This window comes from Phyllobates terribilis, unplaced genomic scaffold (genome assembly GCF_046119375.1).
Source record: "Phyllobates terribilis strain yellow unplaced genomic scaffold, ASM4611937v1 Scaffold_46__1_contigs__length_10046794, whole genome shotgun sequence".
Lineage (NCBI taxonomy): Eukaryota > Metazoa > Chordata > Amphibia > Anura > Dendrobatidae > Phyllobates > Phyllobates terribilis.
The window spans coordinates 5,643,075-6,796,507 of NW_027362806.1; the positions used below are offsets into that span (position 1 = coordinate 5,643,075).

General features: G+C 47.2%; 7 protein-coding genes, 1 long non-coding RNA gene and 1 pseudogene across 17 annotated transcripts; 3 read left to right on the forward strand and 6 right to left on the reverse strand.

Annotated features, from left to right (window-relative positions):
- The first annotated feature begins 1,480 nt into the window (after window positions 1-1,480).
- Window positions 1,481-74,495, forward strand: LOC141191506 (uncharacterized; annotated as a pseudogene).
- Window positions 74,496-94,076: 19,581 nt separating this feature from the next.
- LOC141191485 (uncharacterized) lies at window positions 94,077-118,129 on the reverse strand. Its single transcript, XM_073661384.1, has 7 exons — window positions 118,067-118,129; window positions 107,278-107,427; window positions 107,047-107,148; window positions 106,840-106,963; window positions 106,668-106,756; window positions 106,385-106,475; window positions 94,077-95,943 (listed from the first exon to the last, which is right to left on the reverse strand). Exons 2-7 carry the CDS (start codon window positions 107,353-107,355, stop codon window positions 94,751-94,753), a joined length of 1,677 nt encoding a protein of 558 aa, XP_073517485.1. The 5' UTR covers window positions 107,356-107,427; window positions 118,067-118,129; the 3' UTR covers window positions 94,077-94,750.
- Window positions 118,130-126,584: 8,455 nt separating this feature from the next.
- Window positions 126,585-744,602, reverse strand: LOC141191468 (uncharacterized). 6 transcript variants are annotated; one of them, XM_073661367.1, is made up of 7 exons: window positions 744,550-744,602; window positions 218,131-218,280; window positions 131,917-132,018; window positions 131,711-131,834; window positions 131,530-131,627; window positions 131,243-131,333; window positions 126,585-128,624 (listed from the first exon to the last, which is right to left on the reverse strand). In XM_073661367.1, the coding sequence occupies exons 2-7, from the start codon at window positions 218,206-218,208 to the stop codon at window positions 127,351-127,353; spliced, it is 1,767 nt and encodes a 588-aa protein (XP_073517468.1). In that variant the 5' UTR covers window positions 218,209-218,280; window positions 744,550-744,602; the 3' UTR covers window positions 126,585-127,350. The 6 variants fall into 6 exon arrangements, with proteins under 6 accessions (XP_073517468.1, XP_073517467.1, XP_073517466.1 ...); XM_073661366.1 differs by lacking the exon at window positions 744,550-744,602 and adding an exon at window positions 234,022-234,092; XM_073661365.1 differs by lacking the exons at window positions 218,131-218,280; window positions 744,550-744,602 and adding exons at window positions 132,148-132,293; window positions 166,944-167,002.
- Window positions 243,480-279,007, reverse strand: LOC141191486 (uncharacterized). Its single transcript, XM_073661385.1, has 7 exons — window positions 278,919-279,007; window positions 254,877-255,026; window positions 254,568-254,747; window positions 254,360-254,483; window positions 254,180-254,277; window positions 253,899-253,983; window positions 243,480-244,923 (listed from the first exon to the last, which is right to left on the reverse strand). The coding sequence occupies exons 2-7, from the start codon at window positions 254,952-254,954 to the stop codon at window positions 244,154-244,156; spliced, it is 1,335 nt and encodes a 444-aa protein (XP_073517486.1). The 5' UTR covers window positions 254,955-255,026; window positions 278,919-279,007; the 3' UTR covers window positions 243,480-244,153.
- Window positions 357,880-418,256, reverse strand: LOC141191465 (uncharacterized). 3 transcript variants are annotated; one of them, XM_073661357.1, is made up of 7 exons: window positions 388,326-388,448; window positions 363,492-363,642; window positions 363,183-363,362; window positions 362,977-363,100; window positions 362,796-362,893; window positions 362,507-362,597; window positions 357,880-359,993 (listed from the first exon to the last, which is right to left on the reverse strand). In XM_073661357.1, exons 1-7 carry the CDS (start codon window positions 388,349-388,351, stop codon window positions 358,897-358,899), a joined length of 1,767 nt encoding a protein of 588 aa, XP_073517458.1. In that variant the 5' UTR covers window positions 388,352-388,448; the 3' UTR covers window positions 357,880-358,896. The 3 variants fall into 3 exon arrangements, with proteins under 3 accessions (XP_073517458.1, XP_073517460.1, XP_073517459.1); XM_073661359.1 differs by lacking the exon at window positions 388,326-388,448 and adding an exon at window positions 363,986-364,186; XM_073661358.1 differs by lacking the exon at window positions 388,326-388,448 and adding an exon at window positions 418,145-418,256 and having other exon boundaries at window positions 357,881-359,993.
- On the forward strand, window positions 385,191-400,727 carry LOC141191467 (uncharacterized). Its single transcript, XR_012265429.1, has 2 exons — window positions 385,191-386,454; window positions 400,425-400,727. It is a non-coding gene; the product is annotated as an uncharacterized lncRNA (long non-coding RNA).
- LOC141191464 (uncharacterized) lies at window positions 414,755-454,181 on the reverse strand. The gene is made up of 7 exons (XM_073661356.1): window positions 454,126-454,181; window positions 423,462-423,598; window positions 423,159-423,332; window positions 422,961-423,084; window positions 422,780-422,877; window positions 422,513-422,603; window positions 414,755-418,302 (listed from the first exon to the last, which is right to left on the reverse strand). Exons 1-7 carry the CDS (start codon window positions 454,145-454,147, stop codon window positions 417,113-417,115), a joined length of 1,836 nt encoding a protein of 611 aa, XP_073517457.1. The 5' UTR covers window positions 454,148-454,181; the 3' UTR covers window positions 414,755-417,112.
- LOC141191466 (uncharacterized) lies at window positions 447,076-497,516 on the forward strand. 3 transcript variants are annotated; one of them, XM_073661362.1, is made up of 7 exons: window positions 447,076-447,159; window positions 461,247-461,330; window positions 461,460-461,639; window positions 461,723-461,846; window positions 461,929-462,026; window positions 463,162-463,252; window positions 496,557-497,516. In XM_073661362.1, exons 1-7 carry the CDS (start codon window positions 447,079-447,081, stop codon window positions 496,760-496,762), a joined length of 864 nt encoding a protein of 287 aa, XP_073517463.1. In that variant the 5' UTR covers window positions 447,076-447,078; the 3' UTR covers window positions 496,763-497,516. The 3 variants fall into 3 exon arrangements, with proteins under 3 accessions (XP_073517463.1, XP_073517462.1, XP_073517464.1); XM_073661361.1 differs by lacking the exon at window positions 447,076-447,159 and adding an exon at window positions 447,289-447,462; XM_073661363.1 differs by lacking the exon at window positions 447,076-447,159 and adding an exon at window positions 454,166-454,292.
- On the reverse strand, window positions 509,483-528,704 carry LOC141191462 (uncharacterized). Its single transcript, XM_073661355.1, has 7 exons — window positions 528,642-528,704; window positions 519,718-519,867; window positions 519,409-519,588; window positions 519,202-519,325; window positions 519,046-519,122; window positions 518,757-518,847; window positions 509,483-515,641 (listed from the first exon to the last, which is right to left on the reverse strand). The coding sequence occupies exons 2-7, from the start codon at window positions 519,793-519,795 to the stop codon at window positions 514,251-514,253; spliced, it is 1,941 nt and encodes a 646-aa protein (XP_073517456.1). The 5' UTR covers window positions 519,796-519,867; window positions 528,642-528,704; the 3' UTR covers window positions 509,483-514,250.
- Window positions 744,603-1,153,433: the final 408,831 nt, after the last annotated feature.

A 1,153,433-nucleotide genomic window follows, 5' to 3' on the forward strand; every position in this document is an offset into this window, starting at 1 on the left:
CAATAATATATACCTGACAGGAGCCCATAGATTCTCCTGCCTCCAATAATATATACCTGACAGGAGCCCATAGATTCTCCTGCCTCCAATAATATATACCTGACAGGAGCCCATACATTCTCCTGCCTCCAATAATATATACCTGACAGGAGCCCATACATTCTCCTGCCTCCAATAATATATACCTGACAGGAGCCCATACATTCTGCTGCCTCCAATAATATATACCTGACAGGAGCCCATACATTCTGCTGCCTCCAATAATATATACCTGACAGGAGCCCATAGATTCTCCTGCCTCCAATAATATATACCTGACAGGAGCCCATACATTCTCCTGCCTCCAATAATATATACCTGACAGGAGCCCATACATTCTGCTGCCTCCAATAATATATACCTGACAGGAGCCCATACATTCTGCTGCCTCCAATAATATATACCTGACAGGAGCCCATACATTCTGCTGCCTCCAATAATATATACCTGACAGGAGCCCATAGATTCTCCTGCCTCCAATAATATATACCTGACAGGAGCCCATACATTCTGCTACCTGCAATAATATATACATGACAGGAGCCCATACATTCTCCTGCCTCCAATAATATATACCTGACAGGAGCCCATACATTCTGCTACCTGCAATAATATATACCTGACAGGAGCCCATAGATTCTCCTGCCTCCAATAATATATACCTGACAGGAGCCCATACATTCTGCTACCTGCAATAATATATACCTGACAGGAGCCCATAGATTCTCCTGCCTCCAATAATATATACCTGACAGGAGCCCATACATTCTGCTGCCTCCAATAATATATACCTGACAGGAGCCCATACATTCTGCTGCCTCCAATAATATATACCCGACAGGAGCCCATAGATTCTGCTGCCTCCAATAATATATACCTGACAGGAGCCCATAGATTCTCCTGCCTCCAATAATATATACCTGACAGGAGCCCATACATTCTGCTACCTGCAATAATATATACATGACAGGAGCCCATACATTCTCCTGCCTCCAATAATATATACCTGACAGGAGCCCATACATTCTGCTACCTGCAATAATATATACCTGACAGGAGCCCATAGATTCTCCTGCCTCCAATAATATATACCTGACAGGAGCCCATACATTCTGCTGCCTCCAATAATATATACCTGACAGGAGCCCATACATTCTGCAGCCTCCAATAATATATACCTGACAGGAGCCCATACATTCTGCTGCCTCCAATAATATATACATGACAGGAGCCCATAGATTCTGCTGCCTCCAATAATATATACCTGACAGGAGCCCATACATTCTAGGCTCAACCCTGAGCCCGCAGAATGCCCCCAGAGCCACCACAAGCCCGCAGCACTGACCTCCTCCTGCAGCTTCACCAGCAGCTTGTCTCGCAGACCATCTGCAGCAAGAGGCTATGGCGTCGGCTGCTAAACTAGAACACGCCGGTAATGCACAGTCAGGACACGCCCCCCGGAAATGATGTCATACCTGAAAGGAGCCCATACATTCTAGCGTTTACCATATATGTGGTGGCGGCTCTGCAGGTGGAGGTATGTGGAGACCCCATTACTGGGCGCAGGGGGCATTAACCCCTTCAGCACGGAGGCTCTTTTGGGGTCTTCTGTTGCCCCTTTATAAGAATCATAAGGTTTCTGTTCTGTTTCCTGTAATAGATACATACGACCCAACTATGGAGACAGGAAGGGAGGAAACGTATTGTTCTCAGAGTACAGGACCCCCACAGTGTAATGTCCCCATTATGCCCCTTATACAGTATGTATGATGCCCACCACAGTGTAATGCCCCCATTATGCCCCTTATACAGTATGTATGATGCCCACCACAGTGTAATGCCCCCATTATGCCCGTTATACAGTATGTATGATGCCCCCCACAGTGTAATGCCCCCATTATGCCCCTTATGCAGGATGTATGATGCCCCCACACAGTGTAATGCCCCCATTATGCCCCTTATACAGTATGTATGATGCCCCCACACAGTGTAATGCCCCCATTATGCCCCTTATACAATATGTATGATGCCCCCACACAGTGTAATGCCCCCATTATGCCCCTTATACAGTATTTATGATGCCCCCACACAGTGTAATGCCCCCATTATGCCCCTTATACAGTATGTATGATGCCCCCACACAGTGTAATGCCCCCATTATGCCCCTTATGCAGGATGTATGATGCCCCCCACAGTGTAATGCCCCCATTATGCCCCTTATGCAGGATGTATGATGCCCCCCACAGTGTAATGCCCCCATTATGCCCCTTATGCTGTATGTATGATGCACCCACACAGTGTAATGCCCCCATTATGCCCCTTATGCAGTATGTATGATGCCCCCCGCACAGTGTAATGCCCCCATTATGCCCCTTATGCAGTATGTATGATGCCCCACACAGTGTAATGCCCCCATTATGCCCCTTATGCAGTATGTATGATACCCCCACATGGCAATGCCCCCATTATGCCCCTTATGCAGTATGTATGATGCCCCCACACAGTGTAATGCCTCCATTATGCCCCTTATGCAGGATGTATGATGCCTCCACACAGTGTAATGCCCCCATTATGCCCCTTATACAGTATGTATGATGCCCCCACATTGCAATGCCCCCATTATGCCCCTTATGCAGTATGTATGATGCCCCCACACAGTGTTATGCCCCCATTATGCCCCTTGTGCAGGATATATGATGCCCCCACACAGTGTAATGCCCCTTATGCAGTATGTATGATGCCTCCACACAGTGTAATGCCCCCATTATGCCCCTTGTGCAGGATATATGATGCCCCCACACAGTGTAATGCCCCCATTATGCCCCTTATGCAGTATGTATGATGCCCTCACACAGTGTAATGCCCCCATTATGCCCCTTATGCAGTATGTATGATGCCCCCCCACACAGTGTAATGCCCCCATTATGCCCTTATGCAGGATGTATGATGCCCCACACAGTGTAATGCCCCCATTATGCCCCTTATGCAGTATGTATGATGCCCCCACACAGTGTAATGCCCCCATTATTCCCCTTATGCAGTATGTATGATGCACCCACACAGTGTAATGCCCCCATTATGCCCCTTATGCAGGATGTATGATGCCCCCACACAGTGTAATGCCCCCATTATGCCCCTTATGCAGGATGTATGATGCCCTCACACAGTGTAATGCCCCCATTATGCCCCTTATGCAGGATGTATGATGCCCCACACAGTGTAATGCCCCCATTATGCCCCTTATGCAGTATGTATGATGCCCCCACATTGCAATGCCCCCATTATGCCCCTTATGCACTATGTATGATGCCCCCACACAGTGTAATGCCTCCATTATGCCCCTTATGCAGGATGTATGATGCCCCCACACAGTGTAATGCCTCCATTATGCCCCTTATGCAGGATGTATGATGCCCCCACACAGTGTAATGCCCCCATTATGCCCCTTATGCAGGATGTATGATGCCCCCACACAGTGTAATGCCCCTTATGCAGGATGTATGATGCCCCCACACAGTGTAAAGTCCCCATTATTACCCCTATGCAGGATGTATGATGCCCCCCACAGTGTAATGCCCCCATTATGCCCCTTATGCAGTATGTATGATGGCCCCACACAGTGTAATGCTCCCATTATGCCCCTTATGCAGGATGTATGATGCCCCCACACAGTGTAATGCCTCCATTATGCCCCTTATGCAGTATGTATGATGCCCCCACACAGTGTAATGCCCCCATTATGCCCCTTATGCAGTATGTATGATGCCCCCACACGGTGTAATGCCCCCATTATGCCCCTTATGCAGTATGTATGATGCCCCACACAGTGTAATGCCCCCATTATGCCCCTTATGCAGTATGTATGATGCCCCCACACAGTGTAATGCCCCCATTATGCCCCTTATGCAGTATGTATGATGGCCCCACACAGTGTAATGCCCCCCTTATGCCCCTTATGCAGGATGTATGATGCCCCCACACAGTGTAATGCCCCCATTATGCCCCTTATGCAGGATGTATGATGCCCCACACAGTGTAATGCCCCCATTATGCCCCTTATGCAGTATGTATGATGCCCCACACAGTGTAATGCCCCCATTATGCCCCTTATGCAGTATGTATGATGCCCCACACAGTGTAATGCCCCCATTATGCCCCTTATGCAGTATGTATGATACCCCCACATGGCAATGCCCCCATTATGCCCCTTATGCAGTATGTATGATGCCCCCACACAGTGTAATGCCTCCATTATGCCCCTTATGCAGGATGTATGATGCCTCCACACAGTGTAATGCCCCCATTATGCCCCTTATACAGTATGTATGATGCCCCCACATTGCAATGCCCCCATTATGCCCCTTATGCAGTATGTATGATGCCCCCACACAGTGTTATGCCCCCATTATGCCCCTTGTGCAGGATATATGATGCCCCCACACAGTGTAATGCCCCTTATGCAGTATGTATGATGCCTCCACACAGTGTAATGCCCCCATTATGCCCCTTGTGCAGGATATATGATGCCCCCACACAGTGTAATGCCCCCATTATGCCCCTTATGCAGTATGTATGATGCCCCCACACAGTGTAATGCCCCCATTATGCCCCTTATGCAGTATGTATGATGCCCCCCCACACAGTGTAATGCCCCCATTATGCCCTTATGCAGGATGTATGATGCCCCACACAGTGTAATGCCCCCATTATGCCCCTTATGCAGTATGTATGATGCCCCCACACAGTGTAATGCCCCCATTATTCCCCTTATGCAGTATGTATGATGCACCCACACAGTGTAATGCCCCCATTATGCCCCTTATGCAGGATGTATGATGCCCCCACACAGTGTAATGCCCCCATTATGCCCCTTATGCAGGATGTATGATGCCCTCACACAGTGTAATGCCCCCATTATGCCCCTTATGCAGGATGTATGATGCCCCACACAGTGTAATGCCCCCATTATGCCCCTTATGCAGTATGTATGATGCCCCCACATTGCAATGCCCCCATTATGCCCCTTATGCACTATGTATGATGCCCCCACACAGTGTAATGCCTCCATTATGCCCCTTATGCAGGATGTATGATGCCCCCACACAGTGTAATGCCTCCATTATGCCCCTTATGCAGGATGTATGATGCCCCCACACAGTGTAATGCCCCCATTATGCCCCTTATGCAGGATGTATGATGCCCCCACACAGTGTAATGCCCCCATTATGCCCCTTATGCAGGATGTATGATGCCCCCACACAGTGTAAAGCCCCCATTATTACCCCTATGCAGGATGTATGATGCCCCCCACAGTGTAATGCCCCCATTATGCCCCTTATGCAGTATGTATGATGGCCCCACACAGTGTAATGCTCCCATTATGCCCCTTATGCAGGATGTATGATGCCCCCACACAGTGTAATGCCTCCATTATGCCCCTTATGCAGTATGTATGATGCCCCCACACAGTGTAATGCCCCCATTATGCCCCTTATGCAGTATGTATGATGCCCCCACACGGTGTAATGCCCCCATTATGCCCCTTATGCAGTATGTATGATGCCCCACACAGTGTAATGCCCCCATTATGCAGTATGTATGATGCCCCCACACAGTGTAATGCCCCCATTATGCCCCTTATGCAGGATGTATGATGCCCTCACACAGTGTAATGCCCCCATTATGCCCCTTATGCAGGATGTATGATGCCCCACACAGTGTATTTCCCCCATTATGCCCCTTATGCAGTATGTATGATGCCCCCACATTGCAATGCCCCCATTATGCCCCTTATGCACTATGTATGATGCCCCCACACAGTGTAATGCCTCCATTATGCCTCTTATGCAGGATGTATGATGCCCCCACACAGTGTAATGCCTCCATTATGCCCCTTATGCAGGATGTATGATGCCCCCACACAGTGTAATGCCCCCATTATGCCCCTTATGCAGGATGTATGATGCCCCCACACAGTGTAATGCCCCCATTATGCCCCTTATGCAGGATGTATGATGCCCCCACACAGTGTAAAGCCCCCATTATTACCCCTATGCAGGATGTATGATGCCCCCCACAGTGTAATGCCCCCATTATGCCCCTTATGCAGTATGTATGATGGCCCCACACAGTGTAATGCCCCCATTATGCCCCTTATGCAGTATGTATGATGGCCCCACACAGTGTAATGCTCCCATTATGCCCCTTATGCAGGATGTATGATGCCCCCACACAGTGTAATGCCTCCATTATGCCCCTTATGCAGTATGTATGATGCCCCCACACAGTGTAATGCCCCCATTATGCCCCTTATGCAGTATGTATGATGCCCCCACACGGTGTAATGCCCCCATTATGCCCCTTATGCAGTATGTATGATGCCCCACACAGTGTAATGCCCCCATTATGCCCCTTATGCAGTATGTATGATGCCCCCACACAGTGTAATGCCCCCATTATGCCCCTTATGCAGTATGTATGATGGCCCCACACAGTGTAATGCCCCCCTTATGCCCCTTATGCAGGATGTATGATGCCCCCACACAGTGTAATGCCCCCATTATGCCCCTTATGCAGTATGTATGATGCCCCACACAGTGTAATGCCCCCATTATGCCCCTTATGCAGTATGTATGATGCCCCACACAGTGTAATGCCCCCATTATTCCCCTTATGCAGTATGTATGATGCCCCACACAGTGTAATGCCCCCATTATGCCCCTTATGCAGTATGTATGATACCCCCACATGGCAATGCCCCCATTATGCCCCTTATGCAGTATGTATGATGCCCCCACACAGTGTAATGCCTCCATTATGCCCCTTATGCAGTATGTATGATGCCTCCACACAGTGTAATGCCCCCATTATGCCCCTTGTGCAGGATATATGATGCCCCCACACAGTGTAATGCCCCCATTATGCCCCTTATGCAGTATGTATGATGCCCCCACACAGTGTAATGCCCCCATTATGCCCCTTATGCAGTATGTATGATGCCCCCACACAGTGTAATGCCCCCATTATTCCCCTCATGCAGTATGTATGATGCCCCCACACAGTGTAATGCCCCCATTATGCCCCTTATGCAGGATGTATGATGCCCCCACACAGTGTAATGCCCCCATTATGCCCCTTATGCAGGATGTATGATGCCCTCACACAGTGTAATGCCCCCATTATGCCCCTTATGCAGGATGTATGATGCCCCACACAGTGTAATGCCCCCATTATGCCCCTTATACAGTATGTATGATGCCCCCACATTGCAAAGCCCCCATTATGCCCCTTATGCAGTATGTATGATGCCCCCACACAGTGTAATGCCTCCATTATGCCCCTTATGCAGGATCTATGATGCCTCCACACAGTGTAATGCCCCTATTATGCCCCTTATGCAGGACGTGTTATGCCCCTTATGCAGGATGTATGATGCCCCACACAGTGTAATGTTCCCATAGTACCGTCATCCCCCCACACAGTACAATCAGAGGCATAACTAGGGTCTGATGGGACCCGTTGCGAGATTTCGACCACCCCCCATCCTGATATATACAGTGGGTACGGAAAGTATTCAGACCCCTTTACATTTTTCACGCTTTGTTTCATTGCAGCCATTTGGTAAATTCTAAAAAATTCATTTTTTTCTCATTAAAGTACACTCTGCACCCCATCTTGACTAAAAAAAATACAGAAATGTAGAAATTTTTGCAAATTTATTAAAAAGAAAAACTGAAATATCACATGGTCATAAGTATTCAGACCCTTTGCTCAGACACTCATATTTAAGTCACATGCTGTCCATTTCCTTGTGATCCTCCTTGAGATGGTTCTACTCCTTTATTGGAGTCCAGCTGTTTTAATTAAACTGATAGGACTTGATTTGGCAAGGCACACACCTGTCTATATAAGACCTCACAGTGCATGTCAGACCAAATGAGGCTCATGAGCTCAAAGGAACTGCCCAAGGAGCTCAGAGACAGAATTGTGGCAAGGCACAGATCTGACCAAGGTTACAAAAGAATTTCTGCATTACTTAAGGTTCCTAAGAGCACAGTGGCCTCCATAATCCTTAAATGGAAGAAGTTTGAGACCACCAGAAATCTTCCAAGACCTGGCCATCCAGCCAAACTGAGCAATCGTGGGAGAAGAGCCTTTGTGAGAGAAGTAAAGAAGAACCTCAAGATCACTGTGGCTGAGCTCCAGAAATGCAGTAGGGAGATGGGAGAAAGTTCCACAAAGTCAACTATCACTGCAGCCCTCCACCAGTCGGGCTTTTATGGCAGAGTGGCCCGACAGAAGACTCTCCTCAGTGCAAGACATATGAAAGACTGCACAGAGTTTGCTCAAAAACACATGAAGGACTCCCAGACTGTGAGAAATAAGATTCTCTAGTCTGATGAGATGAAGATACAACTCTTTGGTGATAATTCTAAGCGGTATGTGTGGAGAAAACCAGGCACTGCTCATCACCTGCCCAATACAATCACAACAGTGAAACATGGTGGTGGCACTGGTTGCAATTGAAGGAAACGTGAATGCAGACAAGTACAGAGATATCCTGGATGAAAACCTCTTCCAGAGTGCTCTGGACCTCAGACTTGGCCGAAGGTTCACCTTCCAACAAGACAATGACCCTAAGCACACAGCTAAAATAACAAAGGAGTGGCTTCAGAACAACTCTGTGACCATTCTTGACTGGCCCAGCCAGAGCCCTGACCTAAACCCAATTGAGCATCTCTGAAGAGATCTGAAAATGGCTGTCCACCAACATTCACCATCCAACCTGACAGAACTGGAGAGGATCCCCAAATCCAGGTGTGAAAAACTTGTTGCATCATTCCCAAGAAGACTCATGGCTATACTAGCTCAAAAGGGGGCTTCTCCTCAATACTGAGCAAAGGGTCTGAATACTTATGACCATGTGATATTTCAGTTTTTCTTTTTAAAAAATTTGCAAAAATTTCTACATTTCAGGTCCACAATACTTCTGCCATAACTGAATTCTTCAACAGCTTTATACACTTTAGAAAAAGGCTTACCCAACCTAATATTACGTAAGCATGAAAGTTCATAGGTTGTTGTCCAACATTCCAATCCCGTGACAGTGGCAGCTATCACAGATAAGCAATGCCGGATGAGACCTGTTCACGGACCATTCTACTTCTGTCATAATGTTTACATATGATAAGAGTAAATCCTACACCGGGTTATAAATCAGAGCAAGGTTTTCTTCCCAGACAGTATATTGTGTTAAGAAGCTATGTATCAGTGAGATACAGTTACAAATAAAGTATACCTTAACACAGAATATATAATCAGAATATTAATGGTTGGATACATCATAATGGGCTTCAGATAGCCACTTATATTTTTTGTACTACAATAAGCTTCTCCATCTTAAGCCATATGCCTGTAGTCTTATTTACAATATTGTGCAATCGTCTGTCTCTGGTTCTACATCGGATCTCTCATGGCATATACAAAAGGCTAATTCCCTTCAGTAATAAAGATTAAACCTCAGACTGTTAGTAAACTTAAACTAATGCTATGTTTTAGTATGTCTGGACTAATGACCCCTAGTCTACTGAGGTAAGATACCTACAAATGCTGACATGTTTGGTTCCTATTTTATTTCAAATCTGAAATATAAAATAGCCATTTTTCATGTTCATACTACAGTTATGTATTTATGTTTTGAAAAATCAAATAAAAATGATGTAAAAAAAAAAAAAAGAGTGAAAAATTTAAAGGGAATACTTTCCGTACCCCCTGTATATGTATGTCCCTTATCCTGGGCCTCAACCTAGTATATGTCCCCCGTTCTGCCTCTGTTCTTTAGTGTATTGAAAAAGATAAACTATTACACTCACCAGGGGCGAACATAGAAGTGATGGGGCCCCATAACAGAAGTATAATGCACTCCCCTTAATCCTCCATACAGTATAATGCACAGCCCATAGTCATCCATGTAGTATAATGCACAGCCCATAGTCTGTACATGTAGTATAATGCACAGCCCTTAGTCCGTACATGTAGTACAACCCCTGGCAAAAATTATGGAATCACCGGGCTCGGAGGATGTTCATTCAGTTGTTGAAAAAAAGAAGATCACAGACATAGCACAAAACTAAAGTCATTTCAAATGGCAACTTTATGGTTCTAAGAAACACTAAAATTAATCAAGAAATAAAATGTGGTACTCAGTAAGGGTAATTTCTTTCCGACCAAGTAGAGGGAAAAAATTATGGAATCACTCAATTCTGAGGAAAAAATTATGGAATCATGAAAAACAAAACACAAAAGAACACTCCAATACATCATTAGTATTTTGTTGCACCACCTCTGGTTTTAATAACAGCTTGCAGTCTCTGAGGCATGGACTTAATGAGTGACAAACAGTACTCTTCATCAATCTGGCTCCCAATTTTCTCTGATTACTGTTGCCAGATCAGCTTTGCAGGTTGGAGCCTTGTCATGGACCATTTTCTTCAACTTCCACCAAAGATTTTCAATTGGATTGAGATCCGGACTATTTGCAGGCCCTGACATTGACCTTATGTGTCTTGTTTCAAGGAATGTTTTCACAGTTTTTGCTCTATGGCAGGATGTATTATCTTGAAAAATGATGTCATCATCCCCAAAAATCCTTTCAATTGATGGGATAAGAAAACTGTCCAAAATATCAATGTAAACTTGGGCATTTATTGAAGATGTAATGACAGCCATCTCCCCAGTGCTTTTACCTGACATGCAGCCCCATATCATCAATGACTGTGGAAATTTGCATGTTCTCTTCATGCAGTCATCTTTATAAATCTCATTGGAACGGCACCAAACAAAAGTTCCAGCATCATCACCTTGCCCAATGAAGATTCGCGATTCATCACTGAATATGACTTTCATCCAGTCATCCACAGTCCATGATTGCTTTTCCTTAGCCTATTGTAACCTTGTTTTTTCTGTTTAGGTGTTAATGATGGCTTTTGTTTAGCTTTTCTGTATGTAAATCCCATTTCCTTTAGGCGGTTTCTTACAGTTCGGTCACACACATTGACTCCAGTTTCCTCCCATTCGTTCCTCATTTGTTTTGTTGTGCATTTCCTGTTTTGGAGACATATTGTTTTAAGTTTCTGGTTTTAATGCTTTGATGTCTTCCTTGGTCTACCAGTATGTTTGCCTTTAATAACCTTCCCATGTTGTTTGTATTTGGTCCAGATTTTAGACACAGCTGACTGTGAACAACCAACATCTTTTGCAACATTGCGTGATGATTTACCTTCTTTTAAGAGTTTGATAATCCTCTCCTTTGTTTCTCCTCTCGTGTTGGAGCCATGATTCATGTCAGTCCACTTGGTGCAACAGCTCTCCAAGGTGTGGTCACTCCTTTTTAGATGCAAACTAAAGAGCAGATCTAATTTGATGCAGGTGTTAGTTTTGGAAATGAAAATTTACAGAGTGATTCCATAATTTTTTCCTCAGAATTGAGTGATTCCATAATTTTTTCCCTCTCCTTGGTCCGAAAAAAATTACCTTTACTGAGTACCACATTTTTTTTCTTGATTTCTTTTAGTGTTTCTTAAAGCCCTAAAGTTGCCATTTGAAATGACTTTAGTTTTGTGCCATGTCTGTGATCTGCTTTTTTTCAACAACATTAAACAACTGAATGAACATCCTCCGAGCCCGGTGATTCCATAATTTTTGCCAGGGGTTGTATAATGCACAACCCATAGTCCATACATGCAGTATAATGCACAGCCCATAGTCCGTACATGTAGTATAATGCACAGCTCATAGTCCATACATGTAGTATAATGCACAGGCTATAGTCATCCATGTAGTATAATGCACAGCCCATAGTCATACATGTAGTATAATGCACAGCCCATAGACCGTACATGTAGTATAATGCACAGCCCATAGTCATCCATGTAGTATAATGCACAGCCCATACTCATACATGTAGTATAATGCACAGCCCACACTCTTACATGTAGTAGTATGGCAAAGGGCACCGTGTACTCGCTGATTAAAAGAAAACAAAACATTATACTCACCTTCCCTCTGCTCCCTCGCAGCGCGGTGTCTTTTTCTGGAGCTGCCGCTGACTTCAGCTGCAAGCGACAGGAGAGCATGATGTTACTTCCATGCGCCCCCTAATGGCGTACATGCCGATGTCAGCTGCTGGCCTCTGATTGGTCAGCAGCGTGTATTGTGGCACTTCAGCTGAATGTCAGTCCGGGAACACACATCCAGCTGAAGTAGGGGTCGGTCGCAGGAGCCACTGCGGTCATTAAGCCTCTCAATATAATGCTCTCATAGTACCTCTATTTCCCCACACCGTATAATGTTCTCACAGTACCGCCATCCCCCCACATACAGTATAATGTTCCCACATTACCACCATCCCCCCACATACAGTATAATGTTCTCACAGTACCGCCATCCCCCCACATACAGTATAATGTTCCCACAGTACCGCCATCTTCCCACATACAGTATAATGTTCTCATAGTACCGCCATCCCCCCCACATACAGTATAATGTTCCCACAGTACCGCCATCCCTCCACATACAGTATAATGTTCTCACAGTACCGCCATCTTCCCACATACAGTATAATGTTCTCATAGTACCGCCATCCCCCCCACATACAGTATACTGTTCCCACAGTACTGCCATCCCTCCACATACAGTATAATGTTCTCACAGTACCGCCATCCCCCCCACATACAGTGTAATGTTGTCACAATACCGCCATCCCCCCACATACAGTATAATGTTCCCACTGTTGCGCCATCTTCCCACATACAATATAATTTTTCCACAGTTCCGCAATCTTCCCACATACAGTATAATATTACCACCATCCCCCCCACATACAGTATAATGTTCTCACAGTACCACCATCCCCCCACATACAGTATAATGTTCTCACAGTACCGCCATCCCCCCACATACAGTATAATGTTCCCACAGTACCACCATCCCCCCACATACAGTATAATGTTCCCACAGTGCCACCATCCCCCCACATACAGTATAATGTTCTCACAGTACCGCCATCTTCCCACATACAGTATAATGTTCTCACAGTACCGCCATCTTCCCACATACAGTATAATGTTCTCACAGTACCGCCATCCCCCCCACATACAGTATAATGTTCCCACATTACCACCATCCCCCCACATACAGTATAACACTTGGTTTTCTTTTTTTGGTGTTCTTCATGTAATATATGGAAGTCTACAGGAAAATGCTAAAAGAAACATAATATCCAGGAATAAAACCACTGTACATGGAGACATTAGCATCAAATAACTGTCTTGTTCTTACAAACACGCTGTTATAAATGAGATCTAACGTTATAAAAGATTACAACCTGGGGAAGACGGGAAACATTCATATAGACGGTCGCTGATGATGGAGTCAGTGACGGACTCTGGACATATCTGTTTCTAGAGCCGTATTAGAAGATGAAGATGTCGTCCTCATCATGAAGTTGTTATTTCTCATGCCATGTGTAATGTATATGACGAGAATTAGCGTTATGGAAGATGAGTCTATAAGAAACGTATTCAGCTGCAGACTCCTAGGAAGAAACTGCTTGTTGTCTGTGGCCTAAAATATATAGATTTTATTACTACGTCAGGGACAAAAGCAGAATGTTGTAAGATAATAAAAATACCATTGCTGCTTGGGTTTCTGGGTGATTCTTACTGAAGCAGTGGCCAACTTAGCCAGTGATTGGAAGTATGGAGGAGATGTCTAAATCAGCAATTCAACTTATGTTCCAGTCCATAAAAAACTAGAGAACACAACATCTACACATTCTCTCTCCTGATATATTTCCCTTATTGTCTCCAGTAATTGTATTATTACACAGAATTCTTTATGATGTTACATCGGCTCATCTTCTTCTCATTCAGGTCTCTACAATATCAGATCCTCTCAGTGAAGATCTTCTATATTAAGAGAATTTTTCTGAATCACCTATCAAGGATGGACATGGACAGAGACAAGATGGCGGAGCGGATATTACACCTCACCCTAGAGATCCTCTTCCGGCTTACTGGAGAGGTGAGAGATTCTGATGACGTCACATTACATCATTATCTATGGGAATAACAGATGGACAGAACTGGAGAGGTGAGGACTCTGGAAATGTCTGTAGTGAGATGTATTAATGTGTCTCTCCATAACCAGGATTACACAGTAGTGAAGAAGACTTCTAGTGAGCGCTGTCAGGACCCTGTGTCTGAGGGATGGGGAAGACCCCTGAGCCCAATCACAGGGCCTCCACTTCATCCACTGATACATGAGGACATCAATGACCAGAAAATCCTAGAACTCACCTACAAGATGATTGAGCTGCTGACTGGAGAGGTGACACTGCTGGGAATGCTGTGACATTATACAGTAACGCTATGGAGGGATCGGGGGGATGACGGTATCATTGTATGTGTCAGGTTCCTATAAGGTGTCAGGATGTCGCTGTCTATTTCTCCATGGAGGAGTGGGAGTATTTAGAAGGACGCAAAGATCTGTACAAGGACATCATGATGGAGGTTCCCCAGCCCCTCACATCACCAGGTAATAGGACTAAATACACCCGGCCTATAATTATCTGTATGTAAAGAATGAATTCAGTCCCTGTATGTGTTTCCTCCAGATCTATCCAGTAAGAGGACAACACCAGAGAGATGTCCCCTTCCTCTTCTTCCACAGGACTGTAAACAAGAAGATCCCAATGTTCCTCAGGATCATCAGGTAGATGGAGAGAAGGTGTGATGAGATCTCCTATTTGATGTGTAGACGGCTGTGAAGGTCTTGTGCTCAGTCTTGTTTTATCCACCAGTATTATATGTTTTATACTTATGTAATGAGAACGGTGGAGATGGCAGGATTAGAGCCGATCATAGATGGGACTTCTCCATCTGTCTGTGACTTTTACAATATTTGTTTCAGGGTGAAGATCTGACCCATATTAATACTACAGAGACATATGTGAGGGGTGATGATTGGTGTAAGGAGGAGATTCCTACATATGACTACCCAGGTGAGTAGTGACCACTAAATGCAGAGAAGTCACAGATTCTTCTCAGTCACCGGCTGTGGCTGCTTTATCGGTGGTGTAGTCCGGCCGTATCACAATCGCGTGATCACCATTTTCCCTCTAGACCACAACATTCTCCTCCATCCAAAAATGTTCACATAACTTTGTGTACTTGTAAAAGACCTTTTCTGTAGAACCTATAACCTGGAGGATCCACCTACCCCCTGGGATTAGTAGACGCTGACCGTTACCTGCCCAGATCTGTAAGCTACAAAGCCAAATGACAGCGTACGTAGAAAGTGCTGACAAGTGAGAAAATCACTTGAAGAAAAATATTCTGATGGGCCTGTAAGAGAAAGCGGAGGGTAATGATGCTGTTGGCTTCCTAGATCCCTGATATCTTATTGGATGAATCTACCTTCTCTCCCTTCTGTGCTGCTGAATGTTCTCATATGGTCCCTACAAGACCAGGTCCAGTCTATCTGACCAAACTTAACTTTTATAATCGACAACATTAAATGTGCAGTGAGGGCCAAGTGTGAATTTCTGTACAATAACAACAGAGTTTCCCTTTATCCTGACTTTTCAAACTATCTTCAAACAGGATTGCGATAAACTACATAAATAACATTACACCTGTGCCATGATATGTCTCTAAGCTGTGCGTGGCTGATGGCTGTAATATACATCTATTCACACCGGCAGGAGATGTGGTGGCATGGCTCGACCCCTGGTTTCATGGATTCACTCCACGTCATAAATTACATTATGTTTTTAATCCTAAGGAATTCAGGTTCCTGCACAATCTCTCCTGAAATGGGGGCACTAATACTTTCTCTACTCTTCTGGTCAGGAATTAATCTATAGGAGTAGTGACTATTTTGACTCCACGGCCACTTTCTGGACATTAGCTCGCAGTCGATGTTGGAGAGTAAAAATTGCACATTGGCCATTTTATTCCCCAACACGTAGTGCCCAGATTGTGCTCCAGGAGACACACACCGTAAATGAAGAGGGTTCTTCTCACTATAGTAATGCCACATACATGGATGATAAATGTGGTTTGGGCGCACTGCAAGGCTCAGAAGAGAGGGGGAGATCTGACTTTGGGAGAGTGGATATTGCTGGATTGGTTTATGGATGAGTAGAAGTTTTTATTGGTATCATTTTCATCTACATAACATTGTTTGGTGGCTTCTTATTCCATATTTTGGAGGCAGAATGAACAAACAGTTGAACATCACGATCCAATGGTTCATCCTATGAAGTTTTCTATTAGACTGTGAATTGTCATTCACTGTCATTCTGTCAATAAGTTGTCATTTCTACAGACATTTTAAGTAGAAATGTTCAAAAATATAAATTTCAAGGATGTTTTATTCAAAATTAATAATTGTTTTTTTTCTTGGCAGATGACTGTACCAGGAGATCAGAGGGACAGGACATTTTTATATCAGATGATCTTGAGACCCCACAGGATACAATTGAAGTGAATTCCATTACTCCAGATATACCATCATCCCTTCACAGCAAAGATCTGTCATCTGATCCTATGAAACAGGTCCTGTCTTCTGATTCATTACCGACTACTAAGGAAAGTCAAAATAAAAAAATAAGGATTGAAAAACGAACTGCTCCTAAAGCAAAGAAGACATTTTCACTGCCAGAAAATGGAAATAGTTTTACCCTCAAAAAGTCTGTAAGTCAAAAATTACACACAGTGGACAATAGATTTTCTTGTTCCAAATGTGGGAGATGTTTTAACTATAAATCAGCTTTGGTTATTCACCAGAGAACCCACACAGGGGAGAAGCCTTTTTCATGTTCAGAATGTGGGAAATGTTTTAACCGGAAATTCGATCTTGTTAGACATCAGATAATTCACACAGGGGAGAAGCCTTTTTCCTGTTCAGAATGTGGGAAATGTTTTAACCAGAAATCATATTTTGTTATACACCAGAGAACTCACACAGGGGAGAAGCCTTTTTCATGTTCAGAATGTGGGAAATGTTTTTACCATAAATCAGCTTTGGTTAAGCACCAGAGAAGTCACACAGGGGAGAAGCCTTTTTCATGTTCAGAATGTGGGAAATGTTTTAACCAGAAATCAGATCTTGTTAATCACCAGAGAATTCACACAGGGGAGAAGCCATTTTCATGTTCTGAATGTGGGAAATGTTTTAACCTTAAACCAGCTTTGGTTAACCACCAGAGAATTCACACAGGGGAGAAGCCTTTTTCATGTTCAGAATGTGGGAAATGTTTTAACAATAAACCAGCTTTGGTTCACCACCAGAGAACTCACACAGGGGAGAAGCCTTTTTTATGTTCAGAATGTGGGAAATGTTTTAACCGGAGATCAGCTTTAATTAAGCACGAGAGAATCCACACAAGGTAGAAGCCTTTTTCCTATTCTTTTTTTTTTTAATCCAATAAATTTTTTTCATTATTTTTTTTTTTACAAAACAAGAAACCAGTACATACAATAATAAAATAACATACATGCATCTCTCCGATATATCCTTTCAGCTTGCCCATTACCGTCTGATAACTTGCAGTTACTATATCTTACAATTAACATTCCACATTCTTGAAATCTCTTATATAAGCATAATACTGTAATAAACATTATAATCCTATACACATATAGGTGTGCTATATTACCCAGACCACATGTTAAGGAATTCCAATACACAATGAAACATTAGACCTTGTCAATGCCTCCCTTCCTCCATAAGTCAAATTGTCTCTCCAGCAATAACCCCCTTGATGGCATTCCAGGTGTATCCAACCATAAGTCTCATATTTTCTCAAATTTATTCACTGAGTTTCATTTTTTTATATACCTCTTTTTCTAATCTGATATTAGTTATCCTATTTTTGAGTTCACTAATTTCTGGGGGTGAGGGGTTAATCCATTTGGATGCAATATGTTTCCTAGTTTGAAGTAAAATACGTGAAATCCCTATTGAAATTGGATTAAAAAAAAGTGCAAAAATAATTCTGCTTATTATTCTGGCTATGCAGTTTGTTTTTAATGATAGAGTAGGGATTCGCAAAATCATGAGGACCCTTGACGATGGGTTGCGAGCTTACGTACAGTACAGACCAAAAGTTTGGAGACACCTTCTCATTTAAAGATTTTTCTGTATTTTCATGACTATGAAAATTGTACATTCACACTGAAGGCATCAAAACTATGAATTAACACATGTGGAATTATATACTTAACAAAAAAGTGTGAAACAACTGAAAATATGTCTTATATTCTAGGTTCTTCAAAGTAGCCACCTTTTGCTTTGATGACTGCTTTGCACATTCTTGGCATTCTCTTCATGAGCTTCAAGAGGTAGTCACCGGAAATGGTCTTCCAACAATCTTGAAGGAGTTCCCAGAGATGCTTAGCCCTTGTTGCCATAGTCATGAAAATACAGAAAAATCTTTAAATGAGAAGGTGTGTCCAAACTTTTGGTCTGTACTGTATTTTGGCCAAAATATTAACTAATACCTCATATGATATTATTGCACTTTTTTATCTGTCAGGGCGCAGCCAGGCCCATTAATGGTGACCTTGTGAGTTGGGGCTTTGCACCTCTGCGATGCACGGATAGGGTGCCGGGCATCCCGCCTAATCGAATAGTAGGGGCGTGTAATAGGATGCTGACTAAGCACGGTGCCGCGTGTGTGTGAATTGCACCCTACTGCAAGTTTCATCTGTGTGCAGTTTTAGTGCTAGGCAGTCGCTCCTCCAGTGAGAGTGGATGAGAGTGATTGTTCATCAGCATTCTGCACCAGTGTTACCTCCTTCCAACAAAAGGGGGCCGGCTGCGGCCTGGCGTGCATTTTTCTTGTAATCTTGGCTGGTGAGTACCATTGCCTTTTGCTATTTTCTCATTTTACTTTGGAATTTTTTCAAAAATTCTGTTTATTGTTCTGGCTATGCTGCTTGTTTTTAACTTTATGTAAAAGCTTCATTGATGACGTGTTCTTTATATGGGACAATTGTAACAATAACATGCATTCCTTTATTAGCGACACAAACTCTAATAATTGGGGTATTTCCTTCTCACCCCTCTATGATTTTGTAAATATAAATTTTTTGGATATAAATGTGTTTATTAAGGGATATTCCATATGTACGAAAACCTTTTTTTAAAAAGTTGACACAAATAGTTACCACCATTATAAGAGCGGACATTATGTGAAGTGGCTGGATAACATCCCACAAAATCAATTCAAAAGAATTCGGAAGAATTGTAGTCTTGACATTGATTTTATAACACAAGCCAAGATCTTGGAAGAGAGATGTGAAGCTCAGAGATACCCAAATGGATTAATCAAACGAGCGTATTCTAATTCAATGAAATATGATCAGAAAACACTACTAGGAAATAAAAAATCAGTCTGTAAATGGATATGAATTCAATTTTATCACCCAGTTTAATTCCTGCCATAAAGAAATAAGCCAAATTTTTCATAAATATTGGCACATATTACAAAGTGATCCTATTCTTGGAAAATCTCTACCTAGAAACCCCATAATCACTTTTCGTAGAGCTCCTACAATAAGGAATATTTTGGCCCCTCGCCGCCTCAAATCATACAGTATACCTAATCAGATAAATCAAATGGCATATACAAATGTGGATGAAGGAATTGTTTGTATTGTTTATCTATAGGTCACGGTGTCGATAGTTTTTCCTCCTCATCTACTGGAGAGAGCTTTTCAGTTAAGCAACATCTAACATGGACTTTGTGATTTATTATCCAATGTATATGTAATGAACAATATGTGGGTAGAACGACTCAGCCGCTCCACAACAGAATTAATTCACATAGATACAATATCCGTAGGGGGATTCCTTAAACATGGTTTATCTCGACACTGTAAAAATGTTAGGGTGAACACTTTGGTATGTTCACTAGTTGCCTGCTCCTGGCCTAATGGATATGATCAAGTGCATGCAAGAAAGAATAACATCAGACACACACAGTTGGATGTAAGCTCTCCTTGAACAGCTATGGCACAGCTCCAAGTGTCCTTTATTCAACTCCAACATAGACACTTATAACCTGTAAACAGGGGCTCGGTTAACCCTAGAATGAGAGTAACCAGATGTATTCATTGGTTATTCCATGGGCAGATCCATGAGGTCATCAGGGGGCGTAGTCCATGAGGTCATCAGGAGGCGTAGTCCATGAGGTCATCAGGGTGGGTTGTTCCATGAGGTCATCAGGGGGTGTGATCCATGAGGTCATCAGGGGGCATGGTCCATGAGGTCATCAGGGGGTGTGGTCCATGAGGTCATCAGGAGGCATGAACTATGCGATGTGTCGCTCTGTGGTTGGTTAGTCCTTCTATGGAATGCAGCTTCCTCCCAGAACAGAGCATGGTGTGATGAAACAGGAAATGGCAGCCATCTTTTGATCTAAACAAGCTTATGTAAGGTGAAATAATACACTTTGTGGGTCTCAACACAAAAGAGCACAATAAAGAGTATAAAAAATTGAAAATTTGTCTAATTGAATATATTCCTGGTAATAGGCCGAACCGCATTCAGAAACTGAACAAGAAGGAGATTTCCTGGATATAGAGACTGAACAGCTTGAAACCCCATGGATTAGATGGAATGTCTGAAGTGTTCCTTTAGATGTTAAGAAATCTACATATATGGTCATTTTGGAGATAGAAAGCCTGATGTGGAAGCTCCTTTAACATTAGTATTAATTGTAATAATTTAGATGATCTTTTATAAAATATTTTATTGTACTATCTATTAATATCTCCAACAATATTATCCATGATCTGTGACATGGTTTTATTAACCAATTGATGTAAATTAATTATTTTAGATAAAACCCTCGACCTTTCAGATTTTAATCTTTAGTTCTTATATATATATTTCCTATGATTTATTAAAATATATAACTATGGTAGAATGATAATCTTTTATTATCTTATGTATATTTTTTAGATGTCACCATTTTATCAACCTCCCGGAACATCAAGCATGTAGATCTCCCATTAAGTTGTTCTCCTTTTTTCTCAGTAGAGTGTAAAACTCCTCTCATTATAATTCGGGTCACTACCTTTTTACATTCCAAGAGAATCCATGTAGCAAGCACGGGATCCCCCCCGATGTCCTCCCCTCCCCCGTCCTCTATTTCCCTACAGCCCCTGATAAGGAAGGCTTGTAGTAAAAAGAATCTGCTCCCTGACCTGATTCCCAGGTGACCCCTGAGCAGATGAAATCCTTCCAGGTTACGCACATAGCCGTATATTTACTCCAGCGGTCGTATTCACACACAGAGGTAGACCACGCTCTCTCCCAATATTTTATCATCACATTGTATCAGAAACACATTAATTAAAGAAGCGTGGAAATAATTTATAATATTTATTTTCCCTCTAATAAAATTATACAGGAATTGATAAAACACCCTGATATCAGTAGAATGACACAAAATAATATTCTGACTTATGAAACACGACAAACGGACTGTAACAAATATAATAAACTAAAAGAACATTTAGAGGAATTCAGATAAAAGCATTTGAGCTCATCAAAAAGACATTAAATAAAATAAAACAAGAATTTTTTTACATACTTTTTTTACAGACTTTTCCCCAACTCTTGGATTTGCTTTTCTTTTGTTAATTCCTAAATCCACATAGCAGCTTATCGAGTAAAGAACACAGGACACGGTGGTTTTCCTTATAGAGACATAGGTTCTAGCCCATCTCCTGCTTTTAGAATAAGTGAATAAATACATTTATTTAGAGAACATTTGAACTTGTATATATACAATAATTAAATAATGTCAAATAACTTCATAGTATATGAATTGTGATACATTTTTTTAGGAGGAATTTCTTTGTATAATTGAAATGCACACAATTGTGTTATTTTCCGATGTAATCGTGTGCCAATCCAGTGAACTTTGACACCAGTCAGTCATGTGTTGATTTGGTGCCTTAATTCAAAACTCCGGCTTTTAAACTGTCTTGGACGATTTTGTCTGTATGTGGTTGTTTCCTGAAGAAGAAGTGCTTGTCACTTTCAAACTCCTCTAATAAAAACAGCAATTTAATAAACCTTTGTGAATTGACGTCTTCAATGAACCAGCAGCGTGGGAAGTATCCACAAATTTCTCCAGATCCTGACATTCAATGACATACCCTGCCACGTTAAGGGTGGTAGCCCGAGGTACTGTGCACTTTATTCAAGATTCATAAGCCCTTCACTGGCTGGATATGAATGAGAGGATCAAATATGAAATACACCGGGATCACATTCGGGATCTTACAAGTTGAAGATCCTGTGGTACAAACCCTAATTCTTCAAAAACACAGTGATCCGTGAGTGTATGGGAAGAAGTGTGTCCCTGCTTGTTGGACTGTTCTTTACAAATGTTGCTTTTTTCTTCAGGTTCTATTATGATTATATCACAGTCCTTATGTCTAATTGGGGTTGAATTATCCCCCAAGGAGACTTAAATTCTAGGCGAGATTCTCCCATATGTTCAACAGTGACTGAGCCGCCATTTTTTCTACTTTAAAGCGACAGCTATGGAAATACTCCACCCAGTCTCTCACCCGGAGAAAGGTGTTTTATATCTGCCTATTATGGTTGGGGTTTTATGGGTGGAGGTCTTTTTTATTTTTTGGGGGGTATGTTTTATATTGTCGACAATCTTGTAATATGCGCTTAACAAGCTATATAAAACGGAAATGTTCTGCTGATAGGATATTGGAAACGACATATCTAATACATTAAATATGATGGGGTCAGTGAAAATAATTAGCTGTAATGTGAGGGGTCTTTCTTCCAGTGTTAAAAGACAGGTGATCTTTCAGTATCTTCAAATGGAAAAACCTGCCTTGATTTGTCTGCAAGAAACACATCTTACCTCTGAGAAACTTTATCTACTAAACAAGAAGTGGTTACAGGCTGACTATCACTCCACACACTATATTAGTCCATCCTTTAAAGGGCAGGTGCCATCAAAAAATTTTTTTTCAACAATTGAAATAATGTAAAGTATTAATGGTTGAATTTTTTTCAAAAATATTAACATTTGTTTTTAATTAAGTAAAATATGAAAAATAATTTTAAAAGGTTTGGTATTTCCACCTTTAAACACTAGGGGGAGCATCTGCTGAGATTTGCCATGAAAACCTAGTGTACAACTAGCTCACATTACGGACTGCAGTAAATTGGGGCTGGATCAGATCTCCTGTGTGTGTGATGTCGCTCCTCTCCTCCCCTTCTGGGTGTTTGTAACAGGATAAGAGAAGATGAAGTTTAGGATCACAGTGTGGAGCCATTTTGTTGGTGACTGCCAGTGATATTGACGAGTACAGTGTCAATTCTGTTAGATGGTGCTGCTAGCTGTATCATAAGCTGAGGTTAGATACGCGGAGTGTATCGTGTGTGATTAGATACGCTTAGAGTAACACGCTGGGAATAGATACAGGTCTCAATGTAGTGTATCACATGCGGCTGATGTGGGGCCTGTGAGCCGGGTGAGGGGAGGGGCCCAGCTCCGGTTCCCCCGCCCGTCCTCACAAATTGAACTGTATCGACTTGTTGCCGATATAGTTGAAAGCAATGTTTAGTGAGGGGGCGTGACACTCCCATCAATCCCCCTCTGCGTCTTACGTCACTGATGTAGGCACTGACAGCGGGGGCGATGACGTCACTACATGGAGTCCACTGTGCTGAGATGTGCAGGCGCTCGCTCCAGAGACCTGTATAGAGGCCGATGGGGAGTGCATTCTACTCTGTGGAGGCCGATGGGGAGTGCATTCTACTCTGTGGAGGCCAATGGAGAGTGCATTCTACTCTGTGGAGGCCAATGGGGATTGCATTCTACTCTGTGGAGGTCAAAGGTGAGTGCATTCTACTATGGAGGCCGATGGGGAGTGCATTCTACTCTGTGGAGGCCAATAGGGAGAATCGCGCATGATGATGGAATTGGATACATCGGTCTGGGGAACAACGCATATGATGATGGGATGAGATACACCGGTTTGGGGAACATCGCACATGATGATGGGATTAGATACACCGGTCTGTGGAGTATCGTGCATGATGATGTGATTAGATACATGGGTCTGGGGAGTATCACACATGCAGGGATTAGATCGTTTTTCACTTTACTTGAAGTTGTGATAATCTGATCTCTACTATACATAGCAAAATACACATGGGCTCATACACACAGGAAAATAGAAAAATTCTCACACACAGGAAAATACGCACGCTCACACACACCGAAAAATGCACACGCACGCTCACATACAGAAAAATACACATGCACTCTCATACACACGGGGAAAAACACATGCACGCTCATACACACAGAAAAATACACATGTGGTGTAATACATGACCCTGCTGTCCACTTCTATGGGAGCAGGGATGTAATAAGATAGAATACATAAATGTCCTGCAAATATATCATTTCTCATGCCCCTAAATATAATAAACTTGCACTCTTTAGTGCCTTTCATGTGGCACTAAAAGGCGTTTACCCTAATAAATGGAAAAAAAAACGCCTATTTTTGGTAACCAGCCAAGGTAAAGCAGACAGCTGTGGGTTTATATTATGAGGCTGGAAAGGTACCTGGTTATTGGGCCCTACCCAACCTAAAAATAACAGCCCGCAGCCACACCAGAAGTGTTGCATCACATTAGATGCGAGAATTCTGGCGCTTTGTCCGCCTCTTCCTGATTGCCATGGTGTGGTGGCAATCAGGGTAATGGTAGTTGGGGTTGATGACAGCTGTGATTTGTCAAAAATCATAGCTGCCATCAACACCTGGGGTTAGTAACGGAGAGGCGTCTATCAGACACCCCCACTACTAACCCACTAATGGAAAAAATTAACAGAAAAATAAATGTTATTTGAATAAAGACTCCCCGATACTTTCCCTGGTTCACCAATTAATTTTTTTTTTTTAAAAATCCCAAGCAGGTCCGACATAGTCCATGGTGTTCCCATGATGATCCCTGAATCCGACGTCCAAAGGCTATGGAGCCTTTTTCAGAGAACGAGGCCTTATAGGCCGTAGCAGCAGCCACTCTGAGGCCCACTGCGCTCCACGAGACCCGGCGGCTGTGATGAGCAGTGAAGTCAGTAACTACACCGCTCATCAGAGTCGCAGACCCCTCTGTATAATGGCCCCATATAGTGCCCCACAGTATAATGGCCCCTTATAGTGCCCCACAGTCTAATGGCCCCATATAGTCCTCCATACAGTATAATGGCCCCAAATAGTCCTCCATACAGTATAATGGGTCCACATAGTCCTCCATACAGTACAATGGCGCCATATAGTGAACTACACTATAATGGCCCCATATAGTGCACTACAGTATAATGGCCCCATATAGTGCAACATAATATAATGTGCCTCACATATTGCTCCACAGTGTAATGGTGTCATATAGTGCCCCACAGTAGAATATGCCCCATAAAGTGCATCCTGGTGTATATTGCCCCCATCATCATTCTCCCAGCGTGTATGGCCCCCATCATCCATCTCCCAGCGTGTATGGCCCCCATCCTCCTCCTCCCTGCGTGTATGGCCTCCATTTTCCTCCTACCTGTGTGTATTGCCCCCATCCTCCTCCCATCATGTATGGCCACCATCCTCTTCCTCCCGGCGTGCATGGCCCCCATCATCCTCCTCTCGGCATGCATGGCCCCCATCATCCTCCTCATGGCGTGTATGGACCCCATCTCCCTGCGTGTAAGTGTCCTGCTCAGACACTTACACCCCCACCAAATTAAAATGGCAGCCCCCAGTGGCTGAAATAAAAATGTATAAATAAAAAAACTAATAAAGTGGTACATTTAATTTTTTATTAAAAATAATTGATTATATAATCAATAATTATTAATACAAAATTAAAAATCGTGGCTCCTTCCCTTTAAGACACTCCCAATGTGAGCATCTTAAAGTGATAATAGATGCAGAGGGTCAGTACGTGTATTTGTTCTGTAAGTTATTACTAAATCTCTATTAATAATAAATCTACATGTCACCCCCATATTCCAGGAGAATCATACATACAATTCTCACTATTATTTCCGGCTTCTCGCACACCCCCCTATATTATAATAGAGGACTTTAATAATATACCGGACTCTCACTGGGATAGAGGGAGACATGAAGCTAAGAGGGTAATAGGCAATTGTGCCCCTTTTGGTCAGTTAAGGAGACAGTCATAATTGCTCTTTGGAGAGTCCGTCATCCTAATGTATACCAATACTCCTGCTCCTCCTCCACAGTCTCCTCATTGTGGAGAATGGATTTGGCTCTTGGAAATGAATTGATGCAGGGTCTTATATCTGACTCCAGCTCCTGCCCAGAGCGCTATCCCATCATTCTCCTCTATGTCTTCCTAAACTGAATCCCCCAATGCAGTACAGACCCACAGGGAAATGAACCCCTTTTGGTTGCAAGTTATAGATCTTAAGGGGAAAATTGATGGGGAACTAAAGGAATATCTTGTGATTAATAAAATTACAACTTCTATTTCATATGTATGAAAAGCCATGAAGGCCGACCTTAAAGGAATATTTATAAAAGAAATCTCAGCAGCTAAATCCCGGACTAAGCAGCAGGGTCATTTGGTGTTTCAGGAATTGGGAGATGCAGAGAGTGCGATGATTACAGATCCAACGCCGGCTGCGCAAAACAGAAAGCAGCTCAGGACCTGCTGAATCAGGGAACATTGCAGCTGCAGGAAGGAAGAAGCTGCTTCACAAGGTGCAATAATGTGAAGAAGGGGAAAAGCAGGTTACTTATATCTGTGATCGCTGCCGCCCAGAGGGACTCGGCCTGTATATCCAGTCTGGAGACTAGGGAGGGTAATGTGTACAGTCCACAGTGGACATACTGAAAGTGTTGGAGGAATACTATGCAAAGCTGTATACTTCTCAGGTTCGACCCTCAGAAGAACAGACCAAGACCTTCCTAGATAAAGCTCAGTGTAGCATCGACGTCTCTGCCCCCTGATAGGCAGAGACGTCGTCCCCCTTACCGCCGCGCTCCTGGCCCGGGGTCTTCCGGCTCTCCTGCTGCTGCTGCCGGCGCGCGCAGCTTCCCGGGCATTGTGCTTAGGGCGCACGCGCTCCCTCCCTCTTAAAGGGGCCGCGCGCGCCGTCCTAAGGAGTCCCCGGCCAATGGCCGGAGGACTTCTCATATAAAAGGCACCTCCCCATGCAAGGCTGTTGCTCTGTGTACTAACTCTGCTTCAGCCCTCAGGTCCCGCTGCAAGTCTGACTACCAGTCCAGTCCGCTAGCCTGACTACCAGTCCAGTCCGCCAGCCTGACTACCAGTCCAGCCCGATAGTCTGCTTACAGCCCAGTCCGGCAGTCTGTCTATGGGCTTGGCCAGTCCGCTTATCCGGAGCCTTTACCTGCTACCTGTCTCCGCCAGCCAAGTACACTCTCCAGCCCGACGGTCTGCCTACAGTTCAACCCGCCAGTCTGTCTATGGGCCAGGCTAGCCTGCCTACCCAGAGAACGTACCAGTTACCTGCCGTGCCTACCAGCCATCCTACCTGGAGGCTCCTGCTTGTTACCTGCTGTGCCTACCAGCCTGCCTACCTTGAGGCTCCTGCCAGTTACCCGTGGTGTCTGCCAGTCCGTTTACCCGGATCACCCGTCAGCCTGCCTGCTGTGCTCATCTGCTGTACCGGTCAGTCCCTGCCTTCTGACCCGTGGGACTCACCTGCTCTCATACAAGGACTGGCCCAGAGTAGCACCTGGTCCCTCTGCTCGGTCCTTCCCTGGTTCACGGAGTCGATTAAGCCGCCGTGCGACCTTGGTCAGTCCGAGTTGATACCTAGTTACGCCCCTCTGGTCCCTCCTTGCACCGCAGCACAGAGGTTCCACCAACCGGATCTGTAACAGTTTACACGGGCCATGGAACCCGGTGGCCCCCAGGCCCCTGCGCTCTCTGACCTCCACCAGGAGGTCTCACTTCAGAGAGCCCAACAGGAGACTATCCTGTCTTTTCTACGGACTGTTAACTCACGCCTGGACACGCTGTCCACCCCGTCTGTGTCTGTCTCTAGCCGAGCAGCACCTGCTCCGGGGGCACCAAAATCCAGTGTCACTATGGCGTCCGGCTATGGATACCGGCTCTCGGCACACCCCCTTTTTGCTGGTGACCCTGCCCTAGCTCGGGGTTTCATCAATCAGTGCACCCTGCACTTTGAGCTCCTGGCACATCAGTTGAACTCTGACCGGGCCAAGGTGGTATTCATCATGTCTCACCTCACCGGAGAAGCACTGGCATGGCTAAACCCCCTGTGGGAGAAAGGGGACCCCCGGTGTCTAATCTACCGGCTTTCCTCGCTGCCTTCCAGAAGGTCTTTGATGAACCAGGACGAAAATCCTCTACTGCCTCCGCTCTTCTCCGTCTCCGTCAAGGGAGTCTCACCTTGGGTCAGTATGCCATACATTTCCGGACCCTGGCATCGGAACTTGCTTGGAACAAAGAGCCCCTGGTGTCCGTCTTCTGGGAAGGTCTTTCCGGACGGATTAAGGATGAACTAGCCGGTCAGGACATTCCTTCCGCCCTGGACGACCTAGTGTCGTTGGCTACCCGGATTGACATCTGTTTCCAGGAACGTGCCAAGGAGACAACCCGGGAGAGTAAATTTCCGCGTCTCGCACCAACCTTCCAAGAGCCAGTACCGCAACCAACAATTTCAAGGGCACGCTCGCCCGAACCCATGCAAGTTGACCAAACCAAGATGGCCAAATCTCGTCTGGAGACACGCCGAGTGGAGGGGAGTTGCTTCTATTGCGGCACTAAAGAGCATCAGATCAGTTCTTGCCCTGTGAAGTCAGAAAACTCCAGTGTCTTGTGTTATGATAGGCTACAAGCACTAAGGAAAGACAGGAGATCTGTCCCTACAATAGAACTAAGCTAGATCCCTACGATGTAACGGGGAACCTGATCCTGCGATCAGACCCGCTAAAGTCCTCAGCTAGTCTGAACGAAGACCTATAGATGTGAGGGAGGGATCCCTACAAGAACTAGGGACTGGGAGAAAGATGGACACCTCCTAGCAGAAATTGTAGCAGTAAAAAGACAAACAAACAACATAGAACATAGAGTAAGGTAACAAAGCACCTGGCTAGCTTAAGAGTAGAAATTACAATGAAGTCCAGCATGGCCAGAAGGGCGGAGCAGAATTAAATAGGCAAAAAGGTCATGTGACCAGCAAAATAGAAAAAACCTAACAGGAGAGTTCTAACAGTACCTTCTCTTCTAAGAGGATCCTCCGGATCCCCTAGGCCCAGGCTTATCAGGAAACCTCTTGTGAAACGCTCTGACAAGTCTGGACGCAGAAACATCATCCGCCCTCACCCATGAGTTATCCTTGGGACCGAAACCCTTCCAAGCGACGAGATATTGCAAACTCCCCCTATACCGTCTAGAATTAAGGATGCGGGAAATTTCATATTCCCCGTCCTCCACCACCAGAGGAACAGTGGCAGTGGCGTCTCTATCTGATACATCAGCTTTTTTCAATAGAGAAACATGAAACACCGGATTAATCTTCCTGGAGGTAGGAACCTCCAACCTAACAGCAGATAGGTTAACTACCTGAAGCACCTTAACGGGCCCTACAAACTTGGGACCCAATTTTTTAGAAGGAATCCTCAACCGTAGATTCTTAGAGGACAACCAAACCATGTCACCAACCGTAAACAAAACCTCTTGACGTTTCCTGTCAAAGTACCTCTTAGATTTTTTGTTAGCCTCCTGAAGATTACCACGCACATCTGTCCAAACTCTCTCCAAATCACCGGAAAAACTCTCCTCATCAGGCACAGCTGATACCAATTTGGAGAATGACCCAAAAGACGGATGTCTCCCAGAACAACAAAAAAAAGGCGAACACCCAGCAGAAGAGGATGTATGGTTGTTAAGAGCAAATTCAGCAAGCGGCAGAAACTCAGACCACCCCTCTTGATTGTCTGCCACAAAACAACGCAAGAACTGCTCAACATCCTGATTCTTCCTTTCTGTCTGGCCATTAGACTCAGGATGATATCCAGATGAAAACGACAAATGAACTCCCAACCTGTCACAAAAGGCACGCCAAAAAAGAGCCAAGAACTGAGGTCCCCTATCAGAAACAATGTCAGTAGGAACACCATGGAGTCTGACAATTTCCTTGACAAAGGCCTTAGCGAGTGTCTTAGCGCAGGGCAGTTTGATGAAGGGAACCAAGTGACACATCTTGCTAAAACGGTCCACGACCACCCAGATGACAGTGAAACCCTCAGAGGAGGGAAGGTCAGTAATAAAGTCCATAGCCAGATGTGTCCAAGGTGCACTAGGAACCTCCAGAGGGCAAAGCAACCCCGCAGCAGGAGCATGAGAAGACTTGGATCTAGCACACACAGTACATTGACGCACCCATTTAATGACTTCCTTCTGCCATCCAGGCCACCAAAAACTGCGACCCACAAGTCTCTTGGTCTCAGAAATTCCTGGATGACCTGCCAACCGAGACTCATGACATTCAACAAACAAATCTCTCCTAAAGGTCCTAGGCACAAGCAACCTCCCATGGGGAGTGTTAGATGGGGCATTCTCCTGTGCTTTAAGAATCTCATCTTCCAAAACGGAGTCCAATGCAGCAATCACAACACCTTCTTGTAAAATGCTCTCCTCCTCCTCAGCACCGACCATGGGAGAAAAGCTGCGAGACAACGCATCAGATTTAACATTCTTGGTACCTGGGATGTAAGTAACGGAAAAATTAAACCGCGAAAAAAAAGTGCCCACCTAGCCTGACGGGCTTTCAAGCGCTTGGCAGCATCAAGATAGATCAGATTTTTATGATCAGTGAAAACCTGAATGGGAAATTCAGCACCTTCCAAGAGATGACGCCAGTGTTCAAATGCGAGTTTAATAGCCAGCAATTCCCGATTACCAATATCGTAATTAAGTTCAGTCTCAGAAAATTTTTTTGAAAAAAAGGCACAGGGATGTACTCCATCCTTGTTTTCCTGAGACAACACCGCACCGACCCCCACAGAAGTAGCATCAACCTCAACCAAAAACGGCTTCGTCACATCAGGCTGCATAAGGATGGAGGCAGAGCTGAACCTCTCCTTTAGTAACACAAACGCTTCAATGGCCTCAGTAGTCCAATGAACCGTATTAGCACCTTTCCTGGTGAGATCGGTCAGTGGTTTAACAATAATAGAAATTTTTTTAATGAATTTTCTGTAATAATTGGCGAAACCCAAAAACCTCTGTATCGATTTCAAACCAATAGGCCTAGGCCATTCCTGCACAGCTTGAACTTTCACCGGATCCATCTCAAAGCCCTCGCTGGAGATAATGTAGCCCAAAAAACTAATTCTCTGTACAGCGAACTCACATTTCTCTAGCTTAGCAAAAAGCGAATTGTCAATTAGTAACTGTAATACCTCACGTACGGTCCGCCAATGAGACTCCAGATCAGGCGAATAAATCAAAATGTCATCCAAATACACAACCACATTTTTACCGATCAAAGGTCTAAGGATGTCATTAATAAGATTCTGAAAAAATGCTGGTGCATTGGTAAGACCAAAAGACATAACCAGATTCTCAAAATGACCCACAGGAGTGTTAAAAGCAGTCTTCCATTCATCACCCTCCTTCATGCGCAACAAATTGTATGCCCCCCGGAGATCAATTTTAGAGAACCACTTGGCCCCCACTAACTGGTTAAACAAATCAGGAATCAATGGCAGTGGGTAGAGATTACGTACAGTAATTTTATTAATCTCGCGAAACTCCAGACAAGGACGTAAACCGCCGTCCTTTTTTTTAACAAAAAAAAATCCAACAGCCACAGGTGACTTAGAGGGTCTGATATGACCGGCGGCCAAGCTCGTCTGTATGTATTCCTCCAACGCCTTTCTCTCCGGAATAGTAAGATTAAATAAACGACTTTTAGGAAGAGTCGCTCCAGGGACAAATTCAATTGTACAATCGTAGTCTCTATGAGGAGGCAAAATTTGCGACTCCTCCTCAGAAAAAACTTAGCAAAAATCCTGAATAGGTACAGGTAATTCCCCTTTATCCACAGCAGCAATGCGCCTGTTACAACACTTGTCATAACACTTAGGGCTCCAGGACTTAATTTCATTAGTAGACCAATCCAGTACAGGATTGTGCAATTTTAACCAGGGTAACCCCAAAATTACTGGAGAAGGCAAATTATTTAATACTACCAAATCCAAATTTTCTTGGTGAATACCATTAATAGTGAGGGGAAATTCATAAACCTTGTGAGTAACACATTTCAAGGGAGAGCCATCGACTGAAACCACGGCAATAGGGGATGACAAAGGTTTGGGTTTTAAATTAAGTTTTTCCAAGAATCCCCCATCAATCACATTCAGAGTAGAACCACAATCCACAAATACCCAAAATTCAATTAATTCTTCCTGAGCTGCAGTAGTAGCAGAAAGAAATACCCCCTTAGTGTTTAAACAGGCTATAAGGGCGTAACTGACCTTTTTTTTTTTTATTTGTTCATACGAAGCTCACAGTTCTTATTGAAATGGTCAGATTTTCCGCAATAAAAGCACAAACCTTCAGAAAACCTGCTGTCTTTTTCCTGAGAGCGGGGTGACATCGCCCCAATCTCCATCGGCTCTCCAATGTCAGTACAGACCCTCTCAAGACTAGGAGCTGACATGGCAAAGGATTTACTCTCATTAACCCTTGCACGCAGTCTCCTGTCCACCCGTATAGCTAATTGCATTGCCTCCTGCAAGTTTCCAGGTGTAGGATAAGCAAGAAAACAAACTTTTCAGAGCTGAATCGTTCCACCCCACCTGAGCAGACCACCGACGGAAGTGAGTACAATAATTTTCCACATTACCTGATCCCTGTCTCAAAAGTCTCAATTCCGTCTTAGCTGATGAGACACGATCAGGATCATCATACAACAACCCCAAAGCAGAAAAAAAACTATCCACTTATCTAAAGCACGGATCACTAGGTTGGAGAGAAAAGGCCCATCTCTGAGGTTCTTTGCGCAAAAGTGACATTATGAACCCTATGCGCTGCGATTCATCACCAGAGGATCTGGGTCTCAAATGAAAATACAATAAATAAGCATTTTTAAAGGAAAAAAAATCTTGTTGTTCACCAAAAAATAAATCAGGCAATCGTACCTTTGGCTCCACAAAATGCGCTCCAGAACAGCTACTCACGTGTAGTTGGAGCTCGGCCACCTCCAGAGAGAGTCCCTGCAGGCGTTGAGCCAAATCCTGAACCGACACCATGATGGAAACTGGAGGTCTTTCCTTAGAGATATTTTTGGGCTGGACTTACTGTTATGATAGGCTACAAGCACTAAGGAAAGACAGGAGATCTGTCCCTACAATAGAACTAAGCTAGATCCCTACGATGTAACGGGGAACCTGATCCTGCGATCAGACCCGCTAAAGTCCTCAGCTAGTCTGAACGAAGACATATAGATGTGAGGGAGGGATCCCTACAAGAACTAGGGACTGGGAGAAAGATGGACACCTCCTAGCAGAAATTGTAGCAGTAAAAAGACAAACACACAACACATAACATAAAGGTCAAAAGACCTAGCTAAACTGACTGAGAAATGTTACAAAGCACCTGGCTAGCTTAAGAGTAGAAATTACAATGAAGTCCAGCATGGCCAGAAGGGCGGAGCAGGATTAAATAGGCAAAAAGGTCATGTGACCAGCAAAATAGAAAAAACCTAACAGGAGAGTTCTAACATCTAGGACCGCTTGGAGAGGTCGTCCTAGACAAGAGTAAAACCTCTCTGTCATTGACTCTATCTGTTTGTATTTTCAGTGGCAAGACACGCTTCTTTGAGACAGCCTACCTGGATTCCGGATCCGCTGGGAATCTCATCTCACAGGCGGTAGTGGAGCGGTACCAGATTCCTACTATACGTCTGGCTGAACCATTGGCGGGTGCCTCTGTGGATGGGAGGCCTCTTCCAGTGAACATCCTGCTCGTCACAGAGCCTGTAACCCTTCAGGTGGGAATGCTGCACTCTGAGAAGATCTGCTTTCACGTGCTGTCCAGTCTCTCTCACGCTCTCCTGCTTGGTCTGCCCTGGCTTCAGAAACATGAGCCCATCCTGAATTGGAGCTCCAGTGAAGTGCTTCGTTGAGGTCAGGAATGCCATGAGTCCTGCATGGTTCCGGTCCGTCCAGCTCGACCTCTGTCTACTCCGGCTAATTTACCTGGTCTACCGGCACCTTACAGATGTCTTCGACAAGAAGGAAGCAGAGATACTGCCACCTCATAGGCCATATGATTGCCCTATCGACCTGGTACCCGGTGCCTCTCCACCCCGTGGGCGTATCTACCCCTTTTCGCTGGCCGAAACCCAGGTCAAGTCTGAGTATATCGAAGAAAATCTGGCTAGGGGATTCATCCAGAAATCTACCTCCCCGGCTGGAGCAGGATTCTTCTTCGTAAAAAAGAAAGATGGTTCACTATGCCCCTGTATCGATTATAGTGGACTCCACCGGATTACCATCAAAAACAAATACCCCCTGCCGCTCATCTCTGAGCTGTTTGATCGCCTTAAAGGCGCGAAGATCTTCACCAAGCTCGATCTTCGTGGGGCGTATAACTTGGTCCGGATCCGCCAAGGAGACGAGTGGAAGACGGCATTCAATACCCGGGACGGCCACTATGAATACCGTGTGATGCCCTTCGGCCTCTGTAATGCTCCAGCCGTGTTCCAAGAACTAGTTAACGACATCTTCAGTGACCTCTTATATTTATGCATGGTGGTGTACCTGGACGACATCTTAGTCTTCTCTCCGGATCTACACACACACCGAAGGGATGTTCGTCAGGTCAGGCAGAATCACCTATACGCAAAATTTGAGAAATGCCTCTTAGAGCAGACCTCTCTTCCGTTTCTGGGCTATATTATCTCGAAGACTGGTCTACAGATGGACCCCAAGAAGGTCTCTGCCGTCTTAAAGTGGCCCTGACCGGAGGGGTTGAAGGCGATTCAGCGATTCCTGGGCTTTTCTAACAATTACCGCCTCTTCATCCCACATTTCTCTTCCCGGACTGCACCCATCTCTGCGCTCACCCGTAAGGGAGCAAATCCTAAGGAATGGACGTCCGAAGCGGAGGAGGCCTTCCTCTCCTTAAAACAAGCCTTCTCTTCTGCCCCGGTGCTGCACCGTCCGGATTGCAACAAACAGTTCTTTCTTGAGGTTGATGCTTCCTCTTCCGGAGCCGCAGCGGTGCTCACCCAGAAATCTCCGTCCGGGAGAATGGTAACCTGCGGCTTCTTCTCCAAGCTCTTCTGCTCGTCCGAGCGCAACTCCATAGGAGACCGAGAACTCCTAGCCAGCAAATTGGCGCTGGAGGAGGGCGTTACCTGCTAGAGGGTGCGATGCAACCGGTGGTCATCTACACTGACCACAAAAACCTGGCATATCTACAAAATGCCCAAAGACTCAATCCGCGTCAGGCCCGATGGTCTTTGTTCTTCGCCCGTTTCAACTTTACCCTACATTACCGCCCTGCGGACAAGAACGTTAAAGCCGACGCTTTGTCCTGATCCTTCCTGTCCTCCGATCAAGAGGAGGAGCCTATGCATATTGTAGCATTGGCATCTCTGCCCCCTGCCAGGCAGACGCCGCCCCTCTCACCTCCTCGCTCCCCGCGCGGCGTCCTCCAACGCTCCTCTTCCTGCTGCTGCTGTCGGCGCGCGCTGCTTCCCGGGCACTGTGCTTAGGGCGCGCGCGCTCCCTCTCTCTTAAAGGGGCCGCGCACGCCGTCCTAAGGAGTCCCCGGCCAATAGCCGGAGGACCTCCCATATATAAGGCACCTCCTCCAAAATGGAGGTGCCCGAGCAATAGTTGCTTCAGCCCTCAGGTCCAGTTGCCAGCCTGACTACTGTTCCAGTCCGCCAGCCTGACTACTCTCCAGCCCGACACTCTGTCTTCCGTTCAACCCGCCAGTCTGTCTATGGGCTAGTCCGCCTGCTTACCAGGGAGCACCTGCCAGTTACCTGCCTGCTACCTGCCGTGCCTGCTAGCCCGCTCACCTGGGAGCACTCGCCTGTTACCTGCTTGTTACCTGCTAGCCTACCTGGAGGCTCGGCTGTCACTTCCCGTGACCACCTGTCTGCTAACCTAGAGACTTCTGCCTGCTCTGCCGTCACGTGCCGTGACCACCTGTCAGCTAACCCAGAGACTTCTGCCTGCTTGTTGTATCCATCCGCTATACTGGTCAGTCCCAGTCACCTGACCCGTGGGAGCCACCTGCTCTCTTACAAGGTCGTCCCCAGAGTAGCACCTGGTCCCTCTGCTCGGTCCCTCCCTGGTCACGGAGTTGTTAGCCGCCGTACGACCAGGGTCGGTCTAAGTTGATACTTAATTACGCCCCTCAGGGTCCCTCCTTGCACCGTGGCACAGAGGTTCCACCTCCCTGACCCGTAACAGTTTGCTCGGGCCATGGAACCCGGTGGCCCCCAGGCTCCTTCGCTTGCTGACCTGTACCAGGAGGTTTCTCGTCAGAGATCCCAACAGGAAACCATCCTGACCTACCTGCGGTCTGTCAACACTCGCCTGGACACGCTGTCCGTACCACCTATGTCCGCCCCTAGTCGAGCAACACCCACTCCGGCAGCGCCGCTGCCCTCCAATACCACGGCATCCAACCCAGGCCCCCGGCTTTCTGCACCTCCTCGTTTTGGAGGTGACCCCGCTTTAGCTGTGGGTTTCATAAACCAGTGCACCCTGCACTTTGAACTCTTGGCACATCAGTTCATCTCCGACCGGGCTAAGGTGGCATTCATCATGTCCCATGGCTAAATCCCCTGTGGGAGAGAGGGGACCCCCTGGTGTCCGACCTATCGTCTTTCCTCGCTGCTTTCCGGAAAGTCTTCGATGATCCAGGACGAAAATCCTCTTCAGCCTCCTCTCTGCTACATCTCCGCCAAGAGAGTCTCACCGTGGGCCAATATGCCATACGGTTCCATACCCTCGCCTCTGAGCTTGCCTGGGATAACGAGGCTCTGGTGTCCATCTTCTGGGAAGGTCTTTCCGGTTGGATTAAGGACGAGTTAGCCGGTCGGGACATTCCTACCACCCTGGATGACCTGGTGTCACTGGCTACCCGGATTGACATCCGGTTCCAAGAAAGTACCAAAGAGACTACTCGGGAGAGAAAGTTTCCTCGCCTTGCTCCTACTTTCCAGAGACCTGCCTCTCAACCAGTCACTCCCCGGGCGCACTCGCCCGAACCTATGCAGATCGATCAGACCAAGATGGTCAAATCTCGCCAAGAGTCACGCCGAGCCGAGGGGAGCTGTTTATATTGTGGCAGTAAGGAGCACCTCATCCGTTCCTGCCCGGAGAAGCCGGGAAACTCAAGTGTCTAGGACCGCTCGGAGAGGTCGTCCTAGGCAAAAGTAAGCCCTCTCCATCCCTGACTTTGTCCGTCTCTATCTCCCTGGGGTGAAAACCGTGACTTTGAAATTGCTCACCTGGATTCTGGAGCTGCTGGAAACCTCATTTCCCAGTCCCTGGTAGAGAGATACCGGATTCCCACCAAACCTCTGGCTGAACCATTGTCCGTCGCCTCCGTGGATGGAAGACTCCTTTCGGTGACCATCCTGCTCGTCACTGAACCCATAACCCTGCAGGTGGGAATGCTGCACTCTGAGAAAATCTCCTTCCATGTGCTACCCAGACTCTCCCACTCCCTATTCCTAGGTCTACCCTGGCTCCAGACACATGAACCCGTGCTGAACTGGCAATCCGGTGAAGTACTCCGGTGGGGTCAGGACTGCCACAGGACCTGCATGGTTCCGGTTCGCCCGGCTCGTCCACCGCCTACCCCAGCTAATTTACCCGGTCTTCCGGCTCCTTGCTGGTCCTATGCAGATTTCTTCGGTAAAAAGGAAGTAGAGACACTGCCACCCCATAGGCCATATGATTGCCCGATCGACCTGGTACCTGGCGTCACTCCACCTCGTGGGCGTATTTATCCGTTGTCGGTGGCCGAGACCCAGGCCATGTCCGAATACATTGAGGAGAATCAGGTTAGGGAATTCATCTGGAAATCTACCTCCCCGGCTGGAGCCGGATTCTTCTTTGTCAAGAAGAAGGATGGCTCGCTACGCCCCTGTATTGATTATAGAGGACTCAATCAGATCACGGTAAAAAACAAATACCCCCTGCCGCTCATCTCCGAGTTGTTTGATCACCTTAAGGGAGCCAGGATCTTTTCCTAGTTGGATCTACGTGGAGCATATAACCTGGTCTGTATCCGTCAAGGAGACGAGTGGAAGACGGCATTCAATACCCGGGACGGTCACTATGAATACCGTGTGATGCCCTTCGGCCTCTGCAATGCTCCCGCCGTCTTCCAAGAATTGGTCAATGACATCTTCCGTGATCTTCTCTACTCCTGCGTGGTGGTATACCTGGACGATATCTTGGTCTTCTCTCCGGATCTTCCCACACACCGGAGGGATGTTCGTCAGGTCCTGCTTAGGCAGAACCACCTCTATGCTAAATACGAGAAGTGACTCTTCGAGCAGACCTCTCTTCCATTTCTGGGCTATGTCATCTCCCAGACAGGCTTACGAATGGATCCTGAGAAGCTCTCTGCTGTCCTAAAGTGGCCCCGTCCGGAGGGGTTGAAGGCGATTCAGCGATTCCTGGGCTTCGCCAACTACTATCGTCTCTTCATTTCGCACTTCTCTTCCTGGACTGCTCCCATATCTGCGCTCACCTGTAAGGGAGCAAATCCCAAGGTATGGTCGCCCGAAGCTGAGGAGGCCTTCCTTTCCTTAAAGCAAGCCTTCTCCTCTGCCCCAGTACTGCACCGTCCAGACTGCAACAAACAGTTCTTCCTGGAGGTTGATGCTTCCTCCTCCGGAGCCGGAGCGGTGCTCACCCAAAAATCTTCATCCGTGAGAATGGTAACCTGCAGCTTCTTCTCCAAACTCTTCTCCTCGTCTGAGCACAACTACTCCATTGGAGACCGAGAATTGTTAGCCATCAAGTTGGCACTGGAGGAGTGGCGTTACCTGCTTGAAGGGGCTCTATACCCAGTGATCATCTATACAGATCACAAGAATCTGGCATATCTCCAAAATGCCCAAAGACTCAATCCGCGTCAGGCCGAGTGGTCTTTGTTCTTTGCCCGCTTCGACTTCGTCCTACATTTCCGCCCGGCGGACAAGAATGTCAAAGCCGACGCCTTGTCCCAATCCTTCCTGTCCTCCGACCAAGAGGAGGAGCCTATGCACATCATCGATCCCTCCAAGGTTATGAATGTGGCCCCCTTGGATCTGACTTGTCTTCCACCCGGCAAGACTTTTGTAGCAGTACCAGATCGGAAGAAGGTTCTTCACTGGGGTCATTCATCTAAACTAGCTGGCCATGCTGGCCAGAAAAAGACCTTCCTGCTCATTACCCGACATTACTGGTGGCCTACCCTGCGCAAGGATGTGGTAGACTTCGTCTCAGCCTGTTCGTCTTGTGCCCGCAACAACATTCCCAGACATCTACCAGCCGGTCATTTCCTACTTCTTCCCGTACCTTATGCCCCGTGGCAACACATTGCTATGGACTTTATTACTGATCTCCCTGTCTCTGCCAGTTGTACAGTCATTTGGGTGGTCGCCGACCGCTTTTCTAAGATGGCCTGTTATGATCTGCTACAAGCACTAAGGAAAGAAAGGAGATCTGTCCCTACAATAGAACTAAGCTAGATCCCTACGATGTAACGGGGAACCTGATCCTGCGATCTGACCCGCTAAAGTCCTCAGCTAGTCTGAACGAAGACCTATAGATGTGAGGGAGGGATCCCTACAAGAACTAGGGACTGGGAGAAAGATGGACACCTCCTAGCAGAAATTGTAGCAGTAAAAAGACAAACAAACAACATAGAACATAGAGTAAGGTAACAAAGCACCTGGCTAGCTTAAGAGTAGAAATTACAATGAAGTCCAGCAAGGCCAGAAGGGTGGAGCAGGATTAAATAGGCAAAAACGGTCATGTGACCAGCATAATAGAAAAAACCTAACAGGAGAGTTCTAACAGTACCCCCTCTTCTATGAGGATCCTCCGGATCCCCTAGGCCCAGGCTTATCAGGAAACCTCTTGTGAAACGCTCTGACAAGTCTGGAAGCAGAAACATCATCTGCCCTCACCCATGAGTTATCCTCGGGACCGAAACCCTTCCAAGCGACGAGATACTGCAAACTCCCTCTATACCGTCTAGAATTAATGATGCGGGAAATTTCATATTCCCCGTCCTCCACCACCGGAGGAACAGTGGCAGTGGCGTCTCTATCTGATACATAAGCTTTTTTCAATAGAGAAACATGAAACACCGGATTAATCTTCCAGGAGGTAGGAACCTCCAACCTAACAGCAGATTGGTTAACTACCTGAAGCACCTTAAAGGGCCCTACAAACTTGGGACCCAATTTTTTAGAAGGGATCCTCAACCGCAGATTCTTAGAGGACAACCAAACCATGTCACCAACCGTAAACAAAACCTCTTGACGTTTCCTGTCAAAGTACCTCTTAGATTTTTTGTTAGCCTCCTGAAGATTACCACGCACATCCGTCCAAACTCTTTCCAAATCACCGGAAAAACTCTCCTCCTCAGGCACAGCCGATACCAATTTGGAGAATGACCCAAAAGACGGATGTCTCCCAGAACAACAAAAGAAAGGCGAACACCCAGCAGAAGAGGATGTATGGTTGTTAAGAGCAAATTCAGCAAGCGGCAGAAACTCAGACCACCCCTCTTGATTGTCTGCCACAAAACAACGCAAGAACTGCTCAACATCCTGGTTCTTCCTTTCTGTCTGGCCATTAGATTCAGGATGATATCCAGATGAAAATGACAAATGAACTCCCAACCTGTCACAAAAGGCACGCCAAAAACGAGCCGCGAACTGAGGTCCCCTATCAGAAACAATGTCAGTAGGAACACCATGGAGTCTGACAATCTCCTTGACAAAGGCCTTAGCGAGTGTCTTAGCGCAGGGCAGTTTGATGAAGGGAACCAAGTGACACATCTTGCTAAAACGGTCCACGACAACCCAGATGACCGTGAAACCCTCAGAGGGGGGAAGGTCAGTAATAAAGTCCATAGCCAGATGTGTCCAAGGTGCACTAGGAACCTCCAGAGGGCAAAGCAACCCTGCAGCAGGAGTATGTGAAGACTTAGATCTAGCACACACAGTACATTGACGCACCCAGTTAATGACCTCCTTCTGCCATCCAGGCCACCAAAAACTGCGACCCACAAGTCTCTTGGTCTCAGAAATTCCAGAATGAACTGCCAACCGAGACTCATGACACTCAACAAATCTCTCCTAAAGGTCCTAGGCACAAACAACCTCCCATGGGGAGTGTTAGATGGGGCATTCTCCTGTGCTTTAAGAATCTCATCTTCCAAAACGGAGTCCAATGCAGCAATCACAACACCTTCTTGTAAAATGCTCTCCTCCCATGGGGAGTGTTAGATGGGGCATTCTCCTGTGCTTTAAGAATCTCATCTTCCAAAACGGAGTCCAATGCAGCAATCACAACACCTTCTTGTAAAATGCTCTCCTCCTCCTCAGCACCGACCATGGGAGAAAAGCTGCGAGACAAAGCATCAGTTTTAACATTCTTGGTACCCGGGATGTAAGTAACGGAAAAATTAAACCGCGAAAAAAAAGTGCCCACCTAGCCTGACGGGCATACAAGCGCTTGGCAGCATCAAGATAGATCAGATTTTTATGATCAGTGAAAACCTGGATGGGAAAATCAGCACCTTCCAAGAGATGACGCCAGTGTTCAAATGCGAGTTTAATAGCCAGCAATTCCCGATTACCAACATCGTAATTAAGTTCAGTCTCAGAAATTTTTTTTGAAAAAAAGGCACAGGGATGTACTCCATCCTTGTTTTCCTGAGACAACACCGCACCGATCCCCACAGAAGAAGCATCAACCTCAACCAAAAACGGCTTAGTCACATCAGGCTGCATAAGGATGGGGGCAGAGCTGAACCTCTCCTTTAGAAACACAAAAGCTTCAATGGCCTCAGTAGTCCACTGAACCGTATTAGCTCCTTTCCTGGTGAGATCAGTCAGTGGTTTCACAATAATAGAAAAAATTTTAATGAATTTTCTGTAATAATTGGCGAAACCCAAAAACCTCTGTATCGATTTCAAACCAATAGGCCTAGGCCATTCCTGCACAGCTTGAACTTTCACCGGGTCCATCTCAAAGCCCTCGATGGAGATAATGTAGCCCAAAAAACTAATTCTCTGTACAGCGAACTCACATTTCTCCAGGTTAGCAAAAAGCGAATTGTCAATCAATAACTGCAATACCTCACGTACGCTCCGCCAATGAGACTCCAGGTCAGGCGAATAAATCAAAATGTCATCCAAATACACAACCACATTTTTGCCGATCAATGGTCTAAGGATGTCATTAATAAGATTCTGAAAAAATGCTGGTGCATTGGTAAGACCAAAAGGCATAACGAAATTCTCAAAATGACCCACAGGAGTGTTAAAAGCAGTCTTCCATTCATCACCCTCCTTCATGCGCAACAAATTGTATGCCCCCCGGAGATCAATTTTAGAGAACCACTTGGCCCCCACTAACTGGTTAAACAAATCAGGAATCAATGGCAGTGGGTAGGGATTGCATGCAGTAATTTTATTAATCTCGCGAAAGTCCAAACAAGGACGTAAACCGCCTTCCTTTTTTTTAACAAAAAAAAAATCCAACAGCCACAGGTGACTTAGAGGGTCTGATATGACCGGCGGCCAAGCTCGTCTGTATGTATTCCTCCAAAGCCTTTCTCTCAGGAATAGTCAGATTAAATAAACGACTTTTAGGAAGAGTCGCTCCAGGGACAAATTCAATGGTACAATCATAGTCTCTATGGGGAGGCAAAATTTGCGACTCCTCCTCAGAAAAAACTTTGCAAAAATCCTGAATAGGTACAGGTAATTCCCCTTTATCCACAGCAGCAATGCGCCCGTTACAACACTTGTCATAACACTTAGGGCTCCAGGACTTAATTTCATTGGTAGACCAATCCAGTACAGGATTGTGCAATTTTAACCAGGGCAACCTCAAAATTACTGGAGAAGGCAAATTATTTAATACCACCAAATCCAAATTTTCTTGGTGAATACCATTAATAGTGAGGGGAAATTCATAAACCTTGTGAGTAACACATTTCAAGGGAGAGCCATCGATAGAAACCACGGCAATAGGGGATGACAAAGGTTTGGGTTTTAAATTAAGTTTTTCCAAGAATCCCCCATCAATCACATTCAGAGTAGAACCACAATCCACAAATACTCGAAATTCAATTAATTCTTCCTGAGCTGCGGTAGTAGCAGAAAGAAATACACCCTTAGTGTTTAAACAGGCTATACGGGCATAAGTGACCTTTTTTTTTTCTTTGTTCATACGAAGCACACAGTTCTTAATGAAATGGTCAGATTTTCCGCAATAGAAGCACAAACCTTCAGAAAACCTGCGGTCTTTTTTCTGAGAGCGGGGTGACATCGCCCCAATTTCCATCGGCTCTCCAGTGTCAGTACAGACCCTCTCAAGACTCGGAGCTGACATGGCAGAGGATTTACTCTCATTAACCCTTGCAGGCAGTCTCCTGTCCACCCGTATAGCTAATTGCATTGCCTCCTGCAAGTTTCCAGGTGTAGGATAAGCAATCAGCAGATCCTTAACCCTTTCACCTAGCCCAGCAATAAACAAACTTTTCAGAGCTGAATCGTTCCACCCCACCTGAGCAGACCACCGAAGAAAGTGGGTACAATAATTTTCCACATTACCTGATCCCTGCCTCAAATGTCTCAATTCCGTCTCAGCTGATGAGACACGATCCGGATCATCATACAACAACCCCAAAGCAAAAAAAAAACTATCCACTGATCTAAAGCACGGATCACTAGGTTGGAGAGAAAAGGCCCATCCCTGAGGTTCTTTGCGCAAAAGTGACATTATGAACCCTATGCGCTGTGATTCATCACCAGAGGATCTGGGTCACAAATGAAAATACAATAAACAAGCATTTTTTAGAGAAAAAAAAATCTTGTTCACCAAAAAATAAATCAGGCAATCGTACCTTTGGCTCCACAAAATGCGCTCCAGAACAGCTACTCACGTGTTGTTGGAGCTCGGCCACCTCCAGAGAGAGTCCCTGCAGGCGTTGAGCCAAATCCTGAACCGACACCATGATGGAAACTGGAGGTCTTTCCTTAGAGAAAATATTTTGGGCTGGACTTACTGTTATGATCTGCTACAAGCACTAAGGAAAGAAAGGAGATCTGTCCCTACAATAGAACTAAGCTAGATCCCTACGATGTAACGGGAAACCTGATCCTGCGATCTGACCCGCTAAAGTCCTCAGCTAGTCTGAACGAAGACCTATAGATGTGAGGGAAGGATCCCTACAAGAACTAGGGACTGGGAGAAAGATGGACACCTCCTAGCAGAAATTGTAGCAGTAAAAAAACAAACATACAACATAGAACATAGAGGTCAAAAGACCTAGCTAAACTGACTGAGTAAGGTAACAAAGCACCTGGCTAGCTTAAGAGTAGAAATTACAATGAAGTCCAGCAAGGCCAGAAGGGTGGAGCAGGATTAAATAGGCAAAAACGGTCATGTGACCAGCATAATAGAAAAAAACTAACAGGAGAGTTCTAACATGGCCCACTTCATCCCTCTGCCTGGTCTCCCGTCTGCATCAGAGCTAGCTAAGGACTTCTTCCTTCATATCTTCCGTCTCCATGGTCTACCCCTCCACATCGTGTCGAATCGAGGGGTTCAGTTCACCTCACGTTTCTGGAGAGCAACGTGTAAGCTGCTGGATGTCACCCTAGATTTCTCCTCTGCTTACCATCCACAGTCCAATGGTCAAGTGGAGCGGATCAACCAGATCCATACCGGCTACCTCCGGCACTTTGTTAATGCTCACCATACTGATTGGGTGGACCTCCTACCATGGGCCGAATTCTCCTACAACAACCATGAGAGTGAATAGACTTCGAAGTCCCCATTCTTTATAGTCTATGGTCAACATCCCCGGATTCCATTTCCCGTCTCCGCTTCTGTGGACAACCCTGCCGCGGAGTCGCTGGTCAGCAAATTTTCCACCATTTGGGAGAATACTAGGTCCGCACTTCTTCAGTCCTCCGAGCGGATAAAGAGATTTGCTGACAAAAGACGTCTGGATCCGCCTCAATTCCGTCCAGGAGACAAGGTTTGGCTCTCCTCCAAACATGTTCAGCTCAAAGTATCCTCCTACAAGTTGGGCCCTCGGTTCATCGGTCCATTTGACGTTCTTAAACAAATCAATCCAGTGGCCTACAAGTTAAAGCTTCCAGCTACCTTACGGATTCCCAACTCCTTCCACGTATCTCTCCTCAAACCAGTTGTCGTTAATTCTTTTTCCAACAATCCAGGTACTTCCCCTGCCCCGGTTTTCGCTGAGGACGTTTTTGAGGTAGAGAATATTCTGGCCACCAAAAGGGTAAGAGGAAAAACCTTTTTTCTGGTGGATTGGAAGGGGTTTGGCCCAGAGGAGAGAACTTGGGAACCCAAGGAGAACATCCACGCCCCGCTTCTCCTTGAAAGATTTCTTTCTGGCCTAGAAAAGAGGGGGCGTAAAGGGGGGGGGGTACTGTAGCATCAGCATCTCTGCCCCCTGCCAGGCAGAGACGCCACCCCTCTCACCTCCTCGCTCCCCGCTCGACGTTCTCCAGCGCTCCTCTTCCTGTTGCTGCTGTCGGTGCCCGCTGCTTCCCGGGCACTGTGCTTAGGGAGCGCGCGCGCTCCCTCTTAAAGGGGCAGCGCGCGCCGTCCTAAGGAGTCCCCGGCCAATAGCCGGAGGACCTGCCATATATAAGGCACCTCCTCCAAAATGGAGGTGCCCGAGCAATAGTTGTTGCACAGTATACTTATCTCTGCTTCGGCTCTCAGGTCCAGTTGCCAGCCTAACTACTGTTCCAGTCCGCCAGCCTGACTACTCTCCAGCCCGACAGTCTGTCTTCCGTTCAACCCGCCAGTCTGTCTATGGGCAAGTCCGCCTGCTTACCAGGGAGCACCTGTCAGTTACCTGCCTGCTACCTGCCGTGCCTGCTAGCCCGCTCACCTGGGAGCACTCGCCTGTTACCTGCTTGTTACCTGCTAGCCTACCTGGAGGCTCAGCCGTCACTTGCCGTGACCACTTGTCTGCTAACCTAGAGACTTCTGCCTGCTCTGCCGTCACATGCCGTGACCACCTGTCAGCTAACCCAGAGACTTCTGCCTGCTTGTTGTATCCATCCGCTATACCGGTCAGTCCCAGTCACCTGACCCATGGGAGCCACCTGCTCTCTTACAAGGTTGTCCCCAGAGTAGCACCTGGTCCCTTTGCTCGGTCCCTCCCTGGTCAAGGAGTCGTTAGCCGCCGTACGACCAGGGTCGGTCTGAATTGATACTTAGTTATGCCCCTCTGGGTCCCTCCTTGCACCGTGGCACAGAGGTTCCACCTCCCTGACCCGTAACACATATCATCGATCCCTCCAAAGTGATGAATGTGGCTCCCTTGGACCTGTCTCGTCTCCCACCCGGTAAGATGTTTGTAGCGGTTCCGGATTGTAAGAAGGTTCTTCACTGGGGTCATTCATCTAAACTAGCCGGCCATGCTGGCCAGAGGAAGACCTTCCTGCTCATTACCCGGCATTACTGGTGGCCACCCTGCGCAAGGATGTTGTAGACTTCGTCACGACCTGTTCATCCTGTGCCCGCAACAAGGTTCCCAGACATCTTCCAGCCGGCCGTCTCCTGCCTCTTCCCATACCTGCTGCCCCGTGGCAACACATTGCTTTATTACTGATCTCCCTGTTTCTGCCGGTTGTACTGTCATTTGGGTGGTCACTGAACGCTTTTCTAAAATGGCCCACTTCATCCCTCTGCCTGGTCTACCGTGTGCATCTGTGCTGGCTTAGTACTTCATCACATCTTTCGTCTCCACGGCCTACCCCTCCACATTGTGTCTGATCGAGGCGTCCAGTTCACTTCGTGCTTCTGGAGAGCTACCTGTAAGCTGCTGGATGTCTCCCTGGATTTCTCCTCTGCTTATCATCCTCAGTCCAATGGGCAAGTGGAACGTTACAACCAGCTCCTTACCAGCTTCCTCCGGCACTTCGTCAGCGCTCACCATACCGATTGGGTAGAGCTCCTACCATGGGCCGAGTTTTCCTATAACAACCATGAGAGCGAATCTTCTTCCAAGTCCCCGTTTTTTGTGGTCTACGGTCAACATCCCCGGATTCCGTTTCCCGTCTCCGCTTCAGTGGACAATCCTGCCACGGAGTCTCTGGTCAGCGAATTTTCCACCATTTGGGAGGACACTAGATCCGCACTTCTTCAATCCTCCGAGCGGATGAAGAGACATGCCGACAAGAGACGTCTGGACTCACCTCAATTCCATCCGGGAGACAAGGTTTGGCTCTCCTCCTAACATGTTCGTCTCAAAATACCTTCCTATAAGTTGGGTCCACGGTTCATCGGTCCATTTGAAGTCCTCAAGCAAATCAATCCAGTGGCCTACAAGTTAAAACTCCCGGCCACCTTACGGATTCCCAACTCCTTCCACGTATCTCTCCTCAAACTGGTTGTTCTTAACTCTTTTTCCGACGATCCAGTACCTCCCCAGCTCCGGTCTCCACTGAGGACGTCTATGAGGTAGAGAACATTCTGGCCACCAGGAAGGTAAGAGGAAAAAACTTTTTTTCTGGTGGATTGGAAGGGGTTTGGCCCAGAGGAGAGAACTTGGGAACCCAGGGAGAACATCCACGCCCCGCTTCTTCTGAAAAAAATTTTTTTCAAGCCTAAAAAAGAGGGGGAGTAAAGGGGGGGTACTGTAGCATCGGCGTCTTCTGGCTCTCCTGCTGCTGCTGCCAGAGGACGCAGCTTCCCGGGCACTGTGCTTAGGGCGCGTGCACTCCCTCCCTCTTAAAGGGGCCGCATGCGCCGTACTAAGGAGTCCCCGGCCAATGGCCGGAGGACTTCTCATATAAAAGGCACCTCCTCCAAAATGGAGGTGCCCGTGCAAGGCTGTTGCTCTGTGTACTAACTCTGCTTCAGCCCTCAGGTCCCACTGCCAGTCTGACTACCAGTCCAGTCCGCTAGCCTGACTACCAGTCCAGTCCGCCAGCCTACCAGTCCAGCCCGACAGTCTGCTTACGGCCCAGTCCGCCAGTCTGTCTATGGGTTTGGCCAGTCCGCTTATCCGGAGCCTTTACCTGCTACCTGTCTCCGCCAGCCAAGTACACTCTCCAGCCCGACGGTCTGCCTACGGTCCAACCCCCAGTCTGTCTTTGGGCCAGGCTAGCCTGCCTACCCGGAGAACGTACCAGTTACCTGCCGTGCCTACCAGCCAGCCTACCTGGAGGCTCCTGCTTGTTACCTGCTGTGCCAACCAGCCTGCCTACCTGGAGGCTCCTGCCAGTTACCCGTGGTGTCTGTCAGTCCGTCTACCCAGTTCACCCGTCAGCCTACCTGCCGTGCTCATCTGCTGTACCGGTCAGTCCCTGCCTTCTGACCCATGGGAGTCACCTGCTCTCATACAAGGACTGGCCCAGAGTAGCACCTGGTCCCTCTGCTCGTTCCTTCCCTGGTTCACGTAGTCAATTGAGCAGTCGTGCAACCTTGGTCAGTCCGAGTTGATACCTAGTTACACCCCTCTGGTCCCTCCTTGCACCGCAGAACAGAGGTTCCACCAACCGGATCCGTAACACTCAGCTCCCGGTCCTTTCCTTAGACTCTCAGAATTTATTAGATTAACTACTTGACATAGAAGAGTTAGAATGGGCACTGAGCTCAATGGCCAACGATAAAGCACCGGGAATGAACGGTCTTCCAGTGGAAGTATATAAGAGATATAAGGAAGTATTACTACCAGTATTATTGGAGGTATACAATTCGAAGAAGGATCATTGCCACATCCATGCATGAAGGCATAATTACAGTGTTACCTAAACAAGGCAAAGACCCCAGCTTGCTGGCATCCTATAGACTCATCTCTCTTTTAACAGTAGACGTCAAACTTCTTGCTAATAGACTCTCAAAAGTAACCTCAGTAATACACCCCGATCAGTCTGGGTTTATGCCTGATATGTCCACCACAATCAAATTCAGAAGGCTTTACATTAATATACAAAATGGGTGCAATTGCTTTTTTTCGGACTCAAAGGCCAAAATAACAGTGAATAGCTCTATGGCTAATCGATTTTTGTTGCACAGAAGTACAAGACAAGGGTGTCCCCTGTCTCTCATTGTTTTCAATAGCAACTGAACCTCTTGTGGCTGTAATTAGTAAAATGTCTGAGATAAATGGATTTAAATATGGGACCAAGAAAGAGAAGGTGGCATTGTTTGCAGATGATTTACGATTATTCCTTGGGGATGCTCGGGGGTCTCTGGAGAGCATGATGGTGATTATCTCTAGCTGACTTATTCCTTCCAAAGACCATACTAAGGACTAGGGAGCACTTAATACGGGTGGAGAAATAGCCATTTGGGCAAACAGGAAAGAGAAAGGAAAATTCAAAAACATGGGGATGATCACCATAATTACAATAAAATGGCGAGGTTCCAGCAGACTGACTGATACGACTGTTAGGCCACAACTCCACTGTCAGTATTTGGTCAGTATTTTTCCGCGGGAGCCAACACCAGGTGAAGAACCATCAGAGAAAAGGTATAATAGAAACAAGTCAAAAATTCTACATTTATCACCCACTCCTGGTTTTGGCTTCCACTACTGAGAAAAAATACTGGCCAAATACTAATAGTGGGGCAGTGGCCTTAAAGGCAAACTCAGCAAGAAGTAAGAATGAAGTCACAACAAAACACTGAGCTGCAACAAAACACCTTAAAATTTGTTATAGAGATTGATTAGTCCTTTCTGTCTGACCATTGGTTTCAGGGTAGGCACAGGAAAATAAATTAATTCCCAGTTTATTAAAAAAATCTCTGCCGAATTTGGAGACAAATTGCCCTCCCCTATCAAACACAGTGTTAAGAGGGATCCCATGTAGCCTTACTTTGCGGGAAATAAAAAACCTGGAGAATGTCTCTGCATTAGGTAATCCTCTGACAAAGGAAAAAAATGAGTCAGTTTAATGAATCAGTCAGCGACCACCCAAAGACAGTCTTCCCACCAGACAGAGGCAAATCTGTGATGAAATCCATGGACAGATGAGTTCACTGTCTTTCTGGAATTGCAATGGAGCCAATACTCCAACCGGACTGTTATGACAGACTTTAGCGTGTGCGCAAACTTCACAAGCAGATACAAAATCTTTAATATAATTATACATTGATGGCCACCAAAAAAGGCTAGTAATAGCTTTCTGCATAGCTGTGAACCGCGGATGACCACTCATGATTAAATCATGAAACTCCTGCAACAGACGCAATCTTAGTTACACAGCTACAAATAATTTGGACCTAGGCGTGGCGAAAAGAGCAAACGATAGTGTTCTGCCTTCCTCCACGTATGATGCTGTGGGGGATTTAGCATTCAGCTTAACCCTCATCCATACTCAATTAAATAGACTAGCGTTCTGTAATCTTGATTTAATGGTGATGGTATGAACTTGATAGTGTGGTAAAAACTATAACACAATACAAAATGATGACAGTCAGTACTGGGTACATTAAAGAAACTAGCACTAACATAGTGATAATACAGGTTACAGTAAACAGGAATAAATGAGGTAAAGATCACAGCCACAGGCTCTATTCTATACAGAATGCATCAACCTGAGTACAGTGCAAGAGGCATTAACTAAATGGTGTATCTCAGAGCACAATACACTTCACTTTACAGTATTTTACACAAAACATGAAACTGTATTTGCTCTTACCGGAATCATCTGACAAGGGAAAAGTTGTAGAGAGTGTAGAGCCAGTCACACATCTTATCTGCTTCCCTGAAAGCCTGGGAAAACTGATTACAGGAACTCTTTCTCCCTGAGGAAGGAGGGGGGCGGTCCCTCAGCACACATTCTTAAAGAGGACAGACTGTTGTGACTATAAGAGTATTACTAGATGATGTGCAGCTTCTAAACAACATAAACAGACAACTGGTGACCTCTACAGGTTGCAACTAGAATAACTATGAACATTCCCTTAGATGCTCATGAGTAGACAGAACACTCCCCGCTTGGCATCAATGGATGCCACCATTTGACTCTTTTGGGGAAAGCAGCAACACGAGTTCGGTAACTGGCCTGAGGAACAGTTTGTTCTCTCCAAGCTTACCCACTCTAACCTCCATTTTGCATACTTTCCCATCCTATCTGGGAAAGGATTTGGTGGCTAGGCCGAGTGGCCACTCGTTTTGATGCGATTGACTGTTTTTCACGAGTACAACATCGCCGGGTTTGATGTTAGGATGGTCTTTCTGCCACTTCGTCCTGGTTTGTAGAGTGAAAAGATACTGTTTTCTCCATCTGTCCCAAAAGGCATTAGACATGCTTTGTACTTGCCTCCATTGTCTTCTGTAGAGGCCTTTGTCGTTAAACTCTCCAAGTGGAGCACTTGGGACACAGGTTTTCTGTGTGAGCAATACTGCAGGAGTAAGGACTATCGGGTCTCCGGAATCACTGGAAAGTGCTGTCAGCGGTCTGGCATTTATGATAGCTGAGACCTCGGCCAAGAATGTAATCAAACTCTCATGTGTGAGTCTGGTGTTCGCTTGCAAGAAGATAGTCTAGTATTTTGCGTGCTATGCCTATCATCCTTTCCCAGGCACCTCCCATGTGCGAAGAATGTGGTAGGTTGAAAGTCCAAGTGCATCCTTGCTCACCTAAGTACCTTTCTACATTAGTAACGTCTAGATTGGAAGGGATTTGGAGTTCTCTGGCTGCTCCAACGAACTTCGTGCCTCTGTCAGAGCGAATATGTTTCACAGGGCCTCGGATCGCGATGAAGCGTCGAAGTACATTTATGAAGCTCGATGTGTCCATAGATTCGATTACTTCAATATGGACAGCTCTGATGGACAGACAAGTGAATAGAACTGCCCAACACTTTGCTTCAGCATGGACTTTTCTAGTGCATCGTGTAGCCACAGACCAAGGGCCGAACACGTCTAGTCTGACGTTGGTGAAGGGGGGGTTCAGTACTAAGTCTGTCGGGTGGAAGATTGGCCATCTTCTGCTTTTGAAACATGCCACGAAGTTTGCGGCATGCAACACAGTTAAAGATGAGTTTGCTTACTCTTCTCTTCGCTCCAATTATCCATAGTCCGGTACGTAGGTTCCCTTCGGTAAACAAACATCCGTGGTGTCTCACTAGGACATGATGATGTTGTATGAGAAGGGTTGTGACATGATGAGGTCCTGGAACTATTACCGGGTGTTTCTCTGAAACTTCTACCTTGGCTTCTTGAAGACGGCCACCTATTATCAACAGTCCGTTTTGGTCGACTATCGGGTCGAGCTTCTTCAGCACACTGTCTCTAAAAACAGGTTGTCCCTTGTTGAAGTTGTCTATTTCTTTGTCGTAGACTTCCCTTTGTACTACACGAAGTATCGTAATCTTGGCCTTTTCTAGGTTGGGGGCGGTGAACGAATGTTTGCAGTGATGCCAACCTTTACAAGGTCTCTGACTCGTAGGTATTGCAGACTTGTAAGACTGAGCCACTTGAAGTAGGCAAGCGATGGCTCGAACGAGTGACTTCCAGGTTGAGAACCTGCTGAACCAATGAGATTCGAGGCGATGACCTGAAATCACTGTATGTAGGGCAGACACTTGAGGACGAAGCTCTTTGTCGGCATCTGGATCCACTAGTTTGAATGTATCAGGCTTGCTGCTATGGGGCGTCGAATAGTACAAGGAGGAAGGGCCTGTGAACAACACAGTGTCCTTAAGATGACTGGGTGCGACAGATCTAGTCACATAGTCTGCAGGATTGTGGTGAGTAGACATGTAGTGCCACTGATTAAGGCAAGTGGATCTTCTTATCCTCAGTACCCAATTGCTAACATAGACGTAGAAGCGTCGTGTCTCGTTGCAGATGTATCCCAGTACCACCTTGCTATCCATGTAGAATTTGGCATTTTTGATCTGCAGATTCAACCCATCAGAGATAAGTTTGGCCAACTCAACTGCAAGGACGGCAGCACAGAATTCCAGTCTGGGTATCGTGTGTTCACTGAGTGGCGCCAGCTTTGTCCGACTCATGACGAACCCGATATGGCTTTGTTCGTTCATGTCTGTGGTCTTTATATACACTACTGCTGCGATCACTTTGACTGATGCGTCACAGAAGATACAAAGTATTTGAGTCTTGACTTCTGTGGATGGCACGAGAGCATAGGGCCGTTTCACACGAAGGTCGGTCAAGGCTTCAAGAGACTTCCTACACTCTGTCCACAAGTCTGCCTTTTCTGCTGGGAGTGGATTGTCCCAATCAAACTTCCCTTGGGTGGAGTCTCTCAGCATCATTTTGCCTTGGATAGTTACTGGAGTTACGAACCCCAAGGGGTCGTACAGGCTGTTCATGAAGGAAAGAACTCCTCTGCGCGTGAAGGGTTTCTCGTCTTTGTTGATCTGAAAGGCGAGGGCATCCGTCTTCAAATTCCAAAGCAATCCTAGGCTCCACTGCATGGGAAGGGAGTCGATGCTTAGGTCTAAGTCCTTCAGATCGCTGGAATAGTCTTGAGAAGGAAAGGTTTCCATCAATTCTTTGCTGCTGGAGGGGATGTTATGTAACCTCAGGTTAGAAAGAGCGAGCATTTCTTGAGCCCTCTTCAGGAGGCTGATTGCAACCTTGTTTGTTGGTGTGGACAACAGACAGGCGTCAACGTAGAAGTCCTTTTCTACGAAGGATCTGACATCTGATCCGTACCTTTCTTTGCCCTCTTTGGCAGAATTTCGGAGGCCGTAGATAGCGACTGCTCGGGAGGGACTGTTCCCGAAGATATGGACCCTCATCCGGTACTCTGTGATGTCCTCATTGGGGTCATTATCACGGTACCAGAAGAACCTCAAGCAGTTTCTGTGGTCCTCCTTGACGAGGAAACAGTGGAACATCTGTTGTATGTCAGTCATAAATGCCACCGTATCTCTGCGGAAACAGACTAGCACCTCTAGGAGCCTGTTGTTGAGGTCTGGGCCTGACAGTAGGACATCTTTCAATGAGACGTCTTCGCATTTTGCGCTTGAGTCGAATACCACTCTTATCTGACCTGGCTTCTTAGGATAGTTCACTCCGAAGAAGGGTAAGTACCAACACTTCTCTGAATGCCGAAGTGCAGGTGCAATCTCCGCGTGTTTGTTCTCGAATATCTTCCCCATGAAGGTAAAGAAATGTTCCTTCGTCTCAGGCGACTTCCGAAGCTTGTGTCCGAGGGCGATAATTCGACTATAGGCCAGTTCCCGGTTGTTGGGTAGATGTCTTCCCGGGGTCGGAATGGTAGAGGTGCGACCCAACTGTTTGACTTGTCTTTGACTATCTCTCGATCCATGACGTCCAAGAACATCCTGTCTTCTATGGACACCGCTGTCTTGCCGTCTTCCTTTGTCCTGCGGAAAACTGCACATCCTATGTGGTCTTGTTCACCTTCACAGGCATGGTCTTCGTTGGAAGGAGATGAGAAAGGGCAAGGCAGGTGAGTGCTGCTTGGTAACTCCTTTACCAGCAGACTATTTGGACATGGCTGGAAGAGAGATGGACTTCCATTTTCTAGCGCGCTGGTGAGCATACTGTTGACTGAGGTCGGCTTGGTTGCTCCTCCTAGACAGACGTCTCCTATTATGACCCAACCAAGGTCAAGCCTCTGTGCATACGAAGCGTTCTGGAAGCCATTGATAGACTCTCTAGGCTTGTGGACTCTTAGTATATCTCTTCCCAAGAGTAAAGCTATTTGAGCTTCTAGGTCCAACTCGGGTATCAGGTGAGCTATACACTTCAGATGGGGGTGTTGTATCGCCACCTCCGGTGAAGGTATCTCAGACCTGTTTTCGGGAATTTGGTTGCACTCCAGGATGGTCGGTAGCGATAGGCAGGTCTGGTCATCTATGCACTCCACTTTGTATCCGGTAGCTTTCCTCCCCGCCGTCTCAATGGTACCTAAAAACATGTTTTCAGGGAGTAGGGAGAACCGGTGCCTACAACGCTGAAGTTGTCAAAGAAGATGGACTCGGCTAAAGACCTGTTACTTTGGTCATCCAGGATCGCGTATATCTTGATCGCTTTGTCCCTGTGGCCTGCTGGGTAGATTCAGACAAGGCAGATTTTTGAACAAGATCTTCCTCCCCCGAGCCCTCCGCAGATCTCTGTACATTTAGAAGTGACCTCGGGGGTGCCTTCGTCAGTGTTGTTCTGTCTCCCATTGTACTCCTCTGTCTGCGAGAGCACTCGAGGGGGTGGTCTAGGATGCAAGGCTGTATTGTGGTTCGTGCTGCTGCATTCTGCACATTTCACGCTAGCTTCACAGTTCCTGGCAAGGTGAGAGGTTGTGGCACAACATTTGAAGCAGATGTTATTTTCCTTAAGGAACACTCTGCGCTCCTCTAAAGACTTATCCCTGAAGGCTCTGCATTTTGGGAGAGGATGTGGTTTCCTGTGTAGAGGACACTGCTTACTGACATCTTGAGGTTTATTCTCTTCTGGAGGGGACCTATTCGCCTTGTGAGGAGGACCTGTGGAAGTAATGTTAGTTTTGTTGACTGCCACTGGTGTTCTACTAGCTTTGACACCGGGGGCAGTGGGATGTTTCTGATTTTAGCTTGTTGGGCGACAAAATCGACAAACACTGTAAAAGTGGGGAACGGTACATTATAAGTCTGTTTATAACGCGAACCATATGTGACCCACTTATCTCGTAGATTGTCAGGAAGTTTTTGAACAATCGGATTGACACCCCTGGCGGTGTCCAGGAATGCCAATCCAGGTAAATCCAATCCAGCTTTTGGTAACCCTTAGACGCTATTTTGGGAAAATCATCAATTCTCTTATATAAAGCATTTTCTATTGCTTCTATTGACCCATAACACTCATCAAGTCTTTCCCACACCTTGCGTAGACCTGTGTGTGGATGCTTTATATTAATGTCTCTGATTCTTTTGGCGTGTTCAGCGGACTCGCTTCCATGCCACTTTACTAGTAGGTCTAACTCCTCGCTGTAAGAAAGTTCCAAACCTCTGATGGCAATCTGGAATGAGGCTCGCCATGACCTATAGTTCTCAGCTCGATCGGTAAACTTTACAAGTCCCTGTTTAATCAGCTCCCGGCGAGCAAGGAGCTTTACAAAGTCCATGGTGGCTTGGTTATCGCTGATACGAGCTGGTGTGTTATAGTCACGTCTAGTGTGTGGTGTATCACCATACCTGTCGGACGTTTCTGGCTTTAGATAGTCTGTATGATACCTCTCTGGAGAGGAAGGTGTCTATTTGAGGAGGGACGGGGATTGTACCTTCTGCTCGGTAAAACTGTGGCTGTGGCCAACATCGCCGTGCTGGATGTCTTCTTTTTTGTAGTAGCGAAGTTTGGGGTTGGATTGTTGGTAATCGGCGTAGGCTGGTCGATGTAATGCGTGAGGGCTGTCATCTCTTCCGTGATGTCGGTTGACGTACTCTGAGACGCGCTGTACTAGATCCTGCTTTTCTAGATCTGGTCCCAGAACATTGCTGTTTCTCATAATCAGGATACTCCATTGCTTCCAAGTACTCTGCCTTGGCTATTGCGGCCGCTGCCTCTCTGTCGGTGGCAAGTCTTTCCAGAGACACTTGCAGACGAGCACTCTCTGCTTGTAGAAGAGCCGTTTATGATTCTTGATCTACTTGTCTCAACTTTAATTGCATCTCTTGCGCGGCGAAGGATGATCTCGTTTTGGCCGCCTCGGCTTCGGCGCGAGCGACTACAGCAAGCTCTGCTATTTATGACTTGCTAGAGCCTGCTCGTGACCTCGTTTTGAGTGAGGTCTTCGAGACATTAGTGCTTCCAGACATTGCGCGCTTAGCTGTAGACTGCTGAATACTTTGGCGGGAAACTGAGTCTATATGCGGACGGGCTTCCGCGTGGTGGGAATGGCGTTGTGCTTGCTGGGGGGGGGGCTGGGCTCTTGTTCTCTGTGGCTGTATGACGGCTGCTGTAATGCCCGTATGCGGTGCAGCGTGGGCGCTAGCGGTCCCGTACAGTCTGTTCAACCACCGCCTGCGGCCAGGGTCCGTTTTTACTGTTCTGCCTTCCTCCACATATGATGCTGTGGGGGATTTAGCATACAGCTTAACCCTCATTCATACTCAATTAAATAGACTGTAGCGTTCTGTAATCTTGATTTAATGGTGATGGTATGAACTTGATAGTGTGGTAAAAACTATAACACAATACAAAATGATGACAGTCAGTACTGGGTACATTAAAGAAACTAGCACTAACATAGTGATAATACAGGTTACAGTAAACAGGAATAAATGAGGTAAAGATCACAGCCACAGGCTCTATTCTATACAGAATGCATCAACCTGAGTACAGTGCAAGAGGCATTAACTAAATGGTGTATCTCAGAGCACAATACACTTCACTTTACAGTATTTCACACAAAACATTAAACTGTATTTGCTCTTACCGGAATCATCTGACAAGGGAAAAGTTGTAGAGAGTGTAGAGCCAGTCACACGTCTTATCTGCTTCCCTGAAAGCCTGGGAAAACTGATTACAGGAACTCTTTCTCCCTGAGGAAGGAGGGGGTCGGTCCATCAGCACACATTATTCTTAAAGGGGACATACTCTTGTGACTATAGGGCTATGTGCCCAGATGCGTTTTTGGTGCGGATTTGCAGCGCAGAAACGCTCCAGAAACGCATTGCATATCTTATCCCATGACTTCCTATGACATTCTGCAAGTTCTGTGCACATGGTCAGGATTTTTTCTGCGCGGATTTTACTCGCAGAAAAAATCCTGACATGATCAATTCTTGTGCATTTCTGCATGCAGATTTGCCTATACAATGCATTGGAAAAACGCATGGCAAAAACGTGTCAAAAACGCATTTGAAAACTGCATGCATTTTTCTGCCAAGGAGATGCAGAAATGCTCAGGAAAATTTCTGCTTCATTTCTGCATCGTGGGCGCTAAGCCTAAGGCTGCGTGCCCACTATGCATTTTTCAAGCGTTTCTGCGGCGGAATTTCCGCAGCAAAAACACTTAAAAAACGCTAGATAATCCGTCCCCCATGACAAGCCGCAATGTCAATGCCCATGCTGCGGATTTTCCGCAGTGTTTGTGCTGCGCTCAAAAATCCGCAGCATGTCCATTAATCCGCCATTGACTTGCATTGGACCGCGTGACATCCGCATCACTGCATCTCCAGATGTGGATATCACATGGTTCAATGTGCGGATGGTACCCAGGTCTGGAGAAGAGGAGACTCTCCTCCAGACCCGGGTACCATAGAACCTGTAAAAAAAAGAGTTTAAAATAAAAAATAAAGATTATACTTACCTTCTGATGTCCTCCCGGTGTTTTCTCCCCTCCGTCTGGTCTGCTGTATGGGTTGCGGTGTTGTGAAGGACCTGCCATGACGTCATTGAGTCATGTGACCCGTCACATGACTCAATGACGTCATTGCAGGTCCTTCACAACACCGCGAAACGCCCAAGACACCGGAGGGAGCAGCGAAAACACCGGGAGGACATCAGAAGGTAAGTATAATCTTTTTTTTTTATTTTTTACCATTCTTATTCTTTTTTTTTTTTTAACTAACTTGGTCACACTATATAAATCCATGCCGGCTGCATGGATTTATATAGTGTGAACAAGTTGTCAAGCACTTTTCCAAGTGATGCTAAAATCGCTTGGAAAAGAGCTTGATAACCCGCATGCAAAAATGCATGCAAAAACGCTTGACAAATGTGTAGCACCCTGAGGATTCGGCTGCTACAGGAGTATTGCACCTCAACCCAGAGGTGTGATATTCCACTCCCGGGCAAGGATGGAGTGTGGAACTGAGCTCGGTAGGCTGCATGCACTACATACATCCCATTTCCGAGGAGCAGACCGACGGTACTCCCACTTAGAAATGTGCAGGTACGACCGAGTCTGTTCCTGGCTGGAGTGGGAGGGGGGTGGTACATCCCAAGTAGTGTAGGGGCAGATAGGGGGAGCAGCCTGGGTAAAGTTAGGAGCTCATTGGGTGCTGGTCACCTGAGCTCACACATAGAGGGTGTATATAAGGTGGGCACCAACTAAGATCAGGGTCAGATGCAGAGGATCAGATGCAGAGAGTCAGTCAGCTGCAGAGAACAAGTCAGGAGCAGAGGAGAGAAGAAAGACAAAGACCCAGAGTGAGAGAGGAGAAAAGAGAGAGACCCAGAGCACAGAAGAGAAGGACTCTGAGATCCCAACTAAAAGCACCGGGTGAAGAGTCGGCATCAGGGTACCGGAACCCAAGCTGGTGGGGGTAAAAACATTCCCCAGCCAGAGACCGGAGACCGTGGGCAGCGTCTGCCACGGTCACCCATCACATCCACCCCGAAGGCACACCACATGAAGGGTCAGGGAACCCAGGGCCAAGGGTGTCCCAACAGAAGGCCCGAGGGAGCTGGACCTAGGTGGATTACTGGTGGGGACGGCCAGAGAACGGGACAGAAAGAGAGCTCAGGGCCACGCTCCGGACTTGTTTGGGGGTTGGCTGGATCCAGGACCTGGTGGACGCAGCACGGCTCGGGTGGTCACTAGCAGCTGGAGTGACCAGTACAACATCTGCAGTAAGTAAACACCCTTAACTGCACAACCCGACTCTGTCTTCACTGCCGTCTGCACTACACCACCACAACCCCCATCCTCTGCGCCTGTCCCCTCTGAGGCTATACCCCTCCCGTTGGGGGTTATCCCACCAAGCTGCGCATCCACCATCAGCCTCAGCAGAACCTGCTGCAGCGGCGGCCCCAGTGACCGCATCACAACGGGTGGCGTAGTCGACACAAAAGAACTCTTAATAACATCTGTAGGACTGCCACTTAACACTGAGTTTGACGCCCTGGGCACGGGCCGGGTCACAGCCGCTCGGAGACTACAAACCCCCCCCCCATCTGATCCGGTGCCGGGTATTCCCCTCAAAAAGGAATATGTCCCAGGGGGCGCGTCAACTTTGGCGTAGTCGGCAGGATTACGTGCCCGCAACACCCGGGTACTGCGTGCCTGAAGAAAGGTGCAAGTTTACCTCAGAAAGAAGTCTCCCGCCGGTTCCGGAGGGTCCACGCCATCGGACTCCATCACCAGTCGTTTCCCGCCGATTGTCCGCCATTTCCAACTTGTTCCCGCCATCTGCAGAGTTTCCCGCCACTGGGCGACGCTTCCCGCCAAAACCGCAGATTTCCCGCCTTGGAAGAGCAGCGGACGCCATTATGGGCGTGCCAAAGGAGGGCAGGAGGCCGCCTCCCATCGTGGGCCAGGACAGAAAATGGCGCCAAAAGTGGAAACCGCCCCCACCAACAGAGACTGTGATGCTGGAGGTGTCTGTCAGCGTGAAAGAACTACCCCTGGAGCTGACAGTCACCGAGTTGCCCCGGGACCGCCCTCGAAGTGGGAGGAGACGAAAGAAAAGAGCGAAGATGGGTGCCGCCTGGAGCAGTCTGGAGCGAGTGCACCCGGAGGCAAGTAGCCTGGAGAAGAATATCGGAGGAGCTCACCCGGAGATGTCCAGAGAGCAGAGCAGCACCGGCCCGCTGGCCAGGAGCCTGCTGGAAGAAGAGCAGAGCAGCACCGACCCGTTGGTCAGGAGCCTGCTGGACACCACGACCCCACTAGGCCTAGTGGAGGTCCTTGCACAGCTCCCCCGAGACCGGGAGTGTGCGCAGACTGCCCTGGAGGGCCTCGCACGGAGGATGGCCCGGGTACAGCGCGAGATATTGGCGGAATGGAGCCGGGAGATGGCCCAGCAAGCTGAAACCAAGACGCAAGCTGAAACCAAGACCCGGAGCACGCCAGCCGAGATGAGGAAGGAGACCGCCTCTGAGGATGGCGCGGGAGGACCCAAGGCCGGAGACGGCGCCGAGGAGGGAGCCGAACGCATGGAGGCAGGTAAAGGGGACGCCTATACCCCAAGCCGTGACACCGCTTACCTGCCCCAGCTCCCCGTCGCAGAGCCCGAAAGTCCCCCTGCTGTGCCCGAAAACGCCATGTCACCGACGCAGACTAGGCCCCAACCGGAAGCCGCCGCCGCGACCCCTGTGACGTCACACGCCTCGACCCCGAGCGTGACCAAGCAGGAAGTACCACCAGCCTGGTCGCAGGGCCTAGAATTCCCGGGCGCCGCAACACCAACAGCGCCCCCTACCTCTGCGGAGCCTCCGGCCTGGTCGCAAGGCCAGGTAGCCCAGGGCGCCGCCGTATTAACGGTGCCCTTCACCTTCCAGGTGCCCCAGGCCTGGCCGCAAGGCCTGGGCAACCCGGGCGCCACCACCACCGCGCCCGCACCCGTAAAACCAAGGGTGCCGCGTCTGGGAGAGGACTTGTTTGCCCAGCACACGTGGCCGGACGGGCAGCCTTTCATCTGGCCCCAGAAGTATTACGAACTGGAGCACCAGAGGAGGGTTGGGGCCATGTGTGCACCCCTGATTCCGGCTCCGAAGCCCGTAATAAGGATCTCGCCCCCGCTAGCGGAAGCACAGTTTGAGTGGGACCCCACCGGAGAAGATCTAATGGGGTTCACTCAGGAAACTAGGGCAGCTGCAGCAGAGCGTGCGGAGTGCTGCCGCCAACAGCTCGAGGAGTTTGCGAGGGAGCGGAGAGAGAGGCGGGTCCGGGAACAACAGGCCCAAATAAGGAGCGCCGAGCAAAAGAGCCGGACCAGGAGGGACCCCCGTGCAGCGCACAGTCCCCGTACCACCGGGACTGTAATCAAGTTTAACCAGCAGCACGGGTGGGGCTTCATCAGAGACAACAACACCCCCGGCGACGTCTTTGTCACGCGCAGAGATGTGGAGTCCCATCTGCCGGAGGGGCACAGAGGTCGTGACCTCTACATCGGAGACGAGGTCACCTTCACCCGGCACAAGTGTGCCAAAGGACCTTACGCCCTCCACGTACACCGCCTGACGGAGGAGGAGTTGCGGTGCGAGGAGGAGGAGCAAGAGGACCCGGACGGGTCTGAAGTAACAACCAGCTGTAAGCAAAGAGCAGGAGGAAGACGCCGTTGAGTGCGGCAGAGAAGTGATGTAAATAGTTACCCGACCGGGTACCAAAGAAACTGTTGATACTTATATATAGTCCCCGTTGGGACCAGCTGAGTGAACTGTTTACCCGTTAACCCCTTAATCCCACAGGCTGAGGACTGTGAGCAGCCATTCCCTTCCCTCTACCTGGCCGAGGACTGAGAGCGGCCAACTTCCCCTGTATATAGTTGCGCGTCCTAAAGCGCCCCCTACCGGTTTTATGGAAAACCAGTTTTTCTAAGAGACTGTCGCACTTTTCCCGGACACACGTTGCACAGTGTCCGGAGAAGGAACCTGAAACAAGAGACGACGAGAATGTTTATATGAAAAGTTTTATATATATAATGTTTTATATGTTTTATTATGTTTATATGAAAAAAAAAAAAAAAAAAAAATTTGTATGTTTTGGTGATGTTTTATGTCTTACAGCCCGAGGACGTGCTGTGATTTACCAGGGGGGAATGTAGCACCCTGAGGATTCGGCTGCTACAGGAGTATTGCACCTCAACCCAGAGGTGTGATATTCCACTCCCGGGCAAGGATGGAGTGTGGAACTGAGCTCGGTAGGCTGCATGCACTACACACATCCCATTTCCGAGGAGCAGACCGACGGTACTCCCACTTAGAAATGTGCAGGTACGACCGAGTCTGTTCCTGGCTGGAGTGGGAGGGGGGTGGTACATCCCAAGTAGTGTAGGGGCAGATAGGGGGAGCAGCCTGGGTAAAGTTAGGAGCTCATTGGGTGCTGGTCACCTGAGCTCACACATAGAGGGTGTATATAAGGTGGGCACCAACTAAGATCAGGGTCAGATGCAGAGGATCAGATGCAGAGAGTCAGTCAGCTGCAGAGAACAAGTCAGGAGCAGAGGAGAGAAGAAAGACAAAGACCCAGAGTGAGAGAGGAGAAAAGAGAGAGACCCAGAGCACAGAAGAGAAGGACTCTGAGATCCCAACTAAAAGCACCGGGTGAAGAGTCGGCATCAGGGTACCGGAACCCAAGCTGGTGGGGGTAAAAACATTCCCCAGCCAGAGACCGGAGACCGTGGGCAGCGTCTGCCACGGTCACCCATCACATCCACCCCGAAGGCACACCACATGAAGGGTCAGGGAACCCAGGGCCAAGGGTGTCCCAACAGAAGGCCCGAGGGAGCTGGACCTAGGTGGATTACTGGTGGGGACGGCCAGAGAACGGGACAGAAAGAGAGCTCAGGGCCACGCTCCGGACTTGTTTGGGGGTTGGCTGGATCCAGGACCTGGTGGACGCAGCACGGCTCGGGTGGTCACTAGCAGCTGGAGTGACCAGTACAACATCTGCAGTAAGTAAACACCCTTAACTGCACAACCCGACTCTGTCTTCACTGCCGTCTGCACTACACCACCACAACCCCCATCCTCTGCGCCTGTCCCCTCTGAGGCTATACCCCTCCCGTTGGGGGTTATCCCACCAAGCTGCGCATCCACCATCAGCCTCAGCGGAACCTGCTGCAGCGGCGGCCCCAGTGACCGCATCACAACGGGTGGCGTAGTCGACACAAAAGAACTCTTAATAACATCTGTAGGACTGCCACTTAACACTGAGTTTGACGCCCTGGGCACGGGCCGGGTCACAGCCGCTCGGAGACTACAAACCCCCCCCCATCTGATCCGGTGCCGGGTATTCCCCTCAAAAAGGAATATGTCCCAGGGGGCGCGTCAAATGCTTCTACCTGGCGGGAAAAATACATGTAAAAACCGCAAGGGAGAAGGGAGAAGCAGAAAAAATATGCAGCATTTCTGCATCGTGGGCACATAGCCTTAGAGTATTACTAAATGATGTGCAGCTTCTAAACAACATAAACAGACAACTGGTGACCTCGACAGGTCGCAACTAGAATAACTCTATGAACATTCCCTTAGCTGCTCATGAGTAGACAGAACAGATAGGACTTTACGGATCTCAGCTTCAACCTCCAAGGATATCACAGAAACCACAATGCCCTCAGGGAGAATGGAGGTTTTGGAGGAGAAACAGAACTAAAACTGCTTGGATCCCGGCCTGAAAGTGATAGAGAAATTGAATCTAGAGAAAAATAGGGACCCTCTGGCCTGTCTAGGAGTTAGCCATTCAGCTGATTCAATATAAGCTAAATTCTGCTGGTCAGTGACCACAGTGATTTGATGAACTTCTCCCTCCAGAAAATTTCTTCAAACTTTAAAGGCTGATTTAACAGTGAGTAACTCACAATTCCCAACCACAAAATTTATTTCAGCAGATGAAAATTTTCTTGATAAAAAAGCACATGGCCGCAAATTGGTCAGAGTCTTGGAACATTGACATAAAACGGCCCCAACCCCGATCTCCGAAACATCCGCCTCCACAATGAATGAAACATCCACCTCCACAATGAATGGTTCTTGGGGATCGGGTTGGATTAGAACAGGAGCAGACATAAAACACTCCTTCAATTTTTCAAAAGCCCCAATAGCATCTGGTGACCAAACCTTGAGATCTGCCCCCTTATATGTGAGGTCAGTAATCTGAGAAAAAAAACCTAAATAATTTCCTATAACAGTTGGTGAATCCTACAAAATGTTGCAACACTTTCAGGTCACTAGGTTGGACCCAATCTATTATGGCTTTCACCTTCCCAGGATCCATCGTAAACCCATCAGCTGATAAAATTACCCCCAGGAATGAAACTTCCTGAACAGAAAAAAAAACATTTCTCAATTGTAACAAAGAAAGAATTCTCCCTCAACCTTTCTAATAGAAGACGGACATGTTCCTGGTGAGAATCCAAATCAGGAGAGAAAATTCTATCATCAAGATAAATCACAAGAAATCTCCCGATGTAATCAGAGAAATATCATTCAGAAAGTCGTGAAATCCTGTTGGTGCATTGGAGAATCCAAAGGGCAGGAGAAGATTATCGAATAAAACCTCAGCACCGTACACCTCGTACACACGCGGCTCTGCACACCTTATACACACACGGCTCCACTTCGTACACCTCGTACACACGCGGTTCCGCTCCGTACACCACGTACACACAGGGCTCCACTCAGTACACACGGCTCCGCTCCATACACCTCGTACACGTGCAACTCCGCTCCGTAAACCTCGTACATGTGCGGCTCTGCTCCGTACACCTCGTACATGCGTGGCTCCGCTCCGTACACCTCGTACACACGCGGCCCCGCTCCGTACACCTCGTACACACGCGGCCCCACTCCGTACACCTCGTACACGCGCGGCTCTGCTCAGTACACCTCGTACACGCGCGGCTCTGCTCCGTACACCTCGTACACAGGCGGCTCCGCTCCGTACACCTCGTACACAGGCGGCTCCACTCCGTACACACGCGGCTTCGCTCCGTACACCTCGTACACACGCGGCTTCGCTCCGTACGCCTCGTACACACGCGGCTTCGCTCCGTACGCCTCGTACACACGCGGCTTCGCTCCGTACGCCTCGTACACACGCGGCTTCGCTCCGTACGCCTCGTACACACGCGGCTTCGCTCCGTACGCCTCGTACACACGCGGCTTCGCTCCGTACGCCTCGTACACACGCGGCTTCGCTCCGTACGCCTCGTACACACGCGGCTTCGCTCCGTACGCCTCGTACACTCGCGGCTCCGCTCCGTACGCCTCGTACACACGCGGCTCCGCTCTGTACGCCTCGTACACACGGCTCCGCTCCGTACGCCTCGTACACACGCGGCTTCGCTCCGTACGCCTCGTACACACGCGGCTTCGCTCCGTACGCCTCGTACACACGCGGCTTCGCTGCGTACGCCTCGTACACACGCGGCTCCGCTCCGTACGCCTCGTACACACGCGGCTTCGCTCCGTACGCCTCGTACACACGCGGCTTCGCTCCGTACGCCTCTTACACACGCGGCTTCGCTCCGTACGCCTCGTACACACGCGGCTTCGCTCCGTACGCCTCGTACACTCGCGGCTCCGCTCCGTACGCCTCGTACACACGCGGCTCCGCTCCGTACGCCTCGTACACACGGCTCCGCTCCGTACGCCTCGTACACACGCGGCTTTGCTCCGTACGCCTCGTACACACGCGGCTTCGCTGCGTACGCCTCGTACACACGCGGCTTCGCTCCGTACGCCTCGTACACACGCGGCTCCGCTCCGTACGCCTCGTACACACGCGGCTCCGCTCCGTACGCCTCGTACACACGCGGCTTCGCTCCGTACGCCTCGTACACACGCGGCTTCGCTCCGTACGCCTCGTACACACGCGGCTTCGCTCCGTACGCCTCGTACACTCGCGGCTCCGCTCCGTACGCCTCGTACACTCGCGGCTCCGCTCCGTACGCCTCGTACACACGCGGCTCCGCTCCGTACGCCTCGTACTCACGCGGCTCCGCTCCGTACGCCTCGTACACACGGCTCCGCTCCGTACGCCTCGTACACACGCGGCTTCGCTCCGTACACCTCGTACACACGCGGCTCCGCTCCGTACACCTCGTACACACGCGGCTCCGCTCCGTACACCTCGTACACACGCGGCTTCGCTCCGTACACCTCGTACACTCGCGGCTCCGCTCCGTACACCTCGTACACGCGCGGCTTCGCTCCGTACACCTCGTACACGCGCGGCTTCGCTCCGCACACCTCGTACACGCGCGGCTCCGCTCCGTACACCTCGTACACGCGCGGCTCCGCTCCGTACACCTCGTACACGCGCGGCTCCGCTCCGTACACCTCGTACACGCGCGGCTCCGCTCCGTACACCTCGTACACGCGCGGCTCCGCTCCGTACACCTCGTACACGCGCGGCTCCGCTCCGTACACCTCGTACACGCGCGGCTCCGCTCCGTACACCTCGTACACAGGCGGCTTCGCTCCGTACACCTCGTACACAGGCGGCTCCGCTCCGTACACCTCGTACACAGGCGGCTCCGCTCCGTACACCTCGTACACAGGCGGCTCCGCTCCGTACACCTCGTACACAGGCGGCTCCACTCCGTACACACGCGGCTTCGCTCCGTACACCTCGTACACACGCGGCTTCGCTCCGTACACACGCGGCTTCGCTCCGTACGCCTCGTACACACGCGGCTTCGCTCCGTACGCCTCGTACACACGCGGCTTCGCTCCGTACGCCTCGTACACACGCGGCTTCGCTCCGTACGCCTCGTACACACGCGGCTTCGCTCCGTACGCCTCGTACACGTGCGGCTTCGCTCCGTACGCCTCGTACACGTGCGGCTTCGCTCCGTACACCTCGTACACGCGCGGCTCTGCTCCGTACACCTCGTACACGCGCGGCTCTGCTCCGTACACCTCGTACACGCGCGGCTCTGCTCCGTACACCTTGTACACACGCGGCTCTGCTACATCCACACTGTAAACCCCTCCTGACCCCACACATAACCTTCAGCTCATCCAGCACCATGACAACCAGCACAGCAGAGTCCTGCATCCACTGAGGCCCCTGATCATGTGACCCCTGACTCCTCCCCTCCTGTGACCTCATCACAGCTCCTGTGCGCACAGAGCAGCCATATATGTGGTGGCGGCTCTGCAGGTAGAGGTATGTGGAGACCCCATTACTGGGCGCAGGGGGCATTAACCCCTTCAGCACTGAGGGTCTCTGAGGGTCTTGTGTTGCCCCTTTATAAGAATCATAAGGTTTCTGTTCTGTTTCCTGTAATAGATACATACGACCCAACTATGGAGACAAGAAGGGAGGAAACGTATTGTTCTCAGGGTACAGGACATACAGGCATAACTAGGGTATGATGGGACCCGTTGCGAGCTTTCGACCACCCCCCATCCTGATATATACAGTGGGTACGGAAAGTATTCAGACCACTTTACATTTTTCACTCTTTGTTTCATTGCAGCCATTTGGTAAATTCTAAAAAGTTAATTTTTTTTCTCATTAATGTACACTCTGCACCCCATCTTGACTGAAAAAAAACAAGAAATGTAGACATTTTTGCAAATTTATTAAAAAAGAAAAACTGGGTGTTTTTTTGGTGTTTTTCATGTAATATATGGAAGCCTACAGGAAAATGCTAAAAGAAACATAATATCCAGGAAAAAACCACTGTACATGGAGACATTAGCATCAAATAACTGTCTTGTTCTTACAAACACGCTCTTATAAATGAGATCTAACGTGATAAAAGATTACAACCTGGGAAAGACGGGAAACATTCATATAGACGGTCGGTGATGATGGAGTCAGTGACGGACTCTGGCCATATCTGTTTCTAGAGCCGTATTAGAAGATGAAGATGTCGTCCTCATCATGAAGTTGTTATTTCTCATGCCATGTGTAATGTATATGACGAGAATTAGCGTTATGGAAGATGAGTCTATAAGAAACGTATTCAGCTGCCAACTCCGAGGAAGAAACTGCTTGTTGTCTGTGGCCTAAAATATATAGGTTTTATTAGTACGTCAGGGACAAAAGCAGAATGTTGTAAAATAATAAAAATACCATTGCTGCTTGGGTTTCTGGGTGATTCTTACTGAAGCAGTGGCCAACTTAGCCAGTGATTGGAAGTATGGAGGAGATGTCTAAGTCAGCAATTCAACTTATGTTCCAGTCCATAAAAAACTAGAGAACACAACATCTACACATTCTATCTCCTGATATATTTCCCTTATTGTCTCCAGTAATTGTATTATTACACAGAATTCTTTATGATGTTACATCGCCTCATCTTCTTCTCATTCAGGTTTCTACAATATCAGATCCTCTCAGTGAAGATCTTCTATATTAAGAGAATTTGTTGAATCACCTATCAAGGATGGATATGGACAGAGACAAGATGGTGGAGAGGATATTACACCTCACCCTAGAGATCCTCTTCCGGCTTACTGGAGAGGTGAGAGATTCTGATGACGTCACATTACATCATTCTTATCTATGGGAATAACAGATGGACAGAACTGGAGAGGTGAGGACTCTGGAAATGTCTGTAGTGAGATTTATTAATGTGTCTCTCCATAACCAGGATTACACAGTAATAAAGAAGACTTCTAGTGAGCGCTGTCAGGACCCTGTGTCTGAGGGATGGGGAAGACCCCTGAGCCCAATCACAGGACCTCCACCTCACCCCCTGATACACGAGGACATCAATGACCAGATCCTAGAACTCACCTACAAGATGATTGAGCTGCTGACTGGAGAGGTGACACTGCTGGGAATGCTGGGACATTATACAGTAACGCTATGGAGGGATCGGGGGGTGACGGTATCATTGTTGTGTCAGGTTCCTATAAGGTGTCAGGATGTCGCTGTCTATTTCTCCATGGAGGAGTGGGAGTATTTAGAAGGTCACAAAGATCTGTTCAAGATAATGATGGAGGTTCCCCAGCCCCTCACATCACCAGGTAATAGACAGGACTAAATACACACGGCCTATAATTATCTGTATGTAAAGAATGAATTCAGCCCCTGTATGTGTTTCCTCCAGATCTATCCAGTAAGAGGGCAACACCAGAGACATGTCCCCGACCTCTTCTTCCACAGGACTGTAAACAAGAAGATCCCAATGTTCCTCAGGATCATCAGGTAGATGGAGAGAAGGTGTCATGAGATCTCCCCTATGATGTGTACAGTCATGGCCAAAAGTTTTGAGAATGACACCAAAATTATATTTTCACATGGACTGCTGGCCTCTGGTTTTTATTAGTGTTTGTATGATGTTTATATCACATACAGAAATATAATTGAAATCATATTATGAGTACCAATAGGTTATATTGACAGTTAGAATGAGTTAATGCAGCAAGTCAATATTTGCAGTGTTGCCCCTTCTTCTTCAAGACCTCTGTAATTCTCCCTGGCATGCTCTCAATCAACTTTTGGACCAAATCCTGACTGATAGCAGTCCATTCTTGCATAATCAATGCTTGCATTTTGCCAGAATTTGTTGGTTTTTGTTTGTCCACCCGTCTCTTGATGATTGACCACAATTTCTCAATGGGATTAAGATCTGGGGAGTTTCCAGGCCATGGACCAAAAATCTCTATGTTTTGTTCCATGAGCCATTTAGTTAACACCTTTGCTTTATGGCAAGGTGCTCCATCATGCTGGAAAAGACATTGTTGGGCGCCAAACTGCTCTTGGACGGTTGGGAGAAGTTGCTCTTGGAGGACATTCTGGTACCATTCTTTATTCATGGCTGTGTTTTTAGGCAAGACTGTGAGTGAGCCGATTCCCTTGGCTGAGAAGCAACCCCACACATGAATGGTTTCAGGATGCTTTACAGTTGGCATGAGACAAGACTGGTGGTAGCGCTCACCTCTTCTTCTCCGAATAAGCTGTTTTCCAGATGTCCCAAACAATCGAAAAGGGGATTCATCAGAGAAAATGACTTTGCCCCAGTCCTCAGCAGTCCACTCCCTGTACCTTTTGCAGAATATCAGTCGGTCCCTGATGTTTTTTCTGGAGAGAAGTGGCTTCTTTGCTGCCCTCCTTGAAACCAGCCCTTGCTCAAAGAGTCTCCGCCTCACAGTGCGTGCAGAAGCACTCACACCAGCCTGCTGCCATTCCTGAGCAAGCTCGGCACTGCTGGTAGTCCGATCCCGCAGCTGAAACAGTTTTAAGATACGGTCCTGGCGCTTGCTGGTCTTTCTTGGGTGCCCTGGAGCCTTTTTGACAACAATGGAAGCTCTCTCCTTGAAGTTCTTGATGATGCGATAGATTGTTGACTGAGGTGCAATCTTTGTAGCTGCTATACTCTTCCCTGTTAGGCCATTTTTGTGTAGTGCAATGATGGCTGCACGTGTTTCTTTAGAGATAACCATGGTTAACTGATGAGAAACAATGATACCAAGAACCAGCCTCCTTTTAAAGTGTCCAGTGATGTCATTCTTACTTAATCATGACTGATTGATCGCCAGCCCTGTCCTCATCAACACCCAAACCTGTGTTAATGGATCAATCACTAAAACGATGTTAGCTGCTCCTTTTAAGCCAGGACTGCAATGATGTTGAAATGTGTTTTGGGGGTTAAAGTTCATTTTCTGGGCAAATATTGACTTTGCAAGTACAGTAATTGCTGTTAAGCTGATCACTCTTTGACATTCAGGAGTATATGCAAATTGCCATTACAAAAAATGAAGCAGTAAACTTTGGAAAAATTACTATTTGTCTCATTCTCAATACTTTTGGCCATGACTGTAGATGGCTGTGAAGGTCTTGTGCTCAGTCTTGTTTTATCCACCAGTATTATATGTTTTATACTTGTGTAATGAGAACGGTGGAGATGGCAGGATTAGAGCTGATCATAGATGTGACTTCTCCATCTGTCTGTGACTTATATATTTGTTTCAGGGTGAAGATCTGACCCATATTAATATTACAGAGACATATGTGAGGGGTGATGAGCGGTGTAAGGAGGAGATTCTTACATATGACTACCCAGGTGAGTAGTGACCACTAAATGCAGAGAAGTCACAGATTCTTCTCAGTCACCGGTTTAAGACCCCTCAGCTCTGCACTATTATAAAAAGTTCTACTTCAATATCTAATATTTCTTCTTGAATTTATCTGACATAAAATATTGTCCCTTACGATAGTTTAGATGATGAAGAGCCCCCGAGCCCCAGACTCTAATTACCCCAGAGAGGTTTCTCCACTAGTTACTCACTATTTACTGAGAAGACTGTTCAGTTCGATCATTTCAGTAGATGTTATTGTCTATACTCACAGTTTTTGACTACAGCAGTTCGTTCCCAAAATCCTCTGATTTAACCCCTTCCTGCAGACAGTTTTTTGTTCCTAATCAGGTTCCATTTTTCAAATCTGACGTGTGTCACTTTATGTGGTGATAACTTTTGGAATTCTTCACAAAGGATAATAGGAAACAAATGGACCTTACAAATTATTTCCAACTACTCTTGAATGTGACAATCCCCTATATATGGTTGTACACTACTGTCTGGGCACATGGCAGGATAAGAAGGGAAGGAGCGCCATTTAGCTATTTGAATGCAGATCTTGCAGATCCCAGAGGAGATGGGACACAACATTTGCAGAAACCTTAATATGACAAAATGGCAGAAAACCAGAGCAATAGAAATCCCCATAAAGTGACTTCATTTTGGAAATTATAACCCTCAGTGAATTAATCTATAGGAGTAGTGACTATTTTGACTCCACGGCCACTTTCTGGACATTAGCTTGCAGTCGATGTTGGAGAGTAAAAATTGCCCATTGGCCATTTTATTCCCCAACACATAGTGCCCAGATTGTGCTCCAGGAGACACACACTGTAAATGAAGAGGGTTCTTCTCATTATAGTAATGCCAAATACATGGATGATAAATGTGGTTTGGACGCACTGCAAGGCTCAGAAGAGAGGGGGAGATTTGACTTTGGGAGAGCGGATATTGCTGGATTGGTTTATGGATGAGTAGAAGTTTTTATTGGTATCATTTTCATCTACATAACATTGTTTGGTGGCTTCTTATTCCATATTTGGGAGGCAGAATGAACAGTTGAACACCACGATCCAATGGTTCATCCTATGAAGTTTTCTATTAGACTGTGAATTGTCATTCTGTCAATAAGTTGTCATTTCTACAGACATTTTAAGTAGAAATGTTCAAAAATATAAATTTCCAGGTTGTTTTATTCAAAATTAATAATTGGTTTTTTTTCTTGGCAGATGACTGTACCTGGAGATCAGAGGGACAGGAGATATTTATATCGGATGATCTTGAGATCCCACAGGATACAATTGAAGTGAATGCCATTTCTCCAGATTTACCATCATCCCTTCAAAGCAAAGATCTGTCATCTGATTCTATGAAACAGGTCCTGTCTTCTGATTCATTACTGACTACTAAGGAAAGTCAAAATAAAAAAATAAGGATTGAAAAACGAACTGCTCCTAAAGCAAAGAAGTCATTTTCACTGCCAGAAAATGGAAATAGTTTTACCCTCGAAAAGTCTGTAAGTCAAAAAATACACACAGTGGACAATAGATTTTCTTGTTCCAAATGTGGGAGATGTTTTAACCGTAAATCAGTTTTGGTTATTCACCAGAGAACCCACACAGGGGAGAAGCCTTTTTCATGTTCAGAATGTGGGAAATGTTTTAACCGGAAAACCGATCTTGTAAGACATCAGATAATTCACACCGGGGAGAAGCCTTTTTCCTGTTCAGAATGTGGGAAATGTTTTAACCAGAAATCATATTTTGTTATTCACCAGAGAACTCACACAGGGGAGAAGCCTTTTTCATGTTCAGAATGTGGGAAATGTTTTAACCGGAAATCCAAACTTGTTAGACATCAGAGAACTCACACAGGGGAGAAGCCTTTTTCATGTTCAGAATGTGGGAAATGCTTTTGCAATAAATCAGCTTTGGTTAAGCACCAGAGAAGTCACACAGGGGAGAAGCTTTTTTCCTGTTCTGAATGTGAGAAATGTTTTAACCGGAAATCCGAACTTGTTAGACATCAGAGATCTCACACAGGGGAGAGGCCTTTTTCCTGTCCAGAATGTGGGAAATGTTTTAACCATAAATCAGTTTTGGTTAATCACCAGTGATCTCACACAGGGGAGAAGCCTTTTTCATGTTCAGAATGTGGGAAATGTTTTTACAATAAATCGGCTTTGGCTAACCACCAGAGAACTCACACAGGGGAGAAGCCTTTTTCCTGTTCTGAATGTGAGAAACGTTTTAACCAGAAATCAGCTCTTGTTAGACACCACAGAACTCACACAGGGGAGAAGCCTTTTTCCTATTCTTTTTTTTTAATCCAATAAATTTTTGAGTTTTTTCATTAGTTTTTTTTTTACAAAACAAGAAACCGGTACATACAATAATAAAATAACATACATGCATCTCTCCGATATATCCTTTCAGCTTGCCCATTACCGTCTGATAACTTGCAGTTACTATATCTTACAATTAACATTCCACATTCTTGAAATCTCTTATATAAGCATAATATTGTAATAAACATTGTAAGCCTATACACATATAGGTGTGCTATATTACCCAGACCACATGTTAAGGAATTCCAATACACAATGAAACATTAGACCTCGTCAATGCCTCCCTTCCTCCATAAGTCAAATTGTCTCTCCAGCAATAACCCCCTTGATGGCATTCCAGGTGTATCCAACCATAAGCCTCATATTTTCTCAAATTTATTCATTGAGTTTCGTTTTTTATATACCCCTTTTTCTAATCTGATATTAGTTATCCTATTTTTGAGTTCACTAATTTCTGGGGGTGAGGGGTTAATCCATTTGGATGCAATATGTTTCCTAGTTTGAAATAAAATACGTAAAATCCCTATTGAAATTGGGTCAAATTCCATATAATCTTGTAATATACCTAATAGGCATTTTTTGGGTCTGGTTGAATATATATTTTATATTCCCTCTTTATAATAGACAGAACTCCTTTCCAGCATTTACCTGACTCCCGGCATTCCCATAGCGTATGTAATAGGCCCGCATCATCCATTTTACATCGTGGACATTCAGCATCAGTCCGGTATCCTATGTTACATAGGAATCTTAGTATTTCCCTTCTCTAATACCAACTGAACAAAAGTATTATTTTTTACCCAAAAGGGAGTCCATTTTGATTGTGCATTAAATGAATGCCGAAACTATAAATATCTATAGAATTGTTTGTCAACCCAAATCCCCCCTTTAATTGATCAAAGCACTTAAGTATCCCTTCAGACAATAGGTTTTATATCGTATATACCGTATTTTTCGGACTATAAGATGCACTTTTTTCCTTCAAAATTTTGGAGGAAAGTAGGGGGTGCGTCTTACAGTCTGAATGTGGCATATAAATAATACTCTGGCTGGTTGGGGAGCGGGGCACAGGAGGCAAGAGCCGCCTGCTGCAGCCTACACTGTGCTTGGTGCTAAAGAAAATGACTATTCACTGCTCCCCACGCCCATGGGGGTGAATATTCATGGTCTTTAGTAGCGGGCACACGCGATCGCTCAACAGCAGTATCCGCGCTGCAGCTACACTGTGTGCCGGCTATTAAGGAGAATGAAGTCACAGCTCCCCATGCACACAGTTCTGGTGTGGGGAGCAGTGACTATTCCCGCAGCTCATCTCACCTTGTGAGGGCGCATGGTAGTGAGATCAGTTGCTGGTAGACAAGATTCAGCGATGGAGCAGAGGGGAGGAAGGTGAGTAGAAGTGTTTTTTGTTTTCTTTTTGCAGCGTGATGGAGATAAGGGTTGCCATGCATACCAGGAAGAGGGACGAGGGGTGCCATGTATACCAGGAAGAGGGACAAGGGGAGCCATGCTTGCCAGGAAGAGGAATGAGGGGTGCCATGCATACCAAGAAGAGGGATGAGGGGGGCCATGCATACCAGGAAGAGGGATGAGGGGGGTCATGCATACCAGGAAGAGGGATGAGGGGGACCATATATACAAGGATAAGGATGAGGGGGGCCTTGCATTCCAGGATAGGGATGAGGGGTGCCATGCATACCAGGATAGCGATGAGGGGGCCATGCATACCAGGAAGAGGGATGAGTGGTGCCATGCATACCAGGAAGAGGAACGTGGGGGGCCTTGCATACCAGGATAGGGATGAGGGGTGCCATGCATACCAGGATAGGGATGAGGGGGCCATGCATACGAGGAAGGAGGATGAGGGTTGCCATGCATACCAGGAAGAGGGACAAGGGGTTCCATGCATACCTGGAAGAGGAACGAGGGGTGCCTTGCATACCAGGATAGGGATGAGGGGTGCCATGCATACCAGGATAGGGATGAGGGGGCCATGCATACCAGGAAGAGGGACAAGGGGTGCCATGCATACCAGGAAGAGGGATGAGGGCGCCATGCATACCAGGATAGGGATGAGGGGGGCCTTGCATACCAGGATAGGGATGAGGCGTGCCATGCATACGAGGATAGGGATGAGGGGTGCCATGCAAACGAGGATAGGGACGAGGCATCCCATGCATACCAGGATAGGGATGAGGGGGCCATTCATACCAGGAAGGGGGATGAGGGGTGCCATGTATACCAGAATAGGGTTAAGGGGGGGCCATGCATACCAGTATAGTGATGAGGGGCGCCATGCATACTAGGATGGAGATGAGGGGTGACATCCATGCATAACAGGATGCACGGGTGCCATGCATACCAGGAAGAGGGATGAGAGGGGCCTTGCATACCAACAGGGATTCGGAGTGCCATGCATACCAGGATAAGGATGAGGGGTGCCATGCATACCAGGATAGGGATGAGGGGGCCATGCATACCAGAAGGGGGATGAGGGGTGCAATGCATACCAGGAAGGGGATGAGTGGTGCCATGCATACCAGGAAGAGGGACTAGGGGTGCCATGCATACCAGGAAGAGGGACGAGGGGTGCCATGCATACCAGGAAGAGGGACGAGGGGTGCCATGCATACCAGGGGTGCCATGCATACCAGGAAGACGGACTAGGGGTGTCATGCTTACCAGGAAGAGGGATGAAGGGTGCCATGTATACCAGGATAAGGATGAGCGGTGCCATGCATACCAGGATAGGGATGAGGGGGCCATGCATACCAGAAGGGGGATGAGGGGTGCCATGCTTACCAGGAAGAGGGATGAGGGGTGCCATGCTTACCAGGAAGAGGGATGAGCGGGGCCATGCATACCAGGAAGAGGGATGAGAGGGGCCATGCATACAAGGATATGGATGAAGGGTGCCATGCATACCAGGATAGGGATGAGGGGTACCATGCATACCAGGATAGGGATGAGGGGGGCAATGCATACCAGGATGGGGATGAGGCGTGCCATGCATTCCAGGAAGAGGGATGCCATGCATACCAGGAAGAGGGATGCCATGCATACCAGGATAGGGATGATGGGGGCTATGCATACCAGGATAGGGATGAGGGGTGTCATGCATACGAGGATAGGGATGAGGGGGGGCATGCATGCCAGGATAGGGATGAGGCATGCCATGCATACCAGGATAGGGATGATGGGGGCCATGCATACCAGGATAGGGATGAGGGGTGCCATGCATACGAGGATAGGGATGAGGGGGGCCATGCATGCCAGGATAGGGATGAGGCATGCCATGCATACCAGGATAGGGATGAGGGGTGCCATGCATACGAGGATAGGGATACGGGGGGGCATGCATCCCAGGATAGGGTTGAGGGGTGCCATACATACCAGAAAGGGGGGTGAGCGGTGCCATGTATACCAGGAAGAGGGACGAGGGGTGCCATGCATACCAGGAAGAGGGACTAGGGGTGCCACGCTTACCAGGAAAAGGTATGAGGGGGGCCTTGCATACCAGGATAGGAATGAGGTGGGCCTTGCATACCAGGATAGGGATGATGGGTGCCATGCATACGATTTCCATGACCACGACTCCGACTCCCTCATACATGGCTCATGTTTAAGTGATGAATTTACTGTAGCACAGATTCATCTCAGCTAAAAGTCCAGACCTTTAGATCAGGAATAGGACAGACATTTATAGGACATTTCAGAACTTTCCCAAATTCTTATGAAAAAATATTCCACACAAACTGCATTTTACTACTGTACCCAATTTATTATATATTTTAGGAGTGGAGTCCATTTTATTCTGACTCCACTAAAATGGTCTCCGACTCCGACTCCACAGCCCTGATGCATACCAGGATGGAGGGGTGCCATGCATACCAGGATAGGGGATTGGGGTGTCACGCATAATAGGAAGGGGGGCATATACAGTATACCAGGATGGGTGATATTAACAGAATTGGGGGACATTACCCCTATAACAGTGTCAGCAGCAGACTCCCTTCCCCATAACAGTGCATCATGACCACATTTTTTGCTTACATTTTTTTTCTATTTTCCTCCTCGAAAACCTAGGTGCGTCTTATGGTCCGGTGCATCTTATAGTCCGAAAAATACAGTATACCTTTATCATCCAACTGCGAAATCCCTCTAATTTATAGGACTCAGCATATTTATTATTAAACCATATCTATAATATAAGGCGGGATGTGTGTCTCTGTCTGAAGCCTCGATAGACTGCGCATGCGTGACGCGCAGTCTGGCTCCAGAGAGAAGCACGCATCCAGCCGTTACAGGTAAGAGGAGTACAGTCATGGCCAAAAGTATTGAGAATGAGACAAATAGTAATTTTTCCAAAGTTTACTGCTTCATTTTTTGTAATGGCAATTTGCATATACTCCTGAATGTCAAAGAGTGATCAGCTTAACAGCAATTACTGTACTTGCAAAGTCAGTATTTGCCCAGAAAATGAACTTTAACCCCCAAAACACATTTCAACATCATTGCAGTCCTGCCTTAAAAGGAGCAGCTAACATCGTTTTAGTGATTGATCCATTAACACAGGTGTGGGTGTTGATGAGGACAGGGCTGGTGATCAATCAGTCATGATTAAGTAAGAATGACATCACTGGACACTTTAAAAGGAGGCTGGTTCTTGGTATCATTGTTTCTCTTCAGTTAACCATGGTTATCTCTAAAGAAACACGTGCAGCCATCATTGCACTGCACAAAAATGGCCTAACAGGGAAGAGTATCGCAGCTACAAAGATTGCACCTCAGTCAACAATCTATCGCATCATCAAGAACTTCAAGGAGAGAGCTTCCATAGTTGTCAAAAAGGCTCCAGGGCGCCCAAGAAAGACCAGCAAGCGCCAGGACCGTATCTTAAAACTGTTTCAGCTGCGGGATCGGACTACCAGCAGTGCCGAGCTTGCTCAGGAATGGCAGCAGGCTGGTGTGAGTGCTTCTGCACGCACTGTGAGGCGGAGACTCTTTGAGCAAGGGCTGGTTTCAAGGAGGGCAGCAAAGAAGCCACTTCTCTCCAGAAAAAACATCAGGGACCGACTGATATTCTGCAAAAGGTACAGTGGACGGCTGAGGACTGGGGCAAAGTCATTTTCTCTGATGAATCCCCTTTTCGATTGTTTGGGACATCTGGAAAAACAGCTTATTCGGAGAAGAGGTGAGCACTACCACCAGTCTTGTCTCATGCCAACTGTAAAGCATCCTGAAACCATTCATGTGTGGTGTTGCTTCTCAGCCAAGGGAATCGGCTCACTCACAGTCTTGCCTAAAAACACAGCCATGAATAAAGAATGGTACCAGAATGTCCTCCAAGAGCAACTTCTCCCAACCGTCCAAGAGCAGTTTGGCGCCCAACAATGCCTTTTCCAGCATGATGGAGCACCTTGCCATAAAGGTGATAACTAAATGGCTCATGGAACAAAACATAGAGATTTTGGGTCCATGGCCTGGAAACTCCCCAGATCTTAATCCCATTGAGAAGTTGTGGTCAATCATCAAGAGATGGGTGGACAAACAAAAACCAACAAATTCTGGCAAAATGCAAGCATTGATTATGCAAGAATGGACTGCTATCAGTCAGGATTTGGTCTAAAAGTTGATTGAGAGCATGCCAGGGAGAATTACAGAGGTCTTGAAGAAGAAGGGGCAACACTGCAAATATTGACTTGCTGCATTAACTCATTCTAACTGTCAATATAACCTATTGGTACTCATAATATGATTGCAATTATATTTCTGTATGTGATATAAACATCAGACAAACACTAATAAAAACCAGAGGCCAGCAGATCATGGGAAAATATAATTTTGGTGTCATTCTCAATACTTTTGGCCTTGACTGTATATGGTGCTGGAGATCACGGTATGCGCAGACACTGAACGCATACCGCGATCTCTGGCGCCATACTTACATACTTACCTGACCGGGAGGAGCGTTGCCGCGGCGCCTCTCTTCGCTGGAGACCGGGGGAGGAGTGAAGGCGTCGGACCAGCGCGTGCGCATTGCGCTATCCGGCGCCATTTTACTGAAGACACATTTACAGTGTGTCTTCAGCAAAATGGCGCCGGACAGCGCGGTGCTCCAGCGCCGCACTCCTTCCCCGGCCTCCGGCAAAAGAGGACGCAGCAGAACTGGAGTACAGAGAAGAAAAGTGAGTATAACTGTTTATTTTTTTTGTATGTGTGTACAGTGTGAAAGGGATGAGGGGGCCACACATAACAGGATCGTGGGGTGAGGGGACCATGCATATATCAGGATTGGGGGGTGAGGGGTACCACACATACCAGGATTGGGGGGTGAGGGGTACCACACATACCAGGATTGGGGGTGAGGGGTACCACACATACCAGGATTGGGGGTGAGGGGTACCACGTATACCAGGATTGGAGGGTGAGGGGTACCACGCATACCAGGATTGGGGGGTGAGGGGTGCCACACATACCAGGATTGGGGGGTAAGGGGTGCCACGCATACCAGGATTGGGGAGTGAGGGGTACCACGCATACCAGAATTGGGGGGTGAGGGGACCATGCATACCAGGATTGAGGGCGAGGGATGCCACGCATACCGGGATTGGGGATGAGGGGTGCCACGCATACCGGGATTGGGGATGAGGGGTGCCATGCATACCAGGATTGGAGATGAGGGGTGCCACGCATACCGGGATTGGGGATGAGGGGTGCCACGCATGCTGAGTTTGGGGATGAGGGGAGCCACCCATACAAGGATTGAGGATGAGGGGTGCCACGCATGCTGAGATTGGGGATGAGGGGTGCCACGCATGCCTGGATTGGGGATGAGGGGTGCCACGGATGCCGGAATTGGGGGTGAGGGGTGCCATGCATGCCGGGATTGGGGATGAGGGGTGCCACGCATACCGGGATTGGGGATGAGGGATGGAGTGCCATGCATACCAGGATGAGGGATACCATACATACCAGGATAGGGATGAGGGGTGCCACGCATACCAGGATTGGGGGTGAGGGGTGCCAAGCATAACGGGATTGGGGGTGAGGGGTGCCACGCACACCAGGATTGGGGGGTGAGAGGTGCCACACATACCAGGATTGGGGGGTAAGGGGTGCCACACATACCAGGATTGGGGGGTGAGGGGTACCACGCTTACCAGGATTGGGGGGGTGAGAGGTACCACGCATACTAGGATTGGGGGGTGAGGGGTGCCACACATACCAGGATTGGGGGGGTAAGGGGTGCCACACATACCAGGATTGGGGGGTGAGGGGTACCACGCATACCAGGATTGGGGGGTGAGGGCTACCACGCATACCAGGATTGGGGGGTGAGGGGTGCCACGCATACCAGGATTGGGGGGTGAGGGGTGCTACACATACCAGGATTGGGGTGTGAGGGGACCATGCATACCAGAATTGAGGGTGAGGGGTGCCACACATACCGGGATTGGGGATGAGGGGTGCCACGCATACTGGGATTGGGGATGAGGGGTGCCACGCATACAAGGATTGGGAATGAGGGGTGCCACGCATGCCGAGATTGGGGATGAGGGGAGCCACACATACAAGGATTGAGGATGAGGGGTGCCACGCATGCTGAGATTGGGGATGAGGGGTGCCACGCATGCCGGGATTGGGGATGAGTTGTGCCACGGATGCCGGAATTGGGGATGAGGGGTGCCACGCATGCCGGAATTGGGGATGAGGGGTGCCACGCATGCCGGAATTGGGGATGAGGGGTGCCACACATACCGGGATTGGGGATAAGGGGTGCCACGCATACCAGGATTGGGGGTGAGGGGTGCCAAGCATAACGGGATTGGGGGTGAGGGGTGCCACGCATATCGGGATTGGGGATGAGGGGTGCCACGCATACTGGGATTGGGGGTGAGGGTGCCACGCTTACCGGGATTGGGGGTGCCACGCATACCGGGATTGGGAATGAGGGATGGGTTGCCATGCATACCAGGATGAGGGATACCATACACACCAGGATAAGGATGAGGGGTGCCACGCATACCGGGATTGGGGGTGAGGGGTGCCACGCATACCGGGATGAGGGGTGCCACGCATACCAGGATTGGGGGTGAGGGGTGCCAGGCATACCGGGATTGGGAGTGAGGGATAGGGTGCCATGCATACCAGGATGAGGGATGCCACGTATACTAGGATTGGGGGTGAGAGGTGTCACGCATACCAGGATTGGGGGTGAGGGGTGCCACGCATACCAGGATTGGGGGTGAGGGTTGCCACGTATACCAGGATTGGGGGTGACGGGTGCCACGCATACCAGGATTGGATGGTGGGGACAGGATGGGGGCAGCACAAATACAAGGAGGGGGGCAGCACATACCAGCTTGGGAGACCATATACCAATAAAAATGCTCGCCACCCGGGCGTAGAACAGGTTCAATAGCTAGTAGGTGTATATTCACTGCAGTCTCCTATTTCCATTATATGGTTACCCCTATCCCAGACCTTGTAGAGTAGAGCAAGTGTAGGGTATATTGATTTCTTGTGCTCAAGGTCATCCAGTTCAACTATATGAATAGGAATATTCCACAGTGTTCCTGAGGTAATTAACCCCTTAATATTATTTGGGTTTGCAGCGCTATGCCACCCACCCAAATGTTGCAGTTGCGCTGCAATATAATATATTAGTGCATTAGGAATCGCCAATCCACCAGATTCCTTGTCACTTTGTAGATATTACATAGTTACATCGTTTATAAGGTCGAAAAAAGACAAGCGTCCATCCAGTTCAGCCTATTTCTTGCGCACTGCAGCTATTCCGCAGCGTTGGTCCAGGGGAAGGCAAAAAAAAAACATGCGGTATAGGCCAATTTACATCATTGAGGAAAAATTCACTTCCCGACTCCAATCTGGCAGTCAGATTAAAACCCTGGATTAATTAACTATCACTAAGCATAAGATGTAATTTTATTGTTCTCAAGAAAGGCGTCCAGGCCTCTCTTGAACTCATTAAGTGAGTTGGACATCACCACTTCCTCTCCCAGAGAGTTCCAGAGTCTCACGGCTCTGACCGTAAAGAATCCCCTTCTATGCTGGTGCAGGAACCTCCTTTCCTCCTGACGCATAGTGTGCCCCCTCGTCTTTGTCACCATCCTTGGTATAAACAGATCATGGGAGAGATCTCTGTACTGCCCCCTGATGTATTTATACATGTTTATGAGGTCTCCCCTAAGCCTTCTCTTTTCCAACGTAAATAGGCCTAATTTTGACAACCTCTCTGGGTATTCTAGTCCCTCCATTCCCTTTATTACCTTAGTCGCCCTCCTTTGTACCCTCTCTAGCTCCAATATGTCTTTCCTGAGCACCGGAGCCCAGAACTGTGCACAATATTCTAAGTGCGGCCTTACCAGCGCTTTATACAGAGGAAGAACAATGTTCTCATCATATGCCCCTATTCCTCTTCTGATGCATGCCATGACTCTATTTGCCTTCTCTGCTACTGCCTGACACTGGGCACTCCAATTTAATTTGCTGCTAACCCAGACGCCCAGGTCCTTCTCCATGTCCGATTTCCCCAACGGTTTCTCATTTAATATGTATGGGTGACTGCTGTTTTTCTTTCCCATATGCATGACCTTACATTTATCGGCATTGAACCCCATTTGCCATTTTTTGGCCCAACTCCCCAATTTATCTAAATCCTCCTGTAGCTGTGCCCTATGCTCATCTGTATTAACTACTTTACAAAGTTTAGTATCATCTGCAAATATTGCTATTTTACTATGCAACCCTTCCACTAGATCATTAACCGGTTCCCGACCGCCCACTGTACATAAACGTCGGCGCTGCCTGGGCTCTGTGCAGCGCCGACGTTTAAAAACGGTGGGTGGTCCCGCAGCGCTCAGGACCTCCAGGGTCCTGCAAGCGCTGCGGTACCGGTTCAGAGCAATAGCTCTGACATGTGGCATCATGGGGACCTGATTGGATCAGGTCCCCATGATGTTAACCTGTTCCTATCTTCTAGATGCCGCGATCCATAGCGATCGCGGCATTTAAAAGATAGTGACAGCTGGTGGTCGGCGATCGGGACCCCCACATACCTTAGCAGCTGAGGGGATCCCGGTGCTGTGACCTCTGACATCGTCGAGACCTGATTGGCTCAGGTCTCGATGATGTCAGCGTCACACCAGCCAATCAGAGAGATCACTAGGGAAGTTTGTTTTAGCAACAAACTTTCCCGGGCGATTTGACTGATAAATACACTGTTTCCCCTCCGATCTCAGTGAGAGAGCAGAGGAGAAACAGTGTGACAAGAGCTGTCAGCCTTGCCACTGTAAAAGTGAAACAAAAAAAATCAAAAAAGAAAGTAAGAGTTAGGTTAGGGTTAGTCAGTCCTGTCAGTCAGTCTGTCCTGTCAGTCAGTCAGTCCTGTCAGATCAGTCAGTCCTGTCAGATCAGTCAGTCCTGTCAGATCAGTCAGTCAGTCAGTCCTGTCAGATCAGTCAGTCCTGTCAGTCAGTCAGTCCTGTCAGATCAATCAGTCCTGTCAGCCCGGTCCGGTCAGTCCAGTCCGGTCCGTTCAGTCCAGTCAAAAAATATAAAAATAAAATGGCCCGTCAGACTTATACCGCAGAAGAGGTGTATGCCCTGCTATGTTCTGACAGTGATGACAGTGAAATGTCAGATGGAGATGTGGATTTTGAGGGCTTTAGTAGCGGCGACACTGAGAGCTCAGAAATGAGCAGTGATTCTGTTCCATCCTCAAGCCCAAGGACCAGTACAACAATAGGGGCAAATAGAGCCACTGGAGAAACGTCTCCAAATCAGGGAACACTGCCCAGTACAAGCGCTGTCCCTGCTACTAGTGAATTGGCGCACGCCAGTGTACAAGGGGCTTTGCCACATGGTCTAGCATTTCCCAGATGGGAGGCTTCGGATTCGGCTGCTCCATTCAGCCCTGATTTCAACGCCATTCCTGGTATAAATGTGGAGGTGGAAGGATTTTGACCAATTCTAGAGCATATTGTCGTGGAAACAAATTTATACGCATCCCAATTCATAAGCCATAATCCCTGATCTTACTATGCTAGGGCAAATTTATGGACACCAACTAATGTCCTGGAAATAAAAAAAATTTTAGGACTTACATTTGCCATGGGGCTTGTTAAAAAACCGAGCATTCGATCCTACTGGTCCAACCACCCAGTTCAAACCACCCCTATGTTTTCAGTCGTTCTTCCTAGGACCCATTATGAAATGCTCATGCGGTTTTGGCATTTTAACGACAATAGTCAATGCCTGCCCAGAAATGCCGCAGAACATGACAGGTTATATAAAATTAGACCCATCATTGAAAATTTGTCAGAAAAATTCTTAAGGCTCTACACCCCAACACAAAATATTTCTATAGATGAGTCCCTTGTAAAATTCAAAGGAAGACTGCACCTCAAGCAATTTATCCCATCTAAAAGGGTAAGGTTTGGAATAAAGCTCTATAAAATGTGCGAAAGTTCAACCGGATACACATCCGCTTTTCGCATATATGAGGGGAAAGATAGCCAACTAAACCCACCAGGATGCCGTACTTATCTGGGGACATCTGGAAAAATCATTTGGGAGTTGATAAGTCCATTTTTTCAAAAAGGCTACAATCTATATGTGGACAATTATTACACCAGCATACTCCTATTTAAAAGTCTGGTTGAACACAACACCGGAGCTTGTGGGACCATTCGTAAAAACCGTCAGGGGTTTCCACAACCATTGGTCAACCAAAAGTTCCAAAAGGGGCAGTCAGGGGCTGTACGCAACGGAGAGCTGCTTGCCCTGAAATATAGGGATAAGAGGGATATTTTTGTCCTCAGCTCGATCCACACAGATGCCACAAGGGCCACTGTAGAACTAGGATCCACCACTCCGAAGCAAAAAACTGTGTTAGTCATTGACTACAACAAACACATGGGGGGTGTGGACCTTGCAGACCAGGTTCTACAGCCATACCAGGTATCAAGAAAGTCCTATACCTGGTATAAAAAGTTGGTTATTTATTTGTTTCAGGTGGCCACATACAATTTTTTTGTGTTGTACAAAAAAGCAGGAAATTCAGATCCTTTTCTTGATTATCAAGAAAAGGTCATTGAAAATCTTGTTTTTGAAAGTGTTAGCCCCGCTCATCCATTAGAATCTGAGGATGTGAAAAGACTCACTGAGCGACATTTTATTGCACTTATTCCAGCAACGGAAACGAGAAGGAACCCCCAGAAAAGATGTTGTGTATGTAATAAGAGAGGAATGAGGCGTGATACCCGCTACTATTGCCCACAATGCCCATCATTGCCAGCCTTATGCGTCACTGACTGCTTTAAAATCTTCCACACAGAACCACATTTTTTAAACTGTAAAAATGTATCCCATTATGTCATTCAAACATTTGGTTCATTTAGTGAATGACACATTCGAGTAGAGCTCACTTAATTTCCAGGGGTGGGGGTGGGGGGGTTCTCCAGAATCTAAACCTTCCATTGCGTGCTTGTTTCTGGAAATCATCCATTGAGTTAAAATGGTCACTAAACCCATAGATGAATTCCCAGAGGGGTGTCATTTCCAAAATGGGGTCATTTCAGGGGGGATTCTTTAGTACTGGTACTTAGCCCCTCTGAAAAGTGGCAGAACAGCAGAATCCCCCCTGAAGTGACCCCATTTTGGAAATGACACCTCTCTGGGAATTCATCTATGGGTTTAGTGACCATTTACCTATCTACTTATTTTCCCACGACTAGATTAATTTATACAGAGGAGTAGATTGTAAAATTCGGTCACTTGTTGGGGGTTTCCTCTGTTTAGGCACCTCAGGGGCTCTCCAAATGCAACAAGGCGTCCGCTATCGATTCCAACCAAATTTCCATTCCAAAAGTCAAATGGCACTCCTTACATTCCGAGCCATGCCGTGCGCCCAAACAGTGGTTTTGCACCACATATGGGGTATCAGTGTGCTCAGGAGAAATTGCACAACACATTTTGGGGTCCATTTTTTCTGGCTGCCCTTGTGAAAATTAAAAATTTGAGGCTAAAGTAGCAGTTTTGTGTTAAAAATGTGTTTTTTTATTTTCACACTTCAACATTATAAAATTCTGTGAAGCCCCTGGGGGTTCAATGTGCTCACCACACATCTAGATAAGCTCCTTGAGGGGTCTAGTTTCCAAAATGGGGTCACTTGTTGGGGGTTTCCTCTGTTTAGGCACCTCAGGGGCTCTCCAAATGCAACATGGCGTCCGCTATCGATTCCAGTCAAATTTCCATTCCAAAAGTCAAATGGTGCTCCTTACCTTCCGAGCCATGCCGTGCGCCCAAACAGTGGTTTTGCACCACATATGGGGTATCAGTTTTGTGAAAAAAAGTTAAATGTTCATTGTTTTCTTCCACATTCCAAAAATTTCCGTGAAGCATCTGAAGAGTTAATAAAGTTCTTGAATGTGGTTTTGAGCACATTGAGGGGTACAGTTTTTAGAATCGTATCACTTTTGGGTATTTTCTGTCATAAAAGCCCCTCAAAGTCACTTCAAATAAGATGTGGTCCCTAAAAAAAATGTTTTTGTAAATTTTGTTGTAAAAATGAGAAATCGCTGGTCAACTTTTAACCCTTATAGCTCCCTAACAAAAAAAAATTTTGGTTCCAAAATTGTGCTGATGTGAAGTAGACATGTGGGAAATGTTATTTATTAACTATTTTGTGTGACATATCTCTCTGATTTAAGGGCATGAAAATTCAAAGTTTGAAAATTGCAAAATTTTCGCCAAATTTCCGATTTTTTTCACAAATAAACTCAAGTGATATCGAAGAAATTTTACCACTATCATGAAGTACAATATGTAATGAAAAAACAATCTCAGAATCAGGGGGATCCGTTGAAGCATTCCAGAGTAATTACCTCATAAAGTGACAGTGGTCAGAATTGAAAAAATTGGCCCGGTCACGAAGGCAAAAACAGGCTCTGGTGCAAAGTGGTTAAACCATGACCTTCACCAGACGGATTGCTAGTGAAGCAGGACACCAGTAGGAAGCAGCGCTAGGGAACAGAGGCATATAATGCCAAGTGGAAAGGCGTTACTTACTACTGGTGGATAAAACAAGACTGAGCACAAGACCTTCACAGACATCTACACATCATAGGGGAGATCTCATGACTAGAGATGAGTGAACTCTTCAGCATTGTGCGATTTGTCACCTAAGCATATTAGCTTCAGCACAGCCTGTTGCCGCTTGGCCAAGGCAGTGCTTCCAGCTTGTGACTGATGTGGTCATTTCGGAGATGGAGGCTGCAGAGGAGGAAGAGGCTGAGGTGCTGGAGCTATAGACTTTGGGGGCAACCCTGATTGACCTAGGGACCGCAATCCTCGGCATCGGGAGGATGTGTTCCGTCCCAAGATCCGACTGGGTCCCCACTTCCAGTATGTTAGCCCAGTGTTCCGTCAGCGAGATGTACCGTCCCTGCCCACAAGCACTTGTCCACGTGTCCGTGGTTAGGTGGACTTTCCCGGTAACTGCGTTGTTGAGGGCACGGCTAATGTTTTGGGACACGTGCTTGCGTAATGCGGGGACGGCACACTGGGAGAAATAGTGGCGGCTGGGGACCGAGTACCAAGGGACGGCCGCCGCCATCAGGTTGCGAAATGCTTGCGGAATGCTGGTTGCTAAAAGGCAACATTTCGAGCGCAAGCAGTCGTGAAATGTGGAAATTTAGTAGTGTGGCCTGTGGGACGTTGGCTGCGTATTTGCGCTTGCATTCCAAGGACTGGGGTATGGACAACTGAACGCTGCACTGGGACAAGGACGTGCTTCCTGATGCTGCTACTTGAGAGTGTGCAACGACAGGTGCCGGGCAGGAGGCATCTTCACATGCACCATGGACAGGGGATTGGCTTGCACGCACAACAGCAGAAGAAGCAGTGGTGTCACCCGCAGACACTGTTCCTGGACCCTGGGTTTCGGCCCACAAAGTCAGGTGCTTTGCTGCCATGTGCCTGATCATGCTGGTGGTGGTCAGGCTGGTAGTTTTGCTACCCTGCTGATGCTGGCCTGGCCGGTGGTGCAAATGGCCTTTTTGGGGTTATCGGTAGAGTCTTTAAAAAACAACCAGACTGGGGAAGATCTAACAGTTGTACTGGCCACTTCCGTCGTGTTGGTGTTATGGGGAACGGTTGCCCGCCTTCTGTCTGTGGCTTCAACACTGCTTCTTCCTGCCTTTTGGGTTGCTCTACCTCCCTACCCCTGTTTGCTGCCTCGCTCTGCATGTCCTCCTGCCAAGTTGGGTAAGTTACTATATCATGCACCACCTTGTCTTCCACTTCCGCACTCTGGTCCTCCTCCTTTCTGGCAATTGTGTCTCATCACTGTCCACCTCTTGTGACACTTTCCCACCGCCGCCTTCGTATGACCTTGGCTGCTCAAATATTTGAGCATAGCTATATGTGATCTCCTCTTGCCCTGCTTCAAGTGGACCAGGCAAGCGGCCCAAATTTATAAATGGAAAAGTGAACAGCTCTTCGGAATGTCCAAGTGTGGGATCAGTTGTCTCCGGACACTAGGCATAGTGGGAGGAAGGAGGATCAGGGTGAGGAATATGCGGTCCAGACTTACGGCTACTGAGACTCGACCGTGTAGAAGACAGGGTGGTGGTGGCTAAGTGACTGGAAGCATTATGTGCTATCCAACCAATAACCTTTTCACACTGCTCTGTGTTCAATAGTGGTGTACTGCGGTCCTCTATTAATTGGGACAGGAAGGTGAAGCGAGAAGATGTGGGTGTTTGTTGTGCCACAATTTCAGCTTGCCCACGGCCACGTCCTCTGCATGCACCATCACCATCATGTCCAGTTCCCCGTCCGTTGCCACATGCCTTGCCCATTTTAAATGGAGGACAATATCTTCCACGCTCACTACAAATGGCTGAATTTGGAGCGAAGTTATATGTGATCCGTGTGACGGACAAACCACAGTTTTAAATAGCTGGCCTGTAGGTAACTATTTTTAACAGTGCCGACCTTGTGTCAGTAAGTTCACTGACACACAAACAAAATTTCAATGGAGGCCAGAAATGGCAATATTTTTAGCGCAATCATATGTGATCCGTGTGATGGACAAACCACAGTTTTAAATAGCTGGATTTTTAGCGCTGTAATATGGAAAGGACCTGGCTGTATTCTGCAGTGCCAACAAGCAAATGGCGGAGAAAAACAGTGTTCTTTGGATTGACTTTTAAGCAAATAATCAGGATAAAGATAAAAAAAAATTATTCCTGGCTCCTGAGACCTGGTGCTACTTCTACAAATATCTGTAAAAGCACCAGCAGACAGAATTGGAATGGAGCCTCTTGCTATGTGCACTGCAGTCTGCTGTATACCCTGCCTGCCTGCCTAGCATGGTGGCGCTAGGTCTGATATAGACCTGATGACCCTGTGCGGCCAGCCAATCACTGTAATGCCACAACCAACATGGCTGCGGCTTTACAGTGTGGGGCAGACAATCCCTGCATGTTCATTGGGGCTCTAAAGAGCGCCAAACATGCAGGGAGGGGACCCGAGCTCCCACCGAGCAACCCCGGAAATACTCGGCGAGCGCCGAGCAGTTGCGAGCAGTGAGATGCTCGGGCGAGCAGTTGCGAGCATGCTGGCTCATCACTAGTTACGGTTCATTACAACATTCCACTCTAAAGCTACAGAATTACGTGACTGTCTTAACAAATTATGGCCCATCTTAATGACTGACCCCATGTTGGCAAAATATCTACCAGACAGACAGCAAATCACCTTCAGAAAGGCAAAAAATCTCTGTGATCATCTTATGAGAAGCCATCATTATCCTACCACTCCCCCTAATTTTTTGAAAAGACCACCTCCAGTAAATGGATGTGTACCATGTGGTTGATCTGTGGCATGTTCTAATGTCGAACATGCTAACTCTTTCACAGATTCTCAGGGCTCTAGGACCTATTAGATCACCAAACCGATAACTTGTACCTCTAAAGCGGTGGTCTATTATGCGACATGCCGCTGTCCTAAAATCTATGTAAGGCTATGTGCACACGATGCAGAAATGCTCAGGATTTTTTCCTGAGCGTTTCTGCATCTCCCTGGCAGAAAAAAACGCATGCGGATTGTACATGCGTTTTCCTGCCAGGGACATGCGGAAATGGAGCGTTATTCACTGACATTTCTGCATGCGGATTGACAAGCGCTTTCCAAGCGATTAGCATCACTTGGAAAGTGCTTGTGACAACTAGGTCACACTATATAAATCCATGCAAACTGCAAGGATTTATATAGTGTGACCCGAGAGAGTGGTTAAAAATAAAAAAATAAATATATACTTACCCTCCGATGGCCCGCGCTGGCTTGCTTCGCTCGGTGCCCGCAGCGGTGGATTGAAAGACCTGCCGACGTCAGCGTCGAGTGACCCGTCACATGACTCTGACTTCAGCGCAGGTCCTTCAATCCACTGCAAAGTGCCGGGAAGCAAGGAGGAGCGCAGCGCGGGCCGCCGGAAGGTAAATATACATTTATTTTTTATTTTATTCTTTTTTTACAGATTTTTTAATGGTACCTGGGTGTGGAGGAGACTCTTCTCTCATCTACACCCGGGTACCATCCGCACATTAGAACGCACCAATTACACAAGTACAGATGCAGTCTTGCGTAATTGGTGCGTTCCAATGCAAGTCAATGGCGGCGAAAACGCAGCATTTCCGCAAATTAATTGGTAGTGCTGCGTTTTTTTCCGCAATGATAATCCGCAGCGGAAATTTCCGCAGCATGTGCACAGCACATGCGGATTATCATTGGGGAACATGGCAGACCTTCTACCATGCGTTATTAATGCCTTTCCGCAGCTGCAAGAACGCTGCAGAAACGCATTAAAACGCATTAAAACGCATCGTGGGCACACAGCCTAAGGCTCACAACTAGATAACTTAAGACAAGAACATGTGAACACGTCCTAGGTATTGAAGCGGCGGTAAATGAAACGGATATTTCTACGTTAAAACTATTCCCAAGCATTTTAGAATACACCATAAGTGTGACGCATCTAAACTTAAAGTTCGGGGTATTGACATGATCACCACTAATATTAGGGAAGGTCGAGTGAGCCAACTATTAGCCCAGAAAGAGAGCCGATGGATTTGGACTTTGATCACCTATATCCACATTGTTTTAGCTATTTTATTTGTCTTACCTTTTTATCTAGCATGGTTGGGTAGTAGTTAATAATTTCTATCTGTCAATGACGTTGAGGACTTCCATTCTGCTATTGGATAACATGGACATAATTGCTGGCACTGTATTGTCTCTCAAGATCTGTAACTTTTTTTCTGTGTGCGCATTTTGTCCAGTTATTATTGTATATATTTCACATTTATAGATCGATATTTTGAGAGATATTTTCGTATATCTTATTATGCATTTATACTATGATCTCATATAATCGTGTTATACTTCATGCTTTTCTTAAATATATACTTTGTTTTGTCATGGCCAATTAACTTCTCTGACTTATATAGAACTGGCTATCGCCAATACCCCTTAGATACATATATACATTTGGGCTATGCTATTATTGACAGTTTACCCCATTATGCTTGTTTCTTTTTCTCTCCGGTTGTATTTGACTATATGTCTGTGGACTGGGCGGTACGCATGGCTTCACTGTTCTCTGTGGTGACCTCGCTGGCCGTATCAATCTGTGCTCCATGACGCATGATCACGTGGTTCCCCACGTACTTGCAGCGTGATGGATCATATGACGCGGTTGCCATGGATGCGGCGGTGTAGCGGTGATTGCCATGTGTCATGCCACGCCCTCCCCACACCCATTGGCGGAGAGACTACACACCTCCTTTTCTATTGGCTCAAGGGCCCTTTTTAAACCCTACCCACCTTCATTGACGCCACCTCCTGATGAAGGCAGCCGTGCCGAAACGCGCATCAGGGTGAGCGCAATTGAGGGGCGTGTTCACATCCACTGGCTGTAAGTATTCTATAGGGTTCATGCTACACTCTTTTTGCTGCCGTTCTTTAATCTTTTTTCCTACTTAGGAGCATTTTCTAGGCTTTAATATGTATTAGGATATACTTTTACCCTGTAGCCTAAGAGGTCAGGGCACTGATACCACTTATAAAGATCTGCTGTCCCCGGTATGAGCTATCTATATTAGTACCTATATATAGACAGCGGTGTGACTAACCTCTTATATAGCAACTACTTCTGACCTACCTCACAAGCACCTGCACTTTTATTGAATGCTTCACTGCATTTTAACAATATATTCTTATTTTTTGGCAGCCCAATTATGTATTTACATCAGAAAAGAATCATGGTAATTTGTCTCATGCTCATTAGTGCTCCTCCATTGTTTTACTATTAACTGTTTCTGTCTCTGTGATTCATATTTTTTTCCTGTATAAATTATAATTAATAACATTTTGTAATTTTTTCACTATTATATGGGACTCTGACTTGAAGTTTTTTCCTCTTGTTTCTTATGTATGGAGGAGGATGTGGGGCCCATTATACAGTATACTGGTTGGCCCACGACTTTGTCAAAGTTTTCATGTTTTGAGTTTTACATTCCTGATGTAGAATCAGTCTGGGTAAATGTACATGGACATGGCAATAATGGAAAGCTGCTAACTGGACTTTGCTACAAGTCTCCTAATATAGCTGAACACGTAGAGGATGAAATGCTCCAACAAATTAAAAAGGCAACAAAAACAAGTCATGGTGAAAAGTGTTGGATCCCTTGAAATTGTTCCAGAAAATGAAGTAATTCTCCCAGAAAATTATTGCAATTACATGTTTTGTTATACAAGTTTATTTCCTTTGCGTGTATTGGAACAACACAAGAAAACAGAGAAAAAAAGGCAAATTGAACATAATTTCACACAAAATAGGCCGGACAAAATTGTTGGCACCTTGCCAAAATTGTGGGTAAACAACTTTGTTTCAAGCATGTGAAGCTTGTTCAAACGCAACTGTGGCAAGTAACAGTTGTGGGCAATATGAAAATCACAACTAAAACTAGATAAAAAAGGGAGAAGTTGATTCAATCTTTGCATTGCGTGCATATGTGTGCCACATTAAGCATGGAGAAAACAGAAAGAAGAGAAGAGAACTGTCTGAGGACTTGAGAACCAAAATTGTTGAAAAATATCAACAATTTCAAGGATATAAGTCCATCTTTAGGGATCCGCATGTTCCTTTGTCCACGGTGCGCAGCATAATCAATAAATTTACAACCCATACAGTCAAATATGGTGGAGGTTCAAAGGTGTTTTGGGGTTGTTTTGCTGCCTCTGGCACTAGGTGCCTTGCCTGTGTGCAAGACATCATGAAATCTGAAGATTAGCAAAGGATTTTGGGTCACAATTTAGTGCCTAGTGTCAGAAAGCTGGGTTTGCGTCCTAGGTCATGGGTCTTCATACTTTACTTTCCCCTTGTTGACAGTGTGTTGCAGCCTCCCCTCTGGTTCCTCAGGAGGTATGAGAAACTCCTCAACGGCTTATTAGGGAGTTAGGTCTGTGGTGGCGTTTTTAGTTGTGCAGCTAGGGTCTTTCTTGTCTGTACAGAGACTAGTTGTGTGTAGTTGCTGCATTCTCCCCTGTATGGGTTCTCCGGTGGTTATCAAGATGCGCTTTCTGGTTAAAACATTTCCCACAATCTGAACATGAAAAAGGCTTCTCCCCTGTGTGAGTTCTCTGATGTTTGATAAGAGTTGAGTTCTGTGTAAAACATTTCCCACATTCTGAACATGAAAATGGCTTCTCCCCTGTGTGAGTTTTGTGATGTTTCATAAGAGTTGATTTGTTAGCAAAACATTTCCCACATTCTGAACATGGAAAAGGCTTCTCCACTGTGTGGGTTCTCTGATGTGCGATAAGATCTGATTTCCGTACAAAACATTTCCCACATTCTGAACATGGAAAAGGCTTCTCCCCTGTGTGAGTTCTCTGATGTGTAATAAGATTTGATTTCTGTACAAAACATTTCCCACATTCTGAACATGAAAATGGCTTGTCTCCTGTGTGAGTTTTGTGATGTTTGATAAGAGTTGAGTTCTGTGTAAAACATTTCCCACATTCTGAACATGAAAATGGCTTGTCTCCTGTGTGAGTTCTCTGATGGTTGATAAGAGTTGATTTCTCTGTAAAACATTTTCCACATTCTGAACATGGAAAAGGCTTGTCCCCTGTGTGAGTTCTCTGATGTTTGATAAGATATGATTTCTGTACAAAACATTTCCCACAATCTGAACATGAAAAAGGCTTCTCCTCTGTGTGCGTTCTCTGATGTTTGATAAGATATGATTTCTGTACAAAACATTTCCCACATTCTGAACAGGAAAATGGCTTCTTTCCTGTGTGAGTTATCTCATGCCTAACAAGATGTGATTTCTGATTAAAACATCTCCCACACTTGGAGCAAGAAAATCTATTCTTCGCTGTGTGAATTTTTTGATGTTTAAGAAAAGACTTTTTGAGAGGAAAACTATTTCTATATTCTGAATGTGAAAATGGCTTCTTTACATTAGGAGCAGTTTGTTTTTTAATGCTTATTTTGTGACTATGATTTTCCTTAGTAGTCGGTAATGAATCAGAAGACAGGACCTGTTTCATAGGATCAGATGACAGATCTTTGCTGTGAAGGGATGATGGTAAATCTGGAGTAATGGCATTCACTTCAATTGTATCCTGTGGGATCTGAAAATTATCTGATTTGAAAATTGAAGATGTCAGCTGTCCCTCTGATCTCCGGGTACAGATATCTGCCAAGAATAAAACCAATTATTATTTTTTAATAAAAAAGCCTTGAATTTTATACTTTTGAACATTTCTACTTAAACTGTCTGTAAAAAAAAGGCAGGTCATATAAAAAAAATTCACTTATTCACCAGGACAATGACCATCTAATAGAAAGGCTCATAGGATGGACCAGTGGAGCGTGGTGTACAACTGTTTGTTCATTCTGCCTCCCAAATATGGAGTAAAGCCCCCGTCTCACATAGCGAGATCGCTGCTGTGTCACGGTTTTGGTGACGCAACAGCGACCTTGCCAGCGATGTCGTTATATGTGACACTTTGCAGCGATCATGCCCCTGCTGTGAGGTCACTGATCGTTGCAAAGTGTCCTGGACCATTTTTTGGTCGTTGCCCTCCCGCTGGTCAGCACACATCGCTGTGTGTGACCAGCGGGAGCAGCGATCAGGCTGGTAACCATGGTAAACATCGGGTTACTAGGGGCACACGCGCACCTAGTAACCCGTTGTTTATCATGGTTACGAGCCTGCTAAAGTGAGCGGTAACCTCCCGCTCACTGTAGCAGGCTCATAACCATGATAAACAACGGGTTACTAGGTGCGCGTGTGCCCCTAGTAACCCGCTGTTTATCATGGTTACCAGCCTGCTCCTGCTTCAGCAGGCTGGTAACTAGGAGCAGGACATCGTGGAAAGATTCTTTCCACGATATCGCTGCTCCCCTGATCGTTGGTGAGCCTGCCTGTTTGACAGCTCACCAGCGACCACATAGCGACGCAGCAACGATCCCTGACAGGTCGTATTGTTGTCGGGATCGCTGCAGCGTCGCTAAGTGTGACGGGGCCTTAAAAGGCGCAGGCTCTGTCCAGCCACTAAGATTAGGGAGCCTGGGACCAGTAGTACCATCCAGTCTGGCAGTATGGGTGTGTGTGCGCTGTCCAGCTGGAGTAATCTGCTCCCTGCTTCAGCCATATGGAAAGCACCGCACCCTACTAAAGCTGGAAGCATATTGCCGGAAGCTGCCAGATCCAGCCGTGTTCTCCTCTGGTTCAGTCCTCTGTGATCAGCTCCCGGCTTGTGTATTTGGTTCCTGTTGTGACCTTGGCCCGTTTACTGACTACTCTCGTGTCTTCTGATTTTGTACTTTCTCTGCCCTCCTGGTTCTGATCCGGCTACCTGACTATTCTTCTTCCCATCTCACTCCACAGAATAGCAGGTAACACCATGGCCCAAGCTTAGGGGTCTCTGTGTAAGTCCAGATCCATGTAGAGGGGTTAAAGGGTGATGAGCAAAGTAATTTGTGAAATCTGTAAACAGGGTAGATAGTGACAAGCCTGTTTGTGGTGGCCATCTTTTGAGCTGCCAGGTGACCATGAACAGCGCCCCCAATACATTGTGTCTGCGAACTATTCCAGGAAAATCTGCATTCCTAATAGCTAAATGGCGCTCCTTCCCTTCTTACCCTGCGATGTGCCCAGACAGTAGTGTACAACCGTATATAGGGGATTGTCGGATTCAGGAGAAGTTGGAATATTATTTGTAAGGTCCATTTGTCTCCTATTATCCTTTGTGAAAAATTCTAAAATTATCACCACATAAAGTGACACAGATCAGATTTGAAAAATGGAACCTGATTAGGAACATAAAACTGTCTGCGGGAAGGGGTTAAATCAGATGATTACTGAAGTCAAAAACTGTGAGTATAGACAACAACACATCTACTGAAATGATCAAACTCAACAGTCTCCATCAGAGAAAAATGAGTAACTAGTGGAGAAACCTCTCTGGGGTAATTAGAGTCTGGGGCTCGGGGGCTCTTCATCATCTAAACTATCGTAAGGGACAATATTTTCTGTCACATGAGTGTCAAGAAGAAATATTAGACATTTAAAGTGAAGTTTTTTACAATACTGCAGAGCTGAGGGGTCTTAAATTTAGATCTCTGGCATTTGGAAGAGGCAATGGAGATCTTTTTGAAAGACTACCAGGGAGTTACAGAGTCACATAAGTGAGGCCGGCCGATCCCACCACAATCAGACTATCATACAGAATGAACTTGTAAAAAAAGAAAGAATATATAAACATGTTACATCCCCAACAACAACGTATGTATGAAGGGAGAAATCCAACACTAAACCGGAGTCGCACTCATTTATGGTGGACCATTGGAGGTATGATGAGTCCTGACCAGAAGAGTAGAGAAAGTATTAGTGCCCCCGTTTCAGGAGAGATTGTGCAGTAATCTGAATTCTTTAGGATTGAAAATATAATGGAATTTATGACGTGGAGTGAATCCATGAAACCAGGGCTCGAGCCATGCCACCACATCTCCTGGAGGCGTGAATAGATTGTGACAGTGTCACTGGTTTTATATGTGAGGGGAGGTATGTGTCACTCAGGATGCTCTCCTGTGTGAACTAAGACCTACTTTATTTTTCTGTCAGCGTGTTATATGCTGGTAGATTTACTCTGTTAAAGGGTGTGCGGTTTTATGGGAATGGCAAAGAGGGCGGGACGCCATTCCCCCTACCTCCCCTCAGGGTGTGGCTGAGCATTGTGTAAAAGCTCAGTCCTGTTTTTTTTCCTGTGGAGTGTGGTCTGGAGAGGAAAGTCTCCAGACAGTATTGTGGAAGCTGCAGAGCTTTGCACAAGGACTTAAGCAGTGCAGTTTATGCTACCGAGAGCGGGCGGAACCCGCTCATCTATGGACTGAGTTATACTTTGTTTTGGGTTTTTTTCCGTTTAACCCAGAGGGGTCATGTTTGTTTTTCCTGCGAAACTTGCATGAGTTTATGGCTGATAATTAACCAGCAGAAAGGAAACCTGGGAACGTGTGTCCTGAGTCTGCCTCCAGGAGAGCCGAGAGAGTCGTCTTGCCACAGTTGGTGTGAGAGTGCATGCAGGATTCCAGAAACACGTGTACCTGCCACAAAGACCGGTGGATGTCCTGGGTGAAGGCTGCCAGCCAGCCAGAGAAGTCCAGCAGCATGGAGGAGCTCATTAAGCACCTGGTCCAGGCCCAGCAGAGCATGCAGCAGCAACACCTACAGGCCCAGCAGAGTATGCAGCAGGCCCAGCAGAGCATGCAGCAGCAGCACCAGGAGACGACCAAACTGTTGCTTCAGCAGATCCAGTTGCAGCAAAGGTCGCAACAGCAGCACCAGCAGGAGGCGCAACAGCAGATACAGCTTTTGGCGGACGCCATCCAGAGCAGAGCGGCCGCCCCACCCTCAGAGACGACTGATGATTCTTACGTCAGGAAGGCGGTAAGGATGGCAATGCAGAAGATGACCCCTGGGGATGATGTAGAAGCATTTCTGACTGTTTTTGAGAGGGTGGCTGATCGGGAGAGACTTCCACCAGCACAGTGGGCAGAGGTTCTGGCGCCATATTTATCGGGTGAACCCCAGAGGGCGTATTTTGACTTGGCGCTGCAAGATGCTAAGGAGTATCCCAAACTAAAGACAGAGATCTTAGCACGTCTGGGAGTAAATATGGCGGTGAGAGCCCAGCGAGTTCATCACTGGGCGTATGCTAGCAACAAACCCCCTCGTTCGCAGATGTTTGACCTCCTGCATCTTGTTCAGAAGTGGCTACAACCGGAGTCCTCCACTCCGGCCCAGATGGTTGAGCGGGTGGTGATTGACAGGTTCATGCATTCCCTTCCCAAGCCAGTACAGACCTGGGTTGCCCAGGGTGATCCCCAGAACGCAGATGACTTCATCGGCCTGGTAGAGAGGTACCAGGTAGTCGAGAGATCTCTTGGGAAACCGGATGCAGTCACTTCTCCCTACTGGAATACCCAAAAGGGGGCGGGTTCACCACGGAAGGGGTCTAGAGCCACCACTGGGGGACGTCCCACTCCTACTGAAGGTGCCTTTAGAACAGTTGGTAAAGATATAGTTTGCTGGCGGTGTCACAACCCTGGACATGTAGCCGCCAGGTGTCAAATATCCCCTGAGCCCATGGACTGCAACCTAGGCAGACGGGTCTCCTATTATGCCTATCCAGCCTGTAGCGTGGACTGTCGACCCGGCGAGGGGCCGCAGGCGTGTGCAGTGTCCATTAATGGAATAAAAGTGCTTGGGCTGTTGGACTCCGGGAGTCTGGTGACCTTGATCAGAGCATCCCTTCCCCACCAGTTGATCCCTTCCAAAACCCTGGGCGTTCAGTGCATCCATGGTGACGCCAATGACTATCCCGTGGCCACAGAAACAGTGGGGACAGACTGTGGTGCCCAGTCCCATGAAGTCGGGGTAGTAAAGGACTGGATACATCCCGTCATATTGGGCCGTGATTTTTCCTTATTCTGGGACTTGTGGGGGAAGGGAACTGGACTAAGTAGCATGGGGAAAAGCCAGGTCCTTGAAGAAGAACCCCCGACGAAGTCTCAGATGGAGGAGTTCCCACTGTGTGTCCTTGTCAGTGATGAGGGTGAGACGGTGACCAAGGAGGCCGACCTCCCTGTGTTAGATATGTCCAGAGAGAACTTTGGGACTGCTCAAGTTCGAGACCTGACCTTAAAAGGGGCGTTTGACCAGGTTACTGTATGTAATGGGGTTGCCCAAGAGCCGGGGCCGACACCAGATTCCCCCAATTTGCAGTGCAGGGGGAGTTGCTATATCGGGTGGCCAAACTGAGGGGCAGTGAGATAGTGGAACAGCTGTTAGTGCCGGGGCCATACAGACGGCGGGTGCTAGATATGGCCCATTCACATGTTCTGGGGGGACACCTAGGGGTCGAGAAAACTCAGGAGAGGATATTGAGAAGGTTTTATTGGTCAGGGTGTTATCGAGAAGTTCAAAACTATTGTAGGTCCTGCCCCACCTGCCAAATAACCGCTCCCTCCTCCCACTTCCGTAGGCCCTTAGTCTCACTACCTGTGATAGAGGTTCCCTTTGAGAGGATTGCCATGGACCTCGTGGGCCCCTTAGTTAAATCAGCTCGGGGCCACCAATATATCCTGGTTGTCATGGACTATGTGACTCGGTATCCGGAAGCGGTTCCCCTAAGGAACATGTCCAGTAAAAGTATAGCCCGAGAGCTGGTCCATATTTTTGCTCGGACAGGTCTACTAAAAGAGATTCTGACAGACCAAGGAACCCCCTTCATGAGCAAGGTGATGAAGGAGCTTTGCAGAGTCCTTCAGATAACTCAGCTTCGGACCTCGGTTTATCATCCACAGACCGACGGCCTAGTGGAACGCTTCAACAAGACCTTAAAGGCGATGCTCAAGAAGGTCGTTGAAAAGGATGGGCGAGACTGGGACTACCTGCTCCCATTTCTGCTTTTCCCAGTCAGAGAAGTTCCTCAAGCCTCCACTGGCTTCTCTCCATTTGAGCTCCTATATGGGCGGCATCCAAGAGGTCTCCTAGACATCGCCAAGGAAACTTGGGAAGCTGAAGTCACGCCACACAGGAGTATCATCGAACATATCGCCCAGTTACAGGAGAGAATGTCAAAGGTAATGCCCATCGTGAGGGAACATCTCCTCCAGGCGCAGGAAGCCCAGGCGAGGGTCGGCGAGACTAAGACAGTTCCAGCCCGGGGACCGTGTTTTGGTGCTGATCCCTACTATCGAGAGCAAGTTCCTCGCCAAATGGCAAGGTCCATACGAGGTGGTGGAGAAAGTCAGCGAGGTTAATTATAAAGTCCACCAGCCTGGCCGAAGAAAGCCGCATCAAATATATCATATAAATTTGCTCAAGCCGTGGCGGGACCGTGAACCTGTGGAAACTCCTTGCCTGGGAGCCGCACCAGAAGGCAAGGTGGAGGAGGTCACTATTGCAGATACTCTATCACCGGCCCAAAAGCAACAGTGTCGAGAATTACTACAGCGGAATCGGGAGCGGTTCTCAGAGTTGCCGGGGCATACTCAAGTGGTAGAGCATGATGTGCTGACAGAGCCGCACGTACGAGTGAATCTGAAGCCGTATCGGATTCCGGAAGCACGCCAGGAGGTGATCTCGGCCGAGGTGAAGAGGATGTTAGACCTCGGAGTAATAGAGGAGTCAAAGAGTGGGTGGTCGAGCCCAACCGTCCTCGTGCCGAAACCCAATGGAGAGTGGAGGTTTTGTAATGACTACCGCCGGCTGAATGAGGTATCCAAGTGTGACGCGTACCCGATGTCCCGCGTCGACGAACTCATCGAGAGGCTTGGACCGGCGAGGTACATCACCACTCTCGACCTGACGAAGGGCTACTGGCAGATCCCCATGGCTAAGGAGAAGACGGCTTTCTCAACACCTGATGGGTGTTTGCAATACACGCGGATGCCGTTCGGACTACAGGGGGCCCCAGCTACTTCCAGAGGGCTATGGATCGGATCCTAGCCCCACATAAGAAGTATGCCGCAGCCTACCTCGACGACATTGGGGTCTTTAGCCCAGACTGGGCTAGTCACCTACCTAAACTACAGGCCGTTCTGGACGCGCTAAGGAAGGCAGGATTTACCGTAAATCCGAAAAAGTGTGCCATCGGGAAGGAGGAGGCCAAGCACCTGGGCTATGTTGTTGGGAGAGGCGAAATAAAGCCGCAAATCAAGAAAGTGGAGGCAATTCAAACCTGGCCGCAACCACTCTCGAAGAAGCAGGTGAGAGCGTTCCTAGGAATGGTGGGATACTACCGGCGGTTTATCCCGAATTTCGCCATGATTGCCGCGCCACTAACGGATCTTCTAAAAGGCACCAAATCAACCATGGTGAAATGGACAGAAGAAACGGAGACCGCGTTTCAACAGTTGAAGCTAACACTGTGCAAGCATCCGGTCCTGGTCACGCCAGACTTCGAAAAAGAATTTGTGGTCCAGACGGACGCTTCAGAGGTTGGTCTAGGGGCTGTACTCTCCCAAGAGATAAATGGGGAAGAACATCCCATTCTCTATCTAAGCCGAAAGCTGTCCTCCTGCGAGAAGAACTACGCCATAGTAGAGAAAGAGTGTTTAGCCATAAAATGGGCCGTGGATACACTGAAATATTACCTACTAGGCCGGAAGTTTACAGTCATGGCCAAAAGTTTTGAGAATGACACCAAAATTATATTTTCACATGATCTGCTGGCCTCTGGTTTTTATTAGTGCTTGTCTGATGTTTATATCACATACAGAAATATAATTGCAATCATATTATGAGTAGCAATAGGTTATATTGACAGTTAGAATGAGTTAATGCAGCAAGTCAATATTTGCAGTGTTGCCCCTTCTTCTTCAAGACCTCTGTAATTCTCCCTGGCATGCTCTCAATCAACTTTTGGACCAAATCCTGACTGATAGCAGTCCATTCTTGCATAATCAATGCTTGCATTTTGCCAGAATTTGTTGGTTTTTGTTTGTCCACCCGTCTCTTGATGATTGACCACAAGTTCTCAATGGGATTAAGATCTGGGGAGTTTCCAGGCCATGGACCCAAAATCTCTATGTTTTGTTCCATGAGCCATTTAGTTATCACCTTTGCTTTATGGCAAGGTGCTCCATCATGCTGGAAAAGGCATTGTTGGGCGCCAAACTGCTCTTGGACGGTTGGGAGAAGTTGCTCTTGGAGGACATTCTGGTACCATTCTTTATTCATGGCTGTGTTTTTAGGCAAGACTGTGAGTGAGCCGATTCCCTTGGCTGAGAAGCAGCCCCACACATGAATGGTTTCAGGATGCTTTACAGTTGGCATGAGACAAGACTGGTGGTAGTGCTCACCTCTTCTTCTCCGAATAAGCTGTTTTCCAGATGTCCCAAACAATCGAAAAGGGGATTCATCAGAGAAAATGACTTTGCCCTAGGCCTCAGCAGTCCATTCCTTGTACCTTTTGCAGAATATCAGTCGGTCCCTGATGTTTTTCTGGAGAGAAGTGGCTTCTTTGCTGCCCTCCTTGAAACCAGCCCTTGCTCAAAGAGTCTGCGCCTCGCAGTGCGTGCAGAAGCACTCACACCAGCCTGCTGCCATTCTTGAGCAAGCTCGGCACTGCTGGTAGTCCGATCCCGCAGCTGAAACAGTTTTAAGATACGGTCCTGGCGCTTGCTGGTCTTTCTTGGGCGCCCTGGAGCCTTTTTGACAACAATGGAAGCTCTCTCCTTGAAGTTTTTGATGATGCGATAGATTGTTGACTGAGGTGCAATCTTTGTAGCTGCGATACTCTTCCCTGTTAGGCCATTTTTGTGCAGTGCAATGATGGCTGCACGTGTTTCTTTAGAGATAACCATGGTTAACTGAAGAGAAACAATGATACCAAGAACCAGCCTCCTTTTAAAGTGTCCAGTGATGTCTTTCTTACTTAATCATGACTGAATGATCGCCAGCCCTGTCCTCATCAACACCCACACCTGTGTTAATGGATCAATCACTAAAACGATGTTAGCTGCTCCTTTTAAGGCAGGACTGCAATGATGTTGAAATGTGTTTTGGGGGTTAAAGTTCATTTTCTGGGCAAATATTGACTTTGCAAGTACAGTAATTGCTGTTAAGCTGATCACTCTTTGACATTCAGGAGTATATGCAAATTGCCATTACAAAAAATGAAGCAGTAAACTTTGGAAAAATTACTATTTGTCTCATTCTCAATACTTTTGGCCATGACTGTAGATTAGTATCAGACCATGCCCCGTTGAGATGGTTGAGGGAGAAGAGGGGTAAAAATGCCAGGGTAACTAGATGGTCCCTAGGGCTTCAAGAGTTTAACTTTCACGTGGAGAATAGGCCCGGGAAGTTACATGGGAATGCAGATGCCCTCTCTAGGATTCCCTGCCTGGTGTCAGAAGGTGCCCAAACCCCCGGCTTTGGGCAGAGGGGGGAATATGTGACAGTGTCACTGATTTTATATGTGAGGGGAGGTATGTGTCACTCAGGATGCTCTCCTGTGTGAACTAAGACCTACTTTATTTTTCTGCCAACGTGTTATTTGCAGGTAGATTTACTCTGTTAAAGGGTGTGCGGTTTTATGGGAATGGCAAAGAGGGCGGGACGCCATTCCCCCTACCTCCCGTCAGGGTGTGGCTGAGCAATGTGCTAGCTCAGTCCTGTTTTTTATCCTGTGGAGTGTGGTCTGGAGAGGGAAGTCTCCAGAGAGTATTGTGGAAGCTGCAGAGCTTTGCACAAGGACTTTAGCAGTGCAGTTTATGCTACCGAGAGCGGGCGGAACAAGCTCATCTATGGACTGAGTTATACTTTGTTTTGGGTTTTTTTCCGTTTAACCCAGAGGGGTCATGTTTGTTTTTCCTGCGAAACCAGCATGAGTTTATGGCTGATAATAAACCAGCAGAAAGGAAACCTGGGAACGTGGGTCCCGAGTCTGCCTCCAGGAGAGCCGAGCGAGTCGTCTTGCCACAAGATGTATATTACAGCCATCAGCCACGCACAGCTTAGAGATATATCATGGCACAGATGTAATGTTATTTATGTAGTTTATCAAGATCCTGTTTGAAGATAGTCAGTTTTAAAAGAAATTGAAAAGTATAAAGGGAAACTCTGTTGTTATTGTACAGAAATTCACACTTGTCCCTCAATGCACATTTAATGTTATCGATTAAAAAAGCAAACTTTGACCATAAAGACTGGACCTGGTCTTGTAGGGACCATATGAGAACATTCAGCGGCACAGAAAGGAGAGAAGGTAGATTCATCCAATAAGATATCAGGGATCTAGGAAGCCAACAGCATCATTACCCTCCGCTTTCTCTTACAGGCCCATCAGAATATTTTTCTTCAAGTGTTTTTCTCACTTGTCAGCACTTTCTACGTACGCTGTCATTTGGCTTTGTAGTTTACAGATCTGGGGAGGTAACGGTCAGCGTCTACTAATCCCAGGGGGTAGGTGGATCCTCCAGGTTGTAAGATCTATAGAAAAGGTCTTTCACAATTACACAAAGTAAATTGAATATTTTCGGATGGAGGAAAATGTTGTGGTCTAGAGGGAAAATGGTGATCACAAGATTGTGATACGGCCGGACTACACGACTGATAAAGCAGCCACAGCCGGTGACTGAGAAGAATCTGTGACTTCTCAGAATTTAGTAGTTACTACTCACCAGGGTAGAGGACGCAGTGTCTCAGGCACGTGATCCCTTAGCCCATTCTCCCTGTCTTCTGGTCGTATCAAAACCACGGCATCCACACCATACATCGGCGTGGATATCGCGGTTTTGATAGCCCATTCTCCCTGTCTTCTGGTCCTAAGGGATCACGTGCCTGAGACACTGCGTCCTCACCCTCCTTTCCTATTGTCATTCCCAACAAGTGGTACACTGATGAAGGTCTTATAGACCGAAACGTGTTTTTGTTTTTTTTCTGCTGTGGACTGCAATTAAAATTGCTTTTGCTAAAATTCATTACCTGAGTGCTGAGGTTTCTCTTATATTATATGCGGTTTGGACCATACTTGTACACCCTGGTCCAGTAGTGCTGCGTTCTCCACCACTATTACTGAGAAAAATCTAAGACTTCTCAACATTTCATAGTTACTACTCACCTGGGTAGTCATACGTAGGAATCTCCTCCTTACACCGCTCATCACCCCCCACATATGTCTCTGTAGTATTAATATGGGTCAGATCTTCACCCTGAAACAAATATTGTAAAAGTCACAGACAGAAGGAGAAGTCACATCTATGATCAGCTCTAATCCTGCCATCTCCACCGTTCTCATTACACAAGTATAAACCACAATAATGGTGGATAAAACAAGACTGAAGACATGACTTTTACAGCCGTCTACACATCATAGGGGAGATCTCATGACATCTTCTCTCTACCTGAGGAACATTGGGATCTTCTTGTTTACAGTCCTGTGGAAGAAGAGGACGAGGACATCTCTCTGGTGTTGTCCTCTTACTGGATAGATCTGGAGGAAACACATACAGGGACTGAATTCATTCTTTACATACAGATAATTATAGTCCGTGTGTATTTAGCCCTGTCTATTACCTGGTGATGTGAGGGGCTGGGGAACCTCCATCATGATGTCCTTGTACAGATCTTTGTGTCCTTCTATATACTCCCACTCCTCCATGGAGAAATAGATGGCGACATCCTGACACCTTATAGGAACCTGACACATACAATGATACCGTCATCCCCTCGATCCCTCCATAGCGTTACAGTATAATGTCCCAGCATTCCCAGCAATATCACCTCTCCAGTCAGAAGCTCAATCATCTTGTAGGCGAGTTCTAGGATCTGGTCATTGATGTCCTCATGTATCAGGGGGGGAGGTGGAGGCTCCGTGATTAATCTCTGGTTATGGAGAGACACATTTATAAATCTCACTACAGACATTTCCAGAGTCCTCACCTCTCCAGTTCTGTCCATCTGTTATTCCCATAGATAAGAATGATGTAATGTGACGTCATCAGAATCTCTCACCTCTCCAGTAAGCCGGAAGAGGATCTCTAGGGTGAGGTGTAATATCCTCTCCGCCATCTTGTCCCTGTCCATATCCATCTTTGATGGGTAAATCAGGAAAATTTTCTTATATAGACGATCTTCACTGAGAGGATCCGTTATTGTAGAGACCTGAACGAGAAGATTAGCCGATGTAAAATCATAAAAATCCTGTATAATAATACAATTACTGGACATAATAAGGGGAAACATATGAGGAGATTTATTATTTTAAATTTAGTTTTTTCTTTACATCTAGTAATAAAACCTGTATATTTAGGCCACAGACAACAAGCAGTTTCTTCCTCAAAGTCTGCAGCTGAATACGTTTCTCATAGACTCACCTTCCATAACGCTAATTCTCGTCTCATTTTCAGTCACTGGAATTGGCATTAGCAATACTGCAGGAGATATTCATTACACGTGACATGAGAAATAACTACTTCATGATGAGGAAACATCTACTACTACGGATCTAAAACCATATTTGTAGACAGTCCGTCACTGACGACATCACCACTGGCCGTCTGTATGAATGTTTCCCGTCTTCTCCGAACTGTAATCTTCTATCAAGTTAGATCTCATGTCTGATTCACACACAGAAGTTTGAGGCTTTTATAAAAGCTGTTTTGTTTGCACAAATGCCGTGGACAGAAATTATTTGATACTAAAGTCTACATGCACAGTGTATTATGGGTTTTATTTCTAGACTTAGGCTTTCCTATATTACAAGAAAAAACCCAGAAAAAAAGCAGATATTAAAAGGTTTCAAAAGAAAATTGGCACCAACAATTCTTGTAAAAAGAAAAAACATGCAAAAAGCAGAAGACACATTTTGTAATTTTTTAACATGTTATGAACTCTTTTGGGCACCAGAACATAGATGTACACCTCAGGGATGGCACAGGTGCGGCAGCAACAAAATCCCTGGCAGTTTAACCACTTGCTCCTGCAAAAAGTAAACATGGCATCTAAGAAAGTGTGACAGAGTTCAGCTGAATGCCCTCCTCCCCCAAGTACTGGGCCTGTAATGTACAAAAGTCTATTAGGCCGAGCCAGAGGCAGAGTTCCATAACTTACTTTTTAACGCCTCCATAAACATTAGACTAAAGTTACATGGAAGCACTGATTTTGGTTGACTATATAATGTATTTGGGGACCTCCCTACAGATGCAGTCAGTCATACAAACCACGGGAAAGCTGGAATATTTGTGTATGGGGGAGTCTGGAGAGATAGCCGTCTGCCAAATGATCCTTCAGCCAACACTTATCTCATGTGTATGGGGCAGTTAGTATTACACTGACAGGCAGTGATAATACACGGCACTACAGTAGTACAGTCCATCACCTGAGCAATCAAAGGCTTCTGTGTTGTATGATCGCACTAATGAGAGTTATTTTAAAAAGTTTATAAAAAAGGTTTAAAAAAGTTTTAAAGTGAAAATATCACAGTTTTAGCAAAAATAAATATTTGTCACTATAAGGAAAACATGCATATAATGAGAAAATGGAGAGGGAGGTCAGCTCACTGTTTATTTAATGCACCTTGTCTGAAGAATACAGCATGAGCCGCCCTGGTCAGGGACTGTGAAGACCCGGAGTCTTCTGTGGGCGTAACGCTACTCAAACAACACAGGGTGAGGGTAAAACAGCATGGTAATACTTTATTGAACCACAAAGCGGACATTAAACACACAGAACAGTCCCAGCAAATACCCAAGATGGTACAACATTACACAGTCTCACCCTTCCTTCTCCGCCCGCCTGGGATAGAACAGCTGCGACTTTGGAGACTTCCAGGGCCGACTACCTCAACCAGTGGCCCTCCCCTTCTGGCGGACCCCCACAGAGAGAAGGTAGCGGCAAGCTTAGGAAGTCAACAGTCCATTGAGGAACAAGACCAGGAGACCCGATGGTCCCATCCAGGCCTCTCCGAGAGTTTCCATGGGACCAGACGACCGGTGGGTCCCTCCTGGCAACTCCAAATGTCTCCATCGGTTCTAGTTGACCGGTGGGTCCCTCCTAGCAACACCTAAAGAGCATATCCATGGGGCCAAGTGACTTTTTCGTCCCCTCCTGGACTTCCCAAAAGTATCCATGGTCTCTCTGATGGTTAATGGAGCAGATCTGAAACTTTCCAGTGAGGGCTGATACCCTTAGACTAGAATCATGTAGAATACAAATCTGTGTCTGTTTAGATGCCATGCAATATATCTACTTTCCTGAAGGATGTCTCCCATTCTCCTTCCAAAGTCCTTCTGATGTTCCGTGATTCTCTGACCCAAATTTCATTCTGTCTACAGCACTACAGACATCCCTGTTTGTATTTACATCTGTGTGAGGTCATAAAGCCCAGGTAAAAGAGGTGAGGGTGCAGGGATCACCTATCATTGTTTGAGCTAATCTATTTACATAGTTGGTATCACAGGGGCTGTTGTAAATAAACTTTCAGCTGACTTAGTACAATTTGTCATTAGCACAGTAAACATGATTGCTTCCAAACGAATAGAATTCAGCATTCAAGGTTATACAAACACTATGACCTTTTTGATCAGCAAGAGAAATACAGCCCCTGACGAAGCTACTGTAGTAGCGATACGTGTAGGGCTTACCTCTCTACAGTGGACTCCAACCGTAGGTATCTATGCCCTACGTGTATCACTACTACAGTAGCTTCATCAGGGGTCGTATGTTTTTAACCACTTGTGTGTCCCTACATGAAATAAAGTTGCTATTGTATTTATTATTTGTAGTAATTCTTATTATTTTTGGATGTGCATTATCTCACTGTGCAAGCTTTTCTCTACCTACTTCTTTATATGCTTTGTTGCACAGTTACCATTGCCCCCCGTATCATATTTCAGTGATTTAGATTGTGTTGTGCCGACTGACAAATATCTTAATAGATTAATGTCTTCTAATACATTTTTTTAGCGGACCTGACGTGCATCCCACGTATTGTAGTTAACTCTCTATACACTCTATTAAATAAATGACCCCCTATAGTGTTACAATTGATGAAATTGTGTATTGAAAATTGCTGTACCGTTAGGTTTTCTTCAAATGTGTTGGTTTTATTAACATACTTGCATGCTTTACAGGGTGTATGGCCACATTTAAAAAAACCCTTATAGGATAACCAAGTTACATTGCGTTTGATACTTGTTTCTTGCTTATTCCGCCTGGTGTAGAAGCCTTTTTGGATCCAAAACTCAAACAAAATATGCAAAAGAATTTACAAAGTCTGGAGGATGCCATCTCAGACATCAAAAAAACTACGTTTGAGAGAGATATCAAAGACTACGAGTCAAATTCAATTTACACATGGAAACTAAACAAACCAGGAGCTACTGTTCTGAAATACAGGTCACACAATAAATTCAAAGGAAATAGAGGAGAGCGGATGTCAGCTTCACAAATCCTAATGTGTCCATGGGTTCCTCTAATTATAATTCTCTGAGGACTTATCTGATGCATCAGTGGGATCAGCTAAAGACAGATGGAACAAAAATAAATTCTCAAGAACGCCCGATAATCCAGCACAAAACAACGGGCGGGAAGAAAGCTCAAAAGTGCCCGGACACGTGCGTTCCATGCCGGAGGGCATCACGGTCTCCTATCGGCGCATGCGCATGTCCGGAAGCATGCGTTCCATGCCGGATCGCATATGGTATTGGATTGCATACCACCAACATAGAAAAATCCTATCTCTGAGATCAGCATCATGGGAGACTAAAAACAAGTACTGCACATCCTCCCATCATGTAATAGGCATGTAGATCTACTTTATCACTACAAAAATTATGGGATGGTGGCCCACAGTATATTCCTAAATGGTCAAACTTGACCTCTATTGCACAATTAGAGATACACAAGGATCACCACACTTGTTAATAACGAAATAGTATAAGTGGAATATAATTGATAAGTAATAATTCTGATATAGAAGCTCAGATATCTCGGTGAAGTACAACATATGTAAACCCCATTCACAGGGAACTGACTAGCAATGGGTAGAGCATAAAATCCAAAAATATAATCCAGAATGGGGATGTATTCACACAAAACAGGCATAGGAAATTTGCTCATTGAGTCCCTTAGGGGCTAGTGAATCCAGTCTCACAATCCACTCACTTTCCTTTCGGAGCATACATCTATTGTAAAAATTATTATTATTATTATTATTATGATCACCTCCTCTCACATTGGGTTTAACCACCACAATGATACAAAAGGAGAGGTCTCCGGTTTCACCTCGATGTGCACTGTTCATGTGTCTCACTAATGGGATCTCCCGAGCATGGCGTATATCGCCCAAATGCTCCCCTACTCTCCTCCTGGACACCCTCTTGATCTTGTCTACATATTCTAGGGGGCAGGTGCATGTGGCCATATATACTAGTCCTGAGGTTTTACAGATGGAATAATCCCACTGGAAAAAGATTTTAACCATGGAGGAACTTGAGAAAGATTTACATGGTCTCATCCAATTACATGTACAACATTCTCCAGAGCTAAAGAAACCACAGATTCTTCTATCTAGCCAAGTCCCCTTGGGAGCAGGTTTTTTATAGAAACTGCGCATGGTCCCTAATTGACCAAACCTTTCTGAAAGTTATTGTGGGAGTAGATTCCACGGCACCCTCAGGTCTGGGTCGACCACAAGTATATCCCAGTGTTTTCTGAGGATATTAAAGATACAGTCACTCTGATTGTCATAAGTTTTTCTTACTCGTGTAGTCCAATCTTCTTCTTGGTCTCTTGGATTGGTATGGAGGAGTGTCTGTCTCTCCCATTTTTCTGCAAACGATGATGCGGAATCGAAAATGTACCATGAGTACCCTTTATCCCTTAATCTGGTGTTCCGGTCTATTGCCTGTATATTAAAATCTGTGACATTCGAGCAGTACCATCTCAACCGTAAAAATTGGCCCTTGGGTTTTCCTCTTTGTATGGGGATGGGGGTGGTGGTTATCCCACTTCAATAGTTTATTAGTGCTTGAAGGTTTATGGTAGAGGAGTGTCCCTAGGGTCCCATTTCAATCTTTCTTGATCAGTACATACAGGAACGGCAACTGGTAATAATTGGTGTTGGTCTGCTCCTTTAAACAAAATGTACTTTTCAGGTTATCCCCCCCAGCACCCTCACTTATCTTCCCTTCTTTTGAGGCCCACAGAGTCAGACTCTACCAGCCATTCTCCCTGCGAGTGGCGGTTGTGTATCGCCCTCCGGGCCCCTCCCGTCAGTTTGTGGATCATTTTGCCACTTGGCTTCCAAACTTTCTATGCTATGACATCCCCACCCTCATCATGGGAGACTTTAACATCCCAATTGGCGATTCCGTCTCCAAATCTGCCGCTCATCTTTTATCGCTAACTTCCTCCTTCGGCCTTTCACAGCTTGCTAATTCTCCTACACATGATGGAAATACTCTTGACCGGATCTTCGCCCGGCTCTGTTCAATATAGGACTTTACTAACGCTCCTCTTCCGCTCTTTGATCACAACCTTCTTTCATTCTCTGTCAAGCACTGTCCCCCTGCTCAGGACACCCCCACTTTCCACACTTACAGAAATATACAATCCATTAACACCCAGAAATTTATGAAAACGTTGCAAACATCATTGGCCCCAATCTCCTCCCTCTCATGTCCCGACTCTGCACTGAAGCATTATAACGAAACATTGCAATGCTCCCTGGATGAAGCCGCACCTCCTACATAGAGAACAACTCGGCACAGATGAGGACAACCCTGACACACACTGTAAACACGTCTTCTCCAGCGGTGCTCCACGTGCGCTGAACGGCTGTGGAGAAAATCTAATCTGCCCGAAGATTTCCTCCATTATAAATGTATGCTTAAAACCTATAACTCCGCTCTTCACCTCTCCAAACAAACCTATTTAACAAACTCATCATCTCACAGTCCAATAATGCTAAACGCCTGTTTAACACGTTTCACTCTCTCCTCAATCAAACAGCACAAGGTCCGACCACCGACCTCAGCGCTGACGATCTGGACAATTATTTGAAAGAAAAATTTAACCCCATCAGACGCGAAATTTTCTCCCAATCCTCAAATGTAATGCATGCTCCTCCCTCCCACACTGCATCTTGCTCATTTTCTGACTTCGCACTAGTCACGGAAGAAGAAGAAAAAAACCATCCCTGGACGAGAACTGTGCTGCTAACTACAGACCTGTCTCCAATCTTCCCTTTATCTCTAAACTCCTGGAATGCCTCGTCCATTCCCGTCTGATCCGCTATCTCTCAGATACTGAAACTGCCCTCACTAAAGTCTCTAATGATCTACTAACAGCCAAATCAAATGGTCACTACTCCCTGCTGATTCTCCCAGACCTCTCTGCATCATTCGACACTGTGGATAACCAGCTCCTGCTCACTATGCTCTGCTCTCCCATGAGGGAGAGTGATGGGGTGCTACGCGAGATGACCTGTCCTCCACAGTCACCAGACCTGAACCCAATCGAGATGGTTTGGGGTGAGCTGGACCGCAGAGTGAAGGCAAAAGGGCCAACAACAAGTGCTAAGCATCTCTGGGAACTCCTTCAAGATTGTTGGAAGACCATTTCTGGTGACTACCTCTTGAAGCTCATCAACAGAATATCAAGAGTGTGCAAAGCAGTCATCAAAGCAAAAGGCTACTTTGAAGAACCTAGAATATAAGACATATTTTCAGTTGTTTCACACTTTTTTTTGTTAAGTATATAATTCCACATGTGTTAATTCATAGTTTGGATGCCTTCAGTGTGAATGTACAATTTTCATAGTCATGAAAATACAGAAAAATCTAAATGAGAAGGTGTGTCCAAACTTTTTGTCTGTACTGTACCTGTGCCCAATATTGCCACTTCAGTTTGTGGCTCCACCATTACTCCCCAGCAACCAGCAACAAGCCCACTGGTTTGTCTTGGGATCATACTCGGTTCAGATCTTGTCTTCACACCTCACATCAAATCACTAGCTCGCGTCATCTACACCTCAAAAACATCTCTAGAATCAGAAATTTTCTTACCTTTGACTCGGTAAAAACTCTCACTGTAGCTCTTATTCATTCTCCTCTGGACTACTGTAACTCTTTACTATTGGGTCTCCCTCTTTCTAAACTCTCCCCTCTCCAATCCATCTTGAATGCAGCAGCCACGATCATATTCCTCACCAACCGATACACCAATGCCTCTTCCCTGTGCCAGTCATTGCACTGGTTGACCATCCAATACAGAGTTCAATATAAACTTATCACTCTCACCCACAAAGCGCTCCATGCTTCAGCACCCCCATACATCTCTTCCCTAGTCTCAGTCTACCACCCTACAAGTGCCCTCCGTTCTGCTAAGAATTTTAAACTAAAATCCTCCGTAATAAGAACCTCCCACTCCTGTATCCAAGATTTTCCACGTGCTGCACCAATTCTTTGGAATGCAGTACCCAGGACAATTCGATTAATTCCCAATACCCACAGTTTTAGGCGTGCCGTAAAAACCCATTTCTTTAGACTGGCCTATCGCCTCAACACACTTATCTAACTGTCCCAGTTTGGCCCATATTAAAATTTTCTTCAAAATCATGTTCATACCATCCATGCACTGATTAGCCTCTGTCTGTACTGTACACATACTGGATGGCGACCAGTTCATGTAGTGCTACGTACTTACCCTATTTAGTATATTAAGGCTGTATTATAGAATATATGTACATTTTACCTTTTGTGTCTCCCTATTTGCTTATAGACTGTAAGCTTGCGACCCTCACCCCTTTTAATATCTGAGTTATGCTTATTCTGTAAAGTCTGTATTGTCTGTACAAGTCCCCCCTAAAATTGTAAAGTGATGTGAAATATGTTGGTGCTATAAAAATAAAAAATATTATTATTATTATAATTAAATTCAGATGTAAATCTAAAGCCCACTCTATTGATGAGGAGTTCCCCGACAAATCTTCCATGAAGTCATTATGTCTGCTACACTCGACTGATCTCGATTTCAAGAAACGTTTTACTCCTCTGATACCATCCTCAGGCCGTATATTACTGTACAAAGCCTCGATATCTAGTAAGGCCGGCTGCTCCCCTACATGCATGTATACATGCTCGAGGGTATACATGGAGGGGAGCAGGCAAAGGGAAAACCAACTCCAGAGGGATTATTCCAACTGTAAAACCGGTACTGTGGGGGCAACATACATCCTGCATAAGGGGCATAATGGGGGCATTACACTGTGTGGGGGCATCATACATCCTGCATAAGGGGCATAATGGGGGCATTACACTGTGTGGGGGCATCATACATCCTGCATAAGGGGCATAATGGGGGCATTACACTGTGTGGGGCATCATACATCCCGCATAAGGGGCATAATGGGGGCATCACACTGTGTGGGGGCATCATACATCCTGCATAAGGGGCATAATGGGGGCATTACACTGTGTGGGGGAATCATACATCCTGCATAAGGGGCATAATGGGGGCAGTACACTGTGTGGAGGCGTCATACATCCTGCACAAGGGGCATAATGGGGGCATTACACTGTGTGGAGGCATCATACATCCTGCACAAGGGGCATAATGGGGCATTACACTGTGTGGGGGCATCATACATACTGCATAAGGGGCATAATGGGGGCATTACACTGTGTGGGGGCATCATACATCCTGCACAAGGGGCATAATTGGGCATTACACTGTGTGGGGGCATCATACATACTGCATAAGGGGCATAATGGGGGCATTTCCCTGTGTGGGGGTATCATACATACGCATAAGGGGCATAATGGGGGCATTACACTGTGTGGGGGCATCATACATCCTGCACAAGGGGCATAATAGAGGCATTACACTGTGTGGGGGATTCATACATCCTGCATAAGGGGCATAATGGGGGCATTACACTGTGTGGGGCATCATACATACTGCATAAGGGGCATAATGGGGGCATTACACTGTGTGGGGATATCATACATACTGCATAAGGGGCATAATGGGGGCATTACACTGTGTGGGGGCATCATACATGCTGCATAAGGGGCATAATGGGGGCATTACACTGTGGTGGCATCATACATACTGCATAAGGGGCATAATGGGGGAATTACACTGTGTGGGGGCATCATACATCCTGCATAAGGGGCATAATGGGGGCATTACAGTGTGTGGAGCCATCATACATCCTGCATAAGGGGCATAATGGGGGCATTACACTGTGTGGGGGCATCATACATCCTGCATAAGGGGCATAATGGGGGCATTACACTGTGTGGGGGCATCATACATCCTGCATAAGGGGCATAATGGGGGCATTACACTGTGTGGGGGCATCATACATCCTGCATAAGGGGCAAAATGGGGGCATTACACTGTGTGGGGGGCATCATACATCCTGCATAAGGGGCATAATGGGGGCATTCCAGTGTGTGGAGCCATCATACATCCTGCATAAGGGGCATAATGGGGGCATTACAGTGTGTGGGGGCATCATACATCCTGCATAAGGGGCATAATGGGGGCATTACACTGTGTGGAGGCATCATACATCCTGCATAAGGGGCATAATGGGGGCATTACACTGTGTGGGGGCATCATACATACTACATAAGGGGCATAATGGGGGAATTACACTGTGTGGGGGCATCATACATTCTGCATAAGGGGCATAATGGGGGCATTCCAGTGTGTGGAGCCATCATACATCCTGCATAAGGGGCATAATGGGGGCATTACACTGTGGGGGGCACCATACATCCTGCATAAGGGGCATATTGGGGGCATTACACTGTATGGGGGCATCATACATCCTGCATAAGGGGCATAATGGGGGCATTACACTGTGTGGGGGCATCATACATCCTGCATAAGGGACATAATGGGGGCATTACACTGTGGGGGGCATCATACATCCTGCATAAGGGGCATATTGGGGGCATTACACTGTATGGGGGCATCATACATCCTGCATAAGGGGCATAATGGGGGCATTACACTGTGTGGGGGCATCATACATCCTGCATAAGGGGCATAATGGGGGCATTACACTGTGTGGGGGCATCATACATCCTGCATAAGGGGCATAATGGGGGCATCACACATTCTGCATAAGGGGCATAATGGGGGCATTACACTGTGGGGGGCATCATAAATCCTGCATAAGGGGCATAATGGGGGCATTACACTGTGTGGGGGCATCATACATCCTGCATAAGGGGCATAATTGGGGCATTACACTGTGTGGGGGCATCATACATCCTGCATAAGGGGCATAATGGGGGCATTCCAGTGTGTGGAGCCATCATACATCCTGCATAAGGGGCATAATGGGGGCATTACACTGTGGGGGGCATCATACATACTGCATAAGGGGCATAATGGGGGCATTACACTGTGTGGGGGCATCATACATCCTGCATAAGGGGCATTACACTGTGTGGGGGCATCATACATCCTGCATAAGGGGCATTACACTGTATGGGGGCATCATACATCCTGCATAAGGGGCATAATGGGGGCATTACACTGTGGGGGGGATCATACATCCTGCATAAGGGGCATAATGGGGGCATTACACTGTGGGCGTCCTGTACTCTGAGAACAATACGTTTCCTCCCTTCCTGTCTCCATAGTGGGGTCGTATGTATCTATTACAGGAAACAGAACAAAACCTTATGATTCTCATAAAGGGGCAACACAAGACCCCAAAAGAGCCTCCGTGCTGAAGGGGTTAATGCCCCCTGCGCCCAGTAATGGGGTCTCCACATACCTCCACCTGCAGAGCCGCCACCACATATATGGCTGTTGTGTGCGCACAGGACCTGTGATGAGGTCACAGGAGGGGAGGAGTCAGGGGTCACATGATCAGGGGCCTCAGTGGATGCAGGACTCTGCTGTGCTGGTTGTCATGGTGCTGGATGAGCTGAAGTTTATGTGTGGGGTCAGGAGGGGTTTACAGTGTGGATGTAGCAGAGCCGCGTGTGTACGAGGTGTACGGAGCAGAGCCGCGTGTGTACGAGGTGTACGGAGCGGAGCCGCACTTGTATGAGGTGTACGGAGCGGAGCCGCATGTGTACGAGGTGTACGGAGCGAAGCCGCGCGTGTACGAGGTGTACGGAGCAGAGTCGTGTGTGTACGAGGTGTAGGGAGCGGAGCCGCATTTGTACGAGGTGTACGGAGCAGAGTCGTGTGTGTACGAGGTGTAGGGAGCGGAGCCGCGTGTGTATGAGGTGAGCAAAGCCGCGCGTAAATGAGTTGTACGGAGCGGAGCCTCGCGTGTACGAGGTGTACGGAGCGGAGCCACGCGTGTGCGAGGTATACGGAGAGGAGCCACGCGTGTGCGAGGTATACGGAGAGGAGCCGCGCGTGTACGAGGTGTACGGAGCGGAGCCGCACTTGTATGAGGTGTACGGAGCGGAGCCGCATGTGTACGAGGTGTACGGAGCGGAGCCGCATTTGTACGAGGTGTACGGAGCAGAGTCGTGTGTGTACGAGGTGTAGGGAGCGGAGCCGCGTGTGTATGAGGTGAGCAAAGCCGCGCGTAAATGAGTTGTACGGAGCGGAGCCGCGCGTGTACGAGGTGTACGGAGCGGAGCCACGCGTGTGCGAGGTATACGGAGAGGAGCCACGCGTGTGCGAGGTATACGGAGAGGAGCCACGCGTGTGCGAGGTATACGGAGAGGAGCCGCGCGTGTACGAGGTGTACGGAGCGGAGCCGCGCGTGTACAAGGTGCACGGAGCGGAGCCGCGCATGTACGAGGTGTATGGAGCGGAGCCGCACGTGTACGAGGTGCACGGAGCGGAGCCGCGTGTGTATGAGGTGAGCGAAGCCGCGCGTAAACGAGTTGTACGGAGCGGAGCCGCGTGTGTACGAGGTGTACGGAGCGGAGCCACGCGTGTGCGAGGTGTACGGAGCGGAGCCGCGTGTGTATGAGGTGAGCGAAGCCGCGCGTAAACGAGTTGTACGGAGCGGAGCCGCGTGTGTACGAGGTGTACGGAGCGGAGCCACGTGTGTACGAGGTGTACGGAGCGGAGCCGCGTGTGTATGAGGTGAGCGAAGCCGCGCGTACACGAGTTGTACGGAGCGGAGCCGCGTGTGTATGAGGTTACGGAGCGGAGCCACGTGTGTACGAGTTGTAAGGAGCGGAGCCGCGCATGTACGAGGTGTACGGAGCGGAGCCGCGCGTGTGCGAGGTGTACGGAGAGGAGTCATGTGTGAACGGAGCGGAGCCGTATATAACAGAAGTAGTTAGTGTACGATGCCGTGTGTACGATGCTTTGGGTATATAGTCTGAAGTGCTGACATTGCTGAGTGTGAGGAGCGAGGGGAGTTGGATCCCAGTAATAGAGAATCTCAGCTGTTCCCTCCATTGATGCAGTAAACAGCGCGCAGCAATGATAAATGAGATTGTGATCCTTGGTTGTGAATATCGGGACGTTTCAGTGTAATAACCTTTCTCAAACACTCGCTGGATGGGGGCACTGTGGGCAGGAATAGCTTATAGGGGGCTACACAATTTTTAAAGCAGTTTCTCAACAATGAGGCAACACCAGAATGTGGCAAAAGATCTCGCTTCCACGGCTCGGAAGGGAAGAATCACTACAGTGGGTACGGAAAGTATTCAGACCCCTTTACATTTTTCACTCTTTGTTTCATTGCAGCCATTTGGTAAATTCTAAAAAGTTCATTTTTTTCTCATTAAAGTACACTCTGCACCCCATCTTGACTGAAAAAAACAGAAATGTAGAAATTTTTGCAAATTAAAAAAGAAAAACTGAAATATCACATGGTCATAAGCATTCAGACCCTTTGCTCCATATTGAGTAGAAGCCCCCTTTTGAGCTAGTATAGCCATGAGTCTTCTTGGGAATGATGCAACAAGTTTTTCACACCTGGATTTGCAGATCCTCTCCAGTTCCGTCAGGTTGGATGGTGAACGGTGGTGGACAGCCATTTTCGGGTCTCTCCAGAGATGCTCAATTGGGTTTAGGTCAGGGCTCTGAGTTGTTCTGAAGCCACTCCTTTGTTATTTTAGCTGTGTGCTTAGGGTCATTGTCTTGTTGTAAGGTGAACCTTCATCCAAGTCTAAGGTCCAGAGCACTCTGGAAGAGGTTTTCATCCAGGATATCTCTGTACTTGGCCGCATTCATGTTCCCTTCAATTGCAACCAGTAGTCCTGTCCCTGCAGCTGAAAAACACCCCCATAGCATGATGCTACCACCACCATGTTTCACTGTTGGGATTGTATTGGGCAGGTGATGAGCAGTGCCTGGTTTTCTCCACACATACCGCTTAGAATTATCACCAAAAAGTTCTATCTTCGTCTCATCAGACCAGAGAATCTTATTTCTCATAGTCTGGGAGTCTTTCATGTGTTTTTGAGCAAACTCTATGCAGGCTTTCATATGTCTTGCACTGAGAAGAGGCTTCCGTTGGGCCACGCTGCCATAAAGGCCCGATGCAGTGATAGTTGACTTTGTGGAACTTTCTCTCATCTCCCTACTGCATCTCTGGAGCTCAGCCACAGTGATCTTGGGGTTCTTCTTTACCTCTTTCACCAAGGCTCTTCTCCCACGATTGCTCAGTTTGGCTGGACGACCAGGTCTAGGAAGACTTCTGGTGGTCCCAAACTTCTTCCATTTAAGGATTATGGAGGCCACTGTGCTCTTAGGAACCTTAAGTTATGCAGACATTCTTTTGTAACCTTAGCCAGATCTGTGCCTTGCCACAATTCTGTCTCTGAGCTCCTTGGGCAGTTCCTTTGAGCTCATGATTCTCACTTGGTCTGACATGCACTGTGAGCTGTGAGATCTTATATAGACAGGTGTGTGCCTTTCCAAATCAAGTCCTATCAGTTTAATTAAACACAGCTGGACTCCAATGAAGGAGTAGAACCTTCTCAAGAAGGATCACAAGGAATGGACAGCATGTCATTTCAATATGAGTGCCTGAGCAAGGGGTCTGAAGACTTATGACCATGCGATATTTCAGTTTTTCTTTTTTAATAAATTTGCAAAAATTTCTACATTTCTGTTTTTTTCAGTCAAGATGGGGTGCAGAGTGTACTTTAATGAGAAAAAAAATGAACTTTTTAGAATTTACCAATTGGCTGCAATGAAATAAAGAGTGAAAAATTTAAAGGAGTCTGAATACTTTCCGTATCCACTCTATATGGTTTCTGGATTGCTGATTTGTCTGGAATATTGTGCAGCTGCCAAAACAGCAGATCCCCTCTCCCACTACAGTGACCCCACTTAGGATACGATATTCCTCTGGTATTAGAGGTTAAGAATACAAAGGGACATGATGAATTCTAAGTCTTTTCTTTAGACTATGGACTTCTTAGGGTGCCAACCTCCGCAGTCATTCAGTATTAGTAGTAATAAGGGTGAAATAGTAATTATCAATACACCCCATCCTATTTCCTCTCATCTCCCAATGTGCCCGTCCATCTTTGTTATCATTTTTATTCTATTTCATACAAAGACTTAGAATTCATCACGCCCCTATGTATTCTAAGCCTCTAATCCCACATTTGTTATTATTCCGCCCCCACGATGGGTGTAAAGGCTGCTGGAATAATTATGTCTAACATTCTGGGAGGGTGTCATGGGTGTATCAGGTTTGACAAACAGTCGTTCTGGATTGAGCTGTAGAAGGTTGCTGCGCTTGGCTTTGCAGACACCTTTTTGATTCTTTCATCCCTGTAGTGTAGTGCTATCCTTCTCTCGCTAGGACCCAGCAGTGATCTCCTCTTTCTGCTGCTAATTGACACACCCTTGCTTGATATTTAAAAACCCACAGTGTCTCCAGAGAGTCACCGGTGAACTATTTTCCTCTGTTCAGGCCTGGAGTTCCAGCATTCGGCTAGTTTCTTCTTGGAGTTTCTTGGTGATTAGGGACGATAGGGGAGTCAGGGTGTTGTAAGATCTGCCTAGGAGGTCTCCTCTCTCATTTTCCCTAGTTGTTGGGCTTCCCCCATTTTCCCATAGTCATACATTTGGTCCTTCCCTTCTACTTTGAAGAACCTAGAATATAAGACATATTTTCAGTTGTTTCACACTTTTTTGTTAAGTATATAATTCCACATGTGTTAATTCATAGTTTTGATGCCTTCAGTGTGAATGTACAATTTTCATAGTCAAGAAAATACAGAAAAATCTTGAAATGAGAAGGTGTGTCCAAACTTTTGGTCTGTAATATATATATATATATATATATATATATATATATATATATATATATATATAGGGTTAATGCAGGAGCACAGGGTAAGCAGGGCCTAGTAAGTAAGGGGTCACAGAGGATCAGTACATACTCAGCCAGATATGGTCGTCATTGTGTCCATGGAGTAAGAGAGAGAAGTCACATGTGTCTTGTGATTTTACATCCAGTCCAAGAGGGGCATCTCCAGCCCCCAATGTGGGGGACTGATATCACCAGCCTATTGTATTCTCCCATTTTCCCCATCACTGACTAAGAGCTATGATGAACCCTGGTAACCTCAGCTGATAGGACAGAAGGGAACTGGTGTTACGAGTTCTATACACCACCTTCACACAACTATTGTAAATCTGCTTCTGATTTGCCCAGACTGAGCTTCTGTTCAGAGAAAAGTCCTTCCCCCTCCAGCAAAGCACACTGTCTTATATACACACATTATATATATATATATATACACACACACATATACACAAACACGTGAGGAATTACATGAGTGGAGCAATATTCATGTGGGATAATATATGTATATATATTATATTATATGTATATTGACATCATAGGTCGACCTCAACTATCAGAGACAAAATGAGAAAACAAATCCTGAAAATCACATTGTCTGATTTGGAAAGAATTTTTTTAAATATATATAAATATGCATGTATTAAATTGATAACAAATATTAATTTCATATATAAAGAGATAAAACTCAAATAAAAGCTGCGACACCTTCCCATAATGGCTACAGCCAGAGGGATCAAAAGAGAAAACGTATTCAGAACATACCCCGGCCCCCTCACACCACCCCAACGCCGTATGGCTGATGCTTCATCAGGGGTACTGTGATTTTCTTGATTTTTTTGGGATATTCTCTCTCTCAATGTTAAAATTAATCTACCCTTAAACTTATAGACTCTTCATGTCTTTGTCAGTGGGCAAAGTTACAAAAACAGCAAGGGATCAAATACTTATTTCCTTCACTGTATATATAGATATATACACATACACTGCTCAGAAAAACAAAGGGAACACTGAAATAACACATCCTAGATCTGAATGAAATATTCTCATTGAATACTTTGTTCTGTACAAAGCTGAATGTGCTGACATCAAAATCACACAAAAATCATCAATGGAAATCACATTTATTAACCAATGGAGGCCTGGATTTGGAGTCATCCCCAAAATTAAAGTGGAAAAACACACTACAGACTGATCCAACTTTGATGTAATGTCCTTAAAACAAGTCAAAATAAGGCTCAGTATAGTGTGTGGCCTCCACGTGCCTGTATGACCTCCCTACAACGCCTGAGCATGCTCCTGATGAGGCTGAGCATTGTGTGTGGCCTCCACGTGCCTGTATGACCTCCCTACAATGCCTGGGCATGCTCCTGATGAGGCTCAGTATTGTGTGTGGCCTCCATGTGCCAGTATGACCTCCCTACAACGCCTGGGCATGCTCCTGATGAGGTTGCGGATGGTCTCCTGTGGGATCTCCTCCCAGACCTGGACTAAAGCATCCGCCAACTCCTGGACAGTCTGTGGTGCAACGTGACGTTGGTGGATGGAGCGAGACATGATGTCCCAGATGTGCTCAATCGGATTCAGGTCTGGGGAACGGGCGGGCCAGTCCATAGCTTCAATGCCTTCATCTTGCAGGAACTGCTGACACACTCCAGCCACATGAGGTCTGGCATTGTCTTGTATTAGGAGGAACCCAGGGCCAACCGCACCAGCATATGGTCTCACAAGGGGTCTGAGGATCTCATCTCGGTACCTAATGTCAGGCTACCTCTGGCGAGCACATGGAGAGCTGTGCGGCCCTCCAAAGAAATGCCACCCCACACCATTACTGACCCACTGCCAAACCGGTCATGCTGAAGGATGCTGCAGGCAGCAGATCGCTCTCCACGGCGTCTCCAGACTCTGTCACATCTGTCACATGTGCTCAGTGTGAACATGCTTTCATCCGTGAAGAGCACAGTGTCCTGCACGGTCTTGGGATGTGAGCACAACCCCAATCTGTGGACGTCGGGCCCTCATACCACCCTCATGGAGTCGGCTTCTAACTGTTTGTGCAGACACATGCACATTTGTGGCCTGCTGGAGGTCATTTTGCAGGGCTCTGGCAGTGCTCTTCCTGTTCCTCCTTGCACAAAGACGGAGGTAGGGGTCCTGCCGCTGGGTTGTTGCCTTTCTACGGCCCCCTCCACATCTCCTGGTGTACTGGCCTGTCTCCTGATAGCGCCTCCAGCCTCTGGACACTACGCTGACAGACACAGCAAACCTTCTTGTCACAGCTCGCATTGATGTGCCATCCTGGATGAGCTGCACTACCTGAGCAACTTTTGTGGGTTGCAGAGTCCGTCTCATGCTATCATGAGTGTGAAAGCACAACCAACATTCAAAAGTGACCAAAACATCAGCCAGAAAGCATTGGTACTGAGATGTGGTCTGTGGTCCCCACCTGCAGAACCACTCCTTTATTGAGGGTGTCTTGATAATCGCCAATTATTTCCATCTATTGTCTATTCCATTTGCACAACAGCATGTGAAATTGATTGTCAATCAGTGTTGCTTCCTAAGTGGACAGCTTGATTTCACAGAAGTTTGATTTACTTGGAGTTCTATTCTGTTAAGTGTTCCCTTTATTTTTTTGAGCAGTGTAGTATGGTTGGGTAGTAGTTAATAATTTCTATATATTTTATATATATAATATAATTTATATATATTTCGCATTTATAGATCGATATTTTGAGAGATATTTTCTTATATCTTATTATGCATTTATACTATGATCTCATATAATCGTGTTATACTTCATGCTTCACTGTTCTCTGTGGTGTCCTCGTTGGTCGTATCAATCTGTGCTCCATGACGCGTGATCACGTGGTTCCCCACATGCTTGCGGCGTGATGGATCATATGACGCGGTTGCCATGGATGCGGCGGTGTAGCGGTGATTGCCATGTGTCATGCCACGCCTTCCCCACACCCATTGGCCGAGAGACTACACACCCCCTTTTCTATTGGCTCAAGGGCCCTTTTTAAACCTTACCCACCTACACTGACGCCACCTCCTGATGAAGGCAGCCATGCCGAAACGCGCATCAGGGTGAGCACAATTGTGGAGCGTGTTCACATCCACTGTGGCTGTAAGTATTCTATAGGGTTCATGCTACACTCTTTTTGCTGCCGTTCTTTAATCTTTTTTCCTACTTAGGTGCATTTTCTAGGCTTTAATATATATTAGGATATACTTTTACCCTGTAGCCTAAGAGTCAGGGCACTGATACCACTTATAAAGATCTGCTGTCCCCGGTATGAGCTATCTATATTAGTACCTATATATAGACAGCGGTGTGACTAACCTCTTATATAGCAACTACTGTAGACCTACCTCATAAGCACCTGCACTTTTATTGAATGCTTCACTGCATTTTAACAATATATTCTTATTTTTTGGCAGCCCAATTATGTATTTACATCAGAAAAGAATCATGTTAATTTGTCTCATGCTCCTCATTAGTGCTCCTCCATTGTTTTACTATTAACTGTTTCTGTGATTCATATTTTTTTCCTGTATAAATTATAATTAATAACATTTTGTAATTTTTTCACTATTATATGGGACTCTGACTTGAAGTTTTTTCCTCTTGTTTCTTATGTATGGAGGAGGATGTGGGGCCCATTATACAGTATACTGGTTGGCCCACGACTTTGTCAAAGTTTTCATGTTTTGAGTTTTACATTCCTGATGTAGAATCAGTCTGGGTAAATGTACATGGACAAGGCAATAATGGAAAGCTGCTAACTGGAGTTTGCTACAAGTCTCCTAATATAGCTGAACACGTAGAGGATGAAATGCTCCAACAAATTAAAAAGGCAACAAAAACAAGTCATGGTGAAAAGTGTTGGATCCCTTGAAATTGTTTCAGAAAATGAAGTAATTCTCCCAGAAAATTATTGCAATTACATGTTTTGTTATACACGTTTATTTCCTTTACGTATATTGGAACAACACAAGAAAACAGAGAAAATAAGGCAAATTAAACATAATCTCACACAAAATAGGCCGGAAAAAATTGTTGGCACCTTGCCAAAATAGTGGGTAAACAACTTTGTTTCAAGCATGTGAAGCTTGTTCAAAAGCAATTGTGGCAAGTAACAGGTGTGGGCAATATGAAAATCACAACTAAAACTAGATAAAAAAGGGAGAAGTTGATTCAATCTTTGCATTGTGTGCATATGTATGCCACACTAAGCATGGAGAAGACAGAAAGAGGAGAAGAGAACTGTCTGAGGACTTGAGAACCAAAATTATCGAAAAATATCAACAATTTCAAGGTTATAACTCCATCTTTAGGGATCCACATGTTCCTTTGTCCAAGGTGCGCAGCATAATCAATAAATTTACAACCCATACAGTCAAATATGGTGGAGGTTCAAAGGTGTTTTGGGGTTGTTTTGCTGCCTCTGGCACTAGGTGCCTTGACTGTGTGTAAGACATCATGAAATCTGAAGATAAGCAAAGGATTTTGGGTCACAATTTAGTGCCAAGTGTCAGAAAGCTGGGTTTGCGTCCTAGGTCATGGGTCTTCATACTTTACTTTCCCCTTTGTTGACAGTGTGTTGCAGCCTCCCCTCTGGTTCCTCAGGAGGTATGAGAAACTCCTCAATGGCTTATTAGGGGGCTAGGTCTGTGGTGGCGTTATCAAGATGCGCTTTCTGGTTAAAACATTTCCCACAATCTGAACATGAAAAACACTTCGCCCCTGTGTGAGTTCTCTGGTGCTTATCAAAATCAGATTTCTGGTTAAAACATTTCCCACATTATGAACATGAAAATGGCTTCTCCCCTGTGCGAGTTCTCTGATGTATATCAAGATATGATTTCTGTACAAAACATTTCCCATAATCTGAACATGAAAAAGGCTTCTCCACTGTGTGGGTTCTCTGGTGCTTAAGAAAACTAGATTTCTGGTTAAAAGATTTTCCACATTCTGAACATGGAAAAGGCTTCTCCCCTGTGTGAGTTCTCTGATGTTTGATAAGAGTTGATTTGTCTGTAAAACATTTCCCACATTCTGAACATGGAAAAGGCTTCTCCCCTGTGTGAGTTCTCTGATGTTTGATAAGAGTTGATTTGTCTGTAAAACATTTCCCACATTCTGAACATGGAAAAGGCTTCTCCCCTGTGTGAGTTCTCTGATGTATGAGAAGAGTTGATTTGTCTGTAAAACATTTCCCACATTCTGAACATGAAAATGGCTTCTCCCCTGTGTGAGTTTTGTGATGTTTGATAAGAGTTGATTTCTCTGTAAAACATTTCCCACATTCTGAACATGAAAATGGCTTGTCCCCTGTGTGAGTTCTCTGATGTTTGATAAGATATGATTTCTGTACAAAACATTTTCCACAATCTGAACATGAAAAAGGCTTCTCCCCTGTGTGGGTTCTCTGATGTTTGATAAGATTTGATTTCTGTACAAAACATTTCCCACATTCTGAACAGGAAAATGGTTTCTCTCCTGTGTGAGTTCTCTGATGTTTGATGAGATTTGATTTCTGTACAAAACATTTCCCACATTCTGAACAGGAAAATGGCTTCTCCACTGTGTGAGTTCTCTGGTGTGCGATGAGATTTGATTTCTGTACAAAACATTTCCCACATTTTGAACAGGAAAATGGTTTCTCTCCTGTGTGAGTTCTCTCATGCCGAACAAGATTTGATTTCTGATTAAAACATCTCCCACACTTGGAGCAAGAAAATCTATTCTTCGCTGTGTGAATTTTTTGATGTTTAAGAAAAGACTTTTTGAGAGGAAAACTATTTCTATATTCTGAATGTGAAAATGGCTTCTTTGCATTAGGAGCAGTTTGTTTTTTAATGCTTATTTTGGGACTTTGATTTTCCTTAGTAGTAGGTAATGAATCAAAAGACAGGACCTGTTTCATAGGACCAGATGACAGATCTTTGCTGTGAAGGGATGATAGTATATCTATAGTAATGGCATTCCCTTCAATTGTATCCTGTGGGATCTGAAAACCGTCTGATTTGAAAATTGAAGATGTCAGCAGTCCCTCTGATCTCCGGGTACAAACATCTGCCAAGAATAAAACCAATTATTATTTTTTAATAAAAAAAGCCTTGAATTTTATATTTTTGAACATTTCTACTTATAACTGTCTGTAAATAAAGGCAAGTTATATAAAAAAAATTCACTTATTCACCAGGACAATGACCATCTAATAGAAAACCTCATAGGATGAACCAGTAGAGCGTGGTGTTCAACTGTTTGTTCATTCTGCCTCCCAAATATGGAGTAAAAGGCGCAGGCTATGTCCAGCCACTAAGATTAGGGTTCCTGGGACCAGTAGTACCATCCAGTCTGGCGGTATGAGTGTGTGTGCTGTCCAGCTGGAGTAATCTGCTCCCTGCTTCAGCCATTTAGAAAGCACCGCACCCTACTAAAGCTGGGAGCATATTGCCGGAAGCTGCCAGATCCAGCCTTGTTCTCCTCTGGTTCAGTCCTCTGTGATCAGCTCCCGGCTTGTGTATGTGTTTCCTGCTGTGACCTCGGCCCATTTACGGACTACTCTCGTGTCTTCTGATTTTTTACTTTCTCTGCCCTCCTGGTTGTGTCCTGGCTACCTGACTATTCTTCTTCCCATCTCACTCCACAGAATAGCAGGTAACACCGTGGCCCAAGCCTAGGGGTCTCTCTGTAAGTCCAGATCAATGTAGAGGGGTTAAAGGGTGATGAGCAAAGTAATTTGTGAAATCTTTAAATGGAGTAGATAATGACAAGCCTGTTTGTGGTGGCCATCTTTTGAGCTGCCAAGTGACCATGAACAGTGCCCCCAATACATTGCGTCTGCGAACTATTCCAGGAAAATCAGCATTCCTAATAGCTAAATGGCGCTCCTTCCCTTCTTACCCTGCCATGTGCCCAGACAGTAGTGTACAACCATATATAGGGGATTGTCAGATTCAGGAGAAGTTGGAATATTATTTGTAAGGTCCATTTGTCTCCTATCATCCTTTGTGAAAAATTCCAAAATTATCACCACATAAAGTGACAGAATGTCAGATTTGAAAAATGGGGCTGATTAGGAACATAAAACTGTCTGCGGGAAGGGGTTAAATCAGAGGATTACTGAAGTCAAAAACTGTGAGTATAGACAATAAAACATCTACTGAAATGATCAAACTCAACAGTCTCCATCAAAGAAAAATGAGTAACTAGTGGAGAAACCTCTCTGGGGTAATTAGAGTCTGGGGCTCGGTGGCTCTTCATCATCTAAACTATCGTAAGGGACAATATTTTCTGTCAGATGAGTGTCAAGAAGAAACATTAGACATTTACAGTGAAGTTTTTTACAATACTGCAGAGCTGAGGTGTCTTAAATTTAGATCTTGGGCATTTGGAAGAGGCAATGGAGATCTTTTTGAAAGACTACCAGGGAGTTACAGAGACACAAAAGTGAGGCCGGCCGATCCCACCACAATCAGACTATCATACAGAATGAACTTGTAAAAAAAGAAAGAATATATAAACATGTAACATCCCCAACAACAACGTATGTATGAAGGGAGAAATCCAACACTAAACTGGAGATGCACTCATTTATGGTGGACCATTGGAGGTATGATGAGTCCTGAGCAGAAGAGTAGAGAAAGTATTAGTGCCCTCATTTCAGGAGAGATTGTGCAGGAATCTGAATTTCTTAGGATTGAAAATATAATGGAATTTCTGATTAGTGTTGAGTGAATTTGTTCGGCATTTCAAATTCGGGTTTGTGTTCGGGGTTCTGGCTTGTTCGCGCCAAAAAAATCGGCTCCACCCACGAATATCCCTGATTTGCCACACTGTCACGCAGATGTGCGCAAACAAGCCGGAACCCCGAACACGAACCAGAATTTGAAATGCCGAACAAATTCACTCAACACTATTGATGACGTGGAGTGAATCCATGAAACCAGGGCTCGAGCCATGCCACCACATCTCCTGCAGGCGTGAACAGATGTATATTACAGCCATCAGCCACGCACAGCTTAGAGACATATCATGGCACAGGTGTAATGTTTTTTGTGTAGGTTATCGCAATCCTGCTTGAAGTTAGTTGGTTTTAAAAGAAATTGAAAAGTCGGGATAAAGGGAAACTCTGTTATTGTACAGAAATTCACACTTGTTCCTCACTGCACATTTAATGTTATCGATCAAAAAAGCAAACTTTGGCCAGAAAGACTGGACCTGGTCTTGTAGGGACCATATGAGAACATTCAGCAGCACAGAAGGGAGAGAAGGTAGATTCATCCAATAAGATATCAGGGATCTAGGAAGTCAACAGCATCATTACCCTCCGCTTTCTCTTACAGGCTCATTATAATATTTTCCTTCAAGTGATTTTCTCACTTGTCAGCACTTTCTACGTACGCTGTCATTTGGCTTTGTAGTTTACAGATCTGGGCAGGTGACGGTCAGCGCCTACTAATCCCAGGGGGTAGGTGGATCCTCCAGGTTGTAAGTTCTACAGAAAAGGGCTTTCACAATTACACAAAGTAAATTGAATATTTTCGGATGGAGGAGAATGTTTTGGTCTAGTGGCAAAATGGTGATCACATTTTGTGATACGGCCGGACTACACGACTGATAAAGCAGCCGCAGCCGGTGACTGAGAAGAATCTGTGACTTCTCTGCATTTAGTGGTCACTACTCACCTGGGTAGTCATATGTAAGAATCTCCTCCTTACACCGCTCATCACCCCTCACATATGTCTCTGTAGTATTAATATGGGTCAGATCTTCACCCTGAAACAAATATTATAAAAGTCAAAGACAGATGGAGAAGTCACATGTATGATCGGCTCTAATCCTGCCATCTCCAACGTTCTCATTACACAAATCTAAAACGTATTAATGGTGGATAATACTAGACTGAAGACATGACTTTTACAGCCGTCTACACATCATAGGGGAAATCTCATAACATCTTCTCTCCATGTACCTGATGATCCTGAGGAATATTGGGATCTTCTTGTTTACAGTCCTGTGGAAGAAGAGGACGGGGACATCTCTCAGGTGTTGTCCTCGTACTGAATAGATCTGGAGGAAACACATACAGGGACTGAATTCATTCTTTACATACAGATAATTATCGGCCGTGTGTATTTAGTCCTGTCTATTACCTGGTGATGTGAGGGGTTGGGGAACCTCCATCATGATGTCCTTGTACAGATCTTTGTGTCCTTCTAAAAACTCCCACTCCTCCATGGAGAAATAGACAGCGACATCCTGACACCTTATAGGAACCTGACACATACAATGATACCGTCATCCCCCGATCCCTCCATAGCGTTACAGTATAATGTCCCAGCATTCCCAGCAATATCACCTCTCCACTCAGAAGCTCAATCATCTTGTAGGTGAGTTCTAGGATCTGGTCATTGATGTCCTCATGTATCAGGGGGTGAGGTGGAGGCCCCGTGATTAATCTCTGGTTATGGAGAGAAACATTAATAAATCTCACTACAGACATTTCCAGAGTCCTCACCTCTCCAGTTCTGTCTATCTGTTATTCCCATAGATAAGAATGATGTAATGTGACGTCATCAGAATCTCTCACCTCTCCAGTAAGCCGGAAGAGGATTTCTAGGGTGAGGTGTAATATCCTCTCCACCATCTTTTCCCTGTCCATATCCATCTTTGAGGGGTAAATCAGGAAAATGTTCTTATATAGACGATCTTCACTGAAGGAGGTATTGTAGAGACCTGAATGAGAAGAAGATGAGCCAATGTAACATCATAAAAATCCTGTGTAATAATACAATTACTGGAGACAATAAGGGAAACATATGAGGAGATTTATTATTTTACAGTTTTTAGTTTTTTCTTTACATCTAGTAATACAACCTACATATTTTAGGCCACAGACAACAAGCAATTCCTTCCTGAAAGTCTGCAGCTGAATATGTTTCTCATAGACTCACCTTCCATAACGCTAATTTTCGTCTCATTTTCCATCACTGGAATTGGCATTAGCAATACTGCAGGAGATATTTATTTCACGTGACATGAGAAATAACTACTTCATGATGAGGAAACATCTACTACTACGGATCTAAAACCATATTTGGAGACAGTCCGTCACTGACTACATCACCACTGGCCGTCTGTATGAATGTTTCCCGTCTTCCCCGGACTGTAATCTTCTATCAAGATAGATCTGATGTCTGATTCACACACAGAAGTTTGACGCTTTTATAAAAGCTGTTTTGTTTGCACAAATGCCGCGGACAGAAATTATTTGATACTAAAGTCTACATGCACAGTGTATTATGGGTTTTATTTCTAGCCTTAGGCTTTCCTATATTACAAGAAAAAACCCAGAAAAAAAGCAGATATTAAAATGTTTCAAAAGAAAATTGGCACCAACAATTCTTGTAAAAAGAAAAAACATGCAAAAAGCAGAAGACACATTTTATAATTTTTTAACATGTTATGAACTCTTTTGGGCACCAGAACATAGATGTACACCTCAGGGATGGCACAGGTGCGGCTGCAATAACATCCCTGGCAGTTTAACCACTTGCTCCTGCAAAAAGCAAACATGGCATCTAAGAAGGTGTGACAGAGTTCGGCTGAATGCCCTCCTCCCCCAAGTACTGAGACTGTAATGTACAAAAGTCTATTAGGCCGAGCCAGAGGCCATAACTTACTTTTTAACGCCTCCATAAACATTAGACTAAAGTTACATGAAAGCACTGATTTTGGTCGAATATATAAAGTATTTGGGGACCGCCCTACAGATGCAGTCAGTCATACAAACCACAGGAAAGCTGGAATATTTGTGTATGGGGGAGTCTGGAGAGATAGCCATCTGCCAAATGATCGTACAGCCAACACTTATCTCATGTGTATGGGGCAGTTAGTATTACACTGACAGGCAGTGATAATACACGGCACTACAGTAGTACAGTGCATCACCTGAGCAATCAGAGGCTTCTGTGTTGTATGATCGCACTAATGAGAGGTATTTTAAAAAGTTTATAAAAAAGGTTTTAAAAAAGTTGTAAAGTGAAAATATCACAGTTTTAGCAAAAATAAATATTTGTTACTATAAGGAAAACATGCATATAATGAGAAAATGGAGAGGGAGGTCAGCTCACTGTTTATTTAATGCACCTTGTCTGAAGAACACCGCATGGAGTCACCCTGGTCAGGGACTGTGAAGACCCGCGGTCTTCTGTGGGTGTAACGCTACTCAAACAACACAGGGTGAGGGTAAAACAGCGTGGCAATACTTTATTGAACCACAAAGCGGATATTAAACATACAGAACAGTCCCAGCAAATACCCAAGATGGTACAACATTACACAGTCTCACCCTTCCTTCTCCGCCCGCCTGGGATAGAACAGCTGCGATTTTGGAGACTTCCAGGGCCGACTACCTCAACCAGTGGCCCTCCGATTCTGGCGGGCCCCCACAGAAAAAAGGTAGCGGCAAGCTTAGGAAGTCAACAGTCCATCAAGGTACAAGACCAGGAGACCCGATGGTCCCATCCTGGCCTCTTCAAGAGTTTCCATGGGACCAGACGACCGGTGAGTCCCTCCTGGCAACTCCAAATGTCTCCATGGGTTCTAGGTGACTGGTGGGTCCCTCCTAGCAACACCAAAACAGCATATCCATGAGGCCAAGTGACTTTTTCGTCCTCTCCTGGACTTCCCAAAAGTATCAATGGTCTCTCTGATGGTTAATGGAGCAGATCTGAAACTTTCCAGTGAGGGCTGATACCCTTAGGCTAGTCATGTAGAATACAAATCTGTGTCTCTTTAGATGCCATGCAATCCATCTACTTTCCTGAAGGATGTCTCCCATTTTCCTTCCAAAGTCCTTCTGATGTTCCGTAATTCTCTGTCCCAAATTTCATTCTGTCTACAGCACTACAGACATCCCTGTTTATATTTACATCTGTGTGAGGTCATAAAGCCCAGGTAAAAGAGGTAGAGGTGCAGGGATCACCTATCATTGTTTGAGCTAATCTATTTACATAGTTGGTATCACAGGGCCTGTTGTAAATAAACTTTCAGCTGACTTAGTACAATTTGTCATTAGCACAGTAAACATGATTGCTTCCAAATGAATAGAATTCAGCATTCAGGGTTATACAAATACTATGACCTTTTTGATCAGCAAGAGAAATACAGCCCCTGACGAAGCTACTGTAGTAGCGATACGTGTAGGGCTTACCTCTCTACAGTGTACTCCCTCTGTAGGCATCTATGCCCTACGTGTATCACTACTACAATAGCTTCGTCAGTGGTCGTATATTTTTTAACCACTTGTGTGTCCCTACATGAAATAAAGTTGCTATTGTATTTATTATTTGTAGTAATTCTTATTATTTTTGGATGTGCATTATCTCACTGTGCAAGCTTTTCTCTACCTACTTCTTTATGTGCTTTGTTGCACAGTTACCATTGCCCCCCGTATCATATTTCAGTGATTTAGATTGTGTTGTGCCGACTGACAAATATCTTAATAGATTAATGTCTTCTAATACATTTTTTTAGCGGACCTGAAGTGCATCCCACGTATTGTAGTTAACTCTCTATACACTCTATTAAATAAATGACCCCTATAGTGTTACAATTGATGAAATTGTGTATTGAAAATTGCTGTACCGTTAGGTTTTCTTCAAATGTGTCGGTTTTATTACCATAGTTGCATGCTTTACAGGGTGTATGGCCACATTTAAAAAAACCCTTATAGGATAACCAAGTTACATTGCGCTTGATATTTGTTTCTTGCTTATTCCGCCTGGTGTAGAAGCCTTTTTGGATCCAAAACTCAAACAAAATATGCAAAAGAATTTACAAAGTCTGGAGGATGCCATCTCACACATCAAAAAAACGAAGTTTGAGAGAGATATCAAAGACTACGAGTCAAATTCAATTTACACATGGAAATGAAACAAACCAGGAGCTACTGTTCTGAAATACAGGTCACACAATAAATTCAAAGGAAATAGAGGAGAGCGGAGGTCAGCTTCACAAATCCTAATGTGTCCATGGGTTCCTCTAATTATAATTCTCTGAGGACTTATCTGATGCATCAGTGGGATCAACTAAAGAAAGATGGAACAAAAATAAATTCTCAAGAACGCCCCACAATCCAGCACAAAACAACGGGCGGGCAGAAAGCTCAAACGTTCCCGGACATGTGCGTTCCATGCCGGAGTGCATCACGGTCTCCTATCTGCGCATGTGCATGTCCGGAAGCATGCGTACAACTCCGGATCGCATATGGTATTGGATTGCATACCACCAACATAGAAAAATCCTATCTCTGAGATCAGCATCATGGGAGACTAAAAACAAGTACTGCACATCCTCCCATCATGTAATAGGCATGTAGATCTACTTTATCACCACAAAAATATGGGATGGTGGCCCACAGTATATTCCTAAATGGTCAAAGTTGACCTCTATTGCACAATTGGAGGTACACAAGGATCACCACACTTGTTAATGACGAAATAGTATAAGTGGAATATAATTGATAAGTAATAATTCTGATATAGAAGCTCAGATATCTCGGTGAAGTACAACATATGTAAACCCCATTCACAGGGAACTGACTAGCAATGGGTAGAGCATAAAATCCAAAAATATAATCCAGAATGGGGATGTATTCACACAAAACAGGCATAGGAAATTTGCTCATTGAGTCCCTTAGGGGCTAGTGAATCCAGTCTCACAATCCACTCACTTTCCTTTCGGAGCATACATCTATTGTAAAAATTATTATTATTATTATTATGATCACCTCCTCTCACATTGGGTTTAACCACCACAATGATACAAAAGGAGAGGTCTCCGGTTTCACCTCGATGTGCACTGTTCATGTGTCTCACTAATGGGATATCCCGACCATGGCGTATATCGCCCAAATGCTCCCCTACTCTCCTCCTGGACACCCTCTTGATCTTGTCTACATATTCTAGGGGGCAGGTGCATGTGGCCATATATACTAGTCCTGAGGTTTTACAGATGGAATAATCCCACTGGAAAAAGATTTTAACCATGGAGGAACTTGAGAAAGATTTACATGGTCTCATCCAATTACATGTACAACATTCTCCAGAGCTAAAGAAACCACAGATTCTTCTATCTAGCCAAGTCCCCTTGGGTGCAGGTTTTTTATAGAAACTGCGCATGGTCCCTAATTGACCAAACCTTTCTGAAAGTTATTGTGGGAGTAGATTCCACAGCACCCTCAGGTCTGGGTCGACCACAAGTATATCCCAGTGTTTTCTGAGGATATGAAAGATACAGTCACTCTGATTGTCATAAGTTTTTCTTACTCGTGTAGTCCAATCTTCTTCTTGGTCTCTTGGATTGGTATGGAGGAGTGTCTCTCTCTCCCATTTTTCTGCAAACGATGATGCGGAATCGAAAATGTACCATGAGTACCCTTTATCCTTTAATCTGGTGTTCAGGTCTATTGCCTGTATATTAAAATCTGTGACATTCGAGCAGTACCTTCTCAACCGTAAAAATTGGCCCTTGGGTTTTCCTCTTTGTATGGGGATGGGGGTGGTGGTTATCCCACTTCAATAGTTTATTAGTGCTTGAAGGTTTATGGTAGAGGAGTGTCCCTAGGGTCCCATTTCAATCTTTCTTGATCAGTACATACAGGAACGGCAACTGGTAATAATTGGTGTTGGTCTGCTCCTTTAAACAAAATGTACTTTTCAGGTTATCCCCCCCCAGCACCCTCACTTATCTTCCCTTCTTTTGAGGCCCACAGAGTCAGACTCTACCAGCCATTCTCCCTGCGAGTGGCGGTTGTGTATCGCCCTCCGGGCCCCTCCCGTCAGTTTGTGGATCATTTTGCCACTTGGCTTCCAAACTTTCTATGCTATGACATCCCCACCCTCATCATGGGAGACTTTAACATCCCAATTGGCGATTCCATCTCCAAATCTGCCGCTCATCTTTTATCGCTAACGTCCTCCTTCGGCCTTTCACAGCTTGCTAATTCTCCTACACATGATGGAAATACTCTTGACCGGATCTTCGCCCGGCTCTGTTCAATATAGGACTTTACTAACGCTCCTCTTCCGCTCTTTGATCACAACCTTCTTTCATTCTCTGTCAAGCACTGTCCCCCTGCTCAGGACACCCCCACTTTCCACACTTACAGAAATATACAATCCATTAACACCCAGAAATTTATGAAAACGTTGCAAACATCATTGGCCCCAATCTCCTCCCTCTCATGTCCCGACTCTGCACTGAAGCATTATAACGAAACATTGCAATGCTCCCTGGATGAAGCCGCACCTCCTACATAGAGAACAACTCGGCACAGATGAGGACAACCCTGACACACACTGTAAACACGTCTTCTCCAGCGGTGCTCCACGTGCGCTGAACGGCTGTGGAGAAAATCTAATCTGCCCGAAGATTTCCTCCATTATAAATGTATGCTTAAAACCTATAACTCCGCTCTTCACCTCTCCAAACAAACCTATTTAACAAACTCATCATCTCACAGTCCAATAATGCTAAACGCCTGTTTGACACGTTTCACTCTCTCCTCAATCAAACAGCACAAGGTCCGACCACCGACCTCAGCGCTGACGATCTGGACAATTATTTGAAAGAAAAATTTAACCCCATCAGACGGGAAATTTTCTCCCAATCCTCAAATGTAATGCATGCTCCCCCCTCCCACACTGCATCTTGCTCATTTTCTGACTTCGAACCAGTCACGGAAGAAGAAAAAAAACATCACTGGGCGAGAACTGTGCTGCTAACTACAGACCTATCTCCAATCTTCCCTTTATCTCTAAACTCCTGGAACGCCTCGTCCATTCCAGTCTGATCCGCTATCTCTCAGATAACTCTCTTCCTGACCCTTTACAATCTGGTTTCCGCTCTTTACATTCTACTGAAACTGCCCTCACTAAAGTCTCTAATGATCTACTAACAGCCAAATCAAATGGTCACTACTCCCTGCTGATTCTCCCAGATCTCTCTGCATCATTCGACACTATGGATCACCAGCTCGTCCTCACTATGCTAAGCACTATCGGCCTCAAGGACACCCTTCTCTCTTGGTTCTCCTCCTATCTCTCTGACCTCTCCTTCACTGTGTCTTTTGCCGGCTCCTCCTCCTCTCTCCTTCCCCTTATTGTCGGGGTTCCTCAATGATCAGTCCAAGGCACCCTTCTTTTCTCCTTATACATCGCTCCTATGGGACAATCAGCAGATTTGGTTTTAAGTACCATCTCTATGCTGATGACCCAATCATACACCTCTTCTCCAAACATCACCCCTGACTTATTACAAAACACCAGTGATTGTCTTTCTGCTGTAACTAATACTATGTCTCCCTCTATCTAAATTTGAATCTGTCAAAAACTGAACTACTCGTATTTCCTCCCTCCACTAACCTACAGTACCTGTGCCCAATATTGCCACTTCAGTTTGTGGCTCCACCATTAATCCCCAGCAACCAGCAACAAGCCCACAGGTTTGTCTTGGGGTCATACTCGATTCAGATCTTGTCTTCACACCTCACATCAAATCACTCGCTCGCATCATCTACACCTCAAAAACATCTCTAGAATCAGAAATTTTCTTACCTTTGACTTGGTAAAAACTCTCACTGTAGCTCTTATTCATTCTCCTCTGGACTATTGTAACTCTTTACTAATCGGTCTCCCTCTATCTAAACTCTCCCCTCGCCAATCCATCCTGAATGCAGCAGCCAGGATCATATTCCTCACCAACCGATATACCAATGCCTCTTCCCTGTGCCAGTCATTGCACTGGTTGCCCATCCAATACAGAGTTCAATATAAACTTATCACTCTCACCCACAAAGCGCTCCATGCTTCAGCACCCCCCTACATCTCCTCCCTCATCTCAGTCTACCACCCTACACGTGCCCTCCGTTCTGCTAAGAACTTTAAACTAAAATCCTCCGTAATACGAACCTCCCACTCCCGTATCCAAGATTTCTCGCGTGCTGCACCAATTCTTTGGAATGCAGTACCCAGGACAATTTGATTAATTCCCAATACCCACAGTTTTAAGAGTGAAGTAAAAACCCATTTCTTTAGACTGGCCTATCACCTCAACACACTTATCTCACTGTCCCAGTTTGGCCCATATTAAAATTTTCTTCAAAATCATGTTCATACCATCCATGCACTGATTAGCCTCTGTACTGTACACATACTGGATGGAGACCAGTTCATGAAGTGCTACGTACTTACCCTATTTACTATATTAAGGCTGTATTATCTATAAAAAAAGGCGGTATGCGTGTTTCTGTCTGAAGCCTCGATAGACTGCGCGTGCCTGACGCGCAGTCTGGCTCCAGAGAGAAGCACGCATCCAGCCGTTACAGGTAAGAGGAGGTGTATGGCGCTGGAGATCGCGTGGTATGCGTACAAACTGAATGCATACTGCGGATCTCCGGCGCCATACTTACCTGACCGGGAGGAGCGTTGCCGCGACGCCTCTCTTCGCTGGAGACCGGGGGCGGAGTGAAGGCGTCGGACCGGCGCATGCGCATTGTGCTATCCGACGCCATTTTACTGAAGACACATTTACAGTGTGTCTTCAGCAAAATGGCACCGGACAGCGCGGTGCTCCGGCTCCGCACTCCTCCCCCGGCCTCCGGCAGAGAGGACACAGCAGCGCTGGAGTACAGAGAAGAAAGGTGAATATAACTGTTTATTTTTTTTAGTATGTGTGTACAGTGTGAAAGGGATGAGGAGAGCCACACATAACAGGATTGTGGGGTGAAGGGACCATGCATATATCAGGATTGGGGGGGTGAGGGGTACCACGCATGCCGGGATTGGGGGGTGAGGGGTGCCACGCATGCCGGGATTGGGGGGTGGGGGGTGCCACGCATGCCGGGATTGGGGGGTGAGGGGCGCCACGCATGCCGGGATTGGGGGGTGAGGGGAGCCACGCATGCCGGGATTGGGGGGTGAGGGGCGCCACGCATGCCGGGATTGGGGGGTGAGGGGCGCCACGCATGCCGGGATTGGGGGGTGAGGGGCGCCACGCATGCCGGCATTGGGGATGAGGGGCGCCACGCATGCCGGCATTGGGGATGAGGGGCGCCACGCATGCCGGCATTGGGGATGAGGGGCGCCACGCATGCCGGCATTGGGGATGAGGGGCGCCACGCATGCCGGCATTGGGGATGAGGGGCGCCAAGCATGCCGGCATTGGGGATGAGGGGCGCCACGCATGCCCGGATTTGTGGATGAGGGGCGCCACGCATGCCCGGATTTGTGGATGAGGGGCGCCACGCATGCCCGGATTGGGGATGAGGGGCGCCACGCATGCCCGGATTTGGGGATGAGGGGCGCCACGCATGCCCGGAATTGGGGATGTGGGGCGCCACGCATGCCCGGAATTGGGGATGTGGGGCGCCACGCATGCCCGGAATTGGGGATGTGGGGCGCCACGCATGCCCGGAATTGGGAATGAGGGGCGCCACGCATGCCCGGATAGGGGATGAGGGGCGCCACGCATGCCCGGATAGGGGATGAGGGGCGCCACGCATGCCCGGATAGGGGATGAGGGGCGCCACGCATGCCCGGATAGGGGATGAGGGGCGCCACGCATGCCCGGATAGGGGATGAGGGGCGCCACGCATGCCCGGATAGGGGATGAGGGGCGCCACGCATGCCCGGATAGGGGATGAGGGGCGCCACGCATGCCCGGATAGGGGATGAGGGGCGCCACGCATGCCCGGATAGGGGATGAGGGGCGCCACGCATGCCCGGATAGGGGATGAGGGGCGCCACGCATGCCCGGATAGGGGATGAGGGGCGCCACGCATGCCCGGATAGGGGATGAGGGGCGCCACGCATGCCCGGATAGGGGATGAGGGGCGCCACGCATGCCCGGATAGGGGATGAGGGGCGCCACGCATGCCCGGATAGGGGATGAGGGGCGCCACGCATGCCCGGATAGGGGATGAGGGGCGCCACGCATGCCCGGATAGGGGATGAGGGGCGCCACGCATGCCCGGATAGGGGATGAGGGGCGCCACGCATGCCCGGATAGGGGATGAGGGGCGCCACGCATGCCCGGATAGGGGATGAGGGGCGCCACGCATGCCCGGATAGGGGATGAGGGGCGCCACGCATGCCCGGATAGGGGATGAGGGGCGCCACGCATGCCCGGATTGGGGATGAGGGGCGCCACGCATGCCCGGATTGGGGATGAGGGGCGCCACGCATGGCCAGATTGGGGATGAGGGGCGCCACGCATGGCCAGATTGGGGATGAGGGGCGCCACGCATGGCCAGATTGGGGATGAGGGGCGCCACGCATGGCCAGATTGGGGATGAGGGGCGCCACGCATGCCCGGATTGGGGACGAGGGGCGCCACGCATGCCCGGATTGGGGACGAGGGGCGCCACGCATGCCGGGATTGGGGATGACGGGCATCACGCATGCCGGGATTGGGGATCAGGGGCGCCACGCATGCTGGGATTGGGGATGACGGGTGCCACGCATGCCGGGATTGGGGATGAGGGATGGAGTGCCATGCATACCGGGATGAGGGATGGGATACCATACACACCAGGATAGTGATGAGGGGTGCCATACATACCAGGATAAGGATGAGGGGTGCCACGTATACCAGGGTGAGAGGTGCCAAGCATAGAGGGGTGAGGGTTGCCACGCATACTGGGATTGGGGGTGAGGGGTGCCACGCTTATCGGGATTGGGGCTGAGGGGTGCCACGCATACCGGGATTGGGGGTGAGGGGTGCCACGCATACCGGGATTGGGGGTGAGGGGTGCCACGCATACCGAGATTGGGGGTGAGGGGTGCCACGCATGCCGAGATTGGGGGTGAGGGGTGCCACGCATGCCGGGATTGGGGATGAGGGGTGCCACGCATGCCGGGATTGGGGATGAGGGATGGAGTGCCATGCATACCGGGATGAGGGATGGGGTACCATACATACCAGGATGAGGGATACCATACACACCAGGATAGTGATGAGGGGAGCCATACATACCAGGATAAGGATGAGGGGTGCCACGTATACCGGGGTGAGGGGTGCCAAGCATAGAGGGGTGAGGGTTGCCACGCATACTGGGATTGGGGGTGAGGGGTGCCACGCTTATCGGGATTGGGGCTGAGGGGTGCCACGCATACCGGGATTGGGGCTGAGGGGTGCCACGCATACCGGGATTGGGGGTGAGGGGTGCTACGCATACCGGGATTGGGGGTGAGGGGTGCCACGCATACCGGGATTGGGGATGAGGGGTGCCACGCATACCGGGATTGGGGATGAGGGGTGCCACGCATGCCGGGATTGGGGATGAGGGGTGCCACGCATGCCGGGATTGGGGATGAGGGGTGCCACGCATGCCGGGATTGGGGATGAGGGGTGCCACGCATGCCGGGATTGGGGATGAGGGGTGCCACGCATGCCGGGATTGGGGATGAGGGGTACCACGCATGCCGGGATTGGGGATGAGGGGTACCACGCATGCCGGGATTGGGGATGACGGGTGCCACGCATGCCGGGATTGGGGATGACGGGTGCCACGCATGCCGGGATTGGGGATGAGGGATGGAGTGCCATGCATACCAGGATGAGGGATGGGGTACCATACATACCAGGATGAGGGATACCATACATACACACCAGGATAGTGATGAGGGGTGCCATACATACCAGGATAAGGATGAGGGGTGCCACGTATACCGGGGTGAGGGGTGCCAAGCATAGAGGGGTGAGGGTTGCCACGCATACTGGGATTGGGGGGTGAGGGGTGCCACGCTTATCGGGATTGGGGCTGAGGGGTGCCACGCATACCGGGATTGGGGCTGAGGGGTGCCATGCATACCGGGATTGGGGGTGAGGGGTGCCACGCATACCGGGATTGGGGGTGAGGGGTGCCACGCATACCGGGATTGGGGGTGAGGGGTGCCATGCATACCGGGATTGGGGGTGAGGGGTGCCACGCATACTGGGATTGGGGATGAGGAGTGCCATGCATACCGGGATTGGGGATGAGGGGTGCCACGCATACCAGGATTGGGGATGAGGGATGGGGTGCCATGCACACCATGATGAGGGATACCATACACACCAGAATAGGGATGGGGTACCATGCATACCAGGATGAGGGATACCATACACACCAGGATAAGGATGAGGGGTGTCACGCATACTGGGATTGGGGGTGAGGGGTGCCACGCATACCGGGATAGGGGGTGAGGGGTGCCACGCATACCGGGATAGGGGGTGAGGGATAGGGTGCCATGCATACCACGATGAGGGATACAATACACACCAGGATAGAGATGAGGGGTACCACGTATACCAGGATTGGGGGTGAGGGGTGCCACGCATACCAATATTGGGGGTGAGGGGTGCCACGCATACCAGGATTGGGGGTGAGGGGTACCACGCATACCAGGATTGGATGGTGGGGGCAGCACAAATACAAGGAGGGGGCAGCACATACCAGCATAGAAGACCATATACCAATAAAAATGCTCGCCACCCGGGCGTAGAAAGGGTTCAATAGCTAGAATATATCTACATTTTACCTTTGTGTCTCCCCTATTTCCTTATAGACTGTAAGCTTGCGACCCTCACCCCTTTTAACATCTGAGTTATGCTTATTCTGTAAAGTCTGTATTGTCTGTATAAGTCCCCCCTAAAATTGTAAAGTGCTGTGGAATATGTTGGTGCTATAAAAATAAAAATTATTATTATAATTAAATTCAGATGTAAATCTAAAGCCCACTCTATTGATGCGGAGTTCCCCGACAAATCTTCCATGAAGTCATTATGTCTGCTACACTCGATTGATCTCGATTTCAAGAAATGTCTTACTCCTCTGATACCATCCTCAGGCCGTATATTACTGTAAAAAGCCTCGATATCTAGTAAGGCCGGCTGCTCCCCTACATGCATGTATACATGCTCGAGGGTCTACATGGAGGGGAGCAGGCAAAGGGAAAACCAACTCCAGAGGGATTATTCCAACTGCAGGACCTCAGGCTGTACTGTAGGGGCATCATACATACTGCATAAGGGGCATAACGGGGGAATTACACTGTGTGGGGGCATCATACATACTGCATAAGGGGCATAATGGGGGCATTACACTGTGTGGGGGCATCATACATCCTGCATAAGGGGCATAATGGGGGCATTACACTGTGTGGGGGCACCATACATCCTGCATACGGGGCATAATGGGGGCATTACACTGTGGGGGCATCATATATACTGCATAAGGGGCATAATGGGGGCATTACACTGTGTGGGGGCATCATACATACTGCATAAGGGGCATAATGGGGGCATTACTCTGTGTGGGGGCATCATACATACTGCATAAGGGGCATAATGGGGGCATTACACTGTGTGGGGCATCATATATACTGCATAAGGGGCATAATGTGGGCATTACACTGTGTGGGGGCATCATACATACTGCATAAGGGGCATAATGGGGGCATTACTCTGTGTGGGGGCATCATACATACTGCATAAGAGACATAATGGAGGCATTACACTGTGTGGGGCATCATATATACTGCATAAGGGGCATAATGGGGGCATTACACTGTGTGGGGGCATCATACATACTGCATAAGGGGCATAATGGAGGCATTACACTGTGTGGGGCATCATATATACTGCATAAGGGGCATAATGGGGGCATTACACTGTGTGGGGGCATCATACATCCTGCATAAGAGGCATAATGGGGGCATTACACTGTGAGGGGGCATCATACATCCTGCATAAGGATCATAATGGGGGCATTACACTGTGTGGGGGCATCATACATCCTGCATAAGGGGCATAATGGGGGCATTACACTGTGTGGGGGCATCAGACAACTTGCATAAGTGGCATAATGGGGGCATTACACTGTGTGGGGGCATCATACATCCTGCATAAGGGGCATAATGGGGCATTACACTGTGTGGGTGCATCATACATCCTGCATAAGGGGCATAATGGGGGCATTACACTGTGAGGGGGCATCATACATCCTGCATAAGAGGCATAATGGGGGCATTACACTGTGTGGGGCATCATACATCCTACATAAGTGGCATAATGGGGGCATTACACTGTGTGGGGCATCATACATCCTACATAAGGGGCATAATGGGGGCATTACACTGTGTGGGGCATCATAAATCCTGCATAAGGGGCATAATGGGGGCATTACACTGTTTGGGGGCATCATACATCCTGCATAAGGGGCATAATGGGGGCATTACACTGTGTGGGGGCCATCATACATACTGCATAAGGGGCATAATGGAGGCATTACACTGTGTGGAGGCATCATACATCCTGCATAAGGGGCATGATGGGGGCAATACACTGTGTGTGGAGCATCATACAACTTGCATAAGTGGCATAATGGGGGCATTACACTGTGTGGGGGCATCATACATCCTGCATAAGGGGCATGATGGGGGCAATACACTGTGTGTGGAGCATCATACAACTTGCATAAGTGGCATAATGGGAGCATTACACTGTGTGGGGGCAACATACATCCTGCATAAGGGGCATAATGGGAGCATTACACTGTTTGGGGGCATCATACATCCTGCATAAGGGGCATAATGGGGGCATTACACTGTGTGGGGGCCATCATACATACTGCATAAGGGGCATAATGGAGGCATTACACTGTGTGGAGGCATCATACATCCTGCATAAGGGGCATGATGGGGGCATTACACTGTGTGTGGAGCATCATACAACTTGCATAAGTGGCATAATGGGGGCATTACACTGTGTGGGAGCATCATACATCCTGCATAAGGGGCATAATGGGTGCATTACACTGTGTGGGGGCATCATGCTTCCTGCATAAGGGGCATAATGGGGGCATTACACTGTGTGGGGGCATCAAACATCCTGCATAAGGGGCATAATGGGGGGCATTACACTGTGTGGGGGCAACATACAAACTACATAAGGGGCATAAGGGGGGCATTACACTGTGTGAAGACAACATACATCCAGCATAAGGGGCATAATGGGGGCATCATACATCCTGCATAAGGGACATAATGGGGGCATTACACTGTGTGGGGCATCATACATCCTGCATAAGGGGCATAATGGGGGCATTACACTGTGGGGGGCATCATACATCCTGCACAAGGGGCATAATGGAGGCATTACACTGTGTGGGGCATCATACATCCTGCATAAGGGGCATTACACTGTGTGGGGGCATCATACATCCTGCACAAGGGGCATAATGGGGGCATCATACATCCAGCATAAGGGGCATAATGGGGGTATTACACTGTGTGGGGGCATCATACAACTTGCATAAGGGGCATAATGGGGGTATTACACTGTGAGGGGGCATCATATATCCTGCAGAAGGGGCATTACATTGTGTGGGGGCATCATAAATCCTGCATAAGGGGCATTACACTGTGTGGGGGCATCATACAACTTGCATAAGTGGCATAATGGGGGCATTACACTGTGTGGGGGCATCATACATCCTGCATAAGGGGCATAATGGGGGCATTACACTGTGAGGGGGCATCAAACATCCTGCACAAGGGGCATAATGGGGGCATTACACTGTGTGGGGCATCATAAATCCTGCATAAGGGGCATAATGGGGGCATTACACTGTGTGGGGGCATCATACAACTTGCATAAGTGGCATAATGGGGGCATTACACTGTGTGGGGGCATCATACATCCTGCATAAGGGGCATTACACTGTGAGGGGGCATCATACATCCTGCATAAGGGGTATAATGGGGGCATTACACTGTGGGGGGCATCATACATCCTGCACAAGGGGCATAATGGAGGCATTACACTGTGTGGGGCATCATACATCCTGCATAAGGGGCATTACACTGTGTGGGGGCATCATACATCCAGCACAAGGGGCATAATGGGGGCATCATACATCCAGCATAAGGGGCATAATGGGGGTATTACACTGTATGGGGGCATCATACAACTTGCATAAGGGGCATAATGGGGGTATTACAAGGTGAGGGGGCATCATATATCCTGCAGAAGGGGCATTACATTGTGTGGGGGCATCATAAATCCTGCATAAGGGGCATAATGGGGGCATTACACTGTGTGGGGGCATTATACATCCTGCATAAGGGGCATAATGGGGGCATTACACTGTGAGGGGGCATCAAACATCCTGCATAAGGGGCATAATGGGGGCATTACACTGTGTGGGGGCATCATACATCCTGCATAAGGGGCATAATGGGGGCATTACACTGTGTGGGGGCATCATACATCCTGCATAAGGGGCATAATGAGGGCATTACACTGTGGGGGCATCATACATCCTGTATAAGGGGCATAATGAGGGCATTACACTGTGGGGGCATCATACATCCTGCATAAGGGGCATAATGGGGGCATTACACTGTGTGGGGGTATCATACATCCTGCATAAGGGGCATAATGGGGGCATTACACTGTGTGGGGGCATCACACAACTTGCATAAGTGGCATAATGGGGGCATTACACTATGTGGGGGCATCATACATCCTGCATAAGGGGCATAATGGGGGCATTACACTGTGAGGGGGCATCATACATCCTGCATAAGGGGTATAATGGGGGCATTACACTGTGGGGGGCATCATACATCCTGCACAAGGGGCATAATGGAGGCATTACACTGTGTGGGGCATCATACATCCTGCATAAGGGGCATTACACTGTATGGGGACATCATACATCCTGCACAAGGGGCATAATGGGGGCATCATACATCCAGCATAAGGGGCATAATGGGGGTACTACACTGTGTGGGGGCATCATACAACTTGCATAAGGGGTATAATGGGGGTATTACACTGTGAGGGGGCATCATATATCCTGCAGAAGGGGCATTACATTGTGTGGGGCATCATAAATCCTGCATAAGGGGCATAATGGGGGCATTACACTGTGTGGGGGCATCATACAACTTGCATAAGTGGCATAATGGGGGCATTACACTGTGTGGGGGCATCATACATCCTGCATAAGGGGCATAATGGAGGCATTACACTGTGAGGGGGCATCAAACATCCTGCATAAGGGGCTTAATGGGGGCATTACACTGTGTGGGGCATCATAAATCCTGCATAAGGGGCATAATGGGGGCATTACACTGTGTGGGGGCATCATACAACTTGCATAAGTGGCATAATGGGGGCATTACACTGTGTGGGGGCATCATAAATCCTGCATAAGGGGCATATTGGGGGCATTACACTGTGTGGGGGCATCATACATCCTGCATAAGGGGTATAATGGGGGCATTACACTGTGTGGGGGCATCATACAACTTGCATAAGTGGCATAATGGGGGCATTACACTGTGTGGGGGCATCATACATCCTGCATAAGGGGCATAATGGGGGCATTACACTGTGAAGGGGCATCATACATCCTGCATAAGGGGCATAATGGGGGCATTACACTGTGTGGGGCATCATACATCCTGCATAAGGGGCATAATGGGAGCATTACACTGTGTGGGGGCAACATACATCCTGCATAAGGGGCATAATGGGGGCATTACACTGTTTGGGGGCATCATACATCCTGCATAAGAGGCATAATGGGGGCATTACACTGTGTGGGGGCCATCATACATACTGCATAAGGGGCATAATGGGGGCATTACACTGTGTGGAGGCATCATACATCCTGCATAAGGGGCATGATGGGGGCATTACACTGTGTGTGGAGCATCATACAACTTGCATAAGTGGCATAATGGGGGCATTACACTGTGTGGGGGCATCATACATCCTGCATAAGGGGCATAATGGGTGCATTACACTGTGTGGGGGCATCATGCTTCCTGCATAAGGGGCATAATGGGGGCATTACACTGTGTGGGGCATCATACATCCTGCATAAGGGGTATAATGGGGGCATTACACTGTGTGAAGGCAACATACATCCAGCATAAGGGGCATAATGGGGGCATCATACATCCTGCATAAGGGACATAATGGGGGCATTACACTGTGTGGGGCATCATACATCCTGCATAAGGGCCATAATGGGGGCATTACACTGTGGGGGGCATCATACATCCTGCACAAGGGGCATAATGGAGGCATTACACTGTGTGGGGCATCATACATCCTGCATAAGGGGCATTACACTGTGTGGGGGCATCATACATCCTGCACAAGGGGCATAATGGGGGCATCATACATCCAGCATAAGGGGCATAATGGGGGTATTACACTGTGTGGGGGCATCATACAACTTGCATAAGGGGCATAATGGGGGTATTACACTGTGAGGGGGCATCATATATCCTGCAGAAGGGGCATTACATTGTGTGGGGGCATCATAAATTCTGCATAAGGGGCATAATGGGGGCATTACACTGTGTGGGGGCATCATACAACTTGCATAAGTGGCATAATGGGGGCATTACACTGTGTGGGGGCATCATACATCCTGCATAAGGGGCATAATGGGGGCATTACACTGTGAGAGGGCATCAAACATCCTGCACAAGGGGCATAATGGGGGCATTACACTGTGTGGGGCATCATAAATCCTGCATAAGGGGCATACTGGGGGCATTACACTGTGTGGGGGCATCATAGAACTTGCATAAGGGGCATAATGGGGGCATTACACTGTGTGGGGGCATCACACAACTTGCATAAGTTGCATAATGGGGGCATTACACTGTGTGGGGGCATCATACATCCTGCATAAGGGGCATAATGGGGGCATTACACTGTGGGGGGCATCATACATCCTGCACAAGGGGCATAATGGAGGCATTACACTGTGTGGGGCATCATACATCCTGCATAAGGGGCATTACACTGTGTGGGGACATCATACATCCTGCACAAGGGGCATAATGGGGGCATCATACATCCAGCATAAGGGGCATAATGGGGGTACTACACTGTGTGGGGGCATCATACAACTTGCATAAGGGGCATCATGGGGGTATTACACTGTGAGGGGGCATCATATATCCTGCAGAAGGGGCATTACATTGTGTGGGGGCATCATAAATCCTGCATAAGGGGCATAATGTGGGCATTACACTGTGTGGGGGCATCATACAACTTGCATAAGTGGCATAATGGGGGCATTACACTGTGTGGGGGCATCATACATCCTGCATAAGGGGCATAATGGAGGCATTACACTGTGAGGGGGCATCAAACATCCTGCATAAGGGGCATAATGGGGGCATTACACTGTGTGGGGCATCATAAATCCTGCATAAGGGGCATAATGGGGGCATTACACTGTGTGGGGGCATCATACAACTTGCATAAGTGGCATAATGGGGGCATTACACTGTGTTGGGGCATCATACATCCTGCATAAGGGGCATAATGGGGGCATTACACTGTGAGGGGGCATCATACATCCTGCATAAGGGGTATAATGGGGGCACTACACTGTGTGGGGGCATCATACATCCTGCATAAGGGGTATAATGGGGGCATTACACTGTGTGGGGGCATCATAAATCCTGCATAAGGGGCATATTGGGGGCATTACACTCTGTGGGGGCATCACACATCCTGCATAAGAGGTATAATGGGGGCATTACACTGTGTGGGGGCATCATACAACTTGCATAAGTGGCATAATGGGGGCATTACACTGTGTGGGGGCATCATACATCCTGCATAAGGGGCATAATGGGGGCATTACACTGTGTGGGGCATCATACATCCTGCATAAGGGGCATAATGGGAGCATTACACTGTGTGGGGGCAACATACATCCTGCATAAGGGGCATAATGGGGGCATTACACTGTGTGGGGTCATCATACATCCTGCATAAGGGGCATAATGGGGGCATCATACATCCTGCATAAGGGGCATAATGGGGGCATTACACTGTGTGGGATCATCATACATATTGCATAAGGGGCATAATGGGGGCATTACACTGTGTGGGGGCATCATACATCCTGCATAAGGGGCATAATGGGGGCATTACACTGTGTGGGGGCATCATCCATCCTGCATAAGGGGCATAATGGGGGCATTACACAGTGTGGGGGCATCATACATCCTGCATAAGGGGCATGATGGGGGCATTACACTGTGTGGGGCATCATACATCCTGCATTAGGGGCATAATGGGGGGCATTACACTGTGTGGGGGCAACATACATCAAGCATAAGGGGCATAATGGGGGCATTACACAGTGTGGGGGCATCATACATCCTGCATAAGTGGCATAATGGGGGCATTACACTGTGTGGGGGCATCATACATCCTGCATAAGGGGCATAATGGGTGCATTACATTGTGTGGGGGCATCATGCATCCTGCATAAGGGGCATAATGGGGGCATTACACTGTGTGGGGCATCATACATCCTGCATAAGGGGCATAATGGGGGGCATTATACTGTGTGGGGGCATCATACAACTTGCATAAGTGGCATAATGGGGGCATTACACTGTGTGGGGGCATCATACAACTTGCATAAGTGGCATAATGGGGGCATTACACTGTGTGGGGGCATCATACATCCTGCATAAGGGGCATAATGGGTGCATTACATTAGTATAGTATAGTTTGTAAAGCCGAATAAAGACTTGCGTCCATCAAGTTCGACCTGTTAGTTCTGTAATTGCTAAAGTTGATCCAGAGGAGGGCAAAAACCCCAAATGATTTGGCCAATCTTCACTTGAGGAAAAATTCCCTCCCGACTCTGAAACCAGCAGTCAGAATAAATCCCTGTATCAACCTACTATTTTATTTTATTTTTAAGTATATGCTGAAATCTGCCTGGTATCTAGAAATGCATCCAGTCCCCGCTTGAACTGGTGTAGTGAATCCGACATTACCGTCTCCTCACTCAGTGAATTCCATATTCTCACTGCTCTTACCGTAAAGAACCCCTTCCTATGCTGGTGCTGAAACCTTTTCTCTTCCAGTCTTAGTGAATGCCCTCTTGTTACCGTAATATCCCTCCTTTTGAACAAATCCTGGGCAAGATTTCTATACTGTCCCCTAACATATTTGTACACATTTATTATGTCCCCCCTCAACCTTCTCTTTTCCAGGCTGAATAGTCCTAGTTTTGCCAACCTCTCTGGGTATTGCAGTCCCTCCATTCCCTTTATTAATTTTGTTGCCCTCCTTTGTACCTTTTCAAGCTCGTTTATATCCTTTCTATATATTGGGGCCCATAACTGAGCACAGTATTCCAAGTGTGGTCTGACCAGTGCTTTGTACAGTGGAAGAACAATGTTCTCATCCTTTGCAGCTATACCTCTTCTGATACATCCCATTACCCTGTTTGCCCTTACAGCAGCGGCCTGACTTTGGGCACTCCAATTTAGTTTGCTATCAATCAAGATGCCCAAGTCCTTCTCCATCTCTGAATTCCCCAATGATTTCCCATTCAGTGAGTACTGGTGACTTCCATTTTTCCTTCCCATATGTATGACCTTACATTTCTCCTCGTTAAACCTCATTTGCCATTTAATGCTCCACCTACCCAGCTTATCCAAATCCCTCTGTAGGTCTGCACTGTCCTCTTTTGTATTAATTGTTTTACATAACTTTGTGTCATCTGCAAATATTGATATTTTACTATTTATCCCGTTGACTATGTCGTTAATAAAGATATTAAATAACATTGGGCCTAGTACAGACCCCTGTGGTACCCCACTAGTGATGCTTACCCAATCTGAGTATATTCCATTTATAACCACCCTCTGCCTTCTATCCTTTAGCCAGTTAGCTACCCACTTGCAGACATTTTCCCCCAGCCCCATCATTCTCATTTTGTATACCAACCTATTATGTGGCACGCTATCGAACGCTTTTGAGAAGTCGAGATACACGACATCCACTGGTTCCCCCTGATCTACTCGAGAGCTAACCTCCTCGTAGAAGTCAATCAGGTTTGTTTGGCAGGAGCGATTCCTCATGAATCCATGTTGGTTCGGGATTAAAAGATTATTAGCATCAAGATGCTGCGTAATTGCCTCTTTAATGAAGCTTTCAAAAATTTTGCCCACAACGGACGTCAGACTCACCGGCCGATAGTTTCCGGCGTCACTTTTCGCTCCCTTTTTGAATATTGGCACTACATTCGCCTGTCGCCAATCAAGTGGTACAGACCCAGTCTCAACAGAGTCCTTAAATATAAGATATAACGGTCTGTCTATCACATTACTTAGTTCCCTTAGTACCCGTGGGTGTATGCCATCAGGTCCTGGTGATTTGTTTATTTTAATGTTACTGAGGCGTTTCTGTACCCCAGCTTGGGTTAGATTTGTCATACTTAGTGGAGGATTAAGCTTGTCACTTCTCATTTCGCCTGTTAGTTCTTTTTCCTTTGTGAAAGTTGACGAAAAAAATTTATTTAATAGATTAGCTTTATTCTCATCTTTCTATATGATTTTGCCTTCCTCACTTTTTATCGGTCCAATATTATCCGATTTAATCCTTTTACTATTTATATACGTAAAGAACAGTTGGGGATTTGATCTACTTTCCCTAGCAATACGTTTCTCTGTTTCCTCCTATTTTTATTTGTTTTTTACAGGTTCTCGTTTTTTCCTTGTAACACATTAGTGCCTCCTTACTGTTTTAATCTCTTGAATGCCTCTTTTTTGCTATTTAACGCTCCTTTTACGTTCTTATTCAACCATATTGGTTTCCTCTTATTTCTGGCCCTTTTATTCCCATACGGTATATACCTCTCGCACTGAGTATTCAGAATTCTTTTGAAGGTTTCCCATTTACTATTCGTATTCCTTTGATTAAGAACTTTGTCCCAGTCAATAAGTTGAAGGCTTTCTTTCAGCTGATCAAACTTCGCCCTCCTAAAGTTTAATGTTTTTGTTGTTCCCTTATTGATAACCCTACTGAAGGGCATTTTGAAGTTGATAATATTATGGTCGCTATTACCTAGGTGCCCCCCTATCTGTACCTCAGTTATTCTATCAGGCCTATTAGTCAATATTAAGTCCAACACGGCCTTCCCTCTCGTTGGTTCCTGCACTAGTTGGGAGAGATAATTATCCTTAATATTTGTCAAGAACCTTTTTCCTTTCTGAGATCTACAGGTTTCTGTTTCCCAGTCAATATCCGGGTAGTTGAAATCCCCCATTACAATCAGTTCATTATGTTTTGCTACTTTGTCTATTTGTCCTAATAGCAGATTCTCATTCTCCTCTGTTATATTTGGTGGCTTAAAGCAGACCCCCAGTAATATTTTATTATTATTTTTAGTTCCCTCTATCTCTACCCACATGGACTCGACCCCCTCTTCTCCCTCTCCTATATCTTCCCTTAGTCTGGGTTTTAGACATGACTTTACATATAAGCAGACTCCTCCGCCTTTCCCCTGTTTCCGGTCCCTTCTAAATAAACTATAATATAATAAATTTACCGCCCAGTCGTAGCTATCGTCTAGCCAAGTCTCTGTTATACCTACGATGTCATACCTCTCCTCCGATATAAGCGCCGGCAGCTCATCCGCCTTATTGGTCAGGCTTCTTGCGTTGGTCAGCATGCAAGATAAAACTTTGGGGTTATTTAGCATCCTATTCTTCTCTAACGATCTAACTGTACTATCCCCACCCCCCTCTACACCCTCATTATATTCACTTCTCCCCTTCCCCCTTGCTTGCCTCACATCCCAACTATTTCCTTGGTTCCCCCCCCCCGTCTCTAGTTTAAAAACTCCTCCAACCTATTAGCCATCTTCTTCCCCAGCACCGCTGCACCCTCCCCATTGAGGTGCAGCCCGTCCCTACGGTAGAGCCTGTAGCCGACCGCGAAGTCGGCCCAGTTCTCCATGAACCCAAACCCTTCTGCCTTGCACCAACTCTTTAGCCACTTATTCACCTCCCTAACTTCCCGTTGGCGCTCCTGTGTGGCTCGCGGGATTGGTAGTATTTCTGAGAAAACTACCTTGGAGGTCCTTGCCCTAAGCTTCCTACCTAGGTCCCTGAAATCATTTTTAAGGACCCTCCATCTACCACTCACTTTGTCATTGGTGCCGATGTGGACCATGACCGCTGGGTCTTCGCCAGCCCCACCCAGTAACCTGTCAACCCGATCCGCGATGTGCCGGACTCGAGCGCCAGGGAGGCAGCACACCGTTCGGCGATCCCGGTCTTTGTGACAGATTGCCCTGTCTGTCCCCCTAATAATAGAGTCACCCACTACCAGAACCTGTCTTGCCTGCCCTACACTTCCCCCCTCCCCCTCATTACTGGAGCATACACTCCCCCGGCGGTCAGAGGATCTGTCGTGCTCCAATAATGCCGGTTCTGAACCAGCCTTCCTATACTTCTTCCCTCTATCCCTCCTAACTGTTATCCAGCTCCCTGCCTGTTCAGCCTGCGCTTCCCCACTAAGCTCCACCCCCAGTGTTGACCCATTGAGTGTCTGCTCGGTGAGCAGCAAACTCCGTTCCATGTTGTCGATGCTCCTCAGTACCGCTATCTGAGCACTTAGATCCAGAATTTGGGCTTCCAAGTGCACGATATGCTCACATCTCTCGCAGCAGTATGGATCCTCGAGCGGTTGCTCACGGAATTCATACATTGCGCAAGATGTACACTGCACGGCTCCGGCCAAAATGGACGTCATTCTAAATATGGGGATACAGTCAGTATATATATACAAGTACAAAACACAATTATTTATATATAGGTGTATGGACGGGGATCAATTAGGGATGTGCAAGTGTATCAATTAGATATCGGCGGGGGATCAGTTAAGTATCAAGTATGGACGGGGGAATCAGATAAGTAGGTCAGGTGGATTAATTAAGCAAAAAGTAAAGTAAAGAAAGAATGAAATACAGTCAGCAATTCAGTCCTAAGTCCTCCCTTCCAAACTCCCTGAATCCAAAGTCACTGAAAAACAAGTCACATACTTACTTTCGTTCGCACTTACGCTTCGGACACACGCAGCTCGTTCACACTCGCAAACTAAGAGATTTAAAGAGTTTTTTTTTTTTTCCCTTTTCCAGCAATGTACCCTTCACCTCAATGCACTTCCAATTGTGTGGGGGCATCATGCATCCTGCATAAGGGGCATAATGGGGGCATTATACTGTGTGGGGCATCATACATCCTGCATAAGGGGCATAATGGGGGGCATTACACTGTGTGGGGGCAACATACATCAAGCATAAGGGGCATAATGGGGGCATTACACTGTGTGGGGGCATCATACAACTTGCATAAGTGGCATAATGGGGGCATTACACTGTGTGGGGGCATCATACATCCTGCATAAGGGGCATAATGGGGGCATTACACTGTGAGGGGGCATCATACATCCTGCATAAGGGGCATAATGGGGGCACTACACTGTGTGGGGGCATCATACATCCTGCATAAGGGGTATAATGGGGGCATTACACTGTGTGGGGGCATCATAAATCCTGCATAAGGGGCATATTGGGGGCATTACACTGTGTGGGGGCATCATACATCCTGAATAAGGGGTATAATGGGGGCATTACACTGTGTGGGGGCATCATACAACTTGCATAAGTGGCATAATGGGGGCATTACACTGTGTGGGGGCATCATACATCCTGCATAAGGGGCATAATGGGGGCATTACACTGTGTGGGGGGCATCATGCATCCTGCATAAGGGGCATAATGGGGGCATTACACTGTGTGGGGCATCATACATCCTGCATAAGGGGCATAATGGGGGGCATTACACTGTGTGGGGGCATCATACAACTTGCATAAGTGGCATAATGGGGGCATTACACTGTGTGGGGGCATCATACATCCTGCATAAGGGGCATAATGGGTGCATTACATTGTGTGGGGGCATCATGCATCCTGCATAAGGGGCATAATGGGGGCATTACACTGTGTGGGGCATCATACATCCTGCATAAGGGGCATAATGGGGGGCATTACACTGTGTGGGGGCAACATACATCAAGCATAAGGGGCATAATGGGGGCATCATACATCCTGCATAAGGGACATAATGGGGGCATTACACTGTGTGGGGCATCATACATCCTGCATAAGGAGCATAATGGGGGCATTACACTGCGTAGGGGCATCATACATCCTGCACAAGGGGCATAATGGAGGCATTACACTGTGTAGGGGCATCATACATCCTGCACAAGGGGCATAATGGGGGCATCATACATCCTGCATAAGGGGCATAATGGGGGTATTACACTGTGAGGGGGCATCATATATCCTGCAGAAGGGGCATTACACTGTGTGAGGGCATCATACATCCTGCATAAGGGGCATAATGGGGGCATTACACTGTGAGGGGGCATCAAACATCCTGCATAAGGGGCATAATGGGGGCATTACACTGTGTGGGGCATCATAAATCCTGCATAAGGGGCATCACACTGTGTGGGGGCATCATAAATCCTGCATAAGGGGCATAATGGGGGCATTACACTGTGTGGGGGCATCATACATCCTGCATAAGGGGCATAATGGGGGCATTACACTGTGAGGTGGCATCAAACATCATGCATAAGGGGCATAATGGGGGCATTACACTGTGAGGGGGCATCATACATCCTGCATAAGGGGTATAATGGGGCATTACACTGTGTGGGGGCATCATACATCCTGCATAAGGGGCATAATGGGGGCATTACACTGTGTGGGGGCATTATACATACTGCATAAGGGGCACAATGGGGGCATTACACTGTGAGAGGGCATCATACATACTGCATAAGGGGCATTACACTGTGTGGGGGCATCATACATACTGCATAAGGGGCATAATGGGGGCATTACACTGTGTGAGGCATCATACGTCCTGCATAAGGGGCATAATGGGGGCATTACACTGTGTGCGGCATCATACATCCTGCATAAGGGGCATAATGGGGGCATTACACTGTGTGGGGGCATCATACATACTGCATAAGGGGCATTACACTGTGTGGGGGCATCATACATCCTGCATAAGGGGCATAATGGGGGCATCATATATCCTCCATAAGGGGCATAATGGGGGCATTACACTGTGCAGGGAATCATACATACTGCATAAGGGGCATAATGGGGGCATTACACTGTGTGGGGGCAACATACATACTGCATAAGGGGCATAATGGGGGCATTACACTGTGTGGGGGCATCATACATACTGCATAAGGGGCATAATGGGGGCATAACACTGTGTGAGGCATCATACATCCTGCATAAGGGGCATAATGGGGGCATTAACACTGTGTGGGGCATCATACATAATACATTAGGGGTATAATGGGGGCATTACACTGTGTGGGGGCAACATACATCCTGCATAAGGGGCATAACGGGGGCATTACACTGTGTGGGGCATCATACATCCTGCATAAGGGGCATAATGGGGGCATTACACTGTGTGGGGGGCATCATACATCCTGCATAAGGGGCATAATGGGGGCATTACACTATGTGGGGGCATCATACATCCTGCATAAGGGGCATAATGGAGGCATTACACTGTGTGGGGGCATCATACATCCTGCATAAGGGGCATAATGGGGGCATTACACTGTGAGGGGGCATCATACATCCTGCATAAGAGGCATTATGGGGGCATTACACTGTGTGTGGCATCATACATCCTGCATAAGGGGCATAATGGGGGCATTACACTGTGTGGGGGGCATCATACATCCTGCATAAGGGGCATAATGGGGGCATTACACTGTGTGGTGGCATCATACATCCTGCATAAGGGGCATAATGGGAGCATTACACTGTGTGGGGGCAACATACATACTGCATAAGTGGCATAATGGGGGCAATACACTGTGGGGGCATCATACATCCTGCATAAGGGGAATAATGGGGGCATTACACTGTGTGGGGGCATCATACATCCTGCATAAGGGGCATAATGGGGGCAATACACTGTGTGGGGGCCATCATACATACTGCATAAGGGGCATAATGGGGGCATTACACTGTGAAGCGGCATCATACATCCTGCATAAGGGGCATAATGGGGGCATTACACTGTGTGGGGCATCATACATCCTGCATAAGGGGCATACTGGAGGCATTACACAGTGTGGGGGCATCATACATCCTGCATTAGGGGCATAATGGGGGGCATTACACTGTGTGGGGGCAACATACATCAAGCATAAGGGGCATAATGGGGGCATTACACAGTGTGGGGGCATCATGCATCCTGCATAAGTGGCATAATGGGGGCATTACACTGTGTGGGGGCATCATACATCCTGCATAAGGGGCATAATGGGGGCATTACACTGTGTGGGGGGCATCATGCATCCTACATGAGGGGCATAATGGGGGGCATTACACTGTGTGGGGGCATCATACAACTTGCATAAGTGGCATAATGGGGGCATTACACTGTGTGGGGGCATCATACATCCTGCATAAGGGGCACAATGGGTGCATTACATTGTGTGGGGGCATCATGCATCCTGCATAAGGGGCATAATGGGGGCATTACACTGTGTGGGGCATCATACATCCTGCATAAGGGGCATAATGGGGGGCATTACACTGTGTGGGGGCAACATACATCAAGCATAAGGGGCATAATGGGGGCATCATACATCCTGCATAAGGGACATAATGGGGGCATTACACTGTGTGGGGGCATCATACATCCTGCATAAGGGGCATAATGGGGGCATTACACTGTGTGGGGGCATCATACATCCTGCATAAGGGGCATAATGGGGGCATTACACTGCGTGGGGGCATCATATATCCTGCACAAGGGGCATAATGGAGGCATTACACTGTGTAGAGGCATCATACATCCTGCACAAGGGGCATAATGGGCGCATCATACATCCTGCATAAGGGGCATAATGGGGGTATTACACTGTGAGGGGGCATCATATATCCTGCAGAAGGGGCATTAAACTGTGTGGGGGCATCATACATCCTGCATAAGGGGCATAATGGGGGCATTACACTGTGAGGGGGCATCAAACATCCTGCATAAGGGGCATAATGGGGGCATTACACTGTGTGGGGCATCATAAATCCTGCATAAGGGGCATAATGGGGGCATCACACTGTGTGGGGACATCATAAATCCTGCATAAGGGGCATAATGGGGGCATTACACTGTGTGGGGGCATCATACATCCTGCATAAGGGGCATAATGGGGGCATTACACTGTGAGGGGGCATCAAACATCATGGATAAGGGGCATAATGGGGGCATTACACTGTGAGGGGGCATCATACATCCTGCATAAGGGGTATAATGGGGCATTACACTGTGTGGGGGCATCATACATCCTGCATAAGGGGCATAATGGGGGCATTACACTGTGTGGGGGCTTATACATACTGCATAAGGGGCACAATGGGGGCATTACACTGTGAGAGGGCATCATACATACTGCATAAGGGGCATAATGGGGGCATTACACTGTGTGGGGGCATCATACATACTGCATAAGGGGCATAATGGGGGCATTACACTGTGTGGGGGCATCATACATACTGCATAAGGGGCATAATGGGGGCATTACACTGTGTGGGGGCATCATACATACTGCATAAGGGGCATTACACTGTGTGGGGGCATCATACATCCTGCATAAGGGGCATAATGGGGGCATCATATATCCTCCATAAGGGGCATAATGGGGGCATTACACTGTGAGGGGGCATCAAATATTCTGCATAAGGGGCATAATGGGGGCATTACACTGTGCAGGGAATCATACATACTGCATAAGGGGCATAATGGGGGCATTACACTGTGTGGGGGCAACATACATACTGCATAAGGGGCATAATGGGGGCATTACACTGTGTGGGGGCATCATACATCCTGCATAAGGGGCATAATGGGGGCATTACACTGTGTGAGGCATCATACATCCTGCATAAGGGGCATAATGGGGGCATTACACTGTGTGGGGCATCATACATAATACATTAGGGGCATTACACTGTGTGGCATCATACATACTGCATAAGGGGCATAATGGGGGCATTACACTGTGTGGGGGCATCATATATCCTGCATAAGGGGCATAATGGGGGCATTACAATGTGTGGGGGCATCATACATCCTGTATAAGGGGCATAATGGGGGCATTACACTGTGGGGGCATCATACATCCTGCATAAGGGGCATTATGGGGGCATTACACTGTGTGGGGGCATCAGACATCCTGCATAAGGGGCATTATGGGGGCATTACACTGTGTTGGGGCATCAGACATCCTGCATAAGGGGCATTATGGGGGCATTACACTGTGTGGGGGCATCATACATCCTGCATAAGGGGCATAATGATGTCATTACACTGTGTGGGGGCATCATAAGTCCTGCATAAGGGGCATAATGGGGGCATTACACTGTGGGGGGCATCATACATCCTGCATAAGGGGCATAATGGGGGCATTACACTGTGTGGGGGCATCATACATACTGCATAAGGGGTATAATGGGGGCATTACACTGTGTGGGGGCATCATACATCCTGCATAAGGGGTATAATGGGGGCATTACACTGTGTGGGGGCATCATACATCCTGCATAAGGGGCATAATGGGGTCATTACACTGTGTGGGGGCATCATACATACTGCATAAGGGGCATTACACTGTGTGGGGGCATCATACATCCTGCATAAGGGGCATAATGGGGGCATCATATATCCTCCATAAGGGGCATAATGGGGGCATTACACTGTGCAGGGAATCATACATACTGCATAAGGGGCATAATGGGGGCATTACACTGTGTGGGGGCAACATACATACTGCATAAGGGGCATAATGGGGGCATTACACTGTGTGGGGGCATCATACATACTGCATAAGGGGCATAATGGGGGCATAACACTGTGTGAGGCATCATACATCCTGCATAAGGGGCATAATGGGGGCATTAACACTGTGTGGGGCATCATACATAATACATTAGGGGTATAATGGGGGCATTACACTGTGTGGGGGCAACATACATCCTGCATAAGGGGCATAACGGGGGCATTACACTGTGTGGGGCATCATACATCCTGCATAAGGGGCATAATGGGGGCATTACACTGTGTGGGGGGCATCATACATCCTGCATAAGGGGCATAATGGGGGCATTACACTATGTGGGGGCATCATACATCCTGCATAAGGGGCATAATGGAGGCATTACACTGTGTGGGGGCATCATACATCCTGCATAAGGGGCATAATGGGGGCATTACACTGTGAGGGGGCATCATACATCCTGCATAAGAGGCATAATGGGGGCATTACACTGTGTGTGGCATCATACATCCTGCATAAGGGGCATAATGGGGGCATTACACTGTGTGGGGGGCATCATACATCCTGCATAAGGGGCATAATGGGGGCATTACACTGTGTGGTGGCATCATACATCCTGCATAAGGGGCATAATGGGAGCATTACACTGTGTGGGGGCAACATACATACTGCATAAGTGGCATAATGGGGGCAATACACTGTGGGGGCATCATACATCCTGCATAAGGGGAATAATGGGGGCATTACACTGTGTGGGGGCATCATACATCCTGCATAAGGGGCATAATGGGGGCATTACACTGTGTGGGGGCCATCATACATACTGCATAAGGGGCATAATGGGGGCATTACACTGTGAAGCGGCATCATACATCCTGCATAAGGGGCATAATGGGGGCATTACACTGTGTGGGGCATCATACATCCTGCATAAGGGGCATACTGGAGGCATTACACAGTGTGGGGGCATCATACATCCTGCATTAGGGGCATAATGGGGGGCATTACACTGTGTGGGGGCAACATACATCAAGCATAAGGGGCATAATGGGGGCATTACACAGTGTGGGGGCATCATGCATCCTGCATAAGTGGCATAATGGGGGCATTACACTGTGTGGGGGCATCATACATCCTGCATAAGGGGCATAATGGGGGCACTACACTGTGTGGGGGGCATCATGCATCCTACATAAGGGGCATAATGGGGGGCATTACACTGTGTCGGGGCATCATACAACTTGCTTAAGTGGCATAATGGGGGCATTACACTGTGTGGGGGCATCATACATCCTGCATAAGGGGCACAATGGGTGCATTACATTGTGTGGGGGCATCATGCATCCTGCATAAGGGGCATAATGGGGGCATTACACTGTGTGGGGCATCATACATCCTGCATAAGGGGCATAAAGGGGGGCATTACACTGTGTGGGGGCAACATACATCAAGCATAAGGGGCATAATGGGGGCATCATACATCCTGCATAAGGGACATAATGGGGGCATTACACTGTGTGGGGGCATCATACATCCTGCATAAGGGGCATAATGGGGGCATTACACTGTGTGGGGGCATCATACATCCTGCATAAGGGGCATAATGGGGGCATTACACTGCGTGGGGGCATCATATATCCTGCACAAGGGGCATAATGGAGGCATTACACTGTGTAGAGGCATCATACATCCTGCACAAGGGGCATAATGGGGGCATCATACATCCTGCATAAGGGGCATAATGGGGGTATTACACTGTGAGGGGGCATCATATATCCTGCAGAAGGGGCATTAAACTGTGTGGGGGCATCATACATCCTGCATAAGGGGCATAATGGGGGCATTACACTGTGAGGGGGCATCAAACATCCTGCATAAGGGGCATAATGGGGGCATTACACTGTGTGGGGCATCATAAATCCTGCATAAGGGGCATAATGGGGGCATCACACTGTGTGGGGGCATCATAAATCCTGCATAAGGGGCATAATGGGGGCATTACACTGTGTGGGGGCATCATACATCCTGCATAAGGGGCATAATGGGGGCATTACACTGTGAGGGGGCATCAAACATCATGCATAAGGGGCATAATGGGGGCATTACACTGTGAGGGGGCATCATACATCCTGCATAAGGGGTATAATGGGGCATTACACTGTGTGGGGGCATCATACATCCTGCATAAGGGGCATAATGGGGGCATTACACTGTGTGGGGGCATTATACATACTGCATAAGGGGCACAATGGGGGCATTACACTGTGAGAGGGCATCATACATACTGCATAAGGGGCATAATGGGGGCATTACACTGTGTGGGGGCATCATACATACTGCATAAGGGGCATAATGGGGGCATTACACTGTGTGAGGCATCATACGTTCTGCATAAGGGGCATAATGGGGGCATTACACTGTGTGGGGGCATCATACATACTGCATAAGGGGCATAATGGGGGCATTACACTGTGTGGGGGCATCATACATACTGCATAAGGGGCATTACACTGTGTGGGGGCATCATACATCCTGCATAAGGGGCATAATGGGGGCATCATATATCCTCCATAAGGGGCATAATGGGGGCATTACACTGTGAGGGGGCATCAAACATTCTGCATAAGGGGCATAATGGGGGCATTACACTGTGCAGGGAATCATACATACTGCATAAGGGGCATAATGGGGGCATTACACTGTGTGGGGGCAACATACATACTGCATAAGGGGCATAATGGGGGCATTACACTGTGTGGGGGCATCATACATCCTGCATAAGGGGCATAATGGGGGCATTACACTGTGTGAGGCATCATACATCCTGCATAAGGGGCATAATGGCGGCATTACACTGTGTGGGGCATCATACATAATACATTAGGGGCATTACACTGTGTGGCATCATACATACTGCATAAGGGGCATAATGGGGGCATTACACTGTGTGGGGGCATCATATATCCTGCATAAGGGGCATAATGGGGGCATTACAATGTGTGGGGGCATCATACATCCTGTATAAGGGGCATAATGGGGGCATTACACTGTGGGGGCATCATACATCCTGCATAAGGGGCATTATGGGGGCATTACACTGTGTGGGGCATCAGACATCCTGCATAAGGGGCATTATGGGGGCATTACACTGTGTTGGGGCATCAGACATCCTGCATAAGGGGCATTATGGGGGCATTACACTGTGTGGGGGCATCATACATCCTGCATAAGGGGCATAATGATGTCATTACACTGTGTGGGGGCATCATAAGTCCTGCATAAGGGGCATAATGGGGGCATTACACTGTGGGGGGCATCATACATCCTGCATAAGGGGCATAATGGGGGCATTACACTGTGTGGGGGCATCATACATACTGCATAAGGGGTATAATGGGGGCATTACACTGTGTGGGGGCATCATACATCCTGCATAAGGGGTATAATGGGGGCATTACACTGTGTGGGGGCATCATACATCCTGCATAAGGGGCATAATGGGGGCATTAAACTGTGTGGGGGCATCATGCATCCTGCATAAGGGGTATAATGGGGGCATTACACTGTGTGGGGGCATCATACATCCTGCATAAGGGGCATAATGGGGGTATTACACTGTGTGGGGGGCATCATACATCCTGCATAAGGGGTATAATGGGGGCATTACACTGTGTGGGGGCATCATACATCCTGCATAAGGGGCATAATGGGGGCATTACACTGTGTGGGGGCATCATACATCCTGCATAAGGGGTATAATGGGGGCATTACACTGTGTGGGGGCATCATACATCCTGCATAAGGGGCATAATGGGGGTATTACACTGTGTGGGGGGCATCATACATCCTGCATAAGGGGCATAATGGGGGCATTACACTGTGTGGGGGCATCATACATACTATATAAGGGGCATAATGGGGGCATTACACTGTGTGGGGGCATCATACATCCTGCATAAGGGGTATAATGGGGGCATTACACTGTGTGGGGCATCATACATCCTGCATAAGGGGCATAATGGGGGCATTACACTGTGTGGGGTATCATACATCCTGCATAATGGGGGCATAATGGGGGCATTACACTGTGTGGGGGCATCATACATCCTGCATAAGGGGCATAATGGGGGCATTACACTGTGTGGGGCATCATACATACTATATAAGGGGCATAATGGGGGCATTACACTGTGTGGGGGCATCATACATCCTGCATAATGGGGGCATAATGGGGCATTACACTGTGTGGGGGCATCATACATCCTGCATAAGGGGCATAATGGGGGCATTAAACTGTGTGGGGGCATCATACATCCTGCATAATGGGGGCATAATGGGGGCATTACACTGTGTGGGGGCATCATACATCCTGCATACGGGGCACAATGGGGGCATTACACTGTGGGGGTCCTGTACTCTGAGAACAATACGTTTCCTCCCTTCCTGTCTCCATAGTTGGGTCGTATGTATCTATTACAGGAAACAGAACAGAAACCTTATGATTCTTATAAAGGGGCAACACAAGAACCCAAAAGAGCCTCCGTGCTGAAGGGGTTAATGCCCCCTGCGCCCAGTAATGGGGTCTCCACATACCTGCACGGTAGAGTCTAGATTGGAGTTGATCTCTTGAGGGGGAGGAGTGATTTCATTCTGTCATGACGTCACCGGAAGGGGCGGGGCTTCTCAGTCCAGTGGACGCTCTTCCACCTGCGGCTGCAGCAGTGCACATTGTGCCGGGACCGGAGGATGGTGATGAGCAGCTGGTGTTCTGCGTTGTGCTGTGAGGACTGAGGTGGGAGAACTGACCATGTGAATAAATGCTGTGGAGGCATAAAGGGGGCTGTGTGGGTGGTGTGAGGAGACATGGGGTATGTAGAGGGGCATCCAGGGGGCTGTGTGGCTGGTGTGAGGAGGCATGGGGTATGTAGAGGGACATCTAGGGGGCTGCGTGGCTGGTGTGAGGAGGCATCCAGGGGGCTGTGTGGCTGGTGTGAGGGGCATGTGGTGTGTAGAGGGACATCCAGGGGGCTGTGTGGGTGGTGTGAGGAGGCATGTGGTGTGTAGAGGGACATCCAGGGGGCTGTGTGGCTGATGTGATGAGGCATGGGGTATGTAGAGGGGCATCCAGGGAGCTGTGTGGCTTGGTGTGAGGAGGCATGGGATATGTAGAGGGGCATCCAGGGGGCGGTGAAGCTGGTGTGAGGGGGCATGGGATATGTAGAGGGGCATCCAGGGAGCTGTGTGGCTTGGTGTGAGGAGGCATGGGATATGTAGAGGGGCATCCAGGGGGCGGTGAAGCTGGTGTGAGGGGGCATGGGATATGTAGAGGGGCATCCAGGGAGCTGTGTGGCTTGGTGTGAGGAGGCATGGGATATGTAGAGGGGCATCCAGGGGGCGGTGAAGCTGGTGTGAGGGGGCATGGGATATGTAGAGGGGCATCCAGAGGGCTGTGTGGATTGGTGTGAGGAGGCATGGGATATGTAGAGGGGCATCCAGGGTGGCTGTGTGGCTGATGTGAGGGGGCATGGGATATGTAGAGGGGCATCCAGAGGGCTGTGTGGATTGGTGTGAGGAGGCATGGGATATGTAGAGGGGCATCCAGGGGGCTGTGTGGGTGGTGTGGCTGATGTTAGGAGGCATGGGATTTGTAGAGGGGCATCCAGGGAGCGGTGAAGCTGGTGTGAGGGGGCATGGGATATGTAGAGGGACATCCAGGGGGCTGTGTGGGTGGTGTGAGGAGGCATGGGGTATGTAGAGGGGCATCCAGGGGGCTGTATGGCTGGTGTGAGGGGCATGGGGTATGTAGAGGGGCATGCAGGGGTCTGCGTGGCTGGTGTGAGGAGGCATGGGGTATGTAGAGGGGCATCCAGGGGGCGGCGTGGCTGGTGTGAGGGGCATGGGGTATGTAGAGGGGCATGCAGGGGTCCGGCGTGGCTGGTGTGAGGAAGCATGGGGTATGTAGAGGGGCATCCAGGGGGCTGCGTGGCTGGTGTGAGGAGGCATGGGGTATGTAGAGGGGCATCCAGGGGGCAGCGTGGCTCGTATGAGGAGGCATGGGGTATGTAGAGGGGCATCCAGGGGGCTGTCTGGCTGGTGTGAGGAGGCATGGGATATGTAGAGGGGCATCCAGGGGGGCTGCGTGGCTGGTGTGAGGAGGCATGGGGTATGTAGACGGGCATCCAGGGGGCTGTGTGGCTGGTGTGAGGGGGCATGGGATATGTAGAGGGGCATCCAGGGGGGCTGCGTGGCTGGTGTGAGGAGGCATGGGGTATGTAGAGGGGCATCCAGTGGGCGGTGTGGCTGGTGTGAGGGGCATGGGGTATGTAGAGAGGCATCCAGGGGGGCTGCGTGGCTGGTGTGATGAGGCATGGGGTATGTAGAGGGGCATCCAGGGGGCTGTGTGGCTGGTGTGAGGAAGCATGGGGTATGTAGAGGGGCATCCAGGGGGCTGTGTGGCTGGTGTGAGTGGGCATGGGGTATATAGAGGGGCATCCAGGGGGCTGGTGTGAGGGGGCATGGGGTATGTAGAGGAGCGTCCAGGGGGATGCGTGATTGGTGTGAGGGGCATGGGGTATGTAGTGGGCCATCCCGGGGGCTGCGTGGCTGGTGTGAGGAGACATGGGGTATGTAGAGGGGCATCCGGGGGGCTGCGTGGCTGGTGTGAGGAGGCATGGGGTATGTAGAGGGACATCCAGGGGGCTGCGTGGCTGGTGTGAGAGGGTATGTAGAAGGGTATCCAGGGGGCTGCGTGGCTGGTGTGAGAGGGTATGTAGAAGGTTATCCAGGGGGCCACGTGGCTGGTGTGAGAGGGCATGGGGTATGTAGCGGGGCTCCAGGGGGCTGCGTGGCTGGTGTGAGGGGGCATGGGGTATGAGGACGGTGGCCGACACAACCTCCTTAAAGACGATACTACGCCATTTTAAAATCTTTCATGGGATAAATCCTAAAACATTTATGGTACGTGGTATTGATGTCATCCATAGTGGCATTAGGGGTGGAAATGTAAAAAAACTTCTGGCTCAAAGGGAAACCAAATGGATAGTGGAACTGGGAACAATGACGCCAAATGGCCTTAATGAGGCCCTGAGCTTCACCCATTTCTTTAATAGATATAATCTTTGTGGTATTTTTATTCAATTGTATGTGTTGATTTTAATTCCTTTTCTTTGTCATTTGTAACTTTCTCCCTCCATAGTCTATATGCACCATCTATATGAATCACCTACATATGGTTAATCAATATGAGGATACTACGAGCAACAATTAAATTGGACCAAGAAAATAGATTTTCGTACTGACAGAATCGTGTTGCAATTATAGGAAAATGACACTTCTTACTCTAACACATTTTTGCATTATTAAGTAGTTGCGTTACTATACTTGTCTAAATGCGTTGCTGTGTTCTCTTTGGCGAGCGCGTGGGTGCTGTGCCTCCCCTTGCCTCTGCGTCATGCACGGCATCTGCATGGTGTCTGCGCATGTTCGGGGGTCATGGCAACGTGTCCTGGTTCCCTGTCATGCGTGGTTCACCTTGATGGCCAAGTGTGACGCATCTGGCTCGGGCGGTTCAGCGTGCATGCGCCGATGGTCCAGGAGATGATTGGTCCGTTGTGGTCACGTGACCGCAGGCCCTAAAGTATATTTAAACAGACATGGAAGGTCCTATTAAACAATCCCCCCGAGGAAGCCACAGGATATACCACGCGAAACACGCATTGGGGTCATTGTTTATTCTGGGTGCTGATCTAATATGGGTAAGAGTGAAATATAATTCTTTAGCATTTTTTCATAGGGCACTATAGGCCATATGGCACGTGGTACATATCCATAGTGATGAAATATCCCATAATTTTGTACCAGTGCATAAATGCCTTGAATACGAGCACTTCTTGCACTTTGTCCCAATAGATATTTAACATCTATTATTATGTTGTATATGTGTCACCCAGTTTGGTTGTCTGTGTGTCGTCCTTTTTAATCATGTGTGTCTTTTCTGTATATTGTTTACAATAAAGTTTTTTGATTCTTTGCCATATACTCTGTATTTGGTTCGTTTTTGCTATATAACAGCAGAAACCAGTCCGGGGGCGCCTCCCGCCAGGGAAAATATAGAAATAGTCCTTGGATGAGTTCAATGGATCCAGCAGATGAGGGACACAACACAATCCCACGTGGCAGCTTCTATCAATCCACACACGCCACGAGGGTCTGGTCGCAGCCTGAGACCCTCCAGCGTCAGGAGGCACCACGCAACTGACTGGGCCAAACATGAGTCTATTGTTCTGTCTACTGGGATCAGCCCCTGGATGGGGAAAGGGTTCACACCCTCTAGATGCAACAAGAGATGTTTACCTAGGCCGGATTACATTACAGTCCATGAACACAGGCTGGGGGAGGGACACGCTGTTAGGCTATGTGCCCACGATGCGTTTAAACGTTTCCGCACCGGCAAAAACGCTGCAGAAACGCTTAAACGCATGGTAGAAGGCCTGCCATGTTCCCCAATGATAATCCGTGCTGTGCACCTGCTGCGGAAATTTCCGCTGCGGATTATCATTCCGGAAAAATACACAGCATGTCCATTAATTTTGCGGACACGCAGCGTAATTGCCGCCATTGACTTGCATTGAAATGCATATTATCTGTGTCAGCACATTTGCACACACGGATAATATGCATTTCTATGTGCGGATGGTACCCGGGTGTGGAGGACAGGAGACTCCTCCAGACCCGGGTACCATAGTACCTGTAAAAAAAAAAAAGAATAAAATAAATATTATACTTGCCTTCTGATGGCCCCCGGTGTCCTTGTCTTCACTTGCCGGCAGCGCGCTGTGGACTGAAGGACCTGCGCTGATGTCATAGTCATGTGACTGCAGGTCCTTCAGTGTACCGCGAGCTGCCGGCAAGTCAGGACGGAGCGAAGCAAGACAGCGAGGGCCATCGGAAGGTAAGTATAGATTTATTTTTTACCGTTCTTTATGGTCACTGTGATGAACCTGTAGCCGCCATCTTGGTAATGATAAATCATATCCAGGGATGGCCACACTTCAGCAGCCCCCACCCTTGGGACCTTCTGTTAAAACGTCAACTAGATAGTTTCCCCCCATCCAGGCTCCTGTAAGATAAGAAGCCTACTTAACACTTGAATGCTAGGAGCTTCAAAGACTTCGAGAGGAAACACAGCCAGCAGGGGGGGGTGCTTCGTCTATCTGTACCTGACCATTTGTCCCATAGGACTAGTTTCTTTGTCTGTCACAAGCATGGAGGCATAAGATATAGAAACATGAATAGTACACGCATGTTGCGTGGGATGGGCCAATAAAAAAATATCACGGCGTCCCGGAGCCATTGCGCACACAAGCCTCCGCGGTAGACGTTTGTACGTGCTCTGGAAGCCAAGATATAGCGCGGAGCCATTCCTGAGGACCGTATGGTATCATAATTGATATCAAAAGGTCGGTTACGGCGGCCCGAATCCATGGGAACCCCTGGGGGTATCATGAGACCATCCCAGAAGAAGTTATTGGGTTCCATAGAATTTGGGCTTCTGATCGAAGTTAGACCTGAGGGTGGAGACTGAGCCAGCTGACCTCACCAGCAGTGGGCGGGACAGGGCAGGTAAGATAGCAGGACAGACAAGAGACAAGTCAGTCTTGACCCAAGAGTGGTGTGCTGAACATCTGAGCACCAGCTGAGGCCACCAAGGGGAGGAGCAGTTTGACCATGCGGTGGTAGGCCTCAGCCTGTAACAAAGAACCGTGCCTGCGACCGCAGAATCCTCTCCCTGCGTCACAAGAAAATCAAGAAACCGGTAACTGATATGCTGTGGTGATTCTGTGTGTTGTATTCCATTGTTGTATAGTTTAGCCTGACCTTATACCTGTGTATATTTAGTTGTATATCGTGTATCTAGTGTATTATTATAATCAATTACCTCAAGTAATTGTGGGCCCGCCTTTTATTCTGCATAACGAACGCACGTCCGTGTGAGCTCGGCTCAAGCCAAAAACGCTACCCAGGGTTGGTTCCTGACCCGATATAGGCCCATTCACGGACTGGGCGTATATCTAAAATAGGGACTGGTGGCAGCATACCAACTGGGGATTGGGGAAGGCTGGTAGTGACGGTCGGAGGTTCAGATATATATATTCCTGGCGCGGCCAAGGAAGATATATATACCGCCCTCACTACAGAGGGCCCCGATACCCAGTAGGTTACAGGACAGTCTCCCTGGCGACCGCTTATCCTAGGTGCAGTTCCTTGACTGACCTGAGGCTAAGAGGGCGCTAGCGAGTTGTGCTGTGTAGTGACGTTACGGTTTAGTGACGTTGAAGGGATAACACACTACCGTGTTCCCTGCGCTGGTTGCAGCTTCCTGGCACTACTTTCTCTAGGTGCAGTACCTTGACTGACCTGAGAGGTAAGGGGGCGCCAGAGAGCTGCACCCACCGGCCGGCTTTCATCACATTGGTGGCAGAGCGGTGGGATTGCAGAATAATAGTGTTGTGGGACCCCTACTCCCAGGCACTAAAGACTGCCAGTGGTAACTTCCACTGCTGGAGTCTTAAGGTCAGCCCAACGTTAGACGGTCAGGCTAAAAGTATAACAAGGTGTGTGCAAACTCAGGGTTGCAGCGGTGTCGGTTACCAAGATGGCAGACGGCACCAGGAGCAAGACCCTGCAGGAGGCTAATGCTACGGTCCGTGTGGCAGGAGGGGAGGACATTGTTACTCATGGCGAGGAGGAGTCCAGCCCGGGCACCTCAGGGAGCCAGTCCCCAGTATACGGTCCCGCAGTGGGCTGCCCACCACCTACCCAGCCCAGCCTGTCCAGATCACAAGCCCTTTTACAAGCGGCTATGGCAAGTCTCCAGTCTCATGGCGATGCCGTCTACAAAACCCTCCTGGCAGCATCAGAGAAGGCAGCGGAGGAGGAGCGCGAAGCTGCGGAGCGCCGGGAGGCTGCGGAGCGTGAAGCTGCAGAGCGCCGGGAGGCTGCGGAGCGTGCAGAGCGAGCTGCGGAGCGCCAGCACCAACTGGACCTGGCCCAGCGGGGGCTTCCGCTAGAGCAACCAACCCATCAGGAGACCAAGTCGTCCAAAGTCCGAGCTGAGGACTTCCCTCTACTGGAGAAGGATGGGGACCTGGACTCCTTTCTGGTGGCATTTGAACGGACCTGTCTTCAGCACCATCTGGCCCGGGATCAGTGGGCCAGATACCTGACCCCCCGTTTGAGGGGTAAGTCCCTGGATGCCTTGGGGGACTTACCTGCCGGGGAGGTACAGAACTACGACTGCATCAAGCGGGCCCTGATCCGGCAGTACAACCTCACTCCCGAGTCGTACCGCCAGAAGTTCCGGAGCCTGCTGCGTGGCCCCAAGGACACCTGGACCGATCATATGCGGGCGCTGTTGAGAGCCGCAGAGCACTGGACCTCGGGTCTAGCGCTTACTACCCGCCAGGAGGTCCAGGAACTGTTCGTCACGGAGCAGTTCTTGTGGAACTGCCCAGAGGACCTCCGACAGTTCCTCCGTGACCGAAAACCAACAGGGGCTTCTGCTACAGCCGCCCTGGCAGACGAGTATGCCAATAACAGGGCGCCTGAGCTGAAGAAGTCTGCCAGCAGCACCTGGAGAGGGGGTAAGCCCAGTCATGCCCCTGTTTCCCCGGCCCCTAGAACACAAGGGGTGTATCCCCCTGTTGCCCTCTCCAGGCAAGGACCAGACGTAAGACGTTGTCATCTATGCAACAAACCAGGACACTTTAGGGCTGAGTGTCCCCAGCGCCAAAAGACCCCATCCCAGTCCCAGAGAGCGCCCAATGTTTTGTGTGTGGGAGGGGGTGGTGGTAGGTCCCTGGACAACATCCAACCCGTCACCATAGGCCGTTCTGCGGTCATGGGACTGCGGGACACGGGCGCTGAACGAACACTGGTACGGCCTGAGGTGGTGTCCCCCCAGGACTTGGTACCAGGAAAGACTCTTTCCGTCTCCGGGGTTGGAGGCGTGGAGCCGGCACTTCCCGTTGCCATGGTGTATTTGGACTGGGGTGCCGGAAGGGGGATGCGGGAGGTGGGAGTAACGCCAAATATTCCCGCAAATGTTTTATTAGGGACCGACTTGGGGCGTCTAGTATCGCAGTATGTACCCTCTGAACCCCCAAGTTCGGCCCCCCAAGAGTGTATTGATTTGTCTGCTGCTAATGCCAACCATGTTGTATGTAGTGTGTGTCCTGCTGAGGAGGAGGGAGTGAAACCTGAGGGTAACACCTGCACAGACACAACACAAACAGGGTTAGTGAAAGCAGGTGGGGAGTGTGGGGATGCCCGCAGAGGTGCTCAGCCGGCGTGCCGTGACCTCTTGTCCTCCGGTGAGGGAGGGGGCGGGCAGGATTCTGTAGAGGGAAGCTCAGGGATGGAGAGGGGGGCAGCTACCGGCAGTGTAGGGCTCCCAGGGGTATCCAGGCTGCTGAGTATAGGCCCACTGCAGGGGGAGGAACAGGCCATGGGGGGTGGGGGTGTCCCAAGAGAGGAGCCGCCAGGTAAGACCCCAGGGCAGGAGTTCCCCACATCCGAGATGTCCAAAGGCCTAGGAAGCCTGCCTGTTCGGGCGGCTTGGTCAGAAACAGAGGGGAAGCAGGCACTACCCACGGTCACAGCGGTCATAGCCGCTGTCACCAGGAGTGGGAGCGCCGGAGCCCAAGGAGCCTTGCAGAGGTCCGACGGCTTCCCCACTTCTGACCAAGTGTCTGCCGGGTCAGACAGCGGCCAGGTGACATGCCCGGAGGGGCTGACAGAGGATGTGGCAGTTTCGTCGATTCTGGCCACATCAAGTCAGGAATTTCAGGCTGCGTTGGAAGCAGACGACAGCCTGAAAGCTCTCAAGGAACAGGCGGCACAGCCTCCCATGGAGTCAGACTGCGAGCGTGTGGTCTGGGACCAGGGACGGCTGTACCGGGTAACGGTCCAGCAGGGTTCACCGGAGGCGTGGCCCAGGGACCGACAGTTAGTGGTACCCTATCCGTTCAGGGCGGAATTGTTGCGGATCGCACACGAGATTCCGATGGCCGGACACCTAGGGATCGCTAAAACCAAGGCCAGGATAGCTCAGCATTTCTACTGGCCTGGGATGGGAGCCGCGGTGGGTGCCTACTGCCGTTCGTGTGACACCTGTCAGAGGGTGGGGAAGGCGGGGCCGCGCCCCAAAGCCCCACTGGTAACTCTGCCAATCATCGAAGAGCCTTTCTCGAGGGTCGCTGTGGATCTTATTGGACCTCTGTCCACTCCCAGCCACTCCGGGAAATGCTTCATACTCACGGTAGTGGACTATGCCACCCGGTACCCGGAAGCGGTAGCTTTGTCGTCCATTCGGGCCGACAAGGTGGCTACCGCCTTACTGGAGATCTTCTCCAGAGTGGGTTTCCCCCAAGAAATGCTCACCGACCGAGGGACCCAGTTCATGTCGCGGCTGATGGAGTCCCTCTGTAAGCAAATGCAGGTGCAACATCTGGTGGCCAGCCCGTATCACCCACAGACTAATGGCCTGTGTGAGCGGTTCAATGGCACCTTAAAGCAGATGCTTAAGATGTTGGTCGACTCCCACGGGAGAGACTGGGAGCGTTACCTCCCACACCTCCTATTTGCTTACCGGGAGGTTCCGCAGGCCTCAACGGGGTTCTCCCCCTTTGAGCTCCTGTACGGGCGACGGGTACGGGGCCCCCTGGCTCTGGTGAAGGAAGCATGGGAAGGGGATTTGGCCACCCCCGAGGTGTCGGTCATCGAGTATGTCGTGCGCCACCGGGACAGGATGATGGCCTTGGCAAAGCTGGTGCAGGACAATATGGCCCAGGCCCAGGCCGACCAGAAGCGGTGGTACGACCAGAATGCTTGTGAGAGGACCTACCAGGTGGGTCAAAAGGTGTGGGTACTGGTCCCCGTACCACAGAACAAGCTTCAGGCAGCCTGGGAAGGTCCCTACTTCGTGCACCAGAAACTCAATGCCGTCACCTATCTGGTCACCCTGGATCACGCCCGTGGAAGGAGGAAGGCCTTCCACGTGAACATGATGAAGGCTCATCATGAGCGGGAAGCGACTGCCCACCCAGTGTGCAACCTTCCCGAGGAAGGAGAGGTAGAAACCCTCCTGGATCTGCTCACCCAAGCCAAGGCGGGTGGGTCCATCGAGGATGTGGGGGTTGGCCACCAGCTCACGGAGGACCAACGGTCCCAGCTGGGGACCACCCTGCACCCCTTCCGGGGGCTGTTCAGCAGCCTGCCCGGAAGGACTGAGATGGCTGTCCACGACGTGGACACTGGCGATCACCCGCCGATCCGGCGTTCAGCATATCGGGTCTCTTTCGAGGTGCAGGGAAACATGCGCCAAGAGATAGACGAGATGCTGAAGCTGGGGGTGATCCAGGCATCCAGCAGCGCGTGGGCCTCGCCTGTAGTCCTCGTACCAAAGAAGGACCGAACTACACGGTTCTGCGTGGACTACCGGGGGCTCAACGCTGTAACGGTCACCGATGCGTTCCCCATACCACGCATCGATGACCTGCTCGATCGGATGGCCGGGGCTAAGTACCTGACCATCATGGATCTGAGCCGGGGGTACTGGCAGATTCCTCTGACCCCCGCGGCAAGGGAACGCTCTGCCTTTATCACCCCTTTTGGACTGTACGAGTCCACAGTGATGCCATTCGGCATGAAGAATGCCCCTGCCACTTTTCAGCGGATGGTCAATACGCTGCTTGAGGGACTTGAAGGGTACGCGGCTGCGTACTTGGACGATATTGCAGTCTTCAGTCCCACTTGGGAGGATCACCTAGAGCACCTGCGGCAGGTGCTCGGTCGGATCCACCGGGCAGGCTTGACCATCAAGCCGGAAAAGTGCCAGCTGGGCATGAGTGAGGTCCTCTACCTGGGTCACCGGGTAGGCGGGGGGGTTCTGAAGCCAGAACCGGGGAAAGTGGATGCCATCGCATCCTGGCCCACTCCTAGGACCAAAAAGCAGGTGATGTCCTTCTTGGGGACCGCCGGGTACTATAGGAGGTTCGTCCCACACTATAGCACCCTGGCCAAGCCCCTGACGGACCTCACCAAGAAGAAGCTGCCCGTCGCAGTCGACTGGACAGTCGCCTGCGAGACAGCTTTCGGGGCACTCAAGGCCGCCCTAAGTAGCTCCCCTGTACTGCAAGCTGCCGACTTCGACCGGCCGTTTGTGGTACAGACCGACGCCAGTGACTTTGGCCTCGGTGCTGTGCTAAGTCAGGTCAACACGACAGGCCAGGAACATCCTGTCTTGTACCTGAGCAGGAAGCTACTGCCCCGGGAGGTGGCTTACTCCACGGTGGAAAAAGAATGCCTGGCAATTGTATGGGCCCTGCAGCGTCTGCAGCCCTACTTGTACGGGAGCCATTTCACCGTGGAGACGGACCACAACCCCCTCAGCTGGTTACACACGGTCTCTGGGTCGAATGGCAGGTTGCTACGCTGGAGCCTCGCTCTCCAGCAGTACCACTTCTCCATTCGCCACAGAAGAGGCCGTGACCACGGTAACGCTGACGGGTTATCCCGGCAAGGGGAGGGTGCAGAAGGACGCACGGGGGAACACAGGAATGTGCTACCCCCTCGCGCCCTCGTATAGGGGGAGGTGTGATGAACCTGTAGCCGCCATCTTGGTAATGATAAATCATATCCAGGGATGGCCACACTTCAGCAGCCCCCACCCTTGGGACCTTCTGTTAAAACGTCAACTAGATAGTTTCCCCCCATCCAGGCTCCTGTAAGATAAGAAGCCTACTTAACACTTGAATGCTAGGAGCTTCAAAGACTTCGAGAGGAAACACAGCCAGCAGGGGGGGGTGCTTCGTCTATCTGTACCTGACCATTTGTCCCATAGGACTAGTTTCTTTGTCTGTCACAAGCATGGAGGCATAAGATATAGAAACATGAATAGTACACGCATGTTGCGTGGGATGGGCCAATAAAAAAATATCACGGCGTCCCGGAGCCATTGCGCACACAAGCCTCCGCGGTAGACGTTTGTACGTGCTCTGGAAGCCAAGATATAGCGCGGAGCCATTCCTGAGGACCGTATGGTATCATAATTGATATCAAAAGGTCGGTTACGGCGGCCCGAATCCATGGGAACCCCTGGGGGTATCATGAGACCATCCCAGAAGAAGTTATTGGGTTCCATAGAATTTGGGCTTCTGATCGAAGTTAGACCTGAGGGTGGAGACTGAGCCAGCTGACCTCACCAGCAGTGGGCGGGACAGGGCAGGTAAGATAGCAGGACAGACAAGAGACAAGTCAGTCTTGACCCAAGAGTGGTGTGCTGAACATCTGAGCACCAGCTGAGGCCACCAAGGGGAGGAGCAGTTTGACCATGCGGTGGTAGGCCTCAGCCTGTAACAAAGAACCGTGCCTGCGACCGCAGAATCCTCTCCCTGCGTCACAAGAAAATCAAGAAACCGGTAACTGATATGCTGTGGTGATTCTGTGTGTTGTATTCCATTGTTGTATAGTTTAGCCTGACCTTATACCTGTGTATATTTAGTTGTATATCGTGTATCTAGTGTATTATTATAATCAATTACCTCAAGTAATTGTGGGCCCGCCTTTTATTCTGCATAACGAACGCACGTCCGTGTGAGCTCGGCTCAAGCCAAAAACGCTACCCAGGGTTGGTTCCTGACCCGATATAGGCCCATTCACGGACTGGGCGTATATCTAAAATAGGGACTGGTGGCAGCATACCAACTGGGGATTGGGGAAGGCTGGTAGTGACGGTCGGAGGTTCAGATATATATATTCCTGGCGCGGCCAAGGAAGATATATATACCGCCCTCACTACAGAGGGCCCCGATACCCAGTAGGTTACAGGACAGTCTCCCTGGCGACCGCTTATCCTAGGTGCAGTTCCTTGACTGACCTGAGGCTAAGAGGGCGCTAGCGAGTTGTGCTGTGTAGTGACGTTACGGTTTAGTGACGTTGAAGGGATAACACACTACCGTGTTCCCTGCGCTGGTTGCAGCTTCCTGGCACTACTTTCTCTAGGTGCAGTACCTTGACTGACCTGAGAGGTAAGGGGGCGCCAGAGAGCTGCACCCACCGGCCGGCTTTCATCACAGTCACACTATATAAATCCATGCCGGTTGCATGGATTTATATAGTGTGACCAACTTGTCAAGCACTTTCCAAGTGATGCTAAAATCGCTTGGAAATCGCTTGTCAACCCGCATGCGAAAATACATGTGAAGAGCGCTTCACATCCGCATGTCCCTGGCAGGAAAAACGCATGTACAATCCGCATGTACAATCCGCATGTCCCTGGCAGGAGTCTGCGTGTACAGTCTGCATGTTTTTTCTGCCAGGGAGATGCAGAAACTGAGCATTTCTGCATCGTGGGCACATAGCCTTACACCCCTTACACTAAAGCAGGTTACATTACATAAAGTACATGAACACAGGCTGGGGAGGGACACACTGTTAGTGTCATATTGGATAAAACATAAGATGCTGAGGTTAGGACCACCAGGGACCCCAATGTTACTTAGGAAAGACTATGTCCATGTTTAATAAAGTAATTTTCACGTATGCTTAGCACAGGTCTGTCCGTCCATTCATGGATTCTGTATGGGGCTAATAATAATAGGCCATCACAGCACTCGGCTATGTCACTTAGGTACATAAATGCATAGAAAATATAAATTACTCCAGCTAAATTGCTGCATTTTCGCCGTAAAGAACTCTGCACCTGATTAATGTCTTGATGAGAGGGCGGGGGTGAAGGACGCAGCTCCTGATTCATTAAGAGACGTATTCATCAGAAGCGTCTGATGGCTGGGCAGCGCCTCCATGCTATGCCACTGACTGGAGTAGGATTTGTAGCGACCACCGCTGCTCATGATGAAGTTGCCAAACAGCAGTCATCACAACCCGGCCCACTTACCGATAAAAATGCCATTAGAAAGGAAAAAGTTGCAACGTTTTTACATGGTCTTCAGCTGCATCCAAATTATACGATTGAGCATTTTATAACAGAATTCTGGAGTAAACACTATGATGAATAGGGTCCTATGGGTTTGTTCTGTTTAAGCTGAGTTGATGCAGGTCTGTGCTATGACGTCAATTCAAGTTAAGAAACCCTTTTATCTACAGGTGCATCTCACTAAATTAGAATATCATCAAAAAGTTAATTTGTGTCAGTTCTTCAATACAAAAAGTGAAACTCCTATATAGAGTCATTACACACAGAGTGATCTATTATATAGTCATTACACACAGGGATCTATTATATAGAGTCATTACACACAGAGGGATCTATTATATAGAGTCATTACATGCAGAGGGATCTATTATAGAGACTCATTACACACAGAGGGATCTATTATAGAGACTCATTACACACAGAGGGATCTATTATAGAGACTCATTACACACAGAGGGATCTATTATATAGAGTCATTACACGCAGAGGGATCTATTATATAGAGTCATTACACACAGAGGGATCTATTATATAGAGTCATTACACACAGAGGGATCTATTATATAGAGTCATTACACACAGAGGGATCTATTATATAGAGATTACACACAGAGAGGTCTATTATAGTCATTACACACAGAGGGATCTATTATATAGAGTCATTACACACAGAGGGATCTATTATATAGAGTCATTACACGCAGAGGGATCTATTATATAGTCATTACACGCAGAGGGATCTATTATATAGAGTCATTACACGCAGAGGGGTCTATTATATAGAGTCATTACACGCAGAGGGATCTATTATATAGAGTCATTACACACAGAGGGATCTATTATATAGAGTCATTACACACAGAGGGATCTATTATATAGAGTCATTACACACAGAGGGATCTATTATATAGTCATTACACACAGAGGGATCTATTATATAGTCATTACACACAGAGTGATCTATTCCAAGTGTTTATTTCTGTTAATGTTGATGATTATGGCTTACAGCCAATGAAAACACAACAGTCATTATCTCAGTAAATTAGAATACTTTATAACAACAGCTTGAAAAATTATTTTAAAATCCGAAATGTCCTACTGAAATGTATATTCAGTAAATGCCTCAATACTTGGTCGGGCTCCTTCTGCATCAATTACTGCATCAATGCGGCAATGTGGCATGGAGGCGATCAGCATGTGGCTCTGCTGAGGGGTTATGGAAGCCCAGGGGGCTTTGATAGCAGCCTTCAGCTCATCTGCATTGTTGGGTCTGGTGTCGCTCATCTTCCTCTTGACAATACCCCATAGATTCTCTATAATAGATTCTCTATGGGGTTAAGGTCAGGCGAGTTTGCTGTCAATCAAGCACAGTGATACTGTTGTGTGTAAACCAGGTATTGGTACTTTTGGCCGTGTGGACAGGGGCCAAGTCCTGCTGGAGAATGACATTTCCATCTCCATAAAGCTTGTCGGCAGAGGGAAGCATGAAGTGCTGTAAAATGTCCTGGTAGACGGCTGCGCTGACTTTGGTCTTGATAAAACACAGTGGACCTTCACCAGCAGATGACATGGCTCACCAAACCATCACTGATTGTGGAGACTTCACACTAGACCTCCAGCAGCTTGGATTGTGGCCTCTCCACTCTTCCTCCAGATTCTGAGACCTTGTGGAGTGTGTCAATGACTGCCTTCTGGACATCTGTTAAGTCAGCAGTCTTCCCCATGATTGTGGAGCCTACTGAAACTGACTAAGGGACCTTGTTAAATGCTTAGGAAGCCTTTGCAGGTGTTTTTTTGTTAATTATTCTAATTTACTGAGATAATGACTTTTGTGTTTTTATTGGCTATAAGCCGTAATCATCAACATTAACAGAAATAAACACTTGAAATAGATCACTCCGTCTGTAATGACTCTATATAATATATGAGTTTCACTTTTTGTATTGAAGAACTGAAATAAATTAACTTTTTGATGATATTCTAATTTAGTGAGATGCACCTGTATTATTAGAATTATCACACCAGTACACCTGTTTTCTCATTTGTGAGATTTAAGTAAACCTTGTATGATATCTTTTTCATTTGTGAATGTCCTTATACTTTCAAGCAGAACCTAGACACCCCACAATGCAATAACCCATCGATCACTACAAGCCCTCCGTTTTCCATGGATATCCATATTATGGACTGTGTATACGTTTCTTATGCCTGAACTGCGCACCCCTCGGTGAAGACAGTGAGTTTTTTGGGGGCAGCTTATGGTCGTCTCAGGATATGAACACCCCCTGATCTGCTTGAAAATAGAACTGAAATAAAATGTTGAGAACAAATGTCAAATATCACGTTGACCCTTCAAGTCACTGTCTTGTAAATCTTTATCACTTCTCCACAGAATAGGTGATTGGTCTGAAATCACTCAGGGGGTAAAGAGACTCTGTCATCACAGAATAACTAATCAAACCAATCGCAGCCCCTCAGTATATCATGGCACCCTGTATTTTGATTGGCAGCTGTAGCTTTATAGATTCGAGCGGGGGTCTCAAACATTTGGCCACAGGGGCTGCTTCATGCAGGCCGCAGGCACCATACACCTTGAGGATTGTGGCACGTCAGCACTTTTTCAGTGGAACATATTGCAGGCGCCGTGCACAGACAAGCTCTTTGCTCAGCTATACCAATGCCAACTGTGGGTCAATCACAGGCCAGCAGCTAATGTCCGCAGGGGACCAGGATGGGAACAGGACTAGAAGATGAGGATCAGGATCCTGACATTACTGCAAAGAGACATTACTACAAAAAGGGGACCAGGAAGGGACACGTTACTATGAGATAGGGAGCCGAATGGTGAGATTGCTACAAGAAGGGGACCAGGTTGGAGGATATTTCTACAAGATGGCCATGATGGGGGACAATAAAACAAGATGAGGACCATGATGGGGGACATAAGCACAAGATAGGGACCATGATGGGGACATTACTACAAGATATTGGCCAAAATTACTATATGGCGCTAATAGTAAGATCGTATTACAAAAAGGGGCTAAAATGTAAAAGAAAACAAAAAAAAATCTAAATCCCCTTATGCACTTTGTACGATGCCCCCACACAGTGTAATGCCCCCATTATGCCGGATGTATGATGCCCCCACACAGTGTAATGCCCCCATTATGCCCCCATTATGCCGGATGTATGATGCCCCCACACAGTGTAATGCCCCCATTATGCCCCTTATGCAGGATGTATGATGCCCCCACACAGTGTAATGCCCCCATTATGCCGGATGTATGATGCCCCCACACAGTGTAATGCCCCCATTATGCCCTTTATGCAGTATGTATGATGCCCCCACACAGCGTAATGCCCCATTATGCCCCTTATGCAGTATGTATGATGCCCCACACAGCGTAATGCCCCATTATGCCCCTTATGCAGGATGTATGATGCCTCCCACACAGTGTAATACCCCATTATGCCCCTTATGCAGGATGCATGATGCCCCCACACAGTGTAATGCCCCCATTATGATTGGTGCTCTAAATAGCGCCAAACATGCAGGACGGGGACCCGAGCTCCCGCCCGAGCATCTCGAAAGTACTCGGCGAGCTCAGAGCATCTCGAGTACTGAGATGCTCGGGCGAGTACCGAGCAGTGGCGAGCATGCTCGCTCATCACTAGTAATAACACGTCATCCGCATATAGAGCGACACTTTCTTCTTTATTCCCATATCTAGACCCTTCCAGCCCAGGATGTGTCTGATTTTATAAGCTAAGGGCTTAATTGGCAAAGTAAAGAGTATAAGGCACAGCGGGCACCCCTGCCTTGTCCCCCTGAATAGCTCGAGATTGTCAGAAGTATCTCCATTCACTCTAATTTTGACCTATAGAGCTTTGTATGGTATCTTAACCCATTTCATGAAATTAGGGTCAAACCCCATTTTCTCCAACACTACCCAGATGTAACTCCACTCTACACTATCAAAATCTTTAGCGGTATCCAGGGATACTATTGCTTTTTGTTTAAGGTCCACCCCGTGCCACCTACAAATTCAAAAAAAGCTTGGGCAGATTTATAGCTATTGACTAAGATGGCATAAATCCTACCTGGTCCAGATGAATTACTGATAACTCACAGTGCTCAGCCTAGAGGCAAGAGTTTTGGCCAGGATTTTAACATCCAACATTAAAAGCGATATTGGCTTGTACTAATCAGGTAGCTCTTTATCTTTCCCTTTCTTAGACAGTACCGCAATTACCGCCTCATACAGTGAGCTTGGGAGTAGTGTTGAGCCACCCCCGTAGTGTTCGAGTTCGGTTTGGTTCGTCGAACACCCGTGTGTTCGCCGAACTGTTCGTCGAACTGTTCGTCGAACACCTTCGAACACCGTTAAAACCAATGGCAGGCAAACAAAAACACATAGAAACACATAGAAAACACCTTCAAAGGTGTCCAAAAGCTGACAAACTGCTCAGAAGACACAACTAACACATGGAAAAGTGACAAGTACATATAGTCATGCGAAAAGAAAAGAGGTGGAGGAGTAAAAGGAGGGGGAGACACAGATATAGGCATGTCATGCCCTTCTAAAATCCAAAAAGTGAGAAGCCGACACGTTCAGTCCGCTCCTGCCCATGCCACCTCCGTGTCGCTGGGTTTGTGCCAGAGCCGCGGTGAACCCTGATGGCCAGCCCCCCTCTCCCAATACTGGTGCCTGTCCGCTGGTGGGTCGAGCGAGCCCCCCTGTGGTGGAGGCAGCTCTAAGCTTTTTAATTTAAATTGTCTCTCTAATTTGAATGAATACACTTTAAATCCATTTACAAGGATCTATTGGAGGGCAAGTCTCATGCCAGCAGCCGCGTAATTCCAGCTCCAGTAGCGTCCACTAAAGCTGCTGCAGTTAAAAAGCTTTTATAAGGATCGAGCTCGGCTGTCCACCGCAAGGCATCCTACTGCCAGTCCCAGCCCCTATGCCTTGGGGTGCCTCCTGATGCTCTTCACTGAGTATCCCGTGGTCCCGAAGCATTTCCTTTGAAAAAATTAAGTGTCCAAACTACAGGTGGTGTAGCTTGCTTAACAGCCGGGATAATCCGCTGACTAGCAGACACTGCTACTAGGCACAAAGTATTTCCTGGGATAGATGCAGTAAAAATTTGTAATTAGATACTCTCGTTGGATGCTGAGAAAGCATTCCATAGAGTCTCCTGGCACGCCATATATGATTCTCTTAAAAAGCTTGGGGTAGGGGTCTAGGGGACCCTTTTATAGCCAAAATCACGGCCCTGTATCACAATACGTCACCTAGGCTGAAGATAAATGGAACTGTAGCACCCTGAGGGCTCGGTTGCTACAGAGGTATTGCACCTCACCCAGAGGTGTGATATCTCACTCTCAGGTAAGGATGGAGTGTGGATCAGGACCCGACACCTGCATGCATTACACCACATTGCCGTGGGGCAGGGCGACCAATATGCCTCTGAGATGGGCATGACAGTCCCTGTCCCTGGCTGGAGTGGGGGGAGGGAACACTGAGGAAGGGGAACCCTGTAGTGCAGGAGCAGGGAGGAAGCAGTTCCTGGGTGCATTGAGAAGGGAGTATAAAAGGTGGGCACCATCTTAGTTCAGTGCAGAGAAGTCTGAGCAGAAGTGGCAGGGAGCAGGGGCTCTGCATGAGCTCTGCTCCGGAGGCGGGCCTAGTAACAGAGGCCCAGGCCTGGAAGAGGGAGAAGGAAGGAAGAGGAGCGGAGAAGGCTCCAGGAACGAGGAGTGAAGGGATCCCAGGGGTGCGGACGGGCGAGTCGCCACCGCACGCCCGAATCCACCTGCGTGGAGGGGTCAGGCCAAAGGGGGAGACCGGTTCCCGAAACTAGTGGAGGCAGGAAACGACCCTCAGCTAGAAACCGGAGGCTGTGACATTTTATGTGGCGCAGCCCCTCGCTACACCCGCTAGGAAGGCACCACATAGGGTCAGGGAAACTGGCGCCAAGTTTACCAAGAGGAGGCCCGAGGCAGCCGGACAGAAGGGTTGGTAAGAAAGGCCAGACAAAGGACACACAAAGGGGGTCCTGTGAAGCGCTCCAAAGTTATCTGGGAGTTGTCTGAGCCCCTCACCTGGTGAGCACAGTACGACGTGGGCAGCCGTTACCTGCAGACGTGGTCTGGATAATAAGAACTGTGAGTAAAGGCCCTGGACTGCATCACTGACTCCGTGTCGTTACTGTTGCTGCCCTGCACCATCACCCCCATCCTCCGCATACACTGCCCTGAGGCTATACTCCTCCCGTGGGGAGTTATGCTACGCTCTGCTGCACCCACAACACCAGCCTCAGCGGTCTGCCCTGCAGCGGCGGTTCACTCTGACCGCAATCCACGGGTGGCGTAGTCGGACATTTAAACATCAAAACCACATAAATAGTTCCGTCACTGGTTTGACCACCCTGAGCCACGGAACCGGGTCACCGCCACGAAGACTACAACCACCAGCATCCACCAAAAAGGGTCCGGCTCCGGGTGTCCCAAGGCCCAGGGGGTGCATGAGAACATTTTCATCACCTTTCACAATCACCAATGGGACAAGGCAGGGATGTCCTCTGTCCCCTCTCTTATACATCCTAGTGACGGAGCACCTGCTCTCATCAATTCGCCATAACCCCAATATTAGGTGGATTGAGGTGGGAGGCACTGAGTACAAGTGCTCTCTATTTGCTGATGATGTCCTAGTATATATCACTCAATCACATATATCCATCCATGCTGTTATGGCTGAAATAGATCACTTTGTTACATGGTCAAATTTTAAAATCAATGCAGCGAAGTCTGAGGCCCTCGATGTCTCCCTCCCCAAATCCATATAGGATTCCATCCAGTCCAACTTTCCCTTTGCCTGGCCCTCACAGGGTATCAAATACTTAGGAATTCCTATTCATAGAGACCTCTCCCATCTATGTTATCTTAATTTTGGGCCCTTTATTGAACAACTCCATACAGACCACGGTTGGCAAGTTAGAACTGTAAGATTCACTACGTGAACCACTGGTGTTTTGTGGAAAAGCACATGTACACTGTGTTCCAAATTATTATGCAAAAAGTGTTTAGGAGTGATAAGGGAAGAATTTGTTTGTTTGTCAGTTAAACTCATTGATGGTGATGTGTGTCAGGGCTCTTTATATCACTGTAAGCAATTGCAGACACCTGTGCTAATTAGTTTGGCAGGTGTGTCCAATGAAAGGCAAGACTACTTAAGAAGGCTGTCTCACATTATTAAGCAGCCTACATTTTCTGCCAAAATGGGAAAGAAAAAGGATGTGTCGGCTGCTGAGAAGCAACAAATTGTGGAGTGTTTAGGTCAAGGCATGACTACAATCAACATTGTGCGATGATCAGGATGAAGTGTCTTGGCAATCAAGAAGTATGTAGCTGATTCACAGTACACACGTGTGCGTGCTGATAAGGGCAAATTGAGGACTCTTTCCTACAGGCAATTACGTCAGGTTAAAAGAGCAGCGGCAAAAAAGCCTTGTCATAGCAGCAGACAAGTTTTTGAAGCTGCTGGTGCCTCCAACGTCCCCCGAACAACAAGATGCAGGGTCCTTCAGAGGTTTGCAGCTGTGCATACGCCATCCTGTCGACCTCCTCTATCCACTTCACACAAGCAGAAACGGCTCCAGTGGGCTAAACATTACATGAAGACTGATTTCAAAACTATTTTGTTCACGGATGAGTGCCGTGCAGCGCTCGATGGTCCAGATGGATGGAGTGGAGGATGGCTGGTTGATGGACACCCCACGCAAACACAGCTACAGCGCCAACAAGGAGGTGGAGTAATGTTTTGGGCTGGAATCATGGGGAGAGAGATTGTCGGCCCCTTTAGGATCCCTGAAGGCGCTAAAGATGAACTCCATAATGTATGTGGATTTTCTCAAACAGCACTTCCTGCCATGGTTCAAGAAGAAGAACCGTGTATTTCACAGCAAGATCATTTTTTTCAATGATAATGCACCATCTCATGCTGCACATAAAACATCTGCATCTCTGGCTGATATGGGCATAAAAGGGGACAAACTTATGGTGTGACCCCCATGCTCCCCTGACCTCTACCCCATTCAGAACCTCTGGAGCATCATCAAAAGGAGTGTCTATGATGGCGGGAGGCAGTTCACATCTAAGCAACAGCTCTGGGAGGGTATTCTGTCCTCATGCAAAACAATTGAAGCAGAAACCATCCAAAACCTGACAAATTCAATGGACGAGAGAGTTCAGAAGCTCCTTTCGAACAAGGGGTCCTATGTGAAAATGTAACATCACCTAGAATAAAGTTTTGAGTTGAAAACTGTTTGATTTCAGTTTCTAATAACCTGCTAATGCTTATAATTTCAAAAATGACCATTTTTTTGGTCTTTATTAAAATGAAAAGGTTGATCGAAAAGTTTGGAGGATCTAAGAGTGTGGCAACCCAGTAGTCATGATTACTTTGAATTCTGACAATATGAGGGTCATGTTGCAGGTAGTGCAGCAAGAAGGCACTTATGTGTCTTGCGCATCTCGGAGCCCCAAAATTATTTTCCGGGCTAGATGCAGCTAAAAATTATTATTAATTTTAAATCTGGTGGAGCTTAGTATAGATGGCCTAATAGGATCAGTGCTGCACACTGCTACAAAGCCCAAATTATTTTCCAGCCAAGATACAGATAAGCATGATTAGTAATTTTAAATCTGGTGGAGCTTATTATAGATGGCCTAATAGAATCAGTGCTGCACACTGCTACAAAGCCCAAATTATTTTCCAGCCAAGATACAGATAAACATGATTAGTAATTTGAAAGCTTAAAACGGTTGGTAGGGTGATTTTAACCAATCATCAAGCTTTTACTCTCCCCAGGATGACACAGGGGTAGAAAAGTCGTTTCGGATCCATGATTTGTTCATCTTTATGAACGTGAGTCTGTCTACATTATCAGTGGAGAGCCGCGTGCGCTTATCTGTAAGCACACCACCAGCAGCGCTGAACACACGTTCAGACAGAACGCTGGCTGCGGGGCATGACAAGATCTCCAAGGCGTAAGTGGCTAGCTCCGGCCATTTATCCAGATTGGAAGCCCAAAAAGAGCAAGGGTCCAGTGACACAGTCATGGCTTCAATGTTTATTTGGAGATACTCCTGTACCATCGTCTCTAGGCGTTGACTATGTGTCAGACTTCTTGTCTCCTGTGGCCTTGCAAAGGATGGGCTAAAAAAGTGGTGAAATGATTCCGCAAAATTGATGTTACCAGCAGATACTGTGGTTCTGTTACAGTTTGAGTGCTGAACACTTGACGGTCCCACGGTTGGCAAGTTGGAACTGTGAGATTCACTACGTGCACCACTGATGTTTTGTGGAAAAGCACATGTAAGATTCTGCAACAGTCTCTGCTGATACTCCTGCATGCGTGCATCCCTTTCTATGGCAGGAATAATTTCGGCAAATTTACTTTTGTACCGGGGATCTAACAGTGTGGCAACCCAGTAGTCAGGATTATTTCTAATTCTCACAATTCGAGGGTCATGTTGCAGGTAGTGCAGCAAGAAGGCACTCATGTGTGTTGCGCATCCAGGAGCACCAAGTCCCTGTTGTGTTGGTGGCGAGGTAACAATCATGCTTCCTTCCTCTGTCCTCTCCCCCCAACCTCGCACAACAGAAATGTGATCAAGGTCTCCCTCATCTGATGAGTCTTCCATCAGTTCGTCCTCCACTTCTTCCTGGGCTCCTGCACCTTCCTCACTAGTTTGGCTGCTACCATGCGCCCTGGTAAAACCATCTCCCCCACCCTCACATGCCTGCCGCCTTGGTGCTGCCGACCGTCTGGACCTTGCAGATGTTAGCCCTTCCGCATACAACTCCTCCTCCTCTACTTCCTCCACCTCCTCTTGTGCCACCACCTGACTCCGAATTCTGTTTCACATGTGCTCCAGCATGTAAATCACCGGAATAGTCATGCTGATAATGGCATCGTCAGCACTAAACATCTTCGTCGCCATTTCAAAACTGTGCAGAAGGGTGCATAGGTCCCTGATCTGAGACCACTCCTCCAGCATGATTTGCCCCACCTCTGGATCTCGTTGGCCCAGGCTATATGTCAGAACGTATTGCACCAGGGCTTGTCGGTGCTGCCACAGTCGCTGCAACATGTGCAGAGTTGAATTCCACCGGGTAGGCACATCGCATTTTAGCCGGTGAAGTGGCAGGCCCAACGACTTCTGTAGAGATGTAAGTCGATGAGCTGCGGGATGCGAACGGCGGAAGTGAGCACACAGCGACCGTGCCCTCTGCAGAAGGCCATCTAGTCTAGGATAGTGGGCTAAAAATTGCTGGACAACCAGGTTCAACACGTGAGCCATACAAGGCACGTGTGTGACATTGCCCCGGCGAAGGGCCGCACCCAGGTTTGCAGCATTGTCGCACACGGCCTTCCCTGGTTTCAGGTCCAGTGGAGACAACCATTCATGAAATTGGTTCTCCAGAGCTGACCACAACTCCTCAGCTGTGTGACTCACATTTCCCAGACATTTCAATGTAAAAACCGCCTGATGACGTTGAGCCCTACTGCCAGCATAGTAAGGAGGTGTGCAGGATCCCTTCTGCGCAGTTAGAAAGCTTGTGGCATGACCAGACAGGCTTTGGGTGCAGGTGGAAGACCGAGAGGAGGTTGAGGAGGCAGAAGCAGTGGAGGAACTTTGACATAAAGAGGATTGACGCACAACTCGTGGGGACGGCAAGACTTGGACAGCAGCCCCTTGTCCTGCTGTCACCATAGTTACCCAGTGCCCAGTCAGCGACATGTAACGCCCCTGTCCATGCCTACTCGTCCAAGTGTCTGTGGTGAAATGCACCCTGTCACACACAGAGTTTCTCAAAGAAGCGGTGATGTTGTGTGCGACATGCTGGTGGAGCGCAGGCACACCTTTCTTTGAGAAGTAGTGCCGACTGGGCATCTGGTACTGGGGCACTGCGACGGACATAAGGTCTCGAAAATCTTCTGTGTCCACCAGGCGGAAAGGCAGCATTTCTGTAGCCAAGAGCTTGCAGATGGTGAAATTCAACCTCTTAGCTTTCTCATGGCTAGGAGGAAATGGTCTTTTACTTGTCCACATCTGAGGGACCGAGGGCTAGCTATTGTGCTTAGACGGGGTTGATAAGGGTGTCCCCGGCAAACTGCCGGTCTGTGAGGAAGATGCAGGCGGACATGTTAGGTTGCCTTGATCCAAAGGTGGTGCTATCGATGTCAGACAGCGCTCAACACCAGCTGGTGTTACCACCTCCAAAGAAAATGATGACCTGCCAATCACGCTGGCTGTTGCGGGTAAAGAGGTGGCAGGTCTGAGCCCCAAAACAGGTGTGACTGCTGTCCCCCCAGTCACAGAGGATGAAGAGGCCGCGGATGCACAAGATATGGCAGATGGTGGTTGGCCCGGCCGGCTAGGCCGCATTGTAGCACACTGAGCTTCCCACTGCAACTTATGCTTCATGTCCATGTGCCGGTTCATGCATGAAGTACTCAAACTATGTATTTTTTGGCCTCTACTTAGCTTTTGCTGACAAATGTTACAGATAACACGAGTTGGGTCATCTTTATCGATCTGAAAAAATGCCCAGGCTATGCAAGGCTTAGCACCCATGCGACCTGAAGAGCCACCACGACTTGTGGTGAGAGGCAGAGTTGTGTTTGAGGATGCAGTTGTTGACGTGCTTCCAGTACTACGTCTCTGTCCAGGAAGGCGCAACCTGACCTCGTCGTCACTAGCATCTTCCTCCACCTCCTCTGCTGACCTCATCTCTTGGCTGACTGTGGGTTGACAGTAAGTGGGATCTCCAACCTCATCATCATCACCCTGTGCGTTATCACACCCGTCGTCCTCAGAGCCAACCTGTTCCTGCCCTGACAAAAAACTAAAGTTGTCGCTCCAATCAGGTATTTGAGTCTCATCATCGTCTTCCTCATTGTCTCCACCAACAGGAGTTACAGTTTGGGAATGAGGGTCTACATTATGGTCAGAACCTTCTGCGTCTGGTCCTGGATCCGACTCATAAAGATTCTGGGCATCAGTGCAGATCATTTCCTTGTCTGGATTCACAGAAGCGCTGGAGTCGACCTCTGATTCCCAGGCTATAGTATGAGTAAACAGCTCTGCAGACTCAACCATCTGTTCTACCTCATACTCAGACGGGCAGCTGGAGATTTGGGAGCTGTGAGGAAGCAAGTGCGATTGGGGTGACACCTTTGAGGACTGGAGTATTTGTGATGTTGAAGTTGATGTGGAGGAGAGCCCACTTAAAGGAGCACTTGATATCCGTTGAAGCACCTGCTGTTTTTGTGCCTCATCTGGAATTTGTAGCGATTGGCGTGGCCGTAAGAAAGGGATCTTATCACATTGTCCGCTAAAAGAAGTAGACATTTTAGTTTGGCTGGAAGATGGTCTTTCTTCTGCAGATGTTACTGTTGCTTTAACACCTACCCCACGGACACAACCTTTTTTCCCCTTCCCAACACGCCTATTCCCTTTCCACCAGCAGCAGGCCTTTTTCCACTCATTTTGGTGGTTAACTAATTCACAACTCTGGAGTTGTTTGCACAAAAAAACAATGGATGGGAAACGAGCAGAGCTGAGTGGCCAAACTGTGGTATTAGGCCAAAACTATTGGCTGGGTTAGATGCAGAAAAAAATTATATTCGATTTGCAACCTGATGGAGGTCAGTATAGATGGACTAATAGAACAAGTCCCACACACAGCTAGAAGCCCAAATATTTTTTCAGAGGTAGATGCAGAAAAAAAATATATTCAGTTTGCAACCTGATGGAGGTCAGTATAGATGGACTAATAGAGAAAGTCCCACACACTGCTAGAAGGCCAAATATTTTTTCAGAGCTAGATGCAGACAAAAAATTATTTTGAATTTGCAACCTGATGGAGGTCAGTATAGGTGGACTAATAGAACAAGTCCCACACACTGCTAGAAGGCCAAATATTTTTTCAGAGCTAGATGCAGAAAAAAATTATATTCAGTTTGCAACCTGATGGAGGTCAGTATAGATGGACTAATAGAACAAGTCCCACACACAGCTAGAAGCCCAAATATTTTTTCAGAGGTAGATGCAGATAAAAATTATTTTTAATTTGCAACCTGATGGAGGTCAGTATAGATGGACTAATAGAGAAAGTCCCACACACTGCTAGAAGGCCAAATATTTTTTCAGAGCTAGATGCAGAAAAAAATTATATTCAGTTTGCAACCTGATGGAGGTCTGTATAGATGGATTAATAGAACAAGTCCCACACACAGCTAGAAGCCCAATATTTTTTCAGAGGTAGATGCAGAAAAAAAATTATTTTTAATTTGCAACCTGATGGAGGTCAGTATAGATGGACTAATGGAGAAAGTCCCACACACTGCTACAAGGCCAAATATTTTTTCAGAGCTAGATGCAGAAAAAAATTATATTCAGTTTGCAACCTGATGGAGGTCAGTATAGATGGACTAATAGAAGAAGTCACACACACAGCTAGAAGCCCAAATATTTTTTCAGAGGTAGATGCAGATAAAAATTATTTTTAATTTGCAACCTGATGGAGGTCAGTATAGATGGACTAATAGAGAAAGTCCCACACACTGCTAGAAGCCCAAATATTTTTTCAGAGGTAGATGCAGATAAAAATTATTTTTAATTTGCAACCTGATGGAGGTCAGTATAGATGGACTAATAGAGAAAGTCCCACACACTGCTAGAAGGCCAAATATTTTTTCAGAGCTAGATGCAGAAAAAAATTATATTCAGTTTGCAACCTGATGGAGGTCTGTATAGATGGATTAATAGAACAAGTCCCACACACAGCTAGAAGGCCAAATATTTTTTCAGAGCTAGATGCAGATAAAAATTATTTTTAATTTGCAACCTGATGGAGGTCAGTATAGATGGAGTAATAGAGAAAGTCCCACACACTGCTAGAAGGCCAAATATTTTTTCAGAGCTAGATGCAGAAAAAAATTATATTCAGTTTGCAACCTGATGGAGGTCAGTATAGATGGACTAATAGAACAAGTCCCACACACAGCTAGAAGCCCAAATATTTTTTCAGAGGTAGATGCAGATAAAAATTATTTTTAATTTGCAACCTGATGGAGGTCAGTATAGATGGACTAATAGAGAAAGTCCCACACACTGCTAGAAGGCCAAATATTTTTTCAGAGCTAGATGCAGATAAAAATTATTTTTAATTTGCAACCTGATGGAGGTCAGTATAGATGGACTAATAGAGAAAGTCCCACACACTGCTAGAAGGCCAAATATTTTTTCAGAGCTAAATGCAGAAAAAAATTATATTCAGTTTGCAACCTGATGGAGGTCAGTATAGATGGACTAATAGAACAAGTCCCACACACTGCTAGAAGCCCAAATATTTTTTCAGAGGTAGATGCAGAAAAAAATTATATTCAGTTTGCAACCTGATGGAGGTCTGTATAGATGGATTAATAGAACAAGTCCCACACACAGCTAGAAGCCCAATATTTTTTCAGAGGTAGATGCAGAAAAAAAATTATTTTTAATTTGCAACCTGATGGAGGTCAGTATAGATGGACTAATAGAGAAAGTCCCACACACTGCTAGAAGCCCAAATATTTTTTCAGAGGTAGATGCAGATAAAAATTATTTTTAATTTGCACCCTGATGGAGGTCAGTATAGATGGACTAATAGAGAAAGTCCCACACACTGCTAGAAGGCCAAATATTTTTTCAGAGCTAGATGCAGAAAAAAATTATATTCAGTTTGCAACCTGATGGAGGTCTGTATAGATGGATTAATAGAACAAGTCCCACACACAGCTAGAAGCCCAATATTTTTTCAGAGGTAGATGCAGAAAAAAAATATATTCAGTTTGCAACCTGATGGAGGTCTGTATAGATGGATTAATAGAACATGTCCCACACACAGCTAGAAGCCCAATATTTTTTCAGAGGTAGATGCAGAAAAAAAATATATTCAGTTTGCAACCTGATGGAGGTCAGTATAGATGGACTAATAGAGAAAGTCCCACACACTGCTAGAAGGCCAAATATTTTTTCAGAGCTAGATGCAGAAAAAAATTATATTCAGTTTGCAACCTGATGGAGGTCAGTATAGATGAACTAATAGAACAAGTCCCACACACTGCTAGAAGGCCAAATATTTTTTCAGAGCTAGATGCAGAAAAAAATTATATTCAGTTTGCAACCTGATGGAGGTCAGTATAGATGAACTAATAGAACAAGTCCCACACACAGCTAGAAGCCCAAATATTTTTTCAGAGGTAGATGCAGATAAAAATTATTTTTAATTTGCAACCTGATGGAGGTCAGTATAGATGGACTAATAGAGAAAGTCCCACACACTGCTAGAAGGCCAAATATTTTTTCAGAGCTAGATGCAGAAAAAAATTATATTCAGTTTGCAACCTGATGGAGGTCAGTATAGATGGACTAATAGAACAAGTCCCACACACTGCTAGAAGCCCAAATATTTTTTCAGAGGTAGATGCAGATAAAAATTATTTTTAATTTGCAACCTGATGGAGGTCAGTATAGATGGACTAATAGAGAAAGTCCCACACACTGCTAGAAGCCCAAATATTTTTTCAGAGCTAGATGCAGAAAAAAATTATATTCAATTTGCAACCTGATGGAGGTCAGTATAGATGGACTAATAGAATGATGCTATGCCCAAAAGATTTTACTTCACTAGGTGCAGTAAAAAAATTGGTATTCTATACACAGGTGGTGTAGCTTGCAACACAGATAGGCTACTCCACTGACTAACACACTCTGCAATAGGCCAAAAAGGATTAGCTTTGCTAGATTCAGCCAAATGATGGGAAAAAAACTTGCACAGCACTGGCACAGACCTGCCTGGCAAAAACTGATAGGAACTGATGTAACCTAGTCCTGAAAAGGACTGCAATCACAACTATTCCCTACTCCCAAGCTATCTGTAGATTTGTGCGAAAATTGGCTTGAAATTAACAAGGTATAGCGCACACAGCAACAGCGGTGCCGTCTAACACGCAGCTGCAGCAGTGAGAAAATGGTGGTCTTATAGGGCAAGGACATGTGACATACACTGCCAATGACACATGCCCTTGCTTGTGTGAAAAACAGCACTTCGCTCCGTGTGTGCGCTGCTGATAGGCTGACAGATTGCACCTCCCCACTGTAAATGCGGGAAAGAGAAAAAAAAATGGAGATCTTCATTATTCCTGCAGAGATCCATCCCCTGCCCCTCCCCCCGCCCCGCTGTACACTCAAACTGCGTATTAACATTAATTTTCATCATTACTGAGAAAAAATCCAGTTATGATTTTGGTGCACGAACAGTTATCGAACATAACCTCGAACAGCCGAATTTTTCTCAAATCGTTCGTGTTCGCCGAACGGCTCGAACACCGCCCAAAACAGCTCGAATTTGAGATTGGCGAACAGTTCGAGTAAAACAACGCTCATCTCTACTTGGGAGTGACCGCGTTCAAAAGGCATTATTAATCATTTCGAAATACCGTGGTAATTCTCCCTCAAAGCATTTAATTACTTCTATTGGAAGTCCATCTACCCCCGGAGCTTCATCATTGGCCATATTCCCTACAGCCTTCTGAACTTCTTCCAGGGAAATTGGCGGATCTAGGAATACTCTGTCCTTGTCCCCTAAGGAGCGAAGAGCTATCCCAGACAAATACCCCAACAAATCTTCCTGAGAATATTCAACCCTAGTTGAGTATAACTTAGAATAAAAACTGCCCATAACTTCCAATATGTCAGGTGTCTCAGAAACAACATTACCCTCTGCATCTCTCAGATGATATATGAAAGCATTTTATTTTGGGGGCGTGCGTCATCCTTCCAAGTAGCCGACCGGTGGTCTCCTCTTCCTCATAGAATTGTTGTTTTAAAAACCTCTATTTTATTAGCGACTTGTTCTATTTCAATAGATCTTAGTTTCCGCTGAGATTCCTTCCACTGTGTTACATTTTCAGGGCAGTTGTTCGAAATGAAAGATGCTCCCGTTTACCGGACTTTGTTCTCTAATTGTTCTCTAATACTGTTGTGTAGTATTTTTGACAATCTTTATCTCTCTACTCCATGCCCCCCTCAGAAAGGCTTTCATAGTATCCCATACCACATTGATTGACGCCGGCCCTATGTTAATAATAAACAATTCCTCCAGCCGCTCTTAACATTTTTACAGTCAATAATTTTTGACCAGAATGGACTGAGTTTCCAATCTTGTGAGACCCCGGCCCTTGTCGGTGCCGCTTGCATCTTGAACAGCAATGGTCTGATAAAGGTCTAGGGGAATATTGGACCTCAGTGAGTACCGGGATCATAAGAGAATTACATAACACTAGATAAATTCTAGAGAGGGACCGATATGTTGATGAAGCCCAGAAGTAAACCTTTGAGTTGGCAAACCTCTCCCTCCAAACGTCAATCCATCCCGCCTCTGCTGTAAGGCGACCAAATGGGGAGATTGGATCCTCGCCTCTGGGGAATATATCCCAAAACTGGTTACAAATATTAGTAAAGTCTCCCATTATTATTAACCTCATTCACCACCTTTGGATTTTTGCGTTTTTGTTTTTTGCTCCCTTTCTTCCCAGAGCCATGACTTTTTTTTTTTTTTCCGTCAATGTGGCCATGTGAGGGCTCGTTTGTTGAGGGACAAGTTGTACTTTTGAACAGAACCATTGATTTTACCATATAGTTTACTGGAAAACAGGCAAAAAATTCCAAGTGCAGTGAAATTACAAAAAAAAAGTGCAATTCCACAATTTTATTATTTTTTTTATCGTGTTCACTAAATGCTAAAACTGACCTGCCATTATGATTCTCCAAGTCATTAGGAGTTTTTAGATGATAAACATGTAGAGGTTCTTTATTATTTAAGTGGTGAAAAAATAGTACAAAATTTGTCAAAAAAAATAAAATGGCGCCATTTTCCCAGAACTATAGCGTCTCCATTTTTTGGGATCTGGGACCGGTTGAGGGGCTTAATTTTTGCGTGCTGAGCTTACATTTTTATTGATACCATTTTGGGATAGATATGATGTTTTCATCGCCCGTTATTATTGCTTATTGCAATGTTGCGGCGACCAAAAAAAATGTAATTCTGGTATTTCGATTTTTTTTCTCGTTACGCCGTTTACCGATCGGATTAATTCTTTTTTTATATTGATCGGGCGATTCTGATACATTCTGAACTCTCCATTTGGCTTTTTGAAGAGACACAATTTCTCTTTCCAAGGCAGCCTGATTATCCCTCCCTATAAGAATTTACCTGCACTGGGGCTCTTTCTGAGTAGCATCGGACCACCCTTACAGCGGCGGTAGGTCAGTACACTGTATTAATACACTCACTCCATTACATGCACACATTTACTGAATATAACACTTAATGGCCGAGCTTCTCCAATACAGGAGAAATGTGGCCCCTCAAATCCACTTATAAAATGACTTGGTTTCCAAAGAAGAAAGATCCATGTTGGATATTTGTTACTGAACCAATAAACCTTCTAATATCCTAAAACATAAAAGGACATTCAAAAATATAATGCCGCCATATAGTAGAGGTCCGGTAACTGGTGATAATCACCTCATGTGTCGTCCCACGTTACATCCTCACATAAAACTGCAGAAAAGGCGGCGCGGGGTAATTGTGCCAGAAGTGAGGGGCAAATAATGGCGGAAATGTCCCTGACTGCGGAGACGTTTCTCCCCCGGCTCTGCAGGAAGCGGTATGTGGAGATTCCCATTACGGGACGCAGGCCACATTAACCCCTTCAGCACAAAGACTATTTTAGTAATTTTATGTTACCACTTTCTAAGACTCAGAACTTTATTTGTTCCTTTTCCTCTGATAGATAAATACGACCCAACTATGAAAGACGACAACATGGAAAGACGTTCTGCTCTGAAAGTACGGTGTACCATTATTGGTCCCTCACATTGTGATGCCCCCACTGTGCCTCCCGTGTAATATGTATGATTCCCCCACTGTGCCTCCCGTGTAATATGTATGATTCCCCCACTGTGTCTCCCGTGTAATATGTATGATGCCCCCACTGTTCCTCCCGTGTAATATGTATGATTCCCCCACTGTGTCTCCCGTGTAATATGTATGATGCCCCCATTGTGCCTCCCGTGTAATATGTATGATGCCCCCACTGTGCCTCCCATGTAATATGTATGATGCCCCCACTGTGCCTCCATGTAATATGTATGATGCCCCCACTGTGCCTCCCGTGTAATATGTATGATGCCCCCACTGTGCCTCCCGTGCAATATGTATGATGCCCCCACTGTGCCTCCCGTGTGATATGTATGATGCCCCCACTGTGCCTCCCGTGTAATATCTATGATGCCCCCACTGTGCCTCCATGTAATATGTATGATGTCCCCACTGTGCCTCCCGTGTAATATGTATGATTCCCCCACTGTGTCTCCCGTGTAATATGTATGATGCCCCCACTGTGCCTCCCGTGTAATATGTATGATGCCCCCACTGTGCCTCCCGTGTAATATGTATGATGCCCCCACTGTGCCTCCCGTGTGATATGTATGATGCCCCCACTGTGCCTCCCATGTAATATGTATGATGCCCCCACTGTGCCTCCCGTGTAATATGTATGATTCCCCCACTGTGCCTCCCGTGTAATATGTATGATTCCCCCACTGTGTCTCCCATGTAATATGTATGATGCCCCCACTGTGCCTCCCGTGCAATATGTATGATGCCCCCACTGTGCCTCCCGTGTAATATGTATGATGCCCCCACTGTGCCTCCCGTGTAATATGTATGATGCCCCCACTGTGCCTCCCGTGTGATATGTATGATGCCCCCACTGTGCCTCCCGTGTGATATGTATGATGCCCCCACTGTGCCTCCCGTGTAATATGTATGATTCCCCCACTGTGTCTCCCGTGTAATATGTATGATGCCCCCACTGTGCCTCCCGTGTAATATGTATGATGCCCCCACTGTGCCTCCTGTGTAATATGTATGATGCCCCCACTGTGCCTCCATGTAATATGTATGATGCCCCCACTGTGCCTCCTGTGTAATATGTATGATGCCCCCACTGTGCCTCCTGTGTAATATGTATGATGCCCCCACTGTGCCTCCATGTAATATGTATGATGCCCCCACTGTGCCTCCTGTGTAATATGTATGATGCCCCCACTGTGCCTCCTGTGTAATATGTATGATGCCCCCACTGTGCCTCCATGTAATATGTATGATGTCCCACTGTGCCTCCCGTGTAATATGTATGATGCCCCACTGTGCCTCCCGTGTAATATGTATGATGCCCCCACTGTGCCTCCTGTGTAATATGTAGGATGCCCCCACTGTGCCTCCCGTGTAATATGTATGATGCCCCCACTGTGCCTCCTGTGTAATATGTATGATGCCTCCACTGTGCCTCCCGTGTAATATGTATGATGCCCCCACTGTGCCTCCCGTGTAATATGTATGATGCCTCCACTGTGCCTCCCGTGTAATATGTATGATGCCTCCACTGTGCCTCCCGTGTAATATGTATGATGCCCCATTGTGCCTCCCGTGTGATATGTATGATGCCCCCACTGTGCCTCCCGTGTAATATGTATGATGCCCCCACTGTGCCTCCCGTGTAATATGTATGATGCCCCCACTGTGCCTCCCGTGTAATATGTATGATGCCCCCACACAGTATAAAATGTTCCCACATTATCGAGTGCAGAGAAACTGGAGGCAGCTCTGTTCTCTTTCTCTCAGAGAACCTCGGATAAAATGGAGGAGGAGGGAGAAGAGTGCTAGCTCCTGAACCAAACCTTAGTGATGGCAGTTTTGGGTAATTATCATGAGTGGGAGATATACATTGGAAAATTGTAATCATTTTAGACGGAATAGGTGGTTTTGTAGTGGATGCCCCCCAGTCACACCAGGTAAGAGAAGGAGGTACTGACAACTTACTATTCTAACAAATACAGTAGCGTAATTACCAAGGGGAAGAGGGTGCGGTGGTCCCTGGCCCCAGGTTCAGAGGGGCCCACCCGGAGCTACCACTACTCTAAACTGTATCACTGTGCACAGATCGCCGACACAGATACAATTCTGCGGTGAAGAAGAGAGACATGGTCTCCCTGCACGTCCGCTTCACATTCTGTAGACCGCAGGTCGATTTAACGATTAAGCCTGTGGTCTACAGGAAAGCAGTGACACACGGGCAAGGCGGACTCTGCCCCAGAGCCATGATATCACCGCATTGGTCCTCCCATGCCTTGTCCTTTCTGTCAGCGGACTTCTCAGGATCCATATTGAGGTGAGTATAAGATGTTTCTTTTTATTTTAATAGTGCTCATGGGGGACTTCTGGGGGCCATCATACAGTGTGATGGGACTACTGGGGCCATCATACAGTGTGAGGGGACTACTTGGGCCATCATACAGTGTGTGGGGGGGAGACTGGGGGCCATCCACACAGTGTGAGGGGACTACTGGGGCCATCATACAGTGTGGGGGGGGAGACTGGGGGCTATCCACACAGTGTAGGGGCTACTGGACTGCTGGGGGCCATCCATGCAATGTGGGGGAAGACTGGGGGCCATCTATAGTGAAGGGAGGCTATTGGACTACTGGGTACTATCTATACAGTGTAGGGGAAACACTGGGGGCCATTTACAGTGTGGAGGAACTACTGGGGGCAATATACGGTGTGGGAGGACTATAGGGGACCTTCATACAGTGTGGGAGGGGCTACTGTGGGGCCATCATACAGTGTGGGAGCGGCTACTGTGGGGCCCATCATACTGTGTATAAGGAGTTGCAGGTATGTGAGAGGTGTGGTGTATCATGTTGTATACAGGAGAACTATATATGAGGGGACTCGGGACATTATTACATTTTAAGGGGGACCTTAAGATGCATAATTGTTATAAGGGCACTCAGGGTATTGTGATTGTCAGATGGGCTTAGTGGAGGAATTATTACTTTCTAGGGGAAAAGTGTGGGCAGTGATTTCTAGGGCACAATTTTACCATCTAAGGGCGGAAAGGAGGTGTCTTACTTTGTAAGTGGCACAGTGGTGTCATTATTATGTGGGGTATTAAGAGGATCAGAAATAGGGACACAGTGGCTTGGCATTGGGGTGACAGCAGGATGAGGAGTTTATGCAGGTTGGGAACAGATGGGGACAGGAAATGTAAGAAGTCATATGTGTCTTTGTTGTAACCTCTGCAGACGAGTCTTGGCTGGAGAAGTCGTGATATTGGCCTGGACCAGATGGAAAAGACAGGAAAAATGAACAACTTCATCAGAAAAAAAAAGTTAGCTGTAAGTTGATTATATATATACACATACCAAAAGTTTGGACACACCTTCTCATTTAAAGATTTTTCTGTATTTTTCTGCGTCGCACAAAGACACGGTGGTTGGAACCAAAGATCTCAAATTTGGACTCATCAGACCAAAGCACAGATTTCCACTGGTCTAATGTCCATTCCTTGTGTTCTTTAGCCCAAACAAGTCTCTTCTGCTTGTTGCCTGTCCTTAGCAGTGGTTTCCTAGCAGCTATTTTACCATGAAGGCCTGCTGCACAAAGTCTCCTCTTAACAGTTGTTGAAGAGATGTGTCTGCTGCTAGAACTCTGTGTGGCATTGACCTGGTCTCTAATCTGAGCTGCTGTTAACCTGCAATTTCTGAGGCTGGTGACTCGGATAAACTTCTCCTCAGAAGCAGAGGTGACCCTTGGTCTTCCTTTTCTGGGGCGGTCCTCATGTGAGCCAGTTTCTTTGTAGCACTTGATGGTTTTTGCAACTGCACTTCGGGACACTTTCAAAGTTTTCCCAATGTTTCGCACTGACTGACCTTCATTTCTTAAAGTAATGATGGCCACTCATTTTTCTTTACTTAGAATTTGTATTATGGCAAGAAAAAAAGCAGCTAACAGTCTATTCAGTGGGACTATCAGCTGTGTATCCACCTGACTTCTGCACAACACAACTGATGGTCCCAAACCCATTTATAAGGCAAGAAATCCCACTTATTAAACCTGACAGGGCACACCTGTGAAGTGAAAACCATTTCCGGTGACTACCTCTTGAAGCTCATCAAGAGAATGCCAAAAATGTGCAAAGCAGTCATCAAAGCAAAAGGTGGCTACTTTGAAGAACCTAGAATATAACATATATTTTCAGTTGTTTCACACTTTTTGTTAAGTATATAATTCCACATGTGGTAATTCATAGTTTTGATGCCTTCAGTGTGAATGTACAATTTTCATAGTCATGAAAATACAGAAAAATCTTTAAATGAGAAGGTGTGTCCAAACTTTTGGTCTGTACTGTATATATTGTGACAAAGTCACTGGTAAAGTGCTGGAGGGGAGATATGTTTCCCTGAGGATGTGAGCCTCAGTGAACTAAAACCATTAAGTTTCCTCCAGCATGTTATTTGTTGAGAGGGGTTAAGTCCATTTGTAAAAGCGAGTGGTTTTTATGAATGACCATTGTGAAGGGTGTGAGGTCATTCACCATATCTCTCCGCCTCAGGGTGTGGTCTGGGGGAGTTTAAATACTCAGCCAGCTGAGGCATTCAGAGTTCAATGTCTGGAGAAGTAAGCTCTGGAAGGGAGGTTGTGTTTGTTTCTGAACCATGTCGAGTTACTGAACTCTCAGCAGGTGGATGCCTGCTACTTCAAGGACTGTGTTCTTTGTGTGACCATTTTTGCTTTGTTTTCCTGGTTTTGCCCAGCGGGCTGTGTTTATTTTCACGGACTAAATGTTGGTTTATGCCACATTACAATAAACCAACCAAAGAGACAGCGTAACTGTGTCTACCTCCGTGCGCACCAAGGGAGCGATCTACCACAATATATATCCATATATCCAGGGGTGGATTAAGGATAGCCAGGGCCCCGGACAGTTCAGACTGTGTGGACCCCCGACGGGTCAAAATATGCCTGAAACAGATTATTTCTGAAAATCTATAACCTAAAAAAACCCCATTAAGCTACAATTTACCTTCAGTTAAAAAGACTTTAAGCTACAGTATTGAGCAGATCAATTTTAATATGTAAACAAGTCACTTTCCAATTTCCACAAGGTTTTCCTATCAATAGTGCAGCACAAACACAGAATACTGTAGAAAACATTTACAGTATCACATTTCCATTGCAATAGAAACATCAGTCATTATGTCAATAACAAAGTGTCAAAATGTAGAACTTAAAATAAACATATATATATTTCAAAAGCTGCCAGAACCATAAACTGTAGAAGCAAAGTGTCCTCTCTCTAAACCTAAACTCAAGCACACCAGATAGCTTTGGGTTTGTTACTTGTTACATTTTATTGGTTAATTTGACCTTCAAATTGTGGAATAATGTCCTGGGACCTGGGGTAAATGCTGATCGGACACTGCAGCTCTCATCCCAGTGCTGCCCTGCTGCTGTGAGACTAGAGCTGCAGTGTGCGATCAGCATTTATCCCAGGTACCGGGAAGTTATTCCCCAAAGCCTGGGACGGAAGCAGAGCAGTATATGGAATCACACATCTCTGCATAGTAATCCCTGGAAGTGAGACATAAGTATTATATCAGGTACAAAGAAAGACAGTTCTGATATTCTCTGGGGGTGTGCTCTTTATCCTCTGCCTGACACCTCCTGCATATTATTGGACAACGTCATACAGGGGAAAAGTAAACGCCCCCTTAGTTGAAGGGTAAATTGGCGTAAAAGTTTACAAGTTAATATCTCTGCAATGGAGATGAGAAATAAAAGAAACCGTGTTTTATTCATATCTTCAGCCACTTGAATGTAAAGTAACCAGTTCCTCTTTAAAGGGAATCGTTAAATAATATGAACCTGGCCCAAACCACATATATAGACATGCAGATCATTGAAAGCTAAATCCAATGACACCTTTATATCTTTTATCTGCTGCTGCATACCCAAGAAATCAGTTTTGTAACTGGGCTTGAAATATGATAACTAATGGGTGACTGGTCTGGTGGGCATTGTTTTCCTTAGAGTAATTGTTCTACAGTCCCACTAATCATGTTATCATGCCTTGTGGGTTTGAGTGACATTATTTGCAAGAGCGGTGCCACTAACAGCTCTTTGTAAATTTCAGCATCTCTGATAATGCACAGTAAGCCAGGTACACTGTGCATGGCCGGGTATGCAGTATGGACGCAGGAAACAGCCGGCTGCGGAATTTGCAGAGAACCGCCTGTGAAGGCGGACTGTGTCCTGTCATCACTGCCTCTAGTTAATACACAGTGCGCCGATAAACTTGGGGTGCGTACGCCGGACTTACTGCGCAATGTCAAAGAGCCAGTGGTAACAACGCTCTTGTAAATAACGTGACTCATGCTCACAGGGGTATAACGTCATTAGTGGGACAATTAGTCGGGGGAAAACAACGCCCCCACAACTAGTCCCCCACTACTTAGCAAATTGCAAGCCCTGTTATAAAACTGATTTTATGCATAGGCAGCAATTAATAAGTCAAAAAAAAGCCTTGTAAGAAGGGTATAAAGGGATCAATAAATAAGTGGTTACAAATAGGAGATCCTGACCGGTTCCCTTTAAAGTTAAAATTTCTTGGAAATTAATAGACATGAATATTAGTGATGGGTGAGCACTAAAATGCTCGGGTGCTCGATGCTCGGGTCGAGCACATTGGAATTGCCCAAATCGATGGGAACAGTGCTCAAATTACATGGGAACAGCATGGGGAAGACCCCTGGAAGCATTTCTGACTCCCAGGTCACTGCTGTCAACAACATTGTCAGAGGTATTACACCACTTTTACGGACTCACAATAAAACATACAAAAAACTAAACCAAAATGGATTTTCCTGGGAAATATGATAAGGAACATCCTTTCTAGGGTAATGACTTGTATATAAGGCAAAATAAATAACAAAAAACAAAAATACTCCTCCACACCATAGGCTATGTCCACACATAGCGTTTTTGATGCGTTTTTGCATTGCTTTCAACCGTGACAAATGCATTCACTGGGAAATGTAATTTTAACATTTTACAACATTATCTGGCCATGTGGTGTGTGAGACATGATCAGACACATCCTGTTTCATTTATGAAGGAGGGACTCTGAAAGTCACAAAGCCTATTTTTATAGGGCCATCAGGCGGCCTTTACTATTCTTAAAGGGCCAGCAGTCGGCCCTCACTATTCTTAGAGAGCCATCAGCCGGCTATGCTTTGTTGTTCCCATTACTAAAGAGTGGGTTTCCTATACTGTTATTGCGTATGCAGTGAGTGGCAAGGCTGCGCAAAAGATGGACGCACCCCAATACCCCTTTGAAAATTTGGACGCACCCCAATACCCCTTTGAAGAGACTTAGAGGAGGGCCTCCTGAAAACAATGTTCCCATTATTAGGAAGTGGGTCTCCCATACAGTTTGCCTATGCAGTGAATGCAAGGGCTGCCAAAAAGTGGGAGGCACTCCAATGCCCCTTGGAAGAGACGTAGAGGGTCTCATGAAAAAATGTTCCAATTATTAGGAAGTGGGTCTCCCATAGTGTTGACCTATGCAGTAAATGCAAGGGCTGCCAAAAATTGGGAGGCACTCCAATGCCCCTTGGAAGAGACAGAGGGCCTCATGAAAAAATGTTCCCATTATTAGGAAGTGGGTCTCCCATAGTGTTGACCTATGCAGTGAATGCAAGGGCTGCCAAAAATTGGGAGGCACTCCAATGCCCCTTGGAAGGGGCAGAGGGTCTCATGAAAAAATGTTCCCATTATTAGCAACTGGATCTCCCATAGTGTTGGCCTATGCAGTGAATGTAAGGGCTGCCAAAAATTGGGAGGCACTCCAATGCAGCTTGGAAAAGGCGTGGAGGAGGGCCTCACAAAAAATGTTCCCATTAGAAAGGAGCTGGTCTCGTATACTTGTAATGCCCATGCACTAAGTGTATGGGCTGACAAACATTTACCCCTGGGGGGTATACATGAACATACTGTATAAAAAAAAAATTTTTACTGCCATCATAAACACCCTTTAAAAAAATTATGTGGATGTTGCACCGGTCACCCTGGTGATATGGTGGTGGAGGATGAGGATCAGAAGACGGAGGAGGACAAGAGCAAATAGCCCAAATCAGGAAGTCTATACCCAACAACTGCCCTCTTCTGGTCACAAATCCTTCCCAACATCTGCAATGTAGAGTTCCAATGCGTTGGGACATCACACACCAGTCAGTGAGCCGGAAGCTGCAAACGCTGCTGAAGCACGGCAAGGGCGGTGGAAGCTGTAGCTGACTTTCTAAAATGGGCACACAGGTGGTGTACTTTGACAAGCAGATCCGACACCTCCGGGTAGCTTTTGAGAAACCGCTGAACCATGAGGTTAAACACATGGGCCAGGCATGGTACATGTGTGAGCTCGCCTCGCCTCAGTGCCACCACCAGGTTTCGGCCATTGTCACACATGACAATGCCTGGCTGTAAGTTCAGCGGTGTCAGCCACAGATCTGCCTGCTCTTCCAGAGCTGTCCACAACTCTTCAGCATTGTGCGGTTTGTCACCTAAGCATATTAGCTTCAGCACAACCTGTTGCCGCTTGGCCGAGGCAGTGCTTCCAGCTTGTGACTAATGTGGTCATTTCGGAGATGGAGGCTGAAGAGTAGAAGGAGGCTGAGGAGGATGAGGTGCAGGAGCTGTAGACTGTGGGGGCAACCCTGATTGACCTTTGGCCCGCAATCCTCGGCTTCCACTATGTTAACCCAGTGTGCGGTCAGCAAGATGTACCGTCCTTGCCCACAAGAAATAGTGGTGGCTGGGGACCGAGTACTGAGGGACGGCCACCGCCATCAGGTTGTGGAAAGCTCCCGTCTCCACGAGCCTAAAAGGCAACATTTTGAGTGAAACCAGTCGCGAAATGTGGGAATATAGTAGTGTGGCCTGTGGGGCGTTGGCTGCGTATTTGCGCTTGCGTTCCAAGGATTGGGGTATGGACAACTGAACGCTGCGCTGGGACAAGGACATGCTTGCTGATGGTGCTAGTTGAGTGTGCAATGACAGGTGTAGGGCAGGAGGCATCTTCACATGCACTATGGACAGGGGATTGGCTTGCACGCACAACAGCATAAGAAGCAATGGTGCCACCCGCAGACACTGTTCCTGGACCCTGGGGTTCGGCCCACAATGTCGGGTGCTTTGCTGCCATGTGCCTGATCATGCTGGTGGTGGTCAGGCTGGTAGTTTTGCTAACCCTGCTGATGCTGGCCTGGCAGGTGGTGCAAATGGCCTTTTTGGGGTTATCGGCAGAGTCTTTAAAAAACAACCAGACTCGGGAAGACCTAACAGTTGTACTGGCAACTTCCGTCGTGTTGGTGTTACGGGGAACGGTTGCCCTCCTTCTGTCTGTGGCCACCACACTGCTTCTTCCTGCCTGTTGGGGTGCTCTGCCCCCCCCCCCCACCCCCCCCTGTGTGCTGCTGTCCTCGCTCTGCATGTCCTCCTGCCAAGTTGGGTCAGTTACTATATCATACACCGCCTTGTCTTCCACTTCCACACCCTGGTCCTCCTCCTGACTTTCTGGCAATTGTGTCTCATCATTGTCCACCTCTTGGGACACTTTCCCACCATCGCCTTCGTGTGACCTTGGCTGCTCAAATATTTGGGCATCGCTACATGCGATCTCCTCTTGCCCCGCTTCAAGTGGACCAGGCAAGAGGCCCGAATTTATAAATGGAAAAGTGAACAGCTCTTCGGAGTGTCCAAGTGTGGGATCAGTTGTCTCTGGGCAATCGGCATGGTGGGAGGAAGGAGGATCAGGGTGAGGAATATGCGGTCCAGACTAACGGCTACTGAGACTTGACCGTGTGGAAGACAGGGTGGTGGTGGTGGCTAAGTGACTGTAAGCATTATCTGCTATCCAACCAATAACCTCTTCACACTGCTCTGTGTTCAATAGTGGTGTACTGCAGTCCTCTATTAATTGGGACAGGAAGGTTGAGCGAGAAGATGTGGGTGTTTGTTGTGGCACAATTTCAGCTTGCCCACGGTCTCGGCCTCTGCATGCACCATCATGTCCAGTTCCCCGTCCGTTGCCACATGCCTTGCCCATTTTAAATGGAGGACAGTATCTTCCACGCTCACTACAAATGGCTGAATTTGGAGTGAACTTATATGTGATCCGTGTGACGGAGAAAACAGAGTTTTAAATAGCTGGCCTGTAGGTAACTATTTTTAACAGCGCCGACCTTGTGTTAGTAAGTTCACTGACCCACTGAAACAAAATTTCAATGGAGGCCAATGGAGCGCAATTATATGTCATCCATGTGATGGACAAACCACCGTTTTAAATAGCAGGATTTTTAGCGCTATAATATGGAAAGGACCTGGCTGTATTCTGCAGTGCCAACAAGCAAATGGCGCAGAAAAACGGTGTTCTCTGGATTGACTTTTAAGCAAATAGTCAGGATAAAGATAAAAAAAAATGATTCCTGGCCCCTAATACCTGGGGCGATTTCTACAAATATCTGTAAAAGCACCAGCAGACAGAACTGGAGTGGACCCTCTTGCTATATGCACTGCAGTCTGCTATATACCCTGCCTGCCTAGCATGGGGGCGCTAGGTCTGATATAGACCTGATGACCCTGTGTGGCCAGCCAATCACTGTAATGCCACAACCAACATGGCTGCGGCTTTACAGTGTGTTGCAGACAATCCCTGCATGTTGATTGGCACTCTAAAGAGCGCCAAATATGCAGGGAGGGGACCCGAGCTCCCACCGAGCAACCCCGGAAATACTAGGCGAGCGCCGAGCAGTTGCGAGCAGTGAGATGCTAGGGCAAGCAGTTGCGAGCAGTGAGATACTCGGGCGAGCAGTTGCGAGCAGTGAGATGCTCGGGCGAGCAGTTGCGAGCATGCTGGCTCATCACTAGTTACGGTTCATTACAACATTCCACTCTAAAGCTACAGAATTATGTGACTGTCTTAACAAATCATGGCCCATCTTAATGGCTGACCCCATATTGGCAAAAAATCTACCAGAGAGACAGCAAATCACCTTCAGAAAGGCAAAAAATCTCTGTGATCATCTTATGAGAAGCCACTATTATTCTACCACTCCCCCTAATTTTTTGAAAAGACCACCTCCAGTAAATGGATGTGTACCATGTGGTTGATCTGTGGCATGTCCTAATGTCGAACATGCTAACTCTTTCAGAGATTCCCAGGGCTCTAGGACCTATTACATCACCAAACCGATAACTTGTACCTCTAAAGCGGTGGTCTATTATGCGACATGCCTCTGTCCTAAAATCTAAGGCTCACAACTAGCTAACTTAAGACAAGAATATGTGAACACGTCCTAGGTATTGAAGCGGCGGTAAATGAAACGGATATTTCTACGTTAAAACTATTCCCAAGCATTTGAGAATACACCATAAGTGTGACGCATCTAAACTTAAAGTTCGGGGTATTGACATGATCACCACTAATATTAGGGAAGGTCGAGTGAGCCAACTATTAGCCCAGAAAGAGAGCAGATGGATTTGGACTTTGATCACCTATATCCACATTGTTTTAGCTATTTTATTTGTGCTACCTTTTTATCTAGTATGGTTGGGTAGTAGTTAATAATTTCTATCTGTCAATGACGTTGAGGACTTCCATTCTGCTATTGGATAACATGGACATAATTGCTGGCACTGTGTTGTCTCTCAAGATCTGTAACTTTTTTTCTGTGTGGGCATTTTGTCCAGTTATTATTGTATATATTTTGCATTTATAGATCGATATATTGAGAGATATTTCCTTATATCTTATTATGCATTTATACTATGATCTCATATAATCGTGTTATACTTCATGCTTTTCTTAAATATATGCTATGTTTTGTCATGGCCAATTAACTTCTCTGACTTATATAGAACTGGCTATCGCCTATAACCCTTAGATACATATATACATTTGGGCTATGCTATTATTGACAGATTACCCCATTATGCTTGTTTCTTTTTCTCTCCGGTTGTATTTGACTATATGTCTGTGGACTGGGCGGTACGCATGGCTCCACTGTTCTCTGTGGTGTCCTCGCTGGCCGTATCAGTCTGTGCTCCATGACGCGTGATCACGTGGTTCCCCACGTACTTGCGGCGTGATGGATCATATGACGCGCTAGTCATGGATGCGGCGGTGTAGCAGTGATTGCCATGTGTCATGTCACGCCCTCCCCACACCCACTGGCCGAGAGACTACACACCCCCTTTTCTATTAGCTCAAGGGTTCTTTTTAAACCCTACCCACCTTCATTGACGCCACCTCCTGACGAAGGCAGCCGTGCCGAAACGCGCATCAGGGTGAGCGCAATTGAGGGGCGTGTTCACATCCACTGGCTGTAAGTATTCTATAGGGTTCATGCTACACTCTTTTTGCTGCCGTTCTTTAATCTTTTTTCCTACTTAGGTGCATTTTCTAGGCTTTAATATGTATTAGGATATACTTTTACCCTGTATCCTAAGAGTCAGGGCACTGATACCACTTATAAAGATCTGCTGTCCCCGGTATGAGCTATCTATATTAGTACCTATATATAGACAGCGGTGTCACTAACCTCTTATATAGCAACTACTTCTGACCTACCTCACAAGCACCTGCACTTTTATTGAATGCTTCTCTGCATTTTAACAATATATTCTTATTTTTGGGCAGCCCAATTATGTATTTACATCAGAAAAGAATCATGTTAATTTGTCTCATGCTCCTCATTAGTCTCCTCCATTGTTTTACTATTAACTGTTTCTGTTTCTGCGATTCATATTTTTTTCCTGTATAAATTATAATTAATAACATTTTGTAATTTTTTCACTATTATATGGGACTCTGACTTGAAGTTTTTTCCTCTTGTTTCTTATGTATGGAGGAGCATGTGGGGCCCATTATACTGTATACTGGTTGGCCCACGACTTTGTCAAAGTTTTCATGTTTTGAGTTTTACATTCCTGATGTAGAATCAGTCTGGGTAAATGTACATGGACAAGGCAATAATGGAAAGCTGCTAACTGGAGTTTGCTACAAGCATCCTAATATAGCTGAACACGTAGAGGATGAAATGCTGCAACAAATTAAAAAGGCAACAAAAACAAGTCATGGTGAAAAGTGTTGGATCTCTTGAAATTGTTCCAGAAAATGAAGTAATTCTCCCAGAAAATTATTGCAATTACATGTTTTGTTATACACGTTTATTTCCTTTGCGTGTATTGGAACAACACAAGAAAACAGAGAAAATAAGGCAAATTGAACAGAATTTCACACAAAATAGGCCGGAAAAAATTGTTGGCACCTTGCCAAAATAGTGGGTAAACGACTTTGTTTCAAGCATGTGAAGCTTGTTCAAACGCAATTGTGGCAAGTAACAGGTGTGGGCAATATGAAAATCACAACTAAAACTAGATAAAAAAGGGAGAAGTTGATTCAATCTTTGCATTGTGTGCATATGTATGCCACACTAAGCATGGAGAAGACAGAAAGAGGAGAAGAGAACTGCCTGAGGACTTGAGAACCAAAATTGTTGAAAAATATCAACAATTTCAAGGCTATAAGTCCATCTTTAGGGATCCGCATGTTCCTTTGTCCAAGGTGCGCAGCATAATCAATAAATTTACAACCCATACAGTCAAATATGGTGGAGGTTCAAAGGTGTTTTGGGGTTGTTTTGCTGCCTCTGGCACTAGGTGCCTTGACTGTGTGCAAGACATCATGAAATCTGAAGATTAGCAAAGGATTTTGGGTCACAATTTAGTGCCTAGTGTCAGAAAGCTGGGTTTGCGTCCTAGGTCATGGGTCTTCATACTTTACTTTCCCCTTGTTGACAGTGTGTTGCAGCCTCCCCTCTGGTTCCTCAGGAGGTATGAGAAACTCCTCAACGGCTTATTAGGGAGTTAGGTCTGTGGTGGCGTTTTTAGTTGTGCAGCTAGGGCCTTTCTTGTCTGTACAGAGACTAGTTGTGTGTAGTTGCAGCATTCTCCCCTGTGTGGGTTCTCCGGTGGTTATCAAGATGCGCTTTCTGGTTAAAACATTTCCCACAATCTGAACATGAAAAAGGCTTCGCCCCTGTGTGGGTTCTCTGGTGCTTATCAAAATCAGATTTCTGGTTAAAACATTTTCCATGTTCTGAACATGAAAAAGGCTTCTCCACTGTGTGGGTTCTCTGATGTGCGATAAGATTTGATTTCTGTACAAAACATTTCCCACATTCTGAACATGGAAAAGGCTTCTCCCCTGTGTGAGTTCTCTGATGTGTGATAAGAGTTGAGTTCTGTGTAAAATATTTCCCACATTCTGAACATGAAAATGGCTTCTCCCCTGTGTGAGTTCTCTGATGGTTGATAAGAGTTGATTTCTCTGTAAAACATTTCCCACATTCTGAACATGGAAAAGGCTTCTCCCCTGTGTGAGTTCTCTGATGTTTGATAAGATATGATTTCTGCACAAAACATTTCCCACAATCTGAACATGAAAAAGGCTTCTCCACTGTGTGGATTCTCTGATGTGTGATAAGGTTTGATTTATGTACAAAACATTTCCCACATTCTGAACAGGAAAATGGCTTCTCCACTGTGTGGGTTTTCTGATGTGAGATAAGATGTGATTTCTGTACAAAACATTTCCCACATTCTGAACAGGAAAATGACTTCTCTCCTGTGTGAGTTATCTCATGCCTAACAAGATTTGATTTCCGATTAAAACATCTCCCACACTTGGAGCAAGAAAATCTATTCTTCGCTGTGTGAATTTTTTGATGTTTAAGAAAAGACTTTTTGAGAGGAAAACTATTTCTATATTCTGAATGTGAAAATGGCTTCTTTGCATTAGTATCAGTTTGTTTTTTAATGCTTATTTTGTGACTATGATTTTCCTTAGTAGTCGGTAATGAATCAGAAGACAGGACCTGTTTCATAGGATCAGATGACAGATCTTTGCTGTGAAGGGATGATGGTAAATCTGGAGTAACGTCAGTCACTTCAATTGTATCCTGTGGGATCTGAAAAACGTCTGATTTCAAAATTGAAGATGTCAGCTGTCCCTCTGATCTCCTGGTACAGTCATCTGTCAAGAATAAAACCAATTATTATTTTTTAATAAAAAATCCTTGAATTTTATATTTTTGAACATTTCTACTTAAACTGTCTGTAAATAAAGGCAGGTCATATAAAAAAATTCACTTATTCACCAGGACAATGACCATCTAATAGAAAACCTCATAGGATGAACCAGTGGAGCGTGGTGTTCAACTGTATGATCATTCTGCCTCCCAAATATGGAGTAAAAGGCGCAGGCTCTGTCCAGCCACTAAGGTTAGGGAGCCTGGGACCAGTAGTACCATCCAGTCTGGCGGTATGGGTGTGTGTGCTGTCCAGCTGCAGTAATCTGCTCCCTGCTTCAGCCATTTGGAAAGCACCGCACCCTACTAAAGCTGGAAGCATATTGCCGGAAGCTGCCAGATCCAGCCTTGTTCTCCTCTGGTTCAGTCCTCTGTGATCAGCTCCCGGCTTGTGTATTTGTTTCCTGTTGTGACCTCGGCCCGTTTACTGACTACTCTTGTGTCTTCTGATTTTGTACTTTCTCTGCCCTCCTGGTTCTGATCCGGCTACCTGACTATTCTTCTTCCCATCTCACTCCACAGAATAGCAGGTAACACCGTGGCCCAAGCCTAGGGGTCTCTGTGTAAGTCCAGATCCATGTAGAGGGGTTAAAGGGTGATGAGCAAAGTAATTTGTGAAATCTGTAAACAGGGTAGATAGTGACAAATCTGTTTGTGGTGGCCATCTTTTGAGCTGCCAGGTGACCATGAACAGTGCCCCCAATACATTGTGTCTGCGAACTATTCCAGGAAAATCTGCATTCCTAATAGCTAAATGGCGCTCCTTCCCTTCTTACCCTGCCATGTGCCCAGACAGTAGTGTACAACCGTATATAGGGGATTGTCAGATTCAAGAGAAGTTGGAAAATAATTTGTAAGGTCCATTTGTTTCCTATTATCCTTTGTGAAGAATTCCAAAATTATCACCACATAAAGTGACACACGTCAAATATGAAAAATGGGGCCTGATTAGGAACATAAAACTATCTGCGGGAAGGGGTTAAATCAGAGGATTACTGAAGTCAAAAACTGTGACTATAGACAACAACACATCTACTGAAATGATCAAACTCAACAGTCTCCATCAGAGAAAAATGAGTAACTAGTGGAGAAACCTCTCTGGGGTAATTAGAGTCTGGGGCTCGGGGGCTCTTCATCATCTAAACTATCCTAAGGGACAATATTTTCTATCACATGAGTGTCAAGAAGAAATATTATAAATTTAAAGTGAAGTTTTTTACAATACTGCAGAGCTGAGGGGTCTTAAATTTAGATCTCTGGCATTTGGAAGAAGAAATGGAGATCTTTTAGAAAGACTACCAGGGAGTTACAGACTCACATAAGTGAGGCCGGCCGATCCCACCACAATCAAACTATCATACAGAATGAACTTGTAAAAAAAAGAAAGAATATATAAACATGTAACATCCCCAACAACAATGTATGTATGAAGGGAGAAATCCAACACTAAACCGGAGTTGCACTCATTTATGGTGGACCATTGGAGGTATGATGAGTCCTGACCAGAAGAGTAGAGAAAGTATTAGTGCCCCCATTTCAGGAGAGATTGTGCAGGAATCTGAATTCTTTAGGATTGAAAACATAATGGAATTTATGACGTGGAGTGAATCCATGAAACCAGGGCTCGAGCCATGCCACCACATCTCCTGCAGGCGTGAATAGATGTATATTACAGCCATCAGCCACGCACAGCTTAGAGATATGTCATGGCACAGGTGTAATGTTTTTATGTAGTTTATCAAGATCCTGTTTGAAGTTCGTTGGTTTTAAAAGAAATTGAAAAGTATAAAGGGAAACTCTGTTGTTATTGTACAGAAATTCACACTTGTCCCTCACTGCACATTTAATGTTATCGATCAAAAAAGCAAACTTTGGCCAGAAAGACTGGACCTGGTCTTGTAGGGACCATATGAGCACATTCAGCCGCACAGAAGGGAGAGAAGGTGGATTCATCCAATAAGATATCAGGGATCGAGGAAGCCAACAGCATCATTACGCTCCACTTTCTGTTACAGGTCCATCAGAATATTTTTCTTCAAGTGATTTTTTCACTTGTCAGCACATTCTACGTACGCTGTCATTTGGCTTTGTAGTTTACAGATCTGGGCAGGTAACAGTCAGCATCTACTAATCCCAGGGGGTAGGTGGATCCTCCAGGTTGTAAGATCTATAGAATTTCACAATTACACAAAGAAAATTGAATATTTTCGGACGGAGGAGAATGTTGTGGTCTAGAGGGAAAATGGTGATCACAAGATTGTGATACGGCCGGACTACACGACTGATAAAGCCGCCACAGCCGGTGACTGAGAAGAATCTGTGACTTCTCAGAATTTAGTGGTCACTACTCACCAGGGTAGAGGATGCAGTGTCTCAGGCACGTGATCCCTTAGCCCATTCTCCCTGTCTTCTGGTCCTAAGGGATTACGTGCCTGAGACACTGCGTCCTCACTCTCCTTTCCTATTGTCATTCCCAACAAGTGGTACACTGATGAAGGTCGTATAGACCGAAACGTGTTTTTGTTTTTTTTCTGCTGTGGACTGCAATTAAAATTGCTTTTGCTAAAATTCATTACCTGAGTGCCGACGTTCCTCTTATATTATATGTGGTTTGGACCCTACTCGTGCACCCTGGTCCACTAGTGCTGCGTTCTCCAGCACTATTACTGAGAAAAATCTGAGACTTCTCAACATTTCATGGTTACTACTCACCTGGGTAGTCATATGTAGGAATCTCCTCTTTACACCGCTCATCACCCCTCACATATGTCTCTGTAGTATTAATATGGGTCAGATCTTCACCCTGAAACAAATATTATAAAAGTCAAAGACAGATGGAGAAGTCACATGTATGATCGGCTCTAATCCTGCCATCTCCACCGTTCTCATTACACAAGTATAAAACATATAATACTGGTGGATAAAACAAGACTGAGCACAAGACCTTCACAGCCGTCTACAAATCATAGGGGAGATCTCATGACACCTTCTCTCCATCTACCTGATGATCCTGAGGAACATTGGGATCTTCTTGTTTACAGTCCTGAGGAAGAAGAGGACGGGGACATCTCTCTGGTGTTGTCCTCTTACTGGATAGATCTGGAGGAAACACATACAGGGACTGAATTCATTCTTTACATACAGATAATTATAGGCCGTGTGTATTTAGTCCTGTCTATTACCTGGTGATGTGAAGGGCTGGGGAACCTCCACCATGACGTCCTTGTACAGATCTTTGTGTCCTTCTAAATACTCCCACTCCTCCATGGAGAAATAGATGGCGACATCCTGACACCTTATAGGAACCTGACACATACAATGATACCGTCATCTCCCCGATCCCTTTATAGCGTTACAGTATAATGTCCCAGCAGTGTCACCTCTCCAGTCAGCAGCTCAATCGTCTTGTAGGCGAGTTCTAGGATCTGGTCATTGATGTCCTCATGTATCAGGGGGTGAGGTGGAGGCCCTGTCATTAATCTCTGGTTATGGAGAGACACATTAATAAATCTCACTACAGACATTTCCAGAGTCCTCACCTCTCCAGTTCTGTTCATTTGTTATTCCCATAGATAAGAATGATGTAATGTGACGTCATCAGAATCTCTCACCTCTCCAGTAAGCCGGAAGAGGATCTCTAGGGTGAGGTGTAATATCCTCTCCGCCATCTTGTCCCTGTCCATATCCATCTTTGATAGGTAAATCAGGAAAATTTTCTTATATAGACGATCTTCACTGAGAGGATCCGGTATTGTAGAGACCTGAATGAGAAGAAGATGAGCCGATGTAACATCATAAAAATCCTGTATAATAATTAGTGTTGAGCATTCCGATACTGAAATATCGGGTATCGGCCGATATTCGCAGTATCGGAATTCCGATACTTAATTCCGAGACTTTTGCAATATCGTATACTGGAATCGGAAGTTCCCATAATGCAATGAGCCAGTTTCATTTTATTCAGCCAATGAGGATCCTAAGAAGTGTGGGCACATCCTGTTAGGCATGTAGGCATCTTAACTAATGGCATGGCTGTGATTGGCTGCTGAAATGATGTCATGATGCACTATAAAAGCCGCCGCCGCCATTTTGAGCTCACTCTGCTGTGAATTCAGTTAGGAATAGGACGCTGTTGTTCTGAGGGACAGTTTTAGCTACCTATTTGGTCTATTCTGCTTTACCCAAGCTACTTTATAAATCGCTGTGCCTTGCAGCGCTAGTGCACAGTTCTCTGTGCTGTTCACCGCTGTCTGCAAGGTCTCTGTGTGTGAGTGCAGCTCACCCTGTAGTGTGTGCTTCAACCACGTCTGGTTGTAGTGCACTCAGTGTGAGTCACTGCCTCATACATTGTCCTTTTTTGCCAATTCATAATTTTTCCTGATTTCTCCTATTAGTGTGGTGGTTCCATCTGTATTCAGCTAAATTGGTTCCAAACACACTATATAGGAGTAGATAGAGAATTTTTTTGGTCTTGCAGCGCTAGTGCACAGTGCTCTGCATCTGCACTGTTCACCGCTGTCTGCAAGGTCTGGTGTGTGAGTGCAGCTCACTCTGCAGTGTGTGCTTCAACCACGTCTGGTTGTAGTGCACTCAGTGTGTGTCACTGCCTCATACATTGTCCTTTTTTGCCAATTCATAATTTTTCCTGATATCTCCTATTAGTGTGGTGGTTCCATCCGTATTCAGCTAAATTGGTTCCAAACACACTATATAGGAGTAGAAAGAAAATTTTTTTTTGTCTTGCAGCGCTAGTGCACAGTGCTCTGCATCTGCACTGTTCACCGCTGTCTGCAAGGTCTCTGTGTGTGAGTGCAGCTCACCCTGTAGTGTGTGCTTCAGCCACGTCTGGTTGTAGTGCACTCAGTGTGTGTCACTGCCTCATACATTGTCCTTTTTTGCCAATTCATAATTTTTCCTGATTTTTCCTATTAGTGTGGTGGTTCCAAACACACTATATAGGAGTAGTTAAAGGAGCCTTTCTGCAGCATTGTGCCCTGCAGCCCAAGCCAGATTAGTATTAGCCTATTTTTTGTAGCCTCATCTATTGCATTGTAGGTTACCTTCCAACATTGTAATAGCTACAAAAAGTTTGTGATACTATCGGTATTACATCTTTGGGCACATCCAGTGTCTTTTTGTGACAAAAAAAACCTAAATAAAGTTCACCAAACACTCAACTTTACAGTTGTGTAGGCCACATTAGCTCATATTAAAGTCTAGTCCACACTTTATAAAATTAGTGTTTCTTATACCTGTTAGCAGCTGTTCAGGAATAAGCACACTAAGCCCTTAGTACTTTTCTGCCTATCTTTATCAGTCTACCAAGATGAAGAAGGCAGGGAGTAAGGCATGTGGTCGTGGGCGTGGAGTTTCTGCAGGGAGAGGACGTGAGGATTCTGTGCCTGCAGGGAGAGGACGTGGGGATTCTGTGCCTGCTGCGGGCACCAGTGACTCAGCATCCCCCAGTTTTACCAGGGAACAGTCCTTTATGTGCAGCTTTGTAGGAGCTAGCCATACCCCACTGCTGCGGGAGGACCAAATTGAAGCCGTTGTCGGATGGATGGCAGCTAATGCATCGACTTCAATTAGTTTCAGATCCTTTCAGGTCCTGAGCACTGAAGAGCACCCATCTGTCTCTTCACCACATGCCAAATTGCCCAGGCAGTCAAGAGAGCCCTGGACAGGAGCCATCTCTACTTCTGTTCTCTGAATCTCTTGGCTTGGAAAGAGGGGGCCAGCCAAGCAGAATTTGAGAATTTGAAGAAGAGGTAGTATGCAGTGATGCGCAACCGTTTTGTCTCTCTGAATCTGAAGAGGCGGGTGGGCCAGTGCCTATGCTCAGCAGCACACCTCAGTACGCATCTGATGATGAGACTCAGGTGCCACTTTCTGGTGCATACTGTGCTGTCGAGACTACCCAGGAGAAGCAGTTGTTTGAAGAGGGTGGTGTAGATGATGAGGTCCTTGACCCATCATGGCGTGAGGGACAGGAAGGTGGTGGGAGCAGCTCTGAGGAAGAGATTCCCCGAACAGCCCAAAAAGGAGGGAGAGGGAGGGGGCAGACTTGGTTGCCTGTAGCCTCCACTTCGGCACCCATTAGGAGCATGGCTCTTCCAAAATCCAATCGGGCGCTCCCAAGACTTGCAGTGCCTGGTCCTTTTTTGACACAGTTGCAGATGACATTTGCTTTGTCAAATGCAAGCTGTGTAATCAGAAGGTGAAAAGAGGGAAAAGTGTCAGCAACCTCAATACCACAAATATGTGGAAACATGTGCGGACCAAGCACGTGGTGGAGTTACAAAAACACACTGAAGACCTAGGCCAACCTACAGCGCCACCTACCACCTCTTCAGCTCGTGTTGTAGCCTCTTCCTCCAGCTCACACACAGCTGGTTCGGCTTCCTCACAGGATCGCCATGGAAGAATCTCTGGCACTGTTGTACAGAGACACAGTGTAATTCCACCCACAGCACCACTTTCCCAGTCATCCTCACACTCCCAGGCCAGTCTACAGCCATCGTTAGCACAGGCATGGGAGAAAAGGCGCCCATACTCGGCAAACCACCCCCGAGTACAGGCTCTGAATGCTGGCATTGCTAAACTACTGGCCCTTGAAATGCTATCATTCAGGCTGGTGGAGACTGACACCTTCCGTAACTTTATGGCATTGGCAGTCCCACAATACAACGTGCCCAGCCGCTTTTATTTCAGCAGGCAAGCCGTCCCTGCCCTGCAACATCATGTGGAGGGAAAAATTAAACATGCGCTACAAAACGCCGTCAGTAGCAAGGTCCACCTGACCACCGATGCGTGGACCAGTAAGCATGGACAGGGACGATACCTTTCCCTCACTGCCCATTGGGTAAATGTTGTGGAGCCGGGTACAGATCTCGAGAGTGGTGCTGTACGTGTTCTGCCAACTCCAAGGATTGCAGGAATCCAGTCTGTACACATTGACTCCTCCTCATACTCCAGTTCCTCTGAATCAGCGCTGCAGGAGCCGTCACGGTCTACCTCCACATCGACCCGTGAACGGTTACCTGTTATGATGACCAATATGAGCACAGCCGTGGCCAAACTTAAACAGGCCGTATTAAAATTTATTTCTTTGGGGAATCGAAGCCACACAGCGCAGGAGCTCTGGAATGCCATCAAGCAGCAGAGCGACGTGTGGTTTGTGCCAGCGAATCTCCAGCCAGGCATGGTAGTGTGTGAGAATGGCCGAAATCTGGTGGCAACTCTGGGCCTAGGCAAACTCACTCACATCCCATGTCTGGCACATGTGCTCAACTTGGTCGTGCAGAGTATTTTGAGGGACAATCCAGATCTTGATGCACTGCTTCACAAGGTCCGCATAGAGTGCGCTCACTTGCGGTGTTCCAGCAACGCAAGATCACGCATTGCAGCTCTGCAGCGCCGATTACGTCTTCCGGAACATCGCATCATATGTGACCTACCCACCAGGTGGAATTCAACGTTACATATGTTGGAGAGGTTGTGTGCGCAGCAGGCAGCAGTAATGGAGTACCAGCTGCAGCAGGAGCAAACAAGTCGCAGTGCGCGCCGTTATCACTTCACCACCACTGAGTGGGCCTCTATGAACGACATTTGCCACGTTTTGCGTGCCTTCAATTATTCCACGTGGATGGCGAGTGCAGATGATGCACTAGTCAGCATGACTATCCCCCTTATCTGCCTGCTTGAAAAAACACTGCAAGCACTAAGGGACGAGGTTTTGGAAGAGGTGGAGGATGAGGAGTCACAAATGCCATCTGCTTCTCTACAGTCTGCGCAACGTGGTTCCTCACAAAGGCCTAGGCAGGGGACACTTTGTGAGGAGGATGAGGAGGAGTCAATGGATGAGGAAGACATCTGTCCAGAGGAGGGAGGTACACTATGCTCTAGTAGTCAGTATCTAGAGCGAGGGTGGGGTGATGCAGAGCAGGCAGAGATCAAGCCTCAAGCAGGGGACAGCGTTTCTTGGCCAGTTGGCAGTCTGCAGCACATGGTTGATTTCATGCTGCAGTGCCTGAGAAACGACCGCCGTATCGCCCACATTCTCAACACGGCTGATTATTGGGTGTCCACCCTCCTAGATCGTCGCTACCGGGACAACTTACAAAGCCTCATAACACCATTGAACCGGGAGCGTAAAATGCGGGAGTACCAAGACGCACTGGTGCATTCCATCATGTTCTCCATTCCAACCGAGAGCAGTGCTGCTAGTGCTTTACAAAGCAGCTCAGTGCGTTGAGGCAGTGGAGAAAGCTCTGCACAAAGAGGGAGCAGAAGCAGCGCCTCAGCACAAGGCAAGACCAGTATGGCCGAAATGTGGCAAAGTTTTGTGTCCCCGCCGCCACAAATATCTACAGCATCACAGACGGCTCCAGTCAGCAGGAGGCAACGTTTCCGTCAGATGGTGACAGACTACATGTCTTGCCCTCTCAGTGTACTCCCAGACGGCTCTTCTCCCTTCAAGTTTTGGGTCTGTAAGCTGGATACATGGCCAGAGCTTAGTCAGTATGCATTGGAGGTGCTAGCTTGCCCTGCTGCTAGTGTATTATCGGAACGCGTCTTTAGTGCCGCAGGTGGTGTACTAACAGACCGTCGCATGCGACTATCCTCCGATAACGTTGACCGGCTTACTTTTCTCAAAATGAACAAGGCCTGGATCTCTCATGAATTTGCCAGTCCTCTTACAGAATAAATAATTGGTTGGCAACAGTATCAAGGTCTCCTGTTGTGTTCATGTTTCTACCACCTGAACTGTAATCCCTGAGCTCCAACACCGCCAGTTGGCGCTCGGAAGTGCCGTCTGCACAGTCAACACTTGCTGCCGTGTTATTGGGGTTCAGTAACGTCAGCTGTTCCTCTGCTGTGCGGACGGCAATTTCTCCTGCTCTGTCCACATTCTCACTACTACAGATTTCAAAGTTGCTCCAATTACACCTCTGGCTCCTCTGTTTTCAGTATTATCCCTGAGCTCCAACACCGCCAGTTGGCACTCGGAAGTGCCGTCTGCACAGTCAACACTTGCTGCCGTGTTATTGGGGTTCAGTAACGTCAGCTGTTCCCCAGCTGTGTGTCCGGCAAATTCTCCTGCTTTGTCCACATCCACTGTACTACTGATTTAAAACTTGCTCCAATTACACCTCAGGCTCCTCTGTTTTTAGTATTTACCCTGGGCTCCAATACCGCTAGTTGCTGCTCAGAAGTGCCGTCTGCACAGTCAACGCTTGCTCCAGTGTTATTGGGGTTCAGTAACGTCAGCTGATTCCCAGCTCTGTGTCCGGCAAATTCTCCTGCTTTGTCCACATCCACTGTACTACTGATTTAAAACTTGCTCCAATTACACCTCTGGCTCCTCTGTTTTTAGTATTTACCCTGGGTTCCAGCACCGCCAGATTTTTCCCAGCAGTGTCTTTGGCACGGGTACTCCCTACTGCCCAGCCTGGTTCCAGCACGCCAGCTGTTTCCGGGTAGTGTCAACGTCACTTTGCCTCCAATGCGTTGTCCTGTCGTGTTGCGGTCGGGTTAGCCGACTCTAAGGTGCCTGCAGTTTAGGTGACTCCTATGTGGGCTGCGGGATCTGGCAATGAAGGCTGGTTCCATAGTGCCAATAGGACAAGCACCCCCTGTAGGACTGTGGGTTTTGGTAACTGCGGCCGGTTCGCGGCCTTGAAACTTTTTTTTACATGGGTACCTTCTGCTACCCATCCGGGTTCCAGTACCGTCAGCTGGTTCTCGGCAGTGCCTTTGGCTTAGGTGCCTCCTTCTCGGTATCCAAGTTCCACCAACGTCTGCTGGTCCTTGGTAGTGCTTTCTGGCACAGGTACCTCCTGCTTAGTAACTGAGTTCCAGTACCGTCAGCTGGTCTTCGGTAGTTCCATTGGCTCTTGTACCTTCTGCTACCCATCCGGGTTCCAGTACCGTCAGCTGGTCCTCGTTAGTTCCATTTGCTCTTGTACCTTCTACTACCCATCCGGGTTCCAGTACCGTCAGCTGGTTCTCGGCAGTGCCTTTGGCTTAGGTGCCTCCTTCTCGGTATCCAAGTTCCGCCAACGTCTGCTGGTCCTTGGTAGTGCTTTCTGGCACAGGTACCTCCTGCTTAGTAACCGAGTTCCAGTACCGTCAGCTGGTCTTCGGTAGTTCCATTGGCTCTTGTACCTTCTGCTACCCATCCGGGTTCCAGTACCGTCAGCTGGTCCTCGATAGTTCCTCAGCCTTCTTGTACCTTCTGCTACATTTCCAAGTTCAAGCTTTTTGAAATGGTTCTTGGTAATCACTCTGGATCACCCTGACGAGGACCCCGAAGACGAGGACCCTGAATACGAGGACCATGAAGGCCAACCCGATGAAGACGAGGACCCCGAAGACGAGGACCCCGAAGACCAACCCGAAGAAGACGAGGACCCTGAAGACCAACCCGAAGAAGACGAGGACCCTGAAGACGAGGACCCTGAAGACCACCTCGAAGAAGACGAGGACCCCGAAGACAACGACCCTGAAGACCACCCCGAAGAAGACCAAGAAGATGACCCTGAAGAAGTTGACCAAGAGGACAAAGAAGAGAAGACAACCACCAAGATACAGAAGAACAAGAGACAGAAAACCAAGAAGCAGAAGTACAAGAAGCTGCAGAACAAAAAGCGGAAGAACATTAAGCATAAGACTAAAAATCAGAGCAAAAGATAATATCTAAATTATAAGCAGAAGATGACTAAGCAGTGTATGGGGGTGAGTCCGTTCCTCCTCGTGGTGCCCCTGGAAAAGACCTGCTGCTGCAGGCCAAACTGAACGCGGACAAATCCTGTTGTAATTTTTTTGTGACGGGCAGAACGAAAGGTGTAATGTTCAAACTTTTATAGATAACAACTACAGGAATGCCTGTCACAAATAAGAATATGATGAAGAAGAAGAAGATGAAGAAGTATAATATGAAGAAGAATAATAGTTGAATAAGAAGAATATGAAGAATGTAAAAAAAAAGAATAATACGAAGAAGGTGAAGAAGAAGAAGATGAAGAAGGTGAAGAAGAAGTGGATGAAAAAGATGCTGATGCTGAGGATGATGAAGGAGAAAGTATGGGAGAAGTAAAAAAGAAGGTGAAGAGCATGGAAGTAGTGAAACATAAATATCTGACAAAATATAAAAATACTTAACATAGTCGATATTTCCGTAACTCAGAACGTCTAAAAAAAAATATTAATTCCTGCTATTCCATTTGATTGGGCTAAACCTCTATGCCTTTATTGTCTCCCCCACCTCCCCCAATACATTCTACATTATTCTTAGTTGTTTTCCTTCATGTAGAATTAACCTACAAGGAAAGAAAGGGTTTATTTTTATTCCGATATTTCTGTCCCATTGACTTGCATTGGTTTCCGGTATCGGAATCGGCGATACCAGATGCTTTTTGGGTATCGGTCCGATCCAATCCGATCCGATATTTCCCGATATCGGAAGGTATCGCTCAACACTAGTTATGAACTCTTTTGGGCACCAGAACATAGATGTACACCTCAGGGATGGCAGAGGTGCGGCTGCAATAAAATCCCTGGCAGTTTAACCACTTGCTCCTGCAAAAAGTAAACATGGCATCCAAGAAGTGTGACAGAGTTCGGCTGAATGCCCTCCTCCCCCAAGTACTGGGCATGTAATGTACAAAAGTCTATTAGGCCGGGCCAGAGGCAGCGTTCCATAACTTACTTTTTAACGCCTCCATAAACATTAGACTAAAGTTACATGGAAGCACTGATTTTGGTCGACTATATAATGTATTTGGGGACCTCCCTACAGATGCAGTCAGTCATACAAACCACAGGAAAGCTGGAATATTTGTGTATGGGGGAGTCTGGAGAGATAGCCATCTGCCAAATGATCATTCAGCCAATACTTATCTCATGTGTATGGGGCAGTTAGTATTACACTGACAGGCAGTGATAATACACGGCACTACAGTAGTACAGTGCATCACCTGAGCAATCAAAGGCTTCTGTGTTGTATGATCGCACTAATGAGAGTTATTTTAAAAAGTTTATAAAAAAAAGGTTTAAAAAATTTTTAAAGTGAAAATATCACAGTTTTAGCAAAAATAAATACTTGTCTCTATAAGGAAAACATGCATATAATGAGAAAATGGAGAGAGAGGTCAGCTCACTGTTTATTTAATGCACCTTGTCTGAAGAACACAGCATGAGCCGCCCTGGTCAGGGACTGTGAAGACCTGGGGTCTTCTGTGGGCGTAATGCTACTCAAACAACACAGGGTGAGGGTAAAACAGCGTGGTAATACTTTATTGAACCACAAAGCAGACATTAAACATACAGAACTATCCAGCAAATACCCAAGATGGTACAACATTACACAGTCTCACCCTTCCTTCTCCGCCCGCCTGGGATAGAACAGCTGCGACTTTGGAGACTTCCAGGGCCAACTACCTCAACCAGTGGCCCTCCGCTTCTGGTTGGCCCCCAAAGAGAGAAGGTAGCGGCAAGCTTAGGAAGTCAACAGTCCATCGAGGTACAAGACCAGGAGACCCGATGGTCCCATCCTGGCCTCTCCGAGAGTTTCCATGGGACCAGACGACCGGTGGGTCCCTCCTGGCAACTCCAAATGTCTCCATGGGTTCTAGGTGACCGGTGGGTCCCTCCTAGTAACACCAAAACAGCATATCCATGGGGCCAAGTGACTTTTTCGTCCTCTCCTGGACTTCCCAAAAGTATCCATGGTCTCTCTGATGGTTAATGGAGCAGATGTGAAACTTTCCAGTGAGGGCTGATACCCTTAGACTAGAATCATGTAGAATACAAATCTGTGTCTCTTTAGATGCCATGCAATCCATCTACTTTCCTGAAGGATGTCTCCCATTCTCCTTCCAAAGTCCTTCTGATGTTCCGTGATTCTCTGTCCCAAATTTCATTCTGTCTACAGCATTACAGACACCCCTGTTTATATTTACATCTGTGTGAGGTCATAAAGCCCAGGTAAAAGAGGTAAAGGTGCAGGGATCACCTATCATTGTTTGAGCTAATCTATTTACATAGTTGGTATCACAGGGGCTGTTGTAAATAAACTTTCAGCTGACTTAGTACAATTTGTCATTAGCACAGTAAACATGATTGTTTCCAAACGAATAGAATTCAGCATTCAGGATTATACAAATACTATGACCGTTTTGATCAGCAAGAGAAATACAGCCCCTGACGAAGATACTGTAGTAGCGATACGCGTAGGGCTTACCCCTCTACAGTGGAAACCCTCCGTAGGTATCTATGCCCTACCTGTATCGCTTCTACAGTAGCTTCGTCAGGGGTCGTATGTTTTTTAACCACTTGTGTGTCCCTACATGAAATAAAGTTGCTATTTTATTTATTATTTGTAGTAATTCTTATTATTTTTGGGTGTGCATTATCTCACTGTGCAAGCTTTTCTCTACCTACTTCTTTATGTGCTTTGGTGCAGAGTTACCATTGCACCCCGTATCATATTTCAGTGATTTAGATTGTGTGGTGCCGACTGACTAATCTATTAAGATATTTATGTCTTCTAATACATTTTTTTAGCGGACCTGATGTGCATCCCACGTATTGTAGTTAACTCTCTATACACTCTATTAAATAAATGACCCCCCTATAGTGTTACAATTGATGAAATTGTGTATTGAAAATTGCTGTACCGTTTGGTTTTCTTCAAATGTGTTGGTTTTATTAACATAGTTGCATGCTTTACAGGGTGTCCACGTTTAAAAAAACCCTTATAGGATAACCAAGTTACATTGCGTTTGATATTTGTTTCTTGCTTATTCCGCCTGGTGTAGAAGCCTTTTTGGATTCAAAACTCAAACAAAATATGCAAAAGAATTTACAAAGTCTGGAGGATGCCATCTCAGACATCAAAAAACTAAGATTGAGAGAGATATCAAAGACTACGAGTCAAATTCAATTTACACAAGGAAATGAAACAAACCAGGAGCTACTGTTCTGAAATACAGGTCACACAATAAATTCAAAGGAAATAGAGGAGAGCGGAGGTCAGCTTCACAAATCCTAATGTGTCCATGGGTTCCTCTAATTATAATTCTCTGAGGACTTATCTGATGCATCAGTGGGATCAACTAAAGAAAGATGGAACAAAAATAAATTCTCAAGAACGCCCCACAATCCAGCACAAAACAACGGGCGGGAAGAAAGCTCAAACGTGCCCGGACATGTGCATTCCATGCCGGAGGGCATCACGGTCTCCTATCTGCGCATGCGCATGTCCGGAAACATGCGTACCACTCCGGATCGCATATGGTATTGGATTACATACCACCAACATAGAAAAATCCTATCTCTGATATCAGCGTCATGGGAAACTAAAAACAAGTACTGCACATCCTCCCATCATGTAATAGGCATGTAGATCTACTTTATCACCACAAAAAATATGGAATGGTGGCCCACAGTATATTCCTAAATGGTCAAATTTGACCTCTATTGCACAATTAGAGATACACAAGGATCACCACACTTGTTAATGACGAAACAGTATAAGTGGAATATAATTGATAAGTAATAATTCTGATATAGAAGCTCAGATATCTCGATGAAGTACAACAATATGTGAACCCCATTCACAGGGAACTGACTAGCAATGGGTAGAGCATAAAATCCAAAAATATAATCCAGAATGGGGCTGTAGTCACACAAAACAGGCATAGGAAATTTGCTCATTGAGTCCCTTAGGGGCTCGAGAATCCAGTCTAACAATCCACTCACTTTCCTTTCAGAGGATACATCTATTGTGATCACCTCCTCTCACATTGGGTTTAACCACCACAATGATAGAAAAGGAGAGGTCTCCGGGTTCACCTTGATGTGCACTGTTTATGTGTCTCACTAATGAGATCTCCCGACCATGGCGTATATCGCCCAAATGCTCCCCTACTCTCCTCCTAGACTCCCTCTTGATCTTGTCTACATATTCTAGGGGGCAGGTGCATGTGGCCATATATACTAGTCCTGAGGTTTTACAGCTGGAATAATCCCACTGGAAAAAGATTTTAACCATGGAGGAACTTGAGAAAGATTTACATTGTCTCATCCAATTACATGTACAACATTCCCTAGATCTAAAGAAACCGCAGAGTCTTCTATCTAACCAAGTCCCCTTGGTTGCAGGTGTTTTATAGACACTGTGCACTAAATGGTCCCTAATTGACCAACCCTTTCTGAAAGTTATTGTGGGAGTAGATTCCACAGCACCCTCAGGTCCGGGTCGACCACAAGTATATCCCAGTGTTTTCTGAGGATATGAAAGATACAGTCACTCTGTTTGTCATAAGTTTTTCTTACTCGTGTAGTCCAATCTTCTTCTTGATCTCTTGGATTGGTATGAAGGAGTGTCTCTCTCTCCCATTTTTCTGCAAATGATGATGCGGAATCGAAAATGTACCATGAGTACCCATTATCCCTTAATCTGGTGTTCAGGTCTATTGCCTGTATATTAAAATCTGTGACATTCGAGCAGTACCTTCTCAACTGTAAAAATTGGCCCTTGGGTTTTCCTCTTAATATGGGGATGGGGGTGATGGTTATCCCACTTTAATAGTTTATTAGTGCTTGAAGGTTTATGGTAGATGAGTGTCCCTAGGGTCCCATTTCAATCTTTCTTGATCAGTACATACAGGAACGTCAACAGGTAATAATTAGTGTTGGTCTGCCCCTTTAAACAAAATGTACTTTTCAGGTTATCCCCCCAGCACCCTCACTTATCTTCCCTTCTTTTGAGGCCCACAGAGTCAGACTCTACTGGCCCTTCTCCCTGCGAGTGGCGGTTGTGTATCGCCCTCCGGGCCCCTCCCGTCAGTTTGTGGATCATTTTGCCACTTGGCTTCCAAATTTTCTATCCTATGACATCCCCACCCTCATCATGGGAGACTTTAACATCCCAATTGGCGATTCCGTCTCCCCATCTGCCGCTCATCTTTTATCTCTAACTTCCTCCTTCGGCCTTTCACAACATGCTAATTCTCCTACACATGAAAATGGAAATACTCTTGACTTGATCTTCGCCCGGCTCTGTTCAATACATGACTTTACTAACGCTCCTCTTGCACTCTCTGATCACAACCTTCATTCATTCTCTGTCAAGGACTGTCTCCCTGCTCAGGACACCCCCACTTTCCACACTTACAGAAATATACAATCCATTAACACCTAGAAATTTATGAAAACGTTGCAAACATCATTGGTCCAATCTCCTCCCTCTCATGTCCTGACTCTGCACTGAAGCATTATAACGAAACATTGCAATGCTCCCTGGATGAAGCTGCACCTCCTACATAGAGAACAACTCGGCGCAGATGAGGACAACCCTGGCACACGCTGTAAACACGTCTTCTCCAGCGGTGCTCCACGCGTGCTGAACGGCTGTGGAGAAAATCTAATTGAAGATTTCCTCAATTATAAATTTATGCTTAAAACCTATAACTCTGCGCTTCACCTCTCCAAACAAACCTACTTTAACAACCTCATCATCTCACGGCCCAATAAGCCAAAACGCCTGTTTGACACTTTTCACTCTCTCCTCAATCAAACAGCACAGGCCCCAACCACCGACCTCAGCGCTGACGATCTGGTCAATTATTTCAAAGAGAAAATTAACCATATCCGACACAAACTTTTCTCCCAATCCTCAAATGTAATGCATGCTCCTCCCTCCCACACTGCATCTTGCTCATTTTCTGACTTCGAACCAGTCACGGAAGAAGAAGAAAAAAACCATCCCTGGACCAGAACTGTGCTGCTAACTACAGACCTGTCTCCAATCTTCCCTTTATCTCTAAACTCCTGGAACGCCTGGTTCACTCCTAATCCGCTATCTCTCAGATAACTCTCTTCTTGACCTTTTACAATCTGGCTTCCGCTCTTTACATTCTACTGAAACTGCCCTCACTAAAGTCCCTAATGATCTACTAACAGCTAAATTTAATGGTCACTACTCCCTGCTGATTCTCTTGATCTCTCTGAATCATTCGACACTGTGGACCACCAGCTCCTCCTCACTACGCTCCGCTCTATCGGCCTCAAGGACAATGTCCTCTCCTGGTTCTCCTCCTAACTCTCTGACCGCTCCTTCACTGTATCTTTTGCTGGCTCCTCTTCTTCTCTCCTTCCCCTTATTGTCAGGGTTCCTCAAGGATCAGTTCTAGGCGCCCTTCTTTTCTCCTTATACATCGCTCCTATTGGACAATCAGCAGATTAGGTTTTCAGTACCATCTCTATGCTGATGATCCAATCATACACCTCTTCTCCAAACATCACCCCTGACTTATTACAAAACAACAGTGATTGTCTTTACGCTGTCTCTAACATTATGTTTTTCCTCTATCTAAAATTGAATCTGTCAAAAACTGAACTACTCATATTTCCTCCCTCCACTAACCTACTTGTGCCCGATATTGCCATTTCCGTTTGTGGCTCCACCTTTACTCACCAGCAACATGCCCGCTTGTCTTGCGGTCATACTTGATTCAGATCTTTCCTTCACTCCTCATATCAAATCACTCACTCGCTCGTGTCATCTACACCTCAAAAACATCTCTAGATTCAGAAATTTTCTTACCTTTGACTCTGCAAAAACTCTTACTGTAGCTCTTATTCATTCTCGTCTAGACTATTGCAACTCTCTACTAATCAGTCTCCCTCTTTCTAAACTCTCCCCTCTCAAATCCATCCTGAATGCAGAAGCCAGGATCATATTCCTCGCCAACCGCTACACCGATGCCTCTTCCCTGTGCCAGCCATTGCACTGGTTGCCCATCCAATACAGAGTTCAATATAAACGTATCACTCTCACCCACAAAGCGCTCCATGCTTCAGTACCCCCCTACATCTCCTCCCTCGTCTCAGTCTACCACCCTTCACGTGCCCTCCGCTCTGCTAATAACTTTAAACTAAAATCCTCTGTAATCCGAACCTCCCACTTCCATCTCCAAGATTTCTCACTACCCAGGATAATTCGATTAATGCCCAATAAGGAGAGTTTTAAGTGTGCCATAAAAACCCATTTCTTTAGACTGGCCTATCACCTCAACACACTATCTAACTGTCCCAGTTTGGGCCATATTAAAATTTTCTTCAAAATCATGCTCATACAATCCATGCACTGATTAGCCTCTGTCTGTACTGTACACATACTGGCTGGCGACCAGTTCATGTAGTGTTATGTACTTACCCTATTTAGTATATTAAGGCTGTATTATAGAATATATCTACATTTTACCTTTGTGTCTCCCCTATTTCCTTATAGACTGTAAGCTTGCGACCCTCACTCCTTTTAACATCTGAGTTATGCTTATTCTGTAAAGTCTGTATTGTCTGTATAAGTCCCCCCTAAAATTGTAAAGTGCTGTGGAATATGTTGGTGATATAAAAATAAAAATTATTATTATTATTATAATTAAATTCAGATGTAAATCTAAGGCCCACTCTATTGATGCAGAGTTCCCTGACAAATTAAAAAGATTGTTCACTCGTCCCTGACCAGATGATAAAAATGTAGTCAATATATTTGTACCATACCCCAGTATATGGATGCCACCACTTATAATCATCTTAGAATATTGTGGTTTCCTCCCACCAGTCCAGGGATAGGTTAGCATATGAGGGGACACAGCGGCTCCCCATCGCAGTACCCCTGAGCTGGAGGAAGTACTGCCTGTCAATAAGAAAGTAGTTACAAGTAAGAGTGAATTTTAGAAGATTCGCCATGAAGTCATTATGTCTGCTACACTGTACTGATCTCGATTTAAAGAAATGTCTTACTCCTCTGATACCATCCTCAGGCCGTATATTACTGTACAAAGCCTCGATATCTAGTAAGGCCGGCTGCTCCCCTACATGCATGTATACATGCTCGAGGGTATACATGGAGGGGAGCAGGCAAAGGGAAAACCAACTCCAGAGGGATTATTCCAACTGCAGGACCTCAGGCGGTACTGTGGGGACATCATACATACTGCATAAGGGGCATAATGGGGGCATTACACTGTGTGGGGGGCATCATACATACTGCATAAGGGGCATAATGGGGGCATTACACTGTGTGGGGGCATCATACATCCTGCATAAGGGGTATAATGGGGGCATCATACATCCTGCACAAGGGGCATAATTGGGGCATTACACTGTGTGGGGGCATCATACATCCTGCATAAGGGGCATAATGGGGGCATCATACATCCTGCACAAGGGGTATAATGGGGGCATTACAGTGTGTGGGGCATCATACATCCTGCATAAGGGGCATAATGGGGGCATTACACTGTGGGGGTCCTGTACTCTGAGAACAATACGTTTCCTCCCTTCCTGTCTCCATAGTGGGGTCGTATGTAGCTATTACAGGAAACAGAACAAAACGTTATGATTCTTATAAAGGGGCAACACAAGACCCCAAAAGTCTCCGTGCTGAAGGGGTTAATGCCCCCTGCCCCAGTAATGGGGTCTCCACATACCTCCACCTGCAGAGCCGCCACCACATATATGGCTGTTGTGTGCGCACAGGAGCTGTGATGAGGTCACAGGAGGGGAGGAGTCAGGGGTCACATGATCAGGGGCCTCAGTGGATGCAGGACTCTGCTGTGCTGGTTGTCATGGTGCTGGATGAGCTGAAGTTTATGTGTGGGGTCAGGAGGGGTTTACAGTGTGGATGTAGCAGAGCCGCGCGTGTACGAGGTGTACGGAGCGGAGCCGCGCGTGTACGAGGTGTACGGAGCGGAGCCGCGCATGTACGAGGTGTACGGAGCGGAGCTGCGTGTGTACGAGGCGTACGGAGCGGAGCCGCGCGTGTACGAGGTGTACGGAGCGGAGCCGCGCGTGTACGAGGTGTACGGAGCGGAGCCGCGCATGTACGAGGTGTACGGAGCGGAGCCGCGCGTGTACGAGGTGTACGGAGCGGAGCTGCGTGTGTACGAGGTGTACGGAGCGGAGCCGCGCGTGTACGAGGCGTGCGGAGCGGAGCCGCGCGTGTACGAGGTGTACGGAGCGGAGCCGCGCGTGTACGAGGTGTACGGAGCGGAGCCGCGCATGTACGAGGTGTACGGAGCGGAGCTGCGCGTGTACGAGGCGTACGGAGCGGAGCCGCGCGTGTACGAGGCGTACGGAGCGGAGCCGCGCGTGTACGAGGCGTACGGAGCGGAGCCGCGCGTGTACGAGGCGTACGGAGCGGAGCCGCGCGTGTACGAGGCGTACGGAGCGGAGCCGCGCGTGTACAAGGTGTACGGAGCGGAGCCGCGTGTGACGAGGCGTACGGAGCGGAGCCGCGTGTGTACGAGGCGTACGGAGCGGAGCCGCGGGTGTGCGAGGTGTACGGAGCGGAGCCGCGCGTGTACGAGTTGTACGGAGCCGCGCGTGTACGAGGCGTACGGAGCCGAGCCCCGTGTGCACGAGGCGTACGGAGCGGAGTCGCACGTGTATGAGGCGTACGGAGCGGAGCCGCGCGTGTACGAGGCGTGCGGAGCCGCACGTGTACGAGGCATACGGAGCGGAGCCGCACGTGTACGAGGCGTACGGAGCGGAGCCGCACGTGTACGAGGCGTACGGAGCGGAGCCGCGCGTGTACGAGGCGTACGGAGCGGAGCCGCGTGTGTACGAGGCGTATGGAGCGGAGCAGCGCGTGTACGAGGCGTACGGAGCTGAGCCGCGCGTGTACGAGGTGTACGGTGCGGAGCCGCACGTGTACGAGGTGTACGGAGCGGAGCCTTGTGTACGAGGTGTACGGAGAGGAGCCGCGTGTGTGTACGAGGTGTACGGAGCGGAGCCGTGTGTACGAGGCGTACGGAGCGGAGCCGTGTGTGTATGGAGCAGAACGTATGTAACAGAAGTAGTTAGTGTACGATGCCTCGGGAATATAGTCTGGAGTGCAGACATTGCTGAGTGTGAGGAGCGAGGGGAGTTGGATCCCAGTAATAGAGAATCTCAGCTGTTCCCTCCATTGATGCAGTAAACAGCGCGCAGCAATGATAAATGAGATTGTGATCCTTGGTTGTGAATATCGGGACGTTTCAGTGTAATAACCTTTCTCAAACACTCGCTGGATGGGGGCACTGTGGGCAGGAATAGCTTATAGGGGGCTACACAATTTTTAACGCAGTTTCTCAACAATAAGGCGACACCAGAATGTGGCAGAAGATCTCGCTTCCACGGCTCGGAAGGGAAGAATCACTACAGTGGTACGGAAAGTATTCAGACCCCTTTACATTTTTCACTCTTTGTTTCATTGCAGCCATTTGGTAAATTCTAAAAAGTTCATTTTTTTCCCATTAAAGTACACTCTGCAACCCATCTGATCTGAGAAAAAAACAGAAATGTAGAAATTTTTGCGAATTTATTAAAAAAGAAAAACTGAAACATCACATGGTCATAAGTATTCAGACCCTTTGCTCAGTATTGAGTAGAAGCCCCCTTTTGAGCTAATACAGCCATGAGTCTTCTTGGGAATGATGCAACAAGTTTTTCACACCTGGATTTGGGGATCCTCTGCCATTCTTCCTTGCAGATCCTCTCCAGTTCCGTCAGGTTGGACGGTGAACGTTGGTGGACAGCCGTTTTCAGGTCTCTCCAGAGATGTTCAATTGGGTTTAGGTCAGGGCTCTGTCTGGGCCAGTAAAGAATGGTCACAGCATTGTTCTGAAGCCACTCCTTTGTTATTTTAGCTGTGTGCTTAGGGTCATTGTCTTGTTGGAAGGTGAACCTTCGGACAAGTCTGAGGTCCAGAGCACTCTGGAAGAGGTTTTGATCCAGGGTATCTCTGTACTTGGCCGCATTCATGTTTCCTTCAATTGCAACCAGTTGTCCTGTCCCTGCAGCTGAAAAACACCCCAATAGCATGATGCTGCCACCACCATGTTTCACTGTGGGGATTGTATTGGGCAGGTGATGAGCAGTACCTGGCTTTCTCCACACATACCGCTTAGAATTATCACCAAAAAGTTCTATCTTCATCTCATCAGACCAGAGAATCTCATTTCTCATAGTCTGGGAGTCCTTCATGTGTTTTTGAGCAAACTCTATGCGGGATTTTGTTAGAACTCTCCTGTTAGTTTTTTTTTAGTTTGCTGGTCACATGACCATTTTTGCCTATTTAATCCGGCTCCGCCCTCCTGGTCTTGCTGGACTTCATTGTATTTACTACTCTTGAGCTAGCTTGGTGCTCTGTTGCCGTTCTCTGTTAGTTTTGCTAGGTCTTCTGACCTCTATGCTTTTTGTTGTGTGTTTGTCTTTGACTGCTACTATTTCTGCTAGGTGTCCAACTTATCCCAGTCCCTAGTTCTTGTAGGGATCCCTCCCTCACATCTATAGGTCTTCGTTCAGACTAGCCGAGGACTTTAGCGGGTCTGATCGCAGGATCAGGTTCCCCGTTACATCGTAGGGATCTAGTTTAGTTCTATTGTAGGGACAGTTCTCCTGTCTTTCCTTAGTCCCTGTAGCAGATCATAACAGATTTCATATGTCTTGCACTGAGAAGAGGCTTCCGTTGGGCCAGTCTGCCATAAAGGCCCGACTGGTGGAGGGCTGCAGTGATAGTTGACTTTGTGGAACTTTCTCCCATCTCCCTACTGCATCTCTGGAGCTCAGCCACAGTGATCTTGGGGTTCTTCTTTACCTCTTTCACCAAGGCTCTTCTCCCACGATTGCTCAGTTTGGCTGGACGACCAGGTCTAGGAAGACTTCTGGTGGTCTCAAACTTCTTCTATTTAAGGATTATGGAGGCCACTGTGCTCTTAGGAACCTTAAGTAATGCAGACATTCTTTTGTAACCGTGGCCAGATCTGTGCCTTGCCACAATTCTGTCTCTGAGCTCCTTGGGCAGTTCCTTTGAGCTCATGATTCTCATTTGGTCTGACATGCACTGTAAGCTGTGAGGTCTTATATAGACTGGTGTGTGCCTTTCCAAATCAAGTCCTATCAGTTTAATTAAACACAGCTGGACTCCAATGAAGGAGTAGAACCATCTCAAGGAGGATCACAAGGAATGGACAGCATGTCACTTAAATATGAGTGCCTGAGCAAAGGGTCTGAAGACTTATGACCATGTGATATTTCAGTTTTTCTTTATTAATAAATTTGCAAAAATTTCTACATTTCTGTTTTTTTCAGTCAGGATGGGGTGCAGAGTGTACTTTAATGAGAAAAAAATGAACTTTTTAGAATTTACCAAATGGCTGCAATGAAACAAAGAGTGAAAAATTTAAAGGAGTTTGAATACTTTCCGTATTCACTGTATATGGTTTCTGGATTGCTGATTTGTCTGGAATATTGTGTGTAGCTGCCAAAACAGCAGACCCCCTCTCCCACTACAGTGAATCCACTTAGGAAACGATATTCCTCTGGTATTAGAGGTTTAGAATACAAAGGGACATGATGAATTCTAAGTCTTTTCTTTAGACTATGGACTTCTTAGGGTGCCAACCTCCGCAGTCATTCAGTGTTAGTAGTAATAAGGATGAAATAGTAATTATCAATAAACCCCATCCTATTTCCTCTCATCTCCCAATGTGCCCGTCCATCTTTGTTATCATTTTTATTCTATTTCATACAAAGACTTAGAATCCATCACGCCCCTATGTATTCTAAGCCTCTAATCCCACATTTGTTATTATTCCGCCCCCACGATGGGCGTAAAGGCTGCTGGAATAATTATGTCTAACATTCTGGGAGGGTGTCATGGGTGTCTTGACAGAGTCATTCTGGATCCAGCTGTAGAAGGTCGCTGCGCTTGGCTTTGCAGACACCTTTTTGATTCTTTCATCCCTGTAGTGTAGTGCTATTCTTCTCTCGCTAGGACCCAGCAGTGATCTCCTCTTTCTGCTGCTAATTGACACACCCTTGCTTGATATTTAAAAACCCACAGTGTCTCCAGAGAGTCACCGGTGAACTATTTTCCTCTGTTCAGGCCTGGAGTTCTAGCAGTCAGCTAGTTTCTTCTTGGAGTTTCTTGGTGATTAGGGACGATAGGGGAGTCAGGGTGTTGTAAGATCTGGCTAGGGGGTCTCCTCTCTCATTTTCCCTAGTTGTTGGGTTCCCTCATTTTCCCATCGTCATACATTTGGTCCTTCCCTTCTACTTTGAAGAACCTAGAATATAAGACATATTTTCAGTTGTTTCACACTTTTTTGTTAAGTATATAATTCCACATGTGTTAATTCATAGTTTTGATGCCTTCAGTGTGAATGTACAATTTTCATAGTCATGAAAATACAGAAAAATCTTTAAATGAGAAGGTGTGTCCAAACTTTTGGTCTGTAATGTATCAACCAGATATGGTCGTCATTGTGTCCATGGAGTAAGAGAGAGACAGCACATGTGTCTTGTGATTTTACATCCAGTCCAAGAGGGGTATCTCCAGCCCCCGATGTGGGGGACTGATATCACCAGCCTATTGTATTCTCCCATTTTCCCCCCATCACTAAAGGCCCCGTCACACTTAGCGACGCTGCAGCGATCCCGACAACGATACGACCTGTCAGGGATCGTTGCTGCGTCGTTATGTGGTCGCTGGTGAGCTGTCAAACAGGCAGGCTCACCAACAATCAGGGGAGCAGCGACATCGTGGAAAGAATCTTTCCACGATGTCCTGCTCCTGGTTACCAGCCTGCTGGAGCAGGCTGGTAACCATGGTAAGCATCGGGTTACTAGGGGCACACGCGCACCTAGTAACCCGTTGTTTATCATGGTTACGAGCCTGCTAAAGTGAGCGGTAACCTAACCGATGTTTATCATGGTTACCAGCCTGATCGCTGCTCCCGCTGGTCACACACAGCGATGTGTGCTGACCAGCGGGAGGGCAACGACCAAAAAATGGTCCAGGACACTTTGCAGCGATCAGCGACCTCACAACAGGGGCCTGATCGCTGCAAAGTGTCACACATAGCGACATCGCTGGTGAGGTCGCTGTTGCGTCACCAAAACCGTGACACAGCAGCGATCTCGCTAGCGATCTCGCTATGTGAGACGGGGGCTTAAGATCTATGATGAACCCTGTAACCTCAGCTGATAGGACAGAAGGGAACTGGTGTTACGAGTTGTATACACCACCTTCACACAACTATTGTAAATCTGCTTCTGATTTGCCCAGACTGAGCTTCTGTTCAGAGAAAAGTCCTTCCCCCTCCAGCAAAGCACACAGTCTTATATGCACACATTTTATATATATATATATATATATATATATATATATATATATATATATAATAATAATAATATATACTCACACACATGAAAATATTTGTATATATATTATATGTATACTGTGGGGGAAAAAAGTATTTAGTCAGCCCCCAATTGTGCAAGTTCTCCCACTTACAGAGATGAGAGAGGCCTGTAATTGACATCATAGGTCGACCTCGACTATGAGAGACAAAATGAGAAAACAAATCCTGAAAATCACATTGTCTGATTTGGAAAGAATTTTTTTTAATATACATAAATATACATGTATTAAATTTATATATGAAATGAATATTTGTTATCAAGAGATAATACTCAAATAAAAGCTGCGACACCTTCCCATAATGGCTACAGCCAGAGGGATCAAAAGAGAAAACGTATTCAGAACATACCCCGGCCCCCTCACACCACCCCAACGCCGTATTGCTGATGCTTCGTCAGGGGCACTGTGATTTTCTTGATTTTTTTGGGATATTCTATATCTCAATGTTAAAATTAATCTACTCTTAAAATTATAGACTGTTCATGTCTTTGTCAGTGGGAAAACTTATAAAAACAGCAAGGGATCAAATACTTATTTCCTTCACTGTATATATATATATATATATATATATATATATATATATATATATATATATATACACACACACACACACACACACACACACACTGCTCAGAAAAACAAAGGGAGCACTCAAATAACACATCCTAGATCTGAATGAATGAAATATTCTCATTGAATACTTTGTTCTGTACAAAGTTGAATGTGCTGACAACAAAATCACACAAAATCAGCAATGGAAATCACATTTATTAATGATAATAATAATCTTTATTTTTATATAGCGCTAACATATTCCGCAGCGCTTTACATACATTATCGTCGCTGTCCCCATCGGGGCTCACAATCTAAATTCCCTATCAGTATGTCTTTATTAACCAATGGAGGCCTGGATTTGGAGTCACCCCCAAAATTAAAGTGGAAAAACACACTACAGGATGATCCAACTTTGATGTAATGTCCTTAAAACAAGTCACAATGAGGCTCAGTATTGTGTGTGGCCTCCACGTGCCTGTATGGCCTCCCTACAACGCCTGGGCATGCTCCTGATGAGGTTGCGGATGGTCTCCTGTGGGATCTCCTCCCAGACCTGGACTAAAGCATCCGCCAACTCCTGGACAGTCTGTGGTGCAACGTGACGTTGGTGGATGGAGCGAGACATGATGTCCCAGATGTGCTCAATCGGATTCAGGTCTGGGGAACGGGCGGGCCAGTCCATAGCTTCAATGCCTTCATCTTGCAGAAACTGCTGACACACTCCAGCCACATGAGGTCTGGCATAGTCTTGTATTAGGAGGAACGCAGAGCCAACCGCACTAGCATATGGTCTCACAAGGGGTCTGAGGATCTCATCTCGGTACCTAATGGCAGTCAGGCTACCTCTGGCGAGCACATGGAGGGCTGTGCGGCCCTCCAAAGAAATGCCACCCCACACCATTACTGACCCACTGCCAAGCCGGTCATGCTGAAGGATGCTGCAGGCAGCAGATCGCTCTCCACGGCGTCTCCAGACTTTGTCACGTCTGTCACATGTGCTCAGTTTGAACCTGCTTTCATCCGTGAAGAGCACAGTGTCCTGCACGGTCTTGGGCTGTGAGCACAACCCCCATCTGTGGACGTCGGGCCCTCATACCACCCTCATGGAGTCGGTTTCTAACCGTTTGTGCAGACACATGCACATTTGTGGCCTGCTGGAGGTCATTTTGCAGGGCTCTGGTAGTGCTCTTCCTGTTCCTCCTTGCACAAAGACGGAGGTAGCGGTTCTGCTGCTGGGTTGTTGCCTTTCTACGGCCCCCTCCACGTCTCCTGGTGTACTTGCCTGTCTCCTGATAGCGCCTCCAGCCTCTGGACACTACGCTGACAGACACAGCAAACCTTCTTGTCACAACTCGCATTGATGTGCCATCCTGGATGAGCTGCACTACCTGAGCAACTTCTGTGGGTTGCAGAGTCCGTCTCATGCTACTACGAGTGTAAAAGCACAGCCAACATTCAAAAGTGACAAAAATATCAGCCAGAAAGCATTGGTACTGAGATGTGGTCTGTGGTCCCCACCTGCAGAACCACTCCTTTATTGAGGGTGTCTTCATAATTGCCATTAATTTCCATCTATTGTCTATTCCATTTGCACAACAGCATGTGAAATTGATTGTCAATCAGTGTTGCTTCCTAAGTGGACAGTTTTATTTCACAGAAGTTTGATTTACTTGGAGTTATATTCTGTTAAGTGTTCCCTTTATTTTTTTGAGCAGTGTAGTATGGTTGGGTAGTAGTTAATAATTTCTATATATTTTATATATATAATAGAATATAATTTATATATAATTTATATATATTTCGCATTTATAGATCGATATTTTGAGAGATATTTTCTTATATCTTATTATGCATTTATACTATGATCTCATATAATCGTGTTATACTTCATGCTTCACTGTTCTCTGTGGTGTCCTCGCTGGCCGTATCAATCTATGCTCCATGATGCGGGGTCACGTGGTTCCCCATGTGCTTGCTGCATGATGGATCATATGACGCGTTTGCCATGGATGCGGCGGTGTAGCAGTGATTGCCATGTGTCATGCCACGCCCTCCCCACACCCATTGGCCGAGAGACTACACACCCCCTTTTCTATTGGCTCAAGGGTCCTTTTTAAACCCTACCCACCTTCATTGACCCCACCTCTTGATGAAGGCAGCCGTGCCGAAACGCGCATCAGGGTGAGCGCAATTGAGGGGCGTGTTCACATCCACTGTGGCTGTAAGTATTCTATAGGGTTCATGCTACACTCTTTTTGCTGCCGTTCTTTAATCTTTTTTCCTACTTAGGTGCATTTTCTAGGCTTTAATATGCATTAGGATATACTTTTACCCTTTAGCCTAAGAGGTCAGGGCAGTGATACCACTTATAAAGATCTGTTGTCCCCGGTATGAGCTATCTATATTAGTACCTATATATAGACAGCGGTGTCACTAACCTCTTATATAGCAACTACTTCTGACCTACCTCACAAGCACCTGCACTTTTATTGAATGCTTCTCTGCATTTTAACAATATATTCTTATTTTTTGGCAGCCCAATTATGTACTTACATCAGAAAAGAATCATGTTAATTTGTCTCATGCTCCTCATTAGTGCTCCTCCATTGTTTTACTATTAACTGTCTCTGTTTCTGCGATTCATATTTTTTTCCTGTATAAATTATAATTAATAACATTTTGTAATTTTTTCACTATTATATGGGACTCTGACTTGAAGTTTTTTCCTCTTGTTTCTTATGTATGGAGGAGGATGTGGGGCCCATTATACTGTATACTGGTTGGCCCACGACTTTGTCAAAGTTTTCATGTTGTGAGTTTTACATTCCTGATGTAGAATCAGTCTGGGTAAATGTACATGGACATGGCAATAATGGAAAGCTGCTAACTGGAGTTTGCTACAAGCCTCCTAATATAGCTGAACACGTAGAGGATGAAATGCTGCAACAAATTAAAAAGGCAACAAAAACAAGTCATGGTGAAAAGTGTTGGCTTGAAATTGTTCCAGAAAATGAAGTAATTCTCCCAGAAAATTATCGCAATTACATGTTTTGGTATACACGTTTATTTCCATTGCGTGTATTGGAATAACACAAGAAAACTGAGAAAATAAGGCAAATTGAACATAATTTCACAGAAAATAGGCCGGATAAAATTGTTGGCACCTTGCCAAAATTGTGGGTAAATAACTTTGTTTCAAGCATGTGAAGCTTGTTCAAACGCAATTGTGGCAAGTAACAGGTGTGGGCAATATGAAAATCACAACTAAAACTAGATAAAAAAGGGAGAAGTTGATTCAATCTTTGCATTGTGTGCATATGTGTGCCACACTAAGCATGGAGAAAACAGAAAAAGGAGAAGAGAACTGTCTGAGGACTTGAGAACCAAAATTGTTGAAAAATATCAACAATTTCAAGGTTATAAGTCCATCTTTAGGGATCCGCATGTTCCTTTGTCCAAGGTGCGCAGCATAATCAATAAATTTACAACCCATACAGTCAAATATGGTGGAGGTTCAAAGCTGTTTTGGGGTTGTTTTGCTGCCTCTGGCACTAGGTGCCTTGACTGTGTGCAAGACATCATGAAATCTGAAGATTAGCAAAGGATTTTGGGTCACAATTTAGTGCCTAGTGTCAGAAAGCTGGGTTTGCATCCTAGGTCATGGCTGTTCATACTTTACTTTCCCCTTGTTGACAGTGTGTTGCAGCCTCCCTTCTGGTTCCTCCGGAGGTATGAGAAACTCCTCAACGGCTTATTAGGGAGTTAGGTCTGTGGTGGCGTTTTTAGTTGTGCAGCTAGGGCCTTTCTTGTCTGTACAGAGACTAGTTGTGTGTAGTTGCAGCATTCTCCCCTGTGTGGGTTCTCCGGTGGTTATCAAGATGCGCGTTCTGGTTAAAACATTTTCCATATTCTGAACATGGAAAATGCTTCTCCCCTGTGTGAGTTCTCTGATGTTTGATAAGAGTTGATTTGTCTGTAAAACATTTCCCACATTCTGAACATGAAAATGGCTTCTCCCCTGTGTGGGTTCTTTCGTGCTTAAGAAAACTAGATTTCTGGTTAAAACATTTCCCACATTCTGAACATGGAAAAGGCTTCTCCCCTGTGTGAGTTCTCTGATGTTTGATAAGAGTTGATTTGTCTGTAAAACATTTCCCACAATCTGAACATGAAAATGGTTTCTCTCCTGTGTGAGTTATCTCATGCCTAACAAGATTTGATTTCCGATTAAAACATCTCTGACACTTGGAGCAAGAAAATCTATTCTTCACTGTGTGAATTTTTTGATGTTTAAGAAAAGACTTTTTCAGAGGAAAACTATTTCCATATTCTGAATGTGAAAATGGTTTCTTTGCATTAGTAGTTCGTTTTTTAATGCTTATTTTGTGACTTTGACTTTCCTTAGTAGTCGGTAATGAATCAGAAGACAGGACCTGTTTCATAGGATCAGATGACAGATCTTTGCTGTGAAGGGATGATGGTAAATCTGGAGTAATGGCATTCACTTCAATTGTATCCTGTGGGATCTCAAGATCATCTGATTTAGAAATTGAAGATGTCAGCTGTCCCTCTGATCTCCGGGTACAGATATCTGCCAAGAATAAAACCAATTCTTATTTTTTAATAAAAAATCCTTGAATTTTATATTTTTCAACATTTCTACTTAAACTGTCTGTAAATAAAGGCAAGTTATATAAAAAAAAAATCACTTATTCACCAGGACAATGACCATCTAATAGAAAACCTCATAGGATGAACCAGTGGAGCGTGGTGTTCAACTGTTTGTTCATTCTGCCTCCCCAATATAGAGTAAAAGGCGTAGGCTCTGTCCAGCCACTAAGATTAGGTAGCCTGGGACCAGTAGTACCATCCAGTCTGGCGGTATGGGTGTGTGTGCTGTCCAGCTGGAGTAATCTGCTCCCTACTTCAGCCATTTGGAAAGCACCGCACCCTACTAAAGCTGGAAGCATATTGCCGGAAGCTGCCAGATCCAGCCTTGTTCTCCTCTGGTTCAGTCCTCTGTGCTCAGCTCCCGGCTTGTGTATTTGGTTCCTGTTGTGACCCCGGCCCGTTTACTGACTACTCTTGTGTCTTCTGATTTTGTACTTTCTCTGCCCTCCTGGTTCTGATCCGGCTACCTGACTATTCTTCTTCCCATCTCACTCCACAGAATAGCAGGTAACACCGTGGCCCAAGCCTAGGGGTCTCTGTGTAAGTCCAGATCCATGTAGAGGGGTTAAAGGGTGATGAGCAAAGTAATTTGTGAAATCTGTAAACAGGGTAGATAGTGACAAGCCTGTTTGCGGTGGCCATCTTTTGAGCTGCCAGGTGACCATGAACAGCGCCCCCAATACATTGTGTCTGCAAACTACTCCAGCAAGATCTGCATTCAAATAGCTAAATTGCGCTCCTTCCCTTCTTACCCTGCCATGTGCCCAGACAGTAGTGTACAATCGTATACAGGGGATTGTCAGATTCAGGAGAAATTGAAAATAATTTGTAAGGTCCATTTGTTTCCTATTAATTTTGGAATACTTCACAAAAAATATCACAACATAAAGTGACACACGTCAAATTTGAAAAATGGGGCCAGATTAGGAACATAAAACTGTCTGCAGGAAGGGGTTAAATCAGAGGATTACTGAAGTCAAAAACTGACTATAGACAATAAAACATCTACTGAAATGATCAAACTGAACAGTCTCCATCAGAGAAAAAGACGTAGTTACTTACCGGTAACGGGATTTCTCAGAGCCCATGATGGACCACGGAGAGAGGGGATCCGCCCTTCAAGGACAGGAAACCTACAGATAAAAGGGCGGTGCCTCTCTCCCGCATCAGTTGTTTACAGACCATGAGAGGACCACCAGGTTAGTAACACAAAAATTTTACAATTTAAGAACTCGTCACACACCACGTGGCTACAACAAGTAACTAATAAGTGTGCGCACCCACAAGTGAAGGGAGGGAATGTACGGGTGCCGTCATGGGCTCTGAGAAATCCCGTTACCGGTAAGTAACTACGTCTTTCTCCTTCCCCCATGACGGCACCACGGAGAGAATTACAGAGAAGTGACTCATTAGGGGGGGACCAGGTTGAGGGGGAAGACCAGGTTGCCGCTCTACATATCTGCTCTATCGTAGCACTGGCCTTCTCCGCCCAGGAGGCTGCCACCGCTCTTGTTGAGTGGGCCTTCAGTTTCTGCGGGGCAGCTTCCCCACGTGAGGAGTACGATAGTGTGATGGCCTCCCTTATCCATCTGGCCAGCGTGCCCTTAGAAGCTTTCATCCCCTTACGAGGGCCCTGAAAGCAAGCAAAGAGAACTATCCTCCCTACACTCGTGTCACTTCTAAGTACCGGATTAGGCACCTTCTGACGTCTAGTGTATGCAAGACCCTCTCTTTCGTGTTCCTAGGGTTAGGGCAGAAAGAAGGGAGGGTGATTTCCTGGGACCTGTGAAATCTTGACGCCACTTTTGGTAGATAGGCAGGGTCGGTTTTCAGAGTAACCCTATCCTCCAAGATTTGTGTGAAGGGGGGGCCTGCCGATAGGGCCTGAACTAACCCTACGTGCGGATGTGAGAGCTACCAAGAGTGCTGTTTTGAGGGACAGAATTTTTAAGAATGCTTCCGACAGAGGTTCAAAAGGGGGCCCCCGTTAAAGCTGAAAGTACCAAGTTTAAATCCCAGGGTGTAGTATTTCGAGATGGGATGGGTCAGGATCTAGCTGATGCTTTAGTAAACCTAGATACCCATCTATCCCTAGCTAGATCAAAATTGTAGAGCGCTCCCAGGGCCGCAACTTGAACTTTTAAAGTACATGTGGCCAGGCCCTGCTCCAAACCCCTCTAAAAATTCCAGGATAGCTGTTAATGGAACCTCCCCACCCAACCGGGAACCTGAGACTGAAAGGAATTTCTTCCAGGTTTTCCTGTACAGTTTGGTGGCCACTGGTTTTCTACTTTGAAGTAGTGTGGTAAGATTTGGGGACAAACCTTTGTTCTTCAGAAGAGCCATCTCAAATTCCAGGCTGTCAAGTGTAAGCTTGAAGCCCGAGGATGGAGAACCGGACCCTGAGAAAGAAGGTCCGGAAGCTCCGGAAGAACCCATGGGTCGGAGATTGATAACCTCCTCAGCCACGAAAACCACACCCTTTTTGGCCAAAAGGGGCCTATAAAAATTACCCTAGCTTTCTCTTCCCTGATTTTCCTCAGAACAGCTGGAATCAGAGCGGTCGGAGGAAAAGCGTAAGCTAGCGGGTAACTTCACGGGATCATGAAGGCATCCATGGCTACGGGGTTCCCTTTGGGGTCTATGGAGCAAAAAGAGTGTGTTTTCTTGTTCCGATTGTTGGTGAACAGATCTATGGAGGGATGACCCCACATTTGTACAATCTGCCGAAAAACTGACTTTTAACTCCCACTCGCCCTGCTTTAGCTGTGTCCAACTCAGAAAGTCTGCGGTGCGATTTTCTATCCCTTTTACGTGTAGGGCTGATAGGGATTGCAAGTTCCTCTCGGCTTAGCGAAAGATGACCTCTGTCGCCTGCATTAGGGAATGGGACCGTGTACCCCCCTGGTGGTTCAGGTACGCCACTACTACTCAGTTGTCTGAAAAGACCCTCATGAGGTGTCCTTGTAGTGTGTGCATGAACTCCCAGAGTGCCAGCTCTACTGCTAGGAGCTCCTTCATGTTTGAGGACACCAGCTTTAGGCGTTCTGTTCAGACCCCCTGAGCTACAAGGTTGTTGAGGTGAGCCCCCAAGCCCCCGGGACTTGCATCTGTGGTCAGGACTTGTGGTGTCGGGATTGTCCAAGGAATCCCCCGGGATAGATTGTGTATGTTCCCCCACCACTCTAGGGAAAGTGTGGCTTCTGCAGATAGCGTTAACTGCCCTTCTAAAAGCCCTTTTAGGGCTTTTTCTGCCTCTAGGATTTCCCACTGAAGGGTATGTATTTGAGCCCATTGGAAGGCCGGGAAACATGCGGTCAGGGAGCCTAGAAGGGACATGGCTTTCCGAAGGGACATAGACGGGTGGGACTTTGCCCATGATATCTGGCCTATGATTTTGTGAATTTTCCCTGAGGGGAGACGACACTCCTGTCTTTTTGAATCCAGCACGATGCCTAGGTATTCCTGTATCTGGCATGGTTCTGTTTTGGACTTTTCCAGATTCAAAAGCCATCCTAAGCGAGTCAAGGAATCCATGACCTTTTCCAGATGGGATTTGCAGTCTAGGAAGGAGCTGCCTATTACCAGGAAGTCGTCTAGGTATGGGACGACTAGGGTGTTCTGTTCCCTTAGATGAGCCATCACCTCTGCAACAACTTTGGTGAAAACCCTTGGGGCTATGGCGATGCCGAATGGGAGGGCCGAATATTGATATTGTTTGACCACTCCACCCATAGGAACTGCTTCCCTGAGGAACTTCTGGTAGTCTTTGTGTATCGGGACGTGATAATAAGCGTCTTTTAAATCCAGGACGGCCAGGAAACAATCGGGAAACAGCGGGCCCAAATAGAAACTCGCCCTCACAGGGGATGGAGCACAATCTAGATTTAGTCTGTAGATCCCCTGGCCAACATTTGAGCCAGAGGGCTCGTCTAGCCGCGCTAGCGAGCCCCGTCACTCTAGCACCTAATCTGACGGAGTCCACCGAGGCGTCAGCTAGGAAGGCCGCTGCCCCTTTCATTATCGGGAGTGTTTCAAGAATTGTGCCTCTAGATGTTTTCTGCCTCAGTTGTGTTTAAAGCTGATCCAGCCAGACCATTAATGACCTGGCCATACATGTGGCAGCTACCGCGGGTTTTAACCCCCCCCCAGCGGCTTCCCAGGAGCCCTTTAGGAAGGTGTCTGCCTTTTTATCCATGGGGTCTTTTAAGACGCCCATGTCCTCAAATGGAAGGGAGTATTTCTTTGAGGCTTTGGCGACATCCAGTTTTGGCGCTTTCTCTCAAAAGGAACATGCAGGGTCCTCAAACGGGTACTTTCGTTTAGGAAAAAGGAAGCCCTTCCTCTCCGGTCTGTTCCACTCTCTCTTAATCAGAGAGTGAACATGTTAATTTAGTGGAAAAGATCTCCTCTTTTTTTGCTCTAGACCGCTGAACATTACGTCTTGGATAGATTTTTTGGGCCGGGGATCTGCTAACCCCATGGTAGACCTGACTGCCTTAATGAGGCTGTTTCCTCGATAGAGGAGGACGGAGCTGCTTCCCTATCTGTAGACGAGGAAGAGGAAGAGATGGAAATGTCCGAATCTCCGCCAAGCTCAGAACTGCTAGAGCCGGACTTGGGGGATATGTTTTTAGTTTTCCTTAACCTTTTCCCCCCTGAAAGGATTTAATGGTGTTTTCAACCTGCGATTTAATTAGGTCTCCAATTTCAGAGGCAAATCTTGGGGTTCCCTCGCATATAGTTTGCTCAATGCAGGAGCTGCAGAGTCTCTTATCCCAAGTAGTGGGCAAGGCTTCAGTGCATAGTGCACAGGTCCTATTTTTTGTTTTCCTTGTACTCTTTTTTCCCTATAAGAGACAAAAAGAGAGAGAGCGAGGGCCCCTAGTTACAACATGGACTTTCACAAAGCTCACTTACCAACCAGAAGGAAGAGCGGGTACCGGTTCAGGAGGTGGAGCAATCTTTGTAGACGGAGTCCTCCTGGAAGATGCTGAGGTGGAGTCCTTGCTGTGCTGCGATTTGCCGGAGCGCCCGCTTCCACTGTTACGGTCCTGGTGCCCCGTTTTTTCCGGCTTCTTCTTTCGTTGGGCTGGCGGTGGTGGTGGCGACTGAGGATGCAGCTCTTGCTCCTCAGGCAGCTCCTGGTCATTCTTTTTTTTTTTTTCCTATATAGCGTATATTATAAATGTATATAATTAAGTTTTCTTTTCCTTTTTTTTTTTTCCTGACAGCTTGCCAGAGCTACTGGCGTCCTCCGCTGTCTTTTAAGGCACTGGGAGTCCGTCCCATAGTGCCTGTGGTGACCCGGCACCCCCTCCTTTCCCGCACCTGCGGGAGGACGTCTGCGCAGACTAGCTACCCAGTCATGCATTGCGGCGCCACGCGATCCGGGGGCGCCCCGCGCATGCGCGGGGGACTCAGAAGTTGAAAAGAACGCCGCCAGGCAGCGCCGCGCTCCCACCTGCCGCAATCAGGGGGGTCCAGCACAGTCCTCGGCGGGCCCAGACAGGCCCTGTCCTCTTCGTCTGGACACCCCTCCGCACACCCTAAAGGCCCACTGACCCCAGCGGTGGCGCATCAGGACACCGCACCAGCCGAGGCAGGGGACCCCCGCTGCCGGGATCGGACTGGCCAGGCCTGGCATCCCACGACGTCCATCTTCTGGCACCCCGCAGGTATGCCTCCTCCGGAACTGTAGGATCCCGTCAAGGACAGGAAACCAACTGATGCGGGAGAGAGGTACCGCCCTTTTATCTGTAGGTTTCCTGTCCTTGAAGGGCGGATCCCCTCTCTCCGTGGAGCCGTCATGGGGGAAGGAGAAATGAGTAACTAGTGATGAAACCTGTCTGGGGTAACTAGACTATGGGGCTCGGTGCCTGTAGGATCCCGTCAAGGACAGGAAACCAACTGATGCGGGAGAGAGGTACCGCCCTTTTATCTGTAGGTTTCCTGTCCTTGAAGGGCGGATCCCCTCTCTCCGTGGAGCCGTCATGGGGGAAGGAGAAATGAGTAACTAGTGATGAAACCTGTCTGGGGTAACTAGACTATGGGGCTCGGTGCCTCTTGGCAATCTAAACTATCGTAAGGGACAATATTTTCTGTCAGATAAGTGTCAAGAAGAAATATTGGACATTTTAAGTGATGTTTTTTACAATACTGCAGAGCTGAAGTGTCTTAATTTTAGATCTCTGGCATTTGGAAGAAGCAATGGAGACCTTCATTCAAAGACTACCATGGAGTTACAGACTCACATAAGTGAGGCCGGCCGATCCCACCACAATCAGACTATCATACAGAATGAACTTGTAAAAAAAAGAAAGAATATATAAACATTTAACATCCCCAACAACAACGTATGTATGAAGGGAGAAATCCAACACTAAACAGGAGTCGCACTCATTTATGGTGGACCATTGGAGGTATGATGAGTCCTGACCAGAAGAGTAGAGAAAGTACAGTGCATTGTGAAAGTATTTGGCCCCCTTGAACTTTTCTACTTTTTGCCACATTTCTGGCTTCAAACATAAAGATATAAAATTCTATTTTTTTTGGGAAGAATCAACAACAAATTGGACACAATCGTGAAGTGGAATGAAATTTATTGAATATTTTAAACTTTAAAAAAAAAATAAAAAATGAAAAGTGGGGCGTGCAATATTATTCGGCCCCCTTGTGTTAATACTTTGTAGCGCCACCTCTGGCTGCAATTACAGCTGCAAGTTGCTTGGGGTATGTCTCTATCAGTTTTGCACATCGATAGGCTGAAATTCTTGCCCATTCTTCCTTGCAAAACAGCTGGAGCTCAGTGAGGTTGGACGGAGGGCGTTTGTGAACAGCAGTTTTCAGCTCTTTCCACAGATTCTCGATTGGATTCAGGTCTGGACTTTGACTTGGCCATTCTAACACCTGGATACGTTTATTTTTGAACCATTCCATTGTAGATTTTGCTTTATGTTTGGGATCATTGTCTTGTTGGAAGATAAATCTCCGTCCCAGTCTCAGGTCTTTTGCAGAGTCCAACAGGTTTTCTTCCAGAATAATCCTGTATTTGGCTCCGTCCATCTTCCCATCAATTTTAACCATCTTCCCTATCCCTGCTGAAGAAAAGCAGGACCAAACCATGATCCTGCCACCACCATGTTTGACAGTGGGGATGGTGTTTTGAGGGTGATGAGCTGTGTTGCCTTTACGCCAAACATATCGTTTTGCATTGTGGCCAAAAAGATCGATTTTGGTTTCATCTGACCAGAGCACCTTATTCCACATGTTTGGTGTGTCTCCCAGGTGGCTTGTGGCAAACTTCAAACGAGACTTTTTATGGATATCTTTGAGAAATGGCTTTCTTATTGCCACTCTTCCATAAAGGCCAGATTTGTGCAGTGTATGACTGATTGTTGTCCTATGGACAGACTCTCCCACCTCAGCTGTAGATGTCTGCAGTTCATCCAGAGTGATTATGGGCCTTTTGGCTGCATCACTGATCAGTCTTCTCCTTGTTCGAGATGAAAGTTTAGAGGGACGGCCGGGTCTTGGTAGATTTGCAGTGGTCTGATACTCCTTCCATTTCAATATGATCGCTTGCACAGTGCTCCTTGAGATATTTAAAGCTTGGAAAATCTTTTTGTATCCAAATCCGGCTTTAAACTTCGCCACAACAGTATCTCGGACCTGCCTGGTGTGTTCCTTGGTTTTCATAATGCTCTCTGCACTTGAAGCAGACCCCTGAGACTATCACAGAGCAGGTGCATTTATAAGGAGACCTGATTACACACAGGTGGATTCTAGTTATCATTACCAATCATTTAGGACAACATTGGATCCTTCAGAGATCCTCATTGAACTTCTGCACTGAAAGTAAAGGGGCCGAATAATATTGCATGCCCCTCTTTTCATTTTTTATTTTTTTTAAAAAGTTTAAAATATCCAATAAATTTCGTTCCACTTCACGATTGTGCCCCACTTGTTGTTGATTCTTCCCAAAAAATTAGAATTTTATATCTTTATGTTTGAAGCCAGAAATGTTGCAAAATGTAGAAAAGTTCAAGGGGGCCAAATACTTTCACAATGCACTGCATTAGTGCCCCCATTTCAGGAGAGATTGTGCAGGAATCTGAATTCTTTAGGATTGAATACATAATGGAATTTATGATGTGGAGTGAATCCATGAAACCAGGGCTCGAGCCATGCCACCACATCTCCTGCAGGCGTGAATAAATGTATATTACAGCCATCAGCCACGCACAGCTTAGAGAGATATCATGGCACAGGTGTAATGTTATTTATGTAGTTTATCAAGATCCTGTTTGAAGATAGTTTGAAAAGTCAGAATAAAGGGAAACTCCGTTGTTATTGTACAGAAATTCACACTTGGCCCTCACTGCACATTTAATATTGTGGATCATAAAAGTGAAGTTTGGCCAGAAAGACTGGACCTGGTCTTGTAGGGACCATATGAGCACATTCAGCCGCACAGAAGGGAGAGAAGGTAGATTCATCCAATAAGATATCAGGGATCTAGGAAGCCAACAGCATCATCACCCTCCGCTTTCTCTTACAGGCCCATCAGAATATTTTTCTTCAAGTGATTTTCTCACTTGTCAGCACTTTCTACGTACGCTGTCATTTGGCTTTGTAGTTTACAGATCTGGGCAGGTAACGGTCAGCGTCTACTAATACCAGGGGGTAGGTGGATCCTCCAGGTTGTAAGTTCTATAGAAAAGGGCTTTTACAATTACACAAAGTAAATTGAATATTTTCGGATGAAGGAGAATGTTGAGGCAAAATGGTGATCACACGATTGTGATAAGGCCGGACTACACGACCGATAAAGCATCCACAGCCGGTGACTGAGAAGAATCTGTGACTTCCCTACATTTAGTGGTTACTACTCACCTGGGTATGTAGGAATCTCCTCTTTACACCGCTCATCACCCCTCACATATGTCTCTGTAGTATTAATATGGGTCAGATCTTCACCCTGAAACAAATATTATAAAAGTCACAGACAGATGGAGAAGTCACATATATGATCAGCTCTAATCCTGCCATCTCCACCATTCTCATTACACAAGTATAAAACATAATAATGGTGGATAAAACAAGACTGAAGACATGACTTTTACAGCCGTCTACACATCATAGGGGAGATCTCATGACACCTTCTCTCCATCTACCTGATGATCCTGAGGAACATTGGGATCTTCTTGTTTACAGTCCTGTGGAAGAAGAGGACGGGGACATCTCTCTGGTGTTGTCCTCTTACTGGATAGAGCTGGAGGAAACACATACAGGACTGAATTCATTCTTTACATACAGATAATTATAGGCCGTGTGTATTTAGTTCTGTCTATTACCTGGTGATGTGAGGGGCTGGGGAACCTCCATCATGACGTCCTTGTACAGATCTTTGTGTTCTTCTAAATACTCCCACTCCTCCATGGAGAAATAGACGGCGACATCCTGACACCTTATAGGAACCTGACACATACAATGATACCGTCATCCCCCCCGATCCCTCCATAGCGTTACTGTATAATGTCCTAGCATTCCCAGCAGTGTCACCTCTCCAGTCAGCAGCTCAATCATCTTGTAGGCGAGTTCTACGATCTTCTGGTCATTGATGTACTCATGTATCAGGGGGTGAGGTGGAGGCCCCGTGACTGGGCTCAGAGGTCTTCCCCACCCCTCAGACGCAGGGTCCTGACAGCGCTCACTAGAGGTCTTCTTCACTACTGTGTAATCCTGGTTATGGAGAGACACATTAATAAATCTCACTACAGACATTTCCAGAGTCCTCACCTCTCCAGTTCTGTCCATCTGTTATTTCCATAGATAAGAATGATGTAATGTGACGTCATCAGAATCTCTCACCTCTCCAGTAAGCCGGAAGAGGATCTCTAGGGTGAGGTGTAATATCCTCTCCGCCATCTTGTCTCTGTCCATATCCATCTTTGATGGGTAAATCAGGAAAGTTTTCTTATATAGACGATCTTCACTGAGAGGATCCGATATTGTAGAGACCTGAATGAGCAGAAGATGAGCCGATGTAACATCATAAAAATCCTGTGTAATAATAATAATTACTGGAGATAATAAGGGAAACATATGAGGAGATTTATTATTTTACAGTATTTAGTTTTTTCTTTACATCTAGTAATAAAACCTTTATATTTTAGGCCACAGACAACAAGCAATTTCTTCCTCGAAGTCTGCAGCTGGATACGTTTCTCATAGACTCACCTTCCATAATGCTAATTCTCGTCTCATTTTCCATCACTGGAATTGGCATTAGCAATAATGCAGGAGAGATTTATTTCATGTGACATGAGAAATAACTACTTCATGATGACGCAACATCTTCTACTACCGATCTAAAACCATATTTGGAGAAAGTCCGTCACTGACTACTTCACCACTGGCCGTCTGTATGAATGTTTCCAGTCTTCCCCGAACTGTAATCTTCTATCAAGTTAGATCTCATGTCTGATTCACACACAGAAGTTTGAGGCTTTTATAAAAGCTGTTTTGTTTGCACAAATGCCGTGGACAGAAATGATTTGATACTAAAGTCTACATGTACAGTTTATTATGGGTTTTATTTCTAGCCTTAGGCTTTCCTATATTACAAGAAAAAAAACAGAAAAAAAGCAGATATTAAAATGTTTCAAAAGAAAATTGGCACCAACAATTCTTGTAAAAAGAAAAAACATGCAAAAAGCAGAAGACACATTTTGTAATTTTTTAACATGTTATGAACTCTTTTGGGCACCAGAACATAGATGTACACCTCAGGGATGGCACAGGTGCGGCTGCAATAAAATCCCTGGCAGTTTAACCACTTGCTCCAGCAAAAAGCAAACATGGCATCTAAGAAGGTGTGACAGTTCGGCTGAATGCCCTCCTCCCCCAAGTACTGGGCCTGTAATGTACAAAAGTCTATTAGACCGGGCCAGAGGCAGAGTTCCATAACTTACTTTTTAACGCCTCCATAAACTTTAGACTAAAGTTACATGAAAGCACTGATTTTGGTCAACTATATTTCCAACAACATCACTTCCGTTGGAAGGGGGTAAGAAATTCCACCCCAAGCGGACGTCAAATCCTCCAAAAGGTCCTACTAGCAAATATCATCAAGGGTGGAACGCAAATATGCGCTCCACCCAATGGCAGGTCCTAGAAGGTTGACTATACAACACAGAATATATAGAGTTATCGGTACAATGTTGGACACAATAAATCAAACCCGGGACTAGATTAGGTGAGGGAAAGGAGAGAAAAAGGTAAGTACAAAAAAGGCCCATATTTAGTATCTTGTTAATAATTATGCAATGTCCATACATAAACATCTGATTTGATATCACAGATGGTTAAAGAGAAACTCATAAACGGTCAAACATGACCTACATCAAGGCTTAAAAAGGATTCATGTCGTATGGACAACTACCGATTAGGCTCAATGAAGCTAGAAAAGTTCAATTGTTCGTTTAGACCCAGATTCCATCCCAAAAAAATATATGCACTCACGCTGTAGGATTTTCCTATCCCAGTCCCCCTGACGAGTAGAAACAGGGACTGTTTCAATAGACCAAAAAGAGAGGGACTTCAGGTCACCGTGATGGCCATCATTAATATGTTTAGCAAGCGGAGTAGCCCTACTATTTCTGATATCCCCAATGTGTTCCCCAATTTGGACTCGTAGTTACCTTTTTGTTTTACCAATGTAGTCCTTGGGGCATGTACACATGCACATGTAGATGACCCCAATGGTCTTACAATTGGCAAATGACGTATTCTTATAAGTCCTCTTAGTGGTGGCACTGGAAAACGTATCAGAAGGTATGACACACTGACAGTAACTACAGTGTCCGCATCTAAAAGTCCCTAGGGACCTCCTCTCAAGCCACGTTCCTTCCCAGGCAGGTGGAGTATAGTGACTGAGCACTAGGTGGTCCTTTATTGATTTCCCTCGTCTATAGGTGACAGATGGATATGGAGAAATCCACTTAAAAACTGACCCAGATGTTGCTAAGATACCCCAGTATCTCCTGAGAATCCCCATGGCCTTAGCCTGCTGGTTATCAAAGGTCCTATAAGTCTCGTACCTTGACTACTATCATCTTTGTGTTTTGGTATCAAGAGTATGGATCTTTCTTGTCCCAAAGCATTATTATATGATTGATTGATTATAGTCGTGAGATACCCCCGGTCATGGAATCTCCTTTTCTGAAATCAAGGGGAGAGGAACAATTTCTCTTTAATCTCAAAAATTGACCCTTAGAGATACCTCGTTTCAAGGGGGCGGGTTGATGGCTTTCCCATCTTAGTAGGCCATTCGCTGCAGTAGGTTTCCTATAAACTGATGTCTTCAGGAAGCCTTTTATATCAATACTGATCATGACATCCAAAAAAGCTATGCTGTCGCCCCCTATTTCATATGTCATTTTTAAGACCAAGGTTGTTGACATTAAGATGGTCAATAAATGTCAAAAAAGAAGTAGAATCACCAGACCAGAGGACGAGGATGTCGTCGATATACCGTCCCCAAAATTGAATATGGGGGACACTGACGACATCCCCGTCCCCAAACACTATCCTGTCCTCCCACCAGCCCAGGAGCAAATTAGCATATGTGGGGGCACAGGGGGTCCCCATCGCTGTGCCCCTGAGCTGGTGGTAAAACTTCCCGTTAAACAGGAAATAGTGGTGTTGTAGGATATAGTCAAGCAGCTGTAAAATAAACTTATTACATAAGATGTATTCCCATAGAGCTCAAGAAAAATTCAACAGCTGCCAAGCCCGCCTCGTGGTGTATGCCGGAATACAGTGTCTCGAAATCTATAGATACTAGAATAGTTTATAAGCAAGAGAAAAATGGAGTCTTCACTAGCTTAGAACGATTATTCAAATTTTATTGCTTATAAAGATTAAAATAAGTAACAAAAAACACCCATATAACATTTATGCACAAAAATGTGATCAACACAGACCTCAAGCTGTGAGTAGCCAGTGGCGCCAATTACAATGTGATATCATGAATAGTGACTATGCCACAAAGGCATTCCTATACATCGCACATACTGATAGTATCTAATGAGTCCATAAGTTAAACCTTGAGCCAAAGGGAAGGTATAGTACCTAGTATATCTTGGTAGTTATCAGTAGGCTCAAGGGAGAATACCTATTATATAATTGGACTCATGAACATACCCAGCAGTTGGAGATGGACGCCAATGGGACCGTCAGCTTGGTGAGAAGATTCCCCATGTCCCCTACACACGTTTCGCTTGTATAAATGACCGCTTCATCATGGGGGATTCCCCCATGATGAAGCGGTCATTTATAGAAGCGAAACGTGCGTAGGGGACAGTCCCATTGGCGTCCATCTCCAACTCCTGGGTATGTTCATGAGTCCAATTATTTAATATGTATTCTCCCTTGAGCCTATTGATAACTACCAAGATGTACTAGGTACTATACCTTCCCTTTGGCTCAGGGTTTAACTTATGGACTCATTAGATACTATCAGTATGTAGAATAGTACCTGGGTCCACCATGATACCATCCAATTTGGTTATAAGATCCGTGGTATCTCTAAGATATGAAGGTAAGGCGGTAACAAAAGGTGTCAATATTTGATCCAGATATACACTGCAGTTCTGGCTCAAAGCATCAACCCCCCACATGATCAGTCTACCGTTAAGGGAAGGGTATCCCTTATGCACTTTAGGGAGAGCATAGAAGGTGGAGATGACAGGACATTTAGGCAGCAAATAATTATGCTCACTTGTGGAAAGGAGTCCAGTTATTTTCGCCTGGCGTAAGATATTAGAAAGAGTTTTCATATACGCAGCAGTGGGATCTCATCTAAGCATTTGATAGGCAGAAGTGTCCGATAAGATGCTTCGACACATCTCAACATACTGTTCCCTATCAAGGAGTACTGTATTCCCCCACTTGTCTGATGGTTTAATGACAAGAGAAGTATCCTGACTTAGACTCCTTAAGGCCATGCGTTCTTCAAAGGAGAGGTTCGGTGATATAACATTGGTTTTGGGATTAATTTTCTTAATCTCCTCACTCACAAGTTTTGAGAAAATATCTACGCTGTTGATCTCACCAACTGGTGGCATTTTTACACTCTTAAGTTTGAGGTTTGAGAAGGGGCCATCCCCTGGTTCTCTTGCCCCCTCTTCAGCCAAACCGGCCAGCAACTGGACATCCGGAAGATCCTCCTGATTGATACCCAGTTGCTGACATTTTGTTCTATCATTGTGAGCAAAGAATTTCCTCCATCGCAATTTTCTGAGAAATAGATGGATGTCCTTAATCCAGTCCAGACAAAAGGATCAAAACGAGTAACAGGTACAAAGGAGAGACCATATCCAAGAACTCTACCTTCGATGCTTGTAAGACTATGTGATTAATAATCCGATTGGTTTGATCCTGTGTCCCACATGGACACCTCAGGCTAGACATACCTGTATGACCTCCCTTCAGTTGTTGTATGTTATTGTCCTGCCTCGTAGAGGATATCGAATATCCCTGTTCTCTAAAAAAGAGGAAGAAGACGGGGCAACTGAGGAGGCAGCTGAGGGCAAGGACAAGCTTGATTGTCCCTGATGTACATGTGGCCCACCCTGCCATCTTTTTGAATGGCCTCTTCTACCTCGACCCCTTGATCTCCCAAAAGATCTATATGAATCCCTCTGGTGATACTCGTTATCAGAGGAGTCAAGTTCTGACGATGAAATATCGGTTGGTAGGGGTGGTTTGTCAGTATAAACTGGATGAGCCTTTTTCTCTCTAAAATCAGTCAGAGCCCTAACAAATCGTTTGTGCTTCCGGTCTTTAAGAGTAGTTTGTTACTTGTCAATAACCACCTTTAGATTCTCTTCCCTCGATGATGATTCTCTTTCCCTCACCTAATCTAGTCTTACGATTCAGCACCATTCTACCACCCTACCCATGCACTCCGTTCTGCTAATAACTTTAAACTAAAATCCTCCGTAATCCGAGCCTCCCACTCCCGTCTCCAAGATTTCCCGCGTGCTGCACCAATTCTTTGGAATGCACTACCCAGGACAATTCTATTAATTCCCAATACCCACAGTTTTAAGCGTGCCGTAAAAACCCATTTCTTTAGACGGGCCTATCACCTCAACACACTCATCCAACTGTCCCAGTTTGGTCCATATTAAAATTTTCTTCAAAATCATGTTCATACCATCCATGCACTGATTAGCCTATGTCTGTACTGTACACATACTGGCTGGTGACCAGTTCATGTAGTGTTATGTACTTACCCTATTTAGTATATTATGGCTGTATTATACAATATATATACCGTATTTTTCAGACCATAAGACGCACCAAATTTGGGAGGAAAATGAGGGGAGCGTCTTATGGTCTGAAAGTAACTTACCAGTGGTGGTGGAGCGGGATCGGCGGCGGCAGCAGTGGCAGCAGGTGGCGGCGACAGTGGCAGCAGGTGGTGGCAGAAGAGGTATCTACCAGTTTCTTGCTGTGAGCTTCCGCTGCGCGCGGCCATCTTTCTGAAGCTGAGATCCACCGGAGCCAGCGCATGTGCTCAGCTACGCCAGAGGCAATTTTCCTGCAGATCTCAGCTTCAGAGAGATGGCTGTGCATGCCGGAAGCCGCTCATGCCCCTCTGCCACGCTACTCACAGCAAGACACCGGCCCCGGTACCAGGCCCCAGCCACCACTCAACCAGGCCCCAAGCCCCCAGCCACCACTAACCCAGGCCCCAAACCTCAGTGCCAGCCACCATTCACCCAGGCCCCAAGCCCCCAGAGCCAGCCACCACTCACCCAGGCCCCAAGCCCCCAGAGCCAGCCACCACTCACCCAGGCCCCAAGCCCCCAGAGCCAGACACCACTCACCCAGGCCCCAAGCCCCCAGAGCCAGCCACCACTCACCCAAGCCCCAAGCCCCCAGCGCCAGCCACCACTCACCCAGGCCCCAAGCCCCCAGCGCCAGCCACCACTCACCCAGGCACCCAAGCCCCCCAGCACCAGGTCAGTAGGCACCCAGCCCCAGGCCACCAGGCGCCCAGTGCAGGCCTATCAGCACCGGGCGCCCAGCCCCAGGCCACCAGGCGCCCAGTGCAGGCCTATCAGCACCGGGCGCCCAGCCCCAGGCCACCAGCGCCAGGCACCCAGGTGACCAGCGCAAGCCACCAGTGCCAGGCCCGGCTTCCTGAAAGACCTTGCCTCCTGCGTCCCCTGCTACACGGCCCTTCCAGGTAAGATACCTATTCAGACTATAAGAGGGACCCCCATCTTATCAAAAAAAAAGTTTTTCCCTATTTTCCACCCCAAAATTTGGGGTGCGTCTTGTGGTCCGGTGCGTCTTATAGTCCGAAAAATACAGTACATTTTACCTTTTGTGTCTCCCCTATTTCCTTATAGACTGGAAGCTTGCGACCCTCACCTCTTTTAATATCTGAGTTATGCTAATTCTGTAAAGTCTGTATAAGTCCCCCCTAAATTTGTAAAGTGCTGTGGAATATGTTGGCGCTATAAAAATAAAAAATATTATCATTATTATAATTAAATTCAGACGTAAATCTAAAGCCCACTCTATTGATGTTGAGTTCCCCAACAAATGAAAAAGATTGTTCACTCGTCCCCGACCAGATGATAAAAATGTAGTCAATATATTTGTACCATACCCCAGTATATGGATGCCACCACTTATAATCATCTCTGAATATTATGGATTCCTCCCAAAAGTACAGGGATAAGTTAGCATATGAGGGGGCACAGCGGCTCCCCATCGCAGTATCCCTGAGCTGGAGGAAGTACTGCCAGTCAAAAACAAGTAAGGCAATGTGCCCACGATGCAGAAATGGAAATGCTCCGGATTTTTTCCTGAGCGTTTCTGAATCTCCCTGGCAGAAAAAAAGCATGCGGATTGTACATGCGGATTGTACATGCAGATTGTACATGCAGATTGTACATGCAGATTGTACATGCAGATTGTACATGCAGATTGTACATGCGGATTGTACATGCGGATTGTGCATGCATTTTTCCTGCCAGGGACATGCGGATGTGAAGCGTTCTTCACATGCGTTTCCGCATGCGGGTTCACAAACGCTTTCCAAGAGATTTTAGCATCACTTGGAAAGTGCTTGACAACTTGGTCACACTATATAAATCCATACAAACGGCATGGATTTATATACTGTGACCTTAAAGAATGTTTAAAAATAAAAAAATAAATCTATAGTTACATTCCGATGGCCCCCGCTGTCTTGCTTCGCTCCGTCCTGGCTTGCCGGCAGCTCGCGGTATACAGAAGGACCTGCCGTCACATGACTATGACGTCAGCATAGGTCCTACAGTTCACCGCGATCTGCCGGCAAGCAAAGACAAGGACACCGGGGGCCATCAGAAGGTAAATATAATATTTATTTTTTATTTTATTCTTTTTTTTACAGGTTCTATGGTACCCGGGTCTGGAGGAGAGTCTCGTATCGTGGGCACACAGCCTAAGAGTGAATTTTAGAAGATCCTCCATGAAGTCATTATGTCTGCTACACTCTACTGATCTTGATTTCAAGAAATGATCCTCTGATACCATCATCATGCGGTATATTACTGTACAAAGCCGCGATATCTAGTAAGACTGGCTGCTCCCCTACATGCATGTATACATGCTCGAGGGTATACATGGAGGGGAGCAGGCAAAGGAAAACCATTTTCCAGAGAGATTATTCCAACTGTAAAACCTCACACAGTACTGTGGGGACATCATACATACTGCATAAGGGGCATAATGGGGGCACTACACTGTGTGGGGGCATCATACATACTGCATAATGGGCATAATGGGGGCATTACACTGTGTGGGGGCATTATACATACTGCATAAGGGGCATAATGGGGGCATTACATTGTGGGGGCATCATACATACTGCATAAGGGGCATAATGGGGGCATTACACTGTGTGGGGGCATCATACATACTGCATAAGGGGCATAATGGGGGCATTACAATGTGTGGGGGCATCATACATCCTGCATAAGGGGGGCATTACACTGTGTGGGGGCATCATACATACTGCATAAGGGGCATAATGGGGGCATTACATTGTGTGGAGGCATCATACATTCTGCATAAGGGGCATAATGGGGGCATTACACTGTGGGGGCATCATACATACTACATTACTACATAAGGGGCATAGTGGGGGCATTACACTGTGTGGGGGCATCATACATCCTGCATAAGGGGCATAATAGGGGCATTACACTGTGTGGGGGCATCATACATCCTGCATAAGGGGCATAATGGGGGCATTACACTGTGTGGGGGACATCATACATCCTGCATAAGGGGCATAATGGGGCATTACACTGTGTGGGGGCATCACATATGCTGCATAAGGGGCATAATGGGGGCATTACACTGTGTGGGGACATCATACATCCTGCATAAGGGGCATAATGGGGCATTACACTGTGTGGGGGCATCACATATGCTGCATAAGGGGCATAATGGGGGCATTACACTGTGTGGGGACATCATACATACTGTATAAGGGGCATAATGGAGGCATTACACTGTGTATTGCCAAGTTTTTAGCAATAAGGTTCGGATACGGCTTTAAAGAAGGCAACCACTTGTAATATAATGTGATTTTATTTATAATAGTTAATTTGAAAGATAAAATACAGAATCAAAGGAATAGTATGATATTATGATATTGCGTACACTTTTCTAGATTACAGGTTACAAAGGTTAAATACTTATAAAGGTTACAAACTTACTATTAGATAGAAGAAGAAAAAGATTTCCCTAGTAGCATGTACATCATCTGTCCGGAAACTTCAGCTGGAGAAGCATTCAGCGATGGGCAGAGAATGCGTCCTAGGTCCTACACTGTGAAGAGCGTCCTCTTCACAGGTCCACAATGCTTCTGCCATAACTGAATTCTTCAACAGCTTTTATATTTTAGAAAAATGCTTACCCAACCTAATATTACGTAAGCATGAAAGTACATAGGTTATTGCCCAGCATTCCAATCCTGTGACAGTGGCAGCTATCACAGATAAGCAATGCCGGACAAAACCTGTTCACGGACCATTCTACTTCTGTCATAATGTTTACATAAGATAAGAGTAAATCCTACACCGGGTTATAAATCAGAACAAGGTTTTCTTCCCAGACAGTATATTGTGTTAAGAAGCTATGTATCAGTGAGATACAGTCACAGATAAAGTATACCTTAACACAGAATATATAATTAGAATATTGATTAATGGTTGGATACATCATAATGGGTTTCAGATAGCCACTTATATGTTTGGTACTACAATAAGCTTCTCCATCTTAAGCCATATGCCTGTAGTCTTATTTACAATATTGTGCAATCGTCTGTCTCTGGTTCTAGCAAACACAGCGTATACAAAGACTAATTCCCTTCAGTAATAAAGATTAAACCTCAGACTGTAAAGGCCCCGTCACACATAATGAGATCGCTAGCGAGATCGTTGATACGTCACGGTTTTTGTGATGCAATAGCGATCTTGCTAGCGATCTCGTTATGTCTGACAGGTAGCAACGATCAGGCCCCTCCTGGACCATTCCTGGGTCGTTGCGCTCCCGCTGGGCAGTGTGCATCGCTGTATTTGACACCTTATCAATGACCTTGTTAGCGATTCAGAACTGAGACACGTAGGCGTGAATAAATTGGACTTTTCCGCGCCCCTCGTCCCCGATTGGTGGTCGCTACAGCGTTCTCATTTTCCGCCGTGCATAAAGAAAGCAACAGAATAGCGATTCCATCCTTTGTTTCTGACCTCATGCTGGATTGCAGATCCTAGCAGAATTCTCCGGGCTGTTGATATCCGTTCATTCGATTGAGTCCTGATTTTGCGTAATTTTATGCACGCCTTTGTGACACAGTACAGTCCCTATCAAGGTGTGGATCGTTGAAATAACTGCTGTGTGAAAGAGTCCCAACGACCGCCGAGATCGTTAGTTAGATCGCTGGGGCGGCCGAAATCGTTGGGAAGTTCTGCATGTTTGACAGCTTCCCAGCGATCACTAAACGACTCTCCAGCGATCCCAAAACCGTGACGTAATAACGATCTCGCTAGCGATCTCGTTATGTGTGACGGGGCCTTTAGCAAACTAAAGCTATGTTTTAGTATGTCTGGACTAATGACCCCTAGTCTACTGAGGTAAGATACCAACAAATGCTGACATGTCTGGTTCCTATATTATTTCAATATGGATTTGAAATATAAAATAGCCATTTTTCATGTTCATACTACAGGGGGGCATCATACATACTGCATAAGGGGCATAATGAGGGCATTACACTTTGTGGGGGGCATCATACATCCTGCATAAGGGGCATAATGGAGGCATTACACTGTGTGGGGGCATCATACATCCTGCATAAGGGGCATAATGGGGGCATTACACTGTGTGGGGGCATCATACATACTACATAAGGGGCATAATGGGGGCATTACACTGTGTGGGGCATCATACATCCTGCATAAGGGGTATAATGAGGGCATTACACTTTGTGGAGGGCATCATACATCCTGCATAAGGGGCATAATGGGGGCATTACACTGTGTGGGGGCATCATACATCCTGCATAAGGGGCATAATGGGGGCATTACACTGTGTGGGGGCATCATACATACTACATAAGGGGCATAATGGGGGCATTACACTGTGGGGCATCATACATCCTGCATAAGGGGTATAATGGGGGCATTACACTGTGTGAGGGGCATCATACATCCTGCATAAGGGGCATAATGGGGGCATTACACTGTGTGGGGGCATCATATACAGTTATATGAAAAAGTTTGGGCACCCCTATTAATCTTAAGCTTAATATTTTATAAAAATTGGTGTTTTTGCAACAGCTATTTCAGTTTGATATATGTAATAACTGTTGGACACAGTAATGTTTCTGCCTTGAAATGAGGTTTATTATACTAACAGAAAATGTGCAATCTGCATTCAAACAAAATTTGACAGGTGCATAAGTATGGGCACCTCACCAGAAAAGTGACATTAATATTTAGTAGATCTTCCTTTTGCAAAAATAACAGCCTCTAGTCGCTTCCTGTAGCTTTTAATGATTTCCTGGATCCTGGATGAAGGTATTTTTGACCATTCCTCTTTACAAAACAATCCCAGTTCAGTTAAGTTTGATGGTCGCCGAGCATCGACAGCCCTCTTCAAATGATCCCCCAGATGTTCAATGATATTCAGGTCTGGGGACTGGGATGGCCATTCCAGAACATTGTAATTGTTCCTCTGCATGAATGCCTGAGTAGATTTGGGGCGGTGTTTTGGATCATTGTCTTGCTGAAAGATACATCCCCTGCGTAACTTCAACTTTGTCACTGATTCTTGAACATTATTGTCAAGAATCTGCTGATACTGAGTGGAATCCATGCGTCCCTCAACTTTAAGAAGATTCCCGGTGCCGGCATTGGCCACACAGCCCCAAAGCATGATGGAACCTCCACCAAATTTTACTGTGGGTAGCAAGTGTTTTTCTTGGAATGCTGTGTTTGTAACGGGTCTGGGAGGTGGAACCTCTGAGCAACTATACAAGGGGGCGGTCCTTGTAAGGAAGCGGGTGGCTCCCAGGGAAGACGGGCAGGTAATCACGGCAAGTGACAGGGACAGTCTCTGGGTAGAAGGGCAGGTAGTCACGGCAAGTGACAGGGACCGTCTCTGGGTAGAAGGGCAGGTAGTCACGGCAAGTGACAGGGACAGTCTCTGGGTAGAAGGACGGGTACTCACGGCAAGTGACAGGGACAGTCTCTGGACAGGCAGGTGGTCACGGCTAGTGACGGCAGAGCCTCCAGGTAGGCTAGCAGGCAGGTAGCAGGTGAGCGCTCCTAGGTGAGCGGGCGAGAGTCTCTGGACAGGCAGGTGGTCACGGCAAGTGACGGCGGAGCCTCCAGGTAGGCTAGCAGGCAGGTAGCAGATGAGCGCTCCCAGGTGAGCGGGCAGGCTGGTCCATAGACAGACTGACAGGTGTCGGAAGGCAGACCGTCGGACCGCAGGCTTGCAAGCAGGTAAACGGATATCTGGCAGGTATCAAGCAGGAATCTGGCAGGTGACTGGCAGGTAACAGGCAGGAATCTGGCAGGTGACTGGCAGGTAACAGGCAGGAATCTGGCAGGTGACTGGCAGGTAACTGGAAACGGAACCTGAGGGCTGAAGCAGAGTGAAGGCTTTGCAACAACATTGCTCGGGCACCTCCATTTTGGAGGAGGTGCCTTATATATGGTGAAGTCCTCCGGCCATTGGCCGGGGACTCCTTAGGATGGCGCGCGCGGCCCCTTTAACCCCTTCAGGACCCAGCCTATTTTGACCCTAAAGACCTTGGCATTTTTGTCAATTCTGACCAGTGTCCCTTTACGAAGTAAAAACTCTGGAACACTTCAACGGATCCTAGCGATTCTGAGATTGTTTTTTCGTGACATATTGGGCTTCATGTTAGTATTAAATTTAGGTCGATAATATTTGCGTTTATTTGTGAAAAAATCAAAAATATGGGAAAAATTTTGAAAATTTAGCAATTTTCAAATTTTGAATTTTTATTCTGCTAAACTAGAGAGTGATGTGACACAAAATAGTTAATAAATAACATTTCCCACATGTCTACTTTACATCAGCACAATTTTTGAAAAAAAAAAAATTTTTGGTAGGAAGTTAGAAGGGTTCAAAGTTCATCAGCAAATTTTCTTTTTTCCAGCAAAATTTGCAAAGCCATTTTTTTTAGTGACCACATCACATTTGAAGTCCCTTTGAGGGGTGTACATGACAGAAAACACCCAAAAGTGACACCATTCCAAAAACTGCACCCCTCAAGCTACTCAAAACTACATTCAAGAAGATTATTAACCCTTCAGGTGCATCACAGGAACTAAAGCCACATGGAAGAAAAAAATGAACATTTTTATTTTTCTAACAAAAATTTTCTTTTAGCCTAAATTTTTTAATTTTCACATGGGTAACAGGATAAAATGCATCCTAAAATTTGTTGGTCAATTTCTCCTTAGTACACTGATACCTCATATGTGGTCATAAACCACTGTTTGGGCACACGGCAGGGCTCAGAAGGGAAGGAGCGCCATTTTACTTTTTGAATGGAAAATTAGCTCCAAAAGTCAAATTGCGCTCCTTCTCTTCTGAGCCCTGTCATGTGCCCAAACAGTGGTTTACGACCACATATGAGGTATCAGTGTACTCAGGAGAAATTGACCAATACATTTTAGGATGCATTTTATCCTGTTACCCATGTGAAAATTAAAAAATTTAGGCTAAAAGAAAATTTTTGTGAAAAAAAAAGTACTTTTTTGTTTTCACAGATCATTTTGTGAAGCACCTGGGGGTTCCAAGTGCTCACTATGCATCTAGATAGGTGCCTTGGGGGGTCTAGTTTCCAAAGTGGGGTCACTTGTGGGGGAGCTCCACTGTTTAGGCACATTAGGGGCTCTCCAAACGCAACATGGTGTCCGCTAACAATTTGAGCCGATTTTCCATTCAATTTGTTAGCGGACACCATGTCGCGTTTGGAGAGCCGCTGTGTGGCCAAACATTGGAGCTCCCCCACAAGTGACCCCATTTTGGAAACTAGACCCCCCAAGGCACCTATCTAGATGCACAGTGAGCACTTGGAACCCCCAGGTCATTCACAAATTAATCCGTAAAAATAAAAAAGTGTTTTTTTTTCCACTTTTTCATTTTTATGAATCAATTTGTGAAGCACCTGGGGCTTCCAAGTGCTCACTATGCATCTAGATAGGTGCCTTGGGGGGTCTAGTTTCCAAAATGGGGTCACTTGTGGGGGAGCTCCAATGTTTGGGCACACAGCGGCTCTCCAAAAGCAACATGGTGTCCGCTAACAAATTGTCGGCTCAAATTGTTAGAAGACACCATGTTGCGTTTGGAGAGCCGCTGTGTGGCCAAACATTGGAGCTCCCCCACAAGTGACCCCATTTTGGAAACTAGACCCCCCAAGGCACCTATCTAGATGCATAGTGAGCACTTGGAACCCCCAGGTCCTTCACAAATTAATCCGTAAAAATAAAAAAGTGTTTTTTTTTCCACTTTTTCATTTTTATGAATCAATTTGTGAAGCACCTGGGGGTTCCAAGTGCTCACTATGCATCTAGATAGGTGCCTTGGGGGGTCTAGTTTCCAAAATGGGGTCACTTGTTGGGGAGCTCCAATGTTTGGGCACACAGCGGCTCTCCAAAAGCAACATGGTGTCCGCTAACAAATTGTCGGCTCAAATTGTTAGAAGACACCATGTTGCGTTTGGAGAGCCGCTGTGTGGCCAAACATTGGAGCTCCCCCACAAGTGACCCCATTTTGGAAACTAGACCCCCCAAGGCACCTATCTAGATGCATAGTGAGCACTTGGAACCCCCAGGTCCTTCACAAATTAATCCGTAAAAATAAAAAAGTGTTTTTTTTTCCACTTTTTCATTTTTATGAATCAATTTGTGAAGCACCTGGGGGTTTCAAGTGCTCACTATGCATCTAGATAGGTGCCTTGGGGGGTCTAGTTTCCAAAATGGGGTCACTTGTTGGGGAGCTCCAATGTTTGGGCACACAGGGACTCTCCAAACGCAACATGGTTCCAATTTGTTAGTGGACACCATTGTGTAGTGTATGTCAGGTTGGTGTGCGGTGTGGTATATTGTAGTGTATACACCACACACACACACACACACTACAACACACACACCAACCTGACATAGCCTACTAAGCTGAGTACGCCCTAGACTGGGATGAGTGGGACGGGCGGGACATTTTGTGTGCTGTGTGCGTGTGTAAAAAAAAAAAAAAAAAAATCGAAACTTTATTATAGTGTGAGTGTACGTGTGTGTGTGTGTGTGCTTGGTGTAACCTTCTGCAGTCACGTGTGGGGGCTGTCAGGCGTAGGGGGCTGTCAGGCGTAGGGGGCTGTCAGGCGTAGGGGGGCTGTCAGGCGTAGGGGGGCTGTCAGGCGTAGGGGGGCTGTCAGGCGTACGGGGGCTGTCAGGTGTACGGGGGCTGTCAGGCGTACGGGGCTGTCAGGCGTAGGGGGGGGGCTGAAGAGATGGAGGAGCCAGCAGCTGCAGCAAGGGGGGTGATCACTGGGGCAGGAGCCGGCAGTAGCAAGGGGGGTGATCACTGGGGCAGGAGCCGGCAGCAGCAAGGGGGGTGATCACTGGGGCAGGAGCCGGCAGCAGCAAGGGGGGTGATCACTGGGTTTGCGGGGGGGGGGGATGATCACTGGGATGGGGGGGTGCACACTGGGGATGGGGAGTGAACACTGGAGACAGGGGGGGTGAACACTGGGGACAGGGGGGGTGAACACTGGGGGGGTGAACACTGGGGTCAGGGGGGGTGAACACTGGGGACAGGGGGGTGAACACTGGGGACAGGGGGGGTGAACACTGGGGACAGGGGGGGTGAACACTGGGGGAGGGGTGATTATTGGGAGGTGGGGGGTGATATCACTGGGACTGGGGGATGGTGGGTTTGATCACAGGAGCAGGGCATTTACACTGAGCCTGCTGCTGTGATCACAGTCCACCGGCTGTCAGAAGGAGAGCAGCAGCCGGTGGATGAAGACGTGGGAGAGGGAGCAGAGGGAGCGGAGGTCGGGGTGCAGGTATGAAAGTGGAGGGGGGGTCGGGGGTGGAGGGGGGGGCAGGGTGGAGTGGAGGGGGGGTCGGGGGGGAGCGGGGGCAATACTACCTGATGCAGATCAGCGGCGGCAGCAGGCGATCAGCGGCGGCAGCAGGCGATCCACGGGGGGGCAGCTGCAGAGGGTCCACGGGGGGGCAGCAGCAGAGGGTCCACAGGAGGCAGCAGCAGAGGGTCCACAACGGCCGGCACCCGATCCATGGACGGGCAGTTGCGGCCATCATTAAAAACTCCCTCCACATCTGATTGGGGCTAGTATCCATGTGACGCTAGCCCCCCAATCAGATCTGGGGGGAGGGGGGGACAGAGGTGACACTCCCCCCAGCCAATGGCTGATGCTGTAAGCATCAGGCCATGCCCAGATTTAAATATTACACCAATTTTCATTGGTGAAATATTTAATTCATACCGATTGGCAGTTTCATTAAAAGTGAAAATGAAACAGCCAATCGGAGGGGTCCCAGGCACGGGGGGGTTAATCCACCCCCCGGGGGGTCGACTTCAGGATGTCCAGTTGCAGTAGCAACTGTGACACCTGAGCGACCCCGCTCGCAGGCGCTGCAGGGGGTCTTTCCCTCCATGTCACAGACGCTGTGACATGGGTCGGGAACGAACTGTTTTCCATGTCACAAACGGTGTGACACGGGTCGGGAAGGGGTTAAGAGAGGGGGAGCGCGCGCGCGCCCTAAGCACCGTGGCCGGGAAGCAGCGCGTGCTGCCAGCAGAGCGGGAGGAAGACGCCGGGCACAGAGCGGAGAGGTGAGGGGAACAGCGTCCCTGCCTAGCAGGAGGCAGGGACGCCGACGCTACAGTACCCCCCCTTTAGGCCCCCCCTTTTTTAGGCCAGAGAGAAATTTATCAAGGATGAGAGGGGCATGGATGTTCTCCCTGGGCTCCCACGTTCTCTCCTCAGGACCAAACCCCTTCCAATCTACCAGAAAAAAGGTTTTTCCTCTTACCCTTTTGGTGGCCAGAATGTTCTCTACCTCAAACTCATTCTCAGCGGAAACCGGAGCAGGAGGCGTACCTGTAGACTTGGAAAAAGAGTTAAGTACCACGGGTTTGAGGAGAGATACATGGAAGGAGTTAGGGATCCGCAAGTTGGCCGGGAGTTTTAATTTATAGGCCACCGGGTTGATCTGTTTGATAACTTCCAGTTGGCCGATGAACCGAGGCCCTAACTTGTAGGAGGGAATCTTGAGCCGGACATATTTGGACGAGAGCCAGACTTTATCTCCAGGACGGAATTGTGGAGGATCCAGGCGTTTCTTGTCAGCGTGTTTTTTCATCCGTTCGGACGACTGAAGGAGTGCGGATCGGGTACTCTCCCAAATGGAGGAGAATTCGCGAACGAGAGATTCCGCAGCCGGATTGTCCACCGAGGTGGAGACGGGAAATGGGATCCGAGGATGCTGACCGAAGACTACAAAAAACGGGGATTTGGAGGAAGATTCGCTCTCGTGATTATTGTAAGAGAACTCGGCCCATGGTAGGAGATCCACCCAGTCCGAATGGTGGGCATTAACGAAGTGCCGGAGGTAACTGGTCAGGTTCTGATTGATCCGCTCCACTTGACCATTGGACTGTGGATGGTAAGCGGAGGAGAAGTCCAGAGTGACGTCAAGCAACTTACATGTGGCTCTCCAGAAGCGTGAGGTGAACTGAACCCCACGATCTGACACGATGTGGAGGGGCAGGCCATGGAGACGGAAGATGTGGCGGATAAAGTCTTTAGCCAGTTCGGGTGCAGACGGGAGACCGAGCAGGGGAATGAAGTGCGCCATCTTTGAGAAGCGATCAGCGACCACCCAAATGACCGTACAACCGGCAGAGACAGGAAGATCCGTTATAAAGTCCATAGCAATATGCTGCCACGGGGCAGCAGGTACTGGAAGAGGAAGAAGGCGACCGGCTGGCAGGTGTCTCGGAACTTTGTTGCGGGCGCAGGACACACGGGCAGAAACAAAGTCTATTACATCCTTGTGCAGGGTAGGCCACCAGTAATGCCGGGTAATGAGCTGGAGGGTCTTTTTCTGACCGGCGTGGCCAGCTAGCTTAGACGAATGACCCCAGTGTAGGACCTTCTTCCGATCAGGTACAGTTACAAACGTCTTACAGCGAGGGAGACGATTTAGATTCACGGGAGCCACTTGCATTACTCTGGCGGGATCAATGATGTGCTTATGTTCCTCCTCTAGATCAGACACCAGGAAGGATCGGGACAAGGCGTCAGCTTTGATGTTTTTGTCTGCCGGGCGAAAATGAAGAACAAAATCAAAGCGGGCAAAAAACAAGGACCACCGGGCTTGGCGCGGGTTAAGTATCTGGGCGCTCTGAAGGTAAGCCAAGTTCTTATGGTCCGTGTAAATTATTACCAGGTGAAGAGCCCCCTCGAGGAGGTAACGCCACTCCTCCAGTGCCAGCATGATGGCTAACAATTCACGATCTCCAATAGAATAGTTGCGCTCAGAAGAGGAGAAGAGTTTGGAGAAAAAAACGCAGGTTACCATTCTCCCGGAAGATAACTTTTAGGCAAGTACCGCCCCGGCTCCGGAGGAGGAAGCGTCAACTTCTAGGAAGAATTGTTTGTTGCCGTCCGGACGATGCAGCACCGGGGCGGAGGAGAAGGCCTGTTTTAAGGAAAGAAAGGCCTCCTCAGCTTCGGGCGGCCATCTTCTGGGATTAGTACCCTTACGGGTGAGCGCAGAGATGGGGGCAGTCCGGGAAGAGAAGTGCGGTATGAAGAGGCGGTAATAGTTGGCGAAGCCCAGGAACCGCTGAATAGTCTTCAACCCCTCTGGTCGGGGCCACTTCTGGATGGCAGACAGTTTCTCAGGATCCATTTGTAGGCCGGTCTGAGAGATTATGTAGCCCAGAAATGGAAGAGAGGTCTGCTCAAAGATGCACTTCTCATATTTAGCGTAGAGGTGGTTCTGCCTGAGCCTGAGCAGGACCTGACGAACATCCCTCCGGTGAGTAGGAAGGTCCGGAGAGAAGACCAAGATGTCGTCCAGGTACACCACCACGCAGGAGTAGAGAAGGTCTCGGAAGATGTCATTGACCAACTCTTGAAAGACGGCAGGAGCGTTACAGAGACCGAAGGGCATTACAAGGTACTCATAGTGGCCGTCCCGGGTGTTGAATGCCGTCTTCCACTCATCCCCCTGACGGATACGGACCAGGTTATACGCCCCACGGAGATCCAGTTTGGTGAAGATTCTAGCCCCCCTCAGGCGGTCAAATAATTCAGGAATGAGCAGGAGGGGGTATTTATTCTTCACTGTAATCTGGTTAAGGCCTCTATAATCTGTACATGGACGGAGTGAGCCGTCCTTCTTTTTGACGAAGAAGAAGCCTGCTCCCGCCGGGGAGGTAGATTTCCGGATAAATCCCCGGGCCAGATTCTCCTCAATATATTCTGACATGGACCAGGTCTCCGCTGCGGACAAAGGGTAGATACGCCCACGGGGAGGAGTAGAGCCGGGTATCAGGTCGATTGGACAATCGTATGGTCTATGAGGGGGTAATGTCTCTGCTTCTTTTTTATTGAAGACATCCGCATAAGACCAATAGGGAACCGGTAGACCGGGTAGACTGACTGGGGTAGGAGAAGGACGAGCAGGATGAACGGGAACTAGACAAGTCCTATGGCAGTCCTGTCCCCAGCGAAGGACTTCTCCGGTCTGCCAGTCAAGCACGGGTGCATTTTTCTGGAGCCAAGGTAGGCCTAACAAGAGTGCGTGAGAGAGTCCAGGCAGAACATGAAAGGAGATGCTCTCAGAATGCAGCATTCCCACCTGCAGAGTTATGGATTCGGTGATGAGTTGGATGGGATGTGGTAAGAGGCCCCCATCCACGGCGGCGACAGATAAGGGTACAGCCAGAGGTTTGGTGGGAATGCGGTATTTCTCTACCAGAGACTGAGAAATGAGATTTCCAGCAGCTCCTGAGTCAAGTTGATCCAGTTCGAATTAGCGGTTCTCTCCGCAGGTGATAGAGACTGACAGCAGCAGAGATGGAGAGGGTTTACTTTTGTCTAGGGCGACCTCTCTGAGCGATCCTAGACACAGGCGTTTCCCGACCTCTCTGGGCAGGAACGGATCCGGTGCTCCTTACTGCCACAGTAGAAGCAGCTCCCCTCGGCACGGCGTAAGTCTTGACGGGTTTTGACCATCTTGGTCTGGTCGACCTGCATAGGCTCAGGTGAGTGTGCCTGGGGAGTAACGGAGGGAGAGACGGGTTTCTGGAAGGTGGGGGCTAGACGTGGAAACCTCCTCTCACGGGTGACCTCTTTGGCGCGCTCCTGGAATCGGATGTCAATCCGGGTGGCAAGTGTTATTAAGTCGTCGAGAGTGGTAGGAATGTCCCGACCGGCGAGTTCATCTTTAATACGGCCGGACAGACCCTCCCAGAAGACAGACACCAGAGCGTCGTTATCCCAGGCCAGCTCCGAAGCAAGGGTACGGAACCGTATGGCATATTGGCCCACGGTGAGATCTTCCGTCCGGGTTCGTCGAAGACTTTCCGGAAAGCCGTGAGAAAGGCTGGCAGGTCGGACACTAGGGGATCTCCTCTCTCCCACAGAGGATTTAGCCAAGCCAGAGCCTCCCCCGTGAGGTGGGACATGATAAAGGCTACTTTGGACCGGTCGGAGATAAACTGGTGGGACAAGAGTTCAAAGTGCAGGGTGCACTGGTTTATGAAGCCCCGAGCTTGAGCGGAGTCACCTCCGAAACGAGGAGGTGCAGAAAACCGGGGTCCGGGACAGGATACCATGGTATTGGTGGGCAGCGGCGCTGCCGGGTTGCGAGTCATGACACTAGCGGTGGTTGCAGGTGGAGCAGACAGAGTGTCCAGGCGAGAGTTGACACTCCGCAGGTGACTCAGGATGGACTCCTGTTGGGACCTCTGACGGGACAGTTCATGACATAGGTCCGAGAGCGAGGGAGCTTGGGTGCCACCGGATTCCATGGCCCGAGCAAACTGTAACGGGTCTGGGAGGCGGAACCTCTGAGCAACTATACAAGGGGGCGGTCCTTGTAAGGAAGCGGGTGGCTCCCAGGGAAGACGGGCAGGTAGTCACGGCAAGTGACAGGGACAGTCTCTGGGTAGAAGGGCAGGTAGTCACGGCAAGTGACAGGGACAGTCTCTGGGTAGAAGGGCAGGTAGTCACGGCAAGTGACAGGGACCGTCTCTGGGTAGAAGGGCAGGTAGTCACGGCAAGTGACAGGGACAGTCTCTGGGTAGAAGGACGGGTACTCACGGCAAGTGAAGGGACAGTCTCTGGACAGGCAGGTGGTCACGGCTAGTGACGGCAGAGCCTCCAGGTAGGCTAGCAGGCAGGTAGCAGGTGAGCGCTCCTAGGTGAGCAGGCGAGAGTCTCTGGACAGGCAGGTGGTCACGGCAAGTGACGGCGGAGCCTCCAGGTAGGCTAGCAGGCAGGTAGCAGATGAGCGCTCCCAGGTGAGCAGACAAGAGTCTCTGGACAGGCAGGTGGTCACAGCAAGTGACGGCGGGACCTCCAGGTAGGCTAGCAGGCAGGTAGCAGATGAGCGCTCCTAGGTGAGCAGACAAGAGTCTCTGGACAGGCAGGTGGTCACGGCAAGTGACGGCGGAGCCTCCAGGTAGGCTAGCAGGCAGGTAGCAGATGAGCGCTCCCAGGTGAGCGGGCAGGCTGGTCCATAGACAGACTGACAGGTGTCGGAAGGCAGACCGTCGGACCGCAGGCTTGCAAGCAGGTAAACGGATATCTGGCAGGTATCAAGCAGGCATCTGGCAGGTGACTGGCAGGTAACAGGCAGGAATCTGGCAGGTGACTGGAAACGGGCTGAAGCAGAGTGAAGGCTTTGCAACAACATTGCTCGGGCACCTCCATTTTGGAGGAGGTGCCTTATATATGGTGAAGTCCTCCGGCCATTGGCCGGGGACTCCTTAGGACGGCGCGCGCGGCCCCTTTAAGAGAGGGGGAGCGCGCGCGCGCCCTAAGCACCGTGGCCGGGAAGCAGCGCGCGCTGCCAGCAGAGCGGGAGGAAGACGCCGGGCACAGAGCGGAGAGGTGAGGGGAACAGCGTCCCTGCCTAGCAGGAGGCAGGGACGCCGACGCTACAGTGCTTTTTTGCCGCCATGCATAACGCCTTTTTGTATGACCAAACAACTCAATCTTGGTTTCATCAGTCCACAGGACCTTCTTCCAAAAAGAAATTGGCTTCTCCAAATGTGCTTTTGCATACCTCAGCCGACTCTGTTTGTGGTGTGCTTGCAGAAACGGCTTCTTTTGCATCACTCTCCCATACAGCTTCTCCTTGTGCAAAGGGCGGTGTATAGTTGACCGATGCACAGTGACACCATCTCCAGCAAGTTGATGCTGCAGCTCTCTGGAGGTGGTCTGAGGATTGTCCTTGACTGATCTCACCATTCTTCTTCTCTGCCTTTCTGATGTTTTTCTTGGCCTGACACTTCTGGCCTTAACAAGAACTGTCCCTGTGTTCTTCCATTTCCTTACTATGTTCCTCACAGTGGAAACTTACAGGTTAAATCTCTGAGACAGCTTTTTGTACCCTTCCCCTGAACAACTATGTTGAATAATCTTTGTTTTAGATCATTTGACAGTTGTTTTGAGGAGCCCATGATGCCACTCTTCAGAGGAGATTCAAACAGGAGAACAACTTGCAAGTGGCCACTTTAAGTAGCTTTTCTCATGATTGCATACACCTGGCTATGAAGTTCAAATCTCAATGAGGTTACAAAACCAAAAAAAGTACTTTAGTACGTCAGTAAAAAGTAGGTAAGAGAATTTAAAACAAGAAAATGATAAGGGTGCCAATACTTATGCACCTGTCAAATTTTGTTTGAATGCAGATTGCACATTTTCTGTTAGTACAATAAACCTCATTTCAAGGCAGAAACATTACTGTGTCCAACAGTTATTACATATATCAAACTGAAATAGCTGTTGCAAAAACACCAATTTTTAAAAAACATTAAGCTTAAGATTAATAGGGGTGCCCAAACTTTTTCATATAACTGTATACTACATAAGGAGCATAATGGGGGCACTACACTGTCTAGGGGCATCATATATACTGCATAAGGGGTATAATGGGGGCATCATACATACTGCATAAGGGTCATAATGGGGGCATTACACTGTGTGGGCGGCATCATACATCCTGCATAAGGGGCATTACACTGTGTGGGGGAATCATACATACCGTATAAGGAGCATAATGGGGGCATTACACTGTGTGGGGGCATCATACATACTACATAAGGGGCATAATGGGGGCATGATACATTCTGCATAAGGGGCATAATACATACTACATAAGGGGCATTACACTGTGTGGGGGCATCATACATACTACATAAGGGGCATAATGGGGGCATTACACTGTGTGGGGGCATCATACATCCTGCATAAGGGGCATAATGGGGGCATTACACTGTGCGGGCGCATCATACATACTACATAAGGGGCATAATGGGGGCATTACACTGTGTGGGGGCATCATACATCCTGCATAAGGGGCATAATGGGGGCATTACACTGTGCGGGCGCATCATACATACTACATAAGGGGCATAATGGGGGCATTACACTGTGTGGGGGCATCATACATCCTGCATAATGGGGGCATTACACTGTGTGGGGGCATCATACATACTGCATGAGGGGCATAATGGGGGCATTACACTGTGGGGGGCATCATACATCCTGCATGAGGGGCATAATGGGGGCATTACACTGTGTGGGGGCATCATACATCCTGCATGAGGGGCATAATGGGGGCATTACACTGTGGGGGGCATCATACATCCTGCATGAGGGGCATAATGGGGGCATTACACTGTGTGGGGGCATCATACATCCTGCATGAGGGGCATAATGGGGGCATTACACTGTGTGGGGGCATCATACATCCTGCATGAGGGGCATAATGGGGGCATTACACTGTGGGGGGCATCATACATCCTGCATAAGGGGCATAATGGGGGCATTACACTGTGGGGGTCCTGTACTCTGAGAACAATACGTCTCCTCCCTTCCTGTCTCCATAGTTGGGTCGTATGTATCTATTACAGGAAACAGAACAGAAACCTTATGATTCTTATAAAGAGGCAACACAAGACCCCAAAGAGCCTCCGTGCTGAAGGGGTTAATGCCCCCTGAGCCCAGTAATGGGGGTCTCCACATACCTCCACCTGCAGAGCCCCCACAAGATATATAGCTGTTGTGTGCGCACAGGACCTGTGATGAGGTCACAGGAGGGGAGGAGTCAGGGGTCACATGATCAGGGGCCTCAGTGGATGCAGGACTCTGCTGTGCTGGTTGTCATGGTGCTGGATGAGCTGAAGTTTATGTGTGGGGTCAGGAGGGGTTTACAGTGTGGATGTAGCAGAGCCGTGTGTGTACGAGGTGTACGGAGCAGAGCCGCGTGTGTACGAGGTGTACGGAGCGGAGCCGCGCGTGTACGAGGTGTACGGAGCGGAGCCGCGTGTGTACGAGGTGTACGGAGCGGAGCCGCGCGTGTACGAGGTGTACGGAGCGGAGCCGCGCGTGTACGAGGCGTACGGAGCGGAGCCGCGCGTGTACGAGGCGTACGGAGCGGAGCCGCGCGTGTACGAGGCGTACGGAGTGGAGCCGCGCGTGTACGAGGCGTACGGAGCGGAGCCGCGCGTGTGCGAGGCGTACGGAGCGGAGCCGCGCGTGTGCGAGGCGTACGGAGCGGAGCCCCGGGTGTACGAGGCGTACGGAGCGGAGCCGTGCGTGTACGAGGTGTACGGAGCGGAGCCCCGGGTGTACGAGGTGTACGGAGCGGAGACCCGGGTGTACGAGGTGTACGGAGCGGAGCCGCGCGTGTACGAGGTGTTCGGAGCGGAGCCGCGCGTGTACGAGGTGTACGGAGCGGAGCCACTCGTGTACGGAGCGGAGCCACGCGTGTGCGAGGTGTTCGGAGTGGAGCCGCGTGTGTACGAGGTGTACGGAGCGGAGCCGCGTGTGTACGAGGTGTACGGAGCGGAGCTGCACATGTACGAGGTGTGGATGTAGCAGAGCCGTGTGTGTACACTGTATACAGCTGTATATTCCCCAGGTTCGGTTGGAGACACCGCGGTTCTTCATCAGAGAGTATGGAGCGGAGCCTTGTGTGTACGCTGTATACAGCTATATACTCCTCAGGTTCGCTCTGAGACACCGCGGTTCTTCATCAGAGTGTATGGAGCGGAGCCGTGTGTGTATACTGTATACAGCTGTATACTCCCCAGGTTCGCTCGGAGACACTGCGGCTCTTCATCAGAGTGTATGGAGTGGAGCCGTGTGTGTACGCTGTATACAGCTGTATACTCCCCAGGCTCGGTCGGAGACACCGCAGTTCTTCATCAGAGAGTATGGAGCGGAGCCGTGTGTGTGTACGCTGTATACAGCTGTATACTCCTCAGGTTCGCTCGGAGACACCGCGGTTCTTCATCAGAGAGTATGGAGCGGAGCTGTGTGTGTACGCTGTATACAGCTGTATACTCCTCAGGTTCGCTCGGAGACACCGCGGTTCTTCATCAGAGTGTATGGAGCGGAGCCGTGTGTTTACACTGTATACAGCTGTATACTCCCAGGTTCGCTCGGATACACCGCGGCTCTTCATCAGAGTGTATGGAGCGGAGCCGTGTGTGTACACTGTATACAGCTGTATACTCCTCAGGTTCGCTCGGAGACACCGCGGTTCTTCATCAGAGTGTATGGAGCGGAGCCGTGTGTTTTCACTGTATACAGCTGTATACTCCCAGGTTCGCTCGGAGACACCGCGGCTCTTCATCAGAGTGTATGGAGCGGAGCCGTGTGTGTACGCTGTATACAGCTGTATACTCCCCAGGTTCGGTCGGAGACACCGCGGTTATTCATCAGAGAGTATGGAGCGGAGCCATGTGTGTGCACTGTATACAGCTGTATACTCCCCAGGTTCGGTCGGAGACACCGCGGTTCTTCATCAGAGAGTATGGAGCGGAGCTGTGTGTGTACGCTGTATACAGCTGTATACTCCCCAGGTTTGGCTCTTTATCAGAGTGTATGGAGCGGAGCCATGTGTGTACACTGTATACAGCTGTATACTCCTCAGGTTCGCTCGGAGACACCGCGGTTCATCATCAGAGTGTATGGAGTGGAGCCGCGTGTGTATGGAGCTGTGTGTACGCAGCGGAGCCGTGTGTGTACACTGTATACAGCTGTATACTCCCAGGTTCTGTCGGAGACACCGCGGTTCTTCAGAGTGTATGGAGCGGAGCCGTGTGTGTACGCTGTATACTCCCCAAGTTCGGTCGGAGACACCGCGGTTCTTCATCAGAGTGTATGGAGCGGAGCCGTGTGTGTACACTGTATACAGCTGTATACTCCTCAGGTTCGCTCGGAGACACCGCGGTTCTTCATCAGAGTGTATGGAGCAGAGCAGTGTGTGTATGCTGTATACAGCTGTATACTCCCCAGGTTCGGTCGGAGACACCGCGGTTCTTCATCAGAGTGTATGGAGCAGAGCCGTGTGTGTACGCTGTATACAGCTGTATACTCCCCAGGTTCGCTCGGAGACACCGCGGTTCTTCATCAGAGAGTATGGAGCAGAGCCGTGTGTGTACGCTGTATACAGCTGTATACTCCTCAGGTTCTCTCGGAGACACCGTGGTTCTTCAGAGAGTATGGAGCGGAGCCGTGTGTGTACGCTGTATACAGCTGTATACTCCCCACGTTCGGTCGGAGACACCGTGGTTCTTCATCAGAGAGTATGGAGCGGAGCCATGTGTGTACACTGTATACAGCTGTATACTCCCAGGTTCGGTCGGAGACACCGCGGCTCTTCATCAGAGTGTATGGAGCGGAGCCGTGTGTGTACGCTGTATACAGCTGTATACTCCCCAGGTTCGCTCAGAGACACCGCGGTTCTTCATCAGAGTGTATGGAGCAGAGCCGTGTGTGTACGCTGTATACAGCTGTATACTCCCCAGGTTCGCTCGGAGACACCGTGGTTCTTCATCAGAGTGTATGGAGCGGAGCCGTGTGTGTACGCTGTATACAGCTGTATACTCCCCAGGTTCGCTCGGAGACACCGTGGTTCTTCATCAGAGTGTATGGAGCGGAGCCGTGTGTGTACGCTGTATACAGCTGTATACTCCTCAGGTTCGGCTCTTTATCAGACTGTAGAAGAACTGACACTGGACACTCGGTAAATCTGCGCTCGGCCGTCTCTTGTTTCTCGCACAGATATTGATGACATAAGATGGAGTCAGACGAACCCTCCTACAAAACCTGATAAAGTCGTTACTACAGGACTGGATGAGAAAGGGATTTATTCTACAAGAAACGCTGGGGCCACAAATGAGAGAATCGGGGCCCCGTGGCTGGATATTCCGGGCCCCCAGCGTGTTAGGAGCAGACGGGGTCTTTGTCCCTGGAGCTTCTCTGCTCGGTATAATGAGAGTCTGATCTGTTCTTATAAAGAGGGTTTGAGTAGAATAGAAGCTGAATATGAGGAGCTGGTCTGATCTCTATGTCCTTGTGTACAGAGCTATGGAGACAGCGCTATTCTCTGTATAATAGATGTCGCTGGAGACCTAATATTCCTGTACAGGGGTCTCTAGAGATAATCTTACCCCAGTATTATGGATTGGGAGAAGGGATTGGGGACATTTTATTGTAATTTCCCTTTAAAAAAACAAAACCTGTAATAAAAAATAACTGATTAAAAAAAGTGTTTCATTTTCCCCCCTTTTTGTTTGTAGGAGAAGTAAAGAGCCGAGGCTGAAGATGCTTTATCTCCAGAAGTCTACAAAAGAGGGAGGATGGGCAACTCCCAATGTCCTCGTCTATTTTGGGATTGGGAGTTAGGAAAAGGGGCAGGAGAACATTTTGAGTTTTGTTTTGGGGGCCAGAGATGTAATATTTGTGCATTAAGTGTAAATATATGAATACAGTTAGGTCCAGAAATATTTGGACTGTGATTGAATCTTTGTGATTTCAGCTCTGCAGGCCACGAATTTGGACTTAAAATGAAACAAGTGAGATGTAATTGAAGTGGCGACTTTCAGGTTTTTATTAAAAGAGTTGAACAAACATATCCTGTGAAACGTTTAGGAATTGCTACTATTTTTCTATGAAGTCTCCTCATTTCAGCGTCTCAGAAGTAATTGGACAAATTAGCTTTACCATAAATAAAATGTTCATGTTTAATACTTTAAAAGACCCAAGATAAAAAGTAACTACTCTCGCAGTAAATGAACAACAATAGTGAGTGCATGAAAATAATATAAGGTGCTTAGTAGTGATGAGCGAGCAATGCTCAGGTGCTCCAAGCAACGAGCCCAATGTAAGTCTATGGAAAAATCAAGCATTTTTCCGTCGCCCTCCTCCCCTTCCGGACATCTGCAGGGGGCCTAGAAATTGCCCAAATCAATAGGAACAGTGCTCAAATGGCATGGGAACAGCATGGGGAAGACACCCGGAAGCATTTATGACTCCCAGGTCACTGCTGTGAACAATGTTGTCAGAGTATTACGCCACTTTTACAGACTCACAATAAAGCATACAAAAACGAATCCAAAATGGATTTTCCTGGGAAATATGTTAAGGAACATCCTTTCCAGGGTAAAGACTTGTATATAAGGCAAAATAAGGAACCAAAAACAAAAATGATCCTCCACACCTTGGACTATGTTCACACATAGCGGTTCAGATGCGTTTTTTCACTTTTGCATTGCTTTAAAAGGTGAAAAGTACATTCACAGGTAAATGTAATTTTAACATTTTACTAGCTTATCTGGCCATGTGGTGTGTGAGACATGATCAGACACATCCATACAGTGCTGAAAAGATATGGAACAGTATGGGGAAGACCCCTGAAAGCATCTCTGACTCCAAAGTCAGTGCCTAAAACTGTGCTCATCAGACGTGATCCTTGGCGCATACGAAGATGCCTCCCGCCCTGCACCTGTCGTTGCAGACTTGCAACTATCACCCACAGGCTGCAATACTATACTGCTAGATTTCTAGACTGATTGCTTGAACTTGAAATTTGGACTTTTAGGCTCGTGCACGCAGAAGCTGTGGACTGGTTTATGTGGCCAGGAATGGTACATCTCACTGGAGTCAGGCTACAGTAACAAAGCTACCATAAAGTGTCCGGGAACCTTCCCACACACTTTTCTTAGCCAGGGCTGCTTCTCGGCGGGGTTGGACAGTCCCACCAGAGACTCCTCCGGTGGGTTCTGGCTTCTCTATCAGGAGAGTTCATAGTGCAAACCTGGCAGGTTGTGATGATGATGAGGCCATCCATCTCCTTAGTTTTCTGTTACTTGGAATGCAAGCGCAAGTATGCAGCCATCCATCCACCCACAGGCCGCAATACTAAACTGCCTTTTAGGCTTGTGGAGGTGGAAGCTGTTCACAACCTCATGGCGGGGGCCGGGTGTCCATACTCGGTCCCCAGCCGTCACTATTTCTCCTGGTGTCGGCTCCACCTTGCACAGGTCCCAGAACATTGCCCATGCCCTCTCCAGTGCACTTAAGTGGGAAGGACCACAGGGAACACCCAGGGTCTTCCGTGGGCGTAAACATTTCCCAGAAAATACCCAATATGGTACAACATTACACAGTCTCACCCTTTCTTCTCCGCCTGCCTGGGACAGACCAGCTGTGACTTTGGAGACTTCCAGAGCCGACTACCCCCAACCAGTGGCCCCCCACTTCTGGCGGACCCCTACAGACAGAAGGTAGCGGCAAGCTTAGAAAGCTAGCAGTCCATCGAGGTACAAGACCAGGAGACCCGAGGGTCCAAATCTGACCTCTCTGAGAGTTTCCAAGGGACCAGGCGACCGGTGGGTCCCTCCTGGCAACTCCAAATGTCTTCATGGGTTCTAGGAGACCGGTGGGTCCCTCCTAGCAACCCTAAAACAACATATCCATGGGGCCAGGTGACTTCTTCGTCCTCTCCTGGACTCCCCAAAATGTATCCATGTCTCTCTGATGGTTAATGGAGCAGATCTGAATCTTTCCAGTCAGAACCGGTACCCTTAGGCTAGAATGTAGAATCAAAATCCGTGTCTCTTTGGACGCCATGCAATCCATCTACTTTCTTGAAGGATGTCTCTCATTCTCCTGCTAACAGGTGGGAGCACACACCATCCAAAGGGCTCCACAACCAGGGAGGCATTTAGACAGACCCAGCAGACCATAGGTGAGGCATACACAGCAGGTTTACGACACCATTATGTCCAACCCCACCAGCCCGGCCTTGGGAATAGGATCAGAGTGGATGTATAGCCTCAACAAGAAATGGCAACTACAGGAGCTGTGCCAGCTTCCATAGATTTAATACCAGACTACCGACACTCATCGGATTTAATTCAGGAACCAAAGGATGCAGAGGACAGCATGTGTGGACACAATGGATACCAGTCTGTTTTCGTGAATTACGTTTGGAGTTTATTTGCAAGGAAGAAGTGGAATATGCTTTGAGCAAACTGGATGATACAGAGTTTTGTTCTAATGAAGGTGAGACCTCTTACATTCATGTCTGTGCTTAAAGACGTGCTGATGGACTGTCTCAAATAAGTGGAGAAGGATGATTGGGATCCTGCCATGTCAGGCTAATTAAGATTGGGGGAGCAATGTGACGATACAGCCTAAAATCTTAATAAGCCAGACAATTAGATTTGTTAAGTCAAGAGTAATACACTATTGTGTTGTGTTGACTTATAAATGTATTTGTATATCTCTTGCTGATCAAAAATGTCATAGTATTTGTATAACCCTGAATGCTGAATTCTATTCTATTTAACTATGCAGTGAATGCAAGGGTTGCCAAAAATTTGGAGGCACTCCAATGCCCCTTGGAAGAGACGTGGAGGTCAGAGGGCCTGCTGAAAACAATGTTCCCATTATTAGGAAGTGGGTCTCCCATAGTGTTGGTCTATGCAGTGAATGCAAGGGTTGCCAAAAATTGGGAGGCACTCCAATGCCCCTTGCAAGAGACATAGAGGGCCTCATGTAGAAATGTTTCCATTATTAGGAAGTGGGTCTCCCATAGTGTTGGTCTATGCAGTGAATGTAAGGGCTGCCAAAAATTGGCAGGCACTCCAATGCCCCTTGGAAGAGACGTGGAGGAGGTCCTCATAAAAAAATGTTCCCATTAGAAAGGAGCGGGTCTCCTATACTTGTAATGCCCATGCACTAAGTGTATGGGCTGACAAACATTTAACCCTGGGGGATATACATGAACATACTGTAGAAAAATTTTTTTTACGGGCATCTGTATTGCCAAGTTTTTAGCAATAAGGTTCGGATACGGCTTTAAAGAAGGCAACCACTTGTAATATAACGTGATTTTATTTATAATAGTTAATTTGAAAGATGAAATACAGAATCAAAGGAATAGGAATAGTATGATATTATGATATTGCGTACACTTTTGTAGATTAAAGGTTACCAAGGTTAAATACTTATAAAGGTTACAAACTTACTATTAGATTGCAGAAGAAAAAGATTTCACTAGTAGCATGTACATCATCTGTCTGGAAACTTCAGCTGGAGAAGCGTTCAGCGATGGGCAGAGAATGCGTCCTAGGTCCTACACTGTGAAGAGCGTCCTCTTCACAGGTCCACAATGCTTCTGCCATAACTGAATTCTTCAACAGCTTTTATATTTTAGAAAAAGGCTTACCCAACCTAATATTACGTAAGTATGAAAGTTCATAGGTTGTTGTCCAACATTCCAATCCTGATACTTGAATTGCAAAAATATAATATCTTATTAAACAAGGATTTGACAAAGACCAATAAATCACAAAAAAAAACACATTAAAAACATTTAAAAAAGAGGAGAACCCATGCAAGGGTATAGTGTCCCAAACATGCACAAACAGGTACTTAATAATTTGTGGTATCAACAATAATTTTATATGACTATAAAATGCAATAGTATATAAGATATGGGTAAAATGCAATATGCATAAGTATTATTGTTGAGCGAGCACTAAAATGCTCGGGTGCTCGAAGCTCGGGCCGAGCTCGCCGTGATACTCGGGTGCTCGACCCGAGCAACGTGCCCAATGTTAGTCTATGGGAGACTCGAGCATTTTTGCGGTGGCACCCCCGCAGTCTTTTAAAAGCCTAACAAGTGCCCAAAACGATAGTGACAGTGCTCAAATGACATGGGGACCGCATGGGGATCGCCCCAGGAAGCATTTCTGACCCCCAGGTCACTGCTGTCAACAACGTGGTCAGAGGTATTAAGCCACTTTTACGGGCTCACAATAAAACGTTCAAAAACGAAAGTGAAACTTTTTTCCTGTGAAATATGTTAAGGAAGTTCCTTTCCAGGGAAAAGACTTGTGTATAAGTTAAAATAAATCACCAAAAACAAAAATACTCCTCCACACCTTCGGCTATGTTCACAAGTAGCATTTTTTATGCGTTTTTGCACTTTTGTATTGCTTTCAACTATGACAAATGCATTCACCGGGAAATGTCATTTTAACATTTTACAACCTTATCTGGCCATGTGCTGTGTGACACATGCATAAAGTGCTGAAAAGACATGGGAACAGCATGGGGAAGACCCGTGGAAGCATATCTGACTCCCAGGTCACTGTCTAAAAGTGTGCCCATCATAAGTGATCCTTGCCGCATCAGAAGATGCAGACTTGCAACTATCCCCATGCAAGTTCTAGTCCCAGGGCAGTGTTCAATTGTACCTCCCCCATTCCTTGCAACACAAGCGCAAGTATGCAGCCTGCCACCCACCCACCCCCAGGCTGCAATACCTTACTGCTTGCTTGCTTGAACTTGAAATTGGGCCTTTTAGGCATGTGGAGGCGGAATCTGGCCACCACGTCATGGCTGTGTTGGCGGCCTGGAATCCATACTCAGTCCCCAGCCGCCCAGCGGCCGGGTGTCCATACTCGGTCCCCAGCCGCCCCGCGGCCGGGTGTCCACACACGGTCCCCAGCCGCCTTGGGGCAGCCGGGTGTCCATAAACGGTCCCCAGCCGCCCCTATTTCTCCTTGGAACATCCCCCCACATACTTTTCTTAGCCCGGCCTGCTTTAGGCAGCATTGGACGAGCCCACCAGAGAACCAGACTCCTCCGGTGGGCCCTGACTTCTCCATCGGTGGAGTTGAGAGTGCCAAGGTGAGGAGCATGATGATGATGACAGAAGTTAGCATCTGCTATGTTTTCTTTTAATGCAAGTGTAAGTGTGCAGCCTGCCACCCACCCACCCCCACACTGCAATTCCATACTGCTAGCTTGCACTTGAAATGGGGCCTTTTAGTTTGGAGGAGGCCGAAGCTGGCCACTACCTCATGGCTGCTTCGGCAGCGAGGTATCCATACTCAGTCCCCAGCCGCCCCTATTTGTCCTGGTGTGCCTTATACATAAGATTAAGCGCGTATACCAAAACATTACCTGTGCCCTCCCCAGTGCATTTAGTGGGAAGGAGAGCCTATTCCGCTGTAGTGTGTGTATGCCAAACCCCTGTTCATGGTACATGCGAAGATGCCTCCCACCTTGCACCTGTCGTTGCAGACTTGCAACTATCCCCATTCAAGTCCTTGTCCCACGGCAGTGTTCAATTGTACCTCTCCCATTCCTTGCAATGCAGGCTGCAATACCATACTGCTTGCTTGCACTTTAAATTGGGCCTTTTAGGCATGTGGAGGCGGAATCTGGCCACCACGCCATGGCTGTGTCGGCGGCCTGGTATCCATACTCAGTCCCCAGCCGCCTGGTGGCCGGGTGTCCCCGCTTGCTCCCCAGCCTCCAGGGGGTGGCCGGGTGTCTATACTCGGTCCCCAGCCACCCCTATTTGTCCCGGTAACCTTTCCCACACTTTTCTTAGCCTGGTCTGCTTTAGGGCAGCATTGGCCGAGCCCACCGGACTATCAGACTCCTCCGGTGGGCCCTGGCTTCTCCATCAGGGGAGTTGAGAGTACCAAGGTGAGGAGCATGATGAGGATGATAGAAGTTAGCATCTGCTTTGTTTTGTTGTAATGCAAGCGCATGTATGTAGTAGCGGCTAGGCCTGAGGTGGTCAGCGTTTTGGCGCATATCCTACCTCCTCCGAGGATTGCTGGATGTTTTCCTGCTACTATCCAAGTTCTATGACTCCCATTAAAACAAAGCTTCAGGTGATAAATGATGGATGAGGTAGTGGCAAAGGAGAAAGAGCAGGAGAAACAGGGACCATTCACATCAATATCAGGCCAGTCAACCAGATATGTCTTGTAGGATATGTTTCTGTAACAAAAGGAGCGGTTCGGCTACACAGTTATAGGGCATACAGTGAGTGCAATGCCTACCAAAAATTTCGATGCATTCCAATGCCCCTTGGAAATGACATGGAGGTCAGAGGGCGTTAACTAAACCTTTTTTTCCATTTATAGCAACTGGGTCTCCTGTGCACTGTTGGCCTAAGCAGTGAATGGAAGGCTTTCCAAAAATTATGAGGAACTGCAATGCCCCTTACAAAAGCCATGTGTGGCACCCCAGGGGTCTGGTCACCACAGTAATAGAGATATTAGGTCGGAGAGCAAGTGGGAGGTTTCCTAGTCAGGATCCCTTAAACATGCAACATCCTCCTGCCCCAGTCCTGGGAGGGGAGAATTCTGCCCTTATAAACTGGATCTGGGGAGGGGTTGAGTGAGTCAGAGAACAGAGAACAGTCAGAGTCAGAGTGAGAGCAAGGGAAAGTAACAGCAAGGAGCTCTGTAGGAGCTAGGAGCTAAAGACCAGGGGCTGGAAGCTGAGCAGAGCTCGCCCTGGCAGAAGACAATAGGAACCGGACACAGGAGTCCGAGGCTGTGAGGACTTATATATCCAGCAGCAGAAACCAGCCGGCAGGGGATTTCAGGTCCTCTGGCCATAGAAGCCCGGAGGCTCAGTCACAAGCAAGGGACCAGCACCGCCGTCGTGGAGCGGAGGCTAACAGAAGGCCCCAAGTCACCAGCCATACGGGTGAGCACTACACGGTACACTCACGGACGTGGGTTACTTCTACCCGCTTACAGCAAGGTAGCCAGGGAGAATGCAGACAGACTTGGAGGCCTACAACTCCACCTGGCCAGGGGAACTCCTGCTTGCTCACAGACTGACCAGGCCTCTTATGCTAGCCAGTACTCCCGGGAGGGTCTACCTTATAATCATCAGTAAAGACCCTGAACTGCACTGCAAAGACTCTGAGTCGTTCCTGCTGCGCTCGTGCACCATCACCCCCATCATCCACACTCACTGCCCTGAGGCTATACTCCTCCCGAGGGGAGTTATCCCATTCTCTGCTGCGCACACAACACCAGCCTCAGCGGTCTGCCTCGCAGCGGTGGTACTCCCTGACCGCAATCCACGGGTGGCGCAGTGGAACAATTAACCTCAAAACCTAAGAAAGACTGCCACTGGTTTGACCAGCCTGAGCCACGGGACCGGGTCACCGCCACGGAGACTACAGACCCCAGAGACCCGGCACCGGGTATCCCACACACGAGTACACACGGCCCAGGGGGCGCGTCACATGCAGTACAGCATATTACAAACTTAAGTCCCATTATTGGGGAGTGGGTCTCCCATAGTATTTGCTTATGCCTTGCAAGCAAAAGCTGCCAAAAATTAGGACGGAGCAACTTGCAATGCCCCTTACAAGAGCCATGCAGTACAGCATATTACAAACAAAAGTCCCATTATTGGGGAGTGTGTGTCCCATAGTATTTGCTTATGCCTTGCAAGCAAAAGCTGCCAAAAATAAGGACGGAGGAACTTGCAATGCTGGCACCCTGGTTGTATAGTGGTGGTGGAGGCTGAGGATAAGGAGAAGATAAAACAGCCGAAACGAGGAAGCATATACCCATGTGTGGGTGTGAAGCGGTGCATGTGAATACACCTCCCGAAATAACACAGTGGATTTGACTTTATGTTACTCTGCTGTCATTTGGTGGTGATGAGAAGTCTGGCCCAATCCAGCCCTTGTTCATTTTGATAAGGGTCAGCTTGTCAGCATTGTCAGTTGACAGGCGAGTGCGCTTATCAGGTATAATTCCCCCAGCGGCACTAAAAACACGCTCCGATAACACGCTAGCGGCAGGGCAGGCCAGGACCTCCAAGGCGTACAGAGCGAGTTCATTCCAAGTGTCCAGCTTGGATACCCAATAATTAAAAGGCACAGAGGAATCACGGAGGACGCTGGTACGGTCGGCAAGGTACTCCCTCACCATCTTTTGAAACTTTCCACTCCTTGTGAGAGTACCCCGCGCCTCAGGGCCTGTAAGCTGGGCGGGTGTCAGAAAACTGTCCCAGAACGTTGACAGTGTTCCCCTGCCTCTGCTGGATTGGAGTTGCATCTCTCTCGCCTGTACGCCTTGGTTGGGCAACGAACTGTGACCTCTGCCGCTAGCGTGTTCAGATGGGAATTTTTTTAAGAGTTCTGCAGCAAGGGCCTTCTGGTACTGCCCCATTTTTGTAGACCTCTCCACCTCAGGAATAAGAGAGTGAAAGTTCTCCTTGTAGCGGGGGTCTACAAGTGTCACCAACCAGTAATGACTGTCACCCAACATTTTGACAACGCGAGGGTCACGGTTAAGGCAGCGTAACATAAAGTCAGCCATGCGTGCCAGACTGGTAATGGGCAAGATTTCCGTGTCCTCACCAAGATGACGACTGACCATGCTCTCCTCCTCCTCCTCCTTCTCTTCCTCCTCCCCCCTGTCCTCAGGCCACCCACGCTGAACCGACGGTATGACACTTGTACAGGTACTACCGTCTACAACGCATGATAGCAGCTCCTGTTCTTCCTCCTCCTCCTCCTCCTCCTCTCCCTCATTGTCCCCCAATGCACGTTGGGATGAGATGAGGCTGGGCTGTGTGTAATCGCCCGCTACGGCTTCTTGATCCATCTCATCATACTCTGGCTGCAATGCCTCCTCTTTAATTCTCTGCAGAGAGCGTTGCAAAAGACAGACAAGTGGGATGCTGACACTAATGATGGCGTCATCGCCACTCACCATCTTGGTGGCCTCCTCAAAGTTTGTCAGGATGGTACATATGTCAGACATCCAGGTCCACTCCTGAGGTCTTATGTGTGGAGTCTGACCTGAATATCGACAGCCTTGTTGCAGCTGGTACTCCACAGCTGCTCTCTTCTGCTCACAAATCCTTTGCAACATGTGGAGGGTAGAGTTCCAACGTGTGGGGACATCACACACCAGTCGGTGTGCCGGAAGCTGCAAACGCTGCTGCAACACAGCAAGGGCGGCGGAAGCTGTAGCCGACTTGCGAAAATGAGCTGACAGGCGGCGTACTTTCACGAGCAGATCTGGCAACTCGGGGTACGATTTAAGAAACCGCTGAACCACGAGGTTAAGCACATGAGCCAGGCATGGTACGTGTGTGATCTCACCTCGCCTCAGAGCCGCCACCAGGTTACGGCCATTGTCACACGCGACCATGCCGGGATGTAGGTTCAGCGGTCTCAGCCCCAGATCTGCCTGCTCTTTCACAGCTGTCCACAACTCACAAGCAGTATGAGGTTTATCACCTAAGCTTATGAGTTTCAGCACAGCCTGCTGCCGCTTGGTGGAGGCAGTACTGCAATGCTTCCAGCTTGTAACTGATGTGGTGATATCTGAGATGGAGGCTGAACATGAGGAGGAGGAGGAGGAGGATGCGCAGGAGCTGTACACTGTGGGGGCAACTCTGACTGACATAGGGCCCGCAATCCTCGGTGTGGGGAGGATGTGTTCCGTCCCAAGGTCCGACTGGGTCCCGGCTTCCACTATGTTTACCCAGTGTGCCGTCAGAGAGATGTACCGTCCCTGGCCACAAGCACTTGTCCACGTGTCCGTTGTCAGGTGGACTCTCCCAGTAACTGCGTTATTGAGGGCACGGCAGATGCTTTGGGACACGTGCTTGTGTAGTGCGGGGATGGCACACCGGGCAAAATAGTGTCGGCTGGGGACCGAGTACCGAGGGACGGCCACCGCCATAAGATTGCGGAAGGATTCCGTCTCCACCAGCCTAAAAGGCAGCATTTCCAACGCAAGCAGTCGTGAAATGTGCGAATTTAGGACTGTGGCCTGTGGGGCGTTAGCTGCGAATTTCCGCTTTCGTTCAAAGGTCTGGGATATGGACAATTGAACGCTGCGGTGGGACGTGGACGTGGACGTTGATGCTGTTTCTTGAAAAACTGCCATAACAAGTGAAGACAGAGAGGAGGGGGCATCTTTACATGCAGTATGGACAGGGGATTGCCTTGCACACACAACAGGGGGTTCTATTGCACGCACAACAGTGGAAGAAGCAGTGGTGACACCCGCTGACACTGGTCGTGGACCCTGGGTTTCGCCCCACAAAGTCGGGTGCTTTGCTGCCATGTGCCTGATCATGCTGGTGGTGGTCAGGCTGGTAGTTTTGTCACCCCTGCTGATGCTGGCATGGCAGGTGGAACATATGGCCTTTTTGGGGTTATCAGCAGAGTCTTTAAAAAAATTCCAGACTCTGGAAGACCTACCGCTTGTACTGGCAACGTCCCTCGTGTTGGTGTTACGGGGAACGGTTGCCTGCCTTCTGTCTGCGGCCACCACACTGCTTCTTCCTGCCTGTTGGGGTACTCTGCCTCCCCTCCCCCTGTGTGCTGCTGGCCTCACTCTGCATGTCCTCCTTCCACGTTGGGTCAGTTACTAGATCATCCACCACCTCCTCCACTTCCACTTGCGCACCACGATCCTCCTCCTCACTTCCTGGCAAATGTGTCTCGTCATCGTCCACGTCTTGTGACAGATTGCCAACGTCGACTTCCTGTGGCCGTGGTTGTTCAAATATTTGGGCATCGCAACATGGGATCTCCTCTTCCACCACTTCAAGCGTATCAGGCGAGGGGCCCAAATATGGAAATGGACCAGTGAACAGCTCTTCAGAGTGTCCAAGTGTGGGATCACTTGCTGTCTGACGACACTCGGCATGGTGGGAGGAAGGAGCATCAGTGTCAGGAGGAGTATGCGGTCGAGACTCACGGCTACTAAGAGTTGACCGTGTGGAAGACAGACCGGAGGTGGTGGTGCCCAGGTAACTGGAAGTATTATCTGCTATCCAATTAGTAACCTGTTCACACTGATCAGTTCTCAATACTGGTGTTGTTCTGTGCTTCCCTAGTAATTCGGTCAAGAAGTGGGAGCGAAAAGATGTGGCTGTTGGTTGTGGCACATTTTCACCTTGGCCACGGCCCCGTCCTCTGCACGAACCATCACCAGAACGTCCACTTCCACGTCCCTTGCCACGCGCCTTGCCCATTGTAAATGAAGTAAAATAGCTTACACTTGCACTATCAATGGAAAAAGGGTAATAAAGAGTAGATTAGAACCGTGGAAGAGGAAAACCACAGTTATTGTTTACTGGGGTATACCACACTTTTTTAAATAGAGATATTTGCGGCTGAACAGTGAGCGACACACTCAAACAGTTTTTTTTTAGATACAAATGGCCCAAAAATGGATAGTGCAGCGATTTGAACCGTGGAAGTGCAAAACAACACTTCTGTTTCTGTGGCCTACACCAGACTATTTTCAACAGTTATATTTGTGTCTGAAAAATCAGAGACACGCTTTTTTTTGGGGGGGGGGGGGGGGGGGACACCAAAAGGTTAATAAGACGGGTATTTGTACAGTGTGAAGGAGGAAAAAAAAAGGAGGATTTAGATGAAAAAAAAGGATTTTTCCTGGCCCCCGACACCTGGTGCTAAGTCCAGCAATTTCAGCAACAGGAGCAGCACACAGGACTGTAATGCAGCGTTTGCTGGTATAACCACTGTGTCTCCTATACAGCCTGCCTGCCTGGTATCTGGGATGGATATTAGTCCTGAGAAGGACTGTTTGTTTGTTCTGGCAGCCTTTACAGACCCTACACTAACTATTTTGCAGTATAAATCTCTCCCTAGCTCAGCAGCGCTGTCCCTACACTGTCTAATCCGGAGCGACTGTGTCCAAGATGGCGGCGCCCGGTTTTAAATACTCGAGGTGACGCTGTGCGGCCAGCCCATCACTGTAATGCCCACAACCAACATGGCTGCAGCATTACAGTGACTGGCTGGCAATCCCTGCATGTTCATTGGCTCTGTAAAGAGCGCCAAACATGCAGGGCGGAGACCCGAGCTCCCGCCCGAGTAACCCGGAAATGCTCGGTGCTCGCCGAACATCCCGAGTAGCGTGATGCTCGGGCGAGTACCGAGCAGTGTCGAGCATGCTCTCTCAACACTAATAAGTATTATTGAGGAGTCAAAGTAAGGGATGCTTGCTAGAGTCACCTAATCATCCTGACATCCTGCATTTTATAGTCATATACTATTGTAGCACCCTGAGGACTCGGCTGCTACAGGGGTATTGCACCTCGACCCAGAGGTGTGGTATTCCACTCCCGGGTAAGGATGGAGTGTGGAACTGAGCTCAGCAAGCTGCATGCACTACACTCATCCCATTTCCGGGGGACAGAACTACGGTACTCCCACCAGTTAGATGTGCAGGTACGACAGCGTCTGTCCCTGGCTGGAGTGGGAGGGGGGGAGGAACATCCCAGTAGTGTAGGGGCAGATAGGGGAGGGGCTCTGGGCATAGAGGTAGGAGCCCATTGGGTGCTGGTCACCTGGGCTCACACATAGAGGGAGTATATATGGTGGGCACCATCTTAGGAACAGGGTCAGAGAGTCCAGGAGAAGCTGAGGGAGAGTTCAGCCAGAGAGGGCTGACAGGGAGCTGTGGCTCCGGCTGGGCCCAGCTCCAGGGCCAGGCCTGAAGCAGAGAGAAGGAGGAAGAAAGGCCCGGAGACATAAGACCAAGAGGGAACCCTGAGATCCCAGAATTAAGCCAGAAGGGTGAAGGGTTGGCAGAAGAGGGCACCGGATCCCAAGCTGGCGGAGGCAAAAGTAACCCTTAACCAGGAACCGGAGGTCGTGGTCAAACTTTGCCACGACCCTCACCACATCCACCAGGAAGGTACACCAAGAGTAGGGTCAGGAAAGCCAGAGAAGGTTTTACCATAGAAGGCCCAAGGGAACTGGACAAAGGTGGATCCCTGGTGGGGACGGCCAGCAGAGAGAGAAAGAGAAGGGAGCTCAGGACCACGCTCCAGAACTGCCTGGGGGTTAGCCGAGTCCCACACCTGGTGAATGCAACACGGCTCGGGTGGTCACTCAAGGCCAGAGTGACCGAGGGAACACCTGTGAGTAAAAACCCTGAAACTGCATCTCACGTCTCTGACTCTCCTTTCTGCACTATCACTACCTCCATCATCCGCACCAGCTGCCCTGAGGCCATACCCCTCCCGTTGGGGGTTATACCATCTATGCTGCACACATACTACCGGCCTCAGCGGACTGTTCTGCAGCGGCGGCCTTGTGACCGCAAATCAACGGGTGGCGTAGTCGACACTGAAACAACATCTACCAAGACTGCCAACCACTTAGTTTGACACCCTGGGCACGGACCGGGTCACCGCCACGAGGACTACTACCCCTGTCAGATCCGGCTCCGGGTAAGCCCCTGAACATGGCCCAGGGGGTGCGTCACTATTGTATTTTATAATCATGAATATTTGCACATTGGGCTATTAATGATTTACTTCATGGTCAGTAGCATATATATATCTTTTTTTAAATCTAAAATTCTAAATGATTATTGATACCACAAATTATTAAGTACCTGTATGTGCATGTTTGGGACACTATACCCTTGCATGGGTCCTCCTCTTTTTTAAATGTTTTTAATGTTTTTTTGTGTGATTTATTGGTCTTTGTCAAATCCTTGTTTAATAAAATATTATATTTTTGCAGTACAAGTATCTGGGTGTGCCCGGCTTTTTGTACCTGTGGCTTTCTCTCCCTCTTTATACTATATGCATTACACAGGCCGCCTGTAGCACCCCTCTTATATTTAGCTGCGCCTCCTATTGCTTTGTATAAAACATTCCAATCCTGTGACAGTGGCAGCGATCACAGATCAGCAATGCCGGACAAGACCTGTTCACGGACCATTCTACTTCTGTCATAATGTTTACATATGATAAGAGTAAATCCTACACCGTATTATAAATCAGAACAAGGTTTTCTTCCCAGACAGTATATTGTGTTAAGAAGCTATGTATCAGTGAGATACATTCACAGATAAAGTATACCTTAACACAGAATATATAATCAGAATATTAATTAAAGGTTGGATACATCATAATGGGTTTCAGATAGCCACTTATATGTTTGGTACTACAATAAGCTTCTCCATCTTGAGGCTGTGTGACCACTATGCGTTTTTCAAGTGTTTTTGCCGCGGAATTTCCGCAGCGAAAACGCTTAAAAAACACTTGGTAATACGTGCCCCGTGGTCCCCAATGATAATCCGTGCTGTACACATGCTGTGGAAATTTCCGCTGCGGATTATCATTGCGGAAAAATACGCAGCATGTCCATTAATTTTGCGGACACGCAGCGTAATCGCCACCATTGACTTGCATTGGACCGCGTGACATCCGCACCACTGCATCTGTACATGAGGATATGGCTGTGTGCCCACGTAGCATTTTTCAAGCGTATATGCTGCGGAATTTCCGCAGCGTAAACGCTTGAAAAACGCATGTATATCCGCACCCCATGGTCCCCAATGGCATTCCGCAATGTCAATGCCCATGCTGCGGATTTTTCCGCAGCGTATATGCTACGGTCAAAAATCCGCAGCATGTTCATTAATTTTGCGGAAGCGCAGCGGAATCAATGTGCGGATGGTACCCAAGTCTGAATGAGAGGAGACTCTCATCCAGACCTGGGTACCAAAGAACCTGTAAAAAAAAGAATAAAATAAAGTTTATACTTATCTTCTGATGTTTTCCCTCCGTCGCGCTGTTGTCTGAAGGACCTGCCACGTCATTGAGTCATGTGACCCACCACATGACTCAATGACGTCACCGCAGGTCCTGCACACAACAGCGTGAGCCGCTCAAGCCTCCGGACGGGGCAGAGAATGCATCAGAAGGTGAGTATAAAGTTTATTTTTTTATTTTTTACCATTCTGAACAAGTTGTCAAGCACTTTTCCAAGTGATGCTTGGAGAAGTGCTTGATAACCCGCATGCGGAAATGCATGCAAAGACGCCTCACAAACGCTTCTACCTGGCGGGAAAACCGCATGTAATATCCGCATGCGATTTTCCCGCCAGGGAGAAGCGTAAAAAATATGCTTCAGGTCCGCAACGTGGGCACATAGCCTATCACATGGTTCAATGTGCGGATAGTACCCAGGTCTGGAGAAGAGGAGACTCTCATCCAGACCTGGGTACCATGGTAAAAAAATAATTTAAAATAAAAAATAAAGATTATACTTACCTTCCGATGTCCTCCTGGTGTTTTCTCCCCTCCCTCTGGTTTGCTGTATGGGTCGCGGTGTTGTGAAGGACCTGCCATGACGTCATTGAGTCATGTGACCTGACACATGACTCAATGACGTCACCGCAGGTCCTTCACACCACCGCAAGCCGCCCAAGACACCAGACGTAGCGGAGAAAACACCGGGAGGACATCGGAAGGTAAGTATAATCTTTATTTTTAATTAAATATTGCTATTTCTGGCCTCCATTAAAATTTTGTTTCAGTGTGTCAGTGAAGTTATTGACACCGGTTTGCTGTTAAAAATAGTTACCTACAGGCCCGGTATTTAAAACTGTGGTTTATCGTCAAACGGATCACATATAAGTTCGCTCCAAATTCAGCCAATCGGTTCAAGATTTGGCTCAACGCTTGCAGGGACTCTCTCTGGAGGTGGTCAAGCTCCAACAACACGTGAGTAGCTGTTCTGGAGCACATTTTGTGGAACCAAAGGTACATCTGCCTGATTTATTTTTTGGCGAACAACAAGATTTTTTTTCTTTTAAAAATGCTTGTTTATTGTATTTTCGTTTGAGACCCGGATCCTCTGGTGATGAATCACAGCGCATAGGGTTCATAATGTCACTTTTGTGCAAAGATCCTCAGGGATGGGCCTTCTCTCTCCAACCTAGTGATCCGTGCTTTAGATCAGTGGATAGTTTTTTTTCTGCTTTGGGTTTGTTGTACGATGATCCTGATCGTGTCTCATCTGCTGAGTCTGAATTGAGACGTTTGAGGCAGGGATCAGGTAATGTGGAAAAATATTGTTCTCACTTCCGTCGGTGGTCTGCCCAGGTGGGGTGGAACGATTCAGCTTTGAAAAGCTTGTTTCTTGCAGGGCTAGGTGAAAGGGTTAAGGATTTACTGATTGCTTATCCCACACCTGGAAACTTGCAGGAGGCAATGTAATTAGCTATACGGGTGGACAGGAGACTGCGTGCAAGGGTTAATGAGAGCAAATCCTCTGCTATGTCAGCTCCGAGTCCTGAGAGGGTCTGTGCTGACAATGGAGAGCCGATGGAGATTGGGGCGATGGCACCCCGCTCTCAGGAAAAAGGCCGCAGGCTTTCTAAAGGCTTGTGCTTCTATTGCGGAAATTCTGGTCATTTTATTAAGAACTGTGTGCTTCGTATGAAGAAAGAAAAAAAAAAGGTCAGTCATGCACGTATTGCCTGTTTAATTTCTAAGGGAGTATTCCTATCTGCTACTACCGCTGCTCAGGATGAATTAATTGAATTTCGGGTATTTGTGGATTGTGGTTCTACTCTAAATGTGATTGATGGGGGATTCTTGGAAAAACTTAGATTAGAACCTAAAACTTTGTCATCCCCTATTGCTGTGGTTTCTGTTGATGGCTCTCCCTTGAAGAGTGTTACTCATAAGGTCTGTGAATTTCCCCTCACTATTAATGGTATTCATCAAGAGAATTTGGATTTGGTGGTATTGGATAATTTGCCTTCTCCAGTAATATTGGGGTTACCCTGGTTAAAATTGCACAATCCTGTACTGGATTGGTCTACCAATGAAATTAAGTCCTGGTGCCCTAAGTGTTATGACAAGTGTTGTAACGGACGTATTGCTGCGGTGGAAAAAGGGGAATTACCTGTACCTATTCAGGATTTTTGGAGAGTTTTTTCTGAGAAGGAGTCACAAATTTTGCCTCCCCATAGAGACTATGATTGTACCATTGAATTTGTCCCTGGAGCAACTCTTCCTAAAAGTCGTTTATTTAATCTTACTATTCCTGAGAGAAAGGCTTTGGAGGAATACATACAGACAAGCTTGGCCGCCGGTCACATTAGGCCTTCCAAGTCTCCTGTGGCTGTTGGATTTTTTTTTTGTTAAAAAAAAGGACGGTGGTTTACGTCCTTGTCTGGATTTTCGTGAGATTAATAAAATTACTGTACGCAATCCTTACCCAGTGCCATTGATTCCTGATTTGTTCAACCAGTTAGTGGGGGCCAAGTGGTTCTCTAAAATTGATCTCCGGGGGGCATACAATTTGTTGCGCATGAAGGAGGGTGATGAATGGAAGACTGCTTTTAACACTCCTGTGGGTCATTTTGAGAATCTGGTGATGCCTTTTGGTCTTACCAATGCTCCAGCATTTTTTCAGAATCTTATTAATGACATCCTTAGACCTTTGATCGGCAAAAATGTGGTTGTGTATTTGGATGACATTCTGATTTATTCGCCTGATCTGGAGTCTCATTGGCGGAGCGTACGTGAGGTATTACAGTTATTAATGGACAATTCGCTTTTTGCTAAGCTGGAGAAATGTGAGTTCGCTGTACAGAGAATTAGTTTTTTGGGCTACATTATCTCCAGCGAAGGCTTTGAGATGGACCCTGTGAAGGTTCAGGCGGTTCAGGAATGGCCTAGGCCTATTGGTTTGAAATCGATACAGAGGTTTTTGGGTTTCGCCAATTATTACAGAAAATTCATTAAAAATTTTTCTATTATTGTCAAACCACTGACCGATCTCACCAGGAAAGGTGCTAATGCGGTTCAGTGGACTACTGAGGCCATTGAAGCTTTTGTGTTTCTAAAGGAGAGGTTCAGCTCTGCTCCTATCCTTATGCAGCCTGATGTGACTAAGCCGTTTTTGGTTGAGGTTGATGCTTCTTCGGTGGGGGTCGGTGCGGTGTTGTCTCAGGAAATCAAGGATGGAGTACATCCCTGTGCTTTTTTTTCAAAAAAATTTTCTGAGACTGAACTTAATTACGATGTTGGTAATCGGGAATTGCTGGCTATTAAACTCGCATTTGAACACTGGCGTCATCTCTTGGAAGGTGCTGAATTTCCCATTCAGGTTTTCACTGATCATAAAAATCTGATCTATCTTGATGCTGCCAAGCGCTTGAATGCCCGTCAGGCTAGGTGGGCACTTTTTTTCTCGCGGTTTAATTTTTCAGTTACTTATATCCCGGGTACCAAGAATGTTAAAGCTGATGCTTTGTCTCGCAGCTTTTCTCCCATGGTCGGTGCTGAGGAGGAGGGGAGCATTTTACAAGAAGGTGTTGTGATTGCTGCATTGGACTCCGTTTTGGAAGATGAGATTCTTAAAGCACAGGAGAATGCCCCATCTAACACTCCCCATGGGAGGTTGTTTGTGCCTAGGACCTTTAGGAGAGATTTGTTTGTTGAGTGTCATGAGACTCAGTTGGCAGGTCATCCAGGAATTTCTGAGACCAAGAGACTTGTGGGTCGCAGTTTTTGGTGGCCTGGATGGCAGAAGGAAGTCATTAAGTGGGTGCGTCAATGTACGGTGTGTGCTAGATCTAAGTCTTCACATACTCCTGCAGCGGGGTTGCTTTGCCCTCTGGAGGTTCCTAGTGCACCTTGGACACATCTGGCTATGGACTTTATTACTGACTTTCCCCCCTCTGAGGGTTTCACAGTCATCTGGGTGGTCGTGGACCGTTTTAGCAAGATGTGTCACTTGGTTCCTTTCATCAAACTGCCCTGCGCTAAGACACTCGCTAAGGCCTTTGTCAAGGAAATTGTCAGACTACATGGCGTTCCTACTGACATTGTTTCGGATAGGGGACCTCAGTTCGTGGCTTGTTTTTGGCGTGCTTTTTGTGACAGGTTGGGAGTTCATTTGTCGTTTTCATCCGGATATCATCCTGAGTCTAATGGCCAGACAGAAAGGAAGAATCAGGATGTTGAGCAGTTCTTGCGTTGTTTTGTGGCAGACAATCAGGAGGGGTGGTCTGAGTTTCTGCCACTTGCTGAGTTTGCTCTTAACAACCATACATCCTCTTCTGCTGGTTGTTTGCCTTTTTTTTGTTCTGGGAGACATCCGTCTTTTGGGTCATTCTCCAAATTGGTATCGGCTGTGCCTGAGGAGGAGAGTTTTTCCGGTGACTTGGAGAGAGTTTGGACGGATGTGCGTGGTAATCTTCAGGAGGCTAACAAAAAATCTAAGAGGTACTTTGATAGGAAACGGCAAGAGGTTTTGTTTGCTATTGGTGACATGGTTTGGTTGTCCTCTATGAATCTGCGGTTGAGGATTCCTTCTAAAAAATTGGGTCCCAAGTTTGTAGGGCCCTTTAAGGTGCTTCAGGTAGTTAACCAATCTGCTGTTAGGTTGGAGGTTCCTACCTCCTGGAAGATTAATCCGGTGTTTCATGTTTCTCTGTTGAAAAGAGCTTGTGTGTCGGATGGAGACGTCTCTGCCACTGTTCCTCCGGTGGTGGAGGACAAGGAATACGAAATTTCCCGCATCCAAAATTCTAGACAGTATAGAGGGAGTTTGCAGTATCTCGTCGCTTGGAAGGGTTTCGGACCCGAGGATAACTCATGGGTGAGGGCGGATGATGTTTCTGCTTCCAGACTTGTCAGAGCGTTTCACAAGAGGTTTCCTGATAAGCCTGGGCCTAGGGGATCCGGAGGATCCTCATAGAAGAGGGGGTACTGTTAGAACTCTCCTGTTAGGTTTTTTCTATCTTGCTGGTCACATGACCTTGTTTGCCTATTTAATCCTGCTCCACCCTCCTGGCCTTGCTGGACTTCATTGTAATTTCTACTCTTAAGTTAGCCTGGTGCTTAGTTACCTTTCTCAGTCTGTTTAGCTTGGTCTTCGGACCTTTATGTTCTATGTTGTGTGTTTGTCTTTTACTGCTACAATTTCTGCTAGGAGGTGCCCAACTTTATCCCAGTCCCTAGTTCTTGTAGGGATCCCTCCCTTGCATCTATAGGTCTTCGTACAGACTAGCCGAGGACTTTAGCGGGTCTGATCGCAGGATCAGCTTCCCCGTTACATCGTAGGGATCTAGCTTAGTTGTATTGTAAGGACAGATCTCCTTTCTTTCCTTAGTGCTTGTAGCAGATCATAACAGTCATTTCATTGTTCACGGAGGTGGAAACATAAATGGGGGGTTCAATCACCTCCTCCCAGTCTTCCTCGCTGATAGTAGGAATGAGCAGCTCCCACTTGTCCTTCACCTTCAGAGAGGCAGAGCTCACGCCTAGTGATAGCAAGTATGTGTACAGGGCCGATGTGAGACCTTGCAGTCCTTGTGATTTAAGGATACCTATCAGCGTAAAGGTGGATATTATTAAGTGCATCTTGTGTATGCAATTGTGCATGTAGCGCAGATCTCAATTGAAGATACCTACAAAATTGAGATCTTGGCACCTCATGCTTATTGCACAATTGATCAAAATGATAACAATATATTCTGATCATACATGTCACCAAGTAAGAGGATTTTATGGGAGATCCAAAACTGAGAGGATGGTTGAGATACCAGAGGTGGAAAATAGGCATGTCGGCCAGAATATGGGTGAAGTTTGACATTCATCTCGCCTGTCTCTACACCAGGCGGGCTGTCTTTGAACATAGATAAACCCGATACCCCGAAAATGTTTCCTATCACCAGGTGACTCTGAGTTTGACAGTTGAGAGCCTGGCATCCAGCTACTTATTACTTTTAGCTGACCTGCTATGTAGTAGATCTGGTAGAGCTGTACCCCCTAACTTTTTGGGTCTTTGAAGAGTGGATAATATCAGTTTAGGATGAGAGTTTCCCCACAGAAACAAGGACATTAACCAGTTCAATGTTGTAAAAAAGGATTTGGGACCTGGCACCGCACTATGCTGTAGCAAATAACTGAATTTTGGCAGCAGTATCATCTTGATTAGATTTATGCAGCCTGGCACCAATAGAGGTAGCTTCCCCCATAGATTAAATTTTTGTTTAGCACAATATAATAGAGGCAGAATATTAGTGGGAAGACCCCTTTTACTATGTCAATGAATATTGATCCCTAAGTATTTAAAATGTATAACCACTGACAAATTTGACAAGGAATCTAGTTGGGCATTAAACTCCCTGGAGAAGGGCAACAGCGCCAACTTGTTACAGTTTATGGTGAGTCCAGAAAATCTCCCAAATTTTTATATAGTAGATATAACCTGGGGCAAAAGTATCCTGATAAGTGATGAGCGAACATGCTCGCTACTTCTCGGTACTCGACGGAGCATCACTGTGCTCAACGAGCTTGGCACTCAGCGAGTATTTCCGGGTTGCTTGGGCGGGAACTCGGGTCCCCTCCCTGCATGTTTGGCGCTCTTTAGAGAGCCAATGAACATGCAGGGATTGCCTGCAATGCACTGTAATGCCATACCATGTTGGTTGTGGGCATTACAGTGATTGGCTGGCTGCACAGCATCATCAGGTGTATATAAGACCGGGCGCCGCCATGCTCGTCACAGTCACTCCGGAACCAGACAGAGTAGGGAGAGGTGCTGCTGCGTCAGGGAGAGATTTATTTCTTCATAGTTAGTATAGGTATTCCACCACATACATATATATACAGTACAGACCAAAAGTTTGGACACACCTTCTCATTTAAAGATTTTTCTGTATTTTCATGACTATGAAAATTGTACATTCACACTGAAGGCATCAAAACTATGGATTAACAAACGTGGAATTATATACTTAGCAAAAAAGTGTGAAACAACTGAAAATATGTCTTATATTCTAGGTTCTTCAAAGTAGCCACCTTTTGCTTTGATGACTGCTTTGCACACTCTTGGCATTCTCTTGATGAGCTTCAAGAGGTAGTCACCGGAAATGGTTTTCACTTCACAGGTGTGCCCTGTCAGGTTTAATAAGTGGGATTTCTTGTCTTATAAATGGGGTTGGGACCATCAGTTGTGTTGTGCAGAAGTCTGGTGGATACACAGCTGATAGTCCTACTGAACAGACTGTTAGAATTTGTATTATGGCAAGAAAAAAGCAGCTAAGTAAAGAAAAACGAGTGGCCATCATTACTTTAAGAAATGAAGGTCAGTCAGTGTGAAAAATTGGGCAAACTTTGAAAGTGTCCCCAAGTGCAGTTGCAAAAACCATCAAGCGCTACAAAGAAACTGGCTCACATGAGGACCGCCCCAGGAAAAGAAGACCAAGAGTCACCTCTGTTTCTGAGGATAAGTTTATCTGAGTCACCAGCCTCAGAAATCGCAGGTTAACAGCAGCTCAGATTAGAGACCTGGTCAATGGCACACAGAGTTCTAGCAGCAGACACATCTCTACAACAACTGTTAAGAGGAGACTTTGTGCAGCAGGCCTTCATGGTAAAATAGCTGCTAGGAAACCACTGCTAAGGACAGGCAACAAGCAGAAGAGACTTGTTTGGGCTAAAGAACACAAGGAATAGACATTAGACCAGTGGAAATCTGTGCTTTGGTCTCATGAGTCCAAATTTGAGATCTTTGGTTCCAACCACCGCGTCTTTGTGCGACGCAGAAAAGGTGAACGGATGGACTCTACATGCCTGGTTCCCACCGTGAAGCATGGAGGAGGAGGTGTGATGGTGTGGGGGTGCTTTGCTGGTGACACTGTTGGGGATTTATTCAAAATTGAAGGCATACTGAACCAGCATGGCAACCACACATCTTGCAGCGGCATGCTATTCCATCCGGTTGGCGTTTAGTTGGACCATCATTTATTTTTCAACAGGACAATGACCCCAAACACACCTCCAGGCTGTGTAAGGGCTATTTGACCAAGAAGGAGAGTGATGGGGTGCTACGCCAGATGACCTGGCCTCCACAGTCACCAGACCTGAACCCAATCGAGATGGTTTGGGGTGAGCTGGACCGCAGAGTGAAGGCAAAAGGGCCAACAAGTGCTAAGCATCTCTGGGAACTCCTTCAAGATTGTTGGAAGACCATTTCCAGTGACTACCTCTTGAAGCTCATCAAGAGAATGCCAAGAGTGTGCAAAGCAGTCATCAAAGCAAAAGGTGGCTACTTTGAAGAACCTAGAATATAAGACATATTTTCAGTTGTTTCACACTTTTTTGTCAAGTATATAATTCCACATGTTTTGATGCCTTCAGTGTGAATATACAATTTTCACAGTCATGAAAATACAGAAAAATCTTTAAATGAGAAGATGTGTCCAAACTTTTGGTCTGTACTGTATATATATATATATATATATATATATATATATATATATATATATACATACATACAGTGCCTACAAGTAGTATTCAACCCCCTGCAGATTTAGCTGGTTTGATAAGATGCAAATAAGTTAGAGCCTTCAAACTGCAAATGAGAGTAGGTTTTATGAACAGAAGCATAAATCGTACAAACCAAAAAGTTATGTTGCTCAGTTGAATTTTATTAAATTTTAAACATAAAAGTGTGGGTCAATTATTATACAACCCCTATGTTTAATATTTTGTGGAATAACCCTTGCTTGCAATTACAGCTAATAATCGTCTTTTATAAGACCTGATCAGGCCGGCACAGGTCTGTGGAGTTATCTTGGCCCACTCCTCCATGCAGATCTTCTCCAAGTTATCTAGGTTCTTTGGGTGTCTCATGTGGACTTTATTCTTGAGCTCCTTCCACAAGTTTTCAATTGGGTTAAGGTCAGGAGACTGACTAGGCCACTCCAACACCTTGACTTTTTCCCTATTGAGCCAGGCCTTGGTTTTCTTGGCTGTGTGCTTTGGGTCGTTGTCTTGTTGGAAGATGAAATTACGACCCATCTTAAGATCCTTGATGGAGGAGCGGAGGTTCTTGGCCAAAATCTCCAGGTAGGCCATGCTATCCATCTTCCCATGGATGCGGACCAGATGGCCAGGCCCCTTGGCAGAGAAACAGCCCCACAGCATGATGCTGCCACCAACATGCTTGACTGTAGGGATGGTATTCTTGGGGTCGTATGCAGTGCCATCCAGTCTCCAAACGTCACGTGTGTGGTTGGCATCTCGATCTTGGTCTCATCAGACCATAGAACCTTGAACCAGTCTGTCTCAGAGTCCTCCAAGTGATCATGAGCAAACCGTAGACGAGCCTTGACATGACGCTTTGAAAGTAAAGGTACCTTACGGGCTCGTCTGGAACGGAGACCATTGCGGTGGAGTACGTTACTTATGGTATTGACTGAAACCAATGTCCCCACTGCCATGAGATCTTCCCGGAGCTCCTTCCTTGTTGTCCTTGGGTTAGCCTTGACTCTTCGGACAAGCCTGGCCTCGGCTCGGGAGGACACTTTCAAAGGCTGTCCTGGCCGTGGAAGGCTAACAGTAGTTCCATAAGCCTTTCACTTACGGATGATGCTCCCAACAGTGGAGACAGGTAGGCCCAACTCCTTGGAAAGGGTTTTGTACCCCTTGCCAGCCTTGTGACCCTCCATGATCTTGTCTCTGATGGCCTTGGAATGCTCCTTTGTCTTTCCCATGTTGACCATGTCTGAGTGCTGTTCACAAGTTTGGGGAGGGTCTTAAATAGTCAGAAAAGGCTGGCAAAAGAGATCTTTAATCCACACATGTGAAGCTCATTATTCTTGGTGCCTGAACTACTTCTTAATACTTTAGGGGGACCAAACAGAATTCTTGTGGTTTGAGGGGTTGAATAATAAATGACACTCTGAATTAACTTTTAATGTTTTAAAAAAAAAAAAAAAAAAAAAAAATTGCTGCAGTGCATTTCCCACTTCCAGGCTGATCTACAGTACAAATGTCACAATGCCAAGTTAATTCCGCATGTGTCAACCAGCTAAATCTGCAGGGGGTTGAATACTACTTGTAGGCACTGTACATACATACATATATACACACTGCTCAAAAAAATAAAGGGAACACTTAAACAGCAGAATATAACTCCAAGTAAATCAAACTTCTGTGAAATCAAACTGTCCACTTAGGAAGCAACACTGATTGACAATCAATTTCACATGCTGTTGTACAAATGGAATAGACAATAGATGGAATTTATTGGCAATTATCAAGACACACTCAATAAAGGAGTGGTTCTGCAGGTGGGGACCACAGACCACATCTCAGTACCAATGCTTTCTGGCTGATGTCTGGGTCACTTTTGAATGTTGGTTGTGCTTTCACACTCGTGGTAGCATGAGACAGACTCTACAACCCACAGAAGTTGCTCAAGTAGTGCAGCTCATCCAGGATGGCACATCAATGCGAGCTGTGGCAAGAAGGTTTGCTATGTCTATCAGCGTAGTGTCCAGAGGCTGGAGGCGCTACCAGAAGACAGGCCAGTACAACAGGAGACGTGGAGGGGGCCGTAGGAGGGCAACAACCCAGCAGCAGGACCGCTACCTCCGCCTTTGTGCAAGGAGGAACAGGAGGAGCACTGCCAGAGCCCTGCAAAATGACTTCCAGCAGGCAACAAATGTGCATGTGTCTGCACAAACGGTAAGAAATCTACTCCATGAGGGTGGTATGAGGGCCCAATGTCCACAGATGAGGGTTGTGCTCACAGCCCAACATCGTGCAGGATGATGGCATTTGCCACAGAACACCAGGATTGGCAAAGTCGCCACTGGCGCCCTGTGCTCTTCACAGATGAAAGCAGGTTCACACTGAACACATGTGACAGACGTGACAGTCTGGAAACGCCATGGAGAGCGATATGCTGCCTGCAACATCCTTCAGCATGACCGGTTTGGCAGTGGGTCAGTAATGGTGTGGGGTGGCATTTTTTTGGAGGGCCGCACAGCCCTCCATGTGCTCGCCAGAGGTAGCCTGACTGCCATTAGGTACCGAGATGAGATCCTCAGACCCCTTGTGAGACCATATGCTGATGCGGTTGGCCCTGGTTTCCTCCTAATGCAGGACAATGCCAGACCTCCATGTGGCTGGAGTGTGTCAGCAGTTCCTGCAAGATGAAGGCATTGACGCTATGGACTGGCCCGCCCGTTCCCCAGACCCGAGTCCGATTGAGCACATCTGGGACATCATGTCTCACTCCATCCACCAACCTCATCAGGAGCATGCTCAGGCATTGTAGGGAGGTCATACAGGCACGTGGAGGCCACACACAATATTGAGCCTCATTTTGACTTGTTTTAAGGACATTACATCAAAGTTGGATCAGCCTGTAGTGTGTTTTTCCTCTTTAATTTTGGGGGTGACTCCAAATCCAGGCCTCCATTGGTTAATAAATTAGATTTCCATTGATGATTTGTGTGTGATTTTGTTTTCTGCACATTCAACTTTGTACAGAACAAAGTATTCAATGAGAATATTTCATTCATTCAGATCTAGGATGTGTTATTTGAGTGTTCCCTTTATTTTTTTGAGCAGTGCATATATATATCCATCTGAACTAACAGTATTTCTGAGGACTAATCCAGCTGCATATATTCAGTGGTGATAGCAGGAATTAGGCAGGCAGGCAGTGTATGTGGCAGACTGCAGTGCATATAGTGCAAAAGGATAAATTGAACGTTCCTGCTGCTGCTGTTCTTACAGATATTTGTAGACATAGCCCCAGATATCAGGGGCCAAGGAAATTTTTTTTTTTTATCTTAATCCTGGTTATTTGCTTAAAAGCAATCCAGAGTATGCCATTTTTCTGCTCCCTTTGCTTGTTCTTACTGCAGAATAAAGCCAGATATGTTCCATATTTCAGTGATAAAAATCCAGAAATTTAAACTGAACGTGGAAAATATTGGCCTCCTTTTCCATTCTGTTGCAGTGTGTCGGTCAAGCTATTCACACTAGGTGTCTGTGAAGAATATTATTAGCAAAATTACAGGCCTACTATTTAAAACCGTGGTTCTCTGTCAGACATAACACCTATAACTGCGTTCCAAAATCAGCCATTTCTCGTGAACGTGAAAAATATTGTCCTCCATTAAAAATGGCCAAGGTGCGAGGTCAAGGGACAGGGAAGTGGACGTGATGGTGATGGTGCATGCAGAGGACGTGGCTGTGGGCAAGCTGAAATTGTGCCACAACAAACATCCACATCTTGTCACTCGACCTTCCTGTCCCAATTCCTAGGGGACCGCAGAACACCACTATTGAACACAAAGCAGTCTCAAAAGGTTATTGGTTGGATAGCCTATAATGCTTCCAGTCACTTAGCCACCACCACCACCCTGTCTTCCACACGGTCAAGTCTCACTAGCCGTGAGTCGGCACCGCATATTCCTCACCCTGATCCTCCTTCCTCCGACCATGCCGAGTGCCCGGAGACAACTGATCCCACACTTGGACACTCAGAAGAGCTGTCCACTTTTCCATTTGTAGATTCGGATTCTTGCCCGACCAGCTTCAAGCGAGTCAAAAGGAGAACGCGTGTAGCGATGCCCAAATATTGGAGCAGCCATGGTCACACGAAGGCGACGGTGGAAAAGTGCAATTACTGTCGCAAGAGGTGGATGATGATGAGACACAATTGCCAGAAAGTCAGGAGGATCAGGGTGCAGAAGTGGAAGACGAGGTTGTGGATGATATAGTAGCCGAACCAACCTGGCAGGGGGACATACAGAGCGAGGACCGCAGCACACAGGCGGAGGGAGGAATAGTACCACACCAGGCAGGAAGAAGCAATGTGGTGGCCGCAGACACAAGGCGAGAAAGCGTTCCTCGTAACGCCAATACGACGGAAGTTGCCAAGACGGAAGTTGCCTGTACAACTGTTAAGTGTTCCCGAGTCTAGTTATTTTTTAAAGACTCAGCAGATAACCGGGGAAAGGCCATTTGCACCACAGGCCAGGCCAGCATCCTCAAGGGTAGCAAAACTAGCAGCCTGACCACCACCAGCATGATCAGGCACATAATAGCAAAGCACCCGAATAAGTGGGCCAAACCCCAGGGTCCAGCAACAGTGTCTGTGGGTGACACCACTGCTTGTTCCGCTGTTGCGCGTGCATGCCAATCCATGGCGCATGCGAAGATGCCTCCCGCCCTGCACCTGTCTTTCAACACTCAACTAGCACCATCAGCAAGCACGTCCACGTCCTTGTCCCAGCGCAGCGTTCAGCTGTCCCTACCCCAGTCCTTGGAACGCAAGCGCAAATATGCACCCAACGCCCCACAGGCCACACTACTAAATATTCACACATTTTGCGAATGCTTGCGCTCGAAATGTTGCCTTTTAGGCTTGTGGAGACGGAAGCTTTCCGCAACCTGATGGTGGCGGCCGTCCCTCGATACTCAGTCCCGAGCCGCTACTATTTCTCCCGGTGTGCCGTCCCCGCATTACACAAGCACGTGTCCCACAACATTAAACGTGCCCTCAACAACATAGTTACTGGGAAAGTCAACTTAACCACCGACACGTGGACAAGTGCTTGTGGGCAGGGATGGTACATCTCACTGATGGCACACTGGGTAAATATAGTGGAATCTGGGACCCAGTTGGACCTTGGGAAGGAACACCTCCTCCCAACACCGTGGATTGCGGGCCCTGGGTCAATCAGAGTTGCTCCCACATTCTACAGCTCCTGCACCTCCTCCTCCTCCTCTTCAGCCTCCATCTCCAAAATGACCACATTAGTTGCAAGCTGGAAGCACTGCCTCAGCCAAGCGGCAACAGGCTGTGCTGAAGCTAATATGCTTAGGTGACAAACCACACAATGCTGAAGAGTTGTGGACAGCTCTGAAAGAGCAGGCAGATCTGTGGCTGACATCACTGACCCTACAGCCAGGCATGGTCCTGTGTGACAATGGCCGGAACCTAGTGGTGGCTCTGAGGCGAGGCGGGCTCACACACATACCATGCTGGCCCATGTGATTAGCATTGTGGTTCAGCTGCTTCTCAAAACCTACCAGATCTGTCGGATCTGCTTGTCAAAGTAGGCCGCCTGTGTGCCCATTTTAGAAAGTCAGCTACAGCTTCCCCCACTCTTGCCGTGCTTCAGCAGCGTTTGCAGCTTCCAGCTCACCGACTGATCTGCGATGTCTCCACGCATTGAAACTCTACATTGCAGACGTTGGGAAGGATTTGTAAGCAGAAAAGGGCAGATGCTGACTACCAGCATCAACAAGGCCATCAGTATTCAGGTCATACTTCGCACATAAAACCTCAGGAGTGGACATGGATGTCAGACATTTGTACCATCCTCCAAAACTTTGAAGACTCCACCAAGATGGTGAGCGGTGATGACGCCATAATTAGCGTCACCATACCACTTCTCTGTCTTCTGAAATGCTCTCTGCTCACAATTAAAGAGGATGTATTGTAGGCGGAGCACAATGAGATGGAGCAATGAACCATACAGGGTGGTTCCACATAGCCCAGCCTCATCCCAATGTGGATTGGGTGACAATGATGAAGAGGAGGAGGAGGAAGAACATGAGCTAGTTTCCTGTGCTATAGACGGTACTACCTGCACAACTGTCATACCGTCTGTTCAGCGTGGGTGGCCTGAGGAAAGGGAAGAGAAGGAAGAGGAGGAGAGCATGGTTAATCATCCTCTTTGTGAGGACACGGAAGTCTTGCCTCTTTGCAATCTGGCACACATGGCTGAGTTTATGTTATGCTGCCTTTCCCATGACCCTCGCATAGTCCAAATTTTGGGTGACAGTCATTACTGGTTGGTGACACTTCTAGACCCACGCTACAAGGAGAACTTTCTGTCTCTTATTCCCTTGCAGGACAGGTCTAATAAAATGGGATAGTACAAGAAGGCCCTTGTTGCGGAATTAATAAAAAAAATTCCCATCTGAAAACGCTGGCGGCAGAGGTCACAGTTCGCTGGACAACCAAGGAGTACAGGCGAGAGAGACACAAATGCAATCCAGCAGAGGCAGGGGAACACTGTCAAACTTCTGGGACAGTTTTCTGAGACCCTCCCATCGCACAGGCCCTGAGGCGCGGGGTATTCTCCCAAAGAAGGAAAAGTTTCGGAAGATGGTGAGGGAGTACCTTGCCGACCGTACCAACGTGATTCCTCTGTGCCTTATAATTATTGGGTATCCAAGCTGGACACGTGGCATGAACTGGCTCTTTACGCCTTGGAAGTCCTGGCCTACCCTGCCGTTAGCTTTTTGTCAGAGCGGGTTTTTAGCGCCGCTGGTGGAATCATAACTGATAGGCGCATCCGCCTGTCAACTGAAAATGCTGACGAGCTGACTCTTATAAAAATGAACAAGGGCTGGATTGGGCCAGACTTCTCAACACCACCGAATGATAGCAGTGTAACAAACTCAAATACAGTGTCTTTTTTTTGGGAGGTCTAACTCTATTCCCATGCACCTCCGTCTTCACACCCAGACATGGGTATAAGCTTCCTGGTTTTGTCTATTTGCTCTTGTCCTCCTCCTTCTCCGCATCCTCATCCTCTACCACCATATCACCACCATATGTACCATATCAACATATCTACGTCTCTTGCAAGGGGCATTGGAGTTCCTCCAAATTTTTGGTAGCCGTGGCTTCACTGCATAGGCAAACCGTATGGGGAACAACACTTCCTAATAATGGGAGCATTTTTTGCAGGAGGCCCTCTGACCTCTATGTCTCTTGCAAGAGGCATTGGAGTTCCTCCAAATTTTTGGCAGCCGTTGCTTCACTGCATAGGCAAACAATATGGGAGACACACTTCCTAATAATGGGAACATTGTTTTCAGGAGGCCCTCCGACCTCTACGTCTCTTGCAAGGGGCATTGGAGTTCCTCCAAATTTTTGGCAGCCGTTGCAGTCACTGCAATAACAGTATAGGAGACCCACTCGTTAATAATGGGAACAATAAAGCATAGCTGACTGCTGGCCCTTTAAGTATAGTAAGGGCAGCCTGATGGCCCTATAAAAATAGTCTTTGTGACTTTCAGAGTCCATCCTTCATAAAGGATGTGTCTGATGATGTGTCACACACCACATGGCCAGATAAGGTAGTAAAATGTTAAAATGACATTTACTGGTAAATGTTTTTTCATCGTTGAAAACAATGCAAAAGTGCAAAAATGCATCAAAAACGCCATGTGTGAACATAGCCCAAGGTGTGGAGGAGCATTTTTGTTTTTGGTTATTTATTTTGCCTTATATACAAGTCATTACCCTGGAAAGGATGTTCCTTAACATATTTCCTAGGAAAATCCATTTTGGCTTCATTTTTGTATGTTTTATTGTGAGTCTGTAAAAGTGGCGCAATACCTCTGACAACGTTGTTGACAGCAGTGACCTGGGAGTCAGAAATGCTTCCAGGGGTCTTCCCATGCTGTTCCCATGTAATTTGAGCACTGTTCCTATCGATTTGGGCAATTTTTAGTCCCTCTGCATACCGCCGGGGGGAGTCGCCGGAAAAACGCTCGAGTTTCCCATAGACTTACATTGGGCTCGTTACTCGGGCAGAGCACTCGAGCATTCGAATTTGCTCGACTCGAATAACGAGTACCCGAGCATTTTAGTGCTCGCTCATCACTAATCCTGATCCATAAAAATAACTATGTCTTGTATAGCCCAATGATATCTGTCTGGTTAGCTATCAATATGCCTTTAATTGGTGGTGCCGAGCGTATTCCGATAGCCAGTGGCTCAATGAACCAGGAAAGAGAGGACAGCCCTGGTGAGTCCCCGTTTCTAGTGAGATGGATGAAGATGGAAGGTCATTTACTACTAGTTTGGTGTCACGCCAGGTGTGGGAAAGACTTAGTGCAACACAGAGAAAAGAGGGAAAGTGAGCCCAGACACTAGGGAAAAGGGGGGGTGGGAACCTCATAGTCTAGTGTCACCCTGTCTCAACTACCATCCCTATATTGCCTCCTCAGCAATCGCCGCACGCGTGCCTCATCCTGTCTTTCCCTGGCGTATGGCTAACGCTAGGGATCGAAGTAGATGAGCACTAGTTGATTTCCTCTTAACTCTATAGGCAACAAGGGTAGACAAAAAGGGGAAGAAAGCTTAGCTTTAGACGACTCCAGACAAATGCGAACTCGGCCTCAAACTCCAGAGAGGATGAAGCACTGCTCTTGCTAAGCCTTCACAAGTAGAAATGAACATAGCCGGCACCTCCCTCTCAGACACACCAGGAATATATACACTCAGGCCAGGGAGCTGATTACCAGAGGGAGGTAGCCGCTAGGTCCTAGAGACAGCCTCTCATCTTAGGAAATGTCTGTACTGCGAAACGTAGAGATCGCCTGCAACCAACTGCAGGGCGACCGTCTGTCACCTCTGATACACCCGTGACATTTGGCTTTGGGGGTTACATATAGGATATGTATACAGTTACGGAACTTTGGGCCAAATCCAAACTTTTGAAGGCGTGTTGCCAGGAATGACCACTCTACTGAATCAAATGCCTTCATTGCGTCTAATGAAGCTAGTGCCCAGTTGTTATCAGCTTGTGTGGTACTATATTGAACTACAGGCTGTACCCTTCTAATATTAATAGAAGTTTTTCGCCAGGCATGAATCCAGTCTGGTCTGGATGTATTAAATCTAGAATCACTGTATTGAGTTTCATAGCTAAAATCTTGGTAAAAATGTTATAAATCAACATTAACTAAAGAAATAGATCTGTAAGATCCACAGTCTAAAGGATCTTTCCCTTCTTTTAACAAAACAATATTAGCTTCGTAAAAGGACATGAGTAATGAATGACTCACAGAGGGACATCTATGAAAAAACCTCTATGAAAGTGGAGAGTTAAAAGCTTTAGGTATCTGATATATAATTTCAATGGCAGCCGATCCGGGCCGGGTGCTTTACCGGAGGCCATATCGCTCATGGCTGTGCTGATTTCTTCTTAGGTGATATCAGCATCTGCTGATTCTCACTTAAATTGGGGAAGTCTAGATCTGCTAGTTATGAAAGGCAGTTGACTGTGTTTACGGGGCATTTGGACTTGTATAGAGATTCGTAGTAATCTTGAAAACAATGAGTGATTCCCTCTGCTGATGTAATTACCGAGCCATCCGTGACACGAACCTTAAGGATAGCATTAGATTGATTTCCCAATTCAAAGTAAGATTGCCGAGTAAAAAATAACTTACACTTAGACTTAGTGTCCATATGCTGTGTATATAAACGTTGGAGTTGTAACCATTTCCCTTTATTTGCCTCTGAGGGGTTTGGATATATTGGCACGTTCTGCCTCCCTCAAGTTGGATTCTATTTCCATGTCCTCTCTGGATGTCACTTTTTTATATAAGAAATGGTAGAGGACAAGTAACCACTAAGATATGGCTTCAATGTGTCCCAAAATAGATTAATATCGTGAGTAGGTTCATGTGCCGCCACAAAGCATTCTAGTTGGTCAGGAATTTTATCATTAGGGCCTATGAGGGACAGCCAAAAGGAGTTAAGTTTCCAAGGAGGCCTATGTTCTACTTGAACTGCTGCAAGTGTAAGTGTTACTGGGCTGTGATCTTATATCCCTCCCTGTCCGAGCTCCACCTTCTCCACCCGAGTATCTACTCTGACAGTGCCAAAGATATTATCTATTCGAGGCAGAATATGCCTCACCAAAGAATGGCATGTAAATTTCAGAGTATCTGGGTGAGAAGCACATCGTAAATCAACCCAGCCATTGCCTTCCATATATGACGATGAAGTGGTGGTATGGTGTCTAACCACTGGGGTTGTTCCTCCCATTCTGAATCACTCATACATATAACATGAGCATCTAGGTAGCTTAAGGAGAAACTCATCGCCTGCTTAATCATCTTTTTATTAGCTGGGAGAGGGGTATATAAACACATTATGACAAGTTCCTTGGAGTCTATTTAAGTAGCAGGATAGGAAGTGTTTCAGCACTCTCCGGAATACGACACAAATATTGAGAAATAAAATTGGAGGCTTATTGTCAACGCGTTTCAGAGTCCACTGACTCCTTCTTTAGGACAACCATAAGTACAGGTTTTATGTATGGTTGTCCTAAAGAAGGAGGCAGTGGACTCTGAAACACGTTGACAATAAACCTATTTTATTTCCCAATATTTGTGTTGTATTCCAGAGAGCACAGAAATACTTCCTATCCAGTTACTTAAATCTACTGTCTCATGGAAGCTGCTGCCTCTGGTTCTCAGGCTCCAGAAGTGTTGTGTCTCACACAACCACATAAGGTGAGCTGTTCTACTTATAATTATCAACCTCTTTAACGTGGATAAGACCCTATGGTGCTCTTGCATTACTTTGGAGTCTATTGATGCATATATAAAAACAAAATGGCCTTCCGGATCCCTACATGTTACCTTCGCTTCCCACCTGACCGATTTGTGTACCAGTAATGTAACCCCCCTAGAATAGCTGTGTCCATAATGGTAGTTCCCTTTGCACCACTCCACAGGCTCTGTGCTTCCTTGGAGCAATTTTCCACCAAGTTACCAGCAAATTCAGAGCCAAATCGTTTCCAAGTACTAGAGAGATTATTGTATTCCTTTATTCATACAAATGCATCATTAAAGCAATATTTCGACCAGCAAGTGTCCTTTTTCAAGCATAAACAAAATGGCAGATGAAGCTTCATGAAAGCGGTCTGAAACATTGCTTTCATGATGCATTTGGATGAATAAAGGAAAACAATCATCTCTCTAGTACTTGGAAACGATTTGCCCCTAGAATAGCTGGTATGGAAGGAGTGGACCGCCCATTGAACCCAGGGTTTTTTCAATCACCTTGCCGAATCCAGGGTGAGGTGTGTCTCTACCAGACTTATTATATGGGGTTAGTGTTTCTTAATTTGTGAAAAAACTTTCATCCTCTTACCAGGGTAACCGAGACCCCTTACGCTCCAAGACAGAAATCTTAGATGGGAAGCCATAGGACTGTGAAAAAAATCAAATAAAGCAAAAGCATAGGGCTGCATCACAATACATAACAACATTGTCATAAAATACATGAAATAGCCACCTTGGTCCCTGTCGGTTACTGTAGGACAATACTTTCCGTAAAGAGCTATTCGTTCATTCTGAATTAGTAGCGTAGCTACCAGGGGGCGGTGACCCCGGGCCCCACGCTCTCAGGGGCCCACCAGGAGCTACGCTATTGTAACTGTATAGGCAGAGCAGGGAGACTCCACTGCCCGGTGGCTGCTATGGGGCCCTTGAGCAGGAAGAGGGCCCCCGGTGCCAGCATCAGGCCGTTCCCGCCCATCACCGCAAGTTCAGTGATGAGAGAGGGAGTGCGACAACGCTCCAGCGCCCATCAGTCCCCTCTGCGTCTGACGTCACTGACGTCATCACTTGGCTCCCGGCCCATTGTTCTGAAGATGTGTGGGCGCTCGTAGTAGCGGGGGAACGAGGAGGAGAGGTGAATATTGTGTTTATTTTTTTCCTATGGGGGGATGCTACAGACTCTGCCTATGGGGGGATTATACTACAGACACGGCCAACGGGGGGATTATGCTACAGACTCTGCCTATGGAGGGATTATACTATAGACTCTGCCAATGGGGGGATTATACTATAGACTCTGCCTATGGGGGGAAATATCCTACAGACTCTGCCTATGGGGGGAATATCCTACAGAATCTGCCTATGGGGGGGATTATGCTACAGACTCTGCCTATGGGGGGATCATTATACTATATTGAGGACTATCTGGTGCATTATACTATATGTAAGCTATATATACAGTGTGGGGATTACAGTTAGGGTCATACAGTGTGGAAGATAATGTGGGGTCTTTGTATAGTGTAGGGGCCATCATACAGTGTGGGAGATAATGTGGGGTCTTTGCACAGTGTGAGGGCCATCATACAGTGTGGGAGATATTGTGGGGTGTTTGTATAGTGTGGGGGCCATCATACAGTGTGGGAGATAATGTGGGGTCTTTGTATAGTGTAGGGCCATCGTACAGTGTGGGAGATAATGTGGGGTCTTTGCACAGTGTGGGGGCCATCATACAGTGTGGGAGATATTGTGGGGTGTTTGTATAGTGTGGGGACCATCATACAGTGTGGGAGATAATGGGGCGTTTGTATGGTGTGGGGGCCATCATACAGTGAGAGAGATAATGTGGGGTCTTTGCACAGTGTTTAGATACAAATGAGAAGATTGTGCACAGGGGAGACACTTGATCCGTATATCCTTCATACTGAAATATGAAACATAATACTTATACTAGTATACATACCTTTGGTGTCCTAATGTGGTCATGAAAGCGGAGCGCTTCTCAGAGCATTCCTGTTATGCAAGATGCAAGACACGTTGGTCTCTGCCTTATGTGGACTAAGGCTGTTAGATAGCCCCACTTCTCTCCATTTGAGAGAAATGTCAAGATTGTTAAGTTGGTTGTTTATGGTTGTTTTTAACTTCTTCCACCATGTTTTTCTTTTCCACCCCTCCCCTTTGTTTTTTTTCTTATCTCTTTATTTGCCAATTTATTTATCTTACATCACATTCAAAAGTGCTTATAGACATATTGTTAAGGTACAACATCTTATTACACACACAAGAATATCACTATGACATTAATGTTAGATGTGATAGCGTGGAATGTCCGGCTGATGGGGGAAGCCACTAAGAGATGTGCGGTTTTTTACATATTTAAAACAGTTCCATCCAGCTATACTATGTATTTCTGAAACACATATGGTAAAAGATAGGGTGCACTTAATGCATAAGCGAGAAATTGCCTATGAATATCACTTTTATGTCTTTTCAGTGTCATGTTCCTCGTAAATACCTGAAGATTTAAAAACAGATCAAAGTCTTTGGGTTTGTTTGTGGCACAAAAGCAAAGTCCTTTTGATAATATTAATTTCTCATCATTTTATAAAAGGCAGTCTGACAGATTAAAAATATTTTGTGAGTATTATTGTTTGGGCCTTGGGGTAGGTTTATTTTCCCTTTTCTTCCACCTCGCGTTCCTCTTGTAGGTTTTTTCTTTTCCCTGGTTTGGGGAAGAAGTATTGGTTAATTGCCCTTTCTTAGGAGACACAGCCCAAGGAAAAAAAAGGTACCAGACCTTTAGTACCAGTTGTGGTATTGTCCACTGTCAGGGAAATATTAATATCAGGAAAATGTTCTCCCACATCTGCCTGACATAGATGTTCGCCCCCCTCCCTTATTCCCCTTCTGCTCAGCACAAAAGTCCCAATTAGAGCACGCCTGAGAAATAGCTTATGCAAACAAGCCAGCCAAGGAGTGTTATAACTTCGTTAGGAAGCAAGCATCTTGTCTCTGAAAGACGCAGGAGGTAATTAAAATGCTGACTTGCACTAATTTGCTTGTAACCATGAGGCTGCTTCCCGAGCTTCAAAGGGAAATTTGCAGACGATCTGACTCCGATATGAACTATGAAATATTGTGAGTTCCATACGTCCGACAGTAATGGGACCCATATGTGTACTGATCAAATCAGCCCAGGAATGTATATGTAGTTTTCCAGGGCTGTAAGCAAAATCAGGGAGCTGTAGCGCAAAAACACCAGAATAGCAGACTGCAGCTATGTGATGTGTGGTCTCTAAATGAAGATAAAATCATAAGGGAAAAAATGGCGTAGTTTGCAAGCTTCTGCGATCAACGAGCGATGAGCTATTGCAGAAGTTAGCGTTTTTAATAAAAATATACAGGCTGGAGATCGGCCCACATGATGTCACCACCAGGGGCATGTAGCCAGATCTCCCCTTAGGTATAAGAGAATCCATGGAGAAGACAGGAGCACTCATTGCCAGGAGGGAATAAGAATTATAAGCAACGGGTCCTGTTCAATTATAGCACAATCCAGCTGGGGAATCCCTCCTCCACCTATATTGAATCATCTCCGCGATCGTATAGTGTAAGTTAACTTCTTTCATCCTATTTATTTTATGGAACTGCGTATGTATTTTAATGTCTCCTTTGTAACATCCTTATGTATATATTTTTCCTAAACACTGCCTCCCTTTTGGATTAAACATAAAATTTAATAGTTCTGTTTCTTTTGTTCTGTAATCGTTCCCTTCCACCGAAGCCATATACGCTACCAAAACGCAGGCGTCAGGCCAGGCCTGTATTATATTTCAAACTCGGCCGGTGGTGGCAGAGAATAATAATTGGGCTATCGTGAAGCTGACAGTGACTGTACGGAGGGCGTTAAACACGGATTCCAGGCTTTGAAATCCCCGAGGTGTGACGCCATACGCTCATTGGTCGCTTACAGATACCTACGTAGAGTAGTCTGGATCGTGTGCTCGCAACTACAGACGAAATACGGACAGCGTGACGGCACAGTGAGATATTGCGTGATCTCCTCGGTGTCGTCCCTCTGTGTGTGTTGAAATTCCTGACATCCACTATTATAATATTGCTTGTTTTTTTAGTAGAGGAAACAAGGTCTGATGTAGTGTCATATATTGAGAGGTCCAGTAGTGGAGTAGAAATGGGATCTGAGAATTCGAGTAGAACAAGAGATTCAATTTCATTAGGTGAAATTAGACTTATATTTCATTTATTGACACTAGTTGTCTTTATTTTATTTTTACTTAGACGAGCTCTTTCCCTTTCTTCATTGAGTCTATTTATTTGTAGTCTAATGTTGTCAAGATGTTTTTTTGCATTAAGAACCAAAATGAAGGTAGAGGTTTTCCACTCAGAGGATGGAAGTAGTATATTTGAATTTTGTATAAGAGGAGTGTTTGTCAAATCTGTGCTCCTGCCCACAGTACTTTTTGTAGATTCAACTGTTGCAATTGATAAAGGTTCAATTCTATTTGGTAGGACTTTCTCAATTATTTTGTTATTTGTTATCTTCGGTTCGATCTTATTATTTGCAATATGTTTTTATTTGTATCAGTACATTCATTAGCCTTGTCCTTTAATTGTATAGGTAGAGAATTTTTAGATTTTGTTATGTCACTCGGGGCACACTTTGTGTTTCTTTCTTTTTTATAGTACGATAATCCCTGCCTCAATGCAGTTTTTTCGATTTTTTTCATTATTGCTCCATTTTTTAATTGTAATATGGATGTGATAGTGTTGTAATTAATTTTTTTATACTATGGATGAGATTCAAACCTTAATAGGTCCTTGTGACAAAACAGTTTTTTATCTTAATCAGCCAGAAGTCTAGATTTGTTCAGCCAAGAGAAATACACTATTGAGTTTGTGTTGACTTGTAAGTGTATTTCTGTGGCTGGTCAAGAAGGAGATAAGATTATGTGAATGTGACTTCTCTTGGTTTTTAAACAATGATGTTTGTTGATATGCTAATTGCATATTGTACTAAAGCCATCTAGATGTAGATTTACAAGAACCCACTGTTATACCAACTATATAAATTGATTAAATGCTCAAACAATGAGACATGAGCCCTGTGGAATAATACCCTCCCTAATCCTTGACCTGTGGATGCATACTTGAAAGGACAACTAACTATTTAAGTGACATATGCCTCTGTAGCAGTGAGAATTGAAAGAGAGAATCAAAAATCAGTCAGAATTTTCAGGGCAAAAGCTTGGTAGCATGGCTCGATCCAGAGTGACACAGATTTGGATTCTACATGATTCCTGCCTAAGGGTATACGGCCCTGACTGGAAGGATTCGGATTTGCTCCATTTACCATCAGAGAACCCATGGATACATTTTGGGAGACCAGGTTGGAATGATGAAGTCATCTGGCCCCATGTATATGTTGTTTGGGGCTGCCAGGTGGAACCCTCTAGTCGCCTGGAACCCACGGAACTCCCAGACAGGCCAGGGTGGGACCCTTGGGTCTCCTGGCCTTGCACCTCGATGGACTGTCAGCTTCTTAAGCTTGCTGCTATCTCCTCTCTGAGGGGGCCCGCCAAAAGCGGGGTCCACTGGTTGAGGTAGTCGGCCCTGGAAGTCCCAAAGTCGCAGTTGTTCTATCCCTGGCGGGTCAGCGGAAGGGTGAAACTGTGTAATGTTGTATCATCTTGGGTATTTGCTGGGATTGTTCTGTTTAATGTCAGTTTAGTTATTCAATAAAATATTGCCACACTGCTTTACCCTCGCCCTGTGTTATCTGAGTAGTATTATGCCCAAGGAAGACCCCAGGTCTTCACAGTCCTTAGCTAAAGATAGGACTTTTTCAGTTGCAGTTTCAAACAATTATGTTCTCTTTTTATGTAAACATGTTAACACATAATGTGCATACAATTATTTAAATTAGAGTCTCATTCAAGTGTAAATGTATTGTCCTTAGAAAATGGAGAGGTATGTACCAACCTGAGGCCCCTCAGACATATTTTTTTCATCCATATAGTTAAAAACCGGACATCCAGACTAAAATGAAGTTCCTCTTTTAATGCATCTTTGAAGTGCTAAAAGTTTTTTTTTCCTTTAAAACGTTTGTGTCCTCCTCACTGAATGAGTTTGTAGAACTGTCCACGTCCATAATGGATCCTCCTGTTTGTCCAATAGTTTGTAACATGAGCCGTTCCCTTGATGATAGTCGATTGTAAAAGTATTCAATGATGTAGATATATAGATAATTCCCTCTGCAGCCGGGCTCTCCTTTGACAATTGCCAGACCGGGTGACGGTTCCAAGGTATTGCTTCTGTATCCAAGATAAAACACTAGGGAGAAAGTAGCGCAAATAGGGTCTTATCCAACAAACATTTATGAGTATTTGTATCAGATTGTGCTAACCTGATCCGTATTCTTTGGCATTTTAAGTTTGATGTTCAGCTGCTGCGGATCCATGGATTTGTCAAAGCCGATGAATATCAGGATCTGGAGAAATTTGTGGATACTTCCCGCGCTGCTGGTTTATTGAAGACGTCAATTCAGAAAGGTTTATTAAATATAAAATAATTGAATATGAAACGTGCAGATCTGAGATGTTTTTTGACATCAATGAATCTGGTTCTTAGTTTCTGCACTTCTATAGAATAATCTGGAAAGATGGAGATTTTGGACCCATTGATTGTTACATCTGGGTGATCCCTTGCCTGTCGCAGGATAATATCTCTGTCCCGGTAGTGTAAAACTTTAGCCAGCACAGGTCTTTGTGGAAGCCCAGGAGGAAGAGGATGGGTAGGCATCCTGTGAGTTCGCTCTACAGCTTACAGGGGGTTAAGGTTTCAAGCCTGATTATTAATTTCAGCCAGTTTTCAAAGAATTCAGTAGGAAAGGAGCCTTTTATTTTTTCAGGCACGCCAATAAGTGGTATATCATTGAGCCTTGACCTATTTTCAAGATCATCTGTTTCTGCCACCAGTGCTGATATTTGCTGTGCGGCAAGCCTGTTTTCATTGCTTGTATCGGCTATCTGATCCTCAATGGCGCTGACTGACTTCCACTGCCCCTGCTCTATTTTCTGCAGTTGGTGTCATATACCTGCTATCTCATCTTTAAGACCACCAAAATGTACATTCAAAGCAGATAGAGCAAATGTACAATGTACCACTGCAATGAAAAAGTATTTTAAAGTAGGTTCCTCAGTGCTATTGGTGCAGATTAGGCCGTGGGGCAGTGAGTATTGTGCTAGATGCTCGGCAGGAGCTCCTACACCTGCTTGTTCACACATTTCATCAAGGTTGTTGCCCTCTTATTTGGTCTCCAGGGAGGATACACAAAAGTACTGCTGCTTGCTGTGTGCGTGGGATAGTCGTCCAAGAGAATATTGCTACAAAAAAAGTGACTGGCCTCTCCGACATTCACTTCAGCAAGGGAGTAAACTGTCCTGCATCCAGAAGTTGACGACCCACCTAGGCAATGGTGGTAACAAAATCTTATCAAGTTGGGCCTAATGAAGAACTTTGTAAAGGCAATGGATAAAAATGTAAAAGCATTCATGCATCTGATTGATAACTTTACAAGGTTAAGTGAAGCAAATATAAAACAAGGAGTCTCTATTGGACCTCAGATTCGTAAGCTTCTTCAAGATGAGGAGTTTCTTTGTTTGTTGCAGGGCAAGGAAAAGGCAGTATGGTCTACATTTGGATTTGTGGTAACTAACTTTTTGGGAAACTCATGAGCAGATACAATAACTTTGAAGAGTTGGTTTTATTTCTCCTCAAAACATATAAGGATCTTGGCTGTAACATGTCCTTAACGATTAATTTCTTACATTTTAGACTTTTATTCCACCAAGCTGCGGAGTAGTGAGAGACGAGGATGGTGAGAGATGTAACAAAGATATTGTAGCTATGGAGAAAAGATATCAAAGAAAATGGAATCCCTCAATGCTTGCAGATTACTGTTGCATAATTTTAAGAGATGATCTGATGCAGGAGTACAAGAAACAAGCAAAAAACAGTTGTTACTGAATGAGGACCAAGTTTTGTAGTGCAATTTCTGTAACTGATTATAATTCGCAATAGTGTTTAGACAGGTTTTAGTTATTTGAATAGTTGCTAAGTTTTCTCTAAATAAATTTCAGAAAATTGGAATAACAAGATATTCTGCATCTGTATATTTACAAAAATAATAATGTTTCAAAGTACTGAAACTTTTATCATTAATATATGTAGCAGTAAAAGGAAAACTCATTGTCCAATTTAAATTCAGGAGGTCAAACTCGTTAAGAAATGGCTCAGTTCATAGCGGAATCTGACAACTTTTAAAAATATGTAAAAACAGTGTTACATGATCTGAAAGATCCTTGAGCTAGTCAGGTGGAAGGTTCTTCAGCTGCTCAGTCAGTAAGTGCAGCCTCTGCACAGGTCCCGGTACCTTCCTGCTCTGCACCAATCAGTTAGATAAGTGTGGAATTGGAGAAGAGAGCAGTTGTCTCACTGATCAGGAAGGACACTGTCTCATTGTTCTCGGTCACAGAAAGCTACCTCCAGTCTATAGGACGCACTCACTTATAAGCAAGATTTTTTCTAGATAAAAGTGTGTCTTTTCAAGTGAAATTTACCACATTAAGGAGATACAAAATGCTTCTTCCCTATGTGACTTCTCTGATGTCTATCAAGATGCGCTTTCTGATTAAAACATTTCCCACATTCTGAACATGAAAAAGGCTTCTTCCCTGTGTGAATTCTCTGGTGCTTAACAAGATTTGTTTTCCATGTAAAACATTTCCCACATTCTGAACATGAAAAAGGCTTCTCTCCTGTGTGAGTTCTCTGGTGCCTAACAAGATTTGATTTCCCTGTAAAACATTTCCCACATTCTGAACATGAAAAAGGCTTTCCCCTGTGTGAGTTCTCTGATGTGTAACAAGAGCTAATTTCTGGTTAAAACATTTCCCACATTCTGAACACGAAAAAGGCTTCTCCCCTGTGTGAGTTCTCTGGTGATTAAGAAGATTTGATTTCTTGATAAAAGATTTCCCACATTCTGAACAGGAAAAAGGCTTCTCCCCTGTGTGAGTTATTTTATGTCCAACAAGATCTGATTTCTGGTTAAAATGTTTCCCACATTCTGAACATGAAAAAGACATCTTCCCTGTGTGAGTTCTTTGGTGTATAACAAGATTCCATTTCCGGTTAAAACATTTCCCACATTCTGAACAGGAAAAAGCCTTCTCCCCTGTGTGAGTTCTCTGGTGACTAAGAAGATCTAATTTCTTGTTAAAACATTTCCCACATTCTGAACAGGAAAAAGGCTTTTCCCCTGTGTGAGTTCTCTGGTGTGTAACAAGAGCTGATTTCTGGTTAAAACATTTACCACATTCTGAACAGGAAAAAGGCTTCTCCCCTGTGTGAATTCGAAGATGTGTAACAAGAGATGATCTCACTGTAAAACATTTCCCACATTCTGAACAGGAAAAAGGCTTCTCCCCTGTGTGAGTTCTCTGGTGACTAAGAAGATTTGATTTATCGTTAAAACATTTCCCACATTCTGAACATGAAAAAGGCTTCTCCCCTGTGTGAGTTCTCTGGTGAGTAACAAGATGTGATTTGTTGTTAAAACATTTCATACACTTGGAACAAGAAAATCTATTCTTTGCTGTGTGAATTTTTTGATGTTTAAGAAAAAGCATTTTGAGGGGAAAACTATTTCCATATTCTGACCGTGAAAATGGCTTCTTAGGTTTGAGAGCCATTAGTTTTTTAATGCTTATTTTGTGACTTTGATTTTCCTTAGTAGTCGGTAATGAATCACAAGACAGGACCTGTTTCAAAGGATCAGATGACAGATCTTTGCTGTGATAGGATGATGGTATATCTGGAGAAATGGCATTCCCATCAATTGTATCCTGTGGGATCTCAAGATCATCTGATTTGAAAACTGAAGATGTCAGCTGTCCCTCTGATCTTCTGGGACAGTCATCTAAGTAAAAAAAAATATTACATTTGTATAAAATACTGTTGAAATTTATATTTTTGTACATTTCTACTTAAAATGTTGGTACAAATGGCAAGTTATGTAAAAATATTGAATTATTCACCAAGACTATGACAGTTCACAGTCTAATAGAAAACTTCATAGCATGAACCAGTAGAGCGTGGTGTTCAACTGTTTGTTCATTCCGTCTCCCAAATATTACACGTGCAAAAATGATACCACTAAAAATTTCTACTCATCTCACAAAAAACAAGCCCCCACTCAGGTCCATCATCTGTCAATGGAAAAACAAAAAGTTTCCACATAATTAGTGGCTCAAAGGCTCTTGGAAAGCAACTTGGCTTCTGTCATGGAAATATTGAAAATTCTCTCTTCTCTCCTGTCATAGAAATTAAGAAAATATTTTCTCCGCCACCCCAAGCCGTTCTTTCCTCTTCCCTTATCCACCAACAATCCACTAATTAGCACGCTCAGGCAGAGTGGCTTGTAGGCAGATGCCAGTACCCAGAGAGGTGGCAAACCCAATTAACAGAGACCTGCGATAAATTTACATCTAGCTAAGGAAGATTTAGTTCCCGGGCTTCAAAAGAATTCAACGGAAATCTGCTGCCGGGCCGACACGGACACGAAATATGGAATATCTAAAGTTCCATATGTCCGATAATAAATGGGCCTCATATTTTTAGTGACAGGGTCAGCCAAGGAACAATATGCATAATTTTCCGTAGAACTACGCCCCTCCGGGGAGCGGTAATGCAAGAGTACAAAATAACAGACCGTAGCTAGGTCACGTGTGGTCTCTAAAGAGAGATAAATTCATAATGGAAAATATGGTATCACTTTAAGGCTTCTGCGATCAAGCAGTGATAATTTATCATCAGAGCCAGCTATTTTAATAAAAATGTGAAGGCTGGAGCCCAGCCCACATGATATCATCCCAGGGGGTGTGTGGGCAGGTCTCCCCCTTCAGCATAAAAGACCCCACTGAGGATGGGTTAGTGTTAATTTCCGGGTGGTATAGAGACCATAAGCAAAGGATCACGTTCGATAACGGTCAAATCAAAGTGGGGCGCCCCCCCTCCAGCTATACTGAATCATCTCTGAGATATTATAATAAGTTCTTTAATCCTTATTTTGTGTAACTGCATATGTATTGTCTCCTTTTGTTAAACCTTTTGTATATTTTTCCTAAACTCTGCCTCCCTTTTGGATTAAATATAAAATTTAATAGTCCTGTTTCTTTTGTTCTGCAATTGTTCCCTCCTCCGAAGCCATACGCTATCAGAACGCAGGCGTCCGACCAGGCTTGTATTATATTTCAAATTGGGTTGGTAGTGGCAGCAAATAATAATAAGCTATCTAGAGCAAGAATGTGAACGGACATTGAAAATGGTGAGATTGTTCCATTATTATGTGTAAAGTGTGAACTCTCATGTTAAACCACTGATTGTCTTATACGGTTCATGGTTGGTGATGCTCTTAGTAACAGCTCCATTATTATCTGCCATGATCTCGTTTGGTGTGCAGGTGGGCTGTACTTAGTTACTATCCCATATAATCCCTGGTATGAATGAGGATAGATTTGTCTTGGGTAGTGACACTTTTCTACCATGTGACTTTTTAGTACCCATTTAGATTTTTTTATCCATTTACTTATTAAAGGTTACGTTTTTAACCTCTAACACTATTTTGCTTCGCCTTGTGAAATGTAAAGCATCACACCCTACTAAAGCTCATGTATAATGCCGGATGCTGCCAGATACAGCCTAGCTCTCTGCTGGTTAAGTTCTCTGTGTTCAGCTCCCGTGTTCTGTTTTTCTTCTTAGTTTCTTCTTGTGACCTCGGCCCGTTTACTGTCTACTATTGTGTCTTCTGATTTTGTATTTTCTCTGCCCTCCTGGTTCTGATCCGGCCACCTGACTATTCTTCTTGTCATCTCACACCACAAAACAGCAGGAAACTCTGCTGTTATTGGACAGAAATTCACACCTGGCCCTCACTGCAGGTTTAATGTTGTCGATCTTAAAAGCGAGGTTTGGTCATAAAGACTGGACCTGGTCTTGTAGGGACCATATGACAACATTCAGCGACACAGAAGGGAGAGAAGATAGATTCATCTAATAAGATATAAGGGTTCTAAGAAGCCAACAGCATCATTACCCTCCGCTTTCTCTCACAGTCCCATCATATTATTTTTCTTCAAGTATTTTCTAACTTGTCAGCACTTTCTACATATGCTGTCATTTGGATTGGTAGTTTACAGATCAGGTCAGGTAAGAGTCAGGATCTTCTAATTTCAGTTGGGAGGTGGATCCTCCAGGTTGTAAGTTCTAAGGGGTTTCAATGCCCAAAGTCATTTGTACAGTTTTGGGTGGATGAGAATGTTTTGGTCTAGATGCAAAAATGGTGATCACATGATTGTGATAAAGCCGGACTACACCACCGATAAAGCAGCCACAGGATGTGACTGAGAAGAATCTGTGACTTCTCTGCATTTAGTGGTCACTACTCACCTGGGTAGTCATATGTAGGAATCTCCTCCTTACAGCGCTCATCACCCCTCACATATGTTTCTGTAGTATTAATATGGGTCAGATCTTCACCCTGAAACAAATATTATAAAAGTCACAGACAGATGGAGAAGTCACATCTATGATCAGCTCTAATCCTGCCATCTCCACCGTTCTCATTACACAAGTAAAAACCATATAATACTGGTGGATAAAACAAGACTGAGCACAAGACCTTCACAGCCGCCTACACATCATAGGGGAGATCTCATGACACCTTCTCTCCATCTACCTGATGATGCTGAGGAACATTGGGATCTTCTTGTTTACAGTCCTGTGGAAGAAGAGGACGTGGACATCTCTCTGGTGTTGTCCTCTTACTGTATAGATCTGGAGGAAACACATACAGGGACTGAATTCATTCTTTACATACAGATAATTATAGGCCGTGTGTATTTAGTCCTGTCTATTACCTGGTGATGTGAGGGGCTGGGGAACCTCCATCATGATGTCCTTGTACACATCTTTGTGTCCTTCTAAATACTCCCACTCCTCCATGGAGAAATAGACAGCGACATCCTGACACCTTATAGGAACCTGACACATACAATGATACCGTCATCCCCCCGATCCCTCCATAGCATTACTGTATAATGTCCCAGCATTCCCAGCAGTGTCACCTCTCCAGTCAGCAGCTCAATCATCTTGTAGGTGAAATCTAGGATCTTCTGGTCATTGATGTCCTCATGTACCAGGTGATGAGGTGGAAGCTCCGTGATTGGGCTCGGGGTTCTTCCCCATCCTTCAGACAAAGGGTCCTGACAGCGCTCACTAGAGGTCTTCTTCACTACTGTGTAATCCTGGTTATGGAGAGACACATTAATATATCTCACCACAGACATTTCCAGAGTCCTCACCTCTCCAGTTCTGTCCATCTGTTATTCCCATAGATAAGAATGATGTAATGTGACGTCATCAGAATCTCTCACCTCTCCAGTAATCCGGAAGAGGATCTCTAGGGTGAGGTGTAATATTTTCTCAGCCATCTTGCCTGTGTCCATATTCATCTTTGATGGGTACATCAGGAAAATTCTCTTATATAGAAGATATTCACCGAGAGGATCCGATATTGTAGAGACCTGAATGAGAAGAAGATGAGCCGATGTAACATCAAAAATTCTGTGTAATAATACAATTACTGGAGATAATATGGGAAACATTTGAGGAGATTTTTGTTTTGTTGTTACAGTATCTAGTTTTCTTCTTTATATCTACTAATAAAACCTATATATTTTAGGCCACAGACAACAAGCAATTTCTTCCTCGGAATCTGCAGGAGAATACCTTTCTCATAGACTCATCTTCCTTATTGCTAATTCTCATCTCATTTACCAACACTGGAATTAGCAATACTGCAGGAGATATTCATTACTCGTGACATGAGAAATAACTACTTCATGATGAGGACCAAATCTTCATCTTCTACTATGGCTGTATAAACATATATGGCCAGAGCCCGTCTATATGTTTCTCGTCTTCACCAGACTGTCATCTTCTATCACGTTAGATCTCAGGTCTGATTCACACACAGAAGTTTGAGGCATTTATAAAAGTTTGTTTGTAAGAACACCAAGACAGGGGTTACTTGATACCAATGTCTCTATGTACAGTGTTTTATGGGGTTTATTTCTGGCCTTAGGCTTTCCTATATATTACAAGAAAAATCCATAAAAATAGAATTAGACTTACCGGTAATTTGGTTTATAATAACCCACCATGACAGCACACCGGAGGATGTAACCCCACCCTAATAGGGACAGGAAACATGAAGAGGTGAAATAGCTCCTCAAACATCCTCCCTCCAGTGTTATTATAAAGGACCACAAGAGAATGAATGCTTCAAATTATATTTTATTCTCACTGATATGATCATGTAAGAAATAATAAGCAAAAGGGAGGGAATTACTCGTGCTGTCGTGGTGGGTTATTAGAAACCAAATTACAGGTAAGTCTAATTCTATTTTCTCTAATAACCCCCCACGACAGCACACTGGGGGTATACCCAAGATATATTTAGGGAGGGACAATAGCCTGGAGGACCTTCCTTCCAAAGGCTAAATCTCTTCTAATGGACACTAGGTCCAATCTGTAGTGTCTGGAGAAGGTATGGAGTGAGGACCAGGTAGCAGCTCTGCAAATCTGCTCGATGGAGGCGTTGGCTTTCTCAGCCCAGGAGACAGATACCACTTTTCTAGAGTGAGCTTTGAGCTTCTCTGGAGGTGAAAGGTTTTGGATCTGATAAGTTTCAATAACTGCTTTCTTAACCCAGTTGGCGATTGTAGATTTAGACGCTTTCTTCCCCTTATTTTGGCCTTGAGAATGGACAAATAGATTTTTGTCTCTTCTCCCTTCTTGTGTTTCCTGAAGATAATGCAGGACTATCCTTTGAACATCCAGAGTCTGGAACTCTTCTCTCTCGGATTGTCACAGAAGGATGGGAGAATTACATCCTGAGATCTGTGGAAGTATGAGACTACTTTAGATAGAAATGATCAGTCCAGACGAAAAATGAGACGATCTTCTAGGACCTTTAGAAGATCGCGAATCTTAGAAACTCCCGATAAGTTGGATGAATCGGGACGTGGTAATATGCATCTTGGAGATCGATCGTAGCCATGACATAATCTTGTCCTATCAGAGGAACTGTTGATTTGATCGATTCTATCTTGAACCTTATGTAAAGTATGTGTTGATTCAGAGGTTTCAGATTGATTGTGATCCGATGGGATCCCCCCATTTTTTTTTTATCAAGAAGAGTTTGGAGTAGTGTCCTCTGCATCTCTCCTTTGTTGGAACTAGAGAGATCACCTCTGAAGATAGTAGTTCTCCCATAAAAGATATTAAGGTGGCTTGTAGCTCCGGAGAGGAGAGCCGTGTTGTTTTCACTCTCCGTGGAGGATAGGAGGAGAGCTCTATTTTTACCCCAGAATCGACCGATCTTAGGATCCACAGGTCATAGTAACATAGTAACATAGTTTGTAAAGCCGAATAAAAACTTGCGTCCATCAAGTTCGACCTGTTAGTTCTGTAATTGCTAAAGTTGATCCAGAGGAGGGCAAAAACCCCAAATGATTTGGCCAATCTTCACCTGAGGAAAAATTCCCTCCCGACTCTGAAACCAGCAGTCAGAATAAATCCCTGTATCAACCTACTATTTTATTTTATTTTTAAGTATATGCTGAAATCTGCCTGGTATCTAGAAATGCATCCAGTCCCCGCTTGAACTGGTGTAGTGAATCTGACATTACCGTCTCTTCACTCAGTGAATTCCATATTCTCACTGCTCTTACCGTAAAGAACCCCTTCCTATGCTGGTGCTGAAACCTTTTCTCTTCCAGTCTTAGTGAATGCCCTCTTGTTACCGTAATATTCCTCCTTTTGAACAAATCCCTGGCAAGGTCTCTATACTGTCCCCTAACATATTTGTACACATTTATTATGTCCCCCCTCAACCTTCTCTTTTCCAGGCTGAATAGTCCTAGTTTTGCCAACCTCTCTGGGTATTGCAGTCCCTCCATTCCCTTTATTAATTTTGTTGCCCTCCTTTGTACCTTTTCAAGATCGTTTATATCCTTTCTATATATTGGGGCCCATAACTGAGCACAGTATTCCAAGTGTGGTCTGACCAGTGCTTTGTACAGTGGAAGAACAATGTTCTCATCATTTGCAGCTATACCTCTTCTGATACATCCCATTACCCTGTTTGCCCTTACAGCAGCGGCCTGACTTTGGGCACTCCAATTTAGTTTGCTATCAATCAAGATGCCCAAGTCCTTCTCCATCTCTGAATTCCCCAATGATTTCCCATTCAGTGAGTACTGGTGACTTCCATTTTTCCTTCCCATATGTATGACCTTACATTTCTCCTCGTTAAACCTCATTTGCCATTTAATGCTCCACCTACCCAGCTTATCCAAATCCCTCTGTAGGTCTGCACTGTCCTCTTTTGTATTAATTGTTTTACATAACTTTGTGTATCTGCAAATATTGATATTTTACTATTTATCCCGTTGACTATGTCGTTAATAAAGATATTAAATAACATTGGGCCTAGTACAGACCCCTGTGGTACCCCACTAGTGACTCTTACCCAATCTGAGTATATTCCATTTATAACCACCCTCTGCCTTCTATCCTTTAGCCAGTTAGCTACCCACTTGCAGACATTTTCCCCCAGCCCCATCATTCTCATTTTGTATACCAACCTATTATGTGGCACGCTATCGAACGCTTTTGAGAAGTCGAGATACACGACATCCACTGGTTCCCCCTGATCTACTCGAGAGCTAACCTCCTCGTAGAAGTCAATCAGGTTTGTTTGGCAGGAGCGATTCCTCATGAATCCATGTTGGTTCGGGATTAAAAGATTATTAGCATCAAGATGCTCCATGATTGCCTCTTTAATGAAGCTTTCAAAAATTTTGCCCACAACGGACGTCAGACTCACCGGCCGATAGTTTCCGGCGTCACTTTTCGCTCCCTTTTTGAATATTGGCACTACATTCGCCTGTCGCCAATCAAGTGGTACAGACCCAGTCTCAACAGAGTCCTTAAATATAAGATATAACGGTCTGTCTATCACATTACTTAGTTCCCTTAGTACCCGTGGGTGTATGCCATCAGGTCCTGGTGATTTGTTTATTTTAATGTTACTGAGGCGTTTCTGTACCCCAGCTTGGGTTAGATTTGTCATACTTAGTGGAGGATTAAGCTTGTCACTTCTCATTTCTCCTGTTAGTTCTATTTCCTTTGTGAAAGTTGTCGAAAAAAAATTATTTAATAGATTAGCTTTATCCTCATCTTTCTCTATGATTTTGCCTTCCTCACTTTTTATCGGTCCAATATTATCCGATTTAATCCTTTTACTATTTATATACGTAAAGAACAGTTTGGGATTTGATCTACTTTCTCTAGCAATACGTCTCTCTGTTTCCTCCTTCGCTATTTTTATTTGTTTTTTGCAGGTTCTCGTTTTTTCCTTGTAACACATTAGTGCCTCCTTACTGTTTTCCTGTTTTAATCTCTTGAATGCCTCTTTTTTGCTATTTAACGCCCCTTTTACGTTCTTGTTCAACCATATTGGTTTCCTCTTATTTCTGGCCCTTTTATTCCCATATGGTATATACCTCTCGCACTGAGTATTCAGAATTATTTTGAAGGTTTCCCATTTACTATTCGTATTCCTTTGATTAAGAACTTTGTCCCAGTCTATAAGTTGAAGGTTTTCTTTCAGCTGATCAAACTTCGCCCTCCTAAAGTTTAATGTTTTAGTTGTTCCCTTATTGATAACCCTACTGAAGGGTATTTTGAAATTGATAATATTATGATCGCTATTACCTAGGTGCCCCCCTATCTGTACCTCAGTTATTCTATCAGGCCTATTAGTCAATATTAAGTCCAACACGGCCTTCCCTCTCGTTGGTTCCTGCACTAGTTGGGAGAGATAATTATCCTTGATATTTGTCAAGAACCTTTTTCCTTTCTGCGATCTACAGGTTTCTGTTTCCCAGTCAATATCCGGGTAGTTGAAATCCCCCATTACAATCACCTCATTATGTTTTGCTACTTTGTCTATTTGTCCTAATAGCAGTTTCTCATTCTCCTCTGTTATATTGGGTGGCTTATAGCAGACCCCCAGTAATATTTTATTATTATTTTTTGCCCCCTCTATCTCTACCCACATGGACTCGACCCCCTCTTCTCCCTCTCCTATATCTTCCCTTAGTCTGGGCTTTAGACGTGACTTTACATATAAGCAGACTCCTCCGCCCTTCCCCTGTTTCCGGTCCCTTCTAAATAAACTATAATCTGTTAAATTTACCGCCCAGTCGTAGCTATCATCTAGCCAAGTCTCTGTTATACCTACGATGTCATACCTCTCCTCCGATATAAGCGCCCGCAGCTCATCCGCCTTATTGCTCAGGCTTCTTGCGTTGGTCAGCATGCAAGATAAAACTTTGGGGTTATTTAGCATCCTATTCTTCTCTAACGATCTAACTGTACTATCCCCACCCCCCTCTCCACCCTCATTATATTCACTTCTCCCCTTCCCCCTTGCTTGCCTCACATCCCACCTATTTCCTTGGTTCCCCCCCCCCGTCTCTAGTTTAAAAACTCCTCCAACCTATTAGCCATCTTCTTCCCCAGCACCGCTGCACCCTCCCCATTGAGGTGCAGCCCGTCCCTACGGTAGAGCCTGTAGCCGACAGCGAAGTCGGCCCAGTTCTCCATGAACCCAAACCCTTCTGCCTTGCACCAACTCTTTAGCCACTTATTCACCTCCCTAACTTCCCGTTGGCGCTCCTGTGTGGCTCGTGGGATTGGTAGTATTTCTGAGAAAACTACCTTGGAGGTCCTTGCCCTAAGCTTCCTACCTAGATCCCTGAAATCATTTTTAAGGACCCTCCATCTACCACTCACTTTGTCATTGGTGCCAATGTGGACCATGACCGCTGGGTCTTCGCCAGCCCCACCCAGTAACCTGTCAACCCGATCCGCGATGTGCCGGACTCGAGCGCCAGGGAGGCAGCACACCGTTCGGCGATCCCGGTCTTTGTGACAGATTGCCCTGTCTGTCCCCCTAATAATAGAGTCACCCACTACCAGGACCTGTCTAGCCTGCCCTACACTTCCCCCCTCCCCCTCATTACTGGAGCATACACTCCCCCGGCGGTCAGAGGATCTGTCGTGCTCCAATAATGCCGGTTCTGAACCAGCCTTCCTATACTTCTTCCCTCTATCCCTTCTAACTGTTACCCAGCTCCCTGCCTGTTCAGCCTGCGCTTCCCCACTAAGCTCCACCCCCATTGTTGACCCATTGAGTGTCTGCTCGGTTAGCAGCAAACTCCGTTCCATGTTGTCGATGCTCCTCAGTACCGCTATCTGAGCACTTAGATCCAGGATTTGGGCTTCCAAGTGCACGATATGCTCACATCTCTCGCAGCAGTATGGATCCCTGAGCGGTAGCTCAGGGAATGCATACATTGCGCAAGATGTACACTGCACGGCTCCGGCCAACATGGACGTCATTCTAAATATGGGGATACAGTCAGTATATATGTACAAGTACAAAACACAATTATTTATATATAGGTGTATGGACGGGGATCAATTAGGGATGTGCAAGTGTATCGATTAGATATCGACGCGGGATCCGTTAAGTATGGACGGGGGATCAATTAAGTATCAATTAAGTGTGGACGGGGGATCAGCTGAGTGGGTCAGGTGGATTAATTAAGTATGGACGGTGTGTCAATTAACTATGGACTGGGATCAATAAGTATGGACTGGGGAAATAATTAATTGTGGACTAGGGAATCAATCAATTAATTATGGACAGGGGGTTTAATTAAATAGGATGGGGGGTAAAGCAAATAAATAGGTATGGACGGTGGGTCAATTAACTAAGGACTGGGGATCAATAAGTATCAATAATATCAATAAATATGGACTGGGGAAATAATTAATTGTGGTCTGGGGAATCAATCAATTAATTATGGACAGGGGTTAATTAAATATGGTGGGGGATAAGGCAAATAGATAGGGACTGGGGATGAGTAAAAGTGGACAAGGGGAATCTATTAAATAGGACAAGGGGGATCAATCAATTATGGGCTGGGGGGGTCAATCATTTAAATGTGGTCAGGGGGATCACTTTAATATGGACGGGGGGTGGTCGGGGATCAATTAAATGAGGACGGGGGGGTCAATTTAATGTGGTCAGAGGGATCAGTTAAATATGGACGGGGGTGTTCAGGGGAATCAATTTAAATATGGACGGGGGTGATCAATTAAATATGGACGGGGGGGTAATCAATTAAATATGGACTAGGGAATACAATACAATTACAATACAGATACAAATACAATACAGTACAGTACACACTTGGGTTCAGTAGGGCCGCTTATCGCGGCCTCCTGCCCCTCACTCACCTCCTCTAGGGACGCTGCACGCTATCACAGCGCGCTCGACCCTCCGGTCGCCTCTTACCGGTCCTCCTGATCACCTCCTGGTCACCACCACCTGGCACCCTCCGCCGGCCGGCACTGCACGCTGCCACAGCGCTCTCTTGCGCTCGTCCCTCCGGTCGCCTCCTACTGGTCCTCCCGGTCCGCTCGGTCACCTCCGCCTGGCTCTCCTCCCTTCCCAGGAGCTCTCTCCACACACAGCACAACTCTTGTGGCCACATTCACTTGTCCACATGTTTGTGGTTAGGCTGTCCTTCCCACTAAATGCACTGGGGAGGGCACAGGTAATGTTTTGGTATGCGCGCTTGTGTATAAGGCGCACCGGGACAAATGAGGGCGGCTGGGGACCGTTTATGGACACCCAGCCGCCACCTGGCGGCTGGGGACCAAGCGTGGACACCCAGCCGCCGGGCGGTTGGGGAGTGAGTATGGATACCAGGTCGCCGACACAGCCATGACGTGGTGGCCAGATTCCGCCTCCACTTGCCTAAAAGGCCCAATTTCAAGTGCAAGCAGTATGGTATTGCAGCCTGGGGGTGGGTGGGTGGCAGGCTGCACACTTACGCTTGCATTCTAAGAAAACAAAGCAGATGCTAACTTCTATCATCATCATCATGCTCTCCACCTTGGCACTCTCAACTCCCCTGATGGAGAAGCCAGGACCCACCGGAGGAGTCTCGTTGTCTGGTTGGCTCGTCCAATGCGCCCTAAAGCAGGCCAGGCTAAGAAAAGTTTTAAATCTAAATAAATTCTCAGACAAAATATACTTTAATCATTAAGTAAAATCATTACATTTTATTAATCAATCAAAAAATCTACTGACATTGCGACTATACCGAGGGATTTGTCCTGAATCCTAAACGGTATAATATTCGACAGATGATTTTTGGACGGAGATTCAACAACAGGGATCAGGACTTGAAGCAGAATGACGATCTTAAGGTAATCAACTTATCTGACATAGAATTATCCCCTGAACAGATGTCTGTCTTGTCTTTAGGGCTATCTTTTTGCCCTACGGCAGCTTTTGATACCTTTTTGGCTATCAAGGGTGTATTTTTGTTTGCTCGCAAACTTCTAAAAAAATTTCATAAAAAATTCATAGACACTCCTTTCTCTACAGAGACAGAACTGGAAGCGCTCCGGGTACTAGAGGAATTATTACTTGAGCAAGTTGAATCATCAGGAAGTAAGTTTCCTGATTTTATTAAAAAGACGTCAATAAGCTTTCCTCCCTTGACACTTAATTCCTCATTGGAAATTTTTGTTAGAATGGTGGTAAATGAACTATATCAGCTCTCTGTTAGAAAACCATATGACAATCTTACTGGGCCACAACGACGAGTTTTATTTGAATTAGCTAATATGAAACAAGTGGTGATAAAACCCGCCGATAAAGGCGGTAACGTTGTTTTATGGGCTGTGGAAGATTATGAGAAGGAAGCCTTTAAACAATTAAATGATACGGTATGTTATCAGAGGTTAGGCTCTGATCCTACTACCACCTTCCAAAAACAACTTTTTTCTCTATTGGATGTGGCCTTGGATCATGGATGTATTACGAAATCTGTATGGGAAGGTTTACGTACTTTACATCCTGTTGTACCAACGATATATTTTTTGCCTAAGGTACACAAGAATTTAGATAAACCGCCTGGGAGGCCCATAGTCTCTGGCTGTGGTGGCTTATGTGAGGCAACCTGTAGATTTCTTGATTATTATTTGAAACCGTGTGTCTCTGGGGATGTTTTGCAGCGATTACAGGAAATTACATTTGAACGGGACATGTATCTGGTTAGTGGTGATGTGGAGTCTCTTTATTTATACCTGTATAAATCATCATCATGGTCTGGTTAAATTTTTTTAACTAATAAGGGCATGGATGCTAGACTCCAGAAACTAATTCTGGAATTATTGAAATTTGTATTGACTCATAATTATTTTACATTTAAGGATCGTTACTAACTACAACGTCGAGGGGTGGCGATGGGGGTGACTTGTTCCCCCTCGTATGCCAACCTCTTTATGGGTTTGTGGGAACGGAGCCACATGTTGCCTTATCTTTCTAGTGTATCTGGTCCGTCTGCAATCAGTTGGATGCGATTTATAGACGACGTCCTTTTCATCTGGCAAGGGGATAGGATTGAATTGGATCGGTTTTTGAAACATTTAAACACCAACGATTGGAATGTTAAGCTGAGTTTTAACGTCACTAGGGATAGGATTGATTTTCTGGATCTATTGATTACTATTGATCAGTTTGGAACTATCCACAGTGGCATTCATCGTAAGGACACTAGTACTAACTCAATATTGCATGCTAACTCGGCACATCCTTTGCACACCATTAGAGCTATCCCTAAGGGACAGTTTATTAGAGCTCGTCGTATTTGTGGTTCTAATAGTGAATTTGAAGCTCAAGCTAGGATTCTGACGTCTAGATTTTTGCGTCGGGATTATGATATACAGTACAGACCAAAAGTTTGGACACACCTTCTCATTTAAAGATTTTTCTATGTTTTCATGACTATGAAAATTGTACATTCACACTGAGGGCATCAAAACTATGAATTAACACATGTGGAATTATATACTTAACAAAAAAGTGTGAAACAACTGAAAATGCATCTTATATTCTAGGTTCTTCAAAGTAGCCACCTTTTGCTTTGATGACTGCTTTGCACACTCTTGGCATTCTCTTGATGAGCTTCAAGAGGTAGTCACTGGAAATGGTCTTCACTTCACAGGTGTGCCCTGTCAGGTTTAGTAAGTGGGATTTCTTGCCTTATAAATGGGGTTGGAACCATCAGTTGTGTTGTGCAGAAGTCTGGTGGATACCCAGCTGATAGTCCTACTGAATAGACTGTTAGAATTTGTATTATGGCAAGAAAAAAGCAGCTAAGTAAAGAAAAACGAGTGGCCATCGTTACTTTAAGAAATGAAGGTCAGTCAGTGCGAAAAATTGGGAAAACTTTGAAAGTGTCCCCAAGTGCAGGTTCAAAAACCATCAAGCACTACAAAGAAACTGGCTCACATGAGGACCGCCCCAGGAAAGGAATACCAAGAGTCACCTCTGCTTCTGAGGATAAGTTTATCTGAGTCACAAACCTCAGAAATCGCAGGTTAACAGCAGCTCAGATTAGAGACCAGGTCAATGCCACACAGAGTTCTAGCAGCAGACACATCTCTTCAACAACTGTTAAGAGGAGACTTTGTGCAGCAGGCCTTCATGGTAAAACAGCTGCTAGGAAACCACTGCTAAGGACAGGCAACAAACAGAAGAGACTTGTTTGGGCTAAAGAACACAAGGAATGGACATTAAACCAGTGGAAATCTGTGCTTTGGTCTGATGAGTCCAAATTTGAGATGTTTGGTTCCAACTACCGTGTCTTTGTGCGACGCAAAAAAGGTGAACGGATGGACTCTAAATGCCTGGTTCCCACCGTGAAGCATGGAGGAGGAGGTGTGATGGTGTGGGGGTGCTTTGCTGGTGACACTGTTGGGGATTTATTCAAAATTGAAGGTATACTGATCCAGCATGGCTACCACAGCATCTTGCTGCAGCATGCTATTCCATCCGGTTTGCGTTTAGTTGGACCATCATTTATTTTTCAACAGGACAATGACCCCAAACACACCTCCAGGCTGTGTAAGGGCTATTTGACCAAGGGCTAGAGTGATGGGTGCTCCACCTGATGACCTGGCCTCCACAGTCTCCAGACCTGAACCCAATCGAGATGGTTTGGGGTGACCTGGACCACAGAGTGAAGGAAAAAGGGCCAACAAGTGCTAAACATCTCTGGGAACTCCTTCAAGATTGTTGGAAGACCATTTCCAGTGACTACCTCTTGAAGCTCATCAAGAGAATGCCAAGAGTGTGCAAAGCAGTCATCAAAGCAAAAGGTGGCTACTTTGAAGAACCTAGAATATAAGACATATTTTCAGTTGTTTCACACTTTTTTGTTAAGTATATAATTCCACATGTGTTAATTCATAGTTTTGATGCCTTCAGTGTGAATGTACAATTTTCATAGTCAAGAAAATACAGAAAAATCTTTAAATGAGAAGGTGTGTCCAAACTTTTGGTCTGTACTGTAGGTGTTATTGATCATGGGTACCAACAGGCTAGGGATATGGATCGAAATGTTGTTATCCATAAAAAACCCCTACGCAAAGAGGATTCTAGACTAAGGATGATAACTAACTACCATAGTAGGTGGAGGGATATGACAGCTATAATCATGTAGCCTAGTTTATATTGGATTCACCTCAAGGCAATTACATGTTCGGATACAGGAACACATAAGGGACATTAAATCTACAAGGCTTTTGGACCAGGATGGCACCTATAAGGAGGACACTATGAAACTGAAGACATTACCAGCCCATTATCGTAGTCATCATCCACTGGGAATTATAGAAATACAAGTCTGTGATATTGACGTTGTCCATATGGGTATACATGGTGGACATCTTATGAATAGATTGGCACAGAGGGAGTGCCGTTGGATAACGACACTTAGAACCATGAAGCCACATGGCCTTAATGACCAGTGGGGTTTTTCTAGTTATTTATAATAAATTGGGTTGATCTCTGGTTGCTGCTTCCCTGCATCTTCTTTTATATACACTATTTATTTTATTCATTATGCCCCATATTTGTATACGGATATATATACGTATGTATGTATGCTCTCTGGTAAGCTTAGATGCATGCTTATATATTGTCCTTAGTCATAGGAATATACATATAGATTTTTAATTGGTTCGTTTAGAATTGTGAGTGTGTTTGTCCATGTTTGATTTAACGCATTTTTTTCTCTCCAGTAGTGTGGCTAGGATTTATGGTCATATTCCTTTAATGGCTCTCCAACTATATCCATATCCTCTTGTGATGAATTTCCTTTGATGATGATATGCTAAAGGAACCACCTATTAGATGTTCTATGTTTCCGGCAACATTGGGACAGCCTTGGCCATGTATTGCTTAATCGTGATTTACATCCTTTTTTATGGATTACAGTACTTTTTGATTTATATGGACCGGCTGTATTGTATACATATCATTGGATGAGGCATTGTTTTTATTATCTTTATGTGTGTAATTAAGATCTTTACTATTCATATATTTATTAGCAATGGACCTGGGATTCGGGTAATTTAGTGCTAATTATTTGTCTGCATTTGATTATTTACCTGCCTTGTCTTGGTTTAAGAGGGCTTGCCCTTTTGCTTGCCCTCTAGCAATATGGCTCCAGGATACATGCGCATGTCATCGTTCCGCTGTTCCCACGCGTGCCGGCGCGCGCTCGGCACGTGGCGTCACGTGCGGCGCGACCACATCGCGGCAGGATGCAATCATGCGCCCTGTAGGAAGCATCTGCTTTGATGGATCACATGATCCTCACAAGGTATTTAAGAACTACACATATCCTATTGAGTATCACTCCCTGAGGAAGCATATCTGTGAAACGCGCATTGGAGTGTGGGCTAGTATCGCACATGGTGCTTGCAGCATGAATCCAGGTATATCATTTAATGTCTAAGATGCAGTCTCTTTGAGTATGAGTCATCCTTATATTTTGTCACTTTATGTGCACTGCACTTTATATTTATGGATGGATTTATAGTCCTTCTTTGAGATTTGAATGCCTGGGTAAGCAGACATTTTTTTGTTTGGCCACAGCCCTTTTAGTTTATTGTTATCTAAGGTCTTTAGCTGGGTGAAAAGCATAGCACTGAGTCACTATTTGAATAGTCTTTTTATTTGTATTTTGCACCTTTTAGTGACTTCTAAATATGCTAATGTGCTCTTTGTAATTTATTGGAGTCAGTGCCTTGTGCTTACAATAGAATCTATTCATTTGATATCCTTTATTTGTGTCTTACTTACTTTTGATATCCAATGCTGCATACACCTGTTGCCTTTTTTTTAATTGTCCTTTGTCTATGAGTTCATATAGATATGTTTTGGTTTTTTGGTATCTTGATTGATTAATAAAATGTAATGATTTTACTTAATGATTGAAGTATATTTTGTCTGAGCATTTATTTAGATTTAAAGTTTGTTCTCTCTTGCTTGGATTTGGCCTTAAATGGCATTATAAAATATGAGATGATGATTTGGGTTTGCAATCCTTCTATATGTTTGGTAATAATCAGGCTAAGAAAAGTGTAGGGAAGGTTCCCGGGACAAATAGTGGCGGCTGGGGACTGAGTATGGAGACCTCGCCGCTGACGTAGCCATGAGGTAGTGGCCAGCTTCGGCCTCCTCCAAACTAAAAGGCCCCATTTCAAGTGAAAGCTAGCAGTATAGTATTGCAGCCTGCGGGTGGGTGGGTGGTTGGCTGTATATTTAAGCTTGCATTGCAAGGAATGGGGGAGATACAATTGAACACTGCCCTGGGACAAGGACTTGCACGGGGATAGTTGCAAGTCTGCATCTTCTGATGCGGAAAGGATCACTTCTGATGGGCACACTTTTAGGCAGTGACCTGGGTGTCAGAGATGCTTCCAGGGGTCTTCCCCATGCTGTTCCCATGTCTTTTCAGCACTGTATGCATGTATCACACAGCACATGGCCAGATAAGGTTGTAAAATGTTAAAATGACATTTCACGGTGAATGCATTTGTCACGGTTGAAAGCAATACAAAAGTGCAAAAACGCATTAAAAATGCTACTTGTGAACATAGCCCAAGGTGTGGAGGAGTATTTTTGTTTTTGGTTATTTATTTTACCTTATACACAAGTATTCACCCTGGAAAGGATGTTCCTTAACATATTTCACAGGAAAACAGTTTCAGTTTCGTTTTTGAACGTTTTATTGTAAGCCCGTAAAAGTGGCTTAATAGCTCTGACCACGTTGTTGACAGCAGTGACCTGGGGGTCAGAAATGCTTCCTGGGGCGATCCCCATGCTGTCCCCATGTCATTTGAGCACTGTCACTATCGTTTTGGGCACTTTTTAGGCTTTCTACAGACTGCCGGGGGTGCCGCCGCAAAAATGCTCAGGTCTCCCATAGACTAACATTGGGCTCGTTGCTCGGGTCGAGCACCCGAGTATCACGGTGAGCCCGGCCCGAGCTTCGTGCACCCGAGCATTTTAGTGCTCGCTCAACACTAGTAATTACGTGTTTATCGGTCATCCATGACAGCACCCCTACAAGAGAATTACAGAGAAGCGTAGAATTAGGGAGGGACCACAGCCTGTAGAATCCTACTTCCAAAGGTGATATCAGCACCAGAAAGATCCAGTCTTTAGTGTTTATAGAATGTAGAAGACTACATTGCCGCTCTACAGATTTGATTAATAGATACTCCTGACCTTTCTGCCCAGGTAGTAGCCACAGCCCTGGTGGAATGAGCTTTGATATTCTTCTCCACTTCTTTGCCGCTTGCAGAATAGGCCATACTGATAGCCTCCCTAACCCAACGCGCTAGTGTGGCTTTGGAGGCCCTACATCCCTTCATTTGTCCCTGAAAGCAGACAAAAAGGGACCTATCCTTTCTCCAGGAGCTAGCGGATTCTAGGTACCTTTCTAGACAGCGTTTAATATCTAAGGAATGTAATTTTTGTTCCTTATCGTTGGTGGGGCTACTACAAAAAGTGGGCAGGACAATCTCCTGTGACCGGTGAGATGTAGAGACTACCTTAGGGAGGTATGCCGGGTCAGATCTCAAGATTACCCTATCAGCTCGAATCAGGGTAAAGGGATGGTCTGCTGAGAGGGCCTGAATATCTCCTATCCGCCGAGTGGAGGTCAGGGCTACTAAGAGGACTGTCTTAAGGGAAAGGATTTTGATTTGAACATCCTGTAAGTGTTCAAAGAGGGATTCCATTAATGCTGAGAGTACCAGGTTAAGATCCTAAGAGGCTGAGCTAATGGACTGAACAGGTTTAGATCTTGCGCATGCTTTATGAAACGGGAAACCCAAGGGTCCCCTGCTAAGTTGAAGTTATAGAGAGCTCCAGGCTGAAACCTAGACTTTAAGAGTGCTTACTGAGATCCCCATCTCCACCATCTTCTGTAGGAATTCCAAAACTAAGTTAATTGGGACTTCCCCTTTCAGATCTGTGAAGTCCTGTGATAAATCCTGGAAGTTACATGCTTTCTAGATTTGAGGAGAGTCAAAGATACCTCAGCAGAGAACCCCCTACTCCTCAGAAGCTCCCTTTCAAATTCCAGGCAGTCAGGTGTAATCTGTTTGCCTGCGGGTGATGGACTGGCCCCTGGGAGAGGAGGTCTGGAAGATCCGGAAGGACCCAGGGAACGGAGACTGACATCTGCTGGAGCCATAAAAACCATGGCCTCCTTGGCCAGAAGGGGGCTATCAAGATTACCCATGCTCTGTCTTCCCGAATTTTGCGGAGGACTGTCGGTATCAGAATTAGTGGGGGAAAGGCATAAGCTAGCCTGAAATCCCAATTGATCAGTAGGGAATCTACTGCAAATGGACGATCCCTGGGATCCAGGGAGGAGAAGCGATCCACTTTTCGGTTGGATCTGGTTCCAAATAGACCTATGGTGGGGACATGTCTGTAATCTGGTGGAATACTGCTTGACTCAAGACCCACTCGCCCTGGTGAAGGTGTAATCGGCTGAGGAAATCTGCTTTGCTGTTGTCCTTCCCTCTTATACAGTGCACTGTGAAAGTATTTGGCCGCCTTGAACTTTTCTACCTTTTGCCACATTTCTGGCTTCAAACATAAAGATACAATATTCTAATCTTTTTGGGAAGAATCAACAACAAGTGGGACACAATCGTGAAGTGGAACGAAATTTATTGGATATTTTAAACTTTTTTAACAAATTAAAAACTGAAAAGTGGGACGTGCAATATTATTCAGCCCCCTTGAGTTAATACTTTGTAGCGCCACCTTTGCTGCGATTACAGCTGCAAGTCGCTTGGGGTATGTCTATCAGTTTTGCATATCGAGAGGCGGAAATTCTTGCCAATTCTTCCTTTCAAAATAGCTCAAGCTCATTGAGGTTGGATGGAGGGCGTTTGTGAACAGCAGTTTTCAGCTCTTTTCACAGATTCTCGATTGGATTCAGGTCTGGACTTTGACTTGGCCATTCTAACACCTGGATATGTTTATTTTTGAACCAATCCATTGTAAATTTTGCTTTATGGTTTGAATCATTGTCTTGTTGGAAGATAAATCTCCGTCCCAGTCTCAGGTCTTTTGCAGACTCCAACAGGTTTTCTTCCAGAATGGTCCTGTATTTGGCTCCGTCCATTTTACCATCAGTTTTAACCATCTTCCCTCTCCCTGCCAAAGAAAAGCAGGCCCAAACCATGATGCTGCCACCACCATGTTTGACAGTGGGGAGGGTGTTTTGAGGGTGATGAGCTGTGTTGCTTTTACGCCAAACATATCGTTTTGCATTGTAGCCAAAAAGTTCGATTTTGGTTTCATCTGACCAGAGCACCTTATTCCACATGTTTGGTGTGTCTCCCAGGTGGCTTGTGGCAAACTTCAGAAACTTTTTATGGATATCTTTGAGAAATGGCTTTCTTCTTGCCACTCTTCCATAAAGGCCAGATTTGTGCAGTGTACGACTGATTGTTGTCCTATGGACAGACTCTCCCACCTCAGCTGTAGATCTCTGCAGTTCATCCAGAGTGATCATGGGCCTTTTGGCTGCATCTCTGATCAGTCTTCTCCTTGTTCGAGATGAAAGTTTAGAGGGATGGCCGGGTCTTGGTAGATTTTCAGTGGTCTCCTTCCATTTTAATATGATCGCTTGCACAGTGCTCCTTGAGATATTTAAAACTTGGGAAATCTTTTTGTATCCAAATCCGGCTTTAAACTTCGCCACAACAGTATCTCAGACCTGCCTGGTGTGTTCCTTGGTCTTTATGATGTTCTCTGCACTTGAAACAGAACCCTGAGACTATCACAGAGCAGGTGCATTTATACGGAGACTTGATTACACACAGGTGGATTCTATTTATCATTACCAGTCATTTAGGACAACATTGGATCATTCACAGATCCTCACTGAACTTCTGGAGTGAGTTTGCTGAAAGTAAAGGGGCCGAATAATATTGCACGCCCCACTTTTCAGTTTTTAATTTGTTAAAAAAGTTTAAAATATCCAATAAATTTCATTCTACTTCACGATTGTGTCCCACTTGTTGTTGATTTTTTCCCCCAAAAATTAGAATTTTATATCGTTATGTTTGAAGCCAGAAATGTGGCAAAAGGTAGAAAAGTTCAACGGGGCCAAATACTTTCACAATGCACTGTATGTACTGCAGAGATGGAGGCTAAATGTGTCTCTGCTAGAAGAAGGATTCGTTCCGCTACATCCATTAGTGTTTTGGACCATGTCCCTCCCTGGTGGTTTATATATGCTACCGACACCTGATTGTCAGACAGGATCTTGACGTGTTGGCCCTGTAATGCTGGCAGAAACCCCTATATAGCTTTTTCCACGGCTACCAACTCCATGTTGAAGGAACTGGTTTTTAGAGAACTTGACCAACCCCCCTGAAGCATCTACTGATCTAAGTGGGCTCTCCATCCCGAAGGACTAGCAGCTGTTGTGACCACCTTTGTAGCTGGGGACCACCAGGGGACTCCTGTGGACAGTACTGAATCGTCCAACCACCAGCGGAGAGATTGCAGTGTAGCTGGTTGTAGAGTCAGTTTGCCCTTCAGATTCTGACATTGGGACATTCTGGAGAATCAGGAACCCCTTTGTAGAGTCCTGGTATGGGCTTGAGCCCAAGGTACTCCCGGTATGACATGGCCCGCCTCAGAGTCAGTCAGTGATTCTATGGCCTTCAATACAAGAGTCTGGATCATCTTCACTTTGTCTGGTGGAAGGCAACACTCTTGTATGTCCAATATAATTCCTAGAAAAATCTGAGACGTTGATGGAGTCAGTCTTGATTTGTCCAGGTTGATAAGCCAACCCAGATTCTGCAACATCTTGAGGACTTGTTGAACCTGGTCCGAACAATGCTGAGCCGGCTTTCCGATTATCAGGAAATTGTCCAGATATGGCACAATCAGAATTCTGTTTTCCCGAAGATGGGCCGATACCTCCGAAATCACCTTAGTGAAAATTCGAGGGGCGATTGCTATGCCAAACAGAAGGGCCTGATACTGAAAGTGCCTGATCTGAGAATCAACCTGTACTGCTACCAGGAGGAACTGCCGGGACTGGACGCATATGGGAATATGATAGTATGCGTCTTTTAAGTCCAGGACTGCCATGTGGCTGCCTGGAAAGAGCAATTTTATTGCTGACCCAATTGACTCCATTTTAAAAGTCAGGATTTCTAGATAATCGTTCAGGTTTTTTAAGTTCAGGATAGTTCTGAAAGAACTGTCTGTTTTTCTTTTACCACTCCAAAGACATACTGATAGGGAATCTAGATTGTGAGCCCCGATGGGGACAGCGACGATAATGTATGTAAAGCCCTGCGGAATATGTTAGCGCTATATAAAAATAAAGATTATTATTATTTATTTAAGAGCAATACCCTCCTTGGCCGGAACCCGAACTAGAACTGTTTTGTCCAGGAGACTTTGGATTTCGCTCTCCAGCGCCCGTTGTTCGTCTTGCGATGCTCTGGGAGGAGTGATGAGAAACCTGGTTGGAGGAAGATATGGAAACCACAGCTTCAGCCCTGATTTTATGAGGTCTAGAATCCAGCCGCTCGAGGAAATCCGTACCCAGGCTAGGAAGAAGTGGGAGAGCTGACCTCCCACAAGGGGAAAAGCGTCATTTGGAGACCTTCTTGGAGTCACGGGAGGACCCCTTAAACATGAAACCTCTTCCTCCCCTTTTTCGGTCAGACCAACTGGACTGGTCTTTCTTCGGGGAATACTTCCTTGGGTATCTTCTGGTCCGCAAGGGTTTCTTGAAGGAGAAATAAGAAAAATCCGGGATTTTTTTTTCTTATCCCCCATCTTCTCCAGGATGTCGTCGAGGGCTGCTCCGAATAAATATTGCCCTTCACAAGGAAGAAGGCTGTTTATTTTTTGTTTGTAGGTCACCTGGTCAATTCTTTAACCACAATGCCTTTTGGCTGCATTAGAAGAGGCTGCGGATCTTGCTGCCAAAACGGCGGAATCTACGCGGCGTCTGCTAGAAACTCTGCAGCCCCTTGTATGACAGGGACTGAGGCCAAGATTTCCTCCCTAGGAACCCCGTCTTTCAGCTGGCTAACGAGTTGGTCTATAGAAGGCTGCAATACCCGGTCTCAGTCCACCTGCCGATGACTCCCAGGTATTTTTGAGGAACTGGTCAGCTTTTTTGTCTAGGGGATCATTCAGCGTACCCATATCTTTGAATGGCAAAGAATATTTCCTTGAGGCTTTCAACACTGCTACATCTAGTTTGGGTGCTTTATCCCAAGAGGAGCAAGAAGCTTCCTCAAAGGGATACTTGGGTTTCATGAAAGCTGTAGGAGCACCTTTCCTATCCGTTTTTTTCCACTCTCTGGTTATCAGGGCCTGGATTATTTCATCCAGAAGGAAAGGTCGCCGGTTTTTCTGCCCCAACTTTCCGAACATCAAATTCATCTTAGATGGTTGCGCCTTCTCCTCCTCAATCCCCATTGTGGATCGGATGGCTTTGATTAGATTACCCACTTCCTCAACTGAGAAACAGTGGCATCTACTGGAGTCGTCATCTGAAGAGGATGCCCTCCTATATATCCTTTTCTTCTTCCTCTCCCCTACCTTCCTGTCCCTCCCTATCCTTCCCTCTCTGTTTCTCTTTTTCCTTGGTTTCCCTAGGTGTTTGGGGTATGGGTGTAATTTTTTTATACATTTTTGATTTTAATTAATCTTCTTTTAGTTTTAGATTAACCGATATTGAGCCTGTGTGTCTATTCAAGACTCAGTTTCCTTTGCACATCGAGAGGCGGAAATTCTTGCCAATTATTCCTTTCAAAATAGCTCAAGCTCATTGAGGTTTGATGGAGGGCGTTTGTGAACAGCAGTTTTCAGCTCTTTTCACAGATTCTCGATTGGATTCAGGTCTGGACTTTGACTTGGCCATTCTAACACCTGGATATGTTTATTTTTGAACCAATCCATTGTAGATTTTGCTTTATGGTTGGAATCTTTGTCTTGTTGGAAGATAAATCTCAGTCCCAGTCTCAGGTCTTTTGCAGACTCCAACAGGTTTTCTTCCAGAATGGTCCTGTATTTGGCTCCGTCCATCTTACCATCAGTTTTAACCATCTTCCCTCTCCCTGCTGAAGAAAAGCAGGCCCAAACCATGATGCTGCCACCACCATGTTTGACAGTGGGGAGGGTGTTTTGAGGGTGATGAGCTGTGTTGCTTTTACGCCAAACATATCGTTTTGCATTGTAGCCAAAAAGTTCGATTTTGGTTTCATCTGACCAGAGCACCTTATTCCACATGTTTGGTGTGTCTCCCAGGTGGCTTGTGGCAAACTTCAGAGACTTTTTATGGATATCTTTGAGAAATGGCTTTCTTCTTGCCACTCTTCCATAAAGGCCAGATTTGTGCAGTGTACGACTGATTGTTGTCCTATGGACAGACTGTCCTACCTCAGCTGTAGATCTCTGCAGTTCATCCAGAGTGATCATGGGCCTTTTGGCTGCATCTCTGATCAGTCTTCTCCTTGTTCGAGATGAAAGTTTAGAGGGATGGCCGGGTCTTGGTAGATTTCAGTGGTCTCCTTCCATTTTAATATGATCGCTTGCACAGTGCTCCTTGAGATATTTAAAACTTGGGAAATCTTTTTGTATCCAAATCCGGCTTTAAACTTCGCCACAACAGTATCTCAGACCTGCCTGGTGTGTTCCTTGGTCTTTATGATGTTCTCTGCACTTGAAACAGAACCCTGAGACTATCACAGAGCAGGTGCATTTATACGGAGACTTGATTACACACAGGTGGATTCTATTTATCATTACCAGTCATTTAGGACAACATTGGATCATTCACAGATCCTCACTGAACTTCTGGAGTGAGTTTGCTGAAAGTAAAGGGGCCGAATAATATTGCACGCCCCACTTTTCAGTTTTTAATTTGTTAAAAAAGTTTAAAATATCCAATAAATTTCATTCTACTTCACGATTGTGTCCCACTTGTTGTTGATTTTTTCCCCCAAAAATTAGAATTTTATATCGTTATGTTTGAAGCCAGAAATGTGGCAAAAGGTAGAAAAGTTCATCGGGGCCAAATACTTTCACAATGCACTGTATGTACTGCAGAGATGGAGGCTAAATGTGTCTCTGCTAGAAGAAGGATTCGTTCCGCTACATCCATTAGTGTTTTGGACCATGTCCCTCCCTGGTGGTTTATATATGCTACCGACACCTGATTGTCAGACAGGATCTTGACGTGTTGGCCCTGTAATGCTGGCAGAAACCCCTATATAGCTTTTTCCACGGCTACCAACTCCATGTTGAAGGAACTGGTTTTTAGAGAACTTGACCAACCCCCCTGAAGCATCTACTGATCTAAGTGGGCTCTCCATCCCGAAGGACTAGCAGCTGTTGTGACCACCTTTGTAGCTGGGGACCACCAGGGGACTCCTGTGGACAGTACTGAATCGTCCAACCACCAGCGGAGAGATTGCAGTGTAGCTGGTTGTAGAGTCAGTTTGCCCTTCAGATTCTGACATTGGGACATTCTGGAGAATCAGGAACCCCTTTGTAGAGTCCTGGTATGGGCTTGAGCCCAAGGTACTCCCGGTATGACATGGCCCGCCTCAGAGTCAGTCAGTGATTCTATGGCCTTCAATACAAGAGTCTGGATCATCTTCACTTTGTCTGGTGGAAGGCAACACTCTTGTATGTCCAATATAATTCCTAGAAAAATCTGAGACGTTGATGGAGTCAGTCTTGATTTGTCCAGGTTGATAAGCCAACCCAGATTCTGCAACATCTTGAGGACTTGTTGAACCTGGTCCGAACAATGCTGAGCCGGCTTTCCGATTATCAGGAAATTGTCCAGATATGGCACAATCAGAATTCTGTTTTCCCGAAGATGGGCCGATACCTCCGAAATCACCTTAGTGAAAATTCGAGGGGCGATTGCTATGCCAAACAGAAGGGCCTGATACTGAAAGTGCCTGATCTGAGAATCAACCTGTACTGCTACCAGGAGGAACTGCCGGGACTGGACGCATATGGGAATATGATAGTATGCGTCTTTTAAGTCCAGGACTGCCATGTGGCTGCCTGGAAAGAGCAATTTTATTGCTGACCCAATTGACTCCATTTTAAAAGTCAGGATTACTAGATAATCGTTCAGGTTTTTTAAGTTCAGGATAGTTCTGAAAGAACTGTCTGTTTTTCTTTTACCACTCCAAAGACATACTGATAGGGAATCTAGATTGTGAGCCCCGATGGGGACAGCGATGATAATGTATGTAAAGCCCTGCGGAATATGTTAGCGCTATATAAAAATAAAGATTATTATTATTTATTTAAGAGCAATACCCTCCTGGGCCGGAACCCGAACTAGAACTGTTTTGTCCAGGAGACTTTGGATTTCGCTCTCCAGCGCCCGTTGTTCGTCTTGCGATGCTCTGGGAGGAGTGATGAGAAACCTGGTTGGAGGAAGATATGGAAACCACAGCTTCAGCCCTGATTTTATGAGGTCTAGAATCCAGCCGCTCGAGGAAATCCGTACCCAGGCTAGGAAGAAGTGGGAGAGCTGACCTCCCACAAGGGGAAAAGCGTCATTTGGAGACCTTCTTGGAGTCACGGGAGGACCCCTTAAACATGAAACCTCTTCCTCCCCTTTTTCGGTCAGACCAACTGGACTGGTCTTTCTTCGGGGAATACTTCCTTGGGTATCTTCTGGTCCGCAAGAGTTTCTTGAAGGAGAAATAAGAAAAATCCGGGATTTTTTTTTTCTTATCCCCCATCTTCTCCAGGATGTCGTCGAGGGCTGCTCCGAATAAATATTGCCCTTCACAAGGAAGAAGGCTGTTTATTTTTTGTTTGTAGGTCACCTGGTCAATTCTTTAACCACAATGCCCTCTTGGTTGCATTGGAAGAGGCTGCGGATCTTGCTGCCAAAATGGCGGAATCTACGCGGCGTGTGCTAGAAACTCTGCAGCCCCTTGTATGACAGGGACTGAGGCCAAGATTTCCTCCCTAGGAACCCAGTCTTTCAGCTGGCTAACTAGTTGGTCTATAGACGGCCGCAATACCTGGTCTCAGTCCACCTGCCGATGACTCCCAGGTATTTTTGAGGAACTGGTCAGCTTTTTTGTCTAGGGGATCATTCAGCGTACCCATATCTTTGAATGGCAAAGAATATTTCCTTGAGGCTTTCAACACTGCTACATCTAGTTTGGGTGCTTTATCCCAAGAGGAGCAAGAAGCTTCCTCAAAGGGATACTTGGGTTTCATGAAAGCTGTAGGAGCACCTTTCCTATCCGTTTTTTTCCACTCTCTGGTTATCAGGGCCTGGATTATTTCATCCAGAAGGAAAAGGCGCCAGTTTTTCTGCCCCAACCTTCCGAACATCAAATTCATCTTAGATGGTTGCGCCTTCTCCTCCTCAATCCCCATTGTGGATCGGATGGCTTTGATTAGATTACCCACTTCCTCAACTGAGAAACAGTGGCATCTACTGGAGTCGTCATCTGAAGAGGATGCTGAAGAAGCCCCCAAGGACCCACACTCTCCTTCCGATCTATCTGAGTCTTCTAAGGGCTGGGGGGGACACATTAGAAGAAGTCGGCTGTTTTCCCTGAGAAAAGGTCTTAAAGGTATTTTGAACTTCCGACCTAATTAGGGACTGCAGGCTGGAAGAAAAACCTGGCGCCTCCTCCGTAATGGTCTGCTCTATACAGGCTCTATGAGAACTCTGGATTTAGCTCCTTTCTTTGAAACGATAAGGGATTCATCCCCTTTGTACCCCATGAGCCCTCCTCCCTCTTATCTCCCGCCTTTCCTTTGTCTGGTTTTCGGCCCTCCTATATATCCTTTTCTTCTTCCTCTCCCCTACCTTCCTGTCCCTCCCTATCCTTCCCTCTCTGTTTCTCCTTTTCCTTGGTTTCCCTAGGTGTTTGGGGTATGGGTGTAATTTTTTTATACATTTTTGATTTTAATTAATCTTCTTTTAGTTTTAGATTAACCGATATTGAGCCTGTGTGTCTATTCAAGACTCAGTTTCCTATGTGATCCGGAAAAGAAGTGGAGCCACGAGTGACTTGTCAGAACTCTATGAGACTTATCCGAAATGGACCCTATCTAAAGAAAATATATCCTCTTGATATGTAATACAATGGATAGGTCAATGCCTGATGGGTATAAGATCGGGGAAGCCACTGAATAAGTATTAATGTATATGGGGGATGTGGTTTTTTTTTTTTTCTCTCCCCCCTCTTCCACCGATGCCTTCCCCTCTTTAGATCATGCTTAGCCTATTACAGTCGGACCTTACAATCTTGGACATAGTTAACATGAGATTTATAGATGAATAAGGGGTCTTTAAAAGTAAATGGTAGCCTCGTATGCAATAAAATAGAATATACTGAATACACCCTTAAATCCCCTTTCCCATTATCAGGTAGAATGGGGAGATGGATGAGGGAAGCTAATTGGGCATAGGAATTCGTGCCCTCATCTCCGTCTGATTAATATGCACGGACCAAAGTATATTCGTTTAGCCACATTCACAAAATGCTAAATAGATTCTATACTCACTCGTGACTATTTTATCCCCGCTTTCCTCCCTGGTGCGCATGCGCGCCGCTGTCACTTCAGACCTTCCACTCGCTGACACCAGGTGTGCGGACGTGGGCACCGCTGCCTAGCCGACGGAAGCGTCAGGTGGGAAGTGACGTGGGGCGGCGCATGCGCCGTCATGAGGGAGCGTTACCCGGAAATAATCCTTCTCATCAGACCGGATCAGACCGGATACTAAAATGACGGAACAAGCCGCTATTTAAGGCAATATGGGCTCATCTCCAAAACATCCGCCCCCCGACGAAGCGAGGGCGAAACGCGCGTAGGGGCGTGAGGGCACGAGCGATACTCATTCACCTCCACAAGTAAGTACTTTTGATTAATATGTGGCGGTGTGGATACTATAGAGGCAGAACCTTATATCGGGTCTAATGCCAGGTACAGCCTCAATGTCAGAGTGACTTAATATCAGATTTATAGGCATACGAATGTGTTACTATAAATTGATTGGCTATATGGGAGTCCAATAAGATAGTGAAGTTTACATTACGCACTATGCACTGTTCACTTTAATTTGATATATTGAAATATCGATCGGACTCCATATTGCTGTTGAAGGATATATATCATCGATAGCTACTCATGTATTTTTGATGTATCTTTGGTATATTCTGTATACATTTCAATGACGTTGGATTAATATACCCGACATATTTTTATGTAATCCTTGAATAATGTGTGAGCTAGCTGTGCCCTCTTCTTGCAGCACCATAATATTTTAGTATGCAATGTTTAAATAAAGTATCAATTTTTTCTGAAAAACTCTGGTCGTATAAGCTCTCTTATTTCTGAGAGTCTTCTTCTTGTGAATTAAATTCTATACAGGCTCTGCATAATTTCTTAGCCCAGGTGACCGGGAGCTCACACTCAGAGCCTACACATCAAGTGTTTAGATGTAGCCGCGAACTTCCCAGATTTTTTCTGAGTCTAAGGACAAAAGAGAAAAAACAGGGAAAACCATTCAATAAATGACATTCTTGGAGTTCTCTCACCCATCAGATGTGAAGAAGTACTGAAGCCAGGGGAGGACCCTTGTCTTGTGACTATTCTCCTCTGGAGGTCTTGTGGGAAGAATGACTGCTGCTGCGGTGCGTCATCTTCTGAGACCCCGTTTCTGCTGGAGCCTCCGTCCCACTCATGGCTGCTGAAAGGAGCACTGCTTGCTGTCTGGAGCAATGGCACAGGCAGAAGTAGAGTGGAGTACTGAGGCACTGCTCCATCCCCTCCTCCTGCCTTTTATCAGGAAGTGCTTCGGCTCCCTGCAGCCCGCCTCCCGACCTGAATCCGGAAGTCCGGGTGCGTCACATGACCGGAGCACTCGTCATCGGGGACAGCCCCCTGACGTGTGCATACCCGAAAAACAGCGGCCGCCCATCAGAAAGCGCCGCCATGCGTGACGTAATAGGTCCACCTCCGGAAGTCCGGTGCACTCGTCACCTGGACCCGCCTCTTCCGGCCGGCCAGACGTGTGTGCATCCCCGGCAGACGCCAACCAAAGCATGGCATCGCCGGGCCATCATCATGAAAGACCACAAGCCTCCGCTGGGACAGGGGGCAGCAACCCTTGGTGTGTGGAGCCACGGGGCCCACACCCACAGCCAACCGTTTATCCTGTCGCCAGCTTCCAGCTGCCCTGGCCTGCAGGTATGTCCCCCTTTTTAGGGGAAAAGAGGCAAAAAAGCCCAAAACAAAAAAAAAATTCTATCTTCTGGAACCGCCGTTCCCGAGGCTCACCGTTCAAGGACAGGAAACCAACTGACATGGGGAAAGGAACCGTCCCCTTTTAAAGCCTGATGGTTCCCTGTCCTTGGAGGTTGGATCCCTCGTTGGGGTTCGGCCATGGACAACCAATAAAATTAGTTAAAAACCATGTGCCAAAAAAGATAAACGGCACATAACAAGGTGATACAAGGAAGGATTATCAAGTGAGACAATACAGGGAGCGGCGAATATGCTTAATACTTGTATGGTTTAAGGTGCATTCAATAGTGCCTATCTCTATGTCAATTGAACAGTGATCACCAACAGTCCGGCATAACCTGATCAGACCTGTGCAAGTAGTATTTGACAGCAAGAGATACAAGGCTAGTAAGAGGTATTATTCCTTACCCACAGTCACAAGGCACCGGACAGTTGCGATGGTGCCTTGTGACTATGGGTAATGAATGAGGGTAATACCTCTTACTAGCCTTGTATCTCTTGCTGTCAAATACTACTTGCACAGGTCTGATCAGGTATCTATATGCCGGACTGATGGTGATCACTGTTCAATTGACATAGAGATAGGCAGTATTGAATGCACCTTAAACCATACAAGTATTAAGCATATTCGCCGCTCCCTGTATTGTCTCACTTGATAATCCTTCCTTGTATCACCTTGTTAAGTGCCATTTTTCTGTTTTGGCACAGGGTTTTTAACTAATTTTTGTCTAAATAAAAGTATTATTCTTTATTATCTTGCTCTAAAGTGGTTTTCTTGGATAGTCTCTATCCAGATCTAGGTTGTATTAATTATATGAAGCAGTAAAAGGAAAACTCTTGATTTCATAGAAACAAAAGACAACTAAAAAATTTTATTATCAGCTTTGAATGCAGGAGGTCAAAATCATTAAGAAATGGCTCATTTCATTACTAAACCTGACAACTTTTGAAGATATGTAAAACAGTGTTACATGACCTGAAAATTAATTTAGCTAGTCGGGTGGAAGGTTCTTTAGCTGCTCACTCAGTAGATCATCCTCTGTGCCAGTCCCGGTACCTTCCTCTACTGCTCTGCACCAATCAGATAAGTGTGGGGCTGGAGAAACAATAGAAATTTTCTCAGTGATTTGGAAGGACAGCGTCTCATTGTTCTCCTCGGTCACAGGAAGCTGCCTAGCGTCTATAAAGGCCCCGTCACACTAAGCGATGCAGCAGCGATCCCGACAACGATACGACCTGTCATGGATCGTTGCTGCATCGCTAATACATCGCTGGTGAGCTGTCAAACAGGCAGGCTCACCAGCGATGAGGGGAGCAGCGATATCGTGGAAAGAATCGTTCCACGATGTCCTGCTCCCGTTCCCAGCCTGCTGCTTAAGCAGGAGCAGGCTGGTAACTATGGTAAACATCGGGTTACTAAGTGCGCGTGTGCCCCTAGTAACCAGCTGTTTACCATGGATACCACTCTGCTACCGTGCGCTGGAGCCTCCGCTCACCATAGCAGAGTGGTATCTATGGTAAACAGCGGGTTACTAAGTGCGCGCGTGCCCCTAGTAACCCGATATTTACCATGGTTACCAGCCAGATCGTTGGTCCCGCTGGTCACACACAGCGATGTGTGCTGGCCAGCGGGAGGCCAACGACCAAAAAATGGTCCAGGACACTTTGCAACGATCAGCGACCTCACAGCAGGGGCCTGATCGTTGCAAAGTGTCACACATAGCGACATCGCTGGTGAGTCACCAAAACCGTGACACAGCAGCGATCTCGCTAGCGATATCGCTTAGTGTGACGGGGCCTTAAGAAGCACTCACTTATTATCAAGATTTTTTCTTGCTAAAAATGTGGCTTTCCAAGTAAAACATTTCCCACATTAAGAATATAAAAAAGGCTTCTCCCCTGTGTGTCTGCGATGGCGACTAAGAAGAGATAATTTCTTCACAAACCATTTTACATTAAAATGGCTTCTCCCCTGTATGAGTTCTCTGATGTTTGATAAGACTCGACTTCTCTGTAAAACATTTTCCACATTCTGGACAGGAAAATGGCCTCTCCCCTATGTGAGTTCTCAGATGATTGCTAACACTTGATTTCTTTGTAAAACGTTTCCCACATTCTGAACATGAAAAAGCCTTCTCCCCTGTGTGAGTTCTCTGATGTGCAACAAAATCTGATTTCTGGTTAAAACATTTCCCACATTCTGAACATGAAAATGGCTTCTCCCCTGTGTGAGTTCTCTGATGTGTAACAAGAGATGATTTCTCTGTAAAACATTTCCCACATTCTGAACATGAAAAAGGCTTCTCCCCTGTGTGGGTTCTCTGGTGACTAACAAAATGTGATTTCTGTGTAAAACATTTCCTACATTCTGAACATGAAAAAGGCTTCTCCCCAGTGTGAATTCTCTGGTGACTAACAAAATGTGATTTCTGGTTAAATTTTTTTCCACATTCTGAACATGAAAAAGGCTTCTCCCCTGTGTGAATTCTCTGGTGCTTAACAACATCTGATTTCCGGTTAAAACATTTCCCACATTCTGAACATGAAAAACGCTTCTCTCCAGTGTGAGTTCTCTGATGTGTAACAAGAGATGATTTCTCTGTAAAACATTTCCCACATTCTGAACATAAAAATGGCTTCTTCCCTGTGTGAGTTCCCTGGTGAATAACAAGATCTGATTTCTGGTTAAAACATTTCCCACACTTGGAACAAAAAAATCTATTATCAGCTGAGTGAATGTCTCGATGTTTAAGAAAAGACTTTTCGACGGGAAAACTATTTTCATATTCTGAACATGAAAATGGCTTCTTTTCATTATGAGCAATTCGTTTTTTAATTCTTATTTTGTGACTTTGACTTTCCTTAGTAGTCGATAATGAATCAGAAGACAGGACCTGTTTCAAAGGATCAGATGATACATCTTTGCTGTGAAGGGATGATAGTAAATCTGGAGTAATGGCATTCACTTCAATTGTATCCTGTGAGATCTCAAGCTCATCTGATTTGAAAATTGAAGATGTCAGCTGTCCCTCTGATCTCCTGGTAGAGTCACCTGCCAAGAATAAAACCAATTATTTTGAGAAAAATATTCTTGAAATTAATATTTTTGAACATTTCTACTTAAATTGTCGTAAAAATGGCAAGTTATGTAAAAATATTTAATTATTCACTAGGACAATGACAGTTTACAGTCTAATTTAAGATCTCATAGCATGAACCAGTGGAACGTGGTGTTCAACTGTTTGTTCATTCAGCCTACCAAATATGGAATAAAAGTCTCAATGTTATGTAGGCGAAAAGAATACCAATAAAAACTTCTACTCATCTCACACTAAAACAAGTCCCCACTCAGGTCCATCATCTGTCAGTGGAAAAACAGAGGTTTTCACATTATTAATGGCTCAATGGTTCTTGAAATGCAACATGGCTTCCAGAAACCAATCCAGCAAAATCCACTCTCCCAAAGTCAAATCTCCCCCTCACTTCTGAGCCTTGCCGTGTGCCCAAACCACATTTATCATCCATGTATTTGGCATTAATATAGTGAGAAGTACCCACTTAATTCACGGTGTGTGTGACCTGGAGCACAATCTGGGCACTATGTGTTGGGCAATAAAATGACATATTTGTAATTTTTACTCTCCAACTCCACTGCGTGCTAATTTCCGGAAAGTGGCTGTGGAGTCAAAATAATCACTACTCCTATAGATTAATTCACGGAGGGTTAAAAATTCCAAAATGGAGTCACTTTATGGGGATTTCTACTGCTCTGGTTTACTGTTATTTTTTCATATTAGGGCTTCTACAAATGGTGTGTCTCATCTCCTCTGAGATCTGCTCCTGCGACGTCTGCTTCTGTCATCTGGAGCCGCGTTATTCATTCTGCAGGCGGCGCTGGTGATGGAGGAGACGTCAGAACCAGAAGCTCTGGGTTTCACAGACTCTATCCAGCCACTAAGATTAGGGTTCCTGGGACTAGTAGTACCATCGAGTCTGGCAGTATGGGTGTGTGTGCTGTCCAGCTGGAGTAATCTGCTCCCTGCTTCAGCCAACTGAAGAGCACCACGCCCTACTGGAAGCATATTGCCGGAAACTGCCAGATACAGCCTTGTTCTCCTCTGGTTCAGTCCTCTGTGCTCAGCTCCCGGCTTGTGTATTTGGTCCCTGTTGTGACCTCGGCCCGTTTACCGACTACTCTTGTGTCTTCTTATTTTGTATTTTCTCTGCCCTCCTGGTTCTGATCCGGCTATCTGACTATTCTCCTTGCCATCTCACACCATGGAACAGCATGTAACACCGTGGCACAAGCCTAGAGGTTTCGGTGTAAGTCCAGATCCATGTTGAGGGGTTATAAGGTGATGACCAAGGCAATCCCTCGGATCTTGACAATGGAGTAGATAGCGCCAAGCCTGTTCGTGGTGGCCATGTTTTGAGCTGCCAGGTGACCACAAACAGTAACCCCAATACATTGTATCTGCAAACTATTAGACCAAGATCAGCAGTCAAATAGCTAAATGGTGCTCCTTCCCTTCTTAACCTGCCATGTGCCCAGAAAGTAGCGTACAACCGTATATAGGGTATTGTCGGATTCAAGAGAAGTTAGAAAATAATTTATAAAGTCCATTTATTTCCTGTTATAATTTAAGAAGAATTCCAAAGTTATCACCACATAAAGTGACACACGTCAGATTTGCAAAAAAATGGGGCCTGATTAGGAACAAAAGACTGGCTGCGGGAAGTGGTTAAATCTGAGTATTTTGGGCACTAACTACTGTAGTCAAAAACTGTGAGTATAGATAATAACATATCTACTGAAATGATCGAACTGAACAGTCTTCATCAGTAAACAATGATTAACTAGTGGTGAAACCTCTCTGGGGTAATTAGAGTCTGGGGCTCGGTAGCTCTTGACAATCTAAACTATCGTAAGAGCCAATATTTTCTGTCAGATGAGTTTCAAGAAGAAATATTAGTTAGTCGATTTTAAAAGATATTGAAAAGTCAGGATAAAGGGAAACTCTGTTGTTATTGTACAGAAATTCACACTTGGCCCTCACTGCACATTTAATGTTGTCGATCATAAATGTGAAGTTTGGTCAGAAAGACTGGACCTGGTCTTGTAGGAACCATATGAGCACATTCAGCAGCACATAAGGGACAGAAGGAAGGTTCATCCAATTAGATATCAGGTTTATAGGAAGGCAACAGCATCATCACCCTCCACTTTGTCTTACAGGCCCATCATAATAGTGATTTTCTAACTTGTCAGCACATTCTGCGTACTCTGTCATTTGGATTTGTAGTTTACAGATCTGGGCAGGTAAGAGTGAAGATCTTCTAATCCCAGGGAATAGGTGGATCCTCCAGGTTGTAAGTTCTATAGAAAAGGGCTTTCATTACCCAAAGTCATTTGAACAATTTTTGATGGAGGAGAATGTTGTGGTCTAACGGCAAAATGGTGATCACAAGATTGTGATACCGCCAGACTACACGACTGATAAAGCATCCACAGCCGGTGACTGAGAAGAATCTGTGACTTCTCTGCATTTAGTGGTTCCTACTCACCTGGGTAGTCATATGAAGGAATCTCCTCTTTACACTGCGCATCACCCATTTCATATGTCTCTGTAGTATCAATATGGATCAGATCTTCAGCCTGAAACAAATATTGTAAAACTCACAGACAGATGGAGAAGTCACATCTATGATCAGGTCTAAACCTGACATCTCCACAGTTCTCATTACAGACGTATAAAACATATAATACTGGTGGATAAAACAAAACTGAGCACAAGACCTTCACAGCCATCTACACATCATAGGGGAGATCTCATGACACCTTCTCTCCATCTACCTGATGATCCTGAGGAACATTGGGATCTTCTTGTTTACAGTCCTGTGGAAGAAGAGGATGGGGACATCTCTCTGGTGTTGTCCCCTTACTGGATAGATCTGGAGGAAACACATACAGGGAATGAATTCATTGTTTATATACAGATAATTATAGCCCATGTGTGTTTAGTCCTGTCTATTACCTGGTGATGTGAGGGGCTGGGGAACCTCCATCATGACGTCCTTGTACAGATCTTTGGGTCCTTGTAAATACTCCCACTCCTCCATGGAGAAATAGATGGTGACGTCCTGACACCTTATAGGAACCTGACACATACAATGATACCGTCATCCCCCGATCCCTCCATAGCGTTACTGTATAATGTCCCAGCATTCCCAGCAGTGTCACCTCTCCAGTCAGCAGCTCAATCATCTTGAAGGTGAGTTCTATGATCTTCTGGTCATTAATGTCCTCATGTATCAGATGGTGAGGTGGAGGCCCTGTGATTGGGCTCAGGGGTCTTCCCCATCCCTCAGACACAGGGTCCTGACAGCACTCCCTAGAGGTCTTCTTCACTACTGTGTAATCCTGGTTATGGAGAGACACATTAATAAATCTCACTCCAGACATTTCCAGAGTCCTCACCTCTCCAGTTCTGTCCATCTGTTATTCCCATAGATAAGAATGATGTAATGTGACGTCATCAGAATCTCTCACCTCTCCAGTAAGCCGGAAGAGGATCTCTAGGGTGAGGTGTAATATCCGCTCCGCCATCTTGTCTCTGTCCATTTCCATCTTTGATGGGTAAATCAGAAAAATTCTCTTAATATAGAAGATCTTCACTGAGAGGATCTGATATTGTAGAGACCTGAATGAGAAGAAGATGAGCCGATGTAACATCATAAAAATTCTGTGTAATAATACTATTACTGCAGATAATAAGGGGAAACATATGAGAAGATTAAATTATTTTACAGTATTTATCTTTCTTCATTACATCTGGTAATAAAACCTACATATTTTAGGCCACAGACAACAAGCAGTTTCTTCCTCGGAGTCTGTAGCTAAATACATTTCTCATAGACTCATCTTCTATAACGCTAAGTCTCATCTCATTTACCGACACTGGGGTCGGCATTAGCAATACTGCAGGAGATATTCATTACACGTGACATGAGAAATATTCGTCACTATAGGGAAAGCAGACTCACAGCAGAATGTTAGGTAAATCATGTCCATAACAACTTTTATACTCTATTATCCCATACACAGTGGGATAAATAGAAATCACAGGTTCCTCAGCAACAGCTGAAAAGGAAAAAAGAAAATAATTTATTTATTTTACTCACTTATATAGCGCCATTAATTCCACAGCGCTTCACAGACAATATTGGCACGGTCTCATATATTCAGGTGCTTCTCACAAAATTAGAATATCATCAAAAAGTCAATTTATTTCAGTTCTTCAATACAAAAAGTGAAACTCATATATTATATTGAGTCATTACAAACAGAGTGATCTATTTCAAGTGTTTATTTCTGTTAATGTTGATGATTATGGCTTACAGCCAATGAGAACACAAAATTCATTATCTCAGTAAATTAGAATAATTAACAAAAACACCTGCAAAGGCTTCCTAAGCATTTAAAAAGGTCCCTTAGTCAGTTTCAGTAGACTCTACAATCATGGGGAAGACTGCTGACTTGACAGATGTTCAGAAGGCAGTCATTGACACACTCCACAAGGAGAGTAAGCCATAAAAGGTCATTGCTGAAGAAGCTGGCTGTTCACAGAGTGTTGTATCCAAGCATATTAATGGAAGGTTGAGTGGAAGGAAAAAGTGTCGTAGAAAAAGGTGCACAAGCAACCAGGATAACCGAAGCCTTCAAAGGATTGTTAAGAAAAGGCCATTCAAAAATTTGGGGGAGATTCACAAGGAGTGGACTGCTGCTGGAGTCATTGCTTCAAGAGCCACCACACACAGACGTATCCAGGACATGGGCTACAAGTGTCGCATTCCTTGTGTCAAGCCACTCATGACCAATAGAGAATGCCAGAAGCGTCTTACCTGGGCCAAGGAGAAAAAGACCTGGACTGTTACTCAGTGGTCCAAGGTGTTGTTTTCAGATGAAAGTAAATTCTGCATTTCATTTGGAAATCAAGGTCCCAGAGTCTGGAGGAAGAGTGGAGAGGCCACAATCCAAGCTGCTTGAGGTCTAGTGTGAAGTTTCCACAATCAGTGATGGTTTGGGCAGCCAGGTCATCTGCTGGTGTAGGTCCACTGTATTTTATCAAGACCAAAGTCAGCGCAGCCGTCTACCAGGACATTTTAGAGCACTTCATGCTTCCCTCTGCCAACAAGCTTTTTGGAGATGGAAATGTCATTCTCCAGCAGGACTTGGCACCTGTTCACACTGCCAAAAGTGCCAATACCTGGTTTAAAAACAACAGTATCACTGTGCTTGATTGACCAGCAAACTCACCTGACCTTAACCCCATAGAGAATCTATTATAGAGAATCTATGGGGTATTGTCAAGCGGAAGATGAGACCCCAGACCCAACAATGCAGACGAGCTGAAGGCGGCTATCAAAGCAACCTGGGCTTCCAAAACACCTCAGTATTGCCACAAGCTGATCCCCTCCATGCCACGCCACATTGATACAAAAGGAGCCCCGACCAAGTATTGAGTGATATAGATATAGATATATATAATGAGAGTCATATCTCCCGACTCTGCAGATCGCATGCTACCATTGTACTCCGCTGGCTCGGACCAGATGGCATGGAGATGAATGAGGGAGACCAAATTCCAAAAATAAACTTTTCTTTACTTAACAAGAACTTGATGAGAAGTATATACATCAGATAGTAGGCACAACACTTTATAAATGCTTCTTCTGCATTATGCAGAATTTTACGGATACATGTGGCAGTACATAACTTTTGTTACAAGCTACAAAATCCAGAAAACCATTATGGGAACGAGCATCATCCCCTATGGAGACCAGTAGGGGGCGAGATGTGTTGCTACGGCCCCTAGACCTACTTTCAGCTCCCAGTTGATTTGGGAGGACCTTACTGGCTGAGGTTCTTCGGTACAACTCCTCACTAGTGCTCTCAAAGTCCATTCGATGAGGGCCACACACTCCTTTCTATGGCACTGTCTCTTCAGCTCTCCGTAGGAGAACTCCTGTCCCCGTTTGGAGACACTGTAGCTTTCTCTCTAGTATAGACAATTGTTTGTTTAAATCCTGTTTGTCTAAGATAAGGAATCCTTCCTTCGGCTGTGTGCCCACGTTGCGTTTTTTAAGCGTTTCCGCAGCGGCAAAAACACTGCAGAAATGATTAAAAAACGCATGGTAGAAGGCCTGCCATGTTCCCCAATGATAATCCACATGTGCTGTGCACATGCTGCGGAAATTTCTGCTGCGGATTATCATAGCGGAAAAAAACGCAGCACTACCAATTATTTTGCGGAAGCGCTGCGTTTTCGCTGCCATTGACTTTCATTGGAACGCATGGATTACGCATCACTGCAACTGTACATGCGGAATAGAAGCGTTTCAATGTGCGAATGGTACCCGGATGTGGAGGACAGGAGACTCTCCTCTGGACCCAAGTACCACAGAACCTATAAAAAAAAGAATAAAATAAAAAATAAATATTATATTTACCTTCTGATGGCCCCCGGTCTCCTTGTCTTCACTTGCCGGCAGCTCGCGGTGGACTGAAGGACCAGCTCTGACGTCATAGTCATGTGACGGCAGGTCCTTCAGTGTAGTGTACCGCGAGCTGCCGGCAAGCCAGGACGGATCGAAGCAAGACTCCGGGGGCCATCAGAAGTTAAGTATAGATTTATTTTTTTTTAACATTCTTTAAGGTCACAGTATATAAATCCATGCCGTTTGCATGGATTTATATAGCGTGACCAAGTAGACAAGCAATTTCCAAGTGATGCTAAAAATCGCTTGGAAAGCGCTTGACAACCCGCATGCGGAAATGCATGTGAAGAACGCTTCACATCCGCATGTCCCTGGCAGGAAAAACGCATGTTCTGCCAGAGAGAAGCAGAAACGCTCAGGAAAAAATCCGAAGCATTTCTGCATCGTGGGCACAGCACATGCAGATTATCATTGGGGAACATGGCAGGCCTTCTACCATGCGTTTTTTAAGCATTTCTGCAGCGTTTTTGCCGCTGCGGAAATGCTTAGAAAACGCATCGTGGGCACACAGCCTTAACGTAATCCCCTTTAATTAGACCTTCTGACCCCAAGGGCAAAGTTCTGTACTTTTTAAGTTGGTCTCCTGGCCAGAGTCAAGTGCCTCATCATGCTGCTCACCTTAGCAAAGTTTTATCCCTGTAATTAAATCTCCAGACCTTCTGCTGCCTTTGGGCAAAGATTTGTACCGGCTAAGTAGGCCTACCAGCTGAGCTAAGGACCTCACCCTGCTCTTTATCTCCGCTATGCTCCCTGCCTAGAATCCGCATTCTCATTGCCATTATATCTTTGCTTTCATTCAGAATGGACTGATTTCTCCCCATTGGCACACAACACCATATCAATTCAAGTCTGTAATCAGATATACCAAAGGTCTGTATTTCTCGCTTGCTTACTGTGCCCCTGTAGCATTGAATAAGGGATCCCATATGATGCCCCCCTAGACACCACACAGTATGATGGCCCCCACAGCCTACACAAAATGAAGACCCCCACTCAGTATGGAGGCTCTTACAGTCCACCACAGTTCCCCACTTAGTACTCAGTATACTGGCCCCCCACCAACCATCCACTCAGTATGAGAGCCCCCACAGCCCTTCACTTAATATGATTCCCTCACAGTCCTTCAATTAAAAGTGCACCTGTGAGCAGGATTGTGCTCAGTAATCTACACACACTGTCAGGTTGGTGACATTACACTGATTAAAATGATACCTTGGTTGATGAAATCTGTCCTGTGGTTCTTGTGTAATCCTTACTTTCAGTTTGGAGATAATGATATGCTTGTGCTCCTGGAAGGGGGGGTGGTGGCTCTATCTGGTGCTCTGATTACTTATTCATCTGTATGCTCTTATGACAGCTAACTGTGCCTTCACTGACCAGACTCCTATTTTACATAATACATCTAGTAATAAAGGGCTAGGCAAAATAGTAGGTACATCAGTGAACGATAAGTGACCTGTCATAAGAGCATACAGATGAATAGCTAAGCAGAGCACCAGATAAAGCCCACCCCACAAGCTGCCCCAAAGCACGAGCATATCATTATCTCCAAACTGAAAGTAAAGATTACACAAGAACCATAGCACGGATTTAATCAACCTAGGCATCATTTTAATCAGTGTAATGTCACCCACCTGACAGGTGGGCTTTATTATGATGCCCCCACAATTCCTGATATTTAAAAAAATAACACACACACTACTCAACCAACCCTGTTCCCGAGGTCCTCTGCTCTGGTCTGTGCAGTTTGAGTACTGAGGCTCCATACTACAGGTGTGATGTTGTGACATCATTGTGCCAGCAGTGCATGGAGTCTCAGACTCACAGGAGAAGGCTGAATGGTGGGTCAGGGACCTATCAACTCCCTGATTTGCTAGTCTATTCAATGGTATTGTCATCATGGAAAGGTGGATATTGCTGAAATTGTGATGATGGGGAAGGAAAGGGTCCTGGTGCTGAGCCACATGAGCCCTTTCAATTCACAGGCACCATAGTGACAATGGATGATATGCCTCTGCCTATCTGTCAGGGATTAGATCCACCAATATCACAAATTCACAGGCTGGGAAGGTCACAAAAACCACCTGCTGTGATCTTAGGCGCGAACAGCTCTCAGCTGCCCCCTATCGTCCGGTCAATTACACAATTGGCTGAAGATCAAAGGAGAAGGCCGCAGGTTGTTCGCACTAACAGGCCACTTATCGGGAAACTAACAGTGAGCATATGGTATGTACACCTCCGGATTCCAACCCATGGAATATTTGTATATACCAGCGCACGATCACAACTAACTGCACGATAACCCAACAAAGAGGCAGGGTTACTAGCTGCCACCACCAATCATTTTCCGGCTGACTGGACGCCGTTTCAGGTAGCGTATGGCTTCGGGGCCGCAATTTACAGAACAAAAGGAACAGAACTATTAAATTTTATATTTAATTCAAAAGGGAGGCAGTGTTTATGAAAAATATACAAAGTATTTTACAAAGGGGACAAAACAATACAGCATATACAGTTACAGAAAATAAAAGGGATACAAGAACTTATTATACTGATCGCAGAGACGATTCAGTTTAGCCGAAGGAGAGCACTTCAATTGGCCGTTTCAGTGAACTGGGTCCCTGCATACACGATATGTATCTCTCTGCACGAACACAGATCAGAATTCGGCTTGATCTTTTATCAACCCCTGAGTCCCACCCACACACTCCCCCGTCATGACCTCACATGGGCCGTGTTGTGGGCTGGTCTCAGCCCTTCATGATTTTATGAAATATCCAACCTATGAGATAAATCCTCTCCAGTGTCTTAGAAGTTGGAGATTAACGCCATATTTTTTAATCAGGATTTTTTACTTAGAGACCAAGCATAGCATAGCTGTTGTCAGTTATCTTTTCACTGTTGATTAACGGCTCATCGGCAGGTGTCAGATATGAAAAAATATGCATATTGTTTCCCAATTAGCCCTGCTGCTAAAATATGTCTATCACAATCAAATTTATAGAAATTCCCATATTCTATATTTTCTTTTGGTGCCTTAGTGTCCAGCAATTATGTGTGGATGAAAGGAATGTGAAACTGTGAAGGACAATGCTATTTCTAAAGAGTGCAAGATATTCCCTTTGATCTTTAACAAGCCATTTCCTATCTATTCAATCAATACTCTTAATCTATAAGCAATACACATCCTCATTCAGTCATCTGGCCCACGTATTAAACTGTGTCTATGCGGAAACACATCTCTCTATGGTTTTCCAAAGCTGCTGCGACTTTTGGGCTTACAGGGCCAAATACCCCCACCAGTGGCATCCCGCTCTTGGCAGGCACCCACAGAGAGGAGGTAATGACAAGCTTAGGAAGCTTTGTAAATGTTTTTTCCCAGCAATATGCGCTCCTGAAGGATGATGATGGAACTTGATATTCGGATTCAAAGAATTTTTATTTCAAACTAAAATACAACCGGTTTCGACTTCTTTGAGTCTTCCTCAGGTATAACATCATGCATATAAACAGATCTATCTACACACTTTTTATAGCAGATATCCTTGCTTGTCATTTTGGGTGGAGACTGAAAGATCTGTTTTTCAGACACACCCAGATACTCAGATATGCAGGATTTTGCACTCTGAGGAATCTAACAAAACCCATATACTAAATGACTTTCATACAGTTTAAAAAAAAAAAAAAAAAATTTTTACACACAAATTTTTTTTTTTTTTTTTTTTTTTTTCTCCTTTCCTTCCTTCCTTCACACAGAAAGTATTTTCTTTTCTAAAAACACTATAAATATAATTATAATTTTACTATATATAAAATGTCTTCTAAAATGTTATGGAACATACTAAAAGTTTGATTTCATACAGAAATGTAAAATCCTGCAAAAATGTACATTATGACAAAATTTAAAACCTTTTCTTTCTTCATATTAAAACCATTATCAAATACAATTTAGTAGAAAAAAAAAAAATATATATATATATATATATATATATACACATACACATATATATATATACATACATACACACATATACACATACATGCACACATGCATACATACACACGAAAAAAAAAATATATATATGCATGCACATGCATACCTGTCGACATTTGCATGTCAAATACCCTCTATAATATCATTTAATCCATCTGGGTATAATGTACCCAGACGGAAGATCCAATATGATTCTTTCCGGTTTAAATTTTGTACCCTATTAGTACAATTCTCAGGTATTTGCTCCAACGGGGTCACGGAAATATTAAATATTTTATTATGCTTCAAACATAAGTGCCGAGATAAGCTCTGTTTTAAAAACCCATTTTTGGTATTGTGCCTGTGGCCATTCATACGGGATCGGAGGGACTGGATGGTCCGACCCACGTATTGCAGGCCACAGGTACAGGTAATGACATATATTACAAAATCACTATCACATGTTAATTTTTGTGTGATTGCTATAGTTTCACCCGTACTGTACGATGTAATGTACTGAGTCATATGATTGATGATTTTGCAGGTACAACATTTTCGGGAGCCACATCGATGGACCCCCGATTTGAAAGCATCCGTTTTATTTGTCCTAGTTTTTTCTTTTTTCTTAATACATTCCTGTTCCCCATCTTTGGTCATTCTGAGATTACTAGGGGCAATTATACCCTTCACTGTTTGGCCCCTACGAAAGGTAATATTGGGTCTATCTGGTAGAAGTTTTTTCAAAAATGTATCCTTTTTCAACAAGTACCAGTATTTATTTAAAATGTTTCTTATCTCCGTATTACTACGATTGAAAGCGGTAATAAAGTTATACTGCCACCCATCTTTTTTTCTTTCCTTATTCTTATTAATTATCTGCTTGGGCTTTTCTCCTCCTTCCTTCGTTATCCCCTCCTCCACATCCTTATTTTTGTTATTCTCTCTAGATAAGCACTCCTGCTGAGTTCTTGCTAGATTAGTTCTGTATGCTGCCATAATTAATCGTTTTGGATATTTCTTATCTGTAAACCTATTGATCAGAATTTTTGATTGTTCCACATAATCTTCCTTATTTGTATTATTTCTCCTAATTCGACGAAATTGGCTATAAGGAATGTTTTGCTTCCATTTTTGATGGTGTGCGCTCCGAAAATCAAGGAAGCCATTAGTATCAGTTTTCTTAAAGTACGTTTTAGTGCTGATTTTTTTATTTTTATGGGATATTTCTAAATCGAGGAAATTTATTTTTTCTTTATTGACCTGTGCAGAAAACGTGATCCCCCAGTCATTCCTATTTAATGTCGTGATGAATTCTCGAGCTTCAACCTCAGTACCTTTCCAAAAAATGATTAGATCGTCAATATAGCGACGATAATATAATATGTTGTTACAGTGGGGGTGCTGATACAAGGGCGATGAGGACTCGAAGCATCCCATGAAAAGATTTGCGAAACTTGGGGCTACCCGAGTCCCCATCGCTGTGCCAAGCCGCTGTATATACAATTGCCCCTGGAAAGTGAAAAGGTTATGTTCCAATATAAATTTTAGACCCATTATTAAAAATCGTCTCTGATTTTCTGGCATATCTACTATCCCATTCAAATAATGTGAAACTGAATTGATTCCCAATATGTGTTCAATATTGGAGCAGAGAGCATGTACGTCTAAGGTTATGAACATGTAATCTTCTTCCCATGCAAAATGTTCACATTCTTTTATTAATTGACTGGAGTCTCCTATCTCCTTGAATGGGATAGTAGATATGCCAGAAAATCAGAGACGATTTTTAATAATGGGTCTAAAATTTATATTGGAACATAACCTTTTCACTTTCCAGGGGCAATTGTATATACAGCGGCTTGGCACAGCGATGGGGACTCGGGTAGCCCCAAGTTTCGCAAATCTTTTCATGGGATGCTTCGAGTCCTCATCGCCCTTGTGTCAGCACCCCCACTGTAACAACATATTATATTATCGTCGCTATATTGACGATCTAATCATTTTTTGGAAAGGTACTGAGGTTGAAGCTCGAGAATTCATCACGACATTAAATAGGAATGACTGGGGGATCACGTTTTCTGCACAGGTCAATAAAGAAAAAATAAATTTCCTCGATTTAGAAATATCCCATAAAAATAAAAAAATCAGCACTAAAACGTACTTTAAGAAAACTGATACTAATGGCTTCCTTGATTTTCGGAGCGCACACCATCAAAAATGGAAGCAAAACATTCCTTATAGCCAATTTCGTCGAATTAGGAGAAATAATACAAATAAGGAAGATTATGTGGAACAATCAAAAATTCTGATCAATAGGTTTACAGATAAGAAATATCCAAAACGATTAATTATGGCAGCATACAGAACTAATCTAGCAAGAACTCAGCAGGAGTGTTTATCTAGAGAGAATAACAAAAATAAGGATGTGGAGGAGGGGATAACGAAGGAAGGAGGAGAAAAGCCCAAGCAGATAATTAATAAGAATAAGGAAAGAAAAAAAGATGGGTGGCAGTATAACTTTATTACCGCTTTCAATCGTAGTAATACGGAGATAAGAAACATTTTAAATAAATACTGGTACTTGTTGAAAAAGGATACATTTTTGAAAAAACTTCTACCAGATAGATCCAATATTACCTTTCGTAGGGGCCAAACAGTGAAGGGTATAATTGCCCCTAGTAATCTCAGAATGACCAAAGATGGGGAACAGGAATGTATTAAGAAAAAAGAAAAAACTAGGACAAATAAAACGGATGCTTTCAAATCGGGGGTCCATCGATGTGGCTCCCGAAAATGTTGTACCTGCAAAATCATCAATCATATGACTCAGTACATTACATCGTACAGTACGGGTGAAACTATAGCAATCACACAAAAATTAACATGTGATAGTGATTTTGTAATATATGTCATTACCTGTACCTGTGGCCTGCAATACGTGGGTCGGACCATCCAGTCCCTCCGATCCCGTATGAATGGCCACAGGCACAATACCAAAAATGGGTTTTTAAAACAGAGCTTATCTCGGCACTTATGTTTGAAGCATAATAAAATATTTAATATTTCCGTGACCCCGTTGGAGCAAATACCTGAGAATTGTACTAATAGGGTACAAAATTTAAACCGGAAAGAATCATATTGGATCTTCCGTCTGGGTACATTATACCCAGATGGATTAAATGATATTATAGAGGGTATTTGACATGCAAATGTCGACAGGTATGCATGTGCATGCATATATATATATATTTTTTCGTGTGTATGTATGCATGTGTGCATGTATGTGTATATGTGTGTATGTATGTATATATATATATATGTGTATGTGTATATATATATATATATATATTTTTTTTTTCTACTAAATTGTATTTGATAATGGTTTTAATATGAAGAAAGAAAAGGTTTTAAATTTTGTCATAATGTACATTTTTGCAGGATTTTACATTTCTGTATGAAATCAAACTTTTAGTATGTTCAATAACATTTTAGAAGACATTTTATATATAGTAAAATTATAATTATATTTATAGTGTTTTTAGAAAAGAAAATACTTTCTGTGTGAAGGAAGGAAGGAAAGGAGAAAAAAAAAATAAAATAAAATAAAAAAAAAAAAAAAAAAATTTGTGTGTAAAATTTTTTTTTTTTTTTTTTAAACTGTATGAAAGTCATTTAGTATATGGGTTTTGTTAGATTCCTCAGAGTGCAAAATCCTGCATATCTGAGTATCTGGGTGTGTCTGAAAAACAGATCTTTCAGTCTCCACCCAAAATGACAAGCAAGGATATCTGCTATAAAAAGTGTGTAGATAGATCTGTTTATATGCATGATGTTATACCTGAGGAAGACTCAAAGAAGTCGAAACCGGTTGTATTTTAGTTTGAAATAAAAATTCTTTGAATCCGAATATCAAGTTCCATCATCATCCTTCAGGAGCGCATATTGCTGGGAAAAAACATTTACAAAGTGGTATTGCCTATGAAAGCTCTGTCCAGTGCTCTCATCAGCTCCCAGATTTCTGCAGCAAACTGAATGGAAAGAGGAATGGAGTGATCCACTGATTGGATTTACATGCTTTACCTCAAGATACCAAATAGGTGAGTGGATTTATACTGAGTATATACCCTTGGAATCTAACTACTACACTTAGAAGCCTGCGCTTCCTATTTTCTCTCCCTACAATCCCCTCAAGCTTAGGAAGCTGACAGACCATTGAGATACGTGACCAGATGACCGGAGGGTCCCAAACTAGCTTCTCCGAACATATCCATGGGTTCCAGGTTACCGGAGGGTCCCAACCTGGCTACCCCAAACATCTCCATAGGAACAGTTGACAGGAGGGTCCCAACCTGGTTTCCCCAAATATATCCCTGGGGATCAGGTGACCAGAGCGGCACAATTCTTGCTTCCCCAAACGTATCCATGGGTTCAGTGATATTTAATGTAGCATATCTGTGTTCTTCCAGCTGGGGTCGTGGTCCCCTAAGCTAACATCCTGTAGAAAGTCAAATCTGTGTCCCTCTTGATGGAGCCATATTGTCCTAGCTGTTGCTCTGGTAGTTGTCTCTGATTCTTCTTGCAGAATGATAGAAATCCCATTTTATACTTACATCTGTGACTCGGGTCATCATCCACAGGTTAGGGGGAGGTAGGATGCGGTTAACTCTCATTGTTTGTGCATTTAATCAATCTGCATAGTTCGCCCTTCTCTGTTTTGCTGGTCAACAAGTCACAGGGCCCACACAATGGTCAATCCACATGTTTAGCAAACATTCATTGTTCACTGACCCTGCGTCATTGTCTTGAATAGCAGACAATAAGTTGCAGTAAATATCACCTCAAGTGTCAACATCCAGGCTCATACAAACAATAGTCTATGCTTCTTGACCAAAAAAAAAACATCAATTTGAAAGTCAACATAAAGATAATAGCTTATGTCTCCTGGCCTATTGAATTTACGTCTGGGTAATTAAGATTAAATGCTGTCGTCACATACCATATTGTGTGTTTAGGGGGCAGTACTGTGGGAAAAGCCCTCTAAAGTAAAATCTTAAACCTTTAATAAATATATGTATTAAAAACTGAACAACCTACATATATTCTTAAAGGGGTAATATTAAGTTCTGTTTTTCTATTGTATTAAATATTTATTTCATGCAATAAAATGCAAATTAATTATGTAAAAATCATACAATGTGATTTTCTGTTTTTCATTTTTAGATTCCGTCTCTCACAGGTGAAGTGACCTACGATAAAAATTACAGACCTCTCCATTCTTTGTAGGTGGGGAAGCATGCAAAATCATCAGTGTATCAAATACTAAGTTTCCCCACTGTATAAAGGAAAGGGTATGGTACTCAGAATGTTTCAATAATCCGCCTCAACGAGTTTCCCCACCAACTTCATCAGGAGGCTTGATACAGGGATAATGATACAGGATGTTCAGCATAGTGTGCCTAATAGCCAGGTGTCCATGTATAAAAATCCAACTTCATCCAAACCCCTCCCCAGACTAGGAGACCCATTCCCATTCCCATAGGTGAATTGTCATAGGACATATAGAATCGAGTCTGTCTACAATAATGTACTGCGCTACTTCTCATGAGCTAGAGGTCCAATAATGTCCATCCCCTAGTGTGCATGTCCTGAAGTGACGCGCTTTACACTGAAACGACAGGTAAACTGATTGCCGCCTCCCCACTCGTACCCGTGACTGCTCATGCCGGTAGTTATGTGTTCCACGCCGGAGAGCATAATGGCCTATATGTGTCGGGACCAGCACCCTTGTCAGTAGATAAAGTAACATACGTTTAGAGGTGGCTATTACAGATAGAGTGAGCAGGAGAATTCATTGTATATCTGATATTGTAGATTTCACCTTGTAATTTCCCTGCTCTGCATTATTCACTGTTCCTATAGTTATTACAATTCCCCCATATCAGGGACATAAATAATTATATTGGTTACATTGGCCTTGTGTTTGTCTGTGCTTTGTATCTGGTCACCTGATTATAGGGGCATAATGGGGGCATTACACTGTGTGGGGGCATCAAACATACTGCATAAGGGGCATAATGGGGGCATTACACTGTGTGGGGGGCATCATACATACTGCATAAGGGGCATAATGGGGGCATTACACTGCGTGGGGGTATCATACATCCTGCATAAGGGGCATAATGGGGGCATTACACTGTATGGGGGCATCATACATCCTGCATAAGGGGCATAATGGGGGCATTACACTGTGTGGGGGCATCATACATACTACATAAGGGGCATAATGGGGGCATTACACTGTATGGGGGCATCATACATCCTGCATAAGGGGCATAATGGGGGAATTACACTGTGTGGGGGCATTATACATACTACATAAGGGGCATAATGGGGGCATTACACTGTATGGGGGCATCATACATCCTGCATAAGGGGCATAATGGGGGCATTACACTGTGTGGGGGGCATCATACATCCTGCATAAGGGGCATAAAGGGGGAATTACACTGTGTGGGGGCATCATACATCCTGCATAAGGGGCATAATGGGGGCATTACACTGTGTGGGGGCATCATACATCCTGCATAAGGGGCATAATGGGGGCATTACACTGTGTGGGGGCATCATACATCCTGCATAAGGGGCATAATGGGGGCATTACACTGTGTGGGGGCATCATACATACTGTATATGGGGCATAATGGGGGCATTACACTGTGTGGGGGCATCATACATCCTGCATAAGGGGCATAATGGGGGCATTACACTGCGTGGGGGGTATCATACATCCTGCATAAGGGGCATAATGGGGGCATTACACTGTGTGGGGGCATCATACATACTGTATATGGGGCATAATGGGGGCATTACACTGTGTGGGGGCATCATACATACTGCATAAGGGGCATAATGGGGGCATTACACTGCGTGGGGGGTATCATACATACTGCATAAGGGGCATAATGGGGGCATTACACGGTGTGGGGGCATCATACATCCTGCATAAGGGGCATAATGGGGGCATTACACTGTGTGGGGGCATCATACATACTGCATAAGGGGCATTACACTGCGTGGGGGGTATCATACATACTGCATAAGGGGCATAATGGGGGCATTACACTGTGTGGGGGCATCATACATCCTGCATAAGGGGCATAATGGGGGCATTACACTGTGTGGGGGTATCATACATACTGCATAAGGGGCATAATGGGGGCATTACACTGTGTGGGGGGCATCATACATACTGCATAAGGGGCATAATGGGGGCATTACACTGTGTGGGGGGTATCATACATACTGTATAAGGGGCATAATGGGGGCATTACACTGTGTGGGGGGCATCATACATACTGCATAAGGGGCATAATGGGGGCATTACACTGTGTGGGGGGTATCATACATACTGCATAAGGGGCATAATGGGGGCATTACACTGTGTGGGGGGCATCATACATACTGCATAAGGGGCATAATGGGAGCATTACACTGTGTGGGGCCATCATACATACTGCATAAGGGGCATAATGGGGGCATTACACTGTGTGGGGCATCATACATCCTGCATAAGGGGCATAATGGGGGCATTACACTGTGTGGGGGCATCATACATACTGCATAAGGGGCATAATGGGGGCATTACACTGTGTGGGGGGTATCATACATACTGCATAAGGGGCATAATGGGGGCATTACACTGTGTGGGGGGTATCATACATACTGCATAAGGGGCATAATGGGGGCATTACACTGTGTGGGGGGCATCATACATACTGCATAAGGGGCATAATGGGAGCATTACACTGTGTGGGGCATCATACATACTGCATAAGGGGCATAATGTGGGCATTACACTGTGGGGGCATCATACATCCTGCATAAGGGGCATAATGGGGACATTACACTGTGTGGGGGGCATCATACATACTGCATAAGGGGCATAATGGGGGCATTACACTGTGTGGGGGCATCATATATACTGTATAAGGGGCATAATGGGGGCATTACACTGTGTGGGGGAATCATACATACTGCATAAGGGGCATAATGGGGGTATTACACTGTGTGGGGGCATCATAGATACTGCATAAGGGGCATCATACATTCTGCATAAGGGGCATAATGGGAGCATTACACTGTGTAGGGGCATCATACATCCTGCATAAGGGGCATAATGGGGGCATTACACTGTGTGGGGGCATCATACATCCTGCATAAGGGGCATAATGGGGGCATTACACTGTGTGGGGCCATCATACATACTGCATAAGGGGCATAATGGGGGCATTACACTGCGTGGGGGGCATCATACATACTGCATAAGGGGCATAATGGGGGTATTACACTGTGTGGGGGCATCATAGATACTACATAAGGGGCATTACACTGTGTGGGGGCAACATACATCCTGCATAAGGGGCATAATGGGAGCATTACACTGTGTGGGGGGCATCATACATCCTGCATAAGGGGTATAATGGGGGCATTACACTGTGTGGGGCCATCATACATACTGCATAAGGGGCATAATGGGAGCATTACACTGTGTGGGGGCATCATACATCCTGCATAAGGGGTATAATGGGGGCATTACACTGTGTGGGGGCATCATACATACTGTATAAGGGGCATAATGGGGGCATTACACATCCTGCATAAGGGGCATTACACTGCGTGGGGGGCATCATACATACTGCATAAGGGGCATAATGGGGGTATTACACTGTGTGGGGGCATCATAGATACTGCATAAGGGGCATAATGGGGGCATTACACTGTGTGGGGCCATCATACATACTGCATAAGGGGCATAATGGGAGCATTACACTGTGTGGGGCCATCATACATACTGCATAAGGGGCATAATGGGAGCATTACACTGTGTGGGGGCATCATACATCCTGCATAAGGGGCATAATGGGGGCATTACACTGTGTGGGGCCATCATACATACTGCATAAGGGGCATAATGGGGGCATTACACTGTGTGGGGCCATCATACATACTGCATAAGGGGCATAATGGGGGCATTACACTGTGTGGGGCCATCATACATACTGCATAAGGGGCATAATGGGAGCATTACACTGTGTGGGGCCATCATACATACTGCATAAGGGGCATAATGGGGGCATTACACTGTGGGGGCATCATACATCCTGCATAAGGGGCATAATGGGAGCATTACACTGTGTGGGGCCATCATACATACTGCATAAGGGGCATAATGGGGGTATTACACTGTGTGCGGCCATAATACATCCTGCATAAGGGGCATAATGGGGGTATTACACTGTGTGCGGCCATAATACATCCTGCATAAGGGGCATAATGGGGGCATTACACTGTGTGGGGGCATCATACATCCTGCATAAGGGGCATAATGGGGGCATTACACTGTGTGCGGCCATAATACATCCTGCATAAGGGGCATAATGGGGGTATTACACTGTGTGGGGGCATCATACATCCTGCATAAGGGGCATAATGGGGGCATTACACTGTGTGGGGCCATCATACATACTGCATAAGGGGCATAATGGGGGCATTACACTGTGTGGGGGCATCATACATGTGCTGTTAGCTAATTGTTTGCAGAGACTTCAGCCATTACAGGAACATTTTCCTAATGTTACATGGTTTTACAATATATTGTATTTGTTGTACTTTGCTGCCATCTACTGGCCATTGTTATAATACGTAGCTTATGTATCACCACTATTTTACCCATAAGACCTTTCTGTCTGCAATTCCTCCTATCTCCCTTCCTCCACTTTCTTCTTATCTCAGTGCCATCTTGGACAACACATGTTACAGGTCTGGAGAAAGGATTCTCTCATTACCTCTGACGCTTCTAACATCAATTCTAACTTCTACTGCATCTTCATCCATTCACCTTCCCTGGCCTCACCTCATCAAGGTACTGTGAATAAAACCTGTTGAAATTCATAACTGCATCATCCTTCTGGACTAACACAAGGAGTTCATAAAAAATAGAAGCACAGGTTAGTGAGTAACGCTATCTGCCATTGCTTATACAGAGATCCACGTTCATATCCCTCAGACACATCTCACCAACGTACATCGGTGGCAGAATAGTAATGAGAGACCTAAGTCTACAGTGTCTGTGTGCATGTGCATTGTCTGCTAGCAAGTCTATGACCATCCACCATCTTAGCTAAAGCATGTCCACAAAAGGCACCATGGATCCCTCTGTGGGAGAAGCACATCATGTTCCTGACATCACAGATGATCCAGGAGCAGAGTCCACATTTACTGCAGAGCAGGATGTACGACCCAAACGTGTAACCAAACTGACACAAAAGGTCAGAGAGAACCTGGAGACAACCAGGAATGAGTTCCATGATAACACAGTATGGGGTAGAGCTGATCATTATTTAGAAGCTCTTCCATGTACTAATAATGACACAGCAGATTTAACCGCCAAATTGAATAGTTTATCTGCCGCCTATGATCGCTACCAGAGACTGTCTGCAAAGTACATCACATTCCTGAGTAACTGTGACATGGAAGATGCCCCAGCAGAGCTGGCTGAAAGGGAGACTACTCCAAGAAAAGACTTCATTAGTGCGAGATGGCCAGGATAAGGCAGAACTCCGCATTGCACACCTCCAAGAGGTTAAGTCACATTGTACAACGTCGACCAAAATCACATCTCGGTCTTCCAGATCATCTCACTCCAGGAAGTCAACATTGTCTGACAAGATACTGGAAATCTGTGAGCCTGCAGAGGAAGCTAGAGTCAGAAGCTCCTTTGCTAGGAAGGAGGCTGAAGTAGAAGCCCAATTAAAAAAGCAGGAATCTGAGATGTAAACCCAATTAAAAATACTCCAAGCAGAAAGGGAAGAAGCAGCAGCCCTCGCTAAACTGAAAGTCTTTGAACAAGCACTAGGTCAAGATGCTGATACGGACTGCTTTATTCCAGAAGAAATGGAGGACCCAGCTGATCGCAGTACAGACTATGTGCTAAAGCATTTACCATCTGTACCAGCGCCACCTCCAATCTACCACACCGATGCATCCGCAACGCAAAAGATGTTACCACATACTGCCGACAAGGTAAGTTGCAGCACTAAACTACAATTTAGGCTGCAGCCAGCAGACCCTATAGAGACTAAACCACAACTTAACCCTCATGCCGCATCATTTCGTCCTGATCCGTCTCAGACATATAAGCCAGAGAATTTACATTCCCCAGGGATGCCACAAGTTAATCCTGCAACTATGACAGGGAGATCGGACATGTCTGAATTCGCCAGGTACATGATTCGCAGGGAGTTAATAAACATCAGTCTCTCAAAGTTTGATGATCGTGCTGAAAATTATAGAGCCTGGAAATCGACCTTTCAAGCAGTAATGCAAGACCTCAACCTCACCGGCAAGGAACAACTGGATTTGCTGTTAACTGGTTAGGCCCTGAATCAATGGAGCGTATCAAGACAATAAGGGCAGTTCATGTGGACTATTCAGATGCAGGTCTTATTGCAGCTTGGGAGAGACTGGAGCAAACCTACGGCAGCTCAGAAGCCATAGAGTCAACCTTATTTAAGAGAATGCAAACTTTCCCAAACATAACTAACAAGGACAATCAAAAATTTCAAGACCTGAGAGTGACCTGCTAAAGGAAATAGAATTGGCAAAATTAGACCCACGTCTTTCAGGACTGAGTTACCTTGATACTGCTCATGGCGTGAATCCAGTAGTGATAAAGTTGCCACACAGCATGCAGGGTAAATGGGCAGACCACGGCTTACGGTATAAAAGACTACATAATGTGTCTTTTCCTCCCTTTTCATATTTTTCCAGGTTTGTCAGTGATCAAGCTCAGAAGAAGAATGATCCCAGCTTCAACTTCACTGAACCTACTCCACCAGATTCATCGACAAGGTAAGATAGCATTACCACCAAACGTAGAGCGTTAAGGGGCACAGTATTTGTGAGAGACTGACGTTCCACTTACAGCATCCTCCTTCACTAAAACAAATACTGTTGCTCCTAAAGTTATGGACAGTAACCGTATGTGCCCTATCCGCAAACGACCTCACCCACTTAAGGAATGTAGTGGACTCAGGGCAAAGACTTTGCAGTAACACAGAGATACTCTCAAGGAGCTTGGGATATGTTATAAGTGTGGCACCTCCTCAGACTACCTTGCTAAACACTGTAAGGCCGTCATTAAGTGCACTGAATGCAGTAGTGACAAACACGTTACATCCATGCATCCCACACCAGCTGCACACAATTCTCAACCTTCTGCAGCATCCAACCCTGCTCAAAAGCATGGCGGAGAGCCACAAGTTCCAGCTGCAACTGCTGTTTCCTCCTCATGTATTGAAGTACAGTATGTGGAGAAGGGACTGGTCCTAAATGCTGTGCCAAAGTATGTCTGGTAAAATTATATCCAGAAGGACAACCTGACAAGGTCTCCAAAATATATGCCATAATAGATGAGCAAAGTAACAGGTCTCTAGCAAAGCCCAAACTGTTTGAGATCTTCAATATAAAGGGACACCTGGTTCCATACACCCTCAACACTTGTTTGGTCATATTGAGACTTCTGGTAGGAGTGCCTCTGGGTACATTATCTCTTCAATCAAGGGAAACGTGCACATACCCTTGCCAACTTTAATTGAATGTGACCAGATACCCGATAAAAGGGAAGAAATTCCCACTCCGGAAGCCACGCTTCATCACCTCCACTTGAGGCACCTAACGAAATTCCTCCTGTGGACATGAATGCTGATATTCTAATCCTACAAGGGAGGGACATTCCGAAGGTCCACAAGGTGCGCCAACAATGCAATGGCCCAGATGATGCTCCATACGCCCAAAGACTTGATCTAGACTGGGTAATCGTCGGCAATGTATGTCTGGATAAGAGTCACAAGGCATCCGAAGTCAACTCCTTTAAAACGTATGTACTCCAAAATGGTTGCACAACTCACTTTAAACCATGCTCTCATCACTACAAAGTGAAAGAAAGGTTCTCCACCTTCATTAAAGAGCCTGACATAATTCCTACTCCCTATGGTGATGACTTAGGGAAAACAGTGTTTCCCACAACACAAGTTGACAAAAGGGTCGCCGTATCCATAGAAGACAATTATTAAAATAATGGACAGTGGATTCTTCAAGAACGAATCTGACCGGTGGGTTGCTCCCTTACCCTTCAAAGTTACAATGGCCAAGCTTCTTAACAACCGAGAACAGGCCTTATCAGGTTCATCCCACTGCAGAGAACATAGAGAAACAAATGAAGGACCATTTCGTAGCCTTTATGGACAAGATATTTTGCAATGATCAAGCAGAGCCAGCTGCACTCTTGCAAGCCAATGAATAATGCTGGCATCTTCCTTCCTTTGGAGTATATCATCCAAGAAAACCTAAACAAATCAGAGTGGTGTTTGATTCAAGTGCCAAACATGATGGTGTATCTCTGAACGATGTTCTCCTCACTGGCCCCAACTTGACAAATAACCTGGTGGGAGTGCTCATGAGATTCAGAAAAGAGACAGTCGCCATTACTGCTGACATCGAACAAATGTTTCTATGTTTCATCGTGCGACAAGATCACGGAAATCTTCTCCATTTTCTATGGCACTGAGACAATGACTCCGACAAGCAAATGGTTGAAAACCATATGAAGATGCACGTGGTGGGAAACAGTGCTTCTCCTGCAGTTGCTACATACAGCCTACGTAGGACTGCCTCAGATTGCGAATCAGAGTTTGGGAAGGCGGCCCACAGTTCATTGAAAGGGATTTCTATGTGGACAGTGGTCTCAAATCCCTGCCCACAGCAGAAGAAGCCATGGATCTGCTCAAACGGACACAAGGTATGCTTTCAAAAGCTCATTTAAGATTGCATAAAATTGCCTCCAATAGTGCTGTTGTCATGAAGGCCTTTCACCCTAATGATCATGCTGCAGAATTCAGAGACTTGAATCTAGAATCTGATAATCCACCAGTACAGAGAAGCCTGGACTTGAGATAGAACTTGTTAAAGGACTCCTTCAGCTTTCAGGTTAGTGGTGCTGAAAAAACATATACTAAGCGTGGGGTTCTGTCAGTGGTGAACAGTCTATACAATCCACTAGGATTTGTTGCATCCCTGACTATACAAGGCAAGCTTCTGTTAAGACAACTCTCAGCGTCTATTAAGGACTGGGATGTACCACTCTCTGCTGACAAACAACTAAAGTGGAAGACATGGAGGGAATCTCTTTGTGCCTTGGATAAAATCCACATACCACGTTGTAACACTCCAGCATCCCGTTCTACGAGTCAAAGGAAAGAGATTCATATATTCTCTGATGCCTCTACTGAAGCTATTGCAGCTGTTGCCTATTTGAAGGTTATAGACTCTAACAATGAAGCCCATGTTGGATTTCTATTTGGAAAGGCTAAATTGGCTCCTAAACCAGAGCACACCATACCCAGACTTGAGCTCTGTGGGGTTGTACTAGCCGTTGAGATTGCAGACTCCATACAGAGTGAACTAGCTTTTCACATGGATGACAAGATTCTACACAGACAGCAAGGTTGTTCTGGGCTACATATACAACCAGACAAAACGCTTCTATGTCTATATCACTAACCACGTTGAAAGGATCAGGAAATCCTCCAAACCTAATCAATGGCAGTATGTTCCATCCCATCTTAACCCTGCTGACCTTGCTACTAGGCCAGGGTCTGTTGGTGCTTTTTCAAATTCTTCTTGGTTAACAGGACTGGAGTTCCTTCTCAGTCAGTGTGAAGAGACTGCCGTTGAAGACAGCTTCAGCCTTCAGGATCCAGACGTTGACCCAGAGATCCGTCCTGATGTCAACACCCTCATCACCACTTCCAAGGAGAAGGTTGGCTGGGACTGTCGGCGATTTGGTCGCTTCTCCAGATCGACAAGGATTGTTCGTGTCATTGCAAGAAACTTGGAACCGTTCCTAGCCCACCTGGAGACTCTGTGTCTGGCAACAAATATCAGAGACATTGGAAACACATACAACATCTGGCTGTTTCTGGAGTAGATGGAAGATGGAGTACCTTACTCTCCTACAAACACGAAGAAAATGGCAACAAGTAAAACCAAGCTTACAAGTAGGAGATCTTGTCCTCATGAAAGACCAGAAGGCGGAAAGAAGCGCATGGCCTATGGGACTTATATCAAAAACCAGTCAAAGCAAAGATGGCAAGGTACGCAAAGTGGAAGTGACAGTCATGAAGCAAGATGACCCCAAATCTTATCAGAGGTTATCTTACTTATGTCAGTTGAGAATTAACAACTATCCATTCAACCAGATGGAACTTTCAAGGAACTTTCGGACCACTTAAGACACTCATTTGATTGCAACCAGGAACTTAAACCATTGGATTACAATTGGGTTGGAGACAGTTTGGCCTAGTGTGGCTTCTCCAATCCGAAGATGGGTTATCTTTTGGATTACTTCAGGAACTGTTCTAGACATTTGTCTATCTCGTTTATAGGTTATTGTTGCATTGCATGCAATGTTTTTATCTTTCAGATTGAGGTATCCCTCGGGGTACTTCAGGAAAGCACCTCCACCTCAAAACTGTTAAAATAGTAAAATTCAGGGATTTCAGACGGGGAGTGTGCTGTTAGCTAATTGTTTGCAGAGACTTTCAGCCATTACAGGAACATTTTCCTAATGTTACATGGTTTTACCATATATTGCATTTGTTGTACTTTGCTGCCATCTACTGGCCGTTGTTATAATACTTTGCTTATGTATCACCACTATTTTACCCATAAGACCTTTCTGTCTGCAACTCCTATCTCCTTCCTCCACTTCCTTCTTCTCTCAGTGCCATCTTGGACAACACATGCTACAGGTCTGGATAAGGATTGTCTCATTACCTCTACCTGGCGCTTCTAATATCAATACTAACTTCTATGGCATCTTCATCCATTTACCTTCCCTGACCTCTCACCTCATCTCATCAAGGTACTGTGAATAAAACCTGTTGAAATTCATAATTGCATCATCCTTCTGGACTAACACAAGGAGTTCATAAAAATAGAAGCACAGGTTAGTGAGTAACGCTATCTGCCATTGCTTATACAGAGATCCACGTTCACATCCCTAAGACATATCTCACCCACGTACGTCGGTGGCAGAATAATACATACTGCATAAGGGGCATTACACTGTGTGGGGGCATCATACATCCTGCATAAGGGGCATAATGGCATTACACTGTGTGGGGGCATCATACATCCTGCATAAGGGGTATAATGGGGGCATTACACTGTGTGGGGGCATCATACATACTGGATAAGGGGCATAATGGGGACATCGAACATACTGCATAAGGGGCATAATGGGGGCATTACAATGTGTGGGGGCATTATACATACTGCATAAGGGGCATAATGGGGGCATTATACATACTACATAAGGGGCATAATGGGGGCATTATACATACTACATAAGGGGCATCATACATACTGCATAAGGGGCATAATGGGGGCATTACACTGTGTGTGGGCATCATACATACTGCATAAGGGGCATAATGGGGGCATTACACTGTGGGGGGGCATCATACATCCTGCATAAGGGGCATAATGGGGGCATTACACTGTGTGGGGGCATCATACATCCTGTATAAGGGGCATAATGGGGGCATTACAGTGTGTGGAGGCATCATACATCCTGCATAAGGGGCATAATGGGGGCATTAAACTGTGTGGGGGCATCATACATACTGGATAAGGGGCATAATGGGGACATCGAACATACTGCATAAGGGGCATAATGGGGGCATTACAATGTGTGGGGGCATTATACATACTGCATAAGGGGCATAATGGGGGCATTATACATACTACATAAGGGGCATAATGGGGGCATTATACATACTACATAAGGGGCATCATACATACTGCATAAGGGGCATAATGGGGGCATTACACTGTGTGGGGGCATCATACATACTGCATAAGGGGCATAATGGGGGCATTACACTGTGGGGGGGCATCATACATCCTTCATAAGGGGCATAATGGGGGCATTACACTGTGTGGGGGCATCATACATCCTGCATAAGGGGCATAATGGGGGCATTACAGTGTGTGGAGGCATCATACATCCTGCATAAGGGGCATAATGGGAGCATTACACTGTGTGGAGGCATCAAACATACTGCATAAGGGGCATAATGGGGGCATTACACTGTATGGGGGCATCATACATCCTGCATAAGGGGTATAATGGGGGCATTACACTGTGTGGGGGCATCATACATCCTGCATAAGGGGCATAATGGGGGCATTACACTGTATGGGGGCATCATACATCCTGCATAAGGGGTATAATGGGGGCATTACACTGTGTGGGGGCATCATACATCCTGCATAAGTGGCATAATGGGGACATTACACTGTGGGGGGCATCATACATCCTGCATAAGGGGCATAATGGGGGCATTACACTGTGTGAGGGCATCATACATCCTGCATAAGGGGCATTACACTGTGTGGGGGCATCATACATCCTGCATAAGGGGTGTAATGGGGGCATTACACTGTGTTGGGGGCATCATACATACGGCATAATGGGGGCATTACACTGTGTGGGGGCATCATACATACGGCATAAGGGGCATAATGGGGGCATTACACTGTGGGGGTCCTGTACTATGAGAACAATACGTTTCCTCCCTTCCTGTCTCCATAGTTGGGTCGTATGTATCTATTACAGGAAACAGAACAGAAACGTTATGATTCTTATAAAGGGGCAACACAAGACCCCCAAAGAGCCTCCGTGCTGAAGGGGTTAATGCCCCCTGCCCCAGTAATGGGGTCTCCACATACCTCCACCTGCAGAGCCGCCACCACATATATGGCTGTCGTGTGCGCACAGGAGCTGTGATGAGGTCACAGGAGGGGAGGAGTCAGGGGTCACATGATCAGGGGCCTCAGTGGATGCAGGACTCTGCTGTGCTGGTTGTCATGGTGCTGGATGAGCTGAAGTTTATGTGTGGGGTCAGGAGGGGTTTACAGTGTGGATGTAGCAGAGCCGCGCGTGTACGAGGCGTACGGAGCGGAGCCGCGCGTGTACGAGGCGTACGGAGCGGAGCCGCGCGTGTACGAGGCGTACGGAGCGGAGCCGCGCGTGTACGAGGCGTACGGAGCGGAGCCGCGCGTGTACGAGGCGTACGGAGCGGAGCCGCGCGTGTACGAGGCGTACGGAGCGGAGCCGCGCGTGTACGAGGCGTGCGGAGCCGCGCGTGTACGAGGCGTACGGAGCCGAGCCGCGCGTGTACGAGGCGTACGGAGCCGAGCCGCGCGTGTACGAGGCGTACGGAGCCGAGCCGCGCGTGTACGAGGCGTACGGAGCCGAGCCGCGCGTGTACGAGGCGTACGGAGCCGAGCCGCGCGTGTACGAGGCGTACGGAGCCGAGCCGCGCGTGTACGAGGCGTACGGAGCCGAGCCGCGCGTGTACGAGGCGTACGGAGCCGAGCCGCGCGTGTACGAGGCGTACGGAGCCGAGCCGCGCGTGTACGAGGCGTACGGAGCCGAGCCGCGCGTGTACGAGGCGTACGGAGCCGAGCCGCGCGTGTACGAGGCGTACGGAGCCGAGCCGCGCGTGTACGAGGCGTACGGAGCCGAGCCGCGCGTGTACGAGGCGTACGGAGCCGAGCCGCGCGTGTACGAGGCGTACGGAGCCGAGCCGCGCGTGTACGAGGCGTACGGAGCCGAGCCGCGCGTGTACGAGGCGTCCGGAGCCGAGCCGCGCGTGTACGAGGCGTCCGGAGCCGAGCCGCGCGTGTACGAGGCGTCCGGAGCCGAGCCGCGCGTGTACGAGGCGTCCGGAGCCGAGCCGCGCGTGTACGAGGCGTCCGGAGCCGAGCCGCGCGTGTACGAGGCGTCCGGAGCGGAGCCGCGCGTGTACGAGGCGTCCGGAGCGGAGCCGCGCGTGTACGAGGCGTCCGGAGCGGAGCCGCGCGTGTACGAGGCGTCCGGAGCCGCGCGTGTACGAGGCGTATGGAGCCGCGCGTGTACGAGGCGTCCGGAGCGGAGCCGCGCGTGTACGAGGCGTACGGAGCCGCGCGTGTACGGTGCGGAGCCGCGCGTGTACGAGGCGTACGGTGCGGAGCCGCGCGTGTACGAGGCGTACGGAGCGGAGCCGCGCGTGTACGAGGCGTACGGAGCGGAGCCGCGCGTGTACGAGGCGTACGGAGCGGAGCCGCGCGTGTACGAGGCGTACGGAGCGGAGCCGCGCGTGTACGAGGCGTACGGAGCGGAGCCGCGCGTGTACGAGGCGTCCGGAGCGGAGCCGCGCGTGTACGAGGCGTCCGGAGCGGAGCCGCGCGTGTACGAGGCGTCCGGAGCGGAGCCGCGCGTGTACGAGGCGTCCGGAGCGGAGCCGCGCGTGTACGAGGCGTCCGGAGCGGAGCCGCGCGTGTACGAGGCGTCCGGAGCGGAGCCGCGCGTGTACGAGGCGTCCGGAGCGGAGCCGCGCGTGTACGAGGCGTCCGGAGCGGAGCCGCGCGTGTACGAGGCGTCCGGAGCGGAGCCGCGCGTGTACGAGGCGTCCGGAGCGGAGCCGCGCGTGTACGAGGCGTCCGGAGCGGAGCCGCGCGTGTACGAGGCGTCCGGAGCGGAGCCGCGCGTGTACGAGGCGTGCGGAGCGGAGCCGCGCGTGTACGAGGCGTCCGGAGCGGAGCCGCGCGTGTACGGAGCGGAGCCGCGCGTGTACGAGGTGTACGGAGCGGAGCCGCGCGTGTACGAGGTGTACGGAGCGGAGCCGCGCGTGTACGAGGTGTACGGAGCGGAGCCGCGCGTGTACGAGGTGTACGGAGCGGAGCCGCGCGTGTACGAGGTGTACGGAGCGGAGCCGCGCGTGTACGAGGTGTACGGAGCGGAGCCGCGCGTGTACGAGGTGTACGGAGCGGAGCCGCGCGTGTACGAGGTGTACGGAGCGGAGCCGCGCGTGTACGGAGCGGAGCCGCGCGTGTACGAGGTGTACGGAGCGGAGCCGCGCGTGTACGGAGCGGAGCCGCGCGTGTACGAGGTGTACGGAGCGGAGCCGCGCGTGTACGAGGTGTACGGAGCGGAGCCGCGCGTGTACGAGGTGTACGGAGCGGAGCCGCGCGTGTACGAGGTGTACGGAGCGGAGCCGCGCGTGTACGAGGTGTACGGAGCGGAGCCGCGCGTGTACGAGGCGTACGGAGCGGAGCCGCGCGTGTACGAGGCGTACGGAGCGGAGCCGCGCGTGTACGAGGCGTCCGGAGCGGAGCCGCGCGTGTACGAGGCGTCCGGAGCGGAGCCGCGCGTGTACGAGGCGTCCGGAGCGGAGCCGCGCGTGTACGAGGCGTCCGGAGCGGAGCCGCGCGTGTACGAGGCGTCCGGAGCGGAGCCGCGCGTGTACGAGGCGTCCGGAGCGGAGCCGCGCGTGTACGAGGCGTCCGGAGCGGAGCCGCGCGTGTACGAGGCGTCCGGAGCGGAGCCGCGCGTGTACGAGGCGTCCGGAGCGGAGCCGCGCGTGTACGAGGCGTCCGGAGCGGAGCCGCGCGTGTACGAGGCGTCCGGAGCGGAGCCGCGCGTGTACGAGGCGTCCGGAGCGGAGCCGCGCGTGTACGAGGCGTCCGGAGCGGAGCCGCGCGTGTACGAGGCGTCCGGAGCGGAGCCGCGCGTGTACGAGGCGTCCGGAGCGGAGCCGCGCGTGTACGAGGCGTGCGGAGCGGAGCCGCGCGTGTACGGAGCGGAGCCGCGCGTGTACGGAGCGGAGCCGCGCGTGTACGAGGTGTACGGAGCGGAGCCGCGCGTGTACGAGGTGTACGGAGCGGAGCCGCGCGTGTACGAGGTGTACGGAGCGGAGCCGCGCGTGTACGAGGTGTACGGAGCGGAGCCGCGCGTGTACGAGGTGTACGGAGCGGAGCCGCGCGTGTACGAGGTGTACGGAGCGGAGCCGCGCGTGTACGGAGCGGAGCCGCGCGTGTACGAGGTGTACGGAGCGGAGCCGCGCGTGTACGGAGCGGAGCCGCGCGTGTACGAGGTGTACGGAGCGGAGCCGCGCGTGTACGGAGCGGAGCCGCGCGTGTACGAGGTGTACGGAGCGGAGCCGCGCGTGTACGGAGCGGAGCCGCGCGTGTACGAGGTGTACGGAGCGGAGCCGCGCGTGTACGAGGTGTACGGAGCGGAGCCGCGCGTGTACGAGGTGTACGGAGCGGAGCCGCGCGTGTACGAGGTGTACGGAGCGGAGCCGCGCGTGTACGAGGTGTACGGAGCGGAGCCGCGCGTGTACGAGGTGTACGGAGCGGAGCCGCGCGTGTACGAGGTGTACGGAGCGGAGCCGCGCGTGTACGAGGTGTACGGAGCGGAGCCGCGCGTGTACGAGGTGTCCGGAGCGGAGCCGCGCGTGTACGAGGTGTCCGGAGCGGAGCCGCGCGTGTACGAGGTGTCCGGAGCGGAGCCGCGCGTGTACGAGGTGTCCGGAGCGGAGCCGCGCGTGTACGAGGTGTCCGGAGCGGAGCCGCGCGTGTACGAGGTGTCCGGAGCGGAGCCGCGCGTGTACGAGGTGTCCGGAGCGGAGCCGCGCGTGTACGAGGTGTCCGGAGCGGAGCCGCGCGTGTACGAGGTGTCCGGAGCGGAGCCGCGCGTGTACGAGGTGTCCGGAGCGGAGCCGCGCGTGTACGAGGTGTGCGGAGCGGAGCCGCGCGTGTACGAGGTGTGCGGAGCGGAGCCGCGCGTGTACGAGGTGTGCGGAGCGGAGCCGCGCGTGTACGAGGTGTGCGGAGCGGAGCCGCGCGTGTACGAGGTGTGCGGAGCGGAGCCGCGCGTGTACGAGGTGTGCGGAGCGGAGCCGCGCGTGTACGAGGTGTGCGGAGCGGAGCCGCGCGTGTACGAGGTGTGCGGAGCGGAGCCGCGCGTGTACGAGGTGTGCGGAGCGGAGCCGCGCGTGTACGAGGTGTGCGGAGCGGAGCCGCGCGTGTACGAGGTGTGCGGAGCGGAGCCGCGCGTGTACGAGGTGTGCGGAGCGGAGCCGCGCGTGTACGAGGTGTACGGAGCCGCGCGTGTACGAGGTGTACGGAGCCGCGCGTGTACGAGGTGTACGGAGCCGCGCGTGTACGAGGTGTACGGAGCCGCGCGTGTACGAGGTGTACGGAGCCGCGCGTGTACGAGGTGTACGGAGCGGAGCCGCGCGTGTACGAGGTGAGCGGAGCGGAGCCGCGCGTGTACGAGGTGAGCGGAGCCGCGCGTGTACGAGGTGAGCGGAGCCGCGCGTGTACGAGGTGAGCGGAGCCGCGCGTGTACGAGGTGAGCGGAGCGGAGCCGCGCGTGTACGAGGTGAGGAGCGGAGACGCGCGTGTACGAGGCGTCCGGAGCGGAGACGCGCGTGTACGAGGCGTGCGGAGCGGAGACGCGCGTGTACGAGGCGTGCGGAGCGGAGACGCGCGTGTACGAGGCGTGCGGAGCGGAGACGCGCGTGTACGAGGCGTGCGGAGAGGAGACGCGCGTGTACGAGGCGTGCGGAGCGGAGACGCGCGTGTACGAGGCGTGCGGAGCGGAGACGCGCGTCTACGAGGCGTGCGGAGCGGAGACGCGCGTCTACGAGGCGTGCGGAGCGGAGCCGCGCGTCTACGAGGCGTGCGGAGCGGAGCCGCGCGTCTACGAGGCGTGCGGAGCGGAGCCGCGCGTCTACGAGGCGTGCGGAGCGGAGCCGCGCGTCTACGAGGCGTACGGAGCGGAGCCGCGCGTCTACGAGGCGTACGGAGCGGAGCCGCGCGTCTACGAGGCGTACGGAGCGGAGCCGCGCGTCTACGAGGCGTACGGAGCGGAGCCGCGCGTCTACGAGGCGTACGGAGCGGAGCCGCGCGTCTACGAGGCGTACGGAGCGGAGCCGCGCGTCTACGAGGCGTACGGAGCGGAGCCGCGCGTCTACGAGGCGTACGGAGCGGAGCCGCGCGTCTACGAGGCGTACGGAGCGGAGCCGCGCGTCTGCGAGGCGTACGGAGCGGAGCCGCGCGTGTGCGAGGCGTACGGAGCGGAGCCGTGTGTGCCCGGCCTGCACTGCTGCAACGGAGAAGTCAGAGCAGGCAGGAGGAATGGAGCTGGGGGATGGTGAGTCTGTGTGTGTGTGTGTGTGTGTGTATGTATGTATGTACAGTATGTGTGTGCAGGCAGATATCATTGTGTGATGTCTGTTTATATGTATTTTTGTGTTTCAAATATGTTTATGAATGTATGTATATGTCTGTGTGCTTGACTGCGTGCGGCCTCCTGCTGAGTATAGATGGCGCTGTGCGGCCTCCTGCTGTCTCCGGGGGGGGGGGTCGTGCGGCCTCCCACTGTGTATAGATGGTGCCGTGCGGCCCCCTGCTGTGTATAGATGGCACCGTGCGGCCCCCTGCTGTGTATAGATGGCAGCGTGCTGCCTCCCGCTGTGTATAGATGGCACCGTGCTGCCTCCCGCTGTATAGATGGCACCATGCGGCCTCCCGCTGTGTATAGATCGCTACGTGCTGCCTCCCGTTGTGTATAGATGGCTACGTGCGGCCTCCCGCTGTGTATAGATGGCGCCTTGCGGCCTCCCGCTGTGTATAGATGGCGCCGTGCGGCCTCCCGCTGTGAATAGATGGCGCCGTGCGGCCTCCCGCTGTGTATAGATGGCGCCGTGCGGCCTCCTGCTGTGTATAGATGGCGCCGTGCGGCCTCCTGCTGTGTATAGATGGCGCCGTGCGGCCTTCCGCTGTGTATAGATGGCGCAGTGCGGCCTCCCGCTGTGTATAGATGGCTACGTGTGCTCAATATTGAGTCATACAATTAATGTAAGGCTAGGTGCCCACGATACAGAAATGTTCCGGATTTTTTTTGAGCGTTTCTGCATCTCCCCGGCAGAAAAAACGCATGCGGATTGTACATGCGGATTGTACATTCGTTTTTCCTGCCAGGGACATGCGGAAGTGAAGCGTTCTTCACATGCATTTCCGCATGCGGGTTGTCAAGCGCTTTCCAAGCAATTTTAGCATCACTTGGAAAGTGCTTGACAACTTGGTCACACTATATAAATCCATGCAAACAGCATGGATTTATATAGTGAGACCGTAAAAGGAGCGGAGACGCGCGTGTACGAGGCGTGCGGAGCGGAGACGCGCGTGTACGAGGCGTGCGGAGCGGAGACGCGCGTGTACGAGGCGTGCGGAGCGGAGACGCGCGTGTACGAGGCGTGCGGAGCGGAGACGCGCGTGTACGAGGCGTGCGGAGCGGAGACGCGCGTGTACGAGGCGTGCGGAGCGGAGACGCGCGTGTACGAGGCGTGCGGAGCGGAGACGCGCGTGTACGAGGCGTGCGGAGCGGAGACGCGCGTGTACGAGGCGTGCGGAGCGGAGACGCGCGTGTACGAGGCGTGCGGAGCGGAGACGCGCGTGTACGAGGCGTGCGGAGCGGAGACGCGCGTGTACGAGGCGTGCGGAGCGGAGACGCGCGTGTACGAGGCGTGCGGAGCGGAGACGCGCGTGTACGAGGCGTGCGGAGCGGAGACGCGCGTGTACGAGGCGTCCGGAGCGGAGACGCGCGTGTACGAGGCGTCCGGAGCGGAGACGCGCGTGTACGAGGCGTCCGGAGCGGAGACGCGCGTGTACGAGGCGTCCGGAGCGGAGACGCGCGTGTACGAGGCGTCCGGAGCGGAGACGCGCGTGTACGAGGCGTCCGGAGCGGAGCCGCGCGTGTACGAGGCGTCCGGAGCGGAGCCGCGCGTGTACGAGGCGTCCGGAGCGGAGCCGCGCGTGTACGAGGCGTACGGAGCGGAGCCGCGCGTGTACGAGGCGTCCGGAGCGGAGCCGCGCGTGTACGAGGCGTCCGGAGCGGAGCCGCGCGTGTACGAGGCGTACGGAGCGGAGCCGCGCGTGTACGAGGCGTACGGAGCGGAGCCGCGCGTGTACGAGGCGTACGGAGCGGAGCCGCGCGTGTACGAGGCGTCCGGAGCGGAGCCGCGCGTGTACGAGGCGTCCGGAGCGGAGCCGCGCGTGTACGAGGCGTCCGGAGCGGAGCCGCGCGTGTACGAGGCGTCCGGAGCGGAGCCGCGCGTGTACGAGGCGTCCGGAGCGGAGCCGCGCGTGTACGAGGCGTCCGGAGCGGAGCCGCGCGTGTACGAGGCGTCCGGAGCGGAGCCGCGCGTGTACGAGGCGTCCGGAGCGGAGCCGCGCGTGTACGAGGCGTGCGGAGCGGAGCCGCGCGTGTACGAGGCGTGCGGAGCGGAGACGCGCGTGTACGAGGCGTGCGGAGACGCGCGTGTACGAGGCGTGCGGAGACGCGCGTGTACGAGGCGTGCGGAGCGGAGACGCGCGTGTACGAGGCGTGCGGAGCGGAGACGCGCGTGTACGAGGCGTGCGGAGCGGAGACGCGCGTGTACGAGGCGTGCGGAGCGGAGACGCGCGTGTACGAGGCGTGCGGAGCGGAGACGCGCGTGTACGAGGCGTGCGGAGCGGAGACGCGCGTGTACGAGGCGTCCGGAGCGGAGACGCGCGTGTACGAGGCGTCCGGAGCGGAGACGCGCGTGTACGAGGCGTGCGGAGCGGAGACGCGCGTGTACGAGGCGTGCGGAGCGGAGACGCGCGTGTACGAGGCGTGCGGAGCGGAGACGCGCGTGTACGAGGCGTGCGGAGCGGAGACGCGCGTGTACGAGGCGTGCGGAGCGGAGACGCGCGTGTACGAGGCGTGCGGAGAGGAGACGCGCGTGTACGAGGCGTGCGGAGCGGAGACGCGCGTGTACGAGGCGTGCGGAGCGGAGCCGCGCGTCTACGAGGCGTGCGGAGCGGAGCCGCGCGTCTACGAGGCGTGCGGAGCGGAGCCGCGCGTCTACGAGGCGTGCGGAGCGGAGCCGCGCGTCTACGAGGCGTACGGAGCGGAGCCGCGCGTCTACGAGGCGTACGGAGCGGAGCCGCGCGTCTACGAGGCGTACGGAGCGGAGCCGCGCGTCTACGAGGCGTACGGAGCGGAGCCGCGCGTCTACGAGGCGTACGGAGCGGAGCCGCGCGTCTACGAGGCGTACGGAGCGGAGCCGCGCGTCTACGAGGCGTACGGAGCGGAGCCGCGCGTCTACGAGGCGTACGGAGCGGAGCCGCGCGTCTACGAGGCGTACGGAGCGGAGCCGCGCGTCTGCGAGGCGTACGGAGCGGAGCCGCGCGTGTGCGAGGCGTACGGAGCGGAGCCGTGTGTGCCCGGCCTGCACTGCTGCAACGGAGAAGTCAGAGCAGGCAGGAGGAATGGAGCCGGGGGATGGTGAGTCTGTGTGTGTGTGTGTGTGTGTGTGTATGTATGTATGTACAGTATGTGTGTGCAGGCAGATATCATTGTGTGATGTCTGTTTATATGTATTTTTGTGTTTCAAATATGTTTATGAATGTATGTATATGTCTGTGTGCTTGACTGCGTGCGGCCTCCTGCTGAGTATAGATGGCGCTGTGCGGCCTCCTGCTGTCTCCGGGGGGGGGGGTCGTGCGGCCTCCCACTGTGTATAGATGGTGCCGTGCGGCCCCCTGCTGTGTATAGATGGTGCCGTGTGGCCCCCTGCTGTGTATAGATGGCGCCGTGCGGCCCCCTGCTGTGTATAGATGGCGCCGTGCTGCCCCCTGCTGTGTATAGATGGCGCCGTGCGGCCCCCTGCTGTGTATAGATGGCGCCGTGCGGCCCCCTGCTGTGTATAGATGGCGCCGTGCGGCCTCCCGCTGTGTATAGATGGCGCCGTGCGGCCTCCCGCTGTGTATAGATGGCGCCGTGCGGCCTCCCGCTGTGTATAGATGGCGCCGTGCGGCCTCCCGCTGTGTATAGATGGCGCCGTGCGGCCTCCCGCTGTGTATAGATGGCTACGTGCGGCCTCCCGTTGTGTATAGATGGCTACGTGCGGCCTCCCGTTGTGTATAGATGGCACCGTGCGGCCTCCCGCTGTGTATAGATGGCACCGTGCGGCCCCCTGCTGTGTATAGATGGCAGCGTGCTGCCTCCCGCTGTGTATAGATGGCACCGTGCTGCCTCCCGCTGTATAGATGGCACCATGCGGCCTCCCGCTGTGTATAGATCGCTACGTGCTGCCTCCCGTTGTGTATAGATGGCTACGTGCGGCCTCCCGCTGTGTATAGATGGCGCCTTGCGGCCTCCCGCTGTGTATAGATGGCGCCGTGCGGCCTCCCGCTGTGAATAGATGGCGCCGTGCGGCCTCCCGCTGTGTATAGATGGCGCCGTGCGGCCTCCTGCTGTGTATAGATGGCGCCGTGCGGCCTCCTGCTGTGTATAGATGGCGCCGTGCGGCCTTCCGCTGTGTATAGATGGCGCAGTGCGGCCTCCCGCTGTGTATAGATGGCTACGTGTGCTCAATATTGAGTCATACAATTAATGTAAGGCTAGGTGCCCACGATACAGAAATGTTCCGGATTTTTTTTGAGCGTTTCTGCATCTCCCCGGCAGAAAAAACGCATGCGGATTGTACATGCGGATTGTACATTCGTTTTTCCTGCCAGGGACATGCGGAAGTGAAGCGTTCTTCACATGCATTTCCGCATGCGGGTTGTCAAGCGCTTTCCAAGCAATTTTAGCATCACTTGGAAAGTGCTTGACAACTTGGTCACACTATATAAATCCATGCAAACAGCATGGATTTATATAGTGAGACCGTAAAAGAATGGTAAAAAATAAAAAATATATACTTACCTTCTGATGGCCTGCCGACGTCAACGGTCGCGTGACCCGTCACATGACTAAATTATGTCACGGCAGGTCCTTTTCAGACCATCGCGAGCAGCCGGCAAGCCAGGACGCATCGGATAAAGGCACCGGGGGCCATCAGAAGGTAAATATAATATTTATTTTTTATTTTATTCTTTTTTTTACAGGTACTATGGTACCCCGGTCCGGAGGAGAGTCTCCTGTCCTCCACACCCGGGTACCATCCGCACATTGAAACGCATGGATTCTGCATGTACAGATGCAGTGATGCGGATTCCATGCGTTCTAATGCAAGTCAATGGCGGCGAAAACGCAGCGCTTCCACAAAGTAATTGGTAGTGCTGCGGATTTTTCCGCAATGATAATACGCAGCGGAAATTTCCGCAGCATGTGCGGATTATCATTGGGGAACATGGCAGACCTTCTACCAAGCGTTTTTTTAAGCGTTTCTGCAGCGGAATTGCCGCTGCGGAAACGCTTAAAAAACGCATAGTGGGCACACAGCCTAAAAAAAATATTATAATTAATATTGTGCCAAATTAATTTCACGTGAACTATGACATGATCTATCACAGGGGATCATGTGACATGTCACGTGATAAATCAGGTGTGTGTGTGTGTGTGTGGGGGGGGGGGGGGCGCCTTCTAAACTGCCCGGTGCCCTTGCTACTCTTACTCCACCCCTGCGTGTGTGTACGAGGTGTACGGAGCGGAGCCGCGCGTGTACGAGGTGTACGAGGCGTACGGAGCAGAGCCGCGCGTGTACGAGGCGTACGGAGCAGAGCCGCGCGTGTACGAGGCGTACGGAGCAGAGCCGCGCGTGTACGAGGCGTACGGAGCAGAGCCGCGCGTGTACGAGGCGTACGGAGCAGAGCCGCGCGTGTACGAGGCGTACGGAGAGGAGCCGCGCGTGTACGAGGCGTACGGAGAGGAGCCGCGCGTGTACGAGGCGTACGGAGAGGAGCCGCGCGTGTACGAGGCGTACGGAGAGGAGCCGCGCGTGTACGAGGCGTACGGAGAGGAGCCGCGCGTGTACGAGGTGTACGGAGAGGAGCCGCGCGTGTACGAGATGTACGAAGCGGAGCCGCGTGTACGAGGTGTACGAAGCGGAGCCGCGCGTGTACGAGGTGTACGGGGCGGAGCTGCGCGTGTACGAGGTGTACGGAGCAGAGCCGTGTGTACTAGGTGTACGGAGCAGAGCCGTGTGTACGAGGTGTACGAAGCGGAGTCGTGTGTACGAGTTGGCCATGGAGTGGCCATGGAGTAAACGAATACAGTATAAAAGACCACATAACCTGTTCCAGTAAAGGTGTAGTGTATAGCCTCAAATGTCCATGCAACAAGTTATACACAGGACAAACTATTTGCCAGATGAGCACGAGGATAGGCGAACATTTTAGGAATATTAAGAATAAATTTGATGGTCATCAGCTATATTGAAAAATATGGAGGCTCCTCCGAAAATATCCAAGTTATGGGTATTGAAGTGGTACAGAAATACTGGCGAAAGGGTGACTTCATTAAACAGATGTCCTGAGCAGAAAGACACTGGATATTTACACTGGACACTGAGACCAAAGGGCCTCAATAGTGAAATCAAACTATTTGCCTGCAACTAAATCTAACGAGGAAAGGGGATTATCATGCGACTGATTGATACATGACATTTGTATCCAACTTACCAGCATGGATATAAAAATCCACAAACCCTGAAGGACCATCCCTGATGAAGGAAACCACTAGATTTCTGAAACGGGTAGAAACTGGTCCTCTGTGGCCTCCGTATGGATCCGAACCACGTGACCACGTGTCTCGCAGGTTCTCAAGCGTTGAAGCGCCAAGCGCGCCAACCTCCAGAGGCGACCCTCCCACTTAGTCACCAGCCGGGATTAAGTGTATCCAGTGTGCCGCCCGCCGTGCCTACTCCTAACCTCTGGATCCATCGCCCTCCACCTATCAGTAGTATAAAGGTCCTACCTCCAAACAGTCCACCAATGTCGGCATCTACGGGACACAAGCACCCAGCTGCGCTGCCATCGCAGAACTCCTGGTTTTCACATACTTCCTCTTCTAGATGGTTCAACCACATTGGCAAGCCTTTTACTAGCTATCACATACCAGTCACAGACTCCATAGACCAGATAAGGTCACCAGGTATTTTGCCAGATAGCATATTTCATCAAATCTATTACTTATTCTTTATACTTACTCAATAGCACTTATCTAATCCCATTGTCTATTTGCAGAATCTAATAGAAAGAAAAATCATCCACCATATCTATCCCTATCCGGCACGTCCAGATCTGCACCAAGGAACATCAGGTACTTCTCACCCAATTGTGTACCCAGTCAACAACACCCATACGAATTCTCTACCTCATCTCTAATCTATCTTCTTTGGATTCCCCCACCGGAGCCTCCTGCCTACTTATACATTCTTGCAGACAAAGCCTCGCGGAAGTGAACAAGAAGAACCTACATGATCTCTTTTTTTAACGGATTTTAATTCTCTACCTTCGTTTAAATAAACCATATATTTTTAATATCCACTTGGCATCTTAGTCCATTTTCTATTTTATCTTACTCCTGTACTCACTCGATCCAGCGCAGAGATATATATCTTTTATTTATAATTAATTACCCTTCCCAGCTTGTGGGAACATATTCCGCAGCACTTTACAATTTTAGGGGTAAGGGTATTATTCGGCCATCCACCTCCATCTACCTCTCCAGTCACAGTGGGGGGGGGGGTTTGTTAAAAAAAATATAGATATGGAGAGTTATGTCCGTACTTGGATTTTAGAGAGATTAATAAAATCACTGTTCACAATCCCTGTCCTTTAACCTGAGATGTTTAAACAATTATCTGGAGATAAATGATTTTCCAAACTTGACTTGAAAGGGGCATATAACCTTATACATGTACGTCAGGGTGATGAAGGGAAGACAGCGTTCAATTCACCTTAGGGTCATTTTGAAAATTTGATGATGCCATTTGGGTTAACCAATGCTCCAGCAGTCTTTAAAAAAATTTCATAAATTACATTTTTCAATCTGCTTTTTTTTAGTAGAGGTAGACGCTTCTGCTTTTGGGATGAGAGCTGTTCTTTCATAGAAAAAAAAGTGGGTATCTACATCCTTGATATAGAGTCTTTGAGAAATGGAGACATTGGTTGGAGGGGGCAAGATATAAGGTCTTTACCGATCATAAGAACCTGTTGGATATTGATGCTACTAAGTGCTTAAACACCAGATAGGCTTGGTGGACCCTGTATTTTTTGCCAGTTTGGTTTTGTCGCTGCTTATCTCCCTGGATCTAATAATGTCAACATGAAAATCGAGTCAAGATTGTTAGTGAGGGAGTGGGGGTAGTCCTCAGGCAGCACATTCAGGATGCTCAGGACAGTGCGCCGGAAGGGTTTCCTATTAACAAACTTTAGGTATCGCTCTCTTTATGCGTACATTTTATTAATAAAGTACATGATTCCGTTTTAGCTGGGCATGCGGGTTCGTTTGCCATTCGGAGATCTCCATCTAGGTCCTTTTGTTGGCAGAATGCTCTTAAGGATATTAAAGAGTATGTCTGTAAGGGCTCATACTCACTTGGGAGAAAAACGGATGAGAGCAATCCGATAAAAAAATCGGATTGCACTCGGACCAATGTCAATCTATGAGGTACATCTCATATGAAATTTTTTTCTCAGCTAAAATAGGACTGAGAAAAAAAATGGCAGCATGCTGCATATATCTGATGAGACTCGCCAATGCAAATCAATGGGTCCTAGAAAAAAAACGGACGTCATACGGACCATGCGAGTGCCATCCGATTTTCACGCACCCTTCTCTTTAAAAAAGCCGTTAATTCATCAGCCCCGTACAGTTGCAATACATTGATACCCGACAATTTAGAATAGAAAGAATAGAACAACACACATAGAATAGATACACACGTGGTCAAAATTTTTGGTACCCCTCGTTTAATGAAAGAAAAACTCACAATGGTCACAGAAATAACTTGAATCTGACAGAAGTAATAATAAATTAAAAATCTTTAAAAATTAACAAATGAAAGTCAGACATTGCTTCTCTGCTTCCACAGAATTTAAAAAAAAAATAAACTCATGAAATCGGCCTGGACAGAAATGATGGTTCTTCTTAATTTAATATTTTGTTGAAGAACCTTTTGAGGCAATCACTGCAATCAAACAATTCCTGTAACTGTCAATGAGACTTCTGCACCTCTCGACAGGTATTTTGGCCACTCCTCATGAGCAAACTGCTCCCGTTGTCTGGTGTTTGAAGGTTGTCTTCTCCAGACGGTATGTTTCAGCTCTTTCCAAAGATGCTCAGTAGGATTTAGGTCAGGACTCATAGAAGGCCACTTCAGAATAGTCCAATGTTTTCCTCTTAGCCATTCTTGGGTGTTTTTATACAGGCCCACTGACTAACTACAAGATTGTAGATACCTGTGATGCTAATTAGTGGACACAACGTGATTTAACATGTCCCTTTTGTCACATTATTTTCAGGGGACCATCATTTCTGTCCAGGCCTATTTCATGAGTTTTTCTTTTAAATTCTGTGGAAGCAGAAAAGCAATGTCTGAATTTCATTTATTAATTTTCATAGATTTTTAATGTATTATTACTTTTGTGAGATTCAAGTTATTTCTGTGACCATTGTGAGTTTTTCTTTCATTAAATGAGGGGTACCAACAATTTGGACCACATGTGTAGATAGAAAAATGTCAGTCACATACATAAGTAGTACAGTGACCCTGCTGGTTACTGTACTTGCCATTTGTTAAAATAAAGAATTTATATAAAAAAAAAAAAAAAAAAAGAAAATTGCTGTGGGGTCCCCCGTAATTTTATACTTTAGCAGAGGTTAAGCAGACGGCTGGGGCAGATGTTTGAAGCCTAGGAAAGGGGTAATACCCACGGAGCTTCTCAGTCATTATCCTGTTTTGGGTCATTATCCTGTTGCAAGACCCATGACCTGCGACTGAGACCAAGCTTTCTGACACTGGGCAGCACATTTCTCTCTAGAATCCCTTGATAGTCTTGAGATTTCATTGTACCCTGCACAGATTCAAGACTCCCTGTGCCAGATGCAGCAAAGCAGCCCCAGAACGTAACAGAGCCTCTTTCATGTTTCACAGTAGAGACAGTGTTTTTTTCTTCATATGCTTAATTTTTCCATCTGTGAACATAGAGCTGATGTGCCTTGCCAAAAACTTCCATTTTTGACTCATCTGTTCATAGGACATTCTCCCAGAAGCTTTATGGCTTGTCAACATGTAGTTTGGCAAGTTCCAGTCTGGCTTTTTTATGATTTTTTTTCAACAATGGTGTTCTCCTTGGTCATCTACCATGAAGTCCACTTTGGATCAAACAATGATGAATGGTTCAATCTGACATTGATGTTCCTTGAGCTTGAAGCTCACCTTTAATTTCTTTAGAAGTTTTCCTGACCTCTTTTGTTACCATTTGTATTATCTATTTGATTTGTCTTCAATTTTCCTCCTGCGGCCCGCGGCCACGTCCAGGTTGGCTACAGTCCCATGGATCTTAAATTTCTGAATAATATGTGCAACTGTAGTCACAGGAACATCAAGCTGCTTGGAGATGGTCTTATAACCTTTACCTTTAACATGCTTGTCTATAATTTTCTTTCTAATCTCCTGAGACAACTCTTTCCTTCGCTTCCTTTGGTCCATGTTGAGTGTGGTACACACCATGTCACCAAACTGCACAGTGAGTATCTGTAGCCCTATATACAGGCCCACTGACTAACTACAAGATTGTAGATACCTGTGAAGCTAATTAGTGGACACAACGTGATTTAACATGTCCCTTTTGTCACATTATTTTCAGGGGACCATCATTTCTGTCCAGGCCTATTTCATGAGTTTTTCTTTTAAATTCTGTGGAAGCAGAAAAGCAATGTCTGAATTTCATTTATTAATTTTCATAGATTTTTAATGTATTATTACTTTTGTGAGATTCAAGTTATTTCTGTGACCATTGTGAGTTTTTCTTTCATTAAATGAGGGGTACCAACAATTTGGACCACATGTGTAGATAGAAAAATGTCAGTCACATACATAAGTAGTACAGTGACCCTGCTGGTTACTGTACTTGCCATTTGTTAAAATAAAGAATTTATATAAAAAAAAAAAAAAAAAAAAAGAAAATTGCTGTGGGGTCCCCCGTAATTTTATACTTTAGCAGAGGTTAAGCAGACGGCTGGGGCAGATGTTTGAAGCCTAGGAAAGGGGTAATACCCACGGAGCTTCTCAGGCTACTAATATCAGCCCCCAGCTGAATACTTTGCCTTTACTGGCTATTAAAATGGGAGACCCCTATTTTAACAGCTAGCAAAGACTATGCAGACAGCTGGGGGCTGATATTAATAGCCTAGGAAGGGGCCATGAATATTGGCCCCCTCCGAGGCTAGAAACAGGAGCCCTCAGCTGCCCCAGAAATGGCACATCCATAGAATGCGCCAAATCTGGCACTTAGCCTCGATCTACCCACTGCCCTGTAGCGGTGGCAGTGGGGTTATACGGTTGGGGTTGATGTCAGCTTATGATGCCAGCTGGCATAAAGCCCAGGTTAGTAATGGAGAGGCGTCTATAAGACACCCCCATTACTAACCCCACAGTGATAATGATATGTGAAAAAAAGACAACCACACCATGAAGAAAATAATTTATTTGAAATAAAGACAGACTCCTTTAATAATCTAAATTAAACTCTACTTACCTTCACGCCCATTCCACCTGAAGCCAATGTCAGACTCTGTCACATGTGCTCAGTGTGAACCTGCTTTCATCTGTGAAGAGCACAGGGCGCCAGTGGCGACTTTGCCAATCCTGGTGTTCTGTGGCAAATGCCATCGTCCTGCACGGTGTTGGGCTGTGAGCACAACCCCCATCTGTGGATGTCGGGCCCTCATACCACCCTCATGGAGTCAGTTTCTAACCGTTTGTGCAGACACATGCACAATTGTGGCCTGCTGGAGGTCGCTTGGCAGAGCTCTGGCAGTGCTCCTCCTTGCACAAAGGCAGAGGTAGCAGTCCTGCTGCTGGGTTGTTGCCCTCCTATGGCCCCTCCACGTCTCCTGGTGTACTAGCCTGTCTCCTGGTAGCATCTCCAGCCTCTGGACACTACGCTGACAAGACATAGCAAACCTTCTTGCCACAGCTCGTATTGATGAGCCATCCTGGATGAGCTGCACTACCTGAGCAACTTCTGTGGGTTGTAGAGTCTGTCTCATGCTACCAGGAGTGTGAAAGCACAACCAACATTCAAAAGTGACCAAAACATCAGCCAGAAAACATTGGTACTGAGATGTGGACTGTGGTCCCCACCTGCAGAACCACTCCTTTATTGAGGGTGTCTTGATAATTGCCAATAATTTCCAACTATTGTCTATTTCATTTGCACAACAGCATGTGAAATTGATTGTCAATCAGTGTTGCTTCCTAAGTCGATAGTTTGATTTCACAGAAGTTTGATTTACTTGGAGTTATATTCTGCGGTTTAAGTGTTCCCTTTATTTTTTGAGCAGTGTGTATATATACAGTACAGACCAAAGGTTTGGACACACCTACACATTTAAAGATTTTTCTGTATTTTCATGACTAGGAAAAATGTACATTCACACTGAAGGCATCAAAACTATGAATTAACACATGTGGAATTATATACTTAACAAAAAAGTGTGAAACAACTGAAAATATGTGTTATATTCTAGGTTCTTCAAAGTAGCCACCTTTTGCTTTGATGACTGCTTTGCACACTCTTGGCATTCTCTTGATGAGCTTCAAGAGGTAGTCACCGGAAATGGTTTTCACTTCACAGGTGTGCCCTGTCAGGTTTAATAAGTGGAATTTCTTGCCTTATAAATGGGGTTGGGACCTTCAGTTGTGTTGTGCAGAAGTCTGGTGGATACACAGCTGATAGTCCTACTGAATAGACTGTTAGCTGCTTTTTTCTTGCCATAATACAAATTCTAAGTAAAGAGGGAGGGGAACACTGTCAACATTCTGGGACAGTTTTCTGAGACCCGCCCAGCTTACAGGCCCTGAGGCGCGGGGTACTCTCACAAGGAGTGGAAAGTTTCAAAAGATGGTGAAGGAGTACCTTGCCGACCGTACCAGCGTCCTCCGTGATTCCTCTGTGCCTTTTAATTATTGGGTATCCAACCTGGACACTTGGAATGAACTCGATCTGTACGCCTTGAAGGTCCTGGCCTGCCATGCCGCTAGCGTGTTATCGGAGAGTGTTTTTAGTGCCGCTGGGGGAATTATAACTGATAAGCGCACTCGCCTGTCAACTGACAATGCTGACAAGCTGACCCTTATCAAAATGAACAAGGGCTGAATTGGGCCAGACTTCTCATCACCACCAAATGACAGCAGAGTAACATAAAGTCAAATCCACTGTGTTATTTCGGGAGGTGTATTCCCATGCACCGCTTCACACCCACACATGGGTATACGCTTCCTCATTTCGGCTGTTTTTTGCTCTTCTCCTTATCCTCAGCCTCCACCAGCACTATACCAACAGAGTGACCATGGTCCATGTTGCAAGCATTGCAAGTTCCTCCATCCTAATTTTTGGCAGCTTTTGCTTGGATGGTATAAGCAAAGACTATGGGAGACCCACTCCCCAATAATGGGAATAATGTTTTTAATATGCTGTACTGCATGGCTCTTGTACGGGGCATTGCAAGTTCCTCCGTCCTAATTTTTGGCAGCTTTTGCTTGGAAAGCATAGGCAAAGACTATGGGAGACCCACTCCCCAATAATGTGAATAATGTTTTTAATATGCTGTACTGCATGGCTCTTGTAAGGGGCATTGCAAGTTCCTCCGTCCTAATTTTTGGCAGCTTTTGCTTGGAAGGCATAGGCAAAGACTATGGGAGACCCACTCCCCAATAATGAGAATAATGTTTGTAATATGCTGTACTGCATGGCTCTTGTAAGGTTCATTGCAAGTTGCTCCGTCCTAATTTTTGGCAGCTTTTGCTTGGAAAGCATAAGCAAATACTATGGGAGACCCACTCCCCAATAATGGGACTTATGTTTGTAATATGCTGTACTGCATGGCTCTTGTAAGGGACATTGCAAGTTCCTCCATCCTAATTTTTGGCAGCTTTTACTTGGAAGGCATAGGCAAAGACTATGGGAGACCCACTCCCCAATAATGGGAATAATGTTTTTAATATGCTGTATTGCATGGCTCTTGTACAGGGCATTGCAAGTTCCCCCATCCTAATTTTTGGCAGCTTTTGCTTGGAAGGCATAGGCAAAGACTATGGGAGACCCACTCCCCAATAATGGGAATAATGTGTTTAATATGCTGTACTGCATGGCTCTTGTAAGGGGCATTAAAACCGTCTTGTTAAGCTACTGTGATCTCCACGCCTCTTCCAAGGGGCATTGATATTGTCTTTTTTTTCCACTGCGACCTCCACCACTCTTCCAAGGGGCATTGATATTGTCTTTTTATTCCACTGCGACCTTCACCACTATTCCAAGGGGCATTAAAAGCGTCTTGTTAAGCTACTGTAAAGAGGAGAGAACAAGGCGCAATGGGTGACTCAGTATTGCAATTGTTAGAGGGGTGTGGGAATGGCTACTAACCTTATGAAGTTGTGCACCTCTGCACAACCCCAGTGTAAAGCTCCACAAGCTCCGCTCTGTTGGTGGCTGTCCTCTCATTTTTGCCCTGTTATAGGCGCTCTGGTACCGCTATTCATATTTACTGATTGTCCCTTTCCCCCTGTTGGGGTGCGGTAGAGCTGCCTTTAATTAATTGTTATTTCACCTGTGGGAGGATTTTAATCAGAATTACTACCCTGGTTTTCCAAGCTGCGCTGCCCTAACCCCTCCGGAATGCCGCCGGGGGTGTTGGTGAAGCTGGGCGTCCATCTCGGCGTTACATGCAACTAACCTGACCACGTGATCCACCACCGAGAGATCAGGATGTGTGAACGCCGCTGGAATTAGATGACAGCCACCAACAGAGCGGAGCTTGTGGGGCTTTACACTGGGGTTGTGCAGAGGTGCACAACTTCATAAGGTTAGTAGCCATTCCCACACCCCTCTAACAATTGCAATACTGAGTCACCCATTGCGCCTTGTTCTCTCCTCTCTTTACACGTTTATTGGGTAGGCACAGATTAAGGACTTCTGCACCCTTCTGAACAGTTTTGAAATGGCTACTAAAATAGCGCTGACTATGCCATCATCAGACTTTGAATAGCCTGCGGCAGGAGGTGGTTGTCCCAGAAGAAGAGGAGGATGCCGAAAGGATAAGAATGTCTCAAAGTTAAAGACTGTCGTCACACAGGCGGATGCCAAGTGACGGTGGATTACTATGATCAATGGGGGGTTGGTGATAAAACAGTTAATGAAGGTGCAAGAGTCGAGGAACAAATGGAGGAGTAAGAGGTGATGGGTGAGCAACAGTCAGAAGATGAAAAGGATAATCATCCCCTCTCTGTTGAACGAGGTGGTTGGCAGGAGGGAACGGAGGAAACAAGCATCAGTGTTACACAGCCATCAATACAGCCAGCCTTTGGACCTCCTGGAAGAGCCCGATATGATGCACTATCTGCAGCAGGATCCCCGTATAAATAGGATTCGAAATAATGCTGACGACTGGGTTGCCACTCTGTTAGATCCACGTTATAAGAGTAAATTTTGCCTGATGCTTCCCGCCCTGGAACGGGACCTGCTAATGCTGGAGTATCGAAACAAGCTTTTAAGCAACCTTAAGAGAGGTGTTCCCCAAGATAGCAGTGAGGCACACAGTGTGCATCACAGCTGTAGTCTTTCGTCAACACCAAAACATTAGCAGCAGCAGAGTAAATGGCAGAAGCAATTTCTGAGAGTCCTTTCACACATTTTTTAGACCAGATCGTGCACCAGCACAACAGAGTACAAGTCTGACACGTGGTGAACGACTGGATAGGGTGGTGCAGAAGTATCTAGAGCTCAATATGAATACCATCAGGGAGGATGTGGAACCTTTTACATTTTGGTCTTCAAAAATGGATGCATGGCCTGAGCTCGCCTGTCACGCCTTGGAGGTTTTATCATGCCCGGCAGCCAGCAGAACATGTCTTCAGTGCTGCTGGTGGTGTCCTGATGGATAAGCGCAGCCGGCTGTCCCATGAAAATGTAGACTGCCTAACTTTCATCAAGATAAACAAGTCATGGATCTCCAAGTACTTTTGCACCCCAATAGCAGACGGTACAGACTAGGCGATGTTCTAGTTTTTAGTGTGCGGCAGTCTGCGATATGGCTTTTGTGCCTGCTCTTGCTGCAGGTTTTAGGCCCTCATTTTTTTAAATGTGAACACTCCTGATTGTGTCTCCATCTGCTGGGTTGGCTGTAGTGGAAGAGGTGTCAGTCCTAATTGTACAATTTCTACTGTAGTGAAATTGATGCCACTTCGCTGGTGTCTGCCATTAATTTTTGGAAATGTGGAGAATCCTGATTGGGTCTCCATCTATTGGGTTGGCTGTAGTGGAAGAGATTTTGGTCTTCATTAAACTACTTCTACTCTGGTGAAATTGATGCCACTTTGGTGGTATTAGGCCTTAATTTCGGGCCTAGTGAACACTCCTGGTTAGGGTCTCGATCTCCTGGTGGGTTGGCTGTACTGGAAGAGGTTTTGGTCTCCTTTACAATTGTTATACTCTAGTGAAATTAATTTTTTGGTGCAGATATTGTTCTCCACACAAAGGTACACAGACATGATAAACTCAAAATTGTTTATCTTACTACCGTGGTATATAAAGCAGGCTACATCTCCGCTTAAAATACTTTGGTGCAAATATTGCTCTCCATACAGGGGGAAAAAAAAGTAGGGTCCGCGCAGCTTCCTGATCCTTGTCACCAGACATTAACCCCTGGAGGGGGAGGTGATCCTGATGAGACTCAGATATCTGACGGTCATACGGACTGTGCTGTGCTGTCAGGGCAAAAAGAGGAGGGTGACTGTGGGCGAGGAATGGGTTAACACATTGGATGATGATGAGGTTGTAGATCCCACTTGGTGTGAACCCAGAGGCACGCAGCTGAATAGCTCATCTGAAGAGGTGGAGAAGGGAGACGAGGAGGTTACTTTGCGTCCTATGGCACAGACACGGAGTGATGCAAGCACGAGGAGCACTGCATCCTTAGCCACAACTGTGGCCAGCAGCGGTCGCGGGTCTGCAGCTCGCAGGGGCGGCAAGGGTTGCCTTGAGACTGCAAAGGTTGAGCTAACTCCGGTTATCTGCAAACTTTGCGATAAAAAATGCAGTAGAGGGAAAAAGTGCAATAATTTGACTACTACATGCATGAACCTTCACATGTGCACACAACATGCGTTACACTGGGAATCTCACTGTGCTAAAATGCGGACCTCAACAACCACCAGCTGCCCCATCAACCATATCCGCTGCTTCTTCCTCCTTCTGTCACTCATGGTCCAGCAGTTTGTCCGGTTCACAGCACTCTACCCTCTCTCAGCACTGCAGCCAGCCCTCGGTCCCGCTGTTGTGGTCAGGTAAAAGATTGTTTCATCCTACACATGACTGATATAAGAGATTGAACTCCACCATCTCCAATCTGTTTGCCACAGAAATGGTGGTGTTAGGCCCTAATTTTTTTGAAATGTTAACACGCCTGATTGTGTTTGCATCTGCTGGGTTGGCTGTAGTGGAAGAGGTCTCGGTCCCCATTATAATACTCAATTTAAATTAATTGTTTGGTGCAGATATTGTTCTCACAGGAGAACACATGATGAAATAGAAATTGTTTTTCTTTCTGCTGTGGAATATAAAGCAGGCACCATCTCAGTTGAATTCTTTGGGGCAGATATTGTTCTCACACAGGGGTACACAGACCTGATAAACTCAAAATTGGTATAAAAAGCAGACTACATCTCAGCTTAAAATTCTTTTGGGCAGATATTGTTCTTCACACAGGGGGAAAAAAAAAAAGGTTGGGTCGGAGCAGCTTCCTGACCCTTGACTGTACTGTGCTGTCGGGGCAAGAAGAGGAGGAGGGTGACTCTCAGGGCGAGGAATGGCATAACACACTGGCTGATGATGAGTTTGTAGATCCCACTGGGTGTGAACCCAGAGGCACACAGCTGAGTAACTCATGTGAGGTGGAGGAGGAAGACAAGGAGGTTACGTTGTGTCCTATGGTACACACAGAGTGATGCAACCGCGACGAGCACTGCATCCTTAGCTACAACTGTGCCTGTGGCCAGCAGCGGTTGCGGGTCTTCAGCTCAGAGGAACAGCAAGGATTGCCAAGCCTGGGCCTTTTTTGAGACCGCAAAGGATAAGCCAACTCACGTTATCTGCAAACTTTGCGATAAAAAAACTCAGTAGAGGGAAAAAGTGCAATAATTTGACTATTACATGCATGAACCTTCACATGCGCAATCAACATGCGTTACTCTGGCAATCTCACTGCAATAAAATGCAGACCTCAACAAACATCAGCTGCCCCTTCAACCGCATCTGCTGCTTCTTCCTTTTCCTGTAACCGTACCAAGTATTGTCACGCAGGTCTCCCACCACAGAACCTCCGGTTCTTTACATGCTCCAGACAGGCTGAGTGAGAACCTGTGATCTGAAACAGGAGTGGACATGCCTGCTGTTTTTGACCGATCTCAGAAAATGAGTACACCACAACTTTATCAATCCATCGTAACATCTCCGCCAGCATCTCACTCATGGTCCAGCAGTTTGTCTGGTTCACCGTCCTCCGCCCACTCTCAGCACAGCAGCTAGCCCACGGTCCCGTAAAAGATGGTTTCCTACTACACAATGGCAGATTTGGAATGAGGGGTGCCATGCGTACCAGGATTGGGGATGAGGGGTACCATGTGTACCACGATGAGGGTTGGGGTGCCATGCATACCAGATTTGGAATGAGGGGTGCCATGCGTACCAGCATATTACTGAAGACACATTTGCCTGCGCAGTCTGGCTTCAGACAGAAGAACAGTTACAGGTAAGAAGAGTGTATAGCGCCAGAGATCGTGGTATGCGTAGACACTGATCTCCGGCGCCATACTTACCTAACTGGGAGGAGCGTTGCTGCGGCGCCTCTCTTTTGTCCGAAGACCGGAGCAGGAGTGAGGCATCGGAATCGGCACATGCTATCGGGCGACATTTTACTGGACACATTTGCAGCGTGTCTTCAGCAAAATGGCGCCGGACAGCGAGGTATGGGCATGCGTGTACTCTGGCGCCACACTCCTCCCCCGTCCTCCGGCAGAACAGGACGCAGCACTGGAGCACAGGGAAGAAAGGTCAGTGTGTTTATTTTTTTGTATGTGTCCAGCGTAATAGGGAAGAGGGGTGCCATACATACCACGATTGGGATGAGGGGGTACCATGCATACTGGGATAGGGATGAATGGGGTACCATGCATACCAGGAAAGGGATGAGGAGGTGCCATGCATACCAGGATAGGGAAAAGAGGTGCCATACATACCAGGATTGGGGGATGAGAGTATCATACATACCAGGATAGGGATGAGGGGTGCCATGCTTACCAGGATGAGGGATGGGGTGCCATGCATACCAGGATGAAGGGTACCATGCATACCAGAATAGGGATGCGGGGTGCCATGCATATCAGAAAAGGAATGAGGGGTACCATACATCCCAGGATAAGGGATGGGGTGCAATGCATACCAGGATTGGGGGATGAGGAGTGACTTGCATACCAGGATAGGGAAAAGAGGTGCCATACATACCAGGATTGGGGGATGAGAGTATCATACATACCAGGATAGGGATGAGGGGACCATACATACCAGGATTGGGGATGACGGAGCCATGCATAGCAGGATGAGGGATTGGGTGCCATGCATACCAGGATTGGGGGATGAGGGGTGCCATGTATACCAGATTTGGGATGAGGGGTGCCATGCATACCAGGATTGGGGATGAGGGGGCTATGCATACCAGCATGAGGAATACGGTGCCATGCATACCAGGATTCGGATGAGGTGTGCCATGCATACCAGATTTGGAATGAGGGGTGCCATACGTACCAGGATTGGGGATGAGGGGTGCTATGCATACCAGGATTGGGGATGAGAGGTGCCATGAAAACCAGGATTGGGGATGAGGGGTGCTATGTATACCAGGATTGGGATGTGGAGGGGCCATGTATACCAGGATTCGGATGGGGGGCCATGCATACCAGGATGAGGGGTACCATACATACCAGGATAGGGATGAGGTACCATTCATACCAGGATAGGGATGAGGAGTGCCATGCATACCAGGATAGGGATGAGGAGTGCCATGCATACCACGATGGGGGTGAGGGGCCCATGTATACCAGGATAAGGCTGAGGGGGTCATGCATACCAGGATAAGGCTGAGGGGGTCATGCATACCAGGATTGGGATAAAGGGTGCCATGCATACGAGGATAGTGATGAGGGGTACCATGCATACCAGGATACGGATGAGGGGTGCCATGCATACCAGGATAGGGATGAGGGGTACCATGCATACCAGGATATGGATGAGGGGTGCCATGCATACCAGGATAGGGATGAGTGGTGCTATGCATACCAGGATAGGGATGAGGGGTACCATGCATACCAGGATAGGGATGAGGAGTGCCATGCATACCAGGATAGGATGGGGGCAGCACATAACAGGATGGGGGAACAGGATTGGGGAGCACAAATACCAGGAGGGGGGCAGCACATAGCAGGAGGGGGGGCCATATACCAATAAAAATGCTCGCCACCCGGGTGTAGAACAGGTTCAATAGCTAGTTCTTAATAATGCCAGATGTATTTTTCAGTAGGATAATAGACATAAGCCACTCTTCATATTAGCCTTAATGTTGACTCTTGAATTGATGTTTGTTAAATGCTCGTTGACTACCTATTTTATCCGACCCTGCAGCTTATTGTTCTGCTATCCTTAGAGAACTAAAGGCGCAAGTTAATTGAACAATCAATGTTTATAAACATGTTGATTACCTATTATAATTTGATTCACGGCTCATTACTTAACCCATGGAGACGTTTGTAGAACCCAGGTTGGAACAATCAGGTCATCTAGCCACATACCTCAATAGACTATCAGCTTCCTAAGTTAGCCGCTACCTCCTCTGTGAGGTTGCCAGCCAAAAGCGGGGTGTTACTGGTTGGGGTAGTTGGCTCTGGAAGCACCGAAGTTGCAGATGTTCTAATTAACGACGAGCTACCGGAAGGGTGAGACTCTGCCACCTGCACCATCTTACGTACTTGCTGAAACTGTACTATATGCTGTTCGCTGTTGGTGATCCAATAAATTATTACCGTAGTGTGTTACCCTCATCCTGTGTTGTCTGAGTAGTGTCCTGCCCACGGGGAAGGAGTACGGGTGTTCAGTGGGATGAGCCCTGGTCCATGCCGTCTTTCTTAAGACAGCCAGGTCAGCGGACGAGAGCATCTACTGACCCTCGTGTCTCCCCAGTGGGGTCACAGAAGAGCATATCTAACAAATTAGCAGCACTAGGTTTTCTGTAAGTCTTTATTAAATGTTCTGGACTTCTATTTGTAGTCCCGTACAATATACCTTTATCTTTAATCCACAAAGTGTTTTTTTATGCATGGTGTAGACATTTTTTGTGGATTTTTAGTATTAACTATAAATGTAATTCTTGATATAATTGTTGACACTGCTATCTCTCTTTAACTACATGTTTAAAATCCTAATGGGTTAATGAATTTATGTCCTTAGTCATGATACCATTCTATATACTGCTATGTTAAGTGGGGATATGGCTGGAATAACTATGTAATTGTAGCGAAACTGAAATAATCAGTTTATCCATTAGGGTGAAGCAGAGTGCGCTTCTCTTCATGGCTGAGTCTCACGTCCATCACAACAATGTGTCAAAATGACGTTGCGTGTCATGAACTAAGGAAAAATGGCCACAGAAAAAAAAGCCCACAAGAAAATTAACCAGAAGGAAATTTGCCCACATAGAAGTTTGCTCATGAGGTAAGTTGCCCACACGGAAATTTGCCCACATCGTTTTTCACCATTGCAGCATCACACAGTTTCATATCTGTGATAGTGGAGGTGCAAGGTGAAGATGTTCACATATGTGATTAACTTGTGATTTTGGGTTGATCTAGCGCAAAAATTATGAAGATCTGTTGTTTTGAAAAATATTTGCACCAGTCTGTCATTATCAATAGATAGTTACTGTCTGGTCGAATCAATCACTGATTCTACCTAACTCCTGTTTACTCCCCCCCCAAAAGCCCAGCACACGCAGAGTTCAGGAAAAGCTAGCAAGCAGTGTGATCCAGAGGATTGCTATTTCTGCTATCTGTACTCACAAAGGTATCGCTGTGTTATCGTTTGTGTTACATAGGACTGCAGGTGACATCTACTACAGTATCTTTAATCAGAGATATCACTGTGTTTTCCGTGTGGGCAATTTTCTTTGAGGCCAATTTTCCATGTGGGCAACTTTCCTTGTGGGCAATTATGGCTGTGGGCTTTTTTCTGTGGGCATTTGCCTGGTCGCCGTCTGCTACATATGCACATTTACATACATACACAACTCTGCTACATACCCACATTTACATACACACATAGCTCTACTACATATGCACATTTACATATACACAGCTCTGCTACACACACAGCTCTGCTACATACGCATTTACATACATATACACATTTACATACATATACAGTTCTGCTACATATAAACATTTACATACACACAGCTCTGCTACATACGAACATTTACATACACAGCTCTGCTACACATGCACATTTACACAATTCTCCTACATATGCGCATACACTGTATTTGCAGTTCCTTCCAGGTTATGTGAATGATTAGATAATTGGAAAGATCCTTGAGCTAGTTGGGTGAAAAGTTCTTCAGAGGCTCACTCAGGATGTGCAGCCTCTGTGCAGGTCCCGGAACCTTCCTCTCCTGCTCTGCACTAATCAGTTAGATAAGTGTGGGGCTGGAGGTGAGCAGTTCTCTCAGTTATCAGGAACAACACTGTCTCAGCGTTCTCCTCTGTCACAGGAAGCTGGCTCCAATCTGTAACATGCAATCACTTATTAGCAAGATTTTTTCATACTAAAAGTGTATTTTATAGTCCAAAAATAAGGTAAGTTCTAAAGTAATTTCCCTTTCTCATTTAATTATATGATTGTCCATTATGTTTTTGAACAATTTGTCAATAATGTATATAGATTCTCCCCATCTGAATTATATTTCATGGCCAACAAAGTATGATTTTCCAGTACTTAATTTTTCACATTCTAGGTACGACAATAACTTCTGTGTAGTATTTTAGAAATTTAAAGGGGTTGTCCACTACATGTTTGGTTCTGTTAAAATAAAAACACTTATGCAGACCTCCAATACTGGTGCCGCTTCAGCGGTGTTGGCACTTGCGTCCCCAGGGCTCATGTGAGATTGCTATGTAATGTGAGCCCTGCGCTCAATCAGTGCTGGCATCACTGTCCCCACCTTTGGACAAATTGAACATTAAGATGAAGTCAGAGACTATCCGCACCCCTGGCTTCCTGTTGATGTTTAATACATCTGCAGATGAGGACAGTGAAGTCGGTGCTGATTGGGTACAAGGCTCGTGTGATGTTAACAACCTCACATTAGCCACGAGAACGCGAGTCCCGACACCGCTGGAATGGTGCCGGCACAGGAGCTCAGTTTTAATTTTAATTGTAGCCAAACATGGGGGATGTCAAGGGGTTGTCCTAGTGGTGGACAACACCTTTAGGATACAATTTTTGGTTAAAACATTTCCAACATTCTGAACATGAAAAAGGCTTCTCCCCTGTGTGACTTGATGTTTATCAAGAGTTGATTTCCATGTAAAACATTTCCCACATTAAGAACATGAAATAGCCTTCTCCTTTGTGTGACTTCTCTGATGGATATTAAAATTCACTTTCCGGGTAAAACATTTGCCACATTTTGAACATGAAAAAGGCTTCTTCCCTGTGTGAGCTCTCTGGTGGATATCAAGATGATCTTTCCGGTTAAAACATTTCCCACATTCTGAACATGAAAAAGGCTTCTCCCCTGTGTGAGTTTTTTGGTGCATGACAAGAATCGATTTCAGGATAAAACATTTCCCACATTCTGAACATGAAAAAGGCTTCTCCCCTGTGTGAGTTCTCTGGTGCTGAACTAAATATGATTTTTCTGTAAAACATTTCCCACATTCTGAACATGAAAAAGGCTTCTTCCCTGTGTGGGTTCTCTGGTGGATATTAAGATGATCTTTCCGGTTAAAACATTTCCCACATTCTGAACATGAAAATGGCTTCTCCCCTGTGTGAGTTCTTTGATGGTTAAAAAGAGTTGATTTATCTAAAAAACATTTCCCACATTCTGAACATGAAAAAGGCTTCTCCCCTGTGTGAGTTTTAGAATGTCTGATAAAACCTGATTTCTGTCTATAACATTTTCCACATTCTGAACAGGAAAATGGCTTCTCCCCTGTGTGCGTTCTCATGTGGCTATCAAGAAGTGATTTCTGGTTAAAACATTTGCAACATTCTGAACATGAAAATGGCTTCTCTCCTGTGTGAATTCTTTGATGTGTAAAAAGATTTGATTTATCTACAAAACATTTCCCACATTCTGAACATGAAAAAGGCTTCTCCCCTGTGTGAGTTCTCTGGTGCCTAACAAGATTTGATTTCTGGTTAAAACATCTCCCACACTTGGAGCAAGAAAATCTATTCTCCGCTGTGTGAATATTTTGATGTTTAAGAAAAGACTTTTCGAGGGGAAAATTATTTCCATATTCTGAATGTGAAAATGGCTTCTTTGCATTAGGAACAGTTTGTTTTTTAATGCCTCTTTTGTGACTATGATTTTCCTTAGTAGTCGGAAATGAATCAGAAGACAGGACCTGTTTCATAGGATCAGATGACAGATCTTTGCTGTGAAGGGATGATGGTAAATCTGGAGAAATGGCATTCACTTCAATTGTATCCTGTGAGATCTCAAGATCATCTGATTTAAAAATTGAAGATGTCAGCTGTCCCTCTGATCTCCTGGTACAGTCATCTGCCAAGAATAAAACCAATTATTATTTTTGAATAAAATATCCTTGAATTTGATATTTTTCAAGATTTCAACTTAAACTGTCCCTGTTTTGCCATACAAAACTTTCTTCAAAACCAGGACCCTCGTATCATCTCTTCACACACCCTACACGCACATAATAGCCTTCTGTGTACATACCCATGCTGGTTGGTGACCGGTTCATGCAGCCTTTACGTGAACTTGCACAAGCAAGTTAGTTAGATCGTGCGCAGTGCATGATCTAACTAAGTTGTGTCAGTGCAGCGCTGACAGCCCGCATAGTTATATAAACGATCAGCCTGCAAAAAATGAAAGTCCCATAGTGGGACAAAGTAAAAAAGTGAAAGAAAGTAAAAAAAAAAAAATATATAGTAAAAATATTTTTTTAAAAAAATGAAAAGAATAGTAATCCAAAAACAATAATATATATTATACCACAAATATATATTATGAAAAAATAAAAAATAAACAATAAAAGAACACATATTTGGTATCGCCGCATCCAGAACGACCTGATCAATTAAACTGTCACACTAGTTAAACTCTTTAGTGAACACGGTAAAAAAAATAAAAAACAAATCAAAAAACGCTGCTTTATCATCATACCGCCGAACAAAACGTGGAATAAAACTCGATCAAAATGACGAATGTAAATAAAAATGATACCGCCGCTGAAAACATCATCTTGTCCCGCAAAAAACAAGACACCAAACATCTCCATCAGCCGAAAAATAAAAAAGTTATAGCTCTCAGAATAGAGATGCAAAAAAAATCTTTTTTCAACAAAATAGTTTTGTGTAAAAGTGCCAAAACATAAAAAAAAGATATAAATGTGGTAACCGCTGTAAACATACTGATCCGAAGAATAACGCTGCCTTATCAATTTTACCACACGCGGAACGGCATAAAAAAATAACAAAAAAAACAATTCCTGAATTGTTGGTTTTTGTTTATTCTGCCTCCCAAAATTGGAATAGAAAGCGATAAAAAAAGGTCACATGCCCGAAAATGGTACCAATAAAAACGTCAGCTCATCCCGCAAAAAACAAGCCGCCACATGACTCTTTCAGCCAAAATATGGAAAAATTATAGCTCTCAAAATATGGCGATGCAAAAACTAGTCTTTGCAACAAAAAAAAGCGTCTTTTAGTGTGTGACAGCTGCCAATCATAAAAACCCGATATAAATCTGGTATCTTTGCAATCGCACCGACCTAAAGAATAAAGCTGTCTAATCACTTATACCATACGAGGAATGGCATAAAAAATAAAACCAATTCTTCACCTGCTGCTGAATTGTTCATTCTGCCTCCCAAAGATAGCAGTAAGGCTCTGCTCACATTTATCCTGCGCTCTACGCTGAGCACTTACACCGGGGTTTCCATGTAAATCTCTGAAATATGGAACCCCCGGCGGAAGATTCCCTGTAATGAGCCAGATGGAGGCACCGTAGACGCCGTCTGGCCTGTGATCTCACGGTGTCTGTCTTTTTATTAGGCGTGCATAAAAGTGCCGTTGGCCACAGTTTTGTGAACTTCGGAAAAAAGGACACCGTTAAACAGAGGCCAGAGGGAGTCCAGAGTAACTCTGCTGCCTCATTATAGTGAATGGATCCCTCGGGATAGGGTTGGGGCTGTGGCTGTGTTGGGGCTGTGTTGGGGCTGGGGATGTGTTGAGGCTGGGGCTGTGTTGAGGCTGGGGCTGTGTTGAGGCTGGGGCTGTGTTGAGGCTGGGGCTGTGTTGAGGCTGGGGCTGTGTTGAGGCTGGGGCTGTGTTGAGGCTGGGGCTGTGTTGAGGCTGGGGCTGTGTTGAGGCTGGGGCTGTGTTGAGGCTGGGGCTGTGTTAGGGCTGGGGCTGTGTTAGGGCTGGGGCTGTGTTGGGGCTGGGGCTGTGTTGGGGCTGGGGCTGTGTTGGGGCTGTGTTGGGGCTGTGTTGAGGCTGTGGTGAGGCTGGGGCTGTGTTGGGGCTGGGGCTGTGTTGGGGCTGGGGATATGTTGAGCCTGGGGCTGTGTTGAGGCTGTGTTGGGGCTGGGGCTCTGTTGGGGCTGGGGCTGTGTTGGGGCTGTGTTGAGGCTGTGGTGAGGCTGTGGTGAGGCTGTGGTGAGGCTGGGGCTGTGTTGGGGCTGGGGCTGTGGATATGTTGAGCCTGGGGCTGTGTTGAGGCTGTGTTGGGGCTGGGGCTGTGTTGGGGCTGTGGTGAGGCTGGGGCTGTGTTGAGGCTGGGGCTGTGTTGAGGCTGGGGCTGTGTTGAGGCTGGGGCTGTGTTGAGGCTGGGGCTGTGTTGAAGCTGGGGCTGTGTTGAGGCTGGGGCTGTGGTGAGGCTGGGGCTGTGTCTGTGATTTTTTCAAAAGTAAAGAAAAAAAACGATGATGATATGGCAACTAGTGTTGAGTGCAAGTGCTTACTACTTGAGTTTGCAAGAGTATCGCAGGTGCTCGGGTGACATGCTCAAGTCTCCGCCCCATATGTTTTGCGGTTATGAAACAGCCAAAAAAACACGCGGGGATTGCCTGCCATACAAGAGCAATCCCTGCATGTTTTTTTTGGGGTGTCTAACAACCGTGAAACATGCGGGCGGGGACTCAAGCATGTCACTCACTTCCCTTCTGAACCCTGCCGCGCGCCCAAACAGTGGTTTTCGCCCGCATATGGGGTATCTGCTTACTCAGGAGAAATTGCACAACAAATTTTGTGGTCCATTTTTTCCTGTTACCCTTGTAAAAATAAAGTAACATTTTTGTGAAAAAAAGTTAAATGTTCATTATTTTCTTCCACATTCCAAAAATTCCTGTGAAGCACCTGAAGGGTTAATAAACTTCTTGAATGTGGTTTCGAGGGGTGCAGCTTTTAGAATAGTGTCACTTTTGGGTATTTTCTGTCATAAAGGCCCCTAAAAATCACTTTAAATGTGATGTGGTCCCTAAAAAAATGGTTTTGTAAATTTTGTTGGAAAAATTAGAAATCGTTGGTCAACTTTTAACCCTTATAGCTTCCTAACAAAACAAAATTTTGGCTCCAAAATTGTGCTGATGTAAAGTAGACATGTGGGAAATGTTATTTATTAACTATTTTGTGTGATATATCTCTCAGATTTAAGGGCATGAAAATTCAAAGTTTAAAAATTGCAAAATTTTCAACATTTTCACCAAATTTCTGATTTTTTCACAAATAAACGCAAGTGATATCAAAGAAATTTTACCACTATCATGAAGTACAATAAGTCATGAAAAAACAAACATTCTCAGAATTAGTGGGATCCGTTGAAGCATCCAGAGTTATTACCACAAAGTGACACTGGTCAGATTTGTAAAATTTGGCCTGGTCATTAAGGACATAATTGGCTCCGTCCTTAAGGGGTTAAAGTGATCCCTATTTTTTGCATATCTTCTCTTTGGTATATTGTATTATATGCATATGTTGATCTCTGGATGGTGCCAGCCTTACTTAGGGCTCTTTCACATGTCAGTATCTCCGGTACGAGTGGTGACAGTTTCCACATGTACCAGAGACACTGACACACGCAGAATGGGTCTGTGCACATGTTAGTGTGTTTTCACAGACCGCTTGTCCGTGTGAGCCACACGGAGACAAGTCTGCTTTTTTGCGGACACACGGTCCGCAAAATGTACCACACGGATGACATCCATGTGTCATTCATGTGACACATAACGGCGCCTGGGAATCAGCGCTAGTTAGCGCTGTTCCCAAACGCCGGCGCTGAACACTTCCCTCATCATGGTTCCTGCCAGTGCTGTGATCAGCACCAGCAGGGACAATGCTGAGGGTAGTGGTAGTCTGTTCCCAGTGTCCACCTGTGTAAAAATAAGAATGAAATAATAAAATCCATGTACTCACCTCTCCTAGGTGTTCCCCGCTGTAATCCATCCAACTGCTGCTGCAGAGGAACCATGGACAATAAGCCGCTCCAAAGCTGCAGCTCAGGAGCGATGTTCTGTCACTCACTGAGCGCAGCTCCGGAGCGGCTCATTCTTCCTGGCTCCTCCAAGTTGAAAGTTCTATAGAAAAGGGCTTTTAATGCCCAAAGTCATTTGAACAGTTTTGGGTGGAGGAGAATATTGTGGTCTAGAGGCAAAATGGTGATCACACGATTGTGATACGGCCGGACTACACCACCGATAAAGAAGCCACAGCCGGTGACTGAGAAGAATCTGCATTTAGTGGTTACTACTCACCTGGGCAGTCATATGTAGGAATCTCCTCCTTACACCGCTCATCAGCCCTCACATATGTCTCTGTAGTATTAATATGGGTCAGATCTTCACCCTGAAACAAATATTATAAAAGTCACAGACAGATGGAGAAGTCCCATCTATGATCAGCTCTAATCCGGCCATCTCCACTGGTCTCATTACACAAGTATAGAACAAGACTGAACACAAGACCTTCACAGGTGCCTACACATCATAGGGGAGATCTCATGACACCTTCTCTCCATCTACCTGATGATCCTGAGGAACGTTGGGATCTTCTTGTTTACAGTCCTGTGGAAGAAGAGGACGGGGACATCTCTCTGGTGTTGTCCTCTTACTGGATAGATCTGGGGGAAACACATACAGAGACTGAATTCATTCTTTACATACAGATAATTATAGGCCGTGTGTATTTAGTCCTGTCTATTACCTGGTGATGTGAGGGGCTGGGGAACCTCCATCATGACGTCCTTGTACAGATCTTTGTGACCTTCTAAATACTCCCACTCCTCCATGGAGAAATAGACAGCGACATCCTGACACCTTATAGGAACCTGACACATACAATGATACCGTCACCCCCTCGATCCCTCCATAGCGTTACTGTATAATGTCCCAGCAGTGTCACCTCTCCAGTCAGCAGCTCAATCATCTTGTAGGTGAGTTCTAGTATCTTCTGGTCATTGATGTCCTCATGTATCAGGGGGTGAGATGGAGGCCCTGTGATTGGGCTCAGGGGTCTTCCCCATCCCTCAGACACAGGGTCCTGACACTGCTCACTCTTCTTCACTACTGTGTAATCCTGGTTATGGAGAGACACATTAATAAATCTCACTCCAGACATTTCCAGAGTCCTCACCTCTCCAGTTCTGTCCATCTGTTATTCCCATAGATAAGAATGATGTAATGTGACATCATCAGAATCTCTCACCTCTCCAGTAATCCGGAAGAGGATCTCTAGGGTGAGGTGTAATATCCTCTCCGCCATCTTGTCTCTGTCCATGTCCATCCTGGATGGTTCAATCATATATAGAGGATCTTCAGTAGAGTATCCAATACTGTAAAGACCTGAATGAGAAGATCATGAGCCGATGTAATATCATAAAAATCCAGTGCAATAAGGGAAACATATGAGATTTATTATTTTACTGTATTTAGTTTTCTTCTTTACATCTAGTAATAAAATCTATATATTTTAGGCCACAGACAACAAGCAGTTTCTTCCTCTGAATCTGCAGCTGAATACGTTTCTCATAGACTCATCGTACATAACGCTAATTCTCATCTCATTTACTGACACTGGAATCGGCATTAGCAATACTGCAGGAGATATTGTCACGCACAGTGTAGGAAAGACAAAGTGCAACACAAAGAGATCAGGGGAAGGGAGCCCAGACACTAAGGACAGAGAGGATGGAGACCTCCTAGGCTGATCTGATATCACCCTGTCCTTCCCTACCATCCCTATATTGGTTGCTCACCAATAGCCGAACAGGAACCTAAAACACTGTCTCTCTCTAGAGCTAGGGTCTGGCTAGGAAACGAAAAAGGGATGAGCGCTAGTCGCTCCCCACTAACACCAAAGACAGCAAGGAGAGACAGACACGGGGGAAGTAGCTTAGCTTGAGTCGACTTAAGAGAGATTGCACACATGTCCTCTTCCCACCAGAGAGGAAGTAAGAACTGCACTTGCTCCAAGCCTTCACAAAAGGTCATGTGAATATCACCGGCACCTCCCTACTGCAAAGTGAAAGTATTTATACACCCAGGCCAGGGTGTTAACTAGCAACAGGAAGGTAGCCGCTGGGTCCTAGAGTCAAAAAGATATAAGAAGGTGCCTGTAATGCCAAACAAAGATCTCCGGCAACCAACTGCAGGGCGGCTGTCTGTCACATCTGACACACCCGTGAAAGATATTCATTACACGTGACATGAGAACTAACTACCAGGGCTGTGGAGTTGGAAAGCCAAACCTCCAACTCCACAATTTCCATGATACCAACTCCACGACTCCCTCATACACGGCTCATGTTTAAGTGATAACTACTGTAGCACAGATTCATCTCAGCTAGAAGTCTAAACTCTTAGATCAGGAATAGGACAGACATTTATAGGACATTTCATAACTTTCCCAAATTCTTATGAAAAAATATTCCCCACAAACTGCATTGAACTACTATACCCAATTTATTATTTATTTTAGGAGTTGGAGTCGGTCCATGTTATACTGATTCCGACTCCACCAAAATGGACACGGACTCCACAGCCCTGCTAACTACTTCATGATGAGGACGACATCTTCATCTTCTACTACGGGTTTAGAAACCTATTTGGCCACAGTCAGTCACTGACTACATCACCACCGGCTGTCTATATGAATGTTTCCCGTCTTCCCCAGACTGTAATCTTCTATCACGTTAGATCTCATGTCTGATTTACACACAGAAGTTTGAGGCATTTAGAAATGCTTTTTTGTTCCACAAACACTGGGAATAGAAATTATTTGATACCAAAGTCTCCATGTACAGTGTTTTATGGGGCTTATTTCTGGTGTTAGGCTTTCCTATATTACAAGAAAAATACCAGGAAAAAGCAATGTTTCAAAAGAAAATTGGTGCCAACAATTCTTGTAAAAAGAAAAAAACATGCAAAAAGCAAGACACATTTTATTATTTCAAGTATCAAGGCTCCTGCACCACCTCGTTGATACTTGAACAGATCCACCTGTTATCATGAACATATACCAAAATTCAAGGGTACGTGGTGTTCTGCTCAAAATACAAAAAGTAATAATCCAGCAAAAAAGAAAATGAAGGCGGCACTCATCAGTCTCGTAAAAAAACGTCATGTCCCTTATTTCATTTCTAGTTTAAAAGTGGCAAGCATGGAGAGCGGGGAGGAAAAAGACGGACAACAGCCGTTTCGCGCTTGTAGCAGCGCTTCTGCGGGTCCAGGTAATCAGGTGACGTAGAGACAGGTGTAAACACATAAAACTATTTGTCACCTTTTTATTAGGATTAGAGAGTGCCTTCATTCTATAGAGACAAAAAAAGGATCACAGAGGTTTATCAAACATGTAACTGACTGTCATGGTGCCGACTCAAAAGTCTTGAAATTTGCCGGGTTAGAAATAGTTAAATCCCCTGATAGAGGGGGGGGATCACAAAAAAAATACTTCTGCAAAGAGAAGCTTAGTGGATTCTGTGATCCAACGCTAATGGCCCTTTAGGATTAAACAATTGATCCAATTTTTCTATGTTTTTATAACATTTTATATTTGTTTTTTTAACATGTTGCAGCCTGCAGTAACCCTCGCTCCACCATACCGCTGCACGACCAGCTCTACCCCCGCATACTGTATCCTTACCCATCCCCTGTAGACTGTGAGCCCTCGCGGGCAGGGTCCTCGCTCCTCCTGGACCACTCGCCGACTTGTATTGTTCAAAATTTATTGTAATTGTTTGTGCTGTGTACAGTACAGACCAAAAGTTTGGACACACCTTCTCATTTAAAGATTTTTCTGTATTTTCATGACTATGAAAATTGTACATTCACACTGAAGGCATCAAAACTATGAATTAACACATGTGGAATTATATACTTAACAAAAAAGTGTGAAACAACTGAAAATATGTCTTATATTCTAGGTTCTTCATAGTAGCCACCTTTTGCTTTGATGACTGCTTTGCACACTCTTGGCATTCCCTTGATGAGCTTCAAGAGGTAGTCACCGGAAATGGTTTTCACTTCACAGGTGTGCCCTGTCAAGTTTAATAAGTGGGATTTCTTGCCTTATGAATGGGGTTGGGACCATCAGTTGTGTTGTGCAGAAGTCTAGTGGATACACAGCTGATAGTCCTACTGAATAGACTGTTAGAATTTGTAATATGGCAAGAAAAAAGCAGCTAAGTAAAGAAAAACGAGTGGCCATCATTACTTCAAGAAATGAAAGTCAGTCAGTGCGAAAAATTGGGCAAACTTTGAACGTGTCCCCAAGTGCAGTTGCAAAAACCATCAAGCGCTACAAAGAAACTGGCTCACATGAGGACCGCCCCAGGAAAGGAAGACCAAGAGTCACCTCTGCTCCTAAGTTTATCCGAGTCACCAGCCTCAGAAATCGCAGGTTAACAGCAGCTCAGATTAGAGACCAGGTCAATGCCACACAGAGTTCTAGCAGCAGACACATCTCTACAACAACTGTTAAGAGGAGACTTTGTGCAGCAAGTCTTCATGGTAAAATAGCTGCTAGGAAACCACTGCAAAGGATAGGCAACAAGCAGAAGAGACATGCTTGTGCTAAATAACACAAGGAATGGACATTAGACCAGTGGAAATCTGTGCTTTGGTCTGATGAGTTCAAATTTGAGATCTTTGGTTCCAACCACCGTGTCTTTGTGCGACGCAGAAAAGGTGAACGGATGGACTCTACATGCCTGGTTCCCACCGCGAAGCATGGAGGAGGAGGTGTGATAGTGTGGGGGGGCTTTGCTGGTGACACTGTTGGGGATTTATTCAAAATTGAAGGCATACTGAACCAGCATGGCTACCACAGCATCTTGCAGCGGCATGCTATTCCATCCAGTTTGCGTTTAGTTGGACCATCATTTATTTTTCAACAGGACAATGACCCCAAACACACCTCCAGGCTGTGTAAGGGCTATTTGACCAAGAAGGAGAGTGATGGGGTGCTACGCCAGATGACCTGGCCTCCACAGTCACCAGACCTGAACCCAATCGAGATGGTTTGGGGTGAGCTGGACCGCAGAGTGAAGGCAAAAGGGCCAACAAGTGCTAAGCATCGCTGGGAACTCCTTCAAGATTGTTGGAAGACCATTTCCGGTGACTACCTCTTGAAGCTCATCAAGAGAATGCCTAGAATGTGCAAGGCTGTCATCAAAGCAAAAGGTAGCTACTTTGAAGAACCTAGAATAGAAGACATATTTTCAGTTGTTTCACACTTTTTTGTTAAGTATATAATTCCACATGTGTTAATTCATAGTTTTGATGCCTTCAGTGTGAATGTACAATTTTCATAGTCATGAAAATACAGAAAAATCTTTAAATGAGAAGGTGTGTCTGTACTGTATATCCCCTTCAAATGGATTGAATGGCGCTATAATAATAAATAATAATAACAATGTTGTTGACGTATTATGTGTTTACACCTGTGTCTCTACGTCACCTGATTACCAGGACCCGCAGAAGCGCTGCTACAAGCGCGAAACGGCGGTTGTCCGTCTATTTCCTCCCCACTCTCCATGCTTGCCACTTTTAAACTAGAAATGACATGAAAGGACATGACGTTTCTTCGAGACTGGTAAATGCCATCTTCATTTTTCTTTTTTGCTGGATTATTACTTTTTATTATTAACAAGTTAAACAGTTGATTTAAAAAAAATTAACTCTTTTAGGCACCATAACAGATGTACACCGCAGGGATGAACAGGTGCAGCCGCAACAAAAACCCTGACAGCTGAACCACTTGCTGCTGTCAAAAGCAAACATGGCATCTAAGAAGGTTTGACTCAACGGACCTCCTCCCCCAAGTAGCATGGGACTGCCTAGATACTACGGTACTTAAATGCCTAATAATGGTGCATGGCAGTGAAGTATCTAGAGTCTGATGGGCCCCATCATTCAAAATATATATATATATATATATTGTAAGGCGGCGGTGTTCACACCGTGCAGTAACTGAGGCAGTGACCCAAGCAAGTCCAACATAAACAGCTTTTATTTCAGCAACTCACGGGTTAAAAGAAAGTCCTCCGGTTAGCAGCCGGATTAACAGAAAGTCCATACACAATGGTTGCCGTGGGCAACGGCTGTGCCGGCCGCTCAGAGCCTGACAGGTGCAGAGGGTTCCCAGGCATGGGTTCAGCCACCCTTAATCCTGCTGAGGTTTCCTGCTGTGCTCCTAGCAGGTTCCAACATAGAACAACAATAATCCTTAGAGCATGGGTTTTAAAGGATCTGTGGCAAGAGCCACTGGAAAACCCGGGTTGGAGGGAGGAGGCCGCCCCACTGCCTCCTGTGACCTCCTCCCAGAAATGAAGGCCCTGTCAGGTTTTTACTAATCTGCCTTAGCCAGATAGCCTGACTAGGTCAATGCTCACTTTCATTCCTGCATTGTAGCCACAGGTGTGTCTGTGACTGCAATGCACTCCAATGGTTTTAATAGGTCTCTGTACACATTCTGGGGGAGATAGACCGTCCCTCGTACACGATCCGGGTCACTGCCTCACAATATATATTGTATAAGGATAGGCAAGAAACAATAAGTATATGTAAAAAAAAACAAAAATAACAAAAAAGAAGATAAGTATAGGTAGGGAAGGATAAGTATTGATAAAAAAGCATAACTATAGATAAATATAGGTAAGAAACAATAAGTATATTTAAAAAAAAAAAAATAAGTATAGGTAAAAAAAGATAAGAATACATAATAAAGGCTAAATATATTTCAATTCAATAAAAATAAGAAAAAAAGGGTAAGTGTAATTAAGGATAAGTATAGCTAGGTAAGGATAACTGTAGGTACGAGAGGATAAGTATGGGAAAAAAGAAGAAATATAGGTAAGTACACTGCTCAAAAAAATAAAGGGAACACTTAAACAACAGAATATAACTCCAAGTAAATCAAACTTCTGTGAAATCAAACTGTTCACTTAGGAAGCAACACTGATTGACAATCAATTTCACATGCTGTTGTGCAAATGGAATAGACAATAGATGGAAATTATTGGCAATTATCAAGTCGCCCTCAATAAAGGAGTGGTTGTGCAGGTGGGGACCACATACCACATCTCAGTACCAATGCTTTCTGGCTGATGTTTTGGTCACTTTTGAATGTTGGTTGTGCTTTCACACTCGTGATAGCATGAGACAGACCCTACAACCCACAGAAGTTGCTCAGGTAATGCAACTCATCCAGGATGGCACATCAATGGGAGCTGTGGCAAGAAGGTTTGCTGTGTCTGTCAGCGTAGTGTCCAGAGGCTGGAGGCGCTACCAGAAGACAGGCCAGTACACCAGGAGACGTGGAGAGGGCCATAGGAGGGCAACAACCCAGCAGCAGGACTGCTACCTCCGGCTTTGTGCAAGGAGGAACAGGAGGAGCACTGCCAGAGCCCTGCAAAATGACCTCCAGCAGGCCACAAATGTGCATGTGTCTGCACAAACGGTTAGAAACCGAATCCATGAGGGTGGTATGAGGGCCCGACGTCCACAGATGGGGGGTTGTGATCACAGCCCAACACCGTGCAGGACACTTAGCATTTGCCACAGAACACCAGGATTGGCAAAGTCGCCATTGGCGCCCTGGGCTCTTCACAGATGAAAGCAGGTTCACACTGAGCACATGTGGCAGACATGACAGAGTCTGGAGACGCCGTGGAGAGCTATCTGCTGCTTGCAACATCCTTCAGCATGACCGGTTTGGCAGTGGGTCTGTAATGGTGTGGGGTGGCATTTCTTTGGAGGGCCGCACAGCCCTCCACGTGCTCGCCAAAGGTAGCCTGACTGCCATTACGTACCGAGATGAGATCCTCAGACCCCTTGTGAGACCATATGCTGGAGCGGTTGGCCCTGGGTTCCTCCTAATGCAGGACAATGCCAGACCTCATATGGCTGGAGTGTGTCAGCAGTTCCTGCAAGATGAAGGCATTGAAGCTATGGACTGGCCGCCCATTCCCCAGACCTGAATCCGATTGAGCACATCTGGGACATCATGTCTCGCTCCATCCACCAACATCACGTTGCACCACAGACTGTCCAGGAGTTGGCGGATGCTTTACTCCAGGTCTGGGAGGAGATCCCACAGGAGACCATCCGCAACCTCATCAGGAGCATGCCCAGGCGTTGTAGGGAGGTCATACAGGCACGTGGAGGCCACACACAATACTGAGCCTCATTGTGACTTGTTTTAAGGACATTACATCAAAGTTGGATCAGCCTGTAGTGTGTTTTTCCACTTTAATTTTGGGGGTGACTCCAAATCCAGGCCTCCATTGGTTAATAAATTTGATTTCCATTGATGATTTTTGTGTGATTTTGTTGTCAACTTTGTACAGAACAAAGTATTCAATGAGAATGTTTCATTCATTCAGATCTAGGATGTGTTATTTCAGTGTTCCCTTTATTTTTTTGAGCAGTGTACATATTACGTTCTATCTAAATATCTTGATTATTGTATCAAAAAATGATTAAATGTCTGATGTTCACATTGTACTACAATAAATTGTCGGAGTCGGTGTAAGGGAAATTGAGGAGTCGGAGTCGCAGGTTTGGCTTACCGACTCCACAGCCCTGACTACAACCCCCCAACCGACTGTCTCCTCCCCAGTTCCTGTAGAACGTAAGCCCGCAGGGGCAGGGTCCTCCTCCCCCTGTACCCGTCTATCATTGTTAGTTTACTGTAAGCGATATCTGTATTTGGTATGTAACCCCTTCTTATGTACAGCACCATGGAATCAATGGCGCTATATAAATAATAATAATAATACAAATGGGGGCACATAGGCGACATTACTAATATATGGGGGCACACAGGGGGCATTACTGATATATGGGGGCACATAGGCGACATTACTAATATATGGGGGCACATATGCGACATTACTAATATATGGGGGCACATAGGCGACATTACTAATACATGGGGGCACACAGGGGGCATTACTGATATATGGGGGCACATAGGCGACATTACTAATATATGGGGGCACACAGGGGACATTACTGATATACTGGGGCACACAGGGGGCATTACTAATATATGGGAGCACATAGGCGACATTACTAATATATGGGGGCACATAGGCGACATTACTAATATATGGGGGCACACAGGGGGCATTACTGATATATGGGGGCACATAGGCGACATTAGTAATACATGGGGGCACACGGGGGCATTACTGATACATGGGGCACACAGGGGATATTACTGATACATGGGGCACACAGGGAGCATTACTAATACATGGGGCACACAGGGGGCATTGCTGATACATGGGGCACACAGGGGATATTACTGATACATGGGGCACACAGGGGGCATTACTGATACATGGGGGCACACAGGGGGCATTACTGATACATCGGGGCACACAGGGGGCATTACTGATACATGGGGGCATTACTGATATATGGGGGCACACAGGGGGCATTACTGATATATGGGGGCACACAGGGGCATTACTGATATATGGGGGTGCACAGGGGGCATTACTGATATATGGGGGCGCACAGGGGGCATTACTGATATATGGGGCGCACAGGGGATATTACTGATATATGGGGGCACACAGGGGATATTACTGATATATGGGGGCACACAGGGGATATTACTGATATATGGGGGCACACAGGGGATATTACTGATATATGGGGGCACACAGGGGATATTACTGATATATGGGGGCACACAGGGGATATTACTGATATATGGGGGCACACAGGGGATATTACTGATATATGGGGGCACACAGGGGGCATTACTGATATATGGGGGCACACAAGGGGCATTACTGATATATGGGGGCACACAAGGGGCATTACTGATATATGGGGGCACACAGAGGATATTACTGATATATGGGGGCACACAGGGGGCATTACTGATATATGGGGCACACAGGGGATATTACTGATATATGAGGGCACACAGGGGGCATTACTGATATATGGGGCACACAGGGGGCATTACTGATATATGGGGGCACACAGGGGGCATTACTAATATATGGGGGCACACAGGGGGCATTACTGATATATGGGGGCACATAGGCGACATTAGTAATACATGGGGGCACACGGGGGCATTACTAATACATGGGGCACACAGGGGGCATTGCTGATACATGGGGCACACAGGGGATATTACTGATACATGGGGCACACAGGGGGCATTACTGATACATGGGGGCACACAGGGGGCATTACTGATACATGGGGGCACACAGGGGGCATTACTGATACATGGGGGCACACAGGGGGCATTACTGATACATGGGGGCACACAGGGGGCATTACTGATATATGGGGGCACACAGGGGGCATTACTGATATATGGGGGCACACAGGGGGCATTACTGATATATGGGGGCACACAGGGGATATTACTGATATATGGGGGCACACAGGGGATATTACTGATATATGGGGGCACACAGAGGATATTACTGATATATGGGGGCACACAGGGGGCATTACTGATATATGGGGCACACAGGGGGCATTACTGATATATGGGGGCACACAGGGGACATTACTAATATATGGGGGCACACAGGGGGCATTACTGATATATGGGGGCACATAGGCGACATTAGTAATACATGGGGGCACACGGGGGCATTACTGATACATGGGGCACACAGGGGATATTACTGATACATGGGGCACACAGGGGGCATTACTAATACATGGGGCACACAGGGGGCATTGCTGATACATGGGGCACACAGGGGATATTACTGATACATGGGGCACACAGGGGGCATTACTGATACATGGGGGCACACAGGGGGCATTACTGATACATGGGGGCACACAGGGGGCATTACTGATACATGGGGGCACACAGGGGGCATTACTGATACATGGGGGCACACAGGGGGCATTACTGATACATGGGGGCACACAGGGGGCATTACTGATACATGGGGGCACACAGGGGGCATTACTGATATATAGGGGCACACAGGGGGCATTACTGATATATGGGGGCACACAGGGGGCATTACTGATATATGGGGGCACACAGGGGGCATTACTGATATATGGGGGCGCACAGGGGGCATTACTGATATATGGGGGCGCACAGGGGGCATTACTGATATATGGCGGCACACAGGGGTATTACTGATATATGGGGGCACACAGGGGGCATTACTGATATATGGGGGCACACAGGGGGCATTACTGATATATGGGGGCACACAGGGGATATTACTGATATATTGGGGCACACAGGGGGCATTACTGATATATGGGGGCACACAGGGGATATTACTGATATATGGGGGCACACAGGGGCATTACTGATATATGGGGGCACACAGGGGCATTACTGATATATGGGGGCACACAGGGGGCATTACTGATACATGGGGCACACAGGGGGCATTACTGATACATGGGGGCACACAGGGGGCATTACTGATACATGGGGGCACACAGGGGGCATTACTGATACATGGGGGCACACAGGGGGCATTACTGATATATGGGGGCACACAGGGGGCATTACTGATATATGGGGGCACACAGGGGATATTACTGATATATGGGGGCACACAGAGGATATTACTGATATATGGGGGCACACAGGGGGCATTACTGATATATGGCAAACACAGGGGATATTACTGATATATGGGGGCACACAGGGGGCATTACTGATATATGGGGCACACAGGGGGCATTACTGATATATGGGGGCACACAGGGGACATTACTAATATATGGGGGCACACAGGGGGCATTACTGATATATGGGGGCACATAGGCGACATTAGTAATACATGGGGGCACACGGGGGCATTACTGATACATGGGGCACACAGGGGATATTACTGATATATGGGGGCACACAGGGGATATTACTAATATATGGGGGCACACAGGGGATATTACTGATATATGGGGGCACACAGGGGGCATTACTGATATATGGGGGCACACAAGGGGCATTACTGATATATGGGGGCACACAAGGGGCATTACTGATATATGGGGGCACACAGAGGATATTACTGATATATGGGGGCACACAGGGGGCATTACTGATATATGGGGCACACAGGGGATATTACTGATATATGAGGGCACACAGGGGGCATTACTGATATATGGGGCACACAGGGGGCATTACTGATATATGGGGGCACACAGGGGGCATTACTAATATATGGGGGCACACAGGGGGCATTACTGATATATGGGGGCACATAGGCGACATTAGTAATACATGGGGGCACACGGGGGCATTACTGATACATGGGGCACACAGGGGATATTACTGATACATGGGGCACACAGGGGGCATTACTAATACATGGGGCACACAGGGGGCATTGCTGATACATGGGGCACACAGGGGATATTACTGATACATGGGGCACACAGGGGGCATTACTGATACATGGGGGCACACAGGGGGCATTACTGATACATGGGGGCACACAGGGGGCATTACTGATACATGGGGGCACACAGGGGGCATTACTGATATATGGGGGCACACAGGGGGCATTACTGATATATGGGGGCACACAGGGGGCATTACTGATATATGGGGGCACACAGGGGATATTACTGATATATGGGGGCACACAGGGGATATTACTGATATATGGGGGCACACAGAGGATATTACTGATATATGGGGGCACACAGGGGGCATTACTGATATATGGGGCACACAGGGGGCATTACTGATATATGGGGGCACACAGGGGACATTACTAATATATGGGGGCACACAGGGGGCATTACTGATATATGGGGGCACATAGGCGACATTAGTAATACATGGGGGCACACGGGGGCATTACTGATACATGGGGCACACAGGGGATATTACTGATACATGGGGCACACAGGGGGCATTACTAATACATGGGGCACACAGGGGGCATTGCTGATACATGGGGCACACAGGGGATATTACTGATACATGGGGCACACAGGGGGCATTACTGATACATGGGGGCACACAGGGGGCATTACTGATACATGGGGGCACACAGGGGGCATTACTGATACATGGGGGCACACAGGGGGCATTACTGATACATGGGGGCACACAGGGGGCATTACTGATACATGGGGGCACACAGGGGGCATTACTGATACATGGGGGCACACAGGGGGCATTACTGATATATAGGGGCACACAGGGGGCATTACTGATATATGGGGGCACACAGGGGGCATTACTGATATATGGGGGCACACAGGGGGCATTACTGATATATGGGGGCGCACAGGGGGCATTACTGATATATGGGGGCGCACAGGGGGCATTACTGATATATGGCGGCACACAGGGGTATTACTGATATATGGGGGCACACAGGGGGCATTACTGATATATGGGGGCACACAGGGGGCATTACTGATATATGGGGGCACACAGGGGATATTACTGATATATTGGGGCACACAGGGGGCATTACTGATATATGGGGGCACACAGGGGATATTACTGATATATGGGGGCACACAGGGGCATTACTGATATATGGGGGCACACAGGGGCATTACTGATATATGGGGGCACACAGGGGGCATTACTGATACATGGGGCACACAGGGGGCATTACTGATACATGGGGGCACACAGGGGGCATTACTGATACATGGGGGCACACAGGGGGCATTACTGATACATGGGGGCACACAGGGGGCATTACTGATATATGGGGGCACACAGGGGGCATTACTGATATATGGGGGCACACAGGGGATATTACTGATATATGGGGGCACACAGGGGATATTACTGATATATGGGGGCACACAGAGGATATTACTGATATATGGGGGCACACAGGGGGCATTACTGATATATGGGAAACACAGGGGATATTACTGATATATGGGGGCACACAGGGGGCATTACTGATATATGGGGCACACAGGGGGCATTACTGATATATGGGGGCACACAGGGGACATTACTAATATATGGGGGCACACAGGGGGCATTACTGATATATGGGGGCACATAGGCGACATTAGTAATACATGGGGGCACACGGGGGCATTACTGATACATGGGGCACACAGGGGATATTACTGATACATGGGGCACACAGGGGGCATTACTAATACATGGGGCACACAGGGGGCATTGCTGATACATGGGGCACACAGGGGATATTACTGATACATGGGGCACACAGGGGGCATTACTGATACATGGGGGCACACAGGGGGCATTACTGATACATGGGGGCACACAGGGGGCATTACTGATACATGGGGGCACACAGGGGGCATTACTGATACATGGTGGCACACAGGGGGCATTACTGATACATGGGGGCACACAGGGGGCATTACTGATATATAGGGGCACACAGGGGGCATTACTGATATATGGGGGCACACAGGGGGCATTACTGATATATGGGGGCACACAGGGGGCATTACTGATATATGGGGGCGCACAGGGGGCATTACTGATATATGGGGGCGCACAGGGGGCATTACTGATATATGGCGGCACACAGGGGTATTACTGATATATGGGGGCACACAGGGGGCATTACTGATATATGGGGGCACACAGGGGGCATTACTGATATATGGGGGCACACAGGGGGCATTACTGATATATGGGGGCACACAGGGGGCATTACTGATATATGGGGGCACACAGGGGATATTACTGATATATGGGGGCACACAGGGGCATTACTGATATATGGGGGCACACAGGGGCATTACTGATATATGGGGGCACACAGGGGGCATTACTGATATATGGGGGCACACAGGGGAAATTACTGATATATGGGGGCACACAGGGGGCATTACTGATATATGGGGCACAGAGGGGGCATTACTGATATATGGGGGCACACAGGGGGCATTACTGATATATGGGGGCACACAGGGGGCATTACTGATATATGGGGGCACACAGGGGACATTACTGATATATGGGGGCACACAGGGGACATTACTGATATATGGGGGCACACAGGGGACATTACTGATATATGGGGGCACACAGGGGACATTACTGATATATGGGGGCACACAGGGGACATTACTGATATATGGGGGCACACAGGGGACATTACTGATATATGGGGGCACACAGGGGACATTACTGATATATGGGGGCACACAGGGGACATTACTGATATATGGGGGCACACAGGGGACATTACTGATATATGGGGGCACACAGGGGACATTACTGATATATGGGGGCACACAGGGGACATTACTGATATATGGGGGCACACAGGGGGCATTACTGATATATGGGGGCACACAGGGGGCATTACTGATATATGGGGGCACACAAGGGATATTACTGATATATGGGGGCACACAGGGGGCATTACTGATATATGGGGGCACACAGGGGATATTACTGATATATGGGGGCACACAGGGGGCATTACTGATATATGGGGGCACACAGGGGGCATTACTGATACATCGGGGCACACAGGGGGCATTACTGATACATGGGGGCACACAGGGGGCATTACTGATATATGGGGGCACACAGGGGGCATTACTGATATATGGGGGCACACAGGGGCATTACTGATATATGGGGGTGCACAGGGGGCATTACTGATATATGGGGGCGCACAGGGGGCATTACTGATATATGGGGGCGCACAGGGGATATTACTGATATATGGGGGCACACAGGGGATATTACTGATATATGGGGGCACACAGGGGATATTACTGATATATGGGGGCACACAGGGGATATTACTGATATATGGGGGCACACAGGGGATATTACTGATATATGGGGGCACACAGGGGGCATTACTGATATATGGGGGCACACAAGGGGCATTACTGATATATGGGGGCACACAGAGGATATTACTGATATATGGGGGCACACAGGGGGCATTACTGATATATGGGGCACACAGGGGATATTACTGATATATGGGGGCACACAGGGGGCATTACTGATATATGGGGCACACAGGGGGCATTACTGATATATGGGGGCACACAGGGGGCATTACTAATATATGGGGGCACACAGGGGGCATTACTGATATATGGGGGCACATAGGCGACATTAGTAATACATGGGGGCACACGGGGGCATTACTGATACATGGGGCACACAGGGGATATTACTGATACATGGGGCACACAGGGGGCATTACTAATACATGGGGCACACAGGGGGCATTGCTGATACATGGGGCACACAGGGGATATTACTGATACATGGGGCACACAGGGGGCATTACTGATACATGGGGGCACACAGGGGGCATTACTGATACATGGGGGCACACAGGGGGCATTACTGATACATGGGGGCACACAGGGGGCATTACTGATATATGGGGGCACACAGGGGGCATTACTGATATATGGGGGCACACAGGGGGCATTACTGATATATGGGGGCACACAGGGGGCATTACTGATATATGGGGCACACAGGGGGCATTACTGATATATGGGGGCACACAGGGGACATTACTAATATATGGGGGCACACAGGGGGCATTACTGATATATGGGGGCACATAGGCGACATTAGTAATACATGGGGGCACACGGGGGCATTACTGATACATGGGGCACACAGGGGATATTACTGATACATGGGGCACACAGGGGGCATTACTAATACATGGGGCACACAGGGGGCATTGCTGATACATGGGGCACACAGGGGATATTACTGATACATGGGGCACACAGGGGGCATTACTGATACATGGGGGCACACAGGGGGCATTACTGATACATGGGGGCACACAGGGGGCATTACTGATACATGGGGGCACACAGGGGGCATTACTGATACATGGGGGCACACAGGGGGCATTACTGATACATGGGGGCACACAGGGGGCATTACTGATACATGGGGGCACACAGGGGGCATTACTGATATATAGGGGCACACAGGGGGCATTACTGATATATGGGGGCACACAGGGGGCATTACTGATATATGGGGGCACACAGGGGGCATTACTGATATATGGGGGCGCACAGGGGGCATTACTGATATATGGGGGCGCACAGGGGGCATTACTGATATATGGGGGCACACAGGGGCATTACTGATATATGGGGGCACACAGGGGGCATTACTGATACATGGGGCACACAGGGGGCATTACTGATACATAGGGGCACACAGGGGGCATTACTGATACATGGGGGCACACAGGGGGCATTACTGATACATGGGGGCACACAGGGGGCATTACTGATATATGGGGGCACACAGGGGGCATTACTGATATATGGGGGCACACAGGGGGCATTACTGATATATGGGGGCACACAGGGGATATTACTGATATATGGGGGCACACAGGGGATATTACTGATATATGGGGGCACACAGAGGATATTACTGATATATGGGGGCACACAGGGGGCATTACTGATATATGGGAAACACAGGGGATATTACTGATATATGGGGGCACACAGGGGGCATTACTGATATATGGGGCACACAGGGGGCATTACTGATATATGGGGGCACACAGGGGACATTACTAATATATGGGGGCACACAGGGGGCATTACTGATATATGGGGGCACATAGGCGACATTAGTAATACATGGGGGCACACGGGGGCATTACTGATACATGGGGCACACAGGGGATATTACTGATACATGGGGCACACAGGGGGCATTACTAATACATGGGGCACACAGGGGGCATTGCTGATACATGGGGCACACAGGGGATATTACTGATACATGGGGCACACAGGTGGCATTACTGATACATGGGGGCACACAGGGGGCATTACTGATACATGGGGGCACACAGGGGGCATTACTGATACATGGGGGCACACAGGGGGCATTACTGATACATGGTGGCACACAGGGGGCATTACTGATACATGGGGGCACACAGGGGGCATTACTGATATATAGGGGCACACAGGGGGCATTACTGATATATGGGGGCACACAGGGGGCATTACTGATATATGGGGGCACACAGGGGGCATTACTGATATATGGGGGCGCACAGGGGGCATTACTGATATATGGGGGCGCACAGGGGGCATTACTGATATATGGCGGCACACAGGGGTATTACTGATATATGGGGGCACACAGGGGGCATTACTGATATATGGGGGCACACAGGGGGCATTACTGATATATGGGGGCACACAGGGGGCATTACTGATATATGGGGGCACACAGGGGGCATTACTGATATATGGGGGCACACAGGGGATATTACTGATATATGGGGGCACACAGGGGCATTACTGATATATGGGGGCACACAGGGGCATTACTGATATATGGGGGCACACAGGGGGCATTACTGATATATGGGGGCACACAGGGGATATTACTGATATATGGGGGCACACAGGGGGCATTACTGATATATGGGGCACAGAGGGGGCATTACTGATATATGGGGGCACACAGGGGGCATTACTGATATATGGGGGCACACAGGGGGCATTACTGATATATGGGGGCACACAGGGGGCATTACTGATATATGGGGGCACACAGGGGACATTACTGATATATGGGGGCACACAGGGGACATTACTGATATATGGGGGCACACAGGGGACATTACTGATATATGGGGGCACACAGGGGACATTACTGATATATGGGGGCACACAGGGGACATTACTGATATATGGGGGCACACAGGGGACATTACTGATATATGGGGGCACACAGGGGACATTACTGATATATGGGGGCACACAGGGGGCATTACTGATATATGGGGGCACACAGGGGGCATTACTGATATATGGGGGCACACAAGGGATATTACTGATATATGGGGGCACACAGGGGGCATTACTGATATATGGGGGCACACAGGGGATATTACTGATATATGGGGGCACACAGGGGGCATTACTGATATATGGGGGCACACAGGGGGCATTACTGATATATGGGGGCACACAGGGGATATTACTGATATATGGGGGCACACAGGGGGCATTACTGATATATGGGGCACACAGGGGGCATTACTGATATATGGGGGCACACAGGGGGCATTACTGATATATGGGGGCACACAGGGGGCATTACTGATACATCGGGGCACACAGGGGGCATTACTGATACATGGGGGCACACAGGGGGCATTACTGATATATGGGGGCACACAGGGGGCATTACTGATATATGGGGGCACACAGGGGCATTACTGATATATGGGGGTGCACAGGGGGCATTACTGATATATGGGGGCGCACAGGGGGCATTACTGATATATGGGGGCGCACAGGGGATATTACTGATATATGGGGGCACACAGGGGATATTACTGATATATGGGGGCACACAGGGGATATTACTGATATATGGGGGCACACAGGGGATATTACTGATATATGGGGGCACACAGGGGATATTACTGATATATGGGGGCACACAGGGGGCATTACTGATATATGGGGGCACACAAGGGGCATTACTGATATATGGGGGCACACAGAGGATATTACTGATATATGGGGGCACACAGGGGGCATTACTGATATATGGGGCACACAGGGGATATTACTGATATATGGGGGCACACAGGGGGCATTACTGATATATGGGGCACACAGGGGGCATTACTGATATATGGGGGCACACAGGGGGCATTACTAATATATGGGGGCACACAGGGGGCATTACTGATATATGGGGGCACATAGGCGACATTAGTAATACATGGGGGCACACGGGGGCATTACTGATACATGGGGCACACAGGGGATATTACTGATACATGGGGCACACAGGGGGCATTACTAATACATGGGGCACACAGGGGGCATTGCTGATACATGGGGCACACAGGGGATATTACTGATACATGGGGCACACAGGGGGCATTACTGATACATGGGGGCACACAGGGGGCATTACTGATACATGGGGGCACACAGGGGGCATTACTGATACATGGGGGCACACAGGGGGCATTACTGATATATGGGGGCACACAGGGGGCATTACTGATATATGGGGGCACACAGGGGGCATTACTGATATATGGGGGCACACAGGGGGCATTACTGATATATGGGGGCACACAGGGGATATTACTGATATATGGGGGCACACAGGGGATATTACTGATATATGGGGGCACACAGGGGATATTACTGATATATGGGGGCACACAGAGGATATTACTGATATATGGGGGCACACAGGGGGCATTACTGATATATGGGAAACACAGGGGATATTACTGATATATGGGGGCACACAGGGGGCATTACTGATATATGGGGCACACAGGGGGCATTACTGATATATGGGGGCACACAGGGGACATTACTAATATATGGGGGCACACAGGGGGCATTACTGATATATGGGGGCACATAGGCGACATTAGTAATACATGGGGGCACACGGGGGCATTACTGATACATGGGGCACACAGGGGATATTACTGATACATGGGGCACACAGGGGGCATTACTAATACATGGGGCACACAGGGGGCATTGCTGATACATGGGGCACACAGGGGATATTACTGATACATGGGGCACACAGGGGGCATTACTGATACATGGGGGCACACAGGGGGCATTACTGATACATGGGGGCACACAGGGGGCATTACTGATACATGGGGGCACACAGGGGGCATTACTGATACATGGGGGCACACAGGGGGCATTACTGATACATGGGGGCACACAGGGGGCATTACTGATATATAGGGGCACACAGGGGGCATTACTGATATATGGGGGCACACAGGGGGCATTACTGATATATGGGGGCACACAGGGGGCATTACTGATATATGGGGGCGCACAGGGGGCATTACTGATATATGGGGGCGCACAGGGGGCATTACTGATATATGGCGGCACACAGGGGTATTACTGATATATGGGGGCACACAGGGGGCATTACTGATATATGGGGGCACACAGGGGGCATTACTGATATATGGGGGCACACAGGGGATATTACTGATATATTGGGGCACACAGGGGGCATTACTGATATATGGGGGCACACAGGGGATATTACTGATATATGGGGGCACACAGGGGCATTACTGATATATGGGGGCACACAGGGGCATTACTGATATATGGGGGCACACAGGGGGCATTACTGATACATGGGGCACACAGGGGGCATTACTGATACATGGGGGCACACAGGGGGCATTACTGATACATGGGGGCACACAGGGGGCATTACTGATACATGGGGGCACACAGGGGGCATTACTGATATATGGGGGCACACAGGGGGCATTACTGATATATGGGGGCACACAGGGGGCATTACTGATATATGGGGGCACACAGGGGATATTACTGATATATGGGGGCACACAGGGGATATTACTGATATATGGGGGCACACAGAGGATATTACTGATATATGGGGGCACACAGGGGGCATTACTGATATATGGGAAACACAGGGGATATTACTGATATATGGGGGCACACAGGGGGCATTACTGATATATGGGGCACACAGGGGGCATTACTGATATATGGGGGCACACAGGGGACATTACTAATATATGGGGGCACACAGGGGGCATTACTGATATATGGGGGCACATAGGCGACATTAGTAATACATGGGGGCACACGGGGGCATTACTGATACATGGGGCACACAGGGGATATTACTGATACATGGGGCACACAGGGGGCATTACTAATACATGGGGCACACAGGGGGCATTGCTGATACATGGGGCACACAGGGGATATTACTGATACATGGGGCACACAGGTGGCATTACTGATACATGGGGGCACACAGGGGGCATTACTGATACATGGGGGCACACAGGGGGCATTACTGATACATGGGGGCACACAGGGGGCATTACTGATACATGGTGGCACACAGGGGGCATTACTGATACATGGGGGCACACAGGGGGCATTACTGATATATAGGGGCACACAGGGGGCATTACTGATATATGGGGGCACACAGGGGGCATTACTGATATATGGGGGCACACAGGGGGCATTACTGATATATGGGGGCGCACAGGGGGCATTACTGATATATGGGGGCGCACAGGGGGCATTACTGATATATGGCGGCACACAGGGGTATTACTGATATATGGGGGCACACAGGGGGCATTACTGATATATGGGGGCACACAGGGGGCATTACTGATATATGGGGGCACACAGGGGGCATTACTGATATATGGGGGCACACAGGGGGCATTACTGATATATGGGGGCACACAGGGGATATTACTGATATATGGGGGCACACAGGGGCATTACTGATATATGGGGGCACACAGGGGCATTACTGATATATGGGGGCACACAGGGGGCATTACTGATATATGGGGGCACACAGGGGATATTACTGATATATGGGGGCACACAGGGGGCATTACTGATATATGGGGCACAGAGGGGGCATTACTGATATATGGGGGCACACAGGGGGCATTACTGATATATGGGGGCACACAGGGGGCATTACTGATATATGGGGGCACACAGGGGGCATTACTGATATATGGGGGCACACAGGGGACATTACTGATATATGGGGGCACACAGGGGACATTACTGATATATGGGGGCACACAGGGGACATTACTGATATATGGGGGCACACAGGGGACATTACTGATATATGGGGGCACACAGGGGACATTACTGATATATGGGGGCACACAGGGGACATTACTGATATATGGGGGCACACAGGGGACATTACTGATATATGGGGGCACACAGGGGACATTACTGATATATGGGGGCACACAGGGGGCATTACTGATATATGGGGGCACACAGGGGGCATTACTGATATATGGGGGCACACAAGGGATATTACTGATATATGGGGGCACACAGGGGGCATTACTGATATATGGGGGCACACAGGGGATATTACTGATATATGGGGGCACACAGGGGGCATTACTGATATATGGGGGCACACAGGGGGCATTAGTGATATATGGGGGCACACAGGGGATATTACTGATATATGGGGGCACACAGGGGGCATTACTGATATATGGGGCACACAGGGGGCATTACTGATATATGGGGGCACACAGGGGGCATTACTGATATATGGGGGCACACAGGGGACATTACTGATATATGGGGGCACACAGGGGACATTACTGATATATGGGGGCACACAGGGGACATTACTGATATATGGGGGCACACAGGGGACATTACTGATATATGGGGGCACACAGGGGATATTAGTGATATATGGGGGCACACAGGGGATATTAGTGATATATGGGGGCACACAGGGGATATTAGTGATATATGGGGGCACACAGGGGCATTACTGATATATGGGGGCACACAGGGGATATTACTGATATATGGGGGCACACAGGGGACATTACTGATATATGGGGGCACACAGGGGATATTAGTGATATATGGGGCACACAGGGGATATTAGTGATATATGGGGGCACACAGGGGATATTAGTGATATATGGGGGCACACAGGGGATATTAGTGATATATGGGGGCACACAGGGGATATTAGTGATATATGGGGGCACACAGGGGCATTACTGATATATGGGGGCACACAGGGGATATTAGTGAAATATGGGGGCACACAGGGGCATTACTGATATATGGGGGCACACAGGGGACATTACTGATATACGGGGGCACACAGGGGGCATTACTGATATATGGGGGCACACAGGGGGCATTACTGATATATGGGGGCACACAGGGGATATTACTGATATATGGGGGCACACAGGGGGCATTACTGATATATGGGGCACACAGGGGGCATTACTGATATATGGGGGCACACAGGGGGCATTACTGATATATGGGGGCACACAGGGGACATTACTGATATATGGGGGCACACAGGGGACATTACTGATATATGGGGGCACACAGGGGACATTACTGATATATGGGGGCACACAGGGGACATTACTGATATATGGGGGCACACAGGGGATATTAGTGATATATGGGGGCACACAGGGGATATTAGTGATATATGGGGGCACACAGGGGCATTACTGATATATGGGGGCACACAGGGGATATTACTGATATATGGGGGCACACAGGGGACATTACTGATATATGGGGGCACACAGGGGATATTAGTGATATATGGGGGCACACAGGGGATATTAGTGATATATGGGGGCACACAGGGGATATTAGTGATATATGGGGGCACACAGGGGCATTACTGATATATGGGGGCACACAGGGGATATTAGTGATATATGGGGGCACACAGGGGGCATTACTGATATATGGGGGCACACAGGGGGCATTACTGATATATGGGGGCACACGGGATATTACTGATATACGGGGGCACACAGGGGGCAGTAATACTATTTCGGGCACATAGGAGGAGTTCTGAGGGGAATATTATCTTGTGGGGTCACAGGGGAGAAGGGAGAGTTATTACAGCGGCCGGTACAGAGGGGAGGCCATTACTGTCTGGAGGAGAACAGGAAACCGCAATCACTGCAGACACAAATAGGAATCGCAGGTGTGAATAAGGACTATAGCGAGTGTGATAATTGAGTACAGCGCTGCAGAGTATGGCGGCGATATAGAAGGAAGAAATAATCCGCATAGAGTATAACGCGGAGTCTGTACAGAGCCGCACACCGGAACAGGAGGAGCCACGTGGGGAAAGGCAGAGTGAAGTATGGAAGCTGCTGATTGGTTGACGTCACCAGAAAGGGCGGGGCCTCTTCCAGTCCACTGCGTTCGAAGCTGAATCCTAGGACCTCTGCTGACGTCAGGTCATGTGACCATGCGGAGTGATGACGTCACCGGAAGGGGCGGTGCCTTCACACACCGCTGAGCCGATGGCAGGAAGCAGCGCTCAGTGCTGCTGTGCTGAGGTGTCTACATCTGAGCTGTTCTTCTGTGCTCCTCATTGTCTCCTGCGCTGTACACAGTCCCGCACTGCCACCACTAGATGGCGCTGCTCCCGGCTCCTCATTGTCTCTTGCGCTGTACACAGTCCCGCACTGCCACCACTAGATGGCGCTGCTCCCGGCTCCTCATTGTCTCCTGCGCTGTACACAGTCCCGCACTGCCACCACTAGATGGCGCTGCTCCCGGCTCCTCATACACTCTGCTGTGTAGTCGCCTCTTCTGCTTTTTCTGGACAGTCTGAGGCGTTTCCTGCAGCCGCATCACAGGTCAGACAGGGTTTATTACACTGTTAGGCTGTGTGCCCACTATGCGTTTAAGCAGCGGCAATTCCGCTTAAGAAACGCTTGGTCGAAGGTCTGCCATGTTCCCCAATGATAATCCGCACATGCTGTGAAAATTTCCACTGCGGATTATCATTGCACAAATTTCCGCAGCACTACCAATTATTTTGTGGAATTGCTGCGTTTTCGCCGCCATTGACTTGCATTGAATCGCATAGGCTGGGTGCCCACGTAGCGTTTTTCAAGCGTTTATGCTGCGGAATTTCCGCAGCGGAAACGCTTGTTAAACGCTAGGTTATCGGCCCCCCATGGTCCCCAAGGGGATTCCGCATGTTCTATGCACATGCTGCGGATTTTTCCGCAGCGTTTATGCTGCGTACAAAAATCTGCAGTATGTCATTTAATTTTGCGGAAGCGCAGCGGAACTCCCGCCATTGACTTGCATTGAGACGCATAGAAACCGCGACTGTACATTTGTACAAGCGGCTTCTATGCGTCTCTATGTGCGGATGGTACCCAGTTCTGGAGGAGAGGAGACTCTCCTCCAGACCTGGGTACCATTGTACCTGTAAAAAAAGAATAAAATAAATAAAGTTTATACTCACCTTTCCGAAGGCTTCTCTCTGAATGCCGGCATCGCTTGAGGACCTGCGGCGACGTCACAGTCATTTGACCGCAGGCCCTTCACCGCTCTGTCTCGCGATATGCCGGCATCCAGGAAGCAGAGAGGAACGAGCGCTGCAGCCACGCCGGGGCCTCAGGGGTGAGTATAGCTTTATTTGTTTTCATTTTTACGGTTCACACTGTATATGCTGTTTGCATGGATTTATACAGTGTGACCTAGTTGTCAAGCACTTTGCAAGTGATGCTATCGCCTGGAAAGCGCTTGTCAATCTGCATGCGGAAATGCATGTATTCTGCAGGAAAAACGCATGTACAATCTGCATGTACAATCCGCATGTACAATCTTCATGCGTTTTTTCTGCCAGGGAGATGCAGAATGCAGAAATTTTCTGCTTCATTTCTGCATCGTGGGCACATAGCCTAAGGCTGTGTGCCCACTATGCGTTTTTAAGCGTTTCTGCAGCAGCAGTTCCGCTGCAGAAATGCCTAGAAAACACTTGGTAGAAGGTCTGCTATGTTCCCCAATGATAATCTGCATGTGCTGTGCAAATTTCCATGTGATTCAATGTGTGGATGGTACCCAGGTTTGGAGAAGAGGAGACTCACATCCAGACCCGGGTACCATAGTACCTGTGTAAAAAAAAAAAAAAAAAAAAAAAAAAAAAAAATTAAAATAAGAAATAAACCTACTCACCTTCTGATGGCCTGCTGTCTTTTCTCTGGTGCATCCTGGCTCCCCTGCGGCTCGCGGTGGTGTAAAAGGACCTTCCATAAAAAAGAAAACCTGTATACTCACCTCTCCGGTCTGCTCCCGGCCACGTCCTCTCTCCTTGGCGTCCCGCGATGTACTGTCAGGACCTGCGGTGACGTCATTTAGTCATGTGACTGGTCACGCGACCATCACCTGACCGCTGACGTTAGCGGTCGCGTGACCGTCACATGACTAAATGACCTCACAGAAGGTCCTTCCAGACCATCGCCGGAAGCCAAGGAGACCGCAGCGCCGCTCAGGAGACTGGGGACACCGGAAAAGTGAGCATAAGGTTTTTTATTTATTTATTTTTTTAACTACAGGTTCTATAGTACCCAGAGAGTCTCCTCTTCTCCAGACCCGGGTACCATCCGCACATTGAATCGCATGATATCCGCATGCGTCCCAATTAAAGTCAATGGCGTCGAAAACGCTGCGATTCCGCAAAATAATTGGTAATGCTGCGTTTTTTTTCCGAAATGATAATCCGTAGCGGAAATTTCCGCAGCATGTGCACAGCACATGCGGATTGTCATTGGGGAACATGGCAGACCTTCTACCAAACATTTTTTAAAAGTTTTCGCAGTGGAAACACTTAAAAAACACATAGTGGGCACACAGCCTTATAGTTTATGGATTTGGTCAAAATTCCTTTTTTCCTGATTAATAAATCATATTATTATTGTGGCTTTTTGTAATATATAAAAGAGTGGGGGGAGCTCCGGGGAGAGGCGTAAAAGAGCGCCCCCGACAGTCACCATAATGTACAGCACCGACATTGTGCAGAGTGGACGGAGCTCCGGGGAGAGGCGTAAAAGAGCGCCCCCGACAGTCACCATAATGTACAGCATCGACATTGTGCAGAGTGGACGGAGCTCCGGGGAGAGGCGTAAAAGAGCGCCCCCGACAGTCACCATAATGTACAGCACCGACATTGTGCAGAGTGGGCGGAGCTCAGGGGAGAGGCGTAAAAGAAGAGCGCCCCCGACAGTCACCATAATGTACAGCACCGACATTGTGCAGAGTGGGGGGAGCTCCGGGGAGAGGCGTAAAAGAGCGCCCCCGACAGTCACCATAATGTACAGCACCGACATTATGCAGAGTGGGCGGAACTCCAGGAAAAGGCGTAAAAGAGCGCCCCCGACAGTCACCATAACGTACAGCGCCGACATTGTGCAGAGTGGATGGAGCTCTGGGGAGAGGTGTAAAAGAAGAGCGCCCCCGGCAGTCATAATAACGTCCAGCACCGACATTGTGCAGAGTGGACGGAGCTCCGGGGAAAGGCGTAAAAGAGCGCCCCCGACAGTCACCATAATGTACAGCACCGACATTGTGCAGAGTGGGCGGAGCTCCGGGGAAAGGCGTAAAAGAGCGCCCCCGACAGTCACCATAACGTACAGCACGGACTTTGTGCAGAGTGGACGGAGCTCTGGGGAGAGGCGTACTACATGAGGATATCCCCAGCATATGTTCCAGGGATCATAGAGACCATTAGATAAAACAGGGTAGAACAATGGAGGTAAGTACCAAGGGGGAATGTGTCTGATCAGATGAAATAAAAAGGTAAATATGTCATAAATGATCTATATGGCGGCAGACCACGCGACTGCTATGGATCCCGTGAGCTGGGGGGGCCCCATAGGAGTCACCCCTCCTCCTGCACCCCCTGCTCCGCAGCTTGATTGCTGCTGCCCGCCGGCACTGTCTTCAGGCATGGCCGCGTGCAGTGCGCTGTGCGGCTGTGTCTTGTAGTAATGACGGCAGAGGCGACACTGCGCCTATAATTGTGCTTGTGTCGCCCCTGCCGTCATTACTAGCAGACACAGCGCACTGTGCTGCGAATCATAGGTGTTTGATTCCTCGCATTCAGTCAGGGCTGGCACCGCCCGCGCATTTGAGTTCTCAGTGCTTCCAATTTGTGCTGACGTGAGTATGCAGGACTTTATGAAAAACAAAAAATGTGCCTAAGCACTAACAGGCAGGTAATTGCTACTCACCTGCCTGTTGTGCCGGCGCCATTTTTTCCCGTCACAGAGCAGTCACAGACCGCTCCTATCGAGGATTCAGCTGCCTCTGCTGACGTCATGTCGACAGAACGGAGGCTTCTTTTCTGCTCTGTTGACAGTGCGGGACTACCGACGTCATTCTGATTGACAACTGGATTGCCGGAGGTCAATTAGAATGACTTTGGAAGCCATACTCCGCCACGTCAGCAGAGACAACGGAATCCCTGGCAGCATCGGTCTGTGACCGCTCTGTGACGGGGAAGATTGGCGGCGGGCACAACAGGCATGTAAGAAGCAACAACCTGCCTGTTAATACTTAGGCACATTTTTTGGGGGCAATTTAGTTCCGGATATATCCCCCAGAAGACTGGCATACAAAATTCTGTTCTTTATGAATTGGGGCTGTAATCTTGTGTAATTGTGTGCCAAGAAATAGTTCCCTGCCGCTACTTCATTCTAGCTGTCTCACTACAGAGATGATGCGATCGGAGTTGCTGCACTGAGGTTCATGATTTCTGGGAACACTGTACTGTCTATAAGGATGTTCTCTGTACAGCAACTCCATTCTAGCTGTCTCACTACAGAGATGATGCGATCGGAGTTGCTGCACTGAGGTTCATGATTTCTGGGCACACTGTACTGTCTATAAGTATGTTCTCTGTACAGCAACTCCATTGTAGCTGTCTCACTACAGAGATAACTAGATCAGAGTTGCTGCACTGAGGCTCATCATTTCTGTGCACACCATACTGTCTATTGTACTGGTTACTCTAAGGCTTCCATGCACATAAGGCTAAAGTCTGCAGGTTCAGTCTGATGTATATTTAGCCACAACGAGTCACTTTAAAGCGATTTTTCAGTGAAAACAAGTTATCATTTAACTATGGGATAGGTGATAATTTGCTGATTAGTGAGTGTGAGACCGCTGGGACCAGCTCTGATTGACAAAACAGGGACTTTCTATCCCTGTTACAAAATGGAGCGGCTGGTTGGATGCCCAACCATTACTCCGTTCATTCTCAATGGGGCTGCTGGAAAAAGCAGAGCGCTTGGCCGCCCCATAAGGCAAGAATGGAGCTCAGACTAAGCATATGCACTGCTGCTCAATTCTAAAAGTGCCCTATTGTACCCCAAGTGCTTGTGGGCAGGGACGGTACATCTCGCTGACGGCATACTGGGTTAACATGGTGGAAGCCGGGACCCAGTCGGACCTTGGGACGGAACACATCCTCCCAACGCCGAAGATTGTGGGCCCTAGGTCAACCAGGGTTGCCCCCACAGTCTACAGCTCCTGCACCTCCTCCTCTTCAGCCTCCATCTTCGAAAAGACCTCATCAATCACAAGCTGGAAGCACTGCAGAACTGCCTTAGCCAAGCGGCAACAGGCTGTGCTGAAGCTAATATGCTTAGGTGACAAACCGCACAATGCTGAAGAGTTGTGGGCAGCTCTGAAAGAGCAGGCACATCTGTGGCTCACACCGCTGAACCTACAGCCAGGCATGGCCATGTGTGACAATGGCTCGAACCTGGTGGCGGCTCTGAGGTGAGGCGAGCTCACACAGGTATCATGCCTGTCCCATGTGCTTAACCTCATGGTTCAGCGGTTTCTCAAAACATACTCTTTGCTGCCGGATCTGCTTGTTAAAGTATGCCGCCTGTGTGGCCATTTTAGAAAGTCACCTACAGCTTCCGCCGCCCTTGCCGTGCTTCAGCAGCCTTTGCTGCTTTCTGGCTCACTGACTGGTATGTGATGTCCCCACGCGTTGGAACTCTACACTGCAAATGTTGGGAAGGATTTGTGAGCAGAAGAGGGCAGTTGTTGAGTACCAACATCAACAAAGCCGTCGGTATTCAGTTCAGACTCCACACATAAGACCTCAGGAGTGGACATGGATATCAGACATATGTACCATTCTCCAAAACTTTGAGGACTCCACCAAGATGGTGAGCGGCGATGACGCCATAATTAACGCCACCATCCCGCTTCTCTGTCTTCTGAAACGCTCTCTGCTTACAATTAAAGAGGATGCATTGCAGGCGGAGCACGATGAGATGGAGCAAGGAACCATATAGGGTGATTACACACAGCCCAGCCTCATCTCATCCCAACGTGGATTGAGTGACAATGAGGAAGAGGAGGAGGAGGGGGAAGGACAGGAACTAGTTTCATGCGCTATAGACGGTACTACCTAAACAGTTCAGTGTGGATGGCGTTAGGACGGAGGAGGAGGAGAGCATGGTCAGTCATCCTCTTGGTGAGGACACGGAAGTCTTGCCTGTTAGCAGTCCGGCACGCATGGCTGAATTTATGTTACACTGCCTTTCCTGTGACCCTCGCATTCTCAAATTTTGGGTGACAGTCACTACTGGTTGGTGACACTTCTAGACCCATGCTACAAGGAGAACTTTCTATCTCTTATTCCTGAGGCGGTCAGGTCTAGAAAAATGGGACAGTACCAGAAGGCCCTTGTTGCGGAACTATTAAAAAAAATTCAACTGGGGGGAGCCGCCTGAAAAATACTCAAGTTTCCCATAGACTTACATTGGGCTCGTTGCTCGGGTTGAGCACCCGAGTATTCCAATTTGCTCGACCCGAGCAACGAGTACCCGAGCATTTTAGTGCTCGCTCATCACTACAGTAGTCCTAGGTCAAGAGCCAGGAGGGTACGTTATAAACAGAGCGAAAAGACAAAGGCCTAGTCAGGTCACAGTCTAGAGTCAGAATTCCAAGCTCAGGGTGTGTCAAGGCAAAAGGGGTAATAAAAACGGGTAGTCAATAGGCAAATCCAGGGTCCGGCAACAAAAGATCAGAATATCTGAATTCTGCGCACAAAGCGCAGAGGAAACAAACCACAGAGAGCTGCAGCTACAACTGACTTGGTCATCACTTTGAACAGGGAACACCTGAAGGAAACTCAGCTCCTCCCAGTCTCAGATTGGACGGCTGAGCTGTCAATCAAAATACCAACCACTCAGCACACCACTGCAGTAGATTAGACGACTGAGCTGTCAGTCACTGCGTCCAAGACACACAGTGACATGACAGACATAATATCAAATACACCGCAGGACACAACAGTCCCCATGATAAAGGCGGAGGCAGCACAGGTGCAAAATGGATGGAACAACCACTCACACACCGACGGTTCACGGAGGGGCGGCTGCCTAGTATTATAAATGCACATGGATAAGGCTGGTATGAGGCGCCAGTCACACAGATAAGTGAGGAACATAGTGTCTGGCCTATGACCTAATAGAGACGCTCACCACACACTAAACACTTGTACATGCTCCATCCTGCAGGGTACAGCAGTGTCCTGTATCCACTGAGGCCCCTGATCATGTGACCCCTGACTCCTCCCCTCCTGTGACCTCATCACAGCTCCTGTGCGCACACAACAGCCATATATGTGGTGGCGGCTCTGCAGGTGGAGGTATGTGGAGATTCCCCCTTATTCTCTATTAGGATTATTTGTTGCACTTTCTTCCATATCGCCACCATAATCTGCAGCGCTGTACACACATTATTAACATTGTCCATATTGGGGCTCACACTCACTTTTTTACATCTGCCACGTCCTTAACCATACATCTAACCACACTCATGTACCATATAAGTCTACCCCGAACACAAAGTAAATGGACAACCCCTTTAAGGCTGTGTTTACTGCTAAATTCGTCAGTTCTGCTCCTTTATATTGAGCTCCATCCACTTTCTCTCAGGATTCCTGTTATATTTCACACCTAAGTTCTTTTTCTTCTAAATTCCACACTCAGCGCTTACTCTCAGGCCGTCTCCTCGGCATTTCTTGGCAATGTCCTCAGCGCTCCTCTCTGCTCTCAGGCCGTCTCCTCAGCGCTCCTCTCAGCCCTCAGGCCGTCCCCTCAGCGCTCCTTTCTACCCTCAGGCCATCTCCTCAGCGCTCCTTTCTGCCCTCAGGCCGTCTCCTCAGCGCTTCTCTCTGCCCTAAGGCCATCTCCTCAGCACTCCTTTCTACCCTCAGGCCGTCCCCTCAGTGCTCCTCTCTGCCCTCAGGCCATCTCCTCAGCGCTCCTTTCTACCCTCAGGCCGTCCCCTCAGTGCTCCTCTCTGCCCTCAGGCCATCTCCTCAGCACTCCTTTCTACCCTCAGGCCGTCCCCTCAGTGCTCCTCTCTGCCCTCAGGCCATCTCAGCGCTCCTTTCTACCCTCAGGCGATCTCAGTGCTCCTTTCTACCCTCAGGCCGTCCCCTCAGTGCTCCCCTCTGCCCTCAGGCCTTCTCCTCAGCGCTCCTTTCTACCCTCAGGCGATCTCAGCGCTCCTTTCTACCCTCAGGGGGTCTCCTCAGCGCTCCTTTCTGCCCTCAGGCGGTCTCCTCAGCACTCCTTTCTGCCCTCAGGCCGTCCCCTCAGTGCTCCTCTCTGCCCTCAGGCCATCTCCTCAGCGCTCCTTTCTGCCCTCAGGCCGTCCCCTCAGCGCTCCTCTCTGCCCTCAGGCCATCTCCTCAGCGCTCCTTTCTACCCTCAGGCCGTCCCCTCAGTGCTCCTCTCTGCCCTCAGGCCATCTCCTCAGCGCTCCTTTCTGCCCTCAGACCATCTCCTCAGCGCTCCTTTCTACTCTCAGGCAATCTCCTCAGCGCTCCTTTCTGCCCTCAGGCCATCTCCTCAGCGCTCCTTTCTACCCTCAGGCTGTCTCCTCAGTGCTCTTCTATGCTCAGGCGGTCTCCTTAGCGCTCTTTTCTACCCTCAGGCTGTCCCCTCAGCGCTCCTTTCTGCCCTCAGGCCATCTCCTCAGCGCTCCTTTCTGCCCTCAGACTGTCTCCTCAGTGCTCTTTTATACCCTTAGGCCATCTCCTCAGCGTTCCTTTCTACCCTCAGGCCGTCCCCTCAGCGCACCTTTCTGCCCTCAGGTGTCATGCCAGGTGTGGGAATACTAGTGCAACACAGAGGGAAAAGGGAAAGGGAGCCCAGACACTAGGGAAAAGGGGAAGTGGAGACCTCCTAGTCTGTTCTAGCATCACCCTGTCTCAACTACCGTCTCTATATTGCCTTTTCAGCAATCGCCGCACGTGTGCCTCGCCCTGCTCTCCCTGGAGTATGGCTACAGGTGGGGATGGGAGGAGATGAGCAGTAGTCAACCTCCGCTAAATGTATAGACAACATGGGTAGACATAAAAGGGGGAAAACGGCTTTGCTTTAGATGAACTCCAAATAAGCACACGGCCTCAAGCTCCAGAGAGGATGAAGTACTGTTCTTGCTAAGCTTGACAAGTAGAAATGAATATAACCGGTGACTCCCTCTCAGCCACCCCAGGTATATATACACCCAGACCAGAGAGCTAATTAGCAAGAGAGAGGTAGCCGCTTGGTCCTAAAGACAGCCTCTTATCTAAAAAGCTGTCTGGAATGCCAAACGTAGAGATCTCCTGCAACCCCCTGCAGGGCGACTGTCCGTCACCTCCAACACACCCGTGACATCAGGCCATCTCTTCGCGCTCCTTTCTGCCCTCAGGTCGTCTCCTCAGCGCTCCTTTCTGCCCTCAGGTCATCTGCTCAGCGCTCCTTTCTGCCCTCAGGCCATCTTCTCAGCATTCCTTTCTGCCCTCAGGCCGTCCCCTCAGCGCTCCTTTCTGCCCTCAGGCCGTCCCCTCAGCACTCCTTTCTGCCCTTAGGCTATCTCCTTAGCGCTCCTCTCTGGCCTCAGGCCATCTCCTCAGCGCTCCTTTCTGCCCTCAGGCCGTTTCCTCAGAGCTTCTTTATACCCTCAGGCCGTCTCCTCAGCGCTCCTCTCTGCCCTCAGGCCATCTCCTCAACGCTCCTTTATGACCTCAGGCCGTCTCCTCAGGGCTCCTTTCTGCCCTCAGGCCATCTCCTCAGCGCTCCTCTCTGCCCTCAGGCCGTCTCCTCAGCGCTCCTCTCTGCTCTCAGGCCGTGTCCTCAGCGCTTCTCTCTGCCCTCAGGCCATCCTCTCAGCATTCCCTTCTGCCCTCAGGCCGTCCCCTCAGCGCTCCTTTCTGCCCTCAGGCCGTCTCCTCAGCGCTCCTTTCTACCTTCAGGCCATCCCCTCAGCGCTCCTTTCTGCCCTTAGGCTATCTCCTTAGCGCTCCTCTCTGGCCTCAGGCCATCTCCTCAGCGCTCCTTTCTGCCCTCAGGCCATTTCTTCAGAGCTTCTTTATACCCTCAGGTTGTCTCCTCAGAGCTTCTCTCTGCCCTCAGGCCATCTCCTCAGCGCTTCTTTCTGCCCTCAGGCCATCTCCTCAGCACTTCTTTCTGCCCTCAGGCCGTCTCCTCAGCGCTCCTCTCTGCCCTCAGGCCATCTTCTCAGCATTCCTTTCTGCCCTCAGGCCGTCCCCTCAGCGCTCCTTTCTGCCCTCAGGCCGTCTCCTCAGCGCTCCTTTCTACCCTCAGGCCATCTCCTCAGCGCTCCTTTCTGCCCTTAGGCTATCTCCTTAGCGCTCTTCTCTGGCCTCAGGCCATCCCCTCAGCGCTCCTTTCTGCCCTTAGGCTATCTCCTTAGCGCTCTTCTCTGGCCTCAGGCCATCTCCTCAGCGCTCCTTTCTGCCCTCAGGCCGTTTCCTCAGAACTTCTTTATACCCTCAGGCCATCTCCTCAGCGCTCCTCTCTGCCCTCAGGCCGTCTCCTCAGCGCTCCTCTCTGCCCTCAGGCCATCCTCTCAGCATTCCCTTCTGCCCTCAGGCCGTCCCCTGAGCGCTCCTTTCTGCCCTCAGGCTGTCTCGTAAGCGCTCCTTTCTACCCTCAGGACGTCTCCTCAGCGCTCCTTTCTACCCTGAGGCCATCCCCTCAGCGCTCCTTTCTGCCCTCAGGCCGTTTCCTCAGCGCTACTTTCTACCCTCAGGTTGTCTCCTCAGCACTTCTCTCTGCTCTCAGGCCTTCTAGGCTTTCAGGGTAGCTCTTCTTCTCTTGCTGTAATCGACAGGACATGGTTATAATTATTTTTTTTGTTGCACCAGAAATTAACCCCTGAACATGCACTGCACCCTGCTGCATGCAACCATACCAGTGTTTCTAATGTGTTATCATCAAAAACAGTGCCCCCACCAAATACACATCTTGAAATAGCTGAGAGATTTAAACTTGCTTATAACATATCATAATCACAATGGAGACAAGCTTTAGATTATTGCCCAACTATTTTCACTTTTCTTGCTTTGTCAGGGGTCAGATGTGGAATCCACATTCTATGAATTGTGGGATGTTTCTTGAACATTGCACCCATAGCTGATAGCAGTTGACAATAAAAAATTTAGTTTTCTTGATCACTTTGAAACATACACCGTGTGCGCAATTATTAGGCAAGTGACTATGTTGACCATATCATTCTTATGCAGATTTTCCAAATGCAAGCTATATAAACTTTTATGTTTATCGGATGAAGTAGATCAGGTGATGTGTACTCGTGTGATGAGGGGTGTGTGGCCTATGGATATTGACACCCTTTATCGGGGAGGGGGGGGGGGTGGCAAAATTGTTAGGCAGCTTCTTTTCCTCAGGCAAAATGGGCCAAAAAGAGTTTCAACTGACTCTAAAAAGTCAAAAATGGTTAAAAATCTTACAGAGAGATGCAGCACTCCTTAAATTGTTCAGATATTGGGGAGTGACCACATAAACTTCAAAATTCTACAGGGTCCCAAAAGAAAAAAAGAATAGCATTAACTGCAAAAGATTTCAGAAGACTCAAATGTGAAGCGACCAGGAAGATATTATCCTCCAGTGCTGTTGTATTTCAGAACTGCAGCCTCCCTGGAGACCCAGAAGAACTAGGTGTTCAGTGCTCAGCGACAAGACTGAGGCTGAACCCCGACCATCACTGAACAAGACACAAGAAAAGACTTGTCCATGAAAAATCTGTTTTCAGATATTTCTAAGGTTTTATGAACTGATGAGAGTGACTCTTGATGGACCAGATGGATGGGCCTGTGGCTGGATCAGTAATGGGCAGGGACCTTGACTTTGACTCAGACACCAGCAGGATGGGCACTGTTATGGGCTAGTATTATTACAGGTGAGCTAGTTGGACCTTTTCGAGTTGAAGATGGACTCAAAATCAACTCCCTAACCTTCTGCCAGTTTTTAGAAGACGCTTTCTTTAAGCAGAGGTACAGGAAAATATCTGCATCTTTAAAAAAAACAGGATTGTTCTGCAGGACAATACTCAATCGCAGCATCAGTGCCAGGAAAGGTCTTAAAGATGAAAAAATGACATAATGACATGGCCTCTTCCTCACTGGACCTACACTGTGTGCAGAATTATTAGGCAAGTTGTATTTTAGAGGACTATTTTTATTATTGATCAACAACTATGTTCTCAATCAACCCAAAAGACTCATAAATATCCAAGCGTAATATTTTTGGAAGTTGGAGTGGGGTTTTTTTTAGATTTGGCTATCTTAGGAGGATATCTGTTTGTGCAGGTAACTATTACTGTGCAGAATTATTAGGCAACTTAATAAAAACCAAATATAATCCCATCTCACTTGTTTATTTTCACCAGGTAAATCAATATCAGTGCACAAAATTTAGAAATAAACATTTCTGACATGCAAAAACAAAAACCAAAAAAATTAGTGATCAATATAGCCACCTTTCTTTATGATGACACTCAACAGCCTTCCATCCATAGATTCTGTCAGTTGCTTGATCTGTTTTCGATCAACATTGCGTGCAGCAGCCACCACAGCCTCCCAGACACTGCTCCGAGAGGTGTACTGTTTTCCCTCCCTGTAGATCTCACATTTTATGATGGACCACAGGTTCTCTATGAGGTTCAGATCAGGTGAACAAGGGGGCCATGTCATTATTTTTTCTTCTTTTAGACCTTGACTGGCTAGCCATGCTGTGAAGTAGTTGGATGCATGTGATGGAGCATTGTCCTGCATGAAAATCATGTTTTTCCTGAACGATACCAACTTCTTCCTGTACCACTGCTTGAAGAAGTTGTCTTCCGGAAACTGGCAGTAGGTCTGGGAGTTGAGCTTCCCTCCATCCTCAACCCAAAAAGGTCCCACAAGTTCATCTTTGATGATACCAGCCCATACCAGTACCCCACCTCCACTTTGCTGGCGTCTGAGTCGGAGTGGAGCTCTCTGCCCTTTACTGATCCAGCTTCTGGCCCATCCATCTGGCCCATCAAGAGTCACGCTCATTTCATCAGTCCATAAAACCTTTGAAAAATCAGTCTTAAGATATTTCTTGTCTCATTCTTGACGTTTTATCTTATGTTTCTTGTTCAAAGGTGGTCGTTTTTCAGCCTTCCTTACCTTGGCCATGTCCCTGAGTATCGCACACCTTGTGCTTTTTGATACTCCAGTAACATTGCAGCTCTGAAATAAGGCAAAACTGGTGGCGAATAGCATCTTGGCAGCTTCACGCTTGATTTTCCTCAATTCATGGGCAGTTATTTTGCCTAATAATTAAGCACACCTTATATAGGGTGTTGATGTCATTAGTCAACACCCCTCCTCATTACAGAGATGCACATCACCAGATTTACTTAATTGGTAGTTGGCTCTCAAGCCTATGCAGCTTGGAGTAGGACAACATGTAGAAAAAGTATCATGTGATCAAAATACTCATTTGCCTAATAATTCTGCACACAGTGTAGACCTTACTGCGAATTGTTGGGCTTTTCTTAAACTCAACATTTATGGTGAAGGAAAACAGCCCCTCTCTGATCAGTGTCGGGGGCTGTGGCTGGTGCTGCCCAAAAAGATGATCATCGACAGATTAAGAAACTAATGGACTCCATGGATGGATGACTTATCACTGGTATTAAGAAGAATGTGTGGCTATGTTGGTCGCTGATATATTTTTTTAAAATGTCAGAAATGTATTTTTGGACATTGACTCGTTTGGTTCTTATTCTCACTAGAACAGATGAAAATAGACAATTGAGATGGAAAATTTAAATTTTTCATATATTTGCATAATAATTCTGCACATAGAGATATTCTCCTAAGACAACACCGCACTTTTACTTTCTTAAATATTCAGGTTTATTACCCTTTTAGATTGACCGACAGCACTGGTGATGTTAAATAATAAAAGTAATCATCAAAAATACAAATTGCCCAATAATCGTGCACACGGTGTAGAATAGCAGGTGGGGTTAAAAGACCATATTTTATTGGCTGTACAAAGACTGTTGCGTATATTGTTAATTCAGATAATTTATTTTATAACTTCTGCAATCCTAATTGATAGCACATAAATATCCCTGTCTGACCTCAAGATGTATGAAGTGCTCTACCACATTATTGCTTTATACCGGCATCATGCTATTAATTTTATTTATTATACAGTATTTTATATATCTTGCAATGACTCATCTTCTATCCACTCACATTCCCACAATACCGTATACTAATAATTTATCTATATCATTTTCCTAGAGAAGAATGGATAGAGACAGAAAGAAGATGGCGGAGAGGATATTACACCTCACCCTAGAGATCCTCTTCCAGCTTACTGGAGAGGTGAGAGATTCTGATGACGTCACATTACATCATTCTTATCTATAGGAATAACAGATGGACAGAACTGGAGAGGTGAGGACTCTGGAAATGTCTGTAGTGAGATTTATTAATGTGTCTCTCCATAACCAGGATTACACAGTAGTGAAGAAGACCTCTAGTGAGCGCTGTCAGGACCCTGTGTCTGAGGGATGGGGAAGACCCCTGAGCCCAATCACAGGACCTCAGTCTCACTTCCTGATACATGAGGACATCAATGACCAGAAGATCCTAGAACTCACCTACAAGATGATTGAGCTGCTGACTGGAGAGGTGACACTGCTGGGAATGCTGGGACATTATACAGTAACGCTATGGAGGGATCGGGGGGATGACGGTATCATTGTATGTGTCAGGTTCCTATAAGGTGTCAGGATGTCGCTGTCCATTTCTCCATGGAGGAGTGGAAGTATTTAGAAGGACGCAAAGATCTGTACAAGGACGTCATGATGGAGGTTCCCCAGCCCCTCACATCACCAGGTAATAGACAGAACTAACTACACACGGCCTATAATTATCTGTATGTAAAGAATGAATTCAGTCCTGTATGTGTTTCCTCCAGCTCTATCCAGTAAGAGGACAACACCAGAGAGATGTCCCCGTCCTCTTCTTCCACAGGACTGTAAACAAGAAGATCCCAATGTTCCTCAGGATCATCAGGTAGATGGAGAGAAGGTGTCATGAGATCTCCCCTATGATGTGTAGACGGCTGTGAAGGTCTTGTGCTCAGTCTTGTTTTATCCACCAGTATTATATGGTTTATACTTGTGTAGTGAGAACGGTGGAGATGGCAGGATTAGAGCTGATCATAGATGTGACTGTAACGGGTCTGGGAGGCGGAACCTCTGAGCTACTATACAAGGGGGCGGTCCTTGTAAGGGAGCGGGTGGCGACCAGGCAGGCAGTCACAGCAGGTGACCGGGACAGTCTCTGGAAGAACGGGCAGGAGATCACGGCAAGTGACTGGGGCAGTCTCTGGATGAACGGGCAGATGGTCACGGCAAGTGACCGGGGCAGTCTCTGGATGAACGGGCAGATGGTCACGGCAAGTGACCGGGGCAGTCTCTGGGTAAAGGGTTGGTACGACCTGTGGCGGCTGATGGTAGACGTGAGCTCCCAGGTGAGCAGGCGAGAGTCTCTGGATAAACGGGTGGTCACAGCATGTGACGGCGGAGTCTCCAGGTAGGCTAGCAGGCAGGTAGCAGATGTGCGCTCCCAGGTGAGCGGGCAAGCTGGTCCATAGACAGACTGACAGGAGTTGGAAGGCAGACCGTCGGACCTCAGGCAAGCAGGCAGGTAGCTGATGTGCGCTCCCAGGTGAGCGGGCAAGCTGGTCCTTAGACAGACTGACAGGAGTTGTAAGGCAGACCGTCGGACCTCAGGCTAGCAGGCAGGTAGCAGAATATCAGGCAGGAATAAGACAGCAAGCTGGCAGGAATCTGGCAGGTAACTGGCAAGGGGACCTGAGGGCTGAAGCAGACTAGTGAACAGTGCAACAACATTGCTCGGGCACCTCCATTTTGGAGGAGGTGCCTTATATATGGTGAAGTCCTCCGGCCATTGGCCGGGGACTCCTTAGGACGGCGCGCGCGGCCCCTTTAAGAGGGAGGGAGAGCGCGCGCGCCCTAAGCACAGTGGCCGGGAAGGAGCGCGCGCTGCCAGCAGAGCGGGAGGAGGACGCCGGGCACGGAGCAGAGAGGTGAGGGGAACAGCGTCCCTGCCTAGCAGAGGGCAGGGACGCCGGCGCTACAGTGACTTCTCCTTCTGTCTGTGACTTTTATAATATTTGTTTCAGGGTGAAGATCTGATCCATATTAATACTACAGAGACATATGTGAGGGGTGATGAGCGGTGTAAAGAGGAGATAAATACATATGACTACCCAGGTGAGTAGTGATCACTAAATGCAGAGAAGTCACAGATTCTTCTCATGGTAATATATATATACAGTGCTGGCCAAAAGTATTGGCACCCCTGCAATTCTGTCAGATAATACTCAGTTTCTTCCTGAAAATGATTACAATCACAAATTATTTGGTCTTATTATCTTCATTTAATTTGCTTGCAAGGAAAAAACACAAAAGAGAATGAAGCAAAAATCTAATCATTGATCATTTCACACAAAACTCCAAAAAAGGGCCGGACAAAAGTATTGGCACCCTCAGCCTAATACTTGGTTGCACAACCTTTAGCCAAAATAACTGCGAACAACCGCTTCCGGTAACCATGAATGAGTTTCTTACAATGCTCTGCTGGAATTGTAGACCATTCTTCTTTGGCAAACTGCTCCAGGTCCCTGATATTTGAAGGGTGCCTTCTCCAAACTGCCATTTTGAGATCTCTCCACAGGTGTTCTATGGAATTCGGGTCTGGACTCATTGCTGGCCACCTTAGAAGTCTCCAGTGCTTTCTCTCAAACCATTTTATAGTGCTTTTGGAAGTGTGTTTTGGGTCATTGTCCTACTGGAAGACCCATGACCTCTGAGGGAGACCCAGCTTTCTCACACTGGGCCCTACATTATGCTGCAAAATTTGTTGGTAGTCTTCAGACTTCATAATGCCATGCACACGGTCAAGCAGTCCAGTGCCAGAGGCAGCAAAGCAACCCCAAAACATCAGGGAACCTCCGCCATGTTTGACTGTAGGGACTGTGTTCTTTTCTTTGTATGCTTTTTTTTTCCTGTACACTCTATGTTGATGCTTTTTCCCAAAAAGCTCTAGTTTTGTCTCATCTGACCAGAGAACATTCTTCCAAAACATTTTAGGCTTTGTCAGGTAAGTTTTGGCAAACTCCAGCCTGGCTTTTTTATGTCTCGGAGTAAGAAGTGGGGTCTTCCTGGGTATCCTACCATACAGTCCCTTTTCATTCAGACGTCGACGGATAGTACGGGTTGACACTGTTGTACCCTCGGACTGCAGGGCAGCTTGAACTTGTTTGGATGTTAGTCGAGGTTCTTTATCCACCATCCGCACAATCTTGCGTTGAAATCTCTCGTCAATTTTTCTTTTCCGTCCACATCTAGGGAGGTTAGCCACAGTGCCATGGGCTTTACACTTCTTGATGACACTGCGCACGGAAGACACAGGAACATTCAGGTCTTTGGAGATGGACTTGTAGCCTTGAGATTGCTCATGCTTCCTCACAATTTGGTTTCTCAAGTCCTCAGACAGTTCTTTGGTCTTCTTTCTTTTCTCCATGCTCAATGTGGTACACACAAGGACACAGGACAGAGGTTGAGTCAACTTTAATCCATGTTAACTGACTGCAAGTGTGATTTAGTTATTGCCAACACCTGTTAGGTGCCACAGGTAAGTTACAGGTGCTGTTAATTACACGAATTAGAGAAGCATCACATGATTTTTCAAACAGTGCCAATACTTTTGTCCACCCCCTTTTTTGGGTTTGGTGTGGAATTATATCCAATTTGGCTTTAGGACAATTCTTTTTGTGTTTTATCATTGAAGACAAATTAAATGACGATAATAATACCAAAGAATTTGTGATTGCAATCATTTTCAGGAAGAAACTGAGTATTATCTGACAGAATTGCAGGGGTGCCAATACTTTTGGCCAGCACTGTGTATATATATATGCGCCACATCAAAAGTAATTCTTAACCAAGATAATATAAGCTGGGTGACAGCTCTTTGTAAAATAACGATAAAGGATAAGACAAAATTACTTTTCAGCTCTTGAACAGAACAAAACCATCGGTCTGGAGGGGTTTTTATACCTTTTTATACAATATAGATATTTTTTTCAGACTTAGATGCTTTTATTAAAAACAAATAGCATAAATAATTATGTAAATATGTAAGGTGCTTTCTTGAATGTCCAGTGGATTGGCAATTGAGATCAGAAGCAAATAATTAGGTTTTTTGGGGTCAGAACGGAACTTGCATTATGGTTGTACTTTTATTTTCTCCCATCCAATTAAAATCTTTGGACATTTCTCTGTTTTCAACCATATTAACTATGTAAATATGTTATATAAAATTTATGATATTGTTAATAAAAATTCATTTCTCTTTATTGAGTAAAATTTAAAAGATAATCCAGTGGATACAATCAAGAGCAACTACCATGCGCCCTCCATGGTGATCCAGATCGACGGGTTTCAACTCGTTAGTCATAATCATGACTAACACCTAACGAGTCAAAGCCCGTCGATCTGGATCGCCATGGAGGGTGCATGGTAGTTGCTCTTGATTGTATCCACTGGATTATCTTTTAAATTTTACTCAATAAAGAGAAATGAATTTTATTAACAATATCATCGCTGGATAAAGTTTCTTCTTTTCCTGCTACCTGTAAATGTTTTATATGCAGATTGCACTGCCTCTTTTACAGCATATTGGCACTTTATTTACCTTTCCATTAACCCCTTAAGCCCCGCGGGTGGTTTGCACGTTAATGACCGGGCCAATTTTTACAATTCTGACCACTGTCACTTTATGAGGTAATTACTCTGGAACGCTTCAACGGATCCCCCTGATTCTGAGATTGTTTTTTCGTGACATATTGTACTTCATGATTGTGGAAAAATTTCTTCGATATCACTTGCGTTTATTTGTGAAAAAAACGGAAATTTGGCGAAAATTTTGAAAATTTTGCGATTTTCAAAATTTGAATTTTTAAGCCCTGAAATCAGAGCGATATGTCACACAAAAGAGTTAATAAATAACATTTCCCACATGTCTACTTTACATCAGCACAATTTTGGAACCAAAATTTTTTTTTGTTAGGGAGCTATAAGGGTTAAAAGTTGACCAGCGATTTCTCATTTTTCCAACAAAATTTATAAAACCATTTTTTTAGGGACCACATCACATTTGAAGTCACTTTGAGAGGTCTTTATGACAGAAAATACCCAAAAGTGACACCATTCTAAAAACTGCACCCCTCAAGGTGCTCAAAACCACATTCAAGAACTTTATTAACCCTTCAGGTGCTTCACAGGAATTTTTTGAATGTGGAAGAAAAAAATGAACATTTAACTTTTTTCACAAAAATGTTACTTTAGACCCAATTTTTTTTATTTTAACAGGGGTAACAAGAAAAAATAGACCCCAAAATTTGTTGTGCAATTTCCCCTGGGCACGCAGATACCCAATATTTGGGGAAGAAACACTGTTTGGGCGCACAGCAGGGCTCGGAAGGGAAGGAGCGCCATTTGACTTTTTGATTGTAAAATTTGCTTGAATAATTAGCGGACACCATGTTCTGTTTGGAGAGCCCCTGTGTGCCAAAACTTTGGAGCTCCCCCACAAGTGACCCCATTTTGGAAACTAGACCCCCCAAGGCACCTATATAGATGCATAGTGAGCACTTGGAACCCCAGGTGCTTCACAAATTGATTCATAAAAATGAAAAAGTGTTTTTTTTTTCACTTTTTCATTATTACGAATCAATTTGTGAAGCACCTGGGGGTTCCAAGTGCTCACTATGCATCTAGAAAGGTGCCTTGGGGGGTCTAGTTTCCAAAATGGGGTCACTTGTGGGGGAGCTCCAATGTTTGGGCACACAGGGACTCTCTAAATGCAACATGGTATCCGCTAACAAATTGAATGGAAAATCGGCTCAAATTGTTAGCGGACACCACATTGCGTTTGGAGAGCCCCTCTGTGCCCAAACTTTGGAGCTCCCCCACAAGTGACCCCATTTTGGAAACTAGACCCCCCAAGGCACCTTTCTAGATGCATAGTGAGCACTTGGAACCCCCAGGTGCTTCACAAATTGATTCGTAATAATGAAAAAGTGAAAAAAAAAACACTTTTTCATTTTTATGAATCAATTTGTGAAGCACCTGGGGTTCCAAGTGCTCACTATGCATCTAGATAGGTGCCTTGGGGGGTCTAGTTTCCAAAATGGGGTCACTTGTGGGGGAGCTCCAATGTTTGGGCACACAGGGACTCTCCAACCCCAGCCCTAGCCCTAGCACAACCCTAGCCTTAGCACAACCCTAGCCCCAGCACAACCCTAGCCCCAGCACAACCCTAGCCCCAGCACAACCCTAGCCCCAGCACAACCCTAGCCCCAAACCCAGCCCTAACCCTAGCCCAATCCTAACCCAAGAGTTTATTTTTGACGCCGTTCCTTGTGCGGTATAAGTGATTAGACGACTTAATTCTTCGGGTCGGTGTGATTACAGCAATGCCAGAATCATATGGGGTTTTTATGACTGACAGCTGTCACACACTAAAAGACGCATTTTTTGTAAAATCTAGTTTTTGCATCGCCATATTTTGAGAGCTATAATTTTTCCAGATTTTGGCAGACAGTCATGTGACGGCTCGTTTTTTGCGGGATGACTTGACGTTGTTATTGGTGCCATTTTCAGGCACGTGACATTTTTTGATTGCTTTCTATTCCGATTTTTGGGAGGCAGAATAAACAAAAACCAACAATTCAGGAATTGTTTTTTTTTTTTTTATTCTGTTCTGCGTGTGGTAAAATTGATGAGGTAGCTTTATTCTTCGGGTCAGTACGTTTACAGCGGTACCACATTTGTATAATTTTTCTATGTTTTGGCGCTTATACACAATAAAAGCTATTTTATAGAAAAAAATATTTTTTAGCATCGCTTTATTCTGAGAGCTGAAACTTTTTTATTTTTCGGCTGATGGAGCTGTATGGCGGCTTGTTTTTTGTGGGACGAGATGACGTTTTCAGCGGTATCATTTTTATTTATATGCGTCTTTTTGATCGCGTGTTATTCCACTTTTTGTTTGGCGGTATGGTGATAAAGCATTGTTTTTTGCTGCGTTTTTTTTTTTTTTTTTACCGTGTTCACTGAAGGGGTTAACTAGTGGGACAGTTTTATAGGTCAGGCTGTTCCGGACGCGGCGATACCAAATATGTGTACTTTTATTGTTTTTTTTGTTTTTTTTATAATAATATTTATTGATGGGTACATTATATTTTTATTTTTGGTGTATTATTTTTTTTATTTTTTTATAATATTTTTGCACATTTTTTTTTTTTTCCACTTTCAGACAGTTTGTACACCTTATTACTTTGTCCCACTCTGGGACTTTCACTTTTTTTTTTCTGATCACCTACATGGCATAGGAATGGAGCACCATCCCTATGCCATGCAGGCTGTCAGAAGTGCACAGTGTTAAGATTGCTTGGAGATGCACTGCGCATGTCCAAGCAATCTTCCTGCTCTCTGGTGACCCGGATGTTGTCATGACGACATCGGGTCGTCATGGCAACACCCGGGAAGCCGCTGCAGTCTGCGCTGGAAGCCGGAAGAGGAGGTGAGTATCGCCGATCACCTCCCCTTGCCCCCGCAATGCCGCGATCGATTTCGATCGCAGCATAGCGGGGGTTAATGTGCTGGGAGCGGTGCAGGACCGCTCCCTGCACATAGTACCGGGTGTCAGCTGTGACAATCAGCTGACACCCGGCGGCGATCGCGCCCGCACAGCCTGTGTGCGCGCGCGATCGCCATGACGTACTAATACGGGTCTGGCTCTTAAGTCCCAGGGCACAGACGCGTATTAGTACGTCAAATGTTATTAAGGGGTTAATCACATTTGCAGTATAGCATATTGCTTTCTATTTAAGAGCTGTACCAACTATCCATTATTTATCATAGACTATACTTATAGCCAGCCACTGGTATTTTATATATTTTGCTTATACTAGGATTCCTAGGTACACATTACATTTCTTGACTAGCAGTCATACTTTTTTTTTTTTGGAGGCAATTTATATTCTTGAGTCTGTTTCAATATCGCTCTTCAACATGGATTTTACCTTACTTGATATATTTTGACTGCTAGCAGCACTATGGTATATTGAATATTTGTCCCCTGCCTTGATTTTTCCACCTATTGCCTATATTTCCTTGTTCGGATTTTAATAATATAATGAATAAACTATTATTTTATTGATTACAATGTTGTGTAGTCTCCTGTAGGTATTGATTGTATCCGTGATCACACAATAGTCTTCAAACCCTTTGTGTGCATTAATTTCAGGCATTGGACAAGAGCCTTGGGTCAGGGCCTTCATAGCCCTTATCCCTTTTGCTGTATGAGGAGAAATTACTGGAAACCTCAGAGTATGGACCACTACTTTTAGAATGAGTCCACCAAGCTCATTTAGACTGATTATAATTAGCGTTTGCCTCATCTCTTTGTGTTATCCAGCAAACAAATGCAGGACAATTGTGACCTCTCTGCGCACAGAAGGTGCTTAGCACAGTAGTTCAGTTTATTCAATAGCTCCATTATGAAAGGAAATATTCAGTTCTCACCGAATGTTGCAAATTATCCATTATTTTTTAAATTAAATTGCCAGGAGTCTATTATAAAGGAAGGAAACCTATAAAAAATTCCCCTTTTCCAGTACGTCCCCATGACGGCACCATAGGAGGAGTAATCTCATATCCTCTGTAGGGACAGGAAGCACAAGAGGTTAAAAGCCCTCCCACCCCCAACCTCCTCAGTGTTTTTCCTGTTCCTACACAGGACAGGGAGTACAGGAGGAGCGCTGGTGCAGGGAGCACTAGTGCAGAAGAACACTGATACTTACAGGGCCCTGGGGGATTGGGAGGGCCGCGGCTCTCTCCTTCCCGCCGTCAAGTGGGTCCTGGGCCGACACTCCCTGTCGGGAGTCCCTCAGCCCACCGGTATGCTGGAGCCTCCGGGTGCCGCTTCCCCATCGCTGGGGCTCTCGTCGTCCTGCTCAGGGCGGGCCCAGCTTCTCCCGGCTTCGGGGACCGCCCGGCGTCGAAACCGGAAGTTCAGGGATGACGACTTCCAGTCGGCGGCCGCACGGAATATTCAAGCGTGGATCGACTGTGGACGCTAGTGGAGCAGGAGAACATGACAGGACGACCAGGTAAGGTATAAAAAGGGAAGCTGGGGAGAATCAAAGGCAGGTTTACAGCTTTGGCACTCCTAGCAGTACGCTACAATGGCTGATGTGTCACACCCTGATACCCTCCCTGGATCGCCCCACAGTGATGATGTCTCTGTGCAGTTACCACCTCCTTCTGAAAAGGGAAAAAGGCCACAGTGAAAACCAGGAGGTGCCTGGATTGTAACATCAGACTTCCCGACTCATATGCAAAGTGTCTGTGTGCTGAATGTAGAGCCTCCATGCTAAAGGAGGAGCATAGAGCTTTATTAAACGAGATGCGTAGTATGATCAAAGAAGAAGTTCAGGCTTCTATTACGTCTCTGCAGTCCCCAGGTTCAGGGGTCCAGGATGTCCGGGGACGCAAAAGATCTAGAGAAGATACAGCACCATCTTCTGAAGGTGAAATCAACCCATCTGGCGACTCTGACAACGGTGATACCATTAGTCCACCTCAGGGCGGGGAACGTAAAAAGTACATGTTCCACTCAGATGGTATGGAGATTCTTCTACGAGCCGTCCGAAACACGATCCAGGTAAAGGGGCGGAGAAGAGCAGAAACATTCAAAATGAAATGTTTGGTGGACTTAGAACCCATAGATCCATGGTTTTCCCTGTTAATACTCATGTGAAAGACATGATCCTGGAGGAATGGGAGGATGCGGAGAAGAGACTCTATTCCACGAGACTTCTGCATCCGACTCTCCTTTGATCCAGAAAACACCAATGTTTGGGACACTATTCCTAAGATCAACGTCCCAGTAGCCAAGGTGGTCAAGAAAACCTCTCTCCCCTTTGAGGATTCATCAGAACTTAAATATCCTATGGATCGAAAGGTGGATGGACTTTTGAAAAAAGCCTGTTAAGCCTCGGTGGCAGTTATTAAGTCTAATGTCGCTGCTACATCTTTTGCCAGATCCATGAAAGTCTGGCTAGATGAGCTAGAGGGTCACCTACGGGATGGCACCCTGAGGGAATCTCTCAGTCAATCATTGCCCCTATTAAAAATGGCAACGAATTTTATGGCCGACGCTTTGGCAGAATCGGTCAGATTTGCTGCCAGGAATAATGAGCTTTCTAAATCAGCCAGAAGAGCTATTTGGTTAAAGGCATGGTATGGGGATACAGCTTCTAAGAACAAGCTGTGCTCCATTCTTTTTTCAGGGCTCAAAGTATTCGGACCAGTGTTAGATGACATACTAGAAAAAGCGTCCGATAAAAAGAAGGGCTTTTCTGAGGAGAAAGAGAAGGAGCAGCCCTTTCGCAAACCTTTCCCCTGCCGTAAACATAACACTCAGAAAAAAGGGGGATCCATGAGCTGGAGTTTTAATAAGGGGAACAAAGATAAAAAATACCAGCCCAGTACTATCTCCCGTTCAAAACGACAATGACTATGTCAGAATAGGGGAGTGGGTAAGGTTTTTCAAAAACAGTTGGCATCAGGTAACTCAAAATCCCTGGATATTATCAACTATAGCGCAGGGTTACAGGATAGAGTTTTCTCAAAATCTCCCTCAAAGATTCCACCTAACAAGCATTCCCCTACCTCACTTTCCCGTCTACGTGCAGATGTAGAGAAACTTCTACAACAGAAGGTTATTGTTCCAGTTCCAGAACACGACCAACATCGGGGCCAATACTCCTCTGTTTTCAGTAAAAAAAAACATCAGGGGAGTTCCGTACAATTATCAATCTGAAACCCCTAAACCGATGGGTCCACTACAAAAATTTCCGCTTAGAATCTGTGAGATCAGCCATTTCCCTGATAGAGACAGATGCGGTAATTTGCACCCTGGACCTCAGGGATGCATATTACCACCTGCCGATACATTCCTCAAGTCAGCAATATCTGAGGTTTGCGCTATCATCAGGCAGTCAGATTCTACACTACCAGTTCCGATGTCTTCCCTTCAGCCTGTCATCTGCTCCCAGAATCTTTACGAAGATCATGGCAGAGGTGGTAGCCTATATCCGACTCAGGGATATTACCATTATTCCGTACTTAGACGACTTCCTGATGGTGGCAGGATCCCCTCTAGATATGACTCAACATCTGGAATTTGTCCTACGGACATTAACCAGCCTGGGTTTGATTGTGAACAAAGAAAAATCCAATCTTGTCCCAGGTACTTCACACATCTTCTTGGGAGTCTATCTCGACTCCCGAACGCAAACGTCTTATCTCCCGGAAGACAAGATACTCTCAATCCCATAAAGGATTCGTTCTTTTGCAAGGGAGAAAAAAACATTGATTCGAAAGGCAATGAGTATTTTGGGAATCATGACATCGTGCATCACCTGCGTCAGATGGAGCCAATTCCATTACAGGCCTCTACAGAAATCCATCCTGGAAGTGACAGACAAACATCATAAAAAGTCCACTGTTTTATCGGAATCTTCAACAACTCCAGCCTTCAGCCTGGCTTCTGAAGGGGAGATACTGAAAACCAAAGGCTTATCCGCCAGAGTGATCAAGGCTAGTAGAAAACCTGTAACCCAAACCATATATAAAAAAGTCTGGAGGACCTTTTGTCAGTTCCACAGGAAGGTAGACACCTCTCAACAAGATATCCCTGTGATCCTTGATTTCTTGCAGGTGGGATTTGATACAGGTCTTAGACCAAGTACCTTGAAGGTGCAGATTGCGACACTAAGTGCTTTCTTTGACATATCATTGTCCTTGCATCCCTTGATAATCAGATTTGCCAAGGCAATCCAGAGACATAGGCCTGCCCAGAGAATTTCTTCCCCTCTGTGGGATCTGTCCTGAGAGTCCTTTGCAAACCTTCCTTCGGCCCAGTTCATGAATTAGAAATAAAGAACTTGACTCTCTAAACAGTCTTCTTGGTGGCAATTACCACGTCTAAACGGTTGGGTGAGATCCAGGCTCTCTCTGTTGTCGAGCCATGTATGCATATTTGGGATAATTGAATCATTCTCAAACTGGATCCAAGTTTCTACCCGAAGGTGGTGTCTTTAAACTAAGAAGTGTTTCTTCCATCGTTCGGTGAAAACCCTAGAAATCCGAGAGAGGAAGAGTTTCACCATCTTGATGTCCGCAGAGCAGTGTTGGCCTATTTGGAAGCCACTCGGAACTGGAGATTAGACTAATCTTTTCTTACAGTGTGGGGGGAAAAATATAGGCAGGAAGGCTTCAAAACCATCCTTAGCTAGATCAGTTAGATCCATGATTAATCTAGCGTACCTTTCAGAAGGACAGTCTCCCCCTGAAATTATCAAAGCCCATTTACCAGAGCAGTTTCCAACTCTTGGGCAACTAGAGCAGGGGCTACCATTGAACAGATTTGTACCGCAGTCACATGGTCAGGACATACTACATTTTGCAAACACTACAAACTAGATATTCTCTCACAGCAGAGATCTGTGTTTGGTAGGAAGGTGCTTCAGGCATTTATCCCACCCTAAGCTTTGAGTTCTTGGGTATACTCCTATGGTGCTGTCATGAGGATGTACTGGAAAAAAAAACAGAATGAGTTTTGACGGTAATGATGTTTCCAGGAGTCCACATGCGACAATCACCTGACTGCCTAAATGACGTCACCGCAGGTCCTGACAGTACATCGCGGGATGCCAAGGAGAGAGGACACGGCCGGGAGCAGACTGGAGGAGACCGGAGAGGTGAGTATACAGGTTTTGTTTATTTTTAACTTTTTTATTTCTTTTTTTCACCGCGTGGTAGCCGGGATGAAGAGGAGTTGTAGTCTCCTCTTCATCCCGGGTACCACACGCTCCGCGATTACGCTGCAAATTTGCGGCCATTGAATTTAATTGAAACGCAGCAAATCCACATATACTTGCGGGTTTGCTGCGTTTCAATGTTCCTCAATGGCCGTGAATTTGCAGCGTAATCACGGTAGAAATGGTTATGCTGCGTTTTGCAACGCAATGCGAATTCGGCGCGCAAATTAGCGCATCATATGCACAGCACATCCGAATTCACATTGCTTTGCATGGCAGACTGTTTTACAAGCATTTTCGCAGCCGTAAAAACGCCGCAAAATCGCTACGTGGGCACTTAACCTTACTCTTGGACAGATTCAAATCTCTAACAAGATCATTCATTTTACTTTATTATAAAGTGTGGTTCAGTTGAGGTTGCTGACTCTCGCCTACCGTGGAAACCTTCAAAAGGAACCTGAAGACCCACCTCTTCCGACAAGCCTACAACCTGCGAAATCGATCGCAGCATTCCGGTGGCAAGAGGAGGTAAGCGCTATACTTACCTTCTCTGCCGGCGTCCCGCGGCTTCTGAGTCCGGTGCCGGATGTTGCCATGATGACCCGATGTCATCATGACAACATCCGGGACACCAGAAGGCAGGAAGTTGCTTTGGTCATGCGCAGTGCACGACCAAAGTAACTTCTCCCTGTTCAGCGCTGACAAGCTGCATTGCACAGGGATGGCTCTGCATTCCTGTGCTATACAGTCGATCAGGCTGCAAAAAGTGAAAGTCCCATAGTGGGACAATGTGTAAAAGTCATAAAAATGTCAGAAAGTGAAAAAAAAAAAAATTATAAAAATATTTTAAAAAAATAAATATATCTATTGTACCCATAAATAAATAATCTTATGAAAAAAAATAAACCAATAAAAGTACACATATTTGGTATCGCCACTTCCAGAACGACCTGACCTATAAAACTGTCCCACTAGTTAACTCCTTTAGTGAACACGGTAAAAAAAAAAAAAACGAAACCTAAAATGATGTTTTATCATCATACCGCCAAACAAAAAATGGAATAAAACACGATCAAAAAGACGAATGTAAATAAAAATGGTACCGCTGAAAACGTCATCTTGTCCCGCAAAAAACAAGTCATCATACAGCTCCAACGGCTGAAAAATAAAAAAGTTATAGCTCTCAGAATAAAGCGATGCAAAAACAATTCTTTTTTCTATAAAATTGTTTTTATTGTGTAAAAGCGCCAAAATATAAAAAAAATAAATCCGTTACCGCTGTAAACATACTGACCTGAAGAATAAAGCTACCTTATTAATTTTACCACACGCAGAACGGCATAAAAAAAACAAAAAACACAATTCTTGAATTGAGTTTTTTGTTCATTCTGCCTTCTAAAAATCATAATAGAAAGTGATCTAAAAATGTCACATGCCCGAAAATGGTACCAATAAAAACGTCAACATGTCGTGCAAAAAACAAGCCGTCACATAACACTGTCGGCCGAAATATGGAAAAATTATAGCTCTCGAAATATGGCGATGCAAAAACTAGTCTTTGCAAAAAACTAGTCTTTGCGTCTTTTAGTGTGTGACTGCTGTCAATCATAAAAACCCGATATGAATCTGGCATCGCTGTAATTGCACCGACCCGAAGAATAAAGACGTCTAATCACTTATACCGCACGAGGAATGGCGTAAAAAATAAACTTTAGGGTTAGGGTTGTGCTAGGGTTAGGGTTAGGGTTGTGCTAGGGTTAGGGTTGTGCTAGGGTTTGGGTTGTGCTAGGGTTTGGGTTGTGCTAGGGTTAGGGTTGTGCTAGGGTTAGGGTTGTGCTATCGTTGGGGTTGTTCTAGGGTTAGGGTTGGGCTAGGGTTATGGTAGGGTTAGGATTGGGCTAGGGTTATGGTAGGGTTAGGGTTGGGCTAGGGTTAGGCTTGTACTAGGGTTAGGGTTGTGCTAGGGTTAGGGTTGTGCTAGGGTTAGAGTTGTGCTAGGGTTAGGCTAAGGTTATGATTAGGCTAGGGTTAGAGTTGGGCAAGAGTTGGGCTAGGGTTAGGGTTGGGCTAGGGTTATGGTAGGGTTAGGGTTGGGCTAGGGTTATGGTAGGGTTAGGGTTGGGCTAGGGTTGGGGTTTGGCTAGGGTTAGGGTTTGGCTAGGGTTAGGGTTTGGCTAGGGTTAGGGTTGTGCTAGGGTTAGGGGAGTGCTAGGGTTGGGCTAGGGTTAGGCTTGTACTAGGGTTAGGGTTGGGCTAAGGTTAGGGTTGGGGGTCGGGATTTTTTCAGAAGTAAGGAAAAAAAATGACGACGATATGGCGACTAATGTTGAGCGCAAGTGCTCGCTACTTGAGTTTGCATCGGGTGCTCGGGAATGCACTGAGTATAGCGGGTGCTCGAGTCTCCGCCCCAAATGTTTTGCAGCGGTTATCAACCAAAAAAAAACTCGCAGGGATTGCCTGCCATGCAAAATGTTTTCTTTGGGGTGTTTAATAACCGTGAAACATGCGGGACGGGAACTCGAGCATGTCACTTGAGCACCCGCGATACTTTGTGCATACCCGAGTACCCAATACAAACTCAAATAGCGAGCACTTGCACTCAAGACTAATGACAACTTATTCAATATGATGACCTAATGTTATCAAATTCTGTGTCGTACCTCTGGGTTCAAAATGTTCACTATACCCCTTGATAAAATCCTGGAGGGGTGTAGTTTCAAAAATGGAGTCACTGGGGGGAGGGGTGTGTGGTTTCCACTATTTAGGCACATCAGAACTCCCCAAACGCAACATGGCGTCAGCTAGTTATTCAAGCAAATTTTACATTCAAAAAGTCAAATGGCGCTCCTTCCCTTCCGAACCCTGCCGTGCACCCAAACAGTGGGTTTCCCCCACATATGGAGTATCGGCTTACTCAGGAGAAAGTGCACAACAAATTGCATGGTGCAATTTCTCCTGTTACCCTTATGAAAATGCAAAATTGGGGGCTGAAAAACATTTTTGTTGAAAAAATGTGAATTTTATTTTTACGGTTCAATGTTATAAACTTCTGTGAAGCACCTGGGGGTTCAAAGTGCTCACCACACATCTAGATAAGTTCCCCAGGGGGGCCTAGTTTCCAAAATGGTGTCACTTGTGTGGGGTTTCCACTGTTTAGGCACATCAGGGGCTCTCCAAATGCAACATGGCGTCCGCTAATTATTCAAGCAAATTTTACATTCAAAAAGTCAAATGGCGCTCCTTCCTTTCTGAGCCCTGCCGTGCACCCAAACAGTGGTTTTTCCTCACATATGGGGTATCTGCATGCTCAGGGGAAATTGCACAACAAATTTTGGAGTCCATTTTTCCTGTTACCCCTGCGAAAATAAAAAAAAATTGGGTCTAAAGTAACATTTTTGTGAAAAAAGTTAAAATGTTCATTTTTTTCTTCCACATTCCAAAAATTCCTGTGAAGCACCTGAAGGGTTAATAAACTTCTTTAATGTGATTTTGAGCACCTTGAGGGGTGCAGTTTTTAGAATGGTGTCACTTTTGGGTATTTTCTGTCATAAAGGCCCCTCAAAGTCACTTCAAATGGGATGTAGTCTCTAAAAAAATGTTTTTGTAAATTTTGTTGTAAAAATGAGAAATCGCTGGTCAACTTTTTACCCTTATAGCTCCCTACTAAAAAAAAAAAATTTGGTTCCAAAATTGTGCTGATGTAAAGTAGACATATGGGAAATGTTATTTATTTACTATTTTGTGTAACATAACTCTCTGATGTAAGGGCATAAAAAGTTATACTTTGAAAATTGCGACATTTTCAAAATTTTCACCAAATTTCCGATTTTTTTTCACAAATAAACGCAACTGATATCGAAGAAATTTTACCATTAGTACAATATGTCACGAAAAAAACATTCTCAGAATCAGCGGAATCCGTTGAAGCATTCCACAGTAATTACCTCATAAAGTGACAGTGGTCAGAATTGTAAAAATTGGCCTGGTCATTAACGTGCAAACCACCCTCGGAGTTAAAGGGGTTAAGCATCATATTTGTTTTCGGCCTCACAAAATTAGTTGAGTTCAACTGTTTTCGTCTCTGAACCAATTTGGGTGTAGAATAGTGATATTTGGGGTCTCTTTCTATTAAATCTTCCTGAACTTAGGCAGCAGAATGTAGCCAAATTGCTGTTAAAGCTTTCTGAAGCCTATCAGAACTGGGGACTTTGTTATTAGTGTCGTGGTTGCCCTTCCAAGAAGAGCTAATTTGGATTAAGATACAAATTATCTCCAAATCTGCCATTTTTGGTTAAATTAAATAAATAAAAAAAATAAATACGATACATCGGAGAAAAGAAAATAACACACAGCCAGTGTCTGAGTGTACAATTTTTGTCTGCCCTCAGATCCCAAGCAATAAGTATTTTATTACACCCCCAGAAGAAAGAGGGTGGCTAACATTACCTAACAGAGGAAGTATTTTAATTGGAAATAACAGAGTCGTCCTTGAAAGCTTGCTCTGTCCAATTAACTATACTTTAAAGAAAAAGAGGAAAGCGTAACAGACACACCTACACCCGTTATTGCTTTTATGAATAACACTTATAAATCTAATATTACATTATCAAAGATATATAGGTAGATTTAATTGTCTTAACCCCTTAACGACCAATGACAGGGATAACCCGTCATGGCTGGATGCACGTTTGCGCACCATGACGGGTTATCCCCGTCATGACTTTGAACTGTCACTGTGTGGATCCACGCAGTGACAGTTCAGTGCCAACAGCTGCCTGTGACAGCTGGGCGGCATGAGAAGGGGTGCAGGGACCCATGCCATCGGTCCCTGCACCCAGATCGCTGTGATCGGTCAGTCAGTCTGACTGACCGATCACAGCATGATCGCGCAGGAGAAGCTGAAATTTTAGTGTCTGCTGCTCTATCAGTGCCGGAGCTCAGCGCTGCCAGTGGCTGAGCTGCGGCACTAAACAGTCAGGAGCGGTGTCAGTGCCGCCCCTGGCTGTTAACCCCCTGAATGCTGCGATCGAGTGCGATTGCAATGTTCAGGAGGTAGGCAGAGGGCTGGGAGCTCCCTCTGCCTCCAGGTTGGCGCCCCCGTGATGTCATCGCGGGGGCCCGACCGTTGCCATGGTGACATGGGGTTGTCATGGCGACCCCCAGGTTACCAAGCTACAGAAAGCTCCTGAGACCAATGCACAGCATGGTCTCAGGAGCTTTCATTACAGGTATAATATATTGCAATGCTAGTGTATTGCAGTACATTATACATATGGAAAAGGTGAAAAAGTAAAAGTCCCTAAGTAAAAATTTAAAAAAAAAAAAGTAAAAAAAAATTGTAAAAATCTAAAAAAAAAATAAAAAAAATGTCAAAAAATAATAAAATATTACACTAATAAAGACAGATTCCTGTGTAAAAAATAAACAAAAAAAGTACACATATACACCGCGTGCAGAATTATTAGGCAAATGAGTATTTTGATCACATGATATTTTTTATACATGTTGTCCTACTCCAAACTGCATAGGCTTGAGAACCAACTACCAATTAAGTAAATCTGGTGATGTGCATCTCTGTCATGGGGAGGGGTGTTGACTAATGACATCAACACCCTATATAAGGTGTGCTTAATTATTAGGCAACTTCCTTCCCTTTGGCAAAATGGGTCAGAAGAGAGATTTGACAGGCTCTGAAAAGTCCAAAATTGTGAGATGTCTTGCAGAGGGATGCAGCAGTCTTGAAATTTCCAAACTTTTGAAGCGTGATCACCGAACAATCAAGCGTTTCATGGCAAATAGACAACAGGGTCGCAAGAAGAGTGTTGGCCAAAAAAGGCGCAAAATAACTGCCCATGAATTGAGGAAAATCAAGCGTGAAGCTGCCAAGATGCCATTCGCCACCAGTTTTGCCATATTTCAGAGCTGCAACGTTACTGGAGTATCAAAAAGCACAAGGTGTGCGATACTCAGGGACATGGCCAAGGTAAGGAAGGCTGAAAAACGACCACCTTTGAATAAGAAACATAAGATAAAACGTCAAGAATGGGCCAAGAAATATCTTAAGACTGATTTTTCAAAGGTTTTATGGACTGATGAAATGAGAGTGACTCTTGATGGGCCAGATGGATGGGCCAGAGGCTGGATCAGTAAAGGGCAGAGAGCTCCACTCCGACTCAGACGCCAGCAAGGTGGAGGTGGGGTACTGGTATGAGCTGGTATCATCAAAGATGAACTTGTGGGACCTTTTCGGGTTGAGGATGGAGTGAAGCTCAACTCCCAGACCTACTGCCAGTTTCTGGAAGACAACTTCTTCAAGAAGTGGTACAGGAAGAAGTCGGTATCGTTCAAGAAAAACATGATTTTCATGCAGGACAATGCTCCATCACATGCATCCAACTACTCCACAGCATGGCTGGCCAGTAAAGGTCTAAAAGAAGAAAAAATAATGACATGGCCCCCTTGTTCACCTGATCTGAACCCCATAGAGAACCTGTGGTCCATCATAAAATGTGAGATCTACAGGGAGGGAAAACAGTACACCTCTCGGAACAATGTCTGGGAGGCTGTGGTGAGATCTACAGGGAGGGAAAACAGTACACCTCTCGGAGCAGTGTCTGGGAGGCTGTGGTGGCTGCTGCACGCAATGTTGATGGAAAACATCAAGCAACTGACAGAATCTATGGATGGAGGCTGTTGAGTGTCATCATAAAGAAAGGTGGCTATATTCATCACTCATTTTTTTTTGTTTTTGCATGTCAGAAATGTTTATTTCTAAATTTTGTGCACTGATATTGGTTTACCTGGTGAAAATAAACAAGTGAGATGGGATTATATTTGGTTTTTATTAAGTTGCCTAATAATTTTGCACAGTAATAGTTACCTGCACAAACAGATATCCTCCTAAGATAGCCAAATCTAAAAAAAAAAAAAAATCCAACTTCCAAAAATATTAAGCTTGGATATTTATGAGTCTTTTGGGTTGATTGAGAACATAGTTGTTGATCAATAATAAAAATAATCCTCTAGAATACAACTTGCCTAATAATTCTGCACACAGTGTATGGTATTGCCACGTCCATAATGACCCGATCTATAAACATGTCACACTAGTTAACCCCTTCAGTGAACAGCGTAAAAAAAAAAAAAACACCACATGGGAAACTATGCCTTTTCATCATACCGCTGGAAAAAAGTGGGATAAAACACGATCAAAAAGACGGATGTAAATAAAAATGGTACCGCTGAAAACGTCATCTTGTCCCGCAAAAATCAAGCTGCCATACAGCTCCAACGGCCGAAAAATTAAAAAGTTACAGCTCTCAGCATACAACGATGCAAAGATAATTATTTTTTCAATAAAAGCTTTTGTGTAAAAGCGCAAAAACATAAAAAAATTACATAAATGTGGTACCGCTGTAAACGTAGTGACCCGAAGAATAAAGCTGCCTTATCAATTTTACCACACAAGTAACAAAAAAAAAAAAAAAAAAAATCCTGAATTGTTAGTTTTTGTTCATTCTGCCTCCCAAAAATCAGAATAAAAAGCGATCAAAAAATGTAATTTGCCCGAAAATGGTACTAATAAAAATGTCAACTTGTCCCGCAAAAAACAAGCCATCACATGACTCTGTCGGCCAAAATATGGAAAAATTATAGCTCTCTAAATATGGCGATGCAAACATTAGTTTTTGCAAAAAAAAGCGTTTTTTAGTGAGTGACAGCTGTCAATCATAAAAACCCGATATGAATCTGGTATCACTGTAATCGCACCGATCCAAATAATAAAGTCGCCTAATCACTTTTATACTGCACGAGGAATGGCGTAAAAAATAAATAAAACCAATTCTTCACCTGCTGCTGATTTGTTTATTCTGCCCCCCAAAGATCGCAGTAAGGCTCGGTTCACATTTATCCTGCGCTCTACGCTGAGCGCTTACACCGGGATTTCCGTGTAAATCTCTGAAATACGTGATTTAGACCAAACCCCTGATGGAAGATTCCCTGTAATGAGGCCGATGGAGGCACCGTGGACGCCGTCTGACCTATGATCCGGCGGTGTCCTTCTTTTTAGGAGCAGATAAAAACGTGGTCGGCCACAGCTTTGTGCACCTCTGAAAAGAAGGACAACGCTGAACAGAGGCCAGATGGAGTCCAGAGTAACTCTGCTGTCTCATCTCATTATAGTGAATGGATCCCTCAGGGGTTTCATCTGAATCACGTCATTCAGAGATTTAGATGGAAACCCCAAAGTAAGTGCTCAGCGCATAGCGCCGGATAAATGTGATCTAAAATGTTATGTAAAATATTCTCAATAAAAGCTTCACACTCAGGTCCGTCATGTGTTAATGGAAATATAGGGGCTTCCACGTTACTGGTAGTACAAAGGCTCTGGAAAAGCAAAATGGCTCCTCGCCCCCCAAAAGAAATTTAGCAAATTCTGCGCTCCCAAATCCAAATCCCCCTCCCTTCTGAGCACCGCAGTGTATCTAAACCACATTTAGTGTCCACATGTTTGGCAGGAGTATAATTTCCTAAATGGGGTCACTTGAGGGGGGGATTCTGCTCTTCTAGCATTTAGGGGCTCTGTATATGGAGTTCACGAAATATTCTAGGAAAATCTTCACTCCAAGAGGCAAATAGCGCTCCGTCCCTCCTGAGTGTCGCCTTGTGGCCAAGCAGTACTGTACAGCCACATATGAGGTATTGTCACATTCAGCAGAAAGTATAGGACAAATTTTTTTGCCATTTTTGTCCATTATCCACTGTGAAAATGTCAAATCTGGGGAGAAAACAAAAATTTTGCGGTAAAAATGTAATTATTTTTCCTCCCTGCCCAATGGAATAAAATTCTGTGACCCACCTGTGGTGTCAGTATGATCACTGCACCCCTAGATTACTTCATTGAGAGGCGTAGTTTGTAAAATGGGGTAATTTATGGGGAAATCTGCTGTTCTGGCACCTCAGGGGTTCTCCCAGTGGGTCATGTCACCTGCAAACCACAACAGTAAAATCTGCACTATAATATGGTGCTCCTTCCTTATTATGAAAATGAACAAATGAAAGTCAGACATTGCTTTTCTGCTACCACAGAATTTAAAAAAAAAATTAAACTCATGATATCGGCCTGGACAGAAGTGATGGTTCTCTTCTTAACTTAATATTTTGTTGAGCAACCTTTTGAGGCAATCACTGCAATCAAATGATTCCTGTAACTGTCAATGAGACTTCTGCACCTCTCAGCAGGTATTTTGGCCCACTCCTCATGAGCAAACTGCTCCAGTTGTCTCGTGTTTGAAGGCTGCCTTCTCCAGACGGCATGTTTCAGCTCTTTCCAAAGATGCTCAATAGGATTTAGGTCAGGGCTCATAGAAGGCCACTTCAGAATAGTCCAATGTTTTCCTCTTAGCAATTCTTGGGTGTTTTTAGCTGTGTTTTGGGTCATTATCCTGTTGCAAGACCCATGACCTGCGACTGAGACCAAGCTTTCTGACACTGGGCAGCACATTTCTCTCTAGAATCCCTCGATAGTCTTGAGATTTCATTGTACCCTGCACAGATTCAAGACACCCTGTGCCAGATGCAGCAAAGCATCCCCAGAACATAAGAGCCTTCACCATGTTTCACAGTAGGTACAGTGTTCTTTTCTTGATATGCTTCATTTTTCCATCTGTGAACATAGAGCTCATGTGCCTTGCCCAAAGCTTCCATTTTGTTTCATCTATCCATAGGACATTCTCCCAGAAGCTTTATGGCTTGTCAACATGTAGTTTGACAAATTCCAGCCTGGCTTTTTTATGATTTTTTTCAACAATGGTGTTCTCCTTGGTTGTCTCACATGAAGTCCACTTTGGATCATACAACAACGAATGGTGCGATCTGACACTGATGTTCCTTGTGCTTGAAGTTCACCTTTAATTTCTTTAGAAGTTTTCCTGGGCTCTTTTGTTACCATTTGTATTATTTGTCTCTTTGATTTGTGATCAATTTTCCTCCTGCAGCCACATCCAGGGAGGTTGGCTACAGTCCCATGGATCTTAAATTTCTGAATAATGTGTGCAACTGTAGTCACAGGAACATCAAGCTGCTTGGAGATGGTCTTGTAACCTTTACCTTTAACATGCTTGTCTATCATTTTCTTTCTAATTTCCTGAGACTACTCTTTCCTTTGCTTCCTCTGGTCCATGTTGAGTGTGGTACACACCATGTCACCAAACAGCACAGTGAGTATCTCTAGCCCTATATACAGGCCCACTGACTGATTACAAGATTGTAGACCCCTGTGATGCTAATTAGTGGACACAACTTGATTAAACATGTCCCTTTTGTCACATTATTTTCAGGAGTACCATCATTTCTGTCCAGGCCGATTTCATCAGTTTAATTTTTTTAAAATTCTATGTAAGCAGAAAAGCAATGTCTGACTTGCATTTGTTCATTTTAATAGATTTTTAATTTATTATTACTTTTGTCAGATTCAAGTTATTTCTGTGACCATTGTGGGTTTTTCTTTCATTAAACGAGGGGTACCAACAATTTTGACCACATGTATAAGTCTTCAAGCCGCTCTGCATAATGCAAAAAAGACCTTTAATCATACTCACATGCAATCCGGTCCGATGGGCATCTCTGGTTTTGATCCAGTGCCTCCTCTCTTCTTGCAATCACTGTCCTCCTTGTTTCTTGTGGATGATGCATCCTATGAGGTGGGGCTGTGCAAATTTTTAGGCACTCTCCTGATTTATTTTTTTTTGTATTTGACCAATTTTTTTATGTTATAAAGTTTTGCACTTTTATGAAAAAAAATTGTACTTATAAAAGGGATTGTGTTCTTAGCATTATTGTAAGAAGGTGAAGTTGTCATTTTTCAAATACATCAGAAATAACGAAAATAAAACCTACTAAAGTATAAAGTTTACAAGGCTAAAAAATCACTTTTAGAAAAAAGTACTTTTCTATATATAATGTTCAGATGTTATTACTAGAGATGAGCGTTGTTCGACTCGAACTGTTCGCCAATCTCAAATTCGAGCTGTTTTGGGCGGTGTTCGAGCCGTTCGGCGAACACGAACGATTTGAGAAAAATTCGGCTGTTCGAGGTTATGTTCGATAACTGTTCGTGCACCAAAATCATAACTGGATTTTTTCTCAGTAATGATGAAAATTAATGTTAATACGCAGTTTGAGTGTACAGCGGGGCGGGGGGAGGGGCAGGGGATGGATCTCTGCAGGAACAATGAAGATCTCCATTTTTTTTTCTCTTTCCCGCATTTGCAGTGGGGAGGTGCAATCTGTCAGCCTATCAGCAGCGCACACACGGAGCGAAGTGCTTTTTTTCACACAAGCAAGGGCATGTGTCATTGGCAGTGTATGTCACATGTCCTTGCCCTATAAGACCAAGCCATTTTCCCCGTCGCCACCATTTTCTCACTGCTGCAGCTGCGTGTTAGACGGCACCGCTGTTGCTGTGTGCGCTATACCTTGTTAATTTCAAGCCAATTTTCGCACAAATCTACAGATAGCTTGGGAGTAGGGAATAGTTGTGATTGCAGTCCTTTTAAGGACTAGGTTACAGCATTTCCTACGACTTTTATCAGGCAGGTCTGTGCTCTTAAATAGATAGATTGTGGGAGTAAAGACTAATTGTAATTGAAGTCCTTTTCAGGACTAGGTTACATCAGTTCCTTTCAGTTTTTGCCAGGCAGGTCTGTGCCAGTGCTGTGCAAGTTTTTTTCACAGCATTTGGCTGAATCTAGCAAAGCTAATCCTTTTTGGCCTATTGCAGAGTGTGTTAGTCAGTGGAGTAGCCTATCTGTGTTGCAAGATATACCACCTGTGTATAGAATACCAATTTTTTTACTGCACCTAGTGAAGTAAAATCTTTTGGGCATAGCATCATTCTATTAGTCCATCTATACTGACCTCCATCAGGTTGCAAATTGAATATAATTTTTTTCTGCATCTAGCTCTGAAAAAATATTTGGGCTTCTAGCTGTGTGTGGGACTTGTTCTATTAGTCCATCTATACTGACCTCCATCAGGTTGCAAACTGAATATAATTTTTTTCTGCATCTAGCTCTGAAAAAATATTTGGCCTTCTAGCAGTGTGTGGGACTTTCTCTATTAGTCCATCTATACTGACCTCCATCAGGTTGCAAATTAAAAATAATTTTTATCTGCATCTAGCTCTGAAAAAATATTTGGCCTTCTAGCAGTGTGTGGGACTTGTTCTATTAGTCCATCTATACTGACCTCCATCAGGTTGCAAATTAAAAATAATTTTTATCTGCATCTAGCTCTGAAAAAATATTTGTCCTTCTAGCAGTGTGTGGGACTTTCTTTATTAGTCCATCTATACTGACCTCCACCAGGTTGCAAATTAAAAATATTTTTTTGTCTGCATCTAGCTCTGAAAAAATATTTGGCCTTCTAGTAGTGTGTGGGACTTTCTCTATTAGTCCATCTATACTGACCTCCATCAGGTTGCAAACTGAATATATTTTTTTTCTGCATCTACCTCTGAAAAAATATTGGCCTTCTAGCAGTGTGTGGGACTTGTTCTATTAATCCATCTATACAGACCTCCATCAGGTTGCAAACTGAATATAATTTTTTTCTGCATCTACCTCTGAAAAAATATTTGGCCTTCTAGCAGTGTGTGGGACTTGTTCTATTAGTCCATCTATACTGACCTCCATCAGGTTGCAAACTGAATATAATTTTTTTTTTCATCTAGCTCTGAAAAAATATTTGGCCTTCTAGCAGTGTGTGGGACTTGTTCTATTAGTCCATCTATACTGACCTCCATCAGGTTGCAAACTGAATATAATTTTTTTTTTCATCTAGCTCTGAAAAAATATTTGGGCTTCTAGCAGTGTGTGGGACTTGTTCTATTAGTCCACCTATACTGACCTCCATCAGGTTGCAAATTCAAAATAATTTTTTGTCTGCATCTAGCTCTGAAAAAATATTTGGCCTTCTAGCAGTGTGTGGGACTTTCTCTATTAGTCCATCTATACTGACCTCCATCAGGTTGCAAACTGAATATATTTTTTTTCTGCATCTACCTCTGAAAAAATATTTGGGCTTCTAGCTGTGTGTGGGACTTGTTCTATTAGTCCATCTATACTGACCTCCATCAGGTTGCAAATTGAATATAATTTTTTTCTGCATCTAACCCAGCCAATAGTTTTGGCCTAATACCACAGTTTGGCCACTCAGCTCTGCTCGGTTCCCATCCATTGTTTTTTTGTGCAAACAACTCCAGAGTTGTGAATTAGTTAACCACCAAAATGAGTGGAAAAGGGCCTGCTGCTGGTGGAAAGGGGAATAGGCGTGTTGGGAAGGGGAAAAAAGGTTGTGTCCGTGGGGTAGGTGTTAAAGCAACAGTAACATCTGCAGAAGAAAGACCATCTTCCAGCCAAACTAAAATGTCTACTTCTTTTAGCGGACAATGTGATAAGATCCCTTTCTTACGGCCACGCCAATCGCTACAAATTCCAGATGAGGCACAAAAACAGCAGGTGCTTCAACGGATATCAAGTGCTCCTTTAAGTGGGCTCTCCTCCACATCAACTTCAACATCACAAATACTCCAGTCCTCAAAGGTGTCACCCCAATCGCACTTGCTTCCTCACAGCTCCCAAATCTCCAGCTGCCCGTCTGAGTATGAGGTAGAACAGATGGTTGAGTCTGCAGAGCTGTTTACTCATACTATAGCCTGGGAATCAGAGGTCGACTCCAGCGCTTCTGTGAATCCAGACGAGGAAATGATCTGCACTGATGCCCAGAATCTTTATGAGTCGGATCCAGGACCAGACGCAGAAGGTTCTGACCATAATGTAGACCCTCATTCCCAAACTGTAACTCCTGTTGGTGGAGACAATGAGGAAGACGATGATGAGACTCAAATACCTGATTGGAGCGACAACTTTAGTTTTTTGTCAGGGCAGGAACAGGTTGGCTCTGAGGACGACGGGTGTGATAACGCACAGGGTGATGATGATGAGGTTGGAGATCCCACTTACTGTCAACCCACAGTCAGCCAAGAGATGAGGTCAGCAGAGGAGGTGGAGGAAGATGCTAGTGACGACGAGGTCAGGTTGCGCCTTCCTGGACAGAGACGTAGTACTGGAAGCACGTCAACAACTGCATCCTCAAACACAACTCTGCCTCTCACCACAAGTCGTGGTGGCTCTTCAGGTCGCATGAGTGCTAAGCCTTGCATAGCCTGGGCATTTTTTCAGATCGATAAAGATGACCCAACTCGTGTTATCTGTAACATTTGTCAGCAAAAGCTAAGTAGAGGCCAAAAAATACATAGTTTGAGTACTTCATGCATGAACCGGCACATGGACATGAAGCATAAGTTGCAGTGGGAAGCTCAGTGTGCTACAATGCGGCCTAGCCGGCCGGGCCAACCACCGTCTGCCATATCTTGTGCATCCGCGGCCTCTTCATCCTCTGTGACTGGGGGGACAGCAGTCACACCTGTTTTGGGGCGCAGACCTGCCACCTCTTTACCCGCAACAGCCAGCGTGATTGGCAGGTCATCATTTTCTTTGGAGGTGGTAACACCAGCTGGTGTTGAGCGCTGTCCGACATCGATAGCACCACCTTTGGATCAAGGCAACCTAACATGTCCGCCTGCATCTTCCTCACAGACCGGCAGTTTGCCGGGGACACCCTTATCAACCCCGTCTAAGCACAATAGCCAGCCCTCGGTCCCTCAGATGTGGACAAGTAAAAGACCATTTCCTCCTAGCCATGAGAAAGCTAAAAGGTTGAATTTCACCATCTGCAAGCTCTTGGCTACAGAAATGCTGCCTTTCCGCCTGGTGGACACAGAGGATTTTCGAGACCTTATGTCCGTCGCAGTGCCCCAGTACCAGATGCCCAGTCGGCACTACTTCTCAAAGAAAGGTGTACCTGCGCTCCACCAGCATGTCGCACACAACATCACCACTTCTTTGAGAAACTCTGTGTGTGACAGGGTGCATTTCACCACAGACACTTGGACGAGTAGGCATGGACAGGGGCGTTACATGTCGCTGACTGGGCACTGGGTAACTATGGTGACAGCAGGACAAGGGGCTGCTGTCCAAGTCTTGCCGTCCCCACGAGTTGTGCGTCAATCCTCTTTATGTCAAAGTTCCTCCACTGCTTCTGCCTCCTCAACCTCCTCTCGGTCTTCCACCTGCACCCAAAGCCTGTCTGGTCATGCCACAAGCTTTCTAACTGCGCAGAAGGGATCCTGCACACCTCCTTACTATGCTGGCAGTAGGGCTCAACGTCATCAGGCGGTATTTACTTTGAAATGTCTGGGAAATGTGAGTCACACAGCTGAGGAGTTGTGGTCAGCTCTGGAGAGCCAATTTCATGAATGGTTGTCTCCACTGGACCTGAAACCAGGGAAGGCCGTGTGCGACAATGCTGCAAACCTGGGTGCGGCCCTTCGCCGGGGCAATGTCACACACGTGCCTTGTATGGCTCACGTGTTGAACCTGGTTGTCCAGCAATTTTTAGCCCACTATCCCAGACTAGATGGCCTTCTGCAGAGGGCACGGTCGCTGTGTGCTCACTTCCGCCGTTCGCATCCCGCAGCTCAGCGACTTACATCTCTACAGAAGTCGTTGGGCCTGCCACTTCACCGGCTAAAATGCGATGTGCCTACCCGGTGGAATTCAACTCTGCACATGTTGCAGTGACTGTGGCAGCACCGACAAGCCCTGGTGCAATACGTTCTGACGTATAGCCTGGGCCAACGAGATCCAGAGGTGGGGCAAATCACGCTGGAGGAGTGGTCTCAGATCAGGGACCTATGCACCCTTCTGCACAGTTTTGAAATGGCGACGAAGATGTTTAGTGCTGACGATGCCATTATCAGCATGACTATTCCGGTGATTTACATGCTGGAGCACATGTTAAACAGAATTCGGAGTCAGGTGGTGGCACAAGAGGAGGTGGAGGAAGTAGAGGAGGAGGAGTTGTATGCGGAAAGGCTAACATCTGCAAGGTCCAGACGGTCGGCCGCACCAAGGCGGCAGGCATGTGATGGTGGGGGAGATGGTTTTACCAGGGCGCATGGTAGCAGCCAAACTAGTGAGGAAGGTGCAGGAGCCCAGGAAGAAGTGGAGGACGAACTGATGGAAGACTCATCAGATGAGGGAGACCTTGATCACATTTCTGTTGTGCGAGGTTGGGGGGAGAGGACAGAGGAAGGAAGCATGATTGTTACCTCGCCTCCAACACAACAGGAACTTGGTGCTCCTGGATGCGCAACACACATGAGTGCCTTCTTGCTGCACTACCTGCAACATGACCCTCGAATTGTGAGAATTAGAAATAATCCTGACTACTGGGTTGCCACACTGTTAGATCCCCGGTACAAAAGTAAATTTGCAGAAATTATTCCTGCCATAGAAAGGGATGCACGCATGCAGGAGTATCAGCAGAGACTGTTGCAGAATCTTACATGTGCTTTTCCACAAAACACCAGTGGTGCACGTAGTGAATCTCACAGTTCCAACTTGCCAACCGTGGGACCGTCAAGTGTTCAGCACTCAAACCGTAACAGAACCACAGTATCTGCTGGTAACATCAATTTTGCGGAATCATTTCACCACTTTTTTAGCCCATCCTTTGCAAGGCCACAGGAGACAAGAAGTCTGACACATAGTCAACGCCTAGAGACGATGGTACAGGAGTATCTCCAAGTAAACATTGAAGCCATGACTGTGTCGCTGGACCCTTGCTCTTTTTGGGCTTCCAATCTGGATAAATGGCCGGAGCTAGCCACTTACGCCTTGGAGATCTTGTCATGCCCCGCAGCCAGCGTTCTGTCTGAACGTGTGTTCAGTGCTGCTGGTGGTGTGCTGACAGATAAGCGCACGCGGCTCTCCACTGATAATGTAGACAGACTCACGTTCATAAAGATGAACAAATCATGGATCCGAAACGACTTTTCTACCCCTGTGTCATCCTGGGGAGAGTAAAAGCTTGATTATTGGTTAAAATCACCCTACCAACCGTTTTAAGCTTTCAAATTACTAATCATGTTTATCTGTATCTTGGCTGGAAAATAATTTGGGCTTTGTAGCAGTGTGCAGCACTGATTCTATTAGGCCATCTATAATAAGCTCCCCCAGATTTAAAATTACTAATCATGTTTACCTGTATCTTGACTGGAAAATAATTTGGGCTTTGTAGCAGTGTGCAGCACTGATCCTATTAGGCCATCTATACTAAGCTCCACCAGATTTAAAATTAATAATAATTTTTAGCTGCATCTAGCCCGGAAAATAATTTTGGGGCTCCGAGATGCGCAAGACACATAAGTGCCTTCTTGCTGCACTACCTGCAACATGACCCTCATATTGTCAGAGTTCGAAGTAATCATGACTACTGGGTTGCCACACTCTTAGATCCCCCAAACTTTTCGATCAACCTTTTCATTTTAATAAAGACCAAAAAAATGGTCATTTTTGAAATTATAAGCATTAGCAGGTTATTAGAAACTGAAATCAAACAGTTTTCAACTCAAAACTTTATTCTAGGTGATGTTACATTTTCACATAGGACCCCTTGTTCGAAAGGAGCTTCTGAACTCTCTCGTCCATTGAATTTGTCAGGTTTTGGATGGTTTCTGCTTCAATTGTTTTGCATGAGGACAGAATACCCTCCCAGAGCTGTTGCTTAGATGTGAACTGCCTCCCGCCATCATAGACACTCCTTTTGATGATGCTCCAGAGGTTCTGAATGGGGTAGAGGTCAGGGGAGCATGGGGGTCACACCATAAGTTTGTCCCCTTTTATGCCCATATCAGCCAGAGATGCAGATGTTTTATGTGCAGCATGAGATGGTGCATTATCATTGAAAAAAATGATCTTGCTGTGAAATACACGGTTCTTCTTCTTGAACCATGGCAGGAAGTGCTGTTTGAGAAAATCCACATACATTATGGAGTTCATCTTTAGCGCCTTCAGGGATCCTAAAGGGGCCGACAATCTCTCTCCCCATGATTCCAGACCAAAACATTACTCCACCTCCTCCTTGTTGGCGCTGTAGCCGTGTTTGCGTGGGGTGTCCATCAACCAGACATCCTCCACTCCATCCATCTGGACCATCGAGCGCTGCACGGCACTCATCCGTGAACAAAACAGTTTTGAAATCAGTCTTCATGTAATGTTTGGCCCACTGGAGCCGTTTTTGCTTGTGTGAAGTGGATAGAGGAGGTCGACAGGATGGCGTATGCACAGCTGCAAACCTCTGAAGGACCCTGCATCTTGTTGTTCGGGGGACGTTGGAGGCACCAGCAGCTTCAAAAACTTGTCTGCTGCTATGACAAGGCTTTTTTGCCGCTGCTCTTTCAACCTGACGTAATTGCCTGTAGGAAAGAGTCCTCAATTTGCCCTTATCAGCACGCACACGTGTGTACTGTGAATCAGCTACATACTTCTTGATTGCCAAGACACTTCATCCTGATCATCGCACAATGTTGATTGTAGTCATGCCTTGACCTAAACACTCCACAATTTGTTGCTTCTCAGCAGCCGACACATCCTTTTTCTTTCACATTTTGGCAGAAAATGTAGGCTGCTTAATAATGTGAGACAGCCTTCTTAAGTAGTCTTGCCTTTCATTGGACACACCTGCCAAACTAATTAGCACAGGTGTCTGCAATTGCTTACAGTGATATAAAGAGCCCTGACACACATCACCATCAATGAGTTTAACTGACAAACAAACAAATTCTTCCCTTATCACTCCTAAACACTTTTTGCATAATAATTTGGAACACAGTGTACATGTGCTTTTCCACAAAACACCAGTGGTTCACGTAGTGAATCTTACAGTTCTAACTTGCCAACCGTGGTCTGTATGGAGTTGTTCAATAAAGGGCCCAAAATTAAGATAACATAGATGGGAGAGGTCTCTATGAATAGGAATTCCTAAGTATTTGATACCCTGTGAGGGCCAGGCAAAGGGAAAGTTGGACTGGATGGAATCCTATATGGATTTGGGGAGGGAGACATCGAGGGCCTCAGACTTCGCTGCATTGATTTTAAAATTTGACCATGTAACAAAGTGATCTATTTCAGCCATAACAGCATGGATGGATATATGTGATTGAGTGATATATACTAGGACATCATCAGCAAATAGAGAGCACTTGTACTCGGTGCCTCCCACCTCAATCCACCTAATATTGGGGTTATGGCGAATTGATGAGAGCAGGTGCTCCGTCACTAGGATGTATAAGAGAGGGGACAGAGAACATCCCTGCCTTGTCCCATTGGTGATTGTGAAAGGTGATGAAAATGTTCTGACGCGCCCCCTGGGCCTTGGGACGCCCGGAGCCGGACCCTTTTTGGTGGATGCTGGTGGTTGTAGTCTCCGTGGTGGCGACCCGGTTCCGTGGCTCAGGGCGGTCAAACCAGTGGCGGAACTATTTATGTGGTTTTCATGTTTAAATGTCCGACTACGCCACCCGTGGATTGCGGTCAGAGTGAACCGCCGCTCCAGGGCAGACCGCTGAGGCTGGTGTTGTGGGTGCAGCAGAGCATAGCATAACTCCCCACGGGAGGAGTATAGCCTCAGGGCAGTGTATGCGGAGGATGGGGGTGATGGTGCAGGGCAGCAGCAGTAACGACACGGAGTCAGTGATGCAGTCCAGGGCCTTTACTCACAGTTCTTATTATCCAGACCACGTCTGCAGGTAACGGCTGCTCACGTCGTACTGTGCTCACCAGGTGAGGGGCTCAGACAACTCCCAGATAACTTTGGAGCGCTTCACAGGACCCCCTTTGTGTGTCCTTTGTCTGGCCTTTCTTACCAACCCTTCTGTCCGGCTGCCTCGGGCCTCCTCTTGGTAAACTTGGCGCCAGTTTCCCTGACCCTATGTGGTGCCTTCCTAGCGGGTGTAGCGAGGGGCTGCGCCACATAAAATGTCACAGCCTCCTGTTTCTAGCTGAGGGTCGTTTCCTGCCTCCACTAGTTTCGGGGACCGGTCTCCCCCTTTGGCCTGACCCCTCCACGCAGGTGGATTCGGGCGTGCGGTGGCGACTCGCCCGTCCGCACCCCTGGGATCCCTTCGTTCCTCGTTCCTGGAGCCTTCTCCGCTCCTCTTCCTTCCTTCTCCCTCTTCCAGGCCTGGGCCTCTGTTACTAGGCCCGCCTCCGGAGCAGAGCTCATGCAGAGCCCCTGCTTCCTGCCACTTCTGCTCAGACTTCTCTGCACTGAACTAAGATGGTGCCCACCTTTTATACTCCCTTCTCAATGCACCCAGGAACTGCTTCCTCCCTGCTCCTGCACTACAGGGTTCCCCTTCCTCAGTGTTCCCTCCCCCCACTCCAGCCAGGGACAGGGACTGTCGTGCCCATCTCAGGGGCATATTGGTCGCCCTGCCCCACGGCAATGTGGTGTAATGCATGCAGGTGTCGGGTCCTGATCCACACTACATCTTTACCTGAGAGTGAGATATCACACCTCTGGGTGAGGTGCAATACCTCTGTAGCAACCGAGCCCTCAGGGTGCTACAGTTCCACTTATCTTCAGCCTAGGTGACGTATTGCGATACAGGGCCGTGATTTTGGCTATAAAAGGGTCCCCTAGACCCCTACCCCAAGCTTTTTAAGAGAATCATATATGGCGTGCCAGGAGACTCTATGGAATGCTTTCTCAGCATCCAGCGAGAGTATCTAATTACAAATTTTTAACTGCATCTAGCCCAGGAAATACTTTGTGCCTAGTAGCAGTGTCTGCTAGTCAGCAGATTATCCCGGCTGTTAAGCAAGCTACACCACCTGTAGTTTGGACACTTAATTTTTTCAAAGGAAATGCTTCGGGACCACGGGATACTCAGTGAAGAGCATCAGGAGGCACCCCAAGGCATAGGGGCTGGGACTGGCAGTAGGATGCCTTGCGGTGGACAGCCGAGCTCGATCCTTATAAAAGCTTTTTAACTGCAGCAGCTTTAGTGGACGCTACTGGAGCTGGAATTACGCGGCTGCTGGCATGAGACTTGCCCTCCAATAGATCCTTGTAGAAGGATTTAAAGTGTATTCATTCAAATTAGAGAGACAATTTAAATTAAAAAGCTTAGAGCTGCCTCCACCACAGGGGGGCTCGCTCGACCCACGGGCGGACAGGCACCAGTATTGGGAGAGGGGGGCTGGCCGTCAGGGTTCACTGCGGCTCTGGCACAAACCCGGCGACGCGGAGGTGGCACGGGCAGGAGCGGACTGAACGTGTCGGCTTCTCACTTTTTGGATTTTAGAAGGGCATGACATGCCTATATCTGTGTCTCCCCCTCCTTTTACTCCTCCACCTCTTTTCTTTTCGCATGACTATATGTACATGTCACTTTTCCATGTGTTAGTTGTGTCTTCTGAGCAGTTTGTCAGCTTTTGGACACCTTTGAAGGTGTTTTCTATGTGTTTCTATGTGTTTTTGTTTGCCTGCCATTGGTTTTAACGGTGTTCGAAGGTGTTCGACGAACAGTTCGGCGAACACACGGGTGTTCGACGAACCGAACCGAACTCGAACACTACGGGGGTGGCTCAACACTAGTGATGATCATTACTAAATAATCCAGAGACACATGCATTTCCCGTCTTGTCTCTATGTGTCTCCTAGTTGGGTTTTGGATGTTTTTTATACTCATTCCTATTTTTAAATTGCCTATTGTATATTTGTTTTTCACTTTTTGTATTTGCACTTTTTGTCTATGTGCCATTGTATAATTGTGTTTGCGTTTTCTTCTGGCAGCGATGTCGGTTCATACTTTGATAATATGAGCTAATTATTTCACCGGTCTGCAATTTCTGAGAGTATTCAGGATGCGCCGACACACCGTCACGAAATCCATGCTGATTATGGTCTGTGGACATGTGTGATTAAATCAGCACACCGGTCTGTAATTATCAATGGAATTTAAGATGCACTGACACACTGTTCCAGAAGCTGTGACAAAGGACGACAGATCATTCGAAACGCGTAGCACTGTCAACCTACCCCCCCACCCTTTCCTCATGGATGTCAGTTTCAACATGGACTAATTAAACGCATGTTTTTACTTGGAGCTGGATTACACGATTTCTTTGGCCATTCCTCATGTTTTGCTCAGAATGTTCTCCCGTTCTCCATTCATGAACCACACAGCTGATCGGCTTTACTTTTTTCTTGATTGTACATGTACGTCAGCACTACGTAATGACTTAATATTTGTACGGCCACACATGCACTTTTCTGGTGTATTTTGAACATTAAAGGTTGTATTTATATTTATGGAGGCTTCTTGTGTTCTCCTTATTGGAATGTCAAGATATTGGCTAATAATGGTAAAGGTATCATTTGTGTTCATTTCTGGTTCCTCTTATAACAGTGAATGATATCACCCGACGCTGGCACAGCTGTCAGGAAACGTATACAATGGAGCGTGCCAATAATGGGTCTGCGGCGTCCAGAAAGCATCCCTATATTTATATGGACTAGCTCAATGTCTTGGCCCCCATTATAGACCTATGTCCATACGTTTTGGCTTGTCTAATCATTGTTAATGATTAGAAACATATTAAGTTATCTAATTTTACCCAACATCACATCCTTTTTGTCACTTGCAGAACTGAATCCAACTTACAGGACAGGGAGATGGCCTCGGAGTCAGATGACGCCCTGTTGGATCCAGTGGCCGATTCTGCCGAGGTGCTGGACCAGCAGCAGGGCAGTCATCGGATTCCGCAGCAACATCTGCGTCAGCACCATCAACAGCACCAGCCTCAGAGGAAGTGGAAGGACGCCGGAGCAGCAGCCCAACCCTTCGACTTGACAACTCCCCTGTTGCTGCTCCCATCCCACGAAGAGTTAGACGTAGGAGGGAGCTCCCCATTATCACCACTAGGCACGAGGTAGATAGTGGGGTATTAGATTATCTTGCCCGCACGGCGAATTATGATGGGGAGGAGGCGTTTACGTGGAGCCTAGGCATGGTATCTGAGCGATATCGACACATGTGTGCAGCTGCCTGCCAGGAATGCCTTCCACATTATTTTGGATGCTTGCATGTGACCTAATAATCTTCATGAGGTGTTTGACTGTCTGTAAAACTGCCATCGGTCAGACAGAAACCGTCTGCACTCGGCAGATGAGGACTATGCGGGTTCATCACAAAACCCATCATGCCTCAGCTCCCTACTTCCCAACCAACATCCCCTGTGGATCGACAACCACCCATTCAGTGAGAGCACATGAGGGGGCAAAGGAAGGAGGAGTGGGCTGCTGCAGGAGCTCCAATGGCTGGATCCTTTGTTAGTGATAGGCCACTACAATGGTCCAGGCATGGGCCTACTGGAGGAGAATATTATTATGCTCATGGAGGGCAATATCATCACCCCCAAGAGCCACACACACACAGACGTCCTTTCCCTTCAGGGTCATATAGCCCTCAATTCATGGCCCAAACGATTTCCACAGCACCAGCATCTTTGTCTGGAAACGTTTCTGCCTCCCAACAGAAGGCCTTCACCTATCATAATTTGTAATGTTAGGATTACGATGTTAAAATTCTGAATGTTTTATTTCTTTATGCCAGATTGTTTGGATTCTAAAAATAAAAAAGGTGTACATATGACAAAATATGTATGCACTTATTTGTATATATATATTTTATTGAAGTTTTTGTTAACAAAAAAAGCCATGTTTTTCATTTTAAGAAAATAAAAAATACATGTTGCTAGTAAAGGGAGCAAAAATCACATATGTTGGATGTTTGACACATTATTGCACAAGGAAAGTTAAAAACAAAAAAACATAAACACATTATTAATTCAAGGAACAATAACTGGGGGATTCTGCCATGACGTCTCATCCTATTTAGTTAAGAAACAGGAGGCAAAAAGACCCCGAACCTTAATGACAGAAGACTGTCGTCATGTAGTCGGCACAAATGGATAAAGGAAGGGATTGGGCACATCCTGGACATCTTCAGGACCTGGACCATAACGACACTCATGCATGCGGGTAAAGTTGTGCAACAGCACACATGCCTTGATCCCGCCATTCACATTCGGTTCGCTAAGTTAGAGGACAGACTGGAGCACACGCCATTCAGCGCACAGGATGACAAAGGCACACTCAACCATTCTGCGAGCATGAGACAGCAAATAATTGACAACTTACCTCTGGTGATTGAGGCCTCGATGTGGGAACGACCGCATCACATCTCTTGTTAATTGGAAAGCCTCATCAGCAGTGAAGACATGGTGCTGCTTCAGACCTTGAACCTGGAAGAACACATGGAGGTGGGAGAGCAAGGTCATTATTTAGAAGGCATAGACCCATTACCGATGTTTTAAAGATGCGGGGATCACCTGTACTCCCATAGGCCCCAATATCAACAATTCTATACATGTATTTACTGTCAACTACCGCCAATAGTACAACAGAAAAATACTGCTTAGAATTGAAATATTGGGGCTGCTTATAATTGAGAGTTGGATGGCTTCTTGACCCTGATGTGTTTCCTATCCAAGGCCCGAGGCAGTTTGGAAATTGAGTTTTCAGCAAAAAGCCTCATGATATCCGCTCCCAGGCAAGTTGTGCCGGCTCCGGCACCACCACAGAATGGAGTCTGTCCCATATCTGGGCACATATGTTCCAGACAATTCCTGAAATTGTTGACTTGCCCAGGAGGAATTCCAAATGAAGGGCCACAAATGATACATCAGTAGATAGAAACCTATTGGATAGATGTAACAATGCATAATGAGATGGTGGAGGAGGATATTTTAACATAATCAATATCTAATAATAATGCTTAAAATATATCCATAATTAATAAATAGATAAAAAAAAACTCTTATTAATACTATATTAGACATTCTTAACCCCTTTACCCCCGAGGATGGTTTGCACGTTAATGACCAGGCCAATTTTTACAATTCTGACCACTGTCACTTTATGAGGTAATTACTCTGGAACGCTTCAACGGATCCCCCTGATTCTGAGATTGTTTCTTCGTGACATATTGTACTTCATGATTGTGGTAAAATTTCTTCGATATCACTTGCGTTTATTTGTGAAAAAAAAAGGAAATTTGGCGAAAATGTAGAAAATTTTGCAATTTTCAAAATTTAAATTTTTATGCCCTTAAATCAGAGAGATATGTCACACAAAATAGTTAATAAATAACATTTCCCACATGTCTACTTTACATCAGTACAATTTTGGAACAAAAATTTTTTTTTTGGTAGGGAGCTATAAGGGTTAAAGGTTGACCAGCGATTTCTCATTTTTACAACAAAATTTACAAAACCATTTTTTTTAAGGTACCATATCACACTTGAAGTCACTTTGAGAGGTCTTTATGACAGAAAATGCCCAAAAGTGACACCATTATAAAAACTTCACCCCTCAAGGTGCTCAAAACCACATTCAAGAAGTTTATTAACCCTTCACGTACTTCACACCAGTTAATTGAACATGAAGGGAAAAAATGAGCATTTAACTTTTTTTCACTAAAATTTTATTTTAGACCCCAATTTTTTATTTTCACAAGGGTACTAGAAAAAATTGGACCCCAAAAGTTGTTGTGCAATTTCTCCTGAGTACGCTGATACCTCATATGTGGGGGAAAGCCATTGTTTGGGCGCACGGCAGGGCTCGGAAGGGAAGGAGCGCCATTTGATGTTATCAATGCAAAACTTGCTGGAATTCACAGCGGACCCCATGTCGCGTTTGGAGAGCCCCACCGGCTATCAGCGGTGGATACCGCGCATCCAAGGCATTTACACCACTCCTATCGGCGCCTAAGGATTCCCTGCCAGGGACACTGCGCCTCCCACTCCTTCCTCCTCTCTTCCATTCTTTAGCAAGTGGTACACTGATGAAGGTCCAACTTGTGGACCGAAACGTATGATGTGGACTGCTAAAATAAATCAGAAAAAATTTCTAATTATTGGTGTGCCGAGGTTTTACTATTAATTCTACAGTTTTGGATCCTGCTCGTGCACCCTGGTCCAGTTGTGCTGCGTTTTTCACTTCAAACACTACACAACTGATGTATGACAACCTGACGAACACTACGTCAGCTGTGTAGTGTTCGTCAGGTTGTCATACGTCAGAAATTAATTTAATAGTCCATGAAAGTATGGTACCTTTTGAAGCAGTCTTTCATACACAGGCCAGGTTTGTCGGGGCAGGAGTCACATTCGTAAATGGTGTCCTTGCGTATTCCCCTTCGGTAACACACTCGGCACCTCTTTTGTGACTTACCTTTTTTTCCGCTGTGAGGGATCTGCCCTGGGAAACGCTGGCTCAGTACAATTCGAGATCCTTCAGTTCCAGAAGTAGTGGGGCCCGCTCCGTCACCACTGCCAAATATCAGGGCCTTGATAACTGTCTCCTGAAAGTGAAGATACGACGCAGAAGTCTGGCCTGCACATTGTGACCGAAGGAAAGCGTTGTGCATTGCCATCTGTACAAGGTGCACTGCCAGCTTTTTATACCATACCTTGGCCTTTCTCAAAGAACTGTATGGCTGGAGGACTTGATCAGAGAGATCAACTCCCCCCATGTACTTGTTGTACCCCACTACACAGTCTGGTTTGGTGACCTGTGTAGTGGAACCTCGTACAGTGCTGAGGGTGCTGCCATCACCATGTATGGTGGTCAAGAGAAGGACATCCCTCTTGTCCTTGTACTTGACCACCAACAGGTGGTCGCTACATTGGGCTCTGCTCTCACCCCTTCTGAGCAGCTGCCCAATTAGCGTCTTTGGGAGGCCTCTCTGATTTTTGCGGACAGTACCGCAAGCTGCGGTACGTCGCACAGAGAGGGACTTGAAGAGCGGGATACTTGTATAAAAGTTATCCACGTACAGGTGATAACCTTTATCCAGCAGTGGGTGCACCAAGTCCCACACAATTTTCCCACTCACTCCCAGAACAGGGGGGCATTCAGAGGGTTCAATCCGGGAGTCCTTCCCTTCATAAACTCTAAACTTGTGAGTGTACCCTGAGGTACTCTCACAAAGTTTATACAGCTTGATCCCGTACCTGACCCTCTTACTGGGCAGGTAATGCCGGAATACAAGCCCTTAAAATGAACTAGGGACTCATCAACGCAGATGTCCCTTTGGGGCACATACACTTCAGCAAACTTGTTGTTGAAGTGCTCGATGACCGGCCGAACTTTGAAAAGACGATCAAAGTTCGGGTCATCGCGTGCAGGACACCTTGCATTATCTTGGTAATGCAAGAATTTGTGGATGGCCTCAAAGCGTCTCTGGGTCATGGCCATTCGGAACACTGGAGTGTTATACAAAACGTCAATACTCCAGTATTGCCGAACCTCTGGTTTCTTCAGGATCCCCATATGAAGGACCAGGCCCCAAAACTTCATCATTTCTTCTGCGTCTACAGACCAGTTAGAAAATGATGAAGAGGGGTTTTGTTCCAAAAATTGATGAGCGTATAAATTAGTGTGGCCCACCATGACGTTTATAAAATCATCAGAGAAAAAGACTTTGAAAAAGTCTATTTCTGTGAGGCCGGTGGTGTCAAACTTGATTCCTGATAGCGCCACAAAATCAGGAATCAGCGGCTCATAATTATCGGGGGGCGAGGTCCACATGGGGTCAGCAGTGGGGGGCGCTGGATCATCTTCTCTCCTGCGACGACTGTGGGGCGGTCCAGCAGCACCTGAGGAGAAAGAGGAGGAGGAGGAAGAAGAGGAGGATGATGAGGCGTCGGAAAAGTAAAGAAGTGTGGGATCCTCGCCCTCGCTGTCAGTCTCAGTGTCGGAGGCAAGAATAGCGTATGCCTCCTCCGCTGAATAGCGAGTTTGGGATGAGCCGGCCATTTTTTTTTCTTGTGTATGTGGTGCGTGTGTGTCAGTACTTTATTTAGAGTGTATGTGTGTCAGTGTGCTTGTTGTGAACTTTTTTTTCTGAAAAAAAAGAGAAAAAAAGGAACTACTGTAGGTGGTGCAAACAGCGAGCACGAGTGCGGATCAGAGATCTGTGGTCACTGATCAGCGCTCGGCCGCTGCAGAAAGCAAAGAAAAAAAAATGGATAAAAGTCAAGCGATCAAGTACTGATCAAGTAATGATCAGCACTTGGTGGGAGAAAGGGGAATGGGAAGGGGGGAAGGAGGAGAGGGGAGAGAGGGGGATTGGGGTGGATGAGGACGGATCAAAAAATCCTACTTACAGTTGTCGTCTTTCAGATGTCTTCTGTAAGATGTCATCTTTCAAATGTCTTCTGTACGATGTCTTCTGGAGCAGGAGTGTCGATTGTGGTGTCACAGGCTTCTGTGGTACCGCAAGGCCCAGCACGATGCACAATCAGACAACGCGACCGCCCTCTAGAGAAGAAAAAAGGTTAGTTGAAAAAAAAAGGGTAAAGTAGCGAGCACGATTGCTGATCGGTGTTTTGTGTCACCGATCAACTCTCGGCGGCTGCTTGATGCACACACGGAGGTGGTCCAAAGTGGGGAGGGGGGAGAATTGACAGGGACAAAAAAAAGTCCTGGAAAGCAGCGAGCACGGACGTTGATCAGTGACGTCACTGGTCAGCGCTCGGCCGCTGCAGGACGCACGAAAAAAAACAAACTGGGGGGAGGAGGATTGGGGGTAAAAGGAGGGGGGGAGAGGAGGAGGGGGGAGAGGGGTGGATGAGGGGAGAACAGAGATGGACTTACCAAAGTCTTCTCTGTTCTTCTTTCAGCAGCAGGATCAGCAGCAGGTTCTGGAAGAGGCTCTGGAGCAGGATCCGCAGCAGCAGGATAAGGAGCTGGAGACCCAGGACCCTGGAGACAGCAGCAGGACGCCGGAGCAGGAGATCCAGGACCCTGGAGACCGCAGCAGGACGCCGGAGCAGCAGCAGCGACTGGAGCAGGTAGGAGAAAAGCCTTGTAGTGTCTCAGAAGATTCTGTGGCACTACAAGGCCCAGCACAGAGAGATCAGTAGTGTGACCGCTCTATAGAAATCCTCACCAAGTGTGAGGATCTGCAGGGCGGTCACAGGGGGGGTGATAGGGTGGTGACAGGCAGGTCACAGGCCGGTCACCACCCGGTCACCTCCCGGTCACCTCCCGGTCAGGTACTCTGATTGGTGCGATCGATGATGACATCGATCGCACCAATCAAAGATGGCTGGGGCCTGGGCACGCACCACAGGGGGTCACAGGCAGGTGACAGACAGATCACAAGCCGGTCACCGCCCTGTGACCGCCCTGTCACCTGTGTTCAGGTACTCTGATTGGAGCGATCGATGTCATCATCGATCGCTCCAATCAGAGCTGGCTGGGGGCTTCTATGACATCACAGGGGGTCATGGGGCGGTGACAGGCAGGTCACAAGCCGGTCACCGCCCCGTGACCGCCCTGTTACCGCGCGGTCCCGCAATGATCGGTGCGATCGATGTGATCGGCGATCGCACCGATCATAGCAGTTTGGGGAGAGGGCTGGGGTTACTAGGCAACAGCCTAGAATCGGTGCTCTTAGGAGCACCGATCCTAGGCTGCACATCACTGTTTCCAGAAATCTGATTGCCGTAAACAGTGAGAAATGCTGTGATTGGCTGTTCAGAATTGAACAGCCAATCACAGCGATCGTGGGTGCGGGGGGGGCAGCGACACCCCCCCGAGATGCGTATCAGGCCCATAAGGCCTAGGGCACAGATACGTACTAATACGCCCTGGGTCAGAAAGGAGTTAAACATTGACCATAATAAGGCAAACATTATATTTTTACAAAATAACACAAGCATACAATTAAGCTATAGTCTCTACACTTGGTAACACACACACAGACTTTTCCATCCACTATTGAAAAGCAAGGCCACATAGTGTCACGGGTGTATCAGATGTGACAGACAGTCGTCCTGCAGGTGGTTGCAGGAGATCCCTTCGTTTAGCATTACAGACACCTTCTTAACTGTTTCACTCTAGGACCCAGCTGCTACCTCCTTCCTGCTAATTGACACCCTGGTCTGGGTGTTTAAATAGTTTCACTTTCAGTAGGAAGTTGCCTGTGATATTCACATGACTCCTTGTGAATGCTTGGAGCTCTCAGACTGCTATCGTGTGCTGTGGTGCTAGGAGGACGCTTGGAGTTATTTCTCTGAAGTCAACTAACGCTAAGCTACTTTCCCCCGTGTTTGTCTACCTTGTTGTCTTTAGTCGCTAGTGGGGATTGACTAGTGGCCACCTCCCCCCTTCCCTATACAGGGTCAAGCGCTAGGTAAATACAGGGTTTAGGTTCACGTGTGGCAATTGGTGAGGAAGGAGGTCTCCACTCCCCCTTTCCCTAGTGTCAGGGCTCCCTTTCCCCATCCCTTCATGTTACACTAGTCTTTCCCACACCTTGCTTGACACATAGATATTCGGACCTGTAATAATGTTAATTAATAGTGAAACCAACAGACTAATTCATTTTTAAACCTTAAAAAATTGGTAGTGAACATGTTATAGGCCTGGAGATCAAATTCTTATTTAAAAAAAATTACAACAAAAATACCTTAGTGTCATAAGAATAAGTACTTCTCCGCATTGAGGTATTCTGGTATGATATTCCTGACCTCAGCACCTCCAAAAGATGGTCAAATGTGGATACGCTCATCCGACAATAGTCATTAAAACTTTTGAGGATGCAAGCGTAGCTCATAATACAGTCTACTAAACTTACCTTTTGTGGCCCTTTTTGTCAGAAGTGGATGGATCCAGTATGGACGCCGCCTCCTCGGATCAGCTACAGTTGGGTAGGGCTCGCCATAGCGTCAAGATAAGACCCAGTGGAAAAGGATGCGCTCTCTATCAGGTTGAATTATTATTATTATTATTAATTATTATAGCGCCATTTATTCCATGGCGCTTTACATGTGATAGGGATATACATAGCAAAAACATTTACATAATCTTAACAAAACGAGTCAGCGACTGGTACAGGAGGAGCGAGGACCCTGCCCGCGAGGGCTCACAGTCTACAAGGGATGGGTGAGGATACAGTAGGTGGGGGTAGAGGAGGTCATGCAGTAATGTGGTGGAGCGGTGGTTACTGCAGGTTGTATTCTTGTCGGAAGAGGTAGGTCTTCAGGTTTCTTTTGAAGGCTTCCATGGTAGGCGAGAGTCTGATGTGTTGGGGTAGAGAGTTCCAGAGTAGGGGGGAAGAACGGGAGAAATCTTGTATGTGATTGTGGGAGGAGGAGATAAGAGGGGAGTAGAGAAGGAGATCTTATGAGGATCGGAGGTTGCGTGCAGGTATGTATCGGGAGACTAGGTCACAGTTATATGGAGGAGACAGGTTCTGGATGGCTTTGTATGCCTTGGTTAGCGTTTTGAACTGGAGTCTCTGGGCAATGGGGAGCCAGTGAAGGGATTGACAGAGGGGAGAGGCCGGGGAATAGCGGGGGGATGTTGTTGCCAAAAAATACTTCAAAACCAGGCTACAGCGGTATTATGGGGGAATATCCCAACATGATATATGTGCTCACAGTATGGGACATGGAAACGAGGCTTTTTATAGGGTTCTACACAAGGATTTCTTAGGTATCTTAGTGAAAATACATGATGAAAATTACAAGGCAGACGGATGCCATTCGCATCGCATACGCTCATATGTGAAAAAGACCGCACAACACACTACACTCACAGAGCAATTGAAAGAAAAATAGCGTGACACTCATCCGACTCCTGCATTAAAATAAGACGCGAGTGTGACTGCGGCCTAAGAAGGGTTATGATAGGAATCGTTGGAGTCAGAGTCCTGGAAAGTATTGTCAGAGGAATCAAATTCAGAGGAGCTGGAACATGGGATTTGGAGGAAGATTTGTGGTATGAATGGGGTATTAATATTGATTTGGGGGGGTGTAGTGTTCCACTCCATCTACCCCATTCATACACCTGGTTAAGTGTATAGTCATTATTATCGTGCTGGAATTTATTTTTCTTCATAGACATAATGCTGTCTTCCAATTTGGTGATCGTTTGTTGTGTTTTACTTATAAATTCTCCATGTTCTGTGTTAGATTTATATGGCTCCAATGTTAGTTTAATATCATTAATTTATGATTGAACAGCAATTAATTTTTACTCCTCATTATTAACAATAAGACACATGAGATTTAGAGAACATGTAGTAAGTAAATGGTTCCATTGCTCCACAAATTGCTGGGAATAAATGGTTGTCAGAAGTTTTTTGATCCGCAGTCCTCTAGGGACCATATCTTGATCAATATACTTCCATAATGTTGTTTTGTCCCACCATGTTTTCATTTCATAAATCATGATTTTTTTTAAGTTTCCTTAAGTTGTCAAACATGGAATTAGGAGTCTGATCCGATTGTCTGCCATTATCGGCCATAACCGCCACACCATACGCCCTTATGAACCATGGCCTACACCATGGCTGTCTCCTCTCTAGTTTTCCCAATGACCTAAATAATCCTCCTATACTATAAGGCCTCCACACTGTCCGCCTTAATGAGCTATACCCACCACATTGTCGGCCATTATCAGCTATAACCGCTACACCATCCGCCCTTATCAACCATGGCCTATACCATGGCTGTCTCCTCTCTAGTTTTCCCTTACACTCTCTATATCTCCAGACTGCCCCCCACCATGCTAACCTCTCTCCATATTGTGCCATTTCACACTGCCCTCTCTCAATATCCATTCTGTGTCTCTTTTCACACTATGCCCTCATACTGCTCTCTCCAAACTGTATCCCACAGCACAGGTATAATGTCCCCCTACAGCTCCCAGTATAATGTCCCCCACAGCTCCCAGTATAATGTCCCCCACAGCTCCCAGTATAATGTCCTCCACAGTCCCTGATATAAAATGATGTCCTCTACAGCCAGCCATCCGTTATTATAGAGGAAAATGAGATCATTGGGTTTGAAACATAGAGCAACAGGTCATCTGAATATAGAGCTGGTTTATAGTGATGTGAGCCTATAGTAACTCCACTAATATCTGGATTTGTATGTAATGCTACCACTAAATGTTCCATCAGAGGAACATAAGGGACAACCTTGCCTCGTCCCATTTTTAATAGAAAATGTGTCCGATAGAAAGATAGAAGGCTGTTTACCCCAACTATCACTTTAGGGTCAGTGTATAAAAATAGAATTTTAGATAACAAGAAATAACCAAACCCAGTTTGTGGTAGGGCGCTCTTCAAGAAAGTCCAATGCACTGTGTCGAATGCTTTAATGGCGTCAACAGAAACATGGCACATTGGGATCCCCTGGCTTTTTGCATGGGAAATTAACAATGTTTTATTTGTATTATCATGAGCTTCTCTAGCCTTAACAAAGCCAACCTGATCGTTGCTAACAATTGAGGGTAGATAGTGGGAGAGCTGTGTTGCAATTATTTTAGAGAATATTTTGACGTGTACATTAATTTACATTAATTAATGATATTGGATAAATATAAGGGCAGGTATTTGGTTCTTTTCCAGGCTTTGATATAACCATTATATGAGCCTCAAGTGATTGGGGGGCAAAGGGGGAGTCTTCTGAGATATTATTGAACACTTTTGCTAAAAATGGTAATAACAGAGGTGCAAACATCTTATAAAATCTATTATTGAATCCACCTGGCCCAGGGCTCTTCCCAATAGGGAATGATTTAATGGCCTCTCATAGCTGTTGCTCAATGAAAGCTTTGTCTAGTACCTCCTGCTCGGGGGGCTGTAAGGAAAGTAGGGCAGTGTCCATAATATATTTGTCAATTTTTGCTTGCATGGTGCACCACCTCCCACCATGCAAGACTGCAATCTTACCCTTCAGTCCAGCCTGCAAGCCGTGTTCCAGTTCATGCTGTGTGCATTCCTCTTGACTGTCTGCTTAGGGCGGCGGCCCAGTTACTTCCTGATTCTTATAGCTGCTGTGGGCACACCCCTAATGCGTCTCCAGCCTATTGCTGTCAGTCACTGGATATTTAAACCCCCTCCACCCAGAAGGAGGTGCCTGTGCAACACCTTCACTCAGTTTGTTCTTGCAACTGTATTGCCAGGTCCTGTCCTCTTACCTGTGTCTTCTAGTCTGTGTCCGCCATCTCTGGGGGCTGCATTCCCAGACCTGTTACTTCTAGTCCATCTCCGCCATCTCTGGGGGCTGTATACCCAGACCCGTTCCTGTATCTCGTTGCAGTAGCAGTTCCTGTCTGAACTGTCTCTTAGCCTGTTACTTGTTTCATCTCTATGTTCGTACCCTCCCTTTTCCTGCAGTGTCTGAACCTGCACCTAACTCCTACTCGTTGTCTCTGTACTTCTGTTTGTGAGTTTAGAGTCCACTCGCTACTTCATTGCAAGTACCTTGTGTGCATCTGGTTTTGCTTGTCCCTTCCAGTCTGTTCAGTGTGAACAGAGCCCTGTCCTTCCTGCTCTGCCTTGCTCACTGCTCCGGTGGTTCCCTCCTGCTCTGCCTTGCTCACTGCTCCGGCGGTTCCTTCCTGCTCTGCCTTGCTCACTGCTCCGGCGGTCCCTTCCTGCTCTGCCTTGCTCACCGCTCCGGCGGTTCCTTCCTGCTCTGCCTTGCTCACCGCTCCGGCGGTTCCTTCCTGCTCTGCCTTGCTCACCGCTCCGGTGGTTCCTCTCTGCTCTGCCTTGCTCACTGCTCTGGCGGTTCCTCTCTGCTCTGCCTTGCTCACCGCTCCGGCGGTTCTTTCCTGCTCTGCCTTGCTCACCGCTCCGGCGGTTCCTTCCCGCTCTGCCTTGCTCACAACTCCAGCGGTTCCGCTCTGCTCTGCCTAGCTCACCGCTCCGGCGGTTCCTCTCTACTCTACTTGTCTACCACATCTGCAGCTCTGTTCCTGTCTCCCAGTCTGTACTGGACCCTATCCAGCCTGCGCTCCTATCTGCTAGTAACCACCTGTCTGCATACCAGCTGTGCTTGCCAGCAACACCTGTCTGCATACCAGCTGTGCTTGCCAGCACCCACCTGTCTGCATACCAGCTGTGCTTGCCAGCACCCACCTGTCTGCATACCAGCCGTGCCTGCCAATAACGACCTGTCTGTACGCCAGTCTTACCTGCCTGTTCCTGCATTCCGTGGTGTGGGTTAACAGCTGTGACCGGGGTCTGACCTGGAGTAGCCCCTGGTCCCTCTGCTTGGTTCCTCCCTGGTTCATGGAGGCGTTAGCCGCCGTGCGACCTTGGTCGGATCGGGTTGATACTTAGTTACACCCCTCCAGGCACTCCTCGGTTCATGGTACAGTGGGATCACTAATCATGCTCACGCCAGTCTGTCCGGGCGTGAGCGTAACAGTGGCATGTTGTGGTATTGTGCATAAATATTATATAGTGAGCTATAACAGCAATGAAATGCTTCCTCTATGTCAGTGGGGTTATGAATCTATAGCCGGGTGCCCCTTTTATTCTGGATACGTATGTCCTTTGCATGTCTGGATGTAACCTCCTTGTCAATGAGCGGCCACATTTATCTGTGAATTCATACGAGTATCTTCACATGCGATCTTGGTATTTTATACACGTTTCATCTATTAATGACCTTCGCTCCTTTCTTTTTCCAATCAGACCGTTTTTATTGAACAAAACAAAGAATTACCAACATTTTGTTTTTCTTATTCAAACATTGTGAGAAAAACAATAAAAAGAAAGAAAAACCAGTAACAATACAACAACCGGTTTACAATGATATAAATCCCAATATCGCTCTATAGTACAAGGTTTTGGAATAGTAATTTTACATTTGTACATAAATATCTGAAATATTCCTGACTGCTTATTTTTTTCCCTATTGGGACAACAAAAGAAAAAGAATATATCTAAGAAGGGACAATTATAAGGACTGAGACAATTATTATTCGCTGACACCTTGGGTAAAATGATATAAATTCCTGGGTTACTGTAAGGAAATGGACAAACGGTCCAGTATAGTATTTCTGAGAAGGTTTTCTGAAGCCATACCGGGGGTAATAAACCATTGTTCCATATGTGTATGGATTTCTTGACAGCGTTTCTTCATATATAAGCTCCCTTTCCAAGCATAGTGCTATGTATCCTGGATTTTAGTTCTGTTATCGTTGGGGGAGAATTGTCTATCCAATGTAGTGCCAACAACTATCTGGCTTGGAATAATATTCTGGAGCTAGCTATTGCCATATGGGAGTCTGGTCTACGTCCTCTCCCAGGAGTCCTAGGATACAGATTTTAGGTTCCAACTGAAGTTGTATCCCAGATACAGATAGTACAAGAGCGATCACCACATTACAGTAGTCGCCAATATTCCCACATCATATGTATCAGGTGGGCATCATTTTGACCACATCTAGGGCATGTGTCATCCGTTTGTATTAAAATTTTAAATAAAATACTTGGGGATCTATATACCCTATGAATGAGAAGAATTTGGGACAATCTTTGTGACTCTGACAATGAAAGATTCGGTGTCAAATCCAAGTTTCCTCAGATAAAGGACCCACATCCTCTTCCCATTTTGTCTTAACGATCAAAGGATATTTACCCAAATGTAGGGCAAGTAACTGCCTATAAATAAGGGATATTAGACATTTTGTATCCACCGCTGTAGCAATGGTATCTATCGGGTGATGTCTATCAATCAGTATGGCGTTTATTCTAGTTGTGTGTTATATGCATGACGTATTTGCAGATACTGATAAAGCACCCTATGTGAAAGGCTAAAATCTGCCTTTATTTGTTCAAAGCCCTTGAATAATCCATTCCTTAAGAGTTGTGATACCGAACATATACCCCTATCCACACACTCACTAACATTATTTAGTTTCTGTAGCTAAGGTAAGTTATAGTTGTGCCATAAAAGAGTATAGTTTGTGTACCTTTCAATCCCCAGAATATTTTTACCCCTATCCCACACCTTATATATTAACTTTAGCTTAAGACCTTTTAGGTCATTTTCTCCAGGAGGCCCCATATCTAGTATGGAGAATGGAAGCTTCCGCTTGGTTTCTTCCATAAGTAGGTGCCCTGAAATTCCACAATATTTGCGAGTACCCATCCCTGAAACCACCTTAGCTGCTTTCTAGCGTTAAGCAGGTCTGCGTATGTCTTGAGGGAAGCAGATCATTTATGTTGTTTGTCAAGGAGATCAATCCGCTCAAGCAAATGGTAGACTTTAGCGGCTTTCTCTTTTAAGCCTGGATCTGTTTTATTAGTATCCCTCTGAGGACGCATTTGAGAGCTTCCCATTGAAATGGTAAGGCAGTTTCATCATGCTCATATTTGTGAAGGAGTCTATAGTCTCAAGAAGGTCTGAGACACAGAGTGAGTCTTTCAGCAGATTATCATTTAAGTTTCCACATTTGAAGCCTTGGTGGAGTCAGGTATAGTCAGATAACAATATACAGGAGCATGATCTGACCATATAGCAGTCCCTATCAGAGATGTAGGTTGCCATGTAAGCAAGTGATGGCAATTTAATGAAAAGTCTCTACGGCTATGCATATTGTGTAAAGGAGAATAATGTGTATAATCCTTTACATCTGGATGTTGTATCTTCCATACATCGACCAGTTGGAAAGGCCGGAGCACGTTTAGCAAAGCTTTTGGGTGATTTAGATTGGTGACTCCAGCCCAGGAACGCCTCTAAAGAAGGATCCAAGACAAAATGAAAGTCACCTTCAATGATGATAAGGTCCTACAGAAAATGTTTTAGTTTGTTTAAGTATTGATATCATGTCTTAATTAAGTCACAATTAGGGAGATATAAGTTTGCCAAAGTCAAAATGTTGGAATAGATCGAAATCTTAAACACATACATCCTCTCCGTGTCAGACAGTGTTTCTACAATGGTATGCGGCAGTGATCTGTGGCGGCCTATACTCCGCACCTTAGACTTCAAAACAGCATTTGTACTGTGATGCCAAGATGAATAATATCTGTTAGTAATCTGAGGTACAGTATATGATCGCCTCTAAAGTGGGTCTCCTGAAGAAAGAGAAAATGAACGTGTTGTTTATTCATATGATAAAACACTTGAGCTCCTTTCTCTCGAACATTAAGTCCTCTGACATTCAATGAACGAGTTCTGCGTTGTGTCATATTATATGAAAAAAAAGGAGGAGGAGAGAAAGATCAAGAGCAAAGAGGAGGTATAGATGGTAGATAGTAATGTCTACCTCTCAGTGGCCAAGAGGTATAGATTATGAATATATCGAACACTAGGAAATTACGAAACAAGCAGATCCCAATGCAAGTCCTTAACTGGGGGTTGTCTTTACAGGCGTAAGTCAAACCTTTAGTCCTAGGGTTCCTATTAGGGGGAACCACAGAATATATAGCGAGCAAAGTAATACAGCCTGATATTACAGTAATATAATGTGAACTCAAATTAAATGCCGTTCTAAGATATGAACTGAGACATTCCGTATAGTGGAAGAGTGGCACCTAAAACTCTATTTAGATATATCTTATTATATTCTGAAAGAAATAAGTACGCATCTGCAAACTGTCTCTCTCATCAGGGAAAAGAAGATTCATTTCAGGAGCTCATATGATTGGCAGGTTCCTTTCCCGTCTGGGTGCATCACCATCAAATTCCTGATCCATTGAAAACCTTATGTGAGGTGCCGAAACTCTGTGGCAATGGTGGAGAAGGTGGCCAATCAGATATATGGATTCTGGGAATGTCCAGGACATCACAGAATGGTCTCATGTCGCTTTGATCTTTCAAAGTATACAATGTTCCTTTTTTTTCGGACTCGCAGGTGGAAAGGGTACCACAGGAGTACATCAGACCATTTTCCTAGAGAGTATCAAGTAGTGGTTTCAATACCCTTCTTTGAGCGAGTGCCATTCAGGATAGATCTGTATGCGTTTTCCATTGAAATCACCAGGACCCAACTCCCCTGCTTTCCTCAGAACGGCCTCTTTTATATTGGAAAAATGTATGTGACCGATAATGTCCCTTGGACGCTCAGGATCTGAGCCATGATTGCCTAATGTACGGTGCGCCCTGTCGATCTCCAGCTCCTTATCAATAGGGTCACCAAGGATGTAATTGAACAATGTCCACAGTGTTGGCCTGATCGCTTGTGCATTGATGATTTCAGGATATTATTGTGATTTTCTTGGTCATCAATGATATTAAACAGACTGTTTATTTGCTGGCTGTGAAGATCCAGTGTTTGTTTCTGAGCATTTTGATGGCCACAACTTGTACGACATCAGCCTCGAATATCTGTACCTTCTCGGTAAGCCGTGATAGGCTAGAAGTGAGGGGACATATGTCAGTTTTGTACGTGGTCTTCAGCCTTTGTATATATTGCTCTATCTCTTGTTTAGTAGGGATAGACACAATATGAAATATAAATCAATTATGGCGTTCCCTATATCAGAATCCTCTGTGGCTGCGGAGGGAGGGGAGTAAATTTCCCTGTGAAGCAAGCACTGCTCAGTATGTGGGCTTTGGTGAGAATACAGGGAGATTTGTGGTGCGGTTTTCTTGTGAGGCCTACATTAAGAGAGAAGATGGTGCAGGACTTACAGGCTTGAGCTGTCTGGCATCATGAGGGTTAATACTGCTTCTTTTTCCAAGCAGAGATGAGGCAGTAATGGCTCCGGAGCAGGATGATAAGACTTTCGATAAGAAACACTGCATACCAGACATGATGACCGAGGTGGAGGACCTCAGATTAACCTCAGATATCGTCTTTCTTTCCCATATCAGACGTCATATTTAAGGCCAGAAATTGCTTATAATTCCCCAGAAACACTGTCTGAAGAGAGTGCTTTCAGTTTGTGCATCCTCTCCGTGTTACGTCCAGGCCATGTCTTTCCTGTTGATATTAAATACGTCCGAAGGCGGCGTTGATTGGGACCAGGATTGTGTGATGTAACAACCTTATGTGAGCCCCAGAAATGCGAGTTGTGACACCAATGGAACGTCACCACAACGCAACGGGAGGTTTGTATGAGTGTTTTTATTTTAACAAGGCCAAACATGAGGAATGAGAAGGAGTTGTACCAATAGAAGTGGAAAACCCCTTTAAGAAGATACAATTTTCGGTTAGAATTTAAATAGGCTTCTCCCCTGTGTGACTTCTCTGAAGTTTATTAAGAGTTGATTTCTGTGTAAAACATTTCCCACATTAAGAACATGAAAATGGCTTCTCGCCTGTGTGAGTACTTTGGTGACTAAGAAGTGAGGATTTCTTCACAAAACATTTTCCACATTCTGAACACAAAAAAGGCTTCTCCCCTGTGTGGGTTCTCTGGTGTATAACAACATCTGATTTCTGGTTAAAACATTTCCCACATTCTGAACAGGAAAAAGGCTTCTCCCCTGTGTGAGTTCTCTGGTGCTTAATCAGATTTGATTTCTGGTTAAAACATTTTCCACATTCTGAACAGGAAAAAGGTTTCTCCCCTGTATGAGTTCTCTGGTGCTTACCCAAATCTGATTTCTGTTTAAAACATTTTCCACATTCTGAACAGGAAAAGGCTTCTCCACTGTGTGAGTTCTCTGGTGATTGACCAAATCTGATTTCTGGTTAAAACATTTCCCACATTCTGAACATGAAAAAGGCTTCTCCCCCATGTGGGCTCTCTGGTGGCTATGAAGAATCGCTTTACGGTTAAAACATTTCCCACATTCATAACAGGAAAAAGGTTTCTCCCCTGTGTGAGTTCTCTGGTGGCTATCAAGAATCTCTTTACGGTTAAAACATTTACCACGTTCTGAACAGGAAAAAGGTTTCTCCCCTGTGTGAGTTCTCTGGTGCTTAACCAAACCTGATTTCTGGTTAAAAATTTTTGCACATTCTGAACAAGAAAAAGGCTTCTCCCCTGTGTGAGTTCTCTGGTGGCTATCAAGAATTGCTTTACGGTTAAAACATTTCCCACATTCTGAACAGGAAAAAGGCTTCTCCCCTGTGTGAGTTCTCTGGTGCTTAAGCAAATCTGATTTATGGTTAAAACATTTTCCACATTCTGAACAGGAAAAAGGCTTCTCCCCTGTGTGAGTTCTCTGGTGATTGACCAAATCAAATTTCTGTTTAAAACATTTCCCACATTCTGAACATGAAAAAGGCTTCTCCCCTGTGTGGGTTCTCTGGTGGCTATCAAGAATCGCTTTACGGTTAAAACATTTCCCACATTCTGAACAGGAAAAAGGCTTCTCCCCTGTGTGAGTTCTCTGGTGATTGACCAAATCTGATTTCTGGTTAAAACATTTCTCACATTCAAAACAGGAAAAAGGCTTCTCCCCTGTGTGAGTTCTCTGATGTCTGATAAACCTTGACTTCTCTGTAAAACATTTTCCACATTCTGAACAAAAAAATGGCTTCTTCTTTGTGTGACTTCTCTGGTGATTAACAAGATTTGATTTCTGATTAAAACATTTCCCACACTTGAAACAAAAAAATCTTTTCTCCGCTGTGTGAATGTTTTGATGTTTAAGAAAAGACTTTTCGAGGGAAAAACTATTTTCATATTCTGAACGTGAAAATGGCTTCTTTGAATTAGTATCAGTTTGTTTTTTAATACTTATTTTGCGACTTTGATTTTCATTAGTAGTCGGTAATGAATCAGAAGACAGGACCTGTTTCACAGGATCAGATGACAGATCTTTGCTGTGAAGGGATGATGGGATATCTGGAGTAATGGTTTTCACTTCAATTGTATCCTGTGGGATCTCAAGATCATCTGATTTAAAAACTGAAGATGTCAGCTGTCCCTCTGATCTCCTGGTACAGTCATCTGCCAAGAATAAAACCAATTATTATTTATGAATAAAATATCCTTGAATTATATATTTTTTAACATTTCTACTTAAACTGTAAAATAGCAACTCATGTAAAAAATATTGAATTATTCACCAAGACAATGACAGTTCACAGTCTAATAGAAAACCTCATAGCATGAACCAGTGGAGCGGTGTTCAACTGTTTGTTCATTCAGTCTCCCAAATATGGAATAAAAAGCCACCAAACAATGTTATGTAGATGAAAATGATACCAATAAAAACTTCTACTCATCTCACAAAAAACAAGTCCCCACTCAGGTCCATCATTTGTCAGTGGAAAAACAGAGATTTTCACATTATCAGTGGCTCAAAGGGTCTTGAAAAGCAACTTTGTTTCTATAAACCAATCCAGCAACATCCGCTCTCCCACAGTCAGATCTCCCGCTCTCTTCTGAGCCTTGCAGTGCGTCCAAACCACATTTATCATCCATGTATTTGGCATTACTATAGTGAGAAGAACATACTTAATTCACGGTGTGTGTCTCCTGGAGCGCAATCTGGGCACTACGTGTTGGGCAATAATATTTGTAATTTTCACTTTGAAACATCTACTGTGTGCTAATTTTCGGAAAGTGACTGTGGAGTCAAAGTAGTGACAACTTCTAAAGATTAATTCATTGAGGGTCATAATTTTCAAAATGGAGTCAATATATGGGAATTTCTACTGCTCTGATTTTCTGACATTTTGTATGGTGTGGTGTGTCCCATATCCTCTGGGACCTGCTCCGGCGACGTCTGCTTCTGTCACCAGGTGCTGTCCTATTTATTCTGCAGGCGGCGCTGGTGACTGAGAAGACGTCGGGACCAAAAGTTCTGGGCGGCGCAGGCTCTGTCCAGCCATTTAGATTAGATTGCATGGGACCAGTAGTACCATCCAGTCTGGCAGTATGGGTGTGTGTGCTGTCCAGCTGAAGTAATCTGCTCCCTGCTTCAGCCAATTGGAAAGCACCGCACCCTACTAAAGCTGGAAGCATATTGCCGGAAGCTGCCAGATCCAGCCTTGTTCTCCTCTGGTTCAGTCCTCTGTGATCAGCTCCCGGCTTGTGTATTTGTTTTCCACTGTGACCCCGGCCCGTTTACTCTGCCCTCCTGGTTCTGGCTACCTGACTATTCTTCTTCCCATCTCACTCCACAGAACAGCAAGTAACACTATGGCCCAAGCCTAGGAGTATCTGCGTAAGTCCAGATCCATAAGGAAGGATTAAAGGGTAATGGGCAAAACTGTGACTACAGATAATAACACCGACTGAAACGATCAAGCTGAACAGTCTTCTTCAGTAAAAAAACCCTTCAGTCTGTAACTGTAACTAGTAGGTAGTTAAAGACTCACATAGGTGAGGCCGGCCGATCCAACCCCAAATAAACTATCATACAGAATGAACATGTAAAAAAAATATAACAATAAAAATATATGTTACATTCCCAACACCAATGTATGTATGAAGGGTGAGCTCCAACACTAAACCGGAGTCGCACTCATTTATGGTGGACCATTGGAGGTATGATGAGTCCTGACCAGAAGAGTAGAGAAAGTATTAGTGCCCCCATTTCAGGAGAGATTGTGCTGGAATCTGAATTCTTTAGGATTGAAAACATAATGTAATTTATGACGTGGAGTGAATCCATGAAACCAGGGCTCGAGCCATGCCACCACATCTCCTGCAGGCGGGAATAAGGCTATGTGCCCACGTTGCGGACCTGAAGCATATTTTTTACGCTTCTCCCTGGCGGGAAAATCGCATGCGGATATTACATGCGGTTTTCCCGCCAGGTAGAAGCGTTTGTGAGGCGTCTTTGCATGCATTTCCGCATGCGGGTTATCAAGCACTTCTCCAAGCATCACTTGGAAAAGTGCTTGACAACTTGTTCAGAATGGTAAAAAATAGAAAAATAAACTTTATACTCACCTTCCGATGCATTCTCTGCCCCGTCCGGAGTCTTGAGCGGCTCACGCTGTTGTGTGCAGGACCTGCGGTGACGTCATTGAGTCATGTGGTGGGTCACATGACTCAATGACGTGGCAGGTCCTTCAGACAACAGCGCGACGGAGGGAAAACATCAGAAGATAAGTATAAACTTTATTTTATTCTTTTTTTTACAGGTTCTTTGGTACCCAGGTCTGGATGAGAGTCTCCTCTCATCCAGACTTGGGTACCATCCGCACATTGATTCCGCTGCGCTTCCGCAAAATTAATGAACATGCTGCGGATTTTTGACCGCAGCATATACGCTGCGGAAAAATCCGCAGCATGGGCATTAACATTGCAGAATGCCATTGGGGACCATGGGGTGCGGATATACATGCGTTTTTCAAGCGTTTACGCTGCGGAAATTCCGCAGCATATACGCTTGAAAAACGCTACGTGGGCACACAGCCTAAATGTATATTACAGCCATCAGCCACGCACAGCTTAGATATATCATGGCACAGGTGTAATGTTATTTATGTAGTTTTATCCCAATCCTGCTTGAAGTTATTCAGTTTTAAAAGAAATTAAAAAGTCAGAATAAAGGGAAACTTTGTACAGAAATTCACACTTGGCCCTCACTGCGCATTTAATATTTGCGATCATAAAAGTGAAGTTTGGCCAGAAAGACTGGACCTGGTCTTGTAGGGACCATACGAGCACATTCAGCCGCAGAGAAGGGAGAGAAGGTAGATTCATCCAATAAGATATCAGGGATCTAGGAAGCCAACAGCATCATTACCCTCCGCTTTCTCTTACAGGTCCATCAGAATGTTTTGTCAAGTGATTTTCTCACTTGTCAGCATTTTCTACGTACGCTGTCATTTGGCTTTGTAGTTTACAGATCTGGGCAGGTAATGGCCAGCGTCTCCTAATCCCAGGGGGTAGGTGGATCCTCCAGGTTGTAAGTTCTACAGAAAAAGGCTTTCACAATTACACAAAGTAATGTGAACATATTTGGATGGAGAAGAATGTTGTGGTCTAGAGGGAAAATGGTGATCACACGATTGTGATACGGCCGGACTACACCACCGATAAAGCAGCCACAGCCGGTGACTGAGAAGAATCTGTGACTTCTCTGCATTTAGTGGTTACTACTCACCTGGGTAGTCATATGTAGGAATCTCCTCCTTACACCACTCATCACCCCTCACATATGTCTCTGTAGTATTAATATGGGTCAGATCTTCACCCTGAAACAAATATTATAAAAGTCACAGACAGATGGAGAAGTCCCATCTATGATCAGCTCTAATCCTGTCATCTCCAACGTTCTCTTTACACAAGTATAAAATATATAATACTGGTGGATGAAACAAGACTGAGCACAAGACCTTCACAGCCGTCTACACATCATAGGGGAAATCTCATGACACCTTCTCTCCATCTACCTGATGATCCTGAGGAACATTGGGATCTTCTTGTTTACAGTCCCATCTCTCTGGTGTTGTCCTCTTACTGGATAGATCTGGAGGAAACACATACAGGGACTGAATTAATTCTTTACATACAGAGAATTATAGGCCGTGGGTATTTAGTCCTATTACCTGGTGATGCGAGGGGCTGGGGAACCTCCATCATGATGTCCTTGTACAGATATTTGTGTCCTTCTAAATACTCCCACTCCTCCATGGAGAAATAGACTGTGACATCCTGACATCTTATAGGAACCTGACACATACAATGATACAGTCATCCCCCCAATCCCTCCATAGCATTACTGTATAATGTCCCAGCATTCCCAGCAGTGTCACCTCTCCAGTCAGCAGCTCAATCATCTTGTAGGTGAGTTCTAGGATCTTCTGGTCATTGATGTCCTCATGTATCAGGGGGTGAGATGGAGGCCCTGTGATTGGGCTCAGGGGTCTTCCCCATCCCTCAGACACAGAGTCCTGACAGCGCTCACTAGAGGTCTTCTTCACTACTGTGTAATCCTGGTTATGGAGAGACACATTAATAAATCTCACTCCAGACATTTCCAGAGTCCTCACCTCTCCAGTTCTGTCCATCTGTTATTCCCATAGATAAGAATGATGTAATGTGACGTCATCAGAATCTCTCACCTCTCCAGTAAACCGGAAGAGGATCTCTAGGGTGAGGTGTAATATCCTCTCCGCCATCTTGTCTCTGTCCATGTCCATCCTTGATAGGTCATTCAGAAAAATTCTCTTATATAGAAGATCTTCACTGAGAGGATCTGATATTGTAGAAACCTGAATGAGAAGAAGATGAGCCGATGTAACATCATAAAGAATCCTGTGTAATAATACAATTACTGGAGACAATAAGGGAAATATATCAGGAGATAGAATGTGTAGATGTTGTGTTCTCTAGTTTTTTATGGACTGGAACATAAGTTGAATTGCTGACTTAGACATCTCCTCCATACTTCCAATCACTGGCTAAGTTGGCCACTGCTTCAGTAAGAATCACCCAGAAACCCAAGCAGCAATGGTATTTTTATTATTTTACAACATTCTGCTTTTGTCCCTGACGTACTAATAAAACCTATATATTTTAGGCCACAGACAAGAAGCAGTTTCTTCCTCGGAGTTGGCAGCTGAATACGTTTCTTATAGACTCATCTTCCATAACGATAATTCTCGTCATATACATTACACATGGCATGAGAAATAATAACTTCATGATGAGGAAGACATCTTCATCTTCTAATACGGCTCTGGAAACAAATTTGGCCAGAGTCCGTCACTGACTACATCATCACCGACTGTCTATATGAATGTTTCCCATCTTTCCCAGGTTGTAATCTTTTATCATGTTAGATCTAGTGTTGAGCGAGTATGTTCTGTCCGAGTATGCTCGGGCCGAGCTCCGAGTATTTACAGCTGCTCGGTGATATGGTTGAATCGCTCCCCATGATTTGCAACTGTTTGACAGCTTTATTACATGTGAGGAATGTGTAAGAAATAGACATTCCTCCCATGTAATAAAACTGTCAAATAGTCGCAAATCATACACAAGGGAGTGATTCAAGCATATCACCGAGCAGCTGTAAATACTTGGAGCTCGGCCCGAGCATACTCGGACAGAACATACTCGCTCAACACTAGTTAGATCTCATTTATAAGAGCGTGTTTGTAAGAACAAGACAGTTATTTGATGCTAATGTCTCCATGTACAGTGGATTTTTCCTGGATATTATGTTTCTTTTAGCATTTTCCTGTAGGCTTCCATATATTACATGAAAAACACCAAAAAAAGAAAACCAAGTGTTCAAACATAAAATAAAATTGGGGATGGTGGCACTGTGGGAACATTATACTGTATGTGGGGGGATGGTGGTACTGTGGGAACATTATACTGTATGTGGGTGGATGGTGGTAATGTGGGAACATTATACTGTATGTGGGGGGATGGTGGAACTGTGAGAACATTATACTGTATGTGGGGGGATGGCGGGACTGTGACATTATACTGTATGTGGGAAGATTGCGGAACTGTGGGAACATTATACTGTATGTGGGAAGATGGCGGTACTATGAGAACATTATACTGTATGTGGGAAGATGGCGGTACTGTGGGAACATTATATTGTATGTGGGGGGATGGCGGTACTGTGAGAACATTATACTGTATGTGGGAAGATGGCGGTACTGTGAGAACATTATACTGTATGTGGGAAGATGGCGGTACTGTGAGAACATTATACTGTATGTGGGGGGATGGTGGTACTGTGGGAACATTATACTGTATGTGGGGGGATGGCGGTACTGTGAGAACATCATACTGTATGTGGGAAGATGGCGGTACTGTGGGAACATTATACTGTATGTGGGGGGATGGGGGTACTGTGAGAACATTATACGGTGCGGGGAAATAGAGGTACTATGAGAGCATTATAGTGAGAGGCTTAATAACCGCAGTGGCTCCTGCGACCGACCCCTACTTCAGCTGGATGTGTTCTCGGACTGACATTCAGCTGAAGTGCCACAATACACGCTGCTGACCAATCAGAGGCCAGCAGCTGACATCGGCATGTACGCCATTAGGGGGCGCATGGAAGTAACATCATGCTCTCCTGTCACTTGCAGCTGAAGTCAGCGGCAGCTCCAGAAAAAAGACACCGAGCGGCGAGGGAGCGGAGAGAAGGCGAGTATAATGTTCTGTTTTCTTTTAATCAGCGACTACACGGTGCCCTTTGCCATACTACTACATGTAAGAGTGTGGGCTGTGCATTATACTACATGTATGAGTATGGGCTGTGCATTATACTACATGTATGACTGTGGGCTGTGCATTATACTACATGTACGGACTATGGGCTGTGCATTATACTACATGTAAGAGTGTGGGCTGTGCATTATACTATATGTATGGACTATGGGCTGTGCATTATACTACATGAAAGGACTATGGGCTGTGCATTATACTACATGAACGGACTATGCGCTGTGCATTATACTATATGTATGGACTATGGGCTGTGCATTATACTACATGTATGGACTATGGTCTGTGCATTATACTACATGAACGGACTATGGGCTGTGCATTATACTACATGTATGAGTATGGGCTGTGCATTATACTACATGTACGGACCATGGGCTGTGCATTACACTACATGTACGAACCATGGGCTGTGTATTATGCTACTTGTACGGACCATGGGCTGTGCATTATACATGTACGGACTATGGGCTGTGCATTATACTGCATGTATGGACTATGGGCTGTGCATTATACTACATGTATGGACTATGGGTTGTGCATTATACAACCCCTGGCAAAAATTATGGAATCACCGGGCTCGGAGGATGTTCATTCAGTTGTTTAGATTTGTGACATGTCTGTGATCTGATTTTTTTCAACAACATTAAAGTCATTTCAAATGGCAACTTTATGGCTTTAAGAAATACTAAAAGAAATCAAGAAAAAAAATGTTGCACTCAGTAAGGGTAAATTTTTTTCCGACCAAGCAGAGGGAAAAAATTATGGAATCACTCTGTAAATTTTCCTTTCCAAAACTAACACCTGCATCAAATTAGATCTGCTCGTTAGTCTGCATCTAAAAAGGAGTGATCACACCTTGGAGAACTGTTGCACCAAGTGGACTGACATGAATCATGGCACCAACACGAGAGATGTCAATTGAAACAAAGGAGAGGATTATCAAACTCTTAAAAGAAGGTAAATCATCATGCAATGTTGCAAAAGATGTTGGTTGTTCACAGTCAGCTGTGTCTAAAATCTGGACCAAATGCAAACATGGGAAGGTTGTTAAAGGCAAACATACTGGTAGACCAAGGAAGACATCAAAGCATCAAGACCAGAAACTTAAAGCAATATGTCTCCAAAACAGGAAATGCACAACAAAACAAATGAGGAACGAATGGGAGGAAACTGGAGTCAATGTCTGTGACCGAACTGTAAGAAACAGCCTAAAGGAAAGGGGATTTACATACAGAAAAGCTACACAAAAGCCATCATTAACACCTAAACAGAAAAAACAAGGTTACAATGGGCTAAGGAAAAGCAATCGTGGACTGTGGATAACTGGATGAAAGTCATATTCAGTGATGAATCGCAAATCTGCATTGGGCAAAGTGATGATGCTGGAACTTTTGTTTGGTGCCGTTCCAATGAGATTTATAAAGATGACTGCATGAAGAGAACATGCAAATTTCCACAGTCATTGATGATATGGGGCTGCATGTCAGGTAAAAGCACTGGGGAGATGGCTGTCATTACATCTTCAATAAATGCCCAAGTTTACATTGATATTTTGGACAGTTTTCTTATCCCATCAATTGAAAGGATGTTTGGGGATGATGACATCATTTTTCAAGATGATAATACATCCTGCCATAGAGCAAAAACGGTGAAAACATTCCTTGAAACAAGACACATAAGGTCAATGTCATGGCCTGCAAATTGTCCGGATCTCAATCCAATTGAAAATCTTTGGTGGAAGTTGAAGAAAATAGTCCATGACAAGGCTCCAACCTGCAAAGCTGATCTGGCAACAGCAATCAGAGAAAGTTGGAGCCAGATCGATGAAGAGTACTGTTTGTCACTCATTAAGTCCATGCCTCAGAGACTGCAAGCTGTTATTAAAGCCAGAGGTGGTGCAACAAAATACTAGCGATGTATTGGAGTGTTCTTTTGTGTTTTGTTTTTCATGATTCCAGAATTTTTTCCTCAGAATTGAGTGATTCCATAATTTTTTCACTCTGCTTGGTCGGAAAGAAATTACCCTTACTGAGTACCACATTTTTTTTCTTGATTTCTTTTAGTGTTTCTTAAAGCCATAAAGTTGCCATTTGAAATGACTTTAGTTTTGTGCTATGTCTGTGATCTGCTTTTTTTCAACAACTGAATGAACATCCTGCGAGCCCGGTGATTCCATAATTTTTGCCAGGGGTTGTACTACATGTACGGACTAAGGGCTGTGCATTATACTACATGTACAGACTATGGGCTGTGCATTATACTAAATAGATGACTGTGGGCTGTGCATTATACTACATGTATGGACTATGGGCTGTGCATTATACTACATGTATGAACTGTGGTCTGTGCATTATACTACATGTACGGACTATGGTCTGTGAATTATACTACATGTACGGACTATGGTCTGTGAATTATACTACATGTACGGACTATGGTCTGTGCATTATACTACATGTACGGACTATGGGCTGTGCATTATACTACATGGATGACTATGGGCTGTGCATTATACTGTATGGAGGATTAAGGGGAGTGCATTATACTTCTGTTATGGGGCCCCAACACTTCTATGTTCGCCCCTGGTGAGTGTAATAGTTTATTTTTTTCAATGCACTAAAGAACAGAGGAAGAACGGGGGACATATAGTAGGTTGAGGCCCAGGATAAGGGACATACATATACAGGGGGTACGGAAAGTGTTCCCTTTAAATTTTTCACTCTTTTTTTTTTAACATCATTTTTATTCGATTTTTCAAAACATAAATACATAACTGTAGTATGAACATGAAAAATAGCTATTTTATATTTCAGATCCATATTGAAATAAAATAGGAGCCAAACATGTCAGCATTTGTCGGTATCCTACCTCAGTAGACTAGGGGTCATTAGTCCAGACATAGTAAACTTAAACTAATGCTATGTTTTAGTAACAGTCTGAGGTTTAATCTTTATTACTGAAGGGAATTAGCCTTTTGTATACGCCATGAGAGATCCGATGTAGAACCAGAGACAGACGATTGCACAATATTGTAAATAAGACTACAGGCATATGGCTTAAGATGGAGAAGCTTATTGTAGTACAAAAAATATAAGTGGCTATCTGAAACCCATTATGATGTATCCAACCATTAATTAATATTCTGATTATATATTCTGTGTTAAGGTATACTTTATCTGTGAATGTATCTCACTGATACGTAGCTTCTTAACACAATATACTGTCTGGGAAGAAAACCTTGTTCTGATTTATAACCCGGTGTAGGATTTACTCTTATCATATGTAAACATTATGACAGAAGTAGAATGGTCCGTGAACAGGTCTTGTCCGGCATTGCTTATCTGTGATAGCTGGCCACTGTCATGGGATTGGAATGTTGGACAACAACCTATGAACTTTCATGCTTACGTAATATTAGGTTGGGTAAGCCTTTTTCTAAAATGTATAAAGCTGTTGAAGAATTCAGTTATGGCAGAAGCATTGTGGACCTGTGAAGAGGACGCTCTTCACAGTGTAGGACCTAGGACGCATTCTCTGCCCATCGCTGAACGCTTCTCCAGCTGATGTTTCCAGACAGATGATGTACATGCTACTAGGGAAATCTTTTTCTTCTGCTATCTTATAGTAAGTATGTAACCTTTATAAGTATTTAACCTTTGTAACCTTTAATCTACAAAAGTGTACGCAATATCATAATATCATACTATTCCTTTGATTCTGTATTTTATCTTTCAAATTAACTATTATTTATAAAATTGTGTTATATTACAAGTGGTTGCCTTCTTTAAAGCCGTATCCGAACCTTATTGCTAAAAACTTGGCAATACACCCCCATATTAAAATATTCTTCAATTTCAGGTTCATAGCAACCATGTACTTAATAGCCTCAGTCAGGACTGTACGCATACTGGCTGGCGACCAGTCCATGTATTATTATTTATCCTACTTAGTATATCAAGGCTGCATTATACAATATATGTACATTCTACCTTTTGTGTCTCCCCCATTTCCTCATAGACTGTAAGCTTGCGAGCAGGGCCCTCACTCCTTTCGATATGAGATATGCTTATTTTGTATTGTCTGTATATGTCCCCCCTAAAATTTGTAAAGTGCTGCAGAATATGTTGGCGCTATAAAAATAAAAATTATTATTATTATGGGCTGTGCATTATACTACATGTACGGACTATGGGCTGTGCATTATACTACATGTACAGACTATGGGCTGTGCATTATACTACATGGAGGATTATGGGCTGTGCATTATACTTCTGTTATGGGGCCCCATCACTTCTATGTTCGCCCCTGGTGAGTGTAATAGTTTATTTTTTTTCTATACACTAAAGAACAGGGGCAGAACAGGGGACATATACTAGGTTGAGGCCCAGGATAAAGGACATACATATACAGTGGGTACGGAAAGTATTCAGACCCCTTTACATTTTTCACTCTTTTTTTTTTTCAACATCATTTTTATTTTATTTTTCAAAACATAAATACATAACATACATCTAATCTGGTACATAGAGAGGTCAGAGTGCCCGGACACAGACTGGGTCTATATCAACTCTATTCACATATTTAATTGGTATAAAAGTACATTTTTCACTCTTTGTTTCATTGCAGCCATGTGGTAAATTCTAAAAAGTTCATTTTTTCCCAATAAAGTACACTCTTCACCCCATCTTCACTGAAAAAAAAAACAGAAATGTAGAAATTTTTGCAAATTTATTAAAAAAGAAAAACTGAAATATCACATGGTCATAAGTATTCAGACCCTTTGATCAGTATTGAGTAGAAGCCCCCTTTTGAGCTAGTACAGCCATGAGTCTTTTTGGGAATGATGCAGCAAGTTATTCACACCTGGATTTGGGGATCCTCTGCCATTCTTCCTTGCAGATCCTCTCCAGTTCCGTCAGGTTGGATGGTGGACGTTGGTGGACAGCCATTTTCAGGTTTCTCCAGAGATGCTCAATTGGGTTTAGGTCAGGGCTCTGGCTGGGCCAATCAAGAATGGTCACAGAGTTGTTCTGAAGCCACTCCTTTGTTATTTTAGCTGTGTGCTTGGGGTCATTGTCTTGTTGGAAGGTGAACCTACGGCAAAGTCTGAGGTCCAGAGCACTCTGGAAGAGGTTTTCATCCAGGATATCTCTGTACTTGTCCGCATTCATGTTTCCTTCAATTGCAACCAGTCGTCCTGTCCCTGCAGCTGAAAAACACCCCCATAGCATGATGCTGCCACCACCATGTTTCACTGTTGGGATTGTATTGGGCAGGTGATGAGCAGTGCCTGGTTTTCTCCACACATACCACTTAGAATTATCACCAAAAAGTTGTATCTTCATCTCATCAGACTAGAGAATCTTATTTCTCACAGTCTGGGAGTCCTTCATGTGTTTTTCAGCAAACTCTATGCAGTCTTTCATATGTCTTGCACTGAGGAGAGTCTTCCGTCGGGCCACTCTGCCATAAAGGCCCGACTGGTGGAGGGCTGCAGTGATAGTTGACTTTGAGAACTTTCTCCTATCTCCCTACTGCATTTCTGGAGCTCAGCCACAGTGATCTTGAGGTTCTTCTTTACTTCTCTCACCAAGGCTCTTCTACCACGATTCCTCAGTTTGGCTGGACGGCCAGGTCTAGGAAGATTTCTGGTGGTCTCAAACTTCTTCCATTTAAGGATTATGGAGGCCACTGTGCTCTTAGGAACCTTGAGTAATGCAGAAATTCTTTTGTAACCTTGGCCAGATCTGTGCCTTGCCACAATTCTGTCTCTGAGCTCCTTGGGCAGTTCCTTTGAGCTCATGATTCTCACTGTGAGCTGTGAGGTCTTATATAGACAGGTGTGTGCCTTTCCAAATCAAGTCCTATCAGTTTAATTAAAACAGCTGGACTCCAATGAAGGAGTAGAACCATCTCAAGGAGGATCACAAGGAAATGTACAGCATGTGACTTAAATATGAGTGTCTGAGCAAAGGGTCTGAATACTTATGACCATGTGATATTTCAGTTTTTCGTTTTAATAAATTTGCAAACATTTCTACATTTCTGTTTCTTTTTAAGTGAAGATGGGGTGCAGAGTGTACTTTAATGAGAGAAAAAAATGAACTTTTTAGAATTTACCAAATGGCTGCAATGAAACAAAGAGTGAAAAATTTACAGGGGTCTGAATACTTTCTGTACCCACTGTACATATCAGGATGGGGGGTGGTCGAAATCTCGCAACGGGTCCTATCAGACCCTAGTTATGCCTCTGATTGTACTGTGCGGGGGGATGGCGGTACTATGGGAACATTACACTGTGTGGGGCAAAGAAAGGGACATAATGGGGGCATTACACTGTGTGGGGGCATCATACATCCTGCATAAGGGGTATAATGGGGGCATTACACTGTGTGGGGGGCATCATACATCCTGCATAAGGGGCATAATGGGGGCATTACACTGTGTCGGGGCATCATACATCCTGCATAAGGGGCATAATGGGGGCATTACACTGTGTGGGGGGCATCATACATACTGCATAAGGGACATAATGGGGGCATTACACTGTGTGGGGGGCATCATACATCCTGCATTAGGGGCATAATGGGGGCATTACACTGTGGGGGTCCTGTACTCTGAGAACAATACGTTTCCTCCCTTCCTGTCTCCATAGTTGGGTCGTATGTATCTATTACAGGAAACAGAACAGAAACCTTATGATTGTTATAAAGAGGCAACACAAGACCCCAAAAGAACCTCCGTGCTGAAGGGGTTAATGCCCCCTGCGCCCAGTAATGGGGTCTCCACATACCTCCACCTGCAGAGCCGCCACCACATATATGGCTGTTGTGTGCGCACAGGACCTGTGATGAGGTCACAGGAGGGGAGGAGTCAGGGGTCACATGATCAGGGGCCTCAGTGGATGCAGGACTCTGCTGTGCTGGTTGTCATGGTGCTGGATGAGCTGAAGTTTATGTGTGGGGTCAGGAGGGGTTTACAGTGTGGATGTAGCAGAGCCGCGTGTGTACGAGGTGTACGGAGCAGAGCCGCGCGTGTACGAGGTGTACGGAGCGGAGCCGCGCATGTACGAGGTGTACGGAGCGGAGCCGTGTGTGTACGAGGTGTACGGAGCGGAGCCGCGTGTGTACGAGGTGTACGGAGCGGAGCCGCGCGTGTACGAGGTGTACGGAGCGGAGCCGCGCATGTACGAGGTGTACGGAGCGGAGCCGCACGTGTACGAGGTGTACGGAGCGGAGCCGCGCGTGTGCGAGGTGTACGGAGCAGAGCCGCGCGTGTACGAGGTGTACGGAGCGGAGCTGCGCGTGTGCGAGGTGTACGGAGCAGAGCCGCGCGTGTACGAGGTGTACGGAGCAGAGCCGCGCGTGTACGAGGTGTACGGAGCAGAGCCGTGTGTACGAGGTGTACGGAGCAGAGCCGCGCGTGTACGAGGTGTACGGAGCAGAGCCGCGTGTGTACGAGGTGTACGGAGCGGAGCCGTGTGTACGAGGTGTACGGAGCAGAGCCGCGTGTGTACGAGGTGTATGGAGCAGAGCCGCATGTGTATGAGGTGTACGGAGCCGTGTGTGTACGGGGTGTACGGAGCGGAGCCGCGCGTGTACGAGATGTACGGAGCGGAGCCGTGTGTGTACGAGGTGTACGGAGCGGAGCCGCGTGTGTACGAGGTGTACGGTGCTGAGGTTTTATTCGATAATCTTGTTCTGCCCTTTGGATTCTCCAATGCACCAACAGGATTTCACGACTTTCTGAATGATATTTCTCTGATTACATCGGGAGATTTGTTGTGATTTATCTTGATGATAGAATTTTCTCTCCTGATTTGGATTCTCACCAGGATCATGTCCGTCTTGTATTAGAAAGGTTGAGGGAGAATTCTTTCTTTGTTACAATTGAGAAATGTTTTTTTTCTGTTCAGGAAGTTTCATTCCCGGGGATCATTTTATCGGCTGATGGGTTTACGATGGATCCTGGCAAGGTGAAAGCCATAATAGATTGGGTCCAACCTGGTGACCTGAAAGTGTTGCAACATTTTGTAGGATTCGCCAACTATTATAGGAAATTCTTTAGGGTTTTTTTCTCAGATTACTGACTTCACACGTAAGGGGGCAGATCTCAAGGTTTGGTCACCAGATGCTATTGGGGCTTTTGAAAAATTGAAGGAGTGTTTTATGTCTGCTCCTGTTCTAATCAAACCCGATCTCGAAGAACCATTCATTGTGGAGGTGGATGTTTCGGAGGTCGGGGTAGGGGCCGTTTTATGTCAATGTTCCAAGACTCTGACCAATTTGTGCTTTTTTATCAAGAAAATTTTCATCTGCTGAAATTATTATTTTAATTATATTAAAGATTTTGTATCTGTTCATGAAGTTTGCACACATGCTAAAGTCTGTCATAACAGTCCGGTTGGAGTATTGGCTCCATTGCAATTCCAGAAAGACAGTGAACTCATCTGTCCATGGATTTCATCACAGATTTGCCTCTGTCTGGTGGGAAGACTGTCTTTGGGTGGTCATTGACTGATTCATTAAACGGGCTCATTTTGTTCCTTTCTCAGAGGATTACCTGATGCAGAGACATTCTCCAGGTTTTTTATTTCTCATAAAGTAAGGCTACATGGGATCCCTCTTAACACTGTGTTTGATAGGGGAGTGCAATTTGTCCCCAAATTCTGCAGAGATTTTTGTAATAAACTGGGAATTCATTTATTTTCCTGCGCCTACCACCCTGAAACCAATGGTCAGACAGAAAGGACTAATCAATCTCTATAACAAATTTTAGGGTATGTGCCCACGATGCGTAATTCATGCGTATTTTGTGCGGAAATTTCCGCTGCATAAACGCATGAATTACGCATGTTAGCCTCCCCCCATGGTCCCCTATGGCATTCCGCAATTGTAATGCCCATACTGCGGAATTTTCCGCAGCATTTTTGATGTGCGGAAAATTCCGCAGCATGTCAATTCTTTGTGCATTTACGCATGCGGAATGGCCATATACAATGCAGTAGAATACGCAAGGCAATTCCGCATGTGCAAAACGCACGAATTCCGCTTGAAAAACGCATGTCAAATTCCGCATGCATTTTTCCAGGAAAAGGACATGCGGAAATGAAGCGCAAAATTCCGCTTCATTTGCGCATCGTGGGCACATACCCTTAAGGTGTTTTGTTACAGCTCAGTGTTTTGTTGTGACTTCATTCTTACTGCTTGCTGAGTTTGCCTTTAAGGCCACCGCCCCACTATTAGTATTTGGCCAGTAATTTTTTTCAGGAGTGGGAGCCAAAACCAGGAGTGGGTGATAATTGTAGAATTGGTGAGTTGTTTCTATTATATATTTTCTCTGATTGTTCTTCACCTGGTTTTGGCTCCCACTCCTGAGAAAAAATACTGACCGAATACTGAACCAAATACTGATAGTGGGGCCGTGGCCTAACAGTCGTATCATTCAGTCTGCTGGAACCTTGCCATTTTATTGTAATTATGGTGATCATCCCCATTTTTTTAAATTTTCCTTTCTCTTTCCTGTTTGCCCGAATGGCCATTTCTCCACCCGTATTAAGTGCTCCCTAGTCCTTAGTATGGTCTTTGGAAGGAATAAGTCAGCTAGAGATAGTCGCCATCATGCTCTCCAGAGACCCCCGAGCGTCCTCAAGGAATAATCGTAAATCATCGGCAAACAATGCCACCTTCTCTTCCTTGGTCCCATATTTAAATCCATTTATCTCCGACATTTTACTAATTCCTGCCGCAAGAGGTTCAGTTGCTCTTGAAAACAATGAGAGACAGGGGGCACCCTTGTCTTGTACCTCTGTGCAACAAAAATCGATTAGCCATAGAGTCATTCGCTCTTATTTTGGCCTTTGAGTCTGAATAAAGCAATTGCACCCATTATATAAATTTGTCCATCTGCCGCAATGTAGCTGAGAAATATTGCCATTCTACACTGTCAAAGGCCTTAGCAGCGTCCAAAGACAGGATCATCCTTTGACCAATATTATCAGCCCTTGCTTGTATATTAATATAAAGCCTTCTGAGATTGATCGTGGTGGACATATCAGGCATAAACCCAGACTGACCGGGGTGTATTATTGAGATTACTTTTGAGAGTTTGTTAGCAAGAAGTTTGACGTCTACTGTTAGGCTGTGTGCCCACGTAGCGTTTTTCAAGCGTTTATGCTGCGGAATTTCCGCAGCGGAAACGCTTGTAAAACGCTAGGTAATCCGCACCCCATGGTCCCCAAGGGGATTCCGCATGTTCTATGCACATGCTGCGGATTTTTCCGCAGCGTTTATGCTGCGTACAAAAAACCGCAGCATGTCATTTAATTTTGCGGAAGTGCAGCGGAACTCCCGCCATTGACTTGCATTGAGACGCACAGAAACCGCGACTGTACATTTTTACAAGCGGCTTCTATGCGTCTCTATGTGCGGATGGTACCCAGTTCTGGAGGAGAGGAGACTCTCATCCAGACCTGGGTACCATTGTACCTGTAAAAAAAGAATAAAATAACAAATAAAGTTTATACTCACCTGTCCGGCATCTTCTCTCTGAATGCCAGCAGCGCTGAAGGACCTTCGGTGACGTCACAGTCATGTGACCGCAGGCCCTTCACCGCTGTGTCTCGCGATATGCCGGCAGCCGGGAACCAGACAGGAACGAGCGCTGCAGCACACACCGGGGCCTCGGGGGTGAGTATAGCTTTATTTGTTTTAATTTTTACGGTTCACACTGTATAAATCCATGCTGTTTGCATGGATTTATACAGTGTGACCTAGTTGTCAAGCACTTTTCAAGTGATGCTATCGCCTGGAAAGTGCTTGTCAATCTGCATGCGGAAACGCATGTGAACCCGCATGTATTCTGCAGGAAAAACGCATGCACAATCTGCATGTACAATCTGCATGCGTTTTTTTCTGCCAGGGAGATGCACAAATGCTGCAGAAATTTTCTGCTTCATTTCTGCATCGTGGGCACATAGCGTCAAAAGAGAGATGAGTCTATAGGATGCCTGCATGCTAGGGTCTTTGCCTTATTTAGGTAATACTGTAATTATGGCTTCATGCATGGATGTGGCAATGATCCTCCTTCGAATTGTATACCTCCAATAATACTGGTAGTAATACTTCCTTATATCTGTTATATTCTTCCACTAGAAGACCGTCCATTCCCGATGCTTTATCGTTGGCCATTGAGCTCAGTGCCCATTCTAACTCTTCTATATCAAGTAGTTCATCTAATAAATTCTGAGAGTGTTCTTCTGAGGGTTGAACCTGAGAAGTACAGTGCTGGCCAAAAGTATTGGCACCCCTGCAATTCTGTCAGATAATACTCAGTTTCTTCCTGAAAATGATTGCAATCACAAATTCTTTGGTATTATTCTCTTCATTTAATTTGCTTGCAAGGAAAAAACGCAAAAGAGAATGAAGCAAAAATCAAATCATTGATCATTTCACACAAAACTCCAAAAAAGGGCTGGACAAAAGTATTGGCACCCTCAGCCTAATACTTGGTTGCACAACCTTTAGCCAAAATAACTGCAAACAACCGCTTCTGGTAACCATCAATGAGTTTCTTACAATGCTCTGCTGGAATTGTAGACCATTCTTCTTTGGCAAACTGCTCCAGGTCCCTGTTATTTGAAGGGTGCCTTCTCCAAACTGCCATTTTGAGATCTCTCCACAGGTGTTCTTTGGGATTTAGGTCTGGACTCATTGCTGGCCACCTTAGAAGTCTCCAGTGCTTTCTCTCAAACCATTTTATAGTGCTTTTGGAAGTGTATTTTGGGTCATTGTCCTGCTGGAAGACCCATGACCTCTGAGGGAGACCCAGCTTTCTCACACTGGGCCCTACATTATGCTGCAAAATTTGTTGGTAGTCTTCAGACTTCATAATGCCATGCACACGGTCAAGCAGTCCAGTGCCAGAAGCAGCAAAGCAACCCCAAAACATCAGGGAACCTCCACCATGTTTGACTGTAGGGACCGTGTTCTTTTCTTTGAATGCCTCTTTTTTTTTCCTATACACTCTATGTTGATGCTTTTTCCCAAAAAGCTCTACTTTTGTCTCATCTGACCAGAGAACATTCTTCCAAAACGTTTTAGGCTTTCTCAGGTAAGTTTTGGCAAACTCCAGCCTGACTTTTTTATGTCTCGGGGTAAGAAGTGGGGTCTTCCCGGGTATCCTACCATACAGTCGCTTTTCATTCAGACGTCGACGGATAGTACGGGTTGACACAGCTGTACCCTCGGACTGCAGGGCAGCTTGAACTTGTTTGGATGTTAGTCGAGGTTCTTTATCCACCATGCGCACAATCTTGCGTTGAAATCTCTCGTCAATTTTTCTTTTCCGTCCACATCTAGGGAGGTTAGCCACAGTGCCATGGGCTTTAAACTTCTTGATGACACTGCGCACGGAAGACACAGGAACATACAGGCCTTTGGAGATGGACTTGTAGCCTTGAGATTGCTCATGCTTCCTCACAATTTGGTTTCTCAAGTCCTCAGACAGTTCTTTGGTCTTCTTTCTTTTCTCCATGCTCAATGTGGTACACACAAGGACACAGGACAGAGGTGGAGTCAACTTTAATCCATGTTAACTGGCTGCAAGTGTGATTTAGTTATTGCCAACACCTGTTAGGTGCCACAGGTAAGTTACAGGTGCTGTTAATTACATGAATTAGAGAAGCATCATATGATTTTTCAAAGGGTGCCAATACTTTTGTCTACCCCTTTTTTTTGGGTTTGGTGTGGAGTTATATCCAGTTTGGCTTTAGGACAATTCTTTTTGTGTTTTTTCATCGAAGACAAATTAAATGAAGATAATAATACCAAAGAAATTGTGATTGCAATCATTTTCAGGAAGAAACTGAGTATTACCTGACAGAATTGCAGGGGTGCCAATACTTTTGGCCAGCACTGTATACAGATTTGCATAGTATTCCTCCAACACTTTCAGTATGTCCACTGTGGACTGTACCACGTTACCCTCCCTAGTCTCCAGACTGGATATAAAGGCGGAGTCCCTCTGGGTGGCAGCTATCACATTATAAGTGACCTGCTTTTTTCCCTCTTCACATTCTTGCATCTTGTGAATCAGCTTCTTCCTTCCTGCAGCTGCAATGTTCCCTGATTCAGCAGGTCCTGAACTGCTTTCTGTTTTGCACAGCCGGCGTTGGATCTGTAATCATGGCACTCTCAGGATTTGAGAGATACAGAAACACCAATTGATCCTGCTGCTTAGTCTGGGATTTAGCAGCTGAGATTTCTTTTATAAATATTCCTTTAAGGTCGGCCTTCATGGCTTCCCATACATATAAATAATAAGTTGTATTTTTATTAATCACAAGATATTCCTTTATATCCCCCTCAATTTTCCCCTTAAGATTTATAACTTGCAACCAAAAGGGGTTAATTTCCCTGTGGGTCTGTACTGCATTGGGAGATTAAGCTTAGGGAGACACACAGGAGAATGATGGGATAGCATTCTGGGCAGGAGCTGATGTCAGATACAAGACCCTGCATCAGTTCATTTCCAAGAGCCAAATCCATTCTTGACAAAGAGGAGAATGTGGACGAAGAGCAGGAGTATGGTAGACTCCATACTAAATAAGGAAGGAGTCACTGACTGTGGTGGCCCCTCCCCGGGCCGTGGCGATTGGTGATCCTCCTTCGCTGCCCCTTACTGACCAGTGATCCTGAAGTTCCCGGAAGGGTCCAATGGAACAGAAGGGATGGCTGCCACAAGCCGTCCCATGGATACATAAACACCGGGACATCCTACGTTCCTTCCTTTCTCTGTTGGTCCCGGAGTCAAACGTCGCTTTGGACAATTCAGGATCAGGTCAGATTGCTGAGGCCCTCCGGGCTGGGTTTGCACAGGGGGGGCGAGCGCTGGTTACATGCCCTCATGTGTGGGCTCAGCGCTCATCCCCCCGATCCCAGCTCTAAATCCCCAGATTACCCGGCCCCAGGCCCTCAACCCCTTATGGGAACATCATATTCCCCGGACCCAGTCCCATCACCCCTTTGGCCCACTCACCCTCTCCATCAGGATCAAGTTCCGCTGGTAACGCGGTTTCCCCCACTCCACGTGCTGCGGTCGGATCCTCTGGGACAGGGGACTGCGCATCTGCGGCTGCCTGGACCTCCATTCTTGCCCGGCCGTCGCAGCCGCACAGCTGCAGGAGATTCATAAGGCCACGCTCATAGCAGCAGGGGATTGGGCAGCTGAGGCGACTCGGCAGGCGCGCGCTGGCACAGAAGAGCGGGCTGCTGTGGCGGTTCGGCGGGCGCACACCAGAGCAGGGGAGCGGGCAGCTGCAGCGGTTCGCCGAGCGCGCCGGCGCAGGGGAGCGGACGCGCGACTCCTCGAGGTCGGAGTGGCATGCTGGTGGAGGCATGGCTGGAGAGCCGGCAGCGCTCAATGCGCATGTGCTGGGTCAGGGCCCGCCGCACGTGACCCTGCAGGCCACGCCCCCCAGTCCAGGATGCTGTGGGGCAGAGCAGGAGGCTGCGACTGATGCGGCGGCAGGCCCTGCGCCTCACTCACAGCGGGCGCAGGGCTCCGCTGCGCTAATAAATGAGTGGGGGCTTTCTTCGGCGGCGGGCGCAGAGTGGATTCAGGGCTCGTGCCCGCCGCCGGGGCTGGAGACAACACTGAGCCCGTTGTCCCACACCCCCCAGCACACACCCGTTCTGCATCCCGCCGAGGGGCGCCCTGGAAAGTGGAGGTCCAGTCGGCACTCCCGCCCTCCAGAGCGCTTTAGGCACAGTAAGCCACAGCCACATAGAAGAAGCTGCTGGCCACTTAGTAATCAGTCCCCGCCCCCTCAACATACAGCAGGGGCTGTGGCAGAGCAGAGCTCTGGACGGTAATCCTCTGCCAGGAGTGGTGCTCTGCAAACCCCCCAAACACTCCCCCGCAGAAAACCCTGTAATAAAAATAAAAGAAAAAGTGCCCAAAACAGAACACAAGACACTACACAACCAGGGGACATGGCGGCCCCTGTAATCACCGCAGCCCATCTGTTGCCCATTCACAGTAACAATAACCCCTTGATGGACACTACGCGGAGCTTAAACGCTTCAGCGCTCATCCTCGCCTCCTCCATATACCCCTATAATAGCGCAGCGACGCACGCGCTTGACACCGCTATAGCATCGCAGCACCAGATTGAAAATGTATTAGTTAATGTTCCCCTGACACCCACCCGCTGGCCACAAATAGCACCGACATGTCCAGGCAGGACGCTGGTAAATGGCGCAGAACCCCCCATACACCCTCACGGACAGAGAGACATCAGGCGTACTCGCTCCAGGCGAACTCGCCGTAGTTCCTCCGATGACAGGTCAACACCATTGCACACAAGTCACCGGCGAAGGAAGCGGTTGTCACAAACAAAGCGGAGATCGGCATCCCACAGGAGGGGTCACAGATCAAGGTCCTCAAGGTGGCGCTCACCATTCTCCACTTCAGAGATGTCGAGCACCAATAGCCGCTTACACCGATCCCGTCCTCCGGGGAACAGAAATGATACAATGGCACCCTCCAGAGCTTACAGCCTGCACGATGCAACGATTTCTTTCAAGTCTACGAGCAGAGGCACGCCACTCACCCCGAGCAAGACTGGTGCCGGAGTTCCTCTACACATTGGAGTCCCTCCTCCAGCCGTAGGAATGGGTGAGTGCAATATAAGTATAACTGAAATGGGAAATAATAACAACTTAATAGCGGCCCTTAAGGCCCTAGTCGAACAACTATCTGCCCCACCAGGCGCGGTACATAATTCTACGAAAACAGCTCCACCATTAGCCAGCGTACACAAGGACGCATTCTTTTGCGGGATTAGTTCATTAGGTTCACACATAGACGAGGAAACAAGAATTAAAATATGGAATAATGACTACATCGACATTTGGTCCCTAGTATCCACGGACCAACATACTATAGACAAAGAAAGAAGGGTAGCCAACAGACTATTCGACAGAAACAGACAAAAAGTTGAAAAGACAATGAGTAACTGGTTGCATTTTCTGTCCTGGGTTGCGTTATGGGCCAAAAGCATCCGAAATGCTGCTCGGAACTATTCATATACCAGGATACGGTGTATAACTCGTACAAAGCCCACGGCGGTTCAGCATTGTGGCGCTACGACGAAGAGTTCCGGAGGTGGTTGGCCCTGCAACCACAGCTAGGCTGGGGAGTAAAAGCTACAGACGTATGGTTGCGACTAATGCTGTCACAGAAAAACCATCCCTTTCCAACAACAGCTACTGGACAACCGGCAACAGCAGGCCAAAATTCAGTGGTCGTACATAGACCAGGGGCCTGCTGGCAGTTTAACGAGGGACACTGTCGTTTTTACGCCTTAAGCAGATACAAGCATGAATGCTCTGCCTGTGGTGGAGCCCACCCCGCGGCAAGATGTTCTCGTCCCGCAAGCAAATTATCAATTAAACTCCCTCAGTCAGAATCCAAGGACCCCGGTGAGCGTAAACGCGATGGGCCCCTGGCTAGACCAATATCCTAAGAAAGGCGCGGCGGGGCAGTTACGTTTTGGTTTCACATACGGTTTTTCATCCCTTTCAAACTTAATAAATCGCCTACCTTTGCAAATAACCTTAAATCTGCAAGAGATCACCCCCAAATACTTAGGCAAAAAATACAAAAAGAAGTAGCTCTAGGCAGAGTTGCGGGCCCTTTCCCAACACCACCATTCAGTAACCTAAGAGTTTCCCCTCTGGGAATAATACCCAAAAAAGAGCCAGGTTCATTCCGGCTTATCCATCATTTTTCTTACCTAAAAGGAGAGTCTGTGAATGACGGTATTTCGTCTGAAGATGCCTCGGTCTCCTACGCGTCCTTCGACAGAGCAGTAATGTTAGTACACGATGCAGGGCCCGGAGCGCAGCTCGCTAAATCCGACATAGAATCCGCCTTTCGCCTACTACCGGTGCACCCAGATTGCTACCACCTGTTGGGATGCCAAGTGGACAACGACTACTTCTACGACACTTGCCTCCCAATGGGTTGTTCAATATCTTGCTATTACTTCGAACTATTCAGTTCCTTCCTAGAATGGGTGCGAAACAGGCAATAGGTCCGTCACACATTAACTAGATGACTTCCTATTCGTCGGACCCAAAGATTCAAAGCAATGCCAATCATTACTTAACGAATTCACAAACATCTCCCGTTGGTTTAAAGTCCCATTATGCCCAACAAAAACCATAGGCCCCACAACAAAGCTGTTGTTCTTAGGCATCAAAATTGACACCACAGCAAGGTTGTTCCGCCTCCCAACGGAAAAAATACAAAAAACACCACACCAGGTCGAGGGATTTTGCGCAGTACGGAAAGTAACACTACAACAGATGCAAGTGTTACTAGGCCTCCTCGTGTTTGCGAGCCGGGTGATGCCAGTCGGAAGGGTTTTTTCTCGTCGTTTATCCCACGCAACAAAAGGGGCATCAAAGCCGAGTCATTGAATCAGAATTAACAGGCAGCTACGGGCGGACTTAGATGTGTGGAAAAACTTCTTACAATCATTCAACGGTCACACGTTATTTATGTCAGCTGAGCAGTCCAACATTGAACTAAGATTATTCATCGGGGTGGCAGAATCTGGCGGATATGCAGCGGATATACAATGGTGCACGGGCTTATGGCCTTCGTATTGGTCTGATCAAGGGCTGGCAAAAAAACAGACACTCCTGGAACTCTTCCCAATTGTGGTAGCAATAGAAATATGGGGCACGCACCTGGCGAACAAAAATATACGCTTCATAACAAGAAACACTAGCCTAGCGCACTGCATTAATAAGATGGCATCATCGTCTCTCCCAGTGCTAAGCCTACTACGCCGGCTAGCATTCCTGTGCCTAAAACACAATATATGGGTCCGCGCTAGCCACGGCACGGAGGGGTCAAACGCTGCTAACGCTTTATCGCAATTCAATTGGCAGATTTTCAGAGAACTCCTCCCCAACGCCCACCCGTCGGGCACCAGTTGCCCACCCTCCCTATGGGATATAGTGGCGAACAGCTGATGCCATTAATCAGAGCGTCAGTCACCCCGTCGACATGGCAAGCATACGGTAAGGCATGGGAAGACTGGACACGACTAGTAGCAGGTAGACGGGTTGACCAATGTGAACAAGCCAGATTACAAGTCACCATAGAATTTCTTCACCAGCCAATGATGAGAGGCATATCCGGGGCGTCAGCGCAGCGGTGGCTGACCAGAGTGGCATTTCACTTCCAACTACTGAATTGGGGAGATGTGACAAAAAGATTCATCATCAAACAAGCCTTAAAAGGGTGGAAAAGGGCTCAGCCAAGTCAGGAGTGTAGTCGTCCCATGTCACTAAAACTGCTTTCCCAAATCATATCCCTAACACCTTTAACATGCCAATCACAATTTGAAGCGACACTACTGTCTACTGCATTTGAGATCGCCTTCTTTGGGGCGCTACGCATAAGCGAATTAGTCCCTCAATCCAAAATTTGCACCAGAGGAGGCTTATTACACCAGGACGTAGTCATAGCCAATAATGCAATACACATACGCAAATCGAAAACGGATCCAACGGGCAGGGGCACTTGGGTGCTTTTACAACCCACAAACAATTCACTGTGTCTGGTAACAATAGTAAAAACATAAACAGCCATCAGGCCACAAAGTAATTTCTTCCTATCACACATTGACGGAACTCCATTATCAAGATACCAGTTCCAATCAATATTTAATAAATGCCTATCATCGGCAGGGAACCACCCCAAAAATTACGGGACACACTCATTCCGCATAGGCGCAGCCACGGAAGCAGCTAGAGCAGGACTGTCAGAAACAGAAGTGCAGAGGATAGGGAGATGGCGATCCTCGTGTTTTGCAAGATACAAAGGACCGGACTTGTTATCCTAACGTGGTTTGTTTCTTTTATAGGTGACGATAAGCCAACAGTGTGGGTGATAGGCCACTCGTACATATACTGGGCAGAAAAAAGGGTGAAACTCCGCCCGGGCGGGAGGAATATGGGGTTTCATAACACATATTTCAACTGGAGAGGTATTAGAGGCCTGCGATGGCCACAGGTACTAATGGAGGTAATCGAGATAGGGAGAGAAGCAACAGGTCCGGTCATATTAGTTATACATGCTGGGGGAAAACGACCTCGGTCATTAAAAGAGCGCAGAACTAATGGCAATAATGAAGTTAGACACTGAGCGCTTAAGAGCATTTTTTAGAAAACTAACTATAGTATGGTCAGAGATTGTGCCGAGAGCGGTATGGCGAGGTGTGCAAGACAGCGCGGCCATCGAATGGACAAGGCGGCTAATAAATATTCGGATGGCAAAATTTGTTAATGAAAGAGCCGGTGTAGTAATACTACACCGAGAACTGGAAGGAGATAAAGCAGGCCTCATATGGCCCGATGGGGTTCACTTAACGGATATTGGACTGGACATATTCCTATCAGGACTCCAAGACGGAGTGGAGCAAGCGTTAATGATGATGGGTGGGGGTCAGAGTCCTGCGTACGAGTACGCAGGATCCTCCGTGGCCTGGAAATAGAAAGGACATGTTGGAGAGTTACATTTGTTGGCCAACTTGCCGGTGTGGAGACACAGGGCATGCTGCAACAAGCTGAATAATTTTGGAAATAAAATGCCTTTCTAATGGAATGAGTATAAAGAGTTAATAAAGCTGTAACCGATTCTCCCCCATCCAGCTGTAAGAGTTACATTATTGTATTGTCAAGAAAAGGGGGGCGGTAGGGGGGCTGAGCGTCTGGGTGTGGTTGGGGGTCCCCACAGTCTAGTAGACTCCATTCTAAATAAGGAAGGAGTCACAGGAGGGGTCACAGATCAAGGTCCTCAAGGTGGCGCTCACCATTCTCCACTTCAGAGATGTCGAGCACCAATAGCCGCTTACACCGATCCCGTCCTCCGGGGAACAGAAATGATACAATGGCACCCTCCAGAGCTTACAGCCTGCACGATGCAACGATTTCTTTCAAGTCTACGAGCAGAGGCACGCCACTCACCCCGAGCAAGACTGGTGCCGGAGTTCCTCTACACATTGGAGTCCCTCCTCCAGCCGTAGGAATGGGTGAGTGCAATATAAGTATAACTGAAATGGGAAATAATAACAACTTAATAGCGGCCCTTAAGGCCCTAGTCGAACAACTATCTGCCCCACCAGGCGCGGTACATAATTCTACGAAAACAGCTCCACCATTAGCCAGCGTACACAAGGACGCATTCTTTTGCGGGATTAGTTCATTAGGTTCACACATAGACGAGGAAACAAGAATTAAAATATGGAATAATGACTACATCGACATTTGGTCCCTAGTATCCACGGACCAACATACTATAGACAAAGAAAGAAGGGTAGCCAACAGACTATTCGACAGAAACAGACAAAAAGTTGAAAAGACAATGAGTAACTGGTTGCATTTTCTGTCCTGGGTTGCGTTATGGGCCAAAAGCATCCGAAATGCTGCTCGGAACTATTCATATACCAGGATACGGTGTATAACTCGTACAAAGCCCACGGCGGTTCAGCATTGTGGCGCTACGACGAAGAGTTCCGGAGGTGGTTGGCCCTGCAACCACAGCTAGGCTGGGGAGTAAAAGCTACAGACGTATGGTTGCGACTAATGCTGTCACAGAAAAACCATCCCTTTCCAACAACAGCTACTGGACAACCGGCAACAGCAGGCCAAAATTCAGTGGTCGTACATAGACCAGGGGCCTGCTGGCAGTTTAACGAGGGACACTGTCGTTTTTACGCCTTAAGCAGATACAAGCATGAATGCTCTGCCTGTGGTGGAGCCCACCCCGCGGCAAGATGTTCTCGTCCCGCAAGCAAATTATCAATTAAACTCCCTCAGTCAGAATCCAAGGACCCCGGTGAGCGTAAACGCGATGGGCCCCTGGCTAGACCAATATCCTAAGAAAGGCGCGGCGGGGCAGTTACGTTTTGGTTTCACATACGGTTTTTCATCCCTTTCAAACTTAATAAATCGCCTACCTTTGCAAATAACCTTAAATCTGCAAGAGATCACCCCCAAATACTTAGGCAAAAAATACAAAAAGAAGTAGCTCTAGGCAGAGTTGCGGGCCCTTTCCCAACACCACCATTCAGTAACCTAAGAGTTTCCCCTCTGGGAATAATACCCAAAAAAGAGCCAGGTTCATTCCGGCTTATCCATCATTTTTCTTACCTAAAAGGAGAGTCTGTGAATGACGGTATTTCGTCTGAAGATGCCTCGGTCTCCTACGCGTCCTTCGACAGAGCAGTAATGTTAGTACACGATGCAGGGCCCGGAGCGCAGCTCGCTAAATCCGACATAGAATCCGCCTTTCGCCTACTACCGGTGCACCCAGATTGCTACCACCTGTTGGGATGCCAAGTGGACAACGACTACTTCTACGACACTTGCCTCCCAATGGGTTGTTCAATATCTTGCTATTACTTCGAACTATTCAGTTCCTTCCTAGAATGGGTGCGAAACAGGCAATAGGTCCGTCACACATTAACTAGATGACTTCCTATTCGTCGGACCCAAAGATTCAAAGCAATGCCAATCATTACTTAACGAATTCACAAACATCTCCCGTTGGTTTAAAGTCCCATTATGCCCAACAAAAACCATAGGCCCCACAACAAAGCTGTTGTTCTTAGGCATCAAAATTGACACCACAGCAAGGTTGTTCCGCCTCCCAACGGAAAAAATACAAAAAACACCACACCAGGTCGAGGGATTTTGCGCAGTACGGAAAGTAACACTACAACAGATGCAAGTGTTACTAGGCCTCCTCGTGTTTGCGAGCCGGGTGATGCCAGTCGGAAGGGTTTTTTCTCGTCGTTTATCCCACGCAACAAAAGGGGCATCAAAGCCGAGTCATTGAATCAGAATTAACAGGCAGCTACGGGCGGACTTAGATGTGTGGAAAAACTTCTTACAATCATTCAACGGTCACACGTTATTTATGTCAGCTGAGCAGTCCAACATTGAACTAAGATTATTCATCGGGGTGGCAGAATCTGGCGGATATGCAGCGGATATACAATGGTGCACGGGCTTATGGCCTTCGTATTGGTCTGATCAAGGGCTGGCAAAAAAACAGACACTCCTGGAACTCTTCCCAATTGTGGTAGCAATAGAAATATGGGGCACGCACCTGGCGAACAAAAATATACGCTTCATAACAAGAAACACTAGCCTAGCGCACTGCATTAATAAGATGGCATCATCGTCTCTCCCAGTGCTAAGCCTACTACGCCGGCTAGCATTCCTGTGCCTAAAACACAATATATGGGTCCGCGCTAGCCACGGCACGGAGGGGTCAAACGCTGCTAACGCTTTATCGCAATTCAATTGGCAGATTTTCAGAGAACTCCTCCCCAACGCCCACCCGTCGGGCACCAGTTGCCCACCCTCCCTATGGGATATAGTGGCGAACAGCTGATGCCATTAATCAGAGCGTCAGTCACCCCGTCGACATGGCAAGCATACGGTAAGGCATGGGAAGACTGGACACGACTAGTAGCAGGTAGACGGGTTGACCAATGTGAACAAGCCAGATTACAAGTCACCATAGAATTTCTTCACCAGCCAATGATGAGAGGCATATCCGGGGCGTCAGCGCAGCGGTGGCTGACCAGAGTGGCATTTCACTTCCAACTACTGAATTGGGGAGATGTGACAAAAAGATTCATCATCAAACAAGCCTTAAAAGGGTGGAAAAGGGCTCAGCCAAGTCAGGAGTGTAGTCGTCCCATGTCACTAAAACTGCTTTCCCAAATCATATCCCTAACACCTTTAACATGCCAATCACAATTTGAAGCGACACTACTGTCTACTGCATTTGAGATCGCCTTCTTTGGGGCGCTACGCATAAGCGAATTAGTCCCTCAATCCAAAATTTGCACCAGAGGAGGCTTATTACACCAGGACGTAGTCATAGCCAATAATGCAATACACATACGCAAATCGAAAACGGATCCAACGGGCAGGGGCACTTGGGTGCTTTTACAACCCACAAACAATTCACTGTGTCTGGTAACAATAGTAAAAACATAAACAGCCATCAGGCCACAAAGTAATTTCTTCCTATCACACATTGACGGAACTCCATTATCAAGATACCAGTTCCAATCAATATTTAATAAATGCCTATCATCGGCAGGGAACCACCCCAAAAATTACGGGACACACTCATTCCGCATAGGCGCAGCCACGGAAGCAGCTAGAGCAGGACTGTCAGAAACAGAAGTGCAGAGGATAGGGAGATGGCGATCCTCGTGTTTTGCAAGATACAAAGGACCGGACTTGTTATCCTAACGTGGTTTGTTTCTTTTATAGGTGACGATAAGCCAACAGTGTGGGTGATAGGCCACTCGTACATATACTGGGCAGAAAAAAGGGTGAAACTCCGCCCGGGCGGGAGGAATATGGGGTTTCATAACACATATTTCAACTGGAGAGGTATTAGAGGCCTGCGATGGCCACAGGTACTAATGGAGGTAATCGAGATAGGGAGAGAAGCAACAGGTCCGGTCATATTAGTTATACATGCTGGGGGAAAACGACCTCGGTCATTAAAAGAGCGCAGAACTAATGGCAATAATGAAGTTAGACACTGAGCGCTTAAGAGCATTTTTTAGAAAACTAACTATAGTATGGTCAGAGATTGTGCCGAGAGCGGTATGGCGAGGTGTGCAAGACAGCGCGGCCATCGAATGGACAAGGCGGCTAATAAATATTCGGATGGCAAAATTTGTTAATGAAAGAGCCGGTGTAGTAATACTACACCGAGAACTGGAAGGAGATAAAGCAGGCCTCATATGGCCCGATGGGGTTCACTTAACGGATATTGGACTGGACATATTCCTATCAGGACTCCAAGACGGAGTGGAGCAAGCGTTAATGATGATGGGTGGGGGTCAGAGTCCTGCGTACGAGTACGCAGGATCCTCCGTGGCCTGGAAATAGAAAGGACATGTTGGAGAGTTACATTTGTTGGCCAACTTGCCGGTGTGGAGACACAGGGCATGCTGCAACAAGCTGAATAATTTTGGAAATAAAATGCCTTTCTAATGGAATGAGTATAAAGAGTTAATAAAGCTGTAACCGATTCTCCCCCATCCAGCTGTAAGAGTTACATTATTGTATTGTCAAGAAAAGGGGGGCGGTAGGGGGGCTGAGCGTCTGGGTGTGGTTGGGGGTCCCCACAGTCTAGTAGACTCCATTCTAAATAAGGAAGGAGTCACTGACTGTGGTGGCCCCTCCCCGGGCCGTGGCGATTGGTGATCCCCCTTCACTGAACCTTATTGACCAGTGATCCTGAAGTCCCCGTAAGGCTCCAATGAAGCGGAAGGGATGGCTGCCACAAGCCGTCACATGGATGCATAAACACCGGGACATCCCACGTTCCTTCCTTTCTCTGTTGGTCCCGGAGTCAAACGTCCCACCCACCCTCCCAGGTGTGAAGACTGGAAAAAGGACAATCATAGACTTTTGAAGTCACAGCGGCCTGGAAATAGAAAGGACATGTTGGAGAGTTACACTTGTTGGTCAACTTGCTGCCGATGTGGAGAGACAGGGCATGCTGCAACAAGCTGAATAATTTTGGAAATAAAATGCCTTTTTAATGGAAAGTATAAAGAGTTAATAAAGCTGTGACCGATCCTCACCCATCCAGTTGTAAGAGTCACATTATTGTATTGTCAAGAAAAGGGGGGCGGTAGGGGGGCTGAGCGTCTGGGTGTGGTTGGGGGTCCCCACAGTCTTGGTATACATTAGGATGACGGGCTCTTCAAAGATTAATTATGACTGTCTCCTTAAGTGACCAAAAGGAGTACAATTGCCTTCTACCCTCTTAGCTTCATGTCTCCCTCTATCCCAGAGAGAGTCCGGTATATTATTGAAGTCCTCTATTATAATATAGGGGGGTGTGCGAGAAGCCCGAAATAATAGTGATAATTTTATGTATGATTCTCCTGGAATATGGGGGTGACATGTAGATAGATTATTAATAGAGATTTAGTAATAACTTAAAGAACAAATATACGTACTGACCCTCTGCATCTATTATCACTTTAAGATGCTCACATTGGGAGTGTCTTAAATAGAGATGAGCGTTGTTCTACTCGAACTGTTCGCCAATCTCAAATTCGAGCTGTTTTGGGCGGTGTTCGAGCCGTTCGGCGAACACGAACAATTTGAGAAAAATTCGGCTGTTCGAGGTTATGTTCGATAACTGTTCGTGCACCAAAATCATAACTGGATTTTTTCTCAGTAATGATGAAAATTAATGTTAATACGCAGTTTGAGTGTACAGCGGGGTGGGGGGAGGGGCAGGGGATGGATCTCTGCAGGAACAATGAAGATCTCCATTTTTTTTTCTCTTTCCCGCATTTGCAGTGGGGAGGTGCAATCTGTCAGCCTATCAGCAGCGCACACACGGAGCGAAGTGCTTTTTTTCACACAAGCAAGGGCATGTGTCATTGGCAGTGTATGTCACATGTCCTTGCCCTATAAGACCAAGCCATTTTCCCCGTCGCCACCATTTTCTCACTGCTGCAGCTGCGTGTTAGACGGCACCGCTGTTGCTGTGTGCGCTATACCTTGTTAATTTCAAGCCAATTTTCGCACAAATCTACAGATAGCTTGGGAGTAGGGAATAGTTGTGATTGCAGTCCTTTTAAGGACTAGGTTACAGCATTTCCTACGACTTTTATCAGGCAGGTCTGTGCTCTTAAATAGATAGATTGTGGGAGTAAAGACTAATTGTAATTGGAGTCTTTTTCAGGACTAGGTTACATCAGTTCCTATCAGTTTTTGCCAGGCAGGTCTGTGCCAGTGCTGTGCAAGTTTTTTCACAGCATTTGGCTGAATCTAGCAAAGCTAATCCTTTTTGGCCTATTGCAGAGTGTGTTAGTCAGTGGAGTAGCCTATCTGTGTTGCAAGATATAACACCTGTGTATAGAATACCAATTTTTTTACTGCACCTAGTGAAGTAAAATCTTTTGGGCATAGCATCATTCTATTAGACCATCTATACTGACCTCCATCAGGTTGCAAACAGAATATAATTTTTTTCTGCATCTAGCTCTGAAAAAATAGTTGGGCTTCTAGTAGTGTGTGGGACTTGGTCTATTAGTCCATCTATACTGACCTCCATCAGGTTGCAAATTAAAAATAATTTTTTTCTGCATCTAGCTCTGAAAAAATATTTGGGCTTCTAGCAGTGTGTGGGACTTGGTCTATTAGTCCATCTATACTGACCTCCATCAGGTTGCAAATTAAAAATAATTTTTTTCTGCATCTAGCTCTGAAAAAATATTTGGGCTTCTAGCAGTGTGTGGGACTTGGTCTATTAGTCCATCTATACTGACCTCCATCAGGTTGCAAATTAAAAATAATTTTTTTCTTCATTTAGCTCTGAAAAAATATTTGGGCTTCTAGCAGTGTGTGGGACTTGTTCTATTAGTCCTTCTATACTGACCTCCAGCAGGTTGCAAATTGAATATAATTTTTTTCTGCATCTAGCTCTGAAAAAATAGTTGGGCTTCTAGCGGTGTGTGGGACTTGGTCTATTAGTCCATCTATACTGACCTCCATCAGGTTGCAAATTAAAAATAATTTTTTTCTGCATCTAGCTCTGAAAAAATATTTGGGCTTCTAGCAGTGTGTGGGACTTGTTCTATTAGTCCATCTATACTGACCTCCATCAGGTTGCAAATTAAAAATAATTTTTTTCTGCATCTACCTCTGAAAAAATATTTGGGCTTCTAGCAGTGTGTGGGACTATTTGTATTAGTCCATCTATACTGACCTCCAACAGGTTGCAAATTCAAAATAATTTTTTTCTGCATCTAACCCAGCCAATAGTTTTGGCCTAATACCACAGTTTGGCCACTCAGCTCTGCTCGGTTACCATCCATTGTTTTTTTGTGCAAACAACTCCAGAGTTGTGAATTAGTTAACCACCAAAATGAGTGGAAAAAGGCCTGCTGCTGGTGGAAAGGGGAATAGGCGTGTTGGGAAGGGGAAAAAAGGTTGTGTCCGTGGGGTAGGTGTTAAAGCAACAGTAACATCTGCAGAAGAAAGACCATCTTCCAGCCAAACTAAAACGTCTACTTCTTTTAGCGGACAATGTGATAAGATCCCTTTCTTACAGCCACGCCAATCGCTACAAATTCCAGATGAGGCACAAAAACAGCAGGTGCTTCAACGGATATCAAGTGCTCCTTTAAGTGGGCTCTCCTCCACATCAACTTCAACATCACAAATACTCCAGTCCTCAAAGGTGTCACCCAAATCGCACTTGCTTCCTCACAGCTCCCAAATCTCCAGCTGCCCGTCTGAGTATGAGGTAGAACAGATGGTTGAGTCTGCAGAGCTGTTTACTCATACTATAGCCTGGGAATCAGAGGTCGACTCCAGCGCTTCTGTGAATCCAGACGAGGAAATGATCTGCACTGATGCCCAGAATCTTTATGAGTCGGATCCAGGACCAGACGCAGAAGGTTCTGACCATAATGTAGACCCTCATTCCCAAACTGTAACTCCTGTTGGTGGAGACAATGAGGAAGACGATGATAAGACTCAAATACCTGATTGGAGCGACAACTTTAGTTTTTTGTCAGGGCAGGAACAGGTTGGCTCTGAGGACGACGGGTGTGATAACGCACAGGGTGATGATGATGAGGTCGGAGATCCCACTTACTGTCAACCCACAGTCAGCCAAGAGATGAGGTCAGCAGAGGAGGTGGAGGAAGATGCTAGTGACGACGAGGTCAGGTTGCGCCTTCCTGGACAGAGACGTAGTACTGGAAGCACGTCAACAACTGCATCCTCAAACACAACTCTGCCTCTCACCACAAGTCGTGGTGGCTCTTCAGGTCGCATGGGTGCTAAGCCTTGCATAGCCTGGGCATTTTTTCAGATCGATAAAGATGACCCAACTCGTGTTATCTGTAACATTTGTCAGCAAAAGCTAAGTAGAGGCCAAAAAATACATAGTTTGAGTACTTCATGCATGAACCGGCACATGGACATGAAGCATAAGTTGCAGTGGGAAGCTCAGTGTGCTACAATGCGGCCTAGCCGGCCGGGCCAATCACCGTCTGCCATATCTTGTGCATCCGCGGCCTCTTCATCCTCTGTGACTGGGGGAACAGCAGTCACACCTGTTTTGGGGCGCAGACCTGCCACCTCTTTACCCGCAACAGCCAGCGTGATTGGCAGGTCATCATTTTCTTTGGAGGTGGTAACACCAGCTGGTGTTGAGCGCTGTCCGACATCGATAGCACCACCTTTGGATCAAGGCAACCTAACATGTCCGCCTGCATCTTCCTCACAGACCGGCAGTTTGCCGGGGACACCCTTATCAACCCCGTCTAAGCACAATAGCCAGCCCTCGGTCCCTCAGATGTGGACAAGTAAAAGACCATTTCCTCCTAGCCATGAGAAAGCTAAGAGGTTGAATTTCACCATCTGCAAGCTCTTGGCTACAGAAATGCTGCCTTTCCGCCTGGTGGACACAGAGGATTTTCGAGACCTTATGTCCGTCGCAGTGCCCCAGTACCAGATGCCCAGTCGGCACTACTTCTCAAAGAAAGGTGTGCCTGCGCTCCACCAGCATGTCGCACACAACATCACCGCTTCTTTGAGAAACTCTGTGTGTGACAGGGTGCATTTCACCACAGACACTTGGACGAGTAGGCATGGACAGGGGCGTTACATGTCGCTGACTGGGCACTGGGTAACTATGGTGACAGCAGGACAAGGGGCTGCTGTCCAAGTCTTGCCGTCCCGAGTTGTGCGTCAATCCTCTTTATGTCAAAGTTCCTCCACTGCTTCTGCCTCCTCAACCTCCTCTCGGTCTTCCACCTGCACCCAAAGCCTGTCTGGTCATGCCACAAGCTTTCTAACTGCGCAGAAGGGATCCTGCACACCTCCTTACTATGCTGGCAGTAGGGCTCAACGTCATCAGGCGGTTTTTACATTGAAATGTCTGGGAAATGTGAGTCACACAGCTGAGGAGTTGTGGTCAGCTCTGGAGAACCAATTTCATGAATGGTTGTCTCCACTGGACCTGAAACCAGGGAAGGCCGTGTGCGACAATGCTGCAAACCTGGGTGCGGCCCTTCGCCGGGGCAATGTCACACACGTGCCTTGTATGGCTCACGTGTTGAACCTGGTTGTCCAGCAATTTTTAGCCCACTATCCCAGACTAGATGGCCTTCTGCAGAGGGCACGGTCGCTGTGTGCTCACTTCCGCCGTTCGCATCCCGCAGCTCAGCGACTTACATCTCTACAGAAGTCGTTGGGCCTGCCACTTCACCGGCTAAAATGCGATGTGCCTACCCGGTGGAATTCAACTCTGCACATGTTGCAGCGACTGTGGCAGCACCGACAAGCCCTGGTGCAATACGTTCTGACGTATAGCCTGGGCCAACGAGATTCAGAGGTGGGGCAAATCACGCTGGAGGAGTGGTCTCAGATCAGGGACCTATGCACCCTTCTGCACAGTTTTGAAATGGCGACGAAGATGTTTAGTGCTGACGATGCCATTATCAGCATGACTATTCCGGTGATTTACATGCTGGAGCACATGTTAAACAGAATTCGGAGTCAGGTGGTGGCACAAGAGGAGGTGGAGGAAGTAGAGGAGGAGGAGTTGTATGCGGAAGGGCTAACATCTGCAAGGTCCAGACGGTCGGCAGCACCAAGGCGGCAGGCATGTGAGGGTGGGGGAGATGGTTTTACCAGGGCGCATGGTAGCAGCCAAACTAGTGAGGAAGGTGCAGGAGCCCAGGAAGAAGTGGAGGACGAACTGATGGAAGACTCATCAGATGAGGGAGACCTTGATCACATTTCTGTTGTGCGAGGTTGGGGGGAGAGGACAGAGGAAGGAAGCATGATTGTTACCTCGCCACCAACACAACAGGGACTTGGTGCTCCTGGATGCGCAACACACATGAGTGCCTTCTTGCTGCACTACCTGCAACATGACCCTCGAATTGTGAGAATTAGAAATAATCCTGACTACTGGGTTGCCACACTGTTAGATCCCCGGTACAAAAGTAAATTTGCAGAAATTATTCCTGCCATAGAAAGGGATGCACGCATGCAGGAGTATCAGCAGAGACTGTTGCAGAATCTTACATGTGCTTTTCCACAAAATACCAGTGGTGCACGTAGTGAATCTCACAGTTCCAACTTGCCAACCGTGGGACCGTCAAGTGTTCAGCACTCAAACCGTAACAGAACCACAGTATCTGCTGGTAACATCAATTTTGCGGAATCATTTCACCACTTTTTTAGCCCATCCTTTGCAAGGCCACAGGAGACAAGAAGTCTGACACATAGTCAACGCCTAGAGACGATGGTACAGGAGTATCTCCAAGTAAACATTGAAGCCACGACTGTGTCACTGGACCCTTGCTCTTTTTGGGCTTCCAATCTGGATAAATGGCCGGAGCTAGCCACTTACGCCTTGGAGATCTTGTCATGCCCCGCAGCCAGCGTTCTGTCTGAACGTGTGTTCAGCGCTGCTGGTGGTGTGCTGACAGATAAGCGCACGCGGCTCTCCACTGATAATGTAGACAGACTCACGTTCATAAAGATGAACAAATCATGGATCCGAAACGACTTTTCTACCCCTGTGTCATCCTGGGGAGAGTAAAAGCTTGATGATTGGTTAAAATCACCCTACCAACCGTTTTAAGCTTTCAAATTACTAATCATGTTTATCTGTATCTTGACTGGAAAATAATTTGGGCTTTGTAGCAGTGTGCAGCACTGATCCTATTAGGCCATCTATACTAAAGCTTCACCAGATTTAAAATTAAAAATAATTTTTAGCTGCATCTAGCCCGGAAAATAATTTTGGGGCTCCGAGATGCGCAAGGCACATAAGTGCCTTCTTGCTGCACTACCTGCAGCATGACCCTCATATTGTCAGAATTCGAAGTAATCATGACTACTGGGTTGCCACACTCTTAGATCCCCCAAACTTTTCGATCAACCTTTTCATTTTAATAAAGACCAAAAAAATGGTCATTTTTGAAATTATAAGCATTAGCAGGTTGTTAGAAACTGAAATCAAACTGTTTTCAACTCAAAACTTTATTCTAGGTGATGTTACATTTTCACATAGGACCCCTTGTTCGAAAGGAGCTTCTGAACTCTCTCGTCCATTGAATTTGTCAGGTTTTGGATGGTTTCTGCTTCAATTGTTTTGCATGAGGACAGAATACCCTCCCAGAGCTGTTGCTTAGATGTGAACTGCCTCCCGCCATCATAGACACTCCTTTTAATGATGCTCCAAAGGTTCTGAATGGGGTAGAGGTCAGAGGAGCATGGGGGTCACACCATAAGTTTGTCCCCTTTTATGCCCATATCAGCCAGAGATGCAGATGTTTTATGTGCAGCATGAGATGGTGCATTATCATGCAGAAAAATGATCTTGCTGTGAAATACACGGTTCTTCTTCTTGAACCATGGCAGGAAGTGCTGTTTGAGAAAATCCACATACATTATGGAGTTCATCTTTAGCGCCTTCAGGGATCCTAAAGGGGCCGACAATCTCTCTCCCCATGATTCCAGCCCAAAACATTACTCCACCTCCTCCTTGTTGGCGCTGTAGCCGTGTTTGCGTGGGGTGTCCATCAACCAGCCATCCTCCACTCCATCCATCTGGACCATCGAGCGCTGCACGGCACTCATCCGTGAACAAAACAGTTTTGAAATCAGTCTTCATGTAATGTTTGGCCCACTGGAGCCGTTTCTGCTTGTGTGAAGTGGATAGAGGAGGTCGACAGGATGGCGCATGCACAGCTGCAAACCTCTGAAGGACCCTGCATCTTGTTGTTCGGGGGACGTTGGAGGCACAAGCAGCTTCAAAAACTTGTCTGCTGCTATGACAAGGCTTTTTTGCCGCTGCTCTTTTAACCTGACGTAATTGCCTGAAGGAAAGAGTCCTCAATTTGCCCTTATCAGCACGCACACGTGTGTACTGTGAATCAGCTACATACTTCTTGATTGCCAAGACACTTCATCCTGATCATCGCACAATGTTGATTGTAGTCATGCCTTGACCTAAACACTCCACAATTTGTTGCTTCTCAGCAGCCGACACATCCTTTTTCTTTCCCATTTTGGCAGAAAATGTAGGCTGCTTAATAATGTGAGACAGCCTTCTTAAGTAGTCTTGCCTTTCATTGGACACACCTGCCAAACTAATTAGCACAGGTGTCTGCAATTGCTTACAGTGATATAAAGAGCCCTGACACACATCACCATCAATGAGTTTAACTGACAAACAAACAAATTCTTCCCTTATCACTCCTAAACACTTTTTGCATAATAATTTGGAACACAGTGTACATGTGCTTTTCCACAAAACACCAGTGGTTCACGTAGTGAATCTTACAGTTCTAACTTGCCAACCGTGGTCTGTATGGAGTTGTTCAATAAAGGGCCCAAAATTAAGATAACATAGATGGGAGAGGTCTCTATGAATAGGAATTCCTAAGTATTTGATACCCTGTGAGGGCCAGGCAAAGGGAAAGTTGGACTGGATGGAATCCTATATGGATTTGGGGAGGGAGACATCAAGGGCCTCAGACTTCGCTGCATTGATTTTAAAATTTGACCATGTAACAAAGTGATCTATTTCAGCCATAACAGCATGGATGGATATATGTGATTGAGTGATATATACTAGGACATCATCAGCAAATAGAGAGCACTTGTACTCGGTGCCTCCCACCTCAATCCACCTAATATTGGGGTTATGGCGAATTGATGAGAGCAGGTGCTCCGTCACTAGGATGTATAAGAGAGGGGACAGAGGACATCCCTGCCTTGTCCCATTGGTGATTGTGAAAGGTGATGAAAATGTTCTGATGCACCCCCTGGGCCTTTGGACACCCGGAGCCGGACGCTTTTTGGTGGATGCTGGTGGTCTTCGTGGCGGCGACCCGGTTCCGTGGCTCAGGGTGGTCAAACCAGTGGCGGAACTATTTATGTGGTTTTGATGTTTAAATGTCCGACTACGCCACCCGTGGATTGCGGTCAGAGTGAACCGCCGCTGCAGGGAAGACCGCTGAGGATGGTGTTGTGGGTGCAGCAGAGCGTAGCATAACTCCGCACGGGAGTATAGCCTCAGGGCAGTGTATGCAGAGGATGGGGGTGATGGTGCAGGGCAGCAGCAGTAACGACACGGAGTCAGTGATGCAGTCCAGGGCCTTTACTCACAGTTCTTATTATCCAGACCACGTCTGCAGGTAACGGCTGCCCACGTCGTACTGTGTTCACCAGGTGAGGGGCTCAGACAACTCCCAGATAACTTTGGAGCGCTTCACAGGACCCCCTTTGTGTGTCCTTTGTCTGGCCTTTCTTACCAACCCTTCTGTCCGGCTGCCTCGGGCCTCCTCTTGGTAAACTTGGTGCCAGTTTCCCTGACCCTATGTGGTGCCTTCCTAGCGGGTGTAGCGAGGGGCTGCGCCACATAAAATGTCACAGCCTCCGGTTTCTAGCTGAGGGTCGTTTCCTGCCTCCACTAGTTTCGGGGACCGGTCTCCCCCTTTGGCCTGACCCCTCCACGCAGGTGGATTCGGGAGTGCGGTGGCGACTCGCCCGTCCGCACCCCTGGGATCCCTTCGTTCCTCGTTCCTGGAGCCTTCTCCGCTCCTCTTCTTTCCTTCTCCCTCTTCCAGGCCTGGGCCTCTGTTACTAGGCCCGCCTCCGGAGCAGAGCTCATGCAGAGCCCCTGCTCCCTGCCACTTCTGCTCAGACTTCTCTGCACTGAACTAAGATGGTGCCCACCTTTTATACTCCCTTCTCAATGCACCCAGGAACTGCTTCCTCCCTGCTCCTGCACTACAGGGTTCCCCTTCCTCAGTGTTCCCTCCCCCCACTCCAGCCAGGGACAGGGACTGTCGTGCCCATCTCAGAGGCATATTGGTCGCCCTGCCCCACGGCAATGTGGTGTAATGCATGCAGGTGTCGGGTCCTGATCCACACTCCATCCTTACCTGAGAGTGAGATATCACACCTCTGGGTGAGGTGCAATACCTCTGTAGCAACCGAGCCCTCAGGGTGCTACAGTTCCATTTATCTTCAGCCTAGGTGACGTATTGTGATACAGGGCCGTGATTTTGGCTATAAAAGGGTCCCCTAGACCCCTACCCCAAGCTTTTTAAGAGAATCATATATGGCGTGCCAGGAGACTCTATGGAATGCTTTCTCAGCATCCAACGAGAGTATCTAATTACAAATTTTTAACTGCATCTAGCCCAGGAAATACTTTGTGCCTAGTAGCAGTGTCTGCTAGTCAGCGGATTATCCCGGCTGTTAAGCAAGCTACACCACCTGTAGTTTGGACACTTAATTTTTTCAAAGGAAATGCTTCGGGACCACGGGATACTCAGTGAAGAGCATCAGGAGGCACCCCAAGGCATAGGGACTGGGACTGGCAGTAGGATGCCTTGTGGTGGACAGCCGAGCTCGATCCTTATAAAAGCTTTTTAACTGCAGCAGCTTTAGTGGACGCTACTGGAGCTGGAATTACGCGGCTGTTGGCATGAGACTTGCCCTCCAATAGATCCTTGTAAATGGATTTAAAGTGTATTCATTCAAATTAGAGAGACAATTTAAATTAAAAAGCTTAGAGCTGCCTCCACCACAGGGGGGCTCGCTCGACCCACCAGCGGACAGGCACCAGTATTGGGAGAGGGGGGCTGGCCGTCAGGGTTCACCGCGGCTCTGGCACAAACCCGGCGACACGGAGGTGGCACGGGCAGGAGCGGACTGAACGTGTCGGCTTCTCACTTTTTGGATTTTAGAAGGGCATGACATGCCTATATCTGTGTCTCCCCCTCCTTTTACTCCTCCACCTTTTTTCTTTTCGCATGACTATATGTACTTGTCACTTTTCCATGTGTTAGTTGTGTCTTCTGAGCAGTTTGTCAGCTTTTGGACACCTTTGAAGGTGTTTTCTATGTGTTTCTATGTGTTTTTGTTTGCCTGCCATTGGTTTTAACGGTGTTCGAAGGTGTTCGACGAACAGTTCGACGAAAGTTCGGCGAACACACGGGTGTTCGACGAACCGAACCGAACTCGAACACTACGGGGGTGGCTCAACACTAGTATCAACCACTGAGGACTCTCAAATCTAATGAATAAATTACAATTTATACTGAATCTTCTCCCACAAACCTATATATCGTTCTGCTCAGTTTCTCATGGATAAAACCTGTACATCTGAATGGGGCTTTAATGTTGTTATTACAATCATGTAACCGCAGATCACAAAATCTTTCATATGATCATTTTTTTAACACCTAAAACCCCAATGGATATTTATGTTTACTAAAGGATTCCTTTCCCATTCTTTTGGCAGCTCTTCTTTAGGTATGGACACAGACCGGCATCCGGCATAAAGACATCTGGAGACTTTTCCTTTTTCTGTGATATTGGATAATCTTGTTCATTTCTAATGCTTTAAATCTTTCAAATTCTTTCCGAAAAATGTATCATAAAGGGACTTTCTCAGGTCAGTTTTGCTTGTGGTTGTGTTACCATTATTTGTGCCAAATGTATCAAAGTGTTGCACGATGTTTGATAAATGTTTATGTAGCACTTCCATCTATCTTTATTTATTATACTCACTTATATGGCGCCATTTATTTCACAGCACTTTACAGACATTATCATCACTGCCCCCATCGGGGCTCACAATCTACATTCCCTATCAGTATGTCTTTGGAGTGTGGGAGAAAACCGGAGAACCCGGAGGAAACCCACGCAAACACAGGGAGAACATACAAACTTCTTGCAGATGTCGTCCTTGGTGGGATTTGAACCCAGGATCCCAGCGCTGCAAAACAACAATGCTAACCACTGAGCCACCGTGTGTCTTTATCCACTTTTAACGTCACCCGTCGTTCTTAGACCTGTGTAGCTTACCAAGCCCAATTTCTAAAAGTTGCAAGAGTGCTGTAAAATAGGAAGCTGCACATTTTTGCGCAAAAATGACGCGTCACAAAAGTTTTTTTTTTTAACACCAAAAATTGATGTAAATTCCTCGCTACATTGCCCCTTTTCCAGCCACATTTTGTAGAAAAAAATAAAAGACAAGGTACAGACAGCGGAGTTAAATTTGCCTACAGGAATGATTTTGATGTGGAGCGCATCGTACCCGGATACAGTCACTAGCGGGAACGTCAAACATCTTCTCAATTTGTTTCTCCACCCTTTCCGGATCGGCATTCTTCAAGTCTATCTAAAAGCAAAAGTATAAATACTAATTATTTATCAAAGCTGGACAACATCTAGAAACCATAGAATAAAACTGCCTTAAAATATAGTGTGAACAAGAGTTTAGGGAGAGATGTACAACTGGCACTGGCCTATAAAAGGGATTGTGTAATCGTACAAAACTAGCAAAAATGTAAAGTGCCTGGAAAACAAGGAACGTGCAATTTACCTCTTAGTAAAATCCTATGCTTTCTCAAGAACAGAGGAATTTTAATTTCATTTTTTTTTTAATCAAATCATTTTTATTGAAAAACTCCAACTACAAATATTCCATCTTTCAAATAACATACATGACATAGTAATTCCATAGTAAAAATATGAACAAAGTATCTGAACTTCAATTCCCATAACCCACCCTAAACCCAAATCCCAACACTCCAGAGAGAACCATTTTCAGAGCAGTTCTAGAATAACGGACTATAGCATTCGTAGAAGGGGAAGAAGATAAAAAAGTGACTAACAAAGGGGTAGCAGCGTTTTAATGTTATCATTTACTGCTTGATGCCTGAGCCGGGGAGTGCACGCTGAAAACTGTTGCAGGCTGCTGTAATCACAGGACACAAGCAAACAGCATGGCATTTCCTATCAGCAGGGAGGAAGTAAAGGGCGACAGCAATGAAAGTCTCCTCCTACTCCGCTCCATATTGAAATGAATAGTGTGCATCCTACAAATGAGATGCATACAGCAAACAATTAATTTTCCATACACAGGTTTTGAGTTGACCACTGGATATACACATGTGTATCACTAATTACCAGAACTGGAAATCGAAAAAAAAGACAAGCAAGTTTGGGGTGAATCCAGCCTTCATTACTGCACAGCCGCTCAGAGGGATCGGTACTAGGAACAGCAGGAGTGCCGGCGATGGTCACAGATTTACCTGCTGCGGGACTGAAGGAGTCTGATCGCGCTCGGCTCGAAGCTTTTTACCTGGTTTACGACAGGAATAATTGAAAGCTGTGCTTCAAAGGCCAGGAAGAAGTTTGCCACCATCTATTAGAAAATAGACAAACTTAGGATAGAAACAATATGAACATATACCCTGCTATAAGTAAGTAAAAAGCAATAGGAAATATATATAATATAGGGTACTTAGTAAACATGGTTTTTGATTAAAAAAAAAAAAAGCCATCCCACCAGCACCAAGGTGTACCCAGTCAGTTATGTGAAGTATATAATAAAATACACTTTAGTATAATATTAGTATCTTGTCCCTTTAAATCTGCAGCTACTTCTGTCACCATGGTAACTGCATTCATACTCAGCCAATAGGATTGCTCGGTTTGAATTTGAAGAAAAAAAAAAAGTCCTATATGGTCAGTTTGTTCCATCTCATCTGAGTGTGAAGACAGACACCTGCGATCAGCGAGATTATAGGTATAAGACGTGATATAATATAACGGACGGAGCCGCATCCCATCACACGCACTCAGCGACCACAACTGACAGGAATCAGCACATTTATCAGAGGAGAAGTCATTATTCCCCAACACATGATAAGTGACAACTTCTAGATCTGCTGGGAACCCAACTAATCCCTGCTAGACCCTCCCCGGACCACCGCTCCATTCATTCTCTATGCAGGAGAAAGCTGAGTACAGCGCCCCCCATAGAGAATGAACGGACCGGCGGCTGAACATTTGCACTTCGCTCACTTCTATCTATAAGTGCTGTTCTGCTGATTGGGTCATAGCGGCCAAACCCACCGATCTAAGAGTCATCACCTATCCAGAGATCAGTGAGAACTTCTTCCAACTAGACATCCCCTTTAATTGAAGAGATCACATATCTAACAGCCAATCCTATTCATTCCCAATCTTCCCTGTGCCCAGTAATGCCCCTGGGTATATCGCCAATATGAGCCAATCACCAAACCCTCTGCTGACTGTTCCCCATGTTTTATAGATTTTGGATCCGTTTCTACAAGAGAAGATCTCAGCGGCCACCATGGGGATGGGTTACTCTGCCAGCGATGGAGCAGGTAGTATCCACCAGCCGGTGATATCTCACCTTCCTCCATATTCTGCTGTTACATGCGTTTCTTCAGCTTTGCCCCTTCCCAACAGAACCAATTGATGTTTTTTTTCTGTTTTTTCCTTCGCTTTTTCCAAGGGCTATAACTTTTTCATGTCTGTCCACATAGTGTGAGGTCTTGTTATTTTGCAGGATGAGCGGTACTTATAAATCCCACCATTCATTTACCACATAGTACTAGAAAACGGGAAAAAAAGTCCAAGTGCAGTAAAAGTGCGAGGAAAAAAAAAGCCTGACCCTGTTTTTCTGGGAACGGTTTTAACGGCGTACATAGTGTGGTGAAAATGACCTGGTAATAGGATCCTACTCCTCAGTGTGATTACAGCAAGACCAAACTTCTCCAATAGTTTTGGCAAAAGAAAAAAACTTTTTTTTATGGTGTCACCATTTTTTCTGAGACCCGTAACATTTTCATTTTTCGGGTTGATGGAGCTGTGTGGGGGCTTATTTTTTGAAGGGCAAGAGGACTTTATTGATAACATTTTGGGACACATATGTCATGGTCATCGCTTCTTACAGGGTTTTCTGTAGTATTGTGGCGAACGAAAAAAATGCAATTTTGGCTTTTTGAATTTTTTTCTGTGTTCACTGATCGTTTGTTTTTTATATTTGGATAGATTGTATTTCTCTGAAAGAGACCATACCACAAATGTGTATATTTTTATTATATTTGTTTTTAGTGGGAGGTGAGTTGAACGTGTGGGGTTTTAATATTTTACACTTTTTTTTTTTTAATTTTCACTGCATTTGTATACATTATCTGATTGCTTGTGCTATATACAGCGATACCACAGTAATGCTCCATATAGCAAAATCACGGTCTTCTTTACAGCCCAAATGAAGCTTTATGATGACAGGCACGGAGGCTTCAGCAGACCCCCGGATGTCATAGCAGTCCATCTGCGCCCTGTGATCGCGTCACAGGAGCGCCGGTGAGCGCATGGAACGATGCGTCCCAATGCCGGCGCGCTGTTAATGCTGCTGTTAGAGATTGACAGCAGCACTGAACAGGTTAACAGTGGTGGGCAGATCTTCGCTCCACTCGCAGCTCTTAGAGGCAGGTCCTGGTTGTTTGTCACAGCCATTATCTGCCATGTACGGGGCGAGCTGACCCTACTCCATACACCCGCTACTGACTTATACCAGACATGTACGGCAGATGTTGGTAAGGAGTTAAAGCGGTTGTCCAGATTTGGGGCCATTTGTTTTTTTTACTTTAATGCAAGTATTTGGGGCTAAAATTGATTTCTGTAATTGAGTTTCATTAAAAATGTTGCCTTCTGAAGCATCTGTGCTGCACTGTCTATTCCTGGCTGCAAAATTAGCTAACTGAGAATCTATCAGTGAGCTCCTTCTGACAGTCTTAAGGAGGATCATTTGTGGCCTGCTGGAGGTCATTTTGCAGGGCTCTGGCAGTGCTCCTCCTGTTCCTCCTTGCACATAGGCAGAGGTAGCGGTCCTGCTGCTGGGTTATTGCCCTCCTAAGGCCCCCTCCATGTCTCCTGGTGTACTGGCCTGTCTCCTGGTAGTGTCTCCAGCCTCTGGACACTACGCTGAGACACAGCAAACCTCGTTGCCACAGCTCTCACTGATGAGCCATCCTGGATGAGCTGCACTACCTGAGCAACTTCTGTGGGTTGTAGAGTCCGTCTCATGCTACCACGAGTGTGAAAGCACAACCAACATTCAAAAGTGACCAAAACATCAGCCAGAAAGCACTGGTACTGAGATGTGGTCTGTGGTCCCCACCTGCAGAACTACTCCTTTACTGAGGATGTCTTGATAATTGCCAATAATTTCCATCTATTGTCTATTCCATTTGCACAACAGCATGTGGAATTGATTGTCAATCAGTGTTGTTTCCTAAGTGGACAGTTTGATTTCACAGAAGTTTGATTTACTTGGAGTTATATTCTGTTGTTTAAGTGTTCCGTTTATTTTTTGAGCAGTCTACATAAAAAAATTACTGCAGCTTTAATGCTATTTATTACGTCTCAGGTAACTTTGTGACTAACTATACAGCATCAAAAATACCAAAAAGCTTAAATCTCCAATGGAAGCCAATAGCACCAGTGAGAACACGGCATAAGCGTAATCCAAAGGAAGAGGAGGACATTATTCACTCCAGTTTCCTGCGGCCCCTCGGGAGTATACGTTGCTGCACAGTAGTCTGCATTCTGTGTAAAACACTTTTACTTAGCGGGATGAGGTCAGTAATGGCGCTCTGTCAGTTGAGGATTGCTCCTAATGTCTGGTTACGTTTCCTGAGAAGAGGACAGAAGAGGACAGAAGAGGACAGAAGAGGACAGAAGAGGACAGAAGAGGACAGAAGAGGACAGAAGAGGACAGAAGAGGACAGAAGAGGACAGAAGAGGACAGAAGAGGACAGAAGAGGACAGAAGAGGACAGAAGAGGACAGAAGAGGACAGAAGAGGACAGAAGAGGACAGAAGAGGACAGAAGAGGACAGAAGAGGACAGAAGAGGACAGAAGAGGACAGAAGAGGACAGAAGAGGACAGAAGAGGACAGAAGAGGACAGAAGAGGACAGAAGAGGACAGAAGAGGACAGAAGAGGACAGAAGAGGACAGAAGAGGACAGAAGAGGACAGAAGAGGACAGAAGAGGACAGAAGAGGACAGAAGAGGACAGAAGAGGACAGAAGAGGACAGAAGAGGACAGAAGAGGACAGAAGAGGACAGAAGAGGACAGAAGAGGACAGAAGAGGACAGAAGAGGACAGAAGAGGACAGAAGAGGACAGAAGAGGACAGAAGAGGACAGAAGAGGACAGAAGAGGACAGAAGAGGACAGAAGAGGACAGAAGAGGACAGAAGAGGACAGAAGAGGACAGAAGAGGACAGAAGAGGACAGAAGAGGACAGAAGAGGACAGAAGAGGACAGAAGAGGACAGAAGAGGACAGAAGAGGACAGAAGAGGACAGAAGAGGACAGAAGAGGACAGAAGAGGACAGAAGAGGACAGAAGAGGACAGAAGAGGACAGAAGAGGACAGAAGAGGACAGAAGAGGACAGAAGAGGACAGAAGAGGACAGAAGAGGACAGAAGAGGACAGAAGAGGACAGAAGAGGACAGAAGAGGACAGAAGAGGACAGAAGAGGACAGAAGAGGACAGAAGAGGACAGAAGAGGACAGAAGAGGACAGAAGAGGACAGAAGAGGACAGAAGAGGACAGAAGAGGACAGAAGAGGACAGAAGAGGACAGAAGAGGACAGAAGAGGACAGAAGAGGACAGAAGAGGACAGAAGAGGACAGAAGAGGACAGAAGAGGACAGAAGAGGACAGAAGAGGACAGAAGAGGACAGAAGAGGACAGAAGAGGACAGAAGAGGACAGAAGAGGACAGAAGAGGACAGAAGAGGACAGAAGAGGACAGAAGAGGACAGAAGAGGACAGAAGAGGACAGAAGAGGACAGAAGAGGACAGAAGAGGACAGAAGAGGACAGAAGAGGACAGAAGAGGACAGAAGAGGACAGAAGAGGACAGAAGAGGACAGAAGAGGACAGAAGAGGACAGAAGAGGACAGAAGAGGACAGAAGAGGACAGAAGAGGACAGAAGAGGACAGAAGAGGACAGAAGAGGACAGAAGAGGACAGAAGAGGACAGAAGAGGACAGAAGAGGACAGAAGAGGACAGAAGAGGACAGAAGAGGACAGAAGAGGACAGAAGAGGACAGAAGAGGACAGAAGAGGACAGAAGAGGACAGAAGAGGACAGAAGAGGACAGAAGAGGACAGAAGAGGACAGAAGAGGACAGAAGAGGACAGAAGAGGACAGAAGAGGACAGAAGAGGACAGAAGAGGACAGAAGAGGACAGAAGAGGACAGAAGAGGACAGAAGAGGACAGAAGAGGACAGAAGAGGACAGAAGAGGACAGAAGAGGACAGAAGAGGACAGAAGAGGACAGAAGAGGACAGAAGAGGACAGAAGAGGACAGAAGAGGACAGAAGAGGACAGAAGAGGACAGAAGAGGACAGAAGAGGACAGAAGAGGACAGAAGAGGACAGAAGAGGACAGAAGAGGACAGAAGAGGACAGAAGAGGACAGAAGAGGACAGAAGAGGACAGAAGAGGACAGAAGAGGACAGAAGAGGACAGAAGAGGACAGAAGAGGACAGAAGAGGACAGAAGAGGACAGAAGAGGACAGAAGAGGACAGAAGAGGACAGAAGAGGACAGAAGAGGACAGAAGAGGACAGAAGAGGACAGAAGAGGACAGAAGAGGACAGAAGAGGACAGAAGAGGACAGAAGAGGACAGAAGAGGACAGAAGAGGACAGAAGAGGACAGAAGAGGACAGAAGAGGACAGAAGAGGACAGAAGAGGACAGAAGAGGACAGAAGAGGACAGAAGAGGACAGAAGAGGACAGAAGAGGACAGAAGAGGACAGAAGAGGACAGAAGAGGACAGAAGAGGACAGAAGAGGACAGAAGAGGACAGAAGAGGACAGAAGAGGACAGAAGAGGACAGAAGAGGACAGAAGAGGACAGAAGAGGACAGAAGAGGACAGAAGAGGACAGAAGAGGACAGAAGAGGACAGAAGAGGACAGAAGAGGACAGAAGAGGACAGAAGAGGACAGAAGAGGACAGAAGAGGACAGAAGAGGACAGAAGAGGACAGAAGAGGACAGAAGAGGACAGAAGAGGACAGAAGAGGACAGAAGAGGACAGAAGAGGACAGAAGAGGACAGAAGAGGACAGAAGAGGACAGAAGAGGACAGAAGAGGACAGAAGAGGACAGAAGAGGACAGAAGAGGACAGAAGAGGACAGAAGAGGACAGAAGAGGACAGAAGAGGACAGAAGAGGACAGAACAATCGATCCTACAACATAAAGGAAGAAGCAGAACAACATCCGCCATTACATCAACCGGTATTTGAGAGGAAAGAGGAACACCATGTGGACCATCCTACTGAGACCTCTCTGCCGATAACATCATACGGCAATATCGGCTGGTAAGTAGAAATCCACCAAAGTAATAATCGCAGGATAGTAGTAATCTAGTGGTAGTATATCATTATTAGTGTCATTTGAGTAATAATACTAGTGATAATAGTAAGAAAGTAATAAAATAACAGTAGTAATAGTAGTAGGTAGAATAACAGTGTGATCCAGGGTTCTAGGACTGATCGCCTTTTCTCGGGGTCAAGAAGGAATTTTTCCGCTGTGACACAAATTGGCTGAAGGTGTCCTGAGGTTTTTGCCTTCTTTTGGATCAACACTGTAGGTATAGGGTAGTATTAGTAGTAATAGGAAAGAAGAATAATACTGTAATAAGATAGCAGGATAATAATATAAACTACTTATATCTATAGAAAGAACAAAGAGTAAATAAAAATAGTTATAGACGTAGTTCAATCAATACTGTAATATTAAATAGTTATAGAAAAGTTAGAGTAGTATTTTAATAAGAAAGCAGGACATAAGACAAAATATATAAAAAAAAATTATATTAAAAACTGTAGTAGTACATTTAGTACAGTAATAGTAATTACATAACTAGTAACATAATTAGGTTTGATCCAGGGTTCTAGGACTGATCGTCTTTTCTCAGGGTCAAGAAGGAATTTTTCCCCTGTAACACAAATTGGCTGAAGGTGTCCTGGGGTTTTTGCCTTCTTCTGGATCCACACTGTAGGTATAGGGCAGTATTAGTAGTGATAGGAAAGAAGAATAATACTGTAATAAGATAGCACAATGTTAATAATAACCATATCAAATAGTTAGATTTATAAAAACAAATTAAAATAACTCCAGTAGTACAATAATTAGCGTAATATTATATAACTTGTAATAACATTATTAGGTTTGATCCAGGGTCCTAGGACTGTTCGCCTTTTCCAGGGGTCAAGAAGGAATTTTTTCCCCTATGAAATAAATTGGCGTTAGGTGTCCTGGGGTTTTTGCCTACTTCTGGATCAACAGCTTTAGGCATAGGGATTTTAGTAATACCATTATTAGAATCACAAGTATAATAAAAAAATTAGAATTATTTTTTTTTAATTAGTGTTATAACAGTTACAATTAATTGCATTATTGCAATAATAATAAATAGTAAAAATGGTGGTAATAATAATACAAAAAACTAGTCCCAGTTACTAAGTTAGTGTAGTGTTAGTGTAGGGACCCATCTGAAGAGGTCGCCTTGACGTTGGCAGATGGGCTCGCACAATTTGCTCAAAATGTGCGCTAAGAACCTCATATTTCTATGTACAGGAGATCTAGCAGTAATTCCATTCAGGAGATAGATATCTGTGTACACACACTTTGTTATATAATTTTGTGCAGTACACAGGGCAGGTATACAAGTACAAGGCGAGAGTGTTACAGTGATATTATAACTCGGCCTTAAGGATAAAATGCTGATAACTACGGATCTTGGAAACACATCCGAAACTAGACCTTGTAAGTAACTGGTTCCCAGCTAGTGGTGAATATGTACAGGGCAGTCCGGTACCAGGACCCGCTCTATAGGACACATTATCATCAGGCAGGTCCTGTCAGGGCTCTTACAAGATCTGCGGCAGAAGTGTGGCTGTATAACACAGTCCTGCTCCTGCCTCAGCCACCAACAGTGGAGCCAACCCTGATCCTGGCAGTTTAATCCACTGTATGACACAGTAGGGGGCTTCCACAGCATTTAGGCACTTTAGACAGGAGAGGGAGGCGCGATCATGGTGCTGATGAGTTTCTATGGCAGCTGAGATCTAACAATGGACCCCATGACGGCCATCTTACTGCTATTAGACCCCGGCTGAGGAAAGGTCTATGAGGACACCGGTCAGACTTATGTCGCCTGCTCTGCACATATTAGAAATGCCTAGGGCTGATTAGTTTGCCATTTGTAAATCTGATCCAGCAGCGCTGGGCTACCACTGACGTGATCAGGGCTATTGAGCTCCTAGATTGGGCAGAGGAGCTCAGTCTTCAGCATGAGCTGGCCGAGAAGAGCGGAGCAACTTGCATGGGGCTGCTGCACAAGAAGCAACTCACAAGGTGGAGATTTACCCGGAGACGCTTTGCCCGGGCTGTGATCTGCTGTGCAGGCTGCATAGTCGATGCCTCCTAGGACCCGAACTTCACCCCAAATAGGCACAGCAGAGCTCGGACCGACAAAAGTTCTTTTGCATTGGAGGAGAGACCCTTTTCGATATCTGACCAGGTCCTGTGAGCTCCCCACCCTCTGGGACTCGCATCTGTGGTAATTGTGCTTGTGACCCCAAGTACCCAGGGAACCCCTTGAGATTGGTGGCAGGATGAGCCTAACCTCTATAAAGATTTTACTGACCGGGGTGATAAGGACATCTTCCCTTCCAAGTGCCCCTTAAGAGAAACTTCATTATGTAGCAGATCCCACTGTAAAACGCTGGAATTGTATTGTGCTCACGATATCAGGGTACATTGCACCTCCAAGGGACATGACCGAATTTGCTATGGCTTTCTTCACCTGGCCCCTCATTTATCGTATTTTAGCTTCCGGGAGGTAGCATTCTTGACATTCGCAATCCACAAAAACTGCTGAACTGTCGAGTAATCTGAATCGTGTACTCGCGATTCCGGACGAAATCCGTGACACAGTGACGGCAGGGTGAGATATTGCGTGATCTCCCCGGTGTCGTCTCTGAGGAATCCCTGACGCTGCGCATTAAAAAGAATATTGCACAGTGACAAGATCCTGCTGAGCAACTGAGAGTTAGAATTGACAACCGACACATGCGCAGAGTAGCAGGGACTAGCCCAGCCCCTGAAACAGGCATCACTGATGACGCTTCATTCAGGGTGGGGAAAGAGGCAGCAGCAGGGACCGCAGCCTCTGCTCCTGATCACGTCCGTCTTCATATCCCAGGATGCACTGGGGATTTCAAACTAAATGTTATCAAACAGGAAGTTGGTAAAAAAACACAAATATATACACACATACAAACACACCCCAGTTAGATAAATTTAGATTAACTTTTAATTAAAGTATATTAGAAAAGCAATTACCGTATTTTTCGGACTATAAGACGCACCGGACCATAAGACGCACCTAGGTTTTAGAAGAGGAAAATAAAAAAAAAAATTAAGTAAAAAATTGTTCATGATGCACTTTTAAGGGGGAGGGGGGTCTTCTGCTGACACTGGTATAGGAGTAATACCCAATTCTGACAATATCCCCTATCCTGGTATATATGCCCAACCCCCTTCCTTTTATACGTGGCCATCATCCCCGTCCAGGTACGCACGGCGGCCATCATCCCTATCCTGGTATGTATGGCCCCCTCCTCTTTATCCTGTTTTGTATGGCCCCCTCATCCATACCCTAATATTCATGGTCCCCCTAATCCCCATCAGGCTGCACATAAAAAAAAATAAATAAACACTTATACTCACCTTTCTTCTCTCTCCTCCTGTCTGCCCGCACTGATCTCTCCATGTGAGCCGCACGTCACGGCCATGCGCGGTTCACATGGAGAGATCAGCTGCCGGAAGTCACTGCTCCCCACACCGGGTCTGTGTGCGCGGGGAGCAGGGACTTCACTCTCCTTCATAGCCGGCACACAGCTTAGCCGCGCTGCGGCTCCTGCTGCTGCCGGGCTATAGCGTGTGCCCGCTTGTTAAAAGGCATGAATATTCACCCCCTCCCCACACCCATGGGCGTGGAGAGAGTTTGAATATTCATGCCCTTTAACAGCGGGCACAGGCGATTCCGGCAGCAGCAGGAGCAGCAGCGCGGCTACACTGTGTGCTGCTATTAAGGAGCATGAATATTCAGTGCTCCCCATGCCCCATGGGCGTGAGGAGCAGTGAATATTCATTTTCTTTAGCAGCGGGGACAGTGTAGGCTGCAGCGGGCGGCCGCTGCCTCCTGTGCCCCGCTCCTCCCACATATATATACACACCCCCCCCCCCCAACATTTGGACTATAAGACGCACCCCCCATTTTCCGCCAAAATTTTGGAGGAAAAAAGTGCGTCTTATAGTCCGAAAAATACGGTAGATTATTAAATTAAATAGAGATTTAGGATTAAATCAGTGTTGGTTTCGGACAACCTCTTTAAATTGTTAATTGAAATCAAAACAGTTCCCCGTTGTATTAATAAGGCAGTGATTCCAACTGTATTACCACTGGGAGACCCCCAACTCACACTCCTATTTCCCGAGTGCCTTCCACGCCAAGCTTGGTTATGGAGGCTTTGGATTACCATCCATACTGTTCAGCACAGATCATGCTTCTTATGTCTTCATCGATCCCCCAGAACACAGCCCTGCATTACAGCGTCCTTCAGGCTTTGTCCAATTATTTTCTCCAAATTTGTTTGCCGATCAGTGGCAAGAGGCTGTTGAGCTACTCAATCTCCTTGTTCCTTTGGAAAATTGGCACACTCTTGCATATAACAGAAGAGAATGGCCAAATCTTACGGAGACACTGGTAGATCGCAACGAAACATGGAGAGAGCAGATGTTCAGCAGTGAACTTGGAGTCTCCCTCCTCTATGAAGCTTTGCCGTACACATCTGACTTACTCGTGAGGACTTCTCGTAATTCACATGTGCAAAAATAGTTCAATCCACAACTAAAACGCTTGAACCAACTCGTGGAAAACTGGATAAAGATAGATAAAAGGCACATTACCTGTGGGTAGCCCAAGTGTGAAGTAATTGTCAGGTCCAGGATTGAACTGGGCGATGCGATTACTTAGGTATTTTGCTGCCCATTCGCAGCCCGGGCATAGTCATCAAGAATCACCAGCCGCATGAGGCTAACAAACTGAAGAGAGAAGCGATACACAAGATAAGAGGTGACACAATAATATACATAAGAGGGAACACAATAATACACAGTCGTCAAGTTTGGAGACTGAAACACATTCTGGCTTTCATAAAGTTTGCTGCTTCAGTTTTTATAGTGTCAATTTGCATTAACTGTAGATTGTTATGAAGAATGATCAGATGAATTGTTAAAAAAAAAAAATGCATATTAATTTTTTCCCAAGGAAATTACTTAACCACAAAACCCTATCACTACACTATGTGTGCTGGAGCTTGCTTCTCCGGGTCCTACATCACCAAAGCTTGGCACTTCGGGGACACATACCTCCCGTCCACGACCTGTCCGGCAGCAACCTTACATACCTCCCCTCTGCCCAAAGCAGGGGGGGGGGGGCTTGGCACCTTCTGCCACCATATAATAGATACACAAAAGGTAGAACGCAGTGTTTCCCAAACCCCATCCTCACAGACCCCACAGGTCATGTTTTCAGGATCTCCTTAGTATTACACAGGTGATTGAAGAATCATCAAGGCATCAGGAATTCTCTCACCTGTGTAATACTAAGGAGATTCTGAAAACATGACCTATGGGGGTCCGTGAGGATAGGGTTTGGGAAACACTGCTATAACAGAACAAAACTAAAAATAACCAGTCCATACAGCACGGCATCAGCCGTTTAAATGTAGTGCTTTTAGAATCATAGAATCATAGAATGGTAGAGTTGGAAGGGACCTCCTGGGTCATCTGGTCCAACCCCCTGCTCAAAGCAGGATTCACTAGATCATCTCAGACAGATGTCTGTCCAGCCTCTGTTTGAAGACGTCCATTGAAGGGGAACTCACCACCTCTCGTGGCAGCCTGTTCCACTCATTAATCACCCTAACTGTCAAAAAGTTTTTTCTAATATCTAATCTGTGTCTCCTCCCATTTAGTTTCATCCCATTGCTTCTAGTCTTTCCTTGTGCAAATGAGAATAAAGATGATCCTTCTACAATGTGACAGCCCTTGACATATTTGTAGACAGCTATTAAGTCTCCTCTCAGTCTTCTTTTTTGCAAGCTAAACATTCCCAAATCCTGTAACCGTTCCTCATAGGACATGGTTTGCAGACCAGTCACCATTCTGGTCGCTCTTCTCTGAACTTGCTCCAGTTTGTCTATGTCTTTTTTAAAATGTGGTGCCCAAAACTGTACACAGTATTCCAGATGAGGTCTGACCAAAGAGGAGTAAAGACCGATAATGACTTCACGTGATCTAGACTGTATGCTTCTGTTAATACATCCCAGAATTGTATTTGCCTTTTTTGCTGCTGCATCACACTGTTGACTCATATTCAGTCTGTGATTTATTAGTATACCTAAGTCTTTTTCACATGTACTGTTGCTTAGCTCTATTCCTCCCATTCTGTATATGCTTTTTTCATTTTTATTGCCCAGATGTAGTACTTTGCATTTTTCCCTGTTAAAAACCATTTTTCTCGGCCTCCAGCAGACTGAGCAGCACATGCAAGGTTTGCTCACCTTGCACAACACACAGCACCACTGAGACATGCGCAGCTGTCTTAAATCAGCCTTCCAAGACCTGGACTGGAGGTAAGTGAGCAGCTGTTTCCCCCCAACTCTTTCAGCTGCTCTTGAAACCCGGCCCTTTAATCCAGGCCCATTAACTCCCTCCCAGCACTATGTGTTCTGGAGCCTGCTTCTCCATGTCCTACATCACCGAAGTTTGGTACTTCGGGGACACATACCTCCCGTCCACGACCTGTCTGGCAGCCACCTTACATTGTGTTGCACTGAGTTAGACCAGAATTGAACCAGAAGATAACTGAAGGTAACTGCACAGCCAGAGTAAAAAATGTTTCTCTTTGTTTTCACTCTCACCCCTATAGTCCTACACGTTCTACTAACCCTTCTCATCCCTACACCTAGTAATGAACTGGTCATCTTTCCCTCCATCTCACCTCCTCCTCAGATCTGTTCCTCAACATACAATCCTCTGTCTCCAAACACATACAGCCACCTCACGCTCTCTCCTGCTGCTCCTCACTGCTGGCGATATCTCTCCAAATCATGGCCCTCCTCACCACATCCCCACAGTCACTTCTACCTCTCATCCACAATCTATCAAATTTCCACAACCTTCCTAACCCTATACCCATTGCCCATCCCCCGCTTCCCCAATCCCACTAACAGGAGCTCTATGGAATGCTCTCTCCGTCTGCAACAAACTTTCCTACATCCATGACCTTTTCATTACTAACAAACTTTCCTTCCTTGGCATCAATGGTACCTGACTCACCCCCTCTGACATGGCCTCTCCAGCTGCACTTTCATATGTTGGATTCCACGTTTCCCACACCCCTCGCCCCATCGGCAAGCATGGCAAAGGAGTTTGTTTTCTCCTGTCAGATAACTGTACTCTGCTGCCCGACTAATCCAGCTGTCCCCGCCGCTATTCCCTGGCCTCTCCCCTCTGTCAATCCCTTCACTGGCTCCCCATTATCCAGAGACTCCAGTTGAAAACCCTAACCATGACATACCAAGCCATCCACAACCTGTCTCCTCCATATAACTGTGACTTAGTGTCCCGGTACTTACCTGCACTCAACCTCCAATCCTCACAAGATCTCCTTCTCTACTCCCCTCTTATCTCCTCTTCCCACAATCGCACGCAAGATTTCTCCCATGCATCCCCCTACTCTAGAACTCTCTACCCCAATATATCAGACTGTTGCCAACCATGGAAACCTTCAAAATGAAGCTGAAGATCCACCTCTTCTGACAATCTGCAGTAACCACCGCTCCATCATACCACTGCACGACCAGCTCTACCCTCACCTACTGTATCCTCACCCATTCATTGTAGACTGTAAGCCCTCGCGGGCAGGGTCCTCGCTCCTCCTGTACCAGTCGGTGATTCGTTTTTGTTCAAGGTTATTGTACTTGTTTTTTGCTATGTATATCCCTTTTCACATGTAAAGCTGCATGTAATAAATGGCACTATAATAAATAATAACTTAATAGGGGGAGGTTAATTTGCTGTGAAGACTTCATGACTCCGAAGAAAGTCCAGCAAGTCCCTGTATCACCTCCTACATAGGATTCAGCTAGGATTCCATAGGATTCAGCTATGGAATTGGTTCAACATCAGTGCAGAGCTTGCTCAAGAATGGCAGCAGGCAGGCGTCAGTGCATCTGTACACACCGTGAGGAGAAGGATTTTGGAGGCTGTGCTGGTGTCAAGTAGGGCAGCAAAGAAACCACTTTTCTCCATGAAAAAGATTAAGAACAGGATTATAAAATGCAGTAAACTACAGTGATTGGATTACAGAGGACTGGGGTAAAGTTATTTCCCTGATGAAGGCCCCCTTCAAACTGTTAGGGACATATGGAAGAATGAATGTCCGGAGAAGAAAAGCTGAGCGCTACTTTGAGTCCTGTGTTATGCCAACAGTAAAGCACCCGAGACGAGTCATGTGTGGAGTTATCCATCATCAAAAGGGAGTGGGCTCACTCACAATTTTGCCTAAGAACACTGCAGGAGCATTTTTGGTGATTAACAATGCATATACCAGCATGACGGAGAATATGTCACAAGGCAAAAGTGACAACTAAGTGTCTGGGTAACACTGACATTTTGGGTTCATGGCCAGTAAACTCTCCAGATGTCAATTCGATTGTGGTCACTCCTCAAAAAGCGGGTGGACAAACAGAAATGTATGTAGTGAGCTCCTAGCACTGATTAGACAAAAATTGTCCGTCGTCAGTCAGGATTTGGCCCAGCAGCCGATATCCAGCTGCCAAGGCGAAGGGAACGAGTCTTGAAAAATAAGGGTCAACACTGAATATTGAATCTTTCCATAAACTTGATGTATTTGTCAATAAAAGTGTAAAACTTATAAAATGCTGATAATTGTATTACAGTAACCACAGAAACATCTGACTAAAAGATCTAAAAACACTGAAGTGAACACCAAAATTTCTATCAGTCACAAGACTTTTGGCCAGAACTGTACATAAAGTGACACAAAACAAGATACAAGACATAGGTCAAAAAAAATTCTCCATCTTCTTCGTTACGTCAATCCGTGAAAAATGGACTGCACTCAGATGTCATCTGAGTGCAGTGCGATCTTTTCCAAGAACTCATTAACTTGTATGGCCGAGAATGATCCGAATATTAGATGAAACTCAAGCATAGTGATTTTTGTCCTCGGACAGACTGTCTATCGGGCCGTGCACAAGTCCGATTTTTCTCCTTGGACAAACACTGGTCACAGTGCGATTCAATGTTTTGTCAGGTCGCACTCCAGCCGAAAACACTGCTATCTGCACCTGCCTTAACATTGCAACACTAACAATAGTGATCTCAGCAAGGACTGCTGGGAGATTTCAGCTCAGAAGCCTGCAGATCTCTGAACGCAGCTCTAGATTATTACTGGCTGTAACTCAGGATTAGTAATCGATACGTTTTTCAAACGTTACACAATAAACTATAATAAATTACTCTCATGTGAACACAAATTCTAAAGGAGAACTCTAACACTAAGATATTAACTTAAGGAGGAATTCACACATCCGTGGTGGGATCGGAGGACCCGGCCCGGCTCTCCGGACCTGATCAGTGCCTCATCTATTCCTAGGAGGTAATCACAGATCAGCACTGGTGACCCAGCGGTTGTCAGATCTGAGCTCGCTCCGTGGAGCACAGATGTGTGAATTCAGCCTTGCAGAAGTTGTCCCAGAGTAGAAAGCCAGAGCTGTTGGATTACAGCGCCACCCCTGGGCACAGGCTGTGTGTGGCATTACAGCTCAGCACCTGTCACGTCACTAGACCGGAGCTGTAGTACCAGACACAACCTGTGGCCAGGACTGGCGCTCTGTGTTCCTTTTTCTCATGGACAAACCCTGTGCAGAAAAATACAGAATCCAGGAACCTCCAAACATGGCAGAAATCGCCAAGTTCTAACAGTGCATAATGGGCGCAGCTCCAGCCATACTGTCAGTGACTGGAAACCTGGTTTATAGTCCAACTGCTGACAGGTGAGAGGCTGCGGCTCCCTGTAATCCCCGGCTCTGACCCGTCACCGACCATTGCTGCTCTACAGCAGTCTATGAGCCGCTCTCTATAGTGCAGGGGACTAACCACATCCACAGGAAGCCAGGGTGCCCCCCCAGGACTGAGGCTGCCCCCCCCCAGGAGCTCAGTGTGGGGTGCGCAGTCATCCGCCATGTCTCCCCAATACTCAGCAGCCTCACCACCAACCACTCGCTCTGCAGCCTCCTCCCTGGTAAACGCTAGAATGTATGGGCTCCTTCCAGGTATGACGTCGTTTCCGGGGGCGTGTCCTGACAGCATTATGGGCGTGTTCTAGTTTAGCACCAGACGCCATAGATTCATGCAGAAAGTGATATGGTGAAGCTTCAGGAGGAGGTCAGTGCTGGGCTCTGGGGGGATGCTGCGGGCTTTGGGTGGTCTGTGGGGCTATGTTCTGGGTATTCTGGGGGGATTGTGTGTGTGTGTGTGTGTGTGTGTGTGTGTGTGTGTGTGTGTGTGTGTGTGTGTGTGTGTGTGTGTGTGTGTGTGTGTGTGTGTGTGTAGGGGGGGGGGGATTATGATGCACACGTGTGGGGGGGGAATGATGCACGCATGTGGGGGCTCTGGGAGCTCTGTGGGGATGCTGCGGGCTGTGGTGGCATGTCTATGGCTCTGGTGGGGGCTCCGTGGGCATGCTACGGGCTGGTGGTGGCTCTGGAGGAATGCTGCGGGCTTGTGGGGGCTCTGTGGGGATGCAAGAGGCATGCTGGTGGGGGCTCTGGAGGGATGCTGCGGGCTTGTGGTGGCTCTGGGGGGGATGCTGGGGGCATGCTGCGGGCTGTGGTGGCATGTCTATTGCTCAGGTGGGGGCTGTGTGGGCATGCTGCGGGCTGGTGGTGGCTCTGGAGGAATGCTGCGGGCTTGTGGGGGCTCTGTGGGGACGCTGGGGGCATGCGGGCTCGTGTGGGCTCTGGGGGGGGGTGATGATGCACGCTTGTGGGGGCTCTGGGAGCTCTGTGGGGATGCTGCGGTGGCATGTCTATGGCTCTGGTGGGGGCTCTGTGGGCATGCTAAGGGCTGGTGGTGGCTCTGGAGGGATGCTGCGGGCTTGTGGGTGGGGGCTCTGTGGGGACGCTGGGGGCATGCTGCGGGCTGGTGGGGATGCTGGGGGCATGCTGCGGGCTGGTGGGGGCTCTGGGGGGGCTGATGATGCACGCGTGTGGGGGCTCTGGGAGCTCTGTGGGGATGCTGCTGGCTGTGGTGGCATGTCTATGGCTCTGGTGGGGGCTCTGTGGGCATGCTGCGGGCTGGTGGTGGCTCTGGAGGGATGCTGCGGGCTTGTGGGGGCTCTGGAGGGATGATGCGGGCATGCTGCTGGCTGGTGGGGGCTCTGGAGGGATGCTGCGGGCTTGTGGTGGCTCTGGGGGGGATGCTGCGGGTCTGTGGGGGATGGTGGGGGCATGCTGTGGGCTCGTGGCTCTGGGGGCATGCTGCGGGCTCGTGGGTGCTCTATGGGGCTGGTGCGGGTTCTGTGGGAGCATGCTGCGGGCTCTGGAGGTAATCTGGGGGGGGGGTGATGCACCCGTGTGGGGGCTCTGGGGGGGGGGGGGGTGTCGGATGATGCACGCGTGTGGGGGCTCTGTGGGGATGCTGCGGGCTGTGGTGGCATGTCTATGGCTCTGGTGGGGGCATGCTGCGGGCTGGTGGTTGCTCTGGAGGGAAGCTGCAGGCTTGTGGGGGCTCTGGGTGCATGCTGCGGGTTCTGAGTGCTCTGTGGGGATGCTGAGGGCATGATGCGGGCTCTGGAGGTATTCTGGGGGGGATGCTGCGGGCTTGGTGATCCACGCTTGTGGGGGGGGCGGATGATGCACGCGGGGGGGGGGATGATGCACGCGTGTGGGGGCTCTGGGAGCTCTGTGGGGATGCTGCGGGCTGTGGTGGCATGTCTATGGCTCTGGTGTGGGCTCCGTGGGCATGCTACGGGCTGGTGGTGGCTCTGGAGGAATGCTGCGGGCTTGTGTGGGCATGCTGCGGACTGGTGGGGGCTATGGAGGGATGCTGCGGGCTTGTGGGGATGCTGGGGGCATGCTGCGGGCTGTGGTGGCTCTGGAGGAATGCTGCGGGCTTGTGGGGGCATGCTGCGGGCTGGTGGGGGCTCTGTGGGGAGGCTGATGATGCACGCGTGTGGGGGCTCTGGGAGCTCTGTGGGGATGCTGCGGGCTGTGGTGGCATGTCTATGGCTCTGGTGGGGGCTCTGTGGGCATGCTACGGGCTGGTGGTGGCTCTGGAGGGATGCTGCGGGCTCATGGTGGCTCTGGGGGGATGCTGCGGGCTGGTGGTGGCTCTGGGGGGGATGCTGTGGGCTGGTGGGGATGCTGGGAGCATGCTGCGGTGGCATGTCTATTGCTCTGGTGGGGGCTGTGTGGGCATGCTGCGGGCTGGTGGTGGCTCTGGAGGAATGCTGCGGGCTTGTGGGGACGCTGGGGGCATGCTGCGGGCTGGTGGGGGCTCTGGGGGGGGCTGATGATGCATGCGTGTGGGGGCTCTGTGGGGATGCTGCGGGCTGTGGTGGCATGTCTATGGCTCTGGTGGGGGCATGCTGCAGGCTGGTGGTTGCTCCGGAGGGATGCTGCAGGCTTGTGGGGGCTCTGGGTGCATGCTGCAGGCTCTGGGTGCTCTGTGGGGAAGAGAACAGGCATTGCTGGTCGGACGGAGAGCTGGGTGGTATCACGGGCTGCGGTCGTGATATCCATCATCCGAAAGAGCATATGCTGTGACTGCCAATATACCGGCGGGAGATACAAAAAGCTGTGGGCCAACCAAAAGTTGGGGGACAGTGGGTATCACCTGGTACGGGACAGTGGAACTACTGATCCCAGGTTGGAAACTCAAGGACTAAGAGAATTGCCTGTTGGACATTTACCTGGAATTGCTCTTCACCGAGGTCAGAAGGAATAAAACTAATTGCATCGATAACCTGCCTAGGTGATTATTAAAATCCACAACCGCACATCTTTACAGGGCGGGCAGATGATGCACGCTTGTGTGTGGAGGGGGGGTGATGCATGCTTGTGGGGGGGGGTGGATGATGCACGCTTGTGTGGGGGGGGGCGGATGATGCACGCTTGTGGGGGGGGGCGTCCCAGCAGATGGCCCCCTGCAAACATTATATCCCCCCAGAGACCCCATAAGGAGAGTGTGCCCACCCCCCTGCAGCCCCCTATTCAGCCCTGGTAGCCGGCAACATCACCATCCCCATGGCCTCATAGCTGAAATCATGGAACGTGGATTCAGCTTCCAAAAAGTCCACCAGCCTCACCTTCCAGGGCTCCCGCCTTTTCGAATAGCTAGATAAGATGATCTCTAATGCCATGGGGAGTAAGAGTATTTTGTTTCCGCAACAGAGGGCCAAATGCCCTCCTCCCAAGAGATGCACAGTCCAGTTATGGTCCTTTCGGAAATTTTCAGTGTGGAAAAGCAACCAAAAGGACAACACTCCGGCCCACCAGGAAAAGAAGAGACCTTCCTTTAGGCTAGCCCCCTCCTGGCATCAACGAACCCACCAGCGCTGGTCTGCCAGGCCCGGATCTAGAAGATTCCCACCTGGGATGTTTCTCAGGGTGGGCGGCCGTCTCCTTTGGTTCCAGGATGAGTGGCTCTCGGTAGTCAACAACGCTTGGGTCTGAGACGTTGTCGCCTACAGCCACAAAATAGATTTTTCCACGCTGCCTTGTTTTCGAGACCAATTTCCCTAAAGACCCCCTTCCCTTATTCCTGGGTTTTTCAAGGCTATTGATTTGCTATCCAAAGCAGCATCATGATCTCAGTTCCAGGACGCTGAGACATCAGACACCGGAGGCAGGCCGAGGGGTCGGGGCAAAGCCAAAGACCTTACCCACAATCCTCCCATAAATGCACTTTTATAAAATTAGAATTATTTCTATACATAATGGTAAAATGTTATTTCTATAATATTTCTACAATTAAACGTTTGAGATTTCTGTGGTAATGGTTATTTTGTTTCTTTTAAACCTGTTCTGAATGTAAATAAAACATTTCTCTGATTAAGTTTCCACATTGTATTTTAGCCTTTCATTTTACTCATAGGGCAGGGAAAGCCCATGATGCACCTGTGTAAACCATATAAAAGGTACTGTAATAACATGGCTTAGACAGGTAACCCACTTTTCAAACAATGAAGTTCACTTGTACAAGCTGCATAGATGAAAACCTGCTTTAGGCTGTGTGCCCACGATGCAGAAATGCTCAGGATTTTATCCTGAGATTTTCTGCAACTCCCTGGCAGAAAAAAACGCATGCGGATCGTGCATGCGGATCGTGCATGCGGATCGTGCATGCGGATTGTGCATGCAGAGCGTGCATGCAGATCGTGCATGCGGATTGTGCATGCTGTAAGGCAGCGCTAGTCATCATCCTGGGGAATACTCGCTGCAGCGCGTCAATTAATGCACACCAGCAATGTCTTTCCGGTTTTCACACTTCAGCAGTTTATTATACTTCATAAACCGCAGTTCACACATATAATGTCCACGAGTCCAAGTGGCAGACAGGCCCACTTGGCTTCAGATACAGCCTTCAGCAAGGTAATACTATAGCAATGTCCATATAACAAAGTGTATTACCTTTGTCAGGTTTTAGCTGCTTCAGTCCATTTGGTTCCACCACCACTGTGGCTCTAGAGCTTACCACACGTGGTCTTCAGCCCTTATCCCGTCCAAGGCCACTGGCATCTCTCACACACAGATCCAGGCTCTGCCCTCCAGGACGCTTATCCTCCAAAACCTCTGGCTCTCCAAGGCTTACTGGCATCACTTACACACACAAGGATCCAGGCTTCTCCCTCCAGGAGTCCACCAAGCTTCATCAGGCCTCACACGGTGCCACACACATGGGTAACAGGCCTCACGCCTATCTCACGCCTATCTCACGCCTATTGCACCCCTGCATACTTCTGTCTCAAATTACCAGGGTTTTTATATCCTATAGAAACAGCCACAGGACCTGTGCTTATCTCACAGTCACATGTCCAGACCTTCTGTTGTGCAAAAGGACCTGTGTGATGTCACAGTCATGTGACCAGTCAGCTGAGGGAGGTACGTGGTCCGTCAAAACACACACTGAACCATTAAAGGGATGCCTGCTGCATCACAATGCGGATTGTACATGCGGATTGTACATGCGGATTGTGCATGCGGATTATGCATGCGGATTGTGCATGCGGATTATGCATGCGGATTGTACATGCGGATTGTACATGCGGATTGTACATGCGGATTATGCATGCGGATTGTACATGCGTTTTGCTGCCAGGGACAAGCGGAAGTGAAGCGTTATTCACTTGCATTTCCGCATGCGGGTTGTCAAGCGCTTTCCAAGCGATTTTAGCATCACTTGGAAAGTGTTTGACAACTTGGTCACACTATAGAAATCCATGCAACCGGCATGGATTTATATAGTGTGACCGAAAGAATGTTAAAAAAATAAATATATACTTACCCTCTGATGGCCCCCGGTGTCCTGCTTTCCCTCCGTTCTCCCTTGCCAGCAGCGATACACTGAAGGACCTGCCGACGTCAGCGTCGCGTGACCTGTCACATGACTATAATGTCAGCGCAGGTCCTTCAGTACATCGCGAACTTCCGGCATGAGAGGAGGAGTGCAGCGGGGGCCGCCAGAAGGTAAGTATATATTTATTTTTTATTTTATTCTTTTTTTTTTCTTTACAGTTTTCTATGGTACCCAGGTCCGGAGGACGGTCTCCTCTCCTCTATACCTGGGTACCATCCGCACACTAGAACGCATGGAATGCGCATCTACATATACAGTGATGCGTAATCCATGCGATCTAATGCAAGTCAATGGCGGTGAAAATGCAGCACTTCCGCAAAATAATTGGTAGTGCTGTGTTTTTTTCCGCAATGATGATCCGCAGAGGAAATTTCCGCAGCATGTGCACAGCACATGTGGATTATCATTGGGGAACAAGGCAGGCCTTCTATCATGCGTTTTTTAAGCGTTTCTGCAGCGTTTTTGCTTAAAAAATGCATCGTGGGCACACAGCCTTAAGGGAACCTGTCACCTGTTTTTCCCCATATAAAGTACGACCACCACCTGTATGCCCTAGAGTGCTGTAAAGAAGTCGGACGGAACTAGATTGTGCCTGCCGTGCCTCAGACCGCACGGGAGGACGGTACTAGATAGTGCCTCAGACCACACGAGAGGACGGTACTAGATTGTGCCTCAGACCACACGAGAGGACGGTTCTAGATAGTGCCTGCCGTGCCTCAGAGCACACGGGAGGACGGTACTAGATAGTGCCTGCCGTGCTTCAGACCACACGGGAGGACGGTACTAGATAGTGCCTGCCGTGCTTCAGACCACACGGGAGGACGGTACTAGATAGTGCCTGCCGTTCTTCAGACCACACGGGAGGACGGTACTAGATTGTGCCTGCCGTGCTTCAGACCACACGGGAGGACGGTACTAGATAGTGCCTGCCGTGCTTCAGACCACACGGGAGGACGGTACTAGATAGTGCCTGCCGTGCTTCAGACCACACGGGAGGATGGTACTAGATAGTGCCTGCCGTGCTTCAGACCACATGGGAGGACGGTACTAGATAGTGCCTGCCGTGCTTCAGACCACACGGGAGGACGGTACTAGATAGTGCCTGCCGTGCCTCAGACCGCACGGGAGGACGGTACTAGATAGTGCCTGCCGTGCCTCAGACCACACGAGAGGACGGTACTAGATTGTGCCTGCCGTGCTTCAGACCGCACGGGAGGACGGTACTAGATTGTGCCTGCCGTGCCTCAGAGCACACGGGAGGACGGTACTAGATAGTGCCTGCCGCTCTTCAGACCACACGGGAGGACGGTACTAGATAGTGCCTGCCGTGCCTCAGACCACACGGGAGGACGGTACTAGATAGTGCCTGCCGTGCCTCAGACCACAAGAGAGGACGGTACTAGATTGTGCCTGCCGTGCCTCAGACCGCACGGGAGGATGGTACTAGATTGTGCCTGCCGTGCCTCAGACCGCACGGGAGGACGGTACTAGATAGTGCCTGCCGTGCCTCAGACCACACGGGAGGACGGTACTAGATAGTGCCTGCCGTGCCTCAGACCACACGAGAGGACGGTACTAGATTGTGCCTGCCGTGCCTCAGACCACACGGGAGGACGGTACTAGATTGTGCCTGCCGTGCCTCAGACCACACGGGAGGACGGTACTAGATTGTGCCTGCCGCTCTTCAGACCACACGGGAGGACAGTACTAGATAGTGCCTGCCGCTCTTCAGACCGCACGGGAGGATGGTACTAGATAGTGCCTGCCGTGCCTCAGACCACACGGGAGGACGGTACTAGATAGTGCCTGCCGTGCCTCAGACCACACGGGAGGACGGTACTAGATTGTGCCTGCCGCTCTTCAGACCACACGGGAGGACGGTACTAGATAGTGCCTGCCGCTCTTCAGACCACACGGGAGGACGGTACTAGATTGTGCCTGCCGTTCTTCAGACCACACGGGAGGACGGTACTAGATTGTGCCTGCCGCTCTTCAGACCACACGGGAGGACGGTACTAGATTGTGCCTGCCGTTCTTCAGACCACACGGGAGGACGGTACTAGATTGTGCCTGCCGCTCTTCAGACCACACGGGAGGACGGTACTAGATAGTGCCTGCCGCTCTTCAGACCACACGGGAGGACGGTACTAGATTGTGCCTGCCGCTCTTCAGACCACACGGGAGGACGGTACTAGATTGTGCCTGCCGTTCTTCAGACCACACGGGAGGACGGTACTAGATTGTGCCTGCCGTTCTTCAGACCACACGGGAGGACGGTACTAGATTGTGCCTGCCGTGACTCAGACCGCACGGGAGGACGGTACTAGATAGTGCCTGCCGCTCTTCAGACCACATGCTGCAGATAAAAAAATAAATCAAAATATGACTGAAAGAGCACCACAGCAACAAAATATAGTACATTGATAAACAGTGTTATAATTATATCTATAATATAATCAGCTAAGCGTCCCTCTGTCTGAAGCCTCGATAGACTGTGCATGTGCGACGCGCAGTCTGGCTCTAGACAGAAGAACGCATGGAGCCGTTACAGGTAAGAGGAGTGTATGGCGCCGGAGATCGCGGTATGCCTAGACACTAAATGCATACTTATATACTTACCTGACCGGGAGGAGCGTTGTCGCGGCGCCTCTCTCTTCGCCGGAGACCGGGGCAGGAGTGAGGCGTCGTATCGGCGCATGCGCATAGCGCTATCCAGCGCCATTTTACTGAAGACACATTTGCAGTGTCTCTTCAGCAAAGTGGCGCCAGACAGCGCGGTATGGGCACGCACGTACTCCGGCGCCGCACACGTACTCCGGCGCCGCACTCCTCCCCCGGCAGAGCAGGACACAGCAGCGCTGGAGCACAGGGAAGAAAGGTGAGTATAAGTGTTTATTTTTTTGTATGTGTGTGCAGCGTGAAAGAGATGAGGGGGCCACACATACCAGGATTGGGGGGTGAGGGATGCCATGCATACCAGGATTGGGGGGGTGAGGGACGCCATGCATACCAGGATTGGGGGATGAGGGACGCCATGCATACCAGGATTGGGGGATGAGGGACGCCATGCATACCAGGATTGGGGGATGAGGGACGCCATGCATACCAGGATTGGGGGATGAGGGACGCCATGCATACCAGGATTGGGAGATGAGGGATGCCATACATACCAGGATTGGGGGGTAAGGGGCCCATACATACCAGGATTGGGGGGTGAGGGGCCCCATCCATACCAGGATTGGGGGATGAGGGGCCCTATGCATACCAGGATTAGAGGATGAGGGATGCCATACATACCAGGATTGGGGGATGAGGGGTGCCATGCATACCAGAATTGGGGGATGAGGGGTGCCATGCATACCAGGATTGGGGATGAGGGGTGCCACGCATACCAGCATTGGGCAATGAGGGGGGCCACGCATACCAGGATTGGGGGATGAGGGGTACCATGCATACCAGGATTGGGGGATGAGGGGGCCACACATACCAGCATTGGGGGATGAGGGGGGCCACGCATACCAGGATTGGGGGGTGAGAGGTGCCATGCATCCCAGTATAGGATGATGGGGGCAGCACAAATACCAGGAGGGGGGCAGCACATACCAGCATGGGAGACCATATACCAATAAAGATGCTCGCCACCCGGGTGTAGAACGGATTCAGTAGTGTGAGAGAAAAGAATCCATCTTGTTTGTCTGTGGTATCCATTTTATTTTCACTCTTATGTAATGGTCATCAGGTAACACTGATGGGCATTGAGGTTTCACATTACTATTCACTCCCTTAAGGTTACTATTGGTTCATAGGTCAGAGGGAACTATTCCTTTGTCTCTGACCCTATTTAAAGTGCCACATGTGCTAATAAAGCAGAAGTCTTTTCTAGTCACCATACAAGGCTGTGCTGTATTGATTTCCCGAGCGCTCGTAAAACAAATCTTATTAATTTGGAGTTCGGAAGGCGTAGAAGAGAGCGTATTTCGCTCACAGTAGCTAGTTTATTTATACGGGGCTGTTCACCGTATCCGGGACAGTTGGAACTAGAGCTGAGAGGATCAATTCTTGGGACGCTGGACAGGAGGCCACGAATCTCTTACCTATAGTGTTGCACGAGCGTGCTCGGTTTACCCTTTCACCGTGCACGCTCGGTTGCTGCCCGAGTATTTTCGGCGTGCTCGGTATCTATGCTCGGGCCGCTGGGGCTGTTAGACAGCTGTGACACATGCAGGGATTGCCTAACAAACATGCAATCCCTGCATGTGACGCGCCCCTGGGCCTGTGTCGCGCTGCGTTGCGCACGCGGGAGCCTACCCGGAGCCGGATCAGTGGAGGGTTGTAGTCTCGTGGCGGTGACCCGGTCCGTGCCCAGGGAGTCAAACTAGACGGCAGTCTATTAGTAGTAAATAGTTGAGGACTACGCCACCCGTTGAGTGCAGCCAGGGAGCTGCTGCTGCAGGGCAGACCGCTGAGGCCGGTGGTAGGATTGTGCAGCGTGATAGTATAACCCCCAACGGGAGGGGTATGGCCTCAGGGCAGCCGACGTGGATGATGGGGGTAGCAGGAACCACTCAGAGACGGTACGGTGTAGTTCAGGGTCTTTACTGGTAACAACGACAGACCCTCCCGGAGTACTTGCTAGCAAACGGGGCCTGGTCAGTCTTTGAGCAGATGGGATCTCCCCTGGCCAGGCGTAGTTGTAGACCTCCCAAACTGACTGTACTCTTCTGGCTACCTTGCTAGAAGCTGATGTAAGTAGCCCACGTCCCTGAGTGTACCGTGTGGTGCTCACCCGTATGGCCGGTGACTCGGGGCCTTCTAATGGCTTCCGCTCCACGATGGCGGTGCTGGTCCCACGCGTGTGACCGTGCCTTCGGGCTTCTGGGCCAGAGGACCTGAAATCCCCTGCCTGACGGATTCTGCTGCTGGGTAGGAGTTAGTCCCCACAGCCTCGGACTCCGGGTCCGGTAAAGAATCTTCTTAGTCAGGGCGAACTCTGCAGCTGCCAGCCCCTGACTCCTTGTAACTCTGCTGTTTCCTATGCTGCTTCTTGTCTCCACTCTCCTTGTCTGACTCACCCTGCCTCAGCCCCGGGTTTATACAGGGGAAGTCCTTCCCCTCCCAAGACTGGGCAGGAGGTGTGGCATGCACAGGATCCCTGACCAAAGGACCTCCCACCTGCTCTCAGACATAACATTACATTACTGTGGAAAACCAGACCCCTGGGGTGCCACATTCCCCCCTAGTGAAATTTAGTACTCCGGGACTAAACACATTTAGAAAAACATAACAAAGTATAACAATAACAATACTATAAGAAAACACATAAGATGGTTACGGCGTGTCCGCAACCGGATGCAGTCTTTGAAGAAAAGCAAAGGTGTCCATTTCACCAACACAGGGAGACGTAACCAGGTAGGGGTCTGTTTTACATGATCCAAGGCTACCAGTTCCAACGGTTGCCGGGTGACGATGGACTGCAGGGGAGTCTTCTGGCTGGCCCGGTCCTTCCTTCTCAGATTGCACGGGCCACAGTCTCTGCACCACTTCTCGATGGTTCCCCTCATGCCTACCCAGTGGAACCGCTCGCGCAGCAGGAACTCCAGCTTTTTCCACCCGAAGTGTCCAGCTCCGTCGTGGTATGCCTCCATCACCATGGCTGCGTCTCTTCGTGGCACCACTACTTGCCAGAGTAGTTCATGCGTCCGGGAGTTGACCATTCTGCGGCACAACTTCCCCTTGTAAAGGAATAGTCGACTCTTCTCCGCCCATAGTTGTTTGGCTTCCTCCGGAGCGTCTGGTTCAAGGCGAGCCTCCGGCCGAGTCAGCATCTCCTTCACTAGTCGGACGGCAGGGTCGCTGTCTTGCGTTTCCGCCCAGTTGTAGTGGGGTAAGGGGTTCAACGTAGCAGCCTGCTTACCCCTTACCCGGTGGGAATACTGGATAGTCCCATGACGGTGGAACGCAGGGAGTTCAACTTCTTCCAGTCCCTCCGGATCTTCTCCTTCGTCCGGCAGGTTGGGCATCCTGGACAGGGCATCCGCGTTAGTATTGGAGCGTCCTGCCCGGTATTTGATTGTGAACTCGTAGTTGGACAGACGGGCCATCCACCTCTGCTCCAGGGCACCGAGTCTTGCCGTGTCCAGGTGTATCAACGGGTTGTTATCCGTGTATACGGTGAACCGGGAAGAAGCGAGGTAATGCCTAAAGCGCTCGGTGACTGCCCATACCACGGCCAGGAACTCTAGCTTAAATGAGCTGTAATTCTCGGGGTTCCTTTCGGTGGGTCGCAGTTTTCGGCTGGCATAGGAGATTACTCGTTCTCTCCCCTGCTGAATCTGGGACAGTACGGCTCCTAGCCCGATGTTACTGGCGTCGGTGTAGAGGATGAAGGGCTGGCTATAGTCCGGGTACGCCAAGATTTCATCCCCCGTGAGGGCCATCTTCAGCTGGCGGAAGGACTCTTCTTCTAGCTCTTCCCATTTGAAGGGCGGCTTCTGGTTCTTGGCCTTCCGGGACTGGCCTATCAGGAGGTCCTGCATAGGCGCTGCCTTTTTGGTGAAACCGGGAATAAACCTTCGGTAGTAGCCTACCAACCCTAGGAACTGCCGCACTTCTTTTACGCTGGAGGGGCTTGGCCATCCTTTAATTGCGGTGATCTTATCGGGGTCGGGAGCCACTCCGTCAGCGCTCACCACGTGTCCCAGGTATTGCACCTTTGGTTTCCGGAGGTGACACTTGGAGGGTTTCACCTTTAGGCCGTAACTCGCCAGAGCTTCGAACACCTCCGCCAGGTGTTTCAGGTGGTCCTCATAAGTTTTGGAGTATACGATGACATCGTCCAGGTACAACAGGACCGTCTCGAAGTTTCTGTGGCCCAGACAGCACTCCATTAATCGTTGGAAGGTTCCTGGGGCATTGCAGAGTCCGAACGGCATGCAGGTGAACTCGCTAAGTCCCATCGGGGTGGTGAATGCGGTCTTCTCCCGGTCCGCCTCTGCTACAGGAACCTGCCAGTACCCGCTAGTGAGATCCAAGGTAGAGAAGAAGTTAGCAGATCTTAAAGCAGCCAATGACTCCTCTATCCTTGGTAAGGGGTACGCATCCTTGTGTGTGATACGGTTGATTTTCCGGTAATCTACACACATCCTCATGGTGTTGTCTTTCTTTTTGACTAAAACTAGTGGGGCTGCCCAGGGGCTACAGCTATCCCGGATTACCCCAGCCTCCTTCATGTCTCGAAGCATCCCCTTGGCGTGTTGGTAGTGTGCAGGGGGTACGGGTCGATACCTCTCTTTTATGGGAGGATGATCTCCCGTGGGGATGCGGTGTTCTACCCCCTTGACCCGCCCAAAGTCTAACGGGTGTTTACTAAACACTCTCTCGTACTCTTGAACCACCCGATAGACTCCTTGTTTCTGATGTGAGGGAGTGGAATCAGTACCCAAATGTAGTTGCTGACACCAGTCCTCCATGTCTTTCTTAGAGCCGTTACCTTCCTCCGGGTGAGATGGAGGCAAGGGTTCCACAGATTGTATAGAATTTTGATTAGTGGTATATAATTTGGCTAGCGTGGCATACCGGGGCAGGTACACTTCCCTCTCCCCGATATTTATTATGCGAATGGGCACCCTCCCATGGCGTACATTGACCACCCCCCGTGCTGTCAAAATGGTGGGCCTACTGTCTGAGTAAACTGGTTCTACCATTGCCTGGTAATCTCTTCCTCTCAGACCAATAGCTGCCCGGCACCAAATCATCATTTCACTTTTTGGGGGCATGGCAATAGGAAAAGGGTCACACATTCTTACGCTACCAATCTCACCGCCGGAGAGTTCCACTTGTTGCCGTTGCATCAGTGCCCGGATCTCTTTCTGGAGCACCCGCTGCTCGCCGGAGCTGGCGTTCTTGGCAACCTGCTGTAAAAGGAAAATCACCTCTGCAAGACAATTTTCAATTACGTTAGTTCCTAGAGTTATTTTTGGGTGACTCTCATGTTTATCAATATCTACAATGATCAGTCCCTGTGCGGCCAGTTCGACTCTACCGATTTTGAGGGCCACCTCTTTAAATCCGATCTGTGGCACGGGCTGGCCATTGCTGGCGATGATACTCAAGTCGTCGTCAGGGTAGTGGGTAATATCCGAGTCATTCCAGTACTGCTTGAAGAGCACGTACGGGATGGTGGTGACCTGTGACCTGGTATCCAGTAGGGCACTCATGGGAATGCCATCCAGTACCACAGGCAAGACTGGACGTCCTCCCACATATCTGTCGCGCCAGTTCGATGGGCCTGGTGATCTTTTTCCTGGGGGTTGGCCCTCTACCCCAGGTTGTGCCCGTTTAAAGAACAGTACCTTTCCATATGTCCGGATTGATTGCAGCGGCGGCAGATGGGTCGTCCGTCCTCGCTGTATCGGTCACTGGGTCTTCCTCTGGCCGGTGGGGTCCTCCTTGGTCGACGCCACGGGATGTCCTCCGGTCCGGATGCCAGCTGGATCTTCCCTGGGGTGGAAACCTGTAAAGACTGCACAGTTCGGGTTAGCGCAGCAACGCTCTTAGCCAGCTCTTGGACCTGATGGTGTAGGTCTGGAGCCGGGTCATTGTCCAAAGCCTGCGCATCAGCTCCCACAGGCCCTGCTGACAAGGGCGCCGCCTCCTGGTAGTAAGTGGTAGTGGGGCGTCTGTGGGTCACAACGCCACCTGGTGCCGGTTCTCGGAGCACCCGGATGGCTCTGTCCTTGAACTGTGCAAAGTCCAGATGGGGATCCTGTAAGGCCATTGCCCGCAACTGGGTTCGGTGGGCATTGCAATATAAACCCTCTATAAATTGTTCAGTCAACAGCCTGTCCTCGTTTCCCACCCCATCAGGGTCGGTCTGCTTTATGGCCCTCAGGGCCTCTTGTAGGTTTAGTGCATAGTCCCTTATACTCTCATGCGCTCGCTGCTTGCACCCGTAGAATCTAAGCTTAATCTCGGCTGAGGTGCGGGTATCAAAGGTGTCCTTCAGCCGGGTTAGTATCCCTGCGACAGTCTTCCTCCCAGGTGGCCAGGATTTTACTTCCCTTTTGGCTGCCCCGGTTAGTTGGGCCACCAGGATGCTCACTTTTTGCTCTTCTGTGAGGGGGTACACCTGGAAGAGGCTATCCAGCTTTTCTCTAAAGTCATGCAGGGTATGTGACTCCCCTGAGTACTGGGGTAGCCAAGCTGCTCCCGGGATATAGGGCATGGTGAAGGGCATAACTGCAGCAGCGGTAGCGCTGGCGGGGGTTGGGGCAGTGAAGCTCTCCTCCCCCCTAGTGGACCGTGGCCTACCTTGCGATGATCCTCTTCCGTAGGCCGCGGCTCCGCAGTGGATCGTCAGGGTTGAGGACCTTCCGTCGCGCTCCTGTGACGTCGGCGTCTGCTGGGCTCCTTCCAGGACCTTACGCAACGTCCGGACGTGAGGCGGGACTTCAGTTCTCGCGCGCTTTCAGAGTCCACGCCCCTCTTCTTCCCGCGCGGCGTCCCCAAGATGGCGTCCAACGGCGGGAATACTCCACGGATGGCGGGAAGAAGGCCGAAGATGGCGCCGGATGGCGGGAAACTTCACCGATGGCGGGAAGAAGGTAGAAGATGGCGCCGGATGGCGGGAAACCTCCACGGATAGCGGGAATCTTCACCACTGGTAAGTTTGAACAGTCTTTGCTTTTCAGGCACGCAGTACCCGGTGGTTGCGGGCACGAGATCCTGCCGACTACGCCAAAGTTGACGCGCCCCTGGGCCTGTGTCGCGCTGCGTTGCGCACGCGGGAGCCTACCCGGAGCCGGATCAGTGGAGGGTTGTAGTCTCGTGGCGGTGACCCGGTCCGTGCCCAGGGAGTCAAACTAGACGGCAGTCTATTAGTAGTAAATAGTTGAGGACTACGCCACCCGTTGAGTGCAGCCAGGGAGCTGCTGCTGCAGGGCAGACCGCTGAGGCCGGTGGTAGGATTGTGCAGCGTGATAGTATAACCCCCAACGGGAGGGGTATGGCCTCAGGGCAGCCGACGTGGATGATGGGGGTAGCAGGAACCACTCAGAGACGGTACGGTGTAGTTCAGGGTCTTTACTGGTAACAACGACAGACCCTCCCGGAGTACTTGCTAGCAAACGGGGCCTGGTCAGTCTTTGAGCAGATGGGATCTCCCCTGGCCAGGCGTAGTTGTAGACCTCCCAAACTGACTGTACTCTTCTGGCTACCTTGCTAGAAGCTGATGTAAGTAGCCCACGTCCCTGAGTGTACCGTGTGGTGCTCACCCGTATGGCCGGTGACTCGGGGCCTTCTAATGGCTTCCGCTCCACGATGGCGGTGCTGGTCCCACGCGTGTGACCGTGCCTTCGGGCTTCTGGGCCAGAGGACCTGAAATCCCCTGCCTGACGGATTCTGCTGCTGGGTAGGAGTTAGTCCCCACAGCCTCGGACTCCGGGTCCGGTAAAGAATCTTCTTAGTCAGGGCGAACTCTGCAGCTGCCAGCCCCTGACTCCTTGTAACTCTGCTGTTTCCTATGCTGCTTCTTGTCTCCACTCTCCTTGTCTGACTCACCCTGCCTCAGCCCCGGGTTTATACAGGGGAAGTCCTTCCCCTCCCAAGACTGGGCAGGAGGTGTGGCATGCACAGGATCCCTGACCAAAGGACCTCCCACCTGCTCTCAGACATAACATTACATTACTGTGGAAAACCAGACCCCTGGGTTGCCACACATGTGTCACAGCTGTCTAACAGCCGCGACACATGCAGCCGCGGAGGCTCGAGCATAGATGCCGAAAATACTCAGGCAGCACCTGAGCGTGCTCTGTGAGAGGGTTAAGAGAACACGCTCATGCGTCACTACTAACCTTGCCTCATCCGGCGTGACTTTTGATGAGGCTGGCATGGTGTCATCTGTGCGTCGTGCTTCTTTCTCTTGGGATCTATGGATTTATTTTCTGTCCATTCCACTTTCTCATCTGTATGTAGCTTCACTATTTGACATTGGCTTTTTTGTGTCTGCAAGGCCGTGTTCACATGTTGAATAAATACTGTATTTTTTTTTTGTTTTCTGCAGATGTCCGCACCAAACTACACAATAACAATCTTCTCTGATTATTGCGTACTTGCTGCATTTTTTTATGCCTTTTCCCCCTTATTTGATGTTTTTTGGTGCAGATGTGAAGCCGCATTGTTCATTTTTTGTTATAATACAGAATGGCTTTGATTCTGCTCTTAAGGTAACTGCAGTCTTTTTACCTGCGTTTTCTCTCTTTTTCCACATAGAAGTCTCCAGACGTAAAATAAACCATAACCGTACAGATCAGCAGCGTCTTTAGACCACAGAGCCGTTTTCATGAAATCACATTCACTTTTCTTGGCCATTTAAATGCTGCAAAATGACTGTTCCAAAAAAGCAGCTGAAAAAACACAGCACTTATGCTACATCTGAACACGGCCTAAATGTGCAAGTGCAGTGGATGTGATTTAATGAAATCTACGCCTGCAGTGAGTCTAAAGACGCTGCTGAACTGTGCGGATTTCATGCATTTTTTTTATTTTTTATATATAAGCCTCTGTGGAGCCTGTAAAAAAAAAAACATTTTTAAGCTCAAAAATCTAAGTTTTTCTGTAGTATTAAAAATGTAGATTCACAGCTTCACCAAAACACATTTTAAGGGGGAAAACTCAAAAGAAACTCAGCAAACACACAATAATAAGATTGTTATTTTGTTGTATGGTGCGGACACCTGCATAAAAAAATGCAGTCTTCATGTTGTGTGAACTTGGCTTTAGTGTTACATTTTATTCAACTTTTTATTTAATTTTTATGGCTTTAATAAAGACTAGCATACCTTTTCATTTTGTGGGATTGAAATTCAGCTGTTATACAGAGCTGAGTGCAGAACACAAAAATATATTTTTATAATTTGCCAGTGTGATAGCGCAAGCTATAGTAGCCCACCTTATCAGTTTTTGGGGGTGAAATTGATTTGTATGCACAGTAAAAAAAATATAATTTTTTTTCTGTTGCTAGCCAGAGTCCACCTAGTCCTTTTGTGGTGGTAAAATTCAGCTGTATGCAGAGACACCTCGTACACGTGCGGCTCTGTTCCACACACCGCGTACACACGCGGCTCCTCTCTGCACACCTCGTACACGCACTGCTCCGCTCCATACACTTTGTATACGCGCAGCTCCACTCTGCACACCTCGTACACGCACTCCTCCACTCCGTACAGCTCGTACGCGCACGGCTCCGCTCCATACACTTTGTACACGCGCAGCTCCGCTCTGCACACCTCGTACAGCTCGTACACGCAGGCTCCGTTCCGTACAACTCGTACACGTGCGGCTCCGTTCCGTACAGCTCGTACACGCGCGGCTCCGCTCCGTACACCTTGTACACGCATGGATCCGCTCCGCTCCGCACACCTCATACACGCGTGTCTCTGCTCCATACAACTCATACACGCGCGGCTATGCTCCGTATATGAGCGGCTCCACTCCGCACACTCGTACACGTGCAGCTCTGCTCCGCACAGCTCGTACACGCGCAGCTCTGCTCCGCACACCTCGTACACGTATGGTTCCGCTCCATACACTTTGTACACGCGCAGCTCCGCTCTGCATACCTCGTACATGCACGGCTCTGCTCCGTACAGCTTGTACACTCTGTACTGCTCGTACACGCGCGGCTCCGCTCCGTACACTTTGTACACGCACGGATCCGCTCCGCTCCGCACACCTCGTACACGCGCAGCTCCGCTCCGTACAACTCGTAAATGCGTGTTTCCGCTCCACAAGCCTCGTAACGCACAGCTACGCTCTGCACACCTCGTATACGCGCGGCTCTGCTCCGCACACCTCGTACACTTTGTACACGCGCAGCTCCGCTCTGCATACCTCGTACATGCACGGCTCTGCTCCGTACAGCTTGTACACTCTGTACTGCTCGTACACGTGTGGCTCCGCTCCGTACACCTTGTACACGCGTGGATCCGCTCTGCTCCGTACACCTCGTACACGCGTGGCTCCGCTCCGCACACATCGTACACACGCGGCTCTGCTCCGTACACCTCGTCCACGCGTGGCTCCGCTCCACACACCTCATACACGCGCGGCTCCGCTCCGTACACCTTGTACACGCGTGGATCCGCTCCGCACACCTCGTACACGCATGGCTCCGTTCCATACACGTCGTACACGCGCGGCTTCGCTCCTTACACGTCGTACACGCGCGGCTCCGCTCCTCACACCTCGTACACACGCGGCTCTGCACACTCGTACTCGCGTGGCTCTGCTCCGTACACTTCGTACGCGCGTGGCTCCGCACACCTTGTACACGCGCGGTTCCCCTCCTTACACCTCGTACACATGCAACTCCGCTCTGCACACTCGTACACGCGCTGCTCTGCTCTGTACACCTCGTACACATGCGGCTCTCCTCCGCACACCTTGTACACGCGTGGCTCCGCTCCGTACATCTCGTACACGCGCGGCTCCGCTCCAGCTCCGCACACTCGTACACGCGCTGCTCTGCTCAGTACACTTCATACACCCGCGGCTCCGCTCTGCACATCTTGTACACGCGTGGCTCTGCTCTGCACACATCGTACACGCGTGGCTCTGCTCTGCACACATCGTACACGCGCGGCTCTGCTCCGCACACATCGTACACGCGCGACTCAGCTCCATACAACTCGTACATGTGCGGCTCCACTCTGTACACCTAGTACACATGCGGCTCCGCTCCGTACACCTCGTACATGCACTGCTCTGCTCTGTACACCTCGTACACGCGTGGCTCCGCACACCTCGTACACGCGCAGCTTCGCTCCGCAGACTCGTAATTGCGCGGCTCTGCTCCATACACCTCGTACACGCGCGACTCCGCTCCGCACACATCATTCAAGCGCGACTCCGCTCCGTACAACTCGTGCAAACTACTCTGTACACCTCATACACACGCGGCTCTGCTTCGCACACTCGTACACGCGCGACTCCGCTCCATACACCTCGTACACGCTCGGCTCCGCTCCGTACAGCTCGTACACGCGCGGCTCCTCTCCGTACAGCTCGTCCACGCGCGGCTCCGCTCCGTACACCTTGTACACGTGCGGATCCACTCCGCACACTCGTACACGCGCTGCTCTGCTCTGTACACCTCGTACACGCGCGGCTCCGCTCCGAACACCTCGTACACGCTCGGCTCTGCTCCGTACACCTCGTACACTTGTGGCTCCGCTCTGTACAACTCATACACGCGTGGCTTCGCTCCATACATCTTGTACACGCTCGGCTCCGCTCCAGCTCCGCACACATCGTACAAGCGCTGCTCTGCTCCGCACACATCGTACACGCGCGACGCCACTCCGTACACCTTGTACACATGATGATCCGCTCCGCACACTCGTACATTCGCGGCTCTGCTCCGTACACCTCGTACACATGTGGCACCACTCCGTACACCTCGTACATTCGCGGCTCTGCTCCGTACACCTTGTACACATGCGAATCCGCTTCGTACTCCTTGTACACAAGCGGATCCGCTCCGCACACTTGTACACCCGCGGCTCTGCTCCGTACACCTCGTACACATGTGGCTTCACTCTGTACATTTCGTACACGCCACGCTCCGCTCCAGCTCTGCACACTTGTACACGCTCTGCTCTGTACACCTCGAACACGGGCGGCTCCGCACACCTCATACTTGTGCGGTCTCACTCCGTACACCTTGTACACGTGCGGCTCCTCTCCAGCTCGGCACACTCGTACACGTGCTGCTCTGCTCTGTACACCTCGAACATGCGCGGCTCCGCTCTGCACATCTCGTACACGGGCGGCTCTGCTCCGCACACATCGTACACGTGCGACGCCGCTCCGTACGCCTTGTACACGCGCGGCTCAGCTCCGTACAATTCGTACATGTGCGGCTCCGCTCCACACACTCGTACACGCGCGGCTCTGCTTCTTACACCTCGTACACGTGCAGCTCTGCTTTGTACACACGTGACTCTGCTCCGCAAACTCGTACACGCACGGCTCTGCTCTTACATCTCGTACACACGCGGCTCTGCTCCGCACACTCGTACACGCGCGACTCCGCTCTGTACACCTCAAACACGCGCGGCTCTGCTTCGTACACTTCGTAAACGCGTGGCTCCGGTCCGTACTCCTCATATAAGCGTGGCTCCGCTCCGTACACCTCGTACATGCGCGGCTCCGCTCCACTCTGAACACTCGTACACACGCTGCTCTGCTCCGCACACCTTGTACACGCGCGTCTACGCTCCGTACACCTCGTACTTGTGCAGCTTTGCTCCGTACACCTCGTACTTGGCGGCGTCTCTCCGTACACCTTGTACACGTGCGGCTCCACTCCGCTCCGCACACATCGTACACGTGCGGTTCCGCTCCGTACACCTCGTACACGCGCTGCTCTGCTCTGCACACCTTGTAAATGCGCGACTCTGCTCCGCACACCTCATACACGTGCGGCTCCGCTCCATACACCTCGTACACGCGTGGCTCCGCTCCTTACACGTCGTACACTCGCTGCTCTGCTCTGTACACCGCGTACACGTGCGGCTCTGCTCTGCACACCTCGTACATGCGCGGCTCCGCTCTGCACACCTCATACACGTGCGGCTCCGCTCCATACACCTCGTACACGTGTGGCTCCGCTCCTTACACATCGTACACTCGCTGCTCTGCTCTGTACACCTCGTACACGTGCGGCTCTGCTCTGTACACCTCGTACACGCGCGGCTCCGCTCCGCACACTCGTACATGGGCGGCTCCGCTTCGCACACTCGTACACACGCGGCTCTGCTCCGTACACCTCGTACACGCGCGGCTCTGCACCGTACACCTCACACATGCGTGACTGCTCCGAACACCTCGTACACTCGCGGCTCCGCTCCGCACACTCATACACGCGCAGCTCTGCACCTTACATCTCGTACACACGCGGCTCCGCTCCGCACACTCGTACACGCGCGGCTCCACTCCGCACACTCGTATACGCGCGGCTCTGCTCCGTACACCTCGTACACGCGCGTCTCTGCTCCGTACATCTCGTACACTCGCAGCTCCGCTCCGCACACTCGTACACGCGTGGCTCCGCTCCGCACACTCGTACATGCGCGGCTCTGCTCCGTACACCTCGTACATGCGCAGCTCTGCTCCGTACCCCTCATACACGCGTGACTCTGCTCTGTACACCTCGTACACTCGCGGCTCCGCTCCGCACACTCGTACATGCGCGGCTCTGCTCCTTACATCTCGTACACACGCGGCTCCGCTCTGCACACACGTACACTGGAGACTCTGCTCCATACACCTCCTACACGCGTGGCTCCGCTTTGTACACCTCGTACACACGCGGCTCCGCTCCGCACACTCGTACACTGGAGACTCTGCTCCATACACCTCCTACACGCGTGGCTCCGCTTTGAACACCTCGAACACGCGCGGCTCCGCTCCGTACACCTCGTACAAGCGTGGCTCCGCTCCGTACACCTCGTACACGCGCGGCTCTGCTCCTTGCACGTTGTTCACGTGCGGCTCCGCTCCGCACACCTCGTAAACGCGTGGCTTTGCTCCGTACACCTTGTACACGCGCGGATCCGCTCCGCACACTGGTACTAGCGCGGCTCTTCTCCGTACACTTCATACACGCGTGGCTCCGCTCTGCACATATCGTACACGCCCGACTCTGCTTCGTACACCTCGTACACGCGCGGCTCCGCTCGGCACACCTCATACACGCGTGGCTCAGCTCCACACACATCGTACACGCTCGACTCCGCTCCACACACCACGTACACGTGCGGCTCCGCTCCGCACACCTCGTACACGCACGGTTCCGCTCCGTACAGCTCGTACACTTGCTGCTCCGCTCCGTACACCTCATACACGCGTGGCTCCGCTCCGTACACCTCGCACACGCACGGCTCCGCTCCGCACACCTCGTCCACGCGCGGCTCCGCTCCGCACACCTCGTACACATGTGTTTCTGCTCCACAACCTCATACACGCTGGGCTCCGCTCTGCACACCTCGTACACGCACGGCTCCTCTCCCTACAGCTCGTACACGCACGGCTCCACTCCTTAAATGTCGTACACGTGCGGCTCCGCACACCTTGTACACACGCGGCTCCGCTCTGTAAACCTCGTAAATGCGTGGCTCCGCTCCGTACACCTCGTAAACTCGCGGCTCCACTCCGTACACCTCATACACGTGCGGCTCCGCTCCGCACACTCGTACACGCGCTGCTCTGATCCGTACACCTCGTACACGCGCGGCTCCGATCCGTACGGCTCGTACACGCGTGGCTCCTCTCCGTACAGCTTGTACATGCGCGGCTCCGCTCCGTACACCTTGTACACGTGCGGATCCGCTCCGCAAACTCGTACACACGCTGCTCTGCTCTGTACACCTCGTACACGCGCGGCTCCGCTCTGCACACTCGTACACGTGCGGCTCTGCTCCGTACACCTCGTACATGCACAGCTATGCTCCGTACAGCTAGTACACGTGCGGCTCCGCGCCGTACACCTAGTACAAGCGCGGATCTGCTCCGCACACTCGTACACTCACTGCTCTGCTCTGTACACCTCGTACACATGCGGCTCCGCTCCGCACACCTTGTACATGCGCGGCTCTGCTCCGTACACCTAGTACACATGTGGCTCCGCTCCGTACACCTCGTACACACGTTGCTTCGCTGCGTACATCTAGTACACACGCGGCTCCGCTCCAGCTCTGCACACTCGCACACATGCTGCTCTGCTCTGTACACCTCGTACATGGGTGGCTCTGCTCCGCACACATCGTACACACGCGACGCTGCTCCGTACGCCTTGTACATGTGCGGCTCAACTCCGTACAACTCGTAGAAGCGCGGCTCCGCTCTATACACCTCGTACACGCGCGGCTCTGCTCCGTACACCTCATAGACGCGCAATACCCCTCCGTACACCGCGTACACGTGTGGCTCTGCTCCGTACACCTCGTACACGCGTGGCTCCGCTCCGCACACCTTGTACACGTGCGGATCTGCTCCGCACACCTCATACACGCGTGTCTCCGCTCTGCACACCTCGTACACGCACGGCTGTGCTCCACAACTCGTACACGCGTGGCTCCGCTCCGTACAGCTCGTACATGCGCGGCCCCGCTCCGTACACCTTGTACACGTGCGGATCTGCTCCGCACACCTCATACACGCGTGTCTCCGCTCTGCACACCTCGTACACGCACGGCTGTGCTCCACAACTCGTACACGTGCGGCTCCGCTCCGCACACCTCGTACACGCGCGGCTCAGCTCCACACACCTCGTACACGCGTGTCTCCGCTCCACACACCTCGTACATGCGCGGCTCCGCTCTGCACATTTCGTACACGCGCGGCTCTGCTGCGCACACTCGTACATGCGCGGATCCGCTCCGCACACTCGTACACGCGCTGCTCTGATCCGTACACCTCGTACACGTGCGGCTCCGATCCGTACGGCTCGTACACGCGTGGCTCCTCTCCGTACAGCTTGTACATGCGCAGCTCCACTCCGTACACCTCATACACGTGCGGCTCCGCTCCGCACACTCGTACACGCGCTGCTCTGATCCGTACACCTCGTACACGCGCGGCTCCGATCCGTACGGCTCGTACACGCGTGGCTCCTCTCCGTACAGCTTGTACATGCGCGGCTCCGCTCCGTACACCTTGTACACGTGCGGATCCGCTCCGCAAACTCGTACACACGCTGCTCTGCTCTGTACACCTCGTACACGCGCGGCTCCGCTCTGCACACTCGTACACGTGCGGCTCTGCTCCGTACACCTCGTACATGCACAGCTATGCTCCGTACAGCTAGTACACGTGCGGCTCCGCGCCGTACACCTAGTACAAGCGCGGATCTGCTCCGCACACTCGTACACTCACTGCTCTGCTCTGTACACCTCGTACACATGCGGCTCCGCTCCGCACACCTTGTACATGCGCGGCTCTGCTCCGTACACCTAGTACACATGTGGCTCCGCTCCGTACACCTCGTACACGCGTTGCTTCGCTGCGTACATCTAGTACACACGCGGCTCCGCTCCAGCTCTGCACACTCGCACACATGCTGCTCTGCTCTGTACACCTCGTACATGGGTGGCTCTGCTCCGCACACATCGTACACACGTGACGCTGCTCCGTACGCCTTGTACATGTGCGGCTCAACTCCGTACAACTCGTAGAAGCGCGGCTCCGCTCTATACACCTCGTACACGCGCGGCTCTGCTCCGTACACCTCATAGACGCGCAATACCCCTCCGTACACCGCGTACACGTGTGGCTCTGCTCCGTACACCTCGTACACGCGTGGCTCCGCTCCGCACACCTTGTACACGTGCGGATCTGCTCCGCACACCTCATACACGCGTGTCTCCGCTCTGCACACCTCGTACACGCACGGCTGTGCTCCACAACTCGTACACGCGTGGCTCCGCTCCGTACAGCTCGTACATGCGCGGCCCCGCTCCGTACACCTTGTACACGTGCGGATCTGCTCCGCACACCTCATACACGCGTGTCTCCGCTCTGCACACCTCGTACACGCACGGCTGTGCTCCACAACTCGTACACGTGCGGCTCCGCTCCGCACACCTCGTACACGCGCGGCTCAGCTCCACACACCTCGTACACGCGTGTCTCCGCTCCACACACCTCGTACATGCGCGGCTCCGCTCTGCACATTTCGTACACGCGCGGCTCTGCTGCGCACACTCGTACATGCGCGGATCCGCTCCACACACTCGTACACGCACTGCCATGCTGTGTACACCTCATACACACACGGCTCCGCTCCACACACCTCGTACATGCGCGGCTCCGCTCCGCACACCTTGTACATGCGCGGCTCCGCTCCGCACACCTTGTACACGCGCAACTCCGCTTTGCACACCTCGTACACGCGTGACTCCGCACACTCGTACATGCGCAGCTCTGCTCCGCACATCTCGTACACGCACGGCTCCGCTCCGTACAGCTCGTACACGCGCGGCTCCGCTCCGTACAGCTCGTACACGCGCAGCTCCACTCCGTACACCTTGTACACACACGGATCCGCTCCACACACCTAATACACGCGTGTCTCCGCTCTATACACCTCGTACACGCGCGGCTCCACTCCGTACACCTTGTACACGAGCGGCTAAGCTCCGCACACTCGTACACTTGCGGCTCTGCTCCGCACACCTCGTACACGCGTGGGTCCGCTCCGCACACCTCGTACACGCATGTCTGCGCTCTGCACACCTCGTACATGCACGGCTCCGCTCTGTACAGCTCGTACACATGCGGCTCCGCTCCGTACAGCTCATACACGCGCGGCTCCGCTCCGTACAGCTCGCACACGCGCGGCTCCGCTCCGTACACTTTGTACACTCTCGGATCCGCTCCGCACACCCCGTACATGCGCGGCTCCGCTCCATACACTTTGTACACGCGCAGCTCTGCTCTGCACACCTCGTACATGCACGGCTCCGCTCCATACAACTCATACACGCGCGGCTCCGCTCCATACACTTTGTACACGCGCGGATCCACTCCGCACACCTCGTACACGATTGGCTCCGCTCCACACACTCGTACATGTGCGGCTCTGCTCTGCACACCTCGTACACGCGCGACTCCGCTCCGCACACTTCGTACACGCGCGGCTGTACTCCACACACCTCGTACACGCGTGTCTCCTCTCCACACCTTGTACTTGTGCGGCTCTGCTCCACATACCCCGTACACGCACGGCTCCGCTCTGCACACCTCGTACACGCTAAGCTCCGCTCCGTACACCCTGTACATGCGTGGATCCGCTCCGCACACTCGTACACGCGCTGCTCTGCTCCGTACACCTCGTACACGTGCGGCCCGCTCCGTACAGCTCGTACACGCGCGGCTTTTCTCTGTACACTTTGTACACGCGCGGATCCGCTCCGCACACCTCGTACACATGCGGCTCCGCTCCATGCAACTCATACACGATTGGCTCTGCTCCGTACACCTTGAACACGCATGGTTTCTACACGTGCAGCTCCGCTCTGCACACCTCGTACATGCACGGCTCCGCTCTGTACAGCTCATACACGCGCGGCTCCGCTCTGTACACTTTGTACACGTGTGGATCCGCCCCACTCCGCACACCTTGTACACGATTGGCTCCGCTCCGCACACTCGTACATGTGCGGCTCTGCTCCGCACACCTTGTACACGCGCGGCTCCGCTCCGCACACCTCTTACACGCGCGGCTCTGCTCCACACACCTCGTACACGCGCGGCTCTGCTCCACACACCTCGTACACGTACGGCTCTGCTCTGCACACCTTGTACATGCCTGTCTCCACTCCATACACCTCGTACACGCGCGGCTCCGCTCCACACACCTCGTACACGCGCAGCTCCACTCCGCACACCTTGTACACGCGTGTCTCCGCTCCACACACCTCGTACACGCGCGGCTCCGCTCTGCACACCTCATACATGCCCGGCTCCGCACACTCTTACACGCGCGGCTCCGCTCCGCACACTCGTACACGCGCTGCTCTGCTCCGTACACCTCGTACACGTGCGGCCCGCTCCGTACAGCTCATACACGCGCGGCTTTTCTCTGTACACTTTGAACACGCGCGGATCCGCTCCGCACACTCGTAAATGCGCAGCTCTGCTCCATACACCTCGTACACACGCGGCTCCGTTTCGCACACATCATACACGCTCGGCTCCGCTCCGTACAACTCGTACACGCGCGTCTCCATTCCGTAAAACTCGTACACGCGCGGCCCCTCTCCGCACACCTCGTACACGCGCGGCTCTGCTCCGTACACGTCGTACACACGCGGCTCCGCTCCGTACACCTCGTACTTGCGCAGTTTCGCTCCGTACACCTCGTACTTGCGCGGCCTCGCTCCGTACACATTGTACACTTGCGGCTCCACTCCGCTCCGCACACCTCGGACACGTGCGGCTCTGCTCTGCACACCTCGTACACGTGCGTCTCCGCTCCTTACACGTCGTACATGCGCTGCTTTGCACACCTCGTAAACGCGCGACTCTGCTCCGCACACCTCGTACACGCGCGTCTCCGCTCCTTACACGTCGTACATGCGCTGCTCTGCTCTGCACACCTCGTACACGCGCGGCTCCACTCCGCACACCTCGTACACGTGTGACTCTGCTCCGCACACCTCGTACACGCGCGTCTCCGCTCCTTACACGTCGTACATGCGCTGCTCTGCTCTGCACACCTCGTACACGCGCGGCTCCACTCCGCACACCTCGTACACGTGTGACTCTGCTCCGCACACCTCGTACACGCGCGTCTCCGCTCCTTACACGTCGTACATGCGCTGCTCTGCTCTGCACACCTCGTACACGTGCGGCTCCGCTCCGCACACCTCGTACACGTGTGGCTCTGCTCCGCACACCTCGTATACGCGTGGTTCCGCACACCTCGTACACGCTCGACTCCACTCCGCACACCTCATACATGCGCGGCTCTGCTCTGTACACCTCGTACACCCGCGGCTCCGCTCCGCACACCTAGTACACGCGTGGCTCTGCTCTGCACACCTCGTACACGCGGGGCTCTGCTCCGCACACCTCGTACACGCGCGGCTCCGCTCCACACACCTCGTACACGCGCGGCTCCGCTCCGTACACCTCGTACACGCGCGGCTCCGCTCCACACACCTCGTACACGCGCGGCTCCGCTCCACACACCTCGTACACGCGCGGCTCCGCTCCACACACCTCGTACACGCGCGGCTCCGCTCCGCACACCTTGTCCACGCGCGGCTCCGCTTCATACACCTATTACATTGTTGAGTTGATCAAAAATGTTGTGACGTTTGGTGTTTTCACGTCAGTTTTGCCCAGCTTCACCAAAATGGGCAGAGTTGGGGCAGGATGGAAGTGTGGCACCACAGCTTGTCTAATTCATAGCGAACTGTGGCTTCCCTTACACCAGAAATCTTACTCCAGTCCGTGACTGGAGTAAGATTTGTGGCAAGGTGCACGCACCACTTGTCAGAAGCGCATAATTCATGCGCCACTTAATGAATCTGGACCGTCTGACTCCAGCACGCTCCCTCATCAAGAGCAGCTTGAATATGGCCAGTCTTAATGAATCCGTGTCCTAAGTGCTTTATTAGTTAAAGAATAACCGTTATTTTAATTTTTGTTTTGTAAATTAATATTACACATGAAAATAAGTAATTTTATCATCTTATCAGAGAAGTCTTCTTTTTCCTGCTGGATTGATCTTTCAGTCTCAATTCGCGGTAACATCTGTAAAATCTGTATTCAGTGAAGAGAAACTTTCCTATTAGTGAGATAGATGACAGTTAGTGCTATTAATACTCTTTACAGAAGGAAGGGGAGGAGCTAGCGGAAGGGGGAGGAGCTAGCGGAAGGCACAGACCTTCTGCTGCAAGTTCTCCTGAAACCACAGTTACTTCTCCATGGAAGATTGCAGCTGGTGTTTATACATAGAATCCTAGAACATTAGAATTGGAGGAACCTCCAGGGTCCTAGTGTCCAACCCCTGCTCAATGCAGGATTCACTAAACCATCTCAGACAAATGTCTGTCCAGCCTCTGTTTGAAGACTTCCATTGAAGGAGAATTCACCACCTCTCGTGGCAGCCTGTTCCATTGAAAAACGCACCAAATCTGCAGCGTGTGCACACAGCCTTGTTGTTCTTTTGGTCACAGGCAGGTCTTTGCACAGTCCTGAATGATAAGTACAGCACATACACGCTAAGGCTATGTGCACACGTAGCAGATTTACATGCATTTTTTCTGCCAGAGAGGTGTTTTTTCAGCATTTTTTCAAGCACTTTTCCAAGTGATTTTGAGCATCACTTGGAAAGTGCTTGACAAGTTGGTCACACAATATAAATCCATGCAACCGGCATAGACTTATATTGTGTGACCAACTTAGATGCTTTAAATGCTGCATCTATAGTAAAAAAAAAAAGAATTAAAAAGTTAAAAATAAAATAAACCCTGTATACTCACCTCTCCGGTCTCCTCCCGGCGGCGTCCTCTCTCTTCAGCGTCCCGCGGTATACTGGCAGGACCTGTGGTGACGTCATCTAGTCAGCTGATGGTCACGCGACCATCACCTGACCTCTGACGTCAGCGGTCGCGTGACCATCAGCTGACTAGATGACGTCACCGCAGGTCCTGCCAGTACACCGCTGGACGCCGAGGAGAGAGGATCGCCGCCGGGAGCAGACCGGAGAGGGGAGTATACAGGGTTTTTTATTTTTAACTTATTTATTTCTTTTTTTCACCGCTTGGTAGCCGGGATGAAGAGGAGTTGTAGTCTCTTCTTCATCCTGGGTACCACACGCACCCTGATTACGCTGCAAATTCTCGGCCATTGAATTTAATTGAAACGCAGTAAATCCACATATACCTGCGGGTTTGCTGCTTTTCAATGGCCGCGTAATCGCGGTAGAAATGGTCATGCTGCGTTTTGCAACGCAATGTGAATTTGGCGCGCTAATTAGCGCATCATGTGCACAGCACATCCCAATTCACATTGCTTTGCATGGCAGACGGTTTTACATGGGCACATAGCCTAAGAGCGGGGAGCGGCTCTAGTGTCACCGGCTGGGATGGCACAATCACTGTCAGCAGGATACAGGGGACATTATCAGAAAGGAGGAGATGACGTCTCTGCCCTCTCGCCTATCAGAGAATAGATTACTGTATACGGGGGGCCTTATCCTCCTCTATTACACAGCACTCAGCTCCTAAAGGGAATGATTTGACCATAATACAATATATTTGAGTGGGGCTAGTGCTCCAGTTTTACGTTCATAATGTTGAATGGAGATTGATCAGTTCCAGTGTGTCTGAACAGGGTCCGAGCCCACATCTCCTGAGCTCAGGCTTTACACTGAGCATCACTGTCACGGAGGTCAGATTAGAAGGGCATGGAGCACGATGTGGACGGTTGCCCCCGTATCCGCCATTACCTGGACTGCTAGCTTTACCTGTACGCTCTGGATCAGCTCCTCCGTCTTGTCGAGACCTCTAAGGGCCTGTTCACACAAGCAGATAAAATATCATTCAGAGTTTCATCCAGAAAAGTGGGAGAATTCTTTTCTCACTTGTCGTCCATGTGCAGTCCAGATCTAATCTGGCTTTTTAACCATTTACAGTTTCCAGGGCTACAGGATTGCAATGTATCTGTATAAAGCAGATTTTTTTCTGTACCCATAGACTTGAATGGGTGAATCTTGTCTGACGGATGAAACGAGGACATGCTGCCATTTTCTTTCTTTATTTTTTGCTCACACACAGATTCGATCAGTGACAAAAAAGAAAAATGACTCCTCTGCACTTTCCCATTGAATCCCATTGGTCTGAGTGCCGTCCATTTGTTCCACAGACAACTTTCCTACTGAAAATACATTCGTGTGAACGAGTCCTAAGAAAGACCTTGGAATTGGTTATTAGATGTTCACTGAAGTTTGGCTCTGAAAATGCAGGGCTCTTAAAGACGTTCTCTAATGCTTTAATGCTGATGATTTATGCATAAAATAGGTGGTCTATATCAGATCGTTGTAGGTCCGACTCTTGGCTCCCCACCAATAAGCTGTTTATAGCTCTGGCAACGGCCGGATGTAACTTGTGAACAGAGCGCACCCCAGTGGCCACTGCCTGGTGCTGCAGATCACCTCCGGTACTCCTCAATAGCTGGTCTGCACCCGGCAGCGGCCGCAGTGTACGGAGCGGTTTTGTTCCACTTTGAACATTGCCTGCATCTTGCCAGAGGTGATGACAGCTGATCATCGGGGGGCCGATGGTTGGACCCCCACCTATCTTATATTAATGACCTATCCAGTGGAGTATAAAAGTGTTTGATAACTCCTTTTAAAATCTTGTTTCCATCCCATTGTCTTATACAGCGTGTATCTGTGTTCTTTCTGTAACCAGATGGGCCTGACCTCTGATGGTTCTTCTAGGCTTCTATTACAGCTCTTACAGCCCCAGCATGCATCATTTGTGCTCGAGAGGAATATGAAGACGCAGGAGCAAATAGAAGAACAATTAGGAAAGCTTGGATTATTAGAAGAGCAAAATATGCTCATAGTGGAGGTGAGCCGATTATTTTGTTTTATTTTTATTTTTTAACTTTTTTTTATATTTTTTTATTTTTAGGACATTTGTTTCCTCTCTTCAGAAAATAACAGCAGATAAGATTGATTAAAGCTTCTGGAAAGGTGTTCAATAACATCTGATCAGGTGGCTGGTTTGTAATGGTTGTCCCATCTTACCAATCCCTCTCTTCTACCATGAATGGGACATTGTGGGATGAATATATATATATATGTATATGTGTATGTGTGAAAAGTTGTTTGCCCCTTCCTGATTTCTCATTCTTTTGCATGTTTGTCATACTTAAATATTTCAGATGTCAAAACAAATTTTAATATTAGACAAAGATAACACAAGTAAACACAAAATGCAGTTTTTAAATGAAGATCCTAATTATTAAGGGAAAAAGAAATCCAAACCTACAGGGCCCTGTGTGAAAAAGTGATTGCCCTCTAAACCTAATAACTGGTTGAAGCACCCTCAGCAACAACAACTACAATCAAGTGTTTGGGATAATTGGCAATGAGTCTTTTACAACACTCTGGAGGAATTTTTGCCCACTCATCTTTGCAAAATTGTTGTAATTTAGCCACATTGGAGGGTTTCCAAGCATGAACCGCTTTCTTAAGGTCAGGACTTTGACTAAGCCACTGCAAAGTCTTAATTTTGTTTTCCTTAAGCCATTCAGAGGTGGACTTAATAGTGTGTTTTGGATCATTGTCCTGCAGCATAACCCAAGTGCACTTCAGCTTGAGGTCATGAACAGATGGCCGGACATTCTCTTTCAGGATTTTTTGGTTAACCAGCAGAATTCATGGTTCCATTTACCACAGCAAGTCTTCCAGGTCCTGAAGCAGCATAACAGTCCCAGACCATCAAGCTACTGCCACCATATTTTACTGTTGGTATGATGTTCCTTTTTTGAAATGCAGTGTTACTTCTACACCAGATGTAATGGGACATACGCCTTGCAAAAAGTTCAACTTTTGTCTTGTCAGTCCACAGAGTATTCTCCCAAAAGTCTTGGCGATCATCAAGATGTTTTCTGCCAAAACTGAGATGAGCCTTTGTTCTTATTGCTCAGCAGTGGTTTTCGTCTTGGAACTCTGCTATGCGTGTCATTTTTGCCCAGTCTCTTTCTTATGGTGTAGTCATGAACACTGTCCTTAACTGAGGCAAGTGAGACCTGCAGTTCTCTGGATGTTGTTGTGGGGTCTTTTGTGACCTCTTGGATGAGTCGTTGCTGCGCTCTTGGGGTAATTTTGATCAGCCGGCCACACCTAGGAAAGTTCACCATTGTTCCATATTTTCGCCTATTGTGGATAATGACTCCCACTGTGGTTCGCTGGAGTCCCAAATCTTTAGAAATGGCTTTAGAACTTTTTCCAGACTGATAGATCTCAATTACTTTGTTTCTCATTTGGTCCTGAATTTCTTTGGATCGCAGCATGATGTCTAGCTTTAGAGGATCTTTTGTTCTACTTCACTTTGTCAGGCATGTCCTATTTAAGTGATTTCTTGATTGAGAACACGTGTGGGAGTAAACAGGGCTGTGTGGGGCTACGGAAATTGAACTCAGCTTCCCAAAGATGTGACAAATTACAGTTAATTTATGTTTTAAGGAGGGAGGTGCATCACTTTTTCACACAGGGCCCTGTAGGTTTGGATTTCCTTTTCACTTAATCATAAAAACCTTCCTTTTAAAAACTGCATTTTCTGTATACTTGTGCTATCTTTGTCTAATAGGAGTCTGCTGCTGACATTGGTATTGGGGTAATGTCCCCTAATTCTGTTAATATCCTCCATCCTGGTATGTATGGTCCCTCCTTCCTGGTTATATGTGGCTCCCATCCCATCTTGGTATACGTGGCCCTCATCCCCATCCTGGAATGCATGGCACCCCTTGATCCCCCATCCTGGTATTCATGGCACCCCTTTGATCTACCATCCTGGTATGCATGGCACCCCCTGATCCCCATCCTAGTTTTCATGGCACCCCTTGATCCCCCATCCTGCTATGCATGGCACCCCTTGATCCCCCATCCTGTTATGCATGGCACCCCTTGATCCCCCATTCTGGTATGTATGGCACCCCTTGATCACACATCCTGGATATATACAGTAACAGACCAAAAGTTTGGACACACCTTCTCATTTAAAGATTTTTCTGTATTTTCAATGACTATGAAAATTGTACATTCACATTGAAGGCATCAAAACTATGAATTAACACATGTGGAATTATATACTTAACAAAAAGTGTGAAACAACTGAACAACTGAAAATATGTTTTATATTCTAGGTTCTTCAAAGTAGCCACTTTTTGCTTTGATGACTGCTTTGCACACTCTTGGCATTCTCTTGATGAGCTTCAAGAGGTAGTCACCGGAAATGGTTTTCACTTCAGGTTTAATAAGTGAGATTTCTTGCCTTATTAATGGGGTTGGGACCATCAGTTTTGTTGTGCAGAAGTCTGGTGGATACACAGCTGATAGTCCTACTGAATAGAATTTGTAATATGGCAAGAAAAAAAGCAGAAAAACACGTCCCCAATATGAGACACCCATTCAGGGCCGATGTAAGGGCAGGCAGACTAGGCATCTGCCTGGGGCCTCCAGCCCGTGGCGTGCCGCTATAGGGCCCGTGAGTTCGTTCCCCCGCATTGGGCATTGAACTGAATCGGTAGCGGGGGAATGACTGTGCCTGCAGAGTGGAGCTGCTGAGACGCTCTGCAGAGCATGGAGCAGCTGGAGAACGAGGAGAGGTGAGTATTGTATGTATTTGTTTTTTATACGTGGTGACCATAATACTGCAGAACTGGGGGGCTGCATTATACTGTATGGAGTGGCTGAATTATACTCTATGGTTGGGGCCGAATTATACATTACGAGGACTATGGGTTTCATTATATTATATATACTATATGTTTGGCTGCATTATACTATAGGGAGGCTGCATTATACTCTATTAAGGACTGAGGAGAATGCATTATACTATATGAAGGACTATGGGGAGTGCATTATACACTATGAAGGACTATGGAGAGTGCATTATACTATAGGGAGGGCTATGGGGAGTGCATTATACTATAGGGAGGGCTATAGGGAGTGCATTATACTATATGGAGGGCTATAGGGATTGCATTATACTATATGGAGGACTATGAGGTGCATTCCATTATATGGAGGACTATGGGGAGTATATTATACTATATGGAGGGCTATGGGGAGTGTATTATACTATATGGAGGACTATGAGGTGCATTATACTATATGGAGGGCTATGGGGAGTGTATTATACTATATGGAGGGCTATGGGGAGTGTATTATACTATATGGAGGACTATGAGGTGCATTATACTATATGGAGGGCTATGGGGAGTGTATTATACTATATGGAGGGCTATGGGGAGTGTATTATACTATATGGAGGGCTATGGGGAGTGTATTATACTATATGGAGGACTATGAGGTGCATTATACTATATAGGGGGCTATGGGGAGTGTATTATACTATATGGAGGGCTATGGGGAGTGTATTATACTATATGGAGGGCTATGGGGAGTGCATTATACTATATGGAGGGCTATGGGGAGTGTATTATACTATATGGAGGGCTATGGGGAGTGTATTATACTATATGGAGGGCTATGGGAAGTGTATTATACTATATGGAGGACTATGGGGAATGTATTATACTATATTGAGGAATATGGGCCACATTATACAATATGGAGGGCTGTGGGGCACATTATACTATATTCAGGACTATTGGGAGTGCATTATACTATATGGAGGACTATGGGGAGTATATTATACTATATGGAGGACTATGGGGAGTATATTATACTATATGGAGGACTTTGGGGAGTGCATTATACTATTTAGAGGGCTATAGGGAGTGTATTATACTATATGGAGGACTATGAAGTGCATTATACTATATGGAGGGCTATGAGGAGTGCATTATACTATATGGAGGGCTATGGGGAGTGTATTATACTATATGGCGGACTATGAGGTTCATTATACTATATGGAGGACTATGAGGTGCATTATACTATGTGGATGGACTATGGGGAGTATATTATACTATATAGAGGGCTATGGGGAGTGCATTATACTATATGGAGGGCTATCGGGAGTGTATTATACTATATGGAGGACTATGGGGAGTGCATTATACAATAGGAGGGCTATGGGGAGTGCATTATACAATATGGAGGGCTGTGGGGCACATTATACAATATGGAGGACTATGGGGAGTATATTATACTACATAGAGGGTTATGGGGAGTGCATTATACTATATGGAGGGCTATCGGGAGTGTATTATACTATATGGAGGACTATGGGCCTCATTATACAATATGGGGGGCTGTGGGGCACATTATAAAATATGGAGGACTATGGCATGTATTATACTAAACAAGCAAAATGCTGCCTATTCATCGAGTAATTGGATTGTTTATGCCAGAACAAAAATCCTTGTTCTCAGCAGCACATCGGCCGGTGTAACCTGCAGATGTGCTGCTGATAGCATGATGCTGTATGGGGACAGATTGATCTATTAGTGATTGTTCTGTATCCATCATTCTTCCTCAGCTGGTGTAAAGAGGTCGGGAAACAAGCGTCGAACGGCTTCAGTATTGTGGATTGCGCTCGTTTAGCGGCCTGATCTCAGCGCATGTACATACAAGCTAAATGTTTGTGTGGTGCTGTATGTCAGCATTTGGGACCCCACTTTAAACTTTTCCCCAGGGCCCCACTTTATCTAAAATCGGCCCTGCACCCATTTAAATGGTTCCCGTCCGCTGCACAGACTGGGAGAGAGAGGGGAGACTATTTGGGGCTTATGTAGTGGCGCTCAGTTTTGTGGACATCGGAGGGAAAGTTTTCTTTTAATTTATGAAATTCAATTCATGCGCTAAATGTAAAAAAATATTAGGAACAATTCAACTTTATTTTAATCCTTAGGTTATGGGTGAGGATCTTTTGGCAGAAAGAACAGAGGAAGGACAAATGGACACAAAAACCACTCAGACATTGGCCTCTTACATAATGGCGTCTGACGCCGAGTTCAGAGTCAAATGGTTTCAGAAAGCGACCACTTTCCTAATGAGCAGCGAGTAAAGATGATCAGCTCTCCGCCATCACTGACTGTCTGCAGACTGGAGCTTGTCCATCTCTAATCATTCCTGCTCAATGGGGGCCACAATATTTTGACTTCACAGTAATCACTGACATCTTTTCGGAGTATATTGTATACATAGTGATCTTTATACGGCTGGAGCACTTACAGTAGCCAATCAGATGGCATGCAGGTAGCGTTGTGCGAGATCCAGTATGCCGTCCTGCTTCTATCATTAGAGGGTCCTGCTAGAGAACAGCTGCCACACTATTATACTGTGTCCAGAGTTACAGGAGTCGGTCAGATGTGGACTGCTACGTTGCAAAAAATGCTTAATAAGTTATTTTTTTTCAAACTGGATTGATATGCAAAATATTTTTAATAAAATCATTTTCTTATACTTGCAGGGTTTCTGTTTATTCAGTAATGTTGTAGCTGTTTTCTCTCACACTGTGGATGATTGTAAATGAATACAGTTTCCTACATAATCATTGCAGCGGATCAGTTAAAAACGGGTGTCGTATGTGTTGTACCCAGGGCCGGCATCACCACCCGGGCAAGTGCCTGGACCCTCAGCGAGCAGGGGGCCCACTCACCCTCTGGGACACCAGCGCGCTATGGGGCCCATGAGTCAGCGGAGCCTGATGCCAGCGAATGGGCACTTGCACTGGGCCTTCCCCAGTGCTTTAAACTGTTTGCAATACTTACCTCTCCCTGTTCCTCTGCTGCTCCTCTGTCTTCTGCGTCCTTACTCTGTGACATCTCAGGGCAGAGGGCACGATGACGTCACTACAGAGCGCCCTCTGCTGAGCAGTCCCAGTGCAGAGAGTCGGAAGACGCTGATGAGACAGGCCTGCTTCCAGCAAGGAGTGGTGAGTATTTGATTTTTTTTTTGTGTATGGAGTATTATATGGGGCTTATTATCTATTGAACAATATATGGGGCCCATTATGTATGGAGTATTATATAGGGCTCATTATCTATTGAACAATATATGGGGCCCATTATGTATGGAGTATTATATAGGGCTCATTATCTATGGAGCATTATATGGGGCCTATTCTTTATGGAGCAATATATTGGGCCCACTATTTATGGAGCAATATATAAGGCCCATACTGTATGGAGCAATATTTGGGCTCCATTATTCTGTATGGAGCATTATATCGTACCCATTATGTATGGAGCAATATATGGGGCTCATTTTACTTTATGGAGCAATATATGGGGTCCATTATACTGAATGGAGCAATATATGGGGATCATACTGTATGGAGCATTATATGCGGTCCATTATTCTGTATGGAGAAATATATGGTGCCCATAGTACTGGATGCAGGACCATGTGCTGCCCATAATACTGTATAGAGGACCATGTGGTGTCCATAATACTGTATGGAGGACCATGTGGTGCCCATAATACTGTATAGAGGACCATGTGGTGCCCATAATACTGTATGGAGGACCATGTGGTGCCCATAATACTGTGTGGAGGACCATGTGGTACCCATAATACTGTATATGGAGGACCATGTGGTGCCCATAATACTGTGTGGAGGACAATGTGGTGCCCATAATACTGTATATGGAGAACCATGTGGTGCCCATAATACTGTATATGGAGGACCATGTGGTGCCCATAATACTGTATATGGAGGACCACGTGGTGTCCATAATACTGTATATGGAGGACCATGTGGTGCCCATAATACTGTATATGGAGGATCACGTGGTGCCCATAATACTGTATGTGGAGGACCACGTGGTGCCCATAATATTGTATATGGAGGACCACGTGGGGCCCATAATACTGTATATGGAGGACTACATGGGGCCCATAATACTGTATAGAGGACTATATTGTCTGGTCTGAACTGTGCGCTGGGAGGATTCGCCGGTTTCTGAGCTGTTGTAGACTTTACAATAGATATCACTCATGTAATGTGAGAAGTCAGTGAAATCTTTAGCATTGTACTATACCTATATTTCTGTGCATCATGAATCGTGGTAGGTGTGAATGGGGCCCACTGAGACTTTTGCCCGGGGCCCATGAAATCCTGGAGCCGGCCCTGGTTGTGGCATCTATTTCTTTTTGTACTGTATGCATGAGTTTTAATGGCGATTTTCTATCAAAAAACAGTGGGATAAACAGTGATCTGAACTTGTCCCTTAACTTACATTGGTCTGTGAGGTGATCAGAAAGAAGAGAATCCAATGCTGACTTCTATAACATTTGGGGTAACTTTCCCTCATTGGTCTCTACATAATCTGTGAATTCAGGGAACTGCTCGATCTGCAGCAGATAAAAGAGGGATTATATCAAAATGCCATCATGCAGACCAGCAAGTGACACATTGCTGGGATAAGGTCCTCTGCCCCGACTTGTTGCTTTTAGATTACATAGCAAAAACCTGATGACAGTTTCCCTGTAATAAAATCCCAGAGCTTCTCCCATGGGAAATCCAGCGGGTGGCAGATACTGGCCTGGAATCCTGCAGATACACAGCACTGCCGTCGCCTATACACTGCATTGTGAAAGGATTTGGCCCCCTTGAACTTTTCTACCTTTTGCCACATTTCTGGCTTCAAACATAAAGATATAAAATTCTATTTTTTGGGGGAAGAATCAATAACAAGTGGGGCACAATCGTGAAGTGGAATGAAATTTATTTGCTATTTTAAACTTTTTTAACAAATTAAAAACTGAAAAGTGGGGCGTGCAATATTATTCAGCCCCCTTGAGTTAATACTTTGTAGCGCCACCTTTTGCTGCGATTACAGCTGCAAGTCGCTTGGGGTATGCCTCTATCAGTTTTGCACATCGAGAGGCTGAAATTCTTGCCCATTCTTCCTTGCAAAACAGCTCGAGCTCATTGAGGTTGGATGGAGGGCGTTTGTGAACAGCAGTTTTCAGCTCTTTCCAAGATTCTCGTTTGGATTCAGGTCTGGACATTGACTTGGCCATTCTAACACCTGGATATGTTTATTTTTGAACCATTCCATTGTAGATTTTGCTTTATGTTTGGGATCATTGTCTTGTTGGAAGATAAATCTCCGTCCCAGTCTCAGGTCTTTTGCAGACTCCAACAGGTTTTCTTCCAGAATGGTCCTGTATTTGGCTCCATCCATCCTCCCATCAATTTTAACCATCTTCTCTGTCCCTGCTGAAGAAAAGCAGGCCCAAACCATGATGCTGCCACCACCATGTTTGACAGTGGGGAGGGTCTTTTGAGGGTGATGAGCTGTGTTGCTTTTACGCCAAACATATCGTTTTGCATTGTGGCCAAAAAGTTCGATTTTGGTTTCATCTGACCAGAGCACCTTATTCCACATGTTTGGTGTGTCTCCCAGATGGCTTGTGGCAAACTTCAAACGAGACTTTTTATGAATATCTTTGAGAAATGGCTTTCTTCTTGCCATTCTTCCATAAAGCCCAGATTTGGGCAGTGTACAACTGATTGTTGTCCTATGGACCGACTAACCCACCTCAGCTCTAGATCTCTGCAGTTCATCCAGAGTGATCATGGGCCTTTTGGCTGCATCTCTGATCAGTCTTCTCCTTGTTCGAGATGAAAGTTTAGAGCAGTGTTTCCCATACTCCAGTCCTCACAGACCCCACAGGTCATGTTTTCAGGATTTCCATAGTATTGCACAGGTGAGAAAATTCCTGATGCCTTGATGATACTTCCATCACCTATGCAATACTAAGGAGATCCTGAAAACATGACCTGTGGTGGTCCGTGAGGACTGGAGTTTGGGAAACACTGGTTTAGAGGGACGGCCGGGTCTTGGTAGATTAGCATTGGTCTGATACTCCTTCCATTTCAATATGATCGCTTGCACAGTGCTCCTTGAGATGTTTAAAACTTGGGAAATCTTTTTGTATCCAAATCCGGCTTTGAACTTCGCCACAACAGTATCTCGGACCTGCCTGGTGTGTTCCTTGGTCTTCATGGTGCTCTCTGCACTTGAAACAGAACCCTGAGACTATCACAGAGCAGGTGCATTTATACAGAGACTTGATTACACACAGGTGGATTCTAGTTATCGTTACCAGTCATTTAGGACAACATTGGATCAGTGGATTCTATTTATCATTACCAGTCATTTAGGACAACATTGGATCATTCAGAGATCCTCACTGAACTTCTGGAGTGAGTTTGCTGCACTGAAAGTAAAGGGGCCGAATAATATTGCACGCCCCACTTTTCATTTTTTATTTTTAAGTTTAAAATATCCAATAAATTTCATTCCCACTTGTTGATTCTTCCCAAAAAAATTTGAATTTTATATCTTTATGTTTGAAGCCAGAAATGTGGCAAAAGGAGGAAAAGTTCAAGGGGGCCAAATCCTTTCACAATGCGCTGTATCTACCACTCGCAGACCTCCCTCTGTGAGAAGCTGATGGTTATTAATGATGGAATACAATGTTTTATTATAGCGGTGAGTGCTGCATTCACTTCTTACACTCATTCATGTGGATTTGTCTGATTAGTGACCTGCACCAGCTTATATCATGGGGCTGCTCAAAGTATAAACATTTACCAAAAAGGTGTGGTCTGTTTATTTTCTTTCGGTTTCCATTTTTTTTTTACTTTTTTTTTTTCTTTACGTGGATCTTTCTGTAAAAGAGAAATAAAAAATAAAATATAGTCAACCTCTGGTATTCTCTACTACCATGAGATCCCCATAATAAAGGCAGAATTTAATAAAGGGTTACACATTTATCCAAGACATTGAAAGTTATGGTTAAAAAGGTAAAAAGACTTTTCTTTTTTTGCAGCAAAATTGGCTACAATTGCCCAGACAGGTTATATTTGCCCACAGCGTGGGACTGGGGAGACTGGGGCCCACCCTACAGCTAGATGCAGATACCTGATAGCCGTTATCCCCGTTATAGTGGGACCTCGACTGTAAAACACAGGCGGCTCCTGCACATCTACTGTGCGCACAGCACAACTGGGATGGACAATTACGGTCGTTTGCATTAAAGGGCTTCTTTGGTGAAAACAAGTTATCACCGATCCATGGGCTCCTCAGGATTGGTGATAACTTAATGATCGTTTGGGTCCGACCATTGGAAACTGCACTGATCAGAATTGGGAAGTTTTATCCCTGACAGGACACTTATCCCCATTTTAAAATGCAGCGGCAGGTGGGATGTCTGACCGCAGATCCATTCATTCTCTTTGGGGCTTCCAGAAAAAAACAAGAGCAGCGCTCGCAGCCATTGAGGGAATGAATGGATCAGTGGTGAAGTCGCACATGCTGCTCCAGTCTAGTGGGGATAAAAGCTCCACATTCTACCAATCGGTGCGGGTCCCAGCAGTCAGACCCCCACCAATCAATACCTTATCACTTATCCTTTGGAAAGGTGATTACTTGTTTTCACAGTAGAATTCCTGTAAGTGCATCTTGTTCCAAGTATTTAATCACAAATCTAAATAAAGATTATTCTCCTAATATCAGAGAGAACAATTGACTGCTGTACACAACACACTCCACTTTTTCAAGACCAATAATACCACATTCAAGGGAGAACTAACATGACACTGTGACCAGACCACATATTACCAGCATAAAGCGACCAAATAATCCCACGTAGAAGGGAGAAATACAGCCACACCGTGACCAGACCACATATTACCACCACATAGTGACCGAATAATACCACATATTGTATAAGGGACAAATATTGCCACACCATGATCAGACCAGATTTTAGCAGCATATAGCGACCAAATTATTCCACATAGAAGGGAGAACTACCGTCACACCGTGAGCAGACCACATATGACCACCACATAGTGACCGAACAATACCACATATTGTATAAGGGACAAATATCGCCACACCATGACCAGACCAGATTTTAGCAGCATATAGCGACCAAATTATTCCACATAGAAGGGAGAACTACCGTCACACCGTGAGCAGACCACATATGACCACCACATAGTGACCGAACAATACCTCATACTGTAAAAGGGAGAAATATCGCCACACCATGACCAGACCAGATATTACCAACATATAGCGACCAAATAATTCCACATACAAGGGAGAAATACCACCACACCATGTCCACACCACATAGTGACCAAATAATAACACATACAGGGATAAATACCACACCATGACCGGACCAGATATTACAACATAGTGACCGAATATTACAATACTGATCATTAATGAAATGTCCTCGGACGCACATTCAGTTGAAACCAGTGGGCCCCCTCTACGTCCTGCTCAGGGTCCTGCCAAGGACCCTGGGCCACCGGATAATCGTCCAGTGTCCCGGTGCTCCAGTCAGACCCTGTTTGCCCACCAAACTGATCCATTTAAATGTCTGATTTTAGAGTTTGCATTGTGTTTCTTTTCTTAGCTTATAAAAACATAATAATTATAGTCTATGGACCTTTTCTGATGCTGATGGTTCACAAAAGAAATTTGAGACATGTTTGATTGTAATCTGATTTGCAGATAAAGCTGGCCCATTCAAATGATTGGATTGCCAAAAAAAGATCCATTTGCTTCCTTGTTCTGTATGTTTTTCACTGACTAATGTTAGAAGTTTGTAAATCTTCATCACTTTTTTTCTCTCATCAATAGGTGGCAGAAAATGTCATTTTTCAACATGAGGAGAGAAAACGTCATTCCATCACTTTATCTGATGGGCCCATGCAGGGTCGGACTGGCCTGGTGTGATAGCGCGAAAAATTCCCGGTGGGCCCCGATGAGAGAGTGAGAGAATTGGTAACGGGGGCTCTTAAAAAGTGCGGACCCTTTAAAAGCGCAGCCGAAGGAAATGTAGCGTCGCGTGCGGCGCTCATACTATTCAGTGGTGACAGCGGGTGACGCGCATAGTCACATGACAGGAGAACGTGTTCTTGGTGGGCGGTGACACGCACCGCGCTCTGCTTTCCCGCTGGTGGCTGGCAGTGGTGTGGTGTCAGGTGACACGCTGACGTCACGCTCTCCTCTCCCTGCTCCCCTGCCGGCTTTTGATACGCCGACGCCGCGCTCTGCTCTCCAGTCCCGGCTCCTGCTCCCTTGGAATTGGCCTTGTAACACCGGCTCCCGTCCGGGTATGTAACACCGCACCAGCACCGCGCACCACCCTCTTCTCTCCTGCTCTCTTGGCCTTTTAAGCCGGCTCCTGGGCTGAGTATGCGGTGACCTGCACTCTGCTCTCTCACTATCACCCTGGAAACAAGGCTGCAGGCCCCGGCTACAGCTCTCCCTGCTTCAACTTCAAGTCTAGTGCAATAGCCACGTTTTTCTGGGTGAGTGTTCCCAGCATTGGTCATCATCCATATATGGAGGGGTCGCAGGCTGGTCACATGGGGACATGGATGGAGACATGGGGCTGAAGGGGGGGCTGGCTGGACCCATGGGGACATGGAGGGGGACATGGGGCTAAAGCGGGGGCTGACTGGACCCATGGGGACAAGGAGGGGGACATGGGGCTGAAGGGGGGGACATGGAGGGGGACATGGGGCTGAAGGGGGGGCTGGCTGGACCCATGGGGACATGGAGGGGGACATGGGGCTGAAGGGGGGGCTGGCTGGACCCATGGGGACATGGAGGGGGACATGGGGCGGAAGGGGAGGCTGGCTGGACCCATGGGAACATGGAGGGGGACATGGGGCGGAAGGGGGGGCTGGATGGACCCATGGGGACATGGGGCTGAAGGGGGGGCTGGATGGACCCATGGGGACATGGATGGGGACATTGGGCTGAAGGGGGGGGGCTGGCTGGACGCATGGGGAGACATATGGATGGAGGCATGGGGCTGAAGGGGGGGCTGGGTGGACGCATGGGGGGACATATGGATGGAGGCAGGGGGCTGAAGGGGGGGCTGGCTGGATACATGGGGAGACATGGATTGAGGCATGGGGCTGAAGGGGGGGGCTGGATGGACGCATGATCGGACATATGGAGGTGAAGGTGGCCAAGTTGGAGACCTGGATGGACACATGGAGATGAAGGGCGGCAAGCTGGACACATGGGGACCTGGATAGATATATGGGGTGGGGTGGGATGCATATATGAGGGGGGCAGGCTGGACACATGGAGGCCCAGATGGATATATGGGAGGGCAGGCTGGACACATGGAGACCAGAATGGATATATGGGGGGGGGGGTCAGGTTGGATAGATGGGTGGCCACGCTGGACAAGGGACTTTATTACTGTTTAGGGGCCAGATTGAGGAACTTTATTAGTTTATGATGGCGAGTGGGGAACATTATTACTTTAGAGTCCAATTAGAGACATTATTACTTCTGTAATATAATTTACTTTTTAGGAAACTGTTTTCCATAAGAGGGGACAAAAGGGGGGTCCTGTTACTGTGCAGGGCGCCACTATGTCGCTTTATTTCTTCAACTGGTGTAGTGTAGAAGCCTGGGGAAAAGTGGGAATGTGCTCTAAAAGAGATCAGTTATTGATAACTGTGTGTTATTTTCTGCAGAGATGATTCCTGGCTGGAAGAAGTGATGGCGGACTGTGCCAGATGAAGAAAAGCGAAGATGAAGAACTTCACCTAGAGACATCACTAGTGAGTCAGTGTATTACTGTACACTTACACTATATAGTATATACAGAGCTCCTGTGTATGTCACTCGTGACCAGTGTATTACCTATACACTATATACAGAGCTCCTGTGTATAATGTCACTCGTGATAACTGTATTACCTGTACACTATATACAGAGCTCCTGTGTATAATGTAACCGGTGATTACTGTATTACCTGTACACTGACACTATATACAGAGATCCTGTTTATAATGTCACTGGGGATCACTGTATTGCATGTACACTGACACTATATACAGAGCTCATATGTATAGTGACAGTGTTGTTAGTATTGTGGTTTGTATTCCTGATCAGTATTGTATTATTTGGTCACTATGTGGTGGTAATATGTGGTCTGGTCATGGTGTGGCGATATTTCTCCCTTTTGTATGTGGTATTATTGGTGTTATTATAGTGGATTATGTTGTGTATGGCGGTCATTTGTTCTCGCTGAGATTAACTAGGAAAAGATTTTTTTCCATGAGGCCACGGCTTCACTATCAGTATTTGGTCAGTATTTTTTCTCAGTAGTGAGAGGCAAAAGCAGGAGTGGGTGATAAATCCAGAATTGGTGACTTGTTTCTATTCTACCTTTTCTCTGATTGTTCCTCACCTGGTTTTGGCTCCCTCTCCTGAGAATAATCCTGACTGAATACTGATAGTGGGGCTGTGGCCTTAGAGATGAAATACTTGGAGCAGAGCGTCAGAGATGCACTTACAGGGGTTCTCCGGTGAAAACAAGTAATCACCTCTCCACAGGATCAGTGATAACTTATTGGTTGGCGGGGGTCTGACTACTGGGACCTGCACCGATCGGCAGAATGTGGAGCTTTTCTCCCCATTAGACTGGAGCTCATGTGCGACTCGACCACTGATCCATTCATTCCCTCAGAGGCTGCGAGCGCTGCTCTTTTTTGGAAGCCCCCAAGAGAACGAATGAGGCTGTGGTCAGACGTCCCACCTGTCGCTGCATTTTAAAATGGGGATAAGTGTCCTGTCAGGGATAAAACTTCCCCATTCTTCCAATCAATAAGTGATCACCTATCCTGTGTAGCCCATGAATCTGTGATCACTTGTTTTAACCACAGAAGCTCTTTCATGCAAACTCCAGAAATTGTCCATCCCTGTTGTAGTCTGTGCACAGTAGATGTGAGGAGCCGCCGGTCACTGCTCCACTATAACAGGGAGAGCAGAGAAAAGAGATCTGCATATTGCTGGAGGTGGCCCCTAGAGTCACTGTCCCCTGTGGGCCCAGACACCCCAGTCCGACCCTGCTGACATCTGATTAAGGCCTAAGGCCCCGTTCACATGTCAGGTTTTAATCAGTGTTTTTTTCTCATTTTCATCTGATTTTGGTCAGGGTGTCAGTTTTTCTCCTCAGTGGGGCATATTTTTTTATATGTAAAGTAAAAAGCTAAAGGTTTCCTCGCCTCGCTTGCCCGGCCTATAGACACTGGAGAACAAGCAGTACAGGCAACATGGTTGGTTCTGCCCATTTTTCTGACCGACTCATTGACTTCAATAGATGATCTTTATCTACAAATCGGATGAAAATCGGACCGGTCTCAGTTCTGATTTGCAGATCAATCGTCCACAAAAAATAGAGCTGTAAACCTGTCCCCGGTCTATAACGGAGCATATTCTACCTGTTAGAGAAATAACCAGACGTGAAAAGAGCCATGTGCTATTCTTACAGGGAAGGGGCCACCATTTTATGTTTTGTATTAATAATTATGTAATCAATTATTTTTAATACAAAAATTAAATGTCCCACTTTATTAGTTTTTTATTTATTTATGTTGACATTGGCCACTAGGGGCTGCCATTTTTATTTGGGGGGGGGGTGTAAGAAGCGCTCTTACACACCTCATTTACGGCAGCCCTGGCCATAAGAGACAGTAGTCTGTCACCGACCCTATCTCTAACATTACAGGCCGCTCCTCCTGCCTCTAGCTGTGACCTGGGCACGCCCCCTTGGCTGTCCAGGTCGCAGCCGTGGGAGGAGATTGCAGCCATCTTTGTGGAGCCTGCAGTGTAAGCTGTACATTCCCCCTGTCGTCGCACGCACTGCTCAGTCAGAGCGTGCCATGAGAGGAGCTGCCGGGGAGGAAATGCCTGGGAGTGGACGTCCCGAGTGAGTATCTGCGGCGGCGCCGTGCGGTGATCTCAGCTTCTCTGCTGTTATCACTGCCGACATCTTCAGGCACCACAGACACAGCGCTGCGTGGGAACATGGAAGGTGAGTAGAAGCGTTTATTGTTTTATTTGTTTTTTTTCCTTTGCATTGAATATATGGGGGCATATACACACAAGGGTGTAGTTGGAGGCATATACCCACCAGGGTGAAGGGGGGGGGGCATATACCCACCAGGATGGATGGAAGGGGCATATACCCACCAGGATGTAGGGAGTGTGCATATACCCACCAATGAAGGGGGGCATTTACCCACCAGGATGGATGAAGGGGGCATATATCCACCAGGATGGATGGAGGGGGGGCATATATCCACAAGGATGAAGGTGGGGCTTATGCCGACAAGGATGGAGGGGGGCATATACCCATCAGGATGGATGGAGGGGGGCATATACCCATCAGGATGGATGGAGGGGGGCATATACCCATCAGGATGGATGGACGGGGCATATACCCACCAGGATGGATGGAGGGGGGGCATATACCCACCAGGATGGATGTAGGGGGGGCATATACCCACCAGGATGGATGGAGGGAGGCATATACCCACCAGGATGGATGGAGGGGGGGCATATACCCACCAGGATGGAGGGGGGCATATACCCACCAGGATGGAGAGGTGGCATATACCCACCAGGATGGAGAGGTGGCATATACTCACCAGAATAGAGGGAGTAGAGGGAGGGGGCATATACACCTACCCAGGATGGATGGATGGAGGGGCATATACACCTACCCAGGATAGATGGATGGAGGGGCATATACACCTACCCAAGATGGATGGATGGAAGGGCATATACACCTTCCCAGGATGGATGGATGGAGGGGCATATACACCTACCCAGGATAGATGGATGGAGGGGCATATACACCTACCTAAGATGGATGGATGGAAGGGCATATACACCTACCCAGGATGGATGGATGGAGGGGCATATACACCTCCCCAGGATGGATGGATGGAGGGGCATATACACCTACCCAGGATGGATGGATGGAGGGGCATATTCTCCTACCAAGGATGGATGGAGGGGCATATTCTCCTACCAAGGATGGAAGGAGGGGCATATACTCCTACCCAGGATGGCTGGATTGATAAAGGGGCATCTACACCTAACGAGGATGGATAGATGATGGAGCATATATACTTACCCTGGATGGAGGGAGGGGCATATACACCTACCCAGGATGGATGGAGGGGCATATACACCTACCCAGGATGGATGGAGGGGCATATACACCTACCCAGGATGGATGGAGGGGCATATACACCTACCCAGGATGGATGGAGGGGCATATACACCTACCTAGGATGGATGGAGGGGCATATACACCTACCTAGGATGGATGGAGGGGCATATACACCTACCCAGGATGGATGGAGGGGCATATACACCTACCCAGGATAGATGGAGGGGCCGATACACCTACCCAGGATGGATTTATGGATGGAGGGGCATCTACACCTACCCAGGATGGATGGATGGAGGGGCATATACACCTACCCAGGATGGATGGATGGAGATGCATATACACCTACCCAGGATGGATGGATGGAGGGGCATATACACCTACCCAGGATGGATGGTTGGAGGGGAATATACACCTACGCAGGATGGATGGATGGAGGGGAATATACACAGACCCAGGATGGATGGATGGAGGGGCATCTACACCTACCCAGGGTGGATGGATGGATGGATGGAGGGGCATATACAGCTACCAGAATAGACTACCCAGGATGGATGGATGAAGGGGCATATACACCTACCCATGATGGATGGATAGATGGAGGGGCATATACAGCTACCCAGGATGGATAGATGAAGGGGCATATACAGCTACCCAGGATGGATGGATGAAGGGGCATATACACCTACCCAGGATGGATGGATGGAGGGGCATATACACCTACCCAGGATGGATGGATGGAGGGGCATATACACCTACCCAGGATGGATGGATGGAGGGGCATATACACCTACCCAGGATGGATGGATGGAGGGGGATATACACCTACACTGGATGGATGGATGGAGGGGGATATACACCTACCCAGGATGGATGGATGGAAGGGTATATACACCTACCCAGGATGGATGGATGGAGGGGCATATACACCTGCCCATGATGGATGGATGGAGGGGGATATACACCTACCCAGAATGGATGGAAGGATGGATGGAGGGGTATCCACACCCACCATGGATGGATGGAGGGGCAACTACACCTACCAAGGATGGATTGATCGATGGAGGGACATCTACACCTACCCAGAATGGATGAATGGAGGGGTATCTACACCTACCCAGAATGGATGGATGGAGGGGCATATACACCTACCCAGGATGGATGGATGGAGGGGCATATACACCTACCCAGGATGGATGGATGGAGGGGCATATACACCTACCCAGGATGGATGGATGGAGGGGCATATACACCTACCCAGGATGGATGGATGGAGGGGCATATACACCTACCCAAGATGGATGGATGGAGGCGCATATACACCTACCCAGGATGGATGGATGGAGGGGCATATACACCTACCCAGGATGGATAGATGGAGGGGTATATACACCTACCCAGGATGGATGGATGGAGGGGCATATTCTCCTACCAAGGATGCATGGAGGGGCATATGCTCCTACCCAGCATGGATGGATGGAGGGTCATCTACACCTAACCAGGATGGATGGAGGGGCATAAACACATACTAGAATAGACTACCCAGGATGGATGGATGGAGGGTCATCTACGCCTACCCAGAATGGATGGATGGAGGGGCATATACACCTACCCATGATGGATGGATGGGCCGATACACCTACCCAGGATGGATTGATGGATGGAGGGGCATCTACAACTACCCAGAATTGATGGATGGAGAGGCATATACACCTACCCAGGATGGATGGATGGAGAGGCATATACACCTACCCAGGATGGATGGATGGAGAGGCATATACACCTACCCAGGATGGATGGAGGGGCATATACACCTACCCAGGATGGATGGAGGAAGGGACATATACTGCTACCCAGGATGGATGGATGGAGGGCCATATACACCTACCCAGGATGGATGGACGGGCAAATACACCTACCCAGGATGGATGGAGGGACCGAAACACCTACCCAGGATGGATTGATGGATGGAGGGGCATCTACAACTACCCAGAATTGATGGATGGAGAGGCATATACACCTACCCAGGATTGATGGATGGAGAGGCATATTTACCTACCCAGGATGGATGGATGGAGGGGCATATACACCTACCCAGGATGGATAGATGGAGGGAGGGACATATACTGCTACCCAGGATGGATGGATGGAGGGGCATTTACACCTACTGAGGAAGGATGGAAGGGTATATACACCTACCCAGGATGGATGGATGGAGGGGCATATACACCTACCCAGGATTGATGGATGGAGAGGCATATTCACCTACCCAGGATGGATGGATGGAGGGGCATATACACCTACCCAGGATGGATGGATGGAGGGGCATATACACCTACCCAGGATTGATGGATGGAGATGCATATTCACCTACCCAGGATGGATGGATGGATAGGCATATACACCTACCCAGGATTGATGGATGGAGATGCATATTCACCTACCCAGGATGGATGGATGGATAGGCATATACACCTACCCAGGATTGATGGTTGGAGAGGCATATTCACCTACCCAGGATGGATGGATGGAGGGTCATCTACGCCTACCCATGATGGATGGATGGAGGGTCATCTACGCCTACCCAGAATGGATGGATGGAGGGTCATCTACACCTACCCAGGATGGATGGATGGAGGGTCATCTACGCCTACCCAGAATGGATGGATGGAGGGTCATCTACACCTACCCATGATGGATGGATGGGCCGAAACACCTACCCAGGATGGATTGATGGATGGAGGGGCATCTACAACTACCCAGAATTGATGGATGGAGAGGCATATACACCTACCCAGGATGGATGGATGGAGAGGCATATACACCTACCCAGGATGGATGGATGGAGAGGCATATACACCTACCCAGATTGGATGGAGTGAGAAGCATATACACCTACCCAGGTTGGATGGATGGAGAGGCATATACACCTACCCAGGATGGATGGAGGGGCATATACACCTACCCAGGATGGATGGAGGAAGGGACATATACTGCTACCCAGGATGGATGGATGGAGAGGCATATACACCTACCCAGGATGGATGGACGGGCAAATACACCTACCCAGGATGGATGGAGGGGCCGAAACACCTACCCAGGATGGATTGATGGATGGAGGGGCATCTACAACTACCCAGAATTGATGGATGGAGAGGCATATACGCCTACCCAGGATTGATGGATGGAGAGGCATATTCACCTACCCAGGATGGATGGATGGAGGGGCATATACACCTACCCAGGATTGATGGATGGAGGGGCATATACACCTACCCAGGATTGATGGATGGAGAGGCATATTCACCTACCCAGGATGGATGGATGGAGAGGCATATTCACCTACCCAGGTTGGATGGAGTGAGAAGCATATACACCTACCCAGGATGGATGGATGGAGGGGCATATTCACCTACCCAGGATGGATGGATGGAGAGGCATATTCACCTACCCAGGATGGATGGATGGAGGGGCATATACACCTACCCAGGATGGATGGATGGAGGGGCATATACACTTACTCAGGATGGATGGATGGAGGGGCATATACACCTACCCAGGATGGGGACCATATTCCATATACCAGGATGGGGCATATAGAAGGATGAGGGGCATATACTGTAGGGCGTATATGGTGTCATTACGCTTAGGCTCTTTTGATACCTGTGATACGTCTGACCTCATAGTATGTCCCCCCTTTTTACTCTTTTGAAGGAGGCTGTTTTACACTTGAAGCATATATGTGTTACAATCCATAACTAAATCGTGTATATTTTTTCATTTTTCCTCTTTAGTGGTTAACTCTGGAATGAAGCACCGCTTTGTATTCATTTATATGAGATATTTTCATGTGCTGAGTGTCGGCTTATTTGTTACCCCCCCCCCCCCTCTTTTTCTCAGATATGATTGTAATTTGATTTATCATGAGACGATGGATTTTCGTTTTTTATACAGTTCTTCCCATTTTTGTATTGTTTTAGATAAACCTTGATAAAGGCTGAGGCCGAAATGTTGGTCAAACATCTGTATCATGAACAATTTATTGTCTGAATAAATACCTTGATTTGCATCAATATCCATTGTGCCTAAAGGTTTATATATATATAAAATAAGTATTTTTGCATGTGAGTTTTCTTATAATGGTTTTAAATAGAAGACCGTACTGCGATATCATTGAGATACAAATGTTTCTGTTGCGATCCTCAGCTCTACCTGAGAACACAATCTGCGTGGGGGGCATCTGGCCAACATATAGCGGCGGGCACTCTGCAGCAACTCAGCACTGTTGACTTTGGAGGTCCTCTTCATTCCCTGGTGATCAGCGGCTGCATGCATCCCCTAGAACTGGATATGCTAAGACTGTTTGCTGTGGAGCCCTCTAGTTTCGATCAGATAAATGTGGAGGACAGCTCAACATATCTGTCATCATAGACAATCTGTGCCGAATCCGCACCCCTCACTGCTGAGCAGCTACCCTGTCTAGGTGGCAGCACGCAGTGCTTTGTGTGTGTCCCATTGTGTTACTAGTGATATAGCAGTATACTAGGGATGCACCAACTCCACATTTTTATTAATATTACTCCAGATATGGACGAAACCCTCCAAGATGCAGGCTTTATTATACTACAGAATTTTGGTGCATCCATAATATATGCTCAAGCACTTTAATAGAAACCTGTTCCACCATGTCCATCCTTCACTGCGCTACTGGTATTTATTTGGAAACACAGGGATATTCCAGGAAAACGTGTTTTATGCTTAATAGAAATAAACTGATAACATTTTCAAAGAATTTCCATTGGTGTTTATCTCCTTTTTGTAATTTACCTGTCTGGTTAATTCACATTTTTCATGTTTTTTTGTACAACCAGTTAATGGGGTGGTCTCAGTTTCTTAAAGGGAGTCTGTCACCCCAATACTCAAATCATTTATGGATTTGTATAGGAATCTTGGCCCCTATAAAAAAATATATACTTTAGGTACAGATGATATTTTTATGCAAAAACAGCATTTACACCCCACGCTTAATTACCATCCTCTGTCCCTTACGATGATTGACAGCACAACCTATATTGAATCCTCAGCCCTGCACACACTGACACTGCAGGAGCTGAAAACTCAGTGTCACGAGCTTGTGGGCATCCTCTGATCCCCTTGTCCAGTCTACAGTTGTCTTGTTCAGTGGGCAGAAAAAAGCTTTTGCTTAAAAATTGTAAGTCTCGATTTGAGTTTGCCAAAAAACATGTGGGAGACTCCCAAAATATATGGAGGAATGTGCTGTGGTCAGATGAGACCAAAATTGAACTTTTTGGCCACCAAGGTAAACGCTATGTAAACGCTATGTCTGGCACCAAACCAACAGCTCATCACTCCAAGAACACCATCCCCACAGTGAAACATGGTGGTTGCAGTATCATGCTGTGGGTATGTTTTTCTGCAGCAGCCACCTCCATTATCTGAATGCAAGGAAGATTGTGAACTTGTGCTACTTGTGCAGTAACACTTTGTCATTTCTGCTCCATTCTGTCTTCAAGCACAGGGTTAACAATGCTCTGACTTCATATCCGGCTTCATGGCTTGATCATAGATGCTGGATCCTGATTCCCAAGAAAATCCCACCAACCCAAGATTGTGAAAGAAATGCACAAAACACTTTTAGTGAATGTTAAATAGACCAAATTTTATTACAAATCATATGATTTCATTCAGTGTCTGAAATTTAGAATCAGCCAATTGCTATGAAAAAGACACTGAAAATGGCAAACCTCCGACTCACGAAGAATCATCCGTCAGCACTCAGGAGAGGAAAACCCCCTGTGGAGGAAACCTCTAGGGAACCATGGCTGGAGGACTTGCCCATCCCTCGGGCTTAGAAGGATAGTGCCAACAAGTAACAGCAAATTGTACTAGAATTTGTACATTGTATCATATTTACAGTGAGACATGATATACATCCACTATAGATATGATAGCAGTGACATCACATAGTCACACAAGTTACACATTACATCATCAGAAAACAGACAGTAATGGAGAAGGTCAAAGTAGGTGCCCTGTGCGAGCACCATATGGAGAAGTCTAATGCGACATCTCCAGGCCGTACACATAAAGGTGAAGGCAACTAGTACCGGACGTGAGGGAGATCTGGCTGCAACATCTGTCACCCCATTGATCGCTAGGGTTAGTTTGATCTGGCTGGCTAGGCGATATGGCTGATCTGGCTGGCTAGGCGGTATAGCTGATCTGGCTGGCTAAGCGGTATGGCTGATCTGGCTGGCTAGGCGGTATGGCTGATCCGGCTGGCTAGGCCGTATCCCCTTCCTCCCTTACAGGTTGTGGAGTGATGAAGCTCCAGGTCTCCAGACACATCAAGTACGGCGCTTCATACGGCTGAATGACCTGTGGTTCCGGAATCATCTTCTATATCATAGATGTATGTGTTTATGACATCAGCACAGTTGCCGTAGTTACCACAGGTGTTTATTACTGGTGCTTCACTGGCTAGAAAGTCTCTCTCAGTGTTCCAAAGAATTAACCCTTGAATGACTGGCACTGTACATTTGTCCGGAATCCTGTAACATAATCTTGTCACTATGCAGGACCGTTATCAATATTATACTTTAAAATTGCCCTAAACAAAGTCTAATTAGTGAGCGCATCTACAGATTTGATGGGTAACATGCACAATAATCCCCTTAAGCCCTACTAAATGCATAAATGTCCAATATGAGTACAGAGCAGTCCATACAGAATGGATGATATAGAGGGCAATACAGTTAGATAAAGAAGTAGAAAGCCAAACCAAGTAAATGTCTCCTGAGATCTTGGCTACTGAGGTCTCAATTGCGCATCTGCTGCCTCAGGCGGCCATTTGTGTAACACAAGCGATCGGAAGATCACAGCTTCTAGTCTGCTAAGGAGACTATTGAAGCATGTAAAAAGGAAAAAAAAAATATTTAAAAGTTCAAATCACCCCCCTTTTACCCCATTCAAAATAAAACAATCAAAAATCCACGTTTGGTATCGCTGCATTTAGAATCGCCCGATCTATCAATATATAAAAAGAATGACTTTGATCAGTAAACTGTATAACGAGAAAAAAAACAAAACTCCAAAATTAAGTTGTTTTGGTCGCCGCAACATTGCATTAAAATGTAATAACAGGCGATGATAACATCATATCTACACCAAAACGGTATCAATAAAAATGTCAGCTCAGTGTGCAAAAAATAACCCCTGACCCGGCTCTAGATCACGAAAAATGGAGACGCTACGGGTCTCGGAAAAATTTTATTTTTTTTTTACAAGCTTTGAATTTTGATTTCACCCCTTAAATAAAATAGAAGCTCCACATGTTTGGTAACTACGAACTCGTAATGACCTGGAGAATCATAATGGCCGGTCAGTGTTAGCATTTAGTGAACATGGTAAAAAAAAACCTTTTGTGGAATTGCACTTTTTTTGCCATTTCACTGCACTTGGATATTTTTCCCATTTTCCAGTACACAATATGGTAAAATCAATGGTGGTGTTCAAAAGAATAACTCATCCCACAATAAAACAAGCCCTCACATGGCCATATTGACGGAAAAATAAAAAAGTTATGGCTCTGGGAAGAAGGGGAGCAAAAAATGAAAGCGCAAAAACGGAAAAACCTGAGGTGATAAAGGGGTTAACTGGAATTTTCTGCCATGGACTCATTGGCAAATCTGAAATAGATATTTCTCGCTCCCTTATCAGTGTGGAAACATATATCTTTGGCCTCATTCAGACGTCTGTTTTTCATGTTTGTGTCCTCTCCATATTTGTTACGGATAGATCACATACACAATATAATCTGTGGAGTCGTCCACATGTCATTTTTTTGTTGAAAACCATGTAGTGTCCGTTTTTTATCCTAGTGGTTGATGAAAATTCTCCAGTCAGATCTATGGGTCCATGACATCGCTGACAGCTGGCATTGCCATCCATGTGCTGTCTGGGATAACACTGTTACCATAGTAACATAGTTACATAGTTAGTAAAGCCGAATAAAGACTTGCGTCCATCAAGTTCGACCTGTTAGTTCTGTAATTGCTAAAGTTGATCCAGAGGAGGGCAAAAACCCCAAATGATTTGGCCAATCTTCACCTGAGGAAAAATTCCCTCCCGACTCTGAAACCAGCAGTCAGAATAAATCCCTGTATCAACCTACTATTTTATTTTATTTTTAAGTATATGCTGAAATCTCCCTGGTATCTAGAAATGCATCCAGTCCCCGCTTGAACTGGTGTAGTGAATCCGACATCACCGTCTCCTCACTCAGTGAATTCCATATTCTCACTGCTCTTACCGTAAAGAACCCCTTCCTATGCTGGTGCTGAAACCTTTTCTCTTCCAGTCTTAGTGAATGCCCTCTTGTTACCGTAATATCCCTCCTTTTGAACAAATCCCGGCCAAGGTCTCTATACTGTCCCCTAACATATTTGTACACATTTATTATGTCCCCCCTCAACCTTCTCTTTTCCAGGCTGAATAGTCCTAGTTTTGCCAACCTCTCTGGGTATTGCAGTCCCTCCATTCCCTTTATTAATTTTGTTGCCCTCCTTTGTACCTTTTCAAGCTCATTTATATCCTTTCTATATATTGGGGCCCATAACTGAGCACAGTATTCCAAGTGTGGTCTGACCAGTGCTTTGTACAGTGGAAGAACAATGTTCTCATCCTTTGCAGCTATACCTCTTCTGATACATCCCATTACCCTGTTTGCCCTTACAGCAGCGGCCTGACTTTGGGCACTCCAATTTAGTTTGCTATCAATCAAGATGCCCAAGTCCTTCTCCATCTCTGAATTCCCCAATGATTTCCCATTCAGTGAGTACTGGTGACTTCCATTTTTCCTTCCCATATGTATGACCTTACATTTCTCCTCGTTAAACCTCATTTGCCATTTAATGCTCCACCAACCCAGCTTATCCAAATCCCTCTGTAGGTCTGCACTGTCCTCTTTTGTATTAATTGTTTTACATAACTTTGTGTCATCTGCAAATATTGATATTTTACTATTTATCCCATTGACTATGTCGTTAATAAAGATATTAAATAACATTGGGCCTAGTACAGACCCCTGTGGTACCCCACTAGTGACGCTTACCCAATCTGAGTATATTCCATTTATAACCACCCTCTGCCTTCTATCCTTTAGCCAGTTAGCTACCCACTTGCAGACATTTTCCCCCAGCCCCATCATTCTCATTTTGTATACCAACCTATTATGTGGCACGCTATCGAACGCTTTTGAGAAGTCGAGATACACGACATCCACTGGTTCCCCCTGATCTACTCGAGAGCTAACCTCCTCGTAGAAGTCAATCAGGTTTGTTTGGCAGGAGCGATTCCTCATGAATCCATGTTGGTTCGGGATTAAAAGATTATTAGCATCAAGATGCTCCATAATTGCCTCTTTAATGAAGCTTTCAAAAATTTTGCCCACAACGGTCGTCAGACTCACCGGCCGATAGTTTCCGGCGTCACTTTTCGCTCCCTTTTTGAATATTGGCACTACATTCGCCTGTCGCCAATCAAGTGGCACAGACCCAGTCTCAACAGAGTCCTTAAATATAAGATATAACGGTCTGTCTATCACATTACTTAGTTCCCTTAGTACCCGTGGGTGTATGCCATCAGGTCCTGGTGATTTGTTTATTTTAATGTTACTGAGGCGTTTCTGTACCCCAGCTTGGGTTAGATTTGTCATACTTAGTGGAGGATTAAGTTTGTCACTTCTCATTTCTCCTGTTAGTTCGATTTCCTTTGTGAAAGTTGTCGAAAAAAAATTATTTAATAGATTAGCTTTATCCTCATCTTTCTCTATGATTTTGCCTTCCTCACTTTTTATCGGTCCAATATTATCCGATTTAATCCTTTTACTATTTATATACGTAAAGAACAGTTTGGGATTTGATCTACTTTCCCTAGCAATACGTCTCTCTGTTTCCTCCTTCGCTATTTTTATTTGTTTTTTGCAGGTTCTCGTTTTTTCCTTGTAACACATTAGTGCCTCCTTACTGTTTTCCTGTTTTAATCTCTTGAATGCCTCTTTTTTGCTATTTAACGCCCCTTTTACGTTCTTGTTCAACCATATTGGTTTCCTCTTATTTCTGGCCCTTTTATTCCCATACGGTATATACCTCTCGCACTGAGTATTCAGAATTCTTTTGAAGGTTTCCCATTTACTATTCGTATTCCTTTGATTAAGAACTTTGTCCCAGTCAATAAGTTGAAGGCTTTCTTTCAGCTGATCAAACTTCGCCCTCCTAAAGTTTAATGTTTTTGTTGTTCCCTTATTGATAACCCTACTGAAGGGCATTTTGAAGTCGATAATATTATGGTCGCTATTACCTAGGTGACCCCCTATCTGTACCTCAGTTATTCTATCAGGCCTATTAGTCAATATTAAGTCTAACACGGCCTTCCCTCTCGTTGGTTCCTGCACTAGTTGGGAGAGATAATTATCCTTAATATTTGTCAAGAACCTTTTTCCTTTCTGAGATCTACAGGTTTCTGTTTCCCAGTCAATATCCGGGTAGTTGAAATCCCCCATTACAATCACTTCATTATGTTTTGCTACTTTGTCTATTTGTCCTAATAGCAGTTTCTCATTCTCCTCTGTTATATTGGGTGGCTTATAGCAGACCCCCAGTAATATTTTATTATTATTTTTAGTTCCCTCTATCTCTACCCACATGGACTCGACCCCCTCTTCTCCCTCTCCTATATCTTCCCTTAGTCTGGGTTTTAGACATGACTTTACATATAAGCAGACTCCTCCGCCTTTCCCCTGTTTCCGGTCCCTTCTAAATAAACTATAATCTAATAAATTTACCGCCCAGTCGTAGCTATCGTCTAGCCAAGTCTCTGTTATACCTACGATGTCATACCTCTCCTCCCATATAAGCGCCCGCAGCTCATCCGCCTTATTGGTCAGGCTTCTTGCGTTGGTCAGCATGCAAGATAAAACTTTGTGGTTATTTAGCATCCTATTCTTCTCTAACGATCTAACTGTACTATCCCCACCCCCCTCTCCACCCTCATTATATTCACTTCTCCCCTTCCCCCTTGCTTGCCTCACATCCCACCTATTTCCTTGGTTTCCCCCCCCTCGTCTCTAGTTTAAAAACTCCTCCAACCTATCAGCCATCTTCTTCCCCAGCACCGCTGCACCCTCCCCATTGAGGTGCAGCCCGTCCCTACGGTAGAGCCTGTAGCCGACCGCGAAGTCGGCCCAGTTCTCCATGAACCCAAACCCTTCTGCCTTGCACCAACTCTTTAGCCACTTATTCACCTCCCTAACCTCCTGTTGGCGCTCCTGTGTGGCTCGCGGGATTGGTAGTATTTCTGAGAAAACTACCTTGGAGGTCCTTGCCCTAAGCTTCCTACCTAGGTCCCTGAAATAATTTTTAAGGACCCTCCATCTACCACTCACTTTGTCATTGGTGCCAATGTGGACCATGACCGCTGGGTCTTCGCCAGCCCCACCCAGTAACCTGTCAACCCGATCCGCGATGTGCCGGACTCGAGCGCCAGGGAGGCAGCACACCGTTCGGCGATCCCGGTCTTTGTGACAGATTGCCCTGTCTGTCCCCCTAATAATAGAGTCACCCACTACCAGAACCTGTCTTGCCTGCCCTACACTTCCCCCCTCCCCCTCATTACTGGAGCATACACTCCCCCGGCGGTCAGAGGATCTGTCGTGCTCCAATAATGCCGGTTCTGAACCAGCCTTCCTATACTTCTTCCCTCTATCCCTCCTTACTGTTATCCAGCTCCCTGCCTGTTCAGCCTGCACTTCCCCTCTATGCTCCACCCCCAGTATTGACCCATTGAGTGTCTGCTCGGTGAGCAGCAAACTCCGTTCTATGTTGTCGATGCTCCTCAGTACCGCTATCTGAGCACTTAGATCCAGAATTTGGGCTTCCAAGTGCACGATATGCTCACATCTCTCGCAGCAGTATGGATCCTCGAGCGGGTGCTCACGGAATGCATACATTGCGCAAGATGTACACTGCACGGCTCCGTCCAACATGGACGTCATTCTAAATATGGGGATACAGTCAGTATATATATACAAGTACAAAACACAATTATTTATATATAGGTGTATGGACGGGGATCAATTAGGGATGTGCAAGTGTATCAATTAGATATCGGCGGGGGATCAGTTAAGTATGGACGGGGGATCAATTAAGTATCAAGTATGGACGGGGGAATCAGCTAAGTAGGTCAGGTGGATTAATTAAGTAAAAAGTAAAGTAAAGAAAGAATGAAATACAGTCAGCAATTCAGTCCTAAGTCCTCCCTTCCAAACTCCCTGAATCCAAAGTCACTGAAAAACAAGTCACACACTTACTTTCGTTCGCACTTACGCTCCGGACACACGCAGCTCGTTCACACTCGCAAACTAAGAGATTTAAAGTGTTTTTTTTTTGTTTGTTTTTTTTTTCCTTTTCCAGCAATGTACCCTTCACCTCAATGCACTTCCAAAGGACTTGATGCCCAACCAGCTGCCCCTTATAAACCCTTAATTATGACCCCTTCCCCTTAATTAACCCCTTGTGAGTAAATCTACACCTCAGGATTTTAGTGCAATGTAGTTAACCCTTAAATACACAGGTAGTAAACTAAGAAACTAAAACTGTAGTGAGAAAATAGATTTTTAATAGCCCAATAAATCTAAACAGGTAGAAAAGCACTCAGCAGATCACAATGCAGCACTCACCGCAATTCACACAGGTATTTTCTGCAGGATTCCCAATACCTCTTCACTAGTGTTGAGCATTCCGATACTGTAATATCGGGTATCGGCCGATATTCGCGGTATCGGAATTCCGATACTTAATTCCGATACTTTTACAATATCGGATACCGGAATCGGAAGTTCCCATAATGCCTGCGCTCTGCAGTGTCTGTGAAGGATGACAAGTTGGATGGCAGCGCGATCCAGCCTGTCATCAGAATGCCATCCCAGCGGGGGAGAATTCTCCTGATTGTTTAAAAGCCGGCGGGCGGTATAAAGCCGCCGGCTTTTAAACAATCACACAGCCCCATACTGCTTCCCCGCAGCCTCCCACCCCGATCCTCCGCTCCCCTCGCCACCTCCCATCCCGATCGTAAGTTAGGACCGGGCGGGAAGCGCAGCTCCAAGGAGCGGGGAGTGAAGGACCCGGGCGGGGAAGCCGGCAGTGAAAAGACTTCACCGCCGGCTTTCCCGTTCTGTGCTGCGCTTTCCCGCCGGTTATTTCAAATGAACAGCTGAGGTATCAGCTGATGCCGATCAGCTGTTCATTTGAAGTCGCCGCGTTGCCCTCAGAGGGTTCATGTGAGTTCATGCTTGACTGCATGAACTCACATGAACTTTCCCACGGCCGCACAGGTCAGCCTCACCTCCCAGACCCGTCATGATTAGTGTGTGTGCGGGGTGTGTGTGCGGGGTGTGTGCGCGATGTTTGTGCGGGGTGTGTGCGGGTGTGTGTGCGGGGTGTGTGTGTGCGGGGTGTGTGTGTGCGGGGTGTGTGTGTGCGGGTGTGTGTGCGGGTGTGTGTGCGGGGTGTGTGTGCGGGTGTCTGCGATGTGTGCGGGTGTGTGTGCGGTGTGTGTGCGTGCAGGCAGACATAGGCCGATGTGACACTACTACTCCCATCGGCCTATGTCTGTCCCCCGTCCACTCCTGCCAGCAGGATCAGCTCGATGGGAGCAGTAGTTCCCATCAGCCTGATCCTGCTATTTAAATTGCCCTACTGTGTCCCCAATAAATGTTAAATACATGTCATTGGTGGCCAGTGGTTACCTAAAAGAAATTAGTTCATACATTACCTGTCCCCGCCGATCGCCACCTAAAATAAAGTAAAAAATAAAAAACTACACCTATACTCACCAAGACACCTAATTCCCCGAAGCCATCGATCTCCTGTAATAAAATATAAAATAATAAACCACAACCTTATCCTTACCCCTCCGTAGCAGTCCACGAGTGTCCCACGAAGATCTCCAGTTCAGAGCAGCCACATAGAATATGACCGCTCTGAACCGCTGCCGCCGCTAGAATGACGGGGCCGTAAGGGTTCACCGGAGTTCAGGCAGCGCTGCTCCGGTTAGCTCCTTTACGGCCCTGCTGTATCGTGAGAAATTCCCACGGTACAGCAGTGCCGTAAAGGAGGTCTCCGGAGCTGCGCTGCCTGAATGCACTCCGGTGACCTCAGTCAGTGGCTCCCGCTGCCGGGAGCGGACGTGTTCCCGGCAGCGTGAGCTTACAGCAGCCATGCACAGCTGTCACCATCTCCAGATGTGACAGCTGTGCATGGGAGATCAGCGCAGGAACGTGGACAGGTAACTATTATTTTTAGTAAACTAAGAATTAAATAAAATTGTGTGTTTTATTTCAAATAAATTATTTTTTTCTGGGTGTAGTGTGTGTTTTTTTTTTTTTAACACTTTGTAGGTTAGTAATGGGGGTGTCTTATAGACGCCCATCATTACTAACCTGGGCTTCATGGCAGCTGGCGCTGACATGAACCCCACCACTATTACCCCCTGCCACCGCACCAGGGCAGCGTGGAAGAGCGAGGCTAAGTGCCAGAGTTGGCGCATCCTATGGATGCGCCATTTCTGGGGCGGCTGACGACTGGTGTTTCTAGCCTGGGAGGGGGCCAATATTCATGGCACCCTTCCTGGGCTATTAATATCAGCCCCCAGCTGTCTGCCTAGCCTTTGCTAGCTATTAAAATAGGGGGGACCCCACGTCATTTTTTTTGGGGGGGTCCCCCATTTTAATAGCTAGTAAAGGCTAGGTATTCAGCTGGGGGCTGATATTAGTAGCCTGGGAAGCTCCGTGGGTTTTACCCCCTTCCCAGGCTTCAAACATCTGCCCCAGCCGTCTGCTTAACCTCCGCTAGAGACTAAAATTATGGGGGATCCCACGCTATTTTTTTTTTTAAATAAATCCATTATTTTAACACTAAATGACATTTGAGGAGTTAATAAAGATGCAGTCCCTAAATTATTATTTATTTTTTAATTAATTTTTCCCAAAACTTTTGACGTGGGCTTCGCCATATTTTTGTATGCCAGCCAGGTACAGCATCCAGCTTCTATGAACGCGCCATTTTCCGGGGCGGCTGCGGACTGCAATTTTCAGCGGGGGGCAGAAAGCTTGGGCCTCCCTGCGCTGCAGATTCCATCCCCCAGCTGCCTAGTTGTACCTGGCTGGACACAAAAATAGGGAGAAGCTCCACGTTTTTTTTTTTTTAATTATTTCATGAAATTCATGGAATAATTAAGATAAAAAGGGCTTCCCTATGTTGTTGTGTCCAACCAGGTACAAATAGGCAGCTGGTGGTTGGGGGCAGCCCGTTCCTGCCTGCTGTACCTGGCTGGACCCAAATATAGTGCAAAGCCCCACGTCAATTTTTTTTTAATTATTTCAGGAAATTCATGAAATAATTAAAAAAAAATTATGTGGGGCTTCGCCCTATATTTGTGTCCAGTCAGGTACAGCAGGCAGGAACGGGCTGCCCCCAACCACCAGCTGCCTATTTGTACCTAGCCGGACACAACAATATAGGGAAGCCCTTTTTTTCTTAATTATTCCATGAATTTCATGAAATAATTAAAAAAAAAAAAACGTGGGGCTTCGCCCTATTTTTGTGTCCAGCCAGGTACAACAAGGCAGCTGGGGGCTGGAATCCGCAGCGCAGGGAGGCCCAAGCTTTCTGGGCCCCACCCGCTGCAAATTGCAGTCCGTAGCCGCCCCGGAAAATGGCGCGTTCATAGAAGCGCCATCTTCTGGCGCTGTACCCAACTCATCCAGGGCCCTGGTGCGGTGGCTCACTGGGTAATAAAGGGGTTAAGGCCAGCTTGGCATTATCAGCTGGCCCTAAGCCCGAAATTCATGGGGTCACGCCAATATTAGACATGACCACCATGAATTTCTAGTAAAGTATTTAAAAAAAACACAAACACCCAGAAAAAAGTCCTTTAATTGAAATAAACACACAATTCTTTATTGTTCTAAATTAAACCATACTTACAGTCACGCCCATTCCAGCTGAAGCCAACGATCTCCTGCAATAAAAGTAAAATAATAAAGCAACCTCATCCTTACCTTTCCATGGTTCCCAGGACAGCTTCAGCTCTGCTACATCGAGATGACAGGCTGGACCGCAGCAGAACGCTGCCATCCAGCCTGTCATCCCGCAGACACTGAGAAGCGCAGGCTTGCTTGCGCTCCTCAGTGTCTCGCTGTGACGGCATCCAGATGAGCCGAGGTCATGTCCAATGAACTCAGCTCACCTCATGCACGTCACTGACAGCGTGGGAAAATTCTCCTGCACTCAGCGCTTCAGCGTGAGAATTTTCCCACGCTGTCAGTGACGTGCATGAGGTGCGCCGAGTTCATTGGACATGACCTCACCTCATGCACGTCACTGACAGCGTGGGAAAATTCTCACGCTGAAGCGCTGAGTGCAGGAGAATTCTCCCACGCTGTCAGTGACGTACATGAGGTGAGCCGAGTTCATTGTCGGCTCATCTGGATGCCGTCACAGCCAGACACTGAGGAGTGGAAGTATGCCTGCGCTTCTCAGTGTCTGCGGGATGACAGGCTGGATGGCAGCGTTCTGCTGCGGTCCAGCCTGTCATCTCGATGTAGCAGAGCTGGAGCCGTCTTGGGAGCCATGGAAAGGTAAGGATGAGGTTGTTTTATTATTTTTCTTTTATTGCAGGAGATCGTTGGCTTCAGCTGGAATGGGCGTGATGGTAAGTATGGTTTAATTTAGAACAATAAAGAATTGTGTGTTTATTTCAATTAAAGGACTTTTTTCTGGGTGTTTGTGTTTTTTTTAAATACTTTACTAGAAATTCATGGTGGTCATGTCTAATATTGGCGTGACCCCATGAATTTCGGGCTTAGGGCCAGCTGATAATGCCAAGCTGGCCTTAACCCCTTTATTACCCAGTGAGCCACCGCACCAGGGCCCTGGATGAGTTGGGTACAGCGCCAGAAGATGGCGCTTCTATGAACGCGCCATTTTCCGGGGCGGCTGCGGACTGCAATTTGCAGCGGGTGGGGCCCAGAAAGCTTGGGCCTCCCTGCGCTGCAGATTCCAGCCCCCAGCTGCCTAGTTGTACCTGGCTGGACACAAAAATAGGGCGAAGCTCCACGTTTTTTTTTTTTAAATTCATGAAATTCATGGAATAATTAAGAAAAAAAGGGCTTCCCTATATTGTTGTGTCCGGCTAGGTACAAATAGGCAGCTGGTGGTTGGGGGCAGCCCGTTCCTGCCTGCTGTACCTGACTGGACACAAATATAGGGCGAAGCCCCACATCAATTTTTTTTAATTATTTCATGAATTTCCTGAAATGATTTAAAAAAAATTGACGTGGGGCTTCGCACTATATTTGTGTCCAGTCAGGTACAGCAGGCAGGAACGGGCTGCCCCCAACCACCAGCTGCCTATTTGTACCTGGTTGGACACAACAATATAGGGAAGCCCTTTTTTTCTTAATTATTCCATGAATTTCATGAAATAATTTAAAAAAAAATGCGTGGGGCTTCGCCCTATTTTTGTGCCCAGCCAGATACAACTAGGCAACTGGGGGCTGGAATTCGCAGCGCAGGGAGACCCAAGCTTTCTGGGCCACCCCCGCTGCAAATTGCAGTCCGCAGCCGCCCCAGAAAATGGCGCGTTCATAGAAGCGCCATCTTCTGGCGCTGTACCCAACTCATCCAGGGCCCTGGTGCGGTGGCTCACTGGGTAATAAAGGGGTTAAGGCCAGCTTGGCATTATCAGCTGGCCCTAAGCCCGAAATTCATGGGGTCACGCCAATATTAGACATGACCACCATGAATTTCTAGTAAAGTATTTAAAAAAGCACAACACCCAGAAAAAAGTCCTTTAATTGAAATAAACACACAATTCTTTATTGTTCTAAATTAAACCATACTTACCATCACGCCCATTCCAGCTGAAGCCAACGATCTCCTGCAATAAAAGTAAAATAATAAAGCAACATCATCCTTACCTTTCCATGGCTCCCACGACAGCTTCAGCTCTGCTACATCGAGATGACAGGCTGGACCGCAGCAGAACGCTGCCATCCATCCTGTCATCCCGCAGACACTGAGAAGCGCAGGCATACTTCCACTCCTCAGTGTCTGGCTGTGACGGCATCCAGATGAGCCGAGGTCATGTCCAATGAACTCAGCTCACCTCATGTACGTCACTGACAGCGTGGGAAAATTCTCCTGCACTCAGCACTTCAGCGTGAGAATTTTCCCACGCTGTCAGTGACGTGCATGAGGTGAGCTGAGTTCATTGGACATGACCTCACCTCATGTATGTCACTGACACCGTGGGAGAATTCTCACGCTGAAGCGCTGAGTGCAGGAGAATTTTCCCACGCTGTCAGTGACGTGCATGAGGTGAGCTGAGTTCATTGGACATGAACTCGGCTCATCTGGATGACGTCACAGAGAGACACTGAGGAGCGCAAGCATGCCTGCGCTTCTCAGTGTCTGCGGGATGACAGGCTGGATGGCAGCTTTCTCCTGCGGTCCAGCCTGTCATCTCGATGTAGCAGAGCTGAAGCTGTCGTGGGAACCATGGAAAGGTAAGGATGAGGTTGCTTTATTATTTTACTTTTATTGCAGGAGATCGTTGGCTTCAGCTGGAATGGGCGTGATGGTAAGTATGGTTTAATTTAGAACAATAAAGAATTGTGTCTTTATTTCAATTAAAGGACTTTATTCTGGGTGTTTGTGTTTTCTTTTAACTTTGACTATGGGGTTAGTAATGGGGGTGTCTTATAGACGCCTCTCCATTACTAACCTGGGCTTGATGTCAGCTGGCATTATAAGCTGACATCAACCCCAACCCTATTACCCCCTGCCACCGCACCAGGGCAGCGTGGAAGAGCGAGGCTAAGTGCCAGAATTGGCGCATCCTATGGATGCGCCATTTCTGGGGCGGCTGACGGCTGGTGTTTCTAGCCTGGGAGGGGGCCAATATTCATGGCACCCTTCCTGGGCTATTAATATCAGCCCCCAGCTGTCTGCCTAGCCTTTGCTAGCTATTAAATTAGGGGGGACCCCACGTCATTTTTTTGGGGGTCCCCCATTTTAATAGCTAGTAAAGGCTAGGTATTCAGCTGGGGGCTGATATTAGTAGCCTGGGAAGCTCCGTGGGTATTACCCACTTCCCAGGCTTCAAACATTTGCCCCAGCTGTCTGCTTAACCTCCGCTAGAGACTAAAATTACTGGGAACCCCACGCCAATTTTTTTTTAAATAAATCCTTTATTTTAACACTAAATGACAAGTACAGTAAGCAACACTGTCACTGTACTTCATATATATGTGACTGACATGTTTCTATCTATCTAATCTATGTGTGATTCTCTATTCTTTCTATTCTAAATTGTCGGGTACAGATGCTGAATTGCCGGCCGGCTTTCTTAAAGAGACGGTGCATGAAAACACTATTATTTTTTTAAATAAATCCTTTACACTAAATGACAAGTACAGTAAGCAGCACTGTCACTGTACTTCATATATATGTGACTGACATGTTTCTATCTATCTAATCTATGTGTGAAGCTCTATTCTTTCTGTTGTAAATTGTCGGGTACCGGTGAATGCCGCTGATGAATTGCTGGCTTTTCATGTCATTCTACATTATTCTTAGTTGTTTTACTTCATGTAGAATTAACCTACAAGGAAAGAAAGGGTTTATTTTCATTCCGATATTTGTGTCCCATTGACTTGCATTGGTTTCCGGTATCGGAATCGGCGATATCCGATACTTTTTGGGTATCGGCCCGATCCAATCCGATACGATATTTCCTGATATCGGAAGGTATCGCTCAACACTACTCTTCACTGAAAAACAAGTCACACACTTACTTTCGTTCGCACTTACGCTCCGGACACACGCAGCTCGTTCACACTCGCAAACTAAGAGATTTAAAGTGTTTTTTTTTTTTTTTTTTTCCTTTTCCAGCAATGTACCCTTCACCTCAATGCACTTCCAAAGGACTTTATGCCCAACCAGCTGCCCCTTATAAACCCTTAATTATGACCCCTTCCCCTTAATTAACCCCTTGTGAGTAAATCTACACCTCAGGATTTTAGTGCAATGTAGTTAACCCTTAAATACACAGGTAGTAAACTAAGAAACTAAAACTGTAGTGAGAAAATAGATTTTAAAAAGCCCAATCAATCTAAACAGGTAGAAAAGCACTCAGCAGATCACAATGCAGCACTCACCGCAATTCACACAGGTATTTTCTGCAGGATTCCCAATACCTCTTCACGCAATTCACACAGGTATTTTCTGCAGGATTCCCAATACCTCTTCACGCAATTCACACAGGTATTTTCTGCAGGATTCCCAATACCTCTTCACCTTCACCTCAATGCACTTCCAGTTTTAGGCTTTATCAGGTAAGTTTTGGCAAACTCCAGCCTGGCTTTTTTATGTCTCGGGGTAAGAAGTGGGGTCTTCCTGGGTATCCTACCATACAGTCCCTTTTCATTCAGACGCCGACGGATAGTACGGGTTGACACTGTTGTAGCCTCGGACTGCAGGGCAGCTTGAACTTGTTTGGATGTTAGTCGAGGTTCTTTATCCACCATCCGCACAATCTTGCGTTGAAATCTCTCGTCAATTTTTCTTTTCCGTCCACATGTAGGGAGGTTAGCCACAGTGCCATGGGCTTTAAACTTCTTGATGACACTGCGTATGGAAGACACAGGAACATTCAGGTCTTTGGAGACGGACTTGTAGCCTTCAGATTGCTCATGCTTCCTCACAATTTGGTTTCACAAGTCCGCAAACAGTTCTTTGGTCTTCTTTCTTTTCTCCATGCTCAATGTGGTACACACAAGGACACAGGACAGAAGTTGAGTCAACTTTAATCCATGTTAACTGGCTGCAAGTGTGATTTAGTTATTGCCAACACCTGTTAGGTGCCACAGGTGCTCTTTCAGCTGCTCATAAAACCCGGCCCTGTAATCCGGACCCATTAAATTCCTCTCAGCACTATGTGTGCTGGAGCCTGCTTCTCCGGATCCTACATCACCGAAGCATGGCACTTCGAGGACACATACCTCCCGTCCACGATCTGTCCGGCAGCAACCTTACATACACCCCCCCTCTGTCCAAAGCCGTAGGGCTTGGCACCTTCTGTCACCATACAATAAACCCTTGACAAGGCAGCGGCATTCCCATGTTGTTTCCCAGGCCTATGCTCTACCCGGAAACTAAAATCTTGTAGAGCCAGGAACCACCTAGTCACTCTGGCATTGTTTCCCTTCTTTTCTCGCATCCACCTCAATGGGGCATGGTCTGACACTAACCTGAACCTTCTACCTAATAGGTAATACCTCAGAGTGTTTAACGCCCACTTAATGGCCAAACATTCTTTTTCTACAATGGAGTAGTCCTTCTCACAAGCGGAGAGCTTCAGACTGAGGTATTTTACAGGGTGTTCTTCTCCGTTAATCTCCTGGGACAAGACTGCTCCCAGCCCGACATCCGATGCATCCATCTGGACCACAAACTCCTTGGAGAAGCTGGGTGCCACCAAGACTGGTTGTTTACAGAGGACCAGTTTCAATTCCTGGCAGGTCGCTTCTGCTTCCGGGGACCACTTGGCCATAGCTGACTTCATCCCTTTCAGAAGATCCATCAGTGGGGCTGCTATCAGGGCAAAGTTAGGGACAAATCTTCGATAGTAGCCCACAATGCCTAGAAACGCCATGACCTGCTTCTTCGAGAGGGGCTGTGGCCAGTTCAAGATCGCCTCGACCTTATTTATTTGTGGTTTTATTTCCCCTCTACCAACCACGTACCCTAGGTACTTGGCTTCCTCCATCCCCATGGCACATTTCTTCGGGTTGATAGTAAAGCCCGCCTTCCTTAGGGCATCAAGTATGGCTTGAACTTTGTCCAGATGACTTTCCCAGTCCTGGCTAAATATGACGATGGCATCTAGGTAGGCCGCTGCATACTGTTTGTGGGGTGCTAAGATCCGGTCCATGGCTCTCTGGAAGGTGGCCGGAGCTCCCTTCAACCCAAACGGCATCCTGACGTATTGGCGTTGAGAAGGCTGTCTTCTCCTTAGCCTCTTTGGACAGGGGAATTTGCCAATATCCTTTGGTGAGGTCCAGAGTGGTGATGTACCGAGCGGGTCCTAGCCTTTCGATAAGCTCATCTACCCTAGGCATTGGGTAGGCGTCGTACTTTGAGACCTCGTTCAGCTTCCTATAGTCGTTGCAAAACCGCCATTCCCCATCTGGTTTCGGCACTAAGACTATAGGACTGGACCATCCACTTTTGGACTCTTCAATGACTCCCAGGTTTAGCATCCGCCTTACTTCTTTAGAGATCACCTCTCTGCGGGCTTCGGGGATCCGGTATGGTTTTAGATTGACGCGAACATGAGGCTCTGTGAGAACCTCATGCTCTATGACCTGAGTGAGTCCTGGCAACTCCGAAAACATGTCTTTATTTCGCTGTAACAACTCTTTGCACTGTTGCTTTTGGGCATGTGACAGTGACTCTGCCACCTTGACCTCTTTCACATCGGCCTCAGCCATTAAACAGGGAGCTTCCGCAGGCTCTCTATCTTGCCATGGCTTAATCAAGTTAACATGGTAAATTTGGTAGGGCTTCCTCTTCCCTGGTTGGTGGATCTTAAAGTTGACTTCCCCCACTTTCTCTACCACCTCATAGGGGCCCTGCCACTTGGCCATGAACTTGTCTCCACTGTGGGACTAGCACAAGCACTCGATCTCCTGGGTTGAACGATCTCACCCTGGCCGACCTATTATACACCCTGGACTGTGCCTTTTGTGCCTTAAGGAGGTGCTCCCTCACAATGGGCATCACATGGGCAATCCTCTCTTGCATCTGGGCAACGTGCTCCACCACTCTCCTATAGGGAGTGGTCTCAGCTTCCCAGGACTCTTTCTCCACCTCCAGGAGTCCTGAGGGTGTCGTCCATAGAGTGGTTCAAACGGGGAGAAACCTGTGGAAGCTTTGGGAACTTCCCTCATGGCGAACAACATATAGTCCCAGTCTCGGCCATCCTTTTCCACTGCTTTCCTCAACATTGCTTTCAAGGTTTTGTTAAACCTCTCTACCAGTCCGTCCGTCTGGGGAGAGTACACGGAGGTTCTCAGTTGTGCAATCTGCAGTGTCTTGCACAATTCCCTCATGACCTTCGACATAAATGGAGTTCCTTGGTCTGTTAGGATCTCGTTAGGCAACCCAGTTCTTGAAAACATGTGGACTAACTCCCGGGCTATACACCTGGTGGAGGAGTTTCGTAGTGGTACGGCCTCCAGATACCATGTAGCATAATCTAATACCACCAGGATATACTGATGCACTTGGGCGGACTTGACCAGAGGCCCCACTAGATCCATTGCTATGCGTTCGAATGGAACCTCGATGACTGGTAGTGGCACTAGGGGACTGCGGAAGTGGGCCACTGGGGAGGTTATCTGGCATGTGGGGCAGGAACGACAATAACTCTATATTTCTCTATAGCAACCTGGCCAGTAGAATCTTTGGAGGATCCGTTCTTGAATCTTGTCTGCACCCAGGTGACCACCCAACACATGAGAATGAGCCATGTCTAACACCCTGCGTCTATAGGGCCCTGGCACCAGCAACTGTTCTATTACCTCACCCCTTGGCTTGGTTATTCTGTACAGCAAATCCCCATTCACAGCAAAATGAGGGAACCGAGTGTCAGCCCCCGGTTCCTGAGGCACCCCATTTAACACAGTAACATTTTCAAAGGCCCCTTTCAGAGTTAAATCCCTGAGTTGGGCAGTTCCAAAGTTTCCCTCGGACACCTAAAGCTCAGGGATATTGGACTCAGGGGATGCTACTTCAGCCTCATTGCCCACCAGCACACACATGGGAAACTCATCTACTATGTTCTGCGGGTAAGTTTCCTTAGGGGCGATCTGGCTGTCGTCCAAGCAACCAGGTGTCCCCGCTTTCCCCCACATTTCCCAGAATAATGCAAAGTAACGTCCAATTATTATGGGATGCAATAGGTCCTTAACGACCGCCACTTCATGAGATGTGGTGCCACAGTCTGTGTTTACATCCACCTGGGCCACAGGATAGTTCTTAGCGTCCCCATTGATACACCGGACACCCACCACCTTCCCAGAAACCAGCCGATGAGGGAGTGTGGCCCTTATCAGGGTCACCAAACTTCCTGAGACCAATAGTCCAGAGACTTGTGCCCCGTTAACTGACACTGAGCATCCCTGAGGGCCCTCGCCATGTTGACGAACCGCGCTGCAGGCGGGGTAGGCAAAATAAGAGCAACGCCGGCCCATGTTACAGTCCATTGGTTCAGAGGTTATGGGACACCGGGAGGCAATATGGCCAGGGGTATGACATCTCCAACACACTATATTATGGGGTGGGACCTTGGGCAGCAACTCAGACCCCTCCTGAACTCTAGGATGCCCCCCAGGTGTGGCGCTAGCTCCCTTCTTTTGGGTGTCCGCCTCCTTTTGGGAACCCCAGTATTGAGAGGCTACGACCCCTTGTTTTCCCAACGGACTCTCAACCGCCTGGTATCTTTCCACCAACCCCACCAAGTCATCAGCATTATAGGGATCTCCCTGGGCAACCCAGGATTTTACCGACTTCGGGAGAGAGTGTATAAACCTGTCTATAACGACCTCTATCTCATATCATAGGACTATCTATCATCTATCTATTATCTATATGACGCGCCCCCTGGGCCATGGGGCACCCGGGACCGGACTTCAGGGCAATGCTGGGAGTAGTTGTGGCGACCTGGTCCCGTGGCTCAGGGTGGCCAGACCAATATTGTGGCAGTCTCTGTATCAGTATAATGCAATGTCCGACTACGCCACCCGTGGATTGCGGTCAATAAGAACGGCCGCTGCTGAGCAGACCTCTGAGGCTGATGTTGTGAGGGCAGCAGAGTGTAGTATAACTCCCCACGGGAGCAGTATAGCCTCAGGCTAGTGAGTGTGGATGATAGGAGTGATGGTACACGAGCGCAGCAGGAACGACTCAGAGGCTTTGCAGTGCAGTTCAGGGTCTTTACTGATGGTGATAAGGCAGACCCTCCCGGGAGTACTGGCTAGCATAAGAGGCCTGGTCAGTCTGTGAGCAAACTGGAGTTCCCCTGGCCAGGTGGAGTTGTAGGCCTCCCCGACTATCTGCACTCTTCCTGGCTACCTTGCTGTAAGCGAGTGGAAGTAGCCCACGTCCCTGAGTGTTCCGTGTGGTGCTCACCTGTATGGCTGGTGACTTGGGGCCTTCTGATAGCCCCCGCTCCTCGATTGCAGTGCTGGTCCCTTGCTCGTGACTGAGCCTCCGGGCTTCTATGGCCAGAGGACTTGAAATCCCCTGCCGGCGGGTTTCTGCTGCTGGGTATATATAAGTCCCCGCAACCTCGGACTCCTGTGTCCGGTTCTCAGAGTCTTCTGCCAGGACGAACTCCACTTAGCTCAAGTCCCTGGTCTTCAGCTCCTGCTCCTACAGAGCTCCTCGCTGTTACTTTCCCTGTGTCTGGAACTAACTCCAGGCTCTGACTTCACTAACCCCGCCCCAGATCCAGTTTATATAGGGCAGGTTCCTCCCCTATCTGGTCTGGGACAGGAGGTGTTGAATGTTTAAGGGCTCCGAACCAGGAAACCTCCCACTTGCTCTCAGACATAATATTTCTATTACAGTGGTAACCAGACCCCTGGGGTGCCACATATCCATCTATCTATCTCATATCTATCTATCTATCAATCTCATATCTATCTATCTTCTCCACTTTTTATCTGGTCTCAGGTATGACTTTCATATTACCCACGACTGTTACTTGCCACAGGTGAGTTTTAACGAGCATCACATGCTTGAAGCAAAGTTGTTTTTCCACAATTTTGGAAAAGTGCCAACAATTTTGTCCGGCCCATTTTTGGAGTTTTGTGTGAAATTATGTCCAATTTGCCTTTTTTTCCCATTTTTTTGTGCTGTTTCAATACACACAAAGGAAATTAATATTATAACAAATGTATAACAAAACATGTGTAATTGTAATAATTTTCTGGGAGAAATACTTCACTTTCTGGAACAATCTCAAGGTTGCTAAACACTTCCGGCCATGACTGTGTGTATATATGGGCCCTCAATAAACCATCCCTCTCAACGAAAAGGCCACAGCAAGGGTCAGGAATCGGTGGCCTTCCCTCTCCGAATCTTAGGGAGAGACGGTTGTGCTTCCAGCATCCACCTAGGCTGCCACCCCAGTGGAACTAATAGCAGGGTAGCCAACTGTCCAGAAATTCTTGGACAGTCCATAAAAATAGGGCACTTTTTTCCCTGTCCGTAAAAAAAAATGTGATGCGTCCATAATCTTTCTGAAGTTGGAGAGACTTGTTCAGATGGAGGGAGATGTAGGGGCATCATATTGTGTATAGGGAGATGTAGGGGCATCATATTGTGTATAGGTATCATATTGTGTATCTGCATGTGTGGGGACATCATACGGTGTATATGGAGCTGTGAGCACATCATACTGTATTTAGGGAACAATGAGGGAATCATACTGTATACAAGGAGCTGTGGAAACATAATGCTGTGTAAAGGGTCTGTGGGGTCATCATCTAATATACAGTACAGACCAAAAGTTTGGACACACCTTCTCATTTAAAGATTTTTCTGTATTTTCATGACTATGAAAATTGTACATTCACACTGAAGGCATCAAAACTATGAATTAACACATGTGAAATTATATACTTAACAAAAAAAGTGTGAAACAACTGAAAATATGTCTTATATTCTAGGTTCTTCAAAGTAGCCACCTTTTGCTTTGATGACTGCTTTGCACACTCTTGGCATTCTCTTGATGAGCTTCAAGAGGTAGTCACCGGAAATGGTTTTCACTTCACAGGTGTGCCCTGTCAGGTTTAATAAGTGGGAGTTCTTGCCTTATAAATGGGGTTCGGATCATCAGCTGTGTTGTGCAGAAGTCTGGTGGATACACAGCTGATAGTCCTACTAAATAGACTGTTAGAATTTGTATTATGGCAAGAAAAAAGCAGCTAAGTAAAGAAAAATGAGTGGCCATCATTACTTTAAGAAATGAAGGTCAGTCAATGCAAAAAATTGGTAAAACTTTGAAAGTGTCCCCAAGTGCAGATGCAAAAACCATCAAGCGCTGCAAGAAACTGGCTCACATGAGGACTGCCCCAGGAAAGGAAGACCAAGAGTCACCTCTGCTTCTGAGGATAAGTTTATCCGAGTCACCAGCCTCAGAAATCGCAGGTTAACAGCAGCTCAGATTAGAGACCAGGTCAATGCCACACAGAGTTCTAGCAGCAGACACATCTCTTCAACAACTGTTAAGAGGAGACTTTGTGCAGCAGGCCTTCATGGTAAAATAGCTGCTAGGAAACCACTGCTAAGGACAGGCAACAAGCAGAAGAGACTTATTTGGGCTAAAGAACACAAGGAATGGACATTAGACCAGTGGAAATCTGTGCTTTGGTCTGATGAGTCTAAATTTGAGATCTTTGGTTCCAACCACCGTGTCTTTGTGCGATGCAGAAAAGGTGAACGGATGGACTCTACATGTCTGGTTCCCACCGAGAAGCATGGAGGAGGAGGTGTGATGGTGTGGGGGTGCTTTGCTGGTGACACTGTTGGGGATTTATTCAAAATTGAAGGCATACTGAACCAGCATGGCTACAACAGCATCTTGCAGCGGCATGCTATTCCATCCGGTTTGCGTTTAGTTGGACCATCATTTATTTTTCAACAGGACAATGACCCCAAACACACCTCCAGGCTGTGTAAGGGCTATTTGACCAAGAAGGAGAATGATGGGGTGCTACGCCAGATGACCTGGCCTCCACAGTCACCAGACCTGAACCCAATCGAGATGATTTGGGGTGAGCTGGACCGCAGAGTGAAGGCAAAAGGGCCAACAAGTGCTAAGCATCTCTGGGAACTCCTTCAAGATTGTTGGAAGACCATTTCCATTGACTACCTCTTGAAGCTCATCAAGAGAATGCCAAGAGTGTGCAAAGCAGTCATCAAAGCAAAAGGTGGCTACTTTGAAGAACCTAGAATATAAGACATATTTTCAGTTGTTTCACACTTTTTTGTTAAGTATATAATTCCACATGTGTTAATTCATAGTTTTGATGCCTTCAGTGTGAATGTACAATTTTCATAGTCATGAAAATACAGAAAAATCTTGAAATGAGAAGGTGTGTCCAAACTTTTGGTCTGTACTGTATATAATCGTCTAATCCCGTCTGTCTGTCTGTCCTTCTGTCCAGGAAATCCTGCGTCGCTGATTGGTCCAGCCGCGGCCAATCAGCGACGCGGGATTTCAGAAAAAGATGGCGGCCGTTAGCAGCTCATCTGCCGCACGGAGGTCAGCGGCGATGCAGCCGGGAGATGACCGGCGCTAGCCGCTCATCTCCCGGCTGCTCGCAGCAGAAGTACCGCGACCGGCGGCGCTGCTGACCTCCATGCGGCTACCGTCGGGAGATCAATGGCTAGGGCCGCTGATCTCCCGACGGCAAGTGTGAAGCGAGGACCGGGGAGCGGCGCCGCCAGTCGGGATACTTCGGCTGTGAGCAGCCGGCCATCTCCCGGTTCCTCGCAGCGGAAGTACCCGCACAGGTAGCGTCGCTGCCCGGTCCTCAGTAATACAATTCGCTGATTGGTCGGAATCAGCGATATTGGCGCCGCGACCAATCAGCGATACTGGCGCCAAATTTAAACACCGCTCTGCTGATTGGTCGTGGACGGCGGCCGCGACCAATCAGCGATTTTGGCGCCACATTTAAACACCACTCCGCATATAGATTCTAGAATACCCGATGCGTTAGAATCGGGACACCATCTAGTACTGTATATAAAGAGCTGTGGGAGCCATCACACTATATATAGAGACCTGTGAAAAGCTAATGTGTTGATCCAGAGGAAGTCAAAAAACCCCATGAGGCAGATGCTGCTTGCCCAAAATTAGGGGAAAAATTCCTTCCCGACTCCACATATGGCAATCAGACTAGTTGCTTGGATCAACGTCCCATAACAAAATCTAGTATGAATAACCTGTAATATTATTCAAGAAAGTCACACAGGACCTCCTTGAACTTTTTTTTAGAGAATTAAGTATTACAAGGTCATGTGGTAGAGAGTTCCATACCTCACACAATAAAACATTGCCATCTAACTTCCTTTAGACAAAGCGAATTAGGAGCTTGATGCTAGAGTAGTTGAATTAAAACTGAAAAAAATTATTAACACAGCAAAAAAGAGGAACAGTATTTATTCACCTGCCCAGGTCTCAAAACGAATGCACTAATCAGGATGAAGCAAACCATATAATAAAGGCAGGGGCAGCACAGGTGCAAAATACTGATGAGACAACCAACTCATAACCTACCAATTCTTGGAGGGGGTCATTGCTTAGTATTAAAACTGCACACAAAAAATGGCTTGTATAGGTCACTGGTCACACACAGATTGTTAGGGGAATGGTTGCAAACAACTTTATTAAATAATGGAAAGCAAACGAACCCGGGGTCCGCGATGCAGCCTGGGGGACTGCGGACGAACACCTTCCGGGTAAGAAGGTAAAACAACCAACTGAAATAACAATCCCCCCTGTGTTACTGCACACCGGAACGGGAATAGGGATTCGCACTATCTCCGTTAACTGCACGAGAGATGTGCGACACATAATGTAGCTGTAGCCCTGTTAACTGCACAGAGGCTACGCAGCAGGCGCTAGGATGCATGTGTGATTCACGCCGGCTTATACGTGCTCCCAGCCGGCTTGCTACCGGACTGAGGAGTATCTCTCCACGTGGCTAACAGGCGGTGCCGGGAATACGGAGTCCGCAGTCTGCTCGGGGTGTATAGCGACCCCCTTGTTGGAGCCAGACTGTCAGACGAAGCTACCTGCCTCCCTCCATCTAAGGCTGTCTATCCCCCGCTAAACCTGCCTGTCAGAAGCTATAACAGCAAAAGTACACGTGGAGCCGAAACGACCAAGCGTCCACACAATAACACCAACTCAGCTCAATGATCAGAGCGCGCCGCCATGTTTGTGGGCGTGCTATTTAAATATTAAGCCCTGCCCACCGTCACATTATTGGTGACGTCACCCGCGACCAATCAGGCGGTGCCAGGTCACCGGATCAGCTGACTCCCAAACCACTAATCACGGTCCGCCATGTCACGGGCATGCTCAGTGCAGTGTATCCTGGACTTAGGCTGTAACAGCCCTGTTTCCCTCCGCAACCTATCCTTCATGTTGCTAGGAACAAAGACCCAAGAGACAGCTTGTACATCTCGTGCACCAGCTAGGCGTTGGGACCAATGACGATGCTGAGCAGCATCTGGACCGGAATGGGAGACCACAGAATCCACTGATGATTCTGAACCCATTTCAGATCCAGAAAACACCTGACGCCTAACACAGATAGTGCTCAATATAGGGCTTACAGCCTATTAGTGACCCTCATACTGTTAGATTAGGTGGGCTGCAAAGCACTATCTAAGTGCACCCCATGAGGACAGACCCCCTAGTTTACAAATCCAGCATTGATGGGCTTGTCTGAACCCTGAATAAAAATAACATGCAAAATCTATATATGAGGTTCTGGTAAATATTTTGGCGCTGGTCACGCACAGTGTCTGGTTTACAGCCTATTAGTGACGCCCATACTATTAGATTAGGCAGGCTATGCTCCCCTCATACACCTTACCACGGTGTGTAGTGTGACATGGAGCTAAACCCCCTGTCTTCTTAAGAAAAAGGCTGCGAAAACCCTTCTCTTTATTGATAGTAGAGAAACCTCCATACAGTAGATGCGGAAAACATACGATGAACCCAGTATTGTACCACATAGATAGGACTCTTACCGGCTAAGCTTGGAGCAGGCTGTGTGCACAGAGCCCAAGATACAAAACTGTAGGGATGTGGACTGTCTTACCCTGTTCCTGCCCCTGAAGACAACAAACACCTCATGTGAACACTCTCTTGCGGTTTTATATGTAAAAGTGATATGTGTCTTATGTAATGTATAATGGTGATGTAACAGCATGTGAAGTGTTAATGCATAATGTGAGTATAGCATAAGATAAGCTTAGGATACCATAAGACATAAGTATAACATAAACCCTAAAATACAAATTTTATTAAATCTCTTTAAAATCGGGACATGCGGCATAAAGATGATCCGCATCAGTATTGCACTTTATCAAGATAAGTTCCTTTTATTGTTTAGTCTTGTGATAATTTATGTCATTGATACCTCTATGGGTGATTAATTCCAGGGCTGGCTAGGGTTATCCAGGGATAGCCGCCGTGGAGCGGGGGCGCCACAGTGTCAACATTAACTAGGGTGTCACCCTCCACTATAAGGCAGGTAATCAGCATCTAGGGTGTTGAACAGGGCTGATTGTAGCCTTTGTTTGGATGCCCGAATGTATCCTTTGGCTTGGAGGTCCAAAGATATTAGGAACGTTCTTGGGTGTTTTTATAAATTTGCACATTGTCACTTTATTCACTGTTGTCACTTTAATCATTTAGTACACACTGAGGATTGATTGTTTGATGTGATATCTGTACCAGTTTCTGGTAGACTGTCAGATCTTTGGTCTATGTAAGTACGAATAAGGGACTTTTAGGGTCTAGGGGCAGCTGCCGTTCAGCAAGGGTGCCATTGTCATCTATATGTAGGATGCCCATCTCCGTTGACATGCAGGTTCAGGCTAGGGTATCTATAGGGTGAGTTTTATTGAAGTACAGTGGGTACGGAAAGCATTCAGACCCCTTTAAATTTTTCACTCTTTGTTTCATTGCAGCCATTTGGTAAATTCTAAAAAGTTCATTTTTTTCTCATTAAAGTCCACTCTGCACCCCATGTTGACTGAAAAAAACAGAAATGTAGAAATTGTTGCAAATTTATTTAAAAAGGAAAACTGAAATATCACATGGTCATAAGTATTCAGACCCTTTGCTCATATTTAAGTCACATGCTGTCCATTTCCTTGTGATCCTCCTTGAGATGGTTCTACTCTTTCATTGGAGTCCAGCTGTGTTTAATTAAACTGATAGGACTTGATTTGGAAAGGCACACACCTGTCTATATAAGATCTCACAGCTCACAGTGCATGTCAGACCAAATGACCAGTATTGAGTAGAAGTCCCCTTTTGAGCTAGTGCATCCATGAGTCTTCTTGGGAATGATGCAACAAGTTTTTCACACCTGGATTTGGGGTTCCTCTGCCATTCTTCCTTGCAGATCCTCTCCAGTTCTGTCAGGTTGGATGGTGAACGTTGGTGGACAGCCATTTTCAGGTCTCTCCAGAGATGTTCAATTGGGTTTAGGTCAGGGCTCTGGCTGGGCCAGTCTAGAATGGTCACAGAGTTGTTCTGAAGCCACTCCTTTGTTATTTTAACTGTGTGCATAGGGTCATTGTCTTGTTGAAAGGTGAACCTTCGGCCAAGTCTGAGGTCCAGAGCACTCTGGAAGAGGTTTTCATCCAGGATATCTGTGTACTTGGCCACATTCATGTTTCTTTCAATTCCAACCAGTCGTCCTGTCCCTGCAGCTGAAAAACACCCCCATGATGCTGCCACCACCATGTTTCACTGTTGGGATTGTATTGGGCAGGTGATGAGCAGTGCCTGGTTTTCTCCACACATACCCCTTAGAATTATCACCAAAAAGTTCTATCTTAGTCTCATCAGACCAAAGAATCTTATTTCTCATAGACTGGGAGTCCTTCATGTGTTTTTAAGCAAACTCTGTGCAGGCTTCCATATGTCTTGCACTGAGGAGAGGCTTCCGTTGGGCCACTCTGCCATAAAGGCTCGACTTGTGGAGGGCTGCAGTGATAGTTGACTTTATGCAACTTTCTCCCATCTCCCTACTGCATCTTTGGAGCTCAGCCACAGTGATCTTGGGGTTCATCTTTACCTCTCTCACCAAGGCTCTTCTCCCACGATTGCTCAGTTGAGCTGGACGGCCAGGTCTAGGAAGACTTCTGGTGGTCCCAAACTTTTTCCACTTAAGGATTATGGAGGCCACTGTGTTCTTAGGACCCTTGACTAATGCAGAAATTCTTTTGTAAACTTGGCCAGATCTGTGCCTTGCCACAATTCTGTCTCTAAGCTCCTTTGGCAGTGTCAGGATGCCAGGTTTAATTTTACTTTGCCAGTAGTTTTTCCCTTAGCCAAGATGGCTTCCATTGCCTCACTGGGGTCATGTGTTTCCTGCCTGTGGACCTACTTAAACTGCATGTGTTGCAATCATGCCTTGCCTGAGTATTGTGTGCTTGTAGCTTGCTACTCACCTGTGCTAGCCCTCTGAATAGAGTCTTGCTGACCTTGTGTTTACTCCTAGTCATCCGCTGAAAGGATTGCTGCCTGAATCCTCTGCTAAGGGGACTTCTGCTGAAAGGAACCACTGGCTGTTGTTCACTCACGCTGGGATCTCTGAACTTTTGTCTTCCTGAAGCAAACTTCTCCTGGATCTCTACACCTCTGGTATAGTCACCATCTTGCTCTGTGTTTAAATACCCGGCTCCAGCTCTGCTTAAGACATCGCTGTTTCCTCCGCTGCACCTCCTGCATTCTTCAATATCCAGATCCATATTCCAGTTTGTCTTCTCTTCAGCACTACGTGAGTCCACAATCAACTGAGGAATGCCTACGTCTGCTTACTATCCTTATTTCTGTTTGCATATTACTGTACCTAAGTAAACTTGAACTATGGTTAACTTTTGCATACCCTAATAGTAATGAAGGCCGTGCCTTACAGATTAGGCTCTAAGAAGTATTGTTTGGAATGAACTTACCTTCATAAACTGTTTGCTGTGATCTTTTGCACTTGAGTTTAAAATAGACTTTCACACTACTCTTGTCTCAGTCTCTGCTTTTGGCCCACGCCATTGGACTTCAGGGTATCTACTAACATCGTAACAGGCAGTTCCTTTGAGCTCATGATTCTCATTTGGTCTGACATGCACTGTGAGCTGTGAGGTCTTATATAGACAGGTGTGTGCCTTTCCAAATCAAGTCCTATCAGTTTAATTAAACACAGCTGGACTCCAATGAAAGAGTAGAACCATCTCAAGGAGGATCACAAGAAATGGACAGCATGTGACTTAAATATGAGCAAAGGGTCTGAATACTTATGACCATGTGATATTTCAGTTTTCCTTTTTAAATAAATTTGCAAAAATTTCTACATTTCTGTTTTTTTTCAGTCAAGATGGGGTGCAGAGTGTACTTTAATGAGAAAAAAAAAAGAACTTTTTAGAATTTACCAAATGGCTGCAATGAAACAAAGAGTGAAAGATGTAAAGGGGTCTGAATGCTTTCCGTACCCACTGTATATAGTACTCAATGTTCCAGGCAGTGGGAGGCATTACTGGGATCCAGAGCAGTCGCTCCAGTCACGTCCAGAGCCTAAGGTCTGGCATAGGAGCTGCCGGACACTTTGTGTGCTCTGAAGTACAAAGGAAGATGGACAGGGACCTGCATAGATGGAAGTTGAAGGCCAGTCCCGGGTGCACTGCAGAGGTGGACGAGAAATACAGGATGAGCTAGCAACAGGGCTGAAGAGGAGTTATGCTAAGAAGGAGGATAATGTGAATTGCTGTGCCTTATCCCATCTGTACCCACCTGATGAACTTGAACTGTCAAGTATATGTTTGACTGTTACAAAGAACTTCGTGTCCCCTAAATTGTGTGCGGCGGCTTCTGAGGACAGAAGCCTGAAGGCAGTGGAGGCCTGCGGCCTACAAGAGAGTGTGCTGCACCCCACACCCTAGAGCACACTGGGACTGGGACACCCATTGTCTGTAAAGTGCCAGAGCGAAATCAGACCGACGTTCAGTCACGACTACCGCTCTGTGCCACTTTACAAGATGAGTGATAAGGGAACTTCTCCATCAGAAGAGAAGAGGAAATAATGGTCGCTGCCCAAACTGTGACAAGAACAGGACCACAATGCAACAAGAACTGTCTCACAATGCTCTTGGAACTTTCCCATAATGCATTGCAAATTGAAACTAGAGCAAATACATTAAATCACTAGCAGACAGTGCAGTTATCAAACAATAAAAAAGAGACAGGATTCAAATGCAAGCAACATAATGTCAGAACTGATATACACATAAAGTGACTAGATTCCCTGGATAGCTAAATTCGCTGCTGAGGCAAGAACACGGGCTGCCCAGCACTATTTAAGTGCACCCCATGAAGATAGACACTCTAATTTACAAGGCCATAACATATAGGTGCATCTCACAAAATTAGAATATCATCAAAAAGTTAATTTATTTCAGTTCTTCAATGCAAAAAGTGAACCTCATATATTATATAGAGTCATTACAAACACAGTGATCTATTTCAAGTGTTTATTTCTGTTAATGTTGATGATTATGGCTTATAGCCAATGAAAACACAAAAGTCATTAACTCAGTAAATTAAAATAATTAACAAAAAACACCTGCAAAGACTTCCTAAGCATTTAAAAAGGTCCCTTAGTCTGTTTTAGTAGGCTCCACAATCATGACAATCATGGTGAAGACTGCTGACTTGACAGATGTCCAGAGTTCCAATTTTCATTTGAAATCAAGGTCCCAGAGTCTGGAAGAAGAGTGGAGAGGCCACAATCCAAGCTGCTTGAGGTCTAGTGTGAAGTTTCCACAATCAGTGATGGTTTGGGGAGCCGTGTCATCTGCTGGTGTAGGTCCACTGTGTTTTTTCAACACAAAAGTCAGCACAGCCGTCTACCAGGAAATTTTAGAGCACTTCATGCTTCCCTCTGCCACAGTATCAAGCTACCAGGGGGGCAAAGGGGGCGGTGGCCCCGGGCCCCTCGCTCTTAGGGGGCCCATCCAGGGCTACGCCAGTGTAACTGTATCTAGCATGCCCCTGGTGCCAGCATCGGGCCCCACTGCCCGCCACCGCCGCAAGTTTACTGATGAGAGAGGGAGCGCGGATCTCTCTCCCATTAGTCCCTTCTGTGACTGACGTCTCTGACATCATCACTTGGCGCCCAGCCCGCTGTGCTGAAGATGTGTGCGTGCTGGGTGCTCTGAGCAGCGAGGGAACCAGGAGGAGAGATGAGTACTGTTTATTTATTTTTTGCCGGGTGGGGGGCGGCATTATATTACAGACTCTGCCTATGGGAAGGGGGAGGTGCATTATACTACAGACTCTGCCTATGGGGGAGCATTATCCTAAAGACTCTGCCCACAGAGAGGGGGGGCATTATACTAAAGACTCTGCCTATGGGGAGGGGGGGCATTATACTACAGACTGTCTATGGGGAGGGGGGGAGCATTATACTAAAGCCTCTGTCTATGGGGGGGCATTCTACTACAGACTCTGCCTATGGGGGGCATTATACTACAGACTCTGTTTATGAGCAGGGGAGAGCAGTAGACTACAGACTCTGCCTATGGGGGGACATTGTACTACAGACTCTGCCTATAAGAGGGGGAGCATTATACTACAGACTCTGCCTATGGGGGGTGCATTTTACTACAGACTCTGCCTATAGGTGGGGCATTATACTACAGACGCTGCCTATGAGATGGGGGGGGCATTATATCACAGACTCTGCCTATGAGGAGGGGGGGCACATTATACTACAGACTCTGCCTATGGGGGCGCATTATACTATACGAAGGACTATGGGGAGTGCATTATACTATATTGAGGACTATCTGGTGCATTATACTATATGTACTCTATTTATACAGTGTGGGAGATAATGTGGGTTCTTTGAACAGTGTGGGGGCCATCATACAGTGTGGGAGATAATGTGGGATCTTTGTATGGTGTGGAGGCCATCATACAGTGTTGGAGCCATCAGCTTGTGGGCTACTAAGGGGTCAGTATACTGTGTGGGGGTACTATACAGTGAGGGGGAATTATATAGTGAATAGGAGAACATCATACTGGTTAGAGCGGAGCTCTACATGGGGGGAGACTCAGGACATTATTAAATCTTAGGTGGGCACTTATTGTTATAGGGGAACTCAGGTTATCGTGACTGTCGAAGGGGCACTATTACTTTCTAGGGGGCACAATGTGGGCACTGTTTTCTAGGACACTTGCACACGGCATTACTTTATTTTAGAGGTTTGTTTTACCATCTAGAGGGCACACAGTAGGTGCAGTAATAGGGACACATTTTGCAGCAGAGGCTCAGTATTGGGGTATCAGCAGGATGAGAAGTTTGTGCAGGTTGGGGATAGATGTGGTCAGTGCCTGAAATGTAAGGAGTCAAATGTGTCTTTGTTGTGATCTCTGCATACCTGAGACTCTGAGTCCTGGCTGGAGAAGTTGTCGTGTCGGTCTGGGCGAGATGGAAAAGACGGGAAAAGTGAACAATTTAATCAGAAAGAACGTCAGCTGTAAGGTACTATATATAACTGAGCTATGATCTCTTATATGTTCTGCAGGACTGGCATCTATCAATATATGTCACCATATGGCGGTAATATCAGTGCTGGTCTTTGTATAGAGATTATTTTTAGTAACAGCGCGGTCATCTGCTGAGGTTTTCCTACATCAACTATCTGGGTGCGCCGCTATAGTTGGAATCAGGGTTACCTGGTTAGAGGCCCACTCAGAAGTTTCGGCCCCCTGAACCAAAACCTTAGCTACGCCAAGCTTTTTGGAGATGGAAATTTCATTCTCCAGCAGGACTTGGCCCCTGTCCACACTGACAAAAGTACTAATACCTGGTTTAAAACAACAGTATCACTGTGCTTGATTGAAAGCAAACTCACCTGACCTTAACCCCATAAAGAATCTATGGGGTATTGTCAAGAGGAAAATGAGAGACACCAGACCCAACAATGCAGACGAGCTGAAGGCTTCTATCAAAGCCACCTGGGCTTCCATAACCCCTCAGCAGTGCCACAGGCTGATCCCTCCATGCCACATTGCCGCATTGATGCAGTAATTGATGTAAAAGGAGCCCCGACCAAGTATTGAGGGCATTTATTGAACATACATTTCAGTAGGATAACATTTTGGATTTTGAAAACATTTTTCAAGCTGTTGTTATAAGGTATTCTAATTAATTGAAATAATGACTTTTGAGTTTTCATTGGCTGTAAGCCATAATCATCAACATTAACAGAAATAAACACGTGAAATAGATCACTCTGTGTGTAATGGCTCTATATAATATATGAGTTTCACGTTTTGTATTGAAGAACTGAAATAAATTAACTTTTATGGTGATATTCTAATTTTGTGAGATGCACCTGTAGATGGGCTTGGCTGCACCCCAGGGGCGGAACTACCGCCCGTGCAGCCGGTTCATTGAACGGGGGCCCCGAGGGAGAGGGGGCCCCTCCAGCCTCCAGCAGGGCCGCCATCAGGGCATGACTGCCCTGACTCCAGTATGGGGCCCGGCCGGTAGGGGCCCCCTCGGGGGCCCCCCTCTTGTGCGTCTCTCTCCTCATGAGGCCCCCGGCCCCATGCTAAGCGCCGGGTCCGGGACGTCTCAGCGCTGCGCTGCGCTGTTGTAGCAGCGCCTTCATGATTCCCCTGACTTCCGGTCATGTGACGGCGCCGTCACATGGCCGGAAGTGAGGAGAACCTGCTGTCAGCGATTTGGACGAGCGCCAGGATTCTACAGGGATCGCATGGGGGTAAGTATAACAAGTTTTATTTTTTTTTAAAATACAATTAACTAGGAGTGGAGAGATGGGAGATGTATGTGTGTGTGTGTGTGTGTGTGTGTGGGGGAGATGGGAGATGCACATGTGTGGGGGGGAGATGCACATGTGTGGGGGGGGAGATGGGAGATGCACATGTGTGGGGGGGGAGATGGGAGATGCACATGTGTGGGGGGGATGCACATGTGGGGGGGGATGGGAGATGCACATGTGTGGGGGGATGCACATGTGGGGGGGGGGGGTGGGAGATGCACATGTGTGGGGGGGATGGGAGATGCACATGTGTGGGGGGGTGGGAGATGCACATGTGTGGGGGGGTGGGAGATGCACATGTGTGGGGGGGTGGGAGATGTAAATGTGTGGGGGGGGTGGGAGATGCACACGTGGGAGGGGGGAGATGGGAGATGCACATGTGGGGGGGGGATGAGAGATGTGCACATGGGGGGGTTTGAGAGCTGCATATGGGGGAATTGGGAGTAGGGGGATAATGAGCTGCACATAACGAATGTGGGGTGGGGGAGAGTAAATGATGATGGGGTGGGGAGAGCATGGACATGATATAATGAATTGGGGCAGGGGGTGCATGTAAATATTGAATGCGGGGAGCAGGAAGTATAGAGTAGGGGGCGTTGCGGATGCAGGAGTGTGACTGGTAACAAATTGGCGGAAAGAGTAGAGGTTCTAATTAAATTATATATTAAGTGCCTATTTACAGTTAATGGAGGGCACCGTGGTGGATTACAATTTATATTTGGAATGGTAGGTTGCATAATAACTAACCATATATTAATGGTGGGTGCACGTCTGTATTCAGCTGCGTAATGTAGAAGTTGGGGAATGTGCTCTAGATAACTGTGTTATTTTATGCAGAGACGAGTCCTGGCTGGAAGACGTGATGGCGGTCTGTGCAGGATGAAGGAGAAAAGCGAAGATGAAGGACTTCACCTAGAGACGTCACCGGTGAGTCAGTGTATTACATGTACACTGTGTATAATATCACTGGTGATCACTGTATTACCTGTACACTGACACTATATACAGAGCTCCTGTGTATAATGTCACTGGTGATCACTGTATTACCTGGACACTGACACTATATACAGAGCTCCTGTGTATAATTTCACTGGTGATCACTAGATTACCTGGACACTTACGTTATACATACCATGTATAGAGCTCCCGTGTATAATGACACTTATGGTAATATTAGTAATGTGGTGGTAATATGTGGTCTGGTCATGGTGTGGCAGTTTTTCTCCCTTCTGTGTGGTATTATTCAGTCACTATGTTGTGGTAATATGTGGTCTGGTCATGGTGTGGCGGTATTCCCTGTATGTGGTATTATTGGTCATTTTAAAAAAAAATGTATATGACACATGCCCTTAAAGAAAACTAAATAAAAATATATCTAAAAAGAGTATTGGATATTTTAAGAAAATTTTAATAGGTTAGAGTAGGGCCCGGCCAGAAGAGTCTACCTTATCGTGGTGGCTACCTTATCACATGGCCGAACGTCAGGAGAGCCTGGTGGCAGCGACGTGGACGAGCGCCAGGATTCTGCAGGGATCGCATGGGGGTAAGTATAGTTTTATTTTTTTTAAATACAATTAATTAACTAGGAGTGGGGGGGATGAGAGATGCACATGGGGAGGGGTGAGAGATGCACATGGGGGGGGGTGAGAGATGCGCATGGGGGGGGTGAGAGATGCACATGGGGGGGGATGAGAGATGCACATGGGGGGGTGAGAGATGCACATGGGGGGGTGAGAGATGCACATGGGGGGGTGAGATGCACATGGGGGGTTATGTTTACATAACTTTGTTGCCTTATGAAGGGCAGGGGGGGCCCCCCAAAATTTCTTGCACAGGGGCCCACTACAGTCTGTGTCCGCCCCTGCTGCACCCTGAATAAAAATAGCATGAAAAAAATATATATGATATATATGAGGTATTGGTCGATATTTTGGCCAAAATATACAAGCTCGCAACCTGCTCAAGGGTCCTCATACTTGCGAGTCCCTACACTAACATTAAAAGCAAAGTCACAAAAACAAGGAATTAAAGTTCCCACCAAAATTCAAGAATTAACACAGCAAATACAGCAACAATAATTACAAGGATGCAGCAAACCCATATAATGAAGAAGTCAGCAACACAGGTGCAAAATATTGATGAGACAACCACTCACAACCTACCAATTCATGGAGGGGGTGATAGCTTAGTATTAAAACTGCACACAAATAAGCCTTGTATAGGGCACTGGTCACACATAGGTAGTGCACAATGTCTGGCTTACAGCCTATTAGTGAAGCCCAAACTATTAGATTAGGCGGGCTGCCCAGCACTTTTTAAGTGCACCCCATGAAGACAGACACCCTAGTTTACAAGGCCAACATTGATGGGTCTGGCTGCACCCTGCATAAAAATAACGTGCAAAAAATATATATGATATATATGAGGTATTAGTAAATATTTTGGCCAAAATACACAAGCTCGCAACCCGCGTCAAGGGTCCTCATACTTGCGAGTCCCTACACTAACATTAAAAGCAAAGACTAATTTAAATTCCCACCAAAATTCAAGAATTAACACAGGAAAAAAGGGCAACAGTGTTTACCTGCCTAGGTCTCAGTACTAATCATACCATATAATAACGATGACAGCAACACAGGTGCAAAATACTGATGTGACAACCACTCACATATTACCAATTAATGGAGGGGGGTGATTACATAGTATTAAAACTGCACACAAAATTATATGGGATTGCTACATCCTAATAGTGCATTAGTTCTGAGATCTGGGCAGGTAAATGCTATATTAATAATTGATTTTTTGGGGAAAGTTAAATTCTCTTTTGTTGGCTTTACTTTTAATCTAACTGAAATACACATAAGCTTTTTTCCTAAACATTAGGATCTGTTTAGAGCCATCAGCTCAAAAAGGCTTCCTTTGACAGACTTGGCATAAGCAGGTCAAAAGGAACCCTGATCTTTACCATTACACCCCTTTACAGGAATGGAGACTTACCACATGCTCAGGGTTGCATCTACAGAGTAGCTGCTGGCCAGAGGAGCGAGCTTGAGGCTATAACTCTAACTAAAGCTTTTTTATTACTAAATGATGGGTTCTGTCTAAGGCCATTGGCTCAAAAAGACTTCCTCGGACAGACTTGGCGCAAGCTACTCCATTCTGCAGATCCCAAGGGAACCCTGGCCTTTACCATTACACCCCTGTACAGGGATAGATACTTACCATAGGCCCAGGGTTGCATCTACAGAGTAGCTGCTGGCCGGAGGAGCGAGCTTGAGGCTATAGTGGTTGATTCAACTCTAACTAAAGCTTTTTTTTCCTAAATACTGGGATCTGTTTAAGGCTGTTGGCTCAAACAGACTTCCTCGGACAGACTTGGCGCAAGCTACTCCATTCTGCAGATCCCAAGGGAACCCTGGTTTTTACCATTACACACCTGTACAGGGATAGATACTTACCATAGGCCCAGGGTTGCATCTACAGAGTAGCTGCTGACCGGAGGAGTGCGCTTGAGGCTTGAGTAGTTGAATCAATCCTAACTAAAGAAAAACCTATCTAATGACACTTTCTTGTTAGGACCTGTCAGAGGCCTATGGCTCAAAAAAGCTTCTTTGGAAAGACTTGGCAAAAGCCAGTCTATCCTACAGGTTCCAAAGGAACTCTGGCCTTCACTCTTACAGCCCTGTACAGTGATAAAGACTTATTACAGGGCCTTGATTGCATCTACATAGTAGATGCTGACTGGAGGGGCAAACTTAAAGTTAGAATGGTTCAGCCAACCCTAACTATTGCTACTTTCTTAAATGTTAGGATATTTCTGAGGCCATTGGCTCAAACAGGCTTCCTTGGACAGACTTGGCGCAAAACACACCATTTCTGATGTTTCCAAATGAACCCTGGGCTTCACCCCTGAACCTCTATACAGGGACCGTTTCATAGTTTTAAGGTTGAAAGACACAAGTCTGTCAAGTTCAACCTAAAAGCTAATGTGTTGATCCAGAGGAAGGCAAAAACCCCATGAGGCAGATGCTAATTGCCCCATATTAGGGGAAAAATTCCTTCCCGACTCCACATATGGCAATCAGACTAGTTCCCTGGATCAACGTCCCATAACAAAATCTAGTACGGATAACCTGCAATTTTATATTATTTAAGAAAGGCACACACATGCCCTCCTTGAATTTTTTTTAGAAAATTAAGTATTTCAATTTCATGTGGTAGAGAGTTTCATAACCTCATTGCTCACACAATAAAAATTTGCCAACTAACTTCCTTTAGACAAAGTGAATTAGGATCTTTATGCTAGAGTAATTGAATTAACTCTAACTGAAATAGATTAATGCTTTTTTCCTAAATGTTGAAATTTGTTTAAATCCATCAGCTCAAAAAGGCTTTCTCGGACAGACTTGGCGCAAGCTACTCCATTCTGCAGATCCCAAGGGAACCCTGGCCTTTACCATTACACCCCTGTACAGAGATAGATACTTACCATAGGCCCAGGGTTGCATCTACAGAGTAGCTGCTGGCCGGAGGAGCGAGCTTGAGGCTATAGTGGTTGATTCAACTCTAACTAAAGCTTTTTTTCCTAAATACTGGGATCTGTTTAAGGCTGTTGGCTCAAACAGACTTCCTCGGACAGACTTGGCGCAAGCTACTCCATTCTGCAGATCCCAAGGGAACCCTGGTTTTTACCATTACACACCTGTACAGGGATAGATACTTACCATAGGCCCAGGGTTGCATCTACAGAGTAGCTGCTGGCCGGAGGAGTGCGCTTGAGGCTTGAGTAGTTGAATCAATCCTAACTAAAGAAAAACCTATCTAATGCCACTTTCTTGTTAGGACCTGTCTGAGGCCTATGGCTCAAAAAAGCTTCTTTGGAAAGACTTGGCAAAAGCCAGTCTATCCTACAGGTTCCAAAGGAACTCTGGCCTTCACTCTTACAGCCCTGTACAGCGATAAAGACTTATTACAGGGCCTTGATTGCATCTACATAGTAGATGCTGACTGGAGGGGCAAACTTAAGGCTAGAATGGTTCAGCCAACACTAACTATTGCTACTTTCTTAAATGTTAAGATATTTCTGAGGCCGTTGGCTCAAACAGGCTTCCTTGGACAGACTGGGCGCAAAACACACCATTTCTGATGTTTCCAAATGAACCCTGGGCTTCACCCTTGAACCTCTATACAGGGACCGTTTCATAGTTTTAAGGTTGAAAGACACAAGTCCATCAAGTTCAACCTAAAAGCTAATGTGTTGATCCAGAGGAAGGCAAAAACCCCATGAGGCAGATGCTAATTGCCCCATATTAGGGGAAAAATTCCTTCCCGACTCCACATATGGCAATCAGACTAGTTCCCTGGATCAACGTCCCATAACAAAATCTAGTACGGATCACCTGCAATTTTATATTATTCAAGAAAGGCACACACATGCCCTCCTTGAATTTTTTTTAGAAAATTAAGTATTTCAATTTCATGTGGTAGAGAGTTTCATAACCTCATTGCTCACACAATAAAAATTTGCCAACTAACTTCCTTTAGACAAAGTGAATTAGGATCTTTATGCTAGAGTAATTGAATTAACTCTAACTGAAATAGATTAATGCTTTTTTCCTAAATGTTGAAATTTGTTTAAATCCATCAGCTCAAAAAGGCTTTCTCGGACAGACTTGGCGCAAGCTACTCCATTCTGCAGATCCCAAGGGAACCCTGGCCTTTACCATTACACCACTGTACAGGGATAGATACTTACCATAGGCCCAGGGCTGCATCTACAGAGTAGCTGCTGGCCGGAGGAGCGAGCTTGAGGCTATAGTGGTTGATTCAACTCTAACTAAAGCTTTTTTTTCCTAAATACTGGGATCTGTTTAAGGCTGTTGGCTCAAACAGACTTCCTCGGACAGACTTGGCACAAGCTACTCCATTCTGCAGATCCCAAGGGAACCCTGTTTTTTACCATTACACCCCTGTACTGGGATAGATACTTACCATAGGCCCAGGGTTGCATCTACAGAGTAGCTGCTGGCCGGAGGAGTGCGCTTGAGGCTTGAGTAGTTGAATCAATCCTAACTAAAGAAAAACCTATCTAATGCCACTTTCTTGTTAGGACCTGTCTGAGGCCTATGGCTCAAAAAAGCTTCTTTGGAAAGACTTGGCAAAAGCCAGTCTATCCTACAGGTTCCAAAGGAACTCTGGCCTTCACTCTTTCAGCTCTGTACAGCGAAAAAAACTTATTGCAGGGCCTTGATTGCATCTACATAGTAGATACTGACTGGAGGGGCAAACTTAAGGCTAGAATGGTTCAGCCAACCCTAACTATTGCTACTTTCTTAAATGTTAGGATATTTCTGAGGCCGTTGGCTCAAACAGGCTTCCTTGGACAGACTGGGCGCAAAACACACCATTTCTGATGTTTCCAAATGAACCCTGGGCTTCACCCTTGAACCTCAATACATGGACAGTTTCATAGTTTTAAGGTTGAAAGACACAAGTCCATCAAGTTCAACCTAAAAGCTAATGTGTTGATCCAGAGGAAGGCAAAAACCCCATGAGGCAGATGCTAATTGCCCCATATTAGAGGAAAAATTCCTTCCCGACTCCACATATGGCAATCAGACTAGTTCCCTGGATCAACGTCCCATAACAAAATCTAGTACGGATAACCTTAAATTTTATATTATTCAAGAAAGGCACACATATGCCCTCCTTGAATTTTTTTTAGAAAATTAAGTATTTCAAGTTCATGTGGTAGAGAGTTCCATAACCTCATTGCTCACACAATAAAAATTTGCCAACTAACTTCCTTTAGACAAAGTGAATTAGGATCTTTATGCTAGAGTAATTGAATTAACTCTAACTGAAATAGATTAATGCTTTTTTCCTAAATGTTGAAATTTGTTTAAATCCATCAGCTCAAAAAGGCTTTCTCGGACAGACTTGGCGCAAGCTACTCCATTCTGCAGATCCCAAGGGAACCCTGGCCTTTACCATTACACCCCTGTACAGAGATAGATACTTACCATAGGCCCAGGGTTGCATCTACAGAGTAGCTGCTGGCCGGAGGAGCGAGCTTGAGGCTATAGTGGTTGATTCAACTCTAACTAAAGCTTTTTTTTCCTAAATACTGGGATCTGTTTAAGGCTGTTGGCTCAAACAGACTTCCTCGGACAGACTTGGCGCAAGCTACTCCATTCTGCAGATCCCAAGGGAACCCTGGTTTTTACCATTACACCCCTGTACAGGGATAGATACTTACCATAGGCCCAGGGTTGCATCTACAGAGTAGCTGCTGGCCGGAGGAGTGCGCTTGAGGCTTGAGTAGTTGAGTCAATCCTAACTAAAGAAAAACCTATCTAATGCCACTTTCTTGTTAGGACCTGTCTGAGGCCTATGGCTCAAAAAAGCTTCTTTGGAAAAACTTGGCAAAAGCCAGTCTATCCTACAGGTTCCAAAGGAACTCTGACCTTCACTCTTACATCCCTGTACAGTGATAAAGACTTATTACAGGGCCTTGATTGCATCTACATAGTAGATGCTGACTGGAGGGGCAAACTTAAGGTTAGAATGGTTCAGCCAACCCTAACTATTGCTACTTTCTTAAATGTTAGGATATTTCTGAGGCCGTTGGCTCAAACAGGCTTCCTTGGACAGACTTGACGCAAAACACACCATTTCTGATGTTTCCAAATGAACCCTGGGCTTCACCCTTGAACCTCTATACAGGGACCGTTTCATAGTTTTAAGGTTGAAAGACACAAGTCCATCAAGTTCAACCTAAAAGCTAATGTGTTGATCCAGAGGAAGGCAAAAACCCCATGAGGCAGATGCTAATTGCCCCATATTAGGGGAAAAATTCCTTCCCGACTCCACATATGGCAATCAGACAAGTTCCCTGGATCAACGTCCCATAACAAAATCTAGTACGGATAACCTGCAATTTTATATTATTCAAGAAAGGCACACACATGCCCTCCTTGAATTTTTTTTAGAAAATTAAGTATTTCAATTTCATGTGGTAGAGAGTTTCATAACCTCATTGCTCACACAATAAAAATTTGCCAACTAACTTCCTTTAGACAAAGTGAATTAGGATCTTTATGCTAGAGTAATTGAATTAACTCTAACTGAAATAGATTAATGCTTTTTTCCTAAATGTTGAAATTTGTTTAAATCCATCAGCTCAAAAAGGCTTTCTCGGACAGACTTGGCGCAAGCTACTCCATTCTGCAGATCCCAAGGGAACCCTGGCCTTTACCATTACACCCCTGTACAGGGATAGATACTTACCATAGGCCCAGGGCTGCATCTACAGAGTAGCTGCTGGCCGGAGGAGCGAGCTTGAGGCTATAGTGGTTGATTCAACTCTAACTAAAGCTTTTTTTTCCTAAATACTGGGATCTGTTTAAGGCTGTTGGCTCAAACAGACTTCCTCGGACAGACTTGGCGCAAGCTACTCCATTCTGCAGATCCCAAGGGAACCCTGTTTTTTACCATTACACACCTGTACAGGGATAGATACTTACCATAGGCCCAGGGTTGCATCTACAGAGTAGCTGCTGACCGGAGGAGTGCGCTTGAGGCTTGAGTAGTTGAATCAATCCTAACTAAAGAAAAACCTATCTAATGACACTTTCTTGTTAGGACCTGTCAGAGGCCTATGGCTCAAAAAAGCTTCTTTGGAAAGACTTGGCAAAAGCCAGTCTATCCTACAGGTTCCAAAGGAACTCTGGCCTTCACTCTTACAGCCCTGTACAGTGATAAAGACTTATTACAGGGCCTTGATTGCATCTACATAGTAGATGCTGACTGGAGGGGCAAACTTAAAGTTAGAATGGTTCAGCCAACCCTAACTATTGCTACTTTCTTAAATGTTAGGATATTTCTGAGGCCATTGGCTCAAACAGGCTTCCTTGGACAGACTTGGCGCAAAACACACCATTTCTGATGTTTCCAAATGAACCCTGGGCTTCACCCCTGAACCTCTATACAGGGACCGTTTCATAGTTTTAAGGTTGAAAGACACAAGTCTGTCAAGTTCAACCTAAAAGCTAATGTGTTGATCCAGAGGAAGGCAAAAACCCCATGAGGCAGATGCTAATTGCCCCATATTAGGGGAAAAATTCCTTCCCGACTCCACATATGGCAATCAGACTAGTTCCCTGGATCAACGTCCCATAACAAAATCTAGTACGGATAACCTGCAATTTTATATTATTTAAGAAAGGCACACACATGCCCTCCTTGAATTTTTTTTAGAAAATTAAGTATTTCAATTTCATGTGGTAGAGAGTTTCATAACCTCATTGCTCACACAATAAAAATTTGCCAACTAACTTCCTTTAGACAAAGTGAATTAGGATCTTTATGCTAGAGTAATTGAATTAACTCTAACTGAAATAGATTAATGCTTTTTTCCTAAATGTTGAAATTTGTTTAAATCCATCAGCTCAAAAAGGCTTTCTCGGACAGACTTGGCGCAAGCTACTCCATTCTGCAGATCCCAAGGGAACCCTGGCCTTTACCATTACACCCCTGTACAGAGATAGATACTTACCATAGGCCCAGGGTTGCATCTACAGAGTAGCTGCTGGCCGGAGGAGCGAGCTTGAGGCTATAGTGGTTGATTCAACTCTAACTAAAGCTTTTTTTCCTAAATACTGGGATCTGTTTAAGGCTGTTGGCTCAAACAGACTTCCTCGGACAGACTTGGCGCAAGCTACTCCATTCTGCAGATCCCAAGGGAACCCTGGTTTTTACCATTACACCCCTGTACAGGGATAGATACTTACCATAGGCCCAGGGTTGCATCTACAGAGTAGCTGCTGGCCGGAGGAGTGCGCTTGAGGCTTGAGTAGTTGAGTCAATCCTAACTAAAGAAAAACCTATCTAATGACACTTTCTTGTTAGGACCTGTCTGAGGCCTATGGCTCAAAAAAGCTTCTTTGGAAAAACTTGGCAAAAGCCAGTCTATCCTACAGGTTCCAAAGGAACTCTGACCTTCACTCTTACATCCCTGTACAGTGATAAAGACTTATTACAGGGCCTTGATTGCATCTACATAGTAGATGCTGACTGGAGGGGCAAACTTAAGGTTAGAATGGTTCAGCCAACCCTAACTATTGCTACTTTCTTAAATGTTAGGATATTTCTGAGGCCGTTGGCTCAAACAGGCTTCCTTGGACAGACTTGGCGCAAAACACACCATTTCTGATGTTTCCAAATGAACCCTGGGCTTCACCCTTGAACCTCTATACAGGGACCGTTTCATAGTTTTAAGGTTGAAAGACACAAGTCCATCAAGTTAAACCTAAAAGCTAATGTGTTGATCCAGAGGAAGGCAAAAACCCCATGAGGCAGATGCTAATTGCCCCATATTAGGGGAAAAATTCCTTCCCGACTCCACATATGGCAATCAGACTAGTTCCCTGGATCAACGTCCCATAACAAAATCTAGTACGGATAACCTGCAATTTTATATTATTCTAGAAATGCACACACATGCCCTCCTTGAATTTTTTTTAGAAAATTAAGTATTTCAATTTCATGTGGTAGAGAGTTTCATAACCTCATTGCTCACACAATAAAAATTTGCCAACTAACTTCCTTTAGACAAAGTGAATTAGGATCTTTATGCTAGAGTAATTGAATTAACTCTAACTGAAATAGATTAATGCTTTTTTCCTAAATGTTGAAATTTGTTTAAATCCATCAGCTCAAAAAGGCTTTCTCGGACAGACTTGGCGCAAGCTACTCCATTCTGCAGATCCCAAGGGAACCCTGGCCTTTACCATTACACCCCTGTACAGGGATAGATACTTACCATAGGCCCAGGGCTGCATCTACAGAGTAGCTGCTGGCCGGAGGAGCGAGCTTGAGGCTATAGTGGTTGATTCAACTCTAACTAAAGCTTTTTTTTCCTAAATACTGGGATCTGTTTAAGGCTGTTGGCTCAAACAGACTTCCTCGGACAGACTTGGCGCAAGCTACTCCATTCTGCAGATCCCAAGGGAACCCTGGTTTTTACCATTACACACCTGTACAGGGATAGATACTTACCATAGGCCCAGGGTTGCATCTACAGAGTAGCTGCTGGCCGGAGGAGTGCGCTTGAGGCTTGAGTAGTTGAATCAATCCTAACTAAAGAAAAACCTATCTAATGCCACTTTCTTGTTAGGACCTGTCTGAGGCCTATGGCTCAAAAAAGCTTCTTTGGAAAGACTTGGCAAAAGCCAGTCTATCCTACAGGTTCCAAAGGAACTCTGGCCTTCACTCTTACAGCCCTGTACAGCGATAAAGACTTATTACAGGGCCTTGATTGCATCTACATAGTAGATGCTGACTGGAGGGGCAAACTTAAGGCTAGAATGGTTCAGCCAACACTAACTATTGCTACTTTCTTAAATGTTAAGATATTTCTGAGGCCGTTGGCTCAAACAGGCTTCCTTGGACAGACTGGGCGCAAAACACACCATTTCTGATGTTTCCAAATGAACCCTGGGCTTCACCCTTGAACCTCTATACAGGGACCGTTTCATAGTTTTAAGGTTGAAAGACACAAGTCCATCAAGTTCAACCTAAAAGCTAATGTGTTGATCCAGAGGAAGGCAAAAACCCCATGAGGCAGATGCTAATTGCCCCATATTAGGGGAAAAATTCCTTCCCGACTCCACATATGGCAATCAGACTAGTTCCCTGGATCAACGTCCCATAACAAAATCTAGTACGGATCACCTGCAATTTTATATTATTCAAGAAAGGCACACACATGCCCTCCTTGAATTTTTTTTAGAAAATTAAGTATTTCAATTTCATGTGGTAGAGAGTTTCATAACCTCATTGCTCACACAATAAAAATTTGCCAACTAACTTCCTTTAGACAAAGTGAATTAGGATCTTTATGCTAGAGTAATTGAATTAACTCTAACTGAAATAGATTAATGCTTTTTTCCTAAATGTTGAAATTTGTTTAAATCCATCAGCTCAAAAAGGCTTTCTCGGACAGACTTGGCGCAAGCTACTCCATTCTGCAGATCCCAAGGGAACCCTGGCCTTTACCATTACACCACTGTACAGGGATAGATACTTACCATAGGCCCAGGGCTGCATCTACAGAGTAGCTGCTGGCCGGAGGAGCGAGCTTGAGGCTATAGTGGTTGATTCAACTCTAACTAAAGCTTTTTTTTCCTAAATACTGGGATCTGTTTAAGGCTGTTGGCTCAAACAGACTTCCTCGGACAGACTTGGCGCAAGCTACTCCATTCTGCAGATCCCAAGGGAACCCTGTTTTTTACCATTACACCCCTGTACAGGGATAGATACTTACCATAGGCCCAGGGTTGCATCTACAGAGTAGCTGCTGGCCGGAGGAGTGCGCTTGAGGCTTGAGTAGTTGAATCAATCCTAACTAAAGAAAAACCTATCTAATGCCACTTTCTTGTTAGGACCTGTCTGAGGCCTATGGCTCAAAAAAGCTTCTTTGGAAAGACTTGGCAAAAGCCAGTCTATCCTACAGGTTCCAAAGGAACTCTGGCCTTCACTCTTTCAGCTCTGTACAGCGAAAAAAACTTATTGCAGGGCCTTGATTGCATCTACATAGTAGATACTGACTGGAGGGGCAAACTTAAGGCTAGAATGGTTCAGCCAACCCTAACTATTGCTACTTTCTTAAATGTTAGGATATTTCTGAGGCCGTTGGCTCAAACAGGCTTCCTTGGACAGACTGGGCGCAAAACACACCATTTCTGATGTTTCCAAATGAACCCTGGGCTTCACCCTTGAACCTCAATACATGGACAGTTTCATAGTTTTAAGGTTGAAAGACACAAGTCCATCAAGTTCAACCTAAAAGCTAATGTGTTGATCCAGAGGAAGGCAAAAACCCCATGAGTAAGATGCTAATTGCCCCATATTAGAGGAAAAATTCCTTCCCGACTCCACATATGGCAATCAGACTAGTTCCCTGGATCAACGTCCCATAACAAAATCTAGTACGGATAACCTTAAATTTTATATTATTCAAGAAAGGCACACATATGCCCTCCTTGAATTTTTTTTAGAAAATTAAGTATTTCAAGTTCATGTGGTAGAGAGTTCCATAACCTCATTGCTCACACAATAAAAATTTGCCAACTAACTTCCTTTAGACAAAGTGAATTAGGATCTTTATGCTAGAGTAATTGAATTAACTCTAACTGAAATAGATTAATGCTTTTTTCCTAAATGTTGAAATTTGTTTAAATCCATCAGCTCAAAAAGGCTTTCTCGGACAGACTTGGCGCAAGCTACTCCATTCTGCAGATCCCAAGGGAACCCTGGCCTTTACCATTACACCCCTGTACAGAGATAGATACTTACCATAGGCCCAGGGTTGCATCTACAGAGTAGCTGCTGGCCGGAGGAGCGAGCTTGAGGCTATAGTGGTTGATTCAACTCTAACTAAAGCTTTTTTTTCCTAAATACTGGGATCTGTTTAAGGCTGTTGGCTCAAACAGACTTCCTCGGACAGACTTGGCGCAAGCTACTCCATTCTGCAGATCCCAAGGGAACCCTGGTTTTTACCATTACACCCCTGTACAGGGATAGATACTTACCATAGGCCCAGGGTTGCATCTACAGAGTAGCTGCTGGCCGGAGGAGTGCGCTTGAGGCTTGAGTAGTTGAGTCAATCCTAACTAAAGAAAAACCTATCTAATGCCACTTTCTTGTTAGGACCTGTCTGAGGCCTATGGCTCAAAAAAGCTTCTTTGGAAAAACTTGGCAAAAGCCAGTCTATCCTACAGGTTCCAAAGGAACTCTGACCTTCACTCTTACATCCCTGTACAGTGATAAAGACTTATTACAGGGCCTTGATTGCATCTACATAGTAGATGCTGACTGGAGGGGCAAACTTAAGGTTAGAATGGTTCAGCCAACCCTAACTATTGCTACTTTCTTAAATGTTAGGATATTTCTGAGGCCGTTGGCTCAAACAGGCTTCCTTGGACAGACTTGGCGCAAAACACACCATTTCTGATGTTTCCAAATGAACCCTGGGCTTCACCCTTGAACCTCTATACAGGGACCGTTTCATAGTTTTAAGGTTGAAAGACACAAGTCTGTCAAGTTCAACCTAAAAGCTAATGTGTTGATCCAGAGGAAGGCAAAAACCCCATGAGGCAGATGCTAATTGCCCCATATTAGGGGAAAAATTCCTTCCCGACTCCACATATGGCAATCAGACTAGTTCCCTGGATCAACGTCCCATAACAAAATCTAGTATGGATAACCTGCAATTTTATATTATTTAAGAAAGGCACACACATGCCCTCCTTGAATTTTTTTTAGAAAATTAAGTATTTCAATTTCATGTGGTAGAGAGTTTCATAACCTCATTGCTCACACAATAAAAATTTGCCAACTAACTTCCTTTAGACAAAGTGAATTAGGATCTTTATGCTAGAGTAATTGAATTAACTCTAACTGAAATAGATTAATGCTTTTTTCCTAAATGTTGAAATTTGTTTAAATCCATCAGCTCAAAAAGGCTTTCTCGGACAGACTTGGCGCAAGCTACTCCATTCTGCAGATCCCAAGGGAACCCTGGCCTTTACCATTACACCCCTGTACAGGGATAGATACTTACCATAGGCCCAGGGCTGCATCTACAGAGTAGCTGCTGGCCGGAGGAGCGAGCTTGAGGCTATAGTGGTTGATTCAACTCTAACTAAAGCTTTTTTTTCCTAAATACTGGGATCTGTTTAAGGCTGTTGGCTCAAACAGACTTCCTCGGACAGACTTGGCGCAAGCTACTCCATTCTGCAGATCCCAAGGGAACCCTGGTTTTTACCATTACACCCCTGTACAGGGATAGATACTTACCATAGGCCCAGGGTTGCATCTACAGAGTAGCTGCTGGCCGGAGGAGTGCGCTTGAGGCTTGAGTAGTTGAATCAATCCTAACTAAAGAAAAACCTATCTAATGCCACTTTCTTGTTAGGACCTGTCTGAGGCCTATGGCTCAAAAAAGCTTCTTTGGAAAGACTTGGCAAAAGCCAGTCTATCCTACAGGTTCCAAAGGAACTCTGGCCTTCACTCTTACAGCCCTGTACAGCGATAAAGACTTATTACAGGGCCTTGATTGCATCTACATAGTAGATGCTGACTGGAGGGGCAAACTTAAGGCTAGAATGGTTCAGCCAACCCTAACTATTGCTACTTTCTTAAATGTTAAGATATTTCTGAGGCCATTGGCTCAAACAGGCTTCCTTGGACAGACTGGGCGCAAAACACACCATTTCTGATGTTTCCAAATGAACCCTGGGCTTCACCCTTGAACCTCAATACATGGACAGTTTCATAGTTTTAAGGTTGAAAGACACAAGTCCATCAAGTTCAACCTAAAAGCTAATGTGTTGATCCAGAGGAAGGCAAAAACCCCATGAGGCAGATGCTAATTGCCCCATATTAGAGGAAAAATTCCTTCCCGACTCCACATATGGCAATCAGACTAGTTCCCTGGATCAACGTCCCATAACAAAATCTAGTACGGATAACCTTAAATTTTATATTATTCAAGAAAGGCACACATATGCCCTCCTTGAATTTTTTTTAGAAAATTAAGTATTTCAAGTTCATGTGGTAGAGAGTTCCATAACCTCATTGCTCACACAATAAAAATTTGCCAACTAACTTCCTTTAGACAAAGTGAATTAGGATCTTTATGCTAGAGTAATTGAATTAACTCTAACTGAAATAGATTAATGCTTTTTTCCTAAATGTTGAAATTTGTTTAAATCCATCAGCTCAAAAAGGCTTTCTCGGACAGACTTGGCGCAAGCTACTCCATTCTGCAGATCCCAAGGGAACCCTGGCCTTTACCATTACACCCCTGTACAGAGATAGATACTTACCATAGGCCCAGGGTTGCATCTACAGAGTAGCTGCTGGCCGGAGGAGCGAGCTTGAGGCTATAGTGGTTGATTCAACTCTAACTAAAGCTTTTTTTTCCTAAATACTGGGATCTGTTTAAGGCTGTTGGCTCAAACAGACTTCCTCGGACAGACTTGGCGCAAGCTACTCCATTCTGCAGATCCCAAGGGAACCCTGGTTTTTACCATTACACCCCTGTACAGGGATAGATACTTACCATAGGCCCAGGGTTGCATCTACAGAGTAGCTGCTGGCCGGAGGAGTGCGCTTGAGGCTTGAGTAGTTGAGTCAATCCTAACTAAAGAAAAACCTATCTAATGCCACTTTCTTGTTAGGACCTGTCTGAGGCCTATGGCTCAAAAAAGCTTCTTTGGAAAAACTTGGCAAAAGCCAGTCTATCCTACAGGTTCCAAAGGAACTCTGACCTTCACTCTTACATCCCTGTACAGTGATAAAGACTTATTACAGGGCCTTGATTGCATCTACATAGTAGATGCTGACTGGAGGGGCAAACTTAAGGTTAGAATGGTTCAGCCAACCCTAACTATTGCTACTTTCTTAAATGTTAGGATATTTCTGAGGCCGTTGGCTCAAACAGGCTTCCTTGGACAGACTTGACGCAAAACACACCATTTCTGATGTTTCCAAATGAACCCTGGGCTTCACCCTTGAACCTCTATACAGGGACCGTTTCATAGTTTTAAGGTTGAAAGACACAAGTCCATCAAGTTCAACCTAAAAGCTAATGTGTTGATCCAGAGGAAGGCAAAAACCCCATGAGGCAGATGCTAATTGCCCCATATTAGGGGAAAAATTCCTTCCCGACTCCACATATGGCAATCAGACAAGTTCCCTGGATCAACGTCCCATAACAAAATCTAGTACGGATAACCTGCAATTTTATATTATTCAAGAAAGGCACACACATGCCCTCCTTGAATTTTTTTTAGAAAATTAAGTATTTCAATTTCATGTGGTAGAGAGTTTCATAACCTCATTGCTCACACAATAAAAATTTGCCAACTAACTTCCTTTAGACAAAGTGAATTAGGATCTTTATGCTAGAGTAATTGAATTAACTCTAACTGAAATAGATTAATGCTTTTTTCCTAAATGTTGAAATTTGTTTAAATCCATCAGCTCAAAAAGGCTTTCTCGGACAGACTTGGCGCAAGCTACTCCATTCTGCAGATCCCAAGGGAACCCTGGCCTTTACCATTACACCCCTGTACAGGGATAGATACTTACCATAGGCCCAGGGCTGCATCTACAGAGTAGCTGCTGGCCGGAGGAGCGAGCTTGAGGCTATAGTGGTTGATTCAACTCTAACTAAAGCTTTTTTTTCCTAAATACTGGGATCTGTTTAAGGCTGTTGGCTCAAACAGACTTCCTCGGACAGACTTGGCGCAAGCTACTCCATTCTGCAGATCCCAAGGGAACCCTGGTTTTTACCATTACACACCTGTACAGGGATAGATACTTACCATAGGCCCAGGGTTGCATCTACAGAGTAGCTGCTGCCCGGAGGAGTGCGCTTGAGGCTTGAGTAGTTGAATCAATCCTAACTAAAGAAAAACCTATCTAATGACACTTTCTTGTTAGGACCTGTCTGAGGCCTATGGCTCAAAAAAGTTTCTTTGGAAAGACTTGGCAAAAGCTAGTCTATCCTACAGGTTCCAAAGGAACTCTGGCCTTCACTCTTACAGCCCTGTACAGTGATAAAGACTTATTACAGGGCCTTGATTGCATCTACATAGTAGATGCTGACTGGAGGGGCAAACTTAAAGTTAGAATGGTTCAGCCAACCCTAACTATTGCTACTTTCTTAAATGTTAGGATATTTCTGAGGCCATTGGCTCAAACAGGCTTCCTTGAACAGACTTGGCGCAAAACACACCATTTCTGATGTTTCCAAATGAACCCTGGGCTTCACCCTTGAACCTCTATACAGGGACCGTTTCATAGTTTTAAGGTTGAAAGACACAAGTCTGTCAAGTTCAACCTAAAAGCTAATGTGTTGATCCAGAGGAAGGCAAAAACCCCATGAGGCAGATGCTAATTGCCCCATATTAGGGGAAAAATTCCTTCCCGACTCCACATATGGCAATCAGACTAGTTCCCTGGATCAACGTCCCATAACAAAATCTAGTATGGATAACCTGCAATTTTATATTATTTAAGAAAGGCACACACATGCCCTCCTTGAATTTTTTTTAGAAAATTAAGTATTTCAATTTCATGTGGTAGAGAGTTTCATAACCTCATTGCTCACACAATAAAAATTTGCCAACTAACTTCCTTTAGACAAAGTGAATTAGGATCTTTATGCTAGAGTAATTGAATTAACTCTAACTGAAATAGATTAATGCTTTTTTCCTAAATGTTGAAATTTGTTTAAATCCATCAGCTCAAAAAGGCTTTCTCGGACAGACTTGGCGCAAGCTACTCCATTCTGCAGATCCCAAGGGAACCCTGGCCTTTACCATTACACCCCTGTACAGGGATAGATACTTACCATAGGCCCAGGGCTGCATCTACAGAGTAGCTGCTGGCCGGAGGAGCGAGCTTGAGGCTATAGTGGTTGATTCAACTCTAACTAAAGCTTTTTTTTCCTAAATACTGGGATCTGTTTAAGGCTGTTGGCTCAAACAGACTTCCTCGGACAGACTTGGCGCAAGCTACTCCATTCTGCAGATCCCAAGGGAACCCTGGTTTTTACCATTACACCCCTGTACAGGGATAGATACTTACCATAGGCCCAGGGTTGCATCTACAGAGTAGCTGCTGGCCGGAGGAGTGCGCTTGAGGCTTGAGTAGTTGAGTCAATCCTAACTAAAGAAAAACCTATCTAATGCCACTTTCTTGTTAGGACCTGTCTGAGGCCTATGGCTCAAAAAAGCTTCTTTGGAAAAACTTGGCAAAAGCCAGTCTATCCTACAGGTTCCAAAGGAACTCTGACCTTCACTCTTACATCCCTGTACAGTGATAAAGACTTATTACAGGGCCTTGATTGCATCTACATAGTAGATGCTGACTGGAGGGGCAAACTTAAGGTTAGAATGGTTCAGCCAACCCTAACTATTGCTACTTTCTTAAATGTTAGGATATTTCTGAGGCCGTTGGCTCAAACAGGCTTCCTTGGACAGACTTGACGCAAAACACACCATTTCTGATGTTTCCAAATGAACCCTGGGCTTCACCCTTGAACCTCTATACAGGGACCGTTTCATAGTTTTAAGGTTGAAAGACACAAGTCCATCAAGTTCAACCTAAAAGCTAATGTGTTGATCCAGAGGAAGGCAAAAACCCCATGAGGCAGATGCTAATTGCCCCATATTAGGGGAAAAATTCCTTCCCGACTCCACATATGGCAATCAGACAAGTTCCCTGGATCAACGTCCCATAACAAAATCTAGTACGGATAACCTGCAATTTTATATTATTCAAGAAAGGCACACACATGCCCTCCTTGAATTTTTTTTAGAAAATTAAGTATTTCAATTTCATGTGGTAGAGAGTTTCATAACCTCATTGCTCACACAATAAAAATTTGCCAACTAACTTCCTTTAGACAAAGTGAATTAGGATCTTTATGCTAGAGTAATTGAATTAACTCTAACTGAAATAGATTAATGCTTTTTTCCTAAATGTTGAAATTTGTTTAAATCCATCAGCTCAAAAAGGCTTTCTCGGACAGACTTGGCGCAAGCTACTCCATTCTGCAGATCCCAAGGGAACCCTGGCCTTTACCATTACACCCCTGTACAGGGATAGATACTTACCATAGGCCCAGGGCTGCATCTACAGAGTAGCTGCTGGCCGGAGGAGCGAGCTTGAGGCTATAGTGGTTGATTCAACTCTAACTAAAGCTTTTTTTTCCTAAATACTGGGATCTGTTTAAGGCTGTTGGCTCAAACAGACTTCCTCGGACAGACTTGGCGCAAGCTACTCCATTCTGCAGATCCCAAGGGAACCCTGGTTTTTACCATTACACACCTGTACAGGGATAGATACTTACCATAGGCCCAGGGTTGCATCTACAGAGTAGCTGCTGCCCGGAGGAGTGCGCTTGAGGCTTGAGTAGTTGAATCAATCCTAACTAAAGAAAAACCTATCTAATGACACTTTCTTGTTAGGACCTGTCTGAGGCCTATGGCTCAAAAAAGTTTCTTTGGAAAGACTTGGCAAAAGCTAGTCTATCCTACAGGTTCCAAAGGAACTCTGGCCTTCACTCTTACAGCCCTGTACAGTGATAAAGACTTATTACAGGGCCTTGATTGCATCTACATAGTAGATGCTGACTGGAGGGGCAAACTTAAAGTTAGAATGGTTCAGCCAACCCTAACTATTGCTACTTTCTTAAATGTTAGGATATTTCTGAGGCCATTGGCTCAAACAGGCTTCCTTGAACAGACTTGGCGCAAAACACACCATTTCTGATGTTTCCAAATGAACCCTGGGCTTCACCCTTGAACCTCTATACAGGGACCGTTTCATAGTTTTAAGGTTGAAAGACACAAGTCTGTCAAGTTCAACCTAAAAGCTAATGTGTTGATCCAGAGGAAGGCAAAAACCCCATGAGGCAGATGCTAATTGCCCCATATTAGGGGAAAAATTCCTTCCCGACTCCACATATGGCAATCAGACTAGTTCCCTGGATCAACGTCCCATAACAAAATCTAGTATGGATAACCTGCAATTTTATATTATTTAAGAAAGGCACACACATGCCCTCCTTGAATTTTTTTTAGAAAATTAAGTATTTCAATTTCATGTGGTAGAGAGTTTCATAACCTCATTGCTCACACAATAAAAATTTGCCAACTAACTTCCTTTAGACAAAGTGAATTAGGATCTTTATGCTAGAGTAATTGAATTAACTCTAACTGAAATAGATTAATGCTTTTTTCCTAAATGTTGAAATTTGTTTAAATCCATCAGCTCAAAAAGGCTTTCTCGGACAGACTTGGCGCAAGCTACTCCATTCTGCAGATCCCAAGGGAACCCTGGCCTTTACCATTACACCCCTGTACAGGGATAGATACTTACCATAGGCCCAGGGCTGCATCTACAGAGTAGCTGCTGGCCGGAGGAGCGAGCTTGAGGCTATAGTGGTTGATTCAACTCTAACTAAAGCTTTTTTTTCCTAAATACTGGGATCTGTTTAAGGCTGTTGGCTCAAACAGACTTCCTCGGACAGACTTGGCGCAAGCTACTCCATTCTGCAGATCCCAAGGGAACCCTGGTTTTTACCATTACACCCCTGTACAGGGATAGATACTTACCATAGGCCCAGGGTTGCATCTACAGAGTAGCTGCTGGCCGGAGGAGTGCGCTTGAGGCTTGAGTAGTTGAATCAATCCTAACTAAAGAAAAACCTATCTAATGCCACTTTCTTGTTAGGACCTGTCTGAGGCCTATGGCTCAAAAAAGCTTCTTTGGAAAGACTTGGCAAAAGCCAGTCTATCCTACAGGTTCCAAAGGAACTCTGGCCTTCACTCTTACAGCCCTGTACAGCGATAAAGACTTATTACAGGGCCTTGATTGCATCTACATAGTAGATGCTGACTGGAGGGGCAAACTTAAGGCTAGAATGGTTCAGCCAACCCTAACTATTGCTACTTTCTTAAATGTTAAGATATTTCTGAGGCCATTGGCTCAAACAGGCTTCCTTGGACAGACTGGGCGCAAAACACACCATTTCTGATGTTTCCAAATGAACCCTGGGCTTCACCCTTGAACCTCTATACAGGGACCGTTTCATAGTTTTAAGGTTGAAAGACACAAGTCCATCAAGTTCAACCTAAAAGCTAATGTGTTGATCCAGAGGAAGGCAAAAACCCCATGAGGCAGATGCTAATTGCCCCATATTAGGGGAAAAATTCCTTCCCGACTCCACATATGGCAATCAGACTAGCTCCCTGGATCAACGTCCCATAACAAAATCTAGTACGGATAACCTGCAATTTTATATTATTCAAGAAAGGCACACACATGCCCTCCTTGAATTTTTTTTAGAAAATTAAGTATTTCAATTTCATGTGGTAGAGAGTTTCATAACCTCATTGCTCACACAATAAAAATTTGCCAACTAACTTCCTTTAGACAAAGTGAATTAGGATCTTTATGCTAGAGTAATTGAATTAACTCTAACTGAAATAGATTAATGCTTTTTTCCTAAATGTTGAAATTTGTTTAAATCCATCAGCTCAAAAAGGCTTTCTCGGACAGACTTGGCGCAAGCTACTCCATTCTGCAGATCCCAAGGGAACCCTGGCCTTTACCATTACACCACTGTACAGGGATAGATACTTACCATAGGCCCAGGGCTGCATCTACAGAGTAGCTGCTGGCCGGAGGAGCGAGCTTGAGGCTATAGTGGTTGATTCAACTCTAACTAAAGCTTTTTTTTCCTAAATACTGGGATCTGTTTAAGGCTGTTGGCTCAAACAGACTTCCTCGGACAGACTTGGCGCAAGCTACTCCATTCTGCAGATCCCAAGGGAACCCTGTTTTTTACCATTACACCCCTGTACAGGGATAGATACTTACCATAGGCCCAGGGTTGCATCTACAGAGTAGCTGCTGGCCGGAGGAGTGCGCTTGAGGCTTGAGTAGTTGAATCAATCCTAACTAAAGAAAAACCTATCTAATGCCACTTTCTTGTTAGGACCTGTCTGAGGCCTATGGCTCAAAAAAGCTTCTTTGGAAAGACTTGGCAAAAGCCAGTCTATCCTACAGGTTCCAAAGGAGCTCTGGCCTTCACTCTTTCAGCTCTGTACAGCGATAAAAACTTATTGCAGGGCCTTGATTGCATCTACATAGTAGATACTGACTGGAGGGGCAAACTTAAGGCTAGAATGGTTCAGCCAACCCTAACTATTGCTACTTTCTTAAATGTTAGGATATTTCTGAGGCCGTTGGCTCAAACAGGCTTCCTTGGACAGACTGGGCGCAAAACACACCATTTCTGATGTTTCCAAATGAACCCTGGGCTTCACCCTTGAACCTCAATACATGGACAGTTTCATAGTTTTAAGGTTGAAAGACACAAGTCCGTCAAGTTCAACCTAAAAGCTAATGTGTTGATCCAGAGGAAGGCAAAAACCCCATGAGGCAGATGCTAATTGCCCCATATTAGAGGAAAAATTCCTTCCCGACTCCACATATGGCAATCAGACTAGTTCCCTGGATCAACGTCCCATAACAAAATCTAGTACGGATAACCTTAAATTTTATATTATTCAAGAAAGGCACACATATGCCCTCCTTGAATTTTTTTTAGAAAATTAAGTATTTCAAGTTCATGTGGTAGAGAGTTCCATAACCTCATTGCTCACACAATAAAAATTTGCCAACTAACTTCCTTTAGACAAAGTGAATTAGGATCTTTATGCTAGAGTAATTGAATTAACTCTAACTGAAATAGATTAATGCTTTTTTCCTAAATGTTGAAATTTGTTTAAATCCATCAGCTCAAAAAGGCTTTCTCGGACAGACTTGGCACAAGCTACTCCATTCTGCAGATCCCAAGGGAACCCTGGCCTTTACCATTACACCCCTGTACAGAGATAGATACTTACCATAGGCCCAGGGTTGCATCTACAGAGTAGCTGCTGGCCGGAGGAGCGAGCTTGAGGCTATAGTGGTTGATTCAACTCTAACTAAAGCTTTTTTTTCCTAAATACTGGGATCTGTTTAAGGCTGTTGGCTCAAACAGACTTCCTCGGACAGACTTGGCGCAAGCTACTCCATTCTGCAGATCCCAAGGGAACCCTGGTTTTTACCATTACACCCCTGTACAGGGATAGATACTTACCATAGGCCCAGGGTTGCATCTACAGAGTAGCTGCTGGCCGGAGGAGTGCGCTTGAGGCTTGAGTAGTTGAGTCAATCCTAACTAAAGAAAAACCTATCTAATGCCACTTTCTTGTTAGGACCTGTCTGAGGCCTATGGCTCAAAAAAGCTTCTTTGGAAAAACTTGGCAAAAGCCAGTCTATCCTACAGGTTCCAAAGGAACTCTGACCTTCACTCTTACATCCCTGTACAGTGATAAAGACTTATTACAGGGCCTTGATTGCATCTACATAGTAGATGCTGACTGGAGGGGCAAACTTAAGGTTAGAATGGTTCAGCCAACCCTAACTATTGCTACTTTCTTAAATGTTAGGATATTTCTGAGGCCGTTGGCTCAAACAGGCTTCCTTGGACAGACTTGGCGCAAAACACACCATTTCTGATGTTTCCAAATGAACCCTGGGCTTCACCCTTGAACCTCTATACAGGGACCGTTTCATAGTTTTAAGGTTGAAAGACACAAGTCCATCAAGTTCAACCTAAAAGCTAATGTGTTGATCCAGAGGAAGGCAAAAACCCCATGAGGCAGATGCTAATTGCCCCATATTAGGGGAAAAATTCCTTCCCGACTCCACATATGGCAATCAGACTAGCTCCCTGGATCAACGTCCCATAACAAAATCTAGTACGGATAACCTGCAATTTTATATTATTCAAGAGAGGCACACACATGCCCTCCTTGAATTTTTTTTAGAAAATTAAGTATTTCAATTTCATGTGGTAGAGAGTTTCATAACCTCATTGCTCACACAATAAAAATTTGCCAACTAACTTCCTTTAGACAAAGTGAATTAGGATCTTTATGCTAGAGTAATTGAATTAACTCTAACTGAAATAGATTAATGCTTTTTTCCTAAATGTTGAAATTTGTTTAAATCCATCAGCTCAAAAAGGCTTTCTCGGACAGACTTGGCGCAAGCTACTCCATTCTGCAGATCCCAAGGGAACCCTGGCCTTTACCATTACACCACTGTACAGGGATAGATACTTACCATAGGCCCAGGGCTGCATCTACAGAGTAGCTGCTGGCCGGAGGAGCGAGCTTGAGGCTATAGTGGTTGATTCAACTCTAACTAAAGCTTTTTTTTCCTAAATACTGGGATCTGTTTAAGGCTGTTGGCTCAAACAGACTTCCTCGGACAGACTTGGCGCAAGCTACTCCATTCTGCAGATCCCAAGGGAACCCTGTTTTTTACCATTACACCCCTGTACAGGGATAGATACTTACCATAGGCCCAGGGTTGCATCTACAGAGTAGCTGCTGGCCGGAGGAGTGCGCTTGAGGCTTGAGTAGTTGAATCAATCCTAACTAAAGAAAAACCTATCTAATGCCACTTTCTTGTTAGGACCTGTCTGAGGCCTATGGCTCAAAAAAGCTTCTTTGGAAAGACTTGGCAAAAGCCAGTCTATCCTACAGGTTCCAAAGGAACTCTGGCCTTCACTCTTTCAGCTCTGTACAGCGATAAAAACTTATTGCAGGGCCTTGATTGCATCTACATAGTAGATACTGACTGGAGGGGCAAACTTAAGGCTAGAATGGTTCAGCCAACCCTAACTATTGCTACTTTCTTAAATGTTAGGATATTTCTGAGGCCGTTGGCTCAAACAGGCTTCCTTGGACAGACTGGGCGCAAAACACACCATTTCTGATGTTTCCAAATGAACCCTGGGCTTCACCCTTGAACCTCAATACATGGACAGTTTCATAGTTTTAAGGTTGAAAGACACAAGTCCATCAAGTTCAACCTAAAAGCTAATGTGTTGATCCAGAGGAAGGCAAAAACCCCATGAGGCAGATGCTAATTGCCCCATATTAGAGGAAAAATTCCTTCCCGACTCCACATATGGCAATCAGACTAGTTCCCTGGATCAACGTCCCATAACAAAATCTAGTACGGATAACCTTAAATTTTATATTATTCAAGAAAGGCACACATATGCCCTCCTTGAATTTTTTTTAGAAAATTAAGTATTTCAAGTTCATGTGGTAGAGAGTTCCATAACCTCATTGCTCACACAATAAAAATTTGCCAACTAACTTCCTTTAGACAAAGTGAATTAGGATCTTTATGCTAGAGTAATTGAATTAACTCTAACTGAAATAGATTAATGCTTTTTTCCTAAATGTTGAAATTTGTTTAAATCCATCAGCTCAAAAAGGCTTTCTCGGACAGACTTGGCGCAAGCTACTCCATTCTGCAGATCCCAAGGGAACCCTGGCCTTTACCATTACACGCCTGTACATGGATAGATACTTACCATAGGCCAAGGGCTGCATCTACAGAGTAGCTGCTGGCCGGAGGAGCGAGCTTGAGGCTATAGTGGTTGATTCAACTCTAACTGAAGCTTTTTTTTTCCCTAAATACTGGGATCTGTTTAAGGCTGTTGGCTCAAACAGACTTCCTCGGACAGACTTGGCGCAAGCTACTCCATTCTGCAGATCCCAAGGGAACCCAGGTTTTTACCATTACACCCCTGTACAGGGATAGATACTTACCATAGGCCCAGGGTTGCATCTACAGAGTAGCTGCTGGCCGGAGGAGTGCGCTTGAGGCTTGAGTAGTTGAATCAATCCTAACTAAAGAAAAACCTATCTAAAGCCACTTTCTTGTTAGGACCTGTCTGAGGCCTATGGCTCAAAAAAGCTTCTTTGGAAAGACTTGGCAAAAGCCAGTCTATCCTACAGGTTCCAAAGGAACTCTGGCCTTCACTCTTACAGCCCTGTACAGCGATAAAGACTTATTACATGGCCTTGATTGCATCTACATAGTAGATGCTGACTGGAGGGGCAAACTTAAGGCTAGAATGGTTCAGCCACCCTAACTATTGCTACTTTCTTAAATGTTAGGATATTTCTGAGGCCGTTGGCTCAAACAGGCTTCCTTGGACAGACTGGGCGCAAAACACACCATTTCTGATGGTTCCAAATGAACCCTGGGCTTCACCCTTGAACCTCAATACAGGGACAGTTTCATAGTTTTAAGGTTGAAAGACACAAGTCCATCAAGTTCAACCTAAAAGCTAATGTGTTGATCCAGAGGAAGGCAAAAACCCCATGAGGCAGATGCTAATTGCCCCATTTTAGGGGAAAAATTCCTTCCCGACTCCACATATGGCAATCAGACTAGTTCCCTGGATCAACGTCCCATAATAAAATCTATTACCACTAACCTGAAATGTTATATTATTCAAGGAACATTTTTCATCAAGCAGTTTTCACCGGAAATGTGTTGCACAACTGTTTGAATCTCAGTAAATTCCTGCACAACTTACATTTGAATACTCTGACCTTTTCACACCCACTCTTTTAACTTCTTAAATAGTGAACAGAGCTTATCTGGACCGCTTGTGGCTTAGCTTTACCTGAAAACTTATTACAAATTAGGCTGGAAAAGTGGTGTAAATTAGGACTGAAATTGACTCCATCTTTTGACTGGAGTACATTTCTTGAGGTCTAGTACGTCAGCTTTAAGGGGATATTTCAATAAATGAATGACCCTGGCTGCAGGTATAAAGAATCAAACTGTGCTGTCCTGACCCATTCCTGGGATTGTGTATGGCACTGACATCACCTCAATACTGCCGCAGCCAACAAATGTAATCAGACGGACTGCCCAGCTGAGCGCACTGAGCTGCTGCAGCTCTGAGATGGTGGAACCTCTTTTTTTTAATTAAATGACCTGCAGCTAGGGACATTCATTTATTGAAAGGGAACAACCCCTTTAAGGATGAGTCAAGTTCATTAAGAGGTTTAGTCTTTTTAATGAATTTGGTGCACGTTCCTCCAATAGGCGCTTCATGAATGCTGGTATAGAAATCCACCAGCCTTGATGAATCGGCCACCATAGGTTTACATGGCATGAGCATATACAGAACAGTTGTGTAGTATACGTTACCAGGCCCTCATGATGCTCTTGGTCCTGGATGGCCTTCCACAGTCTGCTTTCTTGCTTCATCATCTTGAAGGGCTCCACTTTCTTTTCTTCTGGCTGGCATGGTGCGGCTCTATCATCCTGCTCCTTTAACACGAAGGGACGACTGTAAAGCTGCCAGGAGCGTTTTTTTATCCCCTTAGATCATTGTGACACCACAAAGTGATGACATAGACAAGTGGGTGAGGCGCCTTTATTCAGTCATCGGGTGTGGTCAGAAGAAATTAGCATATTCCGTGATGTTACTACAATGAGAACAGACATGAACATTCTATTCGGAACCCGACCGCCATTATCAGCGGAACCTTCACTGCTGTCAGATTGGCACTAAAAACAAAAAGAGACCGCGGTGAACCTGGACAGTAACAATCTACAGGGACTGTGACTGCTAAGCGGACTTCATGTCAGATGTTATGCAGTTTTGTCAGAAAAAAAAACAATAAAATATATAAAAGACAGGCTCCAATAAACCTTAAACACTGGGCTGTAGTCACAGATTCTCCTTCCACCTGCAGCACATTGCTCCCCTGCCTAACCCTCCCCGTCCTGCAGCATATTTCTCACCGCTTAATTCTCCCACTCCTGCAGCACATCACTCCCCTGTCTAAACCTCCCCCTCTTGCGGCACATTGCTCCCGTCTAATCCTCCCCTCCTTGCAGCACATTGTGCCCTTTCTAAATCTCCCCCTTCCTGCACCACATCACCCACTGCCAAATCCCCTCTTGCACCACATCGCCCACTGCCAAATCCTGCACTTCCTGCAGCATATCGCTCCCTGCCTAATCCTCTCCTATTGCATTACATCACTCCCCTGCATAAGCCACCTCTTCCTGCAGCACATCGCTTCCCTGCCTAAGCCTCCCCCTCCTGCATTACATCACTCCCCTGCCTAATCCTCCTCTTCCTGCAGCACAGCGCTCCCTGCCTAATCCTCCTCTTCCTGCAGCACATCGCTCCCTGCATGATTCTCCCTATCCTGCATTACATCACTCCCCTGCATAATCCTCCTCTCCCTGCAGCACACCACTCCCCTGGCTAATCTTCCCGCTCCTGCAGCACATCGCTCCCCTGACCCCCTCTTACGTGACATCTTTTCTATCAGTTACATTTGTGAAGTAACTGCTGTCTCCTGTGAGCAGTGGAGAGCGAAGCTGAGAGCCAGGAGGCTCTGCCCCTCTGCCCCTTCTTGCCACATCATCATCCATCTACATCAGGGCTGTCAAACTCAAATATATAGAGGGCCAAAAGGAAGAGTTTAACTCAGAAAAATAAGTCAACACTTTATTAGATGTTTCTGTGAAAACTTGAGTACAACAAATAAGATTTTGTTATTTTCCCTCAGTTATACAAAAAATAGTTATGAGAAAAGTGTGACAAAAAGGAGTCATAAAATGCACCAAAATGAAATATCACAATTTATGGCTCAAATTGAGGTGAAGCAAGGAAGAGGTTGAGCTTAGCTAATGAGATGCATCAAACATACAGGTGCTTCTCACAAAATTAGAATATCATCAAAAAGTTAATTTATTTCAGTTCTTCAATCCAAAAAGTGAAACTCATATATTATACAGAGTCATTACAGAGTGATCTATTTCAAGTGTTTATTTCTGTTAATGTTGATAATGATGGCTTACAGCCAATGAAAACACAAAGTCATTATCTCAGTAATTTAGAATAATTAACAAAAATCACCTGCAAAGGCTTCTTACGCATTTAAAAAGGTCCCTTTGTCTGTTTCAGTAGGCTCCACAATCATGGGGAAGACTGCTGACTTGACAGATGTCCAGAAGGCAGTCATTGACACACTCCACAAGGAGTGTAAACCACAAAAGGTCATTGCTAAAGAAGCTGGCTGTTAACAGAGTGCTGTATCCAAGCATATTTATGGAAAGTTGAGTGGAAAGAAAAAGTGTGGTAGGAAGAGGTGCACAAGCAACCGGGATAACCGCAGCCTTGAAAAGATTGTTAAGGAAAGGCCATTCAAACATTTGGGGAAGATTCACAAGGAGTGGACTGCTGCTGGAGTCATTGCTTCAAGAGCCACCACACACAGACGTATCCAGGACATGGGCTACAAGTGTCACATTCCTTGTGTCGAGCCACTCATCACCAATAGACAACGCCAGAAGCATCTTACCTGGGCCAAGGAGAAAAACACCTGGACTGTTGCTCAGTGGTCCAAGGTGTTGTTTTCCGATGAAAGTAAATTTTGCATTTAATTTGGAAATCAAGGTCCCAGAGTCTGGAGGAAGAGTGGAGAGGCCACAATCCAAGCTGCTTGAGGTCTCGTGTGAAGTTTCCACAATCGGTGATGGTTTGGGGAGCCATGTCATCTGCTGGTGTAGGTCCACTGTGTTTTATCAAGACCAAAGTCAGCGCACCCGTCTACCAGGACATTGTAGAGCCCTTCATGCTTCCCTCTGCCCACAAGCTTTTTGGAGATGGAAATGTCATTTTCCAGCAGGACTTGGCACCTGTCCACACGGCCAAAAGTACCAATACCTGGTTTACACAACAGTATCACTGTGCTTGATTGGCAGTAAACTCACCTGACCTTAACCCCATAGAGAATCTATTATAGAGAATCTATGGGGTATTGTCAAGAGAAAGATGAGAGACACCAGACCCAACAATGCAGACGAGCTGAAGGCTTCTATCAAAGCCACCTGGGCTTCCATAACACCTCAGCAGTGTCACAGGCTGATCGCCTCCATGCCACATTGCCGCATTGATGCAGTAATTGATGTAAAAGGAGCCTGGCCAAGTATTGAGGGCATTTACTGAACATATATTTCAGTAGGACAACATTTCAGATTTTAAAAACATTTTTCAAGCTGGTGTTATAAAGTATTCTAATTTACTGAGATAATAACATTAACAGAAATAAACACTTGAAATAGATCACTCTGTCTGTAATGACTCTATATAATATGAGTTTTACTATTTGTATTGAAGAACTGAAATAAATTAACTTTTTGATGATATTCTAATTTTGTGAGAAGCACCTGTAGTATGCTATATGCCCAATTTTAACAAATGTACTGCAATTTTTGCTGAATGTGTTCAGAAATGTACAGATGTGTAAGCAGACAAATGCAGAGACTTAGGCTATGTGCCCACGATGCAGAAATGCTCCGGATTTTTCCTGAGCGTTTCTGCATCTCGCTGGCAGAAAAAACGCATGCGGATTGTACATGCGGATTGTATATGCGGATTGTACATGCGGATTGTACATGCGGATTGTACACGCGGATTGTACACGCGAATTGTATATGCGGATTGTACACGCGGATTGTACACGCGGATTGTATATGCGGATTGTACACGCGGATTGTACACGCGGATTGTACACGCGGATTGTACATGCGGATTGTACATGCGGATTGTACATGCGGATTGTACATGCGGATTGTACATGCGGATTGTACACGCGGATTGTACACGCGGATTGTATATGCGGATTGTACACGCGGATTGTACACGCGGATTGTATATGCGGATTGTACACGCGGATTGTACATGCGGATTGTATATGCGGATTGTACACGCGGATTGTACACGCGGATTGTACATGCGGATTGTACATGCGGATTGTATATGCGGATTGTACACGCGGATTGTACATGCGGATTGTATATGCGGATTGTATATGCGGATTGTACACGCGGATTGTACATGCGGATTGTATATGCGGATTGTACACGCGGATTGTATATGCGGATTGTACATGCGGATTGTATATGCGGATTGTACACGCGGATTGTACATGCGGATTGTATATGCGGATTGTACATGCGGATTGTATATGCGGATTGTACACGCGGATTGTACATGCGGATTGTATATGCGGATTGTACATGCGTTTTTCCTGCCAGGGACATGCAGAAGTGAAGCGCTCTTCACATGCATTTCCGCATGCGGGTTTACAAGCGCTTTACAAGCGATTTTAGCATCACTTGGAAAGTGCTTGTCAACTTGGTCACACTATAGAAATCCATGAAAACGGCATGGATTTATATAGTGTGACCCCAACGACTGGTTAAAAATAAAAAAATAAATCTATACTTACCTTCCGATGGCCCCCGCAGTCTCGCTTCGCTCCGTCCTGGCTGCCGGCAGATCGCGGTACACTGAAGGACCTGCCGTCACATGACTATGACGTCAGCGCTGGTCCTTCAGTCCATCGCGAGCTGCCGACATGGGAGGACGAGCGCAGCGGGGGCCGTCAGAAGGTAAATATAACATTTATTTTTTATTTTATTCTTTATTTTGACAGGTTCTATGGTACCCGGGTCCGGAGGAGAGTCTCCCATCCTCCACACCCGGGTACCATCCGCACATTGAACGCATGTATTCCGCATGTGCTTATCTAGTGAAGCGGAATCCATGCGTTCCAATGCAAGTCAATGGCCAGGAAAACGCTGCGCTTCCGCAAAATAATTGGTAGTGCTGCGTTTTTTTCCGCAATGATAATCCGCAGCGGAAATTTCCGCAGCATGTGCACAGCACATGCGGACTATCATTGGGGAACATGGCAGACCTTCTAACATGCGTCTTTAAGCGTTTCTGCAGCGTTTTTGCCATGCGGAAACGCTTAAAATACGCGTCGTGGGCACACAGCCTTAGGCTATGTGCCCACGTAGCGTTTTTGTAGCGTTTTTGCGGCGTTTTTACGACCGCGAAAACGCTTGTAAATAGTCTGCCATGCAAAGCCATGTGAATTCGGATGTGCTGTGCACATGATGCGCTAATTTGCGCGCCGAATTCGCATTACTTTGCAAAACGCAGCATGACCATTTCTACTGCGATTACGCTGAAGCTTATTCGCGATGCGTGTGGTATCTGGGAGGAAGACGAGACTACAACTCCTCTTCATCCCGGCTACCACGCGGTGAAAAAAAGAAATAAAAAAGTTAAAAATAAACAAAACCTGTATATTCACCTCTCCGGCGGCCCCCGGTCTGCTCTCCGGTCTCCTCCGGTCTGCTGTCTGTACTGTCAGGACCTGCGCTGACGTCATTTAGTCAGGTGATGGTCGCATGACCGCTGACGTCGGCATCAGGTGATGGTCGCGTGACCATCAGCTGACTAAATGACGTCACCGCAGGTCCTGACCGTACACTGCGGGACGCTGAAGAGAGAAGACGCGGCCGGGAGCAGACCGGAGGAGACCGGAGAGCAGACCGGGGGCCGCCGGAGAGGTGAATATACCGTTGTTTTTTTTTATTTATTAACGTTTTCTTTTTTTTACTATAGATGCTGCATTTAAAGCATCTAAGTTGTTCACACATTATAGATCCATTTCGGTTGCATGGATTTATATTGTGTGATCAACTTGTCAAGCACTTTTCCAAGTGATGCTCAAAATCGCTTGGAAAATTGCTTGAAAAAATGCATGTGAAAACGCTTCTCTCTAGCAGAAAAAACGCATGTAAATCTGCATCAAATCTGCTAGGTGTGCACACAGCCTTATAGCTGGTTTTGCTCTGAGCTGAGATGTCTGGGCTGAATAATGCTCTGGGAGCAGAACCCATCAGCAGAATCTGTCTGTTTCCTGCCTTGTAGCAGTGGATCCCGGCTATTTAGCTCACAGAGCATTGTCTACACAAGATACAATTGTATCCAATTTTCAGCTGGGAACAGGACTATGGACAAGTTTTGCAGCAGCTGCATTTGTGATAGGAAATGTTGATCAATCTAGATTTTCTTCAGTGTTCTTATTCATTGCAGAAAATCTTAAAAAAGCCGAGGAATGTGGGCAACATGGTGGGTCAATGATTAACGCTGTGGGGCTGGGTTCATATAATAGCAAGGACAACATCTGCAAGGAGTTTGTATGTTCTCCCCGTGTTTGTGTGGGTTTCCTCCGGGTTCTCCGGTTTCCTCCCACACTCCAAAGACATACTGATAGGGAATTCATATTGTGAGCCCCAATGGGGACAGTGATGATAATGTCTGTAAGGTGCTACGAAATCTAACGGCGCTATATAAGAGAGTAAAATAAATATATAACTAAATAAAATGAATGTATTAAAAGGCTAAGATTGCAAAGAGCTTGTAAAAACAAGAAACTTTGCGATTTTTAATTCTGCAGTGTACAGCTCATTGCTATGGTTACTGACCACCTGAGAAGTGGCTGGTCTCCTTGGCAAGAAGCGCTCACTTGCAGACTGGTGGACTTCAGCGCCCCTGTGCCTGTCCCATTCTGCAGAGGCAAAGCCGCCTCTGCCCGCAGAATGCAAGAGGGCACAATTCAGACAAGCGGCTCAGCCAAGCCACCGGCCAGAACTGTAAATCTTCAGCTTCTGATGAGAGGAACACAAGACCACCCCTTTAATAAAGGAGTAGAGCAGAACTCATACAGTGATTAGTGGGGGTCTGACACCTGAAATCCCCAGACATCAGCTACTTCTGCAAGATGATGTACACAGTGTTAAGAGCTGGAATAGCACAGCTCCGCACACTGTGCAATGGCTGGTTTCAGGTACTACAGCTCAGATCACAATCATTTCAATAGGAGCTGCAGTACCAAGATCGGCCACTACACAGTGTACAGCGCTGTGCTGTTTGGTCTCTACGCTGAGTATTTCCAGCTGCTGTCTTATTGGTGAGGGGGCCGTGTGTTGGAACCTCACTGATCTGATATTGATGACCAGGGTCGGACTGCGGTGTCTGGGGCCCACAGGGGAAATTAACTCTAGGGGCCCACCTACAGCAAGATGCAAATATCTGTTATCCGCTCTCGCTGTTATAGTGGAGCATTGACTGGCGGCTCCTGCACATCTACTGGGCGACACTCTAACTGGGATGGACATGTTTGCATTAAAGGGCTTCTTTGGTTAAAACTAGTGTTGAGCGAGTATGTTCTGTTAACCCTTTCGGCGAGTATGCTCGGGCCGAGCTCCGAGTATTTATAGCTGCTCGGTGATATGGTTGAATCGCTCCCGTGTGCATGATTTGCGACTGTTTGACGGTTTTAATACATGTGAGGAATGTGTAAGAAATAGACATTCCTCACATGTATTAACCCCTTAAGCCGCGGAGCATTTTCCGTTTTTGCATTTTCGCTTTTTGCTCCACTTGTTCCCAGAGCCATAGCGTTTTTATTTTTTGGTCAATATGGCCATGTTAGGGCTTATTTTTTGCGGGACGAGTTGTACTTTTCAACGCCATTACTAGTTTTACCATGCCGTGTACGGGAAAACGGGAAAAAAATTCCAAGCGCCGTGAAATTGCAAAAAAAGTGCAATACCACTGAGGTTTTTTTTTTATTTTTTTTACAACGTTCACTGAATGCTAAAACTGACCTGCCATTATTATTCTCCAGGTCATTACGAGTTCGTAGACACCAAACATGTATAGGTTCTTTTTTATTTAAGTGATGAAAAAAAATTCCAAAGTTTGGTAAAAAAAAAAAAAATGGTGCCATTTTCCGAGACCCGTAGCGTCTCCATTTTTCGGGATCTGGGGCAGGGTGAGGGCTTATTTTTTGTGAACCGAGCTGAAGTTTTTATAGATGCTATTTTGGGGTAGATCCGATGTTTTGATCGCCCGTTATTGCATTTTATTGCAATTTTACGGTGACCAAAAAACGTAATTCTGGCGTTTAGAATTTTTTTCTCATTACGTCATTTACCCATCACATTAATTCTATTTTTATATTGATAGATCAGGCGATTCTGAACGCGGCAATGCCAAATATGTGTATGTGGGGTTTATTTTATGATTTTAGGGGGTGATTTAAACTTTTACATTTTTTTATTTTTTTTCATATTTTTTAAAACTTTTTTTTTTCACTTTTTGCTTGCTTCTGTAGTCTCCATAGGAGACTTGAAGCAGCAACTGTCCGATCGCCTCTGCTACATACAGGGGACCAGCAGTTCCCCTGTATGCAGCAGAAATGGTCCTGTCCTATGAGCGCCGACCACTAGATGGCGCTCATAGCGACAGGATCATTACAACCACTGGTGTCTGCTGCAGACCCAGGGTTGTCATGACCACACATCGCCGACCCGCGATCATGTGACGGGGTCGCCGATGGGCGGGGTAAGTGACGCGCTTCCAGGAAGCGCGCATTAAATGCCGCTGTCGGAGATTGACAGCGGCATTTAATATGTTAACAGCCGCTGGTGGATCGCGATTCCACCCGCGCCTGTTGCGGGCACATGTCAGCTGTAATAATCAGCTGACATGTGCTTGGTTCAGTGCGGGCTCAGCGCCGGAGCCCTCACTGAACCGGAGGATAACGACATGCGCGTACTAATACGTGACATGTCGTTAAGGGGTTAAAGCTGTCAAACAGTTGCAAATCATGCACACGGGAGCGATTCAACCATATCACCGAGCAGCTGTAAATACTCGGCGCTCGGCCCGAGCATACTCGGACAGAACATACTCGCTCAACACTAGTTAAAACAAGTTATCACCGATCCATGGGCTCTACAGGATAGGTGATCACTTATTGAGCATTTGTGTCCGAACATTGGAAAACGCACCTATCGGAAGAATGGGGAAGTTTTATCCCTGACAGAACACATCCCTATTTTAAAATGCTGCGGCAGGTGGGACGTCTGACCGCAGCTCTATTCATTCTCTTAGAGACTTGCAAAAAAGAGCAGCGCTCACAGCCACTGAGAGAATGAATGGATCAGTGGTCGCATCTCACATGCCGCTCCAGTCTAATGGGGAGAAAAGCTCCACATTCTGCCGGTGTGTGCAAGCAGTCAGACCCCCACCAATCAATATTATCAATGATCCTGTGGAAAGGTGATTACTTGTTTTCACCGGAGAACCCCTGTAAGTGCATCTCTGCCGCTCTGGTCCAAGTATTTAATCGCTAAGGCCACGGCCCTACTATCAGTATTCGGTCAGTATCCAGTCAGTATTTTTTCTCAGGAGTGGGAGCCAAAACAGGTGATGAACAATCAGAGAAAAGGTATAATAGAAACAAGTCACCAATTCTGCATTAATCAACCATTCCTGGTTTCGGCAGCCACTCCTGAGAAAAATACTGACCAAATACTGATGGTGGGGCTGTGGCCTAATGGAAAAAAATCTTTTCCTAGTTAAGATCAGCGAGAATAAAATGACCGCCATACACAACACAGTCTACTATATCAACACCAATAATACCACATACAAAAGGGACAAATATCGCCACACCTTGACTAGATCACATATTACCACTACATAGTGACCGAATAATACCACATACAAGGAACAAATATGGCCAAACTATGACCAGACCATATATTACCACCCCAAGGTGACCAAATACTACAATACTGATCATGAATACAAAACCACAATACTAACAACACTGTTATTACCACCAGCAACATTATACACAGGAGCTCTGTATATAGTGTCAGTGTACAGGTAACACAGTGATCACCAGTGACATTATAGACAGGAGCTCTTTATATAGTGTATAGGTAATACAGTGATCACCAGTGACATACACAGGAGCTCTGTATATACTATATGCACACGTGGTCAAAATTGTTGGTACCCCTCGTTTAATGAAAGAAAAACCCACAATGGTCACAGAAAAAACTTGAATCTGACAAAAGTAATAATAAATTAAAAATCGATGAAAATGAACAAATGAAAGACAGACATTGATTTTCAACCCTGCTTCCACAGAATTTAAAAAAAAATTAAACTCTTGAAATAGGCCTGGACAGAAATGATGGTACCCCTGAAAATAATGTGACAAAAGGGACATGTTAAATCAAGTTGTGTCCACTAATTAGCATCACAGGTGTCGACAATCTTGTAATCAGTCAGTGGGCCTGTATATAGGGCTACAGATACTCACTGTGCTGTTTGGTGACATGGTGTGTACCACACTCAACATGGACCAAAGGAAGCAAAGGAAAGAGTTGTCTCAGGAGATTAGAAAGAAAATTATAGACAAGCATGTTAAAGGTAAAGGTTATAAGACCATCTCCAAGCAGCTTGATGTTCCTGTAACTACAGTTGCACATATTATTCAGAAATTTAAGATCCATGGGACTGTAGCCAACCTCCCTGGACGTGGCCGCAGGAGGAAAATTGATAACAAATCAAAGAGACGAATAATATGAATGGTAACAAAAGAGCCCAGGAAAACTTCTAAAGAGATTAAAGGTGAACTTCAAGCTCAAGGAACATCAGTGTCAGATCGCACCATCCGTCGTTGTTTGATCTAAAGTGGACTTCATGGGAGACGACCAAGGAGTACACCATTGTTGAAAAAAAATCATAAAAAAGCCAGACTGGAATTTGCCAAACTACATGTTCACAAGTCACAAAGCTTTTAGGAGAATGCCCTATGGACAGATGAGACAAAAATGGAAGTTTTTGGCAAGGCACATCAGATCTATGTTCACAGATGGAAAAATGAAGCATATCAAGATAAGAACACTGTCCCTACTGTGAAACATGGAGGAGTCTCTTTTATGTTTTGGGGCTGGTCTGCCGCATCTGGCACAGGGTGTCTTGAATCTGTGCAGGGTACAATGAAATCTCAAGACTATCAAGGGATTCTAGAGAGAAATGTGCTGCCCAGTGTCAGAAAGCGTGGTCTCAGTCGCAGGTCATGGGTCTTGCAACAGTATTATGACCCAAAACACACAGCTAAAAACACCCAACAATGGCTAAGAGGAAAACATTGGACTATTCTGAAGTGACCTTCTATGAGCCCTGACCTAAATCCTATTGAGCATCTTTGGAAAGAGCTGAAACATGACGTCTGGAAAAGGCAACCTTCAACCATGAGACAACTGGAGCAGTTTGCTCATGAGGAGTGGCCAAAATACCTGTGGAGAGGTGCAGAAGTCTCATTGACAGTTACAGGAGTCGTTTGATTGCAGTGATTGCCTCAAAAGGTTGTTCAGCAAAATATAAAGTTAAGAAGAACCATCATTTCTGTCCAGGCCTGTTTCATCAGTTTATTTATTTTTTTTTATTCTGTGGAAGCAGAAAAGCAATGTCTGACTTTCATTTGTTCATTTTCATAGATTTTTAATTTATTATTACTTTTGTCAGATTCAAGTTATTTCTGTGACCATTGTGGGTTTTTCTTTCATTAAACGAGGGGTACCAACAGTTTTGACCACGTGTGTAGTGTAAGTGTACATGTGTGTCACCCTGGCCTGGATGACACAAGTGTAATTAAAGCTGTGTCTGAGAGCAGGGGGGAGGTTCTCTAGTCAGGGGAACATTAGCATGCAATGCCTCCTGTCTCAGGCCAGTAGGGGGAGCTGGCTGCCCCTATAAAAGCTGGCGCTGAGGGCAGGGTTAGAGAGAACCCAGATGACCTGTCTCAGGACTGAGACGTGTCTCAGCAGAGCAGGGACAGACAGTTGCACTGCACCTAAGAGGAAGTGTGGCAGGAGGAGAGCCACAAGCCAGAGACAAGAGGCGAAGAGAGCCTGTCTTGGCAGATAACAGACTTAATCTACCAGAGTTTGGTGTCTGAGGCTGGAAGGATTCCACATCCCCCAGCAGAGAACCAGTCCGCAAGGGACTGTATATTCCTTGGCCTAAGAAGCCTGGAGGCCCTGCCACAACAGAAGGGACCAGTAAAGCCATACAAGGCTGGGAGCAGAAAGGAACCCACGTCGCAGGCCATACAGGCGAGAAAACATGGAAAGCTCGGAAACGTGGGCTGTTACCCTATCAGGAGGAGATAGCCAGAAGGAGCGCAGAAAGCACGGTAGGCCTACACCCTCACCCTGACCAGGGCCAATTTCCCCGTTGCTCTCAGACATCCAGGTCCCCTCCTAGCCGGGACTGTTTGTGGGTCAGTTTACCTGTTTAGTAAAGACCCTAGACTGCAACCTGTTGTCTGTGTGCTCCTTGCTCCTCCAGCACTATCAGCACTGGGACTCCCACTACCATCACTCCCAACATCCATTATACTGCCCTGGGGCCGCACTCTTCCCGTGGAGAGTCACACTACCCTAGCTGCACACCTCATCAGCCCCAGCGGTCTGCATGCAGCGGCGGTTCCTAATAACCGCAATCCATGGGTGGCGTAGTCGGACATTATCAGCAGAACATAGCAGACTACCATTGGCCTGACCACCTTGAGCCACGGAACCGGGTCGCCACTACTACCCCCATCGTCTCCCTATTGCCCGGATCCGAGTGCCGCACGGCCCAGGGGGCGAGTCAGCTTTGGCGTAGTCGGCAGGATTTCGTGCCCGCAACCACCGGGTACTGCGTGCCTGAAATAGACTTTTGTAACTTACCTGTGGCAAAGTTTCCCGCCGTCCGGAGTCTTTTCCCGCCATCCGGAGCCGATTCCCGCCATCGGACGCCATCTTGGACCGTTTCCCGCCATCTTCTGCCGCCTTCCCGCCATCCGCAGCTGCTTCCCGCCATCGGACGCCATCTTCAGGACGCCGCGCGGGAAGAAGAGGGGCGTGGACGTCAAAACCGCGCGAGATCCGAAGCTCCGCCCCACGCACCGACGCTGCGCAAGGTCCTGGAAGGGAGAGAGAGCAACGCTGACGTCATCAGGACGCGACGCCAGGTCCTCGTCCATAGCAGCAGCAGCGGAGCCGCGGCCTACAGAAGAGGATCGTCGGAAGGTAGGCCACGCGTAGCTAGGGGGGGAGGAAGATGACGGACACAGAGGCGCCCACTACCACCAACGCAACTGCAGCAGCGGTGATGCCCTTTTCCTTGCCCTACATCCCTGGAGCGGCCTGGCTGCCCAAATACTCAGGGGAGCCCCATGCCCTAACTGACTTCAAGGAAAGGCTATACAGTTTGTTCCACGTTTACCCCCTGACAGAGGAACAGAAGGGCAGTTAACTGGCGCAGCCCAGCGGGAGGTAAAATCATGGCCCACTGAGGAGAAAAGGACTGTGAAGGGTATTCTGGCCCGGCTGCGGGGTACCTTTGACACACGTACCTCCGCTGAGATTAAAATGAGGTTCTATGGATGTAAGCAGCGGGCACAGGACAGCATCAGAGACTATGCCCTAAATCTGCAGGAAGCCTTGAGGGCTATTCAACAAACTGACCCTGGCGGCGCCCTCCTCTATGGACTCCGTGGAGGCTGATGCACAGGCCCTGAACCAAGCCCCTTCGAAAGATCTGCACCAACAAGTCCAGGAGCTGACCAGGAGCGTCGCGGCGTTGACCAGGACCGTCCAGGCGTTGCAAGTGGACCCGTCAAGACCCATCGAGCTGGCTTCAAGTCCGGAGGATGTCCTATGGCGTCGACAGAGGAGGATCCCGTCGTTCCGAGGGAGGCCCACAGACCGCTACGCAGAGGATGGACAGCCCATTTGCCGTCGATGCAACCAGCCCAGACACATTTCCAGGTACTGTAATTTAAACGGGTCCAACCTGGGGCAGAGGGCCAACCCCCAGGCATAAGATCACCAGGCCCTTACAATTGGCGTAATAAGTACGTTGGGGGGCGCCCGGTTTTACCCGTGGTGCTGGACGGTATCCCCATGAGCGCCTTGCTGGATACTGGGTCACAAGTAACCACTATCCCTTATGTACTTTTTAAGCAGTATTGGACTGATGCTGATATCACACGGTATCCAGACGGTAACTTGAGCATCATCGCCAGTAATGGCTTACCCGTGCCGCAGATGGGGTTCAAGGAGATGACCATTAAGATTGGTAAAGTTGAACTACCGGCACAGGGAGTGATTATTGTGGACATTGACCGTCGTGAAAGTCACCCTAAAATAACTGTGGGTACTAATGTAATTGAAAATTGTCTTTCAGAGGTAATTGTAATCTTACAACAGGTGGCGGTGAATGCTAGTTCCAGCCAACAGAGAGTTCTCAACAAGGAGATAAAGGCCCTGATGAGACGGCAGCAGGTAGAACTGTCTGGTGGTGAGATCGGTAGCGTAAGACTGAGTGACCCATTCCCCATTTCCATGCCTCCCAAAAGTGAAATGATGATCTGGTGTCGGACTGCAATCGGGTTGAGAGGTAGAGACTACCAAGCCATGGTAGAACCCGTGTACTCAGACAGCAGGCCCACCATTTTGACAGCCCGGGGGGTGGTTGATGTCCGTCATGGGAGGGTGCCCGTCCGCATCCTCAACATTGGGGAGAGGGAGGTACACTTACCCAGGTACGCTACACTCGCCAAGCTGTTTGTGGTCGAACACAAAGCTATCAGGGCCGTGGAACCCTTGCCTCCATCTCCTCAGGCGGAGGGTAATGGCTCCCAGAAACAAAAGGAGGACTGGTGCCAGAAACTCCACGTGGGTGCTGACTCCACTCCCCTGCACCAAAAACAAGGAGTCTACCGGGTGGTACAGGAGTACGAGAGAGTCTTTAGTAAGCACCCGCTAGACTTCGGCAGAGTAAAGGGGATAGAACACCACATCCCCACAGGGAGCCACCCACCGATAAAAGAGAGGCACAGACCTGTACCCCCTGCACATTATCAGAACGCAAGGGGCATGCTAAGAGAGATGAAAGAAGCTGGGGTTATTAGAGACAGCTGTAGCCCCTGGGCAGCCCCCTTGGTTCTGGTCAAAAAGAAAGACGGCACCATGAGAATGTGCGTCGACTATAGACAAATCAACCGTATCACTCACAAAGACGCATATCCGCTGCCTAGAATAGAGGAGTCTTTAGCCGCACTAAAATCAGCTAACTTCTTTTCTACTTTGGACCTTACTAGCGGGTACTGGCAGGTTCCTGTGGCAGAGGCTGACAAGGAGAAGACCGCCTTCACCACCCCGATGGGACTGAGCGAATTCAACTGCATGCCTTTCGGGCTCTGCAACGCACCAGGGACCTTCCAGCGGCTGATGGAATGCTGTCTAGGGCACCGAAACTTCGAGACGGTCCTCCTTTACCTGGACGACGTGATCGTCTATTCGAAGACCTACGAGGACCATCTGAAGCACCTGGCCGAGGTGTTCGAAGCCCTGGCAGGCTATGGCCTGAAGGTGAAACCATCGAAGTGTCACCTGCTGAAACCAAAGGTCCAGTACCTAGGGCACGTGGTAAGCGCGGAAGGAGTGGCCCCCGACCCTGACAAGGTCACGGCAATCAAGAGCTGGCCAAGCCCCTCGAACATCAAAGAGGTGAGACAGTTTCTCAGGTTGGTAGGCTACTACCGAAGATTCATCCCCGGGTTCACCAAGATGGCAGCTCCTATGCAGGACCTCCTGATCGGACAGTCTAAGTCCAGGAGGCAAAAGCCGCCCTTCAAGTGGGATAAACCGGAAGAGGAGTCCTTCCGCCAGCTAAAGATGGCCCTCACAGGGGATGAGATCCTGGCCTACCCTGATTATGGCCAGCCTTTCATTCTCCACACAGATGCCAGTAATGTGGGACTGGGAGCCGTATTGTCCCAAAACCAACAGGGCAGAGAACGGGTGATCGCATACGCCAGCCGGAAGCTGAGGCCCACCGAGAGGAACCCGGAGAATTACAGCTCCTTCAAGCTAGAATTCTTGGCGGTGGTGTGGGCCGTGACGGAACGCTTCAAGCATTACCTGGCCTCCGCAAAGTTCACCGTGTACACGGACAACAACCCGTTGACACACCTGGACAATGCAAGACTGGGTGCCCTGGAACAGCGGTGGATGGCCCGTCTCTCCAACTATGACTTCGTGATCAAGTACCGGGCAGGCAAAACCAACTCCAACGCGGACGCCCTATCAAGGATGCCTCACTTACCTGAAGGTGACGAAGACCCAGAAGAGCTGGAGGAGGTAGAACTCCCCGCGTTTCACCGGTATGGAGCCGCTCAACACTCTCACCGCGTGAAGGAGGAGGATCTAACAACTGTGATGATGAATCCCCTACCTCACCACAGCTGGGCCGAGACCCAAGATAGTGACCCTGCAGTCCGCCTGGTGAAAGATCTGCTGACCCGGGAAGACGCCCGCTTAGATCCAGATGCCCCAGAGGAAGCCAAGCAGCTATGGAAGGAGAAGAGCAAGCTGTTCCTCTACGAAGGCAAGTTGTGCAGAAGGATTGTCAACCACCGGACGCACGAGCTGACCTGGCAAGTCGTGGTCCCAAGGAGGGATGCAGCTATGGTCCTGGGGGCTTACCATGACAGAGCGGGACACTTCGGTTGGAAGAAACTGGAGTTCCTACTAAGAGGAAGATTCTTTTGGGTCGGCATGAGAGGAGCTGTAGAAAAATGGTGCAGAGACTGTGGCCCTTGTCACCTAAGGAGGAAGGACCGTGCCAGCCAGAAGACACCCTTGAGGCCCATCATCACCACGCAGCCTCTTGAGCTGGTAGCTCTGGACCATGTCAAATTGGCTCCCAGCCGGTCAGGATACATCTATGCCCTGACAATCGTGGACCACTATTCCCGTTTTCTAGTGGTGGTCCCGGTAAAGGACTTGACAGCCCAAACAGCGGCCAGAGCCTTCCAGCAATATTTCTGCCGTCCACACGGGTATCCGGAACAGGTCCTGACAGACCAGGGTCCAGCGTTCGAGGCTGAAATGTTCCAGGAGTTCTGCAACCTCTATGGCTGTAAGAAGATTCGTACAACGCCTTACCACCCCCAAACCAATGGGATGTGTGAGAAGATGAACAATATAGTCATTGATCTCCTGAAGACGTTGCCCCTGGAGGAACGCAGCCTGTGGCCAGAAAAACTGCCGGACCTGATAGACCTATACAACAATATCCCGGTGAATGCTACAAACTGCACCCCGGCTTACCTGATGCGAGCTAGACCAGGAAAGCTGCCCGTAGACCTGGAGATGGGAGTCCTAATACCTGAGGACACCTCCCCGGATGCGGACTGGGATACGGAAAGGCAACTGCAGTACAAGAAGGTACAGGAGAGTGTGGAGAAGAGCCTGGCCCAGGTGAGAGAGAAGCAAGAAAGACTCTTCAATCAACACGCCCCTGCTAGTCCCCTAGAACCTGGTGAGCAAGTCCTAAAGCGAAAAAGAAGGCTACATAAGTTGGACGACCAGTGGGAAAGGGAACCCTACACCGTACTGCAGTCTGACCACGACAACCCAAAGGTGTGCGTAATCACCAAGGACGGAGGAGAAACCACTAGTGTCGTCTCCAGAGACCATCTCAAAAGGTGCCCCGAGCAACTCCGTAGTGCAGAAGAGGATCAGAGTGACCTTGAACCCGCAGAGGACAAGGAAGAAATGATCAGCACCGTTCTCGGAGAGTTTCCTCAGTCCTGGACTCGCATAAATGATGCCATAGTGGTACCTGTCCTGCATTTCCTGCAACCGGCACAGCAACAACCAACACCAGAGCCGGAAGGTGAAGAGGAGCAAGCAGTTCCAGAGGCAGAAGAGCCTGTACCAGCAGCCCAGGAGAGTCAACCCTCTGCTGACAGTGAGCCTGCCATGCCTGCGGTAAGCCAAAGGACCCGCAGACAGCTGCCTGCCCTACCTGTACACCCAGCTGGTAGCTGCACCCCTAACGCTAGTGGGGAAAGCCAAGTAGGTCCACCACCAGACAGTGGGCTACGTAGGTCAACCAGGAGCACAAAGGGACAGATACCCGCTCGCTGGAGAATATAGAGTGTACTAAAATTGTAAATAACCCTGTTGCCAAATGTTGAATTGTTTGCAAAGTTACATGCATGTTTGGTAATACTCTGTTTCAGTTTCTTGCAGCTTCCAGGTTATGGACTTTTTATAACCGGGACCTTGTATGGACTGCGTTCAGAGCCTAACCCAGGAATGAACTAAGACTGTGAAGGACTTGGGGTAGGACAGACCCCCACCTGGTTAAGGCTCCCCGTTGTGCTGGTGATATGGACACCCGGTCACAGGCCACACTGTGACCTTAAGAACTCAATTTGTGCGTCGTCTGTCTATTAATGTTTTATTGTTATGCATATTGTCTTTGTTTACTGTTTAGTCCCGGAGTACTAAATTTCACTAGGGGGGAATGTGTCACCCTGGCCTGGATGCCACAAGTGTAATTAAAGCTGTGTCTGAGAGCAGGGGGGAGGTTCTCTAGTCAGGGGAACATTAGCATGCAATGCCTCCTGTCTCAGGCCAGTAGGGGGAGCAGGCTGCCCCTATAAAAGCTGGTGCTGAGGGCAGGGTTAGAGAGAACCCAGATGACCTGTCTCAGGACTGAGACGTGTCTCAGCAGAGCAGGGACAGACAGTTGCACTGCACCTAAGAGGAAGTGTGGCAGGAGGAGAGCCACAAGCCAGAGACAAGAGGCGAAGAGAGCCTGTCTTGGCAGATAACAGACTTAATCTACCAGACTTTGGTGTCTGAGGCTGGAAGGATTCCACATCCCCCAGCAGAGAACCAGTCCGCAAGGGACTGTATATTCCTTGGCCTAAGAAGCCTGGAGGCTCTGCAACAACAGAAGGGACCAGTAAAGCCATACAAGGCTGGGAGCAGAAAGGAACCCACGTCGCAGGCCATACAGGCGAGAAAACACGGAAAGCTCGGAAACGTGGGCTGTTACCCTATCAGGAGGAGATAGCCAGAAGGAGCGCAGAAAGCACGGTAGGCCTACACCCTCACCCTGACCAGGGCCAATTTCCCCGTTGCTCTCAGACATCCAGGTCCCCTCCTAGCCGGGACTGTTTGTGGGTCAGTTTACCTGTTTAGTAAAGACCCTGGACTGCAACCTGTTGTCTGTGTGCTCCTTGCTCCTCCAGCACTATCAGCACTGGGACTCCCACTACCATCACTCCCAACATCCATTATACTGCCCTGGGGCCGCACTCTTCCCGTGGAGAGTCACACTACCCTAGATGCACACCTCATCAGCCCCAGCGGTCTGCATGCAGCGGCGGTTCCTAATAACCGCAATCCACGGGTGGCGTAGTCGGACATTATCAGCAGAACATAGCAGACTACCATTGGCCTGACCACCCTGAGCCACGGAACCGGGTCGCCACTACTACCCCCATCGTCTCCCTATTGCCCGGATCCGAGTGCCCCACGGCCCAGGGGGCGAGTCAGCTTTGGCGTAGTCGGCAGGATTTCGTGCCCGCAACCACCGGGTACTGCGTGCCTGAAAAAGACTTTTGTAACTTACCTGTGGCAAAGTTTCCCGCCGTCCGGAGTCGTTTCCCGCCATCCGGAGCCGATTCCCGCCATCGGACGCCATCTTGGACCGTTTCCCGCCGTCTTCTGCCGCCTTCCCACCATCCGCAGCTGCTTCCCGCCATCAGACGCCATCTTCAGGACGCCGCGCGGGAAGAAGATGGGCGTGGACGTCAAAACCGCGCGAGATCCGAAGCTCCGCCCCACGCACCGACGCTGCGCAAGGTGCTGGAAGGGAGAGAGAGCGACGCTGACATCATCAGGACGCGACGCCAGGTCCTCGTCCATAGCAGCAGCAGCGGAGCCGCGGCCTACAGAAGAGGATCGTCGGAAGGTAGGCCACGCGTAACTAGGGGGGGAGGAAGATGACGGACACAGAGGCGCCCACTACCACCAACGCAGCTGTAGCAGCGGTGATGCCCTTTTCCTTGCCCTACATCCCTGGAGCGGCCTGGCTGCCCAAATACTCAGGGGAGCCCCATGCCCTAACTGACTTCAAGGAAAGGCTATACAGTTTGTTCCACGTTTACCCCCTGACAGAGGAACAGAAGGTCAGCATATTAACAGGGCAGTTAACTGGCGCAGCCCAGCGGGAGGTAAAATCATGGCCCACTGAGGAGAAAAGGACTGTGAAGGGTATTCTGGCCCGGCTGCGGGGTACCTTTGACACACGTACCTCCGCTGAGATTAAAATGAGGTTCTATGGATGTAAGCAGCGGGCACAGGACAGCATCAGAGACTATGCCCTAAATCTGCAGGAAGCCTTGAGGGCTATTCAACAAACTGACCCTGGCAGTGTGCAGGAAACGGATAAGCTGCTAACAGAACAATTCATAGAAGGTCTGCTGTCTAGCGCCCACAGGGCCCAACTGCGCCTCATGTTCTTTCAGAACCCCGACCTGACCTTTGCCCAATTTAAGGACAGGGCCATAAGGGTGCTCCGTGAATCTGCAACCAGTAGCGCTATAAACCCCCGGCGCCCTGCTATCACTTACCACCAGGAGGCGGCGCCCTCCTCTATGGACTCCGTGGAGGCTGATGCACAGGCCCTGAACCAAGCCCCGTCGAAAGATCTGCACCACCAAGTCCAGGAGCTGACCAGGAGCGTCGCGGCGTTGACCAGGACCGTCCAGGCGTTGCAAGTGGACCCGTCAAGACCCATCGAGCTGGCTTCAAGTCCAGAGAATGTCCCATGGCGTCGACAGAGGAGGATCCCGTCGTTCCGAGGGAGGCCCACAGACCGCTACGCAGAGGATGGACAGCCCATTTGCCGTCGATGCAACCAGCCCGGACACATTTCCAGGTACTGTAATTTAAACGGGTCCAACCTGGGGCAGAGGGCCAACCCCCAGGCATAAGATCACCAGGCCCTTACAATTGGCGTAATAAGTACGTTGGGGGGCGCCCGGTTTTACCCGTGGTGCTGGACGGTATCCCCATGAGCGCCTTGCTGGATACTGGGTCACAAGTAACCACTATCCCTTATGTACTTTTTAAGCAATATTGGACTGATGCTGATATCACACGGTATCCAGACGGTAACTTGAGCATCATCGCCAGTAATGGCTTACCCGTGCCGCAGATGGGGTTCAAGGAGATGACCATTAAGATTGGTAAAGTTGAACTACCGGCACAGGGAGTGATTATTGTGGACATTGACCGTCATGAAAGTCACCCTAAAATAACTGTGGGTACTAACGTGATTGAAAATTGTCTTTCAGAGGTAATTGTAATCTTACAACAGGTGGCGGTGAATGCTAGTTCCAGCCAACAGAGAATCCTCAACAAGGAGATAAAGGCCCTGATGAGACGGCAGCAGGTAGAACTGTCTGGTGGTGAGATCGGTAGCGTAAGACTGAGTGACCCATTCCCCATTTCCATGCCTCCCAAAAGTGAAATGATGATCTGGTGTCGGACTGCAATCGGGTTGAGAGGTAGAGACTACCAAGACATGGTAGAACCCGTGTACTCAGACAGCAGGCCCACCATTTTGACAGCCCGGGGGGTGGTTGATGTCCGTCATGGGAGGGTGCCCGTCCGCATCCTCAACATTGGGGAGAGGGAGGTACACTTACCCAGGTACGCTACACTTGCCAAGCTGTTTGTGGTCGAACACAAAGCTATCAGGGCCGTGGAACCTTTGCCTCCATCTCCACAGGCGGAGAGTAATGGCTCCCAGAAACAAAAGGAGGACTGGTGCCAGAAACTCCACGTGGGTGCTGACTCCACTCCCCTGCACCAAAAACAAGGAGTCTACTGGGTGGTACAGGAGTACGAGAGAGTCTTTAGTAAGCACCCGCTAGACTTCGGCAGAGTAAAGGGGATAGAACACCACATCCCCACAGGGAGCCACCCACCGATAAAAGAGAGGCACAGACCTGTACCCCCTGCACATTATCAGAACGCAAGGGGCATGCTAAGAGAGATGAAAGAAGCTGGGGTTATTAGAGACAGCTGTAGCCCCTGGGCAGCCCCCTTGGTTCTGGTCAAAAAGAAAGACGGCACCATGAGAATGTGCGTCGACTATAGACAAATCAACCGTATCACTCACAAAGACGCATATCCGCTGCCTAGAATAGAGGAGTCTTTAGCCGCACTAAAATCAGCTAACTTCTTTTCTACTTTGGACCTTACTAGCGGGTACTGGCAGGTTCCTGTGGCAGAGGCTGACAAGGAGAAGACCGCCTTCACCACCCCGATGGGACTGAGCGAATTCAACTGCATGCCTTTCGGGCTCTGCAACGCACCAGGGACCTTCCAGCGGCTGATGGAATGCTGTCTAGGGCACCGAAACTTCGAGACGGTCCTCCTTTACCTGGACGACGTGATCGTCTATTCGAAGACCTACGAGGACCATCTGAAGCACCTGGCCGAGGTGTTCGAAGCCCTGGCAGGCTATGGCCTGAAGGTGAAACCATCGAAGTGTCACCTGCTGAAACCAAAGGTCCAGTACCTAGGGCACGTGGTAAGCGCGGAAGGAGTGGCCCCCGACCCTGACAAGGTCACGGCAATCAAGAGCTGGCCAAGCCCCTCGAACATCAAAGAGGTGAGACAGTTTATCGGGTTGGTAGGCTACTACCGAAGATTCATCCCCGGGTTCACCAAGATGGCAGCTCCTATGCAGGACCTCCTGATCGGACAGTCTAAGTCCAGGAGCCAAAAGCCGCCCTTCAAGTGGGATAAACCGGAAGAGGAGTCCTTCCGCCAGCTAAAGATGGCCCTCACAGGGGATGAGATCCTGGCCTACCCTGATTATGGCCAGCCGTTCATTCTCCACACAGATGCCAGTAATGTGGGACTGGGAGCCGTATTGTCCCAAAACCAACAGGGCAGATAACAGGTGATCGCATACGCCAGCCGGAAGCTGAGGCCCACCGAAAGGAACCCGGAGAATTACAGCTCCTTCAAGCTAGAATTCTTGGCGGTGGTGTGGGCCGTGACGGAACGCTTCAAGCATTACCTGGCCTCCGCAAAGTTCACCGTGTACACGGACAACAACCCGTTGACACACCTGGACAATGCAAGACTGGGTGCCCTGGAACAGCGGTGGATGGCCCGTCTCTCCAACTATGACTTCGTGATCAAGTACCAGGCAGGCAAAACCAACGCCAACGCGGACGCCCTATCAAGGATGCCTCACTTACCTGAAGGTGACGAAGACCCAGAAGAGCTGGAGGAGGTAGAACTCCCCGCGTTTCACCGGTATGGAGCCGCTCAACACTCTCACCGCGTGAAGGAGGAGGATCTAACAACTGTGATGATGAATCCCCTACCTCACCACAGCTGGGCCGAGACCCAAGATAGTGACCCTGCAGTCCGCCTGGTGAAAGATCTGCTGACCCGGGAAGACGCCCGCTTAGATCCAGATGCCCCAGAGGAAGCCAAGCAGCTATGGAAGGAGAAGAGCAAGCTGTTCCTCTACGAAGGCAAGTTGTGCAGAAGGATTGTCAACCACCGGACGCACGAGCTGACCTGGCAAGTCGTGGTCCCAAGGAGGGATGCAGCTATGGTCCTGGGGGCTTACCATGACAGAGCGGGACACTTCGGTTGGAAGAAACTGGAGTTCCTACTAAGAGGAAGATTCTTTTGGGTCGGCATGAGAGGAGCTGTAGAAAAATGGTGCAGAGACTGTGGCCCTTGTCACCTAAGGAGGAAGGACCGTGCCAGCCAGAAGACACCCTTGAGGCCCATCGTCACCACGCAGCCTCTTGAGCTGGTAGCTCTGGACCACGTCAAATTGGCTCCCAGCCGGTCAGGATACATCTATGCCCTGACAATCGTGGACCACTATTCCCGTTTTCTAGTGGTGGTCCCGGTAAAGGACTTGACAGCCCAAACAGCGGCCAGAGCCTTCCAGCAATATTTCTGCCGTCCACACGGGTATCCGGAACAGGTCCTGACAGACCAGGGTCCAGCGTTCGAGGCTGAAATCTTCCAGGAGTTCTGCAACCTCTATGGCTGTAAGAAGATTCGTACAACGCCTTACCACCCCCAAACCAACGGGATGTGTGAGAAGATGAACAATATAGTCATTGATCTCCTGAAGACGTTGCCCCTGGAGGAACGCAGCCTGTGGCCAGAAAAACTGCCGGACCTGATAGACCTATACAACAATATCCCGGTGAATGCTACAAACTGCACCCCGGCTTACCTGATGCGAGCTAGACCAGGAAAGCTGCCCGTAGACCTGGAGATGGGAGTCCTAATACCTGAGGACACCTCCCCGGATGCGGACTGGGATACGGAAAGGCAACTGCAGTACAAGAAGGTACAGGAGAGTGTGGAGAAGAGCCTGGCCCAGGTGAGAGAGAAGCAAGAAAGACTCTTCAATCAACACGCCCCTGCTAGTCCCCTAGAACCTGGTGAGCAAGTCCTAAAGCGAAAAAGAAGGCTACATAAGTTGGACGACCAGTGGGAAAGGGAACCCTACACCGTACTGCAGTCTGACCACGACAACCCAAAGGTGTGCGTAATCACCAAGGACGGAGGAGAAACCACTAGTGTCATCTCCAGAGACCATCTCAAAAGGTGCCCTGAGCAACTCCGTAGTGCAGAAGAGGATCAGAGTGACCTTGAACCCGCAGAGGACAAAGAAGAAATGATCAGCACCGTTCTCGGAGAGTTCCCTCAGTCCTGGACTCGCATAAATGATGCCATAGTGGTACCTGTCCTGCATTTCCTGCAACCGGCACAGCAACAACCAACACCAGAGCCGGAAGGTGAAGAGGAGCAAGCAGTTCCAGAGGCAGAAGAGCCTGTACCAGCAGCCCAGGAGAGTCAACCCTCTGCTGACAGTGAGCCTGCCATGCCTGCGGTAAGCCAAAGGACCCGCTGTAGTGCCGGCGTCCCTGCCCTCTGCTAGGCAGGGACGCTGCTCCTCTCACCGCTCTGCTCCGTGCCCGGCTTCCTTCCCCCGCTCTGCTGTCAGCGCGCGCTCCGTCCCGGCGTCCTCCTCCTGCTCTGCTCTCAGCGCGCGCTCCTTCCCGGCCCCTGTGCTTAGGGCGCGCGCGCGCGCGCTCCCCTCCTCTTAAAGGGGCCGCGCGCGCCGCCCTAAAGAGTCCCCGGCCAATGGCCGGAGGACTTCATCATATATAAGGCACCTCCTCCAAAATGGAGGTGCCCGAGCAATGTTGTTTGCACCTGTGTCTCACCTGTGCTTCAGCCCTCAGGTCCCGTTGCCAGTTACCTGCCAGTTTCCTGCTAGTTACCTGCCAGTACCTGCCTGTTACCTGCCTGATTCCTGCCTGAATACTTGTTACCTGTCTGCCAGTCTGAGGTCCGACGGTCTGCCTTACTTCTCCTGTCAGTCTGTCTAAGGACCAGCCTGCCCGCTCACCTGGGAGCGCATGTCAGCTACCTGCCTGCTTGCCTGAGGTCCGACGGTCTGCCTTACTACTCCGGTCAGTCTGTCTATGGACCAGCTTGCCCGCTCACCTGGGAGCGCTTCTCCGTTATCTGCCTGCTTGCCAGCCCGGAGGCTCCGTTGTCACGTGCTGTGACCACCAGCTATCTCAGAGACTCTTGCCCGCTCACCTGGGAGCGCATCTCCGTTACCTGCCTGCTTGCCAGCCCGGAGGTCCCGTTGTCACGTGCGGTGACCATCAGCTATTCCAGAGACTCTTGCCCGCTCACCTGGGAGCGCATCTCCGTTACCTGCCTGCTTGCCAGCCCGGAGGTCCCGTTGTCACGTGCGGTGACCATCAGCTATTCCAGAGACTCTCGCTTGCTCACCTGGGAGCACACATCTACCACCTGCCTGCTAGCCTACCCGGAGGCTCTGCCATCACAGGTCGTACCTACCCCTTACCCAGAGACTGCCCTGATCACTTGCCGTAACTCCCTGTCCGTTCACCCAGAGACTGCCACCCGCTCCCTTACAAGGGCCGCCCCCTTGTATAGTAGCTCAGAGGTTCCGCCTCCCGGACCCGTTACAGTCCGCCTCCCGGACCCGTTACAGTTTGCTCGGGCCATGGAACCCGGTGGCACCCAAGCTCCCTCGCTCTCGGACCTCGCTCTTGAACTGTCCCGTCAGAGGTCCCAACAGGAGGCCATCCTGGGTCACCTGCGGAATGTTAATACTCGCCTGAACACTCTGTCTGATCCACCAACAACCTCCGCTAGTGCCATATCTTGCAATCCGGCGGCTCCGCTGCTCACTAATACTATGGTATCCTACCCCGGACCCCGGCTTTCTGCACCTCCTCGCTTCGGAGGCGACCCCGTCCAGGCTCGGGGCTTCTTGAATCAGTGCACCCTGCATTTTGAACTTTTGTCCTACCAGTTTAACTCCGACCGGGCCAAAATTGCCTTCATCATGTCCCATCTCACCGGGGAGGCCCTGGCCTGGCTGAATCCTCTATGGGAGAGAGGAGACCCCCTGGTGTCCAACTTGCCTGCTTTTCTCACGGCTTTCCGGAAAGTCTTCGACGAACCCGGACGGAAGACCTCATCTGCATCATCGTTGCTACGCCTCCGTCAGGGGAGTCTCACCGTGGGCCAATATGCCATACGGTTCCGTACCCTTGCCTCGGAGCTGGCCTGGGATAACGACGCTCTGGTTTCCGTCTTCTGGGAGGGTCTGTCCGGCCGTATTAAAGATGAACTTGCCGGTCGGGACATTCCTACCACTCTCGATGACTTAATAACTCTTGCCACCCGAATTGACCTACGGTTTCAGGAGCGTGCCAAAGAGGTCACCCGTGAGAGAAGGATTCCACGTTTAGCTCCTACTTTCCAGAAACCCGTCATTCCCTCCATCTCTCCCCAGGTACACTCTCCTGAGCCTATGCAGGTCGACCAGACCAAGATGGTCAAAACCCGTCAGGACTCACGCCGTGCCGAGGGGAGCTGCTTCTACTGTGGCAGTAAGGAGCACCGGATCCGTGCCTGCCCGGAGAGGTCGGGAAACGCCTGTGTCTAGGTTCGCTCAGAGAGGTCCACCTAGACAAGAATAAATCCTCTCCATCCCTGCTGTTGTCAGTTTCGATCATCTACGGGGAGAACCGTTATTTCGAACTAGCCCAACTTGACTCTGGAGCAGCCGGGAACCTTATTTCACAGTCCCTGGTTGAGAAATACCGCATCCCCACCAAACCTCTGGCTGTACCCTTGTCTGTCGCTGCCGTGGATGGGGGCCTCTTACCTCGCCCCATTCAACTCATCACCGAATCCATTACCCTGCAGGTGGGAATGCTGCATTCTGAAAGTATCTCCTTTCATGTTCTGCCTGGACTCTCTCACGCCCTCTTGCTAGGTCTGCCCTGGCTCCAGAGACATGCACCCGTGCTAGACTGGCAAACCGGAGAGGTCCTTCGCTGGGGACAAGACTGTCATAAGACCTGCCTGGTTCCCGTCCATCCCGTTCGTCCCTCTCCTACCCCAGCTAATCTACCTGGACTTCCGATTCCTTATTGGTCTTATGCAGATGTCTTTAATAAAAAGGAGGCAGAGACATTACCACCACATAGACCATACGACTGTCCCATCGATCTGCTACCCGGTACTACTCCTCCCCGTGGGCGTATCTATCCTTTATCCGCTGCTGAGACCCGGTCAATGTCCGAATATATTGAGGAGAATCTGGCCAGAGGATTCATCCGGAAATCTACCTCCCCGGCGGGAGCAGGCTTCTTTTTCGTCAAAAAGAAGGACGGCTCTCTCCGTCCCTGTATAGACTATAGAGGCCTAAACCTGATCACGGTGAAGAATAAGTACCCCCTTCCGCTCATTCCAGAATTATTTGATCGTCTGAGGGGGGCTAGGATCTTCACCAAACTGGACCTTCGTGGGGCGTACAACCTGGTTCGTATTCGTCAGGGGGATGAATGGAAGACGGCATTCAACACCCGGGACGGCCACTATGAATACCTGGTAATGCCCTTTGGTCTCTGTAACGCTCCTGCCGTCTTTCAAGAGTTGGTCAATGACATCTTCCGGGACCTTCTCTACTCCTGCGTAGTGGTGTACCTGGACGACATCTTGGTCTTCTCTCCGGATCTCCAGACTCACCGGAGGGACGTTCGTCAGGTCCTGCTCAGGCTAAGGCAGAACCATCTCTACGCTAAATTTGAGAAGTGCCTCTTTGAGCAGACCTCGCTTCCGTTTCTGGGCTACATTATCTCTCAGACCGGCCTTCAAATGGATCCTGAGAAACTGTCTGCCATCGAGAAATGGCCCCGACCGGAGGGGTTGAAGGCCATTCAGCGTTTCCTGGGCTTCGCCAACTACTACCGCCTCTTCATACCACACTTCTCTTCCCGGACGGCCCCAATTTCTGCGCTCACCCGTAAAGGTACTAATCCCAAAGAGTGGCCACCCGAAGCAGAGGAGGCCTTTCTTTCCCTTAAACAGGCCTTCTCTTCCGCCCCGGTGCTGCATCGCCCAGATGGCAACAAGCAGTTCTTCCTGGAAGTTGACGCCTCCTCCTCTGGAGCCGGAGCGGTACTTACTCAAAAATCATCTTCCGGGAGGATGGTAACTTGTGGCTTCTTCTCTAAACTCTTCTCCTCCTCTGAGCGCAACTATTCCATAGGAGACCGAGAGTTATTGGCCATCAAACTGGCATTGGAGGAGTGGCGTTACCTGCTCGAGGGGGCTCTTCACCCGGTAATAATTTACACTGACCACAAGAACTTGGCTTACCTCCAGCATGCCCAGAGACTTAACCCGCGCCAAGCCCGGTGGTCCTTGTTTTTTGCTCGTTTTGATTTTGTCCTTCATTTTCGCCCGGCTGACAAAAACGTCAAGGCGGATGCCTTGTCTCGATCCTTTCTGGTGTCTGATCTCGAGGAGGATCCGAAACATATCATCGATCCCGCCAGAGTAATGCAGGTGGCTCCCGTGAGTCTAAATCGTCTTCCTCCTGGTAAGACGTTCGTACCAGTACCTGATCGGGAGAAGATTCTACACTGGGGTCATTCGTCTAAATTAGCTGGCCACGCCGGTCAGAAAAAGACCCTCCAGCTTATTACCCGGCACTACTGGTGGCCTAACCTGCACAAGGATGTAATAGACTTTGTTTCTGCCTGTGTGTCCTGCGCCCGCAACAAAGTTCCGAGACACCTGCCGGCCGGCCGCCTCCTACCTCTGCCAGTACCTGCTGCCCCCTGGCAGCATATAGCGATGGACTTCATTACTGATCTGCCTGTCTCTGCCGGTTGTACGGTCATTTGGGTGGTCGCTGACCGCTTCTCCAAGATGGCTCACTTCATTCCACTGCCAGGTCTTCCGTCTGCACCCGAGCTGGCTAAAGACTTTATCCGCCACATCTTCCGTCTTCATGGCCTGCCCCGTCACATCGTGTCGGATCGTGGGGTACAGTTCACTTCCCGTTTCTGGAGAGCCACTTGTAAATTGCTGGACGTCACCCTGGACTTCTCCTCCGCTTACCACCCACAGTCTAATGGTCAAGTGGAGCGGATCAATCAGAACCTGACCAGTTACCTTCGGCACTTCGTTAATGCCCACCATTCTGACTGGGTGGATCTCCTGCCATGGGCCGAATTCTCGTACAACAATCACGAGAGCGAGTCTTCCTCCAAATCCCCGTTTTTTGTAGTCTACGGTCAGCATCCTCGGATCCCGTTTCCCGTCTCCACCTCGGCGGACAATCCGGCTGCGGAATCTCTTGTTAACAAATTTTCCTCCATATGGGAGAGTACCCGGTCCGCACTTCTTCTGTCATCCGAGCGTATGAAAAGACACGCTGACAAAAAACGTCTGGACCCTCCTCAATTCCGCCCTGGGGATAAAGTCTGGCTCTCGTCCAAATATGTCCGGCTCAAGATCCCTTCCTATAAGTTAGGGCCTCGGTTCATCGGCCCACTGGAGGTCATCAGTCAGATCAACCCGGTGGCCTATAAATTGAAACTCCCGGCCAACTTACGGATCCCTAACTCCTTCCATGTGTCTCTCCTCAAACCTGTGGTACTTAACTCTTTTTCCAAGTCTACAGGTACGCCTCCTGCTCCGGTTTCTGCTGTGGACGAGTTTGAGGTAGAGAACATTCTTGCCACCAAAAGGGTAAGAGGAAAGACCTTTTTCCTGGTAGATTGGAAGGGGTTTGGTCCTGAGGAGAGAACGTGGGAGCCCCGGGAGAACATCCATGCCCCTCTCATCCTAGCTAAATTTCTGTCTGGCCTAAAAAAGGGGGGGCCTAAAGGGGGGGGTACTGTAGTGCCGGCGTCCCTGCCCTCTGCTAGGCAGGGACGCTGCTCCTCTCACCGCTCTGCTCCGTGCCCGGCTTCCTTCCCCCGCTCTGCTGTCAGCGCGCGCTCCGTCCCGGCGTCCTCCTCCTGCTCTGCTCTCAGCGCGCGCTCCTTCCCGGCCCCTGTGCTTAGGGCGCGCGCGCGCGCGCTCCCCTCCTCTTAAAGGGGCCGCGCGCGCCGCCCTAAAGAGTCCCCGGCCAATGGCCGGAGGACTTCATCATATATAAGGCACCTCCTCCAAAATGGAGGTGCCCGAGCAATGTTGTTTGCACCTGTGTCTCACCTGTGCTTCAGCCCTCAGGTCCCGTTGCCAGTTACCTGCCAGTTTCCTGCTAGTTACCTGCCAGTACCTGCCTGTTACCTGCCTGATTCCTGCCTGAATACTTGTTACCTGTCTGCCAGTCTGAGGTCCGACGGTCTGCCTTACTTCTCCTGTCAGTCTGTCTAAGGACCAGCCTGCCCGCTCACCTGGGAGCGCATGTCAGCTACCTGCCTGCTTGCCTGAGGTCCGACGGTCTGCCTTACTACTCCGGTCAGTCTGTCTATGGACCAGCTTGCCCGCTCACCTGGGAGCGCTTCTCCGTTATCTGCCTGCTTGCCAGCCCGGAGGCTCCGTTGTCACGTGCTGTGACCACCAGCTATCTCAGAGACTCTTGCCCGCTCACCTGGGAGCGCATCTCCGTTACCTGCCTGCTTGCCAGCCCGGAGGTCCCGTTGTCACGTGCGGTGACCATCAGCTATTCCAGAGACTCTTGCCCGCTCACCTGGGAGCGCATCTCCGTTACCTGCCTGCTTGCCAGCCCGGAGGTCCCGTTGTCACGTGCGGTGACCATCAGCTATTCCAGAGACTCTCGCTTGCTCACCTGGGAGCACACATCTACCACCTGCCTGCTAGCCTACCCGGAGGCTCTGCCATCACAGGTCGTACCTACCCCTTACCCAGAGACTGCCCTGATCACTTGCCGTAACTCCCTGTCCGTTCACCCAGAGACTGCCACCCGCTCCCTTACAAGGGCCGCCCCCTTGTATAGTAGCTCAGAGGTTCCGCCTCCCGGACCCGTTACAGTCCGCCTCCCGGACCCGTTACACCCGCAGACAGCTGCCTGCCCTACCTGTACACCCAGCTGGTAGCTGCACCCCTAACGCTAGTGGGGAAAGCCAAGTCAGTCCACCACCAGACAGTGGGCTACGTAGGTCAACCAGGAGCACAAAGGGACAGATACCCGCTCGCTGGAGAATATAGAGTGTACTAAAATTGTAAATAACCCTGTTGCCAAATGTTGAATTGTTTGCAAAGTTACATGCATGTTTGGTAATACTCTGTTTCAGTTTCTTGCAGCTACCGTAAGGACTCACAGGTTATGGACTTTTTATAACCGGGACCTTGTATGGACTGCGTTCAGAGCCTAACCCAGGAATGAACTAAGACTGTGAAGGACTTGGGGTAGGACAGACCCCCACCTGGTTAAGGCTCCCCGTTGTGCTGGTGATATGGACACCCGGTCACAGGCCACACTGTGACCTTAAGAACTCAATTTGTGCGTCGTCTGTCTATTAATGTTTTATTGTTATGCATATTGTCTTTGTTTACTGTTTAGTCCCGGAGTACTAAATTTCACTAGGGGGGAATGTGTCACCCTGGCCTGGATGCCACAAGTGTAATTAAAGCTGTGTCTGAGAGCAGGGGGGAGGTTCTCTAGTCAGGGGAACATTAGCATGCAATGCCTCCTGTCTCAGGCCAGTAGGGGGAGCAGGCTGCCCCTATAGAAGCTGGTGCTGGGGGCAGGGTTAGAGAGTACCCAGATGACCTGTCTCAGGACTGAGACGTGTCTCAGCAGAGCAGGGACAGACAGTTGCACTGCACCTAAGAGGAAGTGTGGCAGGAGGAGAGCCACAAGCCAGAGACAAGAGGCGAAGCAAGCCTGTCTTGGCAGATAACAGACTTAATCTACCAGACTTTGGTGTCTGAGGCTGGAAGGATTCCACATCCCCCAGCAGAGAACCAGTCCGCAAGCGACTGTATATTCCTTGGCCTAAGAAGCCTGGAGGCCCTGCCACAACAGAAGGGACCAGTAAAGCCATACAAGGCTGGGAGCAGAAAGGAACCCACGTCGCAGGCCATACAGGCGAGAAAACACGGAAAGCTCGGAAACGTGGGCTGTTACCCTATCAGGAGGAGATAGCCAGAAGGAGTGCAGAAAGCACGGTAGGCCTACACCCTCACCCTGACCAGGGCCAATTTCCCCGTTGCTCTCAGACATCCAGGTCCCCTCCTAGCCGGGACTGTTTGTGGGTCAGTTTACCTGTTTAGTAAAGACCCTGGACTGCAACCTGTTGTCTGTGTGCTCCTTGCTCCTCCAGCACAATCAGCACTGGGACTCCCACTACCATCACTCCCAACATCCATTATACTGCCCTGGGGCCGCACTCTTCCCGTGGAGAGTCACACTACCCTAGCTGCACACCTCATCAGCCCCAGCGGTCTGCATGCAGCGGCGGTTCCTAATAACCGCAATCCACGGGTGGCGTAGTCGGACATTATCAGCAGAACATAGCAGACTACCATTGGCCTGACCACCCTGAGCCACAGAACCGGGTCGCCACTACTACCCCCATCGTCTCCCTATTGCACGGATCCGAGTGCCCCACGGCCCAGGGGGCAAGTCACATGTAATACACTGACTCACCAGTGACGTCTCTAGGTGAAGTCCTTCATCTTCGCTTTTCTTCTTCATCTGGCACAGACGGCCATCACTTCTTCCAGCCAGGAATCATCTCTGCAGAAAATAACACACAGTTATCAATAACTGATCTCTTCTAGGGAATATTCCCACTCCACCCCCCGACTTCTACGTTACACCAGTTGAAGAAAAAAAGCGAGATAGTGCCGCCCTGCACAGTAACAGGAGCCTGCTTTTGTCCTATCCCATGGAAAACAATTTCCTAAAAAGTAAATTATATTACAGAAGTAATAATGTCTCTAATTGGACTCTAAAATAATAATGTTCCTCACTGGCCACCATAAACTAATAAAGTATGTTCCTCAATCTGGCACCAAACAGTAATTAAGTCCCTTGTTCAGCCTGGCACCCCCATACATCCATCCTGGCCCCCCCTTCCCTGCATATATCCATCCTGACACCCCCCATATATCCCTTCTGGCCCCCATATGTCCAGTGTGACCCCTCCATATATTTATCCTAGCCCACGTGTATCGAGCCTGCCCCCTCCCATATACCCATCCTAGTCCCCCATGTGGCCCTCCTGTTCCCCCCATATATCCATCCTGGCCTCCATGTGTCCAGCTGCCCCCCCACATATCCATCCTGGCCTCCATGTTTCCAGCCTGCCCCCCCATATATCTGTCCTGGCCTCCATGTGTCCAGCCTGCCCCCTCCCATATATCTGTCCTAAAGCCCCATGTGTCAAGCCTGCCCCCCCATATATCCATCCTGGCCTCCATGTGTCCAGCATGCCCCCCCTACATATCCATCCTGGCCTCCATGTGTCCAGCCTGCCCCCCACAATATATCCATCCTGGCCTCCATGTTTCCAGCCTGCCCCCCATATATCCATCCTGGCCTCCATGTGTCCAGCCTGCCCCCTCATATATCCATCCTGCCCTTCCCCCCTGCATATATCCATCCTGACACCCCCCATATATCCATACTGGCCCCCATATGTCCAGCGTGGCCCCTCCATATATTTATCCTAGCCCACGTGTATCGAGCCTGCCCCCCCACATACCTATCCTAGCCCCCCATGTGTCCAGCCTGCCCCCCCACATATCCATCCTGGCCATCATGTGTCCAGCCTGCCCCGCCCCCCATATATCCGGCCCCCCATATATCCATCCCCCTCACATATCCATCCTGGCCTCCATGTGTCCAGCCTGCCCCACCATATAGCCATCCTGCCCACCCTTTCCCATGTGTCCAGCCAGGCTCCCCCTTATGTGTCCAGCCAGGCTCCCCCCCTTGTGTGTCCAGCCAGGGTTCCCCCTTGTGTGTCCAGCCAGGCTCTCACCCTTGTGTGTCCAGCCAGTGTTCCCCCTTGTGTGTCCAGCCAGGGTTCCCCCTTGTGTGTCCAGCCAGGGTTCCCTCTTGTGTGTCCAGTCAGGGCTTCCCCTTGTGTGTCCAGCCAGGGCTCCCCCTTGTGGGTCCAGCCAGGGTTCCCCCTTGTGTGTCGATCCAGCTCCCCCCTTGTGTGTCCAGCCAGGGCTCCCCCTTGTGTGTCCAGTCAGGGCTCCCCCTTGTGTGTCCAGCCAGGGCTCCCCCTTGTGTGTCCAGCCAGGGCTCCCCCTTGTGTGTCCAGCCAGGATCCCCCCTTGTGTGTCTAGCCGGGCCCCCCCTTGTGTGTCCAGCCAGGGGCCCATCCCATTCTGCATCCACTCATATACACACAGACACACACACAGACACCTCTTACCTTCCTGCTCTCCCGTGCGGTGTCCTCCTTCTCCGGCGGCTGAGTTGCGCGCCTCCTTCACTGCAGGCGCATGACGATGACGTCATACGCCGGCCGGGGAAGGGAGACGCGCAGCTTCAGCTGCTTCACTGGGACGTGTGTCACGGCGGTTCAGGTAATGAACGCCGCGTGAGCGCGTCCCTGCATACACTGTGCCTGCGCTTTTAAAGGGCCCGTGCCCCTTAAAACCGCAGGTTTTTTTATTTTTTCATTCTCTTCTCCCCCTCTCCTCTGCAGAAGGGTACCCCGCCAGCCCAGTCCCTCCCTGTTGATGACTTATCCTAAAATCGGTCATTAATATATAAGTCCTGGACAGTCCCGTTAAGCTTGTTTTACCTAGTTATAAAAGCCCTTTAAGTCCTCATTATAAGGTAAGGTATGAATGGATCTAATTAAATTCTCCAAAGAGAACTATTTATACATTTTAGTCACTGTGAGCTTTCTACAAGATATTGCGGGCAGTATATAGCGAATATACGGACACAGAGCCATTTGCCGGCTCAGATTGCCAATAAGCACCTTGACATCATAGGTTACTTGGCTTAATATGAAATTGTCCCTCATGTGTACCGCATTGTGGGCAGGGACTATATGTACATCACTGCAGAATATGTTGGCAATAAAAAGTCAACAGAAATGAATATCATGCAGATCCTCACCAGGACTCCAGCAGTGTCACCATCCTGCCACCATACAGCTATAGAAGGACAATAAACCTGCAGGGTTCTCCCCTCAGTTATTTTTCCTTTAATTTTATTATCTGTTTCTTACTCACAGTGAAAGAACAGTCATCAGATATTTTATTGTTCACTTTTTATTTTACAGTCTCAGCTCTGAAGAATAGAACGTCTTATGAATAAATGACAGCTCACTTATTACAGTGGTGGCCAAAAGTATTGGCACCCCTGCAATTCTGACAGATAATACTCAGTTTCTTCCTGAAAATGATTGCAATCACAAATTCTTTGGTATTATTATCTTCATTTAATTTGCTTGCAAGGAAAAAATACAAAAGAGAATGAAGCAAAAATCAAAACCTTGATCATTTCACACAAAACTCCAAAAATGGGCCAGACAAAAGTATTGGCACCCTCAGCCTAATACTTGGTTGCACAACCTTTAGCCAAAATAACTGCGAACAACCGCTTCCGGTAACCATCAATGAGTTTCTTACAATGCTCTGCTGGAATCGTAGACCATTCTTCTTTGGCAAACTGCTCCAGGTCCCTGATATTTGAAGGGTGCCTTCTCCAAACTGCCATTTTGTGATCTCTCCACAGGTGTTCTATGGGATTCAGGTCTGGACTCATTGCTGGCCACCTTAGAAGTCTCCAGTGCTTTCTCTAAAACCATTTTATAGTGCTTTTGGAAGTGTGTTTTGGGTCATTGTCCTGCTGGAAGACCCATGACCTCTAAGGGCGACCCAGCTTTCTCACACTGGGCCCTACATTATGCTGCAAAATTTGTTGGTAGTCTTCAGACTTCATAATGCCATGCACACGGTCAAGCAGTCCAGTGCCAGAGGCAGCAAAGCAACCCCAAAACATCAGGGAACCTCCGCCATGTTTGACTGTAGGGACCATGTTCTTTTCTTTGAATGCCTCTTTTTTTTTCCTGTACACTCTATGTTGATGGTTTTTCCCAAAAAGCTCGACTTTTGTCTCATCTGACCAGAGAACATTCTTCCAAAACATAGTAACATAGTTTGTAAACATAGTTAGTAAAAGCCGAATAAAGACTTGCGTCCATCAAGTTCGACCTGTTAGTTCTGTAATTGCTAAAGTTGATCCAGAGGAGGGCAAAAACCCCAAATGATTTGGCCAATCTTCACCTGAGGAAAAATTCCCTCCTGACTCTGAAACCAGCAGTCAGAATAAATCCCTGTATCAACTTACTATTTTATTTTATTTTTAAGTATATGCTGAAATCTGCCTGGTATCTAGAAATGCATCCAGTCCCCGCTTGAACTGGTGTAGTGAATCTGACATCACCGTCTCCTCACTCAGTGAATTCCATATTCTCACTGCTCTTACCGTAAAGAACCCCTTCCTATGCTGGTGCTGAAACCTTTTCTCTTCCAGTCTTAGTGAATGCCCTCTTGTTACCGTAATATCCCTCCTTTTGAACAAATCCCTGGCAAGGTCTCTATACTGTCCCCTAACATATTTGTACACATTTATTATGTCCCCCCTCAACCTTCTCTTTTCCAGGCTGAATAGTCCTAGTTTTGCCAACCTCTCTGGGTATTGCAGTCCCTCCATTCCCTTTATTAATTTTGTTGCCCTCCTTTGTACCTTTTCAAGCTCATTTATATCCTTTCTATATATTGGGGCCCATAACTGAGCACAGTATTCCAAGTGTGGTCTGACCAGTGCTTTGTACAGTGGAAGAACAATGTTCTCCTCCTTTGCAGCTATACCTCTTCTGATACATCCCATTACCCTGTTTGCCCTTACAGCAGCGGCCTGACTTTGGGCACTCCAATTTAGTTTGCCATCAATCAAGATGCCCAAGTCCTTCTCCATCTCTGAATTCCCCAATGATTTCCCATTCAGTGTGTACTGGTGACTTCCATTTTTCCTTCCCATATGTATGACCTTACATTTCTCCTCGTTAAACCTCATTTGCCATTTAATGCTCCACCTACCCAGCTTATCCAGATCCCTCTGTAGGTCTGCACTGTCCTCTTTTGTATTAATTGTTTTACATAACTTTGTGTCATCTGCAAATATTGATATTTTACTATTTATCCCGTTGACTATGTCGTTAATAAAGATATTAAATAACATTGGGCCTAGTACAGACCCCTGTGGTACCCCACTAGTGACGCTTACCCAATCTGAGTATATTCCATTTATAACCACCCTCTGCCTTCTATCCCTTAGCCAGTTAGCTACCCACTTGCAGACATTTTCCCCCAGCCCCATCATTCTCATTTTGTATACCAACCTATTATGTGGCACGCTATCGAAAGCTTTTGAGAAGTCGAGATACACGACATCCACTGGTTCCCCCTGATCTACTCGAGAGCTAACCTCCTCGTAGAAGTCAATCAGGTTTGTTTGGCAGGAGCGATTCCTCATGAATCCATGTTGGTTCGGGATTAAAAGATTATTAGCATCAAGATGCTGCGTAATTGCCTCTTTAATGAAGCTTTCAAAAATTTTGCCCACAACGGACGTCAGACTCACCGGCCGATAGTTTCCGGCTTCACTTTTCGCTCCCTTTTTGAATATTGGCACTACATTCGCCTGTCGCCAATCAAGTGGTACAGACCCAGTCTCAACAGAGTCCTTAAATATAAGATATAACGGTCTGTCTATCACATTACTTAGTTCCCTTAGTACCCGTGGGTGTATGCCATCAGGTCCTGGTGATTTGTTTATTTTAATGTTACTGAGGCGTTTCTGTACCCCAGCTTGGGTTAGATTTGTCATACTTAGTGGAGGATTAAGCTTGTCACTTCTCATTTCGCCTGTTAGTTCTTTTTCCTTTGTGAAAGTTGACGAAAAAAATTTATTTAATAGATTAGCTTTATCCTCATCTTTCTCTATGATTTTGCCTTCCTCACTTTTTATCGGTCCAATATTATCCGATTTAATCCTTTTACTATTTATATACGTAAAGAACAGTTTGGGATTTGATCTACTTTCCCTAGCAATACGTTTCTCTGTTTCCTCCTTCGCTATTTTTATTTGTTTTTTACAGGTTCTCGTTTTTTCCTTGTAACACATTAGTGCCTCCTTACTGTTTTAATCTCTTGAATGCCTCTTTTTTGCTATTTAACGCCCCTTTTACGTTCTTGTTCAACCATATTGGTTTCCTCTTATTTCTGGCCCTTTTATTCCCATACGGTATATACCTCTCGCACTGAGTATTCAGAATTCTTTTGAAGGTTTCCCATTTACTATTCGTATTCCTTTGATTAAGAACTTTGTCCCAGTCAATAAGTTGAAGGCTTTCTTTCAGCTGATCAAACTTCGCCCTCCTAAAGTTTAATGTTTTTGTTGTTCCCTTATTGATAACCCTACTGAAGGGCATTTTGAAGTCGATAATATTATGGTCGCTATTACCTAGGTGCCCCCCTATCTGTACCTCAGTTATTCTATCAGGCCTATTAGTCAATATTAAGTCCAACACTGCCTTCCCTCTCGTTGGTTCCTGCACTAGTTGGGAGAGATAATTATCCTTAATATTTGTCAAGAACCTTTTTCCTTTCTGAGATCTACAGGTTTCTGTTTCCCAGTCAATATCCGGGTAGTTGAAATCCCCCATTACAATCAGTTCATTATGTTTTGCTACTTTGTCTATTTGTCCTAATAGCAGATTCTCATTCTCCTCTGTTATATTTGGTGGCTTATAGCAGACCCCCAGTAATATTTTATTATTATTTTTAGTTCCCTCTATCTCTACCCACATGGACTCGACCCCCTCTTCTCCCTCTCCTATATCTTCCCTTAGTCTGGGTTTTAGACATGACTTTACATATAAGCAGACTCCTCCGCCTTTCCCCTGTTTCCGGTCCCTTCTAAATAAACTATAATCTAATAAATTTACCGCCCAGTCGTAGCTATCGTCTAGCCAAGTCTCTGTTATACCTACGATGTCATACCTCTCCTCCGATATAAGCGCCGGCAGCTCATCCGCCTTATTGGTCAGGCTTCTTGCGTTGGTCAGCATGCAAGATAAAACTTTGGGGTTATTTAGCATCCTATTCTTCTCTAACGATCTAACTGTACTATCCCCACCCCCCTCTACACCCTCATTATATTCACTTCTCCCCTTCCCCCTTGCTTGCCTCACATCCCACCTATTTCCTTGGTTTCCCCCCCCCCGTCTCTAGTTTAAAATCTCCTCCAACCTATTAGCCATCTTCTTCCCCAGCACCGCTGCACCCTCCCCATTGAGGTGCAGCCCGTCCCTATGGTAGAGCCTGTAGCCGACCGCGAAGTCGGCCCAGTTCTCCATGAACCCAAACCCTTCTGCCTTGCACCAATTCTTTAGCCACTTATTCACCTCCCTAACTTCCTGTTGGCGCTCCTGTGTGGCTCGCGGGATTGGTAGTATTTCTGAGAAAACTACCTTGGAGGTCCTTGCCCTAAGCTTCCTACCTAGGTCCCTGAAATCATTTTTAAGGACCCTCCATCTACCACTCACTTTGTCATTGGTGCCGATGTGGACCATGACCGCTGGGTCTTCGCCAGCCCCACCCAGTAACCTGTCAACCCGATCCGCGATGTGCCGGACTCGAGCGCCAGGGAGGCAGCACACCGTTCGGCGATCCCGGTCTTTGTGACAGATTGCCCTGTCTGTCCCCCTAATAATAGAGTCACCCACTACCAGAACCTGTCTTGCCTGCCCTACACTTCCCCTCTCCCCCTCATTACTGGAGCATACACTCCCCCGGCGGTCAGAGGATCTGTCGTGCTCCAATAATGCCGGTTCTGAACCAGCCTTCCTATACTTCTTCCCTCTATCCCTCCTAACTGTTATCCAGCTCCCTGCCTGTTCAGCCTGCGCTTCCCCACTAAGCTCCACCCCCAGTGTTGACCCATTGAGTGTCTGCTCGGTGAGCAGCAAACTCCGTTCCATGTTGTCGATGCTCCTCAGTACCGCTATCTGAGCACTTAGATCCAGAATTTGGGCTTCCAAGTGCACGATATGCTCACATCTCTCGCAGCAGTATGGATCCTCGAGCGGTTGCTCACGGAATTCATACATTGCGCAAGATGTACACTGCACGGCTCCGGCCAAAATGGACGTCATTCTAAATATGGGGATACAGTCAGTATATATATACAAGTACAAAACACAATTATTTATATATAGGTGTATGGACGGGGATCAATTAGGGATGTGCAAGTGTATCAATTAGATATCGGCGGGGGATCAGTTAAGTATCAAGTATGGACGGGGGAATCAGATAAGTAGGTCAGGTGGATTAATTAAGCAAAAAGTAAAGTAAAGAAAGAATGAAATACAGTCAGCAATTCAGTCCTAAGTCCTCCCTTCCAAACTCCCTGAATCCAAAGTCACTGAAAAACAAGTCACATACTTACTTTCGTTCGCACTTACGCTCCGGACACACGCAGCTCGTTCACACTCGCAAACTAAGAGATTTAAAGAGTTTTTTTTTTTTTTCCCTTTTCCAGCAATGTACCCTTCACCTCAATGCACTTCCAATTGTGTGGGGGCATCATGCATCCTGCATAAGGGGCATAATGGGGGCATTACACTGTGTGGGGCATCATACATCCTGCATAAGGGGCATAATGGGGGGCATTACACTGTGTGGGGGCAACATACATCAAGCATAAGGGGCAAAATGGGGGCATTACACTGTGTGGGGGCATCATACAACTTGCATAAGTGGCATAATGGGGGCATTACACTGTGTGGGGGCATCATACATCCTGCATAAGGGGCATAATGGGGGGCATTACACTGTGTGGGGGCAACATACATCAAGCATAAGGGGCATAATGGGGGCATTACACTGTGTGGGGGCATCATACAACTTGCATAAGTGGCATAATGGGGGCATTACACTGTGTGGGGGCATCATACATCCTGCATAAGGGGCATAATGGGGGCATTACACTGTGAGGGGGCATCATACATCCTGCATAAGGGGTATAATGGGGGCACTACACTGTGTGGGGGCATCATATATCCTGCATAACGGGTATAATGGGGGCATTACACTGTGTGGGGGCATCATAAATCCTGCATAAGGGGCATAATGGGGGCATTACACTGTGTGGGGGCATCATACATCCTGCATAAGGGGCATAATGGGGGCATTACACTGTGAAGGGGCATCATACATCCTGCATAAGGGGCATAATGGGGGCATTACACTGTGTGGGGCATCATACATCCTGCATAAGGGGCATAATGGGAGCATTACACTGTGTGGGGGCAACATACATCCTGCATAAGGGGCATACTGGAGGCATTACACAGTGTGGGGGCATCATACATCCTGCATAAGGGGCATGATGGGGGCATTACACTGTGTGGGGCATCATACATCCTGCATAAGTGGCATAATGGGGGCATTGCACTGTGTGGGGGCATCATACATCCTGCATAAGGGGCATAATGGGGGCATTACACTGTGTGGGGGGCATCATGCATCCTGCATAAGGGGCATAATGGGGGCATTACATTGTGTGGGGCATCATACATCCTGCATAAGGGGCATAATGGGGGGCATTACACTGTGTGGGGGCATCATACAACTTGCATAAGTGGCATAATGGGGGTATTACACTGTGTGGGGGCATCATACATCCTGCATAAGGGGCATAATGGGTGCATTACATTGTGTGGGGGCATCATGCATCCTGCATAAGGGGCATAATGGGGGCATTACACTGTGTGGGGCATCATACATCCTGCATAAGGGGCATAATGGGGGGCATTACACTGTGTGGGGGCAACATACATCAAGCATAAGGGGCATAATGGGGGCATCATACATCCTGCATAAGGGACATAATGGGGGCATTACACTGTGTGGGGCATCATACATCCTGCATAAGGAGCATAATGGGGGCATTACACTGCGTGGGGGCATCATACATCCTGCACAAGGGGCATAATGGAGGCATTACACTGTGTAGGGGCATCATACATCCTGCACAAGGGGCATAATGGGGGCATCATACATCCTGCATAAGGGGCATCATACATGCTGCATAAGGGGCATAATGGGGGCATTACACTGTGAGGGGGCATCAAACATCCTGCATAAGGGGCATAATGGGGGCATTACACTGTGTGGGGCATCATAAATCCTGCATAAGGGGCATAATGGGGGCATCACACTGTGTGGGGGCATCATAAATCCTGCATAAGGGGCATAATGGGGGCATTACACTGTGTGGGGGCATCATACATCCTGCATAAGGGGCATAATGGGGGCATTACACTGTGAGGGGGCATCAAACATCATGCATAAGGGGCATAATAGGGGCATTACACTGTGAGGGGGCATCATACATCCTGTATAAGGGGTATAATGGGGCATTACACTGTGTGGGGGCATCATACATCCTGCATAAGGGGCATAATGGGGGCATTACACTGTGTGGGGGCATTATACATCCTGCATAAGGGGCATAATGGGGGCATTACACTGTGTGGGGGCATCATACATACTGCATAAGGGGCATAATGGGGGCATTACACTGTGTGAGGCATCATACGTCCTGCATAAGGGGCATAATGGGGGCATTACACTGTGTGGGGCATCATACATCCTGCATAAGGGGCATTACACTGTGTGGGGGCATCATACATACTGCATAAGAGGCATTACACTGTGTGGGGGCATCATACATCCTGCATAAGGGGCATAATGGGGGCATCATATATCCTCCATAAGGGGCATAATGGGGGCATTACACTGTGAGGGGGCATCAAACATTCTGCATAAGGGGCATAATGGGGGCATTACACTGTGTGGGGGCAACATACATACTGCATAAGGGGCATAATGGGGGCATTACACTGTGTGGGGGCATCATACATACTGCATAAGGGGCATAATGGGGGCATAACACTGTGTGAGGCATCATACATCCTGCATAAGGGGCATAATGGCGGCATTACACTGTGTGGGGCATCATACATAATACATTAGGGGTATAATGGGGGCATTACACTGTGTGGGGGCAACATACATCCTGCATAAGGGGCATAATGGGGGCATTACACTGTGTGGGGGGCATCATACATCCTGCATAAGGGGCATAATGGGGGCATTACACTATGTGGGGGCATCATACATCCTGCATAAGGGGCATAATGGAGGCATTACACTGTGTGGGGGCATCATACATCCTGCATAAGGGGCATAATGGGGGCATTACACTGTGAGGGGGCATCATACATCCTGCATAAGAGGCATAATGGGGGCATTACACTGTGTGTGGCATCATACTTCCTGCATAAGGGGCATAATGGGGGCATTACACTGTGTGGGGGGCATCATACATCCTGCATAAGGGGCATAATGGGGGCATTACACTGTGTGGTGGCATCATACATTCTGCATAAGGGGCATAATGGGAGCATTACACTGTGTGGGGGCAACATACATACTGCATAAGTGGCATAATGGGGGCAATACACTGTGGGGGCATCATACATCCTGCATAAGGGGAATAATGGGGGCATTATACTGTGTGGGGGCATCATACATCCTGCATAAGGGGCATAATGGGGGCATTACACTGTATGGGGGCCATCATACATACTGCATAAGGGGCATAATGGGGGCATTACACTGTGAAGCGGCATCATACATCCTGCATAAGGGGCATAATGGGGGCATTACACTGTGTGGGGCATCATACATCCTGCATAAGGGGCATACTGGAGGCATTACACAGTGTGGGGGCATCATACATCCTGCATTAGGGGCATAATGGGGGCATTACACTGTGTGGGGGCATCATACATACTGCATAAGGGGCATAATGGGGGCATAACACTGTGTGAGGCATCATACATCCTGCATAAGGGGCATAATGGCGGCATTACACTGTGTGGGGCATCATACATAATACATTAGGGGTATAATGGGGGCATTACACTGTGTGGGGGCAACATACATCCTGCATAAGGGGCATAATGGGGGCATTACACTGTGTGGGGGGCATCATACATCCTGCATAAGGGGCATAATGGGGGCATTACACTATGTGGGGGCATCATACATCCTGCATAAGGGGCATAATGGAGGCATTACACTGTGTGGGGGCATCATACATCCTGCATAAGGGGCATAATGGGGGCATTACACTGTGAGGGGGCATCATACATCCTGCATAAGAGGCATAATGGGGGCATTACACTGTGTGTGGCATCATACTTCCTGCATAAGGGGCATAATGGGGGCATTACACTGTGTGGGGGGCATCATACATCCTGCATAAGGGGCATAATGGGGGCATTACACTGTGTGGTGGCATCATACATCCTGCATAAGGGGCATAATGGGAGCATTACACTGTGTGGGGGCAACATACATACTGCATAAGTGGCATAATGGGGGCAATACACTGTGGGGGCATCATACATCCTGCATAAGGGGAATAATGGGGGCATTATACTGTGTGGGGGCATCATACATCCTGCATAAGGGGCATAATGGGGGCATTACACTGTATGGGGGCCATCATACATACTGCATAAGGGGCAAAATGGGGGCATTACACTGTGAAGCGGCATCATACATCCTGCATAAGGGGCATAATGGGGGCATTACACTGTGTGGGGCATCATACATCCTGCATAAGGGGCATACTGGAGGCATTACACAGTGTGGGGGCATCATACATCCTGCATTAGGGGCATAATGGGGGGCATTACACTGTGTGGGGGCAACATACATCAAGCATAAGGGGCATAATGGGGGCATTACACTGTGTGGGGGGCATCATGCATCCTACATAAGGGGCATAATGGGGGGCATTACACTGTGTGGGGGCATCATACATCCTGCATAAGGGGCATAATGGGGGCATTACACTGTGTGGGGGCATTATACATACTGCATAAGGGGCACAATGGGGGCATTACACTGTGAGAGGGCATCATAGGGGCATTACACTGTGTGGGGGCATCATACATACTGCATAAGGGGCATAATGGGGGCATTACACTGTGTGAGGCATCATACGTCCTGCATAAGGGGCATAATGGGGGCATTACACTGTGTGGGGCATCATACATCCTGCATAAGGGGCATAATGGGGGCATTACACTGTGAGGGGGCATCATACATACTGCATAAGGGGCATTACACTGTGTGGGGGCATCATACATCCTGCATAAGGGGCATAATGGGGGCATCATATATCCTCCATAAGGGGCATAATGGGGGCATTACACTGTGAGGGGGCATCAAACATTCTGCATAAGGGGCATAATGGGGGCATTACACTGTGCAGGGAATCATACATACTGCATAAGGGGCATAATGGGGGCATTACACTGTGTGGGGGCAACATACATACTGCATAAGGGGCATAATGGGGGCATTACACTGTGTGGGGGCATCATACATACTGCATAAGGGGCATAACACTGTGTGGGGCATCATACATAATACATTAGGGGTATAATGGGGGCATTACACTGTGTGGGGGCAACATACATCCTGCATAAGGGGCATAATGGGGGCATTACACTGTGTGGGGCATCATACATCCTGCATAAGGGGCATAATGGGGGGCATTACACTGTGTGGGGGCATCATACAACTTGCATAAGTGGCATAATGGAGGCATTACACTGTGTGGGGGCATCATACATCCTGCATAAGGGGCATAATGGGTGCATTACATTGTGTGGGGGCATCATGCATCCTGCATAAGGGGCATAATGGGGGCATTACACTGTGTGGGGCATCATACATCCTGCATAAGGGGCATAATGGGGGGCATTACACTGTGTGGGGGCAACATACATCAAGCATAAGGGGCATAATGGGGGCATCATACATCCTGCATAAGGGACATAATGGGGGCAATACACTGTGTGGGGCATCATACATCCTGCATAAGGAGCATAATGGGGGCATTACACTGCGTGGGGGCATCATACATCCTGCACAAGGGGCATAATGGAGGCATTACACTGTGTAGGGGCATCATACATCCTGCACAAGGGGCATAATGGGGGCATCATACATCCTGCATAAGGGGCATAATGGGGGTATTACACTGTGAGGGGGCATCATATATCCTGCAGAAGGGGCATTACACTGTGTGGGGGCATCATACATCCTGCAGAAGGGGCATAATGGGGGCATTACACTGTGAGGGGGCATCAAACATCCTGCATAAGGGGCATAATTGGGGCATTACACTGTGTGGGGCATCATAAATCCTGCATAAGGGGCATAATGGGGGCATCACACTGTGTGGGGGCATCATAAATCCTGCATAAGGGGCATAATGGGGGCATTACACTGTGTGGGGGCATCATACATCCTGCATAAGTGGCATAATGGGGGCATTACACTGTGAGGGGGCATCATACATCCTGCATAAGGGGTATAATGGGGCATTACACTGTGTGGGGGCATCATACATCCTGCATAAGGGGCATAATGGGGGCATTACACTGTGTGGGGGCATTATACATACTGCATAAGGGGCACAATGGGGGCATTACACTGTGAGAGGGCATCATACATACTGCATAAGGGGCACAATGGGGGCATTACACTGTGTGGGGGCATCATACATACTGCATAAGGGGCATAATGGGGGCATTACACTGTGTGAGGCATCATACGTCCTGCATAAGGGGCATAATGGGGGCATTACACTGTGTGGGGCATCATACATCCTGCATAAGGGGCATAATGGGGGCATTACACTGTGTGGGGCATCATACATAATCCATTAGGGGTATAATGGGGGCATTACACTGTGTGGGGGCAACATACATCCTGCATAAGGGGCATAATGGGGGCATTACACTGTGTGGGGGGCATCATACATCCTGCATAAGGGGCATAATGGGGGCATTACACTATGTGGGGGCATCATACATCCTGCATAAGGGGCATAATGGGGGCATTACACTGTGTGGGGGCATCATACATCCTGCATAAGGGGCATAATGGGGGCATTACACTGTGAGGGGGCATCATACATCCTGCATAAGAGGCATAATGGGGGCATTACACTGTGTGTGGCATCATACATCCTGCATAAGGGGCATAATGGGGGCATTACACTGTGTGGGGGGCATCATACATCCTGCATAAGGGGCATAATGGGGGCATTACACTGTGTGGTGGCATCATACATCCTGCATAAGGGGCATAATGGGAGCATTACACTGTGTGGGGGCAACATACATACTGCATAAGTGGCATAATGGGGGCAATACACTGTGGGGGCATCATACATCCTGCATAAGGGGAATAATGGGGGCATTACACTGTGTGGGGGCATCATACATCCTGCATAAGGGGCATAATGGGGGCATTACACTGTGTGGGGGCCATCATACATACTGCATAAGGGGCATAATGGGGGCATTACACTGTGAAGCGGCATCATACATCCTGCATAAGGGGCATAATGGGGGCATTACACTGTGTGGGGCATCATACATCCTGCATAAGGGGCATACTGGAGGCATTACACAGTGTGGGGGCATCATACATCCTGCATTAGGGGCACAATGGGGGGCATTACACTGTGTGGGGGCAACATACATCAAGCATAAGGGGCATAATGGGGGCATTACACAGTGTGGGGGCATCATACATCCTGCATAAGTGGCATAATGGGGGCATTACACTGTGTGGGGGCATCATACATCCTGCATAAGGGGCATAATGGGGGCATTACACTGTGTGGGGGGCATCATGCATCCTACATAAGGGGCATAATAGGGGGCATTACACTGTGTGGGGGCATCATACAACTTGCATAAGTGGCATAATGGGGGCATTACACTGTGTGGGGGCATCATACATCCTGCATAAGGGGCATAATGGGGGCGTTACACTGTGAGGGGGCATCAAACATCATGCATAAGGGGCATAATGGGGGCATTACACTGTGAGGGGGCATCATACATCCTGCATAAGGGGTATAATGGGGCATTACACTGTGTGGGGGCATCATACATCCTGCATAAGGGGCATAATGGGGGCATTACACTGTGTGGGGGCATTATACATACTGCATAAGGGGCACAATGGGGGCATTACACTGTGAGAGGGCATCATACATACTGCATAAGGGGCATAATGGGGGCATTACACTGTGTGGGGGCATCATACATACTGCATAAGGGGCATAATGGGGGCATTACACTGTGTGAGGCATCATACGTCCTGCATAAGGGGCATAATGGGGGCATTACACTGTGTGGGGCATCATACATCCTGCATAAGGGGCATAATGGGGGCATTACACTGTGTGGGGGCATCATACATACTGCATAAGGGGCATTACACTGTGTGGGGGCATCATACATCCTGCATAAGGGGCATAATGGGGGCATCATATATCCTCCATAAGGGGCATAATGGGGGCATTACACTGTGAGGGGGCATCAAACATTCTGCATAAGGGGCATAATGGGGGCATTACACTGTGCAGGGAATCATACATACTGCATAAGGGGCATAATGGGGGCATTACACTGTGTGGGGGCAACATACATACTGCATAAGGGGCATAATGGGGGCATTACACTGTGTGGGGGCATCATACATACTGCATAAGGGGCATAATGGGGGCATAACACTGTGTGAGGCATCATACATCCTGCATAAGGGGCATAATGGGGGCATTACACTGTGTGGGGCATCATACATAATACATTAGGGGTATAATGGGGGCATTACACTGTGTGGGGGCAACATACATCCTGCATAAGGGGCATAATGGGGGCATTACACTGTGTGGGGGGCATCATACATCCTGCATAAGGGGCATAATGGGGGCATTACACTATGTGGGGGCATCATACATCCTGCATAAGGGGCATAATGGAGGCATTACACTGTGTGGGGGCATCATGGGGGCATTACACTGTGAGGGGGCATCATACATCCTGCATAAGAGGCATAATGGGGGCATTACACTGTGTGTGGCATCATACATCCTGCATAAGGGGCATAATGGGGGCATTACACTGTGTGGGGGGCATCATACATCCTGCATAAGGGGCATAATGGGGGCATTACACTGTGTGGGGGGCATCATACATCCTGCATAAGAGGCATAATGGGGGCATTACACTGTGTGGTGGCATCATACATCCTGCATAAGGGGCATAATGGGAGCATTACACTGTGTGGGGGCAACATACATACTGCATAAGTGGCATAATGGGGGCAATACACTGTAGGGGCATCATACATCCTGCATAAGGGGAATAATGGGGGCATTACACTGTGTGGGGGCATCATACATCCTGCATAAGGGGCATAATGGGGGCATTACACTGTGTGGGGGCCATCATACATACTGCATAAGGGGCATAATGGGGGCATTACACTGTGTGGGGGGCATCATGCATCCTACATAAGGGGCATAATAGGGGGCATTACACTGTGTGGGGGCATCATACAACTTGCATAAGTGGCATAATGGGGGCATTACACTGTGTGGGGGCATCATACATCCTGCATAAGGGGCATAATGGGGGCGTTACACTGTGAGGGGGCATCAAACATCATGCATAAGGGGCATAATGGGGGCATTACACTGTGAGGGGGCATCATACATCCTGCATAAGGGGTATAATGGGGCATTACACTGTGTGGGGGCATCATACATCCTGCATAAGGGGCATAATGGGGGCATTACACTGTGTGGGGGCATTATACATACTGCATAAGGGGCACAATGGGGGCATTACACTGTGAGAGGGCATCATACATACTGCATAAGGGGCATAATGGGGGCATTACACTGTGTGGGGGCATCATACATACTGCATAAGGGGCATAATGGGGGCATTACACTGTGTGAGGCATCATACGTCCTGCATAAGGGGCATAATGGGGGCATTACACTGTGTGGGGCATCATACATCCTGCATAAGGGGCATAATGGGGGCATTACACTGTGTGGGGGCATCATACATACTGCATAAGGGGCATTACACTGTGTGGGGGCATCATACATCCTGCATAAGGGGCATAATGGGGGCATCATATATCCTCCATAAGGGGCATAATGGGGGCATTACACTGTGAGGGGGCATCAAACATTCTGCATAAGGGGCATAATGGGGGCATTACACTGTGCAGGGAATCATACATACTGCATAAGGGGCATAATGGGGGCATTACACTGTGTGGGGGCAACATACATACTGCATAAGGGGCATAATGGGGGCATTACACTGTGTGGGGGCATCATACATACTGCATAAGGGGCATAATGGGGGCATAACACTGTGTGAGGCATCATACATCCTGCATAAGGGGCATAATGGGGGCATTACACTGTGTGGGGCATCATACATAATACATTAGGGGTATAATGGGGGCATTACACTGTGTGGGGGCAACATACATCCTGCATAAGGGGCATAATGGGGGCATTACACTGTGTGGGGGGCATCATACATCCTGCATAAGGGGCATAATGGGGGCATTACACTATGTGGGGGCATCATACATCCTGCATAAGGGGCATAATGGAGGCATTACACTGTGTGGGGGCATCATGGGGGCATTACACTGTGAGGGGGCATCATACATCCTGCATAAGAGGCATAATGGGGGCATTACACTGTGTGTGGCATCATACATCCTGCATAAGGGGCATAATGGGGGCATTACACTGTGTGGGGGGCATCATACATCCTGCATAAGGGGCATAATGGGGGCATTACACTGTGTGGGGGGCATCATACATCCTGCATAAGGGGCATAATGGGGGCATTACACTGTGTGGTGGCATCATACATCCTGCATAAGGGGCATAATGGGAGCATTACACTGTGTGGGGGCAACATACATACTGCATAAGTGGCATAATGGGGGCAATACACTGTAGGGGCATCATACATCCTGCATAAGGGGAATAATGGGGGCATTACACTGTGTGGGGGCATCATACATCCTGCATAAGGGGCATAATGGGGGCATTACACTGTGTGGGGGCCATCATACATACTGCATAAGGGGCATAATGGGGGCATTACACTGTGAAGCGGCATCATACATCCTGCATAAGGGGCATAATGGGGGCATTACACTGTGTGGGGCATCATACATCCTGCATAAGGGGCATACTGGAGGCATTACACAGTGTGGGGGCATCATACATCCTGCATTAGGGGCATAATGGGGGGCATTACACTGTGTGGGGGCAACATACCTCAAGCATAAGGGGGGGCATAATGGGGGCATTACACAGTGTGGGGGCATCATACATCCTGCATAAGTGGCATAATGGGGGCATTACACTGTGTGGGGGCATCATACATCCTGCATAAGGGGCATAATGGGGGCATTACACTGTGTGGGGGGCATCATGCATCCTACATAAGGGGCATAATGGGGGGCATTACACTGTGTGGGGGCATCATACAACTTGCATAAGTGGCATAATGGGGGCATTACACTGTGTGGGGGCATCATACATCCTGCATAAGGGGCATAATGGGTGCATTACATTGTGTGGGGGCATCATGCATCCTGCATAAGGGGCATAATGGGGGCATTACACTGTGTGGGGCATCATACATCCTGCATAAGGGGCATAATGGGGGGCATTACACTGTGTGGGGGCAACATACATCAAGCATAAGGGGCATAATGGGGGCATCATACATCCTGCATAAGGGACATAATGGGGGCATTACACTGTGTGGGGCATCATACATCCTGCATAAGGGGCATAATGGGGGCATTACACTGCGTGGGGGCATCATACATCCTGCACAAGGGGCATAATGGAGGCATTACACTGTGTAGGGGCATCATACATCCTGCACAAGGGGCATAATGGGGGCATCATACATCCTGCATAAGGGGCATAATGGGGGTATTACACTGTGAGGGGGCATTATACATACTGCATAAGGGGCACAATGGGGGCATTACACTGTGAGAAGGCATCATACATACTGCATAAGGGGCATAATGGGGGCATTACACTGTGTGGGGGCATCATACATACTGCATAAGGAGCATAATGGGGGCATTACACTGTGTGAGGCATCATACGTCCTGCATAAGGGGCATAATGGGGGCATTACACTGTGTGGGGGCCATCATACATACTGCATAAGGGGCATAATAGGGGGCATTACACTGTGTGAGGCATCATACGTCCTGCATAAGGGGCATAATGGGGGCATCATACATCCTGCATAAGGGGCATAATGGGGGCATCATATATCCTCCATAAGGGGCATAATGGGGGCATTACACTGTGAGGGGGCATCAAACATTCTGCATAAGGGGCATAATGGGGGCATTACACTGTGCAGGGAATCATACATACTGCATAAGGGGCATAATGGGGGCATTACACTGTGTGGGGGCAACATACATACTGCATAAGGGGCATAATGGGGGCATTACACTGTGTGGGGGCATCATACATCCTGCATAAGGGGCATAATGGGGGCATTACACTGTGTGAGGCATCATACATCCTGCATAAGGGGCATAATGGGGGCATTACACTGTGTGGGGCATCATACATAATACATTAGGGGCATAATGGGGGCATTACACTGTGTGGGGGCATCATACATCCAGCATAAAGGGCATAATGGGGGCATTACACTGTGTGGCATCATACTTACTGCATAAGGGGCATAATGGGGGCATTACACTGTGTGGGGGCATCATATATCCTGCATAAGGGGCATAATGGGGGCATTACAATGTGTGGGGGCATCATACATCCTGTATAAGGGGCATAATGGGGGCATTACACTGTATGGGGGCATCATACATCCTGCATAAGGGGCATAATGGGGGCATTACACTGTGGGGGCATCATACATCCTGCATAAGGGGCATTATGGGGGCATTACACTGTGTGGGGGCATCAGACATCCTGCATAAGGGGCATTACACTGTGTTGGGGCATCAGACATCCTGCATAAGGGGCATTATGGGGGCATTACACTGTGTGGGGGCATCATACATCCTGCATAAGGGGCATAATGGGGTCATTACACTGTGTGGGGGCATCATAAGTCCTGCATAAGGGGCATAATGGGGGCATTACACTGTGGGGGGCATCATACATCCTGCATAAGGGGCATAATGGGGGCATTACACTGTGTGGGGGCATCATACATACTGCATAAGGGGTATAATGGGGGCATTACACTGTGTGGGGGCATCATACATCCTGCATAAGGGGTATAATGGGGGCATTACACTGTGTGGGGGCATCACACATCCTGCATAAGGGGCATAATGGGGGCATTAAACTGTGTGGGGGCATCATACATCCTGCATAAGGGGCATAATGGGGGCATTACACTGTGTGGGGGCATCATACATACTATATAAGGGGCATAATGGGGGCATTACACTGTGTGGGGGCATCATACATCCTGCATAAGGGGTATAATGGGGGCATTACACTGTGTGGGGCATCATACATACTATATAAGGGGCATAATGGGGGCATTACACTGTGTGGGGGCATCACACATCCTGCATAAGGGGCATAATGGGGGCATTAAACTGTGTGGGGGCATCATACATCCTGCATAATGGGGGCATTACACTGTGTGGGGGCATCATGCTTCCTGCATAAGGGGCATAATGGGGGCATTACACTGTGTGGGGCATCATACATCCTGCATAAGGGGCATAATGGGGGTATTACACTGTGGGGGCATCATACATCCTGCATAAGAGGCATAATGGGGGTATTACACTGTGTGGGGGCATCATACATCCTGCATAAGAGGCATAATGGGGGTATTACACTGTGTGGGGGCATCATACATCCTGCATAAGGGGCATAATGGGGGTATTACACTGTGTGGGGGCATCATACATCCTGCATAAGGGGCATAATGGGGGTATTACACTGTGTGGGGCATCATACATCCTGCATAAGGGGCATAATGGGGGCATTACACTGTGTGGGGGCATCATACATCCTGTATAAGGGGCATAATGGGGGCATTACACTGTGGGGGGCATCATACATCCTGCATAAGGGTCATAATGGGGGCATTACACTGTGGGGGGCATCATACATCCTGCATAAGGAGCATAATGGGGGCATTACACTGTGTGGGGGCATCATACATCCTGCATAATGGGGGCATTACACTGTGGGGGTCCTGTACTCTGAGAACAATACGTTTCCTCCCTTCCTGTCTCCATAGTTGGGTCGTATGTATCTATTACAGGAAACAGAACAGAAACCTTATGATTCTTATAAAGGGGCAACACAAGACCCCAAAAGAGCCTCCGTGCTGAAGGGGTTAATGCCCCCTGCTCCAGTAATGGGGTCTCCACATACCTCCACGGTAGCGTCTAGATTAGAGTTGATCTCTTGAGGGGGATGAGTGATTTCATTCTGTCATGACGTCACTGGAAGGGGCGGGGCTTCTCAGTCCAGTGGACGCTCTTCCACCTGCAGCTGCAGCAGTGCACATTGTGCCGGGACCGGAGGATGGTGATGAGGAGCTCGTGTTCAGCGTTGTGCTTTGAGGCCTGAGGTGGGGGGAACTGACCATGTGAATAAATGCTGTGGAGGCATAAAGGGGGCTGTATGGCTGGTGTGAGGGGGCTTCCAGGGGGCTGCGTGGCTGGTGTGAGGGGCATGGGGTATGTAGAGGGACATCCAGGGGGCTGTGTGGGTGGTGTGAGGAGGCATGGGGTATGTAGAGGGACATCCAGGGGGCTGTGTGGGTGGTGTGAGGAGGCATGGGATATGTAGAGGGACATCCAGGGGGCGGTGAAGCTGGTGTGAGGGGCATGGGATATGTAGAGGGACATCCAGGGGGCTGTGTGTGTGGTGTGAGGAGGCATGGGGTATGTAGAGGGGCATCCAGGGGGCTGTGTGACTGGTGTGAGGGGGCATCCAGGGGGCTGTGTGGGTGGTGTGAGGAGGCATGGGGTATGTAGAGGGACATCCATGGGGCTGTGTGGCTAGTGTGAGGAGCATGGGGTATATAGAGGGACATCCAGGGGGCTGCGTGGCTGGCGTGAGGAGGCATGGGATATGTAGAGGGGCATCCAGGGGGGCTGCGTGGCTGGCGTGAGGAGGCATGGGGTATGTAGAGGGACATCCAGGGGGCGGTGTGGCTGGCGTGAGGGGCATGGGGTATGTAGAGGGGCATCCTGGGGGCGGTGAAGCTGGTGTGAGGGAGCATGGGATATGTAGAGGGGCATCCAGGGGGGCTGCGTGGCTGGTGTGAGGAGGCATGGGGTATGTAGAGGGGCATCCAGGGGGGCTGCGTGGCTGGTGTGAGGAGGCATGGGGTATGTAGAGGGGCATCCAGGGGGGCTGCGTGGCTGGTGTGAGGAGGCATGGGGTATGTAGAGGGGCATCCAGGGGGGCTGCGTGGCTGGTGAGGAGGCATGGGGTATGTAGAGGGGCATCCAGGGGGGCTGCGTGGCTGGTGTGAGGGGGCATGGGATATGTAGAGGGGCATCCAGGGGGCTGTGTGGCTGGTGTGAGGGGGCATGGGATATGTAGAGGGGCATCCAGGGGGCTGTGTGGCTGGTGTGAGGGGGCATGGGATATGTAGAGGGGCATCCAGGGGGGCTGCGTGGCTGGTGTGAGGAAGCATGGGGTATGTAGAGGGGCATCCAGGGGGGCTGCGTGGCTGGTGTGAGGAAGCATGGGGTATGTAGAGGGGCATCCAGGGGGGCTGCGTGGCTGGTGTGAGGAAGCATGGGGTATGTAGAGGGGCATCCAGGGGGGCTGCGTGGCTGGTGTGAGGAAGCATGGGATATGTAGAGGGACATCCAGGGGGCTGCGTGGCTGGTGTGAGGAGGCATGGGGTATGTAGAAGGACATCCATGGGGCGGTGTGGCTAGTGTGAGGGGCATGGGGTATGTAGAGGGGCATGCAGGGGTCTGCGTGGCTGGTGTGAGGAGGCATGGGGTATGTAGAGGGGCATCCAGGGGGCGGCGTGGCTGGTGTGAGGGGCATGGGGTATGTAGAGGGGCATGCAGGGGTCCGGCGTGGCTGGTGTGAGGAAGCATGGGGTATGTAGAGGGGCATCCAGGGGGCTGCGTGGCTGGTGTGAGGAGGCATGGGGTATGTAGAGGGGCATCCAGGGGGCAGCGTGGCTCGTATGAGGAGGCATGGGGTATGTAGAGGGGCATCCAGGGGGCGGCGTGGCTGGTGTGAGGGGCATGGGGTATGTAGAGGGGCATCCAGGGGTCCGGCGTGGCTGGTGTGAGGAAGCATGGGGTATGTAGAGGGGCATGCAGGGGGCTGCGTGGCTGGTGTGAGGAGGCATGGGGTATGTAGAGGGGCATCCAGGGGGCAGCGTGGCTCGTATGAGGAGGCATGGGGTATGTAGAGGGGCATCCAGGGGGCTGTCTGGCTGGTGTGAGGAGGCATGGGATATGTAGAGGGGCATCCAGGGGGCGGTGAAGCTGGTGTGAGGGGGCATTGGATATGTAGAGGGGCATCCAGGGGGGCTGCGTGGCTGGTGTGAGGAGGCATGGGGTATGTAGAGGGGCATCCAGGGGGCTGTGTGGCTGGTGTGAGGGGGCATGGGATATGTAGAGGGGCATCCAGGGGGGCTGCGTGGCTGGTGTGAGGAGGCATGGGGTATGTAGAGGGGCATCCAGTGGGCGGTGTGGCTGGTGTGAGGGGCATGGGGTATGTAGAGAGGCATCCAGGGGGGCTGCGTGGCTGGTGTGATGAGGCATGGGGTATGTAGAGGGGCATCCAGGGGGCTGTGTGGCTGGTGTGAGGAAGCATGGGGTATGTAGAGGGGCATCCAGGGGGCTGTGTGGCTGGTGTGAGTGGGCATGGGGTATATAGAGGGGCATCCAGGGGGCTGGTGTGAGGGGGCATGGGGTATGTAGAGGAGCGTCCAGGGGGATGCGTGATTGGTGTGAGGGGCATGGGGTATGTAGTGGGCCATCCCGGGGGCTGCGTGGCTGGTGTGAGGAGACATGGGGTATGTAGAGGGGCATCCAGGGGGCTGCGTGGCTGGTGTGAGGAGGCATGGGGTATGTAGAGGGGCATCCAGGGGGCTGCGTGGCTGGTGTGAGGAGGCATGGGGTATGTAGAGGGACATCCAGGGGGCTGCGTGGCTGGTGTGAGAGGTTATGTAGAAGGGTATCCAGGGGGCCGCGTGGCTGGTGTGAGAGGGCATGGGGTATGAGGACGGTGGCCGACACAACCTCCTTAAAGACGATACTACGCCATTTTAAAATCTTTTATGGTACGTGGTATTGATGTCATCCATAGTGGCATTAAGGGTGGAAATGTAAAAAAACTTCTGGCTCAAAGGGAAACCAAATGGATAGTGGAACTGGGAACAATGACGCCAAATGGCCTTAATGAGGCTCTGAGCTTCACCCATTTCTTTAATAGATATAATCTTTGTGGTATTTTTATACAATTGTATGTGTTGATTTTAATTCCTTTTCTTTGTCATTTGTAACTTTCTCCCTCCATAGTCTATATGCACCATCTATATGGATCACCTACATATGGTTAATCAATATGAGGATACTACGAGCAACAATTAAATTGGACCAAGAAAATAGATTTTCGTACTGACAGAATCGTGTTGCAATTATAGGGAGATGATACTTCTTACTCTAACACATTTTTGCATTATTAAGTAGTTGCGTTACTATACTTGTCTAAATGCGTTGCTGTGGTCTCTTTGGCGAGCGCGTGGGTGCTGTGCCTCCCCTTGCCTCTGCGTCATGCACGGCATCTGCATGGTGTCTGCGCATGTTGGGGGGCCATGGCAACGTGTCCTGGTTCCCTGTCATGTGTGGTTCATCTTGATGGCCGTACATGATGCATCTGGCTCGGGCGGTTCAGCGCGCATGCACTGATGGACCAGGAGATGATTGGTCCGTTCCGGTCACGAGACCGCAGGCCCTAAAGTATATTTAAACAGACATGGAAGGTCCTATTAAACAATCCCCCCCACCCCCCGAGGAAGCCATAGGATATACCACGCGAAAAACGCATTGGGGTCCTTGTTTATTCTGGGTGCTGATCTAATATGGGTAAGAGTGCAATATAATTCTTTAGCATTTTTTCATAGGGCACTATAGGCCATATGGCACGTGGTACATATCCATAGTGATGAAATATGCCATAATTTTGTACCAGTGCATAAATGCCTTGAATACGAGCACTTCTTGCACTTTGTCCCAATAGATATTTAACATCTGTTATTATGTTGTATATGTGTCACCCAGTTTGGTTGTCTGTGTGTCGTCCTTTTTAATCAGGTTTGTCTTTTCTGTATATTGTTTACAATAAAGTTTTTTGATTCTTTGCCATATACTCTGTATTTGGTTCTTTTTTGCTATATAACAGCAGAAACAAGTCCGGGGGCGGCTCCCGCCAGGGAAAATATAGAAATAGTCCTTGGATGAGTTCAATGAATCCAGCAGATGAGGGACACAACACAATCCCACGTGGCAGCTTCTATCAATCCACATACGCCACGAGGGTCTGGTCGCAGCCTGAGACCCTCCAGCGTCAGGAGGCACCACGCAACTGACTGGGCCAAACATGAGTCTATTGTTCTGTCTACTGGGATCAGCCCCTGGATGGGTAAAGGGTTCACACCCTATAGATGCTACAAGAGATGTTGACCCAGGCCTGATTACATTACAGTCCATGAACACAGGCTGGGGGAGAGACACGCTGTTAGGCTGTGTGCCCACCATGCGTTTAAGCACCGGCAAAAACGCTGCAGAAACGCTTAAACGCATGGTAGAAGACCTGCCATGTTCCCCAATGATAATCCGTGCTGTGCACATGCTGCGGATTATCATTCCGGAAAAATACGCAGCATGTCCATTAATTTTGCGGACACGCAGCATAATTGCCGCCATTGGCATTTGCACACACGGATAATATGCGTTTCTATGTGCGGATGGTACCCGGGTGTGGAGGACAGGAGACTCTCCTCTGGACCCGGGTACCATAGTACCTGTGAAAAAAAGAATAAATATTATATTTACCTTCTGATGGCCCCCGGTGTCCTTGTCTTCACTTGTCAGCAGCGTGCTGTGGACTGAAGGACCTGCGCTGACGTCATAGTCATGTGACGGCAGGTCCTTCAGTGTACCGCGAGCTGCCGGCAGCCAGGACGGAGCGAAGCAAGACAGCGGGGGCCATCAGAAGGTAAGTATAGATTTATTTTTTACCATTCTTTCGGTCACACTATAAAAATCCATGCCGGTTGCATGGATTTATATCGTGTGACCAAGTTGTCAAGCACTTTCCAAGTGATGCTAAAATCGCTTGGAAAGCGCTTGACAACCCGCATGCGGAAATGCATGTGAAGAACGCTTCAGTTCCGCATGTCCCTGGCAGGAAAAACGCATGTACAATCCGCATGTACAATCCGCATGCGTTTTTTCTGCCAGGGAGATGCAGAAACTGAGCATTTCTGCATCGTGGGCACATAGCCTTACACCCCTTACACTAAAGCAGGTTACAGTACATAGAGTACATGAACACAGGCTGGGGAGGGACACACTGTTACTGTCATATTGGATAAAACATAAGTTGCTGAGGTTAGGACCACCAGGGACCCCAATGTTACTTAGGAAAGACTATGTCCATGTTTAATAAAATAATTTTCACGTATGCTTAGTACAGGTCTGTCCGTCCATTCATGGATTCTGTATGGGACTAATAAAAATAGGCCATCACAGCACTCGGCTATGTCATTTATGTACATAAATGCATAGAAAATATTAATTACTCCAGCTAAATTGCTGCATTGTCACCTTAAAAGAACTATGCACCTGATTAATGTCTTGATGAGAGGGCGGGAGTGAAGGACGTGTAGCACCCCGAGGGCTCGGCTGCTACAGGGGTATTGCACCTTGAACCAGAGGTGTGATATTCCACTCCCGGGTAAGGATGGAGTATGGACCAGGACTCAGTAAGCTGCATGCACCACACACACCCCATTTCCGAGGGACAGGTGAACGGTGCTCCCACTAGACAGAAGTGCAGGCACGACAGCATCTGTCCCTGGCTGGAGTGGGGCGGGTGGTGGAACACCCAGTGGTATAGGAGCAGGTAGGGGTGGGTTTCTGGGCATAGGTAGGAGCCCATTGGTTGCTAGTCACCTGGGCTCGGGTGTTAGAAGGAGGTATATAAGGTGGGCACCATCTTAGAAGTTCAGACAGTAAGAGTGAGAGGAGAAGACAGGAAGCAGAGCCTCTGCATGGGCTCTGCTCCGCAGGCAGGCCTTGTCAGAAGGCTGGAGCCTGAGAGAGAGAAGAAAGAACAGAAAGGAAAGTAAGAAAGGAACTGGAACAGAGGAGAAAGGAAGCAAGGAACACAGAGAAAGGCCCAGAGACACGAGGACAGAAGGAACCCCATGTGCCCAGGAGATACAGGGTGAAGGGTTGGCAAAACAGGGTACCGGAACCCAAATTGGTGGAGGCAACAGAATCCTCAGCCAAAGACCGGAGGTTGTTACCACATCTTGGTGCACCCCTCACTACATCCACCAGGAAAGCATACCGCATAGGGTCAGGGAAACCGAAGACAGGTTCCGCCAAGAGAAGGCCCGAGGGAGCTGGACAAAGGTGGGTCACTGGTGGGGACGGCCAGAGAAAGGAAAGGAAGGGAGCCGTGTGCCACGCTCTGGAATTGCCTGGGAGTTGGTCGAGCCCCTTGCCTGGTGAACGCAGCACGGCTCAGGCGGTCCCTCATGTGCACAAGTGACCAGAATAACAACTGTGATTAAAGCATTGGAAACTGCAATTACAAATCTCTGTGTTTCATCGCCGCACCAGCACCATCAGTACTGGGACGCTCACACCATCACTCCCAACATTCACTCTAGCTGCCTTGAGGCAATACTTCTCCCGTGGGGAGTCATTCCATTCCTGGCTGCGCATATAACATCAGCCTCAGCGGTCTGCAGCGCAGCGGCGGTCCCCACTGACCGCAATCCACGGGTGGCGTAGTCGGACAATTACAATACCAATAGACTGCCACTGGTTTGACCACCCTGGGCACGGACCAGGTCGCCGCCACACGGAGACTACAACCCCCAGCATCTTACAGAAGGCCCGGCTCCGGGTAACCCCCTGCACAGCACAGGCCCAGGGGGCGCGTCAGACGCAGCTCCTGATTCATTAAGAGACATATTCATCAGAGGCGTCTGATGGCTGGGCAGCGCCTCCATGCTATGCCACTGACTGGAGTAGGATTTGTAGCGACCACCGCTGCTCATGATGAAGTTGCCAAACAGCAGTCATCACAACCCTGCCCACTTACCCATAAAAATGCCATTAGAAAGCAAAAAGGTGCAACGTTTTTACATAGCCTTCAGTTGCATCCAAATTATACGATTGAGCATTTTATAACAGAATTCTGGAGTAAACACTATGATGAATGGGGTCCTATGGGTTTGTTCTGTTTAAGCTGAGTTGATGCAGGTCTGTGCTATGACGTCAATTCAAGTTAAGAAACCCTTTTATCTACAGGTGCATCTCACTAAATTAGAATATCATCAAAAAGTTAATTTGTCAGTTCTTCAATACAAAAAGTGAACCTCATATATAGAGTCATTACACACAGAGTGATCTATTTCAAGTGTTTATTCTTGTTAATGTTGATTATGGCTTACAGTCAATGAAAACACAACAGTCATTATCTCAGTAAATTAGAATACTTTTATAACAGCTTGAAAAATTATTTTAAAATCCGAAATGTTATCCTACTGAAATGTATGGTCAGTAAATGCACTCAGTACTTGGTCGGGGCTCCTTTTGCATCAATTCCTGCATCAATGTGGCAATGTGGCATGGAGGGATCAGCCTGTGACACTGCTGAGGTGTTATGGAAGCCCAGGTGGCTTTGATAGCAGCCTTCAGCTCGTCTGCATTGTTCGGTCTGATGTCTCTCATCTTCCTCTTGACAATACCCCATAGATTCTCTATAATAGATTCTCTATGGGGTTAAGGTCAGGTGAGTTTGCTGCCAATCAAGCACAGTGATACTGTTGTGTGTAAACCAGGTATTGGTACTTCTGGCAGTGTGGACAGGGGCCAAGTCCTGCTGGAGAATGACATTTCCATCTCCAAAAAGCTTGTCAGCAGAGGGAAGCATGAAGTGCTGTAAAATGTCCTGGTAGACGGCTGCGCTGACTTTGGTCTTGATAAAACACAGTGGACCTACACCAGCAGATGACATGGCTCCCCAAACCATCACCGATTGTGGAGACTTCACACTAGACCTCAAGCAGCTTGGATTGTGGCCTCTCCACTCTTCCTCCAGACTCTGAGACCTTGTGGAGTTTGTCAATGTCTGCCTTCTGGACATCTGTCATGTCGCAGTCTTCCCCATGATTGTGGAGCCTACTGAAACAGACTAAGGGACCTTGTTAAATGCTTAGGAAGCCTTTGCAGGTGTTTTTTGTTAATTATTCTAATTTACTGAGATAATGACTTTTGTGTTTTCATTGGCTGTAAGCCATAATCATCAACAGTAACAGAAATAAACACTTGAAATAGATCACCCTGTCTGTAATGACTCTATATAATATATGAGTTTCACTTTTTGTATTGAAGAACTGAAATAAATTAACTTTTTGATGATATTCTAATTTAGTGAGATGCACCTGTATTATTAGAATTATCACACCAGTACACCTGTTTTCTCATTTGCAAGATTTAAGTAAACCTTGTATGATATCTTTTTCATTTGTGAATGTTCTTATACTTTCAAGCAGAACCTAGACACCCCACAATGCAATAACCCATCGATCACTACAAGCCCTCCGTTTTCCATGGATATCCATATTATGGACTGAGTATACCTTTCTTATGCCTGAACTGCGCACCCCTCGGTGAAGACAGTGAGTTTTTTGGGGGCAGCTTATGGTCGTCTCAGGATATGAACACCCCCTGATCTGCTTGAAAATAGAACTGAAATAAAATGTTGAGAAAAAATGTCAAATATCACGTTGACCCTTCAAGTCACTGTCTTGTAAATCTTTATCACTTCTCCACAGAATAGGTGATTGGTCTGAAATCACTCGGGGGGTAAAGAGACTCTGTCATCACAGACTAACTAATCAAACCAATGGCAGCCCCTCAGTGTATCATGGCACCCTGTATTTTGATTGGCAGATGTAGCTTTATAGACTCGAGCGGGGGTCTCAAACATTTGGCCACAGGGGCTGCTTCATGCAGGCCGCAGGCACCATACACCTTGAGGATTGTGGCACGTCAGCACTTTTTCAGCGGAACATATTGCAGGCGCCGTGCACAGACAAGCTCTTTGCTCAGCTATACCAATGCCAACTGTGGGTCAATCACAGGCCAGCAGCTAATGTCCGCAGGGGACCAGGATGGGAACAGGACTAGAAGATGAGGATCAGGATCCTGACATTACTGCAAAGAGACATTACTACTAAAAGGGGACCAGGAAGGGACACGTTACTATGAGATAGGGAGCCGAATGGTGAGATTGCTACAAGAAGGGGACCAGGTTGGAGGATATTTCTACAAGATGGCCATGATGGGGGACAAGAAAACAAGATGAGGACCATGATGGGGGACATAAGCACAAGATAGGGACCATGATGGGGACATTACTACAAGATAATGGCCAAAATTACTATATGGCGCTAATAGTAAGATCGTATTACAAAAAGGGGCTAAAATGTAAAAGAAAACAAAAAAAATTCTAAATATTGGCTTCAATGTTTTAGTGCCTATAAAAATGTTTATTTTTTTATAAATAAACTAAAATAAAGCCAAAAAAGTGCACACTTGTTATCGGTCATCTGTAATAACCCAACCTATAAAATTATTATACCCCATAACAGAAAATAAATAAATCTGCAAAAAATATTATAAACAAGTGATGAAAAGGTGTATACAACCCCTGGCAAAAATTATGGAGTCACCGGGCTTGGAGGATGTTCATTCAGTTGTTTAATGTTGAAAAAAAGCAGATCACAGACATGGCACAAAACTAAAGTCATTTCAAATGGCAACTTTAGGGCTTTAAGAAACACTAAAAGAAATCAAGATTAAAAATGTGGTACTCAGTAAGAATAATTTTTTTCAGACCAATCAGAGGGAAAAAATTATGGAATCACTCAATTCTGAGGAAAAAAATATGGAATCATGAAAAACAAACACATAAAAGAACACTCCAATACATCACTAGTATTTTGTTGCACCACCTCTGGCTTTAATAACAGCTTGCAGTCTCTGAGGCATGGACTTAATGAGTGATAAACAGTACTCTTCATCAATCTGGCTCCAACTTTCTCTGATTGCTGTTGCCAGATCAGCTTTGCAGGTTGGAGCCTTGACATGGACCATTTTCTTCAACTTCCACCAAAGATTTTCAATTGGATTGAGATCCGGACTATTTGCAGGCCATGACATTGACCTTATGTGTCTTCTTTCAAGGAATGTTTTCACAGTTTTTGCTCTATGGCAGGATGCATTATCATCTTGAAAAATGATGTCATCATCCCCAAACAACCTTTCAATTGATGGGATAAGAAAACTGACCACAATATCAATGTAAACTTGGGCATTTATTGAAGATGTAATGACAGCCATCTCCCCAGTGCCTTTACCTGAGATGCAGCCCCATATCATCAATGACTGTGGAAATTTGCATGTTCTCTTCATGCAGTCATCTTTATAAATCTCATTGGAACGGCACCAAACAAAAGTTCCAGCATCATCACCTTGCCCAATGCAGATTCTCGATTTGTCACTGAATATGACTTTCATCCAGTCATTCACAGTCCACGATTGCTTTTCCTTAGCCCATTGTAACCTTGTTTTTTTCTGTTTAGGTGTTAATGATGGCTAATGTTTAGCTTTTCTGTATGTAAATCCCATTTCCTTTAGGCGGTTTCTTACAGTTCGGTCACAGACATTGACTCCAGTTTCCTCCCATTCGTTCCTCATTTGTTTTGTTGTGCATTTCCTGTTTTGGAGACATATTGCTTTAAGTTTCCGGTCTTGATTCTTTGATATCTTCCTTGGTCTACCAGTATGTTTGCCATTAACAACCTTCCCATGTTGTTTGTATTTGGTCCAGATTTTAGATACAGCTGACTGTGAACAACCAACAGCTTTTGCAACATTGCGTGACGATTTACCTTCTTTTAAGAGGTTTATAATCCTCTCCTTTGTTTCAACTGACATCTGTTGTGTTGGAGCCATGATTCATGTCAGTCCACTTGGTGCAACAGCTCTCCAAGGTGTGATCACTCCTTTTTAGATGCAGACTAACGAACACATCTAATTTGATGCAGGTGTTAGTTTTGGAAATGAAAATTTTCAGGGTGATTCCATAATTTTTTCCTCAGAATTGAGTGATTCCATAATTTTTTCCCTCTGCTTGGTCTGGAAAAAATTACCCTTACTGAGTACCACATTTTTAATCTTGATTTCTTTTAGTGTTTCTTAAAGCCCTAAAGTTGCTATTTGAAATGACTTTAGTTTTGTGCCATGTCTGTGATCTGCTTTTTTTCAACAACATTAAACAACTGAATGAACATCCTCCGAGCCCGGTGATTCCATAATTTTTGCCAGGGGTTGTAGAATGGAGTTTCTGTACAGTGGACGTCCTTATACACAGTACATTGTGCCCACAAATCATGGACCTCAGTGCAGCAGCTCAATCTTGTCATCTCTGTACTGAGACATATAGATTGGAGTTGCTGCAGGTTGTTTTATTATTTCTTGGCAGACATTATACAACATTACTGCCACAATTCTTGAAGAAACAAATTTCGCATGCCAGTATTAATAAAAGGTGAGAGGTAGAAAGCTGGGCCACTTTTTTTTTTTTGTTAAATTAAAAAATTAGTTTTTTTTATATTATCAGTTTTCATAGTTTAAAAACTTACACAAAGCTCTGATTGTTCATGTTTGACAAAATGTTACTTTTCTTGTCTGTCCACCAGTCCTGGTCAGCACCAGCATTTTGAAGAGCGGGTGAACATATGCAGGGAGGTCGTGAGCGTGACGGAGCGCAGCCGACAACATTATCATAATTTACATCACAAAAGTGGCAAAAATGATTACATAAATGTTCTCTAGCTCCGCCCACTCTTCAGAAATGTCGGTGCTGTGGCTGTGATTGGTGGAAATACAGTAAGAGTCAAATTCGGGCAAAACTGAACAATCAGTGCTGTGTGTAATTATGTATGTCACAAAAAGTAACAATACATCCATCCATTTATAATTCCTATGCCACTAGATTGGAATCTATGAGCAGCTCCTGGAATTAACTCAATTCTCGATGTTTCAGTCATGAGCCGTCTAGATTGGATTTGATCCTATGAGGATATCGCTCCAGCAACTCCAGTCTAGTCAGGTCAGCAATGAACTGTACAGAATGGAGACTACAGGGAGATCATCTAAAAATCCACTCCAATCTAGACGGCTCACTAGTGAATCAGCTAGAATGGAGTTGCTAAATGAGGTCCTCAAAAAAAGCCACTCCGATCCAGTGTGGTAAATTATGAGGACTCTCTCGGCTGCGCTCTGTTACGTTTCTCCCCGCGAGGCTCCGCCCACTCTCCAAAAAACTCATTTCCAGTCACTTCAGCACAAAACTGTACAGAATGGAGTTGCTAAAAGAGGTCCACAAAAAATCCACTCCGATCTAGATGGCTCAATGGTGAATCAGCTAGAATGGAGTTACTAAAATGAGGTCCTCAAAAAATCCACTCCGATCTAGACGGCTTACTAGAGAATCAGCTAGAATGGAGTTACTAAAATGAGGTCCTCAAAAAATCCACTCCGATCCAATGTGGTAAATTATGAGGACTGTCGGCTGCGCTCTGTTATGTTTATCCCTGCGAGGCTCCGCCACTTTTTGAAAAACTGAATTCCAGTCAGCTTAACACCAAACTGTACAGAATGGAGGCTGCAGAGTGATCCTCTTCAGTGGGTCTCCTCTTTGGTCTCCTCTTGGGTCTCCTCTTGGGTGGGTCTCCTCTTGGGTCTACTCATCGCTGGGTCCCCTCTTCGTTCTCCTCTTCGCTGGGTCCCCTCTTCGGTCTCCTCTTCACTGGGTCCCCTCTTCGGTCTCCTCTTCGCTGGGTCCCCTCTTCGGTCTCCTCTTCGGTAGTTCACCTCTTCGGTCTCCTCTTCGGTGGGTCTCCTCTTTGGTGGGTCTCCTCTTCGGTCTCCTCTTCGGAGGGTCTCCTCTTTGGTGGGTCTCCTCTTCGGTGGGTCTCCTCTTGGGTCTCCTCTTTGGTGGGTCTCCTCTTGGGTCTCCTCTTCGGTGGGTCTCCTCTTGGGTCTCCTCTTGGGTCTCCTCTTCGGTGGGTCTCCTATTGGGTCTCCTCTTCGGTGGGTCTCCTCTTCGGTGGGTCTTCTCTACGGTGGGTCTCCTCTATGGTGGGTCTCCTCTTCGGTGGGTCTCTTCTTCGGTGGGTCTACTCTACGGTGGGTCTCCTCTTCGGTGGGTCTACTCTATGGTGGGTCTCCTCTTCGGTGTGTCTCCTCTTCTGTCTCCTCTTCGGTGCGTCTCCTCTTGGGTATCCTCTTTGGTGGGTCTCCTCTTGGGTCTCCTCTTCGGTGGGTCTCCTCCTGGGTCTCCTCTTCGGTGGGTCTGCTCTTGCGTCTCCTCTTCAGTGGGTCCCCTCTTCGGTCTCCTCTTCGCTGGGTCCCCTCCTCTTCGGTGGGTCTCCTCTTCGGTGGGTCTTCTCTACGGTGGGTCTCCTCTACGGTGGGTCTCCTCTTCGGTGGGTCTCCTCTTCGGTGGGTCTACTCTACGGTGGGTCTCCTCTTCGGTGGGTCTCCTCTTCGGTGGGTCTCCTCTTCGGTGCGTCTCCTCTTGGGTCTCCTCTTTGATGGGTCTCCTCTTGGGTCTCCTCTTCGGTGGGTCTCCTCCTGGGTCTCCTCTTCGGTGGGTCTCCTCTTGCGTCTCCTCTTCGGTGGGTCCCCTCTTCGGTCTCCTCTTCTCTGGGTCCCCTCTTCGGTCTCCTCTTCGGTGGGTCTCCTCTTCGGTGGGTCTCCTCTTCTCAGGATACACAACCAGATAATAGGAGCAATCCTCAACTGACAGAGTGTCACTACTGACCACCGCGCTGCCCTCATCCCGCTAAGTAAAAGTGTTTTTCCTGTTTTACACAGAATGCAGACTACTGTGCAGCAACCTATACTCCCGAGGGGCCGCAGGAAACTGGAGTGAATAATGTCCTCCTCTTCCTTTAATTTACGCTTATGCCATGTTCTCACTGGTGCTATCGGCTTCCATTGGAGATTTAAGCTTTTTGGTAGTTTTGATGCTGTATTAGTCACAAAATTACCTGAGACGTAATAAATAGCATTAAAGCTGCAGTAATTTTTTTATATACACTGCTCAAAAAAATAAAGGGAACACTTAAACAACAGAATATAACTCCAAGTAAATCAAACTTCTGTGAAATCAAACTGTCCACTTAGGAAACAACACTGATTGACAATCAATTTCACATGCTGTTGTCCAAATGGAATAGACAATAGATGGAAATTATTGGCAATTATCAAGGCACCCTCAATAAAGGAGTGGTTCTGCAGGTGGGGATCACAGACCACATCTCAGTACCAGTGCTTTCTGGCTGATGTTTTGGTCACTTTTCAATGTTGGTTGTGCTTTCACACTTGTGGTAGCATGAGACGGACTCTACAACCCACAGAAGATGCTCAGGTAGTGCAGGTCATCCAGGATGGCACATCAGTGAGAGCTGTGGCAAGGAGGTTTGCTGTGTCTGTCAGCGTAGTGTCCAGAGGCTGGAGGCACTACCAGGAGACAGGCCAGTACACCAGGAGACGTGGAGGGGGCCGTAGGAGGGCAACAACCCAGCAACAGGACTGCTACCTCCACCTTTGTGCAAGGAGCAACAGGAGGAGCACTGCCAGAGCCCTGCAAAATGACCTCCAGCAGGCCACAAATGTGCATGTGTCTGCACAAACGGTTAGAACTGACTCCATGAGGGTGGTATGAGGGCCCGACGTCCACAGATGGGGGTTGTGCTCACAGCCCAACACTGTGCATTTGCCACAGAAAACCAGAATTGGCAAACTCGCCACTGGCTCCCTTTGCTCTTCACAGATGAAAGCAGGTTCACATTGAGCACATGTGACAGACGTGACAGAGTCTGGAGACACCGTGGAGAGCGATCTGCTGCCTGCAACATCCTTCAGCACGACCGGTTTGGCAGTGGGTCAGTAATGGTGTGGGGTGGCATTTCTTTGGAGGGCCGCACAGCCCTCCATGTGCTCGCCAGAGGTAGCCTGACTGCCATTAGGTACCGAGATGAGATCCTCAGGCCCCTTGTGAGACAATATGCTGGTGCGGTTGGCCCTGGGTTCCTCCTAATGCAGGACAATGCCAGACCTCATGTGGCTGGAGTGTGTCAGCAGTTCCTGCAAGATGAAGGCATTGAAGCTATGGACTGGCCCGCCCATTCCCCAGACCTGAATCCGATTGAGCACATCTGGGACATCATGTCTCGCTCCATCCATCAACGTCACGGTGCTCCACAGAATGTCCAGGAGTTGGCGGATGCTTTAGTCCAGGTCTGGGAGGAGATCCCACAGGAGACCATCCGCAACCTCATCAGGAGCATGCCCAGGCGGTGTAGGGAGGTCATACAGGCACGTGGAGGCCACACACAACACTGAGCCTCGTTTTGACTTGTTTTAAGGACATTACATCAAAGTTGGATCAGCCTGTAGTGTGTTTTTCCACTTTAATTTTGGTGGTGACTCCAAATCCAGGCCTCCATTGGTTAATAAATTTGATTTCCATTGATGATTTTTGTGTGATTTTGTTGTCAGCACATTTACCTTTGTACAGAACAAAGTATTCAATGAGAATATTTCATTCATTCAGATCTAGGATGTGTTATTTGAGTGTTCCCTTTATTTTTTTGAGCAGTGTATTTTAACCCAGCTAAAAAGTGAACTGGCCCCCTCCTGAGGGAAAACTTGAAAAAATGTCTGAAGTCAGATCAAGTCCATTCTCTTCCTTCAGCTTGACTCCGCTGGGCGCAGTTCTTCTTTAGCAAATGTTCATACAAAATCATCAATGGAAATCAAATTTATTAACCAATGGAGGCCTGGATTTTGAGTCACCCCCAAAATTTAAGTTGAAAAACACACTACAGGCTTATCCAACTTTGATGTAATGTCCTTAAAACAAGTCAAAATGAGGCTGACACACTCCATATCTCACCCTGCCATCACTGTGTCACGGATTTCGCCCGGAATCGTGAGCACACGATCCAGATTACTCGACAGTTCAGCCGTTTTTGGGGATTGCGAATCTCAAGAATGCCACCTCCCGGAAGCTAAAATACAATAAATGAGGGGCCAGGTGAAGAAAGCCATAGCAAATTCGGTCATGTCCCTTGGAGGTGCAATGTACCTGTTGGGTACCCTGATATCGTGCTTCCCAGGGGTTCTGTGAGCACAATACCATTCCAGGGTTTTACAGTGGGATCTGATACATAATGAAGTTTCTCTTAAGGGGCACTTGGAAGGGAAGATGTCCTTATCACCCCGGTCAGTAAAATCTTTATAGAGGTTAGGTTCATCCTGCCACCAATCTCGAGGGGTTCCCTGGGTACTTGGGGTCACTAGCACAATTACCACAGATGCGAGTCCCAGAGGGTGGGGAGCCCAGGGGACCTGGTCAGATATCAAAAAGAGTCTCTCCTCCAATGCAAAAGAACTTCTGGCGGTAGACAAGGCGGTGAATAATTTCTTACCTTTCCTTCAGGGCCAGAATGTAAAGATCCTCTTGGATAATCTAGTTGCGGTAGCATATGTGAACCACCAGGGGACACATGGTCAAGATTGCTGATGAGTGACAGATCATCTCTTCCAGATTACAGAAAGTCACCTCCTTTCCCTGATGGCCCTCCATATAAGGGAAAAAGAAAACACCAGAGTAGATTTCCTAAGCTGCTATCCTCTGATGCAAGGGGAATGGGAACTAAATCAAGGAATTTTTACCCAAATAGCCGAAGATGGGGGGGTGGGGGGCCCTCCGGTCAGGTAGATCTGTTTGCCACAAAACTAAATCGGAAGACAAAGATCTTGTGTTCCCTAAATCCCCTAGCTGTGGATGTGTGTCACCCCAGGCCTGGATGCCACAAGTATTAAAGGCTGTGTCTGAGAGCAGGAGGGAGGTTCCCTAGTCAGGGACAATTAGCATGCCGCACCTCCTGTCCCAGGCCAGTAGGGAGAGCTGGCTGCCCCTATAAAAGCTGGAACTGAGGACAGGGTTAGAGAGACCAGGACCCACTTCTGAAGCATCCAGAAGGGTTCCCAGAGGAGAGGGACAGGTCAGCAGCAGCTGAGGAGTCAAGGAGGCTGAGGAGGAACAGCAAGCCAGGGACAGAGGCAACGAGAGCCGGTCCTGGCTGAGAGAGAACTACACAACCGGACACTGGGGTCCGAGGCTGTCAGGGTTGCAAGCCCGGCAGCAGATAACCTACCTGTGAGGGATTTTAGGTCCCTTGGCCTGAGAAGCCTGGAGGCACCACCACACAGAGGGACCGGTACAGCACAGAGAAGCAACAGGTACCTAAGGCCCGAGTCGCAAGCCATACAGGCGTAGTACACGGCCAGCTCAGGGACGTGGGCTATCACACCACTAAAAGGGGGATAGTCAGCAAGGGCAGAGAGAGAACGGTAGGCCTACCCACTCACCCTGACCAGTGGGGCTCGCCCGAATGTTCTCAGACACCCAGGCCCATTTCTACCCTGTACTCCTGTTGGGTCATAAGTACTACCTACAATAAAGACCCTGGACTGTTTGAAGTAGACTCTGGACCTTTATTATTGCGGCCTGCACCATCACCCCCAGCATCCTATTATCTGCCCTGAGGCTACACTCTTCCCGTGGGGAGCTATTCTATCCCAGTGCTGCATACCAACATCAGCCTCAGCGGTCTGCCTTGCAGCGGCGGTCATCCCCGACCGCAATCCACGGGTGGCGTAGTCGGACATTCAAAACCCTACAAATAGGCTGCCACAGCATATGGTCTGACCACCCTTAGCCACGGGATCGGGTTGCCACTACTACCCCCATCATCACACTGAAGCCCGGTTCCCGAGTGCCCCACGGCCCAGGGGGCGAGTCAGCTTTTGGCGTAGTCGGCAGGATTGTGACCAACTCGCCACAAACGGGTATTGCGTGCCTGAAAGGGCTGTTTGCGTACCTTGTTTCCCGCTATCCAGAGCCGTTTCCCGCCATCTTCAGTCGTTTCCCGCCATCTTCAGCCAGTTTCCCGCCATCTTCAGCCATTTTCCCGCCATCTTCAGCCGTTTTCCCGCCATCGGACGCCATCTTCAGGACGCCGCGCGGGAAGAAGAGGGGCGTGGACGTCCAAACCGCGCGAGACCTGAAGCCCCGCCCTACTCACCGACGCTGCGTAAGGTCCTGGAAGGAGAGAGAGCGACGCTGACGTCACCAGGACGCGACGCACGGTCCTCGTCCAGAGCAGCACCAGCGGAGCCGCGGCCTACGGAAGATGATCAACAGAAGGTAGGCCACGGTTAACTATGGGGGAGGAAGATGACGGACGCGGAGGGACCCTCTACCACCAGCGTGGCTGCAGCAGCGGTGATGCCATTCTCCATGCCCTACATCCCTGGAGCAGCCTGGCTGCCCCAATACTCAGGGGAATCCCATACATTGACTGACTTTAAGGAAAGACTGCACAGTTTATTTAAAGTTTACCCCCTGACAGAAGAACAGAAAGTGAGCATTCTGACGGGGCAGCTCACCGGTGCAACCCAGCGGGAAGTGAAATCATGGTCAGATGAGGAGAAAAGGACTGTAAAGGACATTCTGACCCGGTTGCGGAGTACCTTTGATACCCGTACCTCAGCAGAAATCAAAATGCGGTTCTATGGCTGTAAGCAGCGAGCCCAGGATAGTATCAGAGATTATGCCTTGAACCTGCAAGAAGCCCTGAGAGCTATCAAACAAGCTGACCCTGGTAGCGTGCAGGACACCGATAAGCTGTAAACTGACCAGTTCATAGAAGGTCTGCTGTCCAGCGCCCCCAGAACCCAGCTGTGCCTCATGGCCCTTCAGAACCCCGATTTGACTTTTGCGCGGTTCAAGGATAGGGACATCCGGGTGCTCCGAGAACCCGCACCAAGTAGCGCTGTAGCTTCCCGGCGCCCTGCCATTACTTACCACCAGGGGGCGGCGCCCTACCCTGCAGACCTTGTGGGGGCTGATGCGCAGGCCTCAATCCCATCCCCGCCTGCAGACCTGCACCATCAGGTCCAGGAACTAACCAGGAGTGTTGCTGCATTGACCAGGACCTTACAGTCGTTACAGGTGGACCCGTCAGGACCCATCAAGCTGGCTTCCAGTCCGGAGGATGTCCCGTGGCGTCGACAGAGGAGGATCCCGTCGTTCAGAGGGAGGCCCGCCGACAGTTACACTGAGGATGGACAGCCGATTTGCCACCGTTGCAGTCAGCCAGGACACATAGCAAGGTACTGTACTTTAAATGGGTCCGACCTGGGGCAGAGGGCCATCCCCCAGGCATAAGGTCATCAGGCCCGTCTAATTGGCGTGATAAGTACGTGGGGGGACGCCCGGTCTTACCCGTAGTGCTGGACGGTATCCCCATAAGTGCACTGCTGGACACCTGGTCTCAAGTGACTACCATCCCCTACGTACTTTTCAAGCGGTACTGGAGTGACGCGGATATAACCCGTTATCCAGACGATGACTTAAGCATCATCGCCAGCAATGGCCAACCTGTGCCGCAAGTGGGGTTCAGAGAGATGACCATCAAGATTGGTAAGGTTGAACTGCCGGCACAGGGAGTGATCATTGTGGACATTGATCGCCGTGAAAGTCACCCTAAAATAACTGTGGGTACTAACGTGATTGAAAATTGTCTTGCAGAAGTAATTGTGATTTTGCAGAAGGTGGTGATGAATGCTAGTTCCAGCCAGCAGAGAGTCCTCCAGAAGGAGATAAGGGCCCTGGTGAGACGGCAACAGGTAAAACTGTCTGGTGGTGAGATCGGTAGCGTGAGGATGAGCGACCCGTTCCCCATTGCCATGCCTCCCAAAAGTGAAATGATGATCTGGTGTCGGACTGCAATCGGGTTAAGGGGGAGAGACTACCAAGCCATGGTAGAACCCGTGTACTCAGACAGCAGGCCCACCATTTTGACAGCCAGGGGGGTGGTTGATGTCCGCCATGGAAGGGTGCCCGTCTGGATCTTAAGCATCGGGGAAAGGGAAGTCTACTTGCCCCGGTATGCTACACTAGCCAAATTGTTTGCCGTCCAACACAATGCTATCAGGGTCGTGGAACCCTTGCCTCCATCTTAACCGGTGGAGGGTAATGGCTCCCAGAAACACAAGGAGGACTGGTGCCAGAAACTCCATGTGGGTGCTGACTCCACTCCCCTGCACAAAAAACAAGGAGTCTACCGGGTGGTACAGGAGTACGAGAGAATCTTTAGTAAGCACCCGCTAGACTTCAGCAGAGTAAAAGGGATAGAACACCACATCCCCACGGGGAGCCACCCACCAATAAAAGAGAGACACAGACCTGTACCTCCTGCACATTATCAGAACGCAAAGGGCATGCTGAGAGAAATGAAAGAAGCTGGGGTCATTAGAGATAGCTGTAGCCCCTGGGCAGCTCCCTTAGTTTTGGTAAAAAAGAAAGACGGTACCATGAGAATGTGCGTGGACTATAGAAAGGTCAATCGTATCACCCATAAAGACGCGTACCTGTTACCTAGGGTAGAGGAGTCTTTAGCAGCCCTAAAATCAGCTAACTTCTTTCCTACTTTGGACCTTACTAGCGGGTACTGGCAGGTTCCTGTGGCAGAGGCTGACAAGGAGAAGACCGCCTTCACCAAGGATGCCCCACTTGCCTGAAGGAGAAGAAGACTCAGAAGAGCTGGAGGAAGTAGAGCTCCCTGCATTCCACCGGTATGGGGCCACTCAGTATTCTCACCGGGTAAGAGACAAAGACCTAACCACCATCATGTTCAATCCCTTACCCCACCACGCCTGGGCTGAAACGCAAGATAGTGACCCTGCAATTCGCCTGGTGCAAGACATGTTAACCCAGGAGGACTCTAGCCCTGGCCCGGACGCTCCAGAGGAAGCCAAGCAGTTATGGAAGGAGAAAAGCAGGCTATTCCTCTATGAAGGTAAGCTGTGCAGAAGGCTTGTCAACCACCGGACGCACGAGCTGACCTGGCAGGTGGTGGTCCCAAGACGAGATGCAGCAATGGTCCTGGAGGCCTACCATGACAGAGCGGGGCACTTCGGGTGGAAGAAACTGGAGTTCCTACTGAGAGAGCGGTTCTACTGGGTCGGTATGAAAAGGGCCATAGAGAATTGGAGCAGGGATTCTTGATAGGGCATCTGCGTTGGCGTTGGTTCTGCCTGCCCGGTATTTGATTGTGAAGTCATAATTTGATAGCCGGGCCATCCACCGCTGTTCCAGGGCACCAAGTCTTGCATTGTCTAGGTGTGTCAACGGGTTGTTGTCCGTGTACACAGTGAACTTTGCGGAGGCCAGGTAATGCTTGAAGCGTTCCGTTACGGCCATTTCTCTAGCATATACATCTAGCGGCAAGGAAGTGCCAGGAGGGTTGAAGGCTCAGTCCACCCGGGCTGTGGCAACCTCCTGGGCTGAGAAGACAGGTGTCTTGATTAGAAGACATATGTAAGGCTGCTACCTGGTCCTGTCCCTCTACATTCCATAGACACACCCATATCTAACCTATATAGTATCGGCTGACCTCACCTTTGGGAGAAGAGTGTTCCAGGCTGTGGTCCTTCAATAGATTACTTCATCCCTGTAATTCTCTCGTGGTGCTGTCATGGTCGACCGATAAAATCTTAAGTTACTTACCGGTAATGGGATTTTTCGGAGACCATGACAGCACCCTTACATTCCCTCCTTTCACCTTTGTGGGAGCACTCCCCTTTTATAAATTATAATCTCACACTCAATAGGTGTCGTGTGGTATGGCAACTTTGTGATTGTTTGCTGTGTTCATTAACCTGGCGGTCCTCTCAGTGCTCTGTAATCCAAACTGAGGCGGGAGAGAGGCGGCGCCCTTTTAAGCCTGTAGGTTTCCTCTCCTTGGTGGGCGGATCCCCTCTCTCGTGGTGCTGTCATGGTCTCTGAAAAATCCCGTTACCGGTAAGTAACTTATGACTATTCATTTGATGGAGCAATCAAAAAGTTGTACCCCAAAATGGTAAGTATTAAAAACGGTCTTAGAAAATTTAAACACGAGCCAAACAATTTGTTTGCAAAGTTTAGAATTTTTTAAAAGCAGTGAAATGTTTTTGTTTTTTTTTCTTCTGCACCATTTCACTTTATTTGGAGTTCATTACCCTTTTTTTCTATATCTTGCACAGTAAAGTGAATGGTGTCATTCAAAAATACTGTAATTTTGTACCACAAAATACACCTCAACCCTGCTGTATTGAATAGTGTCTGTGTTATTCACTATATAATATGTTATTTTTTATGGTATACTCATGTATAGTGACTAGTGATGATCGAGCGTGTTCTATGAACCCCTTCGGCGAGCACGCTGTCTAACAGCCGTGACACTTGCAGGCACGGCGACATTAAAAGAAATGCCGAGCATGCCAAAATACTCAGCGAGCACCCGAGCGTGCTCGCCGAAGGGGTTGATAGAACACACTCGATCATCACTAATAGTGACCAGATACCTCTAAGGAATCTTTTTTACTGGTGCTTGAAGTACAAATTTTTGTAGCGCTAAAGATTAAGTAGTATGCAACTATGTGAACTGCAATTGCCATTTAATAATTTAAGGGAATCCATCAGATATACCCCTCCCTCCAATTCCCATTCATGACCATGCAGGATTTGGAAAGCTAAATCCATAGACACCTCTATATCTTTTATCTGTTGCTGCATTTCTGAGTGCTCTAGGTGTAACGGAGCACTTACCGAGCCTCAGCCTTCCAAGGTTGCTTCCCTGCCCAGCACCAGCCTCTTTATCTTGAGTTATAGCTTACTTTCTGATTTTCCTTGCTTGGTGCCTGACATCCCAAAAAACTGTGAGCTATCATTGACACTGAGGCTAAGTTCCCACCACGAGCTTTCAGTGAGCTTCTGATGTTACAGATTTAAAGAAAAAAAAACAAGTAACCTATTTTACTTAATAGGTGCAGGAATGCTGTAGAAAATCTGCAACATCGAAAACTCATCAAAAGTGAAGGGAACGTAGCCTAAAGAGAACGGATGCTTGCTGTCGGAGATAATCTCAGGAGACAGAGACTTAACTCCTCATTTGCATGTGAACCAAAATTCTAATTACTTAGGAGTGCAGCAACAGGTATAAGATATAAAAGTGTCCATTGGTTTAGATTTACATGTCAAAGGCCTGCATGCCCACATCTGAGGTCAAACAGATTTCCTTTTAAAATGAGTGTATTGCTTTGAACTGGAGCTATTGCTCAATCAGTAGCGCCACACACAGTCACAAGGTAGCCCTAGCCTAATGGAGCACCATAGACACTAGCACTGGGAACTTTCCCTCCGTACACGCAAAGCATACACAAAAAAAAGCAATTTGGCACGTTATTAATTATTTATGTAGATTTATAGAATGAAATGTTGGATCTCGTACGAGCTCGATCCTTGTTTTTCACAGAACTCATATCTATTATAGTCTAGGGCTGTTCACATATTTCTGCGGATCGCGTATTTTTCACCGAAACACGTTGACCTGTCGGATTTTGATCCAAATCAAAGTTTAGAACTTCTCGGATGCAAAACAAAGCTGATGAAAATCGGTCTTTTTTTTTTTTTTTACCTACAAGAGAAATCACTGTGGTCTGAATGAGGCCTTACTCTATTATTTATTTCTTAAGCAGCGTTCATTCCAGGCTGCTGTACACATGAAGAGGGTTTACACACATAAAATACATATATAAAACACAGAAACAAGCTAACCTTGACAGACTAGTATGGAGGGGGACACTGCCACCACGAGCTAACAGTGTGGATTCTGGGGTCTCGCTCCTTCCCTCAGGGTGTATTCCAAAAGCCGCCTCCAATAAGCAAGTTCTGGACGAGCTGCAGGTGGAGAGGGAGCCCGGATTACGGTGAAGGCCCAGACTGCGTCTCTGTTTTACACTTAGGAGGGAAAGAAGTATCTCCTGAACCTGATCCACACTCCGGTGAGTGTGACGTTTCTTCTTGATTTGTTTCTCTGTGCTCTTGTTGCAGATGTTCAGATACTGAATGAGTTATACAAAATGCAGCAGCTGCAATAATAATAATAATAATTTATTATTTTACAGGGTGGGCCATTTATATGGATACACCTAAATGAAATGGGAATGGTTGGTGATATCATCTTCCTGTTTGTGGCACATTGGTATATGGGAGGGGGAAAACTTTTCCAGATGGGTGGTGACCATGGCGGCCATTTTGGATCCAACTTTATTTTTTCAATGGGAAGAGGGTCATGTGACACATCAAACTTATTGAGAATTTCATAAGAAAAACAATGGTGTGCTTGGTTTTAACGTAACTTTATTCTTTCGTGAGTTTTGTACAAGTTTATGACCACTTATAAAATGTGTTCAAAGTGCTGCCCATTGTGTTGGATTGTCAATGCAACCCTCTTCTCCCACTCTTGACACACTGATAGCAACACCGCAGGAGAAATGCTAGCACAGGCTTCCAGTATCCGTTGTTTCAGGTTGATATCACCAACCATTCCCATTTAATTTAGGTGTATCCATATAAATGGCCGACCCTGTAGATCTAACACTGTTTTGTTTTTTTTATAGACGCCCATAAGAGCTATCCAATATTGTAAAATTGAAAGAGTTTGCTCTCCGATTACAACTTATCACTTTTCTACAGAACAGATTGCTTGCTAATAGCTGGGGACCCATCTCTGGGACCCCAATCACAGGAAATCAGGTGCAGGAGCCATATTACGCCAATGGATTGGCCGATGAGCGTGTGCACTGCTGCTCCACTCAAAGTGTAATGGGCTGCCGGAGATGGCCGAATTCAGAGCTCAGCTATCTCCATCAGTCCCGTAGACAATGGCACCACTCCATTAAAAAAGGGGATGTGAGACATCTGTTCTTCTGATCATTGGAGGTCCCGCTTGTCAACCCCCCCACAGAATAGCCAAAAAGTTGCAATCTTGGCACAGCCTATTTAAGAATGCTATAGAAAAAAAACCACCAGCTCACCCACAGCGGCTCTCGGCGTGCTGAAGCCCGGAGATCGTGTGGCCACACGTGTGTAAATCACAGGAAAAAGAAAAGGAACTCCAGCTCCATAAAATCCATCTTTATTATTTCATCTTTAAAAGTCCATTAATCCACAAGGTTCAAGTGAAAAATTTTTGCAACATAGCAACATGTTTCCAACGCTCAGCATTCTTTGTCCATCTACATACGAAATGACTCCCCTCACATTTATACATGGTTATTTAAGAATGTGCCTTGTATCCATCAATCCATATTTGTCCAACATGTTTTCCCTTTTAACGTTTTTGTACTTTTGTAGGGTCATGTTGATTTTAGCTACGAAGTTTCAAGGTCCCTTTCTGCTTGCCAAGGTGTATTATTGGTGGTCGACGCAAATGAGGTACTTTTCCTTAGTGACGTTGTATGTAATTATAATGCATATGCTACCTGTAGGGTAGATATAATTTATGATATACTGATTACTTCTTTATTCTTCCAGATTTATTGTACACTTGCATCTATACTCTTATTAGATTCTGATTATATAAAGACAGAGACTCTGATTCCAGCCATGTGTCAATAACTGGCTGCTTGTTTTAGTTTTATCACTCAAGGACTAGTAAACCTGCTACCATGTAGTCCTCCACATTCATGAGCTCTATATATAGCCCCACCCGCACCACTGATTGACAGCTTTCTGTGTACCCTGTGCATAGGCAGAACATCTGCAGCTAATAAAGGGAATTTATCAACACTGCATCAAGCAGCTCGGTAAGTGACACATCGCTGGAATCCAGGAACCACGGGTTTACCGTAACTAGAGGGGCCAGAAGACTGCGACGTCTGAGCTCCTGCACTGATTAGAAGCACTTCACTATCATATTAAACCGTGAAGGTTTCTGCTAGCAGTGCAAAGGTTAATCTGTTCAGTTGAGAGCTGCTAGAGCTTTCCAGCATTGATGGTCTCAGCTGTTCAGTGTTGGCCTCTCGCCTCTCCTATATATACTCGCCTCTGGCAATCTTGGATTGCCAGTGTTAGATTTATGCTGCCTAGTTCTGGAGTCGGAGGTGTTGGTTGTTTTGAAGAGGCGTTTGTGTGTTAACCACTGTCATTGCCAGAGACATAAGGAGACACTCCAATTTGCAGGGGGCCTGGGGTCAAGGGCCCCTAGGTTTGAGTTAACTGAGGAACCCATGCTGTTGGGTGTGGCAACTTGTTCTGTTGGTCCAACTGTAGTTTGGCGGAAAGGGGGAGTGTGTGTGTGTGTGTGTGTGTCTTTCCTAAATTCCTAAACACCCACCAGAAAACTAAGGCGCCCGAGTTGCGGGGTGAATTGGCAACTCGGGGGTGTACTTATTTCCTCTGTGGGTAGGTCACAATTTTTTTTTTTTTACCGTCCAAGATCCATCTTGGCAAAAGTATGGTGGTAATTTCTGCCTTTCTGGACAGTGGGGCGGGGTTTATTTTGATCGACGCTAGGTTCGATCAGGACCTCAAACCTCATAAATTTTCTGGCTCAACACCCATAATCGCCATTGACTCTGCACCCTTGAGCTAGGGGTATTTTACTCTTATCGCTCGTGTGCTACATCTGCAGGTAGGGGCCTTGCACTCAAAATTTATTGACTGTTATGTGCTAGAGGGCTTGCCCTCTCCTGTGGTCCTTAGACTACCTTGGTTTACGCTGCACAATCCTGTGGTAGGTTGTGTGCCCACTTTATCTTTTAAGCGTTTCCGCAGCGGCAATTCCATTGCAGAAACGCTTAAACGCTTGGTAGAAGGTCTGCAATGTTCCCCAATGATAATCCGCATGTGCTGTGCACATGCTGCGGAAATTTCCGCTGCGCATTATCAGTGCGGAAAAATCCGCAGCACTACCAGTTATTTTGCGTAATCGCGACGTTTTACCTCCATTGACTTGCATTGAATCGCTTAATATCCGCATGACTACATGTGCACATGCGGATATTAAGCGATTCAACGTGCGGATGGTACCCGGGTCTGGAGAAGAGGAGACTCTCCTCCAGACTCGGGTACCATGGTACCTGTAAAAAAAAAAAAAAAGACAAGAAAAAAATACATTATACTTACCTTCTGATGGCCCCCGGTCTTTTCTCCGCTGAGTCGAGTCTCTTGTACGGCTCGTCGGCGGTCGCGTGACCTGTCACATGACTAAATGACGTCATGGAAGGTCCTTTCACACCACCGTGAGCCATACAAGAGACCAGGGGCCATCAGAAGGTAAGTAAAATGTTTTTGTTTTTTGTTTTTTTTTTACCATTTTTAATCTTTTTTCTTCAACTATTAACTTGGTCACACTATATAAATCCATGCCGGTTGCATGGATTTATATAGTGTGACCAAGTTGTCAAGCACTTTCCAAGTGATGCTAAAATCGCTTGGAAACCGCTTGACAACCCGCATGCGGAAATGCATGTGAAAAAACGCTTCACCTACGCTTGTCCCTGGCAGGAAAAACGCATGTAAAATCCGCATGCATTTTTTCTGCCAGGGAGATGCAGAAACGCTCAGGAAAAATCCAGAGCATTTCTGCATCGTGGGCACTTAGCCGTAGACTGGCAGACTCGGGAGGTGGTAAAATGGAGCGAGTATTGCCAAGAACACTGCTTGGTCACTCGGATAGCCATGGTGGGTCTGATTTCAGGAATGTGTTTTCTGAACAGGGGTGTCAAGAACTTCCTCCCCATCATCCTTATGATTGCGTCGGTAATATTATTCCTGGGGCGAAGCTGCCAAAAAAGCAGGTTATATAATATCTCTGGTTCAGAGAGGCAGGCCATGAAAAACTAGATCACTGAAAGTCTACCAAAGGGCCATATAAGACGTTCTTCATCTCCCGTTGCAGTGGGGTTTTTCTTTGTCAAAAAAAAAAAAAGACTAGGGGTTGCGCCCCTGCCTTGATTTTTGTGAGTTTAATAAGATCACGGTCTGGGATGCATATCCTCTCCCTCTCATCCCAGACCTCTTTAGAAAACCATTTGGCTCCTACAATTTGATTAAACTAGACCTCAGGGGGGCTTATAATCTCATTCACATTGAGGAGATGAGTGGAAGACGGCCTTAAATACTCCTGAGGGGCACTATGAAAACCTTGTGATGGCATTTGGGTTGACTAATGCTCCCATTTTTACTCATCTGGCATGTAGATCACAACAAACCCATCTTGATGACATAATGGTAGACTCCATACTAAATAAGGAGGGAGTCACTGACTGTGGTGGCCCCTCCCCGGGCCATGGCGATTGGTGACCCCCCCCTTCGCTGCCCCTTACTGACCAGTGATCCTGAAGCCCCCAGAAGGATCCAATGAAGCGAAAGGGACGGCTGCTACAAGCCGTCCCATGGATACATAAACACCGGGACATCCCACGTTACTTCCTTTCTTTGCTGGTCCCGGAGTCGAACGTCATGGAGATTTCAGGATCAGGTCAGATTGCTGAGGCCCTCCAGGCTGGGTTTGCACAGGGGGGCGAGCGCTGGTTACAGGCTCTCATGTCGGGGCTCAGCGCTCATCCCCCTGGCCCCAGCTCTAAATCCCCAGATCACCCTGCCCCTGGCCCTCAACCCCTTATGGGAACATCATATTCCCCAGTCCCAGTCCCCTCACCACTTGGGCCTACTCACCCACTCCAATTGCCCACGGTACAACGGTCCCCTCCACGGCGGTCGGGTCATCTGGAACGGGGGGCTGCATTACTTCCGCGGCTTGGTCCCGATCCCCTTCCTCACCCGATCGCCGCATCCGCACAACTTTACAGTGTTCATCGGGCCACTCAACCCGGGGCGGTAGGCGGCTGCGGTAGTGCTGCGGGCGCTCGCTGACTCGGGGAAGCGGGCAGCCGTGGCGGTCCGGTGGCCGCACGCCAGTGGGGAAGGGCGCGCAGCGACAGCAGGGCGGCGGGCGCGCGCCGGCGTGGGGTTGGGGGGTTCCTCTCTGCGGTCGCGCGCCGGAGCAGGGAAGCGGGCGCGTGACTCCACTAGGCTGGAGAGGCATGTTGGGGGAGGCGGAGCTGGAGGGCAGGAAGCGCTCGATGCGCATGTACAGGGCGCGTGTCCGCCCCACGTGACCCCACAGGTCACGCCCCCCAGTTCAGAATGCTGCGGGGCGGAGCAGGAAGCTGAAGCTAGTGCGGCGGTGGACCCTGCGCCTCACTTACTGCGGGCGCAGGTCTCCTCTGCACTAATAAATGAGTGCGGGCTGTCTTCCATGTCGGCGGCGGGCACAGAGGGGATTCAGGTCTCCTGCCTGCCACCGGCGCTGGAGACAGCACACAGCCTGTTGTTCCCCACCCCCGTTAACACTCCTGTCCCGCATCCTGCCGAGGAGCGCCCTGGAGGGCGGAGGTCCAGCAGGCACTCCCGTCCTCCAGAGCGCTTTAGGCACAGCACCCCGAAGCCTCACAGAAGAAGCTGCGGGCCACTTAGTAACCATTCCCCGCCCCCTCAACACACAGCAGGGGCTGTGGCAGAGCAGAGCTCCGGACAGGAATCCTCTGCCGGGGGCTGTGCTCTGCTTCCCCCCCAAACAATCCCCCACAGAAAAACTAATATTAAAAATAAAAGAAAAAGTTCCCAAAACAGAACACGTGACACTACACATCCTGGGGACATTGCGGCCCCTGTAATCACCGCAGCCCATCCAGCGCCCAGTCACAGTATCAATACCCCCCTGATGGACACGATGCAGAGCCTAAACACTTCAGCGACCATCCTCGCCTCCCCCATATACCCCTATAATAGCGCAGCGACGCACGCGCTTGACACCGCTATAGCATCGCCCTGGCCACAAATAGCACCGACATGTCCCGGCGGGACACATGTAAACTGCGCAGAACCCCCCATACACCCTTAGGGACACAGAGACTCCAGGCGTACTCACTCTAGGTGAACTCGCTGTAGTTCCTCCGACGACAGATCTACGCCATCGCACACAAGTCACCGGCGAAGGAAGCGGTCGTCACAAGCAAAGTGGAGATCGGCATCCCACAGGAGGGGTCACAGGTCGCGGCCCTCAAGGTGGCGCTCACCATCCTCTGCATCAGAGATGTCGAGCCCCAACGATCCCGTCCTCCGGGGGACAGAAACGATACAATGGCACCCTCCAGAGCTTACAGTCTGCACGATACAACGATTTCACGCAGGTCTAAGAGCAGAGGCACGCCGCTCACCCCGAGCGAGACAGGTGTCAGAGTCCCTCCACACATCGGAGTCCCTCCTCCAGCCGCAGGAATGGGTGCGTGCAATATAAGTATAACTGAAATGGGAAATAGTAACACCAACTTAATAGCGGCCCTTAAGGCCATAGTCGAACAACTATCCGTGCCACCAGGCGCTATACATAATTCTACTAAAACAACTCCACCATTAGCCAGCGTACACAAGGACGTATTCTTTTGCAGGATAAGCCCATTGGGCTCACACATAGACAAGGAAACCAGAATTAAAATATGGAATAATGACTACATCGACATATGGGCACTTGTAACCGCTGACCAACATACTATAGACAAAGAGAAAAGGATAGTCGACAGACCATTCAACAGAAATAGACAAAAGGTCGCGAAGACAATGAGTAACTGGTTACAGGCGTTTTCAGTGCTGAGTTGCATCATGGGCCAAAAGCATCCGGAACGCTGCTCGGAACTATTCATATACCAGGATAACTCGTACAAAGCCCACGGCGGTTCAGCATGGTGGCGCTACGATGAAGAGTTCCGGAGGCGGTTGGCCCTGCAACCACAGCTAGGCTGGGGGGTAAAAGCTACAGACATATGGTTGCGATTAATGCTGTTACAGAAACACCATCCCTTTCCAACAACGGCTACTGGACAACAGGCAACAGCAGGCCAAAATTCAGTGGTAGTACGTAGACCAGGGGCCTGCTGGCAGTACAATGAGGGACGCTGTCGTTTCTGCGCCTTATGCAGATACAAACATGAATGCTCAGCCTGCGGTGCAGCCCAACCCGCGGCAAGATGTTCTCATCCCGCAAGCAAATTATCAATTAAACTCCCACAGTCAGAATCCAAGGACCCCGGTGAGCGTAAACACGATGGGCCCCTGGCTAGACCAATATCCTAAGAAAGACGCAGCGGGGCAGTTACGTTTTGGTTTCACATACAGTTTTTTCCTCCCTTTCAAACTTAATAAATCACCCACCTTTGCAAATAACCTTAAATCTGCAAAAGAGCACCCTGAAATACTTAGGCAAAAAATACAAAAAGAAGTAGCTCTAGGCAGAGTGGCGGGCCCTTTCCCAACCCCACCATTCAGTAACATAAGAGTTTCCCCTCTGGGAATAATCCCCAAAAAAGAGCCAGGTTCATTCCGGCTTATCCATCATTTATCTTACCCAAAAGGAGAGTCTGTAAATGACGGTATTTCGTCTGAAGACGCCTCGGTCTCCTACGCGTCGTTCGACAGAGCAGTAATGTTAGTACGCGATGCGGGGCCCGGAGTGCTGCTCGCTAAATCCGACATAGAATCCGCCTTTCGCCTACTACCGGTGCACCCAAATTGCTACCACCTGCTGGGATGCCAAGTGGACAATGAATACTTCTACGACACTTGCCTCCCAATGGGTTGTTCAATATCTGTTATTACTTCGAACTATTCAGTTCCTTCCTAGAATGGGTGTTGAGGTACAAAACCGGCAATAGGTCCGTCACACATTACCTAGATGACTTCCTATTCGTCGGACCCAAAGACTCAAATCAATGCCAATCATTACTTAACGAATTCACAAACATCTTTCAACGGTTTGGAGTCCCATTGTGCCCTACAAAAAGCATAGGCCCCACAACAAAGCTATCGTTCTTAGGCATCGAAATCGACACCACAGCAAGGTTATTCCACCTCCCAACAGAAAAAATACAAAAAACACTGCACCTCATCGAGGGATTTTGCACAGTACGGAAAGTAACACTACAACAGATGCAAGTGTTACTAGGTCTCCTCGTGTTCGCGAGCCGGGTGATGCCAGTCGGAAGGGTTTTCTCTCGTCGTTTATCCCCTGCAACAAAACGTGCATTAAAACCGAGTCATAGAATCAGAATCAGCAGGCAGCTTCGGGCGGACTTAGAGGTGTGGAAAACCTTCTTACAATCATTCAATGGTCACACGTTATTTATGTCAGCAGAACAGTCCAACAATGAACTATAATTATTCACCGGGGCAGCAGAGGCGGGCGGATATGCAGCGATACTAGATAACTAGTGGTGCACAGGCTTATGGCCTCCGTATTGGTCTGAACAAGGGTTAACAAAAAAACAGACACTCCTGGAACTCTTCCCAATAGTGGTAGCCATAGAAATATGGGGCACGTACCTAGCGAACAAAAATATACGCTTCATAACAAATAACACCAGCCTAGCGCACTGCATTAATAAGATGGCATCATCGTTTCTCCCAGTGCTAGGCCTACTACGCCGGCTAGCATTCCTGTGCCTAAAACACAATGTATGGGTCCGCGCTAGCCACAATGTGGAGGGGGGATCTAACGCTGCTGCTAACGCTTTATCACAATTCAATTGGCAGGTTTTCAGAGAGCTCCTCCCCAACGCCCACCCGTCGGGCACCAGTTGCCCACCCTCCCTATGGGATCTAGTGGCGAACAGCTGATGCCATTAATCAGAGCGTCAGTCGCCCCGTCAACATGGAAAGCATACGGTAAGGCATGGGAAGACTGGATACGACTAGTAGCAGGCAGACGGGTTAACCAATGTGAACAAGCCAGACTAGATGTAACCATAGAATTTCTCCACCAGCTAATAATGAGGGGAATATCAGGGGCGTCAGCGCAGCGGTGGCGGACCGGAGTAGCATTTCATTTCCAACTACTGAATTGGGGAGATGTGACAAAAAGATTCATCATCAGTCAAGCCTTAAAAGGGTGGAAAAGAGGTCAGCCAAGTCAGGAGTGCAGACGTCCTGTGTCACTAAATCTGCTCTCAAAAATCATATCCCTAACACCATTAACATGCCACTCACAATTTGAAGCAACACTACTGTCTACTGCATTTGTGATCGCCTTTTTCAGGGCGCTACGCATAAGCGAATTAGTCCCTCGATCCAAAATCACCACCAGTGGAGGCTTATTACACCAGGACGTAGTCATAGCCAATAATGCAATACGCCTACGCATACGCAAATCCAAAACAGACCCAGCGGGCAAGGGCACTTGGGTGCTTCTAAAACCCACAAACAGTACACTGTGTCCGGTAACAATAGAAAAAACATATGCAGCCATCAGGCCACAAAGTAATTTCTTCCTATCACACATTGATGGAACGCCATTATCAAGATACCAGTTCCAATTTATATTTAATAAATGCCTAACATCAGCAGGGAACCACCCCAAAGATTACGGGACACACTCATTCCGCATAGGCGCGGCCACGGAAGCAGCTAGAGCAGGACTGTCAGAAACGGAAGTGCAGAGGATAGGCAGATGGCGATCCGCGTGTTTTGCGAGATACATAAGACAGGACTTGTTATTCTAACGTGGTTTGTTTCTTTTATAGGTGACGATAAGCCAACAGTGTGGGTGATAGGCCACTCGTACATATACTGGGCAGAAAAAAGGGCGACAGTCCGCCCAGGCGGGAGGAATATGGGGTTTCATGACACATATTTCAACTGGAGAGGTATTAGAGGCCTGCGATGGCCACAGGTACTAATGGAGGTAATCAACATAGGGAGAGAAGCAACAGGTCCGGTTATCTTAGTTATACACGCTGGGGGAAACGACTTCGGTCATTACAAGAGCGCAGAACTAATGGCAATAATGAAGCTAGACACTGAGTGCTTCAGAGCATTTTTTAGTAAACTAACTATAATATGGTCAGAGATTGTGCCGAGAACGGTATGGCGAGGTGCGCGAGACAGTGCAGCCATCGAACGGACAAGGCGGCTAATAAATATTCGGATGGCAAGATTTTTAAAGGAAAGAGGTGGTGTAGTGATAAGACACCGAGAACTGGAAGGAGATAAAGCTGGCCTCATACGGCCCGACGGTGTTCATTTAACGGATATTGGACTGGACATATTCCTGTCAGGACTCCAGGACGGAGTGGAGCAAGCGTTAATGATGATGGGTGGGGGTCGGAGTCCTGCATACGAGTACGCAGGATCCTCCTTCGCCTGAAATAGAAAGGACATGTTGGAAAGTTACTCTTGTTGGCCAACTTGCCGGTGTGGAGACACAGGGCATGCTGCAACAAGCGGAATTATTTTTGGAAATAAAATGCCTTTCTAGTGGAATGAGTTAAAGAGTTAATAAAGCTGTGACCGATCCTCACCCATCCAGTTGTAAGAGTTACATTATTGTATTGTTAAGGAAGGGGTGGCGGTAGGGGGGCTGAGCGTCGGGGTTTCGTTGGGGGTCCCCACAGTCTAATTTATTCACCTCGTATCACATCAGGTACATGTCAGGCAGGTCTTACAGATACTCAAAGATAATACATTTCTCTGGTTTGACAAATAATTTATGTTCTCCATTCAGGAGGTCCCTTTTTTGGGTTATTTCTTATCATTCACTGTTTTTGCATGGATCTGGCAAAAGTCCGGACGGTACTGGATTGGTATTATATTCAGGACTTAAAGGCGTTACAAAGTTTTTTGGGTTTCGCCAGCTGCTACTGTAAGTTCATCAAAAACTTTTTGGTAGTGGCCAAACCTCTGATGGACGATTTTGCCAAATAATAAAATCTTAATTTTTTTTTTCTATTTTTCTTTCCAGTCTTGTAGCTAAACACAATCCAGCTAAGTTTTAAAATTGAAATGAAGTCCCTGTACCCCCCTCTCTAGGTGCTTCTGTACCAACTCCTCCCTGGTCCAGGACAGTCTCTGTATCACGGCCTCCATCAATAACCTATTGACACATGATTGTGGCAGCCCTCACGTGCTGGTATATCACGCTGCCAATAGAAATGGGAAGCGGCACAGAAATCACAAAATAAAGGCAGTGTTTGTGGTAATGCAAGAATCCAACAAGCAGAGTAGTCCACACGTCGTACAACAGCCCAACATGGATGATGAAAAGCAGTGACCAGCCCAGGGGATGGGGATGACTCGGTACCCGGGCCTTTGCCTGGCCTTGGGGATGTCGCGGTGGTCGGCTCCTGGGCCCGTACCCTGGGGTCACTCTTTAAAAGGGTGGTTGTTTGTTCATTTTATGAAAGTTCGTGACGCCACCTGTGGTTTCTGATGATAATCACCAGCGCTGCGGCAGTCCACTGAGGCCGGTGATGAGGCAGCTCGATGGTATAGCTCCCCACAGGTGGATCTAGGCCTCAGGGCAGCGTATGCAAGGGGAATGCAGGACAGGCGAGACCCAGCCGGGTCAGAGCAAGAACGGGGACGGACACGGTAGTCACTTCAGTACCTTTTACTGATGGAAAGTCAGGCACATCCTGGAGCACTGTAGGGTGAAGGGTGCATATCAGGATCCTCCCCAATGAGTGGGTGTAGGGCCTCCTGTTTCTTGCCTCTGCGTAGTAAGTTTCTGACCTGCCTGGAGCTAGGCCTAACTTTTTCTCTGTCCTGCGCTGGCTGACCTTGTGGTAGGGCCTTTTCTTGGAGTACACGCTCCTCAGCTTGCGAGGCCTATGTGTCTCCTGGCTCTGTTACGTATCAGCACTCTAGCGATCCTGGGACCTGTAGTTCTCCAGGGATTCCGGTTATGCTTTACTGGGTCATAGAGATCACGGTAAGCTTCGGACCCAGTGTCCGGTAAATGCTTCAGGGTGAGCTAATTAAGCTCCTCTGCCCCCTATGTACTCACTCTCCACTCGCCTTCAGACCCTCTCGGGGCCCTCACTAGGCTACACACACTGCAGCCGGGACACTGCTCTTCTTCGCCGCTCTCAGAGCGTCGGCACACTCCTAGCTCTCTATCCTGAGCTCTGTGAGTTCTAGTCTGGAATCACTCTACAGACTGTACTGAACTCTTTCTGCAGGAACTGCTAGGCTCTGGCTCGACTGAACTGAGTCCTTCTGTGTCTGAGCAGGAAACTTCTGAATCACTTTCTGGGCTGCCTGGCTCCACCTTCCCTTTATATATCCCTAACGGTCTCCCTCTGGTGGTCTGAGGTGGAAGGTGGAGGTGTGTGAATGCTTATGAAGGCCTCTTGTGGAGGAATCCATCAATGCACACTTCTAGGATCTGTGATACCAAGCGCAGCTGGGTGTCACCGCAGCAAACGTCGCGTCTTCAGGCGTCTGTGTAAGAACATCACATTTTTATTTTCCTCCCTGAATAAGCACCAAATGGAATAGCTGAATGCCAAGATACAGAGACCGGCGGGGGGCAGGGAGGCGCTGTCCGCTGGATTTTGTGCTGGTTTCACAAGCGGTCACCCTGCAGTTTTCTCTGAATTTGCTGTGGAGACTTTTCACAACACATCTAATAATTGTGAACCTTCCACCTCACATGTTTATTACCTTGTCAGCTGGGCGGGATGAAAGCCGGACAAGAATGATCCTTATTATATATAATGGCTGCACTGAGCGATGGGGAAAAGCCGCAGAGGACTGAGAGCAGAAGGGCAGAGGGGTTCCTCTTCCTCATAGGAGAAAGTCTACAGGGACCAGTACAGAAGCCGGTGCAGAAGGGGAGACAAGGGCTGAGCCACTTACACAGACAGAAAGCTGAGGAGAGGAGGACATGTTATTACTCCAGGATCCGCTCCATTCCTTCCCTATGTGGCATTCAAGCCCTGAGCTCGGCTTTTCTGGAGCCCCATAGAGAATGAATGGAGCTGCAGTTGAATCCTGACTTTCCACTCCTTCCCGATCAGACGATGGTTCGCAGCGGTCAGACCCCCACGATCAGTAAGTGATCACCGAGCCTGTGGATAAGTGATAACTTGTTTTCTTCAGACATCCCCTTTAAGCAATGGAGCATGCCAGCAGAGAAGGTGGGAGAAGGCGCTGGTTACAGGGGAGACTTTACCTCTGGAGGCCGCATATAGGATATGTGAGGGGCGGACACTTCCCGTATTCATCATTACTGAGCCCCCGCTCTGTATGGCTCTTATCTGAGCTGCAGGAGACGCAGCAGTTACTAATCAGCCGTTCTCCGTTCACTTGCAGCCGTCCGAGCTCTGCTGTGCCTGTTAGGGGTGAAGTGTAGCGCCCCGAGGGTTCGGCCGCTACAGGGGTATTGCACCTCTGCCAGAGGTGTGATATTCCACTCCCGGGTAAGGATGGAGTGTGGACCAGGGCTCAGTTAGCTGCATGCAGCACACACACCCCATTTCCGAGGGACAGCTCAACGGTGCTCCCACTAGACAGTAGTGCAGGCACGACCGATTATGACCCTGCCTGGAGTGGGGAGGGCGGTGGAAAACCCAGTGCTGTAGGGGCAGATAGGGGTTGGTTCCTGAGTGTAGGTAGGAGCCCATTGGTTGCTGGTCACCTGGGCTCATGGTCAGAGGGAGGTATAAAAGGTGGGCACCATCTTAGATCTAGGTTCTGTCCAGAGAGGAGAAGACAGGGAGTATAGGCTCTGTAGGAGCTCTACTCCAGGAGGGCCTAGTGAGAGGCCGAGGAGGAAGTGAAGGGGAGCTGTGGTGCCACCTGAGCCCAGCTCCATGAGAAGGGAGGAGAAGAAGGAACAGGAAAGACGGAGGAGAGACAGAGAAACAGAAGGGCTCAGGAACAAGAAGGTGGAAGGGACCCTAAGAACCCATGAGAATCCAGGGTGAAGGGTCAGGCAGATTAAGGGTACCGGATCCCAAGTTGGTGGAGGAGAAACAACCCTCAGCCAAAGACCGGTCGTCGTGATCATTTATTGGTGCGACACCTCATCAAACCTGCTAGGAAGGCACCATATAGGACAGCGGAGGACGGGGCCCACGTTTAACCGCACAAGTCCGCGGCAGCTGGACAGAAGTGGGTCACTGGTGAGGCAGGCCAGAGAAAGGAAAGAAGGGGGTCCTGTGCCATATTCCTGAGCTGCCTGGGAGTTGACCGAGCCCCTCACCTGGTGGACGCAGCACGGCTCGGGTGGTCACTACGTGCACAGAAGTGACCCGGAGTACCTGAACTGTGAGTAAAAGACATTGGACGTTGTTTGTGTGCTCTTTCGCTCCTCCAGCACTACCGGTACTGGGACTCTCACTACCATTACTCCCACCATCCACTACACTGCCCTGGGGCCGCACTCATCCCGTGGGGAGTAACATCAGCCCCAGCGGACTGCCTTGCAGCGGTGGTTCCTAATAACCGCAATCCACGGGTGGCGTAGTCGGACATTATCTAAAGTACAGCAGCAGACTACCATTGGTCTGACCACCCTGAGCCGCGGGACCGGGCCGCCACTACTACTCCCAGAGTCTCCCTATTGCCCGGTTCCGCGTGCCCCACGGCCCAGGGGGCGAGTCAGAAGTTCGGGTCCTAGGAGGCATCGACTATGCAGCCTGCACAGCAGATCACAGCCCGGGCACCACGTCTCCGGGTAAATCTCCACCTTTTGAGTTACTTCTTGTGCAGCTGCCCCATGCAAGTTGCTCCGCTCTCCTCGGCCAGCTCCTGCTGAAGACTGAGCTCCTCTGCCCAATCTAGGAGCTCAACAGCCCTGATCACGTCAGTGGTAGCCCAGCGCTGCTGGATCAGATTTACAAATGGAAAACTAATCAGCCCTAGGCATTTCTAATATGTGCAGAGCAGGCGACATAAGTCTCACCGGCATCCTCATAGACCGTTGCTCAGCCGGGGTCTAATAGGAGCAGTAAGATGGCCGTCATGGGGTCTATTGTTAGATCTCGGCTGCCATAGAAACTCATCGGCACCATGATCGCGCCTCCCTCTCCTGTCTAAAGTGCCTAAATGCTGTGGAAGCCCCCTACTGTGTCATACAGTGGATTAAACTGCCAGGGTCAGGGTTGGCTCCACTGTCGGAGGCTGAGGCAGGAGCAGGAATGTGTTATACAGCCACACTTCTGCCGCAGATCTTGTAAGAGCCCTGACAGGACCTGCCTGATGATAATGTGTCCTATAGAGCGGGTCCTGGTACCGGACTGCCCTGTACATATTCACCACTAGCTGGGAACCAGTTACTTACAAGGTCTAGTTTCGGATGTGTTTCCAGGTTCTGTAGTTGTCAGCATTTTATCCTTAAGGCCGAGTTATAATATCACTGTAACACTCTCGCCCTGTACCTGTATACCTGCCCTGTGTGCTGCACAAAAGTATATAACAAAGTGTGTGTGTACACAGATATCTATCTCCTGAATGGAATTACTGCTAGATCTCCTGTACATAGAAATATGAGGTTCTTAGCACACATTTTGAGCAAATTGTGCGAGCCCATCAGCCAACGTCAAGGCGACCTCTTCAGATGGGTCCCTACACTAACACTACACTAACTTAGTAACTGGGACTAGTTTTTTTTATTGTTATTACCACCATTTTTACTATTTATTATTATTGCATTAATCCAATTAATTGTAACTGTTATAAAACTAATTAAAAAATTTAATTCGAATTTTTTTATTATTCTTGTGATTCTAATAATGGTATTACTAAAATCCCTATGCCTAAAGCTGTTGATCCAGAAGAAGGCAAAAACCCCAGGACACCTACCGCCAATTTGTGTCACGGGAAAAATTCCTTCTTGACCCCGGGAAAAGGCGATCAGTCCTAGGACCCTGGATCAAACCTAATAATGTTATTACAAGTTATATATTACACTAATTATTGTACTACTGGAGTTATTTTAATTTGTTTTTATAAATCTAACTATTTGATATGGTTATTATTAACATTGTGCTATCTTATTACAGTATTATTCTTCTTTCCTATCACTACTAATACTGCCCTATACCTACAGTGTTGATCCAGAAGAAGGCAGAAACCCCAGGACACCTTCAGCCAATTTGTGTCACAGGGAAAAATTTCCTTCTTGACCCTGAGAAAAGACGATCAGTCCTAGGACCCCGGATCAAACCTAATTATGTTACTAGTTATGTAATTACTATTACTGTACTAAATGTACTACTACAGTTGTTTTTAATATAGTTTTTTATATATTTTGTCTTATGTCCTGCTTTCTTATTAAAGTACTACTCTAACTTTTCTATAACTATTTAATATTACAGTATTGATTGAACTACGTCTATAATTATTTTTATTTACTCTTTGTTCTTTCTATAGATATAGCTAGTTTATATTTATTAATAATAATAACCTGATGTCTTATTACGGTATTATTCTTCTTTCCTATTGCTACTAATACTACCCTATACCTAGAGTGTTGATCCAAAAGAAGGCAAAAACCTCAGGACACCTTCAGCCAATTTGTGTCACAGCGGAAAAATTCCTTCTTGACCCCGAGAAAAGGCGATCAGTCCTAGAACCCTGGATCACACTGCTATTCTACCTACTACTATTACTATTGTTATTTTATTACTTTCTTACTATTATCACTAGTATTATTACTCAAATTACACTAATACTCATATACTACCACTATATAACTACTATCCTGCTATTATTACTTTGGTGGATTTATACTTACCAGCCGGTATTGCCGTATGATGCTATCGGCAGAGAGGTCCCAGCAGGATGGTCCACATGATGTTCCTCTTTCCTCTCAAATACCGGTTGATGTAATGGCGGACGTTGTTCTGGTTCTGCTTCTTCCTTTTTGTTGTAGGATCGATTGTTGTCTTTTCTGGCCTTTGGCCATCCCTTTCCCCCTAGGGATCTTAAGGTGCAGTTCTGTCCTCTTCGGTCTCCTCTTCGGTGGGACTCCTCTTCGGTGGGACTCCTCTTCGGTGGGTCTCCTCTTCGGTGGGACTCCTCTTTGGTGGGACTCCTCTTCGGTGGGTCTCCTCTTCGGTGGGACTCCTCTTCGGTGGGACTCCTCTTCGGTCTCCTCTTTGGTGGGACTCCTCTTCGGTCTCCTCTTCGGTCTCCTCTTCGGTGGGACTCCTCTTCGGTGGGACTCCTCTTCGGTGGGTCTCCTCTTCGGTGGGACTCCTCTTCGGTGGGACTCCTCTTCGGTGGGTCTCCTCTTCTGTGGGACTCATCTTCGGTCTCCTCTTCGGTGGGTCTCCTCTTCGGTGGGACTCCTCTTCAGTGGGACTCCTCTTCGGTGGGACTCCTCTTTGGTGGGACTCCTCTTCGGTGGGACTCCTCTTCGGTCTCCTCTTCGGTGGGCCTCCTCTTCGGTCTCCTCTTCGGTGGGTCTCCTCTTCGGTGGGACTCCTCTTCGGTCTCCTCTTCGGTGGGTCTCCTCTTCGGTGGGTCTCCTCTTCGGTGGGACTCCTCTTCGGTGGGACTCCTCTTCGGTGGGTCTCCTCTTCAGTCTCCTCTTCGGTGGGTCTCCTCTTCGGTGGGACTCCTCTTCGGTGGGACTCCTCTTCGGTGGGTCTCCTCTTCGGTGGGACTCCTCTTCGGTGGGACTCCTCTTCGGTGGGTCTCCTCTTCGGTGGGTCTCCTCTTCGGTGGGACTCCTCTTCGGTGGGACTCCTCTTCGGTCTCCTCTTCGGTGGGACTCCTCTTCGGTGGGACTCCTCTTCAGTGGGACTCCTCTTTGGTGGGACTCCTCTTCGGTGGGTCTCCTCTTCGGTGAGACTCCTCTTCGGTGGGTCTCCTCTTCGGTGGGACTCCTCTTCGGTCTCCTCTTCGGTGGGACTCCTCTTCGGTGGGTCTCCTCTTCGGTGGGTCTCCTCTTCGGTGGGTCTCCTCTTCGGTGAGACTCCTCTTCGGTGGGTCTCCTCTTCGGTGGGACTCCTCTTCGGTGGGACTCCTCTTCGGTCTCCTCTTCAGTGGGACTCCTCTTCGGTGGGACTTCTCTTCGGTGGGTCTCCTCTTCGGTGGGTCTCCTCTTCGGTGGGACTCCTCTTCGGTGGGTCTCCTCTTCTGTGGGACTTCTCTTCGGTCTCCTCTTCGGTGGGTCTCCTCTTCGGTGGGTCTCCTCTTCGGTGGGACTTCTCTTCGGTCTCCTCTTCGGTGGGTCTCCTCTTCGGTGGGACTCCTCTTCGGTGGGACTCCTCTTCGGTGGGACTCTTCTTCGGTGGGACTCTTCTTCGGTGGGACTCCTCTTCGGTGGGTCTCCCCTTCGGTGGGACTCCTCTTCGGTGGGACTCCTCTTCGGTGGGTCTCCTCTTCGGTGGGACTCCTCTTCGGTGGGACTCCTCTTCGGTGGGTCTCCTCTTCGGTGGGTCTCCTCTTCGGTGGGACTCCTCTTCGGTGGGTCTCCTCTTCGGTGGGACTTCTCTTCAGTCTCCTCTTCGGTGGGTCTCCTCTTCGGTGGGACTCCTCTTCGGTGGGACTCCTCTTCGGTGGGTCTCCTCTTCGGTGGGACTTCTCTTCGGTCTCCTCTTCGGTGGGTCTCCTCTTCGGTGGGTCTCCTCTTCGGTGGGACTCTTCTTCGGTGGGACTCCTCTTCGGTGGGACTCCTCTTCGGTGGGACTCCTCTTCGGTGGGTCTCCTCTTCGGTGGGTCTCCTCTTCGGTGGGACTCCTCTTCGGTGGGTCTCCTCTTCGGTGGGACTCCTCTTCGGTGGGACTCCTCTTCGGTGGGTCTCCTCTTCGGTGGGACTCCTCTTTGGTGGGACTCCTCTTCGGTGGGTCTCCTCTTCGGTGGGTCTCCTCTTCGGTGGGACTCCTCTTCGGTGGTTCTCCTCTTCGGTGGGACTCCTCTTCGGTGGGACTCCTCTTCGGTGGGTCTCCTCTTCGGTGGGTCTCCTCTTCGGTGGGACTCCTCTTCGGTGGGTCTCCTCTTCGGTGGGTCTCCTCTTCGGTGGGACTCCTCTTCGTCTCTCTTCGGTGGGTCTCCTCTTCGGTGGGTCTCCTCTTCGGTGGGACTCCTCTTCGGTGGGTCTCCTCTTCGGTGGGACTCCTCTTCGGTGGGACTCCTCTTCGGTGGGACTCCTCTTCGGTCTCCTCTTCGGTGGGACTCCTCTTCGGTGGGTCTCCTCTTCGGTGGGACTCCTCTTCGGTGGGACTCCTCTTCGGTGGGACTCCTCTTCGGTGGGTCTCCTCTTCGGTGGGACTTCTCTTCGGTCTCCTCTTCGGTGGGTCTCCTCTTCGGTGGGTCTCCTCTTCGGTGGGACTCCTCTTCGGTGGGACTCCTCTTCGATGGGTCTCCTCTTCGGTGGGACTTCTCTTCGGTCTCCTCTTCGGTGGGTCTCCTCTTCGGTGGGTCTCATGTTGCTGCTCATGTGCCTTCCTGCTTGCCACACCAATGCCCGGGGTCCGTGTGCCCACCCGGACCCGAGGCTTAGAAGATCCACCTCGCCAGGTGAGACTAAGATGCCATGATTTGGGTGTGATCACAGCATCTGAGGTCGGATTTGTTTGTGGGAAGTGCCGTCCCGCTGGACTAGTCCTAGATAACTTGCATATGATGAACGGCGCATAAGCAGTCGATTTTTACTAGAAACATCAAAGCCAGTGTTGCTGTGCAGGGATGAGTCAATTTAATGACGGTTCGAGATAATATACAAGAAGGTCCAATATGTAAAAAAAAAAAAACACATTATGATCACACATACAGTACAGACCAAAAGTTTGGACACACCTTCTCATTTAAAGATTTTTCTGTATTTTCATGACTATGAAAATTGTACATTCACATTGAAGGCATCAAAACTATGAATTAACACATGTGGAATTATATACTTAACAAAAAAGTGTGAAACAACTGAAAATATGTCTTATATTCTAGGTTCTTCAGAGTAGCCACCTTTTGCTTTGATGACTGCTTTGCACACAGTTTCTACTTTCTCCGCGGCTGAACCATCCACCAGCCAGCTGAAGCTTTCAACTATCAAATAATATAACACAGAATTTATAGTTGTATCTAGACTCATCTTAATGTCGGGCGGAGAAAACTTTCAAAGAGGATTATACAGCTGATCGGACATGGATTTTTGAAAGCGAGTTCTCTGGCTTCATCAGGTCTAAGAAATCAATTTGATAATCTACATTTATATGGTGAAATCTAGAGAGAGATCCTCTTTGCAGTGCTTGTTAGACCAATGATATATAGTATTTCTGCATGATAATGTCTGATAGATGAGGATCACACCTCTGGGAACCCCTAACACTGAGTTCAATGGCTTTTGGAAAGGTATCAGGATCAAAGCGTCCACAGGAAGATCACGCTGCAAGCGCCGGCAGGAGATTTCTGATTGTGATTGTTCCATCCCTTTAATACTAGATTCACGTCCAGCTTCCCATATGTTCCATCGCTTTAATACTTACGATTCACGTCCAGCTTACTGTATGTACCATTCTTTTAATTATTCGCGGCCAGCTTACCATATGTACCATCCCTGTAATGACTCATGTCCAGCTTACCGTATGTACCATCCCTGTAATGACTCATGTCCAGCTTACCGTATGTACCATGCCTTTAATGATTCGCAGCCAGCTTACCGTATGTACCATCCCTTTAAAGACTCACGTCCTGCTTACTGTATGTATCATCCCTATAATGATTCACGTCCAGCTTACCGTATGTACCATCCCTTTAATGACTCACATCCTGCTTACTGTATGTACCATCCCTATAATGATTCACGTCCAGCTTACAGTATGTACCATCCCTTTAATGACTCACGTCAAGCTTACCGTATGTACCATCCCTTTAATGATTCACGTCCAGCTTACCATATGTACCATCCCTTTAATGATTCACGTCCAGCTTACCGTATGTATCATTCTTTTAATGATTCACGTCCCGCTTACCGTAGGTTTGGAAATGCCTGAATGGCTGGTGCAGATTGTGGCTGACGGCCTCCTTCAGCTTCAGCGCGGCAGAATCAAAGATGTAATCAGGGAGTTTGGCCTCGATGATCTGAACCGTGTTACTACCAGAAAGCCACGGCTGCACCGTCTGAATATTCTGGACAAAGAAGAACGTTCTATAAAGTGACATGAATACTGCAGAAGTCTCTAATATAAACCCCCTGAACATCCACCTATTTTGATATAAATAAATCAAAAACTCCATACAAAGCTCCATATCCTCAGCATAGACATGGAATAAAAGCTGCCATGCTGTGTATCCTCAGTGGCCACTAAAGGGAGCTTAAAGGGCATCTGTCACCCCAAAAATTCAGATTTAACCACTTATACATTTAAAGCGCACCTGTCAGCAGGACTGAGCTCAGTAAAACACATACATTGTCAGGTGGGTGCCACTACACTGATTAAAATGATACCTTAGTTGATTAAATCCGTCCTGTGGTTCTTGTGTAACCTTTACTTTCAGTTTGGAGATAATGATATGCTCGTGCTCCGGGGGGAGAAATCAGCAAGTATATATTAGTGTTTATAAGGAGAAAAAATACATGACTACGAGAGTGGTGCAGAAAACAGGGAGACGGACTGGGCCATAAGAGAAGAAGGCTGAGTGACAACATTTACTGTGGGTGGGAACTCCTTAATCCCTTCAGGACCGGATAATTTTTTGTTTTGCATTTTTTCCTTCCCTTCTTCCCTTGTATAGTGCTCCCCATCCTGCGCCCCTTCCTTGTCTAATGCTCCCCATCTTGCGCCCCTTCCTTGTATAATGCTCCCCATCTTGCGCCCCTTCCTTGTATAATGCTCCCCATCCTGTGCTCCTTCCTTGTGTAATGCACCTCATCCTAGGCTACTTCCTTGTATAATGCTCCCCATCTTGCACCCCTTCCTTGTGTAATGCTCCCCATCCTGCGCCCCTTCCTTGTGTCATGCTCCCCATCCTGTGCCCCTTCCTTGTATAATGCTCTCCATCTTGCGATCCTTCCTTGTGTAATGCTCCCCATCCTGCGCCCCTTTCTTGTGTAATGCTCCTCATCCTAGGCTACTTCCTTGTATAATGCTCCCCATCTTGGGACCCTTCCTTGTCTAATTCTCCCCATCCTGGGACCCTTCCTTGTATAATGCTTCTCATCCTAGGCTACTTCCTTGTATAATGCTCCCCATCCTGGGACCCTTCCTTGTCTAATTCCCCCTATCCTGGGCCCTTTCCTTGTATAATGCTCCCCATCCTGGGCCCCTTCCTTATATAATGCTCCCCATCCTGGGCCCCTTCCTTGTCTAATTCTCCCCACCCTGAGCCCCTTCCTTGTATAATGCTCCCCATCCTTGGCCCTTTCCTGGTATAATGTTCTGTCGTTCTTTTCCAATACATTAAATAAACAGAAATAAATTATTCTTCTTACCTTCCTCCGCTCCCACGACATGCGGCGTCTTCTTCTGCAGCTGATTTCAGTGTGCCGGCACGGGCAGCGCATGACGTCACTTCCATGTGTCGCTCGTGACTGGCATGCCGACATCAGCTACCGGCCTTTGATTGGCTGGCGGCATGCATTGCAGCTCAGGGACCCGGCATGTCCCTGCGCAGCAATATACTTCAGCCGGATGTGCGTCCTCAGACTGTGGAAGTGCCATACATATATGAGATGGGAATACCACTCTGAGTCTATGTTTGATCCAGAGATACAATAATGAACATGAATCCTTATATATCACGGATCTCGCAGCCGCCTTTACCTGGTTGGACATAAGTGTTGAGATGCAGTTATAAAAGGAATCCAATTTGTCCGCATTAATCAACTGCAGGGCATCTTGATTGACAAATAGATTGATCACTTTGGGGTACCAAGTGTTCAGCAACAAGCCAAGGATGCGCTGTTCCTCAGGGATTCACATTCTACAGGACCCCTGGACCCGACAAAGAATAAAGCACTTTATCATATTAAACCTGACAGGGCACACCTGTGAAGTGAAAACCATTTCCGGTGACTACCTCTAGAAGCTCATCAAGAGAATGCCAAGAGTGTGCAAAGCAGTCATCAAAGCAAAAGGGGGCTACTCTGAAGAACCTAGAATATAAGACATATTTTCAGTTGTTTCACACTTTTTTGTTAAGTATATAATTCCACATGGGTTAATTCATAGTTTTGATGCCTTCAGTGTGAATGTACAATTTTCATAGTTATGAAGATACAGAAAAAGCTTTAAATGAGAAGGTGTGTCCAAACATTTATCCTGGGGATGGGTTATCAATATCAGATCGGTGGGCTCCGAAACGCGGCACTGGCTCTACCCATCAGCTGATTGCAGCGCTCAAGTGTAAATAGTGTTAAGATTGAACATCACCGCTCCGTTCACTGTACTGTGGGTCCTGCAAGTCAGCTAATATTCATGTAATAGGAGCTGATCTGCAGCACCAGGGAGCGGCCACTACACAGTGACCAGATCAGTGATGTTCAGCTCCTCCACACTGTTTACATCTGACCTCTGCCGAAGCTGCAAACAGCTGAGTAGTGGGGGTGCCACGTGCCGGACCCCCACAAATCTAATATTAATGAGCTAACCAGGGGATAGGCCATCAATATGTTTGTCCTGGAAATTCCCTTTAAGGCCCACCTGCATATACTATGTTTATAATATATATATATATATATATATATATATATATATATATATGGCAAAGAGTGGGAAGGGGTTAATCACAGCCTCATAAAACGGAAAAGCAACACAAATATTGGTTCTATCTTTTACACATTTGGGGTAGCCCTTAAGAGGGCCGTTGGGTCAAAGAGTGAGAGAGAAGAGAAGAGAGAGGGGAGGGAGAGATACCGGGAGATACCAAGAGAGAGAAAAAAAGAGAGACCCAACCAGTGCAAGGCTAAGCCGGGCAGGCGGCAGCGGCTATTTATACCCACTGCTGATCTCTGATTGATGGAAAATCTGGGTGTGGCTGCTCTCTGATTGGTGGAATATCTGGGTTTGGCTGCTCTGTGATTGGTCAGCATTATGACCTCACAGTGGCGATGACTTATACCTCCTGGGTGGTTCTTCTGGGCGGTTATGTTTTCTGACTGGTGGAAATTCTAATCAGCATTATGACCTCACAGTGGCCGTGACTCATGTTTCATGGACTGTTCTATCTGGGTGACCTGAAACATGCTGATCTCTGATTGGTGGAAATTCAAGTCATCTTCATGACATCACAATCAGCATGTTATTACTGCTGAGATGTTCAGTTTTTTGCTAAATTTCCTACGTTTTGTCCTAATTTATTAGCACATATATTACCACTCATTCCTACAATCAAAGGATCAGGAAACCACTCTGAAATCAATATCCTACAATTTACCCCAACAGCAAAAAAACAACTATACACAAAATACCAAAAGATATATCAGAATATTAATGAGCAAATAAAAGACACAATCACATAAAAATAATTTTTAGAAAGGTGTAGAAAAAATGCTGTAAAGTAAGAACGCTTCAAAAATAGAAATGTTAATGATTTATTTAATCAATTAACAAAATACAAGTGAATGAACAAACGAAAAATCTAGATCCAATCAATATTTGGTGTGACCAACTTTTCACTTTAAAACAGCATCAATTATTCCAGGTACACCTGCGCAAAGTCAGGGATTTTGTAATAATACAGTCAGGTGTCTGGTCATTCACCATGGCAAGACTGAGCAAGAATACACAAGGAAGTTATACTACATCAGCAAGGTCTCTAAGGCACAAATTTCAAAGCAGATTGAGGGTTCAAGATGTGTCATTCAAGCACTTGTGAAGATGCACAAGAAAATGTGCAACGTTGAGGTCAGTAGATGCAGTGGTCGGCCAAGGAAACTTAATGCAGCAGATGTATGACACATTATGGTTACCTTCCTTCAAAAGCGGAAGATGTCCAGCAGTGCCATCAGCTCAGAACTGGCAGCGACCAGTGGGACTCAGTTTCACTCATCTACTGTTCAGAGAAGACTGGCCAGAAGTGGTCTTCATAGCAGAATTGTGGCGAAAAAGCCATATCTTCCACATCAAAACAAAGCCAAGTGACTCAACTATGCATTAAAACAGAGGAACCAGGGTGTAGAAAATCGGCAGGATGTGCTCTGGACGGTTGAGTCAAAATATGAAAAATGTTGTTATTACAGAAGAGATTTTGTTCACTGAAGGGCTGGAGAGCAGTACAATAATGAGTGTCTGTGGGCAATAGTGATCCATAAGCACGGTGGAGGGTCCTGTAAGTTTGGGGCTGCATTTCAGCACATGGAGGTGGAAATTGGGTCAGAATTATTGGTTCCCTCAATGCTGAGATATAGAGGCAGATACTTATCCATCATGCAATATCATCAGGGAGGTGTCTGATTGGATCCAAATGTTTTCTTCAGCAGAACAACAACCCCAAACGTACAGCCAATGTCATTAAGAATTATCTTCAATGTAAAGAACAAGGAGTCCTGGAAATGATCTGGTCCCACCCAGTGGAGTAACTAGAGTCTGATAGGCCCCCACCTGCATGTTGGTCAGACGTATGGGCCCTTGTAGTGTTCTGGATCCTATAAAGATACAGTATATGTGTTCTCTCCCTATGTAGTAATGTCCCCCATCCTGGCTCCTTCTTGTAATAATCTCCCACATGCTGGGCCTTATGCTATAACATTTTCCCCCACCTGTGCCCCTGTCTGGTAATGTCCACATTCTGGCATCATGTTTTTTGGGGGTTTATTTTAATAAAATCAAGTTTTAATGTAAGAAAAAAAAATTATATTTGAGTTTTTACTTTGTATATTTCAAAATATTTTATTGAAACGGAGTAAAGGAAAGAAGGATGAACTAGTGGGAGAGCAACTGTAAAGGACCCCTGCCAGTCCCTAAAACTAAAGGGGTCTGTGACGACACAGCATTTAATCGTAATTATCCAGATGTAAATTCCATAGGCCCAGAATGATAGACTATTGCCTGAATTATTAACTATTGAATTTATGTGTTTCTTTCTTCGGTTGGTCAACGTACATGATCTTTTGTCATGAGTCCGAATGTTGACTCATCTTGTAGGTTGAGGTGATATTTGTTAATTGATAAATGGTTATTTACCTCTTATATCAACTCTTCTGGTTTATTGTACTGTTATCTTTGCAATACAGGGACGCAGGCTCTTTGAACAATGGATGTTTGCTAAATATGTTGATTACCATTTTATAAGTTCATGCAATTTGTTGACTTGCATTGATTCGGAATTTATAGTTTATCCTTCAATGTTTGCAATGTTTGCAAGTCAACATTGGGGGATGAACTGTGGATGCTCCAGTAATGGGAATTAGTAACACCACCCCTTTCTCTTGACCTGTGGATGAAGTCATGAAGAAGGACAGTTGTGAACTACATAAAGGAGTCTTTTTACAAAACCACTGCCAGGAACACTCTATGGGACAGCTCTACAGAACACCATGAATCCATTAAGAGGGACACAGATTTGGTTTCTACAGGATGCCAGGTTAAGGGACCACAGTCCTGGCTGGAGGAATACAGATCTGCTCCATTGACTACCACAGAACCCATGGATACATCTGGGAAAACCAGGTTGGGACCCACCAGTCACCTGGTCCCATGGAGATGTTTGGAGTAGCTAGGTTGGGACACTCCGGCCACCTGGAACTCGTGAAAAAGCCAAGTCGGGACCTTCCGGTCACCTAGTTCCATGGATAAGTTCGGAGAAGCCAGGTTGGAAATTCTGGTCTCCTGGCCACGTACCTCAATGGACTGTCAGCTTTCTAAGCTTGTTGTTACCTCCTCTTTGTGGGTGCTCTTTGGTGGGGGTGCCATTGGTGGGGGTAGTCAGCCCCAGAAGCCCCTCGGATTGGCAGCTGCTTTAATCCCAGCGAGTCAGCGGAAGGGTGAGACTCTGTAATTTGCACCATATTAGGTATTTGCTGGGACTGTTCGATATGTTTATTGTGTGTTTGGTGGCTCAATAAAATATTACCTCACTGTTTTACAATCATCCTGTATTGTTGTTTATGTATCTTCTATCAGTGATGGATTATAATGAGTGTGATCTGCTCCACCATGAGGGGCCCGATCCTCCCGGGGCCCACGTTCAAAGATCCCAGCACGGCTCAGGACGGATTCTTGTAGTGCTGATGTTTGATAAATAGGATAATAGAGCGCTCATAGAAAATAAATGTCTGACCTCTTCTTTCTGATGGGCATTTTAGAGCGAGGAGCTGCGCTCTGGACTCACCGCTGCACTCCCCATGCCATTGCGGTGGCCATCTTAATATCGATCTGTGCGGAGGAGACTGTGGGAGTCAGACGGAGGTGTCAAATGTATGGACTCTTTTAATCGCAGGATGGAGGGTCACTGTGAATATTAATTCATGAACCACTGTGCATAGTGACTCGCCCCCAGGGCCGTGGGGCACTCAGCAGCCGGGCCTCTGGTTGCCGGGGGATATCACGGTGGCTGGCCCAGTCCGTGGCCCAGGGTGGTCACTCAAAAGGGGGGAAATGCTTATAGGGGAATTTGTCGTGACGCCACCTGTGGATTCTGGTAAGAGGTTACCAGCGCTGCGACAGTCCACTGAGGCTGATGTTAGGGGCAGCTATGATGGGACGGCTCCCCACAGGTGGAGCAGGCCTCAGGGCAGTGTAGAGGTATAGAAAGATGGTGGAAGCAGGAGGGAGACGGCAGGACGGTCCCAAAGGAAGTACAGGCACACACACAAGGGTAAACTTCAATACCTTTACTGGTGGTGATGCAGGTACGGTCCAGGGCTTGTGGGGGCCCTGGGGGGATGCTGCGGGCTTGTGGGGGCCCTAAGGGGATGCTGCGGGCTTGTGGGGCCCTGGGGGGGATTCTGCGGGCTTGTGGGGCCCTGGGGGGGATGCTGTGGGCTTGTGGGTGCTCTGGGGGGGAATGCTGCGGGTTTGTGGGTGCTCTGGGGGGGATGCTGCAGGCTTGTGGGGTCTCTGGGGGGGATGCTGCAGGCTTGTGGGGGCTCTGGGGGGGGTGCTGCAGACTTGTGGGGGCCCCGGGGGAATGCAGCCGACTTGTGGGGGCCCCAGGGAGGATGCAGCCGGCTTGTGGGGGCCCCGGGGAGGATGCAGCGGGCTTGTGGGGCCTCTGTATGGGGTCCAGCCTGCATATGGCATTACATGGGGACCAGGCAGTATTCTCTATGGTGAATTATATGGGATCCAGTATTTTGTATGGAGCATTATATGGGGCTCATAATACTGTATGGAGGACTATGTGGTGCCCATAATATTGTATGGAGGACTTAGTGGTGCCATAACACTGTATGGAGGACTATACTGTCCGGTCTGCACTGTGCGCTATCAGGATTCACCGGTTTCTCAGCTATTGTAGAATTTACAGTAGATATCACTCATGAAATGTAAGAAGTCAGTGAAATGTTTGGCATTGTACTATATCTATATCTATAATTTCTCTGCTGTATCTGTGTATCATGAATGGTTGGATGTGTTAAAGGGGCCACTGAGACTCTTTCGCCCGGGGCCCACGAAAACCTGGAGGAGGGAGCATCATGTGACACTCCCTCTCCCATCATTCCTCCTCTGCGTCTGACGCAGCGGCATGATGACGCGCCGCGCTGTGTCAGACAGTGGAGCTGGCAGCTGCTGAGGGGATCAGCTGCAGAGACTGAAGCAGCGGGGAACGAGGAGCGGTAAGTATGTATTTATTTATAAATCAGTGTGTACTGATAATACTGGAGGACTGGGGCTGCATTTTACCCTACGGGTGGGGGGGGCTGCATTTTACCCTATGGGGGGCTGCATTATACTGAGTGGAGAACCATGACGAGTGTCTTATACTGTGTGGAGGACCATGGGGGAGTACATTGTACTGTGTGGAGGACCATGGGGGAGTGCATTGCACTGTGTGGAGGACCATGGGGGAGTACATTGTACTGTGTGGAGGACCATGGGGGAGTGCATTGTACTGTGTGGAGGACCATGGGGGAGTGCATTGTACTGTGTGGAGGACCATGGGGGAGTGCATTGTGTAGCACCCTGAGGATTCGGCTGCTACAGGAGTATTGCACCTCAACCCAGAGGTGTGATATTCCACTCCCGGGTAAGGATGGAGTGTGGGACTGAGCTCGGTAGGCTGCATGCACTACATACATCCCATTTCCGAGGAACAGGCCGACGGTACTCCCACTTAGAAATGTGCAGGTACGACCGAGTCTGTTCCTGGCTGGAGTGGGAGGGGGGTGGAACATCCCATGTAGTGTAGGGGCAGATAGGGGGAGCAGTCTGGGTAGTGATAGGAGCTCATTGGGTGCTGGTCACCTGAGCTCACACATAGAGGGATATATAAGGTGGGCACCAACTAGAATCAGGGTCAGTTGTAGAGAACAAGTCAGTTGGAGAGGAGCCTGTCTGATGCAGAGAACAAATCGGCAGAGAGAAGGAAACAGCAGCCCTGGAGAGAGAGAGAGTGGAGCAGAGAAAGACCCAGAGGGGGAAGACTGAAGGGACCCAAGAACCCAAATAAAAGCACCGGGTGAGGAGTCAGCAAAAGGGTACCGGAACCCAAACTGGTGGGGGTAAAAACAATCCCCAGCCAGAGACCGGAGGCCGTGGGCAGCATCTGCCACGGCCACCCACCACATTCACCCCGAAGGCACACCACATGAAGGGTCAGGGAACCCAAGGCCAAGGGTGTCCCAACAGCAGGCCCGAGGGAGCTGGACCTAGGTGGATCACTGGTGGGGACGGCTGAAGAAAGGACAGAGGGAGAGCTCAGGGCCACGCTCCGGACTTGTTTGGGGGTTGGCTGGATCCAGGACCTGGTGGACGCAGCACGGCTCGGGTGGTCACTAGCAGCTGGAGTGACCAGTACAACATCTGCAGTAAGTAAACACCCTTAACTGCACAACCCGACTCTGTCTTCACTGCCGTCTGCACTACACCACCACAACCCCCATCCTCTGCGCCTGTCCCCTCTGAGGCTATACCCCTCCCGTTGGGGGTTATCTCACCAAGCTGCGCACCCACCATCAGCCTCAGCGGACCCTGCTGCAGCGGCGGCCACAGTGACCGCATCACAACGGGTGGCGTAGTCGACACAAAAGAACTCTTAATAACATCTGTAGGACTGCCACATAACACTGAGCTTGACGCCCTGGGCACGGGGCCGGGTCACAGCCGCTCGGAGACTACAACCCCCCATCTGATCCGGTGCCGGGTATTCCCCTCAAAAAGGAATATGTCCCAGGGGGCGCGTCAACTTTGGCGTAGTCGGCAGGATTACGTGCCCGCAACACCCGGGTACTGCGTGCCTGAAGAAAAGTGCAAGGTTACCTCAGAAAGAAGTCTCCCGCCGGTTCCGGAGGGTCCACGCCATCGGACTCCATCACCAGTCGTTTCCCGCCGATTGTCCGCCATTTCCAACTTGTTCCCGCCATCTGCAGAGTTTCCCGCCACTGGGCGACGCTTCCCGCCAAAACCGCAGATTTCCCGCCTTGGAAGAGCAGCGGACGCCATTATGGGCGTGCCAAAGGAGGGCAAGAGGCCACCTCCCATCGTGGGCCGGGACAGAAAATGGCGCCAAAAGTGGAAACCGCCCCCACCAACAGAGACTGTGATGCTAGAGGTGTCTGTCAGCGTGAAAGAACTACCCCTGGAGCTGACAGTGACCGAGTTGCCCCGGGACCGCCCTCGAAGTGGGAGGAGACGAAAGAGAAGAGAAAAGATGGGTGCCGCTTGGAGCAGTCTGGAGCGAGCGCACCCGGAGGCAAGAAGTCTAACGAGGAGTAGCGGAGGAGCTCACCCGGAGATGGAGAGAAAGCAGAACAGCACCGGCCCGCTGGCCAGGAGTCTGCTAGAGACCGAGGAAGGAGGGCAGAGCAGCACCGGCCCGCTGGCCAGGAGCCTGCCGGAAGAAGAGCAGAGCAGCACCGACCCGATGGTCAGGAGCCTGCTAGAGTCCACAACCCCGCTAGGTCTAGCGGAGATCTTAGCGCAGCTCCCCCGAGACCGGGAGTGTGCACAAACTGCCCTGGAGGGCCTCGCACGGAGGATGGCCCGGGTACAGCGCGAGATATTGGCGGAGTGGAGCCGGGAGATGACCCAGCAAGCTGAGACCAGTCAACGGAGCACGCTACCCTGGAAGAGGAAGCAGACCGCCTCTGAGGATGGCGCGGGAGGACCAAAGGCCGGAGACGGCGCCGAGAAGGGAGCCGAACGAATGGAGGCAGGTAAAGGGGACGCCTATACCCCAAGCCGAGAAACCGCCCACCTGCCCCAGCTCCCCGTCGCAGAGCCCGAAAGTCCCCCTGCTGTGCCCGTAGCCGCCATGTCACCGCTATGGACTAGGCCCCGACCGGAAGCCGCCGCAGCGACCCCTGTGACGTCACGCGCCTCGACCCGGAGCGTGACAAAGCAGGAAATACCACCAGCCTGGTCGCAAGGCCTAGTACCCCCGGGCGCCGCATCACCAACAGCGCCCCCTACCTCCGCGGAGCCTCCGGCCTGGCCGCAAGGCCAGGTAGCCCAGGGCGCCGCCGTCCTAACGGTGCCCTTCACCTTCCAGGTGCCCCAGGCCTGGCCGCAAGGCCTGGGCAACCCGGGCGCCACCACCACCGCGCCCGCACCCGTAAAACCAAGGGTGCCGAGTTTGGGAAAGGACCTCTTCAGCCAGCTCACATGGCCGGACGGGCGGCCCTTTATCTGGCCCGAGGAGTTTTGTGAGCTGGAGCGGCAACAAAGACTAGGGCCCTTGTGTGAGCCCCTGATCCCGGCTCCGAAGCCCGTGACTCGGGTCTCGCCTCCTTTAGAAGAAGCCCAATTCGTGTGGGACCCCACGGGAGAAGATTTGATGGGGTTCACCGGAGAAACACGGGCAGTCGCCGCTGAGCGTACTGAGTGTTGTCGTCAGCAGCTAGCAGAGTTTGCGAGAGAACGGGAAGAGAGGCGGGTCAGAGAACAACAGGCCCAAATCCGGAGCGCGGAGCAGAAGAGCCGGACTAGGAGGAACCCCCGTGCAGCGCACTGTCCCCGCACCATCGGGACGGTGATAAAGTTCAACCCGCAGCATGGGTGGGGCTTTATTCGGGACCGTAACAACCGCGGTGACGTTTTTGTGACCCGCAGAGACGTGGAGTCCCACCTGCCGGAAGGTCACAAAGGCCGTGACCTCTACGTCGGGGACGAGGTCACTTTCACCCGGCACAAGTGTGCCAAAGGACCTTACGCCCTCCACGTACACCGCTTGACGGAGGAGGAGTTGCGGTACGGGGAGGAGGAGCCAGAGGACCTGGACGGGTCTGAAGCAACACCATATCACCAAGAAAAAGCAGGAGGGAGCCGTCGTTGAGGACGGGAGTAGAGACTGTATATAGTTGCCCGTCGGGGCACAGTGAACCGTTGCTGCTAAAATAGTCCCCGTTGGGACCAGTGAACTGTTTACCCGTTAACCCCTTCATCCTACAGGCTGAGGACTGTGAGCAGCCATTCCCTTCCCTCTACCTGGCCGAGGACTGAGAGCGGCCAACTTCCCCTGTATATAGTTGCGCGTCCTAAAGCACCCCCTACCGGTTTTATAGGAAAACCAGTTTTTCTAAGAGACTGTCGCACTTTTCCCGGACACACGTTGCACAGTGTCCGGAGGAGGAACCAGAAACAAGAGACGACGAGAATGTTATATGAAAAGTTTTATATATATAATGTTTTATATGTTTTATTATGTTTATATGAAAATTTTGTATGTTTTGGTGTTTTTGTCTTTACAGCCCGAGGACGTGCTGTGGTTTACCAGGGGGGAATGTAGCACCCTGAGGATTCGGCTGCTACAGGAGTATTGCACCTCAACCCAGAGGTGTGATATTCCACTCCCGGGTAAGGATGGAGTGTGGGACTGAGCTCGGTAGGCTGCATGCACTACATACATCCCATTTCCGAGGAACAGGCCGACGGTACTCCCACTTAGAAATGTGCAGGTACGACCGAGTCTGTTCCTGGCTGGAGTGGGAGGGGGGTGGAACATCCCATGTAGTGTAGGGGCAGATAGGGGGAGCAGTCTGGGTAGTGATAGGAGCTCATTGGGTGCTGGTCACCTGAGCTCACACATAGAGGGATATATAAGGTGGGCACCAACTAGAATCAGGGTCAGTTGTAGAGAACAAGTCAGTTGGAGAGGAGCCTGTCTGATGCAGAGAACAAATCGGCAGAGAGAAGGAAACAGCAGCCCTGGAGAGAGAGAGAGTGGAGCAGAGAAAGACCCAGAGGGGGAAGACTGAAGGGACCCAAGAACCCAAATAAAAGCACCGGGTGAGGAGTCAGCAAAAGGGTACCGGAACCCAAACTGGTGGGGGTAAAAACAATCCCCAGCCAGAGACCGGAGGCCGTGGGCAGCATCTGCCACGGCCACCCACCACATTCACCCCGAAGGCACACCACATGAAGGGTCAGGGAACCCAAGGCCAAGGGTGTCCCAACAGCAGGCCCGAGGGAGCTGGACCTAGGTGGATCACTGGTGGGGACGGCTGAAGAAAGGACAGAGGGAGAGCTCAGGGCCACGCTCCGGACTTGTTTGGGGGTTGGCTGGATCCAGGACCTGGTGGACGCAGCACGGCTCGGGTGGTCACTAGCAGCTGGAGTGACCAGTACAACATCTGCAGTAAGTAAACACCCTTAACTGCACAACCCGACTCTGTCTTCACTGCCGTCTGCACTACACCACCACAACCCCCATCCTCTGCGCCTGTCCCCTCTGAGGCTATACCCCTCCCGTTGGGGGTTATCTCACCAAGCTGCGCACCCACCATCAGCCTCAGCGGACCCTGCTGCAGCGGCGGCCACAGTGACCGCATCACAACGGGTGGCGTAGTCGACACAAAAGAACTCTTAATAACATCTGTAGGACTGCCACATAACACTGAGCTTGACGCCCTGGGCACGGGGCCGGGTCACAGCCGCTCGGAGACTACAACCCCCCATCTGATCCGGTGCCGGGTATTCCCCTCAAAAAGGAATATGTCCCAGGGGGCGCGTCACATTGTACTGTGTGGAGGACCATGGGGGAGTGCATTATACTGTGTGGAGGACCACGGGGAGTGCATTGTACTGTGTGGAGGACCACGTGGGAGTGCATTATACTGCGTGGAGGACCATGGCGAGTGTCTTATACTGTGTGGAGGACCATGGGGGAGTACATTGTACTGTGTGGAGGACCATGGGGGAGTGCATTGCACTGTGTGGAGGACCATGGGGGAGTACATTGTACTGTGTGGAGGACCATGGGGGAGTGCATTGTACTGTGTGGAGGACCATGGGGGAGTGCATTGTACTGTGTGGAGGACCATGGGGGAGTGCATTGTACTGTGTGGAGGACCATGGGGGAGTGCATTATACTGTGTGGAGGACCATGGGGAGTGCATTGTACTGTGTGGAGGACCACGTGGGAGTGCATTATACTGCGTGGAGGACCACGAGGGAGTGCATTATACTGCGTGGAGGACCACGTGGGAGTGCATTATACTGCGTGGAGGACCACGAGGGAGTGCATTATACTGTGTGGAGGACCACGAGGGAGTGCATTATACTGCGTGGAGGACCATGGGGACTGTATTATACTGCGTGGATTACCATGGCGAGTGCCTTATACTGTGTGGAGAACCATGGCGAGAGTCTTATACTGTGTGGAGGACCATGGCGAGTGCATTATACTCTATTGAGTGTGGAGAGGTGTGGGGCAGTTGGGGGATCATACTGTGTTGGTGTCATCATACTTTACCCTGGGAGTTGAGGTCAGGTACAGTAGGGTCATTATACTGCGCATATGGAGGAATTCACCATGGGGGTATCATACCGTGTTTGGGGGGCACTTTTGTTGGCACCACACTTCATGGGCAATGAAAAAGGGATCTAGGACTTCAGCAGGAGGAAAATTACTATGTAAAGGCTGGAAGGTTGTGAGATCTGCTCTTCTGTGACCCCGACAATTATTTACATTTTTACATTTTTTTGGGGGGGGGGCCCAATTAGAACTTCTGCTATGGGGCCCCATGATTCCTATGTACGCCCCTGATTGTACCAAATCCTCAGCTGTGCTGGTACTAAGGATATGGACACTCAGACATTTTGGGCTAAATATATACATACAAATATTTTTTCAATAACGTTTCATAAACAATTTGGCTTTTTTATTTCCTTTGCATTGCTAGTTGCAGAATGAGCTCACTGAGAATTTATCAGTGAGCTCATTCTGACCTTCTCTGTGCTGATTATGTTCACAGACCAGCATGAAAGTTGGGCTGATCTCTGATGCAGTCATAAATCATCGCAGAAATAAAAGAGCTGGAAACTCCAGATCATAAGGAGCTCACTGACTGAATCTCAAGTTAACTCATTCTGCAGCCATCAATGTGCTGCTGGGAAACAAAAAGCTGGTAAAGGCCGAACAGAGCAAATGTTACATGAAGAGAAATAGTAAAAAGTCTTTTTAGAGCAATATACATGTATTTAAAGGGATTGTCCGGTGTGAAGCTGAAGGCCTGCAGTCATCTGTGTGACTCTCTGTGACTGCAGACTTGTAATCCTCACATCATGTAGACTGCGCGCTGCCAGCATTATTCTCAGCCCAGAGATGGCAGAAGCCCCTGTATCATGTGTACAGGAATTGTGCCCCCTCTCCCCGAGGAGCAGCAGTGCCTCGTCCTCCAGATACATGAGGGTCCCATCGGGGAGATCCGCATGTGCCGGCCATGATGTCATCTCCATGGATACGGCATCAATGTGCAGAGCAGAAGACCCCTGTAAGGGAGAGCTCAGATGTGGGGGGATTGATGTGGATGTGAGGAGCCAATCCCCCCATAGTCACAGATTATCGCACAATACATGTGGCCTTGCACAGGAAAAACTGTGAGGAAAGAAGAAATCAGATTTCTTACAATATAGAATAATGTCCTCCTGCCCTCGCTCATGTCCAGTATTATTTATCCCCTGACCTTTTGGGTGGGGAACCCCTCCTGAGCCCCCTCCATTATATAGGAGCCATATATCTGCTCCATTACTGGCAGAAGGTAAGGAGCCAATCACACTGCACGGCTTCTACTTCCTGCTCTAAGCCCCGCCCACCTGCCTTCCCTTGAGATCTCCATGACAACTCTTGTGTGACTACAGTGACAGGCCACGCCCCCGAGGATTCTGATCAGTGCGGATGTCTCCATATTGCTGAGGACTGTGAGCAGCTGATGGGCGGAGCCAGTAGCGATATGAGGGGCGGAGCCAGCAGCGACATGAGGGGCGGAGCCAGCAGTGATATGAGAGGCGGAGCCAGCAGCGATATGAGGGGCGGAGCCAGCAGAGATATGATGGGCGCTCACAGCACTGACAGGAGCAGGTGTGTGTGCAGCCAGTTCCTCTGCTGTGGGTGTTGTGGTGTGTGAGCTTCGCCGTGTATATAATATACACATATATATATATATACACAGTTGAAATCAGAAGTTTCCATACACTGTATAAATAGACACATCTGCATGTTTTTCTCAATATCTGACATGAAATCAGAATAAACCTTTCCCATTTTAGGTCAATTAGGATTACCATCATTTTTAATATTTGCCAAATGCCAGAATAATGAGCGCCTCTTGTAAGGGGCATTAAAAGCATCTTGTTATACCACTCTGACCTCCACGTCTCTTCTGAGGGGCATTAAAAGAGTCTTGTTATACCACTCTGACCTCCACGTCTCTTGTAAGGGGCATTAAAACCGTCTTGTTATACCACTCTGACCTCCACGTCTCTTCTGAGTGGCATTAAAACCATCTTGTCATACCACTCTGACCTCCACGTCTCTTGTAAGGGGCATTAAAACCGTCTTGTTATACCACTCTGACCTCCACGTCTCTTCTGAGGGGCATGAAAAGCGTCTTGTTATACCACTCTGACCTCCACGTGTCTTGTAAGGGGCATTAAAAGCGTCTTGTTAAGCTACTGGGACCTCCACGACTCTTCAAACGGGCATTGCATTTCCTCATAATTTTTGGAAGCTTTTGCTTGGAAGGCATAAGCAAATACTATGGGAGACCCACTCCCCAATAATGGGAATAATGTTTTTAAGATGCTGTACTGTATGGCTCTTGTAAGGGGCATTAAAACCGTCTTGTTAAGCTACTGTGACCTCCACGTCTCTTCAAAGGGGCATTAAAAGTGTCTTCTTAAGCCACTCTGAACTCCACAGCTCTTCCAAGGGGCATTGAAATGTTGTTTTTAATTACCTTACCTCTAATCTCCACGACTCTTCCAACAGGCATTGCATTTCCTCCTAATTTTAGTCAGCTTTTGCTTTTCAATGCAAAGGTGAAAACTAAGGGAGACACACTCCCCAATAATGGGTAGAAGGATTTTAGTACGCTGTAATCCACGTCTGTTTCAAGGGGCATTGCAGTTCCTCATAATTTTTGGAAAGCCTTCCATTCACTGCTTAGGCCAACAGTGCACAGGAGACCCAGTTGCTATAAATGGAAAAACGGTTTAGTTAAGGCCCTCTGACCTCCATGTCATTTCCAAGGGGCATTGCAGTTCCTCATAATTTTTGGAAAGCCTTCCATTCACTGCTTAGACCAACAGTGCACAGGAGACCCAGTTGCTATAAATGGAAAAAAAGGTTTAGTTAAGGCCCTCTGACCTCCATGTCATTTCCAAGGGGCATTGGAGTGCCTCAAAAGTTTTGGTAGGCATTGCACTCACTGTATGCCCTATAACTGTGTAGCCGAACCGCTCCTTTTGTTACAGAAACATATCCTACAAGACATATGTGGTTGACTGGCCTGATATTGATGTGAATGGTCCCTGTTCCTCCTGCTCTTTCTCCTTTGCCACTACCTCCTCCATCATTTATCACTTGAAGCTTTGTTTTAACGAGAGTCATAGAACTTGGATAGTAGCAGGAAAACATCCAGCAATCCTCGGAGAAGGTAGGATATGCGCCAAAACGCTGACCACCTCAGGCCTAGCCGCTACTACATACATGCGCTTGCATTCCTTGAAAACAAAGCAGATGCTAACTTCTATCATCCTCATCATGCTCCTCACCTTGGCACTCAACTCCCCTGATAGAGAAGCCAGGGCCCACCGGAGAAGTCGGGTTCTCTGGTGGGCTCGTCCAATGCTGCCCTAAAGCAGGCCAATCTAAGAAAAGTGTGTGGGGATGTTCCGCGGAGAAATCGGGGTGGCTGGGGACCGTTTATGGACACCTGGCCGCGGGGCGGCTGGGGACAGAGTGTGGACACCCGGCCGCCCCCTGGCGGCTGGGGACCGAGCATGGACACCCGGCCGCACCCTGGCGGCTGGGGACCGAGCATGGACACCCGGCTGCCGGGCGGCTGGGGACTGAGTATGGAAACCTCGCTGCCGAAGCAGCCATGAGGTAGTGGCCAGCTTCGGCCTCCACATGCCTAAAAGGCCCAATTTCAAGTGCACGCAAGCTAGCAGTATGGTATTGCAGCCTGGGGGTGGGTTGGTGGCAGGTTGCACACTTATGCTTGCATTCCAACAAAACAAAGCAGATGCTAACTTCTATCATCATCATGCTCCTCACCTTGGCACTCTCACCTCCCCTGATGGAGTCGGGTTCTCTAGTGGGCTCGTCCAATGCTGCCCTAAAGCAGGCCAGTCTAAGAAAAGTGTGTGGGGATGTTCCGCGGAGAAATCGGGGTGGCTGGGGACCGTCTATGGACACCCCGCCGCCCCCAGGCGGCTGGGGACCAGGTGTGGACACCCAGCCGCGGGGCGGCTGGGGACCGAGCGTGGACACCCGGCCGCCGGGGGGCTGGGGACTGAGTATGGATACCTCGCTGCCGAAGCAGTAATGAGGTAGTGGCCAGCTTCGGCCTCCTCAAAACTAAAAGGCCCCATTTCAAGTGCAAGCTAGCAGTATGGTATTGCAGCCTGGGGGTGGGTGGGTGGTTGGTTGCATATTTGCGCTTGCATTGCAAGGAATGGGGGAGGTACAATTGAACATTGCCCTGGGACAAGGACTTGCACGGGGATAGTTGCAAGTCTGCATCTTCTGATGCGGCAAGGATCACTTCTGATGGGCACACTTTTAGGCAGTGACCTGGGAGTCAGAGATGCTTCCAGGGGTCTTCCTCATGCTGTTCCCATGTCTTTTCAGCACTGTATGCATGTGTCACACAGCACATGGCCAGATAAGGTTGTAAAATGTTAAAATGACATTTCTCGGTGAATGCATTTGTCACAGTTGAAAGCAATATAAAAGTGCAAAAACGCATAAAAAATGCTACTTGTGAACATAGCCCAAGGTGTGGAGGAGTATTTTTGTTTTTGGTTATTTATTTTACCTTATACACAAGTCTTTACCCTGGAAAGGATGTTCCTTAACATATTTCACAGGAAAAAAGTTTCACTTTCGTTTTTGAACGTTTTCTTATGAGCCTGTAAAAGTGGCTTAATACCTCTGACCACGTTGTTGACAACAGTGACCTGGGGGTCAGAAATGCTTCCTGGGGCGATCCCCATGCTGTCCCCATGTCATCTGAGCACTGTCACTATCATTTTGGGCACTTTTTAGGCTTTCTACAGACTGCCGGGGGTGCCGCCGCAAAAATGCTCGGGTCTCCCATAGACTAACATGGGCTTCTTGCTCGGGTCGAGCACTCGAGTATCACGGCGAGCTCGGGCCGAGCTTCGAGCACCCGAGCATTTTAGTGCTCGCTCAACACTATTTATAACGGGGGCACAAGCTAGTGACTGATTTATATTCTCAGTGGAGCAGACTTCATTGCGGTGAATGATATACTCATGGGCACAGTGTGGCACATATTTGCATTTGGTGGCACAGTGGGCGGCATTATTTATTTAAGTCGCTTATATTTGTAAAATTTTTGTTTTTCAGGAGTGCGGTGATCTGCTGAAAAGTGTGGAGCAGCCGAAACCTGGACAGCAAACTGAAAAGACGAATCATGGCGGGAAGTCGTCACGAAAGACTGGACTAGGTAAAGAAGAGAAGAAAGAGAGCGACTGCAGTGTATAAACTGGAGGGTTAGGTGGGGCCCATTATATTATAATAAATCTGTGTGGGGCCCATTATATTATAATAAATCTATGTGGGGTCCATAATATTAAAGGGACGGATATGTGGGGCCCATTATATAATAATAAAATCTATGTGGTGCCCATTATATTAAAGGGAAAGCTATGTGGGGCCAATTATATTAAAGGGAAAGCTATGTGGGGCCAATTATATTAAGGGGAAAGCTATGTGGGGCCCGTTATATTAAAGGGAAAGCTATGTGGGGCCCATTATATTAAAGAGAAAGCTATGTTGGGCCCATTATATTAAAGGGAAAGCTATGTGGGGCCCATTATATTAAAGGGAAAGCTATGTGCGGCCCATTATATTAAAGGGAAAGCTATGTGGGGCCCATTATATTAAAGGGAAAGCTATGTGGGGCCCATTATAATAAAGAGAAAGCTATGTGGGGCCCATTATATTAAAGGGAAAGCTATGTGGGGCCCATTATATTAAAGGGAAAGCTATGTGGGGCCCATTTTATTAAAGGGAAAGCTATGTGGGGCCCATTATATTAAAGAGAAAGCTATGTTGGGCCCATTATATTAAAGAGAAAGCTATGTGCGGCCCATTATAATAAAGAGAAAGCTATGTTGGGCCCATTATATTAAAGGGAAAGCTATGTGGGGCCCATTATATTAAAGAGAAAGCTATGTGGGGCCCATTATATTAAAGAGAAAGCTATGTGGGGCCCATTATATTAAAGGGAAAGCTATGTGGGGCCCATTATAATAAAGGGAAAGCTATGTGCGGCCCATTATATTAAAGAGAAAGCTATGTGCGGCCCATTATATTAAAGGGAAAGCTATGTGGGGCCCATTATATTAAAGAGAAAGCTATGTGGGGCCCATTATATTAAAGAGAAAGCTATGTGGGGCCCATTATATTAAAGGGAAAGCTATGTGCGGCCCATTATATTAAAGGGAAAGCTATGTGGTGCCCATTATATTAAAGAGAAAGCTATGTGGGGCCCATTATATTAAAGGGAAAGCTATGTGGGGCCCATTATATAATAATAAAATCTATGTGGTGCCCATTATATTAAAGAGAAAGCTATGTGGGGCCCATTATATTAAAGAGAAAGCTATGTGGGGCCCATTATGTTAAAGAGAAAGCTATGTGGGGCCCATTATATTAAAGAGAAAGCTATGTGGGGCCCATTATATTAAAGGGAAAGCTATGTGGGGCCCATTATATTAAAGGGAAAGCTATGTGGGGCCCATTATATTAAAGGGAAAGCTATGTGGGGCCCATTATATTAAAGGGAAAGTTATGTGCGGCCCATTATATTAAAGAAAAAGCTATGTGGGGCCCATTATATTAAAGAGAAAGCTATGTGGGGCCCATTATATTAAAGAGAAAGCTATGTGGGGCCCATTATATTAAAGGGAAAGCTATGTGGGGCCCATTATATAATAATAAAATCTATGTGGTGCCCATTATATTAAAGGGAAAGCTATGTGCGGCCCATTATATTAAAGAGAAAGCTACGTGGGGCCCATTATATTAAAGGGAAAGCTATGTGGGGCCCATTATATAATAATAAAATCTATGTGGTGACCATTATATTAAAGGGAAAGCTATGTGGGGCCCATTATATTAAAGGGAAAGCTATGTGGGGCCCATTATATTAAAGAGAAAGCTATGTGGGGCCCATTATATTAAAGAGAAAGCTATGTGGGGCCCATTATATTAAAGAGAAAGCTATGTGGGGCCCATTATATTAAAGAGAAAGCTATGTGGGGCCCATTATATTAAAGAGAAAGCTATGTGGGGCCCATTATATTAAAGGGAAAGCTATGTGGGGCCCATTATAATAAAGGGAAAGCTATGTGCGGCCCATTATATTAAAGAGAAAGCTATGTGCGGCCCATTATATTAAAGGGAAAGCTATGTGGGGCCCATTATATTAAAGAGAAAGCTATGTGGGGCCCATTATATTAAAGAGAAAGCTATGTGGGGCCCATTATATTAAAGGGAAAGCTATGTGCGGCCCATTATATTAAAGGGAAAGCTATGTGGTGCCCATTATATTAAAGAGAAAGCTATGTGGGGCCCATTATATTAAAGGGAAAGCTATGTGGGGCCCATTATATAATAATAAAATCTATGTGGTGCCCATTATATTAAAGAGAAAGCTATGTGGGGCCCATTATATTAAAGAGAAAGCTATGTGGGGCCCATTATGTTAAAGAGAAAGCTATGTGGGGCCCATTATATTAAAGAGAAAGCTATGTGGGGCCCATTATATTAAAGGGAAAGCTACGTGGGGCCCATTATATTAAAGGGAAAGTTATGTGCGGCCCATTATATTAAAGAAAAAGCTATGTGGGGCCCATTATATTAAAGAGAAAGCTATGTGGGGCCCATTATATTAAAGAGAAAGCTATGTGGGGCCCATTATATTAAAGGGAAAGCTATGTGGGGCCCATTATATAATAATAAAATCTATGTGGTGCCCATTATATTAAAGGGAAAGCTATGTGCGGCCCATTATATTAAAGAGAAAGCTATGTGGGGCCCATTATATAATAATAAAATCTATGTGGTGACCATTATATTAAAGGGAAAGCTATGTGGGGCCCATTATATAATAATAAAATCTATGTGGTGCCCATTATATTAAAGGGAAAGCTATGTGGGGCCCATTATATTAAAGGGAAAGCTATGTGGGGCCCATTATATAATAATAAAATCTATGTGGTGACCATTATATTAAAGGGAAAGCTATGTGGGGCCCATTATATTAAAGGGAAAGCTATGTGGGGCCCATTATATTAAAGAGAAAGCTATGTGGGGCCCATTATATTAAAGAGAAAGCTATGTGGGGCCCATTATATTAAAGAGAAAGCTATGTGGGGCCCATTATATTAAAGAGAAAGCTATGTGGGGCCCATTATATAATAATAACATCTATGTGGTGCCCATTATATTAAAGGGAAAGCTATGTGGGGCCCATTATATTAAAGGGAAAGCTATGTGGGGCCCATTATATTAAAGGGAAAGCTATGTGGGGCCCATTATATAATAATAAAATCTATGTGGTGCCCATTATATTAAAGGGAAAGCTATGTGGGGCCCATTATATTAAATCGAAAGCTATGTGGGGCCCATTATATTAAAGGGAAAGCTATGTGGGGCCCATTATATTAAAGAGAAAGCTATGTGGGGCCCATTATATTAAAGGGAAAGCTATGTGGGGCCCATTATTTTAAAGAGAAAGCTATGTGGGGCCCATTATATTAAAGGGAAAGCTATGTGAGGCCCATTATATTAAATGGATGGCTATGTGGAGCCCATTATATTAAAGAGAGAGCTACGTATGGCCCATTATAATAAATGTATGACTATATGGGGCCCATTATATTAAATGGATGACTATGTGTGTTCCATTATATTTAATGGAAGGCTATGCAGGGCCCATTTAATTATGATAAATTCTATGTGGGGCACATGATATTAAATGGAAGGCTATGTGGAGCCCATTATATTAAATAGAGGGCTATGTGGGGACAAATACATTAAAAAGAAAGCTATATTGGGGCCCACTATGTTATCTTTATTAAATGGAAGGCTATGTCAGGTCCAATATATTAAATGGAGTCCAGTGCGGCCTATTATATTAAATTGAAGGTTATGTGGGGTTCAATAAATTAAATGAAAAGCTATGTGGAGCCCAATAAATTAAATTATAGTACATGGAAGGCAATGTGCGGCTCATTATACTATATAGAGGGCTATGTGGGGGTCCATTATACTTTTGCCAATGGCAAATTGTGTGTTCCGGTGGCACTCCAAAGGTAAAGGGTGTGCTCCGGTGGCACTTCAACGTCATAGGGTGTGCTCTGGTGGCACACCAATGGCAAAAAGGCCAAAGAGTAGACCCTGGTGGCAGACTGAGCAGCCCTGGAGTGCGCCCCAGTGGTAAGCAATAAGGCCAAAGAATGCACCCTGGTGGCAGGCTAAAAAGCTCTAGAGTGCGCCCCAGTGGTAAGCAATAAGGCCAAAAAGTGCACCCCGGTGGCAGGCTAAAAAGCCTAAAATGAGTGCCCCGGTGGTAAGCAAAATGGTCAGAGTGTACCCCGGTCGCAGTTAAAAAGCCCAAGTTGGGTGCCCCGGTGGTAAACTAAAAGGCCAAAGAGTGCACCCTGGTGGAAGCTAAAAAGCCCAAGATGGGTGCCCCGGTGGTAAGCAAAAAAGGTCACATATTGGGCCCCTCTGGTAGGCCTACGGGAAATAGAGTTCTCCGATGGCACGCCAACAGTATAGGGTGTGCCCGATGGTACTCCAATGGTAAAGGGTGTGCTTCAGTGGCATGCCAGTGGCAAAAAGTGTACTCCGGTGGCGTGCTAATGGTGAAAGGTGTGCTCTGTTGGCACCCCAACTGTAAAGAGTGTGTTCCAGTGGCACCCCAGCAGCCAATGGTGTACTTCGGTGGCAGACCATCGGGAAATGGTGTGATATGTAAGGCTCATCATAACAAAAGGGAGGGCTATGTGGGACCCATTATTTTATATGGAAAGCAAGGTGGGGCCCATTATATTAATTAGGGGCTTATGTGGGGCTCTTTATATTAAATAAAAACATATGTGGGCCCCATTAAATTAAATGGAAGGCTATGTGGACCCCATTAAATTAAATGGAAGGCTATGTGGACCCCATTAAATTAAATGGAAGGCTATGTGGGGCCCATTATATTAAATGGAAGGCTATGTGGGGCCCATTATATTAAATGGAAGCCTATATGGGGCCCAATAAATTAAATGAAAAGCTACAGTATGTACAGCAATAATAAAAATGGTAATAATACAGGGTGGGCTATTTATATGGATACACCTAAATTAAATGGGAATGGTTGGTGATGTCAACTTCCTGTTTATGGCACATTAGTATATGGGAGGGGGAAACTTTTCCAGATGGGTGGTGACTATGGTGGCCATTTTGAAGTCGGCCATTTTGGATCTAACTTTATTTTTTTCAATGGGAAGAGGGTCATGTGACACATCAAACTCATTGAGAATTTCATAAGAAAATACAATGGTGTGCTTGGTTTTAACATAACTTTATTCTTTCATGAATTTTTTACAAGTTTATGACCACTTATAAAATGTGTTCAAAGTGCTGCCCATTGTGTTGGATTGTCAATGCAACCCTCTTCTCCCACTCTTGACACACTGATAGCAACACCGCAGAAGAAATGCTAGCACAGGCTTTCAGTATCCGTTGTTTCAGATGCTGAAAGGTTATATGGGGCCTATTAAAATAAATGGAAGACTATGCAGGACCTCTTGTAATAACTAGAAGGCAATTTGTGGCCCATTATATTAAACTAGATGGTGGCCCGATTCTAACTCATCGGGTATTCTAGAATATGTATGCGGCCGGCCGCGACATATCAGCGAACCGGAGAGCATGTTTAAATTTGGCGCCAAAACCGGTGATTGGTCACGGCCGGCGGCCGCGACCAATCAGCGAATTGTATTAGTGAGAACCAGGGAGCGGGTACTTCCACTGTGAGCAGCCGGGAGATGACCGGCTGCTCGCAGCAGAAGTATCTCGACTGGTGGCGCCGCTCCCCGGTCCTCCCTTCACACTTGCCGTCGGAAGATCAGCGGCCCTAACCGCTGATCTCCTGACGGTAGCCGCATGGAGGTCAGCGGCGCCGCCGGTCGGGGTGCTTCTGCTGCGAGCAACCGGTCATCTCCCGGCTGCATCACCGCTGACCTCCGTGCGGCAGATGAGCCGCTAATGGCCGCCATCTTTTTCTGAAATCCCACGTCGCTAACTGACCACGGTCGGACCAATCAGCGACGCAGGACTTCCTGGACAAGACAGACAGATATGATAAGACAATTATATATATTAAATGTAAGGTTATGTGGGGCCCAATATATTCAATGAAAAACTATATGGGCCCATTATATAAAAGAAAAAGCTAAGTGTGGCCCATTTTATTAAATGGATGATGGCGTGCTCCCTTGGCAAGCCAGAGGGAAAGTGGCGTGCTACGGTGGCAAACCAGCGGGACAGTGGCGTGCTCCGGTTGCAAGCCAGCGGGACAGTGGCGTGCTCCGGTGGGAAGCCAGCGGGACAGTGGCGTGCTCCGGTGGCAAGCCAGCGGGACAGTGGCGTGCTCCGGTGGCAAGCCAGCGGGACAGTGGCGTGCTCCGGTGGCAAGCCAGCGGGACAGTGGCGTGCTCCGGTGGCAAGCCAGCGGGACAGTGGCGTGCTCCGGTGGCAAGCCAGCGGGACAGTGGCGTGCTCCGGTGGCAAGCCAGCGGGACAGTGGCGTGCTCCGGTGGCAAGCCAGCGAGACAGTGGCGTGCTCCGGTGGCAAGCCAGCGGGACAGTGGCGTGCTCCGGTGGCAAGCCAGCAGCACAGTGGTGTGCTCCGGTGGCAAGCCAGCGGGACAGTGGCGTGCACCGGTGGCAAGCCAGCGGGAAAGTGGCGTGCTCCGGTGGCAAGCCAGCGGGACAGTGGCGTGCTCCGGTGGCAAGCCAGCGGGAAAGTGGCGTGCTCCGGTGGCAAGCCAGCGGGACAGTGGCGTGCTCCGGTGGCAAGCCAGCGGGAAAGTGGTGTGCTCCGGTGGCAAGCCAGCGGGACAGTGGCGGGCTCCGGTGGCAAGCCAGCAGGAAAGTGGCGTGCTCCGGTGGCAAGCCAGCGGGACAGTGGCGTGCTCCGGTGGCAAGCCAGCGGGACAGTGGCGTGCTCCGGTGGCAAGCCAGCGGGACAGTGGCGTGCTCCGGTGGCAAGCCAGCGGGACAGTGGCGTGCTCCGGTGGCAAGCCAGCGGGACAGTGGCGTGCTCCGGTGGCAAGCCAGCGGGACAGTGGCGTGCTCCGGTGGCAAGCCAGCGGGACAGTGGCGTGCTCCGGTGGCAAGCCAGCGGGACAGTGGCGTGCTCCGGTGGCAAGCCAGCGGGACAGTGGCGTGCTCCGGTGGCAAGCCAGCGGGACAGTAGCGTGCTCCGGTGGCAAGCCAGCGGGAAAGTGGCGTGCTCCGGTGGCAAGCCAGCGGGAAAGTGGCGTGCTCCGGTGGCAAGCCAGCGGGAAAGTGGCGTGCTCCGGTGGCAAGCCAGCGGGAAAGTGGCGTGCTCCGGTGGCAAGCCAGCGGGAAAGTGGCGTGCTCCGGTGGCAAGCCAGCGGGACAGTGGCGTGCTCCGGTGGCAAGCCAGCGGGACAGTGGCGTGCTCCGGTGGCAAGCCAGCGGGAAAGTGGCGTGCTCCGGTGGCAAGCCAGCGGGAAAGTGGCATGCTCCGGTGGCAAGCCAGCGGGAAAGTGGCGTGCTCCGGTGGCAAGCCAGCGGGAAAGTGGCGTGCTCCGGTGGCAAGCCAACGGGAAAGTGGCGTGCTCCGGTGGCAAGCCAACGGGAAAGTGGCGTGCTCCGGTGGCAAGCCAACGGGAAAGTGGCGTGCTCCGGTGGCAAGCCAACGGGAAAGTGGCGTGCTCCGGTGGCAAGCCAACGGGAAAGTGGAGTGCTCCGGTGGCAAGCCAACGAGAAAGTGGCGTGCTCCGGTGGCAAGCCAACGGGAAAGTGGCGTGCTCCGGTGGCAAGCCAACGGGACTGTGGCGTGCTCCGGTGGCAAGCCAACGGGACTGTGGCGTGCTCCGGTGGCAAGCCAACGGGACTGTGGCGTGCTCCGGTGGCAAGCCAACGGGACTGTGGCGTGCTCCGGTGGCAAGCCAGAGGGAAAGTGGCGTGCTCCGGTGGCAAGCCAACGGGAAAGTGGCGTGCTCCGGTGGCAAGCCAACGGGAAAGTGGCGTGCTCCGGTGGCAAGCCAACGAGAAAGTGGCGTGCTCCGGTGGCAAGCCAACGGGAAAGTGGCGTGTTCCGGTGGCAAGCCAGCGGGAAAGTGGCGTGCTCCGGTGGCAAGCCAACGGGAAAATGGCGTGCTCCGGTGGCAAGCCAACGGGAAAGTGGCGTGCTCCGGTGGCAAGCCAACGGGAAAGTGGCGTGCTCCGTTGGCAAGCCAGCGGGAAAGTGGCGTGCTCCGGTGGCAAGCCAACTGGAAAGTGGCGTGCTCCAGTGGCAAGCCAGCGGGAAAGTGGCGTGCTCCGGTGGCAAGCCAACGGGAAAGTGGCGAGCTCAGGTGGCAAGCCAACGGGAAAGTGGCGTGCTCAGGTGGCAAGCCAACGGGAAAGTGGCGTGCTCAGGTGGCAAGCCAACGGGAAAGTGGCGTGCTCCGGTGGCAAGCCAACGGGAAAGTGGCGTGCTCCGGTGGCAAGCCAACGGGAAAGTGGCGTGCTCCGGTGGCAAGCCAACGGGAAAGTGGCGTGCTCCGGTGGCAAGCCAACGGGACTGTGGCGTGCTCCGGTGGCAAGCCAGTGGGATTGTGGCGTGCTCCGGTGGCAAGCCAGTGGGACTGTGGCGTGCTCCGGTGGCAAACCAGCGGGACTGTGGCGTTCTCCGGTGGCAAGCCAACGGGATTGTGGCGTGCTCCGGTGGCAAGCCAGAGGGACAGTGGCGTGCTCCGGTGGCAAGCCAGCGGGACAGTGGCGTGCTCCGGTGGCAAGCCAGCGGGAAAGTGGCGTGCTCCGGTGGCAAGCCAGCGGGACTGTGGCGTTCTCCGGTGGCAAGCCAACGGGATTGTGGCGTGCTCCGGTGGCAAGCCAGAGGGACAGTGGCGTGCTCCGGTGGCAAGCCAGCGGGACAGTGGCGTGCTCCGGTGGCAAGCCAGCGGGAAAGTGGCGTGCTCCGGTGGCAAGCCAGCGGGAAAGTGGCGTGCTCCGGTGGCAAGCCAGTGGGACTGTGGCGTGCTCCGGTGGCAAACCAGCGGGACTGTGGCGTTCTCCGGTGGCAAGCCAACGGGATTGTGGCGTGCTCCGGTGGCAAGCCAGAGGGACAGTGGCGTGCTCCGGTGGCAAGCCAGCGGGACAGTGGCGTGCTCCGGTGGCAAGCCAGCGGGAAAGTGGCGTGCTCCGGTGGCAAGCCAGCGAGACTGTGGCGTTCTCCGGTGGCAAGCCAACGGGATTGTGGCGTGCTCCGGTGGCAAGCCAGAGGGACAGTGGCGTGCTCCGGTGGCAAGCCAGCGGGACAGTGGCGTGCTCCGGTGGCAAGCCAGCGGGAAAGTGGCGTGCTCCGGTGGCAAGCCAGCGGGAAAGTGGCGTGCTCCGGTGGCAAGCCAGTGGGAAAGTGGCGTGCTCCGGTGGCAAGCCAGCGGGAAAGTGGCGTGCTCCGGTGGCAAGCCAGCGGGAAAGTGGCGTGCTCCGGTGGCAAGCCAGCGGGACTGTGGCGTGCTTCGGTGGCAAGCCAGCGGGACAGTGGCGTGCTCCGGTGGCAAGCCAGCGGGAAAGTGGCGTGCTCCGGTGGCAAGCCAGCGGGAAAGTGGCGTGCTCCGGTGGCAAGCCAACGGGAAAGTGGCGTGCTCCGGTGGCAAGCCAACGGGACTGTGGCGTGCTCCGGTGGCAAGCCAACGGGAAAGTGGCGTGCTCTGGTGGCAAGCCAACGGGAAAGTGGCGTGCTCCGGTGGCAAGCCAACGGGACTGTGGCGTGCTCCGGTGGCAAGCCAACGGGAAAGTGGCGTGCTCCGGTGGCAAGCCAACGGGAAAGTGGCGTGCTCCGGTGGCAAGCCAACGGGAAAGTGGCGTGCTCCGGTGGCAAGCCAACGGGAAAGTGGCGTGCTCCGGTGGCAAGCCAACGGGAAAGTGGCGTGCTCCGGTGGCAAGCCAACGGGACTGTGGCGTGCTCCGGTGGCAAGCCAACGGGACTGTGGCGTGCTCCGGTGGCAAGCCAACGGGACTGTGGCGTGCTCCGGTGGCAAGCCAGCGGGAAAGTGGCGTGCTCCGGTGGCAAGCCAACGGGAAAGTGGCGTGCTCCGGTGGCAAGCCAACGGGAAAGTGGCGTGCTCCGGTGGCAAGCCAGCGGGAAAGTGGCGTGCTCCTGTGGCATGCTAACGGGAAACGGTATGCTCCGGTGGCATGCTAACGGGAAAAGGTGTGCTCCGGTGGCATGCTAATGGTAAAGGTGTGCTCCAGTGGCATGCTAACGGTAAAGGTGTGCTCCGGTCACATGCTAATGGTAAAGGTATGCTCCGGTGGCATGCTAACGGGAATAGGTGTCCTCCGATGGCATGCTAACGGGAATAGGTGTGCCCAGTGGCATACTAAAGGGAAAAGGTGTGCTACGGTGGCATGCTAGCAGGAAATGGCGTGCTTCGGTGGCATGATAACGAGAAAAGGGGTACTCCATTGGCACCACAATGGTAAAGGGACTTGGAAATGTCACATGTGAAGTCATACTCGCATAGTGTCTGTTGTTGCAGGGATCAAAAGAGCGACCCGGTGGAACAAGATGTGGACACTGTGCGGCAGATGGTGGTTTAAGGACAACAAACAGCAAAATAAGACCAAGTAACAGCAAGAAAACAATCCAAGAATTACCGCAGCAGACAAGTAAGTGATTGTGATTGTTTTAAACGGTGATGTATGATCAGATGAAGTGGAATGCAGTAAGTTTGGAAATATGATTAACATGTTAATAAAGTGTCTGAAATGTATGAGCGAGAAAGAGAAAAAGGTGGATTGTTACAGGGGGACAGCTGAGAGTAGGGAGTTGCAGAGAAAGTCCTTGTGACAGGTTTACGATGTATACGGCTGTTTATTGTCTCCTCCACATACAAAGGCAGGAGATGAGACTATCAAACTATTGAACTTGGAGTTGTCAGTAATGTTGGAGGCGAAATTAATAAAGGAAGTAAAATTGGAAAGAAAAAAACGGGTTGTATGTTTGCCTGGTCAGGGGGATGTTTGCCTGGTCAGGGGGATGTTTGCCTGGTCAGGGGGATGTTTGCCTGGTCAGGGGGATGTTTGCCTGGTCAGGGGGATGTTTGTCTGGTCAGGGGGATGTTTGCTTGGTCAGGGGGATGTTTGTCTGGTCAGAGGGATGTTTGTCTGGTCAGATGGATGTTTGTCTGGTCAGAGGGATGTTTGCTTCACGTTGGGGAAGAGGGAAAGGACTGAATGATCCGGCACCTGTCCTATGCACAGGATGGTCAGCTAGTGCCGCCATAGGGAAAGAGCTGACCTAGTGTCACTATCAATCATCTGAGTCTGCAGTACAACTGATTAGGGGTCCAGCAGGGGGGCGCTGATGACAGAGGTGGACCTTGGGGCGGTTTTCCGGTTGCCGACGCTGCACCTAGAGGGTTTTCTTCATGTAATTATCCTCCTCACATTGCAGACTTGTGAACTTTATAAATATTCTTCATTTGCTTATTTTCTTCCTTCTCTCCCAAACACGTTGCTGAAGTGCTGTCTCACCCCCACTGCCCCCATCCAGAAGCTTCTTGTAGCTGCTGTTCAGTGAGATTTCTCCTCTATATACCAGCAGTCTGTGTATGGGCCTGTCCCTGTCTGATCCTCTCTGCTCTCCACCCCTGCACTCAGACATGGGAAACCCTGTACTCGGATTACTTCACATCTTGGTGAACAACAGCTGAAAGGACCCTATAAAGGAGCCTGTACCAGGCAGGTGACAGCGGTGCAGCATTGTGCTTGTGGGGGCAATCGGGCGGTGGAGTCAGAAATTGGGGAATACTTGGGTGCTCTCTGGACGGACAATATTAGTGCTGCAGTAATTTCCCACAAGTTTTTGCACAGAGCGGCCACTAATATAGAATAAAGTAAAACAATTGTGCTCTGTAAATAATGGCTGTGCTTTGCTACAAATGCTTCATGTTTGCAGGAGGTTTTTTTTTCTTTAATAAATTTTATTTAGTTTATAGTTGATTTTTTCTCTTTCTGATAGATATCAGCACATGATAGAGGCCGTACGGGACTGATATAAGAAGTTCTTGGCTGAGAAGGAAAGAAGCTTCATTCCTCCATGAGCTGCAGTTCTTTGTGTCCAGTCGGGAACTCTATTAGTAAGTAGATTTTATCACCGGCGCAGACATTTCCGGGAAGGTTCCAATTGGCCGAATACAAGACGTTCATTAAACTCTTCATTAGAAATAAACGTCTGGTTATCATCCACAATACTTAATACTGGTCACTTGTCACAAATTTGTATATTTTTTACCTGTTATAAAATGCTGCTGATCCCTTGAATCTTTTCTTTTTTTTGTCATTTTAGACAAAACATTACATATTCCTGACAAGTCCCAGGTCTTTTCACACCAGTCGTTTTGCAGGTTCTTTAATACTACAGCACTTACGTTATTGGGGTCATTTTTGTGCAGTTTGCAGTTACATGATTTTTTATACATGTTTTTTTTAGGTTTGTCTTGTTATTACATCACATTCATCTTTTTCCTCTCTTGCTTTCCTGGACAGAAGTAAACATATCTCCAAGTCACTCTGAGCTGCTGGCAGGAGAGATGGACCCTCAGGAGCCTCCTAGTCTTCAGAATCCACATGAAGGAGAAGTCCAAGAGCAAGAAAGGCCTCCGACAGCAGAGCAACCTGTCCGCCAAAAAGTCCCAGAAGAAGAAGCGATGGTCCCGCAGCTCATCTGTGTTTTTCCTAAATGTGGATTATACTTTTACTGATTGTAATTTTCTTGGTCGATACCAGATAAAGTTTTGGATGACAACTGTCTGGACTTGTGTCTTATTTTACATTTCTCCTTTTTTCTTCTTGCTTCCCCTCCAGTGAGATCCGGCTTAGGTGATAAAAGCCTTTCTCTATCCGGCATTTTTGCAGCAGGCTGGAGAAAGACTTAATGGATGATAACTTGCCTTAGTCTCAGGTGCCCATACACTAGTTAGCTTTAGACCGGACGCTTGTCCACACAACACATCCCGACTCCCCCATATACATGAATGTGGTTATATGTGTGGGGGAGATGGCCCCATACACAGCACATGGTCGGCTGCTCCAGCAAAAATCCTTGGGTTTGACCTACCTTCCTGTAATATATATGGGGGGCCATTAGTTGGATGTTTGCAGGACCCCTCTTTGTCCGACAGCTTCCCTCCCCCATACATAGCAAGCAGTGTACATACAAGCTCCCTTCCCGCACATACAGCATATATAGCATATAAAGAAAAAACCTAGAAGTCTGAACTGAAACATAAATTGATGTGCATGCAAAATGTAAATGCATGTTCACACAAGGCCACTAGACAAAGAAAAACCAAAGACAAGCAAAATACCCAAGTAACCGGAAGTGAATGGGTAAATCGCAAAGTGCAAAAATAATAAATAATGAAGGGTATTTAGTTAACATAATTTTGATAAAAATAATGCAAAAGCTATACCGCCACATCACGGCAACCCTTATGGGACAGTCCTAACTCTAATATTAAAACCTTACCATTTGTCAAGTGACGTACATATGGATAAGGGCAGAGAGACTGACCCCCTAGTAGAAGCATAGACCTGAGGCAGAATAAACATTTCAGCTCAGACAAAGGGCGGCCACACCCTTATATGTACTAAAGCACACTGAACTACAAAGAAAAAACCTAGAAGTCTGAACTGAAACATAAATTGATGTGCATGCAAAATGTAAATGTATGTTCACACAAGGCCACTAGACAAAGAAAAACCAAAGACAAGCAAAATACCCAAGTAACCGGAAGTGAATGGGTAAATCGCAAAGTGCAAAAATAATAAATAATGAAGGGTATTTAGTAGTGAAGAGCGAGCACTAAAATGCTCGGGGGCTCGAAGCTCGGGCCGAGCTCGCCATGATACTCGGTTGCTCGACCTGAGCCACGAGCCCAATGTTAGTCAATGGGAGACCCGAGAATTTTCGCGGCGGCATCCCCGGCTGTCTGTTAAAAGCCTAACAAGTGCCCAAAACGATAGTGACAGTGCTAAAATGACATGGGGACAGCATGGGGATCGTCCCAGGAAGCATTTCTGACCCCCAGGTCACTGCTGTCAACAACGTGGTCAGAGGTATTAAGCCACTTTTAAGGGCTCACAATAAAACGTTCAAAAACGAAACTGAAACTGCTTTCAGTTAAGGAAGTTCCTTTCCAGGGTAAAGACTTGTGTATAAGGTAAAATAAATAACAAAAAAAAAAATACTCCTCCACACCTTGGGCTATGTTCACAAGTTGCATTTTTTATGCGTTTTTGCACTTTTGTATTGCTTCAACCGTGACAAATGCATTCACCGGGAAATGTCATTTTAACATTTTACAACCTTATCTGGCCATGTGCTGTGTGACACATGCATACAGTGCTGAAAAGACATGGGGACAGCATGGGGAAGACCCCTGGAAGCATCTCTGACTCCCCGGTCACTGCCTAAAAGTGTGCCCATCAGAAGTCATCCTTGAAGCATCAGAAGATGCAGACTTGCAATTATCCCCGTGCAAGTTCTTGTCCCAGGGCAGGGTTCAATTGTACCTCTCCCATTCCTTGCAATGCAAGCGCAAATATGCAGCCAACCACCCACCCACCCCCAGGCTGCAATACCATACTGCTTGCTTGCACTTGAAATTGGGCCTTTTAGGCATGTGGAGGCGGAATCTGGCCACCATGTCATGGCAGCGTTGGCGGCCTGGTATCCATACTCAGTCCCCAGCCGCCCGGCGGCGGGGTGTCCACACTCGGTCCCCAACCGCCAGGGGGCGGCCGGGTGTCCATACTCGGTCCCCAGCCGCCTGGGGGCAGCCGGGTGTCCATAAACGGCCCCTAGCCGCCCCTATTTCTCCTTGAAACATCCCCCCACACACTTTTCTTAGCCCGGCCTGCTTTAGGGCAGCATTGGACGAGCCCACCAGAGAACCAGACTCCTCCGGTGGGCCCTGGCTTCTCCATCAGGGGAGTTGAGAGTGACAAGGTGAGGACCATGATGATGATGATACAAGTTAGCATCTGCTTTGTTTTCTTGGAATGCAAGCAAAGTGTGCAGCCTGCCATCCACCCACCCACCGCCAGGCTGCAATACCATACTGCTTGCTTGCTTGCACTTGAAATTGGACCTTTTTAGGCACGTGGAGGCGGAATCTGACCACCGCGTCAAGGCAGCATTGGCGGCCTGTAATCCATACTGAGTCCCCAGCCGCCCGGCTGCCAGGTGTCCACACTCGGTCCCCAGCCGCCAGGGGGCGGCCGGGAGTCCATACTCGGTCCCCAGCCGCCCCGCGGCCGGGTGTTCACACACGGTCCCCAGCCGCGTGGGGGCAGCCGGGTGTCCATAAACGGTCCCCAGTCGCCCCTATTTCTCCTTGGAACATCCCCCCACACACTTTTCTTAGCCTGGCCTGCTTTAGGGCAGCATTGGACGAGCCCACCAGAGAACCAGACTCCTCCGGTGGGCCCTGGCTTCTCCATCAGGGGAGTTGAGAGTGACAAGGTGAGGACCATGATGATAATGATACAAGTTAGCATCTGCTTTGTTTTGTTGGAATGCAAGCGCATGTATGTAGTAGCGGCTAGGCCTGAGGTGGTCAGCGTTTTCGCGCATATCCTACCTCCTCCGAGGATTGCTGGATGTTTTCCTGCTACTATCCCAGTTCTATGACTCCCGTTAAAACAAAGCTTCAGGTGATGAATGATGGATGAGGTGGTGGCAAAGGAGAAAGAGCAGGAGGAACAGGGACCATTCACATCAATATCAGGCCAGTCAACCACATATGTCTTGTAGGATATGTTTCTGTAACAAAAGGAGCAGTTTGGCTACACAGTTATAGGGCATATAGTGAGTGCAATGCCTACCAAAAATTTCGAGGCACTCCAATGTACCTTGGAAATGACATGGAGGTCAGAGGGCCTTAACTAAACCGTTTTTTTCCATTTATAGCAACTGGGTCTCCTGTACACTGTTGGCCTAAGCAGTGAATGGAAGGCTTTCCAAAAATTATGAGGAACTGCAATGCCCCTTGAAACAGACATGGATTACAGCGTACTAAAAACCTTCTACCCACTATTGGGGAGTGGGTCTCCCTTAGTTTTCGCCTTTGCATTGAAAAGCAAAAGCTGACTAAAATTAGGAGGAAATGCAATGTCCGTTGGAAGAGTCGTGGAGGTTAGAGGTAATTAAAAACAACATTTCAATGCCCCTAGGAAGAGCTGTGGAGTTCAGAGTGGCTTAAGAAGACTTTTGATGTCCCTTTGAACAGACGTGGAGGTCATAGTAGCTTAACAAGATGGTTTTAATGCCCCTCGGAAAAGACGTGGAGGTCCCAGTAGCTTAACCAGACGATTTGAATGCCCCTTCCAAGAGCCATACAGTACAGCATAGTACAAACGTTATTCCCATTATTGGGGAGTGGGTCTCCCATAGTATTTGCTTATGCCTTCCAAGCAAAAGCTGCCAAAAATTAGGACGGAGGAACTAGCAATGCCCATTACACGAGCCATGCAGTACAGCATATTACAAACATTATTCCCATTATTGGGAATGTGTCTCCCATAGTCTTTCCTTATGCCTTCCAAGCAAAAGCTGCCAAAAATTAGGACGGAGGAACTTGCAATGCCCCTTACAAGAGCCATGCAGTACAGCATATTACAAACATTATTCCCATTATTGGGGAGTGGGTCTCCCATAGTCTTTGCTTATGCCTTCCAAGCAAAAGATGCCAAAAATTAGGACGGAGGAACTTGCAGTGCCCCTTACAAGAGCCATGCAGTACAGCATATTACAAACATTATATTAAGAGGAAATGCAATGCCCGTTCGAAGAGTCGTGGAGGTTAGAGTTAATTAAAAACAACATATCAATGCCCCTTGGAAGAGCTGTGGAGTTCAGAGTGGTTTAACAAGACACTTTTAATGCCCCTCAAAAGAGATGTGGAGGTCCCAGTAGCTTAACAAGACGGTGTTAATACCCCTTGGTAAAGTGGTGGAGGTCCCAGTAGCTTAACAAGACGGTTTTAATGCCCCTCGGAAAAGTGGTGGAGGTCACAGTAGCTTAAGAAAAAGCTTTTAATGCCCCTCAGAAGAAAAGTGGAGATCCCAGTAGCTTAACAAGACGGTTTTAATGCCCCTTGGAAAAGTGGTGGCGGTCACAGTAGCTCAACAAGACGCTATTAATGCCCCTCAGAAGAGACGTGGAGGTCCCAGTAGCTTAACAAGACGGTTTGAATGCCCCTTGGAAGAGACGTGGAGGTCCCAGTAGCTTAACAAGACGGTTTTAATGCTCCTCAGAAAAGTGGTGGAGGTCCCAGTAGCTTAACAAGACGGTTTTAATGCCCCTCGGAAAAGTGGTGGAGGTCACAGTAGCTTAACAAGACGCTTTTAATGCCCCTCGGAAGAGACGTGGAGGTCCAAGTAGCTTAACAAGACGGTTTGAATGCCCCTCGGAAGAGACGTGGAGGTCCCAGTATCTTAACAAGACGGTTTTAATGCCCCTCGGAAAAGTGGTGGAGGTCACAGTAGCTTAACAAGACGCTTTTAATGCCCCTCAGAAGAGACGTGGAGGTCCCAGTAGCTTAACAAGACGGTTTGAATGCCCCTTGGAAGAGACGTGGAGGTCCCAGTAGCTTAACAAGATGGTTTAAATGCTCCTCAGAAAAGTGGTGGAGGTCCCAGTAGCTTAACAAGATGCTTTCAATGCCCCTCGGAAAAGTGGTGGAGGTCCCAGTAGCTTAACAAGACGGTTTTAATGCCCCTTGGAAAAGTGGTGGAGGTTGCAGTAGCTTAACAAGATGGTTTGAATGCCCCTTGGAAGAGACGTGGAGGTCCCAGTAGCTTAACAAGACGGTTTGAATGCCCCTCGGAAGAGACGTGGAGGTCCCAGTAGCTTAACAAGACGGTTTTAATGCCCCTCGAAAAAGTGGTGGAGGACACAGTAGCTTAACAAGACGCTTTTAATGCCCCGCAGATAAGTGGTGGAGGTCCCAGTAGCTTAACAAGACGGTTTCAATTCCCCTTGGAAGAGACATGGAGGTCCCAGTAGCTTAACAAGACGGTTTTAATGCCCCTCGGAAAAGTGGTGGAGGTCACAGTAGCTTAAAAAGACGCTTTTAATGCCTCTCAGAAGAGACGTGGAGGTCCCAGTAGCTTAACAAGATGGTTTGAATGCCCCTTGGAAGAGACGTGGAGGTCCCAGGAGCTTAACAAGACGGCTTGAATGCCCCTTGGAAGAGACGTGGAGGTCCCAGTAGCTTAACAAGACGGTTTTAATGCTTCTCGGAAAAGTGGTGGAGGACCCAGTAGCTTAATAAGATGCTTTTACTGCCCCTTGAAAAAGTGGTGGAGGTCGCAGTAGCTTAACAAGACGGTTTGAATGCCCCTTGGTAGAGACGTGGAGGTCCCAGTAGCTTAACAAGACGGTTTGAATGCCCCTTGGAAGAGACGTTGAAGTCCCAGTAGCTTATAAAGACGGTTTTAATGCCCCTCGCAAAAGTGGTGGAGGTCACAGTAGCTTAACACGTCGCTTTTAATGCCCCTCAGAAGAGAAGTGGAGGTACCAGTAGCTTAACAAGACGGTTTGAATGCCCCTTGGAAGAGACGTGGAGGTCCCAGTAGCTTAACAAGACTGTTTTAATGCCCCTCGAAAAAGTGGTGGAGGTCCCAGTAGCTTAAGAAGACGGTTTTAATGCCCCTTTGAAAAGTGGTGGAGGTCGCAGTAGCTTAACAAGACAGTTTGAATGCCCCATGGAAGAGACGTTTAGGTCCCAGTAGCTTAACAAGACGGTTTGAATGCCCCTTTGAAGAGACGTGGAGGTCCCAGTAGCTTAACAAGTCGGTTTTAATGCCCCTCGCCAAAGTGGTGGAGGTCGCAGTAGCTTAGCAAGACGGTCAGAATGCCCCTTGGAAGAGACATGGAGGTCACAGTAGCTTAACAAGATGGTTTTAATGCTCCTCGGAAAAGTGGTGGAGGTCCCAGTAGCTTAACAAGATGGTTTTAATGCTCCTCGGAAAAGTGGTGGAGGTCCCAGTAGCTTAACAAGATGCTTTTAATGCCCCTCGGAAAAGTGGTGGAGGTCCCAGTAGCTTAACATGACGCTTTGAATGCCCCTTGGAAGAGACGTGGAGGTCCCAGTAGCTTAACAAGACTGTTTGAATGCCCCTTGGAAGAGATGTGGAGGTCCCAGTAGCTTAACAAGACGGTTTGAATGCCCCTCGGAAAAGTGGTGGAGGTCACAGTAGCTTAACAAGACGCTATTAATGTCCTCAGAAGAGACGCGGAGGTCTAAGTAGCTTAACAAGACTGTTTGAATGCCCCTTTGAAGAGACGTGGAGGTCCCAGGAGCTTAACAAGACGGTTTGAATGCCCCTTGGAAGAGACGTGGAGGTCCCAGTAGCTTAACAAGACGGTTTTAATGCTTCTCGGAAAAGTGGTGGAGGACCCAGTAGCTTAATAAGACGCTTTTACTGCCCCTCGAAAAAGTGGTGGAGGTCGCAGTAGCTTAACAAGACGGTTTGAATGCCCCTTGGTAGAGACATGGAGGTCCCAGTAGCTTAACAAGACGGTTTGAATGCCCCTTGGAAGAGACGTTGAGGTCCCAGTAGCTTAACAAGACTGTTTTAATGCCCCTCGGAAAAGTGGTGGAGGTCACAGTTGCTTAACACGTCGCTTTTAATGCCCCTCAGAAGAGAAGTGGAGGTCCCAGTAGCTTAACAAGACGGTTTGAATGCCCCTTGGAAGAGACGTGGAGGTCCCAGTAGCTTAACAAGACGGTTTGAATGCCCCTTGGAAGAGACGTTGAAGTCCCAGTAGCTTAAAAAGACGGTTTTAATGCCCCTCGCAAAAGTGGTGGAGGTCACAGTAGCTTAACACGTCGCTTTTAATGCCCCTCAGAAGAGAAGTGGAGGTCCCAGTAGCTTAACAAGACGGTTTGAATGCCCCTTGGAAGAGACGTGGAGGTCCCAGTAGCTTAACAAGACTGTTTTAATGCCCCTCGAAAAAGTGGTGGAGGTCCCAGTAGCTTAAGAAGACGGTTTTAATGCCCCTTTGAAAAGTGGTGGAGGTCGCAGTAGCTTAACAAGACAGTTTGAATGCCCCTTGGAAGAGACGTTTAGGTCCCAGTAGCTTAACAAGACGGTTTGAATGCCCCTTTGAAGAGACGTGGAGGTCCCAGTAGCTTAACAAGTCGGTTTTAATGCCCCTCGCCAAAGTGGTGGAGGTCGCAGTAGCTTAGCAAGACGGTCAGAATGCCCCTTGGAAGAGACGTGGAGGTCACAGTAGCTTAACAAGATGGTTTTAATGCTCCTCGGAAAAGTGGTGGAGGTCCCAGTAGCTTAACAAGATGGTTTTAATGCTCCTCGGAAAAGTGGTGGAGGTCCCAGTAGCTTAACAAGATGCTTTTAATGCCCCTCGGAAAAGTGGTGGAGGTCCCAGTAGCTTAACATGACGCTTTGAATGCCCCTTGGAAGAGACGTGGAGGTCCCAGTAGCTTAACAAGACTGTTTGAATGCCCCTTGGAAGAGACGTGGAGGTCCCAGTAGCTTAACAAGACGGTTTGAATGCCCCTCGGAAAAGTGGTGGAGGTCACAGTAGCTTAACAAGACGCTATTAATGTCCTCAGAAGAGACGTGGAGGTCTAAGTAGCTTAACAAGACTGTTTGAATGCCCCTTTGAAGAGACGTGGAGGTCCCAGGAGCTTAACAAGACGGTTTGAATGCCCCTTGGAAGAGACGTGGAGGTCCCAGTAGCTTAACAAGACGGTTTTAATGCTTCTCGGAAAAGTGGTGGAGGACCCAGTAGCTTAATAAGACGCTTTTACTGCCCCTCGAAAAAGTGGTGGAGGTCGCAGTAGCTTAACAAGACGGTTTGAATGCCCCTTGGTAGAGACATGGAGGTCCCAGTAGCTTAACAAGACGGTTTGAATGCCCCTTGGAAGACACGTTGAGGTCCCAGTAGCTTAACAAGACTGTTTTAATGCCCCTCGGAAAAGTGGTGGAGGTCACAGTTGCTTAACACGTCGCTTTTAATGCCCCTCAGAAGAGAAGTGGAGGTCCCAGTAGCTTAACAAGACGGTTTGAATGCCCCTTGGAAGAGACGTGGAGGTCCCAGTAGCTTAACAAGACTGTTTTAATGTCCCTCGGAAAAGTGGTGGAGGTCCCAGTAGCTTAACAAGACGGTTTTAATGCCCCTTTGAATAGTGGTGGAGGTCGCAGTAGCTTAACAAGACGGTTTGAATGCCCCTTGGAAGAGACGTTTAGGTCCCAGTAGCTTAACAAGACGGTTTGAATGCCCCTTTGAAGAGACGTGGAGGTCCCAGTAGCTTAACAAGTCGGTTTTAATGCCCCTCGCCAAAGTGGTGGAGGTCGCAGTAGCTTAGCAAGACGGTCAGAATGCTCCTTGGAAGAGACGTGGAGGTCACAGTAGCTTAACAAGATGGTTTTAATGCTCCTCGAAAAAGTGGTGGAGGTCCCAGTAGCTTAACAAGATGGTTTTAATGCTCCTCGGAAAAGTGGTGGAGGTCCCAGTAGCTTAACAAGATGCTTTTAATGCCCCTCGGAAAAGTGGTGGAGGTCCCAGTAGCTTAACATGACGCTTTGAATGCCCCTTGGAAGAGACGTGGAGGTCCCAGTAGCTTAACAAGACTGTTTGAATGCCCCTTGGAAGAGACGTGGAGGTCCCAGTAGCTTAACAAGACAGTTTGAATGCCCCTCGGAAAAGTGGTGGAGGTCACAGTAGCTTAACAAGACGCTATTAATGTCCTCAGAAGAGACGTGGAGGTCTAAGTAGCTTAACAAGACTGTTTGAATGCCCCTTGGAAGAGACGTGGAGGTCCCAGTAGCTTAACAAGACGGTTTTAATGCTCCTCAGAAAAGTGGTGGAGGTCCCAATAGCTTAACAAGATGCTTTTAATGCCCCTCGGAAAAGTGGTGGAGGTCCCAGTAGCTTAACAAGACGGTTTTAATGCCCCTTGAAAAAGTGGTGGAGTTCGCAGTAGCTTAACAAGACTGTTTGAATGCCCCTTGGAAAAGTGGTGAAGGTCCCAGTAGCTTAACAAGACGGTTTGAATGCCCCTTGGAAGAGACGTGGAGGTACCAGTACCTTAAAAAGACGGTTTTAATGCCCCTCGGAAAAGTGGTGGAGGTCCCAGTAGCTTAACAAGACGCTTTTAATGCCCCTTGGAAGAGACGTGGAGTTCCCAGTAGCTTAGAAAGACGGTTTTAATGCTTCTCGGAAAAGTGGTGGAGGTCCCAGTAGCTTAATAAGACGCTTTTAATGCCCCTCGAAAAAGAGGTGGAGGTCGCAGTAGCTTACCAAGACGGTTTGAATGCCCCTTGGAAGAGACGTGGATGTCCCAGTAGCTTAACAAGACAGTTTGAATTCCCCTTGGAAGAGACGTGGAGGTCCAACTAGCTTAACAAGACGTTTTTAATGCCCCTCGGAAAAGTGGTGGAGATCGCAGTAGCTTAACAAGACGGTTTGAATGCCCCTTGGAAGAGACGTGGAAGTCCCAGTAGATTAACAAGACGGTTTTAATGCTCCTCGGAAAAGTGGTGGACGTCCCAGTAGCTTAACAAGACGCTTTTAATGGCCCTCGGAAAAGTGGTGGAGGTCACAGTAGCTTAACAAGACGCTTTTCATGCTCCTCGGAATAGTGGTGGAGGTCGCAGTAGCTTAACAAGACGCTTTTAATGCCCCTTACAAGAGCCATACAGTACAGCATTTTAAATATATTATTCCCATTATTGGGGAGTGGGTCTCCCACAGTCTTTGCTTATGCCTTCCAAGCAAAAGCTGACAAAAATAAGGACTGAGGAACTTTCAATAATGGCAACACGGACCACGGTCACCCTGGTGGTATAGTGGTGGTGGAGGCTGAGGATAAGGAGAAGAACATAAAACAGCCGAAATGAGGAAGCGTATACCCATGTGTGGGTGTGAAGTGGTGCATTTGAATACACCTCCCGAAATAACACAGTGGATTTGACTTTATGTTACTCTGCTGTCATTTGGTGGTGATGAGAAGTCTGGCCCAATCCAGCTCTTGTTCATTTTGATAAGGGTCAGCTTGTCAGCATTGTCAGTTGACAGGCGAGTGCGCTTATCAGTTATAATTACCCCAGCAGCACTAAAAACACGCTCCGATAACACGCTAGCGGCAGGGCAGGCCAGGACCTCCAAGGTGTACAGAGCGATTTCATTCCAAGTGTCCAGCTTGGATACCCAATAATTAAAAGGCACAGAGGAATCACGGAGGACGCTGGTACGGTCGGCAAGGTATTCCCTCACCATCTTTTGAAACTTTCCACTCCTTGTGAGAGTACCCCGCGCCTCAGGGCCTGTAAGCTGGGCAGGTCTCAGAAAACTGTCCCAGAATGTTGACAGTGTTCCCCTGCCTCTGCTGGATTGGAGTTGCCTCTCTCTCGCTTGTACGCCTTGGTTGGTCAACGAACTGTGACCTCTGCCGCTAGTGTCTTCAGATGGAATTTTTTTTTAACAGTTCTGCAGCAAGGGCCTTCTGGTACTGCCCCATTTTTGTAGACCTCTCCACCTCAGGAATAAGAGAGTGAACGTTCTCCTTGTAGCGGGGGTCTAAAAGTGTCACCAACCAGTAATGACTGTCACCCAACATTTTGACAACGCGAGGGTCACGGTTAAGGCAGAGTAACAAAGTCAGCCATGCGCGCCAGACTGGTAACGGGCAAGACTTCCGTGTCCACACCAAGATGACGAATGACCATGCTCTCCTCCTCCTCCTCCCCCCTGTCCTCAGGCCACCCACGCTGAACCGACGGTATGACAGTTGTACAGGTACTACCGCCTACAGCGCATGATACAAGCTCCTGTTCTTCCTCCTCCTCCTCTCCCTCATTGTCCTCCAATGCACGTTGGGATGAGATGAGGCTGGGCTGTGTGTAATAGACCGCTACGGCTTCTTGATCCATCTCATCATACTCTGGCTGCAATGCCTCCTCTTTAATTCTCTGCAGAGAGCATTGCAAAAGACAGACAAGTGGAATGCTGACGCTAATGATGGAGTCATCGCCACTCACCATCTTGGTGGACTCCTCAAAGTTGGTCAAGATGGTACATACAGTACAGACCAAAAGTTTGGACACACCTTCTCATTTAAAGATTTTTCTGTATTTTCATGACTATGAAAATTGTACATTCACACTGAAGGCATCAAAACTATGAATTAACACATGTGGAATTATATACTTAACAAAAAAGTGTGAAACAACTGAAAATATGTCTTATATTCTAGATTCTTCAAAGTAGCCACCTTTTGCTTTGATGACTGCTTTGCACACACTTGAGAGTCTGCCATAAAGACTGAGAGGAGGGGGCATCTTTGCATGCAGTATGGACAGGGGATTGCCATGCACACACAACAGGTGACACCTGCTGACACTGGTCGTGGACCCTGGGGTTCGCCCCACAAAGTCGGGTGCTTTACTGCCATGTGCCTGATCATGCTGGTGGTGGTCAGGCTGGTAGTTTTGTCACCCCTGCTGATGCTGGCATGGCAGGTGGTACAAATGGCCTTTTTGGGGTTATCAGCAGAGTCTTTAAAAAAATTCCAGACTCTGGAAGACCCACAGGTTGTACTGGCAACGTCCCTCGTGTTGGTGTTACGGGGAACTGTTGCCGGCCTTCTGTGTGCGGCCACCACACTGCTTCTTCCTGCCTGTTGGGGTACTCTGTCTCCCTCACCCGGTCTGCTGCTGGCCTTGCTCTGCATGTCCTCCTGCCACGTTGGGTCAGTTACTAGATCATCCACCACCTCCTCCTCTTCCACTTGCGCACCACGATCCTCCTCCTCACTTCTTGGCAATTGTGTTTCGTCATCGTCAACCTCTTGTGACAAATTGCCAGCGTTGACTTCCTGTGGCCGTGGCTGTTCAAATATTTGGGCATCTCTACATGGGATCTCCTCTTCCACCACTTCAAGCGGAGCAGGCGAGGGGCACAAATCTGGAAATGGACCAGTGAACAGCTCTTCAGAGTGTCCAAGTGTGGGATCAGTTGCTGTCTGACGATACTCGGCATGGTGGGAGGAAGGAGCATCAGGGTGAGGAGGAGTATGCGGTCGAGACTCACGGCTACTAAGAGTTGACCGTGTGGAAGACAGACCGGAAGTGGTGGTCTGCTATCCAATTAATAACCTGTTCACACTGATCAGTTCGCAATACTGGTGTTGTTCTGTGCTTCCCTAGTAATTCGGTCAAGAAGTGGGAGCGAGAAGATATGGCTGTTGGTTGTGGCACATTTTCACCTTGGCCACGGCCCCGTCCTCTGCATGTACCATCACCAGAACGTCCACTTCCATGTCCCTTGCCACGCGCCTTGCCCATTGTAAAGTAAGTAAAATAGCTTACACTCGCACTATCAATGGAAAAAGGGTAATAAAGTAGATTAGAACCGTGGAAGAGGAAAATCACAGTTCTATTTCTCTGGCCTACACCCGACTCTTTTAAACAATCTGAACAATCAGGGAGAAACTATTACTGTTTTTCTTTACGGAAAAAATACCAAAAGGTGAATAATAGAGATTTTTACCGTGGAATGGCAAAACCACAGTTATTGTTTACTGGGGTATACCAGAAAACTTTGAATAGATATATTTGCGGCTGAACACTGAGCGACACACTCAAACTGTTTATTTTTAGGTAAAAATGGCCCAAAAGTGGATAATACAAAGATTTGACCCGTGGAACTGCAAAACCACACTTGTATTTCTCGGGCCCACACCAGACTATTTTCAACAGATATATTTGTGTCTGAAAAATCAGGGAGACACTATTAGTTTTTTTTTACGGCAAAAAATGCCAAGATCAGGATAATAGAGATTTTTACCGTGGAACAGCAAAACCACAGTTATAATTTAGTGGTGTATACCAGACTATTTTCAACAGATATATTTGTGTCTGAACAATTAGGAGACACTACTACTGTTTTTCTTTGCGGCAAAAAATGCCAAAAGCAGGATAATAGAGATTTTTTACTGTGGAACAGCAAAACCACAGTTATAATTTACTGGTGAATACCAGACTATTTTCAACAGATATATTTGTGTCTGAACAATCAGGAGACACTATTAGTTTTTTTTTTAAGGTGACACATATTACTATAACTTGCACCCATAGTGCAAAAAAAAAAAAAAACCCTAAAAAAACACAATGGGTTCAACCGTACTCAAATTGTTAACTAGGAGCAATGATTATTGTGAATAATATAATATTTTGATTGGAGATGATCCACCCTCTGGTTCCACCACTGATCCTGAGAATGAAGGAATGGGGTACCTATCAGCTTTTTTTTTCCTGCACAGCTGTGCTCCCAACCGCCCACAGTGCAAAAAAAAACCCTAAAAAAACAATAGGTATAACCGTACTCAAATTGATAATTGGGAGCAACGATTAGTGTGAAGGATATAATATTGTGATTGGCGATGTTCCATCCACTGATTCTGAGAATGAAGAAATGGGGAACCTATTAGCTTTTTTTCCTGCACAGTTGTGCTCCCACCCATTGCGCAAAAATACCCTAAAAAAAATACCCTAAAAAATGCACGTACTCAAATTGTTAATTGGGAGCAATGATGAGTGTGAAGGGATATAATATCTTGATTGGCGATGGTCCGACCTGTGGTTCCGCCACTGATCCCAAGAATGAAGGAATTGAGAACCTGTAAGCTTTTTTTTTCCTGCACAGCTGTGCTCCCAACCACCCACCCATAGTGCAAAAAAATAAAAAAAACAATAGATCCAACTGTACTCAAATTGTTAAATTGGGAGCGTGAAAAAAATAATGCATCCACTTCTTTCTAAATTAGGCTGTCAGACCCCCAAGAATGACATCCTAGTAATATGCCATGACTTATACCTCTTTAAATGTATGCAAAGGATAAACCTGGATATCCAGGTATACGTTCTATTGATTGATTTCCATAAGGGCCTATTTACACATGTAAATGTGTATCTGCTACGGACATGAATGATCGGCTGCAGCCCTTCCACTTGGCCAGTCAATGGATCTGCAAATCACAACAAGTAATTCAAGGAAATGGAAAAGTAAAAAAAAAATTCTAGTAACATTGCATAGCGTACCGGTGATTGCGCTATTTAACTTGCCATCAGTGATTGACGGCATATAAATGGTTAAACAGCAGTGATTGACGCTCCGCTCTGGCCGCTGCTGTTACAGCAAGATGTCAGCTGTGTAGGATGGGGGCTCTGCTCCTGAGCCCACCCGAAACAGCAATCCAATGGACGGTTTCACACACCACATTATCCAGTGGTGTTTAATTTGCTTTTCTATTTAGGAAACAAAACCGTTTTAATACCGTTTTCCTTCTCTGGTATCTAGGAGCCATTTCAGCTATTTGTAAAGGGAATCTGTCAGCAGGTTTTTCTTGGCTATTCTGAGAGCAGCATGATGGGGTGAGCGCCACACTAGGAGTAGGACCACCGAGCCCAGAGCTATTGCAAGACGTGCAGACAATATATACCAGGTATGAATGAATCCAATACAACATTATTGTTACTTGGGAATGAACCTACTTGGATATAATACATCCCTTGATATGTATATACCAAAAGGTCATTATCTTGGGAATGCCTATATTGGCTTTTATTATTTGGGATTATATCCTTTTACTATGTGACCTAGGATATACTATCAGTATGCATTAGCACAATTGGAGCTACTACTATTTAGCCCTGGTGTCTCTGCAATTCAAATATTTACATTATACCTCCTCACTATTATATGGTATTACTATATATATGTGTGTGCGCTCTTTTCTTTGCCGCCATGTACCCAAATTATTATAATAAAGGTCTTTTTTAACACATTGACCCCTTGTCGGATGTACTATATATTGGTTGTTGTTGAGAGCAGCATGATGTAGAGACAAAGACCCTGATTCTAGGGACGTCTCACTTACAGGGCTGCTTGTTGTAGTTTTGATAAAAATCACACTTTTATTAGCAGAAGATTATCACTAGAGAACTAGTAAACCTGCAGCCAGGTAGTCCAACCACGCCCCCCACCACTGATTGGCAGTTTATATACAGTGTACACAGAAAGCGGCCAATCAGTGGTGTGGGTGGGGTTATTATACAGAGCTCAGCATTCAGAGATCTGCATGAGAAAAAAACCCTGCAATTTTATCAAAATAACACCAAGCAGCCCAGTAAGTGATACATCGTTGGAATCAGGGCCTCGGATTATGCTGCTCTCAAATGGGGTAGCAAAAACCTGCTGACATATTCCATTTAAAGGGGCAGCTGCTACTAAATCCAGACATGGTGCAAAATGTAAATTCTGCTGCAGATTTACTGCTGTAGATTTTTAATTCCTAAAAATCCCTGTAGATTCAGAGGATCTCAACCTTTTCAATGCAAATTATTTTCAAGACTTATTCACAGATATTATGAAATATTACAGTAGAAATAAAAAAGAAAAAAAAAAAGCACAATACCTAAACCCCCTCCTTGGGAAAAATATATGGCAAGTATAAGAAAGACAAAAATTTATTCTGGAGTCATATTGAAGTGTAAATAGACTTGTAACCATACAATGTAAACAGCAGCGAATGTAAGTAGGATCCACTGGATCTATATAAGGAGATTTTTGTGTACTCACCGTAAAATCTCTTTCTCTTAGCCTCTAATTGGGGGACACAGGACCATGGGTGTTATGCTGCTGTCCACTAGGAGGCGACACTATGCTTAATCTGAAAAAGATTAATGGTGGCTCTTCCTTTGCAGTATACACCCCTGGACGGCGTCAGCCATCTTCAGTTTTGTGCAAAAGCAGTAGGAGGAACGTAACATGGATAACATAACCATGCCTATAAGAAGGCAACTATGAACGAGCTCAAGAAAAACACCAATATGAGAACTCAACGTAACAACGGCCCGAGACAGGCAACAGGGTCGGAGCTGTGTTCCCCAATTAGAGGCTAAGAGAAAGAGATTTTACGGTGAGTACACAAAAATCTCCTTTACTCTGTCGCCTCATTGGGGGACACAGGACCATGGGACGTCCCAAAGCAGTCCCTGGGTGGGAAGCAATGGACGAATATTGTGTAGACAGGCCCCTATAATTGGGGCACTGCCGCCTGCAGGATAGGTCTACCCAGGCTCGCGTCTGTCGAGGATTGGGTATGAACCCTGTAGTGCTTGGTAAACGTGTGTAGACTAGTCCAGGTGGCTGCCTTACACACTTGTTGCGCCGAAGCCTGGTGCCGAATGGCCCAGGAGGCCCCTACCGCACGAGTAGAGTGTGCCGTAATACCTGCTGGAAGAGGAGAATTTTTGAGGCGGTACGCCTCTTGTATGGTGGATTTGATCCACCTGGCAAGGGTAGCTTTGGAAGCTGGTAGACCCTTGCGGCCGCCTTCCAGAAGAAGGAAAAGAGAATCAGAGCAGTCCTAGACACATAGATACGTAATGCCCTGACAAGGTCAAGTGTATGCAGAGCCTTTTCCACTCTATGAACCGGGGCCAGACAGAGGGATGGCAGTGAAATTTACTCATTGAGGTGGAAGTTGGACACAACCTTCGGAAGGAAGGATGGAACCGTATGGAGAACTACCTTGTCCTGGTAAAAAGCCAGGAAGGGTTGTCTGCAGGAGAGTGCTGCGAGTTCAGACACCCTACGTAGCGAGGTGATTGCCACTAGGAAAACCACTTTCTGGGATAGAAGGCGGAGTGAGACTTCCCTAAGGGGTTCAAAAGGTGTTTCCTGCAATGCTGTCAGCACCAGGTTGAGATCCAAAGTTTCTAGTGGCCGTCTGTAGGGAGGAACCAATCGGGAAACCCCCTGAAGAAATGTATTTACTTGCGGCTTGTTAGCAATGCGCGTCTGAAAGAGCACAGAGAGAGCTGACACCTGGCTCTTAAGAGAGCCCAGAGACAGTTTGGCCTCCAGACCCGATTGGAGAAGCCCAAGTACCCTGGGGAGGGAATAAGGGAATGGGGTCTGGTCACGAGAATCGCACCAGGTAAAGAAAGCTTTCTAGGTACGGTAATAAATCTTTGCAGAGTTTGGCTTTCGTGCTCTGATCATGGTTTTGATGACGTCAGGCGAGAACCCTGACTGGGTTAAAACCCAGGTCTCAATGGCCATGCCGTCAAATTGAGGGCCCCTGAGTTCTGGTGGTAGAACGGGCCTTGTGACAGAAGATCCGGGCAGTTGGGGAGACACCAGGGGACGTCTGCTGTAAGCTGCACGATGTCAGCGCACCATGTACGTCTGGGCCAGTCTGGTGCGATGAGAATGGTTGGAACTCCTTCTTGCTTGATCTTCCTCACCATTCTGGATATCAGGGGAAGAGGTGGAAAGATGTACAGGAGCTGGAACTGAATCCAGTCCTGAACCAGGGCGTCCGCTCCCAGCGACCGCGGGTCGTGTGTTCTGGTCATGAAGTTGGAGACTTTGGCATTGAAGTGGGATGCCATTAGGTCCACGTCCGGAGTCCCCCAGCGATGGCAGATCTGGTGAAAAACTTCTGGATGGAGAGACCACTCTCCCGAGTCCATTCCTTGCCGGCTGAGGAAGTCTGCTTCCCAGTTGTCCACACCCGGAATGTGGACCGCAGAGAGACCAGAACCTGTGTCTTCCGCCCAGTGGAGAATGTGTGTCACTTCTCGCATCGCCTGGGCACTGCGGGTCCCCCCTTGGTGATTTACATATGCCACAGCTATGGCATTGTCCGACAGTACTCTGATGTGAGAGGCTGCCAATAAATGATAGAAGGCTCTCAACTCCAGGAGAATGGCACGAATTTCCAAGATGTTGATGGGCATGGTCGCTTCTGTTGGGGACCACTTGCCCTGTGCTCTGTGGTGTAGGTGTACCGTACCCCAACCCGTCAGGCTCACGTCGGTGGTCAGAACTTTCCATTGACCCGTGAGAAAGGATTTTCCTTTTGTTAGTGAGGTTGGCTTGAGCCACCAGTGCAGGGATCTCCTGGTTGACGATGTCAACTGAAACTCCCTGTCGAGAGAAAAAGGATTCCTGTCCCATGACTTGAGGATAGCTAGTTGGAGAGGCCTGAGGTGAAGCTGGGCAATGGGACCGCTTCTATTGCCGCCACCATCCTGCCAAGGACTCTCATGGCAAACCGGAGAGACCAAGGGGGTTTGCGAAGTAGGGTGCGGACTCCTATACGGAGAGGCAGTGCTTTTTCCTTGGGTAGGGGTACAAGACCCTTGAGGGTGTTGAATAACATTCCCAAGAAGGTCAGAGACTGACTCGGGGTTGGTGATGACTTTTTTAAGTTGACTAACCAGCCCAAACGACTCAGAATGTCGATTGTGATTGAGACGCTGATTTCGCAGTCCTTGAAGGTGGGAGCCTTGATGAGGAGATCGTCCAGAGATGGAACGACTATTATGCCTCTGGAGTGCAGGATGTCCATGGTGACTGCCATGACCTTGGTAAACACTCTGGGAGCCGTGGCGAGTCCGAACTGGAGAGCCACGAACTGCTAGTGTTCCTGTTTGATTGCGAACCTCAGAAATCTCTGATGAGCGGGCGTAATTGGTATATGTAGGTATGCATCTTGAATGTCTATGGAGGCGAGAAATTCTCCCTTCTCCATGGACGCAATGATGGACCGAAGGGACTCCATGCGAAAATGACGTACCCGTACATATTTGTTGAGCTGTTTTAGGTCCAATATGGGCCGTACGCTGCCTCCTTTTTTGGGGATTACGAATAAATTTGAGTAGAACCCTTGGAAACGTTCGGCCGTGGGGACCGATACTATGACACCTGCTTGAAGAAGCGAGGAAACCGCATGGTGGAAGGCACGAGCCTTGGCTGGGGGTTTTGGGGGAACAGACAGAAAGAATCTGTTTGGCGGGTTGGAAGTGAACTCTATTTTGTATCCTGAAGACACTAGTTCCTTGACCCACCTGTACTCTGTAATAGGCAGCCAGACTTGGTGAAAGAGCAAAAGACGGCCGCCTACAGGTGGGGTGTCTTCCGGAGTTCGTGAGTCATGATGAGGAGGAAATAAGAGATTTTCCTCCTTTAAATTTTGACTGGCTTGCCCTTGATTGCCAGGTCTTGTCCGACTTTTGCGTCGACCTCGAGTTGTCCCTGCGTGGAGCACGGTTGTTATTCTGTGCTGGTCGCAAGACGGACCAGCCGGAAGAGTTCCGAAAGGATCGGTATCGTGCTTGATTGCGCTTTTTGTAAGTGTATGTTTGGGCTTTAGTTCCGGGAGAGAGGTACTCTTACCCCCGGTGGCGTTGGATATCATTGTGTTCAACTGTTCACCGAAAAGCCGACCACTGAGGTATGGGAGGTGTGTGAGGGACTTCTTTGAAGCTGCATCAGCTTTCCATTCCTGCAGCCAGAGGATACGCCGAATCGTGATGGCGTTTGATGCTATCCTGGCTGCACCCCTTGCAGAATCCAGAGCTGCATGGAGCATGCAATCTTCCACAACTGCTATTTGAGCCGCTTGGTCCGACAGTTCAGGGGTAGATGCTTGTAGGCCAGTTTGTACATTTTGGAGGCCCAGGCCAAGATTGCCTTGGCAGCCCAAACTGAGGCGAACGCGGGAGCCAGGGAGGCCCCTGCGGCCTCGAAAATTGAACGAGCCATGCGTTCCACCTGCCGGTCGGCTGTGTCCCTGAGGGTTGAGCTATCTGGCAGTGAAAGGAGTGTCTGTGCTGCTAGTCTGGAGACTGGGGGATCCACTTCAGGTGGAGCTGTCCACTGTTTGGTGACCTCCTGTGGAAAGGGGTACCGCGCCTCCAGATATTTGCGATTAGTAAACTTTTTCTCAGGTTGTGAGAACTGCTTTTTAAAGATCGCATTAAACTCTGGGTGGTCAAAGAAGACCTTAGGTGGTTTCAGGACTCCTTCAAAGGAAATCTTATGTCCTGGTGTCTCCAGGGGTGGATCGGAGATGTCCAGCACCCGATGGATGGATGAGATTAAATCATCAACTAGCACTGTATTGCCAGGGGGAATAGGAATTAGGGACCCTTCGTTTCCTTGTCTGAGTCGGAATCACAGATATCTTCCGAATCCTGAGTATCACTAAGGCGTCTCCTGCTGGGAGAACCGGAGCAGAGGCCTTCTCTGGTCAGGGATGGCTGTTTGGAGCTACGTTGCCTGTCCCTGTCAGGGGACAGTCTAGATGAGCTGGGAGTACGGTGTCTCTCACTGGAAGGGGACGACCGTGTGGGTATGGGATGACGCAAATGAACGTAACCTGTGAGTTCGCTTGTGTCCTGATCTAGACGTGGATGTGACCGTGCCATCATGTCCCCGATTGGAACTCTCCCTTTGCTGAGTAATGTTCATAGCCGAGGCATGAGTCTGCAAAGCCTGAAGCAATGTGTATGTGAGGTTATCTATAGACTGCATCATAGATTGCGACATCTGAGTGACCCATTCCGGTGTGGTATTAGGCACCGAAGTATTGGCAAGTGCTTCATGGGGCTCTGGCGCAGCAGTCTGCCTGCAGTCCTGGCAATGTGGATACGTGCTGCCACTAGGGAGAGTATTACTGCAGGCTGTACAGAGTGCATAATAGCAATCCTGCCTGGTTCTCTTGGACTTTGAGCCCGGTATAGTATACAGGGGTGGCTATGCAGAGGGGGCCAGCAATGCAGAGAAGCTTATAGAATTCACAGCCGAGTGAGAGACTCCAGCTGTGATCTTACCCCACCAGTGTGCCTCTTGAAGTCCAGCGCCGCTTACATCCGCGATCCTGTGCCCCCCAGAGACTAGCTGCCGACCGGTAACTGAAGGGTTAACGCTCCTTCAGTAGATAATGGCCGCCGGAGTGCGGAGAAGAAGGTGGGTGGAGCGCTGAAAGGGGCGGCAGTATGCTGGAAAGCACGCCCTTTCAGTTCATCTCCGCCCCTTCTATGACACTGTGTAGTGTCATATTGGTCCTCCGGCCCGGGGGGCGGCAGCTTCAGCTAGGCCGGAGCCGCGGTCTAAATTTATAATCTATGCCCAAAAGGGCTCCAGGCCGGCGCAGTAGTCTGGGGGGGTGCCGGATCTGAACCGGACCCCCCCGGTTTTAATGGCAGTGAAGGCGGTGGGGGTATTAGCTTAAGGGGGGCCCTTAAAGGGTCCCCCTGAGGCACCAGAGTGCTGGTGCCAGCAGAGAGACAGAGCTAAGAGTAGCCTTTGTCTCTGATGCCTATCTGCCTGCACTGTCCCCCGGCCCCAGCAGGAGTCTGCAGCAGAGCTGTGATTCCTGGAAGTTGGTGCAGAGCATCAGCTACTGGGAGCTGTATATTGCTGCCTGCACAGACCCTACCTGCGGTGTCTCAACCTAATAACCCCAGAGGGGGATTAGGGAGGGTGCTGCCGTCACCGTCAGGGGGCTGTCGTCACCGTCAGGGGGCTGTAATTCTCGCCTCGACCTCAACCCAGAGACCAAAGGGAACTGGGGAAGCAGGGGGTTCTCGACTTCGAACCAACACCTGAGGGATTGGGAAGGAGCGACATGGTAGGGAGACGTCTCGACTTCAACTGTGCACCCCTAGAAGGGGGCAGAGGAAGGAGCCATGCCGGGAGTCTCTCCGGAGACCCACTTATCTCCATCTGTAATTCCGTTGAAAAAAGAAAAAAAATCGGAAAAAAATGGAGTAAAAATCTTTAGGTGTGCCTCCTTGCGACACTAAGCAAAAACTGAAGATGACTGATGCTGTCCAGGGGTGTATACTGCAGAGGAGGAGCCACCGTTAATCTTTTTCAGAATAAACCTAGTGTCGCCTCCTAGTGGACAGCAGCATAACACCCATGGTCCTGTGTCCCCCAATGAGGCGACAGAGTAAAGAGGAACATTTTCCAAAGCTGATCTTCTGAGCCCACCCCTATGCTGGCTGCACCGGCATTGTTATCGTCAGCACCTGGAATATACGTCACGTTTTACTGCAGCTCATAGAACCAAATGATAAGACGCAGAGCAGTGCGAGGCTTGTGACTCGCTATACACAAAATATACGACATGTTTGATGAATGGCATAAAGGAAAGCCGATGCATTCAGATGTCTCAGGGCAACTATATGTTGTGATAGGATGCTGCCCCTCACCCTGACAGGAACTTATCTATCGTTGGCCATTATGTCCATACGCAATTATTATCCCCTAATTGTGATGTACAGTACAAATTGATGTAAATACTTTTATGCCCAAAAATGGCAAAAGTATTCTTGGAGTGATACCTCTATTGGCTAACCAGAAAATATATATATATATGCAAACTTACAGAGCACACAGGCTCCTTCTTCAGGCAGGATTACAAATGTTATCAATTCATTTGTAATATTGCCTGAAGAAGGAGCCTCTGTGCTCTGAAAGCTTGCATATACAGTACAGACCAAAAGTTTGGACACAACTTCTCATTTAAAGATTTTTCTGTATTTTCAGGACTATGAAAATTGTACATTCACACTGAAGGCATCAAAACTATGAATTAACACATGTGGAATTATATACTTAACAAAAAAGTGTGAAACCACTGAAAATATGTCTTATATTCTAGGTTCTTCAAAGTAGCCAACTTTTGCTTTGATGACTGCTTGGTTGGAACCAACGATCTCAAATTTGGACTCATCAGACCAAAGCACAGATTTCCACTGGTCTAATGTCCATTTCTTGTGTTCTTTAGCCCAAATAAGTCTCTTCTGCTTGTTGCCTGTCCTTAGCAGTGGTTTCCCAGCAGCTATTTTACCATGAAGGCCTGCTGCACAAAGTCTTCTCTTAACAGTTGTTGTAGAGATGTGTCAGCTGCTAGAACTCTGTGTGGCATTGACCTGGTCTCTAATCTGAGCTGCTGTTAACCTGCGATTTCTGAGGCTGGTGACTCGGATAAACTTATCCTCAGAAGCAGAGGTGACTCTTGGTCTTCCTTTCCAGGGGCGGTCCTCATGTGAGCCAGTTTCTTTTTAGCGCTTGATGGTTTTTGCAACTGCACTTGGGGACACTTTCAAAGTTTGCCCAATTTTTCGGACTGACTGACCTTCATTTCTTAAAGTAATGATGGCCACTCATTTTTCTTTACTTAGCTGCTTTTTTCTTGCCATAATACAAATTCTAACAGTCTATTCAGTAGGACTATCAGCTGTGTATCCGCCCGACTTCTGCACAACACAACTGATGGTCCCAACCCCATTTATAAGGCAAGAAATCCCACTTATTAAACCTGACAGGGCACACCTGTGAAGTGAAAACCATTTCCGGTGACTACCTCTTGAAGCTCATCAAGAGAATGCCAAGAGTGTGCAAAGCAGTCATCAAAGCAAAAGTTGGCTACATTGAAGAACCTAGAATATAAGACATATTTTCAGTTGTTTCACACTTTTTTGTTAAGTATATAATTCCACATGTGTTAATTCATAGTTTTGATGCCTTCAGTGAGAATGTACAAGTTTCATAGTCATGAAAATACAGAAAAATCTTTAAATGAGAAGGTGTGTCCAAACTTTTGGTCTGTACTGTACATCTGACCAACATGCAGGTGGGGGCCTATCAGACTCTAGTTACTCCACTGGGTGGGACCAGATCATTTCCAGGACTCCTTGTTCTTTACATTGAAGATAATTCTTAATGACATTGTCTGTACGTTTGGGGTTGTTGTTCTGCTGAAGAAAACATTTGGATCCAATCAGACACCTCCTTCATGATATTGCATGATGGATAAGTATCTGCCTCTATATCTCAGCATTGAGGGAACCAATAATTCTGACCCAATTTCCATCTCCATTTGCTGAAATGCAGCCCCAATCTTACAGGACCCTCCACCGTGCTTATGCATCACTATTGCCCACAGACACTCATTATTGTACTGCTCTCCAGCCCTTCAGTGAACAAAATCTCTTCTGTAATAACAACATTTTTCATATTTTGACTCAACCGTCCAGAGCACATCCTGCCAATTTTCTACACCCTGGTTCCTCTGTTTTAATGCATAGTTGAGTCACTTGGCCTTGTTTTGATGTGGAAGATATGGCTTTTTCGCCACAATTCTGCTATGAAGACCACTTCTGGCCAGTCTTCTCTGAACAGTAGATGAGTGAAGCTGAGTCCCACAGGTTGCTGCCAGTTCTGAGCTGATGGCACTGCTGGACATCTTCCGCTTTTGAAGGAAAGTAACCATAATGTGTCATACATCTGCTGCACTAAGTTTCCTTGGCCGACCACTGCATCTACTAACCTCAACGTTGCACATTTTCTTGTGCTTCTTCATAAGTGCTTGAATGACACATCTTGAACCCTCAATCTGCTTTGAAATTTGTGCCTTTGAGACTTTGCTGATGTAGTATAACTTCCTTGTGTATTCTTGCTCAGTCTTACCATGGTGTATGACCAGACACCTGACTGTATTATTACAAAATCCCTGACTTTGCGCAGGTGCACCTAGAAGACTTGATGCTGTTTTAAAGTGAACAGTTGGTCACACCAAATATTGATTGGATCTAGATTTTTCGTTTGTTCATTCACTTGTATTTTGTTAATTGATTAAATAAATCATTAACATTTCTATTTTTGAAGCGTTCTTACTTTACAGCATTTTTTCTACACCTTTCTAAAAATTATTTTTATGTTATTGTGTCTTTTATTTGCTCATTAATAATCTGATATATCTTTTGGTATTTTGTGTATAGTTGTTTTTTTGCTGTTGGGGTAAATTGTAGGATATTGATTTCAGAGTGGTTTCCTGATCCTTTTATTGTAGGAATGAGTGGTATATATGTGCTAATAAATTAGGACAAAACATAGGAAATTTAGGAAAAAACTGAACATCTCAGCAGTAATAACATGCTGATTGTGATGTCATGAAGATGACTTGAATTTCCACCAATCAGAGATCAGCATGTTTCAGGTCACCCAGATAGAACAGTCCATGAAACATGAGTCACGGCCACTGTGAGGTCATAATGCTGATTAGAATTTCCACCAGTCAGAAAACAGAACCGCCCAGAAGAACCACCCAGGAGGTATGAGTCATCGCCACTGTGAGGTCATAATGCTGAACAATCACAGAGCAGCCACACCCAGATTTTCCACCAATCAGAGAGCAGCCACGCCCAGATTTTCCACCAATAAGAGATCAGCAGTGGGTATAAATAGCCGCTGCCGCCTGCCAGGCTTAGCCTTGCACTTGATGGGTCTCTCTTTTTTTCTCTCTCTTGGTATCTCTCCCTCCCCTCTCTCTTCTCTCTCTCTCTCTTTGACCCAACGGCCCTCTTAAGGGCTACCCCAAATGTGTAAAAGATAGAACCAATATTTGTGTTGTTTGTCCGTTTTATGAGCCTGTGATTAACCCCTTCCCACTCTTTGCCATATATATTATATACATAGTATGTGCAGGTGGGCCTTAAAGGGAATTTCCAGGACAAACATATTGATGGCCTATCCCCTGGTTAGCTCATTAATATCTGATTTGTGGGGGTCCGGCATGTGGCACCTCCACTACTCAGTTGTTTGAAACTCTGGCAGAGGTCAGATGTAAATGTAGCGCCCCGAGGGTTCGGTTGCTACAGGGGTATTGCACTTCAACCAGAGGTGTGATATTCCACTCCCAGGTAAGGATGGAGTATGGACCAGGGCCCAGTATCTGCATACACACACTCACCCCATTTCCGGGGGACAGTTCGACGGTGCTCCCATATAATTGCAGGCACAACTGACCATGTCCCTGGCAGGAGTGGGGAGGGGGGAGAGAACCCAGTGATGTAGGAGCAGAAGGGGACGGTTTCTGGAGCATAGGAAGGAGCTCATTGGGTGCTGGTCACCTGAGCTCATACACAGAGGCAGATAAAAGGTGGGAGCCATCTTAGTTGAGGAGTCGGGTCAGTCCAGTACAGTGGAGAGGTGACAGGGAGCAGAGGCTCTGTAGGAGCTCTGCTCAGAAGGCAGGCCTGGGGTGAAGGCCGGAGCCAGAGAGGAGAAGAGAAGAAGGAGAAGGAAGGAAAGAGGAGAGACAGAGGAGTAGAAAGGCTCCAGAAACAAGGAGGCAGAAGGGACCCTTAGAGAGAGTAGAACGGACAGCAACCGTTGCAAACCCACGTTATATCGGGTGAAGGGTCAGGTCGTGGAAGGGTACCGGATTCCCAAGTTGGTGGAGGTAAATTATCCCTCAGACAAAAACCGGGGGTCGTGATCATCTATTGGTGCGACCCCCCACCTGCTAGGAAGGCACCATATAGGATAACGGGAAACGGGGGCCAACGTTTGTCCGCAAAGATCCGCGGCAGCTGGACAGAAGTTTGGTCACTGGTGGGGCACGAGAGGCCAGAGAAAGGACAGAAGGGGGTCCTGTGCCGTACTCCTGAATTGTCTGGGGGTTGACCGAGCCCCTCACCTGGTGGACGCAGCATGGCTTGGGCAGTCACTGCTGACAGAAATGACATGGATAACAACTGTGAGTAAAACCCTGGACTGCATCATTGGACTCTGTGTTATTTATGCTGCGCCTGCACCATCACCCCCAGCATCCTCTTACACTGCCCTGAGGCTATACTCTTCCCGTGGGGAGTTGTCCTATCCCTCTGCTGCACACCAACACCAGCCTCAGCGGTCTGCCTTGCAGCGGCGGTTATCCCTGACCGCAATCCACGGGTGGCGTAGTCGGACATTCAAATCTATAAATAGACTGCCACAGCATTTGGTCTGACCACCCTGAGCCACGGGATCGGGTTGCCACTACTACCCCCATCATCGCACTAAAGCCCGGTTCCGGGTGCCACACGGCCCAGGGGGCGAGTCATAAACATTGTTGAGGAGCTGAACATCACAGCTCAGGTCACTGTGTAGTGGCTGCTACCTGGTGCTGCAGATCAGCTCCTATTACATGAATATTAGCTGACTTGCAGGACCTACAGTACAGTGAATGGAGCAGTGATGTTCAGATCTTCAAACTATTTACATCTGAGCGTTGCAAACAACTGATGGGTAGAGCCAGTGCCGCGTGTCGGAGCCCACCGATCTGATATTTATAACCTATCCCCAGGATGGCAGCTCAGTAGATACCATACCAGGATGGGAGACATTATGCCAGAATGGGTACATTATACCAGAATGGGGACATTATATCAGAATTAGGTCATTATGCCAGAATGTGAGACATGGTAACAGAATGGAGTGCATTGTACCAGGATGGGGGACATTAAACCAGGGCGAGGGACATTAAACCAGTATGATGGTTATTAAACCAGGATGGGGGGCATATACCAGGATGGGGACATTATACCAGAATGGGGACACTATACTAGTATGGGGACATTTTACCAAGATGAAGGACACTATATCAGAATGGGGACAATATATCAGAATGGGGACAATATACCAGAATGGGGACACTATACTAGTATGGGGACATTTTACCAAGATGAAGGACACTATATCAGAATGGGGACAATATATCAGAATGGGGACAATATACCAGGAAGGGGGACATTAAGTCAGAATGGGGACATTATATCAGAATAGGGAAATTATACCAGAATTGGGGACATTATACCAAAATAAGGGACACTATACCAGAATGGGGTACACCATACCCGGGATGGGTGACACTATATCATAATGTGGACATTATATCATAATGATGATGTTATACCAGGATGGGGGACATTATATCACAATGATGATATTATATCAGTATGGGGGATATTATAGCAGCATGGGGGACATTATGCCAGAACTGGAGATACTATACCAGGATGTGGGGCATTATACCAGCTTTGGGGACATTATAGCAGAATTGGGAGCATTACACCAGCATGGGGGATATTATACCAGGTTAGAGACATTATACCAAAATGGGGACATTATATCAGAATGGGGACACTATACCAGGATGGGGACATTAAACAAGAATGAAGGAAATGATGCCAGAATGGGGACATTACCAGACAGGGGCACGGGTGGGGGAAAATGTTATAACATAAGGCCCAGCATGTGGGAGATTATTACAAGAAGGAGCCAGGATGGGGGACATTACTACATAGGGAGAGAACACATATACTGTATCTTTATAGGATCCAGAACGCTACAAGGGCCCATACATCTGACCATCATGCAGGTGGGGGCCTATCAGACTCTAGTTACTCCACTGGGTGGGACCAGATCATTTCCAGGACTCCTTGTTCTTTACATTGAAGATACATAGTTACATAGTTTATAAGGCCGAAAAAAGACAAGCGTCCATCCAGTTCAGCCTATTTCTTGTGCACTGCAGCTATTCCGCAGCGTTGATCAAGGGGAAGGCAAAAAAACCCCATGCGGTATAGGCCAATTTACATCATTGAGGAAAAATTCACTTCCCGACTCCAATCTGGATTAGTTAACTATCACTAAGCATAAGATGTAATTTTATTGTTCTCAAGAAAGGCGTCCAGGCCTCTCTTGAACTCATTAAGTGAGTTGGACATCACTACTTCCTCTCCCAGAGAGTTCCAGAGTCTCACGGCTCTGACCGTAAAGAATCCCCTTCTATGCTGGTGCAGGAACCTCCTTTCCTCCAGACGCATAGTGTGCCCCCTCGTCTTTGTCACCATCCTTGGTATAAACAGGTCATGGGAGAGATCTCTGTACTGCCCCCTGATGTATTTATACATGTTTATGAGGTCTCCCCTAAGCCTTCTCTTTTCCAACGTAAATAGGCCTAATTTTGACAACCTCTCTGGGTATTCTAGTCCCTCCATTCCCTTTATTACCTTAGTCGCCCTCCTTTGTACCCTCTCTAGCTCCAATATGTCTTTCCTGAGCACCGGAGCCCAGCACTGTGCACAATATTCTAAGTGCGGCCTTACCAGCGCTTTATACAGAGGAAGAACAATGTTCTCATCATATGCCCCTATTCCTCTTCTGATGCATGCCATGACTCTATTTGCCTCCGCAGCTGCTGCCTGACACTGGGCACTCCAATTTAATTTGCTGTTAACCAAGACGCCCAGGTCCTTCTCCATGTCAGATTTCCCCAACGGTTTCCCATTTAATATGTATGGGTGACTGCTGTTTTTCTTTTCCATGTGCATGACCTTACATTTATAGTCATTGAACCCCATTTGCCATTTTTTGGCCCAACTCCCCAATTTATCTAAATCCTCCTGTAGCTGTGCCCTATCCTCATCTGTATTAACTACTTTACAAAGTTTAGTATCATCTGCAAATATTGCTATTTTACTATGCAACCCTTCCACTAGATCATTAATAAATATATTAAATAATATAGGGCCCAAGACAGACCCTTGAGGCACCCCGCTAGTAACCCTGACACACCCTGAGCTTACTCCATTGATAACCACCCTCTGCTTTCTGTAACGGGTCTGGGAGGCGGAACCTCTGAGCTACTATACAAGGGGGCGGTCCTTGTAAGGGAGCGGGTGGCGACCAGGGTAGACGGGCAGGCAGTCACAGCAGGTGACTGGGACAGTCTCTGAATGAACGGACAGGAGGTCACGGCAAGTGACCGGGGCAGTCTCTGGGTAAAGGATTGGTACGACCTGTGGCGGCAGATGATAGACGTGAGCTCCCAGGTGAGCAGGCGAGAGTCTCTGGACAATCGGGTGGTCACAGCATGTGACGGCGGAGCCTCCAGGAAGACCAACAGACAGGTAGCAGATGAGCGCTCCCAGGTGAGCGGGCAAGAGTCTCTGGAATAGCAGGTGGTCACAGCACGTGACGGCGGAGCCTCCTGGTAGGCAAGCAGGCAGGTAGCGGATGTGCGCTCCCAGGTGAGCGGGCAGGAGTCTTTGGAATAGCAGGTGGTCACAGCACGTGACGGCGGAGCCTCCAGGAAGGCTAGCAGGCAGGTAGCAGATGTGCGCTCCCAGGTGAGCGGGCAGGAGTCTCTGGAATAGCAGGTGGTCACAGCACGTGACGGCGGAGCCTCCAGGAAGGCTAGCAGGCAGGTAGCAGATGTGCGCTCCCAGGTGAGCGGCCAAGCTGGTCCTTAGACAGACTGACAGGAGTAGGAAGGCAGACCGTCGGACCACAGGCTAGCAAGCAGGTAGCAGGAATATCAGGCAGGAAACAGACAGCAAACTGGCAGGACTCTGGCAGGAATCAGGCAGGTAACTGGCAACGGGACCTGAGGGCTGAAGCAGAGTAGTGAACAGTGCAACAACATTGCTCGGGCACCTCCATTTTGGAGGAGGTGCCTTATATATGGTGAAGTCCTCCGGCCATTGGCCGGGGACTCCTTAGGACGGCGCGCGCGGCCCCTTTAAGAGGGAGGGAGCGCGCGCGCGCGCGCCCTAAGCACAGTGGCCGGGAGGAGGACGCCGGGCTCGGAGCAGAGAGGTGAGGGGAACAGCGTCCCTGCCTAGCAGAGGACAGGGACGCCGACGCTACAGTACCCCCCCCTTTAGGCCCCCCCTTTTTTAGGCCAGACAGAAATTTAGCAAGGATGAGAGGGGCATGGATGTTCTCCCGGGGCTCCCACGTTCTCTCTTCAGGACCAAACCCCTTCCAATCTACTAGAAAAAAGGTCTTCCCTCTTACCCTTTTGGTGGCCAGAATGTTCTCTACCTCAAATTCGTTTTCAGCGGAAACCGGAGCAGGAGGCGTGCCTGTAGACTTGGAAAAAGAGTTAAGTACCACAGGTTTGAGGAGAGATACATGGAAGGAGTTAGGGATCCGCAAGTTGGCCGGGAGTTTCAATTTATAGGCCACCGGGTTGATCTGACTGATGACCTCCAGAGGACCGATGAACCGAGGCCCTAACTTATAGGAAGGAATCTTGAGCCGGACATACTTGGACGAGAGCCAGACCTTATCCCCTGGACGGAATTGAGGAGGATCCAGACGTTTTTTGTCTGCATGTCTTTTCATACGCTCGGATGACAGAAGGAGTGCGGACCGGGTACTCTCCCATGTGGAGGAAAATTTGTTAACAAGAGATTCCGCAGCCGGATTGTCCACCGAGGTGGAGACGGGAAACGGGATCAGAGGATGCTGACCGAAGACAACAAAAAACGGGGATTTGGAGGAAGATTCGCTCTCGTGATTGTTGTACGAGAATTCGGCCCATGGCAGGAGATCCACCCAGTCAGAATGGTGGGCATTAACGAAGTGCCGGAGGTAACTGGTCAGGATCTGATTGATCCGCTCCACTTGACCATTAGACTGTGGGTGGTAAGCGGAGGAGAAGTCCAGGGTGACGTCTAGCAATTTACAAGTGGCTCTCCAGAAACGAGAAGTGAACTGTACCCCACGATCCGACACGATGTGACGGGGCAGGCCATGAAGACGGAAGATGTGGCGGATAAAGTCTTTAGCCAGCTCGGGTGCAGACGGGAGGCCTGGCAGGGGAATGAAGTGAGCCATCTTGGAAAAGCGGTCAGCGACCACCCAAATGACCGTACAACCGGCAGAGACGGGAAGATCAGTTATGAAGTCCATCGCTATATGCTGCCAGGGGGCAGCAGGTACTGGCAGAGGAAGGAGGCGACCGGCTGGCAGGTGTCTCGGAACTTTGTTGCGGGCACAGGACACACAGGCAGAAACAAAGTCTATTACATCCTTGCGCAGGTTAGGCCACCAGTAGTGCCGGGAAATAAGCTGGAGGGTCTTTTTCTGACCGACGTGGCCAGCTAGTTTAGACGAATGACCCCAGTGTAGGATCTTCTCCCGATCAGGTACCGATACGAACGTCTTACCGGGAGGGAGACGATTTAGACTCACGGGAGCCACCTGCATTACTCTGGCGGGATCGATGATATGTTTAGGTTCTTCCTCGAGATCAGATACCAGAAAGGATCGGGACAAGGCGTCTGCTTTGATGTTCTTGTCAGCCGGGCGAAAATGTAGAACAAAATCAAAGCGAGCAAAAAACAAGGACCACCGGGCTTGGCGCGGATTAAGTCTCTGGGCATGCTGGAGATAAGCCAAGTTCTTGTGGTCAGTGTAAATTATTACCGGATGAAGAGCCCCCTCGAGTAGGTAACGCCACTCCTCCAATGCCAGCTTGATGGCCAATAACTCTCGGTCTCCTATGGAATAATTGCGCTCAGAAGAGGAGAAGAGTTTGGAGAAGAAGCCGCAAGTTACCATCCTCCCGGAAGAAGATTTTTGAGTAAGTACAGCTCCGGCTCCAGAGGAGGAGGCGTCAACCTCCAGAAAGAACTGCTTGTTGCCGTCCGGACGATGCAGCACCGGGGCGGAAGAGAAGGCCTGATTTAAGGAAAGAAAGGCCTCCTCTGCTTCGGGCGGCCACTCTTTGGGATTAGTACCCTTACGGGTGAGCGCGGAAATTGGGGCAGTCCGGGAAGAGAAGTGCGGTATGAAGAGGCGGTAGTAGTTGGCGAAACCCAGGAACCGCTGAATGGCCTTCAACCCCTCCGGTCGGGGCCATTTCTCGATGGCAGACAGTTTCTCTGGATCCATTCGTAGGCCGGTCTGAGAAATAATGTAGCCCAAAAACGGAAGCGAGGTCTGCTCAAAGAGGCACTTCTCATATTTAGTGAAGAGGTGGTTCTGCCTGAGCCTGAGCAGGACCTGACGAACGTCCCTCCGGTGAGTCTGGAGATCCGGAGAGAAGACCAAGATGTCGTCCAGGTACACCACAACGCAGGAGTAGAGAAGGTCCCGGAAGATGTCATTGACCAACTCTTGAAAGACGGCAGGAGCGTTACAGAGACCAAAGGGCATTACCAGATATTCATAGTGGCCGTCCCGGGTGTTGAATGCAGTGTTCCATTCATCCCCTTGACGGATACGGACCAGGTTGTACGCCCCACGGAGGTCCAGTTTGGTGAAGACTCTAGCCCCCCTCAGGCGATCAAATAATTCTGGAATGAGCGGAAGGGGGTACTTATTCTTCACCGTGATCTGGTTAAGGCCTCTATAGTCTATACAGGGACGGAGAGAGCCGTCCTTCTTTTTTACGAAGAAGAAGCCTGCTCCCGCCGGGGAGGTAGATTTCCGGATGAATCCCCTGGCCAAATTCTCCTCAATATATTCGGACATCGACCGGGTCTCAGCAGCGGACAATGGGTAAATACGCCCACGGGGAGGAGTAGTACCGGGTAACAGGTCGATAGGACAGTCGTATGGTCTATGAGGGGGTAATGTCTCTGCCTCCTTTTTATTAAAGACATCAGCAAATGACCAATAGGGAATCGGAAGTCCAGGTAGATTAGTTGGGGTAGGAGAAGGACGGACGGGATGAACAGGAACCAAACAAGTCTTATGACAGTCCTGTCCCCAGCGAAGGACTTCTCCGGTCTGCCAGTCAAGCACGGGTGCATGTCTCTGGAGCCAAGGTAGACCTAGTAAGAGGGCGTGAGAGAGTCCAGGCAGAACATGAAAAGAGATGCTCTCAGAATGCAGCATTCCCACCTGCAGAGTTACGGATTCGGTGACGAGTTGGATGGGACGTGGTAAGAGGCCCCCATCCACAGCAGCGACAGATAATGGTACAGCCAGAGGTTTGGTGGGAATGCGGTATTTTTCTACCAGGGACTGTGAGATAAGATTCCCGGCCGCTCCAGAGTCAAGTTGGGCTAGTTCGAAATAACGATTCTCCCCGCAGATAATAGAGACTGACAGTAGCAGAGATGGAGAGGATTTATTCTTGTCTAGGTTGACCTCTCTGAGCGAACCTAGACACAGGCGTTTCCCGACCTCTCCGGGCAGGTACGGATCCGGTGCTCCTTACTGCCACAGTAGAAGCAGCTCCCTTCGGCACGGCGTAAGTCCTGACGGGTTTTGACCATCTTGGTCTGGTCGACCTGCATAGGCTCAGGAGAGTGTACCTGGGGAGAGACGGATTTCTGAAAAGTAGGAGCTAGACGTGGAAACCTCCTCTCACGGGTGACCTCTTTGGCACGCTCCTGGAACCGTAGGTCAATCCGGGTGGCAAGAGTTATTAGGTCATCGAGAGTGGTAGGAATGTCCCGACCGGCAAGTTCATCTTTAATACGGCCGGACAGACCCTCCCAGAAGACGGATACCAGAGCGTCGTTATCCCAGGCCAGCTCCGAGGCAAGGGTACGGAACCGTATGGCATATTGGCCCACGGTGAGACTTCCCTGACGGAGGCGTAGCAGAGATGATGCGGATGAGGTCTTCCGTCCGGGTTCGTCGAAGACTTTCCGGAAAGCCATGAGAAAGGCAGGCAAGTCGGACACCAGGGGGTCTCCTCTCTCCCATAGAGGATTTAGCCAGGCCAGGGCCTCCCCGGTGAGATGGGACATGATGAAGGCAATTTTGGCCCGGTCGGAGTTAAACTGGTGGGACAGGAGTTCAAAGTGCAGGGTGCACTGATTTATGAAGCCCCGAGCCTGGGCAGAGTCGCCTCCGAAGCGAGGAGGTGCAGAAAGCCGGGGTCCGGGGTAGGATACCATGGTATTGGTGGGCAGCGGAGCTGCCGGGTTGCGAGTCATGGCACTGGCGGTGGTTGCTGGTGGAGCAGTCAGAGTGTCCAGGCGAGAATTGACATTCCGCAGGTGACCCAGGATGGACTACTGTTGGGACCTCTGACGGGACAGTTCATGACAGAGGTCCGAGAGCGAGGGAGCTTGGGTGCCACCGGGTTCCATGGCCCGAGCAAACTGTAACGGGTCTGGGAGGCGGAATCTCTGAGCTACTATACAAGGGGGCGGTCCTTGTAAGGGAGCGGGTGGCGACCAGGGTAGACGGGCAGGCAGTCACAGCAGGTGACTGGGACAGTTTCTGAATGAACGGACAGGAGGTCACGGCAAGTGACCGGGGCAGTCTCTGGATGAACGGGCAGGAGGTCACGGCAAGTGACCGGGGCAGTCTCTGGATGAACGGGCAGGAGATCACGGCAAGTGACCGGGGCAGTCTCTGGATGAACGGGCAGGAGGTCACGGCAAGTGACCGGGGCAGTCTCTGGATGAACGGGCAGGAGGTCACGGCAAGTGACCGGGGCAGTCTCTGGGTAAAGGATTGGTACGACCTGTGGCGGCAGATGATAGACGTGAGCTCCCAGGTGAGCAGGCGAGAGTCTCTGGACAATCGGGTGGTCACAGCATGTGACGGCGGAGCCTCCAGGAAGACCAACAGACAGGTAGCAGATGAGCGCTCCCAGGTGAGCGGGCAAGAGTCTCTGGAATAGCAGGTGGTCACAGCACGTGACGGCGGAGCCTCCTGGTAGGCAAGCAGGCAGGTAGCGGATGTGCGCTCCCAGGTGAGCGGGCAGGAGTCTCTGGAATAGCAGGTGGTCACAGCACGTGACGGCGGAGCCTCCAGGAAGGCTAGCAGGCAGGTAGCAGATGTGCGCTCCCAGGTGAGCAGGCAGGAGTCTCTGGAATAGCAGGTGGTCACAGCACGTGACGGCGGAGCCTCCAGGAAGGCTAGCAGGCAGGTAGCAGATGTGCGCTCCCAGGTGAGCGGCCAAGCTGGTCCTTAGACAGACTGACAGGAGTAGGAAGGCAGACCGTCGGACCACAGGCTAGCAAGCAGGTAGCAGGAATATCAGGCAGGAAACAGACAGCAAACTGGCAGGACTCTGGCAGGAATCAGGCAGGTAACTGGCAACGGGACCTGAGGGCTGAAGCAGAGTAGTGAACAGTGCAACAACATTGCTCGGGCACCTCCATTTTGGAGGAGGTGCCTTATATATGGTGAAGTCCTCCGGCCATTGGCCGGGGACTCCTTAGGACGGCGCGCGCGGCCCCTTTAAGAGGGAGGGAGCGCGCGCGCGCGCGCCATAAGCACAGTGGCCGGGAAGGAGCGCGCGCTGCCAGCAGAGCGGGAGGAGGACGCCGGGCTCGGAGCAGAGAGGTGAGGGGAACAGCGTCACTGCCTAGCAGAGGACAGGGACGCCGACGCTACACTTTCTATCACTCAGCCAGCTATTTACCCACTTGCACACATTATCCCCCAGACCAAGCATTCTCATTTTATATACCAACTGTTAGAACCTTGCTCTTAGGTTTTTTTTCCTTTGCTGGTCACATGACCTTGTTGGCCTATTTAATCCTGCTCCGCCCTTCTGGCTTTGCTGGACTTCATTGTATATCTACTTTCTAGCTAGCCTGTGCTCTGTGTCTTGCTCTGTTAGTTTGCTTGGTCTACTGACCTCTTTGTTCTATATATTTTGTTTGTTCGTCTGTCTGCTACTATTTCTGTTAGGAGGTGTCCCATATTCCTCCCAGTCCTTAGTACTTGTAGGGATTCCTTCCCCACATCTATAGGTCTCCGTACAGACTAGCTTAGGACTTTAGCAGGTCTGATCGCAGGATCAGGTCCCCTGTTACATCGTAGGGATTAAGCAGAGTTCTATCGTAGGGACAGATCTCCTCTCTTTCCTTAGCTCTGGTAGCAGATCATAACAGTAAGTCCAGCCAGCAAATTCTCTAAGGAAAGATTTTTCTGTTCCATCATGGTGTCGGTTCAGGATTTGGTTCATCGCCTGCAGGGACTCTCTCTGGAGGTGGCCGAGCTCCGTCAGCACGTGAGTAACTGTCCTGGAGCACATTTCTTGGAGCCTAAGGTATGTTTGCCGGATTTATTTTTTGGTGAACACCGAGAATTTTTTTCATTCAAAAATGCTTGCTTATTGTATTTTCGTTTGAGACCTAAGTCCTCTGGGGATGAATCCCAGCGCGTAGGGTTCATAATGTCACTTTTGCGCAAAGAGCCTCAGGAGTGGGCCTTTTCTTTGCAACCTAGTGATACATGCTTCAGATCAGTGGATAGTTTTTTTTTCTGCTTTGGGACTATTATATGATGATCCTGACCGTGTCGCATCAGCTGAGACTGAGTTGAGACGTTTAAAACAGGGATCAGGTAATGTGGAAAAATATTGTACTCATTTCCGTCGTTGGTCTACTCAAACAGGGTGGAACGATTCTGCTCTGAAAAGTCTATTTCTTGCTGGGCTCAGTGAAAGGGTTAAAGACCTGCTAATTGCTTATCCTACACCTGAAGATTTGCAACAGGCTATGCAATTAGCTATACGGGTGGATAGAAGACTGCGTGCAAGGGTTAATGAGAGCAAATCCTCTGCTATGTCAGTTTCTGGTTATGAGAATGTGTGTACTAACAGTGGTGAACCGATGGAGATTGGATCGGTGGCACCTCGCTCTCAAGAAAAAGACCGTCGATTTTCTGAAGGCTTGTGTTTCTATTGCGGAAAATCTGGTCATTTGATTAAAGGCTGTGAGCTTCGTATGAAGAAAGAAAAAAAAATGGTCAGTCATGCCCGTATTGCCTGTTTAAATTCCAAGGGTATATTTTTAGCTGCTTCCACGATTGCTCAGAAAAAATTAATGGAATTTCGGGTGTTTGTTGATTGCGGGTCTACTCTGAATGTAATTGATGGGGGATTCGTGGAAAGACTCAATTTAAAACCTGAACCTTTATCATCCCCCATTGCTGTGGTTTCTGTGGATGGTTCCCTTTTGAAGAATATTACTCTCAAGGTCTGTGAATTTCCTCTCACTATTAATGGTGTTCACCATGAGAAATTGGATTTGGTAGTGTTGAATAACTTGCCTTCTCCAGTAATATTGGGATTGCCCTGGTTAAAATTTCACAATCCTGTACTGGATTGGTCTACCAGTGAAATTAAATCCTGGAGCCATAAATGTTATGACAAGTGTTGTAACGGGCGTATTGCAGCTTTGGATAGGGGAGAATTGCCTGTTCCTATTCAGGATTTTTGGAGAGTTTTTTCTGAGAAGGAATCGCAGGTTTTGCCTCCCCATAGAGACTATGATTGTTCTATTGAATTTGTCCCTGGAGCGACTCTTCCTAAAAGTCGTTTATTTAACCTTACTATTCCTGAGAGGAAGGCTTTGGAGGAATACATACAGACAAGTTTGGCCGCCGGTCACATTAGGCCCTCTAAGTCTCCTGTGGCGGTTGGATTTTTTTTTGTAAAAAAAAAGGACGGCGGTTTACGTCCTTGTCTGGATTTTCGTGAGATTAACAAAATTACTGTACGCAATCCTTACCCACTGCCATTGATTCCTGATCTGTTTAACCAGTTAATGGGGGCCAAGTGGTTCTCTAAAATTGACCTTAAGGGGGCATACAATCTGTTGCGCATGAAGGAGGGTGACGAATGGAAGACTGCTTTTAACACTCCTGTGGGTCATTTTGAGAATCTGGTTATGCCTTTTGGTCTTACTAATGCTCCTGCATTTTTTCAGAATCTGATTAATGACATCCTTAGACCTTTGATCGGCAAAAATGTGGTTGTGTATTTGGATGACATTTTGATTTATTCGCCGGATCTGGAGTCTCATTGGCGGAGCATGCGTGAGGTATTACAGTTATTAATGGACAATTCGCTTTTTGCTAAGCTGGAGAAATGTGAGTTCGCTGTACAGAGAATTAGTTTTTTGGGCTACATTATCTCCAGCAAAGGTTTTGAGATGGATCCGGTTAAGGTTCAGGCTGTGCAGGAATGGCCTAGGCCTATTGGTTTGAAATCGATACAGAGGTTTTTGGGTTTCGCCAATTACTACAGAAAATTCATAAAAAATTTTTCTAGTATTGTCAAACCTCTGACTGATCTCACCAGGAAAGGTGCTGATGCGGTTCAGTGGTCTTCTGAGGCCATTGAAGCTTTTGTGTATCTCAAGGAGAGGTTCACCTCTGCTCCCATCCTTATGCAGCCTGATGTGACTAAGCCGTTTTTGGTTGAGGTTGATGCTTCCTCTGTGGGGGTTGGCGCAGTATTGTCTCAGGATAACGGGGATGGATTACATCCCTGTGCCTTTTTTTCAAAAAAATTTTCGGAGACTGAACTGAATTACGATATTGGTAATCGGGAATTATTGGCTATTAAACTCGCATTTGAACACTGGCGCCACTTCTTGGAAGGTGCGGAATTTCCCGTTCAGGTTCTTACGGATCATAAAAATCTGATATATCTTGATGCTGCCAAGCGCCTGAATGCCCGTCAGGCTAGGTGGGCACTGTTTTTCTCGCGGTTTAATTTCTCCGTTACTTACATCCCTGGTACTAAGAATGTTAAGGCGGATGCCTTGTCTCGCAGTTTTTCTCCCATAGTCGGTGCTGAGAAAGAGGAGAACATTTTACAAGAAGGTGTTGTGATAGCTGCTTTGGACTCCGTTTTGGAAAATGAGATTCTTAAAGCACAGGAGAATGCCCCTTCTAACACTCCTCATGGGAGGTTGTTTGTGCCTGGGACCTTTAGGAGAGATTTGTTTGTTGAGTGTCACGAATCTCGGTTGGCAGGTCATCCCGGAATCTCTGAGACCAAGAGACTGGTGGGTCGCAGTTTTTGGTGGCCTGGATGGCAGAAGGAAGTCATTAAGTGGGTGCGTCAATGTACTATATGTGCTAGATCTAAGTCCTCACATACTCCTGCTGCGGGGTTGCTTTGTCCTTTGGAGGTTCCCAGTGCTCCTTGGACACATTTGGCTATGGACTTTATAACTGACCTTCCCCCCTCTGAGGGTTTTACTGTCATTTGGGTGGTCGTGGACCGTTTTAGCAAGATGTGTCACTTGGTTCCTTTCGTCAAACTGCCCTGCGCTAAAACTCTCGCTAAGGCCTTTGTCAAGAAAATTGTCAGACTTCATGGCGTTCCTACTGACATTGTTTCTGATAGGGGTCCTCAGTTCGTGGCTCGTTTTTGGCGTGCCTTTTGTGATAGGTTGGGAGTTCATTTGTCGTTCTCGTCCGGATATCATCCTGAATCTAATGGCCAGACAGAAAGGAAAAACCAGGATGTTGAGCAGTTCTTGCGTTGTTTTGTGGCAGACAATCAAGAGGGGTGGTCTGAGTTTCTGCCACTTGCTGAATTTGCTCTGAACAATCATACATCTTCTTCTGCTGGTTGTTCGCCTTTTTTTTGTTGTTCTGGGAGACATCCGTCGTTTGGGTCGTTCTCCAAGTTGGGATCTGCCGTGCCTGAGGAGGAGAATTTTTCCGGTGATTTGGAGAGAGTTTGGACGGATGTGCGTGGTAATCTTCAGGAGGCCAACAGAAAATCTAAAGACTACTTTGATAGGAAACGACAGGAGGTTTTGTTCGCTGTTGGTGACATGGTTTGGTTGTCCTCTAGGAATCTGCGGTTGAGGATTCCTTCTAAGAAATTGGGTCCCAAGTTTGTAGGGCCCTTTAAGGTGCTTCAGGTTGTCAACCAATCTGCTGTTAGGTTGGAGGTTCCTACCTCCTGGAGAATTAATCCGGTATTTCATGTCTCTCTGTTGAAAAAAGCTGTTGTATCGGATTGTGACGCCTCTGCCTCTGTTCCTCCGGTGGTGGAGGACGGGGAATATGAAATTTCTCGCATCCTTAACTCTAGACGGTATAGAGGTAGTTTGCAGTATCTTGTGGCCTGGAAAGGTTTCGGTCCCGAGGATAACTCTTGGGTGAGGTCGGATGATGTTTCCGCGTCCAGACTTATCAGAGCGTTTCACAGGAGATTTCCTGATAAGCCTGGTCCTAGGGGATCCGGAGGATCCTCTTAGAAGGGGGGGTACTGTTAGAACCTTGCTCTTAGGTTTTTTTTCCTTTGCTGGTCACATGACCTTGTTGGCCTATTTAATCCTGCTCCGCCCTTCTGGCTTTGCTGGACTTCATTGTATATCTACTTTCTAGCTAGCCTGTGCTCTGTGTCTTGCTCTGTTAGTTTGCTTGGTCTACTGACCTCTTTGTTCTATATATTTTGTTTGTTCGTCTGTCTGCTACTATTTCTGTTAGGAGGTGTCCCATATTCCTCCCAGTCCTTAGTACTTGTAGGGATTCCTTCCCCACATCTATAGGTCTCCGTACAGACTAGCTTAGGACTTTAGCAGGTCTGATCGCAGGATCAGGTCCCCTGTTACATCGTAGGGATTAAGCAGAGTTCTATCGTAGGGACAGACCTCCTCTCTTTCCTTAGCTCTGGTAGCAGATCATAACACCAACCTTTTGTGTGGCACGGTATCAAACGCTTTGGAGAAGTCAAGGTATACAACATCCACTGACTCTCCCCGGTCCAGCTGTGAGCTCACCTCCTCATAGAAGGCCTTCAGGTTTGTTTGGCAGGAGCGATCCCTCATGAATCCATGTTGATATGGAGTTAGACAGTTATTATCATTAAGATATTCTACAATAGCATCTCTAAGAAATCCTTCAAACAATTTACCCACAACAGACGTTAAGCTTACTGGTCTATAGTTCCCAGGGTCACTTTTAGACCCCTTTTTGAATATTGGTACCACATTTGCTTGGCGCCAGTCTAGTGGGACAGTCCCTGTCCATAAAGAGTGCTTGAATAAAAGATACAGCGGCCTGTCTATCACATTACTTAATTCTTTTAGTACCCGGGGGTGTATGCCATCTGGGCCTGGTGACTGGTCTATTTTGATATTATTTAGGCGTTTCTGGACTTCCTCCTGGGTTAGGTGGGTGATATTTAGCGGAGGGTTTACTTTATCACTCTGCATTTCCTCCGATAAATTGTTTTCTTTTGTGAAAACAGTGGAGAAGAAGCTATTGAGTAGGTTTGCTTTACCCTCATCGCCCTCTATAATTTTACCCAGGTTATTTTTCAATGGGCCAACTCCATCAGTTTTAATCCTTTTACTGTTTATATAGTTAAAGAACAGTTTGGGATTCGTTTTACTTTCCTTGGCAATTAGTCTCTCTGTCTCCTCTTTTGCTATTCTTATTTGTTTCTTACAGATTTAGTTTTTTTCTCTATAAGATATTAGCGCTTCCTCGCTGCCTTCTTGTTTAAGTTTACCGAAAGCCCTTTTTTTGTTTTTCATTGCCCTCTTGACTTCCTTATTTAGCCACATTGGCTTCCTCCTATTCCTAGCCCTTTTATTCCCATAAGGTATGTACCTTCTACAGTGACTATGTAGGACTGTTTTGAAAATTTCCCACTTTCTATCCGTGCTCCTATTACTGAAGATACTATCCCAGTCTATAAGGTGAAGGGCATCTCTTAGCTGATCAAACTTTGCCCTCCTGAAGTTCAGTGTTTTTGTGACTCCCTTGCTGGGCACCTACTGAAGCACATGTGGAATTGTATAATGTTGTGGTCACTATTTCCCAGGTGCCCCCCGACCTGCACCTCAGTTATTCTGTCTGGCCTGTTAGTTAATATTAAGTCTAAAAGGGCCGTCCCTCTAGTTGGTTCCTGCACAAGTTGTGACAAATAATTGTCTTTGATAATTGACAGAAACCTGTTTCCTTTCTGAGATCTACAGCTTTCGGTTTCCCAGTCTATATCGGGGTAGTTGAAGTCCCCCATAATAATCACCTCGTTATTTTTTGCTACTTCGTCTATTTGTCTCATTAATAGACTTTCCGTGGCTTCTGCTATATTTGGTGGTTTATAACAGACTCCTATGATAATTTTATTATTGTTTTTTGCCCCATGTATCTCCACCCATAAGGACTCGACCTCCTCATTTCCCTCCCATACATCCTCCCGTATTGTAGGCTTTAGACACGTCTTTACATATAGACAGACTCCACCCCCTTTCCGATTTCTTCGATCCCTTCTAAACAGACTGTAACCCTGTAAGTTAACTGCCCAGTCATAGCTTTCATCTAACCATGTCTCGGTTATTCCCACTATGTCATAGTTACCTGTAGATATTTCTGCTTCCAGTTCATCCATCTTGTTTGTCAGGCTCCTGGCATTTGCTAGCACGCAGTTTACACAATTTTGTTTTGTTCCAATCTTCTCCCTGTGGATTGTATTAGAAATTTTCTTACCTCCCTTCCAGGTATCTTGTCTTGGACCTTCTTTGTCGCACTTCATATCTTTCATTAGTATGTTCTCTGGTTTCATGTTCGTGTCCGGCGTTTTTCTTCCCATCCCCTCTTCTTCTAGTTTAACGCCCTCCTGATGAGTGCTGCGAGTCTCCTGGCGAATGTGTGTTTCCCGGGTTTGTTGAGGTGTAGTCCGTCTCTGGCAAGGAGTCCGTCATAGAGGTAATTCACACCGTGGTCCAGGAATCCAAATCCTTGTTGTCTGCACCATCGTCTCAGCCAGTTGTTCACATCAAGGATCCTGTTCCATCTCCTGACGCCATGCCCATCTACTGGAAGGATAGAAGAAAAAACTACCTGCGCATCCAGGTCTTTTACTGGATGCGCAGGTAGTTCTTTTTGCTGCAGAATATGTTGGTGCTATAAAAATAAAAATTATCATTATTATTAAGTGCAGAGTAAGATTTACTTAAGCACAAATAACACTTAAGTATAAAGGGGTCGTAGTGTGGACCTACGGTAAGTAAATAGAGAAGATAAAGAGTAAGGCTGCGTGCCCACTATCCGTTTTTCAATCATTTTTGCCGCTGAATTTCTGCAGCAAAAACGCTTAAAAAACACTTGGTTAAACGTGCCCCAGGGTCCCCAATGACAATCCGCATGTGCTGTGCACATGCTGCGGAAATTTCCGCTGCGGTTATCATTGCGGAAAAATCTGCAGCATGTCCATTATTTTTGTGGAAACGCGGCGTAATTGCCGCCATTGACTTGCATTGAATCGCATAATATCCGCATGACTACATGAAGCGATTCTATGTGCGGATGGTACCCACGTCTGGAGAAGAGGAGACTCTCATCCAGACCCGGGTTCCATAGTACCTGTAAAAAAAAAAGAATTTAAAATAAAAAAAAAATTATACTCACCTTCTGATGGCCCGCGGTCTTCTCTCCGGTGCGTCCTGGTTCCCCGGTGGCTCGCGATGGTGTAAAAGGACCTTCCATGACGTCATTTAGTCATGTGACAGGTCACGTGACCGCTGACGTCAGCATGGAAGGTCCTTTTACACCTTCGCTAGCCGCCCAAGACACCGGACGCACCGGAGACTGGCGGCCATCAGAAGGTGAGTATAATGTTTTTTATTTTTACATTTTTATTCTTTTTTAACTATTAACTTGGTCACACTGTATAAATCCATGCCGATTTATATATATATATATATATATATATATATAGTTGTCAAGCACTTTTCCAAGTGATGCTAAATCGCTTGGAAAAGCGCTTGATAACCCGCATGCGAAAATGCATGCAAAAACGCTTGACAAATGCTTCTACATGGCAGGAAAAAAGCATGTAAAATCTGCATGCGTTTTTGCTGCCAGGGAAATGCAGAAAAAATCAGCAGCATTTCTGCATCGTGGGCACTTAGCCTTACTGAAGCAACAGTGGCAAATGAATGTGAAGAGGCTATGGCATAAGTGGTATAAGTCCTCATTAAATAAATAGGGAAAATTACTAACACGGGTTCATGCTGTCGATGCTGCTGCCGCCGCCTCCCGCTCAGTCACTCAGCTTCCTCAGGGAGTGATCAACCCCTCATATACAGCCTGCACACCATGTACCCCTCATACAGCCTGCACACCCCATATTCAGCCTGCACACCATGTACCCCCATATACAGCCTGCACCCCCCATATACAGCCTGCACACCATGTACCCCCATATACAGCCTGCACCCCCCATATACAGCCTGCACTCCATGTACCCCCCATATACAGCCTGCACGCCATGTACCCACATATACAGCCTGCACCCCCCCATATAGAACCTGCACTCCATGTACCTCCCATATACAGCCTAAACTCCATGTACCCCTCATACAGCCTGCACCCCCCATATACAGCCTGCACCCCATGTACCCCTCATACAGCCTGCATACCATGTACCCCCATATACAGCCTGCACCCCCCATATACAGCCTGCACTCCATGTACCCACATATACAGCCTGCACCCCCCATATACAGCCTGCACTCCATGTACCCCCCATATACAGCCTGCACTCCATGTACCCCTCATACAGCCTGCACACCCCATATACAGCCTGCACACCATGTACCCACATATACAGCCTGCATCCCCCATATACAGCCTGCACTCCATGTACCCCCCATATACAGCCTGCACTCCATGTACCCCTCATACAGCCTGCACACCCCATATACAGCCTGCACTCCATGTACCCCCATATACAGCCTGCACCCCCCATATACAGCCTGCACTCCATGTACCCCCCATATACAGCCTGCACACCATGTACCCACATATACAGCCTGCACCCCCCATATACAGCCTGCACTCCATGTACCCCCCATATACAGCCTGCACTCCATGTACCCCTCATACAGCCTGCACACCCCATATACAGCCTGCACTCCATGTACCCCCATATACAGCCTGCACCCCCCATATACAGCCTGCACTCCATGTACCCCCCATATACAGCCTGCACACCATGTACCCACATATACAGCCTGCACCCCCCATATACAGCCTGCACTCCATGTACCCACATATACAGCCTGCACCCCCCATATACAGCCTGCACTCCATGTACCCCCCATATACAGCCTGCACTCCATGTACCCCCATATACAGCCTGCACCACCCATATACAGCCTGCACACCATGTACCCCCATATACAGCCTGCACCCCCCATATACAGCCTGCACTCCATGTACCCCCCATATACAGCCTGCACACCATGTACCCACATATACAGCCTGCACACCCCATATACAGCCTGCACTCCATGTACCCCCCATATACAGCCTGCACACCATGTACCCCCCATATACAGCCTGCACGCCATGTACCCACATATACAGCCTGCACCCCCCCATATACAACCTGCACTCCATGTACCTCCCATATACAGCCTAAACTCCATGTACCCCTCATACAGACTGCAACCCCCATATACAGCCTGCACACCATGTACCCCCATATACAGCCTGCACCCCCCATATACAACCTGCACTCCATGTACCTCCCATATACAGCCTAAACTCCATGTACCCCCCATATACAGCCTGCACGCCATGTACCCACATATACAGCCTGCACCCCCCATATACAACCTGCACTCCATGTACCTCCCATATACAGCCTAAACTCCATGTACCCCTCATACAGCCTGCACCCCCCATATACAACCTGCACTCCATGTACCTCCCATATACAGCCTAAACTCCATGTACTCCTCATACAGCCTGCACCCCCCATATACAGCCTACACACCATGAACCCCCCACTTCACTTCCTGCAAACTTGCATGGGAGGATGGCTCCTCCTATATGAGTCACATGGGCATGACGTCCTCACAGGTCCTTTACCTGTCCTCTAGGATTCATTGTTTCCTGTGGTAGCAGTGAGCTACTCAGTGCTCCTCCGCCCATGCAGCACACGGGCGACTCCTGAACCTCCACCATCTTTCCCCTCCCATCCTCTCCAAATAAAAACCGTGATACTGATATTTGGTCCAGTGGTGAAGCAGGGGGAAATTAATATTAGTTTTTTAACTCCTTCATGGTGGCGCCGCCCCCTGGCGTCTTTTGCACCCGCCCTCCAATGCCTAAATATTCAGCAGGGGCGGGTCAATTTGTCAGCAGGGGCAGGTCAATTTGTCAGCAGGTGCAGGTCAATTTGTCAGGAGGGGCGGGTCAATTTGTCAGGAGGGGTGGGTCAATTTTTCAGAAGGGGCGGGTCAATTTGTCAGCAGGGGCAGGTCAATTTGTCAGGAGGGGCGGGTCAATTTGTCAGCAGGGGTGGGTCAATTTGTCAGCAGGGGCGGGTCAATTTGTCAGCAGGGGCAGGTCAATTTGTCAGGAGGGGCGGGTCAATTTGTCAGGAGGGGTGGGTCAATTTTTCAGAAGGGGCGGGTCAATTTGTCAGCAGGGGCAGGTCAATTTATCAGCAGGGGCGGGTCAATTTGTCAGCAGGGGCGGGTCATATTGTCAGCACGTTACTTTTGAGTTTTGTTTTTTTTTGTCTCCCTAAGGTAAAAAATTCTCCATTACAGTCCCATAAATAGAGCTGAATTTCTCCTGTATAATTGTGTGTGGAGCAGAGGTTGAGGTCGTCATCCAGGCATTTGCATGGAGAGCACGGAAGTGACGCAGGTATCTGTTTGGGGATTACCGTACTTAGTGATCCAGGTACTTGCCATGTGCACATACGATTAGATGGTTTACAAGGCAGCCCACCTTACCTGAGAGTTCTCATATGTGGTGATACATAACTGGAACTCGTGACACGAAGTGGTCTCTCCGCTGCACACACTTTTTCCTACAGGTTTGGTGGCTCAGAGCTTAGTGACCAGGCGGTGCTGGGGTTGTGGGCTCAGATCCCCCCGTGGCCACATCCACACTGTATTTTTAGGCTTGCTGTTATGTGGACCTCACTGATACAGTTGACGCGCCCCTGGGCCTGTGTCGCGCTGCGTTGCGCACGCGGGAGCTTACCCGGAGCCGGATCTGTTTAGGGTTGTAGTCTCGTGGCGGTGACCCGGTCCGTGCCCAGGGAGTCAAACTGGACGGCAGTCTGTTAGCGGTAGAAAATGGTTGATGACTACGCCACCCGTTGAATGCAGCCAGGGGGCTGCTGCTGCAGGGCAGACCGCTGAGGCCGGTGGAAGGATGGTGCAGCGTGATAGTATAACCCCCAACGGGAGGGGTATGGCCTCAGGGCAGCCGACGTGGATGATGGGGGTAGCAGGAACCACTCAGAGACGGTATGGTAGCGTTCAGGGTCTTTACTGGTAACAACGATAGACCCTCCCGGAGTACTTGCTAGCGAACGGGGCCTGGTCAGTCCTTGAGCAGATGGGATCTCCCCTGGCCAGGCGTAGTTGTAGGCCTCCCAAGCTGACTGTACTCTTCTGGCTACCTTGCTAGAAGCTGATGTAAGTAGCCCACGTCCCTGAGTGTACCGTGTGGTGCTCACCCGTATGGCCGGTGACTCGGGGCCTTCTAATGGCTTCCGCTCCACGCGTGTGACCGGGCCTTCGGGCTTCTGGGCCAGGGGACCTGAAATCCCCTGCCTGACGGATTCTGCTGCTGGGTAGAAGTTAGTCCCCACAGCCTCGGACTCCGGGTCCGGTAAAGAATCTTCTTAGTCAGGGCGAGCTCTTTAGCTGCCAGCCCCTGACTCCTTGTGACTCTGCTGCTTCCTATGCTGCTCTTGTCTCTACTCTTCCTGGACTCACTAACCCTGCCTCAGCCCCGGGTTTATACAGGGGAAGTTCTTCCCCTCCCAAGGCTGGGCAGGAGGTGTGGCATGCACAGGATCCCTGACCAAAGGACCTCCCACCTGCTCTCAGACGTAATATCTCTATCACTGTGACAACCAGACCCCTGGGGTGTCACACAGTCATGTGAAAGTTACATGCGCATTTATTAACTTTTCACTGCAGAAATGCAATAAAAATACAAAAAGTGTTTGCTCTATGCAGATTTTCCTCATCTCATTCAAGTCTATGGGTAAAATCCTCAAATAAAATATTATTTGAACTTAACCTAATATTTATGGGGGCCCCAAACAGATGACTGCGGAGGTAGATGGGGGTCTGCCATGTCCCCTATCAGAATGCTGGTCAGGGGCATCGCTACCATCAAAGATCTGGTGCTCCAGCCCCAAACGTTTTGCTTAGAGCCCTGGATCTCCTGCTACTGCTGCATTGAACTGTGATGGCGTAAACTGACACCAATACAGGTCAAAGGGGCGTGTCGTGCAGGAGAAGAGCACTGACCAATGAGCATCAGACTAATAGAAGATTGGTCAGTGTTCCTCAGAGAGCCAGCAGCAATTAAGAGGCAAGGTGAGCATAGGCGGATTATAATGAGGGCAATCTGGGCTATTGCCCAGGGCCTGAGGCTCCGGGGGGGGGGGGGGGGTCCATGAATTTCCCTCATTATAATTGGCAATCCCATGTGTTATTTAAGTTACCGCTGCAGGCCCGCGGCAGCAGGCGGCTTGAATGATGCTGAGCCCGCTCTGCCGCATGACGTCAGGCAGAGTGGACTCAGCATACACAGCGCGGGAGGCCGGGCGCGTCTATTTTCCCACTCATGTCACGACCCAGCCGCCCGCAGTGGTCGCATATGGTCACCATCGCGCGCAGATGCTGGGCCCGCCCTGCCTCATGACGGCAGGCAGAGCAGGAATGGCCCCGGGTACCATCTGGAGCACAGCGTCTTGGGTACGGGAGCGAGGTGAGTATGTGTTGTGTTTATTTTTTTAACTATATATATATATATCCATCTATGGGGGCTCATACTAAATATAACCAGCTATGGGCGGCTCATATTGTATATAACCAGCTATGGGGTGCTCATATTGTATATAACCAGCTGTGGGGGGCTCATACTGTATATAACCAGCTTTTGGGGCTCATATTGTATATAACCAGCTATGGGGGGCAAATACTGTATATAACCACCTATGGCGGCTCATACTGTATATAACAAGCTATAGGGGGCTCATACTGTATATAACCAGCTATGGGGGCTCATACTGTATATAACCAGCTGTGAGGGGCTCATAATGTATATAACCAGCTATGGGGGCTCATACTGTATATAACAAGCTATAGGGGGACTCATACTGTATATAACACGCTATGGGGGCTCATGCTGTATATAACAAGCTATGGGGGGCTCATACTGTATATAACCAGCTATGGGGGCTCATACTGTATATAACAAGCTATAGGGGGCTCATACTGTTTGTAACCAGCTATGGGGGCTCATACTGTATATAACCAGCTGTGAGGGGCTCATAATGTATATAACCAGCTATGGGGGCTCATACTGTATATAATAAGCTATAGGGGGACTCATACTGTATATAACATGCTATGGGGGCTCATGCTGTATATAACAAGCTATGGGGGGCTCATACTGTATATAACCAGCTATGGGGGTCTCATACTGTATGTAAGAAGCCATAGAGGGGCTTATACTGTATATAACAAGCTATAGGGGGCTCATACAGTATATAACCAGCTATGGGGGCTCATACTGTATATAACCAGCTATGGGGGCTCATACTTTATATAACAAGCTATAGGGGGTTCATACTGTATATAACAAGCTATAGGGGGGATGTGTCTCCGAGACCAACTGGCTCCCTGCACAACAATCGAAGCCAAAGGCCAATCAGAGGCCGGCAGCTGACGTCGGCCAGCCCGTCATGGACGGTGCATGGCAGTGACACACCGTAAGACAACGACAGTATATAGATAGGTAGGAATAGACAGTAACAGCTGCACCGTGAAATATTGGGTGCAAGCCCCTGTACAGCAACCTGAGGTCCACTATATAAGTATAGAAGATGCAGGCAGCCTTCCAAATAAGGTGTACAAAATACAGGGGGTATGTCTACTGACCCACCTGAAGTGTTGTGTATGTCTACTGACCCACCTGAAATGTTGTGTGACCCATCAAACAACATTTTTTAGAAGCCAAACTATCCGCATCATTTTTGAAGCAGATGACACTTCAGGAAAACAATGGCGGTGTGTTTCCTGAAGCGACTTCTTTGCCGTCTTTCTTGTCATTTCTGTGGCGGCTTTGCTGTCAATGTCCTTTTTCTTTACTTTTATACCTAAGATAGTGGCTCCGTCTGAAGAATGGCCCGGTCACGTCTTTTAGCCTCTTCACTGCTGTTGAAATCTGAAGTGGTTAAAAGAAGTGACAAAAGACGGGACATATTCTCAGCAAGGCGTTTTGACTTTGCTGTGTATATATTCATTCTATTTGCCATTTATCAAGCTCTTTTTCAGGCGTGTTTCAGGCAGAATCTGCATGTATATGACATTGTGTGAACATACCTTTACAGTCCAACAGAACCCAGCACCGTACCCAGTATTCAGATGTGTAGCCTAATTCTATACAGTAAAGAGTAACAGCCGGACATAAAGATGACAAATGATATTTATTTGAATGAATATTTTGCCAGTGGATGTAATGTCTGGCGACATCCGTGTCTGTACCATGTGCCATCGCCTTCAGTCCTTGTGCTCACCTTGGCTTAGTGAACCCACCTCACCAGGTAAGCCCTAACAGAACAATCAGGCAATGGAGTCCAGGGGCGCAGAGCTGACAACACTGCTGCCATTAGATAGCTGCTGAATGGACTCATGGTCTCTTCCAGTATCACTGCCACAATCTTATCTCATTCCTTGAATCTTTAAGATGTTCTGAAGCTTCAAAGGAAGCAGTGACTACGGCATAGGGGGCAGTGAGGGTTGGAGTGGAGCCATGTAGAGATGCAACCGTGATGGTAGGAATGATTGCATGGCAGAACTACGACTTCCTCTCCAATCTCATAATCCATTATACAGATGGCACAAGATTCGGCCTCCTCCTGAGATTTTATATTCCTTGTTGGGAAGTTCCTAGCTCGCAGAGCTTGCCTTCGCTGCAGAATATTAACCAGATTATACTGTGCAGGTGGGGATGGTGGCTGCATCTGTGGCCGAGATGTCACCATTCCCATTCCCTGCAGCTGAATGATGGGGTCAACCAGACGGTTGTCCTGGTGTAGCTGTACAGCAGATCGGCTTGGCGCTGGAAGCTCCCTGGGTCTGGAGGGTTCTGCAGGGACCGGTCTTAGTGGCGAGCGGCTTCTTTCCCTGTTCTCTTGTGCTGTCTGCCGCAGAGGAGCTCTGGCCCATCTCCCACTCGCGGTGACGGCAGTGGGGTCTGCCTGATGTCCATCATTGCTGATTAGCCTTCTCTCATCCCTTTGAGAAGATCTTAATCGATGGTGGAGGATTATGGCCTGACCTATAAAGAAAAAGATTACTATTATTATGCTAAATTTAAAAAAAAACACTTTTTGGCCAAAGGGATAGAACCAGCTGATGCTTCGGGATTCAGGGAGAGAAGCAAAAATTATTTCATCTTTGGACTACATAATCCTGCTCAGTTTCAGTATCCCTTCACTTAAGACATCACAGGGGTGCAAATATGTTAGCATTTGGGGCCCCAGTTTTAACTTTTTCCCATGGTCCCACTTTGTCCAAAACTGGCCCTGATCGGCCCCCAATGAATATGAATGGAGGGTGGAGGACACACTGTGTGTTATAAAACATCTTACCCCAGGGAAAACTCTCAGAAAAGCCCCTATAAGGCGGAATATTCTGTCACTTACCCTGATTTTCAGGTCGGCTCATCCATGTGTCGTTGTTAGCATTTAGCTGATGAAGCTCCCGGGAAGTCATGGCTTGGTTACCCGGGGCTGAGATGGTGAAATGTAAAAGAACTTAGTTCTCTGATGGCGCAGATGTTATAGCGCCCAAATAACAGTAAGAAGCTGTGGAAGTAAATACTAGACGTACAGAACAATCTAGCTCGTGCTTCCAAGACCAAAGTGGAGTCTCTGCAAATACATCAACTCTGAAAATGGCGCTGATGTCACCGTGCGCAGAGATTGTATAACCTCACAGCATTCTATGTCATTGTGACATCACATGTGAGAGCAACAACGCGCTGTCATAATGGCTGACTGTCCAATCTGTTATATGTCCTCTATATACACACATACAACAAAACAAATTACATGCATACATTGTAAGAATAATAGACACCTGGGAATAAGAATCATTTTATCATTTATATTAATCTGCGCATTATTCCCTATAGAAACCTCAGCCACTGCAGAACCGGTTTCTCACGGTGGTCCTGAAATAAAGCAAAACACAAACTCGCCTGCAGACCCCAGCTGCTCCTCGGTACTGCTGCCAGAGTCCTCCACCAATCTCCTGGCTTCCTCTTCTAGCAAAGGCCATTGGGTGACCACTGCAGCCGATCAGTTACTTTAATACAAATTTCCTATTCATTTGTTTAAAGAAAACAGATAAATATGATTTTCAGAAAATGGCATGTATGAAGATGGATACTTATGGTATGATATGCAGAGAGAAGAATACTGGGAGGACACAGATCTTGTTAGTCCACCTGCTTAACCCACAGGAAAATAATCAGGTCATACAGGGGCGTACATAGAGACCCTCAGACCCAATAGCAAAGGTCCGAATTGGAATCTCCCATTGGCCCCCGGCAGCTATTAAGCAACCTGGTGGAGATGACAGAGGCCTCCTGTCTAACTGCTTAGTTGCTGGTCACTATGGAGTCTAAGGGGTTAAACTGAGCGAGCTTGAATTGCAGCAGGTGTAGAACAGCCGGCACCCAGTGGATATAGAGCGGGCTCAGCTTGTGAGTCTGCTCCTTATAAATCATCTTATACTGTACATATACGGCATGAGCAGGGGATGGGGCCATTCGGCACCAGGCCCCCCCTGTACATAGGCCCCTTAGATGAATGAAAAATATATAAAATAATGTACGGTAGAAAATTAAGATTCATCTCAGAAAAAAAGTCCATTTCTCTTGTGCCCATTCACATTAAAGCTAATTTATCTGAAACTGCTGATTTTGGTTGGAGAGTCTCATTATCCTAAAGAAAGCACATGCACGCTCGGCCGAAACAGTCATACATGTGTATTGGGGGGGCGGTGAGGGAGAGAAGATTGAAGTGCTAACAATACTTTACATAGATATTTAGGATGGATTAGGAAAAATAGCTTGGAGTGCTTCTTTATATCCTGGTGTGCACCATGCATTTAGAAAAATGAATTTTGTAAAATACATGGTGTCTACAGTGAAACATGACGGTCTCAGTGTCTATATGTGGGGCTGCATGAGTGCTGCTGGTGTTGGGAAGCTACATCTCATTGATGGTGTCATGAATTCACAGATGTACTGCTCTATATTGAAAGACAAGATACTACCATCACTCTGTGCCCTTGGTAGACGTGCACATTTCCAACATGACAATTATCCAAAACACACATCTGTTGTATTTCTGAAGAACAGGGTGAAAGTGATTTAGTGGCCAATTATGTCTTCTGATCTGAACCCAACCGAACACCTATGAGGAATTCTGAAGAGACAAGTAGTCATCACTCTCCATCCATCATCCAGGCTCTAAAAAGTGAGTTTGTGAAGAATGGAAAAACATGGTGCAACAGGTCATCAACTTGTTCATTCCAGGCCTAGAAGATTTGGTGCGATCCTTAAAAATCATGGGGGTCATACAAAATAGTAATAGTATTTAATGTAGGGTGTACTCATTTTTGCAACAACTAATTTGAGTAAAACTGAAGATCTGTAGATTGTGAGCCCTCGCGGGCAGGGTCCTCGCTCCTCCTGTATCAGTCGCCAACTTGTATTGTTCAAATTTATTGTAATTATTTGTGCTATGTATATCCCTTTCACATGTAAAGTGCCATGGAATGAATGGCGCTATAATAATAAATAATAATAATTTTGTAATTAAAGTTAAATTATTAACCTTATTTTCATGTTATGGGTCAAAAACATGTTCTAAGAAACTCAGTCTTGTCAACATTTGGAAATTGTTCTTGTATTCAGTAACATAATGATTAATATCTTTCTTTCACGGGGGGGGGATACTCATTATTACTGAGCACTGTAATATAACATATATATGTATACCGTATACAGGACAAGAGAAGTGGTACTGAGCAGTGTGTGTATGAAAAGTGTTTGCCCGCTTCCTGATTTCTTATTCTTTTGCATGTTTGTCACACTTAAATGTTTCAAATCACAAAACTATTTTGAAAGTTAATACAAAATGCAGTTTTTAAATTATGGTCTTTATTATTAAGAGAAAATGAAATCCAAACCTACAAGGCCCTGTGTGTAAAAGTGATTGCCCCCCCCCCACCCACTTAAAACATAAATTAACTGTGGTTTAACACATCTTTGGGAAGCTGAGTTCAATTTCCCTAGCCACACACAGGCCTGATTACTGCCACAACTGTTCTCAATCAAGAAGCTACTTAAATAGGACCTGCCTGACAAAGTGAAGTAGACCAAAAAATCCTCAAAAGCTAGACATCATGCTGCGATCCAAACAAATTCAGGAACAAATGAGAAACAAAGTAATTTACATGTATCAGTCTGGAAAAGGTTATAAAGTAATTTCTAAAGCTTTGGGACTCCAGCAAACAACAGTGAGAGCCATTATCCACAAATGGTGAAAACATGGAACAGCGGTGAACCTTCCCAGGAGTGGTCGGCCGACCAAAATTATCCCAAGAGCGCAGTGACGACTCATCTAAGAGGTCACAAAAGCCCCCCCAACAGCATCCAAAGAACTGCAGGCCTCACTTGCCTCAGTTAAGGTCAGTGTTCATGACTCCACCATAAGAAAGAGACTTGGCAAAAATGGCATGCATGGTAGAGATCCAAGACAAAAACCACTGCTGAGCAAAAAGAACATAAAGGTTCGTCTCAGTTTTGGCAGAAAACATCTTGATGATCGCCAAGACTTTTGGGAGAATATTCTTTGGACTGACGAGACAAAAGTTGAACTTTTTGGAAGATGTATGTCCCATTACATCTGGAGTAGAAGTAACGCAGCATTTCAGAATTTCTGCTGGTAGTGTGATGGTCTGGGGCTGTTTTGCTTCTTCAGGACCTGGGAGATTTGCTGTGGTAAATAGAACCATGAATTCTGCTGTCTACCAAAAAATCCTGAAGGAGAATATCCGGCCATCTGTTCATGACCTCAAGCTGAAGCGCACTTGGGTTATGCAGTAGGACAATGATTCAAAACACACCCACAAGACCAGCTCTGAGTGGCTTAAGAAAAACAAAATTAAGACTTTGGAGTGGCCTAGTCAAAGTCCTGGCCTTAATCCGATTGAGATGCTGTGGCATGATCTTAAAAAGGTGATTCATGCTCAGAAACCCTCCAATGTGGCTGAATTACAACTATGTTGCGATGATGAATGGGCCAAAATTCCTCCAGAGCATTGTAAAAGACTTACTGCCAGTTATCGCAAACACTTTATTGCAGTTGTTGCTGCTAAGGCTGGCCCAACCAGTTATTAGGTTTAGGGGGCAATCACTTTTTTCCCCACAGGGCCCTGTAGGTTTCGATTTCTTTTTCCCTTAATAAAGATCTTCATTTAAAAAATGCATTTTGTGGTTACTTGTGTTATCTTTGTCTAATATTTAAATTAGTTTTTGTGATCTGAAACATTTAAGTGTGACAAACATGAAAAAGAATAAGAAATCAGGAAGGGGGCAAACACTTATTCCACACCACTGTCTACACAGGTGCATCTCACTAAATTAGAATATCATCAAAAAATTAATTTATTTTAGTTCTTCAATACAAAAAGTGAAACTCATATATTATATAGAGTCATTACAGACAGAGTGATCTATTTCAAGTGTTTATTTCTGTTAATGTTGATGATTATGGCTTACAGCCAATGGAAACACAAAGTCATTATCTCAGTAAATTAGAATACTTTGTAACAACAGATTGAAAATGTTTTTGAAATCCGAAATGTTGTCCGACTGAAATGTATGTTCAGTAAATGCCCTCAATACTTGGTCGGGGCTCCTTTTGCATCAATTACTGCATCAATGCGGCAATGTGGCATGGAGGGATCAGCCTGTGGCACTGCTGAGGTGTTATGGAAGCCCAGGTTGCTTTGATAGAAGCCTTCAGCTCGTCTGCATTTTTGGGTCTGGTGTCTCTCATCTTCCTCTTGACAATACCCCATAGATTCTCTATAATAGATTCTCTATGGGGATCAGGTCAGGCGAGTTTGCTGCCAATCAAGCACAGTGATACTGTTGTGTGTAAACCAGGTATTGGTGCTTCTGGCAGTGTGGACAGGGGCCAAGTCCTGCTGGAGAATAAATTTCCATCTCCAAAAAGCTTGTCGGCAGAGGGAAGCATGAAGTGCTCAACAATTTCCTGGTAGACAGCTGCGCTGACTTTGGTCTTGATAAAACAGAGTGGACCTACACCAGCAGATTACATGGCTCCCCAAACCATCACTGATGGTGGAAACTTCACACTAGACCTCAAGCAGCTTGGATTGTGTACCTCTCCACTCTTCCTCCAGACTCTGAGACGTGGATTTCCAAATGAAAATTGGAAATCTGGGACCTTGTGGAGTGTGTCACTGACTGCCTTCTGGACATCTGTCAAGTCAGCAGTCTTCCCCATGATTGTGAAGCCTAGTGAAACAGACTAAGGGACTTTTTTAAACACGTAGGAAGCCTTTGCAGGTGTTTTTGTTAATTATTTTAATTTACTGAGATAATGACTTTTGTGTTTTCATTGGCTGTAAGCCATAATCAGCAACATTAACAGAAATAAACACGTGAAATAGATCACTGTTTGTAATAACTCTATATGAGTTTCACTTTTTTTTATTGAAGAACTGAAATAAATTAACTTTTTAATGATATTCTAACTTAGTGAGATGCACCTGTGCATAGACATATATTATACACTAGATGGTGGCCCGATTCTAAAGCATCGGGTATTCTAGCATATGTCTCCCGACCCTCCTTCATAATGCCCCATGCAGGAAGTCACATCCCCCGTATATAATACCCCATGCAGGATGTCACATCCCCCCTATATGATGCCCCATGCAGGAAGTCACATCCCACTATAGTGCCCCATGCAGAATGTCACATCCCCCCTATATAATATCCCATGTAGGATGTCACTTCTCCCCCATATAATGCCCCATGAAGAATGCCTCTCCCCTATATAATGCCCCATGTAGGATGTTACCTCTCCCCCCATATAATGCCCCATGCAGGATGTCACCTCTCCCTCATATAATGCCCCATGTAGGATGTCACCTCTCCCCCCATGTAATGCCCCATGCAGGATGTCACCTCTCCCCCCATATAATGCCCCATGCAGGCTGTCACATCCCCCTATATAATACCCCATGCAGGATGTCACCTCTTCCCCCATATAATGCCCCATGTAGGATGTCACCTCTCCCCCATATAATGCCCCATGTAGGATGTCACCTCTCCCCCCATATAATGGCCCATGTAGAATGTCACCTCTCGCCCATATAATGCCCCATGTAGGATGTCACCTCTCCCCCCATATAATACCCCATGCAGGATGTCCCATACCCCCATAGTGCCCCATGCAGGTCCCCTATTGCCCCATACAAAAAAAAAAAATCCAATACTCACCTCCCTTCTCAGCTGCTTCTCTGGACTCCAGCGTAGCCGGCATCTTCACGCTGTCCGCTGTGATCGGTCAGGAGAGAGCGCGGTGTAAAGACGTCACTGCGCCCTCTGACCTGAGACATCACAGAGCTGCAGCGGAGGCACGGGGAGGGGTAAGTATGACGCCGGGGTCCTGATCGAGTGGGGGGAGGGACGAGAGGAGAGGAGAGTGGAGGGGAGGGGTAAGTTTGACGCCGCATCGAGAGGACAGGGGAGGGGAGAGGAGGGGAAAGGAGGGGAGACGAGGGGAGGGGAGGGGCATCACACTTGTCCTTGGGAGATAAGCGGCCGTAGCCGCTGATCTTCCGACGATAGCCGCATGTAGGTCAGCGGCGCCTGCGGTCGGGGGACTTATGCTGCGAGCAGCCGGCTGCATCTCCCGGCTGCATCGCCGCTGACCTCCGTGCCTCACATGAGCCGCTAACGGCCGCCATGTTTTTCTGAAATGCCGCGTCGCTGATTGGCCGCGGCCGGACCAATCAGCGACGCGGGATTTCCAGGACAGACAGACAGACAGAAAGATAGACAGACAGACAGACAGATGGGATAAGACAATTATATAGATAGATATACACTGCTCAACAACATAAAGGGAACACTCAAATAACACATCCTAGATTTGAATGAATGAATGAATGAATGAAATATTCTCATTGAATACTTTGTTCTGTACAAAGTTGAATGTGCTGACAACAAAATCACACAAAAATCATCATTGGAAATCAAATTTATTAACCAATGGAGGCCTGGATTTGGAGTCACCCCCAAAATTATAGTGGAAAAACACACTACAGGCTGATCCAACTTTGATGTAATGTCCTTAAAACAAGTCAAAATGAGGCTCAGTGTTGTGTGTTGCCTCCACGTGCCTGTATGACCTCCCTACAACGCCTGGGCATGCTCCTGATGAGGTTGCGGATGGTCTCCTGTGGCATCTCCTCCCAGACCTGGACTAAAGCATCCGCCAACTCCTGGACAGTCTGTGGTGCAACTTGACGTTGGTGGATGGAGAGAGACATGATGTCCCAGATGTGCTCAATCGGATTCAGGTCTGGGGAATGGACGGGCCAGTCCATAGCTTCAATGCCTTCATCTTGCAGGAACTGCTGACACACTCCAGTCACATGAGGTCTGGCATTGTCCTGCATTAGGAGGAACCCAAGGCCAACCGCACCAGCATATGGTCTCACAAGGGGTCTGAGGATCTCATCTCGATACCTAATGGCAGTCAGGCTACCGCTGGCGAGCACATGAAGGGCTGTGATCCAAAGAAATGCCACCCCACACCATTACTGACCCACTGCCCAACCGGTCATGCTGAAGGATGTTGCAGGCTGCAGATCGTTCTCCACGCCTTCTCCAGACTCTGTCACATCTGTCACATGTGGTCAGTGTGAACCTGCTTTCATCTGTGAAGAGCACAGGGCGCCAGTGGCGACTTTGCCAATCCTGGTGTTCTGTAGCAAATGCCAAGCGTCCTGCACAGTTTTGGGCTGTGAGCACAAGCCCCATCTGTGGACGTCAGGCCCTCATACCACCTAACCGTTTGGGCAGACACATGCACATTTGTGGCCTGCTGGAGGTCATTTGGCAGGGTTCTGGCAGTGCTCCTCCTGTTCCTCCTTGCACAAAGGCGGAGGTAGCAGTCCTGCTGCTGGGTTGTTGCCCTCCTACAGCCCCCTCCACATCTCCTGGTGTACTGGCCTGTTTCCTGGTAGCGCCTCCAGCCTCTGGACACTACGCTGACAGACACAGCAAACCTTCTTTCCACAGCTCGCATTGATGTGCCATCCTGGATGAGCTGCACTACCTGAGCAACTTCTGTGGGTTGTAGAGTCCGTCTCATGCTACCACGAGTGTGAAAGCACAACCAACATTCAAAAGTGACCAAAACATCAGCCAGAAAGCATTGGTACTGAGATGCGGTCTGTGGTCCCCACCTGCAGAACCACTCCTTTATTGAGGGTGTCTTGATAATTGCCAATAATTTCCATCTATTCTCTATTCCATTTGCACAACAGCATGTGAAATTGATTATCAATCCGTGTTGGTTCCTAAGTGGACAGTTTGATTTCACAGAAGTTTCATTTACTTGGAGTTATATTCTGTTGTTTAAGTGTTTCCTTTATTTTTTTGAGCAGTGTATATATATAATACATATATTCCACGAAACAACTTTTACCATATGTGAGGCAGTGACTGGGATCTTATATGACGGCCGTTATATATCCCCCAGAATGTGTACAGAGACCTATTAAACCCATTGAAGTGCATTGCAGTCACAGACACACCTGCAATGCAGGAATGAAGGTGAGCATTGACCTGGTCAGGCTATCTGGCTAAGGCAGATTAAGTAAAACCCGGCAGGGCCTTCATTTCTTGGAGGAGGCTACAAGAAGGCAGTGGGGCGGCCTCCTCCCTCCAACCCGGGTTTTCCAGTGGCTCTTGCCACAGGTCCTTTAAAAACCCTGCATTAAGGTTAGTGGTGTTCAGTGTTGGGACCTGCTAGGCGCATAGCAGGAAAGCTTGGCGGGCCTGTGTGTAGCTGAACCCACGCCTGGGAAAGCTCTGCACCCGTCAGGCTCTGAGCGGCCCGGACCGGCCGTTGCCCACGGCGACCATTGTTTAAGGACTTATGTTAACCCGGCTGCGAACCGGAGGACTTTCTGTTTACCCGTGAGTTGCTGAATAAAAGCTGCTTATGTTGGACTTGCTTGGGTCACTGCCTCAGTTACTGCACGGTGTGAACACCGCCTCCTTACAGATATATATATATATATACATATACTGTACATACAGTAGGGAAAATAAGTAGTTAATACACTGTCAATTTTGCAAGTTTTCCCACCTACAAAGAATGGAGAGGTCCGTAATTTATTTCGTAGGTACACTTTACCTGTGAGAGACAGAATCTAAAAGTAAAATCCAGAAAATCTCATTGTATGATTTTTAGATAATTAATTTGCATTTTATTGCATTCAATAAGTATTTGATACATAAGAAAAGCAGAACTTAATATTTGGTACAGAAACCTTTGTTTGCAATTACAGAGGTCAGACGATTCCTGTAGTTCTTGACCAGGTTTGCACGCACTGCAGCAGGGATTTTGGCCCACTCCTCCATACAGATCTTCTCCAGATCTTTCAGGTTTCGGGGTTGTAGCTGGGCAACATTGAGTTTCAACTCCCTCCAAAGATTTTCTATTGGATTTAGTTCTGGAGACTAGATAGGCCACTCAGGACACTGAAATGCTTCTTATGGAGCCACTCCTTAGTTGCCCTGGCTGTGTGCTTCGGGTCATTGTCATGCTGGAAGAACCAACCATGACCCATCTTCAATGCTCTTATTGAGGGAAGGAAGTTGTTAACCAAAATCTCGTGAAACATGACCCCATCCATCCTCCATTCAATGCGGTGCAGTGGAGTTGATACCAAGAGGTTCTATTTTGATCTCATTTGACCACATGACCTTCTCCCATGCCTCCTCTGGATCATGCAGATAATCATTGGCGAACATCAAACGGGCCTGGACATGTGCTGGCATGAGCAGGGGGACCGTGCGTGCCCTGCAGGATTTTAATTCATTACGGTGTAGTGGTACTAACGGTAATGCTTGAGACTGTGGTCCCAGCTCTCTTTACATTATTGACCAGGTCCTCCTTTGTAGTTTTGGGCTGATTCCTGACCTTTCTCAGAATCATCCTTACCCCACAAGGCAAGATCTTGCATGGAGCCCCAGACCAAGGAAGATTGACAGTCATCATGTGTTTCTTCCATTTTCTAATAATTGTGCCAACAGTTGTTGACTTCTCACTAAGCTGCTTGCCTATTCTCCTTTAGCACTGGGATGGCCTTGTGCAGGTCTACAATTTAGTCCCCGGTGTCCTTAGATAGCTCTTTGCTCTTGGCCATGGTGGAGAGGTTGGAGTGTGATTGATTGTGTGGACTGGTGTCTTTTATACAGGTAATGAGTTCAAACTGATGCAGTTAATACAGGTAATAAGTGCAGAGTAGGAGGGCTTCTTAAAGAAAAACTAACAGGTTTGGGAGAACCAGAACTCTTGCTGGTTTGTAGGTGATCAAATACTTATTTCATTCAATAAAATACAATTTAATTATGTAAAAATCATACAATACCCTTTTGGAAGTGCATTGAGCTGTAGGGTGCATTGCTGGAAAAGGGTAAAAAAAAAAAAACTCTTTAAATCTCTTAGTTTGCGAGTGTCAACGAGCTGAGTGGGACTGGAGCGTAAGTGCGAACGAAAGTAAGTGTGTGACTTGTTTTTCAGTGAAGAGGTATTTGGGAATCCTGCAGAAAATACCTGTGTGAATTGCGGTGAGTTGCTGCATTGTGACCTGCTGAGTGCTTTTCTACCTGTTTAGTTTTATTGGGCTTTTTAAAACCTATTTTCTCACTACAGTTTTACAGCTTCTTAGTTTACTACCTGTGTATTTAAGGGTTAACTACATTGCACTAAAATCCTGAGGTGTAGCTATACTCACAAGCTGTTAATTAAGGGAGAGGGGTCATAATTAAGGGTTTATAAGGGGCAGCTAGTTGGGCATCCAGTCCTTTGGAAGTGCATTGAGCTGTAGGGTGCATTGCTGGAAAAGGGGAAAAAAAAAAACTCTTTAAATCTCTTAGTTGGCGAGTGTGAACGAGCTGAGTGGGACCGGAGCGTAAGTGCGAACGAAAGTAAGTGTGTGACTTGTTTTTCAGTGACTTTGGATTCAGCGAGTTTGGAAGGGAGGACTTTGGACTGAATTGCTGTCTGTATTTTATTAACTTTTTACTTTTCTTTTTACTTAACATTCTGTCTATTGCAATCCCCATTAGGAAATGAGCTCCATTATTGACAATGCTATCCAGTGTACATCTTGCCACATGTATGCATTCCTTAAACAGCCGGTCGGGGTTGCTTATTGCTGTGTGAGATGTGTGCACGTTGTGCGTTTGGAAGCCCAGATACTGGATCTAAATGAGCAGCTGGCAACACTGAGATCCATTGACAATATGGAAAGGAGTCTGCTGCTCACTGAGCAGTAGCTCACTGGGGTAGATGTGGGGGAGGGTGGTAGTCGGGAGCTGCAGGACAGTGAGGCTGTTAGTTGGGTGACAGTTAGAAGGGGGGTAGAGGGAAGAGTGCCAGGGAGGCTAGTCCTGATCTGGCACAACCCAATAAGTTTGCAAAGTTGGCAGATGAGGGGAGTGACGGTCCAGGGGTAGCACTGCTGCAGCAAGGCATGTCCCCTGAAAGTCAGAGGAGTGTCAGCTCCAGTAAAGAGGGAAATAGGAGAGCAGGGCAGGCCAGGCAGGTGCTGGTAGTGGCCGACTCAATTATTAGGGGAAAAGATAGGGCAATCTGTCACAAAGACAGGGATCGTCGAACAGTGTGCTGCCTACCTGGTGCTCGAGTCCGGCACATCGCTGATCGGGATGACAGATTACTGGGAGGGGCTGGTGAGGACCCAGCAGTCATGGTGCACATTGGCACAAATGACAAAGTTAGAGGTAGGTGGAAGGTCCTTAAAGATGATTTCAGGGAATTAGGCTGCAAGCTGAAAGCAAGGACCTCCAAGGTGGTATTCTCTGAAATACTACCGGTACCACGTGCCACGCCAGAGAGGCAACGGGAGATTAGGGAGATAAATAAGTGGCTCAAGAACTGGTGTAGGAAGGAGGGATTTGGGTTCCTGGAGAACTGGGCCGACTTCTCAGTTGACTACAGACTCTACGCTAGGGACCGGCTGCACCTCAATGGGGAGGGTGCAGCTGTGCTGGGGGAGAAAATGGCTAGAAGGTTGGAGGAGTGTTTAAACTAGGGATTGGGGGGGAGGGTATTCATTTTATAGGTGGGGAAGATAGTGCAGATAGTGACCTGGGCACAAATAAAGAAATTGGGGGTGGGGTTAGAACAGTCAATAAAGTAAGAAGGAATAGAGGTACAGAGAGATACATAAAATGCATGTACACTAATGCCAGAAGCCTCACCAACAAAATGGAGGAATTAGAATTAATTTTGCTGGAAAATAATTATGACATGGTAGGGATATCTGAGACGTGGCTTGACGAGAGCCATGACTGGGCAGTTAATTTACAGGGCTATAGTCTGTTCAGAAATGACCGTACAAACAAGCGAGGGGGGGGTGTGTGTTTATATGTAAAATCATCTTTAAAACCCGTCTTGCGGGAGGATATAGGTGAATCTAATGAAAATGTAGAGTCCCTGTAGGTGTAGATAAGGGGAGGGGGAAAAAAAATAAATTACTGATAGGGGTTTGTTATAAGTCTCCAAAAATAATGGAAGTAGCGGAGAATGTCCTCATAAAGTAAATAGATGAAGCAACGACTCAAGGAGAAGTCATTATTATGGGAGACTTAAACTACCCTGAAATATATTGGGGGACAGAAACATGTAGTTCAAGCAAAGGTAATAGGTTTTTGACAACTATGAGAAACAATTACCTTTCACAACTGGTTCAGGACCCAACAAGAAGGGGGGCACTGCTAGACCTAATATTAACCAATAGGCCAGACCGCATATCAAATATATGAGTTGGGGGTCACTTGGGTAATAGTGATCACAAAATACTACGTTTTCATGTAACCTTTAATAAGATGTGTAGTAGAGGGGTTATAAGGACACTAAACTTCAGGAAGGCAAATTTCCAACGGTTGAGAGATGATCTTAGTGAAATAAACTGGGATGATATCCTGAGACATAAAGCTACACAAAGCAAATGGGAGACATTTATTAACATCCTGAATAGGACCTGTGCACAATATATACCCTTTGGGAATAAACATGCTAGAAATAGGAGGAAACCACTATGGCTAAATAGAGCTGTAAGGGGCGCAATAAGTGACAAAAAGAAAGCATTTAGGGAACTAAAGCAAGTAGGTAGTGATGAGGCATTAAATAAATATAGAAAATTAAATAAATGATGTAAAAAACAAATCAAGGCAGCAAAGATTGAGGCAGAGAGAATCATTGCCAGAGAAAGTAAAAATTACCCCAAAATATTCTTTAACTACATAAATAGTAAAAAACTAAAAAATGATAGTGTTGGCCCCCTTAAAAATAGTCTGGGTGAAATGGTAGATGAGGATGAGGAAAAATCCAATATGCTAAATGATTTTTTTTCAACCGTATTTACACAAGAAAATCGCATAACAGAAAACATGATTAGTGATAACAAAAATTCTCCATTAAATGTCACTTGCTTAACCCAGCAGGAAGTACGGCGGCGTCTAAAAATCACTAAAGTTGACAAATCCCCGGGCCTGGATGGGATACACCCGCGAGTACTGCAGGAATTAAGTAAAGTCATAGATAGACCATTATTTTTAATCTTTAAAGATTCCATAATAACAGGGTCTGTACCACAGGACTGGCGTATAGCAAATGTGGTGCCAATATTCAAAAAGGGGACAAAAACTGAACTTGGAAATTGTAGGCCAGTAAGCTTAACCTCTACTGTGGGTAAAATCCTGGAGGGCTTCCTAAGAGATGCTATAATAGAGTATCTGAAGAAGAATAACCTCATGACCCAATATCAACATGGGTTTACGAGGGACCGTTCCTGTCAAACTAATCTGATCAGTTTTTATGAGGATGCAAGTTCTGGACTGGACCAAGGAAATGCAGTGGATGTTGTGTATATGGACTTTTCAAAAGCTTTTGATACGGTTCCACATAAAAGGTTGATACATAAAATGAGAACAATGGAGATAGGGGAAAATACATGTATGTGGGTTAAGAACTGGCTCAATGATAGGAAACAAAGGGTGGTTATTAATGGAAAACACTCAGACTGGGTCTCAGTTAACAGTGGGGTACCACAGGGGTCAGTATTGGGCCCCCTTCTTTTTAACATATTTATTAATGACCTTGTAGGGGGCATACAGAGTAATATTTCAATATTTGCAGATGACACTAAACTCTGTAGGGTAATCAATACAGAGGAGGACAATTTTATATTAGAGGAGGATCTATGTAAACTAGAAGCTTGGGCTGATAAATGGCAAATGAGCTTTAATGGGGATAAATGTAAGGTAATGCACTTGGGCAAAGGAAATAAAATGTATAATTATATGCTTAATTGTAAAACACTGTGCAAAACTGTAACTGAAAAAGACCTGGGTGTATTGGTGGACGACAAGCTCACGTTTAGTGGCCAGTGTCAGGCTGCTGCTGCAAAGGCAAATAAAATAATGGGATGCATTAAAAGAGGCATAGATGCTCATGAGGAGAACATAATTTTACCTCTATACAAGTCATTAGTGAGACCACACTTAGAATACTGTGTACAGTTCTGGTCTCCGGTGTATAAGAAAGACATAGTTGAACTAGAGAGGGTGCAGAGAAGAGCGACCAAGGCTATTAGAGGACTGGGGGGTCTGTGTAACATACCTGGCGGCGTCCTTGCATGGTGGTCCATCTCCCACTGTGCAAGAGGGCGCACTTGATCTCCTGTCCAGAATGTCTCTCTGGCTTCCCTCCATGCTGTCTGTTTGTGTCTGTTTCTGCTGCTTAAGGGCGGCGCCCGATCACTTCCTGCCTTTTGTACCTGCTGTGGGTCACACCCCTTGTGCGTCCTCAGCCTATTGCTGTCTGTCACTTGGTATATAGCTCAGCAGCTCCCTTCTATCCCTGCCTGAGCATAGTGTTTCCTTCAGTGTGTGCTTGCACTCTGAAGGTGCCAGGTCCCGTCTCTTGTCTCCTGCTTTTTGTATCAGTTCCCGTGTCTGAACTGAGTCCTGTATGTCTCCTGCTTTGCGGTATCAGCTCCCGTGTCTGAACTTAGTCCTGTATGTCTCCTGCTTTGCGGTTTCAGCTCCCGTGTCTGAACTGAGTCCTGTATGTCTCCTGCTTTGCGGTATCAGCTCCCGTGTCTGAACTGTGTCCTTTTTGTGTTCTCTGGTCTGTCCTGTCTGAACACGCTCCTTGCCTGTTCGTTCCGCCTCTCTGGGGGCCGTATTCCCAGACCCGCTCCTGTATCCCTCTGCAGTGTCGGTCTCCTCCGTACACTCAGTTCCAGTCTGAACTCTCTCCTGTCCTTTACCTGTTTTGCCTCTATGTCCGTTCCCTTCCTTTTTCTGCAGAGTCTGAACTCGTACCTAACTCCTGCTTGTTGTCTCTGCAAGTACTGTGTGAGTATCTGGCTCTGTCTTTCCCTTCCTGTCTGTTCCGTGTGAACAGAGCCCTGTCCTCCCTGCTCAGCCTTGTCTGCACTCTAGCTGTGCTTGCCTGTAACCCTCTGCCTGTATTGTTCCTGAGTCCCGGTGTGTACTGGGTCCTATCCCGCCTGTGTTCCTACCTGCTAGTTCCTCCCTGTCTGCACTCTAGCTGTGCTTGCCTTTACCCCCCTGCCTGCATACCCGCCTGCCTGCATACCAGTCGTGCCTGCCTATACCCTCCAGTCTGTGTGCCAGCCTACCAGCCTGTTCCTGTATTCCCCTGTGTGGGTCAACAGCCGTGTCCGGGGTCTGTCCTGGAGTAGCACCTGGTCCCTCTGCTCGGTTCCTCCTTGGTGCACTGGCGTCGTATGCCGTCGTGCGACCCTGGTCGGATCGGGTGAATACTTAGTCACGCCCCTCCAGGCATTCACTCTCCGGCACGGTCCAGTGGAATCACTACCAATCACACGCACACGCCGCTCAGCCCGGGCGTGTGCATAACAGCATGCTCAGGCCATGGTTCCCGTTGAGCCCCACGGCCTTCGCTCTTTGAGAAGTTTTTCCAGCGAATACATGCATTAAAATAAATAAATTTTTTTCCCCCTTTAGCTGAGTTCCAGGCGAATTACGCACCCGTCCAGATGGATCTATCAGCTCTCGTTCCTGCGGATCCGCCACGTTACTATGGGGATCCAAGACAGTGTCGTGCATTTGTGGAGCAATGCATGCTACACTTTAAGGCCTACCCTCTCTATTTTCCTTCCGATTGGGCTAAAGTGGCCTTTATGATTGACTACCTAGCGGGTGATGCCTTGAAATGGGTCACCCCCCTATGGGAAGCATGGGATCCTGTCATCCTTGACCTGCAGGCCTTCCTGGTGGCCTTTCGTATGGTCTTCGAGGACCCTAACTCTGAAGCCCCTGCTGAAGCTTCACTTCCCAATATCCCGGAGCAGCCCCGACGGGTAATGTGTGTGGGTAGCGCAATAGTCCTCCAGCCCAATGAGACTACTGCCCACCCAGAATCCTCACAGGGTGACTACGCTTTCCGGAATACTTCTCTCAACCTCAAGAGGCAGTCCAGACGTGCTAGACTTAGAGGCAAGCCGTCACGCCAGGGTCTGTCCTCCCTGAGACCTCCTGACCCCAACCTTGAAGTCCCTACTGAAGCTTCATCTCCCTGTATCCCGGAGAAACCCCAATGGGTAATGTGCGTGGGTAGTGCACCAGTTCTCCTGGCCGAAGAGACTTCTGCCCATCCAGACTCCACACAGGAGAACTTCCTGCACCCGGCATCAGATGCTTCTTTCTCTTTAACCGGTGTGCATGTCCAAGGATGCTCCAAAGCTGTGGTTACCTCAGAGTCTGTGCACCTCTACTACCTGGCGGAGGATCCCCTGTTGCCTCCTGAACCCTCCGGGATACCACTCGATGACAAATGGAGAGAGACTTCTCTACACCCGGTACTCAATACTTTGTCCGCTTCGTCCTGTGAGCCTGACAATGGGTACCCCAAAGTGGTAGTTACCTCCGAGTCTCTACACCCCTCCGACCAGGCGGAGGATCTCCAGTTGTCTCCTGAACCCTTCGGGGTGCTACCTGGTAGCGAAAGGACAGAGACTCTCTTATACTCTGTACCTGATACCTCGCTCGCTTCGTCCAGTGAGTCCAACCTAGTGTACTCCGAAGCAGAGGTTACTCCTGAGTCTCTACACCCCTCCGACCAGGCGGAGGACCTCCAGTTGTGTTCAGAATCCTTCGGGGTGCCACCTGGTGGTGAATGGACAGAGACTTTCCTATATCCTGGATCTGATACCTCGCTTGCTTCGTCCAGTGAGTCCGACCTAGTGTACTCTGAAGCAGAGGTTACCCGTGAGTCTCTACACCCCTCTGACCAGGCGGAGGACCGCCAGCTGTCTCCAGAACCCTTCGGGGTGCCACCTGGTGGTGAATGGACAGAGACTTTCCTATACTCGGTACCCGATACCTCGCCTGCTTCCTCCAGTGAGTCCGACCTAGTGTACTCTGAAGCAGAGGTTACCCGTGAGTCTCTACACCCCTCTGACCAGGCGGAGGACCGCCAGCTGTCTCCAGAACCCTTCGGGGTGCCACCTGGTGGTGAATGGACAGAGACTTTCCTATACTCGGTACCCGATACCTCGCCTGCTTCCTCCAGTGAGTCCGACCTAGTGTACTCTGAAGCAGTTGTTTTCTCTGAGCCTCTGCACTCTTCTGACCCGGCGGAGGACCTCCAGTTGTTTCCTGAATCCTCCGGGATACCACCAGATAACAAAGAGACAGTGACTTTTCCTCATTATGTACCTGATAACCCGTCTATTTCTTCCTGTGAGCTTGACAAGATGTACCTCGAAGCAGAGATTACCCTTAAGTCTCTGTCCCCCTCCAACCCAGTGAACGACTGGCCCTCGAATTCCCTGCGGAAGATTCTGGCAGGCCTGAAGAAGAGGGGGCGTAAGGGGGGAGGTACTGTAACATACCTGGCGGCGTCCTTGCATGGTGGTCCATCTCCCACTGTGCAAGAGGGCGCACTTGATCTCCTGTCCAGAATGTCTCTCTGGCTTCCCTCCATGCTGTCTGTTTGTGTCTGTTTCTGCTGCTTAAGGGCGGCGCCCGATCACTTCCTGCCTTTTGTACCTGCTGTGGGTCACACCCCTTGTGCGTCCTCAGCCTATTGCTGTCTGTCACTTGGTATATAGCTCAGCAGCTCCCTTCTATCCCTGCCTGAGCATAGTGTTTCCTTCAGTGTGTGCTTGCACTCTGAAGGTGCCAGGTCCCGTCTCTTGTCTCCTGCTTTTTGTATCAGTTCCCGTGTCTGAACTGAGTCCTGTATGTCTCCTGCTTTGCGGTATCAGCTCCCGTGTCTGAACTTAGTCCTGTATGTCTCCTGCTTTGCGGTTTCAGCTCCCGTGTCTGAACTGAGTCCTGTATGTCTCCTGCTTTGCGGTATCAGCTCCCGTGTCTGAACTGTGTCCTTTTTGTGTTCTCTGGTCTGTCCTGTCTGAACACGCTCCTTGCCTGTTCGTTCCGCCTCTCTGGGGGCCATATTCCCAGACCCGCTCCTGTATCCCTCTGCAGTGTCGGTCTCCTCCGTACACTCAGTTCCAGTCTGAACTCTCTCCTGTCCTTTACCTGTTTTGCCTCTATGTCCGTTCCCTTCCTTTTTCTGCAGAGTCTGAACTCGTACCTAACTCCTGCTTGTTGTCTCTGCAAGTACTGTGTGAGTATCTGGCTCTGTCTTTCCCTTCCTGTCTGTTCCGTGTGAACAGAGCCCTGTCCTCCCTGCTCAGCCTTGTCTGCACTCTAGCTGTGCTTGCCTGTAACCCTCTGCCTGTATTGTTCCTGAGTCCCGGTGTGTACTGGGTCCTATCCCGCCTGTGTTCCTACCTGCTAGTTCCTCCCTGTCTGCACTCTAGCTGTGCTTGCCTTTACCCCCCTGCCTGCATACCCGCCTGCCTGCATACCAGTCGTGCCTGCCTATACCCTCCAGTCTGTGTGCCAGCCTACCAGCCTGTTCCTGTATTCCCCTGTGTGGGTCAACAGCCGTGTCCGGGGTCTGTCCTGGAGTAGCACCTGGTCCCTCTGCTCGGTTCCTCCTTGGTGCACTGGCGTCGTATGCCGTCGTGCGACCCTGGTCGGATCGGGTGAATACTTAGTCACGCCCCTCCAGGCATTCACTCTCCGGCACGGTCCAGTGGAATCACTACCAATCACACGCACACGCCGCTCAGCCCGGGCGTGTGCATAACAGCCTGCAATACCAAGACAGGCTATTAGAGGACTGGGGGGTCTGCAATACCAAGACAGGTTATTACACTTGGGGTTATTTACTGTGGAAAAAAGAAGGCTTAGGGGTGATCTTATTACTATGTACAAGTATATGAGGGGACAGTACAAAGACCTTTCTACTGATCTTTTTACTCTGAGGCCTGAGACGGGGACAAGGGGGCATCTTCTACGTCTGGAGGAAAGAAGGTTTAATCATAATCACAGACGGGATTCTTTACTGTAAGAGCAGTGAGACTATGGAACTCTCTGCCGCATGATGTTGTAATGAGTGATTCACTGTTAAAATTTAAGAAGGGCCTGGATGCCTTTCTTGAAAAGTATAATATTACAGGTTATAAATACTAGATTCCTTGATAGGGCGTTGATCCAGGGAACTAGTCTGATTGTCGTATGGAGTCGGGAATTTATTTTTTTCCCCAATGTGGAGCTTAGTGTTTGCCACATGGTTTTTTTTTTGCCATTCTCTGGATCAACATGTTAGGCTATGGGTTGAACTAGATGGACTTAGTCTTCCTTCAACCTTAAAAACTATGTTACTATGTAATATACCAGGAAGGGGGACATTAAATCAGAATGGGGACATTATATCAGAATGGGGAAATTATACCAGAATTGGGGACATTATACCAGAATAAGGGACACTATACCAGAATGGGGTACACCATACCCGGATGGGTGACACTATATCAGAATGGGGACAATATATCACAATGATAATGTTATACCAGGATGGGGGACATTATATCACAATGATGAAATTATACCAGTATGGGGAATATTATAGCAGCATGGGGACATTATGCCAGAACTAGAGATACTATACCAGGATGTGGGGCATTATACCAGCTTTGGGGACATTATAGCAGAATTGGGAGCATTACACCAGCATGGGGGATATTATACCAGGTTAGAGACATTATACCAAAATGGGGACATTATGTCAGAATGGGGACACTATACCAGGATGGGGACATTAAATCAGAATGAAGGAAATTATGCCAGAATGGGGACATTACCAGACAGGGGCACAGGTGGGGGAAAATGTTATAGCATAAGGCCCAGCATGTGGGAGATTATTAGAAGAAGGAGCCAGGACGGGGGACATTACTATATAGGGAGAGAACACATGCAGCATCGGCGTCCCTGCCCCCTGCTAGGCAGGGACGCCGTTCCCCTCACCTCTCCGCTCCGTGCCCGGCGGCTTCCTCCCGCTCTGCTGGCAGCACGCGCTGCTTCCCGGGCTCTGTGCTTAGGGCGCGCACGCGCGCTCCCCCTCTCTTTAAGGGGCCGCGCGAGCCGTCCTAAGGAGTCCCCGGCCAATGGCCAGAGGACCTCACCATATATAAAGCACCTCCTCCAAACTGGAGGTGCCCGAGCAATGTTGTTGCAAAGCCTTTCAACTCTGCTTCAGCCCTCAGGTCCTGTTACCAGTTACCTGCCAGTTACCTGCCAGTCACCTGCCAGTCACCTGCCAGATTCCTGCCTGATACTTATCTATCTGCGGTCCGACAGTCTGCCTACCAGCCCTGCCAGTCTGTCTATGGATCAGTCTGCCCGCTCAGCTGGGAGCGCTCACCTACTACCTGTCTGCTAGCCTACCTGGAGGCTCCGCCGTCACGTGTTGTGACCACCTGCCTGTCCAGAGACTCTTGCCCGCTCACCTGGGAGCGCTCATCTGCTACCTGCCTGTTAGCCTACCTGGAGGCTCCGCCGTCACGTGCTGCGACCACCTGCCTGTCCAGAGACTCTTGCCCGCTCACCTGGGAGCGCTCACCTGCTACCTGCCTGCTAGCCTACCTGGAGGCTCTGCCGTCACGTGCCGTGACCACCTGCCTGTCCAGAGACTCTTGCCCGTTCTCCTGGGAGCGCTCATCTGCTACCTGCCTGCTAGCCTACCTGGAGCCGTCACTTGCTGTGACCACCGGCCTGTCCAGAGACTCTTGCCCGCTCAACTGGGAGCGTCCACCTGCTACCTGCCTGCTAGCCTACCTGGAGGTTCTGCCGTCACTTGCCGTGACCACCCGCCCTTCTACCCAGAGACTGTCCCCATCACTTGCCGTGACCTCCTGCCCTTCTACCCAGAGACTGTCCCCGTCACCTGCCGTCACCTCCTGCCCTTCTACCCAGAGACTGTCCCCGTCACTAGCCGTGACTACCTGCCCGCCGTCCCTGGGAGCCACCCGCTTCCTTACAAGGACTGCCCCCTTGTATAGTTGCTCAGAGGTTCCAGCTCCTAGACCTATTACAACACATATATATTTATAGGATCCAGAACGCTACAAGGGCCCATACATCTGACCAACATGCAGGTGGGGGCCTATCAGACTCTAGTTACTCCACTGGATGGGACCAGATCATTTCCAGGACTCCTTGTTCTTTACATTGAAGATAATTCTTAATGACATTGGCTGTACGTTTGGGATTGTTGTTCTGCTGAAGAAAACATTTGGATCCAATCAGACACCTCCCTGATGATATTGCATGATGGATAAGTATCTGCCTCTATATCTCAGCACTGAGGGAACCAATAATTCTGACCCAATTTCCACCTCCATTTGCTGAAATGCAGCCCCAAACTTACAGGACCCTCCACCGTGCTTATGGATCACTATTGCCCACAGACACTCATTATTGTACTGCTCTCCAGCCCTTCAGTGAACAAAATCTCTTCTGTAATAACAACATTTTTCATATTTGGACTCAACCGTCCAGAGCACATCCTGCCAATTTTCTACACCCTGGTTCCTCTGTTTTAATGCATAGTTGAGTCACTTGGCCTTGTTTTGATGTGGAAGATATGGCTTTTTTGCCACAATTCTGCTATTCTGCTATGAAGACCATTTCTTGCCAGTCTTCTCTGAACAGTAGATGAGTGAAGCAGAGTGCCCCTGGTAGCTGCCAGTTCTGAGCTGATGGCACTGCTGGACATCTTCCGCTTTTGAAGGAAAGTAACCATAATGTGTCATACATCTGCTGCACTAAGTTTCCTTGGCCGACCACTGCATCTACTGACCTCAACGTTGCACATTTTCTTGTGCTTCTTCATAAGTGCTTGAATGACACATCTTGAACCCTCAATCTGCTTTGACATTTGTGCCTTAGAGACCTTGCTGATGTAGTATAACTTCCTTGTGTATTCTTGCTCAGTCTTGCCATGGTGTATGACCAGACACCTGACTGTATTATTACAAAATCCCTGACTTTGCGCAGGTGTACCTAGAAGAATTGATGCTGTTTTAAAGTGAAAAGTTGGTCACACCAAATATTGATTGGATCTAGATTTTTCGTTTGTTCATTCACTTGTATTTTGTTAATTGATTAAATAAATCATTAACATTTCTATTTTTGAAGCGTTCTTACTTTACAGCATTTTTTCTACACCTTTCTAAAAATTATTTTTATGTGATTGTGTCTTTTATTTGCTCATTAATAATCTGATATATCTTTTGGTATTTTGTGTATAGTTGTTTTTTTGCTGTTGGGGTAAATTGTAGGATATTGATTTCAGAGTGGTTTCCTGATCCTTTGATTGTAGGAATGAGTGGTATATATGTGCTAATAAATTAGGACAAAATGCAGGAAATTTAGGAAAAAGCTGAACATCTCAGCAGTAATAACATGCTGATTGTGATGTCATGAAGATGACTTGAATTTCCACCAATCAGAGATCAGCATGTTTCAGGTCACCAAGATAGAACAGTCCATGAAACATGAGTCACGGCCACTGTGAGGTCATAATGCTGATTAGAATTTCCACCAGTCAGAAAACAGAACCGCCCAGAAGAACCACCCAGGAGGTATGAGTATTCGCCACTGTGAGGTCATAATGCTGACCAATCACAGAGCAGCCACACCCAGATTTCCCACCAATCAGAGAGCAGCCACACCCAGATTTTCCACCAATCAGAGACCAGCAGTGGGTATAAATAGCCGCTGCCGCCTGCCCGGCTTAGCCTTGCACTGGTTGGGTCTCTCTTTTTTTCTCTCTCTTGGTATCTCCCGGTATCTCTCCCTCCCCTCTCTCTTCTCTCTCTCTATCTCTTTGACCCAACGGCCCTCTTAAGGGCTACCCCAAATATGTAAAAGATAGAACCAATATTTGTGTTGTTTGTCCGTTTTATGTGCCTGTGATTAACCCCTTCCCACTCTTTGCCATATATATATATATTATATACGTAGTATGTGCAGGTGGGCCTTAAAGGGAATTTCCAGGACAAACATATTGATGGCCTATCCCCTGGTTAGCTGATTAATATCAGATTTGTGGGGGTCCGGCATGAGGCACCTCAACTACTTAGTTGTTTGAAACTCTGGCAGAGGTCAGATGTAAACATTGTTGAGAAGCTGAACATCACAGCTCTGGTCACTGTGTAGTAGCTGCTACCTGGTGCTGCAGATCAGCTCCTATTACATGAATATTAGCTGACTTGCAGGACCCACAGTACAGTGAATGGAGCAGTGATGTTCAGATCTTCAAACTATTTACATCTGAGCGTTGCAAACAACTGATGGGTAGAGCTAGTGCTGCGTGTCGGAGCCCACCGATCTGATATTGAAAACCCATCCCCAGGATGGCAGCTCAGTAGATACCATACCAAGATGGGGGACATCAGTGGCGTACCGCCAATGGCGGCAGGCCATGTGACTGCTATGGGGCCCCTGGGCGCCCCATAGCAGTCCAGGGGCGGACATACCGCTGCCGGTGCAGCTGCGCCGGGGGGGCCGCCAGTGCAGCTGCTCCCTGCCAGCGGCGGGCAGGGAGCGATCCCTGCAGCTCCGCTGCTGACAGGAGGAGAATGGCAGCGGCGCTGAAGGGATTCCTCCTCTGCTTCCTCCCTGACCTAGGAGCGCGCAGCTTGATGATGTCATCATGCTGCGTGCGCCTGGGTTAGGTAGGAAGCTGCCGGCAACCAGGAGAATGCTGTAGGGGAGCGAGCTGAGGTAAGTTGTTGTTTTTTGGGTTTTTTTTTACCGCTGGGGAGGGGAGGTGGGGAGAGCAATGATGGGATGGTGGGGCTGAGGAGAGAAATAATGGGTCTGGGGAGAGAAATTATGGGATGGTGGGGCTGGGGAGGGCAATAATGGGTCTGGGGAGAGAAATTATGGGATGGTGGGGCTGGGCAGAGCAATAATGGGGCTTATGGGGTTGGGGAGAGGAATGATGGGGCTGGGGAGAGGAATGATGGGGCTGCGAAGAGCAATAATGGGGCTCATGGGGCTGGGGAGAGCAATGATGGGGTTAAGGAGAGCAAGGATGGGGCTGGGGAGAGCAATGATGGGGCTTATGGGGCTTGGGAGAGCAATGATGGGGCTGGGGAGAGCAATGATAGGGATGGTGGGGCTGGGGAGAGAAATGATGGGGCTGGAGAGAGCAATGATGGGATTGGTGGGGCTGGGGAGAGCAAATATGGTGATGGGGGCTGGGGAGAGCAATGGTGGGGATGGGGGGGCTGGGGAGAGCAATGATGGGGATGGTGGAGATGGGGAGAGCAGTGAACAATGATGGGGATAGTGGGGCTGGGGAGAGCAATGATGGGGATAGTGGGGCTGGGGCGAGCAATGATAGGGATGTGGGGAAGGAGAGAGCAATGACGGGTTGCTGGGAGAGAGCAATGATGGGAGTGCTGGGAGAGAGCAATGATGGGGGTGCTGTGACAGCAATGATGGTGCTGTGAGAGAGCAATGACGGGGTTTGCTGTGAGAGAGCAATGACGGGGTGCTCAGTAAGAGCAATGACGGGGTGCTGGGACAGAGCAATGACGGGGGTGCTAGGAGAGAGCAATGACGGGGGTGCTGGGACAGAGCAATGATGGGGGTGCTGGGAGAGAGTAATGATGGAGGTGCTGGGAGAGATCAATGACGGGGGTGCTGGGAGAGAGCAATGACGGGGGTGCTGGGAGAGAGCAATGACGGGGTGCTGGGAGAGAGCAATGATGGGGGTGCTGGGAGAGAGCAATGATCGGGGTGCTGGGACACAGCAATGATCGGGGTGCTGGGACAGAGCAATGATGGAGGTGCTGGGACAGAGCAATGATGAGGGTGCTGGGAGAGAGCAATGATGAGGGTGCTGGGAAAGAGCAATGATGAGGGTGCTGGGAGAGAGCAATGATGAGGGTGCTGGGAGAGAGCAATGACGGGAGTGCTGGGAGAGAGCAATGACGGGGGTGCTGGGAGAGAGCAATGATCGGGGTGCTGGGAGAGAGCAATGATCGGGGTGCTGGGAGAGAGCAATGATGAGGGTGCTGGGAGAGAGCAATGATGAGGGTGCTGGGAGAGAGCAATAATCGGGGTGCTGGAAGAGAGCAATGATCGGGGTGCTGGTAGCGAGCAATGATGAGGGTGCTGGGAGAGAGCAATGATGAGGGTGCTGGGAGAGAGCAATGATGGGGGTGCTGGGAGAGAGCAATGACAGGGGGGCTGGGACAGACCAATGATAGAGATGCTGGGACAGAGCAATGATGGAGGTGGTGGGAGAGAGCAATTATGGGGGTTTCACTTTGCTTGTACTGTGAAGCCTTGTATGTTTTCCGTGTGCACATAGCCTTACAGTTAATTGGGGAGAGTCACAGAGACTGAATAATTTATATTATTGGCTGGTGGAGATTATAGTTAATGGGGGGCACAGTGCTGCTTATCACTTTATATTTTGATTACTAAGTGGATAATAGTATATTAATGGGGGGGTACATATCTGTAGTCAGTAGCGCAGTGTGGGGGAGATGCATGTACAATATATGTGACCTTGTTATTTTCTAGGCTGGAGATCATTGTGACAAGACGAGTCGTGGCTGGGAGATGTCGACATGAAGGTCTGACCAGATGGAGAAGAAGCAGCAGAAACCGACTCTGATCAGATGAGACGTCAGCGGTAAGTGCCTGGATGTAAATATTATTCTGTATCTGCAGTGTGTGACTTGGAGTGATAATGTTATCTGTAAAATCCCTTAGGCTGTACTCTCACATTTTTGTGAAATGTCCGTGTGCTGCCAGATTTTTTTATCGGATGGTCCACGGACTCGTAGAGTTTTATAGATCCATTCACACATCCATGAAAATCACGGATCTGAGAATGAGATCTAAGAGGGTCAGAGAATGTCCTGTTCTGATCTGATTTTGAGGATTAGAATAGGACATGCTCAATGCGTCAGTAAAACAGGGCAGCACACCGACACTGCACACAGATGCAGGAATGTAGCCTTATTATGTATGGCACAGTCACTTAGTATATAGTGTACTCACTTATTATGTATAGCGCCATCCTTAGTTATATAGTTTCCTCTTTTATTATGTATAACACTCTCCCTTATTATGTACCATTCTTTCTAGCTCTAGGAGGTCACAGTTGGGGGATCATACTATGTTGGGGTCAGCATACTTTGCCCTGGGAGTTGAGGTGGGGTACAGTAGGGTCATTATACTGCGCATGTGGAGGAATTCACCATGGGGGTATCACACTGTGTTTGGGGGCACTTTTGTTGGCATCACACTTTATGGGGCAATGAAAGAGGAATCTAGGACTTCAGCAGGAGGAAAATTACTATGTAAAGGATGAAAAGTTGTGAGATCTGATCTTCTGTGACCCCGACAATTATTTACATTTTTTTGTGGGGGGTAGGGGGCCCATTTAGAGCTTCTGCTATGGGGCCCCATGATTCCTATGTACGCCCCTGGGGGACATTATACCACAATGGGGACATTATATCAGAACTAGGTCATTATGCCAGAATGTGAGACACTGTAACAGAATGGAGTGCATTGTACCAGGATGGGGGACATTAAACCAGGGTGAGGGACATTAAACCAGTATGATGGTCATTAAACCAGGATGGGGGGCATTATACCAGGATGGGGACATTATACCAGAATGCGGACACTATACTAGTATGGGGAAATTTTACCAAGATGAAGGACACTATATCAGATTGGGGACGATACATCAAAATGGGGACAATATACCAGGAAGGGGGACATTAAATCAGAATGGGGACATTATATCAGAATGGGGAAATTATACCAGAATTGGGGACATTATACCAGAATAAGGGACACTATACCAGAATGGGGTACACCATACCCGGATGGGTGACACTATATCAGAATGGAGACATTATATCACAATGATGATGTTATACCAGGATGGGGGACATTATATCACAATGATAATATTATACCAGTATGGTGGATATTATAGCAGCATGGGGGACATTATGCCAGAACTGGAGATACTATACCAGGATGTGGGGCATTATACCAGGTTTGGGGACATTATAGCAGAATTGGGAGCATTACACCAGCATGGGGGATATTATACCAGCTTAGAGACATTATACCAAAATGGGGACATTATATCACAATGGGGACACTATACCAGGATGGGGACATTAAACCAGAATGAAGGAAATGATGCCAGAATGGGGACATTACCAGACAGGGGCACAGTTGGGGGAAAATGTTATAGCATAAGGCCCAGCATGTGGGAGATTATTACAAGAAGGAGCCAGGATGGGGGACATTACTACTAGTGTTGAGCCACCCCCGTAGTGTTCGGGTTCGGTTCGGTTCGTCGAACACCGGGATGTTCGAGGAACTGTTCGTCGAACTGTTCGTCGAACACCTTAGAACACCGTCGAACACCGTTAAAACCAATGGCAGGCAAACAAAAACACATAGGAACACATAGAAAACACCTTCAAAGGTGTCCAAAAGCTGACAAACTGCTCAGAAGACGCTTTCTTTAAAAAAGCCGGCCGGCAATTCAGCAGCGGCATACACCGGTACCCGACAATTTAGACATGAAGGAATAGAGCATCACACATAGATTAGATAGATAGAAACATGTCAGTCACATATATATGAAGTACAGTGACAGTGTTGCTTACTGTACTTGTCATTTAGTGTAAAGGATTTATTAAAAAATATAATAGTGTTTTCATGCACCGTCTCTTTAAAAAAGCCTGCCGGCAATTCAGCAGCGGTACCCGACAATTTATAACAGACAGAATAGAGCTTCACACATAGATTAGATAGATAGAAACATGTCAGTCACATATATATGAAGTACAGTGACAGTGTTGGTTACTGTACTTGTCATTTAGTATTAAAATAAAGGATTTATTATTAAAAAAAATTGGCGTGGGGTTCCCCGTAATTTTAGTCTCTAGCGGAGGTTAAGCAGACGGCTGGGGCAGATGTTTGAAGCCTGGGAAGGGGGTAATACCCACGGAGCTTCCCAGGCTACTAATATCAGCCCCCAGCTGAATACCTAGCCTTTACTAGCTATTAAAATGGAGGACCCCCCCCAAAAAAATGACGTGGGGTCCCCCCTAATTTAATAGCTAGCAAAGGCTAGGCAGACAGCTGGGGGCTGAGATTAATAGCCCAGGAAGGGTGCCATGAATATTGGCCCCCTCCCAGGCTAGAAACACCAGCCGTCAGCCACCCCAGAAATGGCGCATCCATAGGATGCGCCAATTCTGGCACTTAGCCTCGCTCTTCCACACTGCCCCGGTGCGGTGGCAGGGGGTAATAGGGTTGGGGTTGATGTCAGCTTATAATGCCAGCTGACATCAAGCCCAGGTTAGTAATGGAGAGGCGTCTATAAGACACCCCCATTACTAACCCCATAGTCAAAGTTAAAAAAAAAACAAAAACACCCAGAATAAAGTCCTTTAATTGAAATAAAGACACAATTCTTTATTGTTCTAAATTAAACCATACTTACCATCACGCCCATTCCAGCTGAAGCCAACGATCTCCTGCAATAAAAGAAAAATAATAAAGCAACCTCATCCTTACCTTTCCATGGTTCCCAGGACAGCTTCAGCTCTGCTACATCGAGATGACAGGCTGGACCGCAGCAGAACGCTGCCATCCAGATTGCCATCCCGCGGACACTGAGAAGCGCAGGCATGCTTGCGCTCCTCAGTGTCTGACTGTGACGGCATCCAGATGAGCCGACAATGAACTCGGCTCACCTCATGTACGTCACTGACAGCGTGGGAAAATTCTCCTGCACTCAGCGCTTCAGCGTGAGAATTTTCCCACGCTGTCAGTGACGTGCATGAGGTGAGCCGAGCTCATTGGACATGACCTCGGCTCATCTGGATGCCGTCACAGCCAGACACTGAGTAGCGCAAGCATGCCTGCGCTTCTCAGTGTCTGCAGGATGACAGGCTGGATGGCAGCGTTCTGCTGCGGTCCAGCCTGTCATCTCGATGTAGCAGAGCTGAAGCTGTCGTGGGAGCCATGGAAAGGTAAGGATGATGTTGCTTTATTATTTTACTTTTATTGCAGGAGATCATTGGCTTCAGCTGGAATGGGCGTGGCGGTAAGTATGGTTTAATTTAGAACAATAAAGAATTGTGTGTTTATTTCAATTAAAGGACTTTTTTCTGGGTGTTTGTGTTTTTTTTAAATACTTTACTAGAAATTCATGGTGGTCATGTCTAATATTGGCGTGACCCCATGAATTTCGGGCTTAGGGCCAGCTGATAATGCCAAGCTGGCCTTAACCCCTTTATTACCCAGTGAGCCACCGCACCAGGGCCCTGGATGAGTTGGGTACAGCGCCAGAAGATGGCGCTTCTATGAACGCGCCATTTTCCGGGGCGGCTGCGGACTGCAATTTGCAGCGGGGGGCAGAAAGCTTGGGCCTCCCTGCGCTGCAGATTCCAGCCCCCAGCTGCCTAGTTGTACCTGGCTGGACACAAAAATAGGGCGAAGCCCCACGCATTTTTTTTTTAAATTCATGAAATTCATGGAATAATTAAGAAAAAAAGGGCTTCCCTATATTGTTGTGTCCGGCTAGGTACAAATAGGCAGCTGGTGGTTGGGAGCAGCCCGTTCCTGCCTGCTGTACCTGACTGGACACAAATATAGGGCGAAGCCCCACATCAATTTTTTTTTCATTATTTCATGAATTTCCTGAAATAATTAAAAAAAAATTGACGTGGGGCTTGCACTATATTTGTGTCCAGCCAGGTACAGCAGGCAGGAACGGGCTGCCCCCAACCACCAGCTGCCTATTTGTACCTGGCCAGACACAACAATATAGGGAAGCCCTTTTTTAAAAAAATTATTTCATGAAATAATTAAAAAAAAATTGACGTGGGGCTTCGCACTATATTTGTGTCCAGCCAGGTACAGCAGGCAGGAATGGGCTGCCCCCAACCACCAGCTGCCTATTTGTACCTGGTTGGACACAACAATATAGGGAAGCCCTTTTTTTCTTAATTATTCCATGAATTTCATGAAATAATTAAAAAAAAATATGCGTGGGGCTTCGCCCTATTTTTGTGCCCAGCCAGGTACAACTAGGCAGCTGGGAGCTGGAATCCGCAGCGCAGGGAGGCCCAAGCTTTCTGGGCCCCACCCGCTGCAAATTGCAGTCCGCAGCCGCCCCAGAAAATGGCGCGTTCATAGAAGCGCCATCTTCTGGCGCTGTACCCAACTCATCCAGGGCCCTGGTGCGGTGGCTCACTGGGTAATAAAGGGGTTAAGGCCAGCTTGGCATTATCAGCTGGCCCTAAGCCCGAAATTCATGGGGTCACTCCAATATTAGACATGACCACCATGAATTTCTAGTAAAGTATTTAAAAAAACACAACACCCAGAATAAAGTCCTTTAATTGAAATAAACACACAATTCTTTATTGTTCTAAATTAAACCATACTTACCATCACGCCCATTCCAGCTGAAGCCAATGTCTTCTGCAATAAAAGTAAAATAATTAAGCAACCTCATCCTTACCTTTCCATGGTTCCCACGACAGCTTCAGCTCTGCTACATCGAGATGACAGGCTGGACCGCAGCAGAACGCTGCCATCCAGCCTGTCATCCCGCAGACACTGAGAAGCGCAGGCATGCTTGCGCTCCACAGTGTCTCTCTGTGACGGCATAAAGATGAGCCGAGGTCATGTCCAATGAACTCGGCTCACCTCAGGCACGTCACTGACAGCGTGGGAAAATTCTCCTGCACTCAGCGCTACAGCGTGAGAATTCTCCCACGCTGTCAGTGACGTGCATGAGGTGAGCTCATTCATGTCCAATGAACTCAGCTGACCTCATGCACGTCACTGACAGCGTGGGAGAATTCTCACGCTGAAGTGCTGAGTGCAGGAGAATTCTCCCACGCTGTCAGTGACGTGCATGAGGTGCGCCGAGTTCATTGGACATGAACTCGTCTCATCTTTATGCCGTCACAGCCAGACACTGCAGAGCGCAAGCATGCCTGCGCTTCTCAGTGTCTGCAGGATGACAGGCTGGATGGCAGCGTTCTGCTGCGGTCCAGCCTGTTATCTCGATGTAGCAGAGCTGGAGCCATCGTGGGAACCATGGAAAGGTAAGGATGAGGTTGCTTTATTATTTTTCTTTTATTGCAGGAGATCGTTGGCTTCAGCTGGAATGGGCTTGATGGTAAGTATGGTTTAATTTAGAACAATAAAGGAATGTGTCTTTATTTCAATTAAAGGACTTTATTCTGGGTGTTTGTGTTTTCTTTTAACTTTGACTATGGGGTTAGTAATGGGGGTGTCTTATAGACGCCTCTCCATTACTAACCTGGGCTTGATGTCAGCTGGCATTATAAGCTGACATCAACCCCAACCCTATTACCCCCTGCCACCGCACCAGGGCAGCGTGGAAGAGCGAGGCTAAGTGCCAGAATTGGCGCATCCTATGGATGCGCCATTTCTGGGGCGGCTGACGGCTGGTGTTTCTAGCCTGGGAGGGGGCCAATATTCATGGCTCCCTTCCTGGGCTATTAATATCAGCCCCCAGCTGTCTGCCTAGCCTTTGCTAGCTATTAAATTAGGGGGGACCCCACGTCATTTTTTTGGGGGGGGTCCTCCATTTTAATAGCTAGTAAAGGCTAGGTATTCAGCTGGGGGCTGATATTAGCAGCCTGGGAAGCTCCGTGGGTATTACCCCCTTCCCAGGCTTCAAACATCTGCCCCAGCTGTCTGCTTAACCTCCGCTAGAGACTAAAATTACTGGGAACCCCACGCCAATTTTTTTTAATAATAAATCCTTTATTTTAACACTAAATGACAAGTACAGTAACCAACACTGTCACTGTACTTCATATATATGTGACTGACATGTTTCTATCTATCTAATCTATGTGTGATTCTCTATTCTTTCTGTTATAAATTGTCGGGTACAGATGCTGAATTGCCGGCCGGCTTTTTTAAAGAGACGGTGCATGAAAACACTATTATTTTTTTTAATAAATCCTTTGCAGTAAATGACAAGTACAGTAAGCAACACTGTCACTGTACTTCGTATATATGTGACTGACATGTTTCTATCTACCTAATCTATGTGTGATTCTCTATTCTTTCTGTTATAAATTGTCGGGTACAGATGCTGAATTGCCGGCCGGCTTTTTTAAAGAGACGGTGCACGAAAACACTATTATATTTTTTAATAAATCCTTTACACTAAATGACAAGTACAGTAAGCAGCACTGTCACTGTACTTCGTATATATGTGGCTGACATGTTTCTATCTATCTAATCTATGTGTGATTCTCTATTCCTTCTATTCTAAATTGTCGGATACAGATGCTGAATTGCCGGCCGGCTTTTTTAAAGAGACGGTGCATGAAAACACTATTATTTTTTTTGAAAAATCCTTTACACTAAATGACAAGTACAGTAAGCAACACTGTCACTGTGCTTCTTATATGTGTGACTGACATGTTTCTATCTATCTAATCTATGTGTGAAGCTCTATTCTTTCGGTTCTAAATTGTCGGGTACCGGTATATGCCGCTGCTGAATTGCCGGCTTTTCATGTTTCACTGTGAGCACTGTTCCCATCGATTTGGGCAATCACTCTAATGCCACAACCACCATGGCTGTGGCATTACAGTGAGTGGCAGACAATCCCTGCATGATTGGTGCTCTAAATAGCGCCAGACATGCAGGACACGCTTTTGGTGCACGAACAGTTATCGAACATAACCTCGAACAGCCGAATTTTTTGCAAATCGTTCGGGTTCGTCGAACAACTCGAACACCACCCAAAACAGCTCGAATTTGAGATTGGCGAACAGTTCTAGTCGAACACCGCTCATCTCTAATTACTACATAGGGAGAGAACACATATACTGTATCTTTATAGGATCCAGAACGCTACAAGGGCCCATACATCTGACCAAAATGCAGGTGGGGGCCTATCAGACTCTAGTTACTCCACTGGGTGGGACCAGATCATTTCCAGGACTCCTTGTTCTTTACATTGAAGATAATTCTTAATGACATTGGCTGTACGTTTGGGGTTGTTGTTCTGCTGAAGAAACATTTGGATCCAATCAGACACCTCCCTGATGATATTGCATGATGGATAAGTATCTGCCTCTATATCTCAGCATTGAGGGAACCAATAATTCTAACCCAATTCCCACTTCCATTTGCTGAAATGCAGCCCCAAACTTACAGGACCCTCCACCGTGCTTATGCATCACTATTGCCCACAGACACTCATTATTGTACTGCTCTCCAGCCCTTCAGTGAACAAAATCTCTTCTGTAATAACAACATTTTTCATATTTGGACTCAACCGTCCAGAGCACATCCTGCCAATTTTCTACACCCTGGTTCCTCTGTTTTAATGCATAGTTGAGTCACTTGGCCTTGTTTTGATGTGGAAGATATGGCTTTTTCACCACAATTCTGCTATGAAGACCACTTCTGGCCAGTCTTCTCTGAACAGTAGATGAGTGAAGCTGAGTCCCACTGGTTGCTGCCAGTTCTGAGCTGATGGCACTGCTGGACATCTTCCGCTTTTGAAGGAAAGTAACCATAATGTGTCATACATCTGCTGCACTAAGTTTCCTTGGCCGACCACTGCATCTACTGACCTCAACGTTGCACAATTTCTTGTGCTTCTTCATAAGTGCTTGAATGACACATCTTGAACCCTCAATCTGCTTTGAAATTTGTGCCTTAGAGACCTTGCTGATGTAGTATAACTTCCTTGTGTATTCTTGCTCAGTCTTGCCATGGTGTATGACCAGACACCTGACTGTATTATTACAAAATCCCTGACTTTGCGCAGGTGTACCTGGAATAATTGATGCTGTTTTAAAGTGAAAAGTTGGTCACACCAAATATTAATTGGATCTAGATTTTTCGTTTGTTCATTCACTTTGTATTTTGTTAATTGATTAAATAAATCATTAACATTTCTATTTTTGAAGCGTTCTTACTTTACAGCATTTTTTCTACACCTTTCTAAAAATTATTTTTATGTTATTGTGTCTTTTATTTGCTCATTAATAATCTGATATACCTTTTGGTATTTTGTTTATAGTTGTTTTTTTGCTGTTGGGGTAAATTGTAGGATATTGATTTCAGAGTGGTTTCCTGATCCTTTGATTGTAGGAATGAGTGGTATATATGTGCTAATAAATTAGGACAAAACATAGGAAATTTAGGAAAAAACTGAACATCTCAGCAGTAATAACATGCTGATTATGATGTCATGAAGATGACTTGAATTTCCACCAATCAGAGATCAGCATGTTTCAGGTTACCCAGATAGAACAGTCCATGAAACATGAGTCACGGCCACTGTGAGGTCATAATGCTGATTAGAATTTCCACCAGTCAGAAAACAGAACCGCCCAGAAGAACCACCAAGGAGGTATGAGTCATCGCCACTGTGAGGTCATAATGCTGACCAATCACAGAGCAGCCACACCCAGATTTTCCACCAATCAGAGAGCAGCCACACCCAGATTTTCCACCAATCAGAGATCAGCAGTGGGTATAAATAGCCGCTACCACCTGCCCGGCTTAGCTTTGCACTGGTTGGGTCTCTCTTTTTTTCTCTCTCTTGGTATCTCCCGGTATCTCTCCCTCCCCTCTCTCTTCTCTCTCTCTCTCTTTGACCCAACGGACCTCTTAAGGGCTACCCCAAATGTGTAAAAGATAGAACCAATATTTGTGTTGTTTGTCCGTTTTATGAGCCTGTGATTAACCCCTTCCCACTCTTTGCCATATATATATATATTATATACGTAGTATGTGCAGGTGGGCCTTAAACGGAATTTCCAGGACAAACATATTGATGGCCTATCCCCTGGTTAGCTCATTAATATCAGATTTGTGGGGGTCCGGCACGTGGCACCTCAACTACTCAGTTGTTTGAAACTCTGGCAGAGGTCAGATGTAAACATTGTTGTGGAGCTGAACATCACAGCTCTGGTCACTGTGTAGTGGCTGCTACCTGGTGCTGCAGATCAGCTCCTATTACATGAATATTAGCTGACTTGCAGGAACCACAGTACAGTGAATGGAGCAGTGATGTTCAGATCTTCAAACTATGTACATCTGAGCGTTGCAAACAAATGATGGGTAGAGCCAGTGCCGCGTGTCGGAGCCCACCGATCTGATATTGATAACCCATCCCCAGGATGGCAGCTCAGTAGATACCATACCAGGATGGGGGACATTATGCCAGAATGGGTACATTATACCAGAATGGGGACATTGTATCAGAATTAGGTCATTATGCCAGAATGTGAGACACTGTAACCGAATGGAGTGCATTGTACCAGGATGGGGGACATTAAACCAGGGCGAGGGACATTAAACCAGTATGATGGTCATTAAACCAGGATGGGGGGCATTATACCAGGATGGGGACATTATACCAGAATGGGGACACTATTCTAGTATGGGGACATTTTACCAAGATAAAGGACACTATATCACAATGGGGACAATATATTGGAAGGGGGACAACATACCAGGAAGGGGGACATTAAATCAGAATGGGGACATTATATCAGAATGGGGAAATTATACCAGAATTGGGGACATTATACCAGAATAAGGGACACTATACCAGAATGGGGTACACCATACCCGGATGGGTGACACTATATCAGAATGGGGACATTATATCACAATGATGATGTTATACCAGGATGGGGGACATTATATCACAACGATGATATTATACCAGTATGGGGTATATCATAGCAACATGGGGGACATAATGCCAGAACTGGAGATACTATACCAGGATGTGGGGCATTATACCAGCTTTGGGGACATTATAGCAGAATTGGGAGCATTACACCAGCATGGGGATATTATACCAGGTTAGAGACATTATACCAAAATGGGGACATTATATCAGAATGGGGACACTATACCAGGATGGGGACATTAAACCAGAATGAAGGAAATGATGCCAGAATGGGGACATTACCAGACAGGGGCACAGGTGGGGGAAAATGTTATAGCATAAGGCCCAGCATGTGGGAGATTATTACAAGAAGGAGCCAGGATGGGGGACATTACTACATAGGGAGAGAACACATATATCTTTATAGGATCCAGAACGCTACAAGGGCCCATACATCTGACCAACATGCAGGTGGGGGCCTATCAGACTCTAGTTACTCCACTGGGTGGGACCAGATCATTTCCAGGACTCCTTGTTCTTTACATTGAAGATAATTCTTAATGACATTGGCTGTACGTTTGGGGTTGTTGTTCTGCTGAAGAAAACATTTGGATCCAATCAGACACCTCCCTGATGATATTGCATGATGGATAAGTATCTGCCTCTATATCTCAGCATTGAGGGAACCAATAATTCTAACCCAATTCCCACTTCCATTTGCTGAAATGCAGCCCCAAACTTACAGGACCCTCCACCGTGCTTATGCATCATTATTGCCCACAGACACTCATTATTGTACTGCTCTCCAGCCCTTTAGTGAACAAAATCTCTTCTGTAATAACAACATTTTTCATATTTTGACTCAATCGTCCAGAGCACATCCTGCCAATTTTCTACACCCTGGTTCCTCTGTTTTAATGCATAGTTGAGTCACTTGGCCTTGTTTTGATGTGGAAGATATGGCTTTTTCGCCACAATTCTGCTATGAAGACCACTTCTGGCCAGTCTTCTCTGAACAGTAGATGAGTGAAGCTGAGTCCCACAGGTTGCTGCCAGTTCTGAGCTGATGGCCCTGCTGGACATCTTCCGCTTTTGAAGGAAAGTAACCATAATGTGTCATACATCTGCTGCACTAAGTTTCCTTGGCCGACCACTGCATCTACTGACCTCAACGTTGCACAATTTCTTGTGCTTCTTCATAAGTGCTTGAATGACACATCTTGAACCCTCAATCTGCTTTGAAATTTGTGCCTTAGAGACCTTGCTGATGTAGTATAACTTCCTTGTGTATTCTTGCTCAGTCTTGCCATGGTGTATGACCAGACACCTGACTGTATTATTACAAAATCCCTGACTTTGCGCAGGTGTACCTAGAAGAATTGACGCTGTTTTAAAGTGAAAAGTTGGTCACACCAAATATTAATTGGATCTAGATTTTTCGTTTGTTCATTCACTTTGTATTTTGTTAATTGATTAAATAAATCATTAACATTTCTATTTTTGAAGCGTTCTTACTTTACAGCATTTTTTCTACACCTTTCTAAAAATTATTTTTATGTGATAGTGTCTTTTATTTGCTCATTAATATTCTGATATATCTTTTGGTATTTTGTGTATAGTTGTTTTTTTGCTGTTGGGGTAAATTGTAGGATATTGATTTCAGAGTGGTTTCCTGATCCTTTGATTGTAGGAATGAGTGGTATATATGTGCTAATAAATTAGGACAAAACATAGGAAATTTAGGAAAAAACTGAACATCTCAGCAGTAATAACATGCTGATTGTGATGTCATGAAGATGACTTGAATTTCCACCAATCAGAGATCAGCATGTTTCAGGTCACCCAGATAGAACAGTCCATGAAACATGAGTCACGGCCACTGTGAGGTCATAATGCTGATTAGAATTTCCACCAGTCAGAAAACAGAACCGCCCAGAAGAACCACCCAGGAGGTATGATTCATCGCCACTGTGAGGTCATAATGGTGACCAATCACAGAGCAGCCACACCCAGATTTTCCACCAATCAGAGAGCAGCCACACCCAGATTTTCCACCAATCAGAGATCAGCAGTGGGTATAAATAGCCGCTACCACCTGCCCGGCTTAGCCTTGCACTGGTTGGGTCTCTCTTTTTTTCTCTCTCTTGGTATCTCCCGGTATCTCTCCCTCCCCTCTCTCTTCTCTCTCTCTCTCTCTTTGACCCAACGGCCCTCTTAAGGGCTACCCCAAATGTGTAAAAGATAGAACCAATATTTGTGTTGTTTGTCCGTTTTATGAGCCTGTGATTAACCCCTTCCCACTCTTTGAAATATATATATATATTATATACGTAGTATGTGCAGGTGGGCCTTAAACGGAATTTCCAGGACAAACATATTGATGGCCTATCCCCTGGTTAGCTCATTAATATCAGATTTGTGGGGGTCCGGCACGTGGCACCTCAACTACTCAGTTGTTTGAAACTCTGGCAGAGGTCAGATGTAAACATTGTTGTGGAGCTGAACATCACAGCTCTGGTCACTGTGTAGTGGCTGCTACCTGGTGCTGCAGATCAGCTCCTATTACATGAATATTAGCTGACTTGCAGGAACCACAGTACAGTGAATGGAGCAGTGATGTTCAGATCTTGAAACTATGTACATCTGAGCATTGCAAACAAATGATGGGTAGAGCCAGTGCCGCGTGTCAGAGCCCACCGATCTGATATTGATAACCCATCCCCAGGATGGCAGCTCAGTAGATACCATACCAGGATGGGGGACATTATGCCAGAATTTGTACATTATACCAGAATGGGGACATTTTATCAGAATTAGGTCATTATGCCAGAATGTGAGACACTGTAACAGAATGGAGTGCATTGTACCAGGATGGGGGACATTAAACCAGGGCGAGGGACATTAAACCAGTATGATGGTCATTAAACCAGGATGGGGGGCATTATACCAGGATGGGGACATTATACCAGAATGGGGACACTATTCTAGTATGGGGACATTTTACCAAGATGAAGGACACTATATCACAATGGGGACAATATATCGGAAGGGGGACAACATACCAGGAAGGGGGACATTAAATCAGAATGGGGACAATATATCAGAATGGGGAAATTATACCAGAATTGGGGACATTATACCAGAATAAGGGACACTATACCAGAATGGGGTACACCATACCCGGATGGGTGACACTATATCAGAATGGGGACATTATATCACAATGATGATGTTATACCAGGATGGGGGACATTATATCACAACGATGATATTATACCAGTATGAGGGATATTATAGCAGCATGGGGGACATAATGCCAGAACTGGAGATACTATACCAGGATGTGGGGCATTATACTAGCTTTGGGGACATTATAGCAGAATTGGGAGCATTACACCAGCATGGGGATATTATACCAGGTTAGAGACATTATACCAAAATGGGGACATTATATCAGAATGGGGACACTATACCAGGATGGGGACATTAAACCAGAATGAAGGAAATGATGCCAGAATGGGGACATTACCAGACAGGGGCACAGGTGGGGGAAAATGTTATAGCATAAGGCCCAGCATGTGGGAGATTATTACAAGAAGGAGCCAGGATGGGGGACATTGCTACATAGGGAGATAACACATATACTGTATCTTTATAGGATCCAGAATGCTACAAGGGCCCATACATCTGACCAACATGCAGGTGGGGGCCTATCAGACTCTAGTTACTCCACTGGGTGGGACCAGATCATTTCCAGGACTCCTTGTTCTTTACATTGAAGATAATTCTTAATGACATTGGCTGTACGTTTGGGGTTGTTGTTCTGCTGAAGAAATCATTTGGATCCAATCAGACACCTCCCTGATGATATTGCATGATGGATAAGTATCTGCCTCTATATCTCAGCATTGAGGGAACCAATAATTCTAACCCAATTCCCACTTCCATTTGCTGAAATGCAGCCCCAAACTTACAGGACCCTCCACCGTGCTTATGCATCACTATTGCCCACAGACACTCATTATTGTACTGCTCTCCAGCCCTTTAGTGAACAAAATCTCTTCTGTAATAACAACATTTTTCATATTTTGACTCAATCGTCCAGAGCACATCCTGACAATTTTCTACACCCTGGTTCCTCTGTTTTAATGCATAGTTGAGTCACTTGGCCTTGTTTTGATGTGGAAGATATGGCTTTTTCGCCACAATTCTGCTATGAAGAGAACTTCTGGCCAGTCTTCTCTGAACAGTAGATGAGTGAAGCTGAGTCCCACTGGTTGCTGCCAGTTCTGAGCTGATGGCACTGCTGGACATCTTCCGCTTTTGAAGGAAAGTAACCATAATGTGTCATACATCTGCTGCACTAAGTTTCCTTGGCCGACCACTGCATCTACTGACCTCAACGTTGCACAATTTCTTGTGCTTCTTCATAAGTGCTTGAATGACACATCTTGAACCCTCAATCTGCTTTGAAATTTGTGCCTTAGAGACCTTGCTGATGTAGTATAACTTCCTTGTGTATTCTTGCTCAGTCTTGCCATGGTGTATGACCAGACACCTGACTGTATTATTACAAAATCCCTGACTTTGCGCAGGTGTACCTGGAATAATTGATGCTGTTTTAAAGTGAAAAGTTGGTCACACCAAATATTAATTGGATCTAGATTTTTCGTTTGTTCATTCACTTTGTATTTTGTTAATTGATTAAATAAATCATTAACATTTCTATTTTTGAAGCGTTCTTACTTTACAGCATTTTTTCTACACCTTTCTAAAAATTATTTTTATGTGATAGTGTCTTTTAGTTGCTCATTAATAATCTGATATATCTTTTGGTATTTTGCGTATAGTTGTTTTTTTGCTGTTGGGGTAAATTGTAGGATATTGATTTCAGAGTGGTTTCCTGATCCTTTGATTGTAGGAATGAGTGGTATATATGTGCTAATAAATTAGGACAAAACATAGGAAATTTAGGAAAAAACTGAACATCTCAGCAGTAATAACATGCTGATTGTGATGTCATGAAGATGACTTGAATTTCCACCAATCAGAGATCAACATGTTTCAGGTCACCCAGATAGAACAGTCCATGAAACATGAGTCACGGCCACTGTGAGGTCATAATGCTGATTAGAATTTCCACCAGTCAGAAAACAGAACCGCCCAGAAGAACCACCCAGGAGGTATGAGTCATCGCCACTGTGAGGTCATAATGCTGACCAATCACAGAGCAGCCACACCCAGATTTTCCACCAATCAGAGAGCAGCCACACCCAGATTTTCCACCAATCAGAGATCAGCAATGGGTATAAATAGCCGCTACCACCTGCCCGGCTTAGCCTTGCACTGGTTGGGTCTCTCTTTTTTTCTCTCTCTTGGTATCTCCCGGTATCTCTCCCTCCCCTCTCTCTTCTCTCTCTCTCTCTCTCTCTCTTTGACCAAACGGCCCTCTTAAGGGCTACCCCAAATGTGTAAAAGATACAACCAATATTTGTGTTGTTTGTCCGTTTTATGAGCCTGTGATTAACCCCTTCCCACTCTTTGCCATATATATATATGATATACGTAGTATGTGCAGGTGGGCCTTAAACGGAATTTCCAGGACAAACATATTGATGGCCTATCCCCTGGTTAGCTCATTAATATCAGATTTGTGGGGGTCCGGCACGTGGTACCTCAACTACTCAGTTGTTTGAAACTCTGGCAGAGTTCAGATGTAAACATTGTTGTGGAGCTGAACATCACAGCTCTGGTCACTGTGTAGTGGCTGCTACCTGGTGCTGCAGATCAGCTCCTATTACATGAATATTAGCTGACTTGCAGGACCCACAGTACAGTGAACGGAGCAGTGATGTTCAGATCTTCAAACTATTTACATCTGAGCGTTGCAAACAAGTGATGGGTAGAGCCAGTGCCGCGTGTCGGAGCCCACCGATCTGATATTGATAACCCATCCCCAGGATGGCAGCTCAGTAGATACCATACCAGGATGGGGGACATTATGCCAGAATGGGTACATTATACCAGAATGGGGACATTGTATCAGAATTAGGTCATTATGCCAGAATGTGAGACACTGTAACAGAATGGAGTGCATTGTACCAGGATGGGGGACATTAAACCAGGGCGAGGGACATTAAACCAGTATGATGGTCATTAAACCAGGATGGGGGGCATTATACCAGGATGGGGACATTATACCAGAATGGGGACACTATTCTAGTATGGGGACATTTTACCAAGATGAAGGACACTATATCAGAATGGGGACAATGTATCGGAAGGGGGACAACATACCAGGAAGGGGGACATTAAATCAGAATGGGGACATTATATCAGAATGGGGAAATTATACCAGAATTGGGGACATTATACCAGAATAAGGGACACTATACCAGAATGGGGTACACCATACCCGGATGGGTGACACTATATCAGAATGGGGACATTATATCACAATGATGATGTTATACCAGGATGGGGGACATTATATCACAACGATGATATTATACCAGTATGGGGTATATTATAGCAACATGGGGGACATAATGCCAGAACTGGAGATACTATACCAGGATGTGGGGCATTATACCAGCTTTGGGGACATTATAGCAGAATTGGGAGCATTACACCAGTATGGGGATATTATAGAAGGTTAGAGATATTATACCAAAATGGGGACATTATATCAGAATGGGGACACTATACCAGGATGGGGACATTAAACCAGAATGAAGGAAATGATGCCAGAATGGGGACATTACCAGACAGGGGCACAGGTGGGGGAAAATGTTGTAGCATAAGGCCCAGCATGTGGGAGATTATTACAAGATAGAGCCAGGATGGGGGACATTGCTACATAGGGAGAGAACACATATACTGTATCTTTATAGGATCCAGAACGCTACAAGGGCCCATACATCTGACCAACATGCAGGTGGGGGCCTATCAGACTCTAGTTACTCCACTGGGTGGGACCATATCATTTCCAGGACTCCTTGTTCTTTACATTGAAGATAATTCTTAATGACATTGGCTGTACGTTTGGGGTTGTTGTTCTGCTGAAGAAAACATTTGGATCCAATCAGACACCTCCCTGATGATATTGCATGATGGATAAGTATCTGCCTCTATATCTCAGCATTGAGGGAACCAATAATTCTAAACCAATTCCCACTTCCATTTGCTGAAATGCAGCCCCAAACTTACAGGACCCTCCACCGTGCTTATGGATCACTATTGCCCACAGACACTCATTATTGTACTGCTCTCCAGCCCTTTAGTGAACAAAATCTCTTCTGTAATAACAACATTTTTCATATTTTGACTCAACCGTCCAGAGCACATCCTGCCAATTTTCTACACCCTGGTTCCTCTGTTTTAATGCATAGTTGAGTCACTTGGCCTTGTTTTGATGTGGAACATATGGCTTTTTCACCACAATTCTGCTATGAAGAGAACTTCTGGCCAGTCTTCTCTGAACAGTAGATGAGTGAAGCTGAGTCCCACTGGTTGCTGCCAGTTCTGAGCTGATGGCACTGCTGGACATCATCCGCTTTTGAAGGAAAGTAACCATAATGTGTCATACATCTGCTGCACTAAGTTTCCTTGGCCGACCACTGCATCTACTGACCTCAACGTTGCACAATTTCTTGTGCTTCTTCATAAGTGCTTGAATGACACATCTTGAACCCTCAATCTGCTTTGAAATTTGTGCCTTAGAGACCTTGCTGATGTAGTATAACTTCCTTGTGTATTCTTGCTCAGTCTTGCCATGGTGTATGACCAGACACCTGACTGTATTATTACAAAATCCCTGACTTTGCGCAGGTCTACCTGGAATAATTGATGCTGTTTTAAAGTGAAAAGTTGGTCACACCAAATATTAATTGGATCTAGATTTTTCGTTTGTTCATTCACTTTGTATTTTGTTAATTGATTAAATAAATCATTAACATTTCTATTTTTGAAGCGTTCTTACATTACAGCATTTTTTCTACACCTTTCTAAAAATTATTTTTATGTGATAGTGTCTTTTATTTGCTCATTAATAATCTGATATATCTTTTGGTATTTTGTGTTTATTTGTTTTTTTGCTGTTGGGGTAAATTGTAGGATATTGATTTCAGAGTGGTTTCCTGATCCTTTTATTGTAGGAATGAGTGGTATATATGTGCTAATAAATTAGGACAAAACAGGAAATTTAGGAAAAAACTGAACATCTCAGCAGTAATAACATGCTGATTGTGATGTCATGAAGATGACTTGAATTTCCACCAATCAGAGATCAGCATGTTTCAGGTCACCCAGATAGAACAGTCCATGAAACATGAGTCACGGCCACTGTGAGGTCATAATGCTGATTAGAATTTCCACCAGTCAGAAAACAGAACCGCCCAGAAGAACCACCCAGGAGGTATGAGTCATCGCCACTGTGAGGTCATAATGCTGACCAATCACAGAGCAGCCACACCCAGATTTTCCACCAATCAGAGAGCAGCCACACCCAGATTTTCCACCAATCAGAGATCAGCAGTGGGTATAAATAGCCGCTACCACCTGCCCGGCTTAGCCTTGCACTGGTTGGGTCTCTCTTTTTTTCTCTCTCTTGGTATCTCCCGGTATCTCTCCCTCCCCTCTCTCTTCTCTCTCTCTCTCTCTCTCTTTGACCCAACGGCCCTCTTAAGGGCTACCCCAAATGTGTAAAAGATAGAACCAATATTTGTGTTGTTTGTCCATTTTATGAGCCTGTGATTAACCCCTTCCCACTCTTTGCCATATATATATATTATATACATAGTATGTGCAGGTGGGCCTTAAACGGAATTTCCAGGACAAACATATTGATGGCTTATCCCCTGGTTAGCTCATTAATATCAGATTTGTGGGGGTCCGGCACGTGGCACCTCAACTACTCAGTTGTTTGAAACTCTGGCAGAGTTCAGATGTAAACATTGTTGTGGAGCTGAACATCACAGCTCTGCTCACTGTGTAGTGGCTGCTACCTGGTGCTGCAGATCAGCTCCTATTACATGAATATTAGCTGACTTGCAGGACCCACAGTACAGTGAATGGAGCAGTGATGTTCAGATCTTCAAACTATTTACATCTGAGCGTTGCAAACAAGTGATGGGTAGAGCCAGTGCCGCGTGTCGGAGCCCACCGATCTGATATTGATAACCCATCCCCAGGATGGCAGCTCAGTAGATACCATACCAGGATGGGGGACATTATGCCAGAATGGGTACATTATACCAGAATCGGGACATTGTATCAGAATTAGGTCATTATGCCAGAATGTGAGACACTGTAACAGAATGGAGTGCATTGTACCAGGATGGGGGACATTAAACCAGGGCGAGGGACATTAAACCAGTATGATGGTCATTAAACCAGGATGGGGGGGCATTATACCAGGATGGGGACATTATACCAGAATAGGGACACGATTCTAGTATGGGGACATTTTACCAAGATGAAGGACACTATATCAGAATAGGGACAATATATCGGAAGGGGGACAACATACCAGGAAGGGGGACATTAAATCAGAATGGGGACATTATATCAGAATGGGGAAATTATACCAGAATTGGGGACATTATACCAGAATAAGGGACACTATACCAGAATGGGGTACACCATACCCGGATGGGTGACACTATATCAGAATGGGGACATTATATCACAATGATGATTTTATACCAGGATGGGGTATATTATAGCAACATAAGGGACATAATGCCAGAACTGGAGATACTATACCAGGATGCGGGCCATTATACCAGTTTTGGGGACATTATAGCAGAATTGGGAGCATTACACCAGCATGGGGATATTATACCAGGTTAGAGACATTATACCAAAATGGGGACATTATATCAGAATGGGGACACTATACCAGGATGGGGACATTAAACCAGAATGAAGGAAATGATGCCAGAATGGGGACATTACCAGACAGGGGCACAGGTGGGGGAAAATGTTATAGCATAAGGCCCAGCATGTGGGAGATTATTACAAGAAGGAGCCAGGATGGGGGACATTGCTACATAGGGAGAGAACACATATACTGTATCTTTATAGGATCCAGAACGCTACAAGGGCCCATACATCTGACCAACATACAGGTGGGGCCCTATCAGACTCTAGTTACTCCACTGGGTGGGACCAGATCATTTCCAGGACTCCTTGTTCTTTACATTGAAGATAATTCTTAATGACATTGGCTGTACGTTTGGGGTTGTTGTTCTGCTGAAGAAAACATTTGGATCCAATCAGACACCTCCCTGATGATATTGCATGATGGATAAGTATCTGCCTCTATATCTCAGCATTGAGGGAACCAATAATTCTAACCCAGTTCCCACTTCCTTTTGCTGAAATGCAGCCCCAAACTTACAGGACCCTCCACCGTGCTTATGGATCACTATTGCCCACAGACACTCATTATTGTATTGCTCTCCAGCCCTTTAGTGAACAAAATCTCTTCTGTAATAACAACATTTTTCATATTTTGACTCAACCGTCCAGAGCACATCCTGCCAATTTTCTACACCCTGGTTCCTCTGTTTTAATGCATAGTTGAGTCACTTGGCCTTGTTTTGATGTGGGAGATATGGCTTTTTCACCACAATTCTGCTATGAAGAGAACTTCTGGCCAGTCTTCTCTGAACAGTAGATGAGTGAAGCTGAGTCCCACTGGTTGCTGCCAGTTCTGACCTGATGGCACTGCTGGACATCTTCCGCTTTTGAAGGAAAGTAACCATAATGTGTCATACATCTGCTGCACTAAGTTTCCTTGGCCGACCACTGCATCTACTGACCTCAACGTTGCACAATTTCTTGTGCTTCTTCATAAGTGTGACGCGCCCCCTGGGCCAGTGTTGTTTGGGGGATACCCGGAGCCGGATCAGATGGGGTTTGTAGTCTCCGAGTGGCGGTGACCCGGTCCGTGCCCAGGGTGTCAAGCTCAGTGTGTGGCAGTCCTACAGATGTTACTGGATGTTCTTTAGTGTCGACTACGCCACCCGTTGATTTGCGGTCACTACGGCCGCCGCTGCAGCAGGGTCCGCTGAGGCTGGTGGTGTGTGTGCAGCTCAGGTAGTATAACCCCCAACGGGAGGGGTATAGCCTCAGGGGGTCAGTTGCAGAGGATGGTGGTTGTGGAGGTGCAGTGAGGATGGTAATGAAACTCAGAGTCGGGCTGTGCAGTTCAGGGTTTTTACTTACTGCTTTTGTGTTGTTCTGGTCACTCCGGCCTTGAGTGACCACCCGAGCCGTGCTGCGTCCACCAGGTCCTGGACTCGGCCAACCCCCAGGTGATTCTGGAGCGTGTTCCTGAGCTCCCTTTCTGACTTGTCCTTCTCTCTGGCCTTCCCCACCAGGGATCCACCTAAGTCCGGCTCCCTCGGGCCTCTTGTTGGTAAAACCCTTGTCTCTGGGTTCCCTGACCCTATTCTTGGTTTGCCTTCCGGGTGGATTTAGTGGGTGGTCGTGGCAGATCCTGCCCACGACCTCCGGTCTCTGGCTAAGGATTAGTGCCCTCCACCAGCTTGGGATCCGGTACCCTTGTGCCAACTCTTCACCCTCTGGTCTAATTTTGGGTTCTTGGAGTTCCCTCTTCTCCCCCTCTGGGTCCTTCTTTTCTCCTCTCTCTCACTCTCTTGGCCTTGGAGCTGGCTGAGCTGCTCTGCTTGTCTGACCAAACCTCTACAAAAGACCCTGTTCTAAGATGGTTCCCACCTTATATACTCCCTCTATGTGTGAGCTCAGGTGACCAGCACCCAATGAGCTCCTAGCATTACCCAGAATGCTCCCCCTATCTGCCCCTACACTACTGGGATGTTCCACCCCCCTCCCACTCCAGCCAGGGACAGACGCTGTCGTACCTGCACATTTCTCTAGTGTGAGTACCATTGGTCTGTCCCCCGGAAATGGGATGTTTGTAGTGCATGCAGCCTACTGAGCTCAGTTCCACACTCCATCCTTACCCGGGAGTGGAATACCACACCTCTGGCTTGAGGTGTAATACCCCTGTAGCAGCCGAATCCTCTGGGTGCTACATTCCCCCCTGGTAAATCACAGCACGTCCTCGGGCTGTAAGATATAAAAAACATCCAAAACATACAATTTTTTTTCATAAACATAAACATATAAAACATCACATACATTATCAGCAATAAAACTTTTCATATAAAACTTTTCATAAATAACATCCTTGTAAACACTCTTGCTCCTCCGGCCACGGTGCAACTTGTGACCGGGAAAAGTGCGACAGTCTCACTCTTGTCCCAACGGGGACATATTTAAAGCAGCAACAGTTCACTGTACCCCGATGGGTAACTATTTACAGTCTCTTTACCATACTTTAACGACGGCGTCCTCCTGCTCCTTCTTTGGATTCAGACCCGTCCGGGTCCTCCTGCTCCTCCTCACACCGCAGCTCCTCCTCCGTCAGGCGATGTACATGGAGGGGGTAGGGTCCTTTGGCACCCTTGTGCCGGGTGGAGGTGACCTCGTCCCCTACATACAGGTCACGACCTCTGTGTCCCTCCGGCAGATGGCTTTCTACGTCTCTGCGGGTGACAAAGACGTCGCCGGGGGTATGATGGTCTCTTATGAAGCCCCACCCATGCTGCAGGTTGAATTTAATCACAGTCCCGGTGGTACGGGGACCATGAGCTGCACGGGGATCTCTCCTGGTCCGGCTCTTCTGCTCCGCGCTCCTTATCTGTGCTTGCTGTTCCCGGACCCGCCTCTCTCTCCGCTCCTTCTCGAAGACCTCGAGCTGCTGGCGGCAGCACTCTGCACGCTCCGCTGCGGCCGCCCGAGTCTCCTGAGTGAACCCCATGAGGTCTCCTCCGGTGGGGTCCCACTCAAACTGTGCCTCCTCTAGCGGGGGCTGGGTCCTCCTGACGGGCTTCGGAGCCGGAATCAGGGGCTCACACAGGGGCCTCGCCCTTTGGAGTTCCAGTTGGTAGTACTCCTGGGGCCATATGAAGGGCTGCCCATCCGGGCACGTATGCTGGGCGAACAGGTCCTCACCCAGGTGCGGTACTTTGGGTGTTATGGACGCTGTGGTGGTAGCGGCGCCCGGGTTGACCAGGCCTTGCGACCAGGCTTGGGGCACGCTAAAGGAAAAGGGCACCGTAAGAACGGCGGCGCCCGTGGTTACTCGGCCCTGCGACCAGGCTGGTGGCTCCGCGGAGGTAGGGGGCGCTGTTGGAATGGCGGCGCCCGGGTGTACTAGGCCTCGCGACCAGGCCGATGGTATTTCCTGCTTTGCCGCGCTCAGGGTCGAAGCGTGTGACGTCACAGGGGTCGCGGCCGCGGTTTCCGGTTGAGGCCTAGTCTGCGGCGGTGACGATGCAGCGACGGGCACGGCAGGGGGAATTTCGGGCTCTGCGACGGGGAGCTGGGGCAGGCACGCGGTTTCCCGGCTCGGGGTAGAGACGTCCCCTTTACCTGCCTCCATTCGTTCAGCTCCCTTCTCGGCGCCGTCTCCGGCCTTGAGTCCTCCTGCACCATCCTCAGAGGCGGTCTGTCTCCTCGTCTCGGGTGGCGTGCTCCGCTGACGGGTTTCGGTCCGCTGGGCCATCTCTCGGCTCCACTCCGCCAACGTCTCTCGCTGCACCCGGGCCATCCTCCGTGCGAGGCCCTCCAGCGCAGTCTGTGCACACTCCCGGTCTCGGGGGAGCTGTGCCAGGACCTCCACTAGGCCTAGTGGGGTTGTGGCTTGTAGCAGGCTCCTGACCACTGGGTCGGTGCTGCCTGACTCTCCCTCCATCTCCGGGTAGGCTCTCTCTGGACTCCTCTCCAGACTTCTTGTCTCCGGGTGCGCTCTCTCCAGACTGCTCCAGGCGACACCCATCTTTGCTCTCTTGTTCTGTCTCCGCCCACATTGAGGGTGGTCCCGGGGAAACTTTGTGATTGTCAGTTCCAGGGGCAGTTCTCTCACGCTGATGGACACTTCCAGCATCACAGTCTCTGTTGGTGGGCGCGGTTTCCGCTTTTGGCGCCATTCTTCGACCTGGCCCACGATGGGAGGTGACCTCTTGCCACCCTCTGGCACGCCCATAATGGCGTCCGCTCTTCCAAGGCGGGAAATCTTTGGAAATGGCGGGAATCGTCTCCCAGTGGCGGGAAACTCCACGGATGGCGGGAAAAAGCTGCAAATGGCGGACAACCGGCGGGAAACGACCTGTGATGGGGTCCGTTGGCGGGGACCCTCCGGAACCGGCGGGAGACTTCTTTTTAAGGTAACGGTGAACTTTTCTTCAGGCACGCAGTACCCGGTTGTTGCGGGCACGTTATCCTGCCGACTACGCCAAAGTTGACGCGCCCCCTGGGCCAGTGTTGTTTGGGGGATACCCGGAGCCGGATCAGATGGGGGTTGTAGTCTCCGAATGGCGGTGACCCGGTCCGTGCCCAGGGTGTCAAGCTCAGTGTGTGGCAGTCCTACAGATGTTACTGGATGTTCTTTAGTGTCGACTACGCCACCCGTTGATTTGCGGTCACTACGGCCGCCGCTGCAGCAGGGTCCGCTGAGGCTGGTGGTGTGTGTGCAGCTCAGGTAGTATAACCCCCAACGGGAGGGGTATAGCCTCAGGGGGTCAGTTGCAGAGGATGGTGGTTGTGGAGGTGCAGTGAGGATGGTAATGAAACTCAGAGTCGGGCTGTGCAGTTCAGGGTTTTTACTTACTGCTTTTGTGTTGTTCTGGTCACTCCGGCCTTGAGTGACCACCCGAGCCGTGCTGCGTCCACCAGGTCCTGGACTCGGCCAACCCCCAGGTGATTCTGGAGCGTGTTCCTGAGCTCCCTTTCTGACTTGTCCTTCTCTCTGGCCTTCCCCACCAGGGATCCACCTAAGTCCGGCTCCCTCGGGCCTCTTGTTGGTAAAACCCTTGTCTCTGGGTTCCCTGACCCTATTCTTGGTTTGCCTTCCGGGTGGATTTAGTGGGTGGTCGTGGCAGATCCTGCCCACGACCTCCGGTCTCTGGCTAAGGATTAGTGCCCTCCACCAGCTTGGGATCCGGTACCCTTGTGCCAACTCTTCACCCTCTGGTCTAATTTTGGGTTCTTGGAGTTCCCTCTTCTCCCCCTCTGGGTCCTTCTTTTCTCCTCTCTCTCACTCTCTTGGCCTTGGAGCTGGCTGAGCTGCTCTGCTTGTCTGACCAAACCTCTACAAAAGACCCTGTTCTAAGATGGTTCCCACCTTATATACTCCCTCTATGTGTGAGCTCAGGTGACCAGCACCCAATGAGCTCCTAGCATTACCCAGACTGCTCCCCCTATCTGCCCCTACACTACTGGGATGTTCCACCCCCCTCCCACTCCAGCCAGGGACAGACGCTGTCGTACCTGCACATTTCTCTAGTGGGAGTACCATTGGTCTGTCCCCCGGAAATGGGATGTATGTAGTGCATGCAGCCTACTGAGCTCAGTTCCACACTCCATCCTTACCCGGGAGTGGAATACCACACCTCTGGCTTGAGGTGTAATACCCCTGTAGCAGCCGAATCCTCAGGGTGCTACAAGTGCTTGAATGACACATCTTGAACCCTCAATCTGCTTTGAAATTTGTGCCTTAGAGACCTTGCTGATGTAGTATAACTTCCTTGTGTATTCTTGCTCAGTCTTGCCATGGTGTATGACCAGACACCTGACTGTATTATTACAAAATCCCTGACTTTGCGCAGGTGTACCTAGAAGAATTGACGCTGTTTTAAAGTGAAAAGCTGGTCACACCAAATATTAATTGGATCTAGATTTTTCGTTTGTTCATTCACTTTGTATTTTGTTAATTGATTAAATAAATCATTAACATTTCTATTTTTGAAGCGTTCTTACTTTACAGCATTTTTTCTACACCTTTCTAAAAATTATTTTTATGTGATAGTGTCTTTTATTTGCTCATTAATAATCTGATATATCTTTTGGTATTTTGTGTATAGTTGTTTTTTTGCTGTTGGGGTAAATTGTAGGATATTGATTTCAGAGTGGTTTCCTGATCCTTTGATTGTAGGAATGAGTGGTATATATGTGCTAATAAATTAGGACAAAACGTAGGAAATTTAGGAAAAAACTGAACATCTCAGCAGTAATAACATGCTGATTGTGATGTCATGAAGATGACTTGAATTTCCACCAATCAGAGATCAGCATGTTTCAGGTCACCCAGATAGAACAGTCCATGAAACATGAGTCACGGCCACTTTGAGGTCATAATGCTGATTAGAATTTCCACCAGTCAGAAAACAGAACCACCCAGGAGGTATGAGTCATCGCCACTGTGAGGTCATAATGCTGACCAATCACAGAGCAGCCACACCCAGATTTTTCACCAATCAGAGAGCAGCCACACCCAGATTTTCCACCAATCAGAGATCAGCAGTGGGTATAAATAGCCGCTGCCACCTGCCCGGCTTAGCCTTGCACTGGTTGGGTCTCTCTTTGTTTCTCTCTCTTGGTATCTCCCGGTATCTCTCCCTCCCCTCTCTCTTCTCTCTCTCTCTCTCTTTGACCCAACGGCCCTCTTAAGGGCTACCCCAAATGTGTAAAAGATAGAACCAATATTTGTGTTGTTTGTCCGTTTTATGAGCCTGTGATTAACCCCTTCCCACTCTTTGCCATATATATATATTATATACGTAGTATGTGCAGGTGGGCCTTAAACGGAATTTCCAGGACAAACATATTGATGGCCTATCCCCTGGTTAGCTCATTAATATCAGATTTGTGGGGGTCCGGCACGTGGCACCTCAACTACTCAGTTGTTTGAAACTCTGGCAGAGGTCAGATGTAAACATTGTTGTAGAGCTGAACATCACAGCTCTGGTCACTGTGTAGTGGCTGCCACCTGGTGCTGCAGATCAGCTCCTATTACATGAATATTAGCTGACTTGCAGGACCCACAGTACAGTGAATGGAGCAGTGATGTTCAGATCTTCAAACTATTTACATCTGAGCGTTGCAAACAAGTGATGGGTAGAGCCAGTGCCGCGTGTCGGAGCCCACCGATCTGATATTGATAACCCATCCCCAGGATGGCAGCTCAGTAGATACCATACCAGGATGGGGGACATTATGCCAGAATGGGTACATTATACCAGAATGGGGACATTGTATCAGAATTAGGTCATTATGCCAGAATGTGAGACACTGTAACAGAATGGAGTGCATTGTACCAGGATGGGGGACATTAAACCAGGGCGAGGGACATTAAACCAGTATGATGGTCATTAAACCAGGATGGGGGGCATTATACCAGGATGGGGAAATTATACCAGAATGGGGACACTATTCTAGTATGGGGACATTTTACCAAGATGAAGGACACTATATCAGAATGGGGACAATATATCGGAAGGGGGACAACATACCAGGAAGGGGGACATTAAATCAGAATGGGGACCTTATATCAGAATGGGGAAATTATACCAGAATTGGGGACATTATACCAGAATAAGGGACACTATACCAGAATGGGGTACACCATACCCGGATGGGTGACACTATATCAGAATGGGGACATTTTATCACAATGATGATGTTATACCAGGATGGGTGACATTATATCTGTTAGAACCTTGCTGTTAGGTTTTTTTTCCTTTGCTGGTCACATGACCTTGTTGGCCTATTTAATCCTGCTCCGCCCTTCTGGCTTTGCTGGACTTCATTGTATATCTACTTTCTAGCTAGGCTGTGCTCTGTATCTAGCTCTGTTAGTTTGCTTGGTCTACGGACCTCTATGTTCTATCTATTTTGTTTGTTCGTCTGTCTGCTACTATTTCTGTTAGGAGGTGTCCCATATTCCTCCCAGTCCTTAGTACTTGTAGGGATTCCCTCCCCACATCTATAGGTCTCCGTACAGACTAGATTAGGACTTTAGCAGGTCTGATCGCAGGATCAGGTTCCCTGTTACATCGTAGGGATTCAGCTGAGTCCTATAGTAGGGACAGATCTCCTCTCTTTCCTTAGCTTTGGTAGCAGAACATAACAGTAAGTCCAGCCTGCAAATTCTCTAAGGAAAGATTTTTTTTTTTTTTTTTGTTCCATCATGGTGTCGGTTCAGGATTTGACTAAACACCTGCAGGGACTCTCTCTGGAAGTGGCCGAGCACCGTCAGCACGTGAGTAACTGTCCTGGAGCATATTTCTTGGAGCCTAAGGTATGTTTGCCGGATTTATTTTTTGGTGAACATCGAGAATTTTTTTCATTTAAAAATGCTTGCTTATTGTATTTTCGTTTGAGACCCAAGTCCTCTGGGGGTGAATCCCAGCGCGTAGGGTTCATAATGTCACTTTTGCGCAAAGAGCCTCAGGAGTGGGCCTTTTCTTTGCAACCTAGTGATACATGCTTCAGATCAGTGGATAGTTTTTTTTCTGCTTTAGGATTATTATATGATGATCCTGACCATGTGGCATCAGCTGAGACTGAGTTGAGACGTTTAAAACAAGGATCAGGTAATGTGGAAAAATATTGTACTCATTTTCGTCGTTGGTCCACTCAAACAGGGTGGAACGATTCTGCTCTGAAAAGTCTATTTCTTGCTGGGCTCAGTGAAAGGGTTAAAGACCTGCTAATTGCTTATCCTACACCTGAGGATTTGCAACAGGCTATGCAATTAGCTATACGGGTGGATAGAAGACTGCGTGCTAGGGTTAATGAGAGCAAATCCTCTGCTATGTCAGTTTCTGGTTATGATAATGTGTGTACTAACAGTGGTGAACCGATGGAGATTGGATCGGTGGCACCTCGCTCTCAAGAAAAAGACCGTCGTTTTTCGGAAGGCTTGTGTTTCTATTGCGGAAAATCTGGTCATTTGATTAAAGGCTGTGAGCTTCGTATGAAGAAAGAAAAAAAAATGGTCAGTCACGCCCGTATTGCCTGTTTAAATTCCAAGGGCATATTTTTAGCTGCTTCCACGATTGCTCAGGAAAAATTAATGGAATTTCGGGTGTTTGTTGATTGCGGGTCTACACTGAATGTAATTGATGGGGGATTCGTGGAAAAACTCAATTTAAAACCTGAACCTTTATCATCCCCCATTGCTGTGGTTTCTGTGGATGGCTCCCCTTTGAAGAATATTACTCTCAAGGTCAGTGAATTTCCTCTCACTATTAATGGTGTTCACCATGAGAAATTGGATTTGGTAGTGTTGAATAACTTGCCTTCTCCAGTAATATTGGGTTTGCCCTGGTTAAAATTTCACAATCCTGTACTGGATTGGTCTACCAGTGAAATTAAATCCTGGAGCCATAAATGTTATGACAAGTGTTGTAACGGGCGTATTGCAGCTTTGGATAGGGGAGAATTGCCTGTTCCTATTCAGGATTTTTGGAGAGTTTTTTCTGAGAAAGAATCGCAGGTTTTGACTCCCCATAGAGACTATGATTGTTCTATTGAATTTGTCCCTGGAGCGATTCTTCCTAAAAGTCGTTTATTTAACCTTACTATTCCTGAGAGGAAGGCTTTGGAGGAATACATACAGACAAGTTTGGCCGCCGGTCACATTAGGCCCTCTAAGTCTCCTGTGGCGGTTGGATTTTTTTTTGTAAAAAAAAAGGACGGCGGTTTATGTCCTTGTCTGGATTTTCGTGAGATTAACAAAATTACGGTACGCAATCCTTACCCACTGCCATTGATTCCTGATCTGTTTAACCAGTTATTGGGGGCCAAGTGGTTCTCTAAAATTGACCTTAAGGGGGCATACAATCTGTTGCGCATGAAGGAGGGTGATGAATGGAAGACTGCTTTTAACACTCCTGTGGGTCATTTTGAGAATCTGGTTATGCCTTTTGGTCTTACTAATGCTCCTGCATTTTTTCAGAATCTGATTAATGACATCCTTAGACCTTTGATCGGTAAAAATGTGGTTGTGTATTTGGATGACATTTTGATTTATTCGCCAGATCTGGAGTCTCATTGGCGGAGCGTGCGTGAGGTATTACAGTTATTAATGGACAATTCGCTTTTTGCTAAGCTGGAGAAATGTGAGTTCGCTGTACAGAGAATTAGTTTTTTGGGCTACATTATCTCCAGCCAAGGTTTTGAGATGGATCCGGTTAAGGTTCAGGCTGTGCAGGAATGGCCTAGGCCTATTGGTTTGAAATCGATACAGAGGTTTTTGGGTTTCGCCAATTACTATAGAAAATTCATAAAAAATTTTTCTAGTATTGTCAAACCTCTGACTGATCTCACCAGGAAAGGTGCTGATGCGGTTCAGTGGTCTTCTGAGGCCATTGAAGCTTTTGTGTATCTCAAGGAGAGGTTCACCTCTGCTCCCATCCTTATGCAGCCTGATGTTACTAGGCCGTTTTTGGTTGAGGTTGATGCTTCCTCTGTGGGGGTTGGCGCAGTATTGTCTCAGGATAACGGGGATGGATTACATCCCTGTGCCTTTTTTTCAAAAAAATTTTCGGAGACTGAATTGAATTACGATATTGGTAATCGGGAATTATTGGCTATTAAACTCGCATTTGAACACTGGCGCCACTTCTTGGAAGGTGCGGAATTTCCCGTTCAGGTTCTTACGGATCATAAAAATCTGATATATCTTGATGCTGCCAAGCGCCTGAATGCCCGTCAGGCTAGGTGGGCACTGTTTTTCTCGCGGTTTAATTTCTCCGTTACTTACATCCCTGGTACTAAGAATGTTAAGGCGGATGCCTTGTCTCGCAGTTTTTCTCCCATAGTCGGTGCTGAGAAAGAGGAAAATATTTTACAAGAAGGTGTTGTGATAGCTGCTTTAGACTCCGTTTTGGAAGATGAGATTCTTAAAGCTCAGGAGAATGCCCCATCTAACACTCCTCATGGGAGGTTGTTTGTGCCTGGGACCTTTAGGAGAGATTTGTTTGTTGAGTGTCACGAATCTCGGTTGGCAGGTCATCCCGGAATCTCTGAGACCAAGAGACTGGTGGGTCGCAGTTTTTGGTGGCCTGGATGGCAGAAGGAAGTCATTAAGTGGGTGCGCCAATGTACTATATGTGCTAGATCTAAGTCCTCACATACTCCTGCTGCGGGGTTACTTTGTCCTTTGGAGGTCCCCAGTGCTCCTTGGACACATTTGGCTATGGACTTTATAACTGACCTTCCCCCCTCTGAGGGTTTTACTGTCATCTGGGTGGTCGTGGACCGTTTTAGCAAGATGTGTCACTTGGTTCCCTTCGTCAAACTGCCCTGCGCTAAAACTCTCGCTAAGGCCTTTGTCAAGGAAATTGTCAGACTTCATGGCGTTCCTACTGACATTGTTTCTGATAGGGGTCCTCAGTTCGTGGCTCGTTTTTGGCGTGCCTTTTGTGACAGGTTGGGAATTCATTTGTCGTTTTCGTCCGGATATCATCCTGAATCTAATGGCCAGACAGAAAGGAAAAACCAGGATGTTGAGCAGTTCTTGCGTTGTTTTGTGGCAGACAATCAAGAGGGGTGGTCTGAGTTTCTGCCACTTGCTGAATTTGCTCTGAACAATCATACATCTTCTTCTGCTGGTTGTTCGCCTTTTTTTTGTTGTTCTGGGAGACATCCGTCGTTTGGGTCGTTCTCCAAGTTGGGATCTGCCGTGCCTGAGGAGGAGAATTTTTCCGGTGATTTGGAAAGAGTTTGGACGGATGTGCGTGGTAATCTTCAGGAGGCCAACAGAAAATCTAAAGACTACTTTGATAGGAAACGACAGGAGGTTTTGTTCGCTGTTGGTGACATGGTTTGGTTGTCCTCTAGGAATCTGCGGTTGAGGATTCCTTCTAAGAAATTGGGTCCCAAGTTTGTAGGGCCCTTTAAGGTGCTTCAGGTTGTCAACCAATCTGCTGTTAGGTTGGAGGTTCCTACCTCCTGGAGAATTAATCCGGTCTTTCATGTCTCTCTGTTAAAAAAAGCTGTTGTGTCGGATGGTGACGCCTCTGCCTCTGTTCCTCCGGTGGTGGAGGACGGGGAATATGAAATTTCTCGCATCCTTGACTCTAGACGGTATAGAGGTAGTTTGCAGTATCTTGTGGCCTGGAAAGGTTTCGGACCCGAGGATAACTCTTGGGTGAGGTCAGATGATGTTTCCGCGTCCAGACTTATCAGAGCGTTTCACAGGAGATTTCCTGATAAGCCTGGTCCTAGGGGATCCGGAGGATCCTCTTAGAAGGGGGGGTACTGTTAGAACCTTGCTGTTAGGTTTTTTTTCCTTTGCTGGTCACATGACCTTGTTGGCCTATTTAATCCTGCTCCGCCCTTCTGGCTTTGCTGGACTTCATTGTATATCTACTTTCTAGCTAGCCTGTGCTCTATATCTAGCTCTGTTAGTTTGCTTGGTCTACGGACCTCTATGTTCTATCTATTTTGTTTGTTCGTCTGTCTGCTACTATTTCTGTTAGGAGGTGTCCCATATTCCTCCCAGTCCTTAGTACTTGTAGGGATTCCCTCCCCACATCTATAGGTCTCCGTACAGACTAGATTAGGACTTTAGCAGGTCTGATCGCAGGATCAGGTTCCCTGTTACATCGTAGGGATTCAGCTGAGTCCTATAGTAGGGACAGATCTCCTCTCTTTCCTTAGCTTTGGTAGCAGAACATAACAATATCACAATGATGATATTATACCAGTATGGGGTATATTATAGCAACATGGGGGACATAATGCCAGAACTGGAGATACTATACCAGGATGTGGGGCATTATACCAGCTTTGGGGACATTATAGCAGAATTGGGAGCATTACACCAGCATGGGGATATTATACCAGGTTAGAGACATTATCAGATTTGTGGGGGTCCGGCACGTGGCACCTCAACTACTCAGTTGTTTGAAACTCTGGCAGAGGTCAGATGTAAACATTGTTGTGGAGCTGAACATCACAGCTCTGGTCAAAATGGGGACATTATATCAGAATGGGGACACTATACCAGGATGGGGACATTAAACCAGAATGAAGGAAATGATGCCAGAATGGGGATGTAGCACCCTGAGGATTCGGCTGCTACAGGGGTATTACACCTCAAGCCAGAGGTGTGGTATTCCACTCCCGGGTAAGGATGGAGTGTGGAACTGAGCTCAGTAGGCTGCATGCACTACACACATCCCATTTCCAGGGGACAGACCAATGGTACTCCCACTAGAGAAATGTGCAGGTACGACAGTGTCTGTCCCTGGCTGGAGTGGGAGGGGGGTGGAACATCCCAGTAGTGTAGGGGCAGATAGGGGGAGCAGTCTGGGTAATGCTAGGAGCTCATTGGGTGCTGGTCACCTGAGCTCACACATAGAGGGAGTATATAAGGTGGGAACCATCTTAGATCAGGGTCAGTCTGTCAGAGTTGAGTCAGAGAAGCAGAGCAGCTCAGCCAGCTCCAAGGCCAAGAGAGAGAGAGAGGAGAAGGAAGGACCCAGAGGGGGAGAAGAGGGAACTCCAAGAACCCAAAATTAGACCAGAGGGTGAAGAGTTGGCACAAGGGTACCGGATCCCAAGCTGGTGGAGGGCCCTAATCCTTAGCCAGAGACCGGAGGTCGTGGGCAGGATCTGCCACGACCACCCACTAAATCCACCCGGAAGGCACACCAAGAATAGGGTCAGGGAACCCAGAGACAAGGGTTTACCAACAAGAGGCCCGAGGGAGCCGGACTTAGGTGGATCCCTGGTGGGGAAGGCCAGAGAGAAGGACAAGTCAGAAAGGGAGCTCAGGACCACGCTCCAGAATCACCTGGGGGTTGGCCGAGTCCAGGACCTGGTGGACGCAGCACGGCTCGGGTGGTCACTCAAGGCCGGAGTGACCAACACAAAAGCAGTAAGTAAAACCCTGAACTGCACAAGCCGACTCGGAGTCTTATTACCACTCTCACTGCACCTCCACAACCACCATCCTCTGCAACTGACCCCCTGAGGCTATACCCCTCCCGTTGGGGGTTATACTACCTGAGCTGCACACACACCACCAGCCTCAGCGGACCCTGCTGCAGCGGCGGCCGTAGTGACCGCAAATCAACGGGTGGCGTAGTCGACATTAAAGAACATCCAGCAACATCTGTAGGACTGCCACACACTGAGCTTGACACCCTGGGCACGGACCTGGTCACCGCCACTCGGAGACTACAACCCCCATCTGATCCGGCTCCGGGTATCCCCCAAAAACAACACTGGCCCAGGGGGCGCGTCAACTTTGGCGTAGTCGGCAGGATTACGTGCCCGCAACAACCGGGTACTGCGTGCCTGAAGAAAAGTTCACCGTTACCTTAAAAAGAAGTCTCCCGCCGGTTCCGGAGGGTCCCCGCCAACGGACCCCATCACAGGTCGTTTCCCGCCGGTTGTCCGCCATTTGCAGCTTTTTCCCGCCATCCATGGAGTTTCCCGCCACTGGGAGACGATTCCCGCCATTTCCAAAGATTTCCCGCCTTGGAAGAGCGGACGCCATTATGGGCGTGCCAGAGGGTGGCAAAAGGCCACCTCCCATCGTGGGCCAGGTCGAAGAATGGCGCCAAAAGCGGAAACCGCCCCCACCAACAGAGACTGTGATGCTGGAAGTGTCCATCAGCGTAAGAGAACTGCCCCTGGAACTGACAATCACAAAGTTTCCCCGGGACCACCCTCAATGTGGGCGGAGACAGAACAAGAGAGCAAAGATGGGTGTCGCCTGGAGCAGTCTGGAGAGAGCGCACCCGGAGACAAGAAGTCTGGAGAGGAGTCCAGAGAGAGCCTACCCGGAGATGGAGGGAGAGTCAGGCAGCACCGACCCAGTGGTCAGGAGCCTGCTACAAGCCACAACCCCACTAGGCCTAGTGGAGGTCCTGGCACAGCTCCCCCGAGACCGGGAGTGTGCACAGACTGCGCTGGAGGGCCTCGCACGGAGGATGGCCCGGGTGCAGCGAGAGACGTTGGCGGAGTGGAGCCGAGAGATGGCCCAGCAGACCGGAACCCGTCAGCGGAGCACGCCACCCGAGACGAGGAGACAGACCGCCTCTGAGGATGGTGCAGGAGGACTCAAGGCCGGAGACGGCGCCGAGAAGGGAGCCGAACGGACGGAGGCAGGTAAAGGGGACGTCTCTACCCCGAGCCGGGAAACCGCGTGCCTGCCCCAGCTCCCCGTCGCAGAGCCCGAAATTCCCCCTGCCGTGCCCGTCGCTGCATCGTCACCGCCGCAGACTAGGCCTCAACCGGAAACCGCGGCCGCGACCCCTGTGACGTCACGCGCTTCGACCCTGAGCGCGGCAAAGCAGGAAATACCATCAGCCTGGTCGCAAGGCCTAGTACCCCCGGGCGCCGCCATTCCAACAGCGCCCCCTACCTCCGCGGAGCTACCAGCCTGGTCGCAGGGCCGAGTATCCACGGGCGCCGCCGTTCTTACGGTGCCCTTTTCCTTTAGCGTGCCCCAAGCCTGGTCGCAAGGCCTGGTCAACCCGGGCGCCGCTACAACCACAGCGCCCATAACACCTAAAGTACCGCACCTGGGTGAGGACCTGTTCGCCCAGCATACGTGCCCGGATGGGCAGCCCTTCATATGGCCACCGGAGTTTCACCATCACCGACTCCGGAAAGAAAGACCCCTAGATGAACCCCTGATTCCGGTTCCGAAGCCCGTCAGGAGGACCCAGCCCCCGCTAGAGGAGGCACAGTTTGAGTGGGACCCCACCGGAGGAGACCTCATGGGGTTCACTCAGGAGACTCGGGCGGCCACAGCGGAGCGTGCAGAGTGCTGCCGCCAGCAGCTCGAGGTCTTCGAGAAGGAGCGGAGAGAGAGGCGGGTCCGGGAACAGCAAGCACAGATAAGGAGCGCGGAGCAGAAGAGCCGGACCAGGAGGAACCCCCGTGCAGCTCATGGTCCCCGTACCACCGGGACTGTGATTAAATTCAACCTGCAGCATGGGTGGGGCTTCATAAAAGACCATCATACCCCCGGCGACGTCTTTGTCACCCGCAGAGACGTAGAAAGCCATCTGCCGGAGGGACACAGAGGTCGTGACCTGTACGTAGGGGACGAGGTCACCTTCACCCGGCACAAGTGTGCCAAAGGACCCTACGCCCTCCATGTACATCGCCTGACGGAGGAGGAGCTGCGGTGTGAGGAGGAGCAGGAGGACCCGGACGGGTCTAGATCCAAGGAAGGAGCAGGAGGACGCCGTCGTTAAAGTACGGTAAAGAGACTGTAAATAGTTACCTATTGGGGTACAGTGAACTGTTGCTGCTTTAAATAAGTCCCCGTTGGGACAAGAGTGAACTGTTAAACCATGTGTCCCTATTCCCATTACCTGGCCGAGGACTGAGAGCGGCCATATTCCCCTTGTATATAGTTGCGCTTCCTAAGGCGCCCCCTACCGGATTTATAGTAAACTGTTGTTTTTCTTAAAGAGACTGTCGCGCTTTTCCCGGTCACAAGCTGCACCGTGGCCGGAGGAGCAAGAGTGTTTACAAGGACGTTATTTATGAAGAGTTTTTATGAAAAGTTTTATGTGATGTTTTATATGTTTATGTTTATGAAAAAAAATTGTATGTTTTGGATGTTTTTATATCTTACAGCCCGAGGACGTGCTGTGATTTACCAGGGGGGAATGTAGCACCCTGAGGATTCGGCTGCTACAGGGGTATTACACCTCAAGCCAGAGGTGTGGTATTCCACTCCCGGGTAAGGATGGAGTGTGGTACTGAGCTCAGTAGGCTGCATGCACTACACACATCCCATTTCCGGGGGACAGACCAATGGTACTCCCACTAGAGAAATGTGCAGGTACGACAGTGTCTGTCCCTGGCTGGAGTGGGAGGGGGGTGGAACATCCCAGTAGTGTAGGGGCAGATAGGAGGAGCAGTCTGGGTAATGCTAGGAGCTCATTGGGTGCTGGTCACCTGAGCTCACACATAGAGGGAGTATATAAGGTGGGAACCTTCTTAGATCAGGGTCAGTCTGTCAGAGTTGAGTCAGAGAAGCAGAGCAGCTCAGCCAGCTCCAAGGCCAAGAGAGAGAGAGAGGAGAAGGAAGGACCCAGAGGGGGAGAAGAGGGAACTCCAAGAACCCAAAATTAGACCAGAGGGTGAAGAGTTGGCACAAGGGTACCGGATCCCAAGCTGGTGGAGGGCCCTAATCCTTAGCCAGAGACCGGAGGTCGTGGGCAGGATCTGCCACGACCACCCACTAAATCCACCCGGAAGGCACACCAAGAATAGGGTCAGGGAACCCAGAGACAAGGGTTTACCAACAAGAGGCCCGAGGGAGCCGGACTTAGGTGGATCCCTGGTGGGGAAGGCCAGAGAGAAGGACAAGTCAGAAAGGGAGCTCAGGACCACGCTCCAGAATCACCTGGGGGTTGGCCGAGTCCAGGACCTGGTGGACGCAGCACGGCTCGGGTGGTCACTCAAGGCCGGAGTGACCAACACAAAAGCAGTAAGTAAAACCCTGAACTGCACAAGCCGACTCGGAGTCTTATTACCACTCTCACTGCACCTCCACAACCACCATCCTCTGCAACTGACCCCCTGAGGCTATACCCCTCCCGTTGGGGGTTATACTACCTGAGCTGCACACACACCACCAGCCTCAGCGGACCCTGCTGCAGCGGCGGCCGTAGTGACCGCAAATCAACGGGTGGCATAGTCGACATTAAAGAACATCCAGCAACATCTGTAGGACTGCCACACACTGAGCTTGACACCCTGGGCACGGACCGGGTCACCGCCACTCGGAGACTACAACCCCCATCTGATCCGGCTCCGGGTATCCCCCAAAAACAACACTGGCCCAGAGGGCGCGTCAGGGACATTACCAGAAAGGGGCACAGGTGGGGGAAAATGTTATAGCATAAGGCCCAGCATGTGGGAGATTATTACAAGAAGGAGCCAGGATGGGGGACATTGCTACATAGGGAGAGAACACATATACTGTATCTTTATAGGTTCCAGAGCGTTACAAGGGCCCATACATCTGACCAACTTGCAGGTGGGGGCCTATCAGACTCTAGTTACTCCACTGTGTGGGACCAGATCATTTCCAGGACTCCTTGTTCTTTACATTGAAGATAATTCTTAATGACATTGGCTGTACGTTTGGGGTTGTTGTTCTGCTGAAGAAAACATTTGGATCCAATCAGACACCTCCCTGATGATATTGCATGATGGATAAGTATCTGCCTCTATATCTCAGCATTGAGGGAACCAATAATTCTAACCCAATTCCCACTTCCATTTGCTGAAATGCAGCCCCAAACTTACAGGACCCTCCACCGTGCTTATGGATCACTACTGCCCACAGACACTCATTATTGTACTGCTCTCCAGCCCTTTAGTGAACAAAATCTCTTCTGTAATAACAACATTTTTCATATTTTGACTCAACCGTCCAGAGCACATCCTGCCAATTTTCTACACCCTGGTTCCTCTGTTTTAATGCATAGTTGAGTCACTTGGCCTTGTTTTGATGTGGAACATATGGCTTTTTCACCACAATTCTGCTATGAAGAGAACTTCTGGCCAGTCTTCTCTGAACAGTAGATGAGTGAAGCTGAGTCCCACTGGTTGCTGCCAGTTCTGAGCTGATGGCACTGCTGGACATCTTCCGCTTTTGAAGGAAAGTAACCATAATGTGTCATACATCTGCTGCACTAAGTTTCCTTGGCCGACCACTGCATCTACTGACCTCAACATTGCACAATTTCTTGTGCTTCTTCATAAGTGCTTGAATGACACATCTTGAACCCTCAATCTGCTTTGAAATTTGTGCCTTAGAGACCTTGCTGATGTAGTATAACTTCCTTGTGTATTCTTGCTCAGTCTTGCCATGGTATATGACCAGACACCTGACTGTATTATTACAAAATCCCTGACTTTGCGCAGGTGTACCTGGAATAATTGATGCTGTTTTAAAGTGAAAAGCTGGTCACACCAAATATTAATTGGATCTAGATTTTTCGTTTGTTCATTCACTTTGTATTTTGTTAATTGATTAAATAAATCATTAACATTTCTATTTTTGAAGCGTTCTTACTTTACAGCATTTTTTCTACACCTTTCTAAAAATTATTTTTATGTGATAGTGTCTTTTATTTGCTCATTAATAATCTGATATATCTTTTGGTATTTTGTGTATAGTTGTTTTTTTGCTGTTGGGGTAAATTGTAGGATATTGATTTCAGAGTGGTTTCCTGATCCTTTGATTGTAGGAATGAGTGGTATATATGTGGTAATAAATTAGGACAAAACATAGGAAATTTAGGATAAAACTGAACATCTCAGCAGTAATAACATGCTGATTGTGATGTCATGAAGATGACTTGAATTTCCACCAATCAGAGATCAGCATGTTTCAGGTCACCCAGATAGAACAGTCCATGAAACATGAGTCACGGCCACTGTGAGGTCATAATGCTGATTAGAATTTCCACCAGTCAGAAAACAGAACCGCCCAGAAGAACCACCCAGGAGGTATGAGTCATCGCCACTGTGAGGTCATAATGCTGACCAATCACAGAGCAGCCACACCCAGATTTTCCACCAATCAGAGAGCAGCCACACCCAGATTTTCCACCAATCAGAGATCAGCAGTGGGTATAAATAGCCGCTACCACCTGCCCGGCTTAGCCTTGCACTGGTTGGGTCTCTCTTTTTTTCTCTCTCTTGGTATCTCCCGGTATCTCTCCCTCCCCTCTCTCTTCTCTCTCTCTCTCTTTGACCCAACGGCCCTCTTAAGGGCTACCCCATATGTGTAAAAGATAGAACCAATATTTGTGTTGTTTGTCCGTTTTATGAGCCTGTGATTAACCCCTTCCCACTCTTTGCCATATATATATATTATATACGTAGTATGTGCAGGTGGGCCTTAAACGGAATTTCCAGGACAAACATATTGATGGTCTATCCCCTGGTTAGCTCATTAATATCAGATTTGTGGGGGTCCGGCACGTGGCACCTCAACTACTCAGTTGTTTGAAACTCTGGCAGAGGTCAGATGTAAACATTGTTGTGGAGCTGAACATCACAGCTCTGGTCAAAATGGGGACATTATATCAGAATGGGGACACTATACCAGGATGGGGACATTAAACCAGAATGAAGGAAATGATGCCAGAATGGGGACATTACCAGACAGAGGCACAGGTGGGGGAAAATGTCATAGCATAAGGCCCAGCATGTGGGAGATTATTACAAGAAGGAGCCAGGATAGGGGACATTACTACATAGGGAGAGAACACATATATCTTTATAGGATCCAGAACGCTACAAGGGCCCATACATCTGACCAACATGCAGGTGGGGGCCTATCAGACTCTAGTTACTCCACTGGGTGGGACCATATCATTTCTAGGACTCCTTGTTCTTTACATTGAAGATAATTCTTAATGACATTGGCTGTACGTTTGGGGTTGTTGTTCTGCTGAAGAAAACATTTGGATCCAATCAGACACCTCCCTGATGATATTGCATGATTGATAAGTATCTGCCTCTATATCTCAGCATTGAGGGAACCAATAATTCTAAGCCAATTCCCACTTCCATTTGCTGAAATGCAGCCCCAAACTTACAGGACCCTCCTCCGTGCTTATGGATCACTATTGCCCACAGACACTCATTATTGTATTGCTCTCCAGCCCTTTAGTGAACAAAATCTCTTCTGTAATAACAACATTTTTCATATTTTGACTCAACCGTCCAGAGCACATCCTGCCAATTTTCTACACTCTGGTTCCTCTGTTTTAATGCATAGTTGAGTCACTTGGCCTTGTTTTGATGTGGAACATATGGCTTTTTCACCACAATTCTGCTATGAAGAGAACTTCTGGTCAGTCTTCTCTGAGCAGTAGATGAGTGAAGCTGAGTCCCACTGGTTGCTGCCAGTTCTGAGCTGATGGCACTGCTGGACATCTTCCGCTTTTGAAGGAAAGTAACCATAATGTGTCATACATCTGCTGCACTAAGTTTCCTTGGCCGACCACTGCATCTACTGACCTCAACGTTGCACAATTTCTTGTGCTTCTTCATAAGTGTTTGAATGACACATCTTGAACCCTCAATCTGCTTTGAAATTTGTGCCTTAGAGACCTTGCTGATATAGTATAACTTCCTTGTGTATTCTTGCTCAGTCTTGCCATGGTGTATGACCAGACACCTGACTGTATTATTACAAAATCCCTGACTTTGCTCAGGTGTACCTGGAATAATTGATGCTGTTTTAAAGTGAAAAGTTGGTCACACCAAATATTAATTGGATCTAGATTTTTCGTTTGTTCATTCACTTTGTATTTTGTTAATTGATTAAATAAATCATTAACATTTCTATTTTTGAAGCGTTCTTACTTTACAGCATTTTTTCTACACCTTTCTAAAAATTATTTTTATGTGATTGTGTCTTTTATTTGCTCATTAATAATCTGATATATCTTTTGGTATTTTGTGTATAGTTGTTATTTTGCTGTTGGGGTAAATTGTAGGATATTGATTTCAGAGTGGTTTCCTGATCCTTTGATTGTAGGAATGAGTGGTATATATGTGGTAATAAATTAGGACAAAACATAGGAAATTTAGGAAAAAACTGAACATCTCAGCAGTAATAACATGCTGATTGTGATGTCATGAAGATGACTTGAATTTCCACCAATCAGAGATCAGCATGTTTCAGGTCACCCAGATAGAACAGTCCATGAAACATGAGTCACGGCCACTGTGAGGTCATAATGCTGATTAGAATTTCCACCAGTCAGAAAACAGAACCGCCCAGAAGAACCACCCAGGAGGTATGAGTCATCGCCACTGTGAGGTCATAATGCTGACCAATCACAGAGCAGCCACACCCAGATTTTCCACCAATCAGAGAGCAGCCACACCCAGATTTTCCACCAATCAGAGATCAGCAGTGAGTATAAATAGCCGCTACCACCTGCCCGGCTTAGCCTTGCACTGGTTGGGTCTCTCTTTTTTTCTCTCTCTTGGTATCTCCCGGTATCTATTCCTCCCCTCTCTCTTCTCTCTCTCTCTCTTTGACCCAACGGCCCTCTTAAGGGCTACCCCATATGTGTAAAAGATAGAACCAATATTTGTGTTGTTTGTCCGTTTTATGAGCCTGTGATTAACCCCTTCCCACTCTTTGCCATATATATATATTATATACGTAGTATGTGCAGGTCGGCCTTAAACGAAATTTCCAGGACAAACATATTGATGGTCTATCCCCTGGTTAGCTCATTAATATCAGATTTTGTGGGGGTCCGGCACGTGGCACCTGAACTACTCAGTTGTTTGAAACTCTGGCAGAGGTCAGATGTAAACATTGTTGTGGAGCTTAACATCACAGCTCTGGTCACTGTGTAGTGGCTCCTACCTGGTGCTGCAGATCAGCTCCTATTACATGAATATTAGCTGACTTGCAGGACCCACAGTACAGTGAATGGAGCAGTGATGTTCAGATCTTCAAACTATTTACATCTGAGCGTTGCAAACAAGTGATGGGTAGAGCCAGTGCCGCGTGTCGGAGCCCACCGATCTGATATTGATAACCCATCCCCAGGATGGCAGCTCAGTAGATACCATACCAGGATGGGGGACATTATGCCAGAATGGGTACATTATACCAGAATGGGGACATTGTATCAGAATTAGGTCATTATGCCAGAATGTGAGACACTGTAACAGAATGGAGTGCATTGTACCAGGATGGGGGACATTAAACCAGGGCGAGGGACATTAAACCAGTATGATGGTCATTAAACCAGGATGGGGGGCATTATACCAGGATGGGGACATTATACCAGAATGGGGACACTATTCTAGTATGGGGACATTTTACCAAGATGAAGGACACTATATCAGAATGGGGACAATATATCGGAAGGGGGACAACATACCAGGAAGGGGGACATTAAATCAGAATGGGGACATTATATCAGAATGGGGAAATTATACCAGAATTGGGGACATTATACCAGAATGCGGTACACCATACCCGGATGGGTGACACTATATCAGAATGGGGACATTATATCACAATGATGATGTTATACCAGGATGGGGGACATTATATCACAACGATGATATTATACCAGTATGGGGTATATTATAGCAACATGGGGGACATAATGCCAGAACTGGAGATACTATACCAGGATGTGGGGCATTATACCAGCTTTGGGGACATTATAACAGAATTGGGAGCATTACACCAGCATGGGGATATTATACCAGGTTAGAGACATTATACCAAAATGGGGACATTATATCAGAATGGGGACACTATACCAGGATGGGGACATTAAACCAGAATGAAGGAAATGATGCCAGAATGGGGACATTACCAGACAGGGGCACAGGTGGGGGAAAATGTTATAGCATAAGGCCCAGCATGTGGGAGATTATTACAAGAAGGAGCCAGGATGGGGGACATTGCTACATAGGGAGAGAACACATATACTGTATCTTTATAGGATCTAGAACGCTACAAAGGCCCATACATCTGACCAACATGCAGGTGGGGGCCTATCAGACTCTAGTTACTCCACTGGGTGGGACCATATCCTTTCCAGGACTCCTTGTTCTTTACATTGAAGATAATTCTTAATGACATTGGCTGTACGTTTGGGGTTGTTGTTCTGCTGAAGAAAACATTTGGATCCAATCAGACACCTCCCTGATGATATTGCATGATGGATAAGTATCTGCCTCTATATCTCAGCATTGAGGGAACCAATAATTCTAACCCAATTCCCACTTCCATTTGCTGAAATGCTGCCCCAAACTTACAGGACCCTCCACCGTGCTTATGGATCACTATTGCCCACAGACACTCATTATTGTACTGCTCTCCAGCCCTTTAGTGAACAAAATCTCTTCTGTAATAACATTTTTCATATTTTGACTCAACCGTCCAGAGCACATCTTGCCAATTTTCTACACCCTGGTTCCTCTGTTTTAATGCATAGTTGAGTCACTTGGCCTTGTTTTGATATGGAAGATATGGCTTTTTCGCCACAATTCTGCTATGAAGACCACTTCTGGCCAGTCTTCTCTCAACAGTAGATGAGTGAAGCTGAGTCACACTGGTTGCTGCCAGTTCTGAGCTGATGGCACTGCTGGACATCTTCCGCTTTTGAAGGAAAATAACCATAATGTGTCCTACATCTGCTGCACTAAGTTTCCTTGGCCGACCACTGCATCTACTGACCTCAACATTGCACAATTTCTTGTGCTTCTTCATAAGTGCTTGAATGACACATCTTGAACCCTCAATCTGCTTTGAAATTTGTGCCTTAGAGACCTTGCTGATGTAGTATAACTTCCTTGTGTATTCTTGCTCAGTCTTGCCATGGTGTATGACCAGACACCTGACTGTATTATTACAAAATCCCTGACTTTGCGCAGGTGTACCTGGAATAATTGATGCTGTTTTAAAGTGAAAAGCTGGTCACACCAAATATTAATTGGATCTAGATTTTTCGTTTGTTCATTCACTTTGTATTTTGTTAATTGATTAAATAAATCATTAACATTTCTATTTTTGAAGCGTTCTTACTTTACAGCATTTTTTCTACACCTTTCTAAAAATTATTTTTATGTGATAGTGTCTTTTATTTGCTCATTAATAATCTGATATATCTTTTGGTATTTTGTGTATAGTTGTTTTTTTGCTGTTGGGGTAAATTGTAGGATATTGATTTCAGAGTGGTTTCCTGATCCTTTGATTGTAGGAATGAGTGGTATATATGTGGTAATAAATTAGGACAAAACATAGGAAATTTAGGATAAAACTGAACATCTCAGCAGTAATAACATGCTGATTGTGATGTCATGAAGATGACTTGAATTTCCACCAATCAGAGATCAGCATGTTTCAGGTCACCCAGATAGAACAGTCCATGAAACATGAGTCACGGCCACTGTGAGGTCATAATGCTGATTAGAATTTCCACCAGTCAGAAAACAGAACCGCCCAGAAGAACCACCCAGGAGGTATGAGTCATCGCCACTGTGAGGTCATAATGCTGACCAATCACAGAGCAGCCACACCCAGATTTTCCACCAATCAGAGAGCAGCCACACCCAGATTTTCCACCAATCAGAGATCAGCAGTGGGTATAAATAGCCGCTACCACCTGCCCGGCTTAGCCTTGCACTGGTTGGGTCTCTCTTTTTTTCTCTCTCTTGGTATCTCCCGGTATCTCTCCCTCCCCTCTCTCTTCTCTCTCTCTCTCTTTGACCCAACGGCCCTCTTAAGGGCTACCCCATATGTGTAAAAGATAGAACCAATATTTGTGTTGTTTGTCCGTTTTATGAGCCTGTGATTAACCCCTTCCCACTCTTTGCCATATATATATATTATATACGTAGTATGTGCAGGTCGGCCTTAAACGGAATTTCCAGGACAAACATATTGATGGTCTATCCCCTGGTTAGCTCATTAATATCAGATTTGTGGGGGTCCGGCACGTGGCACCTCAACTACTCAGTTGTTTGAAACTCTGGCAGAGGTCAGATGTAAACATTGTTGTGGAGCTGAACATCACAGCTCTAGTCAAAATGGGGACATTATATCAGAATGGGGACACTATACCAGGATGGGGACATTAAACCAGAATGAAGGAAATGATGCCAGAATGGGGACATTACCAGACAGAGGCACAGGTGGGGGAAAATGTTATAGCATAAGGCCCAGCATGTGGGAGATTATTACAAGAAGGAGCCAGGATAGGGGACATTACTACATAGGGAGAGAACACATATATCTTTATAGGATCCAGAACGCTACAAGGGCCCATACATCTGACCAACATGCAGGTGGGGGCCTATCAGACTCTAGTTACTCCACTGGGTGGGACCATATCATTTCTAGGACTCCTTGTTTTTTACATTGAAGATAATTCTTAATGACATTGGCTGTACGTTTGGGGTTGTTGTTCTGCTGAAGAAAACATTTGGATCCAATCAGACACCTCCCTGATGATATTGCATGATGGATAAGTATCTGCCTCTATATCTCAGCATTGAGGGAACCAATAATTCTAAGCCAATTCCCACTTCCATTTGCTGAAATGCAGCCCCAAACTTACAGGACCCTCCTCCGTGCTTATGGATCACTATTGCCCACAGACACTCATTATTGTACTGCTTTCCAGCCCTTTAGTGAACAAAATCTCTTCTGTAATAACAACATTTTTCATATTTTGACTCAACCGTCCAGAGCACATCCTGCCAATTTTCTACACCCTGGTTCCTCTGTTTTAATGCATAGTTGAGTCACTTGGCCTTGTTTTGATGTGGAACATATGGCTTTTTCACCACAATTCTGCTATGAAGAGAACTTCTGGTCAGTCTTCTCTGAGCAGTAGATGAGTGAAGCTGAGTCCCACTGGTTGCTGCCAGTTCTGAGCTGATGGCACTGCTGGACATCTTCCGCTTTTGAAGGAAAGTAACCATAATGTGTCATACATCTGCTGCACTAAGTTTCCTTGGCCGACCACTGCATCTACTGACCTCAACGTTGCACAATTTCTTGTGCTTCTTCATAAGTGTTTGAATGACACATCTTGAACCCTCAATCTGCTTTGAAATTTGTGCCTTAGAGACCTTGCTGATATAGTATAACTTCCTTGTGTATTCTTGCTCAGTCTTGCCATGGTGTATGACCAGACACCTGACTGTATTATTACAAAATCCCTGACTTTGCTCAGGTGTACCTGGAATAATTGATGCTGTTTTAAAGTGAAAAGTTGGTCACACCAAATATTAATTGGATCTAGATTTTTCGTTTGTTCATTCACTTTGTATTTTGTTAATTGATTAAATAAATCATTAACATTTCTATTTTTGAAGCGTTCTTACTTTACAGCATTTTTTCTACACCTTTCTAAAAATTATTTTTATGTGATTGTGTCTTTTATTTGCTCATTAATAATCTGATATATCTTTTGGTATTTTGTGTATAGTTGTTATTTTGCTGTTGGGGTAAATTGTAGGATATTGATTTCAGAGTGGTTTCCTGATCCTTTGATTGTAGGAATGAGTGGTATATATGTGGTAATAAATTAGGACAAAACATAGGAAATTTAGGAAAAAACTGAACATCTCAGCAGTAATAACATGCTGATTGTGATGTCATGAAGATGACTTGAATTTCCACCAATCAGAGATCAGCATGTTTCAGGTCACCCAGATAGAACAGTCCATGAAACATGAGTCACGGCCACTGTGAGGTCATAATGCTGATTAGAATTTCCACCAGTCAGAAAACAGAACCGCCCAGAAGAACCACCCAGGAGGTATGAGTCATCGCCACTGTGAGGTCATAATGCTGACCAATCACAGAGCAGCCACACCCAGATTTTCCACCAATCAGAGAGCAGCCACACCCAGATTTTCCACCAATCAGAGATCAGCAGTGAGTATAAATAGCCGCTACCACATGCCCGGCTTAGCCTTGCACTGGTTGGGTCTCTCTTTTTTTCTCTCTCTTGGTATCTCCCGGTATCTCTTCCTCCCCTCTCTCTTCTCTCTCTCTCTCTCTTTGACCCAACGGCCCTCTTAAGGGCTACCCCATATGTGTAAAAGATAGAACCAATATTTGTGTTGTTTGTCCGTTTTATGAGCCTGTGATTAACCCCTTCCCACTCTTTGCCATATATATATATTATATACGTAGTATGTGCAGGTCGGCCTTAAACGAAATTTCCAGGACAAACATATTGATGGTCTATCCCCTGGTTAGCTCATTAATATCAGATTTGTGGGGGTCCGGCACGTGGCACCTGAACTACTCAGTTGTTTGAAACTCTGGCAGAGGTCAGATGTAAACATTGTTGTGGAGCTGAACATCACAGCTCTGGTCACTGTGTAGTGGCTCCTACCTGGTGCTGCAGATCAGCTCCTATTACATGAATATTAGCTGACTTGCAGGACCCACAGTACAGTGAATGGAGCAGTGATGTTCAGATCTTCAAACTATTTACATCTGAGCGTTGCAAACAAGTGATGGGTAGAGCCAGTGCCGCGTGTCGGAGCCCACCGATCTGATATTGATAACCCATCCCCAGGATGGCAGCTCAGTAGATACCATACCAGGATGGGGGACATTATGCCAGAATGGGTACATTATACCAGAATGGGACATTGTATCAGAATTAGGTCATTATGCCAGAATGTGAGACACTGTAACAGAATGGAGTGCATTGTACCAGGATGGGGGACATTAAACCAGGGCGAGGGACATTAAACCAGTATGATGGTCATTAAACCAGGATGGGGGGCATTATACCAGGATGGGGACATTATACCAGAATGGGGACACTATTCTAGTATGGGGACATTTTACCAAGATGAAGGACACTATATCAGAATGGGGACAATATATCGGAAGGGGGACAACATACCAGGAAGGGGGACATTAAATCAGAATGGGGACATTATATCAGAATGGGGAAATTATACCAGAATTGGGGACATTATACCAGAATGCGGTACACCATACCCGGATGGGTGACACCATATCAGAATGGGGACATTATATCACAATAATGATGTTATACCAGGATGGGGGACATTATATCACAATGATGATATTATACCAGTATGGGGGATATTATAGCAGCATGGGGGACATTATGCCAGAACTGGAGATACTATACCAGGATGTGGGGCATTATACCAGCTTTGGGGACATTATAGCAGAATTGGAAGCATTACACCAGCATGGGGGATATTATATCAGGTTAGAGACATTATACCAAAATGGGGACATTATATCAGAATGGGGACACTATACCAGGATGGGGACATTAAACCAGAATGAAGGAAATGATGCCAGAATGGGGACATTACCAGACAGGGGCACAGGTGGGGGAAAATGTTATAGCATAAGGCCCAGCATGTGGGAGATTATTACAAGAAGGAGCCAGGATGGGGGACATTGCTACATAGGGAGAGAACACATATACTGTATCTTTATAGGATCCAGAACGCTACAAGGGCCCATACATTTGACCAACATGCAGGTGGGGGCCTATCAGACTCTAGTTACTCCACTGGGTGGGATCAGATCATTTCCAGGACTCCTTGTTCTTTACATTGAAGATAATTCTTAATGACATTGGCTGTACGTTTGGGGTTGTTGTTCTGCTGAAGAAAATATTTGGATCCAATCAGACACCTCCCTGATGATATTGCATGATGGATAAGTATCTGCCTCTATATCTCAGCATTGAGGGAACCAATAATTCTGACCCTATTTCCACCTCCATTTGCTGAAATGCAGCCCCAAACTTACAGGACCCTTCACCGTGCTTATGTATCACTATTGCCCACAGACACTCATTATTGTACTGCTCTCCAGCCCTTCAGTGAACAAAATCTCTTCTGTAATAACAACATTTTTCATGTTTGGACTCAACCGTCCAGAGCACATCCTGCCAACTTTCTACACCCTGGTTCCTCTGTTTTAATGCATAGTTGAGTCACTTGGCCTTGTTTTGATGTGGAAGATATGGCTTTTTCGCCACAATTCTGCTATAAAGACCACTTCTGGCCAGTCTTCTCTGAACAGTAGATGAGTGAAGCTGAGTCCCACTGGTTGCTGCCAGTTCTGAGCTGATGGCACTGCTGGACATCTTCCGCTTTTGAAGGAAAGTAACCATAATGTGTCATACATCTGCTGCACTAAGTTTCCTTGGCCGACCACTGCATCTACCGACCTCAACGTTGCACAATTTCTTGTGCTTCTTCATAAGTGCTTGAATGACACATCTTGAACCCTCAACCCTCTTTGAAATTTGTGCCTTAGAGACCTTGCTGATGTAGTATAACTTCCTTGTGTATTCTTGCTCAGTCTTGCCATGGTGTATGACCAGACACCTGACTGTATTATTACAAAATCCCTGACTTTGCGCAGGTGTACCTGGAATAATTGATGCTGTTTTAAAGTGAAAAGTTGGTCACACCAAATATTAATTGGATCTAGATTTTTCGTTTGTTCATTCACTTTGTATTTTGTTAATTGATTAAATAAATCATTAACATTTCTATTTTTCAAGCGTTCTTACTTTACAGCATTTTTTCTACACCTTTCTAAAAATTATTTTTATGTGAGTGTCTTTTATTTGCTCATTAATAATCTGATATATCTTTTGGTATTTTGTGTATAGTTGTTTTTTTGCTGTTGGGGTAAATTGTAGGATATTGATTTCAGAGTGGTTTCCTGATCCTTTGATTGTAGGAATGAGTGGTATATATGTGCTAATAAATTAGTACAAAACGTAGGAAATTTAGTAAAAAACTGAACATCTCAGCAGTAGTGTTGAGCGAACATGCTCGACACTGCTCGGTACTCGCCCGAGCATCACGCTACTCGGGATGTTCGGCGAGCACCGAGCATTTCCGGGTTACTCGGGCGGGAGCTCGGGTCTCCGCCCTGCATGTTTGGCGCTCTTTACAGAGCCAATGAACATGCAGGGATTGCCAGCCAGTCACTGTAATGCTGCAGCCATGTTGGTTGTGGGCATTACAGTGATTGGCTGGCCGCACAGCGTCACCTCGAGTATTTAAAACCGGGCGCCGCCATCTTGGACACAGTCGCTCCAGATTAGACAGTGTAGGGACAGCGCTGCTGATTTAGGGAGAGATATAAACTGCGAAATAGTTAGTGTAGGGTCTGTAAAGGCTGCCAGAACAAACAAACAGTCCTTTTCAGGACTAATATCCATCCCAGATACCAGGCAGGCAGGCTGTATAGGAGACACAGTGGTTATACCAGCAAACGCTGCATTACAGTCCTGTGTGCTCCTGTTGCCGAAATTGCTGGACTTAGCACCAGGTGTCGGGGGCCAGGAAAAATCCTTTTTTTTCATCTAAATCCTCCTTTTTTTTCCCTCCTTCACACTGTACAAATACCCGTCTTATTAACCTTTTGGTGTGTCGCCCCCCCCAAAAAAAAAGCGTGTCTCTGATTTTTCAGACACAAATATAACTGTTGAAAATAGTCTGGTGTAGGCTAGAGAAACAGAAGTGTTGTTTTGCACTTCCACGCTTCAAACCTCTGTATTATCCATTTTGGGCCATTTGTATCTAAAAAAAAAAACAGTTTGAGTGTGTCGCTCACTGTTCAGCTGCAAATCTATATATTTAAAAAAGTCTGGTATAACCCAGTAAACAATAACTGTGGTTTTGCCATCCCACGGTAAAAAATCTCTATTCTTCAGGTTTTGGTATATTTTCCGTAAAGAAAAACAGTAGTGTCTCCTGACTGTTGTGACACAAAAATATATCTGTTGAAAATAGTCTTGTGTAGGCCCGACATCCCAGTGTGGTTTCGCAGTTCCACGGGTCAAATCGCTGTACTATCCAGTTTTGGGCCTTTGGTATCTAAAAAAAAAGCAGTTTGAGTGTGTCGCTCACTGTTCAGCCGCAAATATATCTATTTAAAAAAGTGTGGTATACCCCAGTAAACAATAACTGTGGTTTTGCCATCCCACAGTAAAAAATCTCTATTATTCAGCTTTTGGTAGTTTTTTCCGTAAAGAAAAACAGTAGTGTCTCCTGACTGTTGTGACACAAAAATATATCTGTTGAAAATAGTCTTGTGTAGGCCTGACATCCCAGTGTGGTTTCGCAGTTCCACGGGTCAAATCGCTGTACCATCCAGTTTTGGGCCTTTGGTATCTAAAAAAAAGCAGTTTGAGTGTGTTGCTCACTGTTCAGCCGCAAATATCTCTATTTAAAAAGTGTGGTATACCCCAGTAAACAATAACTGTGGTTTTGCCATCCCACAGTAAAAAATCTCTATTATTCAGCTTTTGGTAGTTTTTTCCGTAAAGAAAAACAGTAGTGTCTCCTGACTGTTGTGACACAAAAATATATCTGTTGAAAATAGTCTTGTGTAGGCCCGACATCCCAGTGTGGTTTCGCAGTTCCACGGGTCAAATCGCTGTACTATCCAGTTTTGGGCCTTTGGTATCTAAAAAAAAAGCAGTTTGAGTGTGTCACTCACTGTTCAGCCGCAAATATCTCTATTTAAAAAAGTGTGGTATACCCCAGTAAACAATAACTGTGGTTTTCCTCTTCCACGGTTCTAATCTACTCTTTATTACCCTTTTTCCATTGATAGTGCAAGTGTAAGCTATTTTACTTCATTTACAATGGGCAAGGCGCGTGGCAAGGGACGTGGAAGTGGACGTTCTGGTGATGGTTCGTGCAGAGGACGGGGACGTGGCCAAGGTGAAAATGAGCCACAACCAACAGCCACATCTTCTCGCTCCCACTTCTTGACCGAATTACTAGGGAAGCACAGAACAACACCAGTATTGAGAACAGATCAGTGTGAACAGGTTATTAATTGGATAGCAGATAATACTTATGTAATGCAGCAGGTTGCTAGCATTACTGTAAATGGTCCAGGATGTGCTTACCGGACCATGTACCTTCCCCTTTATCTGACTGGTCACATGACTGTGACATCACCCAGGTCCTGCATGCACAGTAAAGCTCTGGATACATGACTGGGACAGCACACAGGACCTATACACACAGCTGACTGATCACATGACTGTGACATCAGCAAGGTCCTGTCAGTATGTGGCTGTCTGTGCACAGCATATATAAACCTGCTTAATTTGAGACAGGTGTGTTCGGTGTGAGAGGCGTGAGGCCTGTTCCCCATGTGTGTGGGATACCGTGATACCGTGGAGCCTGGCAGCCTGAAGGCAAAGACTAGATCCTGTGCGGATGCTGGTGGCCTTGGAAGGCAGCGGCTTTGAAGTGAAGCCTGGTACCTGAAAGGTCGAGCCTGGATCCTGTGCGGATGTCAGTGGCCTTTGAGGGAGAGCCTGCTTGAGTAAGAGTCCTGGAAGGCAGAGCCTGGATCCTGTGTGGATGTCAGTGGCCTTTGAGGGAACGACGGCTGGAGACCCCTACCTGGGAAGCCGCAGAGCCACAGTGGTGGCAGAGTAACGGACTGAGACAGCTATACCCGGCAAAGGTAATACCCGGTGCTATATGGACATTGTGATATGAACATTGCTACTTTATTACCTTGCCGTAAGCTGTACCCTGGAGCAAGTGGGCCGGTGTGCCACTTGGCTCATGAATTGTTTATGTGTGTAAACCTGCCGGTGGCGGACTAAGATGAACTGTGTGTGAACAGCGGTTTATGAAGTGCCATAATAAACTGCAACACTGTGTGAAAAACGTAAAGACATTGCACGTGTGCATTGATTGACGCAGCGAAGCGAGTTACCCCCAGTATGATGACGAGCGCTGCCTTACAACTTACAGTTACCTGGGCACCACCACCTCCGGTCTGTCTTCCACACGGTCAACTCTTAGTAGCCGTGAGTCTTGACTGCATACTCCTCCTCACCCTGATGCTCCTTCCTCCCACCATGCCGAGTGTCGTCAGACAGCAAGTGATCCCACACTTGGACACTCTGAAGAGCTGTTCACTGGTCCATTTCCATATTTGGGCCCCTCGCCTGATACGCTTGAAGTGGTGGAAGAGGAGATCCCATGTTGCGATGCCCAAATATTTGAACAGCCACGGCCACAGGAAGTCGACGTTGGCAATCTGTCACAAGAGGTGGACGATGACGAGACACAATTGACAGGAAGTGAGGAGGAGGATCGTGGTGCGCAAGTGGAAGAGGAGGAGGTGGTGGATGATCTAGTAACTGACCCAACGTGGAAGGAGGACATGCAGAGTGAGGCCAGCAGCACACAGGCGGAGGGAGGCAGAGTACCCCAACAGGCAGGAAGAAGCAGTGTGGTGGCCGCAGACAGAAGGCAGGCAACCATTCCCCATAACACCAACACGAGGGACGTTGCCAGTACAAGAGGTAGGTCTTCCAGAGTCTGGAATTTTTTTAAAGACTCTGCTGATAACCCCAAAAAGGCCATATGTTCCACCTGCCATGCCAGCATCAGCAGGGGTGACAAAACTACCAGCCTGACCACCACCAGCATGATCAGGCACATGGCAGCAAAGCGCCCGACTTTGTGGAGCGAAACCCAGGGTCCACGACCAGTGTCAGCGGGTGTCACCACTGCTTCTTCCACTGTTGTGCGTGCAATAGAACCCCCTGTTGTGTGTGCAAGGCAATCCCCTGTCCATACTGCATGTAAAGATGCCCCCTCCTCTCAGTCTTCACTTGTTATGGCAGTTTCTCAAGAAACAGCATCAACGTCCACGTCCACGTCCCACCGCAGCGTTCAATTGTCCATATCCCAGACCTTTGAACGAAAGCGGAAATTCGCAGCTAACGCCCCACAGGCCACAGTCCTAAATTCGCACATTTCATGACTGCTTGCGTTGGAAATGCTGCCTTTTAGGCTGGTGGAGACGGAATCCTTCCGCAATCTTATGGCGGTGGCCGTCCCTCGGTACTCGGTCCCCAGCCGACGCTATTTTGCCCGGTGTGCCATCCCCGCACTACACAAGCACGTGTCCCAAAGCATCTGCCGTGCCCTCAACAACGCAGTTACTGGGAGAGTCCACCTGACAACGGACACGTGGACAAGTGCTTGTGGCCAGGGACGGTACATCTCTCTGACGGCACACTGGGTAAACATAGTGGAAGCCGGGACCCAGTCGGACCTTGGGACGGAACACATCCTTCCCACACCGAGGATTGCGGGCCCTATGTCAGTCAGAGTTGCCCCCACAGTGTACAGCTCCTGCGCATCCTCCTCCTCCTCCTTATGTTCAGCCTCCCTCTCAGATATCACCACATCAGTTACAAGCTGGAAGCATTGCAGTACTGCCTCCGCCAAGCGGCAACAGGCTGTGCTGAAACTCATAAGCTTAGGTGATAAACCTCACACTGCTTGTGAGTTGTGGACAGCTGTGAAAGAGCAGGCAGATCTGTGGCTGAGACCGCTGAACCTACATCCCGGCATGGTCGTGTGTGACAATGGCCGTAACCTGGTGGCGGCTCTGAGGCGAGGTGAGATCACACACGTACCATGCCTGGCTCATGTGCTTAACCTCGTGGTTCAGCGGTTTCTTAAATCGTACCCCGAGTTGCCAGATCTGCTCGTGAAAGTACGCCGCCTGTCAGCTCATTTTCGCAAGTCGGCTACAGCTTCCGCCGCCCTTGCTATGTTGCAGCAGCGTTTGCAGCTTCCGGCACACCGACTGGTGTGTGATGTCCCCACACGTTGGAACTCTACCCTCCACATGTTGCAAAGGATTTGTGAGCAGAAGAGAGCAGTTGTGGAGTACAAGCTGCAACAAGGCCGTCGATATTCAGGTCAGACTCCACACATAAGACCTCAGGAGTGGACCTGGATGTTTGACATATGTACCATCCTGACAAACTTTGAGGAGGCCACCAAGATGGTGAGTGGCGATAACGCCATCATTAGTGTCAGCATCCCACTTGTCTGTCTTTTGCAACGCTCTCTGCAGAGAATTAAAGAGGAGGCATTGCAGCCAGAATATGATGAGATGGATCAAGAAGCCGTAGCGGGCGATTACACACAGCCCAGCCTCATCTCATCCCAACGTGCATTGGGGGACAATGAGGGAGAGTAGGAGGAGGAGGAGGAAGAACAGGAGCTGCTATCATGCGTTGTAGATGGTAGTACCTGTACAAGTGTCATACCGTCGGTTCAGCGTGGGTGGCCTGAGGACAGGGGGGAGGAGGAAGAGGAGGAGGAGGAGGAGAGCATGGTCAGTCGTCATGTTGGTGAGGACACGGAAATCTTGCCCGTTACCAGTCTGGCACTCATGGCTGACTTTATGTTACGCTGCCTTAACCGTGACCCTCGCGTTGTCAAAATGTTGGGTGACAGTCATTACTTGTTGGTGACACTTGTGGACCCCCGCTACAAGGAGAACTTTCAGTCTCTTATTCCTGTGGTGGAGAGGTCTACAAAAATGGGGCAGTACCAGAAGGCCCTTGCTGCAGAACTCTTAAAAAAATTCCCATCTGAACACGCTAGCGGCAGAGGTCACAGTTCGTAGCCCAACCAAGGCGTACAGGCGAGAGAGATGCAACTCCAATCCAGCAGAGGCAGGGGAACACTGTCAACGTTCTGGGACAGTTTTCTGACACCCGCCCAGCTTACAGGCCCTGAGGCGCGGGGTACTCTCACAAGGAGTGGAAAGTTTCAAAAGATGGTGAGGGAGTACCTTGCCGACCGTACCAGCGTCCTCCGTGATTCCTCTGTGCCTTTTAATTATTGGGTTTACAAGCTGGACACTTGGAATGAACTCGCTCTGTACGCCTTGGAGGTCCTGGCCTGCCCTGCCGCTAGCGTGTTATCGGAGCGTGTTTTTAATGCCGCTGGGGGAATTATAACTGATAAGCGCACTCGCCTGTCAATTGACAATGCTGACAAGCTGACCCTTATCAAAATGAAGAAGGGCTGGATTGGGCCAGACTTCTCATCACCACCAAATGACAGCAGAGTAACATAAAGTCAAATCCACTGTGTTATTTCGGGAGGTGTATTCACATGCACCGCTTCACACCCACACATGGGTATACGCTTCCTCATTTCGGCTGTTTTATCTTCTTCTCCTTATCCTCAGCCTCCACCACCACTATACCACCAGGGTGCCAGCATTGCAAGTTCCTCCATCCTTATTTTTGGCAGCTTTTGCTTGCAAGGCATAAGCAAATACTATGGGACACCCACTCCCCAATAATGGGACTTATGTTTGTAATATGCTGTACTGCATGGCTCTTGTAAGGGGCATTGCAAGTTGCTCCGTCCTAATTTTTGGCAGCTTTTGCTTGGAAAGCATAAGCAAATACTATGGGAGACCCACTCCCCAATAATGAGACTTATGTTTGCAATATGCTGTACTGCATGTGACGCGCCCCCTGGGCCGTGTGTACACGTGTGTGGGATACCCGGTGCCGGGTCTCTGGGGTCTGTAGTCTCCGTGGCGGTGACCCGGTCCCGTGGCTCAGGCTGCTCAAACCAGTGGCAGTCTTTCTTAGGTTTTGAGGTTAATTGTCCGACTGCGCCACCCGTGGATTGCGGTCAGGGAGTACCACCGCTGCGGCTGGTGTTGTGTGCGCAGCAGAGAATGGGATAACTCCCCACGGGAGGAGTATAGCCTCAGGGCAGTGAGTGTGGATGATGGGGGTGATGGTGCATGAGCGCAGCAGGAACGACTCAGAGTCTTTGCAGTGCAGTTCAGGGTCTTTACTGATGATTATAAGGTAGACCCTCCCGGGAGTACTGGCTAGCATAAGAGGCCTGGTCAGTCTGTGAGCAAGCAGGAGTTCCCCTGGCCAGGTGGAGTTGTAGGCCTCCCCGTCTGTCTGCACTCTTCCTGGCTACCTTGCTGTAAGCGGGTAGAAGTACCCCACGTCCCTGCGTGCACCGTGTAGTGCTCACCCGTATGGCTGGTGACTTGGGGCCTTCTGTTAGCCTCCGCTCCACGACGGCGGTGCTGGTCCCTTGCTTGTGACTGAGCCTCCGGGCTTCTATGGCCAGAGGACCTGAAATCCCCTGCCGGCTGGTTCCTGCTGCTGGATATATAAGTCCTCACAGCCTCGGACTCCTGTGTCCGGTTCCTATTGTCTTCTGCCAGGGCGAGCTCTGCTCAGCTTCCAGCCCCTGGTCTTTAGCTCCTAGCTCCTACAGAACTCCTTGCTGTTACTTTCCCTTGCTCTCACTCTGACTCTGACTGTTCTCTGACTCACTCAACCCCGCCCCAGATCCAGTTTATAAGGGCAGAATTCTCCCCTCCCAGGACTGGGGCAGGAGGATGTTGCATGTTTAAGGGATCCTGACCAGGAAACCTCCCACTTGCTCTCCGACGTAATGTCTCTATTACTGTGGTGACCAGACCCCTGGGGTGCCACACATGGCTCTTGTAAGGGGCATTGCAGCTCCTCATAATTTTTGGAAAGCCTTCCATTCACTGCTTAGGCCAACAGTGCACAGGATACCCAGTTGCTATAAATGGAAAAAAAGGTTTAGTTAACGCCCTCTGACCTCCATGTCATTTCCAAGGGGCATTGGAGTGCCTCGAAATTTTTGGTAGGTATTGCACACACTGTATGCCCTATAACTGTGTAGCCGAACCGCTCCTTTTGTTACAGAAACATATCCTACAAGACATATCTGGTTGACTGGCCTGATATTGATGTGAATGGTCCCTGTTCCTCCTGCTCTTTCTCCTTTGCCACTACCTCATCCATCATTTATCACCTGAAGCTTTGTTTTAATGGGAGTCATAGAACTTGGATAGTAGCAGGAAAACATCCAGCAATCTTCGGAGGAGGTAGGATATGCGCCAAAACGCTGACCACCTCAGGTCTAGCCGCTACTACATACATGCGCGCGCTTGCATTACAACAAAACAAAGCAGATGCTAACTTCTATCATCCTCATCATGCTCCTCACCTTGGCACTCTCAACTCCCCTGATGGAGAAGCCAGGGCCCACCGGAGGAGTCTGATAGTCCGGTGGGCTCGGCCAATGCTGCCCTAGAGCAGGCCAGGCTAAGAAAAGTGTGGGAAAGGTTACCGGGACAAATAGGGGTGGCTGGGGACCGAGTATGGACACCCGGCCACCCCCTGGAGGCTGGGGAGCAAGCGGGGACACCCGGCCACCAGGCGGCTGGGGGCTGAGTATGGATACCAGGCCGCCGACACAGCCATGGTGTGGTGGCCAGATTCCGCCTCCACATGCCTAAAAGGCCCAATTTAAAGTGCAAGCAAGCAAGCAGTATGGTATTGCAGCCTGGGGGTGGGTGGGTGGCAGGCTGCATACTTGCGCTTGCATTGCAAGGAATGGGAGAGGTACAATTGAACACTGCCCTGGGACAAGGACTTGAATGGGGACAGTTGCAAGTCTGCAACGACAGGTGCAAGGTGGGAGGCATCTTCGCATGTACCATGAACAGGGGTTTGGCATGCACACACTACAGCGGAATAGGCTCTCCTTCCCACTAAATGCACTGGGGAGGGCACGGGTAATGTTTTGGTATACGCGCTTAATCTTATGTATAAGGCACACCAGGACAAATAGGGGCGGCTGGGGACTGAGTATGGATACCTCGCTGCCGAAGCAGCCATGAGGTAGTGGCCAGCTTCGGCCTCCTCCAAACTAAAAGGCCCCATTTTAAGTGCAAGCTAGCAGTATGGAATTGCAGTCTGGGGGTGGGTGGGTGGCAGGCTGCACACTTACACTTGCATTAAAAGAAAACATAGCAGATGCTAACTTCTGTCATCATCATTATGCTCCTCACCTTGGCACTCTCAACTCCACCGATGGAGAAGTCAGGGCCCACCGGAGGAGTCTGGTTCTCTGGTGGGCTCGTCCAATGCTGCCTAAAGCAGGCCGGGCTAAGAAAAGTGTGTGGGGGGATGTTCCAAGGAGAAATAGGGGCGGCTGGGGACCGTTTATGGACACCCGGCTGCCCCCAGGCGGCTGGGGACCGTGTGTGGACACCCGGCCGAGGGGCGGCTGGGGACCGAGTATGGACACCCGGCCGCCGGGCGGCTGGGGACTGAGTATGGATTCCAGGCCGCCAACACAGCCATGACGTGGTGGCCAGATTCCGCCTCCACATGCCTAAAAGGCCCAATTTCAAGTTCAAGCAAGCAAGCAGTATGGTATTGCAGCCTGGGGGTGGGTGGGTGGCAGGCTGCATACTTGCGCTTGCATTGCAAGGAATGGGAGAGGTACAATTGAACACTGCCCTGGGACAAGGACTTGAATGGGGATAGTTGCAAGTCTGCAACGACAGGTGCAAGGTGGGAGGCATCTTCGCATGTACCATGAACAGGGGTTTGGCATGCACACACTACAGCGGAATAGGCTCTCCTTCCCACTAAATGCACTGGGGAGGGCACGGGTAATGTTTTGGTATACGCGCTTAATCTTATGTATAAGGCACACCAGGACAAATAGGGGCGGCTGGGGACTGAGTATGGATACCTTGCTGCCGAAGCAGCCATGAGGTAGTGGCCAGCTTCGGCCTCCTCCAAACTAAAAGGCCCCATTTTAAGTGCAAGCTAGCAGTATGGAATTGCAGTCTGGGGGTGGGTGGGTGGCAGGCTGCACACTTACACTTGCATTAAAAGAAAACATAGCAGATGCTAACTTCTGTCATCATCATCATGCTCCTCACCTTGGCACTCTCAACTCCACCGATGGAGAAGTCAGGGCCCACCGGAGGAGTCTGGTTCTCTGGTGGGCTCGTCCAATGCTGCCTAAAGCAGGCCGTGCTAAGAAAAGTGTGTGGGGGATGTTCCAAGGAGAAATAGGGGTGGCTGGGGACCGTTTATGGACACCCGGCTGCCCCCAGGCGGCTGGGGACCGTGTGTGGACACCCGGCCGCGGGGCGGCTGGGGACCGAGTATGGACACCCGGCCGCCGGGCGGCTGGGGACTGAGTATGGATTCCAGGCCGCCAACACAGCCATGACGTGGTGGCCAGATTCCGCCTCCACATGCCTAAAAGGCCCAATTTCAAGTTCAAGCAAGCAAGCAGTATGGTATTGCAGCCTGGGGGTGGGTGGGTGGCAGGCTGCATACTTGCGCTTGTATTGCAAGGAATGGGGGAGGTACAATTGAACACTGCCCTGGGACTAGAACTTGCATGGGGATAGTTGCAAGTCTGCATCTTCTGATGCGGCAAGGATCACTTATGATGGGCACACTTCTAGACAGTGACCTGGGAGTCAGAGATGCTTCCAGGGGTCTTCCCCATGCTGTTCCCATGTCTTTTCAGCACTTTATGCATGTGTCACACAGCACATGGCCAGATAAGGTTGTAAAATGTTAAAATGACATTTCCCGGTGAATGCATTTGTCATAGTTGAAAGCAATACAAAAGTGCAAAAACGCAAAAAAAAATGCTACTTGTGAACATAGCCGAAGGTGTGGAGGAGTATTTTTGTTTTTGGTCATTTATTTTAACTTATACACAAGTCTTTTCCCTGGAAAGGATGTTCCTTAACGTTTCACTTTCGTTTTTGAACGTTTTATTGTGAGCCCGTAAAAGTGGCTTAATACCTCTGACCACGTTGTTGACAGCAGTGACCTGGGGGACAGAAATGCTTCCTGGGGCGATCCCGATGCTGTTCCCATGTCATTTGAGCACTGTCACTATCGTTTTGGGCACTTGTTAGGCTTTTAAAAGACTGCCGGGGGTGCCACCGCAAAAATGCTCGAGTCTCCCATAGACTAACATTGGACTCGTTGCTCGGGTCGAGCACCCGAGTATCACGGCGAGCTCTGCCCGAGTTTCGAGCACCCGAGCATTTTAGTGCTCGTTCAACACTACTCAGCAGTAATAACATGCTGATTGTGATGTCATGAAGATGACTTGAATTTCCACCAATCAGAGATCAGCATGTTTCAGGTCACCCAGATAGAACAGTACATGAAACATGAGTCACGGCCACTGTGAGGTCATAATGCTGATTAGAATTTCCACCAGTCAGAAAACAGAACCGCCCAGAAGAACCACCAAGGAGGTATGAGTCATCGCCACTGTGAGGTCATAATGCTGACCAATCACAGAGCAGCCACACCCAGATTTTCCACCAATCAGAGAGCAGCCACACCCAGATTTTCCACCAATCAGAGATCAGCAGTGGGTATAAATAGCCGCTGCCGCCTACCCGGCTTAGCCTTGCACTGGTTGGGTCTCTCTTTTTTTCTCTCTCTTTTGGTATCTCCCGGTATCTCTCCCTCCCCTCTCTCTTCTCTCTCTCTCTTTGACCCAACGGCCCTCTTAAGGGCGACCCCAAATGTGTAAAAGATAGAACCAATATTTGTGTTGTTTGTCCGTTTTATGAGCCTGTGATTAACCCCTTCCCACTCTTTGCCATATATATATATATATATATATATTATATATGACGCGCCCCCTGGGACATATTCCTTTTTGAGGGGAATACCCGGCACCGGATCAGATGGGGGGTTGTAGTCTCCGAGCGGCTGTGACCCGGCCCGTGCCCAGGGCGTCAAGCTCAGTGTTATGTGGCAGTCCTACAGATGTTATTAAGAGTTCTTTTGTGTCGACTACGCCACCCGTTGTGATGCGGTCACTGTGGCCGCCGCTGCAGCAGGGTCCGCTGAGGCTGATGGTGCAGGTGCAGCTTGAGATGGTATAACCCCCAACGGGTGGGGTATAGCCTCAGGGGGGACAGGTGCAGAGGATGGGGGTTGTGGTGGTGCAGTGCAGACGGCAGTGAAGACAGAGTCGGGTTGTGCAGTTAAGGGTGTTTACTTACTGCAGATGTTGTACTGGTCACTCCAGCTCCGAGTGACCACCCGAGCCGTGCTGCGTCCACCAGGTCCTGGATCCAGCCAACCCCCAAACAAGTCCGGAGCGTGGCCCTGAGCTCTCCTTCTGTCCCGTTCTCTGGCCGTCCCCACCAGTGATCCACCTAGGTCCAGCTCCCTCGGGCCTTCTGTTGGGACACCCTTGGCCTTGGGTTCCCTGACCCTTCATGTGGTGTGCCTTCGGGGTGGATGTGGTGGGTGACCGTGGCAAACGCTGCCCACGGTCTCCGGTCTCTGGCTAGGGAATGTTTTTACCCCCACCAGCTTGGGTTCCGGTACCCTGATGCCGACTCTTCACCCGGGGTTTTAATTTGGGATCTTAGAGTCCTTTTCTTCTGTGCCTCTGGGTCTCTCTCTCTCCTCTCTCACTCTGGGTCTTTCCTTCTCCTCTGCTCCTGGCTTTCTCTCTGCATCTAACTTGTTCTCTGCATCTGACCCTGTTCTTAGTTGGTGCCCACCTTATATACACCCTCTATGTGTGAGCTCAGGTGACCAGCACCCAATGAGCTCCTAACTTTACCCAGGCTGCTCCCCCTATCTGCCCCTACACTACTTGGGATGTACCACCCCCCTCCCACTCCAGCCAGGAACAGACTCGGTCGTACCTGCACATTTCTAAGTGGGAGTACCGTCGGTCTGCTCCTCGGAAATGGGATGTGTGTAGTGCATGCAGCCTACCGAGCTCAGATCCACACTCCATCCTTACCCGGGAGTGGAATATCACACCTCTGGGTTGAGGTGCAATACCCCTGTAGCAGCCGAATCCTCAGGGTGCTACATTCCCCCCTGGTAAATCACAGCACGTCCTCGGGCTGTAAGACATAAAACATCACCAAAACATACAAATTTTTTTCATAAGAACATATAAAACATATAAAACATTATATATATATAAAACTTTTCATATAACATTCTCGTCGTCTCTTGTTTCTGGTTAGCAACAGTTTCAGTTTCTTTATACCCCGATCGGGTAACTATTTACATCTACTGCTCTGCCGCACTCAACGGCGTCTTCCTCCTGCTCTTTGCTTGTAGCTGGTGGTAACTTCAGACCCGTCCGGGTCCTCTTGCTCTTCCTCCTCGCACCGCAACTCCTCCTCCGTCAGGCGGTGTACGTGAAGGGCGTAAGGTCCTTTGGCACACTTGTGCCGGGTGAAGGTGACCTCGTCTCCGATGTAGAGGTCACGACCTCTGTGCCCCTCCGGCAGATGGGACTCCACATCTCTGCGCGTGACAAAGACGTCGCCGGGGGTGTTGTGGTCTCTGATGAAGCCCCACCCATGCTGCTGGTTGAACTTGATCACTGTCCCGATGGTGCGGGGACAATGCGCTGCACGGGGGTCCCTCCTGGTCCGGCTCTTCTGCTCGGCGCTCCTTATTTGGGCCTGTTGCTCCCGGACCCGCCTCTCTCTCCGCTCCCTCGCAAACTCTTCGAGCTGCTGTCGGCAACACTCAGCACGCTCCGCTGCAGCTGCCCTGGTTTCCTGAGTGAACCCCATTAGGTCTTCTCCGGTGGGGTCCCACTCAAATTGGGCTTCTTCCAGAGGAGGCGAGATCCTTATCACGGGCTTCGGAGCCGGAATCAGGGGTGCACACATGGCCCCAACTCTCCTCTGGTGCTCCAGTTCATAATATTTCTGGGGCCAGATGAAGGGCTGCCCGTCCGGCCACGTGTGCTGGGCAAACAAGTCCTCTCCCAGACGCGGCACCCTTGGTTTTACGGGTGCGGGCGCGGTGGTGGTGGCGCCCGGGTTGCCCAGGCCTTGCGGCCAGGCCTGGGGCACCTGGAAGGTGAAGGGCACCGTTAGGACGGCGGCACCCTGGGCTACCTGGCCTTGCGGCCAGGCCGGAGGCTCCGCGGAGGTAGGGGGCGCTGTTGGTGTTGCGGCGCCCGGGGGTACTAGGCCTTGCGACCAGGCTGGTGGTACTTCCTGCTTGGTCACGCTCGGGGTCGAGGCGTGTGACGTCACAGGGGTCGCGGCGGCGGCTTCCGGTTGGGGCCTAGTCTGCGTCGGTGACATGGCGTTTTCGGGCACAGCAGGGGGACTTTCGGGCTCTGCGACGGGGAGCTGGGGCAGGTGGGCGGTGTCCCGGCTTGGGGTGTAGACGTCCCCTTTACCTGCCTCCATGCGTTCGGCTCCCTTCTCGGCGCCGTCTCCGGCCTTTGGTCCTCCCGCGCCATCCTCAGAGGCGGTCTGTCTCCTCATCTTGGCTGGCGTGCTCCGGGTCTTGGTTTCAGCTTGCTGGGCCATCTCCCGGCTCCATTCCGCCAATATCTCGCGCTGTACCCGGGCCATCCTCCGTGCGAGGCCCTCCAGGGCAGTCTGTGCACACTCCCGGTCTCGGGGGAGCTGTGCGAGGACCTCCACTAGGCCTAGTGGGGTCGTGGTGTCTAGCAGGCTCCTGACCAACGGGTCGGTGCTGCTCTGCTCTTCTTCCAGCAGGCTCCTGGCCAGCGGGCCGGTGCTGCTCTGCTCTCTGGACATCTCCGGGTGAGCTTCTCTGCTGCTCCTCTCCAGGCTTCTTGCCTCCGGGTGCGCTCGCTCCAGACTGCTCCAGGCGGCACCCATCTTTGCTCTTTTCTTTCGTCTCCTCCCACTTCGAGGGCGGTCCCGGGGCCACTTGGTGACTGTCAGCTCCAGGGGCTGTTCTTTCACGCTGACAGACACCTCTAGCATCACAGTCTCTGTTGGTGGGGGCGGTTTCCACTTTTGGCGCCATTTTCGGTCCTGGCCCACGATGGGAGGTGGCCTCTTGCCCTCCTTTGGCACGCCCATAATGGCGTCCGCTGCTCTTCCAAGGCGGGAAATCTTCGGATTTGGCGGGAAGCGTCGCCCAGTGGCGGGAAACTCTGCAGATGGCGGGAACAAGCTGGAAATGGCGGACAATCGGCGGGAAACGACCTGTGATGGGGTCCGATGGCGTGGACCCTCCGGAACCGGCGGGAGACTTCTTTCTGAGGTAAACTTGCACTTTTCTTCAGGCACGCAGTACCCGGGTGTTGTGGGCACGTAATCCTGCCGACTACGCCAAAGCTGACGCGCCCCCTGGGACATATTCCTTTTTGAGGGGAATACCCGGCACCGGATCAGATGGGGGGTTGTAGTCTCCGAGCGGCTGTGACCCGGCCCGTGCCCAGGGCGTCAAGCTCAGTGTTATGTGGCAGTCCTACAGATGTTATTAAGAGTTCTTTTGTGTCGACTACGCCACCCGTTGTGATGCGGTCACTGTGGCCGCCGCTGCAGCAGGGTCCGCTGAGGCTGATGGTGCAGGTGCAGCTTGAGATGGTATAACCCCCAACGGGTGGGGTATAGCCTCAGGGGGGACAGGTGCAGAGGATGGGGGTTGTGGTGGTGCAGTGCAGACGGCAGTGAAGACAGAGTCGGGTTGTGCAGTTAAGGGTGTTTACTTACTGCAGATGTTGTACTGGTCACTCCAGCTCCGAGTGACCACCCGAGCCGTGCTGCGTCCACCAGGTCCTGGATCCAGCCAACCCCCAAACAAGTCCGGAGCGTGGCCCTGAGCTCTCCTTCTGTCCCGTTCTCTGGCCGTCCCCACCAGTGATCCACCTAGGTCCAGCTCCCTCGGGCCTTCTGTTGGGACACCCTTGGCCTTGGGTTCCCTGACCCTTCATGTGGTGTGCCTTCGGGGTGGATGTGGTGGGTGACCGTGGCAAACGCTGCCCACGGTCTCCGGTCTCTGGCTAGGGAATGTTTTTACCCCCACCAGCTTGGGTTCCGGTACCCTGATGCCGACTCTTCACCCGGGGTTTTAATTTGGGATCTTAGAGTCCTTTTCTTCTGTGCCTCTGGGTCTCTCTCTCTCCTCTCTCACTCTGGGTCTTTCCTTCTCCTCTGCTCCTGGCTTTCTCTCTGCATCTAACTTGTTCTCTGCATCTGACCCTGTTCTTAGTTGGTGCCCACCTTATATACACCCTCTATGTGTGAGCTCAGGTGACCAGCACCCAATGAGCTCCTAACTTTACCCAGGCTGCTCCCCCTATCTGCCCCTACACTACTTGGGATGTACCACCCCCCTCCCACTCCAGCCAGGAACAGACTCGGTCGTACCTGCACATTTCTAAGTGGGAGTACCGTCGGTCTGCTCCTCGGAAATGGGATGTGTGTAGTGCATGCAGCCTACCGAGCTCAGATCCACACTCCATCCTTACCCGGGAGTGGAATATCACACCTCTGGGTTGAGGTGCAATACCCCTGTAGCAGCCGAATCCTCAGGGTGCTACATATACATAGTATGTGTAGGTGGGCCTTAAAGGGAATTTCCAGGACAAACATATTGATGGCCTATCCCCTGATTAGTTCATTAATATCAGATTTGTGGGGGTCTGGCACGTGGGACCTCCACTACTCAGTTGTTTGAAACTCTGGCAGAGGTCAGATGTAAACATTGTTGTGGAGCTGAACATCACAGATCTGGTCACTGTGTAGTGGCTGATACCTGGTGCTGCAGATCAGCTCCTATTACATGAATATTAGCTGACTTGCAGGACCCACAGTACAGTGAATGGAGCAGTGATGTTCAGATCTTCAAACTATTTACATCTGAGCGTTGCAAACAACTGATGGGCAGAGCCACTGCCGTGTGTCGGAGCCCACCGATCTGATATTGATAACCCATCCCCAGGATGGCAGCTCAGTAGATACCATATCAGGATGGGGGACATTATGCCAGAATGGGTACATTATACCAGAATTAGGTCATTATGCCAGAATGTGAGACACTGTAACAGAATGGAGTGCATTGTACCAGGATGGGGGACATTAAACCAGGGCGAGGGACATTAAACCAGTATGATGGTCTTTAAACCAGGATGGGGGGCATTATACCAGAATGGGGACACTATACTAGTATGGGGACATTTTACCAAGATGAAGGACACTATATCAGAATGGGGACAATATATCAGAATGGGGACAATATACCAGGAAGGGGGACATTAAATCAGAATGGGGACATTATATCAGAATGGGGAAATTATACCAGAATTGGGGACATTATACCAGAATAAGGGACACTATACCAGAATGGGGTACACCATACCCGGATGGGTGACACTATATCAGAATGGGGACATAATATCACAATGATAATGTTATACCAGGATGGGGGACACTATATCACAATGATGATATTATATCAGTATGAGGGATATTATAGCAGCATGGGGGACATTATGCCACAACTGGAGATACAATACCAGGATGTGGGGCATTATACAAGCTTTGGGGACATTATAGCAGAATTGGGAGCATTACACCAGCATGGGGGATATTATACCAGGTTAGAGACATTATACCAAAATGGGGACATTATATCAGAATGGGGACACTATACCAGGATGGGGACATTAAACCAGAATGAAGGAAATGATGCCAGAATGGGGACATAACCAGACAGGGGCACAGGTGGGGGAAAATGTTATAGCATAAGGCCCAGCATGTGGGAGATTATTACAAGAAGGAGCCAGGATGGGGGACATTGCTACATAGGGAGAGAACACATATATCTTTATAGGATTCAGAAAGCTACAAGGGCCCATACATCTGACCAACATGCAGGTGGGGGCCTATCAGACTCTAGTTACTCCACTGGGTGGGACCAGATCATTTCCAGGACTCCTTGTTCTTTACATTGAAGATAATTCTTAATGACATTGGCTGTACGTTTGGGGTTGTTGTTCTGCTGAAGAAAATATTTGGATCCAATCAGACACCTCCCTGATGATATTGCATGATGGATAAGTATCTGCCTCTATATCTCATCATTGAGGGAATCAATAATTCTGACCCAATTTCCACCTCCATTTGCTGAAATGCAGCCCCAAACTTACAGGACCCTCCACCGTGCTTATGCATCACTATTGCCCAGACACTCATTATTGTACTGCTCTCCAGCCCTTCAGTGAACAAAATCTCGTCTGTAACAACAAAATTTTTCATATTTGGACTCAACCGTCCAGAGCACATCCTGCCAATTTTCTACACCCTGGTTCCTCTGTTTTAATGCATAGTTGAGTCACTTGGCCTTGTTTTGATGTGGAAGATATGGCTTTTTCGCCACAATTCTGCTATGAAGACCACTTCTGGCCAGTCTTCTCTGAACAGTAGATGAGTGAAGCTGAGTCACACTGGTTGCTGCCAGTAGTGAGCTGATGGCACTGCTGGACATCTTCCGCTTTTGAAGGAAAGTAAGCATAATGTGTCATACATCTGCTGCACTAAGTTTCCTTGGCCGACCACTGCATCTACTGACCTCAACGTTGCACAATTTCTTGTGCTTCTTCATAAGTGCTTGAATGACACATCTTGAACCCTCAATCTGCTTTGAAATTTGTGCCTTAGAGACCTTGCTGATGTAGTATAACTTCCTTGTGTATTCTTGCTCAGTCTTGCCATGGTGTATGACCAGACACCTGACTGTATAATTACAAAATCCCTGACTTTGCGCAGGTGTACCTGGAATAATTGATGCTGTTTTAAAGTGTAAAGTTGGTCACACCAAATATTGATTGGATCTAGATTTTTCGTTTGTTCATTCACTTGTATTTTGTTAATTGATTAAATAAATCATTAACATTTCTATTTTTGAAGCGTTCTTACTTTACAGCATTTTTTCTACACCTTTCTAAAAATTATTTTTATGTGATAGTGTCTTTTATTTGCTCATTAATAATCTGATATATCTTTTGGTATTTTGTGTATAGTTGTTTTTTTGCTGTTGGGGTAAATTGTAGGATATTGATTTCAGAGTGGTTTCCTGATCCTTTGATTGTAGGAATGAGTGGTATATATGTGCTAATAAATTAGGACAAAACGTAGGTAATTTAGGAAAAAACTGAACATCTCAGCAGTAATAACATGCTGATTGTGATGTCATGATGATGACTTGAATTTCCCCCAATCAGAGATCAGCATGTTTCAGGTCACCCAGATAGAACAGTCCATGAAACATGAGTCACGGCCACTGTGAGGTCATAATGCTGATTAGAATTTCCACCAGTCAGAAAACAGAACCGCCCAGAAGAACCACCCAGGAGGTATGAGTCATCGCCACTGTGAGGTCATAATGCTGACCAATCACAGAGCAGCCACACCCAGATTTTCCACCAATCAGAGAGCAGCCACACCCAGATTTTCCACCAATCAGAGATCAGCTGTGGGTATAAATAGCCGCTGCCGCCTGCCCGGCTTAGCCTTGCACTGGTTGGGTCAGTCTTTTTTTCTCTCTCTTGGTATCTCCCGGTATCTCTCCCTCCCCTCTCTCTTCTCTCTCACTCTTTGACCCAACGGCCCTCTTAAGGGCTACCCCAAATGTGTAAAAGATAGAACCAATATTTGTGTTGTTTGTCCGTTTTATGAGCCTGTGATTAACCCCTTCCCACTCTTTGCCATATATATATTATATGCATAGTATGTGCAGGTGGGCCTTAAAGGGAATTTAAAGGACAAACATATTGATGGCCTATCCCCTGGTTAGCTCATTAATATCAGATTTGTGGGGTTCCGGCACGTGGCACCTCCACTACTCAGTTGTTTGAAACTCTGGCAGAGGTCAGATGTAAACATTGTTGAGGAGCTGAACATCACAGCTCTGGTCACTGTGTAGTGGCTGCTACCTGGTGCTGCAGATCAGCTCCTATTGCATGAATATTAGCTGACTTGCAGGACCCACAGTACAGTGAATGGAGCAGTGATGTTCAGATCTTCAAACTATTTACATCTGAGCGTCGCAAACAAGTGATGGGTAGAGCCAGTGCAGCGTGTCGGAGCCCACCGATCTGATATTGATAACCCATCCCCAGGATGGCAGCTCAGTAGATACCATACCAGGATGGGGGACATTATGCCAGAATGGATACATTATACCAGAATGGGGACATTATATCAGAATTAGGTCATTATGCCAGAATGTGAGACACTGTAACAGAATGGAGTACATTGTACCAGGATGGGGGACATTAAACCAGGGCGAGGGACATTAAACAGTATAATGGTCTTTAAACCAGGATGGGGGGCATTATACCAGGATGGGGACATTATACCAGAATGGGGACACTATACTAGTATGGGGACATTTTACCAAGATGAAGGACACTATATCAGAATGGGGACAATATACCAGGAAGGGGGACATTAAATCAGAATGGGGACATTATATCAGAATGGGGAAATTATACCAGAATTGGGGACATTATACTAGAATAAGGGACACTATACCAGAATGGGGTATACCATACCCGGATGGGTGACACTATATCAGAATGGGAACATTATATCACAATGATGATGTTATACCAGGATGGGGGACATTATATCACAATGATGATATTATACCAGTATAAGGGATATTATAGCAGCATGGGGGACATTATGCCAGAACTGGAGATACTATACCAGGATGTGGGGCATTATACCAGCTTTGGGGACATTATAGCAGAATTGAGAGCATTACACCATCATGGGGGATATTATACCAGATTAGAGATATTATACCAAAAGGGGGACATGATATCAGAATGGATACACTATTCCAGGATGGGGACATTAAACCAGAATGAAGGAAATGATGCCAGAATGGGGACATTACCAGACAGGGGCACAGGTGGGGGAAAATGTTATAGCATAAGGCCCATCATGTGGGAGATTATTACAAGAAAGAGCCAGGATGGGAGACATTACTACATAGGGAGAGAACACATATACTGTATCTTTATAGGATCCAGAACGCTACAAGGGCCCATACATCTGACCAACATGCAGGTGGGGGCCTATCAGACTCTAGTTACTCCACTGGATGGGACCAGATCATTTCCAGGACTCCTTGTTCTTTACATTGAAGATAATTCTTAATGACATTGGCTGTACGTTTGGGGTTGTTGTTGTGCTGAATAAAACATTTGGATCCAATCAGACACCTCCCTGATGATATTGCAGGATGGATAAGTATCTGCCTCTATATCTCAGCATTGAGGGAACCAATAATTCTAACCCAATTCCCACTTCCATTTGCTGAAATGCAGCCCCAAACTTACAGGACCCTCCACCGTGCTTATGCATCACTATTGCCCACAGACACTCATTATTGTACTGCTCTCCAGCCCTTTAGTGAACAAAATCTCTTCTGTATTAACAACATTTTTCATATTTTGACTCAACCGTCCAGAGCACATCCTGCCAATTTTCTACACCCTGGTTCCTCTGTTTTAATGCATAGTTGAGTCACTTGGCCTTGTTTTGATGTGGAAGATATGGCTTTTTCGCCACAATTCTGCTATGAAGACCACTTCTGGCCAGTCTTCTCTGAACAGTAGATGAGTGAAGCTGAGTCCCACTGGTTGCTGCCAGTTCTGAGCTGATGGCACTGCTGGACATCTTCCGCTTTTGAAGGAAAGTAACCATAATGTGTCATACATCTGCTGCACTAAGTTTCCTTGGCCGACCACTGCATCTACTGACCCCAACGTTGCACATTTTCTTGCTTCTTCATAAGTGCTTGAATGACACATCTTGAACCCTCAATCTGCTTTGAAATTTGTGCCTTAGAGACTTGCTGATGTAGTATAACTTCCTTGTGTATTCGTGCTCAGTCTTGCCATGGTGTATGACCAGACACCTGACTGTATTATTACAAAATCCCTGACTTTGCGCAGGTGTACCTGGAATAATTGATGCTGTTTTAAAGTGAAAAGTTGGTCACACCAAATATTAATTGGATCTAGATTTTTCGTTTGTTCATTCACTTTGTATCACTTTGTATTTTGTTAATTGATTAAATAAATCATTAACATTTCTATTTTTGAAGCGTTCTTACTTTACAGCATTTTTTCTACACCTTTCTAAAAATTATTTTTATGTGATTGTGTCTTTTATTTGCTCATTAATAGTGTTGAGCGATACCTTCCGATATCAAGAAATATCGTATCGGATTGGATCGGACCGATACCCAAAAAGTATCAGATATCGCTGATTCCGATACCGGAAACCAATGCAAGTCAATGGGACACAAATATCGGAATGAAAATAAACCCTTTCTTTCCTTGCAGGTTAATTCTACATGAAGTAAAACAACTAAGAATAATGTTGAATGTATTACACGAAAAGCCGGCAATTCAGCAGCGGCATACACCGGTACCCGACAATTTACAACAGAAAGAATAGAGCTTCACACATAGATTAGATAGATAGAAACATGTCAGTCAAATATATATGAAGTACCGTGACAGTGTTGCTTACTGTACTTGTCATTTAGTGTAAAGGATTTATTAAAAAAAATAATAGTGTTTTCATGCACCGTCTCTTTAAAAAAGCCGGCCGGCAATTCAGCAGCGGTACCCAACAATTTAGAATAGAAGGAATAGAGAATCACACATAGATTAGATAAATAGAAACATGTCAGTCACACATATATGAAGTACAGTGACAGTGTTGATTACTGTACTTGTCATTTAGTGTTAAAATAAAGGATTTATTTAAAAAAAAATTGGCGTGGGGTTCCCCGTAATTTTAGGCTCTGGCGGAGGTTAAGCAGATGGCTGGAGCAGATGTTTAAAGCCTGGGAAGGGGGTAATACCCACGGAGCTTCCCAGGCTACTAATATCAGCCCCCAGCTGAATACCTAGCCTTTACTAGCTATTAAAATGGGGGACCCCCCAAAAAAATGACGTGGGGTCCCCCCTAATTTAATAGCTAGCAAAGGCTAGGCAGACAGCTGGGGGCTGATATTAATAGCCCAGGAAGGGTGCCATGAATATTGGCCCCCTCCCAGGCTAGAAACACCAGCCGTCAGCCACCCCAGAAATGGCGCATCCATAGGATGCGCCAATTCTGGCATTTAGCCTCGCTCTTCCCACTGCCCTGTAGCGGTAGCAGTGGGGTAATAGGGTTGGGGTTGATGTCAGCTTATAATGCCAGCTGACATCAAACCCAGGTTAGTAATGGAGAGGCGTCTATAAGACACCCCCATTACTAACCCCATAGTCAAAGTTAAAAAAAAACACAAACACCCAGAATAAAGTCCTTTAATTGAAATAAACACACAATTCTTTATTGTTCTAAATTAAACTCTACTTACCATCACGCCCATTCCAGCTGAAGCCAACGATCTCCTGCAATAAAAGAAAAATAATAAAGCAACCTCATCCTTACCTTTCCATGGTTCCCACGACAGCTTCAGCTCTGCTACATCGAGATGACAGGCTGGACCGCAGCAGAACGCTGCCATCCAGCCTGTCATCCCGCGGACACTGAGAAGTGCAGGCTTGCTTGCGCTCCTCAGTGTCTCGCTGTGACGGCATAAAGATGAGCCGAGGTCATGTCCAATGAACTCGGCTCACCTCATGCACGTCACTGACAGCGTGGGAAAATTCTCCTGCACTCAGCACTTAGAATTCTCCCACGCTGTCAGTGACGTGCATGAGGTGAGCCGAGTTCATTGGACATGACCTCGGCTCATCTTTATGCCGTCACAGCGAGACACTGAGGAGCGCAAGCTTGCCTGCACTTCTCAGTGTCCGCGGGATGACAGGCTGGATGGCAGCGTTCTGCTGCGGTCCAGCCTGTCATCTCGATGTAGCAGAGCTGAAGCTGTCGTGGGAACCATGGAAAGGTAAGGATGAGGTTGCTTTATTATTTTTCTTTTATTGCAGGAGATCGTTGGCTTCAGCTGGAATGGGCGTAATGGTAAGTATGGTTTAGTTTAGAACAATAAAGAATTGTGTGTTTATTTCAATTAAAGGACTTTTTTCTGGGTGTTGTGTTTTTTTTAAATACTTTACTAGAAATTCATGGTGGTCATGTCTAATATTGGCGTGACCCCATGAATTTCGGGCTTAGGGCCAGCTGATAATGCCAAGCTGGCCCTAACCCCTTTATTACCCAGTGAGCCACCGCACCAGGGCCCTGGATGAGTTGGGTACAGCGCCAGAAGATGGCACTTCTTTGAACGCACCATTTTCCGGGGTGGCTGCGGACTGCAATTTGCAGCGGGGGTGGCCCAGAAAGCTTGGGCCTCCCAGCGCTGCGGATTCCAGCCCCCAGCTGCCTAGTTGTACCTGGCTGGATACAAAAACAGGGCGAAGCCCCACGTCAATTTTTTTTAAATTATTTCATGAAATAATTAAAAAAAAAAGGGCTTCCCTATATTGTTGTGTCCGGCCAGGTACAAATAGGCAGCTGGTGGTTGGGGGCAGCCCGTTCCTGCCTGCTGTACCTGGCTGGACACAAATATAGGGCGAAGCCCCACATCAATTTTTTTTTAATTATTTCATGAAATAATAAAAAAAAAAAGGGCTTCCCTATATTGTTGTGTCCGGCCAGGTACAAATAGGCAGCTGGTGGTTGGGGGCAGCCCGTTCCTGCCTGCTGTACCTGGCTGGACACAAATATAGTGCGAAGCCCCACGTCAATTTTTTTTTAATTATTTCATGAAATAATTAAAAAAGGGCTTCCCTATATTGTTGTGTTCGGCCAGGTACAAATAGGCACCTGGGAGTTGGGGGCAGCCCGTCCCTGGATGCTGTACCTGGCTGGCATACAAAAATATGGCAAAGCCCACGTCAGAATTTTTGGGAAAAACTAATTAAAAAATAAATATTAATTTAGGGACTGCATCTTTATTAACCCCTCAAGTGTCATTTAGTGTTAAAATAAAGGATTTATTAAAAATAAAATTGGCGTGGGATCCCCCATAATTTTAGTCTCTAGCGGAGGTTAAGCAGACGGCTGGGGCAGATGTTTGAAGCTTGGGAAGGGGGTAATACCCACGGAGCTTCCCAGGCTACTAATATCAGCCCCCAGCTGAATACCTAGCCTTTACTAGCTATTAAAATGGGAGACCCCCCAAAAAAATGATGTAGGGTCCCCCCTATTTTAATAGCTAGCAAAGGCTAGGCAGACAGCTGGGGGCTGATATTAATAACCCAGGAAGGGTGCCATGAATATTGGCCCCCTCCCAGGCTAGAAACACCAGCCGTCAGCCGCCCCAGAAATGGCACATCCATAGGATGCACCAATTCTGGCACTTGGCCTCGCTCTTCCACGCTGCCCTGGTGCGGTGGCAGGGGGTAATAGTGGTGGGGTTCATGTCAGCGCCAGCTGCCATGAAGCCCAGGTTAGTAATGATGGGCGTCTATAAGACACCCCCATTACTAACCTACAAAGTGTTAAAAATAAAAAACACACACTACACCCAGAAAAAAAATAATTTATTTGAAATAAAACACACCATTTTATTTAATTCTTAGTTTACTAAAAAAAAAAATAGTTACCTGTCCACGTTCCTGCGCTGATCTCCCATGCACAGCTGTCACATCTGGAGATGGTGACAGCTGTGCATGGCTGCTGTAAGCTCACGCTGTCGGGAACACGTCCGCTCCCGGCAGCGGGAGCCACTGACTGAGGTCACCGGAGTGGATTCAGTCAGCGCAGCTCCGGTGACCTCCTTTACGGCACTGCTGTACCGTGGGAATTTCTCACGGTACAGCGGGGCCGTAAAGCAGCTAACCGGAGCAGCGCTGCCTGAACTTCGGCGAACCCGCTTATGCAATGACGGGGCTGCTTTACGGAGACATCGCACACACACCACACACACACCACGCACACCCGCACACATCGCACAGACACCCCGCACACACCCGCAGACATCGCACACACACCGCACACACACCACGCACACCCGCACACATCGCACAGACACCCCGCACACACCCGCAGACATCGCACAGACACCCACACACACCAATCATGACCGGTCTGGGAGGTGAGGCTGACCTGTGCGACCGTGGGAAAGTTCATGTGAGTTCATGCAATGCAGTCAAGCATGAACTCACATGAACCCTCTGAGGGCACCGCGGCTACTTCAAATGAACAGCTGATCAGCATCACCTGATACCTCAGCTGTTCATTTGAAATAACTGGCGGGAAAGCGCAGCACAGAACGGGAAAGCCGGCGGTGAAGTCTTTTCACTGCCGGCTTCCCCGCCCGGGTCCTCCGCTCCCCGCTCCTTGGTGCTGCGCTCCCCGCCCGGTCCTAACTTACGATCGGGATGGGAGGTGGCGAGGAGAGCGGAGGATCGGGGTGGGAGGCTGCGGGGAAGCGAGTGTGGGGCTGTGTGATTGTTTAAAAGCCGGTGGCTTTTTACCGCCCGCCGGCTTTTAAACAATCAGGAGAATTCTCTCACGCTAGGATGGCATTCTGATGACAGGCTGGATCGCAGCTGAGCGCTGCCATCCAGCTTGTCATCCTTCAGAGACACTGCAGAGCGCAGGCATTATGGGAACTTCCGATTCCGGTATTCGATATTCTAAAAGTATCGGAATTAAGTATCAGAATTCTGATACCGCGAATATCGGCCGATACCCGATATTTCAGTATCGGAATGCTCAACACTAGTCATTAATAATCTGATATACCTTTTGGTATTTTGTTTATAGTTGTTTTTTTGCTGTTGGGGTAAATTGTAGGATATTGATTTCAGAGGGGTTTCCTGATCCTTTGATTGTAGGAATGAGTGGTATATATGTGCTAATAAATTAGGACAAAACGTAGGAAATTTAGGAAAAAACTGAACATCTCAGCAGTAATAACATGCTGATCGTGATGTCATGAAGATGACTTGAATTTCCCCCAATCAGAGATCAGCATGTTTCAGGTCACCCAGATAGAACAGTCCATGAAACATGAGTCACGGCCACTGTGAGGTCATAATGCTGATTAGAATTTCCACCAGTCAGAAAACAGAACCGCCCAGAAGAACCACCCAGGAGGTACGAGTCATCGCCACTGTGAGGTCATAATGCTGACCAATCACAGAGCAGCCACACCCAGATTTTCCACCAATCAGAGAGCAGCCACACCCAGATTTTCCACCAGAGATCAGCAGTGGGTATAAATAGCCGCTGCCGCCTGCCCGGCTTAGCCTTGCACTGGTTGGGTCTCTCTTTTATTCTCTCTCTTGGTATCTCCCGGTATCTCTCCCTCCCCTCTCTCTTCTCTCTCTCTCTCTCTTTGACCCAACGGCCCTCTTAAGGGCTACCCCAAATGTGTAAAGATAGAACCAATATTCGTGTTGTTTGTCCGTTTTATGAGCCTGTGATTAACCCCTTCCCACTCTTTGCCATATATATATTATATACATAGTATGTGCAGGTGGGCCTTAAAGGGAATTTCCAGGACAAACATATTGATGGCCTATCCCCTGGTTAGCTCATTAATATCAGATTTGTGGGGGTCCGGCACGTGGCACCTCCACTACTCAGCTGTTTGCAGCTTCGGCAGAGGTCAGATGTAAACATTGTTGAGGAGCTGAACATCACAGCTTTGGTCACTGTGTAGTGGCTGCTCCCTGGTGCTGCAGATCAGCTCCTATTACATGAATATTAGCTGACTTGCAGGACCCACAGTACAGTGAATGGAGCAGTGATGTTCAATCTTCACACTATTTACATCTGAGCGCTGCAATCAGCTGATGGGTAGAGCCAGTGCCGCGTGTCGGAGCCCACCGATCTGATATTGATAACCCATCCCCAGGATAAATCATCATTATTATACTACTGGAAACTCCATTAATGGATTGTCTGGGATTAATAACTCGAGCCCCTTCTTTAAGAAAAAACAGTCCCTAACTGGTCACAGGATGAATGTGGGATTTCAGGTCACCCATTTACTGCAATGTAGCTGGCAATGCCACCCAGCGGATCTAAGCAAGTCCCGGGGCCTCAACAATATACAGCCAGTGCCCGAGTATAGGATGGAAGATTAAAAAAAATCTTCAAAAATGTATTTTGTATGAGGCATACATCAAAAATACAGGCAATGCTTTTCCTGACAACACTGAGTTTTATAATGTGGAAAAAAACATTTAAAAAAACACTGTGAACATAACCCTAACTGCATTGTGACTGTATATACATATATAAGCTGCCCCTCCCCCACCATGTGAGCATTCCCAGCGTGTACTGACCAATGCTGTCCACCAGGTGGCATCAGCAGGAAATTACAGCGATGAGACAAGCACTGCATGACATGATATATGTATACTGTATATGTGTGTATATGTATACTGTATATGTGTGTATATGTGTATATATATGTATACTGTATATGTATATATATATGTATACTGTATATGGGTGTGTATATATATATGTATACTGTATGTGTGTATATATATGTATACTGTATGTGTGTGTGTATATGTATGTATACTGTATATGTGTGTATATGTATACTGTATGTGTGTATATGTGTATATATATGTATACTGTATATGTGTGTATATGTATACTGTATATGTGTGTATATGTATGTATATATATGTATACTGTATATGTATGTATATATATATGTATACTGTATATGTGTGTGTGTATGTGTATACTGTATATGTGTGTATATATGTATACTGTATATGGGTGTATATATGTATACTGTATATGTGTGTGTATATGTATACTGTATATGTGTGTGTATATGTATACTGTATATGGGTGTATATATGTATACTGTATATGTGTGTGTATGTGTATACTGTATATGGGTGTATATATGTATACTGTATATGTGTGTGTATGTGTATACTGTATATGTGTGTATATGTGTATACTGTATATGTGTGTATATGTGTATATATATGTATACTGTATATGTGTGTATATGTATACTGTATATGTGTGTATATGTATGTATATATATGTATACTGTATATGTATGTATATATATATGTATACTGTATATGTGTGTGTATGTGTATACTGTATATATATATGTATACTGTATATGTGTGTATATATGTATACTGTATATGGGTGTATATATGTATACTGTATATGTGTGTGTATATGTATACTGTATATGTGTGTGTATGTGTATACTGTATATGTGTGTATATGTGTATACTGTATATGTGTGTATATGTATACTGTATATGTGTGTATATACAGTACAGACCAAAAGTTTGGACACACCTTCTCATTTAAAGATTTTTCTGTATTTTCATGACTTTGAAAATTGTACATTCACACTGAAGGCATCAAAACTATGAATTAACACATGTGGAATCATATACTTAACAAAAAAGTGTGAAACAACTGAAAATATGTCTTATATTCTAGGTTCTTCAAAGTAGCCACTTTTTGCTTTGATGACTGCTTTGCACACTCTTGGCATTCTCTTGATGAGCTTCAAGAGGTAGTCACCGGAAATGGTCTTCCAACAATCTTGAAGGAGTTTCCAGAGATGCTTAGCACTTGTTGGCCCTTTTGCCTTCACTCGGCGGTCCAGCTCACCCCAAACCATCTCGATTGGGTTCAGGTCTGGTGACTGTGGGGGCCAGGTCATCTGGCGTAGCACCCCATCACTCTCCTTCTTGGTCAAATAGCCCTTACACAGCCTGGAGGTGTGTTTGGGGTCATTGTCCTGTTGAAAAATAAATGATGGTCCAACTAAACGCAAACCGGATGGAATAGCATGCCACTGCAAGATGCTGTGGTAGCCATGCTGGTTCAGTATGCCTTCCATTTTGAATAAATCCCCAACAGTGTCACCAGCAAAGCACCCCCACACCATCACACCTCCATGCTTCACGGTGGGAACCAGGCATGTAGAGTCCATCCGTTCACCTTTTCTGCGTCGCACAAAGACACGATGGTTGGAACCAAAGATCTCAAATTTGGACTCATCAGACCAAAGCACAGATTTCCACTGGTCTAATGTCCAATCCTTGTGTTCTTTAGCCCAAACAAGTCTCTTCTGCTTGTTGCCTGACCTTAGCAGTGGTTTCCTAGCAGCTATTTTACCATGAAGGCCTGCTGCACAAAGTCTCCTCTTAAGAGTTGTTGAAGAGATGTGTCTGCTGCTAGAACTCTGTGTGGCATTGACCTGGTCTCTAATCTGAGCTGCTGTTAACTTGCGATTTCTGAGGCTGGTGACTCGGATAAACTTATCCTCAGAAGCAGAGGTGACTCTTGGTCTTCCTTTCCTGGGGCAGTCCTTACATGAGCCAGTTTCTTTGTAGCGCTTGATGGTTTTTGCAACTGCACTTGGGGACACTTTCAAAGTTTGCCCAATTTTTCGGACTGACTGACCTTCATTTCTTAAAGTAATGATGGCCACTCGTTTTTCTTTACTTAGCTGCTTTTTTCTTGCCATAATACAAATTCTAACAGTCTATTCAGTAGGACTATCAGCTGTGTATCCACCAGACTTCTACACAACACAACTGATGGTCCCAACTCCATTTATAAGGCAAGAAATCCCACTTATTAAACCTGACAGGGCACACCTGTGAAGTGAAAACCATTTCCGGTGACTACCTCTTGAAGCTCATCAAGAGAATGCCAAGAGTGTGCAAAGCAGTCATCAAAGCAAAAGGTGGCTACTTTGAAGAACCTAGAATATAAGACATATTTTCAGTTGTTTCACACTTTTTTGTTAAGTATATAATTCCACATGTGTTAATTCATAGTTTTGATGCCTTCAGTGTGAATGTACAATTTTCAAAGTCATGAAAATACAGAAAAATCTTTAAATGAGAAGGTGTGTCCAAACTTTTGGTCTGTACTGTATGTATACTGTATATGGGTGTATATATGTACTGTATATATACTGTGTGTATATGTATGTATATATATGTATACTGTATATGTGTGTATATGTATGTATACTGTATATGTGTGTGTATATGTATACTGTATATGTGTGTATATGTGTATACTGTATATGTGTGTGTATATGTATACTGTATGTGTGTATATATATGTATACTGTATATGTGTGTGTATATGTATACTGTATATGGGTGTATATATATGTATACTGTATATGTGTGTGTATATGTATACTGTATATGTGTGTATATGTGTATACTGTATATGTGTGTATATATGTATACTGTATGTGTGTATATATGTATACTGTATATGTGTGTGTATATGTATACTGTATATGGGTGTATATATATGTATACTGTATATGTGTGTGTGTATATGTATACTGTATATGGGTGTATATATGTGTATACTGTATATGTGTGTGTATATGTATACTGTATATGTGTGTGTATATGTAAACTGTATATGGGTGTATATATGTATACTGTATATGTGTGTGTATATACATGTATACTGTATGTGTGTGTATATATGTATACTGTATATGGGTGTATATATGTATACTGTATATGTGTGTATATGTGTATACTGTATATGTATGTATATATATACTGTATATGTGTGTATATGTGTATACTGTATATGTGTGTGTATATGTATACTGTATATGTGTGTGTATATGTGTATATATGTATACTGTATATGTGTATATATGTATACTGTATATGGGTGTATATATGTATACTGTATATGGGTGTGTGTGTATATATATGTATACTGTATATGGGTGTATATATGTATACTGTATATGGATGTATATATATGTATACTGTATATGGGTGTATATATGTATACTGTATATGTGTGTGTATATATATGTATACTGTATATGTGTATATATGTATACTGTATGTGTGTATATGTGTATACTGTATATGTGTGTATATATGTATACTGTATATGTGTATATATATGTATACTGTATATGTGTGTATATATGTATACTGTATATGTGTATATATATGTATACTGTATATGTGTGTATATATGTATACTGTATATGTGTGTATATATGTATACTGTATATGTGTGTATATATGTATACTGTATATGGGTGTGTATATATGTATACTGTATATGGGTGTATATATGTATACTGTATATGTGTGTATATATGTATACTGTATATGTGTGTATATATGTATACTGTATATGTGTGTGTATATATATGTATACTGTATGTGTGTGTATATATATGTATACTGTATATGTGTGTGTATATATATGTATACTGTATGTGTGTGTATATATATATGTATACTGTATATGTGTATATGTATACTGTATATGGGTGTATATATGTATACTGTATATGTGTGTATATGTATACTGTATATGTGTGTATATATGTATACTGTATATGTGTGTGTATATATGTATACTGTATATGTGTGTATATATATGTATACTGTATATGTGTGTGTATATGTATACTGTATATGTGTGTGTATATGTATACTGTATGTGTATATATATGTATACTGTATGTGTGTATATATATATGTATACTGTATGTGTGTGTATATATATGTATACTGTTTATGGGTGTATATATGTATACTGTATATGTGTATATATGTACACTGTATATGTGTATATATGTATACTGTATATGTGTATATATGTATACTGTATATGTGTGTATATATGTATACTGTATATGTGTGTATATATGTATACTGTATATGGGTGTGTATATGTATACTGTATATGGGTGTATATATATATGTATACTGTATGTGTGTATATATGTATACTGTATATGTGTGTATATATATGTATACTGTATATGGGTGTGTATATATATATGTATACTGTATGTGTGTGTATATATATGTATACTGTATATGTGTGTATATATATGTATACTGTATATGTGTGTGTATATGTATACTGTATATGGGTGTATATATATGTATACTGTATATGTGTATATATGTATACTGTATGTGTGTGTATATATATGTATACTGTATATGGGTGTGTATATATATATGTATACTGTATGTGTGTGTATATATATGTATACTGTATATGGGTGTGTATATATATATGTATACTGTATGTGTGTATATATATGTATACTGTATATGTGTGTATATATGTATACTGTATGTGTGTGTGTATATGTATACTGTATATGTGTATATATATGTATACTGTATATGTATATATATGTATACTGTATATGGGTGTGTATATATATATATGTATACTGTATGTGTGTATATATATGTATACTGTATATGTGTGTGTATATATATGTATACTGTATGTGTGTATATATATGTATACTGTATGTGTGTGTGTATATGTATACTGTATATGTGTATATATATATATACTGTATGTGTGTATATATGTGTATACTGTATATGTGTGTGTATATGTATACTGTATATGTGTGTATATGTGTATATATATATATACTGTATGTGTGTATATATGTGTACACTGTATATGTGTGTATATATATACTGTATATGTGTGTATATATGTATACTGTATATGTGTGTGTATATGTATACTGTATATGTGTGTATATATATGTATACTGTTTATGGGTGTATATATGTATACTGTATGTGTATATATATATGTATACTGTATATGTGTGTATATATGTATACTGTATATGTGTGTGTATATATGTATACTGTATGTGTGTATATATGTATACTGTATATGTGTGTGTATATATATATGTATACTGTATATGTGTGTGTATATGTATACTGTATATATGTGTGTATATGTATACTGTATATGTGTGTGTATATATATGTATACTGTATATGTGTGTGTATATATATGTATACATGTATACTGTATATGTGTGTGTATATGTATACTGTATATGTGTGTATATATGTATACTGTATATGTGTGTATATATATGTATACTGTTTATGGGTGTATATATGTATACTGTATATGTGTATATATGTATACTGTATATGTATAATGTATATGTGTGTGTATATATATGTATACTGTATGTGTGTATATATATGTATACTGTAGATGTGTGCATATATCTATATACTGTATATGTGTGTATATATGTATACTGTATATGGGTGTATATATGTATACTGTATATGTGTGTGTATATGTATACTGTATATGTGTGTGTATATATGTATACTGTGTATGTGTGTATATACAGTACAGACCAAAAGTTTGGACACACCTTCTCATTTAAAGATTTTTCTGTATTTTCATGACTTTGAAAATTGTACATTCACACTGAAGGCATCAAAACTATGAATTAACACATGTGGAATTATATACTTAACAAAAAAGTGTGAAACAACTGAAAATATGTCTTATATTCTAGGTTCTTCAAAGTAGCCACCTTTTGCTTTGATGACTGCTTTGCACACTCTTGGCATTCTCTTGATGAGCTTCAAGAGGTAGTCACCGGAAATGGTCTTCCAACAATCTTGAAGGAGTTCCCAGAGATGCTTAGCACTTGTTGGCCCTTTTGCCTTCACTCTGCGGTCCAGCTCACCCCAAATCATCTCGATTGGGTTCAGGTCTGGTGACTGTGGAGGCCAGGTCATCTGGCGTAGCACCCCATCACTCTCCTTCTTGGTCAAATAGCCCTTACACAGCCTGGAGGTGTGTTTGGGGTCATTGTGTTGTTGAAAAATAAATGATGGTCCAACTAAACGCCATCCGGATGGAATAGCATGCCGCTGCAAGATGCTGTGGTAGCCATGCTGGTTCAGTATGCCTTCAATTTTGAATAAATCCCCAACAGTGTCACCAGCAAAGCACCACCACACCATCACACCTCCTCCTCCATGCTTCACGGTGGGAACCAGGCATGTAGAGTCCATCCGTTCACCTTTTCTGCGTCGCACAAAGACACGGTGGTTGGAACCAAAGATCTCAAATTTGGACTCATCAGACCAAAGCACAGATTTCCACTGGTCTAATGTCCATTCCTTGTGTTCTTTAGCCCAAACAAGTCTCTTCTGCTTGTTGCCTGTCCTTAGCAGTGGTTTCCTAGCAGCTATTATACCATGAAGGCCTGCTGCACAAAGTCTCCTCTTAACAGTGGTTGAAGAGATGTGTCTGCTGCTAGAACTCTGTGTGTCATTGACCTGGTCTCTAATCTGAGCTGCTGTTAACCTGAGATTTCTGAGGCTGGTGACTCTGATAAACTTATCCTCAGAAGCAGAGGTGACTCTTGGTCTTCCTTTCCTTGGGCGGTCCTCATGTGAGCCAGTTTCTTTTTAGTGCTTGATGGATTTTGCAACTGCACTTGGGGACACTTTCAAAGTTTTCCCAATTTTTCAGACTGACTGACCTTCATTTCTTAAAGTAATGATGGCCACTCGTTTTTCTTTACTTAGCTGCTTTTTTCTTGCCATAATACAAATCCTAACAGTCTATTCAGTAGGACTATCAGCTGTGTATCCAACTGACTTCTGCACAACACAACTGATGGTCCCAACCCCATTTATAAGGCAAGAAATCCCACTTATTAAACCTGACAGGGCACACCTGTGAAGTGAAAACCATTTCCGGTGACTACCTCTTGAAGCTCATCAAGAGAATGCCAAGAGTGTGCAAAGCAGTCATCAAAGCAAAAGGTGGCTACTTTGCAGAACCTAGAATATAAGACATATTTTCAGTTGTTTCACACTTTTTAGTTAAGTATATAATTCCACATGTGTTAATTCATAGTTTGATGCCTTCAGTGTGAATGTACAATTTTCAAAGCCATGAAAATACAGAAAAATCTTTAAATGAGAAGGTGTGTCCAAACTTTTGGTTTGTACTGTATATGTATACTGTTTATGGGTGTATATATGTATACTGTATATGTGTATATATGTACACTGTATATGTGTATATATGTATACTGTATATGTGTGTGTATATATGTATACTGTATATGTGTGTATATGTATACTGTATATGTATGTATATATGTATACTGTATATGTGTGTGTATATGTATACTGTATATGGGTGTGTATATATATATATGTATACTGTATATGGGTGTGTATATATATGTATACTGTATGTGTGTATATATATATGTATACTGTATATGGGTGTATATACAGTACAGACCAAAAGTTTGGACGCACCTTCTCTTTTAAAGATTTTTCTGTATCTTCATGACTTTGAAAATTGTACATTCACACTGAAGGCATCAAAACTATGAATTAACACATGTGGAATTATATACTTAACAAAAAAGTGTGAAACAGCTGAAAATATGTCTTATATTCTAGGGTCTTCAAAGTAGCCACCTTTTGCTTTGATGACTACTTTGCACACTCTTGGCATTCTCTTGATGAGATTCAAGAGGTAGTCACCAGAAATGGTTTTCACTTCACAGGTGTGCCCTGTCAGGTTTAATAAGTGGGATTTCTTGCCTTATAAATGGGGTTTGGACCATCAGTTGTGTTGTGCAGAAGTCTGGTGGATACACAGCTGATAGTCCTACTGAATAGACTGTTAGAATTTGTATTATGGCAAGAAAAAAGCAGCTAAGTAAAGAAAAACGAGTGGCCATCATTACTTTAAGAAATGAAGGTCAGTCAGTCCGAAAAATTGGGCGAACTTTGAAAGTGTCCCCAAGTGCAGTTGCAAAAACCATCAAGCGCTACAAAGAAACTGGCTCACATGAGGACCGCCCCAGGAAAGGAAGTCCAAGAGTCACCTCTGCTTCTGAGGATAAGTTTATTCGAGTCACCAGCCTCAGAAATCTCAGGTTAACAGCAGCTCAGATTAGAGACCAGGTCAATGCCACACAGAGTTCTAGCAGCAGACACATCTCTACAACAACTGTTAAGAGGAGACTTTGTGCAGCAGGCCTTCATGGTAAAATAGCTGCTAGGAAACCACTGCTAAGGACAGGCAACAAGCAGAAGAGACTTGTTTGGGCTAAAGAACACAAGGAATGGACATTAGACCAGTGGAAATCTGTGCTTTGGTCTGATGGGTCCAAATTTGAGAACTTTGGTTCCAACCACTGTGTCTTTGTGCGACGCAGAAAAGGTGAACGGATGGACTCTACATGCCTGGTTCCCACCGTGAAGCATGGAGGTGTGATGGTGTGGGGGTGCTTTGCTGGTGACACTGTTGGGGATTTATTCAAAATTGAAGGCATACTGAACCAGCATGGCTACCACAGCATCTTGCAGTGGCATGCTATTCCATCCGGTTTGCGTTTAGTTGGACCATCATTTATTTTTCATCAGGACAATGACCCCAAACACACCTCCAGGCTGTGTAAGGGCTATTTGACCAAGAAGGAGAGTGATGGGGCGCTACGCCAGATGACCTGGCCTCCACAGTCACCCGACCTGAACCCAATCGAGATGGTTTGGGGTGAGCTGGACCGCAGAGTGAAGGCAAAAGGGCCAACAAGTGCTAAGCATCTCTGGGAACTCCTTCAAGATTGATGGAAGACCATTTCCGGTGACTACCTCTTGAAGCTCATCAAGAGAATGCCAAGAGTGTGCAAAGCAGTCATCAAAGCAAAAGGTGGCTACTTTGAAGAACCTAGAATATAAGACATATTTTCAGTTGTTTCACACTTTTTTGTTAAGTATATAATTCCACATGTGGTAATTCATAGTTTTGATGCCTTCAGTGTGAATGTACAATTTTCATAGTCATGAAAATACAGAAAAACCTTTAAATGAGAAGGTGTGTCCAAACTTTTGGTCTGTACTGTATATATATGTATACTGTATGTGTATATATATATATATATGTATACTGTATATGTGTGTGTATATGTATACTATATGTGTGTATATATATATGTATACTGTATATGTGTGTGTATATGTATACTGTATATGGGTGTATATATGTATACTGTATATGTGTATATATGTATACTGTATATGTGTGTATATATATATATGTATACTGTATATGTGTGTATATGTATACTGTATATGTGTGTATATGTATACTGTATATGTGTGTGTATATGTATACTGTATATGTGTGTGTATATATATGTATACTGTATATGTGTGTATATATGTATACTGTATATGTGTATATATATGTATACTGTATATGGGTGTGTATATGTATACTGTATATGGGTGTATATATGTATACTGTATATGTGTGTATATATATGTATACTGTATGTGTGTATATATATATGTATACTGTATATGGGTGTGTATATGTATACTGTATATGGGTGTATATATGTATACTGTATATGTGTGTATATGTATACTGTATATGTGTGTGTGTATATGTATACTGTATATGTGTATATATATGTATACTGTATATGGGTGTGTATATGTATACTGTTTATGTGTGTATATATATGTATACTGTATATGGGTGTATATATGTACACTGTATATGGGTATATATATGTATACTGTATGTGTATATATGTATACTGTATATGGGTGTATATATATGTATACTGTATATGGGTGTGTATATGTATACTGTATATTGGTGTATATATGTATACTGTATATGTGTGTGTATATGTATACTGTATATGGGTGTGTATATATGTATACTGTATATGTGTGTATATATATGTATACTGTATGTGTATATATATGTATACTGTATATGTGTATATATATGCATACTGTATATGGGTGTATATATGTATACTGTTTATGTGTGTATATATATGTATACTGTATATGGGTGTATATATGTATACTGTATGTGTATATATATGTATACTGTATATGTGTATATATATGTATACTGTATATGGGTGTGTATATGTATACTGTATACGTGTGTATATATATGTATACTGTATATGTGTATATATATGTATACTGTATGTGTGTATATATGTATACTGTATATGTGTATATATATGTATACTGTATATGTGTATATATATGTATACTGTATATGGGTGTGTATATGTATACTGTATACGTGTGTATATATATGTATACTGTATATGGGTATATATATGTATACTGTATGTGTATATATGTATACTGTATATGTGTATATATATGTATACTGTATATGTGTGTGTATATGTATACTGTATATGTGTATATATATGTATACTGTATATGTGTGTATATATATGTATACTGTATGTGTATATATGTATACTGTATATGTGTGTGTATATGTATACTGTATATGTGTGTATATATATGTATACTGTATGTGTATATTTGTATACTGTATGTGTGTATATATGTATACTGTATGTGTGTATATATATATGTATACTGTATATGTGTGTATATATATGTATACTGTATATGTGTGTGTATATGTATACTGTATATGGGTGTATATATGTATACTGTATATGTGTGTGTATATGTATACTGTATATGTGTGTATATATATGTATACTGTATATGTGTGTGTATATATGTATACTGTATATGTGTGTATATATGTATACTGTATATGGGTGTATATAAATGTATACTGTATGTGTGTGTATATATGTATACTGTATATGTGTGTATATATGTATACTGTATGTGTGTGTATATATGTATACTGTATATGTGTGTATATATGTATACTGTATATGGGTGTATATAAATGTATACTGTATGTGTGTGTATATATGTATACTGTATATGTGTGTATATATGTATACTGTATGTGTGTGTATATATGTATACTGTATATGTGTGTATATATGTATACTGTATATGGGTGTATATATGTATACTGTATATGTGTGTATATGTGTATACTGTATATGTGTGTATATATATGTATACTGTATATGTGTGTATATATGTATACTGTATATGTGTGTATATATGTATACTGTATATGGGTGTATATAAATGTATACTGTATGTGTGTGTATATATGTATACTGTATATGTGTGTATATATGTATACTGTATGTGTGTGTATATATGTATACTGTATATGTGTGTATATATGTATACTGTATATGGGTGTATATATGTATACTGTATATGTGTGTATATATGTATACTCTATGTGTGTATATATGTATACTGTATATGTGTGTGTATATATATATATATGTATACTGTATATGTGTGTGTGTGTATATATATATGTATACTGTATATGTGTGTGTGTGTATATGTATGTATACTGTATATGTGTGTGTATATATATATATGTATACTGTATATGTGTGTGTATATATGTGTATACTGTATATGTGTGTGTATATATATGTATACTGTTTATGGGTCATAGTCATAGTCATAGTTTGTAAAGCCGAATAAAGACTTGCGTCCATCAAGTTCGACCTGTTAGTTCTGTAATTGCTAAAGTTGATCCAGAGGAGGGCAAAAACCCCAAATGATTTGGCCAATCTTCACCTGAGGAAAAATTCCCTCCCGACTCTGAAACCAGCAGTCAGAATAAATCCCTGTATCAACTTACTATTTTATTTTATTTTTAAGTATATGCTGAAATCTGCCTGGTATCTAGAAATGCATCCAGTCCCCGCTTGAACTGGTGTAGTGAATCCGACATTACCGTCTCCTCACTCAGTGAATTCCATATTCTCACTGCTCTTACCGTAAAGAACCCCTTCCTATGCTGGTGCTGAAACCTTTTCTCTTCCAGTCTTAGTGAATGCCCTCTTGTTACCGTAATATCCCTCCTTTTGAACAAATCCCGGGCAAGATCTCTATACTGTCCCCTAACATATTTGTACACATTTATTATGTCCCCCCTCAACCTTCTCTTTTCCAGGCTGAATAGTCCTAGTTTTGCCAACCTCTCTGGGTATTGCAGTCCCTCCATTCCCCTTATTAATTTTGTTGCCCTCCTTTGTACCTTTTCAAGCTCATTTATATCCTTTCTATATATTGGGGCCCATAACTGAGCACAGTATTCCAAGTGTGGTCTGACCAATGCTTTGTACAGTGGAAGAACAATGTTCTCCTCCTTTGCAGCTATACCTCTTCTGATACATCCCATTACCCTGTTTGCCCTTACAGCAGCGGCCTGACTTTGGGCACTCCAATTTAGTTTGCTATCAATCAAGATGCCCAAGTCCTTCTCCATCTCTGAATTCCCCAATGATTTCCCATTCAGTGAGTACTGGTGACTTCCATTTTTCCTTCCCATATGTATGTGTGGCACCCCAGGGGTCTGGTTTCCACAGTAACAGCAATGTTATGTCTGAGAGCGGGTGGGAGGTCTCTTGGTCAGGAATCCTATGCATGCCACACCTCCTGCCCAGTCCTGGGAGGGGAAGGACTTCCCCTATATAAACCTAGGGCTGAGGCAGGGTTAGTGAGTAGAGAAGAAGTAGAGACAGAGAAGAGAAGCAGATATAGGAAAAGAACATCAGGAGCTCTGTGGGAGCAGTGCTATAAGGAGTCAGGGGCTGGCAGCTGCAGAGCTCGCCCTGACTGAGAAGCTATCACCGGACCCGGAGTCCGAGGCTGTGGGGACTAATCTTTACCCAGCAGCAGAAACCGCCCGGCAGGGGATTTCAGGTCCTCTGGCCATGGAACCCGAAGGCACGGTCACACGCGTGGGACCAGCACCGCCGTCGTGGAGCGGACGCCACTAGAAGGCCCCGAGTCACCGGCCATACGGGTGAGCACCACACGGTACACTCAGGGACGTGGGCTACTTTTACCCGCCTCTAGCAAGGTAGCCAGAAGAGTACAGTCAGTTTGGGAGGCCTACAACTCCGCCTGGCCAGGGGAGATCCCATCTGCTCAAGGACTGACCAGGCCCCGTTCGCTAGCCAATACTCCGGGAGGGTCTATCTTTGTCACCAGTAAAGACCCTGAATCACACCGCATCGTCTCTGAGTGATCCCTGCTACCCTATCATCCACGTCGGCTGCCCTGAGGCCATACCCCTCCCGTTGGGGGTGATACTATCACGCTGCACAATCCTACCACCGGCCTCAGCGGTCTGCCCTGCAGCGGCAGCTCCTTCGCTGCATTCAACGGGTGGCGTAGTCGTCCAACATCTACCGCTAATACAGCGCCACTTAGTCTGACTCCCTGGGCACGGACCGGGTCACCGCCACGAGACTACAACCCTCAACAGATCCGGCTCCGGGTAAGCTCCCGCGTGCGCAACGCTGCGCGACACAGGCCCAGGGGTGCGTTAGATTTTGGCGTAGTCGGCAGGATCTCGCGCCCGCAACCACCGGGTACTGCGTGCCTGAAAAAGACTGTTCAAACTTACCAGTGGTGAAGATTCCCGCCATCCGGCGCCATCTTCTGTCTTCTTCCCGCCATCCGCGAAGTTTTCCCGCCATCCGGCGCCATCTTCTGCCTTCTTCCCGCCATCCGTGGAGTTTTCCCGCCGTTGGACGCCATCTTGAAGACGCCGCGCGGGAAGAAGAGGGGCGTGGACTCCGAATGCGCGCGAGAACTGAAGCCCCGCCTCACGTCCGGACGTTGCGTACGGTCCTGGAAGGAGCCCAGCAGACGCCGACGTCACAGGAGCGCGACGGAAGGTCCTCAACCCTGACGATCCATTGCGGAGCCGCGGCCTACGGAAGAGGATCATCGCAAGGTAGGCCACGGTCCACTAGGGGGGAGGAAGATGTCGGATACGGAGGAGAGCTTCACTGCCTCAACCCCCGCCAGCGCCACCGCTGCTGCAGTCATGCCTTTCACCATGCCCTATATCCCGGGGGCAGCCTGGCTACCCCAGTACTCACGGGAGTCACATACCCTGCATGACTTTAGAGAAAAGCTGGATAGCCTCTTCCAGGTGTATCCCCTCAAAGAGGAGCAAAAAGTGAGCATCCTGGTGGCCCAATTAACCGGGGCAGCCCAAAGGGAGGTAAAGTCCTGGCCACCTGGGAGGAGGACTGTCGCAGAGATACTAACCCGGCTGAGGGACACCTTTGATACCCGCACCTCAGCCGAGATCAAGCTTAGATTCTACGGGTGCAAACAGCGGGCACATGAGAGTATAAGGGACTATGCCCTGAACCTACAAGAGGCCCTGAGAGCCATTAAGCAGACCGACCCTGACGGCGTGGGAGACGAGGACAGGCTGTTGACTGAACAATTTATAGAGGGTTTATATTGCAATGCCCACCGAACCCAGTTGCGGGCAATGGCCTTACAGGACCCTCATCTGGAATTTGCACAGTTCAAGGACAGAGCCATCCGGGTGCTCCGAGAACCGGCACCAGGTGGCGTTGTGACCCACAGACGCACCACTACCACTTACCACCAGGAGGCGGCACCCTTGTCGGCAGGGCCTGTGGGAGCTGATGCGCAGGCTTTGAACAATGACCCGGCTCCAGACCTGCACCATCAGGTCCAAGAGCTAGCTAAAAGCGTTGCCGCGCTAACCCGAACTGTGCAGTCTTTACAGGTTTCCACTCCAGGGAAGATCCAGCTGGCATCCGGACCGGAGGACATCCCGTGGCGTCGACCAAGGAGGACCCCACCGGCCAGAGGAAGACCCAGCGACCGATACAACGAGGACGGACAACCCATCTGCCGCCGCTGCAATCAACCCGGACATATGGCAAGGTACTGTCCTTTAAACTGGCACAACCTGGGGTAGAGGGCCAAACCCCAGGAAAAAGATCATCAGGCCCATCGAACTGGCGCGACAAATATGTGGGAGGACGTCCAGTCTTGCCCGTGGTACTGGATGGCATCCCCATGAGTGCCCTACTGGACACCGGGTCACAGGTTACCACTTTCCCGTACGTGCTCTTCAAGCAGTACTGGAATGACTCGGATATCACCCGCTACCCTGACGACGACTTGAGTATCATCGCCAGCAATGGTCAGCCCGTGCCACAGATTGGATTTAAAGAGGTGACCATTAAAATCGGTAGGGTCGAACTGGCAGCACAGGGACTGATCATTGTAGACATTGACAAACACGAGAGTCACCCAAAGATAACTCTAGGAACTAATGTAATTGAAAATTGTCTTGCAGAGGTGATTTTCCTTTTACAACAGGTTGCCAAGAACGCCAGCTCCGGCCAGCAGCGAGTGCTCCAGAAAGAGATCCGGGCACTGATGCGACGGCAACAGATAGAACTCTCCGGTGGTGAGATTGGTAGCGTAAGAATGTGTGACCCTTTCCCTATTGCCATGCCCCCAAAAAGTGAAATGATGATTTGGTGCCGGGCAGCTATTGGTCTGAGAGGTAGAGATTACCAGGCAATGGTAGAACCAGTTTACTCAGACAGTAGGCCCACCATTTTGACAGCACGGGGGGTGGTCAATGTACGCCATGGGAGGGTGCCCGTTCGCATAATAAATATCGGGAAGAGGGAAGTGTACCTGCCCCGGTATGCCACGCTAGCCAAATTGTATACCATCAATCAAAATTCCATACAGTCCGTAGAACCCTTGCCTCCATCTTCCCCGGAGGAAGGTAACGGCTCTAAGGAAACAATGGAGGACTGGTGTCAGCAACTACATTTGGGTACTGACTCCACTCCCTCACACCAGAAACAGGGAGTCTATCGGGTGGTTCAAGAGTACGAGAGAGTGTTTAGTAAACACCCGTTAGACTTCGGGCGAGTCAAGGGGGTAGAACACCACATCCCCACAGGAGACCATCTTCCTATAAAAGAGAGGTATCGACCCGTACCCCCTGCACACTACCAACACGCCAAGGGGATGCTTAGGGACATGAAGGAGGCTGGGGTGATCAGGGATAGCTGTAGCCCCTGGGCAGCTCCACTAGTCTTAGTCAAAAAGAAAGACAACACCATGAGGATGTGTGTAGATTACCGGAAAATTAACCGTATCACACACAAGGATGCGTACCCCTTACCAAGGATAGAGGAGTCTTTGGCTGCTTTAAGATCTGCTAACTTCTTCTCTACCTTGGATCTCACTAGCGGGTACTGGCAGGTTCCTGTAGCAGAGGCGGACCGGGAGAAGACCGCATTCACCACCCCGATGGGACTTAGCGAGTTTACCTGTATGCCGTTCGGACTCTGCAACGCACCGGGAACCTTCCAACGATTAATGGAGTGCTGTCTGGGCCACAGAAACTTCGAGACGGTCCTGTTGTACCTGGACGATGTCATCGTATATTCCAAGACTTATGAGGACCACCTGAAACACCTGGCGGAAGTGTTCGAAGCTCTGGCAAGCTACGGCTTAAAGGTAAAACCCTCCAAGTGTCACCTCTTGAAACCAAAGGTGCAGTACCTGGGACACGTGGTGAGCGCTGACGGAGTGGCTCCCGACCCTGATAAGATCACCGCAATTAAGGAATGGCCAAGTCCCTCCAGTGTAAAGGAAGTGCGGCAGTTCCTCGGGTTGGTAGGCTATTACCGCAGATTCATCCCCGGTTTCACCAAAAAGGCAGCTCCTATGCAGGACCTCCTGATAGGCCAGTATATGTGTGTATATGTGTGGACTGATAGGCCAGTCCCGGAAGGCCAAGAACCAGAAGCCGCCCTTCAAATGGGAGAAGTTAGAAGAAGAGTCCTTCCGCCAGCTGAAGATGGCCCTCACGGGGGATGAAATCCTGGCGTACCCTGATTACAGCCAGCCCTTTATCCTCTACACCGACGCAAGTAACATCGGGCTAGGAGCCGTACTGTCCCAGATCCAGCAGGGGAAAGAACGAGTAATCGCTTACGCTAACCGAAAACTGCGATCCACCGAAAGAAACCCTGAGAATTACAGCTCATTTAAGCTAGAGTTCCTGGCAGTGGTGTGGGCAGTCACCGAACGCTTTAAGCACTACCTCGCTTCTTCCCGGTTCACCGTGTACACGGATAACAACCCGTTGACACACCTGGACACGGCAAGACTCGGTGCCCTAGAGCAGAGATGGATGGCCCGTCTGTCCAACTACGAGTTCACAATCAAATACCGGGCAGGACGCTCCAATACCAACGCGGACGCCCTGTCCAGGATGCCAAACCTACCGGACGTAGGAGAAGATCCAGAGGGACTGGAAGAAGTCGAACTCCCCGCGTTCCACCGTCATGGGACTATCCAGTATTCCCATCGGGTAAGGAGTAAGCAAGCCGCTACGTTTAACCCCTTGCCTCACTACAACTGGGAGGAAACGCAAGACAGTGACCCTGCCGTCCGGCTGGTGAAGGAGATGCTGACTCGGCCAGAGGCTCGCCTTGACCCAGACGCACCGGAGGAAGCCAAGCAACTGTGGGCTGAGAAGAGTCGACTGTTCCTTGACAAGGGGAAGTTGTGCCGCAGAATGGTTAACTCCCGGACGCATGAACTAATCTGGCAAGTAGTGGTGCCACGGAGAGACGCAGCCATGGTGATGGAAGCATACCACGACGGGGCTGGACACTTCGGATGGAAGAAGCTGGAGTTCCTGCTGCGTGGGCGGTTCCACTGGGTAGGCATGAGGGGAACCATCGAGAGGTGGTGCAGAGACTGTGGCCCGTGCAACCTAAGAAGGAAGGACCGTGCCAGCCAGAAGACTCCCCTGCAGTCCATCGTCACCCGGCAGCCATTGGAACTGGTAGCCTTGGATCATGTAAAACTGACCCCAAGCAGAAGTGGCTACGTCTACGCGTTAACCATTGTGGATCATTACTCCCGGTTCTTGGTTGTCGTCCCCGTTAAGGACTTAACGGCTCAAACAGCAGGTAGAGCCTTCCAGCAGCACTTCTGCCGCCCACACGGGTACCCGGACCAAGTGCTGACGGACCAGGGACCTGCCTTTGAAGCGGAGGTCTTCCAGGAATTCTGCAATCTGTATGGCTGCCGGAAGATAAGGACGACACCCTATCATCCGCAAACTAATGGACTTTGTGAAAAAATGAACCAGGTGGTAATGGATCTCCTGAAAACGTTGCCCCTGGAAGAACGCAGTCTGTGGCCTGAGAAGCTGCCCGATCTGGTGGACCTATACAACCACATCCTGGTAGGTTCCACCAACTGTACCCCGGCTTACCTAATGAGGGCGAGACCTGGTAAGTTACCTGTTGACCTGGAAATGGGAGTCCTGACACCCGAGGACACTTCACCAGAGGCAGACTGGGACACAGAGAGGCAGCAGCAGTACCGGAAAGTACAGGAGAGCGTGGAGCGAAGTCTCTGTCAGGCTAGGGAAAGACAAGAGAAAACTTACAACCAGTATGCTCCCGCTGTTCCCCTGGTACCCGGAGAGCAGGTCTTGAAGAGGAAAAGACGGCTCCACAAGTTGGACGACCAGTGGGAGAAGGACCCGTACACCGTACTGCCCTCAAGCCACGAGAACCCGAAAGTCTATACCATCAGTAAAGACGGAGGGGAGACCATAGCCATTGTATCCCGGGATCACCTGAAGAAGTGTCCTGAACAGCTACGGAACCCTGAAGAGGTACAAGAAGACCTTCGACCCATAGAGGAAAGGGAAGATATGGTTAGTACTGTGCTCGGAGACTTCCCTCGGTCCTGGACTCAAGTCAATGGTGCAGTTGTGGTACCCGTCCTCACGTTCCTCCAACCAGCATCCCAAGTGCCTACGGAGCAACAGGTCCAGGAGGCAGAAGACTCCACACAAGCAGAACAGGAGGATCAACCCTCTGCTTATAGTGAGCCTGCCGTACCCCTAGTGAGCCAAAGAGCCGGTAGACAGCTGCCCAGTTTACCCTTGACAGCTCCTACACCCTGTAGTTCAGGGCTAGACAGTCAGCTCCGTAGGTCCACTAGGGCCACTAGAGGCCAGTTACCCGCACGTTGGAGGATTTGAAGTGTATAAATTGTTTTATTTGTGGTTACCTGTTTTTCTTGTTGCTTGTGTATAACTATGTGTTTCTAGTTATTTATAGGAGTCCTTGGTGGATTTACCGGGAATCCTTGTACATGGTTGGAGCGTAACCTAGGAATGGACTAAAGACTGTTAAGGACTCGGGGCAGGACAGACCCCTACCTGGTTACGTCTCCCTGTTTTGGTGAAATGGACACCTTGCTTTTCTTCAAAAACTGCACCCGGTTGCGGACACGCCGTGACCATCTTTATATGTTTTTCTTATTGTACTATTATTGTTTATACCTTGTTATGTTTAAACATATGTTTAATCCCGGAGTACTAAATTTCACTAGGGGGGAATGTGGCACCCCAGGGGTCTGGTTTCCACAGTAACAGCAATGTTATGTCTGAGAGCGGGTGGGAGGTCTCTTGGTCAGGAATCCTATGCATGCCACACCTCCTGCCCAGTCCTGGGAGGGGAAGGACTTCCCCTATATAAACCTAGGGCTGAGGCAGGGTTAGTGAGTAGAGAAGAAGTAGAGACAGAGAAGAGAAGCAGATATAGGAAAAGAACATCAGGAGCTCTGTGGGAGCAGTGCTATAAGGAGTCAGGGGCTGGCAGCTGCAGAGCTCGCCCTGACTGAGAAGCTATCACCGGACCCGGAGTCCGAGGCTGTGGGGACTAATCTTTACCAGCAGCAGAAACCGCCCGGCAGGGGATTTCAGGTCCTCTGGCCAAGGAACCCGAAGGCACGGTCACACGCGTGGGACCAGCACCGCCGTCGTGGAGCGGACGCCACTAGAAGGCCCCGAGTCACCGGCCATACGGGTGAGCACCACACGGTACACTCAGGGACGTGGGCTACTTTTACCCGCCTCTAGCAAGGTAGCCAGAAGAGTACAGTCAGTTTGGGAGGCCTACAACTCCGCCTGGCCAGGGGAGATCCCATCTGCTCAAGGACTGACCAGGCCCCGTTCGCTAGCCAGTACTCCGGGAGGGTCTATCTTTGTCACCAGTAAAGACCCTGAATCACACCGCATCGTCTCTGAGTGATCCCTGCTACCCCATCATCCACGTCGGCTGCCCTGAGGCCATACCCCTCCCGTTGGGGGTGATACTATCACGCTGCACAATCCTACCACCGGCCTCAGCGGTCTGCCCTGCAGCGGCAGCTCCTTCGCTGCATTCAACGGGTGGCGTAGTCGTCCAACATCTACCGCTAATACAGCGCCACTTAGTCTGACTCCCTGGGCACGGACCGGGTCACCGCCACGAGACTACAACCCTCAACAGATCCGGCTCCGGGTAAGCTCCCGCGTGCGCAACGCTGCGCGACACAGGCCCAGGGGTGCTTTAGATATGACCTTACATTTCTCCTCGTTAAACCTCATTTGCCATTTAATGCTCCACCTACCCAGCTTGTCCAAATCCCTCTGTAGGTCTGCACTGTCCTCTTTTGTATTAATTGTTTTACATAACTTTGTGTCATCTGCAAATATTGATATTTTACTATTTATCCCGTTGACTATGTCGTTAATAAAGATATTAAATAACATTGGGCCTAGTACAGACCCCTGTGGTACCCCACTAGTGACGCTTACCCAATCTGAGTATATTCCATTTATAACCACCGTCTGCCTTCTATCCTTTAGCCAGTTAGCTACCCACTTGCAGACATTTTCCCCCAGCCCCATCATTCTCATTTTGTATACCAACCTATTATGTGGCACGCTATCGAACGCTTTTGAGAAGTCGAGATTAGTGTTGAGCCACCCCCGTAGTGTTCGGGTTCGGTTCGGTTCGTCGAACACCGGGATGTTCGAGGAACTGTTCGTCGAACTGTTCGTCGAACACCTTAGAACACCGTCGAACACCGTTAAAACCAATGGCAGGCAAACAAAAACACATAGGAACACATAGAAAACACCTTCAAAGGTGTCCAAAAGCTGACAAACTGCTCAGAAGACGCTTTCTTTAAAAAAGCCGGCCGGCAATTCAGCAGCGGCATACACCGGTACCCGACAATTTAGACATGAAGGAATAGAGCATCACACATAGATTAGATAGATAGAAACATGTCAGTCACATATATATGAAGTACAGTGACAGTGTTGCTTACTGTACTTGTCATTTAGTGTAAAGGATTTATTAAAAAATATAATAGTGTTTTCATGCACCGTCTCTTTAAAAAAGCCTGCCGGCAATTCAGCAGCGGTACCCGACAATTTATAACAGACAGAATAGAGCTTCACACATAGATTAGATAGATAGAAACATGTCAGTCACATATATATGAAGTACAGTGACAGTGTTGGTTACTGTACTTGTCATTTAGTATTAAAATAAAGGATTTATTATTAAAAAAAATTGGCGTGGGGTTCCCCGTAATTTTAGTCTCTAGCGGAGATTAAGCAGACGGCTGGGGCAGATGTTTGAAGCCTGGGAAGGGGGTAATACCCACGGAGCTTCCCAGGCTACTAATATCAGCCCCCAGCTGAATACCTAGCCTTTACTAGCTATTAAAATGGAGGACCCCCCCCAAAAAAATGACGTGGGGTCCCCCCTAATTTAATAGCTAGCAAAGGCTAGGCAGACAGCTGGGGGCTGATATTAATAGCCCAGGAAGGGAGCCATGAATATTGGCCCCCTCCCAGGCTAGAAACACCAGCCGTCAGCCGCCCCAGAAATGGCGCATCCATAGAAATTCATAGTGGTCATGTCTAATATTGGCGTGACCCCATGAATTTCGGGCTTAGGGCCAGCTGATAATGCCAAGCTGGCCTTAACCCCTTTATTACCCAGTGAGCCACCGCACCAGGGCCCTGGATGAGTTGGGTACAGCGCCAGAAGATGGCGCTTCTATGAACGCGCCATTTTCTGGGGTGGCTGCGGACTGCAATTTGCAGCGGGTGGGGCCCAGAAAGCTTGGGCCTCCCTGCGCTGCAGATTCCAGCCCCCAGCTGCCTAGTTGTACCTGGCTGGACACAAAAATAGGGTGAAGCCCCACGCATTTTTTTTTTAAATTCATGAAATTCATGGAATAATTAAGAAAAAAAGGGCTTCCCTATATTGTTGTGTCCGGCTAGGTACAAATAGGCAGCTGGTGGTTGGGAGCAGCCCGTTCCTGCCTGCTGTACCTGACTGGACACAAATATAGGGCGAAGCCCCACATCAATTTTTTTTTCATTATTTCATGAATTTCCTGAAATAATTGAAAAAAAATTGACGTGGGGCTTGCACTATATTTGTGTCCAGCCAGGTACAGCAGGCAGGAACGGGCTGCCCCCAACCACCAGCTGCCTATTTGTACCTGGCCAGACACAACAATATAGGGAAGCCCTTTTTTAAAAAAATTATTTCATGAAATAATTAAAAAAAAATTGACGTGGGGCTTCGCACTATATTTGTGTCCAGCCAGGTACAGCAGGCAGGAATGGGCTGCCCCCAACCACCAGCTGCCTATTTGTACCTGGCCGGACACAACAATATAGGGAAGCCCTTTTTTTCTTAATTATTCCATGAATTTCATGAAATAATTAAAAAAAAAAATGCGTGGGGCTTCGCCCTATATTTGTGTCCAGTCAGGTACAGCAGGCAGGGACGGGCTGCCCCCAACCACCAGCTGCCTATTTGTACCTGGTTGGACACAACAATATAGGGAAGCCCTTTTTTTCTTAATTATTCCATGAATTTCATGAAATAATTAAAAAAAAAAATGCGTGGGGCTTCGCCCTATTTTTGTGCCCAGCCAGGTACAACTAGGCAGCTGGGGGATGGAATCCGCAGCGCAGGGAGGCCCAAGCTTTCTGGGCCCCACCCGCTGCAAATTGCAGTCCGCAGCCGCCCCAGAAAATGGCGCGTTCATAGAAGCGCCATCTTCTGGCGCTGTACCCAACTCATCCAGGGCCCTGGTGCGGTGGCTCACTGGGTAATAAAGGGGTTAAGGCCAGCTTGGCATTATCAGCTGGCCCTAAGCCCGAAATTCATGGGGTCACGCCAATATTAGACATGACCACCATGAATTTCTAGTAAAGTATTTAAAAAAATACAACACCCAGAATAAAGTCCTTTAATTGAAATAAACACACAATTCTTTATTGTTCTAAATTAAACCATACTTACCATCACGCCCATTCCAGCTGAAGCCAATGTCTTCTGCAATAAAAGTAAAATAATTAAGCAACCTCATCCTTACCTTTCCATGGTTCCCACGACAGCTTCAGCTCTGCTACATCGAGATGACAGGCTGGACCGCAGCAGAACGCTGCCATCCAGCCTGTCATCCCGCAGACACTGAGAAGCGCAGGCATGCTTGCGCTCCACAGTGTCTCTCTGTGACGGCATAAAGATGAGCCGAGGTCATGTCCAATGAACTCGGCTCACCTCAGGCACGTCACTGACAGCGTGGGAAAATTCTCCTGCACTCAGCGCTACAGCGTGAGAATTCTCCCACGCTGTCAGTGACGTGCATGAGGTGAGCTCATTCATGTCCAATGAACTCAGCTGACCTCATGCACGTCACTGACAGCGTGGGAGAATTCTCACGCTGAAGTGCTGAGTGCAGGAGAATTCTCCCACGCTGTCAGTGACGTGCATGAGGTGCGCCGAGTTCATTGGACATGAACTCGTCTCATCTTTATGCCGTCACAGCCAGACACTGCAGAGCGCAAGCATGCCTGCGCTTCTCAGTGTCTGCGGGATGACAGGCTGGCTGGCAGCGTTCTGCTGCGGTCCAGCCTGTTATCTCGATGTAGCAGAGCTGGAGCCATCGTGGGAACCATGGAAAGGTAAGGATGAGGTTGCTTTATTATTTTTCTTTTATTGCAGGAGATCGTTGGCTTCAGCTGGAATGGGCTTGATGGTAAGTATGGTTTAATTTAGAACAATAAAGGAATGTGTCTTTATTTCAATTAAAGGACTTTATTCTGGGTGTTTGTGTTTTCTTTTAACTTTGACTATGGGGTTAGTAATGGGGGTGTCTTATAGACGCCTCTCCATTACTAACCTGGGCTTGATGTCAGCTGGCATTATAAGCTGACATCAACCCCAACCCTATTACCCCCTGCCACCGCACCAGGGCAGCGTGGAAGAGCGAGGCTAAGTGCCAGAATTGGCGCATCCTATGGATGCGCCATTTCTGGGGCGGCTGACGGCTGGTGTTTCTAGCCTGGGAGGGGGCCAATATTCATGGCTCCCTTCCTGGGCTATTAATATCAGCCCCCAGCTGTCTGCCTAGCCTTTGCTAGCTATTAAATTAGGGGGGACCCCACGTCATTTTTTTTGGGGGGGGTCCTCCATTTTAATAGCTAGTAAAGGCTAGGTATTCAGCTGGGGGCTGATATTAGCAGCCTGGGAAGCTCCGTGGGTATTACCCCCTTCCCAGGCTTCAAACATCTGCCCCAGCTGTCTGCTTAACCTCCGCTAGAGACTAAAATTACTGGGAACCCCACGCCAATTTTTTTTAATAATAAATCCTTTATTTTAACACTAAATGACAAGTACAGTAACCAACACTGTCACTGTACTTCATATATATGTGACTGACATGTTTCTATCTATCTAATCTATGTGTGATTCTCTATTCTTTCTGTTATAAATTGTCGGGTACAGATGCTGAATTGCCGGCCGGCTTTTTTAAAGAGACGGTGCACGAAAACACTATTATATTTTTTAATAAATCCTTTACACTAAATGACAAGTACAGTAAGCAGCACTGTCACTGTACTTCGTATATATGTGGCTGACATGTTTCTATCTATCTAATCTATGTGTGATTCTCTATTCCTTCTATTCTAAATTGTCGGATACAGATGCTGAATTGCCGGCCGGCTTTTTTAAAGAGACGGTGCATGAAAACACTATTATTTTTTTTGAAAAATCCTTTACACTAAATGACAAGTACAGTAAGCAACACTGTCACTGTGCTTCTTATATGTGTGACTGACATGTTTCTATCTATCTAATCTATGTGTGAAGCTCTATTCTTTCGGTTCTAAATTGTCGGGTACCGGTATATGCCGCTGCTGAATTGCCGGCTTTTCATGTTTCACTGTGAGCACTGTTCCCATCGATTTGGGCAATCACTCTAATGCCACAACCACCATGGCTGTGGCATTACAGTGAGTGGCAGACAATCCCTGCATGATTGGTGCTCTAAATAGCGCCAGACATGCAGGACACGCTTTTGGTGCACGAACAGTTATCGAACATAACCTCGAACAGCCGAATTTTTTGCAAATCGTTCGGGTTCGTCGAACAACTCGAACACCACCCAAAACAGCTCGAATTTGAGATTGGCGAACAGTTCTAGTCGAACACCGCTCATCTCTAGTCGAGATACACGACATCCACTGGTTCCCCCTGATCTACTCGAGAGCTAACCTCCTCGTAGAAGTCAATCAGGTTTGTTTGGCAGGAGCGATTCCTCATGAATCCATGTTGGTTCGGGGTTAATAGATTATTAGCATCAAGATGCTCCGTAATTGCCTTTTTAATGAAGCTTTCAAAAATTTTGCCCACAACGGACGTCAGACTCACCGGCCGATAGTTTCCGGCGTCACTTTTTGCTCCCTTTTTGAATATTGGCACTACATTCGCCTGTCGCCAATCAAGTGGCACAGACCCAGTCCCAACAGAGTCCTTAAATATAAGATATAACGGTCTGTCTATCACATTACTTAGTTCCCTTAGTACCCGTGGGTGTATGCCATCAGGTCCTGGTGATTTGTTTATTTTAATGTTACTGAGGCGTTTCTGTACCCCAGCTTGGGTTAGATTTGTCATACTTAGTGGAGGATTAAGCTTGTCACTTCTCATTTCTCCTGTTAGTTCTATTTCCTTTGTGAAAGTTGTCGAAAAAAATTATTTAATAGATTAGCTTTATCCTCATCTTTCTCTATGATTTTGCCTTCATCACTTTTTATCGGTCCAATATTATCCGATTTAATCCTTTTACTATTTATATACGTAAAGAACAGTTTGGGATTTGATCTACTTTCCCTAGCAATACGTCTCTCTGTTTCCTCCTTTGCTATTTTTATTTGTTTTTTGCAGGTTCTCGTTTTTTCCTTGTAACACATTAGTGCCTCCTTACTGTTTTCCTGTTTTAATCTCTTGAATGCCTCTTTTTTGCTATTTAACGCCCCTTTTACGTTCTTGTTCAACCATATTGGTTTCCTCTTATTTCTGGCCCTTTTATTCCCATACGGTATATACCTCTCGCACTGAGTATTCAGAATTCTTTTGAAGGTTTCCCATTTACTATTCGTATTCCTTTGATTAAGAACTTTGTCCCAGTCAATAAGTTGAAGGTTTTCTTTCAGCTGATCAAACTTCGCCCTCCTAAAGTTTAATGTTTTTGTTGTTCCCTTATTGATAACCCTACTGAAGGGCATTTTGAAGTCGATAATATTATGGTCGCTATTACCTAGGTGCCCCCCTATCTGTACCTCAGTTATTCTATCAGGCCTATTAGTCAATATTAAGTCCAACACGGCCTTCCCTCTCGTTGGTTCCTGCACTAGTTGGGAGAGATAATTATCCTTAATATTTGTCAAGAACCTTTTTCCTTTCTGAGATCTACAGGTTTCTGTTTCCCAGTCAATATCCGGGTAGTTGAAATCCCCATTACAATCACTTCATTATGTTTTGCTACTTTGTCTATTTGTCCTAATAGCAGATTCTCATTCTCCTCTGTTATATTGGGTGGCTTATAGCAGACCCCCATTAATATTTTATTATTATTTTTTGCCCCCTCTATCTCTACCCACATGTACTCGACCCCCTCTTCTCCCTCTCCTATATCTTCCCTTAGTCTGGGTTTTAGACATGACTTTACATATAAGCAGACTCCTCCGCCTTTCCCCTGTTTCCGGTCCCTTCTAAATAAACTATAATCTAATAAATTTACCGCCCAGTCGTAGCTATCGTCTAGCCAAGTCTTCATAGAATCATAGAATCATAGAATGGTAGAGTTGGAGGGGACCTCCTGGGTCATCTGGTCCAACCCCCTGCTCAAAGCGGGATTCACTAAATCATCTCAGACAGATGTCTGTCCAGCCTCTGTTTGAAGACGTTCATTGAAGGGGAACTCACCACCTCTCGTGGCAGCCTGTTCCACTCATTAATCACCCTAACTGTCAAAAAGTTTTTTCTAATATCTAATCTGTGTCTCCTCCCATTTAGTTTCATCCCATTGCTTCTAGTCTTGTTGCAGTGAGCGGGCCCCCGACCTGTGCTGAGCTCAGTGAGCGATGCCCTGTCACTCAGTGAGCTCAGCGTAGGGGCCCGGTCGCTGCAGGGAGTCATTCTCCTCAGCATGTGTGGTCGTCTCAAGCCAGGTGAATATGTTTTTATTTTCTTATATTTACTGGTTTTGGCGACATCGGGAGGTGAACCTACTACTCTCAACATTGTCTCTTGCTAGTGCTGATGGCAGCGCCGGCAGGGGACAAGGATGAGTGATTGCTTAAGCACCTGGGAACAGCATGAACTGTACCGCTGATTCACAGGCGCCGGTATGTGTCACACGGATAACACACGCATGTCATCTGTGTGTCATCAGTGTGCACGTGTGTGGGACTTTTTCGGCCAGTGCAGTGTATAAAAAAACTGACATGTCAGCGTGTTTTGCCCACGGACACACGGTCCGTGGAAACACTGACATGTGCACAGACGCATTCATTTGAATGTGTCTACGTGTGTATGTGTCTCCGGTACGTGTGGAAACTGTCACCACATGAACTAGAAACACAGATGTGCTAAAGACCCTTTATAGACTATATATGTCTTATAAGAGGCTGAGAGTGTGATCTATATTTCATATAGGAGGCAGAGAGTGCGATATATAGATCATATAGGCGGTGACTTATACTAAGTACATAAGTATATGACTTATACTGCACTCTCTGCCTCCTATAGCCTATATTTTACTTTATATAGGAGTCCGAGTGTGTTGTACATCATGTAGGCCCGCACTTTAGGCCTCATATAAAATGTATACCGCACTCTTGGCCTCCTATATGACATATAGACTGTATATGTTATAAAGAGGCCAAGAGTATGATCTACATTTCATATAGGAGGCCGAGAGTGCAAGGCATAATGTATAAAATAAATTACAGTATATTATTGTTGGACAATGCTAGGAACACTCTCCCATAAAAACTTTATTGAATATTTGGCACAGTGCTCTTGACTTGAAATTGAAGCAGTGAGAGCTGTAGGCCTGCAGCCTTGTTTCCAATTCCAGGCCAGGCCAGGTTGGAGAGTTGAACTGTAGAGTGCTGCAGGTCACCGTCCACATATCCAGCCCCGGAGCAGGTATGAAAAAGCCCAGAGTCAGAGCAGGAGAGAAGAGGGCGGTGCTCAGATGCCGGTGCCACCACCCGGTCCGGAGTGGAGCCGGAGTTACTACAAGGGGCCAGGGCAGATAAGGAGCCGGGATGGTACCATATAAGAAGCCCGGGAGCAGGGAGAGCAGAGCGAGACGTCGGCTTCGGTGGCGCCGGCGTATCAGAGGCCGGCCCTGGAGCAGAGAGAGAGCACTGCGGAGCGCTGCCGCGGCGTATCAGAGGCCAGAAGGGAGCGGCGTCAGTGTCACCTGACACCACACCACAGTCTGCCAGCCAGCGGGAAAGCAGAGCGCGGTGCGTGTCACCGCCCTGAAAGAACTTCCATCCTCTTAGTGTCACGTACTCACGTGGTAAGTATGCTGCATGCACGTCATTGCAGTCCCGCTGTCACCAATGAATGTGCCATGCGCGCGACGCTACATTTGCTTCAGCCACGCTATTAAAGAGTCCGCACTTTTAAAGGGCCCCCGCCACCAATTTTCTCACTCTCATATCGGGGCCCACCGGAAAATTTCCCAATTTCCCGCCAGGCCAGGCCGACCCTGGTGCAAAGGTCAGAAGGGAAGGAGCACTATATTATAGTGCAGATTTTACTGTTATGGTTTGAGGGTGCCATCACCCACTGGGAGAGCCCCTGAGGTGCCATAACAGCACAATTCCTCGTAAGTGACCCCATTTTACAAACTACACCTCTCAATGAATTCATCTAGGGGTGCAGTGATCATATTGACACCACAGGTGTGTCACAGAATTTTATACCATTGGGCAGTGAAGAAAAAATAATTAAATTTTTACCGCAAAAATTTTGTTTTAGCCCCAGATTTCTCATTTTCAAATGGGGATAATGGATAAAACTGGCACCAAAATTTGTCCCACAATTTCTGCTGAATGTGGCAATACCTCATATGTGGCTGTACAGTACTGCTTAGCCACACGGCGACACTCAGGAAGGACGGAGCGCTATTTGCCTCCTGGAGGGCAGATTTTCCTAGAATACTTTGTGGACTCCTTATACAGAGCCCCTAAGTGCTAGAAGAGCAGAATCCCCCCTCAAATTACCCCATTTTGGAAATTATACCCCTGCCAAACATGTGGATGCTATATGTGGTTTAGGCACACTGTGGGGCTCAGAAGGGCGGGGGGGGGGGTATTAGAATTTCGGATGCCTTTGTTTTACCAGTAACGTGGAAGCCCCCCTATATTTTCATTGACAGATGACGGACCTGAGTGAGGTTTTTTTTGTGGATTGATTTGAAGCTTTTATTGGGAACATTTTACACAGCATTTGGGATCACATTTATCCGGCGCTGTACGCTGAGCAATTGCTTTGGGGTTTCCATCTAAATCTCTGAGTGACGTGATTCAGGTGACATCTTCCAGGGGATCCATTCACTATAATGAGGCAGCAGAGTTACTCTGGGCTCCATCTGTACAAAACTGTGAAGACCTCAAAAGACGGACACCGCCGGATCACAGGTCAGACAGCGTCCACAATGCCTCCATCTGCCTCATTATAGGGAATCTTCCTCCAGGACAGTCGTGTAAGGGCTGTTTTTTTGCAGGACGGGCTGACGTTTTTATTTGTACCATTTTCGGGCACATGACATTTTTTGATCGCTTTCTATTCCAATTTTCGGGGAGAGAGAATGAACAAAAACCGGCAATTCAGGAATTGTTTTTTTTTTATGCTGTTCTGCGTGTGGTAAAATTGATAAGGCAGCGTTATGCTTCAGGTCGGTGCGATTACAGTGGTACCACATAGCGTTTTTTTATGCTTTGGCGCTTTTACACAGTAAAAACTTTTATAGAAAAAATATATCTTTTTGCATCGCTTTATTCTGAGAGCTATAACTTTTTTATTTGTCCGCTGATGGGGCTGTATGGCGACTTGTTTTTTGCGGGACAAGATGACGTTTTCACGGTGCCAATTTTATTTATATTTGTTTTTTTTATCACGTTTTATTCCACTTTTTTCCAGCGGTGATAGCTTTTTTCCAGTGATGATAAAGCATTGTTTGCCTCGTTTTTTTGGGGGGGTTACGGCATTCACTGAAGGGGTTAACTAGTGTGGCACTTTTATAGGTTGGGTTGTTCCGGATACGGAAATACCAAATATGTGTACTTTTTTATTTATTTTTTTTACATAAAAATGTGTATTTCTTAGTGAATATTTTTATTATTATTATTTTGTAATATTTTTTTTTACAATTTTTTTAAACTTTTTTACTTAGTCCCTTTATGGGACTTTCACTTTTTTTCTCTTTGATCACAGGCAGGGGTGGATTAAGAGTAGCAAGGGCCCTGGGCAGTTTAGAAGGTGTGGCACCCCCACACACACACCTGATGTATCATGTGACATGTCACATGATCCCCTGTGATAGATCATGTGATAGTTCACGTGAAATTAATTTGGCACAATATTAATATATTAATTATAATATTTTTTTTACATTAATTGTATGACTTAATATTGAGCACATTTAAGTATGCTGACATCCCCTATGTACAGTATGAGACCCTATACACAATATGAGCTGCCACAATCCTCCTATACACATCAGGAGGCCACACGGTGCCATCTATACACAGCAGGAGGCCGGACTGTGCCATCTATACACAGCGGGAGGCCGCATGGTGTCATCTATACACAGCGGGAGGCCGCACGGTGCCATCTATACACAGCGAGAGGCCGCACGGTGCCATCTATACAGAGCGGGAGGCCACACGGCACCATCTATACACAGCAGGAGGCCGCACTAAGCCATCTATACACAGCGGGAGGCCGCAGGTAGCCATCTATACACAGCGGGAGGCCGCAGGTTGCCATCTATACACAGCTGGAGGCCGCAGGTAGCCATCTATACACAGCAGGAGGCCGCACGTAGCCATCTATACACAGCAGGGGGCCACACGTAGCCATCTATACACAGCGGAAGGCCGCACGGTGCCATCTATACACAGCAGAAGGCCGCACGTAGCCATCTATATACAGCGGGAGGCCGCACATAGCCATCTATACACAGCGGGAGGCCGCACGGTGCCAGCTATACACAGCTGGAGGCCACATGGCGCCATCTATACACAGTGGGAGGCCGCACGGCACCATCTATACACAGCGGGAGGCCGCACGGCGCCCCCCCCCCCCAGAGACAGCGGGAGGCCGCACGCAGTCACACAAACATATACAGACATATACATACACGCATAAACACATATCTGCACACTCACACACACACACTCACCATCCCCCGGCTCCTGTCGTCCAGCTCCTCTCCGGTGGTAAGTAGCAGTGCAGGGCGCGCACTGCGTGACATCACACTAGCAGACACGGCCGCACACAGGGCCGTGTCTCCTATCTGTGACGCGGCCGGGAAAACACGGGGAAGTTAACAGGTGCAGTGCTGGCCCGGCCGAAGAAGAAGCAGTGGCCATGCGCCGCTGCTGGGGGAGCGATCCGGGGGCCCCCCGCCTATGACTGCCGGTATGTGCCGCGACAGCGCACATATTATAATGAGGGCAATCTGGCCATAGACCCCCGGGGTCCCGGGCACCCCAGAGCCCCGGGAGGTAGCCCAAATTGCCCTCATTATAATCCGCCTATGATCACAGGTATAATGCATTGCAGTACATTATACCTGTAGTGAAAGCTCCTGAGACCATGCTGTGAACATGGTTTCAGCAGCTTTCTGTAGCTTGGTGACCTGGGTCACCATGGCAACGATTGGACCCCGCGATTATGACGCGCCCCTGGGCCTGTGTCGCGCTGCGTTGCGCACGCGGGAGCCTACCCGGAGCCGGATCAGTGGAGGGTTGTAGTCTCGTGGCGGTGACCCGGTCCGTGCCCAGGGAGTCAAACTAGACGGCAGTCTATGAGTAGTAAATAGTTGATGACTACGCCCCCCGTTGAGTGCAGCCAGGAAGCTGCTGCTGCAGGGCAGACCGCTGAGGCCGGTGGTAGGATTGTGCAGCGTGATAGTATAACCCCCAACGGGAGGGGTATGGCCTCAGGGCAGCCGACGTGGATGATGGGGGTAGCAGGAACCACTCAGAGACGGTACGGTGTAGTTCAGGGTCTTTACTGGTAACAACGACAGACCCTCCCGGAGTACTTGCTAGCAAACGGGGCCTGGTCAGTCTTTGAGCAGATGGGATCTCCCCTGACCAGGCGTAGTTGTAGGCCTCCCAAACTGACTGTACTCTTCTGGCTACCTTGCTAGAAGCTGATGTAAGTAGCCCACGTCCCTGAGTGTACCGTGTGGTGCTCACCCGTATGGCCGGTGACTCGGGGCCTTCTAATGGCTTCCGCTCCACGATGGCGGTGCTGGTCCCACGCGTGTGACCGTGCCTTCGGGCTTCTGGGCCAGAGGACCTTAAATCCCCTGCCTGACGGATTCTGCTGCTGGGTAGGAGTTAGTCCCCACAGCCTCGGACTCCGGGTCCGGTAAAGAATCTTCTTAGTCAGGGCGAGCTCTGCAGCTGCCAGCCCCTGACTCCTTGTAACTCTGCTGTTTCCTATGCTGCTTCTTGTCTCCACTCTCCTTGTCTGACTCACCCTGCCTCAGCCCCGGGTTTATACAGGGGAAGTTCTTCCCCTCCCAAGACTGGGCAGGAGGTGTGGCATGCACAGGATCCCTGACCAAAGGACCTCCCACCTGCTCTCAGACATAACATTACATTACTGTGGAAAACCAGACCCCTGGGGTGCCACATTCCCCCCTAGTGAAATTTAGTACTCCGGGACTAAACACATTTAGAAAAACATAACAAAGTATAACAATAACAATACTATAAGAAAAACACATAAGATGGTTACGGCGTGTCCGCAACCGGATGCAGTCTTTGAAGAAAAGCAAAGGTGTCCATTTCACCAACACAGGGAGACGTAACCAGGTAGGGGTCTGTCCTACCCCGAGTCCTTAACAGTCTCTAGTCCATCCTGGGTTACGCTCCAACTATATACAAGGATTCCCGGTAAATCCACCAAGGTTTCCTAAAAACAACTGGAAACACAAAATTATACACAAGCAACAATACACAGATAAACATAAATAAAACTATTTTTACACTTCAAATTCTCCAGCGTGCGGGTAACTGGCCTCTAGTGGCCCTAGTGGACCTACGGAGCTGACTGTCTGGCCCTGAACTACAGGGTGTAGGAGCTGTCAAGGGTAAACTGGGCAGCTGTCTACCGGCTCTTTGTCTCACTAGGGGTACGGCAGGCTCACTATAAGCAGAGGGTTGATTCTCCTGTTCTACTCGTGTGGAGTCTTCTGCCTCCTGGACCGGCTGTTCTTCCAGCTCTACCCGTTGCTCCGTAGGTTCTTGGGATGATGGTTAGAGGAAGGTGAGTACGGGTACCACAACTGCACCATTGACTTGAGTCCAAGACCGAGGGAAGTCCCCGAGCACGGTACTAACCATATCTTCCCTTTCTCCCACGGGTCGATGGTCTTCTTGTTCCTCTTCAGGGTTCCTCAGTTGTTCGGGACACTTCTTCAGGTGGTCCCGGGATACAATGGCTGTGGTTTCCCCTCCGTCTTTACTGATGGTACAGACCTTCGGGTTCTCGTGGCTTGAGGGCAGTACGGTGTACGGGTCCTTCTCCCACTGGTCATCCAACTTGTGGAGCCGTCTTTTCCTCTTCAAGACCTGCTCTCCGGGTACCAGGGGAACAGCGGGAGCATACTGGTTGTAAGTCTTCTCTTGTCTTTCCCTAGCCTGACAGAGACTTCGCTCCACGCTCTCTTGTACTCTCCGGTACTGCTGCTGCCTCTCTGCGTCCCAGTCTGCTTCTGGTGAAGTGTCCTCAGGTGTCAGGACTCCCATTTCCAGGTCAACAGGTAACTTACCAGGTCTCGCCCTCATTAGGTAAGCCGGGGTACAGTTGGTGGAACCTACCGGGATGTGGTTGTATAGGTCCACCAGATCGGGCAACTTCTCAGGCCACAGACTGCGTTCTTCCAGGGGCAATGTTTTTAGAAGATCCATTACCACCTGGTTCATTTTTTCACAAAGTCCATTAGTTTGCGGATGGTAGGGTGTCGTCCTTATCTTCCGGCAGCCATACAGATTGCAGAATTCCTGGAAGACCTCCGCTTCAAAGGCAGGTCCCTGGTCCGTCAGCACTTGGTCCGGGTACCCGTGTGGACGGCAGAAGTGCTGCTGGAAGGCTCTAGCTGCTGTTTGAGCCGTTAAGTCCTTGACGGGGACGACAACCAAGAACCGGGAGTAATGATCCACGATGGTTAACGCGTAGACGTAGCCACTTCTGCTTGGGGTCAGTTTTACATGATCCAAGGCTACCAGTTCCAACGGTTGCCGGGTGACGATGGACTGCAGGGGAGTCTTCTGGCTGGCCCGGTCCTTCCTTCTCAGATTGCACGGGCCACAGTCTCTGCACCACTTCTCGATGGTTCCCCTCATGCCTACCCAGTGGAACCGCTCGCGCAGCAGGAACTCCAGCTTTTTCCACCCGAAGTGTCCAGCTCCGTCGTGGTATGCCTCCATCACCATGGCTGCGTCTCTTCGTGGCACCACTACTTGCCAGAGTAGTTCATGCGTCCGGGAGTTGACCATTCTGCGGCACAACTTCCCCTTGTAAAGGAATAGTCGACTCTTCTCCGCCCATAGTTGTTTGGCTTCCTCCGGAGTGTCTGGCTCAAGGCGAGCCTCCGGCCGAGTCAGCATCTCCTTCACCAGTCGGACGGCAGGGTCGCTGTCTTGCGTTTCCGCCCAGTTGTAGTGGGGTAAGGGGTTCAACGTAGCAGCCTGCTTACCCCTTACCCGGTGGGAATACTGGATAGTCCCATGACGGTGGAACGCAGGGAGTTCAACTTCTTCCAGTCCCTCCGGATCTTCTCCTTCGTCCGGCAGGTTGGGCATCCTGGACAGGGCATCCGCGTTAGTATTGGAGCGTCCTGCCCGGTATTTGATTGTGAACTCGTAGTTGGACAGACGGGCCATCCACCTCTGCTCCAGGGCACCGAGTCTTGCCGTGTCCAGGTGTGTCAACGGGTTGTTATCCGTGTATACGGTGAACCGGGAAGAAGCGAGGTAATGCCTAAAGCGCTCGGTGACTGCCCATACCACGCCAGGAACTCTAGCTTAAATGAGCTGTAATTCTCGGGGTTCCTTTCGGTGGGTCGCAGTTTTCGGCTGGCATAGGAGATTACTCGTTCTCTCCCCTGCTGAATCTGGGACAGTACGGCTCCTAGCCCGATGTTACTGGCGTCGGTGTAGAGGATGAAGGGCTGGCTATAGTCCGGGTACGCCAAGATTTCATCCCCCGTGAGGGCCATCTTCAGCTGGCGGAAGGACTCTTCTTCTAGCTCTTCCCATTTGAAGGGCGGCTTCTGGTTCTTGGCCTTTCGGGACTGGCCTATCAGGAGGTCCTGCATAGGCGCTGCCTTTTTGGTGAAACCGGGAATAAACCTTCGGTAGTAGCCTACCAACCCTAGGAACTGCCGCACTTCTTTTACGCTGGAGGGGCTTGGCCATCCCTTAATTGCGGTGATCTTATCGGGGTCGGGAGCCACTCCGTCAGCGCTTACCACGTGTCCCAGGTATTGCACCTTTGGTTTCAGGAGGTGACACTTGGAGGGTTTCACCTTTAGGCCGTAACTCGCCAGAGCTTCGAACACCTCCGCCAGGTGTTTCAGGTGGTCCTCATAAGTTTTGGAGTATACGATGACATCGTCCAGGTACAACAGGACCGTCTCGAAGTTTCTGTGGCCCAGACAGCACTCCATTAATCGTTGGAAGGTTCCTGGGGCGTTGCAGAGTCCGAACGGCATGCAGGTGAACTCGCTAAGTCCCATCGGGGTGGTGAATGCGGTCTTCTCCCGGTCCGCCTCTGCTACAGGAACCTGCCAGTACCCGCTAGTGAGATCCAAGGTAGAGAAGAAGTTAGCAGATCTTAAAGCAGCCAATGACTCCTCTATCCTTGGTAAGGGGTACGCATCCTTGTGTGTGATACGGTTGATTTTCCGGTAATCTACACACATCCTCATGGTGTTGTCTTTCTTTTTGACTAAAACTAGTGGGGCTGCCCAGGGGCTACAGCTATCCCGGATTACCCCAGCCTCCTTCATGTCCCTAAGCATCCCCTTGGCGTGTTGGTAATGTGCAGGGGGTACGGGTCGATACCTCTCTTTTATGGGAGGATGATCTCCCGTGGGGATGCGGTGTTCTACCCCCTTGACTCGCCCGAAGTCTAACGGGTGTTTACTAAACACTCTCTCATACTCTTGAACCACCCGATAGACTCCTTGTTTCTGATGTGAGGGAGTGGAATCAGTACCCAAATGTAGTTGCTGACACCAGTCCTCCATGTCTTTCTTAGAGCCGTTACCTTCCTCCGGGTGAGATGGAGGCAAGGGTTCCACAGATTGTATAGAATTTTGATTAGTGGTATATAATTTGGCTAGCGTGGCATACCGGGGCAGGTACACTTCCCTCTCCCCGATATTTATTATGCGAATGGGCACCCTCCCATGGCGTACATTGACCACCCCCCGTGCTGTCAAAATGGTGGGCCTACTGTCTGAGTAAACTGGTTCTACCATTGCCTGGTAATCTCTACCTCTCAGACCAATAGCTGCCCGGCACCAAATCATCATTTCACTTTTTGGGGGCATGGCAATAGGAAAAGGGTCACACATTCTTACGCTACCAATCTCACCGCCGGAGAGTTCCACTTGTTGCCGTTGCATCAGTGCCCGGATCTCTTTCTGGAGCACCCGCTGCTCGCCGGAGCTGGCGTTCTTGGCAACCTGTTGTAAAAGGAAAATCACCTCTGCAAGACAATTTTCAATTACGTTAGTTCCTAGAGTTATTTTTGGGTGACTCTCATGTTTATCAATATCTACAATGATCAGTCCCTGTGCGGCCAGTTCGACTCTACCGATTTTGAGGGTCACCTCTTTAAATCCGATCTGTGGCACGGGCTGGCCATTGCTGGCGATGATACTCAAGTCGTCGTCAGGGTAGCGGGTAATATCCGAGTCATTCCAGTACTGCTTGAAGAGCACGTACGGGATGGTGGTGACCTGTGACCCGGTATCCAGTAGGGCACTCATGGGAATGCCATCCAGTACCACAGGCAAGACTGGACGTCCTCCCACATATCTGTCGCGCCAGTTCGATGGGCCTGGTGATCTTTTTCCTGGGGGTTGGCCCTCTACCCCAGGTTGTGCCCGTTTAAAGAACAGTACCTTTCCATATGTCCGGGTTGATTGCAGCGGCGGCAGATGGGTCGTCCGTCCTCGCTGTATCGGTCACTGGGTCTTCCTCTGGCCGGTGGGGTCCTCCTTGGTCGACGCCACGGGATGTCCTCCGGTCCGGATGCCAGCTGGATCTTCCCTGGGGTGGAAACCTGTAAAGACTGCACAGTTCGGGTTAGCGTAGCAACGCTCTTAGCTAGCTCTTGGACCTGATGGTGTAGGTCTGGAGCCGGGTCATTGTCCAATGCCTGCGCATCAGCTCCCACAGGCCCTGCCGACAAGGGCGCCGCCTCCTGGTGGTAAGTGATAGCTGGGCGCCTGTGGGTAACAACGCCACCCGGTGCTGGTTCTCGGAGCACCCGGATAGCTCTATCCTTGAACTGTGCAAAGTCCAGATGGGGATCCTGTAAGGCCATTGCCCGCAACTGGGTTCGGTGGGCATTGCAATATAAACCCTCTATAAATTGTTCAGTCAATAGCCTGTCCTCGTTTCCCACCCCATCAGGGTCGGTCTGCTTTATGGCCCTCAGGGCCTCTTGTAGGTTTAGTACATAGTCCCTTATACTCTCATGCGCTCGCTGCTTGCACCCGTAGAATCTAAGCTTAATCTCGGCTGAGGTGCGGGTATCAAAGGTGTCCTTCAGCCGGGTTAGTATCCCTGCGACAGTCTTCCTCCCAGGTGGCCAGGATTTTACTTCCCTTTTGGCTGCCCCGGTTAGTTGGGCCACCAGGATGCTCACTTTTTGCTCTTCTGTGAGGGGGTACACCTGGAAGAGGCTATCCAGCTTTTCTCTAAAGTCATGCAGGGTATGTGACTCCCCTGAGTACTGGGGTAGCCAAGCTGCTCCCGGGATATAGGGCATGGTGAAGGGCATAACTACAGCAGCGGTAGCGCTGGCGGGGGTTGAGGCAGTGAAGCTCTCCTCCGTATCCGACATCTTCCTCCCCCCTAGTGGACCGTGGCCTACCTTGCGATGATCCTCTTCCGTAGGCCGCGGCTCCGCAGTGGATCGTCAGGGTTGAGGACCTTCCGTCGCGCTCCTGTGACGTCGGCGTCTGCTGGGCTCCTTCCAGGACCTTACGCAACGTCCGGACGTGAGGCGGGGCTTCAGTTCTCGCGCGCTTTCGGAGTCCACGCCCCTCTTCTTCCCGCGCGGCATCCTCAAGATGGCGTCCAATGGCGGGAAAACTCCACGGATGGCGGGAAGAAGGTCGAAGATGGCGCCGGATGGCGGGAAAACTTCGCGGATGGCGGGAAGAAGGTAGAAGATGGCGCCGGATGGCGGGAAACCTTCACCACTGGTAAGTTTGAACAGTCTTTGCTTTTCAGGCACGCAGTACCCGGTGGTTGCGGGCACGAAATCCTGCCGACTACGCCAAAGTTGACGCGCCCCTGGGCCTGTGTCGCGCTGCGTTGCGCACGCGGGAGCCTACCCGGAGCCGGATCAGTGGAGGGTTGTAGTCTCGTGGCGGTGACCCGGTCCGTGCCCAGGGAGTCAAACTAGACGGCAGTCTATTAGTAGTAAATAGTTGATGACTACGCCCCCCGTTGAGTGCAGCCAGGAAGCTGCTGCTGCAGGGCAGACCGCTGAGGCCGGTGGTAGGATTGTGCAGCGTGATAGTATAACCCCCAACGGGAGGGGTATGGCCTCAGGGCAGCCGACGTGGATGATGGGGGTAGCAGGAACCACTCAGAGACGGTACGGTGTAGTTCAGGGTCTTTACTGGTAACAACGACAGACCCTCCCGGAGTACTTGCTAGCAAACGGGGCCTGGTCAGTCTTTGAGCAGATGGGATCTCCCCTGACCAGGCGTAGTTGTAGGCCTCCCAAACTGACTGTACTCTTCTGGCTACCTTGCTAGAAGCTGATGTAAGTAGCCCACGTCCCTGAGTGTACCGTGTGGTGCTCACCCGTATGGCCGGTGACTCGGGGCCTTCTAATGGCTTCCGCTCCACGATGGCGGTGCTGGTCCCACGCGTGTGACCGTGCCTTCGGGCTTCTGGGCCAGAGGACCTGAAATCCCCTGCCTGACGGATTCTGCTGCTGGGTAGGAGTTAGTCCCCACAGCCTCGGACTCCGGGTCCGGTAAAGAATCTTCTTAGTCAGGGCGAGCTCTGCAGCTGCCAGCCCCTGACTCCTTGTAACTCTGCTGTTTCCTATGCTGCTTCTTGTCTCCACTCTCCTTGTCTGACTCACCCTGCCTCAGCCCCGGGTTTATACAGGGGAAGTTCTTCCCCTCCCAAGACTGGGCAGGAGGTGTGGCATGCACAGGATCCCTGACCAAAGGACCTCCCACCTGCTCTCAGACATAACATTACATTACTGTGGAAAACCAGACCCCTGGGGTGCCACAATTACATCGCAGGGGCGCCGATCTGAAGGCAGAGGGAGCTGCCGTCCCTCTGCCTGCCTCCTGAACACTGCGATCACGCTCAATCGCAGCATTCAGGGGGTTAACAGCCAGGGGCGGTGCTGACACTGCTCCTGGCTGTTTAGTGGCGGAGCTCAGCCACCAGCAGCGCTGAGCTTTGGCACTGAACATGCAGGAGGTGCTGATATTACAGCCTCTCCTGGGCGATCATGCCGAGATCGGTCAGTCAGATTGACTGACCGATCTCAGCGATCTGGGTGCAGGGACCAACAGCATGGATCCCTGCACCCCTTCTCGTGCCACTCAGCTGTCACAGACAGCTGTCGGTACTTAACTACTTAACTGTCACTGCGTCTCTACACACAGTGAGTTTAAAGCCATGACGGACACTGAACGGCAAGGAGCGTTAACATACACCTGCTCATGCCGTGCAGTGTCTGTCATTGGGCGTTAAGGGGTTAATATGGGGATTGGGGAATCTGGCGACAAGCCTCACTCACCTGCCCCTTGTCCTGTGTCCAGTCCAACTGTGCAGGGCCACTGGCTTGTCTGATGGCATCACAGGCCATAGACCATCAGAGGAACCCACTCGCCGTCGGGGCCTGGACTGCTCCCCAAGCATCTCCACAGGGAGAACCTCCGGCGGTGTTTGATTGCCGGCACTTCATCAGGACCCCCCTCTTGCCCCCCCCCCGCTCTGCCAGCGCTGCTTAATTACCGGCGCTTTATCAGGGCCCCCCTCAGGGCCTCCCTTCATTGGGGCCCCCCTCGGGGCCTCCCTTCATCGGGCCCCCCTCGGGGCTTCCCTTCATCGGGGCCCCCCTTCATCAGGGCCCCCCTCGAGGCCTCCCTTCATCGGGGCCCCCTCTCGAGGCCTCCCTTCATCGGGGCCCCCCTCGGGGCCTCCCTTCATCGGGGCCCCCCTCCTGCACCCCCTCTCCGCTGCTTGAATGCCGCAGTCGCCCACCAGCTCTGTCTTCAGGCATGGCCGCATGCAGTGCGGCTGGTCTGCTAGTAATGACAGCAGGGGCGACACAAGCACAATTAAAGGTGTAGCGTCGCCTCTGCTGTGTCATTACTACAAGACACAGCCACACAGCGCACAGCTCACAGTCATGCCTGAAGACAGTGCTGGCGGGCGACGGAGGCAATCAAGCAGCGGAGTGGGGGGTGCAGGAGGGGGGCGACTGCTATGGGGCACCCCCGGCTCACGGGCCCCATAGCAGTCACGTGGCCTGCCGCTAAATGTTGGTCAGATGCCCCCACTCGGCCAAGTCCCACGCAGATTGTGTTCTCAATTAGAGCTGAGGATCGCAACAGAAACATTTGTATCACAATGATATCGTAATATGGTCTGCTATTTAAAAACATTATGATAGGGAAGCTCACATGCAAAATTACATATATACAGTACAGACCAAAAGTTTGGACACACCTTCTCATTTAAAGATTTTTCTGCATTTTCATGACTATGAAAATTGTACATTCACACTGAAGGCATCAAAACTATGAATTAACACATGTAGAATTATATACTTAACAAAAAAGTGTGAAACAACTGAAAATATGTCTTATATTCTAGGTTCTTCAAAGTAGCCACCTTTTGCTTTGATGACTGCTTTGCACACTCTTGGCATTCTCTTGATGAGCTTCAAGAGGTAGTCACCGGAAATGGTTTTCACTTCACAGGTGTGCCCTGTCAGGTTTAATAAATGGGATTTCTTGCCTTATAAATGGGGTTGGGACCATCAGTTGTGTTGTGCATAAGTCTGGTGGAAACACAGCTGATAGTCCTACTGAATAGACTGTTAGCTGCTTTTTTAAAAGAAAGAAAAACGAGTGGTCATCATTACTTTAAGAAATGAAGGTCAGCCAGTGCGAAAAATTGGGAAAACTTTGAAAGTGTCCCCAAGTGAAGCTGCAAAAACCATCAAGCGCTACAAAGAAACTGGCTCACATGAGGACCGCCCCAGGAAAGGAAGACCAAGAGTCACCTCTGCTTCTGAGGCTAAGTTTATCCGAGTCACCAGTCTCAGAAATCGCAGGTTAACAGCAGCTCAGATTAGAGACCAGGTCAATGCCACACAGAGTTCTAGCAGCAGACACATCTCTTCAACAACTGTTAAGAGGAGACTTTGTGCAGCAGGCCTTCATGGTAAAATAGCTTCTAGGTAACCACTGCTAAGGACAGGCAACAAGCAGAAGAGACTTGTTTGGGCTAAAGAACACAAGGAATGGACATTAGACCAGTGGAAATCTGTGCTTTGGTCTGATGAGTCCAAATTTGAGATCTTTGGTTCCAACCACAGTGTCTTTGGGCGACGCAGAAAAGGTGAACGGATGGACTCTACATGCCTGGTTCCCACCGTGAAGCATGGAGGAGGAGGTGTGATGGTGTGGGGGTGCTTTACTGGCGACACTGTTGGGGATTTATTCAAAATTGAAGGCATACTGAACCAGCATGGGTACCACAGCATCTTGCAGCGGCATGCTATTCCATCCGGTTTGCGTTTAGTTGGACCATCATTTATTTTTCAACAGGACAATGACCCCAAGCACACCTCCAGGCTGTGTAAGGGCTATTTGACCAAGAAGGAGAGTGATGGGGTGCTACGCCAGATGACCTGGCCTCCACAGTCACCAGACCTGAACACAATCGAGATGGTTTGGGGTGAGCTGGACCGCAGAGTGAAGGCAAAAGGGCCAACAAGTGCTAAGCATCTCTGGGAGCTCCTTCAATATTGTTGGAAGATCATTTCCTGTGACTATCTCTTGCAGCTCATCAAGAGAATGCCAAGTGTGCGCAAAGCAGTCATCAAAACAAAAGGTGGCTACCTTGAAGAAACTAGAATATAAGACATATTTTCAGTTGTTTCACACTTTTTTGTTAACTATATAATTCCACATGTGTTAATTCATAGTTTTGATGCCTTCAGTGTGAATGTACAATTTTTATAGTCACAAAAATACAGAAAAATCTTTAAATGAGAAGGTGTGTCCAAACTTTTGGTCTGTACTGTATATATATATATATATATATACATATATCTATAATATAAGGCGGGATGCGTGTCTCTGTCTGAAGCCTCGATAGACTGCGCATGCGTGACGCGCAGTCTGGATCCAAAGAGAAGAGGAGCATCAAGCCGTTACAGGTAAGAGGAGGTGAATGGCGCCGGAGTTCGCGGCATGCGTAGACATTGAACGTATACCGCGATCTCCGGCGCCATACTTAGATACTTACCTGACCGGGAGGAGCGCTGCCGCGGCGCCTCTCTCCGCTGGAGACCAGGGGCGGAGTGAAGGCGTCGGACCGGCGCGTGCGCATTGCGCTATCCGGCGCCATTTTACTGAAGACACATTTACAGCGTGTCTTCAGCAAAATGGCACCGGACAGCATGGTGCTCCGGCGCCGCACTCCTCCCCCGGCCTCTGGCAGAAGAGGACGCAGCAGCGCTGGAGTACAGAGAAGAAAGGTGAGTATAACTGTTTTTTTTTTGTATGTGTGTACAGTGTGAAAGGGATGAGGGGACCACACATAACAGGATTGTGGGGTGAGGGGACCATGCATATATCAGGATTGGGGGGTGAGGGGTACCACACATACCAGGATTGGGGATGATGGGTGCCACGCATGCCGGGATTGGGGATGAGGGGTGCCACGCATACCGGGATTGGGGATGAGGGATGGAATGCCATGCATACCGGGATGAGGGATGGGGTACCATGCATACCAGGATGAGGGATACCATACACACCAGGATAGTGATGAGGGGTGCCATACATACCAGGATAGGGATGAGGGGTGCCACGCATACCGGGATGAGGGGTGCAAAGCATAACGGGATTGGGGGTGAGGGGTGCCACGCATACCGGGATTGGGGGTAAGGGGTGCCACGCATACCGGGATTGGGGATGAGGGGTGCCACGCATACCGGGATTGGGGGTGAGGAGTGCCACGCATACCGGGATTGGAGGTGAGGGGTGCCACGCATACCAGGATTGGGGGAGAGGGGTACCACACATACCAGGATTGGGGGTGAAGGGTACCACGCATACCAGGATTGGGGGGTGAGGGGTACCACGCATACAAGGATTGGGCGGTGAGGGGTGCCACACATACCAGGATTGGGGGGTGAGGGGTGCCACACATACCGGGATTGGGGGTGAGGGGTGCCACGCATACCGGGATTGGGGATGAGGGGTGCCACGCATACCGGGATTGGGGATGATGGGTGCCACACATACAAGGATTGGGGATGAGGGGTGCCACGCATGCCGGGATTGGGGATGAGGGGTGCCACGCATGACGGGGTTGGGGATGAGGGGTGCCACGCATGCCGGGATTGGGGATGATGGGTGCCACGCATACCGGGATTGGGGATGAGGGGTGCCACGCATGCCGGGATTAGGGATGGAGTGCCATTCATACCGGGATGAGGGATGGGGTACCATGCATACCAGGATGAGGGATACCATACACACCAGGATAGTGATGAGGGGTGCCATAGATACCAGGATAGGGATAAGGGGTGCCACGTATACCGTGATGAGGGGTGCCAAGCATAACGGGATTGGGGATGAGGGGTGCCACGCATACCGGGATTGGGGGTGAGGAGTGCCACGCATACCGGGATTGGGGGTGAGGGGTGCCACGCATACCGGGATTGGGGGTGAGGGGTGCCAGGCATACCAGGATTGAGGATGAGGGGTGCCAGGCATACTGGGATTGGGGATGAGGCGTGCCACGCATACCGGGATTGGGAATGAGGGATGGGGTGCCATGCATACCAGGATGAGGGATACCATACACACCAGGATAGGGATGAGGGATGGGGTACCATGCATACCAGGATGAGGGATACCATACATACCAGGATAAGGATGAGGGGTGCCACACATACCGGGATTGGGGGTGAGGGTTGCCACGCATACCGGGATTGGGGGTGAGGGGTGCCACGCATACCGGGATGAGTGGTGCCACGCATACCGGGATTGGGGGTGAGGGGTGCCACTCATACCGGGATTGGGAGTGAGGGATAGGGTGCCATGCATACCAGGATGAGGGATACCATACACACCAGGATAGGGATGAGGGGTGCCACGCATACCAGGATTGGGGGTGAGGGGTGCCACGCATACCAGGATTGGGGGTGAGGGGTGCCATGCATACCAGGATTGGGGGTGAGGGGTGCCACGCATACCAGGATTGGGGATGAGGGGTACCACGCATACCAGGATTGGGGGTGAAGGGTACCACGCATACCAGGATTGGGGGGTGAGGGGTACCACGCATACAAGGATTGGGCGGTGAGGGGTGCCACACATACCAGGATTGGGGGGTGAGGGGTGCCACACATACCAGGATTGGGGGGTGAGGGGTGCCATACATACCAGGATTAGGGGGTGAGGGGTACCACGCATAACAGGATTGGGGGGTGAGGGGTACCACGCATACCAGGATTGGGGTGTGAGGGGTACCACACATACCAGGATTGGAGGGGGTGAGGGGTACCATGCATACCAGGATTGGGGGGTGAGGGGTAACACGCATACCAGGATTGGAGGGTGAGGGGACCATGCATACCAGGATTGAGGGTGAGGGGTGCCATGCATACCGGGATTGGGGGTGAGGGGTGCCACGCATACCGGGATTGGGGGTGAGGGGTGCCACGCATACCGGGATTGGGGATGAGGGGTGCCACGCATACCGGGATTGGGGATGATGGGTGCCACACATACAAGGATTGGGGATGAGGGGTGCCACGCATGCCGGGATTGGGGATGAGGGGTGCCACGCATGACGGGATTGGGGATGAGGGGTGCCACGCATGCCGGGATTGGGGATGATGGGTGCCACGCATACCGGGATTGGGGATGAGGGGTGCCACGCATGCCGGGATTAGGGATGGAGTGCCATTCATACCGGGATGAGGGATGGGGTACCATGCATACCAGGATGAGGGATACCATACACACCAGGATAGTGATGAGGGGTGCCATAGATACCAGGATAGGGATAAGGGGTGCCACGTATACCGTGATGAGGGGTGCCAAGCATAACGGGATTGGGGATGAGGGGTGCCACGCATACCGGGATTGGGGGTGAGGAGTGCCACGCATACCGGGATTGGGGGTGAGGGGTGCCACGCATACCGGGATTGGGGGTGAGGGGTGCCAGGCATACCGGGATTGGGGATGAGGGGTGCCAGGCATACTGGGATTGGGGATGAGGGGTGCCACGCATACCGGGATTGGGAATGAGGGATGGGGTGCCATGCATACCAGGATGAGGGATACCATACACACCAGGATAGGGATGAGGGATGGGGTACCATGCATACCAGGATGAGGGATACCATACATACCAGGATAAGGATGAGGGGTGCCACACATACCGGGATTGGGGGTGAGGGTTGCCACGCATACCGGGATTGGGGGTGAGGGGTGCCACGCATACCGGGATGAGTGGTGCCACGCATACCGGGATTGGGAGTGAGGGGTGCCACTCATACCGGGATTGGGAGTGAGGGATAGGGTGCCATGCATACCAGGATGAGGGATACCATACACACCAGGATAGGGATGAGGGGTGCCACGCATACCAGGATTGGGGGTGAGGGATGCCACGCATACCAGGATTGGGGGTGAGGGGTGCCATGCATACCAGGATTGGGGGTGAGGGGTGCCACGCATATCAGGATTGGGGATGAGGGGTACCACGCATACCAGGATTGGATGGTGGGTACAGTATGAGGGCAGCACAAATACAAGGAGGGGGGCAGCACATATCAGCATGGGAGACGATATACCAATAAAAATGCTCGCCAATAGCGAGTATATACCGTATATATATATATATATATATATATATATATATACATATACACACACACACAGAGTTGAAACCAGAAGTTTCCATACACTATATAAATAGACACATATGCATGTTTTTCTCAATATCTGACATGAAATCAGAATAAATCTTTCCCGTTTTAGGTCAATTAGGATTACCATAATTTTTAATATTTGCTAAATGCCAGAATAATGAGAGAATGTTTTAAGGCATCATTTTTATTAGTTACTGCAAAGTCTGTAACATCTGTCCCTGCTGAAACGACACTATGATTATCATCTTTATATATAAGTACAAAGTCAGTAGGCTATAACATAATTGTGTGACAGGAGGCGTGCAGTAATCATCAGTAACTGTAATAGGAGTTTCTAACCCCCTCGGTGGAGAACTTCAGTGGCCCCATGTGGTGACCCACAGCGTAATGGCCCTATATGGTGAGCCACAGCGTAATGGCCCCATATGGTGAGCCACAGCGTAATGGCCACATATGGTGAGCCACAGCGTAATGGCCACATATGGTGAGCCAAAGGCGTAATGGCCCCATATGGTGAGCCACAGCGTCATGTCCCCATAGAGTGCTCTACAGCGTAATGGTCCCATATATGCCCCACAGTATATGCCCTCCCCATACTTGTATATGACCACATCTTCGTATATGGTATATGGTCCCCATCCTGGTTAGGTGTATATGCCCCTCCATCCATCCATTCTGGGTAGGTATATATGCCCTTCCATCCATCCATCCTGGGTAGGTGTATATGCCCCTCCATCCATCCATCCATGCTGGGTAGGTTTATATGCCCACCCATCCATCCATCCTGGGTAGATATATATGACCCTCCATCGATCCATCCATTCTGGGTAGGCGTAGATGCCCCTCCATCCATCCATCCTGGGTAGGTGTAAATGCCCCTCCATCCATCCATCCTGGGTAGGTGGAAATGCCCCTCCATCCATCCATGCTGGGTAGGTTTATATGCCCCCCCATCCGTCCATCCTGGGTAGATGTATATGCCCCTCCATCGATCCATCCATCCTGGGTAGGTGTAAATGCCCCTCCATCCATCCATGCTGGGCAGGTGTAGATGCCCCTTCATCAATCCTGGGTAGGTGTATATGCCCCTCCATCCATCCATCCATCCATCCTGGGTAAATGTATATGCCCCTTCATCCATCCATTCTGGCTAGGTGTAAATGCCCATCCATCCATTCATCCATCCTGGGTAGGTGTAAATGCCCCTCCATCCATCCATCCCTCCTGGGTAGGTGTAAATGCCCCTACATCCATCCTGGGTAGGTGTAAATGCCCCCCCCATCCATCCATCCATCCTGGGTAGGTGTAAATGTCCCACCATCCATCCATCCATCCTGGGTAGGTGTAAATACCCCTCCATCCATCCATCCTGGGTGGGTGTACATGCCTCTAAATCCATTTATCCATCCATGGTAGGTGTAAATGCCAGTCCATCCAGGGAAGGTGTAAATGCTCCTCCATCCATCCATCCTGGGCAGGTGTAAATGCCCCTCCATCCATCCATCCTGGGTAGGTGTGAATGCCCCTCCATCCATCCATCCTGGGTAGGTGTAAATGCCCCTCCATCCATCCATCCCTCCTGGGTAGGTGTAAATGCCCCTCCATCCATCCATCCCTACTGGGTAGGTGTACATGCCCCTCCATCCATCCATCTATCCTGGGTAGGTGTACATGCCCCTCCATCCATCCTGGGTAGGTGTAAATGCCCCTCCATCCATACATCCTGGGTAGGTTTAAATGCCCATCCATCCATCCATCCTAGGTAGGTGTACATGCCCCTCCATCCATCCATCCATCCTGGGTAGGTGTATATGCCTCTCCATCCATCCATTCTGAGTAGGTGTATATGTCCCTCCAGCCATCCATCCTGGGTAGGTGTATATGCCTCTCCATCCATCCATCCTGGGTAGGTGTATATGCCCCTCCATCCATCCTGGGTAGGAGTATCTGCCCCTCCATCTTTCCTGGGTAGGTGTATATGCCCCTTCATCCATCCATCCATCCATCCTGGGTAAATGTATATGCCCCTTCATCCATCCATCCTGGCTAGGTGTAAATGCCCATCCATCCATCCTGGGTAGGTGTAAATGCCCCTTCATCCATCCATCCCTCCTGGGTAGGTGTAAATGCCCCTACATCCATCCTGGGTAGGTGTAAATGCCCCTCCATCCATCCATCCATCCATCCATCCTGGGTAGGTGTAAATGCCCCTCCATCCATCCATCCATCCTGGGTAGGTGTAAATGTCCCTCCATCCATCCTGGGTAGGTGTAAATGCCCCTCCATCCATCCATCCTGGGTAGGTGTAAATGCCCCTCCATCCATCCATCCGTCCTGGGTAGGTGTACATGCCTCTAAATCCATCCATCCATCCATGGTAGGAGTAAATGCCCCTCCATCCAGGGAAGGTGTAAATGCTCCTCCATGCATCCATCCTGGGTAGGTGTAAATGCCCCTCCATCCATCCATCCTGGGTAGGTGTGAATGCCCCTCCATCCATCCATCCCTCCTGGGTAGGTGTACATGCCCCTCCATCCATCCATCTATCCTGGGTAGGTGTACATGCTCCTCCATCCATCCTGGGTAGGTGTAAATGCCCCTCCATCCATCCATGCTGAGTAGGTGTAAATGCCCCTCCATCCATCCATCCATCCTGGGTAGGTGTACATGCCCTTCCATCCATCCATCTATCCTGGGTAGGTGTACATGCCCCTCCATGCATTCATCCATCCATGGTAGGTGTAAATGCCCCTCCATCCATCCATCAATCCTGGGTAGGTGTAAATGCCCCTCCATCCATCCATCCTGGGTAGGTGTAAATGCCCCTCCATCCATCCATCCTGGGTAGGTGTAAATGCCCCTCCATCCATCCATCCTGGGTAGGTGTATATGCCCCTCCATCCGTCCTGGGTAGGTGTACATGCCCCTCCATCCATCCATCCATTCTGGGTAGGTGTATATGCCTCTCCATCCATCCATTCTGAGTAGGTGTATATGCCCCTCCATCCATCCTGGGTAGGTGTATATGCCCCTCCATCCATCCTGGGTAGGAGTATCTGCCCCTCCATCTTTCCTGGGTAGGTGTATATGCCCCTCCATCCATCCATCCATCCTGGGTAGGTGTAAATGCCCATCCATCCATCCTGGGTAGGTGTAAATGCCTCTCCATCCATCCTGGGTAGGTGTAAATGCCCCTCCATCCATCCATCCATCCTGAGTAGGTGTATATGCCCCTCCATCCATCCATCCTGGCTATGTGTATATGCCCCTCAATCCATCCTGGTTAGATGTATATGCCTCTCCATCCATCCTTTCTGGGTAGGTGTATATGCCCCTCCATCCATCCATACTGGGTAAGTGTATATGTACCTCCATCCATCCTGGTTAGGTGTATATGCCTCTCCATCCATCCCAGTCAGTACATGCCCCCCTCCATCCATCCATCCTGGTGGGTATATCCCCCCTCCATCCTGGTGGGTATATGCCCTCCTCCATCCATCCTGGTGGGTATGTGCCCCCCCTACATCCATCATGGTGGGTATATGACCCCCCTCCATCCATTCTGGTGGGTATATGCCCCCCCTCCTTCCTGGTGGGTATATGCCCCCTCCATCCTGGTGGGTATATGCCTCCTCCTCCATCCTGGTGGGTTTATGCCTCCTCCTCCATCCTGGTGGGTTTATGCCTCCTCCTCCATCCTGGTGGGTTTATGCCTCCTCCTCCATCCTGGTGGGTTTATGCCCCCATATATTCAATGCAAAGGAAAAAAAACAAAAACAATAAACGCTTCTACTCACCTTCCACGTTCCCACGCAGCGCTGTGTCTGTGGTGCCTGAAGATGTCGGCGGTGATAACAGCAGAGAAGCTGAGATCACCGCACGACGCCACCGCAGATACTCACTCGGGACCTCCACTCCTAGGCATTTCCTCCCCGGCAGTTCCTGTCATGGCACGCTCTGACTGAGCAGTGCGTGCGACAACAGGGGGAATGTACAGCTTACACTGCAGGCTCCACAAAGATGGCTGCAATCTCCTCCCACGGCTGCGACCTGGACAGCCAAGGGGGCGTGCCCAGGTCACAGCTAGAGGCAGGAGGAGCGGCCTCTAATGTTAGAGATAGGGTTGGTGACAGACTACTGTCTCTTATGGCCAGGGCTGCCGTAAATGAGGTGTGTAAGAGCGCTTCTTACACACCCCCCAAATAAAAATGGCAGCCCCTAGTGGCCAATGTAAAAATAAATACATAAAAAACTAATAAAGTGGGACACTTAATTTTGTATTAAAAATAATTGATTACATAATTATTAATACAAAACATAAAATGGTGGCCCCTTCCCAGTAAGAATAGCACATGGCTCTTTTCACGTCTGGTTATTTCTCTAACAGGTAGAATATGCTCCGTTATAGACCGGGGACAGGTTTACATCTCTATTTTTTGTGGACGATTGATCTGTAAATCAGAACTGAGACCGGTCCGATTTTCATCTGATTTGTAGATAAAGATCATCTATTGAAGTCAATGAGTCTGTCAGAAAAAATGGCCAGAACCAACCATGTTGCCTGTACTGCCTGTTTTCCAGTGTCTATAGGCCGGGCAAGCGAGGCTAGGAAACCTTTAGCTTTTTACTTTACATATAAAAAAATATGCCCCACTGAGAAGAAAAACTGCCACACTGACTGAAATCAGATGAAAATTAGAAAAAAACACTGATTAAAACCTGACATGTGAACGGGGCCTTAGGCCTTAATCAGATGTCAGTGACTTATCGTATATGCAAAAAATGTCTGAAAGTGGTCAGTTTTTATCTTCAGCGTTTCATCAGCTTTTCTTGTATGCAAAATAAATCCATAAATTGAGAAGCTTCTCCTTCCCTTTGGAAGTGCATTGAGGTGAAGGGTACATTGCTGGAAAAGGAAGAAAAAAAAAAAAAAAAAAAACTCTTTAAATCTCTTAGTTTGCGAGTGTGAACGAGCTGCGTGTGTCTGGAGCGTAAGTGCGAACGAAAGTAAGTGTGTGACTTGTTTTTCAGTGACTTTGGATTCAGGGAGTTTGGAAGGGAGGACTTAGGACTGAATTGCTGACTGTATTTCATTCTTTCTTTACTTTACTTTTTACTTAATTAATCCACCTGACCTACTTATCTGATTCCCCCGTCCATACTTGATACTTAATTGATACCCCGGCCATACTTAACTGATCCCCCGCCGATATCTAATTGATACACTTGCACATCCCCAATTTATCCCCATCCATACACCTATATATAAATAATTGTGTTTTGTGCTTGTATATATATATACTGACTGTATCCCCATATTTAGAATGACGTCCATTTTGGCCGGAGCCGTGCAGTGTACATCTTGCGCAATGTATGCATTCCGTGAGCAACCGCTCGAGGATCCATACTGCTGCGAGAGATGTGAGCATATCGTGCACTTGGAAGCCCAAATTCTGGATCTAAGTGCTCAAATAGCGGTACTGAGGAGCATCGACAACATGGAACGGAGTTTGCTGCTCACCGAGCAGACACTCAATGGGTCAATACTGGGGGTGGAGCATAGAGGGGAAGTGCAGGCTGAACAGGCAGGGAGCTGGATAACAGTTAGGAGGGATAGAGGGAAGAAGTATAGGAAGGCTGGTTCAGAACCGGCATTATTGGAGCACGACAGATCCTCTGACCGCCGGGGGAGTGTATGCTCCAGTAATGAGGGGGAGGGGGGAAGTGTAGGGCAGGCAAGACAGGTTCTGGTAGTGGGTGACTCTATTATTAGGGGGACAGACAGGGCAATCTGTCACAAAGACCGGGATCGCCGAACGGTGTGCTGCCTCCCTGGCGCTCGAGTCCGGCACATCGCGGATCGGGTTGACAGGTTACTGGGTGGGGCTGACGAAGACCCAGCGGTCATGGTCCACATCGGCACCAATGACAAAGTGAGTGGTAGATGGAAGGTCCTTAAAAATAATTTCAGGGACCTAGGTAGGAAGCTTAGGGCAAGGACCTCCAAGGTAGTTTTCTCAGAAATACTACCAATCCCGCGAGCCACACAGGAGCGCCAACGGGAAGTTAGGGAGGTGAATAAGTGGCTAAAGAGTTGGTGCAAGGCAGAAGGGTTTGGGTTCATGGAGAACTGGGCCGACTTCGCGGTCGGCTACAGGCTCTACCGTAGGGACGGGCTGCACCTCAATGGGGAGGGTGCAGCGGTGCTGGGGAAGAAGATGGCTAATAGGTTGGAGGAGTTTTTAAACTAGAGACGGGGGGGGGGGAACCAAGGAAATAGGTGGGATGTGAGGCAAGCAAGGGGGAAGGGGAGAAGTGAATATAATGAGGGTGGAGAGGGGGGTGGGGATAGTACAGTTAGATCGTTAGAGAAGAATAAATAACCCCAAAGTTTTATCTTGCATGCTGACCAACGCAAGAAGCCTGACCAATAAGGCGGATGAGCTGCAGGCGCTTATATCGGAGGAGAGGTATGACATCGTAGGTATAACAGAGACTTGGCTAGACGATAGCTACGACTGGGTGGTAAATTTATTAGCTTATAGTTTATTTAGAAGGGACCGGAAACAGGGGAAAGGCGGAGGAGTCTGCTTATATGTAAAGTCATGTCTAAAACCCAGACTAAGGGAAGATATAGGAGAGGGAGAAGAGGGGGTCGAGTCCATGTGGGTAGAGATAGAGGGAACTAAAAATAATAATAAAATATTACTGGGGGTCTGCTATAAGCCACCCAATATAACAGAGGAGAATGAGAAACTGCTATTAGGACAAATAGACAAAGTAGCAAAACATAATGAAGTGATTGTAATGGGGGAATTCAACTACCCGGATATTGACTGGGAAACAGAAACCTGTAGATCTCAGAAAGGAAAAAGGTTCTTGACAAATATTAAGGATAATTATCTCTCCCAACTAGTGCAGGAACCAACGAGAGGGAAGGCCGTGTTGGACTTAATATTGACTAATAGGCCTGATAGAATAACTGAGGTACAGATAGGGGGGCACCTAGGTAATAGCGACCATAATATTATCGACTTCAAAATGCCCTTCAGTAGGGTTATCAATAAGGGAACAACAAAAACATTAAACTTTAGGAGGGCGAAGTTTGATCAGCTGAAAGAAAGCCTTCAACTTATTGACTGGGACAAAGTTCTTAATCAAAGGAATACGAATAGTAAATGGGAAACCTTCAAAAGAATTCTGAATACTCAGTGCGAGAGGTATATACCGTATGGGAATAAAAGGGCCAGAAATAAGAGGAAACCAATATGGTTGAACAAGAACGTAAAAGGCGCGTTAAATAGCAAAAAAGAGGCATTCAAGAGATTAAAACAGGAAAACAGTAAGGAGGCACTAATGTGTTACAAGGAAAAAACGAGAACCTGTAAAAAACAAATAAAAATAGCGAAGGAGGAAACAGAGAGACGTATTGCTAGGGAAAGTAGATCAAATCCCAAACTGTTCTTTACGCATATAAATAGTAAAAGGATTAAATCGGATAATATTGGACCGATAAAAAGTGAGGAAGGCAAAATCATAGAGAAAGATGAGGATAAAGCTAATCTATTAAATAATTTTTTTTCGACAACTTTCACAAAGGAAATCGAACTAACAGGAGAAATGAGAAGTGACAAACTTAATCCTCCACTAAGTATGACAAATCTAACCCAAGCTGGGGTACAGAAACGCCTCAGTAACATTAAAATAAACAAATCACCAGGACCTGATGGCATACACCCACGGGTACTAAGGGAACTAAGTAATGTGATAGACAGACCGTTATATCTTATATTTAAGGACTCTGTTGAGACTGGGTCTGTGCCACTTGATTGGCGACAGGCGAATGTAGTGCCAATATTCAAAATGAGAATGATGGGGCTGGGGGAAAATGTCTGCAAGTGGGTAGCTAACTGGCTAAAGGATAGAAGGCAGAGGGTGGTTATAAATGGAATATACTCAGATTGGGTAAGCGTCACTAGTGGGGTACCACAGGGGTCTGTACTAGGCCCAATGTTATTTAATATCTTTATTAACGACATAGTCAACGGGATAAATAGTAAAATATCAATATTTGCAGATGACACAAAGTTATGTAAAACAATTAATACAAAAGAGGACAGTGCAGACCTACAGAGGGATTTGGATAAGCTGGGTAGGTGGAGCATTAAATGGCAAATGAGGTTTAACGAGGAGAAATGTAAGGTCATACATATGGGAAGGAAAAATGGAAGTCACCAGTACTCACTGAATGGGAAATCATTGGGGAATTCAGAGATGGAGAAGGACTTGGGCATCTTGATTGATAGCAAACTAAATTGGAGTGCCCAAAGTCAGGCCGCTGCTGTAAGGGCAAACAGGGTAATGGGATGTATCAGAAGAGGTATAGCTGCAAAGGATGAGAACATTGTTCTTCCACTGTACAAAGCACTGGTCAGACCACACTTGGAATACTGTGCTCAGTTATGGGCCCCAATATATAGAAAGGATATAAATGAGCTTGAAAAGGTACAAAGGAGGGCAACAAAATTAATAAAGGGAATGGAGGGACTGCAATACCCAGAGAGGTTGGCAAAACTAGGACTATTCAGCCTGGAAAAGAGAAGGTTGAGGGGGGACATAATAAATGTGTACAAATATGTTGGGGGACAGTATAGAGACCTTGCCAGGGATTTGTTCAAAAGGAGGGATATTACGGTAACAAGAGGGCATTCACTAAGACTGGAAGAGAAAAGGTTTCAGCACCAGCATAGGAAGGGGTTCTTTACGGTAAGAGCAGTGAGAATATGGAATTCACTGAGTGAGGAGACGGTAATGTCGGATTCACTACACCAGTTCAAGCGGGGACTGGATGCATTTCTAGATACCAGGCAGATTTCAGCATATACTTAAAAATAAAATAAAATAGTAAGTTGATACAGGGATTTATTCTGACTGCTGGTTTCAGAGTCAGGAGGGAATTTTTCCTCAGGTGAAGATTGGCCAAATCATTTGGGGGTTTTGCCCTCCTCTGGATCAACTTTACCAATTACAGAACTAACAGGTCGAACTTGATGGACGCAAGTCTTTATTCGGCTTTTACTAACTATGTTTACAAACTATGTTACTATGTTTTGGAAGAATGTTCTCTGGTCAGATGAGACAAAAGTCGAGCTTTTTGGGAAAAACCATCAACATAGAGTGTACAGGAAAAAAAAAGAGGCATTCAAAGAAAAGAACATGGTCCCTACAGTCAAACATGGCGGAGGTTCCCTGATGTTTTGGGGTTGCTTTGCTGCCTCTGGCACTGGACTGCTTGACCGTGTGCATGGCATTATGAAGTCTGAAGACTACCAACAAATTTTGCAGCATAATGTAGGGCCCAGTGTGAGAAAGCTGGGTCGCCCTTAGAGGTCATGGGTCTTCCAGCAGGACAATGACCCAAAACACACTTCCAAAAGCACTATAAAATGGTTTTAGACAAAGCACTGGAGACTTCTAAGGTGGCCAGCAATGAGTCCAGACCTGAATCCCATAGAACACCTGTGGAGAGATCACAAAATGGCAGTTTGGAGAAGGCACCCTTCAAATATCAGGGACCTGGAGCAGTTTGCCAAAGAAGAATGGTCTACGATTCCAGCAGAGCATTGTAAGAAACTCATTGATGGTTACCGGAAGCGGTTGTTCGCAGTTATTTTGGCTAAAGGTTGTGCAACCAAGTATTAGGCTGAGGGTGCCAATACTTTTTGTCTGGCCCATTTTTGGAGTTTTGTGTGAAATGATCAAGGTTTTGATTTTTGCTTCATTCTCTTTTGTATTTTTTCCTTGCAAGCAAATTAAATGAAGATAATAATACCAAAGAATTTGTGATTGCAATCATTTTCAGGAAGAAACTGAGTATTATCTGATAGAATTGCAGGGGTGCCAATACTTTTGGCCACCACTGTAATAAGTGAGCTGTCATTTATTCATAAGACGTTCTATTCTTCAGAGCTGAGACTGTAAAATAAAAAGTGAACAATAAAATATCTGATGACTGTTCTTTCACTGTGAGTAAGAAACAGATAATAAAATTAAAGGAAAAATAACTGAGGGGAGAACCCTGCAGGTTTATTGTCCTTCTATAGCTGTATGGTGGCAGGATGGTGACACTGCTGGAGTCCTGGTGAGGATCTGCATGATATTCATTTCTGTTGACTTTTTATTGCCAACATATTCTGCAGTGATGTACATATAGTCCCTGCCCACAATGCGGTACACATGAGGGACAATTTCATATTAAGCCAAGTAACCTATGATGTCAAGGTCTCATATTTACAAGGTGCTTATTGGCAATCTGAGCCGGCGAATGGCTCTGTGTCCGTATATTCGCTATATACTGCCCGCAATATCTTGTAGAAAGCTCACAGTGACTAAAATGTATAAATAGTTCTCTTTGGAGAATTTAATTAGATCCATTCATACCTTACCTTATAATGAGGACTTAAAGGGCTTTTATAACTAGGTAAAACAAGCTTAACGGGACTGTCCAGGACTTATATATTAATGACCGATTTTAGGATAAGTCATCAACAGGGAGGGACTGGGCTGGCGGGGTACCCTTCTGCAGAGGAGAGGGGGAGAAGAGAATGAAAAAATAAAAAACCTGCGGTTTTAAGGGGCACGGGCCCTTTAAAAGCGCAGGCACAGTGTATGCAGGGACGCGCTCACGCGGCGTTCATTACCTGAACCGCCGTGACACACGTCCCAGTGAAGCAGCTGAAGCTGCGCGTCTCCCTTCCCCGGCCGGCGTATGACGTCATCGTCATGCGCCTGCAGTGAAGGAGGCGCGCAACTCAGCCGCCGGAGAAGGAGGACACCGCACGGGAGAGCAGGAAGGTAAGAGGTGTCTGTGTGTGTGTCTGTGTGTATATGAGTGGATGCAGAATGGGATGGGCCCCTGGCTGGACACACAAGGGTGGGCCCGGCTAGACACACAAGGGGGGACCCTGGCTGGACACACAAGGGGGGGACCGGATGGACACACAAGGGGGGCCTTGCTGGACACACAAGGGGGAGCCCTGGCTGGACACACAAGGGGGAACCCTGGCTGGACACACAAGGGGGAGCCCTGGCTGGACACACAAGGAGAAGCCCTGGCTGGACACACAAGGGGGAGCCCTGACTGGACACACAAGGGGGAGCCCTGGCTGGACACACAAGGGGGGAGCTGGATGGACACACAAGGGGGAACCCTGGCTGGACCCACAAGGGGGAGCCCTGGCTGGACACACAAGGGGAAGCCCTGACTGGACACACAAGAGGGAACCCTGGCTGGACACACAAGGGGGAACCCTGGCTGGACACACAAGGGGGAACACTGGCTGGACACACAAGGGTGAGAGCCTGGCTGGACACACAAGGGGGAACCCTGGCTGGACACACAAGGGGGGGAGCCTGGCTGGACACATAAGGGGGAGCCTGGCTGGACACATGGGAAAGGGTGGGCAGGATGGCTATATGGTGGGGCAGGCTGGACACATGGAGGCCAGGATGGATATGTGAGGGGGATGGATATATGGGGGGCCGGATATATGGGGGGCGGGGCAGGCTGGACACATGATGGCCAGGATGGATATATGGGGGGCAGGCTGGACACATGGGGGGCTAGGATAGGTATGTGGGGGGGCAGGCTCGATACACGTGGGCTAGGATAAATATATGGAGGGGCCACGCTGGACATATGGGGGCCAGTATGGATATATGGGGGGGTGTCAGGATGGATATATGCAGGGGGGAAGGGCAGGATGGATATATGAGGGGGCAGGCTGGACACATGGAGGCCAGGATGGATATATGGGGGGGCAGGCTGGAAACATGGAGGCCAGGATGGATATATTGGGGGGGGCAGGCTGGACACATGGAGGCCAGGATGGATATGTAGGGGGGGCATGCTGGACACATGGAGGCCAGGATGGATATATGGGGGGGCAGGCTTGACACATTGGGCTTTAGGACAGATATATGGGAGGGGGCAGGCTGGACACATGGAGGCCAGGACAGATATATGGGGGGGCAGGCTGGAAACATGGAGGCCAGGATGGATATGTGGGGGGGCAGGCTGGACACATGGAGGCCAGGATGGATATATGGGGGGAACAGGAGGGCCACATGGGGGACTAGGATGGGTATATGGGAGGGGGCAGGCTCGATACATGTGGGCTAGGATAAATATATGGAGGGGTCACACTGGACATATGGGGGCCAGAAGGGATATATGGGGGGTGTCAGGATGGATATATGCAGGGAAGGGGGGGCCAGGATGGATATATGGGGGTGCCAGGCTGAACAAGGGACTTAATTACTGTTTGGTGCCAGATTGAGGAACATACTTTATTAGTTTATGGTGGCCAGTGAGGAACATTATTATTTTAGAGTCCAATTAGAGACATTATTACTTCTGTAATATAATTTACTTTTTAGGAAATTGTTTTCCATGGGATAGGACAAAAGCGGGCTCCTGTTACTGTGCAGGGCGGCACTATATCACTTTTTTTCTTCAACTGGTGTAGTGTAGAAGTCGGGGGGTGGAGTGGGAATATTCCCTAGAAGAGATCAGTTATTGATAACTGTGTGTTATTTTCTGCAGAGATGATTCCTGGCTGGAAGAAGTGATGGCCGTCTGTGCCAGATGAAGAAGAAAAGCGAAGATGAAGGACTTCACCTAGAGACGTCACTGGTGAGTCAGTGTATTACATGTGACTCGCCCCCTGGGCCGTGGGGCACTCGGATCCGTGCAATAGGGAGACGATGGGGGTAGTAGTGGCGACCCGGTTCTGTGGCTCAGGGTGGTCAGGCCAATGGTAGTCTGCTATGTTCTGCTGATAATGTCCGACTACGCCACCCGTGGATTGCGGTTATTAGGAACCGCCGCTGCATGCAGACCGCTGGGGCTGATGAGGTGTGCAGCTAGGGTAGTGTGACTCTCCACGGGAAGAGTGCGGCCCCAGGGCAGTATAATGGATGTTGGGAGTGATGGTAGTGGGAGTCCCAGTGCTGATTGTGCTGGAGGAGCAAGGAGCACACAGACAACAGGTTGCAGTCCAGGGTCTTTACTAAACAGGTAAACTGACCCACAAACAGTCCCGGCTAGGAGGGGACCTGGATGTCTGAGAGCAACGGGGAAATTGGCCCTGGTCAGGGTGAGGGTGTAGGCCTACCGTGCTTTCTGCACTCCTTCTGGCTATCTCCTCCTGATAGGGTAACAGCCCACGTTTCCGAGCTTTCCGTGTTTTCTCGCCTGTATGGCCTGCGACGTGGGTTCCTTTCTGCTCCCAGCCTTGTATGGCTTTACTGGTCCCTTCTGTTGTGGCAGGGCCTCCAGGCTTCTTAGGCCAAGGAATATACAGTCCCTTGCGGATTGGTTCTCTGCTGGGGGATGTGGAATCCTTCCAGCCTCAGACACCAAAGTCTGGTAGATTAAGTCTGTTATCTGCCAAGACAGGCTTGCTTCGCCTCTTGTCTCTGGCTTGTGGCTCTCCTCCTGCCACACTTCCTCTTAGGTGCAGTGCAACTGTCTGTCCCTGCTCTGCTGAGACACGTCTCAGTCCTGAGACAGGTCATCTGGGTTCTCTCTAACCCTGCCCCCAGCACCAGCTTTTATAGGGGCAGCCTGCTCCCCCTACTGGCCTGAGACAGGAGGCATTGCATGCTAATGTTCCCCTGACTAGAGAACCTCCCCCCTGCTCTCAGACACAGCTTTAATTACACTTGTCGCATCCCGGCCAGGGTGACACATTCCCCCCTAGTGAAATTTAGTACTCCGGGACTAAACAGTAAACAAAGACAATATGCATAACAATAAAACATTAATAGACAGACGACGCACAAATTGAGTTCTTAAGGTCACAGTGTGGCCTGTGACCGGGTGTCCATATCACCAGCACAACGGGGAGCCTTAACCAGGTGGGGGTCTGTCCTACCCCAAGTCCTTCACAGTCTTAGTTCATTCCTGGGTTAGGCTCTGAACGCAGTCCATACAAGGTCCCGGTTATAAAAAGTCCATAACCTGTGAGTCCTTACGGTAGCTGCAAGAAACTGAAACAGAGTATTACCAAACATGCATGTAACTTTGCAAACAATTCAACATTTGGCAACAGGGTTATTTACAATTTTAGTACACTCTATATTCTCCAGCGAGCGGGTATCTGTCCCTTTGTGCTCCTGGTTGACCTACGTAGCCCACTGTCTGGTGGTGGACTGACTTGGCTTTCCCCACTAGCGTTAGGGGTGCAGCTACCAGCTGGGTGTACAGGTAGGGCAGGCAGCTGTCTGCGGGTCCTTTGGCTTACCGCAGGCATGGCAGGCTCACTGTCAGCAGAGGGTTGACTCTCCTGGGCTGCTGGTACAGGCTCTTCTGCCTCTGGAACTGCTTGCTCCTCTTCACCTTCCGGCTCTGGTGTTGGTTGTTGCTGTGCCGGTTGCAGGAAATGCAGGACAGGTACCACTATGGCATCATTTATGCGAGTCCAGGACTGAGGGAACTCTCCGAGAACGGTGCTGATCATTTCTTCTTTGTCCTCTGCGGGTTCACGGTCACTCTGATCCTCTTCTGCACTACGGAGTTGCTCAGGGCACCTTTTGAGATGGTCTCTGGAGACGACACTAGTGGTTTCTCCTCCGTCCTTGGTGATTACGCACACCTTTGGGTTGTCGTGGTCAGACTGCAGTACGGTGTAGGGTTCCCTTTCCCACTGGTCGTCCAACTTATGTAGCCTTCTTTTTCGCTTTAGGACTTGCTCACCAGGTTCTAGGGGACTAGCAGGGGCGTGTTGATTGAAGAGTCTTTCTTGCTTCTCTCTCACCTGGGCCAGGCTCTTCTCCACACTCTCCTGTACCTTCTTGTACTGCAGTTGCCTTTCCGTATCCCAGTCCGCATCCGGGGAGGTGTCCTCAGGTATTAGGACTCCCATCTCCAGGTCTACGGGCAGCTTTCCTGGTCTAGCTCGCATCAGGTAAGCCGGGGTGCAGTTTGTAGCATTCACCGGGATATTGTTGTATAGGTCTATCAGGTCCGGCAGTTTTTCTGGCCACAGGCTGCGTTCCTCCAGGGGCAACGTCTTCAGGAGATCAATGACTATATTGTTCATCTTCTCACACATCCCGTTGGTTTGTGGGTGGTAAGGCGTTGTACGAATCTTCTTACAGCCATAGAGGTTGCAGAACTCCTGGAAGATTTCAGCCTCGAACGCTGGACCCTGGTCTGTCAGGACCTGTTCCGGATACAAGTGTGGACGGCAGAAATATTGCTGGAAGGCTCTGGCCGCTGTTTGGGCTGTCAAGTCCTTTACCGGGACCACCACTAGAAAACGGGAATAGTGGTCCACGATTGTCAGGGCATAGATGTATCCTGACCGGCTGGGAGCCAATTTGACGTGGTCCAGAGCTACCAGCTCAAGAGGCTGCGTGGTGACGATGGGCCTCAAGGGTGTCTTCTGGCTGGCACGGTCCTTCCTCCTTAGGTGACAAGGGCCACAGTCTCTGCACCATTTTTCTACAGCTCCTCTCATGCCGACCCAAAAGAATCTTCCTCTTAGTAGGAACTCCAGTTTCTTCCAACCGAAGTGTCCCGCTCTGTCATGGTAAGCCCCCAGGACCATAGCTGCATCCCTCCTTGGGACCACGACTTGCTAGGTCAGCTCGTGCGTCCGGTGGTTGACAATCCTTCTGCACAACTTGCCTTCGTAGAGGAACAGCTTGCTCTTCTCCTTCCATAGCTGCTTGGCTTCCTCTGGGGCATCTGGATCTAAGCAGGCATCTTCCCGGGTCAGCAGATCTTTCACCAGGCGGACTGCAGGGTCACTATCTTGGGTCTCGGCCCAGCTGTGGTGAGGTAGGGGATTCATCATCACAGTTGTTAGATCCTCCTCCTTCACGCGGTGAGAGTGTTGAGCGGCTCCATACCGGTGAAACGCGGGGAGTTCTACCTCCTCCAGCTCTTCTGGGTCTTCATCACCTTCAGGTAAGTGAGGCACCCTTGATAGGGCGTCCGCGTTGGCGTTGGTTTTGCCTGCCCGGTACTTGATCACGAAGTCATAGTTGGAGAGACGGGCCATCCACCGCTGTTCCAGGGCACCCAGTCTTGCATTGTCCAGGTGTGTCAACGGGTTGTTGTCCGTGTACACGGTGAACTTTGCGGAGGCCAGGTAATGCTTGAAGCGTTCCGTCACGGCCCACACCACCGCCAAGAATTCTAGCTTGAAGGAGCTGTAATTCTCCGGGTTCCTTTCGGTGGGCCTCAGCTTCCGGCTGGCGTATGCGATCACCTGTTATCTGCCCTGTTGGTTTTGGGACAATACGGCTCCCAGTCCCACATTACTGGCATCTGTGTGGAGAATGAAAGGCTGGCCATAATCAGGGTAGGCCAGGATCTCATCCCCTGTGAGGGCCATCTTTAGCTGGCGGAAGGACTCCTCTTCCGGTTTATCCCACTTGAAGGGCGGCTTTTGGCTCCTGGACTTAGACTGTCCGATCAGGAGGTCCTGCATAGGAGCTGCCATCTTGGTGAACCCGGGGATGAATCTTCGGTAGTAGCCTACCAACCCGAGAAACTGTCTCACCTCTTTGATGTTCGAGGGGCTTGGCCAGCTCTTGATTGCCGTGACCTTGTCAGGGTCGGGGGCCACTCCTTCCGCGCTTACCACGTGCCCTAGGTACTGGACCTTTGGTTTCAGCAGGTGACACTTCGATGGTTTCACCTTCAGGCCATAGCCTGCCAGGGCTTCGAACACCTCGGCCAGGTGCTTCAGATGGTCCTCGTAGGTCTTCGAATAGACGATCACGTCGTCCAGGTAAAGGAGGACCGTCTCGAAGTTTCGGTGCCCTAGACAGCATTCCATCAGCCGCTGGAAGGTCCCTGGTGCGTTGCAGAGCCCGAAAGGCATGCAGTTGAATTCGCTCAGTCCCATCGGGGTGGTGAAGGCGGTCTTCTCCTTGTCAGCCTCTGCCACAGGAACCTGCCAGTACCCGCTAGTAAGGTCCAAAGTAGAAAAGAAGTTAGCTGATTTTAGTGCGGCTAAAGACTCCTCTATTCTAGGCAGCGGATATGCGTCTTTGTGAGTGATACGGTTGATTTGTCTATAGTCGACGCACATTCTCATGGTGCCGTCTTTCTTTTTGACCAGAACCAAGGGGGCTGCCCAGGGGCTACAGCTGTCTCTAATAACCCCAGCTTCTTTCATCTCTCTTAGCATGCCCCTTGCGTTCTGATAATGTGCAGGGGGTACAGGTCTGTGCCTCTCTTTTATCGGTGGGTGGCTCCCTGTGGGGATGTGGTGTTCTATCCCCTTTACTCTGCCGAAGTCTAGCTGGTGCTTACTAAAGACTCTCTCGTACTCCTGTACCACCCAGTAGACTCCTTGTTTTTGGTGCAGGGGAGTGGAGTCAGCACCCACGTGGAGTTTCTGGCACCAGTCCTCCTTTTGTTTCTGGGAGCCATTACTCTCCGCCTGTGGAGATGGAGGCAAAGGTTCCACGGCCCTGATAGCTTTGTGTTCGACCACAAACAGCTTGGCAAGTGTAGCGTACCTGGGTAAGTGTACCTCCCTCTCCCCAATGTTGAGGATGCGGACGGGCACCCTCCCATGACGGACATCAACCACCCCCCGGGCTGTCAAAATGGTGGGCCTGCTGTCTGAGTACACGGGTTCTACCATGTCTTGGTAGTCTCTACCTCTCAACCCGATTGCAGTCCGACACCAGATCATCATTTCACTTTTGGGAGGCATGGAAATGGGGAATGGGTCACTCAGTCTTACGCTACCGATCTCACCACCAGACAGTTCTACCTGCTGCCGTCTCATCAGGGCCTTTATCTCCTTGTTGAGGATTCTCTGTTGGCTGGAACTAGCATTCACCGCCACCTGTTGTAAGATTACAATTACCTCTGAAAGACAATTTTCAATCACGTTAGTACCCACAGTTATTTTAGGGTGACTTTCATGACGGTCAATGTCCACAATAATCACTCCCTGTGCCGGTAGTTCAACTTTACCAATCTTAATGGTCATCTCCTTGAACCCCATCTGCGGCACGGGTAAGCCATTACTGGCGATGATGCTCAAGTTACCGTCTGGATACCGTGTGATATCAGCATCAGTCCAATACTGCTTAAAAAGTACATAAGGGATAGTGGTTACTTGTGACCCAGTATCCAGCAAGGCGCTCATGGGGATACCGTCCAGCACCACGGGTAAAACCGGGCGCCCCCCAACGTACTTATTACGCCAATTGTAAGGGCCTGGTGATCTTATGCCTGGGGGTTGGCCCTCTGCCCCAGGTTGGACCCGTTTAAATTACAGTACCTGGAAATGTGTCCGGGCTGGTTGCATCGACGGCAAATGGGCTGTCCATCCTCTGCGTAGCGGTCTGTGGGCCTCCCTCGGAACGACGGGATCCTCCTCTGTCGACGCCATGGGACATTCTCCGGACTTGAAGCCAGCTCGATGGGTCTTGACGGGTGCACTTGCAACGCCTGGACGGTCCTGGTCAACGCCGCGACGCTCCTGGTCAGCTCCTGGACTTGGTGGTGCAGATCTTTCGACGGGGCTTGGTTCAGGGCCTGTGCATCAGCCTCCACGGAGTCCATAGAGGAGGGCGCCGCCTCCTGGTGGTAAGTGATAGTAGGGCGCCGGGGGTTTATAGCGCTACTGGTTGCAGATTCACGGAGCACCCTTATGGCCCTGTCCTTAAATTGGGCAAAGGTCAGGTCGGGGTTCTGAAAGAACATGAGGCGCAGTTGGGCCCTGTGGGCGCTAGACAGCAGACCTTCTATGAATTGTTCTGTTAGCAGCTTATCCGTTTCCTGCACACTGCCAGGGTCAGTTTGTTGAATAGCCCTCAAGGCTTCCTGCAGATTTAGGGCATAGTCTCTGATGCTGTCCTGTGCCCGCTGCTTACATCCATAGAACCTCATTTTAATCTCAGCGGAGGTACGTGTGTCAAAGGTACCCCGCAGCTGGGCCAGAATACCCTTCACAGTCCTTTTCTCCTCAGTGGGCCATGATTTTACCTCCCGCTGGGCTGCGCCAGTTAACTGCCCTGTTAATATGCTGACCTTCTGTTCCTCTGTCAGGGGGTAAACGTGGAACAAACTGTATAGCCTTTCCTTGAAGTCAGTTAGGGCATGGGGCTCCCCTGAGTATTTGGGCAGCCAGGCCGCTCCAGGGATGTAGGGCAAGGAAAAGGGCATCACCGCTGCTGCAGCTGCGTTGGTGGTAGTGGGCGCCTCTGTGTCCGTCATCTTCCTCCCCCCCTAGTTACGCGTGGCCTACCTTCCGACGATCCTCTTCTGTAGGCCGCGGCTCCGCTGCTGCTGCTATGGATGAGGACCTGGCGTCGCGTCCTGATGACGTCAGCGTCGCTCTCTCTCCCTTCCAGGACCTTGCGCAGCGTCGGTGCGTGGGGCGGAGCTTCGGATCTCGCGCGGTTTTGACGTCCACGCCCATCTTCTTCCCGCGCGGCGTCCTGAAGATGGCGTCCGATGGCGGGAAGCAGCTGCGGATGGTGGGAAGGCGGCAGAAGACGGCGGGAAACGGTCCAAGATGGCGTCCGATGGCGGGAATCGGCTCCGGATGGCGGGAAACGACTCCGGACGGCGGGAAACTTTGCCACAGGTAAGTTACAAAAGTCTTTTTCAGGCACGCAGTACCCGGTGGTTGCGGGCACGAAATCCTGCCGACTACGCCAAAGCTGACTCGCCACCTGGGCCGTGGGGCACTCGGATCCGGGCAATAGGGAGACGATGGGGGTAGTAGTGGCGACCCGGTTCCGTGGCTCAGGGTGGTCAGGCCAATGGTAGTCTGCTATGTTCTGCTGATAATGTCCGACTACGCCACCCGTGGATTGCGGTTATTAGGAACCGCCGCTGCATGCAGACCGCTGGGGCTGATGAGGTGTGCATCTAGGGTAGTGTGACTCTCCACGGGAAGAGTGCGGCCCCAGGGCAGTATAATGGATGTTGGGAGTGATGGTAGTGGGAGTCCCAGTGCTGATAGTGCTGGAGGAGCAAGGAGCACACAGACAACAGGTTGCAGTCCAGGGTCTTTACTAAACAGGTAAACTGACCCACAAACAGTCCCGGCTAGGAGGGGACCTGGATGTCTGAGAGCAACGGGGAAATTGGCCCTGGTCAGGGTGAGGGTGTAGGCCTACTGTGCTTTCTGCGCTCCTTCTGGCTATCTCCTCCTGATAGGGTAACAGCCCACGTTTCCGAGCTTTCCGTGTTTTCTCGCCTGTATGGCCTGCGACGTGGGTTCCTTTCTGCTCTCAGCCTTGTATGGCTTTACTGGTCCCTTCTGTTGTTGCAGAGCCTCCAGGCTTCTTAGGCCAAGGAATATACAGTCCCTTGCGGACTGGTTCTCTGCTGGGGGATGTGGAATCCTTCCAGCCTCAGACACCAAAGTCTGGTAGATTAAGTCTGTTATCTGCCAAGACAGGCTCTCTTCACCTCTTGTCTCTGGCTTGTGGCTCTCCTCCTGCCACATTTCCTCTTAGGTGCAGTGCAACTGTCTGTCCCTGCTCTGCTGAGACACGTCTCAGTCCTGAGACAGGTCATCTGGGTTCTCTCTAACCCTGCCCTCAGCACCAGCTTTTATAGGGGCAGCCTGCTCCCCCTACTGGCCTGAGACAGGAGGCATTGCATGCTAATGTTCCCCTGACTAGAGAACCTCCCCCCTGCTCTCAGACACAGCTTTAATTACACTTGTGGCATCCAGGCCAGGGTGACACACATGTACACTTACACTACACACGTGGTCAAAACTGTTGGTACCCCTCGTTTAATGAAAGAAAAACCCACAATGGTCACAGAAATAACTTGAATCTGACAAAAGTAATAATAAATTAAAAATCTATGAAAATTAATAAATGAAAGTCAGACATTGCTTTTCTGCTTCCACAGAATAAAAAAAATAAAATAAACTGATGAAACAGGCCTGGACAGAAATGATGGTTCTTCTTAACTTTATATTTTGCTGAACAACCTTTTGAGGCAATCACTGCAATCAAACGACTCCTGTAACTGTCAATGAGACTTCTGCACCTCTCCACAGGTATTTTGGCCACTCCTCATGAGCAAACTGCTCCAGTTGTCTCATGGTTGAAGGTTGCCTTTTCCAGACGTCATGTTTCAGCTCTTTCCAAAGATGCTCAATAGGATTTAGGTCAGGGCTCATAGAAGGTCACTTCAGAATAGTCCAATGTTTTCTTCTTAGCCATTGTTGGGTGTTTTTAGCTGTGTGTTTTGGGTCATAATACTGTTGCAAGACCCATGACCTGCGACTGAGACCACGCTTTCTGACACTGGGCAGCACATTTCTCTCTAGAATCCCTTGATAGTCTTGAGATTTCATTGTACCCTGCACAGATTCAAGACACCCTGTGCCAGATGCGGCAGACCAGCCCCAAAACATAAAAGAGACTCCTCCATGTTTCACAGTAGGGACAGTGTTCTTATCTTGATATGCTTCATTTTTCCATCTGTGAACATAGATCTGATGTGCCTTGCCAAAAACTTCCATTTTTGTCTCATCTGTCCATAGGGCATTCTCCTAAAAGCTTTGTGACTTGTGAACATGTAGTTTGGCAAATTCCAGTCTGGCTTTTTTATGATTTTTTTTCAACAATGGTGTACTCCTTGGTCGTCTCCCATGAAGTCCACTTTAGATCAAACAACGACGGATGGTGCGATCTGACACTGATGTTCCTTGAGCTTGAAGTTCACCTTTAATCTCTTTAGAAGTTTTCCTGGGCTCTTTTGTTACCATTCATATTATTCGTCTCTTTGATTTGTTATCAATTTTCCTCCTGCGGCCACGTCCAGGGAGGTTGGCTACAGTCCCATGGATCTTAAATTTCTGAATAATATGTGCAACCGTAGTTACAGGAACATCAAGCTGCTTGGAGATGGTCTTATAACCTTTACCTTTAACATGCTTGTCTATAATTTTCTTTCTAATCTCCTGAGACAACTCTTTCCTTTGCTTCCTTTGGTCCATGTTGAGTGTGGTACACACCATGTCACCAAACAGCACAGTGAGTATCTGTAGCCCTATATACAGGCCCACTGACTGATTACAAGATTGTCGACACCTGTGATGCTAATTAGTGGACACAACTTGATTTAACATGTCCCTTTTGTCACATTATTTTCAGGGGTACCATCATTTCTGTCCAGGCCTATTTCAAGAGTTTAATTTTTTTTAAATTCTGTGGAAGCAGGGTTGAAAAGCAATGTCTGTCTTTCATTTGTTCATTTTCATCGATTTTTAATTTATTATTACTTTTGTCAGATTCAAGTTTTTTCTGTGACCATTGTGGGTTTTTCTTTCATTAAACGAGGGGTACCAACAATTTTGACCACGTGTGTATATAGTATATACAGAGCTCCTGTGTATGTCACTGGTGATCACTGTATTACCTATACACTATATACAGAGCTCCTGTCTATAATGTCACTGGTGATCACTGTGTTACCTGTACACTGGCACTATATACAGAGCTCCTGTGTATAATGTCGCTGGTGGTAATAACAGTGTTGTTAGTTTTGTGGTTTTGTATTCATGATCAGTACTGTAGTATTTGGTCACCTTGGGGTGGTAATATATGGTCTGGTCATAGTTTGGCCATATTTGTTCCTTGTATGTGGTATTATTCAGTCACTATGTAGTGGTAATATGTGATCTAGTCAAGGTGTGGCGATATTTGTCCCTTTTGTATGTGGTATTATTGGTGTTGATATAGTGGACTGTGCTGTGTATGGCGGTCATTTTGTTCTCGCTGATCTTAACTAGGAAAAGATTTTTTTCCATTAGGCCACAGCCCCACCATCAGTATTTGGTCAGTATTTTTCTCAGGAGTGGGTGCCGAAACCAGGAATGGTTGATAAATGCAGAATTGGTGACTTGTTTCTATTATACCTTTTCTCTGATTGTTCATCACCTGTTTTGGCTCCCACTCCTGAGAAAAAATACTGACTGGATACTGACCGAATACTGATAGTAGGGCCGTGGCCTTAGCGATTAAATACTTGGACCAGAGCGGCAGAGATGCACTTACAGGGGTTCTCCGGTGAAAACAAGTAATCACCTCTCCACAGGATCATTGATAATATTGATTGGTGGGGGTCTGACTGCTTGCACACACCGGCAGAATGTGGAGCTTTTCTCCCCATTAGACTGGAGTGGCATGTGAGATGCGACCACTGATCCATTCATTCTCTCAGTGGCTGTGAGCGCTGCTCTTTTTTGCAAGTCTCTAAGAGAATGAATAGAGCTGCGGTCAGACGTCCCACCTGCCGCAGCATTTTAAAATAGGGATAAGTGTTCTGTCAGGGATAAAACTTCCCCATTCTTCCGATAGGTGCGTTTTCCAATGTTCGGACACAAATGCTCAATAAGTGATCACCTATCCTGTAGAGCCCATGGATCGGTGATAACTTGTTTTAACTAGTGTTGAGCGAGTATGTTCTGTCCGAGTATGCTCGGGCCGAGTATTTACAGCTGCTCGGTGATATGGTTGAATCGCTCCCGTGTGCATGATTTGCAACTGTTTGACAGCTTTAACCCCTTAACGACATGTCACGTATTAGTACGCGCATGTCGTTATCCTCCGGTTCAGTGAGGGCTCCGGCGCTGAGCCCGCACTGAACCAAGCACATGTCAGCTGATTCTTACAGCTGACATGTGCCCGCAACAGGCGCGGGTGGAATTGCTATGAGGGCCATCTAGTGGTCGGTGCTCATAGGACAGGACCATTTCTGCTGCATACAGGGGATCTGCTGGTTCCCTGTATGTAGCAGAGGTGATCGGACAGTTGCTGCTTCAAGTCTCCTATGTAGAGTACAGAAGCAAGCAAAAAGTGAAAAAAAAAGTTTTAAAAAATATGAAAAAAAATAAAAAAATTTAAAAGTTTAAATCACCCCCCTTTCGCCCCATTCAAAATAAAATCATAAAATAAACGCCACATACACATATTTGGTATTGCCGCGTTCAGAATCGCCTGATCTATCAATATAAAAATAGAATTAATGCGATCGGTAAATGGCGTAATGAGAAAAAAATTCTAAACGCCAGAATTACGTTTTTTGGTCACCGTAAAATTGCAATAAAATGCAATAACGGACGATCAAAACATCGGATCTACCCCAAAATAGCATCTATAAAAACTTCAGCTCGGTTCACAAAAAATAAGCCCTCACCCTGCCCCAGATCCCGAAAAATGGAGACGCTACGGGTCTCGGAAAATGGCACCATTTTTTTTTTTTTTTTTTTTTTTTTACCAAACTTTGGATTTTTTTTTCATCACTTAAATAAAAAAGAACCTATACATGTTTGGTGTCTACGAGCTCTTAATGACCTGGAGAATAATAATGGCAGGTCAGTTTTAGCATTCAGTGAACGTGGTAAAAAAAATAAAAAAAAACCTCAGTGGTATTGCACTTTTTTTGCAATTTCACGGCGCTTGGAATTTTTTTCCCGTTTTCCCGTACACGGCATGGTAAAACTAGTAATGGCGTTAAAAAGTACAACTCGTCCCGCAAAAAATAAGCCCTAACATGGCCATATTGACCAAAAAATAAAAACGCTATGGCTCTGGGAACAAGTGGAGCAAAAAGCGAAAATGCAAAAACGGAAAATGCTCCGCGGCTTAAGGGGTTAATACATGTGAGGAATGTCTATTTCTTACACATTCCTCGCATGTATTAAAACCGTCAAACAGTCGCAAATCATGCACACGGGAGCGATTCAACCATATCACCGAGCAGCTATAAATACTCGGAGCTCGGCCCGAGCATACTCGCCGAAAGGGTTAACAGAACATACTCGCTCAACACTAGTTTTAACCAAAGAAGCCCTTTAACCCCTTAATAACATCTGACGTACTAATACGCGTCTGTGCCCTGGGACTTAAGAGCCAGACCCTTATTAGTACGTCATCGCGATCGCGCGCGCACACAGGCTGTGCGGGCGCGATCGCCGCCGGGTGTCAGCTGATTGTCACAGCTGACACCCGGTACTATGTGCAGGGAGCGGTCACGCACCGCTCCCAGCACATTAACCCCCGCGATGCTGCGATCGAAGTCGATCGAAGTCGATCGCGGCATTGCGGGGGCAAGGGGAGGTGATCGGCAATACTCACCTCCTCTTCCGGCTTCCAGCGCAGTCTGCAAAGGCTTCCCGGGTGTTGCCATGACGACCCGATGTCGTCATGACAACATCCGGGTCACCAGAGAGCAGGAAGATTGCTTGGACATGCGCAGTGCATCTCCAAGCAATCTTCACACTGTGCACTTCTGACAGCCTTCATGGCATAGGGATGGTGCTCCATTCCTGTGCCATGCAGGCGATCAGAAAAAAAAAAGTGAAAGTCCCAGAGTGGGACAAAGTAATAAAGTGTATAAACTGTGTGAAAGTGGAAAAAAAAAAAAAAAAAAAAATGTGCAAAAATATTATAAAAAAATAAAAAAAATAATACACCAAAAATAAAAATATAATGTACCCATCAATAAATATTATTATAAAAAAAATAAAAAAAAAACAATAAAAGTACACATATTTGGTATCGCCGCGTCCGGAACAACCTGACCTATAAAACTGTCCCACTAGTTAACCCCTTCAGTGAACACGGTAAAAAAAAAAAAAAAAAAAACCAAGCAAAAAACAATGCTTTATCACCATACCGCCAAACAAAAAGTGGAATAACACGCGATCAAAAAGACGCATATAAATAAAAATGATACCGCTGAAAACGTCATCTCGTCCCGCAAAAAACAAGCCGCCATATAGCTCCATCAGCCGAAAAATAAAAAAGTTATAGCTCTCAGAATAAAGCGATACTAAAAAATATTTTTTTCTATAAAATAGCTTTTATTGTGTATAAGCGCCAAAACATAGAAAAATGATACAAATGTGGTACCGCTGTAAACGTACTGACCCGAAGAGTAAAGCTGCCTCATCAATTTTACCACACGCGGAACAGAATAAAAAAAAAAAAAAAAAAAACAATTCCTGAATTGTTGGTTTTTGTTTATTCTGCCTCCCAAAAATCGGAATAGAAAGCGATCAAAAAATGTCACGTGCCTGAAAATGGCACCAATAACAACGTCAAGTCATCCCGCAAAAAACGAGCCGTCACATGACTGTCTGACAAAATCTGGAAAAATTATAGCTCTCAAAATATGGCGATGCAAAAACTAGATTTTACAAAAAATGCGTCTTTTAGTGTGTGACAGCTGTCAGTCATAAAAACCCCATATGATTCTGGCATTGCTGTAATCACACCGACCCGAAGAATAAAGTCGTCTAATCACTTATACCGCACAAGGAACAGCGTCAAAAATAAACTCTTGAGTTAGGATTGGGCTAGGGTTAGGGCTGGGTTTGGGGCTAGGGTTGTGCTGGGGCTAGGGTTGTGCTGGGGCTAGGGTTGTGCTGGGGCTAGGGTTGTGCTGGGGCTAGGGTTGTGCTGGGGCTAGGGTTGTGCTGGGGCTAGGGTTGTGCTGGGGCTAGGGTTGTGCTGGGGCTAGGGTTGTGCTGGGGCTAGGGTTGTGCTAGGGCTAGGGTTGTGCTATGGTTAGGGTTGTGCTAGGGTTAGGGCTGGGGTTGGGATTTTTTTCAAAAGTAAGAAAAAAAGATGACGATATGGCGACTAGTGTTGAGAGCAAGTGCTCGCTACTTGAGTTTGCATCGGGTGCTCTGGTATGCATTTAGTATCGTGGGTATTTGAGTGACATGCTCGAGTCTCTGCCCCATATGCTTCGCGGCCAAAAAACTTTACGGGGATTGCCTGCCATGCACGAGCGATCCCCGCATGTTTTTTTTTGGGTGTCTAATAACCGTGAAACATGCGGAGCAGGGACTCGAGCATGTCACTCGAGCACACGCTGTACATGGTGCATACCTGAGTACCCGATGCAAACTCAAGTAGCGAGCACTTGCGCTCAAGAATAATGAAAACTTATTCAATATGATGACCTAACGTAAACAAATAATGTGCCGTACCTCTGGGTTCAAAATGTTTACTATACACCTTAATAAAATCTTTGAGGGGTATAGTTTCCAAAATGGGGACACTTGTGGTGGAGCTCCACTGTTTAGGCACATCACGGGCTCTCCAAACGCGACATGGTGTCCGCTAACAAATTGAATGGAAAATCGGCTCAAATTGTTAGCGGACGCCATGTTGCGTTTGGAGAGCCCCTGTGTGTCCAAACATTGGAGCTCCCCCACAACTGACCCCATTTTGGAAACTAGACCCCCCAAGGCACCTATCTAGATGCATAGTGAGCACTTAGAACCCCCAGGTGCTTCACAAATTGATTCGTAAAAATGAAAAAGTGAAAATAAAACACTTTTTCATTTTTATGAATCAATTTGTGAAGCACCTGGGGTTCCAAGTGCTCACTATGAATCTAGATAGGTGCCTTGGGGGGTCTAGTTTCCAAAATGGGGTCACTTGTGGGGGAGCTCCAATGTTTGGGCACACAGGGACTCTCTAAATGCAACATGGTATCCGCTAACAAATTGAATGGAAAATCGGCTCAAATTGTTAGCGGACACCACATTGCGTTTGGAGAGCCCCTCTGTGCCCAAACTTTGGAGCTCCCCCACAAGTGACCCCATTTTGGAAACTAGACCCCCCAAGGCACCTTTCTAGATGCATAGTGAGCACTTGGAACCCCCAGGTGCTTCACAAATTGATTCGTAAAAATGAAAAAGTGAAAAAAAAAACACTCTTTCATTTTTATGAATCAATTTGTGAAGCACCTGGGGTTCCAAGTGCTCACTATGAATCTAGATAGGTGCCTTGGGGGGTCTAGTTTCCAAAATGGGGTCACTTGTGGGGGAGCTCCAATGTTTGGGCACACAGGGACTCTCTAAATGCAACATGGTATCCGCTAACAAATTGAATGGAAAATCGGCTCAAATTGTTAGCGGACACCACATTGCGTTTGGAGAGCCCCTCTGTGCCCAAACTTTGGAGCTCCCCCACAAGTGACCCCATTTTGGAAACTAGACCCCCCAAGGCACCTTTCTAGATGCATAGTGAGCACTTGGAACCCCCAGGTGCTTTACAAATTGATTCGTAATAATGAAAAAGTGAAAAAAAAAACACTTTTTCATTTTTATGAATCAATTTGTGAAGCACCTGGGGTTCCAAGTGCTCACTATGAATCTAGATAGGTGCCTTGGGGGGTCTAGTTTCCAAAATGGGGTCACTTGTGGGGGAGCTCCAATGTTTGGGCACACAGGGACTCTCCAAATGCAACATGATATCCGCTAACAAATTGTCGGCTCAAATTGTTAGCGGATATCATGTTGCATTTGGAGAGTCCCTGTGTGCCCAAACATTGGAGCTCCCCCACAAGTGACCCCATTTTGGAAACTAGACCCCCCAAGGCACCTATCTAGATGCATAGTGAGCACTTGGAACCCCTAGGTGCTTCACAAATTAATTCGTAAAAATGAAAAAGTGTTTTTTTTTTCACTTTTTCATTATTACGAATCAATTTGTGAAGCACCTGGGGGTTCCAAGTGCTCACTATGCATCTAGAAAGGTGCCTTGGGGGGTCTAGTTTCCAAAATGTGGTCACTTGTGGGGGAGCTCCAAAGTTTGGGCACAGAGGGGCTCTCCAAACGCAATGTGGCGTCCGCTAACAATTTGAGCCGATTTTCCATTCAATTTGTTAGCGGATACCATGTTGCATTTAGAGAGTCCCTGTGTGCCCAAACATTGGAGCTCCCCCACAAGTGACCCCATTTTGGAAACTAGACCCCCCAAGGCACCTATCTAGATGCATAGTGAGCACTTGGAACCCCTAGGTGCTTCACAAATTGATTCGTAAAAATGAAAAAGTGTTTTTTTTTTCACTTTTTCATTATTACAAATCAATTTGTGAAGCACCTGGGGGTTCCAAGTGCTCACTATGCATCTAGATAGGTGCCTTGGGGGGTCTAGTTTCCAAAATGGGGTCACTTGTGGGGGAGCTCCAATGTTTGGGCACACAGCAGCTCTCCAAACGCAACATGGTGTCGCTAACAATTTGAGCCAATTTTGCGTTAAATTTGTTAGCGGACACCATGTTGCATTTAGAGAGCCGCTGTGTGCCCAAATATTGGAGCTCCCCCACAAGTGACCCCATTTTGGAAACTAGACCACCCAAGGCACCTATCTAGATGCATAGTGAGCACTTGGAACCCTCAGGTGCTTCACAAATTGATTCATACAAATGAAAAAGTGTTTTTTTTTTCACTTTTTCATTGTTACGAATCAATTTGTGAAGCACCTGGGGGTTCCAAGTGCTCACTATGCATCTAGATAGGTGCCTTGGGGGGTCTAGTTTCCAAAATGGGGTCACTTGTGGGGGAGCTCCAATGTTTGGGCACACAGGGACTCTCTAAATGCAACATGGTGTCCTCTAACAAATTTAACGGAAAATCGGCTCAAATTGTTAGCGACACCATGTTGCGTTTGGAGAGCCGCTGTGTGCCCAAACATTGGAGCTCCCCCACAAGTGACCCCATTTTGGAAACTAGACCCCCCAAGGCACCTATCTAGATGCATTGTGAGCACTTGGAACCCTCAGGTGCTTCACAAATTGATTCATAAAAATGAAAAAGTGTTTTTTTTTTTCACTTTTTCATTGTTACGAATCAATTTGTGAAGCACCTGGGGGTTCCAAGTGCTCACTATGCATCTAGAAAGGTGCCTTGGGGGGGTCTAGTTTCCAAAATGGGGTCACTTGTGGGGGAGCTCCAAAGTTTGGGCACACATGGGCTCTCCAAACACAACATGGCCTCCGCTAATTATTCAAGCAAATTTTACAATCAAAAAGTCAAATAGCGCTCCTTCCCTTCCGAGCCCTGCCGTGCGCCCAAACAGTATTTTTTCCCCAAATATTGGGTATCTGCGTGCCCAGGGGAAATTGCACAACAAAGTTTGGGGTCCATTTTTTCTTGTTACCCCTGTGAAAATAAAAAAAATTGGGTCTAAATTAACATTTTTGTGAAAAAAGTTAAATGTTCATTTTTTTCTTCCACATTCAAAAAATTCCTGTGAAGCACCTGAAGGGTTAATAAAGTTCTTGAATGTGGTTTTGAGCACCTTGAGGGGTGCAGTTTTTAGAATGGTGTCACTTTTGGGTATTTTCTGTCATAAAGACCTCTCAAAGTGACTTCAAATGTGATGTGGTCCCTAAAAAAATGGTTTTGTAAATTTTGTTGGAAAAATGAGAAATCGCTGGTCAACTTTTAACCCTTATAGCTCCCTAACAAAAAAAAATTTTGGTTCCAAAATTGTGCTGATGTAAAGTAGACATGTGGGAAATGTTATTTATTAACTCTTTTGTGTGACATATCGCTCTGATTTCAGGGCTTAAAAATTCAAATTTTGAAAATTGCAAAATTTTCAAAATTTTCGCCAAATTTCCGTTTTTTTCACAAATAAACGCAAGTGATATCGAAGAAATTTTTCCACAATCATGAAGTACAATATGTCACGAAAAAACAATCTCAGAATCAGGGGGATCCGTTGAAGCGTTCGAGAGTAATTACCTCATAAAGTGACAGTGGTCAGAATTGTAAAAATTGGCCTGGTCATTAACGTGCAAACCACCCGCGGGGCTTAAGGGGTTAATGCAAACATGTCCATCCCAGTTAGAGTGTCGCCCAGTAGATGTGCAGGAGCCGCCAGTCAATGCTCCACTATAACAGCGAGAGCGGATAACAGATATTTGCATCTTGCTGTAGGTGGGCCCCTAGAGTTAATTTCCCCTGTGGGCCCCAGACACCGCAGTCCGACCCTGGTCATCAATATCAGATCAGTGAGGTTCCAACACACGGCCCCCTCACCAATAAGACAGCAGCTGGAAATACTCAGCGTAGAGACCAAACAGCACAGCGCTGTACACTGTGTAGTGGCCGATCTTGGTACTGCAGCTCCTATTGAAATGATTGTGATCTGAGCTGTAGTACCTGAAACCAGCCATTGCACAGTGTGCGGAGCTGTGCTATTCCAGCTCTTAACACTGTGTACATCATCTTGCAGAAGTAGCTGATGTCTGGGGATTTCAGGTGTCAGACCCCCACTAATCACTGTATGAGTTCTGCTCTACTCCTTTATTAAAGGGGTGGTCTTGTGTTCCTCTCATCAGAAGCTGAAGATTTACAGTTCTGGCCGGTGGCTTGGCTGAGCCGCTTGTCTGAATTGTGCCCTCTTGCATTCTGCGGGCAGAGGCGGCTTTGCCTCTGCAGAATGGGACAGGCACAGGGGCGCTGAAGTCCACCAGTCTGCAAGTGAGCGCTTCTTGCCAAGGAGACCAGCCACTTCTCAGGTGGTCAGTAACCATAGCAATGAGCTGTACACTGCAGAATTAAAAATCTTTTCCTTCTTGAGAACAGAGAAGATTTTGAATAAGAAGGAAATTGCAAAGTTTCTTGTTTTTACAAGCTCTTTGCAATCTTAGCCTTTTAATACATTCATTTTATTTAGTTATATATTTATTTTACTCTCTTATATAGCGCCGTTAGATTTTGTAGCACCTTACAGACATTATCATCACTGTCCCCATTGGGGCTCACAATATGAATTCCCTATCAGTATGTCTTTGGAGTGTGGGAGGAAACCGGAGAACCCGGAGGAAACCCATACAAACACGGGGAGAACATACAAACTCCTTGCAGATGTTGTCCTTGCTATTATATGAACCCAGCCCCACAGCGTTAATCATTGACCCACCATGTTGCCCACATTCCTCGGCTTTTTTAAGATTTTCTGCAATGAATAAGAACACTGAAGAAAATCTAGATTGATCAACATTTCCTATCACAAATGCAGTTGCTGCAAAACTTGTCCATAGTCCTGTTCCCAGCTGAAAATTGGATACAAATGTATCTTGTGTAGACAATGCTCTGTGAGCTAAATAGCCGGGATCCACTGCTACAAGGCAGGAAACAGACAGATTCTGCTGATGGGTTCTGCTCCCAGAGCATTATTCAGCCCGGACATCTCAGCTCAGAGCAAAACCAGCTATAAGGCTGTGTGCACACCTAGCAGATTTGATGCAGATTTACATGCGTTTTTTTTGCCAGAGAGAAGCGTTTTCACATGCGTTTTTTCAAGCACTTTTCCAAGCAATTTTGAGCATCACTTGGAAAAGTGCTTGACAAGTTGATCACACAATATAAATCCATGCAACCGACATGGATCTATAATGTGTGAACAACTTAGATGCTTTAAATGCAGCATCTATAGTAAAAAAAAGAAAACGTTAATAAATAAAAAAAAACAACGGTATATTCACCTCTCCGGCGGCCCCCGGTCTGCTCTCCGGTCTCCTCCGGTCTGCTCCCGGCCGCGTCTTCTCTCTTCAGCGTCCTGCAGTGTACGGTCAGGACCTGTGGTGACGTCATTTAGTCAGCTGATGGTCACGCGACCATCACCTGATGCCGACGTCAGCGGTCATGCAACCATCACCTGACTAAATGACGTCACCGCAGGTCCTGACAGTACAGACAGCAGACCGGAGGAGACCGGAGAGCAGACCGGGGGCCGCCGGAGAGGTGAATATACAGGTTTTGTTTGTTTTTAACTTTTTTATTTCTTTTTTTCACCGCGTGGTAGCCGGGATGAAGAGGAGTTGTAGTCTCGTCTTCATCCCAGGTACCACACGCATCGCGAATAAGCTTCAGCGTAATCGCAGTAGAAATGGTCATGCTGCGTTTTGCAAAGTAATGCGAATTCGGCGCGCAAATTAGCGCATCATGTGCACAGCACATCCGAATTCACATGGCTTTGCATGGCAGACTGTTCTACAAACGTTTTCGCGGCCGTAAAATGCCACAAAAATGCTACAAAAACGCTACGTGGGCACATGGCCTAAGGCTGTGTGCCCACAATGCGTTTTTTAAGCGTTTCGGCATGGCAAAAACGCTGCAGAAACGCTTAAAAACGCATGTTAGAAGGTCTGCCATGTTCCCCAATGATAGTCCGCATGTGCTGTGCACATGCTGCGGAAATTTCCACTGCGGATTATCATTGCGGAAAAAAACGCAGCACTACCAATTATTTTGCGTAAGCGCTGCTTTTTCGCCGCCATTGACTTGCATTGGAACAAATGGATTCCGCTTCACTAGATAAGCACAAGCGGAATACATGCGTTCAATGTGCGGATGGTACCCGCGTGTGGAGGATGGGAGACTCTCCTCCGGACCCGGGTACCATAGAACCTGTCAAAAAAAAGAATAAAATATAAAATAAATGTTATATTTACCTTCTGACGGCCCCCGCTGCGCTCGTCCTCCCATGCCGGCAGCTCGCGATGGACTGAAGGACCTGCGCTGACGTCATAGTCATGTGACAGCAGGTCCTTCAGTGTACCGCGATCTGCCGGCAGCCAGGACGGAGCGAAGCAAGACTGCGGGGGCCATCGGAAGTTAAGTAGAGATTTATAGATGGTGGCCTGATTCTAACGCATCGTGTATTCTAGAATATGTATGCGGCAGACCGGGCGCAATCAGCAGAGCGGTGTTTAAATTTGGCGCCAAAATCGCTGATCGGTCGCGGCCAACAACCGCGACCAATCAGCAAAGCGGTGTTGAAATTTGGCGGCTATATCGCTGATTGGTCACGGCCGGCAGTCGCGACTAATCAGCAGGGCGGGGTTTAAATTTTGCGCCAATAATGCTGATTGGTCGCGGCCAGCGAACGTGACCAATCAGCAGAGCGGGGTTTAAATTTTGCGCCAATAATGCTGATTGGTTGCAGCCGCCGGTCGTGACCAATCAGCAAAGCGGTGTTTAAATTTGGCGCCAATAGTGGTGACTGGTCACGGCCACGACCATTCAGCAGAGCGGTGTTAAAATTTGGCGGCAATATTGCTGATTAGTCGCGGCCGGCAATTTGGCGCCAACAATACTGATTAGTCGCGGCCGGCAACCGCGACCAATCAGCAGAGCGGGGTTTAAGTTTGGCGCCAAAATTGCTGATTGGTGGCGGCCGGCTGTCTCGACCAATCAGCAGAGCGGGGTTTAAATTTGGCGCCAATAATGCTGATTGGTCGCAATCGCCGCCCGCGACCAATCAGCAGAGCGGTGTTTAAATTTGGCGCCAAAATCGCTGATTGGTCGCGGCTGGCCACCGCGACCAATCAGCAGAGCGGTGTTTAAATTTGGCGCCAATACTGCTGATTGGTCGCGGCCGGCAACCGCGACCAATCAGCATAGCGGGGTTTAAATTTGGCGCCAATACTGCTGATTGGTCGCGGACGGCGACCGCGACCAATCAGCAGAGCGGTGTTTAAATTTTGCGCCAATATTGCTGATTGGTCGCGGACGGCGACCGCGACTAATCAGCAGAGCGGTGTTTAAATTTGGCGCCAATACTGCTGATTGATCCCGGCCAGAGACCGCGATCAATCAGCAGAGCGGTGTTTAAATTTGGCGCCAGTAATGCTGATTAGTCGCGGCCGGCATCCGCGACCAACTAGCGGAGCGGGTTTAAATTTGGCGCCAAAATCGCTGATTGGTCGCGTCTGGCGTCCGCGACCAATCAGCACAGCAGTGTTTAAATGTGGCGGCAAGATCGGTGATTGGTCGCGGCCGCTATTTAAATGTGGCGCCCAAATCGGTGATTGGTCACGGGCAGCGGCCGCGACCAATCAGCAGAGCGGTGTTTAACTTTAGCGCCAAGATCACTGATTGGTCGCGTGTGGAGAGCGAGACCAATCAGCGAATCGTATTGGTGAGGACCGGGGAGCGGAATCGTATTAGTGAGGACCGGGGAGCGCCGCTGCCTGTGCGGCTACTTCCGCTGCGAGAAGCCGGGAGATGAGCGACTGCTCGCAGCAGAAGTATCCGGACCCGCAGCGCCGCTCCCCGGTCCTCCCTTGACACCCTAGCCGCTGATGTCCCCACAGTATCCGCATGGTGTTACAAAGGTCCGGACATTTGTGTTAAAAATCGGTAATTGGTCGCTGGCGCTGCCCGCGACCAATCACCGATTTGGGCGCCAAATTTAAATATCGGCCGCGACCAATCACCGATCTTGGCTCCACATTTAAACACCGCTGTGCTGATTGGTCGCCGACGCTTGGCGCGACCAATCACCGATTTTGGCGCCACATTTAAATAGCGTCCGCGACCAATCAGTACAGCGGTGTTTAAATGTGGAGCCAAGATCGGTGATTGGTCGCGGCCGATATTTAAATTTGGCGCCCAAATCGGTGATTGGTCGCGGGCAGCGTCCGCGACCAATCAGCACAGTAGTGTTTAACTTTTGCGGCAAGATCAGTGATTGGTCGCGGGCCAAGACCGCGACCAATCACCGATTTGTGCGGCACATTTAAATAGCGGCTGCGACCAATTGGATGTCAGCGCCGCTCCCCGGTCCTCCCTTCACACCCTAGCCGCTGATGTCCCCACAGTATCCGCATGGTGTTACAAAGGTCCGGACAATTGTGTTAAAAATCGCTGATTGGTCGCCGACGCTGGGCGCGACCAATCACCGATTTTGGCGCCACATTTAAATAGCTTCGGCGACCAATCAGCGATTTTTAACACAAATGTCCGGACCTTTGTAACACCATGCAGATACTGTGGGGACATCAGCGGCTAGGGTGTGAAGGGAGGACCGGGGAGCGGCGCTGACATCCATGCGGCTAGGGTGTGAAGGGAGGACCGGGGAGCGGCGCTGACATCCATGCGGCTAGGGGGTGAAGGGAGGATCGGGGAGCGGCGCTGACATCCAATTGGTTGCGGCCGCTATTTAAATGTGCCGCACAAATCGGTGATTGGTCGCGGTCTTGGCCCGCGACCAATCACTGATCTTGCCGCAAAAGTTAAACACTACTGTACTGATTGGTCGCGGACGCTGCCCGCGACCAATCACCGATTTGGGCGCCAAATTTAAATATCGGCCGCGACCAATCACCGATCTTGGCTACACGATTTTGGCTCCCGGCTGTATCTCCGTCCCGCAGATGGGTCCGGCGGTCTATGTCCTTCTGCTGGTACCGGCCGGGAGATGAGCGCCTCGCGGCGCTCATCTCCCGGCTGCATCGCCGCTGAGCTCTGTCCCGCAGATGAGCCGCTAACGGCCGCCATCTTTTTTCAGAAATCCCGCGGCGCTGATTGGCCGCTGCCGGACCAATGAGCGACGCGGGATTTCCAGGACAGACGGACAAACAGACAGACAGACAGATGGGAAAAGACAATTATACAGTAGATTTTTTTATTTTTAACCAGTCTTTGGGGTCACACTATATAAATCCATGCCGTTTTCATGGATTTCTATAGTGTGACCAAATTGACAAGCACTTTCCAAGTGATGCTAAAATCGCTTGTAAAGCGCTTGTCAACCCGCATGTGGAAATGCATGTGAAGAGCGCTTCACTTCTGCATGTCCCTGGCAGGAAAAACGCATGTACAATCCGCATGTACAATCCGCATGTACAATCCGCATATACAATCCGCATATACAATCCGCATGTACAATCCGCATGTACAATCTGCATGTACAATCCGCATGTACAATCCGCATATACAATCCGCATGTACAATCCGCATGTACAATCCGCATGTACAATCCGCATGTACAATCCGCATGCGTTTTTTCTGCCAGGGAGATGCAGAAACGCTCAGGAAAAATCCGGAGCTTTTGTGCATCGTGGGCACATAGCCTAAGTCTCTGCATTTGTCTGCTTACACATCTGTACATTTCTGAACACATTCAGCAAAAATTGCAGTACATTTGTTAAAATTGGGCATATAGCATACTATAGGTGCTTCTCACAAAATTAGAATATCATCAAAAAGTTAATTTATTTCAGTTCTTCAATACAAATAGTAAAACTCATATTATATAGAGTCATTACAGACAGAGTGATCTATTTCAAGTGTTTATTTCTGTTAATGCTATTATCTCAGTAAATTAGAATACTTTATAACACCAGCTTGAAAAATGTTTTTAAAATCTGAAATGTTGTCCTACTGAAATATATGTTCAGTAAATGCCCTCAATACTTGGCCAGGCTCCTTTTGCATCAATTACTGCATCAATGCGGCAATGTGGCATGGAGGCGATCAGCCTGTGACACTGCTGAGGTGTTATGGAAGCCCAGGTGGCTTTGATAGAAGCCTTCAGCTCGTCTGCATTGTTGGGTCTGGGGTCTCTCATCTTTCTCTTGACAATACCCCATAGATTCTCTATAATAGATTCTCTATGGGGTTAAGGTCAGGTGAGTTTACTGCCAATCAAGCACAGTGATACTGTTGTGTAAACCAGGTATTGGTACTTTTGGCCGTGTGGACAGGTGCCAAGTCCTGCTGGAAAATGACATTTCCATCTCCATAAAGCTTGTCGGCAGAGGGAAGCATGAAGTGCTCTACAATGTCCTGGTAGACGGGTGCGCTGACTTTGGTCTTGATAAAACACAGTGGACCTACACCAGCAGATGACATGGCTCCCCAAACCATCACCGATTGTGGAAACTTCACACGAGACCTCAAGCAGCTTGGATTGTGGCCTCTCCACTCTTCCTCCAGACTCTGGGACCTTGATTTCCAAATTAAATGCAACATTTACTTTCATCGGAAAACAACACCTTGGACCACTGAGCAACAGTCCAGGTGTTTTTCTCCTTGGCCCAGGTAAGATGCTTCTGGCGTTGTCTTTTGGTGATGAGTGGCTCGACACAAGGAATGTGACACTTGTAGCCCATGTCATGGATACGTCTGTGTGTGGTGGCTCTTGAAGCAATGACTCCAGCAGCAGTCCACTCCTTGTGAATCTTCCCCAAATGTTTGAATGTCCTTTCCTTAACAATCTTTTCAAGGCTGCGGTTATCCCGGTTGCTTGTGCACCTCTTCCTACCACACTTTTTCTTTCCACTCAACTTTCCATAAATATGCTTGGATACTGCACTCTGTTAACAGCCAGCTTCTTTAGCAATGACCTCTTGTGGTTTACACTCCTTGTGGAGTGTGTCAATGACTGCCTTCTGGACATCTGTCAAGTCAGCAGTCTTCCCCATGATTGTGGAGCCTACTGAAACAGACAAAGGGACCTTTTTAAATGCGTAAGAAGCCTTTGCAGGTGATTTTTGTTAATTATTCTAATTTACTGAGATAATGACTTTGTGTTTTCATTGGCTGTAAGCCATCATTATCAACATTAACAGAAATAAACACTTGAAATAGATCACTCTGTAATGACTCTGTATAATATATGAGTTTCACTTTTTGGATTGAAGAACTGAAATAAATTAACTTTTTGATGATATTCTAATTTTGTGAGAAGCACCTGTATGTTTGATGCATCTCATTAGCTAAGCTCAACCTCTTCCTTGCTTCACCTCAATTTGAGCCATAAATTGTGATATTTCATTTTGGTGCATTTTATGACTCCTTTTTGTCACACTTTTCTCATAACTATTTTTTTTATAACTGAGGGAAAATAACAAAATCTTATTTGTTGTACTCAAGTTTTCACAGAAACATCTGATAAAGTGTTGACTTATTTTTCTGAGTTAAACTCTTCCTTTTGGCCCTCTATATATTTGAGTTTGACAGCCCTGATGTAGATGGATGATGATGTGGCAAGAAGGGGCAGAGGGGCAGAGCCTCCTGGCTCTCAGCTTCGCTCTCCACTGCTCACAGGAGACAGCAGTTACTTCACAAATGTAACTGATAGAAAAGATGTCACGTAAGAGGAGGTCAGGGGAGCGATGTGCTGCAGGAAGAGGAGGATTAGGCAGGGAGCGCTGTGCTGCAGGAAGAGGAGGATTAGGCAGGGGAGTGATGTAATGCAGGAGGGGGAGGCTTAGGCAGGGAAGCGATGTGCTGCAGGAAGAGGTGGCTTATGCAGGGGAGTGATGTAATGCAATAGGAGAGGATTAGGCAGGGAGCGATATGCTGCAGGAAGTGCAGGATTTGGCAGTGGGCGATGTGGTGCAAGAGGGGATTTGGCAGTGGGTGATGTGGTGCAGGAAGGGGGAGATTTAGAAAGGGCACAATGTGCTGCAAGGAGGGGAGGATTAGACGGGAGCAATGTGCCGCAAGAGGGGGAGGTTTAGACAGGGGAGTGATGTGCTGCAGGAGTGGGAGAATTAAGCGGTGAGAAACATGCTGCAGGACGGGGAGGGTTAGGCAGGGGAGCAATGTGCTGCAGGTGGAAGGAGAATCTGTGACTACAGCCCAGTGTTTAAGGTTTATTGGAGCCTGTCTTTTATATATTTTATTGTTTTTTTTTCTGACAAAGCTGCATAACATCTGACATGAAGTCCGCTTAGCAGTCACTGTCCCTGTAGATTGTTACTGTCCAGGTTCACCGCTGTCTCTTTTTGTTTTTAGTGCCAATCTGACAGCAGTGAAGGTTCCGCTGATAATGGCGGTCGGGTTCCGAATAGAATGTTCATGTCTGTTCTCATTGTAGTAACATCACGGAATATGCTAATTTCTTCTGACCACACCCGATGACTGAATAAAGGCGCCTCACCCACTTGTCTATGTCATCACTTTGTGGTGTCACAATGATCTAAGGGGATAAAAAAACGCTCCTGGCAGCGTTACAGTCGTCCCTTCGTGTTAAAGGAGCAGGATGATAGAGCCGCACCATGCCAGCCAGAAGAAAAGAAAGTGGAGCCCTTCAAGATGATGAAGCAAGAAAGCAGACTGTGGAAGGCCATCCAGGACCAAGAGCATCATGAGGGCCTGGTAACGTATACTACACAACTGTTCTGTATATGCTCATGCCATGTAAACCTATGGTGGCCGATTCACCAAGGCTGGTGGATTTCTATACCAGCATTCATGAAGCGCCTATTGGAGGAACGTGCACCAAATTCATTAAAAAGACTAAACCTCTTAATGAACTTGACTCATCCTTAAAGGGGTTGTTCCCTTTCAATAAATGAATGTGACGCGCCCCCTGGGCCATATTCTTTTAGGGGGAATATCCGGAGCCGGATCAGATGGGAGTTGTAGTCTTCCGAGTGGCTGTGACCCGGTCCGTGCCCAGGGTGTCAAACTCAGTTGTATGTGGCAGTCCTACAGATGTTATTAAGTTCTTTATTGTCGACTACGCCACCCGTTGTATTGCGGTCACTATGGCCGCCGCTGCAGCAGGGTCCGCTGAGGCTGATGGTGTAGGTGCAGCTTGTGATGGTATAACCCCCAACGGGTGGGGTATAGCCTCAGGGGGTCAGGAGCAGAGGATGGGGGTTGTGGTGGTGCAGCGTAGATGTTAAAGGAAGACAGAGTCGGGTTATGCAGTTTAGGGTATTTACTCACTGCTGATGTTCCGGTCACTCCAGCTTCAAGTGACCACCCGAGCCGTGCTGCATCCACCAGGTCCTGGATCCAGCCAACCCCCAAGCAAGTCCGGAGCGTGACCCTGAGCTCTCCTTCTGTCCTTTCTCTGGCCGTCCCCACTATTGATCCACCCAGGTCCAGCTCCCTCGGGCCTTCTGTTGGGAGACCCTTGGCCTTGGGTTCCCTGACCCTCCACGTGGTATGCCTTCGTGGTGGATATGGTGGGTGGCCGTGGCAGACGCTGCCCACGGCCTCCGGTCTCTGGCTGGGGTGTGTTTTTGCCCCCACCAGCTTGGGTTCCGGTACCCTGATGCCGACTCTTCACCCGTGGATTGGATTTGGGGTCTTAGAGTCCTTTCTTCTGTTTCCCCCTCTGGGTCTCTCCTTCTTCTCCTCTCTCTCTCTCTGGGGCTTCTCTGCTCCTCCTCTGCTTCTTACTCTGACAGACTGACCCTATTCTCTGATGGTGCCCACCTTATATACACCCTCTATGTGTGAGCTCAGGTGACCAGCACCCAATGAGCTCCTATCTTTACCCAGGCTGCTCCCCCTATCTGCCCCTACACTACTTGGGATGTACCACCCCCCTCCCACTCCAGCCAGGAACAGACTCGGTCGTACCTGCACATTTCTAAGTGGGAGTACCGTTGGTCTGCTCCTCGGAAATGGGATGTGTGTAGTGCATGCAGCCTACCGAGCTCAGGTCCACACTCCATCCTTACCCGGGAGTGGAATATCACACCTCTGGGTTGAGGTGCAATACCCCTGTAGCAGCCGAATCCTCAGGGTGCTACATTCCCCCCTGGTAAATCACAGCACGTCCTCGGGCTGTAAGACATAACACCAAAACATACAAATTTTTGCATAACATATAAAACATATAAAACAACATATATTAGCATATAAAACATTCTCGTCGCCTCTGGCTCCTCCTCCGGTCACTGTGCAACGTGTGACCGGGTAAAGTGCGACAGTCTCTCTGGAAAACTGGTTTTCCTGTAAAACCGGTAGGGGGCGCTTTAGGACGCGCAACTATATACAGGGATAGTGGCCGCTCTCAGTCCTCGGCCAGGTATTAGGGAGGAATGACCGCTCTCAGTCCTCGGTCAGTGGGATTAAGGGAAATACGGGTAACAGTTCACACATGCTGGTCCCAACGGGGACTATATTAGCAACAACAGTTTCAATTTCACGGTTTCAGTTTACGGTTTCAGTTTACGGTTTCAGTTTACTGTGCCCCGACGGGCAACTATATACAGCTTCGGCTTCGCTGTCCTTAGCGACGGCGTCCTCCTGCTCTTGCTTTTTGGTTACCTTTGGCTCTAGTTTCAGACCCGTCCGGGTCCTCTTGCTCTTCCTCCTCACACCGCAGCTCTTCCTCCGTCAGGCGATGCACATGGAGGGCGTAGGGACCTTTGGCACACTTGTGCCGGGTGAAGGTGACCTCGTCCCCGATGTAAAGGTCACGACCTCTGTGTCCCTCCGGTAGGTGGGACTCAACGTCTCTCCTCGTCACGAAGACGTCGCCTAGGGTGCGGTGGTCTCGGATGAAGCCCCACCCATGCTGCATGTTAAACTTTATCACAGTCCCGGTGGTGCGGGGACTATGCGCTGCACGGGGGTCTCTCCTGGCCCGGCTCTTCTGCTCCGCGCTCCTCATTTGAGCTTGCTATTCCCGGACCCGCCTCTCTCTCCGCTCCCTCTCAAAGTCCTCGAGCTGTTGGCGGCAGCACTCAGCACACTCCGCTGCAGCTGCCCGAGTCTCTTGAGTGAACCCCATGAGATCTTCTCCGGTGGGGTCCCACTCAAACTGCGCTTCTGCTAGCGGGGGCGAGATCCTCTTTACGGGCTTTGGAGCCGGGATCAGGGGTTCATCCAGGGGTCTCTCTCTCCGGAGTCGGGGATGGTGGAACTCCGGTGGCCATATAAATGGCTGCCCATCCGGGCACGTGTGCTGGGCGTACAGGTCCTCTCCCAGATGCGGCACTCTTGGTCTTATGGGCGTGGTGGTGTTAGCGCCCGGGTTGCCCGGGCCTTGCGGCCAGGCCTGGGGTATCTGGAAGGTAAAGGGCACCGTAAGGACGGCGGCGCCCTGGGCTACTTGGCCCTGCGACCAGGCCGGGGGCTCCGCGGAGGTAGGGGGCGCTGTTGGTATTGCGGCGCCCGGGGGTACTAGGCCTTGCGACCAGGCTGGTGGTACTTCCTGCTTGGTCACGCTCGGGGTCGAGGCGTGTGACGTCACAGGGGTCGCGGCTCCCGTTTGAGGCCTAGTCTGCGGCGGTGACGTTGCAGCGACGGGCACGGCAGGATAGACTTCGGGCTCTGCGACGGGGAGCTGGGGCAGGTACGCGGTTTCCCGGTTTGGGGTATAGACGTCCCCTTTACCTGCCTCCACTCGTTCGGCTCCCTTCTCGGCGCCGTCTCCGGCCTTCAGTCCTCCTGCGCCATCCTCAGAGGCGGTCTGTCTCCTCATCTCGGGTGGCGTGCTCCGCTGACGAGTCTCGGTCTTCTGGGCCATCTCTCGGCTCCACTCCGCCAACGTCTCTCGCTGCACCCGGGCCATCCTCCTTGCGAGGCCCTCCAGAGCGGTCTGTGCACACTCCCGGTCTCGGGGGAGCTGTGCTAGGACCTCCACTAGGCCTAGTGGGGTCGTTGTTTCCAGCAGGCTCCTGACCAACGGGTCGGTGCTGCTCTGCTCTCCTACAGTCGTCTCCAGCAGGCTCCTGGCCAGCGGGCCGGTGCTGCTCTGCTCTCCCTCCTCGGTTTCTAGCAGGCTCCTGGCCAACGGGCCGGTGCTGCTCTGCTTTCTCGCCATCTCCGGGTAAGCTCCTCCGATATTCTTCTCCAGGCTTCTTGCCTCCGGGTGCGCTCGCTCTAGACTCCTCCAAGCGGCACCCATCTTTGTTCTCTCCTTTCGTCTCCTCCCCCCTCGAGGGCGGTCCCGGGGCCACTTGGTGACTGTCAGCTCCAGGGGCAGTTCTTTCACGCTGACAGACACCTCTAGCATCACAGTCTCTGTTGGTGGGGGCGGTTTCCACTTTTGGTGCCATTTTCGGTCCTGGCCCACGATGGGAGGTGGCCTCTCGCCACCCTCTGGCACGCCCATAATGGCGTCCGCTCTTCCAAGGCGGGAAACCTTTGGAAATGGCGGGAATCGCTTCCCAGTGGCGGGAAACTCTGCAGATGGCGGGAAAACGCTGTTAATGGCGGACAACCGGCTGGAATCGATCTGTGATGGGGTCCGATGGCGGGGACCCTCCGGAACCGGCAGGAGACTTCTTTTTGAGGTAAACTCGTTCTTTTCTTCAGGCACGCAGTACCCGGGTGTTGCGGGCACGTAATCCTGCCGACTACGCCAAAGTTGACGCGCCCCCTGGGCCATATTCTTTTAGGGGGAATATCCGGAGCCGGATCAGATGGGAGTTGTAGTCTTCCGAGTGGCTGTGACCCGCTCCGTGCCCAGGGTGTCAAACTCAGTTGTATGTGGCAGTCCTACAGATGTTATTAAGTTCTTTATTGTCGACTACGCCACCCGTTGTATTGCGGTCACTATGGTCGCCGCTGCAGCAGGGTCCGCTGAGGCTGATGGTGTAGGTGCAGCTTGTGATGGTATAACCCCCAACGGGTGGGGTATAGCCTCAGGGGGTCAGGAGCAGAGGATGGGGGTTGTGGTGGTGCAGCGTAGATGTTAAAGGAAGACAGAGTCGGGTTATGCAGTTTAGGGTATTTACTCACTGCTGATGTTCCGGTCACTCCAGCTTCAAGTGACCACCCGAGCCGTGCTGCATCCACCAGGTCCTGGATCCAGCCAACCCCCAAGCAAGTCCGGAGCGTGACCCTGAGCTCTCCTTCTGTCCTTTCTCTGGCCGTCCCCACTATTGATCCACCCAGGTCCAGCTCCCTCGGGCCTTCTGTTGGGAGACCCTTGGCCTTGGGTTCCCTGACCCTCCACGTGGTATGCCTTCGTGGTGGATATGGTGGGTGGCCGTGGCAGACGCTGCCCACGGCCTCCGGTCTCTGGCTGGGGTGTGTTTTTGCCCCCACCAGCTTGGGTTCCGGTACCCTGATGCCGACTCTTCACCCGTGGATTGGATTTGGGGTCTTAGAGTCCTTTCTTCTGTTTCCCCCTCTGGGTCTCTCCTTCTTCTCCTCTCTCTCTCTCTGGGGCTTCTCTGCTCCTCCTCTGCTTCTTACTCTGACAGACTGACCCTATTCTCTGATGGTGCCCACCTTATATACACCCTCTATGTGTGAGCTCAGGTGACCAGCACCCAATGAGCTCCTATCTTTACCCAGGCTGCTCCCCCTATCTGCCCCTACACTACTTGGGATGTACCACCCCCCTCCCACTCCAGCCAGGAACAGACTCGGTCGTACCTGCACATTTCTAAGTGGGAGTACCGTTGGTCTGCTCCTCGGAAATGGGATGTGTGTAGTGCATGCAGCCTACCGAGCTCAGGTCCACACTCCATCCTTACCCGGGAGTGGAATATCACACCTCTGGGTTGAGGTGCAATACCCCTGTAGCAGCCGAATCCTCAGGGTGCTACAAATGTCCCTAGCTGCAGGTCATTTAATTAAAAAAAAGAGGTTCCACCATCTCAGAGATGCAGCAGCTCAGTGCGCTCAGCTGGGCAGTCCGTCTGATTACATTTGTTGGCTGCGGCAGTATTGAGGTGATGTCAGTGCCATACACAATCCCAGGAATGGGTCAGGACAGCACAGTTTGATTCTTTATACCTGCAGCCAGGGTCATTCATTTATTGAAATATCCCCTTAAAGCTGACGTACTACACCTCAAGAAATGTACTCCAGTCAAAAGATGGAGTCAATTTCAGTCCTAATTTACACCACTTTTCCAGCCTAATTTGTAATAAGTTTTCAGGTAAAGCTAAGCCACAAGCGGTCCAGATAAGCTCTGTTCACTATTTAAGAAGTTAAAAGAGTGGGTGTAAAAAGGTCAGAGTATTTAAATGTAAGTTGCGCAGGAATTTACTGAGATTCAAACAGTTGTGCAACACATTTCCGGTGAAAACTGCTTGATGAAAAATGTTCCTTGAATAATATAACATTTCAGGTTAGTGGTAATAGATTTTATTATGGGACGTTGATCCAGGGAACTAGTCTGATTGCCATATGTGGAGTCGGGAAGGAATTTTTCCCCTAAAATGGGGCAATTAGCATCTGCCTCATGGGGTTTTTGCCTTCCTCTGGATCAACACATTAGCTTTTAGGTTGAACTTGATGGACTTGTGTCTTTCAACCTTAAAACTATGAAACTGTCCCTGTATTGAGGTTCAAGGGTGAAGCCCAGGGTTCATTTGGAACCATCAGAAATGGTGTGTTTTGCGCCCAGTCTGTCCAAGGAAGCCTGTTTGAGCCAACGGCCTCAGAAATATCCTAACATTTCAGAAAGTAGCAATAGTTAGGGTGGCTGAACCATTCTAGCCTTAAGTTTGCCCCTCCAGTCAGCATCTACTATGTAGATGCAATCAAGGCCATGTATTAAGTCTTTATCGCTGTACAGGGCTGTAAGAGTGAAGGCCAGAGTTCCTTTGGAACCTGTAGGATAGACTGGCTTTTGCCAAGTCTTTCCAAAGAAGCTTTTTTGAGCCATAGGCCTCAGACAGGTCCTAACAAGAAAGTGGCATTAGATAGGTTTTTCTTTAGTTAGGATTGATTCAACTACTCAAGCCTCAAGCGCACTCCTCCGGCCAGCAGCTACTCTGTAGATGCAACCCTGGGCCTATGGTAAGTATCTATCCCTGTACAGGGGTGTAATGGTAAAAACCTGGGTTCCCTTGGGATCTGCAGAATGGAGTAGCTTGCGCCAAGTCTGTCCGAGGAAGTCTGTTTGAGCCAACAGCCTTAAACAGATCCCAGTATTTAGGAAAAAAAAAAGCTTCAGTTAGAGTTGAATCAACCACTATAGCCTCAAGCTCGCTCCTCCGGCCAGCAGCTACTCTGTAGATGCAGCCCTGGGCCTATGGTAAGTATCTATCCATGTACAGGCGTGTAATGGTAAAGGCCAGGGTTCCCTTGGGATCTGCAGAATGGAGTAGCTTGCGCCAAGTCTGTCCGAGAAAGCCTTTTTGAGCTGATGGATTTAAACAAATTTCAACATTTAGGAAAAAAGCATTAATCTATTTCAGTTAGAGTTAATTCAATTACTCTAGCATAAAGATCCTAATTCACTTTGTCTAAGGGAAGTTAGTTGGCAAATTTTTATTGTGTGAGCAATGAGGTTATGGAACTCTCTACCACATGAACTTGAAATACTTAATTTTCTAAAAAAAATTCAAGGAGGGCATATGTGTGCCTTTCTTGAATAATATAAAATTGCAGGTTATCCGTACTAGATTTTGTTATGGGACGTTGATCCAGGGAACTAGTCTGATTGCCATATGTGGAGTCGGGAAGGAATTTTTCCTCTAATATGGGGCAATTAGCATCTGCCTCATGGGGTTTTTGCCTTCCTCTGGATCAACACATTAGCTTTTAGGTTGAACTTGATGGACTTGTGTCTTTCAACCTTAAAACTATGAAACTGTCCATGTATTGAGGTTCAAGGGTGAAGCCCAGGGTTCATTTGGAAACATCAGAAATGGTGTGTTTTGCGCCCAGTCTGTCCAAGGAAGCCTGTTTGAGCCAACGGCCTCAGAAATATCCTAACATTTAAGAAAGTAGCAATAGTTAGGGTTGGCTGAACCATTCTAGCCTTAAGTTTGCCCCTCCAGTCAGTATCTACTATGTAGATGCAATCAAGGCCCTGCAATAAGTCTTTATCGCTGTACAGAGCTGAAAGAGTGAAGGCCAGAGTTCCTTTGGAACCTGTAGGATAGACTGGCTTTTGCCAAGTCTTTCCAAAGAAGCTTTTTTGAGCCATAGGCCTCAGACAGGTCCTAACAAGAAAGTGGCATTAGATAGGTTTTTCTTTAGTTAGGATTGATTCAACTACTCAAGCCTCAAGCGCACTCCTCCGGCCAGCAGCTACTCTGTAGATGCAACCCTGGGCCTATGGTAAGTATCTATCCCTGTACAGGGGTGTAATGGTAAAAAACAGGGTTCCCTTGGGATCTGCAGAATGGAGTAGCTTGCGCCAAGTCTGTCCGAGGAAGTCTGTTTGAGCCAACAGCCTTAAACAGATCCCAGTATTTAGGAAAAAAAAGCTTTAGTTAGAGTTGAATCAACCACTATAGCCTCAAGCTCGCTCCTCCGGCCCGCAGCTACTCTGTAGATGCAGCCCTGGGCCTATGGTAAGTATCTATCCCTGTACAGGGGTGTAATGGTAAAGGCCAGGGTTCCCTTGGGATCTGCAGAATGGAGTAGCTTGCGCCAAGTCTGTCCGAGAAAGCCTTTTTGAGCTGATGGATTTAAACAAATTTCAACATTTAGGAAAAAAGCATTAATCTATTTCAGTTAGAGTTAATTCAATTACTCTAGCATAAAGATCCTAATTCACTTTGTCTAAAGGAAGTTAGTTGGCAAATTTTTATTGTGTGAGCAATGAGGTTATGAAACTCTCTACCACATGAAATTGAAATACTTAATTTTCTAAAAAAAATTCAAGGAGGGCATGTGTGTGCCTTTCTTGAATAATATAAAATTGCAGGTTATCCGTACTAGATTTTGTTATGGGATGTTGATCCAGGGAACTAGTCTGATTGCCATATGTGGAGTCGGGAAGGAATTTTTCCCCTAATATGGGGCAATTAGCATCTGTCTCATGGGGTTTTTGCCTTCCTCTGGATCAACACATTAGCTTTTAGGTTGAACTTGATGGACTTGTGTCTTTCAACCTTAAAACTATGAAACGGTCCCTGTATAGAGGTTCAAGGGTGAAGCCCAGGGTTCATTTGGAAACATCAGAAATGGTGTGTTTTGCGCCCAGTCTGTCCAAGGAAGCCTGTTTGAGCCAACGGCCTCAGAAATATCTTAACATTTAAGAAAGTAGCAATAGTTAGGGTTGGCTGAACCATTCTAGCCTTAAGTTTGCCCCTCCAGTCAGCATCTACTATGTAGATGCAATCAAGGCCCTGTAATAAGTCTTTATCGCTGTACAGGGCTGTAAGAGTAAAGGCCAGAGTTCCTTTGGAACCTGTAGGATAGACTGGCTTTTGCCAAGTCTTTCCAAAGAAGCTTTTTTGAGCCATAGGCCTCAGACAGGTCCTAACAAGAAAGTGGCATTAGATAGGTTTTTCTTTAGTTAGGATTGATTCAACTACTCAAGCCTCAAGCGCACTCCTCCGGCCAGCAGCTACTCTGTAGATGCAACCCTGGGCCTATGGTAAGTATCTATCCCTGTACAGGGGTGTAATGGTAAAAACCAGGGTTCCCTTGGGATCTGCAGAATGGAGTAGCTTGCGCCAAGTCTGTCCGAGGAAGTCTGTTTGAGCCAACAGCCTTAAACAGATCCCAGTATTTAGGAAAAAAAAGCTTTAGTTAGAGTTGAATCAACCACTATAGCCTCAAGCTCGCTCCTCCGGCCAGCAGCTACTCTGTAGATGCAGCCCTGGGCCTATGGTAAGTATCTATCCCTGTACAGGGGTGTAATGGTAAAGGCCAGGGTTCCCTTGGGATCTGCAGAATGGAGTAGCTTGCGCCAAGTCTGTCCGAGAAAGCCTTTTTGAGCTGATGGATTTAAACAAATTTCAACATTTAGGAAAAAAGCATTAATCTATTTCAGTTAGAGTTAATTCAATTACTCTAGCATAAAGATCCTAATTCACTTTGTCTAAAGGAAGTTAGTTGGCAAATTTTTATTGTGTGAGCAATGAGGTTATGAAACTCTCTACCACATGAAATTGAAATACTTAATTTTCTAAAAAAAATTCAAGGAGGGCATGTGTGTGCCTTTCTTAAATAATATAAAATTGCAGGTTATCCGTACTAGATTTTGTTATGGGACGTTGATCCAGGGAACTAGTCTGATTGCCATATGTGGATTCGGGAAGGAATTTTTCCCCTAATATGGGGCAATTAGCATCTGCCTCATGGGGTTTTTGCCTTCCTCTGGATCAACACATTAGCTTTTAGGTTGAACTTGACAGACTTGTGTCTTTCAACCTTAAAACTATGAAACGGTCCCTGTATAGAGGTTCAAGGGTGAAGCCCAGGGTTCATTTGGAAACATCAGAAATGGTGTGTTTTGCGCCAAGTCTGTCCAAGGAAGCCTGTTTGAGCCAATGGCCTCAGAAATATCCTAACATTTAAGAAAGTAGCAATAGTTAGGGTTGGCTGAACCATTCTAACTTTAAGTTTGCCCCTCCAGTCAGCATCTACTATGTAGATGCAATAAAGGCCCTGTAATAAGTCTTTATCACTGTACAGGGCTGTAAGAGTGAAGGCCAGAGTTCCTTTGGAACCTGTAGGATAGACTGGCTTTTGCCAAGTCTTTCCAAAGAAGCTTTTTTGAGCCATAGGCCTCAGACAGGTCCTAACAAGAAAGTGTCATTAGATAGGTTTTTCTTTAGTTAGGATTGATTCAACTACTCAAGCCTCAAGCGCACTCCTCCGGGCAGCAGCTACTCTGTAGATGCAACCCTGGGCCTATGGTAAGTATCTATCCCTGTACAGGTGTGTAATGGTAAAAAACAGGGTTCCCTTGGGATCTGCAGAATGGAGTATCTTGCGCCAAGTCTGTCCGAGGAATTCTGTTTGAGCCAACAGCCTTAAACAGATCCCAGTATTTAGGAAAAAAAAGCTTTAGTTAGAGTTGAATCAACCACTATAGCCTCAAGCTCGCTCCTCCGGCCAGCAGCTACTCTGTAGATGCAGCCCTGGGCCTATGGTAAGTATCTATCCCTGTACAGGGGTGTAATGGTAAAGGCCAGGGTTCCCTTGGGATCTGCAGAATGGAGTAGCTTGCGCCAAGTCTGTCCGAGAAAGTCTTTTTGAGCTGATGGATTTAAACAAATTTCAACATTTAGGAAAAAAGCATTAATCTATTTCAGTTAGAGTTAATTCAATTACTCTAGCATAAAGATCCTAATTCACTTTGTCTAAAGGAAGTTAGTTGGCAAATTTTTATTGTGTGAGCAATGAGGTTATGAAACTCTCTACCACATGAAATTGAAATACTTAATTTTCTAAAAAAAATTCAAGGAGGGCATGTGTGTGCCTTTCTTGAATAATATAAAATTGCAGGTTATCCGTACTAGATTTTGTTATGGGACGTTGATCCAGGGAACTAGTCTGATTGCCATATGTGGAGTCGGGAAGGAATTTTTCCCCTAATATGGGGCAATTAGCATCTGCCTCATGGGGTTTTTGCCTTCCTCTGGATCAACACATTAGCTTTTAGGTTGAACTTGATGGACTTGTGTCTTTCAACCTTAAAACTATGAAACGGTCCCTGTATAGAGGTTCAAGGGTGAAGCCCAGGGTTCATTTGGAAACATCAGAAATGGTGTGTTTTGCGCCAAGTCTGTCCAAGGAAGCCTGTTTGAGCCAACGGCCTCAGAAATATCCTAACATTTAAGAAAGTAGCAATAGTTAGGGTTGGCTGAACCATTCTAACCTTAAGTTTGCCCCTCCAGTCAGCATCTACTATGTAGATGCAATCAAGGCCCTGTAATAAGTCTTTATCACTGTACAGGGATGTAAGAGTGAAGGTCAGAGTTCCTTTGGAACCTGTAGGATAGACTGGCTTTTGCCAAGTTTTTCCAAAGAAGCTTTTTTGAGCCATAGGCCTCAGACAGGTCCTAACAAGAAAGTGTCATTAGATAGGTTTTTCTTTAGTTAGGATTGACTCAACTACTCAAGCCTCAAGCGCACTCCTCCGGCCAGCAGCTACTCTGTAGATGCAACCCTGGGCCTATGGTAAGTATCTATCCCTGTACAGGGGTGTAATGGTAAAAATAAGGGTTCCCTTGGGATCTGCAGAATGGAGTAGCTTGCGCCAAGTCTGTCCGAGGAAGTCTGTTTGAGCCAACAGCCTTAAACAGATCCCAGTATTTAGGAAAAAAAAGCTTTAGTTAGAGTTGAATCAACCACTATAGCCTCAAGCTCGCTCCTCCGGCCAGCAGCTACTCTGTAGATGCAACCCTGGGCCTATGGTAAGTATCTATCCCTGTACAGGGGTGTAATGGTAAAGGCCAGGGTTCCCTTGGGATCTGCAGAATGGAGTAGCTTGCGCCAAGTCTGTCCGAGGAAGTCTTTTTGAGCCAATGGCCTTAGACAGAACCCATCATTTAGTAATAAAAAAGCTTTAGTTAGAGTTATAGCCTCAAGCTCGCTCCTCTGGCCAGCAGCTACTCTGTAGATGCAACCCTGAGCATGTGGTAAGTCTCCATTCCTGTAAAGGGGTGTAATGGTAAAGATCAGCGTTCCTTTTGACCTGCTTATGCCAAGTCTGTCAAAGGAAGCCTTTTTGAGCTGATGGCTCTAAACAGATCCTAATGTTTAGGAAAAAAGCTTATGTGTATTTCAGTTTGATTAAAAGTAAAGCCAACAAAAGAGAATTTAACTTTCCCCAAAAGATCAATTATTAATATAGCATTTACCTGCCCAGATCTCAGAACTAATGCACTATTAGGATGTAGCAATCCCATATAATTTTGTGTGCAGTTTTAATACTATGTAATCACCCCCCTCCATTAATTGGTAATATGTGAGTGGTTGTCGCATCAGTATTTTGCACCTGTATTGCTGTCATCGTTATTATATGGTATGATTAGTACTGAGACCTAGGCAGGTAAACACTGTTGCCCTTTTTTCCTGTGTTAATTCTTGAATTTTGGTGGGAATTTAAATTTGTCTTTGCTTTTAATGTTAGTGTAGGAACTCGCAAGTATGAGGACCCTTGACGCGGGTTGCGAGCTTGTGTATTTTGGCCAAAATATTTACTAATACCTCATATATATCATATATATTTTTTGCACGTTATTTTTATTCAGGGTGCAGCCAGACCCATCAATGTTGGCCTTGTAAACTAGGGTGTCTGTCTTCATGGGGTGTACTTAAAAAGTGCTGGGCAGCCCGCCTAATCTAATAGTTTGGGCTTCACTAATAGTCTGTAAGCCAGACATTGTGCACTACCTATGTGTGACCAGTGCCCTATACAAGGCTTATTTGTGTGCAGTTTTAATACTAAGCTATCACCCCCTCCATGAATTGGTAGGTTGTGAGTGGTTGTCTCATCAATATTTTGCACCTGTGTTGCTGACTTCTTCATTATATGGGTTTGCTGCATCCTTGTAATTATTGTTGCTGTATTTGCGGTGTTAATTCTTGAATTTTGGTGGGAACTTTAATTCCTTGTTTTTGTGACTTTGCTTTTAATGTTAGTGTAGGGACTCGCAAGTATGAGGACCCTTGAGCAGGTTGCGAGCTTGTATATTTTGGCCAAAATATCGACCAATACCTCATATATATCATATATATTTTTTACATGCTATTTTTATTCAGGGTGCAGCCAAGCCCATCTACAGGTGCATCTCACAAAATTAGAATATCACCATAAAAGTTAATTTATTTCAGTTCTTCAATACAAAACGTGAAACTCATATATTATATAGAGCCATTACACACAGAGTGATCTATTTCACGTGTTTATTTCTGTTAATGTTGATGATTATGGCTTACAGCCAATGAAAACTCAAAAGTCATTATTTCAATTAATTAGAATACCTTATAACAACAGCTTGAAAAATGTTTTCAAAATCCAAAATGTTATCCTACTGAAAAGTATGTTCAATAAATGCCCTCAATACTTGGTCGGGGCTCCTTTTACATCAATTACTGCATCAATGCGGCAATGTGGCATGGAGGGATCAGCCTGTGGCACTGCTGAGGGGTTATGGAAGCCCAGGTGGCTTTGATAGAAGCCTTCAGGTCGTCTGCATTGTTGGGTCTGGTGTCTCTCATTTTCCTCTTGACAATACCCCATAGATTCTTTATGGGGTTAAGGTCAGGTGAGTTTGCTGGCCAATCAAGCACAGTGATACTGTTGTTTTAAACCAGGTATTAGTACTTTTGTCAGTGTGGACAGGGGCCAAGTCCTGCTGGAAAATGAAATGTCCATCTCCAAAAAGCTTGGCGTAGCTAAGGTTTTGGTTCAGGGGGCCGAAACTTCTGAGTGGGCCTCTAACCAGGTAACCCTGATTCCAACTATAGCGGCGCACCCAGATAGTGGATGTAGGAAAACCTCAGCAGATGACCGCGCTGTTACTAAAAATAATCTCTATACAAAGACCAGCACTGATATTACCGCCATATGGTGACATATATTGATAGATGCCAGTCCTGCAGAACATATAAGAGATCACAGCTCAGTTATATATAGTACCTTACAGCTGACGTTCTTTCTGATTAAATTGTTCACTTTTCCCGTCTTTTCCATCTGGCCCAGAGCGACACGACAACTTCTCCAGCCAGGGCTCAGAGTCTCAGGTCTGCAGAGATCACAACAAAGACACATTTGACTCCTTACATTTCAGGCACTGACCACATCTATCCCCAACCTGCACAAACTTCTCATCCTGCTGATACATCAATACTGAGCCTCTGCTGCAAAATGTGTCCCTATTACTGCACCTACTGTGTGCCCTCTAGATGGTAAAACAAACCTCTAAAATAAAGTAATGGCGTGTGCAAGTGTCCTAGAAAACAGTGCCCACATTGTGCCCCCTAGAAAGTAATAGTGCCCCTTCGACAGTCACGATAACCTGAGTTCCCCTATAACAATAAGTGCCCACCTAAGATTTAATAATGTCCTGAGTCTCCCCCCATGTAGAGCTCCGCTCTAACCAGTATGATGTTCTCCTATTCACTATATAATTCCCCCTCACTGTATAGTACCCCCACACAGTATACTGACCCCTTAGTAGCCCCCAAGCTGATGGCTCCAACACTGTATGATGGCCTCCACACCATACAAAGATCCCACATTATCTCCCACACTGTATGATGGCCCCCACACTGTTCAAAGAACCCACACTGTATAAATAGAGTACATATAGTATAATGCACCAGATAGTCCTCAATATAGTATAATGCACTCCCCATAGTCCTTCGTATAGTATAATGCGCCCCCATAGGCAGAGTCTGTAGTATAATGTGCCCCCCCTCCTCATAGGCAGAGTCTGTGATATAATGCCCCCCCCATCTCATAGGCAGCGTCTGTAGTATAATGCCCCACCTATAGGCAGAGTCTGTAGTAAAATGCACCCCCCATAGGCAGAGTCTGTAGTATAATGCTCCCCCTCTTATAGGCAGAGTCTGTAGTACAATGTCCCCCCATAGGCAGAGTCTGTAGTCTACTGCTCTCCCCTGCTCATAAACAGAGTCTGTAGTATAATGCCCCCCATAGGCAGAGTCTGTAGTAGAATGCCCCCCATAGACAGAGGCTTTAGTATAATGCTCCCCCCCTCCCCATAGACAGTCTGTAGTATAATGCCCCCCCTCCCCATAGGCAGAGTCTTTAGTATAATGCCCCCCCTCTCTGTGGGCAGAGTCTTTAGGATAATGCTCCCCCATAGGCAGAGTCTGTAGTATAATGCACCTCCCCCTTCCCATAGGCAGAGTCTGTAATATAATGCCGCCCCCCACCCGGCAAAAAATAAATAAACAGTACTCATCTCTCCTCCTGGTTCCCTCGCTGCTCAGAGCACCCAGCACGCACACATCTTCAGCACAGCGGGCTGGGCGCCAAGTGATGATGTCAGAGACGTCAGTCACAGAAGGGACTAATGGGAGAGAGATCCGCGCTCCCTCTCTCATCAGTAAACTTGCGGCGGTGGCGGGCAGTGGGGCCCGATGCTGGCACCAGGGGCATGCTAGATACAGTTACACTGGCGTAGCCCTGGATGGGCCCCCTAAGAGCGAGGGGCCCGGGGCCACCGCCCCCTTTGCCCCCCTGGTAGCTTGATACTGTGGCAGAGGGAAGCATGAAGTGCTCTAAAATTTCCTGGTAGACGGCTGCGCTGACTTTTGTGTTGAAAAAACACAGTGGACCTACACCAGCAGATGACACGGCTCCCCAAACCATCACTGATTGTGGAAACTTCACACTAGACCTCAAGCAGCTTGGATTGTGGCCTCTCCACTCTTCTTCCAGACTCTGGGACCTTGATTTCAAATGAAAATTGGAACTCTGGACATCTGTCAAGTCAGCAGTCTTCATCATGATTGTCATGATTGTGGAGCCTACTAAAACAGACTAAGGGACCTTTTTAAATGCTTAGGAAGTCTTTGCAGGTGTTTTTTGTTAATTATTTTAATTTACTGAGTTAATGACTTTTGTGTTTTCATTGGCTGTAAGCCATAATCATCAACATTAACAGAAATAAACACTTGAAATAGATCACTGTGTTTGTAATGACTCTATATAATATATGAGGTTCACTTTTTGCATTGAAGAACTGAAATAAATTAACTTTTTGATGCTATTCTAATTTTGTGAGATGCACCTATATGTTATGGCCTTGTAAATTAGAGTGTCTATCTTCATGGGGTGCACTTAAATAGTGCTGGGCAGCCCGTGTTCTGGCCTCATCTGCGAATTTAGCTATCCAGGGAATCTAGTCACTTTATGTGTATATCAGTTCTGACATTATGTTGCTTGCATTTGAATCCTGTCTATTTTTTATTGTTTGATAACTGCACTGTCTGCTAGTGATTTAATGTATTTGCTCTAGTTTCAATTTGCAATGCATTATGGGAAAGTTCCAAGAGCATTGTGAGACAGTTCTTGTTGCATTGTGGTCCTGTTCTTGTCACAGTTTGGGCAGCGACCATTATTTCCTCTTCTCTTCTGATGGAGAAGTTCCCTTATCACTCATCTTGTAAAGTGGCACAGAGCGGTAGTCGTGACTGAACGTCTGTCTGATTTCGCTCTGGCACTTTACAGACAATGGGTGTCCCAGTCCCAGTGTGCTCTAGGGTGTGGGGTGCAGCACACTCTCTTCTAGGCCGCAGGCCTCCACTGCCTTCAGGCTTCTGTCCTCAGAAGCCGCCGCACACAATTTAGGGGACACAAAGTTCTTTGTAACAGTCAAACATATACTTGACAGTTCAAGTTCATCAGGTGGGTACAGATGGGATAAGGCACAGCAATTCACATTATCCTCCTTCTTAGCATAACTCCTCTTCAGCCCTGTTGCTAGCTCATCCTGTATTTCTCGTCCACCTCTGCAGTGCACCCGGGACTGGCCTTCAACTTCCATCTATGCAGGTCCCTGTCCATCTTCCTTTGTACTTCAGAGCACACAAAGTGTCCGGCAGCTCCTATGCCAGACCTTAGGCTCTGGACCTGACTGGAGCGACTGCTCTGGATCCCAGTAATGCCTCCCACTGCCTGGAACAAGTGACACATGCTGCCCCTAGCAGCCCACCGCACCTGAACTTCACCTTCACTATGCACTTCACTAACTCTCACTGAACTCACACTATTCTGACTCCATGACTAAGCTGCAAGCATAGGGCGCTGTGAGACACCGTTTCTAGGCTGTCTCTTTACCGTACTCACACATAGTGATGTCTTCAGATAGTTTAACTCGACTGCAAGAAGCACATTGTTGAAGATTCAGAAGAAGATTTATTTTCTAGCAGAATACTCGATGATGTGCAAATGTACAGCAGGTAAAAAGACTTTTTTAGAAACGGGCTGGAAGCACATAAGCTTCTAACATGGCTGAAGATGGTGAATGAGGAAGAAGAATGGAGAAGAAGGGAGGGGTTACTGACATCACAGCTACATCTGAGAGAGACAGGGAGAGACAAAGGACAAACTTATAAGAAAGGAAAACCTAACTGCATAGCAACAAAACAGCAACTTAATGATAGTGCAATATGGTCTGTAAGATTCCCAAATCATGGGACATGGCGCACACTATCAGGAAGTGCCCCTCTTTTTATTAACACTAGTGCCCATCCACTGCACTAGTTCTATCAATAACTATTTCCTATCTCATATACTAAACCTATTATCCTTATCCTATGTGTTATGCAATTCAAAAATTCTATAAACAAATTAGGAAATCCCAGAATTATAATAGAAACCCTAAAATACAAATGTTATTAAATCTCATTAAAGCGGGACATATATCACCTTAAGTGAAAACAAATTAGTCACACCCCTAACGATAGACCCTTATTCAGACTGCTGGAAGAGGCACTTCTCAATCAGAGGCAGGCCACACCCATTGAGTACTATATACAGTGGGTACGGAAAGTATTCAGACCCCTTTACATTTTTCACTCCTTGTTTCATTGCAGCCATTTGGTAAATTCTAAAAAGTTCTTTTTTTTTTCTCATTAAAGTACACTGTGCACCCCATCTTGACTGAAAAAAAACAGAAATGTAGAAATTTTTGCAAATTTATTAAAAAAGGAAAACTGAAATATCACATAGTCATAAGTATTCAGACCCTTTGCTCATATTTAAGTCACATGCTGTCCATTTCTTGTGATCCTCCTTGAGATGGTTCTACTCTTTCATTGGAGTCCAGCTGTGTTTAATTAAACTGATAGGACTTGATTTGGAAAGGGACACACCTGTCTATATAAGACCTCACAGCTCACAGTGCATGTCAGACCAAATGAGAATCATGAGCTCAAAGGAACTGCCTGTTACGATGTTAGTAGATACCCTGAAGTCCAATGGCGTGGGCCAAAAGCAGAGACTGAGACAAGAGTAGTGTGAAAGTCTATTTTAAACTCAAGTGCAAAAGATCACAGCAAACAGTTTATGAAGGTAAGTTCATTCCAAGCAACACTTCTTAGAACCTAATCTGTAAGGCACGGCCTTCATTACTATTAGGGTATGTAAACGTTAACGATAGTCCAAGTTTACTTAGGTACAGTAATATGCAAACAGAAATAAGGATAGTAAGCAGACGTAGGCATTCCTCAGTTGATTGTGGACTCACGTAGTGCAGAAGAGAAGACAAACTGGAATATGGATCTGGATATTGAAGAATGCAGGAGGTGCAGCGGAGGAAACAGCGATGTCTTAAGCAGAGCTGGAGCCGGGTATTTAAACACAGAGCAAGATGGTGACTATACCAGAGGTGTAGAGATCCAGGAGAAGTTTTCTTCAGGAAGACAAAAGTTCAGAGATCCCAGCGTGAGTGAACAACAGCCAGCGGTTCCTTTCAGCAGAAGTCCCCTTAGCAGAGGATTCAGGCAGCAATCCTTTCAGCGGATGACTAGGAGTAAACACAAAGTCAGCAAGACTCTATTCAGAGGGCTAGCACAGGTGAGTAGAAAGCTAAAAGCACACAATACTCAGGCAAGGCATGATTGCAACACATGCAGTTTAAGTAGGTCCACAGGCAGGAAACACATGACCCCAGTGAGGCAATGGAAGCCATCTTGGCTAAGGGAAAAACTACTGGCAAAGTAAAATTAAACCTGGCATCCTGACACTGCCAAAGGAGCTTAGAGACAGAATTGTGGCAAGGCACAGATCTGGCCAAGTTTACAAAAGAATTTCTGCATTAGTCAAGGGTCCTAAGAACACAGTGGCCTCCATAATCCTTAAGTGGAAAAAGTTTGGGACCACCAGAAGTCTTCCTAGACCTGGCCATCCAGCTCAACTGAGCAATCGTGGGAGAAGAGCCTTGGTGAGAGAGGTAAAGATGAACCCCAAGATCACTGTGGCTGAGCTCCAAAGATGCAGTAGGGAGATGGGAGAAAGTTGCATAAAGTCAACTATCACTGCAGCCCTCCACAAGTCGAGCCTTTATGGCAGAGTGGCCCAACGGAAGCCTCTCCTCAGTGCAAGACATATGAAAGCCTGCACAGAGTTTGCTTAAAAACACATGAAGGACTCCCAGTCTATGAGAAATAAGATTCTTTGGTCTGATGAGACTAAGATAGAACTTTTTGGTGATAATTCTAAGGGGTATGTGTGGAGAAAACCAGGCACTGCTCATCACCTGCCCAATACAATCCCAACAGTGAAACATGGTGGTGGCAGCATCATGGGGGTGTTTTTCAGCTGCAGGGACAGGACGACTGGTTGGAATTGAAAGAAACATGAATGTGGCCAAGTACACAGATATCCTGGATGAAAACCTCTTCCAGAGTGCTCTGGACCTCAGACTTGGCCGAAGGTTCACCTTCCAACAAGACAATGACCCTATGCACACAGTTAAAATAACAAAGGAGTGGCTTCAGAACAACTCTGTGACCATTCTAGACTGGCCCAGCCAGAGCCCTGACCTAAACCCAATTGAACATCTCTGGAGAGACCTGAAAATGGCTGTCCACCAACGTTCACCATTCAACCTGACAGAACTGGAGAGGATCTGCAAGGAAGAATGGCAGAGGAACCCCAAATCCAGGTGTGAAAAACTTGTTGCATCATTCCCAAGAAGACTCATGGATGCACTAGCTCAAAAGGGGGCTTCTACTCAATACTGGTCATTTGGTCTGACATGCACTGTGAGCTGTGAGGTCTTATATAGACAGGTGTGTGCCTTTCCAAATCAAGTCCTATCAGTTTAATTAAACACAGCTGGACTCCAATGAAAGAGTAGAACCATCTCAAGGAGGATCACAAGGAAATGGACAGCATGTGACTTAAATATGAGCAAAGGGTCTGAATACTTATGACCATGTGATATTTCAGTTTTCCTTTTTTAATAAATTTGCAAAAATTTCTACATTTCTGTTTTTTTCAGTCAACATGGGGTGCAGAGTGGACTTTAATGAGAAAAAAAATGAACTTTTTAGAATTTACCAAATGGCTGCAATGAAACAAAGAGTGAAAAATTTAAAGGGGTCTGAATGCTTTCCGTACCCACTGTACTTCAATAAAACTCACCCTGTAGATACCCTAGCCTGAACCTGCATGTCAACGGAGATGGGCATCCTACATATAGATGACAATGGCACCCTTGCTGAACGGCAGCTGCCCCTAGACCCTAAAAGTCCCTTATTCGTACTTACATAGACCAAAGATCTGACAGTCTACCAGAAACTGGTACAGATATCACATCAAACAATCAATCCTCAGTGTGTACTAAATGATTAAAGTGACAACAGTGAATAAAGTGACAATGTGCAAATTTATAAAAACACCCAAGAACGTTCCTAATATCTTTGGACTTCCAAGCCAAAGGATACATTCGGGCATCCAAACAAAGGCTACAATCAGCCCTGTTCAACACCCTAGATGCTGATTACCTGCCTTATAGTGGAGGGTGACACCCTAGTTAATGTTGACACTGTGGCGCCCCGCTCCACGGCGGCTATCCCTGGATAACCCTAGCCAGCCCTGGAATTAATCACCCATAGAGGTATCAATGACATAAATGATCACAAGACTAAACAATAAAAGGAACTTATCTTGATAAAGTGCAATACTGATGCGGATCATCTTTATGCCGCATGTCCCGATTTTAAAGAGATTTAATAAAATTTGTATTTTAGGGTTTATGTTATACTTATGTCTTATGGTATCCTAAGCTTATCTTATGCTATACTCACATTATGCATTAACACTTCACATGCTGTTACATCACCATTATACATTACATAAGACACATATCACTTTTACATATAAAACCGCAAGAGAGTGTTCACATGAGGTGTTTGTTGTCTTCAGGGGCAGGAACAGGGTAAGACAGTCCACATCCCTACAGTTTTGTATCTTGGGCTCTGTGCACACAGCCTGCTCCAAGCTTAGCCGGTAAGAGCCCTATCTATGTGGTACAATACTGGGGTTCATCGTATGTTTTCCGCATCTACTGTATGGAGGTTTCTCTACTATCAATAAAGAGAAGGTTTTTCGCAGCCTTATTCTTAAGAAGACAGGGGGTTTAGCTCCATGTCACACTACACACCGTGGTAAGGTGTATGAGGGGAGCATAGCCCGCCTAATCTAATAGTATGGGCGTCACTAATAGGCTGTAAACCAGACACTGTGCGTGACCAGCGCCAAAATATCTACCAGTACCTCATATATAGATTTTGCACGTTATTTTTATTCAGGGTTCAGACAAGCCCATCAATGCTGGATTTGTAAACTAGGGGGTCTGTCCTCATGGGGTGCACTTAGATAGTGCTTTGCAGCCCACCTAATCTAACAGTATGAGGGTCACTAATAGGCTGTAAGCCCTATATTGAGCACTATCTGTGTTAGGTGTTTTCTGGATCTGAAATGGGTTCAGAATCATCAGTGGATTCTGTGGTCTCCCATTCCGGTCCAGATGCTGCTCAGCATCGTCATTGGTCCCAACGCCTAGCTGGTGCACGAGATGTACAAGCTGTCTCTCGGGTCTTTGTTCCTAGCAACATGAAGGATAGGTTGCGGAGGGAAACATGGCTGTTACAGCCTAAGTCCAGGATACACTGCACTGAGCATGCCCGTGACATGGCGGACCGTGATTAGTGGTTTGGGAGTCAGCTGATCCGGTGACCTGGCACCGCCTGATTGGTCGCGGGTGACGTCACCAATAATGTGACGGTGGGCAGGGCTTAATATTTAAATAGCACGCCCACAAACATGGCGGCGCGCTCTGATCATTGAGCTGAGTTGGTGTTATTGTGTGAACGCTTGGTCGTTTCGGCTCCACGTGTACTTTTGCTGTTATAGCTTCTGACAGGCAGGTTTAGCAGGGGATAGACAGCCTTAGATGGAGGGAGGCAGGTAGCTTCGTCTGACAGTCTGGCTCCAACAAGGGGGTCGCTATACACCCCGAGCAGACTGCGGACTCCGTATTCCCGGCACCGCCTGTTAGCCACGTGGAGAGATACTCCTCAGTCCGGTAGCACGCTGGCTGGGAGCATGTATACGCCTGCGTGAATCACACACGCATCCTAGCGCCTGCTGCGTAGCCTCTGTGCAGTTAACAGGGCTACAGCTACATTATGTGTCGCACATCTCTCGTGCAGTTAACGGAGATAGTGCGAATCCCTATTCCCGTTCCGGTGTGCAGTAACACGGGAGGGATTGTTATTTCAGTTGGTTGTTTTACCTTCTTACCCGGAAGGTGTTCGTCCGCAGTCCTCCAGGCTGCATCGCGGACCCCGGGTTCGTTTGCTTTCCATTATTTAATAAAGTTGTTTGCAACCATTCCCCTAACAATCTGTGTGTGACCAGTGACCTATACAAGCCATTTTTTGTGTGCAGTTTTAATACTAAGCAATGACCCCCTCCAAGAATTGGTAGGTTATGAGTTGGTTGTCTCATCAGTATTTTGCACCTGTGCTGCCCCTGCCTTTATTATATGGTTTGCTTCATCCTGATTAGTGCATTAGTTTTGAGACCTGGGCAGGTGAATAAATACTGTTCCTCTTTTTTGCTGTGTTAATAATTTTTTTCAGTTTTAATTCAACTACTCTAGCATCAAGCTCCTAATTCGCTTTGTCTAAAGGAAGTTAGATGGCAATGTTTTATTGTGTGAGGTATGGAACTCTCTACCACATGACCTTGTAATACTTAATTCTCTAAAAAAAAGTTCAAGGAGGTCCTGTGTGACTTTCTTGAATAATATTACAGGTTATTCATACTAGATTTTGTTATGGGACGTTGATCCAAGCAACTAGTCTGATTGCCATATGTGGAGTCGGGAAGGAATTTTTCCCCTAATTTTGGGCAAGCAGCATCTGCCTCATGGGGTTTTTTGACTTCCTCTGGATCAACACATTAGCTTTTCACAGGTCTCTATATATAGTGTGATGGCTCCCACAGCTCTTTATATACAGTACTAGATGGTGTCCCGATTCTAACGCATCGGGTATTCTAGAATCTGTATGCGGCCGACCAGGCGCAATCAGCAGAGCGGTGTTTAAATTTGGCGCCAGTATCGCTGATTGGTCGCGGCGCCAATATCGCTGATTCCGACCAATCAGCGAATCGTATTACTGAGGACCGGGCAGCGACGCTACCTGTGCGGGTACTTCCGCTGCGAGGAACCGGGAGATGGCCGGCTGCTCACAGCCGAAGTATCCCGACTGGCGGCGCCGCTCCCCGGTCATCGCTTCACACTTGCCGTCGGGAGATCAGCGGCCCTAGCCATTGATCTCCCGACGGTAGCCGCATGGAGGTCAGCAGCGCCGCCGGTCGCGGTACTTCTGCTGCGAGCAGCTGGGAGATGAGCGGCTAGCGCCGGTCATCTCCCGGCTGCATCGCCGCTGACCTCCGTGCGGCAGATGAGCTGCTAACGGCCGCCATCTTTTTCTGAAATCCCGCGTCGCTGATTGGCCGCGGCTGGACCAATCAGCGACGCAGGATTTCCTGGACAGAAGGACAGACAGACAGACGGGATTAGACGATTATATACAGTACAGACCAAAAGTTTGGACACACCTTCTCATTTCAAGATTTTTCTGTATTTTCATGACTATGAAAATTGTACATTCACACTGGTGGCTACTTTGAAGAACCTAGAATATAAGACATATTTTCAGTTGTTTCACACTTTTTTTGTTAAGTATATAATTTCACATGTGTTAATTCATAATTTTGATGCCTTCAGTGTGAATGTACAATTTTCATAGTCATGAAAATACAGAAAAATCTTTAAATGAGAAGGTGTGTCCAAACTTTTGGTCTGTACTGTATATTAGATGATGACCCCACAGACCCTTTACACAGCATTATGTTTCCACAGCTCCTTGTATACAGTATGATTCCCTCATTGTTCCCTAAATACAGTATGATGTGCTCACAGCTCCATATACACCGTATGATGTCCCCACACATGCAGATACACAATATGATACCTATACACAATATGATGCCCCTACATCTCCCTATACACAATATGATGCCCCTACATCTCCCTCCATCTGAACAAGTCTCTCCAGCTTCAGAAAGATTATGGACGCATCACATTTTTTTTTACGGACAGGGAAAAAAGTGCCCTATTTTTATGGACTGTCCAAGAATTTCTGGACAGTTGGCTACCCTGCTATTAGTTTCACTGGGGTGGCAGCCTAGGTGGATGCTGGAAGCACAACCGTCTCTCCCTAAGATTCGGAGAGGGAAGGCCTTGCTGTGGCCTTTTCGTTGAGAGGGATGGTTTATTGAGGGCCCATATATACACACAGTCATGGCCGGAAGTGTTTAGCAACCTTGAGATTGTTCCAGAAAGTGAAGTATTTCTCCCAGAAAATTATTACAATTACACATGTTTTGTTATACATTTGTTATAATATTTATTTCCTTTGTGTGTATTGAAACAGCACAAAAAAATGGTAAAAAAAGGCAAATTGGACATAATTTCACACAAAACTCCAAAAATGGGCCGGACAAAATTGTTGGCACTTTTCCAAAATTGTGGAAAAACAACTTTGCTTCAAGCATGTGATGCTCGTTAAAACTCACCTGTGGCAAGTAACAGTCGTGGGTAATATGAAAGTCATACCTGAGACCAGATAAAAAGTGGAGAAGATAGATAGATATGAGATTGATAGATAGATAGATATGAGATAGATAGATGGATATGTGGCACCCCAGGGGTCTGGTTACCACTGTAATAGAAATATTATGTCTGAGAGCAAGTGGGAGGTTTCCTGGTTCGGAGCCCTTAAACATGCAACACCTCCTGTCCCAGACCAGATAGGGGAGGAACCTGCCCTATATAAACTGGATCTGGGGCGGGGTTAGTGAAGTCAGAGCCTGGAGTTAGTTCCAGACACAGGGAAAGTAACAGCGAGGAGCTCTGTAGGAGCAGGAGCTGAAGACCAGGGACTTGAGCTAAGCGGAGTTCGTCCTGGCAGAAGACTCTGAGAACCGGACACAGGAGTCCGAGGTTGCGGGGACTTATATATACCCAGCAGCAGAAACCCGCCGGCAGGGGATTTCAAGTCCTCTGGCCATAGAAGCCCGGAGGCTCAGTCACGAGCAAGGGACCAGCACTGCAATCGAGGAGCGGGGGCTATCAGAAGGCCCCAAGTCACCAGCCATACAGGTGAGCACCACACGGAACACTCAGGGACGTGGGCTACTTCCACTCGCTTACAGCAAGGTAGCCAGGAAGAGTGCAGATAGTCGGGGAGGCCTACAACTCCACCTGGCCAGGGGAACTCCAGTTTGCTCACAGACTGACCAGGCCTCTTATGCTAGCCAGTACTCCCGGGAGGGTCTGCCTTATCACCATCAGTAAAGACCCTGAACTGCACTGCAAAGCCTCTGAGTCGTTCCTGCTGCGCTCGTGTACCATCACTCCTATCATCCACACTCACTAGCCTGAGGCTATACTCCTCCCGTGGGGAGTTATACTACACTCTGCTGCCCTCACAACATCAGCCTCAGAGGTCTGCTCAGCAGCGGCGGTTCTTATTGACCGCAATCCACGGGTGGCGTAGTCGGACATTGCATTTTACTGATACAGAGACTGCCACAATATTGGTCTGGCCACCCTGAGCCACGGGACCAGGTCGCCACAACTACTCCCAGCATTGCCCTGAAGTCCGGTCCCGGGTGCCCCATGGCCCAGGGGGCGCGTCATATAGATAATAGATAGATGATAGATAGTCCTATGATATGAGATAGAGGTCGTTATAGACAGGTTTATACACTCTCTCCCGAAGTCGGTAAAATCCTGGGTTGCCCAGGGAGATCCCTATAATGCTGATGACTTGGTGGGGTTGGTGGAAAGATACCAGGCGGTTGAGAGTCCGTTGGGAAAACAAGGGGTCGTAGCCTCTCAATACTGGGGTTCCCAAAAGGTGGCGGACACCCAAAAGAAGGGAGCTAGCGCCACACCTGGGGGGCATCCTAGAGTTCAGGAGGGGTCTGAGTTGCTGCCCAAGGTCCCACCCCATAATATAGTGTGTTGGAGATGTCATACCCCTGGCCATATTGCCTCCCGGTGTCCCATAACCTCTGAACCAATGGACTGTAACATGGGCCGGCGTTGCTCTTATTTTGCCTACCCCGCCTGCAGCGCGGTTCGTCAACATGGCGAGGGCCCTCAGGCATGCTCAGTGTCAGTTAACGGGGCACAAGTCTCTGGACTATTGGTCTCAGGAAGTTTGGTGACCCTGATAAGGGCCACACTCCCTCATCGGCTGGTTTCTGGGAAGGTGGTGGGTGTCCGGTGTATCAATGGGGACGCTAAGAACTATCCTGTGGCCCAGGTGGATGTAAACACAGACTGTGGCACCACATCTCATGAAGTGGCGGTCGTTAAGGACCTATTGCATCCCATAATAATTGGACGTTACTTTGCATTATTCTGGGAAATGTGGGGGAAAGCGGGGACACCTGGTTGCTTGGACGACAGCCAGATCGCCCCTAAGGAAACTTACCCGCAGAACATAGTAGATGAGTTTCCCATGTGTGTGCTGGTGGGCAATGAGGCTGAAGTAGCATCCCCTGAGTCCAATATCCCTGAGCTTTAGGTGTCTGAGGGAAACTTTGGAACTGCCCAACTCAGGGATTTAACTCTGAAAGGGGCCTTTGAAAATGTTACTGTGTTAAATGGGGTGCCTCAGGAACCGGGGGCTGACACTCTGCTCCCTCATTTTGCTGTGAATGGGGATTTGCTGTACAGAATAACCAAGCCAAGGGGTGAGGTAATAGAACAGTTGCTGGTGCCAGGGCCCTATAGACGCAGGGTGTTAGACATGGCTCATTCTCATGTGTTGGGTGGTCACCTGGGTGCAGACAAGATTCAAGAACGGATCCTCCAAAGATTCTACTGGCCAGGTTGCTATAGAGAAATATAGAGTTATTGTCGTTCCTGCCCCACATGCCAGATAACCTCCCCAGTGGCCCACTTCCGCAGTCCCCTAGTGCCACTACCAGTCATCGAGGTTCCATTCGAACGCATAGCAATGGATCTAGTGGGGCCTCTGGTCAAGTCCGCCCAAGTGCATCAGTATATCCTGGTGGTATTAGATTATGCTACATGGTATCTGGAGGCCGTACCACTACGAAACTCCTCCACCAGGTGTATAGCCCGGGAGTTAGACCACATGTTTTCAAGAACTGGGTTGCCTAACGAGATCCTAACAGACCAAGGAACTCCATTTATGTCGAAGGTCATGAGGGAATTGTGCAAGACACTGCAGATTGCACAACTGAGAACCTCCGTGTACTCTCCCCAGATGGACGGACTGGTAGAGAGGTTTAACAAAACCTTGAAAGCAATGTTGAGGAAAGCAGTGGAAAAGGATGGCCGAGACTGGGACTATATGTTGTTCGCCATGAGGGAAGTTCCCAAAGCTTCCACAGGTTTCTCCCCGTTTGAACCACTCTATGGACGACACCCTCAGGACTCCTGGAGGTGGAGAAAGAGTCCTGGGAAGCTGAGACCACTCCCTATAGGAGAGTGGTGGAGCACGTTGCCCAGATGCAAGAGAGGATTGCCCATGTGATGCCCATTGTGAGGGAGCACCTCCTTAAGGCACAAGAGGCACAGTCCAGGGTGTATAATAGGTCGGCCGGGGTGAGATCGTTCAACCCAGGAGATCGAGTGCTTGTGCTAGTCCCACAGTGGAGACAAGTTCATGGCCAAGTGGCAGGGCCCCTATGAGGTGGTAGAGAAAGTGGGGGAAGTCAACTTTAAGATCCACCAACCAGGGAAGAGGAAGCCCTACCAAATTTACCATGTTAACTTGATTAAGCCATGGCAAGATAGAGAGCCTGCGGAAGCTCCCTGTTTAATGGCTGAGGCTGAGGCCAATGTGAAAGAGGTCAAGGTGGCAGAGTCACTGTCACATGCCCAAAAGCAACAGTGCAAAGAGTTGTTACAGCGAAATAAAGACATGTTTTCGGAGTTGCCAGGACTCACTCAGGTCATAGAGCATGAGGTTCTCACAGAGCCTCATGTTCGCGTCAATCTAAAACCATACCGGATCCCCGAAGCCCGCAGAGAGGTGATCTCTAAAGAAGTAAGGCGGATGCTAAACCTGGGAGTCATTGAAGAGTCCAAAAGTGGATGGTCCAGTCCTATAGTCTTAGTGCCGAAACCAGATGGGGAATGGCGGTTTTGCAACGACTATAGGAAGCTGAACGAGGTCTCAAAGTTCGACGCCTACCCAATGCCTAGGGTAGATGAGCTTATCGAAAGGCTAGGACCCGCTCGGTACATCACCACTCTGGACCTCACCAAAGGATATTGGCAAATTCCCCTGTCCAAAGAGGCTAAGGAGAAGACAGCCTTCTCGACGCCAATACGTCAGGATGCCATTTGGGTTGAAGGGAGCTCCGGCCACCTTCCAGAGAGCCATGGAACGGATCTTAGCACCCCACAAACAGTATGCAGCGGCCTACCTAGATGCCATCGTCATATTTAGCCAGGACTGGGAAAGTCATCTGGACAAAGTTCAAGCCATACTTGATGCCCTAAGGAAGGCGGGCTTTACTATCAACCCGAAGAAATGTGCCATGGGGATGGAGGAAGCCAAGTACCTAGGGTACGTGGTTGGTAGAGGGGAAATAAAACCACAAATAAATAAGGTCGAGGCGATCTTGAACTGGCCACAGCCCCTCTCGAAGAAGCAGGTCATGGCGTTTCTAGGCATTGTGGGCTACTATCGAAGATTTGTCCCTAACTTTGCCCTGATAGCAGCCCCACTGATGGATCTTCTGAAAGGGATGAAGTCAGCTATGGCCAAGTGGTCCCCGGAAGCAGAAGCGACCTGCCAGGAATTGAAACTGGTCCTCTGTAAACAACCAGTCTTGGTGGCACCCAGCTTCTCCAAGGAGTTTGTGGTCCAGATGGATGCATCGGATGTCGGGCTGGGAGCAGTCTTGTCCCAGGAGATTAACGGAGAAGAACACCCTGTAAAATACCTCAGTCTGAAGCTCTCCGCTTGTGAGAAGGACTACTCCATTGTAGAAAAAGAATGTTTGGCCATTAAGTGGGCGTTAAACACTCTGAGGTATTACCTATTAGGTAGAAGGTTCAGGTTAGTGTCAGACCATGCCCCATTGAGGTGGATGCGAGAAAAGAAGGGAAACAATGCCAGAGTGACTAGGTGGTTCCTGGCTCTACAAGATTTTAGTTTCCGGGTAGAGCATAGGCCTGGGAAACAACATGGGAATGCCGCTGCCTTGTCAAGGGTTTATTGTATGGTGACAGAAGGTGCCAAGCCCTACGGCTTTGGACAGAGGGGGGGTGTATGTAAGGTTGCTGCCGGACAGATCGTGGACGGGAGGTATGTGTCCTCGAAGTGCCATGCTTCGGTGATGTAGGATCCGGAGAAGCAGGCTCCAGCACACATAGTGCTGAGAGGAATTTAATGGGTCCGGATTACAGGGCCGGGTTTTTTGAGCAACTGAAAGAGCACCTGTGGCACCTAACAGGTGTTGGCAATAACTAAATCACACTTGCAGCCAGTTAACATGGATTAAAGTTGACTCAACTTCTGTCCTGTGTCCTTGTGTGTACCACATTGAGCATGGAGAAAAGAAAGAAGACCAAAGAACTGTTTGCGGACTTGTGAAACCAAATTGTGAGGAAGCATGAGCAATCTGAAGGCTACAAGTCCGTCTCCAAAGACCTGAATGTTCCTGTGTCTTCCGTGCGCAGTGTCATCAAGAAGTTTAAAGCCCATGGCACTGTGGCTAACCTCCCTACATGTGGACGGAAAAGAAAAATTGACGAGAGATTTCAACGCAAGATTGTGCGGATGGTGGATAAAGAACCTCGACTAACATCCAAACAAGTTCAAGCTGCCCTGCAGTCCGAGGCTACAACAGTGTCAACCCGTACTATCCGTCGGCGTCTGAATGAAAAGGGACTGTATGGTAGGATACCCAGGAAGACCCCACTTCTTACCCCGAGACATAAAAAAGCCAGGCTGGAGTTTGCCAAAACTTACCTGATAAAGCCTAAAACTGGAAGTGCATTGAGGTGAAGGTGAAGAGGTATTGGGAATCCTGCAGAAAATACCTGTGTGAATTGCGTGAAGAGGTATTGGGAATCCTGCAGAAAATACCTGTGTGAATTGCGTGAAGAGGTATTGGGAATCCTGCAGAAAATACCTGTGTGAATTGCGGTGAGTGCTGCATTGTGATCTGCTGAGTGCTTTTCTACCTGTTTAGATTTATTGGGCTTTTTAAAATCTATTTTCTCACTACAGTTTTAGTTTCTTAGTTTACTACCTGTGTATTTAAGGGTTAACTACATTGCACTAAAATCCTGAGGTGTAGATTTACTCACAAGGGGTTAATTAAGGGGAAGGGGTCATAATTAAGGGTTTATAAGGGGCAGCTGGTTGGGCATAAAGTCCTTTGGAAGTGCATTGAGGTGAAGGGTACATTGCTGGAAAAGGAAAAAAAAAAAAACACTTTAAATCTCTTAGTTTGCGAGTGTGAACGAGCTGCGTGTGTCCGGAGCGTAAGTGCGAACGAAAGTAAGTGTGTGACTTGTTTTTCAGTGACTTTGGATTCAGGGAGTTTGGAAGGGAGGACTTAGGACTGAATTGCTGACTGTATTTCATTCTTTCTTTACTTTACTTTTTACTTAATTAATCCACCTGACCTACTTAGCTGATTCCCCCGTCCATACTTGATACTTAATTGATCCCCCGTCCATACTTAACTGATCCCCCGCCGATATCTAATTGATACACTTGCACATCCCTAATTGATCCCCGTCCATACACCTATATATAAATAATTGTGTTTTGTACTTGTATATATATATACTGACTGTATCCCCATATTTAGAATGACGTCCATGTTGGACGGAGCCGTGCAGTGTACATCTTGCGCAATGTATGCATTCCGTGAGCACCCGCTCGAGGATCCATACTGCTGCGAGAGATGTGAGCATATCATGCACTTGGAAGCCCAAATTCTGGATCTAAGTGCTCAGATAGCGGTACTGAGGAGCATCGACAACATAGAACGGAGTTTGCTGCTCACCGAGCAGATACTCAATGGGTCAATACTGGGGGTGGAGCATAGAGGGGAAGTGCAGGCTGAACAGGCAGGGAGCTGGATAACAGTAAGGAGGGATAGAGGGAAGAAGTATAGGAAGGCTGGTTCAGAACCGGCATTATTGGAGCACGACAGATCCTCTGACCGCCGGGGGAGTGTATGCTCCAGTAATGAGGGGGAGGGGGGAAGTGTAGGGCAGGCAAGACAGGTTCTGGTAGTGGGTGACTCTATTATTAGGGGGACAGACAGGGCAATCTGTCACAAAGACCGGGATCGCCGAACGGTGTGCTGCCTCCCTGGCGCTCGAGTCCGGCACATCGCGGATCGGGTTGACAGGTTACTGGGTGGGGCTGGCGAAGACCCAGCGGTCATGGTCCACATCGGCACCAATGACAAAGTGAGTGGTAGATGGAGGGTCCTTAAAAATTATTTCAGGGACCTAGGTAGGAAGCTTAGGGCAAGGACCTCCAAGGTAGTTTTCTCAGAAATACTACCAATCCCGCGAGCCACACAGGAGTGCCAACAGGAGGTTAGGGAGGTGAATAAGTGGCTAAAGAGTTGGTGCAAGGCAGAAGGGTTTGGGTTCATGGAGAACTGGGCCGACTTCGCGGTCGGCTACAGGCTCTACCGTAGGGACGGGCTGCACCTCAATGGGGAGGGTGCAGCGGTGCTGGGGAAGAAGATAGCTAATAGGTTGGAGGAGTTTTTAAACTAGAGACGGGGGGGGAACCAAGGAAATAGGTGGGATGTGAGGCAAGCAAGGGGGAAGGGGAGAAGTGAATATAATGAGGGTGGAGAGGGGGGTGGGGATAGTACAGTTAGATCGTTAGAGAAGAATAGAATGCTAAATAACCCCAAAGTTTTATCTTGCATGCTGACCAACGCAAGAAGCCTGACCATTAAGGCGGATGAGCTGCGGGCGCTTATATGGGAGGAGAGGTATGACATCGTAGGTATAACAGAGACTTGGCTAGACGATAGCTACGACTGGGCGGTAAATTTATTAGATTATAGTTTATTTAGAAGGGACCGGAAACAGGGGAAAGGCGGAGGAGTCTGCTTATATGTAAAGTCATGTCTAAAACAGCACAAAAAAATGGTAAAAAAAGGCAAATTGGACATAATTTCACACAAAACTCCAAAAATGGGCCGGACAAAATTGTTGGCACTTTTCCAAAATTGTGGAAAAACAACTTTGCTTCAAGCATGTGATGCTCGTTAAAACTCACCTGTGGCAAGTAACAGTCGTGGGTAATATGAAAGTCATACCTGAGACCAGATAAAAAGTGGAGAAGATAGATAGATATGAGATTGATAGATAGATAGATATGAGATAGATAGATGGATATGTGGCACCCCAGGGGTCTGGTTACCACTGTAATAGAAATATTATGTCTGAGAGCAAGTGGGAGGTTTCCTGGTTCGGAGCCCTTAAACATGCAACACCTCCTGTCCCAGACCAGATAGGGGAGGAACCTGCCCTATATAAACTGGATCTGGGGCGGGGTTAGTGAAGTCAGAGCCTGGAGTTAGTTCCAGACACAGGGAAAGTAACAGCGAGGAGCTCTGTAGGAGCAGGAGCTGAAGACCAGGGACTTGAGCTAAGCGGAGTTCGTCCTGGCAGAAGACTCTGAGAACCGGACACAGGAGTCCGAGGTTGCGGGGACTTATATATACCCAGCAGCAGAAACCCGCCGGCAGGGGATTTCAAGTCCTCTGGCCATAGAAGCCCGGAGGCTCAGTCACGAGCAAGGGACCAGCACTGCAATCGAGGAGCGGGGGCTATCAGAAGGCCCCAAGTCACCAGCCATACAGGTGAGCACCACACGGAACACTCAGGGACGTGGGCTACTTCCACTCGCTTACAGCAAGGTAGCCAGGAAGAGTGCAGATAGTCGGGGAGGCCTACAACTCCACCTGGCCAGGGGAACTCCAGTTTGCTCACAGACTGACCAGGCCTCTTATGCTAGCCAGTACTCCCGGGAGGGTCTGCCTTATCACCATCAGTAAAGACCCTGAACTGCACTGCAAAGCCTCTGAGTCGTTCCTGCTGCGCTCGTGTACCATCACTCCTATCATCCACACTCACTAGCCTGAGGCTATACTCCTCCCGTGGGGAGTTATACTACACTCTGCTGCCCTCACAACATCAGCCTCAGAGGTCTGCTCAGCAGCGGCGGTTCTTATTGACCGCAATCCACGGGTGGCGTAGTCGGACATTGCATTTTACTGATACAGAGACTGCCACAATATTGGTCTGGCCACCCTGAGCCACGGGACCAGGTCGCCACAACTACTCCCAGCATTGCCCTGAAGTCCGGTCCCGGGTGCCCCATGGCCCAGGGGGCGCGTCATATAGATAATAGATAGATGATAGATAGTCCTATGATATGAGATAGAGGTTGTTATAGACAGGTTTATACACTCTCTCCCGAAGTCGGTAAAATCCTGGGTTGCCCAGGGAGATCCCTATAATGCTGATGACTTGGTGGGGTTGGTGGAAAGATACCAGGCGGTTGAGAGTCCGTTGGGAAAACAAGGGGTCGTAGCCTCTCAATACTGGGGTTCCCAAAAGGTGGCGGACACCCAAAAGAAGGGAGCTAGCGCCACACCTGGGGGGCATCCTAGAGTTCAGGAGGGGTCTGAGTTGCTGCCCAAGGTCCCACCCCATAATATAGTGTGTTGGAGATGTCATACCCCTGGCCATATTGCCTCCCGGTGTCCCATAACCTCTGAACCAATGGACTGTAACATGGGCCGGCGTTGCTCTTATTTTGCCTACCCCGCCTGCAGCGCGGTTCGTCAACATGGCGAGGGCCCTCAGGCATGCTCAGTGTCAGTTAACGGGGCACAAGTCTCTGGACTATTGGTCTCAGGAAGTTTGGTGACCCTGATAAGGGCCACACTCCCTCATCGGCTGGTTTCTGGGAAGGTGGTGGGTGTCCGGTGTATCAATGGGGACGCTAAGAACTATCCTGTGGCCCAGGTGGATGTAAACACAGACTGTGGCACCACATCTCATGAAGTGGCGGTCGTTAAGGACCTATTGCATCCCATAATAATTGGACGTTACTTTGCATTATTCTGGGAAATGTGGGGGAAAGCGGGGACACCTGGTTGCTTGGACGACAGCCAGATCGCCCCTAAGGAAACTTACCCGCAGAACATAGTAGATGAGTTTCCCATGTGTGTGCTGGTGGGCAATGAGGCTGAAGTAGCATCCCCTGAGTCCAATATCCCTGAGCTTTAGGTGTCTGAGGGAAACTTTGGAACTGCCCAACTCAGGGATTTAACTCTGAAAGGGGCCTTTGAAAATGTTACTGTGTTAAATGGGGTGCCTCAGGAACCGGGGGCTGACACTCTGCTCCCTCATTTTGCTGTGAATGGGGATTTGCTGTACAGAATAACCAAGCCAAGGGGTGAGGTAATAGAACAGTTGCTGGTGCCAGGGCCCTATAGACGCAGGGTGTTAGACATGGCTCATTCTCATGTGTTGGGTGGTCACCTGGGTGCAGACAAGATTCAAGAACGGATCCTCCAAAGATTCTACTGGCCAGGTTGCTATAGAGAAATATAGAGTTATTGTCGTTCCTGCCCCACATGCCAGATAACCTCCCCAGTGGCCCACTTCCGCAGTCCCCTAGTGCCACTACCAGTCATCGAGGTTCCATTCGAACGCATAGCAATGGATCTAGTGGGGCCTCTGGTCAAGTCCGCCCAAGTGCATCAGTATATCCTGGTGGTATTAGATTATGCTACATGGTATCTGGAGGCCGTACCACTACGAAACTCCTCCACCAGGTGTATAGCCCGGGAGTTAGACCACATGTTTTCAAGAACTGGGTTGCCTAACGAGATCCTAACAGACCAAGGAACTCCATTTATGTCGAAGGTCATGAGGGAATTGTGCAAGACACTGCAGATTGCACAACTGAGAACCTCCGTGTACTCTCCCCAGATGGACGGACTGGTAGAGAGGTTTAACAAAACCTTGAAAGCAATGTTGAGGAAAGCAGTGGAAAAGGATGGCCGAGACTGGGACTATATGTTGTTCGCCATGAGGGAAGTTCCCAAAGCTTCCACAGGTTTCTCCCCGTTTGAACCACTCTATGGACGACACCCTCAGGACTCCTGGAGGTGGAGAAAGAGTCCTGGGAAGCTGAGACCACTCCCTATAGGAGAGTGGTGGAGCACGTTGCCCAGATGCAAGAGAGGATTGCCCATGTGATGCCCATTGTGAGGGAGCACCTCCTTAAGGCACAAGAGGCACAGTCCAGGGTGTATAATAGGTCGGCCGGGGTGAGATCGTTCAACCCAGGAGATCGAGTGCTTGTGCTAGTCCCACAGTGGAGACAAGTTCATGGCCAAGTGGCAGGGCCCCTATGAGGTGGTAGAGAAAGTGGGGGAAGTCAACTTTAAGATCCACCAACCAGGGAAGAGGAAGCCCTACCAAATTTACCATGTTAACTTGATTAAGCCATGGCAAGATAGAGAGCCTGCGGAAGCTCCCTGTTTAATGGCTGAGGCTGAGGCCGATGTGAAAGAGGTCAAGGTGGCAGAGTCACTGTCACATGCCCAAAAGCAACAGTGCAAAGAGTTGTTACAGCGAAATAAAGACATGTTTTCGGAGTTGCCAGGACTCACTCAGGTCATAGAGCATGAGGTTCTCACAGAGCCTCATGTTCGCGTCAATCTAAAACCATACCGGATCCCCGAAGCCCGCAGAGAGGTGATCTCTAAAGAAGTAAGGCGGATGCTAAACCTGGGAGTCATTGAAGAGTCCAAAAGTGGATGGTCCAGTCCTATAGTCTTAGTGCCGAAACCAGATGGGGAATGGCGGTTTTGCAACGACTATAGGAAGCTGAACGAGGTCTCAAAGTTCGACGCCTACCCAATGCCTAGGGTAGATGAGCTTATCGAAAGGCTAGGACCCGCTCGGTACATCACCACTCTGGACCTCACCAAAGGATATTGGCAAATTCCCCTGTCCAAAGAGGCTAAGGAGAAGACAGCCTTCTCGACGCCAATACGTCAGGATGCCATTTGGGTTGAAGGGAGCTCCGGCCACCTTCCAGAGAGCCATGGAACGGATCTTAGCACCCCACAAACAGTATGCAGCGGCCTACCTAGATGCCATCGTCATATTTAGCCAGGACTGGGAAAGTCATCTGGACAAAGTTCAAGCCATACTTGATGCCCTAAGGAAGGCGGGCTTTACTATCAACCCGAAGAAATGTGCCATGGGGATGGAGGAAGCCAAGTACCTAGGGTACGTGGTTGGTAGAGGGGAAATAAAACCACAAATAAATAAGGTCGAGGCGATCTTGAACTGGCCACAGCCCCTCTCGAAGAAGCAGGTCATGGCGTTTCTAGGCATTGTGGGCTACTATCGAAGATTTGTCCCTAACTTTGCCCTGATAGCAGCCCCACTGATGGATCTTCTGAAAGGGATGAAGTCAGCTATGGCCAAGTGGTCCCCGGAAGCAGAAGCGACCTGCCAGGAATTGAAACTGGTCCTCTGTAAACAACCAGTCTTGGTGGCACCCAGCTTCTCCAAGGAGTTTGTGGTCCAGATGGATGCATCGGATGTCGGGCTGGGAGCAGTCTTGTCCCAGGAGATTAACGGAGAAGAACACCCTGTAAAATACCTCAGTCTGAAGCTCTCCGCTTGTGAGAAGGACTACTCCATTGTAGAAAAAGAATGTTTGGCCATTAAGTGGGCGTTAAACACTCTGAGGTATTACCTATTAGGTAGAAGGTTCAGGTTAGTGTCAGACCATGCCCCATTGAGGTGGATGCGAGAAAAGAAGGGAAACAATGCCAGAGTGACTAGGTGGTTCCTGGCTCTACAAGATTTTAGTTTCCGGGTAGAGCATAGGCCTGGGAAACAACATGGGAATGCCGCTGCCTTGTCAAGGGTTTATTGTATGGTGACAGAAGGTGCCAAGCCCTACGGCTTTGGACAGAGGGGGGGTGTATGTAAGGTTGCTGCCGGACAGATCGTGGACGGGAGGTATGTGTCCTCGAAGTGCCATGCTTCGGTGATGTAGGATCCGGAGAAGCAGGCTCCAGCACACATAGTGCTGAGAGGAATTTAATGGGTCCGGATTACAGGGCCGGGTTTTTTGAGCAACTGAAAGAGCACCTGTGGCACCTAACAGGTGTTGGCAATAACTAAATCACACTTGCAGCCAGTTAACATGGATTAAAGTTGACTCAACTTCTGTCCTGTGTCCTTGTGTGTACCACATTGAGCATGGAGAAAAGAAAGAAGACCAAAGAACTGTTTGCGGACTTGTGAAACCAAATTGTGAGGAAGCATGAGCAATCTGAAGGCTACAAGTCCGTCTCCAAAGACCTGAATGTTCCTGTGTCTTCCGTGCGCAGTGTCATCAAGAAGTTTAAAGCCCATGGCACTGTGGCTAACCTCCCTACATGTGGACGGAAAAGAAAAATTGACGAGAGATTTCAACGCAAGATTGTGCGGATGGTGGATAAAGAACCTCGACTAACATCCAAACAAGTTCAAGCTGCCCTGCAGTCCGAGGCTACAACAGTGTCAACCCGTACTATCCGTCGGCGTCTGAATGAAAAGGGACTGTATGGTAGGATACCCAGGAAGACCCCACTTCTTACCCCGAGACATAAAAAAGCCAGGCTGGAGTTTGCCAAAACTTACCTGATAAAGCCTAAAACTGGAAGTGCATTGAGGTGAAGGTGAAGAGGTATTGGGAATCCTGCAGAAAATACCTGTGTGAATTGCGTGAAGAGGTATTGGGAATCCTGCAGAAAATACCTGTGTGAATTGCGTGAAGAGGTATTGGGAATCCTGCAGAAAATACCTGTGTGAATTGCGGTGAGTGCTGCATTGTGATCTGCTGAGTGCTTTTCTACCTGTTTAGATTTATTGGGCTTTTTAAAATCTATTTTCTCACTACAGTTTTAGTTTCTTAGTTTACTACCTGTGTATTTAAGGGTTAACTACATTGCACTAAAATCCTGAGGTGTAGATTTACTCACAAGGGGTTAATTAAGGGGAAGGGGTCATAATTAAGGGTTTATAAGGGGCAGCTGGTTGGGCATAAAGTCCTTTGGAAGTGCATTGAGGTGAAGGGTACATTGCTGGAAAAGGAAAAAAAAAAAAACACTTTAAATCTCTTAGTTTGCGAGTGTGAACGAGCTGCGTGTGTCCGGAGCGTAAGTGCGAACGAAAGTAAGTGTGTGACTTGTTTTTCAGTGACTTTGGATTCAGGGAGTTTGGAAGGGAGGACTTAGGACTGAATTGCTGACTGTATTTCATTCTTTCTTTACTTTACTTTTTACTTAATTAATCCACCTGACCTACTTAGCTGATTCCCCCGTCCATACTTGATACTTAATTGATCCCCCGTCCATACTTAACTGATCCCCCGCCGATATCTAATTGATACACTTGCACATCCCTAATTGATCCCCGTCCATACACCTATATATAAATAATTGTGTTTTGTACTTGTATATATATACTGACTGTATCCCCATATTTAGAATGACGTCCATGTTGGACGGAGCCGTGCAGTGTACATCTTGCGCAATGTATGCATTCCGTGAGCACCCGCTCGAGGATCCATACTGCTGCGAGAGATGTGAGCATATCATGCACTTGGAAGCCCAAATTCTGGATCTAAGTGCTCAGATAGCGGTACTGAGGAGCATCGACAACATAGAACGGAGTTTGCTGCTCACCGAGCAGATACTCAATGGGTCAATACTGGGGGTGGAGCATAGAGGGGAAGTGCAGGCTGAACAGGCAGGGAGCTGGATAACAGTAAGGAGGGATAGAGGGAAGAAGTATAGGAAGGCTGGTTCAGAACCGGCATTATTGGAGCACGACAGATCCTCTGACCGCCGGGGGAGTGTATGCTCCAGTAATGAGGGGGAGGGGGGAAGTGTAGGGCAGGCAAGACAGGTTCTGGTAGTGGGTGACTCTATTATTAGGGGGACAGACAGGGCAATCTGTCACAAAGACCGGGATCGCCGAACGGTGTGCTGCCTCCCTGGCGCTCGAGTCCGGCACATCGCGGATCGGGTTGACAGGTTACTGGGTGGGGCTGGCGAAGACCCAGCGGTCATGGTCCACATCGGCACCAATGACAAAGTGAGTGGTAGATGGAGGGTCCTTAAAAATTATTTCAGGGACCTAGGTAGGAAGCTTAGGGCAAGGACCTCCAAGGTAGTTTTCTCAGAAATACTACCAATCCCGCGAGCCACACAGGAGCGCCAACAGGAGGTTAGGGAGGTGAATAAGTGGCTAAAGAGTTGGTGCAAGGCAGAAGGGTTTGGGTTCATGGAGAACTGGGCCGACTTCGCGGTCGGCTACAGGCTCTACCGTAGGGACGGGCTGCACCTCAATGGGGAGGGTGCAGCGGTGCTGGGGAAGAAGATAGCTAATAGGTTGGAGGAGTTTTTAAACTAGAGACGGGGGGGGAACCAAGGAAATAGGTGGGATGTGAGGCAAGCAAGGGGGAAGGGGAGAAGTGAATATAATGAGGGTGGAGAGGGGGGTGGGGATAGTACAGTTAGATCGTTAGAGAAGAATAGGATGCTAAATAACCCCAAAGTTTTATCTTGCATGCTGACCAACGCAAGAAGCCTGACCAATAAGGCGGATGAGCTGCGGGCGCTTATATGGGAGGAGAGGTATGACATCGTAGGTATAACAGAGACTTGGCTAGACGATAGCTACGACTGGGCGGTAAATTTATTAGATTATAGTTTATTTAGAAGGGACCGGAAACAGGGGAAAGGCGGAGGAGTCTGCTTATATGTAAAGTCATGTCTAAAACCCAGACTAAGGGAAGATATAGGAGAGGGAGAAGAGGGGGTCGAGTCCATGTGGGTAGAGATAGAGGGAACTAAAAATAATAATAAAATATTACTGGGGGTCTGCTATAAGCCACCCAATATAACAGAGGAGAATGAGAATCTGCTATTAGGACAAATAGACAAAGTAGCAAAACATAATGAAGTGATTGTAATGGGGGATTTCAACTACCCGGATATTGACTGGGAAACAGAAACCTGTAGATCTCAGAAAGGAAAAAGGTTCTTGACAAATATTAAGGATAATTATCTCTCCCAACTAGTGCAGGAACCAACGAGAGGGAAGGCCGTGTTGGACTTAATATTGACTAATAGGCCTGATAGAATAACTGAGGCACAGATAGGGGGGCACCTAGGTAATAGCGACCATAATATTATCGACTTCAAAATGCCCTTCAGTAGGGTTATCAATAAGGGAACAACAAAAACATTAAACTTTAGGAGGGCGAAGTTTGATCAGCTGAAAGAAAGCCTTCAACTTATTGACTGGGACAAAGTTCTTAATCAAAAGAATACGAATAGTAAATGGGAAACCTTCAAAAGAATTCTGAATACTCAGTGCGAGAGGTATATACCGTATGGGAATAAAAGGGCCAGAAATAAGAGGAAACCAATATGGTTGAACAAGAACGTAAAAGGGGCGTTAAATAGCAAAAAAGAGGCATTCAAGAGATTAAAACAGGAAAACAGCAAGGAGGCACTAATGTGTTACAAGTAAAAAACGAGAACCTGCAAAAAACAAATAAAATTAGCGAAGGAGGAAACAGAGAGACGTATTGCTAGGGAAAGTAGATCAAATCCCAAACTGTTCTTTACGTATATAAATAGTAAAAGGATTAAATCGGATAATATTGGACCGATAAAAAGTGAGGAAGGCAAAATCATAGAGAAAGATGAGGATAAAGCTAATCTATTAAATAATTTTTTTTCGACAACTTTCACAAAGGAAATCGAACTAACAGGAGAAATGAGAAGTGACAAGCTTAATCCTCTACTAAGTATGACAAATCTAACCCAAGCTGGGGTACAGAAACGCCTCAGTAACATTAAAATAAACAAATCACCAGAACCTGATGGCATACACCCACGGGTACTAAGGGAACTAAGTAATGTGATAGACAGACCGTTATATCTTATATTTAAGGACTCTGTTGAGACTGGGTCTGTACCACTTGATTGGCGACAGGCGAATGTAGTGCCAATATTCAAAAAGGGAGCGAAAAGTGACGCCGGAAACTATCGGCCGGTGAGTCTGACGTCCGTTGTGGGCAAAATTTTTGAAAGCTTCATTAAAGAGGCAATTACGGAGCATCTTGATGCTAATAATCTTTTAATCCCGAACCAACATGGATTCATGAGGAATCGCTCCTGCCAAACAAACCTGATTGACTTCTACGAGGAGGTTAGCTCTCGAGTAGATCAGGGGGAACCAGTGGATGTCGTGTATCTCGACTTCTCAAAAGCGTTCGATAGCGTGCCACATAATAGGTTGGTATACAAAATGAGAATGATGGGGCTGGGGGAAAATGTCTGCAAGTGGGTAGCTAACTGGCTAAAGGATAGAAGGCAGAGGGTGGTTATAAATGGAATATACTCAGATTGGGTAAGCGTCACTAGTGGGGTACCACAGGGGTCTGTACTAGGCCCAATGTTATTTAATATCTTTATTAACGACATAGTCAACGGGATAAATAGTAAAATATCAATATTTGCAGATGACACAAAGTTATGTAAAACAATTAATACAAAAGAGGATAGTGAAGACCTACAGAGGGATTTGGATAAGCTGGGTAGGTGGAGCATTAAATGGCAAATGAGGTTTAACGAGGAGAAATGTAAGGTCATACATATGGGAAGGAAAAATGGAAGTCACCAGTACTCAGTGAATGGGAAATCATTGGGGAATTCAGAGATGGAGAAGGACTTGGGCATCTTGATTGATAGCAAACTAAATTGGAGTGCCCAAAGTCAGGCCGCTGCTGTAAGGGCAAACAGGGTAATGGGATGTATCAGAAGAGGTATAGCTGCAAAGGATGAGAACATTGTTCTTCCACTGTACAAAGCACTGGTCAGACCACACTTGGAATACTGTGCTCAGTTATGGGCCCCAATATATAGAAAGGATATAAATGAGCTTGAAAAGGTACAAAGGAGGGCAACAAAATTAATAAAGGGAATGGAGGGACTGCAATACCCAGAGAGGTTGGCAAAACTAGGACTATTCAGCCTGGAAAAGAGAAGGTTGAGGGGGGACATAATAAATGTGTACAAATATGTTAGGGGACAGTATAGAGACCTTGGCCGGGATTTGTTCAAAAGGAGGGATATTACGGTAACAAGAGGGCATTCACTAAGACTGGAAGAGAAAAGGTTTCAGCACCAGCATAGGAAGGGGTTCTTTACGGTAAGAGCAGTGAGAATATGGAATTCACTGAGTGAGGAGACGGTAATGTCAGATTCACTACACCAGTTCAAGCGGGGACTGGATGCATTTCTAGATACCAGGCAGATTTCAGCATATACTTAAAAATAAAATAAAATAGTAAGTCGATACAGGGATTTATTCTGACTGCTGGTTTCAGAGTCAGGAGGGAATTTTTCCTCAGGTGAAGATTGGCCAAATCATTTGGGGTTTTTGCCCTCCTCTGGATCAACTTTAGCAATTACAGAACTAACAGGTCGAACTTGATGGACGCAAGTCTTTATTCGACTTTACAAACTATGTAACTATATATACACCAAAGACAACTGCTTAACAGACAATGCCATACACCAAAGACAACTGCTTAACAGACAATGCCATACACCAAAGACAACTGCTTAACAGACAGTGCCATACACCAAAGACAACTGCTTAACAGACAGTGCCATACACCAAAGACAACTGCTTAACAGACAATGCCATACACCAAAGACAACTGCTTAACAGACAGTGCCATACACCAAAGACAACTGCTTAACAGACAGTGCCATACACCAAAGACAACTGCTTAACAGACAATGCCATACACCAAAGACAACTGCTTAACAGACAATGCCATACACCAAAGACAACTGCTTAACAGACAGTGCCATACACCAAAGACAACTGCTTAGCAGAGATGAGCGTTGTTCTACTCGAACTGTTCGCCAATCTCAAATTCGAGCTGTTTTGGTCGGTGTTCGAGCCGTTCGGCGAACACGAACAATTTGAGAAAAATTCGGCTGTTCGAGGTTATGTTCGATAACTGTTCATGCACCAAAATCATAACTGGATTTTTTCTCAGTAATGATGAAAATTAATGTTAATACGCAGTTTGAGTGTACAGCGGGGCGGAGGGAGGATCAGGGGATGGATCTCTGCAGGAACAATGAAGATCTCCATTTTTTTTTCTCTTTCCCGCATTTACAGTGGGGAGGTGCAATCTGTCAGCCTATCAGCAGCGCACACACGGAGCGAAGTGCTTTTTTTCACACAAGCAAGGGCATGTGTGATTGGCAGTGTATGTCACATGTCCTTGCCCTATAAGACCAAGCCATTTTCCCCGTCGCCACCATTTTCTCACTGCTGCAGCTGCGTGTTAGACGGCACCGCTGTTGCTGTGTGCGCTATACCTTGTTAATTTCAAGCCAATTTTCGCACAAATATACAGATAGCTTGGGAGTAGGGAATAGTTGTGATTGCAGTCCTTTTAAGGACTAGGTTACAGCATTTCCTACGACTTTTATCAGGCAGGTCTGTGCTCTTAAATAGATAGATTGTGGGAATAAAGACTAATTGTAATTGGAGTCCTTTTCAGGACTAGGTTACATGAGTTCCTATCAGTTTTTGCCAGGCAGGTCTGTGCCAGTGCTGTGCAAGTTTTTTTCACAGCATTTGGCTGAATCTAGCAAAGCTAATCCTTTTTGGCCTATTGCAGAGTGTGTTAGTCAGTGGAGTAGCCTATCTGTGTTGCAAGATATAACACCTGTGTATAGAATACCAATTTTTTTACTGCACCTAGTGAAGTAAAATCTTTTGGGCATAGCATCATTCTATTAGTCCATCTATACTGACCTCCATCAGGTTGCAAACTGAATCTAATTTTTTTCTGCATCTAGCTCTGAAAAAATATTTGGCCTTCTAGCAGTGTGTGGGACTTGTTCTATTAGTCCACCTATACTGACCTCCATCAGGTTGCAAACTGAATATATTTTTTTCTGCATCTACCTCTGAAAAAATATTGGGCTTCTAGCTGTGTGTGGGTCTTGTTCTATTAATCCATCTATACTGACCTCCATCAGGTTGCAAATTCAAAATAATTTTTTTCTTCATTTAGCTCTGAAAAAATATTTGGTCTTCTAGCAGTGTGTGGGACTTTCTCTGTTAGTCCATCTATACTGACCTCCATCAGGTTGCAAATTAAAAATAATTTTTATCTGCATCTACAGTACCTCTGAAAAAATATTTGGGCTTCTAGCTGTGTGTGGGACTTGTTGTATTAGTCCATCTATACAGACCTCCATCAGGTTGCAAACTGAATATATTTTTTTCTGCATCTACCTCTGAAAAAATATTGGGCTTCTAGCTGTGTGTGGGTCTTGTTCTATTAATCCATCTATACAGACCTCCATCAGGTTGCAAACTGAATATAATTTTTTTCTGCATCTACCTCTGAAAAAATATTGGGCTTCTAGCTGTGTGTGGGACTTGTTGTATTAGTCCATCTATACTGACCTCCATCAGGTTGCAAACTGAATATACTTTTTTCTGCATCTACCTCTGAAAAAATATTGGGCTTCTAGCTGTGTGTGGGACTTGTTCTATTAATCCATCTATACAGACCTCCATCAGGTTGCAAACTGAATATATTTTTTTCTGCATCTACCTCTGAAAAAATATTGAGCTTCTAGCTGTGTGTGGTACTTGCTGTATTAGTCCATCTATACTGACCTCCATCAGGTTGCAAACTGAATATATTTTTTTCTGCATCTACCTCTGAAAAAATATTGGGCTTCTAGCTGTGTGTGGGTCTTGTTCTATTAATCCATCTATACTGACCTCCATCAGGTTGCAAACTGAATATAATTTTTTTCTGCATCTACCTCTGAAAAAATATTTGGCCTTCTAGTAGTGTGTCGGACTTTCTCTATTAGTCCATCTATACTGACCTCCATCAGGTTGCAAATTAAAAATAATTTTTATCTGCATCTACAGTACCTCTGAAAAAATATTTGGGCTTCTAGCTGTGTGTGGGACTTGTTGTATTAGTCCATCTATACTGACCTCCATCAGGTTGCAAACTGAATATATTTTTTTCTGCATCTACCTCTGAAAAAATATTGGGCTTCTAGCTGTGTGTGGGTCTTGTTCTATTAATCCATCTATACAGACCTCCATCAGGTTGCAAACTGAATATAATTTTTTTCTGCATCTACCTCTGAAAAAATATTGGGCTTCTAGCTGTGTGTGGGACTTGTTGTATTAGTCCATCTATACTGACCTCCATCAGGTTGCAAACTGAATATACTTTTTTCTGCATCTACCTCTGAAAAAATATTGGGCTTCTAGCTGTGTGTGGGACTTGTTCTATTAATCCATCTATACAGACCTCCATCAGGTTGCAAACTGAATATATTTTTTTCTGCATCTACCTCTGAAAAAATATTGAGCTTCTAGCTGTGTGTGGTACTTGTTGTATTAGTCCATCTATACTGACCTCCATCAGGTTGCAAACTGAATATATTTTTTTCTGCATCTACCTCTGAAAAAATATTGGGCTTCTAGCTGTGTGTGGGTCTTGTTCTATTAATCCATCTATACTGACCTCCATCAGGTTGCAAACTGAATATAATTTTTTTCTGCATCTACCTCTGAAAAAATATTTGGCCTTCTAGTAGTGTGTCGGACTTTCTCTATTAGTCCATCTATACTGACCTCCATCAGGTTGCAAATTAAAAATAATTTTTATCTGCATCTACAGTACCTCTGAAAAAATATTTGGGCTTCTAGCTGTGTGTGGGACTTGTTGTATTAGTCCATCTATACAGACCTCCATCAGGTTGCAAACTGAATATATTTTTTTCTGCATCTACCTCTGAAAAAATATTGGGCTTCTAGCTGTGTGTGGGTCTTGTTCTATTAATCCATCTATACAGACCTCCATCAGGTTGCAAACTGAATATATTTTTTTCTGCATCTACCTCTGAAAAAATATTGGGCTTCTAGCTGTGTGTGGGACTTGTTGTATTAGTCCATCTATACTGACCTCCATCAGGTTGCAAATTGAATATAATTTTTTTCTGCATCTAACCCAGCCAATAGTTTTGGCCTAATACCACAGTTTGGCCACTCAGCTCTGCTCGGTTCCCATCCATTGTTTTTTTGTGCAAACAACTCCAGAGTTGTGAATTAGTTAACCACCAAAATGAGTGGAAAAAGGCCTGCTGCTGGTGGAAAGGGGAATAGGCGTGTTGGGAAGGGGAAAAAAGGTTGTGTCCGTGGGGTAGGTGTTAAAGCAACAGTAACATCTGCAGAAGAAAGACCATCTTCCAGCCAAACTAAAATGTCTACTTCTTTTAGCGGACAATGTGATAAGATCCCTTTCTTACGGCCACGCCAATCGCTACAAATTCCAGATGAGGCACAAAAACAGCAGGTGCTTCAACGGATATCAAGTGCTCCTTTAAGTGGGCTCTCCTCCACATCAACTTCAACATCACAAATACTCCAGTCCTCAAAGGTGTCACCCAAATCGCACTTGCTTCCTCAGAGCTCCCAAATCTCCAGCTGCCCGTCTGAGTATGAGGTAGAACAGATGGTTGAGTCTGCAGAGCTGTTTACTCATACTATAGCCTGGGAATCAGAGGTCGACTCCAGCGCTTCTGTGAATCCAGACGAGGAAATGATCTGCACTGATGCCCAGAATCTTTATGAGTCGGATCCAGGACCAGACGCTGAAGGTTCTGACCATAATGTAGACCCTCATTCCCAAACTGTAACTCCTGTTGGTGGAGACAATGAGGAAGACGATGATAAGACTCAAATACCTGATTGGAGCGACAACTTTAGTTTTTTGTCAGGGCAGGAACAGGTTGGCTCTGAGGACGACGGGTGTGATAACACACAGGGTGATGATGATGAGGTTGGAGATCCCACTTACTGTCAACCCACAGTCAGCCAAGAGATGAGGTCAGCAGAGGAGGTGGAGGAAGATGCTAGTGACGACGAGGTCAGGTTGCGCCTTCCTGGACAGAGACGTAGTACTGGAAGCATGTCAACAACTGCATCCTCAAACACAACTCTGCCTCTCACCACAAGTCGTGGTGGCTCTTCAGGTCGCATGGGTGCTAAGCCTTGCATAGCCTGGGCATTTTTTCAGATCGATAAAGATGACCCAACTCGTGTTATCTGTAACATTTGTCAGCAAAAGCTAAGTAGAGGCCAAAAAATACATAGTTTGAGTACTTCATGCATGAACCGGCACATGGACATGAAGCATAAGTTGCAGTGGGAAGCTCAGTGTGCTACAATGCGGCCTAGCCGGCCGGGCCAACCACCGTCTGCCATATCTTGTGCATCCGCGGCCTCTTCATCCTCTGTGACTGGGGGGACAGCAGTCACACCTGTTTTGGGGCGCAGACCTGCCACCTCTTTACCCGCAACAGCCAGCGTGATTGGCAGGTCTTCATTTTCTTTGGAGGTGGTAACACCAGCTGGTGTTGAGCGCTGTCCGACATCGATAGCACCACCTTTGGATCAAGGTAACCTAACATGTCCGCCTGCATCTTCCTCACAGACCGGAAGTTTGCCGGGGACACCCTTATCAACCCCGTCTAAGCACAATAGCCAGCCCTCGGTCCCTCAGATGTGGACAAGTAAAAGACCATTTCCTCCTAGCCATGAGAAAGCTAAGAGGTTGAATTTCACCATCTGCAAGCTCTTGGCTACAGAAATGCTGCCTTTCCGCCTGGTGGACACAGAGGATTTTCGAGACCTTATGTCCGTCGCAGTGCCCCAGTACCAGATGCCCAGTCGGCACTACTTCTCAAAGAAAGGTGTGCCTGCGCTCCACCAGCATGTCGCACACAACATCACCGCTTCTTTGAGAATCTCTGTGTGTGACAGGGTGCATTTCACCACAGACACTTGGACGAGTAGGCATGGACAGGGGCGTTACATGTCGCTGACTGGGCACTGGGTAACTATGGTGACAGCAGGACAAGGGGCTGCTGTCCAAGTCTTGCCGTCCCCACGAGTTGTGCGTCAATCCTCTTTATGTCAAAGTTCCTCCACTGCTTCTGCCTCCTCAACCTCCTCTCGGTCTTCCACCTGCACCCAAAGCCTGTCTGGTCATGCCACAAGCTTTCTAACTGCGCAGAAGGGATCCTGCACACCTCCTTACTATGCTGGCAGTAGGGCTCAACGTCATCAGGCGGTTTTTACTTTGAAATGTCTGGGAAATGTGAGTCACACAGCTGAGGAGTTGTGGTCAGCTCTGGAGAACCAATTTCATGAATGGCTGTCTCCACTGGACCTGAAACCAGGGAAGGCCGTGTGCGACAATGCTGCAAATCTGGGTGCGGCCCTTCGCCGGGGCAATGTCACACACGTGCCTTGTATGGCTCACGTGTTGAACCTGGTTGTCCATCAATTTTTAGCCCACTATCCCAGACTAGATGGCCTTCTGCAGAGGGCACGGTCGCTGTGTGCTCACTTCCGCCGTTCGCATCCCGCAGCTCAGCGACTTACATCTCTACAGAAGTCGTTGGGCCTGCCACTTCACCGGCTAAAATGCGATGTGCCTACCCGGTGGAATTCAACTCTGCACATGTTGCAGCGACTGTGGCAGCACCGACAAGCCCTGGTGCAATACGTTCTGACGTATAGCCTGGGCCAACGAGATCCAGAGGTGGGGCAAATCACGCTGGAGGAGTGGTCTCAGATCAGGGACCTATGCACCCTTCTGCACAGTTTTGAAATGGCGACGAAGATGTTTAGTGCTGACGATGCCATTATCAGCATGACTATTCCGGTGATTTACATGCTGGAGCACATGTTAAACAGAATTCGGAGTCAGGTGGTGGCACAAGAGGAGGTGGAGGAAGTAGAGGAGGAGGAGTTGTATGCGGAAGGGCTAACATCTGCAAGGTCCAGACGGTCGGCAGCACCAAGGCGGCAGGCATGTGAGGGTGGGGGAGATGGTTTTACCAGGGCGCATGGTAGCAGCCAAACTAGTGAGGAAGGTGCAGGAGCCCAGGAAGAAGTGGAGGACGAACTGATGGAAGACTCATCAGATGAGGGAGACCTTGATCACATTTCTGTTGTGCGAGGTTGGGGGGAGAGGACAGAGGAAGGAAGCATGATTGTTACCTCGCCACCAACACAACAGGGACTTGGTGCTCCTGGATGCGCAACACACATGAGTGCCTTCTTGCTGCACTACCTGCAACATGACCCTCGAATTGTGAGAATTAGAAATAATCCTGACTACTGGGTTGCCACACTGTTAGATCCCCGGTACAAAAGTAAATTTGCAGAAATTATTCCTGCCATAGAAAGGGATGCACGCATGCAGGAGTATCAGCAGAGACTGTTGCAGAATCTTACATGTGCTTTTCCACAAAACACCAGTGGTGCACGTAGTGAATCTCACAGTTCCAACTTGCCAACCGTGGGACCGTCAAGTGTTCAGCACTCAAACCGTAACAGAACCACAGTATCTGCTGGTAACATCAATTTTGCGGAATCATTTCACCACTTTTTTAGCCCATCCTTTGCAAGGCCACAGGAGACAAGAAGTCTGACACATAGTCAACGCCTAGAGACGATGGTACAGGAGTATCTCCAAGTAAACATTGAAGCCACGACTGTGTCACTGGACCCTTTCTCTTTTTGGGCTTCCAATCTGGATAAATGGCCGGAGCTAGCCACTTACGCCTTGGAGATCTTGTCATACCCCGCAGCCAGCGTTCTGTCTGAACGTGTGTTCAGCGCTGCTGCTGGTGTGCTGACAGATAAGCGCACCGGCTCTCCACTGATAATGTTAGACAGACTCACGTTCATAAAGATGAACAAATCATGGATCCGAAACGACTTTTCTACCCCTGTGTCATCCTGGGGAGAGTAAAAGCTTGATGATTGGTTAAAATCACCCTACCAACCGTTTTAAGCTTTCAAATTACTAATCATGTTTATCTGTATCTTGACTGGAAAATAATTTGGGCTTTGTAGCAGTGTGCAGCACTGATCCTATTAGGCCATCTATAATAAGCTCCACCAGATTTAAAATTAAAAATAATTTTTAGCTGCATCTAGCCCGGAAAATAATTTTGGGGCTCCAAGATGCGCAAGACACATAAGTGCCTTCTTGCTGCACTACCTGCAGCATGACCCTCATATTGTCAGAATTCAAAGTAATCATGACTACTGGGTTGCCACACTCTTAGATCCCCCAAACTTTTCGATCAACCTTTTCATTTTAATAAAGACCAAAAAAATGGTCATTTTTGAAATTATAAGCATTAGCAGGTTGTTAGAAACTGAAATCAAACAGTTTTCAACTCAAAACTTTATTCTAGGTGATGTTACATTTTCACATAGGACCCCTTGTTCGAAAGGAGCTTCTGAACTCTCTCGTCCATTGAATTTGTCAGGTTTTGGATGTTTTCTGCTTCAATTGTTTTGCATGAGGACAGAATACCCTCCCAGAGCTGTTGCTTAGATGTAAACTGCCTCCCGCCATCATAGACACTCCTTTTAATGATGCTCCAAAGGTTCTGAATGGGGTAGAGGTCAGGGGAGCATGGGGGTCACACCATAAGTTTGTCCCCTTTTATGCCCATATCAGCCAGAGATGCAGATGTTTTATGTGCAGCATGAGATGGTGCATTATCATGCAGAAAAATGATCTTGCTGTGAAATACACGGTTCTTCTTCTTGAACCATGGCAGGAAGTGCTGTTTGAGAAAATCCACATACATTATGGAGTTCATCTTTAGCGCCTTCAGGGATCCTAAAGGGGCCGACAATCTCTCTCCCCATGATTCCAGCCCAAAACATTACTCCACCTCCTCTTTGTTGGCGCTGTAGCCGTGTTTGCGTGGGGTGTCCATCAACCAGCCATCCTCCACTCCATCCATCTGGACCATCGAGCGCTGCACGGCACTCATCCGTGAACAAAACAGTTTTGAAATCAGTCTTCATGTAATGTTTGGCCCACTGGAGCCGTTTCTGCTTGTGTGAAGTGGATAGAGGAGGTCGACAGGATGGCGTATGCACAGCTGCAAACCTCTGAAGGACCCTGCATCTTGTTGTTCGGGGGACGTTGGAGGCACAAGCAGCTTCAAAAACTTGTCTGCTGCTATGACAAGGCTTTTTTGCCGCTGCTCTTTCAACCTGACGTAATTGCCTGTAGGAAAGAGTCCTCAATTTGCCCTTATCAGCACGCACACGTGTGTACTGTGAATCAGCTACATACTTCTTGATTGCCAAGACACTTCATCCTGATCATCGCACAATGTTGATTGTAGTCATGCCTTGACCTAAACACTCCACAATTTGTTGCTTCTCAGCAGCCGACACATCCTTTTTCTTTCCCATTTTGGCAGAAAATGTAGGCTGCTTAATAATGTGAGAGAGCCTTCTTAAGTAGTCTTGCCTTTCATTGGACACACCTGCCAAACTAATTAGCACAGGTGTCTGCAATTGCTTACAGTGATATAAAGAGCCCTGACACACATCACCATCAATGAGTTTAACTGACAAACAAACAAATTCTTCCCTTATCACTCCTAAACACTTTTTGCATAATAATTTGGAACACAGTGTACATGTGCTTTTCCACAAAACACCAGTGGTTCACGTAGTGAATCTTACAGTTCTAACTTGCCAACCGTGGTCTGTATGGAGTTGTTCAATAAAGGGCCCAAAATTAAGATAACATAGATGGGAGAGGTCTCTATGAATAGGAATTCCTAAGTATTTGATACCCTGTGAGGGCCAGGCAAAGGGAAAGTTGGACTGGATGGAATCCTATATGGATTTGGGGAGGGAGACATCGAGGGCCTCAGACTTCGCGGCATTGATTTTAAAATTTGACCATGTAACAAAGTGATCTATTTCAGCCATAACAGCATGGATGGATATATGTGATTGAGTGATATATACTAGGACATCATCAGCAAATAGAGAGCACTTGTACTCGGTGCCTCCCACCTCAATCCACCTAATATTGGGGTTATGGCGAATTGATGAGAGCAGGTGCTCCGTCACTAGGATGTATAAGAGAGGGGACAGAGGACATCACTGCCTTGTCCCATTGGTGATTGTGAAAGGTGATGAAAATGTTCTGACGCACCCCCTGGGCCTTGGGACACCCGGAGCCGGACCCTTTTTGGTGGATGCTGGTGGTTGTAGTCTTCGTGGCGGCGACCCGGTTCCGTGGCTCAGGGCGGTCAAACCAGTGGCGGAACTATTTATGTGGTTTTCATGTTTAAATGTCCGACTACGCCACCCGTGGATTGCGGTTAGAGTGAACCGCCGCTACAGGGCAGACCGCTAAGGCTGGTGTTGTGGGTGCAGCAGAGCGTAGCATAACTCCCCACGGGAGGAGTATAGCCTCAGGGCAGTGTATGCGGAGGATGGGGGTGATGGTGCAGGGCAGCAGCAGTAACGACACGGAGTCAGTGATGCAGTCCAGGGCCTTTACTCACAGTTCTTATTATCCAGACCACGTCTGCAGGTAACGGCTGCCCACGTCGTACTCTGCTCACCAGGTGAGGGGCTCAGACAACTCCCAGATAACTTTGGAGCACTTCACAGGACCCCCTTTGTGTGTCCTTTGTCTGGCCTTTCTTACCAACACTTCTGTCCGGCTGCCTCGGGCCTCCTCTTGGTAAACTTGGCGCCAGTTTCCCTGACCCTATGTGGTGCCTTCCTAGCGGGTGTAGCGAGGGGCTGCGCCACATAAAATGTCAGAGCCTCCGGTTTCTAGCTGAGGGTCGTTTCCTGCCTCCACTAGTTCGGGGACCGGTCTCCCCCTTTGGCCTGACCCCTCCACGCAGGTGGATTCGGGCGTGCGGTGGCGACTCGCCCGTCCGCACCCCTGGGATCCCTTCATTCCTCGTTCCTGGAGCCTTCTCCGCTCCTCTTCCTTCCTTCTCCCTCTTCCAGGCCTGGGCCTCTGTTACTAGGCCCGCCTCCGGAGCAGAGCTCATGCAGAGCCCCTGCTCCCTGCCACTTCTGCTCAGACTTCTCTGCACTGAACTAAGATGGTGCCCACCTTTTATACTCCCTTCTCAATGCACCCAGGAACTGCTTCCTCCCTGCTCCTGCACTACAGGGTTCCCCTTCCTCAGTGTTCCCTCCCCCCACTCCAGCCAGGGACAGGGACTGTCGTGCCCATCTCAGGGGCATATTGGTCGCCCTGCCCCACGGCAATGTGGTGTAATGCATGCAGGTGTCGGGTCCTGATCCACACTCCATCCTTACCTGAGAGTGAGATATCACACCTCTGGGTGAGGTGCAATACGTCTGTAGCAACCGAGCCCTCAGGGTGCTACAGTTCCATTTATCTTCAGCCTAGGTGACGTATTGCGATACAGGGCCGTGATTTTGGCTATAAAAGGGTCCCCTAGACCCCTACCCCAAGCTTTTTAAGAGAATCATATATGGCGTGCCAGGAGACTCTATGGAATGCTTTCTCAGCATCCAACGAGAGTATCTAATTACAAATTTTTAACTGCATCTAGCCCAGGAAATACTTTGTGCCTAGTAGCAGTGTCTGCTAGTCAGCGGATTATCCCGGCTGTTAAGCAAGCTACACCACCTGTAGTTTAGACACTTAATTTTTCCAAAGGAAATGCTTCGGGACCATGGGATACTTAGTGAAGAGCATCAGGAGGCACCCCAAGGCATAGGGGCTGGGACTGGCAGTAGGATGCCTTGCGGTGGACAGCCGAGCTCGATCCTTATAAAAGCTTTTTAACTGCAGCAGCTTTAGTGGACGTTACTGGAGCTGGAATTACGCGGCTGCTGGCATGAGACTTGCCCTCCAATAGATCCTTGTAAATGGATTTAAAGTGTATTCATTCAAATTAGAGAGACAATTTAAATTAAAAAGCTTAGAGCTGCCTCCACCACAGGGGGGCTCGCTCGACCCACCAGCGGACAGGCACCAGTATTGGGAGAGGGGGGCTGGCCATCAGGGTTCACCGCGGCTCTGGCACAAACCCGGCGACACGGAGGTGGCACGGGCAGGAGCGGACTGGCCGTGTCGGCTTCTCACTTTTTGGATTTTAGAAGGGCATGACATGCCTATATCTGTGTCTCCCCCTCCTTTTACTCCTCCACCTCTTTTATTTTCGCATGACTATATGTACTTGTCACTATTCCATGTGTTAGTTATGTCTTCTGAGCAGTTTGTCACCTTTTGGACACCTTTGAAGGTGTTTTCTATGTGTTTCTATGTGTTTTTGTTTGCCTGCCATTGGTTTTAACGGTGTTCGAAGGTGTTCGACGAACAGTTCGACGAACAGTTCGGCGAACACACGGGTGTTCGACGAACCGAACCGAACTCGAACACTACGGGGGTGGCTCAACACTACTGCTTAACAGACACTGCCATACACCAAAGACAACTGCTTAACAGACAATGCCATACACCAAAGACAACTGCTTAACAGACAATGACATACACCAAAGACAACTGCTTAACAGACAATGCCATACACCAAAGACAACTGCTTAACAGACAATGCCATACACCAAAAACAACTGCTTAACAGACAATGCCATACACCAAAGACAACTGCTTAACAGACACTGCCATACACCAAAGACAACTGCTTAACAGACAATGCCATACACCAAAGACCACTGCTTAACAGACAATGCCATACACCAAAGACAACTGCTTAACAGACAATGCCATACACGAAAGACAACTGCTTAACAGACAATGCCATACACCAAAGACAACTGCTTAACAGGCAATGCCATACACCAAAGACAACTCCTTAATATGCAATGCCATACACCAAAGACAACTGCTTAACATGCAATGCCATACACCAAAGACAACTGCTTAACAGACAATACCATACACCAAAGATAACTGCTTAACCGGCAAGACAACTGCTTAACAGACAATGCCATACACCAAAGACAACTGCTTAACAGGCAATGCCATACACCAAAGACAACTGCTAAACAGACAATGCCATACACCAAAGACAACTGCTTAACAGACAATGCCATACACCAAAGACAACTGCTTAACAGACAATGCCATACACCAAAGACAACTGCTTAACAGACAATGCCATACACCAAAGACAACTGCTAAACAGACAATGCCATACACCAAAGACAACTGCTTAACAGACAATGCCATACACCAAAGACAACTGCTTAACAGACAATGCCATACACCAAAGACAACTGCTTAACAGACAATGCCATACACCAAAGACAACTGCTTAACAGACAATGCCATACACCAAAGACAACTGCTAAACAGACAATGCCATACACCAAAGACAACTGCTTAACAGACAATGCCATACACCAAAGACAACTGCTTAACAGACAATGCCATACACCAAAGACAACTGCTAAACAGACAATGCCATACACTAAAGACAACTGCTTAACAGGCAATGCCATACACCAAAGACAACTGCATAACAGACAATGCCATACACCAAAGACAACTGCTTAACAGACAATGCCATACACTAAAGACAACTGCTTAACAGACAATGCCATACACCAATGACAACTGCTTAACAGACAATGCCATACACCAAAGACAACTGCTTAACAGACAATGCCATACACCAAAGACAACTGCTTAACAGACAATGCCATACACCAAAGACAACTGCTTAACAGACAATGCCATACACCAAAGACAACTGCTAAACAGACAATGCCATACACCAAAGACAACTGCTTAACAGACAATGCCATACACCAAAGACAACTGCTTAACAGACAATGCCATACACCAAAGACAACTGCTAAACAGACAATGCCATACACTAAAGACAACTGCTTAACACACAATGCCATACACCAAAGACAACTGCATAACAGACAATGCCATACACCAAAGACAACTGCTTAACAGACAATGCCATACACTAAAGACAACTGCTTAACAGACAATGCCATACACCAATGACAACTGCTTAACAGACAATGCCATACACCAAAGACAACTGCTTAACAGACAATGCCATACACCAAAGACAACTGCTTAACAGACAATACCATACACCAAAGATAACTGCTTAACCGGCAAGACAACTGCTTAACAGACAATGCCATACACCAAAGACAACTGCTTAACAGACAATGCCATACTCTAAAGACAACTGCGTAACAGACAATGCCATACACTAAAGACAACTGCTTATCAGACAATGCCATACACTAAAGACAACTGCTTAACAGACAATGCCATACACCAAAGACAACTGCTTAACAGACAATGCCATACACCAAAGACAACTGCGTAACAGACAATGCCATACTCTAAAGACAACTGCTTAACAGACAATGCCATACACTAAAGACAACTGCTTAACAGACAATGCCATACACCAAAGACAACTGCTTAACAGACAATGCCATACAACAAAGACAACTGCTTAACAGGCAATGCCATACTCTAAAGACAACTGCTTAACAGACAATGCCATACACCAAAGACAACTGCTTAACAGACAATGCCATACACCAAAGACAACTGCTTAACAGACAATGCCATACACCAAAGACAACTGCTTAACAGGCAATGCCATACACTAAAGACAACTGCTTAACAGACAATGCCATACACCAAAGACAACTGCTTAACAGACAATGCCATACACCAAAGACAACTGCTTAACAGACAATGCCATACACCAAAGACAACTGCTTAACAGACAATGCCATACACCAAAGACAACTGCTTAACAGACAATGCCATACACCAAAGACAACTGCTTAGCAGGCAATGACATACACCAAAGACAACTGCTTAACAGACAATGCCATACACCAAAGACAACTGCTTAACAGGCAATGCCATACACCAAAGACAACTGCTTAACAGACACTGCCATACACCAAAGACAACTGCTTAACAGACAATGCCATACACCAAAGACAACTGCTTAACAGACACTGCCATACACCAAAGACAACTGCTTAACAGGCAATGCCATACACCAAAGACAACTCCTTAATATGCAATGCCATACACCAAAGACAACTGCTTAACATGCAATGCCATACACCAAAGACAACTGCTTAACAGACAATACCATACACCAAAGATAACTGCTTAACCGGCAAGACAACTGCTTAACAGACAATGCCATACACCAAAGACAACTGCTTAACAGGCAATGCCATACACCAAAGACAACTGCTGAACAGACAATGCCATACACCAAAGACAACTGCTTAACAGACAATGCCATACACCAAAGACAACTGCTTAACAGACAATGCCATACACCAATGACAACTGCTTAACAGACAATGCCATACACCAAAGACAACTGCTTAACAGACAATGCCATACACCAAAGACAACTGCTTAACAGACAATGCCATACTCTAAAGACAACTGCGTAACAGACAATGCCATACACTAAAGACAACTGCTTATCAGACAAAGCCATACACTAAAGACAACTGCTTAACAGACAATGCCATACACCAAAGACAACTGCTTAACAGACAATGCCATACACCAAAGACAACTGCTTAACAGACAATGCCATACTCTAAAGACAACTGCTTAACAGACAATGCCATACACTAAAGACAACTGCTTAACAGACAATGCCATACACCAAAGACAACTGCTTAACAGACAATGCCATACACCAAAGACAACTGCTTAACAGGCAATGCCATACTCTAAAGACAACTGCTTAACAGACAATGCCATACACCAAAGACAACTGCTTAACAGACAATGCCATACACCAAGACAACTGCTTAACAGACAATGCCATACACCAAAGACAACTGCTTAACAGGCAATGCCATACACTAAAGACAACTGCTTAACAGACAATGCCATACACCAAAGACAACTGCTTAACAGACACTGCCATACACCAAAGACAACTGCTTAACAGACAATGCCATACACCAAAGACAACTGCTTAACAGACAATGCCATACACCAAAGACAACTGCTTAACAGACAATGCCATACACCAAAGACAACTGCTTAGCAGGCAATGACATACACCAAAGACAACTGCTTAACAGACAATGCCATACACCAAAGACAACTGCTTAACAGGCAATGCCATACACCAAAGACAACTGCTTAACAAACACTGCCATACACCAAAGACAACTGCTTAACAGACAATGCCATACACCAAAGACAACTGCTTAACAGACACTGCCATACACCAAAGACAACTGCTTAACAGACACTGCCATACACCAAAGACAACTGCTTAACAGGCAATGCCATACACCAAAGACAACTCCTTAATATGCAATGCCATACACCAAAGACAACTGCTTAACAGACAATGCCATACACCAAAGACAACTGCTTAACAGGCAATGCCATACACCAAAGACAACTGCTTAACAGACACTGCCATACACCAAAGACAACTGCTTAACAGACAATGCCATACACCAAAGACAACTGCTTAACATGCAATGCCATACACCAAAGACAACTGCTTAACAGACAATACCATACACCAAAGATAACTGCTTAATCGGCAAGACAACTGCTTAACAGACAATGCCATACACCAAAGACAACTGCTTAACAGGCAATGCCATACACCAAAGACAACTGCTTAACAGACACTGCCATACACCAAAGACAACTGCTTAACAGACAATGCCATACACCAAAGACAACTGCTTAACAGACAATGCCATACACCAAAGACAACTTCTTAACAGACAATGCCATACACCAAAGACAACTGCTTAACAGACAATGCCATACACCAAAGACAACTGCTAAACAGACAATGCCATACACTAAAGACAACTGCTTAACACACAATGCCATACACCAAAGACAACTGCATAACAGACAATGCCATACACCAAAGACAACTGCTTAACAGACAATGCCAAACACCAAAGACAACTGCTTAACAGACACTGCCATACACCAAAGACAACTGCTTAACAGACAATGCCATACACTAAAGACAACTGCTTAACAGACAATGCCATACACCAATGACAACTGCTTAACAGACAATGCCATACACCAAAGACAACTGCTTAACAGACAATGCCATACACCAAAGACAACTGCTTAACAGACAATGCCATACACCAAAGACAACTGCTTAACAGACAATGCCATACACCAAAGACAACTGCTTAACAAACTATGCCATACACCAAAGACAACTGCTTAACAGACAATGCCATACTCTAAAGACAACTGCTTAACAGACAATGCCATACACTAAAGACAACTGCTTAACAGACAATGCCATACACCAAAGACAACTGCTTAACAGACAATGCCATACACCAAAGACAACTGCTTAACAGACAATGCCATAAACCAAAGACAACTGCTTAACAGACAATGCCATACACCAAAGACAACTGCTTAACAGACAATGCCATACACCAAAGACAACTGCTTAGCAGGCAATGCCATACACCAAAGACAACTGCTTAACAGGCACTGCCATACACCAAAGACAACTGCTTAACAGACAATGCCATACACCAAAGACAACTGCTTAACAGACAATGCCATACACCAAAGACAACTGCTTAACAGACACTGCCATACACCAAAGACAACTGCTTAACAGACACTGCCATACACGAAAGACAACTGCTTAACAGGCAATGCCATACACCAAAGACAACTGCTTAACAGACACTGCCATACACCAAAGACAACTGCTTAACAGGCAATGCCATACACGAAAGACAACTGCTTAACAGACAATGCCATACACCAAAGACAACTGCTTAACAGACAATACCATACACCAAAGATAACTGCTTAATCGGCAAGACAACTGCTTAACAGACAATGCCATACACCAAAGACAACTGCTTAACAGGCAATGCCATACACCAAAGACAACTGCTTAACAGACACTGCCATACACCAAAGACAACTGCTTAACAGACAATGCCATACACCAAAGACAACTGCTTAACAGACAATGCCATACACCAAAGACAACTTCTTAACAGACAATGCCATACACCAAAGACAACAGCTTAACAGACAATGCCATACACCAAAGACAACTGCTAAACAGACAATGCCATACACTAAAGACAACTGCTTAACACACAATGCCATACACCAAAGACAACTGCATAACAGACAATGCCATACACCAAAGACAACTGCTTAACAGACAATGCCAAACACCAAAGACAACTGCTTAACAGACACTGCCATACACCAAAGACAACTGCTTAACAAACAATGCCATACACTAAAGACAACTGCTTAACAGACAATGCCATACACCAATGACAACTGCTTAACAGACAATGCCATACACCAAAGACAACTGCTTAACAGACAATGCCATACACCAAAGACAACTGCTTAACAGACAATGCCATACACCAAAGACAACTGCTTAACAGACAATGCCATACACCAAAGACAACTGCTTAACAGACAATGCCATACACCAAAGACAACTGCTTAACAAACAATGCCATACACCAAAGACAACTGCTTAACAGACAATGCCATACTCTAAAGACAACTGCTTAACAGACAATGCCATACACTAAAGACAACTGCTTAACAGACAATGCCATACACCAAAGACAACTGCTTAACAGACAATGCCATACACCAAAGACAACTGCTTAACAGACAATGCCATAAACCAAAGACAACTGCTTAACAGACAATGCCATACACCAAAGACAACTGCTTAACAGACAATGCCATACACCAAAGACAACTGCTTAGCAGGCAATGCCATACACCAAAGACAACTGCTTAACAGGCACTGCCATACACCAAAGACAACTGCTTAACAGACAATGCCATACACCAAAGACAACTGCTTAACAGACAATGCCATACACCAAAGACAACTGCTTAACAGACACTGCCATACACCAAAGACAACTGCTTAACAGACACTGCCATACACGAAAGACAACTGCTTAACAGGCAATGCCATACACCAAAGACAACTGCTTAACAGACACTGCCATACACCAAAGACAACTGCTTAACAGGCAATGCCATACACGAAAGACAACTGCTTAACAGACAATGCCATACACCAAAGACAACTGCTTAACAGGCAATGCCATACACCAAAGACAACTGCTTAACAGACAATGCCATACACCAAAGACAACTGCTTAACAGGCAATGCCATACACCAAAGACAACTGCTTAACAGACACTGCCATACACCAAAGACAACTGCTTAACAGACAATGCCATACACCAAAGACAACTGCTTAACAGACAATGCCATACACCAAAGACAACTGCTTAACAGACACTGCCATACACCAAAGACAACTGCTTAACAGACAATGCCATACACCAAAGACAACTGCTTAACAGACACTGCCATACACGAAAGACAACTGCTTAACAGGCAATGCCATACACCAAAGACAACTGCTTAACAGACACTGCCATACACCAAAGACAACTGCTTAACAGGCAATGCCATACACGAAAGACAACTGCTTAACAGACAATGCCATACACCAAAGACAACTGCTTAACAGACAATGCCATACACCAAAGACAACTGCTTAACAGGCAATGCCAAACAACAAAGACAACTGCTTAACAGACAATGCCATACACCAAAGACAACTGCTTAACAGGCAATGCCACACATCAAAGACAACTGCTTAACAGACAATGCCATACACCAAAGGCAACTGCTTAACAGACAATGCCATACACCAAAGACAACTGCTTAACAGACAATGCCATACACCAAAGACAACTGCTTAACAGACAATGCCATACACCAAAGACAACTGCTTAACAGGCAACACCATACACCAAAGACAACTGCTTAACAGACACTGCCATACACCAAAGACAACTGCTTAACAGACAATGCCATACACCAAAGACAACTGCTTAACAGACAATGCCATACTCTAAAGACAACTGCTTAACAGACAATGCCATACACCAAAGACAACTGCTTAAAAGCCAATGGCATACACCAAAGACAACTGCTTAACAGGCAATGCCATACACCAAAGACAACTGCTTAACAGACAATGCCATACACCAAAGACAACTGCTTAACAGACAATGCCATACACCAAAGACAACTGCTTAACAGACAATGCCATACACCAAAGAAAACTGCTTAACAGGCAACACCATACACCAAAGACAACTGCTTAACAGACACTGCCATACACCAAAGACAACTGCTTAACAGACAATGCCATACACCAAAGAAAACTGCTTAACAGACAATGCCATACTCCAAAGACAACTGCTTAACAGGCAATGCCATACACCAAAGACAACTGCTTAACAGACAATGCCATACACCAAAGACAACTGCTTAACAGACAATGCCATACACCAAAGACAACTGCTTAACAGGCAATGCCATACACCAAAAACAACTGCTTAACAGACAATGCCATACACTAAAGACAACTGCTTAACAGACAATGCCATACACCAAAGACAACTGCTTAACAGACAATGCCATACAACAAAGACAACTGCTTAACAGGCAATGCCATACACCAAAGACAACTGCTTAACAGACAATGCCATACACCAAAGACAACTGCTTAGCAGGCAATGCCATACACCAAAGACAACTGCTTAACAGGCAATGCCATACACCAAAGACAACTGCTTAACAGGCAATGCCATGCACGAAAGACAACTGCTTAACAGGCAATGCCATACACCAAAGACAACTGCTTAACAGGCAATGCCATGCACCAAAGACAACTGCTTAACAGACAATGCCATACACCAAAGACAACTGCTTAACAGGCAATGCCATACACCAAATACAACTGCTTAACAGACAATGCCATACACCAAAGACAACTGCTTAACAGATAATGCCATAAACCAAAGACAACTGCTTAACAGACACTGCCATACACCAAAGACAACTGCTAAACAGACAACGCCATACACCAAAGACAACTGTTAAACAGACAACGCCATACACCAAAGACAGCTGCTTAACAGGCAACGCCATACACCAAAGACAACTGCTTAACATGCAACGCCATACACCAAAGACAACTGCTTAACAGGCAACGCCATACACCAAAGACAAATGCTTAACAGGCAATGCCATACACCAAAGACAACTGCTTAACAGACAATGCCATACACCAAAGACAACTGCTTAACAGACACTGCCATACACCAAAGACAACTGCTTAACAGACACTGCCATACACAAAAGACAACTGCTTAACAGACAATGCCATACACCAAAGACAACTGCTTAACAGACACTGCCATACACCAAAGACAACTGCTTAACAGACACTGCCATACACAAAAGACAACTGCTTAACAGGCAATGCCATACACCAAAGACAACTGCTTAACAGACAATGCCATACACCAAAGACAACTGCTTAAAAGCCAATGGCATACACCAAAGACAACTGCTTAACAGGCAATGCCATACACCAAAGACAACTGCTTAACAGACAATGCCATACACCAAAGACAACTGCTTAACAGACAATGCCATACACCAAAGACAACTGCTTAACAGGCAACACCATACACCAAAGACAACTGCTTAACAGACACTGCCATACACCAAAGACAACTGCTTAACAGACAATGCCATACACCAAAGAAAACTGCTTAACAGACAATACCATACTCCAAAGACAACTGCTTAACAGGCAATGCCATACACCAAAGACAACTGCTTAACAGACAATGCCATACACCAAAGACAACTGCTTAACAGACAATGCCATACACCAAAGACAACTGCTTAAGAGGCAATGCCATACACCAAAAACAACTGCTTAACAGACAATGCCATACACTAAAGACAACTGCTTAACAGACAATGCCATACACCAAAGACAACTGCTTAACAGACAATGCCATACACCAAAGACAACTGCTTAACAGACAATACCATACACCAAAGACAACTGCTTAACAGGCAATGCCATACACCAAAAACAACTGCTTAACAGACAATGCCATACACTAAAGACAACTGCTTAATAGACAATGCCATACAACAAAGACAACTGCTTAACAGGCAATGCCATACACCAAAGACAACTGCTTAACAGACAATGCCATACACCAAAGACAACTGCTTAGCAGGCAATGCCATACACCAAAGACAACTGCTTAACAGGCAATGCCATACACCAAAGACAACTGCTTAACAGGCAATGCCATGCACGAAAGACAACTGCTTAACAGGCAATGCCATACACCAAAGACAAATGCTTAACAGGCAATGCCATACACCAAAGACAACTGCTTAACAGACAATGCCATACACCAAAGACAACTGCTTAACAGGCAATGCCATACACCAAAGACAACTGCTTAACAGACACTGCCATACACCAAAGACAACTACTTAACAGACACTGCCATACACCAAAGACAACTGCTTAACAGGCAATGCCATACACCAAAGACAACTGCTTAACAGACAATGACATACACCAAAGACAACTGCTTAACAGACACTGCCATACACCAAAGACAACTGCTTAACCGACACTGCCATACACCAAAGACAACTGCTTAACATGCAACGCCATATACCAAAGACAACTGCTTAACAGACAATGCCATACACCAAAGACAACTGCTTAACAGACAATGCCATACACCAAAGACAACTGCTTAACAGACACTGCCATACACAAAAGACAACTGCTTAACAGGCAATGCCATACACCAAAGACAACTGCTTAACAGACACTGCCATACACCAAAGACAACTACTTAACAGACACTGCCATACACCAAAGACAACTGCTTAACAGGCAATGCCATACACCAAAGACAACTGCTTAACAGACAATGACATACACCAAAGACAACTGCTTAACAGACACTGCCATACACCAAAGACAACTGCTTAACCAACACTGCCATACACCAAAGACAACTGCTTAACAGGCAACGCCATACACCAAAGACAACTGCTTAACAGACAACGCCATACACCAAAGACAACTGCTTAACAGACAGCGCCATACACCAAAGACAACTGCTTAACAGACAACGCCATACACCAAAGACAACTGCTTAACAGGCAACGCCATACACCAAAGACAAATGCTTAACAGGCAACGCCATACACCAAAGACAACTGCTTAACAGACAATGCCATACACCAAAGACAACTGCTTAACAGACAATGCCATACACCAAAGACAACTGCTTAACAGACAATGCCATATACCAAAGACAACTGCCTAACAGGCAATGCCATACACCAAAGACAACTGCTTAACAGACAATGCCATACACCAAAGACAACTGCTTAACAGGCAATGCCATACACCAAAGACAACTGCTAAACAGACACTGCCATACACCAAAGACAACTGCTTAACAGGCAATGCCATACAGCAAAGACAACTGCTTAACAGACAATGCCATACACCAAAGACAACTGCTAAACAGACAATGCCATACACCAAAGACAACTGCTTAACAGACAATGCCATACACTAAAGACAACTGCTTAACACACAATGCCATACACCAAAGACAACTGCATAACAGACAATGCCATACACCAAAGACAACTGCTTAACAGACAATGCCATACACTAAAGACAACTGCTTAACAGACAATGCCATACACCAATGACAACTGCTTAACAGACAATGCCATACACCAAAGACAACTGCTTAACAGACAATGCCATACACCAAAGACAACTGCTTAACAGACAATGCCATACTCTAAAGACAACTGCTTAACAGACAATGCCATACACTAAAGACAACTGCTTAACAGACAATGCCATACACCAAAGACAACTGCTTAACAGACAATGCCATACACCAAAGACAACTGCTTAACAGACACTGCCATACACCAAAGACAACTGCTTAACAGACAATGCCATACTCTAAAGACAACTGCTTAACAGACAATGCCATACACTAAAGACAACTGCTTAACAGACAATGCCATACACCAAAGACAACTGCTTAACAGACAATGCCATACTCTAAAGACAACTGCTTAACAGACAATGCCATACACTAAAGACAACTGCTTAACAGACAATGCCATACACCAAAGACAACTGCTTAACACACAATGCCATACACCAAAGACAACTGCTTAACAGACAATGCCATACACCAAAGACAACTGCATAACAGACAATGCCATACATCAAAGACAACTGCTTAACAGACAATGCCATACACCAAAGACAACTGCTTAACAGGCAATGCCATACACTAAAGACAACTGCTTAACAGACAATGCCATACACCAAAGACAACTGCTTAACAGACAATGCCATAAACCAAAGACAACTGCTTAACAGGCAATGCCATACACCAAAGACAACTGCTTAACAGACAATGCCATACACCAAAGACAACTGCTTAACAGACACTGCCATACATGAAAGACAACTGCTTAACAGGCAATGCCATACACCAAAGACAACTGCTTAACAGGCAATGCCATACACCAAAGACAACTGCTTAACAGACACTGCCATACACCAAAGACAACTGCTTAACAGACAATGCCATACACCAAAGACAACTGCTTAACAGACACTGCCATACACCAAAGACAACTGCTTAACAGACAATGCCATACACCAAAGACAACTGCTTAACAGGCAATGCCATACACCAAAGACAACTCCTTAATATGCAATGCCACACACCAAAGACAACTGCTTAACATGCAATGCCATACACCAAAGACAACTGCTTAACAGACAGTACCATACACCAAAGACAACTGCTTAACAGACACTGCCATACACCAAAGACAACTGCTTAACAGACAATGCCATACACCAAAGACAACTGCTTAACAGACAATGCCATACACCAAAGACAACTGCTTAACAGGCAATGCCATACACTAAAGACAACTGCTTAACAGGCAATGCCATTCACCAAAGACAACTGCTTAACCGGCAAGACAACTGCTTAACAGACAATGCCATACACCAAAGACAACTGCTTAACAGGCAATGCCATACACCAAAGACAACTGCTTAACAGACACTGCCATACACCAAAGACAACTGCTTAACAGACACTGCCATACACCAAAGACAACTGCTTAACAGACAATACCATACACCAAAGATAACTGCTTAACCGGCAAGACAACTGCTTAACAGACAATGCCATACACCAAAGACAACTGCTTAACTGGCAATGCCATACACCAAAGACAACTGCTTAACAGAAACTGCCATACACCAAAGACAACTGCTTAACAGACAATGCCATACACCAAAGACAACTGCTTAACAGACAATGCCATACACCAAAGACAACTGCTTAACAGACAATGCCATACACCAAAGACAACTGCTAAACAGACAATGCCATACACCAAAGACAACTGCTTAACAGACAATGCCATATACTAAAGACAACTGCTTAACACACAATGCCATACACCAAAGACAACTGCATAACAGACAATGCCATACACCAAAGACAACTGCTTAACAGACAATGCCATACACTAAAGACAACTGCTTAACAGACAATGCCATACACCAATGACAACTGCTTAACAGACAATGCCATACACCAAAGATAACTGCTTAACAGACAATGCCATACACCAAAGACAACTGCTTAATAGACAATGCCATACTCTAAAGACAACTGCGTAACAGACAATGCCATACACTAAAGACAACTGCTTAACAGACAATGCCATACACCAAAGACAACTGCTTAATAGACAATGCCATACTCTAAAGACAACTGCGTAACAGACAATGCCATACACTAAAGACAACTGCGTAACAGACAATGCCATACACTAAAGACAACTGCTTAACAGACAATGCCATACACTATAGACAACTGCTTAACAGACAATGCCATACACCAAAGACAACTGCTTAACAGACAATGCCATACACCAAAGACAACTGCTTAACAGACACTGCCATACACCAAAGACAACTGCTTAACAGACACTGCCATACACCAAAGACAACTGCTTAACAGGCAATGCCATACACTATAGACAACTGCTTAACAGACAATGCCATACACCAAAGACAACTGCTTAACAGACAATGCCATACACCAAAGACAACTGCTTAACAGACAATGCCATACACCAAAGACAACTGCTTAACAGACACTGCCATACACCAAAGACAACTGCTTAACAGGCAATGCCATACACCAAAGACAACTGCTTAACAGACACTGCCATACACCAAAGACAACTGCTTAACAGGCAATGCCATACACCAAAGACAACTGCTAAACAGACACTGCCATACACCAAAGACAACTGCTTAACAGGCAATGCCATACAGCAAAGACAACTGCTTAACAGACAATGCCATACACCAAAGACAACTGCTAAACAGACAATGCCATACACCAAAGACAACTGCTTAACAGACAATGCCATACACTAAAGACAACTGCTTAACACACAATGCCATACACCAAAGACAACTGCATAACAGACAATGCCATACACCAAAGACAACTGCTTAACAGACAATGCCATACACTAAAGACAACTGCTTAACAGACAATGCCATACACCAATGACAACTGCTTAACAGACAATGCCATACACCAAAGACAACTGCTTAACAGACAATGCCATACACCAAAGACAACTGCTTAACAGACAATGCCATACTCTAAAGACAACTGCTTAACAGACAATGCCATACACTAAAGACAACTGCTTAACAGACAATGCCATACACCAAAGACAACTGCTTAACAGACAATGCCATACACCAAAGACAACTGCTTAACAGACACTGCCATACACCAAAGACAACTGCTTAACAGACAATGCCATACTCTAAAGACAACTGCTTAACAGACAATGCCATACACTAAAGACAACTGCTTAACAGACAATGCCATACACCAAAGACAACTGCTTAACAGACAATGCCATACTCTAAAGACAACTGCTTAACAGACAATGCCATACACTAAAGACAACTGCTTAACAGACAATGCCATACACCAAAGACAACTGCTTAACACACAATGCCATACACCAAAGACAACTGCTTAACAGACAATGCCATACACCAAAGACAACTGCATAACAGACAATGCCATACATCAAAGACAACTGCTTAACAGACAATGCCATACACCAAAGACAACTGCTTAACAGGCAATGCCATACACTAAAGACAACTGCTTAACAGACAATGCCATACACCAAAGACAACTGCTTAACAGACAATGCCATAAACCAAAGACAACTGCTTAACAGGCAATGCCATACACCAAAGACAACTGCTTAACAGACAATGCCATACACCAAAGACAACTGCTTAACAGACACTGCCATACATGAAAGACAACTGCTTAACAGGCAATGCCATACACCAAAGACAACTGCTTAACAGGCAATGCCATACACCAAAGACAACTGCTTAACAGACACTGCCATACACCAAAGACAACTGCTTAACAGACAATGCCATACACCAAAGACAACTGCTTAACAGACACTGCCATACACCAAAGACAACTGCTTAACAGACAATGCCATACACCAAAGACAACTGCTTAACAGGCAATGCCATACACCAAAGACAACTCCTTAATATGCAATGCCATACACCAAAGACAACTGCTTAACATGCAATGCCATACACCAAAGACAACTGCTTAACAGACAGTACCATACACCAAAGACAACTGCTTAACAGACACTGCCATACACCAAAGACAACTGCTTAACAGACAATGCCATACACCAAAGACAACTGCTTAACAGACAATGCCATACACCAAAGACAACTGCTTAACAGGCAATGCCATACACTAAAGACAACTGCTTAACAGGCAATGCCATTCACCAAAGACAACTGCTTAACCGGCAAGACAACTGCTTAACAGACAATGCCATACACCAAAGACAACTGCTTAACAGGCAATGCCATACACCAAAGACAACTGCTTAACAGACACTGCCATACACCAAAGACAACTGCTTAACAGACACTGCCATACACCAAAGACAACTGCTTAACAGACAATACCATACACCAAAGATAACTGCTTAACCGGCAAGACAACTGCTTAACAGACAATGCCATACACCAAAGACAACTGCTTAACTGGCAATGCCATACACCAAAGACAACTGCTTAACAGAAACTGCCATACACCAAAGACAACTGCTTAACAGACAATGCCATACACCAAAGACAACTGCTTAACAGACAATGCCATACACCAAAGACAACTGCTTAACAGACAATGCCATACACCAAAGACAACTGCTAAACAGACAATGCCATACACCAAAGACAACTGCTTAACAGACAATGCCATATACTAAAGACAACTGCTTAACACACAATGCCATACACCAAAGACAACTGCATAACAGACAATGCCATACACCAAAGACAACTGCTTAACAGACAATGCCATACACTAAAGACAACTGCTTAACAGACAATGCCATACACCAATGACAACTGCTTAACAGACAATGCCATACACCAAAGATAACTGCTTAACAGACAATGCCATACACCAAAGACAACTGCTTAATAGACAATGCCATACTCTAAAGACAACTGCGTAACAGACAATGCCATACACTAAAGACAACTGCTTAACAGACAATGCCATACACCAAAGACAACTGCTTAATAGACAATGCCATACTCTAAAGACAACTGCGTAACAGACAATGCCATACACTAAAGACAACTGCGTAACAGACAATGCCATACACTAAAGACAACTGCTTAACAGACAATGCCATACACTATAGACAACTGCTTAACAGACAATGCCATACACCAAAGACAACTGCTTAACAGACAATGCCATACACCAAAGACAACTGCTTAACAGACACTGCCATACACCAAAGACAACTGCTTAACAGACACTGCCATACACCAAAGACAACTGCTTAACAGGCAATGCCATACACTATAGACAACTGCTTAACAGACAATGCCATACACCAAAGACAACTGCTTAACAGACAATGCCATACACCAAAGACAACTGCTTAACAGACAATGCCATACACCAAAGACAACTGCTTAACAGACACTGCCATACACCAAAGACAACTGCTTAACAGGCAATGCCATACACCAAAGACAACTGCTTAACAGACACTGCCATACACCAAAGACAACTGCTTAACAGGCAATGCCATACACCAAAGACAACTGCTTAACAGACAGTGCCATACACCAAAGACAACTGCTGAACATACAATGCCATACACGAAAGACAACTGCTTAACAGACAATGCCATACACCAAAGACAACTGCTTAACAGACAATGCCATACACCAAAGACAACTGCTTAACAGGCAATGCCAAACAACAAAGACAACTGCTTAACAGACAATGCCATACACCAAAGACAACTGCTTAACAGGCAATGCCACACATCAAAGACAACTGCTTAACAGACAACGCCTTACACCAAAGACAACTGCTTAACAGACAATGTCATACACCAAAGACAACTGCTTAAAAGCCAATGGCATACACCAAAGACAACTGCTTAACAGGCAATGCCATACACTAAAGACAACTGCTTAAAAGCCAATGGCATACACCAAAGAAAACTGCTTAACAGGCAATGCCATACACCAAAGACAACTGCTTAACAGGCAATGCCATGCACGAAAGACAACTGCTTAACAGGCAATGCCATACACCAAAGACAACTGCTTAACAGGCAATGCCATACACCAAAGACAACTGCTTAACAGACAATGCCATACACCAAAGACAACTGCTTAACAGACAATGCCATACACCAAAGACACCTGCTTAACAGGCAATGCCATACACCAAATACAACTGTTTAACAGACAATACCATACACCAAAGACAACTGCTTAACAGATAATGCCATACACCAAATACAACTGCTTAACAGACAATGCCATACACCAAAGACAACTGCTTAACAGATAATGCCATACACCATATACAACTGCTTAACAGACAATGCCATACACCAAAGACAATTGCTAAACAGACAATGCCATACACCAAAGACAACTGCTTAACAGATAATGCCATACACCAAATACAACTGCTTAACAGACACTGCCATACACAAAAGACAACTGCTTAACAGGCAATGCCATACACCAAAGACAACTGCTTAACAGACAATGCCATACACAAAAGACCACTGCTTAACAGACACTGCCATACACCAAAGACAACTGCTTAACAGACACTGCCATACACCAAAGACAACTGCTTAACAGGCAATGCCATACACCAAAGACAACTGCTTAACAGACAATGACATACACCAAAGACAACTGCTTAACAGACACTGCCATACACCAAAGACAACTGCTTAACCGACACTGCCATACACCAAAGACAACTGCTTAACAGGCAACGCCATACACCAAAGACAACTGCTTAACAGACAACGCCATACACCAAAGACAACTGCTTAACAGGCAACGCCATACACCAAAGACAACTGCTTAACAGACAGCGCCATACACCAAAGACAACTGCTTAACAGACAACGCCATACACCAAAGACAACTGCTTAACAGACAGCGCCATACACCAAAGACAACTGCTTAACAGACAACGCCATACACCAAAGACAACTGCTTAACAGGCAACGCCATACACCAAAGACAAATGCTTAACAGGCAACGCCATACACCAAAGACAACTGCTTAACAGACAATGCCATACACCAAAGACAACTGCTTAACAGACACTGCCATACACCAAAGACAACTGCTTAACAGACACTGCCATACACCAAAGACAACTGCTTAACAGGCAATGCCATACAGCAAAGACAACTGCTTAACAGACAATGCCATACACCAAGACAACTGCTTAACAGACACTGCCATACACCAAAGACAACTGCTTAACAGACACTGCCATACACCAAAGGCAACTGCTTAAAAGGCATCGCCAAACACCAAAGACAACTGCTTAACAGGCAATGCCATACACCAAAGACAACTGCTTAACCGACAACGCCATACACCAAAGACAACTGCTTAACAGACAACGCCATACACCAAAGACAACTGCTTAACAGACAACGCCATAAACTAAAGACAACTGCTTAACAGACAATGCCATACACTAAAGACAACTGTTTAACAGACAACGCCATAAACTAAAGACAACTGCTTAACAGACAATGCCATACACTAAAGACAACTGCTTAACAGACAATGCCATACACCAAAGACAACTGCTTAACATGCAATGCCATACACTAAAGACAACAGCTTAACAGATAATGCCATACACCAAAGACAACTGCTTAACAGACACTGCCATACACCAAAGACAACTGCTTAACAGGCAATGCCATACACCAAAGACAACTGCTTAACAGACACTGCCATACACCAAAGACAACTGCTTAACAGGCAATGCCATACACTAAAGACAACAGCTTAACAGACAATGCCATGCACCAAAGACAACTGCTTAACAGACAACGCCATACACCAAAGACAACTGCTTAACAGACTATGCCATGCACCAAAGACAACTGCTTAACAGACAACGCCATACACCAAAGACAACTGCTTAACAGACTATGCCATACACCAAAGACAACTGCTTAACAGGCAATGCCATGCACCAAAGACAACTGCTTAACAGACAACGCCATACACCAAAGACAACTGCTTAACAGACAATGCCATACACCAAAGACAACTGCTTAACAGACAATGCCATACACCAAAGACAACTGCTTAACAGGCAATGCCATACACCAAAGACAACTGCTTAACAGACACTGCCATACACCAAAGACAACTGCTTAACAGACAATGCCATACACCAAAGACAACTGCTTAACAGACAATGCCATACACCAAAGACAACTGCTTAACTGGCAATGCCATACACCAAAGACAACTGCTTAACAGACAATGCCATACACCAAAGACAACTGCTTAACAGACAATGCCATACACCAAAGACAACTGCTTAACAGGCAATGCCATACACCAAAGACAACTGCTTAACAGAAAATGTCATACACCAAAGACAACTGCTTAACAGACACTGCCATACACCAAAGACAACTGCTTAACCGACACTGCCATACACCAAAGACAACTGCTTAACAGACAATGCCATACACCAAAGACAACTGCTTAACAGACACTGCCATACTCTAAAGACAACTGCTTAACAGACAATGCCATGCACTAAAGACAACTGCTTAACAGACAATGCCATACACCAAAGACAACTGCTTAACAGACAATGCCATACACCAAAGACAACTGCTTAACAGACAATGCCATACACCAAAGACAACTGCTTAACAGACAATGCCATACACCAAAGACAACTGCTTAACAGACAATGTCATACACCAAAGACAACTGCTTAGCAGGCAATGACATACACCAAAGACAACTGCTTAACAGACAATGCCATACACCAAAGACAACTGCTTAACAGGCAATGCCATACACCAAAGACAACTGCTTAACAGACACTGCCATACACCAAAGACAACTGCTTAACAGACAATGCCATACACCAAAGACAACTGCTTAACAGGCAATGCCATACACCAAAGACAACTGCTTAACAGACAATGCCATACACCAAAGACAACTGCTTAACAGACAATGCCATACACCAAAGACAACTGCTTAACAGACACTGCCATACACGAAAGACAACTGCTTAACAGACAATGCCATACACCAAAGACAACTGCTTAACAGACACTGCCATACACCAAAGACAACTGCTTAACAGACAATGCCATACACCAAAGACAACTGCTAAACAGACAATGCCATACACTAAAGACAACTGCTTAACACACAATGCCATATACCAAAGACAACTGCATAACAGACAATGCCATACACCAAAGACAACTGCTTAACAGACAATGCCAAACACCAAAGACAACTGCTTAACAGACACTGCCATACACCAAAGACAACTGCTTAACAGACAATGCCATACACTAAAGACAACTGCTTAACAGACAATGCCATACACCAATGACAACTGCTTAACAGACAATGCCATACACCAAAGACAACTGCTTAACAGACAATGCCATACACCAAAGACAACTGCTTAACAGACAATGCCATACACCAAAGACAACTGCTTAACAGACAATGCCATACACCAAAGACAACTGCTTAACAAACTATGCCATACACCAAAGACAACTGCTTAACAGACAATGCCATACTCTAAAGACAACTGCTTAACAGACAATGCCATACACTAAAGACAACTGCTTAACAGACAATGCCATACACCAAAGACAACTGCTTAACAGACAATGCCATACACCAAAGACAACTGCTTAACAGACAATGCCATAAACCAAAGACAACTGCTTAACAGACAATGCCATACACCAAAGACAACTGCTTAACAGACAATGCCATACACCAAAGACAACTGCTTAGCAGGCAATGCCATACACCAAAGACAACTGCTTAACAGGCACTGCCATACACCAAAGACAACTGCTTAACAGACAATGCCATACACCAAAGACAACTGCTTAACAGACAATGCCATACACCAAAGACAACTGCTTAACAGACACTGCCATACACCAAAGACAACTGCTTAACAGACACTGCCATACACGAAAGACAACTGCTTAACAGGCAATGCCATACACCAAAGACAACTGCTTAACAGACACTGCCATACACCAAAGACAACTGCTTAACAGGCAATGCCATACACGAAAGACAACTGCTTAACAGACAATGCCATACACCAAAGACAACTGCTTAACAGACAATACCATACACCAAAGATAACTGCTTAATCGGCAAGACAACTGCTTAACAGACAATGCCATACACCAAAGACAACTGCTTAACAGGCAATGCCATACACCAAAGACAACTGCTTAACAGACACTGCCATACACCAAAGACAACTGCTTAACAGACAATGCCATACACCAAAGACAACTGCTTAACAGACAATGCCATACACCAAAGACAACTTCTTAACAGACAATGCCATACACCAAAGACAACAGCTTAACAGACAATGCCATACACCAAAGACAACTGCTAAACAGACAATGCCATACACTAAAGACAACTGCTTAACACACAATGCCATACACCAAAGACAACTGCATAACAGACAATGCCATACACCAAAGACAACTGCTTAACAGACAATGCCAAACACCAAAGACAACTGCTTAACAGACACTGCCATACACCAAAGACAACTGCTTAACAGACAATGCCATACACTAAAGACAACTGCTTAACAGACAATGCCATACACCAATGACAACTGCTTAACAGACAATGCCATACACCAAAGACAACTGCTTAACAGACAATGCCATACACCAAAGACAACTGCTTAACAGACAATGCCATACACCAAAGACAACTGCTTAACAGACAATGCCATACACCAAAGACAACTGCTTAACAGACAATGCCATACACCAAAGACAACTGCTTAACAAACAATGCCATACACCAAAGACAACTGCTTAACAGACAATGCCATACTCTAAAGACAACTGCTTAACAGACAATGCCATACACTAAAGACAACTGCTTAACAGACAATGCCATACACCAAAGACAACTGCTTAACAGACAATGCCATACACCAAAGACAACTGCTTAACAGACAATGCCATAAACCAAAGACAACTGCTTAACAGACAATGCCATACACCAAAGACAACTGCTTAACAGACAATGCCATACACCAAAGACAACTGCTTAGCAGGCAATGCCATACACCAAAGACAACTGCTTAACAGGCACTGCCATACACCAAAGACAACTGCTTAACAGACAATGCCATACACCAAAGACAACTGCTTAACAGACAATGCCATACACCAAAGACAACTGCTTAACAGACACTGCCATACACCAAAGACAACTGCTTAACAGACACTGCCATACACGAAAGACAACTGCTTAACAGGCAATGCCATACACCAAAGACAACTGCTTAACAGACACTGCCATACACCAAAGACAACTGCTTAACAGGCAATGCCATACACGAAAGACAACTGCTTAACAGACAATGCCATACACCAAAGACAACTGCTTAACAGGCAATGCCATACACCAAAGACAACTGCTTAACAGACACTGCCATACACCAAAGACAACTGCTTAACAGACAATGCCATACACCAAAGACAACTGCTTAACAGACAATGCCATACACCAAAGACAACTGCTTAACAGACACTGCCATACACCAAAGACAACTGCTTAACAGACAATGCCATACACCAAAGACAACTGCTTAACAGACACTGCCATACACGAAAGACAACTGCTTAACAGGCAATGCCATACACCAAAGACAACTGCTTAACAGACACTGCCATACACCAAAGACAACTGCTTAACAGGCAATGCCATACACGAAAGACAACTGCTTAACAGACAATGCCATACACCAAAGACAACTGCTTAACAGACAATGCCATACACCAAAGACAACTGCTTAACAGGCAATGCCAAACAACAAAGACAACTGCTTAACAGACAATGCCATACACCAAAGACAACTGCTTAACAGGCAATGCCACACATCAAAGACAACTGCTTAACAGACAATGCCATACACCAAAGGCAACTGCTTAACAGACAATGCCATACACCAAAGACAACTGCTTAACAGACAATGCCATACACCAAAGACAACTGCTTAACAGACAATGCCATACACCAAAGACAACTGCTTAACAGGCAACACCATACACCAAAGACAACTGCTTAACAGACACTGCCATACACCAAAGACAACTGCTTAACAGACAATGCCATACACCAAAGACAACTGCTTAACAGACAATGCCATACTCTAAAGACAACTGCTTAACAGACAATGCCATACACCAAAGACAACTGCTTAAAAGCCAATGGCATACACCAAAGACAACTGCTTAACAGGCAATGCCATACACCAAAGACAACTGCTTAACAGACAATGCCATACACCAAAGACAACTGCTTAACAGACAATGCCATACACCAAAGACAACTGCTTAACAGACAATGCCATACACCAAAGACAACTGCTTAACAGGCAACACCATACACCAAAGACAACTGCTTAACAGACACTGCCATACACCAAAGACAACTGCTTAACAGACAATGCCATACACCAAAGAAAACTGCTTAACAGACAATGCCATACTCCAAAGACAACTGCTTAACAGGCAATGCCATACACCAAAGACAACTGCTTAACAGACAATGCCATACACCAAAGACAACTGCTTAACAGACAATGCCATACACCAAAGACAACTGCTTAACAGGCAATGCCATACACCAAAAACAACTGCTTAACAGACAATGCCATACACTAAAGACAACTGCTTAACAGACAATGCCATACACCAAAGACAACTGCTTAACAGACAATGCCATACAACAAAGACAACTGCTTAACAGGCAATGCCATACACCAAAGACAACTGCTTAACAGACAATGCCATACACCAAAGACAACTGCTTAGCAGGCAATGCCATACACCAAAGACAACTGCTTAACAGGCAATGCCATACACCAAAGACAACTGCTTAACAGGCAATGCCATGCACGAAAGACAACTGCTTAACAGGCAATGCCATACACCAAAGACAACTGCTTAACAGGCAATGCCATGCACCAAAGACAACTGCTTAACAGACAATGCCATACACCAAAGACAACTGCTTAACAGGCAATGCCATACACCAAATACAACTGCTTAACAGACAATGCCATACACCAAAGACAACTGCTTAACAGATAATGCCATAAACCAAAGACAACTGCTTAACAGACACTGCCATACACCAAAGACAACTGCTAAACAGACAACGCCATACACCAAAGACAACTGTTAAACAGACAACGCCATACACCAAAGACAGCTGCTTAACAGGCAACGCCATACACCAAAGACAACTGCTTAACATGCAACGCCATACACCAAAGACAACTGCTTAACAGGCAACGCCATACACCAAAGACAAATGCTTAACAGGCAATGCCATACACCAAAGACAACTGCTTAACAGACAATGCCATACACCAAAGACAACTGCTTAACAGACACTGCCATACACCAAAGACAACTGCTTAACAGACACTGCCATACACAAAAGACAACTGCTTAACAGACAATGCCATACACCAAAGACAACTGCTTAACAGACACTGCCATACACCAAAGACAACTGCTTAACAGACACTGCCATACACAAAAGACAACTGCTTAACAGGCAATGCCATACACCAAAGACAACTGCTTAACAGACAATGCCATACACCAAAGACAACTGCTTAAAAGCCAATGGCATACACCAAAGACAACTGCTTAACAGGCAATGCCATACACCAAAGACAACTGCTTAACAGACAATGCCATACACCAAAGACAACTGCTTAACAGACAATGCCATACACCAAAGACAACTGCTTAACAGGCAACACCATACACCAAAGACAACTGCTTAACAGACACTGCCATACACCAAAGACAACTGCTTAACAGACAATGCCATACACCAAAGAAAACTGCTTAACAGACAATACCATACTCCAAAGACAACTGCTTAACAGGCAATGCCATACACCAAAGACAACTGCTTAACAGGCAATGCCATACACCAAAGACAACTGCTTAACAGACAATGACATACACCAAAGACAACTGCTTAACAGACACTGCCATACACCAAAGACAACTGCTTAACCGACACTGCCATACACCAAAGACAACTGCTTAACAGGCAACGCCATACACCAAAGACAACTGCTTAACAGACAACGCCATACACCAAAGACAACTGCTTAACAGACAGCGCCATACACCAAAGACAACTGCTTAACAGACAACGCCATACACCAAAGACAACTGCTTAACAGGCAACGCCATACACCAAAGACAACTGCTTAACAGACAATGCCATACACCAAAGACAACTGCTTAACAGACAATGCCATACACCAAAGACAACTGCTTAACAGACAATGCCATATACCAAAGACAACTGCCTAACAGGCAATGCCATACACCAAAGACAACTGCTTAACAGACAATGCCATACACCAAAGACAACTGCTTAACAGGCAATGCCATACACCAAAGACAACTGCTAAACAGACACTGCCATACACCAAAGACAACTGCTTAACAGGCAATGCCATACAGCAAAGACAACTGCTTAACAGACAATGCCATACACCAAAGACAACTGCTAAACAGACAATGCCATACACCAAAGACAACTGCTTAACAGACAATGCCATACACTAAAGACAACTGCTTAACACACAATGCCATACACCAAAGACAACTGCATAACAGACAATGCCATACACCAAAGACAACTGCTTAACAGGCAATGCCATACACCAAAGACAACTGCTTAACAGGCAACACCATACACCAAAGACAACTGCTTAACAGACACTGCCATACACCAAAGACAACTGCTTAACAGACAATGCCATACACCAAAGAAAACTGCTTAACAGACAATGCCATACTCCAAAGACAACTGCTTAACAGGCAATGCCATACACCAAAGACAACTGCTTAACAGACAATGCCATACACCAAAGACAACTGCTTAACAGACAATGCCATACACCAAAGACAACTGCTTAACAGGCAATGCCATACACCAAAAACAACTGCTTAACAGACAATGCCATACACTAAAGACAACTGCTTAACAGACAATGCCATACACCAAAGACAACTGCTTAACAGACAATGCCATACAACAAAGACAACTGCTTAACAGGCAATGCCATACACCAAAGACAACTGCTTAACAGACAATGCCATACACCAAAGACAACTGCTTAGCAGGCAATGCCATACACCAAAGACAACTGCTTAACAGGCAATGCCATACACCAAAGACAACTGCTTAACAGGCAATGCCATGCACGAAAGACAACTGCTTAACAGGCAATGCCATACACCAAAGACAACTGCTTAACAGGCAATGCCATGCACCAAAGACAACTGCTTAACAGACAATGCCATACACCAAAGACAACTGCTTAACAGGCAATGCCATACACCAAATACAACTGCTTAACAGACAATGCCATACACCAAAGACAACTGCTTAACAGATAATGCCATAAACCAAAGACAACTGCTTAACAGACACTGCCATACACCAAAGACAACTGCTAAACAGACAACGCCATACACCAAAGACAACTGTTAAACAGACAACGCCATACACCAAAGACAGCTGCTTAACAGGCAACGCCATACACCAAAGACAACTGCTTAACATGCAACGCCATACACCAAAGACAACTGCTTAACAGGCAACGCCATACACCAAAGACAAATGCTTAACAGGCAATGCCATACACCAAAGACAACTGCTTAACAGACAATGCCATACACCAAAGACAACTGCTTAACAGACACTGCCATACACCAAAGACAACTGCTTAACAGACACTGCCATACACAAAAGACAACTGCTTAACAGACAATGCCATACACCAAAGACAACTGCTTAACAGACACTGCCATACACCAAAGACAACTGCTTAACAGACACTGCCATACACAAAAGACAACTGCTTAACAGGCAATGCCATACACCAAAGACAACTGCTTAACAGACAATGCCATACACCAAAGACAACTGCTTAAAAGCCAATGGCATACACCAAAGACAACTGCTTAACAGGCAATGCCATACACCAAAGACAACTGCTTAACAGACAATGCCATACACCAAAGACAACTGCTTAACAGACAATGCCATACACCAAAGACAACTGCTTAACAGGCAACACCATACACCAAAGACAACTGCTTAACAGACACTGCCATACACCAAAGACAACTGCTTAACAGACAATGCCATACACCAAAGAAAACTGCTTAACAGACAATACCATACTCCAAAGACAACTGCTTAACAGGCAATGCCATACACCAAAGACAACTGCTTAACAGGCAATGCCATACACCAAAGACAACTGCTTAACAGACAATGACATACACCAAAGACAACTGCTTAACAGACACTGCCATACACCAAAGACAACTGCTTAACCGACACTGCCATACACCAAAGACAACTGCTTAACAGGCAACGCCATACACCAAAGACAACTGCTTAACAGACAACGCCATACACCAGAGACAACTGCTTAACAGACAGCGCCATACACCAAAGACAACTGCTTAACAGACAACGCCATACACCAAAGACAACTGCTTAACAGGCAACGCCATACACCAAAGACAACTGCTTAACAGACAATGCCATACACCAAAGACAACTGCTTAACAGACAATGCCATACACCAAAGACAACTGCTTAACAGACAATGCCATATACCAAAGACAACTGCCTAACAGGCAATGCCATACACCAAAGACAACTGCTTAACAGACAATGCCATACACCAAAGACAACTGCTTAACAGGCAATGCCATACACCAAAGACAACTGCTAAACAGACACTGCCATACACCAAAGACAACTGCTTAACAGGCAATGCCATACAGCAAAGACAACTGCTTAACAGACAATGCCATACACCAAAGACAACTGCTAAACAGACAATGCCATACACCAAAGACAACTGCTTAACAGACAATGCCATACACTAAAGACAACTGCTTAACACACAATGCCATACACCAAAGACAACTGCATAACAGACAATGCCATACACCAAAGACAACTGCTTAACAGACAATGCCATACACTAAAGACAACTGCTTAACAGACAATGCCATACACCAATGACAACTGCTTAACAGACAATGCCATACACCAAAGACAACTGCTTAACAGACAATGCCATACACCAAAGACAACTGCTTAACAGACAATGCCATACTCTAAAGACAACTGCTTAACAGACAATGCCATACACTAAAGACAACTGCTTAACAGACAATGCCATACACCAAAGACAACTGCTTAACAGACAATGCCATACACCAAAGACAACTGCTTAACAGACACTGCCATACACCAAAGACAACTGCTTAACAGACAATGCCATACTCTAAAGACAACTGCTTAACAGACAATGCCATACACTAAAGACAACTGCTTAACAGACAATGCCATACACCAAAGACAACTGCTTAACAGACACTGCCATACTCTAAAGACAACTGCTTAACAGACAATGCCATACACTAAAGACAACTGCTTAACAGACAATGCCATACACCAAAGACAACTGCTTAACACACAATGCCATACACCAAAGACAACTGCTTAACAGACAATGCCATACACCAAACACAACTGCATAACAGACAATGCCATACATCAGGGACAACTGCTTAACAGACAATGCCATACACCAAAGACAACTGCTTAACAGGCAATGCCATACACTAAAGACAACTGCTTAACAGACAATGCCATACACCAAAGACAACTGCTTAGCAGGCAATGACATACACCAAAGACAACTGCTTAACAGACAATGCCATACACCAAAGACAACTGCTTAACAGGCAATGCCATACACCAAAGACAACTGCTTAACAGACAATGCCATACACCAAAGACAACTGCTTAACAGACAATGCCATACACCAAAGACAACTGCTTAACAGACACTGCCATACATGAAAGACAACTGCTTAACAGGCAATGCCATACACCAAAGACAACTGCTTAACAGGCAATGCCATACACCAAAGACAACTGCTTAACAGACACTGCCATACACCAAAGACAACTGCTTAACAGACAATGCCATACACCAAAGACAACTGCTTAACAGACACTGCCATACACCAAAGACAACTGCTTAACAGACAATGCCATACACCAAAGACAACTGCTTAACAGGCAATGCCATACACCAAAGACAACTCCTTAATATGCAATGCCATACACCAAAGACAACTGCTTAACATGCAATGCCATACACCAAAGACAACTGCTTAACAGACAGTACCATACACCAAAGACAACTGCTTAACAGACACTGCCATACACCAAAGACAACTGCTTAACAGACAATGCCATACACCAAAGACAACTGCTTAACAGACAATGCCATACACCAAAGACAACTGCTTAACAGGCAATGCAATACACCAAAGACAACTGCTTAACAGGCAATGCCATACACTAAAGACAACTGCTTAACAGGCAATGCCATTCACCAAAGACAACTGCTTAACCGGCAAGACAACTGCTTAACAGACAATGCCATACACCAAAGACAACTGCTTAACAGGCAATGCCATACACCAAAGACAACTGCTTAACAGACACTGCCATACACCAAAGACAACTGCTTAACAGACACTGCCATACACCAAAGACAACTGCTTAACAGACAGTACCATACACCAAAGATAACTGCTTAACCGCCAAGACAACTGCTTAACAGACAATGCCATACACCAAAGACAACTGCTTAACAGGCAATGCCATACACCAAAGACAACTGCTTAACAGACACTGCCATACACCAAAGACAACTGCTTAACAGACAATGCCATACACCAAAGACAACTGCTTAACAGACAATGCCATACACCAAAGACAACTGCTTAACAGACAATGCCATACACCAAAGACAACTGCTAAACAGACAATGCCATACACCAAAGACAACTGCTTAACAGACAATGCCATATACTAAAGACAACTGCTTAACACACAATGCCATACACCAAAGACAACTGCATAACAGACAATGCCATACACCAAAGACAACTGCTTAACAGACAATGCCATACACTAAAGACAACTGCTTAACAGACAATGCCATACACCAATGACAACTGCTTAACAGACAATGCCATACACCAAAGATAACTGCTTAACAGACAATGCCATACACCAAAGACAACTGCTTAATAGACAATGCCATACTCTAAAGACAACTGCGTAACAGACAATGCCATACACTAAAGACAACTGCTTAACAGACAATGCCATACACCAAAGACAACTGCTTAATAGACAATGCCATACTCTAAAGACAACTGCGTAACAGACAATGCCATACACTAAAGACAACTGCGTAACAGACAATGCCATACACTAAAGACAACTGCTTAACAGACAATGCCATACACTATAGACAACTGCTTAACAGACAATGCCATACACCAAAGACAACTGCTTAACAGACAATGCCATACACCAAAGACAACTGCTTAACAGACACTGCCATACACCAAAGACAACTGCTTAACAGACACTGCCATACACCAAAGACAACTGCTTAACAGGCAATGCCATACACTATAGACAACTGCTTAACAGACAATGCCATACACCAAAGACAACTGCTTAACAGACAATGCCATACACCAAAGACAACTGCTTAACAGGCAATGCCATACACCAAAGACAACTGCTTAACAGACAATGACATACACCAAAGACAACTGCTTAACAGACACTGCCATACACCAAAGACAACTGCTTAACCGACACTGCCATACACCAAAGACAACTGCTTAACAGGCAACGCCATACACCAAAGACAACTGCTTAACAGACAACGCCATACACCAAAGACAACTGCTTAACAGGCAACGCCATACACCAAAGACAACTGCTTAACAGACAGCGCCATACACCAAAGACAACTGCTTAACAGACAACGCCATACACCAAAGACAACTGCTTAACAGACAGCGCCATACACCAAAGACAACTGCTTAACAGACAACGCCATACACCAAAGACAACTGCTTAACAGGCAACGCCATACACCAAAGACAAATGCTTAACAGGCAACGCCATACACCAAAGACAACTGCTTAACAGACAATGCCATACACCAAAGACAACTGCTTAACAGACACTGCCATACACCAAAGACAACTGCTTAACAGACACTGCCATACACCAAAGACAACTGCTTAACAGGCAATGCCATACAGCAAAGACAACTGCTTAACAGACAATGCCATACACCAAGACAACTGCTTAACAGACACTGCCATACACCAAAGACAACTGCTTAACAGACACTGCCATACACCAAAGGCAACTGCTTAAAAGGCATCGCCAAACACCAAAGACAACTGCTTAACAGGCAATGCCATACACCAAAGACAACTGCTTAACCGACAACGCCATACACCAAAGACAACTGCTTAACAGACAACGCCATACACCAAAGACAACTGCTTAACAGACAACGCCATAAACTAAAGACAACTGCTTAACAGACAATGCCATACACTAAAGACAACTGTTTAACAGACAACGCCATAAACTAAAGACAACTGCTTAACAGACAATGCCATACACTAAAGACAACTGCTTAACAGACAATGCCATACACCAAAGACAACTGCTTAACATGCAATGCCATACACTAAAGACAACAGCTTAACAGATAATGCCATACACCAAAGACAACTGCTTAACAGACACTGCCATACACCAAAGACAACTGCTTAACAGGCAATGCCATACACCAAAGACAACTGCTTAACAGACACTGCCATACACCAAAGACAACTGCTTAACAGGCAATGCCATACACTAAAGACAACAGCTTAACAGACAATGCCATGCACCAAAGACAACTGCTTAACAGACAACGCCATACACCAAAGACAACTGCTTAACAGACTATGCCATGCACCAAAGACAACTGCTTAACAGACAACGCCATACACCAAAGACAACTGCTTAACAGACTATGCCATACACCAAAGACAACTGCTTAACAGGCAATGCCATGCACCAAAGACAACTGCTTAACAGACAACGCCATACACCAAAGACAACTGCTTAACAGACAATGCCATACACCAAAGACAACTGCTTAACAGACAATGCCATACACCAAAGACAACTGCTTAACAGGCAATGCCATACACCAAAGACAACTGCTTAACAGACACTGCCATACACCAAAGACAACTGCTTAACAGACAATGCCATACACCAAAGACAACTGCTTAACAGACAATGCCATACACCAAAGACAACTGCTTAACTGGCAATGCCATACACCAAAGACAACTGCTTAACAGACAATGCCATACACCAAAGACAACTGCTTAACAGACAATGCCATACACCAAAGACAACTGCTTAACAGGCAATGCCATACACCAAAGACAACTGCTTAACAGAAAATGTCATACACCAAAGACAACTGCTTAACAGACACTGCCATACACCAAAGACAACTGCTTAACCGACACTGCCATACACCAAAGACAACTGCTTAACAGACAATGCCATACACCAAAGACAACTGCTTAACAGACACTGCCATACTCTAAAGACAACTGCTTAACAGACAATGCCATGCACTAAAGACAACTGCTTAACAGACAATGCCATACACCAAAGACAACTGCTTAACAGACAATGCCATACACCAAAGACAACTGCTTAACAGACAATGCCATACACCAAAGACAACTGCTTAACAGACAATGCCATACACCAAAGACAACTGCTTAACAGACAATGTCATACACCAAAGACAACTGCTTAGCAGGCAATGACATACACCAAAGACAACTGCTTAACAGACAATGCCATACACCAAAGACAACTGCTTAACAGGCAATGCCATACACCAAAGACAACTGCTTAACAGACACTGCCATACACCAAAGACAACTGCTTAACAGACAATGCCATACACCAAAGACAACTGCTTAACAGGCAATGCCATACACCAAAGACAACTGCTTAACAGACAATGCCATACACCAAAGACAACTGCTTAACAGACAATGCCATACACCAAAGACAACTGCTTAACAGACACTGCCATACACGAAAGACAACTGCTTAACAGACAATGCCATACACCAAAGACAACTGCTTAACAGACACTGCCATACACCAAAGACAACTGCTTAACAGACAATGCCATACACCAAAGACAACTGCTAAACAGACAATGCCATACACTAAAGACAACTGCTTAACACACAATGCCATACACCAAAGACAACTGCATAACAGACAATGCCATACACCAAAGACAACTGCTTAACAGACAATGCCAAACACCAAAGACAACTGCTTAACAGACACTGCCATACACCAAAGACAACTGCTTAACAGACAATGCCATACACTAAAGACAACTGCTTAACAGACAATGCCATACACCAATGACAACTGCTTAACAGACAATGCCATACACCAAAGACAACTGCTTAACAGACAATGCCATACACCAAAGACAACTGCTTAACAGACAATGCCATACACCAAAGACAACTGCTTAACAGACAATGCCATACACCAAAGACAACTGCTTAACAAACTATGCCATACACCAAAGACAACTGCTTAACAGACAATGCCATACTCTAAAGACAACTGCTTAACAGACAATGCCATACACTAAAGACAACTGCTTAACAGACAATGCCATACACCAAAGACAACTGCTTAACAGACAATGCCATACACCAAAGACAACTGCTTAACAGACAATGCCATAAACCAAAGACAACTGCTTAACAGACAATGCCATACACCAAAGACAACTGCTTAACAGACAATGCCATACACCAAAGACAACTGCTTAGCAGGCAATGCCATACACCAAAGACAACTGCTTAACAGGCACTGCCATACACCAAAGACAACTGCTTAACAGACAATGCCATACACCAAAGACAACTGCTTAACAGACAATGCCATACACCAAAGACAACTGCTTAACAGACACTGCCATACACCAAAGACAACTGCTTAACAGACACTGCCATACACGAAAGACAACTGCTTAACAGGCAATGCCATACACCAAAGACAACTGCTTAACAGACACTGCCATACACCAAAGACAACTGCTTAACAGGCAATGCCATACACGAAAGACAACTGCTTAACAGACAATGCCATACACCAAAGACAACTGCTTAACAGACAATACCATACACCAAAGATAACTGCTTAATCGGCAAGACAACTGCTTAACAGACAATGCCATACACCAAAGACAACTGCTTAACAGGCAATGCCATACACCAAAGACAACTGCTTAACAGACACTGCCATACACCAAAGACAACTGCTTAACAGACAATGCCATACACCAAAGACAACTGCTTAACAGACAATGCCATACACCAAAGACAACTTCTTAACAGACAATGCCATACACCA

Bases quoted from the DNA above. Each gene is read 5' to 3' on its own strand.
- LOC141191485 (XM_073661384.1), bottom strand. From the start codon at position 107,355: ATGGATATGGACAGGGACAAGATGGCGGAGAGGATATTACACCTCACC. The intron at 107,149-107,277 runs GTGAGAGATTCT...CTCCATAACCAG, and splicing joins TCTTCCGGCTTACTGGAGAG to AGATTAATCACGGAGCCTCC. The intron at 106,476-106,667 runs GTAGAGAGAAGA...TATTTGTTTCAG, and splicing joins AAGATCCCAATGTTCCTCAG to GGTGAAGATCTGACCCATAT.
- LOC141191468 (XM_073661364.1), bottom strand. From the start codon at position 155,087: ATGAGCTGCCGGCGCTTATATCGGAGGAGAG. The intron at 131,835-131,916 runs GTGATATTGCTG...TGTATGTGTCAG, and splicing joins TTGAGCTTCTGAGTGGAGAG to GTTCCTATAAGGTGTCAGGA. The intron at 131,628-131,710 runs GTAATAGACAGG...TGTTTCCTCCAG, and splicing joins CCAACCCCTCACATCACCAG to ATCTATTCAGTACGAGGACA.
- LOC141191486 (XM_073661385.1), bottom strand. From the start codon at position 254,954: ATGGATATGGACAGAGACAAGATGGCGGAGAGGATATTACACCTCACC. The intron at 254,484-254,567 runs GTGACACTGCTG...TGTATGTGTCAG, and splicing joins TTGAGCTGCTGACTGGAGAG to GTTCCTATAAGGTGTCAGGA. The intron at 244,924-253,898 runs GTGAGTAGTAAC...TATTCTTGGCAG, and splicing joins GGAGATTCCTACATACCCAG to ATATCTGTACCCGGAGATCA.
- LOC141191465 (XM_073661357.1), bottom strand. From the start codon at position 388,351: ATGTGGTGGCGGCTCTGCAGGTGGAG. The intron at 363,363-363,491 runs GTGAGAGATTCT...CTCCATAACCAG, and splicing joins TCTTCCGGCTTACTGGAGAG to GATTACACAGTAGTGAAGAA. The intron at 362,894-362,976 runs GTAATAGACAGG...TGTTTCCTCCAG, and splicing joins CCAGCCCCTCACATCACCAG to ATCTATCCAGTAAGGGGACA.
- LOC141191466 (XM_073661361.1), top strand. From the start codon at position 447,367: ATGGCGCTGCTCCCGGCTCCTCATACACTCTGCTGTGTAGTCGCCTCT. The intron at 461,640-461,722 runs GTGACACTGCTG...TGTATGTGTCAG, and splicing joins TTGAGCTGCTGACTGGAGAG to GTTCCTATAAGGTGTCAGGA. The intron at 463,253-496,556 runs GTGAGTAGTGAT...TGTCACTTGCAG, and splicing joins AAATACATATGACTACCCAG to AACTGAATCCAACTTACAGG.
- LOC141191464 (XM_073661356.1), bottom strand. From the start codon at position 454,147: ATGTACAAGTGTTTAGTGTGTG. The intron at 423,599-454,125 runs GTGAGCGTCTCT...CTTCTCATTCAG, and splicing joins GTACAAGTGTTTAGTGTGTG to GTCTTTACAGTATTGGATAC. The intron at 422,604-422,779 runs GTAGATGGAGAG...TATTTGTTTCAG, and splicing joins ACGTTCCTCAGGATCATCAG to GGTGAAGATCTGACCCATAT.
- LOC141191462 (XM_073661355.1), bottom strand. From the start codon at position 519,795: ATGGACATGGACAGAGACAAGATGGCGGAGAGGATATTACACCTCACC. The intron at 519,123-519,201 runs GTAATAGGACTA...TGTTTCCTCCAG, and splicing joins CCAGCCCCTCGCATCACCAG to ATCTATCCAGTAAGAGGACA. The intron at 518,848-519,045 runs GTAGATGGAGAG...TATTTGTTTCAG, and splicing joins ATGTTCCTCAGGATCATCAG to GGTGAAGATCTGACCCATAT.